Source organism: Myiozetetes cayanensis, unplaced genomic scaffold (genome assembly GCF_022539395.1).
Source record: "Myiozetetes cayanensis isolate MyiCay16 unplaced genomic scaffold, myiCay2020 scf3, whole genome shotgun sequence".
NCBI lineage: Eukaryota > Metazoa > Chordata > Aves > Passeriformes > Tyrannidae > Myiozetetes > Myiozetetes cayanensis.
This window is the reverse complement of record NW_026087521.1, coordinates 63,323,906-64,358,393: the sequence shown is the minus strand read 5'-3', so window position 1 is coordinate 64,358,393 and position 1,034,488 is coordinate 63,323,906. Positions and strand designations below refer to the sequence as shown.

The following is a 1,034,488-nucleotide window of genomic DNA, read 5'->3' as shown; positions in this document are numbered from 1 at the left end:
TTCCGAGAAGCATTTTGTCTTAGCTCGGCTGAAAATGTTACGCCTACTTAAAACTGCAAACAGGTTGTGAAAGAGGAAATAATTGTTTTTAAAAATCTCAGAGTCGTAGGATTTTATTAAGAACTATTTTTTCTTTTTTTTTAATTGAGCGTTCATGAATCATAAGAAATGCTCTGAGTTTTGCAGCGCTGTTGTTTTCCAAGGAAAGCACATCCACGTCCCCGTGGTTGTCTGGCTATGCCAGGCAGTGCCCGGCAGAGGGCACTCGAACGACAGCGTTGCCCCTGTGGTTGTTGCGACTGTCGATAGGTTTGTCGTGTTCAGTCTCGCTTATTCTGGGAGAAATTAATCATCAGCCGGGCAAAACACCCACATGTGGCCCCGTACACCTTAAGATTTCCTCGGCACGAGCCTTTACCTCGTATATTCAGAGCTGGTTTTGTGTACTTGTTGGCTTGCGTTCATCACGTCACTCGGAGCTTGACAGCTTGTTATGACTTCAAATAAAAAGATGTGTATTTGTGTACCATTCCACAACAGGGATTGAATTGGATGGTTGATACTTTAAAATGGATGCTCGGGGCTCAGTGGGATATGGTTAATAGACTTGATAGCTTAGAAAAAGTACATTGAGGAAAACGCTGAATTGTTTTGAAATAAGTGTTGTCTGTCATGACAGTCACTTGGCAGTGATTGCAGCAGCTGAAGGGATAAGAATGGGACTTTTTTTCCCAATGAAGTGATATTTAATCGAGGCAGAGATTCTCCATGTAGCAAAACTGGAGAAATTTTTTATTCTTGTTTAGCCTGGAGAAAAGGAAGCTCAGGGGAGACTATTGCTTTCTACAGCTACCTGAAAGGAGGTTGTAGCAAGGTGGGGGTTGGCTCTTCTCCCAGGCAACAAGTGACAGAACCAGAAGAAATGGCCTCAAGCTGTGCCAGGAGAGGTTCAGCCTGGACATCAGGAATAATTTCTTCATGGAAAGGGTGGTCAGGCACTGGAATGGGCTCCCAAGGGAGATGGTGGAATCGCCATCCCTAAAGGTATTCAAGAAATAACTGGACATGGTTATTAGAGCTCTGGTTTAGCTGACAAAGTGGTGATCAGTCAAAGGTTGGACTTGATGATCTTGGAAGTCTTTTCCTACCTAAATGATTCTGTGATTCTGTGACTAAAACTGATCTGGTCTTGTCTTACAATTGTGTTTGCTTTGGCATATTCAGATACAGCCATAGGAAAGACCTGTGGGGCATCGAGAAATGAACGAACTTATCTAACCACTGAACTTGGGAGTGAGTTTGGCAGGATAAGTAATTGCAGCTGTGTGGTTCTGGTTCTATTCCAGATGTGTTGTTCAGATCATATTTTATTGACACATCTTGCTGCATATATAATTTCCTGTGGGGAAGGAAAGACAGGGGTTTGGATAAGATATTGGTAATCCACAATCTGTAACCTTCAAAAACATATTTTATGTGGCAAAATAACTGAAAACAAGAGCTAATTCCAGATGACAGATTGAGAATTATGCACAAGGAATCAACAATGTCAGAAAAAAGGTGTTATGTCCAGAAGCAGATTTAGGAAGTTGTTGCTCCAGGCTAATGAGATTAATATACTGGACACTTTGGCTTATCAAGGAGATTTTCCCCTTTCTTGTGGAAAAACAGCAAGAAATAATGATCACTGGTGCTACACATGTTCAGGAGAGATTTAAAATAAACCAGAGAGAGAATTTTGAGTGTCTTTACAGTCCTAAGAGGAAAGCTTAGATACCTTTTTCATTATTGTTTTTGAGAAGAGAACAATTACTCAATGGAAAGATGTGCATGAATGTGTTTCAGCAACAATCTGTCACTGCAGACATAATTTTTACACATTGAGTAAGTAAAATTAAAAATCTACATCTACTGTTTTATCCACCTGCTTGAAATATATCCCTTTGCTTAACTCTTTGGAAAAGTGGGCCATGTTTATTCAGGTCCCTTCCTTAATACACTGGAGTTTTTAATATTAGGAATAATGCCTCTAAGCCCTGAGAGGCAGAGTTTCCAACTCACAAAGCTGGAAGTTGTTGTAGCAATTGCGTGTGTGTTGATTTTCTTTTTTTTTTGTGTCTTTGTGTTTGGGGTTTTTTTCTTGGATAGGTGGGGGTTCTTGGCAAACAGTGTCAGACAAAAAGGTTTAATTTTTCAAACTTAAAATACCTCAACCTGGCTCCTTTTCATTGCTGATTTTGGCCCAGGCCAGGCCAGGCCAGGTGAGAGCCCTGCAAAGAGGTCTCAGCAGCAGCACAGGAAACTGTGGAACAGACACCCAGAATGGGAGTTTACCAACATCAGAACTTTCTTGCAAACATTAAGCTCTGAGTTTCATATAATAGCATGAAAAGGGTGGGAAATTTGGTGGGTCTGAAATGCTCTTTCAGACTAGAATGGATACAAACAAAGAAAAAGAAAAGCTGGAATCATCTGCATGATGAGCTCTGGGAGAGAAGGAATGAATCAAAACTTTGATGAAAAGTTTAAGAAATTATCTTCCCCCCCCAAAAGAAACACAAAGAAGATGACATGCTATGAACTGCAAAATAAATGTACTATGTTCAGGGCTTGCACCATGGGTGAGAGAAAAAGCATTCAAAGAGCCTTTCCTCTCCTGCTACTTTCTGTCCCTATTATTTTGTCCTTTTTATTAGTGCACTGGAAAATAACTGTATTGAATCTTTGCCACTTAGTAAAAAGTACCTGATGTCCAAAATCAATGCAGGAATACTTTTGGAGCTAAGTGTGCTTTGCTTAAGGTGGTGTGTTGTTTTTTTTTTGGTTTTGTTTTTTTTTTGGTTGGTTGGTTGGTTTTTTGTTTGTTTAGTTGTTGTTATTGTGTTTTTTTTAATTTTTCTTTATTTATTTTTTTTATTTGAGTAGCTCCACTTCAAGACAAAGCTGAAAAACATAAAAAAAATGTGGTTTTCTAAGTCTGTGGAGGAGTGCCATGAGCTTTATGTCTGAGTCAATGCAAAGCACAAGAAGGGCTCATTCAGTTTTTATGCAGTGTGTGCTACCCCATGAATGTTACTGAAGTTTTATTCTGGAGCAGGACTACAGGCAATAAAATGTGTCACAGACATGTGACACAGAGACAAAAAAAGTCTCAGGCAGGTCATCTACCGGTGCAAACCCATCAACTGTGAATGACTTGACTTGCTTCTTCAAGCTCATTAGTGTTCATCTGAATCAATGTTAAAGATGATCTCTTCTTTCTTAACTTCAGAATTTATAACACTAATTTCTTGGCAAAATGGCCATCTGTCACACCTTATATTCAACGAAGCATAACAACAGAGCTGACTTCACTTTTAAACATGCACATTTTCCTTTCTAATAAAATTCTTACAGTTTTGAAAATACCATTAATTTAGTGTATCAGTGTGAAATATGAAACACCTAGGACACCCTAGAGTTCTGTACAAGCCCACCCTGCAGGCCCTTTCAGATTAGAGTCGCAAACCTGAACAGGGATGGACCACTATGTTCAACTTACTTCAAGGGGAAATGTCTTATATGCAGTCAGATCTCTCAAGTCTTTCAAAAAATAAATGACAAATTTTTTTGGCTTCATTCATCTGAAATCTTAGTTACCAATTATTTTTAAAAGATACCTGCAGTAATAGCGTTGGTTAGTTGTTTTAGTGCTCCTTCTCATGCCTGCTTTCTGGAATTCCTTACATGCACATTAAGTACCTGCAAGTATTTACTTGCAAAAGCTTCTTAGTTTCCAATTATTCATACCTTTCTTTTTTTTTTTCCCCTTTCTTCTTGAAAACAGATATTGAAGGAGAATTCAATAGCTGACTCATTTCTGAATCATCATTAATTTCAGCCCACTAGTCCTTTTTTAATCCTCATTTTAATACACAGAATTTAAAGTTGTTTGCTGTTTTCATTGACTTCAGGAATGCATTACAGAGGGTAAGAAATGCTTTTGCCATCCAGGTTTCACAAATGCCCTTTTTCCAGTCCTGTTTGACAAACCCACCAGGGATATAAGAAATTTAACAGCTAGTCCTTAAGGTCATCCAAGCATTAGTAGGTCTGGAAGACCTGCCATGGTGTGAGTTGTCATTGTCTCTATATCCATGCTGCTACTGGAGAAGGGATGCACTTTGCAGTCAATTTGAACTTGCAGTAAATGTCAATATTGGTATTCCCTGGAAAGTAGCAGCAGGCAATGAATTAAACAAGTATGCTCCTGCTGGTCCTATAAAGCTTTGAGAGGGCTGAAGGTTTCAATGAATGAAAAACTGCAGAACAAAACTACCTTAGCAGCAGGTACTTATGGAAGAATGGATGGGCAAACATCCAAAATCACAATATAAAGGTGTCAAATCAATGTACTACCTAAATGATTTTCTCTCCTAAACCACCTGAATCGGTGAAAAGTTGTCAGAATACAGAGCAGAGAATACATATGGGAAGTCTTTGCAAGACTTGATATTTTGAAAGTTGAATTAAAAGGAAAAAGAAAAAAGAAATTGAAATACAAGGAACAGGATTGATTACAGTAACCAAACCAAATTGGTCCAACATCTGGTATTAACAACAAAAATCTGCAAATAATCCAGCCCAGCTGATCCGAAAAGGGGGACCTCTGGCTTGGGACTGCATGCAGGGCCAAGATTGTTTGTGTTGATGCTGGAGTGAGTCCCTGCACTGTACAGTTTGAAATTGAAAGAGAAAATCCTGATAAAGAATTACTCCCCTTCTTGCAATCACCTCTTACCAAGTTGCTGCAAGTTACCCTCCACAGCGAGAGCTCAAGGCCCAGCATTAACTACTTTTGTTTCTTTCTGGCTCCTCAGATTTTCTCTGAGATGAAGTCTTCTTGGATCCACAGGAAAAAAAAAACAGAAATAATGGTATTTCCACCACACTTTCCATTAGTATCTGCAGGTGTTAGGTCAGTCTCCATCGACGTTATGGAGTCAGAGGAGAACAAAGATAAACTGAGCTGGAATTAACTTTTATATTACACATGAACATTTGAATGATCTGATATGAGAGTAAGTGTTCTTACCTTCCAAAATTTTGCTAGAGGATCTGTTATCCTCACACATGAACTCAAGGGAGAAATTCTTTGTCACATTGAAGTAGAACAGACTATCTCGGAGCTGAGGATGTCTGCATTCACTTCCTTGCTCTGTTACAATCTTATTTCTTTGGTCAAGAAATACAAGATTGAGAATCCTAAGTAAAATAGCATTTTCACAAGCACTTACAAACCTTACAAAACTTACAAAAGTTTACAAGCCAAACTTCTAAATCAAAATGTTGTCTCTCACTTTACTCTACAATTGCACTCCGACAGATGCAAGGTTCAGGAAATTTAAATCATGTTCAATAATGAAACAGGATCATGAAAGTGCTTTAAAAACTTCCATTTGAATGAGCTGGATGACAGTAAACATACAAGAAAGGAAGTGCTTCAGGAGATATTTCCTGTTCCAGAGATACATCTTCAAAACCCAGGATGTTATGTTCTTTATTAACAGTGAAGATTTTACCTCATTCTGGACAAGCTATCCATGTCTGGAAAATGAAATAATTGTTTATGACTGTTTTGTGGAAGCGTTATTTTATCTGAAGTTACCACACTTTCATTTCTTGACACGAGTAATTTTTGCCTGGAGTTAACCATTCTGCCACTGCAAGTTCAGCATTAAATCATTTAGCTTCAAATGACAGCAGTTATGAACACATCTTTGACTTCCAGTTTTCAGCACAGGGCTTTGGTTTTGGTCCACAGATTTTCCCAGAAACTGTAGCAAGTTGGTACAGCCCGTGTTAAAGCGTCTTCTTCAGCAGTGTAACAGGTGGCAGGTGGATTCAGTAGAATCACAGCTCACTCAGCTGGGATCATATCTTTGACTGCAGTGAAACATCCTCTTTTTTTATATTGGTTTATAACTTTATAACCAAACCACTTGTCCAATCAAAATAGAGTCATGTATTCACAGACTAAAGCAAAACCAAGATTGGAATGGTCAGGGATTGGTAAACATTCATTATCTTCAGAAAGGTTGAACCTGTTTGTGTGCTGGGTCCGAAATGACACTTTAAAAAATCCTGAAAATTAAAAGTTAAAATGTTTTTTGAGTTGTCCTGATTTGTTTGTTGTTGTTTTTGTTTTGTTGTTTTTTTTAAAGAAATGCTTTATTCAGGGAGCCTTATACTAGAGTTTTTGAGACTGATGAGTACTAATGCTTTTAAACTCAAAATTGTTACCAAAATAGTAGGACACTCAAAAATTAAATTATTCCTCTAAACTCCTTATCATCTTTTGAATTTGCAGATCTATATTTTTAAGCATTGATGGGAAACTTTTTCCACAGCCCCAATTCTCCTCTTCATTTGCAATTTTATTCATGTGCTGACATGTTCCTCTCTGCAAACCAGACATCCTGATAAGCCATTCTCCAACTGATATAATATTACATTTGGCCATTATAATCTCATGTGATTCATACCTTCTGCTGGCTAGGAAGAGTAAATTCTGTATAGAAATCTATCTATCTGTTATGTTTAGGAGATGGTTTTATCACCCATGCACCTGCAGCTTTAAAAAAAAATGTTGAAGCAGGAAACCTGGCAGGACCTCTTAGATATTTCAGACCACATTATCATTATCACTACTATGACCTGTAATTAATACTGGAGTAATATTTCAGGTTTCATTGGCCTTGTCAGTTAAGCCAGGACTGGAACACAAACTCTGTGGTTATGTACATTGCTAACACCAAGGCTGTCTGGCTTCTGGGGAAGGAAATGCCAGCAGAGATGGGACCAGCTCACCCTGAAGCTTTGCTCTGCAAGGCCATGCAGACACAACCAACTCCAGCTGTGACTCACAGCTGTGGAAGCCCATGGGACTCAAGGAAGAGGATCAGCACGTTCGGATGGAGTTGTGGTTTCCCACTGCTCATCGCGAATCATTTGCCCTACACTCCATGCAGTCATTTATGGTTTTTTGCAGATAACAAGAGCACTCATTCCTTTATGTAGCAATATCTCCTACTGAGAAACAGGAAACTCCTCTGATGATATCTTACCTGGTGATTTTAGAGAAGAAAATGCTGCATTTTTTGTAAATGTCTTATAGTTCAACACAGCAGAGGAGATGAATTATTTAGGTTTGACAGTCACTGACTCTGAATGTCTGTGGTTTAAGATGCAGATCTGTTACAATAATTTTAGAAATACTTCTCAGGTGTTTTCTCCTGCATCATGTAATTCTTTTCTGACCAAATCTCAAGGATTCCATGAGAATACTTTGCCTCTACCTGTATTTCTCTTGTAACAATTACTGCATTGCCACTCTTCTAAGTTTGTTGCACTAACCTGCCAAAATCTGCTGACCTGTTGCTCCCTGGCAGTCTTAATCACTCAAGACTTATTACTTAGTTTTTCACTAAAAGTGGTAATCACATTATAGCATGTTTAGAAGACCTAAGTAATAAACAATGGGAAACAATCTGGCTTTTTACTGCCAGACCCTCACCTAAACCATTAAGCTATCTGCCAGAGGTGCCCAAAAAGCAGTCCATGTCCAACAGGTAGGCCAGGCAGGAACTTTCCCAGCACAGGACAGGGGTGGGTGGATGTGTGGGAAGCTCTTGCTTAACCATCAGCTTCAACCTCCCAGGCATTCCAGTATTTCTGGGTGTCTCCTTTGTTCCACCTCCTCTGGTGGAGGACCCACCTCAAGAGACTCATCCCACGGAGGAGGGACAGAGCTCCAGGAACAGAAGTAGGACCATAAATGCAGTGACACTATGGTTGGTCTCAGAGGAGACCAAATTTACCACACATCCAATGAACAACCTGTCTGAACCCACATGGTAACTCTACTGTGGTGCATTTGGTTGGCTTAAAAAGGTCCTGGTTGCACAAGGCAGAAGCTGTGCACCAACTTTCTTAACCTGAGACAGTAACACAGGACCTGCAGACCTAAGCTAAGGGCTGCCATCTCCTGCAGGTGGTTGCTGGTGCTTTAGGCAGGGCTCAGGCTCAAGGGTCCACCCTGTCCATAACGTAGACCTGGCCAAAGAGGTGGGCAAAGACCTCAGGACACACAGAGCAGGCACAGATGGTCTCCATGGCCACTCTTCCCTCTTAGCAGCAATGGCTGTGCACAAACAAATAACTTACCTTTTCTAAAAAAACAGTCTCTGCCCTTACAGATCACTTTCATAATAGTGCAGAGGGGTCTCATGGGTCTGCTCAAAATTCAGGTGCAGGATTTTCTTTGGTTTTTAATTCTTGGCCAGATTCAAACTGTGATTTAGTTATGTTTTAGCAGTTCAGAATAAAAAGATGAATTAATTAGAAGGAAAGAGATACAAGTAACAATGGCGAAAAAATACCCCACCCCTGTGAGTTAGATCTGTATTAACAGTTTCATCTAGAAAGAATTTACAGCATATTCCAAACTAAAGGTGGGCAAAGCAACAGCACATTTCACAGTGAAAACTGGTAGAGTAAATCTAATGTTGTCTTTATCCTGTATTACAAAAACATTTGAAAGGTTTAAATTTGACAGCCTGAAGTATTTTCTCTTTATTCTGCAACAGCTAGTGCTCTATTCCCAACTTCTTTTTGTGCCAGGATAGACAGAGATCATGGGGACACAAAACCCACAGGAGGGCTTGTTCTTTGTAAGGTACGTGATCCTAATGCATACAGAAAACCGTGGGTTTAGGGATGCTGGTGTATTTTTAATCTTTTATAAACAACTAAGAAAACAGGTAGTCATAGGTTATTACGTCTGCTTGATTATATATCTAAAAGCAAAGAAATGCCAAATAGCTGAGCTGTCTCCTATATTCTGTAGTGATTCTGACAGAAGGACTTTGATAATGCCATTAAAGGGCTTTTTGATAGCCTCAGACAAGAGCTGGGTAAACACAAGGCTCATGCCCTTAAACCTCCCACAGTCTGATGAAAATTCACTGTTTTTCCTACTTGTTCAGTGATGCCAGTGGAATTACCATGATTTATGTCCCACCAAATTGTCTGTAATGATCCCTAAACTATCTGGTTTGTTGTCTGTATTCAAAGGCATGCTTGGCTTGGCATAGTTGCAAATTTGCCTCCAGAACAGCTTTCCTAGTTAACAATTTCTCTTACCAACTTAGACAACAACAAGCTTCTCTTCCTTCCTGGAGGATTTTCCTGGTGATGGAGCTCAGAGATGTCAGAGCACGGTGGCACCGCTATCACACAGGACAAAGACATCAATTTTGATCCTGGAGTCAGTAATTTGGCTTTGCAATCAAACCAGAGCCCCAGAGGTCCCGGAGCAGGAGGAATTGGAAGGGAAAATGAAGAACAAATTATTCCCTTGAATAAACTTCTACCTGCTGCTCACAGGGGAGTTCTTAGGTTTGCAGTCAAGAAACAGTATATGTTGGAAACAGGGAAATGATACAGCTTTGGAGCTGGCAGTATCCTGAGCCAGAGACTCATTCAATACCAGCTGTGGCAGTGCTGTGTGCTGTTATTGATTTGGGTCTGTTATGAAGAATGATAGCAGTTCTTATTTGTGTGGAAAAGCTGGCTTTACTAAGTTGCACCTGGGGTAGATATCTGGACATGAATCATCAGATCTGACCAGAATCTCATTTCCCATCTGACATCAATTATCAACGCACCTTTGATAAAATATTACCTTGTGGGAAAATCAAGATGTTCTCATAAAAAAAAACCACAAAAAACAACAACAAACAGTAATATAAAAAACCAGTGTACAGAAATAAATATCCAAACAACAGAAGTAAAGGGGAAATGATGTTAGTATGAGTCACCTGACTGAGTCTATATGTCTAGCACAGACAAGGAGTGTTTCTAGAACTGCCAATGTATTTATTCAATGTTAAAACACTGTTTATGGAAGGAGAATGACGCAACATGATTCTCTCTGTCTACAATTCCCGGAATTTCTGGAACTTTGATTTTTCTTTAATTATTTCCAGACCTAGATGCAATATTGATATTGTATATACTAGAGAAGGTTTCATTTCATCCCTTATAACACACAGAGCTTGCCCATATCTGCTGGCAGTTTATGATCAGAGCTGCAGTTGTAAAAGACAACATTTAAATCTGCTGGTCATTGCCCTGAAGTGATAAAATGCAAACAACTCCAACCCTAATGCCAGGATATGAAGAACCTCCTTTCAGTGAGTATCACACCAACCCTTTTCCCACCCTTGTTTTTGCCCTTACATGGGACAGATGGAAGAAGAAAGGTCAGAAAAGAATTTGACATGGAGAATCCCTCTCTTTAGCCCTCTGATCTGCCACTTTCTCAGATAAAGTGTGGTAGATTTTCTTTATATTACTGCAGTTCTCTATTCCATGTCCCAAGGAAGTTTAAGACTAGGAAAGAAAGCTTGTTTCCTAGTTTCAGATTTATGCACAGGACTGCAAGGAGCAGAGACACCCTCCAGAAAATAAAGCAGAAGTGGCTGTGATGTTGGAGGTAAAACCTACAGTGACCTTATAGGCAGGTTTGCTCTTATTGCAAAGGTACCTCATGAGGACTGCAACAAAATATCTCACTTCAAGAATTTTTAAAGACTTTTCTCAGTAATAACTGTTGGAAGCATCTGTTAGTGAAGTTTCTCTCTGGACAGTGCTGCCTGTGGAAAGCCATGTATTTGCAAGTTTTCAGTACCATATTTCAAGGTTTACTGAAGGTTACTTAAGCAAGAAAGAAAATGGCATATAAATACAGTGGTCATTAAAATAAAAATGCCCCCCTTCCCTGCACACACACACACAGATGCAAAATAATCAAAGAAACTTAAACACCTATCACTTTATTGCATCAATTCAGAGTAATTTTGCTTAAACCCATTACTGAGATGTGCTGCAAAATTAATTCACCACTTTCTTCATTTGTTTTCCATTTTTGACTGTTTAACATTTTCAAGTCAAACCCCGGAGTTGTTGAGTAATTTGGGTTCAGAGGGTGCTCAGTGACAGCCCTGGGGCTCCCACCTGACCGTGGGACATGGGATCCAGTCTGGAACAGCGAGCTCTGGTCACGAACCCCACAGCAAAGGCTGTCAGAGCAACTGGGCAAGTGAGACTTTATTGTGGATTTCTTCCTTTTAATTTTTCAATCATAATCAAATTTATGACACTTGCAAAAGTTTGGCTTGTCCTACTGTTGGTCTAGAAAGGGATGAGAGCAAGAGGATGGGAGAGTTCCCCAACATTTTGGACATTCTTTCCCCTTATTGTTGATTCAGAGGAGGAAAGGAAGAGGACAGGGGAAAGCAAATAAAAAGTCAATGTTTCAAAGATATTTTTTGAACCCCCAAAATGTAAACTAGCTGTTCAAGTCAGTAATTAGACTCCTTTTGCGCTCAGAAAAAGTGAAACCTAGGCAGAAAAGACCTTCTTTCTTTTTTACATACAAGTTTCCTCACTCTCCTCTGAGGTTCTTGCACCAGGAAGAATGTCTTTTTTGTTGGCAGCATCTAGTTCTTTGCTGGTTGATCTTTCTGTATTTTTAATACCTGTCATCTCCTTGCCATCTGGTTTGAAGCGTTTCATTATTAAAACAGAGAGCACTATGTACAAGACACAGCATCCTGCCCGCAGTCCTGCAATGAGGCCGAGATAGACATTTCTAGGGGGGGAAAAAAGGGACAAAATATGTTTATATTAAAAAGGCTTGCCAATTTTGAGTGGGAGCAAGTAAGATATAAAGTGCAGTTTGACAAAACCATTTATTCTCAGCCAGGTACTGCTTCACATTTTAAAAAAAGAAATTACAGGCAGGACAAATGACCTCATAATACCAGCCCCAGGCAGGTCCTAATCAGGTCCTACTTCTAGCAGAAATGTCTGGAGTGTGCTCCCATTCAGCAGACTGTATTTTAGGGCTGAGACAAGAGCAGCTGCACCAGCTGGGGCTTTCTGCCTGTAGTCCCCATCTTCCCCCAGCTCCTCACTGTCACATTTAGTGTTCCTGGCCACAGTTCCTGTGCCATCAGTCATTTGGGTCCTTTCTCCAGGTGGATTTTGTGAGGTGTCTTATACAATATGAAGCAAATAAATGAGGGATGTGGAAGAGCATCTTCAGTGCTACACTTACTCCACAGTTCTTGAGTCTTCCACAAAGCCAAAGTGTCACAGAGTTACTCAGGGCACTTATTATATTATTCAGTGCAATCTTCAATAAAAGAACTAGTTTTAGCAACTTAAGGAAGTGTACTGCAATTTTATATGTCAGACTGAATGAAAATTATTCGATTTATTTGATCTATTAAGGTCTAGTCAAATAAGGAGCTTTGGTACTGGTGGTATCCTAACCAGTTTATAGACAGTAGACACAAGGAAAGAATACCTTGGTCCTCGGAGCCCAAAGCTGCCTCTGAAACCAAATTTCCAACCCCTTAATAAAGATTCAACTTACCTGAATTCTTTTGTGTCGTAAACCCGGCAAGATCCAGATCCCCCACAGCTTTTTGTCCCCCATTTCAAGCAGGTCTCATCTATCAAGGCACCAAAATAAATAGGGGCTGGGAGTCCTCCTGCAAGGAAAATCTTTGTTACATGATCTCAGGCACGAAGATCTCATCACTTAGTGTCATGTAAAGAAATGGGGAAATGAATCTTGGAGTTTCTGAATTATGGCTGCATAAAATGGGACTAAACATCGAGCTCCCGCTTTGAGAAACCAGGATTTGTGAAAATATTTAAACATCTACTTACAGGGAGATGAAATGATGGAAGACTATAGCTTAATTATATTCAGCAAAGAAAATGCCAGCAATTCACTTTAATGGCATTTTTATTAGAAGTATAACTTCTGTTGTTTAAAGAAATAATATAACCAACATCTCTTTTGCGGCACCCAGTGTGGATTTACGTGCCATGACATATTAATATTTGTGTATACTAAGGTATCTATTCAGGTATCACACAACATTTTGCCATTAAAAATGCTTACTGGAGTGCAAAAGGCTGAAATTAACCACTGGGTAGTAAGTGTATTATGTAGTACTGAAAGAATTCCTTTTAGACAGTCATAATGCTTTAATATGATCAGGAAGCTGTTTGAGGGATAATGTGCAATTTTGTGAAGCAAACTGCCTCATAAAAGCAGAAGATTGATTCTCTGCAGCATTCAGCTAAGACTTGGAGATTAGAAAAGAGATCCAAATGACTACTTGGGTGAGATTTCAGAAACCAGCAAACAAGGCAAGATAAAGCAAGATTTGCTTGAGGCAGGGTAGACTACATTTCTGAGTGCTTGAATGGTTATTCATTGCAGATAAATTCAAGAAACAAAATATTTGTCAGAGTACACAGGAGCTTTAAGTGAATAATGGTCATCAAAAGGGAGCACATATCCTTAACAGGTTGTTAAGGATATGCAGACTGATCAAACTCAGGTAGTTGTGTCCATGAAACAAAAAATGCACTCCAAAAGTACAATGAAATTTCCTTCCTTTGCCTGATTCCTTTGCTGTACAGAATAAAAAATTCTAAAGAGATAAATCATAATATTTAATTACATATCAGAAAACATGCAGCAACCTTCTTCAACCACTTTGAAATGCAGTCTGCTTACAAGAAAAAAATTCTGGAAAATTTGTTTTGTTCTCATCTGGAGCAAGAGCATTGCACTGGCTGACTTTGGTCTACCCTTTTGATCACCCACTTGAACCCCACAAAGAAATGAAGTCTTACCCAGTACTCTACCACCCAAAGTTTCAATCCCAACAGCAAAGGATTTCAGGTCTGGTGAAACAGATCTGGAAAGGAAATAAAAATGGTACATTATTCTGAGGAACAACCAAGTAATGTGGCTACAGTCATGCTGTGAACATCTGTATATGCCCCATGCAAGAGTGCTGTGGCTTACCTAACATAGCCCACTCAAACCCTAATTGAAAACATTCACCAAAGTTAATGTTCAGATGAATCCTTCCATGGGTGAACTCTCATTGAAATAAAGTGGACAATTTACAGAAATTGATCTTGAACCCAAGGAGAACAGCTTGCAAATGCTTTTGGGAGACAATGCATAGGAAGATTATAGTGAACCCACTAAAACTAAACAGTTCATGTCAATAAGTTAAGCTCCAAGAAGCTGTCTTGCTTTAGAAGGGGTTTTAGATGTGCAGTGATGACCAGAGGGAACAAGGGTGTGCAGTTCTGCATTTAGGTTAAGCTCATCTCTGCCTCTAGCATTTTACACAGAGACAGCAAATGTGAGTTATCTGGCTACAAAAGCACATCATTCCTACCAGTGGAAAGCAGCCTGTGTCCTTCAGGTGAACTGGAGGAATTAACAGGAGTACTGAGCTGGCACAGGGGCAGGAGGGAGCCTTGCTGTGGCCAGCCTGCTCCCTAAGATGGAGTTTTTACATCAGTGTATGGTCACTTCAGCATTAATTAACATGAAAGGCTTCTCATTGTGCACATTCATATTCTGAAAACTGGGCAGCGAAGTGAGCCTTGTCCATTACCCAGGCAAGTGCTAAAAATGACTTATACCCTTAGAAATGCTGCAGAGGAATCAGCAGCTAAGACAAGTTATCTGGTCATGTGCACTAATTGCAATTCATCCGTGAGCACGAGGGGAGAGAAACTTCCATATGAAAGACAGAGAACACCATCTTTTCCTCTGAGTGTAAAATAGCAGTGCTGCTTTCCAACTTAAGGAATCAAAATTTTAAAGATACTCCTGCTGACATAGTTCTGTTTATACCAGCCGATGAAAAAAATGGGAGTATCAGACTTCTCACAACACAGAAGACATTGTTAGGCCACTAAGGTTAACAAAAGTGAATGTTTTTCTCCTGGGTAATATGAACAGCACAGTCACGTTGGACACGGCTTATCACTGCATCTTATTTCAGGTTCAGTGCTCTGTTAAAAATATCCCTATCACTGGAAATGAACACCAGCATTCAGGATCAGCATAATGCCCACCCATTTCATCACCAAAGTATCTACTCAGCCTCAAATTGGAATTAAATTGTTGGATAGACATTTTGCTGTGCCTCTGAACAGAGGTGGATTTCAGAGTACAGGTAAACCCTCAGGGGCCTTATTTTGTCATCCAGCCATTTCTCAGAGTAGGAATGAAATAGCAGATTCCAAATTTTGTTTCTCTTTCCCCAAGCTTTATGGTCAAGGTAAGGTAAAGTATTTCACCTAAACATAATCATGTATGTAGGAGTGCCTCCTAAGGCTAAAAAAAAAGCACATGCAGTCTGTAATGCTAAAAAATAGGGAAAGGCTTTGGTACAGCTTTCTCTTTGGCATTGTCCCAAAACTGCAGAGGAATTGCCAAGCCCGTGGCCTTGTCCTTCCACACAACTGCAATTGTGAAACACCTGAAAGGAGAAGATGAGAAGAACAATTTATTTATTCGGAATTCAGCGGCAGAAAACAATTTTAATAGCTAGATTTTTCACTCCCCATAACAGCCAGGCTGTTGTTTATGCTGAAAGAACCCCCCCTAATCATCTTTGCAGACTGATGGCCAGGTTCATTGGTATGCTCCAGCCACTCTGAGCTGCTCCAGAGACACAAAGCAACTGTGACTCTGGTTTCAGCCATGCCAGTGCTAGAACAGAAGGTACTCTGTGTATGTTTAAAATGGGCCAAAGCTAAAAAAAATCAGAAGTGAAACTGTTATCCAGCCGTCCTGCTCAGGTACCCTGTGAAGCAGATGAGTAACAATAAATATAGAGATATGGACTCAAGGATGCAATCACACCTATCGTTTTGTATCCAAAACAGCATTTGGTGCTCAACTGAGAGTGAACTTTGAAGTTAGCAGGAGACATGGGTTTGGAAGCCAATTTTCCTGGAGTGAAGCAAGAGAATAGTTTGGAATATATGGATATAAGCCTGAAAATGTTGTTAATCTTTTTCAACATTGTTACATGAAGACAATTTTGCTTCTGCCAGTAGACATGGCCATTTGCACACACTTCTGCAAACCTACTGATTTCAGTGGTCTTGCCCAGGTAGGATTGCTTGAAGCCCTGGAAATGGCTTTGCTGATGATACATTGACCAAAATATCCAGTTGTATATTTACAGGATCTCTTAGCTGTACAATTTAGTGTTATGACTTGCTTTTCTGAGCCATGGCAGCTCAGGAGAGCACACATGATCCAGTGTGATCTGTAACAGTTTGTGAAACCAGCACTCAGAAGTTTATACAGGGCTGCTGCATATCAATTGACACCACAGGATTTTGCTACTATAACAACCAGACTAGTAATGGGCACCTAAAGCAAACTCCTCTTAGCTGTGTTGTAGATACACGTTAAAGAGATCTACTGGGAAACATAAAACAAAGTTTATGGTCATCTTCCTGAAAAGATACTAATTCTTCAAAAATCTAAATAAAACAATTAAAGAAATAAAAGTTTAGAGTCTGAAGTTTTCATGTCTTTTCTGAATAGCTCGTTTACCTCACCCCAAATCTTTTAAAAACCCTCCCTGCAGTCTTGCACTCAGTTTCTGAAAGGTTAAACCATACAGAATGGACACTTGTGTCCACTAGATTTCTGAATCACAAAGCCAAAAAATTAATAGCTGGAGAAATCTGACTGTATCTATAATTATAGAATAATAGAATAGTTTGTGTTGGAAAGAGCCTTTAAAGGCCATCTAGTCCAGCCTCGTGCAGGGGCATCTTCACTTAGATCAGGTTGCTCAAAGGCTCATCCAGCCTGAACTTGCATGTTTCCAGGGATGAGGCATTTACCACCTTTCTGGGAACCCGTGCCAATGTTTCATCACCCTCAACATAAAAGATGTCTTCCCTATGTCCAGTCTAAAACTACCCTCTTTGAATTTAAAACCATTATCCCTTGTCTAATTGCAACAGGCTGTGGTAAATAGGCCTGTAAATGTATTTACCATATTCTTTCCTGTCCCAGTTGATGATTTACATCCTGCAAAGCAGGCTGTCATGTATGTGATCCCATTATCCCCACATACAGGGTCCCACTGATCCAGGTTGCAGCTGCAGTCAGCATTGCAACTGGCCATGTAGATGTTCTTGGTGGAGGAAAGATGCTCTATTCTGGAGGGCAACAGAAAGAAATAAGAGAATTATTTAGTCAAATTATATGGTAAAAAATAATAACAGGGAGTAGGCAGGAAAAACATGGAGAAAGTAAAGTAATCAACACGAACAAGTATCTGCTACCATCCAGTGGACTGTGAAGTTGTCATATAGGTAATTTCAGCTAAACCAAAGGTCTCTCAAGGTTTTTCATCAAGCTTTAAAATTTTTATGGATTTTATGGAAAAGGCATGGAACTGAAAAGGCACAGGTATTCTTGGCTGGGAGGGAATATTTAGTATTACATTTCCATTCGAAAACTCACTCTAAGAAAATCATCCCTAAAATGAGACATGGCCTAAGAAAAGGCCATGCTTTTCCTTAGCAGTAGCATATCATAGAATATCTGGGTGCTAGAAATTATGATATAAAAATACATAAAATTACAACAGCAAGATATCCTTTACAATTTTTCACTGAATCAGTAAGTGACAATAAAAACTGAGTGAATCTAAGTGAGAAGTGCTGCTTCTCTCTCAGCTCTGACCATATCCAACAGCAGCAGCCCTGCGCTGGGACTTTGGACAGGCCATTCCTTATCGGATCTAATTTCTTGTATTCTATCATGGACCTTTATAGCTTTCACTTCTACCAAAATTCCTGTAAGAGGAATCAAAATCAGGCCCCAAAGAGTTAAACTAAGTAGGTGACAACTAGATCTGAGAAATTAAAAAGTGGGCAGAGACTCTGCAGGTGTGTTGACAGGGCTCAGTTTTCAGAAAGTGTTAGGAGTCGACCATCTACAGATTCCCCCTGCTTCCAAGTAACTCACAATGTAAAGGAAAAAGTGTCCAAAATTTGCCTTTTCTTCTTCCTTACGCTGTAACCCTCCATCAAAACCACACATTCAGTAGGCGACATTTCCCCCAAGCCTTTCAGAAAGGAAAAATAACCAAGGGATTTATCCCTCATTAGGCAGTTGTTGTCTTTAAAATAAAAATTGTTAAACAGGTAGAACAGTAAATGAGTTGCTTAACCAGAACAATCCTAGCACATGCTAAATTCTGCAGTCTCAGTTCTCCTGGAGAAACTGCATTTGGTCTTTCAGTATATGTTGTCTGGTTGTTTCTGCCTGTATTTAGTTCACTCTATAGTATCAGATAACTAGAGTTATCTGCATTGCACAAAACTCTGACACCTTTTATGTAACTAAGTTCAAAGTTGAACTGGATGTTAGGTTTGCCAAGAGAACTTAGATTTTCCTCAAATATAGGTTTGGTTTCAGAAAAAGGGCTGAGTTTCTCTCTGAACTGAAAATGCAGCAAGCACTGCTGGATTCAGTTTAATCCTTTAAAATCCCTTGAAATTTGGACCAGACTGAGCTGAATTTAAACAGTGGGCAATTGTGGCAGGATGCTAGAATTGGGAAAATGCTCTCAAGAAAGCATGACTGCAGTCATGGCTTACATCTGTCTGCAGCACACAATCCATGACCACCCAGCTCCCAGCTGAGAAAAGAGTCACAGGCAGATCAACAGCTCCAGGTACCACAGGGGCTGGCAACTCCCCATGCAAGCTGATAAATACTGATCTAGTGGATGGTCCCTTCTAGTGGACTATGGGAAAGCCACTTTCAACATTTTTCTTACCATCCCACTCCCTACATGATAAAGGAGGAGACTAGATTTGAAATAGAATATAAAAATTTTTTTTTCTCTGATAAATTTCATCCTAATTAGTAATTTGGCAGAATATAGAGGCATATCATCAATATCCTCATAATATAGAATTTAGAGAAATAGAAATAGATACTTTAGAAAAAGAAGAAATGTCCAGTTTGAAATTTGAAAAACAAATTTGAAAAGCAAAATCAGTATTCTGGCCATCTCCAACACTAGGTATCATTTCAGCCTGACAAGTCTGTGCAAACCTAGGATTTTCTTGTGTGCATAACTCTCAAAGAAGTGGTAAAATGATATAAATCACAGCAGCTCCACTCCAGCTGAAATCCCACTGATTGATACTAGCAAATGACCTAATACAGGTCAACTGCAACAAAAACCTGTTGTATTTAAAGAGGTACATATTTAAATGGATATAGCAATATCCTACAGTAAATCAACAGGCAAGACACGTCTCAGTAAGCCATCCAAATTCAAGTGTTTTCTAGACTAGAAGTTTCGTAGCTCAGAAGAGGTTACAAACCCAGTAGGGGTTGTGGGAGTAGAGAACCCAGGTCCTGCACAGGGCAGAAAGCAACTGTGACAAATGACACAACCAGCACAAACCCAGGGGGATACAAACCCAGAGTAGGGCGTTGTCAAACCAGCCACCTGGAGCACCTCACAGCTGCACGTGAAGTACAAGAGGTTCAACAAATACGCCACTATGAAGGTGATGCAAGCAAACTTTGCCATCTCTGTTATGTGAAGTTTCAGTTTCTTGATCAGAAAGCCTCCTAGAAACATCCCCAGGATCGTGATGGGTAAAAGTATCACACCTGCAAATAGAAGACAATGAAAACGTTGACGGCTCTCACTCGCATTGACCCTTTCAAGAGAAAATATCTGGTTCTAGTATTTTCAAAATATCAGATACTCACTCATACTGTTTTCAGGCTGATCCTTTGAGGTTCTAAGACTTTTTATTACCTTTTATTAATTTTACTTACTTCCCCATTTTCTTTTTCAAGTCATGTTATGACTTTAAAAGCTTAGTTCCTCAATATTCCATACCTTTTTACCTTACTGTTGTTTGTATGTATACTGATATAATAAAAGCCTATACAGTTGCCTGTTAGAAACTGGAGTAAATGAGAAAAATGTCTTAGTTTATGGGCAATTCTTCATCTAAAATAAAATATCAAGCTGTGAAAGTCACAAAAAATCTCCAAAATGGAACATAAAAGGTTGCTACATTTGGTTCTGCACTGTATTCCATTTTGATCTGAGAGTGAATCATAAGAAGATTTGTATTTAGATTTAATCTGTTCAGTATTTCACACACACCAACTCTAACATCTATGTGCTAAATAGAGAGCTTTTACAATATTTTACTGGGAGGGGTTTGCCTTTCTCTGTGTGTTTTTTTTCAGTTGGTTGTGTTTTTTGGGCACTTTTTTTTTTCTGTAAAACTTTCACTACATTCAGAAAAAAAGATAGGAAAAAGAATATTCTTCCTACATTTGTACCTGACCAAAGCCCGGTGCCTTCAGATTAAACTAATGCAATATCAGTTCTGCAATGACCTGGAATACCCTGGTTTTCCTGCCAAACTATGAGGCAATCACTGTAAGATAAATATAATTTCAGCCTTCTTTTTTTTCTGAACACTACAAAGGACTTATTTTTTTGAGGGAACTGGTAAATAGAAAAAGAGCTTTGAAATGAATGAAGTGGCTCAAAATCTTACATTTTGATTTCTTATCGGTTATGAAATTTGCATTTGTAACCAAAATGGAGGAACATTTATACCAACGTGTTATTCTGAAAAGGAAAAAAATTCACACATTTCACTGGACTCCTTTAAAATCATTTTTTCTCTTTTAGTTGTTTCTTTGTTGCAGCTTATGTGTAGTTTTTGCTTACAGAAGCAGACACATAACCCAAATCTCACTATGAAAAAAGCTTCCACCGTGTTCGTCTAGCTCACTGAATTAGGAACACCAGGAAAATTAACACTAAAATTAACCTCCATTTTCAAAGTATGGTGGGAAAATTAATAAACCACTAAATACCTTCTTTTTAACCAAAAAAAGTTCACGGAAGCTCCTCCTAAAAATGAAGGCAAAATAACAAAGAAAATCTTCCTTTTTGACATTGGAATTTGAAAGGACAACAGGTACCTACCAATTAGAAAGATGGCTCTTGCCACTGATACATTAAATTGTTGCTCCATAAACTTTGTCTCGTAGGTTATGATCCCAACAAGAGCATTGTACTGCAGAATAGTGAGGAAGATGTACACCAGGAAAACTGAATTCCCAAACAGTTTCCTCAGAGCTGGCAAGAAATCTGCAATGGAGAGGTATATGCTGTACACCCTGCTAAACACAGAGAAGAGTTGTTTTGACATCCTTTAGATAGTAAAATTAACTTTTATTTAATTGCTGGCTGTATTGCAGGTTATAATTCTGTGCCTATCAAAACACACACTTGCTCAAGTGAGAGTTTTCCTCTTTGCCCACACAGGAGCAGCAAGGCCAAATGGCACAGAGGATGCTGAAGTGGGAATCAGAAATCCTACATTGCCTTGTGTGTGACACAGGACTCTTCATTACAGGCACCAGCATGGCTTCTCAATGCCTGTACAGAGCATTAAGACCCTCTATAATGTAAAAGAAGCCATCACAAACCACACAAGAGCCCCACATGAGAGTGACGTCCAGAGAAAGGGAGCACCTGACCCAGGAAAAGGCTGGAATCATTCCTGAGATCCTTGATTAGAAGGAATTTAAACTAAAGTGAATATAAAACCCTGCATTTAGACTAGAGCCTGGCTCTTGGCACACTTGCCTAAAAGATGACAGCTCAAAACACCTCTGCTGTAGGGGTGCACAAACATACATACCCACATACAAATAAGACCTCGGGTCTTAAAATAAAAATATAAAAGTAAAAGCAAGGGGTGGTTGGGTCTGACATTGCCTATAGAAGGTTAACTCAGCATCCCTGAGCTCATACACAGGAGCTATGAATCCGGTGAAACCCTCCAAGAGCTAATGTAGTACTTAGCCCCATGTTTCCCTGCCATTTGTGGGTCTCAGGAAAAGAGTGGCCTGCTAGCTATGGATCATCTGACAACTATGAACCGAGGACCTCTGATGCTCAGAGCAACAGCACAAGGTTTTTCCAGCTGTCTGACACGCCCTTAGCATGTAAGTATAACAATGCAAATTAAAGACAACATTTTTGTCCATCACTTGCACTGCAGAAACATGCATTTTGCTGAAGGTTGTGCAAGTCCCTGCTCAGCTCAGAATGAACTTATTAAATACAATTTACATGCAAACATTCGGGCGATAATCTTTCACCTTTTACTGCCTCTGAGAACTTTAACTGTGGCTGAGCTGGGGGTTCTATTTTACAGTGATCTCCTTGGACAGATAAATGACTAATCTTCTGGTTTTGATTCTCTCCTTCTTTTGGTAAGGAGTAAGGCAAAAACCAGAAAGGTAATGAAGCAATGAAGTTGACTGATCCACAGATAAGCAATCCAAGCCACCAGGCACCAACCCAACGGGTATCCTTAGGATTTATGCTGATGGCATCTGTAAAATACAGAAAGAGAGGAAAAGATATTAAATATCATGCAAAGCAATCATTATGGATATCCTCATATATATATATATATATATGATTTAAATACCAGAATAGAGGTGATTTATGTTACATACAAGGAACTGAAATGAAGTTTGTTTCAAATCACAGAATCACAGAATCATTTGGGTTGGAAGGGATCTTTAAAGATCATTTAGTTCCAACTCCACTGCCATAGGCAGAGACATCTTCCATTAGATCAGGTTGCTCAGAGATCCATCCAACGTGGCCGTGAAACTTTCAGGGATGGGGCATTCTCATCTTCTCTGGGCAACTTGGGAATGACCCATCCCTGGAAGTGAATCAGCCCTATGCAATTGCCTGTGGTGGCATTTTATTGCCCCAATCTTGCAATACTTTCTATGGGAATGAGTGGTGGCAAGAAGGCCCTTCACCACCCAAAAACAACTTCCCTTTCTCAGTTTCCCACCGTCAAGCTCTTCTTCCATCCCCAAACAGTTTTCCCCCCAAATTTCCTTACATGTTCCCTGGGATTAGAGACTTGTAAGTTATTTGAACAACCAAATAAATTTTTATATGAATCTTTGGTGCATCCTTTTTAAGAGAACATAATTTTTGCTCAGTGTTTAAAGGCCTTTCACTGTTCCCTCAACGTAAGGGTGGTCTTTTATTCATTCATTTTTTTTCTCAGCTGCACAGCAAGGATGTAACAATTGTGTGTGCAAGCATAAAAAGAGGTACAATGGGAGTAGGGATCATCCATCAAGGGCTATTTCAGCCACACTACAACATGGCAGATATTCAAATGTAAACAACACCACCTTTTGAGTAGGAAAAACTCCCTGAGAGCCTCTCTTTTTGAAGCAGTAAACCTGGAAGGTACTTCTCGGCATGCAGGTTCCTACATCCAGCCACCTTCTTGATTAACACACCACCCCAAGGCCTCTTACCAGTATCCACAACGCCGATGTCAACCCAGAGGCTGGCACAGAAAGAGCCAAGCAGGAAGCCCAGGGTTGGCCCAAACATGCCCGAGGATCTCACCAGGCCTGGGCGAGAAGGGAGTGAAGCACATGAGAGTGAGCAAAACACTGCGAGGACAAGGCAAAACTTCTTCTCTGAGGGCAGGGGAAAGGAGAGGGGAAGGAGGAGACAGGAGAGGGTCACTGACCACTAGGAAATGTCTAATGGGAAGCTCCTGAGCGGCAAGAATATAAAGCATAAGCTGCCATAAGCCATAGCTGCGATGCAGAAGGTCTCACGTGGACCCTTGAGCGCAATTCATTGGCAAGATTCGTGTCTTGGAAGGAATAGGAAGGAAGAGAATGGCATTGCAATGGCTTTTAGCTCTCCTCCTCCCTACTTTTCAGTTTCTGCAGTTGCATTGTTCAGCTTGTGGCAGTTAATTAATGCCCATCCAACTCTAGGCCTGCTGGAGGTGCCACAAGTCTGACGGGAGCTCTGTTTCCAGCTTGCAGGATGTTCTGGGATTGCACAAGCCAGGACTTTTCCCTGTAATACATGTTTTGGTCCCTTAATTCTAAGATCAGTAGTTGATCAGATGATGTGCTTATAAGCAGGCACATCTTTACAGTTTGGGATGACAGGGACAATGAAAGTGTGTGGACGTGGAATTAGGTACAGGACCCTGACAATATTTTCAGTGGGCAACAAGGAGATATAAGCATCCCTGTGTGTGATCAAAGTTCATCAAACAGAATCTTTGTTGATTCATTCAGCACCAGAACAAGCAAATCAGTGAACTGTAGTGTTAATACATACTGACATGGCTGCAAAAACCAAATCAAGAAATTTAGTGATGAAGTAGTGCCATCTTTAAAATCATGTTTCAGTTTTGCTACTGCCCTCTCTGGGACTTCTATCTGCTGTTCTGTCTCTGCTTAGAAAGGAGATAACATGGGATCAGAAGAAGGTGGGATGCCTCTAGGAGCAAATGAATAAGCTATGAAGGCTAGCAAAAACCTAGGAAGTCAGACTGCACACTGCTGGCTGGCTACATAAATACAGCACAGTATGATTTTGGTTACCTCTGCTGGCAATAAACACAAAATATCCGTAAAATAATTAAAGTGTAGATCCTCACATTCCCTTTTCACTTCTTTTGATCAATTGGAGTCTAGTTGTGAGGAGGTAACAGGTTGAAAAAAAAAGTTCAGTAATTTGTATTTCTGAATTCCAGCATGGAACTGCCATCTGGGAGCTGTTTGGAAGTTGGAGAAGGCTTAATTCTATTAGAAAAGAAAGAATTATTGACTAAATGCCTGTCACTTCTTGCCCATATTCAGTACTGTGCTCTGTAAATCCTCCTGTGTTGTTCTACTGCAGAGCTTTTCCTCCTGAGAGAGAGAATTGGTTTTGCAAACCCTCTTCTGAACCTGGTGATTACTCAGCTTACCATCACGAACTTCTGTAGTAAATTCTTACAGCTTAACAATGTTTTCTTTTCTGTTCCTTCCTGTGGCAACTGTGGTACTATTATGACACTACAACTCTATCAAAAAAGGTTCTAATGCATTGCATTAGCAAAATGCTGTCTCTGCCTCAAAGTAGCTTATGCTTTTACTCAATAAAACATCTAAGGGCAAAATAAACAGGAGAGACAGAAAACAAACTTCTTGTTTAGGGTCAAATAATGGGATCAATGGTAAAAATCCATCAGCAAGTCTTGACTGACTTTTTTACTATAGGACAATTTTATTTTTTGTATTTTACAAAAACAGTGATCCTAAATTCATGCAGCGGATAAAAAAATAAGGCATAGAAAAGAATTAAAGCTAGTCAAGAAAAGAAATTTCAGCTCTGTGGAAAAGATTATTTTAACATTCATGTTTTTGCAAATAGGTTCAGTCCACCAAAATGGAATAAGGGACTGAAAATTGTTATTCTGAATGTAAAAATGAAATATTTTAATACTCTGCAAATTAAATACTTTATTACACTTGCATAACCCAAACAAATTTTGATTTTGGTTGAAGACATGCTATTCTTTGTGTCTAGCTTATATTCTTAATCTCACTTCCCCAATAGTCCTCCACCTGTGTCAACCTCTCCCAGATCAGACTGACAAGAAAAAAATTCAGCTGAACTTTTAAAAATACCTCTAATCAGAAGCTCAGAGGCGATTACAAATATTCTGGATAACTTCTGAGTGGAACACTTGTTTTTGACAGCTAACCTCCTATTTTCTTCAAAATGCAGATTTCCTTATCCCCAGATGAGGACATTTGCCATGGCCTTGCCCTGCAGCATTAGATACTGAGCTCCTCCTGAAAATGTCTCTTACTGTCTTCATGACCAGCTCAATTTCACCAAGTTTACTTCAGGCCACAGTTTTGACCTCCCTCAGCCACACAAACACCCCGTGCTTTGAAATCAGTTTGCCAACAAATTAATTAGCTTGGGTGTTAAGTCTTTCTGTCTTGGGCAATAGGTTATCTGCCACAAAAACAAGGACAACAAAATCCCAATTAGAAGGGATTTGTTACAACACCCTGGCAAGGTGATGTTTTCCCTTTGGTAACTAGTGACTTTAAAAAGCTTTCAAGCAGAAGTGTTCTGCATGTAGAACTCAAAAAGTCAGGTTAGAGCTTCTGAAAAATGCTTACATTACTGTGTTCACATTACAAATCCTTACATTAAGGATCTGTGAAACAGTGATTAGGATTTTATCCTCTAAAGCTGTGGTGCTGAGGATAATATGCCAAATAAGGCAGATATGACTTTGCACTTTGGAGAAATGAGTATTTGATCATGCTTCTCTTCAACACAGAGAAAACAGGCACATATGTAGCAGCTTGGGGAAAGCAAAAAGACCCTCTGGAAAATACCCTTAGAAAACAAACATGAGATCTCTTTTGCATAATTTTTTGTATTTGTACAACACGAAATTATCCAGAATAGAGCAGATAGGTTTTTGTTTGTTTGTTTGTTTGTTTGTTTTTTAATTTGCTTGGCTGTAGAAATGTTAAAGAAAAGAATGTTTAGCATCAAAATCACTGATTTGTATATTACCTATGTAAAACGCTGAGTTTTCTTCCTTAGAAAAATCATCGAGATATGAAACTCCCAGTGGCATAATTGGTGCTTCCCCAATTCCACGTAAAAGGTTCCCCATCAACACAAAGAGCCACAGGTAGGAATTTGTTGTTTTCTCACATTCTGCAGGCCGTAAACATTGACATTTCTGTGAACATAGTTCTGACAATACTTCATTGCAACAGTAAAGTTACATTAAATGTGGGGTTTAACAATCATTACAGGGTGGGTTTGTATATATCATGGTTTCTACAGGGGTTTCTACTGCTTTCCAGTAAAAGAGGGTGTACAAAATGGGAGCAAGCAGAAGGAGGGAATCCAGCATCAGAGCTCTTGCTTACCAACATTTTCCACTGTGCTGGGCGTTTCCGTGGCATCTGTGACTGGATGGCCCTCAGAGGATGCTGGGGAGCAAGCTGATACACTCGTGGTGGAGTTGTCCACACTAACAGTTATCCTTTCATAATTGTAACTGGAAAACAACTGTGTAAAATACAACTGACACGTGAAAGACTCTGCTCTGCAGGAAGCGTGTATGAGCCTTGTATTCACACGGGCTCATTCCTGTCACTGGCAGGCAAAGCGAAGGGGCAGCCCATTATTCCAGTGCTTTGCTTAAAGAAAAATAGGTATCTTAATGCCTTTTTCAAATGATCTGATGATTCCAACACCAATATTTTGGTGAGCTCAAGAGCAAAAAAGCTGCTTCCAGGGATTCCTTAGAGTGCAGGACAGAGGCAGAGTCCATCCACATCTCTATACATACAACAGTGCTGATGTTTTTCCATGCTGGCACCTCTTTCTCCCTTGTGTGGCAGATGTGTAACATGGAGAATTCTCTGCTAGTGTAACATTAGATAGCTAAAGATCTAGTAGTGACCTGTCTGTGTCTATAGAGATTAACACAGGCTGCAAGATACACGTGCCAGTTTGTCTGCATTAAGCCAGCTGGAACAACAATTCTGCCAAGTACATTGAAGCCAGCTGGAGTACATTTATGCTGCACTGGGATAAATGGAGAGCAGATATTCCCTCTGACTGTGCCATCAACTTCAATATTGTGACAGATGACAGTGCAGCCCCCATGGTCACTGGGTTTTGCTCAGTGTTTGGGAAATGGGTGATGTTCTGAACCTGGCTCTGAATTTGTGTTAAATCAGAGGTTTCCATAGCTCTGCTTCTGGCCTTTGCTGTCCCCTGAAGTGCAGGTTCCCCCACAGTGACTGCAGCCACTTTCCATATTGTGATCCCCAGATGTGATTCTTTCCACACCCTCCTTGTCACAGATATTGGTCACAGAACTAAAGAAGATGTTCAAATCAGTTTTAATTTTTGAGGGACAGAGGGGCTTTTTTTTCAGCTACTACTCAGTAAGAATGCCCAAGGATTGGAAAAGTATGATCTGCTTCTGACAGCTATGTAAGCACTAAAGCTTAGATGTGAAGGGGTATTTAGATGATTAACTTTCCCTCAGTTTAGTGGAGATAGACACAAATCTTCATAGTTTTGAAGAACTTATGGAGAAAGTCATCATGGAAGAAGAAACCTTTTCCATCAAGGTCTCACTAGAGCTCATTTAAGAAGGAAAAAAAAAAAGAAAACATCTAAAAAAAATATGTATATATATATGTATATATCCATCCCATATGAAAAATTCCATCCACTTTATCCCTAATTACATCTAAATTCTGTAGAAGCCTGAGGTTTCCCTCTTGCTTACCTGTAGAAAAAGATAAGCTTTCAGAGAAGAAATTAGAAAGTCAATACTAAAAATTTCACCCATTAAAACTTTTCTGCTACCTGAAAGAAACTACCATTGTCAAGATTTTAACTCAGGTTTATGATTAGAAAACACTTCATATGATAAAGTTTAATTAATGCACAATGTGAAAACTCTTCTATATTTACCGTCCCATTAGGAACTGAGGCATCACTGACAAAAATGCTCCTAAGGACATGATGAGACACCCAACAGCAATTATTTTTGGTCGATGAACTCTTGGCCCAAGATAGCTCACCAACACCATCACCATTAAGTTACCTGCATCAACAGGAGAGAGAACCAGCACAAAAAGTGATTTATTTTTGAGATGAAAGTGTGCTAAGAAGTAATACTTATCCACTCTCAAAGGAAGTTCACATACCTATCTCAAAGCTGCCGTCAATAATTCCAACTATTGATGATGAGATTTCAAATCTCCTTTCAATTTGACTGGACATGCTCTTCATGTAGCTTCCAGAAAATCCTTTGGCAAAAAAGGAAAAAGCTAGAGCTCCAAGAAATATCTGAAGAGAGAAAATAATTGAGTTTGCAAAGAAATAGTTTTTGCTTCATGGCTGGATGCCTGAGCAACCCACTCAAGAAACACAAAAATCATGTGCTTTGCTTCCTAATTCCCTGTGAAGAGATCTTCTTATTGTTTTCATTAAAACAGAATATTTCACTTTCTTTTTCAGGGTGGCCTCCAAAAACTCTGCTGCTTCAAAGAAAAGGAAAATTGGCATTGATTGCATGCACCTTCTAACTTTCTACCACGGGCTTGTTTAGCTGTTTCCTTCCTTTGGGGAAATTTGCAGCAAAATATTGTTCACTACTGGTACTTATTATCATGGTATGTCTCCTGTTCTAAAAAACATGAATAGAAAGATATACCTGCAACTACCACTGTGACTATAGCACACCTTAACTTCTGAGAACATTTATTGACTTTTGTGTTCTTGGAATCACAGCTATGGAATCAGAATGGTTTGGGTTGGAAGAGACCTTAAACACCATTTAGTTCGAAGCCCTCCTGCCATAGGCAGGGACACCTTTCATTAGACCAGGTCGTTCAGAGCCCCATCCAACCTGAACTTAAACACTTCCAGGGATGGGGTAGCCACAGCTTCTCTGGGCAACCTGTGCCAGTGCCTCACCACCCTCACAGTAAAGAATTTCTTCCTAATGTCTAATCTAAACCTACTCTCTGTCAGTTTGAAGCCATTCCCCCTTGTCCTGTCACTCCAGACTATTGTAAATAGTCTTTCTCCATCTTCCTTGTAGGCTCCCTTCAGGTACTGGAAGGCCACAATTAGGTCAACTAGAGGCCTTCTCTTTTCCAGGCTGAACAAACCCAGTTCTTTCAGCCTTTCCTCACCGTGCTCTGTTCCTCTAACCAACCTGTGGCCTCCTCTGGACTCCAACAGGTCCATGTCCTTGCTGTGCTGGGGCCCCCAGAGCTGGGTGCAGAACTGCAGGTGGTGTGTGCTGCCCACGCTGCTTTGGATGCAGCCCAGAGCATTGTTTCCAACACACACAGTGTCAAACAGTGTCACACAGAACCAACTGCATTTTGATAGAACTACAAATTGCAATCTGGTATTCCAGAGAAAATATGTGATGAGGGCTCCTCTGCATACCTTCAGCTTTGAGCAATTATGGCACATGGTTTTGGCAGGGACCATGTTGCCGTCGCTGTCCTGGAAGGGTGGCTTTTCTTTAAGTTGGCCAGCAGAGATTGGCCTGTCCATGGTTATCCTCCTCCAGGTCTGATATGTAGGTCTTCCTGTTTGAAAAATATCACTGTGTTTAACTATTATTTGCATAAGAATACAGGTTCCAATGCTTTTCAGACACACTCAGTGACAAGACACTACTTGAGATGTTTACACATTGACACCTTGTCTCATGGGGACATTAAAGAGTGTTAAAAGTGTCATTGTAATGAATGAAGGACTGATGCACCTGACTTGTAAGATCTGTTTTTTAAAGGAGTTCAGGACCTTCTTGGATAGATGGAAAGTTTAGAGGCAACTTGTTGACAGTTTTTAGACATCTCTGTGGAGGTAGAAAGTCCCTGTGTAGCTGGAGGCTTAGGAGAGTTTGTCAGAGAAACATCTTCAGCATGTTTTAACCAATTCTTACATTCTCTTTGAGATATCTACTTTTAATCACTTTCAGACTAAATGGACCTTTGGTGTGATCCAGTAGTATTCTGACATTCTATTTGTGAGGATTTTCTTAGTGAACACTACCATTCTGTCAGCCATTCCAATGAGTAGTGTTATTTATCACATATGTGTAGAATCAGACCACAAATGAGGACAGAGAAGAAAACAGGGTAAGCAATATGGTAGGTAAAAATGTATTAAGGAAAAAGATAGCACTGACCAAAGAAAACAAATAATGACTGTCTATAAGTCCACAAGCCTTCACAAACTCCTGCAGGAGTGACGATAAATGTAGTTATTTTAATTAGACTTCTAAAGTTTTCTGTTTAAAAATTGGCTCTGATATAAGGAATCAGCTGTGTTGGCTGATGTAGATTAAACTGATCAGGAGAAACCAGATAACATAGAGAGATCTGGAACGCTAACAAGTCAAAAAGAGCTATTGCCAAGTTCTTCTCTTGGAAAACTGATGCAATAGTACCAAAATCAATTAGTTAGCTCTCATCTACATTGGCACATGCATTAGTTGAGAACACATATGTTGAGAAATTGTTTTCCCCCCAAGACACTGGAATCTTAGATATGCCACTCTATTTAATTCCCCTGGGAACTTCTCAAAGTTTTCCTCCTGCGGGTCCCTGGGACCAGCTGACCCATGAGTAGAGCCCGTTCAAGTGCCACAAGGGATTTTTGACACTGGGGTGGAAGGGATGTGACACAGTCCCAGGCTAACCTGCAAATGTCACTCAGTTCCTCTGGAGAGTTCAGTTCTCCAAAGGAAGATGCCCTGGAGCAACCTGGATTCCCTGAGAAATGTCCACCCATGCCCAGAAAGGACAACACTCTCTTAGCAACCCAACATCCCCCTAAAAGTTACCCCTGATGACTGAAAATAGGCACTAATGATTAAGGAAGAGATATAAAGCCTCATAAGACATCAACCTTAAATTTTGTAGATTTTAGTTCCAAATCCTACTCCAGGAGGAATGCACCAAAAGGGACTATGAAAAGCAAACAAATGTATATTTCAGACTAACCCACATATGAAATTTCTAAAGGGACCTAACCTTTTTAGACCATCTTCAGCAGCTCACAAGTAACAAAGCAATGAAAAAATAAGCTATAGGCATTTAAAGTATGGTGAATTCAGACTTACCCCAACCTTTACAGGATAGGAGTTGAAAGACAGAGTTTTCTAAAGCAAGTACATTCTTTATTGATTTGTATTTTGCTGATGATTAACTTTGAAACATCTGACTCTGTTAAATAAACAGTATCTAAATCAGTGACACAGTTTCTTTTCACAATATTTAATTTTAAATATAAAATTTCATTTATGGTGCCAGATGAAACATCTACATTAAAGTTACAGAAAACATTCAACTGTAGAAACACTTCTGTTGTGTCTAATCAAGCAATAACATTTGACATAACCACTCTATGAAAATCTGAACTTTGGTAAACCAGTGAATCATTGACACCAGTGGTATTTAAAATTAAATGAAGCAAGAAAAATAATAAAAGATTCAATTTGTGAATTAATGGTAATTAATAGGTTTTGTATGGAGAGATAAAACACCCCACTTTCCACAGTGCTTATCCTTTTAAATAATTTATCGAATTTGCCAAATTGTACCTTTGCACTTTTCATAATCTGCCTCAAGTTCAGTGACAGTGAGACGTGCAAAAAGCCTGCACTAGCACCTAAAAACTAACCAAACAAACTAACTAAGGGACAGAAGCAGGAAGGGAGGGTGTGGAGAGACAGTGAGAGGCAGAGAGAGAACTTACTTTGTGTCAGTGCAGTGTCAGGCTGTTTCTTTCCCGTGCCTGAGGGCTTCCAGGCTTGGAGCCAGCGCGACGTCACGGCAAAAGCTCTGCCTACTCCGAGAAGTGGAGCACTTCACCACATGTTTTTTTAAACCTTGGATTTCCTTCTTATGGCGATTGCAAAACTTTCCCACAATCACCGATACAAAAAGCTTTGCAAAATAAGGCAGGTTTCTTGTGTTGTCACTGCTTTGGCAGCCTACCTGCCAGCAGCGCCAGCCTCTCCCGGGCGGAACAACTTGTATTCTTCACTCTTTTTTTTTTTTTTTCCCTCTGAAGTCTAAACATTAAAGCTACATGAAGAACCTCTCCAGAGGGAACTCCCTGCCATCCACCCAACAACCGCGGGGTGGTTCAGCACAAGAGCCCCCAGAGCGCAGGCTCAGTTTTTCCAAGCGTCTTACCTGCAGCTTCAGTAACTTTCAGTCCTTGGTGCCTTTGATGGGGGTCAGCAGAGATACTGAGAGATGACTTTTAGCTCCTGAAAGGGCATGAATTGCTTATTGACATGTGCCACTTTTTGGTATGGGCCCTCTGTGTCACAACCCCAATGAAGAGGTGCAAAAGGGCTCCTCTTGGGAACCTAAAGAGAAGCAGATGCCCTCAGGAAATCACAGCCTCAAGTCAGACCCCCTGCCAGTTATGAATCAGTATTATTAAACATGATCAGCAGCAGTTCCTGCAGGTGCCAACAGGAGATGTGGGATGGCTCCAAGCTGACTCCAGGCTGGCCAAGCAAAAGAGTGAGTGTAGCACCCACAGCTAGTCCGGCTCTCAAGCAGAAGGTCCGGCTAAGCAACCACAAGCAGAAAATCAGATCTCTCATCTAACAGGCCACAGAAAGCGCAAACCCACCTAACCTGTGTCTTCTCTAGAGCACCACTCTCCAGAGCTAGGAAAGATTCTGACTCAGATGTCATCCCAGGCGTTATCAAGTCTCAAGAAATAGTTCTTGGTCATCTGGTTGCATGGAACAGCACAGCATTCAGAAACTTGAATTACAAAATCAGATTGACATATAATTAAAGGATCTTTCTGGTGATTTCTAAACAGAGAAAGTAAAGTTTTATGACTACAATATCCTCAGGAATACTGGAAGGAAAAAACTTTGCCCCACCATCCCCTTTCTTTTCAGCAAAAGGTAATACTAATAAAATATAACTCTTGATAGAGTTTGTATGAAAAGCCTTGATTAGCTTTTTCTGTATAAAAAATACATTAAGAGATTTGCTAAAGACTAAAGTATATCAATGAAATATATGGAAATATAATATTTAGTCATGAAAGCTAAAAGCAATAATGAACTTGTTAAGTTTGTAAATATGCACGCTCTCACTGCCACTGAAGCCTGGAGGTTTACTGCAGACAGTCATTTTATCCGTCATATTCACAGTTGTCATTGGATTTTGCTTGATGGAAATTTATACTTTTTACTGCGATCATTATATAATTATTGATTTATTATGGATCTTAATTTAAAGATTCAGTTTTTCTATATTGCCAGCAGGACTCTATGTTGTCACCAGATACTCACTGACGTAATCAGAACACAGCTTATTTCTCCTATTTAGTAAGAATATTTGCAATACAGAAAAATGTTATTTTGTATAATGGTTTATTGCAATATTCCTGCATTAGTCGTTTAAATGCTAATTTCTTGTTTAATTAATTTGGTTTTAACACATGGGAATAATGTACATACTGAAACTCACTTTCTCTTAAAACAGTTGAGAATATAAGAAATCCATCAAAACTATTTTTCAATAAACTGATTCTCATTTGCACGCCTTTTCCTTAAGTGAAGAAGAGTTATCTTTGCCTGGTTTTTAATGCCTTAATTATTCTATTTTCTAAAAAGTCTTTAAAATGCTTAGATTCATTCACCAGAATCTCAAAAGAACAAAACAGATTTCACTTCATTGAACAATTTCAATTTGCATATATTACAACCTGCATTTGGACTGCTTTTAACTACTATGATATTGCAAAGTTTGAAGGAAAAAAATATACAAATATTAGCAATGGGTTCCCTATTTATTCTTGCTGTCAGTCTGCAGCCAGGTAGTAGAAGTCTGTTGTAGAAGTCTCAAACACAGTTTTCAAAATGAGATACCCACAAGAATCCCATCAGCACTTTGGTAAATGTCTTTTAAATTTGAATACAAAGAAGTTTATCTAGAGAGGACATGACCCTTCTTGTGATCATTGCACACGGATGGTAGGATCCACTTACAAAGCAGCACTACATGGATTCAGTGCAGACAATTCCAGATGAGCCACTCGATCCATTTATCTTTATAGTCAGAGGAGGGAAAAGAAGCATTTTCCAAAGGTGTAGGTTGGTCTCTTTTAGATACTTACTTCAGGAATGGGATGGCAGGAACTCTAGATATAGCTGTGAAAGTAGGCTCGACAGCAAGATTAGCTTTTGACAACAGGAAGTCAGGAGAGATGAATCCCACCATAAAAGACTTCAGTGCTCCCATAAAAATAGTCTTCTGTAGCTTTTGCAAACTGATCTCCAGTGTCTGGGACAGCATTTGCCGTCATGCCTTGTCCATGAAAGTCAGCTGTGATATGGCAGCTGCCAACAGATTAAAAGGCCCCCTTGCAGGGGCAGTCCTGGAGAGACAAGCCACAGCTCCCCAGATCCCCTCCAGGCCACTGGTACATGCTGGCAGAGCACAGCATCAGCAGCACCCATCAGTGCCTCTCCACAAGCCACAGTGTGGGCTGTGGTGTCAGCCAACAGTCTGACAAGTGGCTGTACTGGGAACCTGTTCTGCAAGGCCTGTGGTAGCATGGAAACTCAAAAACAGGAAGGCAGGTTACCAACAAGGAAGCGTTCATTGTTGCTGCTGAAGTGTTGCTGCTCCCAGTGTGACCCAAGCAGTGGGCACTCAGAGGTGGGTGCAAGACCCCCCTGCAAAGGGCCCCAGGAGCAGCTCCAGTGGGGAGAGCTGTCTCCCAGCTGCACCACCATCCGTATTCCCAGAGCAGGATGTGGTGTCCCTGGTGTGATGTGCCTGGGTGGCTGCACATCAGCGCCCGTGTGTTGTGAACCGCATCAACCGTGAGCGAGAGACTGCGGCTGAGGACAACCAAGGACAGCAAGAGGGTGCACGCTCCCACGCCCAGCCATCTCTTTTCTCCAGGAGGTTATTTTTGTGTGGCTGTCACTCAAGAAACTGCAGAAGTTTTAGTGCTGGCCTCCTGCCACGCAGAGGTGAGGCAGATGGCAGCTCCCACTCAGCAGTTCATCGGCGGAGGAAGTTTTGTGCGAGGGGAACCCGCCTGTCATCGCTTTAGCTGCGCTCGGTTGCACTGATTGAGCTTTGCTGCCAAACAGAGCCCCAGACCGAAGCAGCACAATCCCAAGTGCCAAGAGATCACGTGGTGATGCCGTGCCAGGGCTGATACGGCAGCAAGTCCAAGGCTCAGGGAGCTCAGTCTGCGAGTCACATCATGAGCTCCCTCAGGAGTCACAGAGGGAGGACAAAATTCCCATAGACAGTTCCCTTCCATTGCTGAAACACAGAAGGACAAGATGTGAAAAAAAAATAAAATAAAAAAAGGGGAGAAAAACAGTTAATATTCTACTTCAATAAGAAAAAAGCTCTAAAGAGGTATGATTTGTACATAGGGTGTTTTAGTCTTGTTCTTGACACCAATTTTTCACCTCTGGAAAGGTGCACAGAGGATTTAGGGATGCTACGCTAAGCTATCATTTGATCTTATTTTAGTAATTTCATCTTCTTTAGGTGCCAAAGAAAAAATCATGAAAGACAAAGATACAAGTGGTAAAAATAATTTCAGAATGCTTCTATGAGCATTTTATCCTGTAAAACTTAATTTGGGAACTGTTCACAGGCCTCATGCAAAATTGATGCCACCTAACTCCGCAGTAATGAAATTTTCTCTCCAAGGATGAGACCCTACTGAGGACTTGTGTAAAAGCCTCAAACAGTAATAGTAGATAAGGAGTTTTACTGATCTGTTCAAACTGCAAGACAAATGTTAGTGTGTGTTTCTATGGGATAAAATACTAATAACCTTGGAGGAATAGACATAAAAAATTATTTCAACTCATATCACTTCCTAGAAAGATAAGCTGCATGTATCTAAAAAAAAATCAAGTTTTTGTCAGCATTAATGCATGACTTGCAGTCCAGATCTGTAGTACAGGCTGGATAAATGCTTTAAACTGGATAAACAAACTGTTGTTTAAATGCATTCTATGCTTACAAATAAAATATTATGGGTTTTGAATAGCCCAAACGTGTACTGGGGATGCTTTCAAAGCTGAAAAGGAGAAACCTAAATACCACTGACAGCCTTCAGAAAAGGGATACCCACATTCAATGCATGCCATTTGAAATCACCTTTTACAAGTGTCTTGTGTGCAAGTTGAATTAAACATGAACCTAATAAACTGATGGGGAAATTTAGCTCTAAAAATCACAGCCCTTTTTTGCCAAAGACAGTTTGTATTAAAAGAAAGTAGACAAGTGAGTCTATAGTGAAATACAACCCAAAGGAAATCATCCTCAAATATGTTATTGCTGATGCTTTTCTCAGGCCAAGATCTCTGATGACCTCTCTAAGCTCCAGCTCAGACTGGAAGCTACTCACTGCCTGTGCCAGCTCCTTGGGAATGCGAAATGTGCCTGAGCCAGGAAGCAAGGAACAGAGAACTTCCCCACAGCAGGAAGCTGGATCACAAGGTGTGGTTGTGCCTCTGTGAGTAGAGCAACAGTGGAGAGAAACCCTCCACTTGTAAATAGGTAATTCTGGGCGCTTCCAGTAACATACCTGTGCAAGGAGTACACTTTCCATCTTATCTAGTTCTCAAATAGTTTTCATTCTGTCCTTGGTGGGAAATGTAGGAGGAACACCTCGGTACCAATTTGTTTGTGCATTAGGATGTTAAAAAGTTACCTTTGCTTTTTTCAGCTATGAAGAAATCCTAAAGTAATTTTATATGCAAGATTATTATGACTTATGCAGCTTAGAGGTGTTTTGCTACTAAATGGTGTTTTAAAACTCATTAAAGAATACTTAAAACTTTGTGCTTTCACTTAAAAAGTGCTAGATGTGGGAAGTTCCAAGGAAAACATTTCCTAATTTATCCCCAGATCAGTAATTCTCTTTGTAGTTCCAAGGACGGCTGCTTTTCTCACAGACACTTTTTGAAAAAAATATTTCACATAGGGTTTTGTTTTTCAATAAAACTATGCATTAAGGATTTTTAAGCATTAGTTGCAGTAATTGGTTTTGAGGGAGCTAGGTTTTTCCATGAGAAGTATGTAAAGCAAACATCGTCTGAACTATCATTAACATTGTTGTGCAGCATTATCTCAGGCGAACACCGCGTGGGAATTTCTTACTTCTACCAAAGAATGTAAAGATATCTCCCCCTACAATTTGTGAGAAAAGTCATAGGTATCATTGGAGATATTGTAGTAAACATTAAAAAGGCAGAACACTCACTGTTCTGGTGTTCCACTCGAGGCAGCAGCACGGTCACTCATGTTTCTTTGTTACAGAAGTTCTGTAAAGTTAAAAACAGGAGTCCCTGAAATAAGTTTCTGATACTCAGCTACACAGGACCAATTACAACTCAGTTTACAAAAAAAAAAAAGTTTCTTTGCTTTTTGCTTTGTTAATGTCACAAATTATTGAAAAATGCCAAAGGTAAAAAAAATCACACTGTATCAAAATGTTAAAGCAGTACAGGAAGATCTTTTTCAAGGAGGCAAAGCAAAGTGCCATCCATTAACCAGTTTTCAGAGCAATAGGATGTTCATTACATGAGCATCACAAAAATTTCATGCATTCTTGAGACAAATCATAACATTCATAGTACACACAGGGAAGTTACAGGTTTGCCTTAGAGAGATTGACACAGGTAAATACCTGAAGAATTAAAAAAATTAAAGAGAAAAAATTAATTCTAAATTGTATGAGAAACTCTATATTAAAATAAAACCCTAAACACAACAGGGTGACTGTGACATACTGGGAAAAGTTCCAAGAGAGTAAAATTAACAGGGTATAACAAAATCTCCAGAGAATAGAAGTCATAACACCTATATTTTAAAATTAGACTTGACAAACATCAATAAATACGTGCAAAGAAATAATCTTTTATTGGTGGTAAAGAATGTAATTTATTTACCATACTCAACTTGTAGATTCAGAAATGTTGAACCAACTCGATCAGGACTAGATTTACAAGCCCAGGACACTAAATTGTTCCCATCTGTTCATTACCATCACTGCCTGCATTCTCCAGCGTGAGCACTTCATAAACTGTAAGTTTAAAGAGTAGTTTAAATCCCCTTTAACAGCCCTGGAGTTACCATTTGCAGCTTCCAGTGCAATTGCTACAAGGCAGATGCACTAGATGTTTTTTGCCTGCTGCAGTGGCACTGCCAGGGATGTCAGCCACAGCACCCTCTGCCTACTGCCCTCCCTTTCTAGGTGCCACAACCAACATCTTTTATCCCAGAGAATTACCTGTCAGCCACACACTCTCAGGAAGTGACTTTTCTTTTCAAGCAAAGCCCAGGTAGCACTGGAGCTATGGAGGATTCCATTGGTGCTGCAAATCCCGGGGGACTGAGGTCAACCCACCTCACTGAAGGACACACTGGCATTTGGCAAAGCCTCTAGTTATGGACAGAGGCCCATACTTGGCTATAAACTCAAAAGCAAAATGTTGCCAAGTACATTATTATAATTCACATGATAGTCTAGGCTGATGCACCATTTCTTTACAGAGAATTGTTTGGGTTATGGGATTATTCCACATTGCACTTGCTAAATGTTATGCTCCAGGTATCACTGCTTGGCTGTTGCCTCACTGCCTAAGGTCTGATTCCCACAGAAACTGCTGTCTTCTGCCTGTCACCCTATGGCATGTAAATGCTCAGTAAGGATCACGGTGCATCAGAGTTATCTGGACCCCATTTCATGCAAATACAAGCTCTTGGTACCTCTTCTGCTTGTTTCACTTTTATAAACTAAAGGCAAATCCATACTAACCTTAATATTGGTGCTCTCTCTTCCTGTCACTTTATTTAAAGCTGTTATTGTTGGTGAGTTTGTGATAATAAACACGTAAATGAGCATTGACAACTCAGCTGTCATTTAGGCACTCAGGCTTTTGAATTTCACAGAGTAATTCCCCATTAATCACCTCTGCATCTGGAAGACTGAACCACAGCCCTGTATAAGCTCCTCTCTGCTTGGCATTACATATACTGTGCAAACACATCAGAAAAGTCTGAGGGTGAAAAACGTGGCATTACAACAGCTACGCTGAACAACTGCAATAGCTCATCCTCAGCATCAAAGCCACCTAAATATATGAAGGGTTTCTGTGTGATATGGATTTCTTAGGGATTTAGCAGCCTGTAGTACTGAATGAAAGCTCTCCCACACCTACCAGACTCTTCCTCCTTCCAGGTATTTACTGAAGTTGTAACACTTTTTTAAACAATTTAGCTGTCTGCCTCCACAGGTGTGTGTGTAATATCAACTTCATAACGTTCATACAGTAATAAGATTTGGAGAAATACAAACTCTTCCCTTCTCTACATACCACTGCCTTTACTAATTAATATAGGAAAAAGTAAACTGAACCTTAAGGTCTCTGATTGTGAGGAAAGCTTATAACTGTATCCAGCTGCTCAGGCCTTGTCTGACCAGAATACATAACAAGATAAATTAACAGAGAAATTTGGAAACAATGAATAGTTTTGTCTCTGCTATATATGAGCTTATAAATACTTCTCTAGCACAATGAACAGGATTTCAGAAGCCAGACTTCTGCATAAAAGTAATTCAATTGAAAAGGGAAGTCCCTTACTAGACCCCCTTTTTTAAATTGTAGTGCCTGGACGACAAAAGAGTGCATAAATGAGTTGTCTGTCTATGTCTGTGTGCAAATATATATATATATATGTTTGAAAGGAATATTCCTGCAAGCTCCTGGCCCTGGAAGCAAGTCACAAAGTAGCAGGAGCAACACTGCAAATGCTGCTATCCTATTATTCAGATTCACAAGGAGGAACATTCAGAGTTAAGTACAATATGCGGTAGAAAACTACATAACCACCACCACCAAAAAAAAAAAAGAAAAAAAGAGCATGTCTTACAAATTTTTGAAATTCCTAAAGTTTCTGCAGAACCTTAAGCTTGTTTTATATATGATCCTGTCTTGACATCAGAAAGTTTTCTCGAGATTGGTTTACTACCTACAGAAGAAAGAAAAATCGTCGTGTTCCAGACAAGCATGCAGCTGCCTGCACTCTGGCCTTCCAGAGAGCTGCTTTGAAACAATAGCAACAGTGAAAGTACAGCATGAACTGGACCACTCTGTGTTTCATTAACCTCAAATGAGAGGGTTGTTTTTTTTATAAAACCTGTTTTGGAACCATTTAAATGATAACACTTGAAAGCCAGGCAGCCTTTAGACCAACACAGGGGGTCAGGGCTTTTTAAAAAGCAAAACCTTTGTAAATGAAGTTTTTCTTCTGCACCACCATTTCCCACCTGTAATGGAGCTTTCCACCTCCTCTTACTCTGACAGGGCTGTAAGGACCCAGCAAGCTGCCACCTACAGTCACATGCATGTCTGCCCTGAACAAACAGTGTTTGTATCCCCTGAGCACCTCTGTTGGAAATTAACTGGGATATATCACGCTTCTGGCATGGAACTACCAAATGGTCTGCTCTAGAAGGGACCTCAGACCTAAGACTTCACCTTCTAAAGAGATACACTTTTTGTCCCGCAATTTTAGTCTCCTGTGATTTAAGAAATCTATGCCCTTGACTCCCTGGACACAGCAAGAGAGGGGCAATTACCAAGCAATTTTCTTCATTCTTAGAGAAAGTCCTAAACAATGAAAGTTCAAGATCCCAACCGGCATAACTGGGAACACTTTATGCCTTATTAAGAACGGAAAAGACTAACAACAATTCTGTAAAATGAAAAAAAAAAGGCAGCAGTAGCCAAGAACTTATTGCTGGATATATCCAGTTTGTATCATGTGACCAGACTTACATAAAACTGTGATTTGTCTTCTTTGCCTGCCAAATCCTATCACAGGTATCCTCAGGGTGTTCCTCTCTCCACATCCACAGGTTGAATTAGCTTCTGGTACCGTGAGGTTTGCTTGGATGAGAAGGATCCGTGGGGAGGAGTCGGCTGCTAAAACTCAGCTTGAGATAGAAGGGTTACAGAAACAGCCCACTGTTCACTTTAGATGAAAGGACTGAAAAAGAAAGTAAACTGAAACTGCCAGTAATATTTATCCAAAACTGTAATGCTCATGTGTTCAGAAGCTACCCATGTTAACATAATATGTTTGTTACACAAACACAAAGCCACCTTCCAAATCAGTCATGCCCTCAGCCAAATTATCATGTGTGGATGGAGCTGGAGATTTGGTCAGCACGCCTCCCTTATGCCCACTAATTAAAATCAGCTTGCCAGGTAACATATTTTCTCCCCTAAATGAGTGATTTGCTGTTAAAAAAAAAAAAAAATTATAATCATAGCTTGAACAGAATGCATAATCAGAAATGTTTAATTGTGCACAAGAAAAGGTTTCAATTCTTAAAATTTGGAAGCAGCAGGGAGACAATGAAGTTTACTCCAGACCCAGACCCTTTATTCCAGAGGTTTTTTAGGACACAGATAAGACTGTTAATAATGACTTGTAAAACAATGAGAGACTTGGCAATTAAGTAGCTGATGAAATTTAAACACAGGGAAAATAATGTAAATTAAAAAAACCCAAACCATAGCCTGCTCACAGATAGAGATGTGCTTTTTACAAAGCATTGCGATTTTCAGTAAGACACTGAAGATTTTTTATTATTTCTTTGAAAATAACTGCTTATGTCCTGATTATGGTCAAAAAATTAAACACCGATGGAATGTCAGGGATCATTACAAAAGACATGGGGTACAAAATGCTAGATACATACATATCAAAATACTAGATATGTGTGCACTGTTTGTTTGTGTAACATTGCCCTTAAAACACCTCCAAGATGGTTGCATGGTAACATTGCCTGAAAAAAATCAAGTGTTTTTCTCGGTGTTTGGCAGCATCTGCATCCAGGCTCCAACACCCAGTCTTCCACTTGATAGGTTTAAGGATCAAAATTCAACTCATGGCCACCCTTTATTGAGTTGAAATTTCAGAGAAAAAGACGTGGTTGATTGAACTGTGAAAGCCATCTGCTTGACTCTCAGGTACTCAGAAAGTAAACCCACCACCCACTTTTATTAATTTAAGATTGGACTTCATCAACTCAAATATTGATACGCTATTGCCTTATAAAAAATGTTACACCAGTTAATTCTCTTGCCATTACTCTCATTTGTGGCTCAATTGTGCTGCCACAATGCTGACATAGGTCTTGGTGCTTGAAATATCAGATCAGGACCAGCCCAAACTTTCAAGCACAGTGAATATCATCTGAGCACCTACTGTAAACCACAGCGAGAACCTCTGTTCAAATGAGGGTCACAGCAAGCGTCAGTCTGGGGTTCAGTCTTTAAATGTCCAGTGTCACTTACTTAAACAAAAAACATCAATAAGGCTGCTCATTTTTAAGCCCATGCTTAGATGTTTTGCTGAATCAAGGTCAGCATGCTCAGAACTGGAAAGAATCAAAAAAGCGTGGCTTTACATTTGAAGGAATAGCTCCAAGAGTATTTTTCTAACCTCCCCACCTAATCCTAGGAATGTCTGTTGTACTGGACGTGGCATACCATACAGGATTTATGATTATCACTTTGGAACCATTTGCACTCTCTGTTTCCTGGTTCTGCTCTGGGGCAGCAGTGTTCCCACCACAGGTTTATGCCCAGAAGCCTCTCTACTGAGCCATCACCCAGCCAGCCTTGTCTCCATCGACACACAGTGTGAGCAGCAGGCTATTGACTGCAAAGTGTCTGGTGAAGGTGGCCTATTTCACTGCTACATTCTCGAGCAGATGAACCGGAACAATTACAAACAAAGTTAATGTATCTATTGAAATGCTAAATTTAAAACTTGGAAACATTCCTATCTGCTTCCTTCCATTTCAAAATACAGCGAGTTAACTAGGTCTGACTCTCTGGCAGTGGTCCATTTAAATGGCACAGATTTGCCTACCTAACAAAGCCCTTTTGTTTCCTACAGCTGTGAAACTTTGGTGCTCTGCAACTTTTCATGTTTCCCGGGTTACCTTGGCACAAAGTGGTGACTAAATGCCTGCAACATATTTTTTAACTCTAGATTTGAAGGAATATAACCACAAGGAAGAATGATGACTTTCAGTAAGTGTCCCTTGGTAGCATTAACAATACTCAAAATCAGATTCAAATGTCCACAAAGCTTCTGGAAGATCTGTGGCTTAAGAGGGAACCACATTCACTGTTCTGCTCTGTTACAGGCTGCATCATGTTTGTTTTTCCTCCATTCCTCTTCCCCACGTTATATGTGCTCAGCTCTATCACCCAGTGCAAAGGGAGACAGGGGCTATGACATACCTTTTCAAAAGACTTTGTCGTAAGGACCTCTTATATTTGAAGAACCTTTAAATTCTGGAGCTGACTTCCTGCTGTGTGGGAAGAAATGGATCTTTTGTCACTGATTCCACAAGGACAGGAAGCAATTCCGAGCACATACACGTACGGTGTTAATAAGACACCTTAAAGTAAACAGATTCTAACTGAAGTAACGAACTACTGTGGCGAAATAGCCTTCCCATTTTTCTCTGGCTGCGAAACGTTCCTAGTGGATTAAGTGGGAGTAAGTCTGTGTCATACAGAATAAACAAGTGGGAAATTCATGCAGGTGCAGGAGCACTGCTCTGTGGTAAAGTTCCAGAAGCTCCCTCCGTGCCTTATGCAGTAAGGAATAATAACCAGGAGCTGCAATAAAAGAGCTTGAGGAGTTATTGCTTGGACACCTGCAGACAGACCTAAGGGCCCTCTGCACTGGGGCAAAATGTGAGGCAGTTCCAAATTAGATGCTAAACCAAAAAGGTGCACCTTGTGTATCTCATATCTGCCAGGTTTTCTATATGTTGGATTTTTTTTTTCCTGAGATGTTTAGGTTTTTTTCCTGAGATATTTAAGACATCCCAGGGCAGCAGCTCACTGTCAGTGAAACCCAAATGGATACTACATTCATTGTAGCATCACATCTGAGAGAAATAAAAATCTGACAAAGACCAGGAAGAGCACATGGATGCCTATGGTATCTGCTGTTTAAAGAATAATTTGAGAAGACATGAAAAGATTTAGGATTTAGCAGACAATGATAGGATGGGCAAAATACAAGCATCATTCTATTACGCTTAAGTGTGAGTTATTTCCCTCTAGAGGGAAGTAAAAAAATTCGGAGAACCTTTCCTTGTCCATTCACTATGCAAACCTTAAAACACCACAACACAGCATTTTTTAAAAATTTAAATTTTTTTTATTGTTTATTATTACCACAACAACCAGCTCATGCCATAAAACAGCTTCCCAATATACTGGCCACCTAACCTACACTATGCAGAATAACAAACAGTCCCCACCTGAAAGGACTAAAAGCAACATTAAATAAATTTATGGAAAACTCGGGCCCAAAGAAGCTACAAATCCTGCCTACAGTCAATGAGACATGTTCTGACAGAAGCCATTGGAGAATTCCAGGATGAAATCTGGCATCACTTGGAGTCAACTGCAGAATTCTCACTATCTTCAGTGAAACCAGGACTGTAAATATATGTTTCTGCTTCAAAGTCCTTTGTCCAGACAACTCAGGCCTGGCATTTCCAAAGTTTTCTTATTTCTACTCCTTGTTTTTTTACACCAAACACATTTTTCTGTGCCTTCTGTTTACAAACTGATACTTTAATAATATAATTAGGATACAACTATGTGTAATTCTATTAATCTCTGTCCAAGTGTTCGTTAGTTAAAGTAAAAAAATTTTCACTAGGATATATCCAATATTTACACTGCAATTGTTTTTCACAATGTGTCCTGCTTTGAAATGCTATTTCACTGCTTCTGGTTCTTTGTCCTGCATTTCTACTGGTTCATTTAATAAGACTGGCTTTTCAGATTTCTGTTTCTTCCTTAAAATAAGGAGAATTAGTGAACTTGGGATATAGGACACTCCACGTAACACTGCTGGCAGGCCAAGATAGAGCCACCTGAAATAAATAATGAGCTCCATTAATATATGCATTCATGAAAAAATAGCAAAATTATTCAGCATACATTGTACTGCAAAAACTACACAGCAGCTCTAAACCTTGTGCCCCTGTCCTTTTGGATCTCACAGAAGATGAGTCAATATGAGAACTGAGAATATGTCAAGTCAGCAAAATGGTTGTTTACGTTACCCAATTCCAGGTAAACAATTCAGCCAGTGAACTCAGCCACCTGGTACTTTTATAACTTTCTCCACAGAGAAAAGAGACAGCCCTGAAAGGGCAGTTCAGTCCACCTGAATAAAACTTCTAGGTATTCATAAGGTAGAAATATTCTTCCAAATCAACCCCAACACATTATTAAAAGGAATCAGTCCAAGGCCATTTTCTTCAAAATTCCCACAGCGCTCCTTGAAGGACTGCAAAAGCATGAAGTGATGAAGTGTAGTATTCTAGGCCAATTTCCAACTTGAGTAACTATATATTCTCTACAAAATTCTTCTTTATTTTAATTCAAGTACTATTTCAACCATTTTCTCAATGATAGGCAATGTAATTTTTCAAAGATATTGCATAGTTGGTCATTAAACATTTTTTCCCACAGAAGCTTACTGCTTTTAATTTTTTTATCAGAATTCAGTGTTTTTAAGGCCTGTTCTCATAAAAGGCTCTTAGTGAACATAATTATGGCACCAAAACATTCCTGTTCAAAGGCTGATTCAATGTCTGTATCAAAGGTTGCATTTGACAAATAAAGCCAATGCCAAAGAAAAGTGTTGTGTCACATCTCTAACACAGGAGCAGTTTGTCCACTAGGAAAAGATAAAGTGCATAAAATCATATCCCTATGCATGTTATAATACAGTAAGAAAGAGAACTTAAAATAAAGTAGGAAACATACCTGTAGGTGTCAATATCATATATCCTACATGCTCCTTCTCCACCACAAGTCATGGTACCCCACTTCAGGCAAGTGGTATCTATCAAAGCTCCAAAGTAAATGGGAGATGGAATTCCAGCTACAAAGAATATTAGCAACATTTCTGTGAATACACTACAGAACCTATGCTGTTTGTCATGTTCTGCATCTGTCCTGTCCTCTTGCAGCATGAACCACATTCTTATAGGAAGCATGAACCGTGCATATCTTGTGTTCCCTCTTCTTCCTTATCCTCCTACCCTCAGCCAAAGGTTTTCTTTCCTGCTGCCTGTTTACCAGGTGTACACATGCTAAAATATGAACTGTGATTTCTATTCAGAACTCAAGATTTCCTCTCATCAGTGAGAGGGAATGTTGTGTTCAATACAGATGTAACAAGAGTGAAGGAATGAAAAACTCCTTTCAGATAAGCAGCAAATGTAGTCAGCTGTCCTGGCTTCTGCTGGTATAGGGTTAATTTTCTTCCTGGTAGCTGGTACAGTGCTGAGTTTTGGATTTAATATGAGAATAGTGTTGATAACACACTGATGTTTTAGTTGTTGCTAAGTAGTGCTTATTCTAAATCAAGTTTTCAGTGGTTCATGCTCTGCTAGTCAGGAGCTGCACGAGAAGTTGGGAGGGAGCACTTCCAGGACAGCTGATCCGAGCTGGCCAAACCATTCCATACCCTAGAATATCGTGCTTAGTATATAAACTGGAGAGAATTGGTTGGGAAGGGTCAACTGCTGCTTGGAGATGAGATGGGCATCAGTAGCAGGTGGCAAGCAATTGTATTGTGCATCACTTTTCCTTCTTCTGCTTTATTCCTCTCATTATTATTATCATTATCATCATCATCATATATTTTACTTTATTTCTAGTATTAACTCTTCTTATCTCAACCTGTAAGGTCTACCTTCTTTTCCAACTCTCCTCTCTATCCTACTGCAGGGAGAGAGTGAAGTGGCTGCCTAGTACTTAGTTGCTGACTAAGTTAAACCACAACATCAGCCTATTGCCCAGTATAAAAAAAATGCCAACTGGAAGCTGTTCTAATTTGCCATGCTGCCTAGATCTGTAAAAAAATGCTAAATTCTTCCTGATCAGTGGCACTCCATTGAAGTAGCTCCTGTGCCATGCCCATAGCCCTGATGTGATCCTTCTCTAACTCTAGATTGGACCTAACTGTGCTTTTAAAGTGTGACAGATATTTTCTTACCAAATACTCTTGAAGCCAGTCCATGGATACCCACTCCAAACGACTTTTCTTCGGGCTTTAGAGACCTGTATGATAAATACATGGTACACTTTTTTTTTATTTTTTACACTTATTAGTAGAAGTAACATTAACTCTGGGGTTTTTTAATCAAACTCATCATCGGTTTAGGTCCAAACCATTCTAATTACAGTGATGGTTGAAAGGGTTCATTATCCTCATTAGATGGTGTTTATTGAAAAATTCCTGAACTAGGACTGCCAAATCACGAAAGGAAGAGCTATTGTCATAGTACCATCCCCTTGAACTGAGGCAAACACAGAGTGCAAGATAGTTGTGCCTTAATCAAAATCATCTTGATGTGACCGATTAACACATGGGTATCACACACCTCAATGGCTCAGTGCCCTGACTTGGTGGTCCTGCATTAATTCAGGATATAGCTGATAGCCAGAAGCAACATCAGATTATAAAACTGGCATGACACTAAACCTTAACGGCACAAAATGACATAAGAGTTTTCTGCTCTTCCTCCTTCCATGCATAAACTAACCAGCTTTTAATTCCTGGGAGTCTTTGACCTTAGAATAAAAAGCTGAGTAGATTTCATAAGATGAGGACATTTTACTGTACCTTATTAAGACCATGTATCCAGGCATGGCTGCCAAGGAAAAAATGAAGCTGCAGACTAATGACAGTATCAAAAAATAATGAAGCATCTTGTCACAGTTTTCATCTTCTTCACACTGGCCCAGAATTGCAGAGGCATTTTGAGATGAAAACCCTAACCCTGAGGCTGCAACACAGGTGCAGTTTTCAAATACCTGTCAAAAAGAGTATTTTAATCACACAGATTATCCAAACTCCTGCACAGAGTCTGAAAATCGCACCACTGGCACTGAGCTTGCTGTCTCCTGCACTTGCTACACCCGTGCAGCGCTGCACTGTGGCCTCTTTCCCATCCCAGCTGGCCAGGCACAGATCCAACCATTCCCTGCATGTGGAGTGTGGGGTTGGGGAGCTCTCATGCAGCTGAGACTGCTCCCTCGAGGAGACAGTGATCAAGAGAGCCTTCATGTTCCCCAGCACAGCCTGTCTGTGTGGTCCTTCCACTGCCAACAGACCTGACCCTCTTTCTCATAACCCAGAGTGTGGTTTTTCGTATGTCAGAAGAGAAGGAACCAGAGATTTGATTGAGGCTTGGTTGCATTATTCTTATCAAACACTTGCTTCTACTGAAATCATTACCAGAACAAGGACTCTCAAACATCAGCCAAGGTATTATCATCTAATACTTCTTATTTGTAAAGTACAGAGGCTTTCTAAAATCTCTATGATTCAGGTTTTTTTGAACTCATTATTTTTTATTGTTTTCAATCTAATTAGAACTTACGGGGGGGGGTTATGGAATATGTGTTATTAAATAAGATAATAAAAATTCTCTAATACCCGGTTACTTGTTTAAATCTACAGGGTAAAAGAGATTGTTAATAAGTCCATGCTATAGACTTTAATTTTGGCTGACATCTTCTTGTGCAGTCAGGTTTAAACCGGCAATACCTTCAGAATAATTTCTCACTCCATTTTAAGCATTTAAGATTCCCTCAGTTTCTTAGAAGAGAACATATTTTTTTTAAATTTAAACTTACACTGATTTTCATATTCAGTTTGTAATTTCTGGTGCTACTCAATGAATTTGTCCAAATCTTTCACTTTATATATTCAATAAATGCTCATGTATGGATATTTCTCTCCCTATACTGATACAGATATTTCTCCCCTACAGTATTTCATAGTTACAGTACAATAAAATGTATGCTTTACCACACTTCTTCCAGTTCCTCTTGAGGATTTACACCCAGCAAGGCAAGGTGACACATAAGTGATTCCATTGTTCCCACAAACGGGGTCCCATATTTTAAGTGGGCAATCACAATCCCTGTTGCAGCCAGCAAGTAAAGTATTTTCTGCATATGAAACTTGTTCTATTCTGAAACACATTTAGAAGATGGATAAATATTTCAGTAAAGAAATACCTACAGTAATGCTTTGCAATGCTTAAGTTTCTATTCTAGCTCAAGTGTTTCTTTAGGACACAGTTCTGCATGTTCCAATCTTGGAGTTATGCACTTCTACCTTTATATAGCATATTATATGATATCACATTAATATTATCATTGAGGTTTGCATACCCCACATCATCTTCCTCAGCTATGGCACATATGCTCTTGATTGCCTGTAAGTGTTGCATGTAAACCTACATGTCCATTTTACAGACACACAGTGCCTCCCAGTGATTAATGGTAAGATTCAAATCAAGAAACTGCACATAAAATATCCTCTGGTAACTTGATAACAATCAAATTCCAGTGTACCAGCATAAGATTAGGAAGGGGGTTTGTCCCTCTGCTATTCTGAAATTGCACTCACTTATGCTTAATTTGATTAACAATTTTTTTATTTTCACCTGCAGTAACATGACCTTATTAATTATATTAGTGAAAGAACTAATATGGATATGAAATTGCAGGAGTCTTTTTGTGGATATCATTTTTAGTACACTTTTTTAGCTTGAAACACTGATAACAGAAGGTAGACCTACTGTCTCATGCAAGTAGAAAGCCTTGAGAATTTAGGTCATGAAACTAAAATGCTGCAAAGCTATGGAGCCCCTGACTGATTCTTGACAAGAAAAATCATCCCAGTGTCTTAAGACTGAAGTCCTCTTGTGTCTTAAAGAACATACCCTTCATAGGAAACTGTTAGACCAGCAACTGGTGAAGTATCACAGACAGTCCAATAGGCACCAAAGTAGAGAAGGTAATCCAGTAAAGATACCCAAAATCCTATGTTCGCAGCCTGATAGATATTTATCTTGAATTTCTTCATGAATAAGCCTCCAGAAAAATACCCAACGCATAGAACTGGTAAGTTGTAAACACCTATTCAAACAAGTGAAACTTCCATGTTAAAATAAAGGAGACCATTGAAGCTTCTCTACTCTAAGGTAGCTACTGAAGTAGGTACTAAAGCTACTGAAAGGGAAGATTTTGCTTGGCAAAGACTCATGCAGCACCTGTGGCTGAATAATTTAACTGCTATCAGCAATGGCTCTCTACTAATTTTCTTGCACACCCAAAACCTCTGCCAAAGTCAAGAGCAGGTGAGAACTGCTTGAGAAGTCAGATAGAGGGTAGGACTGAAAAGATTAATTAGAAACTTGCAATCTAGAGTTGCAATCTAGGTGCACCTTAAAAAAAAAAAAAAAAAAAAGAAGAAGAAGAAGAAAATATATTGTTTCAATCCAGCCTCCCCAGACAGAGAAACCCAACAGGAAGATAAACTACTGGAGTACATCTCAATACACGCTGAGCATCGCAGGAACAGACTTTCAGTTTTGATATGAGAGTACTGAATATCCTCTCACATTTTTTTGCTGATTGATGTTTTAACGAAGCAAATTCTGACTGAAAGAGATTTTTGAAGTGGTTTTACACAAACACCAATCACGTGGCTTGGTTTCATATCAGCTGACCTTTCTGGACCAATTCAAAAGATGGGAAGTAGATTATTAAATTCTGCACAGAAAATTAGGATAAGCTTAGCAGAAAATGCAGGAATATTTAGAAATGCTTTGTAGTGCTGTATGTCTCACTTGTAGAATCATTTAACCCTAGTATGTATGTGTATACAAGTAGATATGAACATATATGTACATATATAGATAATCTGCATAGAGACATCACTACTTGGTAGAACAGAGCAAAGCAAAATGCAAACATACCAATTAAAAAGATGGCATCTGATGCAGATTTTCCAAACTGCTGTTCCAGATATTTGGGCATGAAGGATATCATGCCATCGAAGGCACTGAACTGTAACACGGTTATGCATATAAATAACATATACACTGGGTTGCGAAACAGGGCCTTGAGAAAGGGGATGAAATCTGGAATGAAACGATGGAGTGAGTTAGTGTGATGCTTTATGAAAAGGGTGACCATTGCTCAGTGTGGCTGAGCGGGGAGGAGGGGAACAGAAAAGGTCCTCGACTGTATCAGGCTGAATCTTGTGCTTTGCCAGACACCACAGACCAAAGGAAACTGGATTAGCCCAGGCTACCCTAACATGCCTCCTCTACCCAAAGACAACCTCACACACACACCACCACCCCCAGTGCATGCTGCTGCTCATAAAAAAATAATAAATCACAGCAACAACCTCCTCAGAAAAGTTTCCTGAAAGTTTTTAGCAGTGCAGTGACTGAGCTTTGCAGCTACAGATCTGCAGCAGCAGCCCCTCTCCCATCTTTCCTACTCCTTTTTTCTCATCTCATGCCCCCAGAGTGTTCACCAAAACCCCTTTCCTGCACCTGGACTACAAGGGACTACAAGGAGAAAGGGGTGCAAACACACTAGAGAGCTGTGACAACCTGCCCCCAAATTGATCTTGGATTTTGCTGGGATAGAAGAGGCTTGAAGAGAGATGTGACCAAAATTACTCCCACCATACTCTCAAAGTCTGTATCAGTCAGTCTTCAGCCAAGTAAGCATCTGAGAAACTAATTTACAACAGTTCCTTTCTCTGTGTAATGCCTATTAAATCAGGATCTGAACCATAAAAAAAACCCCCACAATTCCCCTTTGTCTAATGTTCCTTGTTAATTAATGTGCTGAGCTATTGTAAAGAAACTCTGCAGAAAAGCATAAGCATCTGTAAAACAATGACTGTGCTTCACTGAAAGTGGGCACCACTTAGCATGAGTGTGTATCTTTCAGAGGCAGGCAAGTATCTTACTAGAAGAGGATCTATATGCAAGTCTTGCAAAAATGAGTCAAATATTCGAAATGCTATAAAATAGGCTGCATTATTTACATATGCAATGCAGTTTGTAATCGCAGTTTTCTGAGGAAATTTACTTTTTATTCAATTAATTTTATTTCAGATTAATTTTAACTACAAAAACTTCAAATTTCAACTTGAAATCCTCAGCAATTAAAAAGCTGTCTGAATATATCCTGGTCAACAGTCCGTGAGTGGCCCTGCTGGGACAAGGGGTTGAACCAGGTGACCTCCAGAAGTCCCTTCCAGATATTCTGTGAAATTAGAAGATTCTAACTTCAGGATATTCAGAGACAGCAGACACATCAACATAGGGAGGGAATGATCATGAAAACACAAGCTCTGAAGGGACTCTTGAGCACTAGGACCCACATCTGGTCTAGGAACCTTTCTTCACCAGAACAGTATTTTATTTATGGATTCATTTAAGGTTACATGACCAGAAGAGAGAGAGATGCTGTGTTTATCAAAATGAAGTTGCAATATCAGCCAAGATCTGAGTGCTCAGTCTGGGTATGAATTTGCAGGACTGAGCTTGAAACACCACAGACAGGCAGCTGCCACATGGCACTTACTTTCTGAAAATTAAGGTCCTGTCAAGAGACCCTGAGCTGTGCATACAGAATCAGGAAACTTCTTGTTATTCACTTACATTTCCATCTACTACAAATAATGGAAATAAATAAAAAAAGCTTCCTACAGATACATGGATGTGAAAGACCACAGATGTGAAAGTTACCAGTGATAACACGAATGACTGTAAGTCAAACAGATTTTTGTTCAAAGGCAATTAAATGTTCATGAGACACTTCAGCACCTGACAATTCCATTTTATGGTTTCAGGGTGGGCTCAAGATATGCACAAGACTTGTGCTGGGTTTCTGCTTTTCTGTACAGTGAATGTGGGGTACAAGCAACTAATATCTGCAACTTGTCAACAGCTCACTGAGATGAAACATTCTTAACCAGATTTCAGTGCTTTAACCCTCTCACAGGAAGAAAAGATCTACGTACACCTGAAATGCAGGAGGGGGAAAGGAATGAATCCAGACCCTGGAGCTATGAAATCAGCTTTCTTGCTGTGCAAGGAGCCACCCTAAGTCCCTGCACAAAGCCTTTGTACTACAGAGACATGAAAAACAGGGGAGGCATCACAGTTCACATCTTAAGGACTAAATTAAGAAGGAAATAAAATATGATATAACTTGCCTTTAGCAATTTCGTACATGTTCTGTTTGGTTTCATTTTTATCATTGTCTTGCAATGGTACTACACTTTTGTCAGTTGTCTCCTCAGATTCGTTGGTTTCACCTTCCTTCACAAGTGACTTGGGCAAAAACCAAAATGGTATTCCCACGAGAAGGTTCAGTAATGCACAAATCAAAATGCCCAGCCACCACGCTCCAACCCAGCGGGCATCAGTAGCTGTTATAGTTATCTCCTCTATAACAAAAACCAAAACCATCCATATTACATCAGTTCAGAAACATTCTTTGCTGTCATCGTGTGTTTTCCTAGTCTTCTTTGACATGGGATATATGAAAAGTATTTTAATGATTCTTAAAGTGAGGCTCATGGAGGAGAATAGTCCCCAGCCTGGCAAATTTCAGTGGTTTGTATTAAATTAATTCTAGACTTTTTCTGTGTTAAGCCAGATGACACAATTGTTCATCAAATAATTTATAAGCAGATTGATCTGTGTGTGAATTGAGTATTATTACATAGATCTTCCATCCTACAAGAAACACCAACAAACTGAGATAAAATTTATACATATTAGCAAAGAAAGATTTTTTAGCTCTGATAAATACACCAACATGACCATAGATTTATATATGAGATTTTATACATTCACCCATTACCTGGACCTACTGATCCAACATCAACAAACAGTTCTGCACAGAATGATGCCAACAATAAACCAAGGAAGGGGCCAACTACAGTTGCTGTATGTAAACATGCTAGAGTAAGAAAAAGAGAAAACATACCAAATTAGAACCCAGACCTAATTATTTTCTTGGAATTGTTACACACCTCTAGGACAGCAGTACTGGAAAGGCATTTGTGCCTAAAAATGGCCCCACTTCAAGAAGTTAATCTCTAGTTAAAGTCTACAATATTCTAGTTAAAGTTCCACAATAATATTTTGATCAGGCAATAAAAACTGTCTTTTCTCTTCCTTTGTTGGACTGAAAGGAGTCATAACAATCCTTTCTTTTGCTTTTCTTTATGCGTGTGTTTGTTTGGGGGAGGGGAGTTACCACGATAGGGCAAATTTACCCAGGTAGAAAGGTGAATTCTCTGCTTTGGCAAAATCCTCCAAATAGGAAATGCCCAAAGGCATGATGGGAGTTTCACCTATTCCTCGCACTATGTTTCCAACCATCACAAATATCCACAGCAAGGACCCAGGCTCTTTTTCACATTCTGTAAATAAAATAAGAAGTCAGAATTAATGTTTTAATTCTAACTATTAATCAAAATCTAGAGAAAAGAGATTGACTAACAGCTTAAACTTTGGTGGGTTGGCCTGTCCTATAAAAAACATGAAATACCTGGTCACAATACTTAAAAGGCTCTGGAACTGCAGAAAGCTGATGAACTTGCTGAAGCAGAGTTGAAATCCCTTCCCTCTCCATGCCATACCTTGTCCAACCTCCTGGCAGTCATAGAATCATAGAAGGGTTTGGTTTGGAAGGGACCCTAAAGACCATCTAGTTCCAAACCCCCTCTCATAGGCAGGGACAACTCGCACTAGAACAGCTTGCTTGAGGTCCCATCCAATCTGGATGAACTTCTCTGGGCAGCCTGTTCCAATGCCTCATCACCCTCACAGTGAAGAATTTCTTCCTTATATGTGATGTAAACCTGCCCTCTTTCAGTTTAAAGCCATTCCCCCTTGTTCCATCAGTACCTGCCATGGTAAGAAAGTCCCTCTCCAGCTTTCTCATGGGCCCCCTCTAGGTACTGGCAGGATTCTGTAATGTCTCCCTGGAGCCTTCTCTTCTCCTGATTGAACTCCAGCACTCTCAGCCTGTCTTCACAGCAGAGGTGCTCCAGCCCTCTGAGCATCTTCATGACCACCTCTGGACTTGCTCCAGCAATTCCATGTCCTTCTCATGTTGGGGGCCCCAGAGATGGACACAGCACTCCGGGTGAGGGTCTCATGAGGGTGGGATAAAGGGGAGAGAATCATCTCCCTTGACCTGCTGGTCACACTTCTTTTGATGTAGCCCAGGATACATCTTCATAAATAATCTGAATTATGGGATTGAAAGCACTCTCACCAAGTCTGCCTCGAAAGATTCTACTGTTCTCTCCCGCTTTGTGATACTTCAATTTCTCAGTGCCAATTCATTAACAAATAAAAATGAGCTTTGTCAGCAGCAAATGATGACTTCATAAGTGAAAGTATTACTGACCAGAGATTAAGCCTGGATCTCCTGTATCAGTGTCAGGTTGCTGTCAGAAAACATGGGTGAAGCAACTCACATGCAGATGCGGTCAAATTCAATCCACTTTTTGCTTCACACAGGAGATGGACTCAGATGTATGAACATCACAGTCTTGCTCATCCATAAACCAATAGGGAAACAATCACCTTACCCGAGGATACTCAGTATACTCAGAAGATTAATCCCATGTCCATTGTGAGAATTGTGTGGAGTCAGGAAATTAATCCCACCTTCACTGTAAGAATTTTGTGTGTGATCATTCAATAGTTGCCTCTGACCCGTTAGACTTCACAGTAGTTTGCTTCATATGCACATTTCTAGTGCACAAACACTAGAATCAGTGTTGTGTTCAGGCCCACAATTAAGTTTTAGCCTAGTTTAAAAAATTTTCTCTTTTCTCTAAAAGGAAGCAAGATCTGTGTTTAGTTTTACCTCTATTTCTCATTCTTTTATCTCCAGTGTGGTACAAGAAAAGAGAATCCTGATACCTTTTACATATCGTCCAAATATGTTTCCCACCTCCTCACAACATAGTATTTCAAGTAAAAAAGAGGAATATTTGTGAAAATAACGTGATGTTATAGACTCCCAGAGTGACTTCCAGGTATGCTAACTGAGCTGTTTGGATACTGTGAAAACTGCTTGAAAAAAATGTTACAGCTCGGGAGTCACACAAAAAAGAAACAAAAAATTCAGGAAATTTCCCAGCCTTTAGTTTTTTATGCCTGCAAAAAGTACTGACCGAAAGCAGGACCCTGAAGTAATTGCTAATAAAATTAAAAAGCTATTTACTTCGACACTATAAAAACTGAGGGACATGTATTAGCAGACATAAGAAGAGCCATACCTGTTGATGGCTCCTCTGTAGGCAAAGAGAACAAGCTGTGGTTAACAAGGCATAGAGGCATCACTGAAATATTTTCCCGTTGTGAAATGCTGCTTTCAATATGGTACCTGTTTGAATCAAAGGAAAGCACGTACAGGTTAAGAAGATACACACGAGAACCACCTCATATGTCTGTGATTTAGTAATGGAGCTAGCTATGAGAAGACTGGGTAGCTACAAGGAAGGAGGAAAGCCATGCCAAAAGTTAACTGAGACTCAGTAACAAAACAGGCCAGGAACAAAGGAAATGTAGCAGTGTTTTACCCAGACTCTTATCTAGTTTCTAATATAATCTTGTAACAGATGCTTCAGGAAGAGTTATGAACCACACTAATGGAATCCCCCTCATCATCTTCTCTCCTACTTTTCTTATATTTTAATCCAATTTACACCCTAAGCAGAGTGTACCACATTGGACATATCAAGATCAGAGGATCTTCCTTTCTGAAAGAAATATCTCACTGATTAAAATAGACAAGCCTACATTATTATTTTGTTAAGCCAATTAAACACCATGAAAAAGGAGTTGAAGAATCATTACAGTTTGTAAAGGCTTTGACAACTCGGCAATCAGGTATGATCCAGGCTCCAGACCAAAGATATCTCTAAAAATCATCTTGTATTGCCCATCAAAGTACATAAGAACTGGTAATACAATTGATATCACAGCCCACTGTTTCTTTAGAGAATCCACACAAGGTGCAGCACAAGGATGAAGGCAAGGGAAAGGGAAGGTGCCCAGCACAGGGGTGACTCTCTCAGGAAGTGATGGCTGACTTTTGAAGCCATCTCAGAAGCAAAACAAACCAAGTTGCTCTACAATTATGACATAGAAATCATGCTCAGCAATGTCTCTCTGAGTAAAAAAACACTGTCTCAGTGAAAGGACTCATGGATTAACACAAGTAAGGATCAGAGAAGCTGCTGTGAGCTAAGCAAAATACTCACCTTCCAAACAGGAAATGAGGAAGTGATATCAAAAGACATCCAAATGACAGAACTGTGCAGCCCAAAGCAATTATTTTGGGTCTGTGAAGCTTTGCTCCAAAGTAACTCACGAATGCTATCAGCAGCAAGTTACCTGCAAAAAGAACCTGGTTCACATTTACACACCAAGGCACCCCCAGATCTTTTAAGGTGCAACACAAATTTAAGTATACCTTGTAAGCTCAACATCTGTTTCTTTTCTTGTCTTGTAAAAGCTGTAACTAGACAGGGAACTGCCTACATAATGCAGTAATTCCCTGCTATGTGTGATCTTTTTTTGGAGAACTTACATCACATGAAAAGAACATGAGAATAGAAGGTAGAATGGAAAAGAGATGACAGTGAGAGAGATTTTTGACTGCACCTACACATAAAAGAAATTTCCCACTACTTTACATAGAGAACAGGCCCAAGTGCTGCAGAATAACAGCTGATTTAGGAAGTTATTCTCCCCAAGATACTCTATTTTGTATTGTATCTCCAAGTACTTCTGTACTGAAAATAATAAACTCATGATGACAGTCATAGAAAAAAAAGGAATAATAAATTAATATCAACTTCACTAACTGGGAATTTTTTTAAAACCAGTATTTTTGTACCCAGTAGCATTAAAAATACAAATGTGCTAAAAATCTTTGTTCTCTTCTCCTCTACTTTCACTTCAGAATCAGTTGATCTTCTCTTTCTTCATTTATTGCTATGCAACTAAGAAAAGAGTCAAGTTTCATATTATGAATCAGACTCCATAAAAATAGCAATTTAGTAATTGTACACCTACTAATTTAGCGATCTTTTTGTCAAAAGAACAAAATCATGTCTCTGAGTGATGAGCATCATTCTGGGAAAGAAGATAATAACTTTTTTATGTATGATTGCTAAACAGACTGTATTTAACCAGTTCCTTGAATGAGACTTCAAGATGTACATTTACACAGTCCTAATAAGTCATTTATGTCTCTTAATAATTTCAAATATTATTATGATCATTCAACAAGTTTATAGAAGTGGATAATTTATTTAAAATAAGCCTTTTATATACCAGTTTTTTAATCTTGGCCATTTCACATTTCTTACAGTCTCATCCTCATCAAATGCAAAAATACATTCTGAGTACTCCCTCTCTATCATAATTTTGAGCTGCCCTGTCAGACTGCTTTGCAGGCTGCAGCACAGTGTTGACAGCACTTATTTCCCCTTGCACATGCAGATATAGGAGACAAGGAAAAGGGAGAGATGGAGCCTTGCTTCCCCTCCCATTGTGCACATGAGCCTGTGCAGATCATTTCTTCAGCTGAGCCAAGGATATTAAAGACCCACACTGTGGCTTTCAGGGTATAAAACACCTCCTCTAAGGATCTCTATTTAGAGAGGTTTGAAGCTATCAAAAGAACTGTAAAATGCTAACTATGACCTTAAATTCAAACAAAGCTTATAAAATCTTTTTGTTTTGTTCAGAAAGATTCAACACAAAGCTCATAAAGTAGATGAACTACTTTTAAATCTTAAACTTCTTCATTTAAGTTGTCCTATTAGTTTCCAAGACAATAACTGGTTAAGTATTAGCTGAAAAGGAAGGACAGAGTTGACCACTGTTGACATGTACAGCAACTGGGACATTTGCTAAAAATATGAATTTTCAAACAAACTATATTTTCAAATAATAAGAAATATTAAAATGAGAGATTACCAATTTCAAAGCTTCCATTAATGATCCCCACCAAAGAAGCTGGGATATTAAACTGTTTCTCTATCTGTGTGTACATGCTGTTCATGTAAGCACCAGACATCGTTTTACCAAGAAACGCAAGCGACAGTGCCAGTAGAAATACCTGGGAAGGAAAGAAGGGAATGCATAGAGAACTCAAAATTATGCATTTATGAATATTCCATTTTTAGCACCAAAAATGTGCTTCCAGACAAAAGAAGCGTTCCACTGTGTGTAAATCCCATCATCTATCCTGCATCCGTATCATACATCCTTGTTCTTCGCCTGCTCCCATTGCCCGAGACTGTCTTTAGAAACCTCAAGCCCCATTTCTCCGGCCAAGACAGGCTGTGCCTGCTGCAAGATTGCCACCTGCAGGACTGCAAGCCCAGGGTGCGCAGACCTTCCCATCCTCTGCTCGTCTGAATGACAAATTACTTGCAGAGCAAAGATTGTTTCCTTTGGCCGAATTACTCGACCCAGTATCTGCTCTCCCATCTCACCACAGGTCACGAGCCCAGAACAAGTGATTTTAAACAGAAGGAGTAAACAGTGTCTTTTTGTTTAAAGAAATTGTCTTTTTATAAGACAATTAGTACAAATTGTCAGTAAAGAAAAATGAATATGAATACATGCACTGGTATCAAAATCCTTTTAACTTTAGGGTTCTTAATAAACAGTATTTACAAAATTAAATCTATAGTATCTTTAAATACATCCGCTGCAAATGCTAAAAAGCGTAAGTAATGTTTTTGGGCTTTGAATTACTATGAAAAACGAACTATTTTACAAGCTTTTATAGCATTTCTTGACAACTTGAATAGTCTAAGGTACATCAACAGGCAACTTTTACTGACCTGTCACAACCAGTAAGGCTCATTTAACAGGTTTAAGAAGGAATGGTAAACATGTCAGACTGGGGGGATTACACAAAGTCAGAGGTGGGGCTTCAAAGCAGCGGTCAACCATACCTCCAACAGAGCACAGAGTGTAAAGTTCGGGGACAGCAAAAGCAACACATGGTTGTTTACAGACTTGTTTGACCTTGATTAGGGCAATAAGGGTAGAAAAGAAACAGTTTATTTATTCATTTAGACCATGTTGTAACTTCTACGAAACCACTGCAAATGCAAGCAATTACAGGTGTGTGTTCCTACAAAATCACTAAAATATTTCTGTACCTTCAGCTTGGAAATGCAACAGAATTTGTCCTCTGCACGTGGCTTCTCAGCTTCTTTCATGTTGCCTTTTTTAATTTTTCCCGAGGTCTGTTTCTGAGTCTGTCCAATGATCCCATTACAGTGTTGAAAAAGATGAGAGAAAAGAAGAAAAAAATTATGTCTCATGTTTGCAAAGAAATAAGATTCCTTCCAAGAGATTTGTTGTTTGAGCATCTTCCTTGAATAATTGCAAACTGGATGCCAGTAAAACCAACAAGCCTATACATTTTATTCAGAAGAAAATAATTTGATATGGGAATGTCAACAACGTACAGCCAGTTATGTCTCATCAGACACTGAAAGCTGTTAGCAGCACACAACCAGAGAGCAAAGAACAGAGAAAAGAGATGTTCTGAGGGCAAGCCTAAACACAGCCTTTCAGTCCTCTGCACAAGCATTTGGCACTGACCACTGTGGCAGACAGAACTACAAAGACCTATAGGTTTGACTGATGTATACCTGTCTGCATGGTCTTTATATACTACCCCTGTCCTTGCTAGACATAAAAAAAGACATTTAGTTCTACTCTGCATGTTCTTTTGAACCCTCTCTTCTTCCACTGGCATCACTGTATATTTGTTAATTTTTAATAGCAACTCTATTGGAGATTAATCTCTTAGCATTAGAATTAGAAGGAAACAAAATAAAACCAAAACCACCGGACCAACTTAAGTTCTAAATGGAAACAAAACAGACTCCATTCTGCTTCCCCTCCCAAGACTTGCAAAAATATTCCTCTTTGGTTTTCTGCCTCCTTTTAGTGATGTCCATCCCGATTTGATGATTAAAGCTTCTGGTAGTGCTAAGCCACCTGCTTTCTTACACATCTTACATATATTCCAAAATTGTGTTCAAAGAGCAATATATTCCAGGGACTTGGATATACTTACCTGTAAAAGCACAGTTAAGCATAATTAAGTCTGGGTTTTAATTTAGTATGGGGTTTTTTTCTGAGGGTTAGCACAATGAGTTAAACAGATTTCATTCTTGGGACTCCTACAAAGACTTCATTAAATCTAGTTATTCAATACAGTTCCCTGCTGCCTGATGGGGTAAGCTGAACAAAACCAGGGCAAGTCAGAGCCCTACCTTATAGTCAGGATGGATACAGGTTAATTTCCTCTTTTTTTGTCTTGGACACACTTTCCAAGTGTGATCTTGCAGCACCTGCTCTTCGCTGTGTTTTCCACTTCACGGAGCCATGGCTGGGAAGCAAACTTGACAACCCCACCAAGAGGACTGAATTGCCTTTCACATTCTTCAACCCAACACCCTCCCGGTCAATCTCTTCAAACATTAATTTCTACAACAATGTTAATCCTCTCAAATGTGTTTCCTAACTAAGTTGATTCCTAGCAAATTCAGGGGCATTAACTCCTTCTATAGCTACCTTCTCATTTTCAGTCTCTAAAAGTGTAATGCATCATTACAGCATTCCTGGAAATGCTTCACAATTAATTGTTGGTGGTCAGCATCTCAGACAATTATCTATGAGATATATATATAGTTTGCATTTCTGCTTTCCTTACAGATGCTTACACAAACTGTGTTCAATCACAGGACTAAACTGTGCTTGTACAGCTTTGCACTTTCCTTGCAATTTGGTTTATAAAAGTTTATGTCCCAGGGAAACATTTATGCATTATCTAAATACTGCCTTACTCAGAGTGGAGCCCACCAGTGATGCCAAAACATCATAGCAGTCCCCCATGTCTGTCCTCTTCTGCTCCTAAGAGCTTGAAACAGGATTCTTCCCCTTACCATACCAGTCCCTGCTTTTCTCTATCATACACAGGGAACATCATCTGGCTAACTGTAGGTTTTCTCTTCTGGTGGTACAAGATACAAGTCAGCAACCTCTGCCCAAGTTTGTCTTGGTGAATCAGAAACTGCTCCTCATACAATTACAGAGGGCAAAAAAAAGCCACATTTGCCTTTACTTATTCATACCTTCCCTCGAAGCATGAATTATGGTATTTAAAAAAAGTGCATCTCAATCCATTTTTTACTGGGATAATTATGAAGATCACAAATTGAATAACAAAATAGACAGAATCACTATTTCCAGCTTTGCTCCTGAGATGGTTTTTGCCAGCTTTATAATATTTTTTTAGTCACACTTGATCAAATGGAACTGAAACCAACACAGACTAACAGCCTAGATTATCAGAGAGAATGTAAATGCATAACTCAGCTCAGGTGCATTTACACCACACTTTATATCCAGGTAAGAACTTAAACTACCATTTCTGTGCTCCCACTCCCTTCTGCCATCTACATGCCCTCCATTGTACATTCCTGTTGCTTACCTTGCTCACACTCTTGGGCTCTTCAGACTCATCTGCAAACCTCTTTAACTCATTAAACAGGTAGAAAGTTAATGCAGCAAAATGATGGCTTTCCAGAAAGTGAGCTGATTTGACCCACAGAACAATTCAACAGGTGACAGACTCACATAAACAAATGAGCAGAAAAGTGGAGCCAAGAACATGAGAGGAGAGGACAAAGTGAGGGTGAAAGCAGAGTAGAAAAGGACAGAGAGCAAAACCTGCCCATTTGAGCACCAGTGATGTGTTATGTCACCTCAAATGTTTGTGGTCTCAAGCCCTAACCTAAACTGCCCAGGCCAGCCCTGAACACAGCTGGACTCCCAGGATCAGCAGAGCTGTAAGGAAACTATCTCCTTCAGTGCACATCCATCAGTATCTTTTTAGCCAGCTGCAAGAGGAGAGACAGCTTAGGATAGTCACAGAGTGACTAAGTTTTGTAACAAATCACTTGAGTTATATGCACAGGCCAGGTAAAACTGTATAGTTATGCAAAAGTTTGCCCCCAGGTTCTGACTGACCTACCAGCTATCATGTAAACACCTACTCTTGAATCCCACTCACAAGCCTTCAAAGTTCACTGAAACTTCAGAGGTCAGTAAAATTCCTCCTTCTGCTTCTGCACTGAGTTGGTGACATATTTATGGCAGGCTAAGAAATCAGCAGTGACACCACAACTGCCTCTTCCAGCCATCTCCACTGCTGGACTAAATCTCCAAAGGCAACCAGAAAGGCAGACAGGTGCTCAGAAGACTTGTGTCTAAAAGACACTCACTTTGCTAAGTTTGCTCCCATTTGTCCCCTGCAAACCCATAAAAACCTTTTATAGGTTTAAGCCACGTTTCACTTTAGCTAACTAATAAAAAGGACAAAACCACACAAATATCTAGATTTCAACGTTTAAGAAGCAGTGTTCTGCAAGTTGCTTTGTCTGAGTCCCAAGGGGACATCCTACTTTGAATGTAAAATTCATCTTCCATTTGGCTCAGCTTAGTCATATGGATAAACTGTTAAATCCTAGTTTTATTTACAAACAGGATTAAAAATCACATGAGGTAACCATGCAGAGAACAATTACAGTGGCTGAGTTTTTGCCTAATTGATTTTTCTCGTTGCAAAAAGCTTTTTGAAATCTTGTTTCACTAGGTACAGTTCAAACTGTTACTCAAATGCAATTACACTAATGTTAGACTGAGACAAAGGAAAATATTCTCATGGCAAAACAATTAGGTACTTACAGTTTTGAAAAGATTTCTGCAAGAAATGACTGATACCACACACTTGAACTTTGACTTTTAATCTACATTGTTGAAAATTAACCCAAGTCTACCTACTGCCAAATTTGTTTCTTTGCCAAATTGTTTCAACTGTGCATTTTAGAGTACTCACTCAGGTGTGACAGACATGGACTGAGCCCTTAGAAGGAAAATTGAGCCCATCTCTTTCCCTTCCCTGCCAAAACAAAAAAATGGCCAAGATCTGACAGCTGTGTCAGATCTCTGAGCATGAAATGCTGGCACTCCAGTCCACTGAAGATGTTCAAAAGCACTCACAAGCAAGAAAGGAATTGTAAGACTCCACGTAAGTGTGTAATTTACAGTTTGGATGGTGTCCTATCAAAGAGTGACACAAAGTCAAAAGGGAAGAGGGGAATGAGTTTGTGTTAGTGATTACTGGATGCTGCAAAATCAGAGACTATTTTGAGCAAGCATAAATAGATCTATCTAATGTGACTAGAAGAGATAATTTGACTTTGATTAAATCCGTTAGACATCACATCTAAGAATCAGTAGATACACCTTCAAGTATTGGTGCTGAGACAGCCTTCGTTTGTGACTTTAAGTCTCTTGCTGACACTTGTGTTTGTCTCCCTCACAGAAGTATCTACTAATGCACCTGGAAATCCTAAATTCAAGGTCTAATACATGTGGTGAGGGTGGGATTGGGATTAATGAAAGCCCAACTTTTGAGTATAACTTTCAGTGTTTCTCAGCTTTCCAAGGGAGCTCTAACCTTGCTGAAAATCTCTCTGGACTTCCACATGCCCTGTGTGGTTGTGTTGCTGGGAGGGGAAAAACAACACACCAGCAAGATACTTGGCATTTTTGTTACACAGTGCTTCTGCCTCACAAATTTGCAACACTGCTGCTGTACTGAAAAACATTTTGTAAGCACTCTACTGATGCCTTACAGACAACTGGTGGCTGAGGATCGTGGTCTGCTCAGTGCTGCACCAGAGCAGGCAGTGAGGTGTTTTCCCCTGTTATATCTTACAATAAAACTTTGTAATTTCAAATTTCTGATATGGTATCTTCTCGGTTCTCACACATTAGAAAAATTCTCAAGTAAAAAGCTATTAACATGCATATATATATATATATATATGCAATATATGAAAAGCCTCATACTCCCTCAGAAAAAATGCATTTTGTTAGAGCTATAGCACTGCTTTCGTTTCCTCCTCGTGGTGGTCTCCAAATCACACGTGATGTCAGTCTGTACTAGGATTTTGTTCTTACAGTTTAACTAGAGATAGAAAATATGTTTCCAGATACAGGACTGTGTAGTTCTACAGTCTCTGTAGCACTATTTTATTCAACAGTAATTTCAGCTTAGGGTGAGTAAGGCTGAAGGTTCAGAGCCAGCAAAGGAATTACAAAAAATGGAAATCAAAATTTCCAGCCAAATAAACACCACCTTATAGTAGGCACTTAACAATTTGCTTTAAATACTTACCTCCATATCAGAAAAAAGCAAGCCAGAGGTTATTTTAAGATGCAATTTAAGTGATTTACAATTGGCCACGTGTACAAATTAAATACCTTTCCAAGAAAAGAGGAGTAGATATATGAAATTAACATATGTTCACAAATGCACAGCTAACTATTCAATAAATTTATGTGAAATTCAATACATGTGGAATTCAGTATGGGTCTCTGTTGTGATTAATTAATAGATAACAAAGCTTATAGAGAGTCTATGATGTGTTAGCATATTGAATTCCCATCTTCTCCATGGGATTCCTGAAGGACATATTATCATCAAGTTCACTGTCAGCCCTCTGCTTGAGCAACTGAGACTACAACTGTATTTTTCTGTCTGGGTAGCTTTTGTTTGAGAGGTAGCTCTAATCATTCTACTGCTTCAGCATAAGGAAAATACCTTGAGAACATCAAGTATTTGTACAGAATCAGGGTAATCCTCTATTCTTAGCAAGTAGTTTTGGTGAAGATGCTCACAACAGGCATTAGAGTCATATACTTCCAGAGAGCAATTCATCCCATTTTAAGACAGCTGTCTAAAATAAGTGGGAAGAAATGGTCTCTGGAGGTGCTTCTTCCTTCCCTTGGATTTGAAATTCTAGAGAGCTAGCTTAGTCTGGATAACTAATTTTTAGACAGATAAAAATCAGGTCAGGTGACACCTATCCTAGTTCTCTCCCTAATGCCATTCTAGATCTACTCATCCCGGGCAAGGAACTAAAAAGCCTGTCAGCCAACAGCTCCCAGCCTAAGGTCAGGACCCCCTTACAACTCACAGCATATTCAAATGGATAAACAGTGTTCTTATGGAAAACAGAAAAAGTTCTCAGTTAAAAATGCAAAGTGCAATTATTGGTCCCAGTCCAAATGTTGTATGTCATGAGGAGTTACCTACCAAGAACACAGAAGGCACTTCTGGCCTCGCTGTAAATGCCATACATTATTTTGAAAACACTAAAGACTAAGTAGCTCTTTCCCAGTTGTGAACAATCACATTTAATTCATGAAAAGCTGGACATGTGAACTACATCTCCACAGAACTGAGCACGGCAGCAGTCATGGATTGCACATCCCATGGGACATAGCACGACAACCCAGATAAGAATGGCATGACTCAGAGTAGGTTCACTGTCACTTCCCCCATCAGTTTGGAGCCAGACCACAACCCAAGCAATGTTTAAACCCACTTTTTTTTCTCAGTAGTATCTCCTGAGATCTGCTGCTCTGGCAGTGCACAGCTGTGATAGTTGAACAGCCATGATAGCTGAACAGCTCCCAGTCAAATGGAGGCTTAAGGGGAGAATTTCCTGTGAGGGTAACATAGAATTTTCTTCTCAGGATTGTGCCCTGATCTGGGTGCACTCTCCAAGAGCTTCACTTTTAAACAGACCAGCAAAATTGAGTGTAGAAACCTCACAAGACGGGCTCTTTCACAATATTTTTCTCTCCTTTCACCTGTTCCTAGGGGTCACAGCACCTGCATAAATTAAAAAAAACCACAAACCTTCTCAAGATATTTTGGGAACCTACTCTCTCAAAAGAAAGAGAAGAAGGATGCAAAATAAAGAAATATATAATAATTTAACTGATCCTCCTTTAATAAAAAATGTATTTATTTTGGCAGTGGTTATACCAGACTAAGGTCAATCATGGGGAACCACAAAGTCTCATTGGCCAGTGAAGAGATTAATAAGTAAGACCTTGATCTACTCAAACCAGGTAGGGAAGCATCCATCTGCATTTACCAAAGAAATTAAGGTGATGATTACCTCTGTATAAGCAGAAACAAAGACAGGTACAAAATTTTCTGCTCATTTTGAGTCTGAATTCAAATGTAGTTTGACTTTCCAGTAAGATTTCCTTTCCTCTCACCTCAACAGAGTACACATCAGCTACAAAATGAATAAAAATTTAGATCTGTCTTACATCCTCAGCTTTGCCAGCCACTCTACACATCCCTGTTAACCCATGTTCATCTCAATTCTTTCCCCTGTAACACAGTAAACAGTCATTTGTAGCAAACATTCAGACTCCATACCTTGGAGATAATACTGTCTATGTGCAAAGCATTATTGCTGTTTATTCTCATAATGATTTATTTATTTAAACCAGTGACACTGTCATAACAGTTTCTCCCTTAAGAAAGCAGTTTAGCATGTTGATTTGCACTTGTATGGATTTGGGGGCTCTGCTTTTGTTTTAGCAAAACTTTCACGTCTTGTGGCAAACTTCATGAAGACATAAAATCCTTTATTCTTCGTAAAATTTGCTACAAATCTGGAAGACATTCTGTTACACAAACTTCTGGTTTTAAATGTTAGAAAACATAGATGTTCCAATTGTCAAAACAGCTTTTCAGAATAAAATGTCTATGTAAAAAAAAAAAAAATATTGAAAACCTAAATATACTACCTCCTCTTTATAAAGCACAAAGAGATTTGTTGTGAGATCAGGTCATCAGCTTTCCACTAACCAGGCACATTGTCTCATGAACATACTTTCAGAAAACTTAAAGCAACGAATGTACTGTAGGTTGACTGGCAGTTCAAAGCTTCAGAGTCTCTCTGGAGACTTTTACTCTAGAAAAATGACATTAACTATGATTCATCGATCAGTGGTTTATGTAACCTGATCGCATTTCACTTTCACTATCCACCAAGTCCCCAAGGTTTTTGATGTGTGATAATATGCTTTGTGTGCAGAGGTATCATCAGGCTGGATACCAGTTACTAGAAACTGCTTAAAGAAAATACACCTGGCCTTTCTAGGCACAATTTACATAGTGGCCTTGTCTAAAAAATCTCAATCCTCAAAGGTGAAACATCTGAGTGGAATCTCCAGGATCTTTTGGGAATCAGGCACATACCTACACATGTACCTGTGATCAAGGGGATTTCTAGATACAAACATCTCATTTTTAAAAAATAGGAAGTTTTAACAGAATCCTCCAAAGCTGATACTCTTTCTCAGAAAGGTTTAAGTTGAATGAAATATGGATCCTCTTTTGACAATGAAAATTAAAGTACTGACTTTAAATAACAGTGTACATTGAAGACTTTCTAATAAAAAATACCTTACCTCTACACTGATGCTTTTTACGGTTCTTTCAACAATTGCTTATTCAACTTCTACAAACTATTATGAGTATTATAAAAGGCAACAGGATGGTATATGACTTAAAGAAGTGGGCTGTAGTGATCCATACCACCATGAAGACTGTGACTGCTTATGAGAAAGGCTTATAAAATAATTTTAGACTGTGTTAACCCCTCATTTACATGGAATTATATGAAATGTTCCTCTGATATGAAATTATATATGACATTGCTAACATTCTCCATTTCTTAACACAACATCAACACTGTGGCAATGTGATAGCTCTCTAAAATGAAACCATCCATTTGCAGCCCATGGGAATGCATCAGGGAGGGGTACAGGGCCTCTGTGAAAACTAAAACAATTAAACCTACAGCCACTAGAATCATAGTCAGCAGTCAGGGTGGAAATGTGCAGGAATCCTGTAAATCAAGAAAAAGAGAGAACAAAAGAAAAAAAGACCACCTATGCAAACAATAGTTTACGTAATAGAAAATACTCTGAAATCAAAAGCAGAGTTTAAGGTATCCATTCTAAATAAACAGTAAATATTCAACACCTAAAGATTTTAAAGACACTTGTCCCGAAGTATGTGCTTGTCTGCTGCTCTGCACAGGGCTCTTTTCTAAATCAAATGCTTTGATAAGATGGCTGCTCAGCTTTGTCCCATTGAAACTTTAGCATTCATTGGCACAACATGTGTTATTATGAAATCATTTCAGAGTGTTAGTGACTAACACGTTCCAGAGCCTCTTATTTTTTTCCCCCTCTCAAAATACAGTGCTTTCAATTTCCCACTGGGTATTTCATTCAATAACAGTTCGTTGCAAAAAGCACCACATTTTGAACCAGCCACATCACTTGTAACTCCTAAAATGGTTGTGAGAGCTCACATTTAAGTACTGACTTTTCCACACCATTCCTGATTTCTGTTATCAAGGATAAGCTCAGCCAAAGTGGATTTCTTGCTAAATGGATGGAAACAGCAATATTTGGAGTAAAAAACACTACCATAACAGACCAAAAATCCACTATATTTTTTCAGATGCATATATGCTGAACTTTTAATGAATTTTTAATGACTTTTTACAGTAGAGAGACAAATTCATGTACTGATTCACATTCCTTGTGCTTATCAAAATCGTCTCTCAACTCCCAGTAGGATGAAAAGGTCAGGTCTTGTACTCACACACACAACAATTCAAGCATACTGTAAATTCAGCCCTACTGCTCTTCTTTTTGAAGAAGAGCTATCTTATTTGGCAGCTACATGTGATGACATGCAATAAATAATTTATATTTCATGGGATTGTTAACGTAGATTCTCCTACGTAAGCGAGTAGACTGCATCTGCCCTTAGTGAAAAATAGTTTGGAACATGACTGATTCTCAGTTCAGCACAACTCTCCTTTTTAAACAGCAGAGAAAATGCCACTATTAATAGCAGAACTGTCAAGACAGCATCATCTGAAAGACTCAGAGTGTTTCAAGACAAAGCCAGATTGTCATTCTCTTGCTGCACTTTGCAAAAGGTTGGGGGGGAGGAGGGGGAAGAAAAAAAAAATCTGATTATTGAAAGTGAGATAGTTTAAAAGGAAACTTAGTTAAAATTTATGCTCTGGATCAGATAGGAAGGGCTGACATGATTCAGTGTAGGATTCTTTTGGAAACCAGCTGTTTCTCTTACAGGAGAGTGGTTCCATTTGTCCCGTGTTTACTAGGGATTCACCTCCAGTGAAATAAGTCTGGGAAGCATGGAGGGTAGTTCCTGGTCTCATTGTACCTTCTACAGATGTCTGTGCTCTTTATAAAATGCTGGGGTGGGGAAAAAGAGGTGGAGAATTCTCACAGTTACATTTAGTAAATCAAAAACAGCACTTCCACACATACCTAATTCCTTATTCATTTTTTCCCCTAACAGGAGCATTGAGGGAGACTTCATTCTGCACATTCAGTAGCTTTGGGGTGACCTTATTGTGTAGCCTTGCAGCACCTGAAGGGAGCCTGAAAGGAAGATGGAGAGGGACTTTCTGCATGGGCATGGAATGACAGGAAAAGGGAATGGCTTCAAGTTGATAGAGAATGAGTTTAAATTAGTCATTGGGAAGAAACTCTTCACTGTGAAGGTGGTGAAGCGCTGGAACAGAGCAGCTGTGGATGCCTTGTCCTTGGAAGTGTTAAAAGCCAGGTTGGATGGGGCTCTCAGCAATCTGGTTTAGTGGAAGGTGTCCATGGCAGCAGGGTAGGAACTAGATGGTCTTTAAGGTCTCTTCCAACCCAAACCATTCTAAGATTCTACGATTCTAGTATAGTCACTCCAGACTCTTCCATAAGGACAAACCTATGCAGTGAACAGGGATGCCAATTTACACTGCACTGGCTCCACAAGGAGATACTCAAATAAGTGCCAAACCCTTCCTTTTAGCAAGATCCTTTGTTCTTCTTTTAAGTGCACATATGAATACTACACGTGTTAGAGCACTCTATATACTACTGTAGTAGTGGCATGTATAAATTACAGCAACATCTTTGAAACCTGAAAATCTAGAAGTTAAACCCTCTGTTGTATTCAAAGGTAAGGTTTTGGATGCAAGCCAGTAGAAGGCATGCAATTAAAACTCTAGAAACTGTAAGTAGGAATGGCATTAGGAACTCAAACTCGTCAGTCACCGAGCTGTCAATTCTGACTTTGCTGATTTAAATATGGAGTTTATTTCTCTTGCCTGGGAGATTCCCAGCTATAGGAACTGATTCAGCACAGGCTGCTGAACTCATTCTCAGAGCAATCATTAACAATAGTCCTTTGAGGCTACATCACAGTTCTGTCAGTGGTGTGAGTTGACTAATATAATACATCATAAAAGTAGTTTTAAAATATTGCTAACCATCCAAATTACTTTTTTCCATTTCCTAGTCAGTTCCATGGATGGTCACCCTTCATTTCTGAATCACCTGTTTTTAACACTGCAGGAGAAATTATTAACTTTCCTTCTCTCACCTCTCTGCTGCTTCTTACATATTTCTTTCACAGGTTTTACACTCATTTGGGGATCAACAAGGAGAGCTGTTTGTATTTTTGTCAGCACTGAAATAGACCACACCAAATAGGAGTAACAAAGAAAGTTGTGCTGGCAAAAGCTTCTTTGGTAAAACACTATTTGAACAAAGCAGATAAAATTACAAGTCCACACACCAGAAAGCACAAACATTGTAGTATTCATCAACACAGCACCAAGCAAGAAATACTGGGAAGAGAGCATTTTAGCCAAGATTTTCAGGCTTTGGCATCCAAATGCAAAAATTTAAGGAATAATCAAGGTTCCTCATCAGAAGTGTCTAGCGTAATTTCAGACTCCCTCTGATGTTCCACCTAGTTTGTAGTTGCTGCAACAGTGCTAGACAGGTTCAGGAATGTCAATACTGGGTATTCTAGGACATATGAAATGATAGTAGGAAACTCTGTTTAGGGACCTGATTTACTCCTCTAATTTCAGGTTTGGCTATTCGAACACAAGGCACTTTGACTTTTTCAGAGGTGCTGACACTACAGTGAAACCTCTTTTTTATACTTTACTTTTGTTTTGCAGCTTAATTTAGAAGGAATCAAAGGTTAATAAGGGCTAAGAAAATTGCTGTAAACGTGAAAAAATTTTGTCAGTTCACATGAAACATTGTCCTGAACTCATATAACAGCTACAGGCTGTGACACATATACCATTCTGTTTCATTATTGGTTATATTTACACTGATGCATATTAATGCTGTTGTTATGCTTTCTGGTTTATTAAAAAAAATTGAAATAAGCCCATTTAAAGGTAATGCCTGTAGCTTTTCCTTTTCTTTTTTTCATACAACAGGCAAACTAAACCATAAGATAGTCACACACTTCTAGTTCCTGGTAACTGAGCAACAATGTAATTTACTGGAGACATCTGCCTTACACAGCTGTACAGCAGCTGGTAAAGTGCAAGCAACAGGTAATATGGCTCTTTGTCACTCTCACAAATGGGAGAGATACATCCATTACCAAAATTCTTAATGTGTGTTATTAATGTTATTAAGCAAATGTAAAACTCAGGAATTGAAAAGCAGCCACTGCAAATGGGAACCAGCTGTCCAGCAGGTGTCAAGAATAGCCTAAGAAAAAGGTAAATATGAGAAAGAGGGAGAAAACCTTAAATGTCAGGCACTGAGCACATAGGAGAGTTAAAGCACCCCTGATGGAATTCATTTCACATACATTCAGACACCCACAGTGTAAACATCTATACCTGAGCGAGTCACCCAGAGCTGTTTTTATGGGCAAAACGGAAAAACAGGCACTAATCATCTAAGCCATTTTAGACTTCTGCATTAGAAACAGGCACTGGAATGGTCTCTCTATTCATCTCACATTTAGTCAGATAAATCCCACTCCCCAGTGCACAACAGCAGCAGACACCTGAGACAGGGCTGGTTCCCCGTTCCTCTGCTGCCAGTACATCACAGTGCCGAGCACGGTCATCATTTTGCAACTCCAGACATTCATGGGGGTAGTTTCCAGAAGAAAGCGGGCCATTGGCATGCCAAATCTTCTGGACTCTTTTTAAGCCTTGTCTCTGGTGTCCCCTAACCCTCATACAGGCACAGTAATTTAAAGAAGTCTTTTCATCCAGACTTAAACCCCAATATAAAAATGACTATGTAACTACTCAGAGTAGAATTGCTCACGGGTTTCTTTAAGGAGAATACTTGATTCATTTTTTTTTCTTGGGCCGGTAACAATTGTTTTGCACAGTAATACAGTTGTTTTTCTAAGCTCAAGGTTACAGAACTTTGTCAGTGGTAAAAATAGTTTTCTAGCCACTCACTAGTCGGTACTAACTGCATATTATTTAGTACCAACATCTTGAAATTTGAGTTACGAATTGTTCTGCTGTCAAAGAGATTCCACAAGTTCGTATTCCATTTTGGTTTGTGTAGGAAAACGCTATTCCTGCTTAAGACAACTTGTAACAGAAGCAGCAATTTTGTTAACCTTACATCTGACTAATTGCTGGATAGACTTCTTGCTGACTCTGCCAAGGCGCTGTGTGGCCCAGGAGGCTGGCAATGATCCTGGGACACCATGAGCCTAGTTTCATTTCTGCAGTGCACTCAAGAATCAGCCTTTCTCTTCCTCTCTCAAAGCATTAGTGGTTCCCCCCCAAGGCTACTTGCAGGACAGCTAGAATTAGAATTTGGGACCAATATTTCTTTGAAAAGCCTGTTTCACTTTTCTTATGTCAAACCATAGCTTGATTCAAGCAAGCACTCAGATGCCTTAAAAAATAAAAGATTCTGAATATTCAGTTCAGTCTTTTAAAATCTTAAATGCATACTGATCTATCCATTGTTTTTCAGGATTTCAAACAACATCTTTCACAAGAGCTGAGCACACACACCACTACTGAGTAGTCAGAGGACACAGACCTCTTCTCACCCCAGAAAAAGTGCACCAAGGCATTTTCAAGTTCAATATTCAAGCAGTGAATACTGGCTGGTGTCAATCACCAGCCAGATTATCTGCCTAATTGTTTCTCAGCACAATTCTCTCTCTGTAAAATGGCTTTAATCTCGCCTTTATTTCATAGCAGTGAAATTGCTACACTGAAAATAACACCAGAATATTATTTCATTGTAGTGAACTTGTTTCAGATGCTGAACAGAACTTACTGTCATGGTGAAGATAAAACACTGTACTTACTTCTCTTACACTGGGACTTTCCATCCAGAGGAGGGATAGCAGGAACCTGGCGAAAAAAATATGGGATCATATCATTAAAAACAGAGAGCAAAATATCAGGAAGTAACATCCCTTAAAAGAAAAAACACAAAACACAGAACTCACAACACATGCACAGCCCCCCACACCCCCAATAAGCAACTACAACAACCAACAAAGCATTTTGTCACTTTCTAGAGTCTTATTTGCAGACTCACTGTTGTAATCAAGTTAAGAGGCTACTGTCCCAGCTAAATATTCCTTCTGTATTCAACTCAAGTAACACTGATGCCTGAAGTGAGCCAACACTGGAACTTTAGCCATTTCAATGAAAATCTGGTGTTACAGACTAAACCAACAAAGAAAGGGAGTTTCAGTCAAGGCAATGGACTTGGCATTGAAGCAGTTCTGAACAAATTTGTGTTCTTTGGGATAGAAGAGACGCATATGGTAACTTCTTATCCCAGAAAACTCTGCCTGAGATTTTGTGCCAGCATCTTGACCACCATAGATAATTAAAGACCTGTTTTCCAAAGGCACTGGGGCACCTAACATAAACTAAGTAGAAGAGGAAAAAAAAAAGAAACAAAACCACCACGATTTGCCTATTTCCCACTGAAATCTGGGGAAAATGGTTCTAATCTGTATCCTTGGAAATCTGCAATCAGGTAATTTATTAATACTGGATTTAGTCTATTAAAAGCTGTGCCTTTTTCTCTGTGCACACTAGAGAAAAAAATGTGCACAAGTAGTCTTTATTGTGACATTTCCTGGCTTTTTCATCCTAGTCTTGCCTTCTTAAAAATATTAATTGGCTCAATTTTCATGTATGCATGAAATCTACCAGTCTTTGTAAAACGTGAGATTTTACATGAATAGTGACAGAATTTTCATTCACATTTATGCTTGACTGAAAAATGTACACGGTTTCTACTGTGTTACCCTGAATGATAACCCTATCTGTCAAGTTAAAAAATTTTCAGTCTTTTCTTACTCCTCACACAGCTTTTATCCCTCCAAACACTTTTCCTCTTTGATCTATGCGCTTCTACAACAAACCTCCACAACTTCAACTGCTCTGTCTTCCCTAAGATATCTGTTTCCTTCTGTTTCAATCACCAGTGATCTGGTGTTTCATTTGCTCTGGCTTTCTTTGTGACTTTTGTTACCTTATTTAGCCCTCAAAAACACCCACAGGGAATATTACCTCAGCATCTTATCAGAACTGTAAAGCTGGGGCTACATTTCGGGTGTGCAATATGCTATTACAGCACCTTCACCAGGGCATCCTGCATATACCAGGTGAATATTTACTGAGGTACTAACGAAATAATGACCCACCTGCCTCTGCTCCTCTCTGGGGCACTTTCTGTCTATAGGGATTGGAATTAACGACAGTCTCTCTGTTCTGCCTGATGTCAGAGCTGAGAAAGGTGTGAAGGATATATAAGAGCCGTATTACTTGTCAGCAAGGAAGAGGGAAAAGGATACTCCAGAGCTAGATGCAAGCGTGGAATTGTTGCATGCACCCTTCTTGCTGACACAGACGGGCTTCTCCAGTTAGATCTGTGACCACAAAAAGGTAAACATTTTCCCTTTTCTCTGTAGATGCAGTGCAACAGATGTGCTTTCAGGAAAGCAAAATATCCCTCATTATTAACCAGCAGCATTTTTTAGGAAAAGGCTAAGACAAATACAAGGGAAACTGCACCTGGGACCAGTGTTTGAGAGTGGGATATGTCAGGAAATGCAAGCCAGAGATAAGGGATAGGATTGAAAGTACTAGATAAAAAATGAGCATTTACTGCTGAGAGCTATCTGTCTAAAACTGCATTGTGCCCCTAAACTTAAAGGGATAATTTTTTCACTCCAGACTGTGAAAAGGACTAGCTGCCATTGATTCAGGACAGAATGGGAATCAGTAATAGGATGTGCTGAAAACTATTCGGGTTTGCTTTCAGTTTTGAATCATTATTCTTTTCAGAAAGTTTGGAAGCAAAGATGTGCAACCTAAAGCTGTCTGTTTTCTTCATTGCACTTTCTGTCACTCTGAGCTTTTTGGAAGCTACACCTATTGAGAAGTGAGTAACAAACAATCATGTTTATTTCGTTTTAGGGAAAAAGGTGTTCAGATTATTGCATGAGCTGCTTTTGCTTTCATGACTCAAATAATACGAGCAAAAATAGAGCTATTCAGTTTCACTGGGTATTTTGTTGTTGTTTGAAGATTACTGTCTGTGGCCGATGATCTGTCTGATGGTACTTCTAAGAGACAAGGATGGATATTGCCAGTAATGTCACAGAATACACTCTCAGGACTTAGTGAGGAAATGCCAGAGCAACCAGCAGCAAAGACAAAAAGGTATCGATTTTCCTTGTTTCTTCTAGTCATATCAGACAGGATTAAATTATGAAGTAAACTTTGTGCCAGTAATATCTTATTACTCGAGACTCTTCATCTCTGCTGTTTATTCTCAAAAAGAGATTAAAATATCCTTCTTCTAGTAAATAGAGCTTTTCTGTAAACAGAAAGATCAGCTTTTCTGTAAGTGTAAGGTTAGAGCATTCAGGGGGAAAAGTGAAATCCAGAGACAAAAGTTGCAGATCATTTAGTCCCTTTACAATTATAATGCTTTCATAATTTACAAAGGTTACAAATACTACAATACTTTGAGAAGAAAGGTGTATTTCTTTTTTTTAAAGTTGGTCACATTTCCAAGCCTGAGGGGGAAAAAAATATATATCCTTCTTAATAACACTAATGCTCTGATAGAATGGAATTGTTTCATAATATAACATTCTCCTGGAAGTAATTTTTCATTACAGGTTTAGATATCAATTTAATCATAGGAAGAACGAAAAGTTGCAATTGATAGGACAGCATTTGTCTGAAATGCATTCATATTTATAAATTCATAAATCCAGTTTCAGGTAACTTTTTAATGAATAAAAAAACATTTCAAGAAGTATTTGCAATTTGTACTAAAAGATAAGCAGCACTGAGCTATTCACGGAATCATCATGGTTGGAACAGACCTTCAAGTTCAGCTAGTTTTGTCAGGCTTTTGATTGAATTTTTTCAATGACAATTCTGTTATAAATAGTTTTAGTAAATACACATGTATTTACTAAATACAGAGTTGCTTGTGCCTTTCTCTTTGAATATATATTTTTAAATACTATTATATGACAACTCTGCTATCTTCCAAAATATTTTTATAATGGTGATTAACTTCTCACATTTTTACAGCTATCACTTAAAAAAAAAAAAATCCAAAAAAACCCACAAAAATAACTGTAATACTCAAAGACAAGGAATCACCTTTCTGAGTGTGGGATGCCTTATCTGCTTTTTTGGAGCCTTGGACAGTATCTCACTGGGGGAACTGTCTCATTGAAACACACATTTAGGGGCTACAGATCAGAGAGATAACAGGTATAGTGGGCTCAGTCAGTCTACACATCAGAAAGAAACCCAGTAGCTTCCTGTAAGGGCTGGAGTTTTACACTTGGAGTACCAGGACCTGATTTTCCACCTCTAATGAAAAAGAGAATTCTACCTCCCCAGACAAATCAGGACCTCCATGAGAACCAGCTGCTGTTTGAACCTCCTATGTTAAGGACTTGGTTAAACTCTTAAAATCAATAAAACTACCCAGGAAAATCTAAGAGAAGCTATATAAAGCCCTGTCCAACCATTTCATTTAAGTACAACTACATATTTAAAATATTAATTGCTTAGAAATTGCTGCCTATCTCCCGATGAAGAACCGGTATAATACAGACACTTCTCTCACAAATGATGTTCCACTTGGATTCTTAGATCAATACAAATAATTTTAAAAGGCTATATGACATTTTAGATAACAGATGTAATAATCAGTAGGAAAAGGAACTCACTGATAACTCCTGAGTTTCACACTGGGAAAGTGTCACTCTTCACAGTGAATTTTTGCTGTAAATTAGGGTCTACCTCATGCCACACCAGCATGAAGAAGTCCAAGAAAAGTAACAATAACTCAGTAGGCAACCTTAGCAAGCAAGTATTTCTGAAGGAACAACATAGTGGTCAAAGAAACAAATTTGAAAACCCAAGCTCTTTCAAGCTAGTAGTTTTATTGTGATTCAAAAAAAAAAAAAGAAACCAAAACCAAAAAACAACTCATGCTATATACATTTTACATGGAGTTCTGCAAATGGTCTGTTGGTTCACCTATTTGTAGATATGGATCCTTCCATGGATACTCTTTAAAGTATCATTATCTCAGCAAATCATTATCTCCTACCACTAGAGCACTTTCAAATTGCTGGTGTTTTCAACAGAGATGTGGCAGCTTTTTGGTAATGATGAAATCTCTTTTGAGTCAGAGCTAAGTGGTAGAGAGACAGAGTGGCACTGAAGTTGGCAGAAGCTGCCAATGCCTGCCACCTCTCATAATGTGTGGTGCAATTGGGAGAAAGAGTCTTTGGGCTCATTCCACTTGATGTGGACTGGAATATTACCATTCACCTCAGTGTGATATGACTGTGTGGTAACAAGAGACCTAAAAAAATGTTAGTGAGTGTCATTGTGTTAGTAATCCTCATGATATCAGCAAGAGCTCTAAATAGATTTAGAAGTTCAGCTTGAAGCTAAACATTTAGTCATTGCTTTCACTTAGTGTATAATCTATACTATCATTACAGGGTTTCTAGATGTCACAAACTGCTATGCAGAATATCAATAAAAAACGACATATGACTGTTGAGGTCTCTGCATTTGAATAACCCCCACCATTAAAACTGATAATAGATACAGCACAAGAATTTTTTTACAGGCACAAAGTAGGTGGTGGGAAGATTGTGATGTTCCTGTATTTGTGCACGTCTTAAAAGAACTCCCACATTAGCACAGCTCAAATGACTGTTAGAAGCGGCACACTCTCTATTGCTCATCATTTGACTTAATCTTGGCTCTTTCTGTCTCACCTTGGTAGTCACCACCTGGAGAAGCGGAAATGCAACACCGCTACGTGTGTGACACAGCGCTTGGCCGACTTTTTGGTTCGTTCCAGCAACAGCATCGGAGCAATTTATTCGCCTACGAATGTGGGCTCCAACACGTATGGAAAGAGGGACACAGAAGGGCTATTAAGCAGAGAACCCCCAAACAATGCATAGCTTTAAGGTGGCTACAGATACAGTTTTCATTAGGAGCTCAGATTTTAATGTATCAATAACCTCTTGGTCATTTATTACTTGTACAGTCTTAACAGTGCCTTGTTTTCTGTGCGTGCCTGTGGGTGGGTATGTGATTTATGTTCACCATTTCACTATGCATGTACAAGGACATGCATAGGCTATCCTTCCAACTCCATTACGAACTCCAGAAACCTGCTTGTCAAATTCTGTTGTAAAAAAATAAATGTATCTATCACGATAATAAATGGAAAAGTAATTGCAACAGGGGTTTTTTATTATTATTATTAAAAGGATGAAAAACATAACTATGATGTGTATGTCTTTATAGTCACAGCTTGGTAAGAGAAGGTAATCATAATTAAAGAACAGTAAATATCAGAATGCTAGCAAAAGTTATGCCCTAATGAAAGTAAAACAGAAGAATCTTCTGGGTTTGAAACATCTGCAGCATCTCGTTCTGCACAACTGAAGGAACAATCAGGTGAGACAAGTTGGCTGCACAGTACGTCATAATCATATGATTATGCAGTTCTCTGACTGTTCTCCTGCCACTCTAACATGCATTAAGCAAGTAGAAGTAGTCTTGCAGCACAGACATCTGTACATACCAAGCATGGGATTTTAATAATTTGCAGTTGTTACTCTGAGATTTTATCAGTAAAATTAGAATAATGAGCTTTTAAATATGAATACCAGAAAACTCAGTTAACAATCCAGCAGAAACTCCTGTCCTTGGGTATTCCTTCCCTAGAACCAGAGCAACAAAGGGAAGAGACAAATCCCATAAGTAGTTGTAGCATCAAAATTTATCAGAGGAACAGGGTAAATTTGTCCACCAGCATATTTATATTGCTACCAAAATCCGAGAAAACTATTTTAGAGATGGGCAAACCCTAACGAAAATTTGACAGTGTTATTTTCTATTACCCCAGCCCAGTATCAGTGCAGGCTTAAAAAAACATGTTTGCTCCTTTAGATTGCTAAGCAAACTTTCATAGAGATTACATCCTGTATCACAGCAATGGTTGTTTTGTCTATCATTTTCTCTGTGAAGGCTTCACTATCATCTGAAAAACATTACTGTCCAATTATGAAAAACACTCAGCAGAAGCTCAGTTCTGGAGAAGCAGATTAAATCTTAATAATTGCCTTCAGTTGATTCTGTTCTGAAGTATACCTCAAAATAGATACATTTTTGATAAGTTTAATGTTAAATGGCATATTCCCTTCATTTCACAAATAGTACATGGGAATAAAAATTACTGCACAGAATTTCTGCTGTAAAAGTATTACTGATTACTCTCTTTACTGAAGAAAGTTTCAATCTTTGTTAATGTTCTAATGCATATTTATTCTGATTTTTATTGAGGAAATCATTCATATGGTATTAAACTTGTCTAATATTGCTTCCAGTTTGAAATTCTTTCCATTCAAGTTAGAGTTATGCTACACGCCCATTCTGTGCTTAATTTGTTTTTCAGATAGGATACTTATTTTTCAGAAAATAAAGGAGAAAGTGAAAGGACAGCTTTGAAGTGTCACTGTGACATTGTACAGAGGAGTAACCACGTGGAGTCTTCCCTTCCTACAACGCTTTATGCACCAGCTTTTGCTCTGTCAGCTCCCATTTGGCAAATCACAAGAAAGCACAGGCTGCCTATGCACAGGATCAGTGCTGGGTACATTATTTTCTGCCTTATGCACTCCTGAACCTGGTGGATTTGACACTAACATGTATTTAACATTGGTTGCACTATTTGGCAAATACTGAAAATTATTTCTCATCTAAATCAGTGAAACCACAGAGAGGGATAAGAGATTTATCAGTAGCTCAGAGGGTGACCATCTCACCTATCTCCAACTGCTCTTTGTCTCACCAGGTGTCAGTGCTCTCCTGAAATTTGGTGGAGAAAGACAGCTACTTCACCAAATTCATCCCAGCTTAGACATCTATTTTGGGATGGGATGAATCACTCTTGAACTGCCTCCATTTCTTCCTTGACGATACAGAGTGTCTAGACAATTAGGTGAAAATGAGCACTTAACTTTAAGATAACTGGAGTTAGGTGACAGGAATCTCATCTGCAATTGGTATGAACTGTTCAAACTAAAAAAAAAAACAAACCTCTCAAAATCAACTCATATTCTGAACTACATTAGTTAATTCATCAGTTAGAGCATCTTGAGAAACTGCCTACACTGAGACTTGTTTCCCCATATATGCCCCTGAGAACACAACTCTGCTACCCTGCCCCCATCTGTGTAGTTACCACTGACTGCACTTAGGGCCCTTAGAGAAGAAGGATCTAGTCATGCTAAGCCTGGATGCAAGCACAGTCCTGAGAGAATCGGCCAGGAAAAGAGTGGATTTAAAAAGAAAAATTAAAACAAAAACAAAACAAAACAAAAAACAACACCACCACAAAACCAAAACCCACCACCAAACCCAAAACCCAACCAAAAACCCACAAAAACAACAACAAAAGAACAAACAAACAACAACAAAAAACAAACAAAAAACCCACAAAATCGATAGCCAAAACACCAAAACCACATTATAAATAAGCATTTTCGCATCACTTCAACAGAACCCCAAACAACATAACTTCAGACATGCCAGAACATGAAGACTGCCAGGTGAAGCCTAGTTAACCAAAATTAAGTGCCTCTATACATGTTTTTAAATCCCAGTATGTATTTTTCTGCCTCTTCAGGGACAACAATATTTTTTGAGAATCAAGTCTTACATAGACTGTGTTTTTTTCAATTCTTCTGGATGCCCTATGTCCTTCAGAGAACATGCAAGAAAAGAAAAAATACAAAAGAAGAAAATCAGGAATGTATACAACACGATAAACATGGCTATATTCCCATTAAAAAATAAAAATTCTAGATCCCAGCTTTTTAGTGTGTTCTATTAAGTTGTGTTTAAAAAGAGCAGAATAGAAACATAATATTGAATCTCACTGAATGAGAAGGGAAAGAATAAAAATCATCCAACAAGCAAAAGGAATGTTAAAAAAAAAAGGTGATATGAACATGAAGAATGTTTTAAATGGAGTAGTGGGCCCTAGGGTCTAATAATTCTAAGGAACTATGACAGCTTCATAAAAGACAGAATTTATATTTTTTTCATGATGAATAGAGTTGAGGTAAGAAATTGATTTCACTTGTAAAAGCTTGGGCTAAAACTAAGAAAGCACACAATATACATGGAGTATAAAATGCATTCTTATTGAATAGTAAATTTTGAAGGAATAGTTTCCATTTCTATTAAGAAAATATAGCCACTTTTCAGAAAAATAAGTTTCTTAGTGAGAGATTTAAACACTAGGCTGGCAAAGCTTCCATTCACTTTCAATGGGATAAGTTATTACAAAGTCTGGATTTTACTGAATGGCTTTCTAAAACTATTTGAAAGTTAATACATCGATACTATGAATAAAATCCTTTTCCTGCGATGCACTATTGCACATCTTCAGTGCCTGCCATCTTCGCTTTCTAGAATTATGCTGGGTTTGACTCAGTTAGCTCACCTACAAATACAGTTTGACAGGTATGGTAGACTTTTTGTTCAGAGTTACAAGGTTAAGTAATTTTGTTGTCTAGGCTTATTATTATATGGAAAAATCTGTGGTTAGGTGTGACACACCTCCTTGCTGGATACAGAATAATGGTTGAAGTAACACGAAATAGAATCTTTCTGTGGGATGTGACAACTTCTATTCCAATCATGCTACTGTTATCTCTATTTTTCTACACTCAGAAAAAATCCCACACTGAAAACCAAAGTATTTTGAGACTTAAATAACCAGTACATTTGCAGACAACACCAAGTAGGGCAGAAGTATTGATCTGCTGGAGGGAAAGAAGGCTCTGAAAAGAGATCTGAACAGGCCGGAGATATATATATATATATATATATAGATATATATATATATATAACCAGACGCAAACTCAGACCTGAAATCCACGACTTAAAGTAAGCTTCAGTTTAGGAACAAAGACCCCAAAATCTGGATTCTCTACAGTTTTTCTGAAAACTTTAGACAAATTGGTTTCCAGCTTCAATTGCTACGAAAACTATTTATCCCTAATTAGATTCAGTTAAGAATTGTTTCTCTAACTAAAACCTATCTTGAATGCAAAATGTTAGAAAAACTTCTTGAACTAGGAATCATATATGCCATCAAAAGCTGAAAGTCATGACATCAGAAGCTCACTAAAGAATGAGATGAGGGTGATAATAGTTAAAATAGCTGTTCACTGTGCAAGAAATTGCCTCCTTGAATGCTAAAACATCTGAACAAAAAGAACAAATTCAAATGCATTTTGTTCTGAACAATAGGGCTGAGTAACAATCATGCCATAAAGTCACTATTTTCTATTTTCTAGAAACGCGTTTAGAAACAAAAAATAAGTTTAATTATTCAAATTCATAATCTTAGACCTACCCCTACTACAATAACTTTTTTTCCTCCACCATAAAAGGTTCTTTCTGATCCTGCATTAGAGACAATGAAACTGTTTCTTATATGCTCTTTTACAATATCCTTAATATAAATTATTACAGCACAGGTAGCCTGAGATCTACAGAACAGCTGGTGACATCAAGGGTGATAGAAACTGATATGAATTTCTTTAATCCCAAGTTTTGATTAGTGCATCATCTATGTGGTGGGCCTTTATTATTTTGCTTTCTAAAAGGAATTCATATACTGAGATGTATTAAAACAACTGGAGTTGTGTTAAATAGATCATTACATATGTGAATTTAAATAGTTAGAATAATCTGAAATTAAGTCCTACTCAATATGATTAAAATAAGATTAAAACCAGAATCTGCTCATTATTATTTACACTCTCCACAGAGGCAGATCACTTTTTTCTGACAGGATCAGTCCTTATTCACTAAGCAGCCTCTTTGGAAGGAACCAAAGTGGGACTTGCCTGCACTAAGGGAATTGTGCAAAAATTTAAGCAGCCTGTGATTCATTGTCAGTGATGATTTCTGGCTCTTGGCCTTGTGTAACCTCATTCAGTTGTCCTCAGCCTATCGATCCAGCCTGTTCAGATCCCTCTGCAGAGCCTTCTTTCCCTCCAGCAGATCAACACTTCTGCACTACTTGGTGTTGTCTGCAAATGTACTGCAAGTGCAACTGACCCCCTCATCCAGATCACTGATAAAGATATTAAACAGTAACTGGAGATTTCCATATTTCCAGACCCAGAGCAAGTTAGCAGGACCAGCACTTCCTGATCCTGTTCTTGAAAGATGCTGCTGGAGTAAGTGGCCATCTCCTGTACTTCTTGGGAGCTGCTGATTCCCCAGCCAATCTCAAAAACCAGTCCCCCAGCATTTGGTGTTTCAAATAACTGCATGCAGCACTTCCCTCAGTCTGTGTTAAATAGGCCTACTACAGATTTCCAAGAGGAGGCAGGAATGCCGCTCACAACTGTGAGATGTGGGGGAAGCCACAGTGCAATTCATCCTTACTTTTCCCAGCCTCTCCTTTGATTTTCTGAGGTTAACCCTGCATATCCTTCCTTCCTGAGAAAGACTTACTGAGCGAGGACTTTCTCAAAACATTATTCTTGAGTCCATAGTTACTTGCTGTAACTAACTTTTTGGCTTTTTTAATAGGAGACCTTTCCCCAAATTGAAGAGCAAATGGTGTCACTAATTGTTCCTACAATTTTTTCCCTAGTATTACAGTATGACTTTCCCAGGGAAAGCAGGTGGGATGCACTCCACCTGCTAACATGCAGCTTACACGATGGGAACAAAGCTAGACCTTGGAAAAGACCTAATCAAAGTGTTGTTAGATGAACCCAGAGAATGTAAGCAGTAAAGAAACCTATCTTAGTGCTACAATTTATTTCTGGAAGAAAAAAAGGTTGTTTTTCTCTCTGCTCATCTGGTGTTTTCCCAGCTCAAATCCAGGCAAACAAAGGACAGCCTTGATGGCATCAGTACCAGTTCTGTAAACACAGACACACTGAGTGAGCCTAATGGAGCACAGAACTACTAAACCACAGTATCTGGAATTGAAAAACTGCAGGAGAAATCTTTTTCATCCTAATATTCTCCGTCTTCATTCCTCACCTTAGCAAATATAACTTCTGTGAATTACCACTTACAGCTGTGAATGAAAGTAATTCAAACCCCAACTCCTTCCACATTTTTTATATTAAACTGGCACTGGAGAGGGACAAATGACTCTGCAGAATGATTTCCATCAGCTTCACTTCTTCGTACCAAAGAATCATAGAATATCCTGAGTTGGCAGGGACCCACAAAATCCTCAAGTCTGACTCCTGGCCCTGCACAGAACAGCCCCGAGAGTCACACCAAGTGCCTGAGAGAGTTGTTCAATCACTTCTTGAACTCTGTTAGGCTTGGTGCTGTGACCACTTCCCTGAGGAACCTGTTTCAGTGCTAATCACCTTCTGGTGGAAAAACCTTTTCCTAATACCCAACCTAAATCCCTCCTTACACAGCTTTATCCATGTAACTTTAAATTGGATTGGCCTTAGTGTCTGAAAGGAAGCTACTCTGGAGGACAGTTAAGACAGTGTTTTTTCCAGAACAGACTGCTGCAAAACTGACTCCATAAAATCAAGAAAGAAATCACTCTGTCCCTAGAAGGGTATCTATGAGTTCAGGCCTCATTCTGTATTTTTCCTGTCCCTTATGGGATGCTGAACCAAGTGCAGGGCCCCAGCTGTCATCCTCTTGCCAATTCTTTCATTTCACCACCATTTTGCGCCCCAGAATCCTCAGCAAAGATATGCCTCATAAGATAGATCATCACAAGTAGGGTTTGTGCTACAGAACTTCACAGCAGTTTTTCCAGCAAGATCACTCCCACCAGGAGGGATGCTTCCCCTCTCACTCAAGAGCACAACACAAGAGAACCTGGACTGCAAATGCCTTCCTCCATACTGTTGCAGGTTACAGGCTGAGACTCTTAGGGAAGTGCTGCTCAGACTGGCAATCCTACAGCAGGCAAACCACCTCCTGTCTTAGGCACTGTTACTCTCCCTCCTGGCTTTTGCTCCTTTCTTTTTTTTTTTTTTTCCTTTTCCTTCTTGTTTTGGGAAAGTTTGAAGGGTGAAAAAGTATCACTGAATAAATACCCATTGCTTTGGAAACAGTACAGCATAGTCAGCATAAGCAGGCAAGGGAAAAGATAATGGAATGTTTTCCAAACCTGTAGACAGATACAGCTTCAAACAAACAACCGACTGATTCTCAGTCACAAGGAGAGTCTGACTTGAATTTAGAACTCAGGCAGCTACGCAGAAATAAAAACTTTGCAACAAAATGGTGAATACATTTTTGTTGCTTTCTTTTTCCTCCCCAAAAAACATCACAGAGACTTTCAGAGACCTGTATCAAAGTCTTCAAACTTAACAAATCTGTACTCTCCTTCAAACACATTCCACCACATATTCAGGTAGTCATTTCACAATACATTTAAAAATATAGTGGGCACTTATAATTTCTGATGTGATTTTTCAGAAAAGTTAACATTATGTTAAGATCACTATCAAGTCATGCAGGATAAATCACAGAATTACAGACTATCCTGAGTTGTAAGGGACCCACAAGGAACATCAAAGCCTAACTCCTGACCCTGCACAGGACAGCCCCCAGAATCACACCATGTGCCTGAGAGCCTTGTCCCAAACTCTTCTTTCTACAAAACCTGGCTAGAATAAGAAACACTAGTAAACTAGGAAATAACTTCAAACCCCCAAAACAGTGGCATTTCAGATCATTTAATCACTAATAAGAGCAAAATTGGCACTTTGTTGGAGTTCTGCAGTGAGGCAGCAGCAAAAAGCCTTGGCATTCAGACCATTCCATTCACACTCTGTCTACATGTGTGTGCATGCACAGGTGTAAACACAGCACAGGACAAAATTCTGCAGCTTTAGGCAAACAGGAATTTCCTCTTTGGTTTTCATTTGTGGGATAACCCACTGAAGTTCCCAGTTTCTGCTGAGCTTAAACTGACTAATCCAACTTTTTATTGTTTGCAATACTATTGCCAGAACTAATATCAGTATTCATTTTTACCTTTCTGACAAATTGGGTTTTTTGTCATAACTCTTTTTGATGGATGCCAAAAAGATAAGAATATCAAAAGAGTTTTAAATCAGGACACATGTTATTACCTGGTCTGAGAGATGGGGAAGAATGAGCTAAGAAGCATAATTTATTAATATTGTGATCATTGGCCTTGAAGGTAAAGTAGGAAAAAATGAAGGATAGCACAATGCAACTCAGGAGGCACCTAATCAGCAGTCTGGAAAAAAATCTCAGAGACATAAGTGAAAAGAAATAAAAGCTAAGGAAAAGGGAACTCTATAGGTGGTAGAGCTAATTTTTCATCTTTTGAGACCAAAATGCATCCCAAGGATTCACACCAGCACAAGAACTAACACTACTGTCTGACTTTCAGGACTCAAAGAAAATCATAAGCTTGGAAAGGTCTTCTACACAGGAGCTAGTTTCATTCTAGAGGTGAAAATCTCAGTTTCTTCATTTAATCATCATATTAAGTAACAAGTTTGAGTAAAGACTGCAGGACTTAGCTCACTGCTACTACATGTCTACAGAAAGAATCAAGATTGTGCATATTTATAGAAGTTCCCTCTATTCAGAATCAAAAGCAAGAGACTTGGGTGACATCGATCAATGGTCATAAATTTCACAGCTTATGTATTACACTATATTTATTTATATATCCTGCAAGGGACTGGAGATTGGGTAGGTGACTAATGCTAAGGTTATAAATTGCCTAGAGAAGAAAACTAAACATAACTGTGAACTTCCTCCTCATCCAAACACATCCATCACATTCTAATAATATGAAATGCAGTTCTAATCAAAACTGATCTGAACTTTTTGTTTAATCCAGATGTCTGCATCCAATGCATATTCACTCACAAAAACAAGATTTTTGAGGTTTTTGGGTTGTGTTACTGCAGAATTAAATAACTAGAGAACTAGCACAAATCACTGTGACACTGGCTTTTCTTCTGTTTTCCATATCCTATAGAATCTTTTTTTCCAACTCAAAGTTTGCATAGTATCTTATAACTGGAATCAAAATATTCATCAAACAAGTTGCCACAGACTGTGAACTTGCTATTTTACATGTTGGGTGCTATCCTATGCCTCGCAATCTCTCTTTGAAATATCTGTTGATAAAGCCATTTCCTTTGGGTAACATGTTTTGCTATCACAAGCAGCTCGGATTGTCAGAGTACTGTGGAATTCTCCTTTGCAAAACAGCAAGGTTGATACCCAAATCCACGTGAGTCTTCAGAGACGCCATTTGGCCAGATCAACTTTTCAAAGCAAAACTGATTAATAAAGTCACATATCAGGTGATGTTTAGACACAAAGCAAGTCCAAATAAAGCCCAAGTGCACAAGCAGAAGATAAAGCATGAATATTTTTTCTAAGGATATATCACTCAATAGCACCTACCACCATTCTCTGTTTAACCTACTGGTGTTAGTCACTTATATATACATTCTTTTAACCTGTGTCCTTTTCCCCCATTTTCTATGTAATGCTCTTACTTTTCAGTGCATTAAAGGTCATTATTGCAGCCATAGAACACTCCCACTGCACTTTAATTTCCCCAATATGCAACGAACAGCAATAAGACAGCCTTCTCCTGCCCAGCTGCACACAGCTCTTCCCCTAAACTTTGCTTTCCAGGAGATTTGATCTCCACATCCTGAGTTTGCAGCAACCTGGTTTCCCCTGCTCAATTGCTTTTAAGCAGTGCTTTCACTCCTCCCTCTTCATAGAAAAGACAGTGAATGAAATCCAACCTGGGCACAGGGCCTTTTCTTCAGCTACAAGGTTCCTCTTTCAAGTCTACTACAAAGATGCCTTCCCCATGCCCTGAGTCCCTCTCACCTCCTGTCTCTTATGAATGCCATTGCTCAGCCTGCCTCGATCTCCATGGCACCACATCCATCCAATCCTTTGGTTCCCTGGTACTGGCATGGCCCCCGCTCTCCTGGTCCCTGCACTGTTCCAGAGACTCATGACAGCTATCCTGCCAGATGTTACTTGAAATACATCAATCAGCACAAATATGTTACTTGGAATACATAAATCAGAGCCACCTGGAACAGGATTCTGCTGCTACTGCCCAAGGAATCAAGAGAAAACAGAAACGGCCAGACTGGCTGAGCACTTGAATAAAATTACACAGTTAAAGCTATACACAAATACAACTGTTATACCCCAAAGGAAACTAAAACCACCAGTTTTCTGGTGAAGCACAGAACAGCATCAGTTTCCACAAATGAGACTTTGTCATAACTGGGCTGGTAATGATTACTCTGAGCCCACGGTATGACAAGAACATGAAAGTCACTTCTGATGGCAAGGCAGAAGGAACCCAGTGCTCTCATCACATCCCCATCACCAAAACCAACCCCTTCCTCCCTTCTGCCTCCACATCACCAGCACACAGCCAGCTCCTCACTGCCAAGCCGTGGGGCATTGATTGCCACCCACACTCACCCCTGCTCCAGGCTGCACCTGACAGATTGGCTGGAGCTGACCAAATAAGAGCTGCAGCCCCACACTGCCCAGAGAGTTCTCCACTCCTCCCACACCCGAGTCCACTCTCTCCAGCAGAGCAGCAACATCCAAGTCCAGTGTTCCAACCGCTCCTCTCTCTCTCTCAAACAAAACTTAGAAATAAAAGCAGCTGTGAGTCAGGAAGACAGCCAAGTTTGTTTGCCCTTGAAAGGAGGTGGTCACACAGAGTGAAAGACAAAATGAGCAGAGAACTCCTAGGGAAATATATTCACCCTAGTATCTTCTCCAGGCACAAGTCAAAAAGTCCACAAGTTGGGCAGCAAGACGCCACTTTCACAGTCCTGAGGTAAATTTCCTTTGTGCTTTATACACAAATAAAGGAAACCCTAACATAAGGGCACACACATTGCCAAGGAGGAAATACCTTACCGATGGGTTGAGGTTCCCTCTCACGACCATAATGTGTGAAAGGGTCAAATGGTTTCTTTACTTAGTGCCAGAAATGTCCTCAGAATACAGTGGCAACTTCTATAAGCAACAGGCTTATATATATATATATATATAAAAAACAGGCTTATAACGATTAAAGGCTTAAAGTACTTAAAATAAGTAAGTTATTTCTGTCTAAGAGACAGAAACTTAAATCACACATATACGTGTAAAGTTGCAATAACGTCCATAGGTGACTCCTGCAAGTCAGTAGAAGGGCATTTCCACAGAATTAAACCTTTGCAAAAATGGGTAATACTGGGACTAACCACTCTGAGAGCAGGAAAAATGTTTTCTTGCTGAGGTCAGTCCCAAAGTGTGAAAAATAGAGTCAGAGAAGCCTGGCTACCCACTACTTCCCTTGAAAATTTGATGGCATTAGAGTAGGATATAAAGGAAGTGAAAGACACGGACATCTTCACACTGTGAACACTCTGGACAGGAGAAAACTTCCAAGTAGATGACAAAGCAGAGAGTAGAGCATGCTTTAATTCTCAGCATGAATGTGGTTCACTCACCGGGGTACAAAGCCCCCCATGCCCTTTTGCTTCCTTCCTTCCTTCTACCAAGAGAGCAGTTTGGAAGATACTCTCCCAAGGCCTCCATTTTTGTTTAATCAGACTGAATCATCAAGTTAGGTTTTATTACAAAACTAAGGAACTAGTTATTAACAGATCTGCTACAGATTAACAAACTGATTCCCTAGATGAAATATCAGCGATGAGAATCAGTATTACTGATTAATAAGAGCCAAGGTGTATTAAACAGAGGGCAAACAATAACTCAACAGATGTTCACATCTGATGGCTTACAGGTGTCAGAGGAACTTGAACCAGCACAGTAAGTGGAAAGGCTGAGCTGGGGCAGAGGAGGTAGGAAATAATATTGGTCCTGCTGCAAAGTGCCTTTAGCCATCGAGTAATCTAATCACTTCAGTGACACTCCTTTTTTTGTTAAATACATTTTAAAAGTAGGAAAACACTACCAAAACAGAAACAAAAGCCTCAGTGAATGGAATTGAACAGTAGGAAGGGCTGAAGTAAAAAAGCACTAGGCAATGAAATGTTAATTGAAATCACATATGGCTCTTAACAAAAAGAAAACAATCATATGAAAAGTAGGTGAGCTAGGCAGAGGAGAAATTAAGGTAGGGGGAGGGAGAAAAAGGAAAATAAGTTGAAATTGAGAGTAGTAATAAAAAGGGACAAGTAGCACTCCATCCAGACCAGAGTTCTGAAATATTTTTTACCATGCCCCAGTGTACATATTTCTCTGCAAATATAAATTCTAATAATGGGAACTAAAGAGCTCTATGCTAACAGGAATATAGTTCTGAATATGACATCCCTTGTATTGGCAAAAATAACAGAAGAAGCCAGCCAATAGCCTAAGAAAAGGCAAATTTTCCTCCACTAAATTGCCCAAGGCAATTGGAAGACAATGAAGCTGTTCCTTACATCTAAAATCCCACATGTTGAGATATATACTTGTGCTCAAGGGGATTTACATTACAAGGATGCCAGCAGACTTTTATCTTATGACTCAGGCCATTTGAGTGAAAATTTAGTCAATTATTCTTGATAGAAACAGCTTCATCCTTTTGTTGTTGTTGTTTTAGGGACTGATTTGGTTCACTATGGAAATTTAATGAGTAATACTAATCTCCAGAAGAAATACAAAATTGAAACTGTGCAGTCTTTTTCCTAGTGGAAAAAGGAAAAGTGGAATTTAACAGATTCCATTTTCATAATGGAATCTGTTCAATTGATTGTCTTGGGAGATTAAGTCGCTTTTTCAAATTGAGGCATTTACAAAGTGATAAAATCTTCAGGGTGCCCTCCCAACACCTAGTGCTTCTGCTCAGATCAAAAAATAGCATCTGTTATACTTTGAGGTCTTTTGCAGAACTTCAGTTAGGTCAGCAAGTCCTTTAGGGAAAATTCTGTCCATTTTTTTCCTGTTTGTGTATCTGTAATTAATGCCATGAATTTTCATTAAAAGGCTGCAGTTAAGACTTACTTGGAAATGAGGTGACTTAGAATCTTAACAGTAGAATTCAAGAATATAGGTGAGTAAGCTGCTGTCGTTACATCTCTGTAGCATGGAAATGCCACTACCACAACAACACTGTGTTCTTAGGTTGCAGATGAAAGCAATGTTAAATGGTCATTTTCACTGCTAGTAAAAGTAAATTGTAAATGTTAATAGCTACTGATCTTAAGATTTTGTAATACCATTCTCTTTTTAGTTCATTCTGAACAATTGGTATTTATTAGTATTATTACTACTAGCTCTTTCAAAAAGCAAAGGTCTTTTTGAAATTACAACTAACTGCACTAGATGCCTAATTCTGAAGATAATTTAAACTGTGGCCAAATGATAAACTTTCTCAAAGCTGATTATTTCAATGCTTAATACATCTTAGGCTTTCCAGTTGTACATGAATTTCACACATTCATGGTGCAAGCTGAACTTCTGTTATATTCTGTCTAAATGGAAAATATTCTAGATCCTCTCATAAAACACAATAACAGACCGTGGTCACTGTGACCAATAATTTTAAATGAAATTTCCCCTACCGCAAAATACAGCCACTGAGACTTAATTTTTAATTACTTGGCAGCAATATTTACTATCCCTGACAGCTTTTTGGAGCACTCAACGAAAAAGTGAGCACCAGCAAAGACTAATTGGCTTTGCTTCCCTCTAGAAAGACAGACTGAATGGATATTCATAGGAGCTGTGAATTCTTAATGCCTCTCAAAAATGGATCATTACTCAGTGAGATCATTTCACATTAGAAACCCAAATCCACTCTCTTTCAGCAGAACACAAGAACTAGTTTGTCTTTAAAAGTACTCCCAAAAATAAAAAGTTTTAAACATCACTGAATTCAAAGCAATCATTGAGAACTCTGCTGAACAGAATGCAATTACCCACATACCCAAATCAACCTGTTCACACACTCTTTGCTGATGAGAAGTCTGTATTTCTCCACTTTTCGTCCTGCATTCAGTTCTGCTCAGCTACAACCCTGTTCTCACTGATGCTCCTCATCCTTCCTCACCTCCATGTTGTGCAAACTTCTCACACGTTTGTTGAATTCTGCATGGGATTCCACCTTTCCCTTTTTAGCCAGATAAGAGACAAAGTGCACAGAATAACTGCTGATTTTTATCTTCCACACCCTTTCTAGACTGCAGCCTCTCTAGGGTGGATTGGAATAATGGCACAATCCTTCAGGATCATGCTGAAATCCTCTAGGCTCCTCTCTACTCCGGGATGGAAAAGAGTGGGGCAGTTACAAATACTGAAGAATTTTCTTTAGACCAGTCTAGAACTTATTACAAGGCAGGAATTTCCCTCCTGCTCACAGAATGCTCCAACCTTGCACAAACTTTCATGTCACCTGGTAGAAAAGAGAACACAACTACTCATCCCATCAAGAATCTCCTCAAGTGTTGTTGAGACCAGAAATTGCACCAAACGCTTGAAACACTTGTATGTCGGGTGAGATACATGATAGCTGGTAGTGTAATTTTGATTACATATCAGTGACTTTTCTTCTCTTCATTTTTAACACAAAACACCTTCCATTCAACCAACACATCTAAATATGATTGCTTTCTCCATACTCACATGTGCATATGGACACATGTAGACATTTAAGTATTGAGAACACATCTAAAATTATTTCTATAGCTCTTTAACTGACTGAATTTGCTGGAAAAGACAAGAAAATGCTAGTCAGAACAAAATTCTAGAACTGAACAGCGATACAGTGAAAGTTAATCTCCAAACAAATTTAGCAATAATACCATCAGCACTAGCTAGCCCTAAAACCAGTTCTCCAAAGTAACAAGTGCTAGGATAAGAGGAAATGGCAAGTTGCACCAGGAGAGGTTTAGATTGTGTTTTAGGAAAATTTTCTTCACTGAAAGGGTTATCAAGCATTGGAACAAGCTGCCCAGGGAAGTGGTTGAGTCACTATCCTGGAGCTAACTAAAAGATGTGGCACTTAAGGACATGGTTTACTGGTAGATTTTTCCAGTGCTAGGTTAACAGTTGGACTCAATGTTCTTAAAGGTCTTTCCCAAACTAAATTATTCTATGCTTCTATCATTCCTGAGGAATTCTTTCAGCAGTCAGGTTTATACTCACATTTCCTCAGTCTTCTCCTGTTATAAGTTAAGCAATCAACATGCATAACATTAACACAAATACATATCTGCCCTCTTATTAACCCCTCACTTAAACATCAGCAGATCCAGCTATGCCCCTGCTATGGATTTCTCTCTATGTGACTGCTGTTAGTATGAACTTTATGGAACTGCTTTAAAAATTAGGGCTGAGGATTATTTTGGTGTGCAAGAACAGATCATGAAGAAAAGTCAAAAGCAACAGAAAATTAAGCACATTTTGCTTGAACCTTTCCTTCCAATCACAGGAAATTTTGCTTTATATAATCATAGAATGCCTTGGATTGGAAAGGACCTCAGAGGTCACCTAGTTCCAACCCCTCCTGACATGGGCAGAGTTAGCTTTTTACTAGACCAAGTTGCTCGGGGTCCCATCCAACTTGGCCTTAAACACTTCCAGCGATGGGGCATCTACAACTTCTCTGGGCAAGCCTTGCCACACTCACAGTAAAGAATTTTTTCCTATATCTAGTCTAAACCTACTCTCAGTTTGAAGCCATTCCCTCTTGTCCTGTCACTCCAGGCCCTTGTAAATAGTCTCTCTCCATCTTTCCTGTGGGCTCCCTTTGGGTACTGGAAGGCCACAATTATGTCTCCCCAGAGCCTTCTCTTTTCCAGGCTGAACAATCCCAGTTCTCTCAGCCTTTCCTCATAGGAGAGGTGCTTCATCCCTCTGACCAACCTGGTGGCCTCCTCTGGACTCATTCCTACTTTAACAGGTGTTCCTTCTCTTTTTCTCCTGAAAAAACCACAAGATACATCAGCACTCCTGCAAAGTGTTGTTCTGACAGCCTACTGTCACTTACAGCTAGAAATACGCTTTCCTGCCTGAGATTTGGAGAAGGCTTCGTGCAGCCAAACAGGCTGCAGGACAGTAAGAAAAGAATTCTCACCACTGAACGTATTATTATCATGATAATGTAATTTATTATGATGTTTGATCTTCTGTTGTCTTTCAGTAGTCTTTTTTTCACTTGGAGGGAATTGTAACCCTCCAGTCCATACAGGTAGCAGTAAATAATTGGATTTGTATGATTTTTCTAACACTTTTCAGATGTTCAGAAATAGTATCGATATATTTCATTAATAGGTAGTATTGTCTGGCTATATGGTTTTTTTCTAAGACAAACCACTTTAAAAAGTATTTCTATGAAGATATGCTGTGCTAAGTCACATTTCTTAACTGGCCTAGATTGAGCATATTAGTATAATGTGAGGTAACTTTTACAGAATGTCAATACTTCTTTCTCAGAAAAATGTGTTTATTAAGCAAGGGCCTTAGGGTGCCCAACAAAGTCAACAAGAGTCTTGCTCTTGCTTTAAAGCACACAATTCTCTTATTATTCTCTGCACTGAAAAGGACACTGTTCACTGTGACAACACAGTAAATGTCCAACAGGAAATACTGGAGAAATGAAATAGCATATTTATTTGTAAAAATACTTTTAAGGAGAAAGGTTTGTTTATGCATAAGGAAAGACCAAGGGACAGTTTCACATTTCTCACTGGTTTATTTGTGGTAACCTGGCATTACCAAAATAAGGTAGACACTCCCAGAATCAAGATGCAAAAGATGTGCTACCTAGCATCGTTGCACTTTTTAAAAAATCAGATATTTTAAAAAAAGGAAAATTACAGATCACTTTAAACAAGAAATTCACTCCTTGACTTTGTAAACTAAGGTGGCTTGCAGCCAGAAGAGCTGTGCTGACTTACATTCCTGGCTCAGTCCTTGTTTTTGACACCAGCAAATTCACAGGGATTCTGTATTTACTAAAGAATATTTTCCAAAACTGATAAAAACAAATGCAAAACTTAGCTGTAACTTGAAAGAGGTTTCCCAAATGTGGATTTTTTCAAAGGTAATGTCCATATTATTCTTACTTACATAAGGCCACATTTTCAGATCCCAATAAGGTGATTGTTAAGGTCATGCCTTTTCTGTCAAATAAAGTTTTGATTTTAAACCCAGACCAACTTATTTATAATTTTGTGAATTCTACCCAGAAGATAGGGTCATGTTGACCTTTTCAGAGAAATTATATGACAAAGGAGAAACTGATTCTGATAGCTTCCTGCTATTATTTAAAAACACATGTTCCAGAAACTTGCGATCAGGTTGAACCTCTGATGCACCAGCAGAGTGAAATTACAGCATCTGTGTTAAAATGAATCATCAAAAGGGACTAATGAAAGAAACATTGCAGAAGAGTTTCTCTCTCTGTAAATGATTCATTAATTTAATCTGAGGAAATAGAAAGAGAGAGAGAAAGAGAGAGAGAAAGAGAGAGAGAAAGAGAGAGAGAAAGAGAGAGAGAAAGAGAGAGAGAAAGAGAGAAAGAAAGAAGAGAGAAAGAGAGAGAAAGAGAGAGAGAAGAGAGAGAGAGAAAGAGAGAGAGAGAGAGAGAAAGAGAGAGAGAAAGAGAGAGAGAAAGAGAGAGAGAAAGAGAGAGAGAAAGAGAGAGAGAAAGAGAGAGAGAAAGAGAGAGAGAAAGAGAGAGAGAAAGAAAGAGAGAAAGAAAGAGAGAAAGAAAGAGAGAAGAGAATGGTTATGTAGTTGGAAAGTAAGAGGCCAGAGAAACACCTGACATTTTCCTTCATATCACACTGGTCAGAGGCTTAAGACAGGCAATATTCATCAGAACTATAATTACAGTTCCTTAGCCATTTTAATGAACCTCAAAGTTTAAAGCAGAACTTGCAAGCTACTAGAAAGAAAATGTTTGATTTGCTTAGTGGCACACTAGTCTCAGACAACTCTAAGGTAGAAAATTGTAAAACTGCCTCATTTTTGTAAATAAATGAAACTTATTTTACAAGACTGTGGAGTGACAGTACAAGAGGAATGGCTTCACAATGAAAGAAAGTAGGTTTAGATTGGATATTAGGAAGAAATTTTTTACTGTGAGGGTAGTGAGGCACTGGAACATGTTGCCCAGAGAAGCTGTGGATGCACCATCCCTGGAAGTGCTTAAGGACACACTGGATAAGGCTCTAGGCAACCTGGTCTAGTAAAAGGTGACCCTGCATATGGCAGGGTGGTCAGAACTAGATCTTTAGGGTCCCTTCCAACCCAAGCTATTCTAATTCTATGAGTCTAAATATTTTTATAAAGTTGCTAAGTGTAATTTTCCTTTCAGCCTGTCTTGTGCAGTTGGAATTACAATTTGTCAGACTTATTAAAATATTTTTTAAAAGAAAAGCCTTTAAATGTTATAAGGGTTTGTTGTTTGTTTGTTTCCTTTTGTGTGTGAGAGTTTGTCTAATGGGATATCTATGCTAAAGACAAAGATGCCATAAGTAATTTACAGCCTACCCAAACCCATGCAAATAAGCCACCACATATTTCCTATAACTGATGGTTAAACCACTAGATTTGCTAAGCCCTGAAGAAGTGATGGTTATACCAGAATTTATCTCTAGCTGCAAAGCTCTCTTGATCAGTATGTCTACTATGTACTCTTTGGGTCTGCATGTGTAAAAAACCACCAGTAATTACACACCTTCTTCAGTTTATTTCCTCAAGGGATCAGTTCTGGGGTTACTCTGTTCTTCTGCAAGAACAAGATTTGAGCTGCACATGACACTTGCAGAAGTCTCATATCTCATGTTAAAATACTTCTCCAGTCTTTAGTATTTACACTGTTACTGATGTAGGAAATCAAGATCTTGGAGAAAGATCAACTTTCATGTAGGAGGAACAAATAATCGAAATTTGGGATTTTAAAATATACTTCTGTGCATGTATCCTGTACTGGGAGTACATCAGCACTTTCCTCTTGCTAGCAGCATTCATTCAGTTTGGTCTGAATTCCACATCAGCTAGTGCTGCTTTTTCAGGTGCAAGCTTTGTATTTATCTAGAGATACATGTTGGCAAACAGATATGTTTGATGGGAAAACACGCAGAGCTATCAGACCATGCAAAACTTGAAAACATTCCAGTAAAAATTTTGTTTTGTGGAGTGCAAGAGGTGACCCCATAAAGTAAAGAAAAATGTGGCCTTCAACAATCCTGTAAGAAAACTACAGCCACTACAGAATATTTCCACAATCTCTGCAAATAATCAGAACCATTTGGTACTGACCTCATGAAGTCCTCAGTTGCAGTAAGTTGAGACAGGCTAACCACTTCTGTACAGGTCAAAATAAAGTAATGTGCAGGTCACACACAAAAATAACAGAATATTGTCTTCGTTCCATTCCCATCTCTGAATGACAAAGGGTGATCAAACTCCATTTTCAGAACTACAAATCATAGCATGACTTCTTGCCATCACTTGCTTACCTGTGAAACACGTAAAGCATTCTGAGATACCGAGATGAAGGTGGCCTCAACACACCATAAAAATAACTGACACAGAACACTCTAAAAAAAAAAAAACCAGAAGAAGAAACAGGTTAATCAAATGCATTTAAGGTGAATCTATTTTATAGTCATGATGCTATTAAATCCCCTGGTTTAGATTGCAACCTCTTACTCTTACTTAGGGAAAAACTACAGTCAGAGTTTTATAAGTATCCATATATAGAATTATCTCTCTATATATCCTACTTTGCCACACATTACAGATACCATCACAGAGCATGGGGTTCTATTTTACAGCAAGAAGCCACATAATGCAACAAAATTAAAATTTTAGCATTTTAAAATTCTACATAGAAATCATGCATCAAACGAAATTCTTAATGGCAAAGCACCTGTGACAGCAAAGCAAGAAATAAATCTAATGTATGATAAGCACTACAGTTGTTCATCATAAGCCTCTGAAAAAATGACAGAAATATAAAGCAGTTCACAAAAGAAGTCTCTGTCTTAGTTCTGATAGTTTCATTTATCAACAAAATCCTTAAGACTACATTAAGGGAACTATTAAGCTAAATGTGACCAAATGTTATTTGTTTTACCTATCAAAAGTTATTACTATCAGAACCATGGCCAACATCATAGGCTTGGAAAGAGAGAAACAAAAGCTAGTTGTTTTAAACTATTTTTTAAAAACTGCAGTTAAGTCTCATCATGGATGGAAGCTTTTCCCCTTACCTAGTGCTACCATGACAAGCCAGGAAACAGCACAAGACCTCAAAATAAAACAAAGGTTAAATCTTAAAAAATAAAGATTAAATCTTTATTGTAGATGAAAACCACCCTGGGGAGAATTACATGTACATCACTAAATCATCGGTGAATATTATATATATATATGGATACAATGAGCTGTCTGGCCACTTCAGCACAGGGCCATTGCTAGAACCGAACAGAATGGGTAGCCAAAACTGACCAGCAGACATAAGATGTTTGAAACACCTGCTCTAGTATTATCCACAATATTAACTTACATGTTATTTGTGATTTCCTTCAGACTGCAGAGGATAAAAATGTTGGCCCATAGGCAGAGGGACAAGGGGCATCTCTGATTGTATCTAAACTACCAATTGCTTCCTGGGTTGCTGCTAACAAACTCTGTAGGGGAAAGCAGGGTGGAGGTTGGCTTGTAACACCTTTGTCATTAGTCCCTGCAGCAAACTACCCCCAGCATTGCACCTGGAATTGATCTCAGCAGGAACTTGTTGCCTAACTCCAGGAGGTAACCCAGAAGCAAACTAACTTCTACATAATGAGGTTGACCAGAACACCAGGAGGTGGATAACAGGTGCAAAGAACTGAAAATTAACAAAAACATGCAGATAAAAACATTTCTGTCGGGCACTAACACCATTCCCTAATGGTCCCTCATCTGGGACCTGCTATGCTCTCTGCCTGGGAGCCCTACTGAAGCTCTGGCCAGGATTTGGTGTGCATGTACCTGCCCCTGGATGGGTTTGGGCCTCCCCTGTAATTTATGTCTCCTGGTGCAATTCCCTGGATTAATCTAGCTCATCACATGCCACACTTGGGGCTGCTTATAAGCCCCCTTGTGGGACCTATTCCCTATGCAAGGTCCCAATGAGAGGGGCACAGCCTGGGGTGGGTCACCCCGACTCCAGGCTTTGTCCCTGCTCCTCACAAGGTCCTGTTCAATGCTTGGCTCCTGGTCTGCTAACAAAGTATATCTATCAGCCTTGAAAGTCTAGATGTTTTTATTAATAGTTCAGAGAAGGTGTTGTCCTGGGAACAGCATTTCTAAGTGTTCAGGACACCAGGAAATAAGCAGACAAAGTGACGCTTGCCATCGGGATGATGCTTGGGAGCAGGGGAGGGAGGGACGAGCACATATATAAAAATAAAGCTATGGGAGGAAATAAATTTTCTATCCTGAAAGCTTATTACTTCCCCAAGCTGAATTGCGAGCCAGACAATTTGCTGAGGTGGCTCTGTACTTGACCTAGCCAGAGCCAGGCCTCTCCTCATTGATGGAAGTGTGTCCAGAGGCAGTGCAGGTGACAAGGGAAGGGGGACACCGGCAAGAGAGCAGTGTCATGACCCCAAATACTGCAAATTTCCCCAGCAGAACTAATCCTAGGCAGGCACAATTAATGGAAAATGACACAACTGTGATCTGAAAATGAGGTAACAGAATAGAACTGTCAGAGTGCTTCCCAGGGCAATGATAAATGATGTCAACTCTATTTCAGGATGCTTCAGGTGAAAAGCAAATTTTAACCACATGAATTACCAAAGGAGAATGAAAAGGTATTATATCCAAGCATAACAAAAAAACCCCATTAGGTTACTATCATATTGCATATCTTTGGGCTTGCATTTTTGCTGTATTTCACTTCACTGTGCATACTCATCTCTGTGCTCTTTTCCTTGGATAGATCCTGGCTAAGCCCACAGGCCTTGCTCTGTGTCTAACTATATATCCATCCCAACTATTATTTTGCTCTCCACATGGTTGATTCCCTGTGGGTGGGTTACAGAGTGGCTGCGGGCTATGAGACTCTGGTTGTCCTTAAATGTTACTGATGGGATTCCCCACTTCTGGGATTATACGGTTATAAGATATATGGGCTTCCTTTACCAGTCAGTGCAATTATACTTTTCTTATGTCTTTTCTCATGTTTCTAAATTCTGAGTTTGCTTAGGTATTTGCTGTTTCCAGACTATCTTAAAGAAATGGGGAGCTGTCAAGATTGCATTTTTAAAGCTTAACACAAGCCACGCAAAGGGTGTTACATTAATATTTTATTTGGCAAATACATCAGTCCCAGAACAAACCATACTATTCATGAAGTAAAATATTGTCCATGCAGATTAGCAGTTCCTTCACACCAGGAGATTAAAAAATCAGTACATTTTCTGCTTGCAAGAAAAAAGTGCTGCAAAATGGTACAACAACTTGTGTGGTGTTTCTCCAAACCAGCTACTCACATACAAGTGCCTTACAAAAAATCATTAGAAGGGCATGCTTAGGGGTATACAGGATAATACTGACTACTCTGATTTGTGAATCTCAGGGTATTATGGCTAATTGAAGCATTTTCTGACTGTGAATTAACTAAAGAGACCATCAGAGTCACAGGTCATCTCAGACATGTGAAGACTCATGAAGCAAGACTTAGGCTCCTGTTCTCTTTTCTCATGCCCCTCATTGAAGTGTCAGCACTTTCCAGTCTCTGTGATTTCCACAGTTTTCTATGTCCCACGGGCACTTATGAGTGTAGCACAGCTGAGCAGCACACCTCCAACTCACCAGCCAGCTCTAGTTATGCTCTGAGCTAAGCAGAGTCAATGAAATAAGTGTTGCAGCCGGAGGTCCTCCCTCAACACAGAATTCAGTGCCTCTGCCATGTGAGTTAATGGGCATTTGCCACTTGGCTGACATGTGTCCCCAGCCTGCAGCTTGACTGAAGGATCCCAACCCCTGGGTTTGCCTTTAGCCCTGCACACACCGGGCAGAGCACAGCAAGCTGTAATCACCACACACACCCCATAGGAAGTGCTCACCCCTGGGCACACGTGCAGACTGCCCCACCACACTGCAATCAGTGAGACTGGGCCTGCTCCTGGAAGGACACGTTAGCCTGCATAGGGCTGCTCACGAATGGAGTGCTCTTTAGAGGCTCGCATCTTTTCTGCTTTCCTCTAACAAAGGCAAACATAAAGATTAACGTTCCAGTAAGAGCCATAGCCAAAATAAACCTCTCACAGATGCAGGGTGAAAATGTTTACTTGTACTCACAGAAATGAAAGCAGAACCCAGTCAACATGTTTTCGCTGGCAAATTCCTGAATGTTTTTGCTAACTGCTGTACTTTCAACTAATAAAAACAGCATAAAACATTCATTTAGCTAGTATTATACAATAATTTATTTTCAATTCATTCAATTAACCTGTGCATTAATTTATTTTCAAGTCCAATGTGTCAGAATTAAAATGCTGGGCACACAGATGTTTCTTGAGAGAAAATCCTAGTAGCAATCACTTCAGAAATAAAGAAAACTTATTAATATCTAGATATTTTGTTGAAAGATACATCAAAAGGAGGTAAACTCTGCTTCTGACTGCACTGAAATGACGATAGAATGCATAAGCACATTATAAAGGCATTTCCAAGCTGCCTAGCGCTGCTATCCTGAAGGCCACTGTCCATGTAGGAGTTAGCCTTGCAAAGAGCAGCTGTCCTGGCTCAGCAGGGGTAGGTGTGTGCCCCCTCCAGGCCGTGCCATGCTGCACACATCCCTCGGCCACAAGATGATTTTATCCAGCTAATTGTAACGAGGAATTTGTTATCAGCTCCCACTCAGGTCGGGCGATTACACCACCTGCGTGGCCTCGCCTTTATCTAGTGGAGCACGGAGTTCTCATGAGAACATCCTTTTTGTTTGACAGTACAAATGATGAATGGACGTGTTTTCTTGCAGGAGAACCCTATAAAAACCCGAAATAACACGGCACTGGGTATCCTTTCCACCGACGTGACCAACGCATCGTGCTGCGCCCCGAGCCGACGGCAGACCCGGCCGATGCTGCACCGCCCGGCGTTGCCAGCTCCTGCAGGGACGTAAGATTACCCGCGTTTGTTCCCTTCTGCCTTTCAGCCTCTAGCTCCGGTGATGGGCGTTTACGCGGCACTCCAGCCCGTGCCGGTGCCGGGCCCATAGCCGAGCGTCCCCACCGGCGCGCTGAGGGCGCGATCTCCCTGGAAACGCGGCTTGGAGCGGGCACGGGGCGCGGGGCACCGGGATTTTGACCCAGTGCCTGGGGCTGGACGGCGCTCTCCCCGCGGCCGCGGGAGCGGCATCCCGGCAGATCCCGGCAGATCCCGCCAGAGCCCCGCGAAGCGCGGCAGTGACCGGGACCGAGGGGCGCTGACCCGACCACGGGGCGGCATCTCCCGGCTCCATCACCCCCGCAGCACAGCTCTGGCTCCCTCGATGGGGGCTGCCGGGGACGGGCGGTGCGGGATGCGGGCATCGCCCCGCGGGGAGCGGTGCGGGACGCGGGCATCGCCCCGGGGACGGGCGGTGCGGGACGCGGGCATCGCCCCGCGGAGAGCGGTGCGGGACGCGGCCGCTGGCGGGGACAGAGGCGGGCGCGCCGTCGGGAGCTGCCGCAGCCGCCGGGACAGACACGGCTGTCCGGCTGTCCTTCAGTGCGGCTCTCCTTGGGTGCGGGGGAAAGGGTGGGGGGAAGTGTCTGCGTGTGTGTGTCTGGGGCGAGGGGGGAAGGGAGGGGGTGTTTCTTTAGCCCTCCAGTTTCCCCCGGCTGGGCCGCAATGAGCAAAGGATGAGGGCACGGGCGGACGGGCGGCCCCTCCCCGGGGTGCCTGGGGGCTGGCGATGGGTTGTGGCTTTTCTACAGCTCATCCGTTAGGGTTATCCAGACCCTGACTGATAGAAATGCGACCCATTGCACCAAAAACAAAGCGATGAATATTCATATACGGGGGAGAGGGTGGGGGAGGTTAGGGGAGCGTGCGGGGGGTGGTGGTGGGGTGGGGAGGGAGTGGAGGGAGCAGACAAACTGGATTAAGAAGTTTCTCACTCACGGCCAGGGGGATGCACGCTACTGTGTGGAGTATGGAAGTGACCCAGTTCATCATGAGTGACGATGTCTAGTACCACTGATGTGAAATGCCTAATTTAATGCTTAATGGGGAAAATGCTCCTGCAGGGCATCACCCACTCGAGCCCAGATTCTGGGATTTGGAGAAGTGCGGGTTCTGCAGGGTACTAACTCCACGGCTCCGAGTGCACTGGGCCCCTCTTGCAACATAATGTGGGGCTGCCAGTGGGCACCTTCCCTTTGGCACAGCCCTGCTGGAGCTCTGAGAAACTGAGCGGACTGTGGCATGTGAGAAAGTAAAGCTTGGGAATGACCCTGCAGCAGTAAAAGGGCTAGCAGCTGAAGTAAAGTTTCTAGGAGTCCTCTGGCAAGCACCCTGACAGGCCTTCCCCAGGCTGCAGATAGGCAGCATCTGGTGTGGAGGTGCAACCCCCTGATGGCGTGTGCAGGTATATACACGCCTCTGTGTCATGAACTGCACGTGACTTCTACTTAGCTCTAACAGATGTCTTTTTTTTTCATGTCCATTTCATCACTGTCCATTTCATCGATGTGCAATTAACTTCTAATTTATCGATGTGCACTTTTGATAATGTTATGACCCATGTGTTTTCATATTGCCCTGTAATTTTCTGGCAAAACCAGCTGCTTTAAAGAGCTTACTCAGAAGTATGTCAGAAAAGGAAACCCCCTCTCACTACATTTGTGGAGACTGCCTTCTTTGCCAATATCACTTGCTGTGTGTTTTCATATTGTTTTGTGCTTTGCTTGTTGCCATTTGTTGACACTGTAATGCCCACATGATCTCAAGAGTGCCCTTGGCTAGATTGGCTTTCCATTTTATTTGGTCCACAGACAAAAACTAAACTTCTGTTTCATGTATATTTATAAAGCATTGTATAGGCATAGATATTTGATATATATTGATCTGTTTTATATATGCAGAGAAAGTATATATACAGGAGTGTACAAATATATATTGTAGATATACTTTAGTTATACCTAGATACACTGCGTATGTATATGTACATGTATTTATACAGAATCATAGAATCATAGAATGGTTAGGGTTGGAAGGGCCTTAAAAATCATCTAGTTCCAACTTCCCTACCATGGAATTGTGCTTAAGGCCATTCTCCCTTGTCCTATCACTACATGCCCTGGCAAAAAAGTCCCTCTGTAGCCCTTAATGTACTGTAGGGTTGCTATATGGTCTCCCTGGAACAACCCCAGGTCTCTCAGTCTGTCTTAGAAGAAGTGCTCTATCACTCTCATCAGCTTAGTGGTCCTCCTCTGGATTCATTCCAACAGGAACTTGTGCTTGGGATTGCCCCAGCCCAGGTAGAGGACCTTGTGCTTGGCCTTGTTGAAACTCATGAGGTTTGCACAGGCCCACCTCTCCATGTGTCCAGCTCCCTCTGGATGCCATCCCCTCCCTCCAGTGTGTTGACAGCACCACACAGCTCAGTGTCATCAGCAAACTTGCTGAGGGTGCTCTCAGTCCCACTGTCCATGTCCCTGACAAAGACTGTTAAACAGAGCTGGTCCCAGTAACAACCCCTGAGGAATGTCACTTGTCACTGCTTTCCACTTGGACATTGAGGTGTTCACCACAACACTTTTGGATGTGACTATCCAGCCAATTTTTTATCCCTGAGTGGTCCATCCATCAAATCCATGTCTGTCCAGTTTAGAAACAAGGATGCCATGTGGGACAGTGTCAAATGCTTTGCACAAATCCAGGTATATGACATTTGTTGCCAGGATAAGGTCACCTAGAGCAGATGTAACAGGAATGTCCCATGTTGGACTTGGCTCCCAGCCAAGTGCCCGGACCACAGGGACAAAACCTTCCCCCTCCCTCTCCCTCTCTCACAGCAGACCGAAAAGATCACAAAAAAATCAAAAGAACCCAAACCAAACTGAATTTCAAGTGAAACACATTTATATATATAAATAGAATTATATACAATATAACACCCACAGGGAACCCCCCCAAAAAAGGGAAAAGGAAGGGAAAGGGAAAAAAGGATAAAAAGCAAATACTTCCCTCAAGAGAACAGCGAACCGCACCAGACAACCGTCAGCACTGTCTGCCTCTCGAGGCCAAGTAGGTGCACCAGGCCTCACTCCCTCACCCGGGCAGAGTGACAGCAAAGAACCTTCATGTTTGGTCCACTGAAAGAAAGAGGGGTGAGAGCTTCCTCTCTCTTCTTATTTATACTCTTGCTTACGTAAAAATCGTATGGAACATGGCCTTGGTTCCTTGGTTACAACCTGGTCACCAAGGAAGGCCTAGACTCAAAACCACTACAAGGAACACATCCAGGTGGCTTTTGAATTTCCCCAGAGCACTGTTCCAGTGCTCTGCCACCCTCAGGGTAAAGCTGTCCTTCCTCATGTTGAGGTGAAACCTTCTGTATTTTAGATTATGGCCATTGCTCCTTGTCCTGTCACTGCGCACCATTGAAAACAGCCTGGTACCATCCCCTGGCACCCACCTTGGAGATAATTATATCATTGATGAGATCCCTCTCATTCTTCTCTTCTCTGGACTAAACTGGCCCAGCTCCCACAGTCTATTCTCATAAGAGAGATGCTCCAGACCCCTCATCATTTTTGTGGCCTCCACTGGACTCTCTCCAGTAACTTCTTCTCTTTGCTGCACTGAGAAGCCCAGACCTGCACACAGCACTCCAGATACGGCCGAGTAGAGAGGTAGGATCACCACACTCAGCCTGCTGGCCACACTCTTCCCAATACACCCCTGGATCCCATTGGCTCTCCTGGCAGCCAGGGCACACTGTTGGCTCATGGTCAACTTGCCACCCACCAAGACTCCCAGGTCCTTCTCCATAGGTCAGCCTCCAACCTGTGGTGATTCCTTCTCAGATGCAGGACCCTGCACTTGCCTATGTTGAACCTCATTAGGTTTCTCTCAGCCCAACTCTCCAGCCTATCAAGGTCCCCCTGAATGGCAGCACAGCCTTCAGATGTATCGGCCACTCCCCCAGTTTTGTATCATCAGCAAACTTTTTGAGGGTACATTCTATCCCTTCGTCCAGGTCATTGATAAACAAGCTGAATAAGACTGGACCCAGTGTTGATCCCTGGGGAACACCACTGACTGCAGGTCTCCAGCTGGATTCTACTCCACTTATCACAATCCTCTGAGCTCTGACATTCAGCCAGTTCTTGATCCAGCTCACTGTGCATCCATCTAACCCACATTTCCTGAGCTTCTCTACCAGGATGTTACGGGAGACAGTGTCAAAAGCCTTGCTGAAATCCAGGTAGACAACGTCCACTGCTCTCCCCTCATCAACCCATTCTGCCATGTCATCATAGAAGGCTATCAGATTAGTCAAGCATGATTTCCCCTTGATGAATCCATGCTGGCTACACCTGATGACCGTCTTTTCTCTTACATGCTTGGTGAAGACCTCCAGAATCACCTGTTCCAACACCTTTCCAGGGCTGGAGGTGAGGCTGACTGGCTGGTAGTTTCACAGGTCCTCCTTCATGCCCTTTCTGAAGATGAGAGTAACACTGACCCTCTTCCAGTCCTCAGGCACCTCTCCCATTCTCCATGATTTTTCAAAGGTGAGGGAGAGCAACAGAGCAACAACATTTGCCAGGTTCCTCAGCACCCATGGGTGCATCCCATCAGGGCCCATGGATTTATGGGCATTAAGTCTGTTTACCCAATTTCTAACCCATCCTCTATGAGCAGAGGGAAGTCTTCCTTTCTCCAGCCTTTTTCTCTTATCTCCAAGGTCTGAGACTCCTGAGAGCCGTCCTTGGCAGAGAAGACAGAAGTGATGCTTAAATACTGAGCTGCTCTCCTGTACTCCCCTCTCTTCTACGACCCTATTCCATGGGATTCCTCTAAGTAGGTCTTTGAAGAGACCCAAGTTAGCTCTCTGGAAGCTTAGGGTTCTAATTCTTCTCGTTGTTTTGCTTCCTCCACACAGGATCCTGAGTTCCATCATCTCATGGGTGCTACAGCCAAGGCTGCCCCCAACCTTTAAATCTTCAACCAGGCCCTCATCCTGTGGGAGCTAGAAAAATAGTTATCTTGTATTCTATCCATTTACAGTCCACAGCTTTCCTTTTCTCTGGTCTAGGAAGGGGAACTCAACCATTTCCCGTGTAACGCTTTCTTTTGTCTAGTTCACTCACTAATATCTCCAAAAAATTTAGCTAAAGCTTGGTAAATCTAAAACCTTCCCAAGGCAGAACTGGGAAGGTTAATACATATTCCTTGATTTGTACAGTTCCAAACATGCATAAATTCTTGTACCAATTCCCAGGCTAAATTTGGTTGAATTCCCTATTTCTCTTTTGGTTGAGACAAAATTATACATCCATATGACAAAAGTAAAAGCTTTTCCCATGTCATTTTTTTTCCCAATCCAAAACCAAAACAATCCTAGCAGAAATCAAACTAACAATCCATAAAATTTTCTGTCTTATATAATCCTACTAATATTTGGTATCCCAACAAGTTTCTCATGATAAAAACAAAAACAAATAACAAACATTAATAAATTAATACCACAGATTATTTTGTTTACCGCAAAAGCAACCAAAAAGTTAAAAGGGCATAAGGGAAAAGTGATTATCTTATTTCTCTGGATGTTTTCTGTGAGCCTTCTTATGTAAACTCACTGGCTTGTCCCCCACTCAAAAATGGTTAAACCAGTAGTCCAGAGAGTCAGAGAGGCTGAGGGGACCAAAGTATTGGACTGCAGGGGGATGTTGCCCCTAGTGGGTGACATGTCTTTGATCTTCAGTGGGGGTGTACTAACTTCATTCCCAGAAAAAGAAAACAATGCAAGTCATTTCATATCTACTTTCACTTCTGCTAATATTTTCCATTATTTTATATAATTCTTATATTTCTCTAAAATTTATAGAATCACAGAATCACTTAGTTTGGGGAAAACATCTGAGATCATCTGTTATGACATGCCCCAGAAGGTGAGGGTTGCCTAGGTTCTTGTTAATAAATCCCTTGAGGTGGATTAGAGTTAGGGTTTATTTTAGAACAATTTGGTTGCAAAGAAAAGCAGGTATGTTGACATTTTGGTTATTATCTATTGTCATATAGCAATACAAAAGCATAAAAATATCACTTAAGAAAATGTATAAGGGAAAAGAACAACAGTATAAGAGTAGATACATACCTAATTACCACCCATGGATCCAGTGATGAGACTTGGTTGTCGTAGTTTTTATGCTTATTGGTCAAAGTGATGGTTGCAGTCTTGTTAATGGTTGCTGTTGTGTCAAAGTGATGGTGGCTGTTTTGATCCATCAAGGGTGGGGGAAGAAGCTTGAGAAACAAAATTCTGTGGGTCATATACACTCAGGTTCATTTGGGAAGGCCCAGGATGATCCAGTTTTACACTGGATGATGTAATACTTTGGATCACAGGAGACTCTGTGAATCTTTGATGGTTTATGAAACCTTCTGAGACATTACAGCTACCTCTTATGTCCATCAGTGTAGTTGAGTAAATTATGGCCCACTGTGGCCCATCAGCAGGGATGAATTCCTTCAGGCCACTTGTGAGTGTCCCGGTACTTTGCCAAAGGGAGGTTTTACAGCTGGGCCACTTGTGTAAGGATCTCGGCAATTTATCAAACACATTTAAATTATATATGTTCCTTTTCTGATTTAAGTATAGGTGGCCTGTCCACCTTGGTCAAAATCAGTGGAATTTTGTCCCAAATTGATGGTATGTGACACGTCATGATCTGATTCCATTGTCATCCCCATGTACTTCCCACACCTGATGTTGACTGGATTGTGGCGGCCCTATGCTCATAGTGTTCACTGAAACTTTATTGTGAATTAAGATAATACAACAGTATGTGCTTTACCAGTGAACATGTGAACAATATCTACAGAAGTAAGGAGTGCTCTTGAGGCTAGGGCCTGGGCTTTCTTCTCTTCCCTCATTTTGGAGAGACCTAGGGCCTTCAAAAGTTCATAATTTTTATGGTAGCACTTCCCCGGTGCTCCAAGAGGAAAACCTATGAATACGATGTTTGTTGCATTAGTTAGCTCCTGAATTTGTGAAGATATTGGTATTTCCTCACTTATTGCATTGTGGTCTCTTCTAAAGGTGTATCCTGATACCCATACTGCACCGTGACATCTACCACATATGCTTTATAATAAATATTAGATCTGGCTTCTGTAGCTCATTGTTGTTATCTCTTATATGCAGTTCCTGAAACACCACTTAATCTTCCTGCTTAGCTTCATTTGATAACCTTTCACAGATGTAATTGTGTCTCCTACTTCTTGCATCCTGCACGATTGGGCAATACCCAATGATATGGGGGCATGTTTCATTCTCAGCCTGGCAAAGCCTGCAGTATTTGATGTACTTTTCTTGTCTACCCCTTGCCATGAATTCTCTTGTGGGGTAAACATTACCTCTCAACTGCAATGCTGTCATGAGCTTCCTGTGTGGGATGCCTCTGCAGTTCTTGATCCAGAAGTTCCTGGTCCTATTCCCTTCAAAGTTGCTAATACCCAAGCCCTGGGATAGCAGCCTGGTCCATTTAGCAAAATCTAACTTTCTCCAGTTACAAGGTTTAAGGTAGCTGATTTTCCAAGTGGCTACCTCCCATTCCAATGTTACTCCCTCATCACCATGAGGTAGTTCTACTACTGATATGGGTTCCCATATTGATGACATCTTGTCTTTGTCTCCTTGAGCTCTTATCCATAACTTTTCAGATACTTGTTCAGTTTTTTGTTTTTTCAAAATTGTTTTCATCCTTTCCTTGGAAGACTTATTGAGTCACAGACTCACAGAATCAGCTAGGTTGGAAAAGACCTCTGGGATCATTGATTCCAACCTATGACCTAACACAACCTTGTCAACTAGACCACGGCACTAAGTGCCACATCCAGTCTTTTCTTAAAATCCTCCAGGGACAGTGACTACAGCCCATTCCAATGTCCAATCACCCTTTCTGTGAAGAACTACTTCCTAATGTCAAATGTAAACCTCCCCTGGTGCAGCTTAAGACTGTGCCCTCTTGTCCTACTCCTGGTTGCCTGGGAGAAGAGACCGATATCCACCTGGCTACAACCTCCTCCTGGCTACAAGTCCAACAAGGGTTGGACTTGATGATCTCAGAAGTCTTTTCCAATCCATCTGATTCTATGATTCTATGATTCTATGATTCCTGTCAGGAATATTGTAGAGAGCGATAAGGTCTCCTCTGAGCCTCCTCCTCTCCAGGCTAAACAACCCCAGCTCCCTTAGCTACTCCTCACAGGACTTGTGCTCCAGACCCTTCACCAGCCTCGTTGTCCTTCTCTGGACATGCCACAGTACCTCAATATCCTTCCTAAACTGAGGGCCCAGAACTGGACACAGCACTCGAGGTGCGACCTAACTAGTCACTTCCCTGGTTCTGCTGGCCACACTATTCCTGATACAGGCCACCTGGGCACACTGCTGGTTCACGGTCAGCCAGTCATGATCAGGGTCTTTGAAATATCCGTTCCTGAGGTAGTCAATGCCCAGGATGCACAGGCCATTTGGGCCAGTCACAATCAGATGTGTCTGCCAGTCACTCCTGGTCCAGCTTACTTCAGCTTCCAGCACTGTCAGCTCTTGAGACCCTCCTGTCACCCCAGAAATGGAAATAGTCTCTGGTCCCACATGTCATGAGGGCATTGACGTACAATGATCACCAGTATCAACCAAAGCCTTGTATTCTTGTGGGTCTGACGTGCCAGGCTATCGGATCCACACAGTCCAATAGACACGGTTGTCCCGCGCCTCTACCTGGCTAGAGGCAGGACCCCTCTAACACTGGTCTTCATCCTGCCAATCACAGTTTTTTTCCTGTGAATACATATGAGAGGTATCTTCTAGCAGGTCCGATCCCTGCCCATAGGATACTGGTAATGCACTCACTTTCATTAACTTCCCTTTTTCTCCCTCCTTCAGCTCTTGCACTTGGGCTGCTAGAACACAGGTGGGTTTCCTGTCCCACTGTCTCATGTCTTCTCCATGGTCAGCCACCACAACGCAGTCATGAGGTCTGTCCGCTCTCTCTAGCTGGGGGGCTCTGGTTCGCACTGGTGACATATGGAAGCTGTTTCCCTCAATCCTCTCTCTCAGTCTCTCCTGTTCATCTTTCACCTCTGTAGTTAGTGTCTTGAGGTCATTAATCAATGTCTCTACAGCAGAGATGCGGGCCTGTAGCGGGCCTTTGATCATACTGTCGTACAACTGAAGTTTATTTATTATAGACCTCACCGGCTTTCATTCTTCTCCTCAGCCTGCATTGATATCAGGTAATGAGCGTGTAGGGGCAGCCCCATGCATGCGAGGCTCCACCACGTCTGTGATGTACACTTAACCCTGTCAGGATTGTTGGTGTGTTGCTTATCCCTTCCAAGAAGTTCCTCCAACAGTGTCATTTCCCTAAGGCATAGGACCCCCTCCTATATGGTCTTCCAGCCCTTTGCATAATGGTGTTCCTGCAAGAGATCTCTGTAAAGGAACCTCTCCCTCACACGGTCCAAAAGCCGTGCCCAGAGAGACAGGGGCTTTGATTCTCTCATGAACATCTCCTCGATACCCACATAGAATCATAGAATCACAGAAACACAGAATCATAGAACCACAGAATCACAGAATCATAGAATCAGCTGGGTTGGAAAGGACTGCGGAGGTCAATAAAGCTAAGATGATCCCAGGGAGGCAAGAAACTGGAATTCCTTATTGGACTTACAAGTTCATATTTAAAGGGTTTAGGGTCTACATATCAATTGACACTTCGGGTCAGTGTCCTGTCCGTGACGCCAATTTAATGTTATGATCTGATTAGTGAGAGATGCCCATGCCTGAATTAAGGTGCAAAAAAGATCATATGCTGAAATCAATAACACAGATTTTATTTAACAATGAATGTGAGATGGCGAAAGAAATAGAAAAGAGAGGGGAGAGAGAGAAAGAGAGAGATCAAGCAGAAGACAGTCACCACCCATGGATCCAGCAGCATGCCACTGGTCATTCTTACTCTGGGTTTCTTGGTAGGAGAGGTCCTGAGTTGTTCTTCTGAGGGTACTACATTTATGCTGTCCAAGTTCACAGGGTGCTCACAGGTGCCGTTCCCATAACTTAGGGTGATATGTGCGTGAGTAGTTGCTTCCTTTCCCACAGTTTTCCACAGTGGGAATTTCAGTCCAGATACATTAACCAGGATGTGCTAACCAGATCTCACTTCCACAGGGCCTGGAATTAGCGGCTTTCTGTTGCAAATTCCTCTCTTCCATGCTTATCTCAAGTTCCCACTGTGGTGGCTTATCTCATGGCAAGTTACTTGACAGTAGTTGAGACAGGCAGCTGTGCTCTTTAAGTCCTTATGGATCTCTGAAGGTCCCTTCCAACCTCAACCATTCTGTGATTCTGCAATTCTGTGATTCTGTGTCTATACCTGGGGTTCACTGAGGTCCGACTCCTGGATGTGTTAGCTCCCAACCTCTTGCTCATCCCAACCTACTGGCCTTTGGGTGAAAGGGGCAGTAGGAAAGGACTGAGAGACAGTCCTGATGATGTATGAGTGTGGCCGAGAGGCCACGGAGTAACTGCACGGCAGACCAATATGATCGATAGGCAGATCTCGTTTATTATGTGTTACAGCATTGATTTTATATTCTCACACACACACATGTCACTTCATCATTGGTTAGGTACATGTTGCTACATAATTGGCCTGCAATAGTTAAACACACTTCTTACTAGTTAGTACATGTTGCTATGTGATTGGTCTATATGCAGTGTCCGTGCGCTGTTCGTGCGTATGAAATCATTGTCTTTCTCTGAGAGCTCCTTCCCGTTATCTCAATAGTTTACATTCTTGCAACCTGATATCAGTGCCAGTACTTTTCCTGCAACCTGCAAGCAGGCCTCTTGCTAAGGCAGGCTAAGGCCTATTAGTATGGTTTGTCCATAGTCCCTGTTCTTAGCCAAGCACCCCACAAATCCCCCTTTTTTGTTTTGTGGACAAACCATACACACTAATAAGAAATTAATAAATTCATACAACATCCTTTGGCTAAAAGATTTTTCTAACACCTATGTAATGTATTATTAAGACTACAAATATTTATATACATGTATATACACACAGCACTTTTCTCTTGCACACCACTTTCATCCACACACTCAGCAAGGTGGCCACCACAGACATCCACACTCTCACCCAAAGTCAAAAACCCCTTAATTAAACAATCAAGCACTTGATTATAGAAAGGGAAAATAGCAAAACAAGTCAATCACCTACAGTTAGCCTTCCTAAATAAACAAACCACATAACCCATGAATAAAAAGCACTCCCTGGTGAACAACAATCACTCGGTGTACCAATACCGCAGTCTTATAGAAAACTCCATATAAAACAAGAAAACAGCTGATGAATACAGGAAAGCACCAACACTGCAATAAGGAGCAAAGTTCCCGCTGTTGACCACAACACGATCCATATGCAACTCCCATAGCAGAGATCCCATCCCCGAAGGGCCAGCCGGCATCGCCATTGAGAGACAAAAATGATCACTGCCCTGTCTCATTGGCAATAGTTATCCAGATGTTTTGTTGGGGGGTCCATGACTCCCAGCACCCCCAGGCAGGGCACCAGCACCAGCTTGGCACGATGCTGCTCCCTCCTCCGGATTTCCGCTTGGTCTCCACCGCCACATGTGGTTTAATACATTTCACAGGGAACCATCGTACACCAGCATCTGTGGAAACAGAAGCATAACCTCTGCCCATTATTAAGAGTTCCCCAGGGCCCAGCCATTCACTGGTTCCTGGATCCCTGTACCACACCTTTCCTTTACTCTTCCTTTGTGTTGCTAATCCTGGGCGTACCGCATCCCAATGTGTCACTATTGGAGGTTGCTCTGCTTCTCCTGCCAGAGTTAGATGATTCAAGACATAGACAGCTTTTGCAAGTCTCTCATGGGGCTCTATCACCTCTCCCCCTTTCTGTTTTTGCAAAAGCTGTTTAAGCGTGTGTCCCAGGTTGGACTTGGCTCACTGCCAAGTGCCTGGACCCCAGGGACAAAGCCTTCCCCCTCCCTCTCACTCTCGTGTAATTGACCGAAAAGATCACGAAAAAGAAAATCAAAAGAACCCAAACCGAACTGAATTTTAAGTGGAAGATTTATATATATATATATATATACAAAGAAAATTATATACAAGGAACCCCCAAAGGGGAAAAGGGAAGGGAAAGGGAAAAGGGAAAAGGAATAAAAAGGGATACAATGCAAATACTTCCCTCCAGAGATAGCGAACCACACCACACAACCGCCGGCACTCTCTGCCTCTCAAGGCCAACCAGATGCACCAGGCCTCACTCCCTCGCCCGGGCAGAGCGACAGCAAAGCTACCTTCGCCTTCGGTCCACCGGAAGAAAGAGAGCGAGAGTTTCCTCTCTCTTCTTATTTATACTCTTGCTTACGTAAAAATCGTATGGAATACTGGGAACATGGCCTTGGTTCCTTGGTTACAACCTGGTCACCAAGGAAGGCCTAGTCTTAAAACTACTACAGCGTGCCATGTGAACGTTCTACTATGGCTTGTCCCGTCGGGGAGTGTGGAATACCTGTAATGTGTAATGTGAAATACCCCATAGTTGACAAAACTGGAGAAAAGTCTGAGAACAATATGCTGGGCCATTGTCCGTCTTAATTTGTTGAGGTACTCCTAAACTAGCAAAACAAGCTAGTAGATGATGTTTGACATGACGACTGGTTTCTCCCATTTTTGCAGATGCCCAAATAACACGAGAGAAAGTGTCAACACAGACATGAACATATTTGAGCCTCCCAAACTCTGCGATATGTGTGATGTCCATCTGCCACAACTGCAGCGCTTGAAGCCCTCGAGGGTTCACGCCCATACCCAGTCCAAAACCAATTTTCTGACAATTTGGACAGGCACTGATTAGTTCTCTGGCCTGGGACATAGTGAGGTGAAATTGCTTGGCTAGCATTTTGGCAAGTTGGTGAAAAAATTGATGAGAAGCGTGAACCTGCTCAAATAAATTAGGGAAACATGAGTATATGACACTAGAGCATCAGCCCGATTATTACCGATGCTTAACCCTTGCTCAAATTGATGACTGCGAATATGGGTGACAAAATAGGTTACCTCTCGGAGGGTCACTGCCTGATGCAGTTGTAGCAAGATGGTCCATAGACACGCATTACTAACAGGTTTTATAAAAGCACGTTCTATCCGACTTAAAATACCAGCAGCATAAAGGGAGTCTGTCACAATATTAATGGGTGCGTCTCTCCACTTGACAAGGGCCTGATATACCGCTAGAAGCTCCAAAGTTTGTAAAGAGTCATCTTTTGTTCCTGAGAATGTCTGATTTTCCCATATTCCTTTCTCTTGCCAAGTAATGGCTGCTAATTGGGAACATTTTCCCGCATCTGTAAATATGGTAGGGCCTGATACCGGTATCTCTGATCTTTTTGGTTGCTCTTCCCAATCCTGTTTAACGATGAATTGTAACCGCTTATCCATGGGGTAATGTGTTTTAAGCTGTCCAGAAAAATCTTGTATAGCCAGTTGAAAAAGCATCAACTGACTAATTAGCCATTGTAAGTATTCTTGACGAATAGGCATATAGATAGATTCAGGCTCTTTTCCGCTAATTTCTATTATTCACTTTCGTGTTTTGACTAGTAAACTAGCTAGGGCTTCTATTCTAGTACAAATGGTCGATTTGGGGTGAAAAAGCAAATTTGGCACAATCCGATTCATGTAGAAAGATTGTGAAAAAACAGTCTTTTAAATCAATCACTAAAATTTGCCAGTCTTCTGGAATCATGGTGGGAGTGGGTAAACCCAGTTGCAGAGCTCCCATTTCCTCCATAATGGCATTAACTGCTCGTAGGTCATGTAATAGCCGCCACTTTCCTGACTTTTTTGGGATTGTAAAAATTGGTATGTTGTAGGGTCTTGTAGAGGGTCTAATATGTCCCGCATCTAACTGCTCTTGAATTAAGATGTGAATTTGTTCAAGCCTGTCCTGCTTTAGCAGCCACTGATCTACCCATACTGGTGTATCTGTTTTCCATTTCAGGGGTAGCACAGGCCTAGCTTCAGTGACCGCTTCTAAAAAGGCGTCACTAGTTTGGCCCCCATTTGCGCTAACACGTCTCTGCCTACCAATGATACTGGTACTTCCATTATGTATGGCCAGATTGACACGCAGCTCCTGTCTGAGAATTGCATCTGAATTGGATATTGGCTCATTCATAGGTAAAGAACACCCTCCTACTCCAGCAATAGCCACTTGTGCAGACCTCGCTAGCCAGTAAGAGGGTCAATGCTGTCGGGCAATGATGGTTACATCTGCCCCTCTATCCACTAGCATTGACAACTGTCTTTCTTCCCCCCGTTGATTTCGCAGGGTTACCAGTTCTCGAGGTTGGCTCTTAGTTATGTCCATGGCGAGATTAACTAACACTTGTCCTGTTGACCCAAAACCACCTTCTCCCCGATCCCTACTTGCTGCTGCAGGGACGCATCCTTTAAAAGGAACCATCTGTGCAATTTTTTGACCTTTTGGAATAAAAACTGGCGGTGACAGTGTATAAACCATGACACATATCTGGCCTGTACTGCTGCGGGCATTCAAGCGAGCGGGAAAGAACGACACATCTATAAGATGCAAGTTCGAATCCACTTTATTATCAAAAGGCTACACAATATATATTCTTTTCAGTTCCGTGCATGCGATCACGAGCACAGCATGCTATTACGATTGGTCAGCATACATTGTCCACGAGCCTCAGGCAATCCACCGATTGGTGGTTTTAGAGTCCACATTTTGCATAAAGTTCCTGTTATCACTGTTTTCACATCCTGCTTTTTGCTGACTCCTGCATTCTTGTGGCTGCGAACTGTTTCTTGTTTATATTCCCGTCAACTCTTGACCTCTTCAGAACTCAGCATATTCGTGTAAAACTGCTAAGGCCCCAACATGTATAGTCTGCATCAATAACACCTGGTAAGACAAAAATTCCCTGTTTTGAAATGGATGATCGTCCAAGGAGTAGTGCACTTAATCCATGTCCTAATGGCCCTTTCATATTGGTGTCAATTACTGCCACTTTGGTATCAGTAAGATAAAGATCTATGCCTGTTTCCACATCCACTCTGGAGCTTCCTCTTGTTGCTGCGGAGTGGTCATCCAAGCACCCTGATCTGATGTCTGCGCACGCGGGCGTGGCGCGCTCATCTGGTAGTTTCCCGATTTCTGTTTATATTCATGAATATTATGATTGTCTTTGTCACCACTGACATTCCACCTCCCTGTTCTTTTCTTACAGTCTTTTTTAAGGTGCCCCATTTTTCCGCATTTAAAGCACCTCTTATCTTTCTGTTGCAGTCCTACCAAGGGCCTTATTGCAACCCCTACGGCTGCTGCCATAACCTGTGCCTGTTCCATACCCATAATTCGTTCAACTGCTTCTAGCATAGCTGCAGCTCCTGCTCCTTTTGGCAAGTGAGCTAGTGCTTTTTGCAATTTTTCATTTGCATTATCATAGGCAAGAGTATCCATCAATTTATTATGAGTATTGTCATCTAAATCTGTCTTTTGTAACGCTGCAAATAATCAGTCTATAAACTTCCCATAAGGTTCTCCCACCTTTTGGACCACTCTGGTATAAGCCTGCTGAGTACCTTCACTGGGTATTACTAGAAATGCTTGAAGGGCCCTTTCCTGACTTATTTGCAATGCTTCAGTGGCAAACTGCACTTGCCAGGTTGCATCAGCAAAAGGCCCTTCCCCCAGGAGCATTTGTGCTGGGACTCCAAACAAAGGATCTCCCTGCTGTCTAGATGTATTAGCTACCTTAATACAAGCATTTGACCAAGCATTGAGAAAATGCAACAGCTGTGAGGGAGATAGTAGCATTGATGCCAGCTGTCTAACATCCGCTGGTGTGAGGAGGTTAGTAGTAAAAATATGTCTAATTAGGGCCTGCGTGTACTGAGAATTTATGCCATTAGCCTGAATAGCCTGTCGTGCTTCCTTTATAATCTTCCAGTCTAAATGTCCTTTCCCTTTTGCCCAGGACAGTAGATGCCCCAATGCAGACTCATCGTACTTAATTCCTCTCGTAGACAGTATATGTTGGAGGAGTTTCACCACTGCCTCTTCCGTTTTGGTCAGGGTAGCCCCCATTCCTCCCTGGTTGCCTGGGAAGCCCCCACCCAGGCTTTCCTTTGCTAGCAACAGAATCAGGCTTACTGCGTCCAGCGCGTTGAAACAACCAGTGCCGGGGACAGCACTCTTTACAACCAGCTTCCTCTCTTCCCCCTTCATCCCACTGTCTACTGCTCTATGTCAGCACGGCCAAAGGTTCCTGGGTCCCTGATCTGGAGCGCCAATTGTGGCCAAGAGAGCACGGAGTAACTGCACAGCAGACCAATGTGATCGATAGGCAGATCTTGTTTATTATGTTTCACAGCATTTATTTTATATTCTCACACACACACATGTCACTTCATCAGTGGTTAACTATAGGTACATGTCGCTACATAATTTGCCTGCAATAGTTAAACACACTTCTTACTAGTTAGTACATGTTGCTATGTGATTGGTCTATATGCAGTGTCCATGCACTGTTTGTGCATATGAAATCACTGTCTTTCTCTGAGAACTCCTTCCCGTTATCTCAATAGTTCACATTCTTGCAACCTGCTGCAGGCATACAAGCGAGCGGGAAAGAACGACACATCTACAGGATGCAAGTTCGAATCCACTTTATTATTATTAGGCTGTACAATTTATATTCTTCTGAGTTCTGTTCACACGAACACGAGCACAGCACGCCATCACGATTGGTCAGCACGCACTGTCCACGCGCCTCAGGTAATCCACCAATCTGTGGTTTTGAAGCCCACATTTGCATACAGTTTCTGTTATCGCTGTTTTTCTCATTCTGCTTTTGCTGACTCCTGCATTCTTGTAGCAGCAGGCCGTTTCTTGTTTATCTTACTGTTGCCTCTTGACCTCTTCAGAACTCACTATAGTCATGTAAAATTGCTAAGGCCCCAACACAACCTGATATCAATGCCAGTACTTTTCCTGCAACCTGCAAGCAGGCCTCTTGCTAAGGCAGGCTAAGACCTATTAGTACGGTTTGTCCATAGTGCCTGTTCTTAGCCAAGCACCCCACATATGAGCACTGTTCAGCAACACACAAAACATTGGCTGCAAAGCACAACACTGCATGGGCTGCTTTGAGGAAAGTTAACTCCATCACCGATAGACCCAATTTTCTCTGACCGGGTCTTGTGGTTTAAGGAAGGGTGCTCCCACTGAGACTCTCCGAACCACACTGTTGCTCTCTCACTCTTCCCCAACTCCTCCCTCCCCCTCCCCCTGCAGTGGCCTGAAGAGGAGAAATGGAGGCACAAAAGATAAAGGTCACAGGTTGACATAAGAACAATTTACTGGAAACAGCAAAGATAAGAAAACAAAGTTACAGCAACAATACTAATGACAGAGGGTACAAGAAACCAACGATTTACGGCATCTCCCTACTACCAGGAGGATTCCAAAGCATAACGATGACACCTTTTAAAATTCAGGAAAGCAACAATTATTGCAAAGAATTAGCAAACAAAAGGAGAAACCAAGAAAAAAAACCAAACCCCGAGACAACTCGCACTCCGGAACAGGAGGCTTCCTTTTACCCCCTGCTCCGAGGGGGAGCGGTGCTTCCCCCTGGTCCCCCTACCCCACGGCACCTCATGGCCCCACAGAGGGACCATGGGGCCAGTCAGTCAGGCAGCAGGGAAGCAGGCAGAGAGAGTTTATTCAAATTTCCCACAGCTTATAAGGCTTCTGGGAGGAAGGGAGGTGTTACAAACCAACCAATTACAAGAAGGGGTTAACAGCCAATAGATGACCTTTCAGTTATCTCTTAGACATTTCAAGGGTACAGTGAGGGGTTTATGGTAACAAGAAGGGTTACACAAGGAGTCACAATCACCATTTTGGAAGCATGGTCACTTTAAGAACATCACAAACTTCTGTATTCTTTTATATCCTAAAAGCATACTGCAACAGCATGTCAAACCAAATCTACACCTATTAACAAGCCACTTAAAGCCACACTTGTGTCATTACTATATTTTGCTAACCAGCAGCTGATTTTTTTCAGCGTTGCTCAAGCCTGTGCAAGTGCTACTCCTGGCACTAAAAGAGAAGCAAAAATCATTTTCTCAGCATTCCAAAACTCAGCATTGCTATTACACTCGGGTGAAAAAGCTATAGTAGGTTTCTGTCTCCTTCTACTAACAATCGCTGAGATATTAGGCATTAATCTGGTTAGTTTTCCTAACCTTGCAAAGTCTGCCCTGTATAATGGCTGGTAGGCTGTCAACACAAATTAAAAACCATCCAGGGGGTAGAGCCATGTGGGTGTTAAAGGATAATGTTAAGTTACCAGATGTGACATTGCACTGCTCTCTAGCATTTCAACAAGAGTTCTTTAGTTGCATTCACCGCCCAGACAGTATGGTTTTTGCTACCTGTATAGTTGAAATAGGTACAGACAGCACTTGGTACTGCAACCAAGATGCTGAGTTCTTGAGGGGCAAGACAGGGGTATTGTCGTTGTTGAGGACGGCCAGTAAATAAAAATTGGGCACTTTTATGATGATGCTCTGATATTCAGCATTTATTACTTTATATACAGCTTAAAAAGTTTTCTCTCTCTCTCACACACACACACTGAGCACAGAGCCTTACATGCCTTTCCATCTTTAGCTTCTTATCTCTAATTTATTAGTACCTCTCACATACAATTGGCTGTTCACTCATTGTTTACATTTCTTTCCCAGTGGTCAAGACTAGTACCTTCCCAAATTCTCCATGGCCCCTTTCCTCTCCATGTTTTTCTTCAGGTGAAACGCCTTAAGGTGTCTAAATCAAAATCTTCCTCTTCTATATCTTTCAACAGGGGCACGGTGGACCCACCGCCTACCCCCACAGGGTCTTGCCTGCCTGAGAGAGCCATGTATCCCAATTCGCTGTGCTGGTCCATGCGGCCAATGCTCCACTAACATCAGCATTGCTGAAACCATCTTTTATGTCCTTTTCATTGCTGGTACTCCCACCAAACATGTGGAGAAGGGATTTCTTGGAGTGGCCATGCTGAGACAGAGTGTGTCCTGCCCCGTCATGTTAGCCAGGGTCACCCACACCTTCTGCTGTGGTTGTGGGGCCATCCACGTGTGTTCTGCCAGGCACCTGCGGAAGGAGACAAAAAAGAAGGAGGGGGGAATAGGTTAGCAGCACACCCCAGCCCAGCTTACTCTCGTCATCTCAGATGTTAGGTCGGGACCTGTTTCCACTCCGCCTGTCCTTCAATTGCAATTGTAACTGCTTGTGAATCATCGGCTGCTGCAATTTCAGCAGCAACGTCATCTGCTCTCTGTAGCAGTGGTATTAATATAATAAATAAAGGGTCCCTGGGACCAGAGACTGACACCAACGTGGTGTGTAAAATGCATCCTTTATTGAAAGAGACAAAGGCTTATATAGCAGTTTCAAATGGTGAACGTCATGACACGTGATCTTTTCAGCCAATCCTATACACTCATTCAGCTTCACATGTGTAAGAGTATTAAAAACTGCATTTCCCAGGATGCTTTGCTTGCACCCCATCCTGTAACCAGAAACCCCACAGGTCTCATCATCCGCAGTCGCCTCTCACACTGTCCTCTGGTACTAATGCCAGGCTCAAACACTGCACAGCCAGAGACCTGAACAGCTGCGTCCTTCCTGGTGTCCTTCTTGGGGTGTTCCATCTGTGTTTACACACCCCTTGTGACAACAGCAGCAATGGCTTTCACTTTTTTGGAAACCATTGCTGGCTTTAGCTGAGTTGTGGGAAACCAATCAAACAAACAAAGAAAAACTGACCTGAGAGAGCTGGGAGGTGGCTGTAGCCTTCCTGCTTGCCCTGCCTGTGCAAACTGCTGTGCCACGTCTCTGTTTGCCTACTTCTGTTCACCATGTTCTGGATCGCTTGTGCTCTCAGCAACTGTTTAAATCCCTGGTGGATGAGCTTGGCTCAACCCCTAGTCAGCTGATTCACCTCCCAGGGTAGCTATAGCTTCCCTGTATCTGCAGCCACGCAGATATGGCATTGTCTGCAGTGCTCGGTTAGAGGACCGATGAAATCAATTTGCCATATTTCCCCACCACGCGAGCCTCTTTTTGGATTCCCTAAAGTCTGCAAGAGTACTTTGGGTCCCAGCACCCATGTTACAAAAGGCACTTCTGAGCATAGGGTGACCTCGTGTCCTGCGGTTCTGCCCTCTGTATCTAACAATGCCCAAAACTTATTCACTCTATTCAAACTCTTTTACACTATTATATGGCACTCTGGTATTGCTACATATAAGATTATATTTTTTCTACAGGTAAGGCAAGGGTTAAAAGTCCTTTTTTTCAGTTTTAACTTAAGCTGCAGCTCAAGTGTCTGGTGCATGATGTTCTTCTGTAGAAGTTTAGCAACTTCTTCTCTTGCTTTCACTGAGTGTCCAAGGCCATTTGCTGGATTCCATCCTTATCTCTGAGACCTCTTGATGAGCAACTGCACCTGCTTTCCCAGGCCTGATGTCTGCCTGGTACCCAACAATTCCCCCTTTTTTATTTTCTAATTGAAAGGCTAAGATTTGTGCTAAACTACAACAAACGAAACGTGTCACACAAGAAAGAACACAAGGCATACTAATTAAAATACAAAATAAAACAAAAATTCCAGTTAAAGTAACAACAGCAATCTTCTTAAGATTTGGTCCAAGGTTAAACATATCTAACCAAATAAACAGGCTATCTAAACTCATATCCTTCTCTGTTTTCAATTGACCTGTCAGGCTTTTTAACTGAGCAAGGCTCTGATGAGAAGCTTCTGAGTGGTCAGAGAGATTCATGCAGCAAAGACCTTCAAAGTCTTTGCATCCATGTCCGTGGGCTAGAAGTAAAAAATCCATGGCTGCTCTATTTTGTAAGGTGGCTTTACAAATGGAGCTGACATCAAGTGCGGAGCTGATGGCATTTGCTTCTTTCGCAAACCAGCAGCCCAATCTGTCCAGTGTGGTTGAAGCGTGGGTTGTCCCTATTCTTGCAACAATGCTGGAGAATACTCTTTCTGTGGGACCCCAGGTGTGGATTCCCAAATTACAGTTTTTGTTGCATCATTGCACGAATCTCTGCCCTTTTCTTAATGTGCATTTTTACTGGCAATTTATGAGGGTTAAGCAAAGTTAATTTCCTGAATGTACAAGGGCCTCCTTTTGCTCGAGGGGCTGCCTTTCCATACTCTTGGTCCACAGATCAAAAAGACTCCACTGGGCAAGCTTAAGGGCTTGACTCTGGATTCTATTATCATAAGGTTGGGTGATTTACACCAAAAGGTGACATTTTCATATGCTCCAGATGGAGACACGTCGATTCCCAATTGACAATTCAAATTTGAATTAATAGAACCAAAATAAAAGCACAATGGCACAGACAAGCTGCCCATTGCATTAATTTCTTGAGGCTCAATTGGAATTGGAGGGAAGTGCACTTTAGGGTATTGGTTTTCAGCGCACTCTATGTATGATGTTTTATGATGGTAGGAGCAATGAGGTAGAAATTTGTGTAGAAAGGCAGTCCACTGACTATGATTGAAAGGTAGGCCCACTAAACAGGTTCGAAATGGGTCAGTAGAGGTGGTTACATGTCGTGAAACGCTGGGAGACACGAACAAGGGTGATGTTTTAAGTCTCGATTTATTGATTTTGCAGTACTACTTATATACGTTACAATCTATACTTGTAAAGTTCTGATTGGTCCACATTAGTTGTTTACTACATAATCATTGGTTATATAGAACAAAGAAACTCACTATGATTGGTTAAAAACTCTTTGGCAATACATAGTTGGAAGTAGGATAAACAACAGAATATACTATGTATTTTAAAGCCATAAATGTCAGTTTCTAGACATAAACATCCTTGAAGTAGAGCAGGCCCTTCTTGTTTTTCTTCCTTCTTATCTCCAGGACAGCTTCATCCTGTTCCCTTGTCCTTTTCCGTCCGCTATCTGTATCAGTTGCAGAGTATCTGCAGATTCATGACCTCGGTCATGTAACCATTCTCGAGCAAGGCTCTCCACAGTTACATAAAGTGTCAGTCCCTGTTGCGTTGGCCAAGGTCACCCAAATGTTCTGCTGATCAGGGGTGATCCACTCAGGAGGCATGGCTATGGTTATTGAGGCGATGCAGAGTAAGGTTGCACAAAGCCTGAGGGTATCTCTCTTGGTGACACAAGTGTAACCTTTTCCCCAGGTTATTAAGGGGCAAAGACCCTGCCACTCTCTGGTGATTGCGTCTTTGAACATCACTTTTGCCTTCCTGTCTGTGGAAATGTGTGCTGGGACAAAATGACGTGCTGGAGTAAGTTCTCCTGCCATTCTGTTAAGGAAGTTAAGGACATACAAAGCTCTGTTCAAACATTCTTGAGGAGTTAACCCTGCACTTCCTCTTTTCTACTTTTGTAGCATGTCTTTGAGCGTGCGATGTGCATGCTAAGGGGAGAGTGGAATACCTGTGATGTGTTGTATTCCCCATTGATCAAAAAATTCTTTTGTGCATTTGGACATATAAGAAGGTCCATGTCTGTTTTAATTTGTTTAGACATTCCCATATGTGCAAAGACTGAGAGGAAGTGACATTGTACGTCAGAATGAACTGTAGCCACTAGAAATGAGCTGTAGCCACTAGAAACCCTGAAAAAGTGTCAATTGAGACACGCACATATTTCAATTTGCCAAAAGAAGAAATATGTGTTACATCTGCTTGCCATAATTGTAGGGGCTTTAATCCTCGAGGGTTAGTTCCTTCTGGAGTAATTGGTATGATCAATTGACAATCTGGGCATGAAGCTATAATAGAGCGAGCTTGTTCTGATGTAAGGTCAAATTATCTTTTTAATGCTCTGGCATTTTGATGAAAGAATTGGTGAGATAGTTGAGCTTGCTTAAACCTTTGAGGCACTATAACTGGTCCTGCTAGAGCATCAGCATGTTGATTACCCTCTGAAATGGGACCAGGTAATAAGGTATGAAAGCATACATGCATGATAAAAAATAGAGATTGTCTATCTACAGTAAACAATAGTTTTTTAAACAAGGCAAACAGTTCTTTGTGGCTGATTTCATTTAAATAGGGGTGTTCAATCCTTTGAACTACTCCCACTACATACTGAGAGTCTGAGACTGTATTTAAAGGCTCTGGAAACAGTGTGAGTGCAGGAATGACTGCTGACAATTCCACAAGTTGTAGTGACCCCTCTACGTGATGTATGTCTTGATGTCATTCATTATTTTTCTGCCACACTACAACTGCATTACCCGTCTTTCCTGAACTGTCAGTGAAGACAGTTTGAGCATCGGTTAAAGGAATCGGGGAGTGGTGTGTCCTTAGCGTCAGTGGGAAATTGTTTAAGTGCTGTAAGAAAGAACAAGCAGGTAAATGAATGAAGCAGATGACCTTTAAAATCACTTAAGGCTGTTTGAAAATTAAAGCTAGCCTTTTCCAACCATTGTATATGGTCAGTTGTCATGGGCAAATACACAGTGTGTGGGTCACACCCAACAAGTTCCCAGCATCTGCTCCGGCCTTTTTGAAAGATACGTGAGATCATTTCTGGCTGAGTTGTCACTGTTTTGGAAAACTGATGGGCTAGGAAAACCCATTCCCACAAACAAAAGAGGGTGTTACTGTCACGGTCAAGGCAGGAATAATGACACAAACCCTTGTGGAACCAGAAGCTGGAACGCTTCATTGCACACCGCTTGCTATTTTTATACACTTCTAGGCTACACATACCAACTCCCCATTGGTCCCCAAATTACACAAACAGCCCTCCACTGGCCACTAATAACATTATATAACTCTGCTAACTGCGCATATCAGCCAACTATGACTCAGCATACTTCCCCGGAAAACCATATTGTTACATCTTCTGGGTCCGGGCTTATTTCTGCCCTGCTGCGGGCATTCAAGCGAGCGGGAAAGAACGACACATCTATAAGATGCAAGTTCGAATCCGCTTTAATATCAAAAGGCTACACAATATATATTCTTTTGAGTTCCGTGCATGCGATCACGAGCACAGCATGCTATTACGATTGGTCAGCATACATTGTCCACGAGCTTCAGGCAATCCACCGATTGGCGGCTTTAAAGTCCACATCTTGCATAAAGTTCCTGTTATTGCTGTTTTCACATCCTGCTTTATGCTGACTTCTGCATTCTTATAACTGCAAACTGTTTCTTGTTTATCTTCCCGTCAACTCTTGACCTCTTCAGAACTCAGCATATTCGTGTAAAACTGCTAAGGCCCCAACACTGCCCTGTGCAAAAGTTCCTACTTGAATATAACTCTTCCAGGATCCCCCAGGTCAGCTGGAGGAAAACCACCACAATTCCCTCTGTTTTTGTATTAAAGAAACTGCCAATGAGCGTCATCCATTGCGAGGCCCCTTGCAAGGGAGACACAAACCACAGCAATATCGATAATGCAAAAACAACTATATGCACAGGCAAGAGTAACAACCCAGACAGTCCATCCATTGTCAGTCCATGGCAGTAGTGTTCTTTATTTCGGTTGACGACTACGATCATAGATGGGTTTTCATGTAACTTGTGGGTGCGGTTCACCCAGTACAGGAGGGACACATCGAGCAGGTACCCAGCGCGATCCTTCACCTGTGGAAACACAAGCATACCCTCTACCCCAAGTTAATAGTTCGCATGGTTGAGACCACTGCCCTGTTTGCAAATCTTTTACCCTGACCTTTGCTCCACTTTAACATCTCCAGTAAAGTCAACTTCTATTACTCCAGGTAATACAAACACTCTCAATGCTAAGTTGGAGGCACAACCCATGAGTAAGGTACCGTGACCATCTCCTGGAGGTCCATATATTCCTGTGGGAACTACAGGCATTTCATTATTAAGCAGCTCAATTGATGTGCAGGGGCCAACGTCCTTTCCAGTGTTACCTGTTACAGGTGTTTGAAGTGAGCTGATAGACTTAAGTGAACGGTTTGAGTTTTGGAGGTGTGATGGTTCGGACCTGGCTCCCTGCCAAATGCCCAAACTCACAGTAGCAACCCCCTTCCTCCTCCCTTCTTCCCTTAGGGCAAAGAAGAAAGAACTATAAAAATTGAAGAACCTGAAATCAAGCTAATTATATAAAAATATATATATTTAAATATGTTATGGTTATAGACAATTAAGATGCTAATACGCAGCACAGGGAATCCAAACACTCTCCCCTCCCCCAAGGGAAAGGGAAAGGGAAAGGGGGAAAAAGGGATAAAAAGGGACAAAAATGGACACCGAGCAGTTATACACAATCAAACTCAAGAATTATACTACTAACTAGCAAAACAAATCTCACCACGTCCCTTAGAAAAGCAAGACTGGCTGACATGACCAGCACTCTCCAATCCTCCACGTGGTAGGTCAGCGGTCGCTGCAGGCCTCAGCCTCTATATAATTATGTGAGACCAACGCAAGGACCCACTGCTCCCAAACCTCACCAGAAGAGAAGAGAGCAAGGTCTCTAATCTCCAACTTATTTATACCCTGGTTTACATGAAAATCGTATGGAATACTGGGAACATGACCACTTCCTTGGTTACGAGCTGGCTACCAGGAAGGCCTAGACTAAAACCATCACATTCTCCACCCCTTATTCCATACCATTTTTACATAACACTTATATCTCGCATTCACCTATATCCTGCACATATATATATCTGCATATATTTTATATATATATATATGTATATGTATATATAGTACTTGTTTGTCTTTCACAGTAATCGTCTTGTCATAGAAGATTAACATCAACATCAGTTCAGTTTGGATCCTTGGGCCCCTTGATCACAATCACAGTTCTGGTTTTAGGGCTGGTTCACTGGTCTGGGCTGTCTTATCACTGGATACCAGCATCAGCTTTGTTCAGGCCTTTCTCATCTGGTGACTGGTTTCCTGCATGTCCCAGGTTGGACTTGGCTTCCAGCCAAGTGCCTGGACCACAGGGACAAAACCTTCCCCTTTCTTTTATTCAGTTTAATAATTACCATATATGTGACTATTTAACTTGGTATTGGTTACATTCCTTCAAATTCTTTACAACCGTGGCCTTGAGCGAGTAAGAGAAAATCAATAGCAGCACGGTTTTGTAGGACTGCATGTCTGATGCTATCTACATCATGTAGTAATGCATCTAAGATGTTAGAGGTAACACTGAACTCTTGGACTGCGAAACAAGCGAGATTTTTGATGTTACGCCAATTATGGGCAGCCATTACACCTGGAACAAAGAAAGACACGGCAACTGCAGCACCTATTGATGAGATTTCTACACGTGAGTTGCAATCGGGACCAATACCGTGAATGGTGCATTTGAAACGGGTGCGATTGTAAGCATTAGTGATTAGGTTTCTTATGTAGGAGTAAACATTGTTAGCTTACCAATATAGCATGGTCCTCCCCATGGATTTTCTGGGATACCTGGCCAGGCTCTATCACCACAAATGAGGAAGTATCCCGGAGGAAATCGAAAGTTACCTAAGGTGGTGACTTCTTCAGTGCCATGAGTGAGAGATGCATTTTGCCACTGCTCTGATCTGGAAGCACTAACAGCTTGTTTAAGTTTGTAGAATGCAGGATTATCAAATGTGTATCTAACATTAAACAAGACAGCTCCTGTAACGTTGTCTGCATCAAGACTATATGACGGAGAACAGTTATATTTTTCTGTAAAGTTTACAAGAGGACCATAGGGAGAGAAGGATCCCATAAGATCTAGTTCTTGGATCGGGAGGGTAGCATTCTGAGTAAGATTGCTAAGTACTAAGGATAGCTCAAAAGCATTTTGGGTACTAGTGAGATTTGTAATGCATTTTACATGGTTGTTTGTTTTCCAGTTCTTTAAGGCGATTTGTACGGTAGTTCTATTGACTGTTGTAAAGTTTTTCCAATCCTGCCATTGAAAATAGGGATAATTGATTAGGCAGGTACGAAATGGATTATTAACCTGATTAAGTGAGAGGCAAAGATCGGTCTGATTGGTTTGTTGTGCCCAGGTTACCCAGATATTCTCTCTGGAGTCAATGGACCAAGTAGCATCAGCAGAGTTATTAGAAATTATAAAAAGTATTGCCCAGAAGAGTGTACAGGTGGTCTGAAGAGGCCACATCGTGAATCAATAAGTTTTTGTGCCAAGCGTAATTGCAGTCCTTTTTTAAGACGATCTAATGTGAAACGTACTGCTGCTAAAGCCTGTTGGTCAGGACACTCATGAAGAGTGTAAAAACGTTCTTGATCTTCTGGAGATTGTAAGTGAAAGGTGATAGCTATTTGTGTAGGAAAGGAAGTTGCTACAAATGGTAACCAACAGGGAAGACAATGAATAGATTCGTTTCTAGAATGTGATCGAACACTATAAACGTTACAAATACTACAATAAACTATAGATAAACCTCTACAATTCATATGACAATGTCTACCAACACGAGGGGTAAAATCTTCATCAAATAAAACACAGTCAACTTTACGTTCCCAATCTTGAAGTGATTCTTGCGGATCCTTGTAAATGTATTGTCCTATACCAGGCCACAAAGCTTCAAGTGAAGGTAATTTGCGCTGTATCGTCCGTTGGATCTTCTCCTCCAGAGCTTTCTCCTGTTCCGGAGTTATGCGCAGTGTCCACATTAACAGCTGGTTTGACCCACCGGGCAGGGATCCAAGCAGGACCTGTAGGAGACATAACACAAACATACCCACGACCCCAATAAAGTACTTTACTAGGGTTTTGCCAAACTCCTGTTTTGGGATCACGATATCGTACCCAGACATCGGGAGAAGGATTAGCCTTCTCAGTTGACAAAGTGTGATAGAAGGCTGGTGGATGTTGTCTCCAAAAACACACAAGTGATTTAACACATAAAGGACTTTAGCTAAGCCACTTTTAACATCTTTTATATTCGTATGTTTCTTTAAGTATTGTTTTAGCACAGCATGTGATCTTTCTACTATTGCCTGTCCCGTAGGAGAATGTGGTATACCTGTAGTATGCTTAACATTCCAAATTTGAAAAAATGTTTTTAAGCGTAGTGATGTGTATGAGGGGGCATTATCAGTTTTAATTTCGCAAGGCACACCCATGACAGCAAAGGCTTCTAGTAAATGACATTCTACTTGTAGAGCCTTTTCTCCTGTTTGTGCAGATGCCCAGATGAAATGACTATAGGTATCAATGGTAACATGGACATATTTAAGATTCCCAAATTCATTAATGTGAGTGACATCCATTTGCCAGAGGGCATTCATAGATAGTCCTCTGGGATTTACTCCTAATCCTATTCCTAAACCCCCATTGTGATGACTACAAATAGGACAGGCTCGCACAATGTTTTTTGCTTGTGCTAATGGAATAGAAAATTTTCTACTGAGACCTTTTGCATTTTGATGGAAGATGTCATGACTCGCTCGGGCTAGAGTAAATTGTGTAGAAGTTGCTGTCATGGGCATCTATGTGGCAGACTCTCACATTCAGCTTCTTCACTTTGCCAGCGATGTCCTGCCACAAATCAGCAGCCCAGATGTGTTTCCCTCTATGCTTCCCATTCATCTTCTTCCACAGTTCTAGCCATCCCCATAGGGCATTGGCTATCATCCATGAATTGGTGTATAGGTAGGGTCTTGCTGCAGTGTCCAAGACCAACTGGACGGCTTTGAGTTCTGCAAACTGACTCGATTCACCTTTACCATCAGTAGCTTCCACTGCTCATGGGGGTGGGACTCCAAACAGCTGCTTTCCACTTTCAGTTCCTTCCTACAATACAGCAAGGACCATCAGTGAAAAAGGCATAGCACATCTCTTCTCTTGGCACCTGATTATATGGTGTAGCTTCTTCAGCTTGACTCACTGGCTCTTCTTCCTCCTCACCTGCCAGACTGAAGTTCCCACCTTCAGGACAATTGGTTATAATTCCAGGGTGATTCGAGCATCCCAATTCTGACATCAGAAAATCTGTGATGGTTCAGACCTGGCTCCCTGCCAAATGCCCAAACTCACAGTAACAACCGCTTCCCCCTCCCTTCTCCCCTTAGGGTAAAGGAAAAAAACTATAAAAACTGAAGAACCAGAAACCAATGGAATTATATAAAAATATATATTTTTTTACATATATTACAGTTATATAGAATTAAAATACTATGTTGTAGTGTTTTGGAGCTGCCTCCCTTCCAAGTCTCCAAAACCCACCTCAAGGGCTTCCCACCTCCCCAAACCAAAAACCAACGGAAAAGGGAAAAGACCAGGAGAACTGAAATAAGAGAGAGTGAGCTTAAGCAATATATAAATATAAATATATTTACACTTATATTACCTTTATATACAATTTACAAAAACTGTATACACATTAAAAAAACAAAACAAAACAAAAACCCAACACCCAAAAACAGAAAAGGGGAAAGGGAAAAGGGCTAAAACAAAAAAACCCAAACTTGATTACAGGTATGCACACTCAGTAAAGGACTAGCCAAGGAAAAACCTTAATACTTTCCTTGAGATAGCACAATTGCACTAAACGCTGCTGCCATGCTACCGGACTCTGGATCAGCAGAAAACAGCAGGCCCAGTAGGCCAAGCCAGGCACCAGCTCCCCCACAGAAGCGGGACTGGCCGCGGGGATCTGCTGTCTCCAAACCTCCCCAGAAGAGAAGAGAGTGAAGGCCTCTCCTCCCTTTTTATTTATACCCTGGTTTACGTAAAAATTGTATGGAATACCGGGAACATGACCACTTCCTTGGCTACGAACTGGTCACCAAGGAAGACTTAGATTAAAGCTACCACATGCTCCACCCCTTATTCCATACTATTTTTACGTAACACCTATATCTCACGTTCGCCTTTATCCTGCGCGCATATATAAATGTGTATATATATATATATATATATATGGTCCTTGTTTGTCTTTTCAAAGCAGCTATTTTGTCATTGAAAATCAACACCAACATCAGTTCAGTTCAGATCTTTGGTGTCCTCGGTCCCAATCACAGTTCTGGTTTTAGGGCTGATTCATCGTTCTGGGCTGTCTTATCATTGGATACTGGCATCAGCTTAGTTCAGGTCTTTCTCATCTGGTGTCTAGTCTCCTGTAGAACACAACTCAAGGCACAGAATTAGTTTTTCCCCAAGGTTAAATATCCTTGAGGCACACACTGGATCTCTCCATCTTTCCTCATTACCCACCAGGTATGTTCTGGCCCTTGAGCAAAAACAATCTCACGAATGGGTTTGTCTTGGCCTGAGGCAGGAGTAACCCAAACAGCTTTCCCTAGCATTCCTCTCAAGTGGATTGCTGGAACTTTGTCTCCATCTACAATGTGGAGGGATTCTGCTTGTGCAGGGTCAGCTCGACTGACAGAACCCCTAGTGTTCACTAACCATGTGGCCTTTGCTAAGTTTTCATCCCAGCTCTTGAAAGTTCCCCCACCTAGTGCTTTCAAAGTAGTTTTTAACAGTCCATTACACCTTTCAACCTTCCCAGCAGCTGGTGCATGATATGGAATGTGATATACCCATTCGATACCATGTTCCCTTGCCCAGGTGGTGACTAAATCATTTTTGAAATGAGTCCCATTGTCCGACTCAATGCACTCTGGAGTCCCATGTTGCCATAGGACTTGCTTTTCAAGACCCAGAATGGTATTCTGGGCCATTGCATGGAACACTGAATAAGTCTCTAGCCATCCGGTGGTTGCTTCCACCATGGTAAGCACATAGCTGTCGTTGTTTGTGAGGACGACCATAAAACTAAAACTGAGCACCTTATGATGATGATTCAATATTCAGCATTTATTGCTCTTCTGTACAGCTCAAAAACTACTGCCTCTCACACACACTCGCATACACACACTGAGCACAGAGTCTTGCATACCTTTCTATCTTTAGCCTCTTATCTCTAAGTTGTTAGCACTTCTCACATACAATTGGTTGTTTCCTTATTGTTTACATTTCTTCTCCCATGGTCAGGACTGGCACCTTTTTCCAAGATCTCTATAGCCCCTACTTTTCTTCAGGGGAAAGGCCTTAGGGTGTCTAGATCAAAATCCTCTTCCTCTACATCCCTCAAAAGGGCCACAGCAGACCCGCCGCCTACCCCGACACATAGCGTTTACCTCGGCGGGTCTGTGGCAACGTGATGTAGTCAGCCTGCCGTGCCTCTCCGTATTTACACTTGTCCCAACATCCACCATACCACAGGGGTTTCAGTCTTTTCATCTGCTTAATAGCGGCACAGGTTTCACAGTCATGAATAACTTGAGTGATAGTGTCCATGGTTAAATCCACCCCTTGGTCTCATAAAGGAGAATTAGGGACTTTTTGGGTTCCTCTTAAATCATTATCTATATCCATACTCTCATCTGCTGGTAAAGGTACATCTGCTATATAAGGCATGCTATCCAGTGGCGCAGAGGGGACGACAGAAGAGCCCCCCCCAAAAGTCCCGTTCTCCATCCTCTGCAGGCATAGAAACAAGTACCAATTTCCCTTTCTCTACAGTTTTCTCTATTTTTAATACCTTTCGCACTGCATCAGCCACCAGAGCCTCTCCGTGAGCCCTTGATATTACATCAACACAAGCCCTCCAAGTCATAGCAAACTTGGAAGCAGTTTTATCTCCTGTGGACACAGATTCCCACAGCTCCTGACCAAAAGCTTTCCACATATCTTGATCAAAGGCATTATGTGGGTCTTTAAAGAATCCTCTAAGTTTTCCTAACGATAACAACTCCTCCACTTCCTTCGCTTTCACCTCAACTTCGACCTTTTTTGCTAAATATAGCATACATTAGAGTGTCGCTCGCTCAACTGTGGATTCCGCATTTCCTGTGCAGTCTGCTGAATATTTTTGCAAGCTTGCACACTCACCGCCTCTCTCTCCAGGCACAGCCTCTCTAGGGCTCCTGACGCTGCATTCCACAGTTCTACCAGCCAGCAGACACCTCGCCTTTTCTTCCTGGCAGCAGTCTTTCAATCCGAATATGTGCTGTCAATCCTGGCCTCCCGTATAATCGAACTCCTTTCCTCACACGAAATTCCTCACACGGAGCACCAGATGTTGTCTCGTGCAAGCCTCAAGGGAAACTTCACACACACCAATATGATGCTTTAGAAGCTCCGACTTTATTGAAAATTATGCTTTCTTTTATTCAGTTTAATAATTACCATATATGTGACTATTTAACTTGGTATTGGTTACATACGCAAAACACAAGTTGTTCACACGACTAAACTACATCATTATTGGTTAGCTAATATATCTTATTTTTCTAAATTATTCTTCTTCTCTATCTGACCATAACACTCTATTTATATGCCTCTTGGCAGGTTTAACTCAGCCTCCCATCCGCAGGTGCTGCTTTCCTCAACCTCCCATCTGCAGCTGCTGTTTTTCTCCTTCCTCCAGATGTCCAGTCCTTGTTGTATCATCAGAAACACTCAGTCCTTGAAACTTTCCTCAAATCCCCATCAGCTGGTCCACTCCTGTCCCAACCCAAAAAGTCCCTAATTCTCCTTCAGTCTCATGCCCTTAGGTGGCATGTTGGCCCTGATGGCCTGAATCATCATGGGCCCATCAAGCTAGGACCAATTCTCTCTTCTGCTACCAATCTAGGTCTACTTGTGACACCTCGACCTGTGCAGCTTGCTCTGCTTGTCTGTTGTTATCATGTTCTTCACTAGCTCGACCCTTGGGTACATGGGCATCTATGTGGCAGACTCTCACATTCAGTTTTTTCACTCTGGCAGCGATGTCCTGCTACAAATCAGCAGCCCATATGTGTTTTCCTCTATGCCTCCAGTTCATCTTCTTCCATCGGTCCAACCATCCCCATAGGGCATTGGTTATCATCAATGAGTCAGTGTAGAGGTAGAGCCTTGGCCATCCTTCTCGTTCGGCTGATCTATCTCTGCAGTGTCTGTCTTTGTAGTCTCCGTAGTTATCTTCATATTCAGAGTGGTCATAAGACCCCTCTCTTGCAGGTGTTCATCTGTAATTGGAATTAGAATTGTCTCTAGAAAATGCATTCCTGGATTCTACCATTTCTTCTATAGGTGGTAACACAGGACACAGCATACCCACAAGTGTTTCTTGCATGTTTGGAAGCATCACTGCTGCCAAGACACGAACACGTGATGCAGGAGCACCCTGGATTATCTTTCTCCACATAGGCAATGTGCAAGTGACGCCTTCTGGTTCATCAATGACACCATTGTATTGAGAGTCATCATACATAAGTTCCAACAATGCCAATTCTCTTAAGTACTGAATGGCTTCTTCTACCTTAGTCCACTTTCTCTGGGGGACATGTTAAATATGCTTTGAATGGATACTTTTCTTTCACACCTGTGACAAGCCTTGCCCAAAGACTGGTTTCGGGTTTCGCGTCTGCAACTAATTGATCAAGTTCGCGATTTCTGGTGAGGGATCCTAGTTGTTGTGCTTCGTGACCTGCCAATCTGTGAGCTCTAGCTCCACTGTCTCGGCATCAAAGCAGCCACAATAGAATTCCTTCACCAGGCTGATGAGTGTAATCTTTTCGCAAGTCTTGCAGTTCTGCCAGGGTCATTGATCACAAAACTTCACTTTCCATTCTCGGGGGTTTTTGTTTTGGTTGAGTACTGGCACTGGTATCAGTATTGGACCCTTCCCCACTATCATCTGACTTGCTTTGATCTCCCATTGGTCGTAGACTTGCGGTGTTGGGCATTGATATCCATCTCTTCCTTGTCACTAAAGGGGCAAGGAGTATCTCAGGTGGTGTAGTTTGAGTTCTGCTTCCAGTGGATATAGTAGAGGCGGTGTTGGTTCCAGGTGGCATGGTTTGAGTTTCTGCCTTGGCCATAGCCTTCCGAGAGTAGTCAACAGCAGCTCGATAAGCACTTGCCAGGCCCCAGTACAAAGCAAAAAACTGCATATTTGGATCCTCGTAAGAAAAACACCCTTCTGCTAAACAACGTGCCATCTCATCAGGATCAAACACTTGTTCTGGCATGAAGTCCCAACTAATGGGAGGTGTGACGTGTCCTACCAATTTGCCAAAATTCACCCACATTCCTTGCCATCCAGAGAATGGCTTTTTCAAGGCCCTTCACAAAGTTCCAGTGAATCCTTTTGAGGTTCAGCCTTTCCAGCAACAAGGAAAGCAGTACCACACTACCTTTCCAATTTTAAATAACACTTCCATGGCCTTTATCAATAATAGCACCATTGCTAAACAATTTATGTCTGGATTGGGGCCAGTTCTAATCCAAGGGACCTCTGCTACTGGGCCCTTGAGGTCATAAGTAAGGAAAGGTAGAAATTGGTAGATGCCTTCTGGTTTCCTTCTTATAGGAAATCCATAGATCTATATAAAAATGGCTAGGATGACCCAAAAAATGAATAAAAAGGCCATGTTTATATATTCTTTCTCTTTGTTCCCAAACAATGTCTATAAACAAAAGCCTTCTTGGCAGGTCTCCAGGTAGTGTCCCAAAACAATGGCTATGTTTATACCAACTTGGCTCACTTCCCAGACTATGTTCCCACAACAATCACGGTAAACTAAAATAACCAGGTAGAAACACCAAAACAATAATGTGTGGTGGTTTGGAGCTGGGTCTCTGCCACGTCTCCAAACCCCACCACAAGAACTCCCCCGCTGTCGCGGTTGAGGCGGGACACGACACGAAACCCTTATGGATCCAGAGGCTGGAACACTTTATTGCACCATGTCTGCTACTTTTATACACTTTTTAGGCTACACATGTCAACTCTCCACTGGTTCTCACATACATAAATATTCTTCCATTGGCCACTAACGGTGTTATATAACTCTGCTTACTGCGCATGTCACGAAACACATTTTGCTGTGCTCAGCACATTTTACCAGAAAACCATATTGTTACAACTTCCCGGTCCACGCGTAATTCTCCCCTGAACAAAGGTTCCTGCTAACTTTAACTCTTCCCGAATCCCACAGGCCAGCTGGGGGAGAACCACCACACCCCCCCCAAACCAAAAACCAAGGGAAAAGGGAAAAGACCAAGAGAACCGAAATAAGAAAGAGAGTGAGCCAAAGCAATATATATATAAATATATTTACACTTATATTACATTTATATACAATTTACAAAAACTATATACACATTAAAAAAAACCCAAAAAACCCAAACCAAAACAAAAAAAACCACCACAACCAAACCCCATCACCCAAAAACAGAAAAGGGGAAAGGAAAAAGGGATAAAACAAAAAGAACCAAACCCGATAACAGGTATACACACTCAATAAAGGACTAGCCAAAGAAAAACCTTAATACTTTCCTTGAGATAGCACAATTGGACTAAACGCTTCCGCCATGCTACCAGACCCTTTTTCAGTGCGGGACACAACAATGACTTCACTACCTGCTCCTTTTTTGATGTGGACTTGCTCTGCCCCCTCGGCTGGGAGTCAGTGCCATCTTTGTGGGGCGCAACCAAAAATTCCTCCAGTGGTGAAGAGGAAGGGGGGGCACCTCCCTCCTTCCTTTTCTCCACCTCCAGGGTGAATTGGCAGGGTTTTTACTTTCATTTCGCTCTGACAGTGGCAGCTTACTATCCGTTCTATCTTTTAGTCTCATAGACAGTACGCCACAGTTTTAAAATACTAACCGCATGTTTATCCCCCTGCTTAGCGACATCCCAGAGCTTCACTCCTATGTGATCCCATTCTGACGCATCAAAAACATTTGTTACAGACAACCCCAGCTGATTTTTCTGAGCCCAGAGGAGCAAATTTTGCAATGGTGCTTCCTTGGAATTATATGGTTGAGCAAAGCCTTTACCATTTCCTATACTGTGTTAGTATGACACGGGTAAGCCTCAGGCCATCCACTGAAGGTGTCAACCAGTACCAGTATGTACTTATATCCCTCCCTGAGTGGTAACTCAGCAAAATCTATTTGCCAAAAATCTCCAGGAAGGTCCCCAGCCTTTGCTACCCCTAGCACCACCTTCTTGGTTATATCAGGATTGTTTTGCCTGTGGATTTCACATTTACTTATGATGGGTTTCATGCCTTTAGTCATACCTGTCCCTATTACTACCTTCTTCAAATGTTTTAGAAGATTTTCTGTTCCCCAGTGAGAACCTCATGTTCCTGCAGAGCTATCTCCCTAAGGAGTGGGGATGTGACCACAACCTGTCCCATAGGTGTAACAGCCCTTTAATTTCAACATTAAGGGACTTAATTAACTGGTGGTCTTTCTCAGCATATTTTGGGGTGAACCCTGTCAAATCAATTTCCTTTCGTGATATTACTGCTAGGATACCTTTTTCTGCAGCCCCTTTTGCCGCCTGGTCAGCAAAATGACTTCCCAATTTGGGACTTGTTTTCTCCTTTTGATGAACTCCGCAGTGCATGATAGACACTTCTTCTGGCTTCCGAATACTCTGCAGGAGTGCATGGATTTGGTCTGCATGTTTGCTCCCACTGCCTTGGACAGTTAGTAGCTCTCTCTCTTTCCAGATTGCTCCATGGGCATGTACAACACTGAATGCATATTTAGAATCAGTCCATGTATTTACCTTCTTTCCTTTGCTCAGTTCTAGAGCTCTTGTCAGCGCAATCAGTTCCACTTTTCAGGATAACACATTGGCTGGTAAGGTCTTCACCTCAATTACTTTGTCCTTGGTTGTCACTGCATACCCTGTCATTCTCTTACCATCTTGCATGAAGCTGCTTCCGTCCGTGTACAGTTCCCAGTCCAGGTTTTTTAGAGGCATGCCCTTCAGGTCTGGTCTGCTGGCATAGACCTCCTCGACGATCTTCAAACAGTCATGCTCAGGTACACTGTCAGTCAATGTTGAGGACAGAAACATAGCAGGATTTACAATAGATGTTTTCAGGGTAACATCACCTTGTTCCAACAACACAACTTGGTATTTAAGCATTCTGCTAGGGGACAGCCAGTGGTCCCCCTTTTGCTCAAGCACAGCTTGGACTGCATGGGATACATACACGACAATGCTCTGTCCAAGAGTGAGTTTTCAGGCCTCTTGTATCAGCATAACAGTTGCTGTTATAGCTCTTAGACACCCTGGTCATCCTTGGCTAACACCATCTAGCTGTTTGGAGAAGTAGGCCAGAGCCCCTCGCTGGTTTCCCAGGGTCTCTGACAATACCCCCAGAGCAACATTTAGTTGCTCATATGTGAACAGTTCAAAAGGCTTAGTTTGGTCTGGTAGTCCCAATGATGGAGCTGACATTAAAGATTTTTTTCAGCTGTTTAAACGCAGCCCTGGTCTCATCTGTCCATGTCACGACTCCTTCCTTGGCCGCTTTTAGTGCTCCATATAGGGGTTTGACTAGTAACCCATAGTTAACTAGTCTGAATCTACACTCTTTTAGTTTAAAACTATTACCCCTTCTCCTAACACTAAAGGACCTGTTAAAAGGTCTGCCTCCATCTTTCTTAACTTCCCATTAGGTATTGAAGGCTGAGTTGTTCAACACTGGGACCTGCCACTCAGTCAGGTCTCAATCCACCTCACTGTCCACTCATCTAAACCACACTTCCTGAGTTTGCCTATGAGGATGTGTGAGAGGCAGTGTCAAAAACCTTGCTGAAGTTGAATTAGACAATATCCCTGGTTCTCCCTTCATCCATCCAATCAGGTTGGTCAGCTTCAGTGAATCCATACTGACTACTCCTGATCACCTCTCTTCCACATGGGTAGAGATGGCCTCCAGAATGAGGCACTCTATCACCTTCCCAGGGATTGAGGTGAGGCTGACTGGCCAGTTGTTCCCTTGGTCCTCCTTCTTGCCCTTTTTGAAGACTGTAGTGGCATTTGCTTTCTTTCCAGTCTAGGCACCTCTCCTGACCTCCATGGCCTCTCAAAGATGATCATGAGCGGCTGGTTAAGATGTCTGCCAGCTCTCTCAGCACTTGTGGATGGTTTCTGTTAGGGCCTGGCATGTGAAGAGGGGTAGAAAAGATTATTTTCAGTCCAACCTGTATTAATTTATAATTTTGGCTACCACAGTCCCCTAGGAGATCAAAGCCTTTTAATGTCTGCACCAGGCTGTTGGCATGTCAGCTAACGAGACCCTTCGCTTAACAGATTCACCGAGATGGACTGGACATTTGATACCTTTTCATAGGAAGACTGCACTGAATAGTAGTAGAAAAACCTCTCAGTAGGTTTTTCCTAGGAGTTATTTAGCTGTCAACGAGATTGTCAGCACCTAGAAATGGACTCTAATAGTTCACGAAACAACACCTTTATTAATGCAAGGTGTTATTTTGTGACAACTTATAGGGTTTGCATAGTCAGTGATAACTTTTAACTGCCAAAGTTATACTAAAACCATGTAGCAACAAGAAGGCTGGGCATGAGCACAAGCTCTAAGACAAAGCAACTTACAAAGAATATTAATTCTGCAAAGCCTAAGTAACTCTTAAACAAAGCCACTCACAAAGTGCACAATCTGCTTACAAATAACTTTCAAACTTAAAGCAAAAACTTAAGCACCCACCCTAAAGCAAAAGCAACTTACAAATAAGTAAGACAACTTCAAAGAATAAGTAAAGCAAAGACTTCAGCACCTACCCTAAAGCAAAAGAACTAACAAAGGATAAGTAAAAATTTTAAAGTACTATGGAGCAAAAGTAAAATTAGTGTGTATGTGTAAAACAATCACTCACCCCACAGCGTCCTGAGAAGGTGGAAGGAGAAAAGGTATCCTGTCAGTTACCTCTGCAGCGCTGATGGAACTTCTCCCCAGTTTTTTGCTTATGTCAAATATCTTATACCTTTTTCTTTAGGCAGTTTTTGAGTGACTATAGCCAATAAACTAATTTTGGGATGATAGACAGATGAAATGCACCTAAGGGTCCACTTCCGAGTTCCCAGCAGCCAGGATGTTCATGAGAAAAGGCTGTGTTATCTCCATATCACTCCTTTCTTCATTTTAATCCTTTTTATCAGTTTCTGGGAATGTCTCCCCAGGTGCAAGGGTTTTCCAGGAAACCCTCAGGAGCCTTATTCTTTCTTTTGTGTGACCTTATCTATCACCTTACAGGGCCCATGGGCTTGTACATGTCAAGTTTGTTTTGGTGTTCTCTGACCCAATCTTCCTTGACCAAGGGAAGGTCTTCCTCCTGACATTCACTTATTCTGGTCTCCTACATCAGAGGTCCCCGAGGGCTGGTCGTAGCAGTGAAGATGGATGCAAAGAAGGCATCCAATAACTCTGCCTTCTCTCCGTCCTCTGTTACCAGGGTCCCCTTTCCTTTTACTAATGGGCCAACATTATTCTTAGTTTCCCTTTTGTTATTGATCTATTTTAAAAAGTCGTTTTTGTTACCCTTGGCATCCTTGGCCAGATTTAGTTCTAGATGGCCTTGTCCTTTCTAGTGTCATTTCTACTTCTTCTGACCACCTCTCTATATTGACTCTTGCACAATAGCACGTGCATCTGTTGAAGTTAGCCCAAATTGTTTGGCTAACACATCTGCAGACTGATGGAAAAATTCATGAGATAAAACTGCTTGCTGAAATTTGTTTACTGCAGGATCGACCCACACAGGTGTTACTAATTTGTCTGCCCTGTCATTTCCAAGCATTAAACCACCGTGTAGTTTCTGGTGACTCCTAATATGAGTAATAAAGTAGGGCCGTGTTCTCTGATCTAACAAGTGTAACAACTGCATCATAAGTGCTGCTAAGATTTTATTTTTCAGGGTTTTAATCATTGTTCTCTCTATCCTTTGAACTGTTCCCACTACATACAGAGAATCCAAAACCACATAGAGAGGTTCTTCCTTCCAGAAGTTTAAGGCCCACACTACACCCCGTAATTCAAGGGTTTGCAGTGTGTCACCTGTAACACCTGGAAGCAATTTATGTTTCCAATCTGTTCCTTCCTGCCAGGTCACTGCTGCTCATCGAGATTTCTTTCCAGCATCTGTAAAAGCAGTAATCCCTTCCACAGGATCATCTAAGCGCAACACAAGCTGTTCAATTGTTTGATGTTGCAACAAAGGTAACAATTTGTCTGATGGATAATGATTTGTGATCAGTCCCTCAAAATCTGCCATGGCTATTTGGAATGGTTCGGATTTCTCGAACAACCACTCCAAATAGTTCTGAGCGACTGGTACAAATATTACAGATGGATCTCCACCAGTTAAATCACAAATTCGTCGCCTCCCCTTTATGACAAGTTGTGCAAACAATTCAGGTCGTGTCATGATTGTCTTTTTGGGTTGATAGGGCAAGAATACCCATTCCAAAATTCTTATGCTGGATGTTATTTGGCAGATGACACCTAATGGATGCTGTCTACTCCCTCCAGAGTTGACAATCAGATACTGGACTGGCTGGTCTTCTATTATTCTGAACTAATTGTTGTATTATTTGCAGCCTGTCCTCCTTCAGTGGCCATTGATCAACCCATATGGGTTTTTCTGCTTTCCACTTCAGTTTCAAGGTTGGCTGCTTCTCAATAGTTGCTCCTGAAAATAGTGCTGGATTGACCATTAGGATGCTACACAACTACGCTCTCCTCAGGTTTTCCCTGCTTTATGTCTATTGCTAACATCACCTCAGGAGGACCTGTGGAACCAAAACCTTTATCTCCTCGAGTCACTGGTTCTGCTTTGGGCACCATTGCCTTGAAAGGTACCAGCTGTGCTATTCTGCTGTTAGCAGGAATGAAAACTGGTTTGCAAAAGGGAAAAAGAGACAAAAACAGATACTTTCCTTGAGATAGCAGAGAACTGCACCAACAATTGCCGGCACTATCTGCTTCTCAAGGCCAACCAGGCCTACTGAGCCACATTATTTCACTCAGGCAGAATGATAGCAGAGAACCTTAGCTTTCAGTCTGCCGGAACAAAGAGAGTGAGACCTTCCTCTCCCTTCTTGTTTATACCCTTGCTTACGTAAAAATCGTATAGAATACTGGGAACATGGTCTTGGTTCCTTGGTTACAACCTGGTTACCATGGAAGGCCTAGACTCAAAACCACTACAGTGGCATAGTTGGAGCTCTTGTCCCAGCATTAACCTTTTGAAAGTGGTCTACGGCAGCCCGATAAGCACTAGCCAGGCCCCAACACAAAGCAGAGAATCACATATTCGTATCCTCGTAGAAAACTAACACCCTTCTATTAGACAGCAGGCCATCTCAGCAGAATCATACACTTGTTCTGGCGTGAACTCCCAATTAGTGGGAGGTGCCACATGCCCTACCAATTTGCCCACATCTACCCATGCTCCATGCCAGCCAGGGACTGGCCTTTCCGAAGCCCTTTCCAAAGTTCCAGCGAGTCCCCCCTGAGGTACGACCTTTCCTACAACAGGGAAACAACACAACACCATTCTTCCAATTTTAAACAACACTTCCATTACCTTCATCAGTAACAGTATTGTTGCAATACAATCTAGATAATAATTAGAGCCAATTGTAATGATAGCGATCTCCTTTAACAGGTCTTTGATGTCACAATTAAGAAAAGAAAAGTATTTTTACCATTCATCCTCTCAGCCCAGATGTTTCTGTATGGGATAGCCAAGGATAGGCACAACCATTGCCAAAATCAGCAAGGAAATGGTAAAATGACCCTTAAAAGGAGAACTTGTGTGCTATGGGACCGTTGGGCAATGCCGATTTCGGGGTCATGGTTATGGCCACCTTCGGAGCCCCTGCGTACAATAAATCTGCAATTGCTTAGCTTAAACTGAATTTTCTGTGTTGCTTGACTTCAGAGGGCTGCAGCTGTGGTGGTTCTGCCTCTAAAGATGTTCCTTCCAAGATTTGTAATCTATGCTGTCTCCCACAGCTTTCCACTTTTGATTCCTCCCTACAATATGGCAAGAACCATCAGTGAAAAGACCATAATGCATTTCTCCCTCGAGGTAACTGATTGTATGGTGGAGCTTCTTCCGTTCGATTCACTTGTTCTTCTTCCACCTCATCTGCCAGACTGAAGTTCCCACCTTCAGGCCAATTCATTATGATCTCTAAAATTCCAGGGAGATTCAAGTTTCTGATTCGGACACGTTGTGTAGTCAAAGAATCCACTTGCTCCACGTAGCATCAGTGGCATGATGCATAGAGGGCACCTTTCCCTTGAACATCCAGCTCAGCACTGGTAGCCGGGGTGCCAAAAGAAGCTGTGCTTCTGTGCCAGTCACCTCTGAGGCTGCATGTATGCCTTCATAGGCTGCTAGGATTTCTTTCTCCAGGGGGTTGTAGTTGGCTTCAGATCCTCTGTAGCTTCAGCCCCAGAAATCCAGTGGGCAACCTCGGGTCTCACCAGGCACCTTTTGCCAGAGGCTCCAAGAGGGACCATTATCTTGAGCTGCAGAATAGAATACATTCTTCACGTCCAATTCTGTCTGGACTGGTCCAAGAGCCACAGCATGTGCAATCTTTTGCTTAATCTGTTTAAAAGCTTTCTGCTTTTCAGGATCCTATTGAAAATTATTCTTTTTACGGGTCACAAAGTAAAGAGGGCTCACAATTTGGCTGTATTCAGGGATATGCATCCTCCAAAAGCCTATGGCCCCCGGAAAAGCTTGTGTCTCTTTCTTGTTGGTCAGTGGAACCATTGTTACAATGTTGTTGATGACTTTTGTTGGAATCTGGTGATGTCCATCTTGCCATTTCACCCCTCAGAACTGAATCTCTCTGGTAGGTCCCTTGACCTTACTCTTCTTGATGGCAAAACCAGTTTTGAGGAAAATATGGATGATTTTCTTTCCTTCTTCTGCTGTGTCCCCCCATATAATAGTGTCATCAGTATATTGCATGTGTTCTGGGGCCGAACTCTTCTCCAGGGCAGCCTGGATCAGTCCACGGTAGATGGTGGGACTGTGATTCCACCCCTGGGGCAGTCGGTTTCAGGTGTACTGTGTGCCCCTCCATGTGAAGGCAAACTGAGACTTACTTTCTGTTGCTAAGGGAATGGAGAAGAAGGCATTTGCAATGTCAGTAGTGGTGTACTGACTCGCTGCCTTGGACTCCAGCTTCTACTGGAGCTCCAACATGTCTGGCACAGCTGCACTCAACAGAGGCGTGACTTCATTCAAGCCACCATAGTCCACAGTCAATCTCCATTCTCCATCAGACTTACGTACAGGTCCAATGGGGCTGTTGAAGGCTGAGTGAGTTTTACTGACCACCTCTTGGCTCTCTAACTTCCAGATCATCTTATGGATGGAGATCGCAGCATCTTGATTTGTTCCGTGCCGTTGCAGTGGTTATGGGCTCTAGTTGGTCTTCATCTTGCAATAATCCCACAATGGAAGGATCTTCTGAAAGGCCAGGCAGGGTAGATAACTGTTTGGATTTCTCTGCAGTCTCTGTGGCTACACCAAAAGCCCAGTGATACCCCTTTGCACCTTTGAAGTATCCTCTTCTGAGGTAATCGATGCCAAGAATGCAAGGGGCTTCTGGGCCCGTCACAATGGGATGCCTTTCCCATTGGTCTCTTGTCAAACTCACTTCAGCCTCTATCACTGATAATTTTTGCTCTCCTTCTGTCACTCCAGAAATCCAGGTAGGTTCTGTGCTCTTATGCCCTGATGGCATCACTGTGCACCAGTATCTACTAAAGCTTAACCAATTCAACTATTAAACCAATCCAACATCACCCTTCCAGTTTTAAATAATAATAGCACTGTTGCTAAAGAATTTAGGTAAGGGTTAGAGATAATTTTAGGGGCCTTCATTACTAGGCCTTTGATGTCAAAATTAAGGAGAGAAAGAAATTTGTATAAACTATCTGGGCAATCTCTCAAAGGGTACCCCAAAGCAGGTATAGAAATTGCTAAAATGACCAAAAGAATGAGTAGAAGAGCCATGTTTACATATTCTCTCTCTGTGTTCCCAAACAAAAGGTATGTTTATGTAAACAAACTTCTCTTGGAAGCTCCCCTGGTAGCATTCCAAAACAATCAAGATTAAACCGGGCAGAAACGCCAAAACAACTGTGGTCATTCAGACTTGGCTCTCCTGCCAAGTGCTCAAGACCACAGCAAAGGGTCTACATCCCCCCCCACCCCCCCCACCCCCCTTTTATGAACACAGGGGAAGGAAAGGGAAGGAAAAAAGCTACCAAAAACCAAAATAACAAAACCAAAGCTGTGTATATATATTTTACACTTATATACAGTTACAAAAACCATATACATATAAGAAAGAGAACTCCAACACCCCAAAACCAGAAAAACAGATATACACAGCCAATAAGGGACTAGCAAACAAAATCTTTATACTTTTCTTAAGAAGGCAGAGATGTCTTGTCCCACACCACCAGATCTCTCCTCTCAAAAGAGGAAAAAGCAGCAGCCTCTCAAAAAACCCACAGGACTACACCCCTACACAAGGAACCCAACCACAGGGAGGTTGCTTGCTTCCTCTAACTCAGCTGGAAGAGATCTTACCTTAACTTCCTCCCCCCCTTCTATTTATATTTCTCCTTATGTAATGAATAAAATGGAATATGGGATATGAGTACTTTCTTAGTTTCGACCTGGTTGCCAGGAAGAGGCCTGAAGCAAACCAGTACAGTAAATTAGATTGTAGCGAATCGTAGGTTATGACAGAAGCTGAATAATTAAAATCACATCCTGTAATTTTAGTAAAATTACAAACGCAGGATTTGAGTGATTTTATGTCTCCCCAGTGGCATCATCTGTAAATACAAAATCACAAAGGTTTTGTATACAAACACATCCATTTCCAACATATACAAGCACAGTTTCAGGAGTTTAATCAGGATGTGTTTCTAAACGACAAACATTTTGTACAGTATCTAGTAAAACATCTTGGGCTGTAATGGTATTACTTTCCCAGGCAAATGTTCACGTGTTGTTCCCGTACAACACATGCATCAACAACCCAACTTTGTGATATCCCCTGCCCTCTTGATTGTCCCTCTCCCAAGCCATGCTCAAGCCTGTTCAGCAACTTTGTGAAGTGGCAGTCCCACTCCCACTTTTTACTTTTATTTAGTTCCTTTCCATTGGTGTTTAAACCTCAACCATTCATTTCTTTAACTCTTATCAAAGCATGCATTATAGCAACACTTTTATAGGCATGTATATTATATATGTTACATATCTGTACATATACATATGTAAATATAAAGTATATCTAGGTACAAATAAAAACTACAGACATGTTTTTACACTCCTTGATATATATATTTTGCTCTCTACATCAGTAGATATACAGTTGAAGATATAGATATATAGATATAAATATAGATGATGAGATAGAGTTATAGAGATGACAGAGATAGAGATAGAGATAGAGATAGAGATAGAGATAGAGATAGAGATAGAGATAGAGATAGATAGAGATAGAGATAGAGATAGAGATAGAGATAGAGATAGAGATAGATAGAGATAGAGATAGAGATAGAGATATGCAGTGCTCTGGTCAGAGGCCCATCTGATGGTATATCATCTCAGCATCAGACAAAACATAAGATTTTATAAGTTGCTATTACCTTTTATGGGTTATGATTTCTGCTGTGTTAGTCTTAATGCCTTTCTTGTTGGGATATAAAAAGAATCATATTTGTCCTGGGGCAAAACACCCCACATAATTTACCAAAACAGAAGAATTAATAGGCATGGGGAGATGATGAAAAAGATGGTTTTGGGCAGTCTAAACAAAATGTCTCCCATGTTGTTGTGTTAGGTCCCAGTCAACCCTGTAAACCTCTGCTAGACCTAGTATCAGGTGATGATATGGCATCTTGGAGTCTGCAGCAAAGAGGGAAGGGGGGCAATACAAGAGGAGAGTTGTCGTGGTCGAGGCGGGACAGACGACACGAACCCTCATGGAACCAGAAACTGGAACCCTTTATTGCACGCGGGTGCTAATTTTATACACTTTTAGGCTACACATGTTAACTCTTTTTTGGTCTCCAAGCTACATAAATAGCCTTCTATTGGTCACTAATAACATTATATAACTCAGCTAATTGCGCATGTCAGCCAACTATGACTCAGCTTATTTTACCGGAAAACCATATGGTTACATAAAGATGTAATCATTACGAGATTCGCCACTTTGGGGGAAGGGGTCAAAATCCAGCGTACAGCCTTTATTGACAATCTTAAAACTATGACATTATAAAAAATAACAATACTATCAATACTAAACAATAAAAACAGTACTATAAAACACTAAAACTATCATCATCATGGCCAGGCTTCGCGAACGAAGATTTGAGAAGGGCTCTACCCACGCTTGCTACAAGCGCTCTGATGGCTAAAAAGGCCAATGCGAGACAGACAAGTCCGGTTGCAGAAGGCACAGCAGAAAGACTCCTCAGGTGATATCGACAAGACACGATTCTTTCTGTGTTGTCTTTTCTCCTCGAGAGTGATCCTGCGTGTGTTCTCAAAAGCAGCAGCAGCGTTATAGATGGTGTGTCTCCAGGCCTCCCAATTGGAGGCCAGGGTAGACCAGTGGTGGTGATCAGTATGGCCAAGGCTGTATAAAACACTAAAGCTATAAGAACTAATAAAAATACTATAACAAAGATTAAAAACAATTAAAAATACCTACTTACTAATAGCTGTACGAACCTTACTTGCAAACATGTGTAAGATGTCAACCGAGGTGAAGAGAGCCCTGAATGCCATAGCTCAAGCTGTTCTTTCCTGTTTGGATGATGATAATCCCAGAGTCTGCAATAAATCAAAATTTTTGTTATACCACTTGCCCCTTGCTCCAAGGGGAAAACCTATAAAGATGACTTTTTCAGTATTAGTTATTTCTTGAATTTCCTTTTCAAGGTGTTGATACTTTTTGACTTTCGCTGCTTTCTCTAAGATATTATTTTCTGCCTCAAATCGTACTGTCACATCACTCCAGGTGTTGGGGAAGAGGAGTATAGTGCTGCAGCAGATCTGTCCACTCAGATTAGGAGTGGTATTTTATCTCCTGATACTCTGTCTCAGACTGACAGATTATACAGGACCTTTATGAAAAGCACAGGGATTACAGAACATGTTGGTGATTGTAGGTACATACACCAGCTATGTTGCTGTTTCCCCAGCTGCACCTCCTGACCTGAGAGGAGCTCTGAAAGGCCTGTGGTTCCTTAGTCAGTGGATAGGCTCACCTGCCTGCATCCAGTCAGAAAATGGACCTAATTTTAAAGGTCAATTGGCATGACAGTGGGTAGCCAAGCATGAAGGGCACAGGGTATATCATATACCTATCACCCCAGAGGAGTTGATCCAATGGAATGAACCAATGCCTTATTAAGAGGTGCATGCATAGCTCCCCTCTCTCACTCTCCATAACTGGCCAACAGTGCCACTAAGGGGTTGTAAAAAATTTGAATAGTAAAGCATGTTTTCAAGGTTTTACCTTTATCCTAGAGTCTTCTGCTGGGACATCAGTACTATGAGGTACAGTCTGGGATGTTTCTATGATGACAGAGCCCAGCGAGCCCTTAAGAGTCAGAAGCAAGTGCAAACACCAGGCTCATCAAGGGAAACTCATCCACGAAGATGCTCCCTCACTATAGCAATGCTCATAATCTGTTGTAATGCTTTTGGGAAGTTGTGTGTTATTTCTTAACAAAATGCCCATTTTCTCACCAAATTAAAAGAAATCTCTTACAGAAAAATGTGTAGTTTTTCTCCAGACATGAAGGCAAGGTATAAAAGAATCAAAGACTTTGCAAGGGTTCACATGGGCAAAATATCTTGAAGTCTAAAAGTAAAGTGTACACTCAGCAAGACCTTGGAGCTTCTAGACAAGGGTGTAGACAGGGACACATGGACCAGGAGCCACATACTTAATCCTAAAGGAGCAGGCAGAAATCCCTCATTACATGTCTGAACTTATGCTGTATATAACAAAAGGTCTTTGTTTCTCTCTCGTGCAGAACTGTTATGTGGAGCCTCACAATGTTGCTCTTGATCTCTGCTTGCTGTGTATCAGTGACAATGAAGAGCTGGACATCTCTGCCCTCTGGCAGCACAAAAGCTCCTCTTCATCTCCGACATCACACATTTGGACTGTTTGGTGATTTTTGCACCACTGTGTCTTAGGGGATGTGGGACTAGGGGTGGAACCAGAAGGCAGGACCGCTGATGGTCCTAGCTCCAAGGTGACCATTATCCTACATTTATTTTCACAATCAGTATTTGTTTTATCACTCTTGTGTTGTTAATTTTAGTAATTGTTTTTTGCAAAGTAATGTTTCTAGTAGCCAAAAATATTTACTGATATAATCTGCAATTTATTGTATCTGTTGGAAAGGTCAGCTGTGTGTGGATCAAGGGGTGGAAGTTAGTTATCCTGACCGGAAGATCATTGTACATCGAGGAGTTAGTAATCCACAAAACAGCTGACCTGGGACATGAAATTGTCTACACTATTCTCTTTTTTTATTGCAGTGTTAGCTACAATAAATGTCATTTTAAGTGATACTTTATGGAGTCTGAGTGCTTTTCTTGCTGGGATCATAATGAACCAGCACATCCTGGTGCCAAAACATTCAGGTATTATTCCAGAAGCAAGTCTCTAGTTTTAAAAAACATTCAGATTAGCCACAATGGTAATATTACATCTTCCACATTTATGTGAATGTCATAGGTTTACTTGTTCTAAAAAAAACAAGGGGGAATTTTTTTTCTTTCCCCTGCATCTTTGTAAAAGAAAGATGTTGAACGGGGTAGGTTGGTTAGCCTTGGGTGATTGACCCATCATCATGGCCAGGCTTCGTGAATGAAGATTTGAGAAGGGCTCTACCCACGCTTGCTACAAGTGCGCTGATGGCTAAAAAGGCCAATGCGAGACAGACAAGTCCGGTTGCAGAAGGTGCAGCAGAAAGACCTCCCAGGTGATACAGACGAGACGCGATTCTTCCTGCGTTGTCTTTTTTCCTTGAGAGTGATCCTGTGAGTGTTCTCAAAAGCAGCAGCAGCGTTATAGATGGTGTGTCTCCAGGCCTCCCGATTGGAGGCCAGGGTAGACCAGTGGTGGTGATCAATATGGTCAAGTGTCGTGGTTTCATTCGGCCACTGCCTCTCTGGGCAGTCTTTGCCCACATTCTCCACCAAAAAATGTCGTGGTTTTGCCCTGGCTCAATTTGTTTTCACACCCCCCACACAATTATTAATCAGTTGAGAGAAAGTTTATGCAGACAAAAAGAGATTGAATTAGGAAAAAAGGTATGAGCATTTATTACTAACAAGCTAAAACTAAAGAACTATATCTATAACAATTCTACTTAAGTAAAAGTGCTATGTATTTACAGAAAATACTTCCCTCCCCCCACCTTTATATCAGTCCAAGGAGGAGAAGCAGTTTCTGTTCCATTCTTGGAATTCCAGCTCTCTCTTTCTCTCCAGTAATTTGCAGCACTCTTGTCGCAGCTGGAACTCTTTCTCCTTCTCTGTGTCAGCCTCCAGGGCTGGGCCTACCCCTCTTCTGGGTTAAAACCAAAGGCTGGGGGTTACCCAGGTCCTGAAGGGTTTTCTTCCATAGGCTTGCAAGGGGACACTTGTTTACTATGGATCTTCTTCCACAGGGTTACAGGGGATAATGGCTTAAGAGTTCACCCCTGTTTCCCTATGGAGGTCCCTCCCCATGGGAAAACAGTCCTTGATAGACCTTTCCAACATGGTCTAGCACAGATTCCTTAATCGGATCCCAAGTTTACCCGAGCCGTCTGCTCCGGTGTAAACCTCATCCCTTCAGGGTTATAAATCTTCAAAAGCAGTATGGATCCCAACATGGATCCCAACATCCCTACCCGAGCCATTTTCTGCTCCAACGTAGGTTCTCTCAGGGTCACAAATCTTCAGCACCAGTAGCATGGATCTCTCACTGAGATCCCAAGCTTATCCGAGCCGTCTCGCTCCGGCATAAGCATCGTCCCCTTCAAGGGTCACAAAGTCTTCAACAGGACTCTGCCTTACCCGAACCGCTTTTGCTCCAGCATAAGGCTTTCTCTCTCTGTTAAAGTCACAAATTTCTGGTACATCCACAAGCTCCTCTGTGAGCCGCATGGGGGGTCTCTTCACCCTAACAAACTTTTACAAGTGGCAGGGATTTTATTTTTCAGTCTTTTCCCTGCTGAAGAGAGAGAGAGTGAAAGGGAGAAAAAGCAGCTCTCCCCCCTTTGAACTTTCTTCTCTCTCCTCTGACTGCCAACTTTGACCTTGAAAGTCCTTTATCTCTTCGCTGGAATTTCTCTGCAGCGGTTTCTGTCCAAGCAGTTTGTCTTTTAGATTTTTTTTTCTTCACTCTCTTACAGAAGAGAAGGGGGGCTTCAGTGCCACACCTGCTCCCCCACCCTGGCCCAGGGCCGGGGAAGGAGGAGGCCTTGGCTCTCTTCAGGGCCCACTGCCGCTTCTCCTACATAGTTGCTTAATTTCAACTGCGCAACAAGTCTTCTCTTCTGTTTTGTTTACGATGTAATTAGCAAAGGCGTTACTGAACTTTTTGATTGGCTTTTTTTTGTGCGGAAATCACCTGGACAAAACCATCCTCAGCCCCAGGGATGGGCTGGTGGGCAAAACCACGACACCAAGGCTGAGGGATTGTTTCAGGCAGTCCTTGTATCTCCTCTTTGGGGCTCCTCTCTTGCGGCAGCCAGTGGCAAGTTCCCCATAGAGCACGATCTTAGGTAGGCGGTAGTCCTGCATCCTGGAGACGTGCCCTGCCCAGCGCAGCTGTGTTCTCAGCAGCACAGCCTCAATGCTCGTGACTGCTGCCTGTTCAAGGACAGACGTGTTGGTCACATAATCCGTCCAGTGGATGTTTAGGATGGTACGGAGGCAGCGCTGATGGAAGCGTTCTAAGAGACGCAAGTGGTGCCGGTAAATGACCCATGATTCAGATCCATATAAAAGAGTAGACAGTACAACAGCTCTGTAAACGCTGATCTTTGTACTTTTCTTCAGGTGTTTGTTTTGCCACACTCTTTTATGGAGCTTACCGAAAGCTCTGTATGCCTTTGCTAACCTGTTGTCTATTTCTGCATCAATCTTACCGTCCGAGGAGATGATGCTTCCCAGGTAATTAAATTGCTGGACTGATTTGAGCTCTGATTTGCCAATGGTGATATGGGGATGATGGGAGACTTCCTGAGGTGCAGGCTGATAGAAAATTTCTGTCTTCTTCAAGCTGACTTCCAGCCCAAAAAGCTCAGCAGCCTCTGCAAAGCAGGATGTTAAACGCTGCAGAGCTACTTCTGTGTGGGCGACGAGGGCGGCATCATCAGTGTAAAGCAGCTCCCAGACAAGATGATTTAAGGTCTTAGTGTGGGTCTTCAGTCACCTTAGATTGAATAGGCTCCCATCGGTACGATATCGGATGTAAATACTGTTTTCTTCATTGAGGTCAGCCGTGGCCCTTTGGAGCATCATGCTGAAGAGGACTGTGAATAAAGTTGGTGCAAGAACGCAGCCTTGCTTCACACCATTGGCTATTGGAAAGGACTCAGAAAGCGCATCGCCATATCTGACTTGATCGTGCTGGTCCTCATGAAGTGAGATGATCATTTTAAGGAACCTGGGGGGACATCCTAAACGTTCCAAAATCTGACACAGACCTTTTCTGCTCACAGTACTGAAAGTTTTGGTGAGATCAACAAAGGTTACATACAGTCCTTTGTTCTGTTCCCTACACTTCTCTTGCAGTTGTCTGAGAACAAATACCATGTCTGTGGTACCTCTGTTGGTTTGGAAACCACACTGGTTTTCAGGTAGAAGTTCTTCTGCCATGGTGGGTATTCATCTGTTCAAAAGAATTCTTGCAAGGATTTTACCAGCAATGGAGAGCAGCGTAATACCTTGGTAATTTGAACAATATGATTTATCTCCTTTCTTCTTGTACAAGGTGATGATGACAGCGTCACGAAGGTCTGATGGTAGTTTGCCTCGTTCCCAACAATGCACCACAAACTTGTGAAACTTAGTATGGAGTGCTTGGTCACCATGCTTCCAGACTTCAGGTGGGATTCTGTCAACCCCAGCTGCCTTGCCAATTTTCACCTGCTGTATGGCCTTAAGAGTTTCTCCCATAGGGGGGCAATATCCAGTTCAGTTTTCACCAGTTGTTGTGAAATGTACTGAATTGCTGAGTCTTGAACTACATGGTTGGTACTGAAGAGAGTCTGAAAGTGTTCAGACCATCGATTCAAAAAGGAAACTTTATCTGTGAGAAGCATTTGACCATCTGCACTGAGTAAAGGGCTTTGAACCTGGTGTGTTGGACCGTAAGCTGTTTTCAGAGCCTCACAGAATCCCCTGTAGTCACTTGTATCTGCGCATAATTGGATTTTTTTTGCTAGATTGATCCACCATTTGTTCTGGATGTCACGAAGTTTCTGTTGGAAATTGCTACATGCAAGTCAAAAGGCCGCTTTTCTTACATGACAAGATGGCTGAGCAAGTGTGCTTGGTGAGCATTTCTCTTCTTTCTCAACAATTCCTGGATCTCTTGATTGTTTTCACTAAACTAGTCCTTGTTTTTCTTGAAGGAGAACCCTAAGGATTCTTCCGATAACTGCAGGATGCTATTTTTAATCAGTTGCCAAAGTGCTTCGGGAGAGGGATCTATGGAATGAACTGGATTGAAGATTTGCCTGGAATCTGTCTCTCACTGTAGCTGTTTGAAGATTGTTAACTTGGAATCTCCTCCTTGGAATACCGCCCCTTTCAGGCTTGAGCTCAGAGTGGAGCGCACAAGTCGATGATCTGTGTGGCATTCTGCACTAGGCATCACGTGGGTGTGACGAACATGGCAAATATTTCTCTGTCGGACCAAGACATAATCAGTGAGGTGCCAGTGCTTGGATCTAGGATGCATCCAGGTTGTCTTCAAACTATCTTTCTGCTGAAAGATAGTGTTGGTGATGGTGACCTGCTGCTCCACACAAAACTCTAGCAGAAGGCGACCATTATTGTTGCAGTTTCCAAAACCATGCTTGCCTGGTACTCCTTTCTCAGTTCTGGGTTTACCTGACCAGTAGAGTGTATAACCAGCACCATGTTCTCTAAGGCTGCCTTCCTCATGAAGACGAACTTCACTGAAAGCAGCGATGTCGATGTTGAGTCGTGACAGTTCATGGGCAATTAGAGCAGAGCGACGCTCAGGATGCCCACTGTTTGCAGTATCAAGCATGGTTCCGATGTTCCAGCATGCAAGTGTCAATTTGGACACACTTTTGAAGGCAGGTGTATGCCTTTGGCTCTTAATCTTTATTTGACCGCAACAGAAGATGCCCGTTGGCCGCGGTTAACCAACCGGGTGAAGGGTGGAGATAAGCCTTGGTTAGACCACCTTTTCTAGGCCCCTCTCCGTGTGGAGCAAGCAGTGCTCTCCTTGAAAAAGGCTGCTTGGTCACTCAGGATGCTGCCAAATGAGACTGTCATCTCCGGGGTCAGCCTCAGGCGACCAATGTCCTGAACCGCCTGCATGCAGGGTTAGGACTGCAGTTTCCAATGCACCTCATCACCTGCCATTCCGTCCCTCGCCTGTTGCCGCAGGGCTCTCCAAATGTGGGTATAACCTTTGAGCTTGTGCAGTGGATTTATTAGGTGAGTCACAGCATGCGCAGAACTGTTCCCACCCTTTACTCCTGAGGTTCATCTGCCAGGGCCTAGCAAGCTTGGATGGTAACAGCGAGGTCCTCAGGACATAGGTTTAATTAGAGTAACCTCCTCGTAGATGGATGGCCTTACAGGACCATGCAAGCTCCATCTGCCTGGGTTTGAAATTAGAGTTGTCCTTCTCCTAGGATGACTGCCAGAAGGCGAGTGAGCCCATCCTGCCCATGGACACATTCTGTCTGACCCTTCAGTTTTGACCTGGGAGACCCTGCTGGAGATATTCACCACCACCAGCACAGCTCACAACCTCATAGGGGTACATAAGCTTCTCCCTCACTAAAATGATTAGGGCAAGTCTTTCACTCCCTATTTTGTCCCCCCCCCCCCAGTCTCCTACACTCAAACCCAGGGACATTCTCTTGCCCTAAACACCCTTCCAGGACGCTGTAATTCTGATACAAACTGTTTCTGGGCAGTAGCCGCAGGTGAGCCAAAACAAATCATTCCTGGACAGAAGCCATGGGTGAGCCAGACTCAGCACATTCCGACCTCATTGCAACAATGCCGGAACAGAAGCGATCCCAAACACACCCCTGAGTGGGGCAGGCACACAGATAAGGTGACCCTGCACACACCCGAGGCTCGGGTATCACCCACGACCTCAGCCCAGCCTGAAACGCCCAACCCCTGAGGAAAAAGAAAAGAAAAAAAAAGAAAGAAAATAACCCCAAAACACTACCCACCCCAACCTCACCCTCCCCCCAGCCTTGTCACCACGGGACTGCCTCATCTGCCCTCTCACTGGTCTGGGGATCCCACAGTCCACCCAACCCCCTCCTCCTCCCCCAAATTGGACTGGCAAACCTCTGTGCACTCCGAAGTTCCTCCTCTCCACTCCTTACCCCCGCTGCTGCTGCCATGGGCTGCTGTGTGGCCACTGCCAGCGGCTTCTGCAGGGCCACCACCAGACTGACTCACACAAGAGAAGTAATTGGCAGATCCACATTTCAAGCTGATGGCCCTCCAGAGACTGTGGGGAGAGGTGATAAGGTTTTTTTCCTCTCCTTGGAAACAGGAGGCACTTCACTTTTGCCCTGACTCAGGGAAGGTGCGTGTTGGAGGAGTCCGAGGTTCACTTTGGTTTTGGCCTGGTCACCTGGCGCTTCTGGCCCTGGTTTGCCTCCACTCTGCTGTGCCCTGTTCTGCCCCCAGCCCAGACCTGCTTGGACTTCATCAGAGGGGCTTGACCCACCTGCAGAAGAACCTTTTGGGGAGGAGGTCGCCCTTTCCCGCCTCTGCTCCTGTGTTGGCAGCGGTGTGTGTCCATCAACAAAAGGAGGGAAATCCCAGCCACAGTCAGCCGCGGACAGCATGAGTTTCGTGGGAAGAGCCCCCGCTTCTTCCCCTTCCCCTCTCGGTGAGGGGATTTGATCTCCATTTTCGGCTTCTCCCTCACACCGGGCCCCCCACGCTGCGACCGCCAGAGCCCAACAGCGCCCCCTGCCGGCCAGCACAGAGCACCTGCAGGGTCTGCGCCCCGGATACCCAACAGCGTCCCCTGCTGACCCTGGTTAGAATTGCACCAAAAGGCGGAAAGTACTGAACTGTTTCCTTGTTGAAGGGGATTTTTGGGTACAGGATTATTGTTTGGTTGTTTTTATGTTCTTTTGTTGTTCTGCCAATACACAGATATCCTTTAATAAAGGGTTGTTATTTTTTTCTTTCTCCATACTGCCTCAATTGAAGCCTCTTAATTTTGGATTTACAATTGCACAGAGGGAGGAGTTTGGTCTTCCTCATAACTCACACCTGGCTACAACCTCCTTTCAGATAGTTGTAGAGAGTGATGAGGTCTCCCCTGAGCCTCCTCTTCTCCAGATTAAACAACTCCAGTTCCCTCAGCCTCTCCTCATAGGACTTGTGCTCAAGTCCCTTCGCCAGCCTGGTTGCTCTTCTCTGGACCTGCTCCAGCACCTCAATGTCCTTCCTGAACTGAGGGGCCCAGAGCTGGACACAGCACTCCAGATGTGGCCTCACCAGCACTGAGTACAGGGGAAGCATCACTTCCCTGCTCCTGCTGGCCACACTGTTCCTGATACAGGCCAGGATGCCATTGGCCTTCTTGGCCACCTGGGCACACTGCTGAGTCATGTTTAGCTTCCTGTCAGTCCAAACTCCCAGGTCCCTTTCTGCCTAGCTACCCTCCAGTCACTCTGTCCCCAGCCTGTAGCACTGCAGGGGTTGTTGTGGTCAAAGTGCAGGACCCGGCACTTGGCCTTGTTGAACCTCATCCCGCTGGAATCAGCCCAACTCTCCAGTCTGTTCAGGTCCCTCTGCAGAGCCCTCCTGCCTTCCAGCTGATTGACACTCCCCTCCAACTTAGTGTCATCTGCAAATTTGTTAATGGTGGACTCGATCCCCTCATCTAAATCATCAATAGATATTAAAGAGAAGTGGGCCCAGCACTGATCCCTGGGGGACACCACTGGTGACTGGCCGCCAGCTGGATGCAGCCCCATTCACCAGCACTCTCTGGGCCCGGCCCTCCAGCCAGTTCCTAACCCAGAGAGAGTGCCCCTGTCCAAGCTATGAGCTGCCAGCTTTTTCAGGAGTATATTATGGGAGACAGTGTCAAAGGCTTTGCTGAAGTCCAGGTAGACACATCCACAGCCTTTCCCTCATCCACCAGGCAGGTCACCTGATCATAAAAGGACATCAGGTTGGTCAGACAGGACCTGCCCTTCCTAAACCTGTTCTGGCTGGGTCTGATCCCTTGTCCATCCTGTAGGTGCTGTGTGATTGCACACAGGATGATCTGCTCCATAACCTTGCCAGGCACTGAGGTCAGGCTGACAGGCCTGGAGTTTCCCAGGTCCTCCTTGCAGCCCTTTTTGTAGATCGGCGTGACATTCGCCAACTTCCAATCCTCCCTGGAGAGCCAGGACTGTTGGTAAATGATGGAGAGCGGCTTGGCAAGCTCTTCTGCCAGCTCCCTCATCACCCTAGGATGGATCCCATCTGGTCCCATGGACTTGTGAGGATCCAAGTGGCTCAGCAGTTCGCTCACTGTTCCCTCCTGGATTACAGGGGGGCTATTCAGTTTCTTATCTCTGTCTAAAAGCTCCAGAAGCCAGCTGTCCTCAGGACAACCCGTCTTACTGTTGAAGACTGAGGTAAAGAAGGTGTTAAATACCTCAGTCTTTTCCTCATCTTTGATAACTGTGTTCCCTCCCGTGTTCAGAAAAGAATGGAGGTTTTCTTTGCCCCTCCTTTTGCTGTTGATGTATCTGTAGAAAGACTTTTTGCTATCCTTAACAGAGGTGGTAAGATTGAGTTTGAACTCTAATCTCTCTAATTTTCTTTCTACATGACCTAATTATATTCCTAAACTCTTCATGAGTAGCCAGCCCTTTTTTCTGTATTTGGTAAACTCTCTTTTCCCTCCGAATTTCCTTCAAAATCTTCAGCCAGACCAGTCGTCTTCCCCGCTGGCTTTCCTCTCAGCACACTGGGACAGCCTGCTCCTGTGTGTTCAAGATTTGCTTCTTGAAGCATGTCCATCCCTCCTGCACCCCTTTGTTTTCAAAGGCTGTTTTCCAGGATACACTCTGAACTAGTCTTCTGAATAGGCCAAAATCTGCCCTCTGGAAGTCCAGTGTAGAGGTTTCATTGATGGCCCTCCTTGCATCCCTGCGTATTGAAAACTCTAATATTTCATGGTCACTGTGCCCCAGACAGCCTCCAACCACTACATCTCCCACCAGCCCCTCTTTGTTTGTGAACAGCAGGTCTGGCAGGGCCCTATCCCTGGTAGGTTCATTTACCAGCTGGAGCAGGAAATCATCCTCTATACACTCTAGGAATCTCCTAGACTGCCTCTTCTCCTCTGTGTTGAGTTTTCAGCAGACATTTGGCAGGTTGAAGTCACCCACGAGAACAAGGGCTGGCAATTTTGAGGCACCTACTAGCTGCCTGTAGAATAATTCATCACCCTCATCATCCTGGTTGGCCGGTCCGTAACAGACTCCCACCAGGACATCAGCCTTGTTGGCCTTCCCCCTGATTTTTTTTTCCTTCACAGAAAAACGATTGTGCTTTACAGACAAGTAGGTTTGTTCCAGAATTTTCTGCAAGGACTCTGCCAGGTCAATACCTGCTCCATCTGTGGACTGCAGCAAGGATTTGGGGACTGGAGTTTGGGGTGACAGTCATATTTATATTTAGATTGTGAGTGCCAGATAAGCAAAGTTGTGCATTGAAGGTTATGCACACTGATGTAAGTACCATAGGCACAGTGATTTTCAGAATTCCTCAGAGAACAACAAGAGTTCTTGTTTAATAAAAAATAAAACCTAATCAATGACTGCCACCTGCTCTCATGGTCTCACAACCTCTGCTGCCCCTTTCCAATGCATATGCACTGCCCTTGGTAAGAAGTGCCAGGAATGAATTTGCAAAGGGTCACTGTTACTAAAGCCAAATTCATTACATCCCCTACAAAAATTAGACACTATTAATCTGGAAAAGGTTTTACTGCACTGAACATCTACCTGCAGTCAGTTAGGAACTAAGAAGGCACACTAATTGGGAGCAAATATTTTCAAGGCCTTATTTTACTCCATTGTATCCAAAACAGCTTTTCACAGTTTTTTGTGAATGGAGGCAGTAACAACTTTTCGTAGTTTGCACAAGCAAAATGAGAATTTCTCCCATCATTTATCATATAGTGCAGAATAAAATCCTTGCAAGGTATTCTTGTATTTGATGACGCAAGTCTATCCAATTTCTTGCACCATTTAGGTCAGGTCACTTACTCAGGTAATTTACAGTGGAATGGGATTTGTTTGGAGAAGAGAATTTAGTTTATGACCAAAATGGCCAGCAATTGTCTGGATTTCAATTACCTTCAGTGCTAGGGAAAAAGTTACTTCCTAAAAAAGAAAAAAAAAAAGACAAAATGAAAGTATTTGTAACTAACTGACATTGGGAAGCAACAGTTTTGAAGACTGTGATTGATGTCCTGAATAGTTACAGGAATATCTTTGGCCATAAAATAGCATCACCTTCTCTAGTGCAAGCAATTAGTAGTATTATCTTTCATAGCTTATCCCTGCCCCAATTAAAAAAAACACACTGAAGGTCAACATTCCAGTGAAAATCATACTTACTAATATGCTGAAAACTCAAAGGTAAACCAGACTGCAAAAGCCCACACTAATTTTCAGCAGCTCATCTCAAACTCCAGGCACTGCTGGGCAGTATGTCACGTTTAAGTTTATTTCCATACTTTGACACACTTCTCATGTTACAGTACTACACTTTTCATACTCTTCTCAAAAACAAACAAAGAGAAGAGCAAAGTAATTTGTTTCAATGACAAAAGAAAACTGTGGATTCGCCACCACCAAACCTGGGCACAGCAACAGAGACCCAAAGGCTACACCTTGTGAAGGGAGGGCTATACAGGTAGGTAGAGGAGCATCTCAGACACATCAGCTCAAGGGAATCACAGAATCAGAGTCCTTTTGGATGGAAAAGTCCTCTAAGACCACCAAGTACAATGATTGGCCCAGCATTGCCAAGCCCACCACTGAACCACGTCCCCAGGTTCCACATCCACTCATCTCTTCAACACCTCCAGGGGTGGTGACTCCCTGGGCAGCCTCTTCCAGTGCTTGAACACCCTTTCCCTGAAAATATTTGTCCTCATACCCAGTCTAAACCTTCACACCGTGGTCTACATTATACTCCTAGTATTGTGTCTGATACCTTAGGGTTTTGATTTTTTAAAATGTTGTTGATTTTAGAAGTAGTTATGTAGTGAATGTAGATTTTAAAGTAGCAGCACATTATCCCTTACCCTTTAACACAAGTAGTTACACATAGCAAACCCTGTTACCCCTTCCCATATCAAGTCCCCAAAACCTGTTTAGTCTCATTTTCAAGGTAGAATTGTAGAGAACACCCCAAAATCTGCACAAGAAGATACAGCCATAGACACAACAACCTTCAGGCCCAGAGCTTTGGAAAGCCTCCAGGAACAGCACGTGCTCTGAGGAAGAGGAAGATGAAGATGAAGATGAAGATGAGGGGGTCCCAAAATGCCCCCAGACCCAATTCCATGAAGGCACGGTTGGGGGGGGGGGGCAGAACTGGGGACTGGGTGAAAATCGTTATAAAAATTGTAAACACCTGTATTCAGGTGCATGTGGTGGTGGTATTCCTGAAGGCCTGGAGGCACATTAAAGCCTTTTTGTATCCTTAACTCCTACCTAACTTGTCCTGGAGTTTTTTTTCCTATGCAGTTTTTAGGAAACCTGTCCAAAGCTAATAGGGTGGGGGGTTGTGTATGTGTGGAGAAAACGCAGACTCTTACACTTCCGTGGGGGTTTTGCCCATGACTGCTTGCCAAAGACCGACTAAAGGCCTGAATGTGCAGTTTTGCCTTTAATTTTTATCACAGCTATTAGCTACCAGTTGTCTTTGGCCCTGTGACTAAGTCCACCAGCGCTCAGGATCGCGAAGCCCTCCCCCCGTCAAGGGGAGAAACTACTAATATTGTTGTCATTTTTATTATTATTTAAAACCAACAGAGAAATTCACAGGAGGCGGGCAGAAAGGTTTCGGGGCGGGTCCGTGGGCGGTCACTCACCCCCGCCCCACCCGTCCCGGCCCCGCGGGACCGGAGGAAGTTTGGGCGCTACCGGCCGCCGTAGGCGGAGCTGCCACCGCTGCCGCCGCGCCCCGGCGAGGACGTGGTCGGGACGAAGCGCTGCGTTGTTTTCGCCTGGGAGCGGGCGGGGAGATGGCGGGGCCCGGTGGGACCGCGGCGCGGAGCCGGTTCGCGGTGGTGGGCGGCGGCATCGCGGGGGTCACCTGCGCCGAGAAGGTAAAAGGGACCGGGGCCGCTTCCCCCCGCCCCTCCCCTCCTTTGCCGCGCGCGTGCGCACAAGACACCTTCCCCCTCCGACCTTTCCCGCCTTGCCCGCGAGAGCGGGGGGCGCGAGGCCCCTCAGTGGCGGCAGCCATGTTGGCCCCGGGCCCGCCGGCTCCGCTCGTCGTCAGGCGGGAATTGTCGCCAGGCGGGAGTTGTCGCCAGGCGGGAGTTGTCGCCAGGCGGGAGTTGTCGCCAGGCGGGAATTGTCGCCAGGCGGGAATTGTCCCCGAGGACCCTGCGGGAGGGCGGCTCTCCGGCCCCGTGGCGGAACTTCACAGCCCCCGCCGGCCCCATGCAGCAGGCTGGGCCGGCCGTGCGCTGGTGGAACCGGGCTGTGCGGCTGGCGGGGCCGCTCGGGTGCCTGAGCTTATTTAGAGACATAAATCCACCTCGCAGACTCGCCCTGTGCGCTCTCGTAGAAACAGTTCGCTAGAGTTACAAAGTGACTGCATAAGTATTCTTGTTTATGCAGTTGTTCCATATTCTGGCCTACCCGCCGCCCTCATTTCTTACATATATTTTGTCCCAGTTGAAAAAAAGCTAAAAGCCAAACCTAGTCCCGGGGCTGCAATGTTGTAATATAATCGTATTTATCTGTCTAGAAGTACTTCTCAAGAGGTTCAAACTGTGCTGCAAACAACCTGATAGGGTTATTTTGAAGCAGCTTACGATTGCTCCATAAAAAGAAGGCTAAAACTTTATAGGTGCAGAAAGCTGGCGTTGTGTGTGCTGGTCCTGAGCTCGGGGAGGTGCAGGAGCCCTGCAGGATTTATTCTGTATAGCCATAAAGGACTCTGCTGCAGCCAAGGTGAAGGCTGCTTGTGTTGCTCTCCTATTTATAAAAATAATGCTCAGTTTTTAGCAGATCCGTGGTTTAGGGCTGTACACCTGTGGAGCTTGTCTAGTTCTCTTCAGCTCCCTGTGAGCAAAACCTCTAAAAATAAATTAGTCCCGATTCTTTTTTTCGAGGTTCATGATGTCTTTAAGGTAACAGTAACCGGAGGTAGTTTTGTACCTGCAATGTGAAATGAAATGTGCAAATTAGTTCGGTGAAGAGAACTCTAGTTTGGGGCCTTAAAGGTCTTACGTTACTTAGTAGCACCCTGAAGGTGATAATCTGTTAAATAACATTTAAAATACTCCGTAGAAATCAGCATTTCATCTTTTAAAAACCTGTAAACAGTTAGTCGCTGCTGTGCAATAAGAAAAACGTGCATCCATCAACTGGGTGTCTCCAGACACCACATGATCACTGTTATAAGTTACTTTTCCTCTGGAATTTTGAAGACGGCAAAAAATACCTGCAGAACAAAGAAATATAGCAAGAGATTTTTATTGCAGTGCTGGGTACCCATTTCCAGCACTGGGTGCACCCTTGAATCATGCAAAGAGCACACCGCTGTTTGAAAACCGCGCTTTTTGTACCCTTTGAAATCAGTTGTTGAATATTCATTTTACTGTCCGCTTGTTGCCTTAAAAGGTAATTTCTCTGCCTTGGAAGTGGGTGTTATCTTTTGGCTGGTTGCAACATACTTCCCCTGGGCTCGTACAGGGGGGTCTTGTATCATCCTCACATTGCAAGGCATGGAGGGTCTCTCTGTGTATCCACATGGCACAGAGGAATACATTTTTATTCATAATTTGTTCCCTGTTCCCGGCCGCAAAAGATTCCCTGGTGAGAGGTCCAGATAGGACCCTTCACCTTACAGTCTCCACGGTACGCCTATAAGTTAGTAAATATACAGAAATAGTTCTTTTGTTAGTACCCCCTGTTCATTTTAATTTGCTTGGAATAAAATCAGTTCCTCAATTTTTCACAATCACAGTCTGTTCTGCAGGTTGGCCTTTGGAATACTGTGGCAATAAAGTAGTCCTTTACGCCATGGCTGCAGTTCCTGAAAGTGTCTTTGTGTGTGAAGTAACTGAAATACTGGGTCTCCAAATTCTCTTCATTTCCATAATCTTGAAGTCATGTTTATACAACAGGATTTTACAAGACCAAAGTAATGTATTAACACATATTACTTTTCACCAGTAGTTCTGTTGTCATAAAGTCAAAATCTGATGGTGACTCCCATCACTGTTTCTGTTTCTTTACAAGCTGGCCACGGAATTCCCGTCAGAAGACATTTTTTTAATGACAGCTTCCCCAGTTATAAAAGCTGTAACTAATTTCAAACAGGTAAGAGAGATTTGATTTTTCTTATGGCAAGACCTCTTCAAAGTTGATATGTACAGATAATTTAGAACCCAATTCTGAAGATGCCCATGACTTTGAAATTGCTTCCACATTAGTGTGATTGCAGTGGTGTCAGGAGGACTGATGAGCTGTTTTGTAGTGATTCATAATCATTAGTAACTGGTGTTCACACCATCAAGTGTTCACACCGTTTGAGCAAAGGTTGAACCGGGTACTTACATGGCTGAAGTGTTTTCAGAGTTACTGAAGTTTTATTTCATTGCTTTGGTAGTGGGTGCTCCACTTTAAGCACTGAAATGGTATCTTAGTCCTGCCCATGGATCTCATATACAGTGGTGTGTTTGAACCTGGGGCAGAATCAGACTTCTGACAGAGTAGCAAAAGAAGGGAGAGCCTTCTGGGAAGTTGCCTTGAGGTTTATCTGTGTCTTCAGCAACTGGTGATTCAGTGACCTCTTTCCTGCTGGTTTGAAAAAGAAAATAAAATCCCTGCATGATTTCTGGCCAGTAGTGGTTCATTAGGCTAGTTTAGTAGAGGTACTAAGATCTTGGAAAACACTGCTCTTTTCTCCACTCTGAAGGAACTTAATCTCTCTCCTTAGGGTTAAAATTGTCTGTAGTACTTTGACTCTTTAACCAGGAATAGGCATGAGAATATTCTGTATAGAAAAGGGAACTTTTAGCAGTAACATGATAACGGGTTTTCAGGCAATATGGGCTTTACATTGTGACTTCTGTGTTGGAAATGAACACAGCACATTTTGTTACAAACTTTAGGAGAAGAGAGGGATAAATGATCCATTTTTTTAAATACCTGTCTTTTTCCTACAGGTGTCCAAAACACTTGAGGAATTTGATGTAGAAGAGCAACCAAGTTCCATATTAGAAAAACGATACCCCAATATTAAAGTTATACAGTCCGGAGTAAAACAATTGAAAAGTGATGAACACGTAAGCTAATATTTTCTTTTTATGTGGTTTTTCAAATTATTTCTATAAAAAATAATTTTGGAAGCTGTTGAGTGTTTTGGGTGAGAAAATTCTGTTCAAGAACATTCTGGTTATTGAAGTATTAAGTTACCAAAATTTAAAGAAAATACTTCCTAAATTTAATTCACTTATTGCTTACACTGTTTTTCAAGTAGAAGTATGTACAGGGGACCAAATTGTCCATCAAAAATTACTGGTTACTGTGATGGTGTTTTAGTTTAGGTCTCTGTGGACATAAATAATTCATGTAATTGGAGGATCTTTTGCCCAAAACCTTTAAAAATTCCTTTTGTGCAAAACCACTGTGTAGCTTCTAGTTTGTAAAACAACAAATAAGGTCATAAACCAGTTACATTTAAGATTTTCTTTATTTCAGAATGAAATAGCTTTAGTGGTTCCCCTTTATCTTCAGCAAAGAACAGAATCTACAGTATTTCTAAACTGTGTCCTAGCCTATGCCTGGTTAACACAGCTGACTGCTGTTGAAATGTTTAGAATGAGATTCTTAATTGCTAATATATAGCAGTGCATGGGTCTGCTTCTGTTACTGGGGCCAGGGGGACGTTTGACACATAGAAAACTTCGTTTTCTTTTAGCACAGCTGATGAGTACAAAGTGCCACCAAGTGGTAAACTTGGTGTTTCTTGGAGTGCACAGTGTACTTGCCATTTCACTGGTCATATACTTAGGTCTGTGGTGTAAATGTCACACAATCAGTGACAGTTAAGGCTTGCTCATTAAGAAGCCTGTTACAGCTTTTAATATGTGCAAATTACTATGACATTAAGGAAAAAGAAAGCTGAAGTTCTCTCAGATGTCTTAATTTAGGGGAATTCTCTTTAATTAATTCATTTTTCTTTTCTCTTTTAAACAGAAAATTTTCACTGAAGATGGGAAGGAATACATATATGAAAAACTTTGCCTGTGTGCTGGAGCAAAACCAAAATTAATTTTTGAAGGAAACCCGTATGTATTAGGAATCCGGGATACTGACAGTGCACAGGTAAGTGTGTTCTGGACTTTAAAGTGTGTAATGCAGTCCTGCATCTGGTGCAAAATACTAAAAATCATTGTGAAGGAAAATGAAGAAACAGAAGATGATGTTTGTTATTACACATCCTTAAATAGGAACATTTTCAGTAGCAGAAAAATAACCATATATGGATTAATTAGCCACTAAATTTGTTAAGTTTATAGATAGCTCACACACAGGATTTCTAACGTGATAATACAGAAAAAAATTATATTCATTCACCCTCCAGGCAGAATCCAGTCTGAAAATAGAGAGGAAGTAGGCACCAGTAGAAACTTCCCTGGGAAGGTGTGTCTGGTACGTGGTACAAAGGGCTGCTTCTTACAGTGAAAAGCTACTGAAGGAACAGTGGGAGAGAGAACAGAATCCAGGATATTTCTAAAAGCTCTGTAATTATTTAATTCCTATCTCCATTTGAGGCTTGTAAGGCTGTATCAGTTACTTCATCCCTTCAGAGGTTTCATGAGCTTCTGTTACAGATCTCAGCCTAACTAGGTGTGTATCTTTAGACTGAGAAAATCAAAATGAGACTAAGAGCAAGAAAATATTGACAACGGTATAATTGATTGGTGTGAAGGAATGTGATCCAAGTTGTAATTGGCATTTTTCCTTTCTTAATGCAGGCTTTTCAGAAGAATTTGGCTCAAGCTGAGAGAATAGTAGTGGTAGGAAATGGTGGGATTGCCCTTGAATTAGTGTAAGTAAAGAGTTGAGACTTCAGAAGATGCGTATTTAAATAAAATCTTTAACAATGCAATGTTAATTCTAATGAACATGAGTCTGGGAGGAACATGAGTTTGGGAGAAGGATAACTTCCAAAATTGTAGCTCTTAAAGCATTTAGTAGCAAAACTGATTACAGCTATTTTTTTCTCAGTATAGTGGTGCTTACTGTCACATCAAACAGTGGTGTTTAATGACACAATTAGGAAGGCCTCCAAAGAAGCTTTGACACATAGATGTCAAGAATACACAGCTCACATTCCATATAGTACAAATGAGATCCAAATGTCTGGTTTTAGCAGTGGGCAAAAATGCCAGAACTTCTTTTACATATGGGGAGCAGAAAATACTAAGTAATAGTAGTATTATAAATTTTATCAACCTCCCCTCATCCCCTGCCCTGGATCAGTCGAGGCTGTGCTGGTGAGAAAGCATGACCTGTCAACTTGGGGAGTTTTTTTTTTAATGGGTTCCTTATGTAAATATTTAGAAGTGGATTTAACAGATTTAAAAGTCTTTGATCCCTCAGTTCTGGCTTCTGGGGAATTTTACACACTTCTAGACATGTTGCTTTTCAGGTAGTCTGTCACTTTATCCCTTGTTTAAATGTCCACAGGTATGAAATTCAAGGCTGTGAAGTCATCTGGGCTATCAAAGACAAAGCCATTGGGAACACTTTTTTTGATGCAGGAGCAGCTGAATTTCTCATTCCAAAGCTGACTGCTGAGAAACGAGAGACTCCAATCGAGTGCAAAAGAACCAAGTACACAGTGGAAGGTGTGGTGCTTTAGACTCCTAGCGCTGTAGCAGCATTTGATTGATTCAGAGAGTCCCGAAATCAGTTAATTTATTAATGTTTTGTGCAGTGGAGGGGAAGTGCACATCTGCTAGCAAGCAGACATCAGTTTAAATATGAATGATATTAAGCTACGAGAAAGTGTCTGCAGCGGGTCTCCAGAAGCTGCTGCAGTTGGGGGCTGGCTGGCTGAGAAGGGTCCACGCAGGCACATAACAGGGGCACGGTTGTTTCAGAGACAGGGAAGTAATGAGTGGTATGAAGTTGAAAGGTGTTAAAAATACTGGTCTGGATTCAGATTTGTCTGCAAATTAATGTGGTTTTCTTGGATACTACACACTTTTGCCTTCCCTTTTGGCAGCCCAGTGGTACCTCTATTAACTGAGAATCATTGTGAATTCTGTGGGCAAGCAAGTGTGCACACTAAATCTGACATGCTCCATCTGTTTCCTTCAGGAAGCCAGGAAAAAGAAAGACCTGCAGCAGCATCTGACAAACTGGGCAGTGCCTTAGGCCCCGACTGGCACGAGGGCTTACATCTTAAAGGGACTAAAGAGGTGTGGAACAGTCTTGCTTACACATTAATTTGAATGTTGCTTTAACTGGATGAGGACAGAACATGAAATGTCACATTCAGGGTTATTACAAAACTAAAATGTGCTTGAAATGGTTCTCCTGTAAGAATTAAACAGCAAAATACATTAACACAAATAAAGTAAAATTTTCTGCTTCAGGTAAAAGGTGGTTAACTGGATCCACTGTCATAGTTTTAGCAAGTTCCTCTTCAGACTGAAACATAAATGTTGGCTTGCACATTTCTGTAGGACTGATGTCAGTCCTAGCTTTGATCAGAAGCAGTGGTACTTCTGTTGTTGTGATTTTTAGCTGCCATATAAACATTTTCTTATGTGCAAAATGGAACAGTAGGATTGAACATCAGCATCCTGTCACAGCAGATAACAAAATGCAAAATCAGTAGTGGACATGGGCATTGCGAAGAGTTTCATGTTTGAAATAAATGAAAAATCCTCACATTTCATATTTTTTATCCATTTTTTTATTCATTTCTTAGCTGTTAGGTATTTGTTTTACATTTTTAGATATGACCTTTCAAAGGTGATCAGTCATAGATTCTACAGAAGTGGCTTTAGAACACCAACTAAAGGATGTTTAGGATATTCAGCAGCTTAATAGGTGGTAGGTTTGGCTGTAGTGGAGAATAAAAGAGTTCAAGGCTAGAATCCACAAAATAGTTCAAAAAATAGTTTAAAAAACTTCTGTCTTGAGCTCAGAATAGGGGTAGTAAGTGGTTGAAACATGGGTTGATGAAAAAGAATATATGTTTTTACAGCTTTTAGGCCATAAACTTAATATTGTTAGCAGGATTTCATTCATGATAGAAAAATTAAGTATTTGCAGTCCTGAAAAACAGAAAAGGTGAATTTACTTTTTTCTGTTCTAATAAGTTTTGAATTCTCTTCTTGTAAGCTCAGAGGAACTTGAATATGTTTTCTGGCATGCCAGAAAAATCAGTTGTCTGAAAAAGCAGGTAAATTGCCCTTGGTTGTAGTTAGATCTGTGCCAAAAAGAGGGAAAAGTGTGGGAACCTGGCTAATGTGTCATGCTTTAGGATAGGATATATGGTGGGGGTTTTTTTCCAGTTTAATAATGTCAACTTAGGTGAAGGTATACTTGCTATTAGAAATCTTGTTACTGCTAATCATTATGTTTACAATTTTGTCAATCTTTTTTCAGTTTTCTCATAAAGTACATATTGAAATACTATGTGAAGTGAAGAACATACTCTTACAGCAAGAATTTATACAACTGCAGAGGACTTCTTTGACTTTTCCTAAAGAAGAGAAAAATGTAGAACCAGATCAGGGTAAGTGCCAGTGCTGATTAAAAATAACATGTTGAAGATAAAGCAGTGCTGGTGCATGTTTCATCTTGTTTGCAAGCAAATACAGATTTGGAACATAAATCCTTTATCTCTATAAATGGGGTATAGTGACTTAGAGTATCAAGTTTATTGGCTATAATTAAATTACAAAACTTCATGGGTCAGACTCCTTTTCCATAAAGTCACCAAAATCCTGTATGCAGAACATTCCCTCCTTGTCTCAGTCCAATAAAGTCATATTTTAATAGTCTAGTTAAAATAGAAAAAAAACCCCACCAGCATTTTGTTTGAAAACTGAAGTAAACCTTGAAAGTAGAAGAAAATATCCCTTGTTTTATGAATAATTCTGTCTATAAATTCCACTGAAAGAAAATTAATATTTTAAATACATTTTAATAGCCAAATACTTCCAGCATGGGATTCTAGGAAGTCAAATCTCTGATGATTTTGCTTTTGAGGCATCTGTAAATTTACATGTAAGAGAATATTTGGCAATTGCATACTTCAGAGAACATCCCAGAGGACACAGTGTTTTCTCCCTACAAATAAGGGCTTTGATTTAGGAAAATTTCAAAGAGTCTCTTTATAGTGGGAGTTGAAGCTCAGCTCCAAAATGTGGGTTTTTTCCTCTAGTCCTGAGCAATGTTACAGGTAACCTCTGATTATTTTTTTTTATTTTTTTATTTCATTTCTGTTTTTCTATACTTAAGCAGTTATCTCAAAAGATTTTTTTTCTTTTTATTTCATATCTTATTATAGGACATAATTAGTAAAATAATTTCTGTTGGTTACATTCTCAGGGCAGAATTTTCCCCTTTTTCAGTGCTATGGCCTGTATATGTGGAATTAACTAACGGAAAAATTTATGGATGCGATTTCATTGTCAGTGCAACTGGAGTGGTGCCAAATGTTAAACCTTTCCTTGATGGCAATAATGTAAGTATACTGATTTCTTCGGGAGCTTAAGTTGCTTTTTAAGCAAGGTGAAAGAATAGTTTTTATGTTAATTCTGCACTGTGTTCTTATCTTACAAATCTTAACATTTTCTCCTGGGAAGGAAGCAGTTATTTCCGGTATTCTTCATCTGGGATGCTGAGCTATAGCAGTGCTTATATTCACCAAGGGAAGTCACACTGAATCAGCATCCAAACGTGGAGGATGATTCCAGAGTTCATAGCTGGCGTGTGAATTTTCAGGCCTTTGGATCAGTCCATATTTGGTGTCCAGTTTAACCCAGGCGGCAGCTCAGCCCCACCCAGCTGCTCGCTGGGTCCCCACAGAGGGGAGGGGAAACAGAGGCACAAGAGTGAGAAATCTCACTTTGACATAAAGACAATTTAGATAAAGCAAAAGCTGTGCTCACAACCAAAAAAAATTAGTTCGCTGTTTCCCATCAGCAGGGAGATGTTCAGCCATTCCCGGGAAGGCAGGGTTTACACTTACTCAGGAAGACAAGTGCCATAATTATGAATGTCCCCCTTTCCTCCTCCTTCCCCAAGCTTTTCTTGCTGAGGACATCATGTGGCTTGGGGTCCCCCTTTGGTCAGTGGGGTCAGCTGCCCCAGCTGGTTCCCATCCCAATTTCTTGTTCAGCCCCAGCCTTAGAGCTGACAGGGCAGCAGGAGAAACAGAAAAGGTCTTGGGTAAGCTCTGCTCAGCGACAACTAAAACATCCCTGGGTTATTAACACTGTTCTTATCACAAATTCAAAAAATAGCCCCATACCAGCTCCTACTAAAAAAATTATCCCAGACAAAACCAGTATGTTGGGTTATTTGGTGTTTAGTGGTTTAGGAAGTAAAATGCTATGCTCTGATTAAAGCAGAAGAAAATGCTGAAAAGATAGATCTGATGTTTAGTCAGGAGAGATTCCCAGGCCTGCATTCTAAGGATAGATTAGGAATTAGGTTTTTGCATTGGTATTTTCTCACTTTGGCAAAAATAAAAAGTGAAATCACGTAATTTGAAATTTGGCAAGCTCTGACACTTCCCTGCCTAGGTATGAGTAACAGTATTTTAAAAACCTGTGCTGTGTTCTAGAAATAATCTTAATGCTCTCTACTTTCCGTGGAGGTCTTGCCATTTGGGATAGTCTCATGTTAAATAATAAAGTAACAAAGGAGACGATTGCTTAACGTGGATGAATTGAATGACACTTAAAATTATTACTTCTCATTTTTTCTCATTTCTCATACTGACCTGTGCAAATACTTCAGTTTGCTGTAGGTGAAGATGGAGGACTCAAAGTAGATGAACACATGCGCACGTCGGTGCCAGATGTGTACGCAGCTGGAGACATCTGCACGGCAGCCTGGGAGCTGAGTCCTGTGTGGCACCAGGTACGTCCAACCCTACGAGTGTCTGAGACAGTCTGACCCACAGAGCAAATCGCACACCGTGACACATTCCGAGGGGAGAGAGTCTAGGCAAGTAGCTAATCCTGGGTGTGTTGATGACAGATAAGTTTATCTGGGTGGCAGGAGGCCGAGCTGTCCAGCCCTGCTGAGCATCACAGAAACACACAGTGAGCACTGAGGAGAGCAGCGAGCGTTGGTCTGTGCACAGCCATGCGCGTCTTGTGATTGAAATCTTTCCAATTTTCTTCTCCAGATGAGACTGTGGACTCAAGCTCGGCAGATGGGATGGTATGCGGCAAAATGCATGGCAGCAGATACTTTGGGGGAATCTATTGATATGGATTTCAGCTTTGAACTATTTGCTCATGTTACGAAGTTCTTCAATTACAAGGTAAAGTAAATACAGTCTAATGGTCTTAAACCACTGGGTAACACATACTGCTAACTTACACTCACTTGTTAACACTGAGCAGGTGCTTTAATATTGACAAAACAGTTTTCTTTATATAGTAATTAATGTTAGCTCAGATTGTCTCTATTCTTACTCACCTTGAGTGCAGAAATTGAAAAGGGCAAAGATCTTTACAGATACATTACAAATTGCAGTTGGTGAATGACAACTGATCTGCCTTCTATCCCTGTATATATTCCATTTCATTAAGGTTCTGCTCCTGGCTAAATTCAGCACAGTTCAGCATGATAACTGGTTTACTATGGGGTTTTGTGTGTATTTCAAGGTGAAGAGTTTTGAGTCTGTTGTGGGTTTTCTTATGGGAGGGTCCCTAAATACTTACCTGTTTTCATTAGTCTTTTGAGGCCTAGAACTGTTGGCAGCAGAAATACTAAAAGCCACTGCAATGTTCTTATGAGTGCTTCTCCTTTCTCCTTTTCCTTCTGTTAGGTGGTGGTTTTGGGGAAGTACAACGCTCAGGGCTTGGGCTCAGACCACGAACTGATGCTGAGATGTACCAAGGGACAGGAGTACGTGAAGGTGGTGATGCAGAACGGCCGAATGGTGGGAGCTGTGCTCATCGGTGAAACCGACTTGGAAGAAACTTTTGAAAACTTGATTTTAAATCAGATGGATCTTTCAGCCTATGGGGAAGATCTCCTGAATCCAGATATCGATATAGAAGATTATTTTGATTGAACACAACCCCATTTCCATTTTGTATAGTTTTGATACAAAGTAAAATTGTTTTCTCAAGATTACCAGAAATGAGGGATAAACGCAATTCCCTATTAAGATTTTGTGTTTATCTTGTCAAAATACTGACTGGCAACCTAATCTGTGTAGAAATGCAGCAACAAAAGCAACGGGTTGGTGTTGGCAAATGCTTTTTGGTCTAGATGTGGATATGAAAACAGGGCTGCAACAGCCTCAGTGAAGGCTGCATTTTAAGATAGCACTGCATTCACTGGAACATGAGGGAGCCTTTTTAAAAGCAAGACAAACATGTTAAAACTCTTCCTTCCCCAAACCAGCCATTCCACCTGCTGTGGTTACCGGAGCCCAGTTTCCCTATGGCTCATTCCTGGGCATGTCCCTCAGCTCAGCCCGTGAGCCCCCACGGGAGCCAGGATGCCTTGATGGGAAGGTGTGGCCTGACCTACTGAAAGCTCCTCCAGCCTTGAGGGGGGTGAGTCCTGGCCAGGGTCAGGAAAGCCTCTGCTTCCTCAAACCACGTGCTCAGGTGAATGTTTCACAAGTGGTCAGGCAGCCTGCTGCCATCCCACTGGCACCACTCCACTGCTCACACCTGTGCATACCTGCCACAACTCTGTCCACTTGGCTCAATGAACAGTTCTAGGATACAGGGAGCTCAGAGCTCCCACCACCTGGAATATGAGCTGCAGATACACAGCAAGATGGATGCCTTATCCTTTGTTTTTTTTCTTTTTCTCCCCCTCATAAGTTTATTTTTCAAGCAAATGTATTTACTGCTCAGCTAAGTACAAAACACTTTGCATGATGAGATGTGAGGTGAGAGCAGCTTTTTAAACTGTTCTTCACATCAGCTCTCCAGTTGTAGAGCTGCACTGGTGCATCCTGTCCCAGCTCCAACAGGACCAGTGGGCAGTGCACTCCCAGGAAAGATAATGCAGCAGCACTGGCAGGGGTCACCTGCAGCAGTCTTCCCAGGAAAGAGCCTGTGGATCAGGCTGCAGTGTCCAGCTGAGGTGGTAGATGATACATACATTTTGAATGGCAGTCCCAGATCCCAGTGGGATTTGTAAGAGGCACTTATTACATTTGCTTAATGAAAGTCCTCTTGGGGAATATAGATCCTGGTCACTTCCTGTCTGTTCCTCTTTACCACTGTCCTGCACATTGGTTCCAGGAAGGAATTTTTGCAAGTACTAAACTCGAAGTTGACTTGATGTGATGGTAACTAAATTACAACTAGTGACAAAATATCTACAATTAAGTTTCCAGTGGGGGTTTAAGCTGTTTTCAATAGTAACTGGCCCAGTGGCTGCAGGTTTAGTTATGCAAGATGCACTTTAATAGTAGTGATTAGGCTGTACAGACCTGCTTCAACCAAGCTCCTCCTTTTTTACTTGCTAGGCCTAATTTAGTGCCTAGGTGATAAAGCCCAACAATTGAAGCTATGATTAATGTCCTTTATGAATTTCATAGGGTGACCCAGGGACATGGGTTGTTTCGTTCTGGCTTTTTGTTTGGTTTTGCTGTTGCTACTTGGGAGCTGCTGTTTATTTATTGTCACACAAGGAACAATTTATTGTACTCCCCTAACTGCAAAGGTTTCAGTACATATTGAGACTTCCCCCAGAAAATCACTGGGGGAGAATAACTCTTTCTAATTAAATTAATGCCAAGTTTTGTAAAGGTCTCAGTTAAATGATGGATGAAATACCGAGCTTTAGTCACTGTCAAGATTTAATCAGAACAATAAAGATGAAAGACATGTTCTTGATGATGTTTGTTTTATATTTAAGTTGTTATACATGTAAATGTCAGGGGAGAAGGGGGAGAACCCAAATGCAAAACCCTAGAACTTAACATTTGTCAAGGAGTTTGAAGTTGCTTTTCTGATCGTTGGCCGCTAAGACCTTAAAAGTAAGTGAATAAACAAAACTGAATCCAGCACCCAACCTCCTGTGTGCTGAGCAGGGCTTGCAGGCAGCAGTGGCTGCTGGATCTTTACCAGGCTGCCAGCACAGCCACTTGTTTCTGGAAACACTGATATTCAAAGGAAGGCAGCAGGGATGTATTTCTACAACTGGACAGGGGGCTGATGATCTTGTCTAGACTCCCTTTCCAGGAGGGGTTGGTCCAGACCTTTCAGGGTCCCTTCCCACATCAGCTGCTCTGTGCTTTTGTGGCACCTGAATGTAGAAAATTGGGAAGTCACAGGCTTTGCTCCTTGTTTGGAAAACATCATCACTTTCCTCAAACCTACTTGCTGTATGCAAATGAGCCCTCTATTACTACAGAGCTTTTATATAATTAGTCAAATCTATCAAGATGGCAACAGTGTTCTAGCAACACCTTGAAGCACATGTGAGAGAAGGGAGAGCACCAGGTTCGAGGTTGAGAAGAAACTGGAAGGGAAATCCAGACCCCTAAAGGGACCCTCACTCTTACTTGTAACTTTCATGTGGTTCAGAGATGCTTTTTAATAAATAGCATAACCACGACTTCTGTTTCTGAGGTTTAACTGCTTAGACATAAGACCAAAGTCCAGCAGGTGTTGCTGCTCAGGAACTGGAAGGGTGGGCAGAGCTGCCCCTCTGGCCTTTTCCTCAGCCCAGCTGGGACAGACAAGTGGAACTGAAAGCGCCAAGGTCTCGGCAGCAGCCAAGGTTTTATGGGTACCAGACACGGGGACTGCAGGAGCAGATAATGTTTTTTCAAACTCATCAAGGTACAGCTCAAGAATTATTATCCCATTGTATCTAGCACAGTAAAGGCCCTCCTGTGTTCAGTCTCAGGCCCTGACAGCGTGTTCAACTCCAGATATAGTTCTTCTGCTTTTCTTGGGGGGCAGGGAGGGAAATCAGTTTCAATCTTAATTCCAAACCTCAAAATTAAAATTCCACCATCGTTTCTAAATTATCAAATTCCCACAACTTCTGAAGCATCTTGTGTCTTCTGTTCTATTCTTACTTGGTAATCCTGAGTGATTTTTTATCTTTGAGCAGGAGGTTGGACTAGATGATCTCTGGAAGTCCCTTTGGCCCTGTGTGATCCTGCAATACTGTCACTGTACACTACACTTCCAAAAGAGTTAAAAAGGCAACACAGTCATTATTTACATTCTGTATTAATTGCTGTATCCTAAAACAAGCACCAATTCTTTTTATAAGAAACATTTTTCCCTTCACTAGGAAAATGGACTTTTTCTAAATACTTGTTTCCCTGGTTGGATTTTATTTAAAAAAAAAAAAAAAAAAGTAGTAAAATAAATACCATTACTAAAGCACAAATGGAACATACTGTATTGTCCATGGAGAAGAAAACATGATTAGATCCTAAATGTAGTCTGTGAAACTCAGTCAATAACCACTGGTTGGTCAACTCCACCTGCCTCAAGCTTAGGCTTCTTTGCTTTTGAGTCAGACCCACAGCCAGGCCGCTTATGCTCCGTTAACTTCTTCCCCACTGAATCCTGGACAGCCTTTGAAACAGTCTGAGCATTTTTGCTGCTTCCTTTCGAATTTGAAGGTTGAGATGGTTTAGCCTGTAAGTTATAAACAATTCTGTTAGAATTCTAGCATTGTTTTCTTTCTTTTTCCACATTCCTACAAAAGAGAGAAAATACTTATGAGGTCTGTTTTAAACACTGTTGATTGCATTGCTACAAAAATAATTTGAGCAGATACCAAACTATTCAAATAAGCTATAATGGAGCAGATATCTACATTGCAAGTCAGTAGAGATATAAATACCTTGTCAACAAGTTTCCTGTTTGTCATCCCCTCTATAGTGATGACGTGGTCCGCGTTTTTCAGCAGACGGGCTTTGGGTCCCACTTTCAGGTACGATATTGTAGCGAATGCCGTGAAGCTGAAGTCTTCCCTGCATGAATTAAATCAGTGTTACAAAGGAAGGTTGGAGACAAAGACAGGCTTGACCAAACAGGGGGAAAAAAATCAAAGAATCATTAAAAGGTTGGAAGAGACCTCTAAGATCATCAATTCCAACCATCAACCCCCAGCACTACCACTAGACCACGTCCTCAAGTGCCACATCCACGCATTCTGTGAACGCTTCCAGCGATGGTGACTCCACTGTCTCCCTGGGCTTCCCGTTCAATCCTGACAACCCTTTCCATGACAAAAGGGACACACAAACCCTTCTGTTGAATGTTCCAAATACCAGCTTGGTTCTGCTTTATTTATTCAAGTGGACAGTCAGTTCACTTGCAGCCAGTCTGGTCAACACTTAACATAATTCAGCTTGTGGACCTTTATATACACACACGGGGACACCTCTTGAAATACGTGGAGGAAACTGAGGTAAAAAATTTGATTTGTACAACTTGTAGAGAAGACAAAACACTCACTGCCAACTTACAAAAGCAGGACTGTTATTCTCACTAGGCTTTCTTAACATTTCTGGGTACCACTTTCCAAATTTGCCAGCCTGTCCTGACTTAATGTGGGCCACCCCTTTTGCTTTCCTTATCCATGGAATGTGAACAAGACCTATTATAAACAGCAGACTTGTCGAAAATGAACCCTGCTGCAGACTTAAAGGTTTAACCTGAATATAGAAAACCCCAGCTTTTTAAAATTGCACGAGATGCAGCATTTCAAATGTTCCTCCAACTTTTGAAGTGGAAATATAGTAATACGTGTGGAGTTTTAAAAATACATTAAATGCATCTGAAATGAAGGCTAAAAAACAAGACTGTGGAATGTATCCATTAATGCTATACAGAAGTAACAAAAGAGTAAAGAAAAATGACTACTAGATGTTTGAAAAACTCAAAACAAAACGAGTCATCTTACTTCAGATACTGCTGCAGCAGTAGATGGGCAATAATTCTCTCCAGTTCCTCTCGAGGGTGCTTTGGTGGAGTAATTTCAGCCACCCTGAACTTGGACACACCTTTCCCAGACCACGCATCGATTAGTTTCAGTGGGGTGAGTTTCTCACTCATGCTTTCAGCTTGCTCAAGTATCTTGATTAGATCCCTGCAGTATCCTGTTACATCCATCTTCTCACATGCTGCAGATAAAAGGGAAAGAATATTTAAATAGCAAGTCATTTATAGTTATTTAGATAGTATCCATATATACATGTATATACTTTTATATATTTATAGATAGATAGATACATATCTGCTGCATGATAGCAATGTTTGGGGTTTTTGTTTGTACTTTTAAAACTGTAACTTAACAAATAAAGCTGTAACTTTCCCTCTGGACATTAGGATATAATTGTACTCACATCTATCTTCCTACTTCACTATTGAAACTCCAATCTGGCAGACATTTCTACTTGCATTTAATGTTACAAACCACACAGATTATTTTAAAGAATCATTTACAAAGCATAGAATTTGCAAGGTGGCTACTATGTTACTCTACAGCTGGATCCCTTTTCCTCACCCACAGTGCTTATTATGAGAAGATCTGAGAGCACAGAGGGAGTGAAGAATATAAATGAGACATTTATTCTCTCAAGACACTTAAGGACAAAATGAGACAGAAAAAAGGTATTAATTACATTATAAAAACAAGCTTCATCAATAATTATTCTGAGCATCAACACATCTGTGCAGTACATAATGATCACCCTTCTTCTGCATGATCAGATTATGGCACAGAATTACCCCAACTGCCTCCTCCAATACTAAGAATTAGGTACTGAAAAACAAGTACTGCTGCAAGGTTTCCTCACACCTTGCTTATGTATCAAAAGGCCTGGGGGTGAAACAGCAGTACACAGGATATATTTCAACTATATTTCATCACATGCCTCCTGTAAGCCTTGGGTACAAGCCAGTTCCATACTCTTACCAACCTCTGATCCCAGAATATATATTTCAAATAAACCCCATTTCTAACTGGAAAATAACAAGACATTGTCACTTGCATGATTTTGCAAAACAGTTTTATTACATAATTAACTGTATAAAGAAAAAAAAAAGTTACATTTCTGTCTACTTTACATCCCAAAACATGTAGATAGATAGCTCCCCAACACCCCCAGGATGTTTGTGGGCAAAACAGTAAAAGAGCTGATGTCCCAGGACCACATTCTACTGAAACCATCCTCTTGTCATGCAGCTGGTCTTGTTTCAGCTTATCTCCCAACTCCCTCTGTGCCTTCCCTCTTATGATCCAAAGGAAGAGCACACTTTGGACAGACATTGTGCTGTTAGGGCTAACCCACAACAAAGCCCTAAATTAGTGTGCTCAGGTGTTCTGCACACCCGTCACGCACAGTCCTGACACAAGTACATCTCATGAGCATGTGGCACTGAAATCCTCAGGGATTTTACCAGGGAAGTTGTGAGAGGATGGGCGAACTGTACCTTCTCAGAGCCCAAATATGAACAGTTTGGCATGCAGAAAGCAAAGGGTTCCTCCTCAAATAAACCTTTTACACCCAAAATCTAAAACAAAACCTGACTCCTTCCAGAATCTTTTTTAAACAGGTAAGCCAATCTCCCCTTTGCCCCAGCTTCCCTTTTGGGAACAGGTGAACAGCTGAGACTTAAGGATACCAAAGTGTTTGGCAGAAAACCAAATCAGGAAGTATCCTGCTAAAACACCCTGAATTTGGCAACACCAAAAGCTGAAATGCATAACAAAATTTGCACCACGAAAACAGGTGGTATCACACGCACAGTTCACAAAATTTGCTTATAGTCTTCCTAAACTAGATGTATTTCTTTAAGCCATCTTTTCCCATGTTCTCTGTCCTTTACTCACCGCTCTCTCTGCAGCAGTTATCACACATCCTGTTGCAGTTTGCAGAATCCCACACCTCATCAAAGTGATGGGCTATGAGCACCCGGCGACACCTGGGAGAGCAGAGAGGGACCATGGGACCCAAGGGTTATAAACCATGAAAATGGCAACAAAGGGGGCCCCTGGGACAGCTCATCTCTCAAGACTGGCATGAAGAATTGTCTCAGGAAAAATCAGAAAACAAATACTGCAACACAGTATTCCCTGTCAGTTATGCCAACAGGAATAATGAGTTAACACTGATGTAGCAACAGTTTGGTTAATGCAGAAAAGTATAATCTGCAATTTCAATAGAATGAAAAATCCTAAGAATATGAACTCATTCTTAGACTGAGGTTAGCAAAGTCCACAACTTTGATACAAGTGTTTTCCACGAAGTATTCCCAATAGCTCAGTGCAGTAGATGAAGCATTAAACACATGTGGATTCCTATATGGCCAGTAAACGCTGCTACATCAGAGCAAAAACCAAAGCATTCCATATTTTTCCTCCGGATGGGATTTGAAATCCAAACAGTGTTGGTTGACAGGTATTTCACTGCTTCCAAAATTTAATCCTGAAGCTGGCAAGTTTGTTCTTGTGGGTGGTTTTGTTTGGTGATGGGTTGGCTTTGGTTTTGTTTTAGGTTGGATTGAGGATTTTTTTTTTTCAAATCCCCTCTAAAAAGCCCCCCCAAAAATAGCCTATTTAAAGACTAGGCAACCAAGCCACCACAGTAACTTACTTGTTCATATTTTGGCAGTAAGATACCATATCATAGAGCTTCTCTTGCCCAACATTTTCCATCACTACCATTGAGCTGATCCTGAATATATCTCCAAAGCCATAATACAAAATGCAGTCAGCTTTTTGGTCATCTCTACCTGCAATGCATTAAAATGAACAGAAAATTAAAATCTCAACCAATTGCCCCTCAAGGTCCCTGAAAAGCTTTTTTCCATGTAGATTCAACTCTGCTTTTGAAAAAGTAATGATGCACAAGATCAAAAACCACAACACTAACATTCCTTTAGCCATAACACCTATTTATTTCTGCTATACATTGATCAATCCTTAAAATTCCCTGCTCCATACTCCCCACCCTACTTGTATTTTTGTGGCCACTGAAATTCATGCAACAATTTAGACATAATCTAGAGACAATTGGAGCAAATTGCACATCCCAGTTGCTATACCTAGGAAAATAACTAAAAGATCATACATCCATTTTGGTAAGGCACAGATGTCGTAAAAATCAATTAAAAAGTGCTGAGTGAAGGGCTGGGTACCCAGTTACTCCTTGTTATACTGCAGTAGAGGCCTGAGATAATGAATGCAGTTTATATTTGCTTTAAAGCCTCTTTAGAGGGGCCAGATTGTCATTATACAGTTTGAAACCTGTCTCAGAGACAAGAGACTTTGCACAAATGGCTGAAAACTTGAAGTGTAATTTTACTGGTTCAAAGGATGTAAATGGTGACCTCACAAAGGCCATTTCCTACCTGCACGTCCACTCTCTTGGTAATAGTTCTCCATGGATTTGCTCATAGAATGATGAATTACAAACCTCACATCAGGTTTATCAATTCCCATGCCAAAAGCAACAGTTGCCACTACAACCTGAAAAAAAAAGAGATTAAGAAACCATCACAGCACCAAATCACAATTTGAGTGAGACATTAAGTCCATGAAAAGTATCTACTTAACCTGGATTTGATTTGCTGCCCATCCTTTATGAACTTTGGTCTTATATTTAGCATCCATGTTTGCATGGTAAGTCCCTGCCTTGATTCCCAGTTTCTGCAAGCTCACAGTAACTTGCTCAGAATCCTTCTGAGAAAAACAGTAAACAATTCCTGCACAAAAGTGAAAGATGCCTCATTGTAATGCCTTGAAAAAGCCAAACAATCCCCAGTACTTAAAAACAGCTGTGAAAGTTTTATTAACTTAAAAATAATACATAAAAAGCATTATACAGTCTTTTTTTGCCTATTCAGTCTGCAGTATTTGTATCCGTGAAGGAAACTTCAGTTATCAGCTTGGACTTGTAGGCTGAAGAAGAAATACGGTTGTCAATCCACATAATCATGGAAGTGTTCTATTAATGTTCATGGAGGACAATGCTTATGTAAAGGGGTGCTGTTCCTTATGACATCTGTGGCATCTCACCTGAGGTTTCAGATAAATCTGCTTTTTGTCATTAGTCAGTCTGGGCTTAGGCAGGGATTACACACAAGGCCATGTGATTTGTGATCATCTTGGCACAGCTCCTTGGAAGCTGCTCATCCCATCCACAGAGCTCACAGCAGAGACAGGGACAGGCTGTTGCTCCGGAAAACGAGGTTCTCTTGCCTTTGCAAGATGTCTCCCCTCTTAATTTGCACTACATAACTCATTGATTACACAAAGTCCAACTTACACAGTTCTGCTTTCAACACAAATCAATCTGTAACACCCACTGTGGGCACTGAATAATAGAGATGAATCTTATAATAAAATATAAAAAAGAAGCATCAAAGATACTAAGTCTCCTGACATATATTAAATGACACATGTACGATTGCTTTTACAATCTTAAAAATTCCTATCATTTCTACCTGTGTGAACACTGTTCTATATACATCAACATTCTATTTCAATACTTCAGAAGATACAAGTAGGCAGTAAAGAGATTTAAACACTAATGAATGAGGAGAGAAATTGTTCAAGGTATGGATCTTACTAAATTTCATTTATTCTAATGCTGGATCTTTAATGTAATGTGAAGGTAGAATTTATTTCTCTCCACATTTCAGGATCAGTTGAAAACATCCCAACATCCTTGTAATGTTCAAGATTATGAAAAATAATAAGTGCACTTTTTTTTTCACATTTTTTACCTGACAGTCCTTTGTATCTTCCATTAATGGTCCTAACTATGTCCTCAATGAAATCTTCATTATTTGAAGGCTTATGCCGAACCTCAAAGGTATAATACAGACATGTCAGAGTTCAAGTGGGCACACAGTGTGCCAAACAATCCTGTTACTCTATTCCTTACAGCATGACAAACAAAACTATTCTGCCATTTAACAAAAACGCTTTTTGTGTACAGTCAGACTACAACTCAGAAGTCCACAGAAAAACAAACCCACAAGTTTTCCTTATCGAGAAAAATAAAAGGACCTGTGGCCAAATTGAAAATACAGCAAGCATGACACAATAATTGTTGCCATCACAGGACATATTTTCCAGCAGGTTGAAGCAATCTGAGCCTGCTGCCTGCCTCTCTCCTGTACACAGTGGTGTCTGCTAAGCCTTGCTCACACAGACAGTCCCTCTGCAGAGGACGGCAGGTTCAGCAACGTGAAGTAATCAAGTAACACCATCATTCACTGAAAATCTACTGATTATTAAAATCTAGTCTGAGAAAATCCATTCTAAAGCTCATCAGCTGTACCTTACAGGAGGCAACACGACAGCAATGCAGCTGAACAAACAGGTATCGAGACCTACCTCATAGTACAGGTTGGGTCGGTTGAAAGAGGCAGTAAAGGTAATGCACTTCTGAACATGCAAAATTTTCTGAGCATCCTTTAAAACATGATTTGTAGCTGTTGCTGTCAGTCCAATCAAGGGAGTATTGGGAAACTGTCTTTTCAAGATACCAAGAGACTTGTAGTCTAAGCAGGAAAAAAAAAAAAAAAGAGTGGAAATAAAGAGATTTCTCTCCACAAATCCAAACTTTAAAAAATATATTTATGTAGATAGTATTCATTGGGATAACACTGCAGTTACCAAGATAGATACCAAAAATTCAGTTTTACAGAATCATAGAATCAGAGAATGATTTGGGTTTGAAGGAACCTGAAACACTACCTAGTTCCGACCCCCCTGCCATGGGGAGGAAGACCTTCCACTAGACCAGGTTCCTCAGAGCCCCATCCAACCCGGATTTAAACACTTCCAGGGATGGGGCAGCCACAGCTTCTCTGGGCAACTTGTGCCAGTGCCTCACCACCCTCACAGCAAAGAATTTCTTCCTAATATCTGATCTAAACCTACTCTCCGTCAGTTTGAAGCCATTCCTCCTTGTCCTGTCACTACATGCTCTTGTAAATAGTCTCTCTCCATCTTTCTTGTAGGCCCCCTTCAGGTACTGGAAGGCTGCAATTATCAGACAATTCAGAAGGCAAAATATCTGGAAATAGAAGTTCCTAAAGTTCGGAAAATGTGAGTGGCATCACATTAACCAGCATTCAGGTTATTTTGCCAATCTGTTTTTACAAACAGCTTTTGAGTAAACACAGCTTTGCTAACAAATAAGCAATGTGGAATTTGGATACATAGACCAGACTGTAATAAGGAAAGATTTTAAAGGCTCAATATTGACAATCACTTGCTGCCTTAAAACAGAAGTGCAGCCAGAGGTGCATATCCAAATGCCACATTGCCTGTTGAACTGTCATGGTTCTCGGCTCTGACAACACTTTTTAGCAAAACTGCAAAGGTTGACTTTACAGTTCACATTGCTTCAAATCAGGTTTTCTTTCAAAGGCAAAGAAACAGTAACCAGTAAGTAACAATATTCTACAACTGCCAAGACAGGAAAAAAAATCTGAAGCACGCTTTCTTCCCCTGCAAGTCATGGGCATTTGTTTCCTTGCTTTAGAGGTGGTTAAAATATATCTCATGAATTTACAAAGTGCTCCACTTCTGTTGCCTAAAGTGCCAGGGAGCAGTGTACAGGATGACACTTTTTCATGTAGCAGTAGATTAAAGATAACTCTATTGTCCATATTAGAGACAGCAGCCAAAAATGTTGATTTTATGACGCTCCAATTGAAGTGAACTGAATAAGGAGTTTTTCAGAACACTGACACAAAAATCTAAGTTGAAATGATCCCTATTTGCATGCACTTAGCTCCTGAGCAAGGATACAGTCATTTGTGAATTAAATTCCTTGAGCTAACAGAGGTCCTAGTGATACACTAAGAATTTACTTAACACACGAAGAAAGCAGCCTTATTTCAGGCCCAACTCATTATTTGCTGATGCCTGAATAACCCTGCAGCCTGGGTTTCTGAGGAGCATACCAGGCCTGAAGTCATGGCCCCACTGACTACAGCAATGGACCTCATCCACAGCAACACGAGCCAGGCACCCGGCCTGGTAAGCCTTCTCCAGCTTGGACATGAACATCTTGCTCTTTGCAATCTTCTCTGGGGTCACATAAATGAGCTTCAGTTGTGAATTCCTGTTCAGCATTTCGCTATGGACCCACTTGACATGTTCCTGTTCAAAACAAAAGGAGACACCAGCGGGTAACAAACTGGGACAACACGCTCAAGTTGCTTAGTGCTAAGGCTCTTATGAGGTGATTAGCAATTCATAAGGGGTAATTAAGAGAGACTGACAAACTGTTACACAGTATTTACCACCACTATAAACCTTTGGAGAAGATTGTTATATGTATTAAATGTTCATTTTAATACCTGGAAAATCTATGATGGAACTTTGAAAAGGCAAAGTATTGAGTATTTGTCTTTGCTTCATCATGTGGTGTCAGTAATTTCCCAGTAAACTGTAGTAACTGGGATAATTCTGTGACATAACCTGATCATACAGTAGAAGCATGATCCTTACAGAATCACAGAGTGGCCTGGGTTGGAAGGGACCTGAAAGATCACCTGGTTCCAGCCTCCCTGCCATAATAATGTTCCAAATATGCCTGTGGTACCACAAGTGTAAAATAATTTCTTGCACACAACTGTGGTCTTTATTGCTGAATTTTCAAAGTGCTCTGCCTCAAAGCAGGCTTCAAGTTTGCACATTGCATCAAGCCACAGATTTATCGAAGGCAGTGTCACGTGCAAAGTTAATGATCACAGCCTCCTGTTAGTCAGGAAAATATATTTCACTTTAAAAAGCAATTGACTAATAACAGACTGGGAAGTAAGTTGCTTTTTGACCTCTGGATCAAACAGCTTGCCATCCTAAAGAGAGACAAATAGTTATGTCAAAGCCTGCAGCGCTCATCATGTTACTAGTTGACAAAAATCACCTACTCTAAGTCTAGAAACTGAGTAAAAATTTACAAACACACAAACACACACCAGCCGGGTACTTCACATCCTCTAAACAGCCCCAAGAAATCTGTTTATTCCATGGAAGCTGTTGGTTTACATGTTTGTTGTTGTCATTAAAACAAGAACATAAGATGCTCACCCATGTTACCCATATCACAGCACCTTTCTGGTGAGATACTGCTGGCAGAACAGCATTAGCTGATAAATCTGCGTCATCCACTCAATATTCATAAGTAACACAGAGGTGAGACACCAGCACATACAGCACAAAAACTGTGAAGACTTGGCAGTTAAACATACCTTGCTGCTTGAGGCATTTAATAGAGCTGCAGAAATCCCAAGCTGTTCCAAAACCATGAGCTGATCTTCCATAAGAGATATCAAAGGACATATCACGAGTGTGAAACCTGTAACAATCAATCATTGTGCCAGCTGAACACTTCATGTGTCACAAGTATCTCCTCTAATACTTTTTACCAATGCATCAGCCCTGCTCTCAAGAAACTGCCAAATGTAAAGCTTAAGCTTCATACATGGCAACAAATTCCCTTCCAAAATAGCTGACAAGTGAGTGCCAGATCACACAGGGATAATTCTTACTAAATGTCCAGCACATGCACCTCCTCTTAGGCTCTAGACCACAAGCAACTGAGCTGCAGCAAACAGAGTCTAAAAATTAATACACAAAACAAAGCAAGTTGGATATCTAAATCATGAGATGCTAATTTACCACAGAACTAAGCAGTGGTAGGTAATGGTAAATTTGGTCTCTGTAAATAAATAAAGTCCCATGCAATTGGATGGGTTATGTAAAAAAAAACCCCAACCAAAACCAAACAAAACCACCAAAAAAAGCTTAAAAAACTACAACTGGATACTTATTTTTAAAAACAAATATCCCAAATAATACTTCAGAGTGGAAGAGGCAAATAACAGATATCCATACTTTAATAATTTACAGTCTGTGTATTGAATTAAAAAGGAAAGAAAGAAAAAATAGTGACAAACTTTTAAAAAGTTCTTTCAGTGTTTAACAATATAATGTATTGAGTAGAATCTCGATAAAATATGTGCCTTGGAGATATGATTCAGATTTAAATAATTTAAAGCTGCTATTGCTCCTTCAGAGAAAATAAAGAGAGTAAAGCAAATATTTCTATCAAGTCTATCTCATATAGTTGCTCTTTTTCCCCCCATACTGTGATATCAGACACCAACATAATGGTCATTCTCCAAATAACTATAAAAGAGAGAAAATAAATACTTTATGTATGTCCTTTGTTTCCCTTACATACCATCAGAACAGACAGCTGGTAACTGGTAGCAAAGGCTCTTGCCACCACCTGTAGGCATGACAAGAAATATGTCCTTTCCTGCCATTGCAGCATTTACTGTTTCAAGTTGCAGTGACCTAAACTTCTGGAGTTTAAATTTGCCCTGCAGTGCCGTTTTTATCTTCTCATACCATGGAAAATCTGTTAAAGAGAAAAAAAACCAAAAACCAAACCAACAATAAACATGTTTCATAAGCAAGTTAAAATACAAGAAGGAAGGGTAATTTACATATTCGAAGTCCTAATGACCATGTTAAGTCATTAGTCCAAAATTAACCAGAAGTGAGAAGCCCACCCTGGAAGTAAATCAAACCGGACTCTGAGCCCTGCAACAGTTGTCCAAATGCTCCCCTCATACAAATGCAGCAATTACAAACAGTATAATGAAGCAGGGATACCTTTTTTTGCCCTTTTTTCCATCAATAATAAGCATTTATTAAAAAGAAGGTGGGGAAAATTTAATCTTTCCCCAATTAATTATCCTAACGTGCTTTTAATAGTATTTTTTTTCTTCAATAAAGAGCTGAAGATCGTATTATTTTAAGAAATAATATTGTAAAAACTTAAATTTCGGAAGCAACAGGAAGCTTAATAACTATTTTCATACCATTAAAATTAAAATGCAGAAAAAGGATCAGTATTCTTACATATGCATAGCAGTCATCTCAAATATAAATACTGATTAAACTACAAAACAATTTCATTTTTAAAAAAAGGCAAAAAAAGCAGATACATACAATAGATACACACATTTCCAAATTGCAGTTGAAGTAAAAAAGGAGGGGAAAAAATAATTAAAATAATCAAACTTGGCAAGGCATAACGTGGTCAAGACCCCTCAACTATCCAAGACTTCAGCTGATGTTGAACTCGAAAGGCAGCACTTCCATAAGGACAGCAGCCCTCACACCACCACAGGGCACTTCCCTCTTGCACTAATTCCACCATACTAATGTATTCTACATCAATTTGGCAGTCAGCATCCATCTAATTTGCATAAATTTGGAAAGACAGTGAAGCTGCATAACCCATGTCAAACACCACCAATGTCCCCACCCACTCAAGCAGGAAAGAACTCAGAGTGCAAAACTGTTATTCTCAAATCCTGAGACAATCCAGAGCAATTATTTTTAGAGCACAAAGTGGGAATATAAGTATTGCAACACCACGGAATCACAGAATATTCTGAGTTGGAAGGGACCCTTAAGAATCAAGTCCAACTCTTAGACCTGCAATATAATTTAAGTACGCAAGCACTGCAATAAAAATTTACTTTGGGATTCTTAAAGCAAATCAAATCAAGTTGTGACTTTGCAACATGAAAAGAATAGAAGTAGTTGTGACAAGCCATTCTTGTAATAATTCTGCCCAGAACTCAGATTAGTATTTAGGAATGTCCAATGAGTTAAGTACAAACATTACCCCATGTAGGATGGGAGGTCACCCAGCTGGTCAAAATGAAATAGGACAGTATCAGTATCCAAACAAAACTCTCTATGAATGCACTTTCCCCTACTGAATTAGTCTACCTTTCTGTTATAATATTTGAATTTGACTCTGCAAACCTTTTTTGTTCCATGCCTCGGGTGAGGTTTCAGTGTCTTTACTTCCACCTGCCTCCAAGTCTCCCGAGGACTGTTTTATCAGATTCTTCACTCTCATCTTCTTTTGGATGAGTTCCTGCTGTTTATCCACAAGCTCCTGTATCTGCATCTCCACTGCTTGCAGCTCATTCTCAATGGAAGCCAGCACCTCCTCTAGCACTGCAGGGAAAAGCAAGGTGAGGGCACAACAGAGATTTCAGTAGCGTGCTAATCCCAGTTTTAAATTGCATTCAATTTGTTGGTTGAGAACAATCCAAAACTAAACATAAACAAAAAGCACCTGGAGAAACAGACAGCCTGACGGGGACACTGAGAAGATGGGAACACCTAACACTGTACATGCCATGTAAAAATACTTGTCAAGGCTTAACAACTTATTTCTTCTATTAGTAGGTCATATATACACAGGTGTACTGTAAGTTGTCATCTCTGATACAGTGATATGCAACACTATCATTGCCTGTGTTGACTAATAGAGAAAAAAAAATACATCAAAATCCAGTTTCTCAAAAGCAGTGCCTCTCCAGAGAAACACCTGGAATTATTTTCTTTCCTGCAGCTGCATGTCAAGCAGTGGAAAGCACACTGTAGCCTGATGTTAAAGCTGCAAGAGTTCCAATGAAGACAAAGATGAGGCCAATCCCAAGGTGAGCACAACATGAGAACATTGTTAATAGGAAGCATTTACATGGGAGAAGCAGCATTAACCTCAGCAAGTTAAAATCTTCTGGGGACAGAAACAGGACATTTAAAAAAGCTACATTTAACACACCAAGATCTCCCTCCTATGCAGAACAAAAGGATCTGCTGAACAACAGGGTTTGGATGTGGAGAAAAAAAAGTTTTTTTGAAGACAAGCCACCTTTCATATCTGAAAAAAAGTGAGTAAATACTCCCTAAAATCTTGGGTTTCGTAAGTGAATTTGCCTCTTTACCTCCTAATATGCGCCTGTGTGAATTACGGATTGCATTCTAGAATGCAGTCCTCAGGGTTTGAAAGAATAGTTAACACACACCCCTGTGTGCCAAGCGTGTATCACTGTTTCAGAGCCAGGTCAGAAAACCATCAGAAGAAATTATTTCCTCCCCCAACAACCCCCAAAATAAAGAGATTTTGATCCAACCATAGCAGATATGATAACGTGCTTGTGGAAGCAAAAAATGTATGATATGGAAAAAGATATCCTCATTTCAAATGGCACAAAATGAGGACATTTGTCCTCCTAAATACCCACTGTTAACTCAGCAGGAGTTAAAAGCATCTTAAAACATGAAGTATATTTCCAGAATATTGAAAACCAAGTAACTTCCTTGACAAGCTTTGTTTTCATCATAGGTTGGTTGGGGTTGGAAAGTACCTTATAGACCATCTCATTCCAACCCCCTGCCATGGGCAGGGGCACTTCCCACTAGACCAGGTTGTTCAGAGCTCCATCCAACCTGGACTTGAACACTTCCAGGGATGGGGCATTTTGTTTCAGTTTTTATCTAAGAAACAGAGCTATCCAGTAAAAGAAATCTTTCCTTCAAATCTGTAGTAGGATAGACCCCACCAACTCTTTTCTGCATACATCAAATTCAAACCCATAACAAGCAGTAACATCAGGAGACGGTGTCTGTTGGTTAAAAGAAAGCAAAATGAACATATTGAGTACTAAGTGTGGATTACCTGCAACAGCTGTCATCTTTGGAGATTAAAGAACGTTATTCTTGGGAGACCTTATTTAGCCAAGCAGCTGCCACTGCAGAAGAAAACAAAACCAATAAATTTAAACCTGTATTTTGTGAGTAAACCTTCTAAACTCAGAACGGGTTTATTGTAAGAGATTCTTCAGTAACATCAGTGTTAATATAACAGTTTAAGTACTGGTTCATTTAACCTGCTTATGTAAATAAGCCCCATTAGATGAGAACTGCTTTTTTCCTTCTGCAAATGGGACAAACTCACAACCGATTCCCAAGGGAACAGCTTGACAGCCTTCTAAATAAAATCCAAGCGATAAATACCCAGGTCATAAATTTTCTGAGAGCCAGACACAGGCCAGTCACTCACATACATTTGACTCCTCTTTTTATTTGTCTCTTCAAATACCATTTCACAGAAAAGCCTGAACAAATTATATTGATCCCCTTAAAGAAGCAGCCACCATCAACACCTAGGGAATCTCCTAGGAGGATGGAGAAAGGTAGCTTGGTTCAGAGAAGGGGGATTAGTTTTTATTAGATCATCAGCGAAATTCCATTTATTGACTCATTTTTTGAACAACATTTTTGTCATATTACATGCTAACAATATCAAACTCAAGAAATTTGATGTTCTCTCTGTTACTGAATTCTGAACTATTATACAAATGGAAGCCAAGGGAAGGTGAAAGGGAACAAATTCAGCAGATCCTCACTATCAGCTGATTCTACCATAACAAATATTTTACTGAATTCCTATAAACGGGGAGAAAATATAGATTAAAAATAACGTGTGAATAAAACACTGACTTTATCAGAAATGGTTATGATCAAAGTAAGTTAAAAGCTCACTCTTCAGAATGAAGTTGACTGTTGTATAACTCAGCAGTGTCCAGATCACACACAGAATTTGAGCAACACTGTTCTGTCTTTATACCACCTGTCACTTGCACAAACATGGAAAATTTAGTGTCCATAAAGTACAGAGCAAGCAGGGACATCCAGAAAAATCAGCAGGAGTGGCACAGACACACTGTAAATGCATGACACTGCTGCTATTGCCCCCAGTAAACATGAACCTCACGAATATCACTGGGCTGAGAGCCCAGGAAACAAGCAGTGGGAAAAGAATGAAAATCACATATGGAAGTTCCCTTTGGAGCTGCTAAAGCTCCACAGGTCTTTAAATTAGCTCCTGTCTCTAAAAGCAGCAGTTCAGCATATCTGACAATTAATTCTGTACCACCACTGCCAACAAAGACCCCCCAGTGCCAACTGACTCACCCTGAAAACTTAATATGGGCTCATAAAACTTAAATTGAGCTTATAAACCACAGCACAGGAAAGGCAAGTGGGAGTATCTTGCCCATCAGGCAGTTTTACCCCACTGTAAAAACCGCTCAGTTCCTGTGAATTGACCCCATTTCTAAAGAGCCCACGAGCAGGGAAGAGGCCTCTGAGCAGACAGGTGAGTCACCAGCATCCCCTCCCACCCTGCACTGATGGAAAACAGTGCCCCAGCACTGGGAACGCTGTCACCCCTCCTTCATCCAGCCTCCACACCAAACCTCTCCCGCCCCAGCCCTGAGAAGGGATGACAGCAGAGCGTTACCACACCCAGAACCCTTGGATTGCACAAGCGGGATGTGTCACCTTGGCCGCGGCTCAGCCGGGTACAAAAACCCCCATAGGGAAATCTGGGGTGTCACCTTAAAAAGAAAAACAACGAGAAACTGTTACGAGGAGGGCACAAAAGAGCCAAAGCGACGGCAGGGAGGCGTGGATACATTTGGATTGATGGAATATTGATGGAATACACAGGGATATTGATGGAATCACGCAGGTCGGAAGACACCTTTAAGACCATCCAGTCCAGCCGTCCACCGCTGTAACCCTTAAACCGCATCACCCGGCGCCACATCCAGGGATGGAAACTCCACCATCGCCCTGGGCAACCCATTCCAGTGCCTGAATATCCTTACGGGCCGTCCCAGCATTTCCCATCCCGAACATCAGCCGCGGGCACGGGCAGGGGAGCACCTGCTCGGCGGGTCGGGAGCGAGGGAGGGAAGGAAGGTCGGGAAGGGAGGAGGGAGGGAAGGAAGGAGGGAGGGAGGGAGACTGCCGGGGGAGGCAGGGAAGCACCTGCTCGGCAGGTGCGGGCCAGGGGGAGAGGGATGGATGTGATGAACGGAGGGAGAGAGGGAGGATACCGGAGACAAGCAGAGAAGCACTCGCTCATGGGGTGCAGGGCGGAGCAGGACGGATGCAGGGAGGGAGAGAGGGAAGGATGGAGGGAGAGAGGGAAGGACGGAGGAAGGGACAAGGGCTGCCAGGGCCGGGCAGACGGAGCGGGACGCGCCGCACCTCGCTGCCGGTTCCTCCGGCACGGCGGGCTCAGCCCCAGCGCGAGCCGACGCCGCCCAGCCCGCGGGTCCATGCCCGGACACGTTCCCTGACTCCAGCCCCTCATCCCATCCCATCCCATCCCATCCCATCCCATCCCATCCCCTATCCCGATCCCCATCCCGCTCCCACCTGAGCCGCCCGGGCCCCGCCCCTTCCGCCGCCGCCGCCCCTCGGCCAATCACCGCGCGGCACCGCGTCCGCGCGGCCCTGCAAGGCGGCCGCTGATTGGCGGCGGCGCTGCCCAATGGGCGGGCGCGTCTCATCCGGCGGGTGCGTGTTTCCGGAAGACGTGGCCGCTCCCGCCGATCCCGATCCCGCTCCCGCCGCTCCCGGCCCCGCCGCCACCATGATCTCCCTGTCCGACACGCAGAGTAAGCTTTGCGGGCGGTCCCCGGCGGGGCGGCGGGGCCGGGGGGTCGTGGGGCCCGGCGGGCCCTTCGTGCGCGGCGGCGGCTCCGGGAGCGGATCCCGCGGGCACCGCCGGGAACAGCGCCGGGCTGGGAATGGGCCCGAGCCCGCGGGGCTTGCCCGGCCGCACCCCCGCGCTGCGGGAGCTGCGGCGGTGCCGGGAGCTGGCGGGGAAGGCGGCGGGTGGAATGGGATGTGGGGATGCAGGGAAGGCGGCGGGTGGAATGGGATGTGGGGATGCAGGGAAGGGCCGCGCCCTCCCCTCGCAGGGCTCTGTCACCAGCGCTGCGAGCGCTGTGAGAATCACGGGAGGGTTTGGGTTGGAAGGGACCTTAAGGATCACCTCATTCCACCTCCCGCTAGAGCCGGTTGCTCAGAGCTCCATCCAGCCTGGCTTTAAACACTTGCAGGGATGGGGCAGCCACAGCTTCTCAGGGCAACCTGTGCCAGTGCCTCACCACCCTCCCAATAAAGAATTCCGTCCTCATATCCAGCCTAAATTTCCCTGGTTTCAGTCAGTACCCATTGCTCGTTGTCCAGTCCCTGTAAATGAATGAATGAAAGTGGAGAGGTAAATAAAAGTATCACTTAGCTGGAGTCTTCCCGTGTGCCTCTCTGTGGGTGTCAGTGGGATGGAAACAATTAGGTGTGAGTGGCCTCCCTGCGTTTCTGGTGCTGTTACAACATCAGGTGTTTGCAGGTGACACTGACGGGGCTGCGAGGTGAGGACCAGACACTCAGTCTGGAGTGGGAAATAAAAACTACTTGTATATGGTTACAGTTTTGTTTTCAGTGAATAGAAGTACCTGGAAATAGAGATGCTTAAAGGGAAAGTACAAAGAAGTCCAAGTAAAGAGGTTGGTGAGTGTGCCCTTGCAACAGGCGGGCCAAAGGGATGCAGGGGTGCATTGGGAAGAGCGTGGCCAGCAGGTCGAGGGAGGTGATCCTGCCCCTCTGCTGTGACCTGGTGAGGCTCATTGCAGTGCTGTGTGCAGGTCTGGGCTCCTCACTGCAACAGGGAAAAGGAGCTGCTGGAGAGGGTCCAGCGGAGGCCACAACGATGATGATGAGGGGTCTGGAGCATCTCTAATGAGGATGGACTGCGGGAGCTGGGCATGTTTAGTCTGGAGAAGACTGAGAGGGGGTCTCATCAATGCACATAAATATCTCCAAGACAGGTGCCAAAGGATGGCGCCAGGCCCTTTCAGTGGTGCCCAGGGACAAGACAAGGAGCAATGGCCATAAACTAAACCACAGGGAGTTCCACCTCAACGTGAGGAAGGACAGCTTTCCACTGAGGGTGGCAGAGCCTGGCATGGGCTGCCCAGAGAGGCTGTGGAGTCTCCCTCTGTGGGGCCATTCCAAACCCACCTGCTGCAGGTGACCCTGCCTTGGCAAGGGAGTTGATCTCCAGAGGTCCCTTCCACCACTGATAGTTGTGTGGTGAGAGTTTAAGCTGCAAGGTAAAGGAGACTGTTAGGTCTTGGATTTAAATGAGCATCTCATGCACGATGCGTTCCTGGCATGACTGCCACAAAAGGGAAGGAGTTTGCTTGATAAGCACCACAGCATCAGTTATGAAGGAGGGTGTGAAGAATGTAGAAAAAAAAAAGTTAAAATAGCTAAGTTTGATAGCAGAATCCTGGAAGTGGAGGTTTTGGTGAGCCAGTCAAGGCCAAGGATGAAGACAGGCAGCAAAGCTGAGCAGCATTCAGGGTCGATGATTTCTTGAGACATTCAAGTGCTGTGCTCTGTGACTGCGATGGGTACTAACCCTTTGGGTTAATTTTTATGTTTCTGGTTGAGTAAATCCATGTGGGCTTTGCTTTTGTTCATTCCCTAACCTGTCTGGAGTATCCATTGGGGGAAAAAAAAAGAAAGAAAAATTTCTTCAGGAAGAGATTTACTGTTTCTTAGTTCCTCATTTGCAACTTTCCTCTAATTCCAGTGCTGACACTGTTTGCTTTAACTGTCAGAGCCAAGAGTAGTAAATAAAACACTGTGAAGTTTAGGGGGTTTTAGGTATTTTTTTCACATTTTGTATTAAATTCTGATGATTTTTCATCTCATGTTTTTAAACTCACTGCTGTCTGGAAAAATATGGAGTTATCCATAGAGTCACTAGTGGAGTAGTGTGTCAAATACCTGGAGAGAACCACTGCATTAGTTGATGCTTGGAAAATTAAATTTGCAGCTGTAGTCTAGGACATGATTTTTAAGTGATGTATTGAATGGTGTTATAAACCACCAGTAACTGCAAAAGAATGCACTTAGTTTTCCCCCAAACAATTTAAATTTTCAATACTAAAAAATACTTCTAGCAAAATGATAATTAAACATTGAAACTTTTCATAATCTATGAACTCCAGTAATTTTTTGTTTTCTGACAGCTTGTAGTGCACATTTCCATTTTATTTTGTCCTCAAAAGGCGGAGAATGTGCACTGCCTGCCCTGAACTTTCACAAGCAACGTAGCTTAATTTTAAGTCTTAATATTTACTAAGCTGTTTTGACACAGTGCTGCAGTTCTCTTGCACAGCTTATGGGATTTGTGCAGAAACACTGATGAAGTTTTACTCCCTCCTTTTGTGAAATCATAATAATTAAAAATTAAAAAAACCCAGAGTAAATGCAACCTGGCTAGTGTGTGTGTCTGCAGTTCTAGGCATTGAAATGTTGTATTTGACTAATGTGGGAAAGCTCTTCTGGCACAGGAGAAAGCATTTAAAAATAGTTTGCTCCCTCTATAAATATTCATAATCCGTTGTTGAAAAGATTTTATACAAAACGCCAGCACTTTTTTGTTTTTAAATTCCTCTGAGAACATTAGTCAAATATAATTCCACATTCTGATATGAATCAAGTCAGTAATACCTTCTGCTGAGATATTAGCAACAGAGAATAATGGTCCTGGACCATTCACCTTCTTCCAGCAGTTATTTTGGGACAATGACAACGGTGTTCCTTTTTTCCCTTTCCCTCCACTAACCAGAGAATATGGGTGGCTGCTAAAGTGAATCTGAATCCGTTGTAGCAGAAGTGATTGCAGAAGTGTCAGGGTGGTGATTGCAGCAGCTGTTGGGAGTTGGCCTCTGCCTCCCTGCCAGATCCATACCTTGTGCTGTGTCTGCGGGAGGAATGAGTGCTCACTTCCCGTGGCTGCATATTTATCTTTCTGGCAGCTGCTAATTCCTTTGAGTCCTGCCTCCAAGTGTTTCACTTCCAGAACACAGGCTGTTTCTGCTCTTCTGAAGCAAAGAGTACTGGAGAAAAGGGCAGATTGCAATTGTTGTGTTGCCTGCAGTCAGCAGATCCGTTGAAAATACAATTTGCAATTCTGTTTCTCGTTGTAAACCAATGCTGAGAATCTCTGCAGTAAGCTGATTGTAGCTGGTTACTTTGTGGTTTTAATTGTGGGTGGTTAAAATGCTCATAGTAACAGTTTAAAGTGGCATGAAATAATGTAGGGCCACGTGCCCTGCAGCCTTGCTGAAAACTGAGCCCTTGCAGGAGTCTGGGAAGTGGAATGTGGCTGTAACAAACCTCTTGGAGTTGTTTTGAAACAGTGGTGGTGTTTTTTGTGTGTTTCAGGAGAGACTGTGCAAAACTGCTTGGAACATCAAAATACATATATGTACAGACACACCAGGCTGCCAGTGGTATTAGAGCTGGTATAGAATTTGTGTTTTCTGAAGGTTTCTAAATTCTCTGGCTACAGGGATAGCAATGTAAGGGTGAGGGCATGGATAGATGCAAAGATTTTTGCAGCCGTGTTGCTGCTGTTCCTGGTTTTTCTCCCCCATTCAGTCTGTGTGAGAGTCAAAAGGTAGGATTTAGAGGTTTAAAATCAAAAGCAGGACGTATTTCTATGTATGGTCTTCAAGATACCTTAGAGGCCATTGTCAAGTGCGAATTTTAATCATAGCTTCACAATTCTAGTCCCGTTTTTCACACAAACCTTCCATTCTACTCTCTTGCCTTCCCAGTGTTTCTTGAGCAACTTTTACAAAACTCAAAGATCAGAGAATCATTTAGGTTAGAAAAAACCTTTAGGAGCATCAAGTCCAACTGTTAACCCAGCACTGCCCAGACCACCACGATATAAGCCAAGACATTAACTGCAAAAGGTAGTTAAAAAAGTCTACTTGTTAAGATCAGATGAAACTGTTATGCAACACTAGTAGTCTAGAGATAATGTATCTTGTCAAAATCTAACAATTATGGAGAATGAAATAAGAAACATGAAAATGATAATTGAACATTAGTCCCTCAGTATTTAGTTAATCTACTAGTTTTGTGAAAACTGGCAAGTGTCTGGAGACCCAGGCTAGTGTTTGATAGCTGTCAGCACAAATGTAACTTCGAAAAATCCTGCAGGATTCATCGGAGTTGTGTTCCATCCAGAAACTGAGGGGAGTGGGACTGCTATGCAGGGTTATGGGAGGTGGAATGTGAGGTCTCAGGAGGATGGAAAGGACCAGGGTACTTATGTTACTGGGTAAAGATAATGGGATAAGAACTGGAAACAGAAAAGTTTCATTGTCTCTTTGCAAAACAATCTCCTCACGAGCAATAAATCAAAAGGGATGTCTTTGCCATATGAATGTATGCATGATTTTGCTGGTTGCATTCCATTTCAGTATGTAGTTCCAAATGTGGACTGTTTTGATAAGCAGCTTCCAAAGATCTGTCTGGTTTTGAATTAATTGATGTCTACAAGAGTTACTATATTTGTACCTTCAGGGAAGTTTTTAAATTTAAAATATCTTTAGATTGGACATTCTAAGTTTGTTCACAATTTTTATGCATGATTTTTTCCTGGTGCCATGTTTTGTTACATGCCTGAATTTGTTTCTTTTTCAGAGATTGGAATGGGACTAACAGGCTTTGGAGTGTTTTTCCTTTTCTTTGGAATGATACTCTTCTTTGACAAAGCTCTTTTGGCTATTGGAAATGTAAGTGCCTTCTCTGCAGTCCTTAGAATTAAGTATGTGATATATTAAAGATAAACTAAAAATAGAACAGTCTGTTATCAGTTTGAAGCTGGATCACAAGAACTGCTGTGGTGAATTTGGTAAAGAGTTATGCTGGGTGATGTGAGTGAATCATTTTTCCCTGATTGAAGTTAGAACAGCTCACACTGATCCAAATATCATACCTTGGGTCAGGCCTGAGGGATGTTGGTCAGACAAGAAGCAGCTTGTTCCACAGTTGTTGTGCTGCTGCAAATGTGGTTTTTAGATTGGCTGTCATTACTGAGGTCCTTTTTTGTGATCTTGTAAGATAACTGTCAATTTTAAGTATATATTTGGATAAGAATAGTGATGTGTTCTCTATGTGCTGGCAAATGTAGCTTTACCGTGTTTTATGAGGAAAGAAAGAAGAATGAATTGCTGGTAGTCTGGGTTTAGAAAAGCCTTCATAATAGAGAGATTTAACATCTTCAGCTTTTACCAAATCAAAGTTGTTGCATAAAGCAGCACAGAAAATAAATCCTAGGTCTGGTACACAAAATTCCCAAACCAAAGCAAATATAAAATGACAGGGCGTTTTCTGCATGTGATAATTAATCTCTGTGCCTCTGCTGTTCTCAGCTTCACCAGCCTGCCCAAGAACAGCCTGGTAGACATTCACCCCCTCTTTTGCTGATGCCTAAAAGTCTGCAGGCAAAACTGATCAGGTTCATTCTGAGTCAAATACTGAGATTCACTGAAAGGAAATAGGAAATTGTGTATCTGACTTTGGGTGCATTAGCTGAAGCATTGCTATGAACCATCAGTCAAGTGTGTAGTGGAAGAGTGAAAAATAAAATAATGCTTATTTTTTTCTTTCCCTGATGTAAGGTGGAAATACAAGATCCTGTTTAGGGAAAATGATGAAAACGTAGGTAGGAAGAGACAAAGACAGGCTATGTGGTAACCAAAGATAATGCAAGAAAAGGTACTGTATCCTTGCAGAAAGGTTCTTTTGGGTTTCTTTTAAAGAAGTTAGAAAGGGCAGGAGATGATAAGAAAGTGATTTATTAAATAATATAAACTTAAACTTCATCTATAATCCTGAGTAAAACCTGAGATACTATCACTTTCTGAGCAAAAACGTTGCCCAGATTTGTGCTTAAAAGCTGAAATAATTTCAAGCCCTGTTCCTGCAGTGTGTTTGTCAGAGAACACAAAGGTAGACTCTTCACTTTTTAAGCAGCTGAGAGCTACAAATGCTGTAAGATGGGTTTTACAAAAGAAAAATCAATAGTAAACTCATTCTCACCATCTGTCTTCTGATATTAAAAGAAGTGGTGCAAGAGATGTAGTCTTAATTTTGTAAAATATACATATATATATATATTTACATCCTAAACTTGGGAACATAATTAGCTGGTTTCCTTCTCTGGTCTTTTCTAGGTTTTATTTGTGGCCGGCTTGTCTTTTGTTATCGGTTTAGAAAGAACGTTTAGATTCTTCTTTCAAAAACACAAAATGAAAGCAACAGGCTTCTTCCTGGGTGGTGTGCTCATAGTTCTCATTGGTTGGCCTTTAATAGGAATGATCCTTGAAATTTATGGGTTCTTCCTATTATTCAGGTAAGTCCTGTTTCAAAATAACTTTCTGTGTTGGTGTATCTAGGAACAATTGTATTCATATAATGCTTCTGTGTTACAGTTGACAAAGCAGCATCCTTTAAATGTTTGTTTTGACAGATTTTAAATAAATCTGTTAATTCATATTTGCTAGAGGTGGAAAGTTGATAAATATTTTTCCAAGACTCAAATGTGCTAATGTTTGTGAGGCATATGCCAAACTGACTTTGAGAATGTTGATGTCTGACCAGAGAACTGTAAAGCTTCAAAATGCCTGGGAACCCAAATTGTTAGCAGTGCAGTTGAAATATTTCCTCATACAAAAAGCAGATACTTGGTATTTTTTTGGTGGGGAGTTTATTCTTTTCTTTAACAAACGTGGCAGAATACTTGGTTATTACCATCCTTAGGTTTCTAGCCATTTCATTACTATGGCAGCCCAGTGAAAAGGTGTTTTATGTCATGTTTCATTACACTTGTGCCCTGGTAGAGTCAGAACTGCTGGTTTGGTTTAGTGTCATCTTGGCTGAGTTAATGAAAAATGAAAATTATAATCTTTTTAACAGCAAACTTGATACATGTTGTAACCTTCACAATGTGTCATTTAAGTTCTTCATAAATGCAACTGTAATAGTGAAAGAATTTGACTTGTTACAACTGGCATACATATCTGTATTTTTATCTTTATTTCCATGGTTGAACTTCTGTGCTCACTACAGAACAAAGCACAAAATATGCTAAGAAGTAAAAAGAGAGGCTTTTAGTTGTTCTTGGACTTCTGTCCAGATGAAGACTGTTTCATTAGTGCTTATTGATCGAGTAACAAACCCTGGCATATTCAGCAATTGGCTAAATAATACAGTTCCTTTTAACTAAAGTCACACCACTGTTATCATAGTGCTCTTTTTGCACTCAGTAAAATTGTTTGCTGATCTTCTATTTAGTTTAGATTACTTTTTTTTAAAAAAGTCTTAATTTGGCTCCTACTGAAGGCAGTGAGATTTCAGAAAACGAATTTTGCATGTTTAATATATATTTCTTATTCTGCTCTGAATTCTACCACTGCAAGTGCTTTGATAATCACAGTATTTCACTGAATACATTGTCACTTCTTGCCTGTAGCACTTGGGTTTAATCAGCCAGTACAAAGCAAGTGGTTGTGTTTCCAACAAAATACCCTCCTTTTAAAGGATCTTGAAAGAATTATGAATTGCTATGTCTAGGGGTTAGGGATTATCTAGTGATGCTAGCCAGGGGCTACAGGGTAAAATAATGTTGAAGGGTTTATAAGAGGTCATTAGTTATCCCTAGCTCACTAGGACTATCCCTTAGTCTGGAGAGTATCAACAAGGGATAGATAATTCCAGGTGGGAATGTTTATCTGATCTGTTTTGATTCAAAACATCTCAAGACCATTGGAGCCCAGTGGTTGGACTGGATGATCTTCAAGGTCTCTTCCAAGCTTAATGATTTTGATTCTACAGCTGTCTTTTCTAGTGCTTAGTAGTTGTTAGAATCTGAATCCCTTGCCTCAAGGTTGGCTGGTAACTACTTCAAACAAAGCTTTTTGTTTTGCTTCAGTCTTGTTCAGGTGTTTTCAGCAACTTGTTCCTTTCTGAAGAAATTACAAATGGAACCTTTCCTCGAGCACCATTTTATCCGACCCCTCAGGATCCAGCTGCTTGGTTGCATAGCAGAAACTTCCCTGGCTATTGTGGGACAGTTTCTCTTGTAATCAAAGCTGCTTTTGGAGCCTTATTCAGATTAAAGCACCCAGAGTTATGGCTAACAGTATTATCCTTCCTGTACTGACTATTCCTTATTCTTGGCTACACCAGCTGCTTCTGTCCGCTACAAGTGGTTCGTGTGCCCTGCATCACAATTTGCTGGGCCGCTGAAATGATCCAATCTTTAAAAAAGGAAAATCTCCAAGAAAAACTTATTGTTATTACCCAGCAAATATTTTTTTAGCAGTGCGGTGAAGAGGATGATGACTTGTCAAACTTCACTGTTTCACTGTGCCTGAGGTCTCAGTGCACATTAGTCCTTACTGTACACAGGGAATGTATCGCTCACTGTGGGATCAGTGGGAATGCCACCCCCAGCTGAAGGGCTGCAGTTGGCTGCAAACAGCTGAGACACTGCCACAGGAAATCTGTTTTCCTGCTGCAGAGACAAAGTGGACAGTGCAGGGGCTACACTGTGACAGCTATGACAGGCACCATCCCCTGGGTCATGACTCAAACCTCTGACTTTATATAAATTTGGAAAATAAGTGAATACACAACTCTGTCATGCTTAATTTTCTTCAGTTAATGTAAAGAGTACTATATATCCTTTTAATTACTCAGAACTAACTTCAGTTGTTTCTATATTGGATCTTACAAGAATGTACTTCCTATAATGTGAAAAGAAATTATCTCAAAACATGTGTGAAAACATTGTGGAATCAGTTGGGAACATCAGTTTTGTTGACAGAAGTTGGATATTCTCTCCTGAGTTCTTTTTATATGAGCTGAATGAGAGTTGCCAGCTATGAAGGAAATTAAGACAATTTAAAAATAAGGTGTTTCTTTCCTGGTTTTCTCCTTTCTCTGCTGAATGTTTGTTGATATATTTGATAAACTAGTGAGCTGCTAACAAGCTGCAGGATTTTATGTAATCTTGGTTTAAAAACTACCTGCTATTTTTTCATGTTATAGCAATAGGAGAATGGCTTAATTACAGAAACTAATACAATCTTCTGATATCTCACCTAAAGGGGGTTCTTTCCTGTGGTGGTTGGCTTTATTAGAAGAGTTCCAGTTCTTGGATATCTCTTGAATTTACCTGGTATAAGCTCGGTAAGTATTCAGTACTTCATGCAACAGTTGAAGCTTCTGCCGTGTTTTATTCTGTTCATACAGCACTGACAGAAATGCATCAGAAATAAAACAAATATAACTTTAGAGCAATGACTTTGGGTGCATTCCTGTGTAGTTCTTACACCGCACAGATCACACTGATTCCCAGGGAGAGACTTCTAGATGTAAAAGGAGCAAAAGGACACGTTTGCAGAAGCTGCCCCTGCTTATGTAATGTGAAGGGAGGAGCCCTGGATTGTGACCTGGAACTCTGGCGTTCTTTCTGCTTCACTCTTGGCCCTGGGTGACCAGATTGGCGAATCCTGACACTGCCCTGTGCCTCTCCTTTTGCCCTTAGAGTGAGGAGGACACTGTTCCTCTTTGTGCAGTGTTTGGATGTATTTATGAAAAGTGGCCTGTAAAAGCAAACAGTGGAGAACAGTGTTAAGTTTCAGCTTGTATGGCAAATCCAGAAACTCTCATGATGCATAATCACCATCAGGTATATTTATCTAAGGTTTACTGCACCAGGTTACATCTTGCCATTACTGCAATTTGTATTTTTTCAAATGGAGGTTTCCATGTTCTTAACCAAATAATCAGGGATTTGAAGACAATTAACGTGTGCTGGAAAGATGGTAATCTAGGGTGTTTCAGTCAACTACTTTTACTGTGCTAATTTCTGTGTGTTTTGACAGAAGCATTTTTAACTCTAGTTTTGAAAGCAACAGTTTTAATAGCTGCTACTAAAAATTAATGGGGGAATTTCTTAGATGGATAGCCTGTTTTTTTTTAAAAATGAGTGTTCAAGATCATCTGTTCCAGTCTCACAGTTAGGCCAAGTTCTGGCTCATAATTCATGATCAATTGAGTGTTTCATTTGTCAATTGATCTCTCTTAGTCATATTTAATTTGATCATAATGGGGTTAAATCTTGTTTTAAAAAGATAATTGTTAATGTTTTATTCAAAGCCTACGTAGGCTCAGAAGAGAATCCACAGTAATGGTCAGTTGAAATACCTTCCTTGGTCTACTAATGCATGTGTGGCTGAGACTGTATTGTTTTGTTTTAACCATTAAGCTGGCAGTGTTATCTGCATTTCTTCTATTTCCTTTCTCATTCTGTTGCATCCTCATGTTGCACTGTTAATGTCTATATTGAGAAAAACATGTCATGCAGAAACACAATTGCAATGTAAGATTTTTAATTTTCACAAACCTAAACCATGAGACCTCGGTGAGTACTACTCGACCCTCATTTCCAGTCGCATACCAACTGTGCAAGTAGCAAGTAATATTTGAGAGTATCTTCACTGTATGTAAATGTCATCGGCTTAAAACCTTTTTGTCTCCTTTCCTACAGCTTGTAGATAAAGTTGGAGAGAGCAACAACATGGTATAATGACGAGAGGGCCGAAGACTGATTCTAAACTTACTGTGTTATTTATAAAATCCTTTTGAAGAATACTCAGCACAAAGATTAAGTTGTGTACAAAGGAAAAAGCTTGTTACATTCTTTACATAACAGTTTAATTTAAAATGTATAGTCAACAAAATACATTAGAAAAGAAGCTCGGCAAGTATGCTTCTAGGAAAGTAAATCCAGAGTTCAGGAAGTAAACTGAAGAGGTGAAAGTCATGGAATAACCCATGCTACAACTGTTCAAGACTATTTTTGTTGGTTTTGGAAAACATGCTAGAGGCAATGAACCCTTGTGGAATTAACGGTGCCTGTGCTTTACCTCCTTATTTTGAAGGTGCAGTAGAGCAAACAGGCCTACATTTTTTAAGGGTGACCCAAACTTACCCAACCCTCTGCTTGCTATCCTCAGAGTGCAAAAAATCCAACAGGAAACTTCTTGTGTAACAAGAGATGCGTCTTTGCATGAAGGTTAAGATGACTATTCATCTATAAGTGTATTATGACAATAAAAAGGAAACCCTCCACAGTCCTGTTACAAGCATTTTTGTAAATATGTGGCTGAAATAAAACATTGTTATCTTAATGTTTCAAAGCCAAATGTTAGTTGATTGTATTTGCCTTCCGTTTGGGAATATGCAAAAGGTCAATCTTTAATAACTTCGGTCTTAAATGTTGGTTCTGAACATGTAGAGCTCAATAGGGAACTCTGGAAACCAGCTTGCATTCCTTCCAGGTTGTTCTCCATGAGTCATGTTACATGTGCATCCACAGGAGAATGTAGCCCCTTGTCAGTAACATGAAAACTGTGTAAGATATGCTTAGTTCACAAAAAAAGGCATTAGGTTGAGGTGCTGATGTGAACCCTGTGAAATGTAACTTATCAGAATTTGGACCTTTGTTTTTAAACAGTTTGAAACTAAGGTTTCTTTGTTTACTCTGGAACTACACATTGACTTTATTTTTTACAGTAATAAAATGAAAACTCAAAGTTCTGTGTATGTGAGTCTCTGGGGAGAAAACTGAGCGACTGGGGCTGACTAAAGGTCAAGTGCCAATCTCCTTATATTTGTAACTTGTAACTTGGGTTATCTTCAAATAACTTAAAACTTCTATTGGTCACAGCAACAACTTTGCTGTTACAGAGGATTCTTGGCTTATCTGGTATAAATGTCCCCTACTAATGCACCGGTCATGTCATTGGAATGTTAACGTTGTGCACTTTCAATAGCTAGTTATGTTGTGTCCTCACCTAAGAAACCATGATTGCTCAGTGAAATGTATTTCTATAGGCCTTGGGGGTTTCTGTTGTTTCACTGTCTTTTCAAATATAATCCTAAAACAAATTACCCCAGGGTAGTATTTTGAGTAGCTATGTAGCCTTACAAGTCTAACGACTGGGTTTTTTTGGGTTTTTGTTTGTTGTTTTTTTTGTTTTGTTTTGTTGTTGTTGTTGTTACTGTGCAGTTAAAATTGGAATTTTCCAAAATAACTTTTAACTTAAAAAGAATCCTCGTGTATCAACTCTTTTGAATGTTGCTCTGAAGTTTACTTGTAAGACATGTTTTATTTTCATTACAACTATAGAAATGGCTGCAGTGTACTTTTGTCAATATTAAATTTGCTTCCTTCTCAAACAGACACAAAATTATTCAGTAAAAAAAGAAAAAGCCGTTATATTTACAGTGAATGACATCTGAAAAAATCAGTGAGTTTATTCTATAAATAACCAAAAATATCTACATTTGCCTGATGGCATGTGTGTTATAGTTTACAGACAGGACTAAATATGATTTGTGGGTTCTACCTCAAGAGATAAACCATTTTAGATAACCCAATTTTAACTGCTCCTGTAGATCTGTTGTGTGTTACAGTGACTACAAAATAACACTACAACAGCTTAGCAAACTCGTCCTGTTTGTTCTGGTAGGGCACTTGTCCGTGCTGTGGGAGCCAAGTGCTGCTTAAAGCAGACAGAGTTCATCATCTACTTTATAAGTCAGCCAGAAGTTTTGTTCTTGTCTCTCAAAAAATGATGTGATGGGAAAGGTGGATTGCACCACATGACTATGGAGCTCTGGCTGGCAGCAAACTGCTTGGTAAGCTGACGTACCTTCATCGACAGGGAAGCTGATGATGTATTTCTGAGGTGATTGATGTGTTGCTGTGTATGATGTTTTAGCTCTCTGAAAATCCAGGATGTAGGCAGGTCATCTCACTTATATTTAAGTCATTGTTTTAAGTCTGTTTCACTGTTGTGAAAAGCGTCCAAGGGCACAGAATTGTATGTTGAATTTAGCATAGTCTTTATCCCTCAAGGTAATGTTGTCTTTGAGACGGTTTTGCCAAGATAAATGTGGGTGGCAGCAAAGGTCAAAACAACTTAGCCTTAAAGTGTTTCTGTCCTTGTAAAAATATCTCTAACAGAAACATGCTTGGAACGTTTCCCCTTTTAAATGTAATTTATAATTGCTGCTTTAGAACTCAAAAGGATGGATCTTATTCTGAGCAAATGAATACTGTAAATATCCTTGTCATACCTTGAATAAATGGGTACCTTTTTCTATAATTTGTCTTCGTGTCTCTTTACATGCACACTTGACAGAAGTTTTTTGGTAAATTTTCCTTTCCAAAGGGGAGGGGGTGCATGCTGTTAGTGCTTGGCTACACTGTTGTGACTTTTACAGTAAATAGTGTCTGGGATTAATCTTAAATGGAAAGGTTTTCTCTCTTTCTTAGAATAAACCTTTTACATAAACATACCCCTAGTTTTTCATGTTCCAGTTTCAAATACATCACAACAAAATGTGAAAGTTACAGTTATATGGGAAATAGTTTCTTTATTAAACTACCTCCTTTCTGAGGAAATAACTGTGAAACTTCAGGAGAAAAAGGGCATGTGTCTAAACTTAGAGCAGGTTTTCAGTTTAGTTCAAGGATATGACCATGAGTTCCCTATATCCTAGAGAGTGACCTGATAAGCAGGTTTACCATTCCATGGTGCTCAATAAACTTCCAAGCCCACTGTTGAGGATTTTCAGAGGGAGCAGAACAGCAAAGCAAGGATTTTAACTGGTTGTTGAGGTGGTGTGTTGGTGTTATGTGCCAGTTATTGCCCTAAAAACTTACTCTGACTAAAGTTCCAGCCTCTCAACTAACCTTTACCAGAGTTGGTTCTATGGTAAGGATTCCAAAGAACTGGCACTTCCTAATACAAAAGAAAACAAATTCACAGCAATGTCTGGTTACATTTGTTAAACTGTGAGAGGTATAAGGTATAATTTTAATCTGTACATAGCTCGTGGCCCGTTTGTTTCAGTGACTAGAGGCCATTCATTAACCAGGAATACTTTGGCTTTGTTATTGCTCACAGTATGGTGCCACAGCAGTTTAGAGTCTCTGTCAAAAGCAACATAAAGAAAGGAATCTTGCCCCTCTAGCAGATGTCAAAATCAAGGTTTTATGGAATTAATTTAAATTGTTGATTCACCAGATTTCAAGGCACAGACTCATCTACTTGTTGCCTGTCTGGTTCTCTTGATTATCAGTCAGGCTGGAGAGTAGAGTCCATGTCCCTAAACCAAACGTGTCTCCCAGCTGCCTCTTCAGAGGTCACTGCCAGCCCTTGGACTCCTGTCTCTGTCTGGCTGCCACATCCTGGCTTGCTTTGGCTGTTCAATTGCCATTACCAGCTGTGACATCACTAGTGTGTCACTACCAGACTGATTTACCCAGCAGAATTTGTCCTTTGTGGCCCATTTGTTCTAAGCTTTACCCCTCTGGTTATTGATCTTGGCACATTAAAGCATCTTTTAGAAGACTTGGATCTTATGCTGAGCCCAACAAAGAGATTCTGCAGCTGCTATAATCCCTTGCCAAACCTAATTTCAGCACAATTATATGCTAAAGCATCCTCCTCAAATATATAACAATTTACAGAAAAAGGACAGGACCGACATGGTGTAATTTGGTGTGGAATTCATTATCTCAGACTAAGTGTTACAACCGATAACTTGGGATATGGACCAATATCAGTTTATAGAAATGCACTTAGGTGTTGGTTGCAAGTCATTAATGGTAGTTTAATTGTTTACCCCCAGAGGTAGCCCATGCCCAGAGGTGTGCTTGCCAAAATCCATCTGCGCTCCTGTGGGCTTTATAGCAGGTACCATTTTCCACTGACCACCGCTTTGCTCGGGAACGTGGTGGATCTCCTATAAAAATATGTAAATTTGGGGTATCTCATCGCTCACAGAAGCATTCAGTCCCTGGCTGATGATGGTCCTGCGGTCAGGGGTCTCCTCGCCGCCACCAGGAGGAGCCACGAGGAAGTGAAATTCCCGAGGTGAGGGTGGCGGGAGTGGCCCGGGGACTTGGGGTGATCATCGGCTCCCTGTGAGCACCAGCGCGGTGCCAGCAAAGCCTGGGCGGGGGGTCATGGACTGATTTCTCGTGTGCTCAAGGGCAGAACATACCTTTTATCACCTTCCTTTGCATCAGCTGCACCACAAGCCAACAGCTCCGAGTCCTACTGCCGGTAAGTGGGACCTGGGAAGCAGCTTGAAAATTCCTGTCTGGTTTGTGGCTTCTGGAGCCTTTCTGAGCTTGACTTAATTTAGACCGGGAAACTTCAACGTGGCTTTAAAGCACAAAGAGGATGCTGAGCTTTTTATAGAGAGCCGTCGGTGCCGGAACGCTGCGTGTCAGCCCCGCTCCGGGCTGGCAGGATTTGAGGCAGTCGGGTTGTACTTAGGAGATCGGGAAAGCAGGCTTTGCGCTTGGCACAGCTCAGCTGCCTCCTTTTTCTCCAGGCACTCCGCAGCTCTTCCAGTAACGTCAGAGAAATGAAGATTTCACATTGATTTCTGCAATTTAGTTCTACTGCTTTGAAATAAAAGGCGGTTTCGGTCCCAAATGTTTTACACCACCAAAACAAACAAACAAACAAACAAACAAACAAACGAAAACGCACCAAACCCCCACATTAGGTCAGTCTTCAAATATTGATTTAGTTTTCACACTGAAACCAAGTAGTTCTGCAGTGAGTCTTTCATGTGCCCTGGCTGGGCGGCTTTTATCATTAACTGCCTAATTTTGAGCATCCAGAGGAGGACAACAAAGCTGGGGAAGGGTCTGGAGCACAAGTCATGTGAGGAGCAGCTGAGGGAGCTGGGGGGAGCTCAGCCTGGAGAAAAGGAGCTCAGGGGTGACCTTACCACTCTCTACAACTGTCTGAAAGGAGGTTGTCGTGAGCTGGGGCTCAGCCTCTTTTCACAGTGATGGGACAAGAGGAAATAGTAACAAATTCTGCCAGGGAGGTTTAGATTGGATATTAGGAAAAAGCTCTTCACTGAAAGGGTTGTCAAGCCTTGGAACAGGCTGCCTAGGGAAGTGGTGGAGTCACCATCCCTGGAGGTATTTAAAAGACAGGTGAGTGTGGCACTCAGGGAAGTTGCTTAGTGGTGGACTTGGCAATGCTGGGTAATGGTTGGACTCACTGATCTTAAAGGCTTTTTCCCACCCAAACACTTCTGTTATTCTATGAACTTGTGTGGAGAGTTATCCTCAACTTGCTTCTTTCCCCCCTTAAAATAAAACCTACAACAGAACAGAACTTCAGGTGTTTCCCTTCTCTCACTTTTCTGCCAGTTTTTAAGCAGACCTAAATGTGGGACAAAGAAGTGACTTAGCAATTATGGAATCTTGTGAGTGACCTTGGATGAGGAAAATGGGCTGGCAAGGAATCTTGGTGCTTCCCTTCAAATGTGAAAGAGTGGGTTGATTTTGATGAGAACTCAGGATTTATTCATGTGGTCCAGGTGCTTAAAGACTCAAATGGAGCAAGCTGGGGGGGTGGGGGCTCCTCTGCCGCTGCTCATGGCATCTCCCCGTGCCCCCTTTCCCACCTCTGGTACACTTTAAGTGCCCTTTGAAGGCAGGGAGGGAGTTTAAATGCCTTTTGAAGGCTTTGCTCTGTAGTGTGACTGACACTTCACCTTCTGTGACACGAAGGAAGCCGGGCCAGGCATTACTGAGGCGAGGAAGGTGCAGCCACACAGAACCTTCTGGAAGAGCCCTGTGGGGAGGCAGAGGAGAGGAGAGGTGAGGTGAGTAGCTGGAAAACAGAAGCCTGGACGAAATGTTGGAAACAAACTCTCTTCTTGGTTAATTCCCAGAGCAGAATGTTTTTCTTGCCTCTTGGGGTAGAAATAAGTGACACATTCACAAAGTGCTGATTTAGGAAGAATGAGTAAAATACTGTTTCCCTGAGAGAGTGGGAATGAAAGGGCAGGAGACGTTGTGTTTATTTGGTTCCAATTACCCTCACACATGCAGGACTTTTCCTTTCAGCCTTTTTTTTTCAGCATTTTCCTGGTTGTCAGATGTTGTGAGGCTGCCTTCCCTTTTATCTTTTCTCAGCTCCCCCTTTTTAATGTTTCTTTCCGTGGGTGTAATTGTGCAGCCCCTACAGCTTTGTGAGGGTGCCAGCTGAGACGCTTCCCGCCCTTGAGCATCTACAACAATCACTTCTGACTCCCGGCCTTTTTATCTGTGATTTTTACACCCAGATCCCTCTGCTAATCCATTTTACAGCAGAGCCCACACACAGTGGAGTTGACATGCCCAAGGAGATGGAAAAACGGCAAGAGGATGGAAATGAGCACCAGGAGAAGGTGCAGCTGCAAAAAGATCCTGTCTCTCTGGAAACAGCATCCAGTGAAACTTTGCATCCCACTCGAGCCTTTCCACAAGATGATGTGTGCCTGTGACTGTGAGACAGGTGACAGTGCCTTCATCTTTCTACAAATGAATGTTAACTTTCCTCTCCTCTTCCAAAAGGAGGACTAGTAATTTCAACCATCACTTGCTGTGTATATGGCTTATTAGTTCAGCTTCTCTTATCATTCTGTTGTAGCCCCAAACACAAGACTTCAAAGGACCTGTCCTTCTCTGAAGCAAAAATAATTAAAAAAACCATCTTCCCCTAATACTTTGTATGTATATACACATATATACATATAATACTTACACAATATTGTTTTTCTGGTAGGAAATTTCTACAGCAGCAATCTGATTCTCACCCAAAGGTTTTTCTATCCCTCACTTTAAAAACTTCCCACAACTATGTTCCCAGTTCTGCAAGGCAGCTATATGGAAATCATATCCTGCAATTACCTTCTTAATTGTTCCTCTAAGTTTTAGTTCTGTGGCTGAAATCAGACACAGGCTTTCCCTGAAGAATACTGTAGATGAAAGTTCATGTTTCCTTATTTTAAATTTTGTGGCAATGCACTTAACGTGCAGTTGTAGAAAGTATGCAAGACTGTGTTTTAGTACAAAAGCTAAGTAGAGGCAAAGTATTTCAGAAAGATCAAAACGTAACATTCTGATTTTTTGAAAAGATATCATTTTTTTAATAACTTTGGAACACATTTTAAGAGGGCTTATATTACAAAGAGCTTTGGAAGTTTTAAAAGATTAGGATCAAACTGAAACACAGATTTTGTTCAAAATTATACCTTTTGTTTGAATCAAAATTAGTTTCCCCACATATTACTGCGGAAAGTTTTCATTTCCATTTCAGAAGGAAAAAAAAAATTCTCAGAATTCCAGCTTTCTCCTAAATGGAAAACCTGGTTTCTACCCACCTTCACCCTAAGTTCTTAATGCAGACCAGGGTTGTGAGAGGAAATCCTGGAAAGTGTATGAAGAAGGGCTTCTGCCCTTGTAGAATTATGGAATTACAAGTTTCCTCTTTCAAAATTCCTCCTTTGGCTTTCTATCGTAGAGCCTTTTCATTTTCACAACAGCAGTTCCTTGTATTTCTGTGACTTAAAGGTGAGTTTACTCAGCTCTGGTTTGGATAATGTGCACAACTCAAACTCTTCTCCTTATGAATCCCTACGACTTGTGGAAATACTTTGGACTTGGAGCATATAAACTGCCTAATTCTCTCATATTTGTGAACAATTTACTCATTAAAACTTCTGAAGTTTAACAGCACTGTCAAGTGTTCACAGAATTCTTGGCGTTAATGGAAAAACTGGTGTTGAAGTGAACAATGGCTTGTTTTATGAAAATTAAATATTCAGACTGGAGAAAAAGTAAGTTCTTACTGATGGATTAGTACAGCTGAGGGAATGAGTGGAGGTAAAGATGCAATGCCCCTTGCCTTATAACTTCTGGAGTGTTACATGAAGAAGTGTAACTAGACCAAGGTAATACAAACCAGCACTGCAAAAATATGACTGTATGGCACATTAACTGTGGCAACATCAGATTTTCATATGTTGCAGCAAGATGCAAGTCTTAAGCTTCTCTGAGTTTTGTCTCCCTTTTCTGATTTTTAATTTGCAAGTTCAGGGTCAACTTGACTCTGAATAAAATAAAAAGATCAATAAAAAGATCTCTTTTTATTACAAAGTCCCTTACCAAAGGCTCGTAGAAAATAAGCTCCCACAAGAAAGGTGCTTTTATGGTTGCTTTCATTAATGGGTTTAAAGATAAGAAACAGAAGAGAGAGCTGAGAAAATGAGAAATGTAGTGAAATAGAGAAAGGACAAAGTTGCCTATGAGATTAAAGCCTTCAAGGCAAGGTTGTTAAGCAATTTAGCCAAAACAGAGCTATTTGCAGAAGGACCTTGTGGAATTGAGCACACAGTTGTCAAAAAAGGATATAAAAATGCCTGTAAGTATAAAATCATGCACATGGCAAAAAAAAATGCTAAATTCATATAAACAGGGGTTATGAATGACCTGTTACCTAGAAACAGTGGAATTAAATAGTTTGTAAATACATCAGTTCAGTTTAGTGCTCAGGAACAGTCAAATTAGGAAAAAGAACCATAAGCATTATGAAAATAAATGGAGGGAGGGTGGAAGGCAAATAAAAGTAAATCTGGTGACCTGCCTTTTGAGAGTTTTGTGTGCTTTTATGTCCCCATCTTAAATCAAGGATGATGAAGGTTATTGAACTGTTTTATAGTAAACCAATAAAGATTAAGACTCTTCATTAAGACTCAGCCATCAGATGGCTGACAGAGGATTCAACAGTAGTCTGTAAAATCACAAATGACATAGAGGGGATGAACTGGTTTTTGTGTTTACAGTCTCACAGTATCAGAAAAATGGAGAAGGATGTGAAACCTTCAAGTGGCACGTTCAAATTAAAGCAAAAATCATGTGTTCTTCCACAGAACAGAGCTAAGTTGTGGAACTGATGAGCACAAGATCTTATAGATACCAAATTTTACATGGCTTCAAGGAACATATTAATAGAACAAAAGTCTGTGAGGAACTATTAAGCCCAGAGAATTCATCTTTCAGGAAGCTGCTGTGGTACAAACCCCTTGAGGCTAAAAGAGCATATCAGAAAAGTGCCCCTACATGCTTATTCTCTTCTTGAAACTCTTCTCTAGGCATCATTATTGTCTACTGCCAGAGATAGGGTATTGAATTAAATGGCCCCTTGGCCTGACCCAGCATGGTTATTCCTACATTATGATTGAAATCTGAAGATATCTCATTGTGAACAGATTGAATTGCTCTCATGAGCACTGAGTAATAGTGCCCCTGATTATTAATTGTATCCATCTGATGCTTCTTTGCTGCCTTCTTTGCCTCCTGTTTTTTGCTCCCTCTTTCTTCTCTCCTAAATAGCCACTAAAACATCACCGTTCATGTGAACTTGTGTTTTGGGTAGCATTGTTTACCTGTGTTTCTTTGAAATCCAAAACGCTTGTAAATCCATTAAATGTCACTTTCTTGCCTGGCTGAAGAGTGGCAGGAACAAAAATCTGCTTATACTTATGTAACCAATCTCTGGCACTATACAAGAGAGAATAATTCATGTACATCCTGCAAAGCAGAACTTGGCACTGCTGACACAGTAGCAGTGAGATGAAACAGCTTTCTACAACTACTCTCAAGCAGATCAGAAGGGAAAAACCTTTACAAAAACAGTAGTAAAGGAAGAAAAGACTCAAACGTAAAATCAGTTATGATGAAAGCAGTAAGCACTTTGTGAACATTACACCAGTTACAGTGGGATTTTCTCTTAAAAATTAATGATTTTATTGTATTATTACTGTGCACTTTCACTGGCAGCAGCATGGGTAGAACTAACAGAGCAGACCAATCTCTGATGTTTATTCTTTTGCCTTCAGGTGCCGGTCACCTGCCTGGCAGGTACCTACACACAGAAATCAGCGACAGTGGCTCAGTGTTGGCCAGCCGGGGTGTGAAGAGCTGCGAAGGTGCTGCCCAGCAGGAGAGGACCCAAAGCCCCTCTGTGAAACATCAGCTGTCCCCAGACAAAATGGGTGGGGTGGGCCCCTCCCGTGTTGGGTGGCCGTGCTGGAGGACTCGGTACGAGCCGTGGAAGTAGCGGTGGATGGGGAAGGCAGCGGGAGAGCCGAAGGCTTTGCCGGCGATGGGAGGGGTAGCAGCGAGGTGTTGGTGTGAGTACGCCAGACAGAGGAAATGACTCAGAGACCGAAAGCGATGAGTTTGGTCACGATTGTTACGGGAGAGAGGGCTGAGAACGTGTCGCCCTCGGTACGATTCCCAGCAAAAGCGCTTAATTATCGTCTCCGCTTGGCAGGAGCGGCGCGCGGGGCCCATTTTAGGGACGGGATGACCCCGCGGAGAGGTGCGGGCGGAGGGTCGGCTCCCCCCGGCGCTTCCCGAGGTGGGCTGTGGGCTGTGGGCTGTGGCTGTGGCGGTGCCCGCGGGAGGAGCGGGGCGGGGCTGCCCCAGCCCCTCACCGAGCCCCGGCAGCGCCGCCGAGCGCGCCGCCCTCGCCCGCTGATGCAATCGGCGGCAGCAGACCCAGCCGCGGCAGCAGCTCCATCCCCAGCACCAGCTCCATCCCCGGCACCAGGAGCCCCATCCCCGGCGGCAGCAGCGGGCGGACCGCCCTGCCCCGAGCCCGCCCAGCGCCGCCGCATCCGCGCCCGGGGCTCGGCGATCCGCCGGCTCCATCCCGCCGAAATCCCGGCAGGAACATCCTCCCCACCACCCCCGCGCCTGCCAGCATGATCAAGGTAAGCGAAGCGGGTTTCCTGCCGAGATCCCCTCGTCCATCCTTCCGGCGATGCTCAGCTTTTCCTTGGCAAATCGCTGGTTTGGTATTTACAGATTTTAATGCTCACAAATGTTATTTGTGCTCTGCGAAGGGGGTTTCTGTCCCCGAGAGATTTATTGTTTGAGGTTCAGAGGCAGGATGTGTATTATTGTACCTCTTTCCGTGCTGTTTCTTTGCAGACAGCTTGTGTGGAAGAGAAGTAATTGTGTGGAAGAGAAATAATGAGTCGGGATGGAGAAGGGGGGGAGGAAAGGTGTATAATTTCCTCCGGGGGGGATTTCTTTCTGTGTATTTGTAACATGGGACTCTCAATGATTTAAAGGAAAACAACAAACCAGCAAAACAAACCTGCAAAAAGGGTATGGTGCCCTGGCAGACATCAAGGCTTTCTATGCCTGTGAGTTTATTAAAGGTCTTATGCTTGCCATTGTACTAAAATAGACTAGGGGTAAAACCCAGTAACATGTGCTTAGAGGTTTTGAGTAATTTCACAACTAACTTTAAGTAATGGAAGAGGAGTTGTCGGTAGCAAACACCGATGTGGCAGATGAGCATTTGTGGGGACCATCCTTTTATAAATGTCACGTTTATTACGTTCTTCTGCTTAGTGAGGCTGATCTGGGGATTAAAAAGAAGTCTTCCTTGTCAAGGCAAAGGGCACGGAGATAGCACGGCTGCTTTTCAATTAGAGTGAGGGAACATCACAGCCACGTTACACCCTGTGGAACAGCTGCACTAAAAATAATTCTTGGGTTTTGAAGAAGGTCTGTGCTGGGCTGACTGTCAACTGCACAGCTGCAGCCTGATGCCAAAGTTAACAGCTGAGGAAAAAAACAAGGCTGAGTTATTTGCTTTCCTTGGGTAACTACAGCAGATGGAATATGGGCACAACAGGTACGTGACTGGCAGGTGTCTCCCCAGCTCCTCTCTGCCGGTGTTGGCAAGTGTTACTCACATCTCATCCTAGGGCTCTTCAACATTGCTCTCTCTCAGGTGGCTCTGGCACTGGTGGAAGTGGCACTGATGGTGGCAGGGCTGGGACGGACAAGCCCCTGGAGAAGCCTTGGGAGGGTCCTGTAGCCCCATTTGCACTCTCTGCAGCTGGAGAGTGGCAGAAAACTGGCCTGAATCATCCCCAAGCAGCTCCCACAGCCACAATGCTCAGAATGGAGCATGTCACGGAGTGAGGCAGACTGTGGTGTTCAAGATCATGTCTGATGTACCTGTTTTGTGGCTGGGAAAGAAGGCATGACCCCGGACTCCAGGCTATTGTCCAGCACCTGGCAGGAATGCTCTGGCATGGCCTTACAAAAAAACCAAGTAGCTGGCAAGCCATAGACCAACCAGCCTGTCTGCTCAAAGCAACACTGGCGTCTCATTGGAGTCTTCTCACCTGCACAAACTATTTTTACTGTAGAAAACACAGAGGGAAGCAATAGCTACAGCAGTGAAAGTACACTCTTGCCACTTGGAAATGATTGTGGCCTTGAGCAGGTCAGCTCTGTCTGAGCCCTTTCTCCTTTATTTGCCTCCTCTGTTCTGACTGTCGGATCTGCAGGGCTATGGCTGTCACTGTGTGTTTGTAGAGCAAAGGTACAGAAAATTATGATTTGATTTTCGTATTTTATGCAAAACCTGATACATTTATAAAGGTATCAGTAGGCAACAGCATTATTACACCTTCTTATCCCTTCATCTCTCTCTTCATCGTTTCCTGCATTTAGTCACAACCCTCCATTTTTCCTTGGAACTATTTCCAGCCCAACCACAACCCTCTCTTTCTGTTCTGTTTAAAGTAATGTTATGTATAAGGAATGAATTATGCCTCTGGTTTCTGCAGCCCTGCCTTGTCCACCTAATGCACTGATTGTTACTGACAGGCCTAGCACTCCTAGCATTGTGTGATCCAGTGGATATGCTGATTTTTCCCAAGGAAATTGAGCATTGCAATCTGCTGCAAAGTCATAGGTAAAAAAGAAGGTTGCAAAGTCATTAGGTAGCTGGCATCTTGCTAAAATAGTCCACAGGCCATATCCCTGGTAGAATTTGATAGGTGAAAATAATTCAAATGGATTTTATTAGTCATTAATTTATCCCTGAGAAGGTAGTGTTAAGAAAGGAGATAAATCAGTTCATTATTTGTGTAAACACTCAGGTGCTCTGAATTTATTCACCCATTTTAAAACAAATTATTTGATGTGGGCATGCTAAAGAGTCAGAACAGGCCTTATTTTCCTTGCTTCCTTATGCTATGCTATTTTCTTAAATGAATAATCGTAGCTGAATGTATAAGGAACTGAAGGTTATTAGTAGGTTTTAGGGCAGGACCTTCAGTGTTAGAATGAAGGAAGTAAGGTGTAAATTCTCTCTGCAAAATTTGCACAATCAACCTCCTTAGGCTGCACAGGAGAACTGGCGCATTCAGCCAGTGACATGTTATGTACTTCGTGGTGCTAGATAAGCCCATCAGAGGCTTCTGTGATTCAAGGCGCTCAGTACTGATGTGGCTTTTGATAATAAATTGTGGCCATCCAGCTGCCACTGTCACTGTAATGGAGAGATTAAATGCCCAACCTTCATTTTAAATGTCTGAGTTTAGGTGGTAGTCGAGCATAAATCAAAGTATTACATGACCCTAATTTGTTATTCATTGTCACTCTACATGCTTGCAGCTTGAAACCTCTGATTCTTACATAGGATGAAGTGAGTGGGGGGCCCCATTTACCTTGTAAACAGCTTCATTGCTTTATGACTTTAGACATTAAGGGGGCAGGGGATATTATCATGAAATAGAGCACCTGTTGCAGAAGGGCAATTTATTAAGTATAACCATATGCTGTTACAGAGGAAAATCCAGTGCCATGCTTAGGGGAAGGCCTAATGTCGCCCTTCAGTGTGTGTATCAAATGATACGAAAGTTAAACGAGAATAGCTGAAACTGTCTTTGAAATGATCAAGAAGTTTTATCCATCTGTTTTTTTGTGCATCTTGGCCCATAGTTTATTGCTGTTTTTGCAAGCTAATGTCATAATACCATTCCAACAGAGTTACTCATTTACTTCCCTGAGCAGTGTGTTCCAAGTTTTATTTTAGATTATACCTGAAGCATTAATGAAGGGCAACATACGACTTCTCAGTAGGTACACAGCTGCTGCTAATTCACTTTGCCTATTAGAGCATTTCCCACATAATATTTGATAAAACCACTCCTAGTGAGCACAGAAAATCAATTGTTTTCCCTGGTGTACAAATAGGGTTTAGTTCCACAAGGTTCTGGTTGTATTAATTTCCACTAGGGTTTGGAGAGATCAGTACCACACAAGTCATGTCCTCTTGTTGAATTTCATTTAGACTGTTGTCTCCATGGTTATCACTTCTGTAATAAATGTTTGAATTTGCATTACCTTTTCTGAGAATGAGCTTTCTTAAAAACATTGACACTGAGAGTCTGAGGGAACTGGGTGTGTTCAGTCTGGACAAGAGGCTTTGGGGTGATGTAATAGCAGCCTTCCAAAGTCTAGAAGAAAATTACCGAGATGGGGCCAGGCTCAGCAGTGATATATCTTAGGAGGACATGAGAAAATGGCATAAATTAAAATGAAAAAGGCTCAGACTGGATATAACGAAAAAAATTCTCCTCACAAGGACAGTCAGGCAGTGGGTTGCCAAGAGACAATCTGCAGTCTCCATCCCTGGGAATTTCAAGACCCAACAGGATAAAGCCTTGAGAAACCTGGTCTGAGCTTAGAGCTGACCTTGCCTTGAGCAGCAGGTTGAACTAAAGACCTCCTGAGGTCCCTTCCAGCCTGGATTTTCCTGTGGTCTTGGGAAAAAAGCTTAGAAACTGAAATTTTTTTTTTTTAAATCCAGTTTTAGTTTTTGTCACAGTGATGTGGATCAGTACATGTTTGTTCTGAGCCCTGAATGTTTGTCTTTTAACAACTTTTAAAGAACTCTGTGCAAGGGTGGTCTTTAGAGTCACCACTGTAGGCAGATTTCTTTGCAGAATGTATTTTCTTTAACATGCCTGTATAGTAGTAGTAGTATTTTCTTCCCTATTGTCTTCAGGAAGTCCAGGTGCTTTACAGAAGAGGTTGAGCTTTTTTTCTCATAATTAGGAATACATCCTAACTTTGCTAAACTTTTGTTCTCCTCATGTATTTAAAGAATAATTCTTTAAACATGAATTACTGTACCAGCAGGTGCTGCCCATGGAAAAGGAAGAGGTATGTCAGAACTCCTAGGGAAGTTACTGATATCAAGGGAAAGTTAAGGGGATGTCTCAGAGATTCAAACATTGTTATAAAAACACCAACCTTAAGAAAAGTGCTGTCTTTAAAAAAAAATAACGTCTTCTTTTGGTTTTTGATTGAATTCACCAAGTCTTCTTTTTACTTCTTTTCAATGCAACTGACTGCAAGTAAAATTCAATTCACAGTTAGAATTCTTACAGCTTCTGCAAAGGTTCTGTCTGATAGTTTTCACTCCTGTAATACTTGATGTTAAATGTTCTACATTGTGGAATTTTTCCTTTGATACGTGGAAAATGAAACACTGGAAAAACTATATGAAGCACTGAATAAAAGAGACTTTTTTATTTTATGGAATAGAAAGTTACATCTCAAATGTAATATGTAACTTTACCATATAAAATTGCATATCCTACTGTTATAAAATTATGATTTCACAAGGCTTTATCCAACTGCATATCATCATGTAAGTCATTAAAAATCACATAAAGCCCATCTAAAATCCACCATAATAACATATTTTCTTTCTTATATCTTATAATTTCTAGTTAATGTAGACAGTCTCTTGCGCTCCGATGAAATAAAGGAAGTTCTTAACCAAAACAGTATGGGAAAGAAAACCTCATAGCAGTCAGACTTGTGATATTCTCAACATATTTAGCAGGCTAGCTGTGAAGCAAGTTTCTTACCAGATGTGTGATACAGGTTTTTATTCCCTGATTCTAAACTTTGAGGAAACAGGTATAGGGGTTAAGTTTTTGATCCTGGATGAATAAAAGCAAAAGTAATTTTTTTTTAATAGGATCATTAGTTAGTTTGTTACAAACTATATTTATAGATTTGTAGATCAGGAGTACCATAATTTTTTTTTTTTTTTAGCTGAACACCAAGATTTATTAATATCATCAAATTATCAAGGTCACAGTCAGTGCTGGTGTTGAGAGCCAAAACTGTGAGTCTTGATTTCTGCCCTGTACTGTGGCAATGCCTACTTACAACCTGACAACAGCCTTCCCAACTGCAAGAAAGTATTGCCTGAAGTATAGAGGTTAAAAGCTAGAAAAAAAAAAGTCTTAGTGTAAGAGTAGAATGTGAGCCAAGTTTATTCCTTTCACAGCATGACGTAGAAGTTGTAGCATAGGGTCTTATGTAGTGGCTACATAGGCACCATTTTCGGCACAGCTGTACAGCTGCATGTGTACACGCATGCCAAAAAAAATCATATTGTATTCATATGCTCATACATTTGAGGCGTTGACCCATCATGAGTATATCATCTGGGAAGGGTGGGTTAATATTTTTAATATTATCTTTTGCCTTTCAACACTTTCTCAGAGGCAACTTTTGGCATTTACAGTTTGATTCTCTTCTTGATACCTGGACATAGAAGTCCAGTAACATCGGCTTTTTTTTTTTTTTTTTTTTTTAATTAATGTGAAAATCTAGCATTTACAATTTTCCTTTTGGATTTTCTTTTAGGTGTTGTACTGTAGCCAGCAATGTTTTTTATCATGTTAATTGGACAGAATATTTATTAAAACATACACGTAAAATGAATACTCTGTCCTGCCATTTCCAGGTGAACTGAACAGTGGACAAATCAGATGCAATTCTAAACTGTTTTAAGGTGCTTCCAATCAGCTGAATACATTCAGAAGTGACAGAGATGTTCTAGTCAGGAGCATTGATGTTCATGTGAACTGAAGCTGGACAAAACCCCTGGTTCATGGGGTTTTTACAAGTCATTTAGCAATTTAGATTTGTGGAGCTGAGCTGGGCTGTTTGAACATTGGTACAGATGTGGACTTGTAGGAAGACAAGCCTACATTGCATGCCATAAACTTGTTTATTATCTTCATTACCAGTGCCATTTCTCAGCATGTCAAAGTTACTATTTTTCTGACAGAGACTGCATCACTCCTGATTTGTGGTGCCCTTTTACCATGCTATAATTTGGGCTAAGGGCCTCACTCTTTGCTTTGTGTTCTTAATGCTGACCTCTCTACAAATATTTGTGACCACACTTTTCCAAGGCCACTTTTAATGTGCTGGGTGATATTTTGCTCTCAAATTTCCTGGGCAGCATCCAGTTTGTTCTGGGCACTGTCAACAAATGATAGGGGATTTCAGATGAAGGGCTTGCTCACAGGTTATTTAGGAAAGACACAGAGCAAGTGTAACGCCACTCACAAATTTTGGAGTTTTGAAATCCATATCTTTTTCCTGCCTTAGAATTGTTACACAGTTGAATATATACCAAGTATATATTGGATATATGGAGTGCCTGGTTTTGTCACTATTTTGAAACATTTTACCTCTTTTGAGCAGGTATCATCACAAAAACAGCTTCTTGTGGTTGTTATCTTGGTGTTTGTCCACATTCACGGGAGCAACGTGTGGCACTGTACAGCGACGCTGTAGTTGTGCCCTGCTTTTCCTGGCCTGTTAGTAATCTTCCATGGGATTATTTACATTTGCTTGGTGTGGTGGATTACGCTTCTTACCTTTCGTTGCACCCACTGACTGCAACTCAAAGACTGTAAAGCAGGGAAGTTCCTAGAATATTCAGAGCTGCACATCTATCACGCAAATATGCTCCATCTCTGTTGTTGTTTGAACAAGAGCATTATTGGAGATGCTGTCCTCAAACAGGTCCCAAGGGTTTTCCTTTGGGTTAGCTCTGTTCCTAGTGCCCCTTATATCAAGGGGAAAGCTTCAATTTCCTTTCTGCTTTGTTGAATTGTATCCTGTTAAAACAAGGCAGTGTTTGAACACACAGCAAAAGATGTGACACAAGGATATAACCCAGGCTTTGGTAAAAGCCAGGGAGAGATCTCCCATTGCTTTAAATTCATTATGCCAGACTTAAAACCTGCAGAAGCCAGTATAGGTGGGTATTCTGCAGCTTGCATAGGTCAGCTTGTACAGGTGAACAGCCAAACCCACATCAGTCATTTACATTTGTTCCTTTTCCCTGATAAGAACTGTAATGGATTGGATGGGTATGTCTCTCTAAGGAAGAGGAGCTATAGATTTAGTTCCTGGGGAGCTGTGCATGCCCCATTCTGGCACCTGTTGCCTCCCAGTGAATTCCCTGAAGCTGCTGATAGCCAGGATGAGGTGTGAGATGGGACAGTCTACACCTGAATTTCCTGTTTGTAGAAGGGACAGATATTTTTACCTTCCTTCACTTGGGTTTTGTGACTGTAGAGCTGGGCTTCCAGGTAATACAGTGAGAAAATTAATTTAAAGCTTACAAACAATGAAGGTCTTTGTTCTTTATCTGGAACAAACAGTTCCAGCCCACCATCAGAATCCAAGAGAATACAGTATTTGCAACACTTCTAGACAAAGCTTGCTGTCTTTCTCTTGTGGTTTGTTTTTTTTTTCTACCCTGCCTTCCATTATTTGTTTAAAGAGACCTCCTAGACCTCTCTGAGCCTTGAAAGGTCGAGACTGGGTCCTTCTACATCCCTGTGGCCACAGGCCCAGGCAGAACACACATCTGGGTGTACACAGTCTTGCCTGCAAGCAAAACCCAGGGGCTTTGCTCAGCCACTTGAGAAGACCAGCACAGCAAAGAAGCACGTTTGTAAGTGCCCCTCTGACTAGTGAAGCAGAGTGTACCTGCAGACCTGAGCCCAATCAGATCCCAGGTTAGATAGCTGCTGCCGTGCTCTATCAGCTTCATCTGTTGGACACTTCACAGATAAACCACCTGCTTGGGGAGCAGGGAACAGGGAATAACTGCACTGACAGCCAGCACGCTACAGAAAGTTGTGCTTCTTGTGCCTTTGCACCAGTGGCACTTGATACTGGGTGATGAATTAAATAGGCCATGCAAAGTTATCAGGGCTAGATGTGATACCAAGCCAGCCTGTGTCTGCCCTGTACAGACCAGACACCACATGTGCAATTGCATAGTGTTTTATTATGCTTGATGTTATTCGAGAGCCAGCTGTGTGAGTTACTGTTTTATTACCTCTAGTAGGACTGTACACAGGACTCGTGGTGAAAAAAAGTAACTCTTTTCTCCTCCAAAAACTGGGTTTTTTTTTCCTCCACAGATCTTTTGTTTTCGGTGTGTGATTCATCTTTGCTCAGCAAAGGTCTTATGTAAACCTTTATTCCAGTGCAAAATGGACTTAAATGGGACACGGTCTACGCACTCTGAGAATAGCTACAAATGACCCCTTATACAGGCCAGTGATTCAGGCCTGACCCCGTGTTTCTCCTGGTTCCACTGTAGTTATGAGGGAGCTTGCAAACAGGTCTATGTCCTTAAAAACAGGATTTTGTCTGCTAGCTCTTTTATTTAAGCATGTCGGTTCTCATCTTGGAATCCATCACTGTCTCTGCTGTGGTTTGGTTGAGTTTTTTTTCTTTTCCCCCCTGGAGTCTATAATGATTTATTTGCAAACTGCAGAAGCTTTGGTCTCCTGCACTAAATTGTCTTGCTTCCAGTTCTAAACCGCCAGACAATGACTTTATTTGTTTCTACTCTCTAATGCTTTCATGTTATTTATGTTATCATTTGGTAACCGCACCAAGCCAATTGCCTTGGTCATCAGCTGCAGGATCTGTGTGGTTTCCACCATGAGGCTATTTCAGAAATAAATTGTAATCTATATTTTATGCATCTTTAAATCAGATCTGTCATTTATCTCAGCAACTGTTTCAGAATAAGAAATACAGCCACTGCAACTGAATCCTTGAGGAAAATAAGCAGATTAATTTTTATTATGCTTAGGCTCATCTTTGCTGGTATAGCAGTGCAGTTAAAAAATGCATCCTGGTTAACTTTACTATAGAATCTTAAAATGCTGATTTAGTATGTGGCCTTATAGAACACATGGGCAAAGAGAAATGTTAGGGAAAATATAATGAAGAGAAGCTTCCTTGTTGTAAACAGCAAAGCCCTTTAGAATGGTAGAGAAAACTATGTAATAGAATCATAGAATCATAGAATAGATTGGGTTGGAAAAGACCTCCAAGATCATCAAGTCCAACCCCTGATCCAACTCTAATTACTATATCATGGCACTAAGGGCCATGTCCAATCTCTTTTTAAAAACTTCCAGGGATGGTGAATCCACCACCTCTCTGGGCAGGCCGTTCCAATGCCTGATCACCCTCTCTGTAAAGAATTTCTTCCTAACATCTAACTTAAACTTCCCCTGGCAGAGCTTGAGCCCATGTCCCCTTGTCCTGTTTTTGGTTGCCTGGGAGAAGAGACCAACCCCCACCTGGCTATAACTTCCCTTCAGGTGTACCCTTTGTTTTTGGCAGTTTGATGTAAAAGATTATATATCAAAGAGAACTGGGCCTAAACACAATAAAACCGTGGTGACTTTTCAGAATTTTCACTTATTTATTTGTGCAATCTCCATATCACAGACCCATGAGACACTGTCTAGTTAGAAAACAGGCAGATGAATTTATAGGTCAACTAGATCCAGCTGGTGGCTTTAACATGTTTTCCTTTATGCCATTCTAACAAACAATGCACTTGTTAAAAACCTAATTAATGCTAGAGCAGACAAACAAACCAACAAAAGAGTCACTTAGAGGCACTGTTCATAGGAGTTAGAGATAGAAGAGCTCCATTAGGTCATCTGCCTCTTCCCCTAATTGTACCAGGCTGTTTTCCTCCATCAGAAGGGAAGAGCCAGTAAACTGTGAAGACAGAGGAAACAGCACTGGGGAGTGAGAGCAACAGGAGGGTCATGGGAGGGAAAACAAGCAAGCAAGAACAGTGTGAGCAGTGGGCTTAGAAATCAAGGTTAAAGCACACTGCATTTAGAGGTCACTCGTGAAGAGCATTTCTTTAGGGTACTTGCCTATTTCTCTAAAGAAATAGGAAGGACAATTGTATGGATGTGCAGGAAATGTATTAAGACAAAACTAGCTAATGCCTAAAGGGGCACTGTGCAGAGATTACAGCTGCTTTATGTCCTGTATTGGATGGGGCTGGTGGTAGGTTTTCAGTGTTTTTCAGCTGGCAAGGACCACGCTTTAGGCTCCATGTTGTATGGGTGTAATTCACAGCTAATGCTGCAAATTTTTCTGGCAAAATAATTTTAGCCTGAAGTTGAATAGGTCTCTGCTCATGTTCTCCTTGGAGTCAGTCACAACAAATTAATCTATCTTCTGTTTCAGGCGAACTCTTTATTTTAGCTTTCTTGATAATTAAGTTTGCCAAGCACACAACCTTTTTGGATTTCAGAAGTAGTTATCTTTCACCTTGCCTAGCCTTCCTATCTTCCAGGTGAACTGATACAAGCCTTCTTGTACAACAGGTTAGGCATTACTGAACTGATTCAAATATTATTTTAAGCTCTGAGTCAGAAAATTGACATTATTTCCATGAGAGGTTTCTCACCTGAGTGCTGACTGAAATTCCTTTTACGTTGCAACGTTGTCTTGCATTTATTTAATTTCATGAACCCAACCTGGTCTTCTTTGATAGTTGTGATAAAGTTATAAATGTTACTAAATAGGAATCTTGGATGGGCTAGCTAAATATTTTAATTTCTCTATGTTCTCTGGTTTAAGATTTTACTAGCCAATAAGTTAGAAAGAGCTCATATAATCTGAATTGCCTTTTATTTAGACATAATAAAAACAATGATGCTTGTTTTAAAAGGATCTCGTTCCAGTTTTATTCAAACTACTTAAATTGCTTTAAATTAAAGCAAATATACTCTTCAAGCTAGAGCCACAGACAAGTGCCTGCACAGTCTTTGGGACTAATTTAATAATAGTCTATTTCAATTCATCCTTACTTTATGTGATGCAGCTTTCTTATACAAAGGAACTCTTTTGTGTTCTAAGCCCTGATGCCTTTGTTCTGATACAAAATTATCCTTAAGTAGTGTGGAAACTTTCATTTTCTGCTGTGCTGGTTGCCTTTTATTTTCCTTTGTTTTATACTGTTATTGCACTGCCTCACTGTTTAACCAACATTAGTGCCAGCTCAAGGTTGAACAAGCAGCCACAATAAGGTGATAATGTCAAGCTGACAAGGCCTCAGGGTGGATGTATGTTAGCAAGAGTAGTCTTAAGAAACGTATTGAAAGTGTAGAAATCAACACAAATTCTCGGGAACTCAGCTAAAAGCTACACACTGAAACTACTTATAACAAATTGTCCTTCTTTGTTTGGTTGGTTTTGGTTTTGTTCCCCCGCCCCCAGTGCTGATCTTTGCATACTCTGAGGTGTTTCACTGGAGCTGCCCTTGATTTTGTGCTGTACACCTTCTGAATTCATGTCAAAGAGTGGCAAGCCAATGCTTGGAGAGTGCCCCAGTCTAACAAAGATGACTCAAAGGTCTCTGTTTGGCTTGATAAGCGGTTAGAAATATCATTTAAGAGTAAGTCATCTTGCTTCTTTTGTCTTGGTTTTGAGAAGAGCAGCTTTAAAAGACATTGGTGGGTAAGTTGTGCTGCTCTGTCATCTAAACGACCCAGCACAACAAATATACTTGGAGACACTTGCACAGTAACAATATAGTTCACAGTAATATATAGGTGTATGTTCCTCTTCACATACCTGCAATATAAAGACAGAATTAAAGTATTTTTATATCATGCATCTACTCCCATGACAGCTGAGGTTAATATGCCTCAGCATTCCATAAATGAGCTTCTTCAACTCTGAAGACTTTCACAAATGTCATTAAATAAATATATTTTGTAGTTGATATTAAAAATAGTATTATAGGACTCAACCCTACAGCAATTTTCAGAATTTATCTCTGTTTGACAGTATGTGGATTCTTCTTTTTTTTTTTTTTTTTTTTTTTTTTTTTAATAAGCTGCGAACATCATTACTGTTCTGTTTTTCTTCAAATTCATCTTTTACGTGGTGTGGCTGCCAACATCGTATTAACATTTCTTTGGGACAGATGAAAGCTGTTTTGAAGTCATGGTGGTGCTTTTATAAGACTGCAGCAATACACAGAATATATGGCATTTGTGCACCTCGGACTCTGTCCTATACCTGCTCCAGAATGACAACTGTGGTTTGTGTGGCTTTGAATGACAAAGTGCTGGCCATCACACCCCTGGCTCTGCCTTGCCTGCGGCAGGGCCGTAGTGTGAGCTGTGCACTGAATTTATTGATCTGCTGCATTCCTGCAATCTGATGAGTATTCCAATTTCATTATCCTTCCAGTGCAAATTAGAGCACGAAATATTTCTTAGACACTTAGTAGCCAGAAGCAAGCACTGGGAAAAGCAGTAAAAACACTGTTTTAGCTTGGAGAAATGTCTCAGGAAGGACTTTTTTAACTGAAAATTGTCTTTCATATGACTTCAGAGGAAGCTCCCACTCCAACTTTGCTGGGGCCTGATGATTGCTACAAGATAGTCCTGTTTTTAAGTTTCTCTGCATAGCAGGAGTTGGAGTTGCCTTGGTAGAAGGAACCCTGTGCAGTCACAGCTGTGCATCTGTTGTTTATTTGCTTCTTTAGGTTCTTGTCCTCTATGAATAGCCAACATTTGCCCAAAAAAAGCACTGTCTGTGATTCTTTCATGGGTATAAAATTGGGGTTTCAGATGTTCCCTGTCAGTGGCAGTTCTCTACCAGGGCAGTGGTGGTGTTGATGGAATTCTCACTCAGAGTGGAGGCATCGGAGCTGTCTGTGGGCTGACTTTGATAAGCTGACTGGTGAAACCAAAAAAGATGACTAAGGATTTTCTGAAGCTGCAGCTCTTGAGTTGTCTTGAAAAGTAGCCAAAACAATTTCCTGATTGAAAGTGTGAACAGGGAAAATTAATGAGTGTGGAACTGATTAAAGAATTAGTTTTCTTTCAAAAAGGTTGACAAAGCACATGGCACATAGAGGTAACTGCAAAACTTGTTTGAGAAATGGACACTTCTTCTTATTGTTATTAATTAAATGATCTCATGCACTATAGATAAAGAAGTGCAGTTTGTAGCTTATGTTTACAGTGATGAAGTTTCTGATAATCGTCAGTTCCTGTTTCATAACTGAAGGTGAGCCAGTGAGATAACGGTGTACCTAAAACCCAAGCACAGTGGTTTGACAAAGCATCTGTTGGAATTGCAGTTTACAGAGCAGATAGTCCCAAATGAGAACAAAGAAATTGGTGCTCCCAGTGGGTGTCTCAAATGTGAATGTGCAGCAAAAGCAAAGGCAGATTCATGTATTCTAGGAAACCTAGGGAATTTGGGGAGGAGATGGGTCTATTATTGTAGCAGAATGGCCTTTCAGCTGAAGGATAACTGATCTGACTGAGTAGAAGAGGTAGAGAGGGTGTGCCAAAGACAACAGGGTAGCCAAGAGGCAGTGATTGCAGGGTCATGGTGCTGAAAGATGTTGAAAAAATATATATCTAAGGCAGTTTGAAGACCAAATACAGGAGCTGAATGTCTGGGTTTGGGAAACTTCTAGCAGAAGTGCAGATGACAACTATTAAGCATAAAATTTAGTAGAATTTCACAGTGATAAAATGCCACATAAATCCCATTTTTTAATGGAGTTTAATCTAGTGTAATGCTTTACACTTTTTTTTTCTCCTATGGGCTTTACAAGAATGGTAAAATGAATGTGCATTTTCAGTATCTTTAAAGGAAAACTTTGAAATACTGTTCTATTTTCAATCTAGAAAAAGTAGTTATATATACCATAGCTCTACAACATGACATAGGAAATGTGTCATGCTTGTGTACAACTGTCATGTTTGTGTAATTTCATGGCAAGTTTATACAGTCTTGAGTGACTTTTGAGAAGATGTTAACCCAGTGACTCAAATGTATCTTTAGGATAACATCACTGTTTTAATGGATGCACTTTTAAATCTACCCTGCTATTAAACACAAAGGGCAGATTTATGCTTGGCATACCTCCCTTGGCAATGCTGGCACTAAATCAGGAAGCAATTTTCCCTATTGCATTTAGCATGTTTCAGATTTATAAGCCATGGAGCCATTAAAATATGACTCCATCAATTAGAAAGTAATTGTCTTATGCGTTCTAGTGCCGAGGGATTAACTCAATTTAATCTCAATGCGGTTAACAAAGGCAGTTAGCTACTTGCTTTAAATATGAGTTAAATCTGTAAAACATAATGACTTCATGGAGAACAGGATTGGCCCTGTGGCACACGCCCAAAAATTGGGCTGTTGACTTCACTCAGTTTAATGGGAACCTTGAACTGAAAGGGCAACATGATTGAGCCCCCAGGGGCTGCTCCTGTAGGTGGTCTGTACTTGAAATTCACTTACTAGTTTGGTATCTGTAAAGAAGATCATAAAAGAGGATATTAAACTGTATCCAGCTTCAGTCCTCTCTGTGTTGATGCCAACACTTGCTTTAGGGCAACTTCATAAAGGAAAGACAGGAAGAAACTGAAGCATGATGGTTGAACATTTGTCAGTTTTTGCTGTCACCAGTAATTATTATTAGAAAATCCAACTTGGCATGCTAGATATTAGACAAAAGCCAGCAGTGGAACTGGAGCTCCTTGAGACATTCTTGTTCCTCAGCTGGCAGTTCCCATCCGTGTTAGCTGGTAACCAGCACGCTCTCCATCCTAATTCATTGCAGTGCAAAGAAAAAAGTCAGTTGGCTTAATTAATCTGCAGGATACTCAACTATTGTTAACTGGTAGTGTCATGAAAGCCTTCTGGGAATTTTACCACTGAATTTGGAAGTGTTTGAAGAATTGCAGGGAAAGCAAGGACACACTATTATTCAATGTCCCTCAGAGAGTCCCTTGATTTGGATAACACTTCAGTCCTGCTAAGGTCTGATGTGAATGCCAGTGAACACTCTATCAAAGTCTTGTGTTTCTGGAGTAAAAAACACCAAGCTTTCAATACTTTTAATAAAAGGTAAAACATATTGGTACTTTGTGAAGAGATTTGTGATTTCTCTTGACAGATTCTGCTTTAGTGCATAGGAAGGATCCTTTAGCCATGATTGTCTGTCTCTCTGTAGAGGGTTAAAAATACAGAGGAACAGAAGGGTTAAAGCTGATGCTGAGAAGGCAGGAGGGATGCTGTAGGCTCCCTGGGGCCTTGGGGGAAAGGGGAAAGGGAGTGAGATCTGCTCTGGTTGGGGGTTTGGCTTTTTCTTATGTTCATAGCAAGCCTGCAAACCGTCGAAGGCCCACTGAAGATACTGCTTTTCTTTTTATACCATATCCCCATGATGTGCAAAAAGGGAAAATGTTATTTGCCTTGTGTGTGTCATGCTTCAATGCCCATGATCCCTGTGGTCCCAGCCTTGGTCACACAGTTTGGTGGCTGCTCCCTGGGTAAAAGCTTGGAACAGGGATCTCACAGGCTGACCATGGAGGGTTTCCTGTGCACCTTTCCTTCAGGGGATTATACCTGTGACCTGGGACTTCCCACCTAAGACGCAGCAAGGCTGAGGGGTGACAGGGTGGGAAGCAGCCACTAAGAGGTGAGCAGCCAGTGCAGGGTCGCAGGAGGACTTTTCGCTTGCCTGTCAGCCCTGGCAACAACATCCCTTAGTGTCTCTGTCTGTGTCATCTCTCTGTTGCTGAACAGAAGGATGTCTGGAACTAGTACTCCTTTTTTTGTTGGTGTTTTTTTGGTTTTTTTTGGTTCCAGTTCCTTTCTAGTGTAGTCAGAGGCAAAAGCCTGAAGTTTAACGCAGTAGACAATTCAAATTATTCTCATTATTTATTCATATAGGTGGGCATTCCTTATCACTGTCTTTGTTTAATGAACGATTTAATAAAACCAATTCTTTCTTTTTCCCTTCACTCTGCCTACTCAGGCTTCTCTGAGAACAGGCAAAAGTGAATCTGTTAGGTGGATACTCTAGTAGAGGAACTTGACTCTGATGAAATTGTGTAAAAACACTATTATTTAGCTTTGAATGAAAGACTTGTGATGTTGTCCATATCCATCTGTGCTTCAGAGTGATAATCTGATCTAGGATGTTGTCTCTCCTAGAAGGCCCTGAAACACAGTTGTGCAAAATAATGCAACTGAAGCAAAACTGAAAACATAAGAGGGTAGAAAGCTGTGCTAAGAAACTACCACAAAGTTCTTGCTAATATATTTACTGACAACGAAGTCTGAATGGTCAGTCAATGCAATCTGTCCCTAAAATGAGTTAACTGGATGTGTGTATCAACTTTTCTGCAGTGTGCATTGAATTTGTTTTCCTCTGGTTTTATTTCTTCCAGGGCTGTCAGAATGAGTGCACGGGCGGAGGATGTTCAGGAGAAACAGCAAAGCATGTGACTGACTCTTTCAAGGTGTGTTTTTTGTTAAAAGATAACTGTCTGAAGCATTTCAGTGGATGGTGCCAGCCAGTATCCATAACATGCTAATGATTGTTGTGCAGGCATTCAGAGCTACTGACATGCTTGACTGTCATAATTCTGTAAATAATTCTGTAAGGTGCATTTGCTGAACATGTTTTCGATGTAGAAATTAAGAATGTTACAAGAAGAACTTTATAACAATTTCAGGTACTAGCTAAAAGATTAGTAACTAAAATTAAAATGGGATAAGTGACTTTAATTTTAACTCTTATCTGCTTCAAATACAATAGAAATAAAGATTTATTTCCCCCATTAAGGTCTTTTTCCAAACAACATTTCTGTAGCAGCTCTATTATTTGTTAAACTTTGGCATTATGAATGGTGTTCAAAATAAGGTTTATTCCATCTGGTCCCAAAGTTGCAGAGCTAAGGATCTCAGAAGGACTCCAAAGGACTCTGCAACTCTGCCACATTATGAGCACTCCACAAGCAAACAGAGCTATGATAATAAGGAATGCTGAGCAGCTGCCAGGAACTGACATGAAATTGCATCTCTCTCTTTTTATTTTAATCTTATGCTTAGAACTGAGCTCAGTTAAGATATCATTCTTTTCCTCTTCCTCCTTCCTGAATGCAGTGCAAGTAACTAAGAGCTCATTTTAAACACTGTATGAACACAGATGTCAAATTCCAATTTTCTATTGGAAATGTAAAGCCTGTCAGCATGTGCTCCTTTGAATTTTATACTGTGCTCATTTCCTTTTTTCATTACTTATATTTCTTTTTTCTTTATTCCTTATGCCACACATCTATAATTCTTTCTCTTTCCCTGGATTACAGCCTTTAAAAAGCCTCATCTGTATTTTGCAGGCATATAAAAGTAGCACCCAGAAAAAGGTGACTTCACTTGTGCTTTTTCAGCAGTCCCTTTCCTGTTATTTCTGACTATTGTCAGCAGTACATGAGATGAAATTATAATTATGCACTTTGTCATGTTCTTCCTGATTTTTTTGGGTGGTGTCACTGCTATGCAGTCTTCTGAACTATGCTAAAGTAGTTATTTCCCTTTCAGTTGTCAGGCTTTAAGCAGACAGGAAAAATTAAATGCTGGAATAAATGTTTCAAATTGGACTCCTTGGTAAGGTTTATTCCAATGCTGGTGTCACTGAAAACAGCAGGGAATTCTTGAGAGTCCATGACTACAGAATTTCACCATGTTACAACATGCCATTTGTTTTCTGTTTCCTCATTCTAAGCCCTTCCCAGTTCTTCTCTTCCTCATTTCTTTGCATTGTGTCTCTCTGGCAATTCTGCCAAAGGGGGAAAATTTAGGATGATTCAGAAAATGCTGACAAAAGCAGGCATGCAGCCAGTTTTGAAACCCCAAGAGTTCATAAGCAATAACTGCAGGGTTTTGTGAATTCACCTTCAACAAATAGAGAATATATATCTCAGTAGATTCATCCAGTGGAATGTGCTACTGTATCTGAGAGCAAGAATTGCTTTACAGAGAGGAGACTCTTCTGTAACAACACTGGCCTGCAGAAGGAAGATTAAAGTGGCAACCAGCTCTGGTGGTGTTTGGGTCAGAGGTGAACTGGGCATAAACTAAAGCAGACTTAAGACAGATTTAATTATACCAGCAGTCAAGCAGGTGCCTTACCAAAGCTCCAAATATTGGGTGGCACAAAGTTGGATTTAATCCAAGTTCCTTTCCAATTGACGCTTGTATGTCAGCCAGGATGGCAAATCGTTGTAGTGGAGAGTCTGTGTGAGGGGAAAAGTGTATTAGCAGGTGGGACAGATGGTCATAAAGGGAATAATGCTAGCAAAGAGCAGCTGGCTCAGGCTGAAGTCTAATTTATAAGTCCATTCCTGCCTTATGGCTCTGTTTCTGAAGATTAGCTGCAGTCACCAGAAAGGGGTAGAGATTTCTAGAAAATGCCATACTGTGTGAGGTGTGCTTATGAAAGTTAAGAATATAGGTACTGGTTGTAGTGTCATGTGTTACAATAATTACTTCCAGTCTTTTTAACTTCATTGTCAAATTAAGAAGAAAAACTTTATTTGAAAAAAGGAAAAACCAGCACCAGAAAATGACAAATTAAATAGCCTGGATTCGTTCTAGAGAAATTGGCGAACTTTTCTGTGGAAGACAGTTATGGTTAAAGTTTCAGAAACTATAGCTCGTAATATTTCAAAGGAATCAAGCTGACCCATGGGGCTGACTGTCCTGAAGAAAGCTACAATTTTGTGCCAGTAACCTAAGTAATCCAAGATTGTGAGAATGTAGAAAACAGGGTATGGTTTTGGTTAACGCTTACATAAAACATATTGTCTACAGTGGATCATGTCCAACATTTGAATGCCACATTAGTGTCTGAAGACATTTCTCTTTAGAATGCAGAGCTGTGCTTTTTAGGTGGGGTGAGCCTCCTTGGATTTTACTGCAGTTTCTGCCTGACTGGGAAAGGTGGACTCAGAAAATCCCTATACACTGGGAGGGAAGGAATAAATGTTACCTACAATTTCTAGCAGGCAGTGAGCCCCTCTGCTAGGTCAGAATTGTCGTTTTCCTCATTTTAACTGCTACTATACTACCTTAATTGCTACTGAAATACCCTAGTTTCACTCAGTTCTGCAGTTAAAAATCTTATCCTGACATGTCTGTGATTTACAGGATATTTAATGTATGGTATTTAGAGTTGACATGTGATCAGTGATCTTGGAACAGCTAAGAAACATTGACGGAAATAGTGATTATGCCAGAGTTTCCTGCATTGTAGAAAGTGTCACATCTCCAGGATTTATCTACCCAGCTTCTTCCACAAGAGTGAAATTCTTCTCCCTCCCTTAACTGTTTTATGCACATACTTATATATTTGTTTATTTTTAAAAATTATGGGGATTTGTGACCAAAACCTGAGAAATTATCCTTGTAGTTTTTGCCTGTTGTCAGCATTGGGACTCTATGAGGGGAATATGAAACCGCTAATAATGGAAAGTGCAGTCACCCTCTGTAGCACTGAGTGGTTTTTGGAGAGTTAAATCGAGAAATGCATGCATCTGGATTTGTTCTTATACTTGCATTCAGTAATACCACAAAATAGCACACAGTTATGTCTCAGGCACTTAATTTTTACAACTAAAAATCTGGTAGTTTCTTTAATGCCTTCATTCTGCCTATTGTACTGTCACAAGACAGAAGGAATGTTGTTTGTATAATGTGGCAGTCTATTTCCATATGTAACTCTGATTGGGTTTCTTTTAATGTAACGTGTGAATTAGCTCTGACTTCTAATTCTGTGAATCTGTGATTGCCGTTTCTTTCCCTCATGTTATAAATCCATATCCAGAAAGATGATTTTCTTTTTTGTTGGAATGTTTTGTTGTGGAATATGTTTTCTCTTTGGGATTGATACATGGAGTACTGCCTACTCTTGCTCTATTTCTCTGCGTTTCGGTGATCTGAAGCTATGGAAAATTAGTTTGGCATCTTAATGCTGCAAAGTTCAGTTCTTTTTGTTTTAATTTTTAATGGCCTGTTTAGTGTGCCAAAGTGGTGCAGACTTTCTAGGAAATACTGACTAGTCTGCTGTGCTGAAGCAGAGCAGAGCAGCTGTAGTTTACAAGTGGATCTGGGCTGACTTGCTTATATGAAGACTGGTGGTGGTAGAATGAGAAATGTATAAGTGGAGCTTCTGTATCTGAACGGCTCCTCACGCTACTCTAAATAACTATGAGTGTTTCTCCAGACAGACTCAACCTTCCCAGGCTCCAGGCCAGTGGGATGTGAGCCCATGGCAGACTGGAAGCCGTACAGGCAGGTTAATGCAGTGCTGTGCTTAAACTGATGATCCCTGTTGGGATCTTGGACTTGCTAGACCGAGTGCAGTGCTGTGGTAATACATTTGCAAGGCTTCCAGTTTGAAGCCAGCTCCTGTCTAGCTGTGAGAGATGCTGGATATGGTGAATTATCTATAATTATGTATTTTTAGTATTTGTTTCTTGCGCTGCTGTAATGCTTCAAAGCCCAAGCTGTGAGCTAGCTGACACTGTGCCAGATACTGCACAAATTAGAACATAAAGATTATTTCCACACTATAGGTATAACCTGCAGAAAAACCCAACAAAAATATCTGACAGTTTTTCCACAGAATCTAAAGCTGTAATGTATTTTACACTAGAAAAAAAAAAAAAATGAAAATTTATTTCCAATGCAGGAAATCAATTTGTGGCTCAAATTGAGAGGTTGCCAATGTAAGTTTTACATTACGGTGATTTGTAACCATGTTTACACTAATGAAACTATATAATGAAATATAGTGGGTTATAGGTTTCTTATTCTGGGAACTGGGAGAGGGACTAAGCCATTTTGAGATAATAGACAGTTTTAAGTTTTATTTTAGAGAACTATTCTATATGTGAAAATGTCACTGACAATAACAAATAAACAATTCTCTGACCCTGTTTTCTGTAAAACAGAAAACTGTTGCCTCACAAAATTTTCTTGCTTCCCCTTCAATGCAAAGATTAAAAATGTGTAAAATACAGAAGTCAAATTCTTAAAACATATTTTTAAAATCCAGACTAATTGTATCACATTGTCACATTAGCATGACCTGGTGAAAGTTCCACTCCTCGCAGAGTTCAGGAAGTACAGAGAGGTTTTCTTTTGATTTTATTTTATATGAGCAGTAGGTAAAGTTACTGACATGCTCAGAGCATATGGATCAAGGGAACACTGAAATGTTTTTGGAATGAGGAAATACATGCATTACAGTTACCACATTACATACAAGGCTGACAAACATAAACCAGTTTACATGCTTTATATGTTTTCAATCTCTTTCCGGCTTGTATCAATTTGTAATTTCCTACTGACATCAATAAATTACTTACCTGCCAAAGCATAGGGACACTCAGTGAGGCTTTTTGTTGTCTTGAAGCTGTTGAATCCTCTGTGGGTTTAGGGTTTAGTCGGGATTGTTGGGAGAATGCCCCATATTGCCATTTTAATTTCTATATTAGACCACATTTTAAATTTTGATTGATCAGATAGAACATGTCCTTTATGTTGAGTTGAATGGGGAAAAGTTTATTATAGAAATTAACCAATATCTTGATTTTATGATAATCAGTAACTCCTCTAAATACATACACAGAAAATCTGCTTTTATATAAACTGTCTCGAAGAAGTGAAAGAAAGATGATCAATAGGATATCCGTGTGTTTGTGTGTATAACATTACACAGTAAGACATCTCCAAATATTTTTTGTCTTAGAACCTTAGGCTATCTAGTCCATTCTCCAACTGAAAGTGGTTTATGTGTCTGCTGCTCTCTCTTCAGTTATTAGGAAAGAATTTGAGATGTGTGGCAGCTCCTTCCAGCTTCAGCTTGATGGCAAGTGGTTCTCTGTTTCTCCTCAAGCGGGTAATGTTCTTCAAATAGTTGCAGGCTTTTAGGAAGTAGGTTTTCTAAGTTGTAGTTGAGGAACAAGATTGTCCCATTATCTGAAGCTGAAGGATTTGCAAATAAAGGTAATTGTCTTTAACAAATAGCAGGAGCTTTTAGCCAAGATAAAAGGAAATTGCTAGGAAAATAGTCAGGGGACAGTTTGGCTGAGTTGATTTACAGCACAGAGAAAGTGATGTTTTAACTTCTTTTTCACTAGGAGCCTAAGATATAGTTGGTGTCTGTAGAAGCACAGAAATTGTACTAGAATTTTGGAGATTACATGTAGCTTGTATCATTTTCTGGATTTATTTTTCCCAAGGTGAAGAATTGTTTTTAAAACACAAGGCATAGCACCAGCCAGTGATTCCCAAAGCAAATTTATAAACTGACTTCAAAACTTGTAAAATCCATAGTGTCCACACCTTTTTCCAAGATTACTTAAATTTCAATGTCATTGTGATATCAAGTCCCCAGCTTTGATATTAAATGTTTTCTTTGCTGAACACACAGGAATAGAAAGTACCATTTAGGAAGAGAATTTAGTCCTTTTTTCAAATATATACATAGTATTCTCTTAGTTATCTCTATATCTCCACGAACTGCCAGCCTAGTGAGCTGGAAAAGATTTATGTTAATTCTGTCTTTAGTCCCTGTTTCTAAGAAAGTACTGAGCTGAAAGAAATGGCGACTGTGGCAGTTTCAGTGACAGATCAAACAATGAAATTCATGGCAATTTGTAAGTTTACCTTCTTTCTACAGGTGTGAGAGAGAGATGGGATAAGAGAAAAAGGCAGGTGTGGTTAACTGAATGTTTGAAATTATTCCCGTAACCTCTATGCAAGAGACTGTGAGATAAAAGAGTTTTGTATTTCTAGAAGGTTTTGAAATTCCATATGAAATTACAACTGCTGAATGCCTGCATTCCATGAATCTACTTCTTGGCATGTCTACAGGCTTATTAAAATCAGGGTAAGAAGATTTAATTGCAACTGCTCAGGACTCGGACAAGTGAGATTAGGATTCTATTCTTGGTTATTCCACATAGCACGTTTGTGACTGGCCAGGCTACTCATGGGAAATATTTCCAACTTGTTTGTCTGAAATTTAGGTTTGCAATTCATATCCTCCTTCAACATGGCTATTTTTTTTGAGAAGCTTAGATGTAAATACCTCATTTTTTGTTTCGCTTGCTTCATTTGAAATAGAAATGACTTTTCCCAAACCAGGAGAGAGTCGTGTCTTAAATCTTGGTGGACCAAATTTATAAGGCTTGTTTTTGTACAGCTTTATTTTTACACCTAAAACATTGTGCCGCTGTGCAAAGATGTGTTATCAGTGAAATGTCAGATCTCTTTATTCCAGTTTTGTGTCACAGGCCAGTGAGAGCCCTCATCTTGTGTTAGTCTCAAACCTTCTCCCAGGCAAACTCTTTCTAAAAATGGAACGTTGTGTTTATGCTACAATGCAGAAATACAGCGGTTGTGAGGCAAGGAGCAGCACAGCATCAGGAACTGCATTAACCAAGCTGCCAGATCTTCTGAGAAGAAGCAGTATGTATTAATAGTGAATCATGTGAATAAGGTACTAAGTTAATGTATTCCATTAGTGAAGAATGGTCCTAGTTGGTTTTTTTATGGAAATGTTTGCACATGAGCCTGTGAGAGGACTTCCCACTATTACAGAAGTGCATTCTGTGTCTCCCTATATGGAGTTGCTTCTTTCTTTCTAATCTAAAGCCCAGGTATATCTACATTGCAGACATAAAATGCATTTGCATGGCCAAAGAGGATTTTTATCCTCTTTGGTAACAGTGAGCTACAGCAGTGTGTATTTCAGAGCAGTGCAATGATTGCATTAATGCCTGCTCACACTTTCTGATCACCCTGCTTAGTGAATTGGTATTGCTATTAGCAGACAGAAGTGATTTAAAGGACTGAAATGTGATAAGGTGTCTAGGTTTTATCCCCATGTTTAACAGTCTTATCAGCATCTTGGTGGTTTGAATTTTGTATACATAATCATGTTTGAAATATTTCATATAGTTTTTTGATAGGCGAGATACAAGATGCCTGTTTTTCCTAGATCTGAAAAAAATATTAACTGGAGTAGAGTAGATAAACCTCATTAAAATCAAATAGATGCTTTCCTTAAGGTTTCCTAAGTATGAGGTAGAAGGTTTCCTTAGGATCTGTAGGAACCTCATTCTTACATCTTTCTTAACTTTAAGAACATGTCTTCTGAAATGTGTCAGTGGAGAACAGACTAATGAGTAAGGGAATAAAAGACCCTAAACCTAACAATTATAAATCCATATAATTTTCCTGAAGTAGTAGAAATGGGTGAGGCTATAAACATTCAGGTACTTTTGCCTCCCTTAGGATCCAAATTCCTACAAAGCTGGAGGAAGGGGTCTTGATTAACTTAAGTGGGTTTTGGATCAAATGAGTGGGAAGTTGTGCAAGCAGCATTTCAGCAACATATCGAAAAACTCTTAAAATTTAGTTAGTGTTATTGAAATAAATGATGTTATGCATTACCCATGTGCTTGAGTGTTTTTTTAGGACAAAATAAGTTTCTTCAATGTTTTCTCTATAGTCTAGCCTTACTGCAGCTTTCCAACGTGTTTATTTCCTTTCTGGTATGTTTTGGGAGCTTCAGACTGTGTTTTCAGCTGTGCTGCTGCCCTAGGTTCTGTTTTCATTCTCTAAGGCAAGAAGTTTATGTCAATTCCAGCCACTTATCTGTTGTCTTGTCAGAGCAGGTTTACTTCCCTGCCTACTGCTCCGGATCAAAGATTCCTGCGTGAGAGCTGGGGCATCTGTCAGATCAGGAGAAAGGTTAAAGAAGCCAGCAGTATGCTGTGCCACCCTTCTTTTCTTCCCAATGCTTGCAGAGTGTAGCAATATTTAATTCTTTGGTTTGACAAGTATCTGATAAGTATCTGTTATGAATAGTTTAGGTTGGATGCCTTGCAGAGAATGGACTAGACAAAGTCCTTCCAGCCATGTTTTATGTTGTTTCCATGACTGACTTTGCAACTGATTCAGAGCCTTGACTCTCTTTTGCTTTGTCATTTGTTCTGTGGTTTATTACCCAGCGTACAGTCAACCTGATGCAATGATTCCAGGCCCCAGTCCAATTACATGTGCTAACATATTCTTGGATGAAGTCTCGGGGAAACTTTACATTGAAAGATTTCTGGGTATTCTCCCTGAGACTGCAGAAGACCTTTTTTCTTATATTTTATTTCTCCTTTTTTTTTTTTTTTATAGTAGGAAAATTAGGGTTTTCTTCCTGTTCAAATCTTATTGTATCTTGGCACACTTTCCATTTTCAAGCCTCAGGCTCTGCTGTAAATCTAAAATAGTATAGATGGCAAAGGGATTATAGGATAACTTACATTAACATTACTTTTATAACTACAAGCTAGTAATAGATTTCTAAGGATTTATTTGACTCTGTTTTATTCTGTTCTGAGTTGATAGAACTCTTAGTGTTCCTATTATTTTTATTATAGACTTTATTATCGGTATCAGAGCCATAGAGGCATAGCCCTATACAGAAAGGGATGGTCTCTGCCCCAGGAAACTAACAGTCTTTTCCAAAGGAGGGGATGGGAAAAGAAACAAACCCACAGACCTTGGTTTACTCGAGGCCTGTAGGACATAAATATCCTCCTTTTTTACGGAATTAGGTGCTGCTGTGGTGTCAGCAGCTACTTTCTAGTTGCACAGCCTGGCTCTGCTCAGATGCCACTGATGGAAAAGATGGTGTGTCACCCCTGATTCCTCTCAAGAGTTTGACCCAAGCCATTTTTTGTGCAGTAGTAGTTATTAAGCATAATCCATGACAGTGGCCTGCAGAAAACAGGCCCATGAGGTGGGAGGCTCTTCCTGGACCAATTTTCAATTCCCTGTGGGCTGCTCATAGTACCTGCTCTAGAGAAGCAACTATGTCCAACACAGAATAGCTTGAATCCTTCTGTACGAGGCTGCTGGGCTGGAATATCTAATGGATGAGCTTCTCCAGCCAGATAAGAGCTCTGCTCAGGTCAGCAAGAAAATGGGGACAGTCCTCTACCATCTGCAGCTGGATATCTGAAGAACAACACAGCTGAATTACAGGAGAAAGGTGGTATCTTGCTCATTGGCTGCAAGGCCAAAAAGAAACCTCCTGAAGAGAAGAGAGCTTCCAAAGGTGAATTAATAGGTGACTTTGGCCAGCCTAGTATCTACAACCTCCCAAAGCTGGCAGTGCTGCCCAGACCCAGTGGGTCACAGCTGCCCTGAGCCCAGGCTGTTGCCATGCTGTGGCAGCCGGGGCATTGCCTGGATCAGGCATCCCAACTCAGCCAGAACAGGGAATGGAGTCCAGAGCAGGGGGTCTGAGGTGGCTTAGGTCTGCTGGCAGCCTCAGCATCAGCCTAGGTGTACTCCCACTGCTCCCCAGGACACGGTAGGACACGTGCTCCCAGTGCCAGGGCAAGGCAGAGACTGTGGGGGCAGATGGGGCTCAGACATGTGAACAGCCCCCACATGGGCAAAGCGCTGCTCCAGAGTGGTGTCCTAAGCACACTGAAGACCTGGATCCATTCAATATCCCATTAGCATTCCAGCCACCAGTCTGCACAGGTCTGCTTCCCACCCTGTCAGGCACTCAGCCACAACTCACAGCAACCCCAGACAACCCTCCAGCTGTGGGGAAGAGTGGCTGGAAAGCTGACTGATAGAAAAAGACCTGGGGGTGCTGGTCAACAGCAGCCAAATGTATGTGAACATCAGCGTGCCGAGAAGGCTGATGGCATCCTGGCTTACGTCAGCAATAGTGTGGCCAGCAGGACTTGGGGAGTAATCATCCCTCTGTACTCGGCACTGGTGAGGCTGTGCCTTGAATCCCTGGTGAGGCTGTGCCTTGAATCCTTCTTTCAGTTTTGGGCCTCTCACTTCAAAAAAGACACTGAGGTGCTGGAGTGTGTCCAGAGAAGAGCAACACTGCTGGGAAAGGGTCTGGAGCAAAGTTCCCCATCACTGGTTCTCCTTGGCAGTGCAGACTTTTTCTCCTCAGCCTGTCATGTAGGAGGAGGCCAGGTAGAAGGTGCTGTGGGGCAAAAGTAGCTGCTCCATCAGAAAGAACAGCTTCCTTGGGACAGAGATATGTGTGCTGTGGAGGGCCCAGAAGCAATAATGAGAGTGCCACAGCCATAAGGACTGAAAGGCAGTAAAGCATCCTGATCCCTGGAGCCCTCCTCTAAACCATTCTGTCTAGTCTCAGTCTCAATCTCTCCAGCTCCTCCCAGCTATGCTTTGTTACCTTTCCCCTTTATTCCCCATATTCTTTGTAATCTGTCTCTTCTCCAAATTGGCTCCACTGCTGCAACCACATTTTGCTCTTCACAAGTGCAAGGGCAAAGCAAGTTACTTGATTTTGCCCTACGCTTCCTTGTTTGTTATTACATCAGAAGGCCCTGATCTTTCCTAGAATATGCTTACAAACTCAGCATAAGTAATAAAAAATAATTACTGCAGTTGCTTTGTAATCTTGAATGAATCATCTTGACTGGAAGTCAGGGAGGTTGCTTCAGAGTAGATTACAGTCAGTCTCACTGAGTGGATGTCAACGTGTTGAGGATCTCTGCTGAAACTTGCTGCTTTAGTGAGGTAACCTTGCTTTAGTGAGGTAACCTGTAAGCTATTTTACAGCTGAGGCTGCCAGGTCTGTTTTTACTGAAGTAAGTGATAGAAATGCCTGGCCCGGCCCAGCACAGCATTTAGAAAAATTTAAGTGTGTCAAATGAGTTACACCTGTTAGAGCTGCCCAACCTGCTGCTTGTGGTCTAGTATTTTCAGTGCAGTGAAAATATCTACAGCCAAAGATCATTTGGGAAGGCACTGACAGAACTTGGTGGAAAGAGTAGGACAAAATATGTGCTTGCCATCTGTACTTACCTGAGACGGTTGTCTGGTGTGATAAAGGTAGGAATGGAGTAATGACAGTCACAGCTCTGGCCAGGGGCTGCTCTCAGCTCCAGACCCACTTAAGGGTATTGCAAAGGCTGGGTAGAACAAGCATTAAACTGACAACTTGGCTAGAGGCACCAGGATGTCTTGTTGCAGCTTTGGTTAGAATTGACACCAACCAGCACGTCACTTTTAATTTGACCCAGCTCATAATTGAAAAGATCTGTTTTGATCAAATGATGAACTTTAGTTCCCGGAGGTCACGTTATTTCTTCTTTGCTTGGGCTGGGTAAAGCTTTGCCCTGGAAGATGTTGCACTGGAGTCAGCAGGCATTTTCCAGATGAGGGGCTTTTCAAAGGAAGTGTGTCTGTGTGAGCCAGTGGCTGTTTGTAGGTGTACTGTTGCTATGAAAGCCTTGAAAATCAGCACTATCCAACTGGCTTCCCACCACTCCCTACACAAGCAGGGCAATCTGATTCTTCCTATTCCTTACCAGAGTGCCTTTGGCTGGGCCATAGGCACATACATCTTGTATGTGCTGTTCGGCTGCAACCTGGAGAGTTTGCAGGCCTGGAACTATGTCTTTGTCATTCTTCTGTAGCCAACATGAGGCCAAATAGCTGCACTGAACAGACCATGTGCCACATCTGCTTCTTTTTTACCTCCCTTACCCTCTTTGTTCTGCTTTTACTGGTTTTCCTTCCAGTTCAATGGTTTTTATTAGGCACCAGCATCAGAAGGTGCTTGAGAACATGTTGGTAAACAAAGCAAGCAAAACACAAACCCAGCTGAAAATTCCCCTGTGTGTTGGCAGTACAAACAGTGGAGATGTGGATGTGTGCTAAGGCCAATCCTTAATGCATCCTCAATATGATGCTTTCAGGGCTGGGAGAATGTTGGTAAATAAAGAAATAAATTGCTGTTTATAAAGGTCATAGGTAATATCAGGGGAGCACTGTGGTGATTTTTTAATGAGTGATAATAATGTAATAGGCATTGATGCTTAATCAGTACCCCTGGCATTTGTCATCTGGCCTTGCTCTGCTCCCCTTGTTCAACAGAGTGTTGAACCTCCCTGACTTCAAAAGAGTGTTTGGTTTCCCTCCTGCTGGTGCTGCTTGATCAAGTGAAGCAAAAAAAAAAGGCTCTGTGAGCCAGGCAAAGTGTTTGTGTAGGGAGCCTTGTTACTCAGGGACCTAGAAGAGGTTGAGGGTGGTGGCAATACGTGGTGCAGACCACACTGTGGGGGAGAGCACTCCAAGGATGACCCTCCAACCCATCCTCCCAGCACATCACCCTCCGTGGAAAAAAACCAACATTAAATGTATTGCAGCACTTGATGGTGTCTTGACATGAAAACCATTGGGATTCTGAAAGCTTCAGGTGCTTTTGTACACTGTTAACTTGCATTGCTTGATGAGAAGAAGGAGAAAAAAGACATTGTAATGGGAAAGGGGAAAGAGCCTTAAGAAAGTAATGTCAAAAAAAATCTTAAGTGCAGCTTCTCAGGACTTTACATGACTAAAAAGTTGAGAGAAATCTGCCTTTCTACCTGTTGAATGATAGTTGCCCTACAGCTCTGTGCAGTTTAACCTATATTTGAGGTCTTATACAGGGTGTTCCTACTGTTGTTTGAAGGAATTGTTGTGGGTGAAGTGCTGTACCTGACACGGTTGAATCAGGTGTTGGCACAATTGTTGAACAAAAGCTGGATTTCCTAAATGCTGAAGGAGGTAAGAAACAGTGGTTGGTCTCCTTGTTCAGAGCGTGCAGCTCCAGGAAGCTCTGTGCTCTGGAAATTATTTGCTTCTTTCCTGGATAAGCATCACACCTACTTCTCTACACTTTCTGCCTTCAAGTGACTCAACCTGAAATCCAGTGAGTGATTTCTGCCTGTGACTGCAGAAAGTCCCCAGTCCTTGGGGCTGAGAACTAAGTATTATGGGCCACTGCTCTGAGCAGTCACTCGAAATAGTGAGTGCTTGGCTGGCCTCTTGAACCTCACATCTCCAGTGGGGGGAGAAGTATCTTTGGTGGCCAAAACTGGAGCCCAAATGCTCCCAAGTGAGCATGTTTTGTCACTTGTGGCTGCATCTTGCTGCTCCCTCTAATGTGTGCTTGTGGATCTGTAAGAATAGCCAGGATAAAATCCTTTCCCATCCTCAAATAAAAGCTATTTGTTGATCCTGATGAGCTTAGCAAACAGTTTTGAAGTGCTGCCTTTCAACTAGTTGTGCCTCCGCCACTGAGGAAGTGGCAAACTGAGGCATAAAAGCAGAAATCAGGACACTGATGGGAGTCCTAGGGGATGAGACTCCATATGATAATTATGACCCCCAGGCCAGCTTATTGTAAAGATAATTACCCCAAGGAAAATGACCTGAGATGAGGTAGAAGCCTGGACTCCAGGGTGAGGTATTGATACCACTGGAAGAAGTTCTTTTGAAGCTGTGATGGTGGGCAGAGAAAGCCCCACTAACATCCTGCTCCTGAATGAGTGTTTTCCTGAGCTGAGTCTTGTGTTGTGGATAATTGTAAAAAATCCTCTGTGGCTTTTATTTTGATTCATGTTCTTCTTTGATGTCTTTTTTTTTTTCTAAAGCATGTGGTAAGAGGTTGCCAGGTAAAATTAATTTTTATTTTCAGGACATCATTAGATAGTGCTTTTTCCGTTGGAGCATTTACTGTCAGAAGAATAAAGGGAAAAGTTAAGAAGAGTAATTGTTGTTTCATCAGATTATGTATAAATTCAACAAGGCTAATGCATTGTAATATCTAGACAAGCCCTATAATTGGAGAGAGTTTGAAACAGGCTTTTAGCAATTCGTGTGCTCCTGCTCTAAGTTAATTTAACATCTAAGCCACCAAGCAAAGGAAAAAAAAACCAAACCAAACCTAATCCAAAACAACTAATCAATAAAAAACAGGCCTTTGTTCATTAAAATCATCTTGAAAATTAAGTTGTTTACAGAGGCAGGAGTGCACGTGTTCTTTTGAAAAAGCTTGGGACTGGTTTTATCTCATTTTGCAAAACATGTGCTGGGTTTGAGAAGTCCAGTTCAGCAATATGTCTTGCAGAACTGCCTTTTTAGTGCACTTGCAAGAAAGAGAATGGAGAGGGTGGGTCAAATCTGCCCACTTTGTAGCCCTCTCTAGTTGTTTAGCCCATACCTGTGTATAAAAGGAGAGTGGTATACCAGAGATCCTGCTTTCCTTCTTTGCCTGCTGTTCTTTGGATGATTCACACCTTAGAAGGTACCATAAAGAAAATTAACTCTATCCCAGACAAAACCTGCACAAAACCCTGAGGGTGCATCTCTGCAGCTAGTCATGTCCCCCTCCAGTCCCTCATGCAGGGAAACATTTAGCCTCTTTTTGCTAATGGGATCTTTCTAGGAAAGTAAGAGTGTGAATGAACAAGTTGTGACACAGGTAATCCACTGACTGCTGGCTCTGATCTCACATCGGTTTTATACATTAATGGAAATTTGGCACAACATCCACTTAGTTGTGACGGGGATTAATTTCTGTTGATCAGCTTATGATCTGGGGTACAGCACTTGGGTGTTTCTGGAACTTGTACAGATATGTTAACCTAAGTGTCCAAGAGATTTTCATCTGATTTCTGGTTTTGCACCCTGTAATGCTTCCCCAGCTTAACAGAGTTTCAAAATATGCTACTTCTTGTGTAACAGCACTGTGTATATGTGTGTGTGCACAGTGTGAATACTTAGCCAGCTACTTTGAGGTTATCTGCCTGTAACCATTATGTCATTAAATGTCCCTACAGAGAAAATATCAAAGTTTGTCAGTGTTCACTGATGCAGAATAATTTTTAAATCAGTCTGGCTTAATTATTTTGATACGCTTCATTTTTGTCTCCATGTTCCTTCAGGCTTCCGACTTGATTATCACGCCAGCTACAACTTTCAAGGAAAAACCAGACCCCAATGGTTTGGTATTTGGAACTGTGTTCACGGATAATATGCTGACAATTGAATGGTCCTTGGCTTCAGGATGGGAGAAACCCTATATTAAGCCACTGGAGAACCTTTCATTGCATCCAGCCTCCTCGTCCCTGCATTATGCTATAGAAGTGAGTACTGAATTGATTTGGAAGCCACTAATTTGTTTTATTAGCTCTTAAAGCCACAGCTTGGGAACACAAGGACTATTACTGTCTTAAGTTTATTAGTATTGAGTTATGTTTTGTTTTGTTGACTGATGTACTTCCAGAGTAATTGCATAGTTTACAACAGGGTTATGTTTGTGTTAGTATAACTCAGAAGCAGCTGTGGCCTGTGGATTCTAGCTCACTTAACATTCTGACCTAGTGAAGGTGAACCCTTTCTTGTGTGGTGACAAATTCATTTGAGAAAGTATTCTATTTTACTGATGGTGGGTAGGTCCAGTTACTGTCTCTGATGTAACTTAATGAAGCACTGGATAAGACCGTGAGAAATTCCGGGACCAGCTTTAGTTTGGGGACTGAACAGGCACCTTGTGAAAGTTATTTTAGGCTGGTTTAAAGGCTGATAGGTTGGATTGCAGAACAGACTAGACAGGTGCTTGTTTGAAACTCTGAACAAGTCTGGAGAGCTCAGAACTGCATCTGATGCATTCAGCACATGTGAGTGTATTTAAGCAGAGAGTGTACAGCAAGGAACTTTGGGAAGTGAAATGTTAAGTTGGAAGCCAGCGTGGTTAACAGTTCCCGTGCTCAGCTGCTGCTTGCTGTCTGAAGCTGCCCTTTGTGCCTCCAGAGCAGCTTTGGTTGTACTCACACCTGTGTGGGAGGCTCAGGAGGGCACATATCCTGAAATGGAAGCCCACTCCTCCTCCCACTTCTGGCTAGGTGGGAGTGTCTCCACTGAAGTGTGTGGAGTCGCTTGTGCTTTTTTTTTTATTTTTTTTTTTATTTTTTTTTTTTATTTTAACCTCTGGTATAAGGGAACGACCAAGCTTTTCCCTGCTTGTTGTCCCCAAGCTCCTGCCTTCACTGCTTTTTTTTGTGTTTACTGACTTTTTCTCCATCTAGTCACCAAGCCTTCAAAGGTCCTGTGTAAATTTAAATACCCCCATGACTAAGGCTGCAGCTCTTGATCTGCCCAAGAAGTAAGAAACCACGCTGGAGTCCCAAATCTATATTTCACTCATAGTACCATATTGCATTAATGCTTGGCCTCTGGCCCAGTCTGAAATCATTGCTAATATGAATATGCTCTTATTTTTTTCCATTTTTTTTTTTATTCTTTTATCCTTATTGCATCACGTTTCCTCTAGCCAAGAGGACAGACAGAGGAGAATCTGGTGTCATTGCTGTGGCTCAATGAATACACAGTGGGTATAATAAAAGTGATGAATTTGGCATTCCCTCCCCTTCCTCCTTGCCCTCCATGATGCAGTGTGGTAATCTGGATCTGCTGAACTCCAGATCCAGCTCCCGTGATGTACGGATGTCAGATAATTCTGTTTTCACACCATTGTAGCAACCAACCATCAACCAACCACAACAGTTGCTTTTATTCAAGTTAAGCATTTCTGGAACACATTACTATCTTCCTTTTTAATGAGTGAAAGGTTTTACTGAGCTCTGGAAGGTTAAAAGTATTTATTTTTGGAGAAAAATATTAACATCTTGTGAAGGCTTTGTGTTTCAGTAATGATGTGATTCTTGCTTCTCTCAAACCATTGATCAGATCTTAGTAGTGGCATTCCTCCCTTTTCCCTCTCATTAAAAGTTCTGTGAATGTGTTTGGGAGAAGGGTGGGTGGGTGGGTGAAAAACTGATAAGAAAGTAGGATTCCAAAAATGTGGCATTAGTTAGTAACTGGCCCGATAAAAACTGTATCTAAGTATCATCCATATCACCAGATATGCCATTCTTTTATTAAAGATACAGATTTTTTTCTTGTAGCTACAGTGTCTACATTGGGAACAATTTATTTTTTCAAAACTGCCTGTAAAGCCTTTAATAAGTCTGGCATTGCCATAGGAAAAAGTTAAATTTTGAAGGTAAACAGTTCTGGGTTTTAATTCTGGTTCTGCTACTTAGTTGGCACATAGCCTGAGGAAAATTACCAGGATTCCTGCAACCCAGTTAAAACCCAATTAAAATTTGTCATGTGGAAGGACCTAGCTCTGCCATGGGACTGCACAAAAGCTTTCTAAACAATGCATTTCACTGACCCTTGCAGGAAGATATTAAACAACTTAATAATAATGAAACCTGGAGTATTCTACTACATTACTCGTACAAAAATACAGGATCATTTTTTTCCCAAATAAAAAAAGCTACATGTGTAGACTTCCAACCACATGGGATGTAGTTCTAGCCACTTTTTGTGGAACAGTCAGAGGAGGAGAAGCCTGAGGAGACTGACAGCAGTGATGCAGTTAAATTCATAGAATTTCTGAAATGCTACTGAAATTCACATATAAAGAAATGCTTTAGAAAATAAATTCTGAAAGTCTGAACTCTTGCCTATAAGCGTAAGTGACCCTTTAATACTTAATCTGAATAATATGTGTATATATATATGTATATATTAGAGTGATCTTATAGAATACATGTGGGTTTTGTCCATAAGTATAACCAGAAATTATCAATCTGTAAAAATAACTGGGTATTTATTTATCTGAAAATAACTATGGGTGTTTTATGGGCATATGGCTTTTGCTGTGATTAGGAGATGCTGTAGGGCATTCTGCTGGGAGGGCACTGATTGTATAGGGGTTTCTGGTAAAATGGTGAATCCAGTCATCTGGATTCTGCAATTTGACTGGATAATTATGTTGAATTTAAGTTTCCTGTAAAGTATATGAAGAAAACATTGTCAAGCATTTTTCCTCTAGTGTAAGGCTGATGCATCCTTCTCTCATGCAGGCTAAGCCCCCTTCCATAGCATAGGGATATATAGGGAAATAAGTGACTAAGATCTTGCTACAACTACAGCAAGAACTTTTAACAGAATTCTCTTAATTACCTTATACTTGGTACCAAAAATGTGCTTTGGACAGAGCTCTAAAAAATTATTAGCATAAAATTCTATAGATCCTTTATTTAAGGGAGAATACTCTTTTGGCTCAGTCACAGGCGTCAGTCAGGATGTAAGGGAGTTAAGTCAAACACATGTTACAAATTTTAATTGCTGTATGTAACCAAATTATGAAAAAAAAGGTTATCATTAAGTTCCCTGACAGAGAAAGACACATCTGAAGTATAGGCAGGTCATCTTCATAATACAAACTTCATAATCCTATCTCACATGAGTGTATTGCCAGAATTCACTAGTTAGCATTTGTGCTTTGAGTACTGTGAGCAGCAAAAGTGAAGTTCTTTTGTTTCCAAAGGGTGTACTCTGCATTTGCACAGATCCTTGTGGGATGACACATCTCAGTCATTATTTGGTTTCTTTTCTCTCCTTTTTTTTCTGGCTTGGTAGTTGTTTGAAGGAATGAAGGCCTACCGGGGAGTGGATGGCAAAATCCGCCTGTTCCGGCCAACTCTCAACATGGACAGGATGGCGCGGTCAGCAAGGAGAACAACTCTGCCAGTACGTAGCCAAGGCATCTTGCCCTCCCTAATCAGAGCATATTTCCATTTTCAGAGTTCAAACTTGTGAAACTTTTCTATTTATCAACCACTGTAATTCTTCGATAGTCCAGTTAAATTTGGTTAACAGATCTTATTCAGTGAAAGAAACTGTATGAAATGCTTTTAATAAACAAATCAGAACAATCTTTTGCTTTGTTGTTTCCCTGCTGTTTCAGATGTACAGTTTGTTTCTGAGGAATGGTGCAGGTATTTGCATGCACACAGCTGATTATTCTGTTCTGGCACTAATGGTCTTCCTTTTCTTCTTTCCACTTTGGTTAAGTCGTTCAGGCTCTGACTGCCTTCGTTTTTGGTCATGCCAGCAACTTAATACTGCTTTTAGCAGTTGTACCTTGGCCAGTGAATTTCCTCCTAGGCTTATTAGCTGTAAGAACTTGGGAACTTTGTAAAACTGGGAGATTTGCTGGCCCCCTGGGGTTGTAACCCAAAGCACTTTTCTGCAGAGGAGGTGGTGCCATAGCTTACTGCACGCCAAAGTGAAGGTGTTGGCTGCACGGGGAGTTCTGTCCATGTGCTTTGAAGGCAAGAAGGGTCAATGGCTCCTTTTTAGTATCTCCCCAAATCTTCTTTCGCAAAGCCTAGCCATGATGATGATGATGATGAAGTAGATCTCAGGATGCTACTTTGGACCAGAGGAGGACATGCAGAATACTGTACAAAAAGGCACAATGACCAAGACCATGGGATCTTTAATTCTGTAAAGAATTAACTAAAGGAAGATGATATATGTAGGTCCTGTGAACCCCTACGGACTGTCACTGTTACATTAGTTGATGAAGTGTTCCTTGCAGCATCTGGATCTGTAAAGACCACAGAATGTTCTGGCTACATATCTCCATTTACTTTTCTCCCTTTGCTTTTCCTTCCCAGTCTTTTGACCAGAATGAGCTCTTAGAGTGCATCCTGAAGCTTGTGGAGGTGGAAAAGGAGTGGGTCCCATACTCAACCGCTGCCAGCCTGTACATCCGTCCTACCTTAATTGGAACTGAGGTGTGAAACACTTTCTTCCCCCTCTTAACCTTTGTGTATTTAGGTATGACACAAAAGCCTCCATCCGTAAAGAGAAACATGCAGCAGTCAGTAGATGACAGGATTACAGTTCGGGGGCAGATTGGTTTTGTGTTTTTACTTTTGAGATCCTCACCTGTAGCGCTGCTGCACGAATTTAATGTTGACCACACTGCCACTTAGTGGGCACATGGGCTCAGAGCACAGAAAGTAAACTTGGATTGACTACTCATAATGTGAACGGAAAAATTTACATTAACTTAAGGTTTGCACCGAAAGGATAGTTATTTGTGGCATGCTAGTGTATGCCTTTAAAATCCTAATAGTCTGGAGAAAGCATGAGGGAACGTGATTTAAACCCCGTACCTCCATCCTGACTTTAGTGAAGTGATTTCAGAAGATTCTACCCGTTAAGTTAAGATGGCTCTTTTGAGAGACACTTCTAACAGAACTGAGGACAAATTCTCATGTCTATTCAGTATAGAACCCAGACAAACCTGGCCTTATAAGAGCTCCTTTGTTTGGGTTTTTTTTTTTTTTTTTAGCAGTAGCAAGAGAGAAACTTATAATGGCAGAGCATAGGACAGGGCAGCTGAAGAATGTAGGGTTCCAAACCAGGCAAGTTACTCTTTAGCAATGTCCAAGTCTGTAAGTAGTTACCACACGTGATCATTTCACGTTTCACATGTGTTCTAGGATTCCTTATTTTAACACTTGTAAACTAGTTGCAGATTTTCAGGTTGAAGGACCTCCTCGCAGTGATTGTAATGTACTGATATTAAACATTGAATTTTCCCCTTTTTTGGAAATTCTTTTGCTGTTGAGTTTTTTTTCAGGTTAGCCACCACATCTGGCCTTTCCACAACGTAGTATGTTGTTTCCAGATTGTATGTCCTACTAAACTTTTATGAATCACCACAATTAGAAACCAGGCAGCAGAATCTTTTGAATGATCATGTAAAGGTCAGGAAAAGTATTGAGATCTCAGTTAATCTTGTTAGAAGCCTTTCTGAAGGAGTGAGATAGACTGAAATCAAAACAACCCTTTCAGTACCTGGGGAAGGCTTATTTGTATTTCCCAGTAGTTCCAGTATTCCAGTATTATTTTCCTTCCCACCTCCCAGTTTAGCTTCCTGTGCTTTGTTTAGCTTTGGTCCTAAACATTTAAGTTCAGTAACCTTTTCTCAGTGGAGACTTAATCTTAGAAACCAGGGATGAGCTTGTTCTTTTTACAAGACTGGTTTCTGTGAGTGGAGAGAAAATAGTAACCCATTCAGCCGTACGGAAGATCCCAAGAATCATGGGCAACCAGCTGTATGTAGCCCTGCTTGAGCAGGAGGGTTGGACAAAATTACCTCCAGAGGTGCCTTTCAACATAATAATTTTGTGATTCTGTTGTCAGTCCTGAGCTTTACAGAATCAGAAAGTTGAGCAGAGTCTCCTACCACAGACCTCAGACTCTGATCAGTACCAAACTTCACCTCCACCTTCAAGTATTGATGGTGATGACTTGCAGTATGAGAAGCCCCTCAGAGAGGAGGGGGAAAAAACCCTGATACATTCCAGGTTATTTCCTGTGCTGTTGTGTGAACTGTTTTCAGCAGGCAAATAATTTTAGTTGTCACACAGTCATTCACAATGCCAGCACTCAGCTCTACCAATGCCAGTTCTAAGTGGCCCTGTGTAATTCTCCTCACTAATGCAGCTGACAGTGGTTTCTCTACTGTTGTTATTGCTACCAGTGGTTCCTGCCACTCCTTCCCCTAGAAGGCTTTGAAGGCTTCTGCTGTGATTAATTCATATAATTATATAGCACCTTGTTAAGCTAAATTCTGAATTCTCAAAAGGTTGGAACTCTTTGAGAAGATTATAATAACATATAGCTAAGTGGAATGCTTTAAGTGAACGGTGACAGTATATAAAATTAGGGTTGTTATGTTGCTTGGGTCAGGGGGAAGTTACAAAAATATTTTCTCTTCATTTCAGCACTTTGCATTGCACTGCTAAAAGCTCTCATGCTGCAGTTCCACTGAAAGCAGTGTTTCCAAAAAAACTGAAGTTTGAAGTATACCAATGACTTTTGATTTGTTTACATTCCTTATTTTCAGCCTTCCCTTGGAGTGAAGAAGCCGACTAAAGCCCTCCTGTATGTCATACTGAGCCCTGTAGGCCCTTACTTTGCAAGTGGAAGCTTTAATCCAATATCCTTATGGGCCGATCCAAAATACGTAAGGGCCTGGAAAGGAGGAACAGGGGACTGCAAAGTGGGAGGGTAAGAGAACGTTATTCTGCATTTCTCTACATAGTTCACAAAGCAGACTGGGGTTTCAGTGAAGTACCTAATCCAGAAGATGTAGAGACATTAAATGCAGTAGTTAAACAAACAACGTGCTCTAACAAAGATTTATAAATTGTAATTTGCAAATATTATTTATACAATGCAGTTGCATATTTTTGCTTGAATGTTACTGCCAGGTTGATTTTTTACAGTGTCTCAAGCCAGGGAACTGGATCTGGAAGGTGTCCATGTAATACTTTCACTCTTCCCCTTGGTGCAGTTGACCCTGAAGACATCAGTTTTGCACAGCATCATTCAGTACAGCGTCCTGCTGCCAGCTGGGCAGGGAGCAGCACTGGCTGCTGACCTCCTTCCTTGGCAGGCTGTCCCAACAAGCCATCTGCAGCAAGCAGAGGGAGTCTGGGGGTTTAAGGGAAAGAAGAGACAATTATCTGCATTGACTTTAGTCTGGCAGTTTTCTACTGAACTAGGCCTAATCACTCGTTAAGGAGAAACACAACTGTGAGTGCCCAGGTACTCCACCTGAGGAGTGAGGCTGCTTAGGACCTGACAGGAGCAAGGAACTTGGAGGTGACTAAATAAGTCCCTCGATTATGCATCCTTGACCTTTGTTTTAGACAAAGCTGATTGTCCCTACCTGGGCAGGGAGTTAGGAGCTGTCAATTGCTGCTCAGCCGAGCTTGCAGAATAATCAGAGGGCAAGAAAACAGCTTTCCCCTGTCCAGTCTGATGTTTATGAGTTATTGCTAATTTTTAGAAATGTATAATTTCCTGTGCATCTTTCATACATCAGCTGTGAAAAATAAGGATTATTCTGGAGTCACTGCTGACTTGATTTATACCCAGAGGTGAGAGCTTGACTCCAGTATGGTCAGCGTTTTGCAGCTGCTGACTTTGGGTCTTCACGGTTGTTGAACATCAGAAGCAAAAGGTGGTTTATTTTCCCCTCAAAGCAGCTAGAGAGTAAACAGGTATTATTCAGTTGGATTTGCTCTGTAGGCAGCATTTTAGGATAACATTTGCTCCTCAAGGATGTGGAATTCCTCGAGGCCCATTTGCAGCTCCTAAAGATACTAGATCTGTGAATGTCTTTTACTAGAAGAGAAATAACTCACCTCTGCTGATATTTGTTCTTCAAGAGATTCATCTGACATATATTACTCATCTGTTAATCTGATATTTATGAGATGAGGTAGATGATACTTCTTTGTTTGCTTTTTTTTTAAGCCATGAGATGCAGGGTAATTGTTGCTCTCTGTCCAGAATGCCAACTGCTAAATAAAGATAAATGCTTTCCTGTGGTGTTTAATTGCAGTAATTAGAATGTCCAGAATATGGAACAAGAGGTATTTTTAAGACAATTTGGATGGATATGTTTGAGCTGTTGATGCTGTTCAGCCCTTCAAAGTTTTGGGTTTGTAGATACGAATGATCTACTGGTAGAGTACTTCCAATGAAGATATCCCAGGGACAAGCAGTGACTGTGCAGAGCACTTGCTTATAGATGTACACAAAATCTTGCTTAAAAATGAGAAGACACCCAACCAGATAGTCATAACTGTTTGCTCTTTCTTTTGGTTTCTGAAGGAATTATGGTTCTGCTATTTATGCCCAGCAAGAAGCCCTGGAGTTTGGCTGCCAGCAGGTTTTGTGGCTCTATGGAGAAGATCACCAAATAACTGAAGTTGGAACAATGAATCTGTTTCTCTACTGGATCAATGAAGATGGAGGTACAGTAACATAAAGCATGAAAACTTTAACAGAGTAGACAGTTGGGACCATAATCCACAAAACGATTATTAGAATGCAGATCATAGACTTTTAAATTAAGATGATTTAACAAAAGATGTTACTCTTCCCTTCTGAAAACTAATAGGTGATTTGTTAGTTGTATCACTGTGAAAGAGGAGATTCTGGAGCAGATGTAAATGCTACCTGATGATAACATGAAACTGTTGGGCCAGTCCATGCACTCAGAAGGGCAGAGTCTATCCATACAGAAGGTGACACATCAGGCTTGGTCTCAGCTGTAGCAGCTTGATCTCTCAGGAGGTGTTGTCTTAGAAACAGCACAGAGGTACTGTGGCTGTGCCTCTCTTCAAATTCTGTGTCTTAGAGCATGAGTGGCTCCCATCATCACTTTCTGGCAAGTCAGATGTTCCCAAAGCACAGCCAAAAGTCTTTCAGCATACAACGGATGAAGAAATGCTCTTTCTTCAAAGAATTTGAAGTTCTGTCCAGTGGTGACAGACAGAGAGAAATATGTCATTCAGTGTTCCAGATCACTCATGCTGAAATGATGCTTTCAAGACATACCACCATTCTTGAAGCTTTGTACCCACGGTCATCTCTGAGCAATGTACATGCTGATTAGAAAACTATCTAGTTAATGAGCTGCCAACTATTTAAACATCTCGAGAACTCCCATTGTGTATGCATATATTCAGAGCTTGAGAGGTGATAGCTGCACCTGATAACTGGTTTGGAAGACTGTATGACTCTTCAAAGGACTGAGCCAATGTACAGGCAAGTGAAAAAAAGGATACCTCTGGACTTCCATGAATGCTGTCCCTCCATGAATATGAAGTGTTATTGAATTTTCACATGCTGCAGCAGATGCAGGGTTCAGACTCAGATTTCATTGTAGTACCACGGGTACCCTTTAAAATTGCCATTTTTCTGACAGTGCTCAGCTGCTGAGTACAGAGGCAACATTCTGTGGGGACAGCAGTGTGATTCAGATAGTGTAGGATAATAGGGATCCAACTACCTCGCTCTCACCTCCGGTTTCATTGCTTGTTCTTCTGCAAAATCTTTACCACCTTTTTTAAAAGGGGAATGATACTCCCTCAGTATTGAATGAGTCCATGGCATGAATGAAAGAGTAAATATCAGAAATGTTCTTGTCATTATAGCAGCAGTAGATTTGTCAGTGTAGATAGATGGCCAAATTTATGCCTTGTGCAACTTTGCTGGAGAGACATGAAAATAGATTTTGGCTTGTTCTGCCCAGGGAAAGGACACTGAAGCGGGGACATAATTAGAATTCAATGTTCTCATTGTGCTTAAACCAGGAATATGCTGGAATTATCCAGCTGCAGCACCGTACTGTTCCAAAGAGCTGCCAATCACTGTGTTACCAGTGCACTAGTGAATGGTACCATTGTGAGGTGGCCGCAGCAAACAACTTCTAATTCATGCCACCCAAGCAGGCTGTGTGCTGGCAAACCTGCCATCTCACAGGACACGGCAGTGTCCTCGCTGGAGCACTTCGCTGTGCCCCCGGTGTGTTGAGTAACGCTTAATTTAGGGGATCTTTGGCTGAGAATCGCTCCTGCTGCCAGCCTGTGTCATCACATACCTTACCTGTGGCTTTGCACCGGCGTCGTTTAGAAAGTGCTTGTCATTTTGTTCTGTCACTTCACAAAGGACACTTCCTCAGGCTGTGGTTTGGCTTTGTTATGCAAATGCTGCAGCTGAGAGATATCAAACTGAGTGAGGCAGAAATTGCAGATCATCGTGGAGAGAAAAATGCCTTTCTTTGTTCTGAGGTCACTGCTGAGTAGCCGGAACTGCTCTCCTTAGTTTATAACCAGAGACCCATCCCAGTAAAACCTAAACTGGAGGACATCCATGGTTCCCGTGGGAGTGGGCTTTTCTTGCAAGCCTTTGCTGTATATTTTCAGTTACAGCATTGTGACTAAACATCACCTGCTATCCTGGGTGGCAGGAGGAGCCTGAAAAAAAGTTTTATTTGTAACATCCAGGGGGGAGTAGGGAGGGAAACCACTCAGTTTTTGCTAAAATAATAAGACATGCTCTATGTAGTTCTTGTATTCCCACTGCTGCTCTGGCATAGGCTTAGAATGTGACCATACCTGGATATCTGCTGTTGCATAAATACAGGAGTCTGACATTTCATTCATCAAATCCTATTTACAGTTTATGTTCTCTAAGTGAAAAATCTGTTTGCCCTACAGCCCCTTCCACCTATCTCTTCAGAGCACATAGCTATCCCAAGAATCTGTTGACACTGAAATTCATTTCCTGTAGCAATGTCAGTTCTTTTGCCTAGCTTGGCTTTATGGAAAACCTTAAAATTTAAATGTATATCCAACCTGAAGGCAGCTAACTATGAAATCTGTGTGCACTTTTGAAAAATTCAGTTTCCTCAGGTGATTTGGAACCATTTGGGCTCCACTCCTAGCTTTAATGTGAAGATATTGTGAATAGCATTCAGGAATTACTTAATATTTCAGTGCTGCTATTAAAATGGTGATTAATAGTGCCCACTTCAAATTTTCACAAATTAAAAAATAGATATGTGAAAAGATTCTCTGAAAGGGGTAAAATTTAAGGTAAGTTTGCTTAGTGTTCTGTAGTTAGAAGGTTATTTGTGCTGCAGAAGTATCGTGTACAAGAAGACTACAAAGAAAATAAAGATTGTACCTTCTGCTCTAGCAGAAAGCCATTACAATAGCATGGAGGGAAGAGCAGCAAATTAATGAGATGGCAGACAAAGGAAAGGAGGAGAAAGTAATTGAGGAAAGCAAATTGACAGAGACACAAAGATGGAGTGACTGCATTAGGGAAGAGTAGAAGAAAAGCCTGATGGGAAATAAGAAGAAAGAAAGGTCCAGAACAAACTGGGAGAGGAAGTCAGCTGTTAATAATAGTGAGAAAAGGGTTTCCTGGGCTCTTCTTGACCCTGAAGTTCACTTGGAATTTGTTATCATTTTGGTAAAATATATTTAGGTGAATTTCTCAGCATTGCTGCAGTGTGACTAGCACTGAAGGCATCCCATGTTTGCAGTCCTATCTGCTGTATGTTCGTAAATGCAGGTGTGTAAAAAAATTGAAGGTGTATAATACTCCAGACCTCATTTTCAAAAGCCCTTTGAAACACTCTGAGGGAATTCCATTGTTATAGCAAGCCTATATTGTGCCTGGTTTAGTGGGGCACTGGGCTGATAGTGCTACTGCTGCCACAATATAACAATAACAGGAGAAGAGAAACCTTGACATTTTCCTTCAAATGCCTTTCCCCCACCCTTTCTGCGACTGTACATTTTAAGGCTTCCAGCCCATCAAAATAACTCGGAAGGCAAATGGAGTCTGTGAGCTCACAGTCTGGTTTTTGGGAGATGGACAAACTAATGTCATATGGAGCCTGGTTTGGCATCAATTCACAGAGAGGATGAGCTTTTGGCATGCCATGTTGGATAATGTTATCATCTCTGCCGGGTACCAGGGGAGCAGATGTTCCCTGGGTGGCCCCAGGCTGGTAGTTATCATATGTACACTTGACAAAATTCTACAGAGCAGGCTGTTTGAAACATTTTGAGACTTCCATGTCCTGTCTGTTCAGTGCTGTTTGGTGGCTGGTTTGGCCTGGCACCTTTTCAGACTAGCTCAAATCAGTTAATATATGTTATTGAGTTTAAACAGGTCCTGGACAAGATCTGTGGCAACATCACCAAATAGAGAAGAGTAGTGACAATCTTTGGTATCAAAGTCCACAGTATTTGAAGTTTTCTGTTAAAGAAAGGAGTGCATTTGTATGTGACTGGGTCACAAATGCAGGACATCAGATTTTCAATGTTCAGAATCAAGTGAACCCTGTGGTTCATGGAAAGTTTTAAAGTCCTCTTCTTTTAAAAGTTGTGCCAGAATTAGGGCCAGACATGCATCATAATTAGGAGTGACACTATACAGACTTTTAAGAAAGGAAAGCTGCTATTCTTGACTGTATGAGAAAGAAGAGATCACTGCTGTGCTTAGGAGTCTGGGTAGGTTAGGGAATGGCACTGTGGGTTAGTCAAACCAGAGCAGAACAGGTAGCCTTTCCTAGGGCAGCTTTCCTATACATTTTGGAATGGCAGCTCACAACTATTACTTATGTGTGTATGGATCCTCATAAAAGGAACAAGGAAGCACAGACAGGAAGAACTTCCAGTCCAAATGAATAAATCCAGGACTGGCTGCATTGAAAAGTAATGGCTATTTCTGGAGAAAATGAAAGTTGAGTTGCAGATTCAGTGAGGCCAATTCCATTTAATTAACTTCCATTTCCCCTATCCCACCCCAGCCCCAGTGTCCCCTCTTGCACAGTGGGGAGAGCCCATGCCATAGTCAGTCTGGAGCTGTGTGTGCTCTGGCTGGCAGGCAGTGTTTGTACATGGAATTATCTACTTGAGTGCTGAAAACAGAGTACTGAGCAGCTGAGCTCAACCTGCTCCCACAGTCCAAGGACAAACACTGTGTTTCTCTCTTCTACCCAGCTGCAACTTTTCCCAGGACTTTGAAAAATATTTTAAAGACAGCTTCTCCTTTGAGAGGGGTTCAAACAGGCCTGGGTTCATTGATCTTGTTGTGGTCCAGGGAGATGGGGACATAATAAAAACATGAAGATACATATCTTTTCCTTCTATGTGACCTAGGTAAAAAATAAGCAAAAAGCTTAATGGTTTGTGGATATTATGAGAGGGGTAGTTTCAAGAAAGAAAGTTGATTATCACTGGGGAAAGAAAATGATTAGGAAAAAAATATGTAGAGTATTACTGAAAGACTGTGGGTGTCTTGACTTCTCAGTGCAAACTTGAGACTGTCTTAAAAGTCTGTGTTTGAAAAAGACTAAATGATCAGTATTCTCTGATAATAGAAACCACCAAGCATTTTAAATGTTTATACTCATTTTAAATGCTTAAATGTTTAAATGTTAAACTCTGTTTACAATGAAAGAGATAGTTTAAAATGAAAAAGATTAACTCTGATTTGCTGCAAAGATCAGATGGAAGAACAAAGTCTACCTACAAACTTTTGTTGTAGCTCAAGTATTTACCAATATGGATTATTTACCAAGTGTGGGTTACCATTTTTCTGCCCTTTCATCGGTTATGTTAGGTGAGTATTTATCTAATATTCTTTTTCAAAAGGAAAGAAGAAGCACAAGCTAACAAATCAAACTAGTTGAAGAACTTGAATTGTTTTTGTTGAAATTTTCTTAGGACTGCTCTAATTTGTAAAGAGAAAATTAGTAGGGAAAAAAGGATGTGTAACCTACTGCAAAAGATCACTAAGGAAGCCTCTCAAGGAGAGCTGGCAAGGTTTCCACTGCTTTACCGATTCAGTAGATGGACTTCAAAATTCTTGGTAAACGTTTCATGTTACAGCCATGAAGTAGGTATACTAAATCTCATATTCCTAAATTAAGCAAAGCAGTTCAGGGAAAGTCATGATCCACCCTGGGATTATTAGGTGTGGCTTTCCCTCTGCTTCTCTCTTCAGAATTTGAAGACTGAACCATTTGATGGTTTCCAACAGTTATACAGTGAACCCATAATGCAATAAGGAATAAAACCTGCTACAAGGTATTAGCCATGTACATATTAATGTATGAAATATGTTTTTTCCCCACCCACTGAAATGTACTCAAAAGGTTCCAAACACTGAACAACTGTTTATTTGAATGGATTTTCTGTAATTTTACTTCTTACTGAGCTCTAATATAAGCTGCATCTTACTGGGTACCACAGAATTATGGAATATGCCCAGTTTGAAGGGACCCACATGTTTGGTGTAGTATCAGTAAACATGTTTTTCTGGTACTTTGGTCAGTTTTTAACTGGTGTTTCTATTTCTTCTGTGTTTGACAGAAAATGAACTGGCAACCCCACCTTTAGATGGCATCATCCTTCCAGGAGTGACAAGGCAAAGCATTTTGGATCTGGCACGTGACTGGGTGAGTGTTTTGGCTTTGGCAGTAATAGTTTCAAATATCATGTTATAATGTCAACAGAAATACACATTTCTGGTGCTCAGCATCCTAAAGTTCAACTGATCTGGTAAAATCATGGAATCGTAGAACAGTCTGGGTTCATAGAATCACAGAATGACCTGGGTTGAAAGGGACCTTAAAAGATCATCTTGTCCCACCCTCCTGCCGTGGGTAGGGGCACCTTCCACTGGACCAGGCTGCCCAGAGCTCCATCCAACCTGGCCTTGGAAAGGACATTTAAAGGCCCCTTTCCAACCTCCCTGCAACGACCAGGGACATCTTCAACTAGATCAAATGGCTCAGAGTCATATCCAACCTGTCTGAAAATCTACTTCCAAGGTCCCTCTGGATGGCATTCCTTCCCTCTGGTATGAGAACTGTACCACAAAGCCTGGAGCTGCTGACAAACTTGCTGAGGGTGCACTCAATCCCTTAACCTAAATGGGAACTAAGGGCATGCAAATTCGTAGATTCCCAACAACATCAGCATACCCACACCTGTCACACAGAACAATACTAATCCTGTTAAAGTAGCTCCGTGTAGTATTTAACATGAAAATTCTCATTAAATCCACTCTTACCAGCAACTTAAAGCAAGGAAACAAAGAATTACCATGCATGACCATTGCTATACTTCAGTCATCAGCACACTATTTCTCCATTTAGTTCTCATGCTTCCAGCCTTGTTTCCACTAACTAGCATGCAGCCTAGCTAACCACAGTCTTGAAGTCATCTCTCTGCTTCCAGTTCCTGTTCTGTACTGTAGCCATCCAAGAACTTATTTGGACACTTGGGACTACCTCATATCTTGAAATGCAGCAATCTGTTCGCTCTGCCTGTACTCCAAAGTACTGTGTCTTGGGTAAAAATAAGGACTCATCAAGCCCAGTATCCTGTCTCCTGGTTTTGGCCAGGCTTGTGTTTAGGGTGGAGCAGCAGGAATAACATGGGCATGTGTGATACTTTCTCCCCGGTATTAACTCAGTTTCCAACCACATGTGCCTGAAAGACTTCCAGAAATAGAGTTCACAGTTATATCACTTAAACCTAACTTGCAGTGAGGAGTGCTGGGCATGTATTTCATGATGCATGTGTGCCCCTGATGAGTAGCCCTGAATTTTTATGTATCTTTATTTGTATTTGTACAACCCAAGTGCAGACATGCATGCACACTGGTCAGTCTTACCATACAAGACAGACAGACATTTCCAGTTGATAGGGCTTTTTTTGTGAGGTGCCAGATTCTCACCTTAGTCCTTTTAAATAATCTACTCTCACAAAGGCTGTTCTCTTCTTCCTGACATCTACTCCCTAACCTGTCTGAAACCCTGCTTACACAGTGTCCCTGCCTCTCTCTCCAGATACTGTCCTGTCCAGAGCTAATCATATTTTCTGCCATCATAAGCATATCTATTTCATGTTAAAAAGCTTGCATATAAAACAAGGGCTAAGCTTTAGTTTGGTCTGAAAGGACAGTAATGTCCCTATAAATCTATGAAATAAAAATATCAAAGTTTGATGTTTATTTTTTCTTTTAAACACATCCCCTCAATCAGTTGCTATGCATTCTTCAACACTTAGAGAAGGGAAAACACTTCCAGTATTAAGACTGTCCAATGTGAATTGCTTTACTCATACTTACAGTAAAGCTAATTTTTGTATGTGACAACTGTGTGCAGGCTACAGAGTCATATTTCACTAGGGATTAAAAATATGTATCACATCTAGTTGGCCTTGCAGGTGGAATTAACAGAATGTATTTTGCTTAGGAACCAGTGATTCTGAGAGTGGGATACAAAGGCCCTCTTGATGTAATTGAGTAATTTTTGGTCAAAGTCAAGCATGTTAGACACCATGAGTAGTCACTCCCATGTCACATAAGAAATGACAAATTCTTTGATGTTACTCCCTAATGTGATTCTGTACTCTACTGTGATTCTGATGTTCTGTACTAAAACAGAGGAAAGTGTCACTTAACCATCAGCATTTTGTCTGGCAAACCATTACCTTTGTTGAAGGTTGTTCTTTTGATTTAAGTCTCTGTTGTGTGATTATGGGAGGTTTGAAAAGATCACAAGAGCAGAGCCAAAACCTGACTGATTGCCACTAGGCTAATAGTTCTATTAAAGATGTTCTCAACATGGAAAACAAAAATGTAAACATTTTTAAACTTCTGACAATTCTTATGGTCGATTCTTCTTGTGCAGGGAGAATTCAAAGTGTCTGAGCGATACATCACCATGAGTGATCTGACAGCTGCCTTGGAAGAGGACAGAGTAAAGGAGATGTTTGGTGCTGGAACAGCTTGCATTGTATGTCCTATCTCTAAAATTTTATATAAGGGCAAGGTAAGAAAATGTCTCTTTTTTTTCTCTTCCTTCCTTCTTTTTTCAGAATTTTATCATAATTAATTGCAAAGCAAAAAGCAAAGGAGATAGAAAAGGAGTGCTGCCTGAAAAGATGAAGTGTCAGTATGTTGTTTCCCAAGAGAGTTACTGGTGTGTAGTCAGAAGGGAACTTTCTCTCTTGTCTTCTGGTTTTTTTTTAATAGTTTAAACCACAAAATTTCAATTCCATGGAAAATTAAAAAAAAACAAACAATTCCCACTCCCCAGCTTGTTTGCAAATACAGACAAATACATTCTCCCATGTTTCTTTTACTGAACATTTTTTTCCAAAGCTAAGGCACCTTAGGTGAGGAGAGGAAAGACTTTGACAGGGAACCAAATTTCTGGGCCACTGCAGTGTTTCCTTCTCAAGTTTATCTCTTCTTCACCCCTCGACGTAGCTCTGACAGAAAAGCTGTTTAAGGAGGGTGCACAGCTGCTTCCACCTACTATGGACATATGGGAGATTTCTCCTGCACAGGTGGAACTCCACAGACATTCCTACTGTTAAGCTGACTTGATGGTATTTAGCCAGCATGGAGTTAGTTTAGAAGGCTGGGGTTTTGCAGTTGTATATAGGGATGTGCTTTGTTCCATTAAATATGATAAGTAGAGTAATGGGTTGTTAGGTGGTACTTCTTGAATTAATAAACTAGAATAAATGTATTATTATCTGATGCTAAGAGACTATGAGAAACATCAAGGTGCTGATTGGTAACTTCTACAAATGCAAGTGTTGTATTTCTACATGATATACTTTGAAATGAAATACTGGATATAATGTTACTACTCTTGCCTATACAATATTCCCTCTGTTTTGGACAGATCTTTTGTAAGGCTTAGATTAGGCTTTATTTAAAAACAGCATAACAGTTCAACTAATCTAACTTTTCACTGCTTCAGCGAGACCTCCTGTAAAAAACACATTGCAACAACCTTTGCCTACTCATCAGGAGGTCCAGACAGCATGATAAATATTTATTAAAATTGTTGGCAACCATTAGGCATTCATATGTATATAAGGCTATTATTACATGTTACTCTCTTTTTCTCTCCCCCCTCTCCTGCTCCTTTATTCCATGTCAGCATTTGCACATTCCAACTATGGAGAATGGGCCTGAGTTAACAACTCGTTTCCTGAATAAACTGAGTGATATCCAGGTAAGGTGTTTCCTCTTCTGTAACAAGATAAAATAATAAAAGGTGAACATTTGAAAGCATTGGAAAATAATCTTTTTTGTAGTGGTGCTATAGAAAGCATTATATAATAATACAGACTGTTTTGTTTGGTGTGATTATTCTATCAATTTTCTTCTTTTTTCCTTGAGAAAATATAATAGGGATGAAGTGTAATAGCATTTTTCCCTGTTCATCTTGGAAGCTGGATAAGAATTGCAAGATACCACTGTTATCAGTGAAATCTAATACTGTTGTTATAAGTTCCTTTTTAAGGGGAAAAAATAGGATTATGAAGCATCTTAACAGGCTAATCAGTAAAGAAATGGGTGAAGCAGCAAACACTCACTGGATGCAGCCAACTGATCACTGTTTGTCTTTCTTAGCATCTTTTCAATCACACAGTCACTTCTTGTTCTTACAGCAGTTCCTTTCTCTGTGATTTGCTAAGTATCACAGTCAGTTTGGAATCTGTGCTTTATCTCCATGTCTGGGCGTAGGAGCCAATACCATTTCAGGTAAAGTCAATGATCAGCATGTGATGGCCCTTCTTGTTTTAGTTGCCTGTTTTCTTTTCCTTATTTAGTGTAGTTTATGGTGCACTTGAAGACCACCTACTTAAAGAATTAGGTCTTGACAAGTTACAAGCCCCTTCATTTAAGATCCAGTAGCAGTTGCTTGGCAGTGCTGTCAGGATTTCTTCAAATCAAGTCTTATGGTTTCCGTTCTACATTCTTAGCTTTTGGCTCAGTATGCTAGATTTGCCACCAACATTTTTAACTTCTTACCAGTAATCCTGTGATATGTGTCTTTCTCTCTTGCCCAATAGATAGTGACTGGCTTAAGACAAATTTATCCAGCCTGCTCCCTTCTCCATGCCCTCCCTGTTCCCATAGTCACAGAATGGATCAGGCTGGAAGGGACCACAGGGGGTCACCTGGTCCAACCTCCCTGCTCAAACAGGGCCATCCTAGAGCACATTGTACTGAATTACATCCAGACAGTTCTTGCATTTTTCCAGTGAGGGAGACTCCCCAAGCTTTCTGGACAATGTACTCCAGTGCACGGTCACCCCCACAGTAAAGAAGTTCTTCCTCATATTTGGGTGGAATTTTCTGTGCAGCAGTTTCTGCCCATTGCCTCTTGTCTTATCACTCTGGTTTTCCATCACCAACCAAGGCTCAAGAGGAGGCTGAAAAAGTGTAGATTGTTACCAAACATTATTTTTCTTTGACATTTTCACTTTACAGCTGTGCATATGGACCTTTTTGCTTTCTGTGTTACATACCCTGTGCTCATTAGTTACATGCCAAGACTAAATTCATTACTCCTGGACTATTATGCATATATTTACTTCTGAGTTCTTGTCCCAGGCCTTCCTTGGGCTCATATCCAAATGGACCCCAGGATGTCATACAGAAAACAGTGCTGCAACACACAAAATACAATATCTGATATTCTTAAAATGTCAGGGGAGTTCTCAGGATCTTTGACCAAGATCTTTTATGTTTTCTACCAGGAGGGTAAAAATAAAGATCTCTTTGCAGTATCACTGGACTATGGTCATATCCTTTGGACAGTTTGAAGCTTGAAAATTCCAAAGAATTTTCAGGTTCTGAAGAATCAATTTCAATAGGAATTACAGCCAAACATGGCTTTGGTCTCTGTGCGGTTGCCTGAACTAGGGCAATGTATCCATTTCATGCTGAACAACAGACATTTGTAAAAAAGTAAAAATTCTCAGCACCACCACTGTCCTGCATGAGAACCTGTGACCAGGAGATGCAGGCTCTGTATCCAGTATTATTATACCAATTCCCTTGTGTGCAATGCATGCATTTTTAACATTTTCATACTCTCTTCATTATTGTGTTTCCAGCTCTGTTCTCATGCTGCTTATTGTTCTTTCACAACTCTGCTGCATTCAACAGGATTTCTTTGGGTGTGAACAGCTGTTCAGTGGAACTAGAGCTGCAGTGACAAATTAGAAACTCATGGGCAGAACTGATTCCATTTCTCATGCCAATTGAGAGAGATAGTAGTAGAACTGCAATGCACATTTCCCTTCCTATCACTGAGTAGATATTGTGATTACTAAAGGCTGATGAAGACTTCAGATTAAATCATTTACATTGTATAAAGTAATGGTGTGTTTATGAACGAATTAGTCATAGTAAACTATCTCCTATAACTCTTTGAGTTAGAGGATTTAGGGATGAGATCCTTTTCTCTGGGAATGTACTCACTGAAATACCACTCGGGTGTTTCTGTGGGTTTTCATTCATGCTTTGAGAATAAACAAGCTCTTGCTATACCCTTTAAAACATAGATTAAGATGCAGTTTGAAAGGGTTGGATAGAAAGTAAGATATGTTGCTTATGCTACATGATAGAAAATATACGTAAACACTGCAATCAAGACAGCAGTGAACAGATATTTAGTCCACCCTGTCTTTCCTCAAAGTTGCACAATCTAATTGGATAGGCCACTGGAAAACAACCAAGGAAGGAGAATGAATGTGTTACCTCTTATAAAGCAAGACTTGGGTGTGGTGGGCAGTGTAAAAGGGATGGGACTGACAAATCTGAAGTCACAAAGTCTTTGACAGAATTAGAAAAGGAAGCTAAAACTGCTTTTATTTTCAGAATGAAAACATCCTGATTGTGGCATCACATTTCATTTCCTCTTTAGTTCTGGAAGCAGGTGCAAATTGTAGTCAAATGGCAACCCAGACCAATCCTTGCAATTTCTGGTCAGCATCAGAGCATTACATAATACTACTATTTAAAACCAACAAAATTTACAAATAATGCCCTGACCTTTGCCTGCTCCCTGGTTTGGAGCAGGTGGGGATGCCACCTTTTCTCTAGGAGGTAGTGATAGGCAGGTCAAAGACATTCTCTTTTTTCTCCCTTTGCCCCCATCCTCAATGGAATTGCCTCACGTGAAGGTAATTTAATGTTTTGTGGTTAAACTAATGATACATCTGCTTTGCCTTGGTTATAATTCCCAAGGCAACCACACTGACTAGTGGGAATATAAGAAGAAAATCCTTTGAACAAGTAACTTGAGCAAGGTCCTGTGTAGCACCTGAACCAGTGTTAATGAACCACATTGCAGACTGAAGAAGAGGAGCAGCGAAATCAGTAGTGAAAATAAAAAGTAGATGTGACACATATGAAGGTCATGTAGAAGCTTTAGCTGCTGGATTAAACAGTCACAATGAACACCACTCCTATGTGGATCTAGAAGTGTGTTTTTCCTGGTTCATCCTGATTTGGAGATGTCTTCTCCCTGTCCCTTTATCTCCTCTCCTGATGATGTAGAACCTGGATTGGAGGAGCTCCTTTTATCCATTCCAGATAAACTATCATTAAGTGATCTTTTCAGTCTACAGTCTAAAGCCAGTCTTTATTTCTTGGTTGAAAGTGTTTTTAAGCTCCCTGAATGTAGCACTATGAGGGAAAGAGCTCCCAACTCACATCTGCCTTTCAGTGTGTTTTATTTACTTAGTTGAGCCCTGTGTGTGTTTTGGGGTCTCTCTGGAGCATTGTGTACAGGACTGGTGAAAGGGCTTTAGAACATGAAGTCTATTTAGCAAGCAAAAGTGTTTCCTTGGGACTGTATCCTTTCCTGGAAGGATACAATTCTATGCCATAGGTTGCCTTCGTTTATGCCTGGTGATCCTGTTGATTTGTATATGGAAAGATGACTTGTTTTATTTTGGATTACAATTCTCTCTGATTGTACTCTCTGATATTTGTGATGGTTTTATTTCACATTCAGTCAGAATGTTGTAATAAAAAGCCACCTTGAAAATAAAAAGAAATAAAAAGTGTTTGTTTATTGGAGCTTGAGCAGAGGCTTACTTAGGAGAGAATTAGTGAGCAGGCCTCAGGGAGTAACTGCATTAAACTGATGGAAGTGAAGCAGGACTACTCTGTATCATCTCCAGTTAGTATCAGTATTGCCCCTTCCTAGTCCATCTACTGGAATATGGTTAAAGCTTGAAGCTACTTTTAGGCTGTGCTCAAATCAAAGGCAGAAGTAAAGACATAAGAAATAGTGTAAACTACTATCAGAGCAGTGGATATGAATTTTTCTGAGGACAGACCTAAGAATTTATCATAATTGTACACTCTTTCTTTTAACTTCTATTCTTAAACTCCGTTTTTGCTTTGTTTCAGTATGGAAGAGAAGACAGTGATTGGGCGGTGCTGGTGTCATGAAGGTGGACAAGTTCAGACCCTCCGGATAGAACAGACACAAATAATGACAACTTCTGTAGCTGCCAGTGCGTAGCATAGTTTAGGTATCAATTTGCTCCCCAGGATGATTGTTTCCACAATCCGGCAAATGTGAACACAATCATTTTGATTTCTACTGTAATCTCGTTGGTAGAAGCCTGTCTTCTTGGTAGAGGTGCTAAATGTTAGCAATAGAACTTTCCTAATGGTTTTCTTAGTGCCTCCTTATGTACAGTCCGAAAACCTGTAAAATGCTCTTCAACTGCTCTTCAGTTTGGTTTGTTTAGCTGCCATCACCAGCAGGACACGCCGTGTGACACAAGGATGTTGCCTGTTTGCTGCCCACAGGGTTCTGTTGGCATTATCCTGCCTTTTGCTCTGTGTTTGGGAAACAAATACATTTAGCCATACGCTCTTTCCCTTCATACTCAGCTTGTATGGGAGATTCCCGAGTTTGCATTGCCCTCTAGATCCCCTCATGCATACTCTGTCAAATAACTCCGTCCTTTGGGCCAAAACTCTCTAACTCAGTCTAGCCTGCAATATGGTCCCTGCTGGCCTATTGCCTTTCCCTCCGTGGGGATATGCAGTGGCTGCTTGGGCAGTGCATACCTCTCCAATAGTTGAATACATTCCTCCAGACATGATTTGAAGGGCTTGGTCAGGCCCTGCTGAGACAGAAATTCCCCTTTGTTAGGGCTAGTACGGAGCTGGGAGTTGCGGACACAGTGTTGCCTTCCAGCCGAATGTCTAGAAAACAAGATTAGACAAGTGTGGCTGTGAAAATTCAACCACTCTTCACAGCGATCCAAACTTTGGATTAAGGAATTTCTTTCATCATCCAGTCACATAATTTAGATCAGCAAAATGTTTTTCTTGTCCCCTTCACTGCTCACTGTGAAATGTATCCAGCCTCCGTTGACATATGTGTACTGTAGAAGGGCATTCCTATTAAGGAACAAGCAATGTTGTCAACAAGAGAATGTCTAGCACAAGAAGGAAAGAGCTTTCATTCAAAACCTTGTTGTCATTCTGTTTAAGCACATAATTCTCCATTTAACATTACTCTCTCACATGCAGTCTTGATACTTTGGAAGCAATACAGAGCATGTAGCCCCCAGTTAGGGAAATAACTTCTGCAAATGTTCACTAACAGTCATTCTGTAATATTTATTAGCTATCTCCTTTTGCACACAGCTTTGTTGAACAGCTTTAAGATCTCTCTTGCCAAAAAGGATCACCATGTTCTTTATCAATGTTCCAAAGTGCTACTTCAGTGTAAAACTGGTGGAACTTTATTGACACTTTATTGGAGTCCTATAAGAAGCAAAAGTGAAACATTTCTTGTCCTAGTTTGCAGTAGAGATGCACCAGTATTAAGGGAAACATTTAGCACTTTATTTTTTTAAGACTCAACAGTATCTCTCCCATGCTATGTAAGTCCGTTGTAGTTACTGGTATTTGTTAATATAGTTTAAAAGGCAAAATATAATTTAAAATAGACCATCCATGCCTTATGCAACTGTTAAAGAATAGCCTTATGGCTTTGCTGTTCATTTTTTGTCAGATTTCAAAGACAAACCTTACTTAGCCATTTCTTTCTTTTGCTCCCTCAAGTTGTGACTTCTCCTATCTTTCACTGCAGTCCAATCTGATCTTTTAATGAAGAACAGTTGAAGGTTCTCTCTGACAATGTAATAATTGTTAAAATTTGTTGAATAGTATTTTCTTTAGACTACAACTGCAAGCACAAAATGCTGTTTCACTTGGAGTAGCAATAGTGTTGTGTGACTGCTTTTCTGACCATCTGAATCTGTACCGTGTGCTGGTCTTCGTTCAGTATCTTACTGTGAATTACAAGCTGCTGGTAGTCTTTCCTTTTATTTAATTACATGGCTGGAAAAATTACATGGGGAACATGTCAAGAGGCAACATGGGGTAGGAAGTTTTATCCAATGAGACCAGTATCGTAACTAAAGAGTGCCTTTAACTAGAGCATGGCATGGAGCTCTCTACAAGATTATGTAATGACCAACCACATGTGGCTTCCTCTTAACTGAACCATCTAATCTGTCCCTTATGTTCATCTTAGATTTAGCAGCAAAAGGTGAAGTGAAAATATCTATCTTCAGGTGCATGGCAAAGTGGTTGTACAATACCTTAACATCTCAGGATGACGTTAGGGTTGACAGTTACCGGATATCAAAAATCCCCATGAAGTCCTCAGTATACCAGCAGTAATCTATTCAGTGGGCAAAATAAATAAGGACCAGTTAGAAGAATTATTTTACTGCGGTGTAAATTTGAAAGTTGTATAAACCTCTTAAATTCTTTGCAAGTAATTTAACGTGAAGAAACCAGGTGGTTTCATTTGCTGTGGTTTGCACTGTTTCCTGCACTGGCCAGGGAGACACCTTTCCTTTCACTGCACATTTTGAGCTGATGGAGACTTCAAAGTTATGAGAATTGAAATTGGAATGATGACCCACAGAAATGCATGGTCTTTTCTTGCAGGGAAGAATGAAAACATGTAGTGTGTGTATGTTAACTGTTGTCTTGAAGGTCTCAGTTAATTGCTTTACTCTGGCTGTGTCAACTCCAAGTTGTGCTTGTTTCCAAATGGCATCCAGGGGAATAGGTTCTAGATTTTAAAATGTAAAACCTAAATAAGGGAGCTGACAGCTCATTATGGTACAGGAAATTCTTCTGGTCTTGCATGCTGTCCTACTCTGATTTCCATCACTGCGTTTTTATCCCATTAACCAAAGGAAAGAAATAATATGTGTAAGTAATAGAGAGTATTTGGTATTGCATTCTCCCTGGTTTTGCTTGTAAAATTTAGGAGGGAACTGTGGTATTCCCTGAGCTAATAATAGATTGTAAAAGAACATCTGCACATCTTTTCTCCATGTGCCCTATTTGTTTAATTGCAACAGATTTGCATAGAAAGAGTATGGTACATCATAACTAGGCAATTATCCATTCTTCATCACTTAGTTATGGTTCTGGTAATTGATCGTTTAAGACATAAGATAGTCTAACATTAGGAGAATTTGAGACTGTTCAAAAAAGATCAACAAATTAATATTGTTGTGTGATATTTGCATAATTGGCTGCAATTATTTAATGTTTAATTGGGTTGATCAAATGAGATTCAGCCTCTCACATGCTTATGTTTTACAAACACTGGTACTTTAAAAGGATAATAATGAATTCTAATTTTCATGTGTTTTTTCTTCTCCCCTTCATTCTTTTGATTATTATTTTCAGTATTGAGCATGTCCTTAATTTTCAGTTTGGTGAGCATGATTCATGCATAAGAAAGAAGTCCGTCAAATAAGAGAATTTTCAGGAAACTGGCATTTCATACAAGCTGTTCTGGTGCCAAGAGTTGTGGCTTCAGCAACTGGCATTACTTAACTAGATTCTTAACTGCAACGAGGGCAAATTCACTGAGAATTTACAGTGACAAACGCAGGTAAGAATGCCAATAAATCCTAGACTAGATAACCTGTTCAGTGCAAAGCAAACATGGTTTTTCTGGGATATAGAAGGAAAGTCTGGTAAGACAAAAGCAAGGTAGGGAGATATTCTCTGCTCAGACATTGTTTACACCTGTTCAACTATCTCAAGCCAAAAAGCAGTTGTCCTCCACTGCTCTTCTTTGCCAAATTCAACATAGAGATATCAAAGATCCCCTTCTGGATACTTATTTTATACTTATTTATCGTCAGGCATGAAGACCAGTAATTTGGAAAAATGTGATTTTTGAAATTAATTTGGAATGCAAGTTATTTGAAATGTCTGCCTAATACATGGCATTCCAAGGAGGTATAGAGAAGAACAGCTGGGACTGATTTTATAGCTTCCTAATTAGAGGAGGAACCCTCTTGAATTCAATGGCCTCTCCAGAACAATCTGCATAATCTCAACAGATTTCATAGTGTGAACTGTCTGTTGATAGTGCCTTGCTATGGAATAGAATATAGAGGTGGTAGCACAGCCTGCCAGACTGGAAACACCCCATGGGTGCTGAGTTCTCATGTTTTAATGTCAGGCTTCATATCCTGAGAGGTGGGCAGGTGTAAATGATAGCTGAGCATGTCCTGCAGTGGGCTCTCCCTTGCTGTTTTTCTCTGCCTTCCACGTGGACTTGCAGCTCCTTTTCCCTAGCCTTCTGTCATCATGCCACTTAGTCTCATACCTAAAAGTGACCATTTAAGCAAATCTTCATTCCTTTAGCTTTTAGCAATAGTTGCAGTTAAAAAAACAAACAAATAAACACACACCCTCCTCCAAAAAAAAACCTTTTTGTTCATATTCCAGGTGTTGAGGGATCAGAATTGTGCTTTACCACCCATGTAATACCTGAACAAACTGCTACTGACTTTGTGAGCCTGGACAAGTTATCTAACCTCTTTGTAAGTGTAGATAAATAGTACTACCAGTGATACTGCTATTAATTCTAATCCAAACTTCTGCATAAAAATTATTTTATTACAGATCAAATAAGCTATCCAGACAAAGCTTTTTAAGCAGTGAGAAAGATGCCACGTAGAGTCCAGTTTTTCAAGGATTACTTTAGAGTAGAGCCATTTTGATCATGGAGGAGAAAAATGTTATCTGAATTAGAAATACATTTAAGATTTGCTGCATGAACCCGTAAATGAGTAACAGGTGTAGTTCAGAATGCGAAGCAGCATACACAAAGATCCTGACAAGAGAATTCACCTCAAACAGGGCTATGCTATTTAAAAGGGATGCTTGAAGGAAGGATTATACCTCTCAGTGTAAAGTCATTAGCATGGGACTATTTTAGAGGTGCACTTAGTCATGTAGCACTGAGACAGACTTCTTTGTCAATCTTGACAAGAGATTTTCTGAACTGCAAAATTTGGAAGTGTGGAAGAGCTGTGTTTTACTGTATTTTGTCACTGTCCTCAAGATCTGGAAAAATAATTCATAGGTCCTAAATCATTTAAGCTAAATAACTTCTTAATAAGTATTTGTATTTTTAGCCATTAGAGCAGAAGAGAATTACTGGCATTGCATTGGTGAAAAATACTTTTGTAGTAGTCCTCCTGTCCATGCCTTGCTTTGAGCATGATGCTTAGTAGGAATTCCAGGATGTTTTCCCTGACTGTGCAAAATCTGAGTGCCATCTACAGCACACTTGGCAAATATATCCCCAGCTCCATAAACAGAACTAACCTGGTCATTACCTTGAGGTAGAACAGTCAGGTTACATTAGGTCTTAGCAGGTGAGGAACAATACTGAATTTGAATAGTCAAGGCTTAGATTTGGAGTAAAGTTTTGGAATAACTAGCCCAGATAAAAATCTCATTAATCGCACTAGCAAGATTAACCACACCCAAATATACTAAAAATAAGGTTATTTATATTTGCTAGTAATAACAGCTTGGTTATATTCTTATGCCTCTCTCTGAACATTAATTTATACTGTTTGCTTATCTTGAACGTTAATTTATTGTGTCTGATTTTTACCACAATCCTGAATTTTCACACCATGCTTTAAAAAAAGACTCTTAAATTTCATCTTCATAGAAAGATCTTAAGGGAGGATTTAAGACCTTGATGTAGAATGTTGAAGTCTTTAAAATGCCTGCTGGGTAATGTTAAGGTAGAAACAGAGAAGACAACTTTGTGGAAGTATTTAACTCCAGTGTTCCAAGTTTTTTCAACAATGGTCATTTTTGGTTTTTACCAAAGAGGTACACAGGGAATAACAGGTAAAATAAGTGTATTGCTTGTTTTTCTAAGAAAGAGTTGGGAAAGTTTCTTAAGAGCTGGTTCTCTTAATAACACTGACTCTTCATAGTTTTTGATTCTGTCAGGCTTAGAGCAGTCATTTCAGGGTGAGATGCAGGAGCTCAGAAGCTATCTCAGGAGGTACTGTCTTGCAGAAACAGATTTTCTTTCATTTTATGATCCAAGTGATCGAGAGATGACCATGGAATCTTTGACATTTTGCACCTTTTTATAAAAATTTTGCTTTTCATTTTAGAATTCTTATACAGTGTTGCTGAACTATTATCTTATACTATCATATCTCAGTACCTTCTAGGAAGAAAGCAAACATCCTTATTCTTTGTGGAATCACCTTCCTTCTGTATGCCAAATTCCCTCTCCACTATGATTTGGTTGCCACTAGAATCGTGACCACTTCAGGTGAAATAGCAGGTTTTTTTCCTCTACTGCACCCTACTAGTGCACTCCTCTGGGGCTTTAGTAAGTACTAAGTGTTTGCAGCAAATGCCAGAGCAAAAGGTAAAGTGAAAAGTCTCTTGTTTCCAGAACAGCTGCACCAGTAGTGAGAGTAAAAACAGTCAGTGAATGCAGGAGGTCGGAAGAGCGTCATTACCATTCTCGTTCGGTCCAGGAGAGAGACTACCCAGTTGTACCAAAAATCTAGCAGGATAGTAGATGTTCTTACTCAGTTGCTGAAATACCTACATCTGTGCCTACATTTTCATAACCTGGGCCCTCTTATCTTAGCTGAAACCTGCACCACACTTTTATATGTTGTAAACCAGTAAAATGTTAGATCAGAACAAACACGTAATGCTCCAGATCATCTAACAGGTCAGTGGCCTATTCTCTTCCCATAATTTGTATTAATTTTCTAAATAATTGTTGACTAGAACTGCAAGTAGGAGACAAATGCATCATTAACACTATTTCATAGTCGAGGACATTGACAAAGAGCTGATCTATTCCCTCTGTCTCCAGGGAGAGGGCTTGGCCACTAAGTAGAGAGTGACAGAATGAAAAATGTTCTTTGCCATAATGGAGATGAGTAAGAGTTTTTTCTGAAGCTATTTACCAACAATTTCTGTCAAAGCAGAAATTTGGAAAGACAGATGTCCTGACCTACTTGACCTTTGAGGCATTTAGAAGGGTGCAGTAGTAGTTATTGAAATTGTAGCATATAAGCAGTGGGAAATTAGCAACTTACAGAGGGAGAAGTAAACACCTCTGAAGGGTCTCTGTTTTCTGGAATGTTTAAAGTTAACTGGGAATTTTACAAGGATCTGAAGCATATAAAAGCAGTAAAGGGCAGATGTGTGAAAAAGTACTGGATAAACTAAAGGAAACTCTACCTCATTCTTCTCTAAAGGTTTTGTAGAAGCACAATTAAGCGCTCCTAATGGCATTGTTACGTACCGACCATCTGGCATGAAAGAAGCACTATATTTGTATGTCTATAAATCCTGTAATAACTGTATTTTGCTGGCAGTAGAAGCAGTCTATACTATTTGCAGTTTTCCTCATCAAATCTGTAATTATGCAATGTTTCTGTCTCCAATAAAGGAATATAATGGGCACCTGTTTGTGACATGTTATGAAATCATCACTGTTGACAACAGCTCAGCATAATTATCCCATAGCATGGGAGCACCTATGAAACACATTCTTGAAGTCTGGATTTAAAGAAAAAAAGGGCTTCTGAATGAATTGGGGCATGTAAGAACAGCAAAGCAAGACTCAAGTGGCCGACATGCATCTATCCTGCCAAGCCTGGAGGCTGAGCCAGTTGTCTCACTTACAGTAAAATGCTGGACAAATTAAGCAGCAAAACTACCTACCTGCTAACCATGTAGTTGTGAAGCAGTTTTTAATATGCCAGGACTGTGTAGCTGTGATTGAATACAGCTCCCATTCTAAGGGTTTCGGGGCGATGAACTCAGGGGAGAGAAGAACACCAGAAAACAGCTTTATAGTTTGAGCACTTACTTTACAGGGCAATTTTAAACAGTCATTACTCTAAAATATGTCAACCAATGGGAAGCCCTTTGAAGACAGAAAACACTGAAAAGTGAGTGTCATTAAAATCTTGACATTTGCCATGTGTGGTGGTTGTATTTACCAAAAAACTTGATGTATTCCTGCTTTTCAGTGCAGGCAATAATGTGATTAAAGTCAGTACTGATCCATGCTGTGGTAAAATAAACATTAGGATACATTTTCCACCTGGTTTGGTTCTCAGTGACCAGGAAAGCTGGCATGGATACAGGGCACTTTAAAGAAGCTGTAGATAGGTAAGTACTAAGTTATTAATTACTGCTGGGAGAATGAACCTAACATGTCAGAATCAGACTTTATTCCTGTAGTTTTGGCCTCTTCACTTTCATCCTAAGGGAACCTTTCTTAACTGTAATTCTAGCTTGAGTTCCAGCTTTCAAAACTCACTAGTAATAAAAAACAGAGGACTTCTCCTACAAGGTGCTGAGTGGGTTTCAGAGGCAGACCTGTGCCTTTTAGCTACATTTAAAAAGACCTCTTTTTTTTTTTTTTTCTTCTTCCATTTGAAACATCTCAGTAGCTGGCAATAGTTCTGTCCAATAAAGCACTTGGAGTATCACCACCAGCACTGTGCTCTTGGGGATGGAGAGCACCAGTTTTGAGGGCTCTGATCTGGGATGCAAACTCTTGTGAAGATGTGACCAAAAAAAAAATCAGTTTTAAAAGAATATAAGGGGAGGACAAAGCAGAAGGAAAGTAACCTACATTGTGCACTTACAAATAGGGCAAGGAAACAAACCTTGAGGATTCCAATATAGGCAGTCAATATTAGAATTAGAAATGCCAGTTTTGAGGGTATATTACCTGAAATGTGGAGAACCAGTTTTTCTTCTTCATTTACTTTGGCTCAGTGTTCTGATATTGGGGCATCACAGTGGTGATTTTAACAGCTGTTAAAGAATTGCCCTGTTGCAAAAAGGAGCAAAATTTTCTGTAGTGGTACCTTTGCTGTTCTAAATGCTTCTCCAGTGAGGAACTTGTAAAAGAAGATACAAGAATGTCAAAATAGTCTACTTCTCTGCCTCCAAACGGAATGATTTTTAATGCCAGGTAAGACAATGTTTGTCCTGCTCTACCTGCAGGTCATGTTATACTGTATCTGTACAAATTTGGGATACTAAAATCTGAGCCTTGCCAATACCAGTTTATATAACAAGACAAAGAAGTTCATCTTAACTCATAAAAGTTCTTGTGGGTCATTCAAAGAAATTGTGTTTCGAAATTTTTTCAGAACAACCACTGTTTTATAACTTTTTCCCCCCCATTTTGTGCACAACGTGATTCTTTTAGAATTATGAGCAGACCAGCCCTCTTCAGTACACAGCTTGTATTCAAGGAACCCTCAGGGTCTGCCCAAAGGCAGATGTAGGCAAAGCCCCGGTCTAGGTGGGGCCTGTGCAGCTGAAGCTGTGGCCTGAAGCGGAAATTTTGTACATCACAGGATTGTTGAGTGTAAGGGAGGTGATTTTATACCTGCCCTTTACAGATGTACAAATTAAATACATGCTGGGAGGCTGCCACTACCAGAAACATCATCACCTGATGAAATCCATCTAGTGTGCCACCTCTAGACTGAAAATCAAGACTTGTGATTTACCTGCCTTTCCGGTGAAGTTTACATAGACCATCACCAAGCAGAGACAGTGGAAACTTCAAATTCAACTGGCATTAGCTCAGACCCTAACTTCAGATGACTTTTATGCTCTGAGCATGATGAAGAAAACACTTCCACTCTTCTTACTTCCAGCTGCTCTGTCATGACCTTCCCTTTGTGGCATTTCTGGCACTAGAGCAGTTGCAGCAAAACCAAATCATCACCTGACCACAGGAAGCCAAAAGCATATGCCCAGGAAGAGCAGGACTGCTCTCTTATCCACAGCAGCATTTCTAAGGAGCTGAAGCTAGTTAAAAAGTCACACCCATGTGAAAGGTCAGGGTTTGAATGTCTTCCAGGTGCTACCACATTTATTACTACTCTTACAGTTTTATGCAGCAGACCTCGCTTAAGTCATTGCTGAATTCTCTGTTCTTTTCTAATTTTACCTTCCTTTAGCTCATACAGACCTTGTGCCTGAGCAAAGTGTGTCATATCTGCTTTACTGTGAAGTCCCAGGTTGGAAAACAAAGGAACTTCTAAAGATTTTCTATCTCGATCATGAGGGCATGGCTGAAAACTGATTAAAACCAAGTTAGTGAAAAATACTCCCATCTTTTTAGGAAATCTTTGTGCTTTCAAATTTGCAGAGAAGTGCCACACATCAACCTGCTGTCCCAATACCTTTTACCTCTAGGGATGGGATTCTGTCCTTCCCATCGCTCTGGATCCTACCAGCAAAGACTCACTTTGCTTATAAATGTAATACAATTTCCTTCCTCCATTGCAGAGTCCGTCCTTACTTGTATTAGCGAAAGAACACAAAATCTGAGAGGTTTGTCAGTTGTTTATATTCCTGTAATGAAAATCCACCTCCACAAATAGCAACCTCTGAGCCTAACTTGTAGCACAGGTTCCCTTTACTGCTCACACCTTTTGCAGGTGGAATGTTTTTGTGGCTCTTGAGCAAAAAAATTATTGAGTCTGATCTAAATTCAAGGTTAGAAATACTCCCTAATCTCTCCTGTCAGTCACTTTTTTTACAGAGGTTTCTCCCTCTGAAGGGGTAGGTCAGTAACTCAGTGGGGGGACAGACCCCACCTGTCCTCAATTTGTTGTAATCAAACTGTATCCTTCGTTGTCAGGTGGCAGCAATCTTCACACACTTCCACAGCCCGGCAAAGTCATTATTAGGCTCTTGAAGCTGAGAGAGGAGTTGGTTATCAGAGGCATGTTGCCTTACTAAGAGAAATTACATTTTCTTTTGCGCTCTTTTTGTATCTTCTTTTACCGTCGCTGACCCTGTTGGGCTGGGAAGTGCCAATAGCTGCTGTCAGGTGAGTCACTGATCCAAAGATCTGCAAATTTCTCAATGGCTGTGCCAGGGATTTTTCAGACTGCTGAGTTTGTAGCCTCTGTGTGTGTTAAGGTGGGGAGCAAAGTTAGTGTTGTATATGTTTTTCTGAAAGAACAAGCAAACACTGTTTTGGGTGTGTAGGGCTTGTTTGCCTGGCACACTTGAGGAAACCTGAGTGAGGAATTTGCCTTTTGCTATTTGGTCCCACCACATTCCTGAAATGAGGCTTCTTTTTAACAACTAAACAGGCTGAAGACATGCTGACTTAATTGCCTGTATTTTTGGTGACATGGAAATAATCTTGTGAGCCCCCAAATGCTTCATGGTTTTTCCCCTCCTGCAGTATAATTTCCAGAGAGGCAAAGGGTAATTTATTTTATTTTATTTAGTTCAGGAAAACAAGACTGCAGTCTGCCAGCCCGGGCAGAGGCTTATTTAACAGCATGTGCATGAAAGCTTTGTAGCTGATATTGCCATTATCTGTATGAACCCTAACCAATCAGCACATTTTTTTGGATCAGAAAGATAAATGTTACTGAGTTTCTGCCTTGCAACTTCTCACCTCTGCTAAGGTGAGTCTTAAGAGCTTGATTGTACCTTTTAGTGATGTTTAAGCCTCAGAAGCGTTCTCTTTGTTAGTCTACACACCACTACATGCAAGCAGCACAAAGAAGAACTCCTTATTCCACATTTCATTTCACATTCCAACAACACAATCAGCATTTGTACTATTTCCCTATTTTTGCATATGTGTAATATTGGAAAGTTTTTTCATACCAAGATGACACAACTCAAAAGTTAAGACAGATGTCAAGAAGGCCACATTTCAGGCTGACACAAGGGAAATTCTCCCAGTTTTACAGCATAAGATGATATTAAAACACCAACTTTATTTTCTGAACACGTACATATCTCTGCCAAGCCTCACAGCCTCTTTGTGGCAACTTTTTCCTGGAAAGAGAAAGTAGCATGAACAAGGCTTTATTATCTGTTACTGCAATTTAAGCAGCATGAGGGAGAGCCAATGTTTGCCTCAGTGAAACTCTCATCAAGTTATATATGAAGTTCAGGACGAAATTCATTTGCTGTGGAGTTACTTAACCTGTTTTTTTTTTCCTCTGATAAAATACTTATTATCAGGAAGAGTAATTTTGCTTTTGTGTAGAGCTGGTAGCTAGAAAGTGCATGGGTTTCATTTTAAAAAATGAAAAGTAATTTTTCAGGGAAAAAAAAGATCGTGACCCACAGATCATCAGTAATCAGCCCAAGTATATTTTAACAATTACTGTTTCATTCAGTCATAAGATGATGAGTTTGAGATCTTTCACAGGAAAACTGAAAATCAAACTGCAATTACAGTAAATTGCCAAAACCATGTTGGCTTGTAAAGGATTTATTTTTAAAAGATATTTCTTCTCTTGGTGTGCATAATATGCACTTCTCCGCAGTGCATAAGATAAGTTTATCAGATAAGTGATTTCCATTAGGGAAAAATTATAAGCAATCTGGAAAGGAAGAAAAAGATTAGCAGTTAGCCTTGATGAATCCCTTTCTGTGCCTTGGAGCAAGGCAGGTAACTCTCCTAGCTCCTATTTTCCAGCTGTAAAATGTGGGTAATAGTTCCCAGCAAACAGAGTGACTCCTGCGAGGGTTAATGCATGACAGGCTGTATGATCAACGAGCAATGGAGGGCCATATGGACCTGAAGACAGATTCCACCATGGCTGCCTTCTCCACATTAATTTGTAATAGCAGGCTTATTCTTTCAATTAAACCCTACAATCACATTTCTGCCAAGTTCAGTGTTGCTTCCAGTTTCAGTGAAACTTCACAAGCTGGAACATTGCCTACAGCTGACAGTGACATTTAAATGCAAGAAAAATCGGGCTTATGCATGGCCAAACCTTCTACAATTCCAGGCCCTGTCAGCCTATGGTATGGGTTCTGGTTTAAACAAATAAACACCCTAGCTCATTTTCACCTAACCTTGGAAGAGTTTGCACTGCCTTAATGTTCTGCTCTGAATCCCAGGTGATACCTTCTGGGATCGTGAGTGCAAAAGCAAATTAATTATACCAACATCAGGCATCTGGGCACAGTGCTATGTTTTTGCATAAAAGTGTGTGGCCAATTTAAGCCCTTCTTCTTTGTGCATGGGGACCAAACACAACTTGATCCTCAGGGGAGGGAGGCAAGTTGCAATAAGAAGGACTTTGGAGACTGTACCAGAAAGTCAGGTTTCTGTGCCTACATGTCTAGTGGCCATAATTTTTGCACATGCATTTTTCCTAATTGAGGACCAGGTGTTTTGCAAGTACAAAGTTCTTTTATGTTACTAACCAGCACAGAGTAAAAGAATCCACACAGGTGAGACTTGAAGCATTTACTGTGTTTATCTTTGTGACCTTGACCCAAGCCCACACAACCAGGAAACCACTCCCCCACCAGCCACCTGTGGAAAAAACAACACCTTGGTTATTGCTTTGGAGAGAAAAGATGGACTTGAGCTGCAGTTCAGTGGCTTATCCAAAATCTTCCAGCTCCAACACTGGCTGGCTGCTTGTGCAGCTGTGTGTTAATGAAGAATTGAGCATTGTGGCCTCTTGCCATGTGGTCAGGCTGACTCTGCTTACCATACCTGTCCTGTCCACAGGAGGTTACTCTGGAGCTGCCTTCTTGCTCCTTTATGTAGCACCACGTGTATTTAACCAACCAGATAATCTTTGGGGGTATTAGATGTGGTAAGGTGGCTGAGACACAGAGCAAGACCCATGTTTTGCCTCTTCCTTCCTGCTCACAAGTGAACTGTTTTTGCTGCTTAAATGCACTAGGTGTGCTGGTTTAAAAGAAAAAAGGGAAAAAAAAAAAGAACCAAAAAGATTTTTCGTGACCTCCACAGCAGAAGTAAGAGCTGACATCTGCCCTGGAGCCACTGCAGTCAGCATCTCTTACATTCATGTCTGTATCTTTTCCCTACTTTGGCTTTTCCAGGTTAATGCAATTTTTGAATGCCTGAACTGCAGGAACATTCATTCCCTGATAAAACACAGAGCTTCCAACTTTTCTTCCTTTAGTTTGTGCCTAAAACCTGCCTTGTCTCCACCAATCATGACCCCATGATGTCCAGGGCCAGAATGACTCCAGGTTGTTTATCACAATTCTGATTTTCAAAGCAAATTATTCTTTTAACTTGAAGTGCCTGATTGGATCTTTCTTCCTACCTGAAGAAAGAGGTCCATCAAGGGATATGTGCAGTTCTCCCCTCCCCTGGAAATCATACAGAATGCAGGAAATGTTGTTGGTTTTCATGCACAAAAGAAAAAACCCTAAACTTGCATATTTTCAGTTCACAACAGCTTCCTCTGAGTAAACACAACACTGGAAAGAGAACAGTAAAGCCTCTGTGAGGAAGCGATGGATTTTTAGACCTGCTGTGCATAATCAACCTCCAACCCTGCCTACAACCTAAGTGGGATATTCTGTGCTCTTAGGTCTGCCCTCAGGGGCGTTTCACCAGTGCAGACACAGGGCTGCAGGTCTGCCAGTGAAGCTGCATTTGGTGTTTGTACAGTAAGACCATACCTGGCCACGGCCCCACACAGGAAAAGTTGTACAAGGAAAAGCGAATTCTTTTTTTTTTTTTTTTTGCTAGAACAACGGAGTCATTTGGGGCTTCGCTTGGCACAGCTATGCTGGGGAAATCACAATTTACCATGCTCCTAGTTGGCATTGCTGTTAGCAGAAGTTTGGAACGGAGTCCTAGTCTCACAGGACTCTCATAGCTCAGGAAGAACAGATTGCCTTTAAACTTACTGATCCCAGGCGACTCGGGTCTTTGGTGTTTTCTTGACAGCCCTGGGAGCTTCTGTGAGCTAGAACAGGCTTTTACAGAGGTTTTGTAATGTACCATGATTTGTTTTAAACTAGAATATCCTTCCTTCATCTGTAACTGCTTCTACCACATTACTTTTCGGAGCAGATTTGAGTACTGCTTTCTCCAGAAGGTAATTTGTAACCATCTTTACTTTAACCCATAACCACTTATTTGTCTGAGATGAGAAATTTGCTAACAGTTAGGGAAATTGGATCTTTTTCCAGTTACCTTCCCAGCTTCAACTCTGGTGCAGGAAAAAAAATAGGTGAACCCTCCAAATATCCAGCACCCTGTCCTCTTAAAAAAAAAAAAAAAAAAAAGGCAAACCCAAATACAGAGAATAGAGGCAGAGTGTGCATTTCAGCATGAAACCTTCTGTATCAGTCCTGCCAAGAAACACAACAGCATTAATTAATTTTGTACTTATTTAAAAGCTTTAGTACTATGTTTGATCCAAACCAAACAAAAACCGAAATAAAATTCCTCTTATGCCGAAATAACGTACAAAGGGGAGCATTTGGGACAGTCCACCGAAAGAGTGGACCACAACCATCATCATCTTAATCCCCTGGGCTCTACTTTACAAGTTTGGTTTCTTACATCACATTCTCTACTTTTCCATTAGTTCTCTCCAGGTCATTACCAGTTGTGTTCGGGTTCATAGCAAAGCAATTCTTAATTCTTTGCTGTTTGAATTTCAGCCTGCTATTCACTTTTCAGCCCTCATGCTGGTCTGTTCAGTGACATTCTGCTGGGGGGAGGATGCCCTTGGTAGACACAGAGCAGTTTTATTGCTCCTGAACCCTCTGTGCTTCTCTTCCAGAGGGGTGATGGATTGTCCAAGTGTCTTTGTACCCTGACTGTACCTACCATGTGCCAAACTGAGTGTCAAGGTGTCCTGTCAGGCACACTCTCCTCTGCTTCAGTTTCTCTTCATCCCATGCCAGAGCCTTTGTACAAGGACAAATCCACTGCTGATTTCTTGAGTAGAAGGGAGCAGCCACGAACAGTTTTGGACAAATCTTCCCCCAGACAAATCTGTCTGTCTTGCCTTGTTCTTTATGTTGTTCTAAATCAGACCTGGCCAGTGGATGGATCAGATCTGGTCCATAATAAAGTTTTACTCTCCTCTCCTCCTGGCAGAGCTGGCAGCACAACCTGATTGCTGCCACTGCTGTAAGGCTCTGGGAACAGGGAAAGAGATAGGGATAAAACAGAGAGTCAAAGTTGTCAGGACAGGCTCAGCAGCAGAGCCATGTGACCCAGGCCATGCTCTCCTAACACATAACAGGAGATGAAAGTGGTCTCCACCTTCTGGGCAGCAGTGAAAAATTATCTGGGCTACAGTATATTAAAGTGAGGGAATGGCAGAGTCTCAAGGAGAGCACACCTGAATATGAAGTATTTAATTCTCATTTTGAGTTCTTGTCCATCCTTCTGTTGCATTGTGAGGAAAAATAGCTGGTATTCTTTTATAAGGAGCATGCTGACTATACAGTTTATGTTGACTTCTTGGAATCAGTAGTAAAGTCTAACCCAAAATCATGAGCCAGGTCTTAGAACCCTCCAAGACAACCTTAAAAATCCCAAGCATATTTTGCAAAATGAACCAAACATTTGGATCTCTCTTCCTTGGCTTTTCTGTTTTTAAACTGCCTGATACACATATTCCACCTTTCCTCTCTGTCATATGTGCTAAAAAATAATGTTTAAAAATATTTTTTCCTGTCAACTGCATGTAGAGCTTTAAAGAAAAAAAAGGCATCAGGTATTATGGAGCTCACAACAAAACACGGACAGCTGTTTACGCTATATTGGGTATTTTTTCTAAAAGTTTGAAGATGTCCCAGCTTTATGGCTAAAGACACTCTGAAGTGGTGTTGCTCATCTCTTTTTTGTCATCTTTTACCTCTCCTTTTCTCAGGAATGCTTGCAGCCACAGCTGTTGGACATCAGAGTTAGAAAACATGATTCTGGTCTTTGCAGCTTGTGTATAGCAGCACTTTGGTTTAAGAAGTGTTTTCAGATCTCTACCCAGCAATCCTACTAACTTTGTTCTCATCACAAACAGTCTTTACAATTTTTTTGTGGAAAAGATTGTAATATCAGTAGTTGCTTCAGCGAGAAGCAGATTAACAGCATTATCATCTGGTGCCAACATGTCATGCAACTGACACACATCACTTCAGATACATTCAAATGTTATGTATGGGGCTGTGAAAATACAGCTTTTGCTCCTGTCATGGAGATCTACCCACGCTACTCTCTAACCTTTGTCTCTTGATAGGATTTACAGGATTCCTGTCTCATTAGGGATGTGCATTTGTAAATTATTTAATCCCATGCAGGTAAAAATCCCAAGACCTTTGACAAGAAAATAACCTTCATCTTCATTAATGTCTCTTCAGAAACGTATTCCCCTCCCCACCAGCTGGCAATGCTGACCACTAGTCTCCTCATCCTCAATCCTCAAATTCTTGAGGAGTTCCTCAGCTCAGATGAGCCTGGGGGGATGCCTCTTGCCTTGAAGATTATTCCCTTCTTTCACATCATTTGCTCACAATTGGAAAGGGGGGACCAGCCAGTATTGCTAAGGGACTACAGACTGTGAATAAAGACACTGGCTTTATAGTTTGCCTGTGTTAGAAATAAATACCAAGGACAGATTAATGCCATAACATCTCAGGACAAACTTAAATTACACAATTTTACAAATACTACAGGAAAACTGGTTGAACAAATTAGCTAGGGGCACATCCCAAACTTATAGACGTATTTCCTGGGAAACTGCTAGGCTTTAACCACCCGTTCAAAGTAGAAGAGTTTCTGGCGACCGTGAGGATGGTGCTGCTGGATTGCAGGAATTCTAGAGCCCAGGCTCCCTTCGGGAAAGGGCTGCTCTCTCATCATTACCAAAGCAGCCTTTTATTAGTTAGCAATAGATGGCGCTCAGTTTCCACCTGTCCGATGCCGTCAGGCAGAAAATGTATTTGAAGTAATTAGGGCTGCGAGATAACACTTAAAAGGGTTACTGCTGAAGTTGATGAAAGTGTGTGGGCATGGAGAGGCAGGAGCGCCAAGATGCTTCACCAGCTGGAGAAGTCTTAGGTGAGATAGTCTGGCTGCCAGAACAGGCTGCCAAGATAGTCAGAGGGAAGGAGCCAGGAACTGGAGAACGATTTGCAAATTCTTGAGAACAGCTATCGCGATCCCCGAGCTGGCTGGGTCAGGTAATGCCTGTCATTATCAGCGATTGAGGATCCCAGGCCAGACGTGTTAAAATTCCACCAGAGATTCTCAGTCTAGTTGGTGGTTTGTTACAACCCCCCCCCAGTCCTGGGATTAACCCATTCCCCAGTGCAAGGGATATGCTTAAACTGTGTCATTTGGAGTGAGGATGGTCTGGCAGGACCAGAGCAAAAGGCTTCAGCTTCCTGACAGTCCTGCTGGCTCATCATCTCATGGCTCTTGGTGCTTCCAGGTGTGGGGAGCAGACATAGTCATTTCTCACCTGAAGCAAAATGGACAGGGAAGAGGCTTCCCTACTGAATTTTGTATTTGTGTTTGGTGGCAGCAGGGTGTGCCTTCACAGCGCAGGGCTCAGTGCTTGCAGTTTTCATTGCACTGGCTTTTTCTTTTGCACGATAGTTCAGCAACCCGGGGGTGACAGGTACGTGTGAGGAAAAGGACAGGACAGCTTATTGCAATAGCGAACCACTCTTGTGCATGCTGTGGAAATTATAAGAGGAGAGGCTGTCCTGCTGGGAGCCGGAGCACAGCTGGTGCCATATGGCCTTCTCCATGCTGCTCCGTTCGCTATCCTCACCTGGCCACGCTGAGCAGCTGCCTGCAGTCCCCTCATGGATTTCTTAATGCTGTGCAGTCTGCCCTCACTCAGGATCATACCCAAGATCCCTGCTTTTTAAGGTACAGACATGGAGTTACTTAGACTGGTGTGGAGTGTGTTTGCCATTAGATGGGTGTATGTGTAACACGTGCAGGGAAGTTGTGGGTACCAGTAGCCCTCAAATGCTTTGCCAAAATGAGATACTTCATGAAAATCACTGAGAAACTTCTTTTCTTAAAGAGTTTCCCCACACACATACCGATGCACCTAAACGTAACTTGCAGGGCCTTTTTGTTTCCATCATGGAAAAATCTCTTTCTGGGTTTCCCAGAAGGTTTCTCCTCAGAGCTGCTTTGCATAATGGAGTGAGCTAAGTTGGAGTGTTTTGTGGATGATGGCTGCACTGTGCACGCTTTGCAGTACACTGGCTTCTTTATTAGGTGAGCAGGAGCTGGCACTGCTGGAGCCAACACAAGTAAGGGTGTGCTGGAAGAAAAGGAGTAGCCCACAAAATGAAATCCTGAGCAAGGATGTGAATCAGGCATGGAAGATACAGAAGATACAGAAACACAGTGTCGAAGCAAGGGACATGGGCAAATTTTGCTCAGAGGCACACCATTTGAAAATTAAAAGCAAAATGGAAATCTTGTATCAACTGTACAAAATTCTCGAAATTTGTCAGGTCTGACTCTGTGTCCAGTAGCTCACCAGGAAGAACCAGACTGTGACTTGCCTTGTGTGAGGAAAGGCATTCAGGTTTGTCAGGCTCATCTGGACTCTCAGTCCTGCATTCTCCAAGTCAAGTGAATGTTGCAGTATCTAATTATCCTCCTCCTAAATAATGCCTGTTGTTTTGCAATATGACTGTTCACCAGTTTTGCACCATTAAAGGAAAGTGTAGTGGATTCAGTGCTTGAAATATGGAGCCTAGAGGTTTAAATGTAGATCTTCTGTCCCTCTCCTTGCCTCTTATCTCTCAACAGAGTTTTTCAGCCAGGACATTGATTCTCTCTCCCTGTTCCTCTGGTAGAGTTCATCTTACAACAGTGGTGTGAAAAGGATTGATTCATCTCTGATCAAAGATCTAATAAGAGGTGGTATTGGTATTACCATTATTACTGCTGTTACTACTACTGCTGCTGCAATGGTATCTCTCTGCAGTACTTTGAAAATGAAAATATTGACGTAGATTAAAGACAGTTAAAGGAGTCCTCCTGCCATCAACCTCCTGCTTCTTACTTGTACTTGCAAAGCTGTCTTCTAGAAACACTCAGAAAGGGCTTTCTGTCCTTTTTGGCAAAAAACTTACAAGCCCCAATGCCAAAGGCTCTTAAAGGCTCTCAAGTGGCAGAGTTTTGTTTATAAAGATACCAGGAAGGTTGTGGTGCTTATCTAAGATTCTAAGACATTCTGATACTCAGTTGGTGTCAAACATGGGCCATTTCACTTTGGTTCACCAGCCTGTGGCTTCGGGAGCTCTGCTGAAGGGTTTGCAAATGCTCGTCTTCATGGTGTTCTGAGGGGAGCTCATGCTGTTCTGAGGGAAGAAGAGATGGCTCGTGCCACCAAACAGCAGGACACTCCTCTGCTTTTTTTACATGGTCAGACAAAGCGTGTACAGAGCAGAGCCTCAGACCCATAAATCCGGTGTAATTAAAAATACTGGACGTTAACTGTTAAAAGTACTCCCAACAAAAAGGCTCTGAAAGAGATATTAGAAAAAAAAACCCACAGAGTTTTCACTTACTGCTAAATGAAGCAATAAATGCGCATACAGTCAGTGATGAATCCTAATTATTATTCTGAACTTCTGCCTTATTAGTAACATACACTGGCTGGTGAGCGCAACAAGCTGCAAGAGGCAGAAGGGATTCTCCAGTGTCTCCCTTCCTCCAGAAGGTGTTGCTATTATACAGCTCTGTTACAGACTCACAAAGTCATGTAGAAAGCAGGGTGGAATAAAATGTGGTAAGGCTGGATAAAAAAAAAAAAAGTAAACCATACTAAGTATATAGAATTCAGTCACAAGGATTTCTATTATGCGGGGAAAAGAGAGCCTTTAGTGTAGTATGTGTCCACTGTATAAATAGTTCGGCAAAATGTAAACACCAAATATTTCCACCAGAGATCTTTGCAACCTCACATACAGTAGCTCTACTTTTCTTTTTCATTAAGGACTTCTCTTAATAAAGAGGCTTTTGTGGACTGAATTGGGAAAAATAGCAGCCACCTGTAACTTTTTTTTTAAGCCTAACAGTACATACAGTACATCTATCAAAAGCAGAGGAATTTGAAACCTGCAGACTTTTTAAAGAAGCAAGTTCCACACATGATATAAAACAAATGCCATGTGTGCACCAAGCCAAGCAAATTAACAAAAGGGCAGGGGCACTTCCAATATTGCTTAAATAACTCAGGCTTAATAATGGGCTCTTTTCACACAAGCTCACAAAAGCTGAAATGTGTTTAAGAAGAAAAACATGCATTTTTATTGTATTGTGTGGCAAGAACCCTGATTTTTTTTTTTTAAATTTTTTATTAAAAGCCATTAGCCTAAGCACATGAATTCTCCATGGGGTTTTTGCCAGTGAACGTTGCACCTTGGTGCAGAGCTGTTCTCTGTGGATAAAGGGGAGAGGCTGGTTTCCATGGACTGTTATGTATGGCTGGCTTGTCAGAAGTACTCTCTTGAGCTCCCTTCCCCACCAGATAGGCATCACAGAAGTCCGCTGAGTGTTGCTTTGTTTTCTGTCAGTGTTCAGGGGGAAGCCAAGTGTTATGTGGGTACAGAGAGCGATGAAGTGCAGAGGCTGGTTTGCAGAGAGGCAGAACTTGGTCCATTACTGCTAGAGGCAGGTTGGTATCTTTGGACACTCAATGGTTCTGTGTGTAAAACTGTGAAATGTTCCCAAAGGTAGTACCTTTAGGTCAGGGCAAGTGTATTCAGCTAATTTCTTCTTTGGAGCTCATAAGTCCCTTATTTATGACAGCCCTAGATAACTTACAAAACCCTTAAAGGCACCTTTCAGCTCCAGCTCATGGTGAACCATGGTGGTGCTTTACAGAGATCTAGAGTCATTAGGGTTTCCTTAAAAAGGAAAAATAAAATATTTTTGATATGATCATGCTTATGTTTTTCAGTTCAGTGGAGAGTGACAATGAGACACCAGAGGACAAAAAGATACCAAAAAAGTGACTCACACAGGAAATTTAAAATTACGCTTTGGTTGATAAAAACAGTCCTTTGTATAGAACTGTTGGGCCCCATCTTCATTGGCTTTGAATAAGCAATACATGTCACACATTGCTTTTCCTGTTGGCCTTCATTTAAACTTCTCGATTTCCTGTGGCCACATCAACATTAAAAGGTCTTGTGCATAAGATATTTGCCACCCTTCTACATAAAAACAAAGGACCTCTGCCACATATCCACCAGAGATGAACTTGAGCTCCTCTGTGCCTGTGATACAGAACTCTCTCTGATTACAACATTGAAAAATCACTGTCTTTTGACTCCAGCCCTGTCTGAGTGTGTGCAGCCTGAGATTAAGGACTGAGATATCGCTGTGCCAATGCTCTACTTGCCAGGTATCTGGAGCTGTTGATGGCTTGCTCTGTGTCTCAGGTGTTACAGAGGCTTCTGCACCAACTGCTCGAATGCAATTGGCATTCAAGAGATTCCAAAAATTCTCCAGAAATTCTCCAGGTGACATTTTGTCAATGCCAGGGGCCAAAGGTGTGAACAAGAGCCATCTGCACCCACTAGAGACTGCATCATGGTAGGGGAACCTTGAGAGTCAAACAGGCTTTGTTGTGGTCCTTTCGTGCTTCCATAGTGTCAGCCAAGATTTTCCCTCTAGTTAAAAAGTGCTTTGCAATCATTAAGAAATAACTACGTGATTTAAGATTTTGTTCCCCTTTGGAAAACAGAAATATGTCAGAGAAGCTGAGATGACCAAGAATCACAAAGTCACACCAAGGATGTGAATAGAAATGATTAGCTCTTGGTTCCTCTTTTTCCAGCCATGGGTTTTTGTTGTAATTTATTCTTAGTAGTCTCCTATTGTCTTGCCATGAAATTAGATACAGCTTTTTGAGATAGGGGCATCACCTTTCTTTTTACCTGTTACAGGCCTCACTAATTGTTATCTCTAGGGACATAATGAGTATCATGAGCATTACTGTTGGACTTTCAGCTGCTTGGCTATGTGATTTCAGTGAGCTTGAATTAGAGCTTGAACCTCTATTCAGCTTTAAATGCAACAGTTCAGATGTACAACCATGTCATCCTGGATCCACAAGCTGCTGTGCATCAGCTGAGTGATGGTAGGTCGGATGCTGAGGCCTCATGCTGTACCAATTCCTCACTTCAGAAAGATATGTCTCCATGTACAGGCTACAGTGGCATTTCCAGCTTACTTTAAGTACTGGTATTCTCTGCTATCATACTAAAAAGTGACTTATCTTTGTTAAGTATTTTTGAGGCACCAATATTTGTTAAACTGAATAGCTTAGTGAAATATATGTGTTTGCACATCAGCCAGTATAACTAAAGGGAACGAGCCATTATCTTTTTTCTTTCTTCACCTTTTCCACTTTCAGTAGTGTTGGGTTTTTGGGTCCAGTTGTGGCAAAGAAGGTAGATTGTCATTATACAATTCAAGAAACAAGATACCAGACTTTGGAACAAAGTACTTCAGCTCTGAAACAGGTTATGCTGTTTCAAGCAGTGGCTCTGAAGTAGGGCTGTTTGAAATTTGGTTGGTTTTCCACATTTATTTATTTGTAATTTTTTTAAATCACTTTTTACAACAAACAACATAGAAAAAAAAAGATGTATTTTTTTATTTACTCAGAAATAAATGTTCCCCAGCCTCTCCCAATGTTCTTATTTTTCAGTACAATAAGGAAAAAAAAAAAAGAGAAAAAGGAAAGGGAGAAAATCAAACAGTTAACAAAATTGCTTTAAACTGAAGACTCTTTAAAGAGCAGAGCAGTTATTTGCAAAATACTCCAATTTTTAAACAAAAGATGGTGGGGGTTTTTAAATACCAAAAGAGCCTTCAGGACAAAAAGTTGTAACCACCTTTACTCGACTGCTATCTACATTGGTGCTCTTTTCCCTGACCTGGCTGTGCATTACTTGCCTGCCATAGTAAAGTCTAAAACCATCTTTAGTGAATGTAGAGTCCCCTCTCGTGGCTGGCTGCTTTCTTGACCTGGTGTGTGGTCTGGTTGAAGATGAGACAGCTGAAAATAATGACTGCTACAAAGCGACAGTAACCCCTTTCTGATCTCAGGCGGCCCCTCAGCTCTCCTGGGCAGACAAGTCCATTCTCAAAAACAAATGGACTGGGCATTTCAAAGGCCTCTTCTGGGCAAAAACAACCCCTGATCTACCTGTAGCAATAAAAATGGGCCCTCTTGAATATCCCAGGGGCAGAGAGATCCCTGATCTCCGGTTTGACCAGCACAGGTCACTGTTGTCTACGTGCAGCCTGTGTCTGGTGAGGAAGCTTGTTATGCCACCAGCTGTAGAAGCCAAAGGAAAACAATTGCATCACACAGGGATTTTTTTTTTTTTTCTGCCATGCAGGAAAGGGCAGGCTATGCAGCAGTCATCAAGCTGCAATCTGTAAGGTTTTGTTTTGTTGTTCAGTGCTGAGCAATGTGGTCAGACACCAGCACTCAGCCACTGAACTCCGTGTGTCCCAGTGCCCGGCTGTTTGTGGCCTCTGTGTCTGTCTGCTGGTCAGTGATTTGAGACTGTGTGCTTTATTGCTCTCCAAGTAATCTAGATTTTAACAGGGTTCCTCTAGGGCTCTTCCCTTGACTGTTTCAAATATAACCCTCGCAGACAGAGGGGAGAGTCATATCACCCTTCCTCCTTTACCCCACACCCCTGTGGCACCTATAGCAGGGCCAGCTTGTTGTTGCTCTCCCTAGTACCAAGGAGCATCCTGGTTGTGTGAGCTTTCCTTGTGGCAAGGAGAGAGCAAGGGAAACCAGGAGGAAATTCATCTGTGATTTTCAATAAACAGACAAATTTTGCTGGGGAAATGGCCCTTACATGGTTTACTGGCTGGATTCAGCAGCAGGGGGGCCCACAGTTAATGAGCTCTGCCTTTGCCACTGGGTTTTACAGCAGCTGGAGCCATGTCCCAGGGGAGGCACAGATGATTCAGCTGCTGGACAAACAAGGAATTAACACAATAATATTAAGCAAGAAATATCACCATGAGCTCCTACTTCTTTGCCCTCTCCCCTTCCTCCCCTTATGTAAGGCTGTATTAAAAAACAGACCTTGGCTGATGGTTTAGAGAGAAATGTTTGACATATTGAGATGGATAATTTGGGCTAGTGCTAGGGCTGCCTTTGGCCAGGGCACAGTTGGGAAGGAGACAGTGGAGCCCCCTCAGCTGTGCTGGGTGCTCATGCATGGCCAGAAGTCCTGCCCACCTCCAGCTTTTTTGGCATGCCATGCCAGAGAGAGCTTGCTGTGTGTAACCATAGCAGCATTCTGGGGGCAGCCTGAGGAGGAGTGTACATTTGCTCCTTGTGTGCTCTGAGACCTGAAGGGAACAGCTGGAGGAGGATGGTTAGATGTGCCACAGCATCACCTCATCCCAATGGGGAGAAATCCTTCCTGAGCCTGAGGGAGAGCCCTGAGGGAAGTGGCTCCTTCTCCCTGCTGCCCCAACCCTCGCCGCTTCGCAAGCAGTGGCTGAAAATCTGCTCACGGCCAAAACAGTGTTAGTGGGAAGCTGAAAAACGTGCCAATGCACGATCCCTTTGCTGGCTTTCAGCTTCTCAGTGCACCAGGGGCCCATACTGCTCTTTGAATTGAGCTGACCCTGAAAAACTTCTTTGGCTGGTAAATGAAGTGAAGAATATCTCAACCTGTCTGCTTAGGAAAAAGGCACAAGAGGGACACCTGGTATTCCTGCACTTTCCTTCTCAGTCCTGACAAGTAAACGACTGATGAAGTACCTGCATATTGTCTCTCCTTATGCGATCCAACATGCCACAGGATCTGCTTTTCACCTGAATTATGAAATGGCCACCCCAGGGAGAGAGATTTTACCGAGGAAGCAACCTAAGATGGGGATCCCACTGACACAGATTAGGGAGCACCTCCAGCATCAGTCCCTTTACATTCAGGTTTGATGTGAAGCACCTGCACTGGTCTGAAGCCCTTCCTCATTCAGTTGATACTGACACGTTAAAAAATACTTATATACCACAGTGGATAAGAGAAATGTGCAGGCTATTCATAAAGACAAACATGAGCCATAGAACAGTGGTCTTCAAAACAATCAAGTTATTCTTCCTACCAACGAAGCTGGTACAAAGAGAAGTGGATTGCTGTTGTTATCCAATTAAAAATGCCCAGGCAGCACTCAGATGAAATCCTGTGCTAGATATGATCTGTGTTTTCATAGATCAGCCCACCATGTCAGCCAAGAATGAGATGCTGGGCATTTGAATGACATGCATTGCCCTCACAATTGGAAGGAAATTGTTTGTGATCGTAGTTGTCCTTCACTATTCCTTAGTATTATTTAATGCTCCCATTTCAATAACGCCCTGAGGCTTTGGTTAAAAACTGGCAATGAATAGACTGCAGTCAAACTGCTCTTGCTCTTACTGCAGTTGTACCCTGTCACTGGAGAAAACACCTTTCCCTCAGATGCTCTCCTTCTGCAGGTCTTCCTCTCCTTTTCCTAGTCAGCAGGCGTGTTGGCAGCTTTCCCTCTGAGGAGTGGGATGTGCTTCCTGGACACTTATCCATCACCTCTTACATATCAGTCACAGTATTTATTTTTGATTTGCATGTGCTTTTGGAGATGCAAAATGCTGAGCATATGCTGACTGCTATGGGTAGCATAAAGTAGATGGGAAAAATAATGTTGTTCTTTGTCTAGAACTCCACAAATATTAAAAACTGCAACATGTTGTTTGCATTTTATTCTTGTTCTGTAATACCATTAAGAACAGATATCTATCTTGGGATTTACTACATTGCTTTGGTTTACTACCCTTGTCACATCCATTATGCATTGTATGTTTTGTAATTGCCATGCCCATTTGTTCTGCCCAGCCACTGATCTTGAAATGAAATGTCCCAAACCTTGGTGCTTACTCTTTACCCAGTAGATGCCCTGGTAGAATGTGGGATAGCAATAATCCAAGTGACCTCCTGCAATTTCTGTAAGATAAAACTTTGCTTAATCCAATCAGTAAAAAACCAGTACAAATAATCAGAAGGTCTTTTAAAAGTGGTAAAGCTTGACACAGCCTACCTGAGTCTGCCCACTTGAATGAGAGAGGGGATCTCTCTGAGTATCAGTCTTTTCCTCATGGAACTTGTCAGGCAATTGCTCTTCTTCAGATGGAAAAATGGAAAGAAATTGGAAAACTAGTCTTGGTCAGTTGGCCATCTGGGTTTCAGGACTGACAAAATTGGAGGTATAACTTGCCTGAGCCAAGAAATCAGGATAGATTCAGTTCCTTCCCCAGAACTCACTAGTTCTCTTAATTGAGGCTGTCAACTTGTCCTTTGTCCTCTGTGGCCTACTGTTAAATTAAAGTAGGATGCAAGAAATACACCATTACCTGTGTAATATCAACTAGTGAATGTTATTCTAGTGCAGCCCACTAGTGTCTTCACACTTAAATATTCAAAAGAATTGATCTTTCTACCACTACAGGTAAACATATGATGTTCAGTGTCCCCAGGGAGATATAGGTCATCTGTAAGAGAAACACTTTAAAAATCTGAAGAAAAGAAAAATGTTGTAAAAGTATCTAGATTAAGGAAAGTAGAAAATTTGATGGAACATGCAGGACAAAGTGTTTGAAATAGAATACAAATAAGGAGATTGGGAATATTGATTGTAATTCTAAGAGAGAAATAACTGGGGCGTTTATTATTGTTCAGTCTCTCCTAACAAAAATAACTGTTGCTCAGTTGGTTAGAGCATGGTGCTAATGACACCAAGGTTGTGGGTTCCATCCTCATATGGGCCATTCACTTAAGAGCTGGACTCAATGATCCTTGTGGGTCCCTTCAACTCAGAATAATCTGTGAAAATCTGTGAAATCGCACAGAAGCCCTCTCCATTTTTAAAAATGGTTTGTTTAATTTACAAGGCATTTGTGAAGCATATGATCACTGTGGAGTTATAATGCTCACAAACACCACCTGTTGAAGAAACTAAGTGTTAATATTTCCTAATTTCACAGGGAGAAATGGATAACGAGGAGATTAGACTCAGACTGGAGACTGAAAATCAAGCATTTCTGCTTCCTGTGCCTTTGTCTCCAGTGTTACTCCGTGAAATGAAGATGTCCTTTCCTCTACAGAAAATACAGGATGCAAAAAAAATTCCAGAGAAGTTACTGATGACAAAAAGTTACTGTAAGCAGTAAGTAGTTACACTCCAGTATTTTCCACATTTTGCTTTGCTCATCAATATTGATTCAATCCCATGAATGTATGCAATGTTTCAATACAGTATGATGTCTTTTTTTAGACTCCTGAGAAAAGTTTGGGATCTTAGCAGGAACTCTTTTTCTTTGTTTTTGTGGGGGTGTTTTTGTTTGTTTTCTCTCATGTAACACATTAAAGCTAAGTAACTTTTTGAAAACTTTTTTGAAACTCAAGAAGTGAAACGGTTAAATGAATTATGCAGGTCAAGGAGCTCCTCCCTTCCCTCACATCTTAGTTAGCAACTTACAGCTGCTGTGAGTACGTGAACAGCTCTGATCCTGTAATATTTAGATACTTACTTTGCTGTAAGTGATTGTTCAGTGTGAAGTGTGGTGAAAAATCAGATCTTCTGTCTTCTCTGAGCTTTGCTAGGATGGGAACTGGATGGTCCTCCTCTGCCCTGGTAATAATTCAGTGTCATATTTTGAGTGATCAGTTTAGCTAAGTGCATTCTAATCAAAGTTAGCAGGAAAATAACTATCTGTTAAGTTAGATGTCCATTTTTTTTTAATGGTAAATTTTGGAACAAATAGTATCCCATATTGGTTCTGTAATTAAGATATGCATATGTTGGCTCCAAAGATCCCTAATTACATCTGCTTTGGGGATGCTATTAGAGAGAAGATAATTTTCTGCAGAGACAGCAGAGGAGCTTAATCTGAAGGATAGGGAAAGCTTAGAATAGTAGCTTTGGACCACCATTTTTCTTGTGAGTTCCTATCAACAGAAATTACTGAAAACATGCATTATCCTACACATTTTATTTTTAAAAATTATAGATATTTATATCTTGGATGTAGCTTTTCAGCTATGGATTTCCTTTTCTTGATTAAATCAATGACTCCCATGGATTTTAATTGATACTTCTCCTGGTGAGAATGGCTTTCATTACATGATTTCTTTCATCCAAAAACTCCTGAAACATCCCAGACTCCACGAGCCAAGTTCAGCACCATAAGGGATTCTGGAGGCCAAGTGCACAACGTCATCAAAGAAGATGGGTGGGGGTGTGTCAGATGCACAGTAAAAATCTCCGGTAGGAATTCTTCCTTTGTGTTGATGAGATGTCAGAACACAAGGCCCAGGTAGCACATGGCATGGGGATAAAAAGGCAGGGTGCCATGGAGCTTCAAGCCACACTGTACAGGAGGCTTATGGCAGACTGCAGAAAAAGAGCAGTGCTGAGCTGGGTTAGACACACCAAGACAAAATGGCTACAGCCTGGCAGTGACTAAAAGAGTACTTTTAAAATTATCCGTGGATGGCTGCCGCCCGATGATGTAGGCAGAATTTTGAAGTGATGCTTCCTGTCTGGGCACTGGCAACTCTGCAAAAACAGCAAGAGTTAAAAATTAAAAACCTGAGGACAAGTCAAAATACACTCCCCGTCTGTAAATCGAAAAAGTACTGCTTCAGGCTCAGCCAAATCTGGCTGCTCCCTTATCCCCCACAACCCCCATCACAATAACAGCAGCTGATTTTCCTCACACCCACCTCAGAGATTTCTGGGGGTTTTGGCCAGGTTTGCATCCCCATATGATTCAGCCTACTTTTACTTATGTTTAGCGCATTGTGTAATAAGTAAAGCTTACATAAGCTGGGGACTGTGGCTCCAGCTTCACAAATCTTCATCAAAAATAGGAGATCAGAAGCAGGATAGCAACTCATGTAGTTTTTTTTTCTTCAGCACAGATACAAAATTAACTGTCTTTGGACTAAAGGCTCAGATCTTTCAAATCTGTGTAGAACCATTAATTCCTGCTTAATTAAGCTAATTTATACCTTGCTGAAGGTCTGGTTCTCATCAATAAGTGCCCCAGTGTTGAAATCTTGACAGTAACTAGTCAAAAAGAACAGGGATGAAATTTTGACACATTAAATGCGTGGAACATTTTCACAAGGTCCAGACCATAATATGATTAACTGGGTTGCTCTAGCACCTTAACAGTCAAGAATGAGTTTCCCTTGCAATAGGTAATTTTCTCATTACTACCAGATAAGCCCTTACCTTAGCCCAGAACAACCAGCTATTCAAAGTGAAAAACAGATCCCGCTGTGTGTCTCGGTTCCTGTCCTGAAACTGTTCCCACTAGAACAGCCAGCAGTCCCTGCTCCAATTCATTTTATCTGGAAAAGGGAAACACAAACTGCCAGTTCCTTACAAGATGATGTTTTACTGTCTTACTGAGCTGATACAAACTGCAGTCAGTGAGCTACAGATGCGTGGAACATTTTCACAAGGTCCAGACCATAATATGATTAACTGGGTTGCCCTAGCACCTTTAACAGCCAAGAATGTGTTTCCCTCGCAATAGGTATTGCAAAAATAAGGTAGGAAAGCTTATGAAGAAGTGAGTGTTATCTGCATGATATCTACTAGCTTGAATGATGTATTCTAAAGGTTAAATTAATTCCACTGGTAACTTTTAGGGTGACATTTCTTCTAAAAATAGACATGCTTTCAGTTGTTGGATGAGTCTATGGTCACTGTTAGATTGATGTAGATCCAGAACTGTGTTGCTGAACTTAATAGTTATTGCAAAGTTATGCTGTAATGGAGATCAGTCTGGTCTTGTGTTTTAAAACATCTGAATTCTTGAAAGTCTAGTGTTTTTTTACTTCATGCAATTGATAAAAGTATTTCTAGTAATGAAGGAGTTAAAAAATACAGCATGAAAAGGGCTGAGCTACAGCCCTGGCAGCTTCTGTATTTAAGGATTTATTTTTTTCAGTGTCTCTGCACCTTCAAGTTTTTTGTTGTTGGTTTTCTTCTTTTTTTTTTTTTTGCTTTTACAATTTAATCTTTCACATAATGGGACAGACACAAAGGCTTGGTTGGAAATCTCCCCCTAGCCTGTTGCAATATTTATAAAGCTGTGCTTTTTAAACATGCTGCAAGATGGGTTTAGTAAAACAAAAGGCATTATAATTTATTGTTCCAAGATTATTGATTCAATAAATTAACAATAATTTCCATGGAGGGCAGGAGCCCTGGCACTATAAAAGTTTATTTATCTGCACTTTAACTAGCATTGATTAGAGTATTCAAATTGTCCCAGTGCTGTGTAATTGCTCTTTATAGGTGGAATGTCCTCTGCTGTGCAGGAGACAGTAAAATAAACATTCAGCTAGAAGTGACAATGGCTCTTTTAAAAGCCAGGTTTTTTCCTTTTTTTTTTTTTTTTTTTTTTTTTTTTAAGAGGGAAGAAAGAGTTTGTGTAATGCTTTAAAAACACCGCCAGCTTTAGCCAAACTACCTTGCGACATTGCAAGGACAGACAAGCAAAAGGTTGCTAAAGGTTGCTATTGTTCAGAGAAGCATAAGACATAAATACAGTAGTTATATCTTTATATTTGGCTATCTCCAAATGAGAAAGCCTTTTCCTGCTGCTGTTTTAAAGAGCTATTCCTTTTGCACTGAAGTGCCAGGTGGAATTTTTTTGTTGCATGTGCTTTTGCCTTTCTCCTTTTTGTTTCTAAAGTGCCCACTGAACCTGTTCAAGGTAACTGTGAAGCTATTGTAGATATGTTAATAATTCAAGCAAAACAAGCCATACTTCCTGATTCACATTCACTGTGCAGGGCTGTTCAGAAAGGAACATTTTGCCACCATGGAGAACAATAGCTGATTTAGTTCACAAACCATTGTGTTCTCCTCATGTAAAATACTTAAGACAGTTACACTTTTTAGACGTGGAGTTATGACAGGTCTATCTTCTGATACATATGATAATACTGCTTTTATTTTACAACTCTGTTGATAGAAAAGATTAACAGCACCTTTTCCATCTTTTGGTTTTAATAAAACATCCAACTGCTAGAAATGTCACTTAAACCACGAGCTTGCAATAATGAAAACAAATTATGCATCTTAGTAACCCAAGGTGGATGATTAATGCAGGCTTTAAATGATTGTTTGTGTTAAATTGTTTCTCCAAATGCAATTCAGGAATTTGAAGTTGTCAGATTAACTGCTGTATTTACTGGTCTGTTTGATTAGGTGAGCATAGTTTTATATTCCCTCTTGGAGACCTAAATAGCAACCATTTCCTACCAAAACAGCACACAAAACAAAGGCCCCATTCAGAGGACTATTCAGAGTGGGCAATGCTCTATAGCCCTTTGTATCCTGAAACAACAAGGTTACTGAAGTGCCTCTAAAAGGTACAACAAATTTTTTAAAGAAAATAATAATGGCCATTATAATAACAGTTGGAATATTATATTTTTGTCTAAAGGTGAATATAGTCCATCATCAATTAATGGATTAATTTAATTATTGAGCTTAAAGACACCTCTCAGAGGGCTTTATGATTAATACTGTAAAACAGGGTTTAATGAATGCATTTAAAAGGATGGCTAATATTCATTTGAAACTGTAATCCACACTGCTCGAGTTTGTCCACTCTGTACTCTTTTCATGAACATCCATGGAGTTGAATTTTAATAAGCATTCATAGGAAATGAATTCTGAGCTTGAATGTGCAAATTTTTAACTTAAGTGAATTTTAATCTCTTTTTCTTTGGGACTTTTGCACCAGAAGCTTGGCCATCAGAACCAATCAGGGAACAGAAATAATGTGTCATGTGTCTTCTTTCTCTTTTTCCAGTCAACAAGTGCATAATAAGCACAGCTTGAACTTCCATCATCACAGCTCAAATATCAAAACAAATGAAGTGTTTACAGTAGATTTTGATTAAAATTGTATAGTGCCTTTCTGTGTCCAGATTAGATACTAGGCATTTTTCTCTGAGTTTGATGATAAGTGTTTTACACATGCACTTTTCAAGAGCAGCTGGCTACCAGCTCTGCTGGGACAGTGGAAAAACACTGAGGAATAACAAATATTAATAACTTGTTGGTATTTCTGGGCAAAGCCAACCTGATTGCCACATCATTCCTGAGAAGGGAGGGAAATCAGAGGACACAACATCCTTCACCTTCTCTTGATGCAATTTATTTTATTCCTTTTGAAACATGACTCATGGTAGGAAGAAACAACTACCAGTGGAGGTGGGAGAGCTCTGCCTTCAGCATCTCCTGCTGATGGTCAACAGTGCAGCTGGAGGAAGGCCAGAATTGTATGGAAAGGCTTTATTATGGGCACACTTGCATGCTATCCCACTTGATTGCTTTCAGAACTGGAACAGCCAAACTGTTAGGCTCAGTGCTGGCTTCACATTGTGCAGAGAGGACAGAGAGACTGGAGTTGTTGCAGGAGGGAGCATGGTTTCACCAGAGCAGGAAGTTTCTGAGTAAGAAATTGTTGGGAGAGAGTATGTTTTGAGAAATAGCCTTTTCTTGCTCTCTTTCTACACTATTTCCCAGCTATCCACTTATGACCATAGCAGGAGACAGGATAGTGAGCCAGATGATCTGACCCACTGCAGGTGTTTTGCTTATATTTTCTTGGGATAATGCTTTCTAGGAAATGTGGTCCCTTTGTCACTCATGTGGAGTACATAGGTGGAGTAATGCAATATACACAACACTGGATTTAGGGAGATCAGAAAACATCTACCTTCACAATTACTTCTTTTGCTGGTCTGAGGGAGTCAAACGTCATGTGGGATGAATGCCAATGAACTTCAGAGAGGTTGTTATGGTTTTCCAGCTCAGGAAGCTACAAAGTCTTCAGCAGTACTGAATCCAAAGCATTCTTGATTGCATCAAGCATCTTCTCAGATTTGGCTGTTGTGCTCCCCTCATCCTCATTGAGAAGTACATGATGCTCTGCCTGGTTGGTAAAAAAATGTACCTCTAGGAAGTTTCTATGGCTCTATGCTCTGGATTACTAAAGCAGCAGACTACTGGAAAACCCTAATGAATGTGTTCCTGGCTATGAGGTCACATGGTCCTTCTCCATAGATATTTCAGTTAGAGAGTTAAAAATCTTCAGGCAATGCCTCTGCACTCTACTTTCTAGTACCCCAAGTGAATTATGTTGAATGGCTGTCAGTGGTGACCATACTACTTCCCAGCCTGCCTCCCAGCTGCTGGCAGTAAAGGGGACAGCTGAGGTGGTGGCTGCATCTTTGTACCAGGGGTGAGACAAGGATGGCAAGGATGGGAAACTGCTAGTTGGAGGACATCCACAGGGTTCTCAAAAATATCCTGAGCACTGCAGGAAACTGGACACTCAAGGAAAAACTCCATCACTGAAATCAGTTATGTGACTTGATGCTGCAACAGTCTCAAGGACTAGATGGCTAATTGCAAACGTATAAGCAAAGGGAGGAGCCTTCTCCATCATGTAGGAATGCTAGAGCCCTGGGGAAAAAACAGGGCATCTATTCATTACATGTCTTATATTTCAGTTAGAAATTTACAGCTCATAAGGGTTCATATCCCTAAAGAAGAAATGAGTATATTTCAGCTAGTAGTGAATTGTTTCTTCTCCTTTTCTGCAGTGCTCAGGGGAAAGTATTTACACCAGCCACATACAGAAAAGCAGCCTAGGAAGCTGACCTGTGATTTTGGTTTGAAGGAAATGTAGATCATAGCAAAGTGATACCTTCTGCTATTTATATTTACATTTCAAGTAAAGTAGTTCAGTTCAGGTGCGTTGCTAGAAGTGCTTCAAGCTGAGCAGCTGGACATCAACTTCCAGAACACCTGCTTTGGTGCCTGGAGTTGGCCTGTTGGCTGGTCTGGGCGTCAGATGCTTGCCCATACACCCTTTCACTGTCTGGTTGGGCTTGCCTTTAAAGATGACCCTCACCCACTTTCTTTTACTTAACAGTTTACTGATTAGTACATTTGTTTCCCCTTCCTTCTGACTGCCAGTGAAAATGTCCTTTCCTTGACTGATTATTACACATAAAACATGATCCCTAGAGAATCCAAACTCTCCTCTTTTTTAAGGAACTGCCAGGTCAAAAAACTTCAACTTACTGAAAGTGCTTTTCTCTAGCAAAGCAAAACAAATCCAGTCACACTGAAGGCTCTCAATTCCTGAAGGCTGTTCCACAAGAGCAGCCACCTCGGAACAGAGCGCTCAAATCGAGTGTTCAAAGACCAGTGGAACAACTCTGCAATCATGAAACAGAATTTGCACAGCCAATGTGAATTACTCTGTTTTGAATGTATTAGTTGATTTTTATTTTATATTGTATTGGGTTTGCCTGGTAAGGTTTAGGTAGTGAGGGGGTTACAGAGGTGGCTTCTCTGAGAAGCTGCCAGAAGCTTCGCTCCGACAGAGCCAGTGCCAGGTGCCCTGGCTGCTGGGCAAGGCCAGGCTTATCAGGGATGGTGATAGCACCTCTGGGATAACGTGCTTAAGAAAGTGGAAAAAAGCTGCACAACAGCAGTCAGAGAGAGGAGTGAGAATATGTGAGAGCAAGAACTCTGCACTGAGGTTGGTGAGGAAGGAGAGGGAGGAGATGCTCCCGATGCTGTAGCAGAGATCTCCCTGCAGCACGTGGTGAGGACCAGGGTGGAGCAGGCTGTGCCCCTGCAGCCCATGGAGGTCCATGGTGAAGCAAAGAATCACCTCCAGCCCAAAGGGGGCTGTGACCCTGTGGGAATGCTGCCCTGGAACAGCTCCCGGTAGGACCTGTGGAGACAGGAGCCCACACTGGAGCAGGCTGTTTCTGAAGGGCTGCACCCTGTGGAAGGGACCAACCCTGGAACAGTTATGAAGAACTGCAGCCTGTGGGAAGGAGTCATGTTGGAGAACTTCATGGAGGGCTGTCTCCTGTAAGAGGGACCCCATGCTGGAGCAGGGGAAGGGTGTTAGGTGTCCTCCCCACGAGGAGGAAGGAGCAGTAGAAACAATGTGTTTGAAAACAACATCAGAAACAACTGAAGACTCCATTCCCAGTCCCCCTGTGGTGCTGTCAGGGAGGAGGCAGAGAAAATAGGGAGATGAAGTTAAGCCCTAGAGGGGGGGGGTAGGGAGAAGATGTTTTTAAGATTTGGTTTTATTTCTCATTACCCTACTCTTATGTGATTGGCAATAACTTAAGCTCATTTCCCTAAGTCGAGTTTGTTTTACTCTCGATGGTAATCAGTGACTGATCTCTCCCTGTCCTTATCTTGACCCATGAACCTTTTGTAGTATTTCCTCTCCCCTGCCCAGCTGAGGAGTGGCTTTGGTGGACACCTGACATCCAGCCAGGGTCAACCCACCACATATACTGAAGTGTTCAAAGATGACATAAGGACTTACAATTTAAAAACCCTAAAGAGACATGCTATCTATTGCAGATTTTCAGTTTTTCAGTGGGCGTTCATTTCTTTCTCCCTATCAGACATCTCTGACAGGACTAAGTGCCACAAAAAGGAGTCAGTCTCTAGGTCACAGGTGACATGCATCTTTTCAGTATTAGAGCTTGAGCCTGAATGCTCAGGGAGACCCACTGGAGTTCAGCGTTCAGCCTCTGCTGCTGAGTGTCATCAAAGTTTGGAAGCTAATTTCCTTTGAAAATCCCAGCACAAAGGAACATCAAAGAGCAATGACTGAACATCATATTATAGTGAAATGAAAGAAGTAGGAATATGTAGTGAAGGAGATTTTTTTTCTTTTTTTTTTGCTGCAAGACTCCATTACCAGTAGAAAACATAGGGAAAAGTGGAGACTAGTAGAGGTAACCTCAGAATATTTGTGGCTTAAAGACTCAAAGACTTTTTGTTTCAACAAAGTTCAGATTCTTTTTAAGGAAATAGTATGCTAATAAAAATAGTGGCTTGCAAAAAATCAGTCTTCATAGAAGTAACAACGAAGTCTTTTGACTAGCTAAAGATTTACAATTGTAGAGAGGAACAGGGGACTGAGTTGTTCCTGGCATTAAAATGGAAGAGGTGGTATCTTTCTCTGCAGATGTTATCTGTGCTGTCAGCTAGAAGAGAAGATCTTGCAACTGGATATTGTGTCTCTTGCAAAAGATCATAAGCTAAGGTACCTTATTTCTCCCTATCTCTGTGTTGGTGACAGGGCCTTGAGGGTCCCTGTCCAGACTCCCTCTGCCCATGGCTTTGGCACCATCAGTTGCTGCCCCAGTAATGCCACAGCAGGGCTGATCTCCAGCTCCCCACAGCCCTGCCCTGCCTGGCTCGGGGTCCACCCCACACTAAAAATGCTGTTAGTGGCAGCCACATGCAGCACAGAAACAACTCAGCTGCCAGTATACAGGCAGGGCTTCTATTTAAAAAACCCAAAACCTATTATTGAGAAATATTTCCACTGTCTTTAGTCTGCTTCCAGTGCCTTCAGTAAGGGATTTTTTTCTCTGTTCAGTTTTCATGGGATCAAGGGTAGGTCAGTATTGAGCATTTTGAGAGCTTGTCCGGTATTGTTGTAAATTGAAAGCACTTGATACAGAAGTCACTAAGGGTCTGTTTTCACTGAAGTATGAACAAGAGTATTGCCCCTAACATGAATCTTACTGACACAAAAATCTCCTTAACTATTAATATAAGTTGTCTGGCTTGTTGTGGAAAAGAGGGGGGATTTGCTGTGGTTCACACACCTCAACAGTTGCTAACCCTGCAGCAACTCAAGTACTATTTTTCAGCATGGCTCTTCTCACTCAAGTCTCCCTAACTGTACAAGTGGGTAGGCAAGCGGAGCTAATTCTGTAGCAAATGTATAGCGAGAGATGGTTAATTTTGCTGAATTTTACAGCACAACGTGCTGAATTGTAGCTCATGCGGCATGAAACCATGTTTTCTCAAAATTTTTTCTCAAAACATATTTTCTCAAAATCCTAGTGTAAAAAAAACCCTCTGTGCAGAACAATATTAGAGTTTGTGAGGAGAATTACCCTGAATAAAGAAATGGTGTTCTGTAATCAGTGACCTTATGCTACAAGGAGCAGAGTTTGCATGGCTACTGGAATCTTTGTAGATAACTTTAAGCAATGGCTGTTGACTGGATTAACATGCTGCCTTGCCTTCTGCTGATCTGTTACTCATGACCAAAAATGGTTTGCAATTGTGGAGTGCTTGCACTATATACAGTCCTGGAGCTCGGAAGCATTAGATTCACTGGTAACAATCAAATCAGTTAGTTAATGAGTCTGTGAGATCTGGCATTGGCATCCCTTAGCTCACAGCAGTCAGTAATATATAGACTCAGTGTGTATACGTGCCGAAGCTTAATTTGCAATCCTATTTAGAGTGGAAAAAAATGCCACACTTAAAAAAAAAAAAAAAAAGTGCAAACAGGGTTCTTTTCACAGTGGACAGAGAATACTGTTAAACAGAGGAAGCACAATATCCCTTTTCATAGCAAGAGATCAAATGTCTGCAGAAGAGTTTAATTTATACTTCTTCATGTGCCAGAGCTGTGTCTGAGACATTGCAGCGTTTCAGTACTTTCAATCAGGTCATAGTTTCCAGCACAGATGACTTCATCCCTTTTAAAATAGAACAAATAGAATAAATGGAATTCCACATAATCATGGTAGGAGCTGGGATTATAGGAAATTAAAACACATATTTAAAAGCAGAGTTCTGCATGGTAAATAATTGTGACATGGAGCTTGGAAGGCAGTGCTTGGTCCCTCCTCGGTAGTTAATGGGCAACGAAGGTCTTTGGCTCTGCAGCTTTCTGTAACGTGAGGGTGTGGGTGTATCCTAGAGGAGGATGATGAGAGTGATAGTGGACAATGTGCAGCATCACATGCAATGCTGTTGCTGCCTTTCCAGAAGAAATATTAAAATTACACCATTTGACTCAATTGCAACCCAGATTGCTGATGGGAATCAGGCATGGGCTTTACACTCCGTGCACCACCATGCAGCTTTGATTGCTTTCCCCAGTTAGGTCCTCTCTTCCCTAGCTGTTACAGAATATTTCACATCTCCCAGCCACAACTCTGCGTTGGCAGTCGGAGAAAAGGTGTTGATGAATTCTGTCTCAAATTTCTACATGTCTGAAGAAAACCCTTATAAAATAGCAGCATATATTAAACTGATAACCCCCAAACAGAGAAGTAGCTCACTGCAACCTGGAATGCTTTGAACTAGTGCTGTAAGACAAGTGTTTGCAGTAGTTATTACAACAAGAGAAAATGAAACTGGAAATATGTTGTTCCTTAATTGTAGTATTTGCCCAACAGTGCCCTCATTGTGATCCATTTTTGGCTTTACAAGAAAAAAAAAGAACTCTCAGTAACTTATTTGTGACATGACTAAATTCCAGCTCACATCAGAACTATTTCATTAGGCAATAGACAAGCACGCAGTGAAGAACAGCCCTTGCCCCCAAAGGACTGTTTTGTCTACATAAGTGAATGAGAGTCTAAGATATTACATGTGTTACCTCAAGTCACAGAAGAATTCAGAAACAAGGCTGGGAACTGAGTTTATCCCAAGTTACAATCCTTTGTCATTAAAGATAAGCTCCCTCAGGTTGTGTGTGTTTTATGTGTGTGTATGTATGCATGAATAAGTCACATTTGTCTAGTCTGACATGCAGGCTGGACTGTGGGTCTGGTAACTTGCATATTTGTATCCTTTTTTACATCATGTCTAACTGTGGTAAAGATTACGCTGACAGACTAATTCTGTTTGCGAAGGTTTCTGTTTAAAAGCAAGTGAAACTCTGGAATAGAAGGAAAATTCATCACTGGTGAGTTGGCTGAATCCAGTCACATGCTGTATAATATAACTTATCCTTAGGAATTCATGCCTCCATTGGGTCTGCCTACCAGATAAGCTACACTGAGATGAAAGTGAGTTGCATCAGATCCTGGTGCCCAGAGCACACAGTTCAGGCTCTGTTTCTCCTTTGTTCAGCTGGATGTTATTTAACAAACAGCATTCCCTCTCTCAGAAAAAGAAGTTAATCAAGGGGGAGATATACAGGTAAAAGTTTTATGCGTGGCACTCTGTTAGTATCTCTGAACATTTCAAAAGTGTGTGTCAGCTACTTGTGTTGGCTCAGCTTCTTTAAAAGTTTAACCTGGATTGCTTTAATCGCAGAAAACAGAATTCTCTTGCTTGATTTTGGTAAACACAGTCACCTAGTGACATCAAAGATTATAGCAACTGCAAGGCACTAGTTTGCCTTTGTAGTTCCAACTTTCTCAAAAAACTTTTAATGTATTCTTGTAGGTGTAACCATGTGTCATAAATATACCCGCCAACAAGAGATAAAGCCTAACTTGAAAACAACTGTTAATCGATTACTGCAGAAAATCTGACAAACTCGAAGTGAATAATGCTAAAAGGTGTTAAGTTGTGGATTTCTGTAGGCTTTGAAAAGCAAAATTAAGTCTGTATGGGACTGTGGATGTGTAAGATAAACTGTGGGCCATGTGCCTCTCTTGCATAAATCAGCATCATTGCACTGAGAGCCAGGAGAGCTGTGCTGTGCTCAGCTGAGAAAGCAGCCCATGACTCTGAACACAGGCTGACCAATATCAGTTTTTGTTGGGTTTCCTGTATTTGGGGAGGGAGGGAAAAAGAAGCTAATGAGGATTTGATAAACTACTGCTCAAGTCTGTAAACATTTTTTCCTTTTCTGCAGCCTGGTCTGAACTGAGTATGAATAATGTTTTATGCTTGACTGAGCGCTAGACCCCCGAGCCCTGGGGACCCTGGCAATGATGCCAGGAGATTATATGACCCACAGCAAAACGATTCCAGGCAGGCAGCAGACAGTAGCCAACACTGGCAATCAAGAGGGGCAGTGCTGGCAGATCTAAGCATTGTCCTAGCTTGCTAAACAGCTCCTCTTTCCATGCAAAAATGCAGGCACACACAGGAACACTCATCTTCAGAACTAGGCAGAATTTCTGCAGTGAAACTTCTTACCAGCTCTGTATATTTAGCTCCAGAAGAAACAAATTCACAAATCTGTCAAAAAAATTGAAATTTTGGATTTCAAAAAGAAATGTTTTGGCTTTTTTTTTTTTTTAATTTGAAGTCTTTTGCTTTGTTATCTTATATTTCCTTACATTCTTAGTTTAGAAAAAAATTATGTCAACAAAATGAAGGAAGGGTTCATCCAGGTAAAATAAAATTAGAGGAAAAATGGAATGTAAAATTAAAGGAAAAACTGAGATTGGTTGGTTAGCAAAGGAAAGGATCGCCTTAGTCATAAACTTCTTTTCCTGGTTTCCTTTGCTCCATCATTCTCTGCATGATTTTTCAATGGGTACAGGAATATTTAATGAGGAACAAATTCAGATGAAAGACCATTATAATATCTGTTGCGATGGATATCAGATGACATCTGACTCTAATGTCCTAGAAAGTCAGGTAAACCGTACCTTTGCCTTCATGGTAGAGTTAATGTGGGGAAAGGCAAAGGAGGGGACAAACAAGAACCAAGTTGTATGTATGTATGTACATAGATGTGATTTTTTTTTTAATTTTATTTTTTTTTAGTATTTCAAGCTAAAATTAGAAAATCTTCTTCAGCCTGCTTCTGTGTTGTACTTGCAAAACTTTATGTAGCTTTTTGCCTTGAATTGAGAGAGAAGAAGCGAAGGTAGAGTTACCATCCTGGATTACAGTAACCACCCAAGTTCACGCTGGGTACGCAGTAAGATAAAATGTCCCCCAACTGAAGCTCCCCCACTCAATTCTCAGTGCTGTGATGTGAAAATTATAGAATGTTTAGGTTGGAAGGGACTTTAAAGGTCATCTAGTTCCAACAGCCCTGCTATAGGCAGGGACAACATTCACTAGACCAGATTGCTCAGAGCTCCATCCAACGTGTCCTTGAACTCTTGCAGGAATGGGGCATCCACAGCTTCTCTGGGCAGCCTGATCCAGTGCCTCACCACCCTCACAGTAAGGAATTTTCTTCTAATACCTAACCTAAACTTACTCTCAACCCATTTTGGAGCCATCCATCCTTGTCCTGTCACTACATAACCAACCTTTTGTCCTACAGCATCATGAGTGAACCAAACCTTGGCAGCTCTGGGACTTCAGAGCTCTCATGGACTGTAGGATGATGCTGATGGCAGGCAGTGCTGAAAAGGCTTGGATGTGCACAGGGCTTGGTCCTAGGGCTTAGGGGCTGCTCAGCCTCAGAGGAGGGCTGGTGGCACTGTCTTGCCAAGGAGGTGTAGGAAACCTGCCACTACCACTGCAGCTGCCTCACACCAAGGGCTTACAAGAGAGGGAAGCTGCTCAGGCAGGGAGCAACTTCCTCAGCCTTACTGACTTCCCACTGGCCCAGTTTCATGGCATGGGGTGTGACTTGGAGCCAACAGGGAAATGCTTTGAGAGACTGATGTATTTTGAAACTTGGTCAGGTTTTTCTGGGTGCAAATGCTTGTGCTGCATTAATTTTAGACCTGGTGAGATTTAAGTGTGTTTGGTGTTTAGTGATGTAAAGAAAAGCGGAGGGCGGGCATGAAAAGCCCATGCCTAAAGCATTTCCAACACCATCTTATGCTGCTTTAGCCTGCTCTTGTAGATTGGGCATAACCTGTAGCAGCACAAAGCACCTCCATGCCAAAGCACTTGTGCCTTTTATAAGGGCTGTGGTCATCTCTGGAGTGGGGGAAAACTACTTATTTCACAGCCAAAACTACTCCACAGTGACACAAAATACTGGGGTAGCTATCATAGCATGTAGGCAGTGCCAGGCCCTTGGCTAATTAGCTGGTTTCTCAAACAACAACATACGAAGCAGCCCAGCCCCATTCGTTCTGCAATTTTCATTTTAATATCCTTTACCTAGTTCACAACCCTGACGATTCTGGGAATTTTCTTTCCAGCATGGCCGAAGTTGTAATATGAGGGGAAAAAAGGTTTCTACTGAAACTGTTAGCTGATCTCGAGGTGCACCGAAAATTAAACATTTGTAACCCAGGGTCTGTTTGGGCCCATTGTACAGAATCTCTCTTTGTACTGACATCAGTGAGACTTTTTCCACCATCCTGCGTGATTGGGACTCAGCAAACAGTAAATTTACTTTTCACAAACTGATGTAAAAGACGAGGTTTGTGCAGCGTAGCTGAGTTAATTGTGGAGGAGAAACATGGGGCCAGATGCACAGCGATTATCGATTGAACAGGAGCCAGAGACTCAGCCCCTTAACTTTTCAAATCTCTGACTCCCTGATGTTGCCTCTCCCTCCATCGCGCTGCATTAACTCACAGCGTAGCTGGAACATTCCGCAGTTACTCACAAAAAAGGATCTGTGTGGGAAGGTGAAGGAGGTTGGTGGGGGCGACAGGCAATTCATGGGGAGGAAAAAAAAAAAAAAAGAAGGAGCTGGAAAAATCAAGAAATAGAAAGAACATAAGGGGGAATTGCATCTTTCCCTAATTTGAGTGGGATACTCTTGGCATTTCTGCCACTATGAAGTACTGTGTGAAGTTATATATTGGCTCACCTCTTATTCAAATGATTTAAGATGGCATTTTAGAGCAGTCAAGATTTTCGTTATCCTGTCCCTAAATATGCTTCGCTCCATCAAAAGACGGTGGTGAAGTAAGTCCATTTAACTCCCCTGCAATGTTGTCTGACAGTCCTGAAATATTCTGGAATGTGGATGGCATAGTTTTTTTTCTGTAGTTGGCATGTGAAAATGTGGTCCTTCAAAAACTCCTTGGCCAATTTGCCTCAGACTTTGTTTTTTCAACAGGGGCTATAAAAACTGAAGAAAAATGCATTTGAAGTGTCCAATTTTGGTCATTTTTTGGAAAAAAAAAAAAAAGACATTTGAAACTTGGAGCAGAAGTGTTTTCCATCCTACTTTCATAGCATAAAATGTCTGGGTAGACTTTCTTTCTCAAACTTTCTATATGTTACCTTCCATTAAGACCACAGCTGAAAAATTTTAGTACAGAATTTATTTTATAAAACACACAACAAGAACAGATTGGAGTGGAATTTCAGGGTACTTAGCTGAAGTGCCTGCTGTTCTCCAAAGTTATGTCCCTCTGACACACGTGTGCATGCACACTTCCCCAGAACCACTGCAACATTGCAAAAATCACTATTTGCCAACATATAGGGCAAGTAATGGCATTTATTTCCCATTCAAAGCAATTGATAGGAGCCAGTCTTCTATTAGATGCTACTGTGAGATAAATAATGGCTGGTGAACAGAGATCTGATTTCTAAAATTACGAGTGTATGTGCATGTACTCACAGAGGTGGTGGGCAGTTGCATCTGCTGTATGAATTTGGAAGATGTTGGTGTGCACACACAGTATTCTCATAGATACAGCCAGGAGGGTCATTCCCAGAACGTGTGTTAAGAGGTAATAGCTTCAAATAGAACCACTTCGACATCCACTGTGGACTTGCATGTTGGGTGGCCCCTGAGAGTGGAAGTGCAGCAAGGACAGAGAATTCCCAGATTTCTCTTTATAATCTCCTGAGCAGCACACAGCCAAAGATCTGCCTTAGCATGTATTCCTCTACTGTAAAATGACTGGTTGTCTTCCTCACCCAAAACCTCTGGGTCTTAACTGCAAAAGGTTGTTTGCTGGGATGGTGTGTGCTGCCGTGGTAGAGCTGGATCCGAAGCCCACTGGCTTCCACAGATCTTGGCTCAGGTCAAATGATTTGTAAGTGCTGTGATTGCACTGAAAGACTACCCTGCCCCTCTGGTGGTTTCATCCTTAGTTATGCAGAGGATACAAGGAGCAGAGGGAAGAAGAAATTCTTCAGGTTCACTGCTCAGCATCTCATAGGAAAAATTGGTATTTGGACAGGGCTGCTGCCGCATCAAACCTGCACAAGCTCCGGTCAGCGGAGCGTGGGCCCTCCGCTTTCTGTGAACATTTTCCCATCTCTTTCTCTACTTAACACAGGCTCTAATGCCCTGTGACAGCACCTGAGAACACGGGCCAGCCACGAGCAGTTGTGCCGAGCTCCTCGGAGCCACTGGCAGCCCAGGCAGCCCCGGCTCCAGCAGAGCTTGCCAAGCGCAGGCAGCACCGGCTGCGGGGCGCCCGCGCCTGCCAGGGGCAACCTCTTTGAAGTGCAGCCACTCTTCCCGGCCCCATTCCCTCCCTTCTGCTAGGTGTTAACACAAACATCTCCCAGTCCAAAAGGGTTCCATTATTTATTGGAGGCTACTTTTCTGCCAGCTGAGTCCCAGACTTCAGTAGCTTTGAATGAGCCAAACAACTGGATATATGTCTCCAAAGATATCGTAAAAACCTGGGTAAAATGGCTATTGAAGGTGCACGTTGAGCACCTTATGAAAGTAATCTCTTGCGAGTGTCAGAGTGCCAAGAGAAACAGTGAGCGAGCCCTCTCTGCAAGGAGGTGCTGACAGTGACAGGTATTAGTGCCCTGATTACAATGGAAACATTTGTATATTAATTGCAAACCACTCAGACTTACCCCCCTCCGTGGTTTGCCTTTTATGTTTTTGGGGTTTTTTTAAAAGAAAAAAAGTGGAGGAGGGAGGTTTTTATTATTGCTGATCAGGGAGTATTACTTGCATCTCTCCCATGGCATATGTTCATACGCCTGTGGGCTCACACACGGAGCGTTCTCATTTCAAAGCTGAACAGCTCTCTTAGCTATTTTTCTTTTCCCTTCTTCAGGACTTCAAGGAGTGAGTAGGATGTAATCTCAGAGTGAGGAGGCTTGGTTCTGTGCCAGGCACAACTGACTTACCACATTGTCCCTGAGTAAGTCACCTCACCTCTCTTCTCCTTCATCTTTCCATCTGTAAAAAAGAGAGGGTGATATTCTCCTTCCTTTGTTTAATTAACAAGTGGTGCTTTAAAAATTCATAGACTGAAAGCTTTCACGTCACTTTTTTTTTTTTTTGGTTAATTAAAACCTAATTGACTTCAGGGTATTGCAGAAACCTCCAGAAACATGCAGTTTGAGTCTTATCTTACATGATTACTGTAACCTCACTGCTTTAAATAACTTCCATCATTTTAAGTGCTAGTCTGCCTGCTGCAGATGTAATAAGGAGGCAGTGATCCAGCAAGGCTCATCACTGGGACAATACTTAGGTGGGCTTTGCTGAGCATTTAGTGGGATATCCAGCTTCACCAAGGGATATGGGAAAGAGATTTCACCTTAAATAACAAGACATGGACTTCTTCCCAAAGCAGGGGTTGAATTTGTAGTACCATATCGTATAAGGGTCCAAGTTGTGGGGAGTATGTGAGAAGAAAACCATGCTGCTGTCACCTGACCCAGCTTTCTCCTTGTTGCCTGTCTTATGCTTTCTAATATGTCTGTATTTGTATTATTGAAACTTGAAAATTAGAGATGGAAAAAGACACCTGGGTCTTTCAATTTGCTTTTGTGAGCTGCAAAGTTGCCTTGTACATCCTATATTATGTATCAGCGTGAAGGGCAGAAAGAAGCAGAGAGGTGATCAAAACGAGACCAGTTGCCCTCCCCAGACAACCCCATTCACACTTTTCCTCTAAGCCCTTCTTTCAGGTAGCAGCTGGGATCTGATTCTGTGATTCCTGCTAATTTGAATATAAGCCATTTTTGTATGCAAAGGATTGCTGACACCAGCAAGTTTCTCTGTAATGATTACTATGGAAACGTTTATCTATAAATATAAAATTCTTTAAAGCTTAGCCTTTTATCTTTATAGAAAAAGGCCTGTTTATGTCACTTCTAAGCTTCCAGCTTTAATGTAGACATGAGCTGTTCTCATGCCAAACAAGATAACCTTAGTGTTAGAGCTGTGCGAGCTTTGAAACATGGGAATTTGAGCTAAAACTATTATTTTTTTAATACAATATTAATAGCTGAATGGAAAAAATATTTTAAAATGCCTTTCTAAGCCCAAAGCTCCAGTTCACTTGCAGCCTTCTTTTCTGTAGGTTTTATTGTAATGTTGCATGTATGGAATAGCTGCTTTCATCTGCCAGTCAGTCCTTAAACTCTGTGTGTGTGTGCACATGCTCGTGTGTGTGTGTGAGATTCATGGTGAGGATTGAGGAAGCAGAGCGAAAATGGAGAAGTTACTTATTCATTAACCTTTTTCCTTTGGAATGTTTTTAGGTTTTGCTCTTCAAAACCTATGTAAAAATATGGATTCTAAGTTTAGGTCCCCAAAAGATGTCTTGTGGTTTTTGTTGGTTTTGGTTTGGTTTTTTTTTTGCTAAATGGCAAAAAAAGAGACATGATTTTATATTAATAAGATTAAGGGTTTTGTTACTTAAAACCTACAGTGAAAATGGTGCATTAAGAAAGATGAGGACTAATATTTTTTCTTTGTATTTCTATCTAAGAATGTCTAAAAAATATTTTTCTTTTAAGTGGACAATTACACTTGAGAAATATCTATATTAACATTGAGGGTTTTTTTCAAACATACACACTAATACCACAAACACCCACATTTGCAGATGCTCTAAAGCCACTCCATTAAAATTATTCTCAAATAGGATGAAATCATGGGGGTTAAGTAATATAGATTTGGGGTCAAAACTTAAAGTGTTCCAAAATGTTTGCAGGATCAGGTCCCCACAGACTTTGGAAACAGAACTCATGACATATGAGAGTATAATCATAGCTGATGATGATCAGAAGGTTAATTTGTTATTCATTGCCAGGGAGCGATTGATAGCAGCAACCTTGTCTACAAGGGCACAATTCATATATATGTATTAAACTTCCTCTTTGTGTAGGTTTTGATTATTAATACTGATGATTTTTTCCTTCCACTTTTGGGTGGAATGAGAAAATGGACAATTAAATGTTTCATTTAAAATTCAACACTAGCCTGATGAGCTAAAACTAAAGTTCAGTTCAAGGATAGAGGGGGCTTTAAGCTACCTTTTGTTCTTCCAATTTTATGGGAGAATTAGGGAGATTCTTGTCATGATTTAGAACACTGGGGAGAGTAATTTTTTACACTGAAATGTCTTTCCTGGGTTGTTCTAGGGACTGCAGTCCCATCCACAGTTCTTCCTGCACAGGAGTTTGTGAGGGAATCCTGTGTGAGAGGACTAAAGAGGCTGCTGGTGGTGAGACATGGTCTTATCCTCCTGTTTGAGTTTCCCTTTGTTCATTTCCCTTGGTTTTTCTCACCAGTGGAACGTTATTAAAGCTCACTGAAATTTTTAATGGAAGTGCAACTGAAGCAGAGACAAACCATTCCAGACCTCACTGGGCTGTACACACCTCTGCCTGCCCTCACTGTGCTCTTCCAAGTTCACTTACAGTTTCATGCTCTGAGAGGACCAGCAGTCAGAGGAGTCAATTGGACACTGTTAGTAACTGAACAGATTACCTGGAAATAAAAGATCTAAGAGCCAGCGTTAAACCCTTAAGTAGGACATGCAGTCAAAGCACAACAGTATACTGTGGCTCCCATAGGGCTGAGGGAAAATCAAACAGTAAAGATCTCATATTGAATTCAGAGAGATACTCCCAAATTTAGAAGCTTATTTGAATCCTATCCCAATAATTCAAAGTTGTTGGATCTGTAAAATTAGCCCGTAAATCTCACAGGAAAGGCTGTGGGGTATTTCACCACTTTCATTTTTGCTCCTGGCAGGAGCATGAGTATTAGTATAAAAACATAAAAATGACCATGAAAGTAACTTTTAAAGCAGTAGCAGCTTTTTATTCTCTTTCAAATCCTACAGAAAGGATTAGAGTTGTGGGAAAAGATTTAGCTTAATTTCTATTCAGTCCTAATTGGCTTGCCCAGCCTTTATATATTAAACCATACATTGTTAATGTCTTTATCAGGTCTTTATTTCTTGTCCTGTTTCAAGGTTCAGATCACGGTCACCAATCCTCACCAGAAAACAGTCTCCTTTCCTAGAGGGTTGCCTTGTAAATGTAGCAGTGATTAAACTGGGAGGACTGAGGGTAGGGGCTTACCGTGATAACTGATACCTAGAAGGAGGGGCCCGGGTGAAGCTCTCTGAAGTAAATTCAAGAATGTCACTGAGAGGGACTTGCATCTATGGCATTCTCCTCAGCCTAACACTGTGGGATGTTCCTCTATTCTCCTTCTCACAAGCTATGCTCACTGTGGTGATCCAGAAGCGCATAACCTGGAACGATGTGGTGAGGTCTTTGGGATGTGAAGTGTTTCCTACTGGAAGCCTTTGTAACATCTCGCACAATGGCATAGAGCTCAAGCAGGCAGCAGGGAAACCATAAAATCACACAGTGGTTTGGGTTGGAAGGCATCTTAAAGATCTCATTTCAACCCCTCTGACATGGGCAGGGACACCTTCCACCAGACCAGGTTGCTCAGAGTTCCATCCAGCCTGGCCTTGAACACTTCCAGGCATGGGGCATCCCCAGCTTCTCCGGGTAACCTGTGCCAGTGCCTTACCACCCTTTACACTGAAGAATTTCTCCTGTGAAGAAGAAATCCTTAAATAAAGAATGCATGGGTGTGTAGCAGAACCACAGCAGTAAAATCAACACCTTCTTTCCTTTAGAAAACTGGAACAGGACAGGAGGCATTGGTCATAAAATGCAACGCAGGAAATCTCAGTTAAATGTAAGAAAACACTTTTTCACTGGGAAGATGATTGAACATTAGAAGGGGCTTCTGAGGGAGGCTGGCAAGTCTTCAACCTTGGAGATACGCAAAAGCCAGCTAGACGTGGTCCTGGACAACATACTTGAGCAAGTGACCCTGCTTGAGCAGGGCTAAGTGATAGTAACCTCTACTACCTGCAGGTACACTCATGTAGGTGTGATGCCTTCCTCCAGAAGAGGAAGACTGTGTGACAGTGAAGGAAAGCCCAACAGATTTTGCCTCCACTGGCAGGAATATGTAGTATTGCAAGGCAGTAGTATTGGAAGAGGTAAAATGGCAAGGCAGGTCTGCCCTGTTTGGTCACACTGGGTTATTCTGGCTTTGTATTCTGAGGAGGTTTTTGTGTTTTCTGTGCACTCTGGAGATGTTCACACCATCTTCCCAGCACAGTTTTATGCAGAACAAGGCATACATCTATTACATGCATATCTACACGTATATGAATATTAGACCTGAGGGTCTGGTGGAGAAATAGGTCACAGCTCAGTCACTCAGTTTAGTCAACACCACCTTTGCTGGTAGATACTGCTGTTAGAGGGTGAGAAGCATCAGCCCTCCTGATGTGTGTGAAGCTGGGTTTTAGCCTTTTTAATAAAGTACTCTGTAGAAGTGGTGATTTATCTGAGGAACTAACCCAGGGCAGCCAGCTTTAATAGCCCAGAGCTAGAAAGTGCTCTTTCTAAATTAAACACATTGTTGTGTTTCTTTGGGTTCTGTTTCTATGTAGTTTGTGATGGAAGTACCTGTTTCCATTCACAAATGGATAAACACAAGAATACATTTACTCTTCCGACTCTGGGAAAAAGCTGGCTAGCAGGCTGACATGGAGAGGCCCAATGTACCTGGAATAATATGAAACACCTTTTTTGTATGTATTAGTTTACATACTGTGCTCAGGAAACAGGGTACAGAAACTTCCTTAAACTTCCAGGAACAATAGCTATTGTTGGTTGTTGATATGGCATGAGCTCATATCCAGGATACCGAGAAAGGAACTCCTGACTACAATAAATAATATACTTCTTAACTCCCGGTGTGAAAGAATGTATTTATTGTTTTTCCAAAGAGAGATGGAGAAATAGGGCTTTAAAAGGAGGGCTTTGCTTGGGAGGACAAAGGCTCTGACTTTTTTTTTTTTTCTCTTAAAAATTCAGCTAAGGAATTTCTTATGGAAGAAAAAAAGTTTTATAGTCGGGTTCCCAACAGCCTGCGTTGAAATTTATTTTGAATTTGACTGTATTAAATGAAAATGATAAGATTACTATGACAGGTCTATAAAGCTATTCCTTCTAACTGTTTTTTTTCTTGCCTTCCTCTGCAGTGGGAGTGAGAAACTATTCATCACACAGAGCTCAAAGCTCTTGGTTGAAGTTATACAGGAATATGTTTCTCTGGATTTTTACAAAGTTGATTAGAGTGAAGGAGCTTCTTTAATGCTACAGTCTGTCAGTCCTTTAGGAGCACAGCCTGAGTTGTTTGAAAGAGAAATTTGCAGAACCCTGGCTGTTCTATCTCAAACTGACACTTACACTAGATTTAGTGGATACTCAAGACTAAATTGTGCACTACAAAAGGAAGGGCCTTGAAGGGAGCCTAATCTTTAAGTGGTATGCACCAGTTAAAACACAGGAGTGGGAGTTAGGGGGCTCTGCAGCCTTTTCTGATACTGTGGCACCAGTCACGTCACTCCATAGAAGAAAAGGGGAAAGGCTCCCATCTGTCCTGGGGATCCTCCACCTCCTGGGAGCGTCACCTCTTTTCATCCCTTTAATGCTTCTTCCCAAGAGAGCCATCTGGAGTACTTTGGTGAAGCAAAACTTTGTCACATACATCATTTTATTGAAATGTTAACCTCTGCAGAGCTTTGCTCGGGTGGGTTTTGGGTTCAGAGGGAGTGCTTGCCTGGACTCACGGAGGTCTGGACTGTGTTACACTAGAGCCAAATCCTCACTCCCTGCTCGGTCCCTTGGAGCGGTCCCTCGTACCTCTGCACTCCTAGTCTTGCCATAAGCACCCAGCTGATGCCTGTGAGGTAGAATCCCCTGGAAAATTGAGTTATCTTTCCTCGTTCCTAAGATAAAAGGCAATGCACACTCAAAACTACTTGTTTTAAAAAATGTCTCCCTCCCTGAAGTCTGCTTTTTAACTACCCCAATGGCTATTTCAGATGTTCTGTGCATTAATGTGGCTGTACAGGTGTCTTTTAAGGGCAACTATTAACACTTACAGGGACACTTCTTAAATTAAATGGTAAATTTTTTAAAGATAAGCTCAATCAATATTAAAGCCCCAATAAATTCTGAGCACCAATATCTGGCAGAGGGTTTTTTTATAATGCTATGTGTGGTCTGAGGCACCAGTTTGCTGTAGAATTACGTATTGGCTGCTGCACTGTATAGGTGTCACAGAAATAAATATCCAGTGTTACAGGCTCCAATCCAGGTGAGGTGAAAAATGGAGAGTGACCTTTGATGGGTCATTTTTTCCTGATTTCTTTAAGTTACTTACCCCTACTACACTGAACAATTCTTGTAATACCAAAGTCTTTCGCTGACTTTTTCTGTAAATAATTCTTAGTAGAGAAGTCAGATTTTTCTTTTTAAGTATGTGCACTTTATGTGTGCTTCGAAGAGAACATGGCACTCTTTTGGTTCCTTGGTTGCAAGGCTTTAAAAATAAACTCAGTGCAATGTTGCAAATGAGATAAGATGCATACTTTGACATTTATTTTTGTTTCTCCAAATTTTAATGAGAAATTTAAATAACTTACTATGAAACATGCCTAGGAAGTGGTAAATCTGCACAGTGTGTGGCTTCAAGGGAAAAAGGGTCCAGTGCAAGGTGGTCTCTGCAAACTGGCCAGTATTTGCTCAGCCTGGAGTTGGTGACACTTCGGTCTAGCTCTTGGTTTTTCGGGTGAAAAGCAAGAAACTTTGGATGATGCTTGTTCCGTGGTTTTAAGACTTTCTCATTTTAAGGGCACATAGGAAAAGACTGAGGATCAAACATAAATCCCTGCAGGGTAAAGTTGTGAAACTGCTTCTTAGCTCTTGGGTGCCAAGGCTGTGATCTTGCAGGGACACTGGGCACATGCTCTGCACTCATTCAGGGCCCTCTGCACACACAGAGTGACCGACCTCCACTCTGTCAGTAGCAAGGGAAAATCCCACTCTTACGAGCCACATTCAAATTTGTCACCAACTGAACCCCAGACAGAACTGCCCCTGTAAAAATTAACCCATAAAACCATTTACCAGAGTGACAACATCCCTCCAAACCTCTCCAAGTGTGCTCTCAGAGTTGCATAAACCCCAGAATCTATCAGAAACAGGGCCATGCTCTGATACCTGAAAGACAGGCACTTTTAAAATTAGCTTGCATTTAAAGTAATGCTGCCATATATAAATAAAATAGTTTTCTTCTATGAGCTAATCAGTTCCTTGTGGGATTTTCTTGTAGAAACTTAGGACCAGTTTATCTGTTGGTGGATAAAAATGACACCACTAAGTGCTGAAATGATGAGGACTTTCTAATCCATCTAGTCTTATAACATCCTTCAACATGATTGCTTGTAATAAAATGTTTGTAACTCATGTATGATGGTGAGAAAAGTCAGAAAAAAACCCAAAACAAGCATCTCACTTGACAGACAGAATTAAATTACATAATCTTCCAGAATGCAGAGACTTTGCTTGGATTTGAGAACCCTTTTCGGAATGTTCATGTTCCATGGCAGCCAACTGGACAGTTCAGGTGGTGTAACCCTGAGTGTGAGAGAAGCAAGTTTAGAACATATTTTGTAGGACTATATTTGTTTCCTTGGAAAACTACAGGGATGTTAGTTTAGCAAGTTGAAGCTTTGCCTAGAAGGTTATATATTCTACACTTTCCACTGTATAATTCAGCTACAAAAGCTGCTATAAAGGTGACCTCTTAAATGTCCAAGGGCAACCTTGCCAAATTAAAATGACAAACCATTCCTGCCTAATGGGATAAGCCTTGTTCTCATACCTTCTGATCTGTTCGTATCTCCTCTGATTATTTTACAACACAAAATAGAAGTTGCTGATCCAAAAGTACTGAAAATACTTAATCCTCACATGCCAGCTCCTTCCTGCTGATCTTGTTGCCAGTTCTATACCAATGTTTATAGATATTCTTCTTCTTCCCCCTCTCCTGCTTAGATACCCATTGAAGAAACACAGAGTGGAGCTGTTCAAGTACCCAAAAGCTGGCTGTTGTGGGGTGGCAGTGAGACAAATAGCTTACAGAACTTATTTTATTGTTTAGTAAATAGATTACGCACTTCTGTTAATACAAATAGCAACACAATAACTGGACCTCAAAGAGAAGGACTCCAGTCACTGTGATTCTCCACAGGGGACACTTGACATCTGGGGCTGTGACTCAGTCTCTTCAGTTTTAGGATGAAGGGCTATGAAGTGCATTATGAGAAGCTTTTCCTTTCTTCTTGTGTACCAAACAGTATCTTTTGTTACAAGCACGACACCGGTGATAAATGGTACTTACCCATTATGTGTTCGCAAGTTTTAAGTAACTGTTATCCTCAAGATCCAGCAACTTGCACACCAGAAGGTAAAAATATTTTCCTTACCTTCACTCTCAGCCTTTGTTTATTTTTGTAAGTTTAAATGAGGAGATTGAAAATTATTTCACTGCGATTCTGTAGTAGAAGCAGCAATCTAGACTGTAGTTGAATTTTGTAAAGCTCAGAGGAAAAAGGAAAATAAGAAAGAAATATGTATAGAGCTAAGTAATGTTTTGTCTCTCAGGTTCTGGTCCAAAGACAGGGTTTAAGGAGCTTTCCCAAAAGAAAGGAAAGGTGTCACAAAGGGTTCTGTGATATTAAACTTATGTTTGTTCTAGTCTGTCCTGTGTGATTAGGGGTCATATACCACAGTTGTCATGTGAAGAAGCTAGAACAAGTCCCTCTGATTCTTGTTAAAGTAGCTGCCTTTTCAGGCACGTTTTTAGGATGCATGTTAGAGAAACATATTTATTTTTTTCAGAAGTCATTTTGAAAAGTATTTTAAGTGTACCAGGGTAGTTAAAATCCCCTTCTACCTACAAGGGCACAGACCCTTTTTAATTTACTTTCTATTTTGGTCAGCTGGTGGCTTCATTCTTATGACTACCAAAATGCTTTTCATACACCTTAGATCTCTATTTGATGAGCAATGTTTTATGCAAGCATAATTCGGCTTTTCAGACCATCAGAAGGCAAATTTGTCTGTGGTACACTTCAGAATTCAGAGTAGGGTTTGTTTTGCCTTTCTTTGCTCTTTCAAAAAATACAAAATAGTTCAGGTCAGGAGGAACCCCTTTGGTCAGCCTGGTGTGCTCCAGAGTAATTCAGTCACTGCTGTTATGAGCTTTAGCCTATATAAAGACAGAGTAAGAAGATAAGCATCAATGTAAGATATCTCTGTTACGTAGTTTACAAGAGCATCACCATTACAATGGCATAACCAAGATGGAGTTGCAGGACACTGCAGGAAGTATTTGGACAGCAGATAATGAGACAACATGTAATCCAAAACTTCTTTGTCACAGTCAATATAGATAAGGAAACGGGAAATTGATAGTAGAGGGCAGACCTCTTCCAGCTTGTTCTGTTTCTTTTTAGTGTCAGACATTCAGAGTCATCACCAAAAGTAATTCAGTGACTTCAGTTTCATCAGAGCTTTGCAACTCCTCCACAAAGCTGATGTAGACAATCCAGCAAAGGGGAGGTGGATCCACAGAACTCCTTACAGGGCACTGAAAGCATTTGTGGCAGCTGCCCTTCTCAGAGTCAACCTACAAAAAAAAGTATGATCTTCTTAGGACTGACTTATCCTGTTTCATTCCTCTAGTACTCTTAGCTTTTGGCTTTAGTGCAGCAATCAACTTTGAAAAAAATTGTATTTCTGTCATACAGAAATCTTTATATTGCTATGCCATGTGGCTTTTTTTCTTTTTTTTTTTTTCTTTTCTTTTTTTTTTTTTTGAATGCCAAACATTTGGAAGCTCTCCAGTATTTCCAGTATTTGTACTCTTTGCATCCCTATCTACTGCTATTTCTCAGAGAGCCACTTACTACTTTTCAGCAATTAGGTGCACTTCAGGCATGAGAGACCGTGTCTCCAGTGCTACGAATGACTTTAATTATGGGGGAAAAATGCAGCAATTTCAGAAGGAAAACCAAGTATCCATTTCCTCAGCTTTGCTCCCACCTTTAGTTCTGCATCCATATGCCACAACAGGTATGATCACAGTCTACTAGGAGGTAGCTTTTTAAAATACCCTTCTAGAATGGGTTAGATCCATATTAAAATTCCAGACTTTAATCATAGAGAGGAAGAAGAAAAACCAAGAACTCTTCAAAACCCAGTTGACCACTCAAATTGAGAAGGTACTGTCTGTTCTGTACACCTGAGTTCATTTCCAGTTTTCAGAAGGAATTTGAGATTTGGAATTAGTTGAAAACTTTCAAGTTTGTCTTGATGAAGAGGTAGATCCTGTATTTGTGACTTTAGTGTGAGGTTTAATAAAGAACCTTCTTCAGTGTGATTGGTGAGCCAATAATCTCTCGCATCCATTTCCATTTCATATGGTAGACATCTCTTACAAACGAGTGACTAGACAAGAACAAGATGGGCAATAACTTAGTGAGGTGAGAGGGAGCTCCTTGATTTCTGCAGGTCATTTCTGGCATGTCCAGATGGAGGAAGGCAACTGCTCTGCATAACTGTGGGTCCTGGCTTAGCTACATTGATGGGCACCCAGGAGGAAGCTGTGGCCAGGGCTCTTTTCATTAGTGTTTGTCAAGGACTTCAACTTCCTTTCCTTAAATGCATCATCCCCAAATGGAAGCAAAGACACTGAGCAGAACATAAAGCATTAACTCAAAGGCAAGAAATGAATCAAGAAAATTTCCTTTGCAGTGCTTTGCACCAGGAGCATGTCAGAGCAATGATTGCACGTCAGGTGAATACTCATGTTGGGTGTGGGACAAAGCCAGCTGCTCAGAGACACAAAGGTGTTTGAAAGGAATATAGAATAAAGACTTAATGGGCAATACCTGGCTTTTTTGCATCCAGATGGTAATTTTATCCTTTAAGCTAGAAGTGGTTCAGGTTGGACTGCTCCTTTTAGGGTGAATAGCTGAGTGTGGGAAGAGGAAAAAGTTTCCAGCCTGCAGTGATCAGGTCAAAGTAAGGTGAGTGTGAGGAGCAGGAATGTGAGACTGATGCTGTCTCAGGGCAAAGAGTTTGCTGTAGAGAGCTGGGTGTAAACCCCTCAGCCAAGTCTGTGGTGGTGGGAATGAGTGGTTCCTAGGCACCAGAGAGGACTTTCATATCTGTGCAGTTTGCTGCAAAGCAGAGCCATTAATTTGTTTGAATCCATGCTTGGAAGCAGTGACCTACTTGCAAGAATGTAGCTAACAGGGGAAGACTTGGGTATAAAGCTTTTTTACTTCTGTTCTGCTTTGCCTACCCTCTTCTGAGTTTTCTCCACTTAGATCCAGCTAATTAGTTTATAATCTAATTAAATCTGGCTTTTTATTTTATTTTGGTCATCTTTAGGGAGCTCACTATAAGGAAAAGCTCTGGGAAGATGTAGTTCAAAGCTCTAACTGATGAAGAATTCCGTCGGGCTTTCCCCTGCCTCGTGCAGGGTAGACCCAGCCTGCACAGCTTGCTGCCATTTAACATCTGGGCAATGGTGCAGTCCCATCCCTACCCCAGTTTTGACAGGGGAAAGGAAGGAGCTGATGGAGGCCAGGAGCTCCAAGCCTGCTGAGCCAGGCCATGCTCCTGTTCCCACCCAGAGCACGAATGGTGGCCCCTGCAGTAGGGTCTGCAGCTCGCTGTGGTTGTTCTCGTGGGTGGAATGCTTTTGTCACAAAACTGAAGAATCACAGACTTGATTTTTCTGATGTGTGATTGTGGCCATTCTGTGCATAAAGCCATTATGGAACTACCTATAACCTTCAGATGGGTTGATAATTATGAAAGAATAACCAAACCCTCTGCAATACAGCTGGGCATAGGAGGGCCTGGCTGACATCTTAGAAAATGAAAAGGGGATTTTGGAGAAACACTTCCTATTAATTTGTGCTGCCAGTTGGTCCTGGAATTCCTGTGGATATTACTGGGAATCAGTCATCTAATTATGAAGGGCCTTCAGTGACCCATTTGATTCTCTGACACAATGATAGTTAGAATCACAAGTTTCAAGAGCTTTATTCTCCAGTTCTGTCTCCCTATAAATTTGCTGCTGTCCACCCACCTCCTGTAAGGGACTATTTCATATTAAACAATGGCATTCATGCAGGTATTATTGTTGGTTTCTTTCCTTTCTGTTACTTATTTATTTATAAAGTAAACTCAAGGTTAGAACTGACTGCAGGCATTAAAGTGGTGATTTCTTACAATAACTAGTATCCATGCAAAAACCTCATTTCCATCTGCTTTTGAAAAATCTTGGCCTTCAAATTTTATTGTGAAGTTCTTACTAGGTCATCCAATTAATAGATTGACCTATATTTATTTTATTTCTCTTGCTACAGGTTAATTTTGACCTCTGGAACTCAGAGAAATAAAGCACAAAATAATGCTGCATCAGATAAAAGAAACTATTGCAACTTAAGCTGAGGAGCCAAAACTGAAGGTCAAAGGTGGCAGGAAAGAAGGCACAGTACATAATTTCTTGTGGTGATATTCATGGCATCTCACAGTAAGTGCATTCAAATCCATTTCTAGCAACTAACAGTTTCTTCTTTTGCATCAAGGGGATTAGCTTTAGGTTAGGACTTTACAGTGAAAACATATTAAAGCAGCCTGCTTACAAAAGAGCATGGCTCCTACGATCTCCTTGTCAAGGCTTGCATCTTCACTGCTGTGTACTGTGCTCCCATCAATACAGCAGTTTGTATTTGCAGCTTGTAGAAATTGAGCTTAGCACCTGCTGCCACTGTATTCAGAGGACTGTATGCTTTGTTGCTGTTTGTTGGTTGGTTTTTGTTGATGTTTTTTTTTTTTAAGTAGATGCAGTTCTTTAGCGTATTTCCTGTCTAGTCTCCAGGAATAATACTCTAGGTCTTAGGCTAATTCCTCACTGAGAGGAATCACCTGCCTTTGCTTAGTCCACAGACAGGACTATTAGGTATGCGGACTGGCTTGCGTTGGAGCTGGTTTGGGCACCGCAGGATTTAGAGCTGTAGCCATTCAGGGAGCATTAGCATTTTGAAAGGTTTAACCAACAAAAGCACACTTGTGGCTTGGGGAATACAGATGCTGAGAAAATGTTTAAATTCATGTAATGATTTGGATCTTCAGGACTGCTTGATTCACCCTTGCAACCTTGTCTCCAGACAGTGCCACAGGCTTAACTCACCTGCCAAGAAGTGTGAGCGTTCCTTTGAGTCTCTGTAAAATGCATCTGTGTGCAACTTTGATAGCTTTTACAAGGCATAAAATTACTGTTCAGAGTAACTCCCTTCAGCTACTTTTAAGTCAAGTGAAGTAAGAGTAAATATTTCTCAGCAGGTTGGAATTCCAAATGCCACTTCTCTTACTGTCTTTGGAGTCTCTTTATATTTTTGTATGCATGTATTTCATGCAGGTTCAAGCTGAGACGTTTAGGGGTCAAGGGAAAAGAAGTCTGGAAAAATAACAAAACATTCTTGATAAATATTCACCAATATGGTAAATTCCATGAAAGTATGGGGTTTTTTTAAAAAGAAATATGTATACACAAAGTGCTAAATCCATATGGAGAACTTTTTGTGTGATGATAAAATGAGAAAAATTTACATTTACCTTGAGATTTTGTTGGTACTTTTAGTATGTAAAACTTCAATTAAACGTATCCATTAATGTTTTTCTATGTTGATGAATATGGGTTTTTCCGAGGAGGAAATTGTATGCTGATGTGATGGGGATTGCCTTGCAGGGAGTCCTGCCTCTGGAGCAGAGCTCCTGTGCCACTGCTCAGTAGCAAGGGTTGGCTCTGAGAGCCAAGGGGTGGTGGAGAGGGCTCCCACTGTGCTGCACTGCTTTGAACTTTCCAAAGGGAATCCCACGGAGCACTGTGAGCCAGTTCTCACCCTGACCAGGAGTAGGTGCAGCCTTGATCTAAACAGTGCACAGCTTTTGCACCGTAGCATGGGACTCTGTGCTCTGCTGAATAGTGCTGGAGTGTCAGTACCTCTGTGATGAGTACACACCTCAGGTACTCAGGTATGGCTGTGCATGTCTGCTTTGGCAAAAACTTGGGTTTAAGCCTTCTGGCCAAGCTGTTCGATGTGTAAAAATTCACACCTCCTTTTCTTGCTCCTTTCTCGTGTTAACAGATTCCACACTTCTGATAAACAGTGGTTTGTTGCGGGTTTTCCACTTCTGTGGAACAGATTTTAATAGTGTCCAGTCTCGTTTATCTCAGTTCTGCATGTGTGTTGGTGCCCTGGGGAGGGAGTGCTGCTCTGGTCTGGGTCAGCTCTGCTTACAACAGCAAGTAAGCAAGGCTTGCTCCTCCTCTGGTCCACTGGTGTTGGTTCACAGCCCTGAAAACTACAATTAGCTAAAAGGACGATTCTTACCTTCTCAGTCCGATTCTATTGTCCAGTAAGGCAGATGGGACATTCTGCTCTGCCTCCATTAGTCAGATCATGGAACAGGGGGTTTGTTTTCCCGTTTTTGGTCCCAGAACTGACTCCTTCTTCCAAGGGGTAGGATCAAAGTGTTGAGCCTGGGCTCTCCAGACTCTAAACAGGCTCTTTTGCAGTGGCTGTGTGCAAAGTGCAGGTAAGATAACTGTCAGAACAACTTCAGGTGGATTAGGCTTTTTTCATGTCCTCAGCAAATGCCTTCTCATTTGGAATCAAGATGATCAAGGCCATGAAAGATGAATTTGTTGTTCTGTGTTCAGAAGGTGTGCTGGCTTTGCCTCTTCACCTCTGTCTTAAAAGGAATCTTCATTATCTCATTATGCATGCTCTATTCTGGTTCACATTTCAGATTCTGCTTGCTTCCTTACAATTCCTTAGGTTTTGTTTTCATTTTCTCTAAAATCATGTTATCACCTTGTGTTAACTGATTAACACAGAAAAGGGCTGGATGAATAATTCATTGTGTAAGATTTAATCAAAGAATTTACGTTTCCTTTTGTTTCATAAAATGTCTGCAAATATATCAAAGCTTTCTTTCAGCTATTTGTTTTTGCAAAGTTATTTTGCCAAATAATTGCAGTAAATATTCCTTTGTGCTGAAAGTGAAGCGTTCTTTGTGCAAGAATTTGACATGAGTGTCTTACACTATTACAATGCCAGTAGAGACAAAGAGGAAAGTTGTTGTGGGTTGGGTTGGTTGAGTTTTTTGATCTCCATTCCAATAATTTTTGTGCACATCTCACTTGAAAGACCAGAATAGGACGGGACTGCTCTTGAAGTAGGTAGGGGACCAGGTTGTGTCCTGTCCAGTTCTGAGCGTGAAGATTTAGGCAGATGATTCTGTACTAATTACACTTCAATCTCTATTCTAGACCTAAAAGGACCAGAAATAAGATGTTGTACACTTACCTATAACATTTGCCTTCCTAAATTCAGGACGTTTATCTGAGAGTTGTGTTATTAGGCATGCACCTAAGAACGTGTATGGAGCAGCACAGACTGTCTCCTCCCCAGGAATATACTCTGTTATCTGTTCTGTCCTGTCATGGATCTCTTGTATTCTGTCTAACAAAGTTAGAGAAGGAAATGGCATTTGCTATTTGTGATGTTTCAATCACTCTTTGAAATTCACAAACAAGTACTTCAGCTGGTAGAAGTAGATTTAAAATGGCAGAAGCTTATTTGGTGGAGGAAAGATTTACTAGCTGTGCAGAAAAGGCTTGGAATCTGGGGGCAGTGGATGGGCTCTGAGCACTTCTTTCTCTGTAAATGGCTAAACTGATAAGAAAGTATTGGTATCCGGCAGTGCCTGTTAGCTGGAGACCAAAGCGTCTTTACCAACAATTTTCCACTGCAGATTTCAAGGCACTCTTTTTTTTTTTTTTTTTTTTTTAATATTTATAAATAAGTATATATAATCTTTTTTTGTTTATGTTGCACACACACACGTGTGTGTCTTTCTGCGTCTGTGTGTTTTATTTTCTTAACCATTCCTACGGAGACAGAGGGAAGATTTGTCCTCTTAAAATAATGGCAAAGATAGCAAATCAGATGGTAGTGGGGGGAGGAACAGCCTTGAGGAGACTGTTTATGAAGGCTTTCATTCCATCATGTACCTTGGACATAGCTCAAGTGAGGGAGAATCTGCTGTGCCAAATCTAAACTTGGCCCTGGTAGAGGCAGATAAGGACCTGTGCCTAGTGCGAGCCATGGGAAGAAGCATATTTGGAGACAGGCACAGCTGATTGAGTCAGAGATAGTGATAACCTGTGGATCAGACTATGCATCTTTTTGACAAGCATCAGCTGTTCGTTCCCAGCCTCTGGGTGACTCCTTTATACCAGATGCAGTATTTCAAAAAAACAATTGCTAGTGATGTGGATTAGGAGGGAAAAAAATGTAAATTGGAAGCGACCCAAGTTCCGACTATGCATGGGTGTCCCATGGGTCAGATGAGAGAGGCTGTTTCCCAGGAATCACAGGCCAGATGACATTTGCAGAAAATGTGGAGGCAAAGGCTATTGAAGTGGAATTGTCTGAATAGGATGAGGCCACATAAGACGAATTAAAATTTGCTAATGCAGCAGGGTCACAATTAGCAACCATTAGTATCCCCAGTGTGGGCAGCTACCCCTAAATTGATGCTATTCTGTTTCAGGCATCAACAGATAAAAGATTACAGTGGACAGAGGATCCAAATTTGGTGATCCCTGGAAAATGACAGGTGGGGAGGACATTTTTGACTTCAGGGTTTAAATAGATGGCCACTGCTCACATCCAGCAAGAACAACACATTTGTTTATCTGATCATGGCTGCTGCACAGCTACACAATGTTTCTGGATGAAGCAAAAGTAAAAGCAAATAATACTACTTACTAGGCAGTCAGTAGAAAAAAATGGATGTCTAGAAAGGAGTTTCAAAGTCATTCACAAGGGAAAGAAGACATCCACAGCTTTGGGCAGGAGCTGCCAGAAGCTTCTACCGATTGCAGCCGACAGAAATACACAAGCAGTTGCTTTTACAATTTTTTCCAGGAACAAGGTCTTTGTAAGATTGTGCTGACATAAGGGAGTGTTCAGGCAGACAGCTTTCATGCCCTGTTTTACAGGTGCCAGGGTGAGCCCAGGTGTCTACCCTGATAGCCAGGTGAGTTTTACCACCTCAGGTGCTTTGTGCTGCTGCATCTGTACTGCCAGCAACATCTGTTTAGTAAGTTCAGAGAAAGCCTGAGCATATTTCTGTACTCCACAAAAATATTTACCAAAGTCCAGAAAGATTTGCTCTGTCTCCCACTCACTCACTCCCTCCCTCCCTCCCTCCTACTCAAATTGATATTCATCTATCTGTGATTTTTCCCTCCAAGATGACTTCTGGGGAGTGTAAAATCCATGCAAGTTAGTGCAGAGGCAAGAGGCTCCTACAGGCAGCTATAAAGATATATGACAGAGCTATACAGACAAAGAAACAAGCAGATACCTTGGTAGGAGCCTGTCATAGGCCACCCAACCAGGCTGAAGAGGCAGATAAAGTATTCTCTAAACTGCTGGCTGACACTTCAGGATCGTCAGCCCTTGTGTGAGACTTTAACTTGCCAGATGTTGGGTGGAAATTCAACAGAGCAGAGAGGAGACAGCCTATGAGGTTCCTGGGTTGTGTGGAAGACAACTTCCTGACACAGCTGGTAAATGAGCCTACCAGGGGTGTGCCCCACTAGACCCGCTGTTTATGAACAGAGAAGGGCTGGGGACAGTTGTGGTGGTTTGGGGGTATCTCGGGCACAGCGACCACAAAATGCAATCGGTTCTTGGTGAAGTGATGAATGGGGGCCAACAAAACCTCTACCTGGACTTCCAGAGGGTGGATTTAGGCCAGTTCATGACACTGGTACAGAGAGTCTCTTGGGACACAGTCCTTAAAAGCAAAAGGGCCCAGCAAGGCTGGACATACTTTAAGAGGGAAATCTTAAAGGTCCAGGAGCAGACCATCCCTATGTGCCAACAGATGAGCCAGTGGGGAAGAAAACTGGCCTGGATGAACGGGGAGCTTTTGCTGGAACTCAAGGGAAAAAAGAGGGTTTATGATCTTTGGTAGAAGTGACAGAAAACTCAGGAAGAGTGCAAGGATGTTGTTAGGTCATGTAGAGAGAAAATTAGAAGCGAAATCTCAGCTACAACTCAATCTAGCCACTGCTGTGAAAGATAATAAAAAGTGTTTTTATAAGTGCATCTACAACAAAAGGAGAGCCAAGAAAATCTCCATCCTATATTGGATGCAGTAGGGGAATATTGTCATCAAGGATGAGGAAAAGGATGAGGTGTTTAATGCCTTCTTTGCCTCAGCCTTTAACAGTAAGGCTGGTTATCCTCAGGGCAACCAGCCCCTGAGCTGGTAGATAGGGATGGGAAGCAGAATAGACTCAGTCTGTGCCAGGTGAGGTTCAGGCTGGACATTATGAAGACTTTCTTTACTGAAGGGATGGTTAAACACTGCAGCAGGTTGCCCAGAGAAGCTCTGGATGCCTCATCCCTGGAAGTGTTCAAGGCCAGGTTGGATGGGGCTCTGAGCGACCTGGTCTAGTGTAAGGTATTCCTGTCCATGGCACGGGGGTTGGAGTGAAATGAGCTTTAAGGTCCCTTCCAACTCAAACCATTCTGTAATTCTAAAAATGTTTAGCATATTAGTTCCTTTCTTGGGGGACTTCACAGCTAGTCTCTTCAATGCAAGACCTCCTCACACCTGTGTGTTTCAAGAAGTGAGGAGAGCAAACACTAGGAATAGCTGAGAGGGATCCCACAGGTCTGCATGTAAGGAACTGAACAGCTCCAGTGGGTTCCTGCAGGTCATACTGTGAGCCCAGCTGTTGAGAAGGAGTTGCTGGTACATCCTCAGGTCATGACAGTCTCTCATGGATTTATCAGTGCTCAAGCACAGGAATACCCTTCTATTAAAGTAGAGCTCACTTTGAATCATGCCCTATATAGACAACACATACACAGAGCACCAGAGAAATCTGTGGTGGTTTCTCTGTGGTTATCTGGGATTCAAGGGGCTGCAATAGTACCTGAAATCTCATTGTTACTGTTTCATACTGGAATTTTGTACTTTCTCTTTTGGTTTGGTTTGGTTTGTTTTGGGGGGGTGTTTTTATCCTTAGGATGGAGAGGTGGGGAAAGAAGAAAATTATGGCCCATGTGTGCCAGAACAGAATGGGTAAAATAATTCAATTCAACTGAAAGTGGTTTTCTCCCTAAAAAAAAAAAAAAAAAGAAGAAGTGCATATGTGTATGGAATTGTGCTGTTAATTATAAACCCTTATGGAGACTCTGACGAGAATCAAGCTCAACCTCAATGACAGCCAAGCACAATTCCTACAGTAATGGCAGAGGCATAAGACAAGTGAGTTGCCAGACCCACTCAAAAGTCACAAATCTCTTTCTTCTGTGTTTGGGTTGGAAGGACAATAAGCAAGTTGTAAGAGGACAAAGATTCAAAATTACATGGGAAGATTAACAGATGACTTTCTTTTTCTCCCTAATATTCTCAGCAAATCTACTACATCTTTTCAAATATATTAAAAAGGAGAAGAGGAAAGGCTAGTTTTAACATAACCCAGTCAGCTGATGGCAATCACTGCTGTGGGATAACTATGAGCCCTGAATTTTAATGGATTTGAAAAAGGGAAGTGGGCATATTTAAAGGGATGGGAAGATTAAAAGATTTAAAACAGAGCCACAGAGAGTTACACTCAGCATTGTGAAGATGAAATCTAAGCACAAATTGACAGGAACAGGCAGATGTTTCTTTTTTGGGTGAATCTTTCTGTAATTGTCCACAAGGGTTTCCCTGCCCTTTCCTCTGAAGCTTTAAAGCACAACTGCTGTCAGAGACAGCAGAATTAGTACTGCTGTAAAGAATGGCTTAATGCTTGAAAATAGCACCTTGTAACGAGAGCAAGGAAAACAAAAGTTCCCAGCCAGGAAGGATAGCTAGTGGTAGATGCAAGAGTGAAGTAAAACTTTTAATCCAAAGAGTCTATTTAGGCTTCCATTAGTTATTTTCTTCTCCATCAGAGCTTATTCTTAACTTGTACATCTGTCTTACGGCCACATACAGCTTGAATAGTCCATCTGAGTCAACTAAATCTTCTTTGGTGTGGGAGACAAGGGCTTGGAGGAATAGTTTTCAAACTCTACCACCTTGACCCACAATACTTCAAGGTAATGACAACTGAACTACTCTTTAAGAGGAGGGATTAGCAAGAACCAGACAAAGACACTTCCCAGAGTGTCAAGTGTTTCATGTCAGAACTATGACAAGGCAAATGAATAGTTACAAACTTTCAGCATGTGAGGTTAAATGTGCATATACATTTATATGTATATATACATGTATATGTACAAGTGAACTGAACTGCAGTTCTGAAGAGGCCAGGCCAAATAACTTCATGAAGTGTCAGGTGCAAAGGCAAATAATAGAGATTCTTTTCTTTCATTTGGTTTTCTTACCATAGGAATAGCTGGTTGGAAACCCATAAGCAGTTTTATGTCCATAAGAGTATTAAGCAAGAAGTTTCGATATGAAATCATTATCTTCCCTCTTCTAAATCCAAATACTAATTGCAACCTTGCTGTGAGCCTACAATATTAAGGCTATCATAGCCATGGCAACTGAAAGCAACATTAAATGGAATACATATCCTCTGCACAAGATTGCTTTTTGTTTGGTTGGTTGGTTTTTTGTCTGTTGTTTTGGTTTTTGGGGGGGCAGTAGGCACAAATTTCAGCAGCCATGATATACAGATCAAAAGAACTTCCAGTTCCACAAATCTCTGAGCTATTTTGCCACATTTGCTCTCCTATCAGTTCATATTTTGTGTATCTGTATAATTAATTTCAGCCCAGGATGGTTGGTTAATCCATGGACACAAATAAAAACACAAATTAAAATTTCAGCATGGATTTTACAATGGCCCATTTACATTTCAGGACTGAACCTATAATAAAAGCTTTTGTGTAGTTATAATTGGGATGATTTTTCTTAAAACCAGTAGATAAGCATCTATGTAAATAGCCTCAAAAAGATATTGTCTTTAAGAAAAGAGCTGCTTCAAATGGGCTGCTTAAAGTAACCTTCTATTCTTTGCATGATAATTGTAGTGCAAAATAATAAACAGCACAGGGCACCAAGCACAGCACTTCAAAGATGATATCGTGCAATTTATATAAAGATAATTAGGCATTTAAAAACAACCAATATCACTTTAAAATCTTTCAATTAAAATAAATTAAAAAATAGGGAGAGTAGAGGGTGTGTGCAAGGTAAGATTATTGAAATGAGTTTCCATTTGCTTGATTTTCCTGAGGGTATTGTCCGTAATGATCTGCCTGACTCCACAGCATCCGAGTACACAGTGAAATTAATTGCTGGGGACATTGCAGTGCACCACAGTTCTGTGGGCCACGGGTGACATTTCAGACATGGATATACTTTACCTCTCTGACAGTGCATACGATTGTCGTGTGGCATAGAGCAAAACTTACGTTAGCTAAAGAACTTACTGCTTAGGTTGCTTATTCTGGTTTTCAGACAGAAACTCTGTGAGAGAAAACTGTATCAACATGAGTGTCTTTATGCAGGTATAATTGTATCCATACTAGCGAGATCTCTCTACCAGAAAATGCTCTAAAACATTGCACCTTAATTCCACACTTCTCTGTCAGCAAAAATTTGTATTCTGTAATGTAATATTTATGTGTGTTTATGAATGGTTAAGAAAGGCCTAATATAGTCAGAAATCATTAGCATGGGCAGAAACTACTACTGGGAGGTGTTAGAGATTGGGTCCTTATGCCCATGATTTACAGCAATTGTCCTGATGGAACCAGTAATTATCTGGCAATTGATTATTAAAACATCCTTTAGCCAATTATTTATAATGATGCTTTTCATGCAAAAATACACCAAAAGTTGTTCGGAGGAGAGCTTTGCATTGAAAAATAAATATTTTAACACAGACTATTGAAAGAGAGTTTTCACCAGGTCTTGAAGAGTTGCTTCTAATGGTAGAAGTGCACTCAGGTATTTCATGTGTGTATAACAAGAGAAATAACAAGTCTGTTCTATCTGAAGGAATGAATCTCTCGTGTCCCATGCCTGCAGTTGCAAAGGGCAGCAGTGGAGGAGGGACCAGCTGGTCGTAGCCTCTCAGCTCTGCATCTTGTGCTTGCTAGTGCAAGTAGGTCTTGTTTCAAGAATTCTGCAGAGCACCTGGAACTGTAGCCCTTCCCCCACAGTGGGATAAGTCAAGAATTGCTCTAGACTCTGTCCTACAGGCAACTCCTGAAAACTACAGTGTTGCTTCAGGCCTCCACTTCCCACTTGTAGAGAGACGAAATATTCCTCTGTACCTCAGTGGCCATTGTGGGGATGAAAGCAGTGAAGATGCTCTTGCAGCAATATGGCACATATTTATAAAGACTATTTGTTGTTGGTGAGATAATCTAAACCAGAAATCTTTGCAGTGCTCAGTGTATCATTAGGCATCAGCAAATACCTTAGATGGGAGGGAAATAGTATCTCAGAGCTTTGGATGGGTTCTTGATTCTGTGATTCTTTGCATGGCAGGGAATATTTACCTTTTCGGTTCTGCATGCCAATATTTAAAAAAGGTTTCTTGTGATGAGTCCAAACTGTGATGTACTCTAGCTGAACAAAATACTTGATAATGGCATTAGCTGATCTAAAGAGACATCTCATGCTGTAAACTGTATCTGCCTGGGTGTGTGGACTATCATGGCAACAACTACATCACAACTAATACTTGGAGATCAGCTTGTTTAGGGAGAGGGGCTAGCATTGTAACTAACTCTAAGAGAGCTCAGTGTAGTACCCAACTAAGTTACTACAGGTGTTTTGTTTACCCTGGGCATGTTCAGAACCTTTACATGAGTTTTGTGTAGCTATTCATTGCTGTTTTCATGCTGGCTCAGTCATTTCTTCTATGGTATTAGTGCGACACCTGACTTTGTGTCATAGGTGTAGGAGGTAGAGTAAAGGTAAGCCTCATAAATTCAAATATGCTTAAAACATTTTGACACAACTTGTAAAAATTAAAAAGCTGATTGCACTTTTAATAGCAATCTTGTCAGTAATATTCAAAGTGATAACTCTGTAGTATTCTAAAAGCACAGATTACCCGAAGGGACTGAAAGAGACTTCAAAGAATCTATAATTAAAATCAGTAATATGTACCCTACGCTTTTAAATCCTGAACTCTATTTGAGAGATTATTTTCTTTATATAGTACCTAAGAACATATTCAGATCTATTGATACCACTATTGTCTTATTTAATGACCATTCCTGCAGGATACAGGCCTCAGTGTGTGTAGGCTGAGTGCTGCCTGTGGGACGATATTCCACTGTACTGTCTCAGGAGGCCGGCTGACAAAGGAACGTGTCTCGGACACAATACCATCCCATTCTGCTTTCTCAGTCCAGAGGAAACATAAAAAAGGTGCAGTTTACTTCCCCCTGCCTGTCTACGGTTCCCCTGGCAAGCATGGCATGAGCAAATTCCTCTTAGTCTCCATTCATGTGCAAAGGCACAAAAGGAGAGAACAATATCTGCATTTTCCACTGTAACCCATACAATATCTGGGTAGGCAGTGTGGCTAGACAGGGATTTGGGGAATTGTTCTCCTGCTCGGGGCTGAATGACAAACTGTTCTTTCAAGAGCAGAGTCTGCTGGTGTCGTTACACTGAACTATCGCCGACACACCTGGAGCTGACTGTGGATGAAAGGCAATTTATAACCAAAATTTGTGCCCTTCAGAAGATTTACAAACCATTTGTGCAACAGTATAAATTTAACAGTGCTGTTAATAAGTTTTTGGTGATTTCAGTGTGAGTTATGTACAGAAGAACTGAGGATTAAGCCCTCTTTAAAGGTTTTCAGGTTTAGAAAATGGAAAGAGGGAAGGGACTGGCCATTTTCAGCCATCTGAGGATGCCCTCCTCTCTTCCCATCCTCCATGATAGACACTGCCTTAGTAAGATCTTTAGGTGCATCACAGCAAACTTCAAAACTGGGGAACTGGCTTAAATACCTCTAACTTACCTATTCTTTAACTCTTTCTCCCACAGTCTGATCTTTACCCTTACTGTTAATTTCACGGGCACATCTTGTCATAACTAGCATTTTGTGTGAAGAAAGTTATGGGAATGTGCCAGCCTTTTGTCATCCACTGTTCATTGTCTTCCCTCATTCAAGAATGGAATTAGTCTATTCTTTGCCTTCCCCATATATTGTTGCATATAGTAGCAGTAGTGAGAAATATATGACTTCTTTCTTGGCAGGTTGACTTGTTAAAAGTTGAATGATACTGGTCATTGTGGAGATGGGTTTTTGATTTAAATTTAATTTTTTTTAAAATTATTTGAATAAAACAAATTTCCAGGCCTCATCTGTTCTCAGTGAGCTTTTAGAAGCCCCCCCTTTGGCTTTGAATATGAAAGGTCTGGAAGCAAAATGGGCTCTCTCTTAGACTGTTATCACAAAATAGCTTTGTTGGCCTTTTAGCCATTTATTTAGAGAATTAATTCTTCCTTTCTCCTGTGTATTAAAGTCCAGTGCTGGAACCAGCAGGTCTGTTAGAAATAAGGAGTAAAGCTGAATTCTTTCCTTTTTTCCCTTTCATTGTGAGCAATGGGAAGATAATTCCTTATTGCTAGAATTGCTAGCTGGAGGTAGAAGGGAAGACTATGTAAAGAGAGTGTTAAGAAAGAAGATTTGGATTTAAATATTCATGTTTTGGGGGCTATTCAATGATATTAGGAATAAATTACCAGCTAAGGACACACTTGATTGATTCTGTCTGAATTTGTTTTATAATATTTTCACATAATTTCATTTATTCTTTCCTTTAACATCCATTAGAGGAAAAGAGAGAAAATATACAGCATATGAAAAGAACACAGGGAAGTTTTTAATATAATGTTAATAATAGTTGATATTTAATTGAGATCGTATCTTTAATCTTTTCTTCTTTTCCCCTGCCAGTGTTTCATCTCTATTCTTATTATCTTGTTTTCAGTACAGAATTATCACCCACTGGTTTTCAATTACAGCGATGCCCATATTGATTCTCCCCTTGATTTTAACTCGAAGCTGAAAAATTACTCACTTAAGCCAATAAAAGTAGATGATGTGGTTAGTTTGGGGTTCCTTTTTTAAAATAATAAACGAATAAAGAAGAAGAATGATAAGCTTATAATGATTCTGAGTTACAGCAAACTGGTATGGAAATGCATTTTAAATCATTAGAACTCAGAAAAGTGTTATAAATTTATATTTATCTCTTCAAGTTGAAGTAAGTGGTCCCTAAGGACATAAAACCTATGTCTATAATTCTGAGTTGCATTTGTCTGTTACTCCTTGGGCACTGAGACCCCCTGGCAGGCAACAGATTCTGTCTACACTTCTCTTGGCTTCCAAAAACAGGGTTTCTATATGCAATGTGCCTGTTGGGAATGGTCCATGGTCCATGCTAGCTCCCAGACTGTGGCCAGGAATTGTCTGGGGAAGTGTCAGTTGGCATGGGCCAAAATCACCGCTCTTTTGGATTAGGAGTGGACAGGATCACACTCCCAGGCTTAGGGAACTTCCCAGGCACTGCTAAATTTACTAACATAGATGTAGCAGGAGAGCAGTGTCCCATCTAGAAGAAGCTACATTGCTTCTCCAATCACTTCTGTGCACACCTGTCTGCTCAACACACAAACATGGTGCAATGATAACAAATTACAAGCTTAAAACCAAGATTCAGTGCAAGGTTTCACCTTACAGAGAGAAAAATGTCACAGCAGGTTTTGGTGGCCGTGTGCAATTACCAATCAGTCTTTACTGATGCTTATAAAGTATGATCCAAGTGAATTTGGGAGTAGATGCTGAATAGCAGCTTTCCAGAGTGGTAGGCTAAAGGGTTTGATTCTGCACCCACTGATGTTAAGGGAAAACCTCTTACTAGCTTCTGTTAGAGAAGAATGAGAGCTAACTGTAGGGAAAAAATCACTTAGAACCATCAATTTTGCACACAAAATACAGATAGCAAAGGGTCAAATGAAGATCTTTCAGAATGTCTATCTTAAATATCCCAAGGAAGTAATTTGAAACACATGTGAGAGACTGAGTGGTTTGTAAGGGAATCCACACAGATGCCCACATTAAAGTATGTATGTGTGTAGGTGGGATTTCTCCAGAGAAGGAGAAAGGAAGTTTCTCATCTTCAGGAAGGAGTCCTGAAAACTCCAGAGGACCCCTTGCTCAAAAATCCTATTTTGAAGAGCAGAGCCATCATGAAACTTTTGGTGCCATCTGGCCTCTGTTCTGCCTTAATCTCTGGTTGTCCTCTCCTTGCTCCAGATAGACAGTCCTGCTTTCTCAGGGGGCCAGGTGTGTTTGCCCCATTTCAACATCCACCTCCCATACTTAGAATCAAATATTTGCTTTAACAAAGGCAAAGTTTTTCCTAGACTTGTCACTGCACAGACTTCTTTTTACATGTTTAATTTCTCCACTTTTTATGCATCGTAGCAGCGTTCCCCCTCTTTGGAAATGTTCCAGAAAGCACCTGCACTTGCTCATTTGTGAAGTGCCAGTATGGTAGGCTGTAATTTGCCAGTCCATTTCTTCTCCAAGAGTAAATTAATTGAGTTGATAGCAGCAGAATTTATAGTTTTATACCGGCTATATATACATGCTGGGGAAATACTTTAGCTTTAGAATGGGGTAAATGACTCATAACTGATTATAGAGCAATTCCTGTCTAGGTAGCATTAGGAAACCAAGGCTTCTTTTTCCATTCTTTTTGGGACACCTGCCCTGTGAGTAAGGCACCTTAAAGAGTTGCCTATCTCCCCTCCCTTTTCTTTTGCACTTAGTGTCACACAGTCTTAAGGCTGAGACCTTTAAAGGGTTTGTGCAACTGCAGAAGACACAAATTTTTGGAAGTGGCTCACATGACATTGTTTGGCTGCCTTTTCTGTTTGGGGCAGGCACATTGACAAGGGCTTCAGTCTTGCTGTGTGCTCCTGTGCATCTTACTTATTCTAATTTTTATCTCTTGTCTGCCAATTATCTACATGGAATTAATTATTTTTATTTTAGGGTTGGACCAGAAGGTCTGTGGCTCTTTCTGAACCTGCAGAGAGGCTTTTCAACCACATCTACTCGCCTCTACCCCTATAATACTAAAACATTTCTTTAGACTGTAGTACCCTCTATACCATCAAAAACTTGTTGTTGTTTCCTGTGAAACACCTCAGGTGCCAAACACAACCTCAGTGCAGCCTGTGGAAATGGAGTCTCCCAAAGGGGATGCTGAGTGTGCATAAAAGTGGGCTCTGTTTTTCCAAGGCACCTGCCAGAACCTTGCTGACATTTTCAGCATAGGAAAATATTTGGCACTGGACAGCTGTTCAGAAACTTTTCCCCTTGTAGGTAGTAGAAAATGTTCTCTTTTTTAAAGATATTTATATAATTCTTTTTGGGCCTATTCATATGTGAAAGGCTTCATTTTTCCCCCCACTGTGAGCTTCAGGGAATTTACCTCCTTGGTCCTTCCTATTTCCTCTATCATTCCTCACAGTCAACACATCCAGCTCTTCTTTCTAGTCCCTGTCTTTCCCAGCAACATGAGCTGCAAGATGGTTAATTGCTTTTACTCCTTCTTCCAGGAACTCACCTTAGAAGTCTGACTCCAGCATCTATTTATTATTTTTAGGGTCCTCTAATAAGTGCCCCTTGTTGAATGCTTAACGTGTTTGGATTTAACACCTCCTCCCTTAGTAGTATTGAAGTTAATTCTCTTCCTCCTTATTCTCTCATAAAATTGATGAGGACAAGATTTTACCTCAAGCACTGAGGTTTGTCTCTTTCTACCTTTCTGCCAGTTGGCTTTTCCAGACCATGATGTGCAACTGGCTTGTGTTACAGTGTAAGATTACTGAGCAACCCATTTGCTTGTAAGTTGAAATTTTAGCAAAGAGTAAGTTGGTGGTTTAAATAATGCTTAAATAAAGAGTTCATAAGAGCTACTGGCCCTGCCTGTCACCTTTGTGTCCTGCACACTTTGCTGGTTTTGGCAAAGGTTAATCCATTGCGGTTGCCAATGCAAGGCAGTGCCTTAACTTGTGGTAGTAGCTCTGAAGTGTTTAGCTGTGTGTTGCACTGTCCACCCCCACTCCTCCCCTTGCTTCCCTTTTTCTTTTAAATCCCAATTAAAAGCTTTGTATGCCTTTGTATCCAGGTCTCTTCTTTCAGATTTTCCATAAAGTCTACTGAATTGATCACATAAATGCTGTCTGTGAGAATGGAATCTCTGAGATGATGGTTGAGTGTTCTATAAACCTTGCTATTAATCTTGTTTCACATGCTGCAGAGTCTAATTGTCCTGTTATGGGTTTCTTTACTCCAAAGGGTTTTAATTGTCTCTCTGAAGGAGCTGGAGTTTGTATCTGTACCTTTTTCATATCACTCCATTGAAGCTGGAAACAAACAAACAACAAAACAAACAAACCAAATCAAACAAAAAAGACCAAACTGTAAATATACTTTTCAGCCTTGGATTATTTCTAGACTCATCTGTTTTGTACCTTGTTCTAAAACACAGAATCACAGAATGGTTTGGCTTGGAAGAGACTTTAAAAATCATCCAATTTCAACCTCCCTGCCATGGCCAGAGACACCTTCTACTAGATCAGGTTGAACAAAGCCACATTCAACCTGGCCTTGAACAGTTCCAGGGACGGGGCAGCCACAGCTTCTCTGGATAACCAGTTCCAGTGCCTCACCATCCTCCCAGTCAAGAATGCTTTCCTAATATCATTGTGCTGGGTTACAAATGGGAAGGAAGTACTAGCAAAGTCGTGAACTGTGTTGTCAGGGCATGCTTCTTCACTTTACTCTGTAAAACAATACAGACAGAATTTAACTTGCTGTTTCTGAGGGAAAGTAAAGGCTGCTTTCCAGAGAGAAATACATGTGAAGTGTTAGACCACAGGTAAGCCAATATGCAATTACTTCAGTGCATCATAATTGGAGAATAAAGTCAGTCACCTTGAGAAAATGTCCCAAAATACATCTCCAGAATAATTTAGGGTAGTTGTTCTTAAATACGTGTGTGGGAAGAGTGTTGGGAAAAAAGTAAATATAAGAACCATACACTCCTAAAACTCTAAAAATTTTGTTGCCCATTCTCAAGCACTGTGGATTGAAAGAACAACTAAAAAGTAAGATTCAGTCATAATGTAAAATTGAACTGTGCTGTTTCATTACTGGTCATCAAAATAGGACTTGAAACATCTGCACGTGGTGAGCAGTGAAATGCACAACACTAGCACCAGTTCCAACCTACCATCCTTAGGAAAGGAACAAATTACTAGATCATGATAGATGGTTTATTAAAGGGTTTAGGTATTTTTCTAGAAAACACAAATTGGAAATCAAATCTGAAGTGAAATTGATACAATCATGAGACAAAATGAAATTTCCTTTTAAAGAGGGAGCTGGAAAAAGACAGGTAAAGGGGTTATTTATAGAGAAAATTCTTCCCATAGACTAGATTAGAGGTAGGTTGTGGTTTAAATAAGTGAAATCAACTAGCTGTAAATATCAATCCCTTGCTCCTCAAATGTTTAAATTATTAGTGCTTTGTTTTACAAACTGGCTTTTTCTTGGTTTTGGTGAAAAAAATCCAAAACTCTTCCTTTAAAATGTGGCAAGGCAGTGTGTGTGTGAGCAAGATTTACAGAATAAAGGTTTCTTTTAATTTATTCACTAAAGATTCCTGGCAGGTAAAACTCGTTTAAAGGAAACACATTTTTTTTTGTCCATGATCTTCTAAATTCCCATCTGTAGTCAGAGAGTTCTATTTACACTGTTACATTCTTCAGGAGCAGAAATTCTCTGATGTAAAAAGGCTGAGGGAGTTGTGCATGAAAGTTGCTGAAAAATGTCTTTGTGCAGAGTGTTTCTTGAAAATGACAGTGGTGTTCACCACGACAGCCTCATCAAACTCCCAGGGTACCATATGTACCGATCAAAGAAGCTGTGGCAGCCCTGGCTAAGGAGACAGGGATCTTTTCATAAAGTTGTAAGGTCTTGTTTTTAATTCAGAAGGTCCTCAGCTTGTTCCCTGATCTCTCAAGCTCACGGTAGCTAAGATAACTGTACTAAAGATATTTTATGTCTGGGAGGAGTATACCAAAAATGAAGCAAGCAAGGAGCAGAGCTGAAGTCAAGAGAGATGTCCAGTAAGTGCAATCAGCACAAGTTATTTGAAATTGCTTAAGTGGCTTTAAAAAATCCCCAAACCAAACCCAAATCCTACCTCCCACCCTTCTATTTGCTGGCACTTTTATACTTAAAAAGCCTCATAGTTGTCTTGTCCAGATCCTGAGAAAGTTGAAACAATTTTGGATTTGCCAGGTTTAAACCTGTATTTACTGTTCATTCATCTTGGACCTAACAAACCTTTTGTGTCCATGGTCTTTGCCAGGACCTGAATTTTGCAGCATATTTAGGTATTGCAGTAGAGTTTCTCTCTTCCAAGTCTCTAAAAGACTTCACAGCCCAACAAATCTAGGTGGTATTTGGTATCCAAAGTCCAAAGGAAGAAACTATTTTGAAATATCTATTAAAAAGCAGTAAACTTTCATTATGATGCTAACAGCATTGGCATTACAGCAAAGCAATACACTTACAGCAGTTGATTTTGTGGTATTTCTACAAGACAATAAAATTGCACTGGAATAGCGAACCTATATAACTTTTCCAGGCATGGATTTTGACGGCTTAGATGGTACAAAATGCAGGTTGTCAAGGTTTCAAACTCTATGTATTGTCAGTATTTCTGTGTTACAATTTCTGAAATTCCAGAAGGTAAGAAGCTGTCACTGTGTATGGTACCTGCAGAGTGCAAGACAGCGACTTTGGCATCCCTTGTTGAAAATTGTCAGCATATGAGATGTGATATTCCAGGATCCTTAAGAGATTACAAATGGGGTTTTCTGTAGGGAAAATTTATACCAGTGTAGGGAGTCCCTGGACTTCAAACACATAAAATAGGGTGTCTACAAATGAATGAAGGGTTAAAACAGGTGTGTGAAAATTTGGTAGTGCAGAGTGGACAACAGAATGACGCTTTGTGGGAAGCACCAAAATACTTGAGGATATGAAGCCTGATGCATTCCAAAGCAAATGGAGGAGTCACACTGGTGAGGGATGTTCATGCAAAGCTTTCTATGTAGACATACAGAAGGGTTCACAGTCACGAGCCTAGGAAATTTCTGCAATAAATTCCCAGCCAGGCAGCAAAGGAGAGCCATGATACATCAACTTCTTTGCAGTCCTTGAGTCGAGTTAGGTATTTGCTTGTTTACAAGCACTGACAAGAAACTGCGTGGTGTCTGACTCCTGTTTGGGTGACGGGGAAACAGATCCCTCACATCCAACAGCAGCCGCTCTCATTGAGAGCTCATTTGCCTGGCATGGAATTCCAGAGACTGTAATTACGGATAATGTAACTCAATTTTCCTGTCAGGAATCTGCTATTTGTAGTACCAGCAGAACCAGAGTGTGTCACATCCCTGCCACACTCCAGCCAAAGCAGAAGCAGCTGTTGGAGTTGCCAAGCACACTGGGGTAAGAGGGATGCAGAGAAGGTATTTTTGCACATTACTTGGTGATCAGCAAGCCTGTGGTACCATCCTGTGCCACACCACGCATGGATACTGTGGTGCACAAATGCTGCAGCTCAGTCGAGGTAGAAAAGCACTCCATCTGCTGTGGCCTAATTTGTAAAATAAGACTGTAAAACCAAAACCAAACAGTCCTCCTCCAGGGAAAAGCTTTGCTGTGCTCAATATGGTATGTCCAACACAGCAGCACCAGAAGAGGGCTTACTTGAATAAGGGTGGACATAATTTATAGTCAGTCATGCTCTCAGAATCAAAGCTACACACAAACTCAAACCCGAGGCTGTTACATTTAAAGTTTTTGTATTTGGTCTAATTTCTGGAATTAGCAAACTAGACCTTTGCCTATTTCCCCCATTTGCAGTAAAATATCCCCTTCTTGCCATTAGGGTCCCCAAGAAAAGACAAAGTATGAATTCTGGAGAGGTACTGAATTTCAACGCCAGGGACTAAAAAGTGAAATGTCATCTTTAAAGCAAGTGGAAGTCACAGTAAGATTTCTGTTTCAAAAGCTAACATCAAGACACCTGTTGTTAGTTAATAACTGGTATCAAAGATTTAGGACAAGAGGGCACGATCCTAAGCTCTGCCAGAGGAGGTTCAGGTTGGATATAAGAAGAAATTTTTTACAGAGAGGGTAATCAGACATTGGAATGGGCTGCCCAGAGAGGTGGTGGATTCACCATCCCTGGAGGTTTTTAAGATGAGACTGGATGTGGCACTGAGTGCCATGGTCTATTAACCATGGTAGTGTTGGATCAAGGGTTGGACTTGATGATCTCAGAGGTCTTTTCCAACCCAGCTGATTCTATGAGTCTGTGATTCTATGGTGGTTTTTTTTTCACTGAACGAAGGTCATCCTTTCTCTTTGGCTGACTCTTTGTATTTGTAAAAGTAAAATTGACTTGACTGGCTTTTTCCTTTTCTATACATTAAGGAATTTAACTTATATGAGCAAAGGAAGGACATTTCCTCAACTTCCAAAAATCCAGTGTCTATTTGTGACTCCCTTTTGATTTGATTCCAGTTAGAATAACCGGTTGGTGACTTTGACTACGCCTTGTTCTTAGACACTTTGACTACCCATGTTGGAGTTATTTAACACAGAGACATCTTCACCTACATTCACCTGGAAAGAGGATCTCCACTTTCCTATTCCTGTCTTCTTCTTTTATTCTGAATGGGTTAAAATCAGCTTAGAGGAACATGGGAGTTATGTTTCAATGCATGCAGATGCAGTGGCTCTGAAACAGCACTAATAATGCTGTGACAGGTACCTTGTAATTTCTAGAGCTGTCAAAGTTTATTTGATATCATACATATGCCATGTACTAGTAAGATAGAAAGAAGCAGTGCCCAGGATGTAGAAATTATTGCATGCTGAGGAGTGTGGAAATTGGGACAGATTAGAGTCAGAGAATTTGAACAGTTCACGTTGTAAGGACTTCTAAGGGTTGTTTAATCTGACCTCTTGCTCAGTGCAGGGCCATCTTGACCAACACTTCAGGGTTGTATTTAAGTTTGGAAAATATTCTCCTGCAGCTCCTCTGCACTTTTTTCAGTTCTGTACCACTCTCGGAGGAGAGGGAGATTTTTCCTTTTCATGTAGTCCAGTTAGAGTTTCCTTTGTTGCAACTTGTTTTTCATTGCCATTAGTTCTCTTTTTTTGTGCATTACTGGGACAAGTCTGGCTCAGTCTTCTTTATAACCTCCCTGCAGGACCCCCAGATCCGTCTCTTCTCCAGGCTGAACCAGCCTGGCTCTCTCAGCACCTCCTCACAGGGTGGGTGCTCCAGCCCCTGGCTGTCATGGTCGCTCTCTGCTGATCTTCTCCTGTTTGTGTTGGTATCCAAAACTAGTCTCACAAATTCCAGGCACAGGGGAATGGCCACTTCCTTTGACCTGCTGTCTGCAGTCCTCCTAATGCAATTGCAGTTAACCTGTGTTGGCAATTGATTCACTTTGCCCTCCTACCGGGCTGTGAAGCCTGTGAGGGGAATATGGATTTACCCTTTTTTACAGAGGCAAGGAGGTGAAAAGAATTGTTCTTGCAGGAAACTGTGAGCAGCATATCTCTTCCAGCAAACTTACCATTGTGCAAGACTTGGAGGATAAAAATACGAAGAAAGGGGAAGTGATAAAAACAGAAAAAATGAGTGAGGATGAACAAGAGCTCTTAGGGCAAACACACAAAAAGGTTTACAAAAACCAGCCTCTTGTTCCCAAATATATCCAAACAGGGATCTGAATGCTACTAGAGGCGTTTAAAAGCTGTGTATTTGGAGTTTATAAAAACACCTGTAGATTCTGGTTCAATTTTTGGGGGATTTTCTTTAATTTATTTTATTATTTCCTGCTTCAAACCTACATATGACTTGTCCATAAAGAGGGATTTATATTCCTAATCAATGAGTACAAATAATTCATCCTCCCAAACCATGCATCAGGTTTACAGTAGGTCAGTAGTGCTTTGACCACTGGCCATGCACATTAATTGTCTAGGATAACTAATTGCCCAGCAATCCCAACAGCTCAGAGCCTGGGAATCTGGTACACCACTGCTCAAAGCTGTAATCTCCCCCTGAAAACAGGAGAACAGGGACTGCAGCTTTTACTTGCAAGATAGATTAAAGCTAGTCCTCCAGCTAAGAGAACACTCCAATGTATTTATGTAAATGTGTTTTTAGATTATGGCATTTACTTCCTTTAAGAACTTTTGCATTTTTCAAGAAGATACCATTAGTAGAGATATATAGAAAGGTTATATGAAAAGGCACAGTGGCATCACATTATAAAACTTGAATACCACTGTACTTATTAAATTATATTTATAGTTTTAGTATTTATAATTATTTTATGCTTATATTTTTTAATATTTTAATTCTATTTTAATTATTTTTCATTTTTCCTCTTTAGCAATATCTGTCTCTATTTTACAGTATTTATGTCATGGAATAAATGGCATAAGTAAAATAATTAGGTAAGCTATAAGTAGACATACTTCATGCTTCAGTTTATGTGTATAAAAACCAGTAGGGTTTGTAAGGAAAATGTTCATATTTTTAGGTTTGTGTCCCTTAGAATAAAGTAATGGCATTGAGAATAAACATGTTGAGAATATATAGCAGCATTGAGCCAAAAAAACTTCTCAATGGAATGAAGTAGGGAAAATTTTGCAATCTTTAGTCACACCTGCTAATCTTTAAAAATTGAACTTGCAAGTGCATTGCAGTTACAATGTATTTATTTTTAAAGACAGTCTTCCTGGAGTGGCTTACTTTGTAGTGTGATGCTGCTTGGAGCCTTTGCCAGACTTATTCCTCTAGATGTTGTGAAAATACAATTGGAATATGGCACTCTACCCAGCACACCACATCTGAATTTATTAGCAGTTGTCCCCAGATGCACCTGCAGGACCTGACACTAGAAAATAAAAAGTGAGTGATCTTTGCTCTGGTTTTAGATTGGGTGAGTGAAACAAGAAAACTCATCCACCAAAACAGTGCAGGCTGTTGTAAATCCTGCTGATCTGCAATGGGAACTCAACCAAATCCCAGGGAGAGATGATTCTGCCCTTCTGCTCTGTTCTGGTGAGACCCCACCTGCAGTGTTGCCTCCAGCTCTGGGGGGTCACCAGAACAGGAACAACATGGACCTGCTGGAGTGAGTTCAGAGGAGGAACCAAGGGGATTAGAGGGATGGAGCACCTCTCCTATGAGGAAAGGCTGAGAGAATTGGAGAAGAGAAGGCTTTGGGGTGTGTGACCTTCCAGTACCTGAAGGAGCCCACAAGAGAGATGGAGAAAGAGTATTTACAAGGGCCTGGAGTGACAGGACAAGGGAAAAAGGCTTCAAACTGACAGAGAGTAGGTTTAGATTAGATACTAAGAAAAAATTCTTTGCTGTGAGGGTCTTGAGGCACTGGAACAGGTTTCCCAGAGAAGCTGTGGATACACCATCCCTGGAAATGTTCAAGGCCGGGTTGAATTTTGCTTTGAACAACCTCATCTAGTGGAAGGTGTCCCTGCCTTTGGCAAGGGGTTTGGAATGAGATGATCTTTAAGGTCTCTTCCAACCCAGGCCATTCTATGTGATGCAGGTGAGAGGAGGTTGGTGCAGCAGCACTGGCATGGTGGTGTCACACCAGCCTCTTCCCCTGGCTGTGCATGTTGGGAATCTGTGTACCACGGTCACTGGTCTCGTGTGGATGTGCCCAGCATGTTTCAAAAGACTGCACACATTTCACAGATTTGTAAAGCAGGGGTATCATTGCACATGAAATGCACTGTTTTGTATCTAAGATTAACAGTCTGAATTAGCAGGGGGAAGACAAGAAAAGCCAGAAGGATACTTCTCTCTGTTTTGTCACAACTCCTATTAACGTGAGGAAAATGTTAGCGTTCTTTATCTCCTCAGGGTACCCACCAGTGCCCCAGTTCCAGCATTTGCTGTACCACTCCTCAGGGAAACCCTTGAAGCCATATGGTTCACTTGCTGTTCCTGCATTTCTGTGTGCCTAAGGAGTTGGTGGTGGTAGTGGTCCCTATTCTTTCTACTACTTCACTCCATGTCTTATTTGCTTTTTATGCTTTTTCCAAATGAAAAAGTAGCTTTGCACTCTTCAGCTTCCCTCTAGCTCAATATTAGCAGCATATAAATATGATTCCACCAGCATATGTGTTCCTTTTCCCCTATAAGAGCAACCAAAGGATACAACTTGTCTTTGTAGTGATGGTATTGGAAAAATCAAGCTTAGTAATCTTTTAGGTATTGATCTTTAGCAAGTTGATGGACTAGACTGTGCTTCCATTATATGCATACGTATCTCTCCAGACCTTTTTCTCTGGGACTCTAACCCCATGGGGAGAGAAATCTGTTGTTGTGGTCTAGACAGACCAAAATCAAAGAGGCTGGTTGTTTTAGGAGTGTGCATGCATGTGTGCAGCACGACAGAGCTGGTAAATAATTTCTGATGAGACTGTTAGAGGAAAAGCCTTTTGATGGTGTATAGTGTAAGTAAATATATAGCATTACATTTTTGTTATATATATCACTATATAATATATGGTGAATATAGTATTAGTGAAAGAGACTATGGTCTGGTATATGAAAACCCCATGTAAAAAGAGCTGGGAGAGTACTCACAGGGGTCTGCTTCAGCCTAAACCAGAGAACTAGTTCATGTATATTCCAAACAATTCAGTCCATGATAAGAGCTTAAAAGAGCCATCTGAAGGCCAACAATTACACTAGACCTGAATAGTTAGCACTTTGAGAGGTATTAAAAAGAATAAACTGATTTGTACATCCAGAGATTTGACCATGTGTCTCTCAAGGGGAAGGTCTTGGACACAGTACATTGTGTTTGCAGTCAAGAACAGAATGGTAATCTAAACTGGAAAAGAAAAAAAAAAAAAGAGAAAGTTGCATTCATCTTTTTGGACATTTACATCTGAAATCCACTTTTCTATGAATACATCTTTCTTCAAGTTCAGACTTTTACTTTAAAATTTTACTGCTCTTAACAGTAAAACAGTTTAACATTCAACATTTTTTTTTCCCTATTTAACTTTACTTAAGTCATCTGGGAAAATAAGATGCAGAGGTAAACAGAAGAGATTCTGCAGACACGAACAAAGTCACTGCATCTGTTCTTGAATCCCTTTCCTAGGAGATGTAATGGATACTAAGGCACCATATCCAGTATTTCAAGGACTTGGGCACATTATACAGCATATCTGAAAAATGGCTGTGTCATTATTTACATTGCACAGAACAAAGGAGCATTCAGAAAATGTCATGGATGATTAAAGCAGGAAAAAATGGATTCCATTCCCCATACTGACACTAATTTTCCCTGTGTCCTCATACAAGTTTCATCTTGCAAGCTGCTAAGCGCATGTTTTCTGGATGACTCAACTCACTTCAATGACACTATTCTAATATACACAAGTAGTACATATTCAATACATGCAAGTTTTTTCAGAAAGATAGGCAGCCTTCAATTTTGCATGACTCATTTCCCACATCCTCAACATCAGGAGAATATATTTATGAATTTTGTGGGACCTATTATTGTTTGAGATGTCAAAGGGAAGGTTTCAGCAAGTAAGATGAACATCAGAGACAGCAAAATGCCAGTATACAAGGTACAAGTGTAGCTGAAATTAAAATCTACCCTTTTCATAGATGTAATATATCCACTATTGTAGAATTTTATCTGAGAATTTCATCATCAAATGATTTTGAGCTCTGAAACAAAAGAGTGCTTTAAGACTGTCTGCTAGAAGAAAAAGGGCATCAGAAGAAAAAATACTTATACAACTTGGGATTGCAGGCTTTTAAGTTGTTTAATTAAGTATTTACCTAAAAGTTAGATCAGCCTTAAGCATATCTGTAGATAAAATTAATTATTTAGTGTGACACTTTGTTGTCATTCAGAATTCTTATTTGCTTTGCTTCTCAGTGTTTGTTAGATGGACACACAGCTGTGATGGTTATAGTTAACTCTGACAGAGATTTTCTTTGTCACATAAAGTAGGTACAAGCTGAATGTAAAGAGAAGAGCAGGTTCAACACCCCCCTCCCATTCCCTTAAAGGAAATTTAATCTTTTGACTGTTACAGTGTTTGAGATTTTGTTTGTTTGTTTGTTCTTTTTTAGTGGTTTATTATTTCTTTGAGGTGTCAGGCTCACAATCCGCATATTTTTTTGATATACCACAGAAAGGAAAACTAAATTTTCAAGCAGTGGAGATAAATCTTACCCCTAAAGTAAATTACCTGTCTGAAATGTGAAATAGAGGATTTCCTTTCTTCGTAGTAGCATTTGTGATTAGTCTTGAGTTCCAGAATTAAATTCCTACATTTACCTCATGTTGCCCAGGAGAGAACTCTTGGACAGGTGTAATTTGGTCACTCAGGCCCACCACCACCTTTTCAGTGCAATTGGTGTGAGTTAATGCCCATGTGCTTTTGGGCCTTATCTAGTCTGGGTGACTGACACAAGTGCAAGAATCCCTGTATCTTTCTGCTGCTTTAACTCTCTTGCTCTCAGAAAATGTGATATTTAGACCTATTTTATTGTGAAAAGCGGTGTTCACCAGTCACCTTGCAGTGAGACATGTACTGACAAACAGTAGGAACTCCCTGATGTCTCAGTCATCAAACTGATTAACTATGTGGTGCCATCAGCAGTTTGGGTTTCAAAAAAACTTTTCAAAATAGTTTTGCCTCTGAAGTATTAGACTGTTCTTGTCTGCCTGTGCCTTCATTTCAAGAAGAAATGAAGGAAGATACTAGGAGATAGCTGCTGAAGGCTATTTAATTCATCACTAGGAGTCCTCTGCAAGAAGCATCTCCTTTTCTGGCCTTCAAGTTGTGCTCATTTTAGATCAGATTCCACCAAACAGAAGGTGGGAGGTGTACCAGCTTTGGTTAAAGGTCAGAGCCCTGTTGCTGGAGCAAGAATGAAGAGCTGCCAGTGTCTGGTGCCAGGCCATGGCAGGAAAACAAAGGCTTGACCAACCTCCATTCTGTCTTTCCTGAGGCACTGAAGCTTCTCCCTAAAGGTGTGATTCTCTTCCACTTGGTCTCTTTTATTTTATAATGATGTGGAATGGAAGAGTAAAAAAACTTGAATTTGTGATAGAGTGGTTTGAGTTGGAATGGGCTTTAAAGGTCTTATAGTTCCAACTCCCCTGCCATGGGCACAGATGCCACACACTAGACCAGGTTGTCAGGGCCCCATCCAACCTGGCCTTCTACACTTCTACATACTACTTAATATATTGTGGTAAGATTATTCACTGTGAATGGACACTTTTAAGGTCTCTGAAATGAGTGCTGCATTAGGTTGAACTCCATTCTCTACTCAAAGGCTTTGGGAAGTTTCTTCCTTCTCGGTCCCTCACGACAGTTTTCAAAATAATCTTGTTTGTGTAACCTTCAACTGTACCATTAAAATTCACCTGAAAATCCTAGACCTTTTGAAAAAAAGATTGGCTTTATTTACATGATTGATTTTTCTTTACCTTATCAACCCCAAATGGGTACCTCATACATGTTTACTGCTCCTGGTCGTGCCTAAAATCTACAGGAACAAATGGAAAAATGCAGAACCCCTACCGTTTTTAGGTACACAGGCTTGGGGTCTGGCACTTGCTCATTTGCACAGTTACCTGTCTGAAGGCAGGCAGGTTTTTGGGTGAGATAAAATGAATAACCTGGCAGTTGTACTACTGTGTTGTGCAGCAGCTCCAAATTCTGCTGTTTGCCAGCAAGAGCCTCCTTATAGACAGGCTAATCGGTCCTGACGGCAGAGCTACGGGTTAAGGGGTAAGTAGGTCAGTTCTGTGGAGGTGGACTCTGTTTTGGGGAAAAGGAGAAGTAGAATTAGTCATAGATACCTCTTCTTCATCATAGAGCTCATAGAGAGATTAAATGCTCTGTGTTATAGCTATAGATAGGGTGGGATTTGAGGCATGTCACAGCACACAGCCAGGAGCAGCTGCTGTCATTTTTAGTGGCAATTCCAGAGCAAACTAAATTCAAAACCCCTTATGGTAAGGGTTTCTGTATGAATTTCATCCTTTTGAAATTATGGGTTGCATAGATAAGACAATGGGGGAGAGGAATGTATATGAACATATAAATGAAATGCATGAGCTGAATAAAGTACATCTCATAAATGCAATATAGGTAATTATTTACCTATAATATGGATTACATAATTATATATATATATATAGTGGAACATATGGCAAAAAATCGTGCCTTGCTTAAAGCATGTGGAAAATTGGTGGTAGAGCTGGAAACTGGACAACTCGTGTTAGTCAGAAGATCATTCAGCAAAAAGCTGAAGAAAGGTTTATTCCTATACTAACTTTCATTTTTTTTTAAGGTGGCATTGCCCTTCTAAAGATATCCCTTCAAAAGATGGACCTTTTAAGAATGTCTGCAGATCTGGACTCCCTCAGATTAACTGGGGGCACACATTTCAAAGGGAAGTGGTGTTCATGGGGAATTCTCTGCCGGCCGCCCAGATCTCAGTTGCAGAAGTAAAGGATAAGTAGTAAAGGAGTTTAAATTTCCTCAAGCTGCCTTCTGTTGTGCCTCAGCTTTGATCTGCCAGGATTACCTTGAGAGGTGGGAAAAGTAGTTAATTTTCCACTTTCACTTGACACTTCCCCTTTCTCTAGGGGTTTCTGAGTTAGTGCCCACTGCCTATGTAGGTGAGCTGAATGCACTACCAGGACTTGCACTGTCTTGGCATTGACTGAATTCACAGACTGTCAGATAAGGGAGACATTCAGTGATTTTCATTGCTTTCAGTTGCCAGACAACTACAACCAGTGAGGTGGACTTCCACCTCTGGTCAGCCCACGATGCCACCTTGTCTTTTTCTATGTCCCCTCTATGGTCCTACAGGGCCTTAGTCCCCGGGGAACACCCTTTAAATATTCTTGCAATTATTTCCTTATCTTTTTCCCACTCTAGATTAAAACCATTCATTGTGTTGATGCTTACAAAAAGACTTGCTTAGGTGGCTTCTGTTGTGTTTATAAAGTTAAATATATTGTCTTTTTGTGTTCTTTCATTCCTTCATCTTTTGTCTTATATCTAGGCTTTTGTTTTATTATTAATTAGGCGCCATCCTTTTGTTCTGCTCTTATCACACCTCAAACAAAGAATTTTTAGCCATGGCCAAGGCTTCTGACTTCTTCAGTAATACAAATATTTGGCAACAGTACAGTGTGTGTTTGTTTTTAAACAACCATCACGTGGAAGCTCTCATGTCCTTGCACTCTTGTCAGCTGTTGCAAAGGACAGAATAGCAGATGGCAAAATGGATGAGGAAAAAATGACTAACCATGACTTGAGCTGCACTAGGAGTAAGAGGGATCAGAAATAACGCTGCCCCCACCTCCAGGTTCCATCTTTCAGCAAACTTTGGGCACTGGTATCCAGGTTGTATTGGCGCCAGATGAGGTTGGTCCTTGTGCTGTGACTGTCCTGGAGGGAGAGAGGCAATGGAGAGTGATGGCCAGGGTTCCATGTGCCCTGGTACCTCACTCTTAGAGATGCCTTGTTCTAAGGTATAATCCTGTGACAGGTACCTTGTGCTGGTGTTGTACACCATGTATCTATAGGTCATCATACAGCTGAGGTGCACCTTGCAGGCTCTGCCCCACACAGTGAAAACAATAAAACCTGACATAGAGGGTTTTATTTCCCCTATGTCAGGAAGCAGAGACCTCTGTTGTGTAAACACTCTGATCTAAACTGTTCAGCTGGTCACAACTATCCTTGAATGGATAGAGGTACTGATCAAGTGGTAACCTCTAGGGCTTCCAATATGCCTTATCTCTCATGGTAATATGTGTTCAGACCAGGGGCAATTTTAAATCAGGTATGCAAAAAGCCATATACAGCTTCTTCACTGGGGCCAGCCAGGCCTGCCACTGTGGTCTGTGCTTGGGATAAGCTTCATCTGGCCTTCTCAACTCCCAAGACACAAAGGGCAGATAAAATAGCACCATGGCAATTTCTAACAAATGCAATGAGTCAGTTCCTGTTAATGATGAGACCCCTGTGAGTCAGATCATTAGAGCTGATTTCCATTGCTCTTGCTGTTGTTGGGTTTTTTGTTTGTTTGTTTAAAGATATTTTAAAGATTCTTTACAACTGTTTTTTAAAGCACTTTTCTAAGGAAATAAGTCTTACAAGGTGATTGATCTCCATTTCCCATCCTCTCCCAGGAATTTTTGAGCTCATCGACAAGAAAGACAGCATTTCCAAAGTTGCTAAGTCCTTGCAATCTTCATGAAAACAGCTGGCTGGATAGAAGAAAAAGCCCCTGTTAGTGCTGTGGCAAGAGAGATGCCACAAAGGCAACTCACTCTATTAGTCACCAGAGAACCCACACCTCTAGATGGCAGGAAAAGCTTCCGAGTTTGCATGCTATATTAGGCCTCAAACAGAGACACATCTATTAGAAAGGAAAAGTAATCATCACTGCTGCTTCCAAGAAAACTGATTTTTAATTTTATAAAATCCATCCTGTAAAAGAAGCATCTGTACCTTGCTCTGCAGATTCATATGCTCCCCTCTCTCCGTACACATTAAGATTTAAGGTACTCGTCAGTGGGAAATATGTAGAATCTCCCACAGGACTGCAGTCTCTCCTTCAGTACTAACATATTAAACTAGACTTCTTAAACATTCATATTAATTAGTCTGCGAGGAACCATTATCAAAATATGGTGTGAATACATAATTATGAGGGTGTGTTGTCTGGCAGAAAAATGAGGGTCTGATCCTGCCTCCTCCCAAGTAAATGGCAGCTTCACCACTTGTTTTCGTATAAGCGACAGTGAGCCCTAAGGCAGCAGAAACGGGAGACAATTTTCCCCTTCCTGCCTCACTGGAAGCAGTGTCTCACCCATGCTGAGAAAGCACTTCGCCCCTCCTGGGTGGGGAGATAGAAGGAAGAGCGTTTGGCGGCTATTATCAATATTCATGTACAGCTGCAATTCACAGGCCTTATTCCCTGCTGAAATGTGCCATCAGCTGCAGCAGGGCTTGACCTGCAGAGAGGGGCAGACCCCTGTTACTGCCAGTCATGCATTCCTGGCTGTCCTCTAGGTGCATCAACTGTCCTGCTCCAGGAGAGGACAAAATGCTTCTCTGTGTGTCAGGGCTACCTTTATTGCCTGGTCCTGCTCATGTGAGAAGGGCCAGCAAACTGCCCTGCATGTCATAACATTTCAGCATAGACTGGAGGTTTCAGACAATGCAGAAGTTCAAATTCTGCCATTTCACTGGGCTAAGAACTAGGCAAACCCTTTGTTTGCCCCAGATAAATGCAGTGCCAGAACCTGTAAGATACAGCAAGCTATGTGTTAATTTTCAAATATCAGTCCTGCAGCTCATCTCTGATAAGGATCTTGTTTGTTTGTTTGGTTTTTTTTGTTTTGTTTTGTTTGGTCTTTTTTTCCCTAAATAAAAATATCATGATCTGGGAAATACAGAATGGGACTGAAAAGCTGGAAAGAGATCTCAGATTTGGTTTTTCTGCCACCTATTTGTTTGCAGCCTTGGGAGAATGTGAGGATATTATTTCTCCAGCCCCAACTGATGTCTTGTTTATAACTTGGTGCAAGAGCTTTCTCTGCTGTTTCCCATCCCAAAGTTTCCCTTCTTTTTGGCTTAGCCCCATGCAAAAGCAGTGTTTTTTGCTAGCACTAGAACATATCCTCCCTCCTATCCAGCATTTCTTTCTCTCTTGCAGTTCCTGTCTCTCCCATTCAGTACAGCAAAGTTGCTCTGCATTGAGAAGAGCAAGGGTAGAACACAGTCTTCTTCCCAGCTACCACCTCGCTGCCCTCCCTGCCTCAGTGCTCAGGGGACCAACTGTCCTGGCAGAGAGTTCAAAGTCAAGGTGTCCAAAGGTCCAGGTGCTCCACCACCCAACACAGCTGCCCTGCTGTTTTAGGGAATGACGCTCTGGCAAGGACATCTGCAAAGGGATTCCATTTCACCCTCTGGCGTAATGGTACAGGTGCTTAAAAACACCATCATGAGTTTTCCAGTCATGTGGCTGGATGGCTCTTACTGCAAGACAAGCAGCCTTAGAGATGGAAATCTCTTAATTACGCCTGTAACCTTGACAGTGGCAGTATGGACCTCCCCTTGGTGTCTTGCTGCAACAAGTTCCCAGCCCAGCCAACATCAGTGACCCTGGTGGTGGTTGGACGCTGAAGGCTGGATTGAAATCCACACGTTATTTTTACCAAACAACCGTTGCGTATCAGTACCAGTGAAGGTCACTTATTGTTTGGAGAAAACTGGATGTATAACAGGGCAGGCATTCACCGGGATTTTCGCCATATGCACAAAGGAGAATTTCAGAAATGCCTCCTAGATGTGTAGCTGTTTTCTTTTTTTGCATCTAGTTACTTCTAAAAATCTGGCCTTTGGTCACTGATCACTTGAACTGAACTGGTGCTTGTGAGAAGTGGAGAGGAAGAGAGAACCTTATCAAGTTAGCAGCCTTTTAACACTCAAACATCACCCTTTTTTATTAGAAGTTCCCCCACTTAAATGTTCTGTTGGCTTTTAGGAGAAGAAGCTGAAATACGTCAGGAGCTAAGAGAAAAGCTTATTCTCACCCTCTGTCTAAATGTTATATATCCTTGGGATTTCAGAGGTGTCCTGAGACTCACAGTGCCAAAAGCTTTAGTTTGGCTGAGATATACTTAGCCAGAAACCAATTCCCAAGCCTTGGATATTTTCACCAACTTTTACCTCTTTCTAAGCAATAGTCCTTCTGTAAAATTAAACAGTTAACAGTCCCTGCAAAATGAACATTTGCGAACTGGATTTAGTGAAGTCAGGACTGCATGTCGATGATGTGCTCAATAAAGTGCTTTAACCTGGGACCTTTAGCACAGCATTTGACTATGGCAGTGAATGTTTGACTAGAAATGCCATCAAAGCTGCAAGTGAAGCAGGCGGCTATAGTGACTGTACCTAGCCACTAGAGAGAGACATTATCCCATGTAGTAAACTGAAGCGTTTCACTTGCTGTCGTGGTTTAACCCCAAACAGCAACTAAGCTCTAACAGAACCGCCTGCTCACTGTCCTCTGTGGGACAGGGAGGAGAACTGGGAGGGTAAAAGTGAGAAAACTCATAAGTTTAGATGAAGGCAGTAAACTAGGGAAAGCAAAAGCTGTAAACTCAAGCAAAGAAACACAAGGAATTAATTCACCACTTCCCATGGGCAGGCAGGTGTTCAGCCATCTCCAGGAGAGCACGGCTCCTTCACATGTAATGGTGAATAGGGAAGACAAACACCATCAACTCCAAACATTCCCCCTTCCTTCTTGTTTCCTCCACTTTTACATGCTAAGCATGGTGCACATGGTGTGGAATATCCCTTTGGTCATTTGGGGTCAGCTGTACTGGCTGTGTCTCCTCCCAGCTTCTTGTGCACCTGCAACATCCTCACTGGTGGGATGGGCTGAGGAGCAGAAAAGGCCTTGGCTCTGTGTAAGCCCTGATCAGCAATAACTAAACGTCCCTGTGATATCAACCCTGTTTCCAGCACAAATCCAACACTCAGCCCCATACCAGCTACTGGGAAGAAAGTGAACGCTATTGCAGAATTAATTTTTTTAGTTAATTCAAAAACTGGCAAACTTCCAAATGTCCAGGGCCCTCACCTCAGAGCAAAGTATCCTGTTCATGTGGAGCACATGGCAGAACGGACTCACTGACTAAACCTCGAAGAGCAGTGGCTGTGGGAGCATCACATGTTGCATGTACAAGGTGGCCAGTCCAAAACACTGTAATACAGGGAAGGTGTTAAATTTATATTTCTATATTTTCAACCAAATCAGTGCATCTGCGGTTAGACAAGGGAAGAGGCAGGTTAACTGTTGTTCTTGGATGGAGCAGGGCAATGCTAATCAAGCCCATACAGGTGTAGCTTCTTGCAGTGCAACACTCAGGTACACACAGACTTTTTGGGTTTTACAGACAGATCCAGAGCCAGATTGTGTAAAATCGTTGCAGAACCTTCAGCATTAGAGTTCCTCTGTGGTGTGTGTTGAAATTAAGTAATGCCAGCCTTGTTTTGGCCAGGTATGTTATGATCCCTGTTTGCTCTGAAGTGCTCCTTTACAGATGTTACCTCCCCCTTCCAGATGGGGCGGTGTGTGGCTGGCTGAGCACGGTGCCTTTTGCATTTGTACATCTGCTTTTTCGGCTCTTCAGTGCTGATGCAAAGCCCTGTGTGACTGCTGGATTTGTAAAATGGACACGACAGTGCTCAGGTGCACTGTGGTGTCAGCAGTGACCTCGGAGGTTGCACCGGAGTTTAAATAGTTAATGTGGGCTGCCCAGTCCTGAGATTAACAGGTGCTCTTCTGATCGGAAAGGAGAACCGGGCAGACTAGAAACTGTCACGAACTGATAGCGGAAAGCTCCATAAAACTAACACTACATTCAGGCTGATAAATGTGCGGTGCGGACTTGGATAATGCCCGGAGGTCAAAAGCTGCACTTCTATTTGTAACGCCTGCCAAAACGCTCAGGCTTCCAAGCACAGGAAAATCTAGTTAAAGTAACAGCGGTGGGAAACGTAGGAAGTGCGATCGTGCTAAAAATGCATCTGGATACAAAACTGGCTTGTCCTGTGAATAAGCAGGATAGTGCCTGACGTGGAAGCCGGGCTGGGTATTTAACCTCAGTGATTTTCTGCAGGCAGGTGCCAGCTTTGAGCCCCGGAGGAATTCCTCGAGAGGGGAGTAAGCACCGCCTGCTGTTCTGATCTCTCACAAAGTACTGAGCAGGGATCTGCTGTTAGGATCAAGTGGTCATTTCCTACATGATTAGTTTTCTTTTAATGCAGGCAAGGAATGACACCAGCATAGCACGAATCCCTGTGTGTGCTGTTTAAGTTATTTGGGGAGTCATGCAGTTCTCCTTTTTGCTAACATGTAAACACTAGATAACAAGCATTTGATTTATGACTTCTAATTAATTATTTTATGTTGGTTCTTGAACTTTGAGTTAGAATTTATATTAGCATCTTTGTTTGCACCTGCACTTACTCTCAATTTCTCAAAATAGAGTAGAGGCTTGCTTGTGAAAATCCCACTGAATTTCACAGGTTGCTTTGAAAATCTCGGTAGTAGCACTTTAATGCTCTGAAGGTACAGGTTCAGCTGTATGCAAACATGCAAAGTCTCAGCCCTGGGTTTCCTCTAGGACTTAACTAGGTGCATGTTGAAAGTGAGCATTCAGTTTTTTGTCTTGCAAATTAGCAAGCACTCAACTGAGGGGAGTCCTCAATCATTATGCAAATAATAAATGGGTAAAATCCCCTTTTCTCTTCTTTTTATATAACAGCACATCTTTTAAAGTATCCTCAGAATTAATCAGTTGTAAGGATTGATTACTGTAAGGCATCACAAGCTGCTGGCATTAAAATATTAAAATTAAATCTCTTTAAACCTCCTTTTTAAAAAACTAAGCAAACCTGGGTGGCAGGCAGGGGTATTTCCTGACCAGCTGTGTTGGTTCCGAGAAGCTTTTCTCAAATCTGGCTTGACACTTTCTAGCATCTTATGAATGTTTCACACTTCTACATTTACAACATTTTAATACTGGAAAACTACCTGTACACATGACCGTTTATACGAAACAAAGTATGTGAAACATAGTCATGTATCACAGGATGGTGCAAGAAGCACTTGAAAAGTCTGTAAGTCAATAAAGAGTTTTGAGGTTATACACTGAGAGAAAAATATAGAATTATATACACATAACTACCATCTTGATGGCTGATATTAATCTTCTAAGATGAGACACATTAAAAAATGGAAAGGAAAATGCTATCCTCATTTTTCATAAGAAGAAAGGAGGGAGGGAGGGAAGGTGCAACACAGACTCACAGAAAGCAGAATAGTTTTCTGCTTCTCCTCAGTTTTCAAAAAGTGGACAAGGACAGGTCTCTCTGCTCCTCCTGTCCAACCAGTTGTCCCACTCCAGGGCAACACAGCATATTGGTATTTGCGTTTGCAATATGGATCTACCCTAAAATTCAGCAAGTTCAGACTGTTGTGCAGTGGGAATAGGAGGTTCAGAAACTTGCTTGAGACTTGAGCTCAGCTGTGAGGGTCTTCAGTTTCCTCCTGAAAGAAACCTCTTGTGACAAACTTGTGACATTCCCTGTCTACCACCTAATTCTAACTTCCTTTGACTTGTTCATAGGCACAACACAACTAACCTGACCTTGCAGGGAATGATTTGTTAAAGCTTTTCTTTCACAATTATAGTTTTACCTAATGCACAAAAAATATTTTCTCACCCAGATACAGATGCCCTCAGATGAGTGATCTTCCAGTAGTGTGTCTAAAAAGTCATTGACAGTTTTTACTTAGATATGGAGATGACGTAACGATGAGAGAGCGGCTGTCTTTGCAATACAAGAATTCCTGACGAGGGTAATGAGCACACAACTAAGATGCCATTGCTCAGTGTACCCAGGCCAGTTTTCATCTGTGTGCAAAAATGTGGATTTTGGGAACCCAGGTGGCCAGTGCTGTGTGCTTACACACTCGTGCTGTGTATATAGACTTAATAACTTTGCTGCTGAGGATACATTTCACCTTTGAGGAATGCCAAGGTTAAGTATTTTCACTAGTTTGAAGATGGGGAAACTGAGATGGGAGAAAGCCAATGGCTTGTATGAGGATGGAAGTCCTGGTTAGCTCAGGACTGTGAGGCTCACAGTTCTGTGTTCAGACCATGCAACCACAGCCCTGGGCAACAATAACAGGTTTCAGTTCACTCCCATTTGTGGAGGAAAATGAGACCATTCAAATAATTCCGTAGTCCCCTTCTCTGGAGTGGGAATGCATCCCATTAAAACACATAAAGAAATAAAGGTAGGCTAAGTTTATACCTGTCATCCTTTTTTTTTCCTCTCTGTTAATTGCATTGTCTCAGCATCCAAGTTCTAAAGGGCTTTGTAATTGACATGGCTGTTTATTAAAAGGAAACTTCTCAGGGTGGCTCAGCTTAATTGTATTCTCATTGGAGTGAAACAGGATGCTTGGCCCAAACCTTATTTCCTTCATTTCACTCCGTTCTATTCCAAGCACTTTTCCTGCATCCTGCAGTAAAATATCAGTGATGCTGCATCCCTTTGAGCCCGGGGCATTTGAAGGGATGCATGATCAGGGAAATTTTAATTTATCGATCTTGGAGGCAATGGGGATACCCACGTCTTACCATGGGCAATTCTTTAGAGCCACTTTTCCCAGTTTCCACTAGAGGGGTTACATGTTCTAGTTCAGAGCGCTGCAACAGCCCAGGATAAGATGGAGCCGCTTCTTGTCCACCTATATTTTTTACTGATACAGCTAACTCACAAATACAATAATGAGCTGACAGTACTGGGGCTTGAGGCCTTAATAACCATTACAAAAATCATTAATTACCAGAAAATTAGAGGGGTGTCTGTGAAGTGGTTAAATTTGCAACCTTCTGTCCACAAACAAGAAATCCGAAGGCTTGCCTGAATCACAGCTAACTTCCCACACATTGCTTATAAGCTCTATCTTGTTTATTTCTGCATATATTACTCTCAGTAAATGATTAGATTTGTCACCCATGACCCAGTATGCTGTTTGCAATTATTTCTTATATTAAATTAATTACTACATATTTACTTTGAGAAATTATGTATGGTATATCGATGCACGCATGTGTATGAGTGTATGTGAGCACATGAACTTTCCTGATTGCCTTTCCTCTTGTATGGCAAATTAAAAATAACAGGCATTGAAGCTGGCAGAGTTACACTGATGGGGAAACTAGCACAGTGGGAGGGGGGAAATTGCTACATAAATTTTTTTCCTTTGTATTTTAAGTATTTCCACTTATTTATTGAATTTTAAAGATACGGATAGTCTAATCTTCACTAGCAGATACATAAACACTTGTGGCTCTAAGTTTTAAGGGTGCTGGTGTGGACTGCACTCAGCCTCGCTTTTCCCACCTCCCACGTCTTGTGGATGCGCCTGGGTGGGGGGATCTGCAGACATATGGGCCCTCACCATATCTTTGGCACTTTGTGTAGCAGTAATACTACCCAGATAGATAACTAGGTTTCAGAATCAGATTCTTTGTGAATTACTTACTGGGTGAAAGTAACTCACATGGGTTTTGACTTTTTGCTGGGTAATGTAAAACCTCTCCTTTATGCAATGACAATTAATTAGAAGTAGCTCATTTTCTAGGAAAACTAAAGCCTATAGTACGTATAGAAACACCAGTCAATTTGGGCTCCTGTAGAGCTTTTTGGGTGGAATGGGTTTTATAACTTCATAAAAAGTTTTTGATTTCTGTTTCTATCTAATCTTTCAGATATTTCATCCTCTCAGATTTCTCTTTTGTGTTGTGCTTTATTTTCCATTGCAATGCTTTCTCTGTCTTCCCTGAACATAATTTCTTCTCAGCAGAATTCACCCCCAACAGCTTCTAAGTCTGAATTTACAGATCCATTGTGTTTGAGTGGGTTCAGAATGAGACAGAAATATTCACTTTTAATCTGTTATATTTCTGAGGTGTTAATTGCTTTGCCACCTCTTGTTTGCCACCCAGTTCAAACTGGCATCAACCCGAATGCTATGAGAAAGTCTTTTAATAATCTTCTAAGAAAATGATACAGAGTAATTTACTTCTACAACAAGTAACTTGCTTCAGGAAGGGGATCACTGGGATCAAGACAGTTGTGATAATGTGGATTTCAAATCATAAACACTTCAGTTTGAAAAGAGACCAGAATTATCCCTATTACAATACAAAATTTAAACAACCTTGTATGTTTTGTTACTTGTGTCTGTAAATTATAGTGTTCTTTATCCACGTAGAAGGGGTGGGTTGGAGCCTCCAATAGGTACCCATACTAATTCCTTTCCTGACTTTTTGACTCTGTTCCTTGCTTAACTCATAATGAATTCAGGGACGCTGGGTTTGACATCACCTCGGCAGATGATCTCAGTTACACCTCGCTGCAAAGCAGCAAGGCAGAGATGGGAGGGAATTGATATTGCTTTGAAAGAAATGGCCTCGTACCTTCACGGAGCAAATGTGTGTGTGAACCCTTCCTGACACACAAATGAACTGTGTTTTTTGAAGTATTACATTGTTTTGTCTTCTGGGCTGCCTGGAGTTCTTCCAAGCGCAAGTAACAAAGGCTCGAAGAAAGGATTCAAAACACCATGAGGGGGGGAAATACCTTTACTAAAGACTAGAATGGTTTTTTGGTCTGCTGCCAGGTGTGCAGGGGAGGGCACACGGAGCTGATGCAGTAGCAGTGAGCCCTGGGCAGGTAACCCCCCCACCCCGAGTAGGGTGTTGTCAGAGCAACAGGTGTGGGGAGAAGGAAGGGGACATCCTGTCTGGAAAAATGGTTCTGTATGTGCCAGCCAAGACTTCCTCTTAGGTTTTTTCTTGGTTGCCTGCTTGCCTCCCTCTCATCTGCTCCCAACCAAAAATAGGGCTCATCACACCATTGGTCCAGTTAGACATTGCCAAACTGTATGGATTACAGATAGATGGATAGATGACCTGAGTAGAAATTATTTTATCTCTTTATACAAGCACAAGAACAACATCTAGGGGAGAACTGTCTTGTCTTCAGGAATAGAAACAACAGAGGAACCATGCAAGCCATAGAGCCCTATTCAGGTTTGTTATTCAATTCAGTATTCAACTCAAATCTTGTAAGGCTTTGATTCCTCTTTTGGACTTAATGGAGGCTGCTATGGCAGTTTTGGTAGTAGGTTTTGTTTTCATTGTAGGAATTGAAATACCCAGTGTTTGCTCAAACAGGGAAACACAGTGTCATGGAAAATTATTTTACCAGTGCCTGAGTTTAAAAGCCCCATAGGTTCACTCATATATAGACATTTCAGTTGATTTTAACAAAAAGAGTATGCTAACAGTAAAGCAAAATATGACACGACCATGAGTGTACTTACTTAATTTGTAACCGGAAAATTATGAATCTTTCACTAAAAAGAAATCCCAAACCAAAGAGTTTAACTTTGGCCCTCAGTCTGCAATACAAGGATTTGGCCTATGGATTCAGTTTATAGTTGGTATAATTTATCCATGTACTGGGTCAGTGAAAGACACCATGCATCCTGTTGAGAAGCCTCTCGGTTGCACAAAGTATGTGGGATGCCTTATGAGATACAGAAATGCATGAAAACTCCAGCTGTTGCCCTGCCAGGTAGTGCCAACACTAGCTCTGGGAATGCAACTCTTAAAATGCCCACAGCACCTTCCTAAGAAGGCATCTTTGGAAAACCCCTCCCCTTTTATGATTAAAAATACCAGTGGCCAGGAGCACACCTCAGGAAGGCCCAGATAGCACCTTTTAGCTGTTTGCCTGCACAATCCCAGATCCCACTGAACACAGCTGCCAAGATGATAATCACTTTCAGCCAGTGACATTTTTCATGAATGCCACAGTTTGAGAGGAGCATATTTTGTGATCTGCTATCCTTCCCTCCCCTATCTGTCAGAAGTTGGTTATAATCAATTGGCATTCATACAGCACGTCTTCTAACCAGCCAAGGATCTTTAAAATAGCTTCACCTACTTCTGTTCTTGTTTTTCAGAGACGGGTTTTTAGAGCCAAAGGAGCTGTCATTTCTCACTCCAGGTCACACAGGAATCAGTGATAGAAATGACGCTGGAACTGAGCATGAATCCTGTTGGTTACTTTCCTAGGCTGGGTTTTTCTCTGTGCTTACCTTAAGCATTTTTTCTCCTCCCATTTCTGTCTGACATCCTTTACTAGAAATTTGCTAATCTCAGGATTATACAAGGGAGCATATTTTCAGTCATAGGATGCTCACATGCTTCACAGACCAGGGTGAATTTGAGCTCTATTGCACACTTGTTGCCTGATACACACGCGCACACACGCACATCCACAGCAACCGGCTGGGCCTTGTTCACCACAGAATTCATTACACCAAGAGGGGTGAAGATGATTTTGTGAATTACAGTAACAAACAGGACTGCACTTACCACCTCTGTGGAATAAATGTATCCAAAAAAAGTAATTCCTCTTGCTTCCAAAATAACCTTCATCTACGTGCATTGTTCTCTGATGAGCTGTGTCACCACAGAAATGGTAATCCTGCCACTTGTCAGAGAGCTGCTTTTTAGGAAAACAGCGGGTGAGGCGGGTAAACAGGTTGTAGAGGAAGGTAACGTGAGAGTAGGAGGGTGATTAGTTTTCAATGCCATTCCAACTATTCAGCAACTAAATAGATTACAACTGTAAACAGAGGAAGCTGAAATAGGCTGAGATAGCTTTTGCAAGAGATACTAAACACTGCTGAGTAAAATGCCATCGCCGGTTATAAACCACAGACTAGTATTTAATTATTCTGAAAGTGGTGAGCCTCCCAACAGGACAGGAGCAGCCTACCCACTGTAAGCAGTGTTAAAACTCACTACTTCATGACTGATGCTATTTAGGGCTCCTGTGTGTCTTCCTTGAGACTGTGTCTTCCTCTTGTCCAGTGTCTGTTGTTCATCCTTCTTCCCTCTGTCCCCTTAAAATTCAATATCTGCTTCCTTATGGCTACTAGTTAATCTCATAGTCACTATTCTTTTTGGAAGCTTCCTTGCTCAAAAAGGAAATTTAATTAATCAGCTGCATGAAGGCCTTTACTGTGAAAGTATCAGTATGAATCTATGAAAGAGAATGGGAAATTCCAGATATAAACAGATGGTGTCTGGGTGAGAAGGACTTCAGGAATACTGTAGTTGGAGAGTCCTTGCTGTGAACTCTTGGATTTGCTCTTTGTCTGCAAGCCTGGCTTCTAATCCCTGCTCTGGGTTTGCAAATACCAGCCCTGTTTCTGGCTTGGAGGATGAATACAATAGGATTTTATTGTAGATTTTTTTTTTTTTTCTGAACAGAAGTCCATACTAGAGACCTTCTGTTTTTTCCAAACTTTTCAGTTTGCCTTGAGGTCAGTTAAATGACAAAATACAAACACCCCCCATCACAGGCACACTAATTCAGAACACCCTCATTGATCTGACAGAGCCTTGAGTGAGGGGTTTGGTTTTATATGCCTAATAGATCATTCTTGCAGGTTCCAGAGTGCCACTTGACTTCTTGTATCTATCTTGATTTCATCCCTGTGGCCTGACATTATCTCTTCTGGTTTTCTTTCCTACCATGGCTCTTCTGCACAGTGCCCTGAACCAGGTGCCAGCAGGAGGCTAAACCTGCTCAGGAGCTTGCCCCGTGTTCCAGCACATGCTGGGACAGTCCTGTGCTCAGCTGTACTGCAGGCCCTGGCCCTTCCCTTACAGCAGAATATCACAACAGGTGTTTCAGCTGCACGGTCAGAAGAGAAAACCAGACAATTTAAACCAATCCAAACCAAGAGCTGTTTTTTACTAGTGAAACTTTATCAATAACAGCTCTTCCCATAAACATTTTCAGAAATAGATCACTGGTTTACTCATCTCCACTTTGTGTTGTCTGGAGAGAAGCCGTTCTGTCAGAATAGAAAAAATAAACCAAAAAGGATTAAAAAAAATACTTTTCTGAATGAACCTAATTTTTTTTTGGCGAAAGATTTGTAGTCAAGTCTTGTGTTTCAGAGTGACTAAGAGTGAATGGATGGTGGGACACCTGCTCTCCTTGAAAGCTTTTATGTTCTGCTACGTGAACTGGGAAAGCCGGATCACCAGTCACATGGTATAGGTTTAAAAATATTATTGAAATGAAACTCTTTTAAAAAATAGTGTACAAAGCAGTAGCACAAGAGGTTAGGCTTTGGCTGGTTTTTTTCTGTTTGTTTTTGGGTGGGTTTTTTTTCTCTTTGGGTTTTGTTGGGTTTTCGGTGGTGGAAACCGAGTTCCAGAGAAGTTATTTAAGGACAGACAGAAGTGCTGTCGACTTTCAGTTGGATAGCAGGTATGTAATTGCTTTTGAATAGTTGCATCACTTGTGTGACAATTAGGAACCATGTATTTAACATGTGTGCTAAGTTTTGCTCTTCTGCAGAGACGGGGCTTTGGATTTTCTGGATGCTGAAATCATCATGTCTGAAATGTGTTAGGAGTATCTAAGCCTTTGACTTGATGAGCTGTGATCTGATTCTCACTGAGGTGCAGCATATGAAACCTCTGAAAGCTTTAGACAAGCTTTGTGTGTTGATACATTTTTGTTACTTCATGTTGCTAATATCTGGCACTTCCTATAGCTAGATGATATTTGTATATTGTATATAATTGTTGTTCATGTAGCATTGTCATATTCCTGACTTAAATGGATCATTATATAAAGTGATAAAGTTCCACGAACTAGCTCTGCAGTGAAAAACACCCTGATATAAATTATAGCATATTTATTATGTGTTTCTTATATTGTGGACTAATTTTCATTCCACAGAAGCATATGAACACAGTGAGAAAGTAATGTTTGTTGGTTTGTTTGGGTTTTTTTCTCTCTTGCTATTATTTATAACTTTTAATGCCATGTCTTACATCCTGTTTCACAATAAGAATCAGATGTACTTGTTTAACTGTTAAGGAAGACAGAACGATTTGATCACAAATGAGGGCAGTTCTGATTAGATACACTAAGAAAATAAAAGACAAAACCCAGTCTCCTCTCCTGGATGCAACCTGACTGCCAGAGTAGTTCCCACAGTACTACACAGATAGCTAGGTTCATTTTGGAGCATCCAGCTGTGAGGTGACACACTTAATGCACCAGTGATCTGATCCAGTATAGAAAATCTTTGGGGCCTGATTCTCCGGTGCTTCTCACCTTGTGCAGTCATTTGTAGTGAACAACCTGAATGTCTACACACTGGAAAAGCAGAATTTAAAATATTTCGCACTGCTTATCCTTCACTGCCTACCTGTAACCACATGAGCAGGTGTGAGGTGAAACAGGCTTTGAGTTCTCTAAGAGCATATTGTTTATAGGGTGTTGTTTTATTTTCTCTAAAGGTAAAATATTAAGAGTTTGAGCCTTCCAGACAGTGATCTTATGAGCATTCCTACAGGATCCTTTCAGAGCAACCAAACACACACACTTCATGAAAACACAAACACTTTTCAGAAAAATGTGTAGGCCAAATAGCTAAAACACAGGTTAGGACACGTGCTAAACCTGAGCTTTTCCTCAGAAATTCAGATGTTGCTGGTTTAAGGGGTAGTTTTCCTAGCCTAGCAATCATTTCACAAAAGGAGCTCCAATGCCAGTTTTAAATCAATAATTGCCCTGTTACAAATACAAATGACATTTCATTGCAGTGCAACCTCCTCTGCTTTTTGTTTTTGTGATAGTAATTTAGGGATATTAGTTACTCCAAAAAAGATAGCAGTGCAAGAAGATAGCTTTGCATGAAAAATGTTGTTGCAAAAATTGTATGTGCACTATGAGTTTTCAAACAATGATCGTAAATTAAGAGAACAAACTTTGTAGTAAGGAAAAGTATTTTTGGCTGGGGATTTGGCCATTTCTTTACCTAATTCTTGTCTGTTAATTTGTTTGCTTGCTTTTTTTGAGGGCTCTATTTATTTCATACTTGCTGGAGAATAAACTTACAGCAATGTGCCAAATTTTAAACAGGGTCACACTATTCCCCCCCCTTTATTTTAATATTAATTACTGCACCTAAATATCTGTTAAAGAAAAAAAAAGCTCTATCTTGTGGCACAAAGGTTGATTATATTCAAAATTAGAGGCTTTTGGCAATGACGGGAAATTGAGTCATTTTTTCTGTCCTTTTACGGCATTTTTTTTCTTTTGTTTTCATTTAAGGAGCACTGTAGAGATACTAATCTTAATAAAACAGTATATACAAATCCCTGTTCCTGTGCTACTGATAAGACACTAACTGCTCAGTCCTGCTAAAACTTACTCACAGGAACTGGCCTCTATTTTCAGAAGTCACAGATTATTTTGATTACCTCTCTTTTCCAATCACCAGTTTTAGAAAACGGGGCTAGATTCAAAAAATGAAAGACACCTGCTTTTGGAAAGCTCTGTGCCACCTGAGGCGCCACAATTTCTTCAATTCTCAGAGTGCCCGAAACTGTTTGAAATGGCTTTGAAAACTTTGTTGCAGAGGTTTGCTTGAATTTAATGCGCACGCTGTGCACAACGTTGCACCATGCTGACTTACCTGGATTACTTGAGGGTCTGGAAGTTCCACGTTTGCACTGTCCTAATGGTCTCCCTTGACTAATTAGTCCTAAGTGACCCCCACTGAGCCATGCAAGACACATTCCTAGTGGTCTCCATACGTAAGTAAGCAACACCACATGGTTTCTCATCCTGCAAGTGCTTCCTGCACCTCCAGTGGAGGCTCCATGGAAAACACTATTAATTAACCTGGTGGTGGGGTAAACAGCCAAGAAAGAAAGGGGACAGCCAGAATATATGCATGAGACTGCCAGCTGCAGTCCTGGGTGGGTTCTCTCACTTCTGGCAGGCATGAAAATGAAGGTAAGCTTTGGGTGTCTCTCTGCCTTAGAGAATCTTAATCCTCTCCTCCCGTATCATGGCTAATGATCTTGGGATGCTGTCACTTGATCACGTACCCTGGTATAAAGAAAGATATGTTTTTCTATTAGGATATAGTTAGGGGAGGCATAAACTGTTTTTTGATGACCTTTGTAGCACCACAAGTAGGCTGAAAAGGTGGATTTGGAAGTGGAACGTATGAGAATATGCATTTTTATTCATCTGCTAGAATTGATAACTTTTTTTTAAAAATGTTCAGTGTGGACTAAGGCTGAAATCAAAAAGAAATCTGGAATTTTGCAACTGGATTTGTGCCTAGAAAAGAAGCAAACCTAAGTGAAGTGTTGTGGGGTTTAGGTCCTCCTTTTTCTTGGGGAAGGGTTGAAGGGCTGGCTTCAGCTGTGAGCTCGTTGTAAGAGAGAGATTAGGGAGGATCTGCCCTAAATTGTAGCTTTGTAATCCCTGCACTGGGTCCGCTTAACTGCCTGACATGTGAAAATATTGTGTTAATGAAGTTCCAGCCTGCTTCTTAAATCCATCCTTGTGACTGTCTTTATTCATCTGCGTGTCCTGATGGATTATGCTTATTTTTATATATGTGAGTAATCTCATTGAAATCTAAGGGTTACTAATGGTAGCATGATAGATGAGTGTTGCTTGGGCCTTTAATCCATTATTGAAGCTGAAAGCTGTTTACAGATTCCTGTAATATTTAATTTTTGCTCAGCGTGGACAACTCAAAGCAAGTATCTTAACTTTTTCAGCTGGCTTCCTTTTCTCTTTATCATTCCATGCGCCTGCAATAGTTTAAATTACAGAACACCACACTGACATTTAATTTAATCAACATTTCCTGTTTCTTTTAGATTTTGTACGCACCTTCTACTAAAAATAAATGTATTCCTTATTTAGTTAATAGGACCTAAATGTGGGATCCAAATTACCAGTTGCTCTTCTGAAACATGATTCTACCATTTAATTTGAGGAACCAGCTAACACGAAACTGGATAGAGAGCCCTACTCAGGGACACAATGGCAGCATGTTTTATCATTCCCTAGGAAGTTGTTTGAATGTCTTTTTGAAATATCATAAATGGGATTCTCTATTGCCTCCAGGGGAGCGGAGGTAGGACCTGCACAGAACCACATTGCTTTAATATAAGTAACAGAGGCTTTTCCTACTAGCAGAAATCAGTGAAAGTATCACCCTGATTTTATTATGGAGAAGCAGATAAGCCATGCTGAATGTAAAAGACGAGAGTGGTACTTTGACTGATTAGGGCCACATAAGGGTGTTCTTGTACTGATGCACTCTGATACGAAAACAGACGTTTGTAAGTTCCTAAGTGGTTTCTTCATTTTGATATGGCTTTAAGGTTATCTCAGTACCTCAATAATTGGATTACTTTGGCACAAAGATAATGTTGTTTTACAGGACCCAGGCTTGCTTTGTTCTTCAGTGTTGCCATGTGTACCTCTGAGGGGTAGTAACAAACCATTTCCATATCAGGAAGGTGGCATTTTACACCAGCTCATGTGAAAATGAGTGTGTCAAAACTCATTGGAGTAGAAAAACAGAGCTCTGAAATCTCTAGGAGGATGAGGCAAAGTGTATGAAGTTACCTTGTGGGAGAGTAGTAGTGAAGGGACAAAGTCAGGTAGCACTGAAGACAGATCAGCTCTGTGCGAGCAGAGAGATCTACCTGTAGATTTTTTCCCTTAATAACATGCCTAAAATGCTAATTGTTGAACTTAGAGCTACAGACATGGAGGAAATGTCATGTAACTGGAGCTGTGTATAAACCACCTTCCCCAAGTGATTTCTAGGTGCACGCTGCTCACAGTAAAGGTGGATGATACCTTTCATTGAAACACAGTCACGTTCCATGCACACTAGAGCAGAACCAGGCTCAAGCCATGCTTCGCTGATGTTGGGAAACTGAGAGTTATCCAGAGCGTTGCAAATTTCAAATTGAAAATAGGTAGCAATTTTTGCATGGTAGCCTACCTTTCATTGGGTAAGCTGCACTGAAAATTTTCTTTCATGCTTTCTTTAGTTATTCAGGGTGGAAAAGTGGCTTGAAGCTGTGCTCCCAGCTGTGTCCAGCCCGTGTGTGCTAACATTCAACATCCTGTGTGCTCAAATATGCAGAGCTAAATAAGGAGATGTCTCTAGGTTCTACTAAAAAGCATTTGGTTGACTGAAAATGTTGAAATGAGTCAATGCAGAAATGGTGACATCCTTCCTTTAAATAAAAAAAAAAAATCCTCTGGAATAAATAGTAAAAACTAAATGATTATTGGCATTCACAATTGTTTTTAAAAGGCTTTGGAAATGGGATGCTAGAGTCCTTGAGGAATGAACTGTCTCCATTATTCAAGACAGACTCAAATGCAACTACTCCCAGTCCAATGGGGCTTCTTTTTAATTTTTATTTAATTTTTTTTGTAATTCTCTTTTTCACTGAACACCTTAATCCTATTGTAGAAGTAGAAAAATACAGCTCCTGTGGAGAACGTAATACAATCTCACACCATTGTGCTTTTGATCTTAAATAAAATGCAACCACATCTGGCTTTCTCTCTTTGCACCAGATTAGTTTTGGACCCAAGCACCCTTATTCCTTTCTTGTGCTGAACTGCAATGAACTTCATCGTGACTGTAAGGAGTTCTCATAAAGCAAGCAGTAAAGGAGAAGGGGGCACTGCTTATGCAAAAAACAATGGGTGGGAAGCGTATCAAAAGAAAAGAGCTCTGAAAGATGTGGGGAGAACACAACGCACCCTGTCAGCCCAACCCAGGCAATTCTGGCTGTAGGTCCCCAGGTTTGAGATTACCTGAGATAGAGCAGAGCTACATGCCCAGCGTATTTCATTACCTGTGCCAGCACTGGGGGTCACCAACCATCAGAAATGGGGTTTGCATGAGCAGGTGGGGACTGAGGACTTGTGGCTTTGACAGACAGTGCCAGAACTTGTGCAGAATTTGGTGACTGGAACAGTGCAGTGTGAAACTTTACCATTTAGCGGGTGGGCACCTTTCTCAAATGTCTTGATTTAATCCAGATGAGGCAAGGTTCTGGTGGTTTGGTGTTTGGGTTTTTTGTATATGACTGGTCCACTTGGCTCACTGCAGGTCCTGAAAGCTGCACTGTCTCCCTGGCACCTCAGGCTGCACCGTGCCAGAAACGCTGCTGCAGAGTTCAGGAGTCCTATTCCTCTCTCAGCCTGGCTTTTTCTCCTGTAAGAGGAATTACAGGGCTGTCTGGGAGAGCTGATGCTTGCACCTATGCAGCGCCAGCCAGACTCGTGCCAGGCAGCAGGGTGTTAGATCTGCCCTGCTCCCATCCCACCCACAGGACGCCCGTGGGAGTTCCTGCCACAGAGGTAGGGAGGAAGCCAAGAAAGAAACATTCCTCCAGCTCTTTTTTTTATTTTTACTCCTTTTCCCGTCAGGGTTACCACCCTCTCTCACCACTCCTACGGAGAGGTCTGAAGTCTCACTGAATCAGCAGTTGTGAATATTATCTGTGCTGTTAATGGTTTGCATCTTTTTGCGTGAAAGGGTAAAATCACTTAGGGACACACACACACACACTGAAAAGATCATATACAGTAACGCATCCAAGCAGGAAAAAAAAAAAAAAAAGGTTGTAACGTTCATGAATTCCAGATGATGACTTTTTAAATCCCCGAGAAGGCAGTGAAATTGTTTGATTGTTCTTGTTAATTATTGGCTTTGTCCCAGTATCAAATATTTGTAGAAGATAAGACTTCCCTCGTGGAGATGAATAATAACCGAACTTGCTCTTCTTTGAGCAATTTGGCTCCGGGTGCGGATTTCTGCGTTTCCCACTCTCAGGCTCGAACCCCGTCCAGCCGGCTGCGGCGCTTCAGAAAAGCACGTGTACAAAACGCTCGATTAAAAATAAAAGACCTCGTAAGTAAACAAGAGAGAGAGCGAGAGGCAGACCTCCTACTTGCAGAGGGTGACTTTATTAGCGGCGGCGGCGGCTCAAACCCCTCCCGGCCGTGGGGCCGCGGCCGCCGACCCCCCGCGCCCCGGGGCGCATCGCACCCCGCGGCACAGGACGGGCTCCCGAGCAGCCGGGTCAGGGACAGGCAGAGCAAGAGGCTGCCCAGAGGAAAACACAACTCCCCACACACCCAGCCACGCGTACCCCCCGCCCAGGCGCGGAGCCCCGGGAGCGCCCGGCCGGGTCCCCGCGGGGCCAGCCCGGGACACGGCTGCGCTCCCCCGAGGAGCGGGCGGGGGGTGCTGGCGGAGAAGCAGGAGGAGGAGGAGGAGGAGGAGGTAACCGTGGGGTCCGGGGCAGAGGCGGGCAGCGGAGACAGGGCGTTCGCTCCCCGCCTGCCTGGGGGAGCGGTGACACAGCGGGGGCTGCCCGGGCCCCTCCGCCCCGGGCAAGGGTTCCAGGAGGGAGCAGAGAGCAGCAGTCCTGCCGGCCCCCGCCCGCCGCTGAGGTAACCCCTGGGCCCGCGGGGGGACACCGGGGGGCTTCGAACCCGCCGCCTCATCGCCGGCTCCTGAGGGAGAGCGCGGAGGGGAAGGGCGCGGTGGGACCCCAAACTTCTGCTTCCCTCTCGGGTTCCAGCGCCCGGACGGGGGTCCTGGGAATGAAGAGAGGGAGCTGAGGAGGGGGGATACTCCGGGCGTCCCCACGGGCGGCTGAGCATGTGAGCGACCGCACCGCTGTGACAGGGGCTTGCCGGTGCGGGAGGTGCCAGCGGACACGCACACGCCCACGGACACGCAACTCTCAGAGTGTTTACTCTCGGCAAAAGGGCGGGAGGGGGAACTGCTGCTCGGGAGGGGACCCGGGAGCGGCATCCCCGGGTCCCGCGACAGCCCCGCTCGGTGAAGAAGTTCCCGGGCGGAGCAGGAGGGTAGGGGGAAGGCGGGAAGGGCTTTGAACCGCTCGTTCTACGGGCGGACAGCCGCCACCCCCCACCTCCGGGGACAGTGAGGATGATGATGATGATGATGGTGGCGATGGCCGTTCGCGGGGGCGGCAGGCGCATCACTTACCGGTGGCCGCCGCGCAGGGCCGCCCCGGAGCGCGGCGGAACGGGCGGGGAGGAGATCGGGGATGGTCTGAGGCAGCCCAGGCGCGCCAGGGGGAGTCCCCACGCAGCCCCCTCCCCGCTACCGCCACCTCGCCTTCCTCCTCCGCCTCCTCCTCCTCCTCCTGCCTGCCGGGGTGCCGGCGGCGGCCAGGCGCGGCGCGGCGAGCCTCCTCTCCTCCCCCATTGTTCCCGGTCTCCCTCTCGTTCTCCTTTTTTTTTTTTTTCCCTTTTGTTATTTGCACTCGCATTGTGTTGTTTGTCTCTGAAGCCGCCTCATGTCCAGCAAAGGGATTTCACTTCGTCCTTGAGAGACACAGAGAGAGAGAAGGGGGAAGGGGTGGGAAGGAGGGGGAAAGGAAGAGCTCACCAAACACCCATCTCCCAGTCCCTCCCCGCACCTCTGCCTCTCCCCACCCCGCCAGTGTCTCACTTAGCACCCCGCGCCCGGAGGAGACATGACAGACAGCGGGTAGGTGCGCGACCGCCGCCGTTTTAACTTTATTCTCGCCGCGGCTGCTCGCCGGGGGCGGCCGCGCTCATCAGCGCCCCGCGGGGCCCCCGCGCTCCGGGGGCGGGCGGGGTGGGCGCCGCCGGGGGCGGGGGAGGCGGCGGGGCCGGCTGTCAGCGCAGCTCGCTCGGCTTCCTCCCGGGCGCTCGCACACCTCCCGAAGTTTGGCACAACTTGTCACGCCCTCCCCCCTTCCTCCTCCTTCTCCTCCTCCTCCTCCTCCTGCTGCTGCTGCTGCCGCCGCCGGGGCTGGGGGCGGGCGGGGGCGGTCCGGCCGCGGTGCCCGCGCGTGTGTGGCGGGGCAGCGGCTGCTCCGCGCCCTGCCCAGGCATGGCTCAGCCCTCGGGATCCCGGCGGAGCCGGCGGACAGGAAGCTTTAAATTATTGTAATTGCCTCTCCGTGCGTGAGTGCCGAGCAGCGGCGGCGGCCGCCGCGCCGCTGCCGGGGAGGCGCGCAGGGGCGAGCGGGGGGCACGGCGGGCACCGCACCGGCACCGGGAGGGGGGCACCGGGAACAGGCTCCGTGCGTGTTTCTGCCACGCACCTTCCTCGCTTCTGCCCGAGCAGGAGGGTGGCTCAGCGGAAGGAGCTGAAGGCTCTGGGTTCGCTCGCTTCGGCTGCTTTCCCCTCAAAAAAGAAAGCGGGTCAGGGGAAAAACCGACCTCCCGGTCAGGGTGCGGAGCGCGGATCCCCAGGCACTGGCGGTGGGAGCGAGAGCTGCCTTCTCAGGAAAGTTAGGGGGACTTTATTCCAGCCCGACTGCGATCCTAGAATAACCGGAGCCGCTTGCCGGGAGGAACGTGATCGGCTTTTCCCAGGGGATGGCATGCTGCCTCAGTCCTGTACTTTGGTCAAGGGTAGAACCAATAGCGAGCTGTGGGATTTTGGGTAATAAGTGTGGGAATCTGCAAGAGGAGTAGGTCTAAGAGTGATTTGTTTTCTTACTGCTCATGAATAATGGCCTCGAGCTTTTTTTTTTTTTTTTTTTTTTTTTTTTTTTAAACCAGCAGGCCAACGAAATAGGCACGTGGGAGATTTGTAGGCGTTCAGCATCGCGATCATCATCATCAACAACAACAATACAGTAGGGACGTTCGGGGGGATGGTGTCAGATGAGAACTCTTTTCTCTGAGAGACTGGTATCACACGCTGGCACAGGTAGCTTTTGCTGTCGTTGCAAAACACTTAACTCTTGTAAAAGAAAAGCCATAAATATCCTAAAATTAGGGAGTAAACGTTTTTTGGTGGTTTGTTGGTTTTGTTTGTTTGTTTGTTTGTTTTAACTAGAGCTGCGTTTTGCTCCATCTCTGTCAAGGAATGGAATATTAACTTTAGTTCAGATTAGAAAAGGAAGTTTGACTCCAGCTGTAGAACTGCAGGATAATGTGTCCTGGCTTTCATCCTCCCAGTTGAAATGCAGTTAGCTGTCTGCAGCCTTGCTGAAGTGAGCCACTCAGATTAAAAAGCAACTCTTATAAATGAGGAGCTACTACAAAGTTCTTCATCAAAATACTTTATCACCTGAAACTTATCTGAAAACATCTACCTGTATCTGCTGCTATTTATATGTCCTCTTAATCCTTCCCAGCCCTGGAAATACATTATTGCCTCAGAAATTAAGTCTTTGTCCTGCAAAATACACTATTTACAACTATTAAACTGGAATTGCAAAGGGAGTTTTTTTCAAATTTAGCTATAATATCTGGCCAGGTTAGAGCCAGCTTTGTTTTATGAGGTTTCTCCAGCTGAAGAGGGAGAGGCTGGCATGGATGTGTTGCATTTTGTGAAAGGATAGCATGTCTGCTCTGACAGGATTTGAACATGAAAACCCAATAAACACATGGTCATTATGCATGGAAATCTCACAGCAGAGCTTTCTGGTTGCACTTGGACTGTTTTGGTTGAGAGTTACACTAAAGGGAGCACAAGACTTGAAAGCTGCAAGTGGCTTGTGTAAACAGATGGACATTTGAGATGTATTGAGTTGATTCAGTTAACATGTGGGTGCACATGTATTTAATTTAGCCTAGTATAAATTTTTTGTAAGCAATGGAAGCTCACACATGCTTTTTAGGAAGAGAGTAAAAGCACGTGAGTTTTGTCTGTAGGTGTTGGAGCTCCCGCTGTAGAGGTTCTCAGGGACTGGGATTGTCCTGATGTTGTGATCTTGTAGGACTGGGTGAGACTTAACAGAGAACTTACTGTTCTTCACTTAGGTGCACAGGTAGCTTGTGGATGAGTTTTGAAATGGTAAGGTGCCCTTCTGAGGTCTCTGTGCTGAGAAAACATGAAAGTGCTTAAACATCTTGCTGCACTCTTATCGTACGTGCTGCTTGCCAGAACCAGTTAGGTTGAGCAATATCATTAAACTGTCAGATCTATTGTTTACAATGGGATAGTTCCTCAATGCTCAGGATGAAGAAACACAGCAGTTTTCTGTTACTCATCGTAAAAACGTGCCGCCGCGTTCCAGGAAGGTTTGTAAGTGGCGAAGCTGTCGCTGCATAAAGCACGGGAGGAGATCGGGACTCGGCGTCCCCGGCAGCGCTGCTGCACGGCAGCGTGTGTGCAGGAGCTTTGTTTCTGCCTGCAGTTCCTACTTACCCCGAGATAAAACACTCTGATGTTGGCATATGGATACACCGAAAAAAACCCAACCCCATATCTCATTTGTTGAAAAATAAGAATTCCAGCATCTAGGAGAAAGTAAATGAACAGTCCTTCTAAAAATACAGCAGTACACTAAAATATTGCCAAAGCCCTGCTCTGACGCTGTTGTAAGCTGTCATATTTTTGACCATTATAAATAGATTAGTATTATTGTAAGGATTTTTTTCCTGTTAGCAAAGAAGTTTGGTGCTTTTTTCCCTGTTTTCTGCATAAGGATCCTCATGTGTCCCCTGAACAGGCAGAGCTGTACATGCATGGGAGGTGGTGAGAATGTTGCTGGTGAGGAAGTGGGCTTCTGGGCCCTACAGCATTGGGAATGGCCCTTATAGAGCCTTTTCAGTTTGCTTTTCTGCAAACTTAAAGTTTTTTATAATTGCTTTTGCTTATATTTTCCATGTCTTCAAGACATTAGAGCTGCTCCAGTTAATCACGTGAAATATATTTTGTAGTCAATTCAGACCCAAATTTGGTTTAGACAGCATTTGAATTGAAGCCTGAAACAAGAGTGAGCTCCTCTTTGGTGGTGCTGAAGCACTGGGGGCTTTTGGGAGTTTTCTTCCTTTTTCAAGGATGTGCTCAGACCCAATTAGGTAAATTTTCTTTCAGTTTTGTGACCAAACAGTAGGATTAGGGAAGTCTGGAGCCAGATCTGTTTTCTTTTGGGAAATATACTAACAGATAAGAACATTCAGGTTAAGACTAGAGCATTAGATTCTCATCCTGCTGCTGGTCATGCTGCACTTCCACCTTCTTTGGGCATTGCATGGAGAGCAGAGGCTACAGGTAAAGTGGATTTCCGATGACTTGTGTGCAGTCTGTTAGAGCAGCTCGAGTCCACGTGCTGCTGAGTATAAAATCATCACTTTTGCAGTGCCTTTCCTCATGTCTCCAGCCTCTTCAAGCACGTGGTGAATGCACAGACACATGCACGGTACATTCTGTGTACGTAAAGCGTGTTGTCTGAACAAGTTTTTGTTGCTTACAGAGCACTCATCCTTTCTGGTGGCACAGCTTTCTAGGTGAGGAGACCATACGCTTCGTGACAGCTTGAGGAGGGTCTCCTATAATATTTCTGACAGCTTTATTTTCTGTCTCCTCCAGCCTCTCTTTTTTCCTTTGAGCAGCAAGAGCAGGTTGAAACGGACATAATACATAAGAGGATCCTTTAATGTTGGCTATTTTCAGAGGCACAAAGGACAATTACTTTCTCTTCCTACTAACCTCCCGCTGGCTTACTAGCTGCTTGGGAGGCTAGTGATTTTAAGAATGCCACTTTACCCAGTGCATCAAATACGGAGCAAATCTTTGCTCACCAAGATCCCAGTTCCTACATCCCATGGTAACACCAAAAATTGAACTTGAGTGGCCCAGAGCACCAGCTCCTACTGTGAAGACTCATACAACCATCAGCACTTTTTAGAGTTAAATTTGATCCATTGGCCCTGAGCAGTGCTGACAATTGCCAGCTAAAAGACCTTTCAGTGAATTGTCCTTTAACAGAAGTCTTTTTTTTCTTCCCTCCCATTTCCTGTTGGTCTTTTAAATAAAAAGAAATCCTGATGACAAAGCTAAAGTGTATTCTGTGATTATTGTTTAAAGAAAGAGTATTTACCTATATTTCAAGGAAATGAATTGCCTGAAAATTGCAGGTCAAAACTGCAAAATCTCAAGGAAAAAACCTTGCACTATTTAAATTATGTATTTATATACTATTATTTGATCCTTTGACTGATTATGGTTAAAGTACATGGGAGAGTCTGTAGTCTGTACTGTATTAATACTGTATTGATTTGATGAAGGACACTGAATACTTAGATCCATTTTTTTTTGGTTTGTGAGCATGTCCTGAGAGAAGCTGAGCAAGCTCAACTGACCAATGCAATTGGATGGTATAGTTTTACAGAAGAGGAGCTAAATAAAACCCACATCACTAAGGGGAGTGATTTCCATTGCAGTCACCTGGTCCCGGGAAGGGTGGTCCAGGTTTTACTAAGAGGTCTTGGGAAAGCTCACTTCATGCTCAGTAGGCTTACATTTGCTACGTGTGGTACTTGCCTTTGCCAGTCAAAGGCTGGGGAGATCCTTAAGGTGTAACTGGAGTATTATTAAAATTGTATTTAAGGTCCTGCTCTTAGTGGCAGTGATGTTTATGTATTTAATTTAATTTAAACCCAGTTTTTCAGCACTGGCTTTTGGGTTAGGTTAGAAGGTTGGCTAGGACAGCAAAGAGATGATGGGATAGGTTGAAGTTGACTACTTGCAGCTGGGCTCCTGCTGCTCTAAGAAGTTGATTTACCCACATTTTTTGAGGAGAAGGGACAAAATTCAGGTAAGCTTGCTCTGCTCAGAAGGTTTGAAACAGTTTTAAATATGGTTTGCAGTATCTTCAGTTTATGTAGGGAGTAAGGGAATAAAACAGGTTTAAATTCAACCGAGTGCCTTACTGTGGTTTGTAGCAGTCAGTCTAAAGATACATTTAATTAAACTGGTTCAATTTCTAAACTGGGATTATGGAGTCTACCTTTAACACTGCTACAAAATCCTTGTGTATGAGTAAGCTTTCAGTGTCATGAAAAGGGCTGTGGGACACAGTTGTAATCCTCAGCTAACCAATTAAATATTTACTTAATAAGGCTCTAAAAGTTAATTTTACAGTCCATTTTTTTTAAATGAAAGTAAAATACCTATTATGTGGCTAAGTCAGTGCCTTTAGTCAGTGAATAGAAGAGTTGCTTTTCTTAGCTGGTAACACCCCTTTAATGTCACAACTGACCTTCTAGGGGGAGATTAGTCCTAATAGACCAGGTTGATATTGAAAAAGATTCTGAAACCATTAGAGAAGAGAAGAAAATTAGAAAATGAATGGTTTTTGAGCGATTTCAGACTGAATTAAAGCCAGATACTGACTTCTGTGATAAAGAATTTTTTACAAAACCAGAGAAAATACCTATTCTGTAATAGTGATTCATCCACCAAATCAAACTCTGGTGGAGTCTTCTCCACTGGCTCTGGAAGGAGCCTGGGGACATTGAGGTTCCCAGGGAAAGGCAGCTGTTTGTGGCTCTCCATGTGCTGTCCTTACATGGCATCAGTAACACACAACTGTCTTTTCACTGAAATGAGATTGCTCCTTATGCCATGGCATTAAAGATCATGCTACTCATGCTAGTATAGAGACAAATACATAAATAATAACAAGGAATGCAATATATGTGTCAATTACACTTGTGTTTAATAATAAATTGAACACATCTGCTATGAAGGGTATGCAAAAAGATATGAGAAGCATATTCAGTCATAGAAAAGTGAATGTGTTAATGCAAAATCCTGCTTTACAAATTCAAATCTGGGAGAAGAGCGTGTTTGGTGGGAGATACTGTGCTCTTTGCTGTGCTTTAGATTGATTTTATATCTGTAATTGTATGCAGGCAGCTGCCAGAAGCAGGACTTAACGATTCTGAGAAAACCAAATGATTTGTTCCGATTCCTGGGAACGCGGGTTTGTTTGGCGGCACCGTGGTGCATGAAGTGCGTTGTGGTTGAGATTAACAAATGTAGGACAATTAATTAGTTCAGGTCTGCGACTCGGGCGTAGATTACTTGGTCAATACGTGTACACGTAGGGTGAGCCCTTTTAGTTCATGGTGAAACTTGTTGCTGAGATCGTTTTCGTGCCTCTTGCCGACATTCAGAAAAGACAGAGCTGGAGGAGAAATAGTGAAGTGCTTGTCACTTCTGTAAAATAGTTTCCAATTGAAACCTGAAATTATATATAATGAGGCATTCCTATAAACAAGGTTGCCATAGGTAAGTAGCAGTTTGCACGGGATGATGGAAGTTTTGCGGCTGTAGAGGAATAATATTAATTCTCAGGAGAGATTACAAATGAGTAAATGCTGATGAATATGTACAAATGTGTATGTGTGAATTTAGTGCTTCTGAAAGGCAATTGACAGTTCTGGAAACTGAAGGCCTCTCTCTGCCAGGAAAGTGCCGTGGAGGAAAGCAGCACAGTAAAAATGTGTGGTGCATCCCCACTGCAGTGACCAGGATGGGTTCTGTGGGCAGCCCTGGCCAGCGAGAGGAGCAGTCATAAGATACCATTAGGCCTGAAGTTGTGTCAGTTATGTTAGATACTAGAAAAAGGTTCTTCACCCAGAGGGTGGTTGGGCACTGAACAGGCTCCCCAGAGAAGTGGTCACAGCACCAAGCATGACAGAGTTCAAGAAGTGTTTGGAATATACTCTCAGGCACATGGTGTGACTCTTGGGGATGGTCCTGTGCAGGGCCAGGAGTTGGACTCGATGATCCTTGTGGGTCCCTTCCAGCTCAGCATATTCTGCTTTTCTGTGGTTCTGTGATCTTGCTTTATATAAAACCTGATCTTTGAGTGAGAGCAATATGCGTGTTTTTATGAGGAGTAACGGAGGGGAGGAAAGTAAGACAGTCTTGCACCTTCTACTACATGCCCCGCTGTTCTTTTAATAACTCATGCATTGCGTTGGTACAGAAAGTGGCTCCTAGTGAGAAGTAACAAGCTGCAGTGGGGTAGAAAATGGAGAAACCAAGAGATTCTGATCCTTAAAGGTATATTGGAGGTAAAGGCGTGGGTACTGCGGCGTGAACAGCAGCAGCAGTTACATGCCCAAGCATCTCTGCAGTGCACGCAAATACAGTGTAAAGAAGTAGGAGGTAACATGGAGGAAAATGCTGGTACTGAAGAGTATAAAGTTTTAAGGATGAAAGGTTTTTCCTTTTGCTTTGCTTAGTTTTAAATTCTGGGGGGTTATGTATAAGAAAAAGGAAAATATTTATTTGTATAACTATACAGCTTTCTGGAGTGATTTTTATCTCAACACCGGAGTGTGAGTTGTAGAGGTGTGACTTATGGCCCTGATTAGGAACAGTATTAGAGTATAGACTTACCTTTAGAAATGTGGCTTAGTTCATTTAAATTCAGCAAAAGGTGAGTGTTTACATGAGTGCAATGTTAGAAAAGTGAGATTTCAGTGCAGCTGAAGTCCCATTTTTGGAGAGAGCACAGTTGACCTCTGTCTTGATTTAGGTGTCTAATGAAAGGAACAAAGAAAAAAGTTCATTTCCTAAGTTACCTGCATTGTTAAATATTGTTCTGAAAACCTGCAGGGACTGTGACAAGTGAGTGCAAGAGAGGTGTCTTCCAGGGACCTTCAGTGACAGCAGGATTTACATGGATTCCAGTTTTAAGGAGTGATATTGAGGGCATTTTAAATGGTTAATGATAGTAGCAGATATTGGCTTCTCTAAGTCCTTGTATGGATTAGTTGTCTTTCATATTCCTGGGAATGTTAGTCACGTGGGACCTCAGGAGGCAGGACTGGAGCTACCAGCAGATAGGGACAGCCATGGTTTTGTCTGTTTGAGTCTTGAAAACCATCATGGACAGAGGTGCCAAAACTTACCTGTGCAATGTTTGGGTTTATTTAGTAGGTTGGATTTTTCTCAGTGTATTTCGCTTTGTGTTATGTTGCTGTTAAGTACATCTGTGCTAGCTTTATGGTGCTTTCTGGTCTTTTTTTCCTAGTTGGGTATACTAGATCAATAATGTGAATATAGGTAGGGTCTTGGTGAAGCAAATCCTTCAAGGCTCCCTCCGTCAATGGAGACAAGGAGGTTCCTCCAGAAAGTACTGCAGAGAAAGAGCTTCCATCTCCCCATTGATGGTGATGGGGATGACTCACCTCATGAGGCCAAACTTGTGTGTGTGAGAGCAGAGCCTAAAGTGACAGGAGGGAAGCACTGTGGGCCTGGTTTTGTACCTGCTGCTGTCAGGGCAGGCTTGGCTATTTGTGTCAGTCTGTTGATGCTAAAACCCTGAGGTGGTGAGCCTGTGGAAGCCATAGCCACTTGAGCGTGCATCCACATGGGATTTTCAAAACTGCAGAAAGCAGTTCAGCAGTCGGTGTTCAGTGGTGTTGGATGGGCTTGGGAACACAGCTGTTTCCAAAGCCAGCTGTTTAAAGAAAACCAGCAAAACTTTCAAAAAATCTGACTGAAACATTGCAAGTTTTGCTATTAGTTTCCTATTAGTTTGCTATTAGTTTTATTTAGTGGGACAAGGTTTTGCTCTCTCTTTGCTGTTCAGAAAGCGTGGAGTCTTTTCAGTGTCTTAATAGGTTTTGGTTCAGCCCCTTGTACAGTTTCCCACATAGAGCTTTTGTTTCTTACAGCTCCAGCTCTAGAGAGCAGCGAGTGGGGTGTTTCTGTGGAGCTGTGGACTTTTTATTGACTCAAACATGCAGCTTAAAGAAAATGAGGATGTGTGTGGGGAGGCAAATGAAAGTATATTGTTTTTCGTAAAGTGTCACCTGCAATGTGCTTTTGAATAAACCCCTGTATGGCCATGTATGGGTTTTTTTCACTTGAAAGACACTATCTCCTTCTTCTAAACATTTGCACAGCAAAGTAATGCATTATTGCATTTTCATAAATAATTGAAAAGCAACTTAAAAGAAAGTAGGCCAACAGAAAAAAAAAAAAAAAGAAAGTGTCGGTTTCAAATTTGAGAGAAGAAAAATATGTTTCCTTCTTGGTAGCAAGTCAGTTAAATGTTATTAAATCCCATTCTCCCACCCTGACATGACCAAAGACAAATCTGAAAATTGACAGTTTCATTTAAAAGAGAGAGAAATGGGGGAAAAGGTTTTGGAATGCTGAGTTTGGTTTGGTTTGTTTCTACTTTTTTTTTTTTTTTAAATTTTTTTCCCTCCCTTGGTAAGAAAGGAATTGTGACCCCTTATCAGTTTGGAAGTGACTGAGGAGCAAGTCTCTGGAGGTCTCTGTGTTGGCTTTTCAGCGCTGTTTTCCGTGCTGGGCTGTAATAATGCAAGTTATTTTAGAACTGTGCATACGTTAGTGTTCTGGCGCAGCATGATACAATAATGTGTGAAAAAGCATAAGATCACACCTTGGTGAAACTTGCAGATTTCCTGCATAATCCGACAGTGAGCTCTTGTCAGGTTTTGACTATATGTAAAGTGAGAATAAAGTTTCCAGAAGCAAAGCGCAAGCCTTGGATGCATTTTGAATGGCTGTGAGGGGATTTTGGCCCTGACGTGGTTCCGAATGTGCCTGACTTAAAGCACTTCAGTCCTGCCGTAGCCAGCGGGTCTCCTTCAGCGCTCAAAATTTGGCAAATGCTCTAAGCTCTTCACTGAATTGTAGCTTCATTTTTGCCAGTGCTGGGGAAGATCAAAGAGCCAGTGTAAATAATTTCTTAAAAAACAATGGGTGACGTGAACAGTTTTCATGTAACTTGTGGTGTGATGTGTCTGGTGGCAGAACCAGGTGCTGTCTGTGGGAATGGTTTATGGCCATGGGTCTCTTCATGGGGTCTGTTGGTCTGAGCTGGTGTGGCCAAGAGAAGCTGTGCAGGTGGCACATGAGGACAAACTTGGTTTCTAATGCACTCAATGCAGGATTAGGACCAGCAGGGGCTGTGCCTGGGCTCTGCCCATCAGTCTGTGCTGTACAAGAAGTTAGAAGGAATTGCTGGGTGAGGTTCTTCCATCAGGCCAGAGGCCTGACCTTTGAGTCCTAGCAGTCCTTTTCTGGCCTAGAGATCAATAGATTAGTGATTGATGGCTATTAATGTGTTGCTTAATGTGCTTTAAGATTAGAGCTACTTAAAGGGTGGACCCCAGTGATGGTCAGCTTCATGCAACTACTCTGTCCTCCAGAGGAAAAAATGTGCATTCTCTCCTGCTTTCCTCCCAGCTTTACTCCATCTCCTTTTATTTTTTATCACCAGTGTGGCTATATTTCAAGTCCCTGCCCACCATTTCCAAAATGTGTGATACATTTGTTAAGGATTTGGAATTTGGGATGCTTCGATATAACTTTGTGTAGGTTTTATAGAAACACCTGACGTGTATGTTTAGTTCCTAAACACCTTCTGTGCTTGATTTATCCTCACAGGTTGTCAAGGTATTCAGATGACCTGAAACTGAGGAAGTGAGAGGGAGCTCAGCTGGCAAAAGTCTGACATTGAGTCTGACTGCGGCTCAAATTTGTTTTGCAGAGTTGAGCCCAGGCTGCGTAGGCGGTGAAGAAAGCCTTCTTCACTTCACCATTGTATCCAAAAAGCTTTGAGCAGCATCATTTCTTTGCAGGTGATGAATAACCTAGTTAGCTCACATTGTTTCAATCCAGTGACAGTTCTCCCCTGAGAAGGCATGGTGGTGATTTGTAAGAGTAAGTTCATGTTCAGGCTCAATGATGGAGGTGTTCTGGTGGTTCTTTGGTAGGTCTTCTGAACCAGAGAAGCCACGCCATCAGCCATCTGATGGGGACCACCATGCACTAATTACTTCTTTACATTAGGCACTTCTGTTTAACGTGGCTCAGCAGCTTGGCTTCTAGTGAAGCAGGTTCACAACTTTTATTGTATTTTTAAGGTCCTGTGGCAATAGTGATCACCAGAGGCAGGCAGATCTTGAGATGAAGTATGTGGAGGATTTTTATAAAGTGGTGTCCTTTTCTCGCATTGCAGAATTTCCTTTCCCTTTGGACCGCTGTCTCTTGGGGCATAAGGCCTCTCTTGGGAGGTGTCTTGTATAGGTTGAAGGAGGGCTTTCTGGGCAGAACACAGAGTTGTGTTGCTGATACAGCACAGCGTGCCTCATTGTTTGTGTTATTACTGTTTGACATATCTGTATTTGTAAGAACAGCATATTGATGACTGCGTGTTAAAACTCTGTCTTTTAGTGCCTCATTTTCCTTCCGAAAAAGGAAGAAAGCCACATTCTTTCTCAGAAATACACAGAATTACATTGGAGCAAGTACTAGTGCTGTGTTCATACATGATCGAATTCTGGAAGATTAGGGCATGGTGTATAAATTGCCTTCATGTTCGTTGGGTTAGCAGCTGTCAAATAAGTGATTACAGGCGTTGGCATAGCTCTTCTTTCCATAATCGCTGTGAAACAGGGATGGAAATGTAACAGATGCCATTTAATATGGACCAGCACCTAGGTTCTTTTTCTGGGTCTGGCTCTTTTTGCCTCGTGGCCAAAATTTCTTAGCATCTTTTTTACTTGAATTCCTTGGTGCTTATAAATGGAGATAATAGTACTCACTCACTTTGCAGGAGGTTTCTGAGGCTGTTTGTTGAATCGTTTAAGATCCTTTGATGAGTGATATGAAGTATATGCAAGAGCATTAATGATAACATTAAATAAAAAAATACTGTTGAGGTTGAGGAAAATTATTGCTCCTAGATGAGTTTTGTTGTGCTGGGTAGTGTTAATCTTTTGCAGGAAGTAATTTGGTCCAAGATTTTGTTGGGGGTGTCATTTCCTGGGATTTTTTAATTTGTTAGCTGACAAGGCTTTTTGATACCAGGCACTACACTTGAAGTCCTGTTGAAGAGCAAATGAAGTGTTGTGATGCTATTTTTTGCAGCATAGGAGTCTATGGTGACTCATTTAGTAATGCCTGTGACAGATTTAAAAAAATGAAATCAGTTATTCCAGCTGAGAAGGATGCACTCAGCCAGACCCTATTTGAGAATTATTTGCTTCACTGTTAAGACCAAAGTACACATCTTCCCCCTCCCCCCTAAAGGAATCCAGCTTATCATGAAATGTTTATCAGAGCCATATAAACATTTCTCGACTGCCGAATTTTGAAGGGAAATTCTTTTAGTCTAACATATGTATTGCAAGCAAAACTCTTCACAGATTTTTTAAAACTATATAATTAGCTTGGTTGCAGCCCTACTTATTACCAAGCATGCCAGCATCTGGCAAGGGTATGGTGATCTGGGAATTCACTGCTTGAAGCCTTGGAACAAAGTGTTCTGATCCGACCCCAGGCAGCGAGTCCAGGACTTGAACTGGAATCTTCAGGAGCAGAGAAGTCTTAAGTGTCTGGAAAATTGGCCTGTTGAGTCACCACACAGGCACTAAAACAAAACTAATTTTAAGCAGGTCAGAGTTCAGTGATTCCCTCTGGAATCTAATTTTTTTTTCCTTAAAAAAAAAGAAGTCTCATGTTTTAAGTGAAAAGGGTCAAAGTTGATGCACTGCTACAATTTTTGAATGCTTTCCCTTAAGAACAGCCACCCAGGCTAGGATTAGCATGAAGGGCTGCTAGGCTGGCACTTCAGTGTCTGGGTTAAAAATATTTTAAAGCAGTAAATGCAGTCAGAACAGAGAGAGAGATCCCTGGGAGCCTTCCTATTCAAAAATGTGTGAGCTCAGGGCAGCAACTGCAATGTAATTTAGGGCAGTATATGCTTCATAGCTTTGGAGAATATTGCCTCTTGTTAATGTTGCATTGGAGGACAGTGGGATAGTAGTAATTTTAGAAAGGTGGTGTTCCTGTTTGTTTTACATTGGAAACTTCAGAATAAATAAAAAGAAGCATCAATTGAGGAAGAAATGTAACTGCCGAAGCCCAGCAATGAATCCACCTCTGAGCAGGCTATAGAAACGACCAGGGAAAGAGAGTATAGAAACATTTTCGTGGGAATGCAGCTGCAAAAGGAACTTAGCAGACAAAGACAAAATCAGGTACGTACTTTAAAAGGCATGTGGGCAAACTTTTGTCTGAGAGCCCAGTGAGGAGCCTGCTCACATTAAATTGCAAAATGTTTGGGGCGATCAAATGACAGAAAGCCTGTATTGCTTTTCCATTGCTGAAGAAGAGGGACTGTCTATAAACAGGGATGATTCAAGTAGCTGTTTTAAAAAAAAATGCTTGAGAGAGTGAGGGAGATTTTTCGTTCCCATTCCTTTATTAAGACGATTTCCTTCTTTTTTCCTTCGGGTCTTGCAGAGTTCCTTTTACATTTGCAAGTGAAAGGGATGGGGTCTAGGCTACCTAGGGAAGCTTGAATCTGAACTCTGTTTGTGTCAGGCATTGTGAGCTTGGTGATCTCTGTTTATCTCTTAGGAAATAGCCCTGCTTGCACAACAGGGCAAATGCAATGTGCAGATGTCAGAGCTGCTAGAGCAGAGAGGGCTGTCTAGGAAAAACAATGCCAAACCTAATGGCCACAGTGGAAAAGTAGCAGCTACGACTTCAGGCTTTGCTTCTTACCTGTGCCTTTACGGGGCTGTAGGCAAATCTCTAGGCCAAACAGAAAACTCCTTATTCTGTGTAGATAGTTGCAGCTCCTGCAAACTGTACTGCTGATAGGAGGATGTTTTTAGGAATGGTTACCCACATATGGGTTCAAAGATTTGTGGTCTGGTCATCGGTGCAATAGTTAGAATGATCTGAGAAACAATACCTATTCCACAGGACTTCACCTTCAATGTGCAGTAATCACTGAGTATCTGGCTTTGGGAGTGAAGGATCTATGAAGCTTAAATTTATTAGGACAACCTCAGTCTGCCTTGTTACTACATGAAGTTATTGGAATGTTTCTCCTTTGTATTCCCGCAGGTATACAAAGCGTGGGGATTTGAATGGGAGGATGTGTGAAGCCCTGAGATCCAATTTGTCTTCCAGGTTACAGCAAGGCTCCATTTTTCCCAGGCTTAACAAGTAGCAACCATAGTTTACTAAAATATTTATTTATATTTAGTGAAAACTTACTGACACGCAGTTGCTTTTGTGTTTAAGATCACAGTTTATAGCCCTTTGAAGTCTGCATGTCTGAAGGAAAAAGAAGTGCTTAGGATAAGCTGAACTTGAATTAATTGTGTAGGCAAGTAACAGATTGAATTTGTGGTGTGGCTCATTTTGCTAAGGGAGTAAGTCAAGCAGTGAGTAATGCTAGGCCCACTTGTGTCACAACAGGAGGTGGTGTAGCTTCAGTGCAAGGTAGCGTGGTTCACTGAATTCAAATTATTGACCAGTTTTCCAAACTTCAGGGATGATGGTGGTTCTGAAGAAAAGAAGTTAATTTTTGATTTATATAGCTTTATGATTTGGAATTGTGAAGCTGGAATAAATCACACAGATTTCCAGCCCTGATACTTTAATCTGATTTCAAACTTGAAAACTGCAAATTGTTTAAAGGTTTGGCTTTATATTTTCCTTTCTGAATGATATATTTCTTTTCACTAGTATGTGACCCAGTGGAAACTTTGCATTAAGGAAGAGTTCTGGGGAGCTAAGAGGCAGACTGTGTTTTGGGTAGTTCCCAAATATGGTACTGACTTTGTTTGTTTGATCTCCGCATTAGTAATTCCACAGTTATCCTTATATCCAGCCCCTTTAAATCTTCTCTTAGCACAAGAGAGTTGTAGCATGTGCATGCCGTGCTGATCCTTTTTGTTTAACTGGTGATGCTTTTGTTCTCAAACTAGCTATCAGAATGTGATGGGTCAACAGGATCGTTCTCTTTATCACACAGCACACCTGAAATATCTGCTTAGGTAGTGCCTGTGATTTCTCAGCAAATATTGAACCCAGTAGGGAGCTGCAGGACTCACCTCCATCTCCCAAGGGTTAACAGTAACCTATAATAATAATCTTGTGGCACAAAAATGCTTCTTTTTATGCATTACCTATTTCCAGAGGCCTAATTTAGGTTTTGTATCAAAATGGATATCACAAGCGCTTGAGCTTCCTGCTGGGAATGAAAGTGCTACCGAGAGACTTCGTTCCCTGTTATTCTCATGGTGTCCGGGAGGGGTGAGGAGGCAAGGAAACAATTGCTGATATCTGTAGCAGTAAGTATAAATAGTAGCAGGATGGGTTGCAGAGGTAAAATAGTTTGACAGCATTGTTCCTGTGAAAGCCTGGCCTTTGCTCTTGGTTAGAATATATATATATATATGCATGTGTGGAAATACATGTGTTTTCGTATGTGGGGCAAATTAACATATCGACAAGAAAAAAGTTGGGTTTGTTTTGTAACTGCACAAAAATTTCACCTGTCATCAAAAGAAAAGAATATTGTTGTGGAGCAAAGTGAGATTGTGTGTTCATGTTCAAATACACAAGCAGCTACGCTCAAGTGTGCTGTGTGATGAGCACATGTTGGCCCCGCTCTCTCTGCGCACGTTTCAGCAGATTCTGCTGTAGATCCAGTGGAACTGTTTCCATCAGTTACTTTCCTCAAGGATCTGTCTGTTAAATGTTTTCACATATCAAAAAAAAAAATCTTGTTTGGCTTTGTTGTCGTTGTTGTTATTGTAAGGAGTTGAAACAAGGAAAACAGAAGCTGGATTTAAAATTTTATTTTGAGGTCACAAATGCTTACTGAACAGCCAGATAGTTTCTTCCTCCCTGGTATTGATTTTCCATTGGAAGCACATGTGGGAGGAGGTGGAAGATTTTAACAAAACCTACAAAATGCTTGTGTTTCTGAATTTCCTGGCAGTTGCTATTTTTTTCCTGTTCTTTTGTGCAAGACTTCGTTGTATCGAATTTGTCCCAAACCCACCCTCCTCCTCCTGCTCTTGTCTCGCAGTCTGCCTCCTTCTCCTCTCCCTGATCCTTGCTTTGAGCAGGAGGGCAGTTCCTACTGGACAACTCTTTGCTTAGTCTGTGGAAGGAAAGTGTTCCCAGGATTCCTGTTGCTCTAGTCTGGCAGGTTCAGGTGCTGAAATGTAGATGGGATGAACAGTGCTCTCCTGGCCTGCCAGTCTGAGGGAGTGCAGACATCTGAGGTCTAACGGGGCATGGCGGTGGGATCTGGTGGGGAGAGAGCAAGAATCCTGCCCAGTCCCTGCTGCAGGTCTGCCTCGGCGTGCTGGCCAGTCCACAGGCCATCCATGGTGGATATGGGGTGAGTACTTGGGGGTGCATGAGTGTGTGTGTGCAGTGGCTTAAGTGCTGTGGGAATAGAGAGGGCAGAGCCAGGTCAGGCCTGGTGGGATCTATTCCATTGGCTTCAGCCCTGCACACGTAGGGTTGTATTGGCTTTGGCCTGCGGTCACCTGGCTGAGCATGAAAGTGGTCCTTGAGCAGACCAGCATTCGCAATCCCAAGTGTGATGGATGAGTGTGTGATGGAGAGCATGGAGAGCACGAGCTGCGGCCCCACTCTGCTGCTGAAGTGCTCTGGCTTGCTGGGTAAGTCTCTTGACCTTTTGTTCCTTGGTTTTCTTGCATTTAAGGACGTACAGACTTGCCATCACACATGGGTGTTGCAAGAATTAATTAGTTACCATTTGTACCAATTTGAAGACTTGTACCCCTAAATAAGCAAGAATTTAATCAGTTATTTTTCTTCATATTTATGTTATAGGAAAAATCTACTCATTTATTTCCAAGCACATGACACAAACTATCTTCACACTTCTGAGTGAAGCTGAGGCTTGATGCCAAGGCTTTTTTTTCCCCTAGAGAATATGGTATACTCGTACACTCAGATCGAATGGTACAACCTTACGGTTTCACTCGGGAGGTGGAAATTTTTTTCCTGCTGTGTTTTTGTACTTAGAAGCTGTAAATACCAGGCTCTTCTCTTCTGTCAGGCTCTTTGTCCTCATGACTGCACGCATTGCCAGTGTCCTTTAGCACGTGAACCTGCTTCTTCAGAGTAGCTCTGACTAGTAAGCTGGATGTCTTTTTTCCCCATATGTTCTGCCATCTCCTTCTACATTAATTATTGCACTTAAAGAATCTGGGAGTTAGGGAAGGAGAATGGAGAAAAAAAAAATAGGGGTGCTTGTTGCCTTTTATCCTCTTTCCTTTGTGTGTGGAGAAGCTCTTTAGTGTTTCAGTTTGGGAAGGAGGAGTAACTCATGTCCCACACCTGATGCAGCCCTACAGAAAGGCCATACGGTGCCCTGGTTTAACATGGAATGTGGAGACACAATGGTGTGAAGGAAGTCAGAGTTTGTGGCTGTCTCTTGCGTTTGCCATCATAAGGGAGTTAAATCAGAGCTAAGGTTTTTTTTCTTTTGTGTTTTAATTTCCTTTGTTTTAAGAAAGTATTTTTTAAATGAAGTGGGGGAGGAGAGTAGTATGCCACTGACATGCTTTGGGATCTAAGGCTCCTGTGGACCCCATAGGATGTCAATGGACTCATTAAGATTTAGCCAAGTTTTATGCATTATTCATAATATACATTCACAGCATGCACCCTAAAGACTGTCTCCTGTGAATGCTTAGTCAGAATCATTTGCATTCTGTATTATGGATCCATAATATAGAATACATTTAGCTACGTTTTGGGTATTATCCTTTACACATATTTCCAGCCTTTACTATTCTGGCATAGGCAGCAAATGTGTTTAAACAATAGCATGCAGTTATGTTTTGTTGCTCCATAAAAACTAATGCATAATAAGGACCCCGATGAAAATTAATTATTGCGTAAGAGCAATGGACAGGCTTTTTTCCTCTTTGCAGCTTTAGTGACATTTTAAATTCACTTTTCTAACATGTTTAAGAAGTGTTTTAAATTCTGGGATGATATTTTGTAAATTTTGTGTTTCAAATACACACAAAAATCAGTTTTGATGTGGAAGGTTGGCAGGTGATGAAACATCAAATTGAAGCTTAGATGCTTAATAATCATAAGAGTCTTTTGCTGTAAGTTTACTCTAATCCTTCCAACATTATTTCTGCTGTACATGACAAGACGAAAGAATCAACAAAACACCACATCAGAAAATTAATTCTCTTCCTGTCATCTAAAGCATTGGAGCTTCTCTGTTTTCTTTTTCTCAGCTGCCAGTACATCATGGTGATGAGTCTGATCTCGGCTTTGCCACTGATCTACAGAGTGGCCCAGACGTGTTCCTTAATATACCTCTGCCTTAGTTTCCCCATGTGAAATGGTGCTCCTTAAAATCCTCTATAGTAGCTGTCTATTCAGATTTACTCCTACAGCACCCTGCCACTGCCAATAGAGAACATTCCTGTGGGAAATAGTGATTTTCCAAGAAAGTAGGATTCCTTTTGGGGCCAAATTACCGTAGAGGGAAGACAGGGACGAGTGAGGATTATCTTCCTTCTGCAGAACTGGTTAAGGGATGATTTTTATGAAGTGTCTTCCATTTTGGGGACTACGAAAATAATTCTAGCTGCCAGTCTCTGTGCGAGAAAACACCGTACAGACAAAATCCAGGATCTTGTAGCAACTTTTGCAGAACCATTTCCTTTGGAGAACAGCCCCTGTATGTGCTCAGGAAGACGTGGGGAATGTCAGCCTTTCATCAATTTCCTTGTCCAGGGAAGTGCTGCAAGGTTGTAGAGGTGACAAAAGAGCTGTTAGGAGGGTGATGTCCTTGTCTCAGGAGCCTGGCTCATGGGCAGCAGTGATTCCTTGAGCCTAAATATACACAGTGTGCACAAAGGATATCAAGTGACTTACTACGTCAAGTTCTTTGCAAATGTTGTAATACTTGATTAAAAGCCGTTGCTTATCAAAACACTTGAAATGAAAATAAAAAAAAAAGTCTTGATATCACGTAAGATTGAAATGTTTTTTTTCCCATTATAGACTTAACACAGTAGAATGTTTTGGCAAAGTACAGTTGGGAGGCAAATAGTTGGTATAAAATTAGTTCAAAATCTTAAGGATTATTTATATTTACTCTTAGTCCACTAGATCTTCAAGTTTAGGCAACATTCATACACATATGCACTGAGGATACAGTAGAGAGTAAGGAAGGATTTTTCTGTGGCCTAAGCAAAGTGGAAACATTGTATTGTTTGGTTGAGAACTGTCTCTTGAGCTCTCAGTAGAGTAACATCTAAAATATGAACGTTTTATTGCCTCTGCTTTCTAAAGAGATGACCAGTTTTTCTTGAGAATTTTTCACAAGTGAATTGAGAATTGTAAATTTGCAAATACTTTTGCAGTGTGCCATTGCTGTTACTTGTTCCTTTTGCTTACATAGCAATTGACAATTCATTATTTCCAAGCCTGATGCATAGAAGTGAAACACTTATTTTTTTAATTTTACGTTAGATATAGTGCAATGGAGTTATCTATGTGTAGTGTGGTAATAGTCTACACAGAGTGTAGTAATGTGAAGTAAGAGTAATGATTGTAGAGAAAATATTAGTTTTGAGAGCAAATGTTACTGGATGCGTTGCTTGGTGGCTTTATGTTCAGTGGAGCAAAACTACCTTTCCATCTTCGCTGTTGCATACCTGGGACAGGGGGCAGGAAAGAAGGACAGCAAGTATAAGGCTATGCATCATAGATTATAGGTTGGTCTCTGCCATGTGCTTTTGACATGGTTTTGGTCTGTTTCACTAGTTGGACATCAACATTTGGGACCAGTGGGAACGCATTTTTGCCTTTACAAATCAACGGAACAGGGACATAAACAACGCTCAAAAAATCAAGACGTCAAAATACCGCTTTCGGATTCATGAATATGCTATATATATATAAGCCTAACTTCTGAGATTTTCTTTTATTCTCATGAATACCATTTACATTTGAGCGAATGCAAATTCATTTCCACTTTTGATGCTCTGGAAGCTGCTTCTGGAAAGTGAGTAGAACGTGCCCTTCAGTCCATCCCAGTTCAGGCCCCAGCACTGCGTGTACAATCCTGGGATTTCCAGAGCATTCGGCAGTTCTGCTCCATCTGTTTTTCTTTTCAGCAATCTAAATTCATATTGTAAAATTTGCAGTGGTGCAATGAGCGTGGGTTTGGTTAGTGTTATTAGGCTTATGATGTGGAAAATAAAGAACTTGCTTCCTACCGTTTAGCGAAATTTCTAGGAAGTTTGTAGCAGTTTTATTTAATACTTGCAATAGGCAGCTTTATCTTTCTAAATGATTTTAAACAGTTCTTCTTCTATGAACAGCTGTTTAAATAGGAACTAGGGTACATAGTAAATGAGCATTGAACATTAGCTGGACTCACAAGGGATGGTAAGAGAAGGAGAGTTTTCTTTTCCTGTACTAATTTCTGTACCTCCATGGTAGTATCTGGCCTAAAAGAGCACCTCTATACCAGGTTTCAATTCAAGACTTCTCAGGTACTGTGTTGCCATTATTAAATTACAGAAGCAGTGGTTTGAATGGATGGATTTTAAAGGGTTTCACTGGGTTACCTACTGTATTTTTAGTCCATTTTATATGGAGTTTTACCTCTGATGCAGTTCATCAGAGGAAATCCAGACTTTGCAGTTAGCTGATACTGTTGTACACTTTGTTCTCTTGGTGTTCTCTCTGTCCTTTGTCCAAAATCATCTGCATAGTATTTCTGTCCATCCCTAGTGTTAAAAAGTCTACTGTCAGAACCCTCATGCATTGTGGGGTTTTAGAAGTAATAGATTCTGATTTCCTTTTTATTAGCTGTGGTTCACAGCCTTTATAGTTCAGGGTCTTTAGCTTTCAACAGTAAAATTCAGCACTTGAAAAAAAGAAACTGAGATTTTCATATGATCACAAGCATGGAGGCTTTAAGGAAACCACCAGGTATTCCAAGACAATAGAAAAAGTTCATGGGTGTTTGCAACCCTGGAACTTCCTGGAATACATGATGAAAAGGGGCCACAAAGACTCTCAGGTTGTGTGTTCCTCCCATACAGAAGACCTTTCACCTTGTGGTGTGTCATGGGGTGCATAATATCCAAAGGAAAAAAGTGAGACTGTACCTCTCATTTCCCTGTTCTCCTTACAGTAGAGTTGGGAGCAGAGGGATACCGAGCATAATGAACTGCATTTAGTGAAGATAACTCTTCTGTTCTTTCTGCCTAGCTAATTTATCTGAAATATAACTTTCCCCAAAATTTTAATTGAAGGAAAGGTGCAAATTTGCTAGTATTTCTGTACTGGAAAGTACCAAAAATTTGATAGATGTTGAAGACCTATGCCTTTGAAAGGAGTATTCCTCATCAGTGCCCTCAATCTGCCCTTTCCACTGCCCTTTGCTGTATCATCAGCAGGGCACAGAGCAGACGCTTCTCTCATACTTCCCATCTCTTTCCTTAGAAGAGCCTCAGAAATCAGCCATGCTCAGCCAGCAGGGCTCTTCACCACCAAGGCATTGTCTGTATTCCAGATTTTGTTACTTAAATACTCAGGTCTCTGATGTGAGTCTATTTGGAAATGGTTTTCTCTGCTGTTTTTTCTGTAACACCTTCTATGTGCATACAAATGTCTTCCAGGAATGGCACCAAAATTCCTCCACCCCTTTTCTGGTGATTGCTAGTAAAGCTTAAGTCATGTTGGGGCTTGCAGTCCTTGCCAGGCTGTTCCTTCACCTCTGCCGCATCTCATCCTCAATTAATTAGACAATCAAAGACAATTAATAGGAGGTACAGTAGCCTGCCTGTTATTTGTTCCCAAGTTTGAAAACCTGAACTTGCTGGTTTTGGTTGCCAGTTTTAGAGCAGTGGCACTGCTCTGATATTACTGAGATGTTTTAGCTCTCAGACCATTTTGTAGTGGTTTTGGATGAAAAAGCAAAGATGAGGTTAGAGCTACATTCATTCATCTCTCTGTTATTTTAATGCTAAATCCCAATGATAAATATTATTGTTATATTACTGCTGATTAAAATGTACAAGAAAAAGAGCCCTGTTTTGAAGATCAGGCTTCTTCACTGAGTAGAGGGGATGACAGCCCTGTTGAAAAGGGTAAAAGCTGAAGAGCCTGGTAGGTATGTATGTCCATTTTAAATGTGTGCCATGTGTGCCGAGGGTGAGTTGGTTCACACAGAATATTTGCAGTCAAGTCAAAAATAGAACTCATAACTTGCATGCTTGTGCTTCCTCGGTCTGATCCCTTCAGAAACAAATCTTCGTGTTCCTTAGAAAGAACAGAGCTGGAAATGACCTCTGGAGTTTGCATTGATTGCCTGTTGATGTAGAGTGAGATTGGGGTGAAAAGCAAGGGACAAAAATTGGGACAATATATTGTGAGGTTTATGCAGATGTTGTGAGTGCTGTACCTGCCCTGCTTTGTAGTACTTTGGTTTTCATGGGTATTAGTCCAGCATCTTCTTTAAGTGCTGGATTAATACAAATATTTCAAAACTAGTACTAGTACAGTGATCTGTACTAGTTCACCAGGACTAGGGATTATATGTAGTAAATAAACTGCAGTCCTGGTTGCAGCTGGCTTGTTTCCTAAATATTAATACTAATACTGCACTGAGAAAGTAAAACAATTTAAAAGAACTGCTTGCAAAATCTGTACAGGTGTAAAAGTTAAGCATATGGTAGAGAGGAGATTGCCAATGAAAATGACAGATGATTAACATTCATTAAAACTTTCAATTAACACCTTGAAAAATTCCATAAAATAATACTGCATGTAAATAATGTGTGATTTCTCCAAGCATTCTTCTACCTGTTTTTAAGGGAAAGAAAAAGTGAGAGAGAGAAGAGGGGAAGTCTATTCCAAAAGTACTTAATACTAAGATGTTTTTAGCCTTTGGTTTGTTTTGGGGTTCAGTGGTCTAGTGATGAATAAATCAAGTTTGAGCTGTCAGTATGGGAAAAGATTTGGTCTGGATAAAAGTCAGTCCGTGATTTTGTTATCCATATTTTTATAGTGAGCATGAGAGAAAACCCACAAGAAACTGCAGGGCACTGTGAAAGGTGCTCTAATCAGTTAGCTAATTACAGAGATTAGTACATGACAGTAGTGGCAGGCCTGTCTGTGCCATTTCATGTTGCTGTCAGCTTCAGTGGGATCTCTCCATATTATGGAGAATTCTAGGTGTGTGCCTTCTTTTTGGTGTAACACATGAAATAAGGAAAAACCCTCTATCTCATCTAAGTAAGCTTTGTGACAGTAAATTAAAAAGTCAACATTAAGAGATGAATTAGATGTTAGTTCTTAATGTCAGCTGTTAATTATACTCAAAACCATTCCAAAGTCAGACATGCCCTGGCCCCAAAATAACTGTGTTACTGGAGGGAAAGCAGCATCTTTGTCTTGCCAGAGCAGGTGTATGATTTAAACAATGCAAATAAATTTGCGTGACTATTTCCTATGGATCCCCTGACCCTTGACTTGTTTCTTTCAGAAAGCATCCACTGACACTGGCACGTGTAATCTTTTTTCTCTTTTTCGTTACTGAGCACTTCTGTGGTCCTGGCTAGACTCAGGTACTGCAGAGCTCTGGGGTTCTGGAGATCCAGACTTCAGGCTTAATTTCCTCTGCTCCATTCCCATTTGAAGTTCTTGCATTCGTTCCCTCACCATCTTTATCTCCTCTTCATAACTGGGTTAATTCAAGATATTACTGTGGCATTTAAAACACACCACTCAAACACTCCCCTTCACTTCCTTTTTAAAATGGCTGTTTCATAACAGAGTGTGTGTGTGTGTATATCTTGTCATGTTTTCCCACTGTTACTGTCCTAGAGCTGCCATTTGTTTGAGGTAGTTGAGAACTCAGGGAGAGGATGTGGTGGCCAGTTAAAATACCATGAAACAGCTTCATTTGTAAAGCTCTCTGCCTTTGGAGTTGTGGGAGGGGTGGAGGCATAAGTAAGAAGCCCTCTATCTAAAATACCAATTAAAGTGCTAAGTAATTAAAGTGCTACTTGGGCCACTATTTTATAGATGTGGTTAAGAACTATTTTTTCCTGTTTTAAAGGTGGCTGTCACTGTGTTCTTCTTACCACCACCTGTAATTATTGACTAGACCTTCCCATACCAAGATGGAAGCTCGTTTTTCACCTGATTGCATCTGCACTTCAGCCTGGGATTTGCCTGGCCAAGAGCTGACACCAGCTCTGTGGGTTGGTGTAGGTCCATTATGCTTTGTGCTAACGCCCTCTGCATTGAATGAGCCACCTCCATATTGCAAAGCTGTGGGTCTGTATTTTTCTTGGTCCTTGTGATGTCTCTGGGATGGTTTGGTGGCACGGGGAACTCCGGCAATTCAAAAATCCAGACATACTAAGCAGATAGTGTTGCAGAGTGGCTGGTGGGGGTTGGTTTTTCTGTAAAATGCCATTGGGTTGTGTGTTTCATGTTGTGGCTTATTGATTTGTGAGTGTTAGAGGGTGAGAGGTCTGCCAGAAAGGTTGAAGGAGCAGAATTTGGCATTACATGTAGACATACTCTTTGTGTAGCATTCACGCTGGCATAAACTCTCCTGTCAGACTGTCTCCCCTTGGAACACCCTCACAGTTTGATCCAGAAGGGAGCTAGGGAGAAAACCAGGGGTTTTTTTAGAGTGTTGAAAATCAGGGCACCTCAGTACAGGAGTGAAATATGAAATGAACTAAATAAACCATGTACACACATCCACCCTTCCTGCTGGAGATTAAATGAGAAAGCTGGGTTGGAGAGGCAGCATCAATTTAAGCAGACTAGCAAAGGGCCTTGACCTCTCCATTTGGTCCTGGGGACCCTCTCCCTGAAGCAGCATGCAGATAAGGGGGTAAGGGTAAATAAAAATAAAATTAGAAGCAACAGGAGGGAAAAGAAGAATCTGCTATGTTTTTTTGCATTTGTCTGCTCTCGGATTGCTGTTTTCGAAAGTGATCCACAGTGACATCTCTTGGCTTCCAGGAAGGCAATGGGAATTTTATAACTGACGTCAATGGGAGCAAAATGAGACTGATTTTAAGCGCTTTTTTTATAACCCTGTCCCTAGTGTACAGTCAGTTTCATTGTTTTCCCTGATATTTTTGTGGGTGTTACATAGATCAAGAAGGAGAAAATAGTACTTAAGAAAGACATGTTGTGATTGTGAAACCACAAAACTATCAGAGAGACTCTGGGGGGCAGCTGTGGGGCTCTTGAGTGCTGTTACTTTTAATGTTACAGATTTGAGCAGATTTCAGTATGGCACTGTTACTTTTGAGCACCTTTGCTTCCCAGAGGACATCATTGTTGAAGTCCACACTCTCTGACACAAGAAAATCCAAAGCAGTTCTACTGATATTTCATGATTGGCTGCAGCCCTTTGGATTCCGGTTCGTGTTGGCCACCTAAAGCCTGACACCGCTCGTAAGTTCATGCATTTGGCATGGGATGTAGAAAGAATACATATTTTCCTACAGCATTTTGACAGGCTGATCCACGGTGAGACCTTTACACTGTGATGTCTACTCTCCCTTGATCCGTGTCTGACATTCACTAACATGGATGGCCGATATGGGTGTGTGTAGAAGGGCTATTCAGACCTAAGGCTTGCTTATCATAGCACTGAAGCTAATCTCTTCACTCTGCTAAGGTCAAGGTTGAAAGATGACTCCAAAGAGCAAAGAAAGAGAAGACAGGTTTGAAAGTGGATACAGGGAGAACAGACAAAATATGCTGCTGTAAATGCTGATTTGTAATCTCCCCATTCCTCTGTTGCCATCCTTTTTTCTTTCACTGTCACAGGTTATTCATTAATTATTTATTGAAATACATGGTAAAAAGAGTTTGTCTAGGAGTTGAAGTGCTGATTTTACATTAGGCAATTAGAAGGTGGATTTAAATTTGGAGAATTCATATTCACCAAATGTCTGAGTGTGAGGTCAGAAGTTACCTCTGCAAACTTCATTGGCCTGACAGCACCTATTCTCACTTGCTGCAGCAGAGTGGTTTTCTCATGGTATGTGGGGAAAAACTGTGGTATGTGGGATAAAAAAAATGATAAGGCCGATCAGCCTTTGCCCCATCTCCAGGGGATTGCTTTTTAGGTCAATCAAGAGAAATCTATGTGGAATGTAATAGCATTTGTTGAGCAATGAGAAGCTTACCCTTGAGCCTACAAACTGTTCTTGTAGTATTTAATATGAAAAAAAAAAAAAGAGATAACCTGTGTGTCTTTTGCTCTTTTGCCTCTCTTTAAGCAAGGAATAATAGATGTTTGACACTGGCAGGAGTCTGTCATGTTGTAGTTATGTTACTGTTTTTACCTCTGTGGTTTAAAAATCATTTGAGGGATAGTCTTAATCCAGCTAAGTTAGAGGATCTAACAAGTCTGTTTTCCAGTAGTCATGTATCATCATATGTAATCCAGTATTTTTTAACTTATAAATGCAGTGAAACATATGGAAAGGAACCAAGACTTGCACTGAGAACATTGATTTCATTGATCTGTGTTCTGTATATTTCTTTGTGTTTTATTCTTTTGTGTTTATTCTTTTAACAATACCAGAAAAAAACCATTCTCTCTTTGCCTCATTGTCTCCTTCTAGTAGAAAGAAATAATGTTTTTATGTGTAGGTGTATCACCTTCATATCTAATCTGAAAACCTTACATGAAAAGAGCACTAAAATTATGATTAAGTGCGGTAGATTTGTAAAAGTGGACTCTTTAAGATAGCATTTAAGTGTGTAAGATGAGATAACTTCCTGCTCCAGAGCTCATTTAATCATACGTATGAACTCCTGACATAACAAGAGTGGCAGAAGTCTGACTGCTGTGCTGTGAAGGCAGCAGTCATTTCAAACCTCAGCAGCCCCTCAGGTGGGTGTTTCTGTCTCCCTGTGGTGGGTTTTCCTCCAAGGCGAAATACGTGTTGGTTGCATCCCCAGTTGTGCGAGCTGTTTTGCAAGAGGAAAACCTTTATGGGTACTCTTCTGTAGCAGCGTGGAAGTTGATGAGGCTTTGCATGCAGATGTCTGCACTACCCCCGCCAGAATTTTGGCCTAAGTTCTCTGGCTCATGACCTGAGAAGGGGGAGTTCACCCTTCAATCACGAGAAGGCTGTTTTTTTTCTACTGTCGTATATATAAAGCCGAAGATTGTCTTTGTTTGAAAAGAGTTTTGGTTTTTTTTTTTTCTTGTTTGGAGCATACCATGTCCTAGCATCATCCAAGTTTAGCACAGCATTTGCTTTCAATGTTAGAAAGCCAAAGCTCTTGTAAAGATTTTAAATTATCTGATAATATTTAATCAGTTCACAGACTGTGCGTGCTTGAATAGTAAGCACTCCTGAAGAGCTTGCACCTTTAAAAAAAAAAAAGTGAAGTACACTGATAATATTGCAGAGTGTAAAGAGGTTTAAAATTATTGGAGCACTTAATTTTTTCTATAATTGCTTCAATTTGAAGGGAACTAGGCAAAATACCAAGCTGAAAATGAGTTGCATTAATCGAAAAATTCATCAGTCAGAAAGTAGGATTTAAACCAAAACGCCCAATTAGAACACACACACACACACACACACAAAGGCAAAAACCCACACTAAAAATATTGGAGCTAAAGCCTTAAAGTGATGAGCCTCATATTCCTCTGTGTTGGCTGTTGACTTCAGAGAATATTAGAATAGTTCCACACATCCGTTTCACTGCAAACAGCAGAGGAGCTAAGGTGAAGTTGGAGGCACCTTGCTTGGAAAGGAGAGCAGTGCTCAGGGAAACCCCTTGTGATGCACCACAGTGGATAACAATGAAATGTGAGGATATAGCAGCTAAAGGTTAATATCTTTTTATAGTAAGCTGACAATAAGATAAAAAATTTAACGCCACTGTGGATACCTTATGGTGGGCAAAGAGCTTTTTCGTAGGATGTATTTATATTTCATAATGATTTAATGAGCCTTATTAAAACCAAGAAAAAGTTGTTTCACTTGAAAGGTACCACACAAACCAAAGCAAAAATGAGGCACATTGCTGCAGCTCTTCTGAAATCTTGAGGCCAATGAATTTACCATTCCAAGTCAGATTTGGCTAATAGTCTGTTTTTCTGGTCTGACTTAAACCTGGCATAAGCAGTGATTGTTACTAAACAAGGCAGAGCAAAAAAAGAATTTATTTTTGAAAGAGGATGAAATGCTAAGTGTGCATATTATATGTCACTGTAACTTAGTAGTTCCTAACGAGTCTTGACCACAGATGGTTTCAGTACAGCAAAGGGTAGATTTTTATATTCCAGGTTTCACTGGGTTGTTGGCACTGATACAAGTAGACATCCAACTTTCAGTATGTCATCTTTGAATCCGTGGGACAGCTCATGGACTGGAACTTTATTGTGGACTTGCCTTGTTTGGCCTTCCTTTGCTATCACGCACGGTATTTCGTGACGCTGTGCTTTGGTACGATGGGGACGTAACTGCTGTTGTTTGCTGTTCTGCCTTTTACTCTGTGCCACGTAGAAGGTTGTGACGTGCAGAAGCTTAGAGAGTGAGTAGTGGCAAACACCCAGAGGAAGGCACTTGATGCACTCTCTGTGTGGATCCTCAGAGTGTTTGGTGTGCTGGTCACCGCTGCTTGATGTGAAGGTGGCACAGTTTGCGTTTTGTCCGAGATCCCTGTGATGGCAGCTGGGTTCACAATAACACTGGCAGGAACAATTTCTTTGGCTTGCATCACCACCTGGGTAGCTGCAGGATTTCTGGTTGTGCTGGTTGGGTTGTTCCCAAAGCACGTGTGAAGAAAGGTCATGGGGAAGGTCTGCTGCTGCTCTTGATCTCTGCCATCTCTCACACAAAAATGTGTTTGGGCTAGAATGTTAGTGGGTAAGTGGAGTTGAAATTAATTTTTTAGTAAATCATTTGTGGAGAAGAGAAATGCACTTCTTTTTACTTGAAGTCTAATAATTTAATGACTTCTTTCAGAGGTTTGTACACGTTTCATTCATACAGGAACACACTGTGTTTTGTGGCCCTGTTGGCAGGACTGGTCAGGACCCACAGCCCTTTCCAAGATAGCAGAAAGGTTTGAGGGAAGGAAACCTGCCTCCCAAGTCCTTGTGTTTCTTAGCTGGGGAACAATAATCTGACCTGCAGTAAAAGAGCTGTTGCTTGGCTTGAGTGCCAAGTGATGTCTGCCTCAGACTTTAATATCAGGATACAAATATTTGTAGCCTTGGCCCTCACACTTGTCTCATGGGGAGGTGCCAGGGAATGCCCAGTGCTGGCTGTGGTGGTAACAGGAGCAGTGAGGATGGGCACAAGGAGCATGTGTGGGACTCATGTCAGAGCAGCAGATGAAGGGGACATGTCTTGGTTGCTAAAACCAAGGGGCCTGGAAGAACTGTAGGCATCTCCTCACACCTTTGTTTCCCCTCATCTTTGTACTCTTGGGAGGATTTGTTTTTTTCCTCTTTTCTCACATGCACTTAATCCTGTCTTCAGTGCAGAATGAAAAGAAGTGAGAGAAGCTGCAGTGGTGGTTGACTGTATTGCAATTCCACTGCATTTTGATTGGCCTTAGGCTCAGTTTGCTTGGTTTTGTAATCCGCTCATCAAGGTGGATACAAAATCAGATAAATGTAACCCCAGCTACGTTTTTTTGAAGGGAATTCACTCTTTTTTTGTATTGGAAACCAAATTCACACCATTAAGCAATGATGATGGGAGAGGGGAGAAGCTGCTCCCTTTTGAAAGTGTGTGCATATTTTTAGATTAATTTTTTATTCTTTTCACTGCTCTGTGTCTGGTAGTATTGGAAAGAATTGTTGTCCAATATATGCATTTAAATAATAAAAGCTATTATTTTTTACTTGTCAATGGATGTTACTTGCTTGTAAGAGCTACAAAGCTGGCTCGTCTGATCTCTTACTGTCCCCCCCTGTGTTATGTATCTGTAAGGTATCTGTTAATACCTATGAACATTTCCTATGATTATACCCCTTCTGGAAATAAGTATTTTGGTGGAAATAGATTAGTGAATCCCAAACATTTCAGTCATTAATCCTCTGTTACTCTGCTTTAACATCTACAGTGCTTTCTGTTTCTTGGTTTTAATAACCCTTTTCTGTTGGCTTCTCGATGCTTATAGAATCACCGGATGTTTTAGGGATCTGCAGAGGGTGCATGGCTCAATCCTACACTAAAAATAAGGCCAGCTTTGAATTTAGATCCTATTTTGGAGTTAAACCAGGTTGCTCAGGTCACCAATCGTGCCATGAACTCCCGAGGATTAGGCACCAAAGAGATAAAAGTATGGTTGTAGAGTTTTCCTCCACACAGCCTTGTCATGTAAACTCCAGCATCCACATCTCATTCAGATGGGCACCCTGAAGGAGGGCTCCTCAGTTTCCAGAGACACACTGGCACACTGCTCTCTGCTCCCTCTGAGGGATACGAGGGCTCAAGGACCAAGGGCTTCGTGCACCTGGTCTCACAGTGCTCTGTGGTTGATGGTGAGTGGTACCAGGCTCTTCTGCAGCGACTGTGTGGAGTCCACAGCTGAAATGGATGGTCTAATTCACTTGATTTTGAATGTAAATATGGATGTTTTCATCCACACATTCATTAATCTCTCCGAGTCCTGCCAAGCTCTTTTAGCTAGCGTCTCAAGTTAATTACATGTTACAGAGTGTCTGGATCTTTTTATAGTTCTTGAAAAAGTGTTTTAATTTTAAATACATTGTATGCCCTTTAGCTGTGTGTCTCCTGTTAAGAAAAGGGGTAAATACGAGCAAATGATCTCTGCGCCGTTTACCATTTCACATTAATGCCCTCTATGAACTGCATTTTTTTCAGCATGTCATGTAAACTTATCCCACGCTTCCGAGTATGGGAATGAGAGGAAAGAGTTTCTTTCCAATTTGTCCATTTTAAGATAGAATAATCAGAGCTAGAACCACTGGCAAACATTGTTTTTAAAACAGGGCACTCAGGACACAGAGGGCTTGACGGGAAGTTTTGCCAGTTCTTTTATTTCTGCAAGGTACAATCATGGTACAAGAGTCCTTTTTTGAGCCTTTTCAACAAATGCTGAATGATTTTGGACTCCTTCAAAGTGCTTGTGAATGGTAGCTGGGAAAAGCAAGTGGATCTCAACAGGCTTGAAGTTGTCCAGGGGGCTGAGTTTTTAATGGGAAGTTGTAAGGTTTATACAAAGTAATGAAGGTCATAATGTATTTTGTTAACTACCAATAGTCTGGGACTCAATGGACTAAAAGTGAAAGACTCAAACTGCACCTGTATAACCACTTAAAAGTGGCACCAGAATGGAATGTCACAGTACAAAGTAGTTACACATCCTTTCTAGTGCTTGGCAGTTGTGTGAGGAGCCACAAGGGACTGATCTGGCTGCAGACTAGGGCTTAGTTTTTTTAACAACACACCCTGTCACTTAAGCATCAGTAACTGTCCTGATGGTGTAGCAGGAACACCAAGCTGAGGGGAAAGGAGAGGAAGAGGAAACCTTGTTTTAGTGGGTGCTGGCTTTTGCCTGGGCTCCTGGCTGACCCTGCTTTGGTCACAGCTGACCCTTCTTTGAACAGAGGGTTAGATCAGAGGCCTGCTGAGATCCCTCTGAACCTGAATTTTTCTGTGATCCTATGGAAGTGATGGTGGACCTGTAGCATTTCTTTTAAATACCTCAGTTTTTTTGTTTGTTTGTTTGGTTTTGTTTGGTTGGTTTTTTGTTTGGTTTTTTTTTTTTCCCCCAACTGCTATGTCTAAAGTAGCTGGAGTAGGGAATTTAGCAGTCAGATGGATAAAAACATGGATTCTGCTTGTATGATTTTCTTCCTGGAGAAGACAACCACCCTGCTTTTGTGAACTGGCTTCCTCTGTGCTATATCACATATATACAAGTCCTTGCTGCAGCTTAGTGGTATATGAGGAATAGACTGAGACTGTAGCTGGAGGTGGTGGTTGGAGCTGCCCAGCAGGAACTGTGAATTCCTGCTTTACATTGATATATGAGGCAGAGACATTGGGGGAACCCCGTTGTGGGCCTTTGTTTTGTCTCAAGTGGCACAGTGTAGCTCAATCCACTTTGGAGCCAATCGTGGACTGGTATTTTTTGTACAACTGTGAAGCTGTCACTGTGTTAAAAAAGCAAATGGGCAAGTGGATGGAAGAAAAGTCCATCAGGGATGTTGAATACAAAGAAGTAGATACAACCTCAAGGCTCTGTCTTGGAGTACTTGGGAACTCTGTGAGCTATAGGTTGCAAGGAATTGCGAAGACATACTGTGGAAGAATCACCCTCTGACTCTCTTCCACAGTCTCTCCCTGGGTATATGTTCCTAGTTATTGCCAGTGAAAAGAATGGATAGGGTTTTGGTTTTTTTTACTGTGTATGACCTTTTATACAAAACATTGAAGTCCTCCTGAAATCTGCTTTATATGGTTGTGAGAATTGGGGAGTGTAGCTGAACTGCTGATACTCTTCATGGTGAGAATTTGCTACTTGGAGTTGAAATAGCTTTGAACTACTTGATGACGTGTACTGCCATTTAAAAAAAACAACCCAGTATACTAAATGTCATTGTTATCTTTTATTATTAGACTCATGTTTGCAGAACCAGCTGTCATTGTAAAGCAAACTGAGATCTTGACTGCTTAAGTCAGAGCCCATTAAAACAAGCTAAAGACTGAATATCCTACATCAGTCTGCTTGCTGTTGTACTCAAGTGTGCTCAGGTATGAGTACTGCTCCTCTGAGACCTTAATAAAACCTAGGTGAGACTTTATAAACCTCTCCTACTGTGTAAAACTGAGGCACAAAACTGACTGTGCAACAAGGGAATACTGATAAGTGATTAATGATTATGCATTTACTTGCCATTTGTAAACAACAGGAAAATAAGAAGCTAAACTAATTTTTTTTTTTAAAAGTCTCTTTTGTGATCCCTGTTTTAAAATAGCTTTTACAGCATTTCTTAGGAATTATGGGTCCAAATGTTGCAGTTAGGTCTCTGTGCTTTCGCAGGACTAAAATCAGCAGGGCTCTGCAGCAGCACAGGGGTTTGTCCCCTAGGATCCAGCTGCAAGCCTGGAAGCAGACTTTGTTTGTGTGTTGGTCTCAGTTGCTCTGGACTGGAGCCAGAGTTTCGCCTCTGCTTGAGGGCAGAATTGTACTCTGACAGGCCTTCTGCTGGTGCAAAGAGCTGCTGGGCTGTATGCTCATCCAGGAGGTTTTAAACATATAGTGCAAATTAAATTCGTGTCCCTAACTTAGTGTCAGCACTTTGACTTTTCCTCCTAAGTCTGGTCTTACTCATTTTGAAGTCCATGCTCCCGCTGAAGTTAGTGACAAAGCCCTTCTTCTTTGTGAGCAAGACCTGGTTTTAAGAGGCTTCATTAGGTTGGTGAGTGCCTGGGAGCTGCTTTATGGGCTGTAGGATTTGCATAGCCTCGTTTGTTTAATCTTGTAGACTAGTTATGGGCTTACATTCTTTTTCAATGTCTGTCTGGTTTGTTTTCTCAAAGTGATGGGCAGGCCTTTCCCAAACAACTCTGATCCTCTAATTGATCTGGTTTTGGAGCTCACATTGAATTCAATACATGTTCTGAGTATGGAACAATTACAGGATCAGGACAATGTCTATTTAAATCCAGTCAAGTCATATAAAAGTGTCTTTTTTCCCTCTCTTCCAGCAAGAAATTGATTTCATGCTTTTCAATCTCTCAGCATATTTATTAAACTATTATTTATTCATTTAGTTACTTTATTATTTAATTTTATAACCAAATGTGGCTTTGGTCTGTAGAAGGAAGAGTGGAAAACGCTTGGATATTTTTCCCCCTCAAAAAGTACATATATTCTTGCCTCTTTTTGAAGGTACAGTGCTGCTGTACACCTTGAAACAGTGGTGACTAACAGCTCTAAACAACAGGAGTGGGAATAATGGCAGGGGTAGCAAAGACATGAAGAATTTTGAAAGGCAATATTCTTCAATGTTGGGAAAGTAATAAAAGGTCAGAACAAAGCTCAGTAGAAAAGCCATTATAAAGGGAATGGGCAGAGTTCTGGTTTTATGTTGATGTCAAGGCTTTGGATTTGTTTTCTTTCCATTCTGACAAATTTTATTTAGTTTAATTCAGATTATTATTATTATTATTACTACTATTTGCTTTAACACATGCAGTTTTACTAGGTGTGATTTTAACAGTGCCCAACTGTAAATGGCTAGGTTTTAGAGACGTGGTTCTCTTTCTCTTTTTATTTGGAACCTTCTGTATAATGAATTCTTAACCAAGAATTATTGTTTAGTGTTATTTACTCAGAGCCAGGCTGTGCTACCCAAATACAGACTGAGTAGCACCACACTCTGCTGTTTAGCCCTGGTAACTGCTGCAGGACCGCTCACAAAGGAGGATGGGTGCTGTTGAAAGTATTTCATCTACCATTCAAAAGTCCTGACCAGTACTTGATTTCCCTGCGTCTGCAGTCACTGTTGAAATCTCCATTGACCTCTATACCAGCAAAACTAAGTTGGCCGTGACTGCTTTTGATAACATCATCCTAGAATTTGCTTTCTTCCCCCTAATTAATGAAAAAGACATTCTGCCCTCATTAATTACGGCAAAAGTATGTTTTGAAAATAGGAACGATTAAAAAACTTATGTACGACTGAAAGAGATACATAATGGGTACTGATGCTGGAATCTATCCTCATTTCCTTTTGAAGAAAACAATTCTGTCCTCCTCCTCTTCCCTTTTCCCTTCCCTATAAGGAAAGCAGCAGAGTTGCCCAGTACAATTTCCAATCGGCATCCTTCAGATAAATCTTTCTTCCAGGTGTATCACTGGTTGTTCAGCAGATGCTCAGGCAGTATGTCCAGGTATCCAGTAGTTTGGTCTATTTTAAACCTGAATGATGTGCAATGACTGCATGTGGGGAGAGCCTTCATAGCTCACATTTATTTCCTCTCTGTTGCATTTCATTTTTTTCATAATTTTCATTTCTCCCAGCCATGTCTGATAGTTAGATCTCACTGTAGATAGTGCTGGAAGGTCTATAGAAATGTCCTCCCAGAGCTATTAAAGACAGATTAGACATCCATTTCAGCAAAGAAATAGTCAGAATCCTAGACCAGTCCGTCTGGGTGGTTTTATCCAGACTTTTTTTTTTTTTAAATGAAGTTTTTTCAAGCAGTTATTAGAGGCTGTTTCTGGGCTTGTTTTGTAGGGGGTGGTGATTTAAAAGCACTCACGCTTTCTCTCTGCTGTTATGGAATTATGTACTAAAGCTGTCGTTTACCTCAGAGGTAGATGAACTTTGCTGCAGGCTGAATGCCTGGAAATCCCCAGCCTAGGAAGTCTAGTGATGAGGCCCATGTGCAATCCACCACTGCCACAGTAGAGGTTAGTCTCAAATATAAGCAGTGAGTACAACAGCTGCCAGATTGCTGCTCAAAAGATGCAGGTCCCCAAATAAACAACTTATTCCTTCACCATTTCCTCTTCCATTATGCACAGGGAGGAGTTTTCTGGGGTTTTTTAATGTGTCTTCATTTGTTTTTGCCAAGTGCACTTAGCAGATGAGAGAGTACCCTTCCTTGCCTTCGCTGGGGATGAGCGTTCTGAAAAATGAACACAAAATACCTTCGGACCCTCTTTCAGGTCCAGAGGTTGGAATTTCAAATAATTTTAATTGAAAGTCTTGCTTACATCTTGAATTAAGTTTACCTTTTTTCCCCATGCCATTTTTCAGTTCAGAATCGTTAGACTAACGTGTTCCTTGAAAATTGTTCTGCCACTGGGAAAAGGAAATGTTTTTAATATTTATATCTAATTGAAGACTGGCTTATCCTTTTTCTTTCCTTTTTTAACCTCTCCAAACATGTACTTTTCAGATTCCTTCTTAGCTGTCTCAATTTCCCCTATGCCCTTTCTGGTTGACTTTGTTAGCGTGGTACATTCCTTTTATGGAGTTCTACATTTTTCATTTTTTTTGTCCTTCAGTGGATTATTCAGATGGGATTCTTGGCTGCTGACATCTGTCTCACTCTGGGTACCAGTGTGTGCTATCCTCTCTTTCATGGGAAACTGGGCTTGTGTCCTTCTCCCCTCGGGAGTCAACAAGGTACAAAGTTGTCCCTTGCCATAACCGGGGCTGCTGCTGGAAGTGTGTCAGAGGAGACTTTTATATATGTGATAGTGATGGGCATCTGTTTGAATTTCTCAGCCGAGGGGTTGCGTTCCTGGGATTCTGCACTTGTTGTGTGTGCTTCAGGCTCTCAGAAGTTTTGTCTGCAGTGGTGCTTCTCTCTATGCACTGCATTCCTTTAAGGAGAGTGAACGTATCCACATTGTCAGGTTGATCAACACTTGCTTTTAAATGTTGGACGAGCTTAAGAGGAAGAACATGTCCTTTTAATCCAAAAGAGCGATGGGTAACGTTCTTGGTTATGAAACTGGAAACTGTGCTTCCAGCAGAAAGGGTGGAACAATAAAATAAGCCTCTAGATCTTTTGCAGCCTTCCAGTACCTGAAAAGAGCCTACAAAAAAGATCAAGAGAGACTATTTACAAGGGCCTGAAGTGACAGGACAGTGAGGAATGGCTTCAAACTGAATGAGAGTAGGTTTAGATTAAATATTAGGAAAACATTCTTTCTTGTGAGAAAATCATTCCCTACCACTCTGAGGCATTGGCACAGGTTGCCCAGAGAAGCTGTGGATGCCCCATCCCTATAAGTGTTCAAGGCCAAGTTGGATGGAGCTCTGAGCAACCTGGTCTAGTGGCAGATGTCCCTGCCTATTGAGGAGGGGTTGGAACTACATGATCTTTAAGGTCCCTTCCAACCTAGGCCATTCTGTGGTTTTGTGATTATATTCACAGTCTCCTCTCTTGTTGCAGTATGCATGGAGAAGTTCAGATTGGGCATTAGAAAAAGACTCTTTACTTAGAGGGCGTCAGTCCATGGAACAAGCTCTCCAGGGAAGTGGCCATGGTAATTAGTCTGTGAAAGTCCAAGGATTGTCTGCATGACACTTTCAGTCAGATGGTTTAGTGTAAGGTAGTCCTGCAAGGAGCAGGGAGTTGGACTCCGTGACCCTTACTGTCCCTTCCAACTTGAGATACTCTGTGATTCTGTGAATAGTTCCCAAGCTGGTGTGAGGACTGACAGCCTAACCCCTACCTCTAACCCTGAAAAATTCTCTTGTACTACATCTTTGCTGTGCCCGCACATCAGATGGGAGCGCCTTTCACCACTCTCTGCAGAGGGCTCTGTGTGGATTGTGCTGCTGTTCTGTGCAGGCAAAGTGAGTGGGATCTCTGCTTTCCCTGTCCTGCAGGCTGCTTTGGGTTTATGGTCCCTCTGTGGTCTTTAACCGGCAAACTGATCCCAGCTGGAAGTGTTTACTTGCTGTTTACAGCACGTTCCGGAAGAAGTGTTCTTTGCACATACATGTTGGATCTTCATAGGATTGTGTTTCCTAATCAGATAAAAACGATAGACTCGGTACTCATAGTGTTTTGCCCCTCTGCCTTTCTTCAATCCATTCTCCTTCCATGTCTTTTTTCCTTTCTTTTCACTGCTGTCATGTGCAATCATACTGTAGCTGTTGCTGTCTATAATGCATTGTTTCAAAGCAGTTAGCTTGTTACAGAGAGTAGGATAAAGAAGATTAAACAAATTCCAAGCATTTGGCCACTTGCTTGGTTAGGTTTCAGTGCAGTCCTAGCAGTGTCCTACCAGTTTCCTACCAGGTCCCACAAAGTAACAAAGCAGGAGCAGTCTACCTTGCCTCAGGGAAACCCTTGCAAGTAAAGCCAGTCAGTGTGAAATATTCCTGATAGCTTTTTCTATGTTTTAGTTGAATTAATAGACCAAGGTTGGAAATCTAATTCTGTGTTGTAAACATTCTTTATGACAATGTCAGTTATGTATTGTTCTTTCTAATCCATTCATGAGCATTTTTAATCTTTCAATACAACATGATTCATTGCAGTGGACATAGAAGCCAAAGCCATAGCTGAAATTGTAGAGCCATCACTGAAGGCTAGAGTTACTGCTTTAATTTATGGTTTTATTCCCTCCCCCTCCCCTGAGATTATTCTGTTTTGTATCTTTGTCTCTCTCTCTTACAGGTTTACTTTTACATTTAAGTAAATTGTTATTCTACTCTGCCTACTTCAAGCATTACAGGAAAACTTACCTTGGGTTTTTAATACGTTGAGATGACTTATTCTTAATCTAATTGCAATTTGTTTAACTTTATGTCCAGTTTAGAGCTTTGAGCTTCTTGTAAAACGCTGCATAAAGTACTGGGTGTTCTTGTACTTCCTAATTCTGTCTGGCATTTACAACAATTCTTTCACTATCTGTGAGGGTATGGCTCCTGGTTCTGCCAAGGCAGACTTAGAGTCTGATCCACTCCATTGCTATGAATAGGACTCTGTCATTGGGCTTCAGTGGGAGTTGATTCAGACCCTTTATTGCTTCACCTTTACAAACTGAATTCCAGGCTATTCTCCATGGTAAAAATCTTGGCAGCATTGAAGAGAATGGGATATTTGCTGCGGAATTCAAAGGAGCCAGGATTTCAGCTAGAATATTTAATATGTCACAATTCAAAATAACCCATTTTCAGCCCTTGGATTTGACTTGGACATTCGGCCTTGAAACAGACACAGGAGATTAAGGTGAAATAAAATTTTCATATTGAAGCTTGATTAAGGTCAGAGTTACTCTTAAATACTTGGTGTTAACTACAGCTGTGGAGGACAGAATTTACTAAAGTCTGTAATTTGCCTATTAAAGGAAATTCTGTGACATGTCTGAGTCAAGGGGATACCACCCAAGTGATAACTCTGACTTTAAATCTTGTCGTGTGTCAGTACTTGCTTTTGACTAATAAAGTGCATATACTCAGTGCAAAAAAGTGTGGTTAAATCTAATTGTAGGTCTGTTTATTTATTTGTATTTTACGGGCCAATATTTCATACACTTGTGAGCCAGTCAATGAACCCTGAGAAGTCTGATAGTGACTATTCTTGTATGGGCTTCACAGGGAGATTTTTCCATCTGTGAGCTGAGTATTTCTCTTGTAACATTAAAGCCTGCAGTCAAGTGCAAAATCAAAACAAGAATCACAGCTATTTAGGAACTAGATGCAGATATGGTATCCTGCTTAAATCTCACACTCTTAACCATAACTTTTTTTTTTTTTGTTAAGTATATGGCTAGCATTAAATATACCTTCAAAGAGAACCTATTAGTTAGCCAGGTAACTGTTTTCTCTTGGATCCTTACAATAATGAAAATATTGGATTCGGCTGGAACCATAAACAGGAACCACAGTCTTCTCTGAGTTGTTACTGTATTTTCCCCTCCAAATCTTACCAACCAACTGAAAAAGAAAAAGGGTGACCGGGAAACTCATAAATGTAGTTCATGTGTCTAATACAGAAATTCACTCATAACATCTGTGTATAAAAATATGTATTAGAAGATATACCTATGCATATTTTTATTTATTGCATTAGTCTACACATACAAAAGTCTTCACTTGGAATTTCAGAAAGGCCAACACTGCTCTATATTTCATAATGTTTTAATTTTTAATTTTTTTAAAATCCTTTTCACAATTACTGAGTAACTAAACTCTTAAACTGTTTCTGTCTGCCCCAAGGGTTTTTTCTCTTCCTCTATGTGTTGAAGGGAAATCTGAGCCTAAGAACACTAAAGAGGAAAAACATGTCTCATCTACTTGTCACGGCATCTATACTTTGCCATTTTTTTGCCACCCAAATGTGACAGGGCAGCACATAAATGTGTGAAGTCTGTCACAAATGGCAGCCAGAGCTGGGAATTCAGGAAAATGAGCTTTGCCTTTTTGAGGCTTTTGCATTTAAATCCTGCAAAGTGCTGAGTGCCTTCTGAAAGGTTATGCTAAGCCTGCTGAGCGTTAGTTCACGGGAGGTGTTCACCTTGCGGGATTCAGCCTGGAAAAGACGTATCTTCTAGATGGAGCCCTGTGGGGGATGTGTGGGGTAGGCGAACATGACATGTTGCCTGTGCTCTCATATGTCTCATGTATGTGATGTATCGTACGTCAGAAGTCCCAGGTGTGGCTCAGAAGCGTGGGAATGACGGCTGTGGAGACAGGAAATCTCTCTTCACCCGCAGAAGAGAGTGGCAGCAATGCAGGCAGCAGTGGTGGAGCCCACCCAGTGCAGCAGGACTGTCTCCTTGGAAGTGAGAAGGTGTTTACGGTTCCCAGTATCCGAGTTCCTTCTTCTGAAGTGCTGCTTAGTGTCTCTTTGTGTCCCACATCTGCAGGTGCTCACAATATGCTCAGGTTAGAGCTGAGGATAACGTGACAACACGGAGGAGGAGGACGAGGCCACCACATTGATCTTACACTAGCACTTCAGAGAGAGCATCTGTGCAGTAGTAAAGATGGGCTGGTTGTGTAGATTATTCACGTGAGGCTCCAGGTGTTTTGCCAGTCTGCAATCATTCAGAGCCTTCATATCCAAATCCCTCTGTACATGTGTCTGCGTCTCTCTGTGTCTGTCATACCTGGGTGTATTTTATTATTCCATCAGCAGCACCTTAGTCCTGATCCTTCCTCTGGTACAGGTAGGCCCTTCTGAGAGAAGCAGCTAGAGGTGACCCTGAGAGGCTCTGTTTAGGCAGGAAAACAGCATTGTCATAGGGTTTTGAAAGAGGAGCTGGCCATGTCACCATCACCTACCTTCTAGAGCACTTGGCAGCTCCTTTTCTTTCAGGAGGCGAGGGTAGTTCGGATACCTTCCCCTCCCTTTTCTCCCTCTCACAAATGCACAGCCTCTCACTTGGTTGGAGGGCAGCTTGGGAACCAGGCACATCAGCAAGCAGCTTGTCTTGGGTGTCTGGCAGGATGGGCAGGGCAAGGGATGAGCAGCTCGAGGTGTGGAGTGGGCATGTTAACTTTGCAGTCTGTGCTGTCTTCTGTGGTGAGGTATTTCATGTGAAAGGGAGGGGAGGTTAGAAGGAGAAGGGAGGGGGAGAGAGTGAAATGCAAACATCACCACTATCCTCAGTAAGAGATTTAGATCTCTGTGTTGGCATAAAAAGGTCATTTTGGGCCTGAGGGTTTTGACATTGTTCCTTTAAGTTAGACCCACAACATAAACTATTTTCAACACTTGCCATGAAGAACAAATGACCTTTAGTAACTTGCCCAGAAGACAAATGGTATGTTAACACAATAAATATACTTTGCTAGTATCGTGTTTCTTGCTTTAATTTTCAATTAGAAATATTACCTTTCCCTCTCCTTTTTACACAAAGGACTGCGCGTGCATACTTTGATTTTGTAACAGAGATTTCCTTGCCCTCTATGGGACTGGTAGTATTCACTGATAATTACTGGCTATACAGTAAATTTCCTTCTGTTCAGGGACAGCATTTTGTGCTCATCTACTCAAAGTGGGCTGGATGGAGGGTATCTATGAGGGAAGGAGGGGATGGTTAACAAGCATCACCAGGCACATCTGCTGCAAGAGCAGAGGAGAGGGAGTCAAAGGGACAAACAGAGCTGGGTGCTGGTGAGTATATCTGTTGTTTGACTGAGCTTTGTTAGCATGTAAAGTGAGAAATGAGACTGAAAATTAGAGGTGAAATTATTTCAATTTACATCAGTGAAGGCAGGAGATGTGGACTTCGGCATGTTGACTTCTGCTTGGGGAAATGACCTCTCCATGCTCGTTTTTATTCCAGTGAAGGTTTCTAGGCTGGGTTGTTACGTAGCTTGCTGCCAAAGCACAAACTCATCAGAGGATCTGGAAGTGCATCACTGGTTGTATGAGTGTGGAAGCACCAGGGTTTCTGCTGGGGATCTTCAAGCTGTGGCTTGGCCAGCTGCCCATCTCAGCTCCACGCTCAGGCAATGCGGTGGAAGAAAGGGAAGTGTGTGGTGTGCTGCTGTGGGAGGGGAGGACACCTGAGGGAGGGGAGGAGGAGGAAAATGATGAGTAGGGATGCACCAGCTCTCCTCCAAGCAGTGCTGTGGCTTCCCTAAAACAGTGGAGAAAGGAAGCAGGCATTATGAGATGCTTCCAGAGAGCTGGGTAAACTTTTGTCAAGGGGATGATGGAAAAGATGTCACTGTCACACAAGCAATAAACGCCTGGAAGAAGGGAGAGGGTGTTGATGGTGGGAAGATAGTAGATCAAGAGATGGCACAGCAACAAGGAAATATTTAGAAAAAGGATTTGTCATCCACTGGAGTCACAGATACCCTTAACATTATCAGTGTTTGGAAGGTAGGAAGATCTTATGCATAATGCAGAAGCTCATTTGACATTCCTTAAATGTTGGTTAATTATTTCTAGGGCTGATACAGTGCTGTTCATCCCAAAGGGATCCAGAACACTTTACACAAAAGTAGATTTTTCAATTTGCTGATTGGTTTGAGGATTACAGTTATTTCACATCAAATAAAAACATTTTGGAGAAGAGTTGGATTTTTTTGGATGAGGGGAAGATCTTTTGTTTCAGCTAAACAGAAGTCATTTTACAGAACCAAAAATGAATGCTTTCTTTTGGGTTTAGGATTGTAAATACTTTGGAACCTCACTGAGGGCGTGCTTAAGTAAAGAATATTTAAGCAAAGCCTCTGGAAATGAAAAATTTAAATACTTTAAGTAGAAATAGCTCTGCTACATCTCCAGAAATGTTTGTTTCTTCTTTTACATCAGACTGCCAACTGAGTCTGACCTTATTTTATGCATAAATTAGTCATCTGAGTTTTTTTTTTTAAATCAGCTGTAACAGTCTTTTTTTCCCCAGCTATATGTTTATGCCCTTTTATGATCACTGAAGTGGGACTTAAATAGAGCTGGAGAAGTGTGCTGCTCTGAGGCAGTTTTATTAGGGAAAAGCTGAGCTGGAGAGAAGGAGCTTGAAGTGGAAGGAAGCAAGGGATGAATGAAATGAAAATGAAGGAAAACTGGAAAGAGTTGGACAATGTGAGTAATGGTGATAGCTACTCCCCGGGTAAAAATAGGAATGAGGAAATAAGGATTAGGGATATGAAAATGAAAAGGGGAGTGAGAGGGAAAAAAAAAGCTTACTAAAAAGGCAAAAATAGGACACTCCACCTTTATTGAATGCTTTATTTCTCCATTTTCCTGAGAAATGCTATATATTTCTAAATTTGGAAAGGAGGATAGGATGGCTATTTTTAGGAATTACTGATGTTTCTGGCTGCTTACAATTTTGTAGTTAACCAGAGAAAAAAGGAAAATAGAACAATGAAAAAGTTAACAAAACTTAAGAAAGCACTTCTGAAAACCAGAACCTTAGTAATACCTAAACTTTCAGGTCATTGTGCTTATAAAGGGGTGGCATGAGATCTATATTACCTAAATCTCATGTGAATGTTACAGGTGTAGTCCTGCAAACGCTTACAGGTCATCGGCAATTTTTTTTTTGTTTTCATGGAAACTGATACTCCTGTTCAATCAGGTGGCTCCAGAATCCAAGGACTCAAGAAAAAGACTCAGTCTTGTATACTTGTGGTAAGAAATCTCAGAGGTTGGGTGTGCTTTTTTATGCTGATTTTTAGCCCCAGGAGGGAGATCACCCTTAAAAGGTTTTTTTGAGTGATTTTTCTTCAGACATTGCAACTGTGTGTGCCTGGTTCCCACCTTAAGGAGCTTGGCCTGCATTTGTTTAGTAGATAAGACTACGCAAAACTGAAAAGTTCTTCTGTCGATTCCTCAATCTCACTTTTTTGGTTTTTAATTTTACTCAAAGTTAATCAGTTAAAACGAGGTACTCCTCTTATTGGCCCTCCCAGAACCCCCAAGGTAGGTTTTGTGACCTCTCTCTTTCAGTTGTTCATCCTTTTATAGAACAACACTGGGAGCCTGGAGGATATGACTGACTAGAAGCCTCAGTCAAGCACTCATGGTGTGAGAAGGGGAAGGAGAAAAAAAGGAAAGGCCTGGGTCAGCAGTACAAACAGGGAAATGACACCAACATGGTGGTGAGACTGAGGATTTCTGCTTCACTGGTGATTTCTAACTTTCTTTTTAGATGAGTTTTAGATGTGGATTTTCAAATGAGCTCTTTGAAGTAGAGACAAGGTTATGCAAATTTTTTAACAAGAAAGAATATGAGAGAATATGAGGGAAAATTAAAATGATTCTTACTCTTACTCCCCTCCACAGTACCTCTCTCTTTCCCTACCATGGTGTATACAGAGAGGGAGGTGGTTTTTGATCAGTATGTCCACGGTCCAACTACATTGAAGCTACAGGGAGGCCACACTGAAGCTACCTGTGCAGGGAACACCATTTCAGTGCTCTTACCTGAACCCCACTACTACATTAGGTCAGTGCAACTATATTGGTCTGTTGTTTTATAATGACATATTGGGTCACTATCCTCATCCCACATTGGTGATGTCAATGGGTATTTTGTTACTTAGTGAATTTGGGAGTTGTGTATCAGGTATCTCATAGGTTATTCTGTGGTTCTCTTCTTGCTTGAACTATACAAAGCACATAAATTGTTGAGAACCTGGCCCGGTCTCCGTGTCATGAGTTCTTGTTCTTAGAAATTGGTTTTTTGTATGGCACATAATATTTTTGCACTTGAATGTCTTCATTAAGTTCAGCTTTCTGTCTCTCTTATTAAACTTCAAAATCTGAAATTCCTGCTTTTCTTATAGGTCATTACGGAGTTAATTTAAACCATCAATTTAGATGGTAATGATGATAAGTAAAGGCAGTATTAATTTTGGTTGATGAAAATTTTGTGGAAGTTCGAAGCACAGCTTAAGTTTTGCGTATTGGAAATAATTTTCCTTCAGGAGTAAGAAATTAGGAAACCTTGGGTGCAAGTATGATAAAAAACATTTATAAATTTGATTTATAGATAAGTGTGCAGAAAAAAAGAGATGTCTGCTTTTGTTCATCATCTTGGGGAGAGCGTATCCCTCTGAAGTACTGTTGGAGATGGCAGGTTGGCAGCTCCACCCCTGAACCAACCTAGAGCAATAGGATTCACTGAAGTCAAAACTGAAGAAAGCTGCCACAAGACAGAGCGTGGCCAGTGGAAAAATAACTGAGTGGCTGGGCGTGTATAACCCAACAGGGATAGCAAGGAACATGTGGAGGTAGATGTGCCCTTGTTCTTGGTTGTCTCATCTCCCTCTTGTGCCTTTTGCCACCAGAAACCTTATAACTGCTTTGGTGTGGGTGGCCTGCACCGTGGCTGTGCTCAGAGTCTGTGTTGCTGTGGATGGGAGACAGCATCCACTGTCTTGTGTAAAGTATTAAGGACCTTCTCTGAAGAGTACTTTGAGTAATTGCTCTTCAATTTTGCCTTCTGAAGGGGCTACAAAAGTCGGGAACCAAAAGTACTGTATGGAAAACAGCAAGGGTGGGTGTAGCCCATAATCTCCCCTGACCTGCAGAGGTTCCCCGTGCCGTTTGGTGCACTGGGAGTAAGCCAGGGATTGGGGATAGCAGCAGCAAGAGGTTAAGTTGGAAGCTTATAGGTCAGCAGGAGATTTAGGTTCATTGAGAAGCTTCAGTGGATTTCTTGGTGATGGTAAGAATCTCAAAGCTGGTGATATTTGTTTAGTAGAAATACTGGAAATTTGTTAAAATGTTGAGTTAGTGGAAAGGGATGTCAGTGACAGGAAAGAATATCCAGTGCAAACACTGTTCTCCAGCATGACTTGACCTTCTGAAGAAAGTGGGACAAATCCAGTCCCCACAGACCAAATTTGCTTGTTCAAACAGAGAAGAATAAAACACAATGAGGGTAGAAAGTGGGACTGCCACCTTGACTATAAAGGTTCGAAAGTAAGACAGATTTTCTGAGAGGAAGTCAATCAAAATGTTAATCAGCCTAATATGTTTCCCAAGTTCTGTATTTTGCATAACTTCTGGAGAAATTTTTTTTTTTTTTTTTTAAGTGGCAAAATTGGAAATAAGTAACATGACAGTAATACTACTTAGTGTCATTACCTGAAGTGTAAGTGTGGTGTAGTCAACAATAGGATGGAAATAAGTAGTGAGGACCCCAGAAAGATAAAAGTGTAGGGCAGGAACTGCACAACCTTCAAAGTGACCCTTCAGTGTAAGGAAACTGTCATCTCAGGGAGAATCCACACTGTCAAAATTAACTGTTGCTCTTCTGTAGAATTTTAATACATTTTAAGCAGTCACTGCCCAAATGGAATTAAGATACTAGTTCAGTAAACATTTCAAATTCCTCTGAAATGGAAACAACTTCCTTTTTGTTCCAGATTTGTTTGCAAATTCATTCTCCCGTCCATCTGATTCTCCCCAGTGTGTTAATTATTAAGTTGTGCAGTCTGTTTTCATTGATGGCTTCTTAAGCTTTAATTCTTCCCTTTTACTTGATTTTCCACCCGGAGAAGTTGGCTGATGTGTCTCTTCAGCCCTGCTAGGCAAGAGGCCATAACTGTCAATATTGCAGGAAGACTGAACACAGAGAGAAAGTTGGCTGCTCTCATCCAGGTAGAAAGAAGTCTTAAACATGAACTGGTGCTGTGAGCTAACAACTGCTTTGCCTGCAAAAACGTCTTCCCCCACTAGAAATTTATTAACCGTTGTGTAGCTTCATCAGTGGGAGTAATGGTAGGAGGAGGCCAAGTGTAAACAAGGCACCAGGTGGCTGTGTGGGGATTTTATTGCAAGGGCATCTGGACCTGTTCTAAACAAAGATATATATATATATATATGTGATATACCTGATTATTTCATATATATATATATATATGAGATGAGATTGCTTATATATATGTATATATATCTTTTATAGATATATATAAGAGCCATCCTATCATTTCTACTACTGAGGGAACAGAGCTCATTTTAATAGTAGTGGGAAATGACACAGAAAATGAGTTAATGCTGCGTGGGGGAGCAGTGGCTTCCCATCCTCTCCATGTGTCTCTGTAGACCTCTCTTTGCCTCAATTTCCCAGCTGATGAGATCAGAATATTCCTTACAGGGGTACAGGATGAGGCTCACAGGTAGTTAATATTTTTGAACTTGAAATGTCCAAAACCAATGCAAGTAGTAAGGATTTTTGCTGTTCCCCATTTAGCACAGAACTGAAATACTGAGAGGCTAAAGCTCGCTCAACCAACCAGCCTCAAGCCCCAGTTTGGCTGCAGAGGAAATCTATTACTCATTTCCTGCCTGTACTTAAAATAAAGAACACCCTCCTGCCCAGTACCGTGTCTAAGAAGACACATCATCATTACTTTTTGCCAGAATAATGAAAGTGACAGGGGATTCCCCTGAATGTTTGATGCTTTTCTGCTGCACAGCTCTGGCAGTCCCCGAATAGCTTTGCAGAATCTGCACTGAAATGGGAAGTGGACGGGTCCTTTCTGGGCTCACACGTGCCTCTTGCTTTGCCCTTACTGGAAACGTGTGCCCCTGTTTCAAGAAATAACTAGACAGGCATGGCAGGAGAACACTGCTGGTCTTATATCCAGAAAAAGGAAATTAAGGAACAGAAGAAAAACTGTCTCTTTTAAAAGAAGAACTAGAAGGGAAGGCACGGGGATGGCCCCAGGGTACAAATTCCCTGACTCCTTACCTGTAACACAACCTTATTCTCTGACACACTGAGAGCTTATGTGCATTTGTTACTGTATCACCCTTTTGGATGGGGATGTGACATCCCATTGGTGGGCTTAGGTGACACAAATCCTGAGGAGAGTGGACTTATCATGGACTGGGGACGCTTGTACCTGCAGCCCTGTGAAGGGTTATGCATCTAGAGCTTGCAGAAATGACGCTGGTTTGAAGAATATTATGTTAAGAAAGCCATGTGTGAACTTCTGTGGAAGGGAGCAATAGAGGAGTGGTCATAGTAGAATGGATCTATGTAGCTTTACCTACATCAGTACAGGTAAATTGGTACAATTTTTGTATGCTGATGAGATATGAATCTTCTCAGTGTGTGCTGACGCCAGTACAAATTGAAAGCGTTCAGCTGTCCTTGTCTGATACTCACAGTTGTTAGGCTTGGCCTCTTTGGAACAAATCTGGCAGCTGCAGTGAAGGTACATTTGAAAACCAGGTTTTCACATGTGGAGATTTCAGCCTCCCAAGCAGGCAGGGAGATGTGCTCAGTGGGAGCTCTTAGGAACAGAGAGGACCTGAAAATCTGTGCCTTGTTTAATTCCCTGTGAGGACACCTCAACGAACCCAGTTTTAAATATGGATATTGAGCATGAAAAACTCTTAGCCCAATGTCAGGTTTTGCAGTTATCTAAACTTCATTGTTGAGCTACTAGAACTTTGCAGTGGGGATTACACATCAGAGAAATGCATCACTGATGCTGGAGATCAAGAACATGCCTTCTAATAGTTCTCCATTGAAAATGGTGCCTTGCCAAGAAGCTGCGGACAGAAATTAATATACTGATTGCTTGATGGAAGTGGAAAATCTTTAAAATTCATTCAAAACTCTCAGTATGCTCCAAAGGAGTGTTATTTCTCTATTGTTGTGTTGATACAGACAACTTCATCATTTCTAAGTAGAGTATATTAGCATTAGTTACCGTCAACTTCAACATCATTTTCTACTAATTGAAATAAAAAAAGCCCAAACCCATAGCCAGCTTAAATCATATTAATTCCACAGACTTGAGTGAAGTTCCAGTGCCATTCAGTAACGTCTCATCGTATGCCATCATATACTGACCTATGGTTTCCGTTTTAAAAGAAGTAACGTGGTGGTCCTAGACCTACACAGCTTTTACAAGCCACAGCAGTATTTAGTAGTATCTGTGAGCATCTGGTGCCATACTCTCCAAATATCTCAACAGTACTGGAAGGAATGCCAAAGTGTCCCCCTGCAGCAGCATCGCTCTAGGCAGGATAAAGGTGGCTTTGCAAGGTTAGCAGTTGTCACATGAGGTCACTGGGCAGACACATGCCACACATGCCACCCATGCCCTGGCTGGGCATTGAGCCAGGGGTGTGCTAACAGAGCAAAGCTCCAGCAGTGGAGTCTGTGCTGGGGAAGGTGGGGTTTTCCTATGGGACCCCATTCCTGGCTGCAGTGCAGTGCCATGGCCTCCTGCCTGTTGCCTCTCTTCCAGGTTCACAGGCAGAGCTGTTCGTGGCTTCCTGGAGAGGGAGAGACTGTGGCCCTGTGCTTTGAAGGTGGGAGGTACGGGCTGGTGATCAGGGGGCATAAGGACAGAACCAGGTGTGCATCTTCTCTTCGCCACATAAAGCTTAACATTCCTGCCTCCTGTGGGCTAAAACACCCTCACACGAGGATATCACAGCATCTGTCTTCTGTACCTAATTTGCCCTTGCAGTTTTTTTGTTTGTCCTTGGGTGAGTGATGAGAGGTTACATCCAAAGAAACCAAGAAAACCAAAAAAACCCCCCACCGGGAAATAAAAGAACAGATGAATACAGTGAGAAAGAGAAGTCAGAAGAAAGCTCTTTAGCCCTCAATTAATATATTAAATGAGAAGAGGAAAAAGCTGCTCTTTTTACAAACCACACATTTTAATATTGTTTACAATCACTGGTGCTTGCAAGTGTGCAGGGTCTGGTGTCATTAATTCCAGAGCTGCGACTTTGGCTGTATCTGCAGTGCAGCCTCTCCCACTCAGAAAAATACAGCCATGCACACATATCTATGTGTTCATATGTAAGGCCCAGCAATGCATATTATACTTTCTGAATGAGAACCGCGTGAGTGGAGCATCTTCACTTTGATTTTTCTCTCTTGCAGAAGCAGCAGTAAAATGACTAAAACATGAGTTTTGCTCTCTTTGTAGGGGAGTCTCTCTCTCTCTTTCTGGGGAGGAACACTTTCTTGGGTGGTTTCAAGACTTGCTGAGTTTCAGAAGAGCTGACTTCATCTCTCTGATGATGATAACATGGTTGAATTCTGCCCTCAGCTGTGCAGACACAGCTGCCATTGACATCACTGGGAGCTGCATGTACACGATCAAGGGCAGAATGTGGACCACAAGTTTTAGGTTCAAGTAAATGCTGTTGGAGGCTAAACAGGGGTCATGTGGAGTTGCTGGCATAGAGCCACGTATGATAAAGTAGCCTATGTTCTGTCTTCCTCAGGATACTTACTATAAAGCCTCCTGTATTTTTTAGAGTTGAGGGCATAAAGTCTCTTCAGTCAGTCGGTAATTTTTTAAAATTATATCTAATGTGTTAATTTCTTGCTGTAAACTGTGATGTAACAGCGTTGTGTGCTGTTGATCAGCTCCTGGATTCCTCTCTAGAAGTGGCTGCATTTTTAGGGATGAGACACTATGAAACTTCTGCAGCCTGCAACATGAATATGTAATTCTAATCTGTATTTTAGTTAGGCTAAATATTAAATCTTTTTAATGTAAGGATAGGATGAGAGCAGGAGAAAGAGGAGTATGTACAATTTCACTGTTTTGTGTGAGAATGTTTCTATGTGACCAGAATGGCATTAAAAAGACAATTCTCATGCTTATGTGGAATGTCATCAAAATGCATCCACCTTTTTTATTACCCTAGAAGTATGGAAACAAAATTAACATTTGCACTAATAAGGGACTTTACGTGCTGCAAAGTCTGCCTGTATTACATGCTCAGGTTCTTTTGAAAGAGAGAGTTTGAGACCTGTAGAAGAACCTTTCCTGAGACCTTTGAGGTTGTGCTGGAGTGCTTTGAGAATGAATTTTCAGTTCGCCTATTGAAGTGCTGCTCAGGTGAGCTCTAGATCACGGTGATTAAGCCTATTTTAATAAATCTTTAAAATGCAAATCAGCTTATGAAGTTTGTGAACATCTCATGGAATAATGTGCAAGAAACCTGTGTGTATACAGTATATACATGTATGTGAGTGCATATATATGGATGTGTGTTTATATATATATATAAACACAGTGACTGAGACACGTATTATTTTGGTATTTGTAGTGTTACTGACGTTATTTTGTGAGAGGCAGAGATCCTGCAAATCCACTGAAGCTAATTCTGTAGCATGAAGGTGTGGTCTGAGGCTATGAATGTTCTCACACGTTCGTGTTTAACTTTTTTGAAACCATATGAAGAATATCTGAAGTGCCAAAATGTTTAGGCATTCTAATCCAAATGATATGAGTAAGAGGGATAAGTATTCTTCATTTAAGAAAAGATTAAAAAAGAAAAAAACAACCCAAACCCCAAAGCTAAATCTGTTACTCTTCACAATAAATAATTTTGCTTCCAAAGTATCTGCTGAAGCCACCTGTGACGCCCAACCACCTAGAAGAGGCCCCAAAGATATATTCCTGACAAAAGGCACTTTCTTGACTATGCTCTTTGATTTCCTTTTTCTTATTTTTTTTTATTGTCCCTGTTTTCCTTCAGAAAAGAATGGCTTACAGGAGAAATTTTGTGTGTGTGTGTGGTTTTTTGTTTGTTTGTTTGTTTTGTTTTGTTTTTTCACTCATCTGAGTAACAAGAGCAAAAATTCCATATTAGACTTACTAGGAGCTGCATCACTAGAAAAGCAGGAGGCCAATCGAGGTATATATTTGAGTAATTCAGGCTGCTGGAGTGAACTGTAAAGTGGGAAGGACACTGAGCAAAAGTAGGCTCAATGGAGAGGAAACACTGGAGGGGAATCTGGTTAGTGTCTTAATAGAAATTATGAAAACTAAAAGGAAAGAGAAATTGCTAATGATTAAACTTATTTTAAGCTATGGAGTTTGGGCTTGATTCAGCCATACATTTTCTGAATCCAGCTGTCAGGAGTGGCATGTGTTTTATCTTTTCTTTACATACTGTATGTGAGCTTTGGTGAGGTTTTGATAGGACACTGCTCCCCAGTGTAAGATAGCATCTTCATCTTCAAAGACTGACTTTTGAATTATTCCTTCTAAAAAAAAAAGCCTGCTCACTAAGCAATAGTTGTGAGCTGAAATATGGCTTCAGTAAATGATTTACAGTGAAATTCCCTCTTCCATAACTGGCTTATCTGACTGTCTTGGTTTGCAAATGAAACCTGCTGCTTCTGTTGCTGATCCTGCCACTGTTGTCATGAGAGAGTTTGGTATGTACACTTGAAGCTCACTGCTGCTTTTCTTTTGTCCTATGCCAAAAACTCATGTTCGGTGGAAAATAGAGCCTGAGTGGTGTAACTGAAGAAAACATGTTTATGATAAGCAAATACCACCAGTACGATAATGTAAACTTCCACTAACACAAGTGGCAGTGCAGTCCTGCAGTATTTGTGTTAAGAAGATAATCAGAGCCATGGAAGGGTCCCCTTTGGCTGGATCCGTGTGTGATACCCCCGTGAGTTACTGACACAGTCCAGCAGTGATGACTTGGCTGTTTTGTTTTGTTGGTCTGGGCAGAGCTTTACTCTTCTGTGAAGCCCTAACTAGTGACAGTGCATGGCTTGGCCTGATGCCACGGTATTACTCAGGTATTTTCTCTTCATGAGTTCAGAACACAGGATATGTGAGCTGGATAGAGGGGAGATGTCCTTCCTTCGCTTGTCTCTCCGCACTAACCATTTACATATCAAGGCTCAGTAAGAATCCAGCCGTAGTGCTGGTATGAAAATAGTTTTTTCTCATGACAGAAATCAGCGCGCTAATTTAGTTTTATTCCACTTTTTGAAACTTTACTATGATTGGTGTGACAACCAGATGGATTTATTCAAGCATGGTATGAAAATGGCCATTACAGAAATAGGCACAGTCTCTCCAGTCACGATGTCAAACCTGACAGAGATAACACTGCAGTGAATGTAACTTCAGAAAATCACATTTACTGTTCTGCATTCAATAAAATCCTCTTATTTATTTAGGTATTGCAATGAAAACATGATTTACTACTTTTGGATTTGGATGAACACTAAACTGAAAGGTTTTTCCAATGGAAAACATTAAATATGAAAAATTCAGTGATACTCTCTAGAACTTCAAATTCCTGCATACAGAATTTCTGCAAAGTTCCAAACATATGTTGTGTCTTCTTCTTCTTTTTTTTTTTTTTTTTTTTTTTTTTTTTTAAGTAACCATGGAGTGTTTCTCCTGCTACGGGAAGATTTATTTAAAAAGCTTTTGTATAAAAAAAAAAATCCTCCCACATTGCAGTATACCTTATTGTTTATTGTTTGCCTGTAGTTTGTTTTACTCTTATCCTACGTGATCCTCTGTGATTATATTTCCAGTTACTACCATACTTCTTGGTTAGGTAAATTATGCATTTGCTTTTAACAAGATGTCCTGATACAGAATTACAATAAATTATACTGCTTACTTGAAATTTCAAGTCTAAATTCTTCAAATAAGATTTTATTTTTCAATTTATTTTTTTTATGCCCAGATTTGCCACACTTTTTTTTTTTAAACTTAATTTTGAGGAATTTTCTTGTTATGATGGGTTATTTATATACTTCATGTGTAAGAAGTAAGATAATTAACGAGAGTAGGTTGAATCTTTGGAGGCAAATTGTTTATGTCATTTGTTGTGCTGTGTAAAATTGCTGCTGAAAGCCTTCTTACAAATGCAGCTGTTATTATTGGTGGTTAGTTAGAGTTCAACATCTGATTTCAGTGCAGAGTTGTCACTTAAAATGTGTCCTAGAAGAGAAGAGAGTGGGCACAGACATACACATAGAAGAGAGAATGTGGAAGACTGTGTGCTTATTTTGTGTTTATTTTATGGATATCAGTTATGTTTGCTAAAATTGCCCTTTTAGGTAAGACAAAATACTGTTTGGTTTTGCAGAGCTAAAACTTGAAGGAATGTATTTATATTTTTGCATCACGTGACTTAGGTGGGAGGAACTAAATTAAAATTGAAAAGTCAATAGGTTCTGGATTCAAAAGTCAATTAGCTACTTTGAAAGTGAAAAGTCATAGAATCATAGAGTATCCCTAGTTTTAAGGGACCCACAAGGATTACTGAAGAGCTTTGACTGGATTTTTACAGACCAGTAGGAAGCCAAATTACTGTTTCCTTGTATGGATAATATTTTGGTACAAAAATTGTGACAGATTTTATCAAGAATAGTACTGAAGTAATTGCTGCCTTTAATATTTGCTGTGTAACCTGTTGACACTGAAGTGTGGTCTGAATTTGAAAGTATCACTGTGGCCACAGTGAGGTGATAAACCACCTGCATTTATGTATCACTCACTGCTCTCCTATACCGTTGCTGACATGATGCTAGTGGTAAGATAATACTATTATCCACCTTGCTTTGTAACTTTTTATGTCTTGCTTCCTACAGTGTAATCCTTGTAGGCATATTTTGGAAACCTTGGTTTGTGCTTCTTGGAAAGCTGCTGCATCTTTCTTCCTGTCCTTTCTCAGGCAGCACCACCATTGGTCTTTTATGACTCTGTGGGGTTTTAATGTTTGAAAACCAGCAACATGGCCTCACCTAAATCAAATTAGGCCAGCTGTAGTCTGTTCTGGCTGCTGATCTGAAAACTGAAGTCATTCAGTCTGAAATTCCCAGCCAGCAGTACAGTACATTGTACTGTTTCAGTAGTAATGAAATTCCTCTACAGTATATACTGATGCTTGTTTTTGATAGGGAGTATGTCTGATGTTCAGAGTTACATTAACAAAATATTTGAAGGCCAGGGAGATTGCTCTTGTGATGAAGTTCTTCTCTGATGTTGTTATCATTAAAGCTGGCAGTAAATGTTCCCTTTAAAACTGGGTTTGGAAAGCTGAGTTCTGAGAAATTTATGTAGGATAATTTTGACTTCGCAGTTTCAGCTGAAAACAGAAAAATCTTTGTATGTGAATGCTGCTGTGGTGCCTCATGGGAATTTTAGGTCAGCTGCACCCTGCAGACTTGTGTGTTCACTGCCTTGGCTTTCCTGTGCTCCCCAGAGTGCCCAGAGTCACTTACTCCTGTAGTCCCAGCAAGAAGAGAGGGACTATGAATGTTTGAGGAGATGTAATCTGTGCTCCGTGTCAGCTCTGTGCCGCTTTTCTTGCTGTTGTAGCTGAATTTCTTGCAGCAACACGTTCAGTAATGTGGCTAACACCTGTTACAGTCTTCCTTCTCTCTGTTTCATCCGATAGAAAATTCTTCATTAAGTGCAAGTCTTCAGATTCTTTTCCTATGGGGCTTCTCTTGCTGTTTTAAGTATACAAACTATAGTTTGTATACTTGCATTAGGAACAGCAAGTAAAAGTTCATCCATCAGGTGCAATGGGAAATGATCAGTTTTTTTCACAGACCCTTATTTCAGTGAGAACTGCTGTCACATCTTTGACCAGGTCCTGCAAAAACTCTGCCTCCTGCTGTACCATTACCATGATGGCATAAAAGCCTGCTGTGCCTAAGTGGAGCAATTCACAGCGATTTAGGAACTTTCGCTGGTATTTTGAATATGCTGAAAACATGCAGTCTGTGTGGTGTCCTGAAAATAAGGACCTTGCTCTTATCTCTGAAGTACTGAGGTAAGCCCTTGTAGATGAGTCAGAACATGCTGTTACACGTAGGAATTTGTGCTGCTGAGGAAGGATGCTGCAGGTTCCTGTACCACAGGGTTTCTTACTGTGTCTGGGGATATCACATGTTCGAAGTGCAGGGAGGCATTTTTGAGTGGTGATGATCTTTGCTTGCATCCTAAAACCTACTGGGATGGGGTTTTTTGGGAGGGGTAGTTTTATTAGTGAGGAGAAAGGTGAGGAAACTCTTTTACATAAATAGATAATGTGTTTACTTCGTTGCCTTACTCTGCAATGTGACATGTTATGATGCACTTAAAAAGCAGCTTTGAAACGATGTTTGAAAAGCAATAAATGGAGTTTGTCTAATAGAAGTAACCAACACTGAGGCAAAAAAATGAAAAACCAAAACCATTTGTCTTCACTGCAACTCCAGGCTGCAGTTCAGGCTCTCTGAAGTTAGCCAGGAAACTGGATTGTGTCCTAGCACTTGCTCTGCAAGTTACTTACCAGGACTTTTCAGGAACTGAGTGGTCTTTCTGTGTATCCCTGAAGTTGGCAAACTGCGCAGTGCAGCGCTGTCTAGACCCTCTTCTGATGCCTGGATTAGGTGCAGGCACAGAGATCTCCCTTTTTCTTGTTTCTTTCCTTCCTTTCCTAGAGCATTTTACCTGCCAGTCAGATTCTGTGTAGAGATACTAACCAGCCTTCCTGTGCCATCAGAAGATTTCACAAGATGTAACCCTGGTGCAGACCTGGCCCTGCAGGGGATGAAACACCTTGCAGGCAGGTGTCAGGAGACAAGGAGACTAGAGAAAATAAGGATCTGAAATAGACCATTTCCTTCTGGAAGGAACTGTGTCCGTGCCTTTCCACCTTTGGAAGCCATTCCTCCTCTTGCTTTGCTGTCTCCCTGCTGTCAATCCAGAGTGTCTCAAACTTCATTTACGCTCATTTCACACAGAGTTTGCTTATCAGTCTGAAAGGCGACTGTCTGATCTTTCCTTTTGCATGCTTTCACTTTTAAGATCTTCCCTTTCTTATGTAAAAAAGGCAATTAGAGTCGTATCTGTTTATTTTAAACAAAATGGCTGTTAATTAGCGTGATCAAAAACCCTGCCATTGTAGACTATGGGCTTCACTTTGTAGTTGCACTAAATTGCGTACAGTTTGGTGCCAGCTGACATGATAGCAACACAAAGTCTGGCTTTTTTTAACTTAATGAACAAACAGATTTATGAGGCTTTGTTATCTTCTAGTTTAGATCTATAGGTTCTGAATGCATTATTTAGAGTTCTTGTTTCTTAATGACTAATGTCATGTTGTTACTTATTAAGAGTGCTTTAACTTGCTGAAGAAGTTTCCCTCGCTTTTGTATTCCCTTGTTTCCATTTTCCTTCATTTTTTTTTGATGGCTTAATTAAACAGTACATCTGTGGTACACAAAACAGTTGAGATGCACTTCTCTAGTCGCATTCAGATGTTTCAGCACTAACTCTATAATGCTGTGAGAGGACTGGATATTCTGTCATCCCTTCAGATCAGAATATGGGCAGTTCCTCAATTTTTTCCTTGCCTCCATCATTGCCTAGTAGTTGTTTCTAATGTCTGGAAAAAAAGATGCTCACAACAATCCTTCAGTGTAGTCCTGCTTAGTTTTGGAAAGAAGAAAATTAAGAATATTGGTGGTAAAACTATGATAGCGTGATTCCCACCTGACCTGCCATCTTATTGTGAATGGCACTGCGTCCTTCTAAATGAAAAAACACACTAAGAAACCAAAAGATATTTCAAATAGCAAGTGAAAATTCTGGGTGCTTTCCTTTTTATTACTGTGGCTAATTTTTTTGCAGAGAAGGTGATCATTTCAGAAGTTGTAAAGGCGTGTTTTTTGTGTTTGGAGGGAAAACTTCTGATTGTCATCAAAACAGCGACTAGAACTTGCAAAAGTGTAGAGTTGGACATAAATCAGAAGATCATCTATTCTTGTCACCACTGGAGAGCTGGGAACAGCAGTGTAGTTTCCAGAATTTACTTTACTTTACTTTGAATGCGTGTACCCCATCACTGAAGTTTCTGCGGCGTCCTTAGCTTGCCATTTTAATGTTAAATTCTTCTATATGCTGATACAAGGCCTAATTGACCCAATATTTCCAGAAGTAGCTGATTATTCAGGTATGTCATTATTTCTCTGCCTTTTTATCTGTTGGTCATTATTGAAGGATTCAAGCGAAATCCTTATTTGCATAGAGAAAATCAAAATTGAAGTCAAGTCATAAGCAAAGTCAGTGAGCTGGCATAAATTTGATTAAAAGAAGGTGTGATCAGACCATTTTATGGGTTTTTCTTTCAATTAAAACTTTGCATTGAGTGTAATTCTTTGTTATAATTCTCCAAGTACATGTTTAATTTAAATACGTAAGGCAATTAGCACTTTTTCCTGTGGTTATATTTCAGTATTAAACCATACACAATTTCATATTAAAATACTAAAGAAAATGTACTTGCTTTATGGAAGATTAAGGTAGTAATAATATTCTGTTTGTTCCACTGAATAAATAGTCTATGTAGACTCAAGGCAAAGGAAAAAATAAAAAGCGGAGAGACCAGAGAAAGTGAATATGAAAACAAATTGAAAGTACTACAGGTTTTAGTGATGCTTTGATACATTCACAATTTTTTTTTTGTCTCTTGCACTTGTAATTTCCAGATTAAAGAGAAAGAAAATACATTTGTGATTTCCAGTGGAGAACCAGTTTTAGAAAGTTTTTTTTTTGTTTGATCAGTCACAACATTATGTTGAAATTAAAAAAAAAGCGTTCCTTTTCTGTTTTAACAACGTAAAATTAAAAAGAAGCATCAGGTAAAATAAATTTTCATTTGGTAATTTGCCTTTATATATCAAATAGAGCTTTTTAAAGCTAATGATTAAAATGGAAAATTTCAAACTTTATCAAGAGGTATTTTCTAGGTTTTTCAAAATGGAATATCATTAAAATTGGTGCACGTATTAAAAATGTTTAATAAACATGAAATTAATTTAGAGAGGAAATAATTATTTGCAAGTTTTTTTGGTCAATATGGTTTTTTTAAATAGTGAAGAGAAGAAACGGTATACAGTTAAACAAAGTAATTCTGGAGAGAATGGAAGATGAGTATTTCATCCTTAATTGAAGAACAAGAAGTTGTTCAATTAAAAAAAACACACAAGAAATTTTGATAAAATAAGGTTCATATGCACTACCTGCAAATAACTTGTGGATCTTCCTACAAAAACTAATTTGATTAAAAAAAACAGAAAACAAATCAAACTTTTGCTTGAATTATTGAAGACTGAAGATAAATGAGATGTGCTTCCTCTCTCTTTATTTTCTCCTTTTTGCCTCAGAACATGAACTTCTTAGTCAGGAGATGGTTTATGAAAGGAAGTCTCTTATGGCAAGTTATTCCGTAATTGTTCGGTTCCAGGAATTTGTCACTTTGTCATGAAATGGCTGATATTAGCAGTTATTCCTCACATTGACTAACTGGAACATTCTATGATTACAAATTGTATAGGGGTATAAACATTTATGGAAGTGCTATTTTTCATGTGCTAGTTAATTTACATATATTTTACGTTTAATTAACATATATAATATTTTGTCTCTAGATGTAATAGAAATGGGGCTTTGATCCATCCAAGTCCTTCACCAGATGCTTAACCTTAAGCACATAAATAATGCCATTGTTTTCAGTGTCTTTAATCTGTGCTTTTAAGTGCTTTGTTGGATTGTGGCCTAGTATAATTATATGTTTGCAATAACAGTTGCTTATTAAAAGCAGTTGTTAGATCTCAAAAATAATATAAAAGAAATAACATGAGAAAATATGTATGAAACAGTAGTGCAAAAATACATACAAATTGTTTCAGAATCCTTATTTGCTTGTCAGTACCCATCACGTTGCAGATTCTGCTTTTTGAAAGGCTACTCTCATTTATGAGGGCAAGACCAAGGCATGTTAAGTAAGATCCCATGGATATTTATGTAAAAATTCAGGAAAATTTTATTAAGTTTTATTTGTTACTAATACTTAGTTCTATAAAAAAGGTGAGATTCTTTTAAATGGTTTCCTGACATATAATTCTAAATTGCCTAATGGGACAGTCACTGACTGTTAGTTCCTACAGGACTTTGCTTCTCTCTTTCATAAGAACAACTGAGTGAAAGGAGTGTTGATATGATAGAAAAACTGGTCTCTTTCCAGCATTTCATCTCTTTATGTAGTTAGTGCCTTTCACTTTTCCTCACTCTTTTCTTCCCTTAGTCTGTTCTGTAATGGTCCATTCTCTGTCAAACCCTCTTTTTTTTTCTTTTAACTCAAAGCAAAGATTAAGAACCTAAGGGTTAAATACTGTATTATACTCTGATAAAATATTCTGATGGGATTTGAGTGATGTTGTTCACCTGACTGCCAGACCAGCTGCATTTCCCAGAGCCTTGCTTGAGACTGAGTATATATTTAGATTATAAATCCTCTAAAATTCAAGGTTATTAACAGAGGCACGTGAGGTTTCTATTGACAAGTTTAAGAAACCACTTGTATGGGTAAAACACTTGTCTTAACATACAGTGCTTGTGCCTGCAGCTTTGTCCTGGTATGTCCCCTCTCCATAAACTAATTTACTGCTTCCCTGATCTACCTGGTCCTCTGAAACCCTTTTTACGGTTTATTTTTCCATGGAAGCTCAAGAGTGACCACAATAGTGGTAATTTAAAGGCAATTTTCCTTGGCCTTTTGTGTTCCTGAGTCAGAGCATACATATATTTTACAGTGAACTGTCTCTTCAGCTCTTCAGCATGAGCATCTTGCCTGATCTGCCAGCCAGATTTTTTGGGTGCATTTTCAACTATTGGGAGCACGAGTGAGTGACCACAATCATCCAACAGCATTTAAAGGGTAAAAGAAATGTGAAATGATCTGTAAATATCACTGTTATATGTGATAAAAAGGAGGGGTTTGCTATACTAAATAAGAATATCCAGCAATATTGAGTGAATATAATGCCAGAATAAATTCAGAATGAATTTATTTCCTTATGTATAATGGAGATTCCCTTGTGAACACGATGGGGCATGTGGATACTCTGGATTGTTCCTTTACTCACAGAGCAGCATGTAGCCCAGTGTGCCACTCTGTGATTTCATGTATGTGTTGTAGGATGCACCACACACAGATCCCAACTGGATGACCTGGTCTGAAGGTGCTGTGTGTAGCTATATGAAGTAGCACTGTTTGGAAAAGGTGAAAATACAGCAAAAAGATTGCAAGAAAAGCTGAATCTTCTTCTTGTTGAAGTGTCAGAGTAGTCTCCTCCCCCACCCACTTGGGAAGTAACAATTCCCCCCCAGAAATTAGTTCATTAGTGTGTATTGCTATTCATGCAGGAAGGTGTGTGATGTCCTGTGGCTGTATGTATTTGAGTAGAAAATGTCACCTCGTATCAGATTTGCAATACTCCCAGCCCGTGCTGGCCCAGGGCACATAATCTCTTGAGATCTTCCATAATGCACAGTGACTGCATCACTACAGCTGAATCAAAACTTCACCGTGCTCAAGAAGAGGATAATGGTTGCCACCTTATGCAGCTCAGATAAATGACAAGTTTGGGGAAGGTCACAGCTCAGTATGCAAAGTCTTCCACATCTCACAAGAAAAAGAAAAAATCCCATATCCTGCCTGGTGCCTTCCCCCATTCCCATCTCTTTGCTTACACAGGTGGAAATGTTGAAATTAAATAGCAGAGTGAGCGTGAGCGTGTGGCTGTTGTATTTTGATGTGGTTCTTAAATTGCCCTTCATTGTCAGAAGCTGTTAGGCTGAGGAGTGAAATATACTCCGTGAGTGGCAGTAGGAATTGGTAATTACCTTTAATTCTCTACAGGGGCACACGGAGGTGGGGAGTTTGTGTGTCGGTCGGAGCTGATGGGGAGGGAAATGGGGCGAGGGCTGCCCGTGACACTGGAGTGCACAGTGGGTTGATGTCCCCTTTATCAGCATCCTTTTTGCCCAGAGAGTGCTGTGGGTAGGTCAGGGGGCAGCTGCTTCAGACCCTATTGCAAGGCGAGTCTAGGGCTTGGACAGAGGAAGGGCTGCAAGCACAAAGGTGGGAGCAACCCCTCATTTTTTTAGCAGGTCTGATCAGCCCTTTGCCATTCCAAGTGCTCTCATAAAGCAGCCTTCTCATGCCAGGCAAAGGCAGAAGGGTGAGGGAGGTACGTGCTGGAGCTGGGTGGGATGTTCAGAGCCGTGGGCAGTCTGCAATAGGAATTGCTCTCAGCCACGGTTAAATGCGTTTGCAATGATACAAGGAAGTTTTTGCAGTTACCAGCCCTCCAGTTGAAGCAAGACTGAAAAATGTAACACACCATGCCCTAATCCACTTAATATGGTCTCTGTCCATAGCTACCCACTTGCTGTCTTACAGTAAAGCTGTTTGGTTTCTCCATGTCCAAGCAGAAGGGAAAGATTAAGTCTGCTGCTGCGCTGAGTAGTTGCTGGCAGAACTTCTTTTCTGCTACATGGGCTGTAAGATGCGCTTTGTTTTATTTTCTCCGTTTCTTTTGAAAGGTACAAAGTACAGTGACAGGAACTATCATATTCAATTGGACATGCTCTCTACAGATTTGTTAAGGATTTACTCTACACATTTGTAGCATTTAGTTGCCATGGCAATGACCTCGGTGCAAGAGGGAACAGCCTTTAGGTTGGACCTCAGATTTTCCTTTCATTTCCATTTAATTTGATTTGACTGCGAAATGTCACTTCCATTGCATTGATTAAGCTTCATTGCGGCCACCAGCTCTGTTAGAAAGGTTAAAGGGCAGGCCAGTGGCTGTCATTTTTCTCCCCCCACCCTTTTCTGATATCAGTATAGGTTTGTTTTCTTTCTTTTTTTTTTTTTTTTGTCAGAGGAAGACTAAGGTTTTACCCCATGGTGTTCCACAGTAAAAGCAAAACTAATGCAGCAACAGTTTGAAGCGGTGCTAACCTGCAGCTTCCTCGGACCGTTTTGTAGCACTTTAAAAAAAAATAGGAATTTGTTTCTCTTTTTTCTTCCTGCCATATGCTCACCCCCAGACAAATCAACTGGATGTCCCCTCCAACACTAGTAACTGTATTGGAAGGAGGACGGCTGTCTCTTATCCAAAGGGAATGTTATCCCCAAGGTGTATAATAACTGCCTGCTGGCTTCCCTCAGGCTGGGAATCACTGGGAGCTGGGTGCAGAGAGTTCCCCTGTGCACAGGCTCTTTCTAGTTTTTGCCAATTATGCAACAAGTGTAAAATAGAGTGGCAGCACATTGGGATGGGAGGCTCCAAAGGAGACCCAGGCACAAGCAAGGAACACTTGTGCAGTTTTATTAATGGCGAACAAAATAATACCACAACTGTGGTGTTCTTCATTCCTAGTCAAAAGCATTCAACCTTTGAAAGTGATACTGCCCATCTCTGGAATACCAAGGTACAGAAATCGTGCTGTATTTGTAAAGACTTCCCGCTCTTGCTGCCCTGAGACCTCCGCTTTGTACTGTGTGGGCTGTCAAGGACTTAGATAAATTAGGTCTGTTCATTTAGGTTTTGCAGAACCTCGGATACCTCTTTTGTCTGTATTAGCAGGCACACAAGCCTTACTGGCAAGCTGGCTTTTTCCTGTAAGCCAGGTTTTCTGCCACATGCTTCAACATCAGCTAAAATACCATCTTGCAATTTGCATATTGCATGATAACCGAAGTTAAGATTTTTCCTGCATGGTTTGGTCAAAACTTAAGGTAAGAGCCTTACCGCTACATGTTGAGTTTGTGTTTCTTTTTTGTGTTTAATAGGTCAGATGCTCATTTTGAAAACACTGAGAAACTTTGTTTGATCGTATTAGTGCTGAAAATAATTATTGGATTTCGAAGTTTGTTTATTTGGATGGAAATGAAAAAAAAATGAATAAAACAAATATTAAAACAGCCTGATTTGAAGGGAAGGGTGTAAGGAAGGCTCATTAAAGCAGGCGTGTGAGGATGAATTGGTGGGTTGGTGAGGAAGAGGCTTGAAGAAGTCAAAGGAGAGAAAATGTTTGTCCAGGCACAGGGTAAACAATGCAAGGAAAAACTGAGACCCTGAAGTACTGCATATGGCTTGAAAATCTTTGCAGCTGAAAGACTGTTTTTCTTTCCTGACTGAACTGAACTTCAAATTAAGCCTCTTTTTTTATGGAAAGGAAGACTGAACTAGTGTGAAGAAAACGAGTTCTGGAGCCTGTATATGGGCTGGCATGGAGAAATAACTTGCACACATGTGAGAAAGAGGGAATGTATTTGATTTCTTCTTCTGATTTCTGCTCCCTTCTCTGTGACACTCAGCACTTAATGTCAGGGCCACCCTCTCTCAGAGACATCTTCCTTTTGTGGGTGGTCAGGGCCGGGCATGGAAGGGTGAAATGCCTGGCGATGAACATCTTTACTCCCACAGCGTGGTTTGCAGGTGGTGAGGGGAGCTGGGGAAAGGTCTTCAGAGGGAAAATATTTCCTTGTGTGTCGCTGTGTGTCACTACCCACAAAGGAGGGGTAGGACTTGACTGGGCAGCCTTGAGGCTCAGAGCTCCACTGGCAATCCAGGTGGAGGAGCAAGCCCCCTGGCTCTGAGTTGTAGCTCTGTTATCTGAGTTTTACTCTGCTGGGGGGATGACTGGGGGAGGGGGTACACAGCCTGCCCAGTGCCGTCCTGTGAGCACTGGCTGTGCTGGTTTCCTTTTCTGTTTGCCTCCAAAAAGTTAAGTGAACAACTGGGAGGAGAAAGAAGGAAAGGAAGGAAAGAAGGAAGCAGCTTCCTACATCAAATAGTAAGATGAAAAAAAACCACTTAAAGCTGGAATAAGTCAGAGCAGTCCAGCTGGTGGTCTGTGGGATGCTGCTGTCTGACCTGCTTGCTTTTCTGCTGTGGCCTTGCCTTGGGACTGGGGGTGAAGGGGAAAGGTTGGATGTGAAATCCAGCAGCTGCTGAATACTTCTGCTTATCCATGCAAATTGTCACCGTGCCCATGGAGGGGGAGGAGGAGTTTGGCATTGCTTGAGCCTCGACACTGGCCTGTGGAGGTGCCCCAAAAATCAGGATCCTGCTCACGTCTTTGGAAGTACTCTGTTGTCTTGTTCTGAGTTTGTAAAAGAAAGTGTTAGCTCTCAGTGGTTGTGTGTGTGTGTGTTTCTGACAATGCATTATTATCACTTTTCCTGCCTTCCATTCTTTGAAAAGGAGACAATTTTAGAGCAAGTTCTCCTCTTGAACAGAATAATGTTAATATTCTCAGAGTATAAATACAGATGCTGTGAACTTCCACAGAAGGTGGGTTCTTCTACAGTAATGTTTCAAAAACTCCCAAACTCAAAATTACTTAAACTCTGAGTCAGTGTTTGGAGATAAAGAAAGTGTGGGACCATGGATAAAACAGATTGAGAGAAAATACTTGACTTCTCTGTTCACTCTAGGTTTCTAGGTTTTAGTTTTTTTAATGTGGATCATGGTGTTTGGTTTCCTGTACAAAAGCGATTTGAGGCATTTAGAGCTTTGTACATGATTGATGCTAGTATTGCTAATTTTTCTTGTATTTTGTAAGGTATTTCTTTTCAGGAAAATAGTGTTTAAGACTATATACTGAATTTGGAGCTTGTTCTTCATGGCATCTACCATGTGGTAGAAATACCAACTTTCTGAACTTTCAACCACACTCTATGACTGAGACAGGAGAACAGCAAATAGCTGTCTCCTGTGTCCTGTGTCATCCTCTCAGTTATAAACACTGTATAAAAACCTGAAGTAGGTGTAGAAAGTTAAAAGCTGAATTCTGAAAAATCTGTTTTATTCGGTATCCTGAATCTTTGTGCTCAAAAATGAGACAAAATGGATTTTTAAATTTTTTTTTGGGGGGAGGGGCTGTACAAACCCAATTTCTCCTTCTGTCACCAAAAGTTTGTGACCCGTGGTCAAACAATCAAGATGTCACACCATGGAGGAGCTGCTGCACCTCCTTGCCAAGGCAGATGTGGAGGGACTCACCGCCTAGAACAGAGCAATTCCCATCTCCCCTGGATGCTGCTTATGGCAGCAGTGGAGTTGAATTGACACATCCTTTTCTACCTCAAATGCACCGTCATTTTACTTTACACCATCAGTGAAAGACATTATCTCACCCAGGTAAACCAAATTTGCCCTATTTAGTCAGTGAAGGGAGACGCTCTTTAATTCCTTTGCACAAAGTGAGCAGGATTCAGCAGCTCCAGCTCCAACACATCTTTCTTCTTTTTTTTTCTCCTCTTCTCAGCAGGAGCTGAGTATTGGCATCTCTCCCACAGCATCATGCCTTGTTGTTTTCTCTCAAGCAAAAACAACAGAAAAGGAAGATTAAAAGGAAGAAGTAGACAGATTTGAAAGAGGATCGTTAGCTCCAAGGTCTGATGGGACCTCCTTGAAAGTGTTCACAGCTCCGTGTCACCCATGCCAAAGTCATACTGCAGTTTTCAGAACCTTTTATAATCTCCAGCATATAGACACTGTCTTTCTCTTTTCCTTTTTCTTATTGCTGTTTAACGCAAACAGTTGCTCAGAGTAGATTTTTGTCTATTTACTTCTCCTTTTTAGAATTTAGTAATTAAAAATTTGTGACATTCATGTGTCGTGGTATGCTATTAATATCTTTGTTTTGTATTAGCCTTCTCAAAGCATTTGTATGGAGACATAAAAGGAGAGGAGTTTCCCCTAGTTTTAAGCTGATTTACCAAATTGAATGTCAGGCCAGGTTCACAAAAACTTCCAAAATAGGTGAGAGTTATAAATAAAACTGAATGTGTTACTGTTTTGGGGGAAAGCTGTGGAACTCAGTTTTTTCTTCCAGCTCAGCCCCAGAATAGACACATGCTGTTAGTTTTTCACTTTGAGCTTTTAGATTCCAGCAGACCTCAAACTTAGCAAAAAGATAAGAAGAATTTTATGAACTGAAGAATGAGTTTCATGCAGATATGAATCAGCACTGATATCTTGGCTACCGTCATCATGTGAGTATGCTGTCATTGCAGCAGATGTGATAAATTTGGGAATCTTAAACTGAACACACTTGTCCACTGTGCTTGTGAGGCAAAGCAGGGGAAAGAAAATTTTTCAAATCAGTATTTTCAGAGAAAAAATTGCTTTACCTGTAGTCTCTTAATTCTGTCTGTAAGCTCCATTCAGGCTTTGAGATGCAGGAGGACTTCTGGGGTTTTTGGGCACCAAGCCAATATAAATAATAAAAATAAGAGGAAATCATAGAGCTGTTTTCTTATTGTTAATAGCATAATGCATCTTTTGTTGGGTTTCCTCTCTGCAGGACTCTCCCTGCTGCAGTAGGGCTGTTTACCTCTGTCTTCTCAAAGGCCTTGTTCTGAGGAGCTGCTTTCACAAACTGTGCTAAAGGCTGCAGATTCTTGAGGAGAATCGGACAGATTTGATTGACCAAGTAAATGTAGTTCCCAGTGACAAGAGAAGCATTAATTCCAGCATTTTTAGAGAGATGAGATTTGGGGGAGTTTATATAGCATTAGTCTGTAATATGAGTCTTTAATGTCTGAAGGCTTCGAGTCAGTATTTATAAAGAACCCTCTTCACTTTGCCCCCATTTTGAAGCACTTATTTTCCTCTCTGCTTGCAAAGATCTTAAAAAGATCTCAAGTCTTTGTACTTGAGATTGCTTTTGTTCGGAGTTGTCCAGTGTTTTCTCCCCTTTCATGTTTTCTGCACTGTTTGCCTTGCTGTGTGTGAACACACAGCCTGGGCTGTGTGCACATCGTGGAGTTTAATGTAAAATTCTGGTGGGTGAAATTGTGCATGTCTCCTCCTGTTTTGCCCTTTCTTTTTAGTTCATGGAAGGAACCAGCAAAAGGGAAAATGCTGTGACTAAACATTTAAATAAATCATAGATTTGTGGTTTCATAATCAGTTTAGCAGATTTTATTCTAGTTGATGTATCGTATTGCATGTTTGTATGTGAAAACGAAGAGAAGTAAAAACAAAATTATGTTTATCATTAATTTTGTTAATTACAGGAAACTAGTTCACGTATGCACAGGAGTACTATCTTCAGCTAATCCTTTGTCTTCTTGTTTGTTTAATAAATTAGATGGATGTACCAAATAGCATGCTGCTGGGGCAACATTAATTTTATTATAGAATAAGAAGTAGAACTATTAGTCTCTGTTTCTGGCATGTTTGTAAGCTATCTGACCTATTTTCTTCCCCCGCCCTCCTCGCAGTGCTTACCAAATTCCCCTCTCCCTGTGCCTAACGTAAAACTGTCTTACAATTAAACCAGCTGATAGCCAGCCCTGGAGACATTACCCAGTATCCTGGCAAATAGATAAGATATATTGTTTTATATATTTGTGCAACAGGGAGAGACAGCTTCATCACTTCAAGCAAGGGAATAATCTGTTTACACTAGAGGAATAGGCTCACTTGGTTTTCTTCCCTTTGGTTGTGGAGATAATTTCAGGCGGCAGTATTTGCCTCATTTTTACCAACAGACTTAGCTGGATGGTTTGTTTTAAATTTATTATATTTAAAGAGAAAAGTAGGCCAGGAGACTACAGTTCCCAGAATCCTCAGGAAGTGTAGCTATGGACTTTTAAAACTGAAGTACAGTATATGTGATTAGGTTTTTGCTACTGCTTCACTTTAGGACTTGGAAGTATCTGGACTGTTTTTAAATTATGTTCTCTGCAAAAAACCCAAACCAACCAGAAGAGATCTGATACACAGTGTTGTTTTGTCACTGAAGATGAAAACCAGGCCCTTAAGACCAAAAAATGTATCATTAACAGTATAGTCATTCCAGGTCTTCAGAAATCATGACTGATGTGAAAAATCTGTCTTTAGTCAAAAATCTTAGAACACGTCAAAAGTCAGGATTCTTCTTTCCTCTGAACAACTCTTTCCTGCTTTCTGTTCCAGGCAGTTGGTGATCACTTTCAGTGATCACTTTTTGGTACACTGAAAGCTAATACATTATTTAAGATTTTATGTGTGAAAATAAAAACAACCAATCAATATAGCACTTCAAATAACACCACTTGGAATTTCTTTTTTGACCTTGACCTGCTATTTTTCAGTAAAGGGCATGTCTGCAGGGAAGGGCATGAGCAAACTAGTGTGGAAGTCAACAAACTAAGTGTATTCCAGCACTGCAGGTGGATGGAGCATCATGCTAATGGGGCCGTGTGGGCCAGGATGGATTCCAGTTAGACAGGTCAGAGTGCAAGAAAATGTCTCTGCCCACACCTTGAACTGCACAGGCATTTGTATAGTCTTGATCTTGGCCTGACTGACCATGTACTTGGCCTAAGAGAAAGCAGTGTCTCAGCAGCCCAGCTAGGAATGCAGCCCCATGTGGCCTCATACCCAGTTCAGTGCCTTAACCAGTAGACTGTGCTGTTTCCTCATTTCAGTCGTCATCGACCCCTATTTCTCTGTTTTGTCCAGAGTCTTGAGGCTTTTGTCACACATTAGCAAGACCAGCGTGAAATATTTGGATATTGAGGAATGCAAGCTCTCGGGGATGATAATGTTTTATTATTGGACACAATTATAACAATATTTTCCCATGTCCTCTATAATTTTACCGTTGAAAGCACACTGTAAACTTCATCCTATTAATAGTCAATAGTGCATGTATAGTGGATTTTAAATGGTAGTGGAGGAGACTGTCATTTGAGAAACCTCACAATGTGCTAAGATCCTAAAATACAATGTTGTCTTCTTTTCCACCATCCCTCTGGTTCATACGTTCTTTTGAGATGTGCCAAAACAAGTCTTAATCTCGATCTTCAAGACTCTGTATTGTAGAGTGTTTCAGCTTAGCTAAGCTATCTGGGATGAATTTATATTACAGTGCAAGGTACTGTTATTGTTCATGTACAATACTAATGAAAATACTGATTTTTTGGTTGTGTTTTTTGAGCTTTGTATATACCCCAGAGGTAGATAGAGAGTTTATGAAGAAAGGTTATATTTAAGAGAAATGGGTATCAGTGCTATGAGATTATACCCATGACAGATGGTTGTAACTAAAGCTTCATCTTGGTGCTGAAAAGCTGAATGAAACAGTATTCAGATTTTGAAGTAATGTTGGCTTCATTTCAATGGGACTTTTGCCTGAGTAAGAACAGACTAAAAACTCACTAATGATTCTAATTTTTTGTGTCAGCTATGAGTAGATTTAAAAAAATTAAATTTTCTTTTTTCTTATTTTGGATTGATAAAATTCCAACAGAAAACATGGAGGGGTTGTTTGTTTGTTTGTTTGTTTGTTTAAGGAAATGTGTGCAACATTATGCCTTTGTTCACTGGTATGACAAGATCTAAAACAACATTGTTTTATTCGCACTGAAAAGCAAAACATCTTACTGGGAAACATGAAAGAGCTGTTACAGTAATTTCTTTCACTCTTAGTTTCAGAGTTGGTTGTGAACCTCAAAATTTTGTGAGGTTCAGTCAGAATAGTTATGCAAAAGTTCAGACGCTAACCTTAAGCAAATCCAAATATCTTGAGGCTGGAAATCTCTACAAGAACATATTTCCCCTTGACTTGTCTAATACAATGAGTTCAGCGAGGCTACACCCTGGGGAGTTTTGGCCCACCATGTCGTGTGTGTGCTTTAAGTGCTTACACTCAGCCATGAGGGTATTTTTAATTTTATCTTGAGAAACTAAACTGAGGGACTTCACAAATGAATCCATCAGGAAGACAAGGTTAATTCTGGCCGCTGTTTGTGGGAGTATGGTGCCTTCAAATACCAACACATTTTTTTTTTTTCAGTGGTGGCATTTGGAAGAATAAATGAAGTGTGACTCCCGGCATCTCTTTAGTTGCCCTGAAAATGGAATGTCAAACAGCATATAATCATCTTCCTTGTTTAAAGAAAGAGGAGCAAGTGAGAGACCTAGTTTTCTATTTGTGTCAGTTTTTGGATGTCTTAATATTCTATCTTGTCTAATTTTCCAGAGAGTGATAATAGAGTTCCTGTCAAATTAGAGGTTACAGACTCTTTAACCTATGTCACAAAAAACCCCTACATTACTTATTATTACCATGAATATAATCCAAATAAAAATTTAGTTTTTAATGCTGTTATGCTGAAGGTTGCATTCCAAGCATATAATTTTATTCATTATAAATATTAAAAACATTCAGCCTGACATTAGCCTGCTTGCTCCCCCCATCGCTTCAAAAAAAGGCTGAATCTGATGTGGAGCAAACGTGTCTCCGCTTGGTGTGAGGAGCAGAAGTTCGGCCTCAGCCCCCTGCTCTGCCGGGACTGAGCAGGCACTGCTGCTGCCCTGCCAAGTGCAGCTCTCGGGTTTAACTGATGTAGCAGAGGAGGACGTTTTCAGATGGACCAGCCTGGCGAAACCATCTTCTAGGAGGGAGCAGCGATGGGCTGGGAGGGTAATTTTTAAATGAGGTGTGTTTGCCCCATGTTGGGGATTTTCTATGAGAGGGCCCAGATGAGGCAACACTAGAATTACAGCTTGCATCACTGAATTGCAGAGAGTAGTGCAAAGGCTAAAGTTTCTTTAAAGTTAAGAAGACCCAGCCCTCTTCATTGTAAGTAGGGCTGTGGCAAGTATTACCTTTAGTTTTATTTTCATTTACATGAATTCCAGGCCTGCTGTAAAAGGGCCCTACTTTCAGGCTTATAACAGATGAGTAATGAATAAATGTATCTCCTTCTTACGTATTTTTTGGTTCAAAATCCGAAATCCCCAGGACTTCTGCACTGAAGTCTTTAGTGCCCAGTGTTCACAGAGATGCAAATCCAAGACTGGTTTTTTTTTTTGTTTGTTTTGTTTTGTTTTAAATCAGGTGAGTGTCACATGCTTCGATTTTGTAATGAGAGTTTTAGCACTGTCCTAATTAATACAGTGTGCCTGTCCTGGACCTTTGAAGTAAGTGGGAGTTCTGCCACCAATTTAAATAGGAGAAGGATTTGAGCCAATTTGAACAGAAGTTTTCACTTATCTTAGTGCCTAATCTTCTTTTTAAAGGGATGTGGGAGTATCAGCACCTCCTACGTAACGCTCAGCAGCGTGCAGAAGTAAACTAGTCTGGTCACTTATGGAGGCCCATTTAAAACCAGGAGGATTACTCAGGTGAGTGACAAGGCTTTGAGAACAGATTTTAGGAAAGTTAATTCAGAGTGCAAAGTGACATTTAACCCATCTGTGTGAATATTAGCAGTTGAAGCAGGCCACAAAATCGTTTAGAAATTGTAAGTTTAAAAAAGAACCCAATCCCCTTCTATGTTTTTCTTGCATTTGAGTTGTCAGGGTTCACACTTTCAAGGGTGGGTTTTTTTAAGCATCAGAACTTGTAGCTCCATTTCTTTGTTAAATTGGAGCTGATATTCTCCAATAAGCAGAGCAGATCTGTAAGAGAAATGCCTGCTATGAATCTCATGATAAAATCACAATATTTGACAACACTAGGTCTGTGTAAATATGTGTGTATCTTTGCAGTGCTTTGTCCCTGGAGAAACAGGGTTGTCTAGACCTCTTCTACTGCCTCCCTGCATGGCAATGTATAGCTCCACAGTGGCTGACCACATATGGCTGATTTATCAGGAAACTGGCAGACTCTTGACTGTTGTCTTAGGAGGGCTTTTTAAAAAACAGGGCAAATTTACTGTAAGATTTCTTCACTTCACTGGAAAACTTCAAGCATCTGTAAATTGAAGAAGGTACAAAACTCATGTTGCCTTCATACTGTGTCCCTTTTTTTCACTGAGTGCAGAAGGAGCCCATAAATACTGACTTCCTCCAGTCTGCCCTATGGTCTTTATAGATTAACCCTGAATTTTTCACAAACTGCTGGTAAAATGATGTACTGGAGTTAGTGTACTACATGCATGTCTCTTCAGTCTCCATACGATATTCACTAAATAACTAAAGCCTTGCAGACAGCAGCATTAACAGTGTGGTGTATTTTATTAGCTGTCTGGAAAGACTTTTTGTCCTCCATTCCAAATGGTGTGTTATGTCACATAATTGACAAAGTTTTACTAATTTTTGATTTAAAGGGGGATTTTTTGCCTTAGATACTCATTTTCAGACTGGTAATAAAGTAACCATGGCTGTGGATACTGCCCTGTTAGGACAGACCTGGAAAAACCCCACATTTTCTCTGGTGAATCTGTGGCTACTGCTTAAAATACTTCATTTTAAAACATGATGATATTGTTTTATTTATGTTTTTTTAAATAAAATAAAATATTATTTTATACATTGTTTTAGGCAAATCCAGTGAGATTTTTTTTTGCCTGAAGTTTTTGTGTTGCCCTGTTTCACAGAGGCCAGCTGGTTTGCTAGCTTGAGTGACCTCACATTCCTTAAATGTACCCATAAATCAAGCCAAGGCCATGCATTAAAAGCTCTGCTTTGACAGTAAGTCAAAGGAGGGAAAGCTTGATATACATTGTGGGAGAAGTACAGAGCTGGACACCAAAGGCCAGATTTTTTAATACTTATACTTTTGTACTCAGAGTCTCTCAGAAGACTTGGAAGTCAACTGGACCCTTTGTTACTTAAGGTAAATATAGGTTAAAAAAGCATGCCCTGAAGAACCAATATCTATTTCAAGTAGTGCAAACAATCTGACTTAAAAAAAACCCAAAAGAAAAAAAAGAAAAAAAACCAAATAGTGAGATGATCAGTTAATTTCTTGAAAGTTTTGTTATTGTGATGTCTCTTATAAAGGAAGTTTGGCAGCATTTTCAGTGAGGTTGCCACAATGGAACATTTTGGTGTGATTTAGTGAAAAGTACGTAAAGCATCATGTTTGCATTAATAGGTTAGCATGTCACTGTATTTTTGGAAAGTACTGATGTTTCTGGGTCACACAAGGATTTTGGTCTCTGCAAATATTTTGTTCTGAGAACCCAAGAAACGAGCAAAACTGGTTTGATTTTAGAAGCAGAAAGACAATAATGATTAGAAACATGAAAGTAAAAGACTTTTAAAAATTCCTCTTCTTTTTAAGGCTTCTGAGGTCCCTAGGAGAGTAATAGTGGCTAATTTAATACCTAGTTTAAATATGGTAATTTATTCTTATTTACAAAAATAACTTGATCTAGAAACTGAAACAAACTGAAAAATAGTATTTCCAAGACTTAAAGGCACAGTATTGTTGATTGCTTATCACCATGTGTGCTGAGTGATCCCTGTTAAGATAGACAACTCATCTTTTGCCCTGGTATGACTGAAGGCAGACTCTGGCTTAGCACCGCGGTGGCTGCAAAGACTCTGCAGCGGAGTGTGTGTGTGACCTGTGTTAAGGAGCACAAAATAGACACGCAGAGACAGTCTGGACCAGAAGCTTCTCTTCATCAATTAGGATGGAGCAGATAGATTTGATCTGACTTGGGAGGGAGGGAAGGACTGCCTGAATTCTTGGTGTTCCTGCTGGCCACCATAGCCAGTAGATGTGTTTTGGTCCGTGGTCTCATCAGCTTGCACTCGATGCTGTGCAGTCGTGGCTGAATGCTCCCTGTGATGCTCCATGTCCTGTTTCCACTCTGTGATATCCATCTATATCTTGAATTTTTGCACAGCGCACTCACCATGAGTATTTCCAAGATTTTACCTTTCTTTATTTCTACATTTCATAGAATTACAGAATCATAGAATCAGCCGGGTTGGAAAAGACCTCTGAGAGCATCAAGTCCAACCCTTGATCCAACACCACCATGGTTACCAGACCATGGCACTGAGTGCCACATCCAGTTGCATCTTAAAAACCTCCAGGGATGGTGAATCCACCACCTCCCTGGGCAGCCCATTCCAATGCCTGATTACCCTCTGTAAAAAATTTCTTCCTAATATTCAATGTAAACCTCCCCTGGCAGAGCTTAAGACTGTATATTTAAGGTATAAGGTATTAGTACAGTGTTTGTTTAGAGCATTAGAACATTTTTAGGGTATTAGAACATGATTTAAAAATAAACTTATTATGTGATTTCCAATCCACAGGGACTAAGAAGGTAATAACAACAAAGTGTCATGGAAATCTAGTTGTAGTAACTTCAGGTCAATTCTAATTTACCTTGAGTTGAAAGGGTATATATGGAGACCTTAATATCAGTAGCAGGAGTCCACAGGAATATAGGTAAAATATATTACATTATTCTGAGAATGGATCCAGATTAATACCTCTCAAAGCTGAAATACTTCTACTTTATTGAGTTACTGAGGCATTTCTAATGGCGAGTCTAAATGAAATGTTAAAATTTGGGACTATTTCAGTACAATTGGACTGGCAAAATTGAAGTACTTGCAGTTCAAAATAAAACAATGTGTTTTAAACCCTCTGATTAAAGAGGTAAAATATATGTAAATGCTTTTCACAAACAAGGGTTATTCCAAAAGACTTAACTTGAGCCTGACTTTCATCTGTCCTGCTCTCAGTGGGGAAGGATGTGGGTAGAGAAGGTGGTTCAGAGGCACTGTTTAGATTAGGTGCTCTGAATTATTCTGTGAATAAGCTTTTATCTGTTTAATAGTTATGAATAACCAAAGAAGATTAGCTTCCTGGTGCTTGAAGTAAGCTTTTTGAATGTACTCCTCATTATTGTTGATTCCTGACTGATTTCTCCACAAGAATAGAAGTTGACACCTCTTGCAATTAAAAACACAGTAACAACAAAATGGAAATCTTCCTACTTAAAATATTGTTTGGCCTATATCAAGGTGTCCTTCTTCTGTACTTACTAAGTACTGTCAACACTCCCCTTGTCAAATGTCTTTTATACAGCCAAGTAATTGTTTCATATATAGAATAGAACATAGCTAAGAGTACTTTTAACAGTTATGCATGTTTTCTGTTCCTTCAACAGATGGGAAGAGCGCTGCAACAGGTTTTGTATCCGTAGGTAAAATGTCCTTTCAGATGGATAATAACTTGTAAAATAAAACATACCCAGAAAAAAAAAAAAAGAAAAATTAGGAATACTAATAATTAAATGCATTACTGTTGAGAAAAATAAATTTTTAGTACAGATGATGAGCCAAATAATTCTTCAACGCGGTGCCACTGTATGAAAAAAGATCCTGTTATTGGAACTGTGTCGTGGAGTAAGACCTGACTGAATATCCCAAAAGTTTACTGTCTTAAACCACTTCACATTGCAGTGAGGAAACTGGTTTATAGTACCTAGCACCAGATGTTTCTTTCTGCCTTTGCATCTCCATTATTTGCACTTTAACTTGTGCCTTTGCAGCTACTTGTGAGTCCATGTGAACTGCAGTCAGGAGCAGTCTTCATGGAGTGGCTTCACCACCAAAACCCTATGGTGGTGGTGTAAAACTTTAATATAACTTGAAGACCAAAAGAAGGGCAAATTTAAATATCCAGGATATGGATAAGGATACAGAGGGAATGCATAAGGAAAAATTACAGCAGTCAGCATTGATTGCTAGCATTTTGGTCTTAGCATTTTGTTTTGGAGCACTCCTGTGGTTTTGAAGAAAATCTCCCTGGTCTTTTTTTTACTTAGCATATGTCAGCTTGGTTTGAAGAATGGTTTTGGTTTGTGTTGAACTAGATTCCTCTGGAGGAAAATAAAGTAGAAGTTCCTGTGCAGAAACACACCACAGACTCTCTGAGCAGCGATAGAAATACAAGGATCTAAACCAGTGGTTGGTCCCTTGAGACAAAAAGGAACCACATGCAAGATTCAGTACAGAGGACAAGGCTGAATCTAGTCAATAGTAAACCTGAGCCCCAGATAATGTAGATGAAGGTGCTCTGGTATCAACTGCTGTGATCTAGTGCTCTGCCTCTGTTGCACCAAATTGTTTGCTAATGTAGATATACTTACAGTAGGCAGATATCTTAATACACCAGCTGCCCAGCAGTCAAGATATCCTTTGTAGACATCAAGGCAAGTAAGGAGCCCTGACAGAAGATTTGCAGGAGGACAGTAAGGTAGCCTTAATTAATATAATTTAGTTAATTCATCTTGATAGCATGCTCGAGAGGAAAATGCTATCACCCCATTATCCAGGAAGGGAACTGGTCTGAGAGCTGGTATGGCTTAGCCAATTTGACACAGGCAGCCTGGAATTAGAACAAGGAGTTCTGAGTGCCCAGCCCTCTTCATCTTCTAACTACCTTTGCTAAATGCTGGGCATAGACTTTATTTATTTGCAACTGAGTTCTTAAATGGATTTTAAAGTAGCTGTAAATAGATTAGCCATGACCATGTAAGACATCACTTCTCTCAACTTCTTTTAGCTGCTTTCTTCAGTTTTTGTTTCTGCCTCTGCCCCAATTTTTCACACCTTGTTTAGACTTGTGTTTACTGTAACTACTGTTTCAAGTTTCCTACCTCCTTAAGACCACAAAGCACTTCAAGAAAGGATTTCCATGTATTATATTTTGTTCTGAAAGCCTTATCTCATACAGACATATTTGCCATTTTCTTTTTTTTCTCTCTCTATAAAAAAATGTTTCAAACCCATTATATATGCAGCATTCTGCTTCCATAGCCTAGGTTAAGATCTCTTTCTGAAATTGCAGACAATAAAGCATTTTCCATAAGAAAAATTAACAATGTGATAAATGCTGATGCAGTGTTTCCCCGCACTTAATTATTTTTTTCATTGTTTATCATAATTTTGTCAACTTTCCATATCATTCCCCACAATGCTTTGTGCTAGATTTTCTTTGAAAATTCCTTTCCTCTGAACTTACCATGAACTTGTCTCTAAAATACGGCCATAAAATGCCACCAACAAAACAAAACAAAATCTTCTATTCATTAATAATAAACCACCCTGTCTCCCTCTCATCTCTCACAAAAAAGTAAAGAGAAAAAGAAAAAGGAAAAGACAAAATTTATATAGAAAAATAGTTTTAAATTGCAAGTATGTAGCAAAACATGAAGGCTGAGTAGAAAACTGGAAAAATCAATTGTGAGGCTGTGGTTTAAACCATGTACAGAGTTTGTGCTTCGTTCCATTTGTTCTCACTGTACTAATGGCTATTTAGTGGGTAATGTCAGAAGTGTTGGGATTAGACTTGTTGTGATTGAGGGGGAGGTGGAGGATTGTGTTTCTTGAGATGCTCTGTGGGAGGGGAAGGATTATGCATGTGCCTTATGTAATGAGGAAGAGTCTGGAGAACTTGCCTGTCTACAAGGAGGAGGTGGAAGGATTAGCTTTTGATGTAAAGTCAAGGGAACAGCCCTGGTCCTGATCCCTGGAGAAGGAAATCAGAAATACTTTACCCTCCTGTATGTCCTGTTTTGTATATTAGAGGAGGGATTTTTGTTTGGATTTTTGTTTTAAAGGGGGAAAACACCTGGATTATGGGGAGGCTGGAGGGCAGGGCATGGTGTGGGGAGGCTGGATTGTGCCAGTGAGTTAGGGGAAGGTTTACAACAGAGACCTGGGAGAGAGCTCAAGTTGTGACTTGAGCTACCTGAAATATGGATTTCTGAGGATGGGATGTCCTCATGGCCCTCCAGAAGACCAGGGAGCAGGTTAGGGAAGTCCCAAGATCAAGGTTTGACTCCTTAAGTGATGCCCTGTGACGAGGGCTTTCACCTTGTTGGAACAAGGCATCGTGGCACGGTTGGGCCGAGGCCAAATAACTTTTACCCCAGCAGGGCTCAGAGGCAGTTCAGGAGTCATCACTGGCTGAAGGTGTCTCCTTCAGCATCCTTCAGAAAGTCTGTCCCTGTGGGCTTTCCTCCTGTTGGTTGGGGGAGCACTGGTGGGGGTCCCTTGAGGAAGCCTCAAATTCTCTGTGTGGTGGCAGTGAGTATATATCCTTCCCCCATTCAATCTCAAGGAAACATATGAAGAGCCATGGAGAGCCACATGGGGAAACTGGATAGGTTGTTTGTTTGGTTTTGTTTTTGTTTTTGTTTTTGTTTGTTTTTTTTTTTTAACTCTGCTACTGCTTCACCAACCAACAAAAAGTTGTGTTGTTTCAAACTACAAGTAAGGGCACATCCATCCCAGCAGAAAAACTGGGAATTAAGACTCCACAGTCAATGAGGATTCTGGCTTTGAAAACTTGTGCAGGAGCTACTTTTTCAAAGTGATTGAGTGATCACAGTTTAAAAGATTTTCAAAGGCAGTTGCAACAGCCTAAGAGCATCCACACGAGAAAGTTATGGCTCAGCTGATATGTAACCCATTACGCTGTGGAGTCTTCATAGGTGCATTTATACTGAACATATTATCATCCATCCTCTGTAATGTTGAGTTTGTGCTTCGTACAGCTGAGTGAAGAAGGCAAAGATAGTCTGAAAGAATACCCCCAGGAACTGAGTAACAATAAATCAGAGCCTGGATGCTTTTATATTCTCTTTGTTTTTGCCGAATGCCACTTAGATTATAATAACACTTAATTATGAAATTCAACTGTTGCGTGGTGCTTTTTACTCACAGAGTTCAAAATACTGTATCAAAGTGGTAAGTTACTATTATTCCTGTTTTGTGGGTGGAGAAATTAGAACAGAAGTGCTTAAGATCACCCACCCAAATAAGGATCAAGCTGGAATAATACAAGTCTATGTTTTTACTCTGGATCCAGTATGTTATCCTTTGCATCTGGATAGTGTTTTCATGAGTGTGAAATTTTAAGGAGTTCCAAGGACAGGACTAGGTTCAGGTTTTGCTGATTGTTGGGGGATCAGAGCTGAACCTAAAGGTCTCCAAGAATCAGTGTTGACTTGCATATTCATGGAGTATGCAGTGTGTGATTGGACAGGTTCTCCCTTTCTCTTGTGTTTGACCCTGTTTTTGGAACGAGACAGGAGAAAAGGGATCTCAGGTTTGGCTCAGGTTAGGCTCAACTCCACTTCCTCGCTTTGTCTGGACTATGTAGAGAATCTCCACAAGACTCTTTATTGGTGTTTGTGGAAGCCAAACAATTGCCTAAGAAACATGTACATTGTAAAAGGAAGTGTTTTCAGGTGCCTGATATTTGTGTTTGGACCCAGGTTTGGAATTATTTTTATTTTCTGCATAAAACCAGCAATACTTAGAGTTGAGAAGTTGTGGAATATACCTATTCAGAGTCTTGAAGAATTTACCCCCCATCGATTTTGTGAAGCAGAAATATTTTCTTTAAAGAATTATTTATGGTGAATTATCAAAAATAAAGCAGACTTCATTGCATCATTTTTGTAACTCAGAGAAGGTGTCATAAGTAACTGGGCCCTGGGTGAGGTCAGTGGTGGAACAAAGAGATGACAAAGTCCACCATACATGTTTTATTGCCTGTGGATTTACAGTAGCTTCTGTTTATCTTGGGGTTTTTTCCTCTTTCTCCACCGACTATTGAAAAAAAAAAAATTACAAAAGGTTTCAATATATGGTAGTTAATTACTGTATTACAGCTCTAATTAAATTCTTGGAGACTCTGCACAGTGTGATGTCCATGCCAAGAGGGACATAACCCGTTCTTAAGTGAATACATGTTCTTGTCAAGTTAACTTATCTGCATTTTACTCACATGAAATATTCCTCATCTCCTGCTTCTTGACACACGTGACTGATAAATGTTTTAAAGGCACATCTAACATTGGTATTTTTGTCATATGAAATGACAATGGCTTCAATAATTCCCAGATTTTATTTTATAGAAAGTGACACACTGTGTGATGGCAAACTCCCCAGACCACAGTGCAAGCCATGCACTGGCAGGAATATATATTGTATCAAAACTTGGTCTTTGTGTGATTCAAACCTAGACTTCTGATGTTTCACCCACACAGGAGCAGTTACACCTAAAGAGTGTTAATATGACAAAACATCATGCAAATACCAGGTATATTCAGAATAGCCACAGCTCAAGTTTTGCTATCAGCTCTTCAGTTTGCTTTGAGACATTTAAAGAAGAGGCATTTTTTTCTTACTTTTTTTGTAATCAAGTCATCTGAGAAGAGAGATACGTTAGAAATTTAGATTTTTATCAAGTCATTTGCAGATTTAAATGAAGTGTTATGTAGGATTTTATTAATTCTACATTTTTTTTTGTCACACATCTGTCAGGGTCATAGGTAATTTCTTTTTGTTCAAATCTTTAGATAAACATTCAAGTCATTATTGTATGTGTGGAAAAGTCTGTCTCAAACAGCTTTACTGCTGAGAGAACTTTTGTAGCCATGAACCAGTAATTTTGTTTTCACTTTGAAATAGATGGGAACGATCATTCTGCTTGACCTTAGGATCAGATGTCTCCAGGAATTATGTGTGTGGGTCTTAATGACAGTGAAATTCAGCTGAATGAGCTTTGTGTTGGCATCGTTATCCATTTTGATATTGAGCCTTTATATAATCCCATGTCATCAGTTGTTCTGACTTTGGCCCTGATTCAGGCAGGTATTTAAGCACCTGGCTAAACTTAAAGGACTTTAGTAAGCATTTGCTCAAATGTGTAAAACTCGGCACTTGCTGAATATGGACCCGTTTATGTCACAACTAAATACTAATGCAGTATTTAACAAGTATGCTATGTTGGCAGCAAGCAGATGGACTCACATGTATAGTAGCTGTATCTACATCATCATATGCATCTTCATTGGGGAACACTGCAAAGTACTGCAGAGCAGCCAAATCCTGACTCTTGATGATGGACATGATGAGCAGGAAGAAATAGTTCATGCAGTTAAAATAGTGTATCCCAGGCTTGGTTAAAAATGTAGTCATGAACTTTGATGCCTCAGTTTGACTTTTAACATGAATTGTAAGTAAGCTTTGGACTTAAATTGATGTTCAAAGCTCAGAAATCGCTTTGTTCAAATCGTGATGGCCCATAGTACTGACCAAAACAACAATGAAACATGCATGCTATGGTTTGAGAGTTTATTAATTTATTGTACTGAGTGTCTTCTCCCATACTCTTAGCTGTGCATGTTTTTGGTTCATTTTGTATTTTCCTGTATGGGTCAGTTTGAGAGACAAGTTCTACCTCTGAAATTAATGTTGATGAGGATTTCAATGTACTGAAATAATACATTGCCTTCCAAGCTGATGACACGATTCATGTAGATTTACCTTGTAAGTAAACAAGTGGCAATTCTGTCATGAGCAAGTGAAGCAGAGATTGGCTTTTTTTTATGTATGCAGTGATTATGTAGTGAAATGTCCTCGAAGGTGAGGGAAACCTGTCACAGGCATCTCTTAGGAGCCAGTGAGACTTTAGCTAAGGACATAGGAACTGAGTCTGGAGCTTTGCATGGACAAATGTTTTAAAGAATTGGATATGAGGGAGTTTTGGTGTTTTGTCTTTTTCTTACCTTAGGCAAGAGTTTTTTGAAAAGTGATTGCTCTCTTTTGCTGGTCAGCTTCACTTCCCAGTTTTCATCAAACATAACCCTGCATCATTCCTGTTTCTGTTGGGTCCAGCTGAAAAATAGTCCAGTCAAGGGGGTTATGCTGATTTAAGTGCCACCATGTTCATTTGTGAAAGTTGAAAGCACTGCCCATTGTACTTTTCAATAACCTTAAAAACCCCTCTGTTCGTATCTTTTTCTGAATCACAATGTAAAAAGAAATTTTCAGGAATTTTCACTTAAAAAAAAAACACACAAAAAACCCCCAGAAAGCTCACCCTCCCAGATGTCAAATCTAATCTTGAGGGAAAGACACCACTTTAGAGTAGTTCATAGTCCAGAGGTTAATGTGCTCCCACAAGACTTGTAGAATCGTGGTCCAGAGTTCTCATCTGAAGTAGGGTTTGAACCTTGGGTGAAGCTTGGGTGCACCTTGAAGCTTGGGTGAGCACCTGTCCTGTTGGTCTGTGTAGTGTTTTGGATGCTTTTTTCCTTTGTTGTTGTTGTTGTTTTTTAACTCAATTATTCTGGGCTTGAGAATTTTGCTGATAGAAGCTAGCAAGTTCCCATTTTTTTTTTCCAGTTAAAATGCATTTGATTGAAAAATTCAGAGTAAGTAATATTACTGAGTAAATTTTGGTTGTCTAGTTTGGTACCCAATACAGTGCTGGGATGGGAGATAGAAGAGTTGCAGCAACTGAACAAGTAAATTGTTTTAGCCTGTGAGCAACAGTCTCTTACCACCCCTTGGGAATTCCTTGAACTCCAGAAGAAGAGAAGAGGATCTGCACTAGGAAACTGCCTTGTAGGGCTGTCATCTGCAAATTGAATTCTTGCTGTAGGGAAGAATCAGCACTAGAAACATATGTAACTGGTGACCTTTGATTTTATTATTTCTTGTTACACTTCCATAGGTCTTTTTGGTACTGTTTTTATGCAGAAGAAAGTGGTTTCCCTGGTCTTGCACTTCAAATGATATGTAACTTCACTGCAAGTGTAGTATTGTTTCCTTGCCTTGTCATTTATTACTGGGTTTTCCCTTTCTTTAAATGGAAGTTATTTGCCCTGGCAGAATGAAATGCCACTTTCAGAACTGGAGATCCAGAGTCTGCATTTTGTTGTACCAAAGCATAAAAGAGATCAATTCTCTTTGCTCAGAGTCTTCTGTATAGAAGAACTGTCCCACAGAGCAAGGTCAGATGGCTCGGAGGTTTCAGTTTTATTTTTTCAGGAGCAGTCTGCAGCTTTGCTTCTTCCACGAGTCAAAGCACACTGAAAGAGGGGAAAGATTTCCAGTGGCTTCTGTAGTTGTTGTATCAAATGCTCCATCCTGGGCTGCTGTCTCTTACAGCTGATGGAAATCTTGACTTAGGGCTGTCTGGTGGGAATTGTCTGGGGGTGGTAAAGGTGTTTCTTTACCCTTTGTTTGTGCAGAGTCTCGTGTGGTGAGGCCTTGGTTTTGGCTGAGGACAGTTAAGAAGTAATGAAATACAAATGATGTCCAGGAGTGGCGATTTACCCTCCTGTTTTAATACCTGTGAAATTGCAGGACCAAACTGGGAGCTTTGGGATAGCTGCCTTAAGTTATGACAGACTAAATCAGAAGCTTTTCCTTTCCTCTTTCATTTATCCTTTCCTTCTTGCTTTCACCCTTTCCTTTGAATGTATTTGCTGAAATAAATTATTGCCACACACAACCTTTTTTAGTGTTGGTTTTCAACCTCATTGTTCCTTGTTTCAAGAGGAGCATTTCACATGAGGTCCCCATTCAAAGTGAATATATATGATAAGGCAAATTGTTTCAACACTTGCTTGCAAGGCCAATAAAAAGAGATGCTATAGTGCAAATTACCCTTGCAAATGCTCTCTAAAAAGCTAATAACATTTTTCCCCCCAAAGGATAGTTCCCAGCCATAAGGAGAGTTTCTCTTTCATGTTCATTTGCCACACAGATTTATAAAATGATCCCAAATCCTTGCATAGGCTGTGAGGGATTGCGGCTTTGAACTGCTGAATTGGAAAAGCTATTAATGGAAGAGGAAAAGTTTTCAATTTCAGTCAGATTGGGTCAGGATGGTATAAACTCAGCCCTCCAAGTTTTGGTGTAAGATGGAAGGCTGTTTCTACTTTGTTGATAATTTTTATAGTAAGATTCACAAGGTTTTCTGTTTAAAGGCATGAAATGAGATGATAAGAATGTAAGGGAAAATCATTAGCATATTCACTGCTTTATTTTATTTTATTTTCAAGTGAAAACAGTCATTTTAATTTGCTTTCTGTGGAACATGGTATAATTGGAAACTTTTCAAAACCAGAACTGTTAGGCAAGCAGTCAAAATCTTCAGAGAGGAGGTCCAGCCGTTCTACACTGGAGATTGTCCTCCATGCAGGCCTGTGGACATCTCCAGGGATGGTCGTTTCCCTGCTGACCCTGCTCTGGCACCTGGTATTTTCCCCTGCTGTGAAATCCAGGGCAGTGTAAAGAGGCAGCCCTGCAGTTCTCACTTGTGTTTAGCCCCACAGTGAGTGGGGGCGGGAGGTGGGCCTAACCTCCACGATCAGCAAGTGGTGTTTCCAACCTTGCAAAAACCCTGGAATTCTTCCACCCAGGGACAGTTTCCAGCTACGCACACTTTCCCTTTTTGATCAGACCTGCAGTGTCTCGGTGATTGCAAAGGACTTCGAAAACCGGAGCGCAGCCAAATTACTTCTCCTTCGTGCCATTTTGACAGAAGGCTTTCACAAAAATTAAACAGTAAATAACTCCTGTGAAATTGCATCTTGTATTTACTGCTTTTAGTGATGGTGGGGTAAGAGATCAAGTGAGAGCCAAGCAAGCTGAATTTGTGTGTTTTTGCGAAGAATGGCGTCCACCAACTTTTCCTGCAGCGCCACTCTACATGCCCTGGGTGTTTTGGGAGGGGAACACTGTCCTTATAAATATATATAATATATTTATGTATATATATACATATAAATACATATATATATAAAGCACTGGGCTTGGAGCAATGACTGATTCTGTACGGGATCCCGAGACATACCGGGTGGTACCAACTCTCAGTTGTTTCCAGCCTCTCTTGGATTTGAAGGCGTAGTAGGGAAGATTTGCCTGTAAAAGGCCCCGTAGCCTTACCTTGCATGCACTGAGTTAGATGGGACTGGTGAGGTAGTGGCTACTGTTTCCACTCCTGTAACTGCTCATGACATGCTCTTGAAGCGGAACATATGTGGGGCTGTGTTCTTCGGATGGAGCCAGCCCTATCTCCTTCCCCCATTTCCTTTCTGTTGTTAATCTGGTAACTGACCACTTAATCTCATTTATTATCTTAGTAATTGAAACTGAGAAGGCCTGTGGCAGGTAAGCCCCTGCCTCTCTGCTCTCACTCTGATTTCTCCCCCTGCAGCCCTAAAAACGCAACCCTTCCCCCTCTCCCCGTTACAGCAAGCCCTAAGCACAAATAACTCTCAGAAGCCTGATGCTGCTATATATTTGATTTTGTTTGCAAGCTTGTCTTATGACCAGCTCTCAGCGTGGGAAGAAGCAGGGAGTGGGGAGATGGAGAGAGAGAGTTGTTGCAACATATTTTAACATATGTGCTTTAGGCCTCTTGGTGGACTCCCTCTTGGGAAGAGGGGAGGGAGCATGCCCCTAAGCAGTTGGTTGGCTTTGCTTGTTTCTATAGCAGCCTGAAGGAGGAAAATCATGTTTTAACACTAATATATTCAACCAAAAACCCCTAACAATTACAGGAAGAGCCTTTTTTATTATTATTAAAGAAATTGCATTAAAGATGAATGAGCATATATTGGAATAATTATGTTTTAAGGTGTGTAACATTAAAAGGTACTGAATGGAATATCGACTGTTTTGTAGGAACAGTAATAATGAGATTTCTGTCACCTAATCTTACAATAATTGGGTTATTACTATGCAAATTAAGGTATTACTTAAAAAAAAGAGGAGGTAAGACAGATCCTTAAGGCAGCCATTTATCTATCCTTAAAGCTATGCTGTCGATTCTCTTTAGGCTGAAGATCCTTTTTTAAACAATTTGGAGATGCTAATTTCATTATTTTTTCACCTGTGTTTCCTACCAGAATGTTTTTTATTCTCCCCAGGTAGCAGATCAGGAGTGGTGGTTTTTATACATGTTTTAGTCTCTTATGGATTCCTTTAGGAATAATTAGATCAAATAGCTATGATTATTACCTTTTTGTTCCCTCATTCCTTTAAATAAAATAATGATTTGTGTATTTTGCCTGAGATTTTTTTTACGGCAGGATCACAGAGAATATACATAAATTATTTTTATCCTACTTTTCCTTCAGCAAAGAATTATTGAGCAGCTTGTTACAGTTTTCTTGATTTCCATTAGCTATTCAAGTTTACTTACCGGCCAGTTATTGGCATTGAAGAGGAATTGAGGATTGCTCAGCATTTGCAGTTTTTTGTTTGAGACTTCAATAGCTTTTATTGGATCCACCAGAGGCCTGGTGGCGTTTGCTCTGTCCCTGATTTTTAGAGGTAATATTTAAGATTGAGCTGCTGATGGGATTTCCCTTGTTCCAGTGTGAGTCCCAGTTCCTTTGTAGGGCATAATATTTGTAGAAATTTTGTTTGTGGGAGAAAAGGTGCTCATAAGGGCTTTCTGAAGCCTCGATCCCTGCACTGTGAAGGCTGCTGTTATCTGAGGGAGTTCAGTTCCAGCTCATGAGGTTACACCCAGACCTGCTGCGCTCGCACTTCTGGTTCCAGAATCCTTGTCCCCAAGGAAGTGCTGAGCACTTGTAACTCCCCCTGGCTTCAGCATTCCCAGCCTTACGTTTGTATCAGGCATACAGATGTGTCACTGCACTAATACAGAATTTGACTTCCTCTGTCAGCAGTTTACTCTGGAAAGCAAAGCAAGATTTAGCGGTTGGATTTCCAGTAATTATAGTGTGTTACTCCATCTCCAGCCCTCTTGTAGTGGCTCCTTCGGTCTTTTTTTCTAGAGCGTGATTGCATGGTGACTCTCACTTTTTTCCTGTTTGGTTCACTGCTCTCCCGCTCCGTATTGAAGCCTGGTTCTGATTACACTTAGTTTTAACACTTTCAGATGTTTCTTTTTATGTTTTTTTTTTCTAATGTGTGACTCCCAAGACAAGTGGAGAACTATAGACAGCCAGAATGGGCGCAGAATTATCACTTGAAGTCTTATCCCATCACAGGCAGCAGCTTCCTGTGTGGCTTTCTGCAAGCAGCTTAATCTCTTCTCGTCTTCTGTCTTTAGTACAAGTGGAATGTAAGTATGTAAGTATCTATAAAATTGACCAATCCTATGGATAGTTAAAGGAAAGAATATGATCTCATTATTTACCAACTTATATAATGGGGCAAGAGCATACTAAGAGCACATTTATTGGTTAAAACCTATAAATTAAGCTGAGCTTTTAAAGTGATTTTTTTCATGAATTAATAACAAGTTTATTAATGACGTCCAGTAATTTTACAAAATGTACTTTGACTACCCTCTGGATTTTGCAACGCTGTGAAGTATTTTGTATTATTTGTGGCAGCAGTTTTGAGGTGCTGCCTGTGAAAGGGGAGGGAGTTTGTATGGTCCGAGTTACTGCCTGTGCACACCTCATGCCGCCATCACTCCCATGAAGCTGCTGGTATCATTTGTTAAGGAGAAAGCTTGGTGAAAGCTGAGAACTTCCACGATGTCCTTGAACATAAAAACAACTAACTACACATTAACAGTGATGTGGGGTCACACTTGCATGTTTCATGGCACCTGCCATCCTTCCAAGAGAAAGCTGTTAAGCTCTTAGGGATTCACAAAGAGATGAAATCCTTTTATTGACTCTTAACTGACAATTTCTCCTATGCTCAGTGTATTACTTCTTGCTTGATTAACAGCTCTGGAACAAACTGAGCTATTGACCTTGTGGACCCCAGGTTGTTTGACTTAATAATCAGGAAATCTGTCTGTTTGGGTGAGTGTGCCTGAAAAAAGGAGTTGTAATCTGAGTTTTGATCTGAATCACAACAGCATACAGTGAAAGAAAAACCACCATAATAGAAATAAGATGTCCAGAATGAAAGACCTGTGCAGTTTCTTCCTAGAAGGTCCATGTTAAACAGCACCTGGTGGCCCCTAAGGCTTTGGGGTATGGTTGAAATAGTGCAGTGAAATAAAGTAATACTAAACCATTTTTCAGGGCTCATAGTTTAAAAAAAAAAAATGTTTGAAGCTCAAAAAGATGATTTTGTTTAAGATTTCAGTTTAACACATATGCATCCTGCCCTGGTGATTGCTAGTGGTTGCCAGGAAGTTCTCCAAGAAATCTGCAAAATGTCTAGTCTGTGTAACAGACGGGAGAGCTGGGAAAATTGTGTGAAAGTCCAGAGAGTTTGAGATTTCTTTCTCTCTTTTCTCCAGAAGGAGTTTTGGACCATTTAGATAAGAAGTGTGAAAGTTAAATTCTCTCTCTACACCCATTTGAACAAAACCTCCGAGCCTTCATTGAGTCTGTTCTTCCCTCGCAGTTCCAGGTTGAGAACAGGGTGAACTCCTAAGCAAGCTGTGCTTGGCAGAGTTGATGAGGGAACAACATAAGCATTCCTTAGGCAGGAACTGGAATTTGAGCAGCTACTTAGGATGTTTTGGTTAGTACTGCTGCTATATTCCATAGTGTGGAAGACCTATGGGATAACTAGCTAGACAGGAACAGATCCTGACTCTGCCATGGCCACGACACATCCTTGGAGCACTCGCACACCTAAAGGAACGATGGGGATCCCACGGTGGGATAGTTGATAAGAACTGCTATACCAAAGTTGCATTTCCTCTTTATTGAGTGACCATTAGTCTTCTGACTGGAGCCATGATTTCCTATGGTAGGAACAGATTGGAGCAATGGGAGAAAGGGAACCCTCCCAGTTTGATTTGACATCTGCTTCAGGTTCCTTCAGCTTCACCTGCCTCAACAGCTTCACCTCTTTTAACTCCTCCTCTTCCAAGGGTCCTTTGCCAAAACACCACCCTCCTCTGTATAGCCCCAGGCTACCTCTGCAAGTCTGGGGAAAACCAGGGCAGGGAGGGCTGCAGTTGCTAACTGGTGACTGATTTAGCTAAATGCTGACACCTGAGCTGAGGGGATCAATAAAAGCTGCTTCTGGGGCAGCTGTGTTCTTTCTATGGGTGTGTGTGCTTGGAGTAAGGAGGGTAACGTGGATGGCAGCAGAGAAGGGGGCTGCAGGACCTGTGCAGGTACTTAAATTTATTGCTGTTTTTCTTGGTTTATTTTGTTGGTCTCTTCAAGCTGTTGTAGACTTATTTGTTAACCATTACTAGGTAGGAGGTGTAAATTTGGTGTTGGTCTCTAAAGAGCTGAACTTGTTGGTACATAGTTTTACCAGTCAGATGGAACGAGTGGTGCTTCATTGTTGTTTTTTTTTTTCTGTTAAAACCCATAATGATGATTTTTTAAAATCACTTTTTGAGGAGTTTGTATACTGAGCCTAGAAGCACTCTCATCTTTCCTAATGCTTTTGACTTCAATTGTAGATAGACCAAAATTCAGTTAGATATTTTATAGTCTGTCTCTTTTTAAAGGCATCAAAAAGTATCAAAAAAGAAAAAAGTTCTATCCCAGTCAACATGTCTGAAGTCACTGCTGTTGAGTCTTCAGTAGCAGACGGAAAAAAGGTTTTAACAGTTGCAAGTTGAAGCAAAACTGGCTGAAATGTGTATTTAGATAGAATGAGATTGGTTGGGAGCGAGATATGGGAGTCATCAGCACAGAGGTGGTGAATTGAAGCCATCATTCCTCAATGATGTGAAAATGCAGAGCTATAATGCATATAATTGCTCAGATACTACAGGGACATTAAAAATACACAGTGTTTTATGTAACGTAGCAATTTATAAAAATGCAATAGCAGTTAGTGTGAGGGGAGTGGGAAACCCTATAATTATTTGGGATATGATGTTAATAGATCCGATAGCAAGCTCAGATGCAGATCTAAATAATTCATTTTTGGTTTACTTTTTGCTGGCTTTCGTCTTTTCTCTCCCTTTGTATTTCTTGCATGGCACTCCATCATTTCTTTTCACTCGAACTTGCTGGTAGGTGATTTCACCCTCCAGTGTGATGGCAGGCAGATGGCTCTCTCTGCAAATAATATTCAGTGCTGTCCTGTCACTTGGCCACTGAGCAGTGCTGTAGCAGTAGGGCAGTTGAACTCGCTGTGTGATAATATTGGTGTGCGCTGCCTCTTCTCGTGCAAGGTTTGTGATTCCGGGCTTGCTCGTGAATGAGCTTTTTCCCAGGAGACTCTGCAAAAAACACTTGCTGTGGCACCAGGTCAGCTGTTAAAAGCTAATTCTCAAATGGGTTCAGCTCTCAGTCCATATCTGGATAACCTATAAGTGGGAGTAATTTAGACATTTAACCAGACAAAAATCTATGCCACAAACCAAACGAAAACGTTGTTACAGATTCATGATGTATTGTTTCTGCATGCAGTCAAGGATGATGATATTGGGTGCATCTCAAAAGAAAGATATATGTGGAAGTGGAAGTGTTTATAGGTTTAAATCTGAACAAATAAAGTTCTATGACTTTAATCTTAACACCTGTGTGAAAATATTAGTGGATTATATGGGGCAATGTCCTTCCAGCTAAAAATCCTGAAACTTTTCACGAATGAAAGTAATTTCTCTTGACCTTGAATTTCTCATTTGGGTGTGAAGTGTGAGGAATGATTTGTCAGAGACAGCAATGGGGAAGAATTAGCCCTATATATGTGGTGAATTTTAAGCGCCATGACTGTTTGTTGTTCAGGGCTTTTGCCCTTCTCCACACATGATGAAGTCAACTCCTTCTTTTCAGCGTTCATGCAAAACTTACTCAAGTTTCATGTTGTATGGTTTCATGTCTCTTTAGTTTCCCTTAGAGTTCAGGCTTTGAGTAAAATCCAAACCTCCAGAAGGAAACTCAGCTGAAACCACCACCACATTTTGCATAGTTTCCCCCAAAACTTGTAAATTGACCAGGTTCACTCTATATTTGGCTTGGTTACACCAAAAAGTTACTGAAGCCTTACTGAAATGTTCTGTAAATCTTGATCCCTTATCCTTCCTTACATCCTGATACACGTCTCTGAGGCTTGAATGCAGTCACAAACTTTTGGAACTGCTATTTAGTATCTTGGGTAGGTTTTGGGATTGTAGGTTTTGGTTTGACCTAGGAAATCACTTGAACTGGCTTGAGCCATCTCTCTTAAATGCCTCTTTATTTCTTGCATGGTTTGCTAGAAATACAAGAAGCAGACAAACACACCTTGCTATGTTCCTGTGGAAGGAAGCATGCTAAGTGCAGGTCCTTCTCAAATGTCCCTCTGAATCACACCAGATTTGAGCACAGGTGTGTGAGTTTGTTGTGGGTTTTTTTCCTCTTTTACACCATGAGGGAAACCTATTGACAGGGTTAATAGCATTAACAGGGGCATGGGAGTTCATTTTTACATTAACAATACTGTATTTCTCTGGGAATTGATTTTTATATCTTGATGAGTAAGGATCACTTTTGTGGTACCTGACATCTCCTTCCTTACGCCATTTCCCCCCAAAAAGTCAGTTGTAACCACATTGCTTGTCCTTTTGGATAACTGTTCCATGAGAAATGTTGAAGGAAGATGCACTGTGTGCATAAACAGTTACTGCCTTATTTCTCAAGCTTGTGAAACTCTTTGAATCCATTAATAACCAGACCTTTACCTTTAAACAGCTTCCAGGCTTTTCCCCTGTTGACAGGCCTGGGAGTCACACTTCTGTTTGTGAGCTCAGCTTTTCTGATTTAATTTTGGTTAGGCTTGTGACCCTAATTGTTAAGGCCTCCACCTCTGAGTTGGGAGCCACTGGCTCAGGCAATTTCTGTTTTGGTAAACTGCCATTTGGGTAATTACATACCCCTTACTTTTGATATCTTCTTTGGCTTCAAGTCTGGGAGAAATTCCACTTCATTTCTTATTGTGAAGTGGGGGCCTTGCTGGGTGCTTTGAACTGCAGGGAAGCTGGTGTCTGTGGATGCATATGTTCATGTATGTATGTTTATGTAATTGTTGAACTTGTCCAGTCATAATAAAGCTCATAACACCAGAGTTATGATCTGTGTGTGTTTAAGATCAGTGAATTTGGATGGTGAACTTTACCCTCTGTGTGACAGTGGAAAGCTCTGTAGGGACACAGGATCTCTGGATGGGTTGTAATGGGAAACTTTGTTCATGATACATTTCAAGTTGCTTTTATTAGTTTGTTTTCTTTCAGAAAATGTTAGTTTAATTTATATCTTTACATGGGGATACCATGCATTCCCAGGTGCCATTTTCTCTTTGCTTTGGGAAGATTGGCTTTACAAATGTTGCTGGGGGATTTCTTTGGCAGTAGTCAGTAGGTGAAAATATTGCAGTTCAAACTCAAATCTTTAATCCCAGACTGTACCAAATATGTGGAATTATTACCATTTTGGTTTGAAGTTTTTCTTAAAAGAGTTTGTTCTAGGATTTTCTTTGAACTAGAGAAACAATTTGTAATTCCAATTAGATTGGAAGTTTTAAAGGAGTGAATATCATATTTATTCTTGAAGACATCAGTATCCAAACCTTGACAAATATTTGGTGTTGTCTAAAAACAACAGCCTAAATCAGTACAGAAATCTTCCTCCTGACCCATTTGCCACTATTATATTAATAACTGTCATTTATGTAACACCTTTCATCATGCTGAATATCCAAGCAATTTACAAACACGTGCCTTGATTCCTCAGAGAAATCTGCAGTTAGTCGGGTTTAAATTTGTCTGGGGTCAGGGAGGTTAATAACTCAATTCCTTCAAAAGGTGCCGCGGTTTTAATGACCGCGGCCCTTTGGACCTCTGAGCCTCTCCTGCCCAACCAACACCTCTGTCTGCAGGGGCCCTCAGCACCGTGCTGGCATAATGACTGACTCGTGCAGCCTGCCAGGGAGAGCACTACCTCTGGAAGTAGTTGGGCTTTCTGCAGGGCCTTTGCTGGCTTGGGTTTGGTTTATTTCCTCCCCTCTTTAGAGGCCATCCATCTCCATACTTGCCCATCCTGAGATTAGGGGCCTTTGGAGGCGCAGATGGGTCAAGGCAGGGTAATAAGGTATGTTTATGTGTGTGATTTTAAAATTTGTATTAAAAAAAAGTGAGGGGTGGGGTGGGGAAATACACTTTCAAAACGGAGTTTTGGTGAGGTACCTGTAAACCTGTTGGGCTTTATCCTGATATTTCAAATGAAATATGATTTTAAATTAGCAGAAAGCTGGGAGTGTTTGAGCCCTGGTGATTCTGAAAATGGATATTTATGCAGATGAGCATGATGTGTGCGTGCTACAATTCACCACTGTCTAACTCCAGATGTCAAGCACTTCACTGTTCCCAGTGCATAGGTCTAAAATATGTTCGTGCATAACATAAACTTGGTTTTACAACCACTTATATTTAGACTGATTATGGGAGCTTAGCTACATCTGTGTACTTCCTGCATGACTTCTTTTTCAGGAAAGTATCAAAAGAGATTGCTAAAAGGCGTATTTCATTCATTGCTTCTGAGATTTAAGAGGTTAGTCTTTGAAGAAATGGGTCTCATTATAATATGTAGGGCTTCTTTGTTTCATTATGACAGATGTATATTTTATTTGGAGGTATTAAGACTCTTATGTATTTAAACAGCATTCAAGGATCTTCTTGAATTGGACCTTAAATTTTAAGCAGATATATGGAGTATTGGAATTAGGTAATACACTCTCCAAGATACCAAATGGGGAAAAAAAAAGTGCTAATAATTAAACTGTGTGTACAGTAATTACATCCAACATATCATGTTTTATGTTTACATTCTGCTGTTAACTTACTATTATTTGCATTCACAAGTCATTCATAGATAGCTGCATATTTATCCAGATAACCAGCAAAGCAAACATGCAATTGATGAGATTTTTGACTTTGTTGAAATCATTATAATGAAGCTGGAATATTATAGTATTTATGCAAGTAGAGGGTATTGGTGTAAGTGCTCTTACAGGATATTCTCGTATGAACTACGCTGTAAAATGTCACAGTAAAATGTAGCTGCAAGGCTATTGGAAATTAGTAATTTAGGTAGTATAAGTATTATTTTACGAGGTTTATCCATTTATCAGTAGTACCCAATTCTGTTCTATCCTAGAGAACTGCTTTAGCAGTAGATAGAGACAAGTGTGTGTATATACACTTCAGTGTCTAGGGGAGGGGCAGAGAGTTATGATTTAAACTACTTCAGAACAGAGTTACTTTTGTGGTTGTCTTCTGTCAGTATGACTGCAGTGTGTATAACTATTGATGTTTTTAATAGATACACTTTTTCTTTTGGCAATTGAGTGCAAAATACAGAGAGAAGGCCAAATTGGTACAGTACTTGTCAGAAAACTTGTCACCTGTGCTTTAGCTTGTTGTCTTCAAATAACAAAGAATGTCTCCCTAAAAATAAAATGCTATTATCCTCAATATTGCAGTTCACGATAGTATGACTTTACAGTATTTGGGAATGTTACTATCACTTCTGCCGATAATATTCTGTATCTTGTTTCTGCAGTTGGTTAGAGCATGGTGCTAATAACACCAAGGTTGTGGTTTTGATCCCTGTATGGGCCACTGACATAAGAATTGGACTTGATGATCCTTGTGCCCCTTCCAACTCAAAGTATTCTGTGAAATCTGGAATTCCATTTTGGGCTAAGGAACCCAAGCCCTGTGGTGTGAGCAGGTACTGCTGAGCTCTCTGAAGCATCAGACCCTTCAGCATAAGTGACTGTGAGTGACACAGTGCTTGATGTGGCACAAGTGGGCCTTGGTTTGAAAGTGCCTGTCATGAAACAGCATTAGGCCTTTCTATAAATAGGATTTTGGCAATAAGTCAAGCCAGAGGAAGACCATTTAATAATACTCTTCTCTGGTTTTTGGACATCAGGCATTGCATTCTTAAGCATTCACTGTTCCTCCTGTAACAACCACTCTATCTTAGAAAACTCCTTGAGATTGTTCCCTGGGAGGAAGGGCTGTGCTCAGTTCAGTGCAGTGGTATTGCTGTGGCCTAGGCATTTACAGAGTAGGTTTTAGGGTAGCTGTAGGCAAACAGCCCTGTGGCAGCAGAGTTGGAAGCCTTGGGCTGCAGTGCTCTAGACAACCGTAGACTGTCTGCACGCACTGGCACTTACAGCAGCGTTGGACCTTTCTTTCTGTTGCCTACGCTGGATGTTTATTTTGGCATATTATTATTTGCTGTCAACAGTTTCAGCAAAAAAATAAAGTGTGTAATTCTCCATGAGGAGGAGTTCATTGAGAGCTTGGAGCTAGCTCAAGGTTAGCAGGACATTCACAGGTGTCAGGTGCCAAACTGGTTAATGGGAGCAGTGTCCTTGCCTGCATTAAGCTTGGAGACTATCCTTGACCCTTGCTAAGTGTTGTTTTGTTCATCTTCTCCACAAAGTGGGGGGAGCCTGAAGGGTTAATTTTCCATTTCCTTAAAGTTCACTAATTGGATGGGAAAAAAAATCCCTGGCAAATATCATCTTGCTGACCTTTGAAACCTGCCTGAGCGTTCGGGGTCTTGGTTTTGTGGGAGCGGAGGGACAGAGTGAGCAGTTGTTGTGACGGCACCAGCAAGGGTTAATCGGCCCTGCCAGCCTGAACAATGGAGACAGGGGCAGCTTTAAACGAAATGAGCTGAATATTTCATTCGGCCACTCAGCTGCCTGCTCCAATTGCCTCCTTTGCTAAAATGAGAGCTTAATCTAAAGTGACAACAACATCAGTTTCTATGTGCTCCAGTCACACAGAACATGACTTCCTTAACATAAACACTATTTACATGGACCGTCTGGATATAGCAGGGAACCAGGAGCGTGCCCAGCTAAGACAGAGGCTACAATGAAGGACGAATAACAGGCAGCTGAGAATTAACATCGGCAAATGAAAGCCTGACCCTCAGAGGGCATGTCCCTGTTACATTTTAAAGCTAGGAAGCCTTGCACCAGTAACCTTACTTCCAGTAAAGAGTATATAATTTAAAAGAAAATAGTACCTTTTCAGCTTAGATACTTAACCAAGTGTGTTACGTGTGACCCATTTTTCCTCCTCTGTGTGACATGAGATGAAGGACCCCCAGCTGCAATTACCACTCATTCAAACAGCTGTAACTGGTAAGCTTCCTTGTGCTCTCATCTCAAAACAGCTCCTGGGTTTTGGCATGGAAGTGAGGATGCTGCTGGGCAGAGGCAGTGTCCCAGCCCAGCAGCCACCCTGTGGCCCAAGCCCCTGTGCCACCAGGGTGAGACCTCTGTGCCACGAGTGTCTGTGTGAGGAAGCTGTTGCTGAACCTCAGAGTTGCTGTGCTGCTCCTGGAAGAATAGACAGTGCTCTGGCCTTCCTGGACAAGGCACAAACAGGTCGTGAACAGCCTGACTACTTCTTCCAGGCTCTGGGTCTCTGCAGGAATAAATGCTTATGGTCCCTGGCTTCATGTAGGAGGTCTGCCCAGAGGAAGAGTCTGTGGAGAACAGCGTTGGCCTCTTCCTTCTCTTGCCCTGCTGTATCCGTAAGACCACTTGGTTTATTCCAACAGTGTCCCAGACTTGCAATATCTCTTTTGAATTTTTTTTTTGATGTTTTGGTTGGTTGGTTTCTGCTATGCCATGGAATTTTAGGCCACTGGAATACTGAGGCATTCATACCCCTCTGCATGTTGTCAAACGTAAGTGCAGGAGAAATTAATGCAACTTCTTTCCTCCATGATATGGGTGCTGTGAGTGCCTCACCTTGTCCCAAAGGGTTCTGTTCTTTTCCCATCTCCCTTTTCATGGATGCTTAGACTGTCCAGGCAGCAGCCATGAGCACCTTCTCCCTCAGCCACTCCAGCAGCCCTGTTATTCCCCCTTCCCTTATTCCTTCCCTCCTTCCCCCAGGCTTGCTGCTTGTGCAGAGTTACTTGTTCAGCTGCTCAGTCAGGGCACTGTGGAGCAGCAGGACTAGATATCAATTCCCCTTTGGGAACTGTTGGGAAATTCACTTTTTTTGGGGGAGTTGTGCATTTGCTAAGGCAGACATTATTCCCTAGTTATTTTATAGAACCTTTTTTTGCTGGGTTTGCCATCCTCAAATTGGAACTTACCTTAAAAAGGTATTAAAGAAAGTGAGGGATAACTGTGTGGTGTGTTGAGCTGAGCAGCAGGACGGTAGGGTACCTAGGTCTTAATCAGACCCTGCAGTTCACCCTGAGAAGCAGGGAAGGATTGTGTGTTTCTATGTGATTTTGTTTTCTGTCATAGAGACAAATACGTGCCCATAAGGGAGGGGAGTGGTTCTGAGCTACTAAAGAAAAAAGATTTCTTTCCTGTCACTGGGAATTTCCAGCAGAATTTACAAAAAATTACTGATCCTAAAAATTCTTTTTAATCCTGTTGGAATATTTGCTGTTCTGAAATTTCAGAACATGCTGGTACTTATAGCATCATGTCACATTTACTGTCTTTTATTATTGAAAATTTAGGATGTTTTTGAAGTGTAGAAAAATGAATATTTGCATCAAAATATGAAAGGTCCAGTGACTATAATTCTGTAGCCAAAATCCAGTGCAGTTTATTTTTCAAATTAAAGAGTGACTGTTGTTGCCAAGTTAGGGGGACTTTTGTTACACTTTTAAAAAGCATAGAGAAGTTAACTTTGAGCTGCTGTAGCTTCACTTTAATGAAGTCACACAGATCACTTATGGTGTCAATACAAGTCTTAAAATAGTAGCCAAAATCTGTGCTTTTTGATTCTGTCTGACTACTGTCTTTTCTTTTTCCTCACTTCTGGTTCCAGGAGGGAGTGTAAGCAGTCACAAATGCAGAGAATTACAGATGTATTCCTTACACCATAAGAAAACAAGGAATACTATTACTGAGATGCAATACACTGTCATTGGTTCAAGAACTAACACCTCTTCAAAGAGAGCAGTCATTAAAATCAGCTCATCACTGAAGTGCAAGGGAAAAAGGCAAGACTAATTTTACTATAGAGGTTTTTCAGGGTCATCTGAAACTCCATCTTGCAAGTCACTGTTATTAGGTACTGACCATCAGCTGGGAGGGATAGATTTCCAGAGCTGGAGGATATAAGTTTATGTTCTTACTGTTTCACAAGATAGTCCTCACAGCTTCAACTGAGGGGTAGGTGATCATTGTGTCATTGAATCATAGAGTGTTTGGGGTGGGAAGGGGCCGTAAAGTTATTTCCTGAAAAGGCTACTCCCTGCTACTTATGCTACAGATAGTTCCCATAGTTCCAGTCCTAGAAACAGGCATTGTGCCTATCTGCCTTTGGCTGGTACCTAACTGGAGTTCGGTACCAGGTGAATAACAATGTGCCTGTCTCCTCACAAGCCTTTTTGTTGTTGTTGTGTTTTTCTGTGGGTTTTTTTTGTGTGTGTTTGTTTGTTTGTTTTTTTGGTGGTGGTTGTAGTTGTTTTAAGAGGATAGCAAAAAAGAAAAAAGGTATGAGACAAAATAGCAAGAAATTCATCTCTGTACAGCTGAATATGTGTTTAGCCTTATTCCAAGTAACTCGAAGCCCTAGTGAGTTCTTTGTTGTTAAGAGAGATTTATCTTGCTGGATGTGCTTATCCCTTCCAGACCAGGCCCTTTGTCTTGGTTTCAAGACTGCCTTCTTGCCATGTCACACATTCATGTTAGGAAAGGCTGGACTCCTTTCTGGACATGTGTGATCTCAGGTGCTTCAAGGCAGTATAAGACTTGTAGGTAGGTGAAATTCAGACTCCCCTGTCCTTATCTTGGGGCCTAAAAGGAGTGTGGATCAGAGAGCATTAACCCTTTCTTGGCCTGTGTTTCTCTAAGCAGGGAAGATGTAGAATACTGTCCTGCTTGTTGGAGAGTAGCTCTTGGATGCTAATACATGTGATTATTAAAAAAATCTCGTTTTCTGAGGATTACTAATCTGTCTATTAGAAGTATGCTTATTACACAGTTATTAAACCTAATGAATGTATTTTTTAACATGCAATAATTATCTAATTAAATATAAAGCATTAGTTTAAGTAGTCTAGCTCTCTTACTAAAATGCTGTCTATTACATGTAGATTTATTGAGGATTAACAACTACATAATAGAACTGTATCTATTTCATGATTGTTAATCCTCAGTGAATGTTTTTAATAATTAATTGGCACTTAACTAAAGGATTATGTTCATTGTGATGGAGTTTATGAAGCAATAGAGCATTTTTGTGTATGATTAAGTGCCAAAGGGAATATGCCTATGATATGGCTAAATAATTGGGGGTGGGACATAACAGTGACACATGTGACAGGACACCAAAAAAAGAAAACCAAAGCACACAAGTGGGAGAGGATAATGAGAAAATCACATGTAGTAGCAAAATTTCTACTTCTCTTGTTACCTGATAAGTTTTTGAAAGTTTTGTTTGGCTTCTTATATATTATGTAGGAGAAGTAGTAACTACCTACTTGGACAGCAAGATATTTGGTGTTGAAAAATAGTTAAATGGGAGTTGGTTGTTAAAGGTGGTGAAATATTTCAATGTGGCTGATAAAGATCCTTGAATATTTAAGTTTCATTTTTGAAATCTCTATTACATGCTTGAATTAGTGAACTAAAACATAAATCCAGTATCTGGGAACATGTCTCTGTGCCAGCTATTAGAAGATATAGAAGAAAGTTGCATGTTACACTTGAGCACAAAGAGCTGCTGTGAATTTTTCTGAGTCAATTATGGAAGCAAACAGGAAAAAAAACCACGTAAATTCTGTTGGTTTTAACTGACCCCCAAAAGAAGACACCAGTCCTGACATGCAGTTAAGATTTCAACTGTTAACAGCTGGGAAGACTGAGTCAGTGGGATTTATCATCAGCCTCAGGTCTCTGTCTTGGGACCAGAGCACTTTAATATCTCTCTGTCAATGACATAAAGAGTGAGATTGAGTGCACCCTCAGTAAGTTTGCAGATGACACAAAGCTGAGTGGTGCACTCGGCAGAAGAGAAGGAAGGGATGCCATCCAGGGAGACCTGAACAAGCTTGAGAAGGGAGCTTATGAGAACCTATTGAAGTTCAACCAGTCCAAGTGCCAGGTCCTGCACTTGGCCTGGGGCAATCCCAAACATACGTAGAGGCCGGGAGAAGACCTCATGGAGAGCAGTCCTGCCAAGAAGTATTTGGAGGCTCTGGTGGATGAAGAGCTGGACATGAGCCAGCTGACAGCCCAGAGGCCCAATGGCATCCTAGGCTGCATCAAAGGCAGTGTGGGCAGCAAGTCAAGGGAGGGGATTCTGCCCCTCTGCTCTGCCCTCGTGAAACCACACCTGGAGTCCTGTGTCCAGCTCTGGCATCCCCAGCACAAGAAAGATGTGGACCTGTTAGAGTGGGTCCGGAGGAGGACCACAAAGATGATCAAAGGGATGGAACACTTCTCCTATGAAGAAAGGCTGAGAAGGTTGGTGCTGTTCAGAGTGGAGGAGAGAAGGAGATAGCAGCCTTCCTGTACCTAAAGGGGGCTTGTAAAAAAGAGCATGAGTGACTTTTTATATGGGCAGATAGTGACAGGACAAGGGGGGAGTGTTTCAAGCTAAAAGAGGAGAGATTTAGTTTAGATGTTAGAAATAAATTCTTTACTGTGAGGGTGGTGAGGCACTGGAAAAGATTGCTCACAGAAGTTGTGGATACCCCATTCCTGGAAGTGTTCAAGGCAAGGTTGGATGGGGCTCTGACCAACCTGGTTTGGTGAGTGGCATCCCTGCCCATATCATGCAGCAGGCTTTGAAAGTAAATTATCTTTAGTTTATCTTTAGATAAAGTAAATTATCTTTATCTTTATTCTATCTTTAGAATACCAAAGGTATTCTATGATGATTCTGTGATCCCTACGCAGTTTGCTTCGGAAAGAAGTTGTTCCATATATTGCGTATTTTCAAGTGAAAGCTGATAAAATAAATGGCAAATATTTTATTTAATAATGAAGCACCTCTATCTTATCCTCATCCATTGTCAGTGATCCCCCCTGCATCCAATAAAGGATGGAGATTCTCCTTAATTCTCCTTTCATTGCTGATGTATTTATAGAAACATTTTTATTGTCTCTTATGGCAGTAGCCAGATTAAGTTCTTTCTCTCTGTGTAACCTCACAACATCCTTGTAGTCCTCCTGAGTTGCCTCCCCTTCTTCCAAAGGTCATAAACTCTCCTTTTTTTCCTGAGTTCCAGCTAAAGTCAAATTTTAGTTATTAAAATTTGCTGTAGCTAGTAGGGAGTGTGTGCTGGGATGCTTTGTAGCCTAGATTTATTACAACAAATGATGTGCTGTGGTTTGTGTTGAGTTTTGTTGAAATTTGATCTTTCTGGTTTGGAATGTTGAATCGTCATTTTTTTCTGATGAGTTTTGGAAGTGAAGGTAGTGAGGCTGAGGAAGCAAGGTGTGTTAGATATCCACAAACCACTTGTTATTTTTGTAGGTATTGGTTTGTAGTCATTTAAAGAGAGAAACTTCAGGAGTAATGGGCAAAGGGGAGTGTAGAGCCAGATCTCAGTCTGAGAAGTCCTGGTGTCCTCTTCAAACTTAAGGTCTCTGAACCCAGACTTTAATTGGAGAGACCCTGACAGCTGGGAAGGCCCTGAAGGTTCAAATCCTGCAGATTCCTAAGACTTCAGAGTGTGCCGTGCAGGTGACCATTTTCTTCATACACAACTGCTGGCTTTTTAAAAAATAAATGATAAAAACAACACCAACAAAAAAGTCTTGTTATCGGGTTAATTGCATTTTTCAAAGGGTGGCAACCCTGAATGCCCACAGGAACTGGCAAACTACAAGACAAAGCCAGGCTTTCCCCCTAAAGCTTAACAGCAGTTGTGTTGCAGCAGCAGCTGCTGTAGAAGGTGAATGTAGTGACGATATTGATGAGATTACTAATTTGTTTAGTAGACAGGGAATGAGGATTCGTCTGTTGGCTGTCATCATCCATCAGCCGTATGTTGCCCCAGGCAGTGGGTATATGCTGTTAGCCTGTTACTAATTTTACTTTGTTTTTTCTCAGCTTAGTTCTTTTCTTTGGTTCATTTCATTCATTTGTTGTGACTGAAAACTAAACAAGAAAGAAGGAAAAAAAAAAAAAAAGCCCATTGCTACCTCTCTTTGTTTGTCAGAGCAGGTACCCTACGGCTCCTGCCTGCAGCCTCTTCCATCTGATTTGGCTGAAAGCTCTTGGTGAGAGATGCTGTGGCCTACAAGGAAAAAATCCCTTTTGTGGTGTCAAAAGTTTTCTTTAGAAACTGTGGTTTTTGCTGTATTTACCCTTCAAAATCAGTAGATGAGAGTTGCCCTGTCATTCCATAATACTGCATTGGCCTGTGAATAAGTAGCCATGACATGGCCACTCCTGTGTTGATATAGAGTTGCATGTGCCATGACTGTTGAGGGGTTTTTGTGTGGTTGTTTGCAGGTTTTTGTTTCTTTGTGGTATTTGCTTTTTGTTTAATTTAATTTGTTTAATTTTGTAAACTTAAAGTTCTGCAAGCGGCAGGAAGTTTTTGGAAAGGAATGTTGGACGTCAGTATTAGTAATTGTAAGCTTTTATGTTTTATCTCATACTGATTATAACTTCCCATTAGGCCAATTCTAAGGGGGGAGGTCTGATTTGTAGCTGCAGATTGTTTGACTTGGCTTGAGCTTTCAAAACTGAGAATCCCTGTCAGAGGTGGTGTCTAGGATGGTACCTAAGAGGTCAGTTCCCACTGTTGTCATTAAATCTGTACCATAATGTTTTTACACTCACACAAAATGTGCTTAGTGTTTTGGTTATGAGTATCTTCAGGATCATTTCCAGGTGGAGATGAGAGAGACGCAAAGGGCTGTAAGGAGGTCTGAATTTCCAGTCTTCGTTGCAATGTCTCGTTTATTTTTATTCTAATACTTCTAGTACTGATTTTTAGTGGCACTGAACAGATCTTTAGGTATTTGCTGTGCTTTGCAGCAACTTTGAGAAGTGCTAAGGAGCCATCCTTAGGTAAGTGAAGTGGGTGATACTGTTATGGAAGATGACATGCATGAATTTGAGAAAATATACTTAAACTCAGTGGGAGGTGGATGTTGGTAGGTAGTGGGGAAAATGTATTGTTATGTAGCTGTGTTTTTTTTTTTTCCCCCTCTATCTTGTCTCCAGTGTATTTCCTCTCCTGATAAAAATAATTTATGACCCTCCTCCTTGAGTTTTCACTCAGAGAGCATGTTTTGGTGATGACTGTAGTGTCAGCATGGAGTGCACAAGTGCTTCCAACTCAAGTGGATGGCAGTGGTGAAAAGCCTGTAGGGACCTCCTGTTGGTGGCTTTGCTGGGCCCTACTGAGCTTCTGGGTCCAAGGTTGGTCTCTTCTGTGCCCTTCCCAGCTTTGCTTCTCCCAGGGCTGAGGGGACTCACCAGGCCCCTGCAGGGCCTTGAGCAACAGCTTCCCAGCACCCCAGGAGAAGTGAGAACTTCCTCAAAGCAAGCCTTGGAAGAATTTGGCAATGAGAGGTTCCAGGGGATGGCTTCCAATAGTGCCTCCTGGGTATGCTGGCTCCGGCTGATGAGTTCCTGAAGTACTAGTGCAAACACATCATTTTGTTACAACCCCTGTCCTACTCCAAAAACATCTGAGGTTATTTGCAGTACAGACGTGGCACAGACCAAGTGCTCAGTATGATCTTATTGATAACAACTTCATAAAGAAGTTACATGTTGTGTAGGCAGAGTAGGATTGGACAAGCTCAGGGGGATTTTGGGGAATAGACAAATGAATCTTGATGAGATAACACTTTTGTTTTTTTTTAAAGATGTGATAATCTGCTTTCAAAACAAAGGAATTCTAATTTTCTCACACTAAGTGCAGTTTTCTAACCAGATTTTTGTATCAGGCTGGTGGCTTGGTAATCCAAGAGTTGAGTAAAGGGGTGACTTGAAGCACACTTGAGAATCCCAAGACCCCAACTTTGAAAATGTGTTAGTTTAATCAGCTTTCCACATATAAACAATTTTAACATGCTTTCTGGGTGGCTTTTCATTTATTCTTTTTTCATTTTTAAATAAAGTTGTTGATGCATATCTAGTGTAGTTTTATTTTGTTATTTTTAAGTACTTTCTCTTGCTTGCCATGAGCATTGCTTGGTGATTTATCCCAGTTTATATAGAACCTTAAACAGGGGAAAATAGCTCCAGAAAATGTAGCAAGTAGCAAATGCTCTCAAAAATCAGTGGGGTATAGAGGGAGAGCAGAGGATGGCCAGAAGAACTTGGCTACAGCTATAGGTGAGCATTTGGTGGTCCCTGAAACTTCTTTCACTGTTGGAGTTGTTAGTAGCAAGTTAGTGAGATGAGAGATTCAGCATGGTTCTTTTTGAGTGAAGAGCTTCCTGTATGTCCTTTGGCCTTATATTTGGGCAAGTTGGATGCAGTTTTCAAGCTCAGTGTGACCACTACAGTGCCATGATATGTTGGTTTTGGTCTTTTTTTTTTTTTTTTTTTTTTTTCCAGTGGATAGCAGAAGGAAAAATGGAAGAAGAGCATTGCATATTAAATGTCCCTATGTTTATAGTATTGGAATTAGAAATGGAGAAGCACTTTCATAGAAACAGGTTGGGAAAGACCTTTAAGATCTAGTCCAACCGTAAAACTTTTCAACAAACTTCAAGGATAAACAGCATTCTTGGGCTCTGTGGTAAATTGTTGACTAGTGGGTTTGCCCTTACCTTTTCACAGTCATGAAAGTGTCCAGGCTCATTGTGATTTTCTTGTCTCAAGATTCAAATGGGAGCTGAATGTGTGGTGATGATTATGTGGAGATCTTTTGTGGAATCTCATAAAATCCTGAGGTGAAAAGAGGCTTTGCTGTCTAGGAAGTCATCATGATAATTTATTTTTTAAATAGACACGAGTAAAGTTAGTGTGTTGAAATTCCTTTTCCACTGACTTCTGTTGGGGGGGAAAAAAAATCAAGAAATGAGAAACGTGAGAGCCCTTTCAGTAAAATACCACCGTTAGGAGATGGCAATATTTTGAGTGCTTCCAGCTAGTTACAAGTCTTTTATCAAAGTGTTGTTTTTTGCAGATTGCTTCTGTGCTCTGCATGTGTGTCTGTGTACTTAAACAGAGCAAATTGCAACAGCGAGGGAAGAAAGGCATCCTTCAGTAGGCAGCAGCGCGGCGCTGGCTGTGTGTACACGCTGGGGACCGCGGGGTCACATCCTGGGCCACTCAGGGAGGTGAGGGGAAAGGAAGGCAACGGGACAAACCAGTAGAAGGAGGAAAAACAAAGGAAGGGAAGCAATGGGGAGGGGTGGTGGAGGAGGTGTTTTTGCTTCTGTTAGCGATGCCTCAACCCGGCAGTGCTTGTACCCAGAGGATCCTCCGTGGGGGCTGTGTCTCTTTAAAAGCAGTGGGGGGTTGGAGCTGGGGGAGTGCTCACAGCAGTATGTATAACACAGCTGTGCTCTGTTTATGCTTAGGCTACAATAAAAAAGCTATAAAATGTGAGATGTCATAGCTCCACTTTGCTTTATTTATACTGTTTCCTCTGAGCTCTGTCACACTGCACATTCATCTGCTAAGTTGCAGCAAGAATGGAGATTAAAATATCACAGCTCAAAATAGGAGTCAAGCGGAAGGAGATTCATCATAGCCCTATTAAAAAATATGTAAATATGGGAATGAAGTCATTTTAAAGCTGTATGGCTCTCCTTCTCAGTGGGCTGGGGAAAACTGTGAGTGATGCGCTGTGCGAGTGACAGATTTATGGGACTTGTTCTTCTTTCTATTTTTTCACTCCATTCCACCAAAATACTTTTAAGATTAAAAATATCAATTTGAATTGCAAATTTTCTCTATGCTATATGTGTATATTTTAAAAAGGTTTTCTTCTTAACCATTGCCTAAACTAATAAAGGAAAGAAATATTATTCCCGATTAAAAGGGGTCGAAAGCACGCTCTGATGTTGAACTTGCAGTAGACAAGGTTTACCCTTCTAGAGCGCTTGCCATCTGGGATCCTTGGAGCACTCTACAGGCATTATGTCAGGTCTCTTCTGCCCTTGGAGGTGGGGGCCTGCCTTGCCCTCTGTACACCCAAGTACCCTGAATACTTGCAGCTGCAGTTCTCAGAAATGTCCCGTGGTGCTCCAACCACAATATTTTTAATGGGGTTTTTTCCTTTTCTCCTCTACAGCTATTTTGAAAATGGAGTTGGGGTAAGAATTCCAAGGTCCCAATTTCTGATAGCTTTCTGTAAGCCCTGTGCAAAGAGATCTGCCTCTGCTAGCAGGAGCAATGCTCTTTTGAACTTTGCAGCGAGTCTGTGGTCTTTGATGTGGTCAAATTTGGGTACAAGTTTTCCCCTGGAAGAACAAAGCACAGATGTTACAAGATATCTGAGAAATGAGGGATTTTAATTAATACCCCGAAGATACAAAGAAAGCCACCAAGATATTTCACCCATGTTCACCCAGTTCTTAAGCCTAGTTCTGAATAAAGGAGGTGAAATGTGGTGCCACTAAATGGAGCTGTTTTATAGGTCAGTCTGGGTAGAGTGCAAGGAGAGGAGAGCCAAGGGAGAGGGCTGCTGTGCTTTCCTGTAGCTATACTGGGAGCCAAGGGGCTGTAAGAAAAGCTGGAAACTTCTCGATACCAAGTGACCAAGGCAAAGCAGTGATTGTGTCTGCATGAACTTTGCAGCCATTCAGCTGGGCTGCTGTTGAAGAAGAATTTTGTCTGTCCATCCAAGAAGGATCCCTGTTCAGCTTTTGATCAGCAACTGAACTGTATGGAGAAAATTAATCCAAAGGAGGGATTAAAATTTATCATTACATATCAAAGGTGGTTGAGAAATACTAGCTTTTCTCTTTCCTTTTTCTTAAATGATGGCATATAAACACAAGAAGTTAACCAAAACTTAATTAACTGGCATCCTTAGAAATTCAGCTGAACAAGACCAGGTCACTCGTCTGTCTTGTAACTGTGTCAAGTGCAACACTGACAACTGAAGGAGTCAGTTAACTAAGTTTCCAATATCTTATTCCTGGGAATGCCAGCATGCCTCATAGCTTGTCTGAACCAAAGTGTGAGTGGAACATTGTCCACTAAGAATGGGGCTAAACCAGCCTACTTCTTGTGACACTTGGTTTGTTCCCTGGAGTGGTGACTTCCCTGATGGTGACTTGCCCCATCTTCAACTTCAGTGTGTTAGCTGGAGGAAGGAGGAGTGTTCTTGCATTTGGGTGGCTACTTTTTGGTTTTGTTTTTCCTTTTTTTTTTTATCCCTTGTTACTATGAAATACATGAAAAGTCAGTGATTTTTATAACTCCAGTATTGATTCTGGTGCAGTCCTGGGATATATTAATTTATTCATTAAACTCTTATTGTCAGCAGACAGGACAGATTTCCTTGATAAGATACTCTTGTGCTGTGCATGTTTGAGCATTGCTGCTTCTGGCTGAGGGCAGCACCCATAGTATCTCTGAGTTATTTAACCTGAGAAGAGATGAGGATATAGGATGTTAATGCCCTTCAAGCAGAATAATAATTGTTTGTCCCTTTATTAAGGTGCTTATGGTGTGAGTATCCAGGAAATGCTTTGCCTTTATGGAAACATGCAGCCTTCCTTGTTCAGGGTGCATTGGTACCCTGCTGTGTTCATCAGTGCAGTGTTTATCCTAGAGCACCTTGCTTCTCTGGGATGAGAGCAACGTGGACTTGTGCAGGTTTGGGTTTTTTTGTGTGCTGCTTTGGCATGTCAGTATGAGCTTATTGACTTGATAGTATTAATGTGTACAGGTGTATTTTCTTAATGCAGCTAAAGAAAGCTATAAAAATGCTGTTGAACTTTACATGTTCACAACTGAGAAGCAGGTTGTAGAATACTCACAAATAGTGATCCTCCTTCTCCCAGGTCACTTGTCCCTTTTTTCCCCCCCCTTTGCTTCTGTTTGCTTCAATCAAATGATGAATTATTTGGCGAAGGAACCAAGAATGACATTTTTCAAGATGCAGTGTGATTTATAAGCCCAAATCCCATTTCAAAAATGACTTGGGATAATTTAGGAATGCAAGGCTTGTTGGAAAACAATGGATTTGGACAAAAAAAGTGCTTTGTAATCTGTTTTTCTTGTAAAATTTATTGCCTAAGCTACCAATGTTCAGGATGTATATGTTATTTCATTTAGCTAATGTTTTACTTGATCTATGTTCCTTGCATGAAAGGTATTGATATATCATGACAAAAAGGCAATAATTTCAATATTGTGATATCTATTCAGCCATGGGTCTTCTGATGGGGACTAGTATGTCCTGTTGTATTTCAAAGTGCAAACAGGTTTAGAAAAAACATCTCTCATTTCATTAATATGATGGTGGGAAGAAAAGTCTTGAACTGAAATTGTGTTTCAGGGGTATTCTCAGCACTCTAAAAACTGGACTCAACTGCTTTCTCAAGTCAGTAAAATTATTGGATCCTTTCAAAAATCTTATCCCTTGCATTTCTAAAGTACGTGTCTGACTGTACATAACATGAAGTATTGTATTTGTTTTATATCTGGTGCCATGATGTTTAAAGACCATATTTTTTTGTAATCAATTTCTCTTTTTATCTATGATGAACTTTAAAGAAGAAAATACCTGATGTTACATTAACATAACCAACACAAAAAATTATTGCAAAATTCTAAGAATAAAAGTCTAAAGATTAACAGGTTGAGATTATAAATATACATTATAAATATCAGTTCTGACTTAAATCTAAGTCATATACTTCTATATACAGATATAGCTTCACAAGGCTTATTGATTGATTGGATTTACATATGAAATCATCAAAGTATTATGCAAAGTTTAAGAAGTGCAGCTATGATACATTTAGTTAAAATTGGAAATTAACTTTGGAATTAGTTCCTAAATTTGAACATCTTAGCCCAGGCAAGAATGTGATTTAATTATTTGGGAGTCTTTTAAGAAAGTCTTAGCACTGTGAATTCAGTTGATTATGAAGAACCTAATTTGAGATTAAGCTATATTGACAGTTTCTGTGATATAACAGAGTTCTTGGTTGCCCACAGTAATCTGTCCAGTTGATATGACCTGCAGCTGTTTTCTTCTTTGAATCCAAACAAGGAAACATTAGGTAAGAAAGTCAGCATTGCTACATGTTTCTTCCTTGCTAGCAATGTCAATTTTCAGTCAAATGTAGTAGACTTGGGCTATGCTAAATCCTAAAATACAGGTAATCCAGTGAATCCACTAAAGGATTAATATTTACAAAACATAAGACTCTCCCAGGCATATCAACTTGGCTAAATATGGAAGACTATTAAAGCTTGACAATATAACAGGGTAAGTCATTTGCTATCAGTTACATTTTAACAAGAGTGCTTCCTAATGCCAATTGGTTGACACTGATGTTTCACAGCCTTTATAGCATTTATTCAATATATTTAGTAGCAGTCTCAGTACTTACTTGAATGAATATCAAAATTGCTACTAATACTGCCCTGATTAATTTTTGTAAAAGCAAACAAGAGTGCTTCTGTTTTAAATATTTTTACAGTAAATTTTAAATAGTTTTCCAAAGCAACACATTCATATAATACCGTTGATCCTGTGACAGTTTTTAAATGGACACATTATAATGTTTTTACTCATCTCAGTGGTTTCTCTCTCTAAAGGAATAACCCATTAAAAAGATCTAGACTGTCATGGGGTTAATGATTTTCAAAATGGCTGCACTGTTAAAATGTGTACACAAGTTAAAAACACAAAAATAAGAAAGTCTATAGAGTGAAAGTCTTGTAATTTTGAGACAAAATTGCAAACCCGATTCTCCATGGCCCCATAAATACAGTTCTATCAAAAGGTGTAGGAGAAATTAATGAAATGGGGTTTATGATCATTTTGAAATACTTTAGCAATTAAAAGCATCAAAATTTGTTCTTGACTTTCCCCAAACAAATATCTAATCCCTCCATTGTTTTGAAGACTGTGAGATTTCTTATTGCTGTCCTGTTACCATTTGTGTCTTTCTCTGAACCAGTTGTATGGAGCCCAAGCCTGTTCTAAAAGGACATCTTGCTTGGGAGAACCAGAATACCCATGTTCACTGGTTAGCTTTTCATTCTTGTTGGTGAATTAAATGTAAAGCTGAATGAAATCAACCCTTTGATTCATAAACACTTGTGACTCCTTGGAGGGGAGGAAGGAGGGCTGTCTTTTGTCATCTCATTCTCTACCTCTAGGAATACCAGGGTGTGTTGGTTTTTTGGTAGGTTGTGTATTTGGCTGGTCATGAGGTGGTGACCAGGTTCTGTCTTCTGTTAATCTGCATCTTTTGAATGGCAGGTTGATGGTCAGCAGGTCTTGGTTCCTTCATGAAATCTGTGGTATCAGAGGTGGCCTCTTATACTTCAAGTAATTAGCTCATTCTTCCACATAATATCAGCTTCTCACAACCTCTTCTCTTTGTTTCACCTTTGGTTGTGTTAATTAGTAGCTTGCATCTGTCTTTGTTTGCCTGGTTGCACAAGGATCTCTTCCCTCTTCTGCCAACCTGTGTAGAAATGAGCAACTCTTATAGCACAACTTGTTTCCTCTAAACCTTCTTTTGTGCAGCTTGGATGTGGACGGATTAGATGAAGGACTGTCAGTCTTTCCCAAACCACTAGTCATGATAAAACCATGTATGTTTTTGCATCTTGTGTTCCACTGCCGTAATTGCTTCCATGTTAGATTTTAATGTGGGTCTCTACTCACTACCCACAAAAACTAATTGAATAATAAGACCAAGGAAAGAAGCTGAACTGGAAGCTTCAGGCTTAAGGTGAAGTTGGCATCTGAGTCAGTTAATGGGTCAATTTTCTTAATTTTCTTTTTTTTTTAATGTATTTGCAGCTCCCATAAGCAGAAAAGAACATGCTTCCCTCGTTAGCTGTTGAGGTAGGCTTGCTAGCCATAATTGAGGAACTGCAGGCAGTAGTGAAGCAACTGGTAATAAAAGTGGATGGAATAAATTCTACTGGTGCCTGGAGCTGCCTGGCTGCTGTCCCACCACTGCCCAGGAGCACCCTTGTATAAATTATGAAATCCTGTAGTGGCCACACATCGTTTCAGGGACCACCCAGATGCAGGTTCCTTGAATGCACCAAGTGATCTTTCCGGCCAAACCAGAGAGGCTGTGGAGTGGATCCAAACACAGAGCAGTTGGTCAGGATGATTGGGGTGGAGGAGAATCCTTTAAAAATACAGTTCTACAAAATTCAGTAGGGAAAAAAAGATGGAGTAAATGACATTACACGTTACTCACCTGCAACCCCTGCAGAGACAATGAGTTTACACTTAAATTTACAGCTTTCAAGAATAATGAGGAGCAGTAACTACATGACTGTGCCCTGAAGAAAGAAAGAAACCCAGAGATAATGTACTGCTTACTAGGTAGCCTAATGATGGCTATGAGACAGCTCACTATTAGTCCTACCATGTGCAACAGTTTATTGAGAGAGAGAGAGAGAGGGGCTCCCTGCCTCCTCTTCTCTCCCTCTCAATACTCACAGTTACATTTTCTTATTAACTAAAATGGGATAGATAAGACGGATCCTTCCTTTGGATATGGTGGTGAGTTTCTGTTTTTTCACTGCCCAGGCAACATTGCAGTTATGTTTCAAGGAATAAATAGAGAGTAAATCTCAACTGAATTTATTTAGCTGGCGAAGTTTTCACTAGCAACGTGGGAACACAATGTCAGACTGTAAAAATAAGCAAATAAATAAAAATAAAGCTGCTATTCTAGCTCACCAGTCATATTTAAAAAAAGAGATGACTGTTTAAACTTTAAATATTTTATTGACTTTTTTGCTACTGCAATTTTTCTGGTATAAAAAGATGAATAGGAAAATATTATGTAAATAACTGGGACAGTTTTCTAGTGTTGCAAAAGATTACTGATGGAATATCATGATGCCAGACTACCATGTTACTGTATTTCTAAAATTGTTTGTTACTTGACTTTAGGATTCTTTATCCAAAGAATCCTTAATGCACTCTAATTTTATGATTACTAATAGGAATATTAACAACAATGATAAAATATTTATTTGAATTGCAGTAATTACTTTAAGTCATTGTGTCTAATTAAAGTCCAAAGACTTTTAACATCAATGGGATATTAACATCTTTTCACCAACTTCAAAGATTTGGACCCTGCCCTATGACAATATTCAGCTATATTCTTAATGCTATTGGTTATGCTACTGTTCACTCTGATAATCATCGAAATTTATAGATTCATCACACTCGCCTATAATTAAACTTTATTTTCAGAAGTATGATGATAATTGGATTTCTCAGTCAAGACAACCGCTGATATCAGTGCAAGAATAACAGCACAGCATGAGGATCCTTGCTGTCAGCACATAAGCTAGGAGATAAATTTCCAAGAGGTCTGAAATGTGGCAAGTGTAGTAGTACCCAGAACCTTGTTACTGCCCCTCATGTGGGTGCTGTTCTCTTTATGGGGGCAAAAGCCCTGATTCACCAGGACAGAAAAAAACATAGAAGCAGCACTAGAGTTTAATGAAAATAGTGATATTTCAAGTGGGTTTCCTCCCCAGATTACTGGTTAAGCACCAAAAGAGCAACAACTGAGCGTGTTGTGAAAGCACACAGGTTCTGGGGGTCTCTGCTTCTTCCAGAAGCCACATTCAATTCATCAGCTCCTTCGTGAACTTTGGTTTTGTGTGACGGTGGCTTGCTCAGAGTTGCAGCTCTGTGGCTCCCAGTGGGAGGGAGCCCTCCTCAAGGGCCCTGTCTCTGACCAAGTGTTCAAAGGGGTTCACATAGATTTGTTAAAGATGCTGATGCTTTGCCTGAAGTGAACATTTCGAAAATATTTTTCAGTCACTTGAGAAAGTAGTTCAGGATTTGGATGTTGTGTTGTGCTTGTTCTGGTCTCATTTCCTCTTTGTAGGAGTGGGCTGTGGACAGAATTGTGGCCTTGATAGTGATTGCTGCTACTTTTCTAAGTACCAGATGGTACCAGATGTTCCTCTTCCTACTGGAACCATCAACATTAGTGGACAGTGAACTGCATTTGCTCAGAATTGCAGGAAACATTTTCCTTATCAGGGAGAGAAGAGCCTGAAAGAAATCAAAATACATGAGTCAGTATTCCTTCTTCTTGGGTTTGCTGGGGTGAGACAGTTTTGTGTCACCTGTTAAGACTAAAAATTCATTGTAAAGGCATTGCTTGCAGGGAGGTACTCCCTGCTTATCAGTCAACTGGAAAAAGAGTGAAATGACTGATTGAATGAAGTAATTTTATATTGGTTAAGGGAAATATATTGAAACTAATGCTATGATAACTGCTTAACAAATAATATTTTAAACTGATTTCATTACTAAGAGGTAAAATGCATTTGTCACCTTTTCTGAACTATATATAGATGAAGAAATCAGTGTGTCCTGTACCACTTTTATCACAGGCACAATAAGCACCTTGGACTGTATTATATTCAATATTGCCACATCAACCAAAGTACAGTTGAACATTTGGCATATTGCTTATTTTATAATAATAAGCAATACTCTTTTTCTGCCCTCTTTATGTATGTATAGATACTGACCATTAATAAAATAAGGTTGATGTAGATGAATACTGTACTTGTAGGTGTAGAGCAGACAAAGAAAGGATAGACGTGCACATATATCATGTTATAGATTTAGAAGGTGTTTATTTCATGGTGTATGCCAGCCACTAGTTGACTGCAGTCAGTAAGTTTCCTGTGTGATTGGCTGTGACATCACTGCAATATACCTGATATCTTACATTTGTGAGCTGTTGGGTTCTGGCTGCTGTTAGGGTACTCAACCAGGCACTACTTGGTCTAGTGGACATAGCATGTCTTTAATTTTTCTTTTAATTTCCTCAATAGCAATATTGTTTCATGAGCTCACATAGAAATCTTTATTAGCATTAGTTACCAAAGACATGAGTATTATTGTCACTAGCAGATTAATTTTTAATCCAAGTTTTCTTTTTATTTTCACCTCTGTTTTCAATCAATCTCCTATTTTCTTTTACAAGCAGTAATAGTGTCAAGTCCTTTGGCACTTGCCTGTGTGGGTGTGCCAAATATGGACTGGGGAATAGTTCTTGTGCGTGTGCTTTTCCTGTATGGTCTCCTCAGGTAGCATCGGGGCTGACATGAACTTTTCTTTAGTCTCTAGATGTTAATCATTTACTTTTAGAAGTAGCGTGAAGATTACAGACTGAGAAAATAAAAGCTGGCCTGAAATAGACGGTAGGATCTAGGCATGTTAAAGTTGACTGTGAGCATCTGATCTGAACTCCTAATTCTCTCTGGCTCTTCTGGACAATAGTACCATTAACTCTCTATAAAATATAAAGCCTCCAGATAGTAGGTGTGTAATAGCAATGGTCATTCAACTTCTCAGCTCCTGGTCCTTATACTTGAGATGTTTCTCAAAACTTGGCTCTTGTGCATTGCTTTTTATCCCATTCCTGAAACACAAATGTTATCCCGTACATGTTTTGTCTTAGATGATGCATGTACAACCATCATAGCTTTTTGCCTTCACTGATGTGGTACCTCCTTCTCTACTACTGAGAGCTACAGTGTGAAAGTAGAAGTGGGTAAACTTGTTTGATTAAACCAGCATCTTTTGTATTTATGATATGGTCCAAATATAGGTGAGGCTAAGAAAAAACTCAGAACTTTTCACTTAAAAAAACAAACAAAACTGCTTCATTTGGATCTATTCAGGAACATGAGAAAAGGTGCCCACATTAAAACTGGTAACTAATGCTACCCAGGGGCAAGTGTATGTTTAAGTCCCACCCTCGGTGCTGATCAGTCTCGAAGCAGCTCTTTGCTCTAAGCTGCAGTTGCACACGCTCTCAGTTTGAGATCCCTGGTCCAGTCCCCAGCGTGCTGGCCAAGAGAGCAGCTGTCATACCAACATGAGGCAAGAACAGCCTCTCTTGCAATGTTTCTGGCCTGGAAACAAAGAGAATATTTAAAATCTCATGAGAGAGAGCATGTCCTGATAAGTTCTTCTCTGTTGAGAAGATGTGATGGTTGAGTGAACCGTGGGAATGGACGGGCAGCTTTCTGCAGGAAGCCTTGAAACAGAAAGAGTCTGTGCCCAGCAGTGAATTTGAGTTTCTGAGCAAAATGGTGCTCAGGTTAGACTTGAGTTGCTCAGAAGAACAGAACCAGCCCCTTAAAAAAAGGACTGAGATTGTTTATGAGAAAATATCAGGAAATCTGCCATTGTGGAGACAAGTCTCTTTGTCTACAGTCACTAGAAATCAGGAGATGTGCTGCTGTTAAGTGCCCAAAGCATTTCCTTCTGGCCAGTGTTGCTGCCAGACCATTGCTTCTCTGGAAAAATCCCCCAGGATGACCAGTTTTTCCAAGTCATGACCTTGTCCTGATCAGTGCCATTGTGGGCTGAGCTCCAATAACTTGTATTTGGACCAAATGCTGGTGCTCTTTTTAAATTGGTTTTGTTTGTTTGTGGTTTTTTTAAACTTGCTTTATACTAAGGCTGGGATGAGTTGGTGCTTTTTGGATGCCTCCCTGGGGAATAGAAGTGGAAGCAGCTAATCTGTATAAATTTGGTGAATGCAGAAGCTGGTTGTACATAACAGCATCCAGGTACTCCAGGGAGTGTCGGTCGGGATAAATCTGCTTGTTTGGGTATGCAGTCATCAGGCTGTACTCACTTCCCAAGACTTTTTTGCCTACAATTGTTAATCCAGGGTGACAGACAAGGTAGAGTACATATTTACTGCTGACCTGCCTTTCCTGTCAGTAGAGCAAAAGACAGGTAAGAAGTTGTATGCAATGGGATTCTCTCTAGCACGGGATATTTCCCCCACTATTAGTTCTCCTGTAATTAATAAAGAAGTGTAATGTTAAAAATGGCAACGTTTCTGGATAGGTGCCATGCTTTTGGATTAGTGTAAGAACATCTTTTCATTGTAAGGAAAGATTTCTTACAGATTTGCTGCTGTCACCAGTCTCCAGCAGGAGTAAACAGCTGAATTCAGAGGGACCTTCCCTTGCAATTGCCTTTTCTTTAAAAACATGCCAAGTGCAGCATGCAAACTATTGTGGGAAAGTTGGCTTTCATCTGCTGACACTGTTTAATGTCCAGAATTTATGATAGTTTCTTGTGTGTAAACACAATAGGCATTTTATAAATTGGATTGTTCGTAGAGTAATACAAGACATAAATGATATTGTTCCTACTGGTTATATTATATAAAATATATAACCAGCTGCTGAATTTTGTAGCACAGGGGCCTGCCATACTATTTCTTTTATGTGCTGTGAGCGAGGTACATCACTTATGTAAGTTCATTTACTTCAACAGCTTACCTTTGCAAATATTATTGCATATAGGGGCTGTGAAAAGGGGTACCTACATTTTGCAGTACCAAAGGCTGTAATGGCCATTTTCTAGAAGCCCTGAGAACTGCGTGTGATTTGCATAAAATACAGCATGTTTGCATGTTTTTTCATCTCAGATACCTGTATGCTAGTAAGGTATATATTAACTAGATGGATGTATAACAATATTATTTGGTTCATCAATAACCATTCCATGCCTTGTGCTTTCTATCCATTGTGCCAGCATGTGTAACCATCATGTAATGTTTAATTCAGAATTATTTTGGGTAGAAGGGGAGGTGGTGGTGGTGGTTTTTTTTTTCCTCAGCTATTTAAAGAAAATAAGTAGTAAATACTTATTTGACTGAAGGAAAATCTGATCTGCAGCATTCTACTGTGCGTGAGGAGCACATTAGTAAAAAGATGATGAGAATGTAGCTGACACCATGATCTGTGAAAGAATCTCTTTCCTGGAGTACAAACCAGAAATGGCATTATCTGGCCTTTCTAAAGGGCATTTTAGCACTATCCCTGAGTTTCAAATCTTGTCTGAAGAGTAGATCAGCAAACAGCAATCAGCAGATGTGGATTCCAGGGAATGGGCAAAGTGTCTAATGACTAAATGCAATGATTAGTGAAGGTAGGATCAAGACAGGACCATAATCCCCAGAACAACCAATATAACTTTTTTCTTTCCGAAGCTAGTTAAATACCTTGCCCTTTTAATTATCCCACCATCACAGGGAAGTGCCATCTTTTACCTGGTTCTCATTACTCTATCAGGCATGTTAATTTAAATGCTTGTGAACATATAAAACAGGCTGCTGTGGAGGAGGCGGCTTTATTTCATTTATACACAATTTTGAGTCTCTGGGTTTTTATCCAACTTATAACTAATTCTAAAGCGTCCAACCCTCTCCAGCTACGCAGTGTGCAGAGCTGGGGTCTGTTCAGGATGTCCAGCACTGCCCCAGGTAGCAGCTCCCCCGAGGCACCAAGCTGCAAGCAGATCCCCATCACTGGCTCCTGGGATCTCCGTGATCTTGTGGAGCCCTCAGTGGCTTCTCCTGGGAAAAGGATTGCCTCTTCCCTCCCTCCAAAAGTTTCATCATATGAAGAAAGTAGGAAGGAGCTAACTGGTCCTACCTTACTTTTTCTAATCCTGAGCAGCAGTTTGAACAGCCTTGGGATAAAAAGAAGACAAAGGAAGAGAGGAGTAGAGAAGCAGCAGGGGTAAGCTGTGGAAAGAGGGAGTTACAGCAATTGAGGGAAGTAATAAGGAATAAATGAAAAATATATAAACTTGTTAAGTTCATGCAGTTTCAGAGACTTTGCCTAAGACTCAACTTAACTTTGAACTCTGGTTTTGTTTTGTGTGGTTTTTTTTGTTTGGCTTTTTTGTGTGTGTGTGGGTTGTTTTTTTTTTGGGGGGGGCTTTTTGTTTGTTTTTGGTTTTGTTTTTTTCTTCCCACCCCTCTCCAACTGTGTATGGATTTTGTCTTCCCTGGTCTTCTGAGGATGATGGTAGCTGTGACTAATACTGTCACTGGGAATCTTTGATGTTTGCTGTGAAAAGTAATGTTATTTCAACAGGGATTGTAAAGCCCTGTTCCATTTCACTTACCACTTTGACTCTGGAAATCTGCTTGGATAGGGTAATAGTGAGAAGACTGACCTTTTTGGCATTACTGGCTGTGAGGAATGATTCTTTCTGAATTTAATGGCAAAATGAATTGTCACTGAAAAGTTTACTGGTAGTTCTTCCTAATCACACCTTAAATGGGTACTGATCATTTTAGTTACTTTTGATGACCTGACTTTTGTTTGTATTGATGTCAAAGTAAAACTAGAAAATGAAATGGATCCATTTAAAAATCAAACAATGCAAGTGTATCATTTTGATGCTCAGTGAAGGTGTGGGATATCTAGGGATCTCAACCATTAAGGGAAATGGAAGACATGAGGGACACAAGTGACAGTTTTACTGAGACTATGAGGAAATGTATTCAAATTTAATTTTGTTTGTCTTTCTGCTATTTGGAGGATGGGGCGGGCAATAACTTATGTTTCTGAGGCTTTTTCTTTGTAAAGAACCACTTATTTCCAGTGTGCAGGGAAATACCTTTCATAAACACCCTTCCATAAATAGTAGTTTTAAGTAGGAACTTACACTGGTACACTCAGGGAGAAGGACCACCACTTCATGCTTATCTTGACTGCTGCAAGATAGCTGTTAATGTCATGTTTTAGGTTAAAAGGAAGGTACTGGTATAAGACTGACCTTCAAATGGAATTTTAAAAAAACCTCTTCTTTTAAATAAACCTCTTTCTTGATAAAGCTTCCTTTTTTCAGGCAGTGGTTGTATTTTAAACAGTTATTTTCCTTATGAAGGGGTTGACATAAGCTAAGACAGCTGGTAATCAGTCTTATCCATTCTACAATGAACCTGTCTTATCCTCTGCATATTGATACAGATATGGTCTGGAAGAACTTCCTTGACCACAGGAGCTAATGGGAAGAAGTCAATTTTGGGCTTTTGTGTTTTGTTCTTTCTTTTCTGAGCATGTGCTGTAAATGTGTTGTGCTTAAGGGGGGCAAGTGCACAGTGGATTTTGATGTGTGGTGCCTGTCTGGTGGCACTGAATTATTGTGATAGGTGACCTTGTGGGAGATCAGTTGTTATGGTCAGCTCTAATCCTTCACCCACACATGACACAGCCCTGAGCCATAGTCTGCCCTCCTGCTGGAAAGAGCTCCCTGCTACTTTCCACTTTCTTGTGCTCACCTTTATTTTACATTTCTGCATTGCCTTTGAAACACAGAGATAGCAGTTGTTCATCCTGGAGCTCAGGTTCATTAATTTACAGATGACTGAAGAGCTGTTCTATCAGATTTGTTTGCCTCTGAAGATAAATTTCTAAAATAGGAATGTGAAAAGCAAGTATCTTGTTCTTAGTGGTTTACCCAATGTCTGGTGTCTTTCTCCAGTCTTGTATTGTTCTCTATTTACTGCTCAATATTTCCTTGCATTTCCACCTAAGACAATCATATGTTGATATCTAGTATGTAAATTGAATTTGAATAGTGGAGGACTTGGTGTAATTTTTAAAATCCATGTGTGGACCTCACACTCTGGCTTTCGAAGTTTTCATACCAGTGTGTGTGACACTTGAGAAATCTTGGGCAAAAATTAATACCAGGCTCAAAATCTAACGTCAGCGAGTTTCACCATGTCCTGCAGAAGCATGTAAGAATTTAATTTTATTTTTTGAATACTTTTTGCTACAGGGGGGTGGAAGAACCCTGGTAACCATAATCAGATGCAGTGCCTACTGCTAAGGTAGCAATTCACAATTCCTTTAACATGCTGGCAGCCAACTATATTTCTAGCAAAGTGACGTGTTCACATGTACAAACACACACACATGCAGAGGAGTTTTCACGTAAATTTTGCAGAGGAAATTCAGCCCTTGTAAGAAGAATGTTTTAATATCCACAGGGAGCAAAAACGCTGCTCCTAAGTCCCGCAGGGGATGATATATGTACAGCATTTGCTTTTTGCTGTGGTGAAGGGTGTACCCTCCTGGAAGTCTGCATGGTGAAGTTTGTTGGAGGTCCAGCAAGACCTGTAACCTCCTTCAGGGTGGTACCACCAGCTTTAGGCTCACTCTTCATCCCCAGTAGTTGTGTTGTTGCTTTTGCTTCACACACCAAAAACTTATTAATGGTGGCCGTTTATTTTTTGGGTGAGTCTCAAGCCTTACAGCACCATTTCCCAGACTGCCTGATGAACCCTCTCTTGGCAGCAGAGAAATCCATTTATTATGAGGACAGGAGCATGAGATGTGTGCAGAGGAATGGTGAGCTGTGGGACACCTCTGTGAGTGCCACCTCACCCACAGCGTGAATGTACTGCTTGGATAAGGTAGATAATAGTTCTTGGAAGTTCAGACTTTTCTGTTCTGGTGCTCCTTCAGATGACTGATAACTATGCATTTGTAACTTCCAGCTTAGGCAGGAGTCCACTGTTTCAAAACAATATTGTTTTATGGTATGCAGGCTGTAAAACAAGTAATTCCAGGTTCTAAACCAGAAGTAGTTCCAGGTTCAGTGAGAGTAGCAGGCTTTTGTTCTATAGGATGCAAAGAGTGAACCTTGGGGGACATGACAAGTTAGTTCAGGAAAACAAAATAATATGCTACTATTCTACAGTAAGAAAAAATATGCTGAGAAAAATAAACAATGGTAGTTGTTCCTATAAAAGCTGCAGAAGGAAATGAAACTCTTATGGACGTTTCAGTGTTGTGGTTTTTTTCTCCACTTCCTGTGTATTCGTAGGGTAATTTGATTTTAGTATCTTAGGTTTCTTCTAATTTTTGGGTTATCTTCACTTTTTTGTTTTTCAGTTTTTCCTTACTAGGAAAGAGTAAGGAGTAAAGGACATGTAAAATGACTGTCCACAAAAAGATAGAAATTTGAATACTCAGTGAAAAACTAAAAAAACTTAAAGCAACCCTTTTCTTACCATGTTTCCCACCCCTTATTCTTTTTGATTTCTTTTTTCTTTTAATCTAGCAGTACACAGAAATGCAAGCCTTTTTATAGAATAAGTGAGTCTGCACTCAGAGGTGTGGGATAGCAATGTATGTGTCTGTGAAACATCAGAGAAAATTTCAGGGTTTATTAGGTAGCTGAACTGAAAATGCACCAATAGGCAATAATCAATAGCTGATACACTTGAAAATATCAATGGGATTTGCACTGGTCTCGGGTGGGTGGGATCTCAGAGGAGCAATCTGGCCTAGTGGGTGTCATCCCTGTCCATGGCAGGGGGGTTGGAACTAGATGATCTTTAAGATCCCTTCCAATCCAAGCCATCCTGTGATTCTTTGGCAGTATGAAATAGTGATAGAGAAAAAAGATTGGTGCCCTTTGACAGTGCAGGGGGAGCTCTTAATGATTCCCAAAGATAAAATCCAAGCAAGTCTTAGGTGTGGGCAGTTCTGTGCATATTGTCAGTAAAGAGTTAATGGTAGTTTTCGGTTGAACAACTCCTCTATATGCTTGTGTGGAGGAAGTAGTAAGGAACTTGTGTTTCCTCTTGCTTTACTGATGTTTTCTTTCATTTTCATTCATGAAATTTAAACCCTTGCAGTTAAATAACAGCACGGAACAGGCTCCTGCTTTTATTAATATGTCTTTGGAGGAAGACAAAAGGAATGGGTGTAACCAGTTGAAATACTGCTCTCTTAGACAGTCAATATTGGAAAGCAGTAGCAAAGCCCTTACTGTCTCTAGATGAGCAAATGGCTCTGGTAGCTCTTTAGGGTGATTGAATTTCAGTCTTTTTCTGTTGTTTAATAGCAGCTCTTAGGAAAAAATGGTTAGAGAGAATGAAATCTCAACAACAACACTGATACAGACTTTTCCTTGTGGACATTGTTGTGGTTTTGTGTGTTGTTTTTGTTTGTGTTTTTTCATCCTACCTCCAATTACCTCTGTGTCAGTGGTATTACACAGTTATTTTAAGGTCTTTGGATCATGACTAGAGATCTCTGAAATCAAGAGAAAGCAGGAGACAAAGAAGAAAGTAAAGTTCTGCAGGGATTTAAAACATTCAAATGGAAAGAAGGGCTTTCCTTCGTTTCAAAGGTCCAAAACGTACCAAGCTCCTTCTGCTACACTTCCACCTGCTAACTGAGACCTGAGCTAACCTTCCTCATCAACCAGGGAAAAAAGCAACAGGACATTCTGGGCCACTGATCTACTTCTGTTTGTTACATGCATTCCCTCTTGTGAAGTTATGAGTGTCTGGGATTTCAGTACCTGTTTGTCACAGTTCTGCAGCTGTTTTGGGATGGTGAAGATGTGAAGTTGGTCTGCTCTGCAATGGGTATGGGCCCTCAGGCAGCCCTAGAGGCCATAACCACATCACTGTGCAGTCCTACATAAACCTCAGGAGCCAGTAAAATTGCAAAGAGTTGACTTTGCTGCACTGCAGCCTTACACCAGCACAGCAGATAAAGTACAAAATACTTGAGTTTAATTGGCGTGGAAGATGATCAGAAATGGCAAAGAAATACAATTACTTAGTTTCTTACCCAGCTTTGATTTCTTCTTGGTTGTGTGGATGAGCCAAACTTTCCAGACATGGAACATGTTTATGAGTGTCTGTAATACTTTTTTTCCTCTCGCATTTTTCCCATAGGCTTGTTCACAGCAACACCCACTGGAGGTAATGAGCAGTGACAGTATCACTGCAACTTTCCCCCAGGGAGCTGAACAGCATTGGCTCCTGGAAGCTCACACTGGGAGCAGTGGTTTTCTTTTATATAAAAGGGTGGGACGCCTCTAGTCTCCAGCAGCATGTTTTCTGTCAACCAGGAGAAAATGCTTCAATAAAAAAGTCTAATAAACCTGGTCAAAGCGAAGCTGGGTTTTGGGTTACTCAGCTGCTGTAACGGGCTGTGAGAATGGCACAAGGTTTAATGCAATATAGTTTATTTTATTCCAGAAGTAGGTTCGTCGTAATCCAAGCAAGAAGTGGATCTGTCATGCTAATGTGAGTGTGTTCAGTAGAAGAAGCATGAGATCCTGTTTGTAACAGAAATTCAACCTTAGGTATATGAAAATGTGGTATTAAGAGCGTAAACATAAGAAGCTCCTGCTGAAGACATGGAAATGGCCTTTGTGTAGCCCTCTGATAGGAAGACAGATCAAGTTGAACGTACAGGACCCGAGAGTTGTGTTGCTGTGAGAGCTGGGCTATAATTTAGCGAGCTGACAGGAGGAGTGAAGCATCTCCTCAATATCTGTGTTTGGCAGAGGAGATGAATGCATACATCAGGAAACAATGTTTAAGTGTTTTATTTCCTTATTTCAGCCTGTCAAACTGTCAGCGTAGTTAATGGCCACCAAGAGAGAATGAGGGGAAGGGAGGGAGGGGAGGAGGAGGATAAATGGAAGGAAACAAAGGTGCTGCAGAGTCTGGAAGAAAGGAAAACTGGGAAAGATTAGCAGGGTGCTGAGGCATAATGGTCCCCTGGACAAAAATGTCCAAATTCCCTCCATTGGCTTGAATCTCCTCTTCCCTCAAGGCTCCCAAGGAAATGCATAGAGATAATGAAAGTCCTGGAATGCTGCACAGGATAACTTTATTTTACTATAATAATTTTGCTACCGTAGTACCAAGGTCCACCATCAGCAACAGGACTTCATGTCCTATTTAATTTGTGTGTTTTGCTGAAGCGGAATCCACTTCCATCAGTGGAATCCATTCCATCAGTGAGATGGAATTGGCTTGCCCGGACTTCGGGATCTTGGGATTCGGGTGATTTCTTTGTGTTGCTCTACAAACTGCCTGTAGCTGGACTTTTTCTTTTACACAAACAAGGTTTGGATTTTTTCTTTATTAAGTATACAGGGAAACATAAGTGTTTGGGACTAAATTCTTCTTTCTGACACACCCACGCACCTTCCACAAAAGTCAGTACAAATGGAATGCATTTCATAAGAGAAGTATTTTTAAGGCTAAGCCAATATTATGTCTTATTTTCATTGCATGGAAACAGAATGAGAATAAAAAAATTTTTTTGTTTAATACATCAAAGACTGTTTGGTTCAGTAACCGCAGAGAGGAGGATAATACAAAATATTCCCATACTTTAGGCAAAAATGACACTTTGTTTTCACTGCCTTGTTAACCATGTGAGTTGGCAGCAAAAGGACTTATGGTTCTGCCATGGGAGGTGGAGTTAACTGGCTTACACCTTCCAGACTGTCTTTTGGAGGTGCAGAGCCCTGGCAGGTTTTGTCCCAAACTGGATAAATGATGAAGCTGAAGCTTTGTGGGCTCTGTGGGGAGTGTATGGCTCACTTGTGGCTTGATCAGAGCGATGAAAAGCCCTCTCCTTGTGCAGGGGAGAGAGCAGAGCCCGTATGGAGACAGGGAGAGGCTGTTGGGATTAAACCTTAGGATATGTAGTTCTGATTCCTAGGAAAGCTTTTGGCATTGCCTGTTCATGCCAGTAGAGTTATGGGCCCACAACCTTTCAGTGTGAAGCCACTATCGTGTCATGCAGCATCATATAAGGTATGAAATTGAACTAGACATGGTAAAAAAGCTGTCCTTTGACAGAGCATTTCTGTATGTTCTATCCAAAAATGCATTTCTTATTAATTATTCTACAGGATTCAAGTAGCTTTCACTTGGTTTTTTCTATCTGTTGCTTCTTAAAAATTTTCTTTAAGTCAAATTAATAAAATAAGGAAAGAGTGTACAATGGTATTCAGCATAGTTTTTATTACATTACCGGTCCAAGTTGTCAGTTTTTCTGTAGTCACTTCAATGGATGAGGGTTTTAAGAGGAGAACTGAAAAATAATACAGTAGTTTTTCAAGTCTTTCAGGATATTTTTGGTTATGAGGAGAGCTATGGAGTACATTTATGAAAATATTGTTACTAGGTGTTGGAGGGTGGTGCTGCCAGCTGCCTTGAGTGACGATTCAGCCTGGCTGTGCAGAACTGAAAAGAATAAAGTAAGATGACATTAGACTGGGAGGAAACGAGGAAAGCAAGGGATGAGAAGGGTGACTTTTGCTGTGGTAAGTGGTAAAAGGGGGGTGAGACTGCTTTTATGAACGCTGAAGTAGCTGTGTGCTTAGATCATGTTTTTAATGGCTTTATACAGGGACTCGAGCTGCAATCTTCGTGGTATTGGAAGTGCTTTGGTTTAGCACCCTGAGAAAGAGGTGTTACTTGTTTGTCCCTGTCATCACGTGGGCATGGATAAAGCCTGAAACATTATGTCAGTAGAATACAGTAGTGCTTCTTTAATGCAACTTTAGCAACCCCATGGACCCTAGTTGCCATATGTGCAATCACGTCCCCAGGCTCTGTGGTCTCAGGAGATGCAGCAGGTCAAGAGAACAGTATCTGCTCGAAACCTGACTTAGGGATTTCCAGTGACTCAGGGCAGGCGTAGCTGGTGATTGAGTGATATGTGAACTGAATGGGTCAGCCATTGCTGTGCTGAGGAGAACTGAGCTGCCAGTGAGCTTTGCTTTCTTTCTTTTTTCATGGTTCATTGAAAAAAGAACATGCTTCATTTCAGACCTGTGGCAGCATTAGTAATGTCTGTCTGAATACAAGAGACGAGAAAGTGCATCTCTGTGTTTAAATTTCACATATGATCATGATGCAGATTTAAGTTACCTTGCTGTGCTAAGCTGTGATAGGAGATCAGTGTTAAACAACTGTGTTTCATCCTTTAATTTTGAGGCTCTTGGCTAAAGTAGACAAATGAGTCCAATGTGCACGCTTGCATGGCTGGAAGGACTGAAGAACTGAAGCAGAACTCTAAAAAGAAGTAACTTTGTTAGTCAGCCAGTTTTTCAAAAGGAAAGAGAGTTTACGTGAATCCCTGGAAACTACTTCACATTGTTCTCATTCAGGAATATACATAGGAGATGCTTTTTGCCAATAAAAGCATTAATTCACGGGTAATGAGGAGTCCTTGCCATTCCCATGTGAAAGCTCTGCCAGATTGGGTCAGATGACTCCACCTACTGAAACTATGTATGCTTATGACATGCACTGCTTTAAGCCATAAATAAATCTGTGGCATTGTGCCTGTAATAATCTTTCTGCAGAGCTGTACAGGCTACTGCCCATTAGCTGATGTATTTATCATGCTTACTGTTCTTTTCCATTATTGCCATAATATGAGTACTATGGCATCTGGTAAAGTAATTTAAAATGTATTGTTAAAAGTACAAAAATATAGATCATGTGAAGTACCCCTGACGGTAATGGAGCTCAGTGTGGACACAAAACTAATTATTGTGTATCATTTTGCTCCTATAATTGAAGTTCATCCACACACACTGTGTGTGTACATATATGCATAAATACATTTATTTATGATACCTCAAAGCTCTCATGCTTGTGCATACTTGAGTATTACAAAAGCAAGGTGAATGTAAATACATAGATTATAAGACTCCACTTGTGGAGATGTTCATGGGGAGATGCTATTTTAGTATGTGGAAGGAGGTGATCCTGTAATGAAAGACTCTGTTACGGTGTAAAGATATAAATATATAATTTTATAAAGTCTGCAGAATTACACAGTGTTAGATGTTCAGAACTAAGGAAATACCAACTGTGCAAGACTGAAGTTCTTGTGTTCTTAACTATTTGCTTTTTATAGAAGTAAAAAAACCATTCTGTAATAAACCCCCCTCATAATTAATTATACTTTAATATTATAGCCCTATACTTAAAAAAGAGGGGGTTCATTATTGAACTCAAGTGACTGCCATCACAAAACCCAATTCTCTGTAACACTGGTTGTCTATGGGTTTTCCTCTGGCATTTCTGCTTGTTCCTAGGATTAGAAAAAAAAAAAAAAGTCTTAACAAGTAATTCTCCCTTTTGCCCTTGAAATTCAATACTATCTTGAAGGCTTACAATTTTAGAAAACCCACCAATTCCGATTTTAATTGAAAGATGGAAAAATTTCTGGTTGAGTTTCATGAAGTTCTATGCTCCTAAGGCAGAATTCTGTTGGGGTGGTTTTTTCAGTTTTAAATCAGAGATTTCTATGCAGATGTCACTCGAAAAGCAAATATTCTATGAATTGTGATTAAAATTTCAATTTTCTCAGTAGGCACTCTAAATACATTTCATCATGATCATGCTGGGAAACATGGGCTGAATATTTTGTATCTCACTGAACTAAGTTGACTGAGGAGTTTGCATGGGTGTAGGGATATTTGGGGATGAAAGGACAACTTTGTGAAGGACAGGTTTGTGAAAGGGCGTTAAATGAAGATCTGTGGATGTATGTTAACCTGCACTGGATGTATATAACAGCTGATACATCATCACAATTGCTGAAGGGCTCTTCAGTCTTCCTAGAAGTGCGGGAATAGTCAATTATGTGGAATCAAAATGGACGAAACGAGAGCGTTGCTGTGTCTCAGTATCACAGAGCGTCTGTGTGGAGCGTGGCATTTGGCATCTCCCTTCTGGCAGCAGCTGAATACTATTAACTCTGAAGTAAGGAAAGGTTTCAGAGCTCACATGGGCCTTCCCTGGAGAAGGAGCAGTAAGGGAACTCTGGAGGGCTTCGCTGGAGAAGTCTGCTGTCAACTGTCTAATACTGCACTCCACACTGGCAGCTCTTGGCAAATGCTGTGATGCTGTGCCCAAATTCTGAAGTTCCTAATATAGGACATTAACAAGTTTACCAAGAAAATAACTTTTGTTGTTTAGAGATACTCTTTTGTGGATTTAAGGAAAAGGCACAGTTGATGGAAATACTTTAGACTTTCTGATACAGATACATCTGTGGAGAATTTTGTGCGATAGGAGACTATTAAGCTATCAGTCTCATGGGAAATGTGGATGTCTTTACATCAAGACTAAATCCTAGGTATTCTCTTAAGTACTTTACAGTTATAAAAGCATCCTCCCTTTGCATAGGAGGAAGTCAGTGGTCCTTTCAAGTACTCACTTTGTCCTGAAATACCAAGCAAAAAACCAAGATACAGATTAAAGGATGTTTTCTGTAGTCAGTTTCCATCCTGGAATTAATTTCTTCATGCTCTACCCAGAAAGACCCTCTTCATCTTCCTTGTTCATTTTGTCACCTGCTGCAGTTGCTGAGGCATAAATTATCTCCCAGCCCTGCCACTGCCAGATATTTTGCCATTTGGCCTAAAGATGAATGTGCCAGGTTCTCTGGAGTTGTCCAGTGCAAGAAGCACGAGCTGACAGGACTCAGTACTTTCTGGGGATGTCTCAGAAACCCCTGGTGAGAAGTTTTTGCAAACACACCAGAGCTTTTCTGTTTCATCCATGCCAGACCCCACAGCCAGACTCAAACAAAACTTTTAAGAAGTGTATGATTGATATATATATATATATGTATGTATATATATATACATACACACACATATATATGTATATATGTGACATTTGTGTGTGTGCATATATGTTAGTAATTACAAGTGTGTTTTGATCAGGACTGTACTATAACTTACTTCAGAATTACAGTGATTGGCTCAGCGTTTGTAATGCTGAAAGGTGCAGAACAGGAGTAAATCAGAGTAAATTCAGAGAACAGTAATTCTTACAGTTCCATCCTTTCTGGAAAAACTGTGATGATGGGTTTCAACCATGCCCCCTGTTTTTAAGCTTGTTCTGTGCTCTCCCTCTTCCCTCACTGGTATTTCCAAAAGAAGTAGCTCAGCAGCAGCTGCCAGAACTCTTTCAGTCAAGCAGAAATCTAGGAGTCCAGATCTGAGACACTTCTGCTCTATTATCACCATGTTATTTATTTTCCCCTTGATTTACCAGTCTGTAAAACTGGTAATGGTGATACTTATCTTGAAGTTTGCTGGAGACTTACAGTCTGATCCCAACTCTGCTCAAGTCCATGGAAGCTTTCCATCTGCACGTACATTTTGGAAGCAGACCTTTTGTTCACTGGTGGTTCAGTCATGTGAGATCCTAGGTATGAAATATTGCTGCTGTTTGCACAGTGTTAGGATAAGTGCAAATGAAATGTCCTTGATCCTGGCTTTGAACAGTCTAAATTAGGATCACAGAATGGCTTGGGTTGGAAGGGACCTTAAAGATCATCTTGTTCCAACCCTCTTGCCATGGGTAGGGACACCTTTCACTAGCCCAGGTTGCTCAGAGCTCCATCCAACCTGGCCTTGAACACTTCCAGGGATGGGGCATCCACAGCTTCTCTGGGCAACCTGTGCCAGTGCCTCACCACTCTCACAGTAAAAAATGTTTTTCTAACATCTAACCTAAACTTGCCCTTTTTCAGGCATTAGGTAAATTAGACATAACACAGCAAGAATATGGGGGGAGAGGTTTAAGTGTGGATGAAGAATCATAAAATATATGCATTGTGTCTTACATCTTCTAAAGATGCAGCAATAGGACGCTTCTCAGTCTGCTTTCTGACCATTTCTGAGACAGAAAAAATTGCCAAAAATCAAAAGATCTCTTGATTAGCTCTGTCTGGTGCTCTGGTTTGTTGGAATGACCGAGAACTGATTGGATTTCATTTGCACCAGAGGTTAGGCACTGTGACCTGGCTGCTGGTATTTGTCCAGTAAAAATCTGAGTAGCTAGTGAGTTCTCACTCACTAGCTTTGGATTTGGCCTCAAATACAGCATTAGAAAAAAAAAAAGAGAGAGAGAGAACAGGAAAAAAAAAAAAAAAAAGGAAAAATGAGCTGCCAGGAGGAGCTTCCTTTTTGATCATTAAGACAGCAACAACAAATTATCCCTGTTTAGTGTATGTTTTGAGATTGCTTTGGTGCCAGGAGTTCTGCCACCTGTTCCCAGCAGGACAAGGTGGGGATAAGAAGAAAACTGGTAATCTTTGAGAAATAAAATATACATGTGCACTTACAAAGTGAACTTTGATAATCTTTTTAGTGAACGAGATAAACCTTTTTAGCATTACAAATCACTCAGAGGATGAGCTGCTTCAGTGCAGCCCAGACAGCCGGGGACTATTTGTTTTCATTTATTTAAAGGAACCTCAGCAGGCAGTTTCAAACAGCAAGTCTTGGATTTTTTGTTTTGTTAAAAACAAACCAACCAAACAAAACCAACCCAAAACCAAAATAAACAAGCAAACAAAATATCCTCCCACAGTGAAAGGTTTGTATATTATCTTATCCCTTTATTTTTCATAATCTGCTTTTCCTAATGCTTGCAAATGAGATAGTAAAATTCATTCTAAACCAGAAGTGATGCTGCTTGGTGTAAACCAAGAAGTCAGAGTAGAAGTCATTAGAAGTCATACAGGTTATATGCTCATGCAAATTATAACTCTGTGCACCTCAGTGGCCTGGAGGATCTGACCTGTCAGGTGCTGTGGAAACAGGAGCGAATATTTATAACCATTAATAAATTAGAGGGTGCCCTAAGAAAAGGAAATGCAAGAAAAAATACTTCTCCAGCCTCGGGTTGGGCTGGGTCCTCAGCAGGAAGGCCTACTTTCCCAAAGGCATTTTCCCATCCTTGTTTCCCCCAGCAGCTGTTGAGACAGACCCTGTCTTCACTCTCTCCAGTTGAAGAAGGGACAAGAGAAGCAGGGGTTTAACCCTTTGCTTACAAGAGACTAGTGCCCTTTTCATATTTGGCAAATAACAGAAGATAGTACTTCAAAAAAAATTTAAAAAGAATCTGTATTTGCTGTAAGGAGAGGGGTCAGAGGTAACAGATAAAAACATCTTGCTGTTGAAAATAAATATTAGAAAATATCTTCCTCTATCAGGACACTGGTAAAATGGTGACAGTGGGATCTTGGGTTCTGGTAGCAATTAAGGGGTTAAATAATTTCTGGCAGCCCATTGATCATGTAAAACCATAAAGCAGTTCCAGTAGAAAAAGATGTGTAGAGGTAGAAAATATCGGACCAAGTGCATGCTCTCTGTGGATAATAAAAATTACCCACTTTCTCACAGATGTCAAATCTGGCAGTTTTCCACTAAAAATTTGGACTGCATATCAGCTATCCAAATTATTTTAGTGTCTGTTGAAGAGTGTGTTTGGCAGGGTTTCCAGTAGGAAAATAGGAAGCCGATTTGAAAACATTAATACTATTTGAATACAACTGCTTAAGCTGATTGTTCCTTAGATGAACTCCAGTGGAAACACATTCTGCCCTGCAAGTCCCCAGGAAGTCTCCAGGTAGAGAAAGTGGAGATGTGAAATTGGTGCTAAAGGGGGCAGGGAGAAGTTTACCTCCAGGGGTTTTACCTTCCTCATCCTCCTGTTTTACTCAATTATATATAGTCTGGTTAATAATAATAATTACTGTGTGATATATGTGATACTAATAATTGGACAAGTATTTGAGAGGAAGGAGAGCCAAAAAGGAGAGGTATAATTGAAGAGAGCAAATAGGCAAAGTACTTGTATAGCTTTTAGGGTTCTGAATGAACTTCACTGATTTGGGAAAGGGAGCTGAAATCATTGAGGCCTTAGTTCTGGTGTATGTGCAGTGGGCAGGTACCATCAAAGAAGTAACTGAAGGACTAGATCCACCAAAACTGTGAAAGGAGGACAGTGTAGAAAGCAGTCAGAGGTTTGTCTTTATTTAAAACAGTTTATATTTAACTGGCCTACTGCTCCCAAGCTAACACTGAATTTTTGGGTTAAAACTAGACCTTGTTAAGAGGATGGACAGACTCTCAGCTGGTTAGTACAGGACTTCTTGCATCTTTTTCCAAAGCAGAGACAGAGTAATAAATCAGAGGAATCTTAGCCTCTAACTGAGATACCGTAGGATGAATTCAGGAAAGTATCCGAAGAATAAAACGAAAATTTCCTGACGGTGAGTTTGGCTAGAAATGAATGTACAACTACAGGTCATGGATATCATAAAATGCTTGAAAACTAAATAACAGAACACCAATGCACTCCTGAAAGGAAGTGATGGAAGTCATGTTCTGGCAGGCATTTCCACTGGCTTTGACGGACTATTTTAATGCCAGCAGAAGTAAGTTATATTTCTAGCTGAGGATATAATCAAGAGTAGTGTTTTACTGAATTTTTCACAGAACAAAAAATAATAGCAAAGGAATGCACTCTGATTTTCCTGGTGTTCTAGATATCTTCCTTATCTTGTTCCACTGAGGATCATGAAGGATGCAGATTAAATGGTTTGGGCCAGGAGTGGTGCTGGAATAGAGCTGTTGCACTAATATGGCTTTGTCCCCTTCCTATACTTAAATGTGCATCAGCAGAAAAGCTCAGTCCTGCCTCCCTATCTACTGTTGTTGTTACTACACTGTCAGGAATTGCTGTATTGCTGCAGTATGAACTGTGCTCATGAGAGAAGGAGTTCCTGCTCCAGAGAGTTTGTGCCCTGCAGAGGTCAGAGTCAAGTGCTTCTCCTGTCTCTGATCTGTCAGTACACTGATATACTTCTAAAGACAGTCCTCATAAAAATTCACAGGGTTTGCCACATTTAGTCTCTTGTTCTGGTGCTTGGAGAATTATTGTGAAGCCCTCTCTGGGTATTTGAAGGACAACAGTGGAAATCAGGTGGTTTTTTTGGGTTACTGAAATTCTCGACATAGTGAAATTGTTAGAAATTTGTTACTTAGATTCTGGAGAAGAAGTCAGAATTTCATCTTTCAGAGGACTTTCAGGTCTCTTCCAATAGGTGGTGTGTCTGGTGTTCCCATTTGCCTCAGGTCGAGTCAGATTCCCAGAGGCTGTGTCCAACCAATGTGTTGTTTCCCGGGCAGTGTTACACACAGGTCTGGCATTTACTCTGGGGGCAGAGAACACAGCAGGGTCCTTGCCCTGGATTAAGTCATAGAGAACAGTAAATATGTTTGAACTATTAGTCTGGAGCAGTAAAGGTGGGGAGGGGTGGAGGGAAGATGTCTTTGAGATAGTTACCTAGTTTTGTTTGAAGGGAAAAGTGTACATGTCAGGTCAGGATTACTGAATATCTTCTGTTCATACTTCATCTTTTGAGGCAGAAAATGTGTTCCTAGATACTGAAATGGCCTACTGGAAGTGCCAAATTGATCTGTGGAGTATTTAAAAGATTTTGACATGTCTTATGAAATGCAGACCACTGTGCCTTTGTGGATAGATACAGTTTCTTGTATATATGTGTTAGAGAATTGTGTATCTTTAACCATTGCATTGGCACAGAGATATTGATTTTAAGATTCCCACATGCCCACTTGTGGCAGATGTTCGGTTTTTACTTCCCTGTCCCTGGTAGGGAATGCTACCAGTTGAAGTGGTCAGTGCCAGTTGAGGAATTTTTCCTCTTTACCAGGACATAACACAGAGAGAATAGGTGAGATAATTCAGTATGTGGATGTGAGAGATGTCAACTTGCACTACCTTATCAGTTTTGATTCCTTAGTAAGAGAAATTCAGGTCAAATCAAAAGCTGGGCTGTGCCTGTTTATCCAACCATCAAACAGGACAAGATTTATTTTTATTATCAAGGAGGACATCTGACAAAATTGCTTTTGGGTCTCCTAATCTGTGTCTGTGGTATCAAAATTTCAACAAATCTAGATTTACCTTCTGTAATGAAGGCTGCTTCATGCATAAATTCACTACTTGGTATGTATACTGGGTTGTGTGTCCATCACAAAAGGATAGGTGAGTAAATCTGAATGAAAAACTCTCTCCTTCCTAATCTTTAGTGTCAAAAAGGGATGTCACATCTGTAACAGGTCTTTTTGTCTAAATGGTTGACTTTGATCTGCCCATGTGATTAGGAAGGTTTTCAGTATTTCCACTGTCGTCTTAAGTTTTCTAAAACTGTCAATTGGAAAGTAGGAAAGTGAGTCAAATCCTGATGCTGTGGTGGAGTCTAGGTCTAAATCTAATCTCTGTGCCTTCAGCCCAGGTCTACTCCAAAGATCATAAGGGAAGCTGCTTTTGTTATTCCTGAGACATGAAAATAGAAAGTTCTAGGAGTTTTGTGACAATTTTGTAATATTTCAGCCCCAGTTACAGGAACTGTTTTTGATAATTTGCCTAAGATTATAGTAAGACTTAGTTTATTTTTTGTTTCTAGATTTAACAGAATTCTGATAGTTGAATTGGTTGAATTCTGATGTTCTGATTGAACAGAACCAAATTTAGTGTAGTACTCACACCTCCAATTCTCCGGTGCTCAAACTCATACAGTCCTTTAACTTTTGGCCCTTCTTTTACATGTAAAATAGGATGATTTGATACCAGAGGCACTCTCTCTTCCTGTTCTTTGGACACATATACTTCTTCTGGTATGATAGCTGTAAATGCCCTTGATCTTCACCAATATATAGCTGGTGGGCATTGTAACAAGTCTCAGCTTGGTGGGAGAAGTCTGTAAAATTAAGAATGTTTTCCAATGTGGATAATAAAATACTTTCCCACTCCTTTATATGGTTTTAACAAGCGTTCAGTGTTCCAGTTCATCTTAACCTGCTTTCCAGATTTCTTTGGAAATAAAAGTTGTGAGAGCACGGCTGACTTGGGTCCTGATTCTATAAGGTTGCAAGTGCTCAAAGATGGTCAGGACCTGCAGTTATTCACAGAGTTAAAGTGCATGGAAGTCTATAACTCGAGATACTTCTCATGAAATCTTCCCTTGGGATCTTAGTATGTGAGATCCAGTTGTCAGGATTTCCCGGTTGTTTCTTTTTTGTTTGTTTTATAATGGGTTGGTGTATTTCTTTTTGTTAACACCCAGCTGAAAATTTAGCATGTGCTGGCAGATAAAGTTAACATTGCCCAATCCTAACACAGGACACTAACATGACCTCCAGTGAAGCGTTGACAGGTGCACAAAGACAAGTGTTCTGCATTTGAAAATTAATTAACGATTCTGTTGTTCATGAATCAATCGATTTGAAATATCCTTAACACAGGAAAGGGACTTTGCAGAAGTAAAACGAAGAAAATGCAGGAAATGATTTGTTGTTGCTGAAATCTGAAAACTGGCACTCACAGGAGTCCCAGAGAGACACTGTGGAAGGTTGGGCACAGGAATGAACAGCATCTGGATATGGGTGGGCTCAGAGCCTGGTTTCAGTCAGGCAGTAATCTGATGGAGATGTTTAGGTGGACAGTGGCATCTGTATGAAGTAATAGGGAAGTGAATAAGAAACTGCTTCAACTCTCAGACTTGTTTATGGACTTAAATTGTGAAAGCAGGTCTTTATTGGTCGGGTGAGCAGCCAGACAGATCTGTGGAGCTTTCTGGAGCCTCTTGGTTGACTTACTGTGTGCATTCTTTACATGTGTACTTTTTAAAAGCTACCTGTTTTTAAAAAATACTCTTCCACTTAAGTCAGCATAAGGATGATGTCTACAACTCTCCAGCTACCTTTGCAAGGAAACATTTGCCAGCTCCCTTGCTGGTTATCATAAATGCAAAGTGTAATTAAATTTTCATTTTTTATTTTTCTTTTTTAGATGTTAATATTTAAATAAACTTGTAAAAACCTATTGGAAAAGGAACATTATTCTTTTAGCCCTTTCTTAGGCAGAGTGGTCACTCCTAGCTTTTGAATGAGATTTGTCCAAGAAAATAAAGCAACTTAACAAAAGAAATTGAATAAACCAGCACATTTAAAATGAACTGCATTCCAAAGAAGAAAACTGTTTTTACCCACACCACCCACATATATGTTAACATACAGAATTAGTCCTAACCTGCCAAAAGAAGAAAATGCACAACACCTTTCAAAGATGCAAATTGACAATTAACAAAACAATAGAGTTCTAGCCTTCCTTTGCTGAGGTGCAAATTGATAATCAGATTGCAAGGAGAAACTGGTCGCTTCTATTTAAGATTTAGTTTGAGATGAAGGCTCCCTATGGAAGAAAGGGAGGGAAAGGAACAAAGTAATGTAACCACTGGGAAAAACCCACATGAGGAGCACCAGGCTGATGTCAGCTGTATAGCTTGCACGTTGTTAATTGTGACTACAGGAATGAGAAGGGAATGGTAAAATTAGTTATGTTGTGGAATTACAGAGAGGAGGGGCAACAAGCTCTTTTTTCCCCCTGTTCCAATGCCCTACAGTGATGTTGATGGAAGAAACTGCAAACCCTGCGTAATAATTTTGTTTCACTTATCTTCAGCAGTCAGTCTTGCCTTCACTTTGCCCATTAAGTTCCATCTCTTGTATTTTTCCTAATGTTTCATGTACCCACTAGTGGCTGCAGGTAACTACCAGTTTATTTTATCCCAGCTTACCTTGGATATATTTCATTGTTTACAAGTATGAAGTTTTATATAACCATTTCTACTTGAGCTTAAGAGCAAATAAATAATGAGAACCACCATTGACTTTTCTAATAGTAAATTTTAGTGCCCAGTGGTTGGGCAAAACAGGCTATTGTACTGCAGGAAGTTTTCATGTTACAAATTAGAGAGGACATGAAGAACTGCAGATTTGTTTGGATAGTTGTAATTTGGATGCAAATTTGAAGAAGCAGTCATAAACTTTCTTTTGTGTTTTCCCAGAATCCAGCTTGTGTTTGTTCTGTGCTTTTGGCCAACTCGAGTGAAATTAGTGCCTTAAGTCATGTCCTGTTGGGGCCTGTTTGTATTTCTGCCACTATGTACCTATGAAAATAACCGGGTTTTAATGGGATTTTTGATTATTTTGATTTTAACTTACAAATGACTGGTTTCAATGCTGTTTAATTTATAACATCTAGTATCTTTGAAAGATCTGTGTTATCGCATGTGTGCGTCCATTTTAATGTTTTTCTTACGAATTCTTTTCTCTTGAAGTTTTGTTACTATGGAAGCTGCGTTTTAAAAGTAGAAGAGTAATTTGAGGATAAGGCCTTTGTAATAATCTGAATAATTTGTGGCATTTGACAAATATATAGATATATCGTCTGAAATTTTTAAGACTGGTTGAAGTATTTGAGAATTGGTTAATTTGAAACCAAGGCGTATGATTAAATGTCCTAGATATCTTGGAAAGTTTCAGCCATAATTATACGGTTTTAATGAATTTGTTACTCTTGAAAATGTTGAGTAGACAGCTGCTTAGGATGAAGCCCTGGCTAGCTGCAGCACATGATAGGTAAAGGATTGAAGAGCTCCGAGTGTGCTGTGCATTACTCGTCTCTCAAAACAAAGTTGAAGATCACTCAGTAAATGAGCAGCTGAGCCTTCCCTTTCCATCAACAGAGCAACTATATTTTATTTTGTGGACAGCTGGCTAGTAGAGAACACTTGACATCTTACTCTGATTTGTGGTCGGTGTGTGTCAGTGCATGTCAGTCCACAACGATGGTTGTCACAGCCCTCATCATGCAAGGGGGAGTGGAGAAATTTTGGATGCTGACACCAGCAGTGACAGTACTCTCGAGCCTGTATTCAGGGAACATATTAATTCCTCTTCCAGGTGTCAAGATTTAGCACATTTTATGTATTTTGATTAGCACTGAATAGGAGATTTTTATCCTTTGTGGTGTAGTGGCTTGTTGCATTTAGATACCACTTATTATGAACTAGATTCTGACATTGAATATTATCTGACTTCTCTGAAAGCCAACCCCTCTTGAGTGAATGTGTTTGACAAGTAAATAATAGTGTATGATGCCCTATGAACGTGTTTTAACCTGCTCCACTTAAGTTTTCTTAGCCTTGATGCATCTATTTAAAGAGTGTAGTATGCAAGGCATGTAAGGATGGAAAAGTTTGTTTATGCATTCAATGATTTCTTCTTGGGCAAGAATCATGTTGGTGTCATTCTATGCAGCATTTTATTATCCTGCCTCTGGTACAAAGGGGTATGTAATCTGGAGGCTGGGGGGTGGACTTATTTTTTCAAATAAAAGCCACTAAGGCCAGCACTTTTGTCCCTTTTCATGTCTTGTGAAGTCTGTGATTTCTAACCCTTTATTTCTTTTTTCCAGGCTATTCATGTTTGCTGTCGGGCAGGGCAAATCAATCTTTTCTAAGTACTCTTTAATCATAAATCTAGATGTATTAAGCTTGCTATTACCTAGTCAGTGGTAGTCAGAAAAAGGCAGGGGGGAATATCTAGTCAGTATGGCTGAACTGTGATTGGGATCACGGGGCTACTTGCTCTGTGCACCTTCACTCCTGACTGCAGTGATGCTTTCAGTTTTGTTGGTGAGCTGCCTTTTTTTTAATTTTTATTTTTCTGTAATAGTGGCTACTTTAGTATTCTGTCTAATTATTGTGTTTTGCAGTGCCTGTTTGGTGTGCACTGAATGTTCATTCCCCTTAGCTTACATTTCCCCTCTGGTTTTCAATAAATCTTGGTGGACCTTTGTATCCTGCCATCTTTTCTGCTCTTTTTCCCTAGAGTGCTAATTCCCACCCCCCTGAATATCTGTAAAATCAGCATTTTATTTTTTCCCTCCTGAGCAGCTATTGCCATCAGCTGTTATAAAATAATGGCTTTAGATGTGTCCCTTATAGTACATTGACCCCTCTGTCTGATTTATCATTAATTTCCAGAGATTTGTTCCAGGCTTGAACTAATTCCTTCCCCCCAGGCTCCTGAGTTAAAAACCACACTGAAACCCACTTCCTTTTGCTTTTGTACCTGGAATATTAATCATATTGCCACCAGCATCCCTGGCACATGGAGGCATCCCACTACATTTAATGATATTCTGAGTGCCTCCACTGGCTTCTGTTACAACAACATTCAAACTGCTTATGCTTATTTCTGAGCTTGTATTGTGTGTTGCTACAGTTGATATCTTGCATTTTCCCCTCCAATGCCCACACTTCTACTTACTGGAAAATTAATATTTGTCTCCCCAAAGTTTTTGCCTGATTGCTTCTTTGTACTTCTGTTTCACGCGGTTAAAAGCAGAAAAGAAGATATGACCACTTGCAGTGGAACTTGGGCTCTGCCTTGAAGTGTTGCAATGTTTGTAGGCTGTGGTTTTGTGAGGCTTGGAAGACTTTCTATGTGTACTCAAGAATACTGAAAGAGGATAGATAATCTTATGCGTGCTGCAACACAATCAGTGGACAGTGTTGTATCTTGGGTTGTAAGTTTTCTTCATTTTCTGGTATTGCTCTTGAGAGTGGGATGTGTTTGGAAGCAGCCAGTTGAAGACATGGTCCCTGGCAAGGCAGTGGACAATATCCACTTGGCTCTACTGAGCACAGCACAAACAAATATTGGCATGTTTGCTGCAGGATCATGGGGAATGGAGGTAAAGGAATATTAACACTTGTTACCCATCACAGTGATGTCTTCTCCTGAGTCACCTTCCCCTTGGCCCTGTGAAAGCTACGTTGCCTCGAGTTGAAACTTAAAATCAGAAGTGTTAACTAGTCCTTTGGAGATAATTCCTATGCCAGGGTGCATTTATTAATGTCCTGTTTATTCTTAAAATTGTGGTCTGCTCTTTCGAGGAAAGGGACTGAAACGTTTTTCCTGTTGCTGCAGTGCAGACTGTAAAGGAATTACAAACTGCTGCTTAGGATGTGACTCCAAACCTGTCAGTGCTTGCTACTTCTGAAAATTAACACTCTGAGAACTAAGCCCACTCTGACCCATTTTGCATTTTAGCCCTTTTTGATCTTAAAAAGGAAAAGAAGTTATTTTGACAATGTGGAAATCTTGATACTGAATTGCTTAATTCAGAGTTGTTTTGTACAGCTGCTGGAGTCGTTTAGTAACCTTTTATCATGTAAATAACATATATGTATATGAAGCATCTATGAACAGCTCTGTATATGAACATCTATGTATATGAAGCAAAGAATAACGAAAAGTGTATGCTCTATGTTTCTTCTTGTTTGCAAACCTGATGCTAACGAAATTCAGCTGTAATATATGAGGTTCCACAATAGCTGGCAGAGCTAATATGTAGCAATACAGACAAAGAAGCATTTTGATAGTAAAACATCAAGTCCTCACTCATCACAACACTTAATGAATTAAAGATTTCAAGTACTGGGGCTGCAGCATAGTGTACATCTTGCTCCCTGCCTCTGCCCAGTGTCAGGAGGACACGTGGCTTCTGATGCCTGGAGTCAATCTTTGCCCAAGACCAAAGTGTGTCTTGGAAGTTTTCTTTCTTGCAGGGATTTGTGTGTAAAGGCTCCATTTGTGAGGCAGAAGTAGCTAAAAATAGTATGTTATGTAGTATGGTTAACAAACGATACTGAGAGCCGCGGAAAAGCCGCACTGCCACATTTTCAGGTCTGCTTGCCAGATTGGGGGCATATGTGGGGGTAAGACATTGTTAGTTATCCCTTTGTACTCATGCCTAGTACCCTCAGTTGTTTATGCCCAAAGTTTTAAGTACCTGGAGATATTTTCTGTAATATAAGATTAGATTGATTTATAAATGTTAAGATGAAAATAAAATACATCCTGATGGTTTTGTTTTACTTCAGGCCTTAAGGCAGCAGTAGTGTTTATATGCCAGCTTTCCCCAGAAGCAGGAAGGATAGAGACCTAATAAAAATGTAATGAAAGCTGAATTCTCATGCTTTCACAGATGTCTACGAGATGGAGCTTTAAGAGAAATATAGATGCAGTGGCTTGTGTGCTAACAACATCAACAATCGTTTTGTGGTGTGTGCAGCATTACCAACCATTGGTGTGATAAAGCTGCTTGAAGTGATGGCAACCACTTTGTTATATACTGTCAGCTCTTCAGTATCCCTAATAGCCTGGCTGTCCCTGCTTGGGCTAATTTACCCCATGTGGCTCAGATCCAGGTTGTGGAGCATCTTTTGGCTACAGGGTGGATAGACCTGCTTTGGTGTTTGTGTTACTTTTTGTGGGTTTACTTTGTTTGTTTTATAAGTCTGGCAGTTTTTTATGCCACTTGCCACCATGGTCTCTTGCCTTTGCTGGCTCATACCAAACAAGTGACATGCTGTGAGCAGCATCTTGGACATCCTCTGTGGGCCAGGAGGCTCAGTGGTGGTGCATCATGTTTGGGTGATCTCAGATTTCACTGATGACATCTCAACTTCATCTCCCTGGTTGGGGATCGCTGCACTGCAGCCACAAGGTGTGTGATGGTAGTATGGAAACCAGGTGTTGTGGTGACTGTTTCTGACAAGGAACCAGCATTTCAGCTGTCCTTTATGTCACTTCCAATTGCTGTGGGCAGGAGGGGTGCAGTGGGCAGCAGCTGTGTGGTGGTAGAACAATACACACAGTACTTCTGCTATAAGCAAACAGTCAAAGATGCTCTATCACTACAAATCTTTGATATAAAAAGTTCATTTCAGGTTTTGGAGGGCTAGGTAGCTGTTCCTTCTCTTCCTCTTCTCTGCATGTTAACTGCTTCCCACGTGATCTGAGCTTGTGGGAGCACCTGTGGTCAGGTGCCTGAGTTCTCTCCTTCCTCATCATGGTTGCCTGTTCTCTCTCCTGGAGGCCTCACCCATAGCTTTTCTGCTTTGAAATGCCTGTCTCTTGGGCAGACAAAGGAGTGCAGCATTGCCAGCTGGCTCGTTGCCCCTCCTGCCCATCCGTGCTGTTGCAGACACCTTGCAAAGCGTGGGGAGAGGTGTGGGTGGCGTGATGCCGGGCTGGGGCAGCTCCAAGGCTGCGTGTCTGAAGGAAGGATTGGGCTGTATTGGCCAGAATGCCTCAGGATAGGCTGCAGGGAACAGTATTTCAGACCCCACAGTGGCACTGACATAATAATTTCAGCATTGTTTGGGACCACATTTATAATCAGTCTTACTGCAGGGTCTGCACTGCAAAGAATGGGATTTACAGATAACTTCAGGGATGGGGGAGTCTACTGGAAAGCTGCAGTTTCTGCCTATTTTGGTTAACTGATTCAGCCTTTCGAGGTCATTTAGGGTGGATTGATATGTTCTCATTCTCCGTATGTGCGGCAGTGCAAGGATCCTGCAGATTGCAATAAACGGGGAAAGGGAAGGAGCAGATTGTCCTACCGGAAAGTAAAAGACTCTTTCAGGATTGTGTAGGTTGTTTAATTTGAAGATCAACATTGCTTATGGTGAACAGATGGAGAGGATGATTAGAAGCTACAAGTGCCCTCCTGTGCTATAGGCCCAATGTCAGATAAACTACCTCTACAGAAAATTATCACTTTCTGAAATTCTAGGACAACTGTAGGTTGTATTCTATGAAATTGAGAGAGAAAAGTGGTGTGAGGAGGAGGAAAGGATCTAGACTGTTAACTGTGTGAGACTGCAAACTGCCTCTCGGGAAGCTCAGATTCAAGGTGGTTTTAGTGTCTGTGAGTGCTCAGCATTGTTTTTATGAAGCTGTGCAAGAGGAAATTCCCATTATTTCAGTCCTGGAGTTCACTGTGGTTATCATTAGTACAAACCAAGGTGATTTTCCCTCAGTGAGGGCATGCTCACCTGCATTGTGAGGTCTAATAGTGCAGTATTTATTTATTGCATGACAGAGCACACATGCTAAAACCTGAACAAATTATGCATTTTGTCACATGTGGCTGTAGGAAAAGCTTGTCTGAGAATTCCTGTTTGGGAGATGTGGACCAGTGTGTGCTATTGCAACTGTGTAGTTAGTATTTAAGGCTGGTTGTGTGAGGTTTTTTTGGCTTTTTTGGAAAGATGTATTTTGGGTATTAGTGAATGATGTTTTAAAGCAGTGGACAGTGACTGGGGAATAAATGCTGGGTATGGACTGAGTTCACACATATTCTGGCTGGAAATGAAGCATCTTCCTTTGGGTTTAGCTGGCAAAACTACCTGTGTGTCACAAGGATCCCAGTTAGAATCGATACTGTGAGGACCAGGAAGGCATCCGATGGCAGGCTGGAAAATCCAGTAGCTGGGTAAGTAAGCATTGGTGTCTGACCAGAGCTTGGCAGACAAAGCAGTCAGTGTCAGAGCAAGGAAGCACAGCAAAGGACCTTAATAGAGCTCTTTCTGCCAGTCTTTTAAGAGCAGGGATGTAAGTTTTGCTCAGTAAGTAGAAAAAATACTGAAATTGCAAGAGGTGGGTGGAAAAGGTGCATTTTCCCAAGGATAAACCAAACTGAACTAGAACATGTTAAAAAAGAATTTTGTTGTGCTCATGGTTAAATCAGTGGGAGTGAGAAATCCAGTGAGTTAGAAGGGAAGATGGTCAAGCTGTTCATCCACCTCTCTGGCACCAGTGGAGAGGAGTCCTTTCTTCAGCCTTAGATGCCAAAGTTTTCTTGGGCACCGACAGCAGGCTGAGGAGCCCTGTATAGCACAGGGCCAAAAGCAATGTCTGCTCTAATCCTGCCTTCTTCAAACTCCAAGGAGTGGTCATCTCTACTGGCTCAGCTTAACAGGAGAGCTTCTGTTCAGGGCCCAGGGAAAGAGCTCCACATATTTGTGCACGTGTGCTCTGATCCACAAATGGCTCATACACAGTAGGTGCTTCTTAAAATATTTTTTGGGAGCAAGTAAGAAACTGGAAGTGTTGACACACATTCGCTGTACTCAAAAGTAAAAGCTAAAAGAACATTTTAACTGCTGGCACCTCTCAGAAGCTTATTCTTGATGGTAGTAAATATAATGGGGAGAATATGCTGCAGAAGAGTAAAAGGGCAGTGGCCAGAATATGGCTGGGTATTGCTCTGCTTTTCCAGTATGTGTATGTTCATATGTGTATAAACATACCTCCCAGGATCAGAATATGCAGCAATGTGGAAGGTATATATAATGTATGGTATTATATACAGAAACTGTTTGATAAATGAACGCTAAGATTGTGAAGTCAGGCACTCAAAGCATAGGAAATGCCAGAATTAGATTTGCCTGCACAACCTTAATTCAGCCCCTTTGTGCATATGCATTATGATACAGTCTTTAATTACATGATCACATATCAGACCACTGAAATGACGGTGCTGACAGAATGAGAAGATATTCCATATTATTTTTTTTAATCCTTTTTGTGTGGCCCTGTGGCAGGCATATTCTGCACACATTCAAACCACAGCTTAAAAACATAATTGCTGTGATATTGGTATAAGAAATACATGTAGAAATTAATAACTTCATATGGACTTCTCTGTGACGCTCATCACTGTGTTATCTGTATGTTGTAAAGATATTAATTGCCTCTCAAAACATCAATCTTGTTGTTACTGTATTAATTTTAGAGATGGGGGAAGTTTTTGAAGGGGAAGAAAACAGCCTAATTCACTCAAATCCTACCTGTGTAGTTACAGTTATCCTAAGTCTTGGCATCAATCCAGTGCATTGAGATCTGCCGAATTCTCAATATGATACTCTCAGGTACATGGTGTAACTCTTGGGGATGGTTCTGTGCAGGGCCAAGAGTTGGGCTCGATGATCCTTGTTTATGTCCCTTCCAACTCGGCATATTCTGTGAGTCTGTAACTTTTTTTGTCTTAGGGAGTTTCTGGACCACCTGGAAGTGTTTGAACTCCCATACCCCAGAAGGGTGCCCTTGCTACATGTTTTAGGGGAACCCTGAGGAAAAAAACCAGAACATTTTCTACCCTTTTCCAAAGTGATGGTACCGTGCACCAAAGAGCCATGTCCAGTCCAGGCACCAACTGACCTGGGGGTAAGATTGTAGAGGGATTGGACTTTGAGTGGCATCGATCTCAGGTAGATACAGGCACTTAGCCTTTTCCTGTTAGTATACCATGATGACAATCGAAGAAAAAGTATTTAGCTTAAGCAGAAAGGATCCTGATCCTCTCTGTAGATCTCTGTTCAGTCAGCAGAGAGAGGGAAATGCAGTTGACCTGGAGAGGATATCTCCCTACAAGTCTTCAGAGGTACCCCTCTGCCTCCATTTGAAGTGTAGGGAAGGTAACTCCTGTGATAGGCTTCTAAATGCATCTGGGTCAGATCTGACTTTTCTAAGTGTTGTTTTCACTTTATTATAGCTGTTTATATCTTTAAAATATAGCATCAGTTGACTGCAAAATATGGCATCCCCAAGTATATGTTCAGGTATACCAGGTCAGAAAGTGGGACGTGTACAACTAAGAGCTTCCTGCAAAGATTTTGGATTCCTGAAAAACTGTCCTCCTTTTGACTTGCAAATCTCTGCTGCCTTGAATTCTTGTGTTCCAGTACTTAAAATGAATGAGTTAATGGTCCAGCAGGCAACTTTGTCTGTAAGTATGCAACTCATGTTCATTCCCCGAGCTGGCTCTTCTGGGGTGATATTCTAGAAAAAATTGGAATTTGATCATGTAATTAGAAAGTATTGCAGTGTGTATGCACAAAGATTGAATCTTAGCTTGTGCTTTCAATGGCTAAATTAGGAATGATTGTACAATCTTAAAGTACAGTGTTTTGTTGAATGCTCAGTTTGATTCAACATTTTTTAACCAGGGAATTTTCATAATGTTAAACTGAAAATTAAGAATTTTACACTGCAGAGCTCTACAGCCCTCTCCCTTTCACTTAGGTTATCAGAGGTCTGTTACTTAGAGAGACTTAGTAGAGTCCTGCTGTTTTCTGGCATTTGTGAACAGCAGCAGGTAGGTTGGGTTGGTCAGAAGTCCAGCAGTTAGTCCAGGTTGGGGGGGTAGTGTTCTCTGGCAGTGCTGGTGTATTCTAAATTGTTTATCTTCACCTGTACATCTTTCTCCTCAGCTCCTGCCACCCCTTGTTTTAATCAGTACTGCTTTATTGACCCTTGGATGGCAAAAAAAAGTCACTGAACAGTGAGAATGACTTTAGAAAAGAACCGTGTGGCTCAGGTCATGAATGGTAGCTTATGTAGCCACAGCAGTGCTGCATTTATTTTCTCACAGATAGTATATGTGTTATATTAGGCCAATCACAATCAGGAGTGTGGCATTTCTGACGAAGGGTTTGAGAAGATCGGAGCGGTAGTGGTGCAATTCCTGCTGATACACCAGATATTTAGAGAGAAAAGGAAACTACATCACAGAGGCTTTATGGCATGGGTTGGTGAGAATTCAGTTCTCTGAAGAACACAAGTCAAGAGATTTAGGGCATTACTCAGATTTTACCTTTGCCTTTTATTATGGGGTTGCTTGTGCTGATTGGTTGCATGTACCCCAGTTGCTAAAGTAAGAAATACTGCTTTGCATTCAAGGAAGCAGATTTTCATGCTTGCATCTGAAAAAACTGCTATAGCTGAAAGAAGCAACATTATCAGCAATATAAATTTTCAAAAGTAATCTATATTATATAATTCAAGTTTGGGGTATGTAAGGTGCAGCCATATTAGGAGGTTCTGTTGTATTGGTGATTATATACTGTGAGGAGGGATGAGGATTTGCTGCTTTGCCAGTTTTAATAGAGGTGAGGTAACTAATTTCGTTCTGGATACTCTCATCATGAGTTGCTTCAAGGTGTTCAAATTTGCTTATGAAATTGTCCCTTCTGAGCTGAGGAGATGGAAATGAGACACTAAAAGGCTTTCTTGAAGTGCTTCCATGTTTCTCAGCTCAGAACATCACATTTGATATTAATATTAGGTACTGAGGCAAAGTCATCAGGTAGAAAAGGGAAGAAATGTAGAAATAGTCATTTTCTTGTGTGTTTCCTCAGGATGCTATTTTGAGGCTTTAAAAAAAATAAAAAAAAAATTCATGCTTTGCTGATGAGGCTGCTGTAAACTGGGGAAGTGGCAGATGTAATTGAAGTCCCAGGGCCCTGCCCTAGAAGAGGTCCAATACTGGCAGCGTACATATTGCTTATATGAAAGCGAACAGATGGATACATTTGGTCAATTCTGCCGGGTTCATATGGAAACCTTCAGAATTTTTTCTTACTATTTTGAGTGGAATACTTAAATCTGTTATCTGCTGGGAGTCTGTAGTTGCCTGGGATGGGTGCTTTGGTAGCTTTGAGCAGGGAGCATCACCGTACTGTGGATGTCTTACCACCAGATATGTTTATCTCCCCATGTCCCCCTCCATACTCCAGGACCAAATCAGCTACTGGAGGAGTGAGCTGGATTTTTTTCAACTTCTGTGGCATGAGAACTGTCAGCTGAGTCTTAATCATGGAGCTATTACTGGTAGTGAAAATGAAGGAAAGAGAAGAAATCGAGCTTGCTTTTAAGAGGCTGGATTGATTGCAGAGGCATGTTTTGGTTACTCTTGGAGTGGGGAGAGGAGAGGAAGAAGGAGATGGGGAGAACAAAAACATTGTATTTTCTTTAATTAAAAACCCCACTAATTTTCTGATAGTAATTCATTCTAAATTCTTGCTGACAGTTTTTGATGTTTCTCAATTCAAAACCACTGAAAGCAGTCAAGTGAAGGGAGAAGAATGGAGAATCAAAGAGGAGGGGTGTAGCTGTATTAGTAGAACACAGCTTGAAGTGCTAATACTTAGTCTGGGTGGGTGGAGGAGGTAGGATTAATCTGTAATGCTTCAAATTAGTCAGTTTTGGATATCCTTTACACATGTGCACACATGCATTCAGTGATCTAATAACATGTTATTGATGGCATCAAGGAAAGGATTGGCATATGACCAATTCTAAAATTCTGTCATACAGATGTGTTAGCATCTGTATTGTCATCTAGCTATCTTCTTTCCAAGTGTATAGCATATAAAAATATGCATATCAAGTATTTAGACACTATCAATGACAGCTCTGTTCCGTATTAAACCTATTAAAGAAACTCACATTTGGATTCATGTAAGAAATCAGATACTTATATCAGAAAGTTTTAGCTTTAAAACCTTCCAGAAAAGCTGTAAACAAAGCAGAAAGAAAAATGAAATCTCTGATATTAAAAGCATGTTTCTATGAAGACTGCAGTTGAGCAAGTGCTCATTTCTCTTTTTTTTTTCTAAATAAAAAAATTTCTTTGAACCATTAGCAATGATAACTTTCATTGAAAATGGGGGTTTAAAAAGAAGAGTAGAAACCAAGCTCATTGGGAGAGAGAGAGAGCTTGAATTTGACAAAAATAGTTTCTTCTCTATTCCTATCTCACTCTCTCAAGCTGCATCCTTCTTACAAAAACAACTCCACCCACTGTTGTAGAAAATGGCCATCTCTTGGTATCTTCTTTGGAGGTTTTGTTTTGATAGTGCTAGTGCTAGTTTTGGGGATTAACATGAATAACCCTATCAGATTTTGTTAAGACATGGTACCAGTACAGAAAGACCCATGTATACTATTTAAAATACCCTTGTTAACAGAGATTTAACAGTCATTTCATTCTCCACTGTTCATCACATTCACACATGTGGGATGGGCATTAACAGATTGAGCTACATCTTTTCATTTCAATTCTGCAGCAGTCTCTCTTTGCAGGAATATTTTATGTAGTAATAATTTTCTTCCTATTACAGACTTTCTAACTATGTTAATGGCAGTAGACTGGCCACAGAGACATTCGTGAGAACTACCTTTGCAGTGACATTTAAACAATTTATTTGATCCTGCTTTAGCATACCTGCTCATGCCTTTTTTTACTCTGTTGTCGACCTTAGGAGAACTTTGTGTATAATCACGGGTCTTTCAATCACAGTCAACTTAACAAAATGGTATGCAAATTTCTGCGGTATGTAATTTCTGAAGTCTTTGGGATTTGCAGTGTGTTTGCTGCCAAGTGGATACCCCTTGACTGCAGGAGCACATTTGGGTAGCAGCTGCCCAGGAGCTCCAAGGCCAGTCTTAGCTGGGGGTGCTCTATTTTATAGGTGTGCAGTTGTTGGGTGTTTGTGCCTTGACTTACCTGAATGAGATGATGCTATCAGTATTTTTTTTTTTTTTGGTGTTTAATAATGAAAAAAGTAGAGCAGAGGGGAAAGGTTGATGGCAAGGGAGGAGTTCTATATATCTCACATATGTACTATATTGAATTGATCATCTTATCACCATTTAGAGAAATTGCAAGTTGTGGATTTGTGGCTGAAATGTGTTACTTGTGTGGGATTGCTCTTGGCTAAAAGCCTAAAATGAGGACTCTTGCTTTGTGAGGGCATATCTTGTCCTGTGCTTGAAGTAGCTTCTCCAGTACTGGACCATGTGTAAGAGTGCTCTTAGGATGAGAATGGTTAAAAACAATTACCACTGCCACTAAAGCTGTTAACACCTCTATCACATTCTATCAGGATCAAAAATCCTAGTGTAAAGTGCTTTTACAAAACCATCCGAGTCAAACTCGGGGAAAATTGAAAGGCAAGAAATTAACTGAACTAATTGGCAAAAAATTATATTTATCAGCTTGTTGATTTTTAGTATAATTCATGGAAATGAATTCTGTGAAATTGTCATTCCGTGACAGCTGATTGGGTGGGAAAAATGTAGGATCGCTGCTTAAAATGCTTACACTGACAGGAACATTCCCGTTCGCTAAAAATAAAAACCTTGGACAGTAACATCATACAAATTTGTGTATGTGGGTTACTTGCTGTGTGATGTCCCCTGTGTGGGAAACACTTGAAGCACATGATTAGTCTCTTGAATTTCTGTTGAACTAAATTGTATTTTAGGTTTGGGTTTTTGTTATTTTTTTTCGGGGGGGGGGGGAGGTGAACTTTTTGTTGGACTTTTTGTTTCTTTTTTGGTTTTCTTATTTTGGTAGTGGGTTTTTTTTTTGTTGATTGGTTTGTTTGTTTGTTTAAGAGCAGAAAGTAAGCTTACATGTTTTAAGTTTGGCTTCCTCATAAACATTTATAGATTGAGGTGCAACTTACTCCGCTGGCTACACTTCATGCCTTTCCATTTCCCAATCCTGATCACAAAAAGGGAGTTACTGCCTCAGAAAGTTATGTGAAAAGAAAGCAGGTTTCTTGGCTGGGTCATTCAGGTGGCCTTAGCATATGTTTGTGCACGATGTGTTGTCACTGCATTACTGAACTGGATTCTTTGCCCACGTGTAATCGTCTGCCTACAAACAATAATAATCACGGTATGTGTCACGCTCAGTTCTCTGCGGCACTGCAGCTCTTCTGTTGAAGGGGAAAATTCAAGGCAATCATCAGTTCTCCTAAAATTGTCAGTTTTGGTTTCCATGGTCATACCAATTTAGTGTCTGGGTCTGATTTTTCCATTATCCTGCGCCTTATATACAACTTTGACTTGCTGTCGGAATTGAGTAGTCCAAGGATAAGACAAGGGAAAATCAAGCTTTTTCTGTCCTTGGGGTAAAGGAAATTATATGTAGTTCAACTTTCTCAAGTGACAACATTCATTAGGCTGTTACTACAGACATCTGTATGGAGTCACAGATAAGTTGGTATTTTCTGGGCACTTCCAATAATAAAAACCTAAAACAGTGTTTACAGAACATGCTGACGCTTTTTTCAGCGATTCCTTCAAACATAGCATTTCTTTAAAAATCTTTAATGGAAATGTGAGAAAAGAGAAAGCTAAGGCAAGGATTCACTATAAATTTCCTCAGACATCCTTCTTTTGGCTTCTTTGGATGTCCATGTGGATCTCCTTGACACATACTCAACCTACGTGTACATGCTGGCTACTTCCATCTGGGGTCCACATTAGTACCATCTCTACTGTTGCTATACAAAGAGCATTTAGTCATTCTTTACAAAAAAAAAAAAAGAAAAGAAGAAAAGACATAAAACAGTTGCAGATAGAGTGTGGGGAGAAAAGAGATAGCCCTTTCCATTTATTCATTTCCTTGCGTGATTTTTGTTTTGCTTTTTTTGATTTAGTTTTATTTGTTTGGGCAAGTTTCCTGCCATTTACCTTTGCATTTGCATTTCCTATTGATTGGCAATTTTTAAACTGTTTATTGTGCTCTTTTGTTTAGCTGTTCAAGAGCTAAAACAAAAGCCACCAGGCCCTGTGAGGGACACATTTGCATGCGGCGAGCGTTGCCCGAGGAAAAAGTAATTGCTAATGCATATTTATGTGGCACAAATTTGCCATTTGTTTATGCATAAAATTATCAATAGTGCAGGGCGGCCCAGCCGTAGAAAATGGTGACCTTTTTAGCTTAATAAAGAGAAATCAGCTGTTATTGTGAAGAGATCAGCCATTTATTCTGTGTTGAGGGACACTGTCGGGAAAATGTAGATTGGTGCCGGCAATATCATTAAATGGAAGGCCAGTGACCCTTTCGGTATAGTCTATTATACTTTATCTAATAGGGGATAAATGACTCTGGTTGGCAAATAGATTAAAAAAAAAAAAGAGAGAGAGAAAGAAAAAAATACTCAACAAAACCCACTGCCCCTCCTCACTTTTCTCTTACAACTCAGCCATATGAACAGGTAGATACCGAGGAGGTAATCACGCACAAGCCAGCTGGTATTTCTCTAGCAGGAAAATGACTTTAAAAACAACTAAACAACAAAAAAACTCCGAAACAACCCCAAACCAACCCCCAAGCCCACTCTGTTTAGACTAGTTTTGATTACTTTGCAGTGGGAAAAACATGCAAAACCAACCTGTGATTCTTCCTAGTGCATGCTGTCAAAAACAGTGTTCTGAAGGGCCATGACATGGATTGGATTTTGGCTTGTGAAATGAAAACTCATAGTTTAAAAGGAGATAGAGTCTTTTCTGAAGATATCAGGTTTTTGAAAACAGTCATGCTTTTTTCTTACATACATTGAATTTTTTAAGAGTGGATAAGAATTTGCTAGGTTATGCCCTAAGACACTGAAGACCTCATCTGCAGAAGATGCAGCAACACAGTTTTCTTTATACTACTCCACTAATTCACCTCAACCTTAATGGGCAGATTGAAGACTTGAAGAGTTAAAAACTAGCAGCCTCAAGAAGTTGTTGTGAAAATGAAAGTGTATGCACAAAACCTCATGTCTCCCTGTTTCTCTCACTGTGCTCCCCAGAGTGCACTGCACTGTGCATAACTGGAAATAGCTTCAACCACTCCACAGGTGAAATGTGGAGAACTGTGAGTCACAGTCACTGTAAATGGTTGCATTTTCTGTGCCCACTGTGTGGTAAACTGGGCATTTGATTATTTTATTTTTTTAATCCCTGGGGACTATGCAGCAGATGACTGTGATGGCAGTATTTTACTTAGCAAAGGCTGTTAGATTGAGGTAGTTTCATGTACACACCCAAACCTGTCTAGGTGAGGTGAGATCCCACCCACCACCACTGTGGGACTGCCCATCTGCAGAAGATGGAGGTTGGCCTTTGCCCACCCTTCTGCCTTGTGCCTTCAGAAAGTCCTGATGGTATTTTTGTGCTGGGGAAGGGCTGATCAGAGTAATTTTGGGGCTTTGCTGTGTTTCCTAAAAATGTATCACAAGCTGTTTGTCACTGAGTGACATTTTGTTGGTGCCCTCAGTAAAGGGGCAAAGGATAGAATAGGACAATGGAACTTGCAGATTGCATCAGTGGAAGCTTTTTGAGGGAGGACTGTCTGGACATGATGGTGTGGAGCTTGTGGTCAGAGACAAGACTTCAGTCTTTTCAAGGCTATTGATCTGATTTCACCACCATTAAAATTTGGGCAACATTTAAAAAAAATCATTTTAGTGAAATATATTACAATACATAAAACTTACCATGGGAGATATTATACAGTATATGATGTATTGCTTTCTATAATAATGTTGTGAAAGTCTTTGTAAGGATATGTGCTATAGTTCAATATTTCATACCAAAAACTTACTCTTATTAGGTGTTTTTGGAAAGGGTTGGTTCAGTTTCCTAGTTGTGCTTTTCTATGCATTTAATTTCTATGCATAGAGCTTTTGCCTGTTTCTGGAATGGTGCCCTTGCAGTCCTCCCAAATAATGATCCCCAACCATGTTGCTGTAGAAACAAAAACATAGCAGATCATGTTATGGAAATAGAGAGAAAGTCAAAGAAATAGCTTAAAAGCGTATGTTTTCTTAGGTACATCCTATGGAAACTACAGTTAATATGGAAGTGAATTTAACTTCTTCACATGGCAACAGGCCCCTTTTTTTACTGGTTTTGTCACTCCACTCAAAACTGTAGCCAAGAACCACAGTTTCAGAAGTCCCTATTAATGTTTGAGGATTGCCTCATTGACTTGGTAATGAGCAGTTGAATTAGGTGGTATTTTACCTTTAGAAATGCATTTTTATATTTACTCCAACAAAATAATTAAGCTTTGTGTAGATCTGCTTTTTTCAAAGACTCTTTTTCCATACAGGTATCTCCAACTCTGCTCCTGAAAAAAAAATTAATCTTCTTCTACATGTCAAAGCTTGTAACCAGTTTTTAGCGTCAGTTTTGCTTTTCCAACAGTCATAAAGCAGCCCTCTTGAAGTGTGCTTGACACTAGCTAGCTAGATTTATGTAGATAAAATTAACAAGTAGAAAATGCTTAAGTCTGTTGTATGGGAATAAACTGAGGGTCAGCGTTGTAAACTAACCTGAATCCAACTGAGATTCTAACTCAGGTTATTATTAATATTATTACTACTGTTGTTATTGCTACATATTTTTGTCATATCTGTGCCTGCCTAAGCCTGGCTGTGAAAAGTAACTAAGTATAGAGAAATAAAAAGCAAAGCTTCAAAACTCTAGAAATATCAAGTTTAATGGGAAACAAGTTCTGTGAAGAGGAGTTGGTTAAGGGAGAAGATAGGTCAGAGGAAAGACAAGCAAATATCACTGATGAAAGTTAGTAGCAGAAAACACAAGAATGAGCAAAATAAATACTACCTTTTCGTTTTATTCTGCCATTATGAAGTAGACAGGGAGTAGTCCTGTGCCTTGGTTCCAGGTTGCTGGGAAAGATAAGGGGGAATATTCTGTAAACAAATGTTACAGGTCTGATTGTCCTGTGAACTGCCTTCATTGTCCTGGGATCTCACTCTAAATAGGAGTAACTTGAGTGGGGCTTTGCTTTTCTCAGCTCCTGGTGCATGTCTACTGTATTAATACTGTATAGGTTAGGGAAGGAAGATAAAGGACAAGTTTTATATTATGCTATTCAGTTGATGAATGTTTAATGTGATAACCAAATAATAAGAGTTAAGCAATTGATATTTTTTTTGGTTCTTCGTGATGCTGGTAACTGGGTAGTCTGATAGGTCGAGATCTGCAGGACCTATCTTTGTAAAGGGAAATTTTGATTATCCTCACTGAAGACTGGCTTTTTTCCCTTCCTTCTTCAACACAGTTATATTTGAAAAGCCCACTGAGATACTCATTTTTAGAGGAGCAGAAATTCATGATTGAGGAAATTTCTATACAAAATGTAGAGAACACATTTCTGTTTGTCTGATTGCTTAATATAGGAAATTGAGGTGTATCTTCAGAAAGTTTGCCTGCATGCAGAGCTCAGTATGAACCAGGGACACAAGTTGTCCTTTGAAACCTCATGCTATTGATAGTGTCTTAAGTGCTGCTGCTTTTCATGGAGGTCTCTGAGCTGCAGGGCTGGCAAAATAATTCCATCAAGTTAAATCAGTAGGAAAAAGTGTCTGGTTTTATATATTGAGGTTGCTGATTTCAGAATTGAGTTGTGTGTGTCTGTGTGTTTTGTAGTTTAAAAATAAAAGCAATTCCTATTTATTTTATTCATAGATGTATTTCATACTACAAATTGTTTTGGTTAGACTAGATTAATATTATTAGACTGCAGCACAGCTTAGGGATGCAAAACCTGACTGAAAGGATGGCCACATGTGAGATGAACTTTGGCTTGTGTGAACTTGATGTGTCATGTCACAAGTATGGTCTCAGACTTGCATCTGCAGCCATGCTCATGTGATCCAGCAAAATAACAGTAGTACTAGAGATTTTTTTTTGTTTTGTTTTCAAATCATTGCTTTGCTGTGCGCTTTGAGTCACAGAAGACTTACTTTGCTGCTTTTGCAACCAAGTAGCCTGAGGCTCAAAGCTAGTAACGGGGATCCTGTGGCTCGGCAGGCCAACCTGGGTTGGGTTGGACAGCCCAGTTGTGCTGTTCTGTGCAACAGCGGATGCAGGGGAGTCCCAGCTTCCACCTCCTGCATCCCCCACACTCGTACACTTTGTGCCACAAAATGCTTGTCCCTTGTCTGCTGAAGGCTTGGGGCAACACAGCAGTAGCCACAACTGCGACAGGTGCCCCGAGAGATCTGGGGTGCATCACACTCCTGAACTGGGGAGGACCAGGTGGGGTTTGGGAAAGGCGTGCTGAGTGATGTGAGACATTGTAGTTCTGGGCTCTGTCATACCTGGGGCAGGTGCCACTCTGTCACCCGTGCACGAAGCTGAGGTGCAGCTCAAGACCCTAGAGTCAGCATCTTACTCACAGAGTAAATGTGTGAGTAACCCTCCTACTCACAAGGTGTCAGCTGGGAGCAGAGGCAAATGCAGAGGGACCTCGGTCCCAGCGCTGTACTCGCACCACTAACCATGCGAGCGTGTTTGGTTGGGGATGTAAAAACAGTGAGTGTAGGTGAGCTGTTTCAACCAACACTCAAGAGCAACAGGAATATGTAGTCACATCTTCCTTCTGGGTTCAATTTCTGTATAGATTTATCGTGATAAGAGGTGCCACTTTAGTTCTAATAATGTCTACTTTTTTTTTTTTTTTTTTTTGCTATTACATATTTCTATGGCAGCTTTTCCATGTGATATATTTTGGGTCACACATTAATTTACACCAGCCTCTGTTCTGCAAAAAAGAGTTCACGAACTAAATGAAAAGGAACGGGGAGGGGGATGTCTGGCAGAGCCCAGGCTTTTGTTTCATGTTTTGGATTATTTTCTTTTTAAAATAAAATTGTTGATATGCATTTTGCTTTTATTTTTCTAGCCTTCCTCTTGCTGATGACCGGGTTCCTGTTTGATCCTGTTTACAAGCTTTCGAAGATTGAAAATAACCCCAGCTCCTCTGCATTGGGTAGGAAAACAAAGCCATATAAAGACATACTGCAATTACTCTGGAGGGTGGCAATATGGGAGCGTGTGGTATGAAGGAAGAGCTTATGGAGAGAAGGGAGAAGGTTACTAGGTTACCACAAAAGACATTGGTGTACACAGTTTTTCTCACTCTTTTGGACTGGGAGGAGGGGGAGGAGTGGGTGTACCAGCAAGTAAATAAGAGTGTTCTCCAGTGTGTGTATTCCCAGTCTAAATGTTTTGTCTATACTTCCTGTTACTCATTCAAACTGCTTTGCAGTTCTATTTCAGTCTATTCAAAACACCAAATAAGGTAACTTTAAGAGATGTTTTGGGGGCTGGGTTGTTGTGTTGGTTTGGTTTTCTTTTTCCCTTTAAAAGTTACTGGTAAGATAAAGAATATTCCCTAAATTACTGTGAACTTGTGAATATATGTGCAATATTTTAGTAGTGTTGATGTGTAAGTATCTATATCCACGGTACTAAACTTTTACAAATACTTTAAAATGACATTTCTTGCAGTTAGGGAGAGTAGGTAGGGAATAATCTGGTTTAATGTTGTTGGCCTGACAGGACACTCAGACACAGGCAATCACACAGTTGTGATGTCTTCTTGATCCTGTAGTTTTTATGCTTAACCTGACTGCCATGAATAATAAATATTTGTAGAATTAAGGTTTCAAAGACAAGCACCTCCTTTTGGTAGAGTTGGTTTTATTTTGTTATTGTGAACTTTAGGAACTAGAGTTGATTATGTCATTATTGAGTGTGATGAGTTTGTCCTAGGGTTAGGTGTCACCTAGCTTGACCTGGTTGCCATCACAGTTATGTTTCTTATGCCTCTTCAAGGAGTGCAGCCATGGTGACAGGTCCAGTTTTCATGGGTGGAAATGAGGAAAAAGTGTGGAAGGCAGTAGTAAACCAGAGCAGTTGCAGCGAAGTATTTAGGGCCAACTGGAGCTGAAACCCTGAGACAGCCTTCTTGATTTCAGTATGACTTTGTCCACATGCAGAGGGCTATTCCACTGTTCTTTTTGTGGGAAAAAAAATCTAATTAAATTTGAATGCAGGATTATGTAATTTATTGATAATATTCTGGTGTAAATTGATGCTTTTCTGCTTCGTAGTGAGGCCTTAGACACGCATACGAGATGACAGTCTAAGTCATGGTATTTTAACATGATTGATTCAGATATGAGTAAGTTTTATGATTCACTTTCCTCTTTCTAAATGCCAGAAGTCAGTTGTGACATTCTCATCTTTTCCTCTTCTAAATAAGCTTATCAAAGAAGAAATCACTAATTTACCAGGCAGGGCTTAATAATCAAGGAAATGAAACTTCTGTTTTAGAGAAAAAAATTGAAATCCCTTGCTGACTTTCTGGATGATTTTTAAATAATAAAAGCTTACCATGTACTGAGCAACTGCTTTATTTTTTTTTTAATCCTATTTTTTTAAGGCTTTAATTCTGAGAGGGGTCAGTAGCCTTTGAGAATTGAGCCACTTTGTTGACAAATCTGTCCTGTAAATTGAAAACAGCATTAATTAGAAGTTTACGCTACAGATTCTTACTTTTTAATGTGGGTGGTGGTATCAACGAAAATGTCTAATGAATTTGAAGATGATTTTAAAAGGTCTGCCACCTGTAGATAAAAATGCGCATTACTCCACATGGTAATTATCAGGACCGAGGGCCTTGACATGATCCACTGACCTTTTGAAATCAAAACACTTACTGTAAAGAAAAAAAGGCACTGATTCCTCCATCTATGTTAATGTAGGAGGTCTTTATATTCAGCTGTATTGATACACTGTAATATATATAGGGGAAAAAAAGATACTTTGAATTATGTTAGACCCAAGTTTTTCATCGTTTCCTCTACAGACTTACAAAGCCCTCGCTATTTTTGCATGTGTTGAGGGATTTTTTTTTTAATGTAATGAAGTAGATTACTAAAAATATTCAGGTGTCTGAGACAGCAGCAAAACATCTCTGAGCCACCCTACAAAAATAAACTAGATTTGTGCGTGCAGGATGAAAAAGAAAGTATACAGGAACAGATTTCAGCTCCAGGCTTTTTTTCAGGGGCACTTGCAATAAGGGAGGGGAGCAATAACCCAGCAACTATCATTGTAAAAATTATGAAAAGCACTTTGATGGTCCTTTTTAAAGTCAGTTCACTAAACAGGGGCCAAATCAAAAGCCTGAAAGGCAACTTGTAGTTTGCTATCAACAACCCCAGCCCCTTGCTGCTATTTGCAGTTGAGAACGAGTGCTTCTGCACACAGTAATGGTGAGGAAAACTAAAGGGAAATAAAGGATGAGAATGAAGGATTTTCTGTTTTCATATGAGTACTTGGAACACCAAGCAAGCGAAGAAGCAGCAATTTTAGCTAAGCTAATGTAATAGAAGACCATTGCACCCAAACTGTCTCAGCAGAACTTCCTGCATAATTAGATTGTAAATCTTCTCAACTGAGGAAGTTTTGCCCAGGGTCAGATTGTCTAAGTAATAATCCATTCTACATAAATTAGAAGATTTGAACTGCTGGGATACATTATTACATTAGTTTTGTTTTTTATTCCTAATATAACTAAGGAGAACAAATGCAACAATTCTTTTTCTTTTCTCCTTTTTAATTATGTTACGTCTCTTTAGTTTTTGATTACCTCAGAAGGCCTTTCCTGTAGGTTTTGGGATTTTTCCCAAGCAATGATGATGAAGTTGTCATGCAGGCCAATTAATAAATTTTTAATGTACTTCAGAAAGCGATACCACAGAATCCTTTGGCCACTGGATTCTGTGATATCACTTCCTCGGTGAAGCATTTAGCCAGAGAGGCTGCTGCTCTGTTTGTGTTGCTAAAGTTTTATCTCCAGCTCTGATCCCCTTCTGCAAAGAATAGAATTGCCATCTTCTAGGTAAGAATTAGTAGGTGAAAGTTTACTAATAACTCATTTACAACAAGCAGGCTTCTAAGTTACTAGCTCCATTGTTTTCTTTGAGAAAAGGAAGATTATGGGTACTTCACATGCATATACAGCTATATGTAAAAGTGATGGGTAAAGTCCTGGAGTTCTTATTCAGGCAAAAATTGCCACTGAAATTTTGGTATTTGATCTGCTTGAAGGAAGCCAAGTTTGCAGTGTAGCACAGATTAATTTATATGAAGTTGTCAGTGTTTGTTTGGCAGGTTTGGTTTTTTTTGGTGTGGGGTTTGGTTTGGTTTTTTTTTTTTTTTTTTCCCTATATTTGACTTTCACTATGAATTGGAGAAGAAGTCAACTGTTTAGGAGAGCCTTTTGGAAATAAAAGAGCCTTTGGACTGGACTCTTAGGCTGTTTGTGTAGACTTCACCAATATTGAACAACAGAGAGAGGAGATGAGAAAGGGTTTGTGGAAGTGCTCACAGTGCTGTGGGATCCCAGTTCCTGGGGCTACTTCGAGTGTGCACCAACTCCGTGGTCTCCATTGGATGCATGTTAGAGATCTAGACTGGTGGCAGGACTGCTAAGCCAATTTGATCTAGCTCTGTGGTGGGTTGTCATCTTATTGTTGCTTGCATAAGTGTTGAGGGAAATGTAATAAGAGGAAAGGGCTGGCTCCTGTCATTAATGATATTTTTAAATATCTGTCTCTTCTTGCTGAAAATTCGTATGTTACATAATGCTCTCTGGGGTTGGACGTACTAAATTCCTCATTTCCCATCTAATTCCTGTGTTCAAGGGTAGAAAAAAAAATAAAATATGGAATAGATAATTCTGTGTTTTCAAATACAGGAGTATTTTGATTACCTGGTGCTGGTTCTGTTATCTCAGCTGCCTGGTGAGTCTGTGGTCAGCCTGCTCTGCAGAGCACTGGCAGCTGAAGGTGAAGCATAGGTTTTGATGGAAATGGCAAGTGCTCTCAAAAGTCCTGGAAATGCGGGTACTCCCATACTGAGGGATGTCTGGTCACCCTTCACTCAACTGCTGCACAAGGAACACACTTCAGTACAGTTTTTGATTTTCCTCTACTGTTGTGAGACACCAACGGATGTGGAAAAAAAAGGAATAATACTTTAGAAGATGTCAAGGAAAAAAATGAAGATCTGTGAAAGCCCTTAGAAACTGGGGACATTTTGGGGAAACACCAAATCCTTCAGGTGCTCTTGAAAACGTACAAGAGCACTGGAAGTCTATCGATAAACCATTATTTTTTGCTTCTACTTAAAATTCAAACTTGCTCTCATTTCTGCCATTATAATCCTTATAAAATACTTTTTCATAATAAATATTTCCATCATTATTATTAATATTTAACAGCAAGTAGCTGTGTTTTTTGGGTTTTGTTTTTTGTTTTTTTCTCAGGAGCATCAGATATAAGGAAAATCAAAAATCAGACCTCAAGACTACTTTTGAGGCAGAAATAATCCAACCATTATTTCTGGTGTAAAAGGTTTGTGAAGAGCATCATTTGCCTAGAAGCTGTTTTCCAACCTAATAACTCCTGGAATAATGACCTAAAACTGTTTCCAAGAGGATTAAGGCCCATATAACTATTAAGAAGTATAAGTTTCTGAAAAAGCTTCTTTCTGATTGGTAGGGAGGTGAGTTCTGATTTAGGTTAAAGCTGCTTGCTTAGGAGAATCAGTTTCAATCTCTCTGAAGTCAAAATGTTGAAGTAATCCTCTGGAGAAGGATTGTCTGAGGGTTTTTTTTTTTCTTGTTCTATATATGTGTATATATATTGTCTATGTGTGGATATTATTTATTGCCATAATGATCTGGAGGATGGTAATTTAACTGGGCTTTCAATCCATTTGGGGAAGGAGGGGGCTTAATCTTCTGCTTTAGTGTGCCTTGGGCAGAATCTGTTCAAAATGGGCTGAGATTGCAGCTGAACACTTGGCTTGTTGGTTAATCATCACTTGAAAACTCTTCATTGGAGAGACTGCAGAACAGAATTTATTATCTGTAGTGATATTGGTGTGTTTTTAAGGTTGTGCATATGTTGTATGTGCTTTGCTCTTGTTAATTGCTTTTTTAGCTAGTGTGATCTCTAAAGGGGAAGGAGGAGAGAACATGGGCTGAGGATGATTTGGGAATATCCAGTGTACAGGGGTCAGGTTTTATGCATTAGAGGAATGGATGGGTTTGCAGCTGAATCATTTTGATAAAGAGCTGCTTGCTGAATTGCACTTTTAAATTGGCAAAACTTCCCAAATGTGCATCAAAACACACTGGTGACAGAAGCTCACTACAGAAAGCACGTGAATACACACTGAAATGGCTGTTAACCACCTATTGCTTTTCACCTTCTCGAATTAACCGGAGCTAATGCCGTAATTCTGGCTGAATCCCAGAAATGTCTCAGCACATCACACTGAAGACCTAAAATCATCAGTGAGTTCAGCCAGCTTTATCCTAGGGTGCCTTCCTTGCCAGCAATCAGGATTGGTTTACATCTGTCCCAAGAGCATACTCATGTAAGAAGGTGAAATAAACATCTGGCATTAGCAAAGTAAAATAGAATTGTTTTCTTTACAGGAGGCATTAGTATCATTGGCCACTCAGAAGTTTATAAAAATATGCATGTATGTTGTATTAATTCTGACCTTTGGAGGAGTTTGGCCTTGTGTGCAATTTAAAGGTGATTTAGCAGAGGTTCTCACTAATAAGGTAACAGGTTTGGCTGTCAACTGAGTTGTTATACAAGACAGAGCCACTTTTGTGGGACACGATATCCATCTCTAAAAAATGCAGAAGGAATGTAATCAGTGATGGTACTTAACATGCAGCTGAACTGGGCCCTGTTTTGAAAAAATCACTCTAATTTTTACAGTGGTTGACTGTAGCCACAATAGAGAAAAGCGAGTAAGTGTTTGCTGATCAGATCTATGGCCAAATTCTTATTTTGATTCAGGGTGCACAGTGCCAAAAATCTGATGCATATGCTTATGAAAGATTTTTCTGGTTCTATATGTACTATAAATACATTCCACATGGCTTTATACAAAGCTCTCTGTTATTTCAGTAAGTCACAAGCTACTAAGCCAGATCCAAAGAAGGTGAAGCTCTGAATCAAGTACTTTAAAATTTTATGACTTTGAAACCCTGTTTTAAAGTATATTTGCTTCATTAATTTGTGGCTTTGATCTCAGTTGGGTAAGCATTGAAAAGATAGGCAAAATTAAATGGGGAAAAAAACCCTACCTTTTCACAAAGGTCTCTTGTTGCCATTAAGCCAGCAGACTGAAGAAAGTTCCTCTTCATTTTCAGGTTTTGGGTTTAAACCAGGAATATGTAGTTTTACTTAAATAATTCAAAGAACACCATTGCTGAAGGTGTTATTTGGTGTGACCAGGTTTGCAAAACTGCTTGCCTTGTGTGAACAGGAATCTTTCCTGGGATTTTGAGGAAAAAAAAAAATCTGTTCTGTATCTACTCTCAGCTGTGTGACAGAGGGTGTAGCTGTGGAACATGGTCTCTCCTAGGTCCCAGGCAGCTCTGTCTTGCCTAGGAGCTCCTTGGAGCGTCCCCACACGTGAGTTAAATGAAGGCTGGCTACTGCCTTGCTAGTTTCCCTTTTTTTTAATAAGGACCTTGGATTAGCTGCAGAGGTAAACCAAGGAGTTTGGGAAACCTAAACAGTAAACTCTGAGTAGAACTGCAGAGTTTTTTTCACGTTGCAGCAACAGGTTGCTCTAGTTCCTCCCCGTTTGTATTTTTTTTTTTTAAACTACCATCTATATATTTAGACACCAGACTAAACTGGTTAAGAGGGAACTCTTTCTTCCCTTCCCCCCTCCTTTTGCTTCCCCCACTCCCCAAGCAGCTTGATATTTCCAGTGGAAAGTGTAGTTTGGTACTCGATATTGGTGATACAATACAGTATCAACCCATAATTTTATAAGCAGTCTGGTGTTTCATGCTTTCCTCTAAGAGCTGTGCATAAGAGAATGTCTTGGCTGGCAGATGGGGAGTGCTGAGCCCCAACCCTCAGAAAATTAGGCTTCCTTGCAGCACCTCATCGTGGGTGCCCCTAGCTGAGGCACCTGAAGCCTCCAGCTGCTCCTGAGTCATCGGATGGGAGCACTTACGAGGAAAAGGGAAATGGGGGATTCAGCAACCGGAACCTGTAAGATGGGAGAGCCATCAGCTTCTGATTTCTACACCTTTGAAAGGGTTAACACCGAGGTACTCTATTGTATTAATGATGGTTGTCTCTTCACAGAGCCCGTTGGGCTCTTTCAGGGGCCTCTCAAAACAATGAGTGCAGTGAGGCTGTTCTGTCTAATTACTCCAAGACAGGGATGCTAAAGAGGAATTAATGACAGTTGACAAGTGCAATTAATAATTATAGCAAAGCTGGGAGTCATGCAGCAGGCAGATGACAATAACAGGGTAACTGTACATGACAGCTTTCATCCGTTCCCCCCCTCCCCGTCCCTGCCCCGCCTGCTCCTTCTTTCTTTCACCCTTTAATGTGAGCTGCTGCCTGCGACCGGGCCGGGCCCTGTGTGGATGAGGAAGGAGAAAGCTCCGAGATATAGTCACTCAGATTTGTCCAATTTCTAACCTGCCCTCCGGCCTCAGTCTCTCCCTCCTCAAGAAAAATAAAATTTAAAAAAAATTTATTAAGAAAATTACCAACAGCACCAACTTAGCGGCACAGGCTTCTGTTAGCTTTCACGGTCAGGTGTTGACAAGACTACTTAAAATTCATGTTGGGAGATTGGAAGGAGAAGGGGACAGGGAAAGGCAGCAGCAAGCTGGAGTTGAAGTGGGATTTCCATATCAAAGGCCAGGCCTTTGGCTCTGAATGGTAATTAAAGTACCCAGATTTCATCTCCTTGGTCAGCTCATGAAAAGGAAAAAAAAATTAGAGAGAGGATTTTTTCACTCCCTTTAGACTACAGTACAGCAAGCAGTAAATTAAATGAAAGTTGAGCTAAAAGGTGCCTAACGCTTCAATCTTTTGCATCTAATAGAATCTATGATGTTTTTAAAGCATTTATTCAGTTCACATCTTCATCTTGCTGTGATTATAAAGGATATCATGTCTGCTTACATTTATTGGGCACACATCTTGGCCTTCCCAGGGTTGTAAAAGGATTTCACTTTGCATTATGTTGCTGTTGTGTTACGGCCTTTTGGCTTTCAAAAAAAAAAAAAAAGGGAGGAGGGAGAGTGTGAAAAGGAAGAAAAAAAAACCAACACATTTCTATGTACTTTTTAGCTGGTCATTGTAGGAACCAGTAACAGTGAGACCAAAATAAATGCAAATTTAATGAGGCATGGGGAACTAGTAATGAGATATAACAGCCTCTCACCTTGAGGTTGTTGGTTTAAACCCAGACCATGGCACTATTGGAAGTGGCCACAAACCAGCAGTGATGTGACAGTGCACATGCAATGTTTTCACTTGGGTCCAGTTCCTAGTGGATACACAGTGATGAAATGGAAGCCCTGCTTGAATTTGCTCAAGTCCCTCTTCAGGGACAAGGACTGGAAGAGGACTGTGTCCCCTTTGGATTTGCTACCCGTGGCATGGGTCATGATCAAGGCAGGGTTATGCATCTTGCCCTGATCTCCTTCCTTGGCTGTCTTGATTCCAGGTCTCCTGTAGAGATGCAGTGGCCTTTGGAGCTATTGGTGTAGCCTTTCAGAGGCACTGGGGGAGCGCTGAGAGCCTGGAACCTTGACTGGTACCGTGTGTGTCCTGTTGTGCCCTTCAGTTTCTCTTTAGGTCTGTCTGGGCTGGCCAAGCAGTTACTCAACAGCTTGGGGCTCCCAGCTATGAGTTTGCACCTCAGGAAATCCATGGATGCACGCTCTTTAGCTGAATGCCCTGAGGAAAAAAGTTCAGCTCTTTTCAATTCTGCTTCATAACTATGAAAGACCAAAATGTGGATAATTAAAGGTAACCAGGCTGGGTCTCACTTGCTTTGGGGACTGGGTCAGAACCTGTTACAGGTCACTGAAAATGTCTCTTGAGGTTTAGCTGGTTTGGTCACTGAAAACTTGAGGTTTAGCTGGTTTGGTGTATTTTCCTATAGCTACATCTCAACTGTGGCACATGCGTGTCTTCTGACATAACCATTTTGGTGTGAGTCACTGGAGATGTGGGCAGTGCTGGTGGTGTCCAGTTTCTGTTAGTACAGCTGCTGTGCTGGAAGGGGTAAGAGCTTCTTGAAACAAAGCATGGAATAGTTATGATTAAAATTTAAAATGGAGAGGTAGGGGGGAAACAAGGCAAAGTATTGTTGCTGTAACAAAGAGCAAGAACTTAGAAATAAGCCAGACTAAGTACTGAATACAAAAGGACCCTGAACTTCAGAGTCTTGCAAATCTAGACTTGCGTTCTAAATGCTGAGGTTATTTTTCTTCCTCCCCATTTTCTCTTCCTTTCTTGCTCTTTTGCTTCTCTCTTCCTCTCCAAGGTGAGCTCTCCTCCCTGCCTGCCCCCAGCTCAAGTGCATCATTTTCTGCTATTGTGTTTAAAAAAAAACTCTGCTGCAGGGGCTCTGAAATGAATAAAAATGTAATCCTCAATGTGCCCATTGTGCACTCTCATTTGTTTTTGCTGTATCGATTTATCAGCGGAGGGAAATTACTCGCTGGAAGAGAGGATGCCAGTCAGAATGACATTTATTTCATAGTACAAGGAGGCTCTCCAGCGTGTTTCCATGTAACCCAGATATTGGAGCTGTAAAAGGGCTTGTAACAAGGTTTAGTGCTATGATTAGATCGTGTGGAGCACCTTGCTTTCATAACAACAGGCACTTGGCAGGAGCCAAGGCCTCAGGTTATGGTCAACTTTTTTTTTTATTTCCTCTTACTCTCACACAGAGTATTTGGCTTGCACCTCAAAATATTCCCCTGTCCAAAACTCAACCATGCCAACTTATGAACATCTTACTTTGTATTTATAAGAGTTTTAAGCTTTCATGTCCCTGAGTTAAAAGGAGAAAAAAAAAAGATAAAATATTTACTTGTTCATCTTTTTAGCTTTGTGCTTCCTTGTGTTTCTAGTGAAATAACCTCATGATTTTAATTCACCAAAGCAAATCTTTTCCTCCAGTGACTGTAAGCTATGGTTGCTCAAGGCAAAACAATTACCTGTAAAAATGGAGCATATTCTTTACCCAAAACCTGTAATAGGTATATATGAGTTGCAAATAAAGGTGGGAGTCGGGAGGCTGAATCCTGGTCCTGGGTTTTGTGTTTGGCTGCTGTTGCTGCATAGTTTGCACTGAGGGCTTTGCTGTGCTGATTCATGCCTGGGGTCTGTTTAGCTCAGCAGCCCCTTTTCAATAGCATCAAAGGTCAAGTGGTTCAAAGGAAGATTCACAAATCCCAGAATGGGTCTTGCTCCATGGCACTGCTTTCTAGCAGATGGATGTTGGCTTACTCTCCACAGCGTTTTATGTACCTTTGGAATTGTCCTGTTAGGAGGTATTCTTAAAACTCTTTATTAGACAAAAGCATGTCAAAACCTGTGACTGGAAATAAACTGGATTGTCAAGCTCTCTCATTCTAACATGGATATTGATAGCATATAACCTTCATTAATTTCCTGTGATTTTATTATTACCATAGACGTGGTATTGCTGATAACTTCTAAACGTTTATAGTTATCCCTTTTTGACTTACCTGGTTGTGAGCTTCACTGACATCATATAGCAGGGAGCTTTGGGAGTGAAACCTGTCCCTTAAGCTGGAAACTGGTGCTGGTGGGGAGCCCACCACTCCTGACCATTGCAGGAGCGTGGGGAAAGAGACAGTAGGAGGTATGGGAAGTTAAGTCTGTATTGAAGATTGCTTGATGCTTTCCATTCTAAAACTCTATTCAGCTGTTCATATCTTTGCCAAATGATTTCAGCTTTGGCTGATATTTCCCATTTTGGGTGTTTGCCTCAGACATTAAAAAAAAAAAATTAAAATAATTTTTCAGCCAAAATGGCTCAGCTGTCCCCAAGCTGAGAGAAAAAAAAAAAGTTGTTTTGGTTTTATTAAAAATATTCTCAGTTTCTCAATGGAAAGCTCAGCTCCCAAGTTACAAGCCTTTCCAGTGCTAAATTTTGTGTATCTAGTAGTAGCGTTCTTGAGTGATAGAATTAACCAGGTTTACCCAACCTGTGGAGTTTCTTGCTGTACTGTGAACCCATGCTGTGAATGGCTCTGTTGCCTTCGTCTTCAGGGTGCTGGCTGAGGAATAATGGTTAAGGTGAACTTAGGTAAAACTACTTAGCCCATTTGCCATCTTTCTCTGTTTTAAAGAGAGGATAATGCTGCAGATACAATTGTATCCACCTGCACTAAGAACTCACAGAATGAGCTGAGGGCTTTGCTAGCTAAGCCTGACCTAAACTGAACTGTTTCTTTTTAGTTTAGATGAGATATGTTATTCTCCTCCTAAAGTTCAAGTCAGAAATACAAGAGAGAGCAAAGGACAAAGAGCAGTGCTGAGCTGTGACAGAGAAATAAAATCAAACAAGTGTCTGGCAGAGGACAGCACTATTGCTTTTGGTAAAGTTGGGGGAATGCATACAATTAGCTCTGATGGAACTTGCTGCAGCAGCAGGAGCGTGGCTCTTCCCTGCAGGGACGGGCACCTGTTATTTGCTTGAGACATCCCCTTCTGTGGGCAGGCATTGAACCTTCCAGGAGAGAATAAACGACAGATTTACTTTTTCTGCCTTGCTGAGGTAGCAAATGGCCAATATAAGGAAATAGCTGTGTTCATATGGGGAGAAAGAATTGGAGCCTGTGAATATGTGGACCTGAGGAAAGGAGGTCTCAGCACACCAAAGACTGAAGATGTGAGGTGGGTCGAAGTAGCTAGAAAATCATCTAGGCAGCTATGATGGCCTGTGTTCTTGAAGCCTCGTACATTTTAGGAATTACTTGTGTTGTCAATACATTGTATGATGGGAAGGTTGATTGATTTTTTTTTCTACTTCTGCATACCCAAGTGGCTACATTTGGAATGAAATATGGATTCTGATAATAACGAGATAAATGGAAAAAATGAAGTTTAAATGGTGGTGTTGTCTTAAAATAAATGCTTCAGTATCATGCAGGCTAAAGCTATTTAAGCATATGGAAATATATGTGAAATCAATATACTACCATGTCACTTTTTGCGTCAGAATCGGCGTGTGTCTGTGCTGACAAAATGGCATGTATTACCTTTCCCCATCTGTTCAAAGCACATTTAGTAGTGCCTTGAAAAGCTTTCGCAAGTCATGGCATAAATACACAACTGGATGGTGCAGCGTAGATAGAGCAGCAATCTAGTGAAGCCTCCTTTAAAGGGAAATTATTTTAATCCTTTTTAGGCAAGAAATTAATTTTCAACAAAAAATGGTGCTAGTAGAAAAGTATAGCAAGCGTTTACCAGTCATATCCACGTTAAACATTTCTCCACAACGTTATGTCACAAAATAGCTTTCAACATGGAGAAAATCCAAAATTAATTAGTTCAGTTAAAGCTATTTCAGATTTCGCTGTTAGATTTTAAAGAACATCTTTCAGACTGTCTTAAACTTTACCTGGAAATTAATTTAGAAGTTTTTTCCCACTTGCATATTCCAGCCTGGAGGAGTTGAAAATTTGCAGAGATCACCAGTAAAATAGTGCCATTAATTCCCACACAGTAGTACTTAAGTAGTCCTTCAAATGTCATTTTCTTTGTGATAATGGAATTTTTACTGGCTTTTTAGCAGACCTTCTGTGATATGTAATAAAACCACACCACTTTCACGAGTGTGGGTAACTACCCTCATCTTACAACATGAGTATAGTTGTCCATCCATGTGCCTTTATTGATGATTTTACATAATTTTAAGAAGTGTCTTCTGCTCATAGATTTCCAGAAGGCTGAGAGGTAGCTCATTGCCTATATGCTTTCCTAAAATATAGCACTCTCCTCACATGCCCCAGGTGATTGCCATTTCTAGGGCAGAGTGGCCGCAATCTTTTAGGCAACTTTCAGGACTGCCCAATTTGAGTTTCTTATCTATGGTTTCCTGCTTATCTGTGTAACCTGGTTATAATTCCATCCATCAACTCATAGTTTTTCTCCAGAAAAACTCCTGGTAAACCTCGATAAACAACAGCTGGTGGTATGAGCTCATTATGTCCATCTATATAAGCAGAGGGAACTGTAGACAGGCAGCAGTGAATGCCTCAAGTGAGAGCTGGTCAGAGTTCAAACTGACCATTCATTTGTGGGTGGGTTGGTTGGCTGATAGACTGCGAAGGCTGTAGGGGTTTTGTGGAGCGAAAACAACAGGTACTAGATGGGTAAATGCTTGCAGAATAACTGTTCCTGTGGCACTTGGTTAGGAGGCTTAGGAGAAAGTGATGGAAGCACAAAGGGGTAAACTATTTTTGCAAGGTTTCTCTTCAAAACACAATGTGATTTGAGAACCTCCAAACTATTAACAGAGATGGGGCCGACAGGAATCAGAGGAGTGCGTCTAATCTGGTCCTTCCTACAGCCTTAGAACAGACCTTGCTAAGTTTCTGCATCAAAACTAATGAAATGAAAAGTTTTATAAAGGTGCAAATTGGTAGTAGCTGTGACGTTTTTATCTTCTTATTCTTTGCTTATTATAATGTTATATTTGGAAAGTATTTGAAAGAAGAGCCAAAAGCATGGATAGACCTTCCTTTTGAAGCAAAATTAGAACCACTAGTTGGAAACTCTAGCACTGTGATGTTCGTTCATCTCTTCACCATTGCTAAAGTTTGCTTTTGCTTGCAAGTGCAAACCAGCAGATTAGACACTTCCAAGGGCTCATTCACTGCGAGGTTTTGCAGGTGATTTCAGTTTAATGCAACCAGATAATTGTAGCCCTGAGGCTTGGCTGGGTTATAAAGCTGCTAATCCAGACAATATTATCCAATCACATGTTGTGCTTATATGAGAGACCTCTGCCTTTAATAGTCTCTCCCTGTGCTTGTAAGTGGTGGGGTTTTTTTGGTTGGGGTTTTTTTTTGTTGTTGCGGATTTTTTGTTTTCTTCTCTTTTTCTCGACAGCCCTATAAAAACTCAGACTCAGGCTAAGATTAGGCTCCTGAACAAGTCACTAGAGTTATTCAGTACTCTGTTATATATACCCCCATACATGAAACACACATACATCATAGATCAGCTGGCTCACAATGTTGAAGTGTATGTTCACCTCCGCATTTAAGAGAGGGTAAGGTGGTGGGCACTGACAACTCTGAAAACTGAAGTCTATATTTAGTTCTAGGCCCACATGTAGCTCAAGCAAATGTATGGCAATGTTTTATAAGCAGTACTGTCAAGTAGTCAGAAAACACATATTTTTGTTTTTAAAAAAATTTGTATATTTGTCAAAACAAAAACTTTGCATGGCAATACACTGGTTTGAAGGCTTTTGTGGGGAGAGAAAGGGAGGTGAAATCATATGTCAGCCTGAAATGTGGACCTTTCTCACTTGGCAATGACGTTTGCTCACCTCTAATGAAATTATTACTTTCAAGCATTCTTGCAAGTTTCTCATCCAGCTCTTTGAAACATAAGAGGTTGATATTGGTCATATCAACCTGGGGATGCCCCAACCCTGGCAGTGTTCACGGGAAGGCTGGATGGGCCTTTTAGCAACCCAGCCTGGTGGGTGGCATCCCTGCCCATGATGGGGGATGGAACAAGATGATCTTTCAGGTCCCTTCCAACCCAAGTCATTACATGATTCAATATAAAAACTTGGATGGAAGCTCAGGCTTGTCACTGCCTGTGCAATGGGAAAACAAAGCACACTGTTCTGCTACTGGTGGTACCTTTATAGTGTTGCTTTGGCTAAAGGTACCAAATGGAAGGAGGGACCGTCTTCTGAACCAGCCAGCAAAAGGTACTCCTTAGGTCGGGGTGAACTGCTGGGGCTGGAATAAATAACTTGTAAACTGGGAATAGTATTGGTAAGACTTGCATCCTAGTGATTTGTCCTGTTACAAATGGGAAGAAATCTCTATACTACTAATTTTATAAAGTCTGATTGCTTCCATTTACAGAGAAATGAGTGGTAGACTCAAGAGTATGTTGTGCGAGCAAATGTGTAGCCAGGTGTCTGTGTGCCAAGGAACAAGGCAGAGTCCTCAGCTTCCTGCAGGATTTCATTGGACTAAGGATCATGCCCTTAAGAATAGGAGTGCTTTTTTTTTTCTGGAAAAGCAAACTGAGCCACTGTTCTCTTTTTTGTCATAGTAGTGTTGACTTATATAGGTAATATCAACTCTTTATCAATAAGTCTTTGTAAAAGACAAACTAGCAGAGTAAAAAGAATTGATTAGGATTAATCTGTTCACACTTGTCTTCCTTGGGGTAAAAGAGAAATAGCTGCCAAGTAGAGCTGTGCCTCTCACTTGAGCCTGCTCTGGTGCCTGTTTGACCATGCTCTGAGCCGAGTCACCTTGCTGAACTTTAGCCCTTTACCAAGCATCAAGCCTCTTCTCCCTTCTGCTTCCGGAATAAACTGGATCATTGAGCACCTGTTTTAGAATGGACTGTCTGAGGATGCTGTTGTCTCAAAAAAATCACAGTGGCAGCAGAGAGTTACTGGAGTGTAGAAGTCAAGTCACTTGGCTTTTTTGGACTACATTTATCCTTGAACTAACTTCAGAGAAGGAAAAGGTATATAAAGGTAAAGGGATTAAGCAGTACTACAGTCTTCGGATATCTGTTTTGATAATTTTTTTAGAGAAGAGACCCTCAGTGATCTCTCCATAAAACTTCGTTTGTTAAATGCATTTCCTTTAAACAAAGTATTTCATTTCAGGCAATTGTGACAAGGTCTACAGTGTTCACTGTGGTACAGTTTAACTCTGATTTTGCAAAGGTTTGGCTAGTTGACTTGTTAGTTCATGCATCTGAACAGTCCCTCTAACTTCAGCAAGAATACAGACGTGCAGAGTTACAGGCTTGCTGAAGTCTCTGCGAGATGCCAGCCCTAGATTTTACACAGGGGAAGACTAATGCCACATATGTAATTAAAAATCTTCAGGACAGGCAAATTTCTGAGCATGTGCAGTATCCTTTTAGTGAACCTCAGGATCTCAGCTGGTTTTGGTGAAAAACACAGAAAGCAATTAGCTTGCATCTTAGAGGCTAATAATAACTGAACCTTTTGGCGGATTTTGTAATGGGATGATTTCCTCTCAGTGATATAAGCCAAATGAATTAATAAAACAGATTTTTAAAAATCACTTATTCTAATGTGCTGTCAGAGGTGCATACAAACAAAGAATTTGCAACCTGGACTCTGTTACTTTGCACTTTAGACCTACTTGTAAGGATTAATCTCATGTATTTGTGCCATGTTAAAGCAGTTTTCCCTTTGGAGCTACAATCTTGTGTGTTCTGCTTGAGATCTGAGCAGATTTCATAAACTGAGTACCCTTTATTCTCTCTTTTTTAATATACTAAATTGGAAGAGACTTCTTCTATTTTAAAAGTAAAGGTCCAAACAGATCTGCCTGGATAAACAAGATAATTGAGGTTTGGTTCTACGTCTTCCAAATAATGAGAAGCAGTCCTTGAGGAAAGAAGTGCAGGAGCTGCTGGAAGAGAAGAGTGAAAGAGCATGAGATAGTCTCCTAGATATTGTTGCTCTGTTTAGTTAGGGTTGAGTGATATGTAGGTAATGATGGAGAATGTTGCTGGTTATGTGAAACTAAACCATCTGGCACAGGAGTGAGATGCTTTTGGAAAAAAATAGACATCACTTTCCCCTTTGAAAATAAAACTGCTTTTATAACATATCAACATGGATATGAAATCCTCAGAAGTTCCATTCACTTTTTATTTCCCATCTCTGTAATTAGATAGTGTAGGACAATGCTGAGACACTAGTTATGGTATCAGAGGATGTTCCTTCATATTCCCCTGCCCTTATCCTGTGGTGAATCAAGCTTGGTGCCCTGGACTGAATGTCAGGGAAGTTTTCTGTTCTTCTCTCCTACATGGCCAAACATGCCTGATGTGCAGTGGGCTTTTTAACTTTTGCTTTGATCTTGTTAACTGTAAGCCTAGAAGGTCTTGTCTCTTTTGCTGAACTGTAAAACACATGCTGATTCTTCTGAACAGGTAGCCTAGAAACCCAGTGTTTATGCCTCTTAGTTTTAAAATGTATATAATAGTATCATTTGCTCTTACCTTGAAAAAGACTGACACATCCACCAACATTCTTCTGAGCAACCAGAAAATAGTCTAAATGCTTCATCCTCACCTGAGGCTCATGTTCATGTTCCCATTCCCCATCAAAAGCAGTCATGTGCAGAATACAGACTGAAACCATTGTGCCTAAGGCCATTGTTTAGGCTAAGAATAAATCTGATCAGCTGCAGACTTTTATTTTTCAGTGGAGCCTCTGTTTCTTCTGCTTGTTTTCCAAGAGAGACAAAAGCTCAAGAAAACATTCACAAAGCAGCTACCAGGAGAATTACGCTGTTTCTTTCAGCTTCTCATGATGCATCCATCACTCTGCTCTCTTTTAGGTCTGATGGTTTTGTATGTGGAGCTGCAGAGTCTTAATGCAGGGCTCTCCTTGCGCAGTGTGACTTCTCTGTGCCTTGTTCTCTAGGCTTTCAATGGAAATGCATTGCATCCTGGGGTTTAGACTTCATGAAAATAGTGATCTGACAGAGCTTACTTTTTTTTTTTTTGAGATGCAAAGCAAGGTAAAGGAAACTATCATTTGGTTCTCAAGTCAGTCACTCAGGCTTACAATGCCACTTGGGTGCTTTTAGGATATCCTTTATTGCATCCAGTTGTCCCTTATGGTAAGGTCCCAGTCTTGTGCTATGCTCGTGTCTGAGGGATACTCACAGTTTAGCCATAGCTGGATTTTCAGCTTGGTGAAGTCAGGAGGAGTATTTATCTGTGGAACTGCTGAAGAAGCTGGCTACTGGTGTAGCACTCTGCATGGCCCAGTTAGCCTTGTTAACTAGCTCAGAGCGAGTGCTTTGGGATCATGGTGAAGTGAGGCTGGGTATGTCTGCAGAGCATTGTTTGGCTGTGGGTTCCCACCCTGAGATCTCCTCAATCTGAGGGCACTGGAGGAAACCCATTAAACCTGGCCCTTTGTTTGCTGCAGCGCTTGCTGTCACCTCACCTGGGTGTCCCTGTCTTAGTGCCCTCCCCTCTCCCGATCTACCCTACCTGGAGCTCTTTTAAGGGATTACAGCCTGCATGGAAGCCGGTTCATAGAAGTTAGAGATCAGCCTAACCTTTTGCTCATCTCTGCCTGTCTCTTTCAAGTGCCTTTGAAGAGGGAAGATCTCCTCTCCTCCTTCCCCACTGCCCCTCTGCCCCAGCTCCTTCTCCTTCCTGCCTGGGAGTAAACAGTAGATGTTACATGTATTAACACTGCACTCTTAACACAATGCTCCTGGGCGTGCTCTGTGTGCAAGTCCCTGGCAGCCGTAAATTAATTAAAAGTAGACAGAAACCCTAGGAAAAAAGCAAGTTCCCTTCCCCCTTCCCCCCTGCCACTCTTTTCCTTTCTCTCTCTGTGGGTAAATAGCTAATTCCTTTGTTCCTTGCTGCACTATTTCATTTCTGCCATCATTGTCCTCATTGTTCTCTGAAACAGGAGGGGTCTGGGCCAGGAGCAGCCAAGGTCTTGGCTAATGACGGGAAGTCTTTAAAGTTTGCGCTGCATTTCATCTTCTCTGTGGGAGTTTTAGGACGCATCCAGTGTTTGATCCCCACCGTGCAACTTTGCTTCTAGTTAATTAACAGATCCCCATTACACTCTCTCATCTGCAAGCACATGGGAGGCCTATCAGGAGGTAATTCAAGGCCAATCTGAGTGATGGCAGAAATTAGAGAAAACGGTTGTTTTAGGGTTCTAACATTCAGAAATAAAGCTCTCCCTTTGCAGAGGTGCCCTGTAAATTTGGGCTTGTTTTGTTGTATCATTTTTTAAGTGATGTCCTCTGCAATCAGATCTGTTTTGGGGCTTGTTTTTTTTTCAGGAAGAGTAGATGAGAAAGCAGTTTATTTGTCGTGCTGCTGCTTTGCTGTGCTGGCAGCCTGCATGGTGTATGGTTTTGAGGGCCAGTTGAAACGAAACCGCAGTGTTATTAGCAAGATGTTTTCACCTTCCTTTCATTCCCAGCTTCCCCATTCCCACCAAGCCTATTATACAGGTTACAAGTATCTTATGGCAAGTTTTTTTAGTGTGGAGTAAAACCACCACAGGCCTCCCAGCTGCAGAGCTTTGTCAGGCTTTCAGCTAAATACTCCATCTCTCAGGAGTGCAACCTTCTGTTGACTTTGAATGTTTAGAGTAGTCTGATATTTCCCCCCTTCTTTCCTCTTCCCCACCCTATGAGCAATGACCCCCTTTAACTAACGAATTAGGAACTGCTCCGGCAGTTGCAATTCTCAGTTCAGCACTTGGCAATGAGAACCAAACCAGGGCTATTTAGTGCAGCGTTAAATGGCCCACCACATTAGCCCCCTGGCATGAGAAGCTATTAGGTTGTTTTACTGTTGTTAAAGTTACATTTGTTAGGTGGAGTTGGTGCTCCAGCAGAAACTTGGTAATGTGGAAAGAGGCAGACAGCCCAGTGTCTTGTGGCTGTCCTGTGTGTGGCTACAAGAGACCAAAGTTTCCCCCTCTCTCCGTGAGGTTATTACAGAGGAAAGTTTTTAGCTTTGCGATCGAGCAATCTCGATTGACCGTGACGCTGTGGCAGGGAGTAATCAAACCATGAGCTCTTGCTTACCTGTTCCTCCATCAGCTCCCAGCAGAGCTGTGGCGAGGAGGAGTATCCTGGCAGGGAGCCTCCAGCGCTTTGGGAGCTCCAGGCAGGATGACACTGTGCAGGCTGTATCCTCAGCGTGGCAGGCTACTGCTGGTACCCTCACCTGGTCCTCTGGGCTCCTCAGCAGATCTCAAAGGAAGAGAAAGGTGTGGGGTTGTTCTTAGACTGCAGATGTTGGGCTGATGCGAGGACCTCTGAACGACTGTGGCTGCAGAGCGTTTCCCCGGAGGATCCTCTAGCAACACAGTGCAGCCTGAGAAATGAGTCCTTCTTAGAAGTGTTCTAGACCTCCCTCAAAACAGGCAGATGAAGGATTCACCATTTTCTGGTCTGAGCTGGAAAGGACACTTATCCCTCGTGGAGGTGGGATTCATCCCTGACCATGAATGTTGCAAGTATAGAAAATGAACTAGAATGTATATGCACCTTTGGTTCAGTACGGTGTGCTTGACTGTCCAGTGCCTTGTCTTGGTCTTTGTCTAAACACAGTATGTATTGTCTGCTTACTTAAAGAATCCGCTGTCTTAAATTCTGAATGAATATCAACTAAAATCTTTAAAAAATATGCATCTATATAACATAAATAATGCCGTGTCTTACAGCATCATGCACAGGGGAAAGAAAAAACCAGGAAGGGCATCAAAGGGCATGATTTAATGTTTGAGCCTCAAATACTAGTTTCAATCTTGACAGGGTCAGCAGAGCCTTCAGTGTTCCTGATTTCCTTCTAGCTAGCTGAAGGCTTCATGGACAAGAGGTGAAGGAGTGACATCCTTTTGCTCCACTCATCGATGTCCTATGCAGCCCACTGTAGATGCAGGATTTTGCTTGGCCTGCCGGAGTGATGTCTTTTTTTTCTTCTTGTTCTTCTTACATTGCAGGGATTTGCATCCTCTCTTCCCGCAGCAGCAATACCTCTCCCGTTGCTGGATACAAAGATATTTTAAAGCACTGCCTGATTCTCCGTGGCGGGAGGGGGAGTGGATGCACTGATGCGAAGTGTAGCCGCTTTATTTGATTTAGGCCTAATGAAATGGGCAGCACGTTCACAGTCAAGGCACCCTGTTGCTGATGTGACTGGGGTAGACAGGGTCCTCAGCTGCTAGGCAGGGATGCTTGGATGTGCCACGGGGTTTCAGAGAGAATCCCCCTGCAAAAGGAAGCGTGTGCCAGTATTGTAGAGTGCTTGTGCCAGCCAGCTTGCAGGGTTGATTTGGCATTTGGCGTATTGGTAGCGGCTGCCAGTGTGTGTGTGGTGGAAGAGAAGGGAATAGACAAGAAAAACACAGGGGTTTAAAATAAAAATGTAAAATTATTTGCTTTGTGCCATATGGACTTCAATATTTTGACAAAACGAAGGCCAAAATTAATCATGCCAGGTTAGAGTTTTAGTTCAAAAACATATGTATAACTGTCCCCCTGAGTGTGTGTTTGAGTTACCATTTTCATACAGGAAAACCTTAACCTTTTCAGTTTCTCATTCTCTGCTCTGCTACCAATTGCTCCACCCGAATGAATTTTCCTATTGTGTGAAAGTTTGAAACAGTTTTGCTTTTTTTTTTGGTAGGTTCGTAGTTAAATGTCAATGGTTTTGTTGATTTCCTTTTTAAAATTATGTTTGGAGGAGTTTATTTTATTTTTCTTCTCATGGAACCAAGTGGAGTTTAGCAAAAGCCAACTTGTGTCCAGACTGGACTGTTTGGTCAAAAAGAAAGGGAGGAAAGATGAGAGGATGAAGAAGTAGTAACCAGGACTGCTAGTAATAGTTGGAGAGTCATTATATAAAAAGTGGGAGTCTATCATGCCATTCCTGCTTGTCCTGGCTGTGATGCTGTCCCCACTGCACCTGTAGCAAGAGTTTTCAAATATGGGATTCAAGTTTAGAAATATGGAATGTGGCCAGTTTGTGGATTTTAATTTATAAAGGAACCATTCTGAATGTCTGCAGCAATATGACCTCTTGCACAAGTAAACCACAGAATTTTTCACTATAATTTTCTCATCATGCATCCAGCATCTTGCTGTACCGAGCATATTATTCAGACTTGCCCTGCATTAGGTCATTATTGGACGGGCTTGGCTGTGCATTGAATATTGTTCTGCACTAGTTCCTGTTGTGGCGCTTTGCTTCACCACTAAAAATGCCATATGGAGTTTAGCTTAATCCACTTCAAAACCCAAGCTAAACCATACAAAGGCACTCCTGAAAAGGAATAAGGATGAGTGTGTAGTGAAGCTGTTCTGTATTAGTTTTTCAGGGCTGGTTTGTTCCATACACAAGTCCACAGGATGATAGCAAATCTTGAAATATCCAGTTTTTATGGAGTTCAGGTGTAATTGAATTGGGTATTTTTCTTCATCCCACTATAGAGATATGAGATAGATATGAATATTTAAATATAGATCTCTATCTTTTTAAAGTTTGGAAATGTTCAGAGGCAGGATTTAGGCAATCTTTAATTCATGTGAATGTAAGCAATACTATGACTATCTGAGGACAGTAAATATATCTCTATCTGTGATTGATCTCAAGATCAGCCTATCTGTTATCATAAAGCCCCTCCTTTGAGAGTGGGAGGAGGTGGGTGGAAATTTGAAAGAACAAATTTAAGGGACTGGTTTCCTTTCACTTTTAAACCCAAATAGTGAGAGAGGCATAAAAGAGCCCCGGTTTGGATGATAACGAAACACTGCTTTGAAGTCCTAACTAAATTGCATTTCTTGTTCTCTGCTGTCGCCTGTAAGACTCAAAAAAAAAATTGGACAAGCAATGATTAGTATATAATAATGTATGTTCAAATAGCTTATGGTATTATGAAAACAAAAATTCAAAAGGCCAATATACTGACAGTTAAAATCTGTCTAAGGGGCAATAGGGGGGAACCTTCACAAAAACAATATGCTGATTGCATGCAGCTACCCTGCCGAGTCAAATCTTAAATAAATTATACATACATAGCTGTGCTGGAGCTGAGAAATGAAGCAGTGTAAAACGTTCCTGGTTCTGTGCTTTAGGCAAAGCCTGTATCCACTCTGTGTCCTTAATGCATCAGACATTTGGTCAGTTGGGTTGGGTACCCTGCCACAGTAACTGGGCACTGCCGGGACTTCAGAGGCTAGTGGAAAAATCCAGATTTGTGCTAGATCAGATGTAGGGAGGAGTGTGGGTGATAAACAATCTCTCTCGAGTCTTTTATGAGGAATCCCTTTCAACTGCAGCACACCACCCCCCTCTCCCCGTGCTCCATGTCCCCTCCACCCACTTGGAAGAAATCCTGATGAAGTACTGAAATCTTGCATATTTGGGTAGAGTTTTTTTACCACAGAAACTTATTTATGCATCCAAAAATTCAGTTTCTAAGCAGCAGAATTTCTTCAGAAATTTGGGTCAAATCTGATAAGTAATTTCAGCCAAAATAAAGATGAAAATAAAATTCTGAATGTCTAAATGATTCATTTCAATACATATGAAACAAAGTATTTTGATTTCTTGGGATTTCCAAGGAGGCTCATTAACTGTACAGCCTAGTGATGAGGACTGCTCACAGCCACATAGGAGATCCGTGTTCTTATCCTCATTCTTCCTAAATTGAAGAAAGGTCTTGGATGAAATTTTTCCTCGTCTCACATTCCATTCTTAGTCCATCTACACATACAATCACGTGTTCTTGGAGGGAGAAATAGAACAATTCTGTAGGTGCGTGAGCAGGCCATTCCATGTGAAAGCAGGTAACTGTGGTCCGCTCCTTATTCCAGGGAATATGTAAGTGCCTATGTGGAGCTTCAACTGAAAAGACTGATAGTGAGACCCTGATGTATCCCTGGTTAGGGTAGATATTAGGATTTGGTGGACATGCAGATAGTTGTCCCAAATCATCTTTAGTTTAAGTTCAGGTCCTCCTGGTCTCAGTGAATACTTGAATCCCTAAGGCACAATAGTAAGGAGGGTTTGGCAGCAGCATCTTTGTTCAAAGGATCTACTTCTAAACTTCTGGCAACACCTCCTTTTGCCCATTAAAAGTATCTTTAATCCACAGCTACTTGTACAATTCTCCTTTCAACAGTGGAAACTCAGCTTTGGACCTAAGCTAGCAGAAATAACTCAGAAGAGTTTAATGAACGTTAACAGACTTTGCTCAGGTTTTGTGAGTTTCTTAGGATCAGATCACACTTCCTAAACATCAACTAAATCCGTGTTAAACAAATGAACAAAGAAAATTTTACGTGCTACTCAGGAGGTAATCCAGTTTTGGTCTTTGGCTAACAGAATCAATCAAATTAGTAATTGTAAACCTAGCATAAGGGGATGAAAGCAAAGCGTGCTGCTGCTCTAAGTGTACTGTCATGAAATTCTGGCGGTTCTACCAAAATCCCTTTCCAAAGTTTCACGGTTAAATCACAGTGAATAAGAGCAAAATTTGGCCCTCACTTTTGGCATAGTGCTTGTTACCTTTTTATCAGTTTCATTTGCTAGAATAGATGCTATTTGAACTTATGTTAAAAAGTATATTTCAGTGTTTCTTGGCCACAAACAGAGGCTAATGTGTCCAGCTTTCAGACAGCTTATTACCATTCGAATACTCTGTAGATAAATTATATTAAAAGAAAGGGGAAAAAAAAAAAAGACGTTTCAGCTTCTGACTCATTCTAAATGGAGACTTAGCTCTCAGTAATCAAAATTGCTTTGGTTGTGCATAGCAGCATTAAAAGCCTTGTCCACTAATTGAGTGAAGCGGCTCCAGTGAAGCAGCCTTGCCCCCTCATTATGTGATCTTGCAAGTGCTGTTTGTCATCGTCGCTTGCTGGTCTCAATCTAACTGTACTGCTGGTGCAAATTAATGGTAATTCCTTGTGACAGGCTGTGTCCTTCCAGTGAAACCACAGTATGGATCTTGTACCACCCCCACCTTTCTCTCCTTTCCTCCCCACACCTACCAGATCCTGATTTTCCACCTCAAGTATCAACTTAGTCTTGCGGCTCCTCCTAACTAACTGGTGTGGCAGGGTGTGTTGTGGCTTAGCTGATGGGCAGCACCCCGTGCTCTTCTGCTGACATGTTGTGGAGAGACGTGTCAAACAAAAGGCAGCATTTTCTGGCAGCTCAGGCATTCTTGGTGCTGATGGAGGATTCTGCATCAGGAGAAATCTGTGCATGCACACAGATGTCATCATCGACCACCTTCTGCAGCTGAAGAACTCTACAACAGCAGCCTCCAGCAAGCAGGAGAGATCAGTGGGTAGCACTTTAAAAGTCAGTTAGCTAATATATATAGAAGTTCTGGTGTGTGACTGCTGTATTTTTCCACACTTTGGGTTTTATTAATTTATTAAATTTTTACTTCCATCCTGACTTTGAGGAATGGTCTTAAGAAAATAAGTGCTAGTTGGGAGCTCAGAACTCAAGAAATCCATGCCTTGCTCTTCCTCAGGTTTGTCACTTTACAACAGATGCTTATGCTTCCTTTGATAATAATCACTACATCTCATCTTTTGCTTATGCTGTCCTTTTAAATTACAAACTGTGTTGTGAGGGCTGTCTGTAGCTTTGTGTGTATAGAGTTTCCTGCAAGGGAGCCCTGATTTCAGCTGGGGCTTCTGTCCCAGATTCTCAGCTGGTGGAAGTTGGCTGAGGGCCACCGAGGTCATTAAGTATATGTGAAAGGTCTGTGGCATGTCACTGTTATTTGCATTGCTGGAGAGCAGGATCTTCAGCCAGTGTGATCTTAGCCCACATCTTAAAGAACTGATGTCCAGTTCTCAAGGATATGAAGATTTTTTTTTTTTCTCACTTTAGGTATTTTATTTTAAAATGAAAATGAACAATTAATGAACAATTTTTACCCTAAAATTGAACTTTTTTTTTTTTTAAATCAGCTTAGAGAGAAAATATTTGTACTTCTGGTGGGGGAAATTTAAATGATTTTCTGAAGGTAGAGTTTTTTAATAAATTTTTCACTTAAAAATCAACTTACTAACTTTTCAATTTAAAAAAAAAATGCTGTGGGGAGGAAGCAAGAAAAGGAGGGAAATTCAGATCAAGCCTTAGACTTTTTTATATTTTTTTTTTAAAGTAGTTCAGAGGAATACAGAACTTATTAAAATGAAGGTTGTGGCTCCAGGTCCATCCTCACTATTGGTAGGCACTTTTCTGAGGTCACTAGATTTTGAACATTGTCAAATGAGCCTGTCTTTGTAGCCAGCACAGAGACACGCTTTTCAGCAAAAGTGTTTCAGCCCCCATTAGGTTTATATGACTTGTAGGGCAGTCTGTCCATCCCAGCTGGAGGGATCCTGGGCAGACTGTGTTCTTAACCTGTGCAGTTGAGTTTAAGTTGGGTTAGTCATCGCTTGCCAACAGGTCGTTGACTCTGGAATTCATTTTTTTTATTGATGCTAAAAGGTCCGCAAGATGATCTATTATCATTGAAATATAATGTCGACCCGTCTACAACGCTATTCATCAGCAACGAGGTTAATGCCATTACCCCCATTCCACAGATGAGAAACCTGAAGCGAGGGAAATGACTTGGCAGAGGTCAGCCAGGAAAGACATGTCTCCACTCTCACCCCACCCTCCCCCCAGTCTCGTGGTATTTATTAGGAGAGAACAAAAGCAAGGTTTCTCTCTAAGTCCCGGAGTCATGTTTTTGTAAGTTGGACTTTCAGCTAGATCAGTTCTTTCCCCCATGGATTTGAAGCTTGGAGATGTGATTTCTAAACAGTTCAGTCAAGTAAATAATCTTCTGCAGGAGTTTGTGTATAAAATGTCACCGTCCCTTCTTGCTAATTGCGTGATTTTTGGCATTTTGAAGTAACTCATGAAAACATCACTTCCAGAATCTACAGCATCCTAAAATGTCTTTCATGGCTGTGTGGACTTCTTCATTCACAAGAGCAAGGGTAATTATTCTGGAGGCTGAGTCCCTGTGAATGTACCATAGAAGAGGAGGCCAGAACTTCTGACCAGAGAGAGGAAAGGTCATTTGCCACCTTTGTGTCCCACACTGCATCCAATTGACAGGACCAACACTGAGTCACCTGCTTTAGTGTAAGCTCAGAACTGTCTGTGCTATGTTAAAATAACACCTCAGATTTACAGTGTATGTATAACTGCTGGTACAGCCAAAATGACTGTTGCAGGATCAGTGCTAGATGCACAGATAAATGCCCTCTCAAATGATTGGGGGAAACAAAATAAATCTTAAATTTTCCTTCTTCAGAAAGGGTAGAATTGTCAAGGTATTTAACTCTGGCAAGCATCTTATCACATCTCCATTGAAAGCACCAAGAGAAGTCCTAACTGATTTCAGTACTGCAGGATCACGCTCCAGGTGTTGTGGGGCACTTGTGTATTCAATGTGAAGAACTTTGGTTTCTTTGAACTGGGGAAAAGTATCTTTAATTTAGGTTATATATAATCATTTTTTATTAGAGCTTAAACTTGGTTAAGTATAATCAGGTAGCTATTGTATAATTTAAATGGCCAGTGATTGTTATTTGATAATAACAACTTACATTTATATAGTGCTGTATATCCCAAAGGGATCCCAGAGGACTTTAAAGACTCGACAATAAAATACACAACAAAGTAAACATTAATTACAATTACAGCATTAGTAGAAAACATGAGGATATTAAAAATCTGGCGGTCTGTGGCTTGCTTCTGCTCTCATTTAAATTCATTAGCCAAGCTCACCCAGTGTGCAAATAGATTATTAGTCATTCTGCCATATCTGATTTAAGAAATTTTCTGTATGAGTCTTGTAGTGAGAGCAGAAGAGAGTAGAAAAAGTGTAAATGCACTTCTGGAGCTTCACTCATTCCAGTCTCTTAGGTGGAGTGTTATTTTCGAAGTCTGTTGAGCTACTTGAATTAATCCCTGTCTTGTTTGGGTGGTTGTTGTAGTGTTATGCTCTATGAGGCTGGTTCCTTGTTAGATGAGAGGAGGCTAAACAGGTTACCTTTCAAATGCCACGAGCCTACAACATGAGAATGGGAAGTCATATAGTGCTTTGTATAACCAGTTCTTTTCCTGCATATAAGACTTGAAATAGTTTAAACTTCAACCCTGTTGAAGTAATTTTGTGATTTTCTGTGTTAACACCTCACTGAGGTGAGCAGAGTGGTTTATGCCTTTTGAGCTGCTCTTCCAGGCTTGTGTAAGTTCAAGTTCAAATTTCTTCACCAAAAGTGTTGTCAAGCACTTGAACAGACCTAAATGATTCTGTGATTCCAAGTGTCTAGCTTTGTGCTTTGTCTCTTTAAATGCATGTTGTCAATGCTGAAGAAAAAGGTGAAAGCTTGAGGGATGTTAAGTAATGTCTTCTACTGTGGCATTTCAGAGAAGACTACCCTGAAACCACATGTGAGAACTGGGAAACCTCCTGCAGCTGGCACCTCACGAGCAAGCTGCATGAAGACAGGCCCTGCCTTTCAGAGGGTCCCGTAAAGGGCTTGAAAAACATAAAAACGAGAATTATTTGGAAGGGGAATCACAGAAGCGATAGGACCACTTTCAGAGTAAATTCTTGCTGACCTCAAAAATTAGAACCAGGAAGACAGATGCTATTTTTGTGGATGGGTAATATAGGTGACTTGCTTTGTGTTGTTTCTTTTCTAATGTGTAATAAATTCCTGCCTAAGTCTGATAGATTTCCAGGACGCCCTGAAACCCTCTTGAATTATGAAGTGTTTTCAACTATTGACACATGAAGATAAAGATACATGGCTATTAAATATAAATTTGGGGTTATCCAAAAAGATGTGTAAATCACTTTTTTTTTTACTGGTTTGCAAAAGTCCTTATCCATTGGGATGGTTTCCAGTTTATGAAAATATTACTTTTCCCTGCCTTTTGGCCACACCATATGAAAACACTCTACTTCAAATAATTCAGTCTTAAAACCATAGTTCTTTCTCAGTCTTGGAGCTTTTCTTTAGTTTCTGTTTTAACACTCATCATCATTGTGTGAAACTTGTTTGCAGATACTGTCTTGTTTTTCAGATTTGTAATGAAGCATGAGGGATTTTTACATTTTGTGGCAAAAGTTTTGCATGGGTCCTTACTGTAAAGCTTTCATAATGTCTTTAAATTGTTTATTTTTGGGAGATGGAAGCAGAGGAAATGGTGATCTACAGACAAACTTTCTGCTCCATTTCCTCCATGCAGCAGATGATAACTCTCAAGTACTAACGTGGCTACACCCAAGACACTCAGCTCTAATTTTTGATCCTACATATACCAGTGGCCTATTTACTAATCTGTAATCTCCAATAAATTTGTTGTAATACAGTTGAGAGCCTGATCTTTGAGTAAAGTTGAGCAAACATGCTCAAATAAATATCTAGGTGGACTTCCTGAAATTGCTTTAAACAGTGCTTTGGATCATACCTCTCTGATCCCACTACAACCAAGCACTGGGAATCAAAAACACATGCAGCTCCTAGGGGAGTGCTGTGAAATGTTGTTTCTTTCTGAAACTGAATTTAAGAACAGGTTCACTAATAATAATAATATAATGGTACTTATGATCATTAGACCTTGGAATAGGATCCAAGTCTTTTCACTCGTGCACAAACTGGTAGAAGAACACCAAGTTGGACAGTGCCTTGAGTGTCATGCTGTGCTTGACACAACCCTGTTATAAATGCACATAAACACAAATTCACCTTACCAATGGGAAGGTGTAGCTTTCTGCTTACTGCTCCACAGCTTTGTAGGAAAACTCCATTTTGTTCTGGTTAAACTTGTCTAATATTTTGGAAAGTCTGGATAGATCATATTGGACAACAATCCAGCCAAGGACATCATCTTATCTGAAAGGAAATGAATATTTCCTCTTAAAGAGACTTCAATTTTTTTAAGACATTCCTTAAAATACAAGAACTTTATACCTGCTTTTTTTTTTAATGGTCTCATTATTAGTTGAAATTTAAGGACTGAACTCGTAATTACTAATCAAGGTCTACCTGTGGGAGCAGGAACTAGATAGAACCTTGTTTCACTTATTTAAACATAAATCTCTACAATTTGAGATTAAATAGATTTCCCCAGGTTACTAGTAATAGCCTTTTCTGTGCCTTTAGGCCATCTACTCAAAAGTGGAAAAAATGTGTGTGTATGTGGGTGACAGAGATATCACAAAAATAAGACTGGCTTTGTTTTTTGCTATCATTAAAAATGGGTGGACTTTATGGACTAAACATGGAAATTAAAGGCAGGCTGGCTGCAGTAATTCTTTGTGTGTAACATGCAATATGTGTAATAAAACCAGGTATGTTCCAGTCATTTGAAATCCCAGTGGTAAGGACTTAGGTAAAATGTCATAATTGCAGTGATTTTTTTAGAGGGAAACAAGAAAATGTAAGAAATGTAAGTCAGAGCTTTAATTTTCTTTTAAGGTTTGTGGGTTTAGAACAGAGGCAGAGAGTGTACATGACATAAGGAATGGCAATGCATTAGTGAAAGTAGGTGTCTAAAAGAAACTAGTCTGTGTTTGTGGGAGCATGAAACTGTTGAAAAGAAACTGCGACTTTCACACTGTCACATACAAACCTCACGATGAGCCTGGCAATGAAGCGTAGAGAAAGACTCTGTTGTTTCTCCAAGAAAAATAGTGCATGCAAAAAAAAAAAAAAAACAAGTAAAAATGGCTCTGGATTTAGTTTTTGTAGCGTTTGGTATCAATCTGTAAGACCAAAAGAGAGAGAATCTAAATAAGAACATGAAAGTCCTGGGATTTTATTATGAAAACCTTTTTCAAAATGCTTTTACAAAACACCTTTAAAATGTTGAAGGAATCTGTTAGAACTAATCCCAAGAGTGGGAAATAAATGGGAATTATTATTACTGCAAATTCTATAAAGCATTTCCTTTGTATGTTTATAGCATGCAGAAATTATAAATAATAGCTGATTAGTAATCTAGTGTCAGAGCTCTGTTTTCTCCCCATATTGGATAAACCTCCTACTGATGGATCAAACATTTAATCAATCTACTAACGTGGCCTTCAGCACTATAGTATCTGAGTGCCTCCCAGTGTTGGAACGCTCAATAATGCTTGGTTTTTCTCCAGTTACTCTGTGCTCCTTAATTTGATTTTGTTCTTAGCTACACTGATGTAAATCTAAAGCTACTTCATTGATTTGGATGGAGGAAGCCAGCATTTATGAGCCGTAAGAGCAGAATCTGTCCTTCCTCTTGAAGTTCCCCAGCTATTCTTAAGTTGTGCTACTAATAATATTTATTAGAGTTACTAATCTGCTCTAGTATAATAATAATACTAATTTATTCTCCCTGTTCCTGCTGCATCTTTTTTTTTTCCTCTGCCACGTTGGGTATGTTCCAAAGTCCACTGAAATGGCCGTCAGCCTCACTACTGATTTCAGCTGACTGTGGTTCAGTTTCCCACTTGCCCCTCTGTCCTTTTTTCCCCTCTGCAGATCCTGAAAGTTCCTGTGTGAGTTTGTGCTTATCTGAGTAGAGGCATCTAGTTTATTCAAGTTACATGTATTCCTACAGTTTTGTGAATAAGCACCGTGCTTATCCCCATCTTTTTCCTAATACAAATTGCTGCTCTCAGTTTTTTGTTGAATGAGAACCCCCTCGCCCTGCCACAGGTCTTGGTCTCAGGTTCAGCTATGAGCTTGACCTGAGTTCTGTAAAAAAATCAGTGGAGAAACCCTGCTTATTTGCTTGAGATACTTTCTCAGGAGAGTTGTAGTGAATATGACAAGGCTTCTGAATGAAATAGTTGGGGCTCTTCCTTTGACATTTTTTTTTCCTTTCTTTTCTTTCCCCTTGCTGCCTTCAGTGTTGGAAGCAGAAGAAAAGAAAAAGGAGTTGAGAACTGAAGCTGGGAGACTTGGCAGGTAAGAGGTGTGTTTTCTTACTTGCCAGGAAGGCATTTCTGGAAGTGCTGATGTGAATTGGCAGCGAGTTGGTTCAGCTCTGGGGGACGAGGCTGGCCCAGGACCTGCACAGTCAAGTTGAGTTCCTTGTACCTTCACAGCCTTTCTGGGCAACTGCAAGCAAATGCTTTGCTTTTCTGGTTCCTCACCTGTGACAGGGGCAGAACTGCTCCTCTGCTGCAGGAGGGTGGCTTGAGGAGAAATGGAATAAAGGCTGGGAAATAATGATCTGGTATAAGAGGTGGTACCGCATGTGAGCTACGTGGACAAAGTTGCTCAGTTCAAGGGTGACAGCTGTGCCTTGTGGACACCTGGGCTGGTGTTTGCCTTACTTCAAGAGATGTTTTAATAAGGTACTTGCGTGATATCTGTAACTTCAGTGTGTTTTCTTCTTTGAGGACTTGTTTGATTACTTTACTCTCATTTCCTTTTCTACATGGTTTTAAATGGGGTGAAGGAGGGATAGAGTGTAAGCAAAATGCAACACTTGCTTTCATATAAAAACTGTGCTGAAAGCAGAGTGACAACACTGGAAAGCCAAGCACTCATCATTGGAGAACTGCAGTTTGCAAAGACAGTTCCTCAGGGTTTACTTGAGGCACATTTGAGGACAAAAGGCTATTCTTGGGAACAAAAGGCACAGCCAGGCTGCCAGATTTCAAACCTTCCTCCAAAGCTTGAAGCACCAGAGTGTTTTTCAGAGGAGAAGCTCGAAGGATTTTAAGTGTAATATTCCATAACCTTGTTCTTAGAAGAAGCTGTACCATTTCCAAAACACTCAGCCTGAGGCAGTCATGCATCATAGATAAATCAGCCGAAATGGCAAAATATTGGCGGGGTATGAACAACTGCAGGTAGTTGTTTAATCGCTTGTGTCAAGTAATCTTAATAACAGGTGTAGCTACTGATCCAGTCAATTATATAAATTGTTCTGCAGTCTTTCCTGGATTCTTACTGAGGCAGAGCTATTGATACATGAGATGTGCCTGGGTGAGACTGCAGTACTTGGCCCTATGACTGTTTTAAAAGACAGAGCTTACTCAAACAGGGAGGGACTGATGTATTTCTGCTTCTCTGCGTTTTCTCTGTGGCACGCTGTAGCAAGAATCCTTGATTTTCCTCCCCCCCTCCTATAAATTCGTGAGAATACATTTAGATTTTAATATTCAGATATCCAGAAGATGTAAATAGCACTAAAATAAGTATTGCCCTATTTGAAATTCCCTGCTGGGTCCACCTGTCGTGCTTTGTCTAACGTTGGAATAATAAGCTCTGTGGGGCAGCGGATGCCTCCCTCTCTCATCTGCACAGCCCTTCCCATAGCAGCCTTGTGCTGCTTTTTGGAGAGGGCTTCTAGCAACACATCACATGGAAAAAATAAATACCAACCCCCCTGTGACTGAGAGTTTGCAGGCACATGGAGCAAGCGTGACACAAACTCAGAGATCAAAAGAAGTCTGATAAGAGAATAAATAATTTTCTAATCTGAAATAATCTGGTCCCTAGCACTTATAGCTTTAGTTGCAAAACATTTAGTCTGAGAATGAAATATTTGTGTTTTCAGTGTGTGTCACTAATAGACCTCCAACAACCTGTACATGAACACGATTAGTGAAATGTTTGGTCTGGAAGAATTTATCTTCTGGGTTTGGATGTTTGGTTTGTTGATTTTGATTGTGATTTGTTGTTTTGGGTTTTTGGTTGTTTTTCTTCCACTTGCTAGTGCTTCCCTGGTTTTCTGAAATTTTAAAACCCATACGTTGGCATCTGTTTTTTTGCTGTGAAGTTACATCATCTCCAAGCAAACCAGTGTAATGCATCAGGGTGTCTCCCTATGTGTGCTGGGTCATATGTTTAGTATTAAAGCTCAGTTTCTGTGCTTTCTCATAACAGTTTAGTTGTCTGCTAGGAACTGGTAGTTAAAGCATGTCAGACTGGAGATAATTCTTCAGACTCAACCTCTGTTTCCACTGCCTTTGATCAGGATACATTAAACTTTCAAATATTATTTATAAATTATTTTTTCACATGCTGCTTTTGATTTTCATAGATGTGCTCTTCCACACAATAGTGAATGGTTTCTTATTATAGTTCCTTAGCATATAAACATTGTTGCTGTAAACTCTGATCAAATTTGAACTGTAAGTGCAAGTAAGAATAGAAAGATATGGTTCCCACTACAAAGAGTTTGCAGTTGAAGTGGTAAAAAGTGACATGGAAAAGTGGAGAAGGCAACTGTCAAATGCAGCATGTTCATGTATATACAAATGCACTTACGGAGAGAGATATCCTCATTTATCCCTGCAGTTTAACTTAACATTATAGTAAGAAAAAGTTACAGTAGAAAGATCAATGTATAAAAAAATTTGAACCATGTGGCAGAACTTGTCTTCCTGATAAAAATGAAAAGCAGCCAGAGATTGAAAGAGGAGGAATGTTGGTATTTTTTTATGGATAAGTTGTCTTAAAGTCATTAAAAGTAAATTATTCAACCTTTTTCCAAATAAAGCATGATTTTTTTATGACTTCTCCCTCTATATAATTTTGATGAGAAAGAGTTGAGTATCAGTAGAGTTGCAGAAACCTCTTCCACACAGATGTGGTAAAGCTTATTAAATCTATGTGACCTGCAACTTGTACACCCATTGTAAGCTGCAGAGTGTAGCTCTATGAAATAAGGAAAAGGAGTTTGTCTGAGGTTGTATGCTTGCCTCAGATTTTACTTCTGGTTGGTAAATAATATGAAAGTTCTTGGGCAAATTCTCATTATAATCCCATCTTCTGTTGCAGATATGGTTTTGGTCAACCTGACAATTTGAGTCTGTCTGTGTGGCAACGATGGGAAGTGGGTTGGGAGAAATTGCTGTTACTGTATTACTTCCCCTCCAAAAAGGTCTCAAAATGAAACCAACTGCTAAATTGGTAATCTGCAAACTCACAATATTTGCATGCATTTCTGAGTCATCCTGAACTTTGAGATCTGAATCTTTTATTTGCTTGGATGGCTTTAGTTTTCAGTTGTTTTGTGCTGGTTTTGTAGAAATCCATGATTAAGGCTTGTTTGCAAGAGCGGCTTGTGAGTGGGTACCCCTGTTGGACCCACCAGGAATAAAGAGCATCATTTTTATATCAAAGGAGCAAGTCCAAATCATAATATGGTGCTTTATTGGAGCATTCATATGTGAGGGTGCTTACTGTTATGTCATGGAGAATTTCAACTGCAAGAACTGTCACCTAAGAGGGAATTGGGATGATTTTATAATGTGGGAGAGACTTGGCATAAGGTTTTTGCTTGTCCCTTCATTTTGCACCCAGCAGTTGCTCAGGTGACTGAGAATCAGTGGATGACTATTGCCAGACAACAGAAGTTAAAATCATGCACATACACTGACTGATCATATACCCATGGAAATGGGACCAAACAGAAAACAATAACTAAAGAAGCTGAGTCCACCAGAAAACATGTATGAAATGTCCTTTCATGTTCCTGTTCTGACAAGCAGAAACTATTAGTTTGTATCTCTCTTTAAGAAAAAATAAATCAGTGCAACCAAGACTAGATTCTTCAAAAGTAATCTGTGTGGGTTTGGGTATCACATTAGTTGGGATGGGTGGCGATCTCTTACCTATATATCATAAGCAGTGAAAATCACGTGGCTCCAACAAACAGCAGACTGACCAAACATGACCTCTTCCTAAAAGCAGTGTTGTTAGGGCAGCTGAGACCACATTGGGAGTGAGAAGGTGGCACTGGAGTCTTGGAGAGATGTTGTAAAACTAGAAGTGCCTTGGCTCAATCTGCTTGGGATTTGAAGTTATAATCCAGTGGCTTATATGCTTGTTTCTGATTTCCTCTGTGAGCAAATTTTATATGTGCCTAGCTGGATTTTTTTCACCTCCTTAGTTTAGGTCAGAATGCTACTGGTCACTTTTTCTCTGGTAATGATTTTACTCTGTAGAAACACTTTTTCCAGGCAAAAAACTGTCTGCAATTAATAAGCCAATTTGCCCCCAGAGATGTGAAGAAGTGATTCCTCTGCCTTATTGCTATGAACAAGTTTGGAGCTTATATATATGTGTCCTGCACATGGGTACACTTTGTGTTAGGTGCATGGGTTTTTTTCTGAAAACTGAATAGTGGGAGTAAGGGAATCAGTAGGTTAGATCAGTAGGATCTGACTAGCTCTGGTGTAGCTGGGCCAGCTGGAGGGCAGGGTTTCTGAAAAGCTTTGTTTTTCTTTGGCTTTGAGGCTGTGTGTGGGTGTTCACTTCTTGTTCACTTTTTCTGAAAGGGGAAATACTTTTTATTTAGGAAAAAAAAAAAGTTGAGCTTTATCTGTATGTCCTGCTCTCAATGTATGTTTAATAATGTTGCTTTCCACTGGGAGATGTTGGTCCAGCTACCCTGGAAGCAGTGTGCATCTGGGCTGTTTTTCTTAGTTGATTAGTAAGTCTCCTTCTGAAGGTGCTGTAGGTGCCTCAGGACCTGTGAAAATCAACTAGTGAACATTTTTCATGGTTTTCTTTAAGCATCATTTAAAAGTTAGTTAATATTCTGGCAAATGTCAGCTCTGTGGAGCTGTTAAGCTACTCTAAAATACATGGTCAATGCAGTGGACAAATCCTGCTGTCTCTTCTTGGCCAATATCATGATCAATTACAACACTCTGGGAAGTTTTTGTCTCCTTTTCTGCTTCTAATCAGATACCTGTTCAACAAAGGAAAGAGACCACCTCATTTAGCAAATTCAGTTCTGAAGTGTAAGCAGATTTGTGGTGTTTACTTATGTCAAAAAATCATAGCTTTTCATTTCTAGAGTTTTATTCCCTTTAAAGACAAAGATGTTAAACAGATGACTTAAACCATGTGAATAAGTAAGCATATATAAACATAGAATGACTTAATCAAGCAGATAAACTTGCTTTTAATGTAAGGATGTGAGAAGGTGGGCGTGCATGTTTTTCACATGAAAGGCTTGGTGGTGATGGAAAGGAGAGACCAAACTGAGCTGGACCCCCTGTTCCCACAGGGCAGGTATGAGCTGAGCCCAGGGCTTGTAGCTGCAGCCATGGATGAAGTGGGGGTGGTGTTTGCTCCACAACTTCTCCAAGAGTAGCCTACACTTTGTGGATCAAAGTGCATTTTGACTGTGGCTCTGAGAGTTAAAAAGATCTCCGAGAGAGTTATCTGGATGACTTGCTGGTTACCTGCCACATAAACTCAGCACACAGTAGCTCAGAGTTGTTATACAGTTTCCTGATATGGCACAGGAAATTATTTCCAAGCTTGAGCAGGAAATAGAATGGAGAAAAATTGAGCAAGAACTTATTAAATATTTTCATTTTGGGAGGCTTGAAATCAAGTGAAACATTGGTAGAAGAATTTCAGATTTGGTGGTTGGTTGCTGCTGCTGTTGTAAGCACAATTACAAGCCTTCTAGTTTTGACCCATCATCCTGAAATGCTGTTGCCAGTTATCATGAGGAAGGCCAAGTGTTGCTACATACCCAAATGCACAGCAGAGTTCTGGCTCTTCAGAATCTGGACCAACTCCCAATATTAGGAACAGGAGTCAAGCAGCCATCCCTTTTCCTGTGCTAACACACACCCCGCCATTAACAGCCTGAAGGCAATTTTATTAAAATACATAACCCTGCTGAGCTGGTCTCAGAAGATAAATAAGTGTTGTAGAAAAGAAGCTTTTGTTTAAAAGTAATTATTTAAACTATGCATTACAGGTAATTTTCCTTTACCGGTAAAGAAAATGCTATCAGAATTTCAATAATAGCTTTGTGTTACTTATCTAGATAACATGATATTGTCATTTCCAGGAGCTTAAAATGCTGTTTTATTTTCATTTGTGTCAAATATAAGGGTAAATGAGATCTGTATATATATTTTTAAAAAACCATGGGTTTTGTATAATTTCCTGAGAGCAGCATTTTGTTTTCCAAGCTTTTATAGGAAAAATAACAATCTAATGATAGTTTCCTAAAGTGTGGACTTAAAACAGTAGGGTGAAGAGCATCTTATTTTCTGTTTTGTGTAAACATGCTGCATTTCACAATTGACAGAAAACAGAACTCTTTTGAAGAGGTTTGTCAATAAAAGCATAAAACTGTGGTAACTTTTTATAATGTGTATGCAGATGCAGCCAAACACTAAGTGCTTCAACCCATATATAGCTTAGCAAAAGCAGAGGTGTTATTTTTTTACCCAAGAGTTTTTTCACTTTCAAAATTACATGAAAAGCTTAGCCTCTGTGTTTCCTTTCTCTCAGCATTATTTCTACAGTGTAAACCTCTCTAATGATCACAAAATAGTTTATTATGAGGAAGATGAAGCAACTAAGGGAGTAAAGTAATTTTTTTTTAATTATTCTTGAAGAAGTAACATCTCTGTCTCAGGTCTTTGACTGAAAGTACAGGCTTTTTGTTTCAATGAAAACTCTTTTGTTTTTATTATTATTAATATTCCTCTGATGGATATTTTGACATTTTATATTTCAGTATGGACAAGGGAAGGGCTGCTGCTTTGAGAGCTGACAGACTGAAGCCCCAATTGTGCATCAGAGCCTGTGTGGGGCTCTCCCCTGTGAAGCTTGGCTGCAGCCTCATTTTGTAGCTGAGAGCCCCATGGTGTGTTTTGGCTGCAAGAAGCTAAAACAGGAAAGATGCCAAACGCATTAAGACCATTTCAACCCAAATTTAGGCCTAGGTTCTGCCTAATCCCTAACCTAGAGGGTTTTTACTGGGTGTCTCTAGGCCTTTAGAAATGCCTAGCCAATTGAAAGTGGAGGCCCAGGGATTAGGTGGGTTTTTAGATCATTTACATCTGGCCGTGGTCTGTCTGCACTGGAGTTTCCAATTACCCAAAATGGAGAAAATAGCATTTCCCTTCCTTCAGAGAAGATTTGTGAGGATCAATGTGTTTGAGATTGTGACAGTAGGATATATCTGTAACCTACATAGGTAATAGATCAACTTAAATACTTTTAATAAAAGTGGGCACAATAATTCACTGCTCCGTCACAGGAATATTGTGACTCTTAGTGTTTGTGATCTATGTGAAAGAGGTTGGGATCTTTTGATTAAAAAGTGATATTGCTATAACTGTGTGAATTATGAGTATGCCTACTCGCACTGAATTTACTTCCTGACCTACCCAGGGTTGGAGTTTTAATCTCCATCAAGTCAAAATTGCTGTCCCCCCTCCAGAAAGTTTTGGCTATTTCAAACTGGTAAGACCCTTGCTCGATTTGCTCCCCTTTCTGCTGCTTGGGAAGAAGGATGGTGCTGGGGCACAGGGCAGGGCAGGCAGGGGTTTTGCCACCAGAGAGCCCAGCTGATAGCAAGGTACCACCACGACTTGGAGCTGGCAGGCAGAAATCAAAATGCCACCCCTTGGCTGCGGAAAGAGCTCAAGATTTGTCTCCAGCAAGTGACAGGCGCCAAGGTACTGTCGCCCACTTTCTAATTTTAGCAGGAAGGCTGGCAGGGATCTTACCTAGACAGACAAGCGTTGTTTCTGCCCAGGCCGATCTGCTGCCGTGGGTCCTGTTCCAAATTGCTCGGCTTGGTGCCTCCCTGGCTTTTGGAAGGTGGTGTGCCGGTGGGAGGGAGAGGGGAAACCCCTACCCTTTTCTCGGAAGGCTTGTGAAACTTCTGAGCCTGCCTCAAGGCAGTAAAACCCATACCTTATACCAGCTGTCTGAAAAGAAGTATTTGTAGGAATGTTGTTACTAATGCAGTGATTGATTTGCAAAGCCTGTTGGAAGTGCCTGTGACAGTTCAGGAGGTCCCACGCACATGAGGAGCTCCTGCATGTCCTTTTACCTGGTGCTCTGGGTGTGGTTCCAGTGCAGTAGCAGAAGTGGTTACAGGAGTCCACCAAAGTGTGAAGAGAGTGGGTCTTTCCCCCTACAAAGTGACTGGGGTTTGTGTGATCACTGCACAGCATTTTCTGTCAAATTGCTCTGATTTTTGAATTTCGGTTTTGGAAATAAGTGTCTAGAGAAAGGTAGGAAGGAGTCTGAAATAGTTTTCTGTTTCCCCCTTTCCTAGATTTACAAGTCACCTTCACAGCTTAGTGGCTCTGCTCTGTGATACACCCACCTCTCCACCTCTTGCAGAGTGGTGTGATATTCTTGGCATCACTGTACAAACTTCTGTAGGGAGCTGGTTGGCAACTTCCAAGATGGGCTTTACTGGCACACTGACTTGCCATTTCAGTGGTCTTGGAGCCCTTTAGGAAGGTAAGTGTGCCTATTTTTCCCTTGGAGAAGTCAAGGCATGAGAGAAACTGCAGCAAGTTTCAGGAGCGGCAGAGCGTGAGGCCTCTCAGAATCCCCTTCTGGTGTGTGGTCTGGTGATGCACTTACCCACACCTTCAGCTGGAGGCTGCTGGAAGAAGGGGGCAGCCCTGGTCTGCCAGCCTTCTGCCCACACACTCCCATAGCTCCCTTTCGTCTGGCACTGACCCCTTCTGCCCCACTGCAAGCCCAGCCAGAAGGTTAACCTGGCAGAACAGCGACTTTAGGAAACCGTGAAGCATTTTCTGCTGGTTTAGCTCACTCAACAGGTTCGTTGTCAACTCAGACAAATGCCAACAAGGCAATGTTTCTGTAGCCTTGGACAGCAAATATGAAGTGATCTGTCAGGCTTTGAAAATATCTGTAAGGACACTCCAGGTAATAGTGTAGCTGTGCTTTTCAAATAGCCCATGTTCAGGTATACTCTGAAATAGAACAGAACCTGTTGGCATATATTATTATCACACTATTAATAGCAGTTTTTATTAATATGTTTTTTGTTCTTGTAATAATGACATGACCAGTATTTAGCTGTTCTGGTCTTTATGTAAATAATAATTGGGACTGTCCTTTTGTCTAATATGGTTGGAGCTGGGCAATACAGAGGAGTTGATATTTATCACATCTTTCAAAGATCATTTTCACCATCTCCACTAAAAGCTATACTTGCTCCAAGCACATCTTGCTTGATGGAGGATAAGTTCTGCCATTTTGAGAGGGGTAGTTTTTATTTATAATTGTGAATGTGTTTAGCCACATGAGGCTGTCAATCAGTGAGACGAGAGCCCAGTAGGATTATTTCAGTAAGTGGCCAATTTCCCCCACCCTTTCGCTCCAAATCAAGGACAGATGAAAGGTCATGATTAAAACAGTGATTTTGTCCTAAATTGTAAGTAACAGTTTGCAACTGTTTTTTTTACCAAGATGTCAAAACTGTACTTTGTCTTGGGGAAAGTGGGGAGGAAGAAAATTATAAGTTCTTGAAAATGTTGGCAATTTTCCAAATGGTTGTGTTGAAATTTATTTTAATTATTGTACTTGTGTCGGTTCCTAGCAGGGGTAAAAGGGGGGGAAATAATTCAGTACAGTATTATGCAGCTATGGATTAAACAATTAATGGTGAACCTCTGTATCCTATTAGTATATTTGAATTCATTATTTCAACAAATTTTTTTTATGAGCCAGTGCCTAGTGGATTGAACCATTTATTTTGTAGTCAAAACGTAAGAGAAGAATAATTGTCTTGCGGGAGTGAATCTTTATGTATATGAATCCATCCAAAGAATAAACCTGAGACAGTCAAATAATGCAGAATGTCATTGGGAAGTTCTTTTGTCCCAAGAGTTTGGCTTTCTTGTATGCAGACAAGGAACTTGCTGTCTGGGAGGGTTTTGGAGGCTGTCTGGTGGTCACTGCAACAGCCACCATCACTAAAACTGTGAAGGACTTCGGTGTAATCAGCATTTCCCTGGGAAATATCTCAGTTGGCAGCGTATGTCGTGTTCTTCTCTTGCATATGTGCTGACCACTCATGGGTCAGGAATAACACTTTTTACTGGTCGTGGCATGTAGATAATCACTAAAGTAAATACTTCTGTGAGTGATCTTGGGGCTCAATTTTGTGTGTGTAAGGCCTATTAACAGCGGCCAACTAAGATGATGTTCTCAGGACGTACCCAGGGCAAACCATCTAAGCATGTGAGGATGTCACTGGTGTCTCTTTTTGCAGTTCACATTAGCAGTATGCCAAGACCCTCACGATACCCTCATGGAATTTGGACCAGATATATCTTCATAAGTACTATTTATGTTAAATATTTTCTTCTCAAATCAGGCATGAAACCGAGATGCTGTCTTTGTGTTGTTCGGTAACACATTTAACTTGATAAAGAAGGTAAAATGGGTAATATTCTAATCTAAATAGCTTCTGGTTTTCCATTTAGTGCCTTTTTTGTGATGATGGGATTCCCTTTTTGCCTTGAAGAGCTCTGTGCCTTTGTAATGCCTGATAAAATGTGTCATTTTCCACCACCAGAAGGGATGTGTAAGTGGATACTTACTCAGTCACTGATGATGTGAGTGGTACAAGTCATACTGGGTGATTTCAGCCATCTTTGCACACAGTTAATCATCATATTTGATAATGCACAGAGCCCTTGTGTCAGGTAGAGTTGACTGTTTATAGGATGGATGCTGAAGTGAGTAATTTATGAGTTTATTTTACAGCTGCTAAAGTTGTCTCAAAGAAAATTCCTGTGCTTAATATGTCTGTAGTTTTTATGATTTTTTTTTTTTGGCCATTTCTTTCTATTCATCTCTGCTAAGCTACTGTGAGGTAAAAATTTAAGTGAAGAGCTTCCCTTTTTTAATTTTATTTTATTTTTTTCACATGAGCAGATGACAGTGGTGCCACCCTCCTTTACAGACTTTTAGGTCAGCTAAGAAAATCAACTATTGTTTTTGGTTGTGGTTTGGCTTTTTTTTTTCTGGGTTTGTTTGGGTTTTTTTCAAAGTATGCAAATACTTCTTTGGTAGTCAGATTAAATTATAGGTGGGATGCTGAAGCAATCTCCGAAGTCCCTGTGGTGTTGGTGGAACTGACAGTATATTCTGCTGCATACTGTTCTTTTACTTTCTGCATCTGGGTGAGTCACATAAATATCTAGTGCCAAGCTGTAGGACTTAAGCGTGTAGCATGAGATAACTGTTCTCAGGATCTCTCCAAAACATCAAGAGTGTGGATGTTGCATAGATGTGTTGCTGTGAGCTGTTTATCATTGGGTGCATCGCTGGGGAGGAGGGGTAGGAGCAGAGGTGTTGCCCAGGCTGGTTATGAAGATGATTTTCTTCTCCTGCTTTGGTATCCTGGGTTCACTAAAAACAAAGTGTTTCTTGGCTCAGGTCTTTTAAACTGGATTTATTAGTCAACCTCTTTTCAAATGGAAGAATGAAATTAGGGGGGAAAGTAGAAGGTTTAGGTGCCAGCTGAGAAGAGTATTTCAGGGGTCCTAATCTTCCACTGTACACAGATAGTGCAAGCTCAAGGTCAGCAACACGATGTGAAGAAAACCAAGTGACTGTGGTGTTGGGAACACTTGCAGAGTGTGCTTGTATGAAAAATATAAACAGTAGACCATTTAAAGGCATGAAAAGAAAAAAAAAAAAAGAGAGAGACAAATTTTTACATGCACAACCCTTTCCTTCCCTTTTGCTACAGGAGAGGTAAAAAAAGATTATTTGTTTCAGAACCTTTTCTGGGACTCTGTGAAATGATTAATAGACAAGGTGTGCTGTATACAAGAGGTTTTACTGGCTGCCTTGCCAATGAATTAGGGCCCTATTCTACAAAAAAAATAATAATGTTAGCACTTCCTTTGCAGCCATCCTAGGCTTCCGTGGTGCGGAAGTCAAATGTAAATTCTGGCTGAATTGGACCCTTATGGAGGCAGTGTTCAAATAGCCCGTGAGGAGAAGAGAAACCATTCAGGTTGGGGCCCTCTGCGTGCTTCAGAGTCCTTCCATCATTGCTCTAACTCTGTGAAAGCAAACTAATAAAACTTCCTATTGACTTGCACTTGTGTGTGCTTTGAGTGGTTATTTACAGTCTACCATCAGCAGATTAAAAATCAATTAAAATCCATAGAAGCAGTCAAAGTTACATACTCCTCTTTGCCGGTAAAGATTTTTCTTCAAAGATTTTACATTAATACTTGCTGCTTGGTATTACTGAAGATAATGAATCAGATTTAGGCAAAGTCTCTGCGTCTTTAACACTACAGATCTGTGCATCTTTAACTTTACAGAAGCCCTGCTAAGAACCTCTCATCCTCTGTGCCTCTTGCCCTCTGTACAAATAGGAGAATTTATGCAATTCATTTAACTGAAATGGAGATGTTGAAAGCTCTCCAATGCTATCATGATGGATGCTATTGCAAATGTGTAGGGAAAACAATAATCTTAATGATAAAATGATAAGTTTAATACCAGCACATTAGAACGGGAAGTGAATTTTAGTACCGCTAATACATTAAAATAAAGGAGGGCTTGATTTGTATTCCTGGTTTTCCACGGAAGCCCTGTAGATTAATCTGGTTCCATCCCACAATTCAGGGGGAGGTGGTGCTGGTCTGGGACTACAGAGCCCCCCAGTTCTGCTGGTGAGCTGCTCTGGGGGATTTCAGAGCATGTGGGTTTTTTTCTTGAATTTCCTCTCCATCATTTTGCTTCCCATTCTTTGCAAGTCTGATCTGTTTCTAGCATTAAACTCTCAAACACAGGGCTTCTTTTTCATTTCTTTACATGTATGTGCTCCAAAGAGTATTATACCATTGAATAGTCATGATACTCATTCTAATGTTATTCATGTGCATATTGGAAGGATAAAATCTACATTTCTAATTACTGGTTTTATTTGTCCTTTCTGTTTCTTATCTTAATGCAACTTTCATCTAAAATTTACAGTAGCTAAGGAAGCCATGACTTCAGTGCATTCCAGTGGTACTCAGGTATCAACCACAAAAACCAATGCTGATTGCATGATTAAGACAAAAAGCCCAAGCACTGAGAAACTGGGGGAAGGGACTGGGGTGAAAGCATAATTAAAGTAATTTGTGCAACCTTAATTTAATCCTCTTGTGGGTAAGCATGTTTGTAGACTGCTGTATTTGATACAGGATAAGAACTCTATTGATGGGTGACTTCAGAAAAGCTGAAGGGAAGTTGCTTTATCAACGAGGAGGGAGAGTAACACAGAGTAAATAAGGCCAGGCTTTTCCAACAAATGCTGAAAATAAACAAAATATGAAATGACTGTTTGTTAAGCAAGCAGAATCTATCCTGTGGGTGACATTTTACTTAAGAAAGACTGGCATGGTGTATTTATAGACCATGATACATATGCACAAGACAACTGAGTTAAGATTGCACAGTCAACTTAAAGCCTGCAGTTCTCTCTTTTGATTCTTAATTTGCAACCTGAATAACCTTTTGTGTGTGTGTAGTGGGGAAGAGAACAGAAATGTCACCCTGCCCATCATATCAACTCCTTGTGGTTGTCCTTGGGAGAGCCTCACATCCAGCTGCACTGATTTTCTCCCCTCTCTGCCCACGGGTTGCTGCCCTCTCGTCAGATTGGAGAGAGGAATTGTCAGTGCTCGAGAGGGAGGGCAATTTTCTTCCTAACTGGTTCTCTCTGTTTACCCATCTCCGCCAGTCAGTTCATAGCTTGTCTCTACTGTTGATGGTGGTCCTGCCTTAGTGCCTTTGTTCTTGCTAAACTGGTTCTGGTCTCCACTTTTGAGTGGATGGTGTCACTCTCTCCTTGTCTTACTCTTGCTCTTCCACACTATCAGTTCAAATTTTTTTTATATTCTCAGTTTGTCCTGTAACAGCCCCCAATTGCCTTCTCACATTGCTCATCTCCCCTAGCTCCAGATGTCAGAAATCCTCTTCTGGTTCTGCAGTGTTCTCATGGTAAAGTCAGCATGTGCTGACTGAAAAGGTGAGCCCACCTTCCCATGGATGCCTGGAGCTGAGGGGTTCTCAGGGCTCTGTGCAGGCACAGCCTGGTCAGCCTTGACCATCAGGAAGGGCAGTCATCTGCCCCCTGAAGGTGAGATCAAAATATATATATTTTTTTTTTTTTTATAATCTGAGGATATTTTTTTGATTCTTCTCTGTATTTGTAAAAATTCAGACATTCTCTGGTATGTTTGCCTGACTCCCTCTCCAGGTTTGTATTGTTAGCACTAACAAATTAATTTGCTGAAGTTATTATATTAAGATACTGAAGTTGTTCTGCTTTCCTTTTAGTTACTATGTATACCTCTTAAAATCTGTCAAAAAATATGTCTTTTTGAAGCTATACAAAAATACCATTGCTTTCAATAGTGCTACCATTTCATTCTTGGAACATCATATTGCTTTACTGCTTTCAGGATTGATTTGGCTACTTTTTTCTCTGCTGAGCCCTGACTCATAACAATTAGCATTACCTATGTGCTAAATTGATTTCTCAAACAGAGATGGTTTTTCTGAGAGGGATTGTACTTCCCCGGCATTCTCACCAACTGAGACTGCTCATGTCCTGGGGTATTAGATAACAGAGGGTTAGAGTCTGTCCTCCAATCTGATCCTATTCAAAAAGAAACAAAACCAAACTGATGAGGTTTTTCAGTGTTTTACTTGAATCCCAAGGGCTGTGTTTCCAGATATAGTTAAGGTTCCTACATTTCTGAGTTATTGTAACATAAAATATTAACTGCTCTGCTAGAGCTATACAATCTTTCATTTTTTTCTCAGCATATAATTTCTCTTTTTAGATATCTGACCTTTCTGTAATTCTTCTAATTTATGGAACAGTGCAATTTATCTTTTCTTTACATATCATCTTGCTTAGGAAGGCTGAGTGGAGGGATGGAGGGGATGCATATATCTTCTTGTTTCTTTTTTCTGACTCAGTGTTTAGTCATTATTTTCAGTATCATTTCATCTGTGGAAAGTTTCCCCATATGTCAGGCGTATTTTAAACATGCAGCTGAGATCCATGCTACAGTAAGCCCTTTTCAGATATGATGCTCAGCAAAGGGTAGAGTTCAACCTGCATCATTTATGGAATTGAAACTTTTTCAAAAGCTGTTCTCTAAACAAATACCAAAACTGTGTATTTTTGGGGGTTTTTTAACCGTATTGATTGGGTTTCCCCATGTATATAATTTCCCTTAGAAGTCCATTTCTTTGTGTTTACAGAGGCACTCAGAGCTATTAGGTGAGCATACTTAAACTGTGGTACCCCTTCTTACAAGGTATTTCAAGTATTACAAGTTTTTGCAAGAATCCATTAAGTACTACTAAGCACAAAAGTACAACCTATGACTGAGGAAGGCCTCTTGTCACACATCCCTCCTTCGTAGTCTTTCCCTAGATTTCAGTGCATACTGGATCTCAAACTTATCAATAATTGTTTTAAAGATGTAACCTCAGTGTTATTAAAAAAAAATGTACAGCAAGGAACTGTAAGAATATTCTCAAAATAGCAATAGAGAAACTTTGATTACTCTTTGCTTCCTACAGAAGTTTATGATTAGTTTACTGATGATGTTGAACCTCAGACTGTTAAGTTTTCTTTAGCAAGTATATTTGGGTGTGTGTTTGAATGTAGTGGGGTTTGTAGGCTAATGGAATGGAGATCATGGGGAAAATAGGTATTCCTTAACCTTCCTCTTTGCTGTAATTATTGAATGATGCTATTTATGGTAAGGTTGTATACATGTTCATGTCTTGGGAGAAGGATATGGGATTACTTATTAACAAAGAAATGGAATTCCTTTTCACAGGGAATTAGAATTGTGACTCTAGACTTGCTAATTTAAATAACTTGCAGGCTAAACAGACTTTTATAAAGCATTAAATGCTATTATGTCTTGTGAACATTAAACACATTTTCTGAAAATATTAATTTCCCTTTGGTTTTCTTCCCTCCTTCTTCTTGCTTTAATTTCAGACTGAAGGATAATCCTTCCTCCACACACCAGAGATTGGGGATTTCTGAGGCTGCTCTGGTGCCTGTTTTTTTCAGTACTGTTCTCCCCTCCCTATGGCTTTTGCCTCTGTTCTTATGAACAGTAGATGTTCACCATGTGGACTGATTCAGGGTGACAGAGCCAACTGGTAATAAGTTTGCCTGATACCTTTGGTGACAGTGTAAACCCTGTGTGGTAGCCTAGCAGCTGTGAATTCCTGAATTTCCAAAAACCTGATAGTTTGCTCTTTCTAAAACCCTGAAGACCAGTGCAGAAAGATGATGAGAGAACAACAGATAATCTTGGATTTTTAGGGAAAAACAGTAAGAAGTGTTCAGCTCCAGAGACTGATACACATCAGCCTGTTTGACTTGTATTTTCTAGACTAATTGCCCAAAGAAGAGGTTGACCTTTTTCATGAGCATATTCTTGCAGGGCGGAGGAGGAAAGGTGTTAGAATAAGTTGAAATTCTCTATTTATAACTAAATCTTCAGCAACTACAAGCTTGGGAAGTTTGATTCTGATCTCAACTGTTAGTGTGAGGGGTGGTTTTATGACTACCATTTTTTTAGAGAATCACAGTAGAGCCCAATCTGGAAGGGACCTTGAAAAATTATCTGGTCCAACCTTTCTTTTAAGAGTTCTAAGCTGAGACATTTCTTGGGCAATCCACCATGGCAAGCAGTTTTGTGTACAAAAAAAAAAAAAAACACTCTAAAGCTGAACACTACAACTAACTCTTATCTTTAAGTCCAACAGTTCTGTAGGCCATACTTCATCCTGACAAGTTCTAAAAAGTTTGAATGAAATATGATTGTAATCCTGCACATTGGTTATATAGCTCCTATTAACTCATATTGGCTACTGATTATGCAATTTCTGTGCTGGTCACTTCGATTAGCCTTGATCATTTGAAAAAAAAAAAATCAATTCACTCTCCTGGTTTTAATTTTGATAATTCAAATTCGCGGTGTTCTTCATCTGCTTTGTTTGATGCTATACATAAATCAAGGTTATAGACGAAACCAATTCCTGAATGAAAAGTTTCAATTTTCTTTTCTTTTTGGCCACAACCATGCAAAGAAATCATCATTTGGGCAACTAATATGCCTAAGTATCCTTCAAAAGGAACTGTGATATATTAGAGCTGTTCAAACGTCCTCACAAATCATGTTGCCTTGCAGCTTTGATCCTGAAATATGTGAAATGATGTCTGATTTATGCCACTGATCCTTCTTTTAGATAGTTAAGTGTTCTTGCTTAATGTTATTAAATAAGTTCAAAGCAGCAAATAGGCCATCCTGGGCTGAGGACCTTTGAAAAATAGCATTCTCAGCAGGCTGCATATACAATATATGTTCTTTAGTTATTTCCTTTGCCTTTTTTTTTTGCATACAGGAAGCTACTAGAACTTTCTTCTGCTCACAGCTTTGGTTGCAATGGCTTTAGTTTTGTTATTTTTGTTCCTCCCCATCCTCTTGATAGCCTTCTCCTGGGCTTTGTTTTCATTGGGGCATTTTGGGAGAGTGTCTCTGTGTGTGTATGTCCAGGCAGTGCAAAGAAACACTTCAGGACAATATGGGAAAGATATCACAGTCTCCCCTAACTGGTAGGCTGATAGTATGCAAGCAAAGATGTGAAAGAAGCTGTGTGACCCAGCTGAAGCAGTATGAGGGGAAAAAAAAAAAACAAACCTCTTAAATTGTAAATTAGTGGGTCAAGTTAACACTTTACGGAGCAGAGTAAGTTTGACTAATTTTCATGGAAATCTATTGATGTGTTGTCATTTCTGTTTTAGTGGGCAAAATGAAAGAGATGAGAAAATTCTTGGTTCTAAAATATTTATCAGTACAAATATTCCAGTCAGAATACTGAAGTGCAAATCTCTCCAGGCATGAGGGTTGCATAGGAATCACATCAGCTCTAAATTTAGTAAATCTTTTAATGGAAATGTCATACAGTTCAGACACAAGATTTAGGGATTTCAGTGTGTTATATGAGCTTTATAACCAATATTATTCTTCTGAAATTTCAGTAGGAAATAATAAATCAGCATTTCCAATTGGGTATGATCCTTGTTGAAGCAACGAGCGCCATCTCAGTCATCTGCTGCTGGAGAAGATCTGTTAGCTAGGGGGAATTTCTTCCCAGTGCCACCTCTTCAGCAATACCAATGCTGAAACATCAGGCTTTCAGATATAAGACTAAAAACAAAGATATATTTTTAAGAATGCAAATATTTAAATTTTTTGAGTATAAAGATAGCTTTTATGAATGAATACATACATTTCTATTTGCTATTTTCTTGGTTTTATATAGTATCCTGAAGAAATCCTGAAGTACAGGATAACAGATAGAGGCTCACCAGTTGGTTGTTTTGGTGGCTTTTTATCTGCTCTTCGTTTGATTTTCCTTTATCCTGCTTCAAAGAAGTTATTACCCCGAGATTTAGGATGTCTGGATTGATAGTTATTCTCTGCCATGAAAAAGCATCATCACTAAATCATTTGAAGTGTCTTCATTACTTGGGGTCATGGGTGTGGGTGTGTGTTCTAAAATTCCTTCAAACTTTTCTACTTGTATCCCTGTTAAAAGGTAGGAGGGGTTCAGGTACTGCTGTGGCTTTAAAGAGCAGTGAAAGGTAGAGGTGCTTGAGAGAGACTGAAACAAATGGTTCCATCTCTGACTTTGTGCCAAATATTGCAGTTTTCCAGTTATGTTCCCAAAGGGTGCAATTTGCAATCATGTTTTCACGAGGTATTAGACCTTTTTATTCACGGAGAGATGGGTTGTATTATTTTTCATGTTTGCTTTTTATATTTCTTCTAAAAGAAGAAATTCTTAAATAATAAATGAAAACACAAAAGGCAGCGAGAAATGTGGGGTTTTTTGTGGTGGCGATTGGGGTTTTTTTTGATGTTGTTGGGAGGCTGCATTTCTGCCACCCAAAGGACTTTGAGCACTGGACTTTTGCTGTATATGGGCAGACAGATCCAATCATTAGTGAACACCAGAAAGCAGGAGAGGCAGGGAGAGAGAGAGTGTGCGAGAGGGAGCTTAGTTTATTTCTGCAGTGTCACATCAATCTGCCCGGTTAAGTGATTGAAGGGGAGAAACGCAGGCTGCAAAAGAAACTGGGCCCTGATTTGTTCAGGGTCACCAGCAGTGGTTTGAAACCATCTTGTTTGCAGATACCTCTTTCATGTTATTAGGCTGTCAGTTGAGTGACTTTGTAAGATTTATGGCTCGAAGCTGGGCGCGTGCGTGTGTGCGGCGGTGACGGGCAGCGGGCAGGGGGGACAGAGATGTTATTGAGAAGACAGTGATCCATGCCTGCCTTGATTGAGCTCTGCAGCCTTTTGTCTAGTCCTAGTTAACCTCCTTATGCATTTTTCTTTTCACATGCTGCGTAAGTAGCTCAAGCAGAAGGTGAAGCAACAAGTGGTAGGAGGCTGCTTGTAACAACGGAGAAACACAGTGGACTTGGTGCGGACTTACAAGACTGTGAAATGATGGAATAAAGGTGTTTATTGGGCAGGACCCAGGTTTAACTTACTGGTGTCTTTCAAATAGTGTTCCCTTCTCAGTGGTAACCTCATAGGGAAATGTGTTCTTTGAGAATTTAGAGGCAATGCTGGCTTATACTAAGAATGAAAATTTTAAAAAACCCAACCAACCCAAACAAACAAACAAACAAAAATTTAAAAAAAAGAAAAGGAGGGAGAATGACTTGATCAGAGCAACATCGAATTTAAGTTATTTTTTCTATTTCAAGTAGTAATAAGAATTTTTATTTTACATGCAGCTTGAAACCTTTAAAATACTGGATTTTCAGAAATTCGAATTAATTATTTTTTATTTTAAACTTAGTTGTAATTCAAAAAATAATGTTTTCTGCCCTTCTGTTTATACAGTTCATAGTTGTGCCAAGATCAAGGCATGCATTATTTTAAAAGATGAGTAAGGAAATGTTCAAAACAGACCTGAGCAGTATAGGAGTTGGTGAATGTTTTTGAAACATTGTTACAGTGTTCTACCACTTGAGTTTTATAACAGAAAGATTTTGTTTGTATTCAGTTATCCATAGGTTAAAGGAGTAAGTAAAAATTGCTGATCTGTTGTCATTCATTTAAAAATCAAACTATATTACCTCTCTGGCATGATTTGTGTGTTGGCTTTGTTTTCAGCCTAGTCAAGTTAATTAACTTAGAGAAATCGATTTGATCATAAATGCTTTGTAAGGATCTTCCAACACCTTTGGTATCACGATAGGTTTCATGTACTTGAGCATGAAATGCAAGTGCTGCTTCATGAAGGGGTTCTTCCACACTGCTGTTTGCTAATTGATACAGCTGGGTGAAAGCTTGTGGTAGTCCTGTTTGTCTAAAAGATTGTTTCTTCCCTCCCAAGTTTCGGTGGTGCAACCTTCCCGGGCAGTTTTTCCCGTGTTGAAATATCCAGCAGGAAAGTTGCTGCTGGAGCCTTAGGAGGGAAAAGAATACAGCTGGTTGCTTTTCCTCTCTCCATATTACAATGAAAATAGTTTACTGCATCAGTTTCACAGGCTTTCAAAATTTTGTATTACACACTGTACAATTTTCAGCTTATAATGTAAAATTTTAGCTATTTTCTAGTATTTTTTAATAAAAGCAAACCTTAGAATCTTTCCCTAATTCTCCTTCTTATATTAAGTCACCAAGAAAACACCTGTGCTTTTTATCTGTGATAACTGTGCACATTTTGACCCTATAGTAATCTGATACATTTCAGTCTAAATAGGATTGTGGTTGTACAGACACAAAGATGCCATTCTCTCTCTATTTATGTAAGGATATTAATGAGAATCAGAGGTTATTAAGCTGAGTAAAATACTGCTTTCAGTAGAAAATTGTCTAACAAAGTCCTGCTGTCAGCAGGACTGGAAAAAGAAGGTAATACCATCCTTAAATCACAGGACTGGGTGTTGGCAGACCATCACCTTGCCCTGTGCCTGGTGTGCCCACAGCCCTGCTGTGTGACCTTGCACCAGACCCGTGCTCCCATCTGCTCTCCGTGTTCCTGCCACGAAAAGTATGACGTGTTGGTTGGAAAATGCCTGAGATCCTTGAATGGAAACCAACCTCCAGTAGAACTGCACTGTGAATTACATCACCAAGTAACTAATTTGATCGACAGAACATCTCACAAATAAAAACTCTGACCTATTTATTTTTTAACTTATTTCGTGTACCCCCTGTCCCGTCCCCTCCCACCTGTGCCCCAGCTCACTTTATTTTGATCACAAGGTAGATGAGGTTTTGGAAGGTTTGGGGCAAAAATGTAAACACTTATCATGAAGAAAATTTCAGTGAAACCTGAATTCTACCAAAAAGGTGACTTTATCTGCTTTTAAATGAGTAAGTCATTCTGATTAACTGTAATTAAACACAATTTTGGGATTTACAAAGGAGAAAAGAGTCTTCAGTGTGGTGCAAGGTGAGAGGAAGAAAGGTCAATGGGCACAGATGAAAACCAGAGAGGTTCAGACTGGATATGAAGACAAATGTCTTCCTAAGATACAGTCTGGTGGTGGGACAGGTTGACCAGAGAGGCTGTGAAATCTCCATTTTTGGGGGCTTTCAGGACCCAACAGGATAAAGCTCTGCACAGCTTGGGCTGAGCTGACCCTGCTTTTCTACAGAAGGCTGACCTAGAGACCACATCCCTTCCAGACCAAATTATTCAGAGGATTTCTGTGATCTCTTCAGATGAATTGGTACAGATTTGTTATTCTGCATCTTACATCTGTGATTTTAAGAAATTCTTCAGAAAACCTTAATTCAGAAAAACTTAATGATGTAGTTATTTGTGGTGCTGACTAGCAACTATGATTCCTGGAATAAACAATATTCTGCTTGATGATAAGCATTAAATGTCGAGTTTGCTAGAGAGTATTCAGTATGTTTCTTAAACAGTTAAAACAGTTCTAAAGGGGAAGTGTTTGGAAAAGAGAAAAGGATCTGTATACCATGGGTTTATTTGGGGCATTCACTTGATTCAGTCAACTCTTGAAAGCTATCCTGTCTTCTTTAAATCCATGGTGGCAGCTACAGTATTGCTTCGTTCCTCATTTTAAATGCTTTCTGCCTCTACTTTTCAGTCGCTCACACTTAGGTGAAATTAAGAAATCTAACTGTTGGGTATTATGTTTTAGACCTGCTGAAATAGCTCTTCCTACTTGCATCCTTATGGTCTCATTAAGACGATGCTCACAGCATGCCTGACTCTAGTGAATATTTGCAGACCTCATTTGCCTACATTAGAGACAAAAAGCTTTAAAAAAATCCTTCTCGAGCAATAAATGGTTGAGTTTGTCAGTATCAGTGATCACAGAGCTGGTGTCTCCCAAGGCTAGGGCTGAATGCTGTCCTTGTAGTTGAATAACTATTGAAACGCCTTCATTCAAGCCCTTTCCACTGCTGTGATAATACAGCAGGTCCATGGCTTTGAGCTGTGGTTTTAAAGTGTGAGGGCTGCTAAAATCAGTGAGAAGTCAAAGTATGTGCAGCTGTTATAGCAAGTTCTGTACATCAAGAACCCGTGTAGGCAATATCCCATTCTACTTTTCTTTTTCTCATACCAATTACAGAGAGAAGGAATTTTTAAATTTTTATTTTAACACGTTCCATTTTGTTGAGTCAAGCTAGGATAGCTCATCATAAATCGCGGTCTACGCTCTTCGGAGCAAAACCCAGATTCCAACAAGTATAAGTCATCTCTGTGGTGTTTACCTTTACGATTGTGACTCAACAGTTTTGTTTTCTCTGTGCTCAAACTTTCAGGCTGAGACTTCTGTTCTCTGGGGGTTTAAAAAAAAAAAAAAAATCCTTGACCTGTTCTGTAAGGCTGAGGTCATGCTTTAATGGCAACAAAAATTTCCATTCTCTCTCCACTTGGTTTATTCATTTTGTTGTGCATCAGCCATTCACCTGCCCATCACAGGTGGCCCATTGCGTTGTTGAGCCGATAACAATATATAATGGGTATTTTTCTTTTAAAGCATGTTAGAATCACTCTGCAATGCAAGATGTCCTATAAATCTGAAGTAATGCTGATGTTACGTTTTTATTCGACAAAACTAGAAATAATGGAACTAGAAATAACAGCAAAAATATTAATCAGAGGTGATGTAACTGTCATGTTAATGAGAAGTGCTTGAAGATTACTGAGCTTTACTATAAATAGATAGTAATCTCATGGATTTCCAGCCCTTGTTTACTCTGTTTAAATTTCACGGTCCTGAAGAATTGGGCCAGAAAACTTAGGATGGGAGTTTTTCCTTGGAGCTATTGAATCTTCCTGACAAAACAGTTTTTTAGAAAGCAGTATAAGTTTACATATGTATACCATGAAAATAACCTTTTTCATTATATTTGAACCATCTTACTACTCTTGTGAAAATAGAATAGCAATTAAAAAATAAATTTATTTTAGAGGGTTATTTTTCTTTTTTAAATGCCAAAATAAAGGTATCAAATTTTTAGAGAAAATTTAAATTAACTTTTGTGATGGAATCACTAATGGAAGTGAAGAAAGGAAGGTAAAAATAATTTTCTTTATCTAAAGATGGGTAAAGAGGCTCTTCTTTTTTTTTTTTTTGGGGTAGTATTATTTATTGAACTGTTCATATTATAAAGTTCTGATTGAAAGGAATTGAAATATTTTACAAATTTGTGCAGAGCTGTTTCCTCTCTAATTCAATTTTGTTGGTTTGTGGTTTTTTTGGAAAAGTTCATTACAGACATCATGGAGAGGAGGACTACAGAAAAATTATTCGTTTGTGTCCAGCTTTATACAGTTTGTTTCTTTGGATAGTTGTCATCCTTACCTTTCAAAGCAGTAACTCCAAATTTTCATTAGAATTTCGTAGATTTTTGCAGATTGACCTCCTGTACATCCACTCTTGCAAAGCTGCTCAAACCTTGCATGAGGCAGAGCAATGATATTTTTATCTCATCAGTCTCCCAGGGCAAGAGGTCATAAGCCATTTCACTCTTCATTTGAGTAGTTAACCATACCCATGTTGTAGTCAAAAATACTCAAATTGTTTACAGTTTCTACTTGGTCCTGGAGTAGATTATGCGCCATCCATGCAGTATGAAATGCAGTTGCACAGAAAACAGTACTTCCTAGATTTTGAGATGCTGACTTTGCAATTCTCATCTTTAGCTTTGCTGCTGCTTTCTTCAGCTTTAGCCTTTAGATTTTATGTGCAACAGATGTCACTGTAGCAATTCCCTGCAACCATCTGATCACTTTTTATTTCCATTAGCGGGAAAAATTATTGAATATAACTGGGTAGTGATGTGCTTCCCTTGAGTTCTCCTTTTAGTAGATATCAAACTAATATATGGTCTGCGTAACAAACCTCTTCCATGTTTGATCAGGGTGCCTTGTTCAAAGAACAGTGGCAGTGCCTGACTTGTGGAAGGACCAAATTAGAGAGCAGTGGCCAAGACTTTTGTGTTTCCCTGTTGCTTGAATTACCAGAAATGCCATAAGCATTGGCACCATCCAGATCAGGATGCATCTTTATGCTTCATGCAGGTGTCACAAGATAAAGTGGAGGAAGTTTTATCTAGAACATCCCCCTAATGGTGTGTGTGGGCATTTCCCTATCTATTGGCTTAGGATAGAGGAACTGTTATTAGATGCATTGTTCTTGAGGACATCAGTGAGTGTTGCAAAACCAGTTTGTTTCCTCTGTGTGTAGCACATTAACCAATCTGTAGCCTGTGGAGCTCATCCCACCTGCAGGACAGTTCTTCTGGCCCTCTTTGGTGTGTACATTGGACCTCGTGGTCCTCTTTGATGTGTACATTGGGTCCATTTCAGGGCTGAGCTGCAGGCTGGATATCTTGGTGTGGGGGTGGTGAGTGTCATGCAGAATGAGATGTGTGGCACGTGGCCCCACAACCTTGATTAGAAAAGGCTGCAAGGTTGAGCTGTGCTCCTTTAGATCATCAAGTCTGAGGCATAAAATTTCCAAGGTGGCCACTGTCATGAGATTCCCTCTTTGTGTGTCATCTCCTGACTCCCATCAGGTGACTTTTTATTTCTTTCTATTTTATATGAACTGAGACATTTAACCAGAGTGCTTCATCTTAGAGGTTTTGAGTCATGAATTTTAATAATACTTCTGGAATTTGCTACATACACTCACTGAAAATTAAAATTCATCTCTTCCCTGCCTTTGCTTCAGCTTGCTATTAGCAAGTTATGAAAGACTGCTTGCACACTCCCTAAAACTGTTCACTTCCACTTGATTCTGTGTATTGATATAATCATTGCACAGTGTCTGTATCTGCCACAGTTTAAGGTTAAAGTTTAGAGGCAGTCACAGGTTTGGGTTTTTTTTAATCTATAAAACTTACTTTCCTCTGAAATTGCTGGAATGAAACCATACTTTTTAGTTGGAATATGTCAAGTTCAATGAAACTTTTGTGGAAAAAGGTTTCTTATCTCCAGGTTATACTTCCTCTTCAAAACCAGATGAAAAAAATCTGTAAATTATTCTAATCCTATGAAAACTCACTCGTGACTTTGTTGATCTGGCTAAATTTTTGCCCTACCTGACTAAAACTTTAGACTTACTTTTTGGCTTCTTTCATAACAGATAGAAGCCTTTGCCTCTCACTTGTTTGGCTGTCTGGCTGTAACAGAAGGGATGGAGAGACCCAGCACATGCTCCCAGTGTGTGAGAGACTGGTGAAGACCGTCATCTGAATCAATTATGGGAGCAATTTGAAGACTGTCTTACGCTCAGGGTGAATGCTCTAACTGCTGGTGTCAGTGCAGTTGACTTACCTGTTTGCTTGGGTATGTTGTACTTTCAACAGTGCTGGAGTTGTCCCATTTTGGAACTTAAAAAGAGCTTGAAATTGCACAGGGGTTTGTTTGTTTTTTGAAGAAGGGGAAGCTATTCCCTTCTCAGCTAAATTTGAGAATTTTTGTAAGCAAAGTTGTGTGCAGGTCTCTTACGTGCCATAATAATGCATGGACCTACTGAACAAGAGAATTTTTTTTTTTTTTTCATCTGTTGCCAGCATAAACAGGTGTTTTTTCCATAGAGGATTGTGATAAGAGAGCTGGCTGCTATAAACCTTTCAGGTTTTGCTGTTTTATATGCAATCACTAGTGCCTTCTTGTCTTTTCTCTTAGGAATTCTAGTAACAGTAGTAGTGGGCAAGTCATCTAAAGGTCTTCAGTTGTGTCCCAAGAGTTGAGGGCTCAGAAGAGTTATAAGTCTTGAAGTATTTATTTCAGATGTGATGTTAGTGTTTTTATAACAATATCAAACCTTTATATATGGCGCCTTTGATTCTGTAGCACCCCAAAGCACTGTATAGAATTACTAGAGAGAAAAAGCTTCCCTTCATGTCCTTTGCTGTGCACTGGACACACATCCCCAAAAACAGCAGGCAGAACCCCAGACCTATGGGCAGTGATTGTTTCCTTCAATTCCCCTCTACCATTTTCTCCTCGGTCACACTGCTGGGAAATTTGCAAGGAGGAGGAAGAAGGGCTCCACGTTGGATGAAGGAAGGAATTAATGTAGCAAACTCCCATGTGCTGTCAAGTTTCCAGAAATTTTCCTATCCCATTGGCATGAAGCTTTGTGGATTTGCAGGGACCATGAAGGGGAAAGCCAGAAGCACTCAGTGCAGCAAATATTCATCTCAAAAACACCCATATATCTAAACAGGATTTAATGCATGTAAAAAGCAGAATTCACCACTCTGTAAAGGCTTTCAGAAAAAAAAAAAAGCAAGTTAGAAGTGGGGGGAAGGGGGAACTTTGGTGAGCTGCTGACTTTTAGGCACAGACTCCTAAAGAAAGATTTCTGTTTTATAACCTGCATGGCCAACACATGCATACAAATCAAGCAAGAGTAGATTAGTTTGCAGTGCTGGGATGGTATACAGGTTTATGTTACCCCATTTCGATGGGGTATTTGGTGTGCAGCACCAATATAAGGCATGTAGCATGTGAGTAAATAATCAGATGGTCTACCCTTTGTTAGAAATAGAAGTAAAAATATGCCATAGAAGTAAAAATATGATCTTCAGAAACAACTGAAAAGAATCCAGTTAATTATGGAATATTTCTGTGTTCTCTTTAACTGGCAGAAGACCCATCTGATTCCCATTTCATGCAACTTTAGCATTACAGAGTATGTTAGAATTAAGTTGGAATGGAGTTCTGGAGAGACTTATCTAACCTCCTACAGCAAGTTGTACAGTTGGGTTTTGAATGTTTGCAAGAGTGTAGACTTCACAGCCTTGCTGGTCAGGTGCTGGCAGAGGTGACCATCTTCCTGGTAAAAAAATCTTTTCCTTATACTCAACTGGCATTTCCATTGCTTCCTGGTTCTATTGCTGCGTGTCTGTGAGAAAGCTCTGGCTTTGTCTCCTCTTTCCAAGGTACTTGCAGATGCTCCTCTTGCAGCCTTTCTCATCCTTTGCTAGTTCCACCTCCACCTGAGCTCTTACATTTCTAACCCCTTGTGTGCTCGGGCAACATCTCAATTTGTTCTGTGTACCTTCTTCCATTACATATAGACTTCCTTTTGCATTTGAGCTAGCTGTGGAGTTTCTTGTTGGCCCTACTGGCCTTCTGCCACCCTGCAATCTGAAATCTGCTCTCCTGAGGCCCAAGGCATGGTTCTCCTGTCTTCCTCACTCCTATTAGAAGCTTAAAATCCTGAATGTCACGGTCACTGAGGCTGAGGTTCCCCTTGACTTTCACATCCCTGGCCACTTCCTGCTGCTTCTTGAGTAACAGGCTCAGCAGAGCATTGTCCGTAGTTGGATTGTCCATTTCCTAATTAGTTCTTTGGATATTTTGCAGAAAGTTTCAAAATATTTTTCCTAATGATATATACTTCCTTGAGAGAATCAAGGACTTTAGTCCTGTTTAAATGATGTCATATTTATATCATGTGGTTGTAAAGTGAATCAATAAAATAATGCACCATCTCCAGGCATGGCAGTGTTAAAGCTACCTACAAATTAACTGAGTTTAGCAGAACAGTGTGAAAGGCTTTGGTTATTGGAATGGGATGGAGAGTTTTGTTTTGGGTGTTTTTTTTTTGGTTTTTTGGTGTTTTTTTTTTTTGTTTGTTTGTTTTGTTTTGTTTTTTATTCTTGCAGGGGATAAAAAGAGACTTTGGTAGGCAGAACCTTTTTGTCTTTCTTGGACAAGTGTTCTCACTTGAGTTTCCAAACCTCTCTCTTTAAGCATATGGAAGTTAAATAATACCAAATATATATCATGGTACACATAGGTGTAAAGGCAGAAAGCATTCTTTGTCATGTGGGAGTCAGCACTTTGCTATCCCACAAAAACTAATGTAGCCATGTGTTTAGACCCTCTACATATAATTCTGTATTGCAGATTATATTCTCCAGAGCACAGCTGCTTTCCTGGAATGTCTTTGATGCACTTGTGCTGGGTTGGTCAACCACCTTGTCTGTATGGCGTGTGGGAGCCATAACAATATCGGATATGCCAAGGTTTTAGCTCACTGCTATTGTGCTAATGTTTGCTTTGTTTTTTTCCTGCATAATCTTTTTTTTGCATCCACTGCTCACTGATCTGATAACACCTGTGTGCTAATAGAATTACAGAGTTAGCGATTAGCAAAGGTGTCTTTGTTTTACACCCCCTTCTCTCTTTATTAAAGAGGGTTTTAGAACAGATGCTGTGGCTTTTTTCCTCTGCTTCCTCCCACGCTGTAACAGAGCATGAGCCTGTGAAGTCTTGCTTTGTTATTACGTGAATATGGACAAGGGCATTCCTCTTCCAGACTTTATATGAAAAAAATAAATGTGTAAGAAATCGTCTTTCTCCCAGAGTTTTTGCAGAGACTTTCAATGAGACTAACTCAGTTTGTGCAAATAGTTAAAGGTTCTAAATTCAGGTGTAGTACAAGGAAACAATCAAGATATTTATCCAGCTCCTTAAAGTCTGAAGTATGCCAATAGAAATCTTATGCCAACATTCTCCATCACAGGGAATTTCTTGTTCTAGTTTCTGGAAACTGACAACAAAAAATCCTTTACTGAAACATTGCAGGGTTTAAAAACTCATACTGACTGTAAAAAGTTATTAATTTCTTTTGCTAATCTTGACCAAATAGTGCACCTTCACTGTCAGTGTTCCTGAGCAGAAATAGTATCTTACCTCAGTCCTTACTCAGGTGAAATTCTAAATTACGCTAGTAACTGCTACCTGTTACAAGCTTGCTGAGCAAAGCTAATTCTAGTTATGCATTTCTAGTGATTTTGTCCCAGTGTGCTAATGAGGGGTTAAACTAGCAGCAAATTTTCCATCATCTGGCTATCCCTGTTGTTAAAGGGATGTAAACTGTACTGTGAAGTAAACCCGTCTACAATTGGCACACAGCAAGACAACAACACTGCTCGTAAGACAAAGTGTTGGTACACCACAAGATTTGAACGGGAACTCAGAAGAAATAGTGAAGTTTTAGCTATTTTAACATTTTGACCTTTTTCAGAAAATGAACATATTCTCCAAAGCACAGAATATGTTGAATCAGCAGCAGGCGATGTGAAACCAGATTGTGATGTAATCTTCAAGAAAACCATATTTGTAATAAGGTTAATTAAATTTGCTGCAAGCTTGTGACAAGCATGCTGTAAGTTTGCCAGTAAATCTGGTCTTGCTTTATCAAACTGAAGGGCAAGAATTAAAAAAAAAAAAAAAAAAAAAAAGAGGAAAATAAAAAAGACAGAAAAAGAGGGTAAAAAAAGGAAAAGCTTTCCTCCTCCAGAACAAGTAGTGTGTTGCCAGAGGACATGCAGACTGGCAACAATAACTAATACGTTATGAGAGGTTGAACAAGTTTAAATGGGATTTGTCTCTGAACTGAAAGGCATATTGTAAGAAATTTCTTTGTCTCCTTGTGATGCTGTTAAATTGAAAGCGCGATGGGAGGCTTCAGTAGAGGCAACAAAGGTTGAAATGATAGCCTGCTGTTTGCAGCAAGCATCATGGCTCCACTGATGGTCCAGACATCTGGTAACAACAGCCACTCCTTGTCAGGTTTTGCCCCTCACTGGGCGCCTGAGCACTTTGCACTGTTTAACTCATCAGACTCTTCTAGCTCAGTATGCTCTGCATCAAGAATGTTTATGTAATAAAACAGAGCTAATTAAACATTTCAAAGGGAAACATTATTTTAACTCTAATTAGATATGATTACGGTTTCCTTATGCCTGCGCTGGGTTGGTGCTGCAGCTCTCTTGTTTCAGCTCCTCACTGAATTCTGCAGCATTGTTGTTGAAAATAATTTTTGCATCTGCTTAAATAGGCTTTGTATTCCCCTTGCCCAGAAAGGAGCTTAAAATCTTTGATCCAAGGTGCCTGTATTTAAAGTAACAGCATATGACCCTGAGACACATGGGGGAGGTCGATACCCCAGGCAGTCAGGGAAACAGGTAAAGCCCCCTCACTCAAAACGTTTGAGGGTATTCCAGGCAACCTCGAGTGCTGGCAGGTGGGTGCACACCATGTATGAAGCATCTACTTTCCAGGTATTTGTGCTGTGATTCAAACTTTTTATAATTATTAAATCTGGCATGAGTGGAGCCAGGCAGGTACCACAGAGCTGTTATCGCATGCACAGATGGATGCAGGTTCTGTGACCTTCCTGGAAGTCCACCATTAAGCAAGGCAGTTGTCCCAGGCAAATATAAAAGCATATCCCTCTGTATGTATTTAATCTAGAAAGATAGCATCTGACAAAGCTTTGGAGACACATCATGTCAGGATACTAAACATCCAAATAGCTGAGAAACAAATACATAGGGAAATCAAAAAGAACAGGCTAATGGCAGTAATAATAAGTGAATATTTTGTCAGTTAAGCAAATGCTGTATAACGTGTTTAGTGTTTTCTAGCTTTTATGACAGAGCCAGTCTGCAGATCATATGGGAGAAGCAGACTGAATATAAGAACCCATCCTTTCTTTGTCATCCCTAAATCCAAGTTTTTATGAGGAATTTCTTCAGCTAAAGGACGTTCAAATGCAAGTTTACTTCAGCTTTTCACTTGGTTTTCACCCTACCCAAGAATTTTTTAAACTCTAGCTTGGGTTTCAAAAAGAAAAAAAAGAGGGGAGAGGAAAAAAAAAAAAAAAGGCAGGCTTTCATTCAAACTGGTTCTCTGCAGTCCTAATTAAAATAGACTTCAATGAGAAGTTTTCTTTTCCTCTTCCAACTGAAGCTTAAGGGCATAGTTCTAGCTGGAGAGTATATTGTGTTCATTTTACTGTTTGAGTGGTTTGGTAGAGAAGCTGTCTTTCAAACGCAGAGTGACTACTACGACGCCTCAGGACTCAGCTGTCACATCAAGGCTGTTTTCCACATATATGTATTATATAATGTGCATATATCATCACCGTCAGGTAGCTGAAGTTTGTACATCTTACATGGAAGCAACTTTTTCTCATGTTTAAGAAGTTCTCTCTACAGTGGGATTAGAGGTAAATGTGTCTTATATTTTAAAGGGAATAATGAAATGGGTTGTCCCTTTAGAAAGAAAAGAATGATGCAAATCGAAAGACACATGTATAAATCTCTCTCTCTCTCTCTCCATCTCCATAAACTGAGCTGCAGTACTGGTGCAGTATCCTTTCCTTTGTGCTAGGAAAACCGAAGGGGGGAATTATTTCCTTTAAATGTTACAGTCAACCTAAGTGACTGCAAGAGTTAGTAGACTGAGAGCAGCACTGGAAAGAGAAACCTCCCATTTAGCCACAGAGGAAATCTTCCATTTAGCCATTTAATTAAATAGGAAATGGCAGTGCATAGCCCAGTCATTGTCTCAGCCCTCGTGGAGAGGATCAGAAGAAGGTCAGGAGCTTGTTCATTTTCCATGCCCACGGCCTCAGTCTTGAGACCACCAGCAAGGATGGCCAATTAATACCAAGTGCTTTAGGGGGTTTTGGCTTGGGGGGTGTTTTTGGGGTTGTGTGGTTTTTGGGTTTTTTTGTCTCCACTAGGATCTAGGCTGAGGTTTCAAATTCATTTCAGATAAGCTGCTACACAGTAGGTGAGAAGGATTTCAGTCACTGCATCTCTGAATAAGAATGAGATTAGTCAGTGAAAAGTGAAATACTGGTGCCTCGTGGTTTTTCTGTAACTAGCACTGCCACATCTTCAAAAGACACTTTCTCAAAATCTGCAAAGTTTCAGTTTCAGAATTCAGTCTTTTGCCCAATGCACTGAAAATACAATGTCAAAATGCAACACTGAAAACTCCCAAATTTCCTCATCCTCAAAGAGCTATTATAAATTTTCTTATCACACTCATTTTCTGAATCACCCGTACCTCTGAGGAGTCTGTACAAAGCTATCTCTGGTTGCTGGTAAACTTTTTTAAACCTTACCACAGCAGCATTACTGCTGCTGGGCTCTCTTTCTCTCCATTCCATTATCTCCGATTATTAAAGACTCAACTTGGTGCAGTGAAAATCTGGCAAATCTGAGCACTGGGAGCATCTGCAAGCCAGGCAGCACACTGTCATTGATAGTGTGAGCATCACCTGTAGCCGTCTGCTTGGGATAGTATTCATGGTAATATCTCCTGGAAATCAGACTGACAGCCCCAATTTGTGTTGCGTGCTGTACATCACCCAGCAGATTTCAAAACACAGTCCTTTTTTTTTGCTTGCAGTTGACCTCAGCTGGATTCACTCTCTCTGAGAATCGAAAGTGAGTGATATTACTGAAGAAGGATGCCTGTGTTTTGCTGGCTGCTGGCCTCTTCTTCTCCAATGCAGTTGCCAGTGCTGGTGTTTTGTTTTCCTCCCCGCTGTGACTGTGGTAGCCAGGTCTGATGCCGTGGATCAGGGCTGGCTTGTCCCCAGAGCGAGTCACTTAAACTTGGATGCTCTGGGCTGGATGTCTGGAAATCAGTGTATCGTGCAGATAAGTGAGCATTTAGGAACCTATCTAAGTCCCACAAGAGCCACTCTTCTCTTGACTTCAGTGGGAGATGTGTTTCCAGTGCTTTCAAAATGTTGGATGGCTCCAGTTGGTAAATGCTTGGCTGTCTGTGGCTGTGTAGGGATCTTATAAACTTACTTTGAACACATGTGTGATTGTAGAGATAATGCTAACTTCTGTATGTATTGTCTCTCCTGATCAGAAAGGAAAGTGTTGTGAAGACTTGTAATATGCACAGGTTTTTGGAGGAGCTGGCTTACCTTCCACCCTGCAGTGTGATTCACTGGTGACGTGTGACTGTGCACACCTATGTTCTGTACATGCACATTACGCATTCCCACTTTCAGTGCTGGTGAGCAGAGGTTTGGAGATAATTGAGATTTTTTTTAAAAAAGTAATTAAGCTTTCAAAGAACCATCTGACTATACGTGTAAGAAAGGCAGAGGCAGTGTGTGGTAGCTTAATTTGAGCAGAGCATAAGGTTAGCTGTTATCTTTCATTGCCCATATTTAAAAACTAGTTCCAGGAGGCCATCTTTACAGCTAACCTTTATATTACATTTATATTCCCTGTTGGGAAACTCAACTTCACTTATGAATGTATCTAAATGATAAATCATTAGAATATGAAAAGGAGGGAGCATGGGGAAGATGCCCTGCTTGCCTGCACTTGTGTAACTCAAAGGCAGGCTCAGGATCAGGTACGTAGGTTGGGTTTGTACAGGTCCAGCCTGCAGTGAGGTCTGGGATCAGTTGGTGTGGTTGTGGAATTGTCTTAGTGAGATGAAAGGAGATGGTAAGCTGTGGCTTGCTGCTTCACTTATCCTCAGGGCTGAGGATATTCTCCCCTGAAGGGTGTGGGACCGACTGCCATCCACCCTCTCCTTGAGTTTTATTTCACCATCTGCTGGCATTGGCTGCAAGGGGTTTGTGGCCACAGGGACTGGTGCTGGGGAGTGACGTGGCTGTGCCCAGGCCCTTTGCAGCCTCCACGGCAGGGTCTGGGCTGCCTCGCTGCTGGCCAGCAGGAGCTGGGGAAGAGGATGCCAGGACAAGCCTTCCTCCTGTCTGTGTGCTCACAGAATGGAAACGCAGCCTGACAAGTCTGAGGCCGTGTATAGAAAGAGATAGATAAACTCTGTTAACCGCAGAAGCAGGTTTTAAATACATTAAAATATTTTATCCCATTATTTGTTTTGACCAATTGACCACAATATTAAAAATTCAATCATGGAGCAGCTGACAAGTGCAGTTGCCTAATTTTATTTAAGGGTTCTCCCCCCCCCCCGCTTCCATTTTTCCATCCTGTTAACGCTGCTGCCTGTGCCCAGACAGTAATGGGCTTCTTGTATGCCCACGACTGTTATGATCATGTAAATTTATTGGTGCTTAGAAGAAGCGAGCTATTAAAACATTACAACAACCATTACAGCCAGGCTCGTGTTGGCTTTCGCTCCCAATGAACATATGCTTCCGAGTGAATGCCTAAACTCTTATTTATGGATTTAATTTAATATGCGGAAAGAATTCAAAATTAAATTTTGTGTCTGCCTCCAGAGAGTGTCAGTGTATAATAACATGGTAATTTTTACACATCTTTATGAGAAATGGGAAAATTAATTCTTTCTGACAAGTTGTAATTATTCGACTTGGAACAGTTGCAGCTGAGCAGTTTGCATGCCTGTTGTCTGTTGTTGCACAGTGTAAGGGGAAAACGTGGGGATGGAGATATATTGTGTGTCTGAGAGTTTCTAATAGCTTCTGACATTTTAGCCCTGCATATTATCAGGGTGCTGTTTAAAGCAGTGGGGACTGTAATCTGCTGCCTAGCTGGGGACACACATGCAGCGGTGGACGCGGTGACCGGAGGTGGGGTGGGAAGTATTTTGGTCTGTCTGAGGCTGAGAAAGGGGCTCTCTCATTACTTTGCAAATGGTCAAAGCGGAAAGTGAGGTAACATTCTTTGTACTCTTGGATTTTGTAGGGTTTTCTTCCCCTACAATGAAGATACAGGTGGAAGAAAAGTGTTTATTTCAGCTGCACACAAGCAGAGCTCTCCTGTTTTAAGTGTGTCCCCTTTTTCTTGAGATGAAAGGCACTTAGCACCTCTCAACCTCTAGGGACTGACTTCCCCAAAAGTTTAGTGGTCTCTTTAACGGTGAGAATATTTTAAAATAAAACATACCTCTTGTTGAAATGTGAGCTTTGGTGACAAATAGTTTTAGGAGAGTAACTTTGTTCTTGGAGAACTTAACTTCTGTTTCAGAGTTTCTGCTGAAAGGTAGGACACATTCATGAAGCACAAGCCTGAAGCATGACTGGATGTATTAGATAAAAAGGAAATTTATTCAAGTGAATGAAGTGTGCATTCATGGCTTTGAAGGCAAACCTGGCAGTAGTGGGTGCTGCATTTTTTTTTGTCCTCCTGGAATGGTCCCTTTGGGATAAACACATACTGAAGGCAGTGCTTAGAAAACATTTTATCAGGCACACATTAAAGGAAATAGAAGTGCCACAAATGAAAAAACACTGTGCATACTTTCATTCCCAGTGATTTATCGTGGTTGTGCTAGCTAGGAGGGTGCTAATGGTTTAGAAGGTGCTACTCCTTCCTGTAAGACACTGCAGAGGTTTTGTTGTTGTGGGTATTTGGCATATGAAGATACCATGGTTTAGAAATATTTAATTATTCAAAATGTAGTGTGTTAGCTCTGATTCGTGTCCTGGTTGCAATCTGGGTTGTTGCTGAAGCTAGGGAAGGTAGTGCACAAACTTGTGAGTTCACAGCTTCTGGGGTTTTGAAAGCATTTCCTTTGAGTCAGAGAGTAAATCCAGTTTCTAAAATCTCAGGAGTCCCTTTGTGTCCAGTGGACACTTTGGCCTGGTAAAACACCAGCAGCTCTGTGGAAGGATGCCAACAGCTACTGCAGCACAGTGGGGCTTAGCTGGGACATGGAAACTGCTGGGGAAGAGTGGAGAATGCTGCTGGTTTCATCCCAGCAAATGTCTTTAGGGAGACTGGAGCTCTTGTAGAGGGTAGTATGTTTGTAAGAGAGACTGGTGTAAATCAAATTTCATTGGAAGTGATTTGTGCCCAGAGACTCCCAAGCTCTTGGGGCATCACTTTATTTAGACCTGCATAGTGGGCTTATCAACAAACCTTAAAATTGGGGATGGCAATGGAGCAAATGCTGCCCAGCTGGCACAGCAGGAGCACAGGTGCATCCCTAGGGAGCTGCTCTTCTCCCTGCTGGGGCCACCCATGAGCCTGGGAGAACCACCTTGGCAGCCCACCATGGCCTCACCTGGAATGGTGGTGCCTTTACTTCAAGCTCAATCAGTCTGAACCTCAACTCTGAGTTGGTTGTTGGGACTCCCCATCAGTCAGTGAGGTGAGTAAGCAGTTTGCAAGTTCATCTAATCAGGTGATAAAACAGCCCAGGTGAATCATACACTGAATTTCTTATTTCTCTACCTTTTAACTCCATGGGAAGTTACGGAGATGCAGAAGTCAAATGGATCCTCTACTGAGGGACCACAGTGCACAGAAAAAGTAAAATCTTCCCTGTGAAGATGTCCTCTCTCTTTTTCTTCTTCTTTTTTTTTTTTTTTCCCCAAACCAGTGAAAGTTTTATTTTCAGTTGCAGTGAGTCAAGCGTCGCATGAAGAGAGAGTTCCTCTTTTATCAGCGTAATAAATAAGCTCCAAAAAATCTAAGTTGGTATGAGAATTACTCCTTGGCAAGAACACATGCAATACTTGGGGTATGCCTTCAGGTAGTCTTTTTTTTTTTTTTTTTTCTTCCAGGAAAAGCTGCAGTTTATTCCTCCTATGGAGAAACCTCTGCTAACTGCTGTCATCTGGCTCTTGTAAGCCCTTTTATACACTCTTTGCTGCTTTTAAGAAAATGCTGCTCAGACCTCTCTTTCTTTCTGAGAACATGGTCTTCTTGTGCCATACTGAGCCACTGCATTCAGGAAGACAAGAATTTGTCAGCTTTCTTCTAGTTCATTTTGAACCGCAACAGGAGACAAATTTAATGTTAAGGCAAAGCTTGGTCTTATTTAGCAGGACTTAAGAACAGTTTTGTAATTACAAATTGGAAACAGAAAATCATAAAAAAACCAACCAAAGACAAATAAATGCTGCAATTCTATCTGAACAACTGGATATAATGATATATGCATACACTTCTGTAGCTGGTGGATTTCTTACCTGGCCTAGAATCACCTAGAGAGGACCCAAGTTTGTAAGAAATGGAGTCTTGGTAATATCCCGTGACTTGTGTTTCTTTCAGTTTTCACTGCCTTTGTCTTTTGTTTTCTACTTCTCCTCACTCCTCTTTGGAATTAAATGTTGGGCTACAATCTGAAGTACTTTGGTCCACATGGACTGTGTGATGGCAAAAACGCCTTGACCACACTTACCTTGGAGCTGACCAACTGCTTTCCCCCTACTCTTACCTATTCCTCTTACAGGTCTATAAATTCATCCACATTAAGGATGTATATAACAAAACACCCTTGAGACCAGATTTTACAGGTTTTATCAATGAGCTAAAACAGCTGGTTAGTGAATCCTCCAGCTGGTCATGTCTGGAAATAGGTGTGTAGTCACACTGTGCTGCTGTGGCAGCTCTGTCCTTCTTCTAGTAGTATTTCTGCATTTCTGCTGTGAATGAGAAGGCTTAGGGTCAAGGTCTGTGAATTCTTTGGCTGATGAGTGTGCCAACTGAGCTGTTGGAGGCACATGAGGAGGGTTGTGGGCCCAACTCTCATTTGCTGGGAGATCTTGAGAGCCCAGGGAGCGTTTTCTGTGCCATCCTGTTGACTAGCGTGCTTAGGTGATGCTTGTCATGTCCTAGGTGTGGTGGAGTGGGTGTGATTTTTGGGAAGAACTGGTTAAAGAGGGGTGTGCTCTAATTCAGGAAGATACACTGTGTGCCGGTTTTGATTTTGCAGTGCACATGAGTATAGAAGTGTTATGGAGAAATCATTTTTGTCAAAAGGCTTCACCTAATAAAAGCTTGGTCATCTCAGATGTCACCTAATTACCACTACTCTCATTTAGTGATGTGTGCTGAATGATATTTTATTGCAATCCTCTTCCCTTCCCAAATCCCAAAAAAAGCCAAAACAAAAAAGCTAACCCCTCAGTTTTTCAGCACTGAACTCGTGTTAGATGGCAGCATGAATGATGATCTTGTATCAGTAAGACAAATACAGCTTCTGGAGAGGTCACAAATCATTAAATAACATACATTTTTCTTAAAATAGGGGAGCTTGCCCTTCTCATCTGAGCACGGGTGAAGAGGAGCACTTTGAGAGTTCTTCAGGCTGTTCTGCAAAGCTCATTCTAGAAAATACTCCCACATTTGTGATCTCCAACCTGGGTGTATATGATAGAGAAGTATGCATAGGCAAATCACCAAATGTGCTTTATTTTATTTGTTTATTCCTAACTATCACCAAGCCCATTTTGAAATGTGTTTTCATGCATGTTGCCCAATATTCCCATTTTCTACTTATGAAAAAGAAAAAACCCTGTTCTGTTATTTCTTATAGAAAAGAAGCAAGAAGAAGAGGGATTATTTTGTGGTTTTCCTGTAGTTTCCCAAACTATCAGCAACATAGGATGTTTATGCTGTTCCTGATATTAACGTGGTGCTGTTGAGTGCATTATGTCCAGAGAGTTATCAAATGGTATTTGTTGAGCCATCCAGAATATCTCACAAGTGAAAGTTTTGCAAACGGTCCTGATTACACCATTTCTTTTCCTAATTTGTTTAAATTATTTGGGGAACAGACGGTGGCTTAGAACAAGATATGGGGTTTTCATAGCTTTCCATAGTTCATGAAACATAGAAATTGCTATTTAAACATAAGTAAGCTTTATCTGTAATAATGCCTCCCTTCTGTGGGGCATTTCCCGCAAACTCAGTTTCTTCACACCACCTCTCTCTTTTACAGATGGCAAAATGAGACTCAGTTTAATTACTCCAGGATTCTCAGAAAGATAGCAGCAGATTAAAGAATAAATCATGTTTCTTAAATTGCAGTCCAGTGTTTGAAAATAAGAGCATCTTTCTTTACTGTGCTAGATCAAGCTTAGTGATGAGTGAATAAAATCATCACCAATACAATAAAGGGATCTGCTTCAAATATGCATTCAGAAATTGGGAATTTTTAAAATATTTTTTTAAGTTTTCAGACTTATCTGATATCCTTACATCACTAAATGCATGCTTGTGCTCTTCTGGAGTAATCCGCTTCAGAGCCTTTCCTGTACTAACAATGTCCAATAAAATATTGTTCATATTACAAGATCTGTCTGTCTTCTGGTGGGTTTTGCTCAGTGAGCAGCAAAGTCACTGAAGACATTGAGAATTTGATGGCTGATCATTGCTACTGATCGTTCTGTCACTTATGGCTGCTCAATTCATCTCTCTATTGGTTTTCCTTCTGTAAGACAGAAATAACACCTACTTTGGTGTGCGAGGTTTAATGAGTTGTGTTTGATGAGATAAAGCACTGTAAAAGTTTTATCACGGTGCATCTGCTCCCCGTTTTGACATGGTGCAGGCATGCCACTGAAGAGCTTCTCTGTGCAATAGCAGATATGGGAAGGGATGGAGAAACTTTGGAGACCACTAAAATTTGGTCTGGGTTTGGAGGAGCAGATCTGTGAATGCTCATCTATTTATACATGTGAACACGGACCGTCATGGTTCCTTCCTAATCTGTAGCTTTGTAACTTGACCTGAATTTTTATCCAGTCACAAACCTTGGAATTCGGACCCAGTTAGGATTTTGGATTTTGGTGCACCAAACCTCCCCTGCTCTTCCCTGCCGATGGGCAGCATTTCCACCAGCCTCCCAGCGCTGCTTGGATCGCATTTCCCTTCTCCCTCTTTTTTGGTTCTGCATATCAGAACGTGATTAAAATCATTATATCCCTATCTATATCGTGCTGTCTGTTTTCCTTTTAATTAGGTTGTAAAACAATTAGTTACCACCATGTCTCTCTCTTCCCCCTCTCCTTCTCTTTTTTTTGCGACTCCCCCAGTGCGCCCAGAGCTGTTTGTTCTCCCCGGGCGGGGAGGAGGGGGCCCTACCGTCTTGCTTTATTTACAGCAGGGTGAAGGTCAGATATAAACAGTTTTTGTTCTTGTGCTGTTGCTTTCTTTTGTGACCTATCCTGCATTGTTTGGCTTTTTTCCTCCTCCGTGCTTTGAAGTGCTGCACACCAGGTGTTCCTGTTCTGAATTACACATGAAAGGACCACATCCCTGGACTAATTAACTAGTAAACTGCACCCGCCTCCCCTGGGTTTAATTGATGCTGCTCTTAAAAGGGGAAGCCAGTTTCTTATTCCTCCTGATTTCACACCATAGTCATCTCCTCTTTATCTCCCTAAATACGGAAGATACTCTTGAATTTCTCACTCCCAGGCCACGCGGTGCTTAGTATGTCTTCTCATTTCACAATTAATAAAACAATTATGCTTTACAAAATTTTTGAAAGAAATACTCCACGTTATTTTTTTTTTCTTTTTGGGTCTTAATTTCTTTGTGTCTGATGGTTGCAGCCTCTCTGGGGAGCACAGCGTGCAGAACCGCACTGCTCCCTGAGAGCTGGAAGATCCAGTATCTTGCTGCTAATTATTTTACTTGATTGTCTTGACCCAACAAAAGCATTGGTGTATACAGACATCTTCCATGGTTCACAGTTTCTTTCCTGGGGCAACATCTCTTGCAGTGTAATGAGCAGGAGCTTTCGTGATTTCTTTGTTCGGCCCAGTGGTTGCACACCAATACACATCTTACTTGTCCCTGTGACAGGGTAGGCCTTGCTGATGGCAGAAAGCTGCACAAAGTGATCAAAACCAGTTTAAAATCAGCAAACCTAAGTCAAATACAGCTCATTTTTTTGGCCCTCCAAAACTGCTCACGACAGGTTTATCATTAGTTGATAAGGACCTGTCTTTGATTGAACTGGGGCAGAGCACGGAGGCAAACTGAGAAGGCTGTCATGTGGCAACCACTGCCATTTAGCCAAATGAGGTTGTGTGTGTATATATCTGTATAGATATTATTTCTCATGTTACAGTTGTGTCCTGCACCAGCTAAAGGACATTTTAGACTGGGGCACAGTTGAGAGCCCCTTGTGTATTCAGACTCAAAGTCCTTGCGTGTTGTGGGACTGTGTCAGTGCTGGGGTGTGGGGAGGTCACAAAGTGGTGTTGCTGATAGCAGTTGAGCAGGCAGAGAACCACCACTCCACTATTTGTATAATGGTTTACTAACATTAGGCTTTCTTGTCGTAGAATCATAGAATCAGCTGGGTTGGAAAGGACCTCTGAGATCATCAAGTCCAACCCTTGATCCACTACCACTGTGGTTACTAGACCATGGCACTAAGTGCCACATCCAGTCTCTTCTTAAAAACCTCCAGGGATGGAGAATCTACCACTTCCTCGGGCAGTCCATCCCAATGCCTGATCACCCTCCTTGAATGTGCTGTTTGTGTCTTGCCAGTGCTTTGACATTTTGAGATATTTGGGAAGATTTCACTCCCGGATTTTCTTTACCTCAAATAGATAATATCTTCAAAGTTTGCTGGCTTAGGTTTATGGTGAGGGTATGTTTGTCTGTCTTACATATCCTCTTTTGATTGAAGTTCTGGTTAAGTCCAGTGAACTCTTTCCATTGACTTCAGTGAGACCAAGTCCCAATTCATTTGGTTCAAGCTGTTTTCCACTCGAAATGGAATTTCAAAGTTAAAAAGTCGTGTGAAATAGTGAGGAAGGATTCAGGATATTACAGGAAAGTGAGTAGGATGAAGCAACCTTTTTGGTTTTTTTTTAGTTGCTTAAAAGACATTTCCCTCTCTGGGTAGATGTCACAGTGTAGGTATTGGTGCATCACATACCTGCCTCTTTTTTGGGTACCTGGCAGAGAGAAAACTGAAGCTCTTTGCTGTATATGAGCATTTAGTTTCAGAGGTGGGACCTGAATATTAAGTCAGATGTGTGTTTCTTCAAGGCAAAAGGTATTTCTTGAAGTCAGTGTCTACTAAGTAACAGTTTTGGGCCAACTTTGGGGTGGCAGAGAGAAATGGGAGTTTGCTGTTAATACCACAGAGTTTTGGATTAGGGATTTGGTGTTGCTGGTATAAAATGTAGAAAGAACATGCTGCTTTTATAAGGAAATCACATCTGTTCAGTGTTGATGTGAATTAGGGCTGCAGTGGGGCTGCCACTGCTTTTTGTTGTTGAAGATCCAGCAAGATTCCCCACTCTTCCTTCCCACCATGCAGAAGTTGGGGTTTTTATCCTGGCAGCAACCAGCAAAATCATCACTCTGTTCTCCCCAGGGAGGGTGAGCTTTGCACTTTTGTAGGGTGCAAAGTGACTTTTGTGGATCATGACATTTTACAGAGCATGATGGGACCATAGGCTTTGGTGTATCCCAGGTGACACTGGAGATCAGACCTTAGAGCAATTAACTGAAAACTGACTGTCAAAGGCAGACTGAACTTTAATTAACATGCAGTATAAGACAGGTATTTTTGTATTCTAAAGCAGCTACTTTAAAACACACACACACACATTAAAAAAAAAAAACAACAACAGGGAAGACACTGAGTTTTAGCAGAAGGTAAGGTAGAACTTTGGCCTTTACAAGCTTCATAGCTCTTTGAAATCCATGCCTTTCTTTATTTACACTGCTTAAAATCTTGAGACTCTTTTGCATTATATTTGATTGTTTAGATTTCGTATTTCCTGAAATCTTAATGTTATTTTAATCATTTTTTGCTAACATTTGCAATAAGTTCATTTTTAGGGAGTTTTTGCTTTAAAAATGCATTCAACCAGGTTATTATTTTCTAGCAAAGATGTTTTCAGCTCAGGGCAGATACAAATGAAAACTAAAAAAAAAAAAAAAAAAAAAGACATTTTATTGCCAAAAAGCACTGGTATAATTCAAAAGCACCTCTTGCTAAATCATTTGTGAGTGTCTCATCAAAAGCATAGGATATAGTTTCGTTAGCGCAGATCAGGTCTTTGAGAATGGTTGTCATGCACCTTCTTAATCTTAGTCATTTTAACCCTTTTCCAATTCTTTTTACCTTTCCCTTCGAGCTCTGATGTTCTGTAATTTTTTGCTGCCTCCCCCTTCAAAGGCAAGTTCGCCAGGATTTTTATGATTAACTTTTATATGTCTGAGTTTTTCAAAACGCTATCAGGTTATAACATAGTGTTTAAAAGCCCATACTCATCTTTTTTTATTAATCCTACCTTTCATTATCAAAACTGAAAGTCTTGCCATATCCTGTTTACATTTCACCTTTTATTTTATTTCGTCCTTCAGAAGAAAAAAAAAAGAGAAAGATGCTGGTGTAGAACCTGAAATTTAAGAGAATGTTTGCAGTGACCCCCAGGTGTTCTTGCAATCTGGCAACTAGAGCTGAGTTACCCCACTTAGTTTCAAAGAAATGGCAGTCACGGCCAACTTGTCTTTCTAACTGTTTTAATTTCCCTTGTTTCTCAATTATAATATCTAGAGATGTGACATGATGGCACTGTGAACTTTAGGGACAAGGATATATGGTTTGTGGTGGTATTGTTTAAAGAAGACACTGGCAACGTTTCTGCTTATAAAAGATATATAACATTTTATTTTAAAATCGTCCCTTGTTCCACAAGTTTAGATGCTGGGCTTCGTGTTTGGTGTTACCATTTGTATGATGGTTGGAGAACAGGAAAAGGCTGGTATAGCTTCATGTGTAAAAAAGCAAGGCATAGTTACTGTAGATTTAAATGAGTAAGAGTTAATATCTTATATGTCTTGTAATTTGGTACCTTTTCCAGCTGGCCTTTCTTCCTGAATGTGTCCTGCCTTTTTCTCATGTTTGCTCTCTCCCAGTGCCCACCCTCTGAATTTCCCGACTGTGGTAGGATATGAGGAGAATGTACTGAGCCCTCACTTGCGCTCAGATGAAAGACCTGATTTGATAATCTGAGCTCTTTTTAAAAACAAGACCTAAATTAAGTATTATCTTAATCAGCAATAAAATACATTCTTTCAATTACTTGTTTCTCTGACTTATTAAGAGAACTCTAAATAGTTTCAGCGAGTATTGTTGTAATTGTTTCCTCCTTTGATTTTCATTTCCTTAGTTGTCATCATCTCCTGGCAGCGGCAGCAGCTGTAAAGCAGATCTTTCAACAGCCTTGTTAATTGTGTAGAAATTAATCTGATTTCAAAAACTGTGTTGATACAGGGATTCGCGTGCCTTACCGTGCCTGTGCATATCCCTGCTCACCTTTTCTACCCAGCCTGTTCTTCCCAGGCTGACCTAACGCCAGGTTGGGTCATTATCTCCATGTGCCCTTGAGGACTGACACGTTCCTGGGGGGGTCAGATTTCACTGCAGTGCTCCTGTCAAGTGCACTGGATACCTCCATGGCAATACAGAAACTTATGTTAAATACACTCATGACTTACCCTGGCCAAAAAACAATGTTTCTTACGTATGTCTTCCTTTTATTTACTTCTATTCTGGGTGTGCAAGAGGAGATAATGTAAGTTATATACATGCAACTTAATCAAAGTGTGTTGCTATTGTCTCATCCAGTTATCTATTGCCATAAATCAGGAGATATCCTTGGAAGGAGCTAGGGACCCCACACCCCCATCCCCTGAAACACTGTCCAGCTAGTGGCCAAATGATGTTACCAAAATAGTGCAGAGGTTTTATTCCTGAGAGGCTTTCAGATGAGCTGAAATGATGTAATTCACAATGTTCATGTTTTGCTGGCAGCCATCTGTGTTTTCCTCAGAGGAAAAATGTTTTATTCCTTTGTGGAATTAAAAAAAATTATAAAAATAAGTTGACATATTAAACATTCTTTTGTAATAAGGGGGAAAAATATATATATCTTTCCCCACCTCCACAAAGAATAGTGAAAAGAAGTTATTGGCACATTCCTCTGAGCAAATGAGTGGTCTGTTGTTAAATAATCTAAGTGTTAATATAAGATGCATACAACTGAATGGTGGATTCTCTTTGTGATCCTATTTGTGGTCTTTACAGCTTCTGTAGTATCAGATACTGATTTTAGCATTGTGTCCTAATTTCCAGACTGCAATCTGTATCCATTAATTGTTTTGTCTACAATAAAAGGTTACCTCTTTCTTCCTGTCACCTAGAGCAGCATCCTCTCGGCATGTTGGTGACATGATAACTTATACATCATTATTTAAAGTGCTGCAAAGTGCTTTGCATTTCTTTAGGATAAGTAGTGAGAGGGAAGGATAAAATTTTATCATTTTAAAGATGGTAAAACAACAGGTTCTCTATGCCAGTACAAGTGGTGGAGGCAGGCGTAGCTTCTTCAACTTCAGTGAGATTTGGAGTTCAAGAACTTGAGATCAAGTTCTTAAAAGAAATTCAAATAGAATCTGTCCTTTCCACACATGTATCTGTCAGTAAAATGAGCTGCAATTCTGTCGTGGAGAGGAACTTTAGGTGTGGAGCCCCTGCAGTTGCTGGCTGATGACTAGAGCAAGATTAGTGTTCTTGTTCTTTAAAGCCATTATTCAGTCGCTGTTAGATGAATGGGAGATGAAGGCTGAGTGTTTTCATCCTCTCATGCTGTCACATAAAGTCAGGAATCTGGTGAAGGAACTTGACATGCAGTTCAGGCTTACCGAAGAAAAAAGTTTTAACACTGATATTGTTTTTAGAGATGCTCTTTATCTCATTGCTTGCAGTGCCAAACAGCACCGTAAGGAGAAAAATGACAAAAACATCTAGTGAAAATGCGATTTGGGATTCATAAAATAAACTTTCCATGAAAATCCCAGGCTCAAATCCCATCAGAATAGACTTAGCCTTTCATCCCTATGAGACAGATAAGTTGAGTATCATGCAGCTTTCAACTAGCATTTCTTCTGGATGAGAGTTATAAAATCAGTGTCCTATCTTTCACATGTTGACACCAGACTACTTGGTATTTTATTTTAACAATGGTGATCATTATTTGGGAGAATTAACAGTTCTCCTTCCTTACACTAGCTGAGAGCTTTATTTCAGTGGCTGTATATGTGCTATATATATTTTCAAAAGACTTTGCATTTGTTGAGATGAAAAGATATGCCATAGTATTAAATTATGGAGATAAAAGATGAGACCAATTGAAAATTCATTCCTGTTGTGAAATGCAGTCTTTTGCCAGTGACTACTCGTTTAAGCTCTGCACATATAACTTGAACTGAAACACAAAACTACAGAACAACCCAGTGCTAAGGTACATCATCAGTCACTGTGCTGAAGTAGCATTTTCACACAAGCCTTGAATTCAACAGCTCAGTGCTGGTTTCCTCAACAGAGTAGAGGCCTGGGACTACACAAATTTTTTCCATAATGTGTTTGGGGCTGATGGAAGTGCTCTGAGGAAGTCTTGCTGCGAATGATACTCCTCTTTGCCTCAGCTTCCAGGGACTTTGAATTCTGCCCTGAATGAGCAGAAGTTATTCTTGGTCTCACGTTTATGGTGCTGTAAGGTGACAGAAATGAGGAGATGTTCTAGGGTGCTGCTGACATATCAGTTGTCATTTGTTAAGTGGGATTCATCTCTCATTGAGACAGGATAACTTCTCTGTTAGGTGCTTGAGCTAAGCTAATAATTTAAATTTGTTTTATCATGAATAGATACAGATGTGTACATGAAGTGAACAGTTTTTGCTGCCTTCCTTAGATGCCAGTTTTCTTGGAGTCTCTCCATTCATTGAAGGAGTAATTGATTGAAACTAGGGACTAACTTCCAGATTGTCAGTTAGATTGGACCAGGAGAGTCCTTCAGACTCTTTATCTTGAGCCTTCATATCTGTATTTCTACAACCTTCTAGCTGCCACTTATGTATCATAAGGCAAGGAGTCTGTAACAGGCTTTAATATAATTTTGTTTTAAACATTAAAAAATCTGTATCTTGGCCACTTTTTTGTTAAATTTGTATCAAAACCTAAATTGGACACCTACATACAACGAGTCCACTCAGCAAGATCCTTATGCAAAGACAAGGTTCTATTTTGTGACTACCCCATACTCTGTAGGGTTTGGTAAAGAGTAGGAGCGAAAATTCTCAGATACTTTGAAGGCCCTTCAGCACATGAGGAGTTTGAAACTCTTTCATAAGCCTGATTTATCCACAACGGCCTATGCTAATACATTGCCTCTTTCTTGCAAATGCCTGCTTAGTGTCTCTGTGGAACACTTGGAAAATTTGAAATATCTTTGAAGGGATCATGAGGGCTGCCAGATGATATCAGATGAGTCAGAGGTCTGTTACTTAAAAGGAGTCCTGCAGGACTCTTGTTTCACTGGTTTCCATTCTCCTCTGGTCTCCACTGGAGACTAATGGACTAATTGGGCTAAAATATTACTCAAATGAAGCTGCTGCCCTTTCCTAAACTAAAAGGGGTTACTGAGCCACTGTTGTAATTTAGTTATTCAACGCAGAAGAAATGAAGAATAAATTAGTTATAAATATGCGTGGGATGGCTTTTTAATATACAGTCTGCTCAGTGTTATTTTGCAGTAGGTGCTCTGTTGAAAACAGAGAAACTTGGTGAAATAGAGCTGGTGTGAAGTAGCGAGCTGGGATCTGCATGACAAAACCTGCGGGGTTTCAAGCTTTTCCAGCCAGTACCACTATCTTGTGTGCAGCGTGTTTGGCTGGTGCAAGAGACAGGAGTGATTTTCAGCTTGAATTTTGAGCACCCTGGTTTAGTTTTGTCTGTATTGGGGAGGGACTTTTCTGTTTATCTAAGTGTGTGTGGGATGCACCAGATGAGACTATACAGGGTGATTCTATGAACACAAATCTGATTGTACTGCTGACAGAAAATACTCTGGATGTTGTCTGCCAGAACCCTTCTTTACTGGGAAAATGAGGGGTGGGGGAATGCGTCACAGCATCTGACTTAACTTCCAGAGTCAGTAGGAAAGGAGAGAATAAATCAACAAAATGTGGAGTATCAAATTGCCAGGACCAGACAGTATTCATCCCTGAGTTCTAAAGGAATTCAAATGGGAAATAGACACCGTAACAGACCATTTGGAGGAATCAACAGTGAAGAATGGGGTTAGTAAACACAAAGATAAATATGTTATATTGCAGAAGAGTTAATGTGGTTTCTGTTAACAGAAGTTGTATTTCACAGATTACTGCGGTTCTGCAGAGGAGTCAGGGAGAGATCCTGGTGTTATCTGCTTTGATTTGAAAAGGCATTCAACAGGTCCCTCACCAAAGGCTCCTGGAAAAACTTAGCTGTCATGAGATAAGGAGTAAGAGTCTCTATGGATAAATAATTGGCTAAAGGGTAGGAAACAAAGGGCAGGAATAAATAGACAGTTTTGACAGGGTAAAGAACCAGTGGTGTAATCTCATAGGATGTCTGTGCTGCTAGGGTATCTGTTGCTCAACATATCGTAAATGATCTGAGAAAGGAAAATTGAAAAAAAAAGGTTGCAGCTTCTAACAGGTTATTCAAGGAGTTGAAACCAAAACAGATTGCAGAGAAGGATCTCGCTGAAACTAAGACAGATTGCAGAGAAGGATCTCACATTAGTGAGTGACTGGTTGGTAAAATTAATGGCAGGTAAAAATCTGTGTGTATAAATTGTGAAGTAATGCATATGGGGGAAAAAATAATTCTAATTTTACATACAAAGTGGTGAACTATAAACTAGCTTACCACTCAAGAGTGTCAGTTTGATGCTTAGTACCAGTGAATAAAACAAGTAGCATGCTAAGAGTTATTAGAAAAGGAACAGAGAACAGTATTATGCCACCGTATTTACATTATTATTATGCCATTAGTGTTGTATTCATGATTCAACCATGTATGGAAGACTGTATTCCTTTCTGGTTGTTCTCTCTCCTGCCCCTATCTCCAAATAGAAAAGATGTAAAAAAAAAAGTCCATCAAGGACACAAAAATAACTACTGACAACTTGCCAGAGGGTATGAGAATACTGAAGGAAATGCTGCCCTGTGATGGGCCTAATTTCATACTCTCCCCTTACCCTCTTTTGGCACTGCACAAGGCAGAAGACAGCTTCTGGTCTAGAACAGTCCTTCTTGTGTTACAATTTTGTGTGAAGTGTCAGCAGTTTAGGGTGCACGTATGTGTTCAAAGTCTTTTTAATTTACTATTCTAAAACTGATACAGTCCCAGTTGATGTCAGTGGAGCCACATTATCTCTCTCTTTTGTTCTTTCTTTCAGCATGAGCTTGATCTAATTTGTTCAAAAAGAAGTTGTGTTGTATATTTTTCCTACACTTTCTCCTATTTCTGTAAACAACAGCTGGGAATCTTGAAGGAACCTGAAGCATAAAACTTTTACCTGTTTCAGTGGGACAGTGTATCAAACTCCATTGTGGTTCTCTGCTAAGTCCTTGCCAATGGATTACAATTATCAGACTGCTTAGCTTAGTGTTATCGATGGACCTAATGTGCAGTCAAAAAAAGCACCAATAAGTTTATAGCCAGTGCAACCTTTTAAATGAAAAGTAGACTATATTATGGTTCAACTTGTGGTGCAACTTTATTTGTTTGGAAGATTAGAGATTTCAAGTGTTATGTGAAACACACTGAGTAAAAGTTAAATATTTTGTTTATCAGATGTATTTTAATAGCCACAGCCAAGAAATGGGAACTAATCAAGGATTAGATCCAAGCAGTTTTAGAGAACCAGAGAGAAATGACCGGAAGATCTAAGAGACATCTAAGCTGAGGGATGCCAAGTACAAGTTAAAATAGCTCATTAAAAACATCTATGTTAATAGGACATTTCATCACCTAACTGAAAATGTCTTTTATATTTTACACAGTCATTAACTCGATTGTTCATAATTCTGCTCCTGGTGTAATAGGGGCTTTTAACAGGATTTTTTTTTTTGAAGGGAATATCATTTGTGCTTTGTTCACATAATAATATAGGATAATATACATTCCCGTAATCTAGTTAATGTATTGTCATATTTAAAAGACAAGACGCTGAAACTGTGTATGAAAATATAAGAATGGAAGGATCTTTGCCATGTTGGTGTACAAGGAATCTTATTTTCTGTTCCTTGAGCCCTTAGTATTTAAATGGTGAGGGCTCCAGAGACTCTTGGATACATACATGCAGCTTAGTTGATTCTTGAGACAGATAGGTCTCAAGCTGAGAGAAGAAATGATAATCAGAGATAGTTCTTAAGTAATAAAATACCTAGATGCTTTTAATTCTAAGGTAAAAATATATGATGGGGTCTCAACTGCAGCACTGTTAAGTTAATTTACAAAACGCATTAGATGTTTTTTGCTCTAATTGCACTGATATTATGTTACTTTGGTCTGGTATTATGTGCGTGTTGTTATTTTAGTACTGCAGTTTGGAGAACGTACAGGCAATCACACAAATAATTACTGAAACCCGAAGGAGCAAAAAACCCCCAAGAAATCCCACCAAAAGCCCCTGAAGACCTACATCTCTGTGGACAAAACTGTTGTCGGTGCTGATAATGCGAGAAATACTTGAAGAGAAAGTAGAAAAAGCCGGGAGTGCAGCTGTGTGTAATTAATTGGAGGAATATTATAATAACTATTATTAGGACAAACCAAACAATACTTTTTGGCAAATATTTTTGTAGCAACTTAAATCATCAATGGAGATGATAAGCCACTGTCGCAGGGACAGCATTAGTGTACTAATGATGATCAGAGGCAGCAGTCGGCGGAGGGTGATGGGCACGCATCCACAATAGAAACCTCCTCGCTCTCACCTCCCCTCTCCTGACACGACATCGCTGGTCTCTCACATCCCGGGCAGGCTCCCCTCGCCGTGCCCCAGCCCAGGCGTGGGTGTGTGTGCAGCTGTACAGGCTCAGCGCTGTGCTCCGGCTGAGAACCACCCCCGGCTGTGGGAGCAGCTTCCCGGGGCTCTCCCTCGCCCTTTCGGTGGACCTGTACCTGCCCCGCTCCCGGCTGGTCCCGCTCCGCAGCCAGCGCGCAGCCACTTCCAGCTGCGTGGCTTTTAAGTGTTACCATAGTGATGAGTAGTGGACACTGCCACCTTTCTCTCTTTAATTAAAGAACAGATGCAGGGAAAGCTGATCTCTCGGTGACCCTCTTTAAGCTGACATCAACACGCTAATTGTTTTCAATTCTTTTCTTCCCCTCAGCAGTCGCAGCTCTGTCCTTCGTTCCTATCAAGGTCTTGCCTCTGGTTAGGTTAAAGAAGCAGTAACTCTTTTCAGAGTCTCCCTTTGGGGACTGTTTCAAGCTGTGGCTGCTTCAGAGTGACTAAAATCTCTTCTATCCATTAGCAAAGTGGGTACAGAGGAATGGATGCTCCTGCCTGTGATGGGAAACTTTGGACTTTCCTCTGCAAAAACCAATCTTAGCAATAGTGGTAAGCAGGGATTTGCTCACAGTGTCCTGAACAGTGTATGATTATGAAATATAGGCATGCATTCTTCCAACCTCTCTTCACCTTGCACCATCTCAGTGCAACACAATCCTTGCTAAACAAACAAGGCAGTTGTGGCTGGGATGTGTTTGACTCAGGAAGAAGTCTCCTGCCTTCTAGACCCACGTCAACCCTCGACTCACAAAGCAGTCTCAGCTCTCTGCCTTAGTTTCCTCTTTTATAAAATAGCACTAGAATTGCTGTTCACCTGTTATAGAAAATAATTGTGCTTTCTCCCGGTGTTTTAATACACAAAATATTTTATAAAGAAGAACTGCTGCTAGAACAGTCAGTCTTCATCAGCAATTGCTGTACAATGGTGTCAGGGATTGTTATGGCTTTTCTATAGGGATTGAAATTGCACATGGTATTCATGTTAATGATAGGCAAAAAAATACATTATTTAGTGCCTTCTGCTGTATTATTTGCCCTTTTTGTTTAGCTTCAGGCTAGAGTCAATAGGCAATTTAGCTGGAGAAAAACAGTCACCAAACAAGAAAAGGGATATTATTCATCCCATGCAGGTGTAAGTAGAACAAAAATAGTGTCAGATACCAAATTTAGACTTGCAGAAAGCACTTGCATCATGTAAGTTAACTGGTGATTGCCACTGGATGTCCTCATTGCTGAAGTGAAGAGTTCAGCTACAAGATCCTAAAGATCATCAGTGACAAGAACCCTTGAAATGCAGGAGGCTATTCAAACTGTTTATACAGGGAGATGGAAGGGCTGATATTCTTTGTTGTTGTTGTCTCCTTTATCTCTGGGCCTGCTTGAGTTGGAGCAAGATCTCATTTTCATGATAACCTTACAAGGCAGGAGGTAATTTATACATATGAAATACATCATTCTAACACATTCACAACACTCAAAAAAAATAATTACTTTAACTGTAGAGCCAAGCTATCTGATGAAGCAAGATTTACATTTGGGCTCATGAATTGCTTTGTGTATATAGTGCACATGGCTTCTTTCCTTAGCATTTTGTCTATTTAAATGTAAAGAAACAGAATTTCTCAGTTGGTCCATGAAGTTCAGAATCACTTTGTCCATCATGTAAATAATCTGGCATTTCTTTGTGTTTGTTGTCTAAGAGGAACATAAAACCATATAAAATACTGCTAAATATTTTGCTGTCCCTGGAAGGAATGATGAAAATTTTCTTTCTGCTGTCATCAACCTCAAATGAGAATTGAGATTGAAGAATAAAAGGCTGACTGGCCCTACCACAACCCAACCCAGCCACTGTTCTGTTACCTGAAAATGTGGTCCTTTTTAAAATACACCAGCACGGTGGCCTCAATAAGTGTTTAAAGCAAGTGCTTCTCTACACACAGATTTCCTTTGCATGAAATAAGCAGAAATTACACAGCAGTGTTGAGCTGCACAGTTAAAGGCCTAGCGAGCTCCCCTGGAGTTTGCTGAGTTTTAGGACGTAGGACTGCATTTTGCTGCATCGTGAGGATAAAATGAAGGTGTGAAGTTCATATCTGAATGTCAACAACCCACAAGTAATCTTTTAATGTATTATGCTCCCACTTTAATTTGTCTGTAGGCATTTGAATTTTTCTGTATCGAGTCAGGGAAAACTGACAGGCACAGCCAAAAATGCATGTTGGCCTTCTATTCAACTGAGACAGTGTGGGGTTTCCTTTCCCAGCAGAATTTGGAGGCTCATTTATTTGACTGTAGCTTAAAAATGGCAGACTATTCATTTGAACCCAAATGCTAATAATAACACTGATGCAGAAAGACCTTTAATAATTTTAAACAATGGTGATTTGTGACTTCATTTATGCCAAGAACATGAGTGCAGAGGGAAGTGTTTTGTGCTGTTATAAATTGCAGAATGTAAGATCCAGCTTAAGCTAGGACTAAATGCTCGGTAGGTCAGTATGTTCTGTCTTAATTTGAGCTTAGCCACAGTAAGCATTTTCTGCAGGAAATGTAGCTGAAATGTAGCTTCTCACACCACTTCTAGGGAGAGCAGCTGCGTGCTTCTGAGGTTTCATTGCAAGTTATTTGACGCTGAGGTTTGCTGCATTATGACAGTGATTTTAACAATATTTTGGAATGAAAGTGATTTGAGCAGATTAGTAATTGGACCACCCATTTTCTCAACATCAGGAGGCCAATTTCCCTTTGAGAATTGTCAACTGCAAAACCACAATGCTTGAAAATTTATCCTAAGTTGCATATTTGGCTGTATTTGTTTTCTTAGCCTCCAAATACTGGTTTGATATTTCCCTTGTTGTTGACAAGTAGTTGACAACACACCAAGGAAATAGAGCCACAGCTTATATGAGGGCCCCAGGTTTTCTTACAATTTTTGAAGGTCATTGCTGTTAAGCATTTGATTTTTGTCATGTGCAAAGGTCCTGAAGTCAGATTCTTTAATATAACGCACTCCCATATTCAAAGACCACAAAGAATCCATTTGGCACTTTAGCAATGATGCAAGAGGTTCTTATGGCAGATTTCAGAAGGTAGTTTGCCACTCTGTAGTTAATATAGATGTGACTGCACAGGTAAGCCAAAAGTTCTTGTGAACATAAGCACACATTTTAAATGTTTGTAATTGAATTTGGATTTATGTAATCATTGACCCGTTATAGTATGGATTTCTAATGAAAACACAAAAAGCTAAAACTCAACATCCGGTTTTTGTTGGGGACTGAGCATCAGGTCTGCAATCAGCGCCTGCCTTGTGCTCAGCCACAGGTTCTGTTCTCTTTTGAGACCAGCAGACCATATAGATTCAACAGACCAGCTGCATCCAGTGTTTTGACTCCTTGAGCCCATGATCCTGCCCTGTCTTACCACCAACATAGCCAGCTTTGTTTCCTGACACACCTTCAACACTCATGATAAGTGTCCGTCTCCGTATCCTGAGACCCTCCACACTGTATGTGGGTCTTCTTCAGAGGGAGGAAGGAAACTTGGGAGTCATGTTTTTGCTTTTCTCAAATGAGGACTGACTATTTTATTTTAATTGCTGGACAAATGGGTCATCAAATTCATATACTGCTGTTCAAATTGGTGCTCTGACTTCCTGGGAAGTTGCTGGAGCTTTTGGAGCTGTGAGAATGACATTGAAGCACATGTGGGATGGGAACCCACCTTTACATCATGCTTTTTAAAATACTGCACCTATGTGTAGCTGGTCCAGCTCACTTCTGTGATCTGAAAGGGAGTCTGTAAAGCTGAGCAGGGGGAACATATTCCCCTTGCCTATCATAAGGCATTATCCTGTTCCTTGCCAGTGTGGAAGCAGTACTATCCAGATCCTCTGCCAAAAATAGGGTGGGTTGGCATGATGGAAGGACACTGTTCAGAATAACTGCTGGAGCTTGTCTGCGTAAGGTTGAGTTGCCGTGGGATGTATGGAGGGATTTACTGTCAGCTGTAGCTACTGGAAATAGGAATCCCAGTTAGGAAGCAGGCATTACACAAGTATGTGGTGAAAAGACAGAAACTCGTAAAGCTGCAAGGGTCCTTTTGTAAAATGCGTGTGAGTCGCCAAATGGGACAATAGCAACACTGCTAATTCATTTAATTAATATGTAATTTACTTGGAGTAGTGTTCATTCTAGTCTGTCTTTCTCAGAAAGATGTTTTCTGCTGTGGTGAAGCTGTGATTCATTTCCATTTCACTACTTTCATTTTCATGGTCTCTTTGTTAATTGTCAAGGCCTGTTTGATGATTACAGTGGCTAGTAAATGCATTGCTAAATTATGGTCATACACAACAATGGAAAAAAAGACCCATTCATTTAGGGGTTTTGTGTTGTTGTTGTTGTGTTTTTTTCCTTTTTCTTTCTGTCTCTCTCTTTTTTCTTTCTTTCTTACTTCTTTTTTTTTTTTTTTTTTTTTTTTTGTCCCAAACAATAGCCTGTGTTCTGGTCACTAGCAAAATCAAACAGTGTAGTATGTCCCCTACCCCATTTGCTTTGCCCCTTCTTTATTTTCAGTTTCATATGCTTTTCCATGGGGTTACATATATTTGCTGTATGGCAATCTGGAATGTAGAAGATGAAGCAGAGCAGGAGCTGGAGCGCATTGAATGTCTGAGGATGTGAGGGGCATGCAGGTATCTCAGCACCACTTAGAGGGAACTGCAAATCCCTGAAGCATCCCATCACTCCTGGTGCGTGCTCCTCAGAGGAGGTCCCCCTGAGGAGGATTTCCAGCTAGGCTTGAAAGACATTAACTAGCAAATTAGATAATTTTGAACTTATGTCTGCTCTGCATCAGAAAGGAAGGATGTCACTCACTGGGCCAGAAGTTAGGGCACAAAAATTTGGAGGAAATGTAAGCACCATCCTTGTTCTGTTTGTGCTCTCTGTGTGTGTGGTTGTATTAAGTTAAGCTGTGCAGAAGGAAATAGAGACTTTTGCCAAGTTGGTGTCAAAACTAGGCATTACCACAGGCACTTCAGTAAAAAGTCTCCACAGAGGATGATATCTGTATGCAAGCTTTTACATTTTTTTGCTTGGTTTTGCTTTTGATGTTTTTGCTCCTGCTCCACAACAGCAAGTATGAAAATAACTCCCTTCAGTCTGTCTCTAATTTCAGTCCTCCTCCTTTTTCTGCAGAATTGTGGCATTTTGAGCTTAAACCATCTTTGCTTTATAACATATGAAAACTTTTTGCCCAGCCAAAGATGAAAGATTATTTTTGGCACGTGGTCAAAAGATGGCTTTATTGTGTCTAAAATGAGACTAGTTTGGTCAGTTTAACTGTGATGTAGTAGCTTTCCCAAAGCCATAGCTTTTTCTATCAATACATAGCTGTATTGATTTCAGTTTAATGAAATATTTATTTTGCCTGTTTTAGAAATGTTGTAGTTTGAAAATATATGTCCTGGTAACAACGGTTTCATAATTTATTCTTTAAAGCAGCAGAATATTAGATAAATTTTAGATGTTACAGTTAAGAAGTTGTGTTGGTAAATGAAATCTTTTGTGCTGTCTATTAAATGCAGTTCTGATTGACTCAGCTGAAGTCATTAGTGCCCAACCTGTGTTATCCAGACATTTGTCAGATATTTTAGTTCATTTCATTTCATACAACTTGAACTACGAAGGCAACCTTGTCATTGCAATTTTCACACTCTTTCTTTTTCTTTGTTCTATATGTCAGTGAAATCTTATCTCTGCAGTCTTCTGTCATAGGTTAATAGTCTGGAACAAACTTCATTTAAGACTCTTACACAGGGAAAATGGAGAGAGATTATAGAGAAGAAAGCTGGTGGCCACAACCACTGTTAGATAGATGGTATCTCACAGGCTCTGGTAGTTTTGAAATACCAACCAAAAGTGTGAGAGAGGAAGAGAAGAGCCATCCTCAAAAGATTGGCTCACTCAGTTCAGGTGCCTGGTTGAACCCCTGGGACCTCCTTTCACGTCACAAAGTTCAAGTTTTGAATGGGCTTGCATGGCTTTGTTTTTAAGGATGGGACAAAACCACACAGGTCAGGCCTGGATTTATTTGTCCAGTGTTGTTGTTATTGTACATATAAATCTACAAAAGCTTGCATTGATTCCTGGAAACTCTATGAGATAGTTTTCTTATTTCACAGTCTTAAAAAAAGACCTGCACTTGTTTTTCTTCAATTCATCCTTTATTGACAGGTAAAGTTACTTCTTTTAAAAAAGAAATTGTTTACATGTTCCTCTATTTGTCCCATTTCCAATGCAGTTCCTGTTCAAAGTGAACTCAGAACAGCTTATTAAAAGCAATTATTTCTGCACAGAAAGGTAAACTGCCAGCAGACAAAAGTGTTAAAACAAAAAAGGGAAGATCCGGAACAAATCCCAGTTGACTTGAGAATCCCAGAAGGAAGCAGAGAACCCCAGAGTAACATTTGCCTCTGTACCCTTCCAGTACATGCTCTCTCTGGTAAGACTGTGAACTTTTACTATCCCCTTTGATCATGTGTTCAGTCCTGGAAAGAATAGAATTTGCCAGCCTAGGTTCAGACAGTGAGGGGGCATTCTCCAATTAATGACTTTTCTACTGTTTCCTCCAGGACATTGTTATTGTTTTTAACAAATAATCTTTACTCTTGCATCATTTCCTGTTTGTTCCCCACCCATTCCCTTTGCTTCAACTTTGCAGTTAGCCAGTGTAATAATAATCACACTGTGATTGACATCAGGTTCAGAAAATGCAACATGATATTTTTTTTTTGTCCTATTTTTCGTAAGATGTATCACAAACCACAGGCTCAGAACTCTTAGAATCCCTGGAGACCTTCATTCAGATTCTGGTAAAAGAGCCTTACATTTTGCCTGCTCTGAAAAAAACCCTGCACAAGTGGCTCTCAAGACTCTGCATGGATAAGACCTCATAAAGCAGAGCCTCTCAGCCACTCACATGGGCGGATGTTTACAGATACAGTTTGATAGGGATGGTCAGTAGTGTTATGCTGGTGACAGTATTGGCTTCCTGAATTATTATCCCAGCAGAGAAGAACCTCTCGTAGGTTGTAAACCTTTGGTGTACAAAACCCAGATTTTTGAGCTGATCTTCACCTGGTGATATTTGTAACTGTCCTGTGATCTGAACCACAGCGGTTCTTGGCTGGGGATCCCCAGCTGTGTGGTGTGGTAGGGGAAGAACTGCAACCACGGGTGGGGTGTCTGCACCCTGAGTGCCCAAAACCTGTGGAAAGCAAAACTCCAGGACTTTATACCAGCAGGTCCCCCTGGGTCAGATGTTTCTTACCTTTTCTGTGCAAGGATGGCCGCAGTCTTCGTAAAACACGGAGTCACCAGTGAAAGAAGTGCTGGGAGACTTGCTTTCCCATGTCTGCTCCTTGCCCTGCTTAGCCTCTCCTCTCTCCAAATATTTCTGACCCATCTCCCCTTTGAAGACCCAGAAGCACATGGTGCTGCAGGCCAGTGTGGTATCAAATATCAGTGTGCTGCCACCTCAACACATCTCACACTTTGTATGAGTGGCTGCAGAGGAGCAGTTACTTCAGCTGGTTTTATTTTTCTTCTGACTACTTTGTTTTTGTGTTATATATCCCCCTATACTCCTTTTTTTTTTTTTTCCTCCATATATGTCCATCCTTTCCTGCTTTATACCTCTTATTTTATTTATTTTAAAGAAGGTTCAGTAGTTCATAGAAAATGTTGAAAGATGTGTTACTTTGCTGGGCAGGCCAAGGTCAGTCAGAAATCATTCTGTGTTCACCAGGAACCTGATGCCTTTGGGAATGCCCTAATAGTCACAGTAGCTCAGGTCTGCAATTTTAACACTTCATCAGTGTTGGGTGAACACATAAGAGCACGTAATACAAAACCACAAGAAGACCTCTGACAAACAGAACTTTTTCTTTAAAACCAGGTTGACGTGAATTGTATGGGAGTAGAAAGATGAGGTGAAAGACTGTGTATCTCAGGGAGGCAGATTACAAGTTTTGATAAAAGTGAACTTCTTACAAGTATCTTTTGCACAAGCAGAAAAAAACAACATTGTGGAAGCGTGGGTGATGTACCAGAAGCATTATTGTTCATATTCTTTGAGGAACTGTTTGTTTTCTCCTATTGTATGTTATTATCTGATCTCAGCAATTACAGTCTCTCCAGTGGAATTTTATGAATGTAACTAAGATTTATAGGGTGCTACAGAAGAAAAATATTTTTGAAGTTGTCAAACACTTCCTGTTATAAGACTGTAAAGTGTTGAATGCCTGCCTTAGGCAGATTTATTGATTTATTTAAATTCACTGTTCCCTAGACATCTGCTTTGGTCACTCTCATAGAGAAGGTGCTGGGCAAGGTGGACCTTTGGTCTGACCTCACACTCTCCTTCTTGTTTGTTTACTTTTGTTATATTGAATGATATGAGAGAAAAAATTTGTTTCACCCATTTAAAAAAAAAAAAACAACAACAAAAGAGAAACTAGTGGGCTTTTATTCAAATAGTCTCAGTACTCCACAGCAATGAAGCAAAGACAGAATTTTCCAAGTGATTGTCTGTGCCTTTGCCATGACTCTTGAGTATGTGCTTTTGAGAGATGCTGAGGTAGAGGTGTGGGAGTGAGTGGAAAGATTTGATCTTGGATGGTGATGATTTGCATCAACACTGGTAGACAAGAAGAGTGGGACTGAACTGAAAGAGGAGTGGAGAAAAGCAAGTAGGAAGGATTTAGGGGAAAGGGCAGAACAAGTACATTTTATCAGGAGCATGGGATGGATGCCCTTTTGCTGACATCAAATGTCTCTGAAAATTTGGTGGAAGATTCCCTGTGTAAGAACCACACGGATATGGAGTTCATTTTTGCCCTTGGTTATGTCATTAGCAGAAGAGCAAAGGTGCAAGAGGTGGAGCTGGAGGTTCTGAGCCAGATGACAAAGAGGCTGTTGGCGATGTGATAAATACGGTGAAACTGTTGTTTTCTCTGTTTGCCTTTTTGAACAATGTAGGAAATTACACGCACAAAAGCTCTGTTAAAATAGCATTGCTTGCAAAGTCAAGCACTCCAATTACGTTGCTGTGTAAGTTCATTTCAGGATTCCTGTATCTGTACATATGATACAGCCTACAATTATAGGATCACATACAGTTTTTCTTCTGCGCAGAACCTCACTGACCACACAGAATGAAGATGGTCAATTAATGAGCAGCTGCTCAAGCTTCCATTATTTCTTGTGTGGAACAATATCCCTACCATTCAGTCGTGTGTCGTTCTTGCTCTGAAGACAGAATCACTTACTTTTTCATAGTTTCTTGTGTGGCATTGTTGAAGAGAACTTCTAGGTACATCAAACTTCCACTTTATCTTCACAATAGGTGTGTTGGGAAACCTGAGAAAGGGGGTATCTCAATTTTACAGATGGGAAACTAAGAGGCAGAAATTTTGCTCATATGGGCAGTCCAAGACATGTGAAGATACTAAAAGTAATCTGGTAATATATGTTTCTTTCAATAGTAAATATTATCTAACATTTCATTTATTCAGAGTAATGCATCACATTATTCAGGTTGCACCTGTGGGTGATATGCAGAATGACAAAGAAGTCTTTAATCACATGCCCTGAAAATGAGGAAGACAGAGTTAGGGATACCTGGGAAGGTCCAGTTGCACAGGGGACCTCACACAGGCTGTGGCAAGGAGGGGATCCAAACTGCTAAAGCAGGATCCACCTACCTATCTGCTAATGTAAGCTTTTGTTTCCTTCCTTTCATCCCTTACCTCATTCACAACACACTTCACAGTCTGCAAAAAATGAACCAAAGCCACAAGCTCACCGACAACCCAGGCTTGATTTGTTATGCAAGAAGATTTGTTCTGTGCAATGGTACAGAGATCTTGTGGAAAAAAATAATCTGTGATCCTGCAATTAGTGTATTGCAATTCATCTACATGATGGGGCTAAACAAAGGCTGTACAGGCAGTTATTGTTCTTCGTGTCAGAACTTTTGATCACCAGATTTTGAAGCCTTTGTATCATTTTGGATGTATATCATGTATATCTTTTCAGACTAGACACGGTGGTTGCAACAAAACCTTCTTCTCCCTTTCATCTTCCTCTTCCCTTCATTGGCCTCCACACCAGTTATCAGCTGATGTTTTTATTGTTTCTTAGTTTTTCTACTTTTTACAGCTCCACTACAGATATTTCAATGTCCTGTAATTTATTCTCTCTCTAAATGTCAATTTCCTTGCTGCTGATTTGCTTTCAGATATAATGCCTAAAGCAGGCTGTCAGCCATTCTGAAAGTATATGACTCTTCTCTCTCAATATCACACAAGCCAAGTTTGGCTGGAAGGACAGGGGAAAACTAAATTGTTCTCATAAAAAGAAAACATAGCACTAATATATCTTTATACTATGTTCAGGTATCCCCTTTGTGTTATTAAGGGGACTCATGATCTTGTGTGTTTTCTCTACAGGGGATCACATTAATTTATATTTATAAGGTCTCCTGTAATAGATGCTTTCCAGAAACATAAAAGTGAGTCCAAAAGTTCTTTGGATGCCATCAAACCAGAAATAAGCACTGCATAGTATTATCCAGCAGCAAAAAAAATAAAGACCTCAGGATTCAAAAAATGAATGATAAAATTGTGTGCATTAACTAGAGGCTGACCCTGCCACCCTTGTGGAGCTCCTGTGATTCCAGTGCAAGGGAACTTTGTAATCAAGCATTGTTGAAAGCTTGGCTCTCCCTGAGACAGAGAAGACACTAAGATATGAGGAGTGTGGATATATTTTTGTATATACAAATATTTAAATGATTTGCTACGACTCAACAAGGGTTACCAGTCCAGTGCCCTGTGAAGGTTATTGTTTGTCCCTGTTTGGGTGTGGTAGCTCATCCCAACTGCAAGGAAATGAAACTTGGTGGAGTAAAAGCATTTTAAACTGAATTTTGTTACCTTCTAATTGTAAAAGGTTGCAATTCATGCTTTTCTAGCTTGGCTGGTAGACTTAGATATGCAGAAGCTCTTCTGAGTTTGCTCTTTGACACTCATAAGTATCGTTTCACTTCAAAAAAACATGGTTTTGGTTTTTCAAAATTTAGACTATAACTTTCATGTATCACTCTGTATCATGCATGTGTGTTTTTAAAGGTGTCTCAGTGTTCCATATTATATTAACAGTGTGGATGTTGACAGTTTGAATCCATCGATTTTTTCCACCTCTCTATCCTGGTGGTGCTAAATATCCTCTTAGATTTTGCTGGCTGTGTTTTAAGGAAATCAGTGTATTATTTTACTTTTTTTTTTCTCTCCATAAAGGACATTTCAGAAAGATAGGTGATTGAATCCTGTAACAATAGAGGCATAGCTCTTGAGTGTAGTCCAAGGTTAAAAAGGGCAACAAAAATTGACTCCGTTTCAGTGATTTCCAAGGTGTGTCTATGAACAACTATAAGTCCAATCTGAGACACCTGGAAAAGTCTCTTTCCATCACCTGAGGGGCTTGGCTGAGTATCATCTCCTTGCTCTATCAAGGTGCATGTTCTGGGAGACTCCACAGGAGTTGCACAGGCATCATCAGTCCAGGCCTTGCTCTCTCTTGGGAATTGAAGTTCTCCTACCAAAGGGCAAAGCTGGACTTCTCACTCTTGCCTCCTCCCACTTGCTAAGTGCTGTCATATAATGGAAAGAAGAGTTGGGTCTGGAACAAGAGGTTTAAAATCTGAGTTCTAAAAACAGTTACAGCCTTGATGAGGGTCTGTATATTTAGTTCACTTGTAATTGGTTTTAATTTGTTGCATCTTTTTTTAAAACACGTGTGATTTGAATCTGAATGTGGTTCGCATTAGCTTTTGATTATAAAAATAAATAATATCAGATTCAGTAGATTCAGCAGTTTCTTTGAGAATGGGGCTTCCTGAGCCCACCCAACAGTGGCTTTTTCCAGAATGAAGCGCTTCAGCTTGTTAAGCTGTAACGAGGAGGCCATCACCTGGAGGACTAGAGTCATCTTCAGGGCTGAGTATGCACAGCGCCAGCAGTTGCTGGGAAAATAAGCACCTCTTTTCTGGGCTGTCAGTCTATCTGCCACTCAAGCAATGCTGGGGTAGATAGAGCTGTGGCCCTGGGCTCAGGTTGCATATTTTTAGTGAATATTTTCAGATCCCTTCTTTAATATATTAGATCAGCATCTGAAACAAAATATACCCCTTTATAGGAGGCTTAGAGTTGTGCTCCATATATTTCTGCATTTCCCTTCATTGTCTCTCTGTTTTTTGATTGCTAGATGGAGCATTAGCAGCATAAATTTCTTCTAGGACCCAGATTAACCTACTGGAGCTGAACGGATCTTTTCCAGAAATATGTTAAATTTAGTTAAAGTGTAGATCATAAAGCATAGGGCTAAGTAATTAGGGTTTTGTCATGTGTTTTGGGGGTTCAGGAGAGATTTGAAAGTCAACTTATCTACTAGGTAGCAAACAAAAGCCCTTATTGTGGCTTAAAAGAAGACCTAATATAAATTTATATTAAAGCTCCAGAAATGAAGTTTCCAAAGAACATGTGGTGCATCTCTTGAAGATAATAACATTTTTTATTATGAAAAGTGGGCAATTGCAAGTAAAACAAGCTAAGAAAACACCTAAACATTTATTTACCTAGCTAAGCAATTTCAAAAGCGGATTCAATACAGTACGTACTTGTTAAATGGTGTGTTATCATGTGTCTTTGAAGTAGATTTTTTTATTATTGTATTCTTTTGTTGGAGTGTCTTTTTTTTAAAATACATTTTCTTAATGTTTTTGTTTTGTTTTTTCTTTAGAACACAGAGAGAAATGCTACTGACCAGCAAACTCTCAGGAAATCCTTTTTCTGGCCTCTTAATTTATTCCTGCAGTTTGACCTAAGCTTCCATTTGTAGGCAGAAACCCTTGGCTATCAGCCTATAGATGATGCTCACATGTACAATCAGATATTTAAGTTTTACTCTATCAAATAAGAATGTGCTAATGGTACTGACTCATTTCTGGGTCTGCATACAATCAAAATGTGGGGAGCAAATTTGGAAGGAACTTAGTGGTATTTCTTTTCCACATGTCTGGAACCCATGAGTCAGTACTCCAACACATACATTTTGCTGTTTAAATAGAATATGTTATAGTTATTTTTTTATATTAAAAATATGGTTTATCATTCTATAGAAGTTCTCCTCTGTAGATCTCATGTAGGTTTACCAGTTAAGTAAGTAACTAATTCCTGATGGTTCTTGAGATTCTCCTAGACCTTAATATACCATTGGTTTCAACCTGAATTAGACGTTTAGCTTTTGATTCAGATGAACATTCATACTGGGCAAGGTTCTTAAAATTAAGTCCATACTTATGGGATTTCCTGAAGTGTGTTGGGATTTAAGTACTTGCTCGTTTTCCTTGTGAGCAAAACCAGAATTTTGTCCCTGGCATCATGTTAGATCCTGGAGATAACTATTCCAGGGACACTCAGTATCATAATTGAGTTTAAGTGTGTTTTAGATCCTGGTGGGGAAAAACCTCCAAACAAACAAAACCAAACAACCACCAACCAGCTATCTATTTGAAGCCCTTGTTCTGTAATTCTTCACTGTCCTGAGTGTGTTGAAGGTGTGGCTGACTGCACAGAGGACCTTTTGAGAACGGGCAGATTCAGCATTAGAGCCACATGGCATTCACATTTGCTCGCCTTGGCTGTCATCTTCCAACAGTGTGAAGGGCAGAGAGGGGGAAGCAAAGCACTTTCCAGCGAAGGAGCAGCTCCTAACAGTGGTGGAATTTGTCTCATGAGGCTGGGGGTCAGTTTTTTGGGACAGGAGGGCAGGAGTCTGCAGAAGCTAAATGCCATGAAAACAGCGTGATGCAAAATGGAAGAAAAAAATTGCCAAAAAGGTCAGAAATAGAAATGAAGAAAAATCATCATCTCATCATAGGGTGAACACTCTGAAATTATTCTCTAACGATGAGTTTAATGGCATTTGACTGTCTGCAGGTTAGGTTGCTGCGCTCCCTGTTGTCAGGCAGCGGGGTGGGGGGGGTCGCGATTTCGGATTAACTAAAAAAAGATGTGTGTGTTTTGGAGGTGCGTGGGTGAGGCAGTGCAAATGTCAAGTTAAGTACTGGTTATAAACAGTCTTTTTAAACAGCAGCACATTTTCATTCAGATCTTTTTAGGTTGTGAAGAATACTGTATCTCTAGCGCATATTTAAAATATATATATAAAAAAAAAAAATCTTTCTGGCAGCGAGCTCGCCGTATCTAGTGCAACGTTCTCACTCTGTCTCTCTCTCTCATCCTCATCTGTTGAAAGAGTAAAACTTCTGAGGTACGTCTTCAGAAATAGCAGCAGTAGCCAGCGCAAATGTGCAGTAATTGATTTGCTGCTGCTGTTGTTTGCGGTTGAAGCGGTTAAACCTTCCCAAGCAAAACCCAAGTCGTGCGGGCGAGGCTTCTGCACTGTTGTTCAGACAGTGAGTTTTTCTAACGCGGCTAATGGCAAATGATACGATGAGAAATAATAGCTTCTGGTTTATCCTTCGTTTCCATTTTGCACTAGAATGTATACCCAGCCATGCATATGCAGGCTATAATGTAGCATATTTAATCTTCCACTTCGTCTCTGCAGCTTCTCTCCATATACCAAAATAGCGAGGACTGGAGTAGCTACTCTTTCAAACAGCACTTACTGTTCTTAGACGGGCTTTTTGTTGTTTTTAGAGTTTTCTGTTTTTAATCTGAGCTAAGTTTGAACAACTGTAATGGTGGGAAAATCTATCCAGGGTTCATTCTTTTTTACCACGGAATTGGCAAACCAGGAAGAATAGACTTTGTCATGTGCAAATATAGTGACCATAAATGGTGCTGGAGGCTTTCTCCATTGTCCTGTGACTTTGCCACGAGAGAAAGCGCGCGCGAGAAAGAAAGACACGTTTGATAGAGTTGTGAAGAACGCCTGAATGGCTATTGGGTGTTGGGCATTGTCTGGCGGTGACCTCAATTCGGTACAGTAGAGACCCTTGAAAGCACTGTCTGAAGTCACAATACCACTATTCTCCTCCGCTCCCCAAAAGGGATTAGTTAAAAGGGTGACGTTCCGTGCAGAGAGTTCCAAGTATTCCCTGAAACAAAGGGCCCTGAAATGTTTTTGAAGTTATTTTTAATTGAGTTGAACTAATTTAATAAAGGTCCCAAGAAGGAGGGGGGAAGAAAAAAAAATATAAAGGAATGTGATTGTTTTATGATTCCTCGCAGATGGAATGGACATTTATAGCATACTTCTTCTTTAGTCTTCCAGAGAACAGTAGCCCCATTTACAGCTACTGTTAGCAATTTAAAACTGCTCCAAAATGAAGTCTTTCAAGAAGTTGACAGCTTATAAATAAATCTGTCTGATAAAATTGAACATAAACTGCATCTGTGGTTAGTTTGCCAAAATTAATTCTACATTTAATTAGAGATAGCAGTCAAACATATTTAATAAAAAACAGTCTTGGAGAGTAAATCAAATGAAGTCAGATTTTAGCAGATGCTTTGCTTTTTTCCCCCTTTTTCTTTTCTTTTCTTTACTTTTTTTTTCTTTCCTCACAAGGAGTGATGAAGTGACCTCACCTCTATGATCCTCAGATATTTAGAAGAGCAGGCTGAGGAGAGGCCTGGGCAACCCATGAGATTATGTAGGAGAAGCCATGAATGACTGACCTCAGACAAAGGGGGGTAATTATGGTGCTGCAATTTTTATTGATTTCTATAATTAGGATTTTCAGCAATGTGGCTGTGTTTGCTGTAATGTTGAAATGAATTAATATGCCAATTATTAACCAAAAAGCAAAATTTGGGTTTGGTCTGGACTTAAACTCTCTGCAACCCACAAGTTCAGGTGCATTGGCATAGGTAGACTGGAAGTTAAGCTGTGCTGTGATTATTAATTGCCAGAATTGTGAATGAAGTTTTATTGTCACATCTTGAAATTGAGGAACCAGGTCCCTGCACAGAAAATTTATATTCACTACTTTACATTCTTTTTCACATGCAGCTCCTTCATGTCTCTTCAAGAATATGATTTAATAGACTCCTTAACCGGTGTAAATAGGTGTAGCTCCCACTGTGTAAAGGGAGTCTGGCTCTTGGCAACAATTTAAAAAATACAGGGAAATAAAATAATTCAGTGTCCCAGTTCACAAAATAAAGTCAGACGAACTGTATCAAAAGCATTTGATCCATTGCATTTTAAAATTAAGTGGAACATTTTTCTTTTATAATCCTCCCTCTCAAAGCAGCTATCTGTCTACCACCAAAAAAATCCATACTTTATTTAAAGCCCAGACCTTGTATAGGAGATTTTAGCCCACGCTGTAAAGACATTAAAAACTTGTTAAGGTTACTAGAGAAATCCTGTCTGCTTGTTTTTTGGAGTTTTTTTTCCTTTTTATGATGTAGGAAATGACATGATTTTTTAGACATAAGTTTGAGTGCATGAGCTGATAATAGACTATCTTTCAGGAGTTCAGGTTTCTTTTGTATATTTTACATCCCAAAATAAATATTCACTGTTTCCCATGTGGAAAGTGTTGATTAACCATAACTACAGCATTGTTTCTTCTCTTATTCTTTTTTTTTCCCTCTATCATTATTTTCAAAACAGTTTAAAGTTTGTAGAAATAAAAAAAAAACGTAAAAAATATACAGGAAACCCTGATAGGTAGCGTGGTTTAGATATCCCTGGGGGTCACGATTAAAACCTTATTTAGTTAACCTTGTTAAAGTTCTACTGTTACCAGAACCCCAAATGACCCAAATTATACATAAGAGCCCGAACTGAGAAATGTGGAACATTTTTAGTACACTTTTTTTGTTAACGTGCTGTTGCAGCAGCGCAGTCGCTTGTGGACTGAAATAAATGTTTGTTTCTGCTTTGAAACGCACCAGAAATGGATCTCTTTGCTTTCCTTTTGACCCTTAAATTATGAATGGTAATGTTCAGCAGGGACTGGTTTTTAATCCTGTTTATGAGGATATCGTGCATGCACACATGTACATCTCATTCTAAGGAGGCTGCAACTTGCAAGTCTAACAAATCACAGTGTGCCCAGTGCCTTAAAATAAACCTCACCAGTGTTGAATTCAACTTTCTAGGAATCGTGGCTGAAATTGCCAGAGTTGTCTATGGAATTTGAAGTCACTGACCTTTTTTAAATTTCTTGGGAATCCAGATATAAAATTCCGCAGGCAACTCTGAAATGCTCAGCTCTTCTTGTTCGAGCAGCGAAGAACTGTTTCCTAATTCCCAATACACTTCATGTTAGCTAGGTCCTCAATCCGTAGCACTCGTGTATATTCAATCTTGTCTTGATTTAAATGTTGGATTTGACCCTACTGACATCTGTTTATGGCATATGTGTAGTTATTTTCGAGAGCACTCCTTGAGTGAGACAGTTGACTTGAGCGTGACTTCATATGGTTATTTATGCTGAAACAAAAGCACTTTGCTGAATCAGAGGCTCCAACACTACTGTTTTGTGAGAAATATCCTTAGAGGTGTTTTAGGAATAATATATGTGCATATGCTCATTACCTGCAACACACATTCATACGGATGTGGGTCTTTTAAAGAACAACTGATTCTCCAAGATCTAATGTATTTCTTTGAATATGGCCTAGTGATGATATATATCATTCTTCTTTTTAGCCTTCATAATTACTTATTCAAATATTTCCTACTTACCCACATTTTAAAGTTTTCAAAGGCTTATCTTTTTTAATGTGATGTTCAAAAGTGCTGTGTGAAGGTCATTAAGACTAAAAATTGCCATTTTGAAGCCAAGCTAGAGATTTTATTCTTCACTTAACACACAGTTACGATTTGAATTTGGAAGGAAAAAAAATATCTCTTACATAAAGATGTCTTTAAAAAGTAGAGCACCTCCTTACAGAAATTAGCTCTTGCTTTTAATTGCATATCAGTGCTTGAATCTGGTGTGGATTTCTGAAGTAATAGGATGCTTTGATGTTTTATTAAATATTTTTAAAAGGTGGGACTTTCAGAGAACTAAGCATGCATATTGTATTTCACGTACCAAGAACAGGATGATTTCTTTCCTGTTACCAGTACTCAAGGAGTCTAATATGGAACTGTTTCTCCAATTTTTATAGTTTACTTTTAGCACTTTGTGTGTAATAACTCTTTTTTAAAAGGGATTAGCTTAATGTAGATAAAAGGTAAGGAGTTTCTTTACATAAAACAAAGTGAGGACAGGCTTTCCTTTCTTGCCCCCAAAGTGAGCAGGTCCATCCTATGGTGAAGGACACTTTCTGCACACATTGAAATTGTAGACAGAATTGAAAATCATAAAGTTTGTCATTCCTCTGCAAAGGAGCAGACAGCAGAATCCCTCAAGATTTTCTGATCTTCTCTCATTTAAATATGACTGAAAATCTCAGGAGGGTTTGGTTTATGATTTGGTTGGTTGGTTGTTTTTTTAATAATTTGGTACTTGTTAATCATATCCAGTACAGAAATAACATAGCTCAGTTAGGCTTTCCATTATGAGAAGAGGACTAAGGATCATTAACAGCCACTTTCCTACTCCTTCCTTGTCTTGCAGGGCCTTTGGAATATGTGTTCCATTACTCCATCTCCTCTGTCTGCTCCATTCTCTTTTTTTATGCAGTGGGGGTAACTGTTGAGTATCTACAAGTAAAGAGGTATTTGCTGCTGTTTTCCTTTTATTGCTGTGGTTGAAAAAAAACCAAGAAGAGGTTCTTCACTGTGCTGTTCATGATGGGTATAGCTTGGAGCAGCAGTAAGAATCTGCCCGAACACTATGATTCAAATGTTGGATGAATCTTTGGGTTAAGTGTATCAGTGTCTCTCAAAGGGGTGGAAGGGACTATTACATGATAAATTAAACTGAATTGGAAGCGTTTGAGGCTGCACAGAAAGTCATTCCCCATGTAGAGTTTCCTGTGTCAAATGCATATTTTGCTTTTTTTACAAGAAGCAAACAAAATGTGAATGAAAGCAGGAGATGTTATCACTCTACCTTAGAGCCTGGTTTGGATATTTTGATAACATTCTGAGTGGAGTCAGTGAAATCGTTTTAGGGGCAGATGATACTAAGCTGGAAAATAAGGGTCTCTAATCTGCCAAGCTTTTCAGGAAGCTGCACTTCAAGAAAATGTGCCTGCAGGTCCAATAGAACTTGAACATGATTGCTGTGTTATTCTCTCCAGAAAACTGGCTTTGAGTATTTTCACTGTCATTAGCTTTCCTTCCTTATTAGCATAATCTAAAAAAACTTGTCAGAAGGGTAAGAGAAGGTTTGATGGCAGGGGGGGAGGGAGGAAAGGCAAACACGCTGTTTTGCTGTTTTAGCCACCCCACCAATCTTTATCACAGTATAAGCACTTCTAACTTAAAAAAAGAAAAAAGGTTGAAGATGTTTAAGTGAAGAATGAAGAAGTTTGAGCAAAGATATAGCAAACAGATTGACTCAGATGAGATTGCTTCTCCTCCTACCAGAAACCAGGGTTTTGTGAACAGAGATGAATTACAGGAGGAGGCAGAGTGTTATACATAAGATTTGTGCAGGTGCTGCTTGTGCTGGATTTTCATCCTTTATCCTGTACTTTGCAGAAAAAGAGGTGCTTTGAGTGTTGGATAGTATTCTTTTACTCTCTTTAACTCACTGACTGGTCGGAGTTCCTAAGGCTGAGAAGCCCTGAGGACATTAAAATGAAGTGGTACTGCTGGATAAACACGGCTGGGGAATCACAGAGTGATGGCTACAGACTTGATCCGATGCTCAGCGTGATGTGATCTGCACTCTTTGAGGGATGAGGAAGGCCATTCCCATGGGGCCAAGTAGGTGTAATTAGGGAGTCAGAAAGCACAGTTTGTTACTGAGGACTTATAGGCCTTCTCTGAGATCTTTATTTTCTTTTCCTCTAATATGTGATTCAAAATTGGAAGAGGAAAAAAAGTGTTCGTGAATGTTTTACAGTTTTTTGTATTAAACTTTTGGTTGCATTTAGACCTGCTGGAACACTGCTGTTCCTGTATGTGGCACTTGAAAAAACTAAGCAAAAACATTCCCCTGTAGCCCTGTTTTAGGGACTGTGGCGTCTACCCCATCTGGGGATTGCTGACTAGCTTGGATGAAAGGGGAGGCAATAAAGCAGTGGCTGTAGAGTTCTTTGTGATCTATCTTATCATCATAGACAGGTCACTAATGGCAAGTATTTGCAGGATATTATTGCCTAATGTCTCTAAATCAAACAAGACTGTGTCACAGAAATTAGTTATGAGGATGATTTCAAATCTGAGTAAAGCTGGAGGTTTGGTTTAGATAAGAGGCCAATACTGCTGCAAATGCAGAACTGGTTTGCAGCTGTGAAAAGCAGGATTTCTGACTTGGACTGACTGCTGGTTTTCAGGGATAGCAATTTTAATTAAATTCCTGCTCTTTCAGGAAGTGCTTTAATGAGAGGAAATTTTTTTTTTCCCTTCATCTGTATCAGTGCTGGAAAATGAACCTGTTCTGGTCTTGGATATTGTCTGTGTTTGTAGGCTAATAAGGGATTCATATCAAGCAACCTTAGTGTAAACCCCTGCTTTGGGGATTTGGAACTAGATGATCTTTAAGGTCGCTTCCAACCCAGATCATTTTATGATTCATTGGTTTAATTTTGTGTGATTCCATGGGCAGGATGAGAGTTTTCAGCAGTTTCATTTGAAGAAACATGCCTGTCCGCGTAGGATGTGTGAAATGTCCGATGTACCTTGGGCTTGATTTGTCCTTTAGGTCAGCAGAGATGGCTCTGAAGATGGAACCAGCCAGCAGCCACTGTTCATCAAGCCTCTGGAAGTTTATTTCATATTGCAGCTTTGCTTACCTTGTGCTTAGCTGAGGGGAGCCTAAGCTTTAGTGGCAGAGAAAGTACCGATTCCCGTGCAAATGTCCACAACCAAAATGATCATCCATTCAGCAACTTTTGGGCTAGTACCCCATGGAAAAAAAAAAAACCAGTTTAGATTGTCATGAAAAATTTAACTGTGTTATTGCCAGTTTGCCCACAATGAAAAATGTCAAAGAAGCTTGATGTTTTTAAAAGGAAAAAAAAAAAAAAAAGGAAGTCACTCCATCCCTGAAGAAAAACCTATTTTTGAGTAATCCCCAGGTCTGAATCTTTTTGAAGATTGAAAAGATTTATACAGTTTGATTAAAGTTCACCTAAGAACCCACATTTTGGGCTTCCTGCTTGGTACTGATGAGAGCCTTCTGAGGATTGCTCATCACACCTGGAAACCAGACAAATTTCCCTCCTCTGCACTGGAAACTCCTGTACTTTTGGCTTCTCTCCCATTCTGCATTTAATTATTTTGAATTCCAGCACACCAAGCCAAGTTTAACTGCTACTTTCCTGCAAGTATCCTTTATTCTCCAGCTCTCGTGCTGCCTGGCCTGTCGTGGTGTGCAAGTGAGCAGCAGCAGCAGTGTGACAGGGAAGAAGGTTTGTTAAATTAAGACCCTCTTAGTCCCAAAGGAAAAGGGTTACTCACTCTTCCATAGATGAAAAATGACCTCTTCCTCTCCCCTTGCCCCTGAGGGATATTTTCCTGATATAACAACATGAAAACTTGGCAGGCTCCATGTGTTAGATGACACTGTATGTTGATGAAGAACATTTCTGCGATATCTCAGCAGGGGCAGACAAGATGGTATTTGGAGAGCAAGAAGAAAAGAAGAGGGAAGAAGAAAAGAAATTGGATGGGGGGTAGAAGTGCAAGGGTCACGCAGGCTGCTGGTTGTAACTCGTAACCTGCCAAGACTCACATGCATGACATGGGCCTTTTAAAATGTGTGACAAATACCTCAAATGAGGGACAGGACACCAAAGCACAGGGAAGGCAAAAAGCAAAGAATGAATGGGGAATCTGTGGCCTTAGTATATGATATGAGTTGTAACCTTGGCCTGAAAAATTTGTTATTTCTCATGTCCTTAAGCTTCCAGGATTAAAAAGTGAGAGTGCCAACATGAGAGGAACGGAGGTAAATTGTTATTCTGAATTATTTATTTGTTAGGAAATAATGCTTGGGCACAATCAAGGATAAAATCCATTTGTGTGGAGCAATATCCATTCACAGGCAGAAGAAAAAAAAAATAAAATGCAGTGGCTGCCACAGTAATCAAAACAGAGCTAAACAGAATTGGTTATAAAGTTAGGAGTGTACTTCATGGTGAGCGAGTGGAGAGCTGTGGGGCTCCTACTAGTAGAGAATAAAGCCACTAACAGGAAATACTGTTGAGATAATGGAATTTCTTTCTTTCCTTTTTGTGGAGGGATGAATGAGAGATTGAAAGAGATATTCAGATTTTAATATATATTTAACCAGCTCGATTCACACCTGGCACAGGCCCATTTACGTCAGATTTCACCCAGCAATTCTTTCATCCTTTTTTTTTTTTCATTTTTTTCCCCAGATTTATATCTCTACAGATCTTTCTGTTAGTCAGGTCTGATAATACTGTATCAGTATGATTTCTAACAACATGTGTGATCATGTATGTGTATGATTATGTGGTTTTCCAAGATAGGAAGTATCGATGGGCAGTTAGTCATGTAACTGTGACTTTGGGTTAAACATCCCTTCTCACTTGATTCCGATGTATTTTTAAGGGAAACTATCAAAGCATGTGGCAACAAAACAAGCTGAAGGCTCTGTTTTAGGAGTGGCACCATGAATATTAGTCTGCTGTGTGGGTTGGGCTGGGGAAGTACCGCCCTCTGAGCCGTGGAGTTGGCAGTGGGCTCCACTTACTCCCTGGCGCAGGCAGAGCGGCAGCTGGAGGTGGCACAGCAGGAAGGTGGGATTGTATTAATGCCTATTTTATTTTTTAAAATATTCCTCTCTGGGTTTCATGAAGCAATCAGCACAAAACACTGCCAAGGCAGCTCCAGGCTCTGGGGCCCATCCCACCCATGGTTGTGCAGGGGCATGTCCCTCTCAAGTGGAGTCCAAGGTGTTGGATTGGGAGGTCTCCTCACTGAGTGAAGGGCTGGAGATATTCACGAATACATTTCACGTGAATTTCACAAATTAAGGAAACCAGGTTTTGCTAATAGTTGCTTTAACAGATGTTGATAAAGGATTTTGTCCTGTGAGGCCCCTTCTAACCTGGCTAAGCAATTAGAAGTTGAGGTTTACACATTAGGATTTCCACCTAAATTCCTGATATTTATCAAGTGTTTTTGACATGATAATGGCAAATTGAGTTTCATTTTAAGTGTGGTTGAAAAACAGATGAATTCTTGCTATCCAACTACATCTGTTGTTCGCTCTTTCCAGAATAAATATGGCAACTCCTGATGCTGAAACAGCTGGAAATCTTGCATTCATTTGTGTTCTTGAGACGGAGCGTGTCCTGTGGGTTTACCTGGTGACACTGCTCATGTACTATTTATTTAAGATGCCTGGCTATGAAAAGAGTTACTTGGTGCAAGATTTCCAGTGCTAGTATTTGCCAGCCTGGACATCTAGAGCAAAATACCTTGATAGTTTTTACTTAAATGTTTCCAAGCAGATTCAACTTTTGGAATTGGTGAATATTTCTAATGCCAAGGGGTTCCTGTAGGAGACATATGAGAGCTCTCTAAGCAAACCAGCTCATCCTGACATAAAGTAGCACACTGGGAGCTTGATCTAGGGGCCACTTCAGAATAAGTAACTGAAATAATTTGCAGCTGAGGGAGAGTAAAATGCGTAGTGCATTTCAATCCCAAATCTACAAATTTTTGTTTTGGTAATATGGCTTTAGGTAATTTGGAGGCTTTTCCCTCCTTCTCTGACATGAGTGTGCTGGTATAACGCTGGTAGAATTTGCTGTGGCAAATAGTACGTGTTCATTTCAGTTGTGCAGTGGGTGGGGACGTGGGATAAAGGTGCGGGGACAGAGGTGGAGTGGCATAAACATTTAAACAGTCCAGAGGGGTGAAGAAAGGCATCTTTTGTCTGCCTGGTTCCAGCAGAAGTTCTTGCTTGTGCTGCTGAAGATAGCCTGAGAAGATTAGAAGAGGCTCAGCTGGGGCAAGACAAAGGGAGACTGTGTAAAGCAGGATCAAGCCTGTTTGCTTAGCAGAGCTCTCTGTCTTCTTGTTGACAGATGTAGCTGGTGCAGTATCAGACCTTGCAGGCTCCTCCTCTGGATTGTCAAGTGACAATGGTTGCGGTAGTAAATGACAGTGTAAAGTACTCCATGAATCCTTTATTTGTTTGGCAGTTGTAGCCTGGGATGGGGATTTAATATTGAATGGACTCCAGATTGTCTAAATTGCAATCACAGTGTTTGTTTAAGCAGTCTGTGGGGACTGCTAAAGCATGTTAACTTTTGCTTCCATCCTTTTCATGTTGCAAAGTACTGAGGTAGGAAAAAAGAAGGATGAAGGGGATTGGAAAGGAAAAGTTTGCACTATAAAAACATGAGGATGCAGTTCTCCTTAGCTGCTGAGGACTCATCAAGAGTTTCAGGTCACTGATTTAGCATGTACTATGATGGACAAAAGCCTTCTGCATTACTTAAAGAAGAGCTTTTCCTTTGGCTGGTGCACTAATCTGTCACAGAGTACATGCTCCTATCTCAGCTCAGTTAAGTTACTTTCAGTGCCAGATTTCAGCTTGTAATGTCAGCAAAGAGCATGTACAGTAATTTGTACTTTGATAGCATTGTGGCACCTAAAAAAACCCCAGACCAAGTCCATAAAGCAAAGCAGGGGACTATCTAGTGAAGTCATCAAAAACTGCCAAAAATCATCAGCTTTCCTTGACTCCTATTTCAAAACATAAAGGAAAACTCAATCCCCTTTAGGAGTCAGAAGTATCCTGAATGTAGCCTTGCAGCTAAGCGAGCCAAAAAGGTTAGGGAAAAAACAGCCAGAGGTAATGAATCCTAACTATAGAAAAAAGTGTTATTACAATTTCTGGGACAGAGGAGTGTTTTCTTTAGCAGAAAGGGCCCTTTATTTCATATCATGGCTCAGGACACACGATCACATTGGAAGTGCTAACAAACACATTCAGTAACAGGTCGCCGCTTGTTCAGTCAATAAAGACCCTTTTTTGCTCCATGTTTTGCAGGATCCTAAGCCTCAGGTATCTTTGACAGAGCTGTAAACAATTATAGGTGGCTGTGTGTTTGCACTGCCTGATAAAGAGGACTTTAATAACCTCGATGCCACATCTGGAGCACAATCCATCTTTACTTCTCCCCTCTAATCTTGCTATCCAAGTCAGCTGCTTTTCCCCAGCTACGCGCTGATCTGCAGCTCCAAAAAAACTTTCCAATTCACCACACTGAGCATTGTTCCTCATCTGGCCCATCTGCAGCAGGAGAAAGGTGTGGAAGTAATGGGGTTTTTTCCACATAATACATGGTTGTTGAGACTCTAACTCTGGTAAAGAGGGCATCCGTGCAGCTTGTCTGAAGGTCATTGCCTGAGACCTTGCCAGTGAGCAACGGGTTTTGCCAGAGCATCCTCTGGCTTGCAGAGGTACAGGAATAAGACACTGGTCTGTATGCACCATCAGCAAGAAGAGAATGCTATCATTTTCCAAAGGAGGGTTTCTTTCTCTGAGCACTTTGTTCTTTCCTTAAAGCAATCACCCTTTTCAAAGCTAATGGAGTTTTTTCAGTGGGGGAAGAGGTTAGTAGTAATGAATTGATGTCTCAAGTGGCATAAGGACCTTAATGTTTTCCAAGGAAATCTTGGCTGTATGAGTTTTGCTGATCCTGTGCGCTTTGTGGGGAAAATACGAAAGTACACAGATGATTTTGTGTAGATTTCTCTCTCTTATTTAAAACCAAGTAATGTTTGACTCGTAGTTTCAGAATTAATTTTTTTTTCATTTTATTATGCAAAAATTTAAAGTGTCTGTTACTGTAGTCCTCTGTGTCTGTAAATATGTAATCAAAAAACTGACCAGGTGACAATTTTTTAAAAACTTTGTTATTCATATATCACTAGTCGCATTGTCCAGACTTGTACTGAAGTCCCAGTTTTCAGCAGGCTATGGTAGCATCAGCTCCAAGAAACCAAGACCCTAGTTCAGAGAAATACCCCATTGTGTGAGTACATATTTAAGTATATTCCCAGATACAGATACTCTGAAGCATGTCCTGAAGTGCCCTCTCCATTCAGGGAATAAGAGGAGGCAATCAGTCTTGGTAGGTGGACGTAAAATCTTGAAATATAACACAGACTCTACTTGAAGTTTGGTGGCTGATGTTACTGCAACAGCATGAAGACTGTTAATTCCTGAGTTGCCATATTTTAAAACTCTAAAATAGCTCAATTTAATGACAGACCACAGCTTTTATTTATAATCACACTGTACATGCTTTCAGAGTTATGTGTCTGCTGTACTTAAGCAAGAATTAAACCAACTCCAATGTCTGATTATTTGTTTTTATAATTACTATTACTATTGTATAAATGGAAAGCTGACAACCAGTATGTAGTTTTGAGGTCTTCACTCCCCTGTTATGACATCTGAATTAGGCCTTCCTTCTTTTTTCTTTTTTGTTTTTATTTACTTTTTCACTTTTTTTTTTTTTTCTCTCCCAGTGTCCTTTCCTCAAATAAATGGGAAGAACAAATCCTCCTGTAATCTAGCATAGATCTGCTCTTCTTTATCCTCAGACACATGGTGGTCAAGGCTACAAACAGTAAGCCTCCCCCATTCATTCCTTCAATCAATTGGCAACACTTGTGAGCAGGGGGAAAAAAAAAATCTCCACCAGTCCCAGGATAAATTTGTCCTCCTCAAAAATTACTGATGTGTTTTTAACACGTTTAACATGATGGGAAAAGGTTGTTCTGTGTGCAGTTATCACTAACTCCGCGTGGTGTTTGTGCTTGGATAGTGGTTTGCTGCTTTCAAGTCCTCCGTGGTTGCTGCAGGGCCCCAAGCTTTGCCTCACCTACCAGTGGGCAGCAGCAAGAGCAAAGAAAGCAGCAGTGTATGTATGGACCAGGAGCTCTGCTTTGTCCTCTCCAAGGGAACGTGGGTACTTGGGCTCAGGGTGGCTGTCAGACCTGTTGAAGTCTAAATTTTGGTAATTGCTTGATGGATACCTTAGTTCATAGAATCACAGAATGGTTTGGGTTGGAAGGGACCTTAAAGATCACCTAGTTCCAATCCGAGTGCCATGGGCAGGAGACCTTCCACTAGACCAGGTTGCTCAGAGCCTCATCCAGGCTCAGGAGTCCAGTTGGGTCACGCTGGCTGACAGGCTGCCCTTCAGTACACACTCCTCTGGCAGCTCTTTGTACCAGTGTGAGAAACAACTGCTTTTAAGGTGCAGGTAGAACAAATCACGTGGATCTCTCTCTGAAAAAGCTGTGTGTATGCCTTTGGAATATATGAACGTGCATCTTGCTCGCTACGCAGGTATGATATGACCCCATTATTGCCAGTAGTGGGATGTGTGCTATGATATCAGGTTTAGATTAAGAATGCACCCAGTGTGTTCAGCAGCAGAGCAATTTTAGGTAATGTTCAGTGCTGAGATCCTGACTCAGCAAAAGACATGAGCCCTGTCTTCACTTCCGCCGGAGTCAAGCTAAGCATGTGTTTATGCGCTTTTCTGGCTACAAGTAGCTAAATTACTCTGACTTTTGTGTGGCTTTGGTGTGTTCCTTTTATTTCTCCTTTTTAGCTGATATTTTTTAAGTGTTGTGCCAAAGAGACAGCAGTGCCAGCTATGACTTTTTAACGTACAGATGATTGACTCAGTAGACCACAAGCGCTTCTTTGGAGCTGTTACAATCCCGTGCATTAGAGCCTGCTCGGGGATGGAGGGATGCTGTATTTCCCACATTACTGATACAGTGGCTCTATTGTGTTGGAGTGGCTGGTGCGCATGTGTATCGTTTCCATCTGTCTGCTGAGACTCCTTAGGAAACTTGTGATGAGAACTAGTTATTGGGCTTGTGCAGCAGCCGGATCTGAAATACTTGCCTCAGAAAACCGTGGAAGAGCATGAATCACGAGACTGTGAAAAAGAGCACCCCTAATGCACAAGTCAGCCCCAGCCTTCCCTATCCCATCCCTTCTCATACCTATTATTTTATACTAATAGTATATTTATACTGTAGTAATGTCAGTAAAAATATACCTTATTCATTTTAAGGTAGCTAAACATTCAGAACATTTTTAGTAATTGCAGCAGTGTTTCAAGTATTGTTTGGTTGATCGGTTTGGGATAATGCATTTGTCCTTTTTATAATCAGTGAATATGAGGAGCTGTAGAGATCAGTGCAAAGCCAGAAGGAACCATTACCTGGGCTGTACATTCTGCCTGCCTGATCTCTTCCTTACGACAGGCCATAAAATTTCACATTATAATTTTATCATCAAACCTAGAACTGTTCTGTCAGTTCCAATATGTATTTGAGGAGTTCATTATGTAGAAAAGAGTGTGTTTTATAGCTCTATGAAAAGCATTGGCATAGTAGATCATGAACAGTATCTTACATGTTATTTAGAGAGAAAATAATATATGTTTTAAAACTGTGAACTCTCGTATAGAGCTGACCTTTGGCCAAATCCCTTGCAGTGTCAGCTTTGAAAATGTTCAATCAATCTAAATGTATCACAGGGGTTAAAAGGAATAAACAACCTACTAGTCTTTTAGCAGATAGAGGGTTGGGTCATTACAGTTATGGAATTAATAAATTAAAACCTCATATGGTTTAAAAAAAAGCAAACCAAAACAACAAAAAAAACCCAACAAAACTAAGAAGAAAAGAAAACCACAAGAACAAATCATGATTTACACTGTGAGATTTTCATCATTCATATACCTAAAGAAAAGGGGAAAATTCGACCAGTAAAGAAAAAACATTAATCGGTCTTACAGGTGTGTTTTATACAGAAACCAACCATACAAATTTGAGAGGCACTGTCATTTTAGGGGAGGATCACAATGCCCTAATGCCAAATTATATGACTTTGAAGACTGGGGTATTAACAGTCAGATAAAACTTCACAGCATAAACATCAAGGTCATTTGGTTAAGGACTAATGGCAAGAATGTTTGCTATACCTTGTCATCTCCTCCCTCCTCTAAGTGAGGGGGAAAGACTTGGACATTTAGGTGTCTAAGATTACGACTAATGCAACAATATGAAAAAGGCAAATTGGCTGCAGGTTTGGTATTCCAAAAAAAAGAGGGAAGAAAGCCATCATACAAATCATGTAGGATGTTGTGTACAGCTTCATTTATGTGTGTTTAAAGGTATCACATGGTTTATCTGGTATTAATGCACCAAGAAAGAGAACAACGTTTTAAGGAATAAGAAAAAAGATGTTCATTTGTACAGTGATGATTAAATTTCAAGTGGAAATTAGAAACTGTCTACAGATAGTTCACATCTCTTTTCAAGAGAAGTACCCCAAAATTGTTCCCTACAGAGATCTTACCAGTGATGAATAGAGTGAGAGACTGTCTTCGTGTACCTTCATGTATCATCTGATTATACGTATTCCAGGGCGATGCTGGCCTTTTTCACAATATCATCATGTTGTTGACTTGCAATTGACTGTAACACCCAGATCTTTTCCCAAAGAAGTGCTCCCTAATCAGTTGCTCCCAATCCTGCATTTATGCAGTTAACTGTTCTACCTAATTATAGTTACATCTTCTTGTCCCAGTTGCATCCTTTTCAGGCTGCTCCTCCAATTTTCAAGATCGTTTAGAATTCCGGTTCTGTCTTTCTACTTGCCGTCTCAGTTTGATGCTGTCTGCGGATTTCATAGGAACACTCTTTATTCCATCGTCTAAGTTGTTAGTGAAAATATTGATTAGTACCAGATTTAGGGCAGATCCTTGTGGAAAACTATGGTATGCATTCTCTTACAATTAAGTAATGAACCATTAATAATGTTTTTGTTGTTTTCTTTGTAATAGTATATTGTTTTCTTGTCTTCCCTATGAGAGTTCCAGCAAGACCATCTCTCTTGAAGATCATATAGTTTACTTATGTGAAGGTAGTGTCAGAAAGTTTCAAAAAAATGAACCACAAAACAAATATGGCAACTATTTCTCCTGGTGCTCTGTAAAGAGCTATAAGTAGACCAAAGAAATGAGATTCATTTAGCAAGATACTTTCTTGACAAATCAACACTGATGTGTATTATTTATCTCCTTCACAGCACTTGTGCTTACCAAAAGTTTGTTTATTTTTCCTGATTTTCTGGGAACTGAAGGTAAACCGAAGTTTGTAATTCCCCCAGTTTTAATTTCTTTAAAGCCAGGTAGGCTTTTATTCTTTTCTGCTCATACTTCCCCAACTCTTCATAAATTTTATGCTAACTGCAGTAGAATTGCTTCAGCTGCTTGCACAAATGCCCTAAGATAAATGCCATCAGGTATAGCCATTTGCAGGTAGCTTAAATATACTGAAATGACTCACATTGCATTGGTCTTGCCCCAGAATATTTAATTTATTGACAGTATTTTGGCACAATCGAAATTTCATGGTAAAAAAGTTTGATTTAGTGAAGACTATTTTTCAAACAAAAATAACATAGCAGAGAGTTCCAGAACATCCCATACTAAGAAACATGGAGCCTGTGTTAATTTCAGCTTCTGGGCAATTTATATTTTAGCTCTATAAAAAAGTTTTTCTGATATTAATACAAGTATTAAGCTCTCCTAGTAAAATATTTAGTAAATAAATGCTGGAATATTGGATGATGTGCTGTTAAACGTTTGGATCTTTTCATTACATCTTCCCAATAGTGCTGTTTAACTGATGCTGCCACAAACCTCATCTGGTGAAACACCTCTTAGGAGTAGGTCCTTTTCCTATATTTGAGTTAGGGTCAACTAATGTTATTCAGAAAGGGGATTATTGCAGTGTTAGTTCAGTTCCCAGTGGGTGTGTGTTATGATCATCAGCTCCTGACCAATTATGTGGTCTATTTTGACCTTTAGTATGTTCAAACAGTTGACCAAAGTAAGGCACATCCAATAATCAGTCCTCTTAGACACTCATCCTCAATCTTTTTGTGCTGAAAACAAAGTCAGAGTTGGGTTTTAAAACTGAGTAGATAAAAAATTGGCTTCCTCTAGAGTGGTTTTGAGGGCGTTTTATTTGCTGCTGTTCTTAACTGACCATAAATTTCCGTTTAAAGGGACTATAACTGGTCCTTGAAAGTTTAGAGATGAGATGATCAATGTTTTGGATTGGAGAGTTCAGAGAAGCTGAATATTGTCCTGGTTGGAGTTGCAAGGCAATAGTATTGATTTGTGTTCAATGTACATATGGATGCCCTACAGACGTATTCTGTGCCCATTAGGTTCTGAATGGGGAGCTTTTAATTCTTGGCAAGTAACAGCACAGTGCATAGGCAGGCTTTTGCCCTGGTTTGTTTGTTTTAAGTAGAAATAATACCCTGTGCCTGCATTTAAAATTAATTGACCTTTTGTTAGAGCGAGGGTTGTGCGTTCCTTGCTGTGGAATGACTCCATTTGTCCGTGCGAGTAAGTGCAAAACAAGGATTATATCAGGCTATGGCAAAACTGAGAGGCAGGTCAGATTTAATGGAAACATCAGGCATTAACCCTTTTACAGCAGCTGCCCAGGGAAATCCTTGTGGGTGAAAGTTGCGTTGTTACGTTACCTAGCTCTGCTGAGCCCCGGGGAAACGGTGAGCCTAATGCACCTACTCTGTCTAGCAGGGTTCACTTAGGAGCTCTGCGAGGAGACAAACATAGACCTTTGCTTTTGCTTTTCACAGAATATGAATCAATTAAAGCTGCTAAGTTCCAGGCTTTTACCATTACTCACGGTCCTGCTGCTTTTCCACTGCTGTGCCAAGACAGTGGGGAGTAGGTACAGGGTGGGCAAAGGCACGGAACAGGAATGTTAAAGTATGTTCCCTTTTCTGAATATAAAAATGAACAGTTTTTTGAACTTGCAATTATAACAGAAAGGGGACTGATTTTTTTTTTTTTTTCCCCAAACTGCTGGAATTTCTGTGCTTCCATGTGATTTGCCCACCGGCAGTAATAAATCCAGGTGGTTATGAAGATATGTATAAGATAAACTGAAAAAGCAAAACAGTTGTTCATTTCAAAATTAGAGTAGCTCTTAACAACAGATAGTTGCAAATAAATAATGACTAAAGTGAATGTTATCTTAAAATACTGTCTGCATGATGATTTTTCTACAACATAGAAGCAGGCATGATCTCTGTCCCAAAAAGCCTGCGTATTTAACACAGTGGAATGAAACAGTTTCTTAAAGTAAGGCTCGACCAAGGAACACTCTAAATCAGGTATCGTCTTGAATAAGATGCTAAAATTAGAAGGCTGAACTAAATCCTTTGTTGAGTGGGAAAGCATGTCCTATTCAGTACTCAAATTTTGGTGCAAAGTTGGTTTCATGTTTCTTTGTTCTGCTGTTCTTGTTGTGTTAAGTGGCAATATTACAATACATGGAAACTAAAAGCACTGATTGTAAGTTGTAGGAAAATAGAGGGGTTTTTGTAAGCACTCCCACCCATCTGGAACTTGCTGCTCCCATATAATCAGTCACAGATTGTTAAATAAAGTCGACTTTACTTCACCCTGAACTCTTGCTTTATTCTCCTGTGAGTAGTCCAAAATAAGTATTGGATCCCCTAATTAGAACTGAATAATCAATTGGCTTGCATTACCTGCTGGCCTTCAGAGGTCTGTAGCCACTTTTCTATTTCCTTCTGGTCATACTGTATTTAATGAAGGGGTTTGCTGGCCAGCTTCCACATAGGGTGCTTGCATTCTTGGTGACTACAGTTAGTGTTTTTATTTATAATTTGTGCAGTGCTGCTTTAAATATTTTATTATACAAAATGCAAATGATCTCCTTTAGCTTCCCTTTGTGGACGAACCTGTTTGCTTGACTTTCTCTATGTGTGTCATCTTTCCAACTGACATGTAGCAGTGTGGGATCTCACATTTGGATACTTCTCACTTGGCGCCGTGCTCATCCTTCCACTTACATTTTGAAGAGTAATTTCATATTTTCTTCTCTATCATTTTGTTTGCCAGCATGGATGAAAGCCATTCCTGGAAGGGGGTGTGCATCGGAGCTGGCACCGAGCAAACCACTGGCATAGGGAAGAGAAGCTGTTCCTGTGTCAAGAAGGCTTGGGCATGTCTAGGTTGTGCCGCCTATTCCACTCTCAGCTCGTTGCCAAAATTCTGTGTGCTCCCTTATGCCAAGACCTATTGAGAGAGAGACTGTCTGTGAGTGTGTGAATTTATAGATATTTAATTAATAATCAAGCAGATAATTTCCATAGTAATTGCCTTACCTAAGGTGAGGAAAGAAAGGGAAGGTACGTGTGTACGTCCTGTTCTTAACCCTTGACTATAACCACGATTTGATTTCCCACTTGAGCATGACAGGTGAGGGATTTGTTTGTTTGTTTGTGCTCTGGTTTTTGTTTAGGGGGAAATTTATGAGGAGTTGTTTGTTTTGCTTAATTGATGCAACACAGGGTTCTTCCAAACCAGCCCCCTCATCAGAAATCTTTGTTCTGAGAAGCCTTCTGTAATAAGGATTTATTGCGTGTAGCTCTGTTAATGTCACATGTTGGTGAGAGTGTGCCACAGATACTCCTCTGCACTTGAGCTGAACATGAATCTTTCAGTCCTAACTGGTGAGCCATGACTGTTTAGTTTGAGCTAAAGCAGCTTGTGTTTTTAGCTGTAATTTTTTGTTAGTCATTATGAATGTTAGTCATTACAGTGGCTAAAACTAGACTCTGGTTTTTGGCTCTGCTGCGAGAAGGTGAGTCAGGGTAAGGCATTTGTTAGATGAATTTGCTGAAGCTGCTGATTTCTTCTGAAATGTTGACAGGAGGCAGCACTGGCTCCAGCCCCAGTGAATTGGAGAGGTGCTGCATACCCTCCTTCCTGCTGAGACCTGCAGCGGTGAGCTGTGTCCCCTCCTAAGGAGACCCAGAGGCATGGGATCTAGCAGGGGAGCTTAAGAAGTATCATATAGCTGACACCTGAGCATGTTCCAGAAAAAGTTAGCTTACTGCCTGGATCACTTGAGGAGCGGTGATCTACTGACTGCTTCATCCACTGTCCACAGTTGTCCTTCCACCATTAGGAAGTTGCTGGTTTTTCTTGTTGAGATTTTTTTGTTAACTTAAAAATATTTATTTAGTTTTTATGCTATCATTATCCTTTGGGTTACTTAGGCATTTTTCATCAGGAAGACTCAGTCTCCGTCTTGCTACAGCTGTTTTATCAGCCCTGAAGTCCAGGGAGATGAGCAGAGATTTCTCTCGTTCTTGGTACAAAGCTGCCGTAATTCTGATTCCTCTGCAAGACTCAGCTGCTGGGCTAACACCATGTCAGCTGCCTATAATTACTGGTGAGGCAGCATATGACTGTCCTTCCATCACCCCAGAGCTCACCAAAGCTACAAAAACGAGGAAGAGAGGAAAGGGAGGCCATTTTATTGAGTACTGTATGCATGTTTGGCAGTGTGTTTGCCTGTCAGACTGGGAGCACTGGGCAGAGCACTGGGAAGGGCTTCCAAAAAGCCCATCCAGACCTCAAGGCCAAGTGAACAAACAGTAGATAAGAGGTGGACTGTGAAACAACCGCCTTTTGCAGAACTTCAAAGTGATTTTGAACAGTTGTAGTCTAGTCACTGACTCATCCCCTCCTCCCCCTTTTCACTTTTCCTGCCACTCCATGAACAGCATGTGAAAGCACTGAAAGAAAATAAGAATCTTAAACTCATAAACATACCTGCCTCCCATCTGGCATTCATCCCAGCAGCCTGGTGATCTCCTTAGTTGTCCAGCAGATAGTTGAAAAACAAGAGTCCTGTGAAGATTAGCATGTCACCATATCCCTGCCAGATGGCGGTTAGTAAAACATGGGCAAATTGCATTGGCTCTGCTTCCATCATGACAATCACAACAGAAACACTACAGTATTGCAACATCGCTATTTTTTAAGCTAAGAAAATGAAGGGACCATAAAGTAGGGCAATCGTGAAATGCTAAACACCACTTAAACCTTAATTGCAATGAAATCAGTAGACTCTGAAGGGTGGCCCACAGGTTTTAGCCTCTCACTCAAGGAGTATGGGGTGAACTTCAGGAAGTTAGCACTGGGCATGTTTGCCTCACCACCCTGTTTCAAAAGCTCTTGCCAACTTAAATTCCATTTTTAATCCATTTTTTACTAAATGGCCATTCTTAATTTGATAAGCTTTTGAGTCTTCAGACCTCAGCAAAAAAAGGAATAGAATTGGACCGTAAAGTTTGAATCATGTGTTTTTAAGCCAGGACACTGAAAGACTCCCAATTTCATAACGGTAAGCAATTTGAGGTAATGTCATAGAAAAAATAGAAACTTCAGCGTGCAGTAGGAAGTCAGGCTGCTGGTGTCATGTGCTGCAGTACAGCAATGCCTTGGCACCTCAGCTAGAAATTTGCACCCCAAAATGCAAAGGTCAATCTCTGCTCTTCTCACCTCGTCATACAGTGGTACAATTCAGGGCTCAGCTGAGCCAACGCAACAATCTCCTTCTGCTGAAAGGGGATGCCCTGCTCCTCCCTGCTTGAAGCCACTTGGTCCCATCCTCTTCCTTGTACCAGTCATGACATTTTTTCAGAGCTTTGACCAAGTAAATGAGTTATTTGAATCAATGTGCACACAGTCCTCGTGTTTCTGGAATGAGGAGCAAGACCCCTCTTGCCACCTCCCAGCTGGGACAGAAAATCATTTTCCCTTAGGAGAGAAGAAGCTGGCTTGACTGCACATGGGAGCATGATGTGATGCTCAGGGAGCAGAATTCTGGGATGTTGCTCAGGATCTCTTCTGTGCAGGTCAGAATATCACAGGACAGAGGACTGGTTTTCTGTACCACACAGAGCTGGCCAGCGCTCGGTGTGGGATGTGCTACTGATCCAGTAATGTGCCTTAGTGTCTGAGGTAGCAAAAGGCTACCATGAAGAAGCCTGGACTGCATTTTGACTCTCGGTGTTGACAATGCCTGTTCAGGTTGTTTGAAAAGTCATTTTTCCCTTTTTCCAAGCTCCTGACCCCGTCCTGAACAATTTGTTTTAACTGGTATCAGAAAAAAGTCCAAAAGCATCAGAATCTGCTGAGTTATCCAAAGACATTTGAGCCTTCATAGGCTTGCTGATTAGCAGCTAATTTGTGACTGCAGGTTTTCAGCAGGCATTTGAGTTCCTTCTGAACCATCACGGGTGAAAACGCTTTGGGGAATGACTTCGGCAAAATAAAATTCAAGATCAGACCTAAGATGAAGAATTCAGTCTGAAAAAGGTACTTATTCTAGTGTTTGGGTGTGTTTTAAGCAAAAGTGCCCATTACCCCTGTGCTTATCTGAAGCTGTGAACAACTTCCTCCAGTCCAATTTCAAGGATAAAAGCAAGTGTGTGGGCAGGCTGAAGCTGCATTGCCTGCTCAGAGTAAATGCACTGCAGGCTGGGATGCTGGCAAGGTATGTGCCTCTGCTGGCTGGAGAATTAGCTTTGTTTGTTGCTTTGGCTTCATTTTAGGTCAGGTAAATGGGGGGAGAGATGGGTTTTATTTAGCCCTTTGATGAGTCAAAAAGCAGCTTGGCAGCTGCAAGGCTGTTCTGCTCTTGGGTAGCTTGAGTGCCATGGGTTTCAGCAGCGCTGCAATGCCTAGCACAGATCCTGCCCCACCTTCTACAAGTTAATTTTCTGTGTACTTAGCGACACCAGGCAAAGATTTGCAAATCCTTCTACAAGCACCAGAGGAACTCAAATGTAATTCATTTTAAAACTGATGTTTGGTTTTCAGCATTTATATGTTTGTTTGTGTTCAGCTTTCTTTGCTCTTAACCGCAGATGTATTCCACGTTTTCATGCTGCTTGTTCTGCTGAGCAACCAGAGACTGAAAGTCTTCAGCAACGTTTTTAGAATTCTTGTATCGGTTTTGCTGTTTTTTTTGTTTTGTTTTTTTTTTTTTTTTTTTTTTTTTTTCCTGGAGCTTAGGATCTAAATTACCTGGCAGTATCCTGCTTCAATTGATAACATTAGCATTACTAGCTTGGCTTGAATCCATATCCAAGAGTTATTCCGTAGCAGCCGTTCAGTTTATTGCTGGCTGAAGGAAAATGGGGGATCTCCCCCAAACCAAAAGTTTTTACATCGTATCCTAATTTCTTACCTTTTCTCCATCTCACCTCTGCCTTTTATTCTCTTTTCCTGCCCTGAAGCCTTAATCCCTGTTTCTCACCGTTGCTCTTAAATATGCCTGTTCCCCTCAGGCTTTGACCTCGCGCAAGCAGTAAGCGCAAAGCCGTGTTATTTGGAGTGAAGTAACACCAGTAGTCAGGAAGGAACAATGTAGTTCAGGCCAGACAAAATAAATCTCGCATTTCCTGTCAAGAAACTGGGCCAAAAGCAATGATGAGAGACAGAGGGGGCAAACCACGCGGCTCAAAACTAGAGACATATGGGTTAGAAACAACCGCAAACCCTCACTTAAAAAACAGAAAACAAAAAGCCAAGGCATTGGATGAAAGGGAAATAATACCAGCTCCTCGGCAATAGAAACCGCACAACGTGGGGTCCAGCCAGCTTTCAAACCCATTGCATGTGCGGCACAAGCAGGATCTGAATTTGCTGCTACTGTACACGATATTAATTGTCCTTTGATTAATTTATTTAATTGATGCTTTGTGTTGTAAATTAGAGCTGATCTGACTCTGACTGGCTTGTTTCTTCACCAAGCTCCCTTCCAGACTGGAGGAGATGTGTTGATTAAAAGTTGTCGCTACTTTTGTTGTGTTTTAGTATCTCTGGCTGGTTTGCATAGCAGTGAAAATCTCAAAATCACAGAGGTTTTGTGCTGTGACACCCTTATCCCAACAGTCAGCCGTTCATCCAGCGCTGCTGGTGCAAGTGAATATTAACGAGGACATGGATAAAGCGTTCAGGATTGGTCCCCAAACTGCTGAGAGCTTTGAGCATGTGTTTATTTGTAGAAAAAGGTCTTTAGTACACAGCCAAACTACAGAGTTAGGATTTGAAAGGTGTTTTATTTTCTTTCTGGGAAGGATATTGATGTGTGTGTCTGTGTGTATGGAGAGTGGTGTCATCTGAGGAGCATCCCAACAAGGCGAACAGTGAAGATGGTGAACAGGGTTCTTTGGGGTGGTTCCCATGTGGGCTGGTGTTGGATCCTGATCAGTTTTGGAGACTGAACTGAAAGCAACGCACCAGGTGGTGTAAGAATATTTAAACAGACACAGCACTTTTGTCTTCAAAGTACTGTGCAAAGATTAACTAATTAGATTGTTTTTCCTCCTTCTTAGGAAGAGTTTGTAAAATAGTGGTCAGGGAACCTGGAGATATGATTTATTTAAGTGCTGAAATGCTTTGTATAAAGTCCCTCACAGGAGGCCATTAGGAAGATGCAGTTACTTTAGGATGTGAAAAAAAGCCCTTTGTGGTGAAGAGGCAGGAAGCAAAGAGCAGTCAGTTTTATTATGGACAAAGATAATATTTGAGCACCTCAGTTTTAAGTGCTGAGAGTTCAAAATGAAAACATCCTGAAGAGGCAAAATTTTCTATCATGAACTATGTTTGTGTTAAGTCAGTACAGAGGGGGAAGATCTGTGAGGCACTCTGTGAGAATTTGTCCTTTTTCAGGAGTCAAGTCAAATGGGTGGAGAGGAGACTGGCAGGATAGAGCTCCTTCTCCTGTATTCCTGGGAGAAGGTGTTGGCCTGAGGAGGTCATATTGTGCTCCTGTCGTCTGATTTTGAAAAAAAAAATAAATAAATAAAAAATTAAAGCCTCTAGAAGGCAGCACGAAAAGATGCAAAAGGAAGGGCTGTTTGGAGCAGGAATAATTTAGGCTAGAAATAGAGAAGCAGTGTGTGAACATGTAGTGGATGAGTCCCTGTGCTCCGTTGTCCTCTGCAGAGGTGGTGAGTGTGCCCCATGGAGCACAGCCTGCTCCCAGGGGTGTGGATGGAGCTGCTCCCTCACCTGGGAAGGATGAATGCAGCAGGGCTTGTGCACAGTACAGTCCCACCACAGCCTGTTCTGTGGGCTTGCCTGTGCAGACAAGCCTGGGATTTGATCACCACTGAAGTGAACATCCTGACAGAAAGCTTAACTGATCTGACACAAAACTCCAGCCACAGAGTTGTCTAGCAGGATATCAAATAGCAATATATTCAACCAGTGAACCACTGTGTTAGAACAACACATCTTCAAAACAAACTGAGCACGCCCTGCAGGTATCCTTGTTTCTAGGTATTTCTGAAAGCTCTTCTCACACTCTTAACTCTTTCAGGTGCTGTACATCGAGCACAGATGCTGGATGAGCATGCACTGAGACATGCTCTTTGCCTGCCCCAGTGTGGTTAACTGTATCAAAAAAATCATGTGGTAGTAGGATGAGGGCAGCAATTGTCCCTTTGTACTTGGCCACAACTTGAGTGCTGTGTCCAGTTCTGGACCCCTCACTTCCAGAAAGACATTGAGGGGTTAGAGCATGTCCAGAGAAGGGCAATGGAGCTGGGGAAGGGTCTGGAGAGGACTCTGTGTGAGGAATAGCTGAGGGAACTGGGGCTTTTTAGCCTGGAGAAAAGGGGGCTCAGGGGAAACTGCTCCCTAAAACTACCTGAAAGGAGGTTGTAGCCAGGTGAGGGTTGACCTCTTCTCCCAGGCAATAGGGATAGGACAAGAGGAAATGGTTCATTAAAGGGTTATTAAGCATTGGAACAGGCTGCCCAGGGAGGTGGTAGAGTCACCCTCCCTGGAGATGTTGAAGAAATGATTGAATGTGGCCATGGTCTAGTTGACAAGGTGGTGACCAGTCAAAGGTTGGACTCGATCTTAAAGGTCTTTTCCAACTTAAATGATTCTGTGATTACATGACTGTAATTGCATTGTGCAAGGTAGGATTTTCTTTGCAGTTTTAACAGGACTTAGCTGTTGGCTCTTTTCCCACCACTCTCTTTTGTGAACTGGGAGAGGAGAAGGAAGGGAGGTAACACTTTAATGGGGAGTGATATGCAAATGCCAGGCAAGATATTTGTACTTCTGTAAATTCTCTGCTGCTTATAAAGTATAGAATAAAAATGGTTCAGTAGTGATAACTGAAGGCTTGGAAATGGGGATGTGAACATTACCATATAATTGGAATAAAACAAATAAGGAACCTTTGGACAAGGGCTTCTTTTAGGAAAAGAATAATCCAAATTTCCAGCTGAAGCTATAGGTAGGTCAGGCAAATTTGCATCTAGAATAAGATCTTTGATTTTTAGAGCTCGAGGGCATCCAGATCTGCACATAGGCTCATTTTTATTGAGACCTGAATTTAACTCAGACCCCACTCATTTGGGAGTGAGTTTGCTCGTGGCAGACTAACATGGGTGTTACAATAAGGACTGAGGATGAAATTATCACACCATGTAACCTCATGTAAGTTAGGTACTGAAATTAGGAGCCAAAGGCATCTGTATGATCCACAGAGACAGGTATGCTCATCCAAGGGGGCTTCAGAGCAGCCATGCTAGGGACCTCCCTTGACTCTGGGAACAGTTAGATGCCTGAAGTTAGGCAGTGTGAATACCCACTTGGGGACCTGATGAGTGAGTTTTATCTTTTGAGTTCACTTTTCAAAGATCCAAAACAACATGAGAAACTCTAGGCTTGCACTAGAGCCAGGACTTGAAGAATCTGAAGCACAAGATTTCCTCCATTTTAAAGATGATCATCTTGGATAATGGTTTTGAATTTCAGAGTTCCATGTACAAGAGTTCAACGTGCATTTCTGATCAAATTCAGGGTTAAATTCTCACTTTGAATGCACACATCTGTTAATATTTTAACTCATCATATATCAGAATTTTCCAGATTTCCTGGCAAGTCATGCTCAGGATGAAGTCTTTCCAACTGTATGTGTTCAGGGATGTGTTTATATACACGGGTATATGCAAACACACATGCTCTAGACAGTGTGTAGGTGAGAGAGATGTTACAAAGAAAGATTCTTCCAAATTATTTATTGCGAGAGACAGTAGCAGTCCGATGTGTTTAGATCGCCTCAATTAATTTTAAAAGATCCTGTTGGACCAAAAAGTGGTAATGTTTGCTCTCCCTCCCTAGGCTGGCATCAGGTGGAGATTCTCCAGCAATGTGGCTGGGAGATGGGAAAAAGTGGTGAGTTGTCCTGGCTGCAGACCTGATGGTGCCTTATTTTCTGCAGACTCATACCCTGAGTCTGAAACAGTAGATTTTTGTGCAGAGGGACAGAGACTAAACCTTGCTGGGAGCTGTGATTTGGAAAGTTTTAGCGGTTGCATGTAATATGTTTAGTCTTTATCTTTTTTTTTTTTTTTTCCCCCTTTAGAAAAGGAGGAAAGTTCATGCAAATTTCAAAGCCAAACATTGACAATTAAGGCCAAATTCAGGTTGTCCCTCCAATCACACTTCTGCCCTCTTGTGTGAATGCCCTGTGATACACTTTTGAACTGCAAAAACCTGGGCTAGTTTTCCCTCTTCAGTGCAGACGATGGACACGCAGCAGGACAGGATTAATAGGCAAGTTGAATACCACTATTTCCTAAATTTGAAATGCTTGATTTTAACCTTTTTTTCCCAATATTTTTTGAATGCATGCTCCGTTGTTACTGATTTCAGAATAGACACTTCACTGCATCTGAAGAGATGAATTTCTGTCTTGTACAGTTTCTCTGAAGTTACTGGTTTCATCAGGGCTGAATTTGACCCATTACATCTAATGAATTGTTTATTCCAAAATCAATGTTAATAATGCTGGGTGCTCTTTCTAAATAGACTCTAGACATTCATATAGTCTGTGTAAAGTTCATGTGAAATGATACTTGCCTATTCTTTATTCATACTTTTATTTAATAAATAATCCTTCAACTTTTCAGATAGTTGGTTTCTGGGATCCTGTTGGACATCTGTATTTATCATTTAGGAAGCCATCATCAGTAAATCTTTCTCTCCTCAGATTTTTGACAGAAAGCCCAGGGTTTTCAGGATTATTGACTGCTTTTCTGTTGAGTTTGGGGCTTGATTTTTTTTTAATTTTTTAAAATATATTTTTAATGTATTCTGTTGGTGAATTTGCAGTATATCAATTGAGAAATTGTTTAGCAGCATGTATGGCATGGTTAAGGCAACTGAGAAGGAAAATCAACCATCCACTTGCTGAATCTCTTTATTTGCTGCAAGGCACCATTTCATCTGGGGGACATGAGTGACTCACAGAGGTTGGAGGGATTCATAATTTCCATACTACATACTAGGATTTTCTGACTTTTGTATTTATCATTAGAGGCAACGTTACACAATGTCAAAAAAAAAAAAAAAAAAAAATCTAGCCTTCATAATGTGCTTTCCTGGTTGTAAATGGGGCTGGATATCCTGTACTGAAATGTCAGGTTAGATCCTTTGTAAACTCTGAAGCCTGCTCTCAGAATAGAACACTTCTGGAGTGTATTAAATTGGTGTTAATTGAGAAACACATATGCCAATGACATTTTAAGCTACGCTAAATAAAACCAAACCTTTAGCAGGTCCCTATCACAGAGAGATCCTGAGATTTCACTGAACCTGCTGCTGCCGTCATCTTTTTTCCATCTATGCATATGTTGCTTGCAATGATATATGGTAACTCCTGATGCAAATACCACTCATGCTGTTACAGCTTAAAAGACCCAGAAATAGAATGCAAACACAATGTCTGTTTTTTTCTTCTCCATGTTATAAAAACCTATGACCAACAGCCGAAAGTTTGATTCCTTTTCCCTGCAGCTTTCACACCAGCTGACTTCAAAACATACGTTTAGCACTGCAAGTCATAAAAAATTCATCAGTTTCTTTCTTTTTTTAGGGGGACTAATTCTGCGAGTGTCTCAGGGTTCTCTGGTTCCTGTTGCAGCTGAGCCACAGGTCAGCACCTCGGGACAGGTCCTGTCCTTAGGCAACCCAGTGCCCAGTGCATGCACTGTCTCCACTTCCCCTGTATCAGGCCCTAAGCGTATCGGCAAAGTACGTGCGCTTTATCTTAAGATAAATAAAGCCATTTGAAAAAACACAAAGCAAAATTGGGGTTGAAGTCCCTATTGTGTCAATACGCTCATGGGATGTGGCAATATTTTGTTGCAGGTTTGATTTGTTACAGAAAAGAAAGGGCAGCCTGGGAGTTACCTGGGGCTGGGGCTGGGCAGCGCTGGCCACGCGGCAGCTCAGCGGAGCGGCGCTGAAATCCTGCTCTCGTGCAACCACACAGACTCTCCCAAGCTGCCCTTGCAGGACTGCTCTTGTTAGAACAGCTGTCTTCTGCTGCAAGTTAGGGCAAGAGGTCAAGAGCCGTTTATGAAGTCTGGTACCATTAAGCTGGCATGATATAGCTACGAGTGAAACTCTCGCTAGCAGCTCATTGATTTCCAAGTGACAAAGCCCACTACTGCTTTGCCAGTCAGTGACTTTTTGCCTTTGAACCACTCCCTGCTAACAAAAAAACTCCAAAGACTTTTTTCCTCAAACAGATTGTGCAGCCTTTTTTTTTTTTTTTTTTTTATTTTAATTTTTTTTTTTTTTGGTGGACAAGGAGAAGCAGTTTTGAAGGTGCATTATATTGCCAATACTCAGTGGCAGTATAATGTAGGACCACTCTTGGTGAGAATATGATTTGCGACCATCTCGTGAGTATGTCCTGAAAACGCTTATTTCTGACTCACTGCCTTTATGAGACTAGTTTAATAGATGCAAAATCTTTGAAAGGAATTTGGTGTCCATAACACCCAGGCTTGTAAGTGCCTGAGTGGAGAGGAACAGGGAGCGAGTCTCTTCCCTGATTACCTGTCTCCCAACCTGCCTGAAGGAGCAGTGACGGGGATGCTTCTCTCAGGATGTTTGCACAAACTGCTTAGCTATTGCAAAGTCTTCCTTATCCTCCTGTGGCCTCCAGTAAATCTTGATTTCTTTACTGTACAGTTTCAGAGGTTCATTTTACATGATGCCAATCTTCTTCCCAACTTGCACTTACTTCTGGTGTTTCACACAGGGCTTTGGGTTGTGCAAAATCCAGTAGAGGTGCATCAGTGGGACTGTGTCATCACGTGGTCAATCACTAGGCTGTGCTCCAGGTCCCAGTAAGCTGGATGTTAGCCTGTGGTGTCTGTCAGGAACAAGGACTGGAGTTTATATCTACAGTTATCTGATAAAAGGAAATGAATGAAACCATTTAGTTTTTGAAGTGGTATCTCCCTACCAAGTCTTTTCTTGTGTGAGAAGTATTAGACTGTGTTTGGTAGTTTCTAATTCAGGATGTGTATTTTTCAGGTCAGTCAGGTTTTCCTGTTCTTTTCTGCTGTGTACTATTGTACACACGTTTTCAAAATTATTATGGGCCTGCAACATCCTACGAACATGGCAGCATCTTTATTTGCATTTCACAGATGAGAAAACACAGAGTGATTGAGTGTTTTGCCAAGGCCAGGCAGGAAAACCGCGGCAGGGGTAGGGAGGATTCCCTGACTGCCCATTGCGGGCATTGTCTGTCCAACCTGTCTGTCCTTCTTCCTCGTGACATGGCATCCCACTACTGTCTGTTGGAGCAGCTCTGGAGAACAGGAGACTTGCAGGCTGTAGTGACTATCCAGCAGTTCTCCACACAGTCTTTCACAGGCTAACTGTGTGCACAATTTGATTATAACTCCCCTAATTGGCCACTTCCTTGTCATTGTTCTGGCTGCCACCTCTCCTGTTAATGGTGCCCCTTACGTTGGCAGCACCAGGAGGGTAATGCTGTGTTATCCTTGAGAATCCCTCTTTTCTTCTTTCATGTCTCAGACAGCGTAGCTGCCTCACAGCCAGCGTGTGACAGCGACGTTACACACTCCAACACACCCTTATTAACCCTGGACTGGGGACTCTGCCGGTGCTGACTCTGTACGTGCAGTACTTGGGATGTGCAGATTTGAAAATAAAATATTATGCCCTGTCTGTCTGCTTGTCCACCTCTCAGGCTGTCCATCTGTCTTATGGACCTACATGCGTGCTGGAATAGCTTGGGGAAGGTCAGAGGGAGTTCAGGATCTCAGAATAAAAGGTCAGTTTTTGTGTGAGTGCGTGTGTTGCTCCAGCTAACTGATGAGGCGTCTTGGCAGGAGGTTTTGACTTAGAGACAGCCCCGTTTGTTCAGAGGACACGAGCGCCCTTCTTGTGAAACATGGTCAAGAGTTATTTGCCAGAGGTGACTTTTTTATGGCTTTCTTGATAATAATGTTGCTTTGCTGGAAACCTTGCAAATATTTCCAGTGATTCTGCTGGACTTGTCAGAGATAAGTGTGGTATGCACAGCAGGGTCAGAGATTCAGTTTGTGTTTAATTGGGACATCTGTACAATTGCACATGTTGTAAAAGGGGGAAGCTGCATGTGTGCAACGGGGCTAAAGGGTCTTGAGGATCTTGGGATGGGAGCACACGTGTGGTGTGGTTGCCAATCCAGCTTGGAAATGTTTCAGTCAATACTTTTTTCAATTTCAATCAAACTTTCATAGATTAATTGGAGATTAATCCTGCCCGAGCTGAGGATTCGGTGGCTGGCGTGGTGCTGGGGTCCTGCACTTTGGAGCCATTGGTGGGAAGAGAGCAGTGAGGTTTCCAGCAGCAGCCCTGGCTCACTGAATACCCATTAGGCAGGAGGAAGCCCCTGGTGAGGTTAGGGACCAGACAGTCTATACCAAGGCAGGTCAAAGGGTGAGCTTACTGTTTACTGAATCAGTAAATAGCTAATTATTCAGTCCAGCAACAGGCAAAACCCCACATGGGATGTAAATCCTCGGCAATTCAGCATTATCTGGCGGGGAATGGATTTGAAATCTGAGGATCCCTTGCAGTAGCGAAGGGGAGCTCTCTGCACTTTAAAACCTTTTAGGGTCATTGTACCGTACCACGGAGCCATTAAGGAGCCCTCACGTGCCAGAAGCAGTTTAACAGGCCCAGTGTTGGGCACTTAATTGTGTCAATAATTATTCACGCATTAGCACCAGCTCCTCCTTAAAGTGTGTACTGTGGTGAGTCATTAAGTTATTACTGGTATTCATTACCAGTAAAATTAGCCTTTTTTCAAAGTGTAAAATTTATGTTTTATGGAAAAAATATTGCTAGGAGTGCAACAGCTTTGCTCTATTCCCTGCTTGGTGCAGGGGAAAACAAGACTACGTAGAGATGAAGCAATATTTTTTGTCCAAAAGAGGCCCTGAAATTAGAATGAGTCTTGTGCTTTTTTGCCTTTTTTTTTTTTTTTTCCCCACAGTGGGTTTTATGTACTTGAAATTGGGATAGGGGAGAAGGTACATTCCTGCCTGGTTTTGGCTGTCCTGTGTGTGTAAGTGCTATTTTCTGGTATCACGAGGGAGAAAGATACCCAGTGTCTTTTGATTAATAAAGTGTTAATGTATATGCATCTGTCTTTACGTTAAATGTGTCACAGTGCACTTTGTTTCTTTAAATGCTGATCATTTACAGTGAGCATGTACAGTATATGTGCCTGGAAGGAGAGCAATTGTTATACAACTCCTTAATCCGAGCCATGATTAAAACCCCTTTTGTTCCTCCCTCCCTGCATTACTCCAGCCTATCATCTTCTCTGAGAAATCATCTGGCAAGTAGAAACGTGTGTATTTTAAGAGAATAACTCCTTTTTAAGCATCAGTTTTGCTTTTGTTCTGCTTTTAGAACTTAGTTTTTTGCATTTCAATATACAGCACTGTTCAAAAGGCGTAGGAGGGTCATAGCCATTTTTTGAGTGAATAAGGTATAATTGAAATATGATGTATGCAGATATCATCACTTCTACAGCAATTATCCAGATTGTTTGTTTAGTGAGAACATACATTCAAGTAGGGGTTGGTCAGTGGCAATCATGTTGCGTGACACAACTGAGAGAAATGACAAAGAATATGTAAAGTCTCACACTGGGAAATTTTACATTGCACCGAGTATCTACGAGGGGCAATCATTAGGAATTTTGAAGGTGAGGGCCATAGTTGTTTTAGAGAGAAATGTAAAGGAGGACAGGGAGGCTGGTGCTTAGATCTTGGGGAGAGGCTGGGGTTTGGCATTCTGTTTCATGTGGAGACCACCAGCTAATGCGGTCCTTGTTGAAACTTGAAACAGCTCTATTAGTAGCTTGATTGGGGAGAGGAGAAGAGACCAAGAGTAAACAAAAATGTGCGGTCTAGAGATGGGCTTAATTGTGCACAATACATCTTGCCTCTGTGCGGCTTATTCTAATCACTCCAAATGGCAACACACACGCTCGCGCACACACACACAAATTTGATCTGCTCAAGCAGATAAAACTGCTATGTGTATAATACTGCCAGGCTAGGAGGAAAAAAAAAATGGACATCTGTTTAACAATTCTCTATTGTAGACAGGATCATAGAAACACTGTTGCCTGCCTGTCGTGTTCAATCAAAATGAATAAAATGCTGATTTAAAAAAAAAAGAAAAAAAATCAGGCAGAAGAACGCCTCAAAGTATTTGCTTGCACTTTTTTTTTTTGTTTTAATTTCAGCAGCATGATGAAGAGTGGGAATCCCAGGGGCAGGAGGAGGTTTCAGGAACAGTGAAGGGAAGATTTTGTTTTGTTTTGGTTTTTATCCTCCGTACAGCCGAGAGAGGCGAACAGCAGTCGGAACTAATTGTAGCTCGCTCAGGAAAGTCTTCATTAGCACTTGCCACACATGGTTACCAGATGTGCCGAAGAAGGGGTGGGAGGAGGGAGGAAGGGGTATGTGGAGAATGGGCTACATACTTAAACCTAATAATCTGTCTTTTGTTTTCAGGTCTATTGTGTTGGGGAGGGGAGGAATGGGGAGAAGGAGAAATCCTGGCTGCTTTTTGATGCAGCCAGTCCCTACTTAGCTGAATGGCATTCCTTGTCTTGCAGCCTCCTCCAAGGAAGGAAGAAACCCTCAATCATGGCCAAGTAAAGAGTGATTTATTTATTTATTTAAAGGCTATCAGTGAACTATTATTCCACTGAACTGAACTGAAAGTATTTGGATAATCAAACTGGTAAGCCACTATCTTTCTGACCAGCTTGTGAATTTAAGCTGGGTTTCTTTTTGTGAGCTTATGGCCTCACAGAGTATCAGTGGGGCTGTTGAACTGTCAGTTCAATAGCAGCAGCATCTCTGTCCACGTGTACTTTGCCAGTGAGCCTGAGATGCAATCAGTGAAGCCAAGTCCAGCAGGAAGGTAAGAGCAGATCTGTGGTCCTGTCCGTCAGCCCTGAGGTTGTCATCTTGGTCAGATGTTTAACCTTCTGCCTGTTGCTATTAAAACAAATTAAATAGATCTTCCATGCTTAGTGGCTGTTGCTGCTGCAGACCAAATCATGGTCTTGCCGCCCACAGAGATGATTTTGACCGCAACCAGTGTTAATTTTACTGCAGATGTTACCAGACATATCGCTAGTTGCTCCTTAGGAAAAAAGCATCCTTCTTTTTCTTATTTTGAACTGGCCATCTCCAGGGGGATCCTGTGGGGGTCATCCTTGACATCTCCCCCTGTTTCAGCAGCACTGCAGCTTTCCTCCCCTCTCAGTCCCTGCAACATTCCCACTAGGTGCACATTTTTCATACTGGCATTGTCTGTGCTTGGGCATCCTCTTTTTCCCTGTATTCCCCTCTTCATTACAGTGTTAGGAGAGCATCACTGTGTCTGGTTGACAGGGCTTAGATGACTCTCCAAGCTCTGAATAATCAGGGCTGAAGGTTTAATTATGGCACTACACATGATATCCACAAGATTTGTCACTCTGGTCATGTGAGAGAACAGCACTAGATGAACTTTTACTAATTAAGCACTCTGTTTCTTTTCCTTCTTAAAACTGGAAGAAGGTATAAATATGAGAAATCATTTATGTTAATGCAAAATAGAGACATTTTTGGAATCTTAAATAATCTGAGTTGAACCTAAATCTTTGTGGCTCCGGCCTTGTTTTATCCAGCTCAGTTTGCCAGTCTGTAATCTCATCCTGCTTTGGAGCCTGGAAATGTTCTTGCTTGCAATCTCAAAGCAGAGCAGATGTTGCATAAATAGAAAATAGGTTGTGTGCACAACCTAATCTAAGCACAGGGCACAGAAGGAGGTTTGGGTGAATGTAAGCTAATCAGGGCACAGATCTGCTATACTTTGGGACTTAGGACCAAATTTTTTTCCAGATCCATTCTACTTGTCAGATCCCAAATATGCCATTCATTTTTTCTTCCCACTGCATGGCAACTCCTACTTGGAGCTTTTTTCATTTTTATGAGAATAAAGTAATGCCTGTCAGCTCAATCTCAGAAAGCAAAAAGCTTCTTACCAAAGAATTGATCTATTCCATTCTTCCATGTTTGACTGACTTTTCCATCCAATGATCTTGTTATTCCAGTTCCGTGTTATTTTAAGTCCTGAAATTCATCTTTCAGATTTCCTCAAAGGAAATAATGAAGCCAAATCAATTAGATGACTTAGGTGCATCTACCCTGCTTACTGTAGGATTGTAGAGTCTCTTTCAACCTGTTGAAGCAGAGTCACTGGGTGTATGGCTTCCATAAAATAACTGTCAGAAGTTTATAAAATTAATAAATTAACTGCTGGAAAGGCCCAAGGAAAAGTTTAATAAAAATACAACCTATTTGCCATTCCAGTTTTGCTGTAGCTGCTATTGCATCAGTTGTTTTCTCAATAAAGTGCCATATTTGCAGTTTGTATATTGCTATACCAAATTATTTACACAAGAATGAGCTGTGGTTGTGCCAACATGCATTATGTAGAGACAGTATCTCCACTTACAGTATTTAGTGTTTAGAAAAAAACAATACAGCAAACTTGATGTTTCTGTGAAGTTTTGGTTTTTTCTGGTGATACATATATATATATATGTTTATTTTTTTGAATGCTACCCACTGAATGGTTTCATGTGTAAGTGTACCCACAATGATTTTCATGTGCTTTACTGCCTTCATGGTGGAACCACAGCCATGAAAAACAGGTATCAGCTGATTTTCATCGTCATGTATTCCACAGATATAGTAAGTAAAATTTGAAATGGCTATTGATGGCTCAGATGCCTGTGCTCGCCACTCAACAGGTTTACAGTTACTTGGGGCTTCAGCAGAACTTAGAAGTGCTTTCAGAAATTTGGCACACTGAATGTAATTTTAAGACATTGCTCATATTATGAACTTCGTTTTTAAGTTAATTTAAACATTTTATTAAGTTGGAGTTGGAAAGCAGAAAGATCAGATTTATTTCCTGCTTTTTCAGTGTTTCCACATTGAAGTCAAGGTTTCGGGCACAAGGCAAATATTTTTATGCAGATGCAAAACTAATCAACCAAACACGAAAATACTCCTGTGGGGTTTCCTGGAGGCCTTGCTGGGGATACTGAAATGCAAATAATATATAATGCAAATAATAAATAATACAGTATGAGTATTGTAAGACAGTAGGGTTCAGTTAGGAACAGAATGTATTTGGTGATCCACATGAACTGGAACTACCACCCTTTTTATGATACTCAGAATCACATGTTTTTGCTGCCTGGATCTTCTATCAAGCTTTTTTTACCCTCACAATGTTCTTCTATAATGTACTCCATCAAAATGCATGTTTCCTCACAGATGATGTCATTTAAGCGGAAAAAGAATTGTAAATCCTTCTTTGGCCTCCTGTAGTTTTTTTTCCTGGGTAGCTGGCTGAGCTCAAACTACTTCTCTTTCTAGTAAGAAATGATATATAAGTAATCGATATCATTTTTTTTTATATGCATGTCAACAGTACTGTATGTAATTAGAAAGTATCCAGCACTGTGCTAATGCTACACAGTCGTTGCATAGGGCAGCATTTTTCTCCCCATGATCTGCAGTTTTTCCAGTACAAAACAAGTGACCAACGCGACAGGCGGGAAAGTTCCGTTGTAATGTTAGGAAAATCGAGAAGAGCAGGTTTACTGGGGAGAGTACAAATAGCTTTCCTCTTTTCCGGGGTAATGACTTAGAGATAGATATGCAGTGCAGCAACATGAGGTCCATCTTTTTGTCACCTCAGAATGAGGTTCCTGTGGTGTGCTGTCCGGGAGGAGCCAGCGGGCTGCTCAGGGACAGGCGCTGGCGTGGGAGATTGCAGCCTGCTTTGTTTGCACGGCGGGAGCAGAGGAGCCTGTTGCTCCCAGCCTGCTCTGACTTCCAGTGAGCTTCCAGGACTTACTGATTTGCAGGTGGTGACTCTAAACCTGTCAAGTTTCCAGAAAGGTTTGGGACCTTCTCTGGTTGGGTCTCAGCTGAGACCAGAGCAAGGCAAGGTGGAAACTTATGTGCAGAGAAAGGTGGTGGTAAAGTATAAAAGTATATCTTGGCATATATACCACCCCTCCCTTTTTTACCTTTGAGAAAGATATGGGATCAGATTGATATATTTGAGTGATCCTAATCTTTTTAATTTTTAATGATTGAGCATTTACAGTTTCATCATACACACGGGAAGAAACATAACTATGAAATAAGAAGCACTCCTGACTGATTAAGTTTATTTTTATTTTGTTTTGCCTGGTTCTGTTTCAGTGGCAAAACAGATTAGTTTCCCAACACAATGCCTGCAATTTTATCACGAAGCTTACAATATGTAATGTGTCTTGCAAAACCCTGTTCTGAGATAACACAAATGTGTGAGAATCTCTACCTCCACTTGTGGAAAAAAAAAAAGTTTTTACTACAGTGAATTGCAGTGAAAAACTTGAAAATATGGCGTTGAGGCACCCTAAAGAATTAAGAGAAAGATAAAACAAAAGGATCTCAAATGCATTGGAAGGCATTTAGGTATGGTTTAGGGTGGGAGGTTTTTTGTTTATAAGCATCACTATATATGGCAAATGTTGGGACTTTTAAGTCCTGGTCTGATGATGTTGGGGTGGTTGGGAGGAGTAGTACCTAAAATATTCTTCAGACTGTCTCTCAAGTTGTTTAGTTTCTCCCATGCTAGATCAGTGTGCCTTATCCTTGGTCTTCCCTTTTCCCCAGGCTCTTAAGTCCTGGTAGTGCTTCTTTACCATGACTGAAGAGGTCTTGGCTTCTCTCTGGTCCCAGTGAAACCAAGGTGATTGGGAGAGCAAAGCACTTCTAGTCTTGCTTTTCCCTCCCCCCACAGGCTCAGCCTCCATCATTTTTCTGTTGATTATCTTCACTTAGATTTGGCCCCAGGAACAGTGAGCTGTGCTGAGGAGTCATCTGTCTTTTGCATTATATTTTAAGGAGAACAGAAAGCAAATGACACAGAGTATAAAATAAGTACTTAAGTAAACATTTTAATCTCACTTGGGGCAGTTTGACAAAATAATGAAAACATACCACGTGCATGTGTGTCTGCACATAATCATTGTCATCCTCGTTTGCTTTTATTGTCAGTATCCCTGGAGGTATTTAAAGGAAGTGTGGATGTGGCACTTAGGGATGTGGTTTAGTGGTAGACCTGGCAGTGCTGGGTTAAGGGACTCAATGACCTTAGAGGTCTTTTCCAACCTAAAAGCTTCTGTGATTCTCTGATTTTAGGGAATGTTGTGCCTATGATTCCGGGCAAGCCTCGGCTCATGGCAGCTTGCAGTGTGTGACTGAGCTGTGTTGCTCTGCAGATCCCACTGGCTTAAAGAACAGCCTCTGTGTGTGACCCAGGATCTGCTTTTACACATAGTGAGGATCAAGGTCTCAAATGCTGATTCTTCAATTTCATCTGCTGAATTTCAACCTGTTTCTGATCTGTGATGGAGCAATGAAAGCAATGCTTCTTTCTAGAGGTGAGGCCGTACTGTAATCCAAACCAGGAAAAGAAATTGTGTCCCAGATTGGCTTGTATTTATTTCAAATTCTGTGCAAAAATTTTAGTAGATTTTTCTTTTCACCACACCATGCAACTATGACCTTTTTTCATCAAAAGGAAAGAAGCAGCAGCAACAATAATTCACATCAGTGCACTATCAATTCTTTATACCGTTAGTGAACTTGAAACAAAATTAAAAAAGCCAAAAAAAAAAAGATAACTATTTGACTCTAGGGACTGTAATGTCCAGGTAATTTCTTGACTTCTGTGAGCAAATTTCTTCCAGTTTAGGAAATTCAGAATTATTTTCATTTTGATAAGAATGGAACATCCATTCAACAGACAATAAAAGCTGTTTAAACCTGTTAAATACTATGAAATAGATGTGTACAGCTAATTAAGGTATGTGTTGAATAGTAATTATGTCATCCTGAGGGATTTACAAATAGAGTTGAGTTAAAATTTGATTCAATCTTCTATCATTCACAGAAGGTGCAAATTATTATTCATTTAGTGTGCTCTGATTTCAGTTCTAAAGGTAATCCAGAAAAAAGGGAGAGGGATTTCTGTTTTATCAGCATTGTTTAAGAACTAAGATCCCCTAATTATCACACTGCACTGATAGTCTACTTCCCAACTTACTGAAGCAGTCATTCAGCTTTGAAACTAACAATTTACCCTCCAAGCAAAGAAAGATGTAAGAAAAAGTGTTTAGTCAGCAAGCAAATACACCAAATTGTATGTTTTGGCTTTTGTTGGTGTTCATGTTTCTGAGCTGTGCAAATGCGAGTCACTTACACAATACCCTTCAATCAAAGGCATCAAAGCAAAGGAGACAGATTTCACAAGAAAATGAAAAAAAAAAGGCAAAGGTGAAATAAGGCTTCACAAGATCCAGTTCTTTCAAGGTTCTGGAACCTCTTTCCAGGCTCTTCCTTTTTATGTAACATGGATAGACTCTTGATCTTACTACTTGGTGTAATTTCTCATCATGGCAATGAAGTATTAGGGAGGATTCCTGATACTTTGTGGAAGTATTATAGATTCTTTTACAAGGAAGTTACTGCTGTGTTTCTTGATTTATAACAATAACTGGCAATCCTCAGATTTACCGTTAAAGCTCGCCAAAAATGAAAAATTGTTTCATGAAATATTTTTATGTCTTGGAATGAAAACTGTCTCTTTCAAGGAAATCAATAAATTCCTAAGAATCCAGAAGACTCCAGGACCTACAGCAGTAGTGGTAGAGTACTTGAAACAGCTTAAGTGTCTGTTCTACATGAAAGGGTGGTCAGGCATTGCAATGGGCTGCCCAGGGAAGTGATGGAGTCACTATCCCTGGAAGTGCTTAAAAGACATGTAGATGTGACACTTGGGGACGTGTTTTAGTGGTGGGCTTGGTAGTGCTGGGTTAATGGTTGGACCTGATGATCTTAGAGGCCTTTTCCAACCCAAACGATTCTGTGATTTCGAGATTCAGCCTCTTTAGCTGCTGGGACTTCTCTCCTGCGTGTCTGAGCTGCCATGAAAATGTTATAAAAACAGATAATTTCTTGTTAATATTTTTTGCTTGCTGCATTTCATTCTTTTCTTAAGTAGGAAAACCTTTTCCTGCAAAATTTTCTCACTAAACCTATTTCTTGCATTTAAAAAAAAAAAAAAAAATCAGAAAATAGCCATATAACCAAAAGTACAAAACATTACTCCATTTTTTCCATAAACTAAGAACATGTAATCTGTATGGATGTGTTGGCAGCTATTGTTTGGACTCCTTGGAAAGTAAATTTAGTGTGCTTAGACTGGATATGTTTGTTGTATGGTTTTATTGCAAAAAGATAAATGTTCTCCTGCACTACTTTTTTTACAGTACATGTTTTCCTACTGATGTCAGTGGGACTAATTATGTAAATTAAAATGGCATTGTGAGAATAAGGGTTGTGTATCCTGCCCTGCTTTATGCCAGCCAGAACTGAGGAGCAGCCACCTCTGAGAGAGGGAGAGCAGCAGCTGCCCAGCAGCTCTCAGAAATGGTGTGCAATCCTTTAAGTTGAGCTTAAACAAAGGTGCTGGACTTCTTTGGACAAATTATCCAGACGTAAAACCTAATTTGTTGTGTTCTGATTTTATCTTTCTAACCGAAGTGGCATTTTGGTAAGGTGAATAGGAGAACCCACATTATCTTTGGTTGGTTGGGCTGGGTTTTTTGGAGAGAGACAAATGGGCTTGACATAACTGGTTTTCTCTGCACATCCCATCGTATTTAATCTTTTGATACAACTGCTTGCTTACAGTACAGTTTGGAATACTATCCCCTGAAAAACTGGCCCTAGTTGTTTCTTGCAATCTGGCAGAAAACTACCATATTTATGGGGTTTTTTTTCATGCAGACTCTTAGAGTGCTTAATAGGGGTGGCAAATATTGTAATAGAAGTGGAAAGTATTCCCAGTTCTTAGCAAGATAAGGAAATGTTGTTTCTTATCTGTGATTTGAAAAGAGATGAAGGGTCAGTGAGGTAGAGATACGTGAAAGCTATTGCACACTTGGTAGGAGCTGCAGAGGAGGAATATCTCTCACCCAGCAGCTTGTTTGAGTGGAAGGGAAGAGAAAGAGGCAGCTCCTAAGTAAAGAGAGAGGATTAGAAAAAATGTCAAGTAAAATCAGAGAAATTTGTTGGTTTGTTTGCTTAAAGAAACAGGTACACAGCTTTGAGACGGTTACTGAAAAGAGCAAGTCAAGATGAGGGCAGCTTTAAATGCTTGCCTGTTGTTGATGCTTTGGGATTTATAAAAATTCGTAGGTCTTTGGAGAAAACTGAGAGAAGCAAGGAGAATGGGACAGGCTCTAAGACACCTTTGATTTTGAGGGATTGCATGGAAATACAGGGTAGTCTGCTGGTCCCCAGGTGTAGCTTAGCCAGGGCTTGCCTTTTCTTCCCACCTGCGTCAGCGTAGCTGTGTCAGAGAGATAGGCAGTTGTGCTGAAAATGGAATGGGGAAGGTTTTAGGCTACACCTGTCCCATCAAGAGCAGCTCCTTGGAAGCTGTTTGTTCTCAGCATTGTGTTCAGGAGCTATGAAAGTGGCCAAAGTTTGATTTCAAGATGCAGAATACATGTGCCAAACTTGGTGGTGGGGTCTGGTTGCATCAGCAGAATTAAATAGATTCTTCTCCTCATCCTCAGCAGACTTACAACTGATTATCACCTAAAGTAAGCTACAGAAGCTGCTGGCTACTTGGCTTGTGCTGGCATTTGGGTTGGAAAAGGAGCTGATGCCCCAGTATCTACCTGCCTCTGCCTTCTTGTGTAGAAAACAGAAGAGACCTGTCCTAAGCACATTTTTGTTGTAGTATTACAATAGCAGTGGATGTATTTGGTCATTCTGGGGAGCTATTTTTTTCTTAACACATCAGGTTTTGTCTTGCCTTTATTTGCACACCAATAAGCAAGAGGTGCATGTCCTGTACTGAGAGGAGTAACAGCCTCTTATGGGCCTGGGGACCTGGGCTATGAACTTAGGTCCTTAAAAATTTGTGAGTGTGTGCTAACTAGAGAGTAAGTCCTTTGAGGAGAGACTGAGGGAGCTCTGGTTCTTTAGCTTGGAGAAAAGAAGGCTCAAGGGAGACCTTATCACTCTGCGCTACTACCTGAAGGTGAGTTGTAGCCAGGTAGGGGTTGGCCTCTTCTTCCAGGCAGCAAGTGACAGGATGAGAGGACATAGGTTCAAGCAACACCAGGGGAAGTTCAGGTTAGACATATGAGGAATTTCTTCATGAAAGGTTTACTAAACATTGGAATGGGCTGCCCAGGGAGATGGTACAGTCACCATCCCTGGAGGTGTTCAAGAAATAACTGGATGAGGCACTTAGTGCCGTGGTGTAGTTGACAAGGTGGTGATCCAAGGTTGGACTTGATGATCTTGGAGGTCTTTTCCACCCTAAATGGTTCTGTGATTCTGCAACTGCTGAAGAAAAACTTATTCTTGAGTAATTAGAATACATGGGAAATGTGTGGCCAGGCTTTTCCCCCATTAGACTGACAGCTACAAGCTTAACTAAACTTAAACATGAAAGTTGAAATTCTATATGCAGCTGACATAAGAAGCTGAAGCTTCATGTGCAACAATATTGCAGGGTGATGGTGTGCAGCCTGAGTGGAGGCCATTCAGATTTTATGGAAGGAAGCCCTTGGCTTGCCTCAAAGAAATTACATGAATGAATACCAACACCAAACAGTCATTTTCCAAAAAGGTGCTGCAGAATGTTTCCCAGTGAAGATTTTTACAATTGAGTCAAGGACTGTAAAGTCTTTAAGGCTACTGTCATTTATCTATATACAATGAATTATTGCATATAGATTAATGACATCTCTCTTAGAAAAGGGACAGGCTGAGGGAGCTGGGCCTGTTCAGCTTCAAGAAGAGGTGGCTGAGAGGGACCTCATCAATGTCTATATGTATCTGAAGGGAAGGTGTCAGAGCATGGACCAGGCTGTGCTTGGGGTTGCCAAGCAGTAGGACAAGAGGCAATGGGCAGAAATTGATGCACAGGAAGTTCCAGCTGAACATGAGGAAGAACTTTTTTTACTGTGTGGGTGACCAAGCACTGGAACTGATTGCCCAGAGAGGTTGTGGAGTCTCCCTCACTGGAGATATTTAAGAACTGTCTGGACACAGTCCTGTGCCATGTGCTCTGGGATGACCCTGCTTGAGCAGGGAGGTGGGACCAGATGATCCACTGTGGTCCCTTCCAACCTTAACCAATCTGTGATTCTGTTTCACAGCACAGAATAATAATAACTTGAGGCTCAGAATTTATTATAAAGGAAGAGGGTTTTTTTCTGAGAGGGTGATGTCTCTTTGGGACAAGGAGATGAAGAACAGCTCCACAGCACCTGGAGTAAGAATAAAGGAAAGGGACAAGCTTGACGTCCCATTTATTCTTACTGGGCTGTGTGCACAGCTTGCCTTCTTTGACAAACGAGTACATAGGCTACAGTTTTGGAGCTGCACACTTAAAACTTGTATTTTACTTTTGCACTAAAGAGTACAAGTAGCTAAAATAGCTAGTAGTGCACGTTGCTGAGCTTCTAATAGTAACCGATTTCAAAAAATTATTCTTACTTTTTGGAGCTGGTAGAATGCTTGAGAGATTTATTTCTAACAGAATTTGCATTCCATATAATTTGGATTTAATGATGTGGTATAACATAGGCAAAAGAGTTCTGAGTATGTGACTCTCCTTTTCCATGGCACAGTAGGTATTTCATTTTAATTTTTGGTTGCACACTAAGAAATCAATATGTAAAGTAAGAGTGAACTGATACTTAAAAGGAAAGCATCAGAGAAGTTGAATAGTCATTTACTGGGTTAGTATTTAAAACTGGAATATTTCTGGGTGGGAAAGGACTTCAGAATGGGGCAATTCACGAACCACTTCTTCCCCTTCAACAGCTCATTCGGAGACAGCGGGTGTGTAAGCAGCCCCTTGGAAAGAGGACCAGGTGTAGTTTCTGACAGAACTGAATGGAGATGATCCCAAGCTGAAAGTCAAAACAGGATCTTCTTTTAAGTTCATCGAGTGACCTACAGTTTTATTCCAGCGCCTAACACAGGTAAGAGACTTCTACAGAATCTGCACCTGCATTTCCCAAGGTGTTTTAGTATGTGAATCCTAACTCTTATCCATTGGTGCCTTCAGGTTTTGAAACTACTGGTACAGTGCCAGGTACCAGTACCAGGTTTTGGGTGGTTTTATTGGGCTTTAAGGTATCTCTTGGCAAAATCAAGTCAGAGAGTCATGATGCATTTGTCAGCAATCCTACAGTAATGAGTTCATACACAGAATATATTTGGGACCAGAATCTGAGATTAAAAGAGAACTGTTGCTTAAATATTTGTACTTCATTCCCCTGTAAATCAGAAGAGATTTGTTTGAGTTAAGGAAGAGATTTATATCAAGGTAGGAAGTGTTGTTGGCTCTTGACCCTTTGCTGGAGCTGATTGCTGAAGAAAGCAAATTTGGTCCTGAACTGTGTTACTTTACAGAATATGCAAAAAAACCCAGCAAATGAAACCCTGAGAAATTCCAGCTTGGCTTTTGAAATGTGTATAAACACTAGGGATCTGTCTGAGAGAGGGCACCTGCCCTATCCAGTCTGGGCCAGCTGCAGGCAGCTGTATGGCAAACTGATGGTACTGTGCTGATGGGCAGAGCCCCTCTGGAAGGCAGGGGGCAGGAATTGATCTCCCTGTTGCAGTCTCCACTCAAAACTTCTTTCTTACTCCTTTTCAGTTTCTATAGGCTTGGTCTTGGCATGAGGGGACAGGTCCCTTAGCAGACTTGGACTTTTCTTTATTCTTTATATAGAATAACTGTGCAGTCCATGTAAAATGTCCTGCCATGTGAGTTACTTGAGAAGTCACGTTTGGTGGGGAGCAGGAGGACATAATCTGTGTCTGCTCACTGGAGGGACAATTTATTTTAGATCATGAAAAATGACAGCTGCTTTGCTCCCTCATCATTATCATCATTTTACTGGGGGTGTGAACAGCAAGGAAATATGGGATTTTATGCTCTGTGGCTTAGTTTTGGTCAGACAGGTCTTCAGAGTGAGAAAATCCTTCTTCCCCAACTATCATACCCTGTATTAAGATGTAGGCAGAGCACTGAATGTGTAAAACACATCCTGTTTTACACACCCCAAGTGCTGTTTGTTGCATGTGGCTGTGTGATGCTGAATGAAGCACAGCAATTTGTGGCTTCTGCTGCTGCTGGAGAAGATCCCCCTCAAAATGAGGAGCTGCCTGTGCAGCTGCATGAGCAGTGGGAGCCAGGGAGCTTCCATGGGGCAGCAGCCACAAAAGCTGCTTTCTGACAGATAGTGTCCTTATTCCTTAATCATTAGCCCTAATGAAGGGGTTTTGTCAAAATGGGAAAAAAAAAAAAAAGGGAAAAGAAAAAAGAAACTGAGAAAGAAAAGAAACAGACAAGAAGGAGAAAAGATGGGGAATAGTTGGGATTATCTCTGTGCCGTCTCTCAGGTCCAGTGACAACACGACTACAATGGGTAGCTTTCAGGACTGCATATGGTCTTCCTTCCGAGGGAGTTGATTAAGCGACTCCGGATGAAATTGAAATCCTGTGATTTGACCTTTGTCTGGCCTGGGAGGACTGCAATTCGCATAACAATTTCCTTTTGTTCTTTGTTTGGAGTTATTAATCCAACATGAGCCTCGAATTAATCAGGGGTAGTGCGTTGTTACATTTCTAATTCACAGCTCCACTGCTTGTGTCTTTTTTAATTAAGGCCGAATGATAGCAGGCCTTAGCCCCTGATTGCAACACTTACTAACCACACATTGAGGGATGAAGAGGCTAAATAGGCAGAATGAGATTACTTCAAGGTTTCACTTAATTGTTTTCTTCCTTTAAGTAAAGAGCACTGAGTGAACGTCATTAATGCCAGGCTGGGAGTTGTTTTTTTTTAATATGTGTGTTACGTGTGTGTGGATGTGTGTGCAGGGGTGGGGGAGGTTATGACGGGTGCACCAAGGACTCAGAGCTCTAATGGCTCAAGGGTTTGTAAAATTGAAGCCTTTGGTTATTGATTTAAACCATTCCTCCCACCTCCCCTGGGGGCCAGGGGCAAGGGAAGGAGGAATTGAGTTGAAGAGCATTAAACTTAAGTTAGCTGCATGGATTTTCTTGTGTCCTGCGTGAACCCATTTGTTTATGTAGTTTTTTTCTTGCCATTTGCTACTGGTTCAGAGGCAGTAAATGCAGGAAGATTGAAGGCTATCAGAGATGCTAAAGAAATGTGTTGAGACACACAGAGGTCTCCAAAGCCTGAGAGTGGTAATAATGATAATAAAATAAAGGCGAGCCAGTTGTGTCACACACCAGATCTTGCTCATACTCAAGGATGTTTGAGTCATGCTTCAAATACTGCTTGCAAATTTGTACTTCCAGAGCAGTTCAAGGCCAGAAGGGCTCAGGTGCTGTTCCAGGGGAACAGTGTAGATGATCTTGGTTAGATTCCTGCTGTATAACTCAGTCTGTGCCAGCCACTCAGGATGCTGGAAAAGAAAATGCACTGAGTGCCTGTTTATTTACACAAATAGTTCTGCTAGCTTAAAGAAAAAAAAAAATAAGAAAGAAAGGGATGACAGGATTTGTATTGCAGGATCAGGCCCAGTGTTTTGGCCTCCTGTGGTGTGGTACATTGGATATGATTGCTTTGGAGAAAGGTTAATATTTATAGTCCCAAACCTTCAGATGCTGAATATACAGAAATCCCACTGAATTCAATTTGTGCTGTGTGCCTGCAATATCAGATAGAGCTCTGTAATTGTGGGAAACTAACTCTTAGTGACTTATTTCATCCATCCAAGGAACTGGATGGATGGGGGAAGCACTTGCTTGGAAGAGTTAATGTTTCTGTGTAAAATGGCAAGCTGGTGTTAATTATACCAGGCTGTAGATACAGAGCTGTTGTTCTGATTCTGGCATGGGATACACAGGGCAGCAACACTGTTCCTGTTTTTCTGAATTCTTGATGTGTAGTGTCTGTTCCACACAGGATTATCTAAGAATGCAATGATAAAACCTCTAGATAAATTAAGGCATAAGCTCCAAAGGAGGAAAATGTACCAGGTAAAAGCTTATTTCTGTGTTTAGAAATCTAAATTGTAAACTGGATCTGCTTTTTTAGACAAGCCGGAAAAGGACAGTCTATATTCAGCCTTCCATAGAAATGTGTATAGTATGTGGAAACAAAAAAACAAGCTAACACACAAATCTTAAGGCCTTGCTTTCAGTTGGTGCAAAGAAGCACTAGTGACTTCTGTGATCAGTAATGTCAACACAGGGTTTACCCTGAATTGGGTTCACAGGTTCAAAGGCATTTTCTCCACTTTCCTGCTCTGTTCTTAGGTGCTGCCTGATCCCGTGTGTCAGGATACTCCTGGTAGATTGCCAGCTCCCGTGCTGGGAGACGTCAGTGGGATACGAAGATGCTCAGCATTGGTTGGAGTAGGGCTGCCTGACAACTAGTTCAAGTGCCTTACACAATATTGTGTTTTTCAGAACCAGTTTTGATGCTCTTATGTTAAATAACACCTTATTCTGCAATTGAATCAGACTTTGCATGGAGAGAATAATATTGAGTAGGCACATGAGAACCTGACAGTCAAATCACTTACTGTTGTTTACTTCCATTTAAAGACTGAAGGCTTACCATTTGTCCACCTTGTTCTCTTTTTTCCTAGAAATCTTTAGAGATGTTTGTTTATAGCAGACACCATTCCAGAATCGAAATTGACTTTTAGTGCCATTCAGTGTTTTAAATCTGTGTGCTTTTTTTTATTATTATTGTTTGAATGTTTGCTGCTGTTGATTTAAAAGTGTCACATTACAGTTCCAAAGGGTCTCAGGATGAATGGGTTTCCCCTATGAGTTTCTTGTGTGAGTGTTTTGAATAACATCTTAAAAATCCAAAGCCCAGTCTGTTTTGTCCCATGGCAGTGGTCATTAGAATGGGTATATTTGGGGTACTTCTAAAATCTCCTCCTTATCCTTGTACAGCATAATGTTCATCACTGATGTATTCAGTAGCTCTCCTGAGCAAGTCATAATACCATTTAAGTGCTTTGAGATCCTTAAAGATGAAAGAAAGTCGTATAAACAGATGGCAGTTGTATTACAGTGCTTCTTGGGATGTGAATTGCCTTGCAGGACCTTGCTGTACAGCTAGGACCAGGTACCCTGTCAGGAGTTTTCAGCAGTTGGCCTGCTCTGTATAGTATGACATTTCTGATTCCTTTCAGTTACTCTGTGAAGGAAATTAGGCTTCTTGCCATACTCAGAAACCAAAAGACCAGGCCAGGGTGCGGGACTAATGCTTTCCCATCCTTGCCCAAAGTGGCTATAGTTACACTTACACGAGGGACAATCCACTGATCTGTAGTTCTTGAATATTTGCAGCTGCACCCATCAACACGGATGAGTCCACGCATGAAAAAGGAAGGACTTCTGCTGCTGCTGTTCTTCCTGACAGTTTTAGACAGTCTGTTGCTATTTATTAAGTATTTCTGTGGAGATCAAAACTGCCCTGAACTGTCCTCTCTCCTCTGGCTCCAGCAGGGATGTACTCCTCATGTCTGCAATGACAAGTCGCCCTTGTGCAGCAAAACGCCAAATTTCAGCAGCAGTGCACCACCAGCCTCTCCTCCACCGCACGTGGAGGTGCTGACACTCCTTCTCCTTGAAACCAGTGGCAGGTCGGCCCCGGCCCATTCCATTTCTGTGCTCTCCCCTGTTGGACATAAGGTAGAGATTACGATTTAATGGTCCTTTGAGTTGCTCGGCGCTCCTCCCTCTGCGCTGTCTCCCCGCGATCCCCCTTCCCGCGCCCTCCCTCTCCCCCCCGTCAATGGGAGCCTTTGATGTTGCACAAGAGAAGACTGTTGGCTAACAGTCTGGAGGCTGCTTCGTTTGAGCTCACCACCACATGAAAACAAATGCGATCCATCATATTTCATTAACTAGCTGCCCCCTGTTCGGGTGCCCTTTTTTGATGTCAGAGCGCATCCTGACAGAAATCAGAAAGATATGTGTGATTAAGACCAGTACTAATAGTTAGTGCATTGTATTGTAAATTACCTTTCTGGGCCCTGGTACTTTATCAGCCCCACTGGCCTTGGCTTGGGTACATTTTTGACTACTCTGTATATACAGTGTATTAGCGCAATGGAGATCATTATGTGGCCTGTATTTGAGTCATTTTTATTTAAGATGCCAAACAATAAGCTGTTGATTGGGGGAACAAGAGGCGAACAATAATGTTCTGTGTCACATAATACACCACCATTTTCCAGCTTTGCTTTAGAAGGGCCCTCTTTATTGTTTTTGTATAAAAATGGTTCTTAGGAGGAGGAATATTTTGCTGAGGTATGTCATTATTTTGCAAATTTCTATTATCTCATCATGTTGTCTTCATTGTAAATTGCAGCTAATTAGGAACCTAGTTAGAGCCCCAGCTTTGAGGCTGGCTTTTTTGTGAAAAGAGCCCACCGATTACCGCACTACAAGAGAGGAAGGGAGAGAAAAAGGAGATTAATCTGGTTACCTAGGCGACACTCGCTTCCATCTGCGAGGAACAATACATTTTTGTTTCCTTGGCTCAGTTCAGATCTGTTTTGTTTAGGGGGGAAAAAAAGAGAGAGAGGGAATGGGAGAGAGAGAGAGAAGGGGAGAGAGGGAGAGAGAGAGAGGAGGCAGCCCCACAACAATGCTGGACTCTGTCTGGCCCCGGCTTACCCGCTTCCATCCCTCCGCAAGTTCGGGGTCTCGGGGGAGTGGGAAGATGAAAGAGATAAGCTCCAAAGTTGTCAAAGGTCATAACCTTGCCACACAAAGCCAGCAGTTTTACTTCTAAATCCCCTTCTCCCGAAAAGCACTTAATGAAATAATATACTGTGCTTCTCAACACCCCGTAGTCTTTATTAAGCAGCAAGGCCCCAGAGATGCTGAATTTAAGGAGTCGGTTAAAACTTCTGACTAAACAGTTGCTGACTGGGAGTGTCTACTGTAGATGTGATGGGGATTTTTCCAAGCGACTGAGAGACAACTTTTCTTCCACTGTCTCTCTTTAGTAGTATTGTGGCTTCTCTGACACATGTTTTATAGCTGCCTTCACACAAAAGGCAAAAGGTCTATGAAGGCAGGGCAGTGTGATTTTATTTTTTATGATTTTTTTTTTTTTTTTTTTTTAGTTTGGTTTTTAATTTTTTTCTGATTGCCTTCACAAGGTCATGGCTTAACAGATGACAGCAACCTATATCTTTCTTGTTGTGCATCAAACTATTAAACCCTTGCATGGCTTTTGCATAGGGTAGACAATGCAGCCATGTTATTTGCTTCTTGTTTTGGAGCAGCTTGCCAGAAAAGGGACGGAGGTAATAACCAGAGCTGATAAAGCCTGGCTAAAAGCTCAGAAATGCTCTTGAGCTCTTGAACTGAATTGGCTAAACCCACAGCTTTTTGATAAGCATAATGCTTTCTCCAGGTGTTATGTCATCATGTATAATGTTTTACTATATGGTAGCATTATGGATGATGACATAAAGTCACAAAAATATCAAAGTTACCAATTTTAGCTTATCTGAGCTTTCCAACCCTGAACTGTGCTGCTGATAAAATCAGAACAAGTATCAGGTGAACAACCCTAAACCTCCTATTCTGCATTGCTCTGAAGTACTGTTCTTACATCTTCTTTCTCTGAAGAAGCTTCTAAGAGCTGCTTCAGTGACTATGTGTTACTCCCTCTGCCTGAAAATGATGGTCATCGTGTTAAAAAATTACAAATGTTCAGGAGGAAAGAATGAATGAAGGTACAGCCCCTTGTTTGGCTGGGGAGCGTGAGGCACCTTGGAAGTGAAGTCATTTGAATTTCTAGCTCTGCCAAGTGCTTTCTGTGGGATCTTGGTCAATTAATTTGATCTACTTCTGCCTCAGACCTTGACCTATAAAGCTGGCAAAGCCATATTTCTCTACCATGGAGGATAACTTGAGTCTTAATTAATTAAAGACTTGGGAAGAGTTTGAGATGCTTGGATGCAGGGCTCTGGATATATGCAGAACATTTAATCCTTACCTATTTTGTTTCAGTAAGTGCCTTGTTGGGTACACCTGAACCAGTTCTTCTGAGAAGAACTCTCATGGGAAAATTAAATTAATCCTACTTGACTTTGTTAATTGGAGAGACTTGCTGAGATGTTTTGCAGACATTTGGATGGAGCAGTTGTCACCTCACAGACAAATTAGCCCACTGTCAGCTTTTGTTTTACAAGCTCTGAGGAGAAAGTCCTCAGTAATTCTGCCACACGTTAAAATGAGGTGAGGGAGGAAAGATGGCTCTGTGATATCTGTGTGCAAAAAAGAGGAGGACAATACTTTTCAGTACACAGATGCTACTGTTTGAGGAAAGATTTGGTGAGTGAAGTAGCAATTAGAGACTTGGTGGTATAAAGAAAGGAAGAGGAATATTTTGCAAGTTTGTTTAAATAGCAATTTCGTATTTTAGTAGTAATGTTAATTCTGAAGAATTAGAATGCTCCAAAATTGTAGTGGGGTGGAAATTTTCACCCATTAGTAGAAAGAACTAGCATGACTCCACATAACAATTTAAAAAGGTTACTTTGAACTACATTATAATTTGAAGAGACTTCAGGGTTAGCCTTCCTATTCTTAAAGATGGGTGGGGAGGGGCATTTAATAACTTTTCTTGGCCTACATTGTTCTCTCATCTTGTGGAAAAGGTTGATAGTGATGGTGTGTGGACAGGGTCACGCTGTCCTCACTTAACTCTTTGTTAAACAGACATCATGACATGAAAAAAGTCATATTACTCCTACTAGGGTGTGCTGCTTATGCATTTGGGTACCAATGACCATTATCTCCATCTAGGAATTATAAAGGAAAGAGAAAAATAGAAGAAAATGCCATGTCAGTTTAAGTGACTGCTGGGGAGAAACAAGAGCATGGTTTGATCTGATCTGGTTTCACTTGGTCTCAGAAGATCAGGAGTCAAGAATCAAAAAAGCATTTTCAAAAAAATTTCCAGGCTGGTCTAAGCATGAAGAGCTTTGTTGAATCCTGAAGCTACAGAGATGGAAAAATATACACATAGAATTCTTAAATAAAGTATTGGGAAAGGTCAATATCCGCTTCAGCCCCAGCATAAAAAGCGGGGCATTTATTGTCAATTCTCTACCACTGTCATTGCAGCAAGGAATGCTGTTTCTATGTATGCACTTCTAAGCACACATCTCTTTCATTTTCTTGAAATGGAGGAGATCTGTTATTCCGAAGCAGACCCTGTTTCCTCTCATGTCCTGGCACTGCTGCTAAGGTCTGCAATACTATATGCTTGTCTAGGTAGACCTGATTTACAGCTGAGATTTTTTAATGCCCCAACCAGTTGTTGTTTTTGAGATGGTGAATGTGAGATATGCTCTGCACTGCAGCCTCACAAGCTGTGGCACCAGTGGACTGCTGCCCCCCTGCTGCCAGCCTGGAGCGTGGGATGGGGACAGGTTTCCAGAGAGTAGCACCAGGACCTTATTCCTGGAGACTCTAATGTTTCCCTGGAAGGTCTTTCTGTCTTTATTCCTAATTGGTAAAATCTGCCTGGGTCTGTCAGATCTGACAAAATAAAACCCAGAAGGGAATATTTCTGCAGCTTCACATTGCAACTTTCGTGTTGCGTTTTGGAGCAACCCAGAGTGTCATCTTGTTAGTTTGAAAGCTCCTCAGAGGGTTTATGTTCAGGCCAGTCCTTTATCAGAGCCAGTTTAAGAAATTTAGCTCTTAAATTCTGTTCCTTTTGAAACTCTTTTTGCTGTGTTCTGTAATGGTTTCCCTGTGTTTCCAGTCCATTACTGTCAGTTCTTTTTGGGAATGTCAGATTGCATAAAAGTTGATATAAACATTCAGCAGAGCTTGAAGCAACCCCTGAATGAATTTTGTCTTGGCAAACCTACTCCTTTACCAAAATAATTTCTGAATAATCATTGCAGGGATGAAGATCTGTGTTATTCTAAGAATTGGTAATTATTTTTCATATAGGAGTTTGAAGAGATGTGAAGAACTCAGAGGGACAAGTTACAGTAATTCATGTTTCTTGATCTGGCACTTCTTTAGATAATTTTACCTTCCTTTTCAACATAATGAGAAATTTCCCTGGGAGAATAGGATGCATTGCAAATGTTTGCCACATAAGCAAGCCCACAATTAGCCACTAGCAGTGGACAGTTTGGCTGTTTAAACCATGGTTAGAGTCAGAATTTAGGTTGGAAAGAACCTCTGAAAGCCATCTGGTCCCACCCTCCACTCCAAGGAGGGCCAGTCAGTTGGAAATCAGTTCAGGTTGTTCAGGATCTTTTTCAATGTCTAGGCACCTGGTTCAATGCTGTACTTCCCTCACTGTCAATATTTTTTTTTCTATATATTTGATAGGTATTTCCTTCATTGTAGTTGCTCTACTGAACAGCATAGGCTGGATCTAAAAGCACTTTAGTCACATCTCAGGACCATGTCAAATGTCATATCTTTTCGGTAGAGGGCATTTGCATGGTACAGGATTGAATGTTAGTGTAATTACTGGCAAACATGGAAGATGCACACTGTGGCTGGATCCCCTGAGACTGCAAAATTATTGGGGTGTATTGGCTATCAGAGAATGTGACGCTGTTGAGTAACCACCTCTCTGCCTCCCTCTCTGTTTCTCTCTCACTAATACAGTAACCTCATTTCTGACAGTAGAGAAGAAAGGATGGGAGGAAAAGAGAGAGAAAAATCCTTCTTCTGGAGCAAATACAGTCTAAGAGACCATTGTTCTGTATACACATGAGCTGTAGATCGTAATTTGCTTTATCCCTTTCTAGGCCACACCACATCAATGGCTTGACTGGGGGCAATTGGAAAGGAGTTCAAGCAAACAGTTGCTGATCACTTTTACTTCTTCCTTACTTTATTTTTATCCACAGTTACCCAGTGCCAAAATGAGAGGACTCTTGTGTATAATTTGTATTTTCTCTGTGAACAGGGAGCTATGTTTAGATTCTCATGACTGAATACATTTCCTCCTGATAAGAGCTCTCTTTAAGACAGGCCCTATCATGTGGGCACTCTGTGAGACCATCTCTCTGTTCTACTTCATCCCTTTCTTCTCCCTCGAAAGTGAAAAAGACCAGTAGAAACAGATTTTGAGAAAATACCCTTGGTTTAAAGGGTTTCCCAGGTTAATATGGAACCAGCAGAATAACTGTGCCTTCCTCTGCAAATGAAACTGTTCTCTATTAGCTTTTGAGAGAAGCTGACAGATACACCCTCTATTTCTTCACGAAACATATGTTAGAGATCTTTGAAGAGAACTTCAATACAGTGCACAGAGATTTTGTTGGCTGCTTTGTCAAATGCTTTGGTTCAACAGCCCATAGAATAAAATAGAAACGTTGCCAGCAAGTACTATTAGAAAATCATAAATCAAGTCCCAAAATACAAACTTGGCATAATAGTCCCGATATTATAAAATAATATATCATGCATCCTCTTTTCTTTGCCTTTTTGTTTCTGGACTTCTCCAGTGCATTCAGCTGATGCATTCTGGGCATTAACATTAAATCTCAAATTCTCAAAAGGGAATGCCATTGTGAACTAATGTGATCATTTGATCAGAGACATTACAGCTTTGACAGAAGCACAGACACTGGAAGATTTGTGAATAATGAAGGGTGAATCTCAAAAGATTTAGGAAGTCAGTTCAGTTTGGATCAGCTCCTGGGACCTGGAGTACAATTCAATTTGGATCAATTCCTGGGATCTGGACTGTCTGTACAATTCAGGCAGTTAAACAGATTTTCCTACGAAATTGGTAGAATTTTGTCTCCTGCTTAGTGTTTACCAACATGCACATACATCCTGTGATAGATGATGACAGGAGAAAGGGTTGGTTTTCATGGAAGTACTATGACCTTAGGAAAAAAAAATATGGTTACAGAAAAGTTACCGTATCACTGTGGGAGGAGACTGTTTAACAGAGTTCCATCAAATATCTACTGCAGGCAACTGAGATGCTTTGCAGTAGATATTTGATGGAACTCTGTTAAGTCCCCTCTCACAGGGATTCTCCTTGAGCAGGTTTACAAAGCCATCCTCTGGATGCAAATCTGCTTTTCACTTTCTGTTTTTGAATGTTACACCTGCTATAATTCCTGGAAAATTAATAACTGAGTAAGCAGGAAAAAAAATAGTTTTCCTGTTAATTGCTATCTCTTTGTTGTCTATTTGAGAGATTTTATTCTCCTCCTGATCCTGCTAATATTTAGTTGTTTGCTTGGCTATGTGTAGGTCAGTAGTTTGCAGGTCCTGAGTACAACTTATTGTCATTGTTGCTGAAAACACCCTTTTACACAACAAAAAGGAAGTGAAAAGTAACGAAAAAGGAATGTAAAGCATAGGTGTTTAAAGTATACACAACATTTATCAGGCACTCGATTTGGAACATTTTATATATGTATGTATTTTTAATTGAGCCATTTAAAAATGTCAAGTTGATTGGCTTCCTTTCAGAAGATGGTTTGGTGGTATTTTCTTTACTAGTGCCCCCTGTGGACCTGCATACATTGATTGCTCTTTCTTCAGGCTTTCAGTGTGGAACTTTTCGTCACATTGATGAGCAGTAATTGAAAAAAAAAATACATGGAGGGATTGATGGTTTTCTATGCTTTAAAAAAAAAAAAAGCAGCATTCTAAGATTGAAACAGTAAAAGACAAGGAAATTAAGATTTCTCACAACTTTTTCCTTCTTAGCTATGCTTGTGTATGGTGTTATAGTCAAATTCCCCAAACTAGGCTGATTGTATACACTGGATTGACTGAAGGCTTTTATAATTTAGTGCAAAATCAAGTACACTGTGTACTATTCTCCATACTTTCTCAACTCTTTCTGCCGTCTCATGTATATTCTGGCCTTTAAGGACAGTCTTTCTATAGATAGTGCTTTGTAGTATGTAAATGTTTCAGCAGCTAGATGATGTCTTTGGCCAGCAAGTCAATAAAACTTGCTGTGAATCTGCACATTTTCTATTGCATTCAACTTTTATGCTTCCAGAGTGAAGATGATTAACTTTTAAAAAGTTTGGAGAACTTGACTTTAAACATTGTTGACAGTTTCAGGAATCATTGGGCAGCCTGACATAATGTTATTCATGATGAGAGCGCTGTCAGCACAGATCAGGAGTGGTACCAGAGAGAAATGTAAGGCGATATTTTCGCTATATTTTGTGGGGATTTAGCTGTGCGACTTCTATTAATAATGGGAGTTTTGCAGTTAAATCCCCGAGCATCGTCCCCCCCGAAAAATGCTGAAAACATGCCCTGTAGTGGAACTTGAATTAAATTTTATGTTGGCTGTTGTTTGGACATTGAAGATCATCATGTCTGAGCAGTCACTCTGGTTCCAGTTTCCTTCAGGTGCTGCTGAAGAGCGAGTAGGAAATTTGTCGTGGCTTAACCCCAGCTGGCAACTCAGCACAGCACAGGCACTCACTCACATTCCCCCTTGAGTGGGATGGGGGAGAGAATCAGAAGGGTAAAAGTGAGAAAACTCGTGGGTTGAGAGAAGAACAGTTTAATAATCTAAATAAAGTAAAATAATAAATTACTGTAATGAAAAGGAAAGTAACAGCGATAAAAATAAACCCCAAGAAAAACAAGCAATGCAAATGAAAAATTATTGTCCAGCACCAACCAATGCCCAGCCTTCTCCTGAACCCCTTGGCCAGCTTTCCTCCAGGTTTGTATACTGAGCCTGATGCCATATGGTCTGGAATATCCCTTTGGCCAGTTGGGGTCATCTGTCCTGGCTGAGTCCTCTCCCAGCTTCTTTTGCATCCCCAGCCCCCTCGCTGGCAGGGCAGCTTCAGAAGCTGGCAAGTCCTTGACTTGGGGTAAGCACTGTTCAGCTACAGCTAAAACATCAGTGTGTTATCAATGCTATTCTCATCCTAAATTAAAAACACAGCACTGTACCAGGTACTATGAAGAAAATTAACTCTATCCCACTCAAAACCAGGGCAGAACTGCAGTAGTGGATGGATGGAGGATTCTATGATTTGTGATCTCTGTTGCTTTCTGTGCATTTAAGCATCAGCAGATACATCTGTCTTCCAACAAATGCACTGACTTTGGGCAGATCTGATCTATCAGTATTTATATACATTATGACTGGTCCATCAGGATCCTGTTCTGCACATTGTAGTTGCATGGCAATGCCTATAGTCACGTTTGACAGAATTTCTGAGTGAGTTTGTTTGGACCTTTCTTTTCCTGGGTTATGTTCCTGCTGAGTTTCCAGCATATTGAATTGTAGCTTGCTTCAGATAATGCAGATGACATTGATAACTGGCCTGGAAAAGTCAACATGAGCAAAAGGATGAGATGATCTACTCTGTAATAATTTTATTTCTCTCTCTCTTCTCCTCTCAAAGTAACCAGGATTATGCAAGGCTTCGGACATCAGGCAAAGGAGAGGGCAGTCTGTGTGAGAGTACCTCAGCTTGTGAAGGCAGCTTGTTCTGTCATTCATGGTTGTGCTCATGCATTCAGGGAGGGAATGGAAGGCTGATGGGAATGACCAGCAAGCCTCAGTAGTGAGGGCAATTCATACAAATATGTCTGAATTTGCTTTTAAATTAGTTTGTTTCTATTCCTGTTTAGGGTCTATAGAAATGTAGGGACTTCGTGAGCTTCCTTTGCCAGCAACAGTATGGAAGAAACAAGGAAATGAAACCAGCTCAAAAATATTTTGTAACTGCCATTGTTCATCTGAGTTAATGTATTTCCATGGCACAAACAGCCCTGCCGTGTGTGAAACCATAGCTGTGTGTCATTACAGAGATCACCTGTGTGGCTGCACAACTGATTGGTGAATAAAGCCATAGGTGCAGGTTCTCATTGTCTTCAGAAAGTAAACATTTTTTTTTTAGGATAGAGGTTATATCTCTGTGTTTGTATAGTGTGCATTATATAATGAGTGCTAATGTAATGGAAGCAGTCATAATGACAACTTCAGGATTTTTTTATGGCCACTAAATGCTAATTGTCTAAATGTTTCCACAACTATTTTTCCTTTTTCTTACCTTTTATTTTTCCTCATTAAATTCTGATGCAACCTGGGGAGGGGGAGAGAAGAGGAAACAGAATGTATTAATCCATCAAAAGCTGTGCTTCTACTGAAGGGTCTCACATCTCAATTTTAAGCCACAGCTTCAATCCACTCTTGTTTCTGTTTACCTTTAAAGTATTTTCAGTCATTGTATAATTATAAAATAATTAGCATACTTCAAAAACTACTATTTTTGTAAAGCCAAGGTTTCTATGGTACAAGTCTTTTCCTAGCTGTGACAAAACACTCTTGAAATTAACCATATCTTGATGAGATCTATATAGAACTTGTTAAACAGGAGCAATCTTTGTGCTGCTGTAGCTGGTTACCTCAGCATTTCCCACTGCAAACTGAGTTTTCATGTGATGTTTTCAGCTGTCCACGCACCCACTGCAGTGATATTCACTTGTACAGAATTTCAGGGTTTTACTACCTGGTGTCTATCAGATTCAAATATAAGACATTTGACTGAATTATTCTTCCCTAGAAGCTGGGGCTTTTTCTCTTTGTATCATTATTTTTAAAGTAATTTGTTAGACTCCCTGGCTATTCTTGATGTCAGTTACCTTTGCTTTTGTATGCATGTCTCTTAAATATTTAATTGAGGCTTGATCTTGCAAGGTCCAGAGTACTTACATGACTAAATAGGAGTAAGTGCTTTGTAGGATGTTCAGCAGGAGTGCTGGGGCAGAAGCAAACCCTAGAGCAGAGCCAGGGTGAGCTCTTAGCTGAGGACTGGCATTCAGCACTCATGATAGACAGGGACCCAGGGATTCACCCACTCTTGGGGTTTTACCTCACTTTACTCCAGAATAGTGTGGATATGGGAATGTTTGTGCGCATTTCCACAATTTTCTTTGGTTAATCAACTGATGCTTGAAAAATTCTGTGAATTCTTGCAGAGAAGTACACAGTGTGCATATTTGGACTTAGTGTATGTGTGTTTATAAGCATGCAGAATATTTATTTATTCCAATTTGATGAAGTGATAGTCCCAGCTTGAAAGTAGTCTCCTGCAGATGTACTGTAAAATGACTGAAAAAAATCCTTTTTAATGCATCAGACACTATAATGTGCAATCCATGCCCCATCCTCTAAGCTTTTACGATGCTAAAACTTGGAATGGCTGCAGAATGTCAGGTAAAAATCATCTTTGTATGTAAGAGTTTAGGAGAGTTACACATCTTTATGCTGATTATGAACAGTTCTAGTTTCTATGGCAAGTGTTTTAATTTAAAAAACTTCTATGACAGACCATTGATTCTTGAAAAATGGAAGTGTGGCTTCCAAGCCTGAACTGTGTCGCAAGATCAGCCACAAGTGCACGCTATCACAAGGTCTGAAAGCAATCTAAATCTGGCATTACCAGGTGTCTTTGGGATTATAACACATGCTCAGCCCTCAGCCTCGTTCTGACATGGGATAGAGAGCGCTGGGATTCCTGGTGGAACTTTGCCATCTCCTGTCTGTGAGCTTCTCCTCTCTTTGGCTCTCCAGCTCCGTGATGTAAGTGCTGAGGATCCTGGCCAGAGAAAGATTCCATCTTATGGCTCTTGAGGGCAAGGTACCAGCTGCCCCAGCAATAATGAGTGTCACAAGCAGAGTAACTCCCTTTGAATTTCCCTTTTATGCTCAAGGAGAGCTGGGGTTCTGACTCTTGAAAGGCTGAAGCAGCGCATGCATTTCTTTTGAATACTTTGCTGTGGACTGCTCAGCTGATCACAGTTTTTCTGGGTGGATGAGAAAACAACAGGATGATAGAGATATTCTGATTGCATGAAGGCCTTGGGCTATGGTGTTTAGCTTGTCATACTGCTTCTCATATTACGGTTTCACTCCTGTCTGATGAACAGACAGCCAAGAGAGCCTTAAGTGTCGGGAGGCATTCTCAAATTTCATGTACCTGGTTTTAATCCTATTAGTTAGCAGTGCGCTAAAATTCCTGACTTTATTTTGGTTAGTGTCCAGGGGAATAAGGAGGGTGATTCTTCATCTGCATCACACAGGGCTGTGTGACAAGGTTTGTGTTCTGTAGGGTTTTCTTCCCTCCAGCAGAATGCTGCTGTTGTGCATTAATTAATTCTTTGACTTTGGATGGTTATTGGGGTCTGGGCAATTATGTGATCTTTGAAGGACAACTCTGTGTGGTTGATCCACTTGCAATTACTGCACTCAAACTGGATGCATCTTCTCCAGGGACCAAATGACAATCTGAAAAAAAAACTGCTTGTATTACTTTCAGATGAGCATGAGGGTCTTTGTAATAAATAGAAATTACATTGCATTAGACACCAAGTGTTTCTTGTTGTTGATTATACCCCGTTCAGCTTTTGTTTCCTTTCTGCTGCCATCCGAATAACCAGATTTATTCAGATATTGACTGAAGTTTGTCCAGTTAGACCGAGCATTCAGGTGAGGAAGTTTATATTAGGGAGTGACCTGCTTGGTATCTCAGTCGCTGAGGACTTGGAGACACAGATTCCTTGTACCATATATAATAATTTCCTGTATGCTTTTAGCACAACTTATATCGAGCTAACAATTCCATAGACATGAATTGTTATAATCTGGCTATGGAAAGCACGCACACAAGGCAAGTTTTTAGTTTTCAGTTCGTATTGGTGTACATGAAAGATAACCCCCACAGGGCCTCTGTCTACAAGCACTTGGGACTTCTCAGAGGAAAATGTACTGACAGATCTCAGGTCAATACCATAATCATCCCTCACAGAGATTGATGCTGGACATCCTGTAGGTAATGGATATATTTTTGTTCTGTTGGGATTTATGTCACTTTGTTGTCCAATTGTTCTAGACATTTTGTCCATCAAAGTAGGAGCATCTACACGGAGCAATAAAATAACAGCTTGTCTCCTTGGATCCAACAAACAAAAAACCAAAAATGCTTTCTGATCATTCAGGCTCTTCCATATTTGTAGCACTTAAAAAAAATTTATTGCAGTAGCATTTATTGGCAAGAGTTGGCTGGTAGGGGCTTTCTGGACTGGGAATGAATGCAGCTACATAGTCTTCTATCTCTAAATGTGCACCTGGAAAAAGGTAGTAATTTTACCTGACTCCTTTCTGGCATGTTACCCTCCTTCCTCCACACCACCTATGGCCCAGAGTGGCTGGCACATTGCTACAGAGTGACTACAGGAATCTGATAGCATGACAAAAATAAGGTAAACCCTGCCGGTGTGAAAGGAAACTGCTCAGAGGGGTTAGGCCTGCAGCAGAAGATCTTGGGTGACCTCGGTGCCTCTGGAAGTGGTGTAGGGGATCTCTTTGGGAAGAGTCAGTCCTCAGTCAGTCAGGCAGGAGAATGGCAGAGCAAGCTGTGTGTATTTATGAGGCTGGATTAAAGAGGAGTCTGACTGAAAACTTGAGGCCTTTGGGTATAAACTCAGTCACTCGAAGCTCAAATTCTTGTCCCATCCTCCTTTGCTATCAACACATCCTGTGGTTTTCTTTAACCTCTCCTGCATTTCCATTTTGCCTCCTTCTAGCATCCCCCTCTGCATGTCCAGTCTTCTTCCTCTTTCACTGGTTCTTTCAGTCGTTCTTATTTTCTCTAAGGAACATCTTTTTTGTTGCTATTCTTATCTAGCCAGCAGGAAGAGCTGCTTCTAGTGCTGAAAGTTACTCTGGCTCTGGGGTCATTGAATCTGGCCCGTCGAGGTATCTAGGAGAAACACTTGGTATGTTGACATACTAAGATGAAGTTGTCATGATGGCTGTTTGGAACACTGTCTGATTTGACAGTATTTACTTTCCCTGCAGTTTTGGTTGAAAAGAAACACAGTGTGTCTAGGGACTAAAGCTGCAACTTGTAGCCTGGACCTGGTGCTCTTATGAAAACATTATTTTTTAAAACAGATAGTGAAATGGTTTTCCATCATAGAAAGTAACATGTTAGTGATCTGTGATAATTGTCTGAGGCTATTAAACTTCCAGGCATCGTGCAAACAGTCTTCACTTGTTAAACCAGAACTTTTTAGGTGAGGGTAATTTATTTTTAATTGTAAATGTTCTCTGTTAATAGCCAGGTATCTAACTAAAATAGATGAATGTAGTATGTTCTATTATATTGTATATGTATATGGAGCCAATAATACTTGTGAAATAGTCCCATTCTTCCTGTTTCAAAGAAGTAATGTTAATGCTTGTGCACACTAATGAATTGAGCTCTAGGGACTGAAACTCTCTGTCCATTCACAGAGCTGCTATACCAGACAGCAGCAAGTTCAGCCACACTGTATTACAGGAATGCCCTGCTTTTATGATGGATTTCTTCTGCAGTCAAAGAGGTAGCTCTCAATATGATTCATTCCTTGGCCCATTTAGTTCCTTGGACAAAACCAGGATTGTCAGTCCCAATCCTGAATGTAATTTGCTGAAAGTTGCAAACAAGCAACAGTCCTATTGAAATCACTACTCAGAATTAGTAACTGAAGAGTGATGTATTGTTTTGGTACGTTTCCCTGATCTAGGAGTATTCTTAGCTGGGCTTTCTTCCAATCCTGTCATTTGTGCTAGGTAGTGTCAAGAAAAGAGCAAAATCTGCAGCTGAATGCTGGGTCACATCTTAATTTCCAGTACAAGTCGTGTTTCTTTTTCTCTGTCCTGAAAAAAAATATTTTAATCATTTGAACAGAGGGAACATCTAATTAATGTAATATCAATAGATAATACTAATCCTTAAATGGTGCCAACTGTAAATTCCTACCTCTTTTGATGTGTTACTTAGGCATAATTTCATTTCAGCTGGAAAAAAAAAGGAAAGGGTCAAATTGTGCCCTTACAGGCAAATCCAAAGGCAACATTTACATCTAAATATACAATTAGGTCATAACTAATCACTTGATCAGTCAGTAAGCTGCCTGATCTTTTCTGCCTGGCAATCAAAGGGCAGATTCTGATACCATTTTGGTAAGTAGCCAAATTGGTTTCATCTACATGAACAGATTCATAAGAACTTTAATGTGAAGGAACTTCTTAACTCACATTTCATACATGCCTGAAATCCTGCAGCTCCCTTATGACGTGTGTTCTCAGATCTGAGTATTGAAACAGTGCTTGAGTCCTGGCAGCCCACAGAGTTTCATGTGGATATAAAAAGTAGCCAGGATTGTAGCCCTCAGCAGTAACACCTTACATCATTTAAAAAAAAAAAAAAGGAAAAAAAAAGAGTAAAAAACTTATCCCCCAAATTCCCACAGTTAGCTTGAACAGCTCCCGATTCCAGCTGCACTTCCAGAGTTTTTCCAGAATTCTCCTGATTGTTCTGTCAGTTGCTAACTCTCCAGCTGTTGACAGGGACATTCTCCTCTAGTACCTATTCAAACCAGAATCTAACAGTACATTTTAAAATCTTTTCAGTTGCTCTTTCCTGCTACTCTGACGTGGAAATCCAGAGAGGGAGATCAGAAAACCGGGGAATTCTTGTCCTCATAAACCTCCAGGAGTGCTGGCTACTAGTCTGCTATGTGTTGCTTTAAACTTTACAATGTTTTATAATCTGTTCAGCTGTATGGTCTCCTGTGATCTGCAAACATTAAATATTTACATTAAAAATCTAATGCATATCACAGGAATAGGGAAGGCATGTTAAAGCTTCACAGAACAAATTACGTGAAGTGGTTGGGAAACCTCAGAGAGTGTAATAACCACAGAGACTTTCTTCCTGCCTTTTCACTGGGACCAAGTGGATTGGTCAGATTAGAGTGCTGTGCATGTCAAGTAGGTCCAAAATATTAGCTATGTAAAGAGTTACCTGCTGTGTAGATGAACTTACCCTGTGCTGTTAGGGTGTCCATGAATTTAGCTTGAAATCAGGATGGCTTGCCTGAACCCACTGAGGCCATTGGGACTGCTGCTTCTGAGTAACACTGCTGTTATTTTTTAACTGAAAGGGTCAACTTTGAGAGCATAAGATTTGTTAAAATAGGCAAATATTGCTTCAGAGTGAGTGCTCTAAAGAACAGCAAAAATATCTCATCCTCAATTTTTTACCTTTTCATTCCCAGTGCAATCCATTATATAACATTGTGCATTGGCTAGTATTGCCACCTCTTTATAATATTAACCATCTCTCTGGTTGAGATCAGCTTCATATAATGCTTTTGGAATGTGATGCTCTTAATTTGCTATGTTTTATGTCTAAACTATTGTGCATTGGCCGCTGACCTGCCATCAATCAACTCAAATGCCTCAGTGCCCTTTCCATCCATTTGTGTTTTCTCTGTGTGTGCTGAGAATTAGATTTAAAGCAATGTGCCAGTGATTAAACAATTACTCTGTCCTCTCTCTTACATATCAATAATTTGAAAGAGAAAAAAGCCAGCTCTTCTTTTGTGTGTTTGACTGTGGCCTCTAGCTTTGAATCCAGTATATGATGACAAAGTGGTGTCTGCATAAAAAATAATAATACTGTAACACATGTGGCCTTTTCAATTCTATTTGGGGACCTCTAACCATAATAAAACAAAGAGAGCAATTTAATGCAGGCTTTGATAATGTCATTTTCGGTCACCTTTTAATTAATAAACATGAAAAGCCTGAAATTGGATAGATCCTCTGAACTAACAATGGCAGCAATGTGAACTCATTTTCATAGGCAATTTTAAGGGTATTTGAAGGTAAGCATTACTGTTTAGGGAAAGGGCTGGGATGACTAGCTACCAATTAACAGCCACTATGATGTATTTGGGCCAAGACTGCAGGACACTGATATTATAATGGTCTTCGTGTTAGCAACTGTTTTATGCTGTGTAAGAACTAAATGGTAGGAAGAAGTTTCTAACTGAGAACTGAAGGAAAGCACAGGGTAGCTGACTTCCCTATCAAGTTGGAAGAAGGATTGGCTGGGAGCCTGAGACATGTCTAGTGCATGTCTTCTCTTTGTCTCCACAGACCTTAGGGGAGGGTACTGCTTCTCCATATGCTCACTGTGGAGGCAAAGGCGTAATCCCTGCTACTGTAGCAGGTCCCAGTGTGTGCACTACCCTTCAGATGCTGTTAAAATAATCACTCGAAGTGAGTGAAAGCCCATGGGAACTGTTTGTTGTTTTTTAGACCCCAGGGCTTTTGTTTTGTTTCCTGGTATTTCTGGACCCCTACTTCTTGAGGAGATCTGTTCCCAGACTTCCCCTTTCCAGGAGCTCATAAAATAAGGGAGGGAAGACACAAGGAGAGGCAGAATCACTGTGATACTGGAAATTACTTTCCATTGCTTTTCCATTTCTCTCTCTGCACATGTGTGATAACACGTGCAATGTATAACCTGCAGCCAGAGCTTAATTCTTGGTATTTTGACAAATATAAGTTTAGTCTGGATTCCTGCTTTGAGCTAAAATACATAAATGAGCAGCAGTGTGACTAGGAAAAGTAAAACTACTGTTTCAGTTTACATACTCCTGAAGAAATGATGTACAGTTGCCTTAATTGGAACATCAAGTGCTGATTATGATTATCAGGGGAACTTGTCTCTCAACCAGGGCAGTACTGTAACTAGATAACCACTGTTTTGCCATGTAGCATTTTAAGTTGCATGTATCTTGCAAAACTGTATTTTCACGTAATTTTTAAATGCTTCAAAATTCTATACATTCCTAACATTTAATTAATCAAATTACACAAGAAAAAAATCCATCACGGTCTATCTAATTGGGCAGATAATAACCTAAAGGATGACTGGTGACTTTGTTATCGTGACTTGAAAGAGAACAATTCCGTGCACTGATACAAATTATTAAGGAAGCAGATGAAGGGATCCTGAATACACATCCAGGAATATACCTGCCAGTCTTTCAAAAACAAATATGTTGAACTTGAATCCATCTATTGACTACAGCTCTAAGGTTTGGAGAAGGTGCCTGCCATGCGTCAGGCTGTTCACAGAAGTTGCCATCAGTGATTCCCCAACTCTACATAAAATTCAACACCTTGTTTGTAAAGTAAGCAGGAATATTCACTGGTGACTGTATTTGCCAGCTGGTTTCAAAGTAAACCTTTAGAATTCATTATATTAGACTAGATGCCCAATCCTTGAAGAGATTTGAGATTGTGTCCATCTTTGAGGCCCCCAGAATAAGAAGGATGTGGACCTGTTGAAGTGAGTCCAGAGGAGCAGCATGAAGATGATCTGAGGGCTGGAGCACCTCTCCGATCAAGACAGGCTGAGACAACTGGGGTTGTTCAGCCTGAAGAAGAGAAGGCTCCAGGGAGACCTTACAGAACCTTCTAGTTACTGAAAGGGGCTACAAGAGAGCCGGAGAGGAACTTTTTACAAGGGCATGGAGTGATAGGGCAAGGGGAATGGGTTTAAACTGGCAGAAGTTAGGTTTAGATTAAATATTAGGGAGAAATCCTTTCCTATGAGATGGTGGTAAGACACTGGAACAGGCTGTCCAGAGGACTTGTGGATGCCCCATCCCTGGAGGTGTTCAAGGCCTGCTTGGATAGAGCTCTCAGCAACCTGGTCTAGTGAATGGTATCCCTGCCCACGGCAGGGGCGTTGGAACAGGATGATCTCCAAGATCCCTTCCAACCCAAACCATTCTGTGATTTAAATTCCTGAATTCCATTGATTTTAGTGGAAGTGAACACCTAACACATTATGTGGATGGGTTTCTAAGTGACTGTGGTGTTGATATTTATAATACAGGTTTCATTTGAAATAAGAGGTTGTTCTCTGCCTGGGAAAAATGAAAAAATAAATACCATTGAGAAAACTCGAAGGATGTGCTCCTGTAAGAGCATCATCCATTCCCACTGAAATAAGGATGTTTTGTATCCCACAGCCTTGAGTCAAAAATGCTTCATGGATATTCAGGAGTGGGATTTGGCTCAGCCACTAATGCAATACAGAAGTCAAGGCATGATTGAACTGAATGGAAAGGCCACTGAACTGAAGAAAAGGCACAATGAACTGAAGGGAAACACCATATCAATTTGAAGTAACAGGCACAATTTAAAACCTACAGCTATCTAGATTTTTCCCAGCAGTGTTCTCTCCTGATACTACCTGCACTCACACTGGTGAATTGGTAAGAAAACATCCCAGAGTAATCCATTTGCAAGCATCTTTTCTAAATTGAAAAAAAGAGCAGTTAATACATATGCAGAAAGGAAAATATTCTTATCTCATTAACAGACTTTCTTTAAGCTTACTAAGATTAGAATACTTAGTTATTTCAAATTGGTAAAACATGCATTCATTATAAACATGATTATAATGATAACTTTGTAGATAATAATCAATTATTTAAATATGAATTATTTCCCTACATTATAGTCATGTTTTCAGCTATAATCACCTCGGGTGCTCAATTCCTCCCTCCTTTACAGCACCTCTGGCTGTGTGTGGAGCATTAACCATTTGCTTCCAGACACAGACTGGGAGAGCACCAAATGCAGAAAAAAATTTTCCTGTGTTGTCCTGGCTAACAACTTAAATATGTGCCTCCTTTAGACTGTCTTAAGTGGGAAAAAATTCCATGCAAATGGCCATCTTAACCCTCAATTCTTTCCCCTTTCATTTTTATAAAAAGCTGATGAAAGTGCACCAGGAGCAATGCTCATGGGCTTAATAAATCAAAAACTGATGCCCTGGCTGTTTGGAAGTACATGCAATCATCCATTTTTAATAAGAATTCTGAGAAGATTAGCACCCTGCAACAAGAGCTTCATTTACAGTGTTGCAAGGCTTAGCGGCACAGTAAACCCTCCTGGCTTGCATGTGCTCCGTAACTCTAGATGACAATTTAACCAAGTTCTCTGCTTCTCCTCGTGGTGTGGAGAAAATCCACCTTGAAATATTAGCTCTCTTGAGCATGTGTAACATGCTAAACATTTGTAAGATAGACTATTCACAACATTTATGTGCAGCGAGTGGAATTTAATCTCTTTTATTCCTTGCTCCCAAGTCTTGTCAGTTGTTTCCCCCATTCTTTAGTAGTCTCTTTAATATGGTTTGCACATATTTAATATATTCCCTCCGAGGTTCTCAGCATGCTTTCAAGAGCTACTTTTGCCTTACTATGACTCTGCAGTGTATCTAGAATGTAACAGCACTATAATATACTTTTTTTTATAGATACATAAACTGAAACATTGAGAAGTTAAATGATTTGCTGGTGGTTATGTTCAGAGTCAAAGACAGAAAGGAAGGAATTCATAAAACTTGACTATCAACATCCTGTTTTAACCTCCACACACAGGGGTGCAATCCGTCTCAGATGCTTTCAAAGCAGATGCTGTGTTGAAATGAGCTACCTGTTCTTTCTTTCTGGTCAAAGCAGAGATGTGGGTGCTTCTGAGATACAGCTCACCAGATCCTTTAGTTGTTATTTAGAATGGGCCAAATTATTTCTGTCCTGTGAGACCCCCCTTTTCTCTGCTAACTACAAATGGAGTCGAGATCGGATACTGACAGCTATGCTGAAGATGTGTAATGTTAGGTGAGACAAATCCCATCCGAGCTTTCTTTCCCATAAATTTTAATTCTGAGTGCTAAGTGGCTCTTTATCAAGGTTTCAAGAAGAATACTTTGGCAATAAGATTAATTAAATACTTGAAGGGAAAACTTGGCTGCTACCAGATTTAACCCAGGAAGAAAGGGTTTATTGTCACAGAGCACTGAGCTGTGTATGGGAAGAGGAGGAAGTTTTGAGCAAATTTTTTAGCATGATGGGTCAGTGCCTAAGTTATTTAGGCACCAGGAGGTTCAACTGGAATTTTAAAATGTGCTTAAGCGCTACTTCTATAAGCAGTTTTGAATGCTACAGCATGATCTTCTAGTTATGTTTTAAGGCATTTTTTAGAACCTGGCCCCAGGTACTTAAGAAAAAAAACCCCAAAACTATAGATATCATAAGGGAGGTTGAGCTAGAGAAATTCATATTTCAGAGGGGGAATAAAATATACTAGAGAAACTATAAACTATACTGCATCTGGGCATGGTGATTTATATGCTTGTAGGGATTAATAACTTCTTTACTTCATAACTGCTTCGTAGCACAGCTGTGTCTCTCAGTCTGTACTCTCAGCTTTCAAAGGAGCAGCGACAGCCCTGGATGGAAGTCCATTACTGCAGAAGGTGAAATGGTACAGTTGAGCCATTCCTAAGCAATAAACCACAAAACAATGGTAGTCTGCAAAGCTTGACAATGAGGTATATGAAGTTGTTGAAACTGTGGCTGGACTGATAGTTTGTCTTAATATCTAAAATAGCTTGATAGGTCTCTGTGAGACCACTGCAGAATAATCTTGAGCAAATGTATTTCATTGCTTCCATCCCGCCGCAGTCTAACTGCTGCCTCTTGTTTCATAACTTGCAAAATGCCTGGGGCAGGAACTATGATTTTCTCTGTGTTTATGTTGCAACTACCATCCACTGGTGGCTGAGGTTCCTAGGCACTACCGTTATAATAGTTCTGTTCTGATAATTGCACAGGAATAGAGGCAGACACTTGAAATTTCATATATTCCTAGATGGCTTACTGAATTACAGGAATATAGAGGCAAAGAAAAGACGGGGAAGAAAGCAAGGATGTGAAGAGTGTTTTTTGTATAATGTGTAATTTTTTGAGCAATATCAATCCCTAAAAATATGCACTCGTGTTTAGAAAGTTTAGGACTTCTACAGAGTAGGGAAAGATCCTATGTTGATGTCTGAAAATGTTTCTAATGGAATTTGGCTTGCTTCAACAGAACACAATGATAGGTGTGTTTTATGTTGGGCTGGGAAAAGAAGGTAAGAATTTCATTATGAATATCTTTGTAAATAGACCATTAATCATCATGATGGATATAAAGTTGAAAACATGGCATAGCTGGCAAGTGCATTCCTTAAGTGAATCTAACCTGAACTTAATAAAGAAATGCCAAACTAACTGCAAAACACTATTCTGCCAAGATTCAGGCTCCAGTCAATCATCCTGCCAGGTGACAGTGTGTTTAATGCTAGGACAATATATCACTAACAATCTCAGCTGCTACCAGCTCAGCAGAATTAGACTATTTACTGAACAAAAGCCAGTGAAGTACTGCCAGTGGCACAGAAGTTGGAGCTGCTGCTATTCTTAGAGGAAGATTGGGAACCAGAGCCCGCACGGAAAAGGAAGTAGGAAGATGGGAAGTAGACAGCCCCGCTCTTAAAGGTTCCACACTTGTATCCCTTCCATGTGGCTGATGACAGTGCAGCTGGTAATATACACAATTGGTATGCCTTCAAAACATGACAGCTCCTCACTAAAAATCTGGAAGAGGTGGGATGACTCTTGTCCCCTTTTAGAGTGTTTGAATGAAAAAGCAGAGATGGTAGTTTTTATGTCTCAGTTAAGCTCAGATAACTGTCGTGCCAAAAAAATCAGAAAATTACTGTTTGTTTTCTCAAGTGTTTTTCACTTTAAAATGTGCAGTTGCTTGCCATTATCTATTCTACCCTAACCACTGTGTTGCATTTATGTGTATTTATTCTCTGACTAGTCGAAAATGTTTGTTGACTCCTGAAAGAGGTATGTGAATTTGAAGCAAGTGCAAGGGTACATGTGATTATTTTAAAATAATTTTTTTTTCCTCTAAAGCGTGTATTCAGGCCCTGGAATTGCCCATGTGCTTCTAGGCATAAACTTGGAGTTACAAATAAACTTGCACGACTGAGGAAGTTTGTATTATTTCCCATGACTTTGCAAGCTTCAGGAAGCATTAAATGCTATTTTCCTTTGGTCCTTTGCCTCCGTGCTAGAATCGATGCCCAAGCTGGAAATGGCTTTGAATTCTGGACAAATTTTTAGGGTAGAAGCAAGGAGCTGGCCAATCATGGTATCGGCAGGTCAGATTACAGAATGGCACATGGGAAGGCCGGTGCAGGAGGTATCTCTGAGAGGCACCAGCTCCTATCAAGATCCTAATTCCCCAGGAGCCCAGAGCCCCTGCCTCACACAGAGGCGAGATACTGCCAATCAGCTGATTGGCAGCATGTTGCCTCTTTGAGAGGCAGCGTCTGTTGGCTCCTGCAAAGTTCCTGCCAGCATTCTTAAACTCTAATTTGGGAAAGAAAATTACAATCTGGCACATCACCGTTGGAAGGTTGCCGACCCCTGCTCCACACTGTACGAGCGGCAGCTTCAGGGAACAGTGGTATGAAACTTCCTTTGTTTCGTGCGTCAGGAGCAGGCGCCCGAGTGCGGCTCCTCCACGAGGCTGCACGGCCCCCACTGAAGGCAGCAAAGGCAATGGAGTTGTCCACGTGTTGACAGTGAACAAATTGCCTATTCCTTTTGTTGCTGGATGAGCCACTAGGTAACCAGATTGATTTTATGATCCCTTACTGAGTGTTCAGGACTGGTGCTTGAAAAAGACATCTTTTATCTGTCAGCCAGTAAATCTCACATTGAGTTGCAAACATACTGGAGAGCTAGAATTCAGCAAGACCGTTTTTATGAATAGAAACATTTTCAGAATAGACACTCTCCTGAACACACAGTTGTTTTACAGGAATTAAAGAAGTCCTTATGGTGGATGGATAAGCCAACTCCGGATAAAATAAGAACCAGACTATACTTTGATCTTCTGTTTGAACAGAACCTTTTAGAAGAACTGAAAAAGTTCTGAGTTTTGTTGGTCTTTTTGCCTTCTTCCTTGCTTTTCTCTTTTCAGGCTTAATTGGGAGCGAATAGGATACAATATGAGATAAGAGACTTGTTTGCAGTATTATTGACATGAAGTATATCAGATTTGCTGTAAATGGTTTTTCTGGTTTATCAGCATTACTCAAGATCTTGGATATTGACATGCATATAAAACAGAATCCTCCGTTGACCAAAATCCAAATATCACTCCAAACAAGATATCAGCTACAGTGGCCACCACTGTTAACCTCATCTTTTCACAACAGCCATAAATCCAAAAGAACACAAACGAAGTATGAGAAAACACTGAATTTTTCTCAAATGAATGTTCACAACACTTCCAGGTCATCCAGTAAGTGGTATTCCATCCCTTGTACCATCTCTGCCTTTTCAGTAACTGATGACTGATGAGGGGATTCCAGAGGAAGCTGCAGAATGTAGCCCCACTGTGATCCTCCTCTAGTCTAAACTTTTGTCTTGATTTCTACAAATCCTTGCTATGTATTAGAGAAGTTAATAACATACAATGACTCAAAGAAAATAGGCTCTCAATGAGAGAAATTGCGGCTGTTGAACAAGAGTTTCACAAAAGGAAAATTCCAGATCAATTGGTCAGTTCTTTTAGCAATTCTGTGCACTTACATGGAGTACTCTATATTTTGAATGCACCGTGAAAAATAACTAGTAGATTGTCTCGGAAGCCCCAAAAAATAACTACTGGGTTTTGTTTTTTTTAGGATGGGGTTACTTAGTGCTAGGGTTGACAAGACCTTAAAGATCTGAGAGAAGCTGGACCAACACTGGCATTATAAATTGGGGAATTCCTACCCTTAGGATTCTTACCCTTGTTAGAACAATTAGGCAGCTCGTCTTTACCTTCTGTATCTAGAGATCACATGATACGTATTTTTTGGCGGTGCATGTTGAAATCAAAAAAAGGGTTAACTGTATAGTCAGAATTGTTCAGAAATTACTAAGTAAGTGTCTTTAGAGTGTTTGTTTGAGAGGGTACCCTGATGATACAGTAGTACTCAGCTCATACCATAGTGCTGCTATCTTATGTTGTCTTGGCTGAGTGTGTTGTTTAACTGTATCGAAAGAACTGGGTGATGAGCTCTGCATATATCCTGGTGTGGTTTGACAGTAATACTTCACAGAAATTAACTCTTGCCACTCCTTGAACATTTGAGTGGCTTTGAGCAGATATTAAAGGTGTAGCAAACGTGTATTTTTCAGAATCAAAGGTACTAATTCCAAGAGATTTCTAAATACCGGGATCAAACTATGGAGTTTACGTGTATTTCCAGCCAGTGTCCTGTCAGGGAGTTCTGTTCCAACCACATCCATTTTCTTTACATAGGGAATATCCTGTTCCCTTTAATTGGAGCTGCACTTAGTCTCAGATCTGCAAGTGTTTAAAGTGAACAGTGACAGAGCCTAAGTGCCTGAATGAAATCTTGTGATCCCAAGAACCTCTTCTTAGCTTCTGTCTACACTGATTGTGCTGAAACTTCCCAATTGCATGAGATCCTTAAGTTAAAATAAAGTGCACTCAGAAGTGCTGCTGTCTCGGTAGAAATGAACAGCGTAGCACTTATCTTCCTCAGAGATCTCCCTGGATCCACAGATGAAGTGCTGCTCTGTGGGGTTAGTCTCTCCTCTTGCTGGAGGGGGTTCAGATGTGTGTTTCCCACTTTTGAGCAGAGTGGCCCAACCACCAGAATGTCAGTGAGTCTGGGACTGGCTGAGATCTGTAATGTTTTTAATGAAATTGTTCAAACTGACCAAGAAAGAATAAAAGAGTAATTTGTCTGCAGAAAGATATTTCTCTCCTAGCTTAATGAATTAGGTAATGAAACAGTTTTAATACTTCATCTGTGGTCATTTTCATGTAAAATGAAGAAAGAGGCTATGGAAGAGAGTCTGGAAGCTGGAGGGCAATCTTCTCAGTTGTGTGCTTTACCTGCCATGCTAGTGGATCATCATCATGGTACTTAACTTTGCCATAAAAGCAAGTTTTCAGCATCTTGTAGCAGCTTCTAGAGGGACTTACTGCATTTGACTGGTTATCTGCAGCTTTAGTACCTGGCAGCTGAAGCAAGTTTTTGGGAACAGCAGGGTGAGTTTGTAGCCTTCAGGCACAGGAGGGCTGGCCCCAGTTTCACCATTCCTGGGTGTTATCAGTCATTCCTAATTGTTGAACTGTTAGGTGTGTGGAGCACAGAGAGCTGTAGGTACTGCCCTCCCTTCTTCCTCCTCTAGAAGCACTCAGAGGATTGAGGTGGTCCCTTCTCTCCTCCTGAAAGCAATGGCCTGATGGGGTCCAAAGGGTTGAATTGTGGAGTCCAAAGGCAAGGAGCAGTCTCTCAGCAGCAGTGAATTCAAACACCAGTGGGGAATAGTATTTAAATACTGTCCCCACAGTATAATAAGCTTTCTTATTGACTGCCACAGATCAGGCTGTGTCTAAGCTACCTAATTCTATGCAGTATATAGACAGCTTATGTGTGTAACCGGGAACAGTGTGTTCATGGATGAGTGGCCTGTTCCCACTTGACTCTGTAAGGAAGATGCCTGTGATGTTGATTTTTATTTGGTTTGGGTATTGGAGGCTGTTGGGTAGGTTTTGTTATGGGTGGGTGATGAAGTAGGGCTTATCAGGGTGCCAACGGGCTGGTCGTTCCCAGGGGCCTGGGAAATAGGGGGGCTCCCCCCACACTGGCTGGGCAGGAGCAGGGCAGCTCCAGCTCCAGGCATGGGGCACATCCATGGGGCCAGGCTATGGCTAGTCCCAGGGTGGACCAGGTTGGGCAGGGCTGCAGGGAGCTGAAGACTGGCCCTGCTGTGGCATCACTGCGACAAGGGCTGACGGCCTCGGGAGCTGAAATGGGGTCCTGAGCCATCAGTGTTGGGGGAGTCCTGGGGATGGGCTCCAGGCCCTGGCACCTGTCACTAGGCAGTGAGTTAGACCTGCTGTGTAGCAGCTCCACCAGATGAAAATGGTTCATTTCTTCCTGCTTTACATTTTCTGAATAGTCTAACGATAGGTTTGCTTTCACATCCTTTGAGATTAGTCTTTATTTCAGACAATGCTTTCAACACTAAAAGGGTCATAAAAATAGACAGTTCCTGAGAGCTTAGAAAGAAAAACTGCTAGTCTCTCATCCTTCTCCCTCCCCCAAATTATTTGATAATGGAATGGGAAGCTTTCCCATAATCTTTTGCTTGATTTTTGCTAATATGAACCTGTCAAAGATCGTGGCATTTCCTTAGTGTGTGATGTGGAGCCAGCTGGAACCAAATAATCCACCCACGTTTTCCATCATCTTTGTATCCTGATAGGAGCTTCTGCTTAGTAGAAATGAGAAAATACCTGTTATTTCTTCCTTGCTGTCATGGTGGCCACACTGAGGCTGTTTCCTACTTGGCTGAAGTCTAAATAGATCCGAATAAATGTGACCAGATGAAAAATAAAGGGTTTTCTGCCTGGAACCCAGGCCTTACTCATATGGAAATTCAAGAGAAAAGTAATGTAAGAAATTACACTTTCCTTTTTACACACTACCCCAAATAAATATTTTCAAGGATGTAGGAGCATTCCTCCTTTGGCTTAAAGATGCAGAGATTTGAGTCTGCAAAAATACATTCCTTCATCCCTAACCTTACTCCTACAGAAAGGAGAAATACCACTCTTTTGTAAGCATGTGGACCTGCTTACCAGAGAACATGAGTAACTTCTATTATAATTTGAATTGTATTCTTCCTAACAGAAGCATCTACAAGGGTGGACAGCCAATGCAAAATACAGCCCCTCAGCCCACTGGTTTCAAAGCCTGATGGCTCTGCAGCTGGAGGAAAGAATCTCTCCCATTTCACTTTCCCATTTCCAGGCTCTCTTTTGGTCTGTATTGCATCTATTTTAAGCATTAATGTTTTGCATGTAATATCTCTCAAAGTCTAATCCATTGCTATGGACCCACCTAGTGACGACTTTATAGATACTTTATATTTACAAAGGCACTTTGCACTTACCTTTTTGTGATTTTTTTTCGATTTGGGGGTGTTTTTGGATGTTTGAAATGGATCACAATACCCAAAACGAATACTTTCTGTGAATGCTCTCTTCATTCATCTCTATTTATTTAAACATTGAGAAAGCAATGGCACTTATTTGGCTACTTTATGTGGATAAAAGCATAAGCACAAGGAGAATGGTGACACTGTTCAGTGGGTAACCACTAATAGTATAGGTGTATTTTACATCACCAGAAGTAAGAATTGTCTGTAGTCTGAGTGTGAAAAAACTTTTATTCACTGGTATGGGAGTGGAAATGGATCAGTATCAGCTTCCAGTTCAGAATGATGCCAAGAGGGATTCTGGTTTGTATTGTAGCTGACTCAGTGAATGTTCCAAGTCTGAAAACTTCTTTAGACTGTAAAGAATTAGGCAATGTGTGTGGCTTTCAGTAATAATCTACCACCTCGTGGCTTTATGCTGTGATCTGTTGAGATTGTTTTGGAGAGCCAGGAACAGCTCAGCAACATCTGACACTTTAGCAACCATCGGTAAACATCTGAAAATCCTAGAAAGGTGCTCCTGGTTTATGCAAGGAGTGGATGTAGTCAGGCTAATGCCACAAAGATGCACAGAATTTACTGTCCCCATGATGTGGGATCCAGCATGGATGAGCATGGGAAATGGAGCCTGTTGCCTTTGTACTGCCCATGTGATGGGGGTGAGCCTCCTTCCTGTTATTCCTGGTGTTCATCAACCTGAAAATCTGAATAGTCCAACAGATTTGCTCGCTGCAGTCCCCCTCAGGTAGTAAACTCACTGTGTTATATTAATAACTGAATATTCACATCTGAGCATCCATTGTGATACACAGATATTGTGTGTAACAACCATTAAAAACACAATACGAAGAATTTTTCATTTAATATCCTGTATTTTAGGGGTAAGCTACAGGTCCTGCATGGATATCTGAGAGGGGAGCAGAGAGACTGTGTATATTTACCAATAATAAAAGCAGTGTTTGCAGCTAAAATTTTAGTACAATGAGACATTTTGTTAAAAACAGGTCTTTAAAAAAACAAACAAACAAAAACCCAAACCTGTAAGGTTTTGGTTAATGTTGAAACTTTTCCATCTGGTTTCACATTCTTTCTATCCCCCCATGAAAATAGTGCAGTCCATGCACAGTAGCCACACAAAACTCTGCAGTCAAATTTGTAAATGTAAGTCATTGGATCATTTCTAAAAACCCACAGTATTTCACCTTACATGGTCTTGTCCAACCATGTCCAGAGACTATCAAAACTCTTACATGGTGCAAAATCTACATGTCATAAAATCTCTGATCCAACTCCCAGCTGCAGGACCCCAGAGTTCCCTCAGTTCTGGAGAGCTGATGCCACTTCACACGGCCTTGACAACGACAGGCTCTGATTTTAGAGGCATCCTTGGTAAATCGATGCATGGTTAAAGTTTCTTAACCCCTGAGGGCTTACCAACTTTAGGGTATGGACTTGGCTCCAAGTGCAAGACTTGGTTTGCACAGCCCAGTATACAGTGTTAGGAAAGGAAGTGTGTTGTTCAAATAGGTGTGGCTTAAAACTGGAGGATGTCATGATTTTTGCCAGCTAGAAATGCAAGAGAACCCCATCCAAAACAAGCATAATGTCTTGGGGATGGGTTGGTCTGTTGAAATTACATGGAGTAAAATTCAGATGTTTTCTAAAAGGCCGCCCACATCAAGTTTGCAAATAATTTTTCTCTCAGTACTGTAATATAGAGTAGTAGTTAAGGATTGTTTCCTTGGTATTGTAACACAGAATAATAGGTAAAAAGGATAACAGGTTTGCTGAGAAATGAAGTTATTTCCTCATATTCTATCGCATAAGACTCGAGAGATCTAACCTCTAGCCATTCTTTTGCAATATTAAGGATTAGCTACTGTCAAAGAAAAAAGTGAAGGAAAAGTAGGTGCTAAACTCATCAAATGAAGAGCAATAGAGTAGCAGGTAAAGTTAGACATATCAAAATGTGCTACTGGAAATTGATGATGAGCTCAAATAGGGCTGCTAACTTAATATGTAGTCTTTCCTTTTAATATTGGCTTCTAACCTGTAAGGTTGAAGAAAGCAATTTTTTCTGCTTCTCTTTAATTGAACAGTAGAATTGATGCTGAGAATTAGTCTAATGACTTTTCTTTCCTCACTTGATAAATTGGTTGAAATAGTAATAAAAAATAAAATTAGGAAGCATATAGATGAGCATTGTGATACTATAGCTATCCATCAGCATAGCTTTTGTAGAGAAAAATGATGTATAAAGGTAATTCCTTGAGCTTGTCAACAAATAATAAAATACAATCATCTGATTTTCTTTTTTTCCTTTAAAGAAAGTTTTTGAAAAAGACCTTTACAAGGGACTGCTGGTTGTGGGATAGAAGTACTTTCAAGAATTAGATAATCTGAGGGACAGAAGACAAAACTCAAAGTGTATTATCAGTGTTTGGTGTACAAAACTGCAATGGGGTATGCAAAGTCTGAGTGTTTAGGTGGTGTTTCACTTACATATGGTAATGAATTGAAAATAACTGTGAACAGTGGTACCTAAACATTTGTGTCTGAGGCAGAATCACTCAAGTCAGGGCTGGAGAAGACAGCAGAGGACTCTATGCAGGAGGGATGGGCAGGTTGGCTACACAAGTGTGGTGCTGACAAAGGCAGAATGTTGCACTTCAGGCAGAAAAATGGGTGTGATGATGCTCAGTGCTCTGTTCCAGTGTTAACTCTGACCACCTGGGAGCAGAAGGGAAGATGGCTTGTGTTTCCTTATGGAATACTTAATCAAAGTAGGTGGAATGATCCAAAGACAAGAAAGTGGAATAAGAAATAATGCAGAAAATACTAGAGTGACATATGTCAGTAGCAGGTCCTTTCCTGTAACACTGAGTTTGTGTCTGTATGAGTTAGGCTTCCTGAAGAATCTGTATAGCAGAAACAGAAGTTCAAAAAGAAGCAGTGCAAATTTTAGTCTTTGACTGACTTCTACATGAAGAAAGAGACACAGACTATTTAGAGAAAAGATAAATTATAAACCCTGACGTTTGTGAAATAAAGAAAGGAAGAGATTGATTACTTCTTTTTACTTTTTCAGTTATTACAAGAACAAGTCAGTCAAATGCAAACATATAAAATAGAAAACAGTCTTTTATTCAACTTGTAATTCAATTTTATTCAGAAGTAATGTATAATTATGTACTTTTATAAAGCAAAGAGGTAAAGCAGTCAGCAGGAGAGGAGGGACAGGAATAAATTTGCCCCCTGCTCCCCATTATAGAATACTTGTCCAGTCTGAGCCCACCTGGATTTGAAACACCTAGGACATAATATAGTGGAGAACTGACTCCTGCTTTGAAGCAGGCTGTAGTTTGTGTCTCAGTTAAGTTCTGTGGTGATTTTTCAAACTACCATGAGAAAATTTGCTTTTATTAAATGAGGTACATTTTTTTTGTGCAATGAAACACAAAGCTCTGTTAACATCATTTTTCAGTGGCCCTATGTGTCATGGCCCACAAATCACTATAAAAACTGTGATCTTTTTAAGAGATTGTAGACACAAAGCTCTGTATGGTTGCTTTTGTGCCAAAGGCCTGTCCTAGCTGCATACAGCAGGTTTCAACTTTGACTACAGTATCGAGGCCCCTTTGAGAAATTTATGGCAAGTTGCAAAATCAATAAAAAGGACAAGGCCAGTTTAAAAAAAAAAAAAAAAAAGAAAGAAGAAAAAAAGATCGTGTCTCTGTCTCCTTCTACTTTTCACACAATTTGCACTTCTGGAGACACCTGCTGCCATTCTATTGCTAGCCCAGAATTCCTTAAGAAAACAAGTTTCACCTGTGACATTCTCACTTGTGAAATCCTTGCCCAGATTTTGAACCACATTGCTCTCAAGAAAGGGCAGTGGCTACATGCAAATACCAGGAGAAATGGTTGACAGGATTGATTGTGTGGGGTTAAATGCTAAAAAGGTATGTATGAATGTGATTTCATTTCCTGAAAAAGTGTCAAAGGACTGTCTCTGATGTCTGATGTGGTGACATTCACTGTTTCTGCATTTTGATGTTTTTCTCAGTATGCCTCAGGCTGTTAACATGCAGAAGTTGTCTCATTTATTTTATTTTATTTATTGGACGGGGGTCAGGCACTTTGTAAATTATGGACTGCATTCGCAGTGAATCAAAATATTTAGGTTGCTTGTGAGGTTCAGTCCTTGGCATTGTGTCACTAATTACTTTTACACAGCTCTGAAAAAATGACAAAGGGAAAGTGCATCAAAAGAAAGAGAAATTAAACTTTGTAAAACAAAACAAAAACCACATTAGAAAGTGTTACTTAAAAGGAAAAACGGGTGACCAAATGTGCAGTCTGGACTCAGTACAATGTTATATGGCAAGAGAAGAGACACTCAGCTCTGGACCTTCTCCAGGCAGACAAAAATTTATGACATAAATTTTCTTTGATAAACGTTCCTGAGAAACCTCTTTGTATTTTAATCTTAATGAATGTTTGTCTCAATCCAGTGCTCTTTTTTTTTTTTTTTTTTATTCCTGTGTTGTTTTGGTAGTTTTTTTAATATATATTTCCTTTCTGATTCTTTTATATTCTGAATATACCTCAGTGGCAACTCTTGAAGATCTGTCTTACAAGCTAATTGGTACTAGAAGGTAGTCAGCCCTGTACCTGGATTGCATTAGGGCTTTTGAAGAGTGTCCCCAGATATTCCGATTTTCCCATATTTATGCTTCAGAACACTGTAGCAGTATTTTCTCGGTTTTTGCCCATACAAGGTACAGAAGCGTTCCCAGGAGCTTTCAGCATGCTACCACGGCAGTGTTTCTAGCCTCTAGCTGTCCCATGTAATGAGAGATGAGAAGCAAGAGTTAAGTCTCCATAGAAAGAGCAATAACAACAAGCCATTGGTCTGTTTTATACCACACTTATGTATTTATTTCTCTGTAATAGTGGCTGAATTGAAGTCTGTGTGTTGAATGTAGGAGTTCAGATTTTTGCTTTTACTCAGAAGTGGAAAATCACTGCATCAGAGCACCGTTAAAATAAATTGAGGCTTACGTATGCTTTTGAAAGTTTATAAATGAAATGTAACTTTACCATACTCATTGATTGCTGTTTCAGGTGTAAGGTAGCAATATGTTTTATAACTCCTTCCCTTGCATTTAATGTCATTAGAATCACTGCTTAATTTACAGATTGATCTTCACAGTGACGTATTTAACAAGTTAAATATCAATAGAGTGCATTTAATAAACACTGATTTGTATTAGTCTTATCACAAACATAATGTAGGGACCTCGTGCATGGCACAGTAGAAAGGGAATATATTTCCAAATTTGTTCTGAATTTAACATTTTGGTGTTTATATTTTTTGAAACACTTGCTAGATAACAGTTACATGAATCCTTATGATTATACAGACTAAAAGGGAATAAAATAGATAAGCAGTTTACAGAATGTAAGGATGTTACCTTTCTTTGTGTTCTTTGTCTAATTGCAATTGCAGTCATAACTGTAAACTGGTTCACATAGAAGATATTTCTTACAAAAGACATAATTCTTCACTGCTCATCTAGTAAAAAAGTGAATAGCAAATGATAACATTATTTGGATGAAATTCTTATAATTCAACAAAGTTTATAAAAAGTAGGGCAACTGTGAATTGAGCTGTCTGTGCTTGAGCCATGCACAACTCCAAAGAGTTCAATCTGGTTAGCTCAGGGTGGCTGTAGTTCTATGCCTAAAGTGTCAGAAACAGTTGTAATGGCATTAAAAGAAAACCATTTCTAGTAAGAGAAGCAGACAGGAGATGTAGGTGTGGGTGGGGAGAGTTTTGATTGCAAACACCAGAGCAAACCTCATGACCACATGAGGAAGGCTGGAATGCCTTCACAAGCCCCACAGGACAAGGTGTTGTGGATTATTCCAAAACACCCTTGCACTTCTAATTGCATGTTGCTTGACAGTCAATGGAAGCAAATCTGTTTGCTTTAAACTCAGCATCCTTGGTGCACAGGTTAGTAAGAGCAGACTGTAGTGGGAAAAGCAGTCAGAGTAGAAATACAGAGCCAAAATACGATGACTCCAACCCTGTTCGGTGGATCAGTTAAAAAAAGAAACAGAATTGTTATGGTGGAAATGGTGAAAATGTGGTGGTGAAGGAAGACCCACTGGGTTAAGCAGGAAGACCTCAATTTCAGTGCACCGGGAATCACGCTCAACAATTATTACCTACTACAAATAGATCAAAGTTGTGGGTTTACAATACTTAGGCTCAGAAGCTTATGGTTTGCTATAAAACAGGTTGCTTGTTCGGAAGAGACTTGATTTCTACCAAGCACTCCTCCACACAGGCACCAGGGAGAAAGGGAGTAACTTCCTTTTGATGGGAGTTGGTTATCTGTATGAAACGAGTTGGGTTCATCGTCAGGGGTACTGTGGCAGGCATTTACATGTTCAGAACGGTCATTGGAAATGACACTGAAGAGGAACATTCCTGCTGGCATTGTCATCGGGGAGGCTGGAGATCGGATGGGCACTGACAGTAAACAGACCTGTCACTCAGAGGGGAATCATCCCGACCGGGATGGAGGCAGAGCAGGGATTCTGCATGAAAGGTGAGGCTGTGGGCTTCAGTCGGGACAGTATGTTCTGTGCAAGATAACTGCACTGAAAAAAGAACATTAAAAAAAAAAAAAAGGCTTGGAGCAACAGGTTCCTATTTTAGTAACATTTTATGTTGAGAACCTTAACGAGAAACTGTAAATTTGAAATCCAGTTAGCTCCTTAAATCATTTCAAGCACAATTCCTATCCACGGATATCCTCTCTATTTTTATGACTTTTTTTTTTCTTTTTTTAAGCTGTACTGCTTTTATTTAATTTTTTTTTTGAGCTGCTTCTGTGCAGACCAAGAGTACTAAGACAAACAGTAATAAGATCCTGTAGCTAACTGACAGTATAGATAAATAATAAAACAAGCTATACCCAAAATATAGGGGGGTGGAGGGGTGAGGGACCAACGCATGACACAAAAATCAGGGATGTGTCATCTTACTGATTTTTCTAATTTTTACAGATAAAAGTTGCTTGTCGCTTAAATAGCTATGTAATTTAATTTTATATGTATTTACATATGCCATTTTTCATTTCTAAAAAATTCCTACTTAAATTATAGTTTTCAACTGTATTAATGTTGTGGTTCCTGTACCCTGACCGATGTGGAGTGGACAGGGAAAAGAGTGGCAACCTCCTTTTAAAAAATGATTAGGGACTTTATTGTGATATTTAGGGAAATTTGAATTCAGATTTTAGATGAAGGTTCAGATTTCTTCTTAAGGGTAGCATCAGTTCTCTTTTAACAGGGAGGGTTGCAGATGGTAGGGCCCTGCTGAAAGTGCAAGTAAATAGCTGATAAATGAGGGCTTCCTATTTGCAAATGAGACGGTTTTACTTTTTCCTTGAAGAAATTCAGTAAATTGAAAAACTCTAAATAGCACAGAAATTTCAGTCCTCCAGACCGCCTTCTCCTTCTCAGATTTTGCTATACTATATTCAGCATTCAGTTTTGCCAACACTGAACATGCCTGATGTGGCATTTACATTCTTTAAAAAAAGCATAGATTAGTTACATTTCTAAGAGTTAACTTCTCCTCTTGACACATGTACTTAATTCCCATTAATGGAAATGGCAGCTAGGCATGCACACTGAAAGGAAAAATCTGTTCCTAAGCATATGATCCAAACTGCATTGTAGCTAAACATTTCCATGCTCTGAAGTAAGCACTCATTATTTGCAAGATATTCTTCATAGTAAATGCATCAACCCCACTCCATTCTCCCTCCGCTCTCCCGTAACCTGTTCCAAAACACCCTTTCTTAGAAGTCTTACAGCTTCATTCTTAATGCTGCAGTTGTTTTGAGTGTGTGCCTAAAAAAGAAAATCCATTTAGGATCTATGGAGTTTTGCATATTTTCTGTGAGAATTTTCCAGTAAATCATTCTGTGGAACATCTTACATTTCCTTGGACTTTGTAGGTCTCTATTATTAAAACCTACAGTGGAAACAACAAAACCCAAAAAGCTCTTTTTTTTATTTTTCCCAGCACTTCCTTTACTTACTGTATTGCAGTATGTGCCAAAGGCACTAGGCTGAAGTGCTATCATTTGAGGATTAAAAAAAAAAATTAATCTTTCATTTAAGGCTTTCCTTCTGCCAGTGTGCTTGTATAAAGACCTGTGAATTCTGTCTGTGCAATATTCCAGAGTTATGGTATTTCTAACTTGAGCTGGGTGGATAATTGATTTTTTGGTTCACCTCTTGAACTGGAGAACCACAATAGCGAAAAAAAAAAAAATCAGTTAAGCACAAAAATTCATATAGGAGTTTATGATTTGAGTTGTTTCCCCTCATCCAAATGAAAATCAGAGCTCTTCTGTTTAGTTCAACCCAAATTGCCCTCTTTTACCAGGACTTGTTTGTTTTGGGCACCCCTTAAAGGAAGCAAAGCAAAAGAAGTGCAGATTCACTGCTGGGGAAGCTTTCATTTTTCTCATCAGTTGAAGATATTATAACTTCTATCTGAATTCTCAGTTTGGGAAGAGAAAACTGAGAGAATCGAATGTGAATGTTGGAGGTTGCAAGTGGATTTTATAACTATGACCCACTCAGTAAAAAGAGGCATTTTTATTTATTTATTTATTTATTACTCCTCAAAAGTTTCAGAACAAGATAAAATTTTATATCTTAAAAACTGGACGGAGGTATGTTACATACATTTTCTTCTTTTTCAGTGGGTATTTATCCCAATTTCTCAGTCTTTCCACTTTCTGATATGTTAGCAGCCTTTGTGATACGTCCTGCTAATTTCTAAAAAGTAAGTCCAAAACATCATATGATTTCTAGAAGCATTTCAGAGATTCCCTCAAACCATTTAAATTGCTTTTTTTATCTCTTGCAATTGTAGTTCAACTTACTATGAGAACATTATTTTATCAGAAAGTCTATACAATAGGCTGTTAATAATCTAGCAAGTACAGTATAAGGATACAATAATACAATATTAATAACAATAGCAACAGTACCTTTTTCTTCTCCTTTTGAGACCCAACTCTGTTTCCCCTCACTCAGCTGGGAGAGGGAGCTCAGTAGTTGCAGAAAATCAAAAATGGGAAAATGTAACAGGGAAGAAGGTGTAGGTACCTGAGCACAAAATGTTTTGGGGTAAGAGTAATTGTAAAGCAGGGTATAGGAAAAGAAGGGTTCATGTCAGAAGCATTCAGGGGAATGATCTCTACTTCCTTCCTTTCTTCCATTTCCTCTCTCCTCAGCTCTCCCTCTTCCTCAGTTATCTTAGTTTTCTCTCCCAAACTTCCCCCCCCCTTCTTTTATTATGGTTCTTTCTACTTCTTCCTAGTCTAACCCATGTCCTCTCCTGTAATTCCCAATATTGATGCTGGTTTATAATCATATTAGCTGAGAGTCAGCAACCCAGGAGTGCCATTGTCCTAGGCATAATACCAGCCTGGGGGTGTATGTGAGCCCTGGAAAAGCACAAATAGGAAAAGATATAGGAAGGGGTAAATGTGTGTGAATGGACGAGGGAAGGACGTGGTAGAAGCAGGGCAGTTGTGGAGTGGAGCTGAGTTGAAAAAAGGATATGAGAGCTGAGTGGAGCTAAAATGTGGTCAAGATAGGGTATTCCTGTTCTACCAAATCTGTTGAGTTGTGGTGTTTTGGTTTTTTTTCAGTAAAAGATGGTCTTAATTTTCCTTCAACTGGGGATTCTGTGTAGCTTCACTCTCTTAACTTCTCCCAAGGCTAAGTGTGAGGAAATAGGGGAAGCAAAGCAAGAACTGGCAGAGAAAGAACAGCATTTATGGATGGGCAGTGGTGCATCAAGGGGAAAATGAAAGACCAAGAAAAGGGGCCCTACAAATGTGAATACAGCAAAGAAATATGTTTTAAACAAATAGTAGATGTAAAAAAACCATGTCTCTGTGGGAAAAACAGCTCAAATACTCATATATATGTGTTTCAGCAGCATGAGGACTGTTGTAGACTGTGAGGCACGTGGGATCTTTGTTTCTCATCCTTTTGCTGGAGTTGGCTAACTGTGTCAACTTGGGCAAGCTACTAAGCCTGCCTGCATCTCAGTTTCCTTATTTGAGGCCAAATTCTCCTACTAAGTAGCCTCCTACTCCACACAGAGATTTGCTGATTTGAATGGAGCCCCTGTGGAGCGAGATACTTTTCAATACAAATAAAGTTTTGGAATCGGCCCTAATTATATTTATTACCTGCAGAGGAGTAATGTGAGACTTAACATGGTTTGAGACCCTCAGATGAAAGAGAAAGTATTTGGAATTGTTCTTTTTAATCATCTGCTGCCTTTTCAATGTCTACTTCATGGCTGTCCTAAAAGGGCTAGCTACTAAATAACAAGTGAAAAATCCTTGTACATATTAACTAGGTTTGTCAGGCTCCTGTGAATGGACCTCTGTGGAAAATATTATTTGCTAGGGGCTACTGAAGGAAGTTGGTTTACCCTGCCCCACAGTGAGGAGCCATTAGATCTCCCTCATGCCAGAAGTTGACAGATTGTATGCGACTCGGCTCGGAGCGCTGTGGTGGATGCAAGGCAGGCTGGAGGCAGCCTTTGCAGATCCTCTTTTATGAACTGCAACGACGGCGCCTTCGCAAACTTGGCTGCGGCGTTTTGCTCCGCGAATGGTCTAACGCTCTTCGGGGATGATGCGCTTAAGTTGCGAGTGGGTTTGCTCCTCGTGATTAAAACAATCATCTCAGGCTTCCAGCTGATGATGCCTTTATGCCAACACTGGACTGACTGGCCCCTGCGTGAGCCTGCTGGTTTCTAACATATGCATCGAGAGGGAAAAGGAGCGAATTAAACAGTGTAGCTGTCGGATATTAAAAATAATAAGCTTTTGTGTTCGGCATTTTCTTTAAGCCAGTGGGCATGAAAATGTTGAACATCTTATGGCCGCTCTGTGCGAATATGTGTGGATATTTCAAAAAGTAAACTTGCTGTCTCTGTGCCACTGTGAGGCAGGGATAAGAGGGGAAGAGAGGGGGCAGTGGACCTAATCAAACTGTTGTGGGGTCAAAACCTTGTGTTTTTTAAAGGCCCTTAATGTTGTCCAGCTGCAAATTAAAGGAGAGGGGGGAGAAAAAGAGGAGAGAAAGGAATTAGGGCAGGGGAACTGGAAAGAATTGAGAATAGATACGTGGGTGTCTGTGCACGTGTGTACGAAAGAACAGGGAGACCAATTTTTTTCCTCTTTTCTTTTTTTTTTTTTTTTTTAACTTTCCCCTCCCTCCCCTTACTGCGAGTTCAGTGCCAGGCCGGACACGGGCCGCGCAGACTATTGAGGCATTGTGCGCTCCGCTTCCAGAGTAGCCCCCGGCTAATCCCCGCGGCTTGGACGAGAATTTCCCCGCGGCGTTCTCCCGGCCGCTGCCCCCTTCTCCCCGCCGGGGCGGGCTGGGGCGGTGCAGCCCTGCCCGCCGGAGCGGGGCGGGATGCGGTGGCCCCGGGGCGGGATGCCGGGGCTGCCGGCACCTCCGTCCCCGCGTGTCCGAGGCCCGTTACCTGATTGCCTCCCTAGCCTGCCAGATTTTTATCTAGATAATTGGAAGTGCGGCGGAGGCTGCGCTCCGCCAGCCAGCCGAGGGGCTCTGCAGCCGCGCGTCGTCCACCTTGTTATCAGGGGCTGTCTGGGCAGGGGAAATGAGAGAGAGCCACGGCCGAGGGACTCCTATTGCTCGCCCAGAGTGGGGGAAAGAAAGGGGAGGGGTGTGTTTAAATAGAAAACGAGAAAAGCCCTAGCAGACGAACGGAAAGTTTTATTTTTGTTGTTGTTTGTGCATGCGTGTGTGTGCGTTCGTGTGCGCGCCCGCTGTTTTGGCATGTGGCTACCTTTTCCCTTGCACACAACGGGACTGTTTGATGGAGTTTGGAGCTGAGGAAACTTTGGGTTTGTTGCCAGGACGGTTCGCAGCACTTTGTGGAAAGCAAGAGCTAACAGTGAGACCGACAGAGTGAGTGACAAGTTGTTTACAGGTTTCCTTGAAGGGGCCTCTGCTATATTTCAATCTGTCAAAGTTGCTTTTCTTCCCTCAGAACAATGCCTGATTGTTGTGCGGGGTGTGTTTTTTTTTTCCCCTCCCCAAAGAGAGAGAAAGAGGGAGAGAGAAAGCGAGAGAGCGGGGAGGGAGGGGGGAAAGGAATGAAAATTCTTCGGAGCACAAATGCCTTTGGTAGCATTTTTATGTCTAATCTCTTCTCCCCTATTTCAACTCCGAGAGTTGATAACTGTTTCAATTTAATCAGTCTGCTCTTGTTTTATCTTCTTTCTCCACTGATCTTCCTCAGCGCAGGGGATTTGCTCCTGGTTTGCCGGTTTAGGTGGATTGTAGGGCTGCCTTTTTTTTCCTCCTCCTCTCCCCCCTTCCCCCCATTTATCCCCCTCCACCGCTCCACGTTTTTTAGGACATTGAAGGAGTTGACTTTTCCCGTTTGACGGCGGCGGGCGAGCAGAATTAAAAGGAAAGGACAGGCCCCCGGAGGTCGCCCAGCGCGGCGGGGAGCTGCGCGATCATCCTGCTGCGAGCGCGCTGCCCCTTTAAGAGACTGGTCAAGGAGTCCTCGCTCAGAGCGAGCGAGCCGGGAGGGAGGGAGGGAGGGGAGGGGAGGGAGGGAGAGAGCGAGCGAGAGAGAAAATCAATCGGTTTAGAAGGTTTGGACTCACTTGACAGGTTCAGTTGGAGGCGACCATAGGTGGCTGCTGTGACAAAGGGAAATTGTGCTTTTCCAGCATGCTAACTGACCCTGATTTACCTCAGGAGTTTGAAAGGTGAGTCGAGTTGTTGGGGTGGGGGTGTGTATGTGTTGGGGGGGGGTCGGGTCTGTTCCCCTTTTATTTTTAAATTTTTTTTTGTTCTGTTTCGTGGTTTGTTTTGTTCTTGCATTATTTTTATTTTTATTTTTTTTTTTAATTTCCCCGAGCACGCGTGTTCGCGCGCGTGTGTGCGCGGATGGGCAGCGGGGACACGGACACGGGGACGGGCGCGCAACTCCGGCGCTCGGCGGCAGGAGGCCGGGGAGATGCTCCCCCCGCCCCGGTCCGTCCGTGTCCCTCCCTCCCTTCATCCCCCCCGCGGTACCTTGGCTATTCCAGCGGCGTGTCAGTGACGGGGGGACAGGGGCGGGCGCCGCCGCGCTCCCGGCCCCGGCGGTGCGCCCGCGGCGCGCAGCTTTGTTCCGCGGCCGCGGAGACTGCCGTGCCCTCCTCCTGCCCACCCTCCCCTGCCCCGACTGGCCCGCCGAGGCACCTTCCTGGGCAGCGCCTTCCCGCTCCTGCCCGGAGACTCCCCGGGAAGCGATGAGAGGATGCCCGGTGGCGGCGAGGCGGGGGGTTCAACTTCCAACCTCAGGGCTCCCGTCAAACTTGGGAAGGCGCTCCGCCGAGCACATGACCTTTTGTTGATCTAGCAGGAGCGATTATTTTTAGGCAAGTTAACATCCCGGCCCTCCGTCAGGAGAACATCTTTCTGCCTGAGCAGAGAGGGGGAAAAAAAACAAAAAGAAAGGAAGAAGTGAAACTCTTGCCTCTAAGTTTTGGTCGTCGCCTCTCTCGCGGAGTGTCAAGAGCGGGGTCTGGGTATGACGAACGGGGCTTGGGTATGACGTAGATGTGCCCGTCTCCCCCTGCCCGAAGCAGGAGCCTTCCCTGCCTGGAATTAAGTTTTTGCTGTCACTGGCGACTGCTGGTGACCTCCGAGGGTTTAGCCCTTATTTCATATAATGTGGCACTCCTAAGAGGTTTTGAAGCGTTCTCTCAGGCACTTGCACACACGTCCATTGATGGTCCCGCATCCCTTCCCTCCGGCTTCTTTTTTAAGGGTTATTAATAGCCCCTTGTGCGGCTGAGGTAAACAATCCAAACTTTCATTTCTAAGCGGTAAATAAAAGAACGCCAGGATGCGCGTTACTGAGGTTTTTCTCATCTTTGTGAAAGCTACCTCCTGTATAAACATTTGGTTGTATCTGACTATGCAATACAAGCTAGGTGCTAGACCAGCTGGTTAAAAATATGCTAAGTCAAGCTGTTCATCGTTCAAACCTACTGAATTTGATAGTAAAGGCATAGAAAAGAAGGGAAGATAAAAACATTTTAAGTGGGCTGAGGAACACGCATGGAGAGAAAGGACAGGAAAGAACGCTTGAATTAAAAGATGAGAGAAAATTGAAATTGGGAAACGCAGAAAAGAACTGTTTTAACACTTTCAATCCTTGTTCTGCAACTAGAACACTTCTTTGCTAGAAAGTGAAATTGTCTTGGTCGCTCTACTCCAAGGTCGTCTTTAATACAGTTAATTTTCCAGACTTACTTGGAATACTCAGTGTTTTTCTTTGGTTTGTTATCATTACAATAATAGAACAAAATTGGTTTTGTTTGTGTCCACTGTGTTAACTTAGTTCAACTACCTGAGGAAACTGTTACTGTTTGTGATGTCAGATTTGATATAACATGATGATGGTGATGTATTTGTCTTGTTCATACAATCGATAGATTCAAGTATTTCATATGCTTCACTAAGATTATACATAGAAATTTGAAAGCAAGTGATTTGGATTATTCTGTGAACTTTGTGATGAAACAATACTTGTAAACTCGGTGAAGCAGAATGAAGTCCTTTCATTTTCCTGTTAGTGGACTTTTTTTAAGCTGAAGTCTCTCTGCATAATAAATAGATGTATATTTATATGAATTTTATATATAAACAAATCAGTTGGGGCAAAACATCCTCCTTAGAAATAGAATGAGCTTCCCTACTCTGTTTTTTTCCCCCTCTAGGCATACGTTTCATTTTCAGAGATCCCAGCTTTGCTCTTGTAAACATTCTAGTTAAATAATCAATACGCTGCTCTCCTTTTGCTATGCAGATAATAGCAAGCACTAGAAATGGGAAGCAATAAAAATGAACCTCGGGACAAACATTTTTTTTTTTTTTTAAATTTTTTAAAAACAATTTTCCCTCTGCAGTTGAAATTGGGAATACAAACCATTATCTTTGTTAATCATTACCATTTGTTTACATTGTGTGTGTTTGACTATAGTTGCACACACATGCACAGAGAAGACACTGTCCATGTAGTACATGTGTGTTTGTCAGAAAAAAGCCACGAGGACACACTTTATCTCATGCAGAGATGCAGAGACCCTCACACACAAGTGTGCTTGCAGAGTTCACGTGTGTGTATATGCACAATGCACAGATGATTGTTTTTTAGACGACTGTGGCGGGTTATTTTCTCAGATTCTCAGTACGCACAGTTCTTGGAGCGCGTTTCTGCAGTCGCTTGGGGTCTGGCGTGTTGTATCTGCATGACCCACTTCGGTTTTATTATTACTATCCGTCTCCCGCTATTCCTTTTTTAAACCTAAATAGCAGAGTAAAAGGAGATACAGATTTGTCAGGCAAAGTTGTTTGCAGTTCAGATCTCAGGGCGCCTGTGTGTACCTCAGGAGGTTGTTCTTCTTTGCCGGTCGTCTTTCCCGTGATGTTCCAGTGTATCCCAGTAAACTGCAAACAGTTCAGAAACTTTTAGTCACTCCAGCTGAAGGCAGCTGAATCAAGGGGACTTCTCTTGTGTGTCTTGTGGCTGTTATCGGGGGGCATTTATGATACACACTTGGAGTGAAAGTGATCCTCAGTGTCAGACGAGTAAACATTCATTAATTCATTCAGCATCACTGGTAAATTGCAGTAGGTTTTGTGAATTAACATGTATAATAAATTACCGTGCCAAAAATGTGAGGGTTTTCATCCTTTCCTGAGAAGTTCCTTGCTCGTCTTTCTTTCTGTTTGTGGCGGTTCAGCTGCTTGATTGAAAGGAGCATCAGAATGTGTACGCTGAGGGGGATGATGTTTGCAGAAATGTTGTAGGAAGAAGTTACAACTGGAATCTGCTCCATGTGTTACACAGGGAAAGGGTAACTTCAGAGATGTACTCTGTGACGTACCTGTGGCACTCTGAATTGGCTCTAAAGGTCTCAAAAAGAATAACTCTTTTGTTATTTGATTTTTCTCCTTTTTTTTTTTTTTTTTTTTTTTTTTAAGTTGGGTCATTAAATATAACAAGTATGGCCACAATAGAAATAAAGTTTACTTCATTGAGGAAAAGGTAGAGACAATGCAGCCAGAACCATTGTGGACAGCTAGGAGATTTACAGAATGATAAAAACTCAGAAATGCCCAACATAAAGTTTTAATGTCTTAATAAAATCTGGTTAATGAAAAATAGATAAAGTGACTGCTTAACAATGTCCCTAGTGTATGGAATGTTCTTAAACCCAAATTAATTACTGCATATTTACATTTCTCTGTAGACTGAGAGAGAGGCTACGCTAGGCATCTGGACAGAGTGACACCCTTTCTCTTTCTCATTATATTCTTTGGTTTTAATTTTAATTTTTATTTTTAACATGCCAGTTCAAGGTACAGGGGTATGCAGTGCTTGTAGAAGGAAGGATGGGTTGCTGCCTCCGTAGGAAAAAAGGAAGAGCTAGAAAAGACAAAAGGCATGGATGGGAGCAGTGGGGATGGGGACAGTAGAACAAGTTCAGCGTTTACAGTCACCAGTTCTGTGCTCTCTAAACCTTCTCTGTGCTAGTGAATAGCTTGTGGAAAGGAAAGGCTCAGGGATGTAAAGCAACTCTCTGCTAGGAGGAAAAAAATATACTTAGCTGCTTCACTGCTGCGCTGCACGAGTCATTTCAGACTCCCACTGAATTTATTTTGGGGTTGTACCAACACTGTCAAATGGAGAAATCATTTTCCTAAAAGGAAACTTTGCGTATTCCTAAGTGCTTTTCTTAGCTAAAGTTACCCTAAAAGCTTTCTTCTACTGCATTTGCAGAGAATTTTGGAGAGAGAATAATACCTTTCTATTAACCAGCTTGCTCAGAATGATGTCCCGCTCTCCTTAAATCTACCTGTAGAAGTAAGAGTGATTATTTCTTCATTTAAAAGCATACAATAAGATTTCTTTATTATCGGGCTGAATAGCTTTTAACTTCCATGGAGATGTTTTAAGAAAAGGACTTTATTGCTTAAGTCTGTGGTTCCAGGGATCTGAGATTTGAAGAACATTAAACAGGGTGCCAGTTAAAAGTTTCAGATACTGTTTTTTCACAGTGATGAAAATTAACACAATTTTATTTTTCTGAGATAAGGCTGAAGGAATTAATGCATTTGCAGACTTCTCGTTATTGTCCTGCATGCATTCATTTAATTTGTTGTGCTTGTGCTTAGTGAGGAAGAAGTTGACTGTTACAGATTATGGATTTTAATGAACATCTCAATAATTTACCAGTTGCTGAAATTGTGAACTAGACTTGGAAGGCAAAAGCCCAAATGAGAGAGCTGATGAGTGACACACCAGCCTGCACAATTCGACTGTTGTATTCATTGCATTTGAATCAAATTGGGAGTTTGGCATTACTAATTCTGGGTGGCTGGCTCATCATATGCATTCAAGGAGTTAATTAAAACACACACAAACACATACACACAGTCTCCCACAAAGCATCTTGCGGTGTTTATGTGCATAGTGTGTTTGATTGGTACCTTTAGGTAGGAGAGGAATTGTTTTTCCTTCTCTTGCTGTCCAGAGATCTTAAATATGTAGCTAGTTTACAAAATATTTACTACTTCTCAGGGAGCTTTTAACGAGCATTTATGGCTTTATCATTTAGGAGGCATATAGTTGAGTTACTTAAACATGAAGTTCCCTGATAGGATAGGCTTATGTGTGTGTGTAATGTGGTGTATCTGTGGCTGTATAAAATACACGTTTAACAGTATTTATACAGGAAAAAGAGATCTCCTCCCAAGGAAGATTTATAGTTTCTTTGCATACTTTTCATACTACACTTAAAGACTAGGATACGTTCACGTTTGCCTGTCAGATACTCTGCCTTCACAACTTTTGCAGAAGTCAGTGTGACATCCTCTTGACTTTCTGCTTTACTGTATTTTATTAATTTCTCGCTCAGGCCTGGTTATAGCATAATTAACTAGTAAGTGAAGGGGGGAAAAACATGTTGTCATGTTGTACCTGTACACGTTGGAGATATTCAATGCCTCTGAATTCTGCTACTGTAGTCAAGAGCAAAGAAGCACCCACAACAATTAATCGATAGCAGTAGTACATCTGTGCTGATGACAAGGAGTTCGTTGTTTAACTAGTAGCATCCCTAGAAGCAAAGAGTTTTCCCTTTTAAAGTACCTATGGATTTCTATCAAACCTGGAAAATGCGTGAAGTCTCCTGTGCTCCCTACAAAAGGTAAAATTACGTTGCACATGTGTATATTCAAACCCACAAAACTACACGTTAAGCAAACCCTCGTCACATCATTGAGTTACCGAAACCAGAACTTACTTCTCGAACTCTTGAGACGGGTTGTGGTTTTCTCTGGAGCTTTTCGGCGGGCCCTGGGCAGCGGGCGAGGGTGAGCAGTCGCACACTCTGCACCTGGCGGGGACTTATTTACGGTGCTCGTACCTTCCACGTCTCCTCCCGCAGACCCCCTGGCGAAGCCCCGCCGCCGGCAGCCGCCATAAAGTTTTCACCCACGCGTTTGCCGAGGGTTATGGTGCCGGGCTGCCGCCTGCCACATGTCCCACCTCTCCCACACCCTACCAGGGGCTGGCTTGGTCCAAGTGGCTTGTGCCTCGCCTGTGGACAGGGCTGGGCTGTGCCTGAGGCCGGCGGGTGCCAGGGCCGCAGTGGGGAGCCCAACACGCCGCAGCCTCCGCTCGAGAGACGCTGCTTGTCACCTCCGTGTCGAGCCCAGCCTATGCCAGCCTGAGAAGCCAGGAGTCTCTAAAAGTTGTTCCTGAGCCCACATGTCCTTGTGACAGCGTGAAGTTCTGCACGCGGTAGTCGTTGGGAGTGAGCAGATCTAGACAGGGTTTTGGAGGAATTTTGGTGAGCGCTGCTTGCAGGGGCCATAGTACTTGAAAAGAATGTGAGTGAATGGAAATTGTGAGGTGTGCAGTGCAGAGAAACTGTCTGTCTTTTTTTAGGATAGGTGCGAAATTTTTATTTTTTTTTTTTTTTAACAGAGAAAGGAAAAGAGAAAGACACGTTGAATTCCAACTGCTAGAATTATCAGACGTTAATATGAAGTTCAGGTGCTGCCATGGTATTGGGGGAGCTGTTGTTTCTTAGCTTGTTTTGAAAGAAATTGACTAACATTTTCCAACTCCCTGGTTTTGATCTGGCATGGCACTTCTCTTCAACTTGTCCTTTTGTCACCTTATTTAAAGAAAAAAAAAATAATTCCAGCACGATGGTATTGTTTTTGACTTTTGGAACTTGGAAAGTTGAAGTGAAGATGAGAAAAGGCTTGGGGCTCGCTTTGAAAGTTTGAAGTGGCTTTGACCTTGCTTCCCTTAAAAATATTGTGGGATTAATCAGGTAACATTTCTCAATTCTTGAATTGTATTCATATTTTGCTATTTTTGAAATTTATGTTTAATATTCCAGATTTCCTTTTTATACTTTTTTTTTTTTTTTAAGACCAAGTATTGAAATTCATATCGGCGTCTGCTCTTTGAGATCTATAATAATTTTCTTTTGTTTTGCCAAGTACTTCTGGTTTTGTGTTTTTTTAAGTTCATATAGACTGTACTAATTTTATTATTTGGGGTTTTTTTCCTAGGATGTGGATGTCTGAGTTTTATTTGATCTAAACATACCATAAAATGCTTCCTTAGTGCTAATTTTTCTTTGTGGTTGTATTATAGTCTCATTTCTGTCTTACTATTCTTAATATTAAGAATATATTAATAAATTCTGTTACTTTGGGGGGCAAAAATATAAACACAGTTAATAGAAATTTAATTTTCTTTTGTGAATAATCAGAGTTCTTTTTAGTGGTGAGGAACTAGGGAGGGAAGTATGTACTACTTTTATACAGTTAAGAGCATTGTCTGCATGTTCTTCATGGACCTTTGTAGTTCTGGAGAGAAAAGACCTAGGAATCTAGTTCCTTTTGGTTTCTTTGGTGCTGGACTTTATTGTTTTAAGGACGTGTCAATGAAAAAAAAAGCCCCAAGTTTCATTGATACGTCTCACAGGTTGATCATGGGCAAAAATAATGTATCTGACCGTGAGCTGGAGTTACTTGCCATTGCCAGCTCAATACGTAGCAGAAGACCAAGAGTAAGGAAAATTTTAGTGGTTTGGAACAATTATTAGTGTTGTTATTCCTTTTTTACCATAGATACATGAAAAGATTCCACCAAACTGTTTTTTTTGCCATTTAAAACAGTGAGCCTAACAAAATCTCAAGGGTATGTGTACGTACTCCTATGCACAGATGCATTCGGGTTTGTTCCCTGTGGTTTGGTGTGTCCATTAACTGGGTTGCATTAAGTTGCAATACCCTCAGTTATTTTTGAATCCTGAAGAGACTGTACTTTAGTAGGGTGTGAGGGAGCTAAAATTCAAGAGAGTCTGAAATACCAAAGTGCATCTCTGCACGTGATTCTTATAATTTGGAGGTATTCCTTGTTGTAGGAGAGAAAATGCTCAGTGAAGGGCATGAAGCCTGTGGTGTCCTCTCACCTTAAGGAGTGGCCTACCTGAGTTAGGGTTGAAGGCACTTCAGCAGAGCTTTGTGCTGGGAGGGAGCTGTAGTTCTGTCCATGCTGTATTTGATTGTGGAGAAGTCTTCTGTTTTCAGATAAATTCCCATAGCGTCCTAATTACATTCACTTTGTAAAAGAAGACTGAAAACATTTGCTCCTAAGGTTTAGTCAAATTTCTATTCATAGGGTTTTATCCCTAAATTTCAATGCAATGGCCTCACTGGGGCAGAGGATTTTTTGGATAGAAATGAGATGTGTGGGAAGGTGATGGTTGGTAAGGGCGGAGGGAAGGATGTTCTTACCCGTTTGGCATGTCTATTAACAAACTGGGTCATTTTGTTGTGTTGTATTTACATGACTTGTTCCTGTGCTGGTGTGAAATGTGAATCACCAAAACATGATGATTATTTAAAAAAAAAAAAATAGGCTAAATGAAACATAACTGAAATAGAACTGAAAGGCTAAATGAAATCAAATGAAAACAGAACATGCAACATTATTCTTTTGATACAGTTTCCTTCTGCAGTTGCTGAGTAAAGCCAAATAGTTCTTTTTTTTCCACTCTGTTAAAAATATCCAGGCTTTTGAGTTTGAAAATCTCAGAGACATAGAAAATACATCTCTCGCTTAGGTTCAGCTTTTGATTTGCCTTTTGCTCATGGGTTTTGGACACTTAAGTGGATATTTATGGTGTGTTGTAAAGAAGGCTACCGATTCTCATCTTTGTTGAAACCATATGAGCATCAAGTTGATTAGGGTTTTTGCAACAGAGATTAGAATTTGGCAGAATTTCTCAGTGGAAGGCTCTCATCCTTTGTTTATGTTTTGTAAGTTCTGCTCACTTTTGCTGTTCTTGCCTGAACTCTGAAATTAATTGTGTGATTTGGGAACCTGAATTAGGCTACGGCGTTTGCATGAAACACCAAGCAAAGTATGGGAAAAGTACTGTGGCACTCTCAAGTATGCAATGCATCTCTTTTATAGATAATCTGCATGTGTATTAGTGTCATTGATTTAGTGTGTTTTTGTAGAGTGCAAGCATCCTGAATCAGGACCCCATTATGCTTGTCACTGTACAAACACAAAAAAAGAAGGTTTCTTTCCATTCCACAGAGCAGCCTTTGTGCTTAGGGCTTAGAGTAATATCAATGTGTCTTTGTATGGGGAAAATTCAGAAATGGAGAGTAGGTAAGAGATCCCTAGCGTGGTTCATGAATGAGATTTCAGTCCTGAAGCCATGCTTAACAATTTATAAATTGAGCAATATATGTGCATGTGTATTCTCTCTGTATTTTTTCTTCATGCATGTATGTAGAAGTTGCTTTACTGCTAGAAGTACTGATATTATTAATAATAGATTCATACTTCCCATAAAGTCTTTTGATTAGGAATTCAGAGCATTTGGAAAGCATTGATATACAAATCATGAAGATTTCTGTGCTCTTTAGATTGAGAAGCAAGATTAGCCTTAACCTATAGATGAGAAAACTGAGGAACGGTGTCACAAAATCTTTTGTGTGTGTGGATAGAAAAAGTAGAGATACTGACTGATGGTTCTGTTTTTTAACCTCAAGACACCCTCCTTTTCCTTGAGATCCTAAGAACTGCAAATTACAGACTTCTCTCTGTCCAATTATAATTTCTAAATGTCTAATTCTGGCAAGATGAACTATAGTATTCAAGTCACTTAAATATGTAAAATAGGGACCATGGAGTATAATTAATAAAATAAAGAAATGTTTACAGCCGCAGTCATATAATTGAGGGCTGGGAGGGAGTACTGTCTGTAGACCCTCCAATTACCTGAGTATGCTTCTAAACTCCCCACCTGGAGGAAAGTGTGGATAACTGGAGTTAGGAAGCAACAACCGCCGTGTTTAAGCAGTAAATTGAGAGACAGTGTGTGCTACCCTAACTTTCATCCTGGAGAACAGTTAACATCTTCAGCTGTGTGTACGAGAGCTGTCACATGCTTTATAACCTAAGGACCAGGCACGAGGGGAGTCCAGGAAAAAATTCTTCACATGGAGAGCATTAATGTGAGGAACAGACTCCACTGCAAGCAGCAATGTAGACAGCCACAGTGAGCAAACCAACGAGCCTAAAAGCAAAAACCACGCTGCAGAACACAAAATGCATTGTGATTCTTACCCGCACGTTTGACATCTGTTTTTTAAATGTGCGACAAGAGATCCAAAACGAAGGAAAGGATACAGACTTATTAAAAGGGAGGAATTACTTTCCTACTCATGTTAAAAGTTCTTCTAATCTGTTTTACTGTGGTTTTTTTCTCGTTTCCAACTGAGAGTAGAGCTGAAACACTGAGGTCTGTAGGTAGCTTTAGATCTGGGCTGTGTGTTGCATTGCTTACTACACACTGCTGAGAAAATTTGTATAAACTGAAGGAGTCCTGAGTGGATTTGGTCTCTGTAGCCTAGGAATATCATGACTGATCTATTGAGTTATTCTCTTTGATAAGTTCTTTCGAGATAATGGATTATGATCAGGCCAGTTCCATAGTGTTTCAGTACTAGTTACTCAGCAGTGTATTCACAAAGACCTATTTTGTGATAGGGCCAATCAAGGCATCCTTTAAAAAAGTGCCCATTCATTCTGAGTGTTTGGACTCAGTAGCACTGGCGTTCAGTGTCAGGTCCTAAAAATGTAGGCCTAATTAATTAATGTTCTGCTCAACTCTATGAAAAAGGCAGACCTTCTTCACCCCAGTAAACCACGATGGCATGAAATGGTGACTCATGAGGAGATCACTGAGCAGAAGCCTAACTTTCCTTAATCTGCAGCAAACTTTCATCAGATGGAAGTTGCAATGCCACCAGAATTTCTAAAGCATCAGGAGGGAGTTCTGCAGGCTTCAAATCTGTAGATTTTGGAAGTTTTGCCTTGGGTGTGCTTTAAAGACAGGTTAACTATCTGCTTCTCCTCAACAACATGTATGCTTGGCAGATTAGAACGATCAGAATTGTGGTGATGAAAATGTACCTAAATTATGTCAGAGCTAACATCTGGGCCTTGGTGGACTTGGCACTGTATGCAAAATCAGTCTTTGTTTTGAAACTGTGTATTTCCTAAGGTAGTAATGCCCAGTTGTGGCCGCCAAGGTCTATAGCGAGACCTCTGCACAAAAATGCCTTCTTCCAAGTATACATTTGTTTGATGACCTCAGTTGTCAAAAGTATGACCTCTGTTAATTTATCACCAGGCAAATTATTGTCACCCATTCACAGATTCCATGAGAATCCCAGGCAGACAGCAGAGACCCATGCTGGTAAGCATTTCTAGTTTTGCTGTTTGTGGTAATAAACAACCTGCTTACAAATGAGTTGACCAAGGTACCTGCAACTGAGGTGACTTGCCATGGATTGTCCGGTGTAACAGCAGCAGATTCATCAGCTGATCTTTAGAGAGCTCATTGCCCTTGTCTGGAACTGATTCTTCCAGAGTGGCCTAGCTTATCTTACATTTTCATTTTAGAGCAGCTAAACAGTTATCAGATAAGAAAGGCAAAGTCTTACTATTAAAATGATCCATAGATTTTCCTACTTGATGTTTCTTAAAAAGATGAAAACAAGGAGAATGGAGTTTCTGCTGTTGTATTTGGGTAGAATCTGACGTGGAGGCCCATAGTTTTAAAAGCAGCTATAAAAACTTAAGAGTGTAATAGAAATTAGAGCATTATTTAAAAAAGAAGGTAAATAAAATAGCTTTTTACATACATGTGCAGTCTATTGAAAGGCCATCCAAAGCAGTGATACCAATTTAAGATGATGATCTTTTGCCTTAATTATACATCTGGGAGGTATTAGCTGAACATTTTGTGGAGAACTGTGAATACCTTAGTTGCCAGTTGTCTAAAATGCAGCTAATGATTGCTTCAGTGCCAGTGTTTTGATGGCTAGAACCTAGGCCTGAATATGAATACAAAGAACTCCATCTAAAAAAAACGCGTGTGCACACACACTTTTTATACAAAACAGATTTCAACCATCTGCTTGGCACTCAGCTTTGCAACTATAGGCTCTGATATGAAAGGGAGCACTGTCCAGATTATGAATGGTATCACTTTTAGTGGTACCTTAGAAAAATCCTGGTGTTTTATAAAGCTTGTGTAGCCAATGGTTTTCTTCAGTGGAATAATGAAAACAACTACCTTAGCCAAAATTTTGTGCCTTCCGTCATTCCTCCGACGGCAGCGTCTCCCTTACCCTTGCAAAAGGGATTTTGTAGTGAAGAAAAGTTTCTCTTCTTCACCTCAGCATTTCCAAGTGTATCGGAGGATTTTAGATGAGTGGCCCTTGGAACTGACACCCCAGATGGTTTATGACACAAAGCACTGTTTGCTTAGGAATACGTTGTATAGCAGAGTCTGTTGCCCAAGCACTGCGGAGCGTGTCAAATCAGCATGGAAGTTAATGGACCAAAAGCCCTTCTGAATTTAACACTTTCCCATTTGATCTGAATTTACAGCTTTAAATCAGGACCACAGTTTTCCTTTAGTGGTTCAGTGGTGAAAAGTAAAGGTTGATAGCATAATTTACAGGCATATAAGACAATGATTTTGACCCGATTCAACTGCTTAAAGGTATAGAATGAATGAAACTGACATAAAATCTTTGGTAAAAGTCAATTCATGAAATACATACATTAAAAAAAAAAAAAAATTGCAAAGTTGGGAGGTTTGTATATGTAGTAATTTGGTCCTCTGACCAGTTCATGTGTTACCCTTAAACAGAGGTAAATGCACCATGCAAAAAGTCAAAAATCTATGGAGCTTTCACTCTTTGTTAGCAATTAAGGTATTATTTCTTTGCTTTTGCTAGATTTATCCTTAAAATATGCAGGACAAAATAGTTTCTTCTTTCCTCTTTTTCTTTGAAAGGACTTGATAGCATTTTTCCTTAGGTACATGTTTGGAAAAAGATGGTAAAAATGCAACCTCCTGTGTGTAACAAAGCCTCTGTGTTTGGCCATCCATTTAGTGCCGTGTCACATTAGTACTGCATTGTTAACACCTTTGGACAGGGCTAAAGGTTCCTTGCTGCTGTGTCTAGGGAGCTGCTTATGTCAGATCATAACGTTGGTGGATGCTTTCCTCAACAAATGTACTTTTGATTTATAAGTAGGGCTGGATTGTTTGCTTCGGAGGTGTCAGGAGGGTGAATAAAAGGACTGATTGGTATTTATGTTCTCATTTTATAAAAATTTCCTTTTCTCTGTGTTATGGCCTTGAGAAAGTGATGCTTTTAACTGTTATGTTTTATTAGCCTGAGTCTGGCTTTTTGTGGAAAAGATCCGAGATGCTGAAAGACAGATAAAGTTGGATTTCTATGGATAAAATGATGATAATATTGGAAACTTAAAAGCTTCTGCATAGTTTTAGTTGAATCATGGAGTACAGACAGCAAAAATCCGACTCTTTTAAAAATTGTATGTGAAATAAGCCTTAACAGTATTAATGTTATATCCCTAGCCAGTGGATGAACTTACAACCCTTTGTTTTATTCCCATCCTGTCTCTTCCTTCGCTCTTTTCCTTTCACCTTCCCTCCACAGGCAGTCAGGCTTGCTCTCCACATTTTTGTGAGGAGCCCTCTTACTCTCACAGGTAGGGATTAAAACAGTAAACCTGTTAATCTTAAGGAAATCCTGAGGCCTTTTAAATGATGATCCTGATGTAAAGAAAGCCAGTTCTGTCACTGTGTCACCATGCCTCCCCATAGCAACTCTACTAGAGTTACTTAACCATCTCATTAGTGAAGCAGTTCTTCATGTTGTGTGCCATAAAATGGGTTTCTTCAGGAGTGGGAAATAGCCAATTTACTATTGAACATTAATGATTGCACAAGAATAAGCTCCTGTATTCAGGGATGGGCAAGAAGGAATTCTGTAAAAAACGTGTGGCTTCATAATGAGACCTTTGCTGCTGAGCCTTCATGTTCTTGGAAATTTTAGAGGGGAAAGTCTCCTTGACCAGTGTCAACAATTTGGTCATTTTCTTTGCTTCCCCTCCTTCCTTCAGCTAATATAGTCGTATTTATTGTCAGTTTATTTTCTGTAGATTCCTCCAATCCACTGTGGTTGGAAGGGAGTTCCGTAGTGAGTGCATGGCGAGGTAAATTTGAGATGGCAGTTGGTGATGTGGGAGGGAGGGTTGGGAGAAGGAGGAGGCAGAGGGGGTACGAGAATGCAGCTACAGTTTTAAACAACCTGCCAATTGTCCCCCTTTTCGTTAAAATGGCAGCTTTCAAGCCAGGTCCCCAAACTGTTTAATTTGATTTGCACTGTAAGGGCTAAGTTCCCTCATGCTGTAAATAAGAGCTAAACAAATAGATTACCCTCACCTAATTTTTTTCCTTCTCTTTTTCTTTTCTTATTTCTTTTCTTTCCACTACTAAAATCATACTTGTATTTCTTTCTGACCTCTTTGTGTTGGTTTTAAAGAAACTGCCCTTCCCATAAAGTTTAGATATTTGGCTTATGAAAAACCTGAGATAGAGAGAGGATGGTTTTCAGAGGAGGATGCACGTGGTAGATCTGCGATTGTCAGCCAGTTCATTCAGTGTTACCATGAGGTTACAATTGCATTTGCATTAAATTAGCTGGGTATGAACGACCAGGTTCAGCAGTTGGACTTTGACTCTCTTTGTGGCCTGTTGTTGCGTAATGCAAAGTAAAACGAGGTTCACAATATGCAGGTACCAAATAGCTGTGGAATATCAGCCTGCCGGTTTCTTTGACTGTCTGGTTCCAGCGTGTGAGGGAAAGCGAGGTCAGGCACATGTCGGTGCAGGACTTTGGAAATCTCTTGAAGCATTGCATGCTACTTGTGCCTTCCAGGAAGCCCTAGACAGATACAGATTTGAAAGTCTCCAGAACAAAGTTGGCTCCTACATTTCAAAGGCTACATAACTTCTGTATTTTTGAAGGATTCTGATGTTACATTTAACACTGAAAGCGGGAGAAAAAGATGAACGCATGTGTAGGAAGAGTACAAGATTTTCATAAAAAAGTAAAAAATTGTTTGTGAAAGAATTGCATGTGAGCCAGCTAGTGCAAAATACTTGTGTGTCCTTTTAGAATTTTGGAGCCATTAGGTGTTTTTAGTAGTGTGGCTCATGCATCTAATCTGTTTGGAAATATACCCCTTCCAGGGGTGTTTTGGGGAAAATTGGAGCTTGTTTTCCTCTCTCTTTATTTTTATCTATATGAAACATCAAAGTGAGTGCCAGAAATAAGTTGTTTGACCCCTTTATCAAGTAGATTTCGATAAAGCAATACATGTGTATTGTAATTGTGAATATTGTGCAGATGACTTGGTTTGTCTTTGAGGTGAAAATAGCCCCGTTGAATAGGACGGTATATGTGTAAGGGTGAGTCTTGTAGTGTGTTTTTTAATTTTTAAAAACACTTTCAGAGAGTAATAGGTAAAAGTTTCATCTCACCAGACACCAAGTGCCTGTGTCAGTCCGATTTTCAGCAGTTGGATGCTCTTATGGGTAGTCTTAGAAAAGAGGACAAACACTGAATAAGTCCGGAGAACAGTGTTTGCCCCCACCTCCAAAGCTTTTATTACTGGCTCTTCAGCAGCCCTGGGTAGTGGGAACATCACGGGAAGTTTGTTCTTCCTCTCTCTTTGCAGTGTCGTTGTGTGAATAAACAGAGGCTGTGCTTGTCACTCGACCTCCTTGCACAAGCCCCACATTCATGTACGATCGTAAGGCTCTGTCCAGCTCCCACTGAAAACAATTGTAAGACTCTCATTGACTTAACTTGGGTGTTGGATTGGGCCCATTAGACGGAAGAAAATAAAGTGGAAGTGTTGTTAATGATTCCTATTGATGGTTTCCCTGGCACAAAGTACTGCGGATAATTGTTTTGAGACGAAATGCAGTTGCATCTAAGTATTACATTTATTAGCTTTTCAGAGGAGGAATAACCAAACTGGACATATGGGGTGTTTGAAGTGTGATTGTGTGAGACTAAGATAATTTCAGGAGAATAGCTTAAGTCGCAGGATATGTGTGATGCCCTTTGTGTACAAGATGTGGGACTGTGGAATTTATTTTGCATGCGCTGGTTCTCACTGAGAAAGGATACAGAATGCAAATATATAGTCATATTTAGAATATATGAGGAACGCAGCCTCGCTGCTGCAGACTTCAAGACCCATTAATCAGGCCTGATAGTGATGTGATCTCTGGAAATACTTCAGTTAAGTAGGTTTAATCCTTATTAACAGTAAGTTGCTTGAAACCATTTTGAGTAAAGTCTGGAAAGAAGTATGGTAGATTGAACACACAAATAAAGGGCAGCCCTGTTAGGCTTTGAGTGACTTTGACTCCTTTGAAGTTCTCTGGGTTTTGGACTTGCTACAACACCAAGCCACTAACAAAAGACTTTTCACCTCATCTTCATGTTTTTCTGCTGTAATTGTCAATGCCATTTTCACATTAAATAGGGTACTACTTCTGTTTTTGGTATTATTTAGGTGTTGCCCCAGCCCTCCCCATGACTTGCTTTGGACATGTGGGACAGGCAGATATTAAACAGTCTGCTTTTCTTAAGCCTTATTCTAGATTGTTCAGGTTAAATGACGTATGTAATTTCTCCAGGTTTTGGAATGTTTCCTGTTGACTTCAGTGTGATTTAGCTGTGGATGACTGTGATCCAGAACACGGGGATAGGAGAGGGTAGTGCTTGTTCCAGTGCTTTCTTCTCATTCAGCAAGGGGGCGGAGGGAAAGAATGAAGTGGCAGGGCTTTTGTTGCTACCGTTTTTGGGGAAATGTGTTCAAAGAACTATTTTGGAAGATGATGGTGAAGTTGTTCCTACTATTTGCACTGCACTGCCAAAACGTTGTGCTCTTGTATGAGGTAATAGCTGTGGTTTGTGGCGACATTATGAAAACATTGGTTTGTTATGATGACTGCAGAAAAAATCCCAGCTACATGGTAACGTATTTGTAATATTTTATTGAAGTGAAACATGGAAAATACAGCATAGGCTGGAGTCCCCTTGGAATGATTTCATATTTTGGGAATGAAGAAGCAATTGTGCAAAACTGAAATGGGTGTACATTGCATAAATTAAAGAATATTTTGGGCCATTTTAATGTAGTTTAGGGTGGGGTTTTTTTATGCTGGGTTTTGATTTTGTTGGGTTTTTTTAGAATCACTATGGTGTGTTATGTTCAGTGGGTAGTAAGATGCATTCTATGTGGTTAATAATCCAAATTAGAATGTATATTTTCTTTTTGTCCTGTGAAATAGAGGCAATATTAACTAAAAGATAACTGCTGCTGGGCGCTGTTGTACAGTAAGTAGTAACACCTTACAGGTTGTATAGTATAGTCATTAAAGGTTGTCTAAGTAGCTAGACAGGCAAGAAGGCCACAGAGACTCAACATCTAGTCTTGAGGTAAGGCACTCAACAAAATAAACAGAAAGGGATTCATTCTGTCTCTTTACACAGTCCAGTTGGACAGGCTCAGCTCCTGGGTTTCCCAGCTGTGCTGACTGAGAGGTTTGAAATGAAATTTTGAACTTTTGGTTGCCTCTTTGCTTACCCAATGTATTTTTGTTTCTTAACTGATTTGAATTAATTGGCATTATAAAGTCTGAAAGTTTGTATATCTTTTACGGTTTGAGGTGGTTTTTTTAGTTTATTAAGGAAATAGAATTAAAGTAACACATTATGGCCATGACACTTCGTAGCTCTAGGTGTATAAACTGCTTGTTATCTTCCTTTGACAATTTTGTGTGCCTGCTGGGTGCATGGGTCTTTCAGTTCTTAAACTCTGCTTCATTTGCATTTGGTGTCTTCCATCGTGTTCAGATAGTCAAGTCAGAACCTCTAAATGTTTAGTTGGAGTGGGTTGCAAGAGAGCACCGGTGATAAGTGTTATCAGATTGCATGAGAAACAAGTCCCTAAAGAGGAGTATTAGAACAGTATGTCACTATACCAGCAAACCAGCTCTGTTGTTTGCTTTATCTTTTTTTTCCCTGTGACTTTTCTCTTCTTTTTATCACACATTGCAAAAGACTAACATATTTATCTTCTATGAGCTGAAACTTTTGCAATATTTTCTTAATGCTTGTTGTTAATGACGTCTCTGCTATAAAGCAGAGCAGGATCTACAGCAGAGATGTGATGAATGACCCACAGCCAGTGACTGTGATGTGCAATTGATTTCTGGTTTTTGAAGAAATACCCTTAATAATTAGTCATTTGGCTGAACTGTCCTATTCTTCTTTATATGAGTTGTGTATGGAAAGAGGCATGATACATGTTATTACTCATATAGCTGTGCCAATAATGATATAAGCTATATAGATGTGACAAATGGACTAGAATAAATAATGACAAAGAACTGAACTAAAATATTTTGCTTTAGGTAAATGCTGGCTCTTTCTGTTTTGTTAAAAAAGTCACACTACAAGAAGAACACAATATCAGAACAATTGTATAATGCAGTTAAGTAGTACCAGACTATCAAAGCAGGACAGTTAGACTTACAAGGTATGGGTTTGTCAAAAATCACTACAGATTAATCAGTAAGGAGATAATAGTAACTTATGGTCCTGATACTGTAAAGCTCAAAATGGAGTGCCCAGAGTTTGTTGCAGTCAGTGGCAGCTGGAAATGCTGAGATCTTTGCAGGGTTAGACATCTTCCTCTCGTGCTTCAGAAGGTGCTATAAAGTCCAAAGGAGCTTTTAACTCTTCCAGATGGTACAACCTCAGTGCCATAGACTAGTTTGGGTTGTAAGGAAGCTTAAAGATCATTTAGATCCAACCACCCTGCCATGGCCAGGGATGCTACCCGCTAGATCCACTTGCTCAGGGCCCCATCCAGCCTGGCCTGGAAGCATGAAAACAGTAGTCTGCAGAACATCCACATCCTGAGATGGGGTAAAAAGGAATGGGAGAGGGAATGGTTTTAGAGGGAAGGAGGGAGATGGGATGGGACTGCTTACATAGGTAAACTTGTATGAGAGATAGAGATAGCTGCCTTTTGTCATACTTTTCGCATTGTAAATGGATGATGACCTGATATTGGGCACTTAGTTCTTACTTTTGGATTATACTCTTTTTAATTCTTACGGGGGTTTTCTTAAGTGGTGGTGGTGGGTCATTCATAACTGCTTCATTTTATTCTGTAATCAAGTGGAACAGGAGGATTTACTTGGCAATTTAAAAGTTGTGGAGGGTGCAACTGAAAGTGTATAGGATGGCAAAAGAGAAAGGAAAAAAGGGAAACAGAGATTGGTTTAGTCCTTTCAAGGTGGACTGCTGTACAGGTTTTGGGATTCATCATCCAGTGGAAAAAAGCGAGAGATGGACCAAGGGAAGTAACCCTGTTTATTTGACTAGGCCTTCCCTTGACTCAGTATGCTATAATCATCTTTATGCCGGTTGTCTTTCAAAATATAATTAGCCTGGAAGTGAATGTGGGTGGTGGGTGGTATGGCAAAGTATTTCTTGAGAAAAAAAATAAAATAAAAAAAAATTGGTCTACTGAAGAAAAAAGTCTTGTGTAGCTTTCCATTTTTTTGGTTTGGACAGTGTTATGCATCTATCTGCAGAAGCCAGAGACGTCCTGAGTGAAAGTCCAGAGAGACTTCACTAGAAACAGTCTAATTCACAACATGCCCCAGTATATTACAATGATGATAATGCTTTGCACTTCTGTTGTGCCCTGCGTGCTTCCATCTCAAGGTGCTTTACCAATATTAAGGGATTAACTTGCACAATGCCACTGGCAAATGGGTATTATTACTGTCCCCCTTTACAGTCCTGGGAATTGAAGTACTGAGGAGTACAATGGCTCAGCTGTGCAATGCTTTTGCCTGGAGAGAAGAACTGACATTAAGTCACCCCACTGCAGTGAGAGGTTTGAATGGAGCAGGAGGAAAACTCAGTACCTGCATCCTCTTGAGCGTCTACAGCTCTCCACTTTGCTGTGTTCAGTTTGTGTTTGGTAGACAAGTTTACCACCTTGGAGGGACAGGAGGCAGAGTTGTAATTAATTCCTCCCTAATTGGCATAGCAGTAAGTAATTCTGCCTAATCCATTCCTTGCTGTGAGGATGAAGTAAAGCTCAACATTTGAATTGTGGAGAGGACAAGGGGAAGAGGGGGAGTAGGCAGTGAAAGATGGACATAGACAGACATTTCTTATGCCGTTGTAGCCTCATGTTGAAAAATACCTACATAGTTATTTTTCCCTCAGATTGCCTCTTGAGTTAATGAGGTGACATGCAAGAGAAATTGACAATTCATTTTTGAAAAAAATCACTAAATTTTCCTTTCCCCTTCTTGTCTTTCATTCAGTCCATGAGAGTCTCTGGAGTGTGAATTGTGAAGACACCAAATTGGAATTAATTTTGCTTTTTCATTTAACAGATTGTGTTACATTAACACCACACTATTGCCAAGCAGCAAACCTTTCCTTTCCTCAGATGTTAGCTACTAATACAGACTAAAGACTGCTGAAAGAATGGTTATACTGAAATGCTTTATTTAAGTTTATCCTCCCTTGTGGCTTGAACAGGCCCTGATTCTGCTAAGATGTATTCACAGGAGCAGGCTCACTCAGTTCGCTTTTATTGCTTTCTGGCAAGTAGGCTGGATTCTATTTCATATAACGTCGCCCAAGTTAGAATTTCAAAGCTCACTCAGTCCTCAGAGAGACCTTTGCAAGACTCTCTCCTGTATCTACACAGGCACTAAACACACTGAGGACACAATTGAATTAATCAGGACTACTCATGTACAGAAAATCAACCAAGATTCTGTTAAAGAGATGACAACTTTGATATCATGTTGTTCATTACCAGCCCAGGAATTGTTACTGCTCATGTAACTGGATTATTAAATTTTTTAGTGATGATAAATCTTGCTTCCAATATTAAGCATGCATTGAGTGTCTTGGTGTAGTTCTCCTGAAAAGAACTAGCTATAAATGACATCGCAGGATGTATTTTCTCTCCCTTAATTGTGTTTACAATTACACTTCTGAGTGTGTGTTTTAAATTTTCAGTCCTACAACTTTAGCCCAGGATCTGACAGTCAGGCTGAGTTCTCTAATGCTCTTGGCTGGTGACCAGCATTCAAATTCTGCAGGTCAAATTCTTCTCCTGAAGATACCTGCCCTTCTGCAAAATGGATGGATCCTGGAAGTAAGCTGCATAGATTCCAGGGAGGTTAAATCTGATTCTGCAAGTAGTATGTTATTCCATGGTATGAGACTTAGAACAAGATGCTGTTCAGTGGTCTGTGGAGTAGTTGGTTCTACAGGACTTTGGAAAGGAGTAGTAGTAGTGGAGAGGCCTCAAATCAGAAAATGAAGCAAACAAAAAGATGTACATGACTCTCAGTGCATCCCGTGCTCAGGACTGTACAGTGAGTAGGGTAGAGCAGTGACCCATTCATTGGCACCATCTCACTGAAGAAAATACAAGTCAGTTCCCTTCTTTTTTAGCAGATTTGTGTCTCATCTCTCTGTAAGAGACTATTCTATTTCAGGCTTGCTGCCCTTTGAACTGGAAATTTCATATACGTTATTTAAAAGATCCTGTGCTACAACTGTAAGACTCAATTATATGAATTTGAAAGAACCTGAACAAAACTATCTTTGAGGGATGGCTCTTCTTTCAGCTGTGGTACTGTTGCCTTTTTCCATCTTTTTGACTAATCCCAGTGTGTTTGGAACCATTAGGACTCAGGGTGGAGTTGCTGCTGATGGAGATCTTGTGAACCCAATAAGCAGTTGGTCCTCTTAAGTGTGAACAAAACTCTTTTACTCTGTGTGTGTGTATGTTAAAGATGATATGTGGTTGCATATATGTAGAACATATATGTAGAACTAGCCTGCATTTCAGTTTTTATAAAAAACAGAAATATACATCAGTGCTATTGGGAGTGCCATTCTCAAGAGTGAAAGGCTTCAGGTGCTTCTGTGTCATACAATTCACTGGCGTGGCATTTCACCTGTTGCAGGTTTTTTTACCTGTAGAACATTAAAAGAAAAAAACCCCAGTTATGTGCTTTGCAATCATACAGCCTTTTTGGGATAATGCATTTCTAAAAAATTTCCTTACCTGCCTGTGTCTTCCCTCTGTTAATTATTTCTTTCCTATAACTCTGATGTGCATGGCAGTACATGATCAAATGGTTGTCAGGCTTGCAGTTTACTGCTGTCATGTTTGGGTATCCTGATTGTTTTTTAAAATACGATTTTTCAAGTGTGTTTTGTCGCACTGAAGGTGGAAGATTTGTGACATCTATGGCTGCTGCAGTAAAGTTAACTCACAATTATTCATTAAGTTCAATGGAGTTAAAGTAGGAACTGTGAGAATGTTAGATATTGTACATAGTATTGCCTAAAATTCTCAAAATCATGTGTAGTGTATCATATTCAGCAATTCTAGAAAACAGTCATCAGAATTTTTGCATTAAGGCTGAACTGGATTTTGACAAGCAAAAAGGTCCTGCTCTGTTCCTGTGTGACGTGGACCTAAGGGTGGCATAGACTTGCAGCTCTCTCTTCACAAGTTCATTCCCACGAAGTGTGGAATGATCTTTTAAAATTTTTACTGTTGGATTTGTAAGTGTTGACTTCTAGTAGAAGAAAATCAGAAAACTGCAAAGGAGAAAATGATGTGTGTGTGTGTTTGTCATCTTGAGTTTGGCAGCACAAAACAATGTGTGCTTTATTAAGCACGGTTAAATGGGTCTAAATTAATTGTAGCTGCCACTATATGTGGGGAAGTATAGAATGTAAAATATAACATTAATAAGGATTGCTTGCCTGTTGGAGGACAACGAATTTTTTAACTGCCTGGAAAATGGAGTTGCTGGACAGGATTCACTTAACGAGGCTGCTGCCTGCCATGTAACTTCGCTGGGTTTAATAATGGCTGATTACACAGGTGGCAATAACAACAATGGTGGATTTTCTGAGAAATGCATTATTTTCACAGTGCCGCTGATGGAAGAAACGCTTAGTAGCAGCTGATAATTAATGATCAATTTGGAGATTATCACAAACAATTTACAAAGGTTGACTTTTCCTTTAGAAGTCCCTTTGGATAAACTGGATGGTAAATTACCTGCCTAAGGCTTTCACTTTACTTGTGCTAATAAGATGAAAATGAATGTGTTTGAAGAGCTCTGAACTGAACTTTTCAGACTGTCTGATAATCCATACAACTCTTCTTTAAACATCTTAAGTGAGTGAGCAAATAGAGACTATAATAAAATTGAAAACCGTCATGTGGGCACATGTTACCACCCGGTCTAAGTAATGGGGCATGACAAATAGGAGGCACTGCTGTAGAGTTCATATTTTCATTTTATGGCATACATTAAATATTTGATCACCAGCCAGCAGATAAAAAACAATTGGGCTAAGAGTATCATTTGCAAATAGAAGGGTAAGATTTAGACAGTCATAGTCTGAGCACGGGATGGAGAACTTCTATATCTTAATCCATACTTCAACATCTTCTCTTCACGTTGTGGTGTGCAGACCACTTAAAATCCTCTTCTCTGTTTTCTCAGACTGTAAAAAGTAGTTAGTAATCCATATTTACTTCAGAGGGGATTTTAATCCTTGTTTACTTCACAGAAGGGATATGTGAAGAGTAATTAGTATTTTCTAAGTGCTTTTAAGGATGAAAAGGGTAGTGCAAGTATAGAATGCTGTGTATTCAATTGTGTAAAAGAAAGAAGGGAAGTAGGATGAGGTTTGTAGAGTTCTGTAATTGCTTAGAGACATCGATGGGCCCCTAGTCAGATTTTCAGAGGTGTACAGGTATGTTAATATTTGAATTGTATTTTAAGGTCTCTTAACAGCAAGACAAACTCCATGTTTTTGGCACTTTAATTTAAACCTGGCTTATGCTTTATATCCGTGATGTGGAGTGGAGAGGCAGCAGAGGGAAAGGGGTAAGCAGCAGAGGCTGTAAAGGCCTGGTAACAGGTGCACTTTCTGATCTTCCCGCTCTAAAGCAAGGATGGAGATGAAGAGTGAGAGAAAATAGCACAGAAAAGTAAAAACCTTTGTACACCTGATGGGCTCTTCTACAAGGAGGGGTTTTGCAGACTCCTGAAAATGCCACCTAGGAATCCCAGAGTACAGCTGTATGCTTGGTCATGTTGTTTGAGTAGATCAGTAGAACCAGAAGTACGCTGTTGGTTAAAAATGTTCTCCTAGCATTAGTTTTATATTTTTGAGACTTCCTTTTGTGGTTGACACGTTTAAAACTTAAAATCTGGTACACTTGTGTGAGTCATTGAAAAAAAAGAGAGAAACTAAACAGAGGATATTTGCTTTTTTGGGAAATGAGGGGACAAGTGTCTCAATGAAAGAGTAATAAAGAAAGTACCCTTTCCGGGGAGTTCCATCTTTTTAGTATGCCTTTATAATTAATTATCCAGGGTGGAGGTTGGAAAGGGGCTGGTTTTAACTTTCCATCATTACCTACTGGGGAATTACCACCAGAGCTATGCATAATGGCAGAATCTGGAAATCAGAATGTGTGACTCACTGTCTGAATTTGGTGGTGATGTGCTGTGAAAAGATGGGTTAAAACTTTGGCTGTCCCTTGGGGGGCAGTACTGGGTAGTTCTGTAGGTAAACAAGATCCGAAGTGGCATCTGTCGTGGTTCATCTCTGAAATGGGTGTGACCATTAGTATTTTGTGATGAAGGTATGTGCAATTCCTTTAAAGTAGATGGAAGTTTTTTGGGTTTGTTTGTTTGGTTTGGGTTTTACTGTTGTTTTTGTTTGGGTTTTGTTTTTGTTTTGTTTTGGGTTTTTAGTAAATACTATTTAGTAAATAGTGCTTAATAATTGGAAATTACAGAGAAGAGGGTCCAATGAAACTGGACATTAATGAAAAGGACTGACATCCTCCTGCTAAATGCTGGGTTTAGGGGGTTTGTTTGTTTAGGAGTTGTTTGGTTTGGGGTTTTTTGTTTGTTTGTTTGCTTGGTTTCTTTGTTTTGTTTTGTTTTAATTTTTTTTTAATTATCACTGCCCAGAAAAGAAGTATGAATAGATTTTTACATAAATATTGTCATTAGGTTAAAAAACTCCCACATAATTAGGTTCTGTTGGCAGGCCCGTATGTAGAAACTTTACTTAGGTGTCGGACTTGATTGTTATGGAACCCTTTAAACTCAGAATATTCTGTGATTCTGTGAAACTTAGTTTTTCAGTTTCAAAATGCAGTAGCTGAATAGAGAACTTAATTTTTGCCCTCACTTATGTGTCAGTATGCAGAAAGCTGTTGGGTAAATTAATGATACAAGTCAGTAATGCAAACAGCGATCACCAATAGAATGTTTTCCTTAAGAAAGGAAAATCAGAGCTTGCAGAGTGTTTTATAAAGGCAGTTAAACATTCTTATCTCTTATTTAGAAACAGAAAAACTGGGAGCCAGAATAGTGCAATAAATTATGTGGGATCACATGGAGAGTTACCTGTCTTCTGAATTCTTAATGTTGTGTCTTGGTTTTGTAGTCCATGCTGAGGCAGGAAAGGTATTTGGCAGTAAACTACCTGGTCATAGTTTCAGTGTTTGTGCTTCTTCAGCAATCATCAGTGCCAGAGGCCACTGCTGTACATCAGAAATAAATTTCTGTGGTGTATTTCACTCAACCAATCCTTTATCCTGGTTTTCATTTGAACAGCTCTAGAGCTTGCCAGGTGACTACTTACCCAATGCAAAGCCATTTACTACCTTTTTCAAATAAAAAACCGGGACAGTAGACCTTTCTTGTTATGTTTGGTATTCACTTCAGGATGTTAACCTAATGTAATTTATCATCAGCCTGTGATATGGAGGTGTTTGTTAATGTAATGGTACAAATGAATCCATGATTTTTCTGTGTCCCAGTCTATTGTGGTCGTAATGATTCCTTATCAATCATTGACATGGAGTGATGAGGCATCCTCTGAAGTTCATTCCAAAAGCTCTTTCAGATACATCAGAATGCATTCTGTTCCCTTGACTATCTTTTTATAGAGATTCGTATTTGAATTGTTCTCAGTGCCAAATCCAAAAGAGTGGTGTATGTGTGGGGAACATAGAAGAAAAATAAAGAAGTGGGAAGTAAGAAAGTTTGGTTGTTCATTTTTGTTGAAGAGATAAGTTAATTTTCTAAGATGTTCTGCACCTACATCTCTTATGCCTGAAGGAATCCAAAGGAACCTCACTCTCTTCAGGGCCAGTGGTGGTGCCCTTTGAATGCCTCATTCTCCATTCAGTGGTCATTTTCCTTGTAATACTCATGACAGACGTTTTAGATCTGAACATCTGGATTCAGATTCACTTATAATATAATTAGGTGTATCCCCAGCAGGGAGAAGGTTTTTGATGGAAGAAAGCTATTATACCACTTGTTATGGAAATAGCAGCCAGGTTTACTTTACTGTAATGTATATTTATTTTTTTCAGAAGACTGTAGCTCTCATCTGAAGTTGGACTTCGATGGTAGTATGTGCCTTAGACTGCTAAATTGTTTTAATACATCTCAGTAAAAACAGTTCTAGGCAAGAGCATTTTAATGGTGATTTTTAAGTGTGTTTGAAGGCAGTGTGTGGACAGTGTGATGTAGAGGAAGAGTCAAATGTTTATTTGAAGATGTGTTTGAATGAATCTCCCTACATAAACTTGCCAGTGTTAAGAAAGAGGGGCTCTGCCCCTTTTAGATCACAAAGGCCTCTCAGTGGGGGATGGTTTTGGTAATGGAAAAAAACAAAAAAGGTTCCAGTATGTGGTGGAGGAGGTAAAATAAACAAACACAATGGATGATTGCTTCTCTCCATCAAGGCTTCTTTATCCTTGCAAGCTCAGTCAGTGGTCAGCATGTTGGACACCCCTCCCTGTTTTATCCATCCCTTTACTGTGTTCTTTGACAGCATTGGTTTATACAGCTGGGTCTTTGTGGAGCTGGATGGGACTGCTGTTGAACAACAGACAGGAAGGTAGACAAAGTACCTATGGAAGGTCCTCTGAGTTTTCCTGGAGCGAATGATACTGATTTCAGGGTTTTTCTCCTTTATACCCCACTGTGCCCCAATTCCCAGAAGTAGTACTTTTAAAGTAGACATCTTTTTTTTTTGTAATGCTGTTTCCATGCTTGCCACTGCAACCTTTCTAAAGTAAAATTTGAAACTCCTTATGGTTCTAAAGGTATGTTGTCTCTTTAGAATGGTCTCTCATTTTCAGATTTGTGAATTTGTTTCTGTGTTGCATGCCAATATGCATTTGTTTGTGCAAGGATATACATGTGTTACCTGACTATTAGCTGTGTTTTTCTTACCTAACAGCTCCAGCAGTATCTAGGGTCATTGTTTGTTGGGCTGGGTAATTATCACCTGGTTATGATTGTTCTTTCTCTTGCAACTTGACATGTATTTTTAGAATCAGATAAAGCAAAAAATCAGCTTTCATACATGAGGAAGCATGTTAGTGTGTGCAAGCAGCAGTTCTGAAGTGTTCAGTAACACTGTAAACTGACTATGGATGCTCTGGAATCAGAAAATTACAGGAGTGAAAGGGGCCTGTAGAAGACTACTGTGAGTGAAGGGATGTGTGTATGATGGGTGATTGCACCACACATTTGTTAATGTAGATTTTTAATTCTTATGCTTTTATGAATAAAAACTGGGAAAGCGGTACAACTGTCAGGAGACAAATGAAGAAGACTTCACAGTACAATATGCACAGTGAATGAGGGAGAGCCCTCACATCATACCATAAACTGTTCCTGTTTTATCCCTCATCCAGTCATCTGTTGGAACAGAGATGGCATGACTCTCTGGATAATCTGAAGTAGGAGACAGGAGTGCAAAACTGCCTGAACAGTTGAAAAAAGTTCATTTTCTCTTTTGGAATATCAGAATATCTGAGTAAAATTATTTTTATTTAAACAATTTTTGTTTTACTCTATTTGTATTTCAGAGTAATTTTCAGAGGCGGCAATTTTCACTACTTTCTGAAAGGCAACATCTGGGCTTCGGAACAATCTCTTTTCAGCTTTGAAAATTCTACCTCAAATTGCTTACACAATATAAATGTTCAAAATTTTTTGTGGCGTTGTTTTTTTAGCATAATGGAAAGGCAATAATGTATTTATTCCCTGTCATTTTATCTTCAAGTTCAGTTTGATTTTTCTTTCTTGGGCTCTCCAGGATTATTTGTTCCTGGGCCAAGAACGCACCTGTCATGTATAAACCCTCCAAAAAGGGAGGAGCACACGCATGCATGTGAACAAAAAAATAATGAGAATTCTGGGCAGCTGGAATTAACCTGTTGGAAAGGAAATGTTTACATCCATTAGAGACATTGCTCTGCTTAAGTGTATTTTTTTTTCATACCCATGCACAGACGCAGATGCAAAAACCATTTGACTGTGCCTGTAACGCTTGAAGGTGCATGTGGGTTCTTTGAGGCCCCAGTTCTGCTCCCACTAAAGTGATTTAGAGGCCCAATATTTCAGCAGTGCAAATTCATACTACCAGTGGATATGCATATGTACCTTATTAGCTTCATCAGTGTTACCAGGAAACCCACAGGATATGTATGGATATATGTGCTCATGTGTTTTCAGGGGGATTTTGCCTTTTTTTGTAAAGTGACAGGCATTGTGCAAGTGTGGCTGCGAGTGATGGTTGGAGCAAAAGTTTACGTAATAATGGTAGAATGATACTGTAAGTTCTGCAGACATCAGTGGGTATATGAAAATTATAAGTGCAAGTATATGTACATTTATTAGAAGCAAGCATACATGAGATATAAACTCAGATACAGGGAAATTGAGACGTGAAGTGGGGAAAATAAGAAACTTCTTTAAAATTTCCTCGTTTCTGGTTTGTTCGTGATTACACACAAACTCTGGTGAAGAAATGTTGCCTAAAAATATTTAAAATTCTGTTTGTTGAGTTTTAAATTTAAGTAAAGAAAGGGGAAAGGAGAAGAGGGCTTGAAGCTCAGTAGCTGTTTCTCTGGCACTCAACATTACTGAGCAATGGTGTGATGGAAGAGTGGGAAAAGCTGTGTCATTTTACTGAAATCTTGATCAAAAGAATGACTTCTCATGCTGAAATCTGGGTGTCTTTTGGAAGAGAATTCTTATTCTGAATGTTGATTCTACTGAAAATAATTCATCATTTAACAATGCTTGAAGAAAAATTTATGTCAGCTTGATGAGACAAAGACTGCGAATGACCAAGAATAAGCTCCCAAAACTGCAAAAGTTTTGGTATTAGCTAACTTTCCAGAATGAGCCCATGCTTCCTCAGATTTCCTTGTAATAAGTTAATCATTCATAATTGTCGTGATTTTAAAGCTTTTTCAGCTCCTTGCCTTCATTTCACTCAGTGTCAGTGGAAATTAGGTATGCACGTCTGTGTGTGATGTATGGATTCCTTGTAGCATGCAGCACAGCTCTCCCACTCAGCGTCTGGAGAATGACTGACTTCTTTTCCATAGTTTTCAAGTATTAGTTTGTACAGTGAATTTTTAAGGCCTGAAATCTCTAATTATTTGACTAGATCCTCTTTGTAGTTCGGCAAGCAGAAGAGTGATGATTACCTAATGTCACAGTGATTGAGATAGTGCTTTCAGCAGTAAGCAGTTGCTAGAACTTTACATGAAAATAAAAGCAAAACGCTGCTATTTTTGTGGTGACTTGAGAACAAATTTAAAATAATGGTAAAAAGAATAATAAAAAAGCAAGATGTATGAGGAGCTGAAGAGTGGGGGGAGGTATGTTTCTGATAGGTTGGGGGGTGGGGTAAAGGAAGCCAGAGTTAATTTGAGGATGCACTGGAAAATAAATGAGCTTGTGGATTTAATTCAAAATCATCCAAGCAGAGTCTTTTGCATGAAAGAAGCCAGTGATCAGGCTCAGTTTACTTGAAACATCAACAATGACTGCATCCTGCTGTTTCAGAGTTTGTGCTGATAGATGCTCATCGTCTTTGACACTGCACCATTACGGTTGTATGTTGCCTGTACCGTAACCAGATTTTCACTGTGTGCCTCTTCTGCTTTTAAGAAGTTCTCACAAAATCCAGGTTTAGAAGTCTGATTTCTTAGAATCATACTTTTCAGCAAGTAAAATCTCATCTTGTAGTTCCTGGTTTATAAACATACTATTGGATTTTTGGCTCTTTTAGTTGACAGACTAGTGAAAAACAAAAGGCGGATGGTTGACATGTACCAAACAAAAACAGCATGCAGGTTCTCATGCTAAAACTGATTTTGAATGTGTGTCTCTGGGTCAATTGCTAAATGCTCCTGCCTAGCAGACACTAATTACTGTACAAAACAGGGACAATAATGCAAAGTCCTGTGTGAGATCTACAGAGGAATTAGGTAATATTCTTTGCAGTAATGGAGTATAGTATCTTGATAAGGATTTCCTTCATTACCTTTCAAATTCTGTTTTTGTTGAAGGTTGGTCTGTTTCAGGCTACCGTATTTCACTAAACAACTTGGTCATGCACAATCTTTCCCAGTTCGCTGCTTCAAGAAGTCAGTGAAAAACTTTGTGTAAACACACGTTGGGAATGTTCAACGTGAACTTTTTTTCACTAAGATTTTTATCAGACTTGATTTTACAGTGGTTTTTCAGGCGTAAATTCCTTGAAAATGCAAGAAAATGGAGATAAAATTTTAGTTGAGAGGATAAAGTTTGTAGAAAGTGTTGGGGTTTTTTTGGTGGTTTTTTGGTGGGGTTTTTTTGCATTTTTGTAATAAAAAAGGAGTTTGTTAAAACCCCTTTGTTGAAAGACACTCGTACAACTGTATTGTTTGAGAGTTTCAAAATTTGTGAAAATGAAACCATTTACCACTGAAATTTTGAACAATACCTTTTCTCAAAAAGCAGTTTTCACAGTATGTGGAATATCAGGTTTATCGTCCAAGCTGCTGATACTATACTATACTTAAAAAATGCAAACTTTAAAAATAGATTTGGGATAGCATATTCCCTGCCCATTTTATCATTCAGAATTTTCTAAGCTGTAGGACTATCAGAAACTGTTAAAATTACCCCGTACAGGGAGAAAATCTGGAAAGCAAAAAGGGATAAGGTGAACTGGATGAAATGGAAATTATTGGATGGCCTTAACCATAGGATTACTTATGGCAGCTGAAATAATAGACAATTCCACAGAACCATTACACAGGTTATGCCGTAGTGGTCTGGGTTTGTATTAACAGAAGTGTCTCATTCACCAAGACCCTTTTTGAATAATGCGACTTATTTGTGGCATATATGCATTTTAAAAGATGGCTGATTGATATGATCTAAGAAAGTAGTAATTAACAGATTATTCCATCTCAGTGTGAGTGACAAATGAGAGCAAGTTTCATGCACAGTTTTTATTGATTAGCAGAGTAGAGAGTTTTGCTTCTTTTGTTAGTTTGTCCTTTTTTTTTTTTTTTTTTAATTGTAAAATTACTTCAGTGAAGAATTCCAAACCAGGCTGTAAATGACTCAAAGATATTGCCAAGAGAAGTCTGTTTTTAGTGGTATGTGTAGAAACAAGTCGGGCTTGCAGTTCCCAGTGGGACAGAGTGTGGGAGTCTGCCATCCTTACTCATGTTTAGTAATACCTTATTACACAAGTAATCCTGTCAAAATGAACAGAGTTGGGTTTTTTTAAAGGTACTAGTTATTCAGTGTACATAAATAATGAATTAATTTGGGACCAAAATGGAATGGAGACAGTCATTAGTGTTAACTGGCACCTCTTGCTTGGGCTGTGTGTAAGGAGAGATCATAGCTTCAGTAAACCTGGGAATATGAACTGTTTTATTAGTGCTAAATGTGATCAGAGATGAGGCAGATGCATTGCTGACATTTTGGATAAGCTTGTGTTTATGCATCTCTACGTGTGTGTATGTGTGCTTATACATCAGATGTATGTAGTATTGCTGCTGTCTGTAATCGTAATTATTTCCTGTGGAAAAGCAGTCTGCAGATTTCCAACGTGTACTGTAATTAGGGGGAAATATCCCTGCAGATCAGGAGGTGGTCAGATTGAATTCCACTGAAGTTCCTGGGACTGGTTTAGTATATAGCATTTGGTTTGGGCTTGGGCCGTATTAAAGAGCAAATTCCTGGTGCTGCTGCTGATCTGCTCCTCTTGCCCTCGTGTATCTCTTCAGAAGGCAGCTCTGTTTCCATCTCCAGCGTACGGGGCCGACTGATTTAAACTCTGCCCATGAGAAAGACTTAGTTTATGGCTGCCAGAGAAACTCAAGAGGTGAATATTTTCATGCCGATTCAGAAACTGGCTATGCGACTCCAGTCAGGCGCTGTCACGCCTGGTTAGGGTGAGAAAACAACAATGCCTCTCTTGATAAGGGGAAAAAAGAAAGTCTTGCACAGTCAAAATTTTGACATAACAATTTAAATCATCTCTCTACATCCTGTGGACTTGGAGCTGTCAAAAAGGCAAAGCCTGTGTTTGAATGGAAAAGCTTTTTATTTCTTTAAAAAGTGTACCAACTATAATTATCCATAACTATGCAGGCCTGTTTTAATGCTGTTTTATAATTACAGGTCTTAATGCTAGATTATACAAAGTCATTTATAAATAGTCAGAACAGAGGGACTTTGGGAGTTTTTAACCTGTGGATTGCTGTGGGTTGTGGCAGCTGACGAGATTTTGCCTGTGTATATATGGGGTGAGCTGTGTAATGATTGATGAATCCCTTAATTAACTCCCAACAAGTTAAGATTTATGGCCTCATATCTTCTTCTCCTGACACATCTGTGTTTGTCACTTTTGAAGACATGGATAAGCCACTTCTCCAAAAGCTTTTGTGGGTATCTGTTTCTGAGGTATTTTGCCTAATGTAACAAGATTAGAGTTTTATGACATAAAATTTATGAAATTTTATGACATGAACAATCGCATTGGGAGGGATGCTGGTTGTGTGCTAGAGGGCACTATCTGCTTGAATACTGGATACCACTTTAGATTTATTTTGGGTGTACAATCATGTATGAAATGAACCGAAACCAAGGAACAAATGGAAATGTAGTGGGGGACACTTAAATGAGTTTCTGTTAAAAAATAATAACAATAAAAACATAGAGCTGCAGAAAAGATCACTTTTGTGAGACACTGAATTCAAGGGAAGAAAAAAAAAACCAGCAAGCAAAATAGTCTTATTTAGTAGCCTGAAATTATTTGGATAGAACCAATACTTGTAGATGGCACAAGGAAACAATTCATGTGAAGGTAGTGTAGCTGTTATTCTCTCCAGTGGGAAAATCCAACCATGCTGAAGTCAGTCCAAAACCACTGAGATCAATACACACAGGGTATCAGTTTAAGCTTACAAAGAGTCTGTTATAAATTGAAGGAGAGTAAAGAAATACGTGGAGAAACTATTGTAACATGAATCACATAAAATATTTGTTAGATAAAAGTGAGTTAGAAGAGTGAGATTTTCCTTCCCTGAAAAAAACCAAATATTTTTGCTACCAAGAAAAGCATTTATTTAATGAAAATTTAACAAAAGGCTATTTTTTTCACTGCAATTTCTGCATGTTAAGAAGCCTTTCTGAAAACAGAAATAAGAGTCTCTTTACAGGAAACAGTGTCTTATTTGAATTCATCACCAGAACTAAGTCTTCAGTTCCATCCTAACCTCTGATAAAAATCAAGTGTGGGGATACATTTCGCAATTCCAATGTGTCTGCACAGTGGGCTGGGTACCGCCTGTGTCCCACTAGCGTCAGAACTTTGCAGATTTAGGTTGTCTAAAAAATGACTCCTTAGCTATTTTTATTCAGTAGAAATGATTAATGACAGTTCAAAATGCAACTCTTCTTGCAAGTCTTAAGTTGCAACAGATTTCATCTGCAGTGACACCCTTTTACATTCACACTCGGGTCCAACGTATTGCTACTTTTCTGAGTTACATCTTGAGGTTGTGTTGGGTTTTTTTAATCATACCTATAAGTTCATGTTTGAGAAAACTGTTGTTTCCTCTTCCATTTTAAAGCTTCATTCAGAGTGGTGTAATTGAAAACCATTCTGAGTTTAAACTAGTTTGGGGAAAAGATCTTGAAGTCATCCAAGTTGTAAACTGTTGTTTTACCACTGAGGCTAGATCCAGGATATTTGCAGTCCTTTGGTTAAGATGAGATAATTCCAGTACTTCATTAGGACTAGATCTGTGTAAAAGAGCTCAGTTTCAGATAATTTTGTTACTCAGAATTTATCTGTTTCCCTTTCCTTATTGTTTAGAATTGGAACTCGGATCTTAGATACAGAATTTGTGAAGACCTTGTATTAGCTCAGTAGGGTAATGAAGATAAATGAAAAGAACAGAATTCAAGGGTACGTGGTGTGGGAGCATTTCAGATTCAGAAAATGGACCAATAAACCTGCAGAAATGATGAAAGACTATCTGTGAATGAAGTTCCCTTGTATCATGTTTCCTACTTGTGAACCTATCAGGAGTTTGACCCTTTGCTACTATAGTCTTTGATAGTTACTGTCCTTTTGGAAGACATTTCCAGAAGTAGATACAGATTTATTAATTTATTTGTTTAAATATTCCAGGCTTTTATGGAAATTTCACAGATAGAGAGTAAGAAATTTCTGTGAAACTCTTGAGGTTTGTCCAACTCATGTTGACCATGGATAGAGTGCATCCATTTCTTTGAGTGTCCTGGTCACTTGGAAGACTAATGCAGATTAGAGCCTCAATTTTGCTGCCTTAGCCATTTTAGCAAGTTGTTAGCCTCCTGGGATGGTGATGGCACGTGGTTTGTTCTTTAAACTGCATCTTCTAGAAGCAAAGGAAGAAGTTTCTTCTCTTAGCGTCACTTTAGTTTGACCTACAAACCAACCTGTAGGTTTTTGGTTTAGATTAGAAGCATGATGATCTCTGTTATTCTGAGTGCATGGAGCTGGACGCCTCTATTGCCTTCCTTGCTTGTGTTTATAAATTCCCTGCAGAAAACGATTTCATCCCTGTTGGGTACAGTGACAAGCCGAAGACGATGATCTGCAGCTTTCTAGCTGAACCACAGTAGATAAAACTATGTATTTACTTAGCAGGTTAACAGAAGAGCTGTATTATTCCTGTGTGATAGTCAAACTCTCCTCACGAAGCAATGTGGCAGAATTCTGGGTTAACATCAATAGGAGTTTTTAACACAGTTTGAGTATATAGTATATAACCCAAATCATCAATACAAAGCAAGGCATCCTCTCTCTATAATTTATTGCCAGAGTGAATTGCAGCGGAGGCTTTTGTAGATGGTTTGCAATATTTTCAGTCATCTTATTGAATATAAATGTTCTAAAGTATAGAACATTACTGTGGAATAATTGACTAATGATTTTGTGTCCCTCCCTTTTTGTTTGCCAAAATTGAGACAACTGCTTAGTGCTGATTTTCAGAAAGAGAGGTTTTGTAAAAACCCTGGTTCTATTAGGGCAGCGTTGAAATGAGTAACCGAAAAACTTAAAATCAATAGCAAATATTTATCTCGGTGAGTTACAATACAGAATATGAATAATTCACGTTAACTTCAGAAGGGAGTTGTATGGTTTCTGCAGAAGAAGAGCTTGAGATCTGTCACGTCAAACATAGCTGTAAAATGCTGAATTCAGTGGGCTAGTAGAAAACTGATCTCTGTCTTTATGCATATGCTTTGCTGCAGACACGTAGGTGGGAAAGCCTAGAAGACAGAATTCAGGTAGGATGTATGAAGTGTTAGTCTGTTGGACTAAGTCAAACATTAATAGAAAATACAGATTGCTTCTCTAAGCACAGGCAATAGGTGGTGTTCAGAACAGGCAGTGTGCAGCTGAGTATAGGTTCTGGTAGAGATTTTTTGTCTGAGTTTTTGGTGGTGGTGGAGGGCTTTCTTGGCTGTGATTTTTTTTTTTTTTTTAATATAACCTAACTTGGCTTGGGAGGCAAAGCTCAAAATGAGATCATTAGAAACAAAATAAGTCCTAACAAAGGGCTGTTTAAAGTCGCTGTTTGTTTTCAGACCCAGTTGACTGCTGCTAAGAACCGTTCCGTGCTCAATATGCCAAATCGTATGGACATGCTCCACCTCACAGCAGCCCCACACATGGTTCAAGAGGCTGCTGGGCTTTTGAAATGCAGTCCTTTAACTGTGAAGTGGAAAATCAAAATGGGGTAATTAGAATCATAAATAGGAGATTTTTGAGGAGGAGCGTTATTCCTTCAGCCCATTTTCCCAACTTTTACGTACAATAGTTTTCGGTTTCCTTGTTCGTAACTTTCTTTTTTTTTTTTAATGAAACATTTCTCTAGCTTGCTTGCTTTTCTTCTTTTGACTGTGCCTGTAGGAGTTCTTATTTCTCATTCCACTCTTTCTTACAGATGCCCCTGCTTAGCACAGGGGTGAATTATGCCATCCATGCACACACCCTGATTTTCATGAATAGTGTTGCTGTAATTAATCCCAGAAGTCATCTGTGTTTTAGTACTTCACTGCACCCCTCTATTTTGAAGACCAAACTGGAAGAATTCTGGGTTCAAATTGTCCCTATAAGATTTTCAGTAGTGCTTGGTTTGGATGAAACCTAGATTTTCCAATGACATAAGCTTCTTTCAGTCTTTCTGAAAGTTGAAGATATACACATTGCTGTAAGAATGGTGTTATCAGACAATCTAAAAAAATTCAGAATATGGGTCTGAATTTTAAGTCAAGGTTCGTGTGTGATTTTTACAGTGTGTACTCTGTGTACCTTCCTTGTGTATCCTTTTTAAATATAAATGTAAATTACATTTACGCGTATTTAAGATACACGTAAGAAGATTTGATAGGGTATTTTCATTCAGTTAGTACACCCCTGAATCTGTGTTGTCAAAAAGCTTACATTATTAATGCTCAAATGTTTAATTGCTTAACTATACCAGATCCACAAACCTGGAAAGATTCTTACAACATGACTATAACACTCTGTTGTTCACATGGGTGAAGTTTTATAAACACAGACAGTTTGGCTTACTAGCAAGTTGCTTTATTGTATTGTATTTTATTTTACTTTTTTTTTTTATCAGTTATGGTTGATAATGACATGCAGATGATTATTCCTTAAAAGCTAAGTTGACAATAGCTTGTATCGGGAGACATTCTATCTTCTTACAGTCTCTTGCAAATGCAAAACCAGATGGGTATTTTTTTAAAGGAATTGCATTTCATTATGCAGTCTTAGGTGAATTTTCATGTTTAAGAAGCCAGAATACAAGAGAGTGCTATATTAGTGTATTATTCTCACAACAAACAAGCCACTGTTCTGTTGCTACCTGCTTGGCCATTGTTCCCAATTGTGTATGCTTTGCAGTGGTATTTGGATGGTTTCCTGCTCTCTGCCAGCACAAAAAAGGCATTTCTGTTACAATGGCCCCTAACCACACAATGACGGCATTAAGGATTTATTTGGAGGTTTCATTATTTTCTCCTCTTTTGTTCCTTCCAGGATGTCTTCCAAGCGACCAGCCTCTCCGTATGGGGAAGCAGATGGAGAGGTAGCCATGGTGACAAGCAGACAGAAAGTGGGAGAAGAGGAGAGTGACGGGCTCCCAGCCTTTCACCTTCCCTTGCATGTGAGTTTTCCCAACAAGCCTCACTCTGAGGAATTTCAGCCAGTTTCTCTGCTGACGCAAGAGAACTGTGGCCATAGGACTCCCACTTCTCAGCACAACACAATGGTAGGTTTGCTAATGGTCTATTGTGCTTACATCCATTCTTTGAATTCTGCCTCTACAGTAGTTTGGCATCCAGATCTGTACTTTACGGAGTATACAATGCACAGTTACACGTACAGAACACGCTACAATACTGTGAAAGCCTTGACCTAGCTGGGCTGCCTTTACCCTCCACTACAAATGCTAAATCACTTGCAGTGCAGACTTCTCCTCACCTTTGCCTGATGGCATTTAGGGCGCTAAAATTTGTTAGCTGCAGTGATGTGAATTTGAAGTGTATGTGTTCAGCAAACAGTAAAATGGTTTTGGAACGCTCTAAGTGAGAGTCACGTTTGGCATGGTGTCTGAAATATCACCCCAGTGCCAAGTTTATGCAGTGGTAAAGCACGGGAGTCTGTATAAAGGGTAAAAAAGAAACTTTGAATTTTGATGGTTTTAAAAATTCACATCTGTTGTGTAATTCACATGCCACAGATACATACAAGAAAATTTCCTGTACTTACAGAATTAAATCAGTATACTACTTTTGCACTTAAGAATTTCCACCTTTTTGTGCACTCTAGAAATGACACTGAGCACTTAATTCCTTACATTTAACAGCTCACTGGAAGTCCAAAACTGGCTGTATCTAAAAGGAGACAAAAAGAACAAAAAGCCATGCCGTGTTCCTCACTGGTATCGTAGTGCCACTATTGTAATGTGGGCCCTTCAGGGGGAGTACTGTGATACATTTTTAGGAAGGTTGAAAGGTGCAGGGAGAGGCAGTGGAACCCCAGAACTGAGGCACCTCGACAAAGCTGTCTATTGTGAACATGCTCACACAGCTCTTGCCTGTTTACAAATTGACTGTAACTTTTCTGTTAGTCCCCCACTTTGCCAAGGGCACTGACAATTTCACTTTAAGTGAAGATAATGAATGGACCTGCATATTTGAAGGCTTTTAAAAAGGCATTGCAAAATAGGTGATAGTGTATTCTCATAAAAGCCTGCAACAGCTCCATAGTGGTATTTAAGCCCTTACAGCTCATTATGCATATGTAATAAGCCCTAAGTAAAAAGCCTTAGGGATTATTATTTCTCATAGGACCAAGTCACTGGATATTCACTGAAGCTGCTCTCCTAGACAAAATAACTCACTGATCCTGATCCATTTTTCTTCCTTTTTTTGGCTAATGCTTAAGTTCAAACAGTGGGTTGGAATATTTAATTTTACTTTGTGTTATTGTAACTTTACATGAAGAAAGAACAGCATTGGAGAAATTACTCATGGGCAGACATGTCATTATCTTTTTCGAGCTTGTTTACTTCCCATCCTTTATCTTATGTTTTATGGAGATGGAATTCATTAATACACAGTTCCAGCCAGTGGGATGTTGGGGTATGTAACTGGTCTGTGAGCTTTGCTGTATTTTGGCCTATTTTAAGGGAATGTGTTGAAGATAAGAAGTAGTTTCTGACAACATGTAAGTAATAGATAAAATTGTAATGGCACCAGCAGTGTAGAATCGGATCCTAATGAAATAAAAACCTACTGTTTTCTAAGGAAGTCAGCAGAAGTATTTTAACTACACCTCACTGAAACACTTAGCTGCACTTTAATTGATCTTAACTAACTTTTTAATTAATTTATAGTTTTTAAGACCAAGAAGTTTAGCTGAGCATCTAGTGTGACTTCCTGCTATGAAGGCTGTATTTAGTGTGGTGTCAAAACAGTGTGTTCTGACTCTTAGTAATACAAGATACTGAATCACTGTGTGTTTTAGGTAGTTTTGCTGTAGCAGTGACATACTGTAGGCTTATCTGAGGCAGTTTTTGGGGGGTTATAAGGGACTACTTTTGTCTTCATACATATTTAAGAAAATTGCCAGTTTGTATGAATGTGACATTTTGCCAGTGTCTCTCTTTTAGTGAGTAGTGTCTTGTGAAAATCATCACCCAGGCAGGTCAGAAAGGATGTAACCTATGTGTCTCCAGAAAGAAGGAAGTGATCACTGTAAATAAGGTATACACAAAATATAAATAATCACACCCTCTGCTGTTGTGGTGTGTAGTTATAAGGAAGTAACTGAATAACCTCTGGATGGCTTCAATTTGTGTGATTAGCAGTTATGAAAATCGTTCCCAAAGGGTATTCACTTTGTTAGCGTTGCAGAGGTCATTTTTATACTGTTTGAATTGACATTCTTTGTATCTTGTAAGTGTCTGGGAAGCAAATCCGGGTTTATGCACATGTGCACACACCACCACAGAGTGCAGTCCAATACAGTTTTATTGATAAAGCTCAAGCAGCGTCCTTCACACTTCTTAATAGCTTGTCAGCTGCACTGCTGCACCTTCTGACTGAGCCAGCAAGTGACTATGGAGTTCTTATTTTGCAGCCACATGGCTGTCTTTGGCAGGGTACACCTTTACGGATCTCTCCAGTGTCACATGAGAAGGTTTCAGAGGTGCAGGCAGTCTGAAATCGTGTAGTGCATCACTCTGCTGCCCCTGTCTAAACCTTGCTGCTTTGTGCGTGATTGTCAGCTAAGACTCTTCTCCGGAGGGATTCTTAGGTAGTCATGGTATAGATCCAGAAAGGTCTTGCTCTGTTAGCTACTTGTACAACACCCATTTAGGTTTAGGGAACAGTCTCAGCAGAAGAAAGCCACAGCCAAGGGATTTGGAAAAGGTATGGAATTACAAAGCTTTGTCGTATCTTTATTGCTCTTGTCACCAAAGCCGTGCCGGCCGCCTCATGTTCTGACTCTCGGCAATGAGTCCTGAACGGACAGTTGGGAAAAGAATTTCAACCTTGAGAATCAATTACTTGGCCTCACTTTTCTAGGTGCTAATTGATCCTGGTTCATAGGTTACTTCCAGCTGTGCTTCCTTTTACAAGTCCTGCCAGCCTGGAACATTCTAGGATCCTTAAGGTACAGGGCTGATTGCAGCACAGTTACAACTGAATGGTTTACCCAACTTAGACTTTTGAAAATTGACTCTGTTGCACTTTACCAAGTTACAACAACTGCCAACTCAGGCATCTCAGAATACTGAGTAAATGTTTACAAAAGGAGGACAAAATTCCTGGAAAGAAATCTTACAGCCTAACCAAAATTTGCAAAAAATCTGCAAAGCCCATCTTCCTGTCAGGATGAACAGGGTATTTCTGAGGATGCTGAAACTGCAGCCAGTGTACTGGGCACAGTCAGTGCCAGTGAAACTGCAGTTAGTGTACTGGGCACAAACTGAAACACAGGAAAGTCCCTCTGAACATCAGGAAATGCTTTTTGTTGTGGGGGTGACTGAGCATAAGAACACGTTGTCCAGGGAGGTTGTGTAGTCTCGCCCCTTAGAGATATTGAGATGCCATCTGAACATGGTCCAGGGCACCTGACTCTTGGTGGCCCTGCTTGAGCTGGGGGATTGGACCAGATGTCCTCTGGAGATTCCTACCAGCCTCAACCAAGGCAGAGGCAATTCTGTCCCAATCTGCCTTCCTCTTGGTAGAAGAAACCGGATACTTACTTAAGTAGGAAAACTGTTTTGCTGATAAGAAAAGAAATTTATCAGACTTAAAACCAAAGGCTCAGTACAAAATACAAGACAAATCATTTGACCTAGAATGTATCTGAGAGTCCCCTTAGGATGTTCATAGCAGACCATAAGCTTAGTAGGGAAAAACACTTGAGGATTACAGTATCAATCAGTAGCTCTTTTGAAGAAACCTGTTAAGGCTGCAGAAGGTTTATTTTATTTCTGTTTATTTGACTTACCATTTTGCTTGTGCCACCTCTCAAGACTACTCGTCTCACCAGTGGTGTCTGTGTGCTAATTTCTGAAAATATGAGATGTCAAGGCTGAAAATACTGATTAAAGTAGACCACGGGCATGGTATGCTCAAATCCCACTGTTCTTTTTAACTATAGAATATCAGTAAAATGCTGGATAAGATTTAAAAAAACAAAACCAAAAAACCCCAACCAAAACAAAAAAAGGAGGTACTGATCCAACTGTTACAGTGTAATTTTGTCACTGCCCAGTTGTTGCAAACTGTGTGACTGCACTGCTAGCCCACTATTTGTCCTGCACTTTCAGTGGGATTTATTATTAATTTTCAGCAGTGCTTTAAATTGATAGGAAATACAACCATGCACTGTTAAGTAGCCTTGTTGCTTCACACTAAAAGATGTTGCATTTCTGTGGTGAGTGAAGTTATTCCTCCATAACTTGGGAATAATATTAAGAAAGCTTGGTCATATTAAGGATAACAATATTAGTGGTCTCCTGATGTAGTGCTTCATGCTTTTCCTACACTTGTCCAAAATAAAAGGGTCTTTAATGCTGAACTGAAATTCTCTTATCACATCCATCCTGGCCTGTGCTTCACCTGTTGGTCTGGAGTTTGTCAGCATATGAATAGTAATGGATCAGAACAACAAGCGGCTGGAGCACTTAGCTACTATTCAGAACTTCCGAAGAGAATGGAAATCTGAATGCATATAGCTTTTTAAGAAGTCAAATAGGACTCTAATTATACTGAGCTAAAGAATGCCTATTAAAAAAAAAAACACACAGTGGTTTTAGAGAAATTTTAATTTCCAGTGTACCTTTGTGCATCAAGCTTAGGATAAGTTATTGTGATGATACAATGCACAGTGTTGTGAACACCAGTGCCGTTACTGTGCCAGCTCTAATAATGAGAATTTCATTGTTTGGGGAGAGCAGTCTCCTACACTCTAGACAAAAGTGTAATTACTTTTGAACGATGTGGAATGTGCTCAGTTTAATAGCACAGAGAATAGATTCACAAAGATTCAGATAAAGCTAGCTTGGAAGCCATATGTGCAATGTGGCAGTATGAAATTGTTAGCAGGCACCATAATTACAGCACACACACACACTCACACACAATTTCACAGTTTAAACTATAAACTGTTGTTTTTGTAAGAGTTAGATAGGCTTATCTGAACAGGACTAGTTCAAGTAAAACAAAGCAGAAATGGTGGTAAGTTTGCATTTGTCTGATGTTCTTTCCTTCCTCTCTTAATGGTAAATTGATATTTATAAGATGATGAAATTGACATTGTTACAAACATTGCATTATAAATGTCATCACAAAAGTAGCACTTGAAAGCAGTTTCCACATATCTAATTTCTGGCTTGTATCAGAGTTTGATCTTTACACTTGCACCATTTCAGAGAATAACTCTCTGGGCTATTAGGAAAGGGAACAAATAAAAAAGAATCAATCAGGACCTATCAAACAGATGTACAAGTTGCCTACTTCACTGTTTAGTCCAGAGCCTAGAAAACTTTCTGCAGTCCTTGAGAACCTGTTGTGGTGGAGCCAGAAAAAGGTTTGATAACTCATGTATCTGCCTGACAAGTATCTTCCATTTAAGTTATGATAACCTGCCTGTCCTCCTTGTCACGATCTGTATTCTCACAACTCTCCAATCCTGCCCCATTTATATAAATCATGCTTATAGTACTTAGCAATTAACTTGCAAGCTACTTGATGTGCAGGTCCTGTATACAGCACATAAACAAACAAAAAAAAGGTGTTTTCATTCTTCAGGTGAGGCAGTGATGGAAACCACAGTACAATTCAGGAGCAGGATGCTAGTTTATGGAAGTTCCCTTGGTTTATTTGACCACTCTCTTAATACAGTAAGTTTTGGTTACTTTTGGCCATGGAGAAGCAGAGTGGATGTATCATTCCAGCTGAAGTCAACAGGCAGAAAGACTGGAAGTTTGAGGTGACCTGTTGGCGCTATGATCAGATTCTGAAAGGTCCAGAGGTTGGTTAGGGAACAATAAATAAGTAATTACGTGAGAAATCATTGTTTTATGTTTAGGGTTTGGGTTTTTTTTGTTTTATTTTTGTTATTTTATTTTATTTCCCCAAGCAGGAGGCTTAGAACTACATTTTAAACCCATGAATTAACAAATCAAGTCCAGACTTAGAATATATAAATGGCCTGGAATACAGGGTGCAGATGACTAGTTTTTAAAGGCCATGAAGAGAAATGGAAACAGCAGTTGTTTGTTTTTGCTGAAGATCATCTTACTGTGAAGCAGTCACGTTTTTAATGCATTCATTTGAATGCAGTTAAGCAGAAAATAATCAACAGAAAAGTAAACACCTTTGTTTTATGGAAGTGCTGGGAACTGTATGTATCCATTGTTTGCAAGTGATTATGTACCTAGGAATCAATTCATTGACTTCATACTGGAAAATATCTTCATTTAATCTTCTTGCATAAATACTAGTAACATTTAATTCAAGTGAATAGCAGAAAAATTCCACAGAAAAAAAGAGATAGGTAGAACAGTAAGGCCCACAGTCGGTAGGAATATTCGAACCAGATGGTCCTTCTTACGATGAAGAGAAAAGAACTATAAAGTGCCCTATCAAAAAACTATGTAAGCCATAAAAACAGAAAACTTGGTCATCTTTCTAAGCAAAGTAATCTGCCAAAGGACTTCCAGAGTGGACACAGGGATTTCATTCCAAATGAAACCAGTAAGTAAGTAGCCTTTAGTAAGTCACTCAGTTTGGGCTTACACGCACTTTCTGAGGTAATTTCACTGAAGACTCTACATTTTTACTGAAAAAAAGTGCATTGGCATGAACTCTGCTAGGTCAGCCTAGTGCTCTGAACATGTTTCGTGGCTAGGGAGACCAGCAGCGTGCCTGCAGCAGGACATTGCAACCAGAACCCAGAAGATCAGGACAAGGATGTCTGCCAGAGGGAGGCAGGAGATACCACAGATTTGAAACAAAATTTTGAAGCTACCAATCTGAGGAGCACTGATGAAGACTAACTAGGATGTGGAGAAAGCCCCTTTAGGACCGCATGACCAGCTTACAGCAGTGATGTAGAGACTACATTTAAGTGTTCCTACTTCTTGATGCAGCATTTGTTTTTGACAGTCAGTCCCTATGTGTGACATAACATAGGTAGGATCTATGGTATCTCCATTCTATCAGAACTCAGACAGTAGCAATAGACTTTATATGGTTTCTGCAGTCACGATCTGTCACCTGTGGCACTCTGCCCAAATTTATTCTGAAATGCTGCCTTTCTTTGGTGATAGTGAATCTTTACGGTGGTGTGGTAGACAGAAACTCTGCTGCCAGTTAAATGCCCAGATCTCCGTTGTCCTGGAAAGAGAAGGCCACAAAAATGTAGTTTTAAGTTTTCATGCTTTTCCTTTCAAACAGTGATTTTATCTCCTTGGGCCACTGTTGAGAAGTTTTTGGCCTTGGGCTGTCAGTGTAAGTATCATCAGAATAGAGAGCAGCATACTGGGCTTTCATACTCTTATATGACACGTGCCTCAAGGCATGGTTTGTGGGAATCAAAGTTGATTATGTCTTGCTTCTTATGTAGCACAAACTTCTGCTTTTGCACACCACCTTGGCTCATTTTTGTTTCAGTAGGTGCTCATTCATTTTAGAACTTCCAGAACAGTTTCCCCATGTGCTTTCTCTTTGCTCTACACAATATCCATATCCACTCTGAGAAGCTGGTGTGGCTTTCTCCTTTTGGTTTTTTTTTCCCCCCCTGCAGGTGAGAGTTTTTCTCTATTTCCAGCCTCATAGGAGCCAATATTACACTGTCACTTTTTTCTGCTTGCAGTCACCTTCTGAAAACCTTTTTCTGCCTTGCTCATTTTCTTCCTCTACTTGTAGTCATATTTAACTTAGTCATTTTTATTATTTAATCCATTCTAAAGCCTTTTAGTAAATAGCTCATATGAAGACATTTCACGGTAAAAATAAGTATTGTGCTATTTGCTTGGACAGAATGTCAATAAACTAGGGGATGGTTGTTTTTTGATATGCAGCTCTACTTTCAGTAGAGGTATACCAAAACTGAAATGCATTGTGAAGTGTTGGTCATGGTTTCTTGAATTCCAGGGTTGCAAGGAATCTTCTGGTTATCAGCTCTGGCTCCTAGAAGTGCCAGAACCTTTTGCTGCTCTCAGTAGTCACAGTCATGTTTTACAGTTTCCTCTCTCAGTGTCAGATGTTTGTGTCCATGGTTAGGATGTTACCCACCACAGTGACAATTTGAAGCATTTCTTAGTTTTCTGCCCTTTAAATGGACGAGTGAAATGGTCTGTCATGGGTTTTGTGTTGTCTCTTTAAGTGTGTTTTCTTAGGTCATATAAAATTCAGTTGGATTAGGCTGTGCCAAGGCCAGCTTGCTTTCCCTTAATTTTTCTTGCCACTTCTAATGCTTTTGCAGATTCACCAAAAGTAATGATGGTTGCAGTGGTAATGAAAATGTGGCTTCAGGCTGTTGCTAACATTTAAAGTGTCATGTCATCCAGTCATGTTTTTTTCCTTTCATGTGGCTAACTGCTTCCTCTTGTCTTGAGTGTATCAGTGAAATATCACCACCTTCTCCACTGCAGTGAAAGGGGTTATTAATTTTCTCTAGAGAGTCATGGCTGGAGAGGGACCTGTGGCAAAACAGATTTCAGTATGTGTTTGTTTAAGAATGGGAATCTGCCAAGGTGTGTCAACTCCTAAGATGCATTCAGAGACCTTCTTACAAGAGGACGTTGATGTGCTGCAGTATTTCAGAACCAGCCAGTGTTCCAAAGTGTTTAAAGACAATGAAACGGAGGAAACAAACTTTCTTAAAAGAGTCCTTCATGTCCGGGGTTGCAAGCTTGTCTGAATAGTTTGGCCAGCCTCGTTTCCAGATTCCCTTTAACACTCTTAAGTTCTTTGTTTCTTTTTCCGGTTTAGGTGCAGTTGTGTGACCAGATAAGGTGTTTTTGTTGAAGTAGACTCAGTGAATCCCACGAATTTAGCATCACTAGATAAACTAATGGAAGTAACTGAGTGGAGTTCTGCCCAGTTTAACTAAGGATAGCTTTTGCCAGAGCAGTGTAAACAAGGCTGTCATTATACATGGAAATAGTCTGCTTTAGCATCCTTTTTTTTTTTTTTTTTTTTTTGAAAACTGAATCCACCCCAAGGGGGAAAAAAAAAAAAAAAGAGCTATAAAGATTAACTTTTTGTAGTTTGTACAGGCAGCAGGCAAATTATATAGATTGTCTGAAACATAGACCAATAAAATCTAAGATCAGACTGTTATTATCTTTATTTATATTGTACCCAGAGCATGATTTATTTTTATAGAGACAGAAAAAAGAAACATTCCTGCCCCAGAATGCTTAGCTTATGACCCTGTTCCTGCAAAATAATCTGGTTGATTGGAACCTAATGCTGATGGTAGCAAGAGGGAGGGAAGGAGAGGTCACTGACTATAACTCCTTCTGCACATAGCTTTTTGTAGGATTGGAGTTTGATGACAGAAAATAAGAAATATTACAGCAAAAAGGTAAAATCCTTCTGACATTTCAAGTCTGAGTTAGTGCAGTAGATTGTATGTGTATCTCTACACTAAGTCATGTCAGAAGTGGAAGCTTGCATTGCTTATTAATATTGCTAACCAGAAATAATACAAAATACCTGAGCTTCACACTCTCTTCTATGCTGATTTTCAGAATGAATTTAAAGTGTGTTTCATCTCTGTATCTGTACGTGAAGCTTCCCTCTTTCCTGTTCTTTTCATTTTAAACTGCTGCAGTCATAATCAGTAGAGCTGCTCAGGTTTGGATCCATTTGTGTTTAAAGGCACAGCATTTTCTGAGAATCTGTGGGTCCCCAGAAAACAACCATACACAAATGCAGAGCTTACTGGATTCAGGAGTCTGTTAGGAGCAAGTTAGTTTCTTGTATAATTTTCAGTTAAATTTACAGGGGGTATTTTTTGGTATATGTCAGCAGTCTCAATAGTAAATTTCTGGGGATTATAGGAATCTTGGTGCAGTAGAAGGATATTTTGGCTTTCCCTTGTAGATAAAGGAAGTTATTTCTTCTCCTAGAAGGAAGTAGTCATTAACACATAATGCAGTGTCATGTCAATCATGTCATTTTCAAGGTGAAGATTCAAGAGTGAAGACTAAATGTATACAAAATATATGTCCAAAGGTAAACTAGTAAATTTGGGTTTAACTTCATGGTTAATGGAAGTAAATAGGGAATAGTGGAGCATGCTACATTTTGTCCTAACATACCTTCTAAGTAGGTCAGGGAACTCCCACCCTAGAAGTGCCTATTTTTCTTCCTAGGTTACAGCTGAGGCTTAGGGTGTTAGGCTCAGCTGTTGATCCCAATAGTTTATAAGTCTGTAGTTAGATAACTTCAACTAAAAAAGCCTTGAGTGAGAGGTAATTGCCTGACCAGAGCATTTGCTTGTTGTTAAATAAGGGTTTGCTACGTAGTGCTTAGCTCTGTTGGGAATATAAAGCATTCTGCATCTCAGAGCTCAAACCACTCAACTCACTTGAGTTTGTGTCCTGCATCTGACTGATGATAGAGTGCGAGTCCATGGTATGTTCTTTACTTTTATAAATATACAATCTGCAAATACCCTTCCTTTTTTTTCCCCCTTCCCAAATTCTTAAATTTATATTGTCTTGACACAGACAGTAGCGCTCGCAGAGTGTGGGGGAAAGCAGATTGATAATTCACAATAGTTACATGTATAAGACTTGTTTAAATTATCTTTAAACCAATTTGATAAGTTCTGTAGGAAAACAATTTTCAGAATTTTATATATCCACAAGCACAGTTGAAAGTAGGGTGATTCAGTTCTGCAGAGAATACATCTGTGGCAGATGATGTACTTTTCCTGTTTGCTTGTGGCCAGTGTAAACTTAGCTTTTGGGCAGTGACCATAGCTTCAGTTTTGAAGCTGTCAACATGAGTATTGGGCAATATATTGACACAGGGCCACAGTGAATTCCCAAGTTTTCCATGTGAATAAGCTAACTTGACTGAAATACTTACTTTTATATTTAGGACCTGCATCTTTACATTGCTCTGTAAAATGTTGCAAAGAGTTGTTGAACTTGTAATTTCATAAAATTAACAAAAATGGCAAGTTTTCAGTTTACTGGGTGAAATTAGACTGTATTTCCAGCTTCCCAGTTCTTGATTTATTGTTGGCAATTCATTTCTGTTGTCTATGGCTGTGCTAGTGCAGTGGAAACTATACTAGTCCCTTATTCATGATGGTCTATGATCTATGGGTGTTTCCAAACTCATGGAGCTTCTTGAGTGCAGTACAGGGAGGTTAGAGATCAGTTCACCAAATTTTAGGCACAAAAGTGAGGTGTTTGGGTTGTCTTCACAGTTCATGGAAAAAGATAACCGCTCTGCTAGAGCAGCCTGTCCAATCTCAAAATAAGCATCTAAGACAGAAAGATGAATTACCCTCTGAAAGAGCTTGTCTGTTGACTATAGAGGGAGCCTTGATGACTAGTTTAGACTAGATGTGTAATTTGGGGCTAAAATTAGGTGAGAGTAATCCCATTCACAGTACATGGAATTCAGTAACACATATTCCTGTACAAATATCCTCTCATATATTTGTAGAAGTAACCATGTTCAAGTTCATCCCCTTTTTGGGGGGAGGGAGAGAGTGTGTGAATATTCTAGCAGACTTGGTTTTTAACCAGTACTAACGGTATTTGGTGGGGTTTTAAGAATTGGATATTCCCTACAAGCAAATATTCTGTTGCATATCTATCAGCAGTTTTAAGTTCAAGTAATAAATAATTTGTGGGTTAGCAACAGGAATTGGAGAACTGAAGTAATGCAAAACACCTATAAAAGGCTATTTTGAGAAGATTCTCTTGATACTGAAAAATGGCATCGAATCCAAGGGGGTTTCCCATTTAAAATGTAGGGAATCCTCAAGTGTTACTAGAAACTTAAGTGCTTAATAAAGCATCCCTTTGTCTTGCTATCAGTTGCAATGAACATCAAATTTTATTATTAAGTTTAATTAATTATAGAGAATGTATGTGTAACCTGTTGTGTCTGAAAGATTTCATTAAGTCTTGCTTGGTGATTTTTGCAAGTCCAAAAGCTTAGTAGATAGACCTAGCAATATATTAGTTAAGAAACTGTAGTTGAATTCCAATCTTATTCTGTAGAAACCTGTCTGCTGTGTGTGTTTTAATTCTGCTTATGTCCTCCTCTGTGTTTAATCCAGAAAGTGAGTATATACATGTGCACAGTTTCACGTTTTGGCACCGTATTTGGTGTATTGTGTGCTGTGACTTGTATCATGCCTGCAGGCCATAGGAAAACGACACAAATTAAATGTGAAATAGAGAGGAGACATAATTTAAAACTTGCATGTTCTAGAGATGCAGTATGGCATATGAGAGTTGCAACATATTGCAAAAAATTCACCCTATTTCCCCAACAAGAAGACCATGTTTTCAGCTGTGCAGGCTGCTGGAGACACAGGCAGCTTTCTTCGCTGTTCAGTCGAAATAGCTGTCACTGCATTTTATTTGAGGCAGTATCATGACCACCGCTACACATGCTCTGTCTTCTTTTCGTTCCTGTCTAACTGCACAGGTCAGTGTTCTGCTCTGCCCTCTTCTGTGATTCTGTAATTATATTTATTTTACATAGACATGCGAGTTCCCTTTTCCCTTTTACATATGTTGTTTTGCTTCATGCTGAGAAAACTCCACAGCCTGACAGGGCGCTTTTTTTCCTTCTTTTTTTTTTTTTTTAAGCACTCCAAATTCTATCCAGCTTTAAACTCTTATGTTTATAACCCTGAATATCTCTAAAATGTCTTTACCTAAAACACTTTATGGTTTTATTACCAGGTTTATGCCAGTAATAATATTCACATCAGCTTTCTTAGGGATAATCTTTAAGCAGAACCTAGCAAGAAAGGCTTTGAAAACTATCATTCCCAAGAACGCAAATCTCGGAACATGAAACATCGGTTTAATCGCCCTCTCTGACAACTTAACACGACAGATTGAAAAATACAAGCCGATATGGAAGTGGGATCAATGGATTATCAAAGTCCTAAACATCTTTTCTTGGGGGGGGGAGGGGGGGAGGCGGGGAGCTTTGGGGTCCATTGGCATGCGTAAAACATGAAGTTTGCATAGCTTACCACAGATCCGATGCTGTCTGACTGGCAGGGAAGTTGAGAGGGAGAGAGAGAGATTTACATGAGGGAACTCAGGGGGCTTTGTCACGGCAATTGTATAAAGTGATATACAGTGCAAATCGACTCGAGCATGTCCCTGGATAGCAGGCGGTTTACAGCCTCTTCGAGCAGAGATTACTGCTTTATCTTGTCATACTAAATTAACGTGGCAGCACACTGTTAAACAGTGGTGACCTCTTCATCTGTGGAAATTGCTGCCTAGAGGAGAGATGGTATTTAAGACTCTCTTTTTCTCTCTCTCTCTCTCTCTCCCCTCCCCACTTTGTCTCCCTCTCCCCCTCCCTTCCTCCCTCCCTCTCTCTATCTTGTCTTTTTTTTTTTTTTCTCCTGTAGGGCCCTGAGGCATTTTTGGGTTAGGTTGTAACATTAAAGACAAAAAGAAAGAAAGAAGGGGGGAAGGGAGAGGCTTTTAACATCAAGGTGACAACAGCTATGTGTTAATTGGGCCTTTGTTGTTTGATTAATAGCCACTTTGGTGTAGAATATTAAGACAGTTGTTTGGACAACTTTCTAAAAATGACATGTCCTTTCAGTAAACTGGGATTAAGTGATGTTCTCTGGTCTGCACATTTTAACTCCTTATTGTTATTGCATTTAGTCCTAAGCTTACTGTTCTTCAGGGGTGAGCATGCCGTCCGGGTCTGGCACCGTCCTCAGCTGGCATGAATTGTTGTAGTTCTCTCCAGTGGCACTCCAGTGAGCTGCTCTCACTGGTGCTGGTATTACTGAGGGTCAAGGTGATGAAGATACCTCTGCAATGCAGTTGGGCTCTTGTGCTAGGCTGTAGCAGCAGATTAAGTTGGTTTCATTGAGCTGGTAGTGTGATATAGAAGAACGGGAAAATTAAATCTCCCTGTCCTTTTCAGAAAACTGAGGTGAGAATACATCTATTCCTTAGACCAGGTTTTCTGTTCTTGACTTTCCTGTTTACTATGAAGTGATTCACTGAGGGTCCAATCCAAAGCTCTTTGAAGTCAATTTAAAGACTGCTTTGTCTTTAATAGGCTTTGGATCAAGGTCCACATGACCTTAGGCAAATTATTGCAAATCAGTGTTATGAAGGGCTTGGAAATTTGCAAGCATACATGTCCAAAGTACTAATTTTTGCTGTACTTTCTGTCAGCAATTGGGAAGCCAGGTGAAGCCAGGTTGGCCAGCCCAGCTTTGGAGGTACCTATGTGTGCTGAAAATGACATTATGGCTGCATGTGTGGGTAAAGGAGGCCTTCTCTACCTCTTCCTCTGATGAATGATTTAGTGTTTAACAGGTTCTTTTCCTATGTTGTTGGGGTTGCCAGTTGACAAGAGAAAATTCTTTTACTTCAGAAACTCAGCAATTACTCCAGGATGCCATAGGACTTTGACTTCTTCACTCATGTGAAGAAGGTTATAGAAATTTAATGATATTAGATCAAAGAGGACTTAAAGATCATGGAGCTCAGATTTTCCCTTGCTGTAGACAATTATTCCTTACTGTGAATTTCTTGAGCTGCCACCTACACACAGATTCATGCAAAATTCTGTGCGTTTTGTATTGTACATTTTGTATGTAACATTTTCAGAGGCAAGCTTTTATTCACTTCTCTGGGATGCCAGCACGGCTTATTTTTGCAGCAGAATATTTGCCATTTTAGATGCAGTGTATCTGTGAGCACTGGTGTTATCGTTGTTTTCTTCGGATGAATTTTGAAGGCCACTGAGCAGAGCATGTATACTAGAGATACAGAAAGGACTGATTTCCCAATTTATTATTTGTAGAAATCAATGCATTTGATAATTTATGTACAGCTTACAGAGACCACATAAGTGGCTCATGAATCGATCAGCAGCCAGCAAAAATGAAAGCTAATGAGCTCATTTCAATAGCAAGTTGCTCATTAGCAGGTAGGCTCACTGATCTTTCAAGTTTTCCAGTTCAAAGTCACATGCTCTTTCCATGTTCTTGGAAGGAGTAGTTTCCTTGCAAAGGACAAAACAGAAAAAGAAAATGTGGCAAGGTTTTGAGGTTTTTCTCGTCGCTTTTACATTATACATTTACAGTAAATGCTTGATACTGGGCTGGAGAGGCAGCCACCTAAGTCTAAGTTTGTACCCATCATGGTAGTGCCAACAGCTTTCAGCCACCAAAATTGAATTTATTAGTGAATTTACAAGTTGCAGGGGAAGAAGAGTATGGAGGCCTCTTCTGTGCTTCTCTGTAGAAATCTACACATTCCCAGCACAACATTTTCAGCCCAGCTTTTCTCCAGCTCAGAAGTGAGGATGTGAGGTGCCAGTGGCTAGGCAGGGCTCAGCAGTACGTGCTCTCCCCTGTTCCCAGTCAACGCTATGACCCATCCCGGTTAGTCAGCACCAGGCGTATGTCCTCCCCTCTCCTAGTAATAAATATTTGATGCCTTCTTTCAAACACTTTGGTGCTTCCAGTAGGATTTTTGTGGGGTGTACACAAAAACTAGCTTGTTTGGCTCAGTTCTTATCCTTCTTGGTAGAGATGCAAAGAGCTGAAGAAACATGGGAATTAACCTACCCCTCGGAAGTACTCTAAGAGTCAGTACTGAGAGGTATTGTAGATTTTATGTCCTGAGGCTTGTAAACCTTGTAAACTTGAGAGCAGGGAACTGTTTTTAGCTTTGTGCTTTAATAGAGTACATTGGTGTCCAGTGCTACCATTGATTTTTTTTTTCCTTTAAGTAAAGAAGCAAATTCATTATTAATCTGTTTGAAAGTAAACGCACTGCTATATTTACCAAACCTTTGATAGAAAGTTCTTGAATCCTTATGTTATTTGTATATATAAGTATATATGTAAAAATATGTAGGTGTGTATATATAAAAACATATTTCAACTATCTCCTGTAGACATGAGGAATACACCACTCCTAATCAGACTGGAAAAAAACAGATTCTTGACAGAGTTGCCTGAGGCCCCTGCAAAAGAGGGACTCTCGAAATATATTTTTAAAATATTTTAAAAAAAGACAGATTTTCCAAATCTCAGGAATAGATTTTCAACTGCCTGATTTGGCTTGAAATGAGTTGGCTGAATCAGTTTCTTTTTCTTTTAAGTAAGTCTATAAAGCTTTGATGAATCTGGCTCATTGTTTAGCACTTATCTCATGAGTAAAGCTTGAGAGGTTTGGCTTGAAACTTAGCAAATCACATCTTTGGAAAATGGCCCAAGCCTATTGATTTATCTGAAAAAAAATAAAAATAAAAAAATCCAAAGCAAAACACAACTAAAAACCCTGATCCAGCTTAGTGAATAAGTCCCTTACAGATCTATAGAGCCCCTACTGAATGAGCCCATCTATTTCTCAGCATATGTGAGCCCTGCACTTCATGGAACTGTAGGGCTGAGAGGGATCATGAGAGGTCATCCAGTCCCAGCTTCAATCCAGGGATCAGCTGTACAAATGTCATTTCTTTCAGATAATAGTCTAACTTCTTGAAGTTACTCGGTGATGGAGACTTAGAACTTACCAGTCTGTCTGTCCCAGGGTATTTCTATCTCTAACACTAGAAAGTTATTCCTACTGCGTGATCTTCTCTGCGTCATTTTTATCTCTCCAATTCTTGTCCTAGCCACTGCAGCAAAAGGATATGTACTCTTTTCTACAGCAGATATTTTTGTAATTGAAGAGTGATATCACATCTCCTTGTCTCAGACTTTTCTTTCAGTGCATGGAGTTCTTGTCTTCATATTTTTCTAAATTTTTTTTACAGTTTTGTTGTTTGTCTGGAACTACTTAGAGTGGAATCATTCACATTTTAACAGCTGTGTCTTCTGCATTACAACCGATGCCTTTTCATTAGTGACAATGTCTGCACAGGTGCATCTGAGATGCAACTGAAAAACTCATCCTGGGTAAAAATACTCTGGGTACTTCAGTCTCCGTTTCATAGATGGTGCAGTCTCGTTTTGTTCAATTAACTTGTAGGATGTAGTTACATCCTTTGTGATGGAAGGAAGACTTTGTGTGCCACTCCAGTTTGCTCAGGTAACTGGCAGCAGACAAGTTTTGGGGCTGCTTAGCTTTGCTGAGCTGTGACTACATAGCTGTGGGATAGCAAAATGGATTACAGTGCTCCTGCGTAGCCAAGGAATTGCCAGTGAAGTCATGACGACAGAATATCTTCTTTCAGGGAGAAGGAAGAAGAAACATTGAGTTTCCAAGATAAGGAGCTGATGGGGAGGAAATATTTTCAATTTAAGGCATTTGATCTGGAAATCAGTGGGAAAAAATAAATATTGGACCTCACAATGTCAATTATTTGAGTCACATTTAAAAAGTACTCAGCTCTCTGAACATAATTATTTTCATATGTACAAGATAAAGTGTGCAAGAGATTTAAAATCAAAATCCATTTCCCTTTTTTTCTCTGAGGAATAAACTGTTTGTACAAGCTGAAATAAGGTAACTAATACAATGAGGGTTATGCTTTTCTGTATTTTATGAATGCAATAAATCCTCTGTTAAAAAGGAGTTATCAAGTCAATCTTTCCACTTTATTAGATGACACTTAGTAGAAATTGACCTTGATGTCAGTCAGCAGGGTTTTTTACTGTGTTTTGGGCTACTTGATGAGTAAAGCCTCTTCCCCTTAAAGAGGTTCTTTCTTCCTTGTCTCCCGATTTTTACATTTTGAGATTCTTGCCTTGTGACCACCAGAAAGAAGGTAGAAGCCAGCTGGATGAGCTGTTTGTATTCACGGAACTTGATTAACTTTTACAATATAGTGAAGTAAGTACTGATCCGAAAGGGAGAGCAAAGACTAGGAAGGTAGTTAATTTGCTACTGCGTGCCACTGCTTTTTGTGCCTTTTTTTTTTTTTTTTTTTTGAGCTGTACTGTGTTAACTGCAACTCCAGTGGTGAATAGTTAATGTTTTCTTCTCATCTGTACATCTGAGAGAGGCTGGAGATCAGACTAGGGTACAGTGGAATCAAGGGGTGTGCTTTACTGCCAAAGAGAAACCAGTATGTGAGATAATATGGCAGTGATGGGTGAAATTTCCAGTTGATCATGAATGAATCTTTGTGTGGTGAAACCATTCCCTTTCTGTTCTGCCTCCTGACACTTCCTGGTATAAGACTTGGAGGAAACTCCCCTATATTTGGAAATGCAGAGGGCTATTGCAGTCAAAAAGTCAAAGTAACTGATGGCAGATGACAGCTGCTGATCAACTGATCAACCTCATTCTTCTGTTAGGAATTCAGGTAGAATTTCACAACATTAGGATATTATAGAAATTGTTTGAGAATTAATGAAATTTGAAGATCACATAGGGTTATAAACCACCACAAGTCCTATAATAAAAGAAATAAAGGTCCTGTGGAGGTAGGAAGATGGCAATCAGCTCACCAAATAGGAGTATTGTTAACAGGCCTTGTGCTGTTACTAAAAGCACAAAAGAGTAGATATGACCAAACGTGTCAGAACTCTTCTGAATTTTCTGTGTGTGTTTCTGAAGAAAGTCTTTGAAGATTCTTGTAAATACAGGATATTAGCTTATATTATTTCCAAGAAAGAAGATGGAATTTAAAAAAAAAACAACAACAAAAATAAAGCTCTGAAATTTTGTCAAAGCCAATGTGAATTAAGGGACATTCATTTAAGATGGATGGTGGTGTTAAAACTGACTGGAGGACTCGCCCCAGGAATTGTGGTGGGCAATAGCTCTTCATCACTGGCAAAAGATCAGCTTGTTCTGTTACAGTTTCCTTTTTTGCTTCCAGATTTATCAGTTCTCTGTCGGGTACTCTTTTGAACTGTTTTGATAAATAATTGTACTTGTGAAGGTTAATGGAGTGTCAGTCCCTTATTTACTCTCAAGTCAAATGTGGTGCATGCTAGTCAGAAGTGTAGCTCAAGCTTCATGACCAGCTGACCTTAACGCTTTAAAGTGTGGTTATAGTCAGATAAATGACTGTAAAAATGACGTTAAAGGGTCCTATGTTTTCTGTCTTGCTGTGGCTTTTGGGGTCAAATTTAGTTGCATAAAAGTGTGATATTTTTATTAATTACCTATAATGCTATAACTTAACCTGGGGTTTGAAAATAAAGCTGTGTCTTTTTTTTTGCTTCACGTCATTCCTAGTTATTGAGCATTTTGCAAATGGTACTTAACTGACTATTTTGTTGACAATGTGTCTGCAAAGCACTGTCCAATTCCTTCTTTTTTAGCTGTATTGACTTGTTAGTGCTAAGGGCAGATAAAAAAAATTAGTCAATAAAGCAAGCAGATAGACATGACTCAGAAAATAGATCAGGAACAAATATTTTGAATTAAGGTGACATTTTAAAGTCACTGTTCTGCTTATCCCCTTGTATTGTTGGAAGTTCACCCATTACAGAAGCAGAACACAGATACTTTCATGTAAGCTTCTACTAATCTGTGCCAGTCTGAAACTGGTGCAACCTTGCAGTCATAAGAACAACCAGTAATTTCCAAAGGTGTTTGTTGGGTGTCCGTTTTCCATTCTTTTTTTGCTTAGTGTCTTTACTGGATATTGTAAGAGTGTTTCTTTTCATCAGTATTAAAGCCAATGAGGAAAACCCAAGATAAACTACTAGTTGTTTTGAGAAATTTTTACAGCTTATTCTAGTCATATTTTATTGAGTGTTCAATATGCATAAGCTGAGCTCTCTGATACCAGGACTCCAAGGAGTGTTCTAAAGAAGAAAGTTTTTATTTGAGTAATAGCTGCACGAAAATTAATAGACACAAAGACTTGAATGTGTTCAGGAAGTGAGATTTCCAGAACAGTTTAGTCTTCTGAAAAAGCGATCCCATTTTCCACTGAAGATAACTTGCAGAGGTAAATGCAGTTTGTTCATGGAGATCTTCTGAAACTCTTGCTATTCATTCAGTGTTCTGGCCAGCTCCTTTAGAGGACAAATGTGTGCTGAAATCTGGAGAAGCATGCTGATAATTAATATCTTAAGGAAAAAAAGTTTACAAAAAGGTGGGGTTTTTAGAGAGTTTCAGAAGTTCTCCATTTAGTCACTGAAAATATAACTTGTGCATTGCTGTTCTATTCTATGGGCTTTCCTAATCCTGAGCTTTCTCCTTTGAAGATGATGCTTTAGCTGATTTGGGTAACTGTGATTTATATAGCATCTAACATTTTCACGTTACCAGCTCCTTATATGATAACAGTATCTTGTTCTGTATGGGCTAGAGGTGAACTTGAACCTACCGTGTAAATACTTCCTTATTTTATGGATCTGATTCCTAAATAATCAGTGGAAACTGATGTCATGATAAGGTAGCATAAAACATGGTTTAAAGACAGGACAGCTGGCAGAGTATGTGTGTGCTCCTTCCAGTTTTTTTTTTCAATTTTCCTTTAACATAAGGCCATGATGGAAGGAAGGAAGTACCATAGTGTGAATGACACAGCCATGCTTCCCAATTAACATGTGGTACTGATGGAAGAAAATGGTCATACTAAAAACTATGGCTAATATTATTAGCCCTGAACATATGATGTATTACATTAACCACTCAGGAGAGCAGTCAGCGGTCAGGTGTATCAAAAGTGGCAGCGTAGTGTCATTGTAACATCTCCTTTTGACCTGTTATTGCCAAAAGTTTCTTTGAACCTTAAGTTACGAGACACTTTGTAATGTCTGAATATCAGAGATGTAATATCAAAATGTACTGAGAAAGGCTTTATGTAAATGTGTAAGTGGAACCTCCAGTACTGTCAAAGATCATGGGCCCCTGCAAGCAAGATTTGATGCCTTTCGAGAGGGACCAGTCTTACATGTCTTACTTTTGCCTGCTTGTACCTTGTACAGTACAAATAAGCTCTCAGCATAGTTCCCATTTATAATGTCATTTGCATGTGATTTTCACTCTTACTTCACATAATTGAATCTATCCAGGCAATTTATCTTTCAAATATATTATCTCTGGATAGCTGTACATCTGAAGATTAAAAAAACTTAAGAAATTTTATGTAACTTTTTGAGTATGTTTAAATATGTACACTGAAAGTGTAGACAGTCATAGACCAGAATAGAAGGTAGAAAATAAGAAAACTGTTCAAAATGTACAGTAATTTCTTTGAATGTGTATGAATATACGTATATAAAAAATGTGACTCTCACAACCGAATACCCTGTCTTTGTGTTCACCCCCTGTCTGTGTTCAAGGTCTTTAGGTGCTCGATAGGAGCTTTTTAATTATTTTTCCCTGTTTGATGTTGCTAAGTATAATGAATGGATTGCAGAGAACTTTTTGTTAGAAACCTTCTGTACATCAGCTTAGTGCTGGTAGGCACAGTGATACCTGGTTGGATCACATCCTGAGACTCACTTTTAGTAAGCTTAAGGTCAGAAAAAGAGAGATTTTGTAAAACCATGCTCTGTTAGTCAACCATTACTTCCTCATCGTAAAGCAGGCTTACATTCTTTCCAGCCAAAGTGGAGAAAATTGTGTCTTTCTTATTTGGGTTGGGCAATTCTGTGGGTTTTTCAGCATCACTTCATGATGACTGAAAACTACAGGGAATACTCAGAAATCAGTGATTCAAAGAGGAGCTTGGAGAAGAAAGGCTATTTCCAGCAAAAGTTATTCATTCTCTGCTGATGGTGGGTAGTTGGCTGTGACTGTAAAAGAATTTATGTTCTTTAGGGTTTTTGATTTGTTTGTTTGTGAACATGATGTAAAACAGTGCACAGATTTAATTGTTGAAATATATAATGCACTTAATCAGCCACAGGAATAAGTTTTCTTTAACAAAATGGCATGAGAAAATGAGAGAATTAACTGCCTTAAAGCTAATAAAGATCATTTGTATTACTCAGAATAATTTAGGTAAGTGATGAGAAAGGGGAGGAAAATTAGCATTTGCGTACAGTTTGCTTACTGTGTAATTCTTAATCAGGAGTGTCACAACATCCCTTGATATCATCTTATCACAAAGGTCCCTTCATAGTAGGCAATGTATGCTACTGACTGCAGTTTCCAGGAGCAGAAGAAAGAATAATTCATCTGCAGAGTGAGAGCAACTGTGAATCTGTCATAAATTAGAATTTATTGGGTTTTTTGCATCACTCAGACACAGTCTAAACTGGCTCCTGTGTGCAGGGTCTATGTGCATTTTAAAACTTGTTTAATTGCTGCCTGAATGAGCTTTAGAATGGGACTGAAATGATAAAATGACATCATGCTGCTCCCTGGAGTAGAAGGTAATGTTACCATTTGAGGTAACTAAGACCTGGAAGAGCAAACAGAGAATTGGTTCTTGGATGTTGAATGTGCTCTGCCTTTACTGTGCTTTGGAACCCAGCAAGTCAGCTCACGTCATTTCCTGACTTGCCCTAATATGCAGTACCACAAAGGTATTTTGTGGGAATTAGTTAAACAAAATTTTGAGTTACTTTAACATATATTATGTTTATGTACCAGTGTTATGTGGATTGACTTTTGTCCTACTAATTTTTATTAATTATCCTGATGATATTTGGCATTATTTGATCAAACACCATCCTCTGAAGTGCGTGAGATTCAAATAAGTTCCATTCCTACTCTGTAAACATGTTCTATGGAACTGACTTTCTTTGAATGTATTTACAAGCTCTCTCAAATCTTCATTCGCGAAGCCTAGCCATGATTTACAAACTCAGAATATATATATTTCTTTTTATTTTCTGTGTAATCTTTCTTCCAAAGTTGAGAACTACTTTGTTTACACCAGAATTCCAAATTCTGTGTCACTAAAGTTGTGGAACAGTTGTTGATAGGAAGAAAATCAAGTTATAAAAGACATGAGAAGAAGAGGTGAAATGAATTTTGGAGGGAGAATAGGTCTTTTAATAACTCTTTAAGGGTTAAACCAATTACTGCTTAGAAAAATCCCATGAATTATTGTTTATGTAGCCATTACTTAGGAAGTGTAAGAGAGTAAGTAGTAGGCAAAGTAATTGGTGAGGTCTGTAAAAAGCAGGTAAAAGAATAGGAAACTTAGATGAAAGCATTACAAAGATATATGAGACAAACATTTTGAACCAAGAGAGTTATTTTTTTTTTTAATTCGTATTCTTAATGTGGCATCTAATCCTGCAGTAAACTCCAGTGGAGACAGTGGGGCTATTTCTTAAGTAGCTATTCCATTTTAATAAAGTTATGTTTTCTGGCCCTTCTTGAAGATTCCAGAAGATTGCTTTCAGAAAAAAAGAATACTATGATCCTAATCTCAGTGTGGGCAAAGATTATTTTGGTAGTTATCATCATGCAAGTCTAGTTGTAGTCTTCTGATAAGAAGAAGAACAAATACAAGGTAAAAGTAGATAAACAGGTGTGAAATGAGAAGGCTTGTGAAAAATATACAACGTATAAGCTGCACACAATTATTTTAAAAGTGTAGTGGATTTTGTCACACACCTGTCCTTCACAGACTCATAAAGTGTTTTGAGTTGGAAGGGACATTAAAGATCATCCTGTTTCAACTCCCTGTCTTGGGCTGAGACACCTTCCACTAGACCAGGTTGCTCAAAGCCCCATCCAGCCTGGCCTTGAACACTGCCAGGGATGGAGCATCCACAACTTCCCTGGGCAACACGTTCCACTGCCTCAGCACCCTCACAGTAAAGAATTTCTTCTGTATATCTGACCTAAATTGTTTTTCAGTTTGAAGTGACTGCTCTTTGTCCTGTCACTACAGTTCCTGATGAAGAGCTCCTTCAGATGCTAGAAGGGGCTGTGAGGTCTCCGCACAACCTTCTCTTCTCCAGGCTGAACAGCCCCAGCTCTCTCAGCCTGTCTTCATAGGGGAGGTACTCTAGTCCCCTTATCAACTTTGTGACCCTCCTTCATGTAGGGTATGTGCAGGATTCCTGATACTACGTGTGTGGGCTAAGGTCTTCAAAAATATAAAGAACACATCATTCCCAAAGAGTTGATTATTAGAAGTTGCATGGATTTCAGTCCAGAAGTATGCATGCATTGAGCAGTGCTTCCTTCATACACTCCTTTGTGATCTCATTTGAATGTTCTAGTTGAAGTAACTATTAAAAAGAAAAAAAAAAAAAAAAAAGTAATGCATTAACTTGCTGAGAGGAGGGCAGAATGATTTTGTACAGTATGATTTTACTGAGCCCGTAGAAAGAGGTAGATATATCGAATATCAGAAAAAGATGGGTACCTTCTCTGAAACTCTAAAATGGCAGAGATTGTCAGATGAATTCCTTCAGTAGAAATGAGAAAGGAATTCCTAGGGCAATTCTGCACAGGTCTACTTGCTTCTTGTACCTTTTTGTGTAAGCTGGCTGTCAAAGCCTCCCAGTTACATAGCAACACCGGTCTCTTCCAGCGTTCTGAAGTGGCTGGAAAAAATTGTGGACTGAAAGGAATATGGTTACAGTAGTCCTTTCCCTGCTGTAAGATGTCTGCTTCTTGATACAGGATCCATAGGGCAGCAGCAACCTGTAGCAACATCCTAGAAATATGGAGAAATAAATACATTGTTACAGAAGTTTGAACAAGACAGACATTGAAGTTGCCAGTGGTGTTCCAGGGAGAATAAAACCACAATACCAAAAGAAGCGAGATTACAAACTGATACAGCTGGATCAAGTAATCCAAAATCCAGCAAAAATCCAGATCATTGATGGGAGTGAGGCACTTGGTAAACAGTAATGCTGAAAAATACTTAGGTGTCTTAAAACAAATTAGGTAGTAGCTTGTCTTGTAGCAAGGCAGCAGAAAAGGCAGTAACAAGGTGATTGCCCTTCTCCTCATAGCTCTGCTAAGGTTGCACGTGGAATAATGTGTTCAGTTCCGTCCACATTAGAGAAGTCAGAGAACTGGAGGGATTTCAGGTGCAAGCAGCAAATGATTAAAGAGTTGTTGGAGCTGATTTGAGAGGGAAAACTGAAAGTAACAGTCTAAATATGGCCAGTAATAACAAAGTAAATATATGCTGTCAAAAAACCCCCATGGATGATGCAAGCTCTAACATGGTTGAAGAACAGTCTAGAGTGTTGAAAGAAGCAACTGTATAAGAAGAGTTTTGGGTTGAAAGGAAGTGAATGTAAGGCAGAGTGTTCACAGGGGGAATGGGAAACTTCCCTTTCTGTCTGAGACATCTTGCTAACCGAGATTAAACAAGTGGGGCCATGTCAGATGTGTGGGCACAACACAGGTGTGCTGTTTTGTTACAGAGCTGCTTTTGTCACTTGGAAGAATCCCTCTGCCTTAGCATGAACATGGGCCTTTGTGGGCATAGGATGTTCTCTTTTCTTTTTTTCCCCCGTTTGGGGGTGGTTCTCTCCAGATCCTTTAAATCAGCTTCAACACAGAGGAGGCAGTTTTCACCAAATTGTATGTGGCTTGTCTTTACTCTCAGCCAAAGGAATGAGGTGAAATACATCTATGCTACTGGAGAAAAGACGAAGTGATCTGACATCCCTTTCCATCTGAAAACCGTGGTGAATCAAAATAGGAAGGCTAGGAAGCTGGGAACAGTCCTGGAGCCATTGCTGGCCTATGGCATTCCTTCTGTCATATCAGTGAATTCTGTTCAGATGGTCCTCTCCCCTTCTTTCAAGGAATTAGCACAGACAATGGGTTTGTTTCATAGTAAGAAAGCTGGTGATCAGACTGTTTTTGACACTCAACATAGGTTTTCTTACACTTACAAAACCAGAGTTGTTGTACGTGGTTAGTAAGCTTGTATTTTTACAAAGATAATCGTTTTATACTGCACTATTTCCAAACTATTAGAAGGATTTAATGTATGCTGAAGACTCTACCAAGCTGTTTTGATAAGCAGTCTTATTTTTTGTTTAGCAAGGTCTTAAGGGTGATCTTTAGTCCCTCAGGGAAGAGCTCATAAAAGTCTTAAAAGTGCTTTTGCAGAGCTTTATTTATTATTTTTAAGCATGGAGATTACTAGCATGAAGATAACAAGGCTGTTATAGTACAACATGTTCTTTGTTTTTGCAGGTTATAGCTAACATATTAGGAGTTCTCAGAATGCCAGTTTTGTTTGTTAAGTGTTTAGAGAGCAAATAGATGTAATCCTATATTGCGTTATTTTCTTAAAATGAGTCTGGCTGGAGAAAGAAGCAGTAGGAGAGATCTGGTCCGAGTATGGGTGTCAGGAATTACGTTGCTAACCACATTTACCTATTACAAAGCAGTTGTAACGATTTTACTATATTTAATATAGGATTTTCAAATTACTTTTATATATGGGGGAGTACTTCATTGCAAGAAATGGGACAAACAGGTGGGCAAAACAATGAAACAAAATCTGTGGCACAGAAGAAAATTTAAAAAAAAAAAATCGCTGTTTGACATTCAGTAATAAAAAGGTTCTAAAATTTCACTCACGACAGTTTCTCATATATTTTTTACTACAAACAGATCCACAGTTTGCATATAACTCTTTGATTTGTAATAAATCATGGTGGGATAAGCAGTAAGAAGTACTAAACTTGTGCTGGATGTTTGGGGATGGGCTGGAATGCAGAACAGCCAGAGGAGAAATGTTTGTCTTAAGCGTCGGTTATCAGATTGTGCTCTGTACTGTAGATATCTGATAATGGTCTGTTGAAGAAGCTCAGAGGGTCAACCAGTCACAGTATGCTGGTTCCAACTCTTTATTTTCAGGGACCTGTAATGAAGTCAGTGGGAATGAAATTAATATATACTATTGTGCATTTTCAACAATCCCCCAAGGCACCTCCTTATATCTCTAGATACCTTAACTCCTTGAAAAGTCCGCACCTATGCTTTGTAAATCTCAGAGGATAAAGTTCAGAAAACAGTGCAAAATGGATTATAAGTTATTCCTTTTGTGTGAAGGCAGCTGAAGAGTTTCTTGCGGCTCATCTCCAAACCTTGGAAATGTTTGAAATTTTCTCTTGCTCGTGCAGTTGTGTCAGCAGTCTGAGTACCATGGTGTTTGGAAAAAATCAAAGTATGTTTCAGTGTTACTGTCAGATATTGTGGGGTGGCACTTGATATATGAGAGAGTTCCCAATTTCCGGTTTCAGGTGATTGGGCTGTGGTTCCCCACGGAGTAATGTAAGAGTAATATAAAGGGCTGGGTATTTATTGCATCAATAAAAGTGAAAATACAACCTCTATGAGGCTTTTGTCCAATAATCTCTAGGCTTTTTACATCAATTATATAAAATGCCCTAAGCAGCAGGAAATATTTATTATTGTCTCAGTTTTACATATGGAGGAAAGAGGCGGAAGAAAGTGTCTGATGTAGCAGAGTTCATGTGGCAGATAGTTGTTTTTTTGAGCTTCTAACCATTTTCAGCCAGGTTGATAGATGTCAAACACTGGAAGTACCTGTTAGTCTTCCCACTGAAACCTCTGCTAGTGTACCTTTTGCTTCATCAAAAAGATGTCATTAATTAGATATAGCGCTTGATGTAAAAAAAAAATACAACCTGAAGGATAAGAGCTATTAATGATTGCCAAAAATAAATAAAATTGCATTACCAAACAAAGTATTAACATTCTAGAGGGAGAGCTAGATGTCATCAGGATTCTCTAAGTCTGATACTTGTAAATACTTCCAAAATAGGGATCATGGAGTTCCAAAATACATCATTTCAGCAAAGCCAAACCGATATTTGACTTAATGTATTTTATGTGTCTGCAGCATGGTCACAGTAACAAGGAAAAATATGTGCATCTCTGATCACTGTGTTTAGTTTAGTTCACCTAATTCAGGTAAAACTCTTACTTGCCTGCCACAATGACCTCTTCAACTGACTCTTCTGACCCATTCACTAACTTTTTCTCTCTCCATTACATTTAATTTCCTTGTCATCATTAAAACCACAGTCCTAGGGAAAAAAAATCTGAATGAGGATAGCTGTTGTTTGCATGGATTTAATTGCAGAACCATCTTTCTAGGTTTGTTTACGTGACACACTTTGTCGCTTTTATCCCTCCTTGGATTATAAGTCCTTGAGGTTTCTTTGTAATGACGTATTTATCTTCTTCCACCTTTTCTGTGCCCTTCTGTACAGTCTCTCTTTTGCCCACTGTATCCTCCACTGTTTCTTTTAAATCTCCTTGGGATCCTGTCCACCTCTTACAAACAATTTTGCTACGTGAGGGAAACCTATAGACAAAAGACCTGTTTAAATGTAAGGCAAATGCGAAGAAATTTTAACATGTAAGGAGAGCTGTGTCCACTGGAAAGCCTTATGGGATATGTGTTTCATCTTCCTGAAGGTACCAGGTTGACAGCCACCATAAACCACGCAGGTTCATGGTAATATCTGCCCTGCAGCCCCTGTGACATAGAATGTAGAAAAGAGAGTTTTCCAAATCACTTAATTGATTTGAAAATATGATTCCCCTTGAAAGCTGATGGCACTTATGCTCCTAAAGTAAGTTAATTACATTAATTAAGGCAAAGATCGTAAATGGAAGGCTAAGAAAAAAGAAAAGATCATTCTTGCTTTGTGAGTATTATGTGTCTGTTTTGTTTCTTTTAAACCTTAAAAAATACTGGAAATGTCAAGTTGTGTTTTCTCATAATTACTGATGGACCTCCTGTGGACAATGGGAGTGTTTTTACAGCTTTCAGATTTTTACTTGGAGTAGCTACGCTGTTGAATCTTAAACATAGATATTAATTTCTTAAAATATTATTAGGTAAGATAAATAAATAAGAACCGGTACTAAACTGCTTAAGAATCATTTGTCTTTAGAAGTGTGAAGTATTCTGTTTTCTGATTATTTCTTATGTCATACTGTTATTAGCTTCCTGGTCACTATGGAGACTATAAAAGAGATAGGCCTACATCTCTAATGTAGAAAGCAGAGAAAAAAATACTGCCCTTGTGTCTTCTTTACACGTTCTAAAAGAACGAAGTATGGGCAAAATTCCAACTTTAAAAAAAAGAACCCGTTCGGTTGCTTTTAGGATCACAAGCTTCTTAAAATCAGACAATATCAGTGCTTGTTTTAAAGACACAAGTATTTTTTTCCAGGTGTTTTTGGCTGCAAACCCAGAAGATTCTCATGATATCTTTTTTTCTTTTTTTTTTTTTTTTCTTCCCCCTGCAGATGCAGCCTCCTTTCATACCATATGGTGGTAATTAACAGTTTCAGACTTAGTTTTGAGTTTTATTCTGCTTCGATTCTTGGTTGGTTTGGGACAAAATTTTAATGTCACGGAAGCAGAGTTTTCTGTCTGAGTTTAATTGCAGACAGGAATAATGTGCATCTCTAGATGAAGAAGGAAAAGATGAGATCTATTTAGAGCGCTAAGAGATATTTTGGAAATCTCACCAAGTACAACCTGTTTCTTTTCATTAAGCCTTTCACTGTCCCTCTGTAGAACTGAAATAGGCCTCACTTGGACCCTGGAAACAGAAAGAGACAATTCAAAAGATACAGTTGGAATGAATAGTTTCTTTTAACAGCAAAATGTTTGCACTTTTTATGAGAGCAAGGGTAACATTGTGTAATCTTCAAAAAAGATATTGCTTAGTGAGGATAAGTCCATTGTCCAGTGACACGACTTTTCCTGTCAATCACAAAGGTGACAAGGGGGCTAGATTAAGTAAAGCTTGCCCAAGATTAACAAAGGAAGATTATTGACCTCATCCTGAAAGGGCAGAAGCCTGTTTTATCATTAAACCTTGGAAGAGGTATTTCCTCCATAGGTGGAAAGCTGTTTGGCAATATCGAGGCAATTTTCTTGTAAATGAATGAATCTTCCTGTGGATTCTAGCTTGGAACAGAAGCAGAAGACACAAAACGAGGGCCAGTCCCTTTTTTTGTTGCTGTTGTTGTGGGGGGAAGAAGGGCCTAGGGTGTTCGCTTCGGGACGATCTGTGTAGGTCCTTGCCTGCCTTTCCGAAGTGGGAAGAGCGAGAAGCAGCAGCATCAGGTGTTGGTGAGTACAATCCCAGCTCAGAGTCGGAGGAAATGTTGTGCCAGCACACATTAGCAGAGCTATTCGCAATGCAAATGAACAATAGAGCCCCGTCCACCAAGCAGCTGCTAACTGCATAAAACTGTTACCAGGATTAACAGTGCCAGAGGCTGGAATGTAATCAAACTTGAACAGGTGAAATGGTTACGCAGCTGAGAGAGACTGTTTTACAGTAAAAGCGTGGTTTTCCACTGGTTTGGTGGCCGATAGGTCTTTTGTGTGGCTTGATGGATTTAATTCTAAAATGTCATTAGTAGATATTTATGTTCTTTAATACCACTCCTTAGAGTGTTGTTACTTTTCTCCCAGTTGAACTGAAAAAAAGTCATGTCGATTTGTCCTTTTAGAAAAGGAACCTGCTAAATCTCGCTTGTTGGGAGGGAACTTCCTTCTCAGGGGATTAATTTTAAACTGTTGCTGACATATCTTTCTTGCCATTAAGGATTTCTCCGAGTGTTTTCAAGGGGATAGTTAAGCTCTCATATGCAGTATCAGAGGATTTTCTTTACCAGAAGTTTTTTAGCTTTATACAACCATTGACACAAGCAGGTTTTATGTGGAAGGATGCTTTCTTTTTACGTGCTAGAAGTAAAAATCCAGACCCACTTTCTCCAGCAATGGCATAAGAAAGAGCAAAATCAAGCAGAGGAATCTAAAGTAAAAGCCAAGGTAACAGTTGCACGTTTCAGGTTGTTGTTCTGAATGACAGAATAAAAAGATCATGGACAAGTGGGGAAGACAGATTCTTGAGCTGGTGTGCTAGAGGATACACGTTGAACCGTCATCAACAGCAGAAGCTGATGTGTACTCTCATCCGCTTGTATGGAAAAGAGAGGATCCTTCTTAGATTGCAAATCACGCAATGTATGTGTGATTGCTACAGATCTTTTTGAATGAATAATTCACTGGTGTACTGTAATTTAGCCCACTGAGATGTGATTGCAGCTGTTCCCCTACTGTATATGTGTTTTGATTAAGTGGAGTGTATCTTAAACCCCACAAGTGTATAAATAGCCCATGTATGTGATATGCAAACACTGCATACATGCACACCTAACAAGAGCAGTCAAAGGAAACTTTTATTTTGGGGAGGATTGCTTAGTTGTATGTTTTAGTATATAATTTGCCTTTAAAAAAAATCTGTGTAGAACACTTCTCTTTCCTTTTTTTTAAATACAGCTATGAAGTCTTTTTAACTGTGGTTCTATATAAAGGTTTTAGCCAACATTGTAGTAGAAGGGTGTCTCTGTTATTAATGAGTTTATCATTCCAAAACCTTTGCAATATAAGAAATTACTTCTTTTGTGCCTGTTTTACAGATAGGAAACTGAAATGCAGACACAAAAGTGACTTTTACCATGGTTCAGAACATCTGAAAGAATTAGGAATCGAGTATCCAGAAGTCCTTTCATGATGCTTTGCCCACAGACAACTACCTTGACCTCTCCACCTCACAATTCCTTTTCCCCAGAAAGTGAGACAGAGAAATTCTAGTAGTTTTGAAAATATTTGTGAGTTCCATTTGAAAGCCAAGCAATTTGTGATTCTGAAAATCATCTGATACTGCTTTACATAATATTGTGTTCTTACGCGACTTCTCTTATAACAAACAGGTTTTATACTCGGAATATGTTTGTACATAAAAAAACCCACTTGCTTGTACCTGAAATGTACATGAAAACAGCAGTGATGACACCTGAGGTTTAGACAGCTGTTGCAAGTACTTTGTGTCTGTGACCAGTGTGTGACATGCAGAAGCACGAGTGAATGTCTTTGGGGCCCGCTTTGGATTAAAACAAGAAACTAGTTCCTGGTGAAATGAGGAACAGTACTGTTCCTGTATTTAATTGATGGTACAGGTAGATTTAAAAACTGTAACTAATGATGGTATTTGGCATATCTGATTCAAAGTGTGAATAAGGAATCAGCTTTTAAGATACTTCCTCATTTGGCCTTGTCTGTAGGAAAAAAAAATACCACTTGATGATAATAGGTTTGAATCTTAGATAAAATCTGAACTGATGCTGAAGTTAACTATTTGCCTCATCTAAATTGGTGTTAAAAACTAATTTATTCAGGTCTATATATGTGGGGAAAAAATTGCATTTGGCTTCAATTAATTTTTGAAGTCTGGTGTTTGGAACTAGTAATTTTCCGTGTGCAAAATAAAAGTGGAGGGAGCTACAAGAAAAAAAGGGAAAAAAAGGAGCATTTCTGTTGACTAGAGTCGGAAAATTTTTTAGGGCTTGGTCAAAAGCTCATTGACGTCAGTAGAAAGTCTCTCATTAACAGCACTGGGTTTGGCTTTTGGGGCATATGATGGCCCAGATTGTAATCTCAGTTAAATCCGATTCTGTTAGGGAATTTATTCACTAGTATAACACATTCAAGCTGCTCAAAACTATTCGCATTAAAAGTTTTCTTAAGCAAAGGTAATCTTTTTGCCACAACAAAGTAGTCTGCGAAAACAAACATATTCTTTATTGCATATCTTCTGTGTAGCTTTATTCAGATTTTATTGAGATAATTTTTAGCAATTTATGTTCTATTTACAAAAATATACTTTTTTTTCCTGAAATACTGTGGTTTATTAGAGCAGAGACATAAAAAAATGCTCAGAAAAAATTATTATAATACAAATCACTAAAAACTGTGTGCATGTGTATATATATTTATATCACTTTCATACCCTATAAAATGAAAACAATATAAAAATTATTATGACTTTTTCAGCCAAGTCTGTAACTCAGCTCACAAGATGATGCAGTGGCTTTTTTAGAAATAATATTCACTGAACATCTGGAGTACAAAAATGAAATAAGATAGTGAAAAAAAAAAACCCGGAAAATCAGATCAAAGTAAAAACTATACACTTTTATAGCATTATATTTTATGCAGTGTATGTACTCTCCAGCAAGCTGTGTTTGGAGACACTGACCGAAGTTTTGCAGGTATAGATGGCATATGTTAGCAGAGGAAGAAATGAGTTTGAGAGACATGTAAGAAGCGTAGGGTATAACAGAGACATAAAAGGAGTACGTGCAGAGAACATTGTTTTATGTTGGAGGAGGCGTGGAGGAGAAGGCTCTCACGTTAATGAAGGCAAGTTTGAAGATGCTGGACCCAGTTTTGCTTTCCATTAAAATTAATGAGTAGACCTCTGTGGACTCTCACGTGAGGAGGGTTGTGTGTATGTTCCTGGAAGTCACAGAGTTTTGCCATTGTGCTGCCAGTGAAAGTCATTAGAACCACGTTTGTGAAAAATACTGTCTCTATGAGAAATGAAGGTTTGAGGCAGAAGGAGAGAATAGAAAGAGAATTAGAAAGCAGAAAGAAATTGCTTCGTCCTTTATAGATGGGAAAACTGCTTGAACTGTGAGTTAAAATAAGTCATATGGTGAAGGGCATTTAGTATTTGGTTACTATTTTATTTCTTACAACAACTAGCCATCAAGGCATTAAGTGCTTTATAAAGTCAGGAAATTAATGGTCCTTGTAAAAATTGAAGGTTTTTTTTAGAAGAAAAGCTGTAAAAGAACAAACAATTAAAGGTAATCAATACCATTGTTATTAGGAAACCTATGAGTACAACACTTCTCAATTAGGGAAAAACTGTATTTTATGTTTCTCTCTTGCAGGCTGATCTTTGTTCACTCCAGCCTGTAATCTTGGTTTATGCTTTATGGGAAGGCTTTGTTCTGGGTGTTTTTGAAGCATTGCATGCCTTTTTAAAGGTTTCAACAGAAGAACAAACAGCAATGAACTCAAAGCACAAAGGATTGTTCTTTCTTTCTTTCCGTCTTTATTTTTTTTTTTTTCTTCTTCTTTAAGAAAAGAAAGAAATGTTTCATCTTGTTTTTCTCCCCTTTCAGGAAGTTGATGGCAATAAAGTGATGTCTTCATTTGCCCCGCACAACTCATCTACCTCACCCTTGAAGGCAGAAGAAGGTGGGCGTCAGAGTGGAGAATCATTGTCCAGCACAGCCCTGGGAACCCCAGAAAGGCGCAAAGGGAGCCTAGCGGATGTTGTAGACACCCTTAAGCAAAGAAAAATGGAAGAGCTCATCAAAAATGAGCCAGAAGGTAAGGCCTGGGAAACTGGCCAAAATTTTCTGTTTTCTTTTCTTTTCTACAGATTCTTTGGATATGTATACTTTTTAATCTTCTCATTTTCTGCTCTGTTTGCTTTTCCTTGCTAGTAAAATTAAAGTAAAAACCTCATAGTTCTTGTCTACATTAGAGATATTCAGCAATATCCCATCATAGCTAACATTTTTAGCTTTTCCCAAGTAAGAGTCTAGTGGTCTTTTTGTCACAGTCGCAATAGACACAGCTCCTCAACTTGGGTGCAATGAACCAATTTTAATTGCCTGGGGGATTTTACTCCACTCCTTCCTTCTCCCCCATTTATAGAGCTAAAAGCAGTGTTATCAGGAGTGTCAGTGTTTCTTGGTGAAATTATCTAGTGGGCATGTCATTATTTGAAAGGTAAGAAGTTAAATTGGGAACTCAGGAAAACATTTGTGTTGAACACGTCATCCTCTGTAGTGTAGGTGCTATACAAACACAGTACAGGCTTTCTCTGCATTATGTCTGGCCAGCAAGTTTCAGCCTTGGCATGTAGGTATAATTTCTGGAGAATTGGTTTCTTCTTGAGACCCTATGTCCAGTCGGTGATGAGTAGGCACTCGTGCTCTGGGGGCTGAGACTTGGACCAACCTTCTCACCTCTGAGAAGCCACAGAGCAGCTTTTCTTTAAGCAGGAACTTTGATTTTTGCCTATTCGGGGCAGAGTCAAAGCCCTGACTGTGAGATGAAGTTCTCACTACATTCTCCATAGGTATCCAGCATGCTTTCTGGATTTTTGGGGCACTGTGAGGCAGTTGTGGGAACACAGCGAGCCTTGGTCCCTCCTGCTGCACAGTAATGAGACTATATTTTCATTTACACTTGCCTATCCTGTTGTGAAAATGTATTTCAAATGTTTAAAAGTGTGGCCTTCAGAGGTCCCCTCAGTGTGGAAGCATGAATTGATAGTACCTACAAGAAAATTTTTGGACAACCTGCATACTGGAATGAAAATATGGAAGCAAACACAAGCACATTGTCACATACCCGAGCATGACAGGATTGTAAATGAGTCTTTTCTTGACTGGAGCACACAGGGTCTGCTGGGAAACAAATTCTTTGTCCAAGCATTTTTTGTAATGTTACTTACATTGTTTCTTTTGCATTTGCATTGACTTAGTAGTCGGTGCCATAACATACCTTGTGCCTTTGGATGGAAAAGACTGGGTTGGGGGGGGTGGGGAGGGAAGGAGACCAGGCTTTTATCTGAGAGAAAGGAAAGAACAGGGGGTTCTGGGCAATGTATAAATACTCTGTTGAGTATGAGGTTTCACAAGCTCCATTAAGGAAAGGCCACAGATAGACATGAGAATGGTTACAGAGCTTGTGCATTATCTCAGCCCTACTAAAATGAAAATATACAGTACAAACAAAAGATCTACATCTTTGTGAAGAGATTGGGAGAGAGAGGAGGGGGAGCAACTGAATGTTGGGCTTTGCAAATGCATGCAACAAAAAATCTTTTCTTCCCTCTAGCCATTGTTCTATTGTCTTTCAAAGGCCATTAAATTGAACAGCAGGTTGTGATGAAAATTTCATTAAGCCCTAGTTAAATCATTATGAGGGTGCCATATTCATGTCTCTGCTTACTCCCCATCCAGGAAAAAATGAATAGGAAAGAGTTGAGCTTTTTTTCCCTTTCTCCTTAAAAGCAAACTAACAAAAGTTCAGAAGTTAGAAGAGAATGGGAAATGGGACATGAAACAAAAGGAGGCCAGAGAGGTGAGCTGCCTAGGAAGAAAATTAGACTTGCATAAGAGCATTGAAAGGTGGTGAGGGACAAATACATCATTTTGACAAGTCACCCTCCCCCTTCCCTTCAGCCAACATGATTGTTTTTAGAGTGGCTAATTAAGAAATATATATTTCTGGGTGCAGATGGCAAGACTGTTGTTAGAGATCCTCCACAAATATGAATCTTTTTCCCTAAATGAGGTATGTACTGATGGAAGCACAATGTCTCTCTGTTTGAACTCCAGCAGAAAATTATTGTCATGTCTTCTTCATGTAGTGCTAAAGTAAAGTTGTCAGTCATCACTGGTTGCTAGTCAGGTAATTAGCATATTAATGAATTTCTCCATGAATAAGATGTTACAAGTGGGAATCTTTGATAGTACATGTAGGTAACAATTCAGCAATTTGTGATCACCGTGTATTTCAGTAATAATTTTTAGTCTTCCCAGTTTGTGGAGTTTTGTAAGATGAAGACCAAGAATCTTGGTAAAGCTTTGCTGCATTATGTCAACAACAATAATATAATACTTTATTTCCCTTTGGGAAGAAAGGGAAACATTTGCACCAGTAGTTGAGGTTTAATTAAATCAGTTTCCTGTGAATCTTTCAAAGACCAGATATGAGCTGGATTCCCATTTCTCTATGTACTCAGAAGTTTATATATTATTTAACTTGTACAATGGGCTGTGTTTGCTCTCTTTTTATTGTTTGAAATTGTCTTCTGAATTACTGTGGGAAACGTGCTTTTCAAGCATTCTTTAAAATGGCCTGTTTCTTCAAAATCAGAAAAATAGAGAAGGGCTGGGTAGACAACTTTAGGTCATCATCCTTGTATCAGTCAGGGAAAGGAATTCTCTTTTCTGAAACTGGTTTTGAGGCCAAGTGAGATATTCCAAAATACTGATAACAGGTTTGACTGTTTTTAAAAATATTTATTAATACTGGCAGAGGTTTTTCTTAAATTATGTTTGTTAGAAAATAAGAATAAAAAATTAGTAAATTCTGTCAGTAAAGGACAAGGATTTTTACATTATGTGTGCATTACATAAACACATACATGTACTCACACATGAGCTGACAAGGGAAGCATCACTCTTCATATAAATGGTTTCCATGTTGATTTCTTGTATATGTGCCTTTGGTTAATATGCCGTGTAGGAAACCATGCTACCTACTTTCCCAAAGCTTGTCACTTGCTTTTCCTTCTTGGACATGTGTATGAGTTCTGGTTTTATTTTTTGTTTTGCTTTCATAGGGGTTTATAATTAGCTCTAAAGCTCCATGCTCCCCCCACACACACCTTTAACTTGCCATTTTACCCTGTATGAAAGTATGTGATTGACAATGACTCATGCTGACACAGAGACATGGAGTGTTTCAGTGAATCTAAAACTTGTGGAATTTTACTCATTACTAATACAGTGCTCATTTTTATTCTCTCAAATTCTGTGGAAAATCCTTATATGCAGCTTTAGTATTCGGACCCCAAAGGCATAAACCTATTACTGAAGTCACACAATGTTATTTTACATGAAACATTCTGTCCTTTCTAACTTGAACTTCAGAAGAGGAGTCAGTCCCCTTTTATTCCTGGTATACAATAATGAAGATAATGGAGTGGGTTTGGAGAAGCCTTATACACTGTGACAGACCTCAAGCCCTTGCCCTGAGGGTCGTCTGCCGACCACGGGATTCCTTTTGCAGCTAAAATCATTAGGCGAATGAGATACAGGCATGTTTTTCTTCTGTTTTCTTCAGGCATCAGAGGATGGCAGAGACTCTCTGTCTGTCTGTTCTCCTCATTTGTAGAAATGAAATGGAAATCTCTTTGAAGTCACTGAGCTTGACACAAGTTTGTGAAAGCAAAGACCAAAGCAACCACTTAGCTTTTTCTTGCACTATTAATGGGATTGGATTGCTGTATTTTAATTTATGGCCTCTGCTTGTGGAAAATTAAATCTCTGAAATCTGTGTAGCCTTTCCCCTAAACGTATGGCTTGGCTTCTGGAAGAGAAATAGGCAAACAAGTAAATTCTCTCCTATTTTTAGCATAAGCCGGAGTATTCTTTGGCTCTTTACGTCTCCTAACTTTTAATTAAGAATCAATCCTCTTTTTCTATTTTACCAGTATATATTTGTACCAGGTTATGTATCTGTCTCTTTATCTTTAAAACCTACACAGTCTATCTGCTGAGGCCAGATCCATATTATTGTACAGAATTCGTGGGAATTCTGGATAAAGAGGATCATATGGGTCATCTGTGTGACCACAGAGACTGCACGTATGAGTGTGTGCACGTGTGGGTACAGTCAGTCATCTGCATGGCTCCTTCTTCTGTGTTGAGAACCTCTGAAACTCCATTCAGCTGGGCTGTTTAAATGAATACTTTGAATTTTCTATAAATACATGTACACAGGTGTATCTATACAGCATGTATTCTATATATTTAGACATAAATATATATAAACATGCACACTCAAGAATTACATACATATATATATATAGTGTTTCATATTTTTCCTACTCCAAAATTTCAGTCTAGTAGTCCTTAGGTCTTCTGAGTAGGAACAGTTAATCTCAACTGTTTAGTAAGAAGGTAATATGTATGTTTGCAGTGCTTTAACAGGCAATGGGAGTACTAGAGCCTCATGTATTATAGTATGCAGCAATACTATAAGTAATTACTTGTCGGAAAAAAAGGGATGAGAAAGGCCTCTCGGGCATGATTTTTGTCTTCTGAATGTCTCCCAAAGGCTATTTGTATTTGATGTTTAAGTTTACATTATAAATCACAACACCTGTTCATGCACTAATTTAAATGGCTGTTGTTTAAGCAGTTCTGTGGTCTGTAAAAGTGATCTGTGCTGAATTCAGGCTCTCTAGTTGAAATAAGCTCCCAGAATACCTCCTAATATTATCAAACTTCTAATCAACATATCTTGTAAAGAAATCAAGAGGTCTCCCTCTTCTTAAGACATAAATTCCAAAGCAGGCCATTAATAGGCATAGGAAGGGTGCCCTTTGAAATGCAGACTCTTTTAAAATCGCATCTGATGAGATGGGAAGAAATAAAGTGCACAGATTCGGGAAAAGCCTAAGGATACTGTAATTGGTTGGGGTTTGAAATTCTTTTATTTGGTTCTTCACTGTCCCTTTGACGGAGTACGTGTGGAAGAGGCTTTGTAATGCTTTTCCACTGAAGGACAAACAAGGATACTTGGCAGTTGAGTACTTTTAAGTTTTGTTCGTACGCTCCTGCTGCTGTGGAAGGATGGTTCGGGTGCCTTGTGGTTCCATGTTCACCCCTGCAGTCTGTCACCAGAAAACGTGTCTTGTCTTGTAGAGCAAGCCAGCGTCAAACTTCCATGCTCTTCTTTCAAAGACCCTGCCATATGGAAATATGCCTTCATATACTGCTGATACAAATAAAAAAATAATTTAAAAAATTTAAAGATGAGGCTTATAAAATAGGCCTGTGTGAAGAGAAGGCACTGTTAAATACTGTAGTAGCTTAAGCCTTTATTAACAAGTGCTTTAACTCTAGAACAGAGGTAGGCTAGTTTGAAGCCTTGCCAGCTCTGACTTGCTCAAAGTGAAGTTTATTCATTTGTCGCTTTCAGTTTTTAAGTGTTTTCCTTCCTAACAGTTTAGCCCGATAGTCACGGTTTATTTCAGTGGATGTGTTCAAAATTTGCTTAGATTCCCTTCCAAGTCTCTCTTGCTTGCATCCTCAAAGGTTTGTAGCTTTTGGATTTTTCTTTTCTCTTTTGATAAAGGCATCTGAGGTGCTGATACAGCATCTTAAATGTAGAAGAAAGCATTATGGTCAAGTGAGATAGAGGAAATTTGTGCTTTTGGAGAGAAGATGCAGTCCCTCTCCCCCTCCCTGTTTTAGAATGAAAGTCTTCTCTGATGAATCTCTATAATTAAAATTTCTTTCTAGGCTACGTTCGCTCCATAATATTGGACAAGCAGGAGCCAAAGCAAAATGCTTTATCTTTTCACTTCCCATATTTAACAGTGCAGCATATAAGCGGTTCACCAAGACAAAAATAATTATTTGGGCTCCTGTCTGCCCCTAATTCTCCAGGACTCCTCACTAGCCTTGATTGGTTTCAATAGGGGTTTTCAAAACTTGCTGTCACTCTTGCCCCCACACTGTTTTGATGTGCCTGTTTCCCCTAATGTATCCCAGTTAGATCAGTTTGGCTTAGTTTTTGTGCTTTTCTCTTTTAATTTTTTTGTTTAATTATTTTACTTTTATTTCCCCCTCCCCTGGAAAAGCCATTAGCTTTCTGAGCTTCATTTCAGCCCTGGGATAACTGCTGGAGAAACCTCTGACCCAGACTGTAATATACAAATATACATGAGGGAGTGTGCCAGCTCTTTCTGTATGCTCGTGTGCCGCAGCTTTTGGGGATGTCATTTATTCAAGAGTGAAGAGCGAGCCACCTGTTTGTCGGGCCTCTTGTCCCTCATATTAAAGGTTCAAGCCCTTGCTGAATAGTAACATCTTAATCTGGGCAACATACACAACATTTAGCCAAAACCTATTTGTCGAGCTAGCAGGATTTGTGGGATTTTTTTTTTCCCCCTCTCTCTTACCCCCGAGGCGCTTGTCACGACCGTGCATATTAAAATTAATCAGACCTCCCAGGCTTGTGTGACTGTGTGGTTTAACATGAAGAAGTGGATATCAAGCATTTGCCCTAATTAAATAGGCCTGCTTGGTTTTGTTCTAGTGGATGCTTGGTCTTTTTTTTAATAAGAGCTGCTTACAGAGGAGGCACGGCCAGCTCTAGAGTTAGTGGAGAGCTCACTTCAAACTTTGGCCCACCACCTGCGCCCAGGATGCTGAGACCTGAAGGGCTCCCCACGTTCTTTCTTAACAGCACAATTTTGTGGGAAGTAAGTGGAGGGGGAAGGGGAAAATACGGCCAAATGAGTGAGAGAGCGTTCAGGGAAGGAGAGGCGAGGAGCTGGGATAAGCATGTGGATTGGCTTTTTGAAGTTGATTAAGATGACCTGTCATCCTGTCTGATTAGCTTTAGATCTCAGTCTGTGCCATGAGCTATTCACAAGGCTGTCTTGTGTCTTCTGTTTACCAGAAGCAAGGGAAAGCCTCTAGTATGGCAAGGAGCAACATTTGCAGCAACTCCCACTTGCTTATTTAGCTAATGAAGTAGCCTTGTAAAAACACTCTTAAGTTTGAAGCTGTTGCTTACTTTTATTACTTATGTGTCTGTTTAACGTTGATATTTTTAAGGTGGTTTGAGGTTTGCTGGTTTCACACAACTATACACGTCTCCTGCATTGTATGTAAGCTGTGCTGGGAAGATACAATTCCTTTCATCATCTTTTCTTCTCTTACAGTTTAATTGTGTTGTGGTTTCTGTGTTGCCTCAGGAGAAAACATGGCTATATGTGTGTGATTTCTATACTGTAATGTATAGTTTCAAAAAGTGCTCCAAAACCAAGTAAGGGAGAGTTGGGAGCTCTCCACCCTAAACACCATAAAACCTGTTAAATAGTAATTAAGGACTGATACCATTTAGCAATTCAACAAGTTAATTTTAGCCAAAAAATAGTAGAAAATTTGGAACAGTCAACATTTTTAGACAAAATGTTTCATTGGAAATGATATTTTTTTGTTTTTAAATGTTTAAGATGATTAATCTGAAAGAGAAATGAAAACATTTCAATTAGGATTAAATAAAACATTTTGGGTCAGGTGGAAACAGCTTTTCCCCTGACTTGGTTTGGCAGCTGAAATGAAAAAAAAAAAGCAAACTAGTCAAATAAAAATGAGTTGCAAAACCTGGTGAGGTTCTGGGGGTGTTTCTCTATCTAATGACCAGAGGAGGACAAATGAGCAGTTGTTATAAAGACACTTAAATACATCTGAATGGTTATGTGCTGTGGTTTTGAGGGTAAATTATAATATTTTAGTCAGAAAAGGTTTCAAAATTTGATTTTCTCCAAATGTGCAAATTTCTGTGCTTTCTGAAGCCTCAAGTCAGCAAAGTTTTGCAGCATGCAGGGCATTGTAGTTTGAAAATTACTTCAGGAGTTTATCACACTTCATATGCTAGATGTTCTGGGCATGTCTTTGCAGCAGAAACCTCTGAGTCTCTTCTAGAGGGCCTAGAAATCTGCAGTGGTTACACTCCAGAATTTGATCGTGCCTTCTACTAAAATTCTTGCGGTCCAGAGCACAAGCAAAAAGCAAATCTTTTTCCATCTGTTTCCATAACAGTTTAAATTGCTGAAGTAAAACCCAGCAGTTGGGATGATTCTCCACTGATTTAAAAATTTATTGCACGTCCGTGCACTAGCTCATTCCCGTCTTTCTCTTCCTCTCACGGTGTTACTATTTCTATTTTATTTTTAATTTCAAACCTTGGCACAACCCAAATGTAAAGAACCATATTGACACTGCCAAGCATCTGTCTGGTGCTTGACAGCATCATAGAAACCCTTCCACTGTTTCATCTGGGTTGCTATTGGTTATTTAACAACACAATGCACACGGTGCAGTGTGGGTGTATGTGAAAAGGAAAGAAAGGTTGAGGTGGGGGGAAGGAGCCCTGTACGAGTAAATATGTCTTTCATCATATCTTTTGTTTGGTCTGTTTGCTGTACTCTATTCAATAGTCAATAGAAGTTGTTTGATGGTTCTGCAAAAGGGTAAGAAACCTTTTCTTAAACTTTTATCCTCCTGCTTTTGTCTCAGCCCATGAAGTTTTCTGCTTTTGTTTCTCTTGCCCTCCTTTGTTGTCACCTGTCTGTTGTGGAAGAGTTTTTGTCATTGCTGTTTATCTGAAGTGACGTAAGCTGATGCTTATGAAATGCTCCTCACTGAGGAGTGCAGGTGAAGTGGAGTTTAGAGAGCTTATGAAAGCTTTACTGCAGCAGTCTTTGGGGCAATGGAGTTCTTTCAAGCTTGAGTTTTAATTTATTTATTTAGCCAGGGGATGAAAGTGAAAAGTGAGTGAAGAGAAGAGTCAGTCTCTGCTTTCTGCTGAAGAATGCCCTTTTAGCACTCGTGCGACTCAGTAGGGCTTTCTGAGATGTTTAGCCTTGATTTAATTCGTATTTAAGATCTCTCCTCCCAGCACATTAATATAATGTCAATGTAGAATGCATTGCATGGTGTAATTACTGGAGAGAGCAGTAGTTGGGAAAACAGACGGTAATTGAACACATGGCTGTTTATTACAACAGGACAGTGCTCCTACGCTGGTATTTAGGGCATTAATAGGGAAGAATTGATTTGTTGTTTTAAGATGAATTCAATCACTGTTGCTCAGGCCTTTGTTTGTTCAGGCCGAGTTATGCTTTGTTTGTGTTATGTGCCCAAGAGGTTTACACACCACAGCGTGGCATTAGTCATGCAGAGGGCTTGGGAGCAGAGAGCCATTTAAATGAACAAAGGACATTTTTCTTTTTGGCTCTGTTTATCTTCCTCTCTAGTTTTGTTACCCTCTAATCTATCTCCATCTCTCTCTCCCTCTTTCTCCCCCCTCCTTTCCACCCCAAGCATTTCTGATCAATGCAGAGGTCCTCCTGCTTTCTTCTTTCCCCCTCCTCCTTATTCACCCTCCCGAAGACAAATGGAGCTGTGATTGACAGGTGGCAACACGGGGTTGTGGCACTGGTGTAAATAGAAGTGGTGGCTCCCAAGTTTGTGCAAGGAGGAACTGGGGCTGGGGGGAAGAAACGTTCAACTGGGAGGAAAATTATTGCTTTAAAGCGAGCGAGCCGAGCGGGAATGAGGTGTAACACCTTGTGCCTCGGCTCTGGTGGTTTTGAACAAGGGAAATGCAGCGCCTTTTGTGGCTCCTGATGGCCTGTGCTCTGGATGAGCCCAGTGCAGGGATCAAATGAGCTTTTTTTGCCCTCTTCTCCTCACTGATGAGAGTCGGGGGGGAGGAGGAGAGAACTGTATGACTGAAGTTGAATCCCTGGTCTCTCTGTTGTGAGCAATGTGGTTTATATTTTAGGCTCATTGTGCTTGAGAGGAATCTCGTCTTTATTTCTGAGTGTGGGAGAGTTAATAGACACTTCAGAGTGATGTGGGCCAAATTCTGCTCTCGGGTGTAAGTTCACCACTCCCACCAAATACACAAGAGCTGTAAGAAGTCAACATTTGACCGAGTATAGGATTTGTAAAGAACCCAACGTGACTTGGTTTTTTATCCCTCTACAGACAGGGATTAGGCCTATTCCTAGAAGGAGCAGCACTAAGAGAACTGAAAGGTAACAACAACAGGAAAGTCTGTGCAGTCATTAGTTGGTAGAAACTTGTATTTCCTATGTGGTGAGATATTTGTATCTATGTACAGTAGTGCATGATGAATTAGCACCAGACTTGATGAATTAGCACCCAGACTTGCCTTTTGGAGGTATACAAAGTACTGGCTTACACAGCACAGGGAAGGGGAGGTACAGATGTGGGACATGGAAAGCCACATTCTTCCTATCAGGGAGAAGTAACAGTTCAGCACATGTATTCATACACCACAATGTGTAGGGAAGGATATGAACCTGTGTTCTTCATCTGAGCCTTCTAGCCGTAACTAATTAAATTACTGAATCTCCAGATAAATAATAGACACGCAGGAGATGACAATTAGACATGAAGTCCAGCAGTGACTGCAGTCATCCCTGCACTCATAGGCAGTTGATTGTGTATGGGACATGCTAGTTGGCCATTACTTATGAATCATTTCCAAATACCTAGGAAGTGCAGTTGCAAAGGCCCAGCCCATATGCCCAAGGGAAAATTTCATTCCCACCTCAAAAAAAGCCCAAACATTTATTGTGTTGCACTGCCAATAAGAAAGAATGATCACAGCTAAAGATTTAACAGCCTCAAAGTTACCACTGGTGTCCAAGTGCTTTATCAGAAAGGAAAGTGTCTCTCCCGACTTGGAAGTGGTTATCCAAGTGTCCTGTTTTTCCAGTACAGTTTGGAATGTTGCACTAGTTTTGTACTGTAGATTAGCCCACACAATCTTAAGGTAAATAGTCTAGAGACAAAGATCACATGGAAGAAGAAAGCCTCTCGGTTTTGTATGCACTCTGATGGCTTTTTGCTAAACCTTTTTTTTTTTTCTTTTCTGTTTTGCCCACAACACATATCCCATTCAGTAACTGAGCATCTTATCTCTCACAGAGTCAGGCACCAGGGGAAAAAAATGAAAAAGCAAAAAAAGTCAGCGACTAACCAGAAAAATGGTTTCAACTGTAGTCATTACTGTGTATTCATTTGATCCTGTGAGATCGCTGTCTTGTTGCAAAGTGTAAAGCATGTTAATGTATTTTTGCTGGGATATCTATATATGAGACTTAAATAAAGCCAAGTATTTCCAAATAGTTCTATTTCCTTGTATATGAAATTAATATATGAAGATGAAACTAGAGGACAGCAGGCTTTTGCTAATGATTGTCAGCTGCAACAATTCTGGATTCCACACTGAGCTCATGTACAGCCTTAATCAGCAGTGCTGTTTAACTAAATATGGAGACATTTCACTGAAGATTATTTTATTTTAAGTCTTTTTTATGCATTTCCTCTAGCTGTGTCATCTAATTGATTCACAGCTCCTGTGAAGCTTTGGGGTATGGGATGCATATCCAGGCAAAATGCATTCTTCTTTAACTAGTTTGGCCAAGTCAGTCCTATCTGGGTTCAGATGAATTAGGAAGCTGTCACTGGGAATCATTCTGTAACTAAACATAAAATTATTAGATGAATAGTACACATGATGTAGGGGTTTAGGCTATACCTTGTTCTTTCTGCTGAAAAACAAATGCAGTCCTTTTGAGATGATCACAGGGTTTTTTTATTGTTTTATTGCTAGGCAGGTTACTGGAATGGGGGAACATGCTACCTAGTGGATGTTACACAGGCAATGACTCAATATTTCAAAGTAATGGGGCCCGCAGAAGACAAAAAGACAAAATAATTAGAGGTGCATCCTTACACTGCCAGACTGCAAAATTTGTCCAGTTTTCCAAATGTAAACTCGTTTTGTTGGTTGTTGGTTTTGTCCTGGCCTTATGCCATTAATGTAGCATGGAGCAAACTGCCATTAAAGTGCTAGAGAGAGAGAGTTCAGCTGCCAGTTCCATTTCATCCTTGGTTTCTCTCAAGTTGTTGCTAACAATTGATCTGCTTATGTTGGACATTATAAATGTTAACCAGAAATCAGACTACGTCTACTAACCACCACACTCCTGAGTACTTTCAGGAGCAAATGAGGTGCAATATGGCTGTGTTTTTAACTCATCTGCTTCAGCTCTTACAGTAGACGAGTCCCTGTAGACATGAAGACAGGTGAAACAGCATCAAAAAGAGGAGACTGAAGATGCCTGCTGCATTTGAGTAAAGAGGTACCACTGTAGGAGAATGAAACAAAGAGAAAATTTTTTTAAGCTTTTCAGTATAACTCTTCAAGGAGGTTAAAAGATATGCTCTAGTATTCTTCAGATCTTCTCTTCTCCCTTAGGATGCACCCTTGCGATCTGATTAATCTTGAGATAGTGAAAATACTGGTGGGGGATTTGTTTGTTTGATCCATTATTTTTTTCTTGCAAAATCTTGTTCCTACTAGAAGGGCACTGGGATTGTTTAGGCGATACCAGGTAGCTTTCCTCCCGGGCTGAATGCAGTCCATAAAGCTGTCAGTTCTTTAGCTTAATACTGGGTCTTAGTGTATTAATTCAAGGCTTTCAGTGATCTAGGACACAACATGTGCCAGGAGTGGGAACTAAAATTAGAGGCAGACTTTTGGCTGTGAGAGCTGCTTGAGGCTACTCGGGGTGAAAGAGGAGGGAAGAGGCCTGACGTCAGTCACAGCCCGAGGACTGTGACATGTCCAAAGCATCCCCCCAAAGCAGATACAGGTTTTTCTGCAACACACACTTTAGGGAATGACCCTTCCTTTTTTTCAGTTATCATCCCACTGACTGATACAGCACTCGGTGGTTCATTTCACTCTCCAGCTTATTGTCAAAAGCTCTCTTAGTTCACTTGCTACAGCAAAGTCCAGGTCTTGCTATACTGGGATTGTGATTTCCCCCCCACTCTCTAAAAGAAACTCAGATAGCTGCTAATCTTCTGTAACATGCACCTAAAAAAAGTGAAACAAAGTGAAATTCTTATGAAGGATTCTAAGTTTCCATTCATAGAAAGCGACTCTTGATGATGTAAGCTCATGGTTTAAAAAAAAAGAAAGATTAGGAGAAATAGGGCTGAGCGAGAGGAAAATTGCTTCTTCCTCCTTCTCTTTAGTGAATGTATTTTATTATGTAAAATTTTATGCTGCTGGCTGTATGTGAGAATCATTTCCCTGTAATTTTTTTTAATATATCATAATTCTGTTAAGGACTATGAATGAGGAATAATTAGGCATTATTGTTTGGTTATGTAGATTATCTTGTGATCCTTTCATGTTTACTTCATTTAAACTGTCGATACTGTTCTTGCCATGTAGAAATAATGACTGTGTTTCTTCATGAATATGAGATTACAGGGACCTTGTTTTAAATTGCTGTAGCACTTGTTCCTCCTCTGTGATTATTTCAGGCCATCTGAAACATATTCTTTCTTTTTGAAAAGAGAAATACTCAGAAGCACAAGTTCATAGACATTTCATCTTTACTAAAACATCTTCAGTCTTTACCTTATCCTGGCTTGTCTCTTTCTAATAAAGTCAGAAGGGTGCACTTTGGCACTGCTGTGGGATTCACAGAAACATAAGAGGGGGTCCTGATCTAAATGAGATACATACAGACTATTCTACAATGTGAAATTTTGCCTTATATTCAAACATAGAAAGATTTGTAAGTTTTTATTGTTAGAGAAAAAAACCTTCTCCTCTGAAATCTGTACTGTGAATCTAAACTCTGATATTTTGCTCCTATTCATGTACAGCACTTTCTTTGATGACTGCTGGAGTTCTGATCTCACAGGGAGAGGAGAATATTGGAGTTGAGATTTCTTGAACAGAGCTTAGGGGATAATATTGTGTTTAGTTTGTTTCACTAGATGCAAGCTAATCAGAGAATAATTAACAGTCAAAGTGCCAAGGTCCTTATTCATGTAAAGGATCTGGTATTGAAGTCCTCAGTAAAGTAACACTCACATTGAATTCAATGAGACTTTAAACTGAACAAATGCTTCAGGATTTGTCCCCAGCTTTTCTCTCCCTGTCAGTTTTTAATGAGCATCCCACAAAAGTGTTTAACAATTGTACTGACTTTGATTTTTCAAGGTTTGGGAGAAAATTGCTTTCTCAGGTTGAGAAAAAGATGTTGAAACAAAAAAAGCACATTTTTCCATCTTGATGTCTAACATACTGTAAGCAGATTCAAAGACTGTTTCACCTCATGCTCCATGGCATTTAAGGATGTTATAAAGAGTATTGTAGAGAAATTGCCAGGAGGAAGAATTACAGCTGATAAATGGAGGTGTTTTAGACCTTACCCTAAATTCTTGAGATTGAGATAAAATTTAGATAGAGAGGTAGATACAGATACAGGTATTTTGTTTGTTTTATAAATGAAAGGGGGGAAAATGCCCCTGCTAAGATCACCACATACAGAGCCTGGTGTTTGAGTGCCATGATTTTCTGTCAGAAGAAGCAGCTAGTGTATCTGGATTCATCCTTTGCCTTGCTTTCCTCGGTTGTCACTGAGAGCTCCCAGGCTGAGACAGATGGCTGCTGGTTTAGTTGTGTGCGTGGGAGACAGGAACTTCCACATGTGATTTTTTACCATTTGGTAGTAATTAGTTTGTTGTATAAATTAACATTAACTGAACCATTCTTCAGGCATTGTTTGTAATTATCTTCTTTGAGCCTCTGAGTTGTGTAAAGAAATAAAAAGCGGGGAAGAAACTGCTTCTTATTTTGTACAGGGAAAGGACTCTATCATTAAGCAGAACAGAGCAGCAATTATCATTGCATGCCCAGTAGACTGAGAACTTTGGAAAAACCCTTTAAAAAGCAAGAGGGTTTTTTTTCTCTGTAAATATTAAAGGAAATTAATGATTTAGAAGTGCAGATAGGCTTTATAAAATTTGTAAGAATGAAGTATGGGTATAAGAAAGGGCGATTGTGCCTTCTTGACATCATCATCATCATCATTATTACTGCTATTACAATTACCACTGCTGCTGTTTTGGTGTGTGTTTATAAGGAGTAGAGGATTTCTTTATTTTTTAAAATATACATTCTTTCCGTATTATTCCATTTTCTCCCCCATCTTTGAAGCATTTCCTGATTTTTTTGTGGTAGGCAGTAAGAATCTTGTGCTGCATATCAGGCAATGAACTATCGTTAGTGCTGGTTTTCTCTGGAGATTTCTGTCATTTCCAGCAACCAGCCAAATTGGAATTGTCAGGAGAACAGCCTCTCACATGTTCCTTGGCACTTCTGTTTCCAGACTTGGCCAGAATCCAGACATGCAGAGGTTCGTGGATGTGAAAAATAACAGGGAAAATGCCCTCTAGTATTAGCCCAATATTTTACTAACATATTGGGAATCTCTAGGTTCATTTGCTGGAAAAGTTCAACACTTCAACCAGTAAGAAAGTTTTATATCTCATTAGACTGAAGGTTTTCTTCCCTTTCCTACCGAGGGGCAGGTGAGAACTGGCGTTGGTGTCTGTCTTTATTTAATAGAGTTCTCCAGCCCTGAATACAAAGCTGGCAAGATGGGCAGCACAGCACTGTGCTTTAAATCCTCTTTGCATGTAGGCTGGGTTGTGGTAGTAAAACTCAGGTACAGTCCATCACAAGGCACTCCCCAGCTTCATTAAAATTACTTTAGTGTCCAAAGTGTACCCTCCAGAGAAAGGTTCATGTGACTTGAGTTTAAAGTGTCCTGGTATTTTCTTGTTAAACAAAGTGAAGACCGTTTTAGACCCAGACTTGAAACTTACATAGGTAAATTGGTGCTGATTTTAGTTTTATTTAAATTTGTTGCATACAAGGCTCACACCTGAGAGGTGCATTTGGATCGTCTTTCTCCTGTCAGAATTGACATTAATATTTACATTTGTCCAGATAAATAGTTTTGCCTGGACAATAAATGCTAAATGAGGACTTGAAATTCTGAAATAAGTAAATAAATGCAGCTTAGTTAAGAATTGTTCTATTTTTCTTGGCACGGTGAATTAGCCTATATGAAGCTCCATGCTGTTTGGGAAAGAGGAAGGTAGGAGGGAACGTGTGGGAGCTTTAGTGGCTGGAAATGTAAAGAGAATACAAGCTGAGTACGCTGAAACCCGCAGCTAAGAGAAAGCTGCCATGGATGGTTTTCTTTCTGGTTTACTTTCCAGCAAGGGTTAATGCTGTAGCTGAGAACATCTGTGATTCTCCAACTTTTGATATCAATGAATCAAACATCTTCTGAACCATTCTATTGAACACTTCTCTTTTTTTTTTTTTTAAACTACAAAAACTGGAGGTGCCAACCATGCTTTGATATTGGTGTGACAGCACAGTGGATGGGCTTGCAGTTAGCTGAAGTGAGCACGTGAGTTTTTCAGTTCCCCTTCGTCCTGCTGGAGGGCTGAGGAACATGAAGAAAGAGCTGAACACAACCCTTTGTGTTATGAAGTGTAGAGCTGCAGCATCATTGTACCAACTGTAGGGCTGCTTTTTTTCTCATCCCTGAAAGAATACAAGGAGAAAAAATTGGTCCTGTGGCTAAAAGCACAGAGCAGACTCAGAAAACAAAATTTCTGGGTTTTGTTTTATGGGGTATTTTTTTTCATGGATTTGCTACGTGAACTTCGTTCTCTGTGTCCAATTTCTACTTTTGGTTTTAAAGGAGGGTTGATAGTAGTAGTAGCTGTGTACTTCTTCACAGAGGTGAAGTTTAATTACTGCTTGAGAGTTGCAGCCTCACAGTGGTCCTGCTTACAAGAAGGGACTGGACATAGGTCTGTTACAGCTCGGGCCCATTTGTCTTCCTAACTAGCAATGAGATTGCAGGATGAGTTTAGGAGCCTTTGGCCTGGATTCAGTAGCAGAGCTCACTTTTGCCTCAGTGGGATTGCTGCAAGTGGAGCAGCTGCAGGGTTGGGCCCAGAGGGTCGTTTGGGCAATGGGAGGTTGGCACAGCAGCTTTGTGCAGTAGTTACAGTACTCGGAAAAGATTTGGGTTCCACAGATTCTCCTTTCCTGGGCCAGACAGTTCTCTGTGTTGAATCTCTTGGTGCTCTTACCCAAAGCAAGGGCTGTGCTGGGACATCCAGCTGTGATCCTGTGGACTTGCAGTTCCTGTGGCGCAGGACACCGTGCGCACGTGCCAGAGTGGGGGATTATAGCCTTAGAGGCAAAGATAAAATCATTCCCTCCTTGCCTGCCACATAAAAAAATTTCTTGCTGTTTCACACGCTTTTCCTCACATGCCTTGTAGAATTTATTTATTTATTTTGTGGACATGCGAGTTACAAGCTCTGGCATGGCAGGAAGGTGAGGAATTTTTTGTTTTGTTTTTAGTTTGGGGAAGAAGCGGGTGGGAGGGAGCGTGTGGGAGCTTCGGTGACTCGGAGCTCAAAGAGAATGCATTAATTAACCCAGGAGGATCGCTGGGATGCAGGAGTGAGAAACTGCAGCTTTAAAACCCAGTGATCTTTATCCATTGTTGGGTTTGGGTCAAAGACCTTGGATAAGAGAAGGGGGAAGAAGGGTGAGCAGGAGGGTGGGCACAATGGGAACCAGATGTTTCAAGCTGGCGGGGGTTGGCCTCTCTGTTATTGTGTGACAAGCCACTGATCTCCCCCGCACACCCAGCCTTCAAAGTATGTCATTCTTTTCTGGAGTCCTCCTGTCCTCCGCACGGGGAGGGGGAGAAAAAAGGAGGGAGAAGCCCGCACGTGCACGCACACACACATACATGCACGCATCCATACATACACGCGTGCACACGCGCCCGCACAGACAGCCCTGGCTCTGCTTTTTTCCTTTGGCCTACCTTGTCGAATGGCCCTGGAAGACTAAACAGGTGTTATCTACTTTTGATTTCAGTGCATTTAAATTAATCCTGTCAGCTCAGCTGTTAAAACAACTGTCATCTCCAGCTGTTAGTAATTTTCGACTGGGCACTTTTACAGGTTGCCAAGTTCTGAGCCTGCATTGTGAATCTCTCGCTCCCTTTCTCTCAAAGCGCTATAGTAACAATTTGTATTTTTTTTAAAGGGGACTCGCGTTGCACTGTTTTTACAGCGAACCCTGTTTATTATATATTGAAATAATAATATCACAAAACCCAACATCGTCATGCCAGAGTTTGGAATAAAGAGCTAAACCATGTGTGGAGTGCGGTGCATATCAATCTTCTGTGGGTTTGTTGCAGCCTCTCTGTGCATTTTAAATTTGAATGAGAGATGAATCAACCTGAGGGTCCGGGAGGGAGGAAGAGGGGGGCTCTAAATTTTTATTGCCAAAAATAGAGCCTTCATTTTAAAAGCACTGGTCTCTCTTTTCCCCTTTGCCTTAATGTACATTTAATTTTCATAACTAGTATTAACAGGGAGGTACCTTGAACTGAAAACATTTTAAATACCTTTCAGTTGTTAGATTAATGACATACACATGGTAGCCTTAAGAATTGTGGTGGGAAAAAAATCATACACTGGATACATGTTATTGATTTCAGTAGACACTCTCTAATGTGACTTATTCCTATGTGGTCAGGATCTATAGTCCATTACCAGTGCTTCAGAGTCAGAGAGCACTTGTGGATCACACAGACCTGAATCCTGACAAAGAAAGCTTTCTGTGCCTTTAAGATTTCCACTCATTACAGTTGTCTGGCCACATTTTCAACTGGTATAGAACAGAGGCTGCTCCCTTGACTTGTGTTGCAAGCTGTCCTTAGAACACTGGGAAGGATTATTTAGGCATTCTTTTGCACGTTTCTGGGAAAATGATGTACTTAAAAAGTGGCAATTAAAGTAGATAGCCTTTTGTCAGCAGACCAGGTAGTCAAATAGAAAGGAACCTTTAAAATAATAATGCTTTGTGTAGTCTGTCTCCTACATAAATAAGGACACTGTTTCTGTAGCTTAAAGACTTCAAATTTGAAACCTCATTCCTTAAGATTTTCATTATCTTTTAGTTTTGAATTTCTTCAAGAAAATTCTGTTAAAATAAGAAATACTTCCCAAATATTACCACTAAAATTCTTAGCCTTTTATTCTTTATTCTTATGCTTAGATGCAGAATTCTAATATATAAGAAAAACAAAAGAAGCCAAAAACTGTAGCAATTACATGAAAGATAAAAAGAAAAAGTCAGATCCTGAAGTACTATCTAATTTAGCAGGTGCTGATCTCATTTCCACCTTAAAATATATCTTTTTGGCATATTCAGTCTGTTATACAGAGTTGCAGCTATCTGAGCAGCATCTTAAATTCCAGTACAGTTTTGGCTGTTTTTGAAGGCCCCCACACAAATGTCTTCTTAGAGAAGTTTTATTCTTTATGAAATAACTGTATTTGTATGCATCAGTCTTTGGGTGAGCCATCACTCTTATCTTTCTTCTCAAACATTTAAGTAGAACATGAAGAAACTTCCTCAAATTTCCCACTCCTTAGTAAACAACTGTAGTATTTTTCAGTTAGATGTGAAAAGTTTACTGAAGGTCCCATTTAATATTAAAATCTGGAATTCTAGCTATGAAGTGCACAGGAGGTTGTGGATATGTAGGACCAAATTACATACATATTTACATACATACACACAACTGGTATTGCTACTAGCATTAGCAGAGCATTAGATGGTTGCTTATCTTGAATTCTACTGTCTCTCTCATACTGCATGCATAAATACTGGAGCTACAGTGGTACATCAGACACGTTTTAGTAGAGTTTAACATTTCCTTAATGTAAGAATTTAATCAATAATATATTAATCTAAAATTCTGATTTCATAGAAGCCGCTACTGGGCATGAATCTCCTTAGATCAAAGCAATACTTCCTATAAAATATTGCTTTTTTAAAAAATGAACTGAAATGATTGAAACTTCAAATAAAGAAAGGATAGACTCTGATGGAATCCTTTTTCTACTCAGAGCCCAAGCATTTTGTTTTAGGAAAATTAAAGAGTTCAGGCTCTGATGTGTTTCATTTATAGTGTATGTGACACTTTATTGTTTAAACCTGCATCAAGCCCTGCTGGAAGATGCATTGCCAAACGTTCTTGCTTACAAGGATTTATCATTATAGGTTTAGTTTCTGCTTTGTAAAAAGCCACTAGTTTGAAAAGCAACTGAATTTTGAAACCAACCATGCTTATAAAGTCCCTGAGGTGGACAGCTGCTTCCTTACTCCTTCCATCTCCACATCTCATCCCCACCACCTCTTGCACCAGAGTTGATGTTGGACTCATGGCTTCTACAACAAGCTGTTTCCATCTCCTTGGTGCTGAATAGTGTCAAAGGTACGGCATTTTTAAAGGTTATATGGTGGTTAACTTCATTCTGCAAAGGCTAGTTTACACATGTTTTTCATGTCATCTTTTCTCTTTTGCACGTTCCTTTCCTTGCAGACACATAGTTTGAATCTCCTTTAGCATGGCACCATTGTAAAAGTCAGGTAATTCCAGTGACATCACTGAAATTATCTGTGTGTAAAATTGAAGTGAGTGAGACTGAATCAGATCCCAGTGTCTTCAACATAAAAAAATGTATGTCTGCTTTGCTTACTCAAATTAAATGGTACCTCCAAAACTTTGAGGGTTTTGTGCAACTTGAAGGATTCCATTAATCTTATCTATATGCAGTAAAACCTTGTCAATTCACACTAATGATTCTGGGAGTTAACAGGTAAGCACATTTTTCAGCTGGCTTCCCTGTGGGTGAGGGACTGAACCTAAACTCTTGACCCTGCACATCTAAATTTAGGGGTATTCAAAATCTGAATTTTGCAACTCAAGTCAATATTTAAATTTCTTTGACTTTGCATTTAGTAGTTTTTGCCAACTGATTTGTGTTTGACAATCCAAAGGTGTAAGAGATATCTACATAACGCTGTTATCTCTCAGAAGATAGACAGAGCACACATAGGAAGGGTGGGGGGCTGTGGAATGCTCTGGCCTGGCTCAGGAGGAGTCCACAGGCACACAAATATTCATGCTGCTGAATTCATAAAACCTGTTCCAGTCCTCAGGGACTAAGGAAACTCCTTTGTGGGCCAGAACCCAAGGGACATGTGCGTCCATCCCTTTGTTTCATTCTCATGCAACTGGAGTAAGTAGAGGAAGATTTACCTGAAGTCTGGTGTTTGGGAGGAGTGGAAAGATTGTTCCATCACTTTCTTTCCCCATTGACAGAAGAAAATGCATAACATGAAGAAAAACAGGCCCTGGTTATTTATTCCTCTTTTCTTTCAGTTTTCATCTTTCAGTTCCATATCTTATTTTCCCTTTGTTTCTACTGACTTTTCCGATCTCTCCACTTGTATTCTTGAAAGAGCTCATTAACATCCATTAACGAGATTTGATGAGCATGAACAAGCATCTCCGAGGCAAGCAAGAAAAGCAACAGTAATAGCAAAAATAATGTTGAAAATTTGGTATCAACAGGACATGACTATGTAAAGTGCATTGCAATGTCAGTACAGTGTGGACTGCTGAGACGCTTTTAATTAAGCAGTGATTTCTGTTAGATGAGATATTAAATGCAGTTCTTGACTGCTCTTACAGATCTCCAACCCCAATATATAATAAGCTATACTTCCCAAGTTGCTATGTTTATAAAGCCAACAGTGCAAATTTAAAATTATCAGTATATTGCCATGACCCGCTGCGTGTTTGTTCTTATTTTTGGGAAACAGTGACATTTTCAGTTTAACTTGTTGTCTAGAAAGGACTGTAAGCTAAGCTGAAAAAAAATCCTCATTTTCATTCAAAGCTATAATGGTAAATGTATTGCTTAATTTGCTAAAATTTCCCCAAGTAAGACAGCAGAAAATTCTCTGTCCTGCTAACTACTGGCAGCGATCTTTGATGTATATACCTCATAGCAATCACATTCAAATTGCTGCACTTGTTTTCACTTGTACCAACTTTTTGGTTAGATTTGCTTCCGGCATGAGAGAAAAAGAGGTTTTTTCCTTTCCATAATAAAGCGGTTGTTTGGGTACCTTTGAAAAAAGCTTTCTGTATCAGCTGTTGATGGGTGTCCTGGACAATACACTTAAGTATTTCTCTCCTCTCCAGGTGGACTGCTTGTCAGTGGTCATGTGTCTAGTTTTTTTGGATTCCATCTAGGTCATGGAAGATGACATTTTTCAGCACTTTCGGAAAAACACAAGAGATAAGAGCATTTATGTGGCATTGGTGGGCTGTCACAAACAAAGTCAACAAAGTTAAGATTAGGACTGTGTATTTCTCTGTGTACCTACATATGTGCATGTGTTTATGTTCCTCTGAGAAGCTAATGTAAACTTACACCTATTTCTGCCCTTCAGTGGAGGGACAGGAAAGACAAAGCCCAACATCTGCACTACTTTTAAAAAATTTGTTACGTTATAAACTCATTGAGGCAGAGATGGTGCTTACTTTGTGTTTTCTTTACCAGTAACTATAATGCTAGTATTATTAAAAAAACAGCCCTACTCACTTAATATACATTAGTAAAAGTAACATTTCTTTGTTATTTCCTTCAAATTTTTGATTTAGAATTTTCAAAATCTTAACATTTTCTGACCAGTTGATGCGACAAAGTAGTACCGGATTTCTACTTGCATATTGTCCTTTTAAGTGGATTTTATTTTCAAATTTTGAGGAAGCCACAAAATATATAACTTCGTTTCCCGTCTATTTCTGCCCACTTTTTTCCACAGTCAGAAATTCTGGACTTATCCATAGGATATTTTTCCATACAAGAAATGCCTGTAAGTGTTTCATCTCAAGACAGTTATAGTAGACAGTTTTATGCTAAGCTAGAAGAGTAAGTGCAGTTGAACAAAACCACTTTAAAACAAGTTTAATGTATAATTATTGCATTCTTCTGCCGTTTCAGAATATGGTCATGAGGAAGTTATCAGGAAAAATAAGAATTTGCAACTTGTCAGCTATTTCTGATTCTTCCTTGAATGATTCTTCTGTACCTATTGTAAACTACTGTAACATTTTCAGGGATCACAGGTTTAGCAGGTAGGCTGTGGATAAGAGGGGGTGTACAAGCAGTTGCAATGAGTGGCCGTGTTCTGCAGGGTCATATTGTAGCCTGTCTTACGAGAAGATGTTCAGATGTTTTGCATTTGGACAGGGTCCATTGCTGCTTTAGGGATATTTCCATTTGAGGTTGCTGTGTGGTATTAATTCAAGCTGTTATCCTAGTAAGTCAATCATGTGAACCTTTTAGAATTAATGCTTTAATGCACATTTTTCTGTTCATTTTTTTCCTGCTAGAGAACCAGTTGGTTAGTTTAGTTCTGTTGTGTAAGTTACTTCCTTTCACTGTCACATCTTTGATTTTAAAAGAGTATATTGAACATTCTGAGAACATTGGGATGTTCTTACAGCTATAGGAGATGTGGCTAAACAATAGTTTTAGGAAGCTTAGTTAGTTGCCCTGGTTAGAAATCTCCAAGAGTGCTCTTGAGGAGTGTCAGTGGAAGGAAGTCTCGTGCAAACAAGAAGGTTCATGTGGAACTATGAAATACAGGAAATACAAACAGTAAAATGTAGAAATTTTCCCTTGGTTGTATTCCCATAACTGTTTACCAGTTGCAATCAGAAACTATCCAATCAGAACCCCCTCCCCACTTTTTTGGACTTAGCTGAAAGAAATGTAATAGTAAATAAAAAAGTTGGTTACAAACCTTTTTCTAGACCTGAGTTCCTTCCTGTAGAACTGTCCCTGACCTGTTCCTTCTCTCTTTTTTCCCACTTCCATGGTATTGAATCAAAGTATGGGTAATAGCTTCCGTGGTTTAGGAGAAACCATTTAACCCTTTCCCTGAAGCATAAAAATCCATATGGCAAGATGGATTCTTGGAAAAAATTCTGACTTTTTCTTCCATATTTCTCTTCCATATTTTAAGAAGGATATTTATACTCCTAGATGTCTAACTTAAGTGGGCTAATTTGAACTCTGACAATGCCTGCCCAGCTTCATCAATTCCATGGGAAGGTCAGCCCTTCAACACACAGCTTGGATGCACTAGTGAGTGAGTGCTAGAACACGGATTCTGTGTGGATTCTGACTTCCAGCATGGATTCCTAGGCTTTTTTCTTTCCTAACCCTACCTCTCCACAGAGATGGTGACATGAAGTTAATATTTGAGAGACATGTTGAGACTGTTAGATGGAAAAGTGAGAATTCATAATCCAGAAAGTTTCATTCATTTCCGTGTGTGAACGTGAACAATGTTGTCATTTGTCTTCTATGATAGGTGATTTCAACTAATTTGTTGACTATTCATAGTGTTCAGAGAGCTACAGAAAATTAAATAAACCTATCCTTGAGTTACCAGAGGGCATAGGAAGTTGGTTGTATTGACTTTCTATGGATCCTCTCTTTTCTTAGGAGAAGAAGTGAGTACTTCAGGAGAGATTCTTGTGTTTTGTTTTGGGTTTTCTTGTATTTTTATGCAGTCATTGGGGACAAAGAAATGGATGAGCCATAGGCTAACTGTATTGCATTGAACGATAGCATCATGATGGCTTGTGGCACTAAAAGAAGTAGCCATGTTAAATAAAACCTTAACAATCCTATTTATACCTATTTGCACACTTGTTAGCAAATTCAGCTAAAAAGGGGAAGAAGAAAATGACCTAGGGGTACTGTGGTGTGTACTCACCTTAACTGCTCTCCTTCAAAAATGTTCACTGCATGAAATTGCATTGGTGTTAGATTGGTTCTTCTGGTCGAATAAAATGAAGGATTTAATTCTTTAACACTTTAGAGAATTCAGCAAAAGCAAATTTAGTAACTGTGGTCTTACTTAGTGGTTCTCTAAGCCTACTGAAGTCAATGGAAATTATTGGACTTAGGATCAAAAGCCCAGAACACACCCTGATGAAACCCTCTTGTGTTGGATGCAGGTCTCCAATATCATTTAACCTGTTAAGCTCTTTCCCCCCTTCACAAGTGTCTTCTCTGTGTTAGGGGTAGATCCTTCAACCAGTGCATAGCTCGTGGAGTGATGGTATTATACCTGTGTAAAGCCTGCTGTGGAAAAGCTCTGGCTTGGTGAGGTGGACAGACTTGAGACATGACACTCAATATTAAAAATAATACTGTGCATAAATTTTCAAATCCGACCGGTGCTGTCCAGTAATGTTCAGCTGCACTTTGGAAAAAGACATAAATGCAAACAAATGTTGGAGGCAAGACCTTGAGCAAGAAAGCTTTGAATGGAATGGTAGTGTGTAATTTCAGTTGTAAACAACACGGGCTAATTTTGCCTTGACAGGATTCAGCCAAAATAAGTTGTATTTAAAAGGATTTGGTGTGCCATTCAGTACAGATAGTTAACAGTTTGAAGGTTTACAAGGTTTCTTTTAATGTGGTTATGCTCAGACTGTATATCAGACAGCTTCAGGCTATTAAATTACACTCTTCTTGCTACCACCACTCACTTCTCAGCTTCTAGGATATTTTCCTTTCTGTTTGTGTATTAGTTAAACACCACCTCAGCAATTCAGATGCCAGCATGAACCTTTTTTCCAGAAAGATTTCAGGAGAAGGAAACTTTAATCCAGTGATATATTACAGTAGTTCAGTGTTTCATTTTGATTTTCCTTGAGAATTTTTGTTCTGTTTAGTCTCTGTCTATTTGTGCAGTGCAGGAAGTCTCAGCAGTGTATATGTTGAGGCTCACATATTCTTTGCTTAGGATCTGGCAGTAACAAAACTTTATTGTGCCTGTACTGGAAGCAGTAGAACCCCATAGCTTGGATGGCCACCTTCTCCTTTCAAAAGCTGTTCTGGGAAAAGAAAATTGGTCAGCACTGGTTTTCCTCTCTGAGTTTTAAAATCAGCACTATTCTAGAAGTGTGGTTCTGTCACTTTTACTACTTAGCCAATAAGAGCATCTATTTTGGACTACTCCAGTGTTTCAGATCTACTGTATTCCTCCTCGTGGAGGAGACAACTGTCACCTAAGCCCAGTGTTGTTGGTATTTTTATTTATTTTTCAGATGTGGTAACCCTGTGAGGTGCAAACTCAGACTGAGATTCCCTGTGCTTGGTTTTGTATCAGCAAACTGTAAAAGCATTTCTTGCCTCAGAGACCAGAGACTAAAAGAAGACTGATGCAGATGTGAGCTGGGGGATGGAACAGAGTGGGGACCTAAGCTTGGATCACCTCAAGCTCACTCCTGTATTCCAGCCAACACAGTGCATTTCCAGATACAGATTTGAACCTCGCAGCTTGGGCTCACACCTAATTAAGTTTGAATGTGGCAGAGTGAATTAGTGTGTGGGTGTAAATTGTCACGTGTGTACCAGGGGCATCGCTCCGTGCTACGCTAATTAACCAAGTTTTTGTGAGAGGTGATGAAAAACAACGCTGGTATTTCTGTCTCTGGTGCAGTTGGAATTTAAGTCAGAAGGGTAAGACAGTAATGCACATTGAATAATTTAATACTTGACTTACTTGTAGTTGTGGGTTGCATTTTTCTTACCAAATCCCTTCGTCTGTGGTATTTGGTTGATGAAACTAGTTGAACTGTGCCATTATGGGTAGGAATAGCACATATCAATTCTGCTCATGTTTACTCTGTTAGTCCCACTTGGAGTCAGCAAAAGGAAGTATTTAACAAAAAAGCACAATTTACTCAGTTTCTAATACAATGGACTAGAAAACCTGTCCATATAATTTCTCTCTTTTTAATTTTATTTTTTTATTTCTGTAGATTAAAATTTAGCTTTTTGAAGAGAGGTTATTTAAATTCCCCAAATCCTTCTTCAAAAATGTTCAACACTTTCAGAAGAGGTCCTTCTTCAAATACTAGAGTGGTGCTTTTCCCAGTACTTTGTAATAACCAGATTAGATCAGTGTTTTTATTTAAAAAAATTAAATTTTGACAGTATTAACATAGCATAAAATTCTCTTAAACTTAGGCCACACTATACAGAAGTAGATTTAGGGACATATTTTAGATTAAGCACATCCTAAGTGACTTTATAAATTCAGGCAACATAATACTTAGCAATAAGAACAGTGGTGGTAGCTATTTTCACACGGTGTAGAGAATGCTGAAGAATTAAAAACTGAACTACTGGAAATATCCAGTGTACCTATTTGAACTGCTACAATAAAAGAAGGGCTTAGTTTGATTTATTTCAATTTTGAAAACAATAGATTTGCCGTAATCAAATTGGTTATCTTTTACCTGTTGTCTTTTGCATCTAGTAGTAATTAATAACTGGAGATGAACAGGAAGATCTTACAAAGAAGAAAAATGGAGAGGAAAAGAAGATTAAATAAGTGCTTAATGGACCTACATGGACATATATGCACTTTTTTGTGTTACTGGGAGGAAATCCAAGCTGGTCTTTGAAAGGAATCACTCTGTGTCTAAAACATGACTCGGATCATTTTTAGCACAGCACACGTGCCCCCAGATATTACCCTTGGCTATAAAAGTTCCTAGATCCTTTGGGTTACCTTACAGCTGTAATGTTTTGCTCTGTAGTATCTCGTCAGTAGAAGCCAGGTCGTGGTGCCCAACCACCTGGACAAGGAAGTGAAAAGCTGGAGTTGAAACCCATTCACAAAAGTAAAAGCTGCACCCAGGAGCTATGCACTCGGTACAAATGTTGCCATTTTGTGTTTATAAAACAGATGAAGGCCTGCGTGTCAAGTTTAAATTTGCAAACTTCTGGTGGTTTGTGTGCAAACACCAAAGTAACATTAGCATTGCTTTAAACATGGTTTTGTTTGCTTTAATATCCTATAAATTTTACTCTGACATTAAATGTGTCATTGAGTGTGATGAAGCTGGAGGGTAATATCTCACTCAAGTGCCATTTTTGTCATCGTTCAAAACTATGGTAATGCATTTGATGATTTTTATCTGTTCTTCAATGTCTATGGTTATCTTTCTTATTTTCTTTCTCATGCATATCTATAGCACTGTCTAGATCTGGAAGATTTGATTAGCTGTGTAAGTTGAAAGAAAAAGTGATCCTCTGTTTTTATTATATTTTTCTGCAGTGTTGTAGACCTTGAAATTGAAGCTGGCACATTTGTAAATACGATTTTCTCTCTTGGATCTTTTGAAAGTTGATTTTCTCCATAGGTAAATTAACCTGTGATTCTAACAGTGACTATGGGCAAAATCAACACAGTGGGATATGGATATAAGGATTCTTCACAGTTCTGCATTAATAATGCCACTCTACTCCTGTACATGAATCTATCCCTCAGCTAATTGTATTTAATGGAACTGACAAAGAGCAAGTTTTGCTTCCTAGGAGAGATTCTGACAGAAGATTCAGTGTTTGGGTGGAAACTGAATGAATACTCAACTCAGTCCTGATATGTCAGTTTAATTGATCACCTGCCTGTCTATCTCTGGGAGTTTTTTGCTCTTTCACGAAGTCAGGTAGAATAATTCCACAAAGCCACAAAAGAATATTTTCAGTCATAATTTTTTTTTAAATGCTTCCTCATTCAAAGCAGTATCCTCTGCTTTCCCTTCTTGAATTTTTGAAGCCATTGTAAGAACAGATCTTTTTTTTCCCGTATGCATGCTTATAGATGCAGTTAGTGATGCACTTTAAAGTCTCAGTGTATGAAAAACCATGTTTCTTCTGCAAAAAACCCCAAATTTTTCCCTCTTGTGCGTATGGGGTGATTATTTCTGCAGTGCAAGGGCAGGTTATGTCACAGTTGTTATGTGTATATTATATATATACAACTTCATGGTGTAACAGAAGTACAGGTTAGCCTTACCTATCATACTTTCCTTATTCTTTGTAGTAAATACTAATTATCTGTTGGAAATGTGTTTGCAAATTTTGGACAAAATAACAGCATGAACCCTTCTGAAAATTAATAAACTTAGGAGTGAATGGTAAAAAGCTCCTGCATTAGACTAGGAAATTGATTTTGTGCTGCTGCTTTCCTAACCAGCACAACCACATGTTAGAACAGAGCCTAACATTTAACATTTTCTATGTGAAAATTTATTTCTTTCCCTCAGGTATTTCCACATGCAAGTGGAAGTTAGAGTTGAGCCTTGCTATGCAATCACAGGATGGTCACCAGGCCTTTGGTCCAATTAAATTCAAAATCTGATGTACATATATCCTGTCAGGTTAGTTCCAGGCTTGAGATAACGATTGAGCCAAACTCCCTAGTTCTCTGAATTAACCAGTTGCGGTTTCTCCCTTTCATTCTGCTATGGGGCAGCTGATTTCCTCTCCAGACCTGTCAAGGAAAGGGCAGGCTCCTTCTGAAATACTGTTTCTGTTGATAGTTCACATACAACTTGGTCTAAGTCTGTAAGACCTGAGACCACACTGGATCACTAAAGAAAAGAAAGAAGAAGCCTCAGATACCATAATTCTTACTGAGCATATTTCTGCTTGGTTGCAGCGGAGTTATGGAAAAATGCTACAGAAATAGGCACTTTTCATAAAATCCCAGTGACCACCTTTCTTCCATCCCCAGTTCCCCATAGTTTTGCTTGTCCTTCATCCTTTTGTGCAGAACATTGTACTACTTTACCCACCTTCCCCCAGCAAATTCCTTGTACCTGTCTGTTCCCCCAGTAACAGCTTTGGCCTGACAGCCTTCTTTTGTAGCTTGTAACTTTTGTTTTAGGATTTGGAATGCATCTTCATTTGTTTTGGGAAGGTATCCAACCTTTTCTTTGTGTTATCACAGTTAAATATACTAGGCAAAACCAAATGCTCAGCATTGCTGCCTGTATCTTGTTAGACAGCTATGCACCAGATCCAAAGTTCTCAAAGCAGGACAGAGACTGGAAACCGGCCTTTTCCTGTGATAACATGAATAATACCCATTAGTAGTGATTTCTGTTTCGTTTTGGTTTTAATTGGAATACAAAGTTCATGAAAGCACAATTTATAGTTTAGTAGACAAATGGTAATGGGGAGCTTTTTTCTGAAATATTTTATTACTTATTGGAATCTTCCCTTTATGAATAACTTTCAAGTACTGTGTTAGCTTTCTTTCACATGTTCCCTCTGTAAGGGATAATAATGTGTCTGGTGAGCTTAGTTTAGGAAGCAGTGTTTAAGGATGTATGCTCCCAAGCAAACATAGGACAAATTCTGCCTGTGGTCATCATTGGTCATCTAGTAAGCCAAATTCATCACTGGAGTAACTTCAAAGTTAAATAATGCTATCCCAAATTCTGCCTGTTTCCAGGAGACATAGGCAAGCATCAGTTCTTGGACATGGTAGTGCTCCTAAAACAAGAAAGTCTGGCTGTGGATAAAATTGCCCACTTCCCTGGGGAGCCTGTTCCAGAGCCCAACCACTCGCTGGGTGAAGAACGTTTTTCTAACATCCAACCCAAACTTCCTCTGACACAGATTCATACCATTCCCTTGGGTCCTGTCACTGGTCACCAGAGAGAAGAGGTCACTGCCTGCCCCTCACAAGGAAGTTGTAGACAGCAGTGAGGTCTCCCCTCAGTCTCCTCTTCTTCAGGCTGAACAGACCAAGTGACCTCAGCTGCTACTCATAGGGCTTTTCCTCTAGACCCTTCACCCTTTGTAGCCCTCCTTTGGACACTCTTTAATAGCTTTATATCTTTTTTTTATATTGTGGTACCCAAAACTGCACACAGGACTTGAGGAGAGGCTGCACCAGTACAGAGTAGAGTGGGAAGAAATTAGGAGGCTTGTCATCATTAAATCAGTGAGGTTGTGGAGCAGTATGTTAGAGAAAAAGAAAAAACAAAACAAATCAAAAACAAACACCCAAACTGTTTTTACAGACGAACTCTCTACATCAATGATAAGCATCATATGACATGCTGGCTGTAGTATCTGAGGGACAAACCTGATGGCCTAGAAGGCCCCTTGCAGTGCTGTAGTGCTGTGTAATGTTTGTGTGTGGTTATGGAAATTAAAAATATCAAGAAGCTATAAGATTGATTCTGTGTTCTTCCAGAGGGCTGTTACAAGTCCCAGGGATTAATCAGAACACAGAATATTAGAATATGTATTACAAGTATTAAAGTATGTCACAGCTGTCTGCAGTCTCCTAACTTTTTCTGAAGACAATGCTGAAAGAGGTCTGTACTCATTTAATCTTCACTTGACAAAATCTGGCATCCTTGAGCAGTGTAGCTGTCTTTTAAAAAACAGTTGAAGGAAGTTAGACACTAAAATCCAATGCTAATTTTGCTTAGAAATGGCAGCTTAAACTGTCAGATTGCAAGAAAGTAATACTGCCCTTGTTACTCCTGTGTTTTTGTTTTTTCCCTAGCTCGGAGGCTAAGCATTTCAGTGTGGACAGTCGAAGTTTGCAAAGTTAAAAGCAATTGAAAACAGAAGGACAGAAGGGGAATTTTAGGCAGTCCAATTAGTATGAATTATTTTCAGCATGTTGTGTAGCATAAATTATGTTTTTCTTTTGTTGGCACTTGCAAAAAAATAACAGCTATTGATTAGGCCTGTTGAACCCTCGTGGCCTGACAAGATATCTCTACTGTAGTGATGTGGGCACAAGCTAGAAATGATGCTGAGAGAGTGAGATCCTCTACAATCATCTCCTCTCATTGTTATTTTTAGTGGGCTTTTTTTTTTTTAGATGTACTGTATACAGTAGAACCTTATTAAAGCCTCACTTAAGATCCTCAGATAATCACCCTCACCAGGCTGCTTCTGAGAAGTTTCCAGCAAACCATTTTTAAACACAGCAATATATTGATTTCTGAGGAGGGGGTGAGGGGGGGCAGGTGGGAGGTTGCTAATCTGGGCACTTGGGTCAAAGCTAGTGTTTGTGTCCCCGATTCCTTATTTTAGTGGGAGTGGGCAGCAAGTGTAGGCACATCTCTGTCACTGATTAGAACTTGGTTGTTAGCTTTTGGTGCTGGCAGTCTGAAAACTGTGAATGTTGTCTCTTGAATGTAGAACAGATGTAGATTTTTACTCTGATGAAATGAAAGGGGGAACCAACACTGACAGTGGCATGAAGAAGAATTTCAGAGGTGGCAGTGAGAGGATAGAGTGTTTTGTTTTCATTTTCCGATCTGCGCTGAGCAATAAATATTGTAATGTTTGCAATGATTCTGTATTTTGGGGCTGAGTATAAGCATCTTAAGGTGAGATGGGCAAATATAAAGACTTCATGTTGTCAGGTGAAGTGGTTTCCTGTATCTTTTTGTCCCTCTTAGTTTGGTATCAAGATACGGAATGAGAAGGAATGCTTCTTTGTCCCTGTGATATGTAACTGAGATTATTACAACAGATTGTGCAGAGGGCTGAGATCTAGAGTCTACAAAGATAATCACTCCTCCAGAATGCCTTTCAGATTTCTTACAGATGACATTAGCCATACTGGACACAATGGACCTGCTTTTGATGCTTTCTTTGGCTTCTCATCCGTTTCAAGGTACAGTCAGCTAGGGATGGGAGTGGGGTATGTCGTGATAGTCTGTGGTGACTTGCAGGGAAGGGCTGTGTAAAGCTACAAAGGGGCCAGAGACCTGGGGAGGTCACCTGGGACTGGGTCTGCCCCTACTGGAGCATCTGGGGAGCAGGAGGGCATGTCCTGGGCTATCCCTCTCCTACAGCACGTGGGATTCTCCCTTTGTGCTGCTGTTGTCACCTGCTTTCAAGAAGAATTTATTCCCAGAAGAGTTGTTAAGCATTGGAACGGGCTGTCCAGGGAGGTGGTGGAGTCACCATCCCTGGAGGTGTTCAGAGAATGACTGAACGTGACACTCCAGCGCTCTGGTCTAGATGGCATGGTGGTCATTGGTCACAGGTTGGATTCGATGATCTTGGATGTCTTTTCCAACCTAAACAATACTGTGATTCTGTGACCTTTGCTCTGCCACTGGGCCTTCTTGGCTGACCTTGGGCAAGCCATTTCTTTTTCTTGCTTTATTTTCCCCACTTGGAAATAATGATGTCTTTTCAGCTAAAGCTGGAAAATTACACGGCCGTTAGGATGTAGGAAGTCGTCATGAGATTTGAAATGAGCAAGCAAACATGGTCAATATCAGCTGATCTAACAAAGTTCTCTGCTTTTCCCCACAACTCTTACTTCAGCCATATACCCACACACTAGGCAGCTGCACCACTACTACAGTAATGATAATGACCTCTTTTGTAAAACACTGAGACCTAATGATGAAAAAGTACCGTCCTAAATTGCCTGATCAGTTCTAATTGGGACCCTCAGAGTAATAGCCCTCAAAGGAATTGGCTAGGACCTGCCAGGAGGGGTTTTTGCCATGTGCTGCTTTACAGTGCCAGCTTCCCCAAGTTTGCTGTTACTATTCGAGGTATGGTTATTCAAGGTATGGTGCATAATTCTTAAATTTTTGTATCTGTAGAGCGATTGGAGTGTATCAGGTTGCTTGATAGGTTTTTAGAGGTGTAGTAAGATACTGAGCTGGAATCCTGTCTGGTTCAACAGTTAAAATACATCACTAACCCTTTTGGTTTAATTGTTCTTGCTATTCCATATAAGACTTGTATCCTTTCTGTCCTTAAAATAATCTATCCATGAGTCTCCTGCTGCAATTTTTTGGTAAGCCTCCTTTATTCCTCTCCCCTGTTGATTTCCAAACTCTTTCAAGGACTAGATTTAAATAAGAGGGCCTGTCTTTGACTTTAATAAGCTTTTAATAAAATCTGGAAAAAAAATGCCACCAACACCCCTTATAAGAGCAGTTTTTATGAGGGTTTGCCTCCCTGCTCTAACCCCTCAAGACCCCATATTCTGCAAGTACTGCTTCCCTACACACCTGGCCATAATTAACTAGTCTTTGTTTTTCTTTGTCTTAGCATTTTTTTACTAAACATGGTGTAATGTAGTACTGGGGGGAGCTTATAAAAGTATTAATTTAAAGTAAAGCCGACTGCCCAGTAAATGTGCCACCCAGTAAGAGACATACTTATTTCAAAGCAAGTTTTAACATGTTGACTGTTTTGAAGCTTTGAATATCTTCCTTTACAGTAGGATCATTAATTTTCTTTTCCTTTTTGTTTTTTGATTTTATGTTATATTCCCTATCCTGATTTTTTTGTTTAATGGAAAGTAGGCGAGGGGTTTTTCATACTCCTAGGAACATGGCCATGTCAAGTTAAACAGGAGATAAACTGGTTAATAAAAACAAATCTCCCAAATTAAACCACTTCAGCATGGTTTAGATTGAAAAGAAAAACATGAAAGAAAATTAAGGGGATGCACTATGGACATCATGCATGATCTTGCTCTCCTTTCAGGTAGGATCTAGCGCAGCAGTTTTTAACAATCAGCCCTTGTGTGTTTGTGTGTTTTCCTTCCCTCCATGTTGTTTCACAGTTATCTGTTAGTAACAGCAGTATTATTACACACAGATTAAAAGACAGGCAGCTTTTAGGCTCCCTGACAGTTGGCCAGAGCAGAGATTAGAGATAAAAGTTAATCCCGTGAGGTAATAGCAAAAAAAGAGTACAAAGACATGAGATGAGCCGATAATGGTTTGTTTAGGTAAGAAGGCTTCCCTTGCCTTGGTGATTGGCTCTTGCTCAGTGGTGCTTTGAGTGATAGCTTCCCAAATCCTTTCTAAGGTTTATAACAGTTAGCAGTGGACTGGGGAGAGAGCTAGGGGAAAAATATGGCAGCCAGCGGTGGTAAAACATAATGAAATCATTCTAACCATAAATGGAAGGTGCTGGACCATGGGGGAGATGAGAGATGTTTTCTTCCACAGCTGCAGAGCTATTAGTCAGTTAACACTTGGACGGAGGGAGTTTGAAACAGTCTCTAAGTCAGGGTTTAAAATATCAAAGAAACTTATGTTTATATTTCTTGTAAAGGGAAAATAACTTGAAAATGTAACAACATGAATATGACTGAGGGTAGTTAAAATGTTAATAATATGATGGATTTTAAGTTACATTTCTCTAAAGTTTCACTGTTCCCTGCTGTTTCTTTATACCTATTGCATGTTCAGAGAGAAAAGTTTCACGAAGGTTTTCTGGGATTTCATATATTTAGGAATGCTCTTAAATCTGCATGACATCACAAATGAAATTCAAATAAATCCATCCCTCTATAGTCAAGTTATGAAGGGATATTCAGCAGAAGATTAGGAACATGAAACAAGTGAGTCGTTACTTCTGCACAGCCCTATCATTTTGCAGCTAACACAGATAAATATGTGTTTGAAATAGAATCTATCTACCAACCACTGGCAATTCGGCATTTCGCCGCAGTCTCGAAATTGAAGAGGTGGAAATTCGTATCTTTGTTTTTTTTAAACAAAGATTGATGAAAGCAATAGCATTCCAATTCTTGAGTACAGTAATAGTATGATTCTGAAATAACCAATTAGCAAGCTAGAATTACTGGACCAGCCTTAAAACTGGCTATTGCTAACAGTAGACTTTAAAAGTGAACTGTAATAGAAATGAAAGCGTGCTCTATTAGGGCATCTAGCCATTAGAATTGATGGGAAAAAAGATCTGCCCTCACATTTGCTTCTTTGTACTTCTCTTTTGATGAGGGCAGGGAAGTAGCACCAATACCAAAAGGTACAGTTATAAATAGGAATAACTCCAGAGTGACCATGAGTTCCATAAGGTACAGTTTGTTCTAATCTCTGAATTTTTTTAGTTCCCCTAAGAACCTGTTTCTAGGAGTCAGTAAATCAGAATCTGACTTGTTCTTCTTTTCTGTCAAGGATTGAATAGCTGGATGATAATTACTATTTCACTTAGAATATTAATGAAAATTATTTGTGTGTTCACAATAAGGAGGTCTTGGAAGGAAGAGAGATGAGAACAGGGAAACTAACCAGTCTGATATCCCCCTTAAACTTAGAAGGAAGTAAAACTATTGTTTTTACCTTAATTTATTTATCTATTTATTTATTTATAAATTATAAGAAAGCACTTTGATCACTCACTGGAGTGTTTGTCACTCTTTCAGGGTCCATGGACTGTGGGACAGACTGGGCTAATAACATTTGTAGATTGCTGTTCTAATTCTTGAATTCTGAATGGTACATTTTCGTCATTCAAATGAGATTCTTTTGAGGTCTGAGACAAAAATATTAGTTAGCAGTACAATATTGTACTGTGTCCTCTTTCTAAGTAACATATACCTGAAGTGTTTGCAAGAAGCCATCTAACAGTGGAATGAAAACACCACTCCACAAATCAGACAACATTTTTCCTTGAGAGGCACAGCATCTTTCAGGAAATACCAGTTTCCTCCAAATACAGAAGGCTGGGCTGCTGTAGGTGCATGACAGAGCTGTAGACTATCATCTTCTGATGCATGAGATCCCAATATTGGTAAAGTAACACTATGATGTTGAAAGGATAGTATATCCTTCTACAGAACAGCACATCTGGGAATGTCTGTTTTGGTGACCGGAGCTTCAGACACTTGCAAAGTGCTAATTTGTGAATCAAAAGGGGTGATAGGTGGGAATTTTCACTTTCAGAATTTCCTGACAGAAAAAAAAAAGGCGTTTTTATAACAATATTTCCAAGTTAGGCCTTTCTTTCTTGCAAGTGTTTGTCCAAATGTGATGCAGTTTTGCATCCTTCCCTGTCTGAAAGCCTGTAAACTTGCCAAGGTGCGTCATGTCCTGTTTTGTTGTTTTGGTTTTGGCCTTAGAAATTCCAGCTCCATTTTCTCCTTTTTGTGCTTGAATGAGCAGGAAAAAGAAGTCAGGGTTTGGAGAATGTCCTTTTCCAGAGGGGCTCAGATGAGTTGTTTTTCCTTAAATAATTCTGAAGCTCCTTGCCTTCAGGCTCAGTTAGATTAGTACTAAGTCAGGTTATCAAGTTGTAAAAAATAGAGGTAACAAAATTTAGCCTTAAGTTTTTTTCTTCAGAATGATTAGACAAGAGAAGGAAACTGAAGGAAAAAAAAAAAAAATACCAGCCTCTCCCCTTGCCAAAAGAATTGCCCCGTTCCTCTCTCCTGTTCAGAGGTAATTCCCATTTCTGGATAACAACTTGCCATAGCTTTCATAAACAGGGCTAATATAATTCGTCTCTAATAGAATGTCGTGGTGCACGTAGCTTGCAGATAATTGGTTTAGGAGTAAATTAAGGGGAGGGTTTTCCTCCGGTCTCTCTTTTTTATCATTTGCTGCTACTGTGTGTCATTCAGAGTCCAACTCAATCAAGAGTCTATTACTGATAGCTGAACAATGTGGTGCCTACAGATCTTTTATGATGCAAAAGTGGGCAGTTGCATTGTGCGTGTTTCTAAAGGCATGACAGAAGAAAAAAAAAAGAACAAAAGCAAGAACTTTACATACAGGCCCTTAGTTGGGAAAGTGATTCATTGGAAATAGATTTTTGCTATAATTTTCTTGTTTGGAATCCTGAATTGAGTAATGGAGCTTCTTGAAGATTTTGATTTTTTTTTTAATCAAGAATCAAAGAAATTACGTGAAGTTCGGGTGTCTCCCCATTTAGTGTGTCAGGGCTGCTCTGCTCCTCTAACAGTGCTTCTCAATGCTTCACATATCCCTAACTTTTCCAAACTAAGGAGCAAAGAAAAAACCTCCTTATTTCATACAGTTTCGAACCGTCACATGCAGTGGGTCTGTGTAAGTATCAGGGGTTGGTGTTTGAAGCCCAAGCACTCATCAGAAGGGAAACAGGTAATACACAAAACCTGTGTGAAGGTTTTTCTAAAAAGTAAACCAAAGCATTTTTTTAAAGACGTGCAACAGTGAATTACTTTCTCTTGACTGAGTGGGGTTTTTTCCTGTAGGACTAGTGTACAGTTTGGGTGAATAGTGTATTTCATGTTCCTTTGCAGGAGGGCATATTGGGAAAAATCTTCCATTTTCCATTGTGGCAGTCATAATGGGGATGAGTTGATAAAACCCTTAGTTTAGATGATTTTCAAATATTTGTGCACTCTCTTGACTGTGATATAATCAGTAAACAAACAATTAGATTCCACAAAAATAGTCTTTTTGAAAACATTTTGTCTGTGTCCATTGACTTTCACGGTCAGGCATGCCATAGAAGTAGGTGTGGTTTAATTGTGTTTTACTATGTTGGTCTGGACCAAAAAGATGAAGTCTCAAGCCCCATGAAAATGAGGGAGAGTGAAGGTTATCCTCAAGTTTTTCACTTGTCAGGATCAAAGTCTTTTATCTGAACTGCCCTATTCCTAACTGGAAAAGGCCAAAAAGTTAAACGAAAATCAGTGATTTTGTGATCAGGAATGAAATAATGGGGTTTTTTTTAACTAAATGTGGGTTCACTGTGGTACCATTGGAGATTCCCTGTGTACTACTCAACTTAAAAGTTGTACCTTTATCCCAGTGATACCATCATATATGCAAACAGCTGTAATTTGTATTGCATAAAATCAAAAGGTAAAATTTTGTCTTTGGTTTCTCACACCATTTTGTGTTAATAGAGCAGTAGAAAACAGGAATACCTTTAACTCAAAAAGTTAACCCGTAGAAAACTTTGAGTAATTTTCTTTCAAACTTCTATACAAAAGAAAAAAAATTGCAACTTTAAGAAAGATCTCCATCAGTCATTCACAGGAAGATGTAGAGGAATTTGGTTCTATTTTTTCCAATCTTTTCCAGCCTCCTACGCGTCTGGGTTATAGTTGGGGTCAAGTTGGGAAGTGTTAAAATCAGAGAGGAACAATTTTTGGTATGCTTAACGTTTATCCGAAAGTAAGAAAAGCCATTCAAAAGGCTTTTTTTTAGTGAGTGAACTGTTCTGATAGTTTAAGGGACCCAGGTGATTCAGGGAGTCTCAACAATGTCTACAATTTTAAGTGATTATCTGAACTTTCAGAGTTTTAAAGGTTACTCCCGTCACTGGCAGCACAATGCGCTCACCGTGACTGGCAACTTCAGGGAGCGTGCAGTTTTTACTCTATTGACTCTTGGCTACCGTTTTGTTCATGCTCTGTTCTGTATTCTTGACAACAAATTGATTTAACTTGCAGCAGGAAAGAGAGTGTGTGTGTGTGTGTGTGCTTGAGTGTGAGTGAGCAAAGCGCGCAGGAGAGCGCAGGAGAGGGGAGAGAAAGAAATGTGCCGATGTGAAATGTACCGGGGAGCAAGGCAAGGATACTGAATGGCAACATTTAGGCATTGACTGTGACATTGTATTAACCTTTTTAATGGATGTATGTAATAAAGTGACATGTAAATGGAGCACAAGGGGAGATATGACACTATATCTGGAAAAGGATAAAACAGTCAGTGAATACTGGGCTATTATAGCAGTTTGCAAACCTTGGATAAACTCAGTCAGCGGTTGTATAATTGGTTATTCAATCCCGACCCTTGTTCACAGCTCAAAGCCAGGAACACTGAGACCTGTTGCCAATTTGAGTGAATGCAGTGACTGTACTCGGCCGGGGCCTAACACTGGAGCCAGGCCTTTTCCTGTGGGCTGGTTTCCACCATGTCTGGGACTGGCGCGGTGACAGTAGCCCTTTTGTTGTGAAAGGCTGGCTGGTACTCCCCTCCTTTGCAAAATGTCTAACAGCTACACAAATATAAGAAAATAGGAAAAGGGACTTACTGTAGCTTTTCTCTTACCGAGTTAAACGTAGGGGCTTTGAAAAGCAGGCAGAGCCCAAGCAATAAGGAAAACCTGAAGCATGTTGCGAAACGTTATGGCCAGATGAGGAAAATGCCATCTTCTTCCCGTGCATGATGCAAACCATGGGGAAACTCACATTCTCCCAAATCATGCTCCCGACCCGTGCCGAGCAGCCTTGGAAGCGCTCTCTGGAGAAATGATTCCCGTGGGCCCACTGGGGTGGCCGCTTGTGTGAGCACAGGAGCTCCTGCATGGACCCACTCCATAAGAAGGTCCAAGATGCTGACGTTTCTCGTCATGGGTTTGTTTGAGAACTGCGTGTATGGAGGTTGTCTCTCGCGTTATGGAGGCAGCATTGTATAAGCCAGCTGGAGATGAACAGAGAGAGTATTACAAGTACCCCCATTCCCTCCACCCGCATCCCTACACACACAACTTTCCAGTAAGAGCAGGGAGATATTTATGGAATGTCCTGACTCAGAGGCCAGCTGTTTCTCTTCTAGTAAAATGGTAGTTAGAAATAAATCAGAGGAAGGTTTGATTTTGGTTGATGAAATAATGAATATTCAGTAATATATATAGAAGATGAGCTTAGATGAGCTAATAGTCCCTTCTGGTTTCCAGCTTTTTGTGAATGAATCTGCAGTGTTATGAATCTACAGTTTCTCTATTCCCTCCTTCCCCCCCAACCCCCTACTTTTCTCTAGCTTTCAGTAGTGGGATCTTGCTCCTTTACAAGCCTTATAGTTTCTAAATGTACCTGGGTTCCACAGTATTATTTTTGTCATGTCATCATTCCCTACAGAGGAAAGGGAATTCTTGACACAGTAGATTATGCACAATCTTTTTAAGTTACAAAATCGAGGTAATGGTTAAAAATTATATTCCTCGATTTCACAAAGAGATGGGCTTGGGGGCTAATCTCTTTGCCATTCTGATTTACTCTAGTTCAGAGAAAATAATACAGAGTGCCCGATTTAATGAAAGGCTGCAATTCAATCAAGAGGTTCTGCTGAGGTCATATAATATAAATGGTTACAGCACCTCTTGACTGAGTTACAGCCTTGATAATTCAGTACTTTGTTGTTATTTATGAGGGTAACTTTTCAAAGCAATCTGCATATCTCCTGCTAAAACCTGCTTTGAAAATTTTATACCATGATGTCATTGAAAAAGAATTTTTTTTTCTTTTGGTAAGAAAAGAGGAAAAAAAAACCCACACTAGCAAAATGAGAGGGGAAAGGAATGCATTGTTTTAGAATAGAAAATTAATCACTTGGAAATGGACTGGTTATTGTGAAGCAAATGCAGAAAGAGTACTGAACTTGTGATACATGAGAAAAACTACAGAAACTCCTGCCAAGGCTTTTAATGGAAAATACACCACACCGTCTCATTATAAACACAGCTTTGGGAGTGAAGAGTAATAACAGTGGAGAAAAAAAGGGCATTATGGAAATAAATATTTTTTTGATAATTGTAGCTAATGTAGCTCAACCTTAATTGAAATATTGTATGGAGTATCAGGAACACATTGTAGTAGGGAATCTTGGAATAATTTGGGTGTTTGGGGTGTTAATATAAAGGAGGACATGGTACTACATGCTGGTGAACTAGAATGGTTTAGTTGTCAGGAGAACTGCACTGAGTCCATTGAAGCCTATCCCTACTGACACTGAAAAATCCACTCAACATGCACCTCATCTTCTTAATTCTCCCAAATATTATCTGTGTTTTACATTACAATGTAATATTGTCTGCAAGGATAACACACTGATGTCTCCCTTAGGTAAATGTTTCCAATTTAGTGAATTGTAGGTGTCTGACTGGAAAGTCTACACTCTTCTGCAGAAGAGTGAATGCTTGAGATGCATCATTAATTTAATGTAGCTAAGAGACTAGTGGGCTTAAAGGAATTTGTAGTAGCCCCACAGAGAACTACTCAAATGTAATTTAAATAGGATGGGGGAAACTTTTTATTCGTTCATTGTTGTTTTGGTTTTTTTTTTTCTGAGTTAGAAATGTTCAAAGTGGCAATAGCTGCCTTTATATGTTTTAAACTTCATAAAGAAGTATCTGTAGTATATATGAAATCAAGCATCTCAATTAAAGTCAGATCAGGGCTTTGCAGAAGCCTAGCTTTTGTGCAGAGTGCTCTAGCACTGTGCACCTCTGGTGCTCCCTTTTTTTCTCTGGCAAAAGGAGAGGGAAGAAGGACAAAAAGTACAACAGACTGCCTACCAAGTAAACTACAAGTCACAGCTGAGCTATACTTCTCCAACTCTGAATTCTTAGAAGGCAGAGTAATTTCTGTCTTTTGTTTTAGAACTGAAGATCATTCAGAAGACTCACAGAGAATTGAAGAATTTCTGTAACCAAATTGAGAACCAATTAATAGGCTCCATCTAGGTGCAGTAGGAATTTGAAAACTTAGAGGCCAAGTTTCATAAAGATATGGAAAAAGTTTGATTTGGGGATTGCTGCTTTACATTTATGCATTTCACTTTCCTGCCTGAGTTAGAATGAGATTGAGATCATTTTTTTTTTAAATAGGAATCTATTATTTCTGTTAAGATATTGTAGTTGATGGAGAAATGCATATTTTTACCTTTTCTAGGAAAAAAACAGTCATTTTTTGTTTTTTCTTAATCCCTGGACCATGTAATAAATAATATCCTGTCTCTTATATATAAAGCAGTGACTGATGGTGCGAGTTTTAACAGTCTTCTATCTTCCACTGCCTATTCTTCCATCCTTGCAAGAATAGGCATAGCATACTCAATATTATGCCCTAGAGTGTGCCGGTTACTTTTTGAATGAGTCTGCCTTTTCTGTATTCTTAATTCAGCTTGTGCTAAAGTAACTAGAAAGATGCTGTATTTGACGTCCCAAGAATTAGATGGGACCCTCCAGCTCTGTTTTAGTAGGGCTCAAGAAATACATGAGTGAATGGAAAAGACGCACAATGCTCTGTGAGATACTTGGAAGGTTAAGCCTCCATTTTACACCCAAGTGTCTACTAAGACACTTCCATTTCTTTAGTGAGGGAGCAGGATGCTGTATAAATTGGTGGTGTAGTGCTCAATGGCTTTGCTCATATAACCAGGAGGCTCTAAGCTTAGCTCAGTGGTTAAAAACATAGGAGAGAAGGGAAGGCAGCACAGAAGAATTCTTCACTTCTCTTCTGTTCTCTCCTGTAACCATTGTATTTTATGTGGCATCTGACCATGTCTGTTTGTCATTCATGTAACTTATTCTCCCATTTGCCCCTCAAATACATTGGAAAATGTTGCTGAAGAGGGAAAGGGGGACATGGGAGAGCACGACTGTGAGGTTTTTGCCAATTGCAACTCTTAAGACTTTGCTGAAAGCTGCAGTCATCAGTGCGGTTATGTGATACAGAAATTTATTCCATCGGCTTTCAAGGTATAGACTGCTTTCATTTACGCCATAGCATCCCCCCAGGATTAAGTCATTTGTTGCTCTGGCATTCTCTTAAAGCCTGGTCACAAAAGAGAACTTTCTGAACAATGGGCCTGTTATCCTATTCAGCCTTTTCTGATCTATTAAATTCCCTGTTACACCATTCTGCAATTACTCCACACCCTACCTTCCCAGACACCCTGTTCTCAAGCAATCTGGGAATTTGCCCTTGTCATTTGCCTCACTCCACAGGAGCCCCACATCCCTCTGTTTCTCCCCACCACTTTTGATATTGACTCTGGGTCATTTTCTGTGCTTGGCATACTCACATGTATCTCGTATGGCTCTCCTTCATATCCGCATTACCAGAGAAACATTTATATACGTTTATTCAAAGACTTCTCTTATTCAGGGAGAGGTGGGCTTAAAAGAAAATACTTCAGTCTCAACCCTAGTTTTATCTCAGTGTTGAAAAAGAAAAGCTGAATTACATGTAGTTCGTTTTCCAAACATGTCTCACTAGATATGAAATAAATCTCTGTGTAAACTGCTTATTGTTGAGAACCGTGTCTGGAAAGAAAGGTAGGTACCATACACGAGAGGTCAGTGTTAGTCACAAAATTAAATCACAAAAGATATGATTGCATGTAAAGATTTGATAGTGGTATTATTGTTCAGACAGAGTTCATTAACGTTAGATGTGTCAGTGTTAAAATTGAGGTGCAGTTGATATTAGACTTGGATTGATTTTTTTTTTTTTTCACAGGCACACTAACAGTTATCTGACTGAAGTGATTTCTATGCAAACATTAGAATTTAACTGAGTTTCTTAGGGACTTGGAGATGGTTTGAATCAATGTTCAGAATTAGCCCTTAAAGATGCAAGGATTCAGAGCCAGGAATCCCAGCAGTAGAGCTGTGCGGATCTGCTCTTCGGATTCTTTCACAGATCTGGTTTTCGTCCAATATGCTCTTCATTTACAGATTTGATCTTTATTTGAAGGAACTGTTACTCTCAAGAAGCACCCACTTTTACTGTCAGGAAGATTATTTTCAGGTCTTGCAAGATTGCAGTTGTGAATCTGGGTCCAGCTCCTTACAAAGGTTTGTCTCTCTAATTCTCAGATCATGAGTTATGATCTCTATTTGCTGTTCTTTTAATTAATTATAGCCTAGTCAGTGCTTGAGATCACAGTCATAGAGGGATGTTTGGGTTTTGTTTTTCTTTCAACAGGTGATCCAATTGAGGGGTTTGAACATGAGACCAGAGAGGCCCCTTTCTATATCAGTCAGAGCTTTTTCAGAACATGGCTTTTTCCTTTTGTAACCATGGAAAGTAGAAATAATCAAGACAAGATCAAAAATATGATCACTAGATCACTAGAACAGGCTTCCATGTGATCAAACAAGCTTCTACCCATTCACAGCAGAATCCAGATGTCTCTTACCACCCCACCTAAGAAGCGATGAATGAGCAGGATCCTGAACTACAGGTGTTGCAGAGAAGGTGATCCCTTCCAAGTGGTTCTTTCTTCATCTGAACTTCTTCACCCTGCTTCAGTTCATTTTAAGCTTCCCCTTCACTGATCTTATTAGGGCTGTACAGGTGAATGCTTTGGAATTGCAAAAAGGAGTTGATTCCGTGTGTGAGAAAGACCTCATTTCATTCATCACTCAAGGACTAGGGCAGGCCTTCTCAAATAGGTAGTTTGAAAAATCTGTGAGGATGAGTACACCTACTCCCCTGTTGGTTTTCAGTGATGAAAATTAGGTCCCAGAGCAATGAGGACAAGGTTTGTTGGACAAAGTGGGAGAAGGCTAACTCTGGGTGGCCACTGATGAGATTGGTAGCACAGAGGTGAGCGACTTTTTTGTTGTTATTGTTGTTACTTGCTTTAAATTAAATTTGTCAGAGGAAATGCTGACATTCTCTGTATTTCTGGGGTCTGTGTTCTTTTTACCAGGAAGAATGTAGTGCCTTTTGATTGTCATCACTGTGTAAAGAGCTGCCTAGTGAATGACCTTAATTCTTGGGAAGGTATTCTCTTCCTGTCGTGCATTCACCTTGACCCTAAATGCAGATGATCCTTCTCGTGGATCTGGACAATTATCTGCAGAGGAAGTTTTATCATCCTGAGGTGAATGAAGGAAGTCTGACTTTTCTAAAGTAGTCTGAAAAAGCACTGCTGCAGGGTATGAGTAAGATTCCTCTCTGATAAAAAAGATGTTTTTTCTTTAGAGTACTGGCAATAATTTGAAGCCATAGCTTATGCTTCAATCTGAATCCTATTGTCTTTTCTGGTAACAGAAGTTCACATTACATCTCTTTCACCTTTGCCCGGGCTGCTGCAGTTATCTGTTGGATAGCTGGGGAATGGGGGAGCTCCCTGTCTGTGACCGTTTTCAATAGCCAGGGAGTGGCTGCAGAGTTGCCCTGACTCTCCTACTCCTTCAGTCCATTGTGTAATATAAGTACGTTTCGGATTTGACAAATGAGTCCCCTTTCTTAGTCTTGTTTTTTCCTTGTTCTCAGCATTGTTTTCTTTGTCTCTCATCTCTTTTGCCCTCTTTGACTTCCCTGCTTTTACCTTCTGACTTTCCTTTCCCCTTGTCTAGAACTATTATGTTAAAGAGCTATGCATAATAGAACTTTCTCTGATTTCTCTTCGCTTATTTGGGGATTACCTGTCACAGCTGTTACATGGCTGAACCACCCGTGTATCTTGATGTTATTCCCTTACTCAGAAAGAAAAATGCTTGACCAAAAGGAAACCCAATGTATTTCCTCTCCTTATTTACGCTGAAAATAACAGAGTCCAAGAAATCCATGAATGGAGACAAGTGAGAACAAACAGAACAAGTTGTCAAGGCAGATGGAATGCTGTACTTCAGTGGAGAAGCCTGTGTGCAAATCTTGGAAGATTATTTTAGGCAAGTCCAAGGGTGACATTAGCCTTAATAATTTCTACTTAATTTGACATAATGATTTCATGCAAATATCATTTACTTCACAACTATGACTCTGATTTACTGTGAAACTACCTGCACTTCAGAAGCTTTGATTTATAGTGTACCTTTTATTATTATTATTATTATTGTTCCTATCTTTCTAGCATCTGGCAATCGATGATTGAGATTTTGTGTTCACATATGTTGTGCAAGAGAAGTTCAGGATGTGTAATTGTTTAGCATCAGGCGTATGTGCTTTAATTCTCACTTCCAGTGGTAAGACAGTCTGTCATATTTTGAAAGAGAATAGAAATCTGGGCCTACTATGTGGGATTTTTTTGTTGTTTCAGGGGGATATCCTTTTCAGTTTTCTTTTTCAATTTTTTTAAATCCTTTTAATGGTTTTATTAACATCCCAGGTAAGTATTTTATGGTTCTTTCCATGTTATCATTAGATTCAAATTACACCTTTACTCTAGGAAGTACATAGACAGTCTGATGTCTGTAGCCCGTTTGCTGCACAGTTATATCAATATATATTTTAAATAAATAGGTCCAGATGATCAAAATATCTACATACTCATACCTCAATCTGATTGATAACACATGACTCCAAACCAGCCAGTTCCACAAAATGTCAGTATTTTGATGGGTTTTAGCTTTGTATTTTCAACTTTCAAGTGCATGTGCACTTCCAGGGGACTTACTTGCTGGTTTACTGATTTTGTTTGGACATGGAATTGCCTGATTTGCCTTCATATTTACCTCATTTGCCAAGACAGCAGCAACACAGCGTTTGCATTTGATAGAGCTTATCTGTTATATTCAGTTTATTAATTGAGTAAAATCAGCTAGTAAATATATGGGTATGAATGCGTGTATTCATTATTAGGATCAGAAAACATTTTGCCACAGTTTTTCCTCCTAGCAGGAGCAGGTCTGAGCACATTGTTTAAATGAGTGCAGTAATTTTCCCTTCATTTAAAGGAAAATTAACTTTTCTTCCACCTGCCCTTGTTCTCTGAAGCAGATTATAATATGGTCAGCAAAATGCTACAAAGGGTAAAGAAGAATTACATCAACCTCAAATGTCTTATTTACCTCCTAAGCTCCTAACTATCATGCAAAAAACCCCAAATATGGGGTGAGGGCACCTCTTCTTTCTGTCTGACTTCCACCTCCCCGTACCTCGTTGTCACTCCTGGCAGTGTAACTAATGGCCATATCTGGATCCAGCCCTCCCCACCTCCGCTCCACTGACATCATAAATTATCCAGATCTAAATGGACAACATTCATTAGCTGTGCACTTTGCAGAAAGAGTCAGCTCAGGAGCTAAGCGCTCGCCCATTTTTATTAAAAGTTAAAAAGCTCCTTGCTGTCACGGAAAGGGGAGTTTGGAGGAGGTACAATGGAGGACAGTGCCACAGAGCTAATAAATAAAAATAATAACTATTACCATTGGTTGAGTGACCCTGGGAGAAGAGCACTACTGAGCCATTTGTTGTTCCTTTTCACTTATCAACAGCAGTGGCTTAAAAGCCTTCGCCATTGTTCAGGGCCTAATAGCACCTGTTGGGAAGATAGGAAGACAGCTGTCAAAAAAAAACCCAACAAAAACCACCCAAAAAAACAAACCAGGGTGGGGGAGGAGGGTGGAAGCTGATGATTAGTTCAGTAACAAGCACTTTGGCGCAGCTGCAGCAGGACATTTCCTGGCTTCCATTCGGAAGTGAGGCTCTGGCACTGCCAGCTCTGCGCTCCGGCGCTCCCCAGGACGGGCACCAGGAGAGCCCAGAGTACCCAGGAGCGCCAGGAGATGGGAATGGAGCAATGTGGGTCTGAAAGCAGTGGTAGTTAACCCAAAATAACCCCAAACCCCAATCAGACTTCAACAGCAGAAGTTGCAGCTTTGTGACAAGAGTGCTTGTTTCAGTTTCTTTTTTTTCCCTTTTTATTTCTTTTAATTGCTCTCTTGCATTGGTAAAGAAGGCTCCTCTTCCCTCTTGGTCAAGGTAAAGGCGATGTGTAAGGAAGGCCAAGGGGTGAGGAGCCCTTGTTCCTGTTGAATTTAGGATTTGATAAGTGGAGTAGTTGAACTTAAGAAGGATTTCCTTGAAATTCTAGCCAAACACTGTAGCTCTCAATTTATGTTTTATGGTTAGTTAGATTATATAGTTTTATATACATATATAAGTTATTATATATAACCTTTATATATATATATAAAAAAATTATTATCTATAACCTTTTGGCTCTCTTGGGCTTGTGTTTTAGGTTTTTTTCAAGAAAGCATTTAATTACTTAAAAAGAGATAGATCAGCACGAAAGATCTTTTCTGTCAAAGTATAAACCATGCAATATCCCTAGAACATCCGTAATGATGTGTCAATACCCACAAAAAGTTAGTGTATAGTCATCTCATTGAATGCTTTTTTTTAATCCCTCTTGCTTAATAAGGATGTGCTGAAGATGTAAAAAATTAGCAGACCAAAAACATCGCCCTCTATTAACATTAACAAGATATTATGGCCCTTTAATTAGAAACTGGCTCTGTTGGTAGCACTAATACATAAATATATTTCAGGGGAATATGTATTTCAATGGAGTATCTCTGTCCAACTGAGACAGAAAAACAAAACTGAAGTGAAATTTAATGGCATTTAATTCCAGATGTCTCTGTTTTTATGTTGTTACTCTTGAAATAGTCTCTGGAAATATTAAAACATCTTTGTGGTTTCAGAACTTCAGTGAAGCTCAGGCTTGGTATAGTGCCTCCTTCTGTCAGCTGACACAGGGGTTTTTGCTGGGTGGGCCACTCCTGAGAAAATCAATTCCTTCTTTCATTTAGAGATGCCAGGAATTAAAGAGGCATTAGAAACCTGAAGAAGACAGATTAAGACAAAAATCTCTTTTTTTATGCATAGCAGAGGGTTTTTCTTATTTCGCTGTTGCCCTTCTTTTCATAAGGATTCTTACTGGTGTAACATCAATGGAAAAGGAAAAGGTTGCTGTTCAGGTGTTGAAAGTGAGTTACTATGCTTCACTTTTTTTTTTTTTTTTTTTTTGGTATATCAGGAAAGTACAGGGAACATGTAAACTTCTTCTTTTTTAAGTTTGGTAAGGTTAAATACCTTGCTACATTCTTATACATTAATTTAATTAGGGGTAAAGAAGATGGTGGTAGCAGGATCATCCTAAATATTGTGTATGCTGCAAAAGACGTTCCAGCAACAGTTGTGCCAGTGAAATGCCGCATTTGGCAGAACGTGTTCGTGGTCGTCTCTTTTCGACCAACTCACTGGCCTGGATCTCCAAAGGCAGTCGGAGCCTAATTCCTTTCCAGAATGAGATTTATGCTCCTGAATGCCTTTGGGAATCCAAAGCACTGAGTCCCAACGAATTTTAGTGACAAAAGGCGTATTGTCCTGTGCATGGCATCCAGTGCCATTCACAGTGCCTTCAGCGTGCCCTTCTCCGGGGGACACAGTTGCTTTGCTGCGGAAACGGGAAAGGCAGAGATTGAATTGATCCTTGAACTGGCCCCTATCCTACTATGTATTTCAAGGACAAGGATTTAGATGGGGAGTGACTGAGCAGTGAGTACAAACTATGCTGTTCCAGAGTTTCTTCAGAATAATTAAGCTTTAGCAGTTTTGGGGGGGTGTCCTGTAAGTAAGTAATGCAGCCCCATCTCCATATAAATCTGAAGCACCCAGCAGTGGCTCCACGATTGATGTGGAAGGCCAGATTAATGGAGGTGTGAGAAGAGCACACCACTGCCCAGCTGCCCTGAGGCACAATGTAAATTCCACCCCTAGAACAGGAGAAGAGGTGGCAATTACCGTACAGCAGTTTGCAACCCTAGAGTTTTGCGTTTTGGAGGGCAATAAGTGGACACGTAGCAGCCTTGATGATGGAGTCCATTGTCACTAAGGTAGGTAAGGCAATGAAATATGCACTCTACAAGTTAGTGTGTTGGAAATAACAGAGACTGAGCTGGAATTCCCTGTTGTTCTGAGGTGAGAGCAGAGATTGCAGGCTTGTTCCCTGGCTCAGTGCTGTGCTCATGAGAGGTGGTTTTGTTGGGTATGCTGGCCTTAGAAGGGCTTTGGGGCCATTTTATTGACGTAGGCATTGTCAGTCCAGAAAAGTGTATATCATACAGACTTTCAGAAATACCTAAATTGTCACGTTCTGGAAGCTGGTTCTGTCCCAAAGCTGTATATCAGTAAAGAGGGTGGACACTGAAAAAATCTCAGCTATTGCCTTTGTAACCCCCAAATGAGCCCAGACCCTCCTGCTGGGAGGCTGAAGGAGTGGCAGGAGGTATTACATGACAGGCTCGATTTCTTTGCCTTGCATATGTCATATCTGCGAGTGTGACACTGCTCCTGCAGTAGGCGACCATTCACTGAAACAAGGCCTGAAAATTTCACAGCTAACGGAGCAACTGCCAGGGCATTCAGGTGATAGAAACTATGAAATATTCAGACAATAGCCTGACTGTTTCCTGAGGGTGTCGTTGAATGAGATGCTGGCTTTGGTCTCAAACCTAGCTCAAGAAGTCCCTGTGCCTTCCCCCTGTCCTGCTTAGCAATGTGTTCCTGCCTTGTGCTGTCATTTGGAGGCTTCTTGCTTACATCCTGAGGGATAATTAGTTCAACAACTGGTAGTTCATTGTATCTGAAGACTAACCTTTTCTTCCTAATAAATGTCCTTGTGGTTTTAGGTAACTTCCTGGTAAGACTATCAGTAGGCATTGGTGAGCAGTTGTAAATATAACTTCCTTGTATATTTGTAGATAGAGTAAAATCATGTTTCTGGTGGCATTCATAGATTACTGGTTTGGATTTTAAAAACTTGAATAATTTAATTATGGTGCTATGGAACCTTTTCTGGCTACGTGCATTACTTTTTTTAGCACAAAAAGCAGAACTCCTGTGCCAGAAATCATGATAAAAATGTCTTATCATTCATATAACATTTACTTCATTAATGCAGCATGATGGGTATTGCAAAAGAGAGCAAACAACTTGAAAACAACTCTTGTGTTATTAAACGTACACAAAGTTAGGCACGTATGTGCAACAAGAATACAGTGGTAACTTGGTGTCGTTGTGCACTACGGTCATCTGTGGATACAGAAGCTGGTTTTGTCCTCTGCAGTAAAATGCTATGGGAGCTAACATGTGGCTAGAATGGGACTAGAGATTCCAAGAGCAGGAAGGCTGGTTATCCCTGCCAGGGAAGGGAGCTTTTTAGTAGGCTTGGAAGCCACCCATGGACATATGTAGCCCAGCTGTTTTCTGCACAGTGGTTGTGATGGAGCGATGTAGTAGGAGTCATACTATACTATGATGTGCTGGCCAGAGCACCACAGCTTCCCAATATCAAAACGTGAATGTTTCACTCAGCTGTGTGAGTTTGTGCCCAAAGACTAAAAAACATTTTATGTGTAAAAAAAAAACCAAACCACCAAACCCCCAACAGCACACTAGTTTCTGTCCAGTCAGAGAAGCCCCAGGTAGTATTGTACTCAGCACCATATTTTTGCTTATCACGCCTGAGCAACCATGTCCTACATTTGAACAATATTTACATTTATAGAGGTGTTTCCTAGTGTCTGCTCCAAAAGTTTAAAATGCTTTTAGACTGGTGAAAAATTGCAGTACTTCCTGGAAGGCAAGAGAAAAATGTATGTTGTGTGGTCTTTGATTTCCAAATTTAAATACATTCTGTGTTGTGCCTGCTCATGATTCATAGTGTCTTGCCTAGCTGCAAGTAGTTCCCTAAAAGCATGATTCTGTTGATGGAGAACCATATGTGTATGCAGATGCTGTATGTCTATGTAACCTGCTGATACCAACCATTTCTTCATAATAGTTGCTTTATTTTCTTTGCTGTGAAAATTGTTTCTGATTTTGTATGGGTAAGACCTTCATAGTAAAAAATGGGTGCATAAAAGGAGAAATTTCTCATATCTCTCTATATACTTGTCTGCTCTTTTAAAGAAAGAGTGGAAATCTGCACTTAATCTTGTTTCCTGATTTAAACCAGAAAGGGTTGGTTGTGGTACATGAACACAGGACAGAGTGCCAGTGGGGTGGCAAGTTGATAGGTGAGGGTTGTAGAAACACTAAGTGGAACTCTGGTTGACAGGTGTAATGTATTTATGGCCGTAGCAAAAAAAAAGGGTGAATAATGGATGCCAGCTCAGTATTTGCCAGCTCTTTCATAATGTAAAGAAAGGTGCCTGCCAGAAGTGCAAGGTATATCAGCCAATGCTAAAGTTTATTCATGACCATTTGTGCCGACCAAATACGCCTTCCTCTAGGAATGACACGTGTTGGCAGGAAATGTCTGGTGGTCTGGCTGGGTATTGAGCAACTCTTGGCGTCTCTCCACTCAGCTATGTTTCATGTCATCATCCTCACCGAGGCCAAACATCTTTCTTTTACTTTGTTTTAAGGAGTGTCTCTCTTTCAGCCCAGGACAAGATCTGTTCCTGTAGTTGCAAAGGAGAGAACACTTTGGGCATCCTCTTGGGAGGGCACCATGCTTGGACAACCAGACACCATGCAAGTGAGAGGCTCCGGGGCTCACACTGCTCCTCTCACTTGCGGTCAGCTTACATCAACCCTTTTATCCTAGTTGTGTCTTCTTTATAACATCAGAGCTTTCTCTCCCATTTCCTCTTCAAATATGGCTCTTCTGGGCGTGTCTCGTGTGGAGAGCTCCCATCCGTCACTTCTTACAGCTTGGTGGAATTGCATGCCTTTCTTTGGAAGCAGGCAGCTGCATGAAAATGAAGTTTGCTTTTAGTAAATAATCAGGAGGAGCAGAAAGAGGTAATGGAGATTTGGCACTGAAGACCATTATAAGCTTTTATAAGTGGATTTCTAGGACTGTGACCTTGGAGCATGGATTGAAAAGAGCTACTGGAGAGGCTGGGCCTGAAGGGAATGCTGTACTGTAGGACTGTGGTTTTGGAAGTCTGCCGAGGCAGGTTCAGGTACACACAAGTGCATCTGCACTGCCCCTGAATTGAGAGTAGCATTCAGTCACTCCCAAAGGGGAGTTACAATGCCTGAAAAAAATTAACACAACTTCTGGAAGTAGACTAAATTCAATAGAAGTCTAGCAGACGGTGATAAAAATGGTGCCTCCCTCTTACTACGGCTTTGCAGCCTTGTCCGCTTCCTGGAAACAAACCGCTGCTTTCCCAGTGTGAAAACTTTGGGTCTTTTAGCAAATAAGTCAATGAAGCTGTACTTAAACACCAAATATAGAAATAGAAGGGCAGTGGCAAGGTTGTTAGCATGCAAGAAGTTAGACTAAGAAGCGATTTAATGTTAATTTACTTAGGTGCTTTGCTTTCCAGTAGTGTTAGAGCCATTCAGTGCATGTGTGCCCAGCGTGCACAGATCAGTGCACACGTGCACCCATGGGCAGCTCCGAGCAGTGAACGTGGGACTCTTACACCACCGAGAAAGTGGTTTAATTCCATGTGCCGAAGGCCTGCATGAGAATTACTGGCTGCTGGCATCCGTCTCCTCGTCTCATTGTTGTAGATGAGGGAGTCAGTCTCGGTGGTGCTTGGCACGGAGGGAGAGGGGGCATGGAGGAGCCAGTGTGCTGCTGGCACAGGCGGAGGGCCATTCACCAGTGGGTATTGCCATACGCAGTGATGCGGAGAAGCATATGCAAGCAACAGAGGCAAGGGTGAAAGAAAAAAAACCAAAAATGTGCCATAAATATCTCTAGAAAGAGCTAATGACTGGTAAATGTGTTGAATAGAGACAGCAAAAATCATTTTTGTGGGTTAATTTGTATCTCTGTTGATTCAGTCAGGGTCCTCTTCGCCAACGTTTACTTAATGAATCCTGTTCTTCTTTCCGTCTCAGTCCTTATCTTTGGTGCCCTATCCACAATCCTTCTCTACAATAACATTTAACACTTTTCATGGTTGTGCCTGGAACAAAAATGTTTCCCAAACAGTATTACTGTTCACAAAAAAACAATGAACAACACTTGTAGACCTATTCGTATTGTGTTGTGGATAGTCTTGAAAATGTTTTATTGTGTGCTATAGGACCAACACTGCAGATAGGTAAGAGGGGAATTCTTAGCTCAAGTAGGGCTCAGAAGAAGGAAAGGGGCTAATTCTGAATTCTTGTTGAAGGTGGAATTAGGAGCCACTTTGAGTAATCATGCTACTCAGAACACCATGTGAAGCTTTTGGGAAATACAGATTATTGAAATACATAGCTGTCTTGATGCATATCCAAAATCTGTCAGAATATAGCTCAGTTTCTGGATGTAGAAACATTGTTTTGGAGAATCCAAGAGGAGAGTAGCTGTTGGAGTAGGGATCAGGAGTAGCAGTTCCTGTGTGCTGGTCCCTTTTCCCAGTTTCAAGCTGCACATTATATGTGCAAGCATTAAAAGTTTTACTGACTTTCTAATGAATCCAGAGAACGCGTGCTTTGCAAACAAGATACAGCGTTTATTTCTTTTCATAATTTGAGAGCATCATCTTCCCAACGAAGTCTAAAAAAAGCTGAACAAAGGATGACTTTGTTTCTGTATAATTCATGAAACCTCTACAGTCGTAACCTTTTAAACAGTTATTTTTATTTAAGATGTGTAAATTTCAAATCTTTTTTTAATGGGGTACATAAATGACATAATAAATGTTTCTTTCCAAGATATGGTGCATAATGTATTTCACAAGCAGTTACTGAAATGTGATAGGTTGAGTATATGAATAGCATATTTTATGTAAGTACAATATGTTAACATGGTATATAATAGAATTAAACAAGCTGTAATTTAATCTAGCTCTTTAGCTCCATGAAGCTATAGGGTTGAGGAAGCTATTGTCTTTCAGAATTAAAGTTCTTTTTAAGTATTAGCAGAAGGACGATTATTTGCTGATTCTGTATCAAAATTCCGTTGAAGTGCCTTATGTAAAAATTGCAGTTCAAGTCAAGAGAGGTTTGAAACTAAGTTAGGACATCAATTTAATATGATTGCTTGGGGGTTTTTAAAGGGAAAAAAATCTATATAATATTATTTTGAATAGTTAGCATACAGTATTTCAACGGGGGAAACGCTGATTAGATCACCACAATCTATTTTATGCCATCAGGATTGCTGAGGGGGCTTATAATTGTGTTAAATTTTCATATTACTCATATTCACACATTAATGAACAGATGCATTGTTACTATTGGGATTTTGCCATTTGGCCTTTCACATCTCTAATCATGATTTCCTACTGAGATCTTTACCATTCCCGCAGAAATCCAGTCATTGATACATGGCCGTCCACCGCATTCATTATTCCCCCGCTCGGTTTGTCCGCGGCTCTCCCGGAATCACCGGCGGAGTCGGGTTGCGGGGAATACTCGTTTGTAACACGAGCCCTCCGGCGGGGGGACTCCGGCACTCGGGGTTTCACCGACAAAGCACCAACTCGCTCCCCCCCCCACCCCGGCAAAGTCACGGCGGGCCCGTCCCGGCGCCGCTCCCGGCGCGGCTGCAGCGGTGTCGGGGCCGCAGGGCAGGGCGGGGCGGGGGGCGGCGGGCAGGGAAGCCGGGAGGCAAGGCAGGGAAAGCGGGAGGTAGGGAGGGAGGCAGCGGGGCCTCGGCAGCCCCGGCGAGCGGCTACTGTAGCTTTAAGGCGGCAAGTTAGACAGAAGACTTGTGTTTCTTTTACGAGCGCACCACGGCGAATATTTTGTCTAGCTGCAGGGGAAAAGCTTTGTCGTGGACTTTGCTGACAATGGACTTAAAAGTAAGGCGGGCTGCTTTTAGTGCCTGGAGGCTCTGGAGCCCATTGTCAGCTCACAATGGATCCCTATTGCCGCATTCCTGCTTTGCAAAGGTTTGTTGGCTTTTAATGACTGACAGCCCTCCGCCGCAAATACCGCATTTGCTCCGGCCTGTTTACACGCTGCTCCAGAGTTTTTAGAAAAGCACAGGGGAATAAAAAAATAGAATATTAAAGAGGGGAAAAAAAAAGTGGCGGCGGCGTTTATCTGACCTATTCACGTTTGGGAAAATGGTTTCCTTCGTGGGTGCTTCGAGGGGACGGACAAACTTCAGCAGTAGCTGCGCAAGTGCCCGGAGGCACCAGCCCCGGCACGGACCCTGCTCCGCACGGCAGCGTCTCCCGCCCGCCTCCTTAGGATTTCATGGCGCTTTTAGGGATTCTGACAGAAAAATCGCACTCGGGCGAGCCCGGGGCTCAGCGCAGGGAGCGGCCGTGCCCGCGGGCGCACGGGAGGAGATCAGGGTGCCGCAGCGTGAATAAAAATGTCACGGAACAAAATACCCTCCTGCGCTGTTCGGTGGGATCCGTAGCTTGCCGCTACGCTCCCGGCGGGATGCAGGCGTGGGGCTGTGCCCGGCGCGCGTGTCGTGACCGTCCGTCCGTCTGTGTGTGTGTCTGTCTGTCTGTCGGCGCATACCCGTGTGCGAGGCGGCGGCGGGGGCGATGCGAGGTGCAGCAGGGGGCATCCCTGTGCCCGTGTCGCCGTGGTTTCCCCAGGCACTGACACTGCACTGCGGGTGGCTGGTTCGAGGGGAGCCCGCGCTCGCTCAGCCCCTCGGGAGCGGCGGGGGCTCTGCGGGGCTCGGCGGGGGGAGCGGGGCCGCCCCGAGGAACCGCAGCGCCTCCGAGCTTCAAGTTGGGGCTTCAGGAAAGGAGGCGGAATTAGCCCAAACGAGATAATGAAGGTTGCTCGTAATGGTTTTTACTGTGGGGAAAATTAACCAGTTGCTAATAATTGTATGGTCTCTAGGCCAGACGGTCCCTTTGATAAGTTAACATGTACTCCCTTTATGCTCCTGGTAGGGGGTAAACAAATGCCTGAACAAATACAAATACACATAAACACAAATGTGGAGAATAGCAGTATATGTCTTAGATCCAGATAATAAGTGTGGGTATTGTTATTTAGATGGCACATACTGGGACACTTATCTTTTAGTACACTCCATTTTCTAACTGAATGCAGTGCTAATCGTGGGATTGAAAGCTATTGTAATTGTGTACCCATCTAAATGCTGACAAGAATATACAATTACATTGTTTGGAATTGAGTTTAATGTTCTCTGAATTTTATTAGCATTTATATTTACTTATGCATTAAAATTCTACACAAAAAGAGGTCAGAACACAAGAGTTATAGACATAAATATCAGACCCATCCACACCCTCGCTGCATTTTTCCTGAAAATACTGAACAAACATATTTTATTTTATTTTATTTTTAAAAGAAGTGATAGAATCTGAAATGAGCAAATAATGGGTTTCCATTCTAAGCAATGCCTTTTCTCCCTCTGGATTTTGCAGTCTTTTAAGGCTTTTTTCATACCCAACTTTTTATTATTATTTATAATGTGCGTGTTACCGGAAAAATCTTTCCACAGTATGCTTACCACCACACGATGTTTAAACACACATTATAAAGTGGATGTAATTGTAAAGGCTCAGAGGGATATAATTACATGTAGCAGATTTAGGACCTAATTCTTTGCTTCTCTCTCTCTTTCTCTCTCTCTGTCTCTTTACTCCACATTTTATCAACATAATTATTTTTTGACTGCAGACTAACACCCAGAAACTGACAGGCATCCATTATAGGCAGCAACTTGTTCACCAAATTGAAAAACAATGAACTGCAGGTTTATATGTGCCCCATTGTCATACAGAATTACCGGAGCTTTGTTCCACTAGAGGAAAAAGCTAATGGTTTTGAAACAGCAGGTGACAAAACACATTCTTTTTTTTTTTTTTTTTCTTTTTTTCCCTCCCCTCTTATCAGTTTGTTGATGAAGTCATTATGAACTGGGGCCCAGAATAGGGTTGGCCTTATTTTTAGCAGATAGACTTTTAATGAGTTCTATTGTGGAGACAGTCATGTTGATTTGCTTACATTTTTTTTCCCCCCCTTCACTCAGAAACTCCCAGTATTGAAAAGCTACTATCAAAGGACTGGAAAGACAAGCTTCTTGCCATGGGATCAGGGAACTTTGGAGAAATAAAAGGTAATGCTGTTTCTGTGCTAAAGGAAATTAAGAATGAATATGCAGATACCGCTGGCTTTATGCAACTTTGTTTGTCTGCTCCTCTTCCCCTCCCCTTCAAACATGGTAATTTGGGGTTTAAATGAAATGTATGTACTCCCATCTGTGATAATATAAATCAGTGAAATGGTATAATGCCCTAAGTGAACCAAATTACGTAAAGCTTTTGTTGCATATATTGATCTGTGTTATAAACAAACACATCCTATTGCTGGATGGGGAAAAAAAGTCAATTCATATATCAAACGTGTGATACCAGGGTATAGCAGAGCTCAGCTTCTGAAATCTGAGGGTGACCAGAATTCCTTGTTAATTTTTAGACAGATTTCGATGATGTAGATTTTCTCTTTGTTTTTTTGCACGTAGGAAAAAATAAAAAGAGCAAAGTTTGTGTAATGATACCTCTAGGTACTGAAATTAGCCAGTGCAGATTTTAAAAGACAGCGTACAACATCTGTGCACTAAAGCATGTTCTTTTAAAGCTGTACTCCAGAAGGAAAATGACAAAATTTGACCACTCTCCAGCAGCAGTAGCTTCTGCTTTGCCAAGATACTTCCCCATTTTATGTATGTGAGGTCATTTTAGGGAACCTGTAGTTGTTTGTTTTCATGTAATTTAATATTTTCATAATTCCTCAACAGTGCTTATGATGAGAAACTGACTCAAAATACACATGTGTCAAAAATTTTAAGTTTTTAGAGCAGCCATTATCACTCTGTAAAGAAATAGTGACTCTGATTCTTCTCCCATTTATATCAGTGTACATCTGGAGTAGCAAAATCCAAGCCAATGTTGTTTTGGAAATGTGAAAGTAGAATGAGATTAAAATTAAACCCTTCTTTTGTGTTTATAAACTGGATTTCATTTCTCTCCATTATTTTTGGTATGTTTGCATACTAATGTAGTCCCTGATACAGAGATCTGCGCTCAGGCAGGCTCCCAAGCCTCATGCCTGACAGGTTTAGGGACCTTTTCTGCAAGGGGTGGGCAATACTCAGTTCAAACATACAGCATGACATGCTCCCAGAGGTTAATGTATTGGTGCATGTGCAAAGATAGTGTTATTTTAATTATATGTGCCTTCCAGCTTGTCACCGATAAGCCACCGGCTCAGTTTGCGCTTGTCCACTGACTTACACAAGTAGGAAAATATGCCACTTACTTCCCCTGGCTTCTCCCTGAGGGGCTGTAATTCAAAAATATATATTCATTACATATGTAGAATAACTTTATAACAGAATATAGTGCTCCAGCCCCCAGCAGGCTGAGATATTACTGTAACAGAGGGCCAAACCCTAGATCCCTATTCCTGCTCCATTTGCCTAAAGCAACAGGTCATAAAGAGGGAGGGTAGGGTGGCCGCTGGGCTTACCTGCGAGTTCTGCTTTTTAAAAGCACATTGTTTTAAAATAACATCTTTTTTGCCATGAACTGATGAATCTTTAAGGTGTTTCAGGCCCAAAGTACCAAGATGTCTTTCAAGAACCCACTTTTGGTTGTGTATTTCAGAGGTTCCTACAAGTTGTCTGGAGCCAGTCTTTAACTCTTGGTACGCTGGAGCCTTTAGAAGGACTCCCAGTGATTCTCCAATGCCTTTGGACTTGGTAAAGCTGCTCTTAAAAAGTTTTGTGCACTGAGAAGGCGGTCTGTTCCCAGTGCCTATGATCTCGTTCTGTTGGAGGGCAATCTTTTTTCTCCTTTCCTCTCTTTCCCTTTCACAAGCTAAACTTGAAAGCGGCAGCAGCCAGCTATATGCTACCACGAGAGAAATTCAACAGTCCTTTCAGTCTTGCCCGAGGGGGAGGATGGGGAGCAACAGCACAGCCTCAAAGAAGAGTTTTCTTTGCTTTAATTTTTGTTTTTTAGCTTCATATTTTGAGCACAAGTCGAGTTATTGTTCTGTTGCTCCGTTCAAAAGCCTCACATCTGAGGCTTTTTAGTGCAACTGTGGTTCTATGGTTGGGAGCATGGTTATTAGGTGTTTGGATCAGGTTTGGCAGTAAGCTGTGAAAACAGGCACTGGTTTATTTTTCCTACTGACTGCCGTGACAGTTGCAATTATTGTCCATTGTTCCTAGGTGGCTAGAAAGGAGGGAGGATACAATAGAGCATTGCCCTCTGGGGGTAAATGAATTTGACTTACAGGTTCTTGGGGGGTCAGGCAGGCTGATTATTTAGTGCCCAGGAATGCGGTTTTCATGGCACCGCCAGCCATGAGCGGCCAACAAACAATGGCTCAGCTGTATTGCAGCTGTATTTAGTGAGGCAGCATGAAAGGTGTGCAAGTTGAGCTGCTTTATACTCACGTACGCGTGTACAAACACACATATATTATGCTAGAAAATGTTCTTTGCCCTTCTATAGGAACGTAGAGTTATTAAGTTTTCCAGTTGTGATTTTTTAATTAACTTCTCTCTGTATTTGGCCTGCCAGCTGCGTTTTTTCCCTTCTCATGTCTCTATTAGCGATATTTGGAAACCCCACAAAAGTAGTGTCTTATTATTAATACACCCTGGAATGTGGACAGCACTAGAAGCTGTACTGCCCAACTGTCTTACGCACTGAATAGTTTTTTCCGTTTAACTGTTCAAAATTTCATTGTGTTTTTCATTAGATCTGGAGGAGTTTTAGTACGTCATGTGCTAAAGTCTCAGCGCTAGGCTACATATTGTTAATGCCCAAGTCTGTGTTATTACCATTGAGTTTTATTCTCTGGGAGAGATTAAAAGAAAGGGAGATGAAGAGCAAGACTTTATTTTCTATTAGTGTGATTTCTTTTAAGTTAGAAGGCACTAATATTTTATTAAAGATAGGGGAGTTGGTGAATGGCTGGAAGTCACCAGACTCCCACGTTTGTATTCAGTTGTTCCTCTTAGTTGCTTTGTTACCTTCAGCAGCTACTTTAAGCCCCCCCCCTCCTTTATCTGCATGCCTGTGCAATGGGAGAACCATCACTGAGCATCTGCAGAGATCCAGCTGCAAACTTCAAGATTGTAGTTAGAAGGATCTATATATGTCCAGTTGCTAATGGAAATGTGTTATTTTAATCCAGGGCTTGACTGAAAGGTACTGCAAGGGAATAGTGTTAAAATGGGGCAAAATCTAGAACCTTTCGTATCCATAGAAATTTTAGCTCAAATGCCTCTGTTTGTTCAGAGAGATAGTCTGGGGCTAAATAAATAATACAAGTTTGGCATTAAAAATTTCTTAAGAAATTCTACCTTGAAATCCCTGGGATTTTTACTCTACTCAAAACAAGTCGCTCTATAGTAAAACCTACAAAACATGCCGTTAAATCAAAGTATTTTAAAGTAAAGCTGTAAACTGTATATTGAATTGGTTAAAGCCTGTTCAAACTTACTTATATCCATCATATTCAAAAACAGGGCTCAAAAGGCCTCTGGATTATTCATGGATAATGCAGTTTATTGGATTCAGTGGAGCAGAGAGATCTTCAGGTCTCAAACCGATCATCTACAGGAAGGAAAATTATATCCCCTCTCTGCTGTCAGCGTAGCTGCCTGATAGCTGTGCCTTGCAGGGTGAAAGTGGCTGCTGTCCTCCAAAGCAGTGTTAACCAGCTGCAGCAGATGCAGCACGTGGGGTAGGCTGTCAGTAGGGAAAGGTAGAAAAAAAAACATTTCCACGCTCTTGTCAGTGACCATTCCAATATAAAGGAAATTAACAGGAAGCTTCTCCTTCACTGGTGTTGGGTCTCCTCTGAGCAGATCTCAAGAAACAGTGCTGGCCCCTCAGGTGCATCACGAAGTTCACAGCCTTGCTAACGCTGGTGTGAGTGAGGCAGCTTTAGCCACGATGAGAACTCTTAATTTTTAGAACTTCCACAGTGTGCACAAAGCCTTCCTGTTAATCTTGTCCATCTCTGCTTTACTGAGAGTTGTCAAGAAATAAGAATGCATATTTTATATGTTCTCCACTTAGCTAATTTTGAATAGTTATGTAGAACAAAAGGCTAAATAGACTTTTGTTTCCAATCTTTCTGAGTTGGTTTTCTGTTGAAGGGAAGGCATTGTTAACAGTGATTGCACCTGAATCTCTCAAGAAAGACTGGGCAAGCCTGAACCTGATTTTTTTGTTGTTGTTGTTTGAAAACCCATTTCTATTGTGCAGGTTAGTTCCTAAACAACTCAGGTGAAGTGTTTTCTACACTTCCTGTGAAAGGGATGGTCATTAGGTTAAACTCAACTCTTCACTGTATCCACTTAAATCTAGGTGACTCCAAAGGCTGTGCTGGAGTAACCACAGATTTATGGGAGTAACTGAAAGCAAGATTATCCTGCCAATCCTAATCTTTAATTCACGATAACACAGTGTTTTGTTAATTTGTTTTGTGCGAGAAACTGTGTTCCAAGTTACGTGAAGTGTCAGTGGAGATATTATATCGGGCTGTGTTTGATGTGTGATAGAGCTGTGTTTGCTGAAGACTCTGATTTTGCTTATGTGTTCAGAAGATGGGGCATGAGAGAGTACACAGTGAACGGTCTTAGGACTGCCAATAATGGATAAAGAGAAATAATCCATTCAGCGATACTATAGCTCATCAGAGCCCATGAATTAAAGACATATGTTATGTAGATTCAATGTATGGATTAAAACGGATAATCTGGTAGGTGACACACAGAATCTTGAGATAAGTGGGCTATGCAGATTCGGTATATGGATTGTGACGGATAATTCCATTTAAGTAATGCTGGACAAGTTGAAGACAAGTAAGCTTCGGGTAGTGCTCAGGTTATGTGCAGTAATCCAGTGAGTGACACTTTGGATCACATAATCTGTAAACTGGAGACAAGGAAGCTGGGGATTCTGCGTTTAGATGTGGACAGGAGGAAGGAGGGGGAAGGGTAAAAAGATTATTCCTGGGGAATACACTGGGTTTAAACCTTTGACTAATGCAGCACAGATCCCCAGGAGATGTGTGAAAGCTGCACACTTTTCGTAGAGCTGTGTGAGTTTTGCATTTGCAAATTGATGGTTCAAAAATGTTTCTCAACTTGTGCCAGATGTGGACATTTTACATGATTCTTTTGTGGATAGTATTGTATGTGGAATGGGGAGAGAAGGACAGTGAGAGAGTCATAAATGAGGGAGGTAAGATATGTCGGGTTGTCGACTTTTAACTGTGATAAATTCAGTATTTATTGCAGCCTACTTAGTATCTTCTCTAGTATCTTCTTCTGGTTTGGTTTTTTTTTTGGTTTTTTTGTGTTTTTTTTTGAGGGGTTTAATAGTAGCAGATTGCTAACAGTGAGCTTTAGTCCTTTGTTAATATTTCAGAAGTGCTGGGGTGTGGGGGAAATCTGCCCAGTGGCACACAGGGAATCCTAAGTTTTGAGAGGAAAGTTGGCAGCTGCCGAAATAGTGGAGGTTGGTCACAGTGCAATATGATACTCTCAGGCTGCAGAGAAGTAGCCAGTGCCAACTGAGCCACACCAACACAGAACTCCTTTCAGGCCAAATGAAAGCCTGAGATGGAGATTGTGACTGGATGGAGCTGCTCCTATTTGACCCTAGAATGGGGGGTAGTATCTGTGGAAGGAGGGTTGGAGGAATCTTTTTTAAAGCATCTAAAATGCAAAAAAAAAAAAAAAAAAAAAGTGAATTTGTGGCAAAGAAGCAAGTTCAGGCTGCTCTAGATTTATATGTTTGTACATAAAGGTATTTAATTTGACCAGAAGAAGTCAGGTTCTAATTAAGTCCTATACAATTTTTATTTTTTAAGAAGTGATTATTGATAGAGAAAGTAGAATGAAACTGAACTAATTAAGGTCACAAAAGCCAATGACTTTGTTTTATTTGAACGTATGGGAGCCAAACCAATATATTTAAAAATCATTTGGAGGGTTGTTCGTTCAGTGCTTCTTTGTACTAAAATTACCTGAAAGATGTGCTGATAGAGCTGAATGTTGCTGAGCTACAACTGCCAGTTTGTCAAAACAAAGCAAATACACACACACTTTTTACTCTTTTTCCTGCTCCTGCATAAAATTCCAGCAGCAAATGCTATTTCTCTAGCCTAGTTCTAGCTTGTTGTCTAGACAGTAAAACAATGAATAACTTTTGAGAAATAGCTTCAATACAGATGTTGTCTATTCCTTTTGTAACCTTGACAATAAGTTACTAACCTGGTTGAATACCAAGCTTTGTTTGCAGTCTACTGTACCAAAACTTTTTTCTGACAGCAAATAAAGAATACTCAGTGACAGCTTCTTTCCAGCATTGCGAAACAGCAGTGCACTGGTTTGTTATAGAGCAGACAGCTAAGCTTCTTGTCCCCACAGAGTATGAGTTCTTGAGGCTGGTAATGGCAAAAGATGGTAATTGTTCATAATTTGTTTTTATTCATTCTGCAGTCTTCCACTCAAACATAAAAGATTAAGACTGTCCGTCTGCTGAAATAAATAACTTCCTCCTATCTTGCTGTTCTAAAAAGGATTTTTTTCTTGTCAAACAGAGAAGATTCATTACATGAATCTGTAGGTACAGACAAATCAGTTTGAATTGTTCACTTTTTCTCTCCCTGTTTCTTTTTCTGGTGACTGTGTCTTGCCAAGTAAGGAGCAGTCAAAAAGTTTTCTTTTATTATGCTGACTTCCCATATCAATCAGATGAAGTAATTTAATTTAGCAAGGTGGGTAGTTGTAAGTGATGGCAGTCATTGTGTAGCAAAAGTTGGCTTAAATACTTAATGAAAAACGCCAGATTTCAGATGTTTATGTCCCGACAGCTCCGGGATTTACTGGCCTGAAAAGCTGTGTGCCAGTCCGTAATAAAACACTCTCTGAAGTATTGATTAGGGAAGCATCAAGGGAGTTTGCACACGTGCACAGGCACAGACCCACATCCACCCACCAGTACATACCAGCAAGTACATAATTTAAAGTACATACTCATTGCTTGGTCATAAACATCTGACATTTCTGTTCAAAGGCAAAGGAAAGAAGAGTTTAAATTCTGAACTTACCTCAGCCACTTTAGATCTGTTTATCAGACTTAATGTTTCCTGAAGGCACCTTAACATCAGCTCCCCATTGCCTCACATATACGACTCCAAGTGACGTGAGCCATCCGTGTAGCGAGGGCAGGATACTCCTCTTTGAATTTATGTTATAAATAGATTTTTTTTTTTTCAGGGAGAGCATGATAAAGATTAGTTTGCTTTAAAGTAGAAGACGACTAGGTGACCTGTTTATTTTACTTTCCTGGTTTCCTTACTGAGCAGAGTAATGCTGGGTTTGGATTTCTAATGTGGCAAGGTTAAAAGTGGGGTGGGGAGTGGGGAAAAAGTTGACAATGAGAAGGATACTCTGAAGAAAAGATACTGGAAGAAAACCCTTGACAAAAGATACTTACTTTATGGACTGATAATTTTACTTATTCCTTGGATTTAATACAGTTAGTGCTAGTAGGAATTTAATTCTTCTGAGGACAGCTTAGTTAATAGGTTGTTCAGTCTGAAAAACCTCCTTAATTTTAGTATCAAAACTGTAGCATTCCCTAGCTTAAAAAACATACTGAAAAAAACCACACCACTGCAGGAAATACTTGGAAGTGACTCAGTTTTTAGCTCATACATGGGTTATTGCTAAGTCCTTGTCACACTGTTGTTACATCAGAGTAAAGTTAAAGAAACTGCTGTGGCATGGTTCTGTTGTTTGGTAAGTTGGATGACATCAGTAATTAGTTCATTCATAAGGGTCCCTTTGGCTGGAACCCTACCTGGTATCCAACTGGGTCAAGCACAGACTTAATTATCTATTTAACGTGTATCCCTGTTAAAGTCAGTGGGGAAATTCTTGGCCTTACTGAAATAGTTCTGCTGGTGACTTCAGCGAGGCCAGCAATAAAACCTCTTACACCACATAAAGTTAAGAATGACTTCAGGCAAGTTACTAAAAACTTCATGCCTCAGTTTGCTCTTGAAAAAAGTAATGCATACCATTACCTGTCTACCTGCATGCAGTTTTTAAGAAGATCAATTAGAAAATGCTTTGAAATTAAAAAATGCTCTTTATTGCATGCTCTAATTATTATTAGACATCTAAACATTATTCAAATATACAGTACTTCAAAATATTCTTATTTCCATTTAATTTTTTTATTTTTAACCTACAGAGCTTTGTAGATACAGGAGGATTTTTTTTTTCTTTTGTAACCATAGTTAATGATATGAACATAATACAATATTATTGTGTCTCCCAGGCTTTGTACTCGCGCATTGTTTTCTTTGATTTTTCTTTGAAAGACAGATGCTGACAGTTCAAAAGCGATTTACGTAATTACTGTGATAGTAAACTGACTCGGTGGATAAATTTCACTGTCTGTAAGGGTGTGCACGCGAGCACCCCTGATTGATGCCATTCCTAGCATTTAATGGGGACGTGTCAGAGGGATTGAGGAGAGCCTTGCCACGGCTCTGCCCTCACGGAATACGCTGGGTGCCGCGCGGCTGCGAGCGGATCCGTAGGCTGGCTGCAAGCAAACGTTCTCATCGCTTGAGCATTTGCAGCAAAAGCCTAAAATGTCTGTTAAAGAAAATATTGGCTTTCCTAATTTCTCATTTACATTCTCATTCTGTCTAATAAATTATAATAAAGTATTTACTGTTTTGATTGCAAAAGCGGTTTCTCTGCCTTTTTTTTTTTTGCTTTGATTCTGTTTTGGGTGGATATGCCAAGGTTTCTCCTGTTCGTTTTCTCACTTTAAGTGTGTCATTTGGTCATATTGGTGTCTTCATTCTAATGTTTATTAAAATGTTACTGTCACTGCCAGTTTGAGACTGTGAATCAGAACTAAGAATGTGTAATAGTTTATTTCACATTTGAGTAAATTTCTTTTACTACTTAAACACTATTATGGGTAGTGTTGATCTGAGATGAAGTTTAGGTTTGGCGATACAGAATGCCACTAATTTGAGTCTTCTTTTTTTACCATCTGCTGTGGGTGTTGCATCCACAAACATGTTTTTTTTTTCTTTCCGAATATCTCTTCGTGGTGGTAGAGAATAATCTGACGCATCTGGAAAGCATCTTTTCTCGGGCCTTTCACTGTATCAACCTGCAGTGTATACTTTGATGCTCTCTTGCCTGAGTTGTTTTGATCAGTTGTAAAAAATCCACGCTTTACCATTGCAGTGATGCAGTACAGAGAGAACAGTATGAGCACCTACAGCAATCTCCTGAAAGGCAGGTGGCCTGGTGGTTAAAAGCTTTGTTAAACATAAAATGTGCAATATCTATTTGTTGTGGATCAGACGGTAATTAAGAGTAATTTTTGAGGCAGTCATTGATGTAAGCCACTCTCCTTTTACTCCTCACTCAATACCTGTGTGAAGTGGTCTAGCTTGCTGTCAAGTTGTACACTGCAGTAATGGACACTTGTTTCTTTTTTCCTCCCAGCCACGCTGGATGGCTGGAGTGAGAGCACTGCAACTGTATGGATAGTGTTTGTAGAGTACAGGCCAGCTCCATAACTATTCCCAACTCTGTGCTGCTTGGAGCAGCTCCAAGTGAGTTTAGTAACAAAGTGACTGAAGGTAGCTGCTGGGGCTGGGGTTTGCATCACCTTCCGAGATCTAGCAGTGTTAGCAGCCGTGGGGATAGTTCATTAATTCCTGAGTAGCATAATTTAAGAAACTGTTGGTTTTGTTACTTAAAATACTGACATGTTTTGCCCTGTAAGCTACAGAATTCTTAAAATGGAAATCCCATAGCTGCCAAGACACTTCACACCATGATGCAGGTTTAGATCTCATGCAGGTTAACAGAGAGAAAAGAGTGAGGATAGGACAGGAGTCCACCATCCTTGCTTGCCCACAATGTACAGCACCTAGAAAAGGATACAAAAATGGCAACTTTCTCTCTTAACTCTACAGTGCATTTTAATGCACCAGGAAAAATTCATATGACTGACTGTAAGTATGTGGTGACTCCACCGATGCCCTCACCTCACCATTTAGTAAATAACAGTGAGCATCCTTTGGCCTTCGTATGTTACACAAACACTGCCACTCATAAATTCTCAATGGCAGTGGCACCTGTGAAATGGCAGTTTTGTTGGCCATTTCCATGAAAGTAATTTTAGAAAAACTGTGCTGGGTAATAGGAGTAACATAAAAATTATCAAACTTAAACTTAGCACAAACACTTCACTGTTATTACAATCTCATTCAAGTACTTCTCTTCTTTTTCATTTTCGCACTTTTATGGGCCATCATTTATCTGCAAGAAACCTCCAAACTCTCTGTGATTCATCATCAGGGGGCTTATATAGATGTATGGGTAAGGCACGGGAAATCTACCCCAAAACTCAGCATCTCCCGGTAGACCCACACATCTGATCTCTCTTACCTCTGGTTTTCTGCAGATCACTTGAGAGTATGGCTATCCAAGTACTTATTTTGCAAGGAATTATTACCTTAAAGAATTGAAATTTTCATTAAGTACTATTCCAGTTACTGGAAGGATGACTTAGTCACATGAAAATAAAGTACCTACTAAGCTGTGTTTTCCAGAAAGTATTCTCCAGCAGGAGATTTTTTTAAAAAGTTGATGCTGATAAATTTTCCCTTTTGGTTTATTAGCAAACTGAAATTGCCCAAGAAATGTAATGCAAGAAGTCTGCCTTTTGTCAGACTACTTCCACTCCAGTTTATAAACCAAAGGAATTATGTATTGTACTTACTGAGCTCGTACGTAAAGCACCTCCTTTGGGCATCTCAGATTTACTTTTAAAACTGAGTAATAATGAAGAGACTGTGTTGGTGGATTTGTCACCAGCTGTACAGCTACAGTGTGCCTGTGACTCCAGTGTCTGCACTGGCACTCCATTGCACTGGCTTCTTGCTCTTAATTCATAGAATCATAGTTTGGGTTGGAAGCAATGTTTAGGCGTCATCAAGTCCAACTGCCCTGCTTCGAGCAGGGACACGTTTCATTAGACCAGGTTGTTCAAAGCCCTGTTCAACCCACCCTTGAACATTTCCAAGGATCAGACATCCACCACCTCTCTGGGCAGTCTGTTCCAGTGTTTCACTACCCTCATTGTAAACAATTTCTTCCTTATATCTAATCTAAATTGACCCTCTTTTAATTTAAAACCATTACCCTTTGTCCTGTTGCAGCAGGCCCTGTTAAAAAGTTTGTCCTCGTCTTTATAAGCCCCCTTAGGTAACAGAAGGCTGCTGTTAGGTGTCCCTGGAGCCTTCTCCGGGCGGAACAGCTCCAACTCTCTCAACCTTTCCTCCTAAGAGTGGTGCTCCAGCCCCCTGATCATCTTCATGGCCTCCTCTGTACCTCTTCCAGCAGGTCCATATCTTTCCTGTGCTGAGGATCCTAGAGCTGGAAGCAGTACTTCATCCAGACTTTCTTCTTGTTCTTGCAGTTCAATAAAGCTGCATTTTTACAGGGGGAAGAAGTTCTTTGCTGCTCTGTAGGTCAGTGGGATTAAAGAAGCAGCGCAGTAGGTGGATGGCCCTGTGGTTATGCCTTGTTCAGTGTCTTGGTCAGGGCAGTGGCACCCAGAGTGTTCTGCTCCCTCTCGGGAAGCGCAGCCGGAGCCTTGGAGCTGAATATCAACGTGGCTTTTTTCTGCCTCTGTTGGTAACTAACTCTGTGACCCTTTTGTCTGTCAGTTTGCACATATGGAAACAGTTTTCCCCCTTTCAGAGGTGTGGTGGGGATTAATTTAACTTTACAAAGTGCTTTTTGATTCCCAACTGAAAGCTACTGTAGGAGCTCAAAATACACTGATGAACCAATACTGGCTGAAGATCTTTGATGTGTGTCAGTGTATTTGTTGAACAGTTTATTTGACAGTGATTTCTTTCTGCTTACCCTAACTTGAGGACTGAGCCAATCTTGTGTCCCTTCTCTCCCTAGATCCTTCTTCCCTTCTCTTTCTCATGCACTCACCCACCCCTCAGTAAAAGTTTGGAATAAAGTATCAGCTGAATAAGGAAATAAAAAATATTTAGTTTTCAGATGTTCCAGTTATACTGGCAGTATCAGTGTACTAATAATCTTCATTAGAGTAAACCCACATGCTAGCCATGGACAGGACAAGGCAGGGACTGCCTTCTAGAATAATTCTTCTATTCCACTTGGAAACACTACCTTTTTTCCTAGGGAAAAAGAAAGAAAGGATGGAAGAGTGGCAATAGAAATTTCTGATTAATTCCATGGCCAGGTGGCAAATGCATTACTTGTAGCAGTTCTCTGTCTCCAGTGTTGGAAATAAAAATCTTAGTTAGAAGTGTTTTCTTCAGCAGTGTTAGTGTTTTAGCACAGGCTTCCATTCTCTCTCACAGCTTTTAACAGAACAGGTTTAAAGTCCTATGGTTTCTGTTTCAGTGTGTTTCTCAAGTTTCCAGCTTGTACCACAGTTTTTTTGGAGACTATATCTGAGAATATTCTTGTGTAGTTCTTTGTTATGTGGTGAGAATATTTTCACAGAAATTTCTAGCATCTTAATAAAAAATTAATTAAGTTGTATTTCCTTTATATGAAAATGTTGATTCTTTTTGGTTTTCCACTTCTGTATGGCTGTCTACAAATGTATTTAAGGGCTTGGACTTGGCTAACATAACAAATGGGATATTGCTTGGGAGCACAGGGTTGAAATTAAGTGAAAGTAAATTAACCTAACTATCAAGCAAAGAGCCCTCCCGGTGACACCTCTAAGGCTGTGGTACAGTCTTCCAAAGCAAGCATTGGATGATTCACCATTTCAGACATTTCAATCCAATCTAGAAAGCTGTAGTAAATACATTGTAGGGAACATTCCTGCACTGGCAGGGGGGTAGACTAAATGAGCTATTACCAGTAGCTCTTTTCCATGTCTGACTGATAGTTGGCTAGGAACCTGTTTAGTGTAGTCGCCAATTTTTCTCCCTTTTTTTTTTTTTTTTTTTTCACTTGGAGAGCACTGGTGACATTGGCAGAAGAATGCTTCCTGTGTTTGAGAGAGGTTTGCGTGGCAGGGTTGTCCCAAAAGCAGGCTATTTTCAGAGGAGGCATTGACACTGATAGCCTTAATCCTTTTCTAAAGGTTTTTTAGAAATGGTTTCATAGGATCTGACTCATGTGAGAGGGTGTGGTGGTATTGGGGATATCTGTGCATTAGCTGCTACACATATTTTCAGGTCTTTTAAATTCAAAGTCAAATGATCCTGCATATATTAATAGAGCCTTTTTTTTTTTTTTTTTTTTTAGTGTATGATTCATAGCTTTTGATTTTTCCTGGAATTCTTTTCTTCCCTTGCCTTATAACTACTGGTCCTTCTTGGTAAAAGAAGCATTTTTACAAAATAGTTATGAAAGGGAGGTAGTGGGTTCCTCTGTCTGTGGCTCCTGAACTCTCCTATAAAAAACCATCTAATGACAAATGAGAGCGACGGTCACTCGCATTTGACTCAGGTTTTCAGATATGTTTATACAACACTTTTTCCTTTGAAGATACACATTGGTGGCAGTAACAGTGATAGTTACTGGCAATTTAAATACTATATAATTTCATCCTAATCAAGGTAGCTGTAGATGATATAACAGCCTCCTCTGACAGCTGTTGCGCGCTGGTAGCAGTGAGAAGGCCATGGGGAGCCTCAGGAGGTACCCAGCACCCAGGAGACTTCTCTCCTTTTCCTTGGTTATAGAGGGATGCTAATACACACCTTACATCAGTGCTTTGACACCTACAGAAGCTGTATCTTTATCATAAGTTTCTAGAAAAAGTACAATTGTCTTTCAAAACTGGAAGTGTTGATTTTGATCCACGGGAAACGTAAACGGTGTTTAAATCTTGAAACTCTTTCAAAACAGGCAGTGTTTTTTCCCCTTATTAGTCCGACAAAAAGGCAATGGAAAAATAGATGCAAGGACAAGGAAACATTGAAGGAGGACACCAGATCAAAGCCTGTGTATAGAATTATCCTCCATTGCTCATTTTCCTGTAGAGGAAAAGGTCTTGGTGTGCAGTATATTGCAATATGCTGATGCTCTTTTGTTCTGCTAAAACTTTGCTCACACTAAAGCTGCAAAATAAAAACCTGGCTGGCTCTAAATTTCCTCTCTTCTTTCTACCCTTTTTTTTTTTTTTTTTTTTCTCCCGCCATATGATGCCCAGGGACTCCAGAAAGCCTTGCTGAGAAAGAAAGGCAGCTCATGGGTATGATCAATCAGCTGACCAGTTTGCGAGAACAGCTGCTAGCAGCTCATGATGAACAGAAGAAGCTGGCTGCATCACAGATCGAGAAACAACGCCAGCAAATGGAGCTGGCTAAGCAGCAACAGGAACAGGTGAGTGATTATTATGGTGGCTTTCAGCTTAAATAATTTTCTTGGAGGACTTTCCAGTAGTTTATCTTTTAGGCATCATACACTAAAATTTGCTCTATGCCCCAAATTTTTTTTCCATTTGTTTTCCTAGGTGAAAAAGTATGAACAATAGTGAAAGAATGATTTAACTTGAAATATGTAAAGCGATGCTCTTTGTTGTATAAACCTTCCACACCTTATGGACCTTCCATTTTGGAGGTATTTTACTCCAGTACTGGTTTGTTTGGTTTGTTGGGGTTTTTTGTTTGTTTGTTTTCTAAACTAAGTGTAAATAAGCAAGTAAATTTAGTCCTCCTGAATAATCTTCCAATCTTGCTTGAATTCAGTAATACCAAATAGGTATAAAAGGAACAAAGTGCAGCACTTGGACTGTAACGTTAGAAATGAAAAGGTTGGTTTTGCCTACTGTGGAAAGAAGCAGAAAAGAATATAAAGTCAGTGAACAAGTGCAACTTTTTTTCTTCTACACTTGTGAGGCTTGATTTTCAGCTCTTGCAAATGTGCCCTTTCCTGAAAATGTGAACACATTTTCACATGTGAGTAGTTCCAATGTGCATACGTGGACATAGGACATTTTAGACAAGAACATAACTTTTCTAACAAGTTTAACAGAAACAAATGTCCAGTTTTGTACCTGAACATGAGCAGAGAATACTTGGACATCTAGTTTAAAATGTTGTCAGCAGTCCATGTTGATACTTATCTGAAAGTATTTTGGTCTGCATGACCGTTTATTACAGCTTGGATTAAAATTTGAGTTCATATCACAGAATTGCAACTATGTGAATTTTATGAAACTCACAGAATTCTTTAGAATCTGTCACAGTTGTCATGCTTCAGTGCTGGTATTGTACCAAGCAAGTCTTAAGATTTTAAACCACTGCTGATACCTTCAGACATTTAAGCCTTGGTTGTCCCAATTTTTAATTATTTAAAAACTTTATCTTAAAGAATGTGTATTTTGGCCTCATGCCTGAAATCCCACATAGGGAGAACAGAAGTGACTTACCTGTTAAACCAGAGAATTTATATCATGCTGTTGTTTACATGGTAAAGGTAGATGAAAGTGCGAGTGTGGAAGTGGGAAGATTCCTTCGCTAGGGGACATCCCAAATGAGCTCTTTCCTTTGCCCTACCTTTTAAAATCACTACTGTTACAGAAAGGCTGAATGATTTGAAAGTGAAAAAGAAAACTGAGAGAATGGAAAAGGCAGTAAGAAGTCCTGCAGTGTTATTGTTAGGATAACTAGGATTTATTTTAATTGAGGAAATGGTGTATACTTATGTATTATATAGAAATTAAAATAACCAAACTTTGAAAAAAAACGTATTGATAAAAATTAATTTGGTTGCTTAAAGAAAAGCTCCAGAAGGGAAACATTTATTTAATCTTTTAGATGTGGAGTTAACTATGAGTGAGTGTTTCTTATGCAAATAGTCTAATAATAGAAGTAAAAGAAAATACCTAAGGGGAAGAATGCACAAAATTCCTCCCAGTAAGTATGTATAAGTTCCCAACTGACCCTGATATGTGTACACATACCACAGGGGAAGAGCAACGCTCCTTCTAATGTTTGTACTGCTGCACGAGCTGTTCATGAGAGCAGGGCTTTTGTGATGACTCTGATGAAAGTTTTTAAATTTGCTTTTTAAGTTTGAAGTATATAATGGCTTATCTCCGTTCAGCCTTTAGAACTCTACTTTGGTTCTGTTACTGTCTGCCTTTTCCTTCACTGTGTATAAACAGTAGGATCCTACAGTAGGATTCCCAATCACTTAGTCAACAGAGAGGGAGAGTGGAAATCCTTATGGAAAATGCACGTGGCTTTGAGAGGAGACTTTGGACGACTTCATCACCTCCCATAAACCAGTTTCAGTGTTGAGCTGTATGGCCTTGCACTGCCCACTTAGTTCCTTGCAGCTGATAAACACATAGAAAAGTCAGTGATTTTCCCAAACTCAGCTCCAGTCTCTTTGTGCCTATTTCTGCATCAAAACAATACATGCACTGATACCTTCCTCCAGGGTGTCAGATTTCCATTTTTTTTAAAATTTTTGAACAAATGGTGCCAAACAGAAGAATATTACTGGCCATCAAAATTTTTTGTTCTTTTCTGCCTTGTCCTTCTAATTTCCAGTTTCTCTGCCAGTAGTGTTCGTCCTCATGGTGAATTTTAGCAGTGCCATTTCAGACAGATTTTTGCATCAGTCCTTCTCTTGATACCCAGCACAACATTTTACCATAGGATTCCCTTTCACACTGGTATTAGCTATGAATTGCTTCTGTTCATATGCCCCTTGCTTCAGCAGCAAGTCCAGGCTGTACTTGAATGTTTCTTAGCTTAGTAGAGAGGTTTAAAGAAGTGAGCAGGGTGGAAGTTTCCTATGGACCGACTCCAGGAATGGTGATACATATCTCATGTTTCCTCTGTGCAATTTCTCCACAGATTGCAAGACAACAGCAGCAGCTCCTGCAGCAGCAACACAAAATTAACCTTCTTCAGCAACAGATCCAGGTCAGAGATGCGTCTCCTCCCATGCCCTGTCATCTCTCCTTTCTTTTTTCTGTGTCCCCATGCTTTCCCTCAGCCATTATTGCCATAGTTTCTTTAAGAATCTCTGCAGATGGTTTACATCTTATTTATGGAAACAAATGAGGATTTTACCTGTCATTAATCAATAAAGGTCAGTTTCTGGAAGGCCTTGTATGATTAACACAGTTCCTGTAGGATCAGGAACCAGATGTGAGAGGAGCTGGTCATGCAAACAAGGGTTTGGAAGACCAAATCCTCATTCATCAGGAGTGGCAAAAATGTTGCCAGAAAGAGATGGTTTGGAATTTTGTCCTACAACTCTGGTCTTTGAGGTTTTGCTGAAACAGTTCTCCTCGGTAATCGAGAGTACCTCCTTCTGCCTGTCCCAGGTGCTGGAAGTCTGGAAAATATCAGCATTTGGGGCAAATTATTGTCTGAATGAGAAGCTGGTCAAAAGGTTGGTTAGATTCAGGAGAGCAGCTGTAGAGGTTCTGTGTTTCTACGGGTTTATTCCCAGTGATAGAAAAAGTTGTTAACCCAGCATAACCAGTAAAATTTATTTAACCTCTTTCTTCCTTAATGTATTCACAAGTTTCTTTTCATGGCGTTGACTGTATTTCATTACTTTTCTTCCACGTGCATATGTGCATGCCCCTGTTTTGGGAACAATGCAAATCAGTTTGCCTGTGAAGGTTTTCACAGAATAACAAAGGAGGAGTTTGACATCTTACAGATATCTGGGATCATGGCAAAATCTCTGGCTGTTTAAGTATGCAGTTATGTATGGAGCATTGCAAGTCACTGTAGAAGTGGATAGTGCATTCTCTTTATTCAGTAACAACAGGATTTTCCTTCCAATGCTTCTCTTTTGTATTTCAGAATTAGTTGCCTAAAATTATCAACCATAACTGTAACCCATCTAAGAAAACCTAATTCCAGCAAAATCAGAGGCGTTGTGTGGCTTCACACTAGAAGAAAACCTGGCTCTATTATTTCAGAGCATATTCTGTCAAGTATCAGGACTTGTATAAGTATGAAAAACTTCTGGGCAATGTCCACCCCTCTGTTACAGGGCAGCTTCTATACAAGATGCACTTTGCTGAAAATAATTTTGAGATTGCTAAGGCCTCATTTGGCCTTGACCTCTGTACTTTTTTTCTTCTTCAGTTTGTGTGTGGGAGGGATTCCTTTTTATTGCTGCATCTTTGGTAAAACTTTAAAAGAAAAACAATAGCAGAACCTCTACAATAGAACAGAAAATATTTACATTTTTAGCATTTAGCTATGGCAGTGAGAGAGGAAGTTGTTTTATAAGCAGTGAATAAAAATAAATTGAAGTAACATAATTTGACCCCAGCCCTTTTAAGTTTAAAGGCCTTGTAGATAAGAATGAAGTATGTCGTTTTTAGGGTAGTGGAGAACACTGGTTATTGATAATGAGATATAGAGCCTTTCATCTCTTGATCCCTGGTCCAAGTTTGACCTATGCTAGTAGTAAATGAAAGTCAGCTAGCTACCATCTGATACAAGCTGCAAGCCTAAGAAATGATTTGGAGGTCTGTCTCAGGGATTTCAGATGAAATGCTGACCCTGCTGAGGTCAGAATTTCACTGTCAGGGTCCACTTCACACAAACCCCATCAGATTTGGGGCACCTTCCTTTTGGATGGTCAGACGATAAAGGTCAAGAGTTAAACAGGCAGAGAGACAATCCTGTCCTCTCATTCCCACAGAGATGATCTGTTTGTAGTGAAATTTTGATGATACTGAGCAGTCAGTCTGGACAGTTCCGTGCCTGTATGATCCTGAAGTCTCATGAACCGTGATTGCAGTCCAATAACTATGAAGTCATTGACAGCAAAAAAAAAAATTTTAAAATAAAAAAAAATCCTTGTTGACAATGAATACAAAGCAAAACATTTCTCCTCAATTACTTGACTGTTAGAGAAAAAACAATTCTTGAAGAAACCTTCCTTTGTATATAAATGAAAACAATAAAGTCTCCCTAACTTGCCCATGTTTAAAACGGTCAGTGAGTTTACAATCAGGTTATGGTAGGTGGAACAAAATTGTGACATAAATGTAGATGTGAGTTCAGCTTTTCTGACCTTACCCTAATTAATCCAACAGGCTCCTGTCACATTGGCCTGAAGTTTTTAAATAGCATTAGATTTATTGACAGGGAAGTATTCTTGTAAAGTCTGGATAACTATTTGACTTACGTGCAATTGAATGATTAGGCTGCAGTTATGAACACAACCTATTTATGACAAAGGAATCCTTTTACTTTAGCCAATTTTTTCTAAGCTTGTAAGAGTTGCCGTAATTCCAGATAAATTATTATGCAAAAAAAAGCTTTTGAAATATTGTATTGAAAACATTATACCCTAAGGTTAAAAAAAGAACAACCTACCTGACCCCATGATTTATGAGTCCTTTCTCTAAGTATGCTAATTTGGAAACAGTTCCCTCTCTCCTTACCCCATCACACAGTCACTGATACACACACAATACATAACCAGGGAGAGACTGCAGTGTCTCTCTCTCTTCCTTAGAGAGCTGAAAAAAACTACAGCTCAGTTAAACTAACCTCTTCCGTGATGCTGAAGAAAGATGCTTTAGTTCCTTGAGCTTAAAAAAATACACCTGGCATGTGAGTCTCTAATTGATGTCTTTTTCAAGTCTATCTCTTCTGAATAAGCTGGAAGGAGGTGCCACTAACACAGAAGACAAGCAGTTTTTCTTTGTATAGAGAGTTGAGTAAAGAGAGAATGCTAAACTGGAGAAAAGTTGCAGATTAGATTAAATATGACAGTCTGTATGACCTCAAAACGCTAAAATGTGATCTAGATGATATTTTGTGTTTTGGCAAATGTTCATAATCTATTTTTCTACTTTTCAGGATGTTCTAGACCTAATTTGTGAAGAGGTTTGAGTTTCTCTGAATCATTAACTAAACCTCCCCGCCATCTGATTTTATGCCACTTTGGAATGCATCCTCCCATGCTCGCTACTTTCTGTTCTATTAACCTTTGTGAGCGTGTGTATTGGAAAGGTTTTCACTTTAACAGTTTCTGCCTGCTGAATATTTGGGGTCTTCTTCCCCACACACCTCAGTCTAGTTATTTTAGCAGAAATGAAACTGGAATGTGTGTTTTGTCGACTCTTGTGCACCAGCAGCCCCAGAGATCTCAGGTTGTGTTTCAGAGCAGCTCTGTAGTGACCTGCAGCTGTAGAACAGGCTGAGGAAAGAGCATGCAAACACAGAGTACAGCTCAGCAAATTCTCAGGCTAACTCTGGTTCTGTCCTTCAAGGCCTCGGGAGAACTCTCCTGCTGACCTCCTCATCTTTTGTCAGACCACAATCTACTTCCTACCACCCTTGCTCTAGAACATGGTGAAGTCTGGGGCTCTGTAGCTGTCACGTCACAGGGGCAGAGGGTGAAAGAAACTTGAAAGGCTGGATGTTCCTTCCTCATGATGCTGAGCCAGTCCCCAGGATGGGCAGTGGATGTGTGTTGTGTTCTGCTTTGAAGGGTGTCTCTGAGACACAAAGTTTTGAGGGGTCGTGCAGTTCACTCCTTGCACTTGCTCAAAGAAAAAGTCTAGCCCAGGATGATGATTGAATAGTTTGCTTTGAAACTCAGTGACGAATGTCACTTTAATTGAACTATATTTAAAATGAAATATGGTTGTTAAAATTCATAAAGCAATTCATATTCAGTAGGGCACTGTTGATAAAATAGGTCAACCTTGCAGCCGAAATTGTGATAAAACTGATGCTGCTAATCTCACAATTTTGTAGAAAGCCTGACAATGTTTTATGTTTTTCCCTCAAGCCCCAGCTCTTGGAGTCATGTGATGACAAAAATGCCAGCTTTCATTTCTTCAAAATGTAAACTTCCAGCTCTCATATTTCCAGGCAAAATCTGAAACCATGAGCACTACAAGTTCCAAAATTAGAAGGCAAACAAAACGGAGGCCAAATGCTGTTTTTTAAACTGTTCTGATTTTTAGTCAAAATTTTTTTTGGAGAGCCCAACTCAAGATCTTGAAACACTTCAGGTTGCCAATAATGTAAAACTAAATCTCAAAGCAGCAGCAAGCAACAACACTGCTTTACAGTGTCTCTAACATTTGGGCCACAGTTCTGTTTTACTTTCTAGCTTAATACTGCCAGTACTTCTGTACTTTAGTACTGCAAGTTATGAATTTGTTTTCTTTTCTGAGTGACATACTTAGCTCAAGAACCCAAGTGCTGTCTGAAACTCGAGGCAATTCCTGCCAGACAGCAACCATTTCATGACTCTGTCTGTTTTAGTAGAGAGTTTTCATTTTCCTTCAGAGCTAGAGACATTCAACAGATGTTCTAATAGGACACCTTCTTTGCGAGAAAATTTGGACCTCTGAAGAATGAGAAGATCCTGACTAAATTCTGATGCAAAGCTGGGAAGAGTGCCTCTGACCCACTCTGCCTGCCAGGTGGGATGTGACTTCTGCCTGGCTCCTGGCAGGTGTGCTGGCTCCTAGGCAGAAAGCTCACTGTGACCTTGATGGCCTCAAGCTTTGCAGACCCTCAGCAGCTTGTCTGGCAGGGAGTGTGGGCACCATGACCCACCTGACTTCGTGCCCCTTTGGGCTGCAAGCTTCCTGGCTTTCCTGAATCCCTCAGCTGCACTGGGTGTCCTCCCAGCTCCAAATAAGGCTTTCCTCTATGAGTCTGGATTCAGATTTCCATCCTCCCACCCACTGTCAGCTGGCTGGGTCCCTTTCCCCATGAGTTGTGTTGGTAGATGGAGAGGTCTGGCTGTGGTAATATGTTCCCGAATCAGAATATTCCCATTCTCATTACCTTCTGAGGTTTAAGATGTTGTTCCAATTTGGAATGTAATAAAATCTTCAACACTTGGAATTTCCTGCAGGATGGTTAGTCCATTTTGCAGCCAGATCTGTTTTTCAAAACCTAGCTAAATTTTTGGGGAGGAAAGAAGGATTTGGTTTCTGAGTTACACAGAAGTTGAGAAAAATATTTCTTAAGCTTAACATGCAAAGTTTTGAAATGACACAGTTGTTATTGTCAAAACTTTCCAAGCACCAAGAGGCTCTGGATTGACTCCAGTCTTCCAAAATACTGATAGAGACCTGCTTCCAGAGTGCTTTAGATATCATAATTTACCCATGCAGTTATCTATGACAATAATTTTTGTTGTTGTTTAGATTTGGTTTTGCTTTTGAACTCTTCAGGTGGGCTATCATTTGTTATCCAGAACTGGTTGAATGATGTTCAGGCCTGTTTGTGTTCTCTTTGTTTTGTTGTAACAAATGCCAGTTTCTTTCTCTTGTTGCAAGAAGACCCTAATTCTCTGTACATAAAAAAATATGAAGATTTGTTCTGTGCCTCATCAAGTTTACACTCTGAAGTTATACCTTCAGCTTGGCTCATCCGTTCATTTTCTGTCTCCTGCTGGAAGGCAAACTCCAGCAGGCCACTATGTGAGGTAAATACCTGGAATACTTAGGGCCTACAATAAGGAGAGTAGAGATCCTTAATCTTTGCCCTGTTGGTATCTCCTCAGTGAAGCCACAAGGACTTGTGAGATTTCTTTCCTGGTCCCCAGCTTCTGGCATGCCTGTAACCCTGAGTTCTCTAGGAGGCTTTAAAGGGCTGGAGATGAAGAGTCCTTCACTCGAGATACAAAAGAGAGCAACCACTACACGAGGCCTTGGTCACAGATTTAGGAGTGTCTGTTGCTTCTATATTGCCATTTTCCCAGGGAATTCTGATTTTCTGAGAAGTCAGTGGCAGCAGAGCAGTGCTTTGTGGGGCTACGACCCCTTTGCAAACCATTGCACAGCAGAACAATATTAGTTTTTAGGTAATTAGAGAGTCCTCTTTGCATATCAGAGAGAGGTGAGGACAAAAGATTTCCTTGGTAAGACAATAAAGCTGTTGAAGTGAGGGTCTGATCTAACTCCCACTGAACATGGAGAAAAGGCTCTTATTCATATTAGTGGGAGTTTAATGAGACCTTTCTTCAGTAGGAAACTGTGAGAAAGTATCTTCCTCCTCGCTCTGCAAAATATTTTCAGAACAGGCTCCGTCCACTGAGACGGCTTGTTTTTTGTTTTGGTTTTTTTTGCCAGTGTGGATATGACAAGCTGTGACTGCACAGTCAAACCGAGCAGGCTCGTGGATTGGGGACATTTTGTCCAAATTCATCATGTGTCAGGAGCAGCTGTTTTCCTGCAACTTATAAACATGGGCATACTGGATTCAGTGAGACAGGCCCAAGAAGGAGTCACACTGCAGTCTTTCCCATGACTTTGCAACCTCTTCCCAAACAACTGAGGTTGCCGGCAAAGAGGCAAAACAATTGTTTCTCACAAAAGCTCTGCAGCTGATGTCCCATCAGTTATCAGAATAACTCGCCTGTCCCTTGAGCAGGAAGAAGCCCCTGGGAAATAAGTTATTCAAAAAAACAACCTAAAAAACCACACTCACACAAAAAGAGAAGAGACAAGGCTGGGGGAGGAAATAGGGACAGGGCGGAGTGAAAAGAAAAATCTAGGCTAGCAGTCAGAATGAGCTAATTGCTTACAGTCCTCTCAACTTCAGCATATAACGTGTGTGTTTGGCTGAAGGGTACAAAACACGGACTGTAGAGTAACCTATGGGCCTTCACTTCCTTCCATTACCATGAAAGTTAAGTTATGTAAAAGACTGCAGATTGGTGAGGTCTTTATCTGTACTAATTTCAGCGCAGAGTATCATTTTGCACCGATGTACCGTGCCTTTGCCTCCAAAGATTACCCTTAGAGCAAGTTTCTGCAGGTAATTTGATCTCAGACCTTTACTACACTCTTATACAATCCAAATTTACTGACTTCTGTAGCTGTCCAGTGCAAACAGGGAGAATCTGCTTAAGACTTGTACAACTAGAACTTATTGAAAGTGCAAGGGCATATTTGAGATAAATTGGCTTTTTTTTGCCTATGCTGAACTACATGATTGCAACAGCGCTTGCTTTCTCCAGTGTTACCAGTCCAAATGTTCTAAAAATTATGAGATTGTTTTGAACTTCATGAAAAAGTTCATGTTTTGAGCATTTTTCTTGAAATGTTAGCATCTTTTCTTAATTTACTTTTTGTTACTGAGCTTTCAGTGTTCCCATTTTCCATTTCTCTCACAGAATCACAAGGGAGGGAGGGCCAGAAACGTATTTTTATTAAAAAACAGAACACCAAAACACCCAAAATAATCCAGCAGCTAGGACTGTAAGGAAAAGGCCAGCAGTCAAGTACAGTCACCGCAGCTGGCAGCGTTGTGCTTCAAGGCCTCATCTTGGTCTCTCTCCCCTTGGCAGGCATTTTAGGACCCTGTCTTTCTTTTTGTTTTCAGATCCCCTCTCCAATTTCTGCATCTCTCTGAAGCACCCATCAGCTTTGACCACTTTCTTCTACTTCCAGCTCCCTGATACTGTGGTACTGAGCAACCTTCCTTACGCAGCTGCCGCCCTTGCCCACAGCAACTCCTCCTTTCTGCGAGCCCTCCCTTTCCCTTCCTTGTGTGCATTTCCACAGTCTTATTAATGGGTTTTGTTTGGCATTTTATTTGCTGCAGAGCATGCATGTGTGGATGCTTGTGTTCAGAGTGCACGGCGTGGGCTACCTGGGTGCACGTGAGCTGCGTCCTCGTTTGTGTCCCCGTGCAGGTATTTACACAGCAGGCAGCAGAGGCACAGGAGCAGAAGGAAGGTACCATGGCAGTTTGTCTAAGTGGCTGGAGATGCTGAGCATGAACTCTTTATGGCTGTGATCTTGTCTGTATGGAGTGTGTGTAATCATGAGCACTTTTGTTGTGCAGCCAAAAAAGGCTGCTACTGCTGCCTCTGCAGTAAGGTAAAGCAGGAGATAACAATAAATTTTTTACTGCTGGCTGGCGGAGGTGTTTAGGATGTGTTTTCTTTATATCTTCATCCGCCCCTAATTGAAGATGCTTTAAAATTGAATGACTAGCAGTCAAAACGTGTTTGCTTCAAGCTGAGAAGAAAAATGCTGGTGTCTCTGCTTCCAAACTGATTGCGCTTTGTACACAACTGACAGCCACAGTCACTTTGAGTGACTGATAAGTGGGAAGCTTTGCCACTTATCAAGGAATGCACGCTGAAAAGAAAGGACTGGAGCCGTTCAGATGCTTTGGCATGTTCAAAATAACATCTCACATCAGTCAGACTCAGAGGCACTCGGAGACATTTCAAAATAAACTTTATATCTATCTATCTATCTAGAGGCAAAGATTCAATTTAACAGACAAATCACTGTGTGGCATCGCATTGGCTCTGAAAATGAGAACATCATTATAAGGGTCACTGGTTACAGAATGACTCAGATAGCTGCATAATTTGAGAGCATTTATTGTAGGGTCTCACCCCCCAGAACAAAACAAAATTTGAAAATTCACCACTGCATATCATTCTGGTGATTTCTTTAAATTGGGGGTTTTCAGTCCTGTTGGCCAAGTAGTATTTAGTTTATGTAGCACATGACATCCTGAAGGATCCCAAAGAGAATGAATTTCTAAGCTAAATTCGGATCTCGTTTATTTCCTCTTCAGTATTACGGACTGTGTCTGAGATTGCCTGGCTTTAACTCACAAAATGGTTCTTAAGGTTTTTTTAAGAGTTACTGTGCTTTTTACTGATACATAGCATGAATAGAAGATGTAACTTTTTTTTGGTTAATGTTTGGTGGTGATATTATTAACAATATTTATATTAGGAGATTCTGACCTACAGGAGCTGAGGGTACATTTTCTTGTGCTGACTCTGTAATGAGGGCAGTAACAGCCCGTGTAGAGTTGGGCTCCACTGGAGGTGGTGATGTTTCAAGCTACCATAGCAGGAGTTAACCTGATAGACAAACAGGTAGAAATACAAGCACTTGTACTTGGAGCTGAGGTGGGCTGGGAATCTTCACATGAAATGGGAAAACAAGGAGATGGATACAAGCATGTAGTGTGTAATATCCCAAATTGGAAGTGGGACAGAAGATACATGGTGTTGATCTGGATCCACATGTACTACTTTAAGAAAAAACCCTGCTGCCAGGGTTAAACCTTTTTCTCTAACAGCATAAGGAATGCTGATGTATAAGTACCATTATCTTTTGTTGTTATTCTAAGCATTGCATCTGGGTATCTAATTCTGCCCAGACTGGTCTGTCTGAAATGGTTGCTCTTCAAACCAGAATGGCTGTTTTTGAGATACAGGTTATATTTAGCATTCCATACCTATGTCAAGAGGAGAAATTTGAGGACCATTTAGTTTCTACTGTCAATGACTTGCTTTTCTGATTCATCTCTTGCCATGTTAAGTGGTCACGACCGTTTTGATGGCTCATTCAAAACAGAGTGCTTCAAACTCTCTGCTGGAATAATGGCTTAAAATGATTCAGAGGGAGAAGTATGGTTCCACCTACTGAATCAACACCACTGTCTTCACCACCTTGGATTTTTCTCCAGACATCTGGCATCCAAAAGATGATGATGCCTTACCCTGCATAGTTTAGGAGACAAGATGAGCTCACTGTTGGTGATAATATCATGCAAGAGGCCAAAGGAGAAAGGTTTTGTTTTGGTTGTCCACTTTCTGTTGCTTTGTGTTTTCAAAATGAAAGTGGAAGGCAGTTAATTATGCTTGGTATTTGTAAGAAGAGTAAATGAAACAGTTTGTAATTCCTTGAAGGGCTGTGATTGAAGGGATGATGTGAGTGATGCCTGACTTAGAAATCTGGAGAAAGAGAGGGAAAAGTACGGTTGTCATGTGGAAGTCTCTGTTGAGGAAAGATTAACTGGAGAGCTATGGAGCTTGTGCCAGCTGTCTTTATTTTGTTTCTTGCATATAGTCTCCACTTAAGATCACTTTTCACATGCAAATAAAATGTGTAATGGGTAAATAATTTCAAGGAACCATTTAAGATTTTTATTTAAATTGATTTAAAATATGCTTTGAAGAGGCTAAGAAATATATGTCAGTGTTTCTTATATGTAGAAGTTAAATAAAAGAATTCAAGTTGCAAGATAAGTTTAATAAAGTCATAAAAACTAAAATGAAGACTTATATGAAATGTAATAATAATTAAATGGGACAAATTTAGTTCACAGTGCTTGGAGTTTATAAATATTTGGCACAGTGAGTAATTTTCAAATGTGCATGTTATAAAATATTTTTTATCAGATTTGACTCATTTGAAAGATAATATTGATAGTGTTCAACAAATTATTCTAAAGTTGGAACTTGGATAGTCTCAACAAAATAGCAGTTTAAAATGGATTTGGACAGGAATTTTCAAGGGATGTCTGTATTCTTGTATGCTATGAAGATTGTGTGCATAGAAATACATTAGTTAGATAACAAAGTAAGGCGTTTGAAAGTTACAAGTGCCAGAATTTGGTTAAATAGGTATCTTTAAAATTATTCCCATGTTTCTTTGTCATAAGTATTGAATAAAAAAATTGTATCCCAGGAGAGCAGAATTACATGATAGTATAGTTGTAAGCTGTACTCACAAGAGGGAAAATTAAAATTATGTTGACAGCCTTAATTCTGGCATTCCCTAATGTTTGAGGGAACTTTTCATCCAGAATAACATTATTTTAACTGTTTTTCTGTGTGTTTTTGATGGCCAGAAAAGCACATAATCCTGACATATCAACCACCTTGAGTGTATTGTCAGCCCAGCTTGAACCCTGAAATGTCAGCATGGCAGAAGTGCTAAGTGCCATTTGGGTTACAGGAGAAATGCTGTGTTCCCCTGGGCTAGCAGGAGAGAACAGTTCTCTGGCTGTGGTGGATAAGCCCCTGTACTATGAAGGCCCCCCTCTCTTTCTGTATCCTGTCTCCTTCCTTCCTCCAGTTTTTTTTTGTGGTTTTTTTTTTTTCCAATTTTGGTCTCCATCAAGATAGAGAAGACTTTTTTCCTATTGCTGTCATCCTTGGAAAGGGAGATTGATTGCTTGAGTGCCTTTGTTGAATTTGGGCTGGCTATGTTGAAAATGGAGTTTGACTCAATTCTTTTCAGGACCCTCCATTTGCTCCCTCTTTTTTTTCCCCAGTAGGGTTGGGACCAGATCAGCTGTAGCCACTAATCAATTCTTTCCTCCTAATTTACCACATTCTTTGTGCTTTAGCAAAAAAAACCCAAGGCTGAAGGTAGAAAATTCCAAGCCACTGGTCTTTTAGTTAAGGAATCTCTTGCTCCGAGTATTTGATGGAAGCCTCTTGTAGCATTCGGTCTTTTAAAGCTCTGTGTGGTGAGATTATGTTTTCTATCTTGCAAACTTTGTGTAGAATCTTGTCTGCCATGTACACATGACTGAGCTGTGATGTGTCAGTGAGAGAGGCTTTTTTATATACTGTGTGTGATGAGTTTTAAGTCCATAATACCCTTAAGAATCACGCACATCCAAATTAAACATCAATTAAACAGTTTCTTTAACCCTGGAGTTCAAATTTGTAGTCCAGGAACAAGTAAGTGTCTATGAAACAGGCCCCAGTTCAGATGCCAATTCCAAAACATGACTGTTTTACCTCTCTGAACATCAATTTTTGACATCTCTAAAGGATTTTAGGAGGAAGGAGCAGGGATGTTTTTTGCATGTGGCGACAACTGGTTATTAATACTTACCGAATTACACCTGATCTTAGTTGTGAATTGTTCAAAGCTTTATGAATTCCTCAGCCCTGCTGGCAGTTCATGTGAAGTCATGGCAAATAGAGAGAACCCTTTATTTAGAGCACGACATGGATGATCGCAGTATTTCCAGTGTTGCAGACAGGCTGCTGCATACACTGGGAGATACAAAATAAGCAGAAATTGACTCAAATTACTTTAGAATTAGAAAACTTTCAAGGAGTGAAACTTTGGAACTTCCTTCTTTTCCCCTTCTGTGATTCTTTGAATGTCTGTATAGCTGTAGACACCCCTATAAATGTAGCATGTGTTCTTCCATAGAACATATTCCTGGCAGCAGGAGGTTTCCCTGGGTAGGGTAAGCTCCCTAGATACATGATAGATCCAAGATTTTCTTTGCCATTCTATTGGTAAGTGAAGATTTGGAGAGTTGATACATTCTAGTGACTAGAATTAGAATTATACTCTATTTCTTGCATTTATTATTTATTTGAAATGAAAGGCAGATTTGGAATTATATTTTTCAAGAATTTTATATTACTGTGTCATGAGTTTCAGGGTGTTACTAAGTCTGCTTCCCTTGCATTATTTCTTATTGCACGGTTCAGAATTCCTATCTTTTTGGTACAATCAGAATAAAGAAATAAAAATCGTAATCAAAATACTGGCATAGAATTCTGTATTCTATGTTAATAATATTCACACTTCTTATTAAAAACAAAGCACATCTGTTTTAGGTGTTCTTCACGTCCCCTTCCTGTATTTAGGTGGATTTGTGTAAATCACAAGTTTGCTTTCTGCATCTTTTGAGAGGGTTGTTTGAGCTCAGTATCCTCTTAGCAGAAACTCTTGCAAAGGCCCCGTGGGAGGAAAATTGTCCATTGTGTTCTTTTGAAAGCCAGCTATCTTTTTTCCTGGAGCTGGGCTCAAGTAAGTTTATTCTTCCACTCAGGGATATCTTAGGAGGTTCCTGTCCTTTCTGGTGCCTAGGAAGCCGAGCTCAGATACATATATTGTATTTGTTGCCATCATATAATCTGTGCAACTTCCCTGCAAATATAAAGAATTATGCTTTCCCCAGCTGTTCATTTGATAGGATTCTAGCCCTTCATTTAGAGAAAACTGTGCTGCTCCGATTCACATTGTTTGAACCGTGGCCTCCTTTCTATACCTATTGTTTGTTTTGTCTTTTTTTGTTGTGCGTAACAGGTGTTTCTTTCAGACAGCCGAGGCAGCAAGGCAAGGGCTTCCTTTATGGCAGATCTCTTGAGACTTTGATCAAACTCTTCTTTGTGATAAAAATGCCACTGCCTTTAAATGAATTGCACATGTAATCTGTATTTGCACAAATGCCCTCCATCCCTCTGCCATCATTGCTGCTCTGCCTCTCTTTTGGTTTGGGTGTGTTTGCCTTTTCTCCTGTCTTTTGCCACAGAACTGATTCCTTTTTACCCTCCCAATACTGCACTCCCCTCAGAGCCTGGATGCAGCCATGGGAATGGTTTAGAAAGAGCAGACTATTTCTGCAAAAAGAGCTTGCCTTTTTTCCAGTGTTTGCTGTTGCTGCCTCCACAAGTACCATTGTCAGACAGCTGGGAGAAGCTTCCTCAGATTTTCTCAAGGGGGAACCAAGAGTTAGAAACTAAGCACTTTCTCTGCATCTACTGAAGCAGGTCTTGCTCTAGCGGGCTGTAGGTAGCACAGATGTTTTTCTACCTGCCCTGCTTTTTTCTTTCACACAACCTCACCTGCTGTTGAGTAGGACTCATTGTTTTTCTGGCTTAGTTGTGGAAGTACTTCAGGGAGGTCTTGTCAATTATGACAGGTGCTTAGGTGTGTTTTGAGCAGAATGTACACAGAATCAGTACCCCATGCTACCAACTTCTGTAATGTACATTTAATATTCTTTCTAGTTTTTGTTTAGCATGGGACTCCCACATTCTCCAGTATCCTCTTGACTCTCTAGATGTTAAAACAGCCAGAGAAGCAGTGAAAACCAAAGAGGGGCAAGAGGCTGGTACCACATTTTGAGTGGCTCTTTTGGCTCATACTGCTCAGGTATCCTGATGGAGTACTGCTCACCTATAATGTGTTATTTTCACGCCCTTCTCTTTATGCCAGGACATTTATTGGTTAGAAGCCCCAGGGGTGAACAGATACAAATATGCATTAGTCAGAGGAGGTGTAATGGATGTCCTGGGAGCTGTGCCAAACAATTAAGGGTATAGGCGTAATGATTTACAGGGTAAGCAAAACCTCCAGAGAACGCCACATCTGTACAGGCTGCCCTGTGCATCTGCAAAAGTCGAATTAACTTGCATCATTCCAATCTACCAGAGATAGTGCATATCAAGGGAACAAATATGGATGGACTCTTTGCTTTCAGTCTGAGACCCAGCCTTCTGCTGGTAACTTTCTGTTGCTTTGATCAGCTGTTAGAGCTTCCCAAATGTCATCTGCAGTGCCATGAGACCCTCTCTATATAAAGTGTGTTTTTCCTCCTGGTGCAGTTACAGTGGCAGGGGTATCAGCACAGCCTGGATGTGACACTAGCATTGTATCTATTTTAGTGCTTCACTTTGTGGCAGTGGCAGCATCTGTGGAAAATATGAAGATAACTGTCAGAAAGCGTGTTTGAAGGGTGTTTAATTTAGAAACATTAACCCCCCCCGGGCTGACATTTACTTTAGCATGCAGTAGTTAACAGTGGAAGATGGGACTTTAATAATGCTAAATGGGTTCTTTCTCTTAAAATGTGTTGTCTGTTTTTGCTGGCGTTTAGTTACCTAGCACAATAAACATAGTTCATTACATTATTTGAATCAAAGCTCATGAAGTTTTATTTGATTTTGTCATCACACATAGATTGAAGGGGCCTGAAATTCCCTCTTCCTGTAGAAGTGTAAAACATCATAAAAATCAGAACATGAGCATTTAGAGACACTTTGTGCTGAAATAAATGACCAAGATGCAGACAAGACTAACATGATGTTACAATTTCATCAGGTTCCACATAGATCCTTCTTTGTATTTTCTTTATGTTTAAGGAACCTGAACCACCGTTTTAATGCTTAAATTAAAAAAAAAAAAAAAAAAAAAAAAAAAAAGCAGACTGCTCTGAAAGCAGGCATTTCTTACATTCAGGCATCCACACTTGCTCACGGGCAGTTCTTGTTGGAGTATGGACACATTTTCTAAGAGCCTCACACCCATTTTTTATTTTGAGACGTCACCTCCCCATTCCTTCAGGAGGTGCCCTTTTGTGGGAGGTTAAGCCTTCTTTCCACCAACAGGGGACTTGAGGAGGCTTCCTTGGAAGCCTGTCATTGCTGTTCTTGGATTTCACAAGACAGTGATGCTTCCTGAGACGTGTGTGAAGCTCACCTGCCCAGAAAGATTGCTACTCAACAGTCTGCTTTAAGACGGCTTTGCATGCAAAAGGCTGATTTTCTTCATTTTGGGACTATCACTCAATGGAAATGTCAGAAATATGGAAGGATAAATACCGAGTTACATTAAAAAGAGAAAAAAAAGCGCTCTGAAATTATCTCCTGGCTCCATGTTTTCTGAGGTTTTGCATTAGCAGGGACGAAGTCACGGTGTGTTGACACAGTCTAATGTGCAATGACATAATACCTGGAGTATGGAGACAGCAAGAGGCGCAAAATCAAACTTATCTGAGTTTTCACAGGAAAAGAAGGGATTAAACTTTGCTGGTTAAAATATGGATTTTTATTTTTTTTAATAGAAACTATCCTAGTTCGATTGAGATAAACCTACTCAGATCTAATTCTATCCAGTCCCTGGGAAAAGTGGGCCTTAAGATGTTGAGCCTATTTGCCCAATCCCTTTTTTTTAGAAATAAAGATTAGGGTAGGAAGTTTGGTCCTTATCTCTAAGGTTCTTACGGCTTCAGAAGGAAACTGAAAATACTTACATGAAGGACACTTTCTTGAACTTGTGATTTGTCTTCACTCAGATTATTTCAGAAAGCTTTGGCAGTGTAGATTTCCCACAATGCTTGGTTATTTTTGTTTTACATATCTTAGAGGAACTATGATAAATTGTTGTTACTGCCTATTAAATAGTAGAAAGAGATGTCAAAATACTCTAGTGACTCCAAATTCAAATGTTACTCCCTGTGCATGGAAACTTTGATCTGGAAGCATCATCCTCTATTTCATAACTGCCAGGTGTGATTCTTCTCTGCCTTTTCATCCCTTGTGGTTACTTATAACTCTACAAAATAACATTAAACCACCAAGTTTTACTTGCATTTCACAGCCTATTTGCACGGATATTTGTGTATGATCCAGATATTACGTAGCACCGTCGTCCCTGGATCTTGGAATATTTTTCTTTCTTTTTTTTTCTTTCATTCTTTTTAAAGCATCCTGTTTTTCAGACCAGGGGAATTGAGGACAGAGGGGAAGCAGCTTGCACATTGTTAGGCTGTAGCTCATTGCCAGAACCAGGAACAGAACCCAGATTGTCAGTCGTGTCCCATTGGGCCACAATACAAAATGTGAACTGAAGTGCAGAGTTATCAGAGATTCAGGCCTTCTAGGTTTTTATCTTCTGTCTCCATTTTTACTGTTTTTCTATAGAATTTCCCATTTCACTGGAAGAAATTGAATACAGGCTGCAGTGGTTGCGGGGGAGAATGAGGCAGGGAAGCATGCAGAAAAGAATCCCTGTTACTTTCAGAGTCAGATTTGTGTTGGTGCCATTCCACTGAATCGCATCAGTAGAGTTTAATGCGGAAAATCTGATCTGATCCATCAATAAAATGCGAGTGAATAAGCTGTAAAAAGTTTATGAGGGTCAATTTCTGTCCTCTTCAAGGTGAGAAAACAATTTTCCTTGCATTTTTAGCATTTTCTGTGTTCAGATTTTTGTAGATCCATTCATTGTATCAAAGCCAAGACTTTGTCAGCACATACCTTTCTTTTTCAAGCATCCCTTGATTCCGTGAAAACTGCCTTAACAAATCAGGGCGTAAGGCACTTAGTAGTCATTATGCATGAACCCTCTCCTCACCTTGACCACTGATAGGTTTTTATTCCACTCTGGCTGTGCTAAGCTGTGCTAAATGTCAGTGGGATGCCTGCCCGTGTGTTGGGTTTTTCTGCCCTGGATTAAACTGCTCCAACTCAGAGTGGTTCATTCACTGACTTGCTTTCTTTTCAATTTCTGGTACTTACCCTGCTTTCATGCCAGTCTCAGGGCTCTGGTTACCTAAGGCCAGCTCGTTGTATTTAACAGGCACAAATGGCTGTGCCTCAGGCCTGCTTTTCCCCTCTCTCCCCCTTCTTCTGTTTTTCATTTAATGGCTTGCTAATAATGAAACCACAAAGGCAACAGTAGGGGCGGCATAAACACATGCTCACCTACGGGTGAGTTGCTGATGTTTTAGAATTAAAAAACAAAACAGGATTATTATGATAATAAAAGCCAAGGCAGGTGCTGGGCACTTTGTTTATTCACTGATTAAAACAGTCACAGTGTGACATCTTTTCATGTAATAAACTAGAGAGGGAGGTGGATTATTGCATCGCCAAGACATTGAGTATACTTTTAACAGAAGATATTTGAGGACCATCTAATTTTAAGGGACAACATGTATCACTGCATACCGGGAATATACCTGTTTTGCAGGCTGGTGGGTAACAAGTCAAATATTCAAAATAATTAGTCAGCTGCCAGAGCATTCATTTCCTTCTAATTTGGCTTTTTCTCCCAAGAAACAAGAGAGGGGACTGTCTAAAGCTCTGCCACTGAATGGGATGTTAAGTAGTGGAGGCAAGACATATGTTGCCTTCCTTGTTTCTCCCATCTTCATAGTAAGATGCCCAGCTTCTGTTAGGCATTTGTGAGCCCTTATGCTTTCTTAAACCAATATTATAGTGTTTTGGATTGAGTTTTAAAAATCCTTAATCCTGTTCATCCTCCTCTGAACGCATCGTGCTTGTATTTTTATGTGCTTTCCTGAATTTGTTTTTCCTATTCTTTAATAAATTGGTTACTTCACAGCCAGTAAAAATTTATTTTGTGGAAGCAGGTTTTAGCTGTAAAGTGCCCTCATTGTTCCTTAGACCTTTTACACTTGCATGAAGTTTTGGCGTAGAAGAAACTTCACAGTGTTGGGAGTTCCATCTTTATGTTTTTGTGGGCGTGTGTCGTAGGAATTCTCTGCATTATGCAATTTACAGTTTCTTCTCGTCCCTGATGCTCTAAATCTGCAAATGCAGTAGATACTTCTTCCTTTGTCAGGCAGCTTCAGGCTAAACGTTTAGACTGCCACTCTGAGTTAATTAAACACCTATTTGAAGTTGAGCTGTTGAATGGCAAATAAAATAAAATGGTTGTTTTAGCCCTGTGAAATGGTTATTGAGGTTGACAGGATACTTTCTGCTTTGTTCCTTTCTGCTTTTCAGTCTCTCTACCTGCTCCATATGCTGCTTGTCTGGTTAGGGACACAATATTTGACAGACAAGTGACCACTGTTAGCAAAGGTAGTGTTGGCTGATGTTTCAGAAACCGTGTGCAGAAATAATGCTGATAGTCCTAGTCAAAGTTTTATATTTTGCAAGTGAAAAAAACATATCCTTCCTTATGAGAGTGGCATCATTTCATTTCTACCAGCTACAGCTGAAAATATCCATCAGAAAGGGCAGCTATAGATCCAGGTAAAACTGTTAACTGTAACTCTTACCCCTCTGGAATGAAAGAATATAAGGTTCTGCCTTTTTTCCTCATTTGTTTCCATTTTCCACATTTTGCTAATCTCCTGATGCCATGGGAAATAGATGTTCCTAGGGCAGGCAGCTCTCTTCTCACAAGGCTGCTATGCCTGTCTTGCTGCTTGTAGAGGTATCAGGTTTTTTTAGATAAAAACACATTTCACTGAGTTCATGCAGGAAAGTTTTGGATTCAAGATTTGTTTTAAAGTGGGGTGGTGAACAGGCATAAAAACTTGTAATACTGATAAACTTGGGGTTTTTATTTTAGTGAAAGAGTAAGATTTTTAGTCATGAGCATCTTAAGTATGAAGTCTTAGAAAGCAGGGAATTGTTACAGCGCTCATTAAAAGCAGTAACAAAATCCTCAGTCTTTAGCAAGTGTTGTTTTGGGAGGATAAATTTCACTAAGACAAATGGTCAAAGCAGAAACCTCTGGGTGTTTGTTAAAGGTTATAACTTTCTTTAACCTCCTTTGCCTGCTCTTTGATATCTCCTTGAGATACATGTACTCTCAAACATACTTCTCTGCATTTCTGGAATTCGCTTAAGTTGCTTTACAGCATCTGCTGATTTTACTTAGCAGCCTCACATACTACAGGAGGGATGAAAGTGCTCTTGGGCTTCAGAGAAAAAACATGATGAGAATTAATTTCTTGTTCAGTTGGTGTTAGAAGCAGCTAGACATATGAAAGAAATTGGGATCTTCTTAGACTGCCTGTTTGATTTTGGAGGAGGCTTAGATGTGTACTGAAATTTCCAGGCTTTCTAAATTCACTTGTGAGTGCTTTATTCATAGATGCTGCTGAAAAAAAGGTACATCTCACCAACATAATGCTTTTTTTTTTTTTTTTAGCTGGGCCAGTGTCTGCTAAACATTTTTTGTGTGTGCATGTGTAAGTCAGAACTGACAATTCAGCAAGGCACTAGGACAGCAATGTTTTTTGTTCTTATAGTTTTCTAACTGCATCAAGTGCAGTTTGCATAGCTTTTCCTTAGACTGTAGCCTAATAAAACTCCAATAGTTATGTCCATGTGCTTCCTGGATATGCTGAGTGCCTTCTTGCAGTGTGTGTTTCCATCGCAGAGAACTGGAAGAGGCGTGAATGATCTGAAGAAGGCAAAATCAGTGGAGAGACCCATGTTTGTAGTTTCTTCATCCACTGAATTCTGCAGGAAAAGCGTCTTCTTTCTGTACTGCTCCTGCTATATAGTCGACTTTAGCTAAACATTTGTACATCTGCAGGCAAGGTTGCAGCTACCTCTCCCATGCAGTTCTGCTTAGATGTGCAGATTTTAAGGTAGTGAGTACAAACTCGAATATGAGTTTTGGATAAGTACTTGCAAGTGCACCTCCAAAGCCAAAAAACTTCAGGAGAATGAATTTCATAGGGTACTGAGCAAGAGAACCCTGTTGTCTTCCAGTGTGTGCACATGCATGCACAAAACTCTGAAAAGGCAGAACTATTTTTAATTTCCCAGACATCATTGACCATAAGCGTTATTCTGATACATAAGGGAAGGTGAAGTTAGGAGGTCTTAATAATTTTAAGCTAAGATATAGAAACCTGGTTCTTACAGCAAAGCAAGACAACACCGTGTCTTTCCTCAGATATGACCGACTGGAAGATCTAAATGATCTCTGAATGCTCATACCACGATGAGATGGGGTGAGGGTTAGAAAGCACAAGGCAGAAAAATATAGGAAAAATCCTTCCATTAGTTACATAGTTGCTTTTTCATGACATTGTAAAGAGTTGATATATTTTCCCTTTCTTCCATGAAATATGTAGGATGGTCCAGATGTTCTTTAATATTATCGTAATCCTATCCATGCCCAGTGTACTGTTTACAGCACATTATATCCTCTATAGAATCTCAGACCTTCTGAACTCTTAATTACTTGGTGAGATACAGATTTAAACCAATTGGATTGTGTACCATGTAAGATACCAGTTTAGTCCTGTTCTCTCTCTATAATCAAAGTTTATATGGTACAGAGTTTATCTGGATGTTGACCTGTGTCCTTTATCAAATTTAGATGGGCTCTATAGACAGTTAGATGTCAAGCTTCAGTATAAGGCACCAGTCTGGAATACCAGCAGGTAAGAATAAGAAAGGTGATGAATTAGTTGTGATTCCAGTGCCTTAATCTCTAATTCAAGGGAACATCAATCTTAGGCAGAGTCACTAACCTCAGATGAACTCATTAGCTCTCTACCCAAAGCTTCTCTGTTTCTGCTATCCTTTAAGTATTAGCAACATATCTTCCTCTCTATCAAGCAGATTCATATTCCAAGAAATCATTTTGACTTTTTTGTCTACAATCTCATATCCCAAATTTTCTTGATTATTTTGATATGGCATTTTTAAAATTCAAGCTTTACTTCTGCCTAAAAATTACAATCATGCTTTTGTCAATCTTATTACTTGATTGCTGAGTTTTCTGTTCTCATTACACTTCCACTGTCTCCCTGTTCCCCTGGCAGGACATTCCCCAAACACTAACATCCCTTCACTTTTGTTGATGTTATTGGACCCTGCTCCTTTCTTCAGCCTTGGCATTAGCTCTTTGTTTTCCATAATATGAAATTAAAGTTAGATTTTACTTCTGCAACATTCTTCACAGATCTTTAACTCATATTTTTTCTCTCCATATTTCATGCTGATACTGATCTGTTCTGTTGGTGATGCTCACCCCATTGTTTTGTTTGTTCACGTCTCCTGTCCTGCTTTACACTTTGTTCCAAAGTACCTCAAGTGTGCTGAGTAACCTTTCCAGAAGGGTCCGACCCTCCATATTGCCCAAATTATTTCTCACATTTTAATGCTGCTGTTACCTGCAGAAAATCAGCAAGTCCATGAAATCTAGATGGATCCAAGCGCAGAACCCTAAATAGTCTTGGTAGACATTTAGTCCTGTCTATTTTGTCATGCTTCACACTCGGGGTATCTTGTCTTTAAAAAAAGATATAAAATGCATGGGACTCTCTTTGATCATGTGCAGTGAGATGTTGGACCTGTGGAGTCCTTTGAACTTCCTCACAGTCTAACTAATAAATGGTGACAGTAATAGAAGGATTCACTTCACTTGCTTTCGTCTCTGAATTCACCTGGGTTCTGAGAGTGAGTGTTTCACTGTGGCACAGCTGTGTTTTTAAGAGCCTTAGCTAATACAGGATGTCCATGTGATCACGGTAGTCACATCCCACCAATTACTTGCTACCTTATTGCACAAATTCCCAAAGTTCTTCTTTCTGGTTAGATAATTATGCAAATGAACCCTGTCTGCCCACTCTGTCCATGTATGTTCAAGGCTTTTGACTTTATTTAAGTTGAGGATTGCTCTGAAATATATACCCAGATTTGGTCTCGCAGCATCAGTTTCCTTCTGCTTCCTACCACCTGCTCACTAGAATTTATTTTGCTACTAATGCCTGGACTCAGGGATGCTGAGCAGGTAAGGAAGCTTCCCTTATCAGAAAAGATGTGAGTAAATTTAAATTTACTTATCCCACTCCCATTTATTATGGACCTCATTGAAAGTGCACTTTGAAATTGTCGTCTGCATCACGCACAGCGTTCAGTCCCCTTGTGCCACAGAAAGCAAACAGTGGCAAAAGGCAAGCTGTAATAAAACCAAAACCCACCTGATGTTATCTGTTCCCTCTTGGGAACTCCTGCAGCTCTCAGTACATTTGTGTGCAGCTGAGTAAAAGAAAGGTAGCAGTGGGATTATTAGTGAAGAGAGCAGCTTAGGAGAAAGATGAAAAGGGGACCAGTTCTTGTTCTGATTCCCTTTTTTCCCATGCAGTTAAAAAGAGAGAATCGTTTAAACATGCTTCTGTCAAACTCCTTTCATTGGTCTCTTTTTCTCAGCAAAGTTACCAGCGGTTTCATTCATAAGATGATCTTGAAGGTTGTTTCACTGTCACTGGGATATAGTAAAAGTATTTTGTAAAGGGTACCACTCAAGTGTAAAGATGCCTGGTAGGAAAAATGAGGCCCTTGCAGAAAAAGAGCAGCAGCCCATCAGATCTTGCTTTTTCAAACCAGGCAGGTTCCCCCATGGAAAGATTAATTACAGTCAGGTTTGGAAGACAGCCTTGCTGTGTTTTTTTTCTCCTAACATTAGAAAAGATAAAGGGGGTGATTAGTGTGCACAAAGCCTCTGATCAAACCAGCACTGAGGTTTGTGACAGGAGGTTCAAACACTTTATGGATCACTGGTGCTGACAGGTAGATCACACAAGCCTTAAACAGATGTTTAGCGAGAAGATGAATGTGTGAGATCTCAAACATGCAGGACTCCTTTGCCTGGCCATAATAGCCTCTGAAGCATTAAAAACCTTTCCTTTTTCTTTAAGCTGCCCCACTAAAAAGGGAAAAGGGGAACTACTAACAAGCTTGCATTAAACTTTGGATTTTTTTTTTTTTAATTGAAATTAAATATGGCCAGGTCCTTGAAGTTGTTTAACTACTTCTTTAGGAAATAAAGGCTGTTCTTTTGGGATGTATGACCACACTTTGCCCTCTCCAGAAAACTGTTACAGTGAGCCAGTGCTGTAATGAACGAGGTGCATATGAGATGTCCAACTGGAATAGAGATATATTCAAATTAAATTACAAAGGTCTTTGTACCAGGAAGCTTCAGAGACAAGGGCTTTTTATGGGACATGTGTACTCCGTGGGATACAGTACATCAGCACGATGACTTGAAAATACAGTAATTATGTAAGGCTTGTTGAGCAAACGGTATTTACCAGACCTCTTTGAAACATTTTGAGTTGTTGATATGAAGGGAGGAAAATATTGCATCGGTGCCATTTATTATGAAAATTCAGAAGTTCTGGGCATGATTTTTAGTACCTCCTCAGGAGAAACTGTCTTTAGCCTTGCACTTTGCAGTCACAGAATCCTCTCATTTGGAGGTGAGAGTGTCCTGTGTGGGGGACAAGTGGAGGCCCTCCCTATCTAGCAGTATATTAAGACCTTGGCAGAATGTCTGGTGCATGTCAGACACCTGGAGGCATCTATTCAATTTAGAAATGGGCTCAAGCCAAAAAATTAGAACCCAGTCTCAGATTTGAATGCTCTGGAGTTCAAGGGGTTTTTTGGATAAAGGATTTAAACCACTCCGTAAAAATAATCAAATTACAGAATTTGGTCTAGTCATGGACTACAAGAACCCCTAAAATCCAAGAGTATTCTTCAGGGTTTCATTTAGTTGGTCTGGAAAGCCCTGATCCAGGGTTTGAACTCTTTGCCATCAACCTTAAAAGAAGTTGATTCGTGTGGTTTTTTTCCTCCCTCTCTCCTCCATTTACTGTTTTTTAGTTTTTTTAAAGAAATACTGAAGAAAAGGTGTTTGTAAGCAACTTCCCAAATTATTTTTTGCCATCCACGAGTGTAGAGCTGCCTGTTTGAATGTTTCCAAGAAAGTATTGTTCTTATGTGACAACAGGTCAGAAAGACTCTGCATTAATTACACTAACATATGGTTATTAACAGATTCTAGCTCAGGGAGCAATACTTTACAATGTTATCTTCCACATAGTCAGATGTTAGCCATATTGTCAGTGCTGGCAGCTATTGTTTCACTCATTTACTTCACAGAGCTAATTACTCCCTAATAATAACTTTACCTTGGAGTTTTTCACTTGCTTGTGCCAGCAAACCTGTTCACACTACATATGCTAATTATTGGCACTTATTCATTATGTTAAGATAGCTTTAAGTTCAAGCTGTGCAGCCTGGCTTTCGGTATGGAGCCAGCTGGCTGCAAAGTTCCACCTTTTTTTTTCCTTTTTTTTTTCTTTTTTTTTTTTTTTAACTAAAGTCATTAAAAGTTTTAATATGGGCCTATCTTGTTCTCTTTACAAGATTCAGTCTTTCAGGAGTTCAGGCTCATAGTTGGTTACTCATGGACAACTGCAAGTTTATAAGGAGCTCCTGGTTTTCTGTAACTATTTCTCAGAGCTGGAAGTGAGATCTTTTTTTCTTAAGTGGATTGTAAATTGATTTGTAATTTGAATTGTGAGGCCATTTACCAAAATGGCTATTAATTTTTGTCCTTCCTTCACCCAGTTCTAGCTTCTTACCTGTTACATCACTCCTTATATTTTTCCAGTGGGAGTCCCAAGGCCTTGTCAGTGCCTGCTGAGGATGGTTAATGTTGATTTTGTTCCTCTGTGCTTTCAGTGTCCAAGGACCTAAACCATCAATGAGCTTTGTATGGATGGATTCACTGATTTGTCCTGGGCTCAACATAAGTACAGCAAATCAGATCATTCAGATTTGCAGCCTAAACCAGGCAAATTTCATGGGATTTGGTCCATTACATCTTTCCAGAATTCTCAGTGATCCTTTTTCACACTCTAGAAAAGTACATATTCTCATAAAACCCAGAGAAATGTGGTGTCTTCTAAAGATAAAATACTGTCCTTCATTTGCATGAAGAATGTTATGAATACTAGCTGAACATCTACAGGGGAATCAAAGACAATTGATGGCTGATCCTGGTTAATGTTGTTTATACAATATGGGATGTTAAAAAAACGACTGCTTCAACTGGGACTCTTAAAGAGTCCTGTGTCACATCATCATCTAAGTGCTTTTCCTCTATCTGGTGTACTGGTCTGACATTTTGTGAAGTTCTTAAAGAAATAATTTTTATCTGAGATAAGGTGAACCTGTGTGACATCCCATTCATTTTTATCAATAGACCCAGGAGACTGAAATCTTCCATATGTAAGAATTCAGTCCATATTGGAAAAAAAAATATCTATTTCTGCCTCCCCGTGAGCTAAAAGCTTTGTATTCTGTAAACTTTTGAGCTACCCTGACATTACACATTTAAGCTGTGGTCTAGCTAACTTTATTAGAAAAAATGCATGCAGAAAACTGCCATTTGGCCATCTTAGATTCTGGGTGTGCACATTGCCTTCATTAGGTTGTCTCTCTGTGCTAGTTGTAGTATTGAAGAAAACAAGGAGGAATTAAATAAGATTATTTCATAAACAGGGAGAACTAAATCTCTCCTCTTTTGTACATGTGTACTTCCTTCCACTGTCAGGATGAACTGGTTTTGTATATGTAAGTGCACAATTTGGCCATAAAAATAGGGGAGTAAAAGCAGGACACCTGAAATTGAAAGAAAATACTTACATGAAATAAAAATAGTTCCTCACAAACATCTTGTTTTATAGCCTCAAAGCATTAGATTGGATTCTGCTTCAGTACAGTTCCAGTATTACCAATAAAGAGTTTGAATAGAATTCTTAATAAAACATAAGTGAACAGACTTTTAGTTGAGCCATAATAGATGAGCTTTATAGACCTTTATACTTCTAGTAAATTTTAGGCTAAAAAATTCAGAGTATTTTTTACCAAAAATACTGTCATTGTGACTGTATATCATAATGTCCAGTCCACATTATACAGAGGTCAGGGCTTGGGGAGGGAGGAGTTTGTCCCATCTTGAAGTTGTTTGGAGCTGTGGAGATGAGTGATAGACAAAAGGTGGGAGAGGAAAAATTCCCAAGTTCTGTTCCTGGCACACAGCTGATGCAGTCAGTGGCTGCATTATATGAGTAAAGAATGTGGAGTAAATCTAGCAGTGGTTCACGAGGTCAGATTTGGTTTCCAGCTGGACAGAAACTATGGACAAATCTAAAAGTGTGTTCTCAGCAGTGACCCTGGAGCTGACTGACTCTCTGGGAGCTCTCTCAGAACGCTGGGAGTTCTCTCAGCTCACTTGACACGAGGGAGTCTGGGGGTTTGTAGCTACTAAACAGATTGTATTGACATGAAAGAAACTAGTTACTATGTTTAGAGAAGGTTCCAACCAAACCCTTCGCACTGCAATCCAACTTCCTTGGGAGTTGACCTTGGCCTGTTTTTATGAGAGGCTGAGCCCAAGTGCCAGATCTGATTTTATTGTGGAGATTTGGAGTGAGACTTGGAACTCTGTGGTTTATACATGTGTTAAGAGAGCCTGGTATCACTGCTCAGATAACCACTCAATTTTTACCTCGGTGACCTTCTTCCTTCTTGATAGCCTTAAAACATTACCAAAATAGCTGTACCACCTAGCAGTAAAATACTAGTATTTTATGCAGTGAACTGAAGTGGGGCTGAAGAACCTGTACTGGGAAGCTCTTGTAGCCTTATAGGACAGTGGCTGGGAACCCTGATTTTAAGAACAATGGAAAGGGGAACCTGGAAAGCCTTTGTGGGCAGTTAGATTGATATTCAATTTAGTTTTGCAGGATTAGGCATGGTATTTCAAGCCAGGTAAATGAAGATAAAGGAAAGACAGTCATTCTGGCTTGTCCTTCCTAACTTCTGTGTGCCTAAATTGAAATTTTTATTTCCAAATCCTTCCTGTAACTAAAAGTTTGACAACTGTTTATTGAGTCCACTGGGAGTGAGAGTAAATGGGAATTTCTGGAGGTCATGTTAGTATCCCTGTCCATCTGACCAGTGAGTGTGACAAAAAAAGAGGAAGGTGACAGATTGTTTTATCAGGTGCTTTTATGTCAGATGAAATGGGGACCATCTGCCAGAGGTGATTAGGACAGACAAGGGAAAAGATAACTTAATAGCAATTAAGAAAAGACATCCAGCAAAAATGCTTCAACAGAACTCATAGGAACTTGTTTGTATTTTTAAGGCTGTTTCCTCAAGGAAAACTGAGAGAACACTTTTTTTTTTTTTACTTTTTTTTTTTTTTTTTTTTTAATAAAAACTTAGTTCCTCCTCAGATATTTGGCACTCCTTAAAATCTGCTGGAGCCTGACGGACTATTCTGATGCTCTTAATGCACCTGAGAGTTACTTCCCAAACATGCCTTTCTTTATGCTAGATCTTGCCAAGATCTTTTGTATAAACCTCATTTGAAGTTTCTAGGACACAGCAACGTGCCATGAAGGAGCCGTAGAAGAATTTTCAAAATGTGATTAACACCTATTTTTAAATCCCACATCACAAAAGGATCTTGGCCAAACCACCTGTAATTCAGCTGAAAGTATGTTCTTTGACAGCTGACCACCTGTAAAGACTTTGGAGGATAAATGACCTCTCATGAGATAGGGGGAAGTAGTCAAAAAGTATCTAATCTAGGTATTTATCTGTGCTTTGAACCATGTACTTGGAATTCTTGGGTTTACAACAAAAAGCCAATCTTGGTCTTAACTATGGAGAGACTGTCTGTATTCTTGTGTGTAGTGCATTGGACTGATGCACAAGGGAGGGTTTATTGACATGCTTAGGAGAGGTGTGTTACTTGCCACTTGTGCATTATGCTTGATATCTTCAACTAATAGCAATGAAACCTTTATGCTACCTCATACTGCAACATATTGTATGAAAGGAGCTTAATTTAAAAATCTGTTTAAATAGGTTTTGGAGTGATTTAGAAGAATTATTGGGATACATTTTTGAGGCCTTCTGCCTTTAAACTGCTTCATACCGTAGGTCAAATAAACTTACATAACGTACATGCAATAGCTCTTCCATAAATAATGTTTTGATTGGAGTCTAATGTCTGGAGTTGCTTCAAGGCTACATGCAGATGTTGTGGGCCACATTGTGAAACTGTGAATCATCCACTTCTCTTAATAATTGTAGAATTATAGAATGGCCTGGGTTGGAAAGGATCCTAAAGATCATCTAGTTCCAACCCCCCTGCCAGGGCAGGGGCACTTTCCACTAGACCAGGTTGCTCGGAGCTCCATCCTGCCTGGCCTTGACCACTTCCAGGGATGGGCCATCCAGAGCTTCTCTGGGCAACCTGTTACAGTACCTCACCACCATCACAGTAAAGAATTTATTCCTAATATCCAATTTAAATGTTCCCCTTCAGTTTGAAACCCTTCCCCCTGTCCTGTTACTACATACTCTTGTAAATAGTCCCTCTTGATCTTTCTGGTAAGGGTCCATTATAAAACCACTTTCATTTTAGCTCTTGTGGGTTACAAAACAGAGAAGCCTAAAAGTGCCTCTGGCTTTGGACTGAGTGTGGGTAATATGGCACCTCAGTAGTATTACGTGAAAAGCTGGGAAAGAAGAGGCATGGGTCTGTCAATTGACTGCAGAGAAAATATGCTTCCGAGAGATTTGGGGTTGTATGATTTCATCCCCATTCAGACGGGAGAGCGTACGCTGTGCAAGTGAAACTGTTAGAGGTATGTGATAAATACTGTTTGTGTTCTGATTTGAATTTTCCCTTGGGTATCACCATCTCTCCTGTGGTACATGCCTACATGCTTTGCATATGCGTGTGGACTCCTGTGCGTGGGGCATCTGTTTCGTGGGTACGGTGTGTATAAATATATGTGTAAATATCAGTACATGTGCACGTACACACACATTTACATTTTGAAATAAATACCAGAAATGGGATTTATAGATAGCGTTCCTCATGTGCTCGTGTGGTGTGTGAGACGTGTGCACACACATCTACTGGAGAAAACGTGTGTGTTTATAGTTCTGTATGGGCGCAGATGATGCGTGTGTGTATACAGGCACAGGCAACCATGCACTCACGTTGTAATACTTAGGATGCACTTAGATGTGTAGGACTCACTGTTGACTTTAATTAGAATATCAGCATAGGCTTCTCATAAACGTCATTAGACTTATTCTTGCGTTTTTCTGAATACTTGTTGAACATACTGAAATGTGATGGAGACTTACTCCACTGGTTGAATCTGAGGAAGGTTAGGTCCCTAGAAAAATCAAGGCACGCAGCTAGACCAGCCTGTGGGTGTGCTCTACTGGTCCTTCCCTAACATTCAGTCATTTCAAGACGTGGTCAGATCATTCTCCTGAACAGATGCTGTTCCAGGAGAGAGCCAAACCACTGCAGCGCTTGAAAAGGAGGCTTCTAAGCAAAACTCAGGCATTGCAGCGCTTGTGACATTAAAATAAAGGTATTGAAACCGTTTGATTAAATAACCGAGGATGCTTCTTCCATGATTACTTAATGACATGGTGGGAGTTTGAAGCTTGTCATTAATATTGTCATTTTTCTGAAAAATAACTTTTAAGTGCTGCTTGGCACTGAGGTGACTTAGCAGCACATTTTCGCCTGAGTGTGGGTCTGTCTCGACGTATTGTTAGATTTGTTGCGTCAGGACATTCTGCCGTGCAGCCCTGGGGGACCCTTCGGAAGGCATTTGCAGGCAGGGACTTGAAATAAGCACGAGCTCAACGTAATTGTAGCCAAACAGTTCCACAGAAGGAGTGTCTGTGTGCGGAGTCTGAGCGTCCAGCTGTTCGGAGGAGGATTACGAGGGCTTTAATGGAGAGCACAGATGGAATCAGTACTATTGTCCGGAGTATTCTGGGGCAGAGGCTAAAGTGTGAAGGATGATCAGTGGAGAGCTGATTGGAAAGGAAAAGAAAAAAAAAAAAAAAAGTGAGAAAGAAAGAGGAGGGGGGGAAAAAAATCCCCTTGTTCTCTAAAAAGCAAAGGGATTGATGCTGTCCAATGGTGAGGGTGCAGAGGAAATAGTTCCCAAAGCTTGCTTTCATGGTTAGCAGGCATTGTAAAGATGGCACAGGTCATGTGTTGTGTGCAGCTGTTTAGAGGTTCTTACAGAACTGTTAGAGACTTAGCAAGGCCCATTATTCAAGGCACTAAGGCAGTTTTACTGGATATGGACTACTGCAATTGTATAAGCTCTCCATTGTGTGAGTACTAATTTAGAGTGCTACCATAAGCCAGCCATACAATCCAAGCTGCCCATGAATGAATGAGTCATCTTGATGAAAAGGCTCAGAGCACACAGCTCTGACTTTTAGTCTTAAAGGGACACGGTGTGTTCAGAATGGGTCACACTTTAATGAACAAACTCTCTGGTGAAATATTTCAAGTTTGAACTGCTGAAATAATAATTTTCTTTTTGGGAAAAGTTATTGAATCCAAAGACTTTAGATAGGTTTTCATTTGCCTTACCACACGTTAGACGTATCTGTAGTTACATTTGTTACGGGATATCGAAGTGTTACTATTGTGCTTGTATATATATAACAGGTTTCAAGGCCACTCTGTAAGCCAGCAGTTCATGTCCTAAGCCATTCCTTTAGGTGCCAAGGAGCTCCATGATTATTTTATTCAAAACCATTTGGCTGCAGGAATGCAACTGTGTTTTTGTTAGCGATGTCCATGCACAAGCAGGGTGTTGTTGTGTAGCACTGCTGCCGTTTTATTGCCTTGCCTGCGGAGAGTATGGGAACGGTACTAGGAGCTCTAACGTGGTTAAACGTTTTTTGGTGAGGTAATTTTCTGTAGAATTCTTACCTTTCTGGCTTAGGGTCACATCAAAAAAGGGGACTTACTCTCTGATAACAGGACTTCGGTAGCCTTTGGGAACATCTAAACGGAGGGTCCCAAAAGTGCTTCCTGAGTTCACACACATGTCCTGTCCAGACATCATTTAGACAGAGCTTCTAAGATCTGTAGTTCAAATATGAGATCTGAAGCTTTGGGGGCATCTAAACATACACAGCACCTGCTGATGCAATCTGAGAGTTTTCTGTGTTTCTCCTCTTGTGCATGCCCTGAATCTGCTCCGGTCTAAACACCTAAATGCTTAACTCCTGCCTAAGGGTCATCACAATCCAGAAACGAGGCAGAGCAGCACTGGCAGCACCCAAAAGGCTCAGCACACAGGTTCCCGGAGCACAGTGACACGACTGTAAAAAGTAGTGGCTTCCTTTCCCACATACAGCAGTTAAGGAAGGGATCTTCTCCTCTTCTTATTTTTTCTAATTTTTTTTTTTTTTTTAAGCAGTAGCCTGGTGAAAGCTTAACAGTTGCCTAAGAAATTGAAAGAACTGGCTTGGGACTTCTCTTTCCTAAGTGTCTCCCACACATTGTGTCTCCCACATCTCAGGAGAGACAAGGCCTGTCTTCTCATCTGCTGAAACCGGGCTTTAAGCAAAACAGTACTTATTGCTCATGTCATAAATGGAGCAAAAAAATAAGTGTCATAGCTCAGTGTCCTGATGATAATGACATTTGCACCCATGTTCTGCTCCATAGATGCCTTGTCTTTTTTTCTTAATTAGAGTTATTCTTTTAAATTAAGTTTTTTCTGCAGAGTGTCATCAGGGTCAATTTATATTGACTTCAGCAGAGCAAGGACTCAACACAAAGTTCCTACAGGTCAAATTTTGCCCTTAAGTAATAATGATTATTACAAAATCCCTTTTCTGAGCTGAATACTTCTTAAAAGCTAAAGACATTAAAAAAATCAAATATTATTCTTATGTTTTCACCATGTTTACTACTGGTTTCCTTTATGATATCTCTAACTATTAAACTGTTTATTGCATCAGCTTTGTTTAATTAGTTCAATTTTACTTGTTTAGTAGCGTTGCCAGAGTTGTCATTTTCAGATTTACAACTCTGAATGAAAATATTCCCAGTGACTGGCAAGACAAGGCAAAAAACAAAAGTGGGAAAGGAGCTACTAAAATATTTTTATTTGCATAGGTAAAATGCTTCCAGAACTGAAATTTAGAGCAGAAAATGTGTGAGGATCCTAATAGTTAATTAACTTAAATCTATTTTTGCTGAGGTCTCAGAACTTCATGTCAATTTATTGTGAATCAGGTCTACCACACAAAGCCTGTTAAGTGCTTAAATTAATAAACAAACAAACAAAAATCCCCAACCCCCCCAAAACCACAAACAACAAAACCCCCAAACAAAATGTGAGTAAACATTTACAAAACTGTTCATCTGGCAAAAATATTGGGGTTTTTATATAAATCTACACATCCTCTGTCATGCCCGTGAGTGATTGAAGACTACTCAAGGGCTTTTCCCACTTTCCCTTCATCCAAACTCAGTGGTACCAAGTGCTGTCATGTCACATGTGACATGATGAGTGTCATGAGGTTCATCATCACCTTTACATTGAACCTGGGGCTGTCCTATAGTAGCACAAAAGAAAATTGCTAATTTGTGTTAGTGAACCTTAGTAATCCCCTGATTCTCAATTGCACCGAGCATCCAGTCTCAGAGACTGCGTTCTGGGTTAGAACCTTGTTCTCTGCCTCAGGTGGTTCTTAAAGAGATCTTGGGAATACTTCATGGCCAACAGTCTTTCTGTATAAATAGTTATAGGAATAAATCAATTGATCAAAAAATTTCTTCTATTATGTTCTTATTCTTACTATTGTGTTGTGGTTGTTGTTGTTTTTCTTTTCATTGAAGAGAAATGGGTGGCTTAAGAGCAGAACTTAAAAATAAGTCCTGAATGTCCAAGGTTTATGCTTTGAATAGAGTAGATGGATAACATCACTGTAGTAGTTTTCAGAGCTTTTTACAGTTCTCTATTACATTCCTCTCTCCCAGATACATCCCATCTACCTTTCTCTTTAGTATGCAAATGCACAATTAAAAGCATTCAACAGATAGAGATGAATAAGCTAATACAGTGTGCTGCTAGTAATTTATTTTCATTAACTGGGATTATGTGGAAGTACCTCAAAGAGCAAAGAGATGCTGGAAAGTTATAATAGATAAGAATCTACTGACTGCCTTTATGTAAGACAATAGATTTTGTGAATATTCTGCTTCCTCTCCAGGCAGTGAGCTAGTATGGTTAACCAAAATTGTTGAGTAATTGTTCTGTGGTTGAGAACAAAATGCTGAATTAAACTGTTCCCAGCACAATAATTGTGTGATTACAGCATTTATGTTGCTGGCCAAAAGAACAGTCATTAGGTTTGGAAGACTTACCAAAACCACAGGCACAGGGAAAAAAATGCAAATCACATGTAAATTGTTCTCTAATACCTATAGTGGCTTAAAAATTGAGCTAGGAGTATGGTATGTGTATATTTAAAGGCAGTCAAGCCAGAAAAAAATGCTTGTACGTTCAAGAACTACTTCAGACTAGGAAGAAAATACCCAAAGATTGTTCATTTTCATTATGTTGTACTTTCCCCCCTCTTGTGAGATCCCGCACTGCTCTGTTACGTGTGCGTGTTCTGCTTTGTGAACGCGGTTCTGTTTTCCCCGACTGCACCCCTCTCAGGTGTTGTCTTGGGAGCTGTAAGGCAGGTGGGGCTCCCACTCCTAAACTGCACCTTGAATAGCCAAGCCGATTCAAAGAGCAATATCCAGGGGAGGCAAGGCAGCAAATGTTTATCTGGTTGCTGTAATCTACCAGTAAAATTAAAAACTGATTTATGATGAGAGGTACTCCCGTGAGGTAGGAGCACCTTCTTCAAGTTTCTTCTCCGTTGCATGGTCCATATCTACAAGTGCCAAAAAAACCCAATTGCATTTAGTCTTGTCTTTTTTTTTAGCCCCCCCCACCCCCCTTTGTTGTTTTCCTCATGGTTTTAATAATAAAGGAGGAGGAGGAAGACAAGGAAGAACTGAAAGAGACAGCAGAGGGGAAAAAAGCTAAAATGTTTTGGGCAATCAAAATATTTGTGTCTGCAATTCAATGCAGTAAAAATCTGCAGAATTTGGATAGCTGGTTACCTGGCTGTACACAGAAATCAAATGATGAGATGTCTAAACTTTATCAGTCTATCTACAGTTAATTGTGCTTTAACTGCATTGCTGTCACTAAATTGTAGGCACAAAATGAGGGACTGTCTTCAGGCCTATTCAAAAAATGTTCCCAAACAAAACTTGTGAAAAACATTTTTATATGAGGATTTTGGTAACAAGGGAAAAAAAGCATCAGGGCATGAATGGAAAGGTGGCGAGGTATCTATTTAAATAGTATTTCTTCTGCAACCTGAATCCATTTTCCTTTTAAAATCAAACTTTTGATGGTAAAACTGAACTCTACTGAGGAACACTTCCACTGTCAGAAGATACAGGCAGAAACAAGTCTGAACAGCTGAAAGATTGAAAAGAGGTCTTTATTGTGCATTTCCCTGGGCAGTAATTAGAGGCTATCCATACTAGAAATGTGTTTTCCATAGAGGTTTCTACTAACATTTGGTCTGAGCTTTCCTGGCCATTTGTCCAACGTTGAAGTGCAGGGGTTTTTAAGATCTTGTGGAAAGCAGTAAAACTCTATATACAATAAAAATAATAGGAATAATGACAGCAATAATAATAATAGCAATAATAGTAGTAGTAATAATAATAATATTTTTGTTTTCAGGAAAGAATTACGCTGAGTTGTTGTAGCAGGTTGTGCTCTGAAACTGATCTCACTGGACACCAGACTTAGGCTGAAACATGTATCTGATTTAACAATAGTAAAATTGGGAAAAAGAAAGTGCATTCAGAGGGTTTAGTCAGTGGATCTTGGTGTAAGATTTTGTGAGCAGACCCAATTCTTCAGGAGTCTACACTGATCATACCATGAAGAATGTTTCTTTCCCTGTACTGTATTAGATGGTATACAGTTTTATTAACCATGTTCCTCAACCTTTCCATTTAAAGAAAGCAAGAGGAGCTACTGAATTCTAGTGCTGAAATTTTTTTTTTTAGTCCTTTAAGTCTATTTTTTCTCTCTTTTTCTAGATATTATGATTTTAAGTGGATGACTTTGATAAGACTTTCATGTTTGTTTATACCATTGCACTGTTCAGCAGCCGAATGGGTTTTGAATTTCTGCCCACTACATGATATTAAATAACCCCTGTTTCTTGCCCACCGCCTACACACTAAAATTGTTGTGTTTGTTTTAATTAATGATACTCCACTTGTCAAAGAGATGCTGAGTGAAAAACACGTCTTGGAACCTTAGGGTTTTGCTTGAAAGAATACCCTTTCCTCTCTGTATGGTAATATTACACTAAATCATATTAAGGAAATTGGCACCAAAAAAAAACCCCAAACCAAAACAAGAAGTAGTTATTATAAGGCATAATTCTAATAATCTCCTCGTCTTCTGTGTCCGCTGACATAAGAAGGCAAGCTTTCTGCGCTAGGGGTTATAAAAGTAGAATTGTTTCATCATAGTTGGTAAGACTTAAATATTTTGATGTAATTATTTAGAGAATCATTGCAAGCAATGTGTCATGGGTGACTCATAACGAGTGTTTGAACAATGGACTGAGTGCTACTCTTGATTCACAGCTGTTCTCCACAAGTGCCTCTGTGCCATCAGTAAAATACCCAGTCTCTGAAGAAGGCAGTCCACTGTTAGTGGTTTAGGTCTTAGATATTGATCTGTTCTGAATTTGAACCTTACCATTGGGCCAAAAATGAGGTCATGGAACCAGCCATCATCTATACACCACCTCAAATACGGTGGTTTCCTAATTTGAACTGTTCTCCCTGTTTCGGTTTAAGAATTTGGGGGTTTGGAACAGTAGACAGGAAAAATATTGCTGCAATTTATACATCAGAATGATTAGTTGAGTATGTTGTGGAAAAATCAACAAGGGATAAAGGGGGAGGTGTAGCAGCTGGTCTTAAAACAGATGCCTCTGAAAAATTTTATATGTCAAAAATACCACTTGCTTAAGAATAATGGCATCATCCTTGCTCTTGCCACTCATTTCTTGATCTTTTGGGGAGAATGCACTAAAGAGGTCTTTGGTTAGTAGGTTCACACTCCAAAAGCTGCATTGCTTCACTCTACACAGGAGTAAGAACTGTGGTTAGGATAAATTAAGAAATTATTTAGAAATAATATTAAAGTTTAAATCATTTTAGAAAATTATTTAGAATAAATTACCTAAGATGCATTCTCAACCTGGAACTCATCTTGGGCAGGTTTATAGCCAAGCATTTTATGGTCCGGTTTGCACAACAATACTTGGGATGAGCCCAAAGGCGCTTCAAAAGTTCTGAAGAGATAGCAAGGTGGGGCATTTCTCCTAGGTCACAGAATTTATCTGTCAAGAAGGAGCCAGACTTGCTGCCCGTGATGGCGTGTAAAACTAAAATTTATTTCCCTACCTGAGTCTATTGACTTCCAGCATTCACAGAAGTTCTTGAAAAGTCATTTTTTGGATGATTCCTCTTCCACTTCTCCCTTCTCTCTAAGTGCCATGCTAGTTCTGAGCCTTCCTACCCATTCCTATTGTTCTTACAGCCTACCCTTTGATTAATAACTTTGAGATTTGCAGAGTCAATCTTGAAAAAGCCCTGTGCTCTTACAGGAAAAATCCTCCAGATTCTACACCCCTGTCTGGACTGTTATACCTGCCATTCTGACATCCTCAAATAGAAACATCCCCCATTAACAAATCTGCCCTGTTTGCCCTTCCCTGCACCCTCTGCAGCAGCGCTTCATACCAGACCTTCTTTACAGAGCTCTTTTGACAGCAATCCATGATACTACTGGACGAAGACTTTTCATCTAGTAAAGTGTGAGCACTAAGTACACCGAAGAAGTGACTTTCAAAAGAAAGAGGGCTGGGTTAGCATGCAAGGCTCAAAATTTGGCCACTTCAGTCCTTTTAAACAGAACATGGAAAATTGGAAGAAAAAGTGTACAGGTCACTTCTGAAAGCTTGATATGAACAATGATAAGGGAAGTATACTGCTTTTTATCTCTCATTCTTTATGTACAAATCAACCCACAGTTCATTATAACTTGAATAACTGAACCAATATATAATAGATCAGCTGTAGAAAACAGTACACATGCGCTGCTCAAGAAATTATCCTGCATGCTGTCTTTTAAATCACATCAGGAAATCTCACACCTGTTTTCTTTTCACTGACAAATGTTTCACTGAATAGCTTACTGCTAGAGCAATCAGCACTGGTCCAGACCTCATTGGGAAAAGCATTAACCAAGCATCTGGAAACTCTGTGCTCCATCATACTCTGCGAGGTAGCATCAGTCATTAATGTAAGCTCATAGATTTTCCAGTTTGAAGGAAGTGACTTTGCAGATTAACTCTTGCTACATGACAGTTGCATTTTGGGAGCAAGTTGCTTGTAGCCAGCAAAAGCACAAATGGGGGACAATATAGCATATAAATCAGCAGTTTTGACAGCCACAAGTTTGTGGCAGGATTCCATTATAGTCATGGCTTATTCTTCTAGGAGGGATACTAACATTTAAACAAGGTGCCAAGGTGCTTGGAAGCTATGCCATGAGAAACATAGTTTTTGTATGAATATTAAGTAAGGTGAAATAAGTAATTTTGGCTGAGACATTGGTCATCATACCTCTAAAGCCAATTTTGTGTCCTCTGCTGACTTTAACCTCTTCATGAAACAAGTGGCTCAATCAACCAAACAACGAATCTTTTTCTTCTGTAAAAATGAAAGAGCAAATTATTTTGAGTGTGGCAGTTGAGCTGGGATTAGAAAGAGTTCTTTTGAGAGTGCACTTCAGTCTTCCAGTGTAGCTGTTACCTGAATCACAGTAGCTTGCTCTGAAAGTCCTGGTTTTGCCAGAGAACCCCACACACTGGGGTGTTCTATAGTCTGGAGCAGCCTTTCCTGTGTGAACTCTTAGGCTTTTGTCTTAAAACAGCTGCATATTGGAAAGAATTCCAGTTTATGTTCTTTTTATTTCAGGTGGTCTCTTCCTTTTCAGTTAGGCTATTTGTTCCAGTGCCTCTGTGGCAGAAGTGCCCTGTAGGTTCCTTACATGCTAAGTGGCACAAGTGTGAATACTTCTTGTTACAAATCATCCCAAATGCAAAAAAAGTCATCTTACTTCTTTTCCCTTCTCTCTCTGTTTTTTTCTGTACCAAATCAAATATTTAAAAAAAAAAACAAAAAACCCCAAACAAACAAACAAAAAAAACCCAAACAAAACAAAACAACAACAAAAAAACCCACACCAAAAAAAAACCACAAAAAAAAAAAGGGCAAAAAAAAGGGTTCTGAAGTTCTTCATTTTAGTTACAGAAATGAATAAGTAATACTACTTTTTCCTTTGGAGATATCCAAGAGATGTTCCTTAATGCAAAAAATCCTTTTGGCTTCTGTCCTTTAAAGTGCTGCTGGAGGTGTTTGTCTCTTACCAGTGCATTTTGTTCTGTGGTATGAAGTGGAGGATGGAAGCCTTTGGAAGCAAGTTATCGACATGGAAACAGCTACTGTCTGTATTATTTGGCAGTTTAAGGCACTTCTCTGCACTTTAGTTAAAAAGGCTGTGTGTGTGTTCATTTACAGACTTTTTGATGAGATGAATTTGAGATGGATGCTGGTTGTGACACCTGCATTCTCTTAAAGGACTGAGCAGAGACAGAAAGTTTCCAGCCTTAAAAGCCTTGGTTTTTTTAAATGAAAAAAGTTTATGTAATTCCTGAGACGCATTTCGCTTCTCCTGGAAGTTTGTTCCTTGTAGTTTTCATGAGCCAGGTTGTGTATATACCATTGCTTGGTAAGGATTGTCTCCATATTCTATCAAATTTTTTTCCACACCACTCTCCAAATGGAGCTCTCCTCTGCTGTTGGAGTTGTTGTGTGTGTATGGTGAATGATGGAGGTGTCTCCCTAAATACCCTTTTGCTTCTTACCAGGAGAGTGTGTTTTCTACCATCAGTATCATTGCTTGCAAGCAATTGTGAGAACAGTGAGAGCTGTTGAGTGAACTGAGGTGTTTGGACAGGGTGGATTTTGGTAAGTACTGGTATGAATTGTGTAAGCCTCTTAGCATCAAAGGGAAACCAGTATTTAGGACCCAAGTCATCCACTGCAGAAGAATTTACAAGTAGTGATTAGGAAGAAAAAACTTTCACAAAGTCCTTTGTCAGGATACCCTCTACCAATCTGGTAGAAGAGTGAGCTGCTCTGCAGTGGTAAAAACTACAGAGCATGGGGTGGAATGGGTGTACTCTCTTTCCCATCAGTGTCTTCCTCTCTGCATCTCTCCTTCTTGCCATCCACCCTCTGGTTTGCATCCTAAGCATTCACTAAGCACCCCATAAAAATCCACCTCAAACTTAGCAGGAGAGTGATCATTGCATAACCTGGATGGGCAGGGCTCCCTGCTGTAAAGATTTAGGACACACGTATGTCAATTTAGGGAATTGATATATGGAAGAGAAAGAGAACAACATTTTCTTTTCTTATTTTAAACGTCACTGTAAGGGAAAATAGCAGATTGTAGTTATATGAGGACATATATTTTTATTTCCCTTAAGATAGACATTGGGGGGGTGGGTGAGGGAGAGAGAAAGAGGTGGCCAACACATGTGCTAATTAAAGAATCCGGTCCTTCAGCATAGTGTGCACCACCAGGAGCCAAGTGTTTCTGGAGGAAGGGGGACCAATGCAATTAAACATGTCATTTTTGAAGGACAGATTTATGTTACTGCATGTTAAATGTGCATTACATTCTTTCATAAACAGTAGAAGAGATGCTTAACTTACAAACACATCTCAGGCAAGAAGATATTCATACAACGGTTTGAAGTTAATAGAATAATTCATGTGCATCCACTGTTCTAGGAATGTAAAAGCTGAACTTATTTGAGGCAGCTGAGAATAACTCAAATGAAAATAAAAATTAGCCAATCTTCTACGTGAAGATGCCACGTAAAGACTCTGTGCTTGTACAGCTCCTGACGGGCACATCTTCTGAACAGTTCAAGAGTAAAGTACTGCTCAGAGTTTTGTCAGTTTGTAGAGAAGAGAGTGTTGCTTTTAGCAGCCATTCTTATTCACACTGAGTAATTCGTTACTCCGTCACCAGTCTCACCAAGAGGGGTAGAATTGCTTCTGGAGAACTAGAGGTGGGTGGACGAGCAGTATCCGCCCCTCAGTGGAAAGTGTTATATGTGGATGCCGAGAAATGCGTTGAGATATTTACCTTGGAGAGAGGAGAACTTACATAAAAGCTGATGCTAATAAACATGTAATGAGCAACTGCGGAAATGAAATTGGTGAAAGGGTATGAGGAGAAAATAAATAAAACTAATAGCAGCTGCTATGTTAGAGGCTTAGGTTTGTTGAAAGTATGGGTTTATGTTATTTGAGAAATATTGTAAGACTTCTAGATTAAGCAAGAGTCGTGGGGGTGAGGGGGGAACTTCCAGTTAAAGACTTTGTCAGGATACATGGGCATAAAGGACCAAAATAAGGTCATGCATGCTACCCTGATTCTGGCATTCCCTAAGATTTGAATGCCTAACTTTGCAGTCTCAATGTTTCTTTAAACTATTTTTCCTGTGTAGCTATTTACATAGTGACCCAAAGCACACGTGACATTTTACAGAAAACAGAGTAGAACTGTAGTTGTCAAGTGTTTGCAATCTGAATTTATTTAAGTCACAGCAGGAGCTAGTAACAAACAGTAGGGGTAACTGTTAAAAACATACTGCTTAGTGCTTAGGTAGCTGTGGTAACCATAGTATGTTCCTAAAAGTAGGTAGGAGACCAGAATTTAGGCGGAAATACTGCAATTATAATGAAGCTGGGAATGCTGGGAATCTGATCTGGCTATACTGAATATATGACTTGGTGTGGTTGGATTTGTTATGGTCAAGTCATAAAGGACATGCACAGACGTTTGAAGATGCTGGCCCAGGCTTCAACAGCTTGAGTTGGTTCCAAGTTTACTAACAAATTTCTTTTGATATGGTAAGTCACTTAGGGCCAGATTTTTCAAAGGCACTGAAACGAATAAAGGTCCAGATAAAGATACAGTGAGGCGCTTTTCAAAATCAAAAATCTCTACAGGCAACTCTGGGTGCCTCAGTTTCCCACTTGGACAGTAGACACACTATTAGTTTCTTGTGATGTGCTCATACTGGTTTTTGCATTGATAAGTTCTTTAGGGATGGTCTCGTTTTTGGATTTTCAGTGGCAAGTGTGAAGTTTCCCTGGTTTGGCTCTAGGTTAAACTTGGTTGGAGTTCCTCATGCTCCTAAAATACGTCGCCATTACAGAAGATGTCTTACTGTGGTCATTATGAATTAGAGAACCTTTACTTTCTTGGACTGTTTGAACTCTTGTGCTTCCTTAAGGGGTGTTATTTCTCACAAACTAAATGTCAAGTGGGTATGTCTTTCATTGTAACATGGGGCTTCCTTTTGCTCCAAATCACTTGTCAGAGATATGAAAGTCTGAATTCCTTGACTAGTGAATTGATTGTGTAGAATATTTTGGTCTCATGACATTTGGTTTGTTTCTTTGTTATTTTATGTGCATTCCATGCCTTTTCTGTGTGTACCATGTCCCTGCGGGTTGTCATGCAGTACAAGAATACTTCTGATTAATGTGGCATTCAATTAAAAGGAAGATCAGGGAACTGTGTGATCAGCTGACATTGTGGCAGTAGTGTGTGTAGTGAAAAAAATAGGCCCTTGGAAGATTGTATCTGTATCATCCAAACTAACATCATAAAGTAGATGAGAAGTTGCAAGGTGAAATTGTAGCCCATAAAATCCATTGGGAATTTTGTAAGGATTTCAAATACAGTTTTCACTTCTAGGAAATTAGAACTAAGAAGAGGTAATCACATAGAAAGGCTGGCAAGTGGAGAATCTTGACAGCTATGTACATTCTTAGACTGTTGAAAAGTCATTTCTTTTTATGGACATATGTCCATTAGCAGAACAAATTGAAGGGTCTGGAAAACAGTTCTGATTTGCAGTCCATTATGTTCAAATTAGAAATGCAGTATCAAGAAGTTACCATCCAGAAAACATTGGAAAGTATGTAAGCCATATAATAAAAGCCATTAGAGGGAAGTAACTGACATAGTAATAGCTTTAAAATAAAAATAAAAAAAAAAAAAAGAGGGAAATGCCCTTCATGTAAAACTGCAAAAGGAGGGCCTGTATTTGGTGCCTCTTGGGACAGCTGTATCCTAGCAATTCTAGTTAATAATAATAAACGTAACAAAAGTTAAGATGTGGTAGTTAAATGAGCCTTAAAAACGAAGACTCCGTAATTTATATTGTATTGTGTCAGGTAATCGGATTAAAATAAACTAACGTTTGCATTTATTTATATTTTGGAGAAAATGAAGTGTAGCTGTTTGAGTGCTGCTACATACATTCCATCCTGGAATGAAAATCACATTGTTTTGACTGCGTTATTTCTGTATCCATGCAAACCATCTTCATCACTCTATAGTTCTTACCTCCTTAATGCAACCGGGGTTGTGTCATTTGAAATTAGTGGGTATAAGGCCCCTTGGAGAGATAAAGAGGAGCAGCGATTTGAAAAAATGAAATGCTGCACTCAGAGTTAAGAAGAAAGGGCATTTTCCTGGTAAATGTTTTCCTAAATGGGAATTTTTCAGTGTGGTGTTTTGCTCGTGTATTTGGCAGTCACTTGGAATCAAGTGCAGACTTGTGCTACATTGTGGGCTTGGCAATGACAATTTGTGTGTGTGTGGTGCTTTAGTTATATTAGCCCTGGAGGCAGAGTTAACACTTGCAGTGGGACAAGAGTATTTGCAGTCATCAGAGAACTTTGCAGTCAGCTTCAATAACATCACTCCATTTTTTTCACTTTTTTTTTTAACATTTTTTTTGGCAGCAGAGCTCTTAGTAGAACCATCTGTCTTTCTATTAGTGTTTTTGAGTCCTGTTTTGAAGCTTCTTTGCTTGGCAAAGTCACTTTCATCCTTGGAAACCATTTAAAAAAAAAAGTTCTGTGGCTCTTTGCCGAAGAAGAGTACTATGCAAAAATTCCACACGGCTGTTCATTTTTGTTCTAAAAGAATATAGTTACTTTGTCTTTGTCTTTAAAAAAAAAGCAAACCACAAAACCCCAAACAAAACAAACAAAAAATAAACACATGAAGAAAACGCAGATATTGGGCTGTACTAGGATGACTGAATGGGAATAGAGAATAAATCACATTTTATGTAATTTTTTCTCCAGCAATCCAGTTGAAAGTATGTATGTCTTCTAGTTAACAGGATCAGAATAGAAAGGAAAATACTGAAGTAACAAAAAATGGATCAATCTACTTGAGTGGCTGGAGCTACATCTACTCCAGCTTCAGTCCCAATCTTAATCTCCCACTGCAAAAATTTCCATCAACAGCAGTCTTGAACTTCATCCTTGAAAATTATTTCAGACTATAAAGATACAGTCAGCACACACAGAGGTGTTGACAGGTCCTGGCATAAATTAAGAGGTTACCATCCCAAATTTTGTATCAGTCTTATGCCTTGTAACAGTGCTGGGTGAACTGAGACATCTCCTGGATTTTCAGGAGATTAAATTAAAATAAAATTAAGTGCAGATGCTGTAGTCTGAACTGTGGCAGCCAAGGAGCTTGTGCTGGTTCTCTTTTGCCAGTTCTGCTGTGCAGGCAATAATGAAGGGAGTAGCACCTTCTTATGCCTCTGCTCATAGCTCTAATCAACACTCTAATTCTCCTAGTTTCTTAAGGCACAAACGAAACTGCAGTCTTCGATAACATATCTGCCTCTGGTGCCTTAGCTCTACAGTGCCGTCAAAAATCTAGATGAGCTCTCTTAAAAACTGAGTCAGTCTCCCTTTATTGACTGTGGGTTTTTTTAATTAAATTTTTTTTTAATTAAAACTAGTCATTTAGCATTTTCATGTAGAAAACTTTTTGTTTCTCATCTCTGTGAAACATAAAGACGATGTCCATTTCTAGCAATTAAAAACTCTGACAGAACTGGGTAAAAGCAATCGTATTAGATGTTGTGCCATGGCCAACTTCCAGTTTTGATGACTAATTTCTGCATGTCTGAAGTCCCCTGCAATATCCACTTAATATAATATTTTCCACTTCTTGACTTGCATGGTTGTGTACGGTTGCTGTGCAGAGTTGAACAGCTAATGCCTCAGACATAGCTGTGTTTTATTTGAGAATAAAATGTCTAAGCCTTTTTTTCTTACCATCTCAGAGACCTTATCTTTTCTCCTGCACAAATAAGTGCATGTGTATGGGCAGAAAAATAGTACTGACTGTGCTGTTTGCTACTTACGCACTTATTTGTACTTCTGAGAGGAATGTCTTTGTGTTTGGGCTCGGTCAGGGTGAAAGCTACTGTCTGAGGCAGAGATAGTGTTACACAGTGCAATAAAAGAGAAGAAAATGCCACCCTACAGTCAAAGATAAGAGAGTCAGCATGGGCTTGGGGGAGGGGAGGGGGAGTAATTAATTGGGATATAGGTATGCATATATGTGGAACTATATATAGAGGTATATGGATATAGCTATGATATAGATATGTGGAATCTTTCAGTTTATTTTGGATTAATTTAATTCCTATGAAGTGTTTGGTAATCAAGATGAAGGTGAATAGTGGATGCTACTGGGACACCCCGTTACGGAGAGGTGTATTCAAACCTGACCTCAGAGGAGGAGTAAAAGGGTGTTAGCAGACATTGTCTGCAGAAAAATTCTGTGTTTGATTCTCCCTCTCTTGTTCAGCAGGTCCAGGGTCAGCTGCCTCCATTAATGATTCCAGTATTTCCTCCAGACCAACGAACCCTAGCAGCAGCTGCACAGCAAGGATTCCTTCTTCCTCCTGGTTTCAGCTACAAAGCGGGATGCAGTAAGTCCTGTATATTTTTTTTAGCTGAAAGTGGATATAGGGCACAGTTTCATGCCAGTCAGTATAAAAGTGTCACCTCACTGATGAACAAAGCCCTTAATTTGCAGAGATGAGGGTGAAACAGAGGATTAGTTGTTACCATATAAGAAAAGGTTGTCAGAGATGAAGTATGTGTTTCAACATAACAGCGAAACATTTCACACAACAGGTAGATTTGGGCACCTTCTCTCTGACAGGTCTTTTTGACAAGTGAACACGCTCGTGACCACACATACGAACCTGTATCTGAAGAGAAGCTATTTGAAACTTCCAAATAAATTTCAACACTGTTGTAAGAAAACATGTTTTTTTCCTGAAGCAGCCTGCTTACTATTTGTGAACTGAGGGCCTATTCTAGTCTCTTTCTTCACACAGAACTCACATTAATCTCAACGGGGGTTCTGCACAGAGATCAAAGATAGCATATGCCTTTCAGTTTGATGGACTAACACAAACTATGAGTATATTTATGAGAGCCTAGCACTAAAAAATGTAGCATCTATTTTTTTAATCTTTGAAAGATTTGTATTGTTCTCTACAATCCCCAGATATTTTTTAATTTTATTTAAGCCTTGTGTAGGATTTCACGTTCCTGTCAACAGGATGATAGTAAATACAAGTTAAGGAATAATCAAGGAACTATGTGTCCATGAACAGACTTAGCTAGAGCATGAATTTTATGGTCTAGTTTTCATATATGTGCTTATGCAACTCTTCTACCATCCGTTTCCTACTGAGTTATCTAGGACTTGCTTGTTCTACTCTTCTTTGTCTCTGTAGCATGGATGTTTAGCTTTATTATATCCATGTCAGTGTGTGCATCTGTGTCATTGACTAACTCATGAATTCATCAGGTGTTTTGAATTACTCAGCACTTGCCACTTCAGCTGTTTCATAAACTTAGAACATAAAAAGATTTCTCGAGTTAAACTGGCTTAGCCACAACTTCAGATTTCTTTCAGTTTCTGAACATTGTAGACACAGTCCTGGGGTACGAACTGGAGTTTCTTTGTCCTCTAATACCCTTCCTTAATACTGTACAGACTGGGACCACTACTGAAAATTATTGCTCTAAACACTTCATGTCCTTCAGCAGCTGCAGTGCCAAAACGTAGGCTCATTCAGTTCTTCCAGTGATTTCACACACAGTTTCTCTCAACTGGGAGAAGCAGTGATTCACATTACAGAATGTTTAACTGAAAGCCACACTGACTGTGAATGCTGCCATAACTGTAGGCCTGGAAAAGGTCAGGAAAGCACCCTATTAGATATATCTGGCAGATTAAATTAGTTCCATGTTAATGAAGTCCAGTTTGGATAGAAAGAGTTGAGATGGGGTTTTTTTCCCCTTCTTTTTACTGCATGCACATTAACTGTAAGATAGTTCCTCACATCTGTGAAGTAGATACGACATTACGTGTTTGTGTAACCTTGAAAATGAAAAAGAAAGGAAAAAGAGCAAAGTTGCTACTGCTCCTGGCAGTAAGGCTAGGAATTAACTGCATGCCAAGGTCTAGGACTGAGCAGAAGCCAGTGGAAAAACAGCTCTGTGTTTGGTGATTCCCTGGCATGTTTGACTGAATTTGACTGAGAAGCTGAGGAGAAGTGATAAGTAGTCCAAAGGATTTCTTCTTTTCACTCACAGTTTAGTGTAAACAAAAAAGCATATATGGATTTAGCTACACCTAGAAAGCTTGTAGCAATGAAGAACCCAGCTGCCTTGAAACTACATGTTCACATCAAGTAATGTTTTTGACAGACCATTAAAATACACTTCTCCCAGTTTTCTGCTTACCCTACTGTGTATCAGTCCACTTGACAAAGATGTAGTGGACTGTAAACCAAAGAGCTTCAGATAAAACTTCGTAAAGCACCTGAGTGATTTAGGAGACCAAATCTCCACTTGAAGAGTGACAAAGGCATTAGGATCTAAGACTCAGGGATATTTAGCAAATGCTTGTACTCTAAACTTCAGTGCAGTCACCTGTGCTGGCTTGAACTGAGCCAAGTGGGTACCAGCACAGAACTGCAGCAGGGAATGTAGAGCAGATTAATTTGCTCAGCTTCTGAACAGGTTTCACTGCCCAACTTTCACTGAGTTTGATTTTGGATGCAAGACCTTCCTAGGAACTTCATAAGACCCCGTTAGATGCATCTTCACATGACTGCCAGTCTGTGTTCTAAATTTAGTTCATGTGCCTTGTGAAAATGGGCCTCACTTCTACATCTTCCTGGCCCTTTTGGCTAACCTACCGTTTTTTCTGGACTGATATATTTTTCAGAATCATTTTTTATGGCTGATTGATAGGAATTCTCTAGCAGTGATTCTTTTATTTATTAGCATTAACAACCTGCACATAGGAATGATAAAAAATCTTCTTGGGACAATTCAGTTCCAGTCACAAATAACGAGAAACTATGAAAATTTTCTTATACTGTTCCTCAATAAAAGGGAGTTTTGAAAATTTGGGGGAGAAGGAAGAGAGAATTGTTGTGACAACTGATACTTTCATAACTAACTAATGATCAACTGAATATGTTGATTTTGGATATCTGTTGGGGACACCTTCAAAGGGAAGTTCATACTGTTGTGCACCCTTTTGAAAAGTCAGATCTTCAGTGTGTCTGAAAATCAGCAGGATGTTATCCAAGGTGCTGTGGGTCTCCCTCTAGTCAGCTGTGGACCTGGTCACACCTGATGGCTGGATTGCTGCTGTCTGCAGCCCCAGTAGCTGCAGAGAGAACCACTTCCAGCTGCTCATCACTGTGCCTCAAACTTCCCACATAAAGGCCAAGCTTCTTAGTTAAGCACTCCCTCACTTGCTTCTGTCCAGGCTGGGATAGGAAGGACCCTCTGTTAAAATTGCTTAAACTGAGCCAGCTCCCTGAGCTTGGTCACAGTGGTAACCTTTGGCAGGGGACTGTGGTTGGAGACGGTGGGTTCTTCAGCCAGCACAGCTGCAGCTGGAAGAGGATGTGTGATCAAGCCTCGAGGTCAGCAAAAGAGAAAAAATGATGAATAGCTAGTTATGCTGCTGTTCTACTTTCACTCAGCTTAGATAATGAAATCAAATTAACTCAGTGCTTTCTGATTCACCTGTCCCTCCCAACAGAGGGTCAAATGTATGTTTCCCAATGGTTTCAGAGAATATATGTGGTAGGATTCCTCAGCCAGTGTTTTCCAGCAGACCAGTGACTTACCCAGGGAGAGACTGGAAAGGAAGAGTACTTTTTACTCTACATGTACTTTGTTTTCTGAGGATTTGGCTGAAAATAACACAAAAATAGTTGTAGCAGTTAATAGCAGTGGTCTGTTTAGACTCCTCTCGTGGCAGTTACCTAAAGAAGAGTAGAAGAACAGGGCAGAAATATGCTGATACTTTATCCACCTATACTTTACCAGGTTCCAGTGACTGAGGACTCAGGTACCTTCTGACCCAGTGGTGGGTGGCATAGTTGTGCAATATGTTACTGAAAACAAAGAGGTTTCTTCTGCTTGTGTTCCAGTCTGGTTGAAAACATTTTAGACAGATGAAATGCTCAAAAGAATATAACAATATCAATCTCTAATATGTGCAGAGCAAATTGTTCGATTATACTTTTCCAAATATTTTTCAAAATTGGGTAAATACAGGGAGGAAAGGGGTAAATATTTTCTCCATGGTTACATGGCAGGTCATGGTCTTTGGCTTCCAATTCGGTGCACTAAATTTCCTTTTCTTTCTTTTTCTTCACAGCAGATCATGCTTGGGAGTGGCTTGGTTTTTCATTTTGTTTTGTTTTTCTAAAACAGATGGTTTGCATTACATAAGGGACAATTTACACAAGTTGACACTTCCCCTTTTTTCTCTATGGCATATTGTGTGGTGGTAAAGTTGGCAGAGATAAAGAGAAGAACTTCTATTAGGATTACATTTCTATTTGAGAAAAAGATTCATAATCTATGCTTCCAGTTGATTTTTAACCTCCATCCCTAGTTATAATTGCATATATAAAATATTTAATATTATTACTTACAATAAAAGTATTTATTTCTTATGAGAAAAATCAGTTGGCAGTATGTGATGGACTCTATTGTCCACAATTAGCAAGAAAAATACTCGTCACCTGCTTATTTGCTCCATGCTTAGTTATCCATGCATTGTGTGTTTTTTGAAATTTTAATATTTTTAGTTCTATGCAAACCTCTTCATGTGTATTTTATTGTACACATAATATGTAGTTTTTATATAGATGTATAATGCAAATCTTTTTATAAAGAGCTGATGTTTCAAAGTGGATTAACTAAGTTAGTGACCTGCAGCATGAGCAGATGTTAGGAGTTAACCCCAGTATCCCAAGTATTTAAAATGGTTTAACAGCAGACGAGCACCTTCCATTTGAGCTGATGTTGAAAGCAAGCAGAGCCTGGTTAATGCGTTTCCCAAAGCTTCTCCCACATTTGGGCTCTACAGATTGGTTCAGATCATTTAACCCTTCTTTTCTTCTCAGCCAGCATTCAGTAACCCTATCATTTATTACTACTGCTATCACTAGATCAGCTCTACTTGTGATACTTACTGGATAATGCACACGACTCCCAGCATTTTAGCAATGGCAAGTGAAATGTCAACTCTGCTGAGGTCTGAGGAGCTGTTGCTGTTGACTTCACCGAAGTCAGATTTCACACCAGATGATACAGATCTGCTAAGGCCACTCTTAGAAATAATTAGAATTTATTTAGAGCTAATTAATATTTGTGAAGTGCTCTGAAAGCATAAAAATGGTGTAAGTGATAGAAGAGAAGAAGTTTTGTATTGTGCCCTTTAAAAACTGCATAGTTCTGCCTCTGAGGAGGCTGCTCTTCAGTCGTAGGTAGTGTGATCCTTTTATTAATGCACATATGCATAGATTTGTATGTGGAATACTAAGGCATGATTGTATCTCCTGTATAACAGATAATAAGGGGAACAAAATAAAGATTTGGGAAGGCAAAAGAGGCTGCATCTGGGGGCCTAGAAAAGGCAGAAGGAGTTAGGCTGAGAACAGTATTCTCAGGGTGTTCAACACTGGGTGTTCTTCAGCAAATGCAAGTATCAGAATGCACTGGCTCAGAGTGCTTCCCTGTGCTGCTTCTGTGCTCCTGCTTTAGCAGCACTGTTCACAATCTACTCTCCACTAAAAGACACAGAATAACCCAAACTTTGTAAAGAAGACAGGTCTTCCCCAAGCAGAGGTGCTAAGTAAGATTAAGTCTGGAAACTGCATTCCATCACTATTTAAAGCATTTGATGATCACGTTTAAAGGAAAGGGAAATGTTGACTAACCACTTAGAGCAACGTGCTAATGTTGTGTCAGTCCTGAGGCTTTTCAGTATGACTGAAGGTGTTGAATTCCAAAAAGGTTCTTCTCTGGAAGATGGAGAACAATACACTTTGTTTTCTAAACTGAATTATTTGAAGATTTTTAGGATTTGTTTTCTTTTCTCAGGAAACAATAGTTGCTAAGTCTGTATTCCCAGGAGTGGGATTTACCCCAAGTACATTTTCCAGGTTATTCGAGAATTCTCAGGAAAGCTTCTAGGTAGCCTAATATTTGCTGATACCTATGTTATTTTTATGGAAATATGCCAGATTTTGGAAACAAGAATTCTTTTTCTTTGCCCATTGCTCCTCTACCCTGCGGATAATTTGTTGTAACAAATCATATTGTGTTCACAGTCAGATGCCATCAACACGAGGTTTCCTGAAAGCGCTTTAATCACTATTTCAACCATATCCAATTAGGGGGGAAAATGTGAATATACAGTAGGTACATTGTGTGTGTCTTAGATATCAGCTCGTTGGTACTGGAAATGTTCTAAATAAAATAATATACAGAAAGTTATCAATGAAATATCTAACTACCTTTCCAAAATGGCAAAAATGTGAGAGATGAACAAACCAAGCCTAATAAAATTGAAATATGCTGAATTATTCACCTGTATTCTGAACAATAATTCTAATGTCTGATAAAAATGAAACTCTCAGTTAATTGGTTCCCCACACAGTACAATAAAATTAATGTTTAGGAGTTAAATGCCATAAACTTCCTCGGGGAAAATTTGCTGATGTATCTCTGTTTTGTAGTCGATCACATGTTTCATTGTTTAATGGAGTATCATGTGGACAATCTTATAATTTTTCTTGTGCTCAGTGTCCATGTTTCTGTCTTCTAAAGAGACTGAGTGCTAATTTCTGATTTAACTGTGTCAGCTGACATACAGGTCATTGGCAATCGCCAAATCACAAGAAAAAAAATATTGACATTGCTATGCTTTTATCAGAAAGACAGAAATAGGAACCATGTGTTGTGAGGACCACATACTGTAGCTTCTTTATAAAGATGCTAGTCATCTTTCAGGGCTACTGTTTATGCCTTGGAAAAGAATGAGCATATGACTAAACCCTCATGTTCCCCCCAGGATAAGAAAAGAGTAATGGCATTGTGAATAGAAACAGCAAGAAGGAGGAATTTTTGGTAACAACTTTGCCTTTTAGCATACATGAGAATGTGTCAGTTCTGTAAGGTTGCAAATGCAACGGAAGGCATCAAGGCTGCAAAATATAACAACACATCTAAAGACCGTTTCTAAGGGAAAGAATTCCATAACTCCTGATCTCTGTGTGGGGACTTCTCACAAAAATGTTAATAAAAACAAAGAAGACAAGCAAAACAATGGGGTCCTGTAAAGACAGGCTGATAATTTTAATTCTGTTTCCAGGCCACAAAAGATGTTTGGTGGTACAGCACATTTCCACAATCAGATAAAGCTGCTGATTTTTAAATTCATGAGCACACACAAATGGGTACTCTGGAAATCATAGGATTATTCTGGTTGGAAGGGATCTTAGAAGGCTTGCAGTCCAGTCTCTTCCTCTGAGCAGGGTCATCTAGGAGATAGGATCAGATTACTCAGGGCTTTGTCCAGTTAGGGCTTGCAAACCTCCAAGGACAGAGAGCGCACAACCCTGATTTGACAGCTTGTTTTAACATCTGGCTGTCCTCATGGGGAAAATCTGATCCTCTCTTGATTCACTTTATGCTCATTGGCTCTTACCCTCCAACCAAACACTGCCAAGAGGAGCCTGGCACTGTCTTGTTGATCACCTCGTCATAGGGATTGGAAGGAAGGCTGCTTTTAGGTCCCTCCAGAGCCATCCCTTCTGTGTACTGAATTGTTTCTCTAAAATACAAAACAGAGTACTGTTGGTCAGTACTGTCCAGAACTATCTCAAAGAAAATCAGGGAACCAGCTTGGATAACTTTCTGGAGGCTAGGTGGTATCTTCTTCATACTCTTTTTCTTATTTATCTAAATCCCTAAATGCCTGGAGCCAGATGTCAGGGAGCACTGCTTTCACAACTTCCCATTACTCTTACTACATGTCCACCATCACACCAAAAAAAAAACCAATAAGAAAACGGTGATGAGGTTGAGAATGAATGAGTGGTGAGAAGAGATACAGTGGCTTACCTGTCAGTTAGCCATCAGCTGTGATTAGTCATTATAAATACACTTAAATGATAAATTGAGTGTAAAATTATTGTGGCTTTTTCTAGAACTTGTCAAAAATGGGGGGAAGATAATGTAGAACTCCTTTTCATTCAACAGAAACTACTATAAGGAAATGTTTATTCTGGTATTTTTCATGGAATTTAGTTTTAGAAATTATAACTTAAGAATTTGGTTTTGTTTCATACTCCTTATATTCTTCACTCTATTTTCTTTTTTCTTCTTCCATGACCTCCAGCTTTTTTCATTTACTTTCCCTGAAAGACAGGTAGGAGGAAAACAATGAGTTTTTTAAAAATCATGGGAAATAAATGCCCTACTTCTCCTCTTCTGGTATCCCTTTTTTAAGAGAAGAAAATTTCAGGAAAAAAAAAATCAGAGTGTTCTATTGTTTCATGTAATCAGGTTCAACTTAAAAATCCTGTCAAAACATTATAATTTAGCATTAGCATGTAGCTTGATTTATATAGCAAGTAAGACAATTGTGCCTGCTCTGAAGAGCTTGCAGCCTGTCAGGAGACAAGACAAGACACTAGGGGGGATTACACCATGAAGGAGAATAAATGAGATGAGTGACAGAAAAAGGAATACAAAAAACATCCTAGGAGTTTGGGTAAATGGTGCAACATGCATAATGTTAGCTCCTGTGCTTCATTTTTGGTTTTTTTTGTTTGTTGTTTTTTTTTTTTTAAAGAAAGCCTCAATGTTTTTTAACTTATTAAACTCCTTTGATAAAATTTTGCAAAACATATAAATGGTTTAAGAGCCACTGTTGTATTTCCACAGGTATAGAATCATTTAATATCCATGAACTTGGTAGCTAGTCAGTTGAAAATCAAGTTCCTAAACACAGGGCTGTTATTTTGTGTTTTGGGACAGGATGTCCACTTGGCTCTGTACCACAACTTACTTTCGCAGAAAAGTGTTTTCAGTGGAGTATCATATGAGAGTTCATAGAAAGAGTGGTTTGGAAGTGAATGTACTTCATGAAAAATCCTCTTGTAAGCAGGATCTTGGAAGATTATTTTGGGCAAGGATGAAGGTGTGATTTGAAATTGAAAGAAGTTGCAGTGCATAAATTATCAGGAAAGAGGTTCTGGGTATGTTTGTGGAAGTCGGACCAGAAGAAGGATAGAGAAATAAAATATAGGCACAGAATTGAGGGTTCAGCCTTGCATTCTTTCTTCTCTGAACCACTGGTGTTCTCTTTTGCTCACAGTGTCCCCAACACCTCTAATATACCCCATCAACTCCCCCATATCCCCTTCACTTCTTTAGGTGCTGCGTCACCAGTGAATAATGTGCTCTTTTCATGTAGTCAGCCTCGAATAATTCTGTTCTTCAACGTGATGTCACCGAGTAGCTGGGAAATAATTATATATTAGGGAATAATACATCAGCTAATTAAATAATTTTTAACTTGTTCTCACAGTAAAAATCTTGGCCTTTGATCTTCTCCAGATTTTACCATATAGGGTACTAAAGAAAAACAACAGCAACAAAACTTCTCTCTGATGCTTTGTTTATAAGAAAAGTTCACATATAACAAGAGGCAGTTTGGAACATGAAAGAACTGCACAAAATGTTTCTTTTGGTAGCTGAGAGATGCAGGGAGATACACTACTGCATGCATGCATTAGTAGATTAATAGTGAATTTTGTAAATGGAAATGTAGTGTAGTTGTTTGAGAATTTATTGGTGTCCTCAGTTGTGCAAACTTCTGACTGGCTTGGGAAATATCTATTTCTATTAACTGTATATCTCGCCTCACATTCCTGAAATATTCCTAAAGCTTGGGAAAAAAATGTAGCCTCTCTTTACATCTAAAAATAAGATATTTACTGAAGATGTAATGAAATAGTTAAGACATGCATTTCCCAGACTTCAGAATTAGCTAAAACTGCTCAATCAAAAACTTCATTCTGTGGGAATAAATTTAAGTATAGTAAAAAGATGTATCATGTTCTAGAGAAACAACAAGAAATGTATTTATCAGATAAGACCTGAGACCTTTGTTAGTATTTTGAGGGTGGCAGTTGCTCCTGCATTGTGTGATGTGAATATGGACAGGGACCCAAAACCTTCTCTGGGAAGGGCACTGTCTGAAGAGTGCCCACCATGGCACAGTGTTTGAGCATATTCCTTGCTCTTTTGGGATCTGTCTCCTGTGCTAAACCACAAGATAGCAGAGGGTATTACCAAACCATAACAGTGAAAGGATTCATGATATGTTGCAGAAGCCTCTTGTTTTTGTTTGCTGTTTTTGTTAGTTAAAATTATTGGGGAGCAGTAGAAAAAATGTAAAATCCTTTAAAGAGTGAGCTAACAAAAAAACCAATCTGGTAGACAGGCGAGCCTAGCTCTGCATGGCTGTAATCTTGTTTTAGGATGAATCTGAGTTTTTGCTTTAGAGTTCAGAAAAGCTACATTAGCATGTATTGGTGTAGTAGCTGCTTTCTAGTAGGAGTCCCAGAAGTATTGCATACACTTCCAAAGCAAGTGGTTGTGACCATGCATGTGGCCTTGGGATACGCTTGTGGCCATGGGGACTTCAGCATGTTCATCTCTCACAAGCGTCTCCTCGATACCTCTACCAAATGAACCGTAAAGGATAGGAATTACCACAAAAGATGAGCATATGAGAATCTGCCTGGCTGTTTAGGAAGGTGACAAGAGTGGGATTTATAAATTAGCATGATGGGCTGAGGCTTACACGTGTGTGTGGAGAGAAGACGAACGTGGGACAGTGCATGGAAGCTATCTTTTAATATGTATGTTTTAATACAAGTCATTCAAAACTAGAAATTTTAATTGGCTGTAAGAATCAGTGTCCTGGTGAGAAACTTTTCCCTCATTCTTTTTTTTTTTTTTTTTTAAACTTTATCTTCTCTAATGGCTGGTTTTTGATCAAAATGTCCCCTTCTAGAGAGGAAACTTTCAGAATTCTGCTGAGATTAGCCTTTGGGCTCCTCGTGGTATGGAAGCAGATAAACACCATTGACACTGACTCTCTGACTGCCATCTCTTTTTTCTCTGTGTCTTCACATGTTTAAGGCTCACAGCTTGAGTTACAAGATAACTCTTCAGAAAATTTCAAGTCAGAGAAATTAATAATTCAGCCCATGATATGACAAGGAAAATGGGTGCCTCAGTTAAAGCAAAGTAAAATTGGGAAGTGTAGAACAATGGCATCCTCTGGGGAGAAAAAACAACCAAGCAAGTCAGGAAATCTGTTGCCCATCAACAGGCATAAATAGAGAATTTGTGGCGTGGTGCTGATGCAAAGACATTTGTGCATGGGGATGCCTGGGTGGACCTTTGGGTTCCCATTGCTTGGCTGGTAGGCCTTGAAAGGCTGTGAAGTTTCAGTCAGCAAAGAATTAGTTAAGATGTTCTTAAATATAAGCATGCACACTTAATTTAAGTTATCTGTTAAAGTGCTTTGCCAGTCCAGTTTTTTGCTAGCCCTTCATTTTAGAAGTTGTGCTATTTAATTCTTAACAGGAGATCTAAATGCTTGAATGAAAAGATCTCTGTAAAGAAAGTTGCATTATAAAAGGGAAGAAAACACATTAGCAGTTTTCCTGAATGTGTGTACACCAACTCAGCTTATTTCTAACATTGAAAAATCATTAGATAAATTTCATTCCCTTTGTTTTCTGTTTCCTGTAACTAAGGCTTGATAACATTTAAACTTTAATTCAACAATAACTAATAGTGCTTGTACAGAACACCCTGCATTGCCTTCTTGTCTTTTTTCCCCCTGTTCATTCAAAAAAGTACAATGAAGGGGAAAACTTTTAATCTGCCTCTCTAGTAAAATGTACAGGAACGCTTAGGTAGATTTTTCTGATAAAGTGTTCTGGCCTTTCCATAGTCTCATTTCAAGTGGCTGTTTTAATGCTACAGAAAGCATGCATGTCACCAGAACATAGGGACATACAGAAATACTCTGATGAGCCTTATTTCAGTGGAAAGTGCTTAAAGTTTTTATCATTTGGAGAGGCAATATGATGTCTGTAACATTTTTAATTATTTTTTACCAGTTGTCTTAATAGTTTTGGGCACGGGCTTGTATGAAGTTTATTTTAACAAATCAGATATGTAAGGAGTGACCAAAAGTGAGCACTCCATAACATTAAAACCTACCAGTCTCCGTCTCAATTTTTGTCATCTCAGGTAATTTTCCCTTATAAATGACTGCAATTTTTCCTAAAACCGTTACTGGGTCTCTATATCTCATCCAGCACAATGCAGTTCTTAGTAAGAATGAAGTAGTTTTCCCTCAGAAGCAAAATTGAATCCCAAGTCATGAAGTGGAGTCAGTGCAGGGATTTCAGAGGCTTGTATCTGATTTCCTTAACTTCACGTGCTTTTTTTTCCTCACCTGAAAGAAAGCAGAGTAGTCAATTGAGTGCCATTTCTGCTCCGCGTGAGGCTCAGTTTGCTAACAGCAAGTGGAGTTTGGTTAACTTCATATTCTGGACAAGCTTGTAAATTTGTCCCCTTCTAATGCTGTGATCTTATCAAGGTTGTACTGTTTTCCTTTTCTTCTCCTCCACCCCCATCTTCTTTCTTTCCTTTTTTTTGAAGTGCAGCCTTCTGATCAATGTGCACTTTTTTTTCCCATTTCCCTAAATACATCATGAAAAAGGATGAGGTTTCCGCCTTAATTGCTTGTGCCTTTTATTCACATTCCTCTCTCAGCCAGAATTGTGAAAAGAGTGTTAGTAAAAGGCTGCACAATAGAGCTTTTCATTAGGCCTCAACAAGGCACACAAAAGAAGGCTTTTGGAAAGAGTGAATGCAGGACTTTAATTTGCAGGTGGAGAGTAGATAAAAGGTGCTGACGCCTCTATTATTCTCTTACTTAGGTGACCCCTACCCCGTTCAGCTGATCCCAACTACCATGGCAGCTGCTGCCGCAGCAACACCAGGCTTAGGCCCACTCCAACTGCAGGTAAGTCCCAGCACAATGCAGAAGAGGCAAAGGTTAAGTAAATATGAAAACCAGTTTTCTCTTCCATTGCAACATAATGCAATTAACAGGGGTTTGGGGCTGTTCTTGTCTCGTTAAATTTACATCTGAAGCAAAAGAATCGTCAAATGATACACATTTTCCTTTTACCTTCCAGGAACTTCTTGTTACGGGTTTTGTGTCTTTATTGTCAATTTAACTACTTTTAGGTTTGTAGTTTAAATTTCTGCATAGTGGCATGTTTGCTTCTCTTATTGTTGCAGTTTAACCCCAGCTGGCAACTAAGTCCTTCACAGCCACTCACTCACTCCACCCCTCTGAAAGTGGGACAGGAGAATCAGGGAAAAAAGAGGTAAAACCCATGGATTGAGATAAGAACATTTTATTAATGGAAATAAAGTTAAATACAGTAGGAGTCATGATAATAACAACAATAATAGTAATGAATGTAATGAAAAGGAGAGAGAGAGAGAGAGAAATAAAATACAAGAAAAGCAAGTGGTGCACAGTACCATTGCTCTCCATCCATTGACTGATGCCCAGCCTGGCCCTGAGCAGTGATCAGCCCCTCCAGGAAAACTCCCCCCAGTTTATAAACTGAGCATGACATTCTCTGGTATGGAATATTGCTTTGGCCACTTTGGGTCAGCTGTCTCAGCCTTGCTGCCTCCCAGCATTTTGTACAGTTTCTTGCTGGTGGAGCATGGGAAATGAGAAATCCTTGGTTTAGGGTAAGTGCTGTTTAGAAACAACCAAAACATCAGTGTGTAATCAACATTATTCTCATCCTAAATCCAGAACACACTGAGAAGAAAACCCAACTCTATCCCAGCCAAAACCAGGACACTTTTCTGTTAGATCCTTCTGATGCAGGCTGTAATGCTGGCTAGGTGTAAACCACCAAAAGGAAATGGATTGTCAGGCAGAAAAGCTCTGTCCTGACAAGCACTTTTAAACTGCTTAAAAGTTGTTTACATGATTATGTCCTTTTAGACCATAAGCTCTTCAGAGCAATGACTGGCCCCTCCTACAGTGTTTTATGGTACCCAAACATTTTAGGTACTGCTGTAGTGCAGATAATTAGTGGTTATCCTAATTTAACATAGACAATTAGAAAACAGGTGGAAAGCTACTAAAGAATTTTTTTTTCAGCCACATTGAAGACTAGATCTGGTAGCCAGATGTATATGATTTTCAAACTGCTGATATTTTTAAATTTTGAAAGTATTAGGGTGACCATAGGTCTTAATGACAACAGTGCAGATGTTCCTCAGGTATTCCTGATCAGCCACACAACCCTTATCAAGTCATTGGAATTAAGCAAATGTGATGTCCATTGCTGCAGTTTGGATTTTGCTACCTGCAATGTATGCTTTGCTGGCAGGATGAAGCTGAGTAAAATTTGGGACTAAACGGAAACCGAGATCCAAATCATCTGTAATTCTCCGTGATCTGGATTGACGCTCTTTTCTAGAAACAAGAAAAAAAAAAAACCACACCATGCTCTCAATTGCAAATGCGTCTCCCCACTCACTATTATTTGCCAAGTTGCATGGAAACAGCAGAGCTTTATACCTGCTTGGAAAGGCTCAGTGTTTATAACCCATTACGTGTGAAATGCATTCTCAAACTCTGTTTGGCCCACATCAGCATGAAGTAGACATCAGATATTTCAGTTGTTTGGCCAGCGTACGAGAGCGTGGGACATAGTTCTGGGGAGGATCTTTTTTTTATTTTATTTTATTTTATTTTAACACAGCCAGCGGAAGTTAGCTGAGTTTCACAGAAATAGCTGCCAGTGTGTAAGCTGACACATTCCATGCACCACAGAGGTTAATACATTCATTCCTATTGTGCCTTTGTATGAAAAGCTACACTGTCTGTGTGTTAGTTTCTGATTCTGTGAGTTACAAATACCGTAGGCGGCTTAAGAATCATGGGAGCCATAAAAGTCATCCCTTTGAAACAAATTTTGAGGAGTAACGTCAGTATTGATAAAGTGCTTATAATAGCCAAACACACATGAACAGACATATGGAAGAAAGGGGGGAAAAAAGGAAAAACAAACATGGAGCTAGCTAGCAGTGAGAAAACAAAGGTCTGAGTGTAATTCTTATTTTTCATTCAAGCTAGTCCTAAAATAATCTGTCAGTGCTCCAGTAAGTTGGGAGAATGGTTTACTTTCATTTCAGGACCATCTTTGGGCTGTATCTATGCATGCTGTGGGCTGAAGTATTCTGATTAAAATAGGCTTTATCACAATGTCAGTTTTCTTGTTAAAAGGTGGGCTTTGTGCAAGTGTGACTGACTTCATAAATATCTTTGGATGAGTTTAGGTTGTGGAAAATTTGAGAACCTCAAAGGCCTCTTGTTTCTGTGCAGTGAAGAACATTAAAATGAAAATATTGAGCAAATTCACCTATGTTGTTTTGCTGCATGTTATTTAGTCTGGAATTAAAGGGAGAGTTTGGCAGCCAGTCAGTGGTAAAGGTTCAAATTACTGACTCTGTAGACTCCCTTGAATCTTTCAGACGCAACCTCTAAGGGTATGTTTATGATGGAAAAAAATTAAAGTTGTCCTTCTTCGAGTGTTATTTTCAGCTATCAGTGCAACCTGTCTACTAGAAATTGGACATACTGCTTAACTTCTGGTGCCATTTGAAAGAGTCAGGCTAGATGCACTTCAAGAAAGGTTTTACCATACAGTGGTACTCAGGAGGGTCACTCAGCTATGCTAACATGACTGGAGCTGAATCTGGTGTAGCTGCTAACCTAGAAAGATTATGTCTTCCAAACTGTGTACAAATCCACTTCAGCTCAGTGATGATGATGACTTTGTTGAGTCACAAAGAAACATTCATGATGTTTTTTTATGAAGAATTGATCCAAACCCACCTTTAAATGGCATTACAGTCTCTTTCAAGGGGGAACTCTTCTTACTTCAGACATTCCCCTGCATTCATATAACCACAGTGTTCCCTACAAACCCTCTGTCATCTGGTCATCAAACAGTAAAAGGTCAGGAAAGTACAATGTTCCTTCTTTTCTTCTTCTTCTATCCTCCCTATCACTCATCTTTCAGACTTTGTGTACTTAAAGCAGTGGTTTTCAGGGGAAATCAAAGGACCTAACACAATGCTCAGTTTGTTGCTCCCAGCAGAATTCAGTACACAACGTTATCGTAGCGAAGACAAAGCCAAGGAATTTTTCTTGTTTGTTTGTGTAGCGATAAACACATCTTTGTTATTTCATTAGAGAATTTTAAGTCGGGTCATGGCTTTAGTAGTGTACCATGAGATCAACAGGAAGTACCTTTTTATCCCTGGTTGTCAAAAATTGAATTTTCTTTTTCTAAATGAAATGCACACTGTATTTATAGAAGAACAGCTAACACCTGATTGTTTTCCAGTGGCAAGGAAACTCTTTATCAGTGAAAATGTAATCTCTCATTTTGAAATCCCCTGTTGATTCCCAGTGACGGGTTCGTAATCTGAAGCCCTCCGTTTCTCTCCGTGCCTTTGAGTCCCCACTGGGATATACAGATTCTGTCATCTGATATCTGCCACAATTAGCCATACGTGATTGCCTTTATTTTCAGTATTCACAGAGAGACTAATGACTCAGTGAGAATGGAAACTAAAACTTATATTGTTAGATGTTGCAAAAGGAGTAGATGGATGGGGCCGTGTTGGAGAAGCTGGAGCTAACACGATGCAAATGTGAACCTGTCCTCTGATAGAGTGCTATCTATCAGCACTGCATATTCACTCATTCCTACATTCAATGACATAAATGCCATTTGGAGAAAAAATAATTTTTAGATTTCTTCTGTTAATGAGAAGACTCAGTCCTGAGTGTTGTGTGAAGTGTCATTTTAAAATACACTCTCATGGCAGTAAAATGCCTCTTAGTTAGCATCTGAGTTTCTTATGTTAATAAGAAAATATAATAAAAAATAAGAAAATACAATCAGTATTAATAAGAAAATATCATAAATATCATATAGTTTTGTTCTTCAGGAGGGATGCAGCATGGTGATCCTGTATCAGATGAACAAGAACAAAACTGAACACAGCCTTGCTGCTGTGTTCTACTGACTAAGGCTAGTGAGTTCAAAGTACTGCTATATGCCTTATGTGAACATAATGTTTTCCTATATGGTTTGGCAGATGAGGGAATGAAATTCCTCTTTCTTGAAGATCAACATTCAAAGCTGTAAGCATAGCTATCATGTAACAAGTTTTACACAAGCTAAATTGAAGTGATTATTCTAATACCAGTCATCTTGGGCATTGCTAGTATGAAAGAGATGATTTCAGAAGCCTTAGCAAATTCAGTATAAAATTATATCTGATCATTTCTGATAAAAATAAATATTTCCTGCATGCTTTCTGAGCATTAGGAAACAAAGGACCTGATTGCATGATCTGAAAACTGATAGGAATCCACACCATTGGGAGTGCAAATGGTTCAGATTTCCCAGATTGCTTGTTTGATAACCAGATAGCGACAACGACTGATTAATTGGCAGTAATACAAATGCTGTATATACCCATAACTACACTGAAAGATCATGCTGGATGTACAATGACAGCTGCCCGTGTAGTCTTACTGTATGGACATTTTGTGTCCTGTCAAAACAGCATAGCAGTCTGATGTAATACAGATTTCCTGCAAACATCTGCTCTTGGAAAAAAAAACCACCCCAAAAGGTTTGGAGTGCAGACTTTTTTCCAAAGTAAAAGATTTTCGTCCATGTTCATCTTAGCATGAAACAGGACATCCTAATTACTTTGGTTTCGTTCAGCATTATGACCAAACTCGTCACTATATGAATCAAGAGAACCTCAGGTCAGTGTACAAGTTTGAAAGCATTTTAGCTGGGTCTCAGTTCTGAACACCAGTTGTTAGAAAACTCCTGATTTGTTCTCCTTGGCTATTTCTATGAAGATGATGAGTAAATTCAGACCCTAAACATATCTGGAAAAAATAGTTTGGCCAGGTTATTTTGTCTCCATTTTCTTTGTTACGTACTTGGGTCAATTTAATTTTTCTTACTACAACGCTATTCTCTTAGTTATGTGGGAAGAATCATACCAAGGGCTGAATTGAAATGGAATTTAGTATACATACTCTGGACCACGTTTTTTGGAAGAATTTGGGCCACAAGCAGGCACTGACATAAGTGGCTTGATTTTGAGAAGAGGTAAACCTGTCTGGAGTTTGAGGGCTTTTCAGAATTGTTTGTCTGGCTGTTATTTAGGTGTTCTCATTACAAATTTTCCTTTGGAAACCTTGCTTCTAGGTATCTTAAGGGTCACATGATCCTCTGTGGTCTCCATGTTTGTTTTGCTTGAAGGAAATGGAAAGGATAGAGCTCTTTAAGAGGTATACAGTGACTGATCAAAAGGTAGACTGTTCCAGTGGTCCTATGAGTATTCCATAAAACATCTGTGGCCCATGAAACAAAAATAAAGCACGAGCACTACCTGTTCAGATACCTTTTTTTTTTTTTCTTACGCACCAGCTTCCTTCTTGGCTTCTGCACCATTGCAAGAAAGCTACGTCTCTTTACTTACCACTTCTACCTATCTCTCTGAAGTATCTCCTTCAGTTTTGTTTGACAGAACCTCCCCTTGCTCCTAAAGAGATGTTGTGATATTTTCATGCATTAATTGTAAAGCACATGTAATTGGGGGGGGGGGGGAAGTGCATATCTCTTAACTGATTTTTTGCTATAATCTGTAGACATAACCAGTTTTGACCAGATTAAGTAGTTGGCCTTCCAGTGTTACAACACCTCAAATGTGTGAAAGAAGACCCTGAAAAAACTGTATGAACACTGTAGTGGTAGTGATGCATCTGAATACTGAAAACTTGATTCTTTCCTTATATTGGGGAATCAACTTGATAGAGATGCAAAGACATTAGTTATTTCTGATTGGGAAGAATAGTCCGATCCCCCATTATTGTCTCTACAGAATGTACCCAAAAGGTGGCAATACTTTATTCATTATTCATTTACTCTGCAGTCTCCATTCATGACCTCTTTGAGATATTGCTCTAACTTCTTTGCTTACAAGAAGGTAAATTGTTTCTTGGCAGTGGAAGGTTATTCTTTCTATTTGCTGGGTAGTATCTTCCTTTAAATACCATCTAAGCTGGCTTTTCAACAGTGAGAGTTAGTATCCGTTCACTGTTTGCTTTTTTACTTCACCTGTTCTCATTAATTGGACTCTGACTTAATTTGTAGGGAATGAATCATTAGTGCACAGTTTAATTACAGTATTATAATACTCATGCAATCCACTTAAGCATAAAAAAAGTAGAATTAGTTTTTCACTGCGAGCCCACACATCTGGGGAAAAAAAAAACAACTAAGCACATGAAAAGTGACATTTCTCATTAGCATAACCAAAAGATGGCAGTTGTCCATCTGCCATTAGCTCAGTGTATCACTGTGCTGTTTCTGATGGCCATCGCAAATAATGATAATAATAGGAGTAATAAAGCAACATAATATGTATACATTTTTGTTAGATGCCCTTTGAAATAGTTTTTTTTTAAATTGGTGTGTTATGCAGATTCTATATTCCCTACTTCTGTCTAGCACTTCTTTCTGGCTTTGTAAGGGAATTTGTTGCCACCTGTTCTGCAAATGGATAGCCAAGATGGCCATTTTAAAAGAGATCAGTGAAGACCAGGGTGCTTCAACTAGAAAAATGTGAGGCCCAGTACTCTCCATGTAAATGAAGCTATGACCATCTAAACAGGGTAAAGATCACTCTGGGTGTGGGGTAAGTTATCTTCAAAAAATTTGAACTTCAGAAGATTTTTTTTTTTTAATGAAGTCTTAGGGATGATTTTAAAGTATTTGTTAAACTATATATAAGGTGTGAGGTGAGGGGCTATTGATTGCTAAAGGCTTTTTTGAGCAATCCCTATGTTTTTAAATGGAAAAAGTTCCTCTCAATTAGCTCAAAAGCAAACCTTGCAACACCGGGATGCAACTAGTCCTCACTTTCTGGATACCTGCTGAGAGCTAGAGATTGTGATAGATTGTGTAAAAGCATGAACCACAGAACATACCAGCTCAAATAAATCTTGTTCATGGTGGGTAAAATGTGCTTTGTAGTTGGTGTCTAAACAGCCTATACTTGCCTTTGATGTAATCTTATATAATGTTATGAATAAACTCAATATATTCTATCAAAATAGATTTGAATGAAAAGCTTGATCACATCACATTTTTTCAGAATCCAATCAATTTACTAGAGACAGTCTTTACAGCGGACTACATATAAATGTTTTGTATTTTATTGAGCACTGTGAGTGAACATACACACAGTGGACATTTACAGGCAGTAAATACACATGATAAAACAATATCATGGCTACTCTGTGAGTTGTCAGATTATAACTCCCTCCTCAGCCCTCCAGGGGAAAGAATTAGCAGTGGTAGCATATTCATTTTATCTAGATTAACAGTCCCTTCTGCATAACTTTCAGATTCCATCCATATCTATGAAAAATGAAAAAAGACTGAAAAATGACCAGCCTATCTGCCTTCCAGTTGTAACTCGGGCCTGCTGTTTGCTAGCAGACCTCTGTCTGCATGAGTGAGTTTTCTTGTAGGTTAAAGAGACTGAATTCCCTCTTCCCCCTCCCTCCGACCCTGAGCCTGCAGGGCAGACAGACAGAAGCACACATATGATTAATACAGCACAGCTGCAGTAGTACCTCATTTGCATATGTATTAATAGAGGCAAAAACAACAATTCAATTACATACAGAGACATTCTGCATACTAAAGAACATATGCAAATAGCCTGGAAAAGGTGCAGCCAGCATTTTCTCTGACTTTCCTGAGCCCATATGGGCTAACATCAGAGCCTAGCTGTTTTCAAGAATCTGCCTTAAGAAGAACCTGTTACAAGATGCTTATACAGCAATTACTCTTCCTCCCCCCACCCCCTGGGTTCCCATTGGCGTTTGACATTTGGACAGTGGAAATAGCGCGTCTTTTCCTTGTTATTTCCTATTTACCAGCATTCAGCTTCATATTCTTGTATCTTTACATCTAAGCCCCAGCATGAGGAAACGAAATCCTTTGCCTCGTCTTCCATATGCGCGCATTTATCCTATTTTTCTTTCACCTCATCACTTGCGTTGTTTCCATTTTGCTTTTTCCTTCTCTGCCTCAAGCTTTCTCTTATCTTCTTGACTTCTGTGAATTAGCAAAAGGTGACTGTTTCTGTGCCTTTTTCTTGTAGTGACCTTATATATCTGATCGTAGCATAATTCAGTGATTTTCTGCTAGGGAACTGTTAATACTTTTAACAGATCTAAAAGGTGTCTCAGACAAGTTAACCTGTTGTGGATCTAAAAGTTGTCTCAGAGAAGCTAACCTATTATAGATAGACTGTTATGTCATGATACATTGGTCTTTGTCTCTACTAAGAGGGTTGTTCTCAAATGGAGAAGATGAAAAGCCACGGGTATTATGTATTTCGTGCTACAGCTGATGCAGATCTTGATAACTGGTACAGAATCTGATTCCAGTAATAGAAACAGATGTTCTCTAATCTCACAGGAATTTAATAGGCAGTAGTATTGAGCATCTTTCAAAAGCAGGTTGAAACTATTCCAGCTTTGGAACGTAGGCTATAGGAACTCTTACTTAAGCTATAAACACTTCCTTTATCTGTAAGTTATTCCTTATGTTAGTGTTATAACTAAAACCCCCACGTATGTACTCAGTATGCTTTTCATATTGGTCATTCACACACTGCAACACAATGGTAGGCCATGATCCGTACCCAGTACCCTGATTTCTGGAAAAGTGTGACATTTAACATTGGCCTTCATGGACTAGTTACACAGAGCTCTATTTCGACTTGAAAGGAGATAACAAGTCACTAAAAACTTTTGGAAACCCGACAAAGCCATGAAGATGCCCAACTGCCTTGTTTGGGTGGCAACCCTCTGTGTTTCAAGCAGTCTGAATTACTGGGCATTTGTTTGAAATGTCTCCGTGGTGTGAGCAGGGAAAAATAGGTCATGCAAGAAAGAGTGTGTAACTGTCTGGCAAGCGTGCTTGTGAGGTCAGGTCATCCTTAATTTCTTTTCTCTTGCAAAAATGTTACACTTCTTTCTTTTTGGGGTTAGCCTGACAGACAGAAGCAGATTACTCCTTGATTATTTATAAGGCATTAATTTTAGATGAATATTGCTGAAGTAACTGACATCATAAGTAGTTTTAGCAGCCAGCAGAAGAGCCTGTTTGCAGATTGGAATATGACAGTCTTCACTTACACAACGTCCTGTCTAGGACAAAGTCTGAAGTGTATGAAATAAGACATGAGAAGTGGAGGCATATATATCAGCTAAGACTTTGTTTATACTTCTGTGTGATATAACCAGGACTTCGGATGGTTGGAGTGGTGGTGTCGACGTTGTGAGTTCAACCAGCTGCAGGGCAAAAACAGTGTCAAAACAGCGGCAGTGGCAGCACCTGCCCACCAGTGTTTTAAATCAGGGTGGGCAAAAGACCATTTGAGAATACTTCCCTGAAGTAACTTCTGTTGAAACAGAAGTAAACAGCAACCTTTTTATATATACACCTTGAGATAACTAAAACGATGCTTCCCTCCCTATATTGGAAACAGAGAAAACCTGTGAAGTACTTGTGTTTCACAGAACACGGTGTTTTATGATTTACATTTGTTTAGAATTGATTCTCCCTGGCAAGGTCTGTATGAAAAATCTGGTAACAAAACAAAAAAAAACCCTTTCTTTTTTTTTTTTCTCCCCTACTTTGTGCCCTTTGCGCATTTCAGACACTGGGTTTTGAAAGAGTTGGCTTATGCTACTGGTTTTCCTATTATGTTGTTTGCTCTTTTCAGAGGGATGTTGCTGAAAAGAAGATTATATAATCATGCAAATCAGATTGTATAATCCTGAGCAAACTGTCCGGCGGGGGGAGAGGGCGGGAAACCACACCAAGTGGGGCTTGGCTGGCTGCGGGGGGACTCGCTCTGAAACCATAAACTGGGGGGTTACAGGCCTCCTGTAAAACATGAAAGCTGCAGTCAGACTAGTGAATTTTTTCTGAATATTTTTGGAGTTCATTGTCTTTATGCTGAGCTCTGCCAATAGTGTATATTTACAGTGCCTCAGCAGAATGCCATGACAGACAAACACACAGGAAAACTGGAAATCACTGACGTGCACACGCTTCAGTGCCTGAGGAACAATGCTACAAATAACAACAGTGATAAACACATACACGTACACAAACTAACTACTTACTGACACACACTTACTTCTTTAGGTCCACATTAAATTACTGCATTGTATGCATCCTTAAACTTGGCACAAGTTCTCCCTTGAGATCTTGCTAGCTCTGTTGTACCTGGGTCATATGACATGGATTGCTGTTAGATGCAGATTGGTATAATCTATGAATGTGTAAGAACTTTGATTTATGTCTTATTTCTTACTGCAGTCTTGTTTATGACCATTCTTTTTCCTCCAGAGTTTAGGTGATTTCCAGTTGGCAAGGCAGAATAGGATAGAAATAAACAGAATAGTAAATATGTACATGGGGAGCGTGTCACTGATCTGTGATATAAACTGTACATGGCATGAACAGTGAAAGCCATTAAAAGTTCTTGTGCTCTTATTCTTAACCTGTCTTTCTTAAGTTTGATTCCTTGCCAGGCTTATTCCTTGCCAGGATATTTGAGCACCTTTGATGAATGGAGGCTAATATTAGGCACAGTTTGAAACTATGAAATACCTATTTACTGTTGACTGTAGATGTAAACATTAGACAACAAGCCACTGAAGTCAGAATGCTTGTTGTGTTTGTTTTCTTTCCAAAATCATCAGTTGAACCATCCTATCTGGAGATGTAGCTTCCAGAGTGTTAATTATTCTGTTGTGCCTGGATAGCATAAGCCTGCTTCTGAGGTTAAGTCAGAGTACAGTTATTTCCCCAAAACTTAGGTTCAGTTTCCTCAAACTCCTTTTCTGCTTTCAGAGGTGCTTAATGTTTTTAGCTCCAGTGGATTTTGTAAGATCAATCTAAATAATAAAATTTGGAGGCAACTGTACCCGTAGCTCTGAGGTCCCTGAGACTAGCTCCCAAATTTTGTAACCTGCATGAGTTCTGCTGACCTCTGAAGTTTGAGTCTAATTCCTAGACTAGCTTTTAAGTATCCCTTTCACTTTACCTAACTGCCTTATTTTTTTTGTCATTGTTACCAGTGGTCTGTTTCTGTTCCTTTCCATTAATTGTACAGGTGAGGAGAGAAGTCCTGCAGACTCCTGGATTTACATTCCTTAACCCCTTAGCCGTAGAGAGTGGTCACATCACAGATAACTTACCCCACCAGAAATATACTGCAGATTTATGAAGGCATCTATCTCGGAGCCTGGCAAACTCTGGAGTTACGGAGAGCAAGGCTGTCAGCAAGCCTCTGTGTTAAGTGTCGTTCCCCAATGGACAAAAAATACGAATCAATCCGAAAAGCAGAATACAAGAAAGAAAAAAAAATTAAAAGACAGTGTGTGTTTTTAAGCTGGGAGAACCTTTGAAATCAGTGTCCTATGATTATCAATACCATAGGAAAGCAGTAAGAAAGTTTCAAATGCTCTATGGTAGCAGAAAGTGAGATTTTTTAAAAGTGTTTTCCAACTACATCTGCACCTCCATGTCTTGCTGTTTAGAGTGATTGCTCTCGCTATTTAAAAGCTGCGTTACATCAGAGGTTTCTTGCTGTACTGCAAGCTGTACTTTGCTTTAGTAACCACAGCTGTGCCACACACTGCACCAGCGGCGGCTGACAGGGGCAATCTGTTTGTGGCATATTGAGGGAGTCAAATTGTCTTTGGGGACTGCTGTGAAATGGCTTTTTTCAGTTTCTTCCTGTAGGTACAATATCTGTTTCTCCCAAAGGGGCCTGGGGCTGCCAGTTTGTGTGCGAGGGAAGGAGGTTATTCCCTCAGAGATGTGGGTTGCCACGAGGGGTGGTACCTGTGCCCCTGCCTGATGTGCTCAGGGGCCCAAACAGGAGCATCCCTGCGTGCCTCCCTGTGGATGCTGTGCTGGGGAAAGCTGGCTTTCCTTCAGCACGCCTGGGCAGCAAAGCCAGTGGCTCTCTGCCCCTCTGAAGGTGAAGTGTCCATCTGCAGGTTACTCCTCTCTCCACACTGGAGTGCAAAAATCATATCTGGCAACAAAGCCTTTTCTTTTTCTTTTCCAGTTTTTCCAGGCTCTTCTTTTCCCTTCCATGGCACAAAACACTCTTTCCAAAATTTAACAGTGTGTTCTCCACTAATACACCAAAACATTGCAGCTTGTGATAGTGTTTTGGGCCATTATCATGGAATAGAGTAGCATATTTATTTCATTAGGGGAACCAAATGGATCTAGCTGAATGTGGCTAAACTACATGGCTGAAGTCCTAGTTTATCTCTGGTGTTGATTTACCATTAAACTCTGAACTTCTGAAAATTACAAAATTCACAGTAGAAACACTAAGAGGTGTGCTACATTTTATAGTAGGTTAAACTGTCCTTAAGTATCACTTAATTTCTCCACAGTAGTTTTGCGTTGGTATTTGTTCAGTATTCCAGTGTTTACAGACGTGGGGCTTACTGGTGTTTAGGTTAAGAATCATAGAATGGCCTGGGTTTGAAGGGACCTTGGACATCATCTTGTTCCAACGCTCTGCCATGGGCAGGGACACCTTTCACTAGACCAGGCTGGCCTTGAACACTTCCAGGGATATCGCAATGGAGCAGCCACAGCTTCTCTGGGCAACCTGTTCAGTTCCATCAGTGGAGAATTTCTTCCTAATGTCTAATCTAAACCTACTCTCTTTCAGTTGGAAGCCATTCCCTCTTGTCCTGTCACTCCAGACTCTTGTAAATAGTCTTTCTCCATTTTTCTTGTAGGCTCCCTTCAGGTACTGATAAGGACACAATTCAGTCAGCCTGAAGCCTTCTCTTTTCCTGGTTGAACAATCCCAATTCTCTCAGCCTTTCCTCATAGGAGAGGTGCTCCGTTCCTCTAGTCCTCTTAGTGGCCTCCTCTGGACTTACTGCAACAGGTCCATGTCCTTCCTGTGCTGGGGACCCCAGAGCTGGATGCAGCTCTGCAGGTGGGGTCTCACCAGAGCAGAATAAAGAAGGCAGAACCGCCTCCCTCATACATCATGTGTTTATACCTTCCATTTAACTTGCTGTCCTGCTGTGCCAGTAGTTGCCTTGGAATATGGTTCCTTTTAGGGCTATCCATCCTACTTGCCTATCAACCCTACTTATCCCATTCCCATTATCATGGCAGCCTTACTTCTTCCTGAACACTGGTCTTATATACTGGTGGCAAAAGTAATTTAGACAGTGTATATCAGTGTGTGTTTGGGAAAGATTTTTAAAGAGCCCTTAAGGGATTTGGGAGCCCATCAATAATTAATTTCTTACGGTGGCTTTGAAAATAGGATATGCAACATTCACACTTAATCCTTCCTCCTTTCCACAGCTGTTTTATTTTTTCTGTGTTTTGTTGTGTGGAAAGGAAGCAGTCATCAAAATTGTATCAGGGTGTTTGGTGGTGAGGTGGTGTTCATTTGGTAACTCAGTTTTCACTGGATGCAGTGAAAGACACGAGTACTCAGCATTTCCTACCTTTAGTCCAAGCTGACCAAACTCACATTTGTGTAGTAGCTTGTGTTTCAGTGTATCATGACTCCTTTCACTTTAAGAGGGGAAAAAAGAGAGAATGAGTATAATTTCCCAGCATTTTGTGTTGTGTACTAGGATGTCATGTCCCTCATACTCATCCCTTAGAATTTTGTTGTCTCATAGGTGTGGGACTCCAACCAAACTCAGTGCTGCCCCAAAACCAGTGTTAAGTACCCTGATTTTTATCCTACTCTGTGACCATGGGAAGATGGACCCGTATACATGACCTGAGCTCAGACAGAAGAAGGTAGAGGAGAAGAGATTCTGAAAGGAACTATGGCCTACTCAGTTAAAACTCAAAGTATTATGCTTAGATTGAAGCATTTTCTCAAGTCTGATTGATTTTTTTTTTTTTTTGCATCAGTTCATTCAGATTACTTCATTTCACTTCACATTAACTGCTGCTCTGAAGTAGGTCCTTAAGGGATCTAAGATAGGTAGGTGCTTGCACAGCAAAAGTTTCCTATCACACTGGGTGGCATTACAGGTTTGATTTCACTAAAAGATATTGTTCCCCTCAAGTGTAGAGAGAAATTACTACTAAAAACCGAGGAAATGTTAGATTTTTAAAAAAAACGCTGATTTGTCACTTTGCTCATTGACTATGAACTGAATAGACTTCTAACCCTTAAAATACTTTCTCCCCCCTTTTCCTTTTTATTGCCTGGAATCTTAAGAGCTTTATCATTTGCAGTCATAAAATGAAAATATACACCAAACCCTCAAAGGGCAAGTATGAAATTAAATTATATTTGGGCAGCTGTAACCTTTTAAAACGATCAGATTCCAGTTAATGTATTTCTTCCTGTTCCGAGTGCTGCCATGGTGTTTGATGGTGGGAAGCAGTCCAAAGGGCATTGGGAGATAATAAATTCACTGGAAATTTCACCCTGAGGCGAGCCTCGATACACCAAGGCTTCCATTTAGCAGGACTGACCTAAAAATCTTGTCACATCCAAAGGTCACTTAGGTTGGGGTTGGTGTGTCCCATCTATCTTTCCCTGGTGCAAAGAGTGACAGCTGAGCTCATAAACAGCCATCGGAATATGGAAGACAAGCAGGGGGGAGAGGGAGGAAGGATAATACCACTGACAACTACTTAGATTTCCTCTAGGCCAATGAGAACAGATACTGCCTTTGGGGTTGCTTGGTTCAGCTACTGCAGAAATGGCAGTTCAAGTCAAAGAGGTTACAGTTAACTGTGGTGGTGTAAAGCAAGGGATTCCCCACATATCTGCAAATGCCAAGTAATCCTGCACATTTTACTGTCCCTGAACATATCCTACTGGCTACCAGTCTTGTTAGTCAAAGCAGTTTACAGTTCTTACAATGCCTTAATTTCAAGGAGGGTCAGAAGTCTAAAAGGCTGTCAGTGATGACACTGGTAGGTATCATCTGTAAGAACAGTGGTTCTAAAGGAAACAGTTTGGCACTAATTATAAACAATAATGGAAGGTAAGATATTTTCAATCTCATGAGAAAATCTGTGATGTACATCCTCTATGATGTTGCTTATCCTAAGCTTATTAAAATCAGTATAATCCTTCCCACACAGCAAATTGAAGCACAAGGCCTTTCAGGATGACTGTTGTCTACCAGTCAAAGTTCTTTCTTCTGCAATGGGAAGCTCTAGTGGATCCTTCCTGTGCTTGCAGTATATTAAATACTGGGGACAGGGCTTAGAGTTGCATAATAGAAGTGTATTTGAAGGGCGAAGATCTAACTTGCCATAATTGATCTTACTTAATTGGGGATGAGCCCTGCAGCATATGTCCGTTGTATCCTAACAGTGTGAATCTCCTTCTCAAAATTCCGTAGGAGGAGGATGAGAAAGGCTGGCTGCCAGTCACTGCTGGGATGCAGGCAACAAAGATTCCTTCTTCTGCATCCTGCCTTGGTTGGAAAAAGAAACTGTAGTTGGTGTTCAGTGTCCGTCTGAAATGTGGTAACACCCCACTTTTGGAAGAAAGATAGCTTGTATGGTGTGAGCGTTGGTCTGATTCTTTTTGAAACATTAAATTGAAGATAAAAATTAAACCTAAATAATTTATAAAATCAGTATAACCTTGGACGTGTGAGAAAAAAATCCGAATGAAACACACATGTTCCATAATTCGCAAGATATCGAATAAGTGAAGTTTCTAACTCCTTCTGGGAATTTGCTGATGTCTCTCCATGAATTTGACTAAATCAGATCCTTCTGAGGAGGATTGTAAATTGTATGTTCCTTTGCTTGTTAAAACTAAATGGAGTATAACTGTTATTTTCAGAAGTATTTCACACATTCTTACAAACATACTATATTTGAGGCAAACACAGTAAAGAAGGGCAAGATTGGCCAGCTGTCAGTGTTTGTCTTCATTTTCCTTGGGTTCACACTCTACTTTATGTTAACATATATGTTCTCTACACAAATCCAAAGTAATTTGCAGGCAACTTTGGGGGAGTTATATGCCCTTTCCCACATGTTCTGTGCTGAAAATGTAGCTGTGTGCCTCACCAGTTGTACGGCTTTGAGGAAGACAAAGTCGCTTTCCATGTGACTTGTGTAACAAGAAAAAAAGGAAATGTGTGTTTTCCATGAGTTTCAGAGAGGACAGATATATTTCTCTTAAAAAAATTCAGCTGCTGACATGAAATTTAAAAAATGACACAGACATGCTGAGCACAGACTAGCTAGTTTTATCCTCGTTTGTACTCAGGATGGTGGGATAAGAATCATCTTTAGCCATGGATGTCTACCATGTATAACTTATGTGGCATAAAGTTTCAGTTTCCATTTTAGTTTTTACAGAGGGAGATGAGTGTGATTATCTCAAGACTGGTCAGGTGGATTCCCCACTTATTCCCAGTTTGTGTCACTTTTCTACTGTGGTTCAGTTTTTGTTTTCATTTGCCCAGGCAATTCCCATTAGTAAAGAAGTAGTGCTGGACCATAAAGTCAGAATATTTCTGTGATTGCTGTTGGGACATGGAACCTCAAAACCAACTGACTTTGTATATCTGTAGTGGTTGGAATTTGGGAAATTCACTGAGTTGGAGTCAGTGCAGATGACTTTTTAAGTGCCAAGTATGTGTAGCTTCCCTATGTCAGTTGAGTTTTCTGTCTTTGGGAAGAGGAGATATCCCATTGTGCTGGTCTCAGTACATTGCTTCCCTACATTTTCATAGCCATGTTCATCCCATTTCGTGCCAGATGACTTTGGAAAATTGTCAGAGGTCCTGAAATACGTTAATCTTGTTAAAATACATGATGGAAATATAGATGGTGAGAATAAGAATTGCATTTAATGCCTGCGATGTTGGCAAGTGTTTTTATGTTACTTTAGATGCTGCTTTTATTGTAGGGATCACTTTGACCAAAGGCCTGCATTATGCCATGGTGTTAACTGGAGAAGTTGAGAAGAGATATTTTACAGTTGCTGACTTTGGCAAAAACAAGAAGTATCCCAGCATAATGGAGGACTTTACTGTTTCTTGCATTATTCATGCTTCCCACGCTGGAGTCACAAACACTGGGTAGTGTTAATATTTGTCACGGAAAAATTTAATTGGCAGAAATGTTTCATATATTAGCGATTAGATGGGAGGACCCACTAGAGACCTTCCCTGTTCTGGACTGTTATGGATTCCTTTAGCGCCATCCCTGATAGCAATACAGGAAGGGACTGTATGGAGTTGCTATATGGAGGGGAGTGAGGAGGATCCCTGCTTGACATTCCCAGTCTTTCCTGAAACGGAGATACATTTACCAGTTGCTAACTGAAGAAGCAATGAGTACTGTTCACCCTCCCACTGCAATGAACAGCCAGTCTTGGAGCAGCATAAGAAGGGTCAATCAAATAGGTCGTACATCATATGAGGAGGCAGATGTTAGAACATATTGTAATGGATTGCTGTGCGGTATGTGAGGATGGCTTGTGGAGCACAGGGATGGGGGGAGAGGAGCTATCAGCAATGTTTGCTGTCGTGGTCGCTGAAAATATCCAAATTTTGGAGGAAAACTTCTGAAGGCAGGAAATTAAAGCATTAGCATTCCTGCTATATTAGACTTGTGGGTAGAATGACGGAGGTAGAAAAGGAATAAGAAGCATGAGTTCCTCTGTAATACTCCGTGTAATATGAATAAGTCTAGGTATTATCTGTGCTTTGCCAAAGCCAGTGTTAGCCTTGGAACGTGTGAGTATTTTACCTGAAAAAAAAATTACTGAGCTTCAGACTATATTAAACATAGAACTGCTAAAATAGCTTCTATTTTAGCAGCGCCCCTAATTCACACCCACTCAAACACCTCCTCGCTCGTTAACCCCATCATCAGACCCAAGTAACTCAAGTGAAATGAGATGGTCATTAGGAATGAGGTAATGAACAAAGATTTCTGGATAATGTTATTACTTCATGATAGCAGCTCTTGTTAGTGTGACTACAGTAAAAGCTTCTCGGTATTTCCATTGAAAACTCTTTGGTACTCCCACCCCTTCTGCTTTGCAGACGACTACTCAGCCAGAAGCAATTTAAAATTTGCTTTTACATCGATTTTGGCTCTTGTTTTGAATTGAAAAGAGTTTAGTGTTTTGGTACTGCTTTCTAAAACATAAAAACTGGTAGGGTTTTTCCTCTTAATCCAAATTTCCAGATGAACAATTTAAAACACGGATTAGCTCTTTTTATAACCCAGCCACATTATTAACAATTGAAATATGTCTCCTAAGTATGCATAGATTTCATGGTTTTGGACAAGCAGATCCACCTTTATGTTACAAAAAATTCCATAATTCCATACTAAAAATTGGTGTGAAGTGGACAATTTTTGAAAAACACTGTTTTCACTCAGAAGTTTTATGTCTTCTTTTTTTTTTTTCCTTAATTTACTCAGTACCTCAAAAGAAAGTTATGAAAATCAACTTTAATGTTGTCAGGGATGGATCAGATGTAACCGATGGATTATAGAGCTTGCTACTGTTTAACTAGCGTTAATACAATGCACATCACTGGCTGTAGAATGTGTGGCTATGTGGAATTCATTAAGAGATGAGTTAGAGTTTGCAACCCTGTTGCCAACGAAGGGCATCCTTTTTGCCTCAATAACAGTAATTTGGAGGGATGTATTTCTTCATTCACCCTGTCTAGTCTTAAGAGCAAAATGGTGAGGAGTTAAAGTAGAGAGGGGACATTTCCATAGGGTAACCCCAGGTAAGCTGGAAGAGTCTGGGACTTAACAGCTTGCCTCAGGATGGAAGTGGAGAAATGTGGAGAAGGGTGCATGTCCCTTGGTCAGATTGACACTAAGAAGCAGAAACCTCACACTTGGTGTGGGAACATGAGGCTCCAGCAGCTCTTCATTACCCACATGGATTGGTAACACTAGAAGCACCCACTGTATTCCTCTTGCTGAATATGAAGTTCCAAAGTTCATCATTTAACCTGTGCTTGGGTAATGTACAGCATGTGAGGGACATGAAAGTTAAAGATGTAATTCCCTTTGACCATCAGTCATGTTGTTGTGCCCACAGCTTCTTAAACCTCGAGTACTGCATGTGCCAAAAGGGGAATGTTGGCATGAGTTTCAGGTCAGATTTAAGGCTTTTCGTGGTGTCTGACCGTGCAGTGTCACTGGACTTCAGTGCTGGAGGTTTCATTGTAGTGAGAGTCAGAGACTGAGAGATTTCAGATGTTTTCAGAGACCACTTTTGGGGGAACAAAGCTTCTAAGAATTAAGAACTAAACTTCTGTACGTGTCCTAATGAAATATGCAAAGTGTCACTCTTCCCATTACATCAGTGTAAGCATGGAAATAGTGAGATGAACCAGAAAACAGCTTCTTATGTTATTTCCTGAGAAGTTTGCCAAAGCTTCACAGAGGTTTCAGGCTCTCTGGAGTTTTATGGGCTCCATTGGAGGGGGAGTTTTACTGACCACACCCATTTTTATCGTAAAATCAACGAATAAAAAGATTGAACAGCTATTGAATTGTTTCTGCTACTTCATTTTGTTGAAAGAGGGCTTTTCTGTAGTTATACTCCAAAATAATGGAATTAATTGAGTGCTTTTCTACTCTCTCAGCTCTTCTCAGCAATTTTGTTACTAAATAATGGCATTCCCCTCCATATGCTCTAACATCTCCTCTTTGTAGGCTATCATCTCCTAACCTTAAGCATCTCAGTTTTAACAAACTTGCATTTGTGTTTTTAAGTGTCTAAGTTATCCAGTTTGTACAATGGGGCTAGTTTGAAGTTAGGCACTCTGATGAGTTTTAAGTGGGTAAGACTCACTGTTGATAGCATTAGGAGGAGTCTGACCAGAGTGAAACTCAGCTGATTTCTGCTTTGGAACACAGATTTACTCTTACTCAGTGAGGCTCAAAATATTTTAGTTCAAAGTTGGGGCAGTTTCTATGTCTGTGGTTGGAATTACAGTTTCCTACAGGTCTAGAAGGTTTGAGTGACCTTCTGCAAGCTTTGTCTTTAATAATAACTAGAAAACTAAGCACTGTTTTAGAAGAGGGGATTCCACGTGGGTGAATGATGAAGGAAAGGTACATGGAAGCTGGAGCTTTCTACAGTTCTTGTCATGTATTCTGCTTTTATGGAAAGGGATCACAGTGTGCTGCTGGGAAGGACAACTGGTGCCCTGTACTGATACCACGACTTCACAACAGGATGTCAAAGAATGAGGTAGGACTTGATAGCTTTCTGGAGGACTTTGGGAATGAACATGTAAGGCAATGAAGATGAAAAATTATATGAGAGGTGGATGTCATTGAACTTACTTGAAAACTTGCACTGCAGGACTGACATTGTCCCCCAAATTAATAACCTTGCTCTGCTTTCTCCACCCCCAGAAAGACTACAAAGACTAGAAAGAATATGTTTCTCACTTCAGTGTTTGATATCACAGTTAACAAAGGAAGATATAACTATGGGGGAGCTTTAGAATATATACAGCAAAAAATATCCGAGTGTAAATTTTTACATTTATTTCTGGTCCCCTTGTACAAACAAATTTGTCAACATTGCACTGTGGCTTCTGGTAGGTGATTATCATGTTTTTACTACCTTTAGGGAGAGACATCAGTATTTTAGGACTCTCTTCCTATCAGAACTTTTCACAAAAGAGTTTCTAGAGCAGGCTGAGTGCTGTGGTCCACACGTACTGCAAAATGCCTATTTCACTACTTTATTCCTGAAGAAGAGGAGGGACAAGTCACTGAGGAATCTTAGGATCATCAAGATATAAGAACCTGATGCCATATCAGCATTCAAGTCAGCAAATCCATGTTCTTAAAATAAGAAATGCAGTTGACCTTAATGTTTCTACTATGAGCTCTGCACGTAACTTCAGGAGAAATAGAGTATTCAGATTTGAAGTAATTAATTCAGTATCAGTCCTAAAGCAGGCACAGAGTTTTCCTGACTTAATTCCCCGTTGAATACAACAACTTAAAATGCAAACAGCAAATCTATAAATAAAAACTGGAGAAAGAGTTGCTTAAGGAAATGTGTATAAAATAGTGAAATGCCTTAATTATAGCCCAGCAATCTGAAATATATAGAACCTTATTTACAGTAATTCTACTGGCAGTGTTTGCTTGTTAACTACTCTAGTCACTTAATGGATAACAATGAATGATTATATCCAGTACCAGTCAAGTAAAGCAATGCAGTATGAAATAAGTATTTTGTCAAATGGCCACTCATAGAATTTTGGTCTCTCAAATGAGAAATTATACTTATTGAAGTCAGGTGCTCTGAGCTAGTTGCCAAAAATCTGGATATATATATTAAAAAAAGAAAAAGCTCTTGGGAAACATACTTGTGGTAAACAAATAGGCAGTAGTGAGTTTTTTCCTGCAAGAGTATAATGTCTGGGCCACTTTACTGACTTCAGGCTTCTAATTTGCAAAAGCTGTACTGGAACAGCAGTCTCCATGTGGAACCTTCACACAAACACTTCATCTTCATTACAGAATAGTCAGCTCTGTTCTGCATTACAGAATAGTCAGTGATAAAGGGAATGCAGTTTACAAAACAAATGCCCCTTCTTAAGTTACACATCACTGTTGTTTGTTGGTCTTCTCCATTACCACTGCCCATCTTCCTGTATAATCCTTAAAGGAGTGTGCTGTCAAAAGTATGTCCTTAAAGAAATCCTTTCACCTTTTTTTCTAGCAGAAGAAGTTCCATTGGCATAAAAATAATTAATAGTAATGGTAACAAGAATACATTATATTCTGGTGCTGCACAGCAAACTATAGGAATAAATTGTTGCCAGCTTTTTTTTTTTTTTTAATATTTTAAAATATGTACAGTATTAATTACTTTCCTTGAAGGGGACACTGTTCATCTGCAACATTTCATGCAACAAGCTTTTTCCAGAAGACATTATCAAATTTCCTCTCCAATATGCATTCCATATAGTCACTCTATTTCAATTACTGTCTTATGGTGTGAACATGGTATGTATGAATATGTAGGCCACTTGGGCAGTTTTCCAGTTAAAATCTCTTCATTTGTAAAGAGCAGGCAATCTTAAACATACAGTTTGCAATGATATTTTATCACAGAAACTAACAGATCTTATTAACTCGTGATAGGAAGTGTCTATTGATAAGTTCCTACAGTTACATCCTGTAGAAGGATTGTCTTCTTGTTAAGGCATGAGACAAAGGAGCCATGAGGTCTAGGCTCTAATCAGGAGTTTCCTACAGTCTTCCTGTGTCACCAGGAGCAGTCAGTTGATGTCATGGGTGCTGGTTCTCACCTTGCTAATATTTGAATCGCATTTATTCACTGGCAAAATTAAGGGCTGCTTTTCAAGGAAAACTGAGTTGCTCAGCATTTGAGAATGTTGGGGTTAGTGTCTTTTCCATGGCAGCTACTATAAATACAAATGTAGTTGTGCTTTAGCTAAAATGTTTGTCCTATCCATCAAAATTACATCAGTTTCCAAGAAAACTCAGAGAGCTACCATAAATTGTACCTGCATGTTTTACTGTATCCACTGTTACTATTCTACAAGCAAAGCAGGCATTGTTTTTAGTGTACTGCAGTAGAAGTCGTTCTTACTTCAGATGCAAACTTAAAGCTCATTCAGGTTTTGGGTGACCTGGACTCCAGCCTTGTTTCTGGATGCCAGGGATCCCCAGTTGGTCATGCCATGAAAGTTCCAAATAAGAAAAGAACTAGTGCATTCATCCTGGCACGGGCAAAGCGGTCCCATTGACGACAGTGAAATTATTCTCAGGAATAAGGGCTGCAGGCCTGGAACCCTAGAGATCAGCTACCAGAGTCGTATTTTATGGAGACTTGTGGTTACTGATTCTAAAAGTGATGTTTTTCTAATACGAGAGAGATGGTGGTTACAAGGCTGTACTTGTAACTGGCTTGCAAGAAGCGTATAAATGAAGCCTTGTTCGGTTTGTGAATGCTTCACAGTTTTTCTAATGAGAACTTGTTTTTCTACATGTTTCCTTGGAAGTCTCAGGTTTTTTAAGGCTAGAGGGACTATTAGATTGTCTAGTCTGACAAAATAAGATGTAAAATATTATTTGGCATAATAAACTCCTTGTTTAAAGTTCATCTTCCTAAAACACGTCTGATCTCGACTGAAACATCAAGTCAAAATTTCTCTAGGCAGTTCCTCCAAGTGTTACCAATGCTCTCTGAATAAAAGCAGTATATTACTTACCTATTAACTTCCCAAGTCTTAACTTTCAAATATTTATTACTGTTCCTTGATACATGATTTAGTTACCTGCCTTCCTCCCTTAGGCTAAATACAGATCACAGCGAGGATGGGAGTTTTCAAAGGAACTTAGCTGGTTTCTGTGGCCATGGGAAAGAACAGTGTAGCTTTTCAACATTTAGTGTATCTTCTTTAGTTTCTGCGTAGTCCACAATTTTGGGACTAATTCATCCAACTTGCTATTTTTTGCTTGGTGAATAAAGGAAACACTAGTTCAGGCAAGGTCCTCTGCCAGAGAGTCTCTCTGCACCTTGGCACTGGGAGCCAGGGCAATTTCTAGTAGGAAATGGGTGTGATAAATGCAAATGGTAGGTAGAACAGTAATAATGCTCCAACTCTGTTAAGAATTGTAAAGGACAAAACAAAATAAAATAAACCCAAAAATAAACCAAAATAATGTCAGTACATCTCAGAATCTTGACCTCTATTGTTATTATCTGAAAGCAATTTCACCTTGCAGTGAGTTTTTTGCGCAAGGTTTTAAAGGAGCTTATTGACTTTGTGTTCAAATATTATCTTTTTTTCCCTGAAAATCTCCCAGTTGATGCAAACAAATGGCACCTTAAAGCCTTTGCTGAAGTTTAAATGTACAAATTAGCATGTCCCTTTGAAATGTTTGACTAACAATCTTTGAAGGAAACTCAAACAAAGAAAAGATGAAAATCTGGTATTTGTTCCTTTCAAGTATGTAATGAGAAGCTAAATGAAGAACTTTTTTCACAGAATATCTAGAAGGCATTGCTACCAATCACTAATGAGTGCAGCTTTAATTCTAATTTCTGTAGTTAAGTTTTTATCTATGTTGCCAGTATCATTTAAAAATTATCTTACAGTGTGATATATGTCAAATGTTTGTTTAAAGTGAATTCCTTTTTCTTCCGAATTCCTCATGTCCTTTTTTTTTTTTCCAATAAAAAAACACCTGAACAGATCCAAAATTAATTCTTTCTGCTGCAATCAAACACTTCTCATGCCTTACATAAGCATAAATTTTAAGGTAAAGAAAATTAAATTCATGTATTCCAAGTGAGAGAATCTCATTTTATACCATTTTTCCCTCCAGATTATGCAAAAAACAAAGAACAGGGCCATTCATGTGTATATTTTTAATGATGGGTCTCAGAATGACAAAGAAATTGAAGTGTTGGATCAGTCAACAGTTCAGACACTCAGGCACAGTGGTTTGTAAATTCATCGCTGTGGTATCTTCCCTGAAAAGCTAGTTTATATCAGAAACAAATTTATTGCAGTAACTGAATCAGTTTCCAGAGCCACCTGTCTCTATCTCTCTGTGGTTTTTTTAATAACAGCTCTTAATCTCTACTGTTCACTAATAAAAATATTTTAATAAGAGATAATACTGTAATCCAAATGCCTATAGGTGCTTGAATCAACTATCTCTGCCTATGTAATTGCTAGCACTTTGTTCAACCCTTTTTAAAATTGCTATTAAATCTCATTCTCATTTTCTGTATTAATAGAACAAGAATTCATTTTTAGTGTACCCTCCAAGCAGTAATGAGCATTGTTAACATGTAACAACAATGCCCAAGGGGGAAGTTTTCAAAGCTGGCCTAACCTTAAGGCTTTGCTATTGATGTACTACAGAGTCATCAAGCCAAGAGCTCTTAGAGCTAGTCCATTTGGAGAGTTCAGCTGAATATTTCTGTTTAATATATTGGAAGAATTATAAATGGTTTAGGTGGTGACCTAGGGAGAAGGGGGATTTTTTGTTAAATAGCTTAAGAACAGAGGGGCAACATTAAAAAATTAATGATACCTCCTGCTCATTTTAAAGTGTATCACATTGTGCTTTTGTTCTGATGATTTTGCTTCCATACAGATTTTTTCATAAGAGGTTAATGAGAAAACATTAACAAGGCATGCAATATTGCACATGGGCAGGGGAGCTGAAACATAGTCATTTAGTTATAAACAAACAATAGATGTTACTTTTTAATTGCTTTTTCAGAAGCCCAATTCTGCCTTCCTGAAGAAGTATTATCTATCTTATTAAATTCAGAATATTATCCTTATTTATTATGTATAGCAAAAATGAACCTGCCTAAAGCAGTAGTGCTTCACTGATTCCAACTGAATGCCTTGGCCACAATAAACCCAATAGATTAAAAGTGCTGTATGAGTTGTAGTACAGCAAAATGACCTCCTGGAATGCTGGAATTTGACATTCAGTCTTTAGGTTAGCTAAAGGTAGCAGTATTGGCTTCCAGGGTCCATGGGGTAAAAGTAGAGGCTCAAGAACAGGGTATTACAGTAGTGATACAGAATAACATCATTTTCATTGCACTTTTTGAGTTTGAGTCTTGGTTTCATTACTGAGAAGGGGATAGAAGTACGTTTTAGATGATGGTTGAATGTTTCAACAGAGATCTATTCATATGCAGTTCCAAAATCTGAAACCTTAGTGGAGAAGCAGGGGTAGGAATGTTCTTTTGCTGGAATTCAATTTGTCTATGAAGTGAATGTATAAATTGTTGTCATTTAGCTGTCTTGGTTCGCAGCACTTGGTCACACCATTGCCCTTTCCTTGGATATAAGCTAAAGGTCATCATGTCCTAAAACAACTAAATATGAACAGACAAGTTCAATAATGTGTTAGCTCAAAATTATTGACAGTCCAAGAAATGTGCTGCATGCTGTATGTTTCTCTCCAGTTTTTAAATTCAGGGGATATAAGAGCAAACTTACTGGTTAAATAGGAATCAGACCCTTGGAATTTCATAACCTCATGTTTTTCAGTTTAAAGCCAGGCCTGATAACTGCGTTTTCTGTGGAATTACTGGTTTCTGTTGCAGGAAGGGACTTTCAAGAGAGTACTCTAACAAGGGACCTCTTATAAAATTCTATTTAATGTTTGTTTTTAATTCTCAAAATAGATTAAATAGAGTTGTGATGTTGAATCTGATAACAGGAGGATAGAAGTTTTTACAAAGCATGAATGAAGGCTTTATATATTTTTTTCCACCCCTTCTTCCAGGTTAATCCACACTGTACTGTGTGTTTCATTCTCTTCAGGTATATCTCTCCGTGAACTGAGAAAATGGCATGCATTTGACATTCCGTATATTCCGTTTATCACCTGAAAATGTGGCTTTCTCCTGGGCTGTTGCATAGGGAAATTCATCCCCAACGCTTCTTTAGTCATTGTCTGCTTTCTGTGCATTGTCAGAAAGATGGTTGATGACAGCACTGTAAGGAGGAACCACGACTCCAGCACATTTCTCAGGGAGCACTAAGATTTAAGATGTGCAGATTCTTGGACACCGTGTTGCGCGTGTATTTCATATAGTTTAGTTCTTGTGATTCTGGCTTTGGATCTCTGCAGAAGGTTGAGAGTTATGTTTGAAGTAGAGGTTTCCCTCGCTTTTCAAGGTATAGGTTCAGTTTGAAGAGTCTTCCCCAAAATTTCTCACAGAAATTTCTAGAAAGCTCAGTCCTCAGCATGCCAGACTCTGTATGGCCTGTCAGTGATCTCCAGTTGGTTCAGGACTGCTGAGCATCCAAACTATGTTATTTTTACCCTTACATGTGGACTAGACATACTGTCTGATATCAAATCTATAGATTACCAGCAAACTTTCCTTTCTGATGGCTGTTTGACTTTCTTTTTTCTTTTTCCCACAGTTACCTCAATTTGTTTTGTCATTTTTTTCAATAGGGAGCAAAAGAAAAGGCAAAGCTTTCCCTAAACCTGCTCTGTCACCTCCAGAGTCCACTTATGTTTGAGTTGTTCCTGAGTCATGCATCCTATTTCTTAAACAACCATTGCTCTTCTGATGTATTAATTCATACATAATGCTGGCTTGGTTTTCCTTGAACTCCCTGCTGCAGTTCTTCTCTGGTTCACACAGACACTTGTTCCATTCTCCCTGCTGGATTTAGTCTTCTTTAGAAAGAATGAATGGATATGAGCTTCAACTGATAAATACATGCATTTGAATCTGCGACTGATTTGTGGCTGGATTGTTTTTGATGGCTTTTATCTGTAGCTGATTTGCATCTATTTGGCTCAGACTCGCTGGGAGTAACACATAGAATAAATTAATAAATAAATTTGAAGAAAAGGAAAGGACAAAACGGATGAATGAATGGATGATAAGGAAAGAGAGGAAGACTAAATAGAATGGGATAGATAAATGGTGATTAAGAAGTACAGAAAAATAAGGAACAAGTAGTGATCAAAGTAGGGAAAAGAAATAAAAAATATTCAAGACTGAAAAGAATAGAAAGTCTGAAAATTATAGGAAGCGTGAAAAAGAAATAAGTAAGAACTTCATGTCTGATTACACAAAAGTAGCAATGGGCTGCTTTTAATTATGTGAATTATGTGCACCAGCAAAGGGAAGAGTTTGTATGGGGAACCACAAAACGATGTCCAGGGTCATCCAAGATTCGCAGCACTGTCTTGCCCATTTGATCAAGTTAAGTGTTTGCTACGGGGCTTATATATACTGAACTCACTGTAGCAATGTCTCTGCATCTTTTGCATGGTTCCGTGTGGATTTCTCCTGTAATGAATCCTCATTTTCCTCTTTCAGACTTGCTGTTTTGGGTTAGCGTTTCTTTGTGCCCTCTGTTCTTTTATCAGCATGTAAAATTAACTGAGAAACAACAACAAAACAACTAAGCACTACTAACAAGACTTCTTTGACTTAATCACAATGAAGCCCCCTTGTCTTTTCCATCCATTTCAATATTCCTGAGTGTTGTCCCTTGTCACTGTCATCTCAGAAGCTCTCTTAGCACCTGCAGGGAGAGAGTACCTTCATTCAGCCTTACACATCACACGTGCACTGCACAGCACTAACCATACATAACGTGAGTCTTTGAAACTGATACTGTGACTGAGGAGGGAAAGCCTTTGTTGCTGCACTGCCTGCTCTCTCAGGCACCTGACTTCAGAATTCCTCACTGTTCACAAAGCAGCAACAATTGCTGCTTCTCCTGCCCCCATGTTTATTTTTTCCATGTTTTATTTGGAGGTTGGGGGAGCTTTCAGGCACTGCCAGTTTGCCTGCTTTCTCACTGCTTTTGACCTCTGTTCAATAAACTCTTACTGTAGTGCTAAACTTTAAACAGCTGACTGTGATTATAGGTATTCACATGTTAATAATGAAATATGTGTTTAAAGTGCTTTACTGTTTTAGTTTTGAAGATAAAAACATTTCCATGGTGTGCCTGCTTTGCATCTATCACAGAAAGGGTTCTTAGGCTTAGAGTTTCTAATAGCTAATGGGCAGTACTTCACCACTGGTATGTGTATATTTACACTGACTCTAGTGGTTCCCCAGAACCCAACTGAGAGTGGACTCTCACAGTAAGTACTAAACATTGTGATATACCCTGTTCCAAACACCTTACAGGCTGTGCAAAGAGGGCAAATGCAGCAAGTAGAATAAAGAAACATAAAATGGTAGCACAGAGACCATCATATCAAACATCATGTGAGTTTCACAGGGGTTGATGCATAGTATTGGCGGAAATGATTTTATACCTAAGTCATCTCAGGAGAGGAAAGATTGCCCAGTAGCTCAGGCAAACCATGAAGATTAGCTTTTGTTCCTTGTTTTGAATCCCTGGACACACAGGGATGCTGGGACATTTCTCATGGTGACGTCTCTCATTCATCCCCTGAGGAATGAGTCACAGAAGTTGAGATGACAATTCTTGTCTTGAAATATACATGTGTTAAATAAAAAATACCCATCAGAAGGAAAGTATATCCTCTGCAGTAGGAGAAGTTTTGGGAAGATGATTTATTTATTGATGTCTCTCCTCTCTTCCCCTCTCACCCCGATTTTGTTTTTCTTTTTTTTGGTTTGGTTTTGTTTTTACAGCAGTTGTATGCTGCCCAACTTGCTGCGATGCAAGTGTCTCCGGGAGGCAAGATACCTGGCATACCCCAGGGTAACCTTGGTGCTGCTGTATCCCCTACCAGCATCCACACAGACAAGAGCACAAACAGCCCTCCACCCAAAAGCAAGGTACTGTACCAGGCCTGGCAGCACTGCCTTTCTGACAATGTGGGGACTTGCATGTGTTTTTTTCTGAAGGGTGTCTGTGTGCCTCTCAGTTGCAGCAGCTTTGTTCTCAGGATGGCTCCCTGAACTGGGAGCATATTCATAGTGCCATTTTTCCAGTGGGAAGACCCCAGTGCAGTAATACCAAACAACCATTCGTACACAGTGTTGGTAGTGGACCACCTCAGCTGAGATCCTGTGGGTTCCCTTGCCGTGGCCTGGCTCTCACAGTGCTGTTCCTTCATTCTTCAGTAACAGGTGGCTGGCCAAGGTGACCAGTCTCCTATTCCAGCACACAACTGTTGTTTCCTTTCAGTGTGGGGTCCAGTTAGCAGTGTCCAGCAAGAGATGAAAAGTGTTGGGACATTTCATCTGTGGCTGTATTCTGTCCTGGAGTAGAGCTGGAGTTTGTGGAGGAACAAGTACAGACTGGGGAATGAGATGCTGGAAATCAGTGCCACAGAAAGGGACCTGAGGGTCCTGGTTGATGGCAAGTCGAATATGAGCAGTGCCCTGGCAGCCAGAAGGGCCAACCCTGTCGTGGGGGCATCAGGCAGAGCATCACCAGCCGGTCGAGGGGAATATTGTCCCACTCTGCTCTGCCCTGAGGCGACCTCACCTTGAATATTGTGTGCAGTTTTGGGAGCCACAATATAAGAAAGACATTAAGCCATTAGAGGGTGTCCAAAGGAGGGCAGCGAAGATGGTGAAGGGCCTTGAGTGGAAGTGTATGAGGAGGGACTGAGGTTGGTTGGTCTGTTCAGCCGGGAGGAGACTGAGGGGAGACCTCATTGCAGTTACAAGTTCCTCATGAGAGGAAGAGGAGGTGCAGGCACTGATCTCTGTGTGGTGACCATGTGGCAGGACCTGAGGGAGTGGCCTGAAGTTATGTCAGGGGAGGTTTAGGTTGGATATTAGAAGAAGGGTCTTCACCCAGAGGGTGGTTGGGCACTGAACAGGCTCCCCAGGGAAGTGGTCACAGCACCAAGGCTGACAGAGCTCAAGAAGTGTTTCAATGATACTGTCGAGCACATGGTGTCACTCTTGGGGATGGTCCTGTGCAGGGCTAAGAGTTGGACTTGATGATCCTTGTGGGTCCCTTCCAACTCAGCATATTCTGTGATTCTGTGAAGTCTCCAAAGCAGTGTCTGTTGCGTCACAGACCAGAGCTGAAATCTGTCCACTGAGCCATGGGCTCTGATGAGTAATCTTGGACATAGCTGGGCAGTTCAGTCTATACTCATTTAAGAGGTCAGGCTCACAGCTGGGAGTCACACCTGTGTAATGCCCTCAGTGTGTGACTAGCTGTACCTAGGGAAAAGGTGCAGAATATGCGCAGTTGAAGAAGGTGAGCTCAGCGTGTGCCACAGCTGACCAAAATTAACAGGTCAACGTTCAATGGCACATCTTAGATGTTGCAAAACAACTAGGAAGATTTTAGCTGAAGAATGCAGGGAGAAAACAGTCCTATTTAGGTGACAGCAAGAGCTTCATAAAAATGTGTCCTTTCTTTTTGTTAGTGTCCTCTAGCATGCTGTCCATGTCCTTTATCACATTAGGAAAGATGCCTTGAACTGACAGTAGTGTCTTGTTTTTACCCTAACAGTAAAACAGCACAGATTAAAAATAACCAGACAAATAAATAATACCATTGTCAGCTCAGTGAGATACATGTTCAGGGAATAAAAGACATGACTTGAAATCAGTAGCTGTTGTGGTAATGAGTCAAGCTCATCTATGCTGTCTTTATTCTCTCCTTAGTAGACTTTCTGACTTCCTGAAGTTTTTCACTGGCTTGATCCCTTCTCTTAGAGTAAGGAATCACAAAGCTGTGCACTGCTTGATAGTAGACTTTTTGGGGATTTAAAAAAAAAAAAAAAAAAGTTATGTCTATGGTTAACAAGAGATTTTTGTGCATTTTACAAGCGAGGTTTATGTGTGGCTAGTGGCTTGTGAGATCTCCCACACTTAAAATCCCAGTGTTGTTTTTGGTTCTCTTGTGCATAAGCAGAATGTCTGATGAGATCTAAGGGACACAGTATGTATTTTGTGGCAATTGCAGGATTAGAAGGCCTGCTATATCTACTGGTAACATTGAGCATAACCATCCTAACTGGCAGCTGTCAAGATCAGCTCTATTCTCCCTTGTGTTTTATTACTTTTTCATATTTGTAGGTGTTGCAGTGCCTTTGGCTTGCAGGTCTGTCGGAGGCAAACAAAACTTACTTGCAAATTGGGAAAAAAAAAAAATAAAAAAGTGGGCCAAAAGGAAAGGAAGGGGGCTCCAAAAGGCTGTAAAATTGTGCAGCGTAAGCCCTGTGATGCATGCTGTTTTCAATCTGCTGTGTGCCAGTTGGAGGCTCAGAGAGAGCGCGAGAGAAAGAGAAGGGATAATGCTGAGAAATGATAGAGTGGCTGTGACCTCCAAGCTCAGCCTGGAAATCCAAGACATTGATTTCACTTAGCATTCCTGCTGAGAAATCCGGCGGAGTTCAGTTGTAATAAAAGAACAAGATTCTGTTCTAATGGTAATGGCGTATGACAGACATATCACTTTGTCTGTCCTCAGCACCAGGGAGAGGAGAATTGGAGAAAGGTCACCTGACCTGCCTGTGCTGTTGTGCGAGTGCTGTTCTGAGCTTTGAACCCCAGCCTGGAAGCACAATTATTTATAATACTAAACGATAAAGAAACCTTTATGGAGCCTACAGTAATTAGAATAAAGCTTATACAATAGTGCAGTGGCCTGGCTCCGAAAACATGCTGGCAAATCTGTCACAACGGCAGAAACTGAAGCTTATGTGTTGAAACTAAACACCTTCGTTTGTGTCTGTGTGGACCCTCTTTTGCTTTTTCAGAGACTGTTTGTGTTTAACATCCCCAGAAGTTTATTGTGTTTTCTGATTTTTTTTTTTAAATTTAATTTTTCTAGCTGTTGTCTGGGAGTACCTGTCTGAGTTTTCCAGCCATTTTTTAGTTTATTTTTTTTTCTTAATCCCCAGCAGCAATTTGGTTCTTGGAGCTAGTTTGTGGTGGTCTTTCTCGCTGTTACTGTACATCAGACTCCACGGATGAACAGTTAATGCCTTAGACAAGCTTTCAATAAATGCTGTTTACTGAATCTCTATTTTCAGCCCACAGTTTACACTGGCGCAGCTTTGGTTATACGCTCAAGTGTTTGGAGACAAGGAGACAGCCTTACCTGAGAGTGTGTCAAGCTACTGGCAAACATCTAGGTCACTTCTGAAAAGCTGTATTTTTTTTCCTCTCTTGTGTAGTGTTAAAGTTAGTGTGCTGCTCTTTGCAAGGATTCTTCAAAGTCGGCCTCAGCGGCAGATGGAACAACTGTTGGCTCTAGAAGTGCTGAGAAGCATCAGGGGGAGTTTGCCAAGGATCATCCTTTAAATCTAGCAAGACTTGAAAACATCCCTGAAACTCCTCTAAGACCTTGGCAACTCCCGTTTTGGCAAACCTTTTATCAGTGGCCCTCACCAGTGTTTGAACACTCTGCTGGACAGGCTACCCCGGCATCTTCTGTTGTCTCGCTCGCCTGTCAGCAGATGTGACCTGGAATAGTCAAATTCACTTCCGAGGTTTCTGTACTGTAACTTTTAGGGAGCCATGAAGCAGAGCTGCCATTATGCTGTGCTGCACACATTCTGTCAAGTTTTGGTTAGGAAACTGAGCTGGTGTCGTACATTCTTCCAAGAAGAAATCCGTGCCAGAAAAATTGATTTAAGAAACAGAGCTAGTGGAGCCTGTCCAAAAGAAAATGCGTGTGTCTTGCGGAAATGGATTTTAACACAGCTTCTTCTTGAGCAGTTTTAAAAACAGCCGGTATGCTAATCATACCATTCAAATTTACCAAGGCCTCCTCCACAACCCGTTTGAAAGGCAACTATCTTTGAAGTTTGCCAAATTGTGCTGGATTTCCAAAGTCTGTCTTAAGCACATTTTGCCTTTGATCGTGTAAATGCTTGCATGCTGCTCTGTTGGGTGTTCAAGGTGCTTACAGGCTCCAAAGTAAGTCAGAGAGAACAGGCATAGGTGCAGATAAGGACTAGGCAGAATAACCTCCTGGTCCATCTCGTGATTAACTTCAAGCCTCTTGCTTGTACAGGGCCACACACAAGATTTAAAAAACCACAATGCTGTAGGGAGTATGTTTATCTGATTTATGACCTTTACCATGCTACCAGGATTCTCACCTGATAGCTACAGTCTTCACTGGCTTCCCATGAGGTGCATTATACTCTTGAATAAGGAGAGCAACATCACCCTTACTTGTAAACCGCCAGGGCCCTGTTCATTCCTGCTTTTGTTCCTTTGTTTTTTATGTGGCTTGTGTAAATATAGCATCTAGTGCTTGCCTGATGCGATATTCTAGCCCTTTCCATGTAACCTTTCAAGTACAGTAATTCTGGAGTGAATTTTCAGCGTAGCTTGTAAATGTAGCTAAATGATTCCCTGCATTTAGTGGAGCACAGTGCATTGTCTGTAGCATCTGCTGTGAAACAGGAACAATTCAGTGTGAAATGTGACAGGAGAGAATTCCTGGGCTCTTTTCTTTTAACCTTGTTGTGACCTCAGCCCCAACCCTACTCACAGTAGTGTCTCCATCAATGACAAGAGCACACAGATTGTCCAAATCAATTTTTTTTTTGTTCTTTTCAAATACTTCTGGCAGTGATGTTACTATTTGCTCAGCAGTAGCACCTGGGAGTTGTGACAAGGAAAGGAAATGTGTTTCAGACAAGCCAGGAACAGCACTAAGCAGTTGGATATACACAATCACATTCTCCCCAACTGCAATATTCAGACAAATACCAGTGTGAATCCTTAACTGAAGATGGCACTTTGTTTTCACATTATCTGATCACCAAAGTAAACAGTGTATCACCAAAGTAAACAGAATTTTTTTCATGTCACCTCTGGACAGCAATTGAATCGCCTTTGGAAGGTTTAGAGTTTACCTCTCTACCACAGCACAGACTGACCTTAAGATGGCCAAGACTCTCCAGAAAAACTCCTTCCATTTTTCTGGAGTATCTGCTAATGATGCTACAGCTTGTGCCATGTGCACCAGCTGTGTCTTGCATCCTGTTCATAGTATACAAAGGATAGAAAGGGAACAATGTTGTGCTTTCTCCATTCTCATCCAGGCAAGTTAAGCCTGCTAAGGGAACTACAACTGTTGACTTTTTTACCAAGTACGTGTGATACCAGGGACAAAATTGAGAAGAAGAGGCTTTGGAAATGGACATTTTAATTCAGACACACGAAAAATGTGTAAAATTTTATTGGGAAAAATAAGTAAACTATTTACTAGAGGTAGCTGGTTGTGGATCTTCTGTCCCAGTGAAAACTGATGATGGGACTATACTTCCCTGACTATACTTCCCTGTTTTGGTAAGAAAATTTTCTTGATTCAGGATAAAAATATAGTGGGGGAAAAAAAAAAAAGAAACGTATCTGAAGGGAAGGAGAAAGAAAAAGGCCTGCCCCCCCCCCCAAAAAAAAAAAAAAAAAAACCAAAAACAAACAGAAGAACACTCATCTATATGATATTTATGATTCTGCTTCAGACAAATTGCTGGCTTGAACGCCATTTTAGATGAGTACCTTAAGCAGCCCTGTTAAGTTGGGTATATTTGTCTCCCTTTCCCTTGCTTCTCTCTTTTGTATGATAGTGCAGAATGTGAAATTTTATTCTGAGGAGATCTTGGGAAAGACATTAAGCTCCATTATGTACAGAGATGCATCAGCTTACTTGCCACATCATGCTACGACTATGGCAGAAGCCCCTGTGATAAATAGACATACAAATTCCTCATGCACTCAGAGCTGCCATTTTTGAACATATTTAAAGGAAAATATTTCAACTCTATTGATGATCCTTGTATTGCTATTCAGATGCAGAAGGATACTGTTGTTTCCTCCTCATAGCACTTCTTTTTCTTCAGCATTAGCAAATACTTTTGTAAACATGAGCCAGTTGTTCTGCACAGCACAGTAAAGTACTTCAGCTTCAGATGTGTGATAAAGAATCAGAACGTGGCTGTGCACAGGTGATAAAAGGGTGTGATTGTGCTAGATAGGGCCAAATCCTTTTTCGTGAAGAGTAGAGGAAAGAAACCTGACACTAACCCATTGTTAGGTGTCATATTCTAATGGCAGTTACTGTCCTCTTTATTGGCTGAAGAGCTCAGCAGGTGCTGAATGCCTATCCAAGTAACAGGAAGTTAAGACATCCCTCTTTTCATTGAAGGAAGTACTGAGGTATTTTAGAGTGAAGAACAAGAGTTCTCCTAAAGTGGTGTAAGCCACAGTGTCCCGGATAGAGCATTGAACCTATTTTTACAGAAGTTTTATCTGTAAGATCTGCAGGCTCTTCTATTTTTGAGAGTTTCCAGTCTAGACACAGTTCTTTATATACCACTGATTAAAAAAAAAAATCCTTGTTAAATTAATCTAATAAGGTTTTCAGCGCTGGAATAACAGCACTAGAATATTATAAATCATAACATTCAAAACATTTTTTTCAGTGATTGCATTTTCCAATTCCCTTGTCAGTGCATTAAACAGGTCAGAAATAGCTGTAAGATAATTAAGGAAAAGTTTATAGTATGGATGCAGTGATGTATCAGCTGTAAACTGAGACCTTGTCGGCCTTATCTGTGCTGTTCTACTTGGCACTGTGCTCTTTCTTCAGTACCCCTGTCCATTCTCAATAGAGATCTTGCAGCTAATAATCTCTTTACCTGGAAGCCTTTCTCATTTACTGCCTGTCCTTTTGATCCCAAATAGTAAAATGTAGAATTTGTGACTGAAACTGTTTTCTTCTTCCTTGTTCTTCTTCCTATATGTTACATCCATGAATATAAACAATGACTTTTTAAACCATTTGCTGGAGCACAGTGAAGTGATGGGTATTAGTGCAGCTTCTTATGCTGCTTTTTTAAAACAGAGAATGTGTCCCAAGCAATAAAAGTGATGTTAATGGCAGTATCTTAATAGCAGCAGCAGTAGGGACTTGCACAGCATTCTGACTGCCTCCCATCCCTCCCTACTTTCCTAAAAATAAATTAGATACGTGGAGGGGCTCCTAGGATGCTTTTTCAGATTAACTGTCCACAGCTCTTGTTTCCTGATACCATGTCTCTGGTAGGAGCCTGTCTCTCAAGCAGAGTTGTCAGGTTCAGTTGCCACTTTTTTGTAATGAAAACTCAAAAATAAACATAACAAAATGAAAAAGGGGGAAAGAAAACCCTCCAAAAGTCTCTAATCACAAAACAAAAGCAAGATACACAAATGAAGCAAGCATGCTGCATTTCTGAAAGAGAGGTCTTCAAACAAGCACTGTGTCCTTACTAGTTCACTGCTGCTCTTTGCTGCTAATGCCTTCTACAACAGGTATGAATAAACAGAATATCCCTTTTTTCCCTACGTGGAAAAATTGGTGGGAGGGGCAGCAAGTAGCAATTTTCATTACTTTTGGTTAAGATGATCTGCATCATTGGCTTCATCCTGAACACCAAGCTTTTACACCAGGCAGTGTTACTTTCAGGAGGGCGCTACTAAAGCCAGGTTTAGTTACAGAATCCCTCAGTTTATGACTCCTAAACTCCTCAGTTTAGAAATGCTGGGACCTGACTTTTTTTTTTTTTTGCTTTACATCTTACCCTGTTACTTAGAAATACATGAGCATCAAGTTTTCAGGTGCTGTTTGAGAGAACTGCCCATATAATGTCAGTTGTAACAAAGAACGTGAATGAGAACGAGCAACATTTTGCAAAAAGAGATTGGAATAGTCCCAAACAAGAAAACAGTGTCACAAAGTCAGGATTTTTTTAATGCCACTAAGATAGCTGTTGAGCTGATGTTGCCAGTTGGCCACAAAGTCCTGAAAATAGCAGTAAAAGGGCTTTAGGAGAGCGTGCAATCTGGAGCTGCATAAAGAAACGGAGAAAAATTCAATTTTTCTGGTCACAGTGGTTTTTGCTGATCCTCCTTATGTTTGGGTGGGTTTGTTGTGTGGGGAGGGTTGAACAATTTTTAGAAGATAGTCTATATGCTGAGAAAAGGGGACCAAGTATGGGAGAAATATGCAAAGTTCAGCTTGGGACATACCTTTCCTCACAGGGGGCTGCTGAGTATGGCAACACTGACAAAAAGAAGGACCAATATTAGCACTTAAGTTACATCTAGATAAAAACCAGCCAGGTATGCCAATATCAGATTAATTTCTACTTTCCTTCAGAATATAAAATTTCTACAAAGTAATGGTCATCATTTATTCCAGAGATTTATTTTTTAGGCTTTGAGATGTTAAGAGTCTCTGAAACAAGGGATGTGATCATTGCAGGAGTACAGGCTTGTGGAAGTAATAGAATTGTAGCAATGTCTATTCCATGGATGCTTGAAACAGAGCAGAGAACTCTTATTTTACCAGATCCTTCTAGAAGGGAACCAGGTACTTCAGGAATTAAGTCTTGCCTTTTGCAGCTTCAGATTAAGTGTTTGGGCATTTTGTGGCATGTGTTAATAATCAAAAGAAAAGTGCATAGGCTGCATTGGCCCTGTCTAGTGGGCATCAGTGTAACCATCTTTTGCCAAATGTAGAGCTTCTTTTCAACGTGGAAAGTGAATTTCTGAGGTGATTGAATCAAATTCTAATGTGATCAGTCTAGCAGCTTCCAAAGACTGCTTGCCTTGTCTGCAGGAGGGTGGTTTGCATCCACGTTACATGCTAGATTTGAAATTAGCTCCTCTTGACACGTTCTGGCAGAAAGGAATTCAAACTAAGCAGCAAAGAAATATATTTTGCAGTAAGTATTCCTGTACCCACAGCTCAGTGATAATCATGTAACGAGGGAGCTCCAAAAATATTTTAATCTGAAACATTTTAATCTCTAATCCCTGGTAACTGTGGATAGCAAAAAAGAAGCAAGATTTAGCAGCAGAATGGAAAAATCTGTTTCATTTTCATATTCAACAAGACAGTTTCTTATAGGTTAGTATTAACTTCAGAGGTATATGAAATGCTTGGCAAATATTTCACTAAGGTTTATCAGAATTACACATTTGTTGTACAGAATGCAGTTAGAATTGTTGGTGTAAAATGAGCTGGTGCAAAAGAGGGATTCATAGACATTATGTGGAAAGCATCACTTCAGAGGACATACACTTTTTCCAAGCACTGTTGCTACATCTTGTGATTTTATAATGGATGGCTTCCTTAAAGCCCCAGATCCTGGAGTCATGTGAATATGTGAGAAACTCATTTAAACAAAAAAGCTTCAGGTTGTCATGGCTGAAACGTACAGATTGGTATAAATGTATCTCAAAGGCTTAGAAAGCAGCTAAGAAAATTAATCTATGAGTTACTATTTTAATCAAGTGGGATTAATTTTCAGTCTCAAATCATGGAAGACTTCATGTTGGCAATTCTGCTAAGGCATAAATACTTCTCAGCAGAATTAGAATTTTTACTATAGAATGTCCCAGTGAAAGTGCTTCTGTAGTATCCAGAGAGAACATTCAAGAGCATCCAAAGGACAATCAGAGGCAGACAAGCGGATGCAACAAATCATTTTTGGATTTTGATGTAATTTGACAGAATTTAATACATGAAACCAGTTTAAATTTTCAGTCTTGATCATGTGCCTTTATCCATTAATGCTGCCAGACTATGAATTCAAATGTGTACTTTTAGTGCTAATGAATGAGTTTAGTTTCTGTTTGTCTCATTTCACTTGCTACATTTTTCCCTGTTGCTTTTAAAGAAAAGAAAAGTTCTTGCCAGGGCTGGTATCCCAGGGGAAAAAAAAAAAAAAATTAGGAAAAAAGTCTTTGATAAAAAGATTGTTCAGTATCCTGACAGAGAGAGAGAGTGGAGGGGAAGACCTTGTCTCTGATGGGAACGCTGCAAAGAAGGTTTTTCAGTTTCTAATCGTGATGTTACGGAAGGAATGTAACTTTGAGTATTTCATAAGTTTTTAGCGTTCCTTCCTTACTTTGAGCGGATGTGCCAGCACCTGCTAGTGGGCTCAGAATCAGGGGGGCATTTCCAAGATGTTTGTGTGTGTGTGTGTGAAGATGAAGCACATGGGTTCGTACGGCTCTCAGCTGACATGCTGGGCAGTGACATGTCACGTCATGAATCAGCCACATCGTGTTACGCGATTCCAAGCTAACAGAACACAACAGGAGCTGCAGAGTGACAAACACAACCCAACGTGACATATCCATGGGAAAATTGGCACAAAAAGCTTCTTAAAGTTGAGTTTCAGGGGTACGTTTATTCGTCTCCGAAATGCTCCAGAGAAAGCTATGAAGCAGTGTACTGGGAAAGGGAGTAATACAGTGACAGAATTAGTAAAGCAGCTCTAATTCAGTGTACAATTAGGAAGAAAACTATGTATGTAGCAATTCTGGAAAGTGTTTTTGTTGTGTGGGTTCTTGTAAATTTCTTTTTTTCCAAAGGTAGCTGTCTCAGGGAGAGCAGTCATTCCAGGTCACTGATTATTTTTATCTTTAGCCATGCTAAAAGCTGTATAGGCTTCAGGTTACAGCTGTAAGTTAATATATTTTGAATTTAGCTGTTAGTTGAATTTAGCTGTTAGTTGCCTCGGTAAATCTTGAGCCCTTCTAGTCTAAACTCTTGGGTTTTTTCTGCTTTGCTTACAGGTCAGGATGAGCCCTCTTTGTGCCTATTTCCAAAATTCTTAGTCTTCTCTGAAATTATGTTCGCTCCTTTTCTGGGTGCTTTTATCCTAGTTTCAGATGTCCACCGAATGAAAATAGAGTCTGCAATTAAAAGTCTGAGATGAATTAATTCATCTCTGTTTGCTTATTATTCATCATAAATGTGTGGATAGCCTGCACTTTAAAGGTTTTATATAAAAGACTCAGACCAAGTTTGGGGTCGGGAAAATTCAACACATACATTTGGCTAAAAAATGCATGCCAAGAAGCATTTTGTTCATGATATCAGAAGTTTAAATGGTATCATATGACTGCTTGTCCACTACATTTCATGTCCAGATTCACAGCTTTCGAGATAGCAATTTCTCTACACAAAATGAGTCCTCCCACTGAACTGCAGCTCTTAGGCAGAAGGAAGTGGTGGTGTAATCCCTGGGAGACTCACTACTGTGCCAACCAGCTTGATTTTACTGGGCCTTGTGGGTGAGAAAAACAGCAGTTGCATTATTTTGGTTGGCCTAAGCAGGAAAATAGCATAGCTATTCAGAGGAGTGCAGAGCAGAACAAAGTAGGTAGATACTTCGTCTTCCGCTTTCCTTTTAAAATGAGCAAGATGCTCCAAGATCATCAGAAGTGGTAAAGCCTAGTTTCATGGTCAAGTGTCACAGTATTTGGACTCTGACTGGAAATGCAGAGTCCCTTTGTTCAGGGGATCCTCTGGTATCTGTTAAAATGTGGGTAAGCACTGGAGTCTTTTCCTGAGGGGAGAGTTTTGGAGTGTTCCTCTCCCCTACCCCACTGTCCCTCTACACAGAATATGTGGGACGTTTGAGAACTTCATCACACCTGATGGGGATTGGTTGTTGCATTCAGAATGTCCATGTTGATGACGATTGCCAAACATGCACACGGACCACATGTGCACACTCGCCCGCATGCACACACATGAATTTTAAAGCTAAAAATAATCTCACATTTGGACAACTCTCACCAGTTTTGCCAGCATGACATCTTAAATTTCAAATGGATGCAGTATGCCTTGCTACTGCTTGTCCTGGGCTGTTGTTCTTCACCCCCAAATAGATTACAGCTCAGTGCTGGGTGGAAGGATTCCCATGATAGTATCATTTGGGACTCACTTTGTAAATCACTCTGTGCTCAAACAGAGCAAAATAATGCTATATAAATACATGTTATTACTAGTGAAGAGATAAAATTATTTTATGCTTACCAAGGATCCTAGTGTCTTGTCTTGATGATAATTAACTGGTGACATGCACTTTGAGTCAGTGCTCTAGGATTTGTGCCCAGAATAAGTCACAAAAACATAGCAGCTTTAGTATGAGAGAAAAGGATTAAGGGGGCTTTTTTTTTTTCTCCCCTTTCTTTTTTCTTCTGGATAAGATAAAAAAACTGCCCAGAGCTGGCCCTGTTCAGAAATAGCGAATCAGCCTCTTCAAAATTTTTTTTTTTAAGATGTCAGCTTCCCTCTCATATATTTCTGAGAAGACAAAGAATGTCTTAAAGTCTGTATTGAAGTCATCATTAAAATAAGAGAAGATCTGTAGACATCAGCTATAAATCATCAAGAAATAGCTTGTGGGTAACCTTTGACACAGTTGAACCTACTTGAAATGAGCTAGGGCTGGATTCATTGCCTTCAGTGAAGCCAGTAGGTGGACTAAGGGTCTTCTCTCTCTCTCTCCCTCTCCCTTTCCATCTCAGTGTTGGCTTCTGGGAGGTGAATGTGTTCTGGCTGAGTGATGGAAATGCATTTGGATGTGTTCTTAAATAGGCATTTGTTTTATGTCTGAAAAGAATAGGTCGGTCTTAACAGTGTGATACTGGGGCTATTTGAAAGGTATTTTTTAAGGCAGTTGTCTCCCTCAGCTTTACAAGAACTATTTTAACCAATTGTTTAGGCTTGAGGAACAGCATGGAGTATCTATTGTGTGTGGATGCATGTATGTTCTACAGAATTAACAGGGAAATGGTAGATAAAAATCTGCCTAATTTTACATAATAGATTTTTGGCATTCTTGTGATCTGACTTCAAATTCCTGCTGAGTTTCTACAGTATAACAAAAATACTAGTTTTGCAGTTGTTAATTTTAATTTCTAAGATGCAACGTTTTAAAAGGAACTGAAAGTGTTCAGCATCTCATGGGGACAAACTATGAGTCTTACTAATGAATCCAGCAATTAGTGGTTCATTGTGCCTGCCAGCAATTTGGCCCCAATACCAGTCCTGATGGTGATTTCATTTTTGCTGGTGTGAATCAGGAATAGGATCTGAAGTCTGTTCACCAAGGGAGGCTGAATACTCCTTCAACATTCTCTGCTTGTAATCTGTGTTCAGTACAGACAACAGCAAATAATAAAAAAAATTTAAAAAAGAAACTACAATATATTTCAATTTCAATTATGATTATTATGGTTGATTAATATGTTGATTAGGATAATTATATAGTATCAGTAGTACTTACTAAACTTATAGGGTTGTAAATGGTGGTGTCCCCATGCAGTTACATAAACATGTATGTGACATATGCCCAGCTTGCATACAATAAACTCTTTACAAAAAAGATGAAAAGGTGTATTTTCTCCAATTTTGTGAGTAGAAAATGGAGGCAAAAGAGAGGACCCTTTGCTTTCTGCAGCTGGTTGCACTTGTGCAAAACACTAAAATTTTTAGTTGGTAATATAACTTTGCAAAGGTATCAGTGACAGTGTACAGCAGATTAGATAATGACTGACTCATTCAAGTTCACAGAGGAAGTTTTTTTGGAAAGTCAGGAGCTGAACCCAAGTCTGTTTGGCATGACCCAAGAAATCATCAATTAAAAGAGGACATGACTAAATAGGAAAAGGAATGACCATTCCCAACAGGTGTACTCTCAAGTAGTTAACCCCATGTATGTGATTATGGATGGGGTATAAATATTAAACAAATTCTTCTTCTATGAGTGCAGTACTTAATGAAGGAGCATGTGTTTTCTTTGAACATTCCCTACAGTACATTAAAGTCCCTTCAGTTTCTGGAACTGATGATTAGATTTCATCTTGCTGCTAAAAGGAGGTGAAATTCGAAAAAATACCCAGCAAGACAGAGTTGTAAAATCATTTTGATTTTAGTGATCTGGGATGTTGTTAATAGCACACAAGCATTGAAGACAGATGAGTTTTGTGTTGATAGGTTTCCTTTGAAAAGCTATTAGTTGGAAAAACATTGTCAAGCAGGTCATATCTACAGTTACAAAACATATTTTGACATTTTTCTTACAGTTGTATGTATCTATAAATAAATACAGTGTATATTATCTTTGCACTGCATATTCTTGGTGCTGTATATGTTGCTGCAGTGTAAAAACTACCTAGGCTACACAGATATCCAGAGTCAGAGAAAGCACAGGTGTTTTTTGAAAAGGAATTTCTTAGTCCACTGCCAGTTGTCCAAGCTGTTTGAAATATATTTCTTGCGAGCTCTTTTGACTTTTTTTTTCTTCTTAAGTTTTCAACAGCTGGATTTTGGTTTTGTTTTGTTTTGTCTTGTATTTTTTCCTCCTGAATCTTAGCAACTGCGCAGCATCTTTGCTTCTCCTGCCTGACCACAGCAGGAGGAGGGGTCTGTTGCTAATTTGTTTTGATATGGTTTGCTTTGGTCTGTATTCTTTTTGAAATTAATTCCTTTTGCAGGTGTGGGGTTAGAGGTGGTGGTGTGCTCCCAGCGAAGGTGTCATCCACCACAGAGAGGAGGTGGGAGGCTTTGATCAGTGTGACTTCTGTTTTCTTGTTGTTCATTTAAAATGTACCAGTTTGTAATGCTGTTTGGCTTTGCAGGTCCTTGTTTTATTTCCTTCCAAGTCCTTCCCTGTCCTTTCAGGTTTTGTTGTTTTCATTGCTGTTCATTCTGCGTAACAGTTACTGGGGATTATTCGTTGGAAGGTGGTGACTTGAGGTTCAATTTAGGCAGCAAACAAAATCCTGTCTAATGTCTATTTCAATTTTTTAAACAGCCTTGTTATGGGTGGGAAGAGGGCATTTTCAAGAACACTACTCCACAAGTTTATTGGGTTTTATTGGGACAGAATTACGTAGAAAGGATTAAAACCAAAAATCTAACTGATAGCCAAACTACAAGTCATCTCTGGGCCACGGACCACTCCAGTTTCTACCCAGCACAAGTTCAGGAATACATAACAACAGCTCAGACTATCTGACCACTACCTAATTTTTCTTGCAACTTCTTTTGAAGCAGCTGGACTTTTCAGGAGGTTCAGTACAGTATCAAAGAAGCCCTCAAACACTGGTCTGTGTAAGAGTGGCAGGTGCTCTGGTCTTCCTTATGACTCAGCTGTTTACTCACTGTGTGAGATTAGGCAAATCATTTAGCCACTTTGTGCCTTATCCTCCCCATTTGTAAAATAAGGCAAAAGCTGTCAGAATCATTATGAGCTTTAATTAATTAATATTCCTATGGTATCCTGGAGAAGTGATTTTTCCCTCTTGCACTTTATTGCTTGCTATGTATTTCAGTGAGGGCTGTTTGGAAGAAGCATTCTTTGTAGAAAGAATCCCCTCCCTTCCTGTCCCCTCACAATTTTGTGATCCTCCCTAATGATTTTTACCGCATGTAAAGAGATTTGCATGGTTGGGAGTATGAAAAATCAGTTGTTGTCTTCCCCTGAAGATTTGCAGTGTCTGCGTCAATCCCTGCTGACCTGTGCCTAAATCACTCTTCCTGCTTAGCTGCTGACTTGAGCCGCCTTAGGGAAGCACTTCATTAATAGCATTACACCAAATAAATAGGTACAGCAGTGATGTGAGAAATAGAGCTGAACAATAATTATTAGGTGCAAAACACTAACAACAGCACCCAAGTTAGACATGAAATACAGACTAGCAGAAGTCCAAGTGGCTGGTCTCTCTGCACTGGCTCGTGTTTTATCTTTATTCAGCACGGACCCTTCACTTTTCAGGCCAAACCTGGCCAGATTTGCTCAGAAGCAGCTTCACTGAAGTCTTGTAAATTGGGCTACTGAGTTAAATTTTCACTCACTTAGAGATGCAGAATGAGGAGGAGCTTTATCACTATGAGGTACAAGCAAATGCTAAAAGCTTTGTTCCTACAGTTTTGTTTCATGCTGTACTGAAAATCCACATACTGGGTGCTAGGATGTGTGGTGAGCAACTCTCACTTCTGGTTATTTCAGTTGAACAGAAGGGCCCAAGCAGCAGAATAATTGTGACAGGAGTAAGTCAGTTACTTCTGTATGGATGAAAATGAATGCTTGAAGTTTGGATCTGGGTTGGGATAAGCATCCATAAGTCATCAGGTTTCCCTAGAGGTTGGTGTGACTGAAAACTCATGATCAAGCAAAAATAGCCTAGAAATCTCATACCAGCCACTTTGCTCAAACATATTGTGCTGTTTGTCTGTGGAGATTATCAGGAGAGTTCACAAGGATAGTGGGCGTTTTGACAGTCCAAAGCCAGCCAGAAGCTGTGAGTATGGTTTGGAGGATGCATCTGTGAGGATTTGTGAAACTAAACGAATGAATTTTGGGTAAACACATACCCTTCTGCTCATTTTGCTAAGCTGCATGCCCTGGTGTATTCTTTTGGGCAAGCAGCCTGCCTTGTGCCCTACAAGACCCCAAAGGGTGAGCTCCCAGTGCAACTCTTGTGCTTCCTGAAGATTTTTAAAGAGTTGCTTTTAGGATTCTGTGTGCAGAGGTCTGACCAGTTGCTACAAAATGAAGGCCTTTGCCCCAGGTCATCATCAGATGTAGCCTTTGAAGAGGAGTTATGTAGCTCTCCCCCTAGACGCTGCTTTTAGGCTGCCCTGCAGCTGAAACATCCCACTCTCTTCCATCTATGAACTAGCTGGAGGACTAAAATGGTCCTGGACTCGTTTGGCATTTTCTCCTCTGTTGTTTCAGCATCTGTATTCCTTGGTTTATAGAACAGAGAGGTACTATAGAGTAAGCACTGCACATCAGATAAAAAGGTGGTGGGGCAGAGGGGAAGGCATCCAGCTTCCAGGGCCTGCCATGTGTCTAAGCAGGTCATTTTGCATGCTCTTCTTTCGTTCTTCTTCTGTCTGGTTTTGAATCCTGCATACAGCTCGGGAAAACAACACTGAATACAAAGGGAAAACCACCCAGCAGCTCTCTCTGGTTTTTGCTGTGACAACGTGTGGACCAGACAAAATCAAAAGCTTGGGGTTTCCAGGGCAGCATATTAGTCTTTGTAACTTGCAGACTTCTTTCCTGGCAACTAGGCTTCCTGTAAAGGAAAACGAGAGGGGAGGATGTTAGGAATCTTTCTGAGAGGACAAAGTCCCCAGAGAATATTCTCACTGAGAGCCCCTAGTGTTGCAGAAGAAGACTGGGTAAAAGTCCTGTCTGTCCCAGGTACTACACAGCAGATTCAGTCGGTGTGTTCCTGCACTGCTTTTCCCTATGAACAGGAATGGAAACTGGGCAATAATACTCCCAGCGTATAAATCAGCATTTGGGAGTAATTTATTTGTTGAGTAGTCCCCTAAAAGTAGCAGACCAGAGAGCAAAAACAATATTTGTCACAAGGCAGCTCAGTTATCCCCTTTGTTTTGAGTCCCATGAATAAGAGTATCTGGGCAATATCGGAGAAGTCTGGAAGTATTAACCGTGGTTGGATAACAGGCACTGAATCCAGGAAGTGTCTGCCTTCTGAGAACGACAGAAAGCAACACTATTAAAAAAAGCTGCTCTGGGTGTAGAAAAAAATCCAGATAGAGATGTTTCTGTGGAAGGAAAAATCTGTGCACTTTGAAGAATCAGAAAGAAAGAAGACAGTTCTTCTTAATAGCTGCCCTCTGCCTTGTCCTTGGTGCCTTTTCCTTTCTAACCGGTCTAGTCATACCTTCTGCTTTTGGTAATGAAACTCCTAGGCACGAGTATGATAAACTGACTTCTCTGAACCTGAAGAATAATTCTGTTGTGTTTATTATAATACCATAACCAAGATGCCTGTTTTTATGTCTCATCTCTTTTTCTGTGTAGTTAGAGAAATTTCCACCTTTGCAGGAAGGGACACATTATTCTTAATCAAAACTTGAGAATGTGGCAGGAGGAGGTACAGCTGCAGATGAGCATTATCTAATTCACCCATCCTGTCATGTGAACATCCCTGCTTAATTTAATACAATTATTTCATCAGTGAGGATAATATCAGCAGCATGATTCATTTATACAACATGTTTCACAACTGCCTTTACCTTTCGGCTTCTTATTATCAGTACCGATAATTTCACCGTGAGTGGCTTCAGAGGAAGGGGAGGGGATGTGAAGGAAGCTGCCAGTATCTTTGTGTGAGTGTGTGGACAGCTGTAGTCTTGAGGGACACTGATGCCAAAGGATTTTCTTTGCATCTATGCTGTTGCACCTCGGTTTCTGATACACTTCAGTTAGACATTTCTGGAGGAGCACAGCACTGAATGGATAAGCTACTGAGTGGCTGCATTGTTCAGTGGGCAACAATAGCATCATTGTCTTCTGACCCAGACATGCCAGTAAGTGCTCCATATTTTGCATTTCTGTTGAAATGAAGATCTCCACGAAACAGAACCAGGCTGGGGGAATGAGGCTTTGTTTCTGGTAAGGTGGCAGAGGCATTCTTTTAGAAACCCCCCTCGACGGCTTCTTATTGCTAACTCATTTGGCTGTAATTTGTACTGTCAAGGTCATTTAAATGGGCAGCAAGACGTGGTGAATCTGTTCCCAGAGGTCATGAAAAGCCTCTTTAGTAGAGCAGGCTGGGCTGTGCTTATGCCAGGTCATTTAAGCACGTTTGTATTGCCAGTCAGATGATACACAGGGTAGTTCATGATTTTGTAATAAACCGTGCAACCTGGACCTTCAGTGTGTGCCACAGTGGGATACAGCACTTGGATTTAAATGACAGTACAGTAATTCAGTAACTGTATTTTAATAGTCCACTAATCTTTAAAATATGTGTAAAGGAGTGAGATTATCAAATCCTGATGAATTGTCTGGGTTCTTCCCCATCCTTCGTCTTTTTTTTTTTTTTTCATTCCCTGAGACTGGTTTATTCATCTGGGCTATCAGTCATTTATTTAGCTCTTGGTGTTGAAATAGTGCCATTCTTAATAAATGGTTTGGAGAGTTTCTCAAAATCTGGTTTTATTCTCTTTTTTTCCCATATCTATCTTCATAGAGATAAATTAACCTTTTGTCTTAGGAGGAAGTAAACAGAGACAGAATGATTGAAAGATTAGAAGAGACACCATTTCAGCCAACTATTTCAAGAGTGGTGACTGCGAGTCAGAATTCCTGGGTCTGTCTGAGGCTCTGCCACTAAGTTACTGTAGGACTGTGGCCAAATCCTTTCCTTTTCCCTCTCTTTCATTTTTTCCTCCCATGTTAATAAGCACTTTGTGTTAACCTAGCATTTTACCTTTCAAAGGACCATACAAACCTTATAAAAGCAGTGTGATGCACACTCAACTTGCCAGCAGTGTTTCTGTTTACATGTTGCTTGTCAGGCACTTACATTTGGAGATTTCCTGTGTCTAACACTTAAATATGACAGCTCAAAGCTATACTAATTCAGGATGAGTGAAGCTACAAAACACAGCTCTTGAATATTTTATTAACTCCCCAAATTCTGTTGTAGGTGAAGGGTTGCTCTTTCTTCCCTTGTATACCTAGAGATCATCTGGGAAAAAAATCTAGAGCAAATCAAGGATTTAAAGTTCCCCAAACTCAAGTTTTGATTAATGACAGTCTTCCAATCCTGGGAAGTTTGCTTCCCAGTCCTGAGAAGTCAACCAGCTCTTCCTGAAATAGCGACTGTTCTGACACTGCTGTGACACAGGGGATGGGAATCTCTTTACCAATGCTTTGCTCTTGCTATGGGTACTTCATTTTATTAGCCCTTCTTCATGTGTTTTTGCTTATGCTTTATTCTCTACATTTATTTTGTGTGTGTGTGTGTGTTTCATTAGACAAATGTGCTACTTTTAAAAAGACATTTCAAAACCTTTAATCAAGATCATATTTTACTTTCATCATGTGTGTTGATATTATTACAAGCCTTTTGGGTCTTAAAATTCTTTGGTCTAAGGGTTCATCAGTTTGGCTGATATATAAAGGAATGTTTGACTTTAACTCTTTAAAAAATACTGGCTTGGGAGAAAAAATCCCTTATCAATAGCACCTTAGAATAACTGCATGTCAGAAAAAGTCAGGGACCAATCAATACTTTCTCTAATAAAAACTAAGTGCAGGGAGTAGTTCTGGATTCTGTGATCCACTGCATAAAATCAGATCTCCTGGCTGTTGAAAGATACCGTCTCTCTGAAGATACTACATTTATTTTTGTTTTCTTTTGTTTCTCCTACTTGCCCTAGCTGTCATGCTGCACTTACACACAGCCTTGGTATAAATGAAAGTGAAGCCTGCTAATCTGTAATATGGCAAAATGTTAAATGGGAGGTTTTATAGGTAAAAATTAAAGGTAGATGAACACCTAATTCTTCTTGTGGTTAGGCAGGCTCAGGTCCATAATGAAAACAGTACAGTTCTTTATTTAAACTGCAAGAGCAGAGGACTTTGAATTTATGGCTGCAGAAAGGAAAAAGGGTAAAATGTTTCATCAGCTATGGGAGTGAACGTGCTAACAGTCATCTTCAAGCTTAACACAATTGTATGTTATTACCTGTCTCCCAGGTGTTTTTTACAGTCCTTTAGAATAAATCAGTATAGTTCCACTGTGATAAAGGAAATTACTTAAATTGTTACCAACTCATGATGCAACATAGGATTTCTAAACTGTCTGACTGAATTTTTAATGCATTTGACTTCCAGCGAGGATTTGAGAATGCTCTCTGAAATAACAGAAGTAAAAATGTTATGAAGACCAAACACTGAAGTAATATCATTTTGGTAAATACATAAAATAGCTGAAAATTGTTTACTTATCCTCCTTTATGAGAACCAAGCTTCTGTGACCTCCGATTAATTTACCATTAGCCTGAACACACAATGAAAGTGAATGAAGGGGCAATTTGGAATGACATTTATCAGCTCTGGAACTGTCGACTTCTATTATTTCCACAAGGCCTTGTATTTCTTGGCTCCAGAGATGGCTGTGCTGACTTGAATGAAGAAGAGCATTCTTACTACCAAGAATAGTTACAGCACAGACAGTCTCATTGCTGGATGCCTACAATGGAAAAAAAAACCCCACCTCCCCCATTTCTGACTTGCATTAAATGAGACCAAAACCAGTCTTCTATAGTGGACTTGCACAAGACCTTGCTTTCACACCAGGATTAAAAAAAAAGGGAACAGAAGGAGGAGCAAGAGGAGGCAAGGAAATAAAGTTTATAGGAACAGGATAGCTGAGGGATTGAGGCAAAAGGATGAGACTGAGAAAAACCTTTCAGCATGAGGATGCAGTTTGGAATCCAAGCTGCCTTTGCAGTGAGTGATACCCATTCCCATCAGGAACTGGTTGCTGCTCCCTGTGAATTGGTGCTGCTCTTGGTCAGATTTTCAGTGGCCAGAGAGCACATTGCAGGTTTTACTACCATTTCTGACACTAATTAGCCCCTTTCCTTGAGACTTAAAACGGAGGTCGAGAATTGAACATACATGGAAACGAAACCCTCTTGGACTGAACCGAAACAAGTCTGTGGGCAGGTTGGCTTTGCTTCTGATGCTGTCTTCCAAATAGATGACTTTGCCCTTCAGGGATCCTTGTCTGGCACAGGGTCGCTGTGTTCCATTGGTTCATTGGCTCATTTGTACTTAAAACTTTCATGCAACTCTCTCATTTCACAACATTATAGTTCACTGCTTTGGGATTTGTTTGGTTTTTAATTGAAATTGGGTGAGCAGCAGAGCAAGCCCCCCTTCTATTTGGCCAGTAGAATATTTTATTCTAATTTTATTTTAGTTTTTACCTATTTAATACAATGAATTTGTATTTTTGTAAAGTAATGAATCCCTTCTTAAAATGTCAGCTGCTGGTTTTACTCGTAACATTTTAACCCTACCGCTTAGGTCTCCTAAAAGATCAACAGATGTCTGCCTTCTAGGTGCCTAGTTCACTTCTGAGAATACAGAATATAGGCTTCTAAGACAATTTTATGCATTAATTTTTTTCCCATTTATTTTATGCACAGGTTGTGTCTAGGATGGCTTAGACACCACTTTAGGGATGACAGCTTTGTCTGTTATGCCTCTGAGATGTTCCTCTGCTATGACTATTCCAAAACTATGTAGAAATAATTAAATATAACAAAGGTGCTTTCCTTAGAGCTTGCTTCTTTAAGCAGTGGAAAAGTTAAATGACAGTGCTTTGCAGAATTGTCTTGTGTTTGTAGATGTACATCTAGATCATACTTCCACAAGCGATAGGCAACTATAAAATTCCTTCTTTACTGCAGCACACCACCCTCTGTGGAAAAGAATCAGTGTTATATGATAGTAGTCAGAGATACCTTAGTGGTAGCAGTAAAACACTCAAACATTACGAGTCTAATTCCAGTCAGCTTTGCATTGTTGTAAGTCAGGAATAATTCTATAAAACTAAATGTACTTACATTTTAGAGAGATCAGAATCAGTTTCTTCAGTGCCTAGAGCTGAAGCCCAGTTGTCTGATATAACATATCTTGTAGCTAAAGGATGACTTTCTTAAGTTACAGTGTCAGAGAAGAGCTAAGCTATTATGTGATGATTTGATCTAATACCATATTCGTTAGTTCTGGTTATTTAAAAGTCAGCTAAAATAACTTCTGAAATACCCCCTTGTGGAAAAACCTATTCTCCCTTCTCTGGTTTTTTTCCCCCTTACTGTATTTTATGTTGGTCAAACAAGAATACATGACTTAGAATTTTAATGTGTTTTATAACACTGTCTGTCACTCTGTGTAATCAAGCCAGGTTTAGGAATAATTCCAGTTACCCTGCAAAAAATGTCACCCAATTTTTCTATTTTCACATAATAATAATTACTGAAATCTGGAAGTTCAGCTTTGCAGAAGAGGAAAACATCTATGGCTATATGCAGAATTATCTAGGGTATTGTTTCAGATTTTGTGGAGAGAAAGGACCTGTTTCTTCTGCTCTCTTGTTAAGGTGAAAGAGTATTTATTTCCTATGATATTTTTGTTCTTGGAATTCTAAGCCTAGGAAGTTCAGGGGAAAGTACAAGTTGAAAAACAACAAAACAAAAAAGCCCAAACCAACCAGCCAAACAAAACACACACAAAAAAGGACCATCAAAATAACCCAACAGAAACCCCATTCACTTAAACACCTTTGCCCAATTTGGATGGTGGTGGTTGAACTTTAGGTGAAGATGCTCTTCAGTTCTTATTTCATCGAGGAATATAACATTTAAAATAAAATAGCAGAAATATAACTGGAAAATTGCTCCTAATTTTCATGATAGAAGCGTATATCTTGTTGATAGGAATAATTTCTTCCGAGACAACTCTCATCCAAAGTGCAAATGGACGATGTTGTCTGATCATGTCATGATAATTTTCCAGTTTATCAGTCATTTCAGTTCCAAACTGGAGTGACAAGATGATATCACATTTGATCTTCATATATATCATAAAGCTTTCAGGTTTAGAAGTTCATGTAAGCTGAAAACAGCTGTCGTTGCTTGGACGGTGTTGTGCCAACAGCAGTTTTGTAATAACATTCTTTTCTCTTTCTGCTTGTCGTAGGATGAAGTGGCCCAGCCTCTGAACCTTTCAGCCAAACCCAAGACATCTGATGGCAAGTCTCCCACATCACCCACCTCTCCTCATATGCCAACTCTGAGAATAAATAGCGGGGCCAGTTCGCTAAAGTCCTCTGTGCCAGCAACATTAGCTAGTCCTTCAGCCAGAGCTAACACAATAGGTAAGCTCAGCCTCCTGTGTCCGTCCTTGTAATGATTCATAGGTGTTAATGGGAAGTGGGCTTTTATCAGCCAGTGCCAGGCAGTGGCCTAGGAGCTGTCACAGGTTGACCATTACACTCCATTTGCTTGATGTCAGTGAAGAAACTCATGGAGACTGATCTTTCAGGAGGGGTATCTGAGCTTTTACAGACTCAGAAAACAAAAGACCTGTGTTATTTCAGGTACTGCTTTACCAAGAAAAGTTAATAAATGCTGTCTGTTTAATCTCATGCAATAAAGACAGCGACCTGTCTAATGGTGGGCATTAAAGACCTGTGATATTATACTGTGTCCTCTAAAAGCAATGCATAAACTTTAAAAAATATCCCTAAAAGTTACGTCTTTCCAAAATTTCGAGTTTAATCCTCAGTCTGCTCAAAACCTACATGGAATATTATTTTACCTTCGTGTAATAAGCAAAACAATTACCATGTGCATTTTTAAAAAAATCCAAATTTGATGTTATATCTTGCAAAAAGTCTTGACTGGCTGCTTTTAATATTGTTCCAGAAAATAGTGATATTTCTTACTCCTGCCAAGATTACATCTTTGCTTAAAGACCATCTAAATAGTAATAACGTTAGTGGTGATTTTACAAGTCTGATGTGTTAAAGAGATTGCTCTATGTGTGTATAAGAAAAATGTGTACACCCCGCATTCTTCATGCATGTAACTGAAATAATTTATTCTATGCAACGATTGACTATAACCTGAATTAAGATTTTAGTATGTAAATCAAACTCTGTGGGAAATTAAAGGAGGTAGATGTCCCTTTTCTGTGTTCCTTCTAAAGCATCTCCTGCTGACCACTTTCAGGGATGGCACAAAAAAACCCAAAAGAAGCCATAGGTCAAACCTATCAGAAGCTGTTTCTGTGATACAGCAGTGCTATGCAGTAAACATTATTTGGTATGACACATTACGACTGTAGAAATATTTTTAAAATATGGCATTACTAATTGTTAGCACCTCTCTTTTTATTAACCCTACACTCTTTAACTGTGGTAGGTAGTAATGCATTTCATCTTTAATTTGCTTGACCCTGCTGCTCTCCGTGCACAATGCATCGGGTTTCAGTTTTTTCACATTGAATTTTTTTGTCCTTAAGTAGAACGAACATCACATTTAGATGGGGAGTTAAGCATCTGACCCACATCTCAGTGGCAAGACATCTCTTGTTCTCTCCTCTCCAATCTTCTTTCCCTACACACCTGATATTTTTTATAGGTTTGAGACCCCTGCAATTTACTTCTTTTAACAAGATGCAGATTTTGAAATGCTGTACCTGTAATGAGTGATAATGTAATTGGATAAAAGCTGTGAGGATGAACAGAGCTTTAAAGGTCACTCTTGTAAGAAGAATTAATGTGTTATACCATTAATAAACCATGGAAAACTGTGGAGCAAAAGATAACATACTTAAGTTATTGTTAATGACATAGAGTTCACTGCTGTATATCTCTCAGCTACAAATATAGAAAGTGACTTTTTGAGGTTGCTGTGCAGGATCACTGTGCATGCTGTATATATAAGATAAGCTGTCTTTAACTGGTGCAGGAGCTGGACGGACATAATGTACTTCTAACAAAGGTTTATCCTTTAATGTAGGACTAGAAGAAGGAAAGGCTCTTGAACACCCTACAGAGTCTTCTCCTGCTAACTGCTAGGTCAGATCCAAAGTTAAACAAGTTGAACTCGTTACTGTAATGAAACCATTTGATGATCTTGAAGTGAGCGTGAAATTTCAAGTCACCTTCCAGCAGGAGCTACACCACAAAAAAAAACTTGATAGCATTTTTAGCAAAGGTACTAAGGTCCCTAAAACGGTAGAGAAGCTGGATCACTTTCTTTATCTTGAGCGATAAGTCCCTCTACAAAAATTCTCTGGGAAACACTCAGTCATCTGCCAGACAGTTGCCTCCACCATTTGAATGACTGGAGCTGTGAGCACAAGGCACAAGTTGTCTGTCCTAGGTGTGCACAGCCCACCTTGCTGGGATGCAGTTGAGCTGTCACTTTTCACCACCACTAACTTCAGATTAAAACTGTTCTCTAAAAGCAGTTCTTTCAAGCTCCTCAGGTCCCGTGGCCTGGAGAAATGCTCGGGTATTGTTCAGTTGTCTTTGAGGGACGTAAACTTGGAGCCTCAGTGATAAACAGCATAGCTGCACTCGGGCATACGGATACACAGCCCCTTTCCAGAGCTATCCTTATAGCATATAAATTGTGCTACAGACTGAGCAGTCACAAATGTCATGGCTTCATGTATGACTTTAAATCCAAGAATTTCTTTTTGGGAACAGGCATATGTCCGTGTACTAAAAACAGAAACAACTTCTCTCTGCTCTTTGCCATTATCTGCAACATCTCTGTGCTAGTTTGGCAATCCTTGTAACTAAGTGCATTTTATGTAATGCAGTTCCCCTCTCTGTCAATAATTCACCACCTACCCTAAACAACAATAATTTACATTCAAGTCGCTTCTATATTAATCATTTCCCTGCACACCAGCATCTTGGCAGCTACTGAAAAACATAAGGAGTGCTTGCTTTTATTCACTGTCATGTGCCAAACTGTCTCAAAGATAGCAGTATTCAGGAAAAGCCAAATAGTCTGGAGAAGGGCATGAATTCCAGTTCCTAGGCAAATTCGGCTCTTATTACAGATTGAAAGTATTATACCTACTCTAATCAAGAGCACAACCAGCACTAATACTACTGTTTGTTTGTTTGCTTCCTTTTTAATTTATTCTGACTACATGCGAGGTTGATCAGTAACATATGCAAACTGGGGAAGAAACCAAGCAATTTGATAAAATGGAGGTTAAAAAAAAAAAAAAGAAAAAAGAAAAATCAGCTGGTAGCATTGTGGTGGTGCAGGCTATATCCTTCCTTATGCCGGGAAAGCTGGAATTACTGGAATTCCATTGGCTGGGAATTACTGAACTGGATCGTTTGATAAAAGCAATGTGAATCAAGTTATTTCATATAAAACTCTCAGGGTTCCTGGGGATTTAGCCAAAAGCTAACTGTTAGTACAATTAACAGCAGTCAAACCGCACAGAAACTTTTCTTTCTAGTTTTTGCACTCCAAGGAAAATGGGAATACCAGTCCCATTCTGTCTGCAGTCTAAAAAAAACAGTAAAAGCCCAAACCAAACTAAAATCCTGACAGCAGCACAGCACTGAACTAATCTGACATCAGCTTCTTCCCCTGAAATGTTTTAAGCAGCAAGACAATGTCCTATGTTTTTTGGCAATCAGTGGATCAGATAGAAGAGTCTAGCAATACAACAAGGATGTGTAATCTGACATGATTAGACAAGGCTCTTTAGGAACAGAACATTCATAATTGAGACAAAGAAAGAGTATTAATAACACTTTCCTAACACGGCAGTTAGCCATTTTATATTTCCTTTCTTTAATCTTAGTGTTTTTCAACAAATCATGGGATTTAATAGCGTGTTTTGGCAGATTAGAGGATTTATGGCCCAGATGTTTTTTGTTCTAAAAATGGATTAGGGTGTAAAGTTTGCTGGAATCCATGGAACATGTTGAGGCAAGCCGGTCATTTTGTGTGTGATTAGTGCCTGCCTTCTGTCTCACAGTCCCTCCATCTGTCACAATTCACCAATGGATCTGGTTAGATTTAGCCTCATGTCACAAACAGAAGTCCCTTTTCTGGGCAATTTCATATTACAGATTCATTTTATGCCGTTTTTATGCCCTAGTTAAAAGACAGAAAGAAGTGTGTGCGTGCGCACACGTGTGGGGATGTGGAGGGGGGAAGGAGATTGATAGATATTAGCCTCTCCTTTAATGTTTGAAAAATAGACTGGGGCTTGGAGTCTCCCATCAGTATTCTATCCTACAAATCACATGCAGATCATAATAAGTATAATCTACAGTACGCTAAAGGAAAAAAAATGACAAAGTGTCACATTTAAAATTAAATAGTATTAGCTGTGCCGGTGATGCTTGTAACATTTTAAAAGGAAATAATTCAGTACTACTAAGGCTAAGCCCTAGGCTGTGAATTTGCAGCAAAACAGTGGACATTTGACCTACTATTAGCAGCATGAATAGGAGTGGGAATGTAGGTCTGTGTAGCTGTGGTTTCTTATACATTTGTGAATGACAGGTGGTGGTGGGGAGCATTCGGTGGATGAGGTTTCTCTTTCCAGCCATTATGCATTTCATATCTATAGCAAACCACCGCCACCTGTGGTTTATTTTAATGTATTCACAAGTTTTAAGAAGGGGAAGAATGAAATAGTCTATTTTTAAGAGTTTGGGATTGCTGGCATGATCAAAGCTTCCCCTAACTCTTATCCGGTTACATCCTGCTGCATACAAACCACAGGGCTAACCTCTGCAGTGTCAGGGAAATATTGAAACTAATGGGATCAAATAGCAGGAAGGATGATTTTGGCACCAAGGTTTCTCATGCTTTCTATCCAGGTGGCTCTATCATAACAACAGCAGAATTACAAAGCATGGACCGAGTTTCTGGGCCTTACCTTTTAACTCTTTCTCGTTAATAACGATAAAGTGTGCATTTCACCGATGAAAGCTAAAAGTGTTTTTTCTTGTAACTTTCTTTTTTTAAGATATCCTTTCTTCTATCACGTCGTCAGGTTATTTAAATGACCACGATGCTGTTACCAAGGCAATCCAGGAGGCCCGACAGATGAAGGAGCAGCTTCGGAGGGAACAGCAGGTGCTGGACGGGAAGGTGGCCGTTGTGAACAGCCTGGGTCTCAACAACTGCAGGACAGAAAAGGTGAGTTTCTGAGACTCCCTTTGCAAAGGGTTCGAGATTGCATTTGGCTCTCCCTACAGATTCCTAGGTTCTTCCTCCCTTCTTTTCCTCCTTTTTCTTGCTCGATTTTTCCTTCCCCATTTTAAAACAGAATAGTTCGAAAAGAAGTGAAAAGCAAAATGAAAACCACAACCAAAAGATGACATGAGAGAAAGACGTGGAGACCCCTGGGGGAGAGTGGGGAGGAGGCAGAGATAGTTAAAGCCCTCACAAGAACTTTGGAGGCCACTAATTCTCTGTTCCAGCCTGTCAGCGTGTATTAAGAGAAGGTGATCTTGGAAATCTCCGGGTCTAAGTGGAAATCTTGCTTTATGGAAATGCTTACATGTGTTTGTGAGATGAGCTGGATTTGAAATATTCAAGCTTCTTTAGGAGCATAAGCTTTGCTGATACTCAGGCTCAGCTTCTGGGTATTTAGCCTTGTGAGGTTGTCATATATGATATTTTGTGACCACTGCAATGTAGCACTGTCATGTCACGTTAGATGACTTAACAAAATTGAAAAAGCAGAGAATTGACAACACAAACTGCACCAAATATTTTCAGTGAAACTTAGAGGCAGCAGAACGTATGGACCTCACCACCCTCTGCTTTTGGACTGGCCTGTGAAGCTGCATTATGACAAAAGACCAACAAAGTGAATATTCTCCTGAAAAATTTCTATGTGCTGTAACTATCATGTATATCAGTGAGGTTGTGATTTGCTGCTTTTCTCTGGAAATACCTGATGTCTTTCCATGCACTGCCCTGGCTTATGGAGGATAAATAGACCTGCCAGTCCTTGATGCCACATTTTTAGTGAACTGTCCTTATAATTCTGCCACCTAAGATATATATCCAAATGCTTGCATGCATCGTATCCTTGGCAGGACTCTTTCCTCAGTTCCTCTCTTCTCCTTCATTATTTTCTGAGGGGATACATCTCTCGCTGTGCAGTTCAACAAGGATCTCCATTGTCACATTTGGTCTCAGCTGCATTTTATTGAAACCACTTTGACTGGCTTTGCACTCTGAGGTCTTGTGCGATTCACTGAGGTAGGCAGAAAAATAGATGGAATAAAAATGATCAGCTATTTAGCAGAAACTTGAAATTCAGTCATCCTAGGAAGCTTGTGAGTGAAACAGTATTGTCCAGAATGAGCAGATTGCTAATTTGGATAGCTTTCCATTTTCCCTGTTTTTAGATGGAGTTTGATCAATAAGCTGTGAGGAGCCAGCAGCCTGGGTAATGAATGTTAAATGTACATGTGAGTCTCTCACCACTGTACTTTTTTCATCAGCCTGTCCTGAGTGTAAGTCATGTAGAAATTACTCCGATTTCATGCACTTTCTTGGGAGGAAGGGGAAGGAAAAAAGAGATCAGGGTAATAGGTACCTTCTTAGAAGAATAAGAGTGCTGGTATGGGGAGAGGGAAAGAAAGAGAGGGATGGAGCATGTTTATGGCATTTCACATAGAAGAGTACCAGAAGGGAAAAGGGAAAAAGCAGAGTGTCAGATATAAGAAGAAGTGATCACAAGCACAAAGGAATTTATATTCAAATATTTAAGCATTCTTGAAAGGATGCTCGGAGCAGAAATTCCTTTTCTCTGCTCCCCATGTAGAAATGACTTTAACACTCAGCCAGATGCTAATGCAAAGTGACTCAAGCTATTCCTCGCAAGCATAGCTAAATTGCCGTTATTTGTTAAGCGCATTGAATTCAGCTGTGGATACAGCAGTTGGTTGCATTCAGAAAGCATCTGTACCCTTTTTTTTTTCTTTTTCCTTTTTTTTTTTTTTTTTTTTTTTTAATCCTCCAAAGCAGAGACAACTCTACCTATCTCCCCCCTCTCCTCCCTTGTGCTGGCTGGGAATTGTCAAGTGACAACCGACCAAATCCTTTTGGACAGGAAGCCTTCATCCTGAGTTCTATATACTTGCAAAGCAGGCCTTGTGGTTGGATCAGGAAGCCCATTAAAAGCACTTTGATGGTATGGAAATTCATCTTCATGAAGCACCCAGGCCCCTAAGCAGCATGCTGTTTAGCTGTGGTTACAGATCAGTCATTCACATCGGAGGGCAGTAATTGTGCTGACGGCTTGTTCGGCAATGGAAGCACATAAAATAATCCCAGGCCCTCCACCATGGCATTGCAAGTTAATCTTCTTAAATACAGATCAGCTGTTGTTCTAACACATGACTTTATGCTGGCTCTAGTGACTCTGCACAGCCTTTTGATTAAGTAACAGGAGTGGAACCATCTGCATTCACTTTATTCCGTTACTTTCCTATTCTTGGGATTCTCCTTAGCCTTCTGTTTTCACTTCTCACCCTCAACCCCAGTTGAAGTTTATTTTCCTCTCTAATTCATGCCTCCTGGTGGGCTTGTGGAGGGCAGAGACAAGTTCTTTTAGAAGGTAGCAGGAAGGAAAAATTGTTTGCTCAATTGAAAATTTTTCTAAGGCAACTGTAGGCTTTGTGTGTTTTGATACAATTAATGCCAAAACTTTATTGGGGCTCACTAATTTGGACTTGATATCTCAGCAGTCTTTTTCAACCTAATTGATTCTGTGATTCTGTGATTTATTTTATTCCATTTTCTTTAATTTTCTCTATTTTTAAAGTGAAGATGAGAAAGGACAGGGCCAAGTCTGAACCCTGTTAGACTATAATGGCATTTAAGATGCTGGGGTGACCACTTAAACCACTAAGCACTAGTAAAGACAGTTGCACTTTTTAACTTGTAGGGTCTTCTGATCTGTCTCTTGCATTTGACCCAAGAGAGAAAAGATACAGGCTGTAAAGTTTAGATACTTGTTCTCCTTTCCCATTTATGCTCTAGGCTCTCCACTGACTAGCCAGCTCTGAAGTTCAGATCCAGACGAACACACCAACTTCTCTGAAGTTTGTGTCTGTTTGATATAGGACTTCATTTTGAATTAAATTTTATTCTGGTTTTCCATGTTTTCAAAGGAAGAAAATGAGATAGTTGGGAAGGTGGTTGGTGAGAAATAGAACTGCGGTGTTACCACTGAAGGTTCCCCTTTCAGAAGCTCAAGGTCCCACCATGGGACTTAGAGGCAGCTCCCTGACTTTTTGGGACATCATGCTTGCTTGCTGATTACTTCCTGATTGGGAGAATTCAAGATGGGGGATGGAATTAAAAGATGTATCTATGTGTTCATGGGCACAATGTAGAAATTTATGTTAAGACTCTTCTTCCTGTAGAGCAACCTCAGTCTTCAAAGGCAACAAACCCATCTGGGGTGATTCCAAATTTTTCTCCCTTCTTTGTGGCAGTGGCTAGTGTATTTTTTGATTTCTCTGAGACCTCTTGAGCTTTTTGTTGCATGCTACTGCAGCCTACCAGTGGAGATGGGATCTGTGCAGTTCTGAACATGTATGTGGTAGGGATTTTTCTGCCAGGGGTAGCTGGGCAGGTTTGAGGCTGGAAATCACCTCTGCAAGTCTGTTAAAGCTCTTGGGGCTTCTCATTTGCACGTACATGACCTGGTATCTTGATCGTGTTCCCAGATGGGTTGATCCCCACGGATAGCTAGACATGCCAGCTAAGGCAGTAGGCAGACAGGACTTTTGTGGAATTATAGAGAAACTGTATAAAAGGAGTCATAAATATAAGAGAAGATTTTTCTAAATGGCTAAGATGATTTGGGTGAGTCACTTTATGGGCATCCAACTTGGACCATCTTGACAGATTTGATATTCAGAGGATTACAGTAAAAACTATGAGCATCATGATGAACATGGATTTTACTAAAACCTATTTTAATTGCAAATGCAATAAAACATATTTTTACATTACTTTTCTTGGAAACATTTCGGTGTATAAATGAGACGTGTGTGTATATGTTTTTCTGGTTTCTTGGAAACCCGGGAGCATAGTTTTATTTGTAATTGTCATCTACAGTTAATTATAGCTTGATATGTACTATACATAAACAATGTTACCTATTATACATGTAGCTTAGAGTGCAGATTATCAGCTGATGTAAACAGCACAACAGGCAGCATCAGCAAGTGATCTCTGGCCTATCTATTCAACCCCAAAACTGCCTGTTCCTCTGCAAAGGAGATGTACACAAACACAAAGAGCCAGCATGTGTGTGCATGCATCCAAGCCTACAGCGCACTCCTTCAGGGATACACAACACAAACATGCACTGCACTAGCCAGTAATTCTCCGACTGCAGTCAGACTCTCAAGCACTCGCCTATGTGCCCTGGTAGCTGCAAAAGGAGGAAGGGGGCACACAAGCAGGTACTTGAACATGTGTCAGTGCATACGCTGGTACAAACACAGGTCCTGAATGCTGGCGCCTGCTGCTGAAAGCACTGGCAGCTCAGGCAGTTGTGTAAGGACACAGCTACACAAGGATTTCAGATGTGTCGGGATGCAGTTGCCCTCTGAGCTGAGTACATCCCATTACCCACACCTCCTGTGCCAAGTGTTTCTTAACCTGTGATACAACTTCTCCCTGTTACAGCTTGGAGTGTGTCCTTTTAAAAGGCTCTGACATGTACTTGTCTGCTGGGCTGTAACTAAAGAGCTATTTGTAACAATATTTATTCCACCATTGTAAGCAGGAGCCTATTTATTACTCATGCTTATGGAACACTGGGTTCAGGATGTCTTTCCTCCCATTCCCACTCACCCCTCCTCCCACTATCCTCCCCAATCCCACCCCCAACTCTCCCTCTTCCCCTTAAGAGAGTGCCAAACGTGAAATGACAGTGACCAATGTTGACTTAATGTGGATGTTTAATAATGAAAAAAGTGTGTCAGTTCCAGCGTTAGTTACAAATGGCAGTAAGTATATCAGGTGGCAGCCCTGTAATAATTTTACATCCATCATTCCTTCCTGATGCCTCACTGGCTGCCTGATGGATGGGGATAGCAGAGTTAACTCTTAAGAAACTGCTGTGATCTGCTGAGCTGAAATGAATTCTGTCCCTGCTCTCCCCTTGGGGAGGAGTGGGATAATAAGAATCTCAAACCCGCAGATTCTGCTGCCTTTGAGAAATAAAACACTGGAGCTCACTTTACTAAAGGCATAAGGAGTAGCTGGTATAACACAGGGGATTTAAATTTCTCTTGCAGTAGAGAATTGTACTTCAATAACATTTTTTTTCTTGCCCTAATGGTTAGATTTGAACTAGAAAGTCAAGAGAAAACTGAAGGAGAGAAGGGCAGGAAGGAGAAGAAAAGAGAAGGGTTGGTAAAACAGACTCTGACCCCGTGCTTGCTGCAGACACTGAGAGACCATGGGTCAGGCCAGAATAAGTGGTAATGACTGAAAGTGGGACCTGGCACGAGCCAGGCTTCCCAAACAGGAGAACCCCTTGGAAATAAGTCCAGAGGCTCTGTACTGACATCATAAACCAAATCACTTTGCAAGAATTGAAACCTGCCCATTTTCATAATCTCTGTAGTATTTTACTGGAAAAATACTTTAGCATTCTGAATGACTAGCAGAGGCTGCGTTACCCACAGACATTACATACATGCACACTTATCCCTGCAAGTTCAGCAGACTGCTAATAGATATGTCTGATAATTTGTAGACCACTCTATTCCCCACTGACCTGTAAAACATTAGGAAAGATGATCAGTGTAATATTTTTGTTCTCTTCTTGCAATGTGAGCAGAGATCCTTTTGGAATAATTATTATACAGTGTGGGGACCAGGAAGTCTCTTGCAGACAATGCTCTGTTCGAGTCCCACAACACAAAAGTTAATGTGTTATCCTAACAAATATATATATCCCCCTCTTACTACCCCTTTCCCTGTCCTCCTCTTAATTTTGTTTTGCTGAGGTTCTTTGCCAGCAGAAGTTCTTATGTGTGGGTTGCAGTTCTCTTTGTTAATGCTATCAACACGGAGCAGTTAGATTTCAAAACGAGAAGGCGAGCAGGTATTATGTCACCACCCATCCGTCACTGGGGATGTCAGCCTTTCAGTAAGCCCAATCAGCAGCATCAACAGGATCATTGATGGTCCAGGAGTCCTGTTCAACAGGGCTACTGTACCCACTGTCATCTCTCCTGAAGCTTTTCTCCAGTTTAATACAAAACACAGGTCAAGCTTGCACACTGCAAAGATCAAAATTGAGTTTACCCAGCACTAATCATTAAACATTTTGATTTACTTCAGCTGGAAGTTTATCTGTCTATCCCCGACCTCCCCCCATTTTTTTGCCATTTGCCTTGTGGAACTTGTGTATATTTATATTTACAGCCTCTGCATTTAATGGCCACATGCCTTGTTTTCACAGATGGCCAGTGGAAGAATTCCCTTCCCCCTTTTTCTTTTAGTAAAGCCTGCCTTTGGTTTTGCTACTTTTGTCACAGTGCCACTACTCTCAGTTAGCAAGTGCCTACGCATGGGAGGGGGAGATTCTGCAATGAACAATTTTTTTTATTCCCCCAAGGATTTTAGCTCTTTATTTTAAAACACTTTTTTTTTTCTCTCCTGCCTGATTGACCATCATTTACTAAATGCCCAGATACATTTAAAAAAAAAAAAAAAAAAAGATTGTGTATATTTATATGTGTCTTTAGTGCATTATTATGGCAGGGCTGCATGGGCAGGGTTAGCTAATAAAAACATGCAGAGGGAGGGACAGATTCTGCCCACAGATGTGTGTGTGTGTGAAACTCCCACTGAAGTCAAGGAGAACAGCAGGAAAAGAGGCAAGGGAAGAGCCCTGGATGCTTGCAGCTGCTGCTGAAGTCTGAATGGGAATTTAAGTCTTCTTGCACTCCAGAAGGCAGAGATTGGAAACATTCACAGCCTACTGTGGGTCAGGGAGGACTGCAGCTGTTTATACCGTAGTGGAAATTTTATTAAGCCCAATAAAGATGGATCAACTTCCTCCTGAAAAAAAACAACATACAATTGATTTTGAGTTCTTGTTATGACTTTTCGGCTTTGGGAGTCCTTGGGTTTAAGTTCCAAGCTGTGCCCTACAGCCATGAGAGCTAATTGCTTCCTGAGATATTTTTTATTGTTTTTACATAATCACATGCCTCCAATCACTAGTGCTTTCAGTGCATTCATGAGCACTGGCATCAGTGCAGTACCTCTGTTTAGTGCAATAGAGGCTGGGCTTGGTTCTTCTGTGAACTCTGTCCATTTAGTCTCTTGAGGGATCAGCCTGTGTTTTCTGCAGGTGGGACAGTCTTCTGGGGGATCTGCCTGTCCCAGTACGCAGGTGTTCACTTAGCTGAGTGACAAACAGCCTCCAGAGTCTTTTGGGGATGCTGAATTTAACCTTTAATTGTAGTGATGCTGATGTTGGGGAGTAGATAAGCTAAACCTTACTTCATGTCTAGAAAAATGCAGTGGTTTCTTTCTTAGGCAATAACCTAGATAATATGTTGACTTCTTCATTAGGGCTGGAAGAAAAGTAGCAAAGACACAGCACAGTTCATAATTTGAATACCTCCTATGGAAAAATGGAAAAGAATAATCTGTATGGCTGTATTGCAGCTACGCAGTTGAGTCACCCATTGTTCATTAAACAATTGCCAGGAAAGCAGAGACTGTGTTCTTGCTTTCTCTTTGCGTGTGTGTAGGCCTTCCTTCCCAGGATATCCTGCATGGCTTGTGATTTTCATTTTATTTCATTCTTGGTGTGCCACCTCTCTTCTCCAGTTAATGCTTCCTTTCCTCACTGATCAGCTGTACCAGCTTTCTGACTTGCTGTGAAATCCTTGATTAAATTTTACATGGCACATTTCATCCAGGGATCTCGAAACTCTTCACAATGGTGGGAAAATGTCACCATCTCCATCCTGTAGAGTTCAGGAAACTAAGATGCAGCAACTGAACAATTCACATCAACATAAAGTTACAGACCATGTCAGCCCAGGAAACAGTCTGGATGAGAAACTGGGTCTTGTAACTCCTAACCTGTTTGCAGTCAACAGATTACAGCTGGATCTGATTGAAGTCAATGCCTGTGCCCACGCTGTGAAAACTTCTCTGCTTCACTTTCCCTTTCCTTTTTATTTCTTCTTTAAAGTAATGGACAGGGCCAGTCCTACATGCATTTTCATGTGGAAGTCCTAACATGCACTATCTCTCAGAGCTCATAACCAAAGAAAAGCTGGACCTCACTGTACTCTAAACTTGCTACTTTCCATCAGTTCGTTTCCAGACTAATTAATATATTTTACTAAGGAAGTAATTCTTTTTCAAATAAAGGATTAAAAAGAAATAATCTTCGGGACCTGACACCTACCAAATTATTGAGAATTTTCCACTTTTTATTTCAGTGGGCTCTGATTTCGGTGCTTTTAAAGGTACTCACTTGAGAGCACTTAGAAACCAAAGACCTATGTCCACAATGCACAGCAAAGAAAAAGACTGTATAAATTTCAGGACATTCTCCCTGTAACTGGGTGTCTGTTCCTGAGAGAATAGTAGTTAAACAGCTGGGTCTTCTTGATTCACCAGAGTTTTTCCCTATAACACCTCATAGGGAACCTCTCTATTGGGCTCATATATCAATTCATATAGATTCAATTGAGATGCAGTGATTTCTACACAGTATTAAAGCAATACGGATTTTTATGTGTACTGTAACGAAAAAGATAGCGTTCCTTTTCCAAGTGATGTAGCCCCAATTAAGAGTGAATGTCATAATTTTGAAAGAGGTACCACAAAATCAGGAAGAACTAAAAATAAAGAATGTTCTTTTATTTTCTTGCTTCTGATGCTGCTTTTAGCTTTTGTGGGTGGATTATTCCATGAAAAAGATCTCAGATAAGCAAGACTGAAAGAGCTGAGGGGGTGGTGAATGCATTGTTTCTTCATACTCAACTTTGATGCAACGACAACAGAAAAAAAAATCTCCCAAATGATAACTTGCTGTGACATTATAAATAATCTTTCATCTTCTTTGGTGGTCCACAGAGTTTATATAATTGGAAGGCTAAAACCCTTCTTTGTTGTTTCTTCCCTTTTCATTAGTACAGTAGAAGACTATAAAATTGTGCAGCCAGAAGGGGTTTAACAATTACTGAGTCAACATTTGAAAGTCTCACTCTATTTTATCATTTTATGCATGTGCTTTTTATGAGTTTTACAGCCCTGCAAGCGTTACTTAAGCAAGGTCCATTGCAGTGGTGGATCTGTAACTGCTCTTACTTTTATTTTATTTTGCTCTCCCTAGTAGCATGTGCCATCAGCAAGAGTCACAATTCCACATTCACAAAGAAAGTATAAGTTTGAGATTATAGGTTTTTTAATAACATTCAGGAGTGCTGGTTTCAGTTCCTAGGCTTACTAAGGAATCCTTGGCAAGTCACATAATGTGTGACTCAGTTTCCCATCTCATAAAAAGAGTTAATAATCCTGCCTTTCTTTGTGAAATTTTTTTGGTTAATTACTGATGAATGAGGAATGATTGGGCAAGGTGATCTTTTGCACAGAAAACCCCAAATCTAAATAGAAGATCCCTCTGAAAAAAAGCTGTAAAGTCTCTTACAACAGTTTTAAGTGTAACAGGATCTGGGGTGTGTAACATGGTTTGGACGGGGGCGTAGAGAGTGGGCAAAGTACCTGTTTTGAAGTACCATGACATTAATATGCAAGAGTAAAGTCTGACTGTAAATAATTCATCATGTGCAAACCTCTGGGCACGCCTGTCACCATTGCCAGTGGTTCCTCTAAGTTCTTCCAGCTCTCTGTCATCCGTAATGCCTGCCTACCTCATGTTTTCCACATCCTGAAAGACTGTGGATGAAGATTTTATAACTCAAGCTATTCTGATGTTTATTATTGCAAGAGGCAGAGGAATTGCATAGAAAGATTGCTTTTACAAAGTCTTTGCTCTTGTCAGATGTAGGATAAGACTCTTCACCTTCTTGGAGAGTGAAGGAAAATACCGCGATGTTGAACGGATAACACCTGGTGCCACCAGTGCGTCTGATAATTAAATATGTTTTTCTGTCATAAAGTGAACTTTCATTGCCAGATCATAGCAGCTAATCTGCCTAGGACTTTAAGATTTGGTGCATATTGACCAAGGTATGTGTCAGAATGGTTGATATTTACTGGGCCTTGCTGAGGAAAGACATCTGCTTCTGCACTGCAGACCACATCAGATGCTGTCACAGGCCCTGCTCAGCAATCTGAGATAAAAACTAGCTTATCAAAACTCAGTCTATTTGAAAATACCACCTTTAGAGTTTAGATGTGTGAATTTTTCCCACAGAGCAGGACGATAAATAGCTGGACAAACTGTACTTGGCGGGGATGGAGGGGGAGAATGGAACACTGAAAAGGACAGTAGCAGGCAACCATCTGTTTCTTTTTATGTATTGACACTGAAGGGAACAAAGGTAGCAGGCACTCAGTTCATCAGTGTGCTTGTAATTCTGAGGTGCAAGAACCCATGAGCTCCCCTAAAAATGCCTTTTTTTTCATCTGGCCTTTCAGTTCACTTGGGATAAGAAAAGCAGGAATGTGAAGTGATGCTCCCGAGCACTCCTCCTCTGGAATTCCACACTGGCTGTTTCTCTGCACGCATCAGACTGAGAGGAAAAATATTCCTGTCAGGGGAAATGGGGGTAGGGTGGGGGGAGTAGCAAAGTGAAGAGTGGACTGCTTCAGTGAAACTGCTAACCTTGAATTATGCAATCGGAAAAACAGCTCTTGCCAAAATACAATTCTAACGGAGTTCAGAGTACCGTCAGTGCTTGCCAAATACCCCAGCCAAAAGGATGTCTCAAAGAGGGGGAGGAGGGATCCATTGCCATATGCCCAGCATTCACAGTATTCTGGGAGAACTGTGGAGTCCTTCAGGAGTGGAGGCGTGTTCATGGTCTCAGGTGCACCCTGAGCATTGGGACCGTGATCCAGTACAAGATGGGAGCAGTGAGGCTAGGGGGGAGTAGGTAAATATGTCAGAATGTCTTTATTTCTCAGGTCTTCCAAGGTTTTGCTTCACTCTTGTGTAGTAGTGGGAGGAGTTCTGGCAAACATGGTCAGGCTGTTCTACATATGTTTTGACTCTTCTTGTTTTATGTTTCTTCTATGAAAGAGACTGCAACCAAGTTCTTGTCATTTTTAGATCAATGTTTTGTTAAACTATGACAGCTATCCATGACAGAGAGCCAAGTAACTTTTGCAGCTGACCACAAAACTGAATCTGACTTGTGGTGCTTAGTCATTTTTTATATATTTTTTTCTACATGACACATTCCATGTGTGTATGTGTTTCTCATTGTTCTTTTAAATATAATTACAACGTTTCCAGGAGCTGTGGTACAAATCAGTCTTCTCTGGCAGATGAATTTCTTTGATTAATAAAGTTTTAGGAACTTCTCATCACATTGTGGCTATTGATGAAACTTCTCTGTTTATACTTTGAACAATTGGGCTATTGTAGGTTTGATTACTCTCTACAGTATTATCTTCTCTGGTTTGTCCATTAGAATTTTAAATGATCCAGTCAACAACCCCTGCAGGGAGTCTCTCCCACAGTCCAATAGAAATGACCATTAGGATAGTCATTTCACTTCTGCTGAAGTCCTTCATAGAAAAAAAAGATGTTTATAAGATGTCTTTCAGTATTCTGAGGTCTGGTACAAAATTCAGAAATTTAGAAGGAAAATAATCACTTCATCTTTAGCGAGATCCCTGTGTTTATGCTCCTGCAAGAGCAGAAGTGTTCCTTCCTGTTTGTTTTCGCTGCTTTGTTCTGTCTGATTTTCAGCAGCTCTCACAAGCAATTCTTCACACCACTTTCCTGGCTTTGGTCCAACCTTGCCTGTTCTTCCTGGGACTATTGGTGCTAGGCTGCAGTAGATGCCACTCATGCATTTTTCCCAGGATGAATATCATTTCATACCTGGAGCAAAGGGGTGTTCTGCTGAGCCCAGCATGCACATACCCAGCTGTTATCACTGGATGGTGCCTCAGCTTGCTACTGTTTACACAGTGGAGTGGTAGCAGTTTTGAGAACACGTAATTTGCTGTTGAATTAAGATGGTGATAATAAATAGTTCCGAGTTTTATATAAACTTTAAATCATTGTGGAATTCTTGTCGAAAGTTCCTATATAGGTGTTCATGTTGGGGGGTTGGAACTCTTCCAACCCAAACCTTTCTATGATTCTGTGAGAGGAGCCTGGGATAGCAATGTCAGCAGATTGCCAGTTTATTTGGGGTCAGGGAAGAAATAAGTTTTTCCTTTGTTTCTCAGATGTTCCATAAATACTTCCTCCATAAACTGGAGGACTCTGTAGTAAAGATAAAGAGATGCTTCCATCAAAAGAGAAGCAGTAAGTCATCAAACAAGTGCTTTCAAGCAAAACAGCAGGTGAATTTTACTTAGCCCCTTTTGAATATTTTGGAATTGTGAAAGTGTTTCTGTATGTCAGAATTGGAAAAATCAGCTGCAGGGTGTTTAAAGGAAAGAGCGTAGGACACAAAATCACAATGCTGCTTGTGTATAGTCAGGCTTTTGAATCCTGCCAGGGTGTTGCTGTTCTCTTTCTACTCTCTTCATTCTGTTTTTAAAGGGTTTTTGAGTGAACAGTTTTGGGGTTTTTTTGGCATGTTTTTTCAATGGCTTAGTTTGGAAGGGATCTTAAAGATCTTCTATTTGCAACGCCCCTGTCATGAGCAGGGACACCCTCCACTAGACCAGGTTGCTCAGAGCTCCATCTGAACAGGCCTTGAAAACTTCCAGGGATGGGGCATCCACAGTTTCTGTGGGGAATCTTTGCCAGTGCCTCACCACCCTCACAGTAAAGAATTTCTTCCTAATATCTAATCTAAACCTACTCTCTCTCAGTTTGAAGCCATTCCCCTTGTCCTGTTACTCCAGGCCCTTGTAAATAGTCTCTCTCCATCTTTTTTGTAGGCTCCCTTCAGGTACTGGAAGGCCACAATTAGGTCATCCCAGAGATTTCTCTTTTCCTTGTTGAACAATCCCAACTCTCACAGCCTTTCCTCACAGAAGTGCTGTTGGAGAGGCTCAGGAAAGAACAGACTTATTATTGCCTCTATACTTTTTAGACTTAAACATTTCTAAACATCAACACAGAAAAGTACAACTGGCTGCTTTGACTTCCTCTGTTTCAAGAACAACATCATGGAGGAGTTCTTTTTAGCTGCCACATCATCCCTGCTGATCGATTTATATTGCCATTCCCTATGCTGAAGCAGCAGGGAGTGAAATTGTCCCTGTGTTAAAAGGGTGGTCTCCCCACTCACCCGTGTTTCAGTTCTCCGGAGAGCCATCTCCAAGCGCGGGGCCGTGCAGAGCATCCCAGGAGCTCAGCGCTCATCTGGCATTCCCTCGCAGCCCCTCTTCCATCACGCCTGTGCTCTCTCACTTCATCTGATGCGGCTGTACCTCAAAATGCAAAACTTTGCCAAAGATGGATAGAGGCAGAGCATCTCTAGGCTTGTTAAGTCAGACTCTGATAAACGAGCCGTACCCGGTGCGTACCTTGCAGACAGCGTGCCGGAGTATTCACTGACCTTAAGACTCAATCAGATCATGTCGGCGGAGTGTGGTTCTGAATGTAACTGCCTCCGACTTCAAGAGCTGCGTTTACTGCATAGAGAAAAAGCTGTTAAGCCTGTGCCCTTTGAGCTCTCGGCTCTGTTTCTCTAAGAGGTTTGTGCGTGATTCCAGAAAAGTCTGCAACAGAATTAACTCCCCTCCCCCTTGACATACCCAAAAAGGGGAAATGTTCTTTTATATTTTAGGTTGGTGGCAGCATTTTAAAATGATTTCTGACATAAAAATTGTTGAACTCTAGCACTATGAAGTTGATGGTAAATAGATTTTTTTTTCCCTGAGGAAAAACTGTTGATTTCCGTGATATATCTGCGATCCATTTGGAAGAAATACAAGGTCAGCTTACTCCTGACTTTCTGACTGCTGACAGGTTGCTTTGGAAATGAGAGCTGAGTTAAAACCAGTTGATCAAAGAGTTTGGTAAAGCTGAATGCCTGACTAGTTCAGATGCTTATTCGAAGCTTCTCCAAACTTTCTGGATCTCTGTGCCTGGTAGTGTTACGGAAACCCTTTTGCTTGTGATAGGCTGACTCCACTGCATGAGCTTTTCCTTAAAAAAACCAAGAGGATAACTCATCTTGCACACTTCCCCTGGTGATGCATCAGGGTATACACAGAGCACCAGGAGTGCGAAAGGAGTCTGCAACAAAAATGAATGTGAGGAGTAGGAAAGTTAACCTCATATTCCCTAAACTCTGTGAGCATACAGAGTTGAGCAAATTAGCGTTGTTTCTAGCACTCTCAAGAAAATCTTTCTTCAGTGACTTTCATGAATTTGAACCATTCTTTGAATTGCAGATGCAGGGACATCATATCGCAGGAAGCATTTCTGTATTCGCATTGTTGTCTTTTCTGTTTTCTTCAGTAACATAACCCAGTGACATTACTAGGCTACACAGAAGTTGCAAAGTCTCTGGTTGCCATGTGAAATCTGAATGTTTTTTTTAGTTTATTGATCTTTTAGAGTCATCAGGAGTGGAATAGAGCAAGGAAACAGTAATCTTTCTTTCAGGAAGAAGCTCAAAAGAATTTTTTCAACTGGAACCACTTTATTATCATGCTGTATCATGTCATTTACTTAGCTTTGCAAAAGGCACAGTGCCTAACATTTTGAAATGTTAGTATTTCTTCCCTGAAAGATTTATTTTTAAACATATGATTGTCAGGAAGATAGAATGTTTATGAGCAAAAGTCACTGGGAAAACAAAAACAGTTGGAAAATGGAACACCTTTGTATTTGTAAAGTCAAACAATTCAGAGGGAAGCGAGGTGTTTTGAAGAGAACATTGGAATTAATGGCCCTGGCATGTTGTTCTGGCAACGTCTTTAGACACCACTGCAGCCTGACAGATTAATTGGCAGCACACACTAGCCTGTTGCAATCCAGGGTTCACAGTTAGTTCTGACTAGATGAATGACGGACGGGGTGTTAGTAGGGTTGGGCAAAACAGTCTGGACGAGAACACAAACTGCTGCCCAAGTATCATGCTTAATTCAGGCTGACCCTTTCCCAAGGCCTGAATAAGTTTGAACTGCAGGGTGGTTTTTTTTTCCCTATGGGCTGCTTCCTAAAATACTGCCTTAAAAAAAAAAAAAAATAAAAAGGAAAGTCACCCATGTCCCTGCACTTTTGATTGCAGGCTGGAAATAGAGTAAAACAATAAATACATTGCAAAAGAGTGTGTATCATCTAAACTTCGAATCCAGCTTTGCAGTCCCGGGAACATAGAGAGTTGAAATATTCTTCAGATGTGAAGCCAATTTTATCATGCCAAGCTAACCAATCTTTTCAACACCACGGAGTTTGCTCATCACTAGCTAATAAGCAAGTTTTTAAAAGGACTTTATGGAAGAGTCTGCAACCATGTCTTTTCCAGAAAAAACATTATTATGTATTGTTAAATACCTGGCTCAGTAAACTGTTGTGAAGAGTTATCCAGCTTCCCTATCAACCTTCTAAATTACATATGAACTTTGCAATTGCAATGTTTAATTATTTTCCTGATCCAAATCCCGTCATCTTGCCCATATAGGACAAAACAACACTGGAGACCCTGACTCAGCAGTTGGCAGTAAAACAGAGTGAAGACGGGAAGTTCAGCCATGCGATGATGGATTTCAACATGAGTGGAGATTCTGACGGTCAGTACAAATGGCTTATCCTTATTTCCAGGTTTGTGTTGTGGATATCAGCGGGATCTGGGGGAGAATCCAAGTACTTGGAGGCCTGTGAGCAGTTAGCAATAAGCGGCTATGAAAGAAGGCAGGAAAAAGTGATTCATCATGGGGCGTTTAAGTCTGGAGGTGATTTTTGGCCTTCTCTCTGTACACTGAAGGTCTCAAGAAGGGACCAAAAATGTATTTCTGATAGTAAAAGGGAATAAAGCTGGCAAATATATGTGTTATAAGTGAGATCACACAGGGAATCCCTGAAGTATAGACCTGATCCTCCATAAGTGTTGGGTGCTCTGAATCTGTGGGAACTTCATTGGTTTGATGAAACAAGCATAATGTTTGTTTGTTTCTCTGCTGTTGCATATATTGTTATGGAGATGTCAGCAGAAAAACAGGCAGATATGAATGTATTTATTTGCTAGTTAGAGAACTGCTTAAGAAAAAATGCCTGATGTTGCCATATATTACCCCCTTTCCATCACAAAAGAGGTAGAAGATGGGTAACATATGCATTCTCTAAGCAAGAAAGGAAGAAAGTTAAATCTACATTGTTAAATATAGGCTTTATGTTACTGAGCAGCAAAAGATGGTTTAGAAAAGGTGTTAAATGCTTTGTATTGAAAAAAACCAGTCTAAACTCTTCATCAGGTCTATTCTATGTGATACTGAAGTTAATAGAATGAAACTAGATAATATACAGTGCATTTAACATTAACCTATTATGAACATGGACTCATTGAATGTGCAGCACCTGACATGGGTTACTAATGGCAGAGGGAGCTGCATAATGAAAAACAAGCTAGGAATGTTTTTCTCTTTCTTTTTAGGAAGTGCAGGAGTCTCAGAGTCTCGAATTTATCGGGAATCCAGAGGGCGTGGTAGCAATGAACCCCATATCAAGCGCCCAATGAATGCATTCATGGTGTGGGCTAAAGATGAACGGAGGAAGATCCTTCAAGCCTTCCCTGACATGCACAACTCCAACATCAGCAAGATATTAGGTAAGAGTGATAGAGCACTGTTCTTTCAGAGCAAAACTCAAAAATATTTTGAATGAATAGTGCCGAGAACCTGAAACAACAGAAGCGCTGTCTCTCTATTTTGCAACTTCATCGCTGCACCAAGGACAACAGCGATATGAGCTTCCAGCTGTGCTACCCAGTAGTATGCATTAAGCATAACCTGACATGTTCTTGTGTCTTTATAATTACTGAGATTGTGGTGGTAATTTTGGTTTGAAAACATGAACTGAATAGACAAAACCAGTTTATTTCATTAGGCTGTTGAACAAGCACAAAATAACTGCTGTCATTTGTTTGCCCATATATTTCACCTAACTAGTTTCTCTGAGGTAGCACATTACAGTATTTGATTCGTGCCACAGAACTTTCTGTCTCCACTTGAACGTCAAGCTGCTGACCACAACTCTTTGAGTGTGACAGTCCAGCCAATTACGTATCCACCGAGGGGTCCATTCATCAAATCCATGTCTTTCCAGTTTAGAGATAAGGATGTCATGTGGGACTGTGTCAAATGCTTTGCACAAGTCCACGTAGATGACGTTGGTCACTCTTCCCTTATCCACCAACAGTGTATCCCCAGTTCACCTGTCAGTTCCCTCAGGACCTGCAGATGCATCTCAGGACCCATGGACATGCAGGTCCCATGGACTTGTGCACCTTTAGGTTCCCAAATTGAATCTTCTTCTACAGTGGGTGATTTTTCATTCTCCCATAGTCTGATAAGAACCCTGAAATTAAGAAGAAAAGAACCATCAGATCTAATTTTCATATCGTCTACTCTTTACATTCCAAGCAATATTTGTGATGAACATTATCTACTGAATCTCATGTCGTAGTCTTCCAACTTTTCACTACTTGCTCAGATTCTCAGTACCGTGTTCTGCCCAAAGTCACTCCTCTGTGACATGCTGAATGATACAGCAGGTGACTAATAAGGCTCACTGAGACCCATGAATTACTGTTCAGGAGAAAAAAAGAAAAAAATCTGTGACCAAATCAGAGATGTTGAATTTTTACTGAGAAAAACTGTTACAGGACCTAAGCACCCCTCAGGCCAGTGGCTAAGCAGAGAACATGTTTACCTGGGCTGCAGGTCTCAGTGGGTTTGGAGACTACTCTAGAAATGTAATGGCAGCATTAACCAGCTGCAGGTCTGGTAAATAGGCTGAGTTTAGACTGGTCAGAGGTTTGAGGCTTATGTTGATGAGAGTGATATTATGAAAAGTTAGCAGGGGGTAAGTGGAAATGAGATGAATTGGTTGGAGAGGCAGACTGTATTGCTGTGGATGGCAGATGTGATGATATTAACCCATGATTTAAAGGGTGGTACAAGATGATTAGATTAGTTATGGGAACAGGATTAGAAGGCTAAATTGGTTATGTTGATGGTAAAATAACCTTATACTGGTTAAAAGGGATTATACTGGTCAGAGGTGTATGATGTGATTAGCCAGAGGACAGGGCAGTAATAGTTTTGGTCTGTTTCTAAATTGAGAGTAGACCTGGTTAAACCTGTTTTTAAATAATCAGCTTCAGAAATCTACAAGATCATTCTGAATGGCCCTTTTCATATAGAAAGTACAAAGAGAGCTTGATGTTTTCCCTCTTAACTGATTGTTTTGGATAACAACCTCCGACAGCACGCTGCTAATTCATTCTGCTTAAAACAGGCGCTTGAGCTGGGCTGACATTTTACGCAGTCTCTGGGGATCCTGGTTGACATTTTAAAGGGCTTCTAAGCATTTTATAATACCCTAAAATCTGGTTTTAATAAGCCATTCTGCTGAAATTGTTAACATAAGGAATCACCTTTTACTATTTGGCGCTGGATCAGGGAGATATGGGGACATCTTTTTCTGATTAGATATACAGTAGTTGGAGTAAAATGTGCAAATTCATTACAGATCCTGTTGAGGTGACAGACAGTATAGCTGACTCCAAACTCTTTCTGTTTTGCTGCCAGATATGGGGAAAAGCAAGGTCTGAGGCAGTGAGAGATGATGTTTCTATTTCTTTCCAGCATCACATTTAATTTTTTCGTTCTACCTCTGCAATGGAGAGGGATGTCCTGACGTCTTCCTTCTTGACAGAAATGTTACAAAGGTCTTCCCTCAATTGCAAAAGGCCAGTCTTTTGAAGTCAGCAGGGAGCTGTCTGTTAACTGGTGTAGGGTGAGCAAGTAGAAGCTTACAGTTCAGCCAGGTATTAGGGTCTCCTTATTAGAAAGCTGCAATTTTTCTTTCCCATTTTTCCAGCAGTACTGCTACACACTGAGGTCAGAGAGCTCATTGTCACAGAGAGTAGCTTAGATAGAGTTCTCACTGATGGAGGGTCATTTTTATAGTAAAATGAGAGGAGGTGCCCTTCCCAGCACTAGAATTCTCTAGGGATTATGTTTGACACTGTGGTATTATGTTTTGAGCATAAAAATTAGATACACGGATTTGTCACTAAATTCATCTGTGCATACGTTTGTCATCCATCTGTTCATTGCAACTTAAACTTGCGGATAATGATTTTTTTTAGTAAATTGTTAAAAAAGTGCTAAAATGGGTCTGCTGGACGCTATCAATTTAATAATGCATTGTTTAGATCTTTTTGTAAATATTTTAATGAATTTCACTGAGAAATCTACATAAAGATATTAGGAAACAATGACGTTAAACACTACCTTCGGAAATTCTCTCAGGATGTATGAGAATACAAACTTATATACATACCTATAAATTATATAAATATTTGTGTATGTGAGAGTATTTATTAAACAAAACCTCAGCCTGAATCAGGTACTCAGATTGAAAAATGTTAGTCTAATGGACTAAAAGTTAGAGAATATTGCAAACAGCTAAAAATCCTTGTCAGAGAAACTTGGCTTAAACTCAGCACTAAGCAGAGCTCTGAACGTGCAGGCACGTGTGCCTGGGCATACATGAGAGCATCTCATTTCTGCCCTGGATTCTAATATTGGCCCTCTCCAGACGTCTTCACAGTAACACACAGCTGTGTGAGTACAGCTCTAACTGCCCTACCTCACTTTGGGGGCAGAAGCCATGCTTGGTACTTGGAAGTCTGTCATGATTTTGCCCAGTTGGTCAGCCCCTGGGGCTGAGAATGGTTTTGTCCAGGTGAATTTCCGCATAAAAAGCCAATTAAAACTCTCAGTAACATCTTTTCTAATTACATATTTAAGAAAACGGAAGAGAAGGGTTTTGGCGCAGTTGAAATTAGGGGCAGCAGCCATGTAGAAGAGTAGCAGGCCCAAGGAGGGCCAGGTCCCCTCCTCCGCCGACCCTGGGCTGGGGGGGCAGGTGTAGTACTGAAGCCTTCCTTCTCTCTTGTAAGAGAGTGAAGAAAAAAAAAGTTTAAAAGACTGAATTACTTGGACGAAGAAACTGCTGTGGAAGAAATTCCAGCAAAGAGATAACGGAGTGTCCAAGGTTGAAGCTGGCAGCTGAAGCTGCAACAGGAGATAGAAGTGCGAAAAAGGGGGCTTGCTTCTTCCCCCTTTCACTCTCTCCCTTCAGCAGAGTAAAGACTGAAAAATAAATTCCTGCCAGCTATGGAAGTTTGTTGGGGTGAGGAGACCCCGTGCTACTCGTGGAGGAGTCTACACTGAAGTAGGTTGCATGAAGAAGCCAAGACTTTATAAGAGGCCTGAAGTGAGGCAGAGACCTGTCAAAGATTTGTGACTCTGAATATGACCCTGAGGGGGATGAGGCTCACGCTGGAGCGAGACGGCTCAGGTGAGATGCTGGGATCTGTGTGTGGAATCCATAGTTCTGTTGAAGACTTTGTGACCCTTGAAGGGGACGATACTTATGCCGGAGCGAGAAGGACTTGGGTAGGAATGTCGGGATCTCAGTGAGAAATCCATACTGCTGCTGAAGATTTGTAACCCTGAGAAAAACCTCGTGCTGGAGCGAGACAGCTCGGGTGAGATGTGGGAATCCAAGTGAGGGATCCATGCTAGGCCCATGCTGGAGAAGTCTATCAAGGACTGTTCTCCCATGGGGAGAACCGTCCATAGGGAACAGGGATGGACTCTTAAGCCATTATCCCCTGTAACCCTGTGGAAGAGGATCCATGGTAGGCAAGTGTCCCCTTGCAAGTCCATGGAAGAGAAAACCTTCAGAGCCTGGGTAACCCTCAGCCTTAGTCCAGGAGGGGAGTAGGCCCAGCCCTGGAGGCTGACACAGAGCGAGAGAGAGATGAAGGAGTTCCAGCTGCGACGAGAGTGCTGCAGAGTTATTGAGGAGACCTGGAGCTCCGAGAATGGAGAAAAAGACTGCTTGTCCTCCTTGGACTGACATAAATGGGGGAGAAGTATTTTCTGTAAATACATAGCACTTTTACTTAAGTAGAATTGTTGTAGATATAGTTCTTTAGTTTTAGCTTGTTAGTAATAAATGTTAGTACTATTTTCCCCAAATCAAGTCTCTTTTGTCTGCATAAACCTTCTTTCAACTAATAGTAATTGTGTGGGGGATGTGAAAGCAAATTGACCCAGAGCAAAACCACTACAAAGTCCATTTTTTTTTCCTAAATACTTCAGCCACCAGATCAGGGAGAGTTGTGCAAGAATCTTGCTTGTCATTATGTATTCATCCAGGGAGGGGAATGGGTTCTTGTTTTCATAGTCAAGGCAAAAAGCATTGCATACTTGACCCACTCAAAGCTTTCCAACACAGATGGTGAATGGAAAGCTCACCCAAGAGTGTAAATCTTCCCTTAAAAAGAAAGATGATTTTCAAGATTCTTCAATCATACCTTGTTTGGGCTTGGGTTTGACACTGTGCATAGGTACCCGTGCCTGCCTGTGTGTGTCTATAGACACATAAAACATAGACAGATAAAACTATTACAAATGTATTTTGTCCAAACATAACGTATTCTTAAACAGTTTTAGTATGTTGATTGGCAATACTAATTCATGGCTTAATCTGTGGCTGCAGATTCAAAGATCAGAGTTATGTATTCTTCAAACTTCGAAAATTTCAGATTAAGACAAATCAGAGAGCTGTTTGGATTATGTATATATGACTAAGACAAGAAGTGAAAATAATAAAATGTACTTAACAAGGGTTTATCGGTTTATCAACAGAAAATTGCCCTTTTTTTTAAATTTGATGGCATTGTTTAATTATGCATGATACTTCAAAACATACTAGTAAATTATATTTAGTATATTTTGTAAAAACACTAAAGTCATAGTAAGAGGAGGTATTACTGCAGAAGGCAGCTATTAAAAATTTTGCTAGGAAGAGAGGTGAAACTACCAGGATTTTTGTTGTATTCAGTTTGCGGCTCAGGAAGGAAAAACATAACAAATGATATTTATGTATAAAAAATGTATGTGTTACTGTATATACAAATATTATGCATCAAAATTGCACTTTTTATGGCCCTGATCCTGCAAAGACTTGTGTGTTTGCCTAGCTTCACCCACTATTTACGGACCTTTTCACATGAGGAGGTAGGAATCTGCCTGCCCAGATCTGACTATAGGATTGCAGCAAGTGAACTAACACAGCAGAAGAGGAACTGTGCTGGAATAGAGCAGTTTCATGGCAATTTTGCAACAACTGCCTTTAATTTCTACCTTTCTGTCCATCTGTCTGTTTCAGAATATGTCTGAGTTCCTACATTGCAGATCCCTTCACCAGCATCTTAAGTAAATGTCAAGATTTGTTTAAAGACTAAGGGTTTCAGCTTTTCTATTCATAAATAAAAACTGATTCAGCAACCAGAGAAGGAGCTGGGGCAGGTTTTCTAAGCCACTAGGATTTCAGCAGGTCTGTGATTAGAGGACTCTAGCTTTAGATTAACTGCTATGATTTTATTTGTATGCTGAAACACCAGTGTGCCAGTGTCTGTGAGCTAGAATTTGAAAGTTGAACCACATCTGGGCATCTTCCAGTGGAGCTTGAATGTTTTATACTGAATTCTTAACATCGTTTAACACAGGCCTGATCTGTGTTTCCATCTTCTGCAGCATTAGAAGGTGTGCAGTGTTTTGGCAGTCTCTACATGTTTACCACTGTGTCATTCAGCTCAAAATCTAGGAGGTACTATATGTGGAAAGTTGGTGTCACTTTTTCTAGCCACTCTCTTTGCCAGAAAAAGCTTGGGATAATTTCTCTGCGGGAGACAAGGCTGCTGACCAGGATTCTGTCCACAGAGCTTTGCTGCTCTGTGTAACACAGAGCCCTGCCACAGATCCCCATGTTCAGACACTACCTCAGTAGGGCACAGGAGGAGCCATGCAGGCGTTTCAGTCCAAATCCTAGAATCCATCTAATCATGCTGGTATGGTGCTGTGCCTGAGCTAATGACAATGTCATTAAACTGCTTCCCATTCCAGGACCAGTCACTTATCTCTAGGTGTGAGGTCAGGCTGTACCAGACTTTTTCTCCAAAAGCCCAAACTTCAGCATGGAATAAAGATTCAAAGAGCAATGGGGAAAAGGGTGTCAATAATCAGAAGAGGCCTTTGTAGAGGGAATGAAACTGTTTTCTTTCCTGGGAAGGGATAACTGCGCTCTCTGTATTGCAAGTCTTGGGGGCACAGTGAGCTAAGACCAGCCTGAGTAATAGCATGAGCTAAGTACAGTATGAGTAACCATAAAAACGAAGAACAAGAGGAAATCAAGTATGAGATATGACATTATGAACCCATTACATTGACAAACTATTCAAACTTTTTTTCCAATGGGAAAATTGACTATTTTCCAATAAAGTTTTCCTTCTAGGCCACATGTTTCACAGCTTGGACTATCCCTGTTATTTGAAATGTACCTTAGCCTGAAGCACTTCCGTATTTCATGGGAAAATAAAATAGGGTAACTGGTTCAAGAAGTTTTACTTTCAGCTCTCATATTTGTGTCCTTGAAGAAAAATATTTCAGGAGGTATTCGAAAACAACTGCAAAGCCTTCATTATAGCCCTAGCTCAAAAATCCACATTAACATAGGCAGAAAACAAGGCTGCCAGCAATGAAGCCATAGTGCAGCTCTGCACAGAGGTGTGCCAGTATCCCAGTGCTGTTCCCTTCCTGACACACACTAAATTCTTCAGGTTGGAGCTGGCAGCGATCCCCAGGACTTGGTCTTGAAGTTAAAACCCTGATGAGACATATGGGATAGTTTATAGCTTTTAAAGTCATTGCTTCAGGGTCCTTACAGGCTCCTGTAGCTGACTGCATAGCATTTCAGGTCACTTCATATTCTACTTCTCACAAACATGGAAGCCAGAAAGATCTGATATTTGTCGTGAACAGTTAAGCTGTGGACATGTGCATATCCCGAGTTCATGCCTTGGTGGATCACGGTGACTAGATGGGCAGCACTGGAGTGGTGCCTCCTCTGGAGAGGAGGTGAAAACAGGCCCATGGCCAAGGGAAAGTGTGTGGATGTAGCAGAGCAGACTCTGTATCTAAGGGATCTTTGGCCATTCCTCTAAAATATGCCACCTTGTTTTCTAAAACAAAGTGTCAGGGATTGCCCATTATCAGGATAATGGTTTTACTTCCCACCTGATAGGCATTATAATGTAGATAAATTTCAATAAAATATTGAGTCAAAACTTCAAGTGCCTCTTAGCCATAACCAAGAGGTTTACCAATAAAATACAAACAAGACCTGACCCCTGTCTAGAAGCTCTGACAGATTCACAGCCCAAAGCAATATGACCGTAGGTATCTTGTTCTGAGTGACCTACTTGTTTCTCTGGCTTTCAGCGTTTGGGGATGAGTAGAATCTCTTTTTTTTTTTTTTTAATTTTTTTTTTTTTCTTGGTGACAGGATCTCGCTGGAAAGCTATGACAAACCTAGAGAAGCAGCCATACTATGAGGAGCAGGCCCGACTCAGCAAACAGCACCTGGAGAAATACCCAGACTACAAATACAAGCCAAGGCCGAAGCGCACCTGCCTTGTAGATGGCAAAAAACTACGCATTGGCGAGTACAAGGCTATCATGCGCAACAGACGCCAGGAGATGAGGCAGTATTTTAATGTTGGGTATGGGACCTTTAAAAACTACTGCTGTTTTCATTAAAAAAAAAAAAATCAGGGAGAATTGTTAATTCAGTGTGGTAAATGTTATTGTTTATGGGCAGGAACATTAGATATTGCTAGCAGAAAATGAAGCTAAAACTTTATAACAAAGTGTTCCAGGAGGAAGTTAGGCAGTAAGGGATCTTTTTGTTGGCTCTGCTATATGCTCATCTTAAAACCTCTAGCCAACTGTCTCGTTTTCACTCTGATCATGGAAAAAAAAAAAGAAAAGGCTTAAGATTTTCCAATGAAACATAACTCTTCTAATAAAGCCTTATAACTGTTACTTTATTATGAGGCTTGAGAGAGTATATCTGAATGAATCTATGGTAGTGCCTCGTGATCCAAAAGCCAAAATTACAAGTTTGCATTCTGTATGATCTGAGACAAGTGGTTTGCAGAAAGGACTGCCGAACACACTGAACTTGAGCTGTAATATGGACTTGGCTCAGTTAATTCATATCAGGCATGAAGTTGTCTGCGTTGTTCATTGTGACGGCATTTGTTATACTAGGGAGTGTCTTCCAGCAGTAAGCTAAATGCTTTGTGTTGAGCATAAATTTTAAGAAGACCAGTTCTGATAAACAGCTAATAGATGAGCTTGATACAATTATATTAATATCTGCCTAGAAGAGTAGCATATATTTGCCTTCTGCAGAGAAAGAAACCTTCCTTGATTTTGGCTACAGCAGGTCAAAAAGAATCAGAAGTAATCAGATATTCCACAGTATTTCTGTGTTCATCCCAAAAAAATAAAAGCTACATGGTGGTTTTAAAAACAGCAAAAGCAGCAACAAGAGTGACCCTCTGAAATAATGAAATTTGTGTTCCGTTCATTTGAATTTTGAATCCTTTAACTGAGTAGCACGTCTCTAGTTAAATGGCTAGAAGTAGCAATAAAGGAGAGGATATCTGTCCAGCAACTGTTAAGTGTCATCAGACTGTGTTTAAAACAGCTACAGTGTGCATTGTTATAATAAGCCGCTCAGCAGAGAAATCTGAGCTGCTTAACCCTGTGGTGCTGGCAGGTCCAGTGATCCCAATGGTAAGCACTGAAACAAACACAGGGAAGTCAGCCAACATTTGGCATCAAGAGATTAAAAAAAGAGGAGGGGGCCTTCTGGAAAAAGAATAGGTGGCAACAGAGCCCCAGAACACTGCTTATCTGGTTAACATGCATGCCTCACCATGGGAAAAAAAATTAACCTTGTAACATTCTGCATACTATTTAGCTTTCCAAACAAGGCTGACATTGAAATCAAGACATTTCTGGAGGTAATTTGCTCTGAGGCATAGGAGCACAGAACCTGGGGTGAAATCTCTATAGAAACTACTGACAAAGTGGCCAATGTCTGCAGTGGGGTCAGTATGTGATGCCAGCAGTCACAGCACTACGATTGCATTCCTGGTTTTAGTTCCCCATCTGTTGCATCCCCCAGTACAGGTCATTTAGGGCTAAACTTCTAAACACCAGCCCAGCTCCTGCCTGGGCACCATAATAAGTGATTTGGTTTACAGGAGCTGCTGGGACGTGCTGAAGGCACCACAATGAGAAGGACTGGGTGTTTTTAATGCTTTCCTATCTCAGTGTCTTCATTTGCAGTGGGTAGCATGGCAGGCTCACCTCACTGGACTGCTGAGAGCCCTTATACATTAGTATCTGAGGACTGCTGCAAGAACTTCTGGGCTGGACATCCTATAGAGGTGGAAAAATGCCATTCTTAAATTATTTAATACTTGAAAAGCACTCTGAAAAGCACCATTTAAGTGCAAAGTGTTCCTATTGTTAAATATTAAAAGCAATTTAAGTGTGCTGAATCTTGTTGCAGAAATGCTGACTCCAGAAAACAAAAGCCTTCCTATTGAATTAAGAATAAAATGCAAATCAGATCTGCTCCCTACTTTAAGAGCTGTGTCTTCAGCTGAGACAACTTCGACTTGTTTCAGAAACGCAGAAATAAGGGCTGTGCGGAGGGAGGCCTCACTCCAGTGGCAGGCAGGAAGTATCTGAAAATGCAGCAGCGATTCCAAACAAATGTAAAGCTGTTTGGCAGAGGAAAGTCTTTCAGGATCACTGTACTGTGCGAGGCTTACTGTACAGCCAGGGCACAGGCAGGCAGGGGAACAGGGGAGGGCTTCATTCTTAATTAAGAATGTTCATCTCAAGAGACTCTGCCCTGTCTCCTGTGGCAAGGCTTTTCAGTGCAGATGGACACACCGCTGATGACATTACAATGTGCAGCATGTACTGAAGAGTATTACTGCAATGGAATTACTTCATGCAGCAAGGAAACAAAAGGAGCATGAATTTTAAACCTCTAGGCTTGTTGGGACTCTGAAGCTTCTCAGGGAAACAAACACTAGTATAACACAGCCAGTGTTCTTGATGCAAAGGGAATTTCTGTGGCCTGGAATAATTCTTCTTTCATTACTGCAGACAGGTTTCCAAGGCTTAGACGCCGTATAAAGGCATCCTGTAGAGGATTTTCTCAAATGCTCATGTTGCTTGCTTGCTTTTTATTTATTTTTAAATAATGCCTGCTTCTGTTTTAAGTCTGGCTTTTCCCAATTTTATCCTTCTTCCTTCAAAGAGCCTGCTTTTCACAAGGGCCGCTCCCAGTGGAAACTATCACCTTCCAGTGGGAGGCCTTCAGTGCTCAACCTGTAAACCCATGCTGGCCCCAGAAAGCTCACTGTTCCTCTCCCTAATAATAGCCAGGTCCTGGAGTGAATGTGGAGTAAGCATTGCCTCTTTGGAGTCTTGCCTTGCTTTCTCCTCATCCATTGGTATCTTCACACAGCACCACCCCATTCCAGTGCAATTTACCCAGTCCTTGCTACATCTCTGCTGCTGGAAATGTGTTACCTATATTCCTGCCAGAAGATTGGGTTATTTAAAAGGAAGATTTTCAAAATATATGGGTTTTAAGTTGGACCACAGTTGCAAGGAAGTTTATTTTTGGCTGGCAGCTCATGGGACACCCAGTTGACCCAGAAAACAAGTTTGCCTCACAAGAAGGCAAGCTGGAACTAGTGCAGGAACAGCTAGAGATGTTTACAGAGGGGTTTTTTTTAGTCAGTGAAGTTGGTTTGGGCTTGATGTTCATTTCCGGAGCATCAATTTGTGAGTTTAGAATATCGATATAAAGTCTGTCTTGCGTGGGCCATCTAGGGACATTCTCTACATGCCCAAGAATATATGCTACGGGCTTGCAATTTGCTCTTGATCTTGCCCTCCCTTTACCCCTTCCAGTACTCAAACATCCTTTTGCTTTTTTCTCCATGGCAGGCAACAAGCACAGATCCCCATTGCCACCGCGGGCGTCGTTTACCCAGGAGCCATCGCCATGGCAGGAATGCCTTCCCCACATCTGCCCTCGGAGCACTCGAGCGTGTCCAGCAGCCCGGAGCCCGGGATGCCCGTCATCCAGAGCACTTACGGCATCAAAGGCGAGGAGCCTCATATCAAGGAGGAGATGCAGACCGACGACGTCAATGGAGAAATCTACGATGAATACGATGAGGAGGAGGATGACCCCGATGCGGACTATGGCAGTGACAGTGAAAATCACATTGCGGGGCAAGCCAACTGATCGGGGTCCAAATATCTCGTGACCTACAGGACTTCAAGGAGAAAAGAAACAAAAATAAATAAAGCCCCATCTGGTTTATCCTTGCCAGTGGCCAAGCACATTAACTTTCTCATACACTGACTGTTACTTTAACTGTTAGTCTTAACTAGTTGGGACATCAGCTGACTAATAGACATCAGCCTGCATCAGAAGAAAAAAGGCTCAGAAGAAAGGAAACAAAGACAACGACAACAACAACAACAGAATGATATAAGCTATGGGTAAAATAATGCCAGTAATTCAGCTGCTATACCCAAGCACTGAAGTCTTACCCGTCGACCTTTTATTATTATTATTTTTTTTTCAAATAAACTTTATGGCTGTTTGTTCTACAATGTTCTAGAAATTCTCACTCAGGTACACAGTGCCAACAAGTGGCTTGTGAATGTGTTTTGTTGTTTTGTGCTACAGTTTAAAGAGAAATAATTTTTTTTTTTTTTTTTGGTAATGCACCTGACAGGAAAAGAAAAAAAGATAAAATTCCTTTTAAACCTTTCTGTCTCCTCCTCCCCCTCCTCCCTGTCAAATCTGGGTCGGAAGTGTGTGTGTGTGCGCGTGTGTGTGCGTGCCTGTGCGCGTGGCTGGCAAGGAAGGAAGTGGGGAGTCTGTTTCTGTTGACCCCAACAAGCAATTATTTCCTTTCAAGAGAGGACTTCTCTTCATCAGTTGCACACCATACTGAGTCTTTGAGCAAGTGCCAAATTTGTACTAAAGCGCTGAACTAGTCCAATTTGCTTTTTTTAGGTTGGTCTCTTCTTGTTTTGTTTTTCTTTTGCTTTTTCTTTGCTTTCTGCTCTGTCTTAAGTTAGGACAGTGTTGTATCTTAGACAATCCCTTGAAGAACCTGATATACCAGCAGCTGGTGAGATTAGACATATATTTTTGGTTTTGGTTTTGCTTTTTAAAGGAAACTGTAGGTGCCGTTCTCAGGTGAAAAAAAGAGAGAGAGAGAGAGACATAAGAAATTTAGAGAAAAAAATATTTTATGGTCTTGGATTTTCATGTGAGCGTGTTTATGGTACTAATAAGAATAATCTTGGACTATTGTGAGCAAAAAGCATGTTCCAGAATGAAGTCCCGCACCCTCCAAATGACTTGGTCTGTAAGGAGCCTTTGCTTTTAGTTTACACTTCAAGTGGCATAATAAATGACATAAAAAAGGCTTGTCCAAAACGTGGCTTGTTCTGCACAGAACAGGGCAACTGGAAATGTTACTTACTTGCTGAGCATGATTAGGTTACCACCAACCATGTCCAGGTTTGATGAACTCATACTTTTAGGATGGCTGAGTACTGATTTCTGATTCAAAAGGCAATTTTTTTTTAACTGACATTTTTTTCTCCTTTACATTAGCAGAAATCCTTTTTTATCTGTGGGATGTTTGTGTAGGAAGGAAGACTAATAGCTATGAAGAGATTTCCATATTCAAAGTGGGCATGTAAGAACCCAAACCTTTTGTGATGCCGAGTTTCCTCAGCTGTTGCCTCTCACAACCAAAAAACTTACTCTTCTGCACTAAAATATTTTCAGAGTTGTTCTAGAGCACTTAAAAAAGTTGCTTGTGCAGTTTTTTCTTCCTTGGGCAACGACAGCGAGGTGAGGAAGGTGGAATTACACAAGCCTAATCCTGAGCAGAAGTTTGCATTTCCGATAATGTAATTAAATATTATGGGGTTTTTTGGGGGAAAAATTATATAAATTAATTAGAGTTTCTTTTCATCTCCTCACTGTAATATTCCTGTAGGAGAAGAGGACCCTGGTTTGTGTAGCAAGACAGAAGCATTAGATAAACTGACCAACCAAACATCAATGCTGTTCCAAATTTCAACCAGCAGCTATCCCAGAGGTGCTCTGTTGCCTGTAAAGGAAAGTCTTAGGATTGTCCTGAGGCAAAAGCCTTCCTCTGAGTTGATTTTACAACTGGGGATGCCAGTTTTATATTTATGTTGCTTCCTGGTAAATTCCTACTCCCAGAGAGAGATCCATTGCCATTCTCATCGCCTCTAACTTGTAAAATTAGCCCCGTGCATCTTAGTGGCAGTGAGATCCCAGCCTAAGCATTCACCAGAACCCTGGTCATCAGTGTTTGGCAACATTACTGTTACAAATGGTCCTCTAATCAGGCAATGTAGCCCTTGCTGCAATCAGCCAGGTGCAGGATGAAAGGGGCAGGTAGAAGAGAGAGACCAGGAAGCGGGGGAATGCCTTTCTTTGCCTCTTGAAATCCCACTTGAAGTGTAACTTGACCTCTGCAGACCTTGTGCAAAGCAAACAAGCAAATGCCATTGAAGACTTAGGACAGTACTCCAACGAGCAGTTTGGATGTGATAGTTCTACCCTGCAACATCTGGGGTTTTTTTTCCTCTTTTCCCCATTTTGTTTTCCACCTCCGCCTCAAAAAATTCTTTTCTATTTTCTCTCTCTCAGAAGATTTGCTCTGAAATTATGCTTGGAGTAGCTGATCATATCCTCCATGTCAGAGAGGGTTCTTTTCGTTTGTATTTTATGACTGTGTTGGATTTTTTTTTTCAGTTGAACTGCCTCTTCCTGCTAGTGTTGTAATGGTAATTATAATAATAATAATAATGGTCAGCTGTTCCCAGATTAGTAAATTATGTATAATTTATTTTACACCCCCCCTTTTTTAACTTTATTTTATTCTGTTCTAATTTGGCAGTGCAGCAAATGAAGCTGTTAGGCTATTTAAAATGGATACCCCTCCCCACCTTGCCTTTTTATATATATATAAATATATATATATACATATGAAAACAAATCGCTTCTTCTTCTGCTCACACCATTTCTCTTTCTTTTATTTTAGTTTTGGCCCCAGCCATGTCAACTTCTGATGTTTATTATGATGGAGTGAATTAATGGGAGTGTTGTTTTCAATCTTAATTAACTTCTGCTCTCTCATCACTCATTTTAGTTATTTAATTACACCAGTCATCTAGAGCCAATTTTTTTAAGCACTCTGTTTGGATAAGAAGGAAAAAAAAATAGACAATTGTTTTTATATCATTATTATGTACAATGTGAAAAACAGATATTTCCTCCTTTTTTTTTTCTTTTTTTTTTTTAACTTTTAAATTTGTTCCCTGTCTTTGTGAACAAATTACTTCTGACTCTTGTGGGTTCACCTCACATTTGCTGGATGCTTGTTTTCCACCACGTTATAGAGACTCTCTGGTTTAATTGTGTCACTTTTGGGCTACCAGAATACTTTGTTTTAGCTCCAGGTAGGTGCCATTGCGGCAGGTGTGATTGGAGCAGGTCTTGGGTGCGTGGGCTGGAAAGCCAACCTCGGGATAGGTCAATGGGAACAAGGCCATTTGGCTTCGGCGGGACCGAGTTTCAACCCCGAACTTCAGGCTGCACTGCAGGAGCCGCTCCTGGAGGCAGCCCGGTGTCCGTGGGCAGGGTGGCTCCTGTGCTGGAGGAGCTGAGGCAGCAGGACCTTTTTCCAGAGCCCTCTGCTTTGCTCACCAGCTGGGCATGGGCTGGGGCTCAGCTGAACACTGATTTCCTTACCGTACTCGTTTCCCTCTGAGAGGCTACGCTGGGGTTTCCCCCAGGGTCGCTTTAGCAGACTCCACCTCCTGCTTTCGGATGTCGAAAACCGATGCAGAAATGTTAAAAAGAAAATGAAAAAAAAAAAAAAAGAGACCAAAAGAGAAAAATGTTAAAAAGGAAAAAAAACAAACAAACAAACAAACAAAAAAAAAAGGCAAAACGGCTCTGGGGTTCCAAACCAGAAAAATACTTAAAGCCTGTGCTAATGTTTTCTTGGGTCCAGGGAAAATCACCCATATATCCTTCAGCAGTAGAAGACCAGATTTGAAAATGAGGCCCTGTTTTGTCCCTTTTTAATTTCTTAGGGAAAAAAAACAACAAACAAAACCCACAAAAAAACCAAACAAAGCAAAACGTGCATTTATAAAAAGATCTTCTTGTCTTGTTTCTTTCTTTTTTTTTTTTTTCCCTGGGTTCTGTGCCCTGGAGCATGTAGAAAAAAAAACAGGTTAGAAGAGATTAGGATCGTATTAACCTAAAAGCGCATCGAGGCCCTGATGCCAAGGCAGGCTCTGTTCCCCTCTTCCCCGGGAACCTGGAGAGTGAGGGTGCTCCTGCCTGGGGTGGGGCGTACAGGCCACCCCCTTCTCCATGGGGGGAGCCCCTTGCACCGTGTGTCTTGCGGGCTTACAAAAGAACGCCGCCAGCAGTGGGGAAAGGGGGAAAAGAAAGAGGAAAAAAAAACGAGGCACTTGCTTCTAAGCTCAATTAAATAACAGAGTATATCCTTTTTCAATTTATTCATGCCTTATATTAGTAAAATAGGATTTTTAAGTGCATTTAACATCTTTATTTAACCGTTCCGCTATATTAATCAGGCCCCCAGAAAAGAACACTAGCTATTATTATAGCATTTAATTAGTTTTGTAACCAAATCCTCTTATTACGAATGCATATGGAAGAAATTCTTTCTTCGAAGACATTATTTCAAAGATTTGGTTACTGCAGTAGACTCTCTTTAATTAAATCATTTTTTAGAAAGTAAATTGTCTTTAACCTTTTTACAGCACATTTTCAGAGCTTTTTCTTTTTAATCCAAAGAGATGAGCTGTTATTGTCCCCGAAGAAGCCTCTGACATCACGTTCATAACATCAAAAATAATTATACTCCGTGGAAACGTAGACCTTACTTAGCAAGAATTCATCTGCTAGAGTGAATGGCAACTATATGGTATCTCTTATGTTTTAAGGGCATGATGTATCGAATAGGAAGTTTTTTTGTCTGCCCACTTCTCGGTAGAACCATACCTTCCATTTTGCAAAGAACTGTGTGTAATTCACTAGATGTGAATTCAAGTGTATCCTCAATTCACAGGGCATGGGCTGGCTGTTTAGTTTGGTTTATATTTACATTTTTTCAACTTTATCTTAACTTGTCAGTTTCCCAGATTGAAGAACATGTCAAGTTCGTTTTTTCTACTGACTGATTTCTCTACTCCCCAGTGTTTTTTGTCACTGGTTTGCTGAAACAGTATTTATATAGCTCCATTGGCTCTAAAGCTCTTACTCCTTCTAACGTTTTGGATTTTACAAGTGAAATGAAAATAGAAAAGAAATAGAGACAATCAAATGCCTGGAGCTTAAAACAAAGTATGTGCAACCTACCATCTCACTTGAAATTTAATAAAAGAAATAATTATGTAAATATAACATAGAGTTATAGATTTATATTTTGTTCATAACACATAGTGTAATATAAGTTGTATATTTTCATGTTTTGGTTTTATGTTATCATTCATGCCACAATAAATGAAAAAAACCAGGAGTTGATGTACTCTTTAAAAAAAATACAGTGTGGGTTGCCACCATCCTGGGTTTTTGGTTTTGGTTTTCAGTTTTTTGTTTCTTTTGCATTCCCCTTTTTCAGTATTATTGCCCTGCAAGGCACCAATAAAACAGCAAATGTGTTCTTTACCTATCCTGTGGTCTGTTTCCCACTTATTATAGTGAAGGGTGTGCTAGCTAATTTTCTTGTCAGGAGAACAAAACAGCTGGGCTCAAGCAGCAGAAAATGAGCTTTAGATTCAGCTTACCAGTCTGATCCAAAATTCAAGGTTTTCATCAAATCGCATGAAAAAAAATCAGCCCATCTTTCAAATATTAGCATTAAAATAAAAGGAAAAGTTGGTCCCTGAACAACACGGTACAGTGCAATTTCCAGGTCATTGTCAGGACAATAAATGGGGATGGGTGAATCCAGAGGTTTGGCCCGTGCCCACCCTTCAAAGCTGTGTTCACTTTCTACAGGCTTATCTGTTCAGAGACCAAAGGAAGTTCAGGGAAATACCCAATTATAAACGCCAATGACACAAAGCTATGAAAAAATAGCTCTGCTCATAGTTAGTCAAAATGTCCCAACATGCTGCCTAAACAGTTCATGAAGTTTTGACAGCAGCATATGGCACAAAGTGGGATGAAATGAATTTGTACCTGTTTTTGACAGTAAGTTATTCTGATGGGTGCTTACTCTCAAGTGCCTACGGCTTGACAGATGCCATTCTATGATTCCAGATTTCCTAAAGGGAAAAGGCAATATTTGGGAAAGCAGGAGGTAGCTGGTGGAGGTCCTACGAACCTGCCCACGCTTCTCTTGCTTGCCAGGTTGTCCTCTGTGCTCTTCCTGGGAGCAGGCTGGCATCTGACACACCAGCACACCAGAGGTTTATTCTGGCAGCTTCCTCATGCAAGCCTATAGCACCTGTACAGCACCTGTCCATGGGAAGTGGAACTGGGCCTGAGCACAACCATATAATGTGAGGCTCAGGCCAATAAAAGTCAGCATTGTTGACATTTTTATTCTTTGTGGCTGGGCTGGTACCTAACAGAAGCAAAAATGGTCCCTGAGCCAAAGTGGGGAAAAAAAGTCTGAGAGAACCTGAGAAAAGAGCTAAGCTGAAGAAACATCTAAACTGCAATACCTGTGGGTAAGGCTGAGCTTTGCAAAATCAGGAAAGATGACCAGTTAAGCCCTAAGTATGCACCTGAAGTAACAAAAAAAATTAAAATATTAGAGTCCTTAAGTGATATTTTGGCCTAGACTAAGGAGTGGTAACAATTCTTTCCCCAGAAAAGTTGTGGGTTTTTTTCCTGGGTTTTTGTTTTTTGGTTGGTTTGGTTTGGTTTGGTTTTTTTCAAAAAATGCTAAAGCATTCCAGCAATTGCCTGTAGCAGGAAGGAAGAAAATGAGGATAATTATGACATTAATCTATTTAAAAAAGAAAGATGTGTGACAATTAGCGCATTTCTACCAAGAAAGTAACATACAGAGCTATATGTGTGTAGGAAAGTGAAAAGACCCCCCACAGAAGCCATGAAAGGTTATGGGAAGCGTATGTGCCTCACGAGGAAGCACAGTGCTGTGACTTTTGCATCAGCGAGAAAGAGTGCACGGGAGCTTGTCAATAAGCTTGCAGTTAATAAATATTCAGCAATACTGTAGAAAAGCAAAGTGGGAGAAGAGCAGGCAGCATCTGTCAGGCCCACCAGTTGCAAGCACATACTGTAAAGGTACAGAAAGTCTTGTGAAAGTATTTATCAAAATAATCTATGCCCAAGATTGGTGGGTGCTGGACAGTCGGAGTAACTAATTTCAGCCCCTGGGATGCTTATGCTCCTGTCTGTTGATGTTTCTGTCGCACTGATGGCCACACACTGAAATCAGAGGTTGCTTGCAGGCTGACAATGAGTGCAGGAATAAGAAAATTGCATCACAGCATCCTTGGCCAATTTAAGAAGGCTGGCAGTGTCGGCAACTCTGTGAGCATCAGCTGTGCCTCAGCTGCACAACCTTCCTGCTAACATGGCCACACAAGGCAGAGGGGTGGCAGCCTGCCTTCCCCACTCTGAGATGGATTTGCAGGGCTGGCAGTTAGCAGACACTGCGGGGTTGCAATGAGTGTTTTTCTCCTCTAAGTAAATTTGAGCTAAGAGCTAATGCAAAGGAAATCCTACAGATGCCCAAGGATCACCTGTAACAGTTACTCTCCAGCCTCTGATCATGTGAACTTTGCAGGCATTATCACGGTCTTGGTCTTACAGCGTGGATCAGCTGGGTCACAGGTTCTTCTCCATCACAGACCAGATTCAGCTCAGACCACTGAGCAGAGAAGTTGGCTGACACCACCACAGCAGCACTGTGTGGCTGAAGGTGATGCAACAGCAGAACCAAGGAGTGGTCATTCCTGACCCACTAACCTGATCAAACTAATCTTTATTGATTATGGTTTGGTTATTTGCAGGTTTTCACCAGTTTACCTTTTAGGTTGCTTCTAAACTTGCTACCAGGCAGAATGGAAAGTCACTTTGACCAAATATCAGGCGTGCCCTTCACTCCATGCCTGTGTTGGCCAAGTCATTAGGAAGGGGTTAACGTCACAACTCTCCAAAACACCTGAAATACTTAAAGCAGGGAGCCTTTCAGTAGGGCTGGGTCTTAATGGCAGTAGAATGATACATACATAATTGAAAAGCTAATTAAAAGCACAAATTTAAGGTTTAGTTAAAACTCTGCCAGCCCTGTGTGGCCGTTCAAGCTGCAGTTTGAATGGCATTTTGAGATAGGTTGGACTTATTTAAAGACCTGACTGTATGTTTAGTCTTAGTTAACAATGTCAGGAAGGGGGAAGGAGGGCTGGTGCATCACAAATAATGTAAACTGATGGCATAGGTATAGTTATAGCCATACAAAGAACCATTTATGGTGCAAATTATTGCCCCTAGAAAATGCCATTGGTAATTTAACACAGCTGCACTGGTGTACCAGGGACTGGGGCGGGTGTCAGCAGCACTGATGGAGCTGTACAGTACTGAGTGTGTGTGAGTGAAGACAGGGGCTCAAACTAAGCCCTGAAAAGCCCCTCCTATCCCTCCACAAGAGCATCCCCACACAGGGATTTGTGTCGGTTTAACTTCACGTTATCAGCGCAACTTTCACAGGCAGTGAATGCCTAACCCACCAAGGATAAATCAATGCCTCCCCTTGTATTTAACAGAGATATGACTTAAATACAGTAAGTAAATCAAAGTAATTATTTAAAATTAAAATGATTTAAGAGACTTAGTCTGGGAGAATGGCCTGGTGGTTAGAGAAGCCGCTGAGATGTGGGACTTCGTCAGGCTATTCCTGACTTTGTCAGAGACTTGCTCTACAACTTCAGGAAAATTACTCAGCCCATCTCTAAGACTGCTATAATAATACCTACTTCAAAGGGGTGTTATGAGGCTTAATTCATTAATGCCTGCAAAGCACTTTGAGATCTTTGGATTAAAGGCACTACAGCAGTGCAAAGTATTATTAGCTACAGGAAAAAGCTCTCAGACAAGCATGGCATTAAATGTCTGCCGTTTAAAAAAAATAGGAAGAAAAAAACCCCAAAGATGAGCAAACTGTGGGTGGTTTGGTTTTGTTTTTTGGTTTTGGGTTTTTTTTTCCATGGTCGGGTTTCCATTAGACGGATCTGTGCTTTGCTAAACTAAGACCAAGTGTGGTACAGCTCAGGGCCCAATTTTATTCTCTCTCCTAGAGCTCCCATACTGCATACATAACTGTTTGGATTTGGGGCTTCTTTTTATCAAAATCCTGACTCTGTGCCTCAAAAACATGTCCAACTTCCCTCTAAGGATATATTTACCCACTGAATCAAACAGCAACAAGAAGAAAATAATTTTACCTTGTGTAAAATTACGATTTAGATTTTTTTTCATGCAGTTTGAGCATTTACTTTCCCAGTGAAAAATCTGTTCCATTTGATTTCAAAGGCTAAGATTTTCATCATTGGTAATTATTTTGAATTCAGAGAGATTCAAACCACACAAACTGAGGTCTTTTTCATTACCTCCAGAAGAGCTGTTCCACCTGCTTTGAGCGCAATTGCAAATGGACAAATTGTGATGGACACTCAGAAGTGGGTGAGATGGAGGGATTTTTTTAATTACTGCCTTGCTCCTAATATTAATTTATTTCTGATGTAAAGTTTTTAAAGGAAAGAGCTAAAGGTAGCAGTCTATAGGTCCAGATTTGTCTCATCTTTTCACTCACTTGATGCCTGTGGAAGCACCACTGAATCAGGGTGCATTGGAGCCCCAGAGGGTAGGGTGAGTAGGATTTCTTCCATCAAAACCAGGCAGGAAAGGTGAGGATACAAGAAAGGTTCCCAAAACAGTCTGCTGAAGAACCATCTTAAAGCTGTCACGTTTACCTTGATAACAGAATAAATGCAGATTTTACATTTTTTATATTCATTATACCTTTAAAACTTTTCAAGTGCAACTTCTTAACTTAAAAATAAACATAACCAACAGCCCACCCACCTTAATGAAAAGACTGCAGCACAACAGCCTAGAAATTTTTATTATTTTATTGAAAGCATTTCTGACTTTGGTGAGGAAAACCTTATAACTTCACTTTGTTTCCAGATCCCATTGAAAGAGAACACAGGGGAAGTGAAGTATAAGTGATTCTGGCTCCCTTTGTTTCTCTTCTGATAGAATATGAAAATTCATGTAGGTGGTGGGTAAAGCCATCATAACCTGCTTTCTTCTGACTGAATGAGGGAGGTCAATATATTATCGTATCAAGGAAGAAGAAATTACACAGGCAATTCCCCCCCAGACAATAAAGACAATTCTGACAGCATGATCAAAACAACTGTATAACTTTTTTTCTTTTCTTACAGACACACCAGTGTTTAAATGACAGCTGAAAGAGGATGATGGACTAAACACATTATTCTCTCTTCCATCTACTTTTTTATAATAGAAGTATATCTTGAAGACTATATTCAAGTTGATCAAATAATAAGTCAATTTGTCAATAAAACAGATTAGGCAACCTGTCTGCTGAGATGATATCTGTCAAACAACATATTTTTGTTAACACAATCTGGAAGCAAATGCCTTCACAAAATACAATGCAAAAAACCCCACAATGCCACTTTTAAGTTTATTGAAACAGAACGCTGACTTATTTCAGTTATAGATGTTTAGACTTTCTTACTTTAAGTTTTAGTTTCTAGTTAGCAAACCACAATTTGGAAAAGATTAGAAACAAGTGTTAATGGCCTGGTGGACACCGTCTGCTGCCAAGATGTGGATATATTTCCAAGCTGCTTGTCGATGTCCGCACTGTGGGCACAAGTCATCATCAGTGGTGGTGGTGCAGGGGTGTCTACATTTCAGTGTCTCCATGCTCTGTTTTTATTCCATCCCCCACGTTTGTCACCCCTGTTACTCACTACTGGCAAGACATGTACAGCATTGACTGATCTGCCTTGTCACATCACGAGCCCTGTCACCGTGCTCGGCAGATTAAGGCATGATGCTTTGACACATTGTGTACGCTGAAGCACATAATCCCTGGGAGATGCTGGGCCGTGGCCTGATCTCAAGCACACGGGGGGAATCTCTCAGTTTACCCTGCGTGACAAAAAACAGAGGAATCACTAACACGCACGAACTCACAGGGTGATCAAACCCGGGTAATGTGTAAAGCGGCATAAAGACCCATTGCTGAAAATATGTACTGAGGACTCTGAGTTGTCCAACATAAGGTAAAATCAGTGGTTGGAAAGAGCTAGAAAATTTTTATTCTGAATATGGGAAAACTTAGATTAACCAGCCTGGTATATTAGTGGTTTTGCCAGGTGAACATCAAGCCAGCTGTTTTAGTTTGTGTGGTTTTCTCCCACTCCCTCCCCGTGCTAGTGCCATGTAATCCTCAGGAAAAGGGGGCTGGTTCAGAAACTCAGATTATTCTTTCTCAACGGGGAAGAAGCTTGCAATATGCACTATTAGGCTGAAAATTCAAACAGAATCATCTTGGTTTATGTTTTGTTGGGTTTTTTAAAACAGAACTTGGGAAGCATTTTGTTGCTGAGCTATCTGAGGCAAAATATACAGGCTGAGGAAAACTGAAGCTACTCAGAAGTGTGAACAGGCGCTCCAACAGGAGGATCAACCATGATGGCTGAAAAAAACAATGAAGCAAACAAAAAAAGAGCTTAAATCCTGACAGAGATTTAAGGACTTTCCCACACAAGCTTACCTCTGCAGATTCAGACTGCTGTTAAGAATAATGAACTAACTTGCTATTACTCACAGTATTGCATCAACACATTGTGAGACAGAAGAGCTTTCATTCAGAAAAATCTTTCCAAAACCTAAAAATATGGAAACTATATTCTGAAAGGTATAGATTGTTCAGAAAATTATAAAACTCTGTGACAAATATTTAAAGGCTACAGTGAAAAGGGAAGGATGTTAGAAAAAAAGAAGTCCAAAAGTGCTGTCAAATAATTATGTGAAAGCATTACTTTTTGTGGTGAAATTATTGTAACAGTCAAAGTCTACTGAAGACTTCATTCACTTTCTTGTAGTGGAAATGCCCATTTACAGAACTGAAGTGCACACCCGGTAGGAACATGAGCTCCCACGTTAATTTCTCCAACCCTCTGAGTTTATGTGACCACATGGTGATGTCAGGAATGCTTAATTATCCACCCAGCCCTACAAACCTTGAAGCACGAGATATCCAGCAATCCACTCTCATTCAGAATAGTTTGGCATGTCTCCACGTTGTAACTAACCAGTGTTACCCCTAGCAATTGCTCTTTAAAGCAAAAACATGTGCAAAATGTCTTCATTCAGCCTAGTAGTATCATATGTCAATCAGATTCAGGATGCAGAACTGGCCAGCAATATCCTAAAAAAAAAAAAATAAAAATATCCCTCTTGTTTGAATCACTTCGAATTAACTTGACTCTGTCATGTTACTGGCAAGAATATTCTCTCTTGAGCATCTGATTTCTGATTTTTTCTTTTTCTCTTTTTTTTTTTTTTTTTTTTTTCAGTATTTGGATTTGTCTGCAAGTTCCAAGGATCTGTTTTAAGCTTTACAAGACCGACTTAGCCTCGGGCTTTGGCAAGAAATTGAACATTGTCTGCAGCGCGCTGAAGTTTATTGACACCTTTCAAAACCTCTGCAAGTTTGTAAATCAAGCAGTGGTTCATTCTCCAGAAATAACAAGGGTCTGGTTTTGTTAACGTATGCAAACAGAAATGACATGTATTTATAATGTGTGTATGTATGACGTGCATGTACTTACATTTTGGGGATATTAGGTATTTGCTCTGTGTCCTAATGATGGAACTGAGGCTTATCGAGCTAAAGACAATGAAAGATAGCATCTACCTAAAAGTTTACCAGATCTTCAGGCCTTTTTTTTTTTTTTTTCTTGAAAAAGTGAACTGTTTTCGCTTTTGACCTTAACATCCAGGTTCTCTGCTTCTCTGCTCTGAAAATGAATGACACTGCTGACACCTGATGCTAACACGTGACAAATCCCAAACATCTGCAACACAGTATCGGTGTTTTTTCACCTGATTTTCCTAAAAAATTATTCTTCTCCCTTATCCAGCTCCTTTTCCTTTTACTTTGTTCCCTAGGATTCACAGATGAACAAAGGATAATAAGGTGTTTCTTCTAGATCTAGAGGAAAATATATTGCTTTACAGTAAGGTCCCACTAAGGTACCCCTCTTCCAGCAAAGAAGGGAGAGCCATCTGTAACCCACAGAGATAAATGGACTGATTGAATTTACTGAATCAGTAAATTGTTCTTTTATTAGCATGCCTTCAGGCACCATGATACTTTCAGAACCCTCAACATACAATGTTTGTATGGGCTGCTCACAGACCCTGGGCCGTGGTATAAGTGGGGTGGCTGATATGTCATTGTGCTAACTTGTGGCAGGAGCCACCTCCCATGCAGCCATCATGTAAATGGGAGGAAAAGGGCAACTGCAGAACATGCAAAGTAGTACTGCACATGCACAGAACAAACCATTGTAGAATAAAATACCCCTGCTTGCAGGTTAGGTGCATGTAGTGTCCCTAACCACGCTACTGTGAGGATGGTGCTACACTGGCAGAATCAAAGCTTCAAAAATTGGACTATCTGTGCAATTTGTAGGCACATGCACTGTGGTTTAGTCTCCAGCTATATGACTTTTTGCCTTTTTTCCTTCCTGGGGTCCTTGGCTTAACACAGAGAGCAGATGGACTTCAACATGGACCCAAATCTTGGAGTTCACTGCTCCAGTCATATCTTCTGGCCTCTGTCATTGCCCGTGGCCCTGCTGCTGAGGCAGATGTATTCCCTCCCTTTGGCATGCACTGCAGTGCTACTTGCATTCTTCTGTTTGCTGTTTTCATCGGACCTTTGGAAGATCAGCATCGTTTGGTTGATGAAAAGCAACAGTGTAGTGAATTTAAGGTCAAATAACTCAGTTAATTTTATGTTTGCAAGTGGATAAACCCCAAACCTGACTGTTGTTTAGAGCAGTTTAGGTCTGCCAGCCTGGTTTCTTTGGTCTTCAGTTGCTGCCCCAAACACCAAACCTTTCCACCAGGCAGATTTTCAGCAAATGGGGACTATACAACTAGTGAGAAACCCTGACTGTTTTTGTCAAGAGTAGTTCAGGTAGGTAAAGAATTCAGACACCTATTTCTTTATTCTTCCTTCCACTGATGATGAAGTCTTTGTGTCCCATACCCCACTGTGACCACACTCTGCAATATGGAAGACAGGTCTCTCTGGAAGGCGGCTTCTTCTCTGTGTGGCTCCAGCTCAGTTGGAGCAGCCACAGGCTACTATGGCAAAATGAGAGGTCATCCTGCCCAAATCCAACAAAGATAGTGGATCACAGGTTATACTGAACCTGTATTGATAAAACCTGGTATTTCCTAATGGCAGAAGACTTGGATTTATGAGATTCTGGGCGCTTCTTAATATCACTCCATATCTGTCTTGTTATACACACACACAAATATCTATACACACTCCTCATGCTTCATGAAGATTTTCTGAACTGTATTTCATGCTACTTTTCTTTTTTTTTCTCTTAAAATATCTCCCTTATACCTAGAGTTGCTAAAAGTGTCAGGCAGTTGCTCTCCCACATTAAAATCCCCCAACCCAGCACAGTGCCATCACAAAATGTGCCAGCATAAATCCTTCTTTTGACCCTCAGATGGCAACAGATCAACCCACTGGACTTGTGGGTCATTTTTGGGGGTGGGGGAACATTATTTATTTCCAAAAGGGGAGAGTTATTCAATTTGCTGTACCTGGATGCTGCACAACTCTTTGTAATAGTTACCAACAGATGACATCACTGAAACTTATTTTTATGTCATTATCCTCACCCAAGGTAAATATGGAATGCTGTCATGCCATTACATGATGTAAATATGTCATCATAATTTGTCTTTACACATCATAAATATTTTATTATATGACATTATTAAACCTCCAGATATCTTTTTCCATATGAATAGTAATTACTCAAAGTATTTACTGTAATTATGTCACTTGATGAAATTACAGTAATTACATCGAAAAATGATAGCCCATGACTAATGAATTAAAATAGCATGGAAATTCGCATAAAAATGACATTAAAAATGTTAAGGATCTGAGGCAAACTTACAAAAGCAAGGAAATTCATAATTAAGAATTTAATCTCTAATAACATTGCAGTGTGCCGCAGTTTTAGATTATATCACAGAAGAAGGAAAGGGGGTAAAAAATAAAGAGGTGTTACCTGAACTGAAATAAAATGCAGAAGTGAACAGCTGCAAAGCATGACCTGTGTATTTTGCATACTTGTGCAAAGCAATATAGGCCAATGCTGTGCAGCAGCGTTAAGTGGTGTTTCATGAGGAAGAGAAAGAAAAGGACCAAAGACAGAGATGAGGTAAGGAACTGTCACCATCAGGGAACATAATTTTTGATAAGTCAGGATGAAATCACTGAAGGACCACAGTGCCAAACTTAGGAGCAGGATGACTGCAGATCCCAGGAACATGTGTGAGTCTCACAGCAGACATGAAGCTTTGACACCTAAGCTTTGCTCACAGCTTTTATAATGCCACTCACCTCTGCAGGCAAACAAGTATTTGCACAAACCTCCCTACCTAAAGCAACCACACAAGGTCCTACTCTGCACCCACATTGTGCTTTTGCTGCCTCTTGCACCCCAGGGAGGCACAAGTCCCTCTATTGCAGAAAAGATTCCCAACCAAATCTTTTGCATTCTTGGTGAAAACGTGACTTACTATTATATTCATTTGTAATTCCATTCTTATTTTCTGCATGAAAAGAAATTATTCTGTGGCTAAACACTGGTGGTGACTGAAGAGCAAAGAAGAACCACTGAAACCAATAGTGCTCGTTTGCATCCTCACTCAGGAGCAGCCCATGAGTCCACACATGACAGAAATTCAAGATTGTTCATCTCCTCCTTTCACAGCTGGCACTCTCATTGGTCCCAGTGAGATACAGTACCTCCATGGACCTCACTGGTTTTTGAACTTGCCCCCAGGCTGCTTTCAAACCAAGGTGCCTAAATTATATCGTACATCAGACTAGGAAACCTTACTGAACTGAAACAACTCCCCGCCCCACATGAAGAAAAACTGGGGTTTAGCTGAATTAAAAAAGAGACAAACTGGGATGGAAGGGTGGTCAGGGAGACAGAGAGAGAAAAGAAAAAGAAAAAAAGGAAATAAGGAAAGAGGGGAAGAGCAAAAGAAAAATTCTGTTTCCAGTTAAAATATCCAGTAATAATTTAATATATGGTGCCATTTTAGAAAATGTGCTATTCATATTTATGAAAGGCTTAATAGATGCAGCTGCATCCTTTAACAAATTATTCTAAGGCATGGTATGAAATGCATTAGTAAGAAATGCTTAACAGATGATGCTGTGACAAGCTGTTACAACGCGTGTTATAAGACGTCAATATTATTAAATCTATGGACTTGGTTAGCACATGAATATAAATAATTTTTATGCATGCTACAAATTGCCATGCTTTATTAATAATGAAGTGTTTATAAATGGAACCTTACTGTAAAGCATTATTAAATGCAGCTACTCAGAAGACCTTAGAGTAATACTATGGTAGCATTATCATGCTGAGAAACAAGACTAGAAAGGCTGCTTTATTTTACTTCTGAGTCAACATGGGTTCAAACACACTGGGCTTTGATTCCTGAAAACCCATGTGGTAGGGGCCACCAGTAGTAACTGGTTGAAAGCTGCTGTTGTCACATTCTTTGTTACTCTGAAATCACTTACATGGGATTTACACCAATGTAAGTACGAGTGCCAGTGGAGTAACTCCTGATTAACCCTGCTGTAAGTGATACATGCTGCAGGCCACATTATTTTGTTTCCCAAGTGAGAGCTGGCTGAAAGGTAACTCTGTGTTGTAAGGCATTCTTATGGGGGCAAAAGAAGGAAAAAAAAAAAGTAGATTTCAAACATACAGTTCCCTGTGTCTCAGATTCTGCCCTTCCAACAGATACCTTCTGAAAGGTTGTTTCTGCATTAAAAAGAAACATCCTTACGGGGCTTTTTAAAAAATCAGGTTGCTCCAGAAGTTACCATGGCTCAGTAACATGCAGGAGTGGCTCTGCTCGATGTCCTGAGCATCATGGAGGAAAGGATAGTTTGCTTTTATTCCTTTAACTATTTCATGCCTTCATGATTGATGTTGTCTAAGTCTACAGTACCACATGGAAGGTACCAATCTACTTACAGAGAGAGAGCTACTACCACAGAACATATGTCTTGGCCTGCAGAGATTGAAACTCATGAATAAAAAGACATAGCAAACCTAGGATGACATAGGCAAGAAATGTTTACCATAATGGCAAAGAAAGTCTTTTAAATTCTCAGTTACATTTTTTTCCAAATTCTCAGTGTTTTAGTTAATTTTCAAATGAAAGTCTCTGTTTTCAACCATGTGCCTCCCCTACCTTTTAATGCTAACATATTTTAAAGTAATTATTCACAGCTCCCAGGTTATTGATGATCATCTCCTCCAAGCTGTAGCTTACTATTTTTACTAAGGATTTCTAAAAAGAGCAGAGTTCATGTTACTGAACCAGGACAGTTGCATAGGAGGATCCCTCTTCTGTGCCCTGTAAGCACATCCTGTTTCCTGATCCAGCATGGGGCCTTGCATCAGCAACCAGCACACAGGGGTTTCAACTCAAGGCTGTGGAGCTCTCTGCAGAGGAAAACTTGCACCCATTAGAAACCAACCCATAAGGTACTCACACATGAGGCCGTGGGTAGATCCCACTTCTCTCATAAAGTCTTTCATGTCTGCCAGTAGTGTGTTAGCACAGAACAGAGGAGTTTTAACTCAGCTTTCCAAGGGGACCTGAAATGTAATGAGAGGGACACCAATGGCCAAATGTAGGGAAGTGTGTAGGTGCCCACAGCTGGTGATTTCAGCGGAGTCAAAACCACTCAGCTTACCGGGTATCATGGGCCATCTGGACAAAAAGGATGTGACCCAGCATCACTTGAGCCCTGATGCAGCAACTGGGCAATCCCTCTTCTTTTCCATCTCTGCTCCATTTAATGCCAGCAGCCAGAGCAACTCTCTTCACAAGTGATGTAGACCACTTCATTTATCACCTCTGTTATCACCCAGGAATTGAAAAACCAAACAAAAATATTACCTAACTTCATGAAGCTCATAAATGTTGCAGATGGGTTCATTCTAAGTTCTGGGCAAATGTTCAAATAAATTTCTATATTTTTTTTGAAACAGATAAATTGTTATACTGACCAAAGCCATAGTCTTCACTGCTTTACTTCTTTTTTTTCCCCTCCTGTGTTTCATGGCACACACAGGCTAATGTCAAACAAGCATGCTGAAGGACTTGTATTTATCTATTAGCCTTGATGTGATTGCAATCTTCTGTATCTTCATGCAATAGTTTCTGTCTAGTTTACAGTCCCTCCTGCTATAATTCAGCTCATATCACTTATTTTCTTTGTTTTCCCATTCTTCATCATTAATTTCTGAGCCAACTTTTTGCTTATTCCATGACTCCTGCACCCGAAACATTATTATTAACCTAGGATGTGGAACTTGGTCCAAAATCTTCTCTGAAGTGTAAACAGCTCTGTCATTTTATTACAAAATTTGCCATTGTGTTCCAAAACACTCCTTGCTATAAACTTTGAAGGTCATTCATGTCCCCCCATAATCGTTTCAGCTCCAGGTGGAGCCTCCTCTGTCACACTGGAGCCGGGAAAGGGAGATGTCGAAACTGCAGGAGTCAGCGCTTCAAAAATCACACCCAGCTTTGCAGTTTGGCAACAGGGCTTCCTTCATTCGAGGAAATACTGGATTTCCACATCTTGCTGCTTAACAGGAACAAAAAAGAAAAGGGCAGACGCCGCTTTTGGGTCAGATGGCCCTCCCTTGTCTTTCAAGGCGTTCCAAGATCTATATAAGGTTCCCACAGGAGTGTGAGGGACAGGAAGAGACAGAAAGGAGGCAAGAGTCCCACTGGATGCCTGGGTTGGAGCTGACTTGATGCAAACCTGAGGTCCAAGGCCGAGGGCAGGACACGGCATGGAGGGGTAAAGCCTTTACATGTCTGGCCATGCACCCTATAAGCTCTGCACACTGCTTGCCTGCAGCACGATGGGAAGCCAGCTCCTACCTGCTCACTCTCCCCATTCTTCAGGTAAAGCCACTGCAACAGGAAAACAGCCTTTGGTACTTGTGAAGCACCCCTCGAGCTTTTCCATGCATCGGTTGATTGATAGTGTTATTACTTAGCACGTCTTTATATCTGCAGTAACTGTAGCAATCAGCAAAACAGCAGACAACTGTATTAACTAAGACTGGGGAAAAGTGAAAATAACACCTGGCATTTAGCACAGTTCGTCAAAGGATCTCAAAATGCTCAGCAAACTTTAATAAAGACACATGACGCCCAGTGAGTCTGGAAATATTGTGACAGCCGTATTAAACCCAGCCAAACTGATAAATCCAGGCACGCTGGAGCGGCACCGGCGCAGCAGCAAGGCTGTCGCCTCGGGCTAGAGCACTGCCAGGGTGTCACCTCTGCTCCCGCCTGCCAGGGCTCCTGGGGGAGCCTCCCTCTGCCCAGTGCTGCCCTCCAAAACCCCTGGGCACTGGGCCAGATCCAGCACTTTCAGTCCTGCCTGCACCCCGCAGGCGTTTGCCCTGGAGCATCAAACACACCTATGCTGCCGGCTCCCCACCCTTCCTTCCTGCGGCATGATGGATAGATTGGATTGCAGGAAAGCAGGACTGATGATGGTCCCGTTTAGCCTTTATTTATACACTCGGTTCACTCTGCATTTCTGTTTTATACGTTTCTCTATTCAGATGATGTGTGAATTCCATGTACACTTTTTTTTCCTCAGAGTCATGCAGCGAGTGTTTGTGCATCTGTATTGTGCTCTACTTTTCCTCATGTTCACAGATTTTTATTAAAATATTTCCATAAAACAGGTTGTTACCAAAAATAAATGAACACATACAAATTAATACATAAAAACAGATGAGTTATATAGAATATTTACAAACAATGGGATAGAATTCAAAACTTCTCGTAAACACGGCACACAAACAAGCATATACATACCCCATGTTTACTATAATTTATTTTAAGAGTTACTTAGTAGTTCTGAGGTAGGCTTAGGCTGACAGACAAGATTTTTCTTCCCATTGCAGATTGAGGGTGCATCCAATAGATCTCATTTAACAGCTAAATGAAAAAGATCTTATTTTTTGCCCAGCTTGTGTTTCCTCAGCCTGCAGAAATAAACACACGCAGTGTAAAAACTGGGCTCAAGTGCAATGCTGACATGACCAAGCCTCAGTCTTCGTGTGTGGTAAACAAAGCACAGGGCTTTAAGAGCACTGGCCAAGGTTAGGCAGCAGGTAAGTGGCACCACCAAGGGTCCTGTCTGCTGCTTTCACCTCCTCTGTTTGTCATCTAAAACACTGGAAAGAGATAAATATGATGGTGAATAACAGACATCTACAGCAGAACATTCAGGGAGAGGGTACGCCATCAAGCTATGCAAAGGGAAAAGAATCCGAAAAGTTAATGGCTGTCTCAACCTTTAGTCCAAAATAGAAGTTAAGCAAAATAATAATACTGAAGGCTCTGCAGTGCAAATCCGGCTTTAGTAAATCAAGTCCACTGAAGGCAGTGGAACCAGCTGGTTGATTCAAGTTCCCAGACTATTTATGTGAGCCTGTGCTTTGCCCCACAGCCTGGTGCTGGGCTGCATTGGCTGTGCTGAGCGGTAGAAGGTGACAATCAGCCCCTCATGGCTGGGACTCGTGTGTTTTCACAGTGGGGAGAGTCCAAGTTAAATGCTCATCCTCTCCATCAGCGTTGCCAGGCTTCTCAGATGTAAGGTGTGCAGTGTTGTACTGGCATACAAACCACTACAGCCTTCTAGTCAAACTGATAGGAGCATATATTTACACTAACCTCCTCGGGCTGCAGAGGAAAAACTGGAGAGTTCTTAATGATGGTCTCCTGCCTTTGCAGCACAAGATCCCTTTCTACACCCTTTGAAAAAC

At 40.5% G+C, this 1,034,488-nt stretch overlaps 9 protein-coding genes across 40 annotated transcripts; 5 read left to right on the top strand and 4 right to left on the bottom strand.

The window, feature by feature from the left end:
* Positions 1 to 10,861: 10,861 nt before the first annotated feature.
* On the bottom strand, positions 10,862 to 32,317 carry LOC126644577 (solute carrier organic anion transporter family member 1C1-like). 3 transcript variants are annotated; one of them, XM_050324111.1, is made up of 16 exons: positions 32,166 to 32,317; positions 31,531 to 31,633; positions 29,844 to 29,989; positions 28,589 to 28,730; positions 28,353 to 28,485; positions 26,786 to 26,916; positions 26,421 to 26,567; positions 23,339 to 23,437; positions 22,142 to 22,378; positions 20,958 to 21,122; positions 19,414 to 19,609; positions 16,962 to 17,127; positions 15,238 to 15,419; positions 13,765 to 13,829; positions 12,485 to 12,602; positions 10,862 to 11,695 (listed from the first exon to the last, which is right to left on the bottom strand). In XM_050324111.1, the coding sequence occupies exons 3-16, from the start codon at positions 29,952 to 29,954 to the stop codon at positions 11,473 to 11,475; spliced, it is 2,115 nt and encodes a 704-aa protein (XP_050180068.1). In that variant the 5' UTR covers positions 29,955 to 29,989; positions 31,531 to 31,633; positions 32,166 to 32,317; the 3' UTR covers positions 10,862 to 11,472. The 3 variants fall into 3 exon arrangements, with proteins under 3 accessions (XP_050180068.1, XP_050180069.1, XP_050180070.1); XM_050324112.1 differs by lacking the exon at positions 31,531 to 31,633 and having other exon boundaries at positions 32,166 to 32,309; XM_050324113.1 differs by lacking the exons at positions 31,531 to 31,633; positions 32,166 to 32,317 and having other exon boundaries at positions 28,589 to 28,690.
* A 12,352-nt stretch (positions 32,318 to 44,669) lies between these two features.
* LOC126645133 (solute carrier organic anion transporter family member 1A2-like) lies at positions 44,670 to 90,469 on the bottom strand. 6 transcript variants are annotated; one of them, XM_050325179.1, is made up of 16 exons: positions 90,320 to 90,469; positions 74,560 to 74,605; positions 60,611 to 60,709; positions 59,412 to 59,553; positions 57,686 to 57,818; positions 56,699 to 56,805; positions 54,677 to 54,823; positions 54,259 to 54,357; positions 53,606 to 53,839; positions 51,339 to 51,503; positions 50,301 to 50,496; positions 49,379 to 49,544; positions 48,188 to 48,378; positions 47,558 to 47,622; positions 46,321 to 46,438; positions 44,670 to 45,419 (listed from the first exon to the last, which is right to left on the bottom strand). In XM_050325179.1, the coding sequence occupies exons 1-16, from the start codon at positions 90,445 to 90,447 to the stop codon at positions 45,260 to 45,262; spliced, it is 2,196 nt and encodes a 731-aa protein (XP_050181136.1). In that variant the 5' UTR covers positions 90,448 to 90,469; the 3' UTR covers positions 44,670 to 45,259. The 6 variants fall into 6 exon arrangements, with proteins under 6 accessions (XP_050181136.1, XP_050181137.1, XP_050181140.1 ...); XM_050325180.1 differs by lacking the exon at positions 90,320 to 90,469 and adding an exon at positions 89,705 to 89,772; XM_050325183.1 differs by lacking the exons at positions 74,560 to 74,605; positions 90,320 to 90,469 and adding exons at positions 61,739 to 61,866; positions 62,959 to 63,320.
* Positions 75,009 to 80,020, top strand: IAPP (islet amyloid polypeptide). Of its 4 annotated transcripts, none has more exons than XM_050325195.1 (6): positions 75,009 to 75,245; positions 75,756 to 75,879; positions 76,000 to 76,159; positions 76,562 to 76,658; positions 76,805 to 76,939; positions 79,554 to 80,020. In XM_050325195.1, exons 4-6 carry the CDS (start codon positions 76,579 to 76,581, stop codon positions 79,735 to 79,737), a joined length of 399 nt encoding a protein of 132 aa, XP_050181152.1. In that variant the 5' UTR covers positions 75,009 to 75,245; positions 75,756 to 75,879; positions 76,000 to 76,159; positions 76,562 to 76,578; the 3' UTR covers positions 79,738 to 80,020. The 4 variants fall into 4 exon arrangements, with proteins under 4 accessions (XP_050181152.1, XP_050181153.1, XP_050181154.1 ...); XM_050325196.1 differs by having other exon boundaries at positions 75,756 to 75,895; XM_050325197.1 differs by lacking the exon at positions 75,756 to 75,879.
* A 74,052-nt stretch (positions 90,470 to 164,521) lies between the features above and the next one.
* On the top strand, positions 164,522 to 177,664 carry PYROXD1 (pyridine nucleotide-disulphide oxidoreductase domain 1). The gene is made up of 12 exons (XM_050325188.1): positions 164,522 to 164,674; positions 166,824 to 166,904; positions 167,753 to 167,872; positions 168,786 to 168,914; positions 169,568 to 169,641; positions 170,283 to 170,443; positions 170,919 to 171,019; positions 172,218 to 172,347; positions 173,189 to 173,301; positions 174,582 to 174,704; positions 174,976 to 175,113; positions 175,624 to 177,664. The coding sequence occupies exons 1-12, from the start codon at positions 164,591 to 164,593 to the stop codon at positions 175,870 to 175,872; spliced, it is 1,503 nt and encodes a 500-aa protein (XP_050181145.1). The 5' UTR covers positions 164,522 to 164,590; the 3' UTR covers positions 175,873 to 177,664.
* A 1,431-nt stretch (positions 177,665 to 179,095) lies between these two features.
* Positions 179,096 to 195,897, bottom strand: RECQL (RecQ like helicase). 2 transcript variants are annotated; one of them, XM_050325187.1, is made up of 16 exons: positions 195,879 to 195,897; positions 194,994 to 195,049; positions 193,327 to 193,399; positions 191,619 to 191,816; positions 190,015 to 190,194; positions 189,020 to 189,126; positions 187,727 to 187,925; positions 186,147 to 186,313; positions 185,531 to 185,612; positions 184,359 to 184,507; positions 184,154 to 184,271; positions 183,397 to 183,535; positions 182,634 to 182,725; positions 180,702 to 180,921; positions 179,637 to 179,766; positions 179,096 to 179,428 (listed from the first exon to the last, which is right to left on the bottom strand). In XM_050325187.1, exons 3-16 carry the CDS (start codon positions 193,340 to 193,342, stop codon positions 179,240 to 179,242), a joined length of 1,986 nt encoding a protein of 661 aa, XP_050181144.1. In that variant the 5' UTR covers positions 193,343 to 193,399; positions 194,994 to 195,049; positions 195,879 to 195,897; the 3' UTR covers positions 179,096 to 179,239. The 2 variants fall into 2 exon arrangements, with proteins under 2 accessions (XP_050181144.1, XP_050181143.1); XM_050325186.1 differs by lacking the exon at positions 195,879 to 195,897 and having other exon boundaries at positions 194,994 to 195,390.
* A 91-nt stretch (positions 195,898 to 195,988) lies between these two features.
* Positions 195,989 to 209,563, top strand: GOLT1B (golgi transport 1B). 2 transcript variants are annotated; one of them, XM_050325193.1, is made up of 6 exons: positions 195,989 to 196,120; positions 201,021 to 201,112; positions 202,556 to 202,734; positions 205,493 to 205,574; positions 206,547 to 206,580; positions 206,938 to 209,563. In XM_050325193.1, exons 1-5 carry the CDS (start codon positions 195,994 to 195,996, stop codon positions 206,553 to 206,555), a joined length of 489 nt encoding a protein of 162 aa, XP_050181150.1. In that variant the 5' UTR covers positions 195,989 to 195,993; the 3' UTR covers positions 206,556 to 206,580; positions 206,938 to 209,563. The 2 variants fall into 2 exon arrangements, with proteins under 2 accessions (XP_050181150.1, XP_050181149.1); XM_050325192.1 differs by lacking the exon at positions 206,547 to 206,580 and having other exon boundaries at positions 195,990 to 196,120.
* Positions 209,564 to 217,815: 8,252 nt separating this feature from the next.
* On the top strand, positions 217,816 to 279,876 carry BCAT1 (branched chain amino acid transaminase 1). Of its 2 annotated transcripts, XM_050325189.1 has the most exons (12): positions 217,816 to 218,039; positions 234,519 to 234,590; positions 249,912 to 250,112; positions 251,300 to 251,356; positions 253,462 to 253,572; positions 254,505 to 254,624; positions 256,751 to 256,914; positions 258,529 to 258,671; positions 264,597 to 264,682; positions 266,927 to 267,067; positions 268,193 to 268,267; positions 272,470 to 279,876. In XM_050325189.1, exons 1-12 carry the CDS (start codon positions 218,031 to 218,033, stop codon positions 272,509 to 272,511), a joined length of 1,221 nt encoding a protein of 406 aa, XP_050181146.1. In that variant the 5' UTR covers positions 217,816 to 218,030; the 3' UTR covers positions 272,512 to 279,876. The 2 variants fall into 2 exon arrangements, with proteins under 2 accessions (XP_050181146.1, XP_050181148.1); XM_050325191.1 differs by lacking the exon at positions 251,300 to 251,356.
* A 100,113-nt stretch (positions 279,877 to 379,989) lies between these two features.
* LOC126644971 (cuticle collagen 2C-like) lies at positions 379,990 to 381,484 on the bottom strand. Its single transcript, XM_050324847.1, has 3 exons — positions 381,461 to 381,484; positions 381,025 to 381,365; positions 379,990 to 380,606 (listed from the first exon to the last, which is right to left on the bottom strand). Exons 2-3 carry the CDS (start codon positions 381,308 to 381,310, stop codon positions 379,990 to 379,992), a joined length of 903 nt encoding a protein of 300 aa, XP_050180804.1. The 5' UTR covers positions 381,311 to 381,365; positions 381,461 to 381,484.
* On the top strand, positions 380,430 to 1,018,968 carry SOX5 (SRY-box transcription factor 5). Of its 19 annotated transcripts, none has more exons than XM_050323666.1 (19): positions 380,430 to 380,459; positions 537,238 to 537,324; positions 568,926 to 568,983; positions 678,251 to 678,411; positions 760,464 to 760,695; positions 794,557 to 794,767; positions 852,624 to 852,710; positions 866,893 to 867,065; positions 869,552 to 869,620; positions 914,348 to 914,471; positions 926,919 to 927,004; positions 947,368 to 947,448; positions 956,377 to 956,523; positions 980,016 to 980,193; positions 984,843 to 985,015; positions 1,000,630 to 1,000,738; positions 1,001,599 to 1,001,772; positions 1,009,593 to 1,009,809; positions 1,013,135 to 1,018,968. In XM_050323666.1, the coding sequence occupies exons 5-19, from the start codon at positions 760,465 to 760,467 to the stop codon at positions 1,013,436 to 1,013,438; spliced, it is 2,364 nt and encodes a 787-aa protein (XP_050179623.1). In that variant the 5' UTR covers positions 380,430 to 380,459; positions 537,238 to 537,324; positions 568,926 to 568,983; positions 678,251 to 678,411; position 760,464; the 3' UTR covers positions 1,013,439 to 1,018,968. The 19 variants fall into 19 exon arrangements, with proteins under 19 accessions (XP_050179623.1, XP_050179619.1, XP_050179626.1 ...); XM_050323662.1 differs by lacking the exon at positions 380,430 to 380,459 and adding an exon at positions 381,484 to 381,531; XM_050323669.1 differs by lacking the exon at positions 380,430 to 380,459 and adding an exon at positions 381,484 to 381,531 and having other exon boundaries at positions 568,926 to 568,990.
* Positions 1,018,969 to 1,034,488: the final 15,520 nt, after the last annotated feature.

What these genes read in the sequence shown, in the direction of transcription:
- IAPP (XM_050325197.1), top strand. Translation starts at nt 76,579, where the DNA reads ATGTGCAACCTAAAGCTGTCTGTTTTCTTCATTGCACTTTCTGTCACT. An exon ending in GAAGCTACACCTATTGAGAA is followed by an intron (nt 76,659 to 76,804) that starts GTGAGTAACAAA and finishes TGTTGTTTGAAG; the next exon opens with ATTACTGTCTGTGGCCGATG. An exon ending in CCAGCAGCAAAGACAAAAAG is followed by an intron (nt 76,940 to 79,553) that starts GTATCGATTTTC and finishes TCACCTTGGTAG; the next exon opens with TCACCACCTGGAGAAGCGGA.
- LOC126644971 (XM_050324847.1), bottom strand. Translation starts at nt 381,310, where the DNA reads ATGCGAGTGCAAATAACAAAAGGGAAAAAAAAAAAAAAGGAGAACGAG. An exon ending in GCCCTGCGCGGCGGCCACCG is followed by an intron (nt 380,607 to 381,024) that starts GTAAGTGATGCG and finishes CTTCATTCCCAG; the next exon opens with GACCCCCGTCCGGGCGCTGG.
- RECQL (XM_050325187.1), bottom strand. An exon ending in GGGCCATGACTTCAGGCCTG is followed by an intron (nt 186,314 to 187,726) that starts GTATGCTCCTCA and finishes TTTCCTGCTTAG; the next exon opens with ACTACAAGTCTCTTGGTATC. An exon ending in AAGATACAAAGGACTGTCAG is followed by an intron (nt 184,508 to 185,530) that starts GTAAAAAATGTG and finishes ACTTTTGTGCAG; the next exon opens with GAATTGTTTACTGTTTTTCT.
- GOLT1B (XM_050325192.1), top strand. Translation starts at nt 195,994, where the DNA reads ATGGGCGGGCGCGTCTCATCCGGCGGGTGCGTGTTTCCGGAAGACGTG. An exon ending in CTCTTTTGGCTATTGGAAAT is followed by an intron (nt 201,113 to 202,555) that starts GTAAGTGCCTTC and finishes GGTCTTTTCTAG; the next exon opens with GTTTTATTTGTGGCCGGCTT. An exon ending in ATTTACCTGGTATAAGCTCG is followed by an intron (nt 205,575 to 206,937) that starts GTAAGTATTCAG and finishes CCTTTCCTACAG; the next exon opens with CTTGTAGATAAAGTTGGAGA.
- BCAT1 (XM_050325189.1), top strand. An exon ending in CTGGATCAATGAAGATGGAG is followed by an intron (nt 258,672 to 264,596) that starts GTACAGTAACAT and finishes TGTGTTTGACAG; the next exon opens with AAAATGAACTGGCAACCCCA. An exon ending in ATAAACTGAGTGATATCCAG is followed by an intron (nt 268,268 to 272,469) that starts GTAAGGTGTTTC and finishes GCTTTGTTTCAG; the next exon opens with TATGGAAGAGAAGACAGTGA.
- LOC126644577 (XM_050324111.1), bottom strand. Translation starts at nt 29,954, where the DNA reads ATGGACAGGCCAATCTCTGCTGGCCAACTTAAAGAAAAGCCACCCTTC. An exon ending in TGACGGCAGCTTTGAGATAG is followed by an intron (nt 28,486 to 28,588) that starts GTATGTGAACTT and finishes CTGTTGATGCAG; the next exon opens with GTAACTTAATGGTGATGGTG. An exon ending in AAGAGCCATCTTTCTAATTG is followed by an intron (nt 19,610 to 20,957) that starts GTAGGTACCTGT and finishes TTCTATTTGCAG; the next exon opens with GTGTGATACTTTTACCCATC.
- PYROXD1 (XM_050325188.1), top strand. Translation starts at nt 164,591, where the DNA reads ATGGCGGGGCCCGGTGGGACCGCGGCGCGGAGCCGGTTCGCGGTGGTG. An exon ending in ATCTTAAAGGGACTAAAGAG is followed by an intron (nt 171,020 to 172,217) that starts GTGTGGAACAGT and finishes ATCTTTTTTCAG; the next exon opens with TTTTCTCATAAAGTACATAT. An exon ending in CTTTCCTTGATGGCAATAAT is followed by an intron (nt 173,302 to 174,581) that starts GTAAGTATACTG and finishes CAAATACTTCAG; the next exon opens with TTTGCTGTAGGTGAAGATGG.
- SOX5 (XM_050323659.1), top strand. Translation starts at nt 723,084, where the DNA reads ATGCTAACTGACCCTGATTTACCTCAGGAGTTTGAAAG. An exon ending in GAACTTTGGAGAAATAAAAG is followed by an intron (nt 852,711 to 866,892) that starts GTAATGCTGTTT and finishes TATGATGCCCAG; the next exon opens with GGACTCCAGAAAGCCTTGCT. An exon ending in GCCCTCCACCCAAAAGCAAG is followed by an intron (nt 956,524 to 980,015) that starts GTACTGTACCAG and finishes TGCTTGTCGTAG; the next exon opens with GATGAAGTGGCCCAGCCTCT.
- LOC126645133 (XM_050325179.1), bottom strand. Translation starts at nt 90,447, where the DNA reads ATGTTGCTGCTCTGCTGGAGAGAGTGGACTCGGGTGTGGGAGGAGTGG. An exon ending in ACTGGCTTCAAGAGTATTTG is followed by an intron (nt 46,439 to 47,557) that starts GTAAGAAAATAT and finishes TATTCTTTGTAG; the next exon opens with CTGGAATTCCATCTCCCATT. An exon ending in TATGATATTGACACCTACAG is followed by an intron (nt 45,420 to 46,320) that starts GTATGTTTCCTA and finishes TATTTATTTCAG; the next exon opens with GTGGCTCTATCTTGGCCTGC.